The 1,153,433-nt window shown below is 42.5% G+C and overlaps 10 protein-coding genes and 1 non-coding gene across 41 annotated transcripts in view; 7 read left to right on the top strand and 4 right to left on the bottom strand.

Moving 5' to 3' along the window:
- FOXK2 (forkhead box K2) overlaps positions 1-56,831 on the top strand; it is a 115,870-nt gene extending 59,039 nt beyond the window's left edge. For all 11 annotated transcript variants that reach the window (XM_030534350.1, XM_030534346.1, XM_030534347.1 and 8 more), the window contains 8 exons: positions 27,123-27,317; positions 30,194-30,341; positions 30,861-31,007; positions 34,072-34,265; positions 35,142-35,317; positions 36,277-36,573; positions 38,400-38,609; positions 53,586-56,831. In XM_030534350.1, the coding sequence (XP_030390210.1) occupies positions 27,123-27,317; positions 30,194-30,341; positions 30,861-31,007; positions 34,072-34,265; positions 35,142-35,317; positions 36,277-36,573; positions 38,400-38,609; positions 53,586-53,782 (1,564 nt within the window). In that variant the 3' untranslated portion in view covers positions 53,783-56,831. The remainder of the gene's footprint in view (positions 1-27,122; positions 27,318-30,193; positions 30,342-30,860; positions 31,008-34,071; positions 34,266-35,141; positions 35,318-36,276; positions 36,574-38,399; positions 38,610-53,585) is intronic.
- A 5,511-nt stretch (positions 56,832-62,342) lies between these two features.
- WDR45B (WD repeat domain 45B) lies at positions 62,343-93,675 on the bottom strand. Of its 4 annotated transcripts, XM_030534146.1 has the most exons (11): positions 93,490-93,675; positions 89,708-89,773; positions 84,675-84,749; positions 80,716-80,817; positions 75,070-75,157; positions 74,438-74,532; positions 70,966-71,156; positions 65,926-66,011; positions 65,503-65,604; positions 64,909-65,030; positions 62,343-63,914 (listed from the first exon to the last, which is right to left on the bottom strand). In XM_030534146.1, the coding sequence occupies exons 2-11, from the start codon at positions 89,721-89,723 to the stop codon at positions 63,808-63,810; spliced, it is 984 nt and encodes a 327-aa protein (XP_030390006.1). In that variant the 5' UTR covers positions 89,724-89,773; positions 93,490-93,675; the 3' UTR covers positions 62,343-63,807. The 4 variants fall into 4 exon arrangements, with proteins under 4 accessions (XP_030390006.1, XP_030390005.1, XP_030390004.1 ...); XM_030534145.1 differs by lacking the exon at positions 89,708-89,773; XM_030534144.1 differs by lacking the exons at positions 84,675-84,749; positions 89,708-89,773 and having other exon boundaries at positions 93,490-93,664.
- A 5,609-nt stretch (positions 93,676-99,284) lies between these two features.
- On the bottom strand, positions 99,285-153,409 carry RAB40B (RAB40B, member RAS oncogene family). The gene is given in 7 exon segments (XM_030534497.1): positions 99,285-100,395; positions 108,941-109,163; positions 111,354-111,370; positions 111,373-111,430; positions 114,550-114,610; positions 115,698-115,758; positions 152,429-153,409. Coding segments are annotated over 7 exon segments (834 nt in total). The 5' UTR covers positions 152,571-153,409; the 3' UTR covers positions 99,285-100,123.
- Positions 153,410-166,391: 12,982 nt separating this feature from the next.
- FN3KRP (fructosamine 3 kinase related protein) lies at positions 166,392-177,540 on the top strand. Its single transcript, XM_030534564.1, has 6 exons — positions 166,392-166,598; positions 170,661-170,812; positions 173,077-173,168; positions 173,661-173,743; positions 174,260-174,382; positions 175,566-177,540. The coding sequence occupies exons 1-6, from the start codon at positions 166,458-166,460 to the stop codon at positions 175,902-175,904; spliced, it is 930 nt and encodes a 309-aa protein (XP_030390424.1). The 5' UTR covers positions 166,392-166,457; the 3' UTR covers positions 175,905-177,540.
- Positions 177,541-188,688: 11,148 nt separating this feature from the next.
- On the top strand, positions 188,689-198,438 carry FN3K (fructosamine 3 kinase). 2 transcript variants are annotated; one of them, XM_030534705.1, is made up of 6 exons: positions 188,689-189,317; positions 192,147-192,298; positions 192,802-192,893; positions 194,279-194,361; positions 195,741-195,867; positions 196,548-196,650. In XM_030534705.1, exons 1-6 carry the CDS (start codon positions 189,177-189,179, stop codon positions 196,559-196,561), a joined length of 609 nt encoding a protein of 202 aa, XP_030390565.1. In that variant the 5' UTR covers positions 188,689-189,176; the 3' UTR covers positions 196,562-196,650. The 2 variants fall into 2 exon arrangements, with proteins under 2 accessions (XP_030390565.1, XP_030390564.1); XM_030534704.1 differs by having other exon boundaries at positions 188,692-189,317; positions 195,741-195,863; positions 196,548-198,438.
- Positions 190,096-190,217, top strand: LOC115635833. Its single transcript, XR_003996709.1, has one exon. It is a non-coding gene; the product is annotated as a U6atac minor spliceosomal RNA (small nuclear RNA).
- Positions 198,439-209,332: 10,894 nt separating the features above from the next.
- On the top strand, positions 209,333-438,268 carry TBCD (tubulin folding cofactor D). Of its 9 annotated transcripts, none has more exons than XM_030534204.1 (41): positions 209,333-209,455; positions 210,248-210,461; positions 218,656-218,706; positions 218,930-219,027; positions 221,035-221,136; positions 223,942-224,088; positions 224,980-225,035; positions 227,834-227,966; positions 240,475-240,520; positions 243,656-243,788; positions 247,136-247,269; positions 252,867-252,927; positions 253,429-253,503; positions 258,924-259,018; positions 299,798-299,954; positions 316,774-316,831; positions 326,437-326,466; positions 334,666-334,751; positions 340,510-340,590; positions 343,513-343,586; positions 344,392-344,509; positions 345,334-345,363; positions 346,121-346,181; positions 348,504-348,526; positions 356,848-356,879; positions 359,014-359,076; positions 360,090-360,166; positions 368,714-368,795; positions 371,316-371,434; positions 378,018-378,109; positions 379,463-379,603; positions 390,396-390,479; positions 396,369-396,527; positions 402,080-402,218; positions 411,538-411,659; positions 412,852-412,929; positions 419,394-419,483; positions 420,567-420,654; positions 429,568-429,677; positions 432,883-432,967; positions 437,723-438,268. In XM_030534204.1, the coding sequence occupies exons 2-41, from the start codon at positions 210,269-210,271 to the stop codon at positions 437,732-437,734; spliced, it is 3,615 nt and encodes a 1,204-aa protein (XP_030390064.1). In that variant the 5' UTR covers positions 209,333-209,455; positions 210,248-210,268; the 3' UTR covers positions 437,735-438,268. The 9 variants fall into 9 exon arrangements, with proteins under 9 accessions (XP_030390064.1, XP_030390059.1, XP_030390061.1 ...); XM_030534199.1 differs by having other exon boundaries at positions 210,244-210,461; XM_030534201.1 differs by having other exon boundaries at positions 209,333-209,505.
- On the bottom strand, positions 265,223-274,291 carry ZNF750 (zinc finger protein 750). The gene is made up of 3 exons (XM_030534208.1): positions 274,207-274,291; positions 267,646-269,287; positions 265,223-267,222 (listed from the first exon to the last, which is right to left on the bottom strand). The coding sequence occupies exons 2-3, from the start codon at positions 269,079-269,081 to the stop codon at positions 266,505-266,507; spliced, it is 2,154 nt and encodes a 717-aa protein (XP_030390068.1). The 5' UTR covers positions 269,082-269,287; positions 274,207-274,291; the 3' UTR covers positions 265,223-266,504.
- On the bottom strand, positions 437,767-767,413 carry B3GNTL1 (UDP-GlcNAc:betaGal beta-1,3-N-acetylglucosaminyltransferase like 1). 8 transcript variants are annotated; one of them, XR_003996594.1, is made up of 14 exons: positions 766,430-767,413; positions 759,583-759,699; positions 759,378-759,477; positions 745,446-745,510; positions 724,199-724,264; positions 676,352-676,447; positions 526,083-526,178; positions 511,672-511,796; positions 481,995-482,130; positions 462,259-462,327; positions 456,562-456,636; positions 443,521-443,609; positions 442,136-442,227; positions 437,767-437,849 (listed from the first exon to the last, which is right to left on the bottom strand). XR_003996594.1 is itself a non-coding variant. In XM_030534209.1 (13 exons), exons 1-12 carry the CDS (start codon positions 766,667-766,669, stop codon positions 443,529-443,531), a joined length of 1,266 nt encoding a protein of 421 aa, XP_030390069.1. In that variant the 5' UTR covers positions 766,670-767,412; the 3' UTR covers positions 437,767-437,849; positions 443,521-443,528. The 8 variants fall into 8 exon arrangements, 7 of the variants coding, with proteins under 7 accessions (XP_030390069.1, XP_030390073.1, XP_030390071.1 ...); XM_030534209.1 differs by lacking the exon at positions 442,136-442,227 and having other exon boundaries at positions 766,430-767,412; XM_030534213.1 differs by lacking the exons at positions 442,136-442,227; positions 759,378-759,477; positions 759,583-759,699 and having other exon boundaries at positions 766,430-766,496.
- A 31,976-nt stretch (positions 767,414-799,389) lies between these two features.
- METRNL (meteorin like, glial cell differentiation regulator) lies at positions 799,390-829,450 on the top strand. Its single transcript, XM_030534730.1, has 4 exons — positions 799,390-799,741; positions 807,090-807,478; positions 827,696-827,755; positions 828,527-829,450. Exons 1-4 carry the CDS (start codon positions 799,632-799,634, stop codon positions 828,841-828,843), a joined length of 876 nt encoding a protein of 291 aa, XP_030390590.1. The 5' UTR covers positions 799,390-799,631; the 3' UTR covers positions 828,844-829,450.
- A 199,201-nt stretch (positions 829,451-1,028,651) lies between these two features.
- TRIM16 (tripartite motif containing 16) lies at positions 1,028,652-1,042,869 on the top strand. 2 transcript variants are annotated; one of them, XM_030534470.1, is made up of 6 exons: positions 1,028,653-1,029,314; positions 1,032,481-1,032,576; positions 1,035,781-1,036,014; positions 1,036,900-1,037,071; positions 1,040,351-1,040,446; positions 1,040,805-1,042,869. In XM_030534470.1, exons 1-6 carry the CDS (start codon positions 1,028,748-1,028,750, stop codon positions 1,041,440-1,041,442), a joined length of 1,803 nt encoding a protein of 600 aa, XP_030390330.1. In that variant the 5' UTR covers positions 1,028,653-1,028,747; the 3' UTR covers positions 1,041,443-1,042,869. The 2 variants fall into 2 exon arrangements, with proteins under 2 accessions (XP_030390331.1, XP_030390330.1); XM_030534471.1 differs by lacking the exon at positions 1,032,481-1,032,576 and having other exon boundaries at positions 1,028,652-1,029,314.
- Positions 1,042,870-1,153,433: the final 110,564 nt, after the last annotated feature.

The following is a 1,153,433-nucleotide window of genomic DNA, read 5'->3' as shown; positions in this document are numbered from 1 at the left end:
GTTGCAGTAGTCATATGATAAAGATAAAAACATGGCCCAATATTTTTACATTGGGGATGGAGTGGAAATGATGGATTTTTGGGAATGTTCAGGAGGGAGATGTAGCAAGATTTGATAAGAGGTGAAGATGGGGGGAGAAGTTGATGATGAGAGCTTGAGTGACTGCGGTTGTCAGCCTATAGGAGAGTAAAGAGGCTTCTGGTTTTTAACTTTTAATTTGAAGAAATATTGAGGAGGATTTGGAGTCTCATCAGTCATAAAGGTGGTAACTGCAGTCATAAGAGCGGGTAAGCTTACCCATGAGGCAAGTGTGGTGAGACAAAAGGAGATGCTGCTGATAGGCTGTGGAGGCATCAAGGGAAAAGGGAAAATAGAGTAGCCATTGAAGGCACATTGGCCATGCAAGAGAACAACAGAGTGTGAAGTCATGAGAGCACTTGCAGGAGAGCTTCTCAACGTGATGAGCGTTATAAATATTTGTTTAAACTATTAAAATAGTTCAAGAAGGAAATGCAGTGTGTTCCTCCTTAACTTTGGCATTCAGTCAGAAGAACGTTTTATGACTGTTCCTTCTTTATCCCAAAAGTCAGCTCCTCAGCTGCTTCCTGCCTTTGGCTGAGATGCACCTTCTCGCCTGTTTTTCCTGCATCTTGGCCTAAATCTAAATACATGGAAAAGATCACTGGAAGAAAAGGCACAGGTAACCTGATTGCAACTCACCACCACTGACTGCCCTTTGTTGTAGGCCCTGTTTGTACCTTGTGCTCCAAATCACTGCAGATCTAGCTCAAATGCAGGCTCTGCTTCAAGATGATGGCAACATGTTATCTTGGTATGCTCCAGGGCCTGTACCTATCCTGTATCCCCAGTGCAGATAGTGCTTGAGCATACTGAAGACTGGAGGAAAATGACAACCTACAGGAATTGTTGAGGAAGTAGGAATGCAAAGGAGATGGGTGGCCCTGGTTTCTATTTCAGAACACTCACTTATCACAGAAGGGAGATTTTCTGCCTATGTGGCAGGTGATTGAATAAGGTTTATGCCACCTGCCTACTCTCCTCCTGAAAGGATCCATGTCCTCCACCTGGAAGAAGCTTCTAGAAGTCCTTTAGGATTCTCCCCTCACCCACTTCTGCTTGGTTGATGTCCACCACTGCAGGAGCCACACACATCCTTTGACTTTCTGCAGGAAATACCTGAAGATGCTGAAGTGGTTTGGCTCTAGATAACATGTGCTTGCCTACCATTTTGTCATCTGAATTCCTGTTTGATGTCTTGAATAAGGTGGGTCTTCAGGACCATTGGAAGGAGAAAAAATTGTAGGAAGAATTAACACTGCTTACTTTCTACATGGGTGAGGAAAGGAAGAAAAATAAGACAAAATTCCTCTTTCACACCCCTCTGCGTGGGTAGAATCAGACTTCCTCTTCTGAAGCAGATTTGGCTATGCTCTAGAAATTTTAGAAGCTTTATAGTGGAATTTGTCCTTGAAGGACACCTGGTTAGCAGACCCTAAGGACGACTGCATCATTTCACTGCATTGTGAGCGAGAGTAGTGTCACTCTCAAGGATCTTTCAGACAGGAAAATGGATGGAGCAATTAGGAAAAATCTTTGGTTTAGAAGGAGCTCAAATTGCATCAGCCAGCATCTTTCATTTCTATAGCTACTATGAAAGGATTTTGGATTTTCAAGCTGGCAAATAAAGTCAGCAGGAGTTTAATGTAAATCAGTTGGGAAAAATCTGTCTAAATGCAGTTTGCTGCCTCCACAGACATGTCAGCATAAGTACACAGAGTGCTGGTAGCCAGCATGAAATACCTCAGGTGCGTCAAGAGTAATGCCCTATTGAAGGAAGAGTCTATCTTGTATGATGTGTGAATGTTCTGGGCTGACTGACTGGGTCCATCGGGGACATTGTTCCATGACACTGTCCCATGGATGATCTCCCAACTTCCACAGCCATCAGTTCACCTCTTTTTTGTCTTGGGGCCAGTCACCAACTGCAGCAGATTCTAGTTGCAAAAAGCATGGACCTGGGGTGCTTTTTTGTTCAACTAGAAAGGACTGATGGTGCAAGCATTTCCAACTCCCTTTTCTGCTTCTTTTTTTTAATATATGGAAGAACTCAAGAGGCCCTAGGCAAAATGTTGAGTTGGTTGTGTCCTATGCTGTACAAATATATATACAAAAAATAGTATTGGTTTTGAAGATTTTGTAATATAATCTTAGCTAACTTTTATTAAAATGACCTGAATTATGGAACCCTCAGTCATACAGTCTGATTTAGAATGATGTCATTGACGGCTAGGTTACTGCCTTTTTCTTACAGCAAGTTTGCAACCACATCACCTAGATCAAAAGTAAATACTATGGTTTAAAATAGTTACCTTTTCAATATGAGTGTGTGTTTTGAAATGAAGGCAGAAATGAGTTTTGAGTTTAGGGTAGGCTTTTCAGTTGTAGTTATTCATTCAGGTTTCTAGATATTGATAATCCCAACAAACAATTTTGGACCTGAAAACCACAGTGCACTTGTCAGTTGAAATGATCAAATAACAAGCACATTGGCAACATACAGGAAAGAGATGCAGTAGGTAAAAACCACAGAAGAGCTTCAGTTGTTCTCTTAAAAATTGAAATGGAGACCTTTCTGCTTTTAAAAAGTGTTGCTGGTACTGGCTTGTTCATAAGATTGAGAAATGCAACCAATTCATATTCCCAGCATGTCTCAGAATTGTTCAAACACAATGTCAAAGTGTGCAGTGAACAGAGCTGGTCAAGAAACAGTTTAGTCAGAAAGTGCTGATTTGTCAAACCCAAAATGTTTAAAGAAAACTGTTTGGGTTTGACAGATTGTCTCCATTTCCATATTGAAAGCTGTGAATGTCCAATTTTTCAGTAATAATGTAGCTATCTTCCAGGAAGCAGCCTATTTAAATGTTATTGAAACTATAGTTTGATCAAGCATGCTTGCTGAATGAGCCTTTTTTCTTCTCAACAGAAATTTTTGCAGGTTGGAATGGCAGTTAGATGGTGTGATTCAGCCAGTCATGCCCTACAGAGAGAGTACTGACACTATATCTGGTGGCAATGCAGGACTCTCTTCAGACACTCCATTAAGAGTTTCAGTAACAGTGACCCAATATGTTTGCTGTGTCTTATTAGTTATTAGCCTTGGCTTGGACTATGAAATAGGGGCTTTATTAAAGGATTTATGAGTTACTTGTTCTTAGAGAAACTAAAATAAAACTGCCCCCTTAAATGCAATCCCTTACCCTCAGGAACAGGGACCAAGTTCCCAATACACAGTCTCTGCTTTTATCAGGGCCCAGGCAGGCACTCACCTCTGTTTCCAGAAGTGGGGAAAATTACTTCCAAATAGTCTCTGACTGGCTTCATTCTTCAGTAAAGTCCACTTTCTCTGAGTCGTCACGTTGTTGGGCTGTGTAGCTCCTCCCCAGAAGTTTCAGGTTGTCCCTGTTGGTTCTAGGTTCTCCTTTATCAAATCCTTCCTTGGGCATGATGGAGGGAGGTTACATTTCTTAGCCTAGTACGGTTTCCTCTTTATATCCTGCCCCGTAATAAGGTCCTGTTAAAGCTTTCTGCCTCTATGATTGGGAACTGGCAGTTTTTTTTAGATCAAGGCAGGTACTCTTCCCACTTCAAGGAAATCCTTCCTTGCTTGATTGGGTGTGGGGTCTGTACAGAAGGAGCATCAGTTGGTGGAGATGGGAATGAGTATTTTAGATCTCTGATGACGGAATCACAGAAGATGAATATTTGTAGAGTTTTCTCAGTTTTAGGCTCATCTGTGATCATGTAATATCTTCTCACATACGTTATTTAATTTGGCCTCACTATCTATGAGGTAGGGAACTATTATTATCCTTTTTCTGATGGGGAAATTGAGGTAGTGAGAAGCTAAATAACTTGCCTGAGATCACACAGGAAGACTGGCCCAGATTAGGGTAGAACCCAGATCCCCTAATTCCTTTCCAGTGCCTTTAACAACAGCTCTCCAGTAACTTTTATTTTCCCAGTAAACCCTTTAGATTATTCCAAAGTTACTAGCTCCAATCTCAGACAACTTGGAATGGCTTTAGTCTTTGCTGCCACTAGATAGAGTCAAACCCAACCCTTGTGTACACTGCCTTGTCTATGAGTATGTTTAGCTTCTGTCTCAGTAGGACAGTCCTGTTTATAAGTGTTGTTTTTCTGAGGCTGGAAATGATCACTAGCCCCAACTTACTACACCTCTACCTTGATATAACGCTGTCCTTGGGAGCCAAAAAATCTTACCGCGTTACAGATGAAACCGTGTTATATTGAACTTGCTTCGATCCACCGGAGTGCGCAGCCCGCCCCCTCCGAGCACTGCTTTACTGCATTATATCCAAATTCGTGTTTTATCGGGTGGCATTGTATCAAGGTAGCGGTGTACTTGACTATAAATAAAGCTGATCTTGCGAGTACTGAGTGGGAGTAATAAGTAACCAGGAATTTTGTTTGAGAGAATTAAATATTATCTTGAGTTACCACCAAAATGGATGTCCTTTAAGCCTTCTAAAGAAAGAACCAGTAGAAGTTGTTTCTTATATACGCTGCTGATGCTAGCTATTGCTGCTGTTAGCATTTGCTTCACTTTCTATGGAGCAAGACATCAGCCTTTATAAAAATAATGGTTGTTGCAGAAGTCTGTTTCTCCCAAAAACATACATGCTGATGCAGCTGACTCAGCTCCCAAAGGGAAGTGTAAAAGTATAATCAAAGAAAATGCAGTTTTGTTTCTGAGTATGGGAGCATTATCTCTAGCAATCCTTCTGGCCTGAGGAGCAGCTTTGACAGGGACCAAGAGGGATAATGTTCTACCTTATCTACACAAAGAGGATGATCTGTTGGTGTACATTATTAAACAAAACGAGTCCCCGCCCTGAGGTACTTACAATCTAAAAAGTGTGTATAATAGAGAAGAAAAGTCGTGAGATGAGAGAGAACGTGGTTTGACTATTTAAGGTATCAAGCTAAGGGACAGACTGGAGGCTGAGGAGAGCAAATCAAGGAAGAAAGTATTTCATCATGGTCATCTTTGGGAGTTTAGACAAGATTGACAATTGCACGTAGTAGTACACTTTGGAGTTTCTAAAGTTACAATTAACTGCAGTTTTTTGCTGTACTTTATGGAAGTGAAGGAATAACTGTCAAAATCGTTTGCTTTAGTCTCTGCTTTTGAGGAATTAATGTAATAAAAAAAAATTCTAACCATAAACTGTTCTACAAGTAATATTTACTGTGACTGATTCCAGATGTGTAACTAATGTAGAAGACTCTTCTAGTATTAGTTTTAAGTCTACCCTATTTCAGAGATGTTCTGTTAAATTTAAAACTTTTTTTAAATAGTTGTTAGTCTGGTTCTGATACTGGATTTAGCTTCTTGTTCCAGTTGGATTTCATACACTGAAGATTGAGAAGTGCAGGGCTAATTATTTCCAGATAAATGTAGGTAAATACCCTGGAGGTTGGGTTGCTGCCGTTACAGTGACATTGCATTTCAACTTAGAGGTCCCTGGGCTCCGATTAAGGAACCATTGGCTGTTGGATGTGTTAATACTAATGCACTTTTGTCCTACTTTTTATTACTCTTTGAAGGAGCTGCCTGCTCAGACTTTCTGTGGAAGTGTTAAGGAGGAGAATGTATTTAAGCCTGTTGGGAGATTTAGACCCTGATCCTGACTATACAGGAACAATTGTAGGATTGAGGCCGTACTGAAGAGCGCTAATGAGCAAAGACTGGGGGTTAAGAAGTCTATTCCCTATGAGTGACTTTTATTTTTAAATACTTGGAAGGTTTTCAAATACTGTGATGGCGTGAGTAATAATAGTACCGAAATAGAAGTTGTTAGACTAGCCAGCTTGAAGACATGCTAAATGGACCTCTGTGAAGCTTGAAAGCTTGTCTCTTCCACCGGCAGAAGTTGGTCTAATAAAAGATATTACTTCACCCTTATCTCTCTCTGTATCTTGGGACCAGAGATTAGATAGTTCTCTGAAGTCATTTGCTCAGTGTGGAGCAACAGTCAAAAAAGCCAACAGAATGTTAGAAACCATTGGCAAAGGGATAGATATTATAGAAAATATCATAATGCCACTGTATATATCCAGAGTACAGCCACACCTTGAATTCTGTGTGCAGTTCTAGTCAGCCCATCTCAAGATACTAGAATTGGAAAAACTACAGAGAAGGGCAACAAAAATGATTGGGGATATGGAACAGCTTCCATGTGAGGATAGGTTGAAAAGACTGGGACTGTTCAGTTTAGTAAAGAGATGACTAACGGGGAGATAAGAGGTCTATAAAATCGTGAATGGTATGGAGAAAGTGAATAGGGAATGTTAATTACGCCTTCACACATCACACGAACCATGGGTCTCCTAATGAAATTAATAGGCAGCAGGTTTAAAACAAACAAAAGGAAGTACTTCTTCACACAACTCACAGTCAGCCTGTGAAACTCTTTGCCAGGGGATGCTGTGACAGCCAAAACAATAACTGGGTTTAAAAGAGCATTCGCTAAGTTCATGGAGGATGGGTCCATCAATCGATATTAGCCAGAATAGTCAGGGTTGCAACCTAATACACTAGGTGTCCCTAAGCCCTCGTCCAGACTAACCCGCGGCATCGGCGGGTTAAAATCGATTGCTCGGGGATCGATATATCGCGTCTAGTCTGGACACGGTGTATCGATCCCCGAGCGCGCTTACATCGATTCCGGAACTCCATCAATCCGAACGGAGTTCCGGAATCGACACGGAGAGCCGCGGACATCGATGCGGCGCCGTCCAGACTGGTGAGTACCTCGATTTTAGAAATTCGACTTCAGCTACGTTATTCTCGTAGCTGAAGTTGCGTATCTAAAATCGATTTTAATTCCTAGTCTGGACGTGGCCTAAATCTCTGACTGCCAGAAGCTGGGACTGGATGACGGGATGGATCGCTCGGTAATTGCCCTATTCTGTTCATTCCCTCTGATGCATCTGACACTGGCCATTGTCAGTGGATAGGATACTGGGCCAGATAGACCATTAGTCTGACCCAATATGGCCATTCTTGTGATCTTATGGGACTAACATAGCTACAATAACATCACAAACATCTATATAGGAAAGATAGATTCTCTTCCCCCCCTCCCCCCGAAAGGTGTAAAATTGCAGAGAAGTGGAAATCAAATACTATCATGTGGGAGAACTGATAATAGATCCTTTCATCAGTCTGAATCCAGAACAGGCCCAAATGATCAAAAGTTACTATCTGGTGACTAGTTGGTGATCTCTGCCTATTTGCAGTGGACCCGTGTTCATATCACTGTTGGCATCAGCTGGCAAGGACCCTTGCTGGCAGCCTCAGGTTAAATTGGTTATGTATATTGAAGAACAAAGTTGATTGTTGCAGAAATCAGTTGTATCCATATTGTACATGCTCTTTCTGTATTTTGGAGTTGTACTGTGTTAGAGTGAACTGATTGATGGTTGGTCAGTGCCACCTTTTATATTGTCATGTTTGGGGGCATAAGGGCAAAGGGAGGTCGTGTTCCCAGCCAGAGGTCACTACTATTCAGAAGTTCATAGCTCATGCACTCTTCCTGGATCTGTGCAGGCAATCGCCTCTGAGATACTATAATAGCCATTTTATATAATTGAATCTAGCAGTTGTATAAATTAGTTTAACTGCTGCCACACATAATATTTGACAGAACTCCTTCAAATGAATCCATTCCAAGCAAAGCCATTGTTTGGGGTACTGTGGAATAACAGGCAAGCCAAATGAAATTAGTATATATTAATCTGCTGGGTGACCTGTGTGTCTCATTTGGGCTGCCATACTTCCTATGTGACCTCCAGCAAATTATTGAATATCTCTGCCTCAGTTCCCTGTCTGTGAAATGGGAATATTTTCTTTCTCCCATCCTTTGTATTCCCTGTTTAGGTTGTAAGCTTCTTCAGGGTAAAGACTCTCACTCATTGTCTCCATCTAGTGTCTAGCACATGGAGGGTTCCAGGTAGTGCTGTAATACGTACAATTCTGTTGAATTTTGCAGTCAGCTAAGGTAGTGCATGTTACTCCTTGAATTGTGTATGGTAAACCCTGAAGAGAATACATTTTTGCTCCTAGTATTATGTGTTGCTGCAGTAGTTCATTCCTCTAAGTTTTTAATAGTTATGTTCATAAACTCTCTTCCTCTTGTTTTTTTTTTAACAGGGAATTTGAGTTTCTCTTCTCAAGTTAGCTGCTTAAATAGGGCAATAAATATTAAAACTTCAAGAGTAGTACCTTTAATCTACGTAACATTATGAAAGGAGAAAATTGATGGAAGGTTCAAGCAGTGGAGATATTTGTAACTGAGGGGGATCCACACTTTTAACCACTAAAGGAGAATGGAATTTTATCATAATTAAAATTGGTCTCCTTGAAGTTCTTTACTATATTACTTTTATAAAATGTTTTTAATTCTGTTTTTTTCATTTACAACATAAGTGATTCAGAAATTGGCAGCATATTTTGAAAATATTTAGGTGGTACAGTCATCCTGTTGAACTTCAGGTTCCCAATCATTTCCAAGACAAAGAGTCACCTTATTGTCTTTTCTAAGCTCTGCTGTTTGGCTCTGTTTAGTAGAGCCCTGTACAGATACAAAAATATGTATCTGCATCTGATCTGCATCTGCCAGGATCGACCCGCAATGTGCTAGCCGTCTTTTACTTGTATCTGCTTCCGCAGCAGCAAACCGTCTCACAAGGGCTAGCAACGGAGGAGGGAGTGGGAGAAGGGAGCGGGGGCGGGGGCTGGGTCTTGCAGGGAAGAGGCAGCGCGAGGGTGGGGACTGGGGGTAAGGGGCACCGCAGTGGCTGGGTCTCAAGGAGAAGGGGTGTCACAGAGGAGGGGGTGGGGGAAGAGGGACGTCGCATCACATGCTGCTCCCAGGTCTTGCGAATGATGGTGCACGGAAGCAGCAGTGCATATTGCATTACAGTGGGGTGGGGTGGTGGGGCCCCGCCCACTCCAGTTCCCGTGGCCGGGGCAGGCCCTATCGCTCAGGAGCCAGCGGGCCACTTCTGGGAGCACGGCCGGTACTTCCGGGTTGGGCCGTGATGGGGATGCTAGCGTTGCCCGAAGGGCCTGAGCTGCTGGACAGGAAGCAGCGCAGCAAGCAGGTGCTGGACAGCCCCGACTCGAACCTGCTGCCTAGCCCCAGCTGCTGGCACCTAGCTCACTGCACCACCCCTCCCCCCCCCCCCGGCTGCCTGAGCCAGACGCAGCAGCCAATGTGCAGAGCCCTGCGTGGTTGTATCTGCATCCAATCCACTATCTGCAAAAATTGTCCACAGATATGAAGCAGATATCTATGGATTTTCAGGGCTCTACTGTTTAGCTTTTTGCAATGAACTTTGTCCTCGGCAATGATTCTGTAGTTTCATTACAATCATCAGCAGCAGCACATTTCAAAAGCAAGACTGCCATCTGTTTCCTACTACTATCAAAGTCCCTGCCTGTCTTCAGTAGTGCTTCATGGCAACCTTCAGTACCTTGAACTTTGAGGCCCTGATAGTATTTACATTAAGGCCACTTTCCCCCCACTCTGGCAGCATAAGGAAGGTGTAAAATTGATGTAAATGACATTTAACCGTTGTACACTGCCAGAGTGCTGTAAAGTTGTCTTAAAATAAATGAGAATCAGACCCTTAATTCCTTTCATGGTCTTGTGTCAAAGAGACACAAGCTGCTATAGCCATGGCAGCTTGGGGAAGGAACTTCATTGTGGGGAGACGGAGATGCTTGATAAACCTAGATCAATCACTAAAATGTGTAGGCATGGCATGAAAGGTATTCATGAGAAAAAACTGTGAGGAAGCTCTAGTCTTTGATGTTTCAGATAATACTTTAGCATGGCAGTGCGTTTAAGTATTGCAGTTCTGTGGCTTACCAGTTGGGAAGTGATATTAACAAGCCCACTGCACTTGTTTAGGGGAAGGCTTCTTGTTCGTAGTCCCGGTCACCAAACTCCTCATTCCTGGCCTAGAGAAGGGGGCAGTGCATTGATGATACTGCTTCTGTGAGGAGTTGTCAAAGTCCACAATCATACAGTCCCGCAACTATCTGAAGATGATGCCCTGAAATCTTAGAGAAAAATACCTGTTCAATCTTGGCAGAAGTAGCTTCCCTTCAGGGTCTGTATCCCATTCCATGAGAAAATGGTGAGTGAGACAAGGAGCAAACATGATGTACATCCTGCCCTTTCCAAGGCATTGTAGCATTTCCCTTAGCTTCCAAAATACTGCTATGCCTGGGGCCCCTCTCGCACTTAGATGCAGCAATAATCTTGTTAGTCAGAAAGTCTGTGATCTTAGCTGAGACATTCTATGAAATTGTTTGGTAGCTTTCTAGTGGGGATTCTGATCCACTAAAAATTAGGTTGACACAACCGATTTCGTATAGGCTAAAAAAAATGCTAGTAGATAAGGATTTTTTGTCACTACTGAACTGTGGTGGATTTGAATAGGTGATCTAAAGCTTGAAGGGCTTCATATCCCACTGCCAGTCTTCTGCTTCATCTGGTGGTCTCTTCCCTTACTGCCTTCTTAACCCTTAAATAAAGGTGAAAGTCAATGACTTTCTTCTAAAATTGTTGGAATTATCTCATGAGAGTGCAAATTAGCTTTAAGATACAATTTTGTAATTGAGCTAATTAGTGTTCTACGCTCTTAATGATTGTGATTCCTGATGATCATGAAGGGAAAATTAGATTTAAAATATCAATTGAAACTTTTTGACTCGTATAGAAAATAATGAAAAATAAGTTCATGTTTTATGGCAAGTTTGTAATCTATGGGAAAAGTTTGAAGTTTTACATACTGTTACAGATGTTAAAACAATTGTCTTTACAGGCTAATGCTTTAAGTACTCCATGTGTCTGTATTCTTCCTTTTCAGCTCCCATTTGATTTCAAAACCTTTACCAGTTTCTGTAAATGCTGGAAAGGATATATATGGTCATAGAGAATAGCTTAATACCGGATAAAGCTGCACAAGTGCCACCAACATATGTACATATCTTTTTTTTTTTGTATTTCTGTCTCCTCCCCCCCCCCAACTTTCTATTGTTACTAGTTCTTGTAAAGTCTACAAATAGAAATAGTATATGGTTTTTCACTGTTCCAGATACCAATACTAACTAAGATCATCTTAATGTATAAATACATTCTGAAGTATAGGTTAAAAATAAGGAAAGCTGGGTAAAATGGATACTTATTGGTTGGTAGTATTTACCTTTGCCACTGTATTGTGATATGCTTAAACAGAACTGCCATAAATAATGTGGTAAATATCCAGTTTTCAATGGCACCTACTTTAGCAGTTGTAAGGGGTTTGTTTGTTTGTTTGTATTTTCCTGGAATGTCTTCAGGACAGAAACTTTTTGCCATTAGTGAACAGTAGCAGATGCTTGGAAATTAGAAAGCTTTAAGTAACTGAAGTTTTTATTGCTAAGGTGTAAATTTTCTCATCACCATGGCATCTGGCTGAAACCTAAATCAAGCTTTCTAAATATTCAGACATTGACCATCTTCATGTCTGAGCGCAAACATGACATTATATTAATATGGTCATTGTTCAGCATATTGTAAAGAGTGACTGGAATTCTGGTTTAAGTGGTAGTGAAATACATGCACAAGCCTTTTAAAAAGTATAATTAAAATGCTTCCATGTTCCTCTATTTTGACATAAAGGTAAATTCTGCAGTGGAATTTTGAAAACATAAGAATGGTGACTTTTTTTTTAAAATACGCAAATCTAATTTTGATTTCACTGTTTGTAGTACTAAGTAATATGAACTGTTTCTTTTATATTATCCAATATTTGTGTGTGGAAAAAATTGAATAATATTACATTTTCAGTTTGTTCTTAAAAGGTTAAAATCCATCAGGTGTCAACTGTGAAAGGTTAGGAAAAAGATATTTCACAATATATGTATGCTATGTCTGAGAATTCAAGATAACAAGTGGTTTACATGTCAGTTTGACAGTCCCATTCCGTGAAAAATGAGGTCCAGTTGATATGCTGGGGAAGCTTGACTGCGCAAACTTTGCTGCTTTTTTATAGCAACCTCTAATACATTTAGAGCAGCGTTGCAAATTTTTGCTCCCCTGAGGCAACTTAAGTGTTGGAGTAAGTGAGCAAAATTTTTCCCTTTGGTCTAGTGGTGCTATGATGCCCTTCCTGCTGCAAACTTTGTATCTTGCATTTTTATTGTGTTTCTTGTATAAAAGGATTCCAAAGTATTTTACCAATTTAAATAGCTATACCAACTTGGTTTCCGCAGAAGGGAAGGGGGGATTCTGTGCTACAGGGTTAGTTGCTGTTGTGGAGGCTTTTAAATAGTACAGGGCTAGTTGTCATCTACCCCGTAATTTTAAACTCTGGTTTAATGGAATTCCAATCTTGGATTAGGTCTAGCATCTGCTGAAGAGGGACAAGAATTTAAAGGAAATGGATTAAAAATGGTGGAAATCCTCACACCTTCAGGTTAAAACTCAGAGATTCTTCTGATCCTCCAAAATGCCTTAGGGGAGACAGTAGAAATTCAGTGCTTCTAGTGTGGGACGCTGTTCTCCATTGGGTTTTAAGGGAATGTAATGGATCAGCAAAGCTAAGTCACAGTATGAAATTTTTTTCCAGGCAATCCTGCAATAAAACCAAAAGAAACGGCTCCTAAAAGAGCACAAAATGTATGACTTAAAGCAAAAAATGTCTGATGGGGATTCATCATGTCTGACTGGACTAAATGTTATCTTTGAATATGATTTCATATAGAACCTTTCATTCAGGAGGATGGCTCTGAACACTGTATACCTTGCGACCCACCTACTGAAATGCATCTGCCTCTGAAGCAGAACACAGTTAATGGTGAATTGTGTGCAGTCATTTACGACAGGAATTGAACAACAGTTTATTTAAAGATACTATCAACAAATGAATCCCAGTGTTAAATCTCCACCTTCCAGTGTAAGACAAGCTAGGAGCTCTGTTTTTGGCTATCTAAAGCTGTTCTAGTTTCATATCACTCACTTCTTCCCACACCAAGTATCGCTTGCTTAGCTGGCTGAAAAGATATGGGGGAATGTACGTAGCAGAATGTAAATAATTACAATTTAGCCATGACACAAGAGTCTAACATGACTGGACTTGTGAAAAGTGTTCTGGGATCTTTAATACTTCCAAGTGGTTATGATCTCAGTTACATGTCCAGCAACCTGTGTGTTAAGAGTAATACTACCCCCCTAATATTTTAGACATTTACTTTTAAGGATATAACTGCGTTTTAAAATACATATCAGCTAGTCTTAGAGATACTAACTTTAATTTTGTTGTGTTGGAGAAGGTTCCATTTTTGGAGAAACTGTCAGCTTGAAGTTTTTTAGATTGAGTAATTTAACCCAAAGTTGTATTTAAATGCTGATGAGCCTTTCCTTTATTGCTGGCTGCCCCTGACAAAAGCAAGTTCTGTTTCTTTAGTCATTTTAATTTAATATCAAAGCTGTTTTAGGCAGTAGGTTTTGGTGGCTGTGTCTTAATCTGATGCCCTGAATTTTTACTACTACTTCTATTTTTTGAGAATGCATTCCTGATGTTAGCTTTCTCTCATTGTCCAGACAAATTTCTCCTATTCCTAGTTCATCCTTTTTACAGCAGTGAAGTTCTTTCAGAGAGGCAGAAACAGTGGCAAATTCAGTGTGTAGTCATCTCCCCAATTTCTCAAAAATTTGTTGTGTAAGCTACAGTAGATGTGTAAGAAGTGAGATGTCTATGTAACTGCTGTATATGAACATCTACAGCCCCACAACACAAGCAGAGTATGTACAGATCCTAAAGAGAATGCATGCACCTGATATGTAGCTTTGCCATCATGCTCACTTTGCATGAGGGCGAAGTGCAGGAGACTACAAATTCTCTCAGATGTGGTTTTGGGAAGGACATGGTGAGAGAGGTAGTTTACTAACACAGAAACATATCTAAGAAAATAAATCAGTTGATCTGAAAGTGCAGGTCTTACAAACTTCTGACTTCAAGATTTTTTTTTCACCTTGCTGTCTACAATCTAACGACTTTTAACTGCTTTGAGACATTCTACTGCTCCTGTGCAGTCAGCTTATACATTTGAAATTCTTTAACCTGATTTTAAAGGATTTTTCGGCTAGCAGGACTGTAGATAAGTGTTTTCCCCTCAAAGTGGCATCAGGGAGAGTTTGGGAGGGAGGGGAAAGATCACAGGATTAAAGCAAAGACCAGGAGTTGGAAAAATCTAGTTCCTAGTTCTTCTGCATACTACTTATAACACTTCAGGCAAGTTACTAACCTCTCTGTGCCTCTTCCCTGTATCTGAAATGTGGGGCTAATACCCATCTTACATATGTGTATTGTGGCTTAACTCATTATGCTCATTCTTGTAGTGCTTTGAAAGCCTCTGGTGGGAGGTGGTATAGAAATGTAAATGGATGTTTGTTTTTATTACATCACAGATGTGACAGAGAAGGTAGCATGTGTGCATGTAGATGTATATGGCTGTATATCAAAAATATATTTCATTTTTTCTCTTTAATTTAGTTTGATTATAAATTTTATTCTTTTAATCTGATTTCTGCTACTGGCGGGTGCTTAGACTGGCCCAGGTATTTTTGGATGGGTTGTTTCATCTTAAGTGATGTGACTGCAAATCATTAACATCTTCACAGTGGCTTTGAATAAGAAAGTGGAATTCTCAAAATGTCTTAAAGTAAGTAGGCTCTGTTCAGCATTGAGCGTAGAACCTGTAAACAAGGGTGAAGACTTCCTTTCACAATTGGTCACTTCTAGGAGCTTGGACTTCCTGAAATTAAGGCATACGTTTCTCATAACTTTTCCAAGCATATGGTTAGAGCAGAATGTAGCACATTCTTACAATATGGTTTTTAAAATAACCTGACATGTCTGGTCATGGATTCTAACAACTTTACTTTGCCATCTTAGAGACAAGATGGGTGTGTGAAGATAAAAAGCTTAGAACAAAGGGTCACAGGCTGCAAAGGGCCTCTCAGTTTCATGAACTCATGGGTATAATTAGAATCAAATAATTAAACTAAGAGTTCTAAGAATTGGTTTCTATATGATAACTTTTAAGTTGGCATCAGAGTACTGGATTTTGGTTTTGACTCTCCCATTGACCCTTGGCAAGTTACTTAACCTTTCCATGTCTGTTTTGTCATTTGTAAAATGAGTATTCTGAAGAGCTTTCATTATCCCCAAATGCAAGGATCTATGTCTGTAGTATTTATTATTTCTGTGCAAAAAAGATTTCCAATAACGTGAAAGTCTTGTTAGATTTAGTAATATGATTAGTATATATTTCCTCTTCATTAATCTTTCCCATATTGTACTTTTCTGTTGCCTGTTACACATACTGTAATTATGAACTGTGACTACACATACTTATGGTTGTATCTTCTCAGGACCTCTCTTGAGGCATGTTTCCTGAGTGAGAATCCATACATTGTACTTGGATCTATACCAGTGGTTCTCAACCTGTTTACCCATTGTTGCCCACATATGCAGCTCTCTGTGTTATGTCAGCTTCACCCACACAATATATATACTGCTTGTATGGCCCTGGGGATGTCGCATGGGCTGCAGCTGTGTGCTAATTGGGCTGCAAGTGTCTTGCGAGTTGAGAACCACTGATCTAAACACACCCATTAGCAGTACAGTTACGTTAAAAACATAGAGCTCAGAGCACAGCTAAAACCATGGATGTCCTTTAGCACTTCACGGTGCACTGCATGGCCAGTTGTGGAGTAGACCTAACAGGGATGCAGCTGGGAGAGGAGTCTGACAAAGTTCTGTTTTCTGATCATCCAGTGCTGATCTAGAGAGGAAAAATAACGTCTGCTTGAAGTTAGGATAAATATGAAATACTACTTGTGGCCTCTGGCTCACTTTTGCAGTGGGCTGCAGTAATCATGGATTAACAGATGAGGTAGTGGGCAGTATTACCAAGGATAGAGAGACTGGGCTTCTCAGAAGCTTAGACCTGGCCTATGCATAAAACTTAGGTGGACCTAGCTGTGTCACTGTGGAGTATAAAAAATTAGACATCATTAGGTTGACCAGCTGTCGACCTAGCTACTGCCTCTCTTGGGGGTGGATTAAATACAGTGATGGAAAAAACACTTCTTTTGCTATTGCGGCTGTTTACACGCTGTGGTGCTACAACAACATGGATACGGCGCCATAGTGGAGACAAACCCCTAGTGTTAAGTAGACCTCATTATCATGATTCAGAAGTAAAGTCCCATATATGCAGACTTGCCTCTTCAGGTAGCTGTTTTAATGATAAGAGGATTTTGGCATAACTTGTGATAGAACATGGGTATCTAGGAAGGTAATATACATATACCCCTTTGTTCTAACCTGTGAGTCATAGATGCCTTTTATAATTATGCGCACATCTCAATATTTCATGACAGCACTCTTTCTCTACTCCTCCCTTCTGTTTTTATTGTAAGGGATATTACAACACTAAAGTATTCTGTTTTAAAGTATTGGTTTTAATAGGGTTTTGCAGGCAAATCTGTTGCTGATGGTTTAGTTAGAAGTGAATGATGATATTGTTAGAGTGCCATGTTTCCACATGTTCCTTTGCAGCCAAGCAGTACCCCCATGATGTACTGAAGTGGATATCTGTGACTAGCCTACACAATAGTAAAGGAATATAGGAGTGTCATTTTATATAGTGTCTACTTCCTTTTACTAGAAATAACACATTTTATAAAAAAGCTAAAGTGTTTCATAACAGTTGAAAATGTAGGCTTAAATATTTGGTGGTAATAGGAGAATCGTTCTAAAATGCAACTGTATGAAAGGAAGAAATAAGAATTGATTTTACTTCTTTTGTTTTTAATTAGAAGCTATGGTATAGTGCAGTGATGTATGGCTTGTAAGGTGCTGAAATAGCCATTTGTAAATCTGGTACAGGTATGGGCATATTAAATACCTTTTTAAAGAAATGAATTAAACTTTATCCGTTTAGGATGAAATTTACCGTTGGAGACCACACAGCCAGACGCACACTGCTTTTGTATACAGAGATGCTAAATACTTGAAAATGCAGTATTTCCATAGGCGGAGTTTCTTTTGTATTCACAGACTGGGGAGCCTCAAATTCCAGAGGCATTACATGAGCAGTTTTAATGAATTAGTGTCTGGTTTTGCTGCAGCAGATGTGACAAGCAGCTTTATAAGCTGCTTCCCATCGATCGCTGTTTTCCAGCTCTTTTGTCTCTTTCTTTTGCTTAGAGAAAAGCAGTGAAGAGCTTGGTTTCTACAGTAACTGCTGCCTACATTCCTGCCTGCAGGCCAGTTTCTTTCACTACTCCTTGCAGCCTGTGCAGGGCTACTGTATTAGGTTTCTTTAGGGTTGTTTCTTTCCCCACCTTCTTGGTGGCTTTAACATTTTTCAGAATCAGACGATCTTGTGGTCGGAATTTGTAGTTTCAGTATATGTATTTCTAATTAAGCAAAGCACACTTCCAAGAATGTAGACTAGCATCAGTATTACTTGCAACTGATGAATGCCAGTTTTTGTATGGCTGATACTTGAAGAGCATTAGATGTCTTATTGCAAAAGAAGAAAATTATAGTGTTGGCTGAAAATTTGGGATGACACCATATATTGTTTGGTTTAATTACTCCTTGAAAGGGAAAGAGGTGTTAAATACCTATATTCATGTCTGAAATTTATTCATTCCCAAGTATGCATTAGCTGATAAAGGTAAACGTGTTTGTGAATATTTATTTTTTTCCCTCTTCCTTAGCCACACTCAGTATCTTTGTGTCATAGTGACATCCTGCTCCTCTGGTAGAGGAGAGAACTAGTTCCAGATCCTTCTGCAAGTAGTCAGTAGCCATTTCAGAAGTGGTACTGACATCTCTACAGACTTTCAAGGTGCTCACTTCCCAACTCAAGCTGCAAGATTGTACTTTGAATCTCCAGTGTGGTAGCGTATAGTTTTACTGGCACATTTCTGTGCCTGCCCTTGAGATTCTGCAAAATTATATTGACCAGATTGGGCAAATATGCAACTGGAGTATTATCTTGACATAGTGAGACACCCCTTTTGTGCTGAGTCCTAATTTACATGCAAGTTTTTGCATCACAAATCTGACATTGTGGTAGTTCTTTTTCATAGTTGTTAGAGCATGTGAACAATAACAGCATGTGCTAAAATACTTAAACGTGTAAGTGGAAAAATGTTCCTCAGGCGAAAAAGAGCTGCTTGTCAATTTAATGGTCCTGACATCTTGCTCCCCAAACTATCTCGAAGCTGATTGTTGCAGAGGCATTGATGCTCTTATGTTGGTGGGAGAATATACTTTGCAACTTTCAGCCCTTTGCCAATTTAGATGTAGAGACGATGGAAACTTGGAAGAAAGTTTCGCTAAGGCAGTGGTTTTCAAACTGTGGGTCGCAGTGACTCTGGTCAGCACCGGCAACCGGGCCATTAAAAGTCCTGTTGGTGGTGCTGCCCGGCTAAGGCAGGCTAGTCCCTACCTGTTCTGACACCGTGCTGCGCCCCGAAAGTGGCCATCAGCAGGTTCAGTTCCAAGTGGCGGGAAGGACCGGGCTCCACGCACTGCCTCTGCCCCGAGCACCAGCTCTGCACTCCCATTGGCTGGAAACTGGCCAGTGGGAGCCGGAGGGGGGCAGTGCCTGTAGGCAAGAGCTGCATGGACCTCCGCGTAGGAGCCGGACCTGCTGCTGGCTGCTTCCAGGGCACAGCGTGGTCCGTGACACCAGGACAGGCAGGAAGCCTGCCTCTGCACCCTGGTTGTGCCACTGACCAGGAGCTGGACCTGCTGCTGGCTGCTTCTGGGGCACAGCACGGTCTGTGGTGCCAGGACAAGCGGGAAGCCTGCCTCTGCACCCTGGCTGTGCTGCTGACCAGGAGCTGCCAGAGGTAAGCCGTACCCCAACCCCATGCCCCAATCTCCTGCCCCAGCCCTGAGCCCCCCCTCAAACTGAGAGCCCCTTTCTGTACCCCAAAACCCTCATCCTTGCCCCACCTGGGAGCCTGCACCCCCTTCCCAGAGCTCTGACCCCCTCCCTCACTCCAACCCCCAGCCCTGAACCCCCCTGAAACCCGGAGCCCCTCCTGCACCCCAGAGTCTGCACCCTCACCCCAGAGCCCTGACCCCCTCCTACACCCCGACCCCCTGTCCCAGCCCAGGGTCCCCTCCCACACCCTATACACCTTATCCCCAGCTCTGTTGGGTCATGGGCATCAACAGTTTTTTTTCAACTGGGTCACCAGAAAAATAAAGATCGAAAACCACTGCACTAAGGCATATCGGCATGTGGAGGTAGTTGAGAGAAGCATCCACGAGGATATGCTTTCTCCCCATTTCCCCTAACAACTAGTTGCCCCTACTTAACATGCAGCTGCTCTTGATGATTTCATTTAGAAAAATGAGTCATAATCAGTAAATGGCCAAACTTAATTGAAGTGGAAACTGGTGGCAAATTACCCAAATCAAGAGTTTATTTAAAACAAAACACACATACTAAAAACCCCACCCCAAACTCTGATCCAAAATTTGTCTTCCTGTTTATAGGAAGCAACACTGCTCTCCCGCTTGGGTAGTTTTTTACATTGCCAGCTAAGGGTGTGGCCTAGAGCAAATAGAGGAGGCATGAAAACTTCCTTTTTTAAAAGCTCTTAGTGTTTGAAATCTTCATGTTTCAGTACTCTTGCATTTGACTTGTAGTAATTAGTAAACAAATTTTGTGAAATCTTACAAAAAAAAATTCACACTGTCTTCACACTGTACGTGAATTTTTACAACTTAGTCACAGAATCCCTAAAGCTGGAATTTCTAGTGGAAACACATGGGTGTAAATGGTACTGATTAAAAAGCAGCTTAAAAAATACACCAAAACCTCATCATTTAGGGCAAAGATTCAATGTCATTCCCTTTTTTTATTCTGAGAAAAGAGTACTCCTTCCCCCTGTAAGTCTCCATTATAGCATTTCTTACACTGTTAGTGGTCTTATTTGGGTATTCTTAGAAGGAATTTTTACTAGAATCTCTGAACAATTACTTGTTTTCTTTAAATATATTTAAACCTTTTGAATAGCTTGCATTTCAGTTATTAACATAATAAAAACCTCTAATGCTGAGGAATTTGAGATAAAAATCTGAAACAGGAATGGGGATCGTTTGAATTAATTTTATGGAACTGTCTAGATGGATTTACATATCTACCTATAGTTTAAATTGGGAGCTGCATTGGAGCTAGTGTTCAAGTTTACCTTAACAGTTTTATAGAAATCATTACATTATTAAATCAAAACTTTTTTAAACTACCTTTGCTTTTTACAAATAATTTTCATTGTCCAGAGAAGATCACGTTATTCTGAAGACTGACTTTATCTGTGACTTAGTTAATTGTTTCTGCATGTTTCATATGAATCATATTAAACAGAAATACTTTAAGCAATGCTGAATTTGTAAACTAAGCAACAATACTAGAATGTAAAATCTTGCTAAGAATATCTTGTAAATTTAACTCTAAAATAAAGCATAATATCTTAGTTCCTGTTCTTCATACATTTCATTTATGTTGGTTCCATTGAGGGCCAAAGTAAGCAAACAAACAAACAAAAAATTTCCTCCGCTCTTGAAGTCTGTTGTTTGAGTTGATTGGTGTGAAATGTGTCAATTTGGAATTCTCGTAAACATAGTCCCAACTTGTTTAAGCGGATGGTACAAAATGTTCTGGGAGTGAATTTTTCAGTTTGCGTGTGCCAAGCTGTCAACAGATAGTTAAGGGTTAATAGAACAGGAGTACTTCATGTCTCTTTTGACTGTAAAGGGTTAACAAATTCAGTGAGCCTGGCTGTCACCTGACCAGAGTACCAGTCGGGGGACAGGATACTTTCAAATCTTGAGGGAGGGAAGTTTTTGTGTGTGTTGTTAGTGTTTGGTGGTTGTTCTCTGTGGGTTCTGAGAGTGACCATATGTGCAACCAGGTTTCTCTCCAGTCTCTCTGATACAGTTTCTTATATGTCCAGAATAGTAAGTACTAGGTAGATAAAGCGAGTTAGGCTTATGTTTGTTTTCTTTATTTGCAAATGTGTATTTGGCTGGAAGGAGTTCAAATGTGTATTTGGCTGAAAGGATTTTAATTTGTACTTGAATACTTAGGCTGGGAGGGTATTCCCAGTGTCTATAGCTGAAAGACCCTGTAACATATTCCATCTTAAATTTACAAAGATAATTTTTACTGTTTTCCCCTCTTTAATTAAAAGCTTTTCTTGTTTAAGAACCTGATTGTTTTTTGTATTCTGGTGAGACCCCAGGGGACTGGGTCTGGATCCACCAAGGAATTGGTGGGGAGAAAGGAGGGAAGGGGGAGAGAGAGAGAGAGGTTAATTTTCTCTCTATGTTAGGATTACTTTCTCTCTCAGGGAGAGTCTGGGAGGGGGAGAGAGAAGGAGGGAGGAAGGTTAATTTTCCTCTCTGTTTTAAGATTCAAGGAGTTTGAATCACAGTGATCTTCCAGGGTAACCCAGGGAGGGGAAGCCTGGGAGAGGCAACGGTGAGGGAAAGGGTTTACTTTCCCTGTGTTCAGATCCAGAGGGACTGGGTCTTGGGGATCCCCGGCAAGGTTTTGGTGGGACCGGAGTGTACCAGGCACTGGAATTCCTGGTTGGTGGCAGCGCTACAAGTACTAAGCTGGTAATTGAGCTTAGAGGAATTCATGCTGGTACCCCATCTTTTGGACGCTAAGGTTCAGAGTGGGGAATTATACCATGACACAAGCAAAGTGCCCATGAACCTGAAGTTCCATGGTACAAAATTTAGCTGATGGTATGTTATGTTTTCTACCTACTTCTGTTGGAGGTGTGGGATGGCACTGGTGGTAAGGATAAGTGAAGGAACAGAATCCCTTTCTCCCTGGGGGATAGACTTCTTACTCCTCAAGTTGAAAAACTTTTATCCCTTTTATGTATCTAAAATTGCAGTGCTTTACCCCATCTCTGGGATTTCTTAGCGGTTTTTATGCTTCGCTTTGGAGTTTGAAGCTGAGCACAACTCTTTGAATCCAAACAGCCCTTCTACTCTTACAAGTCTAATTTAGGTGATAACTGAACAGTATGTTCACTGTACCAAACTGAAAATTTAAATGGGGGGGTGGAGTGGGATGGGATGTTGTATTTTGTTTGTTATGTAATATGTTTTCTGTCAGCCTTTTCTTATCAAACTAATAATCAATGAAGTGGCAAAAGGAGAAAAGACTCAATTGTGGTTCTTTATATATACTATTTTCATGATGAATTAATATCTAAACAGCTTACAAATGTTTTAAAATCCTATCTTCCTAAATTTGTAATGTTAAGTAAGACTGGATGGCAGCCAATTCTAGACCTTGATCATAAATTTGGTAGCAAAGCTTTTCACTTAATAGTTTAAATATTAGTGTAGTAATATGGAAGAAATAAAATGCTGTGTAACATTATAAACTTGCTAGAACTATTTTGGATAAAACAGTTGAGTTGCATTATGTAAAATATAAATGAACAACAGTTCAGGTCCTGAAGTGGGCAAGCATGCACTGGAACATCTTAATAGCAACTGCCCCATCTCCAGGCACACCCTCCCCCCAGCTATGTATATCGTACAACCTTGTCAGCCGGTGATGGAAGTGCTGTCTATATACAATGCGCCTTTGAAGGGCCATGCTTCCTTGTAGGCTGAACAATCTTCAGTGAAGGGCATGGTGGTTTTCTGGTAGAGTGAAGGATAGACAAGGTAAAAGAAAATTGTGTAAAAGAGGAGAGAAATTAAAACTAGGGATGAAAGTCTAAATTATTGAGAAGTCATCCTGAAGCCAAAAGAAAAGGGGATCCTTGTTATGATGTAGATGACATTCCAGAGAGAGGATGGTTTTATCTTGGGAAATACTGTGATCTCTCTCTTGGTCAGTTCAACAATCATAGAAGGGGAGGAAGAGGGACTGTGGATAACATTATTGGTGATGACTTTGCAATCAAAGAAATCCTAAGTGAAAACCTACAGAGTGACCCAAGGTTCTTGTTGATGAATTTCATTTCTCTTTGAAATAAAGTACAATGGGGAAGATCGAGGATCCTTGTAACTCCCATTCCTTATCCCTTTATTGTTCCTACCCATTTTCCAGATTTTTCTGGTGAAAGTTTTATAATGTCTTATAAAAGGAATCTCCCCTGAAGATTTTGAAACAAGGATGATTCATAGGGCTATCAGTGCTAGGTCCTCATAATAAACTTCCATTTGAAAAATGGAGGTGCTGATAGAAGGAATTGACTTGTTCTGTAGGGGAAAATGGTGTTGCCAAACCATGTCTTGATCACTACAAGACAGCTTCAGACTGAATGTTCTAGGGCAGTGGTTCTCAACCTTTACATAAGAACGGCTTCACTGGGTCAGACCAAAGGTCCATCCAGCCCAGTATCCTGTCTACCGACAGTGACCAGTGCCAGGTTTCCCAGAGGAAGTGAACCTAACAGATAATGATCAAGTGATCTCTCTTCTGCCATCCATCTCCACCCTCTGACAAACAGAGACTAGGGACACCATTCCTTAACCATCCTGACTAATAGCCATTAATGGACTTAACCTCCATGAATTTATCTAGTTCTCTTTTAAACCCTGTTATACTCCGTCTTCACAACCTCTTCAGGCAAGGAGTTCCACAGGTTGACTGTGCGCTGTGAGAAGAACTTCCTTTTATTTGTTTTAAACGTGCTGCCCATTAATTTCATTTGGTGGCCCCTAGTTCTTATATTATGGGAACAAATAAATAATTTTCCTTATTCTCTTTCTCCACACCACTCATGATTTTATATACTTCTATCATAACCCCCCGTTCCAAACCCCTAATCATTTTCGTTGCCCTCCTCTGAACCTTTTCTAATGTCAGTATATCTTTTTTGAGATGAGGAGACCACATTTGTACGCAGTATTCAAGGTGTGGGCTTCGTATGGATTTTTTATTGATTCCTAACATCCTGTTTGTTTTTTTGACTACCGCTGCACACTGTGTGGATTTCTTCAGAGAACTATCCACGATGACTTCAAGATCTCTTTCCTGATTAGTTGTAGCTAAATTAGCCCCCATCATATTGTATGTATAGTTGGGGTTATTTTTTTCCAATGTGCATTTCTTTATATTTATCCACATTAAATTTCATTTTAGTGGAGTGTAGATAGATATGTAGGAAGAGGGGGGTTGTGCCAAAGTTGACCTGGAATTCACATTTTGTGGCTTTGGATTTGCCTGTACTTCAGTTTAGGTTATGAAGCGTCTCTCCCACTCCCCAGTAAAAACCCAGCAGCATTTTGGAGCATTGCCTGCTTACTACTAGATGGTATCCTTTTCTATGCAATAACCAGTCTGACCACTGAATCAGCAGTTGAAGTTTTGCACAGCTGCTTCTGTGTTGCTCTTCAGTTGAAATGAGTCTTCTCTACAAGGTACTCAGTCACTGAGACTGAGGAGTAAATACACTTGAATCTGGAAAATAGTTACATAAAATATGTAGAAAAGTCTATCCCACAAAAGTCTAAATATTTAGGTCTCAAACATACAATATTGCTACTCAATTTTTGTTATTAATGTTTACTTAAAGTAAACATTCTCGCTTGTTCTTCTGTGCTGACAAAATGGATGCTTTTGCTTTCTATTTGTGTGCTCTTGAAGACTGATGTCTTGAGAGGAATGTTGGTTGGGATAACATTGGCTTTGACCAGCAAAACAAACTTTATTCCTTCCATCAGATATTTAAGGAAAAGACAAGTGATGGAGGAAAGAATTTTATTTTATATAGAAAGAGCAAGGAATTCCAGCTTTATAGTGTAGCAGTAATGTTTTCATTACTGTTTACTCAAGCTTGTCTACATTTTTCAGGTACAGTCCTTCATTGTGGCTGTTAGTTTAAAAACAATTAAGTAGGATTGCACAGTGAAAGAAGGAGAGTCTAGTCCATTTTGCTTTGCTGCTCAACCACGTACAGTATTTTGGCATAGATTCTGTTCCCAATTTAGTACATCAAGCATGTTTCAGAATCAAGTTGTCTGTCATACTCAGACTGGTCCTTATGAAATGAGATTGAAAGGAAGGTCACAGTCACATTTCCCCACCCTCTTACTCTTTAAGCATATAACGTAGGAATACATGATCCATGGTCACTAGCAGTGAATATCCATGTTTGCATTAGATGCATCTATCATTAAATGTTGTTCCAAAGTTATAGTGACACTTGGAACAAATGCTGCTTGCACCTGTTCCAAAGCAGCTTCGTTTCCTTTATAGTAGAACCTCAGAGTTATGAACTAACCAATCAACCACACACCTCATTTGGAACTGCAAGTACACAATCAGGCAGCAGCAGAGATTTAAAAAAACGCAAACATAGTACAGTATCATGTTAAAAGTAAACTACTAAAAAAATAAAGGGAAAGCAGCATTTTTCTTCTGCTTAGTAAATTTCAAAGCTATATTAGGTCAATGTTCAGTTGTAAACTTTTTAAAGAACAACCGTAACATTTTGTTCAGAGTTATGAACATTTCAGAATTACAAAGAACCTCCATTTCTGAGATGTTCATAATTCTGAGGTTCTACTGTAGATCTGTGTAAAAGGATCACTTCACAATATGGTTTCTAAAGTTTGTAGATTGTCATTGGCAAAGCCTCTCAGTGAGGGGCATGTAAATATGACCATGCATTGGGTCTTTTGCATATCTAATGTGGGTTCAGTCCTGTGCATATCTGACAGATTTCCAGGGAGGAGAGGGCAGCAATACATCTAACATTTATTAGATTATTGCTGATCATGAGCAAAAGGCAGAATTACCTGAAATGTTTTTTGTTGGTATATGGGTAGTAACAGAATTAAATTTAGGTATGCTCAATCTGTTTGTGTACAGTTAAACTGTAAATAGCCTGTTCTCCTGTTTAATTGGGTTAATTTCTATATGCTGTAGTGCTTGCCTAATGAGGGAGGGGGGGAAGGAAATGTTTTAAAAGTTCATTAGAGATAGGTTTTTAATGAATATATACAAAAATTAAACATTTTTACATATTTATATAACTGGATTTTATCAAATTTAAAACAGTTAACAATTAAAGCAAACATACAGACATGGTTTAACTTTTTGTTTGTGACTATTTTTGTGTTAAATCTGTTTTAAACAGTCTTTTTCTGAGTCTAAATGAAGACTACATTTGCTATGACTGTTCATTTTTGTAGTACCTATTGCTTTACGGTTAGGCACCATTAGCTTTGCTGTATGCATAGTAAATAAAGTGCTTTAGGAGAAAAAACAAAAATTTGCTTTTAACTAATACTAGTGAAATTACATAGGCCCTAATCCTGCAAATGCTTATGCACCTTCTTAACTTTACTTCTCTGAGTAGTTTCACAATAGGACTACTCAGAGAGTAAAGTTAAGTAACTTCATAAGTGTTTGCAGCCATAGTAAACCAAAGGCTACCAATGAATGGATGTTGGAGGACTTGTTAGCTCTCTTCAGTAGTTAATGACAGTTCAGTATGCTTAAACGAACTGAGGTTTGAGATTTTTCTGTGGCAATACTGATTGTTAGGGATACTACAAAAACCAATTTACAAGTTAATGCACAAAACCCATTCATTCTGATGTCATTGTTCAGATGTTTTCAAAATAATACCCCATTTGGAGTATATTTCCAGTTCATCTCAAGATGGACTATAGGAAATCTAGAGAGCTACAGCGTTAAAATAATTTATATACATAATACAATTATATTTGTAATCTGAAGTCTAAAATTTACTTTGTAGTGTTCACTAGATCTCTGTACCTGTGTGTAAAATGAAGATAATTGCAAATCATTACCCAAGCTACACTGTTTATTACTTTAATCAGGGTTAAGTATTGCTTGTGAGTTACACAAAAAAGTGTGTTATGTATTACCTGTAAATAAGTTGCATATATATTTGTTTGTTTCTATTTTTCAGATGTACTTTCAGGTTTCCCAGCACAAACATCAAGATAACATTCACAGCTCTGTCCAATGAAAAGAGAGAAAAACAGGAGTCCCCAGAGTCTCCAGTGAAACCTGTGCAACCCCAGATTTCTCCTTTAACAATAAACATTCCAGACAACATGGCTCACCTGATCAGCCCTCTCCCTTCTCCCACAGGAACTATCAGGTATTTAAAACTTGCAAAATTGCATGTAGGGTAATATATGGTTACAGAATCAGTACAGAGATGTAGTTCATTTGATGTTGCATTCCTTATGTAATAATACTTACGTTGGCACTCAGAGCAGCCTCAGATGAGCCTTGGAGTAAAATTATAGCATTGTGTTTCTTCAGTGGCTACCTATTCACATAAATATACAAATCTGTTACTGTCATTAAAATCTGACTTTAAATTGATAAAAGCAATAAAATTGTGTTAGGGCTGTACTCTGAATGCATCCTTTTGTTCTTAGTATTCTAGGACGGTTAGAGCAGTGAATGAGCCCACATTTCCCAGTGGCTGAAATATTTGGACACACTAGAGTGAGTTTAAGAATTAAGCTTCAATCTTAACGTACAATTTTCTTGCCTTCGGTCTTCATTATACGTGTGACAGCGTTTTCATGTAGTTTCTATTTTTATTTCCATTGTTAGTACTATTCTTAAGCAGCTGACTAAAATCCAGTGTCCTCAGTAAGTTTGTCAGCAGAAAAATATGTTGTAGCAGTGTGGCAATGCTTATTTTGAAAGCTAATGATTAGAAAAAGTATCTTACTGACTAGTGACTACAGTCAGTAAACTAAGTTTCTTACTTATAGTATTTCAGTATAGCACCAGGAGAAGTATAGTGTTGAGAAATGTTTTGGTAGGTGCAGTTAATTTGGGTCTGTCAGTTTAGTTGTGTTGATTAGAGACTCGCAGCCATCATTTGGCTTGTTTGTTGGGTTGAAGTTCAATTAAACAAAAAGCTTAACTGCTCTTCTTGCAAACTATTATAAAAGCACTTTGAATAGAATTTTCAAAAGCACCAAAGTCACTTAAATATTTTTGAAAATTCCATCTTTTCCTCACAGATTCTGGTAGATCTGCTTGATTCAAGGACTATAAAGCTAGTGTGTCTAATTCTGTTGATCTTTACATTTGGATCTTGTTTCAAAGTTTAAATTCAGAAGTAAATCTGTTGATACTCAACAAGAACAGAGATCTTGATTCCAATTTTGTGATGGTGTTTGCAAATTGTATTTGTGTTTGCACATTGGGAAAAAGTGATTTGATAATATAGCAATCTTGGATTTTTTAATTTAAACTAGGAAAAATTTATCTTCCCCAAGAAATGACTGAATTCATAAATATTTCAAGAAGTATTTCACCATTGCTTTTTGCATTATCTCGGCTGTTGCAGTTATCTCCCAAGGCTACTAAACAACTGTTAAACTATACCATTAAAAATCACAGCAGTTCTAAGTCTACTTGACTAGCTTGACATTTTCTTCTTTAATTCACCAAGTTGTGTGGATGATTTGTAAACTTGCTTTGATTATATGATATGTGTTGCTGTGTAAATACATGGTACAGTGAGCTAAGTAAAGGGATACTGTCAGTTGATATGCGTAAAACTTACATAGCACAGCAGTGACCAACACTTTTTAAAAAATGCTGATCCTCTGTCTTTTAACCCTCAAAACAAGGCCTGTTCCTCACAACTTTAACAACATTCAATCTTCCCTGCTGGACAGTCCACCAACAGCTAACTTCAAATTTTGGAATTGTGGAGATAAGAAGTTTCTCTTCAAGAACAGTGTTTTTGTATGTTACTCTGTCTACACACAGGAACATGGCAGGCATTGCAAAGGGAGACAGCAAGATGTTCCTGTCTGCTTGCAGAGCAAATCTTGGCAGATACAACTTTTTGTCCCGCCAGTCCAGATGGTATCCCTTAACTGTAGTTTTCCTTAAAGTTTTAAATTTTATATATTTTGATTAATCTAAAATAGTATCTTTGATTTGTCACAAGGCTAGTGGATGGGACCTGGCAGACTTCTCAGATTCCTGCTTTTATTTTCATATATGTGTTTTTTGATGCTGCTGAGGGCAGAATTGAATCCTGTCATTATGTAAAAATTTTTGGGGCTTATTGGTTTACATGAAAATATGTAACCAGTGAAAAGATTGCTCACTGTTTCTCAACTGTAAAGGGACAAAAGGGAATTCTGGAAGAATAGCTCTTTATACAGCTATAATTCGGGTGCACTGTAAAAGGTGGGGAAAAAACATAAACTTTCAAAAGATATGGTAGAAATTCATTTGAAGTTTAGAGTTTAATATTTTATACCTTCCCAACACTAATGAGCCTTAGCAAACTGCCAATTATCAAATTTTACCTTTACCATCATTTGTTGGTGTCGTTTCCACTTATGTCATCATCTCCCCAGTCTTTGACCTATTCGATTATTACGTTACAAGAGGATTTATAGTGTTAATACAGCTCAGTGTCTGTATATAATTCTAAATCAGTTTACCTGAAGTATATATTTGATTAAATAAGAATCATCCAGAACTCTTTTTCTTTCTTGTAGCTTGTAACTTTATTATATTTTCACAAACATGCTGTTTTGTTCAGATATATTATCAGTGTTTCTAACTAAGCTAAAAACAAGCATGTGGTAGAAATCTCATGTAGACCTATTTTCTGAAAAGTTTTAGATCAGAGGTTCAGGCAAGTATCCAGAATATTTGGTTGTATTAGTAGATTGAACCTCCAACTAAAATGGACATATTGTCAGCAGCTTACATAAATACAATATAGCCTACAAAACAGTTAATCTTTCTTTGAAGAGAGAGGCTGAAACCTCATTTGACAGTTTTATTCCTGGATTGATTTTGATTCTTACAGTGAGTTATAAATCCCATTTTCCAGGCATTTATAATAGAAATACTGACAGACCCTTAACGACAGTCTGCGAACACTAGTGAGTTTTCCTACAACTAGAGCTATTTGATTAGACATAACGTGGTGATATACTGTATAACAAAATAGTAGGATCCTCTTTTTATATTCTACAGCGCTGCAAATTCCTGCCCATCTAGCCCGCGTGGTGCAGGCTCTTCAGGGTACAAAATGAGTCGTGTAATACCATCTGACCTACATTTAATGGCTGACAATCCACAGTCAGAAAATGACAAGGAAGCATCCGGTGGTGATAGCCCAAAGGTAAATGTTGCACAGAATAAAACTATAAATAAAAATAAGCCTTGAGCCCAGTGTACCAATGTTGCAAATTTGTTATCCAAAGTGTATGAACGTAGAAATGATTTGGCATTTAGAAATTGAAAACAGATTGAAGCCAGAGATCTTTGTGGTTCAATGTGCCTTGTATCTTGAATTATTATTATTATTGTTTTTTAAATATAGATCTTCAATGAAGAGTTTCGTGTCTGTACTGGCTTTTAGTTACTTTCATGCTTATCATTTTTTAGACGTTTAGATTCATGGTCCTTGGTTAAATGTTGTATTAGTTTCTTTTGATTTTTACTGTCATCTTAAATCCTCCTGATTGGAAGATGTAAGTTTGGTTTTAACTTTTCCTTTTTAAATCCTCATGTCATCCAGAAGTGTTTAAAAAAAAATGAAGTTGATTATTGCATTTTGTAATTTTAGAAAAGAGGTATACTACTGTAAAGTTTATGGAGGCAAATATTTTAAGGGTTCTTTTATTTTTTTTTTTAATAGGATGACTCAAAACCACCTTATTCCTATGCACAACTAATAGTACAAGCAATTACAATGGCACCTGATAAGCAGCTTACACTAAATGGAATTTATACGCACATAACTAAAAACTATCCATACTACAGAACAGCAGACAAGGGCTGGCAGGTAAATTTCATTTCTAGTATTTCTTTTAAAAGTCATGAATAAAAACGACTATTAGTATGATAAATGAATGACAGTAAATAATCCAAGTCAACTTGTTTTATTTATACTGGTTATATTAAGAGACCATGACAGCCCTTCATTGGATTTTTGGTGGACTGAATGGGTCATAAATTCATACGTAATAGATTTCCAATCTTAAAATCTCTAGGTTGGCAGAAGCTTAGGTGTACTATGGCGGCATCATTCTCTAGCCTTAGTATTCCCTAGAGTTCCAATAGGGGAATTCACAGGCCTTGTATTGGAGAAAAATATAAACATAGGTAGAAATGGATTTGTGTGTTTTTGCCACAATAGAACGAATATTTTATTAGAATTTCTACTTGCGTTAACATGCTTGTGTTACCTCAACAAGCCAAAATAAGATCCCGAAATCTTGGAATACAAGCTTGTTGAAAGCTGTGGTCTTGACCTTAAAGCTCCTTAGCTACAGGTGTACACTGTTGACTATCTCATTTTTGATTGTGCTCACACAGGTGACTAGAAAGTTCCATTTGGCCACTTAACTGCTGATGAGAATCTGTCCCTGCTGAGTGTGGAAGGCTAATCCATCTATTTCTGAAAAATTTTAAGCTTTTAAGTAAACAAATTTCTAACCAGAACATTTACCAGGATAACCAATGGAATATAAACCAATGCACTGTTTTTTCCCCAAGTACACAGACAATACAACTCCAGTGCCGCCGCTGCTGCTTTTAGTTTTACCAAGGGACAGCAGAGAGGAATTAGCAGGACTGGTCAGTTTCTCTGCTGCTCTTCAGAACCCCTGAGTTATTTTCAGAGAAGGGACAACCAGTGCAGGCGGAGGAGGGGTAGTGGCAAAGAGTTACTTTTCACATTCACAACAAATAGAATGTTTCCACCCTCCCAGCAGTAGGGCGGAAAGGCGTTTCAGATTGATCATCTATTAGCAAGAGGGGTATATAAAAGATGGATCACCCTGGTAGGAATCCCAGTACCCTTTTCAATCCCAGGAGTTTGAGGATACCAGGTTTATGGGCTTCTCAATAGGGACTTGGCTGGCAAAGAGCCTCACGTTTCTCAGCTCTTACTCAGGCTGGAAGGTGTCTAGTAAATTGTTCAGACTGTGTATGTTTTTTTTCCCCGTCTTTCACACACATAATATAGTATTCTGTTTGTGTGTGTGTATTTATATGGTCAGTTCTAATCTAACAATAGTAATTGGTTTTTAAAATATTTTTGCACGCTTTGTATAAGATACATTTCAGGATTTTGGCTAAAGTACATCTATATTTGTATGTATTGTACTCTTGTTTTCCATAGACTCTAGTAGGCTGATACAGATCTGCATTATGGCCTCTAGTTTTAACATTAGGTGTAAGATCACTGAATGTTTAGATGCATAATACTTTGCAAAAACAAAATGGCAGGCACAGCACACCCGTTATGTTTCAGAGAATTAAGTAAAAAGTATACTAATGCATAACAATAGGAAAATATAATAAAACTGAGTGGCTGGTTTGGTCAGTAATAATGTAAAATATTGCCATAATGGTAGGTAACTTACCTTATTTGTGAACAATACTCTTAGCCTCTGGCTTCAGGCAGTAGATGACAATTTTGGTAACAGCCTGAAGCATATAGGTTAATTGTTTCAGTACCTAATGAGGCTATAGATATTTGCTAGAACTTTTTTTGAAGGCCCATCATGATGGACTCAATCTGTCGTGTATTTTCCCTCCAGTCTAGAAAAGTTGGATTTAATCTTCTCTCCTAGCAGATGGAGACACAAATACAACTGATAAACTTATATTCTTCACACCACCTGCTAGTTCTGTTTGTCATTGACAGGGGAAACAGCTTCTGTTAGCATCAGATTGCATTGAAGAAACTGTACGAGGGTAACATTGCCCTGAATTCTCTAAGCCTGCTGTCAAGGTCATGAATCGCATCTGATGCTGACCTGTGACTAGGATTGGATTAAATTTTGAGGATTTTGAAGAGTGTTGATTTGGAATGTTTTATGAAAAATTTCCCCAGATGTTTCAGTGCTAACATTCAGTGGCTCAGAACTGGACAATTAAAGTTAGTACAAACTTGAATGGTTTCTTTCCCTGCACCTGAGTTATCAGATTCTGAAAGGTCTCAGTGTGAGTGGGGTGTGTGTGTGTATATGAAGCATATAAAGTCAATGATGGATTTTCCCCTTGCATTAGAACATCAGTACCTTCATCCATTTCCATTCAAGTCCCCTATGAAGTTGCAACAGATTTTAGTCTTCATGCCACTGCGTATTGGGCATATGGTAATATGCAGACCACAACATGGTATGATGCTTACCCTAGAACTGCATTTGGACCTACCACCATTCAGAGTTTTCCTAGGCCCACTGAATCCTTGGCCTCTATGTTGAGACTGTTAGGTGACTGGTATCTTTCCCAGTTTTGGGGAAGAATGACAGGGAACTGAAGTTGCCGAGAGAATCCTCCTCCTTTTGTGTGGCTTCTGGTAAGGAAAGGTGAACTCCTAAGTATTTAGCTGTATCTGACATTTCTGTAATAAAACTTTTCCTTTCCTTACTATGAAATAATGATAGAGTATTATTGTACAAGATCAGCACCAGAATCAGTGAATATAGCATGTTTTAGCAGCCCAATGGGAACAGTTTTGACTTGCATTTGAGCAGTGGAGGAAGGTATGGTGTTTCAGGTACTACTAATTCTTCTTTTTATCCACTGCTTTGTCCACACAACTTCTGAAACCATGCGTTGTGACTACTGTCCTTCTTGCGAGAGGATTGAAATGAGATTCCCTTAGGAGCTTTTTAGCGTTGTTATTTAATTGCTTGGAGAGGTTTGAGCAATGCCAAGGCTCCCTTCCCCAGGCTTAGTATGCTGCCTTTATAGCGCTACCAGGGAACTGCTACCCTAAGGAACTGGAGGCTTGAACCCTGAGTCTCCAGTACTACAGACCACTGCACTAGGCCACATTCTGACTTTTTAGTAAAAATATATATGAATTCTACATATTTTTTTATGTTCCATAGAATTCAATACGCCACAATCTCTCTCTGAATCGTTATTTCATCAAAGTACCACGTTCCCAGGAAGAACCAGGCAAAGGCTCATTCTGGAGGATAGATCCTGCCTCTGAAAGCAAATTAATAGAGCAGGCTTTTAGGAAAAGGCGGCCTAGGGGAGTACCTTGCTTTAGAACCCCTCTGGGACCACTCTCTTCTAGGTAAGGAAAAACAGATGAACAAAAAGACATTTAATTTTCAGAAGTTTACCTTAAATGTTAAATTTCCTGCTGGAAGTAAGAGAGAACAGTACTTTTAAATAGTAATATGTTGATACGGTAAGACTGAACTATAATTCTATTACAGAACCAAAAATAATGGCTGTTTTTAACCTTCAGGCTCGTACAAACTAGATAGTTTTGTATACAGTACTAAAATCACAAGTTTAGTTATTTAATTTAAAACACCAGTAAAGATTGCCCTCATGCACAAGGTTTGTTTTCTATTGCTTTTTCAGTGGTAATATACTGGCTCAGTTTACTTAAGTAATTGTTAGCTTGTTAACATATGAAGGGCTTTCTGTACTTCAGTGTTACACAATTACAATTTTAATTGCTAACTTTATCCCTCCCATGCCTTTAAAAATTGTGTTTAGTTTGATAATGTTTTACTAATATTCTTAATAGTGAAATATATAGACTTATTACTTATTACTAGCTATGTAAAGATTGTGACCCCTTTCTGCTGCTGCTTGGCTTCCTTTGACTTACCCTTAGAGCCACTCATCATTCTATCCCCCTAGAAAAAACATTTGTACTGTTGCATGGATTGCTTGGAAACACTCCATCAGAAAATGTCCAAATGTTTCTATTACATTAACCGTAGCCAAAGCCTGCCTTTGAATTCTCCCCTGGATTATAACAGAGGCTTTATGCAGAATCAAAATCATGGATTTGGTGGGTACTTGTTTGGTAGAAGGCAAAGGGTTCCCCCTCATGGAAAGTAGATATATTACAATTTTTTTAGAAGCAAGGTCACTCATCTTTCACAATTACTTAAAACATACCAGCTGCTGCTTTCATTTTCTTAAAATACAGAAGTGCCCCAGCGTCGCCTAATCATTCTGGAGTGTTGTCAGCCCACTCCAGTGGCGTACAGACCCCAGAGAGTTTGTCAAGGGAAGGATCTCCCGTCCCAATGGAACCTGAGCCTAGTGCTATCCATCCAAAATTAGCAGTAATACAAGAAGCACGATTTGCACAGAGTGCCCCAGGTGAGAGTTATTTAAATACTTTTTTGGTGTGGGGTGATGAGGGAAAATTAGTAAAATGTTGCCTGAAATAGTTTTGGTGGAATTCACACCTAAATTAAGAAATCAGTGAATGTTTTCAGATAGATAATTAACTTTTAAGGCAAAGCATGGAGAAGTGCATAAACTCTGTGCGTGAAATATTTTCTGAAAATGGCTAATATGGTCGATACATTTCCTTCCTGGTATTTATATATGTTCATTCCAGCACAGATAGATACTTACTTTTCTGGTAAGCAGAGACTGTACTTCTATCTCAGTTAGGAAAATAACGGCATATCAGTGACATCTCTTCTTCTGGAAAGCTATTTTCTTTTTGTGCAGCACATATTCTCCATGCGCAGAACATTAATTTGGATAAAAAGCTCCATTAAGAATGGTTGGTGAAAACCAACATGATTTCCTGGATCAAGGGTTGCTATACTAAATAAATAAAATGTCTTATTTACAGTACACATTTGTAGCCATTTTGCTCTTACCCAAAGCAGCAGGCAAGAGAACAAGAATTGGGAAAGGTTGAGGAGTTGAATGGTGGGATGTTTCTTTTGTACTGATTCATCCCCCCTACTCTCCTATATTTACCTGTATTGTATTGGTAGTTTGATTTGTATTCTAGCTATCAAGTTTCCTAATGATAACCTTTATGATACAGTGAAGGCCTGTATAGGTCTTTTGACAAGATGCATGGAGTCAACAACAGCAGTCCGATCATTCCAACTCTACATGCTAAAATTGTAAGGTGTAATTGTAAGGTGCAATAAGTCTCTTTATTTTCCATGTTTTAGCTCTTATAGCAACTAGTGAAAGGGAGTAGCGAGGGTTGCTGCTTTTACAAGGCTTCAGTGTTCAGTGTGTTTAAAAGGGTGATTAACTAAAAACATATATAAAAATCAGTCTAATTTATCTTTGCCTTTTTTTGATAGGATCACCTCTATCTAGCCAACCTGTTTTAATTACTGTACAACGGCAGCTACCACAAACTATTAAACCCGTCACCTACACTGTTGCAACACCTGTGACAACATCAACATGCCAGCAGCCTGTAGTTCAGACAGTTCATGTTGTTCACCAGATACCAGCTGTGTCAGTCACAAATGTGACTGGATTAGCACCAGCAAACACTTACACAGTAGCTGGACAGGCAGTGGTTACACAAGCTGCAATGGTAACCCAGCCCAAGGTAGAACCTCAAGAGAATGGAGACCACAAGGAAGTAAAAGGTGAGAATTGGCAGAGTTCAGTAAGTCTTATATAAATATGTGGTTGTCTAATGCCTTATTTACCTTTAAAAAATCACTTCATAGGTGCAAGTGGAAAAAAAAATGGTTAAAATTAGGGCTGTTAAGCGATTAAAATTAATTGCACACTTAATCGCACTTGTAAACAATAATAGAATGACAGTTTGGGATATTTTCTACATATTAAAATATATTGATTTCAATTATAACAGAATACAAAGTGTACAGTGCTCACTTTGTATTATTTTTTATTACAAATATTTGTACTGTAAAAAAAACAAGATATAGTAATTTGCAGTTCACCTAATACAAGTACTGTAGTTCAGTCTCTTTAACATGAAAGTTGAACTTAGAAATGTAGACTTATGTACGAATAAATAACTGCACTCAAATAAAACAATGTAAAACTTTAGAGCCTACAAGTCCACTCTGTCCTACATCTTGTTCAGCCAATTGCTCAAACAAGTTTGTTTACATTTGCAGGAGATAATGTTGCGTGCTTCTTGTTTACAATGTCACCTGAAAGTAAGAAATGACACTGTTGTAGCCGGTGTTGCAAGATATTTATGTACCAGATGCCCTAAAGATTCATATGTCCCCTTCATGCTTCAACCACCATTGCAGAGGACACGCATCCATGCTGATGACGAATTCTGCTCAATAACGACCCAAAACGGTGCTGACCGATGCGTGTTCATTTTCATTATCTAACTCAGATGCCACTAGCAGAAGGTTGATTTTTCTCTTTTGGTGGTTCGGGTTTTGTAGTTTCTGCATCAGAGTGTTGCTCTTTTAACTCTTCTGAAAGCATGTTCCACACCTCATCCCTCTCAGATTTTGGAAGGCACTTCAGATTCTTAAATCTTGGGTTGAGTGCTGTAGCTATCTTTAGAAATCTCACATTGGTACCTTCTTTGTGTTTTGTCAAATCTGCAGTGAAAGTGTTTTAAAATGAACAACATGTGCTGGATCATCATCTGAGACTGCTATAACATGAAATATATGGCAGAATATGGGTAAAACAGAGCAGGAGACATGCAGTTCTCCCCCAAGGAGTTCAGCATCATCAGTATGGAAGTATGTCCTCTGGAATGGTGGCCGAAGCATGAAGGGACATATGAAAGTTTAGCATATCTGACACATGAATACCTTGCAATGCCGGCTACAAAAGTGCCATGCGAACGCCTGTTCTCACTTTCAGGTGACATTGTAAATAATAAGTGGGATGCATTATCTCCCATAAATGTAAACAAACTTGTTTGTCTGAGCTATTATCTGAACAGGAAGTAGGGCTGAGTGGACTTGCAGGCTCTAAAAAGTTTTACATGGTTTTGTTTTGAGTGCAGTTATGTAACAAACAACAAATCTACATTTGTAAATTGTATTTTCATGATAAAGAGATTGCACTACAGTACTTGTATAAGGTGAATTGAAAAATAGTATTTTTGTTTAGCATTTTTACAGTATATTTGTAATAAAAAAATAGAAAGTGAGCAGTGTACACTTTGTATTTAATAAATTTTGGTATTCTATTGTTTAACAGTGTGGTTAAAACTGCGATTAATTGCAATTCATTTTTTAATCGCAGTTAAGCTTTTCGAGTTAATCACGGGAGTTAACTGCGATTAATCGACAACCTTAGGTAAAATAGAATTTTTATTCTGTGCTTTTTCAGATGCTTCGAGGTTGTTAGTAAGATTAATTATATTCATTGGAGGGATAAAGTAACTGAATCACTTTTTGTCGTGTTCTGTTTTAAGCCGTCTTGTCTTAACATAACATATTAAATAACTTTTGTTGTTTTCCAGTTAAAGTGGAACCTATACCTGCTATTAGCCATGCTACCATAGGAGCTGCTAGTCGTATCATTCAGACATCTCAGACCACGCCCTTACAGACAGTTACTATAGTGCAACAGGCACCTCTTGGTCAACACCAGCTACCAATAAAAACTGTAACGCAGAATGGAACACACATAGTACCTATCACCACAGCGATACAAGGACAGGGCAACACTGGTAAGCTTTTGATCAATATTCCCTATAGCCACAAACATTTCCAGTGTAGGAACTGCCTTCAGAATGAGCAAATTTGTACAGATTCTCATTGTAAAATCTCAGTTGTACTCACACAGAAAGCAACTAGAGTTGCACATACAGTTTCAGTTTTCAGCCTTCAGAGTGTGTGTGTGTGTGTGTGTGTGTGTGTGTGTGTGTGTGTGTGTGTGAGAGAGAGAGTGACAGACAGACATTTGGTGTCTCCTTTCACTGGTTGTTACCAGAATGGGAATTTAATCGCTGAAATTCTTAAAAGGGTCACTATCAGGGATTGCAACTGCCAAATTAAACCCAACCTAAAAATGACTTTTAAAATGTTGGTTTTTTTAGTTCTCAAAAACTCCGTTCCTGCGAAGCAAGGGCTGCAATACTAAAATGGTCAACCAATCCTCTGGGTGATCAAGAGCAAACTGGGTGAAAGGCTTCTTTGTGGGTCAGCTTTTTAGGTCATTCTTCTGCTCTACTTTTCTCCAAAGCTTCTGAAGAATTAAAAAATATTAAAATTTACAAGAATTCTAAAGGATTCTTTTAAAGCCTCTTGCCTGTCTTAATACCCTCTGACGTCTCAGTTTTTGACTAGGCAGTCTGATTGGATGGCAGGACAAACATACATTTGTATCAAATACAGCTTTTGGTTTGGTTTGCTGATAAATCTAATTTCATGTCTATTTGTTTTGACAGTTTCCCTTTTAAATAAATATGCCCAAGGTGAATTAAAAAATTATGATTTAAAAAAATATACAGTTGATTATGTAAAGATGATTAATCTACATGTTGCTAATTCTTTGCTTTCTTCTCAGTTTATACATACGTGTTTCTTTAAGTTTCCTAATTGTTCTGGAATTTCAGATTTTACATAGTGTGACAAAGTTCCTCCTCTACTCCGGTAGGTCCTGCGCTTATTGGCAGATTTGCTCACCTCAGTGATCTTCCCCACAGTCTGGGTCAACTCCTCCTCTGTCTGATCAGGAGTTGGGAGGTTTGGGGGGGGAACCCGGGCCCGCCCTCTACTCCGGGTTTCAGCCCTGAGCCCTGTGAATTGCAGCTGTCTATAATGCCTCCTGTAACAGCGGCATGACAGCTACAACGCCCTGGGCTACTTCCCCATGGCCTCCTCCAAACACCTTTTCCTCACCACAGGACCTTCCTCCTAGTGTCTGATAACACTTGTACTCCTTAGTCCTCCAGCAGCACACCCTCTCACTCTCAGTTCCTTGTGCCTCTTGCTCCCAGCTCCTCACACGCACTTCCTCTCCTCTGGCTCCCTCTGGTCTGACTGGAGTGAGCTCCTTTTTAAACCGAGGTGCGTTGATTAGCCTGCCTTGATTGGCTGCAGGTGTTCTATTCAGCCTGTCTGCCTTAACTGGTTTTAGCAGGTTCCTGATTACTCTAGTGCCACTCCTGCTCTGGTCACTCAGGGAACAGAAAATTACTCATCCAGTGACCAGTATATTTGCCCTCTACCAGACTCCTGTACCCCACTGGTCTGGGTCTGTCACATATTCCTCTCCCCTGCTCAACACCAAGGGGTTGGGCAGCTTAGGATGCCAGACAGTGCACACGGGATAAGCCATCGGCATTGCCGTGACGGCTCCCTGCTCTGTGTTGCACACAGAACTGGAAAGGTTGGAGAGATAAGAACCACCTGGTCACCTTGTGTTCCTCTCCTTGTTCTGCTGCATCCATTGAAGAGGGGCATAGTCAGTCACGAGGACAAATCTGCGCCCGAGTAAATATAGCGCAATGCTTCTGTGGCTCATTTTACGGCAAGGCACTCTCTCTCCACTGCATATTTTTGTTTTTTTGGAAGGAGTTTCCTACTGAGGTAGAGAATTGGGTGTTCCTCCTCCCCAACCATCTGTGATAGAATGACCTCCAACCCTACTTCCGATGCATCTGTCTGCAGGATAAATTCCTTTGTGAAATCAGGGGCTATCAGTACAGGGTTGCTGCAGAAGGCAGTCCTTAGGTCTGTGAATGCTTCCTCTGCTGCATCAGACCATCTCACCAGATCAGGTCCCCGGACTTTCACTAGGTCTGTCAGGGGACTTGCCCTTGTGGCAAAATGGGGGATAAATCGTTGGTAATACCCCAATACACCTAGGAGTGCCCGGACTTGTTTCTTGCGACGTAGTTGGGGCCAATTTTGAATGGCCTCCAACTTGTTCACTTGGGGTTTTACTAGACCTTTTCCCACAATGTAGCTAAGATATTTGGCCTATGTAAACCCTACAGCACACTTGGCACGGTTTGCTGTAAGGCCAGCTCTCCAGAAGGTATCAAGTACTGCATCCACCTTCTCTAGGTGGATTTCCCAGTCGGGGGTATGAATGACCACATCGTCCAAGTAGGCAGCAGCATAACTGTTATGCGGGCGTAATAGCTTGTCCATGAGGCTTTGGAAAGTAGCTGGGGCCCTATGTAGTCCAAAAGAGAGGACAGTATATTGAAAAAAACCCTCTGGTGTAGAGAACACAGTCTTTTCTTTTGCGTCTTTCGCAAGGGGAATCTGCCAGTACCCCTTTGTCAAGTCTAGAGTAGTCAAGTACTGGGCATTACCCAGATGGTCCACTAGTTCATCTATACGAGGTATGGAGTATGCGTCGAACTGAGATACTTCGTTTAGTCGCCGGAAGTCGTTGCAAAACCTTGTGGTGCCATCAGGTTTGGGCACTAGCACGATTTGGGCTGGACCACTGACTGTGGGATTCTTCGATGATCCCTAACTCCAGCTTTTTTTTTTTTATTTCTCCTTTTATTTCCTCCCTTTTGGCCGCTGGCACCCAATAGGGCCTCATTGTTGTTCTGGCCCCAGGGTTCGTGACGATGTGGTGATATGTCTCGGTTGTTCGACCCAGTTTTGTCAAGAACACATCTTGGTTCCGGAAGATCATCTCAGACATCTCATTCTTCTGGTCTGGTGTTAAATTGGGAGACACTCTCACCTGTTTGGAAGGCTTGTTTTCCTGGGTTAGGTCTTTTTGGACAGTTATGCACGCCTCTTGTGCATGCCAGGGTTTCAGAAGGTTGGTGTGATAAATCTGTTCTTGTTTTCGGTGTCCAGGCTGCTTCACCTTGTAGGTTACTTCCCCCACAGGTTCAACCACCTCATAGGGCCCCTGCCATTGGGCCAGAAGTTTGCTTTCTGCCATGGGCACCAATTGTGACAAAGTTTCTCCGCTACTCTGGTAGGTTCTGCTCTTATTGGCAGATTTGCTCACCTCGGTGATCTTCCCCACAGTCTGGGTCAACTCCTCCTCTGTCTGATCAGGAGTGGGGAGGTTTGGGGGGAACCCGGGCCCGCCCTCTACTCCGGGTTCCAGCCCAGGGCCTTCTGGATTGCAGCTGTCTATAGTGCCTCCTATAACAGCTGCATGACAGCTACATCTCCCTGGGCTACTTCCCCATGACCTCTTCCAAACAACTTTTTTATCCTCACCACAGGACCTTTCCTCCTGGTGTCTGATAACGCTTGTACTCCTTAGTCCTCCAGCAGCACACCCTCTCACTCTCAGCTCCTTGTGCCTCTTGCTCCCAGCTCCTCACACGCACTTCCTCTCCTTTGGCTCTTCCTTGCCTGACTGGAGTGAGCTCTTTTTTAAACCCAGGTGCCCTGATTAGCCTGCCTTGATTGGCTGCAGGTGATCTAATCAGCCTGTCTGCCTTAACTGGTTCTAGCAGGTTCCTGATTACTCTAGTGCCGCCCCTGCTCTGGTCACTCAGGGAACAGAAAACTACTCATCCAGTGACCAGTATATTTGCCCTCTTCCAGACTCCTGTACCCCTCTGGTCTGGGTCTGTCACAATAGGAACTTCTTTCTAAGAAATGTTCCTACTTAACTTGTTCATGTATGTTTGTAAAAGTCAAGTCCAGGGCTTTGTTAACATCTTTACTATGAGAAGAACACAAACGCAAACACAAAATGCAAACAGGCTATTGGGGTTGTCAGCCAACAACTCCTTCTTCAAGTGCTTGCTCATATCGATTCCATTTAGGTGTGCGCGCGCCGTGTGCATGTTCATCGGAAGATTTTTACCCTAGCAACACTCGGTGGGCCAGCTGGGCGCACCCTGGAGCAGCGCTGCTATAGCGCCGGATATATATCTCTGCCGGCCCAACCGCCCCTCAGTTCCTTCTTACCGCCCGTGTCGGTCATTGGAATTGTGGAGCACGGCTTTGCTGATCTCCACATCCCTAGCTTCTCGTAGTTCTCTACTCCTCACTGTGTTTATAGTTCGAGTTTTTGTGGTTATACTTAGTATTAGTACTTAGTTTTATAGTTAGTGTATATAGTTGAAAGGAGGATCGGGGATTAGCCCCTTTTCTCCGCCCCAGTGCGGCACCACCCAAGGCACCGGGATTCAAACCGTGCTCGGTGTGCCAGAAGCCGATGCCAATAGGGGATCCCCACGACTCCTGCCTCAAGTGCCTAGAGGAATCCCACCTTGTTGACAAGTGCCGCATTTGTAAGTCCTTTAAACCAAGGACGAAGAAGGAGCGGGACTTTTGATTTGAAGCAGCTCCTCATGGAGTCAGCACTTAGTCCTGCAGCATCGGTACCAAGCGCCCAACAGACTGCCTCGGTAAGGAGCGTTCCTGCAGCACCGGATCGCCCCGGTACTGAGAAGGACTCTCGGCACCAACTCCTCGGCACCCCTCCCTTTCCCCGACTGGGAAACGACATGCTGCTACAACTTCAGCCTCCCAGAAGGAGCACTCGTCTAAGACAGTTTGTCGGGCACCGTCGACGCCGGCACCACAGATAGCTGCTCCACCTGGGACGGCACCGTCGATTCCGGTCCCACAAGGGCCATTGAGTCCGGTGCCAGACAGCTCCCCAGCTCCTGCTGTGGTTGAGCTTGTTCTCCCTTCTACACCGGAGACCTTATCTACGGCAAGGGAGCTCATTTTGACGACGGAGCTGATGCATCCTCAACCCCCGGCACCGCCGGTGCGGGTTATTCAATCCATCGGCAAGCCAGCCCTGGTAAGGCTTCCGTCCGTCGATCCTCCAGAGAGACATCGTTCCTGATCGTGGTCTTGCAGACGCTCTTGATCGTGTCGCTCCTGCTCCCGGTGCCGCTCGCAGTCTCGGCACCCCTCTCTATCACGGTACCGGTCGCGCTCAAGGCACCGCTCAGCATCACGTTCACCGGACAGATACTCCCAGTACCGATCCAGCTCTCGGGTACTGTGTATCCCGCAGTCGCTCTAGGCAACAGGGCTCGAGATCCCGGTCGACCTCCCGGCACCGCTACGGTAGAAGGTCCCGGTCTCGCTCACGGTACCACCATAGCTCCCGGTACTGCCCCGGGATCGAGCGTCAAGAACAGTGCCGTCCTCACAGGGCCTCTTGGCACCACCGTGGCCTTCGAGACACACTTCAGTATCGTCTCAGGCCGGAAGTGCATCATACCATCCGGAGGGTGACTCTGACGTCCCCAGCCACTATCCGGAGAGACAAAGCCACGATCAAGGGCCTCATCACTGGTCCTTCTGGACACCATGGGCATACCACCAGGCCCAAGGTGCCCCGTCAGTGGCTCAGCGCTCGGCCCCCTCAGAACACCGGGTTCGAGAGTCGACAGTGAGCCGCTCTCCCCCTACGGGCATGGATGAGGGTCCAATTCCATGGGGGGGCACAGAGGTTCCACCTGATCCAGCTGATGCTCCTCCTGTACACGACCCACCTCAGGACCCGTTGGTCCCGGGCCTTTCCTCCTGTTCCTCACCTGATGAGGCGGTAGCAGGAACATCCTCTTCAGGCCCTCCGCCAATCAATCTCAGGGCCTATCAAGACCTCTTGAGGCAGGTGGCCCAGAATATGAATTTGCAGATGGAGGAGGTCACTGAAATAGAGGACACAGTTGTGGACATCTTGTCAGCTGATGCACCTACTACAGTGGCGCTCCCGTTCATCCGCACTATACAAGCCAATGCAGACACCATTTGGCAATCCCCAGCTTCAATTCCACCAACAGCTAGGGGAGTAGAGAGGAAATATATGGTCCCCTCAAAGGAGCATGAATACGTCTACACCCATCCACCTCCCTGCTCTCTGGTTGTCCAATTGGTGAACGAATGGGAGCGTCATGGCCAGCAAGCATCAGCTCCTAAGGCGAAGGAGGCTAGACGTATGGACCTCCTAGGCTGCAAAATATACTCGGCTGAGGGCCTCCAACTTAGGGTGGCAAATCAACAAGCCCTCCTAGGCCAGTACAATTTTAATACCTGGGTGTCAGTGGGGAAGTTTACGGAGCTTCTTCCCCAGGAGTCCCGTCCAGAGTTTACAGCCCTGCTCGAAGAGGGCAAAAAGGTGGCAAGAACCTCCCTCCAGGCCTCTCTGGATGCCGCGGACTCGGCAGCCAGAACTCTGGAAACCAGAGTGACGATGAGGCATATCTCCTGTCTTCAGGTCTTCAGGACTTACCTTTCGAGGGACAGGGCCTCTTCTCAGACAAAACCGACCCCAGGTTACAAAGCCTCAAGGACAATCGTGTCATAATGTGCTTGCTGGGTATGCACATGCCAGTGACCCAACGAAGGTCCTTCCGGGCCCAGCCATACCGCCCGTACAACCAGACTAGGCCGCGTCAAGACACTACCAGGAGGCGTGCCAGGGGGAATTGGTGGAGACAGTCTGGCCCTCAAGGATCCCAAAGTCAAATGCCTCCTAAACCACCAACGGGGCCTAAGCAAAACTTTTGATGGGACGCCCGAGGACGGCCCACCGTTATCCTACCGGATCCTTCTCCCTCCTTTTTCAACCGCCTCTCCCATTTCCTCCCTGCCTGGTCCCAGCTAACCTCCGATCGTTGGGTCCTTCGCACGGTGGAAACGGGATACCATCTACAGTTTGTTTCAACCCCTCCCTCCCACTCTCCCTACCCGTCCCTCTTCAGGGACCCCTCTCACGAGCAATTCCTCTGGCAAGAGGTCCAGGCGCTCCTAAAGCTGGGGGCCATAGAGGAGGTGCCAAAAGACATGAGGGGCAAGGGGTTCTATTCCCGCTACTTTTTAATCCCCAAGGCAAAGGGAGGTCTACGACCAATCCTAGACCTGCGAGAACTCAACAAATTCCTGATAAAGTTGAAGTTCTGCATGGTATCCCTGGGGACCATCATCCCATCTCTGGATCCAGGAGACTGGTATGCCGCCCTCAACATGAAGGACGCTTATTTCCACATCGCCATTTATCTGCCACACAGATGGTACCTCCGTTTTGTGGTCAACCACCAACCCTTTCAGTTCACGGTTCTTCCCTTTGGCCTTTCTACAGCTCTAAGGGTCTTCACCAAATGCATGGCTGTAGTAGCCGCCTCCCTCAGGCATCGTCGAGTACATGTCTTCCCATATCTCGACGATTGGCTTATTCGAGGGACTTCTCGGTCACAAGTATCGCAGCACCTGTGCATTGTCAGAGACCTCTTCGGGAGCTTGGGTCTCATGATCAACACAGAAAAGTCTGCTCTCACGCCCATGCAGAGAATAGACTTCATCGGAGCTGTTCTGGACTCCAGTTTGGCCAGAGCCTGCCTGCCTCCCCCAGTCTCGTTTCCAAACAACGGCTTCATTAATTCACAGTCTTCAATCCTTTCCGACAATGTTATTGTGGTCTTGCCTCGGCCTAGTAGGTCATATGGCCTCCTGCACTTTCGTGAGCAAGTACGCGAGACTACCTCTCCGTCCCTTCCAAACTTGGCTGTCTTCAATATACCATCCACACAGAGACAGTCTGGATTCCATGCTCACTATCCCCAGGAAGGTTCTCGACTCCCTCACTTGGTGGCTAGACCCCTCTCTGGTCTGTGCAGGGATGCCATTCCACCCACCACAACCCTCGGTAGCCCTAACCACAGGCGCATCATCTCTGGGTTGGGGTGCCCATCTCAAGAGTTGTCACACTCAAGGCCTCTGGTTGCCCCAAGAGCTGTCCCTGCACATCAACGTGAGGGAACTGAGAGCAGTCCATCTAGCATGCCAGGTGTTTCCAGACCACCTACAAGGCCGTTGTGTATCAGTGTTCACGGACAACATAACAGCCATGTTTTACATAAACAAGCAGGGCGGAGCATGCTCCTCCCTCCTCTGTCAAGAAGCCATCCACCTCTGGGAATTTTGCATAGCCCACTCTTTCGATTTGGTAGCGTCTTTTCTCCCAGGAGTCCAGAACACTCTGGCAGAGCACCTCAGCAGGTCCTTCCTGTCTCACGAGTGGTCGATACGTCCGGACTTTATCCATTCTGTTTTCCAGAGGTGGGGCTTTCCCCACATAGAACTCTTTGCCTCTCAAGAGAACAGGAAATGCCAGGTGTTCTGCTCCTTCCAAGGACGCTCCCCGGGCTCCCTCTGACGCATTCCTGATTCCATGGAAGAGGCACCTACTTTATGCCTTCCCCCCGTTTCCACTCGTCCACAGAGTCCTGCTCAAGCGCCTCAGGGACAGAGCCCACCTGATCCTCATTGCTCCAGCATGGCCGAGGCAGCATTGGTACACCCTGTTGTTCGACCTCTCCGTGGCAGACCCGGTCCCCCTGCCACTCTGGCCGGACCTCATAACACAGGACTTCGGAAGGCTTCACCATCCGGACCTGCAATCCCTTCATCTGACAGCATGGCTGCTACGTGGTTGAGCCAGTCACAATTGCGTTGTTCCGTATCGGTACAACAGGTGCTCTTGGGCAGCAGGAAGCCTTCCACAAGGTTGACATATCTCGCCAATTGGAAGCGTTTCTCCCACTGATGTGCTCAGAGTAACTTAATCCCCGGACAGGTTTCTGTCCCCTTTGTCCTGGATTACCTATGGTCCCTCAAAGAGCAGGGCCTGGCGGTCTCTTCTATAAGGGTGCATCTCGCAGCTATTTCAGTCTTCCACCCGGGGGAAAGTGGCAGCTCAATCTTTTCTCATCCCATAGTTTCCAGGTTCCTTAAGGGATTGGAGCGGTTGTACCCTCAAGTCAGATGCCCGACCCCTACGTGGGATCTAAACGTGGTGCTAGCCAAGCTTATGGGTGCCCCTTTTGAGCCTCTGGCCACCTGCTCGCTGCTGTACCTCTCCTGGAAGACAGCCTTCCTTGTCGCTATCACCTCAGCAAGACGAGTATCAGAGCTTTGAGCTTGGACTGTGGATCCCCTGTATACGGTATTCCACAAGGACAAGGTACAGCTGCGACCACACCCGGCATTCCTCCCTAAGGTGGTGTCTGCCTTTCATGTTAATCAAGACATCTTTCTCCCAGTCTTTTTCCCGAAGCCGCATTCATCGCGTCGGGATCAACTACTACATACCTTGGATGTCCGCAGGGCTCTCGCCTTTTATATCGAGAGAAACAAACCCTTCCGACAGTCACCCTAGCTCTTTGTAGCCGTGGCAGACTCGATGAAAGGCATGCTGGTCTCTTCCCAACGAATTTCATCTTGGGTGACATCCTGCATCCGAACATGCTATGAATTGGCTGACATTCCAGCTAGCCATCTCACCGCCCATTCTACTCGGGCGCAAGCCTCATCTGCCGCTTTCCTGGCCCATGTCCCTATCCAGGAAATATGTTGCGCTGCTACATAGTCTTCCATTCACACCTTTGCCTCACACTACGCATTGGTTCAGCAGTCCAGGGACGATGCAGCCTTTGGCTCAGCAGTTTTGCATTCCACAACGTCTCACTCCAACCCCACCGCCTAGGTAAAGCTTGGGAATCACCTAATTGGAATCGATATGAGCAAGCACTGGAAGAAGAAAAGACGGTTACTCACCTTTGTAACTGTTGTTCTTCAAGATGTATTGCTCATATCCATTCCACACCCGCCCTCCTTCCCCACTGTCGGAGTAGCTGGCAAGAGGGAACTGAGGGGAGGTTGGGCCGGCAGGGGCATATATCCGGTGCTATAGCGGCGCCACTCCAGGGGGCACCCAGCCGGCCCACCGAGTGTTGCTGGGGTAAAAACCTTCCGACAAATGTGCACGCAGCGTGCGCACACCTAATTGGAATGGATATGAGCAACACATCTCGAAGAACAGTTACAAAGGTGAGTAACCGTCTTTTCCAACATAATGAGCTTTTATAAGTCAAGATATCTGGAATGCTTCAGCAAAGCTATATTCCTCCATCAAGGTTTGCTGTTTGAAGTCAGTTAAAAGTTCTCGAAAATGCCATTCTTGGGTGCATGGCTTTGTATTTAGGAACCTAATTTTAGGCTTCTATTCTTAAAAATATTGGCCTTTGTATGCAAAAAAGAAGTTTGCAATAACTTTATTATTATTGAAAAATCTAAGTAACTTTTCATTATCATCTCTGAAACCATTTTGTTTTGAAATGACAAAGATTTTATGTCACTAGAAGTTTTTAAATCAAAATACAATTTTAGCCCCTTACGCTATAACCATTTAGATGCATGGTTAAAGTTAAGTTCATGAGTAATTCCATTGAAGTCAGTGGGACAATTCATGTGAGTAAAATTAGATGTATATGTTCAGTATTTGCAGAATCAGAACCTTAATTTTCAATATTGCATTTTTTTTGCCAACATCAGTTTTATAAAATTCAAATAGACCCCTTTCAGTTAAGGCATTTAAAACAAAAACCACTTCATTTATAATTCATTATAAATCTAAATCTAAAATTGCCATAGCACACATTTTGAATTAGTTTTACAAAGCTTCAACCTGATTTAGTCTTCGATTCAAATAATTTAAAATTGCCTTAAGTTTAATCACTCCACCCTGAATTTGCCATTCTGGAACAGACAGGTGATCCATTTATTGTCTGCATCTTTATTTTTGACAGTGCCCTGTACCAGGTGTTTCAAATAAAGCTGCAATAATCCCCTTAATGGGCAGTTCTGGAGTAACTACTCAAAACAGAGAAGTTGTGTTCTTAACCCAAGTATTTGCTTATGCCCAGAAGCATTGGGGCTTATATCATAGATTTTCTCTTAACTGTCATGTCCATATGACTGTTGTTTTTTGAATGCTGCTTTGTCTTGTGGCTAGTAGTTTGCACAGGTTAATACCTTATTTTCTAAACAAAACATTTCCTGTTATCAGTTTAAATTTTTGTTTGACATTTAGTTTAATTGGATGTATCCTTTTGAATTACGGTAATAATTTGGACCATCTGTTTTATTTTTTCTGAACAATTTACTATATGCCCCCTCTTATTTGTCTCCTTAGTTAAGCAGTCCTAATCTTTTCAATATCTCATATAGGAACCTTTCCATTTCTCTGTCGTAGCAGATCATCTGTATCTGCTAAATTTTTCTGAGATGGGATGACCAGGGCTAAAAGCATTATTCAAGATGAGGATGTAACATCATTTTATATAATAGCATGATAGTATTCTTGATATGAGCAGGTATTTTACTGAAAGCTAGGTCCTTTTTGTGAGTGGTTTCAGTTAAAATAGAATGCTGTAATGTTTATTAGTTTAAATTATTCCGTCCAGTGTGCACTACTTTGCATATTTCCAAATAGCAATTGAACTACTATCATGGGTCCATTTGCCTGGCTTTGATAGGTCCATGTGAAGTTTGTCTTTTTTTTGAGTGTCTTAAATTTTGTCATTGTGACACTTGAGTTTTCCCTTAGTTTTCGCTTTTGAAAATGGGAATTTAAGTTCTTAAATCATAGGAGTTTTTGAAAATTTTACCCCAAATCCAAAGTCGCCTTTTCTCTTGTGTGTGCTAAAGCTAGTTGTTCCAAGAAGCAAGTATTTATGGAATCAAGGGATTACTTCTCTAAACAGGCTTATATGCAGGTGACTGAAGTCGCCTACTGTTGCTTGTGTTTAGAATACATTACTCTCTCCATAGGAGAGTTTTCATGTAGAAATTGTCATCTTGAAAGTAAGGCTCAGACTTTTTAAACATCTGGGTTTTAAAACAGCTTTTTATGTAATTACAGTGGTCTTTTTTTTTCTTTTTTTTCTTTTTCTTTTGTTCCATCTGAAGTAACTGTCTTCCTTGCCAGCTATTCAGAGATCAGATTAAGAGCTAATCACAGTGCTTTCTAGAAAGCAAATGTTTTGTGCAAAACCAAGTAAAAGAGATGTAATAGGAAAGCAGTCTCTTCACTGGGAGAAGAGACTTTGTGAAGTATCTGCTGTATCAGAAAAGCATCTTAACAGTATAGATAGTATCAAGCTGTTTGCTGGCCACATAAAATTAACTGTGAACAGGAGTTCTCTACTATAGTTTAGTAAGAACAGACTAATCTGAGCTCCATAAAGGAAGTTTAAAATCAGAGTATCTATCAGAAATGCATGTTTCTGTTGTTGGAACGAACAAGTAGCTTTTAACTCTTTTTAATAAAGTGTTAATGAAACCTTGTTTAGTCTCCAAACCAAATTTCTGATAGGCACTCATCCCTGTTTAATTTTCTTTTTCCATTACAACCATTAATGTCTTTCCTGAACGGATAAAAGCAAATCAGTCTTTGAACAGTCTTTTGTTAGTTTAAATTACAGTGTTGCAGGATTTTAAATTGTTCTTGGACTAAAATACTGACATTGATACTGCAGATGCTGGTGATTCAGTCACTATATACAGGAATTGATTTTATAAAACATGGTGCTGCATATATTCTCTAGCTTCCTTTTCAAGGTGATTCTGAAATTTATTTTCCTTTGCCCATTAATTTATTCTGGTTGGTAGCTGGATTTTTCTGCTGCAGAAAACATTGCCTTAGATTCTTAATCCTACTTTTGGCCAAAGAATTATTTTTTGTTGTGCATTGCCCTCATTCCTAGCCGTTGGGTTCATTGATTGTTGTAGTGTAAATACCAAAGAAGAATATGAGCTGTTTTTTCTAAAAATCTACGTTTTGTCATCTTTATAATGTCATCCTTTTTCTGCGATACATATTTACAAAGGTCAGAGGTGTATTGTGTCTATAAAATTAAAGTGGCTTGTGCACTTTTCAGTCACATTTACTCCCCCCAACTGAAATTATATTTTCGTCAGAGCTGTGAGAGTGCAGAAAGGAAGCTCTTTTGTGTAGCCTGATGGTGTCCTTGTTAAATTCAAAGTTCTCACCTATCATTTCCAAGTCCTCGGATATTTCATTGTCTAACATAATAGTATTTTAGTAGTATTTTCAGGGGGCGTTATACAGTACTAATCTAGGACCTGTGATTTTTTTCCTAAATGCTGACAAGTAGAGGGACAACTGCTTTGGGAGACAGCTTCTTAAGACCTTGGCTCCTCTCTGGCCACATGACTTCTGCTCCTAGGACAGCTAGGTCTCTCTTCTGTCCCTTTTATTCATATATTCCAACAGGAAATACAATATAATGTGTAATAATTAGGGGTTTCTCAAGTACAGCCACCACCAACCTAAAGATTAAAATTTAGGAAACGCTGGATTAGTCAAACACATTACACAGCAACAGTTCAGCCACTTATAGACTCCCTAGTCTTCAATGGGCCCCACTCAGTACGCATGCATCATGCAACACAGCAAAATCTCCACCAAAATAACTTTGGAGCATGAACAGTAAGATGTCAGCTATGCAGCTTTCAGACCACAGTAACTTACGCAGTGAACCAAAGGTGGTCTCAGGATTTGGGAGAAGTAAAGATGACTTAAAACTGTCTTCCTCATCATCCCATGATACTTCGCTGAGCACAGCTCGCCTAGGTCAATAAATCTGGTCCTTTAAATCTAAAAATTGAACTAAAATACTTTTAGTCTGAGAGGAAAAACATTAAAAAAAAACAAAACAAAAAACAAAAGCACCAGACACACATTTCACTTATTCAGTATGGTGCAGAATACTTTGCTAAATTTCTTTTACGTAGCATTAACTGTTCAGTCTGCTAAACTGTAGCAATGTACTTAATCAGCTACCCCCTAATTTAGCTATACAGAACTGTGGAACTTTGCTCTATATAAGATCCTGCTTTGAAAAAGGAATTAAGCAGTATGGATGAAAGGTTTTGTACTACAGTGCATAAGTGTTTTCTTTGCTGTATACATTACACTATTGCATGCAAAAACTGCACCCATGCAACCTTAATTTAGCCTCCATATGCATTATGATACGTTCTTCAATTACATGATTACATACTACTTTTTCTACAGGACCTCTGCCTCATTCAGTGTTCACTGAATGAACAGCCACTCAATAGTTCGTTTTATCCTTGTTCAGTGTGTGGCCAGCATTGCATTATTTGTACACCATTCAAACCCTGCTCTCAGAACAGTGAGTTTTGTTGTTTGGTTTTGGTTTTGTAAATATTTTTCTGGAAATTCCAGATTCTGTTCACCTCGCTTACATCAGCATATTGGAGAAATCTGCAAATGGAGTGCAGAGTGAAGTTTTAAGATACATTTAAAAACATAACTTCAGCATAATATGCTAGTCCCTTGTTGCCAAAGAAAGTAATGGAGAATAACTAGTTCTGAGAGCACTTCCCAGCTGTGCCAGAGACTCCATGTGTGATGCTGGGTAAAGTCACTTAGTCTCTCTGTGCCTTAGTTTCCTGGCCACAGAATGAAGATACTTCCTTTCTCCCATCCTTTTTCTTGACTATTTAAATGGTAAGTTCTTCAGGGGCAGGGATTCCAATGTTTGTACAAGTGTCGGAGCGGTAGCCATGTTAGTCTGGATCTGTAAAAAGCAGCAGAGAGTCCTGTGGCACCTTATAGGCTAACAGACATATTGGAGCATGAGCTTTGGTGGGCGAATGCCCACTTCGTCAGACACAAGCTTATGCTCCAATATGTCTGTTAGTCTATAAGTTGCCACAGGACTCTTGGATAATGTTTGTACAGTGAGTTGAAAAATGTGCCCTGAATCCAGGTTGGGGCCTCTAATGCGCTGCTGTAAAACAAATAATGAATTCATAATGTTCATGATGTTTAACAATGTTAGTTTGACTCTTGTATTGTCTGTTTCAAAATTAATTTGGAATCTGAAGTTTTTCATTCTTTCTTACAGCTGCTGCAAGTCCTTTGCATATGTTAGCAACCCATGCATCCGCATCAGCATCTCTTCCAACAAAACGCCAGAATGGAGACCAGTCAGAACAACAAGAACTTAAACGTATCAAAACAGAGGATGGAGAAAGCATAGTCATAGCTGTTAATGTGGACACCCCATCTGTTGCAGTGAGTGATCAAGGCAGCCAGAACTAGAAGCGTAGTGGAGTTTTTTCTTTTTTCTTTTTTCTTTTTTTTTTTTTTTGGGGGGGGGGGGATCAACTCCATGGTGCCAAACGGAGACACTTAAATATAACACCTAAAACATTGGAACATGTTCTCATGCAGTGGGGAAAGGGGCCCTGTGATCAGACTTCAACTTTCAGCACTGAAAAAACAACACAGGTGGCCTTAAAACTCAGTAATTTAAAAAAATCAAACTGCAAAACATCTTGTTCCAGAGGCTGTGACCCTGCTCCTCCCCACCCCCTTTTGAACTAACTGTGTACACTGAGGAGAAATCCAGTGTTGGGGAGGTCTGCAGCTTTATAAAATCTTTATTGGATTATTTTAAGGACTGATTATCTCAGTGTAACGGCAGCATGATAAGCGCTTAGTGTGAACTGGTTTCAAACGATTGTATATTCCTTAAAGGGAACAGAGGCAAGGAGCCATTTCCTACATCTTGGCAGCTAGCCTTTCATAATGACCTACCCAATGCAGTTGTTGGTAGATATGCAGTATTTTGTTGTTCACATGTGGAATTAGAAATTTTTGAGGTGTATTTTCATTTCTTTGCAAAATAATGGGGTCTTTGACATTTCAAATCACTCCATTTCTACTCCGGAAACTTTGGAATCACACACAACTTTTCATGTGAAATTTTGTTTAGTAAAAAACTGAATGTAGGGTTTTTTAACCAATGGAATGATTTACTTTTGTCGGTCCTGTTAAAGTTCAGATAAAGCTACTTTATTACATCTGCAAATTTTCATATTTTAGCAGTTGCCTGATAAATTTAATCAAATTTTATTACCATGTGTAGTGATCAAATGCTTCTTCGGGCTTGCATGTAACTGATTAGAAATTACAATGTAAATGAGCCGTTAACTGACGTAAAGAACTGCTATGAATTTGACCAGAGCTGCACTTACCTGTTTCTCTTTCTTGCTACCTTTTGCTGTTTGTTACTTTGTGTTGACTTTGACTGTTCCTGGCGCATTTTTCCAGTCTAAAGTAAAACAAGAGTCTCGCTTAATATTGTGTATGTTTAAGATAACAGACTGTTCTTCATTTAGAAAAGATAAAATTCTTTATCACAAGTCCTTTTAAAAAGAGAGTAAAAATTATCTTGTCAGAGGTATATTAAGTATTTTTAAGCTTAAGCACCCATCTATAGAAATTAATCTGACCAGTTTATCCATAAAACTTTTGGTATCATACACTGACCCTCTGGGGTCTCCATTAAGAGTAGCTGTTGTGGTTTTCTAACAGTGGCTACCATATTATTATAATAAAAGTTGGGTTTTTTTTTTAAATGTGTGTTCTGCGGTTGAACAGTTTAAAATGGATTGGTAATTATTCACGTTAATTGTGGTAATAGATTCCACCTTACATTTCCAAATTAAACTAAAAGTTTAGGATGCTGTTCAGTCTTTAATTCACATAATGTCTTTTTCCTTCTACGGTGAGGTGAGTGAAGGCTGGAGAGTGGTATTAAACTTTGAATTCCAGTTTGTTACTTTCTGTTATTATCATGCAATTATTTATATAAATATTTCTTTTCCATTTCAAAAAAGAAAAATCTGTATTTTCATGATGGACTGAAACGGCTTATATTTAGGCAGCTTTAGAAAACTCTATTTACCTGAAGACCAAATTGAGAAATCTGTACTGAGTATCATGTTAATCCACAAAATGGAGCTGTTACAATGTCAATGCGGATAATACATATTAAAAATTGTGAAAAACACTGTACGCTAGCTGAGTTTATAAGAGGCATTTTTAAAAAATCCATGATGTAAAACTCCAGAATGATATTCAGTGTGTTAATGGGAGTTTAAAAAAAAAATTGAGAACAATAAGCATCCCTTGATAGTAATCCGGTTTTTGTTATTGGACACTTTATAATTTATACACAGCCATGTAGATTTAATTTAAAATCAAGGCAGTAGTAGTTGGATATAAACCTATTGATTAGAACTTGGTTTATATTCAGAAGTGAATCTGTTCACAACTAGAAATGAGTGAATGAGTTAAATCTTTTTAATAAATGTTAAATTATTCAAAAAATACCACTAAATTAGTCTAACATTTACTCCCAAGTGTGTTTATGAAGTGTTCATGTAGGTCTACTGCTTGTCAGTTTATACTGGCACTGCCAATATAGCTGCTAATAGCAGAGCAAGTGGTGACTTGGTCCTGAATGTTTAAGCAGAAGAAGGCTGTGCTGGCAAACTGTTCTTGATCCTGCTAGTATGGAACAGATTTGGCCCTATCTCTTTTATACCCTGAAGGTTCTGCAAATGGAAATTTGGTAGATCTTGATTAAAACCATTTTGAGCCGCATGGAGTTTATCACAGGAAGTTGCCTTCATTAATGTATGGGTTTCCAAGCAATCTTTAAAATTACTCAAGTAAAAAATGCATAACTTCTTCCACGGATGCAGTACAGGATTTAACTACTAAAAATTGAAACCTAAATGAATTGACAATGTCAGATTATTTTTAAATTGAACTGTTCCTTCGGTAGTTTAATATATTACACTCTTCTTAATGTCAAACAGGTTTGGGGGTGGAAAGCACCTAGATGATACAATGATGCATTTGGTGAGATTCTGTATTTACAACAGTGCTTCTCTTGATATGGTACTGATGACCTTATTGAGTCAGAGTAGAATCTTACAGCAACCTTGCTTTTGCTTTGACTGACCAAAAACTTCCCCAAATATGCCATAAATGTGAGGCTTTGGCCTCCCTCTAATATTGATTGGTCTCTGATCCAGTTGCCTCTATGACTGTGATGTACTGTATTACGCTAACTACCTTCCCTTGGATTCCTTCCAGTGTCCATCTCTCCTTTTTAACTGTGCTTTTATGAAAAAGGCTGTGAAAGAGTCTAATATTAGCAACCCAGCTTGTAGTACTCTAAATGGGATTTGACCAAAGCATTTTATAACTTCCCACCTTACTTAGAGATTTGTTTACAATTGGCTATAACTTTACTGATTCAGATATGGAAGATTAAAGTGTTCACTAGCACCCAGTGCTAGTCTGTGTCTTGCTCTTATGCTGACTTCCCTGTGTGATGTGACTCTTCATGGCAATGTCTCCAAAACCCCACCTCTCCAAAGAGAAGACACTCTTATGAAATTGGGGTGGAGTGGGTGGTGGCACTAACTCAAGACAGCAAGACTTTAACCCAAGCCCCAGGGAGATAGGATCCTCTTTTAGTCCTGGAACAAGAATGTTCTCAGGGCTCTCCTCGGGCTGGCCATATGTTGCCAGCTCTCATCTATTGTATGGTGCTGCAAAGCCGTATTCAGAGCACAATACAACCAGAAAGGACTGCTGGTACAGTGGGACAAAACACTCATTTTTTTCTAGTAAGTGAAGTTATCTGAATGTTGAGCCCTCACACAGATTTTTGTCTGTTTGCCACTTTGCATAAATGCACAACAGTTTACTATTACACTATTCTTGATTTTACTGATTTAGGTACAGCCGCCTATGCTAACCACAAGGATATCTGTGAAAGTGCTTGGGTGAGTAAATCATAATTTCCAGAATAGATAACTAGACAGAAGAGAAAATAGGGATGGGAGTTTTTCAGCTTTCGTTGTTTTTGTTTGTTCCAGAGTGGAATGATTTAAATCACCAATTTTAATCCTGATTAAAATCAGACAGTTGGAAATCTTGATTTAAATATAATTTTTTTTCCTAAAGAAATGTTGATTCTCATTGGATGTTAACCATTAAACATGTAGATTTGCAACTAAACAGAGCCTTCACACTAAATTTGGTACTAATTTTGCTCACCAAGAAGATAAAGCATATTTATACAAATTTATATAAGCAGATATATAGCTTAACATACATTTATTCAGATTTTTTATTGTTCCAAAATGGTGAATGATGCATTTATTTACTAGATTAATTTTTTACTTGGGATTTGTGTCAGTCTGCAAGTGGATGGAAGTTGGAATTCAATCAAAAATGCACATAAACGGCAACTTAAAATTGTTTTTTTATTAGTTAAATAAACCTACCTTAAATGTGCTGGACATAAAAGGGGAAACAGGGTTATCAAAACATCTTTTGAATGTATGTGTAGTGAGTGAGTTGAACTGATTTGTTTCTGGTCGTCATGTCCTTTAATACTATAGGACTAGTAGTTCTTATATCTCATTTTTATTCATAGATTGGAAGAAAAAATGAGCTTTCCTGCTGCTTTAACTTACAGCTGCTTTCTTAGTTTTGAATGAACTAGTCATTGAACTGAAATGAAAACATTCTCTCAACCTGCAGAAGATGATACTGCTATCAGAAACCAGATTAGTGCTTCAGCAACCTGATTCCAGGTGTTCGCCAGTGTCATCCAGCAGTTTGGCTTTCTTTAATTTAGATTTCAATAGATTACAGTAAGTCTAGGCCTTAATATAAGTTGCTATAATTTAAAATTTATTTCTCAAATGTAAATCAGATTAGTATGATCTGCCCTGGTTTGTTTGTTGATGGAGGTACAAGACCAATATTTATTTCCTTTCATTCTTGTGCTGAAACTGTATAAAAAACAGCAGTGTTCCTGGCATCATAGTTGAAGAAGAGTATGGGAAACCTTGTTAACCTTCTCATTTTGAAAGGAGACCTCTTGGAAATGAGTACCCAACTCTGAAGAAAATTCTTATTGATCCTTTTATGGTGTGACTTTTGCTGTTAGCAAATGTGTAGAAATTTCACGGAAGAAATTGAATTAGGAATGCCCTGTTACTGCATTTATTGTACTGGCTAACAATTTTTCTTTTCAGGATTTTGGACTGTCTTGTAGATGTTAAGATTGTACACAAAAGGAGGAGGTGCTGATAATCTCTGTGTCCAAAGTCAAGATGGTATCAGAGCATTTCCTGTTCTCTGAAGTTGTAATGGGTATGCAGTGTCTTCTGGATTAAGAGTATGCATGTGCTTTTGATCAGCAATAGATGAACATCTGTAGTTCTTGCCAACACCATGGCAACGAATACATAAGCTCTTCAGTAAGTCAAGGCAGCTCTCTTTAGGTACAGTCTATTAATATCAGCTTCATGAGCTAGCTATACTCCTGGGATAATTCTACGCTACTGTGTGTGTGCATAATTAGTGAGGCCCATAGATTTATTTTTTGCACAGAAAAAAGCTTCTGTTAAAATGTTGCTGTAGTTCTGCCTTTTTCCCCACCAGAGGGCGCTGTGGTGCAAGAACAGCAACAGCTCCCAGCAGAAAATAAGTGCTGCGGTTCCACCGTTTGCCCACTAGAGGATGCTGTGGGGACAGAAAACGCTACATCTCCTGGTCAGTGCTGGAAGAGAGCATGACTTCCTCAGTGCCTTTTAGGCCAGGTCAGGAGACGGGGGCTGTGGGGGTCAGACAGGGGCTCATGGGGGAGGACAGACTTGGGCAGGGGCTGAATGAGAGTGGAGGCACAGGGCTAGAGCGGGGGAGGGAGGTGCAGAGGGACGGAGTGGCTGGGTAGGGGCAGAGGGTACAGATGACATGGACAGGGGAGGGTGGGGTGAGGGTACAGGAACACATTGGGACAGAGGCCAATGTGCCTGACTGGGAGAGGTGAGGGATCAGCTAGGGTCTGCATTGGGGAAGCTCCTTAACAATCCCTCCCTGCACCTCAAAATAAATTATTCCATACTCCCCCCAATACCCAACAACCTTCCAAGTTCACATCCAGTCTCCTTCCCAGCAATTTACTTCCCTCTCCCTCTGCGCCTCTTTTACCCCTGACTCCCCTCAAGCATTTGCACTGCTTCTGAGGGGTGTGGGAAATATGGTTCTGTATTGTAGTTTAAGTGAATTATTACTCAGAGTTCCATATTAATATAACAAGTAAGGAATCTATTTTGTAAAAAAAAAATTTCCTGAATCTTTTCTCTTGTCTGTACTGTTACAGGTATTGTGAAATAAATGACCAAAATAATTGAAACTGGTGTGATTATATTGTTTGTTTGGACAAATAAAATATGCAGAATGTAATTCTTTGGCACAGAATTCCACCAGGAGTATAGCTACATTTAACTAAGACAATGTGCTCTACCATCTTAATAACATTTAATCTTTTAAAGATTAGTTATGGTAAAGTAACCTTAAACCTTGGATTTTTAACCTGTACTGAGTAGACCTATTAACTGGTAATGGAAAGGTGCGAGTGTGTTGGCTACTTGATTACTTCATATCCTGACCCCTATTACTAAAGTCAAGATATACCACATCATCTGCTTCCCCTATTCCACAAGGCTTGTTACTCTGTCAAAGAAAGCTATTCAGATGGTTTGACATGATATTCTTGACAAATCCATGCTGTTACTTATATCGGGGTAGATGTGTACTTAAAAGGTGGTAATACAGGTTTGCATATAGCATGGTAACCCCAGGACTCTGACAGAGGGGTTCAGCTGGCGATTTAAAGGGCTTGGAGCTCGGCTGCTGTGGGGCACCCACGGCGCTTTAAATCACTGTCGGAGCCCTGCTGCTGCTACCCTGGGGCTCTGGCAACGATTTAAAGGGCCTGGGGCTCCCTTCAGCCAGAGCCCTGAGCTCTTTAAATCACTACTGGAGCCTTACTGCTGCTGCCCTGATATAATGGGGTTTCACCTATAACATGGTAGGGATTTCTGGCTCCTGAGGACCGTGTTATATCTGGGTAGAGGTATTTGCAAATTGATTGCTTAAATCATTTGCTCCATTATCTCTCCAGGTACTGAAGTTAAGCTGTCTGGTCTGTAATTCCCTGGGGTTGTCCTTATTCCCTTTTTGATAAATGGCACTATATTTGCCCTTTTCCTCTCCATGGCTCTTCGAAGATATTCTCCTCAGTCAGCTTTGAGTATTCTAGGATGTACTTCATCAAGCTCTGATGACCTGAAGACATCCGAGTAATTTTAACTCCTATTTTAGCCTCTGACCTAACCTCATTTTCCACAGACATTCATTAAGTTAGATGTCCAATTGCTACTAAACTTTTTGGTGAGTACTGAAACAAGTCTCTTAACACTTTTTTTGGTCACGCTTCGTCTCTAGCTAGTTTAATCTCATTTTGTGCCTTTGCCATCCTAATTTTATCGCTATAGATATATAGCCATCCTTTGTAATTTGACCTAGTTTCTACATTTTATAGGGCTTTTGAGTTTGATTGAAAATCTTCTGGCTAAGCCAAGGTGATCTGCCATCTTTCCTTCGCAGTGGGATAGCATGCCCTTATGTCTCTCTGAAAACTGTCAACTCTTGAACTGTTTTTCCCCTTAGACTTATTTCCAGTAGGATCTTACCTACCATCTCCTGGCATGTGCTAATGAATTTCAAAAAGGCTTGTCTGTCTTGTGCAGTTTTCCCTCTTATTCTTTAGAATCATGAATTCGTCATTTCATGATCACTTTCAAATTCTCAACCAGTTCCTCCCTGTTTGTCCAAATCAACTCTAGAACAGCCTCTCCTCTGGTAGCTTTCTCCAATACAGTCCAAGAACTTGTTGGATAACCTGTGCCCTGCTGTGTTTTTTCAACAGATGGGTATTGAAATCTCCCATCATGACCAAGTCCTGTGTTTTGGATGATTAGTTTTTTAAAAAAGCCTCATCTACCTCTTCTTCTTGGTTACATGGTCTGTAGTAGACCCCTACCATGCCATCACCCTTGGCTTTTTTTTTATCCCTTTTACCTTATTCAGAGACTTTCTGCAAGTTCAAGTGTATGCATTTTTGGCTCTATAAGGCAACACCTTTTTTCCTTAAGCAAGCTGTGCCCTTTTCTGCCAATGATGTATTATCACACCAAGTCTGTGATGCCAACTATGCATAGTTATGTTTATTAACTAGTATTTCAAGTTCTTGCTTCTTCCTCATACTTTTTGCTTAAGATTCTGATTTGACACCCCCCCCCCATTTCCCACCCTACAGTCTCTCATCTCTGTTATGATTCTGACCCAGCTCTGCATATTTTAAAAAATACCACAAGTAAGTTTTACCTCCTGCCCTCAAGCCTAATTTAAAGCCCCCCCTCACTTGCTTAGCCAATCTGTATCCAAATATGCTCTTCCCCCTCTTTGAAAGGTGGATCCTCTCTCTGCTTAGCAGTCATCCTTCCTGGCACAGCATCCCTTGATGAAGGAAGCCAAAGCCACTCTCACACCTAGACATTCACCTCCATGATGCATCTGTTTCTGCATGGGCTTTTACCTTTGCCTAGAAGGATTAGAGTCCTTCAACCACTGGAGCCCTGCTCAGGGTCATACTTTGCAGTCTATTAGTACCCCCAGGGGTGGAACAGTCAGAGGGCCAGATAAGCTTCACCAATCCTACAGGGAAGGGACATTTGAGCCTGTTCCTCTGTTTTGTTTTAATATGAAGTACATGAGTTTAAGATCTGAACTGTAGCCAAAAAGTTAACCATTTTTTAGCCCTAGGCCATTTATTAAAAAGGGACAGTAGAAGACTGCTGCCTAACCTTGCTATTAATTTGCGTAAGTTAAAGGTGCATCTGTATTTAAAAAAATTTAATCCAGTTCTTACCTTAAATAAATACAGCAAAATTAGTCATTTATTTAAAAGAAACATTACAAATAAGTGTGCAAAACAAATGATTAAATACACATAAAAGCAACATGCAAACTTGACCACACAATCTGCATAAAAGCTAGTCCTTGGTCCATTTTATTACCAGATACTAAAACTTGCTAAATAATCTTAAGAGTGAACTAGGACTTCAACTTTGAAGCATGTGTGAAATTAAAGCTGAGGCACTGTATGAATATGCCTCATGTAATTAATTAGTGCCAGGAATTGAGAAGTTGTTCTATTTCACTTTTTTAAAGAAAATGGTATGCCTTATTTAAAAAAAAAATCCGTGGGGGGGGGGGGGGAAGAGTGGATGCAAGTTAAGTAAGTCAGATAAAAAAAATCACCTAACTGCACCTAGGCAAACACTATTCAATATGCAAAAGTATGTAACACTTCAAAAATGTTTTGCAGATTGAGTCATCACAAGGTGTACTTCACATCACCTACTTTAAACTGTGTTAAGTGGCCTGTAAAGTCTTCTGATTGAAGCCCAGAGAGTTAGTATTTTAGAAGCAACTCAATGCATCTGTTAAACCAACTTAAAATTTTTAGCTAGAATGGATGTGTTTCATTATAGAAGCAGCAGCCTCCCCTTGAACTTCATTTGCCACAGTATCCTATGCAATTTACTTCATGTGCTGTGTAGTGGTTAACCACATCAGCAGTACCTAAATGTGCCTGTGTGTCTAATATATACAGATATACAGTTTGGCACCACTGAAAGTTATATTAGTGCTGATAGTTAATTCAACTTAACCAAGAACATCAGTGTGTACATGACTGACTATCAATTTATGGCCACAAGACAATTGCACCACACTCCAGACCAAAAGGTAAGTGCAGTTCAGATTGGGTTTATTATAGCAAACTGTGTCCCCTCTCTCCTTCTGCAGGTTAAGGTGTGTGAAAAGGGAAATAAAACCCTCCTGTTCTAAGGCAAGCTGCTGGTATAACTATTCTAGTTACCTAGTATTTACAGTTATTTCCTGCCCCCACAGAGGTTCAGTGAAGTGATGTAATATGATGCCTGAAATAAATTCTCACATCCTTGCCTGAAGTTTGTACAAAACACCTCAGACACGTGACCGGCACTGATCTGCACTCCAATTTCACAGTTTAACTAAAAAAAAAACAAACCCAAAAAACAAAAACACACCCCCTGTAGGCACAAGCTGTTGAAAGCCATTTCTTGAAGACTCAAGAGTTGACAGAAACCCAATTTTTCTGATATTGAAAAAACATGAGTTTAACATAGGTAGAAGTCTTCTATCTCAGTACTTGTTCTGCTCACATTGGGCCAAGCTTCTCAATGAGGTTGGTTACATATCTTCATCAGGATGGGACATACATACCCAGTCCTTCTAAAGAAGCAGAATAACCAAGGCAGTACACTTTGACCAAAACACTTTCTTCCTCAGTTTAGTCAAAGCTTGTCATCAGTCATTTCTAGAAATTGAGCATAGACATCCCTTGAGCATTCCCCTTTTTGGTTGAATAAGAATTTGTAGTAGCTACCATCTGCACATATTGCTGAAACAAAAAACAAAGACTTGTTTTACAGCCTAAAAAGCACTAGTATCTCCAGCACATTACTTCAGTGTGCACCTTTTTTGGAAACTCACTCATCAACCCAGTAGGACACACCTTGTTCAGCATTAGGTTGGCTAGCAGCCTGGAGAAACATTTACTGTTTATAAGATGTTTGTCCTAAACAGCAATCAGTGCAAGGAATCTTTTGCTGTTTGCTCAAAGCCCACATTATTGGTCACACCCCCTAGTTCAGGGGTGGATAAACTACACCCCTCAAGCTCTCTGTAGGCAGCTGGGTCTGGGGAAGCACCAGAGTGGGGCAAGCAACTGTGGAGCAGAGTAAGGGGCCACTCTGTGCAACTCCCACAAGCAGCATGTTCCCCCTCTGTCTCCTACATGTAGGGGCAGCCAAGGGGCTCCTATTGGCTGTGGTTCCTGGCCAATGGGAGCTGTGGGGTCAGCACCTGCAGACATGGCCAGAGGCCTCTGCTGTGCATGCCCTACCTCCATGTAGGAGCCAGGGGGACATGCCACTGCTTCCAGGAGCTGCCCAAGTCTGCATCCTTAAGCCATCCCCTCCATGCCCCAAGCCCGAGCCTAGAGCCCCCTGCTGCACTTTGAACTCCTCATTTCTGGCCCAACCCCCAATTTTGTGAGCATTCATGGCCTGCTATACACTTTCTATACCCAGATATATGGCCCTCAGGCCAAAAAGTTTGCTTACCCCTGCCCTAGTTCTCATTAGCACAGATCATATGCAAGCCTGGCCCACGATGAAGGTCTGCTTGCTCACTTTTCCAGACAGCACTGTCAAAGTTGTCACCATGATCCCTCCCTCAGACTGACAGGCTCCAGTGTCTTAGCCAGTCATCTTTACAGTATTATATTTAAACAAAAAAACGATCCAAGCTAAAAAAAAAACTAGTCACTTGTGGAAGAGCTTGCCAGGGCTTGCTTTTCAAACAGAACCGTTGGGGAAGTTCAGATAACTTACCTATGACAGCATTCGGCTCTGTTCCAAAGGCACAAATGCATGGAGAGCCTGAGGGAACCTGGAATTTAGAAAAGCTCCATTTGGAACTGAAGTATTTGGGAAGGAAGCTGGCTGAGGCCAAACTGAAAAAAGAAAAAGATGTACATAAAAGATCCACCACAATGATTCTGATGCCACTTCCAAATAAAGACCTGTACCCCCAGCACAGTCTGTCTCCCCCCCCCCCCAAAAAAAAAAAAAAAAAAAAAAAGGAATACCAGAAACACCATGAGGTCAGCTAGGGACTCCATTAGTGCTAAATAGATTCTTTGGGAAGCACTCACATTTGTTTATGTGGCAGTATAAAACCATACAATACACAGATATTTTGGGTTTCTTATCTTCTTTTATTCATGCAACATAGCAATGATTACTCTTCAATGTCAGTGAACTTAGTTTTTGCCTCATTAAATGCTACTGGGGGGGGGGGACTTAATTTTGAAACAACTTTGGGGAGGAGGAGAAACAGTCTTGCTAGCATGTGTTTAATACTGACAATTAAAACTCAAACTCACTCACTCAAACCAATAGGCTAGAGAATGGATAAAAGCCTACCTAGACTGCTTGTTCCTTTTGGGGTCTTCTGCAGCAAAAATATGCACTGTGCCATGGTCACTTGATACACAAATTAGGGAAGCATCCTGATTGAAGTTAATGCTGTAGACACAAATAATTGCAATAGATTTTTGTTTAGCCTTCATACCGATAGTAGCTTGATTTATAAGGTGCAAATGTATTGCATTTAACCTAGAGTTAGTCAGATAGAAAAAGGAAACACTTAGCACTTCACAAACACTAATTAGGCGGGCACACACAACCTCAATTTAAAAAGGAACAAAATGTAGTTAGGCTAGGCACCTTAGGCCTTTGAAAAATCTTCCCTGTGGTTCTTTGTGCAATCTCAGCACAAAAAGATACCAGACGCATCAAAAGATGGAGAAAGTACATTCAGAAGGGGAAAAAAATGTTAAGGCTTACCAGTAGATATTAGCTGCTTGTGAACCTCTTCGTAACTCCTGGATTAAATGCCCCGATGAAGTATCAAATATTCTTATGAGAGTCCCCTGGAAAAAACAAAACATTTTATTACTGAAGGAGGAAGTAGTCCTTAACTATCCTGTATTCATAAAGTACTGCAAGCGCGTCCCATGCAATCCAACATCCTGAAACACTAGCATCTTGCTAAGAATATCAAATCCTAGTTTACTTGTGTGTGGATTATTTTTAGCCCATTATGAACCAGGAGGATCCCTCATTAAGGTTATGCTTAAGATTTGAAAGTACTGGAGTCTTCTGTTTACACCATGGGTCTATTTTATGGCATGGTGCCTTGTTTGACCAATGTCAGCACAACTATTTAGTAATGTACAGATCGCCAGTTGTAACATTCTGAAATGTTACTGAGTCCTCATATTGGTTTACTGGAACGTGTTTCCAATAAGCTGGGCAAACATTCCAATCATCCATTTCTCACATTCAGAAATCCTCCTCCTCTGTCACTACTCTCCGCATTTCTCAGTTAAACCAAGACCAGACAACATAAAGCAGGAACATCCACAAGTTTAGTTGATTGTGTTGGAATCTTCTGGAAGGATTCCCTAAGTACTGTTCTCCAAGCTAATATTTCTCACCCCACCTGGCATCAGGCAATCCCCATTGCAAAGCATTATCCCATTTCAGTAAACCAAGTCATTCAAGAGACCCAATAAGAAAGTCAAACTGCACTCCCTCAGAATACCACATTCATGTCAAACCAATGTCATAGCTTTCTTAGTGCAACAAGCCTTGTGGATGGGGAAAAGTGGTAGATGTGTTATATTTTGAATTTAGTAAAGCTTTTGATACTGTCTCACATGACCTTATAAACTAGGAACTATAACCTAGATGGAGCTACTATAAAGGTGGGTGCATATCTGGTTGGCAGACTGTTCCCAGAGAGTAGTTATCAGTGGTTCACAGTCTAACTGGAAGGGTATAACGCATGGGGTCCAACAGGGATCAGCTGTGGATCTGGTGTTTTTCAATATCATCAGTGATTTAGTTAATGGCATAGTGTACTCCTCTAAGTTTTGTGGACAATACTAAGCTGGAAGGGGTTGCAAGTGCTTTGGAGGATAGGATTAAAATTCAAAATGATCTGGAGAAATGGTCTGAAAGAAATAGGATGAAATTCAGTAAGGACAATTGCAAAGTACTCCACTTAGGAAGGAACACGCAGTTGCACACATACAAAATGGGAAATGACTGCCTAGGAAGGAGAACTGCAGAAAAGGATGCGAGGGTCATGTGGCTCAAGCTAAATGAGTCAGCGTAACACTGACGCAAAAAAATAAATAAATAAATAAACCAACCACCCCCACACACACACACGTTTAATGTATTAGCAGGAATGTTGTAAGCAAAACATGAGAATAAATTCTTCCACTCTACTCTGTGCTGATTAGGCCACAACTGGAGTATGTGTCCAGTTCAAGGCACCACGTTTCAGGAAAGATATGTTCAAATTGGAGAAAGTCAAGAGAAGACCAACAAAAATTAAAGATCTAGAAAACATGACCTATGAGGGAAGATTGAAAATATTGAGTTTGTCTATTCTGGAAAAGAGAAGACAGAGGGGACATAACAGTTTTCAAGTACATAAAAGGTTGTTACAAGGAAGAGGGAGAAAAATTGTTCTCTTTATTCACTGAGGACAGGACAAGAAGCAATGGGCTTAAATTGCAGCAAGGGTGATTTAGGACAGACATGAATAAAATCTTACTGTCGGGATGGTTACGCACTGGACTAAATTGCCAAAGGAGGTGATGAAATCTCCATCATTGGAGATTTTTAAGAGCAGGTAAAACAAACACCTGTCAGGGATGGTCTAGATAATACTCAGTCCTACCATGAGTGCAGGAGACTGGACTAGATAGATCTCTTGAGATCGCTTCCAGTCCAATTCTATGTAAACATGTATTTAGTCTTAAATAGCAGACCAATTCAAACACGTACAATAAGACTGCTTTTAAAGGGGAAGAAATAGTGCTAGTTACTTTCTAAGTACTGTACCACTTTCATCTGACGGAAGTCTAGTACACAATACAGTCCCTTGAAAATGGGGAGTTAGAGCCAAAATTACTGCATGAGTTTAATTCTCATAGCCGACATCAGTAAAGGATAGATTAACTTGATAAAAAGAGGCTAACTTTGTAAGTAATGCTAACTTTTAGACAATGCTTATAGCACATTCAATAAGCAGTGTAGTTTGAAGTAGTTGCCTACCTCATTGATCATTAATGACGGTCCCTTACATATGCTCTTACCTCAGTTTACACACATGAATTAACCATTTAAAAAGTTATTCAGGAGCTATGCTCAGCCTGCAGGAGAACAGTAGGCCACCCTGGTCTACCTTCAATCACTACCTTTCATCTCACTCTGTCCCTCCGGCTTTTCACCTCTGTCATTCTCCTTCCCTTTAGGGACAGGATTGGATTTTTAATCTTAATTTAGGAAAGACTGCCAGGTTTTTTGTTTTTTTAAAAAGCATTTGGTGCTACTGGAATGTACATTAATACAGCCAAGATTCTAGAAAGACAGTGGTTTGAGAGCTTATTTCAGTTGAAGGATAGGAGGAAAGGTAGCAAAAAGTATAGCTATGATTTGGCTTTTCATTCCTCCAGTTCCTCTAAAGTGGAGTTCACCAGACTGTATAAGTCTTCCTGCTGTCTCCATATACATGGGGCCTCTTGTGAAGCGCTCTGCCTTGCATTCTTTCCACTCTGCTCTTCAAAAAGGCAGAGGAGATATAGGTAAAGAGCAGCACAATCCACAAATGGGAGCAAAGGCGGAGATATGACAGGAAATGTGCAGCCAAAGTATTCAAAAGCAGAAGCAGCTTAAGGTTAAGATCCTAGGTCTGTATTTAGGAGCCCACAGGTGAGATTTGAGTGTTTAAGTGAATCTGGAGCACTGAAGTCAACCTTTTTTTTAAATCTCATCCCTGAGATGCCTCACTGTGGCTCTAGGGTCCTAACTTTAAGCTCCTGTTTTTGAAAGTGGTGTCCCTGCAAAGTTAGAGCTATACACGACCATCTTCTGAAAAAGACATCCCTTGACACAGCAGCATGAAGAGTGTCCAGTGGAGATTTGCTTCCATGCTCCTCACATACTGGCTGACTTTAGAGAGCTTTTGAAGCGCAACTGATTCAGGAGTACAAATCCTACTTTTAGTGAAAACAGTTCCAAGTCACTTGGGTGCTTTTGGAAGCCTGCACCCAAAAATTATGTAAAGGAAGTGATTAGCTGTTATCTAATCAAGTTATTCTGATTGTGATACCAATATTAAAACAGGATGCCCAAACAGGTTTATAGTCCTCCAGTCCTAGACGTTATAAAGGTTTTACAATGAAATGAGGACGGTCTTCAACAGCAGAGTTCCCGGCATCATGCCAAAAATGAAAATCCATTGGTATCCATATAGTAGTGACTTCTAAATTATGCAGTTCAAAAGGATCTGGTAGAGCTGTAAAATATTTTCTAGGAATGTATAAAGCTTGGAAAACATTATTCAACATTTCAACATAGTGATCAATTATGTTCCTGGATCTGAAGCTAAAAATCAAGTTCAAGCTGAACTGAATCCTAGATAGTAGACTAGCTAGTACAGCACCTGACAGACTTGTAGAATGCCCTCCCTTCCTGAAATGAGCTTTTTAGTTAGTAGTTTGACCAGTTACAGGTTTGTATGTCCATGTACAAGACGGTCAGGGATAGTGGAAGATGACAACTTTCTGAAGCTTTAGGCTCAAGAAGGTTGTCTTTCAGTAAATCATGGATTCCTTAGAAGCAAATTAAGACGCCAGTCATGGGTGGCAGCTATCAAAAGGCAGGGGAAGGCCAAGCCTGTCCCAACTGCCTGCGTGGCCCCACCCACACTCCACCCCCAGACCCCCTCTGCTTCCCACTGCGCTCTGCTGCAGCTCTTCCTTCCCATGGTGGAGCCCGGCCAGGGAGCTGTGGGAAACCACAGCAGACCATCTGTCTGGGGTGCAGGGGGACCGAGAGCAGCCCATGTCCCTGCCCCCAGGGCTCCCCAGCCACCCAGGGTAGGAGGAAGATCTACGACTCCATGCTGGCTCCCCAGAGCTGCCAGCATGGCTCTCCCTGACTCAGCTGGGGAGGGGGGAAGGGGGGGTTCAGAGCCACAGCCCAGCCATGGTAAGAGCCTTGCAGGCAGCTGTGAACCCTCCACCTGCCCTGGGTGGGGAACCCAGGAAGCAGAGACATGGGTCGGGGGCTGCTTGGGCCCTCCACACTGTGGGCAGGTGGAGGATCTGCCGTGGCTCCTACAGCTGCCCAGCTCTTATGGCTGGGCTGCAGCTCTGCGGCCCACCCTGGGCCGAGCTGGGTTGGGGAGAGCTGTGCAAGCAGCTGGGGGAAGCCTGCGTTACTCCATCTGCCCTGGGCGAGGTGCCTGGGACATGGGTAGGGGGCTGCTTTTGCCTCCACCTTGCATAGGCCCCTCCCACTTTTGGGAGGGCTGGAGCTACTGGGGGCCGACCTGCAGCAGGGACTCTGCACTGTCTGCCCAGCGGGTGCTCTGGAGGGAGGAGTCCTCTGGGCTCCAGTGGGGGAAGGGAGGGGCAGGGCGCTGGGCAGAAGGGGTGGGTCGGCCGGGGGACAGCCTCCCTAAGCCTGTTGTTCACCTGCCGCCCATGAGTCCAGTATAGTAAACAAAGCCTGTTCTTGGCTCAAGATAGCTGGACTCAATTTGAATAAGTCCTTTGGGTTACTGAATGAAGTTATGTCTCAGCTCAAGGCTGCTAGAGAATCATGACAGATCTCTAGGGAAGTATTCAGTTTTCCCGAGGGAGGAGTAAAGATCAATGGGAAAAATTCTGTGCACACTAGGTTCCTTAGACTTAGTTTTCCAGTACTTACAGTGTAACAAAGCATTTGTTCATTCATATTAGGACCATATAGTGTATTCATAGATATAGCCACTGATAATAGAACATTTGATAATTTGCTTACTTTTTCTGATGCTGTTGCAATTCTTGTTCCCTGCAGGTTTAAAGCTATACAGCTCAAGACTCCTTCATGAGCTGGTATGTCTACAGGAGGCTTTTCTGTATTAGCCAGATCCACTATCTGCACATGCCCGGTATGTGTTCCAGGGAATGCAAGAAGGGAATTATTACTATTTGGACAAAGGACACAGAGACCTAAAAAACAAAATTGACAAAAAAGGAGCATTTAAAAAAAAACGCTTTGAAAATCATAAAAACCATATCAGACAGTAGTTGTTACAATACACTACAACAATTTTAACAAAGGGAAATCCTAATGTCACATCTGAAATTTAGAAATAGTTTACTATAAAAAGTGAAGACAAGGTTAGACAAGTTTCCAATATCTCCAGATATTATCCAGCAGTAAGTGCGGTGCATGTACAAGCAAATGGAGGGTGGGGGAGGGGAAAGGGGTGTTAAAAAGGAGCATTGCAAACTAACAGTGATCTCTGGGACTGCAGTTCATCCTACAGTACAACCAGGATAGCCCATGTTTTGTCTAAGAATCTGGACATTTTCAGCAAGTAGCTTTACAGGCTTGATGTACTTAGTTACTGCAAGGTGGTCCAAAGCCTATAGAAGTCCAAAGATGTCACTTTGCCAAAATTTAAAAAACAGGGTAACAAAATATATATTTTAGAATAAAACTGAAGTTGAAGAGGCAAAATTAGTTTCAACTATGTATCAACTCAAAGCCAAATAAATAAATTAATTAAATAATTAATCCAAAGCCAGACTAAGCAGCCTCATCATCTTCTGGCCCCCTCAGACTTAAGGCTAGTACCTATTTACTGAAATGGAACTTACATGTCTCTCCTGAATTTGGCCCATTAAGTCTAAGGGGTAAATTGGTGCAAGTCACACCAGTGGGGCAAAAGTGCCTTCTGCTCAGGGAAGAAAAAAAAAAAAAACCACCCAGGAAGGGGAAACACAGATCAAGGTAATATAGGAGATCCTCTAATTTAGACCTACTGGCTCCTTGGCCTTTAAGTAGGTGCAATTTATGTGCAAATTACACTACCATGCACACAAGTTTGACCCAGACATGCCAATGACATTACCAACCATGGCAGCCTTTTGAAAGTCCCTATCTCAGCTTATTAATGGTAGCATAGATTTTAAGTACTTTTGGACAGGGCTATGCCGCCATGTACATGCCTAGCTCAATGAGGCCCTGATCCAAGTAGTATTTCTATAGCATGCACCACACTTGGATACTTAATCTGAAAAGCTCAGCAGTGATTTAAGAGCACTTAGTTTTCCATGTGGAGAGAGTATGTGGTATTACAGACAATACCAGTGTTATAAAGACTGAAAGGACTGATAATTAAGTGCTGTCTTCTTAGTAGAGACAAGAAGGGCAAGGTAATATTTTATTGAACCAACTTCTCTTGGCGAGAGACAAGTGTTTTAGTTTACACAGAGCTCTTCCAGTCTGGGAAACACATACGCAGAGTATCACAGCTAAAAACAAGGTGGAAGAGATTGTTTAGTGCAGCATTTCTCAAATGCAGCCACTAACCACATGCGACCACCAGGGGCTTTTCTTGTGGCAACAGCCTCCTGTACTGTTATTGGGGGGGACTGGCCCCTCCTCCCTGGTGCACCTGGATACACCACCTTGGTGTTGATTGCTGGGGCCACCGGCAGGGGTTGGGCCCTGCCCCCCTCTGAAGACAGGTGGGGCATAACACTGGAAAAGCAGTTGTGAGTTCCCTACCTTCCGTGGGGTTGTGGGACCCAGGCGTTAAGCTTCAGTCCTGAGGTGGTGGGGCGCCAGGCTCTAGCTGCATGGTGGGAGGCCCCAGGCTCTGGCTGCGTGGCTTTGGGCTCTGTCCTCCGGCCATGGAGCTTCAGGATCTGGCTCACTGCTGCCTGCCTGGCCCACACTGCCTCCTCCAACCCCCTCCCCATCCAGGGCTTAATTTGTCCTCAAACTTGCCAGAGCTGAGTAAGTCTGCCGTGAAAAGTGATACTTGTATGGTAATATCACCTTTCACAAAAGGCTTACTAACTAGCAATAAATAAATTACAATTATTAGGATGTGTATGTGCGCATATTTATTTGTGCATATTTGTTTTTCCTGAAGCTAATTAAGTATTTTAAGAAAAAAAAGTGTTAAGAGCAGCCACCAGCAAGAGTTAGTCGCTGCTCTCCGAGGCCACCAAATAATTTGTCCTGAGAACCCCTGGTTTCGTGTAATTAGTTCACCTTGAATGGTCTCGCAGATTAATGTGTGTTACATAGCGCATTAACACCTTCCCAGCTATAGGGCAGAAAGGAGGGCCAAAAAAAGACTGGCGGGTTGTAGTGGGTTATAGATTGTTGTAATAAGCCAAAAATTCAGTAACTCTAGGCAGTCCAGGATTTTTAATGTCTAGCATATGACTTTAAGCACCCAGGGTCATCTTTTGAAGGTGTTGTGCAAGTTTCCGTTGAGGATGAGAACCGAGAGGTCAGATATAGAGGAACCACTTTGTGGAGGAGAAAAACAAATGAACAAGTGCCCACAAGTGATAGGGTGTCTTATTTTTCTGTGCAAGTTCATTCGAGCACAGTGATTGTCTCGTTTCATCCATATAGTTGTTTTTGGGGCATTTAGTGCACTGGTACACCACATGTTGGGATAGGCATGTGTAGGACCCATGGATCTTGAAAGGTGCGTTGGGGGCGTATTTATCATCGTAACAGTGGTGATATGTCTGCAGGTTGTGTGTCTGTTGTTCTGGCAGGGTCTAGTGCTGCTTTGAGCTGGTGTGTCCCGGTCTGTGAGGAGCCTGGAGAAGTTGGGGGGCTGTTTGAAGGCCAGAAGAGGGGTTCAGGAAAGATTGATTTCAGGATGTGGTCCCCATTGAGTATGGTTTGTAAGTGCTTAATGATACCCATAGAGGTTCCAGTGTGGGATGGTCGGTGACAACTGGGACTGTGCAGTCGGAATAGGGTTATTCCCATACTGAAGCAGATTCTCTTGGTATTTGGGTGGCCCATTCCATGATGTGAGCTAATGCTGTCTCTTTAGTAGGAACTATCCTTGCTCATTAGTATTCTGTGCTAGAAAAAACTCATCCATTTTCAGAGCACACAGATTTATAACTTTACAAGTACTGTGCAGAAAAGGGCAGCACCATCTTTCTTTGACAAACCAAACCCATGTATAATGTAGATTAAGTGAGAGCGTTTTCCTGCAATAGTGTTATGAAGCATTGTGAAATAGACTTTATGCTAACAGTTAGCAACAAAAGCATCATCCCACAAGTGTTTTGAAACATTACAATCATACAAGTCATGGTTAATAAAATTTAACAAAGTGAATAAAGCAAGGAACTTCAACTAGATGAGTAATGTCATGATAAAAATGGGACAGACTCAAAAGAAGAGTAACAAAGGCCAAAAAAGAACATGTACCTTCCCCCACTTGAAGTACACTACTAACCTTTAGGGTTGTAGCAGGTTTCAAAAACATGCAACTGGTGGGGATTGTGTGTGAATGTGAAAACTTTAATCATGGAGTCCAAAACTACCACAATTCTGAAACAGATAAAAAGGGAAGCACTTATGTCTTCTCAAATCAAGAGCAGGGAAAGGGGACAGAGACAGATACACACAGAACTATTAATGCATAATTATTTCAATTGTACAATGCCTTCAACATACTTTAATTTGATTCTTACACTTTTACCCTCCCAACCAACAGTAACTGCAGTTCCTGCAAAACCCCTTTGTCATGGCTGTAGGTTAATTAACAAGACAGAAAGCAGATAGGTGCCAGCTGTTCACATATTCAAGCAGGGGTTCCTGCTACAGACCACAGGAACTCCTGTAACACTCTTCTGTACATGGCAAAGCAGGAAGAGTCAGTGGTAAGCTATACACCAATCTACTTGAGCTTTGATCCACTCACCCTTTAAAAAGCTTGTCCAAAAGCCCCATTTTAAATAGATTTCTAGTTGCAAACATATGCTTTAAAGCATTTCCTTTATAAACAACTGAGAATCTCTCAAACACACCTCTACACATAAGACAAACACCACCTTGCACATGGAATAAATTTTTACTCATACCTACCTATCTCTTCGCAATTTAACTGCTTTAACTTCTGTTGAAAATTCTATTTCAATAACTGTCTTCTTTTTCAGATCATCCCAGATCATCACTAAAATGGTGAAAAAGATCTCATCAGAACAGCAGTAATATTTCATTTCAGATTTCTAAAAAGTTTGACACAATCACTTCCTAACTGGAAAGCACTTGTATCAGTTTGATAAAGTGACAAGAGGAGCTATTTTCTGGACATTGGTCCTGGTTTTGTATTCAGCCTGGGCTTACCGCAGTGGATGGTTGCTTTCCCCCCCTAAATTAAGTAGTAAAGAATTAAGACAGAAGCACAATTGTCAAGGTATTACTATAACATTAATCTCAAGTGTTTCCAGAGTGCTGTACAAAATATGTAGAAACCAAACAAAAATAAACTCACTTTACTCATCTTTGAAATGCAACTAACTCTGTAGAGCAGGGGCGGGCAAACCATCAGGTTTCAGAAACTGTATGGAGAACCGGTTAGGGGAGGCTGTGCCTCCCAAAACAGGCAGGCGTGGCCCAGCCCCCACTCACTATCCAACCCCCCCTGCTTCTCACCCCTCACAGCCCCACTGGGACTCCTGCCACATCCAACCCCCCGTTCCCTGACGGCCACCCCGGATCCCTGCCCCATCCACCTTCTCTGTCCCCTGACCACCCCGTCCCCTGACCCGCCCCAACTGCCCCCCACTACCCCATGCAACACCCTCCTCTCCTTTCTGACTGCCCCCCAGGACTCCTGTCCCATCCAACCACCCCCGGAACCCCTGCCCCCATTCAACCCCCTTGTTCTCCACCCTCACCCCTATCCACGCCCCAACCCCCCTCCCTTACCACACTGCCTGGAGCATGAGTGGCTGGCAGCACAGCTGCACCAGGACAGGCAGCTGTGCCACCCGGCAGGAGCCAGCCAATATTGCATAGCACAGAGCACCGGGTCAGGCCAGGCTCTGCAGCTGCACTGCCCCAGCAGCTCACAGCCTGGCAGAGCAAACGGAGTCTGTGGGGGAGGGGGAACAGCATGGGAGGGCCAAGGGCTAGCCTCCTGGGCCAGGATCTCAGAGGCTAGGCAGAACAGTCCTGAGGGCCATAGTTTGCCCACCTCCGCTGTAGAGGAACATTGCATCTGTTTAAGAGTATACACCAGCATAAAATACTTTAGGATAGGAAGTGAATACAACTAACTGAAACAGAGGATTTAGGTAGCTAGATTAATTATGGAAATGAAATACAACCAAGACACTAGGGCAAAAATGACAAGTGGTCAAGACCCCCATTCTAAATGCTATCTGAAAAGATGCATCTCCAGTACAACAGTAAATTAACACCTGTGGATTGGTTCAACATGAACTGAAAGAACTCCATGCACTTCAAACCACTTACTGCAGCACCATGTGTTTTCTTTTGCCATCTCCCATCAGATTGAGCTTTCTAGTTAAGTCTTAGGTGGTATAGTTGCTGAATATAATACAAAGGCTGACACTTTGTCAAGTTTCTGAACTCTAGGATACAGATGTGGGACCCTGCATGAGAACCTCTAAGCTTAACTACCAGCTTAGATCAGGTTTTCATGCAGGTCCCCACATCTGTACTCTAGAGTTCAGAGTGGGGAAGGAACTTTGACATGGTGGGAGAGGTGGGATTTTGTAGTATTGTACACTGGAGGGCTGTTACCCTTTCCTTTATAGTTATGACACTTTAAAAGAAAATAACATAAGAACGGCCACACTGGGTCAGACCAAAGCTCCATCCAGCCCAGTATCCTGTCTGCCGACAATGGCCAATGCCAGGTGTCCCAGAGGGAGTGAACTTAACAGGTAATGATCAAGTGCCATCCATCTCCACCCTCTGACAAACAAAGGCTAGGGACACCATTCCTTATCCATCCTGGCTAATAGCCATTAATGGACTTAACTGGATAAATTCATGGAGGTTCTCTTTTAAACGCTGTTTAGTCCTAGCCTTCACAACCTCCTCAGGCAAAGAGTTCACACAGCGCACAGTTAACCTGTGGAAGAAGAACTTCCTTGTTTTAAAACCTGCTGCCCATTCATTTCGTTTGATGGCCCCCAGTTCTTATCTTATGGGAGCAAATAAATAACTTTTCCTTATTCACTTTCTCCACACCATTTGTGATTTTATATACCTCTATCATATCCCCCCTTAGTCTCCTCTTTTCCAAGTGGAAAAGTCCTAGCCTCTAACTTCTCCTCATATGGGACCCATTCCAAACCCCTAATCAGTTTAGTTGCCCTTCTCTGAACCTTTTCTAATGCCAGTATATCTTTTTTGAGCTGAGGTGACCACATCTGTACGCAGTATTCAAGATGTGTGCATACCATGGATTTATATAAAGGCAATAAGATATTCTCCATTCCCTTTTTAATGATTCCTAACATTTTGTTTGCTTTTTTGACTGCACACTGCATGGACATCTTCAGAGAACTATCCATGATGACTCCAAGATCTTTCCCGATTAGTTGTAGTTAAATTAGCTCCCATTTTATTGTATGTATAGTTGGGGTTATTTTCCCCCCCACCCCCCAGTGTGCATTAGTTTATATTTATCCACATTAAATTTCATTTGCCATTTTGTTGCCCAATCACTTAGTTTTGTGAGATCTTTCTGAAGTTCTTCAGTCTGCTTTGGTCTTAACTACCTTGAGCAGTTTAGTATCATCTGCAGACTTTGCCACCTCACTGTTTACCCCTTTCTCCAGATCATTTATGAGTAAGTTGAATAGGACTGGTCCTAGGACTGACCCTTGGGGGAACACCACTAGTTACCCCTCTCCATTCTGAAAATTTAACATTTATTCCTACCCTTTGTTCCCTGTCTTTTAACCAGTTCTCCATTCATGAAAGGATCTTCCCTCTTATCCCATGACAATTTAACTTACCTAACAGTTTTTGGTGAGGGACCTTGTCAAAGGCTTCATGGAAATTTAAGTCCACTATGTCCACTGGATCCCCCTTGTCCACATGTTTGTTGAACCCTTCAAACAACTAATAGATTAGTAAGTCATGATTTCCCTTTACAGAAACCATGTTGACTTTTGCCCATCCATTTATGTTCTTCTAAGTGTCTGAATTTTATTCTTTTGTTTCAACTAGTTTGCCCGGTACTGACATTAGACTTACCGGTCTGTAATTGCCAGGATCACCTCTAGAGCTCTTTTTAAATATTGGCATTATATTAGCTGTCTTCCAATCACTGGGTACAGAAGTGGATTTAAAGGACAGGTTGCAAATCATAGTTAATAGTTCTGCAATTTCACATCTGAGTTCTTCCAGAACTCCTGGGTGAATCCCATCTGGTCCCGGTGACTTGTTACTGTTAAGTTTATCAATTAAATTCCAAAACCACCTCTAATGACACTTCCGTCTGTGACAATTCCTCAGATTTGTCACCTACAAAGGATGTCTCAGGTTTGGGAATCTCCCTAACATCCTCAGCCGTGAAGACTGAAGCAAAGAATTCATTTAGTTTCTCTGCAATGACTTTATCCTCTTTAAGTGCTCCTTTTTTATCCTGATTATCCAGGGGCCCCACTGGTTGCTTAGCAGGCTTCCTGCTTCTGATATACTTAAATATTTTGTTATTACCTTTTCAATTTTTAGCTAGCTCTTCTTCAAACTCTTTTTTAGCTTTTCTTAATACATTTTTACTCTTCATTTGGCAATGTTTATGCTCCTTTCTATTTACCTCACTAGGATTTGACTTCCACTTTTTAAAAGAGGCTTCTTTTACATAGTTAAGCCATGGTGGCTCTTTAGTTTTTACTGTGTTTTTTAATTTGAGGTATACATTTAAGTTGGACCTCTATTATGACGTCTTTGAAAAGCATCCATGCAGCTTGCAGGGATTTCACTCTAGTCACTGTACCTTTTAATTTCTGCTTAACTAGCCTCCTCATTTTTGCATAGTTCCCCTTTCTGAAATTAAACGCCACAGTGTTGGGCTGCTGATGTGTTCTTCCCACCACAAGAATGTTTAATATTATATTATGGTCACTATCTCCAAGTGGTCCTGTTATAGTTACCTCTTGGACCAGATCCTGTGCTCCACTCAGGACTAAATCGAGAATTGCCTCTCCCCTTGTAGGTTCCTGTACCAGCTGCTTCAAGAAAGCACTTATTTAAAAGTGTTGAGAAATTTTGTCTCTGCATTTCGTCCTCTGGTGATAAGTACCCAGTCAATATAGGGATAATTGAAATCCCCCACTATTACTGAATTCTTTATTTTCATAGCCTCTCTAATCTCCATTAGCATTTCATAGTCATTATCACTGTCCTGGTCAGGTGGTTGATAATAGATCCCTACTGATATATTCTTATTAGAGCATGGAATTATAATCTCTATGGATAGTATGGAACATGTGGATTCATTTAAGATTTTTACTTCATTTGATTCTACATTTTCTTTCACACTAAGATGTGGGGATTGGATGCCTTAATTGAAAAGACAGTCTTACACTTTCAGATCAACTGGTTTGAATAGGTACATCAGTGTCAATGGTTTTTATCAGATTTAAAGATATATGAATGCAAATAGCTGAAGTTGCAGCAATTATGATGAAAGACAGGCCACTTCACTGCCACCATATTATGAGCATCCATTATAACCTGTCAAAAATAAAACTTAAAAAAAACAACAAAAAACCACACTAAAATGGCCAGCACCTTACAATTAGCACTGAGAGCAGGCCAGCTTCCCTGACTTGGAAACAGAGGCTTAGTTTTGGAGGTTTTTCAATTGTTTGTCAAGTGCCAATCTTTCGGTCTTTGTGCATCTCAGATAGGGTGACCAGACAGCAAGTGTGAAAAATCGGGAGGGGGGAGGGGGAAGGGGGAAGCCTATATAAGAAAATGACCCAAAAATTGGGACATCTGGTCACCCTGATCTCAGACCACCAAGTCCTCCAGTTCAGAAAGACTTGGTCACAGAGGAGGGGCTTAATTAATATTTTGTTAGTGTTTGTCAAGTTCTCTAAACATGTCAGGCACAATAATGAGTATAACTATGGCTTCTGAGATTGAAAGTGAATTGTAAAACCATTACTGCAAGAAATCTGCAAAGATTTTCCCCCAGCCTAGCCCTCTCAGACAGAGGTTTTTAAATTGTTAAAATGTATTAGAAAGTTTTAGCCAATTTACAAATCATTGGCCAGGCTTGCAGCTCTGTCACGTTTCCTTTCTATTTTTGCATGGCTGATTTTTATTGGCATGCAGGTCTGAGCAATGGTGAAATTTCACCATCACAAATGCAAGCTTTCCAGAGTAGGTTTCTTTGGTGTTTATTTTCAACATCTTAGAAAATGGCGAGCAAGCCATTCACCAAGTAAAATGATGTAGAAAGAGCCACAGATATTCCAAGGTAAGCATGACAGAAATAGAGATGTAGAGTTTGGGGCCAAATTCACAAGCAGGCACAATTCCCATTGGCTTAAGAGGAAGATACATATTCACTGAACTTAAAATACTAAAACAATTTTAGGCAGGTTGCAACTCAAAGGCTACACGCAAACTTTCTGGATTCTATAAAAAAAATTTAGGTTGAGGTTTCTTGTTGGATACCGCAGAGATGCCAGAAACATTTATGAAATATATGTTCCTTAGTGCTCAACACTGTACCTTTGTTAGGTGGATATTTTGGCTTTTTTCCTCCACCAACTAATGCTAAATAGTTACACCGAAACAACATTTCAACATGGCCAACGCCTCCTTCTAGAAATTCTGTAAAACAAAAACAAAACAAAAAAAATGAAATTTGTAAATATACTCAGCACTTAATTTCACAGCAGAATGGGTCTAAGATAGCATTGGAACATTTTCTTCTTTACAGAAATTGTGACATTTTAGAATTTATTACAGAAGTGCAAAATACAGTTGAGGTCAAGCCCATGTTAACAGGCCTTTTACTGCACTGCCACAAGAAAATGCTTCAGTATATGACTAAGGCTACTCTCAGTTATCTACACTATGGAAATAACTGTGGAGATCTCCTCCTGTCCCCATCTGGATACTAAGAGAATCAAAAGAAAAGTGATTACTCTTAGCCACAATTAACAGCTTTTTCAGCAGAGACCACAAGTTACATTTAAAAAAAACAACCCACCAAAAAATAAAAAACGAACACAGGACACTTAGATATTCAAAATGGTTTACGATTGCCAAAAAAGTATGGTGTCCCTCCCCCAACCAAAATACTGAAGTATACTTTTTTAAACTGGAAAACAAGAAGTTACTTATTTATGCTATGTATATAATCTATGATCCCATTAAAATTCATTTCTCTTTTATGGTACATTAACACTTCTTGCAGATAAGAAAGAAGAGGCTTTTTAGGAAGGATTTTGAGAGAAAAAGTGGCTTAGTAAATATAGATTAGGTAGACATGCCATGTTTATGGGCAGTATTGAAAAAAAGCAGAGGAGATGAAGAGGCATCAAAGCTAGCATCAGATGTGATGGGAGAGTTGTAAGAGAAAACGGTAGAGGCACTTGTCATTATTTTATGCCATTTACTTTTTTGATTTTCTTCTCAGTTTATGCAATTAAACTAAACAAAAGTACAACTTTACTCTAGCCAGTTTCACTTTTTGGTTCTCAAAATTCTATCATCCTTCTGGTCTCCCATGTTTAAGAAGGATGAATTCAAACTCAAACAGGTACAGAGAAGGGCTACTAGGATGATCCGAGGAATGGAAAACCTGTCTTATGAAAGGAGACTCAAAGAGCTTGGCTTGTTTAGCCTAAGCTAAAGAAGGCTATGGGGAAATATGATTGCTGTTTATAAATATATCAGAGGGATAAATATCAGGGAGGGAGAGGAATTTAAGCTTAGCACCAATGTGGACACAAGAACAAATGGATGTAAACTGGACACTAGGAAGTTGAAATTAGACGAAGGTTTCTAACCATTAGAGGAGTGAAGTTCTGGAACAGCCTTCCAAGGGGAGTAGTGGGGGCAAAAGACATATCTGGCTTCAAGACTAAGCTTGATAAGTTTATGGAGGGGACAGTATGATGGAATAGCCTAATTCTGGCAATTAATTGATCTTTGATTATTAGCAGGTAAATATGCCCAATGGTCTGTGATGGGGTGGGATCCGGGTTACTACAGAGAATTCTTTCCTGGGTGCTGGCTGGTGAGTCTTGCTCACATGCTCAAGGTTTAACTGATCGCCATATTTGGGGTTGGGAAGGAATTTTCCTCCAGGGCAGATTGGCAGAGGCCCTGGAGGTTTTTCGCCTTCCTCTGCAGCATGGGGCACGGGTCACTTGCTGCAGGATTCTCTGCACCTTGAGGTCTTCAAACCACAATTTGAGGACTTCAATAACTCAGACACAGGTTAGGGATTTGTTACAGGAGTGGGTGGGTGAGATTCTGTGGCCTATGTTGTGCAGGAGGTCAGACTAGATGATCATAATGGTCCCTTCTGACAAAATCTATGAGTCTTCAGGGGCAAAACTGAGGTGTTCTTAAATCTCACTCTGCACAGTGAGCTCTATGGTCATCAATATCTGGTGGAAGAAAGTTCCATAGCTGTAGGGCAGCCACACAAATTCAGTCCTCTCCCTCCCCTCGCCCCCCATGAATCTCATTTTCAAAACTATTAATTTTATTGGCTCCAGTCTCTGCAGTTAATACTAACCAGGGCTTTGTACTTAACAGTGCTATAAGCGCCTCAATTCTAGTGAGCTGAGGAACATTTGGCATATGGTAGGGTACGTACTTCTTTTAGAATGTAAGTAAGTTCTCTTGGGCAGGTCACAGTAGATCAGCATGTTGACCTGGATCTGGTATTGGAGAGGTAGTCAGTACAGCGTGCAGAACAATGGGATCTAGGGGGAACGTGCTCAATCTATTTTGCTCAGAAGATGAACCAACACATGCACATCCATCTGGAGCTTTTTCATGGCATTCACTTCCATCCCCAAGTAGCTGTGAACCATCTGGACTAGGAAATAATCAATGCTTTGGTCCAATAGGAGGGAACTTTTAGCTAAAAACACCATTTGGGTATCCAAGAGTAAGAGTCCAGAAGGACACTTTAGTCCAGCATCACACTGATGGTCAGGGGACAAGTGCCCTAACATCAAGGTTTTAGACAGTTACCTCCAATACTGAGTGTCCGATTACCAGCCAGGACCAGCTCTACCATTTTTGCCGCCCCAAGCAAAAAAAAAAAAAAAAAAAAAAAAAAAGCCACTCAGACTGCCGCCCCAACAATGGCCAGAATCCCGCCCTTAGCACATGCTTCCTCCGCTGGTGCCTAGAGCCGGTCCTGTTACCAACATCACTTCTGTCTTGCACAGATTAAGCTTCAACCAGCTGCTTTTTAACCAAGTCTCTCTCTGACTCAGATACAAGGAAACCAGAGCGATGGTGTTGTCTATGTTTAATGTAAAGGAATAACAGCCACTACGCTTGAGGGCAGTGTGAAAAAAGTGTTGGATTATATACAATTCAAATGTACAGATAGATACGGAGGAGCATGCACCACCACCAAGGCCTTCATGACAGGAGGTTTAGGAAAGAGACCTGTCCTTCGGAAGTCTCAGACAAAAGACAAATGAAAAGCAGACACCCAGATTTGAGAGGAGAGAGAGAGAGAGAGAGAGAGAAGAAATGGAGTTTAAGAAGTTAGAAAGACAGTGAGCTTTCTGAAGGTAGACCTGGAATTCCAGAAGGAGCAAAAAGAGGAGTGGGATCAGAAAGGCTAGGGATGGGACAGATTGAAGAAGGCAGAGCCTGAGGGATGGGAAGCAAAATAGGAATGGTAGGAGTATACTCAGCAGGGATGAGATTAAGCAGTTCGGAGGAGCTACATCCCTCTTAGGACAACTAAAGAATGTGTAGACTGGAACCAGAGACCTTCACAGTACTTTAAGTTACAAGAGAATGCTTAAAGATGACTGGAAAAATACTGAGGCTGTTAGGAGACCCTGGAGGCCTCACTGGCAATCAAACAGGAGGGTATGGGAAGAGAAGGGGTTATATCTGAGGTACAGAAAACACTGCCATTCCTCTCAGAACAGATGCAGTCTGGTTAGAAGAATGGTTTTTGCTATGTTTCTGTCGAGTTTTATTCTTGAGCAAAAACTATATAGGCATTAACAGAACCACCAAAGCAGTTTTTACATGACAGGATCGGCAGAAAAAGCCCAATACAGTTTACAGCCTAGTCCCCTAGCCACTTGATGTGGAGCTCTCCCTTATAGAACACACCCCCAACCTGTTGTTTAGGCTGTGACTTTAGAGAGCCACCTGAGTTCTTTCACACTTGCAATGTGTTGCTGACTGCCTCTAGTGACCAGTCCACAGAGGTTTCAGGCTGATGCTAGCTTCAAGATCACACACCTGAGTCTGTTAGATCAGACACTAAAGGATTACCAGAAGTTAAATTGCTGATCTATAAATGGCATGAATGAGACTCCCTGTGGAGCCCTTCCTGGCTGGAAGGAAAGTCATTGGACAAGGGCTCAATGCAAGAAGAAAAAGTAACCCAGGCAATAGCCCTGTGGAGAAGACAAGTAGGCTGGACTTTCAAAACAGAGCTAACAGAAAAATGAGAAAGCATCCCACACCTTGTTTCTCTTTTTCTTTGAGAGGATCTGCATTATAAACTCTGAATCCATTTTCCATTCCACATGCAAAGCATCCTAAACACAAAATGAAAAATATGCATTAATTATGAAATACAGGCAAAACAAAGTAAGTCAGAGGGCTGGGGGTCATTATTTAAGAGCTTTAATGTCAACGAAATTTCAAGAAGACTGTTGCTTATCTTCAGTAGTTTAAAATAGAAAATGTAAGTTGAAACTGTGTAAAGTTGGTTTTTCCCCACTTTGTTTCAAGGCTGGAAGTCCCTGGTGCTCTGTTTAAACAGGTGGTGAAGAAACAATGGAAGGAAAGGAGATATCACATAGGAGGCAGTTTGATCGTGAGTCAATACCAGGGAAAAGGAAATCACAGTTTTGGTGTATTCTTACTGAAACTTACACTCCCCAGTAATAGCTAGCACATAAAACCCCTATATTCACTTCATGTACTAAAAAAGGGAGTCCTAATTCAAATATTCAGATCCCTAATTAAAAACTTTACTACATTGTCTAACATGTTCATTCCTGAAATAGGTGAGAATGATTCTTTAGCTACCATGGTCTGAAGTCCCTTTCAGGATAGTGAAAGTTGGAAGTCCATCAGTTCCAATTAACTGTGGGGAACTACAGGAACTCAAGCAACTGACCTTTTAAACTAAAAGAATTTAATATACAGAGATTTTACATATCTGATCATTTTTTAAGCTGAAGTCCAGAATTGGGTTATGCAGATCTCTGAGATATTGGGGGGTGGGGAGAAATGCCTTTTTAATGGATTCCTTCATACTCCCAGTGAGAGTTCTTCTATTTGATTTAAGTTAGTAAATACTAATGGTTCCACTTATCACAAGTAAGTAGCGAGTCATACTACCTGCCAATATTGGACTAAGGCAGAACACACAGAAGCCATTAACAATCATTCAGAGGTGGTAATTATTGTGCATGAAGAGATTGTTACAGAAAAAAGTTAACCTGATAAAACAAATACACAATTTAAAAGTGAGACAAGGTGGGTCAAAAGAGTTCTGGGTAGCACAAAAGCTGGTCTTTCACCAAGAGAAGCTGGTTCAATAAAACATATTACTTCACTCACCTTGTCTCTTGTATCCTGGGCCCAATCCAACTACAACACAGCAAACAATTTACAAGTGGCATATCAAAATTCATAAAGAACTTTGAGATTCAAGGTCACAAAATAGTTAGAACAAGTTTAATTTTATTCCTATGCAATGATCTGAAATTTTTTTAAACCATCTTTTATACAAAAGTTGAAAAGGTGTGTATTAAGTGTCTACCCATAAGGAACATTGTGACACTCTGTATCCCCATGTCCACCCCTTTTTCAAGATTATGATAAACTTTGTACAAACTATGCCTCACAAGATATCATCGGAAAACTCATGATTTGCTGATCTTTATTGTCCTAGTAATGTGTGTGGCAACACTGTATGTAAAGTTATAAGATTCTACCATATGATGTTACTAAGGGCTAGTTTACACTAGAAGTGTTACAGTGCAGCTCTGCCACTGTAATGCGTCTGGTGATGACACTATGCCAACATGAGAGCTCTCTCCTGTTGGCATAATAAAACCACCTCCACATGAGGTGGTAGCTACACTGGCAGAAGCTCTTCCACTGACAAGCACTGTCCACACCAGCACTTAGGTCAGTGTAACTTACATCACTCAGGGGGTGGTTTATTCACATCCCGGAGCGATATAAATCGTGCTCAGATAACCTGTAGCATAGACAAGACCTAAGACACATTCCAAATCTGGGGAAGCAGCCACAAACCAGTTCCTCAGAGAGGAAAGGCAAACTGACTCCTCAGCCAGGTGTCAATGAAATCAAATGGACCATCACCTGGTTAAGTGGCCATTCTTTGGCAGGAAAAAGGGTATGAGTGCAAAATTTACATCTTGGCAAAGGAACAGTTGAAGGTTCCTGTCCCCACAGACTACGTCTCCTGAACCCCAGCAGGAGAAAATTAAAGAAGAGGAAAAGGCACAAGAAGGGGAATAGATGCCCCAAAATATTCCTCCCTCTCTCTCTACCCACGGCAGCCACAACACCTGAAGAATAAAGAAAAAGCCTAGGATCCTGTCTGAAAGGCATTCAGCCAGTAAAACTGCTGAATTATGTGGTGAGAGACTTTTGTTTTGGATTCACTTAGCTTGCTGCATGCATTTTACCTTTTATTTCCCTGTAACCAATGATGAATTTTATGCCTTGTTACTTTTAATCACTTAAAATCTCTTTCTGTAGTTAATAAATTTGTTTTATCTAAACCAGTGTGCTTGGATTGAAGTGTTTGGGGAACTCCATTTGAGAGGATATGCACAAACCCTGTAATTTCTATTAATAAAATGACAGATTTATATGAGCTTGTGCTGCCCAGGACAGGGCTGAACACTACAAGATGTGCATGTTCTGAGGGAAAGTCTGGGACTGGGAATTTGCTGATGTTGCTCTGCAGCATAATTCAAGAGTATCTAGCCATAGCATTCACACAGTATTTACATGCTGGAGGCTGTGAGAGAGCAGACCAGGTAGATGCTCTCACAGTAAAGCAGTGTAAAAGGCATGCCAGCTTGGAAAATTGAGGTGAAACTGCTGTTCAACAGATTGTACCCCAGGTAATGTCACAAACATCTATTCCAAAATAATAAAAACCAAGGGTCTTGTCATGCTCTGAGTTGTGGATATTAATTTGGGGGTTATAAAACTATTAATAAAAACCTTACTTCACACTTTCCTTCATCTTGCCAAACTATTTGCTCAGATTCCTATGTCCAATTGTTCCTGCATGTCAAAATAGCTTAGTTGTTCTGCAGCTGAATGGCAGAGAGCCTGGAAAGAAGGTTCAGGCTGCATATTGTTCTCACATTTGTAAATCCTTTATACCAAGCAGACATCTTATGATATTATAGATAAAGTATAGATGTTTATTATGGATACCTACAATTAATGAAGCGACATATCCGCAAAATGATTATATCTGGTACTCTAGATCAGTGCTTCTTAGTGACTGCCCCATGGACTGTCACTAGACCCTGAGATCTCCCTGACACAGTTTAGGAAGGCAGCAAGCCAGCCCCGTAGGATCATTATGCCACATAAATATATGCAGTGAAACATCTGCATGGCACCAAAGATATTCAGATTCTTCTGACTATGGATTATCAGCTATATACTGGAATTATTTTACAGATAATTTTAAGATAGGCATGGTTGATATGGCACAATCACTGAAAAACAAATGGATTCAACATTTTTGTTTTTCCTGAAATTTTAACTAGCTTGCATTAGCAAATTATCAATTTCAGGAAAATAATGTGTTGAGTATTGACAGCATCCTGTATTTATATCATGGGCCTTCCAGGTCAGCAGTCAAGATAGTACTTGGTATATGGAGAAATCCCTATCCCTCTCACAGAGGACTGAAATACTGCCAGAATTTTAAAGTAACCCAATAGCCTATTAAGCTGTTTCAGTCTAGGCCAACAAAAAAGTTTGACGGAAAGGAGATGGAGGAAAACGACATTAGAAGTTTGTGCTGAGAACTCTGAATTGTTAAATCACTGGATTTTGGGGGTATTCGTTCTCTTTTCCTCAGTTTTATTGCCATCTTACTTTAAGAGACAGTTTCTTCTCAAATATGATCATCCACGAGCTTGATTAGTTGGAGGGGAGCCATTACACCATCCACAGGATGCAAGTTTGGGAGTGTCCTTAGGATTCCAGCTGACTGAGCTCATGGAAAGCAACAATTACAACAAGTGCACTGCGCCTCACATTGATGTCAGCAGGTGCTTCGCCACTGATTTTCAATAGGTGTAGTATCAGGCTTTTATTTTGCAAGCACTCATTGCCAGGAGACACCCAGGGCAACATACGCCGCTACCTCTGCATCTGCTTTCAGTAGTACAAAAATCATCAGAATAGAAGAGAAAGGCCAATGATTTTCTTCACAGGCACTGATGTACTAGTTTGTAGAGCACAACTTCAAGCTAGGCTTTGATATTTCTGCTTGGCTCAGCTTCTAAAAAGTTCCATGTGTGTGAGAGTGTATATATATGGAAAAGGGCAAATGGCTAATACAGTATTACCAACCAAAAAAGTCTTTAATATTATAGTTAGTAAAAAGATGCTTTAATGTGTTGAACTGAGAGGCTTCTAGTCAAGCTAGAGCCACAGCTTCATTTTGTCAGGTGTCATTGATTTGCAGCATACATCAACATGACAAAGCAAAGGGCTAGTTCCATGAGCTGCAACTATGGAGTTAATAAATTGGTAAGTTATCTGACAAACCTTACAACTGGCTCTAAGGCTCTGTAGTGTTTCCCCCACAAGGGAGAAATTCTCTTTCCAAGGTAACGGCAAGCATGATATGGTGATGATATAGTTCTGGATGAGAGTTGATATTTCTAGGAGCCTATTTTTGCAAATTAAATGTCCTTTTTATGAAAGGCTCACTACAGAATGATTGATATATTTCCAGTGTAATGTGGTGGTTAAGTAATGCTTTTTTTTTTTTTAAATTGTTAGATACTAAAAAAGGCTTTTAAATTTTGCTTTAATATTAGTGAAGTACCAGCATTGTATGAAGATACAGACTAACACGGATGCTACTCTGAAACCTAGCATTGTATGAGAAACCCAATAGACTGTATGTTAGCAGACATTAAAGTTTGCTATAATGCCACTGATGTTTTCTACAAAGACAGACTCCCCCGGATAAGGAAACTAGAAAGAAAGCTCATACATTCCCAGGAAACTTAACTGAACACAATATACTTAGGGTATGTCTGTGTTGCAGCTGGGAGTGTGCTTCCTAGCCCAAGTAGACAGACTCCCACAAGCTTTGTTTGGCCTAGCTCATTAAAAATAGCAGTGAGGACATTGCAGCATGGGCAGCAGCTCAAGTTAGCCACCCAAGCTTAGACCCAAGAGGTCAGATAGACTAGCACCCAAGGCCAAGCCGGAGCCAAGGCAAAGCTACTGTAAGTCTGCCTACCTGGGCTAGGAGGCATGCTCCAAGCTGCAGTGTAGGAATATTTTCAGAGACCAGTACAGCAGGTTGCTGGAGTGGGAGAGGGAAGGAAACAAGAATGAGCTTCCATATTTAAGGGTTTTGGTTTTTTCTTGACAGTGAAAACTATGCAAGACAAGAGGACTCTTTAAGTTCATAGTGCACAGGTTTGAGCAGGAGAGAAATTTAACAAGCCAGCAGTTTATTCCATCACTGCTACAAGCCTGATCCAAGAACTTTGCAATTACTGTATGTATTTGATTCTAACCAATTTTAACTCTCACCTTTCTTTTTATAAATAAACCTTTAGATATTAGATACTAAAGGACTGGCAACACCATGATTATTGGGTAAGATCTGAGTTACATATTGACCGGGGTATGAGTCTGGTCCTTTGGGATCAGAAGAACCCTTTTGTTTGAGGAAATTGGTTTTAAATAACCACTCATCATTAAGTCTAGTGTCTGGGTGTTGAATCCAGGACAGGAATACCTAAGGAAACTGCATTTCTGACTTCTTGTTAGTCAGTGTGGTAAGACAGAAGTTTACTTTTGTTGCTGGATTGGTATATCTCAGAGGAATAACCACTAGTTTTGGGATGTGTCCGCCCTTTTTCCCAAGCAGCTTGTCCTGAATTTGGTATTCTCAGTTGTGACCCATGGAAGCATGGTGACAATCTCTGCTTCACATGACAAGCTGCTCTGAACCTTTCAGATGAAAGAATGGACCAAGCAAAAAGATACAGATGTGGACTCAGACATGAGGTATCACTACTACACTTTCAATTCTAACTTGTGTTTCCATAACCTACCATAGGCTCTTATTCCTGTGACAATGCCCAGTGACTTAGGAGCCCAAGTCCCATTTTCAACAGTGGCTTAGGCATACAGAAGCCTACGTCTCCTTGAAGAACATCAATGGGACTTAAATGCTATATAAAATTTTCAAAGGCACCTATAAGTATTGTTTTCTTTACTTTTATCCTTTTTCTTATTTAAAGAAAAAAGTAGTAGTACATTGTTTAATCTTCAACTACAACTTGAATTTGACTATTATTGGTGGAATGTGTACAGACTGCCCATATTGACCCAGTGTGCTAAAGTAAAAAGGGAGGGCTTGGAAGGGGCTGAAATGCCTGCCCTAGGAAATGCCATGCTACGTAGAGGAAATCTTTTTACTTTAGGATCAAGGATACATAGATGTATTGTTATATTGATGTCTAACAGCATCCTCTGATCTACGCACATTACCTAAGACTGCATACTTTGTTTAAAACCTGTCAGCTGCAAAGTCATTTCTGCATCATGAGGTCTAACCATTTTGTTTTGCTGTTAGGCAGGCTTGAGAGAGGGAGAACAGCCTAATACCTTGAACACAGGACTGACAGACAATTTCTGGATTCTATTACCAACTCTGTCATATGCAGTACGACACCAACGTGGCAAGGGGCCTGAGAGGAATCCCTCTCAGTATGTGAAACTACTCCTTCCTTAACTGATAAGGTTATTATGAGGTTTCTTTAATTTGTTCATTAATTTGTGAAGTTCTTTGAGATCCTTGGACAGAAAACACTACAAAAGTGACTTAATTTAAAGTTTGATATAATCTTAATTAATAAAAACTTTGACAAAAATTTTTGTTGTGAAGTCCTTGACAGAACTTAGCCTTTTCTGTAAGATAAGGCAACTTCAATGAAAAGTTATCCTATATTAAAAAAAGTAGTAATATTGCTCAAAGCATAAGAGGAAAATATGGGTTTCTGATACTGCAGATGAAACACTGCAGCTGAAACATGCCAGTCATAGAACTAAGGTCTTTTCCAGCCCTATTAGATCATCCCTCCTGTCTTCCTGCAAGTACAGGATTGACTATTCTTGAGCTATGAGAAATGAGGTTATTGCAAAATTTCATTCAGGCACCCACACTAAGTTTCAGCACTCCAGTGACTCAGATTTTTATTTCTGGTTAGTAGGAAAATGGAAGAAGTAGTGAGGTGTTCCTCCTAGCTACTCTTTTTAGAATTACATTCACAATGACAGAAGGGAAAAAAGAAAATAAAAAAAGGGCTAGTTTACATTGGCGATGCTAGCCTACGCGGCAGCGCTTTAACATGGCTTGTGTGGTTGCAACAGAGCTCTCCCAGAGCTCTTTTAAAAAAAAAACAAAACAAACAAAAAAAACACACCACCTCCACAAGGGGCACTGAAACTTGCTGCACTAAGGGGGTGTTTTTTCACACCCGAGGGATAAAGTTGCAGCACTGTAAATTGCCAGTGTAGACAAGCCCCCAGATAAGCACTTTTGCATCCTAAATGCTATCAGGTATCATACTGGTTAGGCTATTTTTAAATATACCTCTTATAACTGGAAAGAGAGTTACAGTAGCTTGCAAACAGACTCCCCCTGACTTTCTTTGCCTATATAACTAGGGGTCTGTTTAACTTACCAGTTTATTTAGAATAGGTACCTAACATGCAGTTAAGGGAAGCCCCTCAGCTCAGGTACTATCTTCCTAAGAGTTTGTACAACTACTTCATACATTTTGGGGTACTACCATAATTAAATAATGCTCAGGGGTGTCATGTCAGACAAATTCATGGGGTGGGGGCAAAGTTGCATCAGCATATACAACATTCTCTGTCCCAATTGGCATCATTAAGAATAACTACTAGGCGATTATTTCTTTTCTAATGATACATAAGGCCACATAGGCTGTGTTACAACTTAAATATCTTTCCCTGCAGTGACTAGTGATTTTAGGTGCCTAAATTTAAAAAGGAACCTGATTTTCAGAAACAGCCAAAGGAAAAGCAGCGACACCCTAAAAAAAACAAAAAAAAACCACTAGCCACTTGAAAATTGTTCTCAGTCTTGGGCTCCAAAAGCATTCTTCTCAGACTTGATGGCAGAGAAAAACACAAATAAATAAGGGCATAGCACTGCAAATACCACATAGAAATATTCCTCTGCTTTAAGGGACAATAGCTGCATCTACACTGGTAAAATCCAGATTAATAATGCCCCACCAGCAGTAGCAAGAGTGGAAACTGTAGTGTACACAAGATGGTAGCAAAAACGGTGGCACTTTGTTGATGTGATAGCTTTCACTGTTCTAGCACGTATAGAACTACGTGCAAGATTTTTCCTAGTATACAAAAAGCCAAAAAGTATCTCTCAATATGATTATTGCAGAAGCCACACTCTGAAGTGGTCCTAAGTCTGACATTTAATTTCCCTAACAGCACTTAAGCTAAAATGGTTAACCACTGTCACACTCCAAAACACAAACCACTTCCCAAACCTGCTTTAGGATTTGAAGATTTACAGTTGTGGTGCCCTAGAGTAAAGCCACACAGTCCCTGAATTTAATCAGAGATTAAGACAGTGCCTAGAGCTGCAGGGAACCAGCACAGTGTGGTGTCACCAGGAAGGCGAGCAGGATATGCTTCCACATACAGACTGCCCGGGAGTGGCATTTCAGCCCCTCTCCAACCAGCAACAGGCCGTGCTCCCCTTTGCCTCACGGGAACCCCGCTCCTTCCACAGTCGCGGGGGGGGGGGCTAGTTTGTGTTGTCCCAAAACTTTTGTTGGGGGGACGGGGAGGGGAAGAAGGGAGAAGAAAGGGAAGTGCGGAGGACAAAAGGAAGGAATATTTCCCCATTGCAACTCCCTCCCAGCCGACCCCGCCCAGACAAACCCCACAGGAACCCAACCTACTCCCAAGACGCCCCCACACCCGCTTCCCCCGCAGCTCCCGGCCCCTCACCGTGGTCCTGGTTGAAGCCGGCGTACAGCAGCCCGTTGCCATGCGGGTTGGCCGGCAGCAGGTTCATGGCTGCTGCCGGATGCGGGGCTGGCCCGGGGCCTTTAAACCATCGCGGCCCGGACGGACTCCGCAGCCCAGACGCCGACACTCCCCGCGGCCAGCGGGCGGGCACAGGGACAGGCCAGCGGCGGCTTCCGACCCCGCCAGGCGGCGCGCCGAGCCAGATACCATCCACCCGACAGGCCGGGGAGCGCCGAGCAATCGAACCGCCGCCCTTTCCCCGCACGGGCAACCCCTCCCCCACCTCCTACGGAGACCCACCCCGGACGGGCATGTGGGATCCGCTGCCCCCTTCTTGGGGCCCGGTGACCGGGGCTGGCATGGGGGGATCCAGTGCCGACCTCCGGGGCTGCAATGGGGGATCTACTCCCCTTCCCTCCAGGACTGGCCTGGAGAGTCTTCTACCCCCTGAGGAATCTCCCCTCACTTCCTACCATCCTAGAGGGAAGCTCTGATTTAGTTGGGGTTGATCCTGCTTTGAGCAGGGGGTTGGACTAGAGGACCTCCTGAGGCCTCTTCCAATCTTCTATGAGTTCTCTGGGGCTGCTTTGAGGGAGGCCCACATATGGGGCTGGCAAAGGTGGAGCCTGGATCTGGGTATGCATTGAGGACCTGGAAGTCCTCTGTGTAGCACCCATGCAAGCTGTGCTAAGGCAGGAATTTTCTGTTTCTGCGGTGTTATTCTCAGTACTCTCCAGCTTAACACATTTCAGTGGAGTACTGTATAAAGGGTTGCCCTCACGTCCCCCCCCCCATGTTCCTGATTACACCATTCAAATGGTGGCAGGTATGGAACATCTCCTTCTCTCCCTGGGCATTGCTACAGCTCTCCAATATGCTGTGACCCATCTTAATCCAAATTCTGCCCTAGGTACTGATGTGTCATCACCCATCTTGATCTGAACAATGGCTGTATCTTAATACGGGTTTGTGTGTGCAATACCCCATTGCCATCTGAGTGCTATCACCTGGATAGTCATAACTGAATGCACAGTGTTCACTTGAACTTTCTGCCAAATAAATCACACCCTTCATAGCTTTCTACATAGCCACAGGGGCACCTAAGCTTTTCATATGACAGCCATGTTAGCAGTTTGGATGGGAGCCTCAAGGGTTACCCTTAATTTATATAAAATGGAGCAGATTGCTGCAGCTAAACTCATTTTTAATAAAGAGATGCAGCCCACAGGCTGCAGGTTGTGACACTGCCTCCCTTCACTCAAGAAAGAGTGTCACATTCAGGACCTCGCTACTACTGATTTTTCTATTCAGGTACAGCCTATAGACCCCATTCAGGATAGGGATCCCACAGTGCCAGGCAATGTACAAACATAAAAAGACACAATTCTTGCCTCAAATAGTTTGTAATCCAGTTTAAGACAAGGTGCAATAAGTAAGTGTAACAAACAATAGGAGGAAAAGGGGATGAGTATAGGAAAACAAAAAGATGAAACACTAACAGTCTAACACTGTTCTAACCATTTTTCAGACAATCACTGCCTATTTCAATTTCATTGTTATTCTTTTATAACCACTGCCTGTTTTTTTTATTGTTTCCAGATATTACCATTGGGTTTGTGTGTGTGTGTACTACAGAGGATGCAAGCTACATGACCACTCCTGAAATAGCTACAGCTGAGGATATTCATGGCAATACATTTACAAAGGGGAAGAAGGGAAAACATACTTTTGCTTGACTGATCTCAGTATATTTATTATTCCACACACACACACAAGTGAAAAGAATGTTACTAAGGCCCCGATCCTTCAATTACTTTTGCACATGCTTAATGTTATACACTGTGAATAGTCCCAAAACAAAGTCACTGTGAGCTCAATGGGACTGCTCACAGTCCATAACATTAAACATGTACCTGAGTCTTTTGAAGAATTAAGGCCTGAGACTATAAAGTCAAGCTCTCAAACTACACAATGCTAGAATCAAAGTGGCATGGGCATGTAGTCTCCTTGTGTAGTCTTATACTTACATGTTCATGTGCTAATTTTTCCACAGAGACCCAGCCTCATTCAGCAGTCAGGATGAACAGTACTTACTGAATGAGGTAGCCACTCAAGATTTCTATCTTTGTCATGCACTGTTATGGCACAGGCCTTATTGATTACACTCTAAATTGTGCCACTTGGCTGCAGCCACAAAGGACCATTATACCAATTGGGGATCACCTGAGCACAGGGACATTCTGTCCATGTACTCTTTTCCTCAACAATATCCCATACACAGGAGTCCCTAGCTAGCCAAATCCACTGGCTTTATGGTTCCTTTGTACTGGCAGAGAGGCAGAGTAGAAATCTGACTCCGAGGATGCAGAAGAGGGACTCATATTTAATTTTATACTCTCCTATTTGTATCTTCTCTTGCTATGCCATATCAGCCCCCTTGCCGTGTAATGTATGGACTCTACAGTATGCAGTATCAGGGCAGCCTTTACCAAGAGCGTGAGAAGTGAGGTGAATTTGTATCCCTCTTATCGAGAGGCTTTGGCTACCATTTGCCCAAGAGATCCACATTTAGAGAGTGCCTTTTGGACCCCCAGCTTCCCAGGATATCCCAGAAAGAGTTTTTTATCATCTGTGACCCGTCCTTTACAATGTGCTCTATTGTAGGCCTCTCCTTAGAGACCATTCTAGAGCTACTAATGCAGAATCTGACTGCTTACAGGTCTGGTGGTGGTAGATACCAAAAATCTATTACACTATTTCTCTAAAAACAGCACTAACTACCTGTTAATTTCCAAGTGCAATTTAGGATGCCTGCTTTGATTTTCAACATCCTGTGTGGTTTGAGCCCCCATCTCTTTGGGAGACTCTCTCTCCCCCAGGCTATTGCCATTGTTGAGATCTCTGAGTGAAAAGATGTTCTTAGTAGATGGCCCCCAACCGCTGTATCCTCTTGCCTCCACTCTCCAACTACTCAACTGTCTGTTAGTGTTTATGGCCTGGTGGAAGGTCTATCAGCCGCTTTTCTCTGATGTTTATCTATGGGGTAGGATGAAGTTGGATAAGTTGGTGTGTAATGTAATTGGAGAGGTTAAGTAAAAGTCTTTTGTTTTTAAGAGTTATCTATGTTAAATATCATACACACACCCAGAAAAGTTGCACTGGTTGCATTTTACATATTTTTGAATAAGCATGCACTGTGAAGCAAAGAACATCTCTCTGCCTACTAGCCAACACACCCTGTCTTCTTGAAATTACAGTTGGGAGGTGGAACAATAGCCAAATCCTCTCCTAAGTGCTCTAGCTTTGCAGAGGGAAGAGAGAGACGCACAACAAGACACATCTCATACAAATAAGGATATTGAATGTCCTGGCAACACCCTTCCTTTGGAATAATTAAGACAAGTATAAAGTTTGCAAGAGAACAAAAACTGAACTTTGCTCTTTTGTGGCTAATTTTCTCTTTGGCATCCAACTGCAGACACACCCTTGAGCAAGTCAATGTTTTTCCTCTCACCAAACAGGATCATAACTTTCCTCTTTTTTTTTTAATTAAAAAGTGAGCAAGAGAGTTCTAGTCACCCATGTTTTGGGAAACAATTTCTTTATAGTTGAAGGGAAATAATTTGTATAGGACAAAAGCATGGAATTTTGTGAGATCTGAGTTCCTCTGTCCCAGACTTGGTGCCATTTGGAGCAGGCATGTTACTTAACCTCTTTGTAACTCAGTTCCACAGTTTGTAAGATGGAGATGATAATACCACCACCCTTACTCTATTCACTCCCCCCGCCTTTGTGGCCTGTCATAATTTCTCATAATGTTCTCCAACAAATACAACTGTAAGCTTCTGGGGACAAGGAACTTTTGTAAAGGTTGTCTATAAAGTGACATGCACACTACATCATAAAATTGCCACTACATAAAAGAATAATTATCTTTGATGGTTTGTGGAGGAAGGATTCTGCCATCACTAGTACTTAGATTTTTCCTGTCTAATGTAATAAAAAAGGAGAATTTCCTCTATAGTTTTCTTTTTTGCCAGCCCATAGCATTTAACTAAAAATTGTATCTCTGCTATAGAGTTTTATTGGAGGGTTAAAAAAAAAAATCCATCTCAGGAAAAAGTTGTTTTCTATTAAATTGTGTAGACGGAATAATTTCTACAGTACTAGTAAGGATGGAACTAATAAAATTATGTAAGACTTTTCCATAACACTATGCTCCACTACTATAGTTTTGGACATCTACCTAGCAGTTTGAGCCTGGTAGCAGTGAACCTATTGGAAGCAGGAATAGGTCCTAGAATGTGGATGATTGTTATTGATTTGAGGCAAGACAGCCGGTTGTATTAGGTATGGAAGCTGAGAAAATTGGTTCTAGGCCCAGCACTGCAATATTCCTTTTGTGACTTTGGTCACATCAATTTGGCCAGGGATTTTCTTTTTAAATGTATCCACTACATTTGAATGCTCAGTCTGAGCTACCTAGATCATGATTTTCAGAGGTGTTGAGCACCTGTGGCTTCCACTAACTTTTATTTCAGTTGCAGAATGCAACAGCATAAATTGCTTATGTACAGTAATTAAAAACTACAATGAGAGATAAGTATCAGAGGGATAGCCGTGTTAGTCTGGATCTGTAAAAGCAGCAAAGGGTCCTATGGCACCTTATAGACTAAGAGACGTATTGGAGCATGAGCTTTCGTGGGTGAATACCCACTCTGTCGGATGCAGAGATAAGTGATCTATTACCAATTCAGATAATGCTTTAAACTGATCCCCTGAAATAAACACACTACTAAAGATACAAATAGAAGTCAGTTGCACTGCTTACCATTTAGGGTTTGCTTTGGGCATTTGGCTTTACATATCAAATCTTATTCTGGAAAATGATCTCAGAGTCCAAACTTTCCATTTCCCTCTTGTGCTTGTTTGCTTGTTTATCCCTTATTTATTCTGAGGAGCGAGGATAGAGACAGAGTGGTGTTTCAGGATCCAACTATAAATGGTGTTTTTAAGAGAATGAAGATTTTACACTTTTACTATTGGACCACAAGTAAAGAATGTCAACTTGAGGGACTGTTCTAGTAGAATTTGCTCTGGCCTTGCAAAATAGAGACTTTGCTTCTACCCACATACCTGCTTTGGGATGCTCTGTTTCTGGCTGCACCTGCAAGGATCATTCAGAAGTAATGATTCTCAAAAAGAAGAGAGAGGGTGGGTGTCCCCCACCCCAATGTAATCTTTATAACAGAGCCCCACTTTAGTTGAGTGTTGCCATCTGATGTTCCAACACATTTGCATCTTGTTATCGTTTATTAATCTTTTTGTTGTGCATAACCTATTGGCTAGAATCCCAATATAGCCTTCGCATTTTGTACCAGATAGACTTGCGCCACTAGTGGTCTGTTGCTATGGAGATGTAGGGACATATATGATGATTCAGAACTCTTGCTACTGCAAGATGTTACCAAATTACATTTCAGCAGAGGCACTTGTAAATGCTGCAGTGAAGCTACATACCACTCTCACCAAGGGTGCTGGAAATCGGTGTTATCACTCCTCTGGGTGTCAATGAGCCCAGGAGCATGGTGTCACACCATTTCCATCACTTAGACACCTTTCCCCATGAACTGAGGATTTAGCTCATACTGCTTTTCAAAATTTCTTATGCCACTTTTGAAGATCTATCCTGTAAGAAGGGCATCCCCATGATCTATGAAACAGCCTCACCATAAAAGGAGGGCAAGCCACCTACTGAAGAATAAAGAACAGGCTTTGTTTTTCCAGGAACATTTATTTTTTAAATAATATTGTTCTTTCCCTATAAAGCAGCTCTTCAGTCACATTCTTCTTACTGCTTCTTGCAACTATTGTCTTTGGCATTTTCTTCCTAGAACTACCTTGTAGAACATCTGGTACAAAAAATGTAGATTTACAGAAAAATAAGAATATAAACCACAGATTAATCCCCAGAAGTATTAAATAACATAGCAAAAACTTTATCAAATCTGCTTCATACACTAATGGGACAAAAACATGTTGTGCATAATATTCTATATACACATTTGCAGCTTAGTTAAATTAGTGCTTTGAGGTTACCAAGGAAGTTGTACAAAAAATAATCATATCCACTACTTCAATAGAATGTCTCACCATTTGTAAAATTTACAATGTATACAATACATTGCATTTAAAAAAAAATCTCTGCTTTAATCTACAAACTGACACACTACTTTTTGCCTTTTTGTAAATAAAGTTCGTGATAAAACAGATTTTAATCTAGTGAATTACACAAATCACTTCCAAGATCTCTTGTAATTAACAACTCAATAAAATGATAATTATTCCCTTTATAAAAAACATCTCAAAACACAGGTATTGTGCACATCAAAAATTCCAATCTAAAAGTCCAAAAGCAAAGTGTCACATCCACTTCTGTTGCACAGAACACATCATTAATTCCAAAGCAGCATTGTTGTAGTGTAAAATAAGTCCTTCCTTATTTTTGTCAATGTCATGTGATACACGGAGCATGCTCAGCTATTCAACAGGACTCCTTGTGTTCAAGGCTCCACGTGAGGAAAGTCAACCTTGTTTTTCAGCCACATCAGGTTTAGGAAATTTTACAGCTGTTTCTCGTACAGTTTTTTGGTGGGCTCTGTGGGGGACGGATAATTTTAGCTTTCTTTAGGCTATTCCTTTTGTTGTTGTTGCTGGCAGTGAGCGAGTAGGAGCGTCCATGCATCATCCTGGCATTAAGGCCATTGGCCATAGAGAAAGATTTGAGATGGCTTCGTAAGGCAACGGGGAGCGGGAGCTTATCAACAAGATGCACAGGGGTGCAGGAAACTATGGCACGGCAGCAGAGATCTTGCAGACTCAGTACTTTAAAAAAAACAAACATATTATAAAACATAGTATGCTTTTGTAAGCCACCTGGTGGCAGCACACACAGTATCATATGTGTCCACTGTACTTTTAAAACCAATCCTCTCATTTTTCCTCTCTTTACAGTTCATTATACCCTTTCTCCAGTACTAGATACTTGCCCATTACTCTAACCTGTCCAATCTCACAAGCCCTACACACATGGAACTTTTATTGGCTTCAATGAGAGATCTTGCAAAATTGTTCCCCTCTCACCCAAGTTGAATAAACCAAGGGTACCATTTCCAAAAACACCTCAGTGACTTAGAAGCTTAAATGCCATTTTCAAAAGTTACTTTCATTTCAGTCTCATTGAATGTCAAAGATTTTGAAAACTTTTACCCCAACTCTGCCTAACACTCATACCTAACTCTCATTGCACTGCTTTCCAGTCAGCTGGAATCCCATCTGAATAAGACTATTCTTTGAATCTTTTACTCTGGTACCCTTATTTCATCCAGAACTGGAGGGAATCATGCAAGCTCATAAGTAAATGTTACTGGTTAAATTATATTACAAACTCCAGCAAAAGACAATTTCAATCTATATTTTTCAAAAAATTAAATTAACTGCATAGTAATTGCTCAGAGCCAGGAAATACATTTTACTTGGATAAATCCCTTGTTGGCATTTGGCAAGGAAAGAATGAACGCTGGAAGTGATTAATATTTTTACTCTTCCCCCTCCCCCTCCAACACTTCCTAAGACTTAAAGCTCAGGAAAGACAGCACCTAGTACAAACTCCTAAAAACACCACTCTCTGCCGCTATAACCCATTCATACATCTCCAGGCTTTTCTTCAGAGATTGGGATAATTTGGGATCTAGTGTTCTTGTATGATTTTTGGGATGTCCATTTTTTTTGTTTGTTTGTTTGTTTTAAGGCTGTCAGGAATATTCTTGTCTTACTGCTTAAGTGAATAAGGAGTGTGATACTGCACAAATCAAAATAAACCTACACCAGTTTGTTAATCTAGTTTTTGGTAGGGTACCTACTTAAGTTAGGGAAATATAAAGCTTCTTCAAAGCCAGTAAGTCCTTTTAAAAGACATTTACATTTTCTACCATTTGTATAAAAAACCCATCCAATTTTTAATCCAATAGAAAAACCCTCTTTAGATATCCAACAAGGTAAACTGAGCCCATTTTCATTTAGAAAAACAGTTATGTGTACTCTATGATCCAGTTTTCATTAACTGTCTTAGAGGCTTTGAGACATTATTATAGACATAAGTTATATGGTAGGTTGGTGGATATCCCTCACAGCAGTACAACCTGTGAAAAAAAAGCATGACAATCTACCAGCCCAGGCTCAAAGTCTGCTCTTTCACCTTTACAATGATAAAAAAATTCATCTGCTCCAGGTGAGAGAGCAGGAGAATTTTCCAACACTGCAAGAATAGTTTATAACAAGTCAAACTAAAAGATCCAGAACAAACCAGAAAAGATGGTTACTCACCTTTGTAACTGTTGCTCTTCAAGATGTGTTGCTCATATCCATTCCAATTAGGTGTGCACGCACCGCGTGCACGTTCGTCGGAAGACTTTTACCCTAGCAACACTCAGTGGGTCGGCTGGGCGCCCCCTGGAGTGGCGCTGCTATGGCGCCGGATATATACCCCTGCTGACCCAACCACCCCTCAGTTCCTTCTTGCTGGCTGCTCCGACAGTGGGGAAGGAGGGCGGGTTTGGAATGGATATGAGCAACACATCTCGCAGAACAACAATTGCAAAGGTGAATAACCGTCTTTTCTTCTTCGAGTGCTTGCTCATATCGATTCCAATTAGGTGATTCCCAAGCCTTACCTAGGCGGTGGGGTCAGAGTGAGATGTTGCAGAATGCAAAACTGCTGAGCCAAAGGCTGCATCATCTCTGGACTATTGAACCAGAGCATAAAGTGAAGCAAAGGTGTGGACCGAAGACCAGGTAGCTGCGCGACATATCTCCTGGATAGGTACACGAACCAGGAAGGCGGCAGATGAAGCCTGAGCCCTGGTAGAATGCGCGGTGATGTGGCTTTGGGAAATATGAGCCAAATCATAACAAGAGCAGATGCACGCCATCACCCAAGATGAGATCCTCTGAGAGGAAACAGGTAGGCCTTTCATTTGGTCTGCTACCGCGACAAAGAGTTGGGGCGTTTTATGAAAGGGTTTTGTTCGCTCAATATAAAATGCAAGCGCTCTACGGACGTCCAGGGAGTGCAAATGTTGCTCCCGTCGCGTTGAGTGTGGCTTCGGGAAGAAGACCGTGAGAAAGATGTCCTGGTTAACATGAAATGCCGAAACCACCTTAGGGAGGAATGCTCGGTGTGGTCGCAACTGCACCTTGTCCCCGTGGAACACAGTATATGGCGGATCCACCGTAAGAGCCCTAAGCTCGGAGACTCGTCTGGCCGATGTAATGGCTACGAGGAAAGCTGTCTTCCAAGACAGAGTAGTGAGCAGGTTGTTAACGGCTCGAATGGGGGAGACATAAGTCTGGTTAAAACCAGGTTGAGGTCCCAGGTCGGGGCTGGGCAGCATACTTGAGGGTATAAGCGCTCCAAGCCCTTGAGGAACCTCGAAACAATAGGGTGTGAGAACACGGAATGGCCACCCTCCCCTTGGTGGAAGGTAGAGATGGCCGCCAAGTGTACCCTCAGTGATGATACTGCTAGGCCCTGCTGTTTGAGAGACCAGAGGTAGTCTAAAACAGAGGGAATCGGGACCTCAGTGGGAGTAAGATTATGCATTTTGCACCAGCAGGAGAAATGCTTCCACTTGGCCAGATACGTTGACTAGATGGAAGGTTTCCTGCTACCCAGGAGAACTTGTCATACTGATGCACAGCAACGTAACTCTGACTGGTTTAGCCATGCAGCAGCCACGCTGTGAGGTGAAGGGCCTGCAGGTCTGGGTGGCGAAGTCTTTCACGGTCCTGAGTTATGAGGTCTGGGTGGAGTGGCAGGGTAATTGGGTTGGTTATCGACAGGTCGAGCAACGTGATGTACCAGTGCTGCCTGGGCCACGCTGGAGCGAACGTGATTAGGTGCGCTTTGTCCCTGCAGAGTTTTACCAGGACCTTGTGAACCAGCGGGAACGGTGGGAAGGCATAAAGCAGCTGGCTCTTCCACAGCATCAGGAAAGCGTCCAAGATCGATCCCAGGGAGAAACTTTGGAAGGAGCAGAACATCTGGCATTTCCTTTTTGCGCGGGAAGCCAACAGGTCTATGTGGGGAAATCCCCACTTCTGGAAAACAGAACGAATAATGTCCGGGCGGATCGACCACTCGTTAGACAGGAAGGACCTGCTGAGTCGATCCGCCAGAGTGTTCTGAACCCCTGGGAGAAAGGACGCTACCAGGTCTATCGAGTGGGCTATGCAAAAGTCCCAGAGTTGGACGGCCTCCTGACAAAGGGGGGAGGATCGTGTCCCTCCCTGCTTGTTTATGTAGTATACAGACAACACAACGGCCATAAACACTGAGACACAACGGCCTTGTAAATGTTGCTGGAACGCCTGGCACGCCAGGCAGACTGCTCTCAGTTCTCGGACATTTATGTGTAATGCCAGCTCCTGAGATGACCAGAAACCTTGAGTACGAAGGTGTCCGAGGTGAGCACCCCAGCCGAGAGATGACGTGTCCATCGTCACTGACATTCAGGATTGGGGCAGATGGAACGGCAGCCCTGTACACACCAGGGAGGGAGTCAGAACCTAGGGTGCTCGGGGGAATGGTTCCTATCGTGTCTATTGGGTCCCTGCCTGGGTGGTATGCCGAGTTGAGCCAAGCTTGGAGAGGACGGAGGCAGAGCCTGGCATATTTGGTCATGAACGTCCAGGCAGCCACGTGACCCAGGAGACCGAGACAGGTGCGAGTCGAGGTCGTCGGGAAATTCTGTAGACCTTGGATGATTGTTGCCATCACCTGAAACCACGGCTGTGGTAAGCAGGCCCTGGCTAGACTGGAGTCCAGGATAGCTCCTATGAAGTCTAACCTCTGTGTGGGAACCAGAGTGGATTTTTCTATATTGATCATCAGACCTAGAAATGTGAATAGGTCCTTGACGATGCCCACATGCTGAGTGACTTGTGTCTCAGAGGCCCTTCGGATGAGCCAATCGTCCAGATACGGAAAAACGTGTACCCAACGTCGGCGGAGATAGGCAGCGACTACGGCCATACACTTTGTAAATACCCTTGGGGCTGTAGAAAGGCCAAACGGCAGGACTGTAAACTGGAAGTGCTGATGATTGGCTACGAAGCAGAGGTACCTCCTGTGCAGAGGAAAAATGGCGATGTGAAAGTACGTGTCCTTCAAGTCAAGGGCCGCATACCAGTCTCCAGGATCCAAGGACGGGATAATGGTCCCCAGGGGATACCATGCGGAACTTCAACTTTATCATAAACTGGTTGAGTCCTCGCAGGTCTAGGACAGGTCTGAGACCTCCCTTCGACTTGGGGATTAGGAAATAACGGGAGTAAAACCCCTTGCCCCTTTTGTCCTTTGGTACGTCCTCTATAGCTCCCATAGCGAGAAGCGTCCGCACCTCTTGCAGGAGGAATTGCTTGTGAGAGGGGTACATGAAGAGGGACGGGACTGGAGGGTGGGAGGGCGGGGTTGAAATAAATTGGATATGGCACCCATACTCCACCATGCGTAGGACCCAGCGATCTGAAGTTAACTGGGACCACGCCGGGAGGAAGTAGGAGAGACGGTTGGAGAAGGGAGGAGAAGGATCCTGACCTGTAACTGGTACGCTGCCCTCGGGCGCACCTTCAAAAGTTTGTCTTTAGTCCTGCTGGTGGTTTCGAGGGACCTTGATTTTGGCCCCCTTGGGGTCCTGACTGTCGTCTACGACCACCTCGGCCACACTGCCTGCCAAAGTCCTGTCTTTGTCTAGGCGCACAGTACGGGCGGAGAGGCTGGGGACGGAAAGGCCTGCGTTGGGTCACCAGCATATGCATGCCGAGAGAATGCATTATGACCCTGTTGTCCTTTAGGCTTTGCAGCCTGGGGTCAGTCTTTTCCAAGAAGAGACCTTTACCATCAAATGGCAAGTCCTGAATGATACACTGGAGCTCCAGTAGGAGGCTTGAAACCTGAAGCCATGGCAACACCCGAGGCCAGAGTCCTGGCTGCTGAGTCGGCTGCATCCAACGAAGCCTGGAGGGAAGTTCTGGCCATCTCTTTCCCTTCCTCCAAGAGGGCAGCGAACTCTTGGCGGGAGTCTTGAGGGAGTAGCTCCATAAACTTATAACACCTGGGCGGCGGTGGGTAATTATAGCGGCTAAGCAGGGCTTGTTGATTTGCCACCCAGAGCTGTAGGGCACCTGCCAAGTACACTCTTCGGCCGAGTAAGTCCATTCGCCTAGCCTCCTTTGATTTTGGGGCTGGTGCTGGCTGGCCATGGCATTCCCTCTCATTAACAGATTGGACGACTAGTGAACAGGGAGGAGGATGGACATACAAGTACTCGTACCCTTTAGAGGGCACCATGTATTTTCGCTCGACTCCCCTGGCTGCAGGAGGGATAGAGGCTGGAGACTGCCATATAGTATCAGCACTGGCCTGGATGGTCCGAATAAATAGTAGGGCCACTCTGGTGGGGGCATCTGCCGACAGAATGTCCACTACCGGGTCCTCTACCTCCAGGACTTCTTCCACCTGGAGGTTCATATTGAGTGTTACCCTCCTCAGGAGGTCCTGATGGGCTCTCAGGTCGATTGGAGGAGGCCCGAGGAGGATGTTCCTGCCACCACCTCATCTGGAGGAGAGGAAGAGGAGATGCCGGGGACGAGCGAGTCCTATGTGGCCTCTTGCTCTTGGGTGACCTCCTGCTCCAATGGAACCTGGGAGTCCGGTAGGTGAACTGGGGCTTCCTCCGTAGCAGTCGGAGGGGGACGGCTAACTGTTGCCACTGGCACTCAGTGCTCTGATGGGACAGAGCGGGACAGAACTACTGGTACGCCCTGGGCCTGGTGGTATGCCCAAGATGTCCAGAATGACCACTGATGGGGGCCTTGGTCATGGGCCTGGGCCTCTTGGAAGACTCTGGTGGGCACATCGGAATTGCGGTCCTGTGCATAAGAACTGTCCACGTGGGATGACACTGATGTGTGTCTGGATGGCCATGGAGGGGCTGAAAAGCCCTGGGCAGAGTCTCTGTCTCAAGCGGATCTTGCTCTACTCGGCACCGGGGACCGGTACCAGGAGGCATACCAGTACTGGGAACAAGATCAGGACCTGCGACCGGAGCGGTGCCGGGCGATCCGACTTAGACGAGCTCTCTGACTGCAGTGCAAGTGGCATGGAAGCAGCAGGAGTCTTAGGCTTTCTCGACCTCGGGGAGAGGGAGCAGTGCTGAGTCGACTTTGGTGCCGGCGACGGCCGGTGCTGAGAGGCCTTGGCAGTACCAGCGCGGTCCGGTGCCGAGGAGGCGCTTCTGCCCGCTGATTGTCCAGTGCTCGGCGCCGAAGGCGGAGGGGTAAGAGCCGCCTCCATGAGAAGCTGTTATAGCTGAAAGTCCCACTCCTTTTTTGTTCTCGGCTTAAAGGCCTTGCAAATCCGACATTTGTCTGCCAGGTGAGATTCTCTGAGGCACTTAAGGTGAGATTCTCTGAGGCACTTAAGACAGGAGTCGTGTGGATCTCCTGTCGGCATCAGCTTGTGACAGGCCAAGCACGGTTTGAAACCCAGAGAACCAGGCACGGGCCCCAGCACCAGGTGTGGGGAAGGGGCTAATCCCTGAACCCCTCTTAACTATAACACTAACTACGAACAATAAAAATTAACTAACTATAACTATATAACTTTGAACTATATACACAAAAAGTAACTAGAGAACTACGAGTAGCTAGGGAGGTGGAGGTCAGTAAAATCGCACTCCACAGTTCCAACGACAGACACGGGCGGTAAGAAGGAACTGAGGGGCGGTTGGGTCAGCAGGGGTATATATCTGGCGCCATAGCGGCACCACTCCTGGGGCGACTAGCCGACCCACCGAGTGTTGATAGGGTAAAAATCTTTTGACGAACGTGCATGCAGCACGCGCACACCTAATTGGAATCGATATGAGCAAGCACTCGAAGAAGAACTAACATTTACTGACAGGTAACCTAAAGGAGAAATTTAGAGGGTGAGGACAGCACTGCATCACTATTTGCCTATATACTTATTATATCCAAGAAACTTATTGCTCTATTACAAATCTCTTGTTTGTGTCAGAATAGTGAGAAGGTCCAGAATATACACTTTGGGGAAACATTTTAACAATATGAAAGAAACAAAACCTTGGGGCAGATCCACAGATGGTGTAACTGTCTTGGGTGATGTGTGGTTTTGTTTCTTTGCTCCTCCTTTTCCAAACTTTTTATCTTGGAATCAGCTGAGGGGAGTCATCTAACAATTTACCTGTTCCAGAAATTACTTTGTCAAAAACATAAACTGTAGTAATCCTCAGAGTCTGATCCTGGGAGATGCCAAGCATCCTCAATTCCCGTTGACTTCAAATGGAAATAGAGGATTCTCAGCACCTTGCAGGATCAGACCTCTACAGTCTGATTGCTATTAAAAATGAATCATATAAGCCAGTGATTCAATGAAATACTTAATAGACCCAAATGAATCCGTAGATGGCTGTCACTGCACAATTATTTTCAGATGCTTTTTAAAAAAGCTTGTAACAAGAAGTTCACCATAATGAGGCAATGGGAATACAGAATTAGTATACTTGATTAAACCAATGCATCCCTCAAGTCCAGTATTCTCTCAGCAACAGCTCCCACTACCAAATGTTTCTGAGTAAAATGCAAGAAACCCTCCATTAATTAAATATGGCATTATTTGTCTCCAAGGAAAGTTTCCTCTTTACCTCCAATAAATAGACGCCGGCTTAAGCCCTGAAGCATGCGGGTTTACATCCCTTCCAAAAAATTTTTTAAAAGCATTTACTATAACAACTATGCATATTCCTATTGTTCCTAAATAATGTCTTTCTGAATCTTGCGCAGCCCTTGGTTTCAGTGATATCCTGGGGCAATGGGTTCCACAGGCTAATTATGCATTGTGTGGGGAAAGTATTTCTTTTTATCAGTACTGAATCTGTCACCTTTCAGTTTATTGAATGTTCCCTTGTTCTGGAATTATGAAAAGGTGAACAGAAGCTCTCCATTTAATCTTCCCTAAATGATTAATTATTTTGTACACTTATCACATCCTTATCTCTTATTTAGGGTAAAAACAAGAAACAAAAAAACTCCAATTTTTTTCAGGTTCTATTCACCTTGTTTCACTGTCAGCACATGTCATTTAAAGAAAGATCAGCTAATAACATTGTTAGCAAACCTAGTCTCTTTCATTTTTATTTAACAAAAATAAATTAATAAATTAATAATGCATTAAGGTACACGTCTCAATGTTTTCAGCTTTTCATTATTACTTTTAAGGCTTTAGGAGGTTCAGTCAGAGTTCTAAGAGTGATGAACTAGAATGAACAAATGCATATTGTGTTTTCCTTACCCTTGTTTGGCCTCCAGAGCCGGTCCATCCCATGTCTCATTAACACTATCCTTGCCAGCTCAGTAAAAGACTCTGTGATGTTAAAGTTACAAAGTGGGCTAACTTCAAAAAAAGTCATGCCTAGTCTCTCGGCATAGGCTTGTGCTTGTTCAGTGGAGACTTGACGCTTGAAGGCTAAATGAAGGCGGTTTCCAACCAGGATTTTAGGTACACCAGGAGCATGCTGAGTGAAGAGAAGAAATAATAGATTAGTGTTATAACCCTTCAGCCCATCCTCCAATAAAAGGTGTAAGCTTTTCACAAAGATTCAGAAACAATGCTCTACTCATGAAGCATGTTAAGTGGCAAAAGGATGTATGACATGATGGAAAAGGAAGTATTCTCACACCTACAAGAGACTGAGTTGGGATGAGAAATTAAGGGACTATGCTTAGTTCTTGAAAAATGGGGCAGTAGTTGTTTTCTCCCATCCTTGAAACCTGTCTTTTCCCAAAGCTTCCGCATTCAGTTTATTACAGAGAACAAACATTATACATTTTCATTGTTAAACTGCTTCTTTAAAAACATAAGTACTGTATATTCGTGGTTAAATTCAGGACAGAATTCTCTCTTTTGGGGGTATGTCGACATTGCAGAGAGGGTGTATGATTGCAGCACATGTAGGCATACCCAAGCTAGTTTTAATGTAGCTAGCTCAGGTTCCAATAGCCGTGAAGCTTCTTCAAGCCCATCTGGGACTCTGGGGTGGCTGGCCTGCACTGAAACCTGTGCTGCCGCAGTTTCACTACTCTCAAATATTCAAACTAGCTATCTTAACGTTGGCTCAGATTAGTGGCATGCTGTGACATTTTTAGTCAGGTATGCAATTCTACATTTGCATGGAAAATGGCATTTCCTCTATTCGGCACTGGTGAGGCCATAACTGGAGTATTGCATCCAGTTTTGGGCTCCCCACTACAGAAAGGATGTGGACAAACTGCAGAGAGTCCAACGGAGGGCAATCAAAATTATTAGAGGGCTAGGGCACATGATTTACGATGAGAGGCTGAGGGAACTGGGCTTATTTAGTCTGCAGAAAAGAAGAGTGGGGGGGGGGGATTGAAACCAGCCTTCAACTACCTGAATGGGGGGTTCCAAAGACGATGGAGCTAGGCTGTTCTCAGTGGTGGCAGATTACAGAATAAGAAGCAATGGTCTCAGGTTGCAGTGGGGGAAGTCTAGGTTGGATATTAGGAAAAGCTATTTCACTAGCAGCGTGGTGAAGCACTGGAATGGATTACCTTGGGAGGTGGTGGAATCTCATCCTTAGAGGTTTCTAAGGCTGGCTTGACAAATCCCTGCCTGGGATGATTTAGTTGATGTTGGTCCTGCCTTGAGCAGGGGGTTGGGACTAGACCTCCTGACATCTCTTCCAACCCTAATCTCCTATGATTCTCTAATCCTCCACGTGGTGTGACATTGCATAAAAGGTGCGTGCAAGATCATGATGTGCGGAGGATGCAATCTTGTTCTACAACATGGTGTTCTCCATGCGCATTTGGGGGCCAGAGAGAGAGAGAATCATCCCTTGGGCACACCACATCCTGGGACATGCAGTGCATGGCCTTGCATGCACAGACAGCACACCACCGGCTCAGCTATGTCAGATTAGATATTTTTCTACAAGATATGCTCTAGTTCATACAGAAATTAACTCAGAGAAGTTCTATGACCTGTGTTATGCAGGAGGTCAAATGAGATGATCAAAGGGATCCCTTCTAGATTTATAATATGTAACTCTATGAACTAGGAGTGTTGACAAACTGCATTATTATTATAGTATCAAAATCCCACATCACATGTGCAGGATTTTAGGCCCATTTTCCTCTTTTACAGAATACATATTTTCATATTATACAAGTAAACTGCTTTTAATTTAAGACAGTTTGTATGTATCAGAGAAGTAGTCACTTGTATTCAAAAATCCAGGATAGTCTTTTGAGATCTTCAGATGAATGCACTATAACAGTGCTTAAGGCTTTATAAATAGTGATTTAAACCTCCCAATCCCCATATGAGATGGGAAAGCATTTTTTTTTTCATAAGCAGAAACTTGAGTCAGAGGTAAAGTGATTTGCTGAGGTAACACAACAAATCTGTGGCAAAAGTGGTTATTGAACCTAGGAATCTTGATCTCGATCTCCATCTCCATTTTCTTCATCTAGAATTGACACCTTTTTAAATAAGTGGGCGGTTCACTTGTTTATTTCAGTCTAAAAGTATAACAAAAATACAATACTGTCATCTTGGATTCCTGTGATGAATTCTGACTGCAGTTACATAGTATAAACCACTAACTGGAAAACACCATGAGCAAAACACTGCTTAATCCTAGTCTTGTTATAGATAAATGATGTTTTAGGATGCACCTTACCTCATCGATCTCTTTATCCATCGATCAATACCATCAAATGACCAGCGATTTGTAATGTCATATACCAGTATCACCCCCTATGTGAAAGAATATTAACATGAATTTCACTTAACACATACAAAATGCCTAACATATAGTACCATCTTACTCTAACACCGTTCTATTATCTGTATCAGGATTATGGGATTACAATCCTGCCAGATGCTGCATACTCTGAATGGAGTGGAATCTCATAGCATCTTCCAGAACCAGCGCTTTTGTCCCGATATAGAACTGGGAATGGAAGGGTGCATGGAGAGTGGAAAGCACTCGGCAACTTGCTGTATCAGGCCCAGATTTAGCAGATTGTGGTCAATGTTAATTCAACTATAAAACCAAATTATGAACACGTTTGGGTGATGTATACATCACAAGTCACACAGACATATTGCTTCCAGTAACACTATAGTGTCCAATAGCTAAGCGCCTCAAATTCTATGGAAATCCAAATATCTCACTACCAGAAGTAACCAATGCATATTATCACTATTTACAGCAATACTTTTAGGAGCCTACCCCATGTTTTCAACCTGCAGCTAATAAACTGATTTGTCAGAATGCAAAAACACTGAAGATAATGTATCTGCACAAACATCCAAGACTGTAGTAATAAACTGGATTTATAATTTCCCCAATTCTTGACTAAGTTACATTAACTATTTATCCTTCTACTTACACCCAATTTGAGAAAGTTTAGCATATACAGTACACCTTGGAGTTTTAGTCAAGAAGCAAACATCCATTACACTTCTAGCTTTTACTGCAACCTCTGTTCCAGGGGTTCTCAAACTGGGGGTCAGGACGCCTCAGGGGGTCATGTGGTTATTACATGGGGGGGTCACGAGCTGTCAGCTTCCACCCCAAATCCTGCTTTGCCTCTAGCATTTATAAGGGCATTTAACACTTTTTAATACATTTTTAATTTATAAGGGTGGGGGTCCCATTCAGAAGCTTGCTATGTGAAAGGGGTCACCAGTACAAAAGTTTGAGAGCCACTGCTCTATTCAGAGATGTAATGATAAGAAGGACTGGATATGTCTGTAGAGCATATACATCCTGCTCCCTGTTTTGGTAGAGATGTAGTGGTTTCTAGAGGGCAGTATTAGGCATGTAATTCCTCTAAGGGCACCTCCCTTTCTTACTGTAGCTTCAGACTGTGGCATCTTGTTAGGACTGATACTCTTCCTCTCAATGAAGACAGCAAAATTATAAGTAGGACACCAACATGAGCATGAAACTTACAAAAGTGCTTTATTTATATAGCACATTTATACGTATTTTTATAGCAGCGAAAGGTGGATCTGGCGTTTTAGAAGAAACTCCCCTTCTTCTGAACTATACAGCTCCAACCTCAAAGAGCTTACAATCAAAGCCCTTAATCCTGCCAGGGAAACCATGTAGACAGAACCCTGCATCCAGATGGAGTTCCACTGATGTCAATGGGGGCTCATCTGCATGGGTCTTGCAGGATCAGGCTCAAGATTAGATTTTATTATCCTGGCTTGTTACATCAACACTATGGAGTGGGGAGGAAGGCCAGTGTTTACAACAATATGATCAGGCAGTGACTCAGGTCAGGCATATAAAAATCATGATGTATTTTTTAAATTTATAATTATGATTTATTTGCCTTGTAGCTATTGTGGAAGGAGTGAGCCTTGAGGGATTTAAATGAGGAAAGGGTAGCAGATTAGAAGACCAGAAATGGGAGGACATTCTATGCATAGGGGCAGCACGGAGAGTGTTGTGGGGGAAGCAGATGAATGGTGCATCAATACTGGCACTGAAGTTGGGGTAGGAGGGGCAACGTAGTGCAATAAAATATTTTGGACAGACAGCCAGACAAACAGCTCAGAGCTGTAGAGGGCTTTCAAGAAGACAAGAAGTTCAAACTTGCTGTGGGGGTGAAGGTAGGGCCCAGGAGAAGGAGTCAAAGATGAGGGTGACGTTGCCAGAACAAAAGGCAAACAAGATCATTTCAGTGACTACATTCTGAATTGTCTGAAGGTGGCCACATTGGTGTCCTAGGGGCTGAAGAGGACCAGGCTACAATAATCAAGACGGGAGATTATCAGGGAATGGATGATAGTTTTGACTGTAGGAACACAGAGGAAGGACTGGAATTTAAATAAAGTTTAACTGATTCCAAGAAGCCCTGGGGGCAGTTCCGATCCTGAAGTGAGGCTAACACTAAACAGAGAGAGTCTGAGGAAAAAACCAAAAGATAAATTAAAGCAGACTAAGGACCTGATTATCTCCTATAGCATAAAATCCTACGCAATATAATGACGTTCTGCTACAGCAAGTCATACATTCCCTTTTGGGATCAGTTTACCCTCTTTTGGCATTAGCTAATCTTGTTTTGCATGCTATGCAAATTTACAATCTTCTTATAATTTCCCCTCTTTTAAGCACATGCTTAAATCCATCCCTATTCAACAAAGCACTTAAGCATGTGGTTAACTTTAACCACATGCTTTACTGAATAGGGATGGACTATTGAAATAGAGTCTAAAAGTACAAGTCCCTAGTGCAGTGATTCTCAAACTTTTGTACTGGTGACCCCTTTCACGTAGCAAGCCTCTGAGTGCGACCCCCTTAATAAATCAAAAAACACTTTTTAACATATTTAACACCATTACAAATGCTGGAAACAAAGCCGGGTTCGGAGTGGAGGCTGACGGCTCGTGATCCCCCACGTAATAACCTCACAATCCCCTGAGGGGTCCCGACCCCCAGTTTGAGAACCCGTGCCCTACTGCTTGAGCTTAAGGGAAAGCTACATTAGCTTTGGGCAATAACAGGCTGTTGTAGTGACTGGGGCCTCCTGGGAGGAGTAAGACTTAAGATTATGCATCAAGTTAGTGTATTACACTATCATTTCCTAAGTTTAGTCTTGTTCTTCATTTATTTAATAAGAAAGTAAATGATACAGTCCCTTTGCTGAGGTTGCTCTCATTTCTTTCCCCCCAAAAACCCCTGCATTGTATTCAGGAATATTACAGTATCTGTGTGCTAATTTACTTTATACAGTGAACTCTAAGAGCCAGTGTAATAAGGTTCACTACTCTTGTATATATCTTTACCAGCTTTACATTCATTCATCCATCCATCCACCAGCAATTACATATTAGAATGAAGATAGCTTTGAGCTTACCTGAGCACCTCTTGAATAGGAACGAAATATGGTGCAGAATCTCCCTTGTCCCGATGTATCCCTAAACAAAGTAAGTTACAGGCTATTAAGAGAAGCAGGGCAACTTCTTATGTTAAGAGTTGGCTATTAGCAACTCACACACATCAGCTCATATTAACTGGACAGCGTCACTCTCTTCCCATCTGTTAGGCAGTAGCAGCCACCAATACACAGAAGAGCTTTTCTGTGCTCAGCAGTTATTTACACACTAACTTGCTTCCTGTGTTAGCGTTTACCCCTTGCTCTAAAACAGGTTCTCAAATTTCATGGCACCATGACCCCTTACTACATGACCCTAGGATGGGGGGACCGAAACTAGAGCCTGCCTGAGCCCGTTGCCCTGGGTGGGAGGGCCAAAGACTTGCTGAGGCCTGTAACCTAAGCCCTGCTGCCAAGAGTTGTGGGGCTTGGGCTTCGGCCCCAGGCCCCAGCAAGTCTAAGCCACCCTTAGCAACTCCATTAAAATAGGGTCGCAACCCACTTTGGGATCCTGACCCACAGTTTGAAAACCGCTGCTCTAAAAAGAGAGTTGCTCAGCTTAACCAAAATAAGAGGACAAGAACTTCCAAGTCTTACTCAAGCCACTGGCAGTGGAAAATAAGGAATATGAATATTATTAGTCAAATATATTTTACAGCACCCTGCCTTGAGCTCACTTCATCTCAAAACAAAATTGTCTCCTGGTTTATGAAAGAAAAGCCCATCTTTTGCAGCAAAAGAAAACAAGCAAATGAGGGCTGTCTCCAGCGGAACTGAATATGAATACAATAGGTTCTCAACAAGGGGCACTGAGCACCTAACAATATTTTGTTTATTTATCCTCGCAACACCTCATGAAGTAGGAAAGCATTATTATCCCCACTTCATAGACGGGGAAGTGCGACTAAGTGACCCGCTGAAGGTTACAAAGGAAGCCTCCGGTGGAACAAGAATTGAAGCCAGATTTCCCAAGTCCTAAGCTAGCATCCTAACCACTAGACCATTCTTCATTGCTTCACTCGGCGCTTTCAGAGTGCAGAAGACATTACCTGCCTTGATGAGTTACAGTCCACTGACTAATATTGTTTAAAAGGCACTGAGGAAGAACAATGGAACAAACACACCCTTACCACAGCTGCAGTTTTATTCGACGGCCATCCAGAAGTATTGTCGTCGTCTTGTAATCAATACCTGGAAAATAAATTTTGTTTAGAGTTAGAATCTTAGACCTACTGCATTAAAATACAGTGTCTAGATATTTATATATTTAAAATAAGTTAACAGGAAGGAAAAATATTTCCATTAGTGCAATGTGTATGGGTCAAACACATTCTGTGGATTTGAAGTTATGGAGACCGTTCAAAGTATGAGTGTGGTCTCTTCATTCAGGAGCACATTTTCCCAGCTCCGTCTGATGGGCCACCTCTCTTCCCATTCATGATTATACAACATTCTTGTAGCAATTATCTCCACTGTTCCATGTAAGCAACTGGTGTACGTTCAAAAGAGTTTCATGCTTTTTGAAAAACAGAATATGACACTGTCTTCTTCCCTCATCACCCTCCACAGACTTTGCTGCCACCTTGTCCTCCTTACCAACTGCAGATGCTGCCCAGCTAAATGCTATTCCTTTCCTTCTGCTCCCATGGACATACTGCCTTGTTCATCTCTCCCCTGGAAATTACTCTCCCATCGTAGCTCTAAACCCCTGGCAGCTCTGGTTTCCAAGGAAAGCTCCCATGTTCTCTCTTTTTATAAAGCAGCTGTAAGAAGCTGGGCTGGCAGCTTGCTTCTAGCTCTTTTTGCATCCTTATTGATACATTAAGGTCAGAAAGGACCTTTTTAAATCAAGTCTAATATCCTGCATAGCACAGACCAGGCAATTCCACCCAGCAAGTCCTATATCAAGCCCTTAACTTTTGGTTGAGTTACAGCGTATCTTTTAGAAAAAAGTGAGTTACCATTTCCAGGGGTTTAAGAAATAGCTCTGTCTCCATTCCAACGGCACCTGAGACTACATTATGAATAGTACTTGTGGTGTTATGTTTACAATGCAGACACCAGTCTGCTATTAACTGGATCAGACTGAACCAAAACCATCAACCCCATTACACATGAACGACATAACAGGCTGTCAGATGTTTGCTCCTTCTGTTCATTACTAACCTGAACGGAATGGCCTTGCAGTAAAACTTGACCAAGTACAACAATATTAAGCCCTAGCTATATCACTTTCCGGGGCAGAGATGTAAAAGTCATAGTTCTTAATCTTAGAAAATAGAGTCAGAAGTGGCTATGTGGTTGTGGGTGGCACTACAAATCCCTACCTTAATGCTAGCTAGCATCAATGCTCAAACACTGGGCTTGGGTACTATATCTACAAAGCATACAGTTAAGGACCTTAAAAGATCCTAAAAATACAACAGATCTTTCAAATTCAATTATTGAACATTCTTTACAAATGTGTAACAGTCTGACCACTGAGCCAAACCACGCATTAGCACTGGTAAATACAATTCAAGTGTTCTCTAAACATTTGGCTTTGTTGTAGGTCAGTCATTTCCTATTTAATTCAACATGCTTATTCAAGAATTCCCCCAAATCAGTGACAACGGTGGAGACTACCTCTGAGAACGTACCCAAGTGTGACTTGACTCATATTATGAAGATTAAGATGATATATTTTATTACCTGAAAGCAAAGTACTAGATAAGGGAAACAAGACTGAAAAGAAGGGAAAATGTGTTGCATGTTTATTTTTTTCCACAGCAAGGAATAGGGTTTATCACAGCTAAAATCTTCAGTAAATCGTTACCAGAGGAAGAAAAAATGGTAGCTATAGTATTGTTATCTGCCAGTTACTTAGACACACAGTTATAAAGCATTATTTTGGGGGGGGGGGTGTTGGGGTAGGAACACTGCACATTGTACTTCTCTGTGAATGGGCAGAAGAAGAGAAATACCAGGAGTCACAAACAGCTAGTATGGGTAACACATCTGTGAGACCAGTGCCATCTTGTCTCAACCTTGTCAACTGCACGAGCATCAGAGCTGCTTCATGTGCTGGACAGCTGGTGCACCAGCATATGGATCAACCAGTGTTCCCTTCTGCCTCCATCCTAACTGCAGAGAACTTGAGTGTGCAGGCTGGGGAGCAGCGGTTCCTCACCCATTCTGTTCCTTACCTAGTGTGTGTATCCATCTCCCAATGCCGCTGTCCACCCAGGCCTGAGAAGAAAGGGGTATAACAATTGTATGTGGTCCTGTGGCAGGGAGGGGAGAGCCTTTTGTTGTATTGTCTGTATCCGTGTGTGTATGTTGGGGGAGATCTATGGGAAGGTCTGTAATCTGTATGGTGTTTATCAGATGCGTATGTGGTGTCTGTATCGACTGAGCTGATGAACTGCAATGTGCAGGGACTGCATCAATTTTGCATGTTTTGTGTGGGATTTTCTTGATTTTTTAAAATTTATTTTTGTTTACATTGTGTATTATAGGGCAGCAGTGGGTGGGGAGGGAAGAAAAAAGTTGTTAGGTAAAATGGAAACAAAAGAAAGAAGAAGGGACATTTAGGTGAGAGAGATAAGGCCAGAGAAAAGCATGGAAGGCAGATAGCATGAAGCTGAAGTGATGCGACTGTAAGAAGAGGCAGGAGAGAACTGGTGCAAACAGCTGCTACTCAGCAGAAGAGAAAGAGCAGAATTTAAGAACTGTAGAAAACAGCTTGACATTACCATTGTCCAAAGGATTGGTGAAGATAACAGATCATAATAAATTAAAACTGATATCATTGTTATCTTTCTATTTTTACACAGAAGGAAGAGAGAATATCTACTAAACTAATGCCAACTGCAATCTTGGCATTTGGTCGCATCCAAGTACTTACTACGCTCCACACTACTTTTCCTATCGGATCTGATCAGATTCCAGCCAAGGCTGGAGTCATGCATCTGGGTTTGGGTCATCAGGATCTCTAAATTTGTTGTGCTATGGACTTCTTTCCAGTCTCCTTCCTGGAGTTCAACTGAGATGAAGTGCATTCTCTATAAAGTTATATTACATATTTCTGATTTAGAAAAGCCTACCTAGATACCATTCTGACCTGCTCTAACAGGTCAGAACACTGGTTGTACAAGACTATGTAGGAAAAATAAACTAAGATATGAATTTAGCTTATGTATACAAACAGCTAATAACAGAATCTGAACTTCTCTGCAGTTAGCATTAGTCACTGTAATGTGACTTTTAGAATGAAAGGCAAAGGCTTTTGCCATGAATCATCAGAAACAGCATGAAACCATAACAATGAGACCAATAGATGTCAATTGTGTGGTTGTAGAAGTCTAATGTTCTTCTGAATGAATAATAATCTTCTATGGAATACCTCTGTCTGGCTTCAGCTTTAATATATACAACCTGAAATCTATTTCTGTGGTGTAGAGGGAGATGAATGAGGCTGTTAGAGCAAAAAGGTACAGTTCGTATCAAGAGCCTACTGTAAGTCCAGGCAACAATAAGGTAATCTGGTTCTTCAGCTTCCTATTACACAATAAGGATTACAGAAGAGTTCTACATAAATGCCGATTGGTTCAGTAGAAATTAGAAAACAAGAAAATACATCCTTTAGCTCTGCTGGGAGCAGTATTTGAGTTTTGGTTTTGCTTTTTTAAAGAACAACATTTTAATTTGTTGTAAGTTCTAAATTGTTACGGCTCTGGCCCAATTTGTGAAAGAATGTATTCGAACTCCAAGTCAGACTTTGGAGTAATTATGCCTTATTATTATTTACATCTGCAAAACAGTAAAGAGAGTCTGGAACAGTAATTATAATGTATCTACCATGGAAAATTCAAGTGAAGCATATCATTCACAGATATGGGCATCAGAGAGGGTCACTGACAGAGGGACAAATTAAGGACCCAGTTTGGGAAGGTGCTTAATGTTAAGCATGTGCTTATATACCTTGCTGAATTGGGACATCCAGCTGAACAATTTCTTTGAGGTAATTATTTGTAGGAAACGTATCCCTTTCTTTTTGTAAATCATACTTGAACTGCTCCCAATTTCAATTAACATTTATTTGTAACTATTCACCGGATAGTTTGGAACAACATTTTTCAACCAATGGGTTGTTTCTGCTCAACTTGAATACTATATTTACTGTTTGTGGCCTGTGAGAGATCACCTAAGCTACACTGTACTGTTTCTGCTCCTTGGCTGGATGGCAAACTTTTAAATAAAAGGGAGGGGAGGGGGGAAATCAGATAACTAGCGAACACTCCTGTTTGCACACAAATGCCTTTGCTCACATACAGACATGGGTATCCATATATAGAGTAGCCATTTCTTTCCAAACAAGAGTCACATGAATTATTTCAAAAGCAAACAAGGCAGAACAAACAGTCAAAACAGCATTTCAGGACTGAAAATAAAATTTGAGCTGCTCTAAATTCAATTATGGTTTGATAAATATGGCACAAAAAAGAGATGCACTAGTCCCTTCATATAAAGCGTCATTAAAGGTGCAGTTGGCTGACAGTATATTACTCTTGAAGAATACTTTATTTTTATAAAACCAAGGAAAAGCAAAGTTAAGACTTCACTTAAACAAGTATCATAACTCCACTCCTATAAGAGACACCTTTAGAAAAATCAGGTCATATTACTGTCTTCAACCATAACCTCATTTTATCCATGATCATGAAGAACAGAATGTTTTAGTCTTACAATGCTTGTGCCATTTTACAGACTTATGAGCCTTTTGAAGGAAAAATTCTCTCCCATCCTCCACTGACAATCACCCTAGTGATTGGGTTACATTTTTAAGTCTCTCTCTATGGAAAGGGGTTAAACTTTTTCCCTCTACAAAAACTGAATGTCAGTCTCCAGCAGTCATTTAATGAGCTAGACCAGAGGCCCCCAAACGTTTATTTGCTCAGTCCCCTTTTGTAGATTCATGTCCCAGGCACGGACCCCCTGGCACAGGGCAAAAGGGCGGTGGGGAGGGGACTTTGATGGTGTCCAGTTTGGACCAACACACACTGGTTACCCTGAAGAAACAAGAAAAAAAAAACTCATAACCAGTCAAGTCTTTCAGCTTATTGTGCACCACCAGGAGGAGCACCCCACAATTTGAAATGTTTGCTAGCTGACATTCCCTAGAGATGTTACAAATGCAAGAGTTAAACTTCTGAAGTTAGACCTTAAGATAGCACCAAAATTTAGTTATCTTCTAGATCACTGCTAGGGAAATTCAATAAAGCAAGTTTTATTTCTTGCATGATTTCTGCTACAAAATTGCAAAAAAAAAAAAAATTAGTGCATATTTTACTTTTTTTACTCCCAGAACACCTGTAAATGTAGGAACTTATAATTCAGGGATCCCTTGTCAATTTCGCTTCAAATTTGGTTAAAAAAAAGTTTTACCCTGGCCCCAGATCCAATCTCCCAATGGTGAGGCCACTGAGATTTTTGTGTTTTTAAACGAGTGCAACTCCCCCCCCCGCAAAAATAGACTTACAAATGGACGTCAGTTGCTATTTTAACTATAGTGTGACTAACATTGCTTCATAAACTGAACTAGCATTACTGCAGTAATTACCAGTGCCATAGGAAACATTTCCAAGTATAGAGCTATAAAAATGTTTGTGGCTATTTCTGATGATATTCAATACTGGCCTCGTATACGTTTACCAGTGCAGCTGCTAATATTAATGTGTAGGAGTTGCTACTAACAAGCTTTTTTAAAATAAAAGCATTATATAATATCTTTTGGGTCTCAGTAACAAAGTAGTTTCCTAAAGATAATAAAAGTTGTATTTACAAAAAACCACCAAGAAAAGAGAAATTGATCAATAAATGAAACAAAAATACAGAATGCCACTCTGAGACACACCACTGTCTGTTAAATGATATCCTCATGTGAATCCGCCAAAGTCTATTTGTCAGCAGAATTGCTTAGGTACATTAGATTATTTGACTTTCTTCAATGAACATTTTCTACACAGAGTGAATTTAAAAAAAAATACTCACATTTCATTCATACAATATTACTAAGAAAGTTTAATTTATCATTTTCAAAAAATACACCTCTACCCTGATATAACACGGTCCTCAGGAACTAAAAATCCGTACCACGTTATAGGTGAAACCCCGTTACATCAGTGTAGTGGTGGCAAGGCTCCAGTGGTGATTTAAAGATTCCAGGGCTCTGGCTGTGGGGAGCCCCAGGCCCTTTAAATCGCCACCCGAGCCCTGCTGCTGGAGCCCCAGGGTAGCGGCAGCAGGGCTCCGGCAGTGATTTAAACAGCTCCAGCGCTGCGGGGAGCCCGGGCCCTTTAAAGCGCCGCCCGAGCCCTGCTGCTGGAGCCCCGGGGTTACCGCACTATATGCGAACCTGTGTTATATCGGGTCATGTTATATTGGGGTAGAGGTGTACTTTTAAGTCTTGTATTTCAAATAACAGCCCCACTCCATTATTGCTGGACAACCCTACATAAACAAGTTCAGGAAATTGGTTATCATATTGATGCTCACAAACAACAGAGGAAGATTTTGTGATTGTTTTCTTTTAAAGCTCACCTGTTTTGTTCATATAGGCAAGATTGATTTTTAATTTAAAATGTATAAGAAGCCTGTTAAGTATATATCCTTCTCTTAGGAACAAAAGACAGAGTACAAGGCAAATAACTACCTATACCCTTATTGTACACATAACCAGTACCTTGTAGGACACAGATTTGCAAGCTTCTTTTAAAAAAAAAAAAAAAAGAAAACCAATGAAATGTTATGTAGGTGTATTAAAGTAACTCACACAACAACTCCAGTGAAGTAGTGTGAATGAAGTGGTTATTTGCATAAAAAAATACAGTTGTTACTTCCTTGAGCTTAAATCTTTGCATTTCAGTTTTTATGGCACAGCCACTAACTAATCTCAAATCAGTTCTGTGTTTTGAAAATGAACTTTGACACAACTCCTGAATGAAGCTGATGTTGACATGCCTGGACAGATTTTAATTATCCTCACAGCTGCATTTTGATCAGAATGGCACAGAGAGTGTCTCAATTATGTCAAGACGAGACTTAACAGCAATATCAAATGGATAAAAAGCTATGCATTAGGGTAAGTATTGTGTCACCCTTGCTTGGATTTAGGTAGGTTATTAGGGAAAAAAGAACAGGAATATGCATGCTTTCAATAAAAAAAGGTTTCAAAAGACAAAATCCTCTCACTTGCAGGATCACCCCCCACCCACCCCCTCAATATTCTGTTCTTCCACTTCACTAGGACCACTTCTTCCACTAGGACTGGTCTAGATAATACTTGAGTTGCCACAAGTGCAGCGGACTGGACTAGATGACCTCTCAAGGTCCCTTCAGTCGTGCACAATTTTATTCAATGCCATATTTGGGCTTGACAAATCCAAAGAAACCAATTTTCTGTACTTTTTGAGATAAACATTAATCCTTTAATCTTTGTACTTGACACACAATAATATTTACATTTTACTTTTTAAAAGAACTCAATTTTCATTAGCTTATTTCCCCCTTCCTTTAACTGTATGCATATTGTGTCAGCTAAATTCACACACTAGTGTTTGTCAGACCCCAATCACCCATCACAGTACTGATCAGCAACTTGCATACTTACTACAGTTGATACAAGAGACCATCACCTAGTCAGTGAATTCAACATTAAGACTGAAAAAAAATTAATAGATTACCTAGAACAACTTCATCAGATGCTTTGCCCATCTTCCATAAGCTTCTGGATTCCAGCAAACCAAGCCCCACCGTAGTAGTGCAGAACTCCATCAACTTGCACATATTCAACCAGTGATAGCTGATTCGACCCACTAGCCAAAGCCTCTTCTCCTGTCACCACTATCACCACCCATTCCTCACACACACACACACACACACACACACACACACACACACACACTTACTTCTAGACATTTCAGTGTTTTATTGTTTCCTAAAGAATAACAAATTTGATGTGTCCATCATTTCCGTTCTAAAATAGCTCGAGTTTTTATTTACACATTGAAATTACAGTCTGTTCTTCATAAGAAAGTCTTTCATGCATGTTTATGTATTTCAAAGTGCTGCAGGAGTTCAAATTCCATCCATCACCCCTTATCCCTCCCTCCAAAAAACACCACACCATGACAAAAACCACTGATGCACAATTCAGTAATTGTTTATTTTAATAAGATGTTAAAAACCAATGCCTATACTTATGAATATCATTCCATAGACAGTTTATACAAAAATAATCAAATTAAAATAAAATAAAATAGGGCTGCATCTCTTAACGTTAATGTAAAACAAAGGTCAGGTTTAGTGTCAGAGCCATTTTTGCCTTCTGGATACTTGTCATTCAGAACGATCATTCTCTAACTTCCAATCCCGTCTGTCAAACTTAATTACTGTACTAAAAACTATATGTTTAAAGTGTACAGACTATACACATACTAAGAAAAATAGAGTCTTGGCTCCCAAGTTATTGGATATGTAAAATGAATTATAATACAGTCTCTCATACTTTAAGGGAAGCTGTTGTTTCAGTCATCCCCTGACATGCTAAAGATCCCAGGCTGCATGGTAAATAAAGGTGAAGCTCACTCATCAACTGTGACACCCAAATATTAGCTACTGCCCTTTCAAAAGGCTTGATAAAATCCTATCCCAAATTATTCATGTAAATCAGGTGAGGTTCATCCATCACAGACATTGATCTGACAGTTGCGTCAAATGATTAGCATCAATGCAATTTCAAGAGAGTCAAAGGATCTTCTTGCTGCCATGTCCCTGGATGCAGAGAAGGCCTTTGACTGTTTATCCTGTCATTACCCATTTTTTTTTAAACATACTTGCCACATTCGGATTTGGTACTCAATTTACCTCTGGATTAAACTTCTTTATATGAATCCCTTTTCCAGGGTGGTTACTAATAGCATTATCTCAGAACCATTCCCAGTTCACAGGGGTACATGACAGGGATGCAGTTTGACCTAGCCCTAGTACTGTTAGCTATTGCTGTCTGTATAAAACATAAACATGGAATCAAGATAAGTCAAACAGAGCACATGATCATGCTTTATGCTGACAACGCTCCTGGCCTAGTATCCAAACCTGAAGATTCTATTAAAACTAATAAATGCATTTGGACACCTCTTGGGACATAAAGTCAATAGGGAAAAAGCAAATTCTGGGCATAAGCAAAATGCTAGTAGGGAATTTCTGACAACTGGAATTTTAGGTGACATCCCAAACATATGAAATATTTAGGGATGCTCACCCCCAATGACGTTGAGAGTCTGGTAAAAAAATGATCTAGAGCACACTTTAGCCGAGGCAGCACGAGATCTGGGCAGATGATAAACCCTAATCCTTTGAGGCAAAATTAGTATTATTAAAATGAATGTGTCTCCCAGAATATTGCATATCCTGAGAGGTTTCCCAGGTACTATTTGTCAGCTTTATTTTAGGAAAATTAATGACATTTAAAAAACATTTCTCTAGTGGGTGGGAAGCCAAGAGTGGCTTTCTGTACATTGTAACTCCCCAAAACATCCAGAAGCTTCCAAAACATTTCCCCAGTTTGAAGCATCATCATACAGCTTTTATCCTTAGGCTGCCAGTCCTGTGGCTCCAGGACATAGTAGGATGATCACTACGATAATGGATACCGCCTTAAAACTAATTTCCCCAAACTGTGTTTTGAGATACAGCCCATCATCTTAGAAACTATCTAACTCATGGAAAGCTTGGTTCTCTAGAGCAGTGCTTGTAGTCAAACAATTCATATTCCTCAGCTGGAAGAGCAGGCTGGCTCCAGGCAAAGAAGCTTGGCTCAGGAACTAGGCTGACATGACAGCTAAAAAGCAGGTAATGTTCCAGAGAAGAGGGACTTCAGATAAATATGAAATTTTTTTTAGAAACCTTTGATTAATCTCTAGCAGATGGAAACTGCAATGTCACTCTCCTTTTCCCTCCCAGCTTCCCTTCCTTCCTTTACTTTTTTGTTCTTTTGTGTCGTCCTCCCCCGCCATTTCCCCCTCATTTTGGGAAAAAAAAAATCAATAAAATATAAAGAAAAATAGGGCCAATTGAAATTAGAAACTAATCTACAATATTTTAAATCCTAAATGTATTTTTTGATTCATTAACTCAGTCATAAAGCACAATTAAGAAAGTAATCATACACAATTTGCTGATTCCTGAATATGACAATTTTCTCATTTGAAAAAGACAATGTTCTGGCTGCAGGCACATGGACAGAACTCTTTCCATCCTTTCACTCTGACTGCCTAGTTCCCTCTAAACAGCCAGAATATTGAAATTTACACAAATTCTACACTCATACGGGGTGTTCTTCAGTCATTAGATAAAAGCTCCTTTGTAGCTAGAGCTCCATCTTACACAAATTTTAAGAATGCTGTTGTAGCCATGATGGTCCCAGGAAATGAGAGAGACAAGGTAGGCAAGATAATATCTTTTATTAGACCAACTTCTGGTGGTACAAGCTACAAATTTTTGAGCTTCACAGAGCTCTTCTTCAGGTCAAGTGAAGATCTGAAGAATGGCTCAGTGAAGCTTGAAAGCTGGTACCTTTCACCAACAGACAATTTGTCCAGTAGAAGATATTACCTCACCTACATTGCCTTTCTCATAAACTTTAAGAGTCAGATTACTTATACTTTGGCGACTCCTTCAGAAGACTTCCTTTCAGCTTTAACCCATATTATTGACTCCAATACTATATTAAACTAGTACTGTAAATAAAGTTTGCTGTATATTTTCCATCAGTTGCCTTTCTTCATTAAAAAAGCAAAGCAGAAAGCAACAAGTACTAAACCAAAAAAGACCAGTTTGAAACAAAAACAGACCTTTGATTTAAAGAACAAGGGGATAAAACCTTTGTGTTTAAAACTATTTTTGTTTTCCTCTCACTATTTGTGCCACTAGATGAAAAATGGAATTGTTGATAGTCATGTTGTACATCAAATCCAGACATTTTTTGATGGATTTGGTATACATGCTTTTTAAAATCCAGATTCAGTTTACAGTAATGTAATCTAAGATGACTACATACACTAAACACATAGGAAAAATATTTGTTCAGAAAAGAAGGAAACTCCATTTGGCATCAGCTAGTGAATTGTCTTAACTGAAGTAACAGCCAGTGAACCATGCCTATCACTATAAATAGAAAGGAAGCAGAGAGCAAACTGAAATCACATTTAATTCTATCCTGTCCTAATATTTACTAGTAAGTGATGAAATAGTCTGTTTTTATCTGCATATCACTACAGACTTATCTTGCCATGGGAATTGGAATTAAAAAAAAAGCTTTCCACTTCAAAAGGAAGCATCAATTACAAACTTCAGTTCGGCATTTCCTCTCCTCCCTTCATCTAAAGGAAAGGATATCTGAGGCAGGCAGTAGCTCCTTAACTGAAAGCTTACTACGGATTTCAGTTAGCATCCTCAGATGAAAGGTGCTATATATATATATATCTCAGATGAAAGGTGCTATATATATATAACAAGTATTATTAGCATTACCAGGGGAAAAAAAAACCCATGCTTCCCTTATTTTGGTGCATTTTAGTCATGGCTTTCAGAAAAGCAGACACGAATATCACCCTGCAAGTTTCAGAAATCTCAGAAAACTCATCAAGATTTATTTTTTAGAAAGATACAGGATACTATACAGAAATAGTATTTCTCTCCCCTTAAAGGGAATGTATGAAAGAGGTGGTTCTCCTTCAATTTATTCTGTAGGAGGCTGGCCCTGTTTCCTTAGGGGGCCTGTTCCTCATTGGGAGATTTGACATAGACTAGCATGAGAGCAGGAACAGACCTTGGATACTCCTACCTTCTATCCTGGGAAACCACTTGTTTATGGTCATGACCACAGGATTTTACACCATCCCCTCCCCAAGCTAATCCCTCCAGCGCGCACGCGTGTGTGTGTGTGTGTGTGTCCAAATCAACACCAACAGAGAATCTAACTCTTCACTAATTATCTGCCTCTCCACACAAATGTGTTTTGCCAATCCCAAAGCAGTTTACTTTCACCAAAATGACTCACATGCTGAGGCTACCCCTCTGGTCAGCAATGCTGAGAATTAAGTTTATTTCAGAACATGTTACAAATTAGAGAAAATAATGTGATTTTTTATAAAATCTAAGAGTTTTTAAAAAATCCTATTATCTGGGTTTTTTTTTAAATCTTTTTCAAACAGCAGTTCTTCCCCTATACAAAACTGATACAAGATCTAATGTAAGAGAGAGTGTCAGTGTTGCCTTGGAATGGTTTTCTAACTAACACTGTCAAGTATTTGTAGGTCTCAATCCTTTTCTCAATTTCACACTGGCATACCAATGGCTGGTTTTGCGCTCATTTTTGTTTTTGTAAATTTACAGTCCAGTATTTGTTGCTATAGGCTAGGGGAGGGGAGCTTGGGAGACGGTGAAGGAAGAAGAGAAAATTGTTTTACACAATAAGATATATGGAACTATATGGGCAAGTATAAAGAGAATTTGGCACTGTGTACACCCGCCTGTATGCTTTTATGGCGTTCTGTTTTTTAAATCCTTCAGCAAAGTGAATGTATGTGACAGTTATTTGTAATGGCTTTGAATGCACAAAATGCCAAGTGGTTTATTCTCAGAGTGTCATTATCACATAACAGCAAACAAACAAGAAGTCCACAATTTGCCAGCGCTAGACAGACTACTAAGTTTATTCCTGATCTGCAAGCAACTGAGCACAATGATAAGAGTGCCAAATACTGTACTGAAGTAGCAGTAGTTTGAAGGCCAATAGGTAGATTTTGTCTTTTTAACAGGAGGGTCATGGAATTTTTAGTGATGGCATTTATATAACAACTTCTCAAAACACCACAGTTCCCTGTTTTGCTTTATGTTCGTAGAACAACTAGCACAATGGGGTCTGTGTGTGGTAATGCAAAGTAACAACAACATTCTGAAGACTAACAAAATTGACGTGAAGTTATGGATCTTACCTACCTCCTATATTGCACTTTTCATCTGAACATTCCTCTACTACCGGTTTATTTCCAAATGATGTTAGTCAAATTGTATTATGGTGCTTTCACCATACACTTTGCCAAAGCACAAGAACATACACACACTTACACAGGATTTGGAGGGGGAGACTGTCATAAACAGATAGCTAAGGGTTAATGTTCTTTTACCTGTAAAGGGGTAACACCAGTAACCTGAAACACCTGACCAGAGGACCAATCAGGAAACAAGACTTTTTCAAATCTGGGTGGAGGGAAGTTTTGGGTGTGAGTTCTTTGTTCTTAGTCTTATGTCTGTGCCCTCTCGGCTCTGAGAGTGATTTCTCTATCTCCAGCTTTCTAATCTTCTGTTTCCAGGTTGTAAGTACAAAGATAGTAAGACAATAGGTTTATATTGTTTTTTTGTATTTACATGTGTGTAGTTGCTGGAGTGTTTTGAATTGTATTCTTTTTGGATAAGGCTGTTTATTCACTTTTTTTTTTAAGCAATTGACCCTGTATATTTTCACCGTTATACAGAGACTATTTTTAATGTATTTTTCTTTCTTTTTATAAAGCTTTCTTTTTAAGACCTGTTGGAGTTTTTCTTTAGTGGGGACTCCAGGGAATTGAGTCTGCAACTCACCAGGGAATTGGTGGGAGGAAGAAGTCAGGGGGAAAATCTCTTTGTGTTAGATTTACTAAGCCTGACTTTGCATACCCTCTGGGTGAGGGGAGAAGAAAGATTAGCTCTCTCGGTACTTGTGTTTCCAGGACTGGAAACAGGGAGGGTGGAGTCCCTCTGTTTAAATTCATGGAGCTTGCTTCTGTATATCTCTCCAGGAACCCAGGGAGGGAACACCTGGAGGGGAGGAGGGGGAAGGGAAATGGTTTATTCCCCTTTGTTGTGAGACTCAAGGAATCTGAGTCTGGGGGTCCCCCAGGGAAGGTTTTGAGGAGACCACAGTGAGTTAGGCACTGTATAAATCCCTGGCTGGTGGCAGCTTTACCAGGTCCAAGCTGGTAACTAAGCTTGGAGGTTTTCATGCTAACACCCATATTTGGGACGCTACGGTCCAGATCTGGGAAAAAATGTTATGACAGAGACAGAAAGAAAATCCTTAAGCTAACATAGTAGCTCAGCCTACTAATATATTTTATACCAGATGGTCCCAATTAAAGTCATTGTTACTTATAAAATAGTAACCACATTTTAGAGTAATACATCAAGTTAGTTCACATTGTCATAAAAAAAAATAATGATGCCAGCAATTTGCTGGTGTGCCAAAACCACTGCCTTTAATGCTGTCTCATTGTTTCCCTGTACTCCCCTGTTGACGTGTCTGTATCCATCTGTTGTCTCATATTTCGACTGCAACCTATTTGGGAGAGAGATGATCTTTTTGTTCGGTATTTGAACAGCACCTAGCACAACAGGATCCTGGTCCATGACTAGGACTCCTAGGAGCTACAATAACGTACACAAATAGTACATTTAATGGCAAAATTAAAGCCAATTCCACTCCAGAGTTGCCAACTGTCTAATCACACAAACCCAAATACCCTTGCCCCACCCAGCCCTGTCTCTAATGCCCCACCCTGCTCATTCCATCCCCCCTCCCTCCATTGCAGGTGGCTCGAGCAGGAGTGGGTGTGGGCTCTGGGCTGGGGCCAAGGGGTTCAGAGTGTGGGAGGGGGCTCTGGGCTGAGCCTTGGGCAGGAAGTTGGGTTGCAGGAGGGGGTGTAAGCTCGAGAAGGGAGTTTCGGGGGTTGGAGGTGGCTCAGGGCTGGGCCAGAGGACTGGGGTGTGGGAGGGGGTACAGGCTCTGGGAAGGAGTTTGGGTGCAGGAGGGGGCCCGGGCTGGGGTAGGTGTGCAGGAAGGGGTGTGAGGTGCAGGATCTGGGAGGGAGTTGGCGTGCAGGATGGGGTGAGGGGTGTAGGCTCCAGCAAGGAGGCACTTACCTCGGACAGCTCCCAGTCAGTGGCGCAGCAGGGTTAAGGCAGGCTCCCTGCTTCTCCCAGCCCCGTGCCGCCCCTGGAAGTGGCAAGCACGACTCTGTGGCCCTGGGTGGGGGGGAAGACAGAGGACTCCGCACGCTGCCTGCACTCGTAAGCACCGCCCCCACAGCTCCCATTAGCTGTAGTTCCCAGCCAATGGGAGCTGTGGAATCAATGCTCGGGGCAGGGTACTATGAAGAGATCTGTTCCCTCCCTGGGGCCACAGGATCATGTCAGCCACTTCCAGGAGAGGTATGGGGCCAGGGCAGGCAGGGAGCCTGCCTGAGTTCTGCTGTGCTGCTAAATTTTTAGCGTCTAAAATCTCCTGGTTTGGCTTTAGTAGCCTCCAGGAGATGGTCTGATTCCAGGAGACTCCTGGTGAAACCGGGATGGTTGTCAACCCTACTCCACTCTGAAGGAAAACAATTTGGTTAAAAAATGAAAGTGTACTATCAGCTGAAAAGCCATTCCATCAGGATTACTATGCTTTCTGCCTTCCTACACCTTCTTCCATCTATTGCTGCCTTATTATCATAGTGGATGGTGGAATTATGACACCAGTGGAGAGTCAGACCTCCCCTTTAGTTCATCTGCATACTACAAGTCTGTTGGTAAAAGTGTCCTACAACTCTAAAACCTCAATTTAAAAAGAATAACTCCTCTCTGGGGCAGAGTCTGTCTTCTTTGTGCTTCTATAGTGCCTAGCATGTTGTGGGTCTTACTGGAAACACACACAACTTCAACCTCCTTATCTTCTGCCCCCTTTTTTATGGTATACACAATCTCTATGATCTTATGTTTGCTTGAATTATGTTCAGGCATTCTGCCCATACAGGAAAAAACAGTAAATGGATGCTTGGCAGATGCGAAGTACTTTGACACCACAAAAAAGTACCATGACTTCATGAAAAGTTGTCATATCTAAGCTTCCCTAAGTATCGGCTTTTGGATTAATGTGCACACCCAGTTGTTTAGGCGTAATAACTGCTCATTTGCCTACTAACTATAACCTAAGTTCTCTGTAAGCTATGCAGCCACATGGCCACCTAGCAGCTTATTTAGCACTGCACAGGCGCTCAGAGAACTCATCCAGATAGGACCTGCCGCAGATGGGGCAGGGGCGCCCTCCTCGCAGCCCCAACTCAGCCCCAGACCTGCCGTGGCCAGGAGAGAGACAGCTCGAACCCAGATCCAGCCCAGACCAGTCACGGCATCCCTTCCCTGGCCTCAACTCAGCCCTGGCCCAGCCCTGCCGTGGCTGGGGGAGGGGTGCCTATTCCACAGCCCCAGCCCCGGAGCTGCCGTGGTGGGGAGAGGTGCCTCTCCCCCCCCAGCCCAGGTGCTGCTGCGGGGAGAGAGAGAGCTGCAGGGAGTCCTCCCTCCCTCCTGCGCCCCAAATCACTCATTCCTGGCCCCACCCCAAAGCCCGCACCCCCAGCTGGAACCTTCACCCTCCATACACCCCAGCCCTCTGCCCTGGCTCTGAGCCCCTCATCCTTGGTCCCACCCCAGAGCCCACACCCCAACCCTCTGCCCCAGCCCTGAGCCCCTCATCCCCAGCCCCACCCCAGAGCCTGCACCCCCAGCTGGAGCCCTCAAACCCCTGCACCCCAATCCTCTGCCCCAGCACTGAGCCCCTTCCACGCTCCAAACCCCTTTGCCCCGTCACATGAATTTTGTGATGTGCATCAATATGAAGGTAATGTGTCACACATCCCCTCCATATTGATGCACATCACAAAATTCATTCTGCATGTGGGAGAAAAATTAGAGAGAACTCTGACTATAACTGTTCAGCTTCTTGTTATACATTTACACAAAGGCAAGGTTGGAAGGGATGTACACAGAGCTGTTACAATAAAGACTGCTTTCCAGTTCTTATGAAACTTTAGTTTACTTACTTCTCAAAACACAAAGTTTAAAACACAGTCAGAGCTTGTACCAGAGAATAGCTTCAAAACTCAAATAATATTGAAAACAGATGCAATACTTCACATTGTGCAACATATTCCAGAAGAAAAACACAATGGCCTCTCACATCTTGGCACTTAATAGTAAACAAGTTTAAAATATTTGGCTCAAGAGAATCATGTACTCTTGAGTTACTGAAGTCAGCAAGAGTCTTTGCAATGATTTCTTCAGGCTTTGGATCAGGCCTCGGATCAGGCCTCATATGAAGAAGCTGATCCTAAAGGAAGGGACAAACCCATTTCAGTTAAAAAGATCAAGCCATGTTTATGAAATGGGACAAGATGCAGCCAAGTTTCGTAATCTGTATTTTGTAAATCTACACTGTGCTACCACAAGCACTCTCAGAGGTCATGATGACCTTTGCTACAATGCAGCAAGCTTTGACAGAGCAAGGGGAGATCCAAAGTACAGCAGTAGTGTCATAATGACAGCATTCTCCTGAACCTATATATTGTACATTCAAATGGGAAAAAGAAGAGAATATTTGAAAAATGTTTCTTCAACCTGAAAGAGCCGCATATTAAGTTCCTCCTCTATAGTAAAACAAGGCCAAAGTTTGTATTCCCAGCCAGTGCACATATTATTTATTATATACATATACACACACACATATAATATATATACATAAACGAACACACAAACACACATATATATACACATACACACATTTTATATTACATATATATACACACACAGACACACACACACACACACAAAATGGCCATTTAACTAAATACTAGCAAACAAATTCTTATTGATGAATTCCTAATTCACTCATGTCCCATTCAGTAAGCCTTGTCACAGATTCAGTCTCCATTGAGATTTCTTTATGCCCTGAAGGTTTCATGACCCCTAGATAACACCTTTGCATCTAACCTTGGAACCAGGACTCCCCAGGCTAAAAGCTACTGTCCTGAAAAAATCAGAGACACCACCCATGCAGCAGTGATACTTACAAAGACAGAGATTTCACCAGAAACTTATATTTCCAAGCGCAGTAGAAAAAACTACGTTGACACTTCTAATATGTGAGATTCTAAGTCACTTTACAAATATTAATGAATTCAAACACCCCATGAGGAACGTTATGGGGATAAAACTTGGCTGCCCCACTTTACAGATGACAATCCTGCAAATCTCAGAGTTCAAAAGTCATGAGACCCCCACAAAAACACACACATACATACAATAAATCCCATGCATTTGTTCTAGCTTCTGATTGAACTTTCAGCAGAAAGCCTCTCTACACCAGTGTGTGCACTCATCTTTCAGGACAAAAACGCAACACAAAATGCATGGAAAAAATGGGGTTCTCCTTTTAACAAGGACTTCTCTATCATAACCTATGGTGTGACACCCTCTCTTTCATGGTCCCCTGTTCACACTCCAGTCCCTGGATCTCCCAGTTTCTTTTATCCTCTCTCCAGCAAGCTCCAACTTGACAGTGAAACTGTTCTGCTCCTGACAGAGTAAGCAAGATAGGAATCTTTTCCAACACTTCCTGCCATTCTACATGGATTACCTCCCAACCTTCCTTAGTACAATGGAGAAAGATCCAGCTCCCTTATGCTCTCCCACACTGCTGTTTCTGCAATATTCCCCTTCTCTGTAGTTACTCTGAGCACAGGAACGACAGTGAGCTGCCTGCTCAGGAAATGTAACCAAACTCAGCAGCAGAAACTGCAGGCAAATAAATCAGAAAATCCAAGTTACTCACAGCCCTTCATGTGATCCTAGACAGAGCAGAAAAAAAGTTGCTCCAAAATTATGGTACATATAATAGTCATGCAATGCTGGCAACTCTGATGACACTGACACAGACACACACAGGTTAGTTTACTTGTTCATGATACTGAAGAATCCATGGCAGAACCAGAAACACAATATGTAGATCTCTCAACCCCTTACAAATACAACAAAGTCATCCTTCCTATCAAGGACGGAACTCTCGGATCAACTGGAATCTACAGGGACATATTAACAAATAGGTGCATGAAATCAGGCCTAAAGCACAGCAATTTTGGAGACTTTGGAGAGGATGCCAAGTGAGCAGAGAGAAGCAGCAGCAAAAAGCTGAGTCTTCAGTCTAGAGTTGCCTGCATTGCATGACTATTATTTGTACCCTAATTTTGAGGCAACTCTTCTGCAGCTAAATGGTGGTCATGCACAGTGAAGGAGCCACACACCCTCTCTTGGAGTTAATGGGGGTAGGGAGGGCACGTATAAATGGGGAGAAGCCCCTCAGGGAAGATCTGCGGAGCTAGAGGAGGATATTTGGCTTTGTGGAAAGATCATCAGGATGTTGACATGCCACTTCAGAAGTGTATCAAAACTAAAAAGTTTAAAGACAACAATGGAAAGTGAAAGACAGCAGAAATATGAAAACATTTAATGCACTCAATGGGTTAATCTAGCCTGGCAGATTGAATATATATCCTGTCATGACCCACCTAGTTGAAATAGGTTATAAACAGATTTATATATTTACCAAAACAAATTTTATCACTTATCCACTTCAAACCCTACAGTTATTTCCATTTAATGTGTAGTGCCACGGCTGTCATTGCTATGTTTAACTTTGAAGGAAACATTGATGTCAGCACCCTAGCATCCACAAGTAATCCACAACAAAAGCACTGCTGCACAGAAATAGTTCTATCTTTCTCTTACACCAGCAGAGATTTATTGGGAAGCAAAGAGCCAATGAGATTTAAGTGAAACCATAATGCTGCCCAAGAGAATATGCCTTTTCCAGGATGGGGAAAAAGGTGAGATACAAGAGACATCTCAAAAAAGAGTACAGCAAACAATAACAAGTACTGGGAACTATATAGAGTGTGGTCTTTAAAGCAAGATAATAATTTCAGTGTAATTAGTTATGCGTATAAGCCTTAATGCAAATTTTTATGAAAAATGCTTTAGAAGGTAAGAAAAAAGTAACTCTAAAATCATGTATGGCTATCATTGCTACACAAGCACATACATTTCTAGAGCAAGTTAATGAAAATGGTCTACAACACCAATACACGATCTTTAAAATTAATCACAATACAAACTCTGAGTATCCATTCAAGCAATGAAGTCTGATGAGAGACATTTACTGCATGAAAAAACAGATACTACCTTTAGCTCATAGCCTACAAGTACGTGTTTAAATATTGTTATTTACTGGCAGAAAAACTAAAAAGTTTCCCATTATACAGAGACATGTATAAACAATTTCTCACTACCAGTAAGAATCCTACTTTAGGGGCTAATATAAAAATAGACATTTTTCAAATCCAAAATGGAGGTTTGTATTTTTATATTCAAAACATTTAAAAGAAAAAGGTTATGTATCTGTCAAGATAGATGAAAACACAGAAAACTGAAAATGTCATAAAAGTAAACTTGCTCTTCTGCCATTCTCCCACCATCAAATAAAGCACTGCGTTTGAATAGAGCCGAGATCTCTGCAGTGGAGAACATATTATGCAATATGCACAGTTTTGTTTTTCCTACAGTGATCTGTGTTGTCCTCTGGCTAAACAAAACCTGTTATCATCAATCTGAAGGAGTAAAAAGAAAGAGCCTATACTTCTAGGCCAGAGGTTCCCAAACTTTAACAAACTGTGAACCCCTTTCACTAAAATGTCAAGTCTCACAAACCCCTTCCTAAAAATGAATATTTCCAGGGATTTTCGCCTTTACCTGAGTATATATTATAAAAAGCAGTGATCTTGGAAACATAAAATTTGTTTTTATGACATGCATATTACACACTATTTATTATTAATTATTTATCATTACAATATTTTTATTACATTATGAAAACGGCAACACTCTTCCAAGATCTCACTGTCGTAGCTTGTGTCACTTTGAATAAGCATCTTATAAGACAAGGCTCCTATGTTTTTCATCAAGGAGTATCAGATGTGAAATAGCATGAAGGTATATAAGAAGCCAACTCAAAGAGTTCCTCCTACACAAGCATTCAGGTCTTGAGCAGTCCAGGAAAACAACGTATGTTACAATGAAGCTTAAAATTGTTCTTCATAATAATTTTAAAAACAATACCAGCTGCCTATTTAATTTTAAAAACACAAAAAAATATTCACCTCCCTTTCCATTTCTTATAAAAGGAGTCTTGAAGTTTAAATCTCCTCAGTGTGATAGATATGCTTGCTTTGATCTGCTTAGCTCTTGGAAGTCCAGGGGCTCCAGGGCTGCTGGCCCCATGCTGTCCAGGGTCCCTAGGGACAGCTCTGCTCACTATTAGGGAATTTTTTACCGGGAACCACCTGCAACATTTCACAAACCCAAGATTGGGAACCACTGTTTTAGTGTAAATGTTTATCAAAACATTTGTATCATTCCCTAATCAGTCTGCACCAAAGGATTTTTAATTAAATTAAATACACGGGTTTCCAGTTGAATAGAAAGATGACGTAAGTGTGTGTTCTACTGGACTTCAGTATAAGTCATTAGAATTGCAGCTTTTTAGTCAATCAAAGACCATATAATTATTTCCCATGTAATTTTCTACACTCAACTGTCTGGCTTGCAGATGTCAGAGAAAAATCCTATGTAGGCGGAAATGAGATAGTAGCTATCAACTAAATTACACTTCTCTCAAATACTTTAAGTAAAAACACACCCTGCTTGGAGATAAAGAAAAATATTGCATTATAGAGTTTCACTAGCAATGCTATGGTTAAAGAGGTGTTTGTATTCTCAGCCTCTATTTAGAATATACAGGCTTTACGTCTTTTTTTAAAGACATTCTTCAAGCTGAAATCTTTCACACTTTGTCTCAATCCAGAGATGCACTTTTCCAGAGAGTGAATAAAATCCATTTAAATTGAGTCTTTAAATAAAAAAAAAAACAACTTTTATTAAAGCATGAAAAATTGATCTTCCACGTGCATTTTTTGCACACCAGTAACTCAAAACTGGTTTGAAAAGACAAGGCTGGCCTGTATGCAGTACTCAATAAGTATGTGTTAGTAAGTGTGAGGAAAGATTGGATAAGATTTAAGTCAAGAATAATTGAGATAATTGTTGTGCACATGGAACATTTTTCCTTGCTGATGCAACTGTGCACGGAGTGTGGCTATCCAGATACCAACACACTGGGTCTTCATCCACAGGACTCTCTCCAGCTTGAGTCAATCATGCCCTTTACTGCATAGCCCCTTGTATCTCCCTTCCCAAATTTACCCTTAAAAGGCTGATAGACTGGTTGAATCCCTTCTGGAGTTATGTGGCTGCGGCTTTCAAATTTCATGCATGGGAAATTTTAGATTAGTTTGTGAACACATATAGACACCTCTCCTTTTCCCTTCTGTTTAGAGACAAGGAAGTTATGTTCATACAGTGTTGTCACAGATTTTAAAGGGATATGGTCAACTTTAATTTTTCATGTACTAATTAAAAAATTCAATTTTCTGATAAATCTATCTATGACAAGCAAGAACAGAATTTCTGTTGTGGATTAAGTTTTGTAACACTTTTCTATTCTCATGCAATTATTAAAGTTTTTTTTTCCAGCAAGGATTTCTGGGCAGACCTAACCATATTACCACTAAAAATACTTTCAATATTTTCCTTCTGTGCACATATGTACCTGCTGCCTTTTCAGTTCTACTGCTGCAGTTATTGGGAAACAGAGCCTGGGGAATATCCTGCATGCAACCTTACTCCAGAGCAGTGGATGAAGGCGATGCAACTGACAATCAACTAAACAGTGAAACTGACTACACCAAGCACTGCTGACTTGCAAAGTAAAGATGAAAAAAATAGAGAAGTGTTTCTCTGTTAATCTCAGATGCTATTTGCAACAACAGATGGAGATGTGATTTTCAAGTTTATAGTGTCCTTTTAGAACTACAGAAAATTAGTTTGGCTTTCCCCACAGCAATCATAACTGAGGCCATGTCTACATCTAAAATTTTGCAGCGCTGGTTGTTACAGCTGTATTAGTACAGCTGTATAGGGCCAGCGCTGCAGAGTGGCCACACTTACAGCAACCAGCGCTGCAAGTGGTGTTAGATGTGGCCACACTGCAGCGCCGTTGGGCGGCTTCAAGGGGGGTTCGGGGAACGCGAGAGCAAACCGGGAAAGGAGACCAGCTTCGCCGCGGTTTGCTCTCGCGTTCCCCGAACCACCCTGCAAACCGTAGGGAAGGAGACCTGCTTGTTCGGGGAACGCGAGAGCAAACCGGGGAAGGAGACCAGCTTCACCGCGGTTTGCTCTCGCGTTCCCCGAACCACCCTGCAAACCGTAGGGAAGGAGACCTGCTTGCTCGGGAGTTCGGGGAACGAGAGAGCAAACCGGGAAAGGAGACCAGCTTCGCCGCGGTTTGCTCTCGCGTTCCCCGAACCACCCTGCTTGCTCGGGGTTCGGGGAACGCGAGAGCAAGCTGGGGAAGGAGACCAGTTTGATTACCAGAGGCTTCCTCAGGTATGCTGGGATACCTGCTTATTCCACGGAGGTCAAGAAAAGCGCTGGTAAGTGTCTATACTTGATTACCAGCGCTGGATCACCAGCGCTGGATCCTCTACACCCGAGACAAAACGGGAGTACGGCCAGCGCTGCAAACAGGGAGTTGCAGCGCTGGTGGTGTCCTGCAGATGTGTACACCTCCTAAGTTGCAGCGCTGTAACTCCCTCACCAGCGCTGCAACTTTCTGATGTAGACAAGCCCTCAGCCACATTGCATATATTTACTTACACCTAGCCAGAAACCAATGTTGCTAAAGTGAAGGTTGATACAATAAATAACAATGTTAGGAAAAATACTGGGAAACTTACTTAGAAGAAATAAATTAAGACAGTATACCTAAAGATGTAAAAACCCTTTGTTCAGGCATTTGACAACTACAATTGAGACATGCAAAGGTTAAGTATAGGGACTCTGGAAACCAAAACCATTTCTTCAAGTATGAAAAGGGTTAGTTAATTTAACTATTAACTTCAAAACCATCTAATTACTTCCTTTTTTACGTTATACTCCACCCTAATGGTAATCGCCCACATTTTTAGCAGTCTTTTCCGTCTCTTACAATAAACAAAGTGAAAGATTGGATTTATAATACAGGCTCATAGGCGGTGAGTTATATGGGCTCGAGGTGCCCAGGCTTCAGGAATATTCAGGGCCAGGTGCCCTGCTCCAGCAATATTTGGAGCTGGGTCTCTCCCCCAGCCCTGCCTGGATCGGGTTCCGGTCCTGGCCCCCATGGGTCTCCCCCCACCGCCCTGCCCCACCGCGTCCCTGCCTGGAGCGGGTCCCGGTCCTGGTCCTGGCCCCTGCAGGTCTCCCTCCACCACCCCGCCCCGCCGCGTCCCTGCCTGGAGCAGGTCCCAGCCTCCGCCTTCCACCCCTCCCCCTGCATCCCCCCTCCACCGCGTCCTTGCCTGCTCGCAGATTGGCTCCCGGCAGAACTGCTGTCTGCTGCCCCAGGGTCCTAGCGCCCGCCAACCGCTAATGGCAAGGCAGGCTGCCCTCACCCTGCTCTTCTGCCCTAACCCTGAGCCTCTCCAACGCCCCAAACCCTCGTCCTCAGCCCCAACCCTCATCCCCCTGCACCCTGATCCTCTGCCCCAGCCAGAGCCCTCATCCCCCTGCACCCGAATCCTCATCCCCAGCCAGAGCCCTCATCCCTCTGCACTCTAATCCTCATCCCCAGCCAGAGCCTTCATCCCCCCACACTGAGCCTCTGCCCCAGCTCTGAGCCCCTCCGCATCATGAACCCCTCATGCTCAGCCCCAACCCTCATTCCCCTGCAGCCTGATCCTCTGATCCAGCATGCACCACCTCCCCTTCCTACACACCCCCCAGCGGAGCCTGCACCCAAACTCCATCCCAAAGCCTGCACCCCTCACCCCCTCCTGCACACCCACCCCCTGCCCTAGCCCAGAGCCTGCACCCAGCACCCAAACTCCCTCCCAGAGCCTGCACCCTCACCCCTTCCTACACCCCCACCACCAGCCCAGAGCCTGCACCCCTCACCCCTTCCTACACCCCCACCACCAGCCCAGAGCCTGCACCCAAGCTCCATCCCAAAACCTGCAGCCCTCACCCCCTCCTGCACACCCACTCCGTGCCCCAGCCCGGAGCCTGCACCCAAACTCCTTCCCAAAGCCTGCACCCTTCCTGCACCCTAATCCCCAGCCCAGGACCCGCACCCCAGACCTCCCCCCTGAAACCCCAACCCAGAGCCTTAGAGGCAGGTGGAGGTGGAGTCTGAGGGGGCGGAGTTGGGGGGGGCAGGTTCCGGGCACCACCAAAATTTCTACAAACTTGCCTCCCATGTACAGGCTTGGTCCCATCCTTATGACAGACTGACAAGGTTGTCTCTCCACAGATTTAAAATTTTTATTAGAGCTAATGATAAAATTATATAATACACAGGTTGAGAAAAGAGTGTCTGTACATCTGGGTACAGTGCTTAAATTTTAAACAAACTTTGTATTTGTGGATAAACTCATAGGATACATATGGTACATAATCTGCAATAACCCCAATTTAGATAAATTTAAACAATATACTTTGTATATTAGAAACTGAATACTCGGGTACATCACTCATGAAAAGTTATACAGGCAGTTAGCTGTAGAAAGCAAATATAGAAATGAGTGTAGTTTGTCCCTTAGTAATTGAGCATTTAGGATGGATTGTCCCTTAGTAGATATAATAGTCAGAGAAGTATGTTAGTTACTTGCACTGCAAGAGTGCATGGCATTTTTACAGAAGCTACTATGGTTAACAGGCAGATTTAAGGCACTGAAGTTCACACTATATGAATAAGAATATACTGCGTATGTGAAGAGAGACCCTAGTTACTGGTGCTATGGGAAACATAACTTTGAATCTTCTGACTTTGGGGATATTCAAAATCTCAATACTGAAGCTACGTTAATGTAGTGTGCTTTTATGAATTAGGATCACAGGAACGGCTACACAAACTAACAAGTCATCCAATTACTCTGGTCAATGTTGAATGCTTCAGAAGAAGTCATCAAATTCTGTTTTTTCTTGTATTAAAGAAACCAAAGTGGCTTTTTTATTTCATCATAATTTTATACTGCTCTTCCCTAAGAGAACAGACCTAGGTAAAACCTTCCAAAAGCATTCAAATTAATTAGGAGCCTAAGTCCACTTGCAGAAATGAACTAGCCACATAGTCACCCAAGTCCCATTGAAAGTCTATGAGGTTTAGGATCTCTAGTCATTTTTTACCCTGAGTCTTGTTACCTTTGTGTTGGATAGCAGCCCTCCCAACTCAGGCACTCCATCCATCCTTAGCTGCTTGTTTGGACAGCTTATATATAAAATTTCTGCAACAAGAATCACTCTGAACTCACTCATTTCACCTCATGGAGTACGTTACCAGCAGTCTTGAAACCAGCATCTCTTCATGCTCAGGCAAGATTTTAATGTTCACTTATGATTTTGAAGCAATACCATGGGTCCATCTAAACTGTGTATATTTTCTACCCTTGGCTCACCAATTATTGCTTAGTTACCATCCCCTTTTGAAATTGATTTATTACATTTATTTCAAACTTCTGTCACATTTGTTAATTATATGTAGGGTGAGAGAATTTGCTTCTACCATGTGTTTCAACATCAAAAGCTGTGAACAACTCAAGTTGCAGCAAAGTGTTAAAGTTATGCTACAACCAGCAAGTCAATTTCTCATGAGAAATAGCTCTCCCATTTCCCGGCCCGCCCCACCAACAAAACTCAACGCCTTTTATCACAGCTGTGTCACTGCCTACACAGCAATCACAAATTACTGAGCTTGCAGAAGGTGCTTTTATATGGAAATTAGGGTATTTACATTTCTAAATCTTGCCCCTCCCTGTCACAGTTGCCAAAGACTCACCTTCTTCACCCTGCAGAGACTCCCCTACCAACCTCAACAATCTCCACATTACATGTACCTGAGAAGTCACCAGTTCTCTAAGGATATGCTTTTTTGGTTTAAAACCCATGTTTTAATGAAAGCGGCACCAATACGGCTGAAGACAGCTGACAAATATATGCCCATGACCAGTGTACAGACAAATTAACAGACTAATTAACATGTCAGACAGGAATGTAATTATACAAAGAGTGGGTAGTACATGTTATAGCCCAGGGCCTTTGTACTTCAGCACATTGGATCCAGCTTACATAGCCCCTCCAAATTCTGCTACCAACACAATTTTCTCTCTCTTCCCTATCCCAGCCCAGATGAGGCACCATCTTCTTGTCCACCGCCACAAGCTGTTGTAAAGTATTAAGAGGGTTTAACTATGAGTGAGATCTTAACTCTCCTCTCTTTCCTGAGATGTGTAAGAAAGGGAAAATTGTGGCAGTGGGTGGATGGAACATTTTGTGAGTTAGCATACGTGGATGCTAGGTGAGAGTTTAAAGTCACCCATGTTTAAGGACACAAGCCTCCAAATTAAAGGTGAGGCAGAGACTGTGTCTACACTAGCACTTTTGTAAGTAAAAGTTGTGTTGGTCGGGATGTAACAAAACACAAAACACCCACCTCTGATCGACATAAGTTTCACTGACAAATGCATGAGTGTAGAAAGCACTATGTCAGCAGGAGATGCTCTCCAGCCAATATAACTACTGCCATGTGTTAGGGGTGGTTTAATTATGCCAGTGGGAGAGCTCTCTCCCATCAGCACAGAGCAGCTACATGAGAGACCATGCATCTGCAGCGGTAAAGCTGTGCCACTGTAAGGTCTCTAGTGTAAACATAGCCAGAGACTGTCTTTTTGTTCTGTGTTCGTACATAGTTTAGCACAATGTGGTCCTGGTCCATCACTGAGGCTCCTAGATACTATTATAATAAATAAAGGTTTAAAGGCTATTAATTCATATTCAAAACTATGCAGAGCCAATTTTGTAGATCTCATTTAAACAAGCCAAACATTAAAGTAGTATGTACTTGGTTATAATTTATGGCACTGAATGTAAGACTGGGCATTAAATTTCATGGGTTGTATTATTACATTATACTACTAAACATTTTTCTTTCAATACTAATAAATAAGCCATAATTAAGATGTATGAATATAGGGCGAGTTAGTGTTAAACTTTCAGTCTTAACTCTGGAACTGAGGGTTTTCTTCTCAATCATAATTCTGCATTAACATTAGTTGGCTAGACTATATTTGTGTATTACAACAGATGAAAACAGAAGAGAGAGAAAAAAACATTATTTACTTGTGTATAACCCACTTAATCACTAAACAGTTTTGGGTTCCCCAATGAAAAATTCAGCCACCTAGGTGGTTTTCACAATAGCCAACCAGAAAGAAACATGTCGAGACTATTACATAAGTAGATTCTCCACACCAGGTAAAAGTGCAAATGTTCTTTAAAAAAAAAAAAAACAAACCCTAAGGCAAACACATCCAGCTCATATTGGGTAAATATTTAACCTAGTATTATTTCTTCCTCACAATTCTCAACCTGAATTCCAGAAAACAAAACAATCTAGAGAATCCGAGTGAGAGCCTGACACAAATAAAACATTCTAAGGCCTTGTCTACACTGCCACTTTACAGCGCTGCAACTTTCTGGTTCAGGGTGGGTGAAAAGAAAACAACACACCCCTGAGCGCTGCAAGTTTCAGCACTGTAAAGTGGCAGTGTAGATACTGGAGCTCTCCCAGCGCTGGTGCCGTGACTACACAGGCACGTTAAAGCTGTGAAGACATAACATTAGTAAGTTCATTGGCTTGAAAAGCAGTAATCATCTCAGATATTTTCCATTCAGAGTTCAAATCTGAAAACAAAGAGACTCCAGCAACACATTAAAAATTAGCCAGTACACTGGCCCACATTCAGCCTGAGTCAGAGTTCACTCCTAGTTGGTTTAATGGGACACAGTCAGATGGAAGGTTGATTAATTTTAAAAAAGTTCAAGATACTCTCCAATAGTGTACCTGTCCTAAGCCCCTTTCCAATTTTGTGTTTTTACAACTGCTTTTCCCCTCATGTTTTTCTCTCTCTTGCAGCTGTGAAAAACCTTCACAAGCAACAGGGAGACTGACTGCACATGACAAAAGCTGAAATTGGCTACCTGCAGAGAGATGTTGAATGCACAAAGTAAACTGGGGAAAAAAAGAAAACTACTGTATTTTTCTTTAGTGTCTTTCCGTTAAAATAACTTTAGGTGCTACGTGTAATAATAGCAAATTAAAGTCACTTGTGTGACTTTAGGGTACGTCTACACTACCCGCAGATAAATCGATCCCAGATCGCTCTCCTGTCAACTGCTGAACTCCAGCTCTGTGAGAGCTGGAAGCAAAATCAACGGGGGAGCCGCGGCAATTGACCCCACACCGTGAGGACGCGAGTTAAGTCAAACTAAGATACGCAACTTCAGCTATGAGAATAATATAGCTGAAGTCGAGGTATCTTAGGTCGATCTCTCCCCTACCCCCGAGTGTACACCAGGCCTTAGTAACAGAATCTGAAATAAGAAACACTACACCAGTGTTAGATTTTACCACCTCATTATTCTTCTAAAATACTACATCATGTAGAATGTATTTGATCAAAGACACATTTCATTTTGAAAAAAGTAAGTTAGGGAAAAATAAGTTAAGACATAAAAACGATACTCGTGAAAATCAGGTATTTTAAAGGTTAATCATTTAAATGATCCACTTAAACCAACCACCGTGCTTTTGAAGGGAGCACAGACAATATAACCCTACTGATCAATTTGGTTGAGAAGCATTTGTCTAAAGATCCTGCCCTGTGCTGAAATATGGTACTGTGGCATACATCTAATGTTTGGAGGAATAGCCAGATACTATCACATGGACGTACCTAAGCTACACCATGTCAGGACAGATAGATGATCAACAGAAGAGTAGAAGTGGGAAGAATGTGGTGTGCAGTGAAGCAACAAAACAAAAAAAACAACTAGTCTCTGCACAAGGCTGGAAGAGACATGGGTCCCTGTGACTACCCTGCCTAAGTAGGATGAAGGTCTGTCTTCTATTTCCTTTAGTAATGAAAGCTGAAGATACAAACATGATTCCATTACAAGGTCTGTAAAGTCTGTTGACCTGCATAACAGCTATAGATCGTGTCATGTTGATTGAAGCCTGGAGGAAATGCCAATGCCTTCTCTGCCAAGTGGCCTAAGAAGGGTTCTGGGAATTGGGACATCTTCAGTTTTCTCTCTGTGTTGCTGCATATCAAATTTTGGAAAAGATCAATAAGGTTATATGCCTGAGAAATAAAGAGTGAATTAGCAAAAAAAAGTCTATAAAATCTTCAAAATATGACAAAAAAAATAATGTCAAACCAGATTCCAGTCCTGTTTTGAGAGTAGAAAGAATCTGTAGCAACTCAGGCAAGAATGACAGGGATAGGTTTGGATTAAGGTTCCCATTCAGCATCGTCCAGTTCCTCCAACCCATGCAGGTGCCAACTGCGTGCACCAATAATTTATTAATGGTAATGACACCTAAATGCTGGGCACTTTTCAAACATTTAGGAAGGATGGTCCCTGCTCCAAAAAGCCCATGATCTAAGGACAGATGGAGGTTATGGGAACGGGAATAATAGACAATGTGATATGAAATTAAGGAGAAAGGAGACAGTGATTGAGGGAACAGAGCAAGAGGTAGAGAGAGTCAAAGCTCAGATTTTTAATCTGATGTTCCGCATAAAGAAGGATTTAGGAGGAACACAAGTTTGGATGAGAATTACATTAGCTTTTCATGCCAAGCAGTCTTAGTGCAAATTCAGTTTTCTCTTTTCTAGTATGAAAGCAAAAACTAAAAATACAGTGGATAAAAACTAAATGCTAAACACCAAAATACTGGTCAACCCAATAACTGCAAATGTGAGGTTTCATGTTTCAGTTTAAAGGCAATTATCTCTCTTAAATTTAATTCTGAAGGATAATTTAATGACACTCAAAAGCAGATTTAAATCCCTATAAACCTGAATTTCTAGAATTTCTCTTAAATTCTTTATTGGATGAGACTGCTTTTTTTTTTTTAATCTAGTGCAGAGTCAGTCTGCTGGGAATTGCAATTCTGATTTCAAGAAGGATTTGGAAAATCTATCAGACATGTATTATCCAAAGAATTAAACCTACTAACTAGCCCTCACTATCCCTGACTCTGGGAGAATGGGAGTTCTCCAAGGAGTTCTTCATGGACCATACTTACATGCTCCATCTTTCATGCCAACCCTTTGATAGTATGGTTCTAATAAAGCTCCCTTCTCTTTCCTTTCCAGAGCTCCTGGTTGATATGAAGGTGCAGAATGAAGGCCTCTTCATTATTCTACCCCTTCATCGGCCTCAGGGTTACTGTGAGGGGAGGAAAGGAAGGGGATTTTGCAATCCTGCCCCAACCCCAGCCTCCTCTACCGTGAGTTAGAACCTGCATGCACTAGACTGTTTTCCTATATTGCAGCAACCATGTAAAATTGTTACATGGTTGCTACATGTCTCATTTCCTTTTTCTAGTTAATAAACTTTCTAAAAGTTTATTACAGGATTGGCTACAGGCATTGTCTTTGGTGTAAAATCTAGGGTACCAATTGATCTGGGGTATGTGACTGGTTTCCTGGGACTGGGAGCATAGATGGTGTGCAACTCCTGCATTTGGGGAGGTTGGGCAGAAGCTTCCTAGAAGTGGGGTGCCACAGCCCCTATTCCGACCCAAGGCCCTGCCCATGCTCCACCCTGAGGCCCACTCCTGCTCCGCCCCCTCCCCTTAAACCCCCCTGCTGCTCCCATCTCTTCACTAGACCCCTGTGTGGATATAAAATGTATATCCGCAGATATAAATTGGTATCTGCAGAGCGGCTGGGCTCTATCAGGAACTGGGTAAAAGCAGCAGTGTGTTGGGCTGCCACACCCAGGAGTCAGTGCCCCGTGTCGGCACCTCCTCCAGCATGGCCATACTGCTCCCAGCCCCACTAACTTCTTTTTAATAAAGAAGATTTATGTTCTGTAGAAATGAAGGCTTAGGCCCACATTCATTCATGAGTGGATTTCTCTCTTTGTGCTCTCCCTCATAAACCCTCATTTCAGATGCAAGAATATTAGAATCATACCTAAAATACTCATAATGCAACCTTTCACTTGTTTGTGAGTCACTGAAAATGTCAGTCATGAAAACTGTTCAATTACAACATCAGCAAGGTATAATTTATACTAGTTCATGAGCAAGCCTCCCTCCGTGTAAGAACACTGATGTTTAGACAACAACAGAGGAGCTCTCCTTTACATAAAATGGGTTATTTAAAAAAACAAAAACACGTGGACTAAGATTTCTTTACAATGGTTTTAGTAGTTTCTTGCTCACAGACACACTCCTGGAAATACTTTTAAACTCAACTCAGCAGGCTGCATCCGCAACCCCGCCATGCAATGCTCATAGGAATTCAGGAGCATAAACTGAAAGCTAGTTACATAAGTGGAAGACACTGCAGTTTAATTTACCAAAGATAGTTCTAATATAGCACAGGCAGAATCAGTAATGTATCACCATTCAAAACATTTCCATTTACTCCCCTAGTTTTAGCAGCAAGTAGATCAGTTCTAATAGAGCTTTGCTTTCTTTCAGAGTACTGAGAAAGGAACAGCTACCATGACTTTTAGAATTGTTTTTAAGTTTGAAATTCCCCATTAATGAAGAGTGATGTAAACAAATGGAATGCCTCTTTAAACCTACTATTAAGGCAACTCAGAGCCTCGCAATCCATCTGTTCTTCAGGACAAAGTGCAAAGACAGACCTCAGGGAAACTAAACTAACTATGACTACTTAACTACAGGTGCTCTCACTGACCTATGGACCATGGGTGATCTGCAGAGAGCTGGCTGCTCACATAATATCCATTTTCCCAATCCTTAAAGAATCCACCCTTCATCCCACCTCTCTTGCCAACTATTGCCCCAACTCCCTTCACCTTTAAAAACTTATCAAATGTGCCATTACAATCAATACCTCAACAACCTTGGTCTTCCCTTGTCCATCATGACTTACCCTCACTTGGTTCTTCTTCTTCTACCTCTTTAATTATATCTTCAGTGCCCCTTTAGGAGTCCCCTCCTCCTTTATCCATATGAGTCACACAGGACTTGATATATGGCCCCTTCCCATTCTCATTTTACAAGCTTTCTGGGCAATCTCATCTGCCCATCTGGTTTTGACAATCTTACGTCAATGTCTTACAGCTCTCCCCTATATCTACTGTTGGACTGCAGCCTATCTCTCTGACATCTCTTGAAGATTACATAGTCAACTTAAAGCTAACATGGCCAAGACAGAATTATTGACCTTTCTGCCCATACCCTTTCCTTGCTTTTTGTTCTGTTACTTTTGCCAACAATGTGAGCCTCTTCCACCCATGTAATCTTCACACAAACCTCTCCATGCCTTCTAGCACACCACCTTTACGCAAGGAACACCCTCTTTGAGCTGATCCATCAGCTAACCTCTCTTCCCTCAAATCCAATCTCAGGACCCACCTCGATTACTTATCAGCCTATTATACTCCAGGTGCTTACAAACTGATTGTTTAATAATTTTTCCAATATCTTTCTATGTATCAAAGTTGCCTGACTGCTCTATAATTCCTTGGGTCCTCTTTGTTCTCCTTTTTAAAGACAGGTATTAAGTTTGCCTTTCTCCAGTTCTCTTCTCATCCTCTATTGGCTCTCAAAGATAACCATTAAAATAGTTCCACGGTTCCAGAGGTTTTAGCTGGGGGCTGTATGTGATGGCCAGTGGAGTCCTGTTGGTTTCTCTCTTGGGTTTGTCTTGTCACATACAGCCCCCAGCTAAAACCCCTCCAACGCATCATCAAGGATCTACAACCCATCCTGGACAATGATCCCACACTTTCACAGGCCTTGGGTGGCAGGCCAATCCTTGCCCACAGACAACCTGCCAACCTGAAACATATTCTCACCAGTAACTGCACACCACACCATAATAACTCTAGCTCAGGAACCAATCCATGCAACAAACCTCGATGCCAACTCTGCCCACATATCTACACCAGCGACACCATCACAGGACCTAACCAGATCAGCCACACCATCACTGGTTCATTCACCTGCACATCCACCAATGTAATATACGCCATCATATGCCAGCAATGCCCCTCTGCTATGTACATTGGCCAAACTGGACAGTCTCTACGGAAAAGGATAAATGGACACAAATCAGACATTAGGAATGGCAATATACAAAAACCTGTAGGAGAGCACTTCAACCTCCCTGGCCACACTATAGCGACCTTAAGGTGGCCATCCTGCAGCAAAAAAACTTCAGGACCAGACTTCAAAAAGAAACTGCTGAGCTTCAGTTCATCTGCAAATTTGACACCATCAGCTCAGGATTGAACAAAGACTGTGAATAGCTTGCCAATTACAGAACCAGTTTCTCCTCTCTTGGTTTTCACACCTCAACTGCTATAACAGGGCCTCATCCTCCCTGATTGAACTGACCTCGTTATCTCTAGCTTGCTTGCTAGCACACATATATATACCTGCCCCTGGATATTTCCATTACATGCATCTGAGGAAGTGGGTATTCACCCACGAAAGCTCATGCTCCAAAACGTCTGTTAGTCTATAAGGTGCCACAGGATTCTTTGCTGCTTTTACAGATCCAGACTAACACGGCTACCCTCTGATACAGTATACAACGAGTGCTCTTAAGAAAAAAGTGCTGATTTTGCCTTGGTTAAATAGGTATTATTACCTTAGTATTTAATATCCCAAATAATATGGGCCTGATTCAAAACCCATGGAAGCCAATGGAAAGCCCCATACAGATTTCAATGCTTGATATCAGGCCCATACTAAGGGCTTGTCTTCATGTACAGCACTGTAGCTGTACAGCTGCACCAGTGCAGTGTGCCATTGTAGCACGTTAGTGAAGATACTATTATGTCAGTGGGAGAGCTTCTCTCGTTGATATAGCTACCTCCTCTCGTACCGGTGGATTAATGATGCTGACAGGAGAAGCTCTGCCATCAGTGTAGTAGCATCTTCACGAAAGAGTTACAGCTGCACACTGCACTGGCACAGTGTTGTATAAGAAGACAAGCCCTTAGTATGGGCCTGATACACCAAGCACTGAAGTCTGTATGGATCTTTCCATTGATTTCCATGGATTTTGGGTCAGGCCCATATTATCTGGGATATTAAATACTCAGTTCTCCTGTTGTTATAGCACTGTCTACACCGGGGGTTAGGTCAGTATAACTGCTTCACTCAGGGATGTGGATTTTTCACATCCCTGAGTGATGCAGTTATACAGAAATAAGTTTGTAGCGTAGGCCTGAGGTAAGACAATGGTAGTCATTTAAGGCAGTCAGCAAATTTGCAAGGTGACCACTGCAGTTCTAACATATAACATAACTTTACAAAAGAGCAAAATTGTGAAGTGGAGTTGGGTTCCATCAAAACATCAAACAAAAAAATCCACACAAGACATCTATTTTGCCTACGCACAACCCATCATAATTCAGTTTTGAGTCATTTTATGTAGCTCACAATTCTCTGCTTTGCAAATATATCTGGTATTGATGGGGGCTCTTCAGTCTCATTCCTTAAAAGGTTAAATGAAGGAACAAACTACAAATAGAAACCCCATCTTAGAGGGCCACTGTTCTGACATCACAAATTTTTTATACACCAAAAATATAAAACTGACATATGGTAAGTAACATTTCATTGCAACTTATCAGTCTTAACGTTACCTTTTCTTCCGTCCTTCCTTACTTTTAAAATCACTCAAATTGGCAATCCACCTTTTCGGCTTTTTGCAATCAGTGCATCATTTGCTGACTAACAATTCATTTTAGAATAAGTATTTTTGTATAAGAATTAAAAAAACACTTTTGTGATGCACAAAAGTTATAATGAGCACATCCTGTTTAGCACACAATCCTAAAATATTGACTGTGTTTATGTCGTTACTAGTTTTACAGCTAAAAGAAATAATATACATCGTCTTATTTAGTTATACTTTTAAAAAATATATATATCAAAATGCAACCACATTAAATATGTGATGAATTTGTAAAAGGGAGGTTGGTTCGGAGTGTTATAGCCCATCCCTTAAAAATGGTTTGCTTTTAACGGCAACACTTCCACAGAGGAACAAACACCCCAAAAACATTCTGCTGGAAATGACTAATTTATAAATAAAGAAGACTCTACCAATGCTCAATGCCCCTCTTTACTTATTGGTCACAGGGAACACGGAACAAAATGTTATTAGGACAGCTTGGGTAAGATGATCCCTACTTCTTTGACCAGTGATCTCTACTTGACACAGATGAAGCATGTCTCTCAAGTCTTAGCTCCCAAAGTAGTTTCGAAGTGGAGACTTGCTGGCATGGGATTTGAAACCAAAATAAATCGTGATTCTACTCCCCTCTTCAAGAGCACAGGCACAGGAAAACATCACACCTCCTCTACGTTCCATGCACCCTTCCCATTCCAGCTATGCCTGGGAACATCACAATCATATCAGGAGAGGTTTCAAACAGACAGTCAGTCAACTATCAGTCTAAGGATTTAGGTGCACCAGATAGTACCTCTGCCTCCCATTCAATTGTGAGTTTTCTAATTAACAATGGAACTTGATGGCTGAAATCTGGAATAGCCTAACGGTGCCTTTGAGCACACATAGTTAAAAGGGAGGCAGGCAGCAGCAGACTGAAGCTCCAGAAGAGAAGTTCATCATTGTCATAGGGAGGGGAAGCCTAGCAGCACTGAACAACGGAGGCTGGGAAGGGAACTAGTTGGAAACGAGCTACCATCTCGAAAGCCACTTGCAGGAGTGGTACAGCACTCTGTCCAACTTACCCATGTTGTACCCATAGGGTGATTCAGTGGCTCCATCCTGCAGGCTAGCCAGGATCTCTCCTTTGCCCACGTCGCTGTCCCCCACCAGCAGAAATTTCAGCAAGAAGTCATAGGCTTTCACTGGGCTGCCCACGTGGCTCATCCTCTTTTCCCTTACCCCCTGAAAAAAATCTCTCCGGCGAATCAGCTCCCAGAGCCCATCACGGGAACCCGGGAGGAAAAAAGTCACCGCGGGAGCAGCAGCAGCAAACAGCAACAGGAGACAAACAGAGGCATGTTCAACAGCACCGCCGCTCAGGGCAGGCGGCGCCAGCCACGCACGGCGGAGGTAACAGGTGGTGCAGGGCTATGTACTGCGACATGAAAACGCATCTGGTGCCAGGGAACGGTCTCAGACTGCGTGACCCTGGGGACATTCGCTACAGCCCAACTTCACACAGGCACGGGGGGCTGGCTGCTGTATCACAACGCAGGCGGCAGCAGCGAGGGAGGTGGGGACGCGCACTCTGTGGCGCTGGGGGTCCAGCACCCCCACCAGCGGGGGTAGTTACTGAGCAACGGGGACACCCGTCATGTCATGACGGAGTACAGGCAGGCGTCTATCGCCACAGGACGGGGGGGGACGACCTATCATGGAGACGGGCAGCCGCGGGGGGCCCACGGAAGGGAGGAGGCTCCTGTTGTCGGAAGGGTCACGGGACAAGCCCGGGCCAGAGCGGGATCCAGTCGCGGGGCTCCAAAGTGCAGGTGCACGACGCCCCGTCCCGGCGCCACCGCCCGGGCTCCCCAGGGGATCGGGGGAGTCGGTGCCCAGCCCGGGCTAGAGCTCGGTCCCTCCGGCCGCGAGCGAAGCGCGGGTCTGGGTCTCGCGCTGCTCCTGGTGGCGATCCCAGGTCCCCGCTGCCTCCCCTCAGCGCAGCGAGCTCCACACCGCAGTGGCCCAGAGTCTCTACCCTCGCTTTGCCCCAACACGCAGCACCGTGACAGCAGACCCAGCCCCACCCAACTCAGCTCCCATTGGTGCCTCAGGATCCTGGTCCCCGCCCACCTCTTCTTCTATTGCAGCACTATACTAAGGGCCACGCCCACCTCTTTTTCCATTGGGCAACGGGTCTCCCAGCCTCGCCCGCCTCTTCTTCTATTGGGAGATCGAAACCCTCAGCCCCACCTTGCTCTTTTCCCATTGGGGGCAGTGTATTCGGAATCCCGCCTCCTCTTGTTCCCATGGGGGCACAGCGGCTCAGTTGCTAGGCTAGTTCTCCCACGCTATTGATGCTCTCGCCCGTCGATCACGGATTTCCACGCCCCCTGCAGGAGCGGGGCGGCCTCTTTCATTGAGGGTAGAGTTTTGGGAGTATTTAAACTGGAGCAGAGGCCGTGAGTTCGAACCCACACCCCACCCCTAGGCTCCCAGCCTATTCCCACGCCAGCGATTCGAGGCTGCAGGGGGCTGAGCCCATTCACAGCAAAGTTGGGCCCCATGCACTATTTAAGTTAGTGACACATTTCTGATGTGTTCATATTAGACTGTATAAGTTTGTACCTGCAGCCATTGGCTTCAATAGAGCCCTATTCTGAGTGCTGGGCAGTGCAGTGGGTATGAGTCAACTCCCAAAGGGCTAGGCACGGGCTACTTTTCTAAGCGCCTTCCACCACTAGTGTGACATATTACCCCGTTCCCCCTTGCCCATCAGGTAGGGTGACTAGATGTCCCTATTTTATAGGGACCATCACAGTATTTGGGGCTTTTTCTTATATAGGCATCTATTGCTCCTGTCTCGCTTTTTCACACTTGCTGTCTGATTCCTATCTTCAGCTCATTTCAATTAACAAGCCCTAAGAACAACATAACAAGGAGACCACTGGTTTTGGGAGGCAGGGACCTATGCTTTCATCTTGGCTCTGTAACCCAGGCTGCTGGCCTGCTCACATCAGGACTGAATGAGACCCAATGGCTCTCCTGGCTCACACCTCAGAAAGCGCATGTGAGAATTCAATGTGTTGGGATGTCAGCATAAAAGACATTTCTACTGTTCTAGGGACACTGGAAGGGCTAATGAGCAGAATGTAGCCAGGTCAGGCAGGAAGTCAGAGGAGAGGTAGCATCAGGCCCATCTAAAAATTCAAAGTAGACATTATGAAAATTCATTTTTTTCACTAACAGTTTGCCTAGAGATGGTTCCCCTGGAGGCTAGAATTGTTAATTATTTACATAGTGCTATAGGTGATCCTAGTACAAATAAGCAAGGTGTCTCTGCACAACAAATGTTTATCTTTGGCTATAACTGATTACTTGGTAGGATCTTATACAATCCGATATGAACACATTAGAAATGTGTCACTAACTTAAATAGAATGGCTGGGATTCTGTGTAAATTATTTTAAAATAATGTTAGTTAGACATAATGCTGTTTGTCAGTACACTAAGGTAATCAATAGTTAGAAATTAATGGTTTCATGGAACAAACAAATCTAAAATGGTGTTTAGCTCATTGCTATGGTCTGGCACCAAAGAGTCAGCACTAAACATAGATAATAATGGGCACAAATGGAAATTAGAATGAGGATTTTAAAAATTGGAAGTTGTTTAATGTTGCCTGTAGCCATATTCCTCTGAAGTGTGATTTTGTCAGATCTCTTAGGCTGGGCTGGGCCAATCATGAGCCAGGAGACCTCCAAGCAAAATCTCTATGTGGCTGAAAAGAGTGGTTGTAGTACTTATTTTGGTTCAGTACTGAACCAGTATCTCAACAAGGTACTACAGGACAGTATGGTATTGGAAGTGTTCTGCTGTGGAATGAGTGCTCACCCTCCTCCTGCCCCCATCAGTAATATAAACTCTGCACATCTACCATTAGAGATTAGCATTAGTGCAGCTAGATTGTCACTAGACCAAACAGACAAACAAAAAAAACAGAAGTAGACAAAGACTTACTGTTAAAATTGTAGTTTTTTATGGTTTGTTTGCAGCATTTCATAGCAAATAAGTACAGTTTTGATAAATCACATGTTCATAAAAAATCCAGTAGCATTCAATATATGTTTCTCTAACATGGAAGACAAATATAGAACTGCCTAGATAATATAAATATATATTTTTAAAAGCAGGAAGACATACAGTAGCATTAGAAGTAACATTAAGATAATAAGGGCTTTGGTAAACACAACAGCATAATGCTGTACAACTACAAAATATAACAGCATACAGGGCCCTTTGAACTGGAAAAACAAGCAAATCTTGTTTTGCTGGAAACCTAAGCATCCTTACCAAAAGCATATTGCTGTTGGGAGCAGCAGCAAATACAGCCAGTCAGGGTTTACTCTGGGTCATCTCCTTTATCATACTTTTTATTGATAACAAAATAACTTTCTTCACTGCTAAATCCTGTGCACATAGGTATAGCAGAAAGCCAGTCTATAGGAGCTGTATTTCAAAGCTTCACCCCAGTCCTGAACCAAACTATTTAATTGCTTGTTTAACCCCTTTGGATTAGATGCACCCAACCTTTGCAACACATACATACACCTAAAACAGCAGCTTGTCAAGAGCACATGGTCTACATTTAGGCCTGTTTCTGGGCAGTGCTGAGTGTCTTCATCTTCCATTGATTAAGGTGGAAGTTGAAACTATCCAGCATCTTACAGGACTGGGCCCTTCATTTGTAAATACATAATAGGATTATACCATTATACTGACCATGTAATTGGTTTACATGAATTTTACTTCTAATTTATAACTTTTTAAATTAAGAGGAAAATCTAAGCTACTTTGACAGGAGATAAGTGTGTGACACACTAAAACTGTCAGATATTAGTAACAGCAGAGCTCTGTAAGGTCTTGAAGACAAAGATGAGAAGTTTAAACTTGATGTGGTGAAAAAGATGGAGCCAATGGAAGGATTCAGAGGAGTGACATAGACCAATATGCAAGTGAGAAAGTTTTAGCAGACCCATTTGGAATAGAGGAGAACATATAGGTGTTGGGGAAAGGGGTGATTTACATCTGTATAGCACATATAGACTAGTGAATGGTAAGGGTTAGCAGGTACAAATTAAACATGCAACTTTTTGTACATGAAATTCACTGTGCATATACATGTATCTTGCTGTGTGTATCCTTGTCAATCTCTAAGTGCATACAAATGTGCAGATGTGTTGCTTGATTTGCAGAAGTAGGAATATTCAGAGGTATTTTACCAGCTTTCCAGTTAGTAACATTCAGTTAGAATTATTTAAAAGAGATAGCTTACTGTATAGCACTCTTTGCTCAAGTTTTGGCTATCAGTCTCAATCAGAGGAGCACAACTGGAAGCTGGTGTCTGAAAACTGACCAACATAAATGCACAGAAACTTTTGTTTTCAAATTTAATTTTTGTTTTAATATACATCTATCAGATTTCCATAGGAACTTCTAAGACTGTCATGGAATGGTCTAGAGTCATTCACAATGTGAACATACTACAACCAGAAACATTTGTGTTTCTAATATATGTACACTGCTACCTCGATATAATGGCACCTGCATAACATGAATTTGGATATAATGTGGTAAAGCAGTGCTCTGGGGGGTGGAGGCTGTGCACTCTGGTGGATCAATGCAAGTTCAATATAACATGGTTTAATTATAATGTGGTAAGATTTTTTGGCTCCCAAAGACAGCATTATATCAAGACAGAGGTGTACTTTATTTTTTGAATAATATCAGGAGTAAAAGTCATCTCATCCAACCCCCTCCTCAAAGAAAGACTAATCCCCAGACAGATTTTTACCCCAGATTCCTAAATCACCCCCTCAAGGATTGAAATCACAACCCTGGCTTCAGCAGGCCAATGCTCAAACCACTGAGCTCTCTTTCCTGCCCAACTGGAAAGGAGCCTGAAAGGTCACTGAGTCCAGCCCCCTGCCTTCACTGTCAGGAGCAATTTTTCCCCTGATTCCTAAGTAGTCCCCTCCAGGATTGAACTCACAACCCTAGATTTAAGCATGTCAATGCACAAACTACTGAGCTAGCCCTCTGTCCCAAATGTCTTTGACATGGCACAGAATACTGCACTCCTACCTTTCATTTTAAATCAGGAATTTTCATTTAGCGTAATCTCTCAGATGATAGTTATTGCTCTGTGTGCTCCATTCATTATTTTATAAACTCAAGGTCCTTCTGAGAGTATTGCAAATTTGTTTTCTCCAATAAATTCTAGTTTATTTGGTTTAATGCATTAGCAGACCGTGGAACTTCATAATATAGTAGCATGTTGCTGGAACTGCTGCTTCTATATGTATATGTGAGAAGTGTACTTTTTTTTCCCCCAGCTGCTGTATGTGTCAGATCATGTATTTCTAATTTTTAAATGTGAGCTAACAGACATATACTGCTGTCTTGGTAGTTTTCAATCTCTTTGCCTATATAGGCAATAACATTCTGTGTTGGCTAGAGCCCAGCACTGGAGAGCTAGAGACTAGTGTTCTAATCCCACTACTAACACTAACTTGTTTTGTGATCTCAGGCAAGTCATTTCGGTTCTCTTTGCCTCAGCTTTCTCATCTTTAACATAAAGGAAAGAAATTACTTAACACTTCTTTACAGTAGGTATGGTATGAGGTTTAAACCACAAATGAGATCCTCATATGGAGAGTGTTATACAAATGCTAAGTATTAATTATGATCAATTATATACATTACATGTAACAATTGTGTGTGTAGTTTGTTTTTTTTTTAAATATATAGTGGTAAAACCTTCATGCTGGTGGTAATCTGTTCATTCCTTACATTTGTTCAGATTTCGTTATGGCAGACAGCTAAAGGAAGGACAGGAGCTAAATTCCTGAAGTGGTAGAACTGATGGTTGAATTGTACTTCACTGGATTTTTACTCTTAGTTTATGTTTTTCCTTTTGTTATGAAAAACTCAAACAACTGTTCTGTTAATTACCATGTGCAGTTTCAGAACAGCAGTCTCCCTATTAGAAGATTTTACAGCAATAAAACTTCCACTTTTCAAATGTTTATTTTGATATCAAACTATGAAGCGCTGGAGTGTTTCCCTTTTCCTGAATATTTCCACTTACCTTTGACATTTACTTGTAATCATGTTAGGAACAAATGCTTGGGACAAGCCCAGGTTTGTTTTGCAGAGCAGTTTGTAGTTACACTTTATACAGGAACTAGTGGACTAGGAATACGCCCACAGTTCCTTAACCCATTAGTTGTTCAAGTAGATGTAAAAGTATCTGCTAATCCACTTTAGAGTATCATCATTGCCTGGTTAGTAATAGCTGAAAATAATGGTTTTAAAAACAGGAGAGGAAATTAAAAAAATTCCCCAGATTATATATTGTTTTATATATAGATCAAGTCAGAACAAGTCTGAGTTGCAAAAAATTAATTACCTACAGTTCAAGAGAAAGGAATAATTCACAAACATTGGTTTCCAAAAGTGGCAGCTTTGCAATTAATCCTTCGGTTTATGTTTTTCCTTTTGTTATGAAAAACTCAAACAACTGTCCTGTTAATTACCATGTGCAGTTTCAGAACAGCAGTCTCCCTGTTAGAAGTGAGTCAGACCATGAAGATTTTATCTAAACTTCTCACCAAAATGTGATTTGGAAAGAATGGAACCTAATGGGGCAGAGTTTGCCACATATGAAATGGACCAGGGGACCACTGCCCAAACCAAACTACTCTAATTTAGACTGGGGGCCAGGGACTGAACACAAATGGATGGCAAGGTGATTTCTCCTCTCAACAGTTCCTGCACTGACTACACGTCAGCAAGATAGGTCTTCTGACTTTAGTCCCACTGTCATTAACATTCTGCCAAAAGTATACCTTTGGAAGGCTGCAGAGAGTTAGAGTGTTACTAAGGCCTGGATCCTGCAAACAGTTATGCATCTGCTTAACTTTACTACCATGAGTAGTATGTTTGCAGAATCAGGGTGTAAGTGCCCAGTCATTTGATTTTCTGCTTGTTTCATTATTCTTGTTTGCTCATAGAGCTAGTCAGGAGCTATAGCTACACTAGAGAGCTAACAGCAGTGCAGCTGCACAGCTAGTGCAGTGGTTCTAAGCCAATGGGCAAGAGTCTCCTGTTGACTTAATTAATCCATCTTCAATGAGCGGTGGTATCTATGTTGATGGGAGAAGCTCTCCCACTGATGTAATACTGGCCACATTGGTGCTTTGGTCTGTGTAACTTACGTCAGGGGGTGGCTTATTCACACCCCTGAGTGACATAAGTGGTAGTGTAGCTGTAGCCTTTTTTGTAAAAACAGGTTTTTCCTTTTTTTTGGTATGAGTTACACATAAAGAATGATGAAAACAAGCATTAACAGCAAATCTGTGACCATGTTAAATAATTTCTTTCTGGAATAGAAATTCCTACATCCTTCCTGAACCACCATCTATGGATGTGGAGGAGAGGAGCCCAAAGTATATTTGCCTTACATTCACACAAATAGAGACTTGGAGTCTGAAAAAACATTTTCTGTATGTGTGTGTACACAACCCAACCAATAAAAAGCTCCAAATGCCAATTACCTTTTTTATTGTACATACTGTCAAGCAGTAAACAGAAATTAGCAGCTGCTGCAGTGTTTTATTCAGGATGTATTAACTGATGACTCATCAAATAATTCACAGCCCAGGGTACCAGTTATCTTCTCCTTTACAGAGGGAAACACTATTTTAAACAGAAAGTTAACCACCAAGGACATTACAGGAATGCCAACATGTATCAAAAAAGGAGAGAAGCTTTGATGAAGAACTCCCTCCAGGGCTTAGAGAAGGGCAGTGTTTAATTTGTAATGAAAGGTGCCAGAGCTGAATACATTAGTTTACATTCATAACTGATGCAGCAAGCCCAGAGGTGCCAGGGATATCAACTGCCAAGCCTAGAGGTGTTGGGGCTCAGCCCTGGCGCCAATTAAACACTGCGGATGGGTGTGGTCCCAAGAGTCTACAGCAAATGTTTTTTTAAATGTTCAAAATGAGCAAGCAATCTACAGAAGAGGGAAAAAATAATTATACCCTACGTCAACCCACTCTTTTCCCTCCACAGCATGGCCTTGTAGATCATTAACTTCTTCTTTCTCAGCAGGAAGAATCTGCATTGTATTACTTTAACATTGGTATTTGGTTAAGATTTATTTTGATATATCTTTATTAGAAGATTGGGGATATGGGCTGATGGTTTATTTAGATTCTTTTCAACATGTAATTAATGAGGCTACCACTACAGCTTTGGCCAATAGGAAAACACTTGTTATACCCACAACAACCCAATTTGTCCCCCCAATTTTTGAGCTAACTGCACTCCAATCTCTTACGATTAAATATTAAACTATTCTCCAGTACACCTTGCTATACAATTATTTACTGATGGCATTATGGAGGAGTGTATTGCAACTCCATAATTAAGACCGGCAGCAAAGTGACCCAACACCAGCTGGAGCACTGCCTCCCGGCTAGGAGCAGCATTGAAGGGTTTTGTTCTCTGTATACTGCTGCTCAGGTCCACTAATGGTCCTATTTTGCATTGTGACTCAGCCTTCCAGCTGCGTCACCTTTGGTCTCACCACTTTTGGGGTAAATCAGGTTTCATCTAGCACTCCCAGGCTCTCACATGCATTGATAGACCTCATCCAGGACCAATAATGCTTCCTGAGTCTGGGATTTTCTGGCTAGTCTTCCCTGTGAGGAGGTAGGGGAACCCACCTCTCCCTCTACCGTGAGTTCAAGCCCAAGGATCCTAGTGGCAAGTGATTAAGGTCTGTTTGGTCTGACCTCTTGCTTCTTCCTGGGGCTACTTCCTACAGCGCATCTACCCTCTCCTCAGAGGGCTCACATTTTCAGCAACAGTTCAGCCCCTAGTCTCAGTCCTCAAGGTAACAAATGAAAAGAAACTAAATTAACCCAATTAAAAGCAGCTCCACCTTCTCTGTCCTACCTTGAGCCTCCAGCCATGTGTCCTAGTGTTTGTTTTTTGCATTCAACCTAAGCTAGCTTGGTGCTCTACTAAACTCCTTCCTGAGAGCTGAGGATGAACACTCTGTTCCCCTCCCCATACTAGAGTTTTCTGAACTGAGCTTCTTGCTTTTGAAGGCTCCTCTTCCAAAAATGGCATGTCTCGCAGGCAAGGGGTTGTCTGAGCCCAAAGCTACTTTGTAACTTCTTCATGCCTGGTGCAGGGTTGGTACACCTGTCACAAAACTAAGTGGAATTTCCATTCTAAGCTGCATTTTCTAGCTCCCTTTAAATTTTGGTTGGCATAATCAATTTGTTTTCAAATTGCTTGGCTTAAAAGTCAGGCATGAGCGGAATTTTCCCTGAGAATTTAGGAAGTGCTACTTAAATAAAAATTACTCAAGGTTTAAGTTTTTCCCCAGTCTTGTAATTTTGTAGCCCATGTGTTCTCCAAGCTTCCAGTGTCAAACTCAGAGACAGCACCTCATACACTTGACACTGGGCGTTTCTCAGGTCAGTTTTATTGAGTGGTCATATGTCCTTATGGCTTGGAGCCATAGAGAATAGGGAGAAATCAGACTGTATAAGTTAGTTTAATTATCCTGGAAAGTGCCCTGCCTGTTTGGTACTATTCTTTGTAATTCTGCAGAGGGGAAGCCAGGGAGGAGGGAAAGATATGTGGATTGCAGAGGAGACACTTCCCCATGCCTTCTACCGCTCCCTGACCTCTGTAGAGAAATTCCAGGGGAGCGAAGACAGATTCCATCCTCCATTCTTCCTGCTGTTTCCAGGCTCCATGCAGGTGGTCCAGACTTCATCAGCATTATCTCCTCTCCTCCCCATAAACCACAGTAGGCTCTTCAACCTACTGTGACTTATGGGGAAGACAGGAGATAATGCAAGGTGTTGGGCTTGATAATATCACTTACATAACAGGGAAGCATAATTCACTGCAGGAATCACTGAGTGAAATTCTCTGGTCTGTGATACACAGCAGGTCAGACTAGATGATCAAAGTGGTGCCGCCAAATCTAGGAAAGCCATTCAACGTTCCACAGTAGATTCATCAAGGCTTATGATCCTAATTAGGCTCATGGGGTTGCCGAAAAGTTGGGAAGAAGCAGATTCCTGGGGAGTGAATTATCTCTACCCTTCAGGGTGGCTTGTTTGTATAATTTTTGGTGGTGGCCAGAACAGGTCCAAGTTCCATCCCCCTACACCTGCCTTGTAAGCCGATATATATTTTTGTAAATAATGTAAAAATGGACTGGAAACAGTAAGCGTTTAACAGTTCCTATATTGCACAATGTGGGGAGTGTGGGGGATGAGGGCTCTGGCTGGGGGTGAGGGGTTTGGGGTGTGGGAGGGAGCACAGGGCTAGGGCAGTGGGTTGGGGTGTGGGGGGATGAGGGGTCTGGCTGGGGGTGAGGGCAATGACAGAGGTGGGGCCAGAGAGGAGGACTCCACAGTCCCCCCAGCCCTCTCCCCTGCAGCAGCACACTCACCCAGCACCATCACTGCGTGTGCTCCAAGGAGCTGGGCCCCTCTCAGGTCCAGGAAGCCCCCTCGCCTCCCCTGTGGTGGGTGTTGGGGGTGGGGGAGATTGCTATCATGTGTGTGCCTCCTCCCTCTGCAGGTGGAGACTGTGCTGCCATCTCAGCCTGCTGCCAGCACCACTCCCTTTTGTAGCTGGCAGTGTCCGGCAAGGGAACGCAGCATGGAGCAGCAGCAGGCCGCCCGCTTGCCTAGGGCACAAGCAGGGATGCTCAAGGGAAAGTATGCAGAGAAAGACCCAGCCCAAAAATTGGTGGAGCTGGGCCCCTGTGCCCTGAATTTGCTGGAGCTCAGGTATTACGTGCCCATATAACTCGCCACCCCTGCTACCCTTCCAGGGGTGAAAGTACGCCGGTATGGCATACTGGTAAAAAGTGGCCGCTGGTACCAGCCCGTACTCAGCTGATGTTAAAGTGCTGCTGCGGCAAAGGACCCTGCTTAAAACGCTGCAGTGGCAGTGCTTTAATGTCGTTGCCCCTTTTGCCACCCCCACCCGCCGCTGCCCGGGGGTGGAGGAGGGGCAGGACAAAAAGCAGCTGCCCTGGGGCTGTAATTTAAAAGGGCCTGGGGCTCTGGCCGCTGCTGCTGCTAGTACAGCAGCAGCTAGAGCCCTAGTCCCTTTAAATCACCGCTGGAGCCCCAGGCAGCATGGGCCAAGCAGTGCGGATGGACTGGCTGGATGATGCTGACCCCCATCCCCTGCCTTTCTGCCTGAGGCTGTGCTCTTTCCGCGGCCAGAGCTGGCCCCCATACCAGTAAGTGTTGAATGTTACTTTCACCCCTGTACCCTTCCAACCTGCCAAGTGCTCCTGCTGCCCCAGAGCCTTGTTGCAGAGGGCCCCAATCTGTGAAGAAACTATGGCATGCTCCCCCTGCATTGGGCCCCAAGAGCATAAACATTTCCAAATTAAAATTAAAAGAAAAATTACCAGGATAAAAACATTGCTAAGGATGAGATTACATACCAGTAACTTTGAGGTTAAAAAAACATTAATTACATTCTGGCTTTAATATAGGAAAGATGAAAATAATTAAATATGTCTAATTTAGCTAAGCTAGTCCAAAGCAAGGAGGTAAGTTTCTACAGACACTGTAGCAGAAGAGTTTTCACACTAAGTAGGGAAGGATTTTTTTTAGTGTGGTGAATCAGGAATAATGGGATTAAATTAAGAAAGGGAAAAATAGGCTGAATATCAACATGTCATCATGACAGTAAAATGTAGTCAAGTATGGAACACTTTCCCAAGGGAAGCAGTGGGAATACCATCACTTGAAATATTTAAGACTAAACAAAATACTAGAAAATAAATGGAAGGGTGCAATCCTGCACTGGCAGGGAGATGAATGGAAGATCTAAAGCAGTGGTTTTCAACCTTTTTGGGCTCATTACCCATTTGTAAATGTTTATGGCCTGTCACAACCCAGTTGTGTGTTGGAGTGGAGGGCCTGCCCCCGAGCGGATTGGGTGCTGCTTGGCACTAACCCCACAGTGGTGGCTCCTGCAGCTTCTTTGCTGTTGGGCTGCCTGGGCTTGTCTCTCCACTCCAGGCAATGCAGCCTCCAAGGTTGCAGTGCTGCTCAGATTTCCCCCTGCCCCACTGACTGGACCAAATTGGTGTGATTGGAGGTGTGACCTAGCTCATGGGGTTCCAGTGCCACTTACTCAAATTTGGCCTACCTGGATTCCTGTCATCATGACAGCGAAGCTAAACCTGAGTGGTGCTAGACCCCAGAGGTTGCAGTGCCTTGGAGAAGACAGGCAAGCCCAACCCTCTGGGACAGGAGCTGCCCATGACCCTTGGAGGCATTCTGGTGACTGTGATGGGGTGTACAAACCTCAGACCAGTCAACAACGGGATAAGCAATTATTTTTGGCTCAGCCAGTCCTGCATCACCATGCCTGAAGCAAATGCTCCATCTGGTGGAGGAATTAAAAGTCCAGGAAACAGCTCATTTGGTGGTAGACCTGCAGTGGGAAGGTTGAAGTCTCTAATAAAACTAGACTAAAGGGCCCTCCCTGAGGAAAGGGAGGACCTATTCCAGAAGCAGAGAGGGAAGTATTCCCCTCTCCCTTATATATGGACCCTGGACAGTGGCGTGGATAACTTTATTTTAATGGACTATTTATTTTCTTGGTTTCCCCAACAGAAGAAAGCCTTGGACTGAGCTGGGGGGAAGGCTGCCCTCTCTAGAAAGTGGCCTAGAGAGGGCAACCGTAAGCAGTCTTGGTTGGCAGGCCACTCTGGGTCAGAGCCTGTTGGAGTTGGAGGGCCTGCACTCCCCTAACCACCCCTTCTTCCTCCCCACTTCCCCCTTGCTGGTCATGGGGGCTGTGTCCCTGTCTGGCCATGCTTCCTGGCCAACTGCTGAGTGAGGATTGTTACACTGATCCAATTTGGGTCCTGGGTGGAGAAAACCTGATTTAAAGGATCTTTTCCACTTCTAAATTTGGCAATTCTTAGTTGCCATAGAAAATTCTTTGTGAAATAAATTAACAAAAACAATTTCAGTAGGAAAGGAATATTATCATTCTGCATAATTTCAGACAACATATTGATACAGCTGCTCTGGTTAATTCCTACTATTAGCAAAATATTCTTGTTGGAGAAATCTATTATATTATTCTGTAATAACCAGAAAGCACTGAATCCAAATATTTTTAAAAGCACAGTAGTTTGCTATTATCTTGTTTCACTGACACTAGACACATTTCCCTACAAACTGTTTTCCTGTACATGTGCTTTTCTTTGCACTTATATTAGGACTCTAAACACACCCTAGGGAAACAAGTTGAGAGAACCATTTTTACCTTCTGTTTGTGAAATAACACTCCAAAAGAGAAGCAACTGTTGGCAATATTAACTAGACTAGCTGGGTACCTGCTCAGTGTGGACCAAACAACCAGGGAAAGCTCCAGAATTATTTGGCCTAGTCACTGCATTGACAAGGGGGTGAGGGAAGGTGAAGGTGGAAAAAAGTGGCTCCCCTTTGGTCCTTATCTCCTGTCCTGCTGGGCCATGATTTCCCCCTCCTCCCCCCCCAAAAAAAAATTAAAAGAGGCACACGCAAAGCAGTGACTACTATTTAGTTCACATTTTGTTCTGGGGTTCAGCTTTCTCCCCCACGCAGTCTGCAAAGCAGCAACTCCTCCCCCACAGCACCTATCTGCCCTCCAACGCACTGACCCCAGCATCAGTCATTATCTGCCTACCCCAATGCAAAGCAGTTTCCCCTCCCCCACAGCCCTTCTCTGCCCCAAAGCAATGATTCCTCCCCTAATGCAAAGCCGTGGCCCCCCCGGCCCTGGCCGCTCCCCCAGAACAGGCAGCCTCGCGCCCTCCCGGGGACTCAGATCCAGCCAGGGACTGCCTAGGCCTCGCTCAGGCGGTTGTCACTGCGCATGCCCAGTGACAGCAAGGGCAGAGTCTCGAGGCTCCTGGCGGCCGGGCTGCGGCAGCTGCTCTGCTCGGCGCGCGGCCCACCCGCCTTGGCTCGTGCGCGCAGCCAGGGGAGCAGCATGGAGGCCGCGCTGAAGCGGGAGCTGGGGACCTCAGTGCTGCGGCCCACGGGCCACTCGGGCGGCGGCTGCATCAGCCAGGGCCAGAGCTACGATACCGACGCGGGCCGGGTCTATGTGAAGAGCAACTCCAAGGCGGAGGTGCGGGGGGCCCGCGTTAGCAGGGGGCCCGAGGCTCCTCTGGGGTGGGAAAGGGCTGGGTTAGCGGCAGGCCCGGGGCTCCCCTGGGGGCTGGGTTAGCGGCGTGCAATTGGGGAGAGTGGCAAGGGCTTTCACAGGGGGCTTGCATACTGAGCCGGGGTTGCACTGGGAGCTTGGGTGCTCCTGTCGTTCTTTTGGATAATGGGACTAATTGGAGCGCGGTTCGTGCTAAAAATGAGCTGGCTTCACCTTTTAGGATTGGATGGAGAGAGCATTGCTTAGGCTCGGGTGTAAGAGTGAGTAGTTGCAGAGCTGGCTGTACCACGCAGGAGGTTGCTTAGAGGCAGCAAAATGCCTAGTAATTCCTGTTTGAAGGACTATGCTGGGTGGATGTTTGCTAGCCTGCCTAAGCAGTATTATTCCAAGAGCTGGTGTGGGGCATGGTTAGGGTTACGCCACATGCTTGGAGATACAGACTCCATCTTCTGGGTGGGATGGAATTAAGTATCTATCTCAATTGATTGCTAGGGTGGGTGGCAGCATCTGGTGATCCTTGAGATGAGCAGCTGTATCTGTTTCAGACACCTAGCAATATCATAGACTGCAGAACAGTGGTATATTTAATGTCCTAAATGATAACATGGCAATGGTAATGCTCACTACAGATATTATTGTGCCCCATTAACTTACTACAAAGGTCTGAAATAGACTGCTTTATCCTTTCTAATGTATTGGGGATGTAATCATAGAATTATAGAACTGGAAGGGACCTCGAGAGGTCATCTAGTCCAGTCCCCTGCTCTCAAGGCAGGACTAAGTATTATCTAGACCATCCCTGACAGGTATTTGTCTAACCTGCTCTTAAAAATCTCCAGTGATGGAGATTCCACCACCTCGCTAGGCAATTTATTCCAGCGCTTAACTACTCTGACAGGAAGTTTTTCCTAATGTCCAACCTAAATCGCCCTTGCTGCAATTTAAGCCCGTTGCCTTTTCTCCTATCCTCAGCAGTTAAGAAGAACAATTTTTCTCCCTTCTCCTTGTAACAACCTTTTATATACTTGAAAACTGTTATCATGTCCCCTCTTGGTCTTCTCTTCTCCAGACTAAACAAACCCAGTTTTTTCAATCTTTCTTCATAGGTCATGTTTTCTAAACCTTTAATCTTTAATTTTTGTTGCTTTTCTCTGGACTTTCTCCAATTTGTCGGCATCTTTCCTGAAATATGGTGCCCAGAACTGGACACAATTCTCCAGTTGAGGCCTAATCAGCATGGAGTAGAGTGGAAGAATTACTTCTCGTCTCTTGTTTACAATAATCCTGGGTCCTGTACTATTCAGTATTTTTGGATAATGGAGCAAGAGTATGCTTATAACATTTGTGGATGACACTGAGATGGGAGGGGTTGCAGGCAGTTTTGAGGACAGGATTAGAATTCAAAACAACCATGACAAATTAGAGAACTGCTCCGAAATCAAGAAGATGAAATTCAGTACTTCACTTAGGAATTAAAAGTCTCATGCACAACTACAAAATAGGGAATAATTGGCTAGTACTGATTAAAAGGATCTGGGGGTTATAGTGGATCACAAATTGAATACGAGTCAACAATGATGCAGTTGCGAAAAAGTCTAATACCCTTCTAGGCTGTATTTAGAGGACTGTCATATGTAAGACAGCTGTACTTGGCATTGGTGAGGCCTAAACTGGAGTATTGTGTCCATTTATGGGCGCCACACTTTAGGAAAGCTGTGGACAATTTGGAGAGAGTCCAGGGGAGAACAAAAATTACAAAAGCTTTAGAAAACCTGATGTATGAGGAAAGGTTAAAAAAAACAACAACTTAATCTTGAGAAAAGACCAAGGGGGACCTGATAACAATCTTCAAATATGTTAATGGCTATTATTAAACAGATAGATGGTGATTGATTGTTCTCCATGTCTGTTGGTTGAAGGTTGGACAAGGGATGATCAGCTTAATCTGCAGCAAGGGAGATTTAGGTTAAATATTAGGAAAAACTTTCTACCTTCAAAGATAGTTAAGTTCTGGAATAGGCTTCCAAGGGAGGTTGTGAAAGCCAAGTCTTCGGAAGCTTTTAAGAACAGGCTAAACACCTATTGTGAATGGTTTGGTCCTGCCTCAGCACAAGAGGCTGGATTAGATGATTTCTCTAGGTCCCTTCCAGTCCTACATTTCTGTGTTTCTGTGATTCTTTAGGATGTAGGTCAGTCTGTAGCTTCCTGCACTCAGGAAGAAAGTTCCCTTATGGAGCAGGGTTTTCCATAATTGTGTTTGATGGGGTTTCTCGCATATTCTTTTTCAATATCTGGTATAAGCCATTGTGTGAGACAGGATAGTGCATTAGATGGAACATTGGGCTTATACAGAATGTTAGTTCTGTGTTTCTGTTGGAAGTGAGGAAAATTATAAAAGGAAGATATTCTAAGGGTACACCCTAGGTGGAAGGAGAACAATGAGCACATGGAAGAAAACACAATTTACCTGTAGTACAACAGCTTGGGGTAAAAAATTGAAAGAGAGTGCCATGTCTATTCCCAGTCTTTCTACCCTCTCCTGCTTGGCGGTATGAGCAGCAGGGTAACAATGTCACTCAAGTATGCTGAGGTCCCAGCTGGAAAGGTGATGAAAGGGCTTGTTGTCTAGTAGTAGACTTAGAGCACCTAATAGTGATGGCAACCTAGTGCTTTCATTTGGGCCTCAGTTAATACATACAACACTCTGGTAATAATTCTTTCAGCACATTTGGGAGTGCTTGAGAGAACTAGGAGCAGGATGGTGCTGAGTAGTAAAGGAGAGATGTTGTTTTAAACAAAAAAGTCAGAAGCCCTGGATTAGTTTGCTATTCAGTTGGCCACTGTTTTCTATGCTTTTGCATGTGTCTATAAATGCAGAGTGCTGATGAAAACAAACTTCACCTGACCATGTTGTATTGCTGTGCTGTGTATGCAGCAACGTGCTATATCAGCAGTTGTATTGCAAATGTTTGGTTTTAGTTACTTACTCTATCAAAATTTGCAACTGGCTTAAGCCTGGCATAATATTTCAGGCAGAGATACAATTTTATTTAACCAATGTAGGCATTTGTAAGTCATAAAATATCAAACTCCTTAATAGATAATCCAAGAATTCTTGCCTGCCTCCACTCTGGGGAGTTTGTGATCAATGCTCACTGCAGTATGTCCTGTGACTTTAATTCCTGTATCTGGCCCCAAACTGTTCTGTTGCTATTTTATTCATTAGGCAGTTAGATTTAATTAGTTTCATTAATGCTTATGGCATAGACTGCAGCTTCTCTAAGAGACCTTTTGTCCAACCCTTTCTCTCTGAGTAGTATTTACTTATGTGATTAGTCCAATTGAAGTCAGTGGAGAACAAGTACTACCCAACATGTGTGGCATTGTCAGAATCAGGACCTAAAGTTGTAACTTGACTAGATTCTCACTTGAAAGAACGTCACAGCTGCAGTTTAGCCACAAAGTCATTCTTTATATTTTTGCTGTGAACACAAACTTAAGGGATGGCAGCAGCTATTTTAATATTAGTCTACCTAAAAGTCTAGCTACAGTTGATTTTGTGCAAAACTACACAGAATACCAACACGTAACACTGTCCTTTTAATGTATCTATTGATGTTTGTATCCATTTTTCTACTCAGATGCTGCACATCATGTGAACACAGTATTTTTGTCAGCCGTATGCATGTGAACTCTGTTCCATGAATGGAGATGGAGCCTCCAGTGTGGGACCCAGGCTTTGATACAGTTGTTGAGTTATTTGCCTGACCCTATAAAATGCTAGAAGCCACACTACTTTTATAGGAGCAGGTTTATGGATAGGAACTTGTGTAATTCTGAAATTATTGTCAGGTCTATAGGTCAGACTTAGCAGTGTAGGTATGACAACTCTCGACTGCTGGTATCTTGTACCTGCTCTAGCAAAAAACAAGCTACTCTCTGTTTAAAATGTTTACTTGGGGAAAGACCTTCATTTAGCCATAAGAGAATTCAAAGGGAGTGACGCTTTTCCTTTGTATTTGACAGGCCAGAAGAATGTTTGAGGGAGAAATGGAAAGTTTATCAGCCATCCTGCAAACACAGACAGTAAAGGTGCCCAAACCTATCAAAGTTATAGATGTGCCAGGAGGCAGCACTCTGTTTGTGATGGAGCATTTGGAAATGAGGAGTCTTAATAGGTAAATTCTAATTGTGTCATTGCTTCTTGCTGTGACCAGAAATTTAGATTTGTTTTGGGGATGAAAATCATTTTGATATATTATTTTTTTCACTAGATCTGGGACAGGAGGGGAAGCTGCACTTTGTATACAGTGCCCCTTAGTATCTCATAATACTTGTATAGTGGGAATCAATCATAAACTGAAGAGAAGCTCCATTTATTGGGAAAAGAGAAGTAATAGTTATGGGGGATTCAGTCATTAGAAACATAGCTGGGTTTGCATTGACCAGGAGAAACATATGGTGACTTGCCCGCCTTGTGCAAAGGTTGCGGATCTCTCAAGACATCTAGGTCGGGTTGGCAAACTTTTTGGCCTGAGGGCCACATTGGGGTTTCGAAACTATATGAAGCATGTGGACAAGGGGGATCCAGTGGATATAGTGTACTTAAATTTTCAGAAAGCCTTTGACAAGGTCCCTCACCAAAGATGCTTAAGCAAAGAAAGCTGTCATGGGATAAGAGGAAAGGTCCTCTCATGGATAAGTTCATGGAGGATAGGTCCATCAGGGGCTATTAGCCAGGATGGGCAGTGATGATGTCCCTAGCCTGTTTGCCAGAACCTAGGAATGAGTGACAAGGGATGGATCATTTGATGATTATCTGTTCTGTTCATTCCCTCTCGGGCACTTGGCATTGGCCACTATCAGAAGACAGGATGCTGGGCTAGATGGACCTTTGGTCTAACCCAATATGGCTGTTCTTATGAAGATTTCAGAGTAAGAATTGTGGGAGTTAGGGAAAAGAACTACGAGATCATCTTGCCATGTGATTCTCACCTTTAGGAGATATGAAGCACTATTTATTGTTCCTTATATAGCACAGGAGGCGTGTACATTGCACTTCCAGATGGATAAAGTTTGTGTCCTGAATACTGATACCTTAAAATCTGAGGGTCTGATTGTCCTCTTTCCTGGAAGAAAACCCACTATGGAGGTTATTCTCAGTTGTTCCATCAGGGAGCTGAGTTGTGCCCTCCTCACCCCTCTGGGCTTCTGCAGCTGGCTTAGAGAACCCATCAAGTAGCAAGGCTGCAGAAATGTAATAGTGTTTGGTTGTGCTACAGGTCCTCCTTGATCTGTGCTGGGATCAGGAGATGGAGATGCATGTCTGCTCAGTTTGCTCACTCCTCCTCTTGCCCCCTCCTATCTTGGTGGATGCTCAGATTCATGGGGAGCCCGCTATGAGGTCCAGGGAGTCAAAGAGATCCTGCTGCAAAGGTGGCTGAACTCCCTTTCTGTGACAGTTGTGGAGAGATGAGCTTGAATATGACCCTTGATGTACTAATTTCAGAGGTATGATCAGGACCTGTGTTAGAACAGGAAGAACACGAAGAGATGACAGTGCACTGGATTCAGGGAGATGATGTGGCAGGTGAAGACTAAGAGAGTGAACTTAAGGTAAATTTGGAGGCTAGTATCTTGAGCATTACATGGTAGGCTTCTATCTTGTGGGAGGAGTTGCAAAATTTTCTAGAGAATATGAGCTTGAACTTGGAAAAAGTCTAAGAATGGAGGGTTAGAATGAGAAGGCAGAGAAGACGGATATGAGCTCAGAAATCAAGAAGAGGAAATTCATATGGAGTTTTAAGCAGAAGAATAACTTTCAATTCTGTTTGGAGATAGATACGAAGCCAGTGAAGGTGCCACAGGAGATTTGGTTTTGTTTCCTGGAGGGTGAGAGCAGTCTAGCTTTAGCATTCTGGTCTCTGATGTTGAGAGCAGAGGTCTCGGAGAGCTATAAAATTGCAATAGATGAGGCATGAAATGATGAAAAGAATAGACACTTTAGCAGAGGTAGAGCCCAGGAAAGAGTAAATCCAACTTATCCCCTGCCTCTAGAATGTAGCTGGAGGTACAAAAACTAATAGGCTATATAATGCATGATCTTCTCACAGGCTGATTATTAAATGTACAGGCCTCATGTAGAGCTAATACGTAGCAGAAATGTTGTATTGCAGTAATTACTTTGTATTAGGGTTTCTCTCACTTTCATTTCAATGTCACATTGTGAGAAATAGCCATTGTGTCCTAATAAATACAATTTTCAGAATCTTTTGGTCTTAAGCTTTTTTCCCCTCCTCAAAAGGATGTCTTTGCTTCCAGATAGAACATGTGGAAAAGTTCTCAGCAAATGTACATGAGTAATTCCCTGCATATCAAGATGTGAATTCACTGGTTACTATATGATTCAGTGATGCTAAAAGTACTTATTTTGGTTTCTTAGGCATTCAGGAAAGCTTGGAACACAGTTGGCTGATCTCCACCTTCACAACCAGAAACTTGGAGAGAAGTTGAAGAAAGAAGTGAACACTGTTGGTACAGTACATAGTTGTCTGTAAATGTAATAACATTAAGCTAGTTAACAGATAACCTGTAAAACAGGCAGTTGCTAAAATGACCTTGTTATTTCAGGAACATCTATTTGGCTCCAATAACACTGTCATGCAAATAAACTTGGAACATATTCCTTTTTGTATTTGAAACAAGATTCACAAATAGCAGAAAACTCTTTATCTCTTTTGTGGGTAAAATATTTCTGAGACTTGCTGTCCCCACTGTTTATTCCAGATCATTATCTACAAAAGCTTTGTTTCAGAGGGGATATATCACCAGATGATGTGATTAAGATTAAAACTTAACTTTAGGATAAGATTGAAAATGTTTAACTGAAGGCATTTTAATAAAGATACTGCAGTGCAAGCTGTCTGCTACCAACAAATACTGTATCTCCATCTGATTTAAAGCCTACCTACACTGCAAATACTTACAATCCTTGTAATCTATGTTTTTATTTTTTTGGTTTGCAAGGTAAAAGTGAGGGGCAAACAGACATCCAGTTCGTGGATCGATTTGGCTTTCATACAGTCACCTGTTGTGGCTATCTCCCACAAGTAGGTTCTGCTTAAGTCTTGGAATTTATTTAACCTACTAGCATTTCTGTTGTTTTACACTCTTAGGGATTTAAATGTAACACTTTAAGACTTTGCTACACATTTTTCTAATTGTGGAAGAGCAAATGTTTGGATTGTAAGAGATGAGTTTTTGCTTTGCTTTGGAAAACACAAAGGGCCAAGATTATTCTAGATGTAACTCCACTGATTTCAGTGAAGTTACACTAGGAATTAATATGTTCCAGATGTCTTGGGCTGTTGCTTTCCAAGCTAGGGTTTGGAGCTTTAGGGTTTGGGTACCTGTAATATCTCTGCTGTTGCTTTTATTCAGTGAATGAGATTTTAAAGAAGACTTGAACCTTTCCTGGCTAGAACAGACAACTGAAATAGTAACACCATGCATTACACAGACATCAAGACACAAATTGTTTTATTTCCTCAAAGGCTATATTTAAAAAATGCTACCCTGTCTTATGCTGTGTCTCCAGTACCTAACCTCTGATCCTGCTTTTCCAGGTGAATGACTGGCAGAATGACTGGGTGACTTTCTATGCCAGGCAGCGAATCCAGCCCCAGATGGATATGGTTGAAAAGAATTCAGGAGACAGAGAGGCCAGAGAACTTTGGGCACAGCTTCAGGTAGAAGAGCTCCCTGTGACTCTTAATTTATTGATAGCTATGTGTGGGTTAGTTGGTTTTTCTTTTAATAAAGAAATTAGCTCCAGCCTTCTCTTGGAATGTTTTAAGATTTTGTGAGAAAGAAAGGAACATATATTCCCAAAGACTATACAACACCCTTTATGTGGAGGTAGAATGGCTTCATGCAGTGTCCCCCAATGCTATAATCTAAAGGGTTAGGGTTTCATGTAAGGGTTGCATTCATATTTTTGAGTGGATGCACTTTTAGCTATTTTCTCACTATTTTGTGGAACATAAGAATGGTCATACTGGGTCAGATGAAAGGTCCATCTAGCCCAGTGTCCTGTCTTCCAACAAAAAGAACAGTTTCAGGGCTTGTCTGTAAGCAAGGACTGGCCTGTCTCCCAAGATCTGTGAGCGTGATGGATCGTCCTTCAGGATAGGTTGTAGATCCTTGATGATGTGCTGGAGAGGTTTTAGTTGGATACAGATTAACACGGCTGTTACTCTGAAACCTGTCTTCCAACAGTGGCCAATGCCAAGTGCCCCAGAGAGAATGAATAGAACAGGTAATCATCAAGTGATCCATCCCCTGTCACTCATTCCCAGCTTCTGGCAAACAGAGGCTAGGGACACCATCCTCTACTCATGGATAATAGGAGGTTTCTTACCCCTTCTTCCAGTGGAGCAGTATCTTTGAATTTGTTTGCAGCTGGCTAAATTTGGCCTACTGAGTGAATTTTTAACTTTGGACTTTATAACACTGAAACGCAGTTATGACACGTACTTAAGTTAGGAAGAAATGACAAAAATACAAGACGGAATCTTTAACTGAGACATTCCCCTGTATTGCAGGCTTGGGGATGGGATATACGATTGGATGACTATGGTGTTCAATCACTAGTATCTGTGATTCTGTCCCCCTCAGAAGTTTTTTATTTTAAATGTCAAAAGGCACCAGTCTGTTTTGATTGGCAGTTAACCAGCTAATTTTTAAGAATGTTGAATTCATATTTTGTAACCTTTGTGTGTGTGTGTGTGTATGTATGTATGTATGTATGTATGTATGTATGTATGCTTACCCTAGTGATTTCAACATCTGCTGCCTAAAGTAACTCATACCCCACCATTCTTCATCTTGAGGCATCTCACTGGTAACTCTTGCTTTCTTTTCCCTCCTCAGCTGAAGATACCTAGTTTGTTCTGTGACATGGAGATCGTTCCTGCTCTCCTTCATGGGGATCTGTGGGGAGGAAATGTAGCTGAGGATGACTCTGGCCCCATTATTTTTGACCCTGCCTCCTTCTATGGTCATTCAGAATATGAACTTGCGATAGCTGGGATGTTTGGTGGCTTCAGCAACTCTTTTTACTCTGCTTACCACAGTAAAATTCCCAAAGCTCCAGGGTTTGAGAAACGACTCAAACTGTACCAGCTTTTCCACTATATGAACCACTGGAACCATTTTGGATCAGGGTACAGAGGGTCTTCTCTAAACATCATGAGAAACCTGGTAAAATGACTTCACCCTCAAGCAGAGTATCTCTCCCCCACACTTAAGAAAACTCACACTTCTTGGTGAGGCAACCACAATAATATTAAAACAGATACTTGACCCTCTCCCTGTTAGCACAACTAAAGATCTAGAATCAGAGAGTCCTGCTGAATCCCAGCTGTGGCATTTTCCATCCCTTTAAGATATAGTCACTTGTTGCAGGAATAATTTGTTAGTTTGTATCCAAGGCGGTGCTAATTCCAGAGTTACGTGAAAGAACTTGCAGGGTCAGGGTATTATTGTACAATTCTGTTTTGGCAGATTGAATCAGAGAAGAAAACTCTTGAGTGTAAATAACTTGGAAGAGGTCCTATGACAGAGACCAACTGTGCCACATATTAAGTGTTTGCACTTGCACATTGATTCAAAAATCAGCATGAAAAGCTTGGTGAAATGGAAAGAAGGGCTTTCCTTACATACCAATGCAAGTAACTGAAGGAGTTGCTCATTGAGACTTTTTCTTCTGGTTACTTGTTCGGCCAAATTCTTTTCAGTCATGCATTTCTAGATATAGGTACCAAAGCAATAGCATGTTAACATGAAATCCAGAAAGGAATAAACAGTGCTCAGGGCTACCAATGAACAATTTTAATATGGTTCAAATGGGTGGAGTCCTCTGCCCATCCTATTACATAGTACTGTGTACAGACTTCTCAAATGTTTCATATTTTGTGTGACACCATGTGTTTGGGTTTTGTTGGCACATTCCCAGGCTGTCCTATGTCTGCTAATCAACCAGCTTCTAGCTAGAGCCTATTCAGAACTGATACCATCCTGCTTTTTGAATGGAGCTGTTTGATAGGGTTTCCTCTCCTGCTGGATGTCTTCAGGCAGGGCTGGCTGCATGTACACTTCCTCTGGGAAGGTACTGCTGACTGGCACAGACAACTGACCATCATTTTTGTGGTTGCCATCACCCACAAGTAAAGAGAGGGCAATTCAGTGCCATTAGATCAGTGAGTAGTTTCCACATAATTTGTCCAGAGTTCACACTGCAGGAGCTACGATGTGTCTTTTTGTGTTTCCAAGAGCCCCACAAACTGCACTACTTAGCTGTTGGCACATTCAAGACCAAGGGAAGTCAAACTTGGACTGTTGATGCACATAAGAGCATCTCACCACTTAATACCTGTGTCACTAAAATTTCTTCAAAGAATTAATGCAGGAAAACATTAGGTTGCAGGATAGTAGCTGTTCCATGTGTGCTTGCAGGACAGTAACACTAAAACAATAGCTCTGCTGTCTAGTTGTGGGCTTCTAGTGATGTTTCAACAAAAGGACACCAGGTAGGTGAGAGAGATGCATGATTCCTTACATGCATGGTAAGCATGTGGGAGTGATTTTTATTGAACTAAAATGTTTTTCACTGTATTTAAGTTGGTACTCTGATTTGCTGAATTTCTCTAACTGCTGGTTTTGCAGTGAGTACTGATATGAATTTTGGTGACCACCATTCAAATATTTCTCCTCCCCCTAATCCTAGTAGTAGTTTCACTGGCTGTTAATTGTTGGCTGGAAAAAACAACAACCCAAACCTTGCTTGGCAGCATAAGTTGTTACTCATCTCCTGCTGTTTAAATAAAATATTTAGTTTCTGATTGCTTATCGTTGTCTGTCTCTTGTCTGTATGAATAGCTTGCGGCTTACTTTCCTGACTCGGGAAGCTGCTCTAAACTCCTGGAGAATAGGAAGGTCCTATATTCTTCCCAATAAAAACCTAGTGTGATGGTTCTTGGGGCACCCAGGGCAGTGAGTTATTGTGTTACCTCCTTCCTTCAGCACTGACGTAGTCTTGCTTGTGCCAAGGTGGGTGTCAGCTTCCTAACACCACCAGTTCTGTCATTCAGGCCCTTTCCTGTGGGCCTTGCCTTGCAGGTTAGCAAGAACAACACCCCAATCTCTGAGTTTCTTTGAAGTGTTCCCCTGTGCTATACAGTCCCTGACACTGGTTACTCACAGAAATCACAGATGCTCTGCCCCCAAAGGTGCAGTGTACCCCAGCTTTACCTTGTACACTGTTCCTGTAGAGCACACTGCACTTGTAATGACACAAAAGGAGGTTTACTTAGGATAGAGATTCTACTAGAAACGAAGGAATGATGGAAACAAATTGTTACAAAACAAAAGAATAAAACGTGAATTTGGGTCTATATTTAATGTTAAACCTTTCCCATCTAATAAAGTAGGTTCTGCCCCCCTACTCCCAGTTGAGTCTGTTACAGAGCTGGCTGGCTTCATAGCAACCAGGATCCAATTTTTCACATGAACCTCCCTGCTTCTCAAGATGTCTCCTCAATAAAAGGATCAAGAGTGCCTTTCCACACCCTGTATTGTACTGAAAGAGGCTTTTGTCTTATTCATAGGCAGGCTGACTCTCTATCGGTTGTAATTTTCCTTTTTTTTAACCTCAAATAGTTTTGATTGTTTGCAGTTGTCTCTGAGGGTTTTCCATTTAAAATCTTGGGATGGAGCAAAGCTAGACAGCTGGTTCTGGCTACCCAGGGTAGGGTGACAACTCCTTCCTGCTTAAATGTGGCATCACAGAGACATTATTCCCTGGTGACTAACTTTTATTTCAAGTCCAGAAAGCATACTTTCAGTCTATTATTACTCAATTATTACCTGTACGTAGATTTCACAATGATTATGAATCTTGACACATTATGAGCTTTCTGTGGATATCTTAAACATTACTTTTTATGGATAAATATCCTGCAAGATGTGGTTGGTGTAGTGAATTTTGTCTGGTCTGAGGTGTTCTTTGCACAGAACAGGGGATCCTTTGCCAAGGATTCTGTGTCACACCCAGATCCTGCTTTTACTCAAGGAAAAACTCCTATTGACTTCAGTTGGAGCTGAAGTAAGCTCAAAGAGAGCATATTTGTGGAGTCTGTCACTGAATAAATTAATCTAGATACAGTGTAGTTGGGGGAGTGCCCATCCATGTTGCCAGACAGCACAAGTGACATTGACCTGTTTGTTTCTAAGGGGGTGATATGTTGTCACTCTATTACCCCAGCTGGCTTACAACATCCGCACAAACTTACTGGTTGCTTCCTGGGTAATGGTGGGGGGCAGTAATGATGGTTAGGCAGTGGCCAGTGTGGATGGAGCCCTCACCGTGCACTTCCAGACTCTCATGTTAAGGGTCATATTATTTCTGGGTGTTGTCTGGACTCCACTGCAACGCGTTTCTAACCTGAGCACTCTGTTTTGTTTACAAGTCTCTTCAGCAAATTGGGATGTGTTTTTTTTTTTTAATGAGTGTCTCAGCCTGGTGACCTTCTGGTTGCAGGCTAACTCTGATCCGAAAACAATGGCAGATTTTTGGATCAGTCACTTTCCAGAGTGATAAAACTCTCCAGAGCAAGTAGCCCTTCCACATGCAACAGAATTTTAGAAAAAATGATTATAGTGTATGTAGACACTGAACAAAGATTGCAAATAGAAATGGAGATTGAGCAAATAGAAGTAATCAGGTTGAAAGCGATAACATTTTCCAAGCATTTGGTTGATTTTTTTTAATCTACATTTTGCTATAATAAGGACCAAAGTATATTATACAAGAATATACATGACATGCAAAGTGGCATCAGGCTCTGCTGTACCACCAGTCCTTGGGTGCAGAGCTTCCTTCACCCTGTAAGTGACAGCAGAGTCCCAAAGGGTGGCTAGGGTCTCTTCTGGAGAGAGGCAGCTAGTGAGTTTTCTTAGGCATCGCTATGTCCTATAAGGTGAAAGTGTTCAGATATTTTCTTCCCCAATATGTACTTCTACATTACTGTTTTATAACTCTCCTCTCTCCTGCCCTCTTCTCCCCCTCCCCCCATGCTCCTAAGTTCTCTTGTTGCCTTCTATCTCCCTCCTACATGCCTGAGCAATGTCCTGCTCTCTCCATGCTTCCCTCAGCCTTTCTGCAGTCTGACAGTAGGTAACCTGGCTCATTTTGCCTTTACCCTCATGTTTCTATACCCTCACTTCTTCTGGGGCTGTTTCCAGTAGTACCCTTGCCCACTTTGCTCAGCAGCTGGAGACAAAATCAGTTGAGATGTATTGAAGTTGCTCGTTATACTAGTACACTTTAAAATAACGTATCTTTTCACATCCACTCTCCGTTTTTTGTTTGTTTTTTGGAAGTAAAAGTTGCTTCTCAGCAAGGTCATCGCCCACACACAATCAGCATTTCTAGACCAAGTCATTTTGGAAATTCACTGAGAAAAGTTTTTCATTTTTTAAAAAGTGAATTCTAAGTAAATTTTCAAACAAACACAAAATTCAAAATGAATTTTGGAATTAAACTCCCTAGAACAATTCCATCCTGAGGTGAGATGTGATCTGCACAATTGCAGAAAGATTAGCTTCTCTAGGAGGAAGTTACGGTGGAGGAATGAAGACTGGGCTTATAAAGGGGAACTGGTTTCAACCATCAATGTAAACCAGTTATTGAACCTTCATAGTAAGACCAAGAGCCTGAAAATCAAGTAAAACATTTCCTGTCTGGAAACAACTTTCAAAGGAGAATGTGTTAGGCAGGAATAAACTGAAAAAAAAAAAAAAAAAAAAAAAGAATGAGAGGTTTTATTATTTATTTATAGTGGGGTAACATGTAAGACCCCCCCAGTCAAGGACAGGACCCCAATTTGCTAGGTGCTGTACAAAGAGAGAAAACAAATGCCCCCAAGAGTTTATAGTGTAAGTATATGACGAGACAACAGCTGAGTACAGATAAACTGATCATGGAGCGCAAGAAATAAATGAGATGCTCATTAAAAAAGTTATCATGAATCTGTGGTTAATACATTTTCTGACTGCTTTTAAGTCCATTTACTACCCACTTCCCATGTGCATAATGATTAGTGTAGCAAAAAGTATGCACGCTTGCTGACAGCAGCTGTATACTATCTTCAGTTTAACATAGTTACTAAAAAAAAGAGCAAACACTTCCAGGACAGGCCAAGTCTGCCTAGCAGTCAATCATCTGGACCTCCTGGATTACATTCTCCTCAGGTTACAAGCTGCTATCCCTTTGTGTTAATAACTGGAAGAAGTGTGAAATGTGTTCTGCAGACCACGGCTGTGAGGGTGGAGTGTGTATATCTATCTATCTATATAAGGTATGTTAAAAATAGGCCTATGGTTTTGAATGTTAGGCTGAGGTGTCCCATTACTGATATGTCCACATTGTGGAGTCATGCAGGGACCCTGGCAAACAGATGTGTGAAAAGTTTGTGGGCAGGGGGATGGCTTTTAACTGTATATATTAATCAGAAATATAAGGCTAGAAGAGACCTCAAGAGGTGATCAAGTCCAGTCTCTGCATTGAAGTAGGATCAAGTAAACCTAGACCATTCCTGACAGGTGTTTTTTTTTCCAACCTGCTCTTAAAAACTTCCAATGATGGGCATTCCACAGCCTCCTTGGGAAGCCTATTCCAGAATTTAACTACCATTAGAGTTAGAAAGTTTTTTTTATAGTTGCTGTTAAGAACAGCATTGGCCTTTCTCTACTCCAATCAAAGTCAAAAGTAGAGAGAGGTCAGTATTGAATGTGTTTGAAAGTCTTGCCTATAATATCACTCCCTGAGCCCAGGAGTGCACCTCTCTTGGTCACTGACCTGTGGACTCATCTTTATCCCTGGTTTTCAGTTTGATCTTTTCAGTCACACAGACCTCACCTACCATCACAGTTGCAAAAACTGCCTGGGGAGGTAAATTTTGCAGCTTCATGCTGATTTTCTTCATGTCCTTCATCTCTACTATTCTGGTTTCAGAATGGATCCCACTCAGTGATCTCGTTGGCCGCTGGTTGTTCTCATAGAAATAAGCAAGACTGGTTAAATCCAAGCTTAACGAGCTAGTCTACCAGATGCTTTTCATGAGAGGGGAAGTAAAAAAAAACTTTTCTTCATGACATCAGACTGCCTGTATCCTGCAACCAGAATAACTTCTCTTTATTCTTTTCCAAAGCAAAAATATAGTCTCTTTACATTCAAGAGAGTTACCATGTTCTTGTGAAGTCCAGGAGTTTTACAGGATTAAAGGAGTGCTGATTTATTTGGCCCCTAAAAACTTAGATGAATAATTGTAAAGGCTCTCCAGCACGAGCATGAATTTTCTGAGAAATTGTTGCCCCATAGGCTCATACTGTTCTCAGTGGTGTGTTGATGGCTAGTCTGCTTTCTTATGGTTCTAGAGATCTTTGTTCTTCCCAGGAAGAAAAATGTACCCCTCTCAAATAGAAAGTAGAAGGGCCTCTGCATTCTTTCTGAGTGGCCTTGAGACTTGTGCAAAGATAAAATCTTTTTGCAAACACTTTTAGAGCTATCATTGCAATTAGAGCTGGCCAGAGGACAATTGTTCTGTTTTGTGACTACTTTCAAGGCTTTGACATTTGTTGTTATTTTGCATTGCAATTAAAATAAAACCTTTCAACAGTTTTTGCAAAACAGAATTGTTGAAATATCTGTTTTCAGATTAAAAAGGTCAGTTTTTTTTATTTGGGTCTCTCTGTGGAGTTGGAGCACCCTGGACTTCAGAAACTGTCCCATCAAAATTTATATTTCTCCATGAAACATTTCAGTTTTGATGAAATGATGTATTTTGAGGAAAATCTGTTTAGTTAGAAATATTCTGTTCAGCCCTAATTGTTACTAAATAGAGGTTATTAGAGGTCAAAACCAGATTTCTAAATATGATCTCACACCTGTTTTACTAAGATTACAGTATGTACCTAATCTTCTGCTCCTTGATAGGACAAAAATGTTTTCAAATCAAATTGGCAGGTTTTTTATTTACTTCAACTAGGCAAATGTTGCAAAGAAAATGGCTCTGCTAGGATGTGGATGAAAATAGTGAACATGAAAGACAGCTGGAAGAGTTGTTTTGGGCCTGTCATTTGAGCTCTGTTTTGGGAATACAGCAAAATAGCCAAACCACCAACACCGCAGTTAAAAAGGATTTGTGCAAACTCCAGCTAGTGGGAAGAGCATCAGTTCTTGAAACATATCAACTTGTAGCAGTATTATGTATATAGAAGTGGCTGAAAATAGAGAACAAAATATGCTTTCCTCCATGCCACACATTCATGCATAAAATCTATTCTCCCTTCCCCAGACACCAAAGCATCAGATGAAAATGTTGCTCATGCTGCTGAAATACATTACTTGGTAGTGTGACATTTAATTTCCTGCAATTCAAACAGTGGCCATTCCTCTCCAATCAGTGATTAATTTTATTTTATTGTTCTAGTTTATGCAGGTGACTATACATCCAACACAGTAGAGGTTTCAAGTTTTGATGGGCTAGAAAATATTACTTTTAAATGACAAGCATGGAGGGTTTGAGGTAAATCTGTTCATACTACAACTACCCCTGATCAGAGACCTGGCTACAATACAAGTTCACAGCAATAGGGCATATCAGACCTGAAATGTGTTTTGTAAGTGTGTCCTGAGTTTCCTCCCCCTCTTGCATCTACAGACTTGAATGGAATTACACCTGACTTTCACTGGTGAGAAATCAGAATCAGGCCCTATATCACTACCCATCACAGCCATGATAATACCTTCATTTGTTTCTTACAGTGGATTGTGTTCTGCCACCCTTACACAGAGTAGTGCCTTACTCTCCGGTGGGATTGCTGACAATTAAATTATTACTCAACCTTAGTAAGGGCAGCGGAATCTGGCTCTGAATTTGCTGCTTATTAGTGATACGTTAGTGTAGTGATTTTCCCAACCAGAGAGGAGAAATAAAATAGTGAAAATCGACAGTATATATCTAAATGCAAAGCAACACTTATGAGTTTCAAAAGCAGCCTTTAAGGAAAATATACTTTCATTCAGCAAACTTCAAATCATTATTAATATTCAGTGCAGCCATTTGCTTTCTAACATTAAGTGATAGCCACTAGAGGGTGTTACTACAGTTGCTGTTGACTGTTCTGTCTAGCGCTGGCCTATTCTGCTCTTGTTTATTCAGGTGCAACTCCACTCCTAGCAACTTCAGTGGGCTCAGAGTTTGCAGTTTGACCTTGTGAAGTGTTGTGCCACTATTTTATCTCATAATTGTAATTATATTTTAATAAATCATTATACATCTTAATAAAAGAAAAAAGTCACCCATGCATTTAGAGGTATAAGTGAACAATATGGAATTCAACTATAATGTACAGTGCAGAAAATACTTCCCACATCCACTCAGCAACCTTAAGAATATATTTCATGTATATCTTAGCTATACGTAAAAGAAAATAGCCTTGTTCTGTGACCTTGTAAGCCATATCAAAATCACCCTAACCTGCAAGGTTACTTTGTATTTGTTTTTCCAGCAACACTTAGGAGGCACTATATATCCCAGTATATGAGATTATGACATATGCATCTGAGAAAGATTGGAAAAATTAATTAAATTGAGCTGATTTAGCTCTTTGGAAAATATATTTTTGTATTTCTACTGAGCTCTTATTCCACTGGAACATCACTGCTGTTACAGGCACTTACTCCATGTTGTTAGAATGAATCCACTGGCAGAAATGGTCACCAGCACAAACCAATATTTCTGTCAATATGATAAGAAATGTAGTTCAGTGGAATCATCCCCAAGAGTGCTCATTCAACTATCAGCTTGAATGGTTGTAGCCAATACCGTCCCTGGGCTTTGCAGTCACTGAAACTGCTCCCTTTTCTGAGGGGGTCTTTTCCCCTTTGCCATGGCATGTCAGTTTTGGCTGTATGCATCTAGCCACCTGCCTCATTCCTCTCACCTGATTACCATACGCTTATGAGGCATAATACTTACACGAAAGCTTCAAAATGTTTGTTTGAGGGTGGGGGGAACTAAACTACTTAAGTAGAAAGCATTTTATCTGAGCTGAGCCAAAATACAAGAGATGAAGTGCTTTAAGTTCTAATCCAGTTCTTATACTGCCCTCATCACACTCAGCAGATATATATATACCACATGCCTATATAGCAAATTAAAACCTACAGCACTGGGGCCTCTCCAGATCTCAAACAAGCTAGTATGTTTTAGTCTGTCATTGTATGTGCATACTGTACAATGGGTCAGCAACACTTCAAAAGTGGTGTGCCGAGTCTTCATTTATTCACTCTAATTTAAGGTTTCACGTGCCAGTAATACATTTTAACGTTTTTAGAAGGTCTCTTTCTATAAATCTATAATATAAAACTAAACTATTGTCGTATGTAAAGTAAATAAGGTTTTAAAAATGTTTAAGAATCTTCATTTAAAATTAAATTAAAATGCAGAGCCTCCCCCCCCCCCCCGGACTAGTAGCCAGGACCCAGGCATTGTGAGTGTCACTGAAAATCAGTTTGCGTGCCGCTTTTGGCACACATGCCATAGGTTGCCTACCCCTGCTGTACAGTAATAACCCCTCTTACCTGGCCTTTGTTTATAAATGCCAAACAAAGTTAAAATGTAAATACGTGTTGGGAAGGATTGAGGGAGGGGCGGTTTACTGGCTTGCTTGAAGTAAAAGGGGTATGTATCACTGTTATGAATGTCATTCTTACGGTAGAAAGGCCTTTTTGAAGAGGAAGGTTCTGGAGTGTTTTCCTAAAGCTGGTCTGACTCTGGATTCACATAGTCTCTTCAGGGAGTTTGTTCCATAGCCAGATCCTTTTGAGTGAGACTGCCTTTCCCCAGCTCTCATGCACTTAGTCCTGGACTTTGTGAATTGCTGATGCTTTGCTATTTCAGTGTGTCTAATTTTAGGTACATGGACAAGGTGCACGCTGGTGCAGCCACTGAAATGTCCCCTCTACATCCCTGTTGAACTCCCAATATGTAGAAGAATATTGCCATGTTCCACTGTACTACAAACAACAATGAAGGGGTTAAAGGAATGGGTTGCAATATACCTTGAGACTTTTTCCCTTCTCCACATTGTCTGTCTCAGTTCTTTGTCCTGGAATAATTAACAGCTGGTATGCACAGCTCCTGGCTGCTCTGACTGAGGGATGCATGGCCCTTCTGGATCACTTCTCAGGGAATTGCTGGCAAGCCTTTTTCCTCCACTTGCTCATTACAAACAGGTTGCTTGGTGACTGATCATGAAGCATCATACTTTGCAGAGCAGCCTTTAGATTTCTGTCTCTCAGGTAAGCTGAATGATATGATGTAACATCACAGGTTTGTATCATAAACTGACTTTGAAGCTACTGAATAGAGCCAAGGCCCACCACCCTCACTACAGTTTTCTGTTCAGTGCCAGTTAGAATATCATAGGCAACAGCAATAGGAAAAGAACAGAGCAAAAGAATAAATGGACGGAAATCAGACATCAAGAATTATAACATTAAAAAACCAGTTGGAGAACTCTCCAACCTCCCTGGTCATTCAGTTACAGACCTAAAAGTTGCAATTCTCCAACAAAAAAAAATTCAAAATCAGACTCCAATGAGAAACTACAGAATTGGAATTAATTTCCAAACTGGACACCATTGAATTAGGCTTTAATAAAAACTGGGAGTGGAAGGGTCATTACACCACATAAAAACTATTTCCCCATGCTAATTTTCCCCTACTGTTACTCACACCTTCTTGTCAACTGTTGGAAATGGGCCATTCTGATTATAACTACAAAAGTTTTTTTTCTCCTGCTGATAATAGCCCATCTTAATTGATTAGTCTCATTATAGCTGGTATGGCAACACCCATTTTTTCATGTTCTCTGTGTACATATATCTTCCTACTGTATTTTCCACCGCATGCATCTGATGAAGTGGGTTTTAGCCCACAAAAGCTTATGCTCAAATACATTTGTTAGTCTCTAAGCTGCCACAAGTACTCATTCTTTTTGCAGAGCTACAGAACTTGCAGGAAAACAAAACAGCTTGTTCCTCCCTGCAGCTAACTCCACTCCAATCTATGGCAGCATAATCCAGAGGATAGAGTCTGAGTTTGGGAGTCCAGAAATGGTCCAATAAATAACCCCTTCTCCCAGCTTCTGACACCTCTTCTTTAATTTCCCCCTCATTTTTCATTGTTGTTTGAATGTTAGCCTTTGTGATCTGACCATGGTGCTGAACTGCTGATGGGACAGGAATGGGTTTACTCCAAGGTGGTTATTTTCAGGCACTTGTGTTATTAAAAACCCATCTGGGACATTTCTGAGTTGGTTTGTTTCCAGTGTATTAAATCAGGATGATTTAAACATGTTGATTTAAAAAAAACAACGCAACTTAATAATAGGTTGTGAAACCTTTCACCTCTAGGTCATCCATTCAATTCCAGCCCAGGTCAATAGCAAATACCATCTCATGGCTGTTTCATAACCTATGTGAAATAATTGGATTATCTCAGTCAAGTTCTGAGTGGATAGAGGTCCATAGCACAAAAGACACCACAATTGGTAGCAATTGGAAACCTTGTTAGAAATCTCATCAAAGAAGCCAAGGACTATTTGAATTGTGGAAATGGAAAGTGAAGTCCAGGGCAGGATTCAGGAACAGTCATTGCAGTGTGGGTGAAATGTGCCCTGCTGCATCCTTTGCTATGCCTATTCAGTGGATAGAGATAGGATTTAAGTATCCAGGCTTGACCATCTGTCACTTTTCACTGGCATCATTTGATGTTCTCTGCTCAGTGTCCCCAACTGTTTCCTCTATTTTCCCCTATAACCTCTATTCTTGACTTTTTTTTAGTGGTCCCAAAACACTCACTTGGTTTCCATATCATTGTGGTCCCTCTCGTCCTGTAAGGGAAAGGCCATGGTTGTTCCAGTGGTGGAGCCTTCTTTAGGGTCTCCACACACTCCTGGAAGTCAAATAGACTGTCCCTTCACTAGTCACACATCACAGCTAAATGATTTTTTCCATGCCCACAAGGAACAATCCAGGATCCAGGGAAATGGAAAATAAACTGTTAAGTTTTATTGGTCTGAAAGTACAAACATCTTTTAGAATAACACTACTGATGTGATCTCAGTACTAGCATCCTGCACTGAACAATTTCATTCTAGTAAACAGAAACCATTGACTCTGTTGGATGTTGGTCAGCATCATAAAACCTCTCCATAATTTGGAACAATTAATTTCTACTGTCTATTTCTGCTCAAGTGAGGCCCAGCACTGAAATATCAGGGATTGCTGCCCCTCAGGATGGAAATGTGTTGTCAGAGCTTTGTGGGGACCCAGGATCTGGAATAGCTACAGAGGTTGCAACTTTTAAGATTGAGATTTATTGGCAGAGCTGTGTTGAGGTCCCGCACTGGCATAGCAAAGGATGACATCTCTCACTCAGTCCTGAAAGTTCAACTCTCATCTTGATGCCAGCCTCCATCACCCCCTTGTTAAATTTTCAAAAAAGAGTTTAATCCTGAGCATTTCCTGAAAAATGCTCAGTTCCATCCACCTCCATTGTCTCTAAAAGGGTTTGATGGCACTTGGCTCCAGTTGAGGGCAATGGGAATTTTTCCATTGACTTTAATGGGAGCAGGGCCAGGACCTGAAGAAGGCATGTGGTCTAATGTGTCAATGGAGACGCAGTGGTTCCTAGTCTATACAAAGCATGTATGAACAGGGAAAGATCATTGCTTTTCCCAGATCCCAGTTTGCTGATTTGTGGTTATATTGAGGCCTTTGAGTCTCCTGATCTTAAACATTTACAATAGGGTGACCAGACAGCAAGTGTGAAAAATTGGGACAAGGATTGGGGATTAATAGGATTAATTAAAAAGCTCCAAATATCACGACTGTCCCTATAAAATCAGGACATCTGGTCACCGTAATATACAACACCACCACCACCAAACTCTGCCTCTTGCACAGTCTTTCATAAAACACAACCCGTTCATGTTATTGTGTGTAGTTTTAATTGCTGAGCTCCCTCTGGTGGTTGATGATTTAAACTGTATCTCTTTGGTACCCATGTGAGCAGGGGAGAGGCAAAGAAGAGGTCAGTCCATACTGTTACTTAGCGAGAGGAACTACAAATACCAGAAGCTCTCGGGACAGCCATCGAAGGACCCCAGGATATTTCAACAAATTCAATATTTCCTAAATATCTATTTTTTTTTTAAGTAAAGCTCTAATCTCCAGAAATATTTTTGGGAATTGACTGATGTGGCTTTTCTATCAACTGTTCTTTTTCTCTTTGGTGTGTGTCAATTTCTACCTCGTAGCAAAGACACAGCGAAAAAGGAAGGACCCAGACCTTTAATCCTGTTTTGCAGTGGATTTAAGAAGAAACAATTGCAACAGGCTGGAATTAGCCAATGGAAAAGCTCCTGAAAATCGAACTGAAGACCTCCATTCTGAAGGCATTTGGGAGCGCAGGAGGAGGTTATATTAGCCAAGGGCAGAGCTATGAAACTGACAGCGGGCGAGTGTTTGTGAAAATCAATCACAAGCCTCAGGTTAATGCTGATAATATTACTGCATGTTTACTGCAATGTGCTTAATTGTCTGAAGATGTTTGTTGATGATTATAAATTGTGTGTTTTCAAGCTTAATGTATTTTTCTCCTTTCAAGAACTGAAATCTTTTTAAAGCACATTTTAGATAGCAGGCTCAGTTAATGTTTATTTGTAATGCTGTTGTAAAGTAACTTGACATTCCTTTGCAATACCAGGTGCAAAAGAATTTACACTTCTGCATAAAAAAGCACAGAGCAGACCAGTTGCCTTTGTGCTTAGAATTTGTTATTGGGCCAAATACCATCCCTGAAATGGCTATTCCCACACAGGGCTGGGGAACACATGAGCTTCCAGTAGCAGAAAACATTCTTTTATTAGGGAAAGGGTTTTGTTGAGCATCTGCAGTGCTTCCTGGCACCATGGCAACATAACTCCTACAGGCGATATGCTCCCATTGGCTTCTGTATCCATCCTTGCTCCTCAATCCCCCTTACGAAAGTGGTTTCACCTGATGCAGTGGAAACTGAAATATGTTAATACTGACAGTATCAGGAATCCTTGAATGGTTGTGGGAGAAGGAGGGACTAAGTCCTAAACTCCACTTCTACCCAGTCTGATCCTACCCATAGAGTCTGTTCCCCACGGCATGGGGAGGAAGAAGGGAGTGTGCTGTGGTGCTGGTGAGCCACCACCTTGGATCTTCTAATATTTTCTACCCTCTATTCACAGAAGCAAGGGAGCATGTGGGCCACTATTATGTTGTATAATTATTTATATTGTGTGATATGAAAGGAGAGAAGGTTAGCACTCACCTTGATAAGAGTGGGAGAGTTGTAGTGGCCATTTCAACACACATATAGTTAAGGCATTGCCACTTACTCATAGCGCCTAATCACTTTTGGGGAGGATGCCTAGAGCTCTGCATGTGTTTCCCTTATGTTTTGTACAATTCCAAAATAATAAACAATTGTTTCATCTTAAGGCAAAACTAAAAATAATACTTGAACTAAACCTCCAGCTCCAAACACCCTATAAGTTTGGGAATATTGTCATTCAGCTGTGATGTTTGTGGACTGGGTCATCTCTAGTCAGAACAAGACGGGAGAAGAGAAAGAAATCAATTTAAATGTGCATATTGGGATTTTTGTTTCTATCACATTTAGGAGATTTTTGAAGTGGTTGGTAACATTTTGCTGAGTTAGAATGTTTTAGTCAGGAGTCTGAGAAGGCTAAATCATCAGATCCCAATTGTTTAAGTTTACCAGATGGTTCTCTGTGTGCATGTGATAATTAAATCAGCTATCAGCTGATTGCTGTAAAAACCTTTATTAACACAGTACAACCCAGTAAGAGTTTAAAAATTCTTTAAAAGATAATTAAAATATAATTGGAAAAAAGTCTCCAGGCTTTCTAGAAACCTGTTTTATTCTTCATCTTCCTTTTCAGGAAAAGATTAATCTTTCCACAACCCAAGGAATTTAAACAAGAAACCCAAAATTATATTGCACATGCAATTTCTGTATTCCTTACTAATGCCTGTACCTGCAGCTTGTTGCGTGTAAATGGGTTCCTCCATCTGTGTGGAGCCTCATTGACCTCAATAAGACAATCACAATAAGCAGTAGGACTGGGGACTAAAGGCCTGATCCTATCTATAATCCTTACTGAAGCAAAGTGTCCATTGACCTTAATGGGGGGTTATCTGTGTAAGGAGTGTAGGGTTGGGCACATAGGCATTTTACTATAAGGAAGAGACTGACTTTCTATACTGTTATTAAGGCTGGTTCAGTGACTCGGGCAACAGTTTAGGGTTTATGAGACTTGGGTTCAAGTTTCTATTTTGCTTCAGACTTCTTGTGTAACCATAGGCAAGTCACTTAATCTCTCAGTTCCCTATCTGTAAAATGGGGATATTAGCACACCCTTACCTCCCAGGAGTGTTGTGTGGATAAAGATTGTGAGCTGTTTAGTTACTGTGGTAATAAGAGCATGTGAGCACCTAAGACAGACAAACTCTTTCCTTATCCTCCTAAAATAGAATAAAAAAACAACATAAAAGTGCTCAGCGATTTCTATTCCTGAACCCAGAAATCAGGTATGCAGCAAGCATCTAGCAGAAAGGTAAAATTTTCCTTACAGAAGAAAATGTGGGAACTGCAGTTTTCACTCAGTGGGATGTTTGAAGGAAAAGGCTTTAATTTTCCAGGATATACTCTTAGCTTTTCTGTTACTAAATAAAGGCAGAACAAAAAATTCAGCCATTAATTTGTATTTCAGTATACAGGAAACTGATACGTCTGGGTTATTTCATTCTAAAATATACATTAAAAATGGATGGAAAGAGTAACACTGTCATTTTGAAGGTCAAACTGTTCAGCAGTACACAGACTTAATTAATGTGATCAGTCTCCCTCTAGGGGCTTGCTGCTTAGTCACAGTCTAAGGATTTACTCCTTTATTTCAAGTGGCAGGGGGTTGTACTTTTGTTGTTGAAAGTTTTGGGTTCTAACCCACTGATAAACCTGCTGTACCTGGGTATGAGGCCTGGCCAGAGATTAACTACACATAGATGCTTTGAGCATTTACAGTGGTAAATTGTGTAACGTGTTGTACTGTGCTGAACTTGCAAGAAAAGCAACAAGAATACAATCAAACCAATTTACCCTCTCCGGCACTGAAACCTTGCTAATTTGCTGCTACATTTTATTATGAAAGATTAATAGATTCACAGATTTATAAACCACAAATATTTTCCAATACACCTACTGCAGAAATTACATCATTTAGGCCAAGGATATTTGCCTCAGTGAAATTCTTGTTTCTGAACAGGCTAGAAAAATGTTTGAAGGTGAAATGGCAAGTTTAGAAGCTATCCAGAAAACCAGCACACTGAGGGTGCCCCAGCCCATTAAAGTGATTGACCTTCCAGGAGAGGGTGCAATGTTTGTCATGGAATATCTGAAGATGAAAAATCTCAGCAAGTATGTCTGAACTTGATACTTTCCTTGTTACTGTGATTTTTAGAGTCTCTGCTTATAACTCTGTTGTGTCAGTGGGAATCTGAAAGAGTCTATTCACTATCTTCTGCAAATATCAGTTGTGTGTCTGATAATTGTAAAAATAAAAAGTAAAAATTAAATTAAAATCAACAATCAAGCTTCTAGGCCAAATTCTCAGCAATATGTGGTCTATACCTGACTGTTCACATTTGTCAGAGCAGCTTTACTGACAGATAGCAGCCTTGCCATGTATCTGTACATTTCTCAGACAATTAACTTGTCTTTGAGAGATGCTATTTGCCTACTGTTGAGTTAACCTATTCTATTGCTTTCTCTTTCTCCCGATTTTTAAATTGCCTCCTGCTTTGGAGTTGCTCCCTGCTTTCTCTGATCTTGAATTCTCTCTTATTTAATAAATGGTGTTTAAAGGCATATTTTAAATTGATGGATGAAGAATGTATGGTTTTGTTTCTCTCATCTTACAGACACACTGCAAAGCTTGGAGAGCAGATAGCAGATCTTCACCTTCACAACCAGAAACTTGGAGAGAAATTAAAAAAGGAAGGAAACACTGTTGGTAGAGTATAGATTTAAAGTACTAGTACAACACTGTGATAATTGATTCTGGATATGACACAATATTTAACATATGTAGTATTATAATCCTTATGAATGGATAAAACCAGTTTAAAGGGCCACTGTCTGCTAAAATACCAAAGATATATACAAAGTATCTTTTGATCCATAGAACACTAAAACTGAAATAATTTGTAACTCTTGACTTTGCCTCTACTTTGCTAAATAAAAATAATAATAAAATGACAATAATAAAAAGATTTCTATTGGTTTTAGTTTTTGTTTTTTTTAAACAAAATAAAAATTTTGGGTCAGATTTACCTTTCAGTATCCCTATAAGTCTTTCATCATCATGTACTATCAAGATATAACCCCCTGAAGGATTTTGAACCAACAAAGTAAAAAAAACAACAACTACTATTAAACATGTCTATAGGTCAGGTACAGCTAAGTTGTTGTTATAACATGTAATACCATTTAATACAAAATATACAGAAATTCACATTTACTTACACTAGATATTTTACAACTCACACTTGCAGTAAAATACATTGCACTTCTTATTAAAATAATAAAGGAATGTATACGTAGCTTAATAAAGAGATGTTAGTTCTGAGAATAACTGCTCTTCTTGAAGGCAAAGTTAATTCAGTAGGGTTCTGATCCAGTTTCCACTTAAGTCAATGGGAGTCTTTCCAATTACTTTTTCTACATCTTGATCCAACTCCCACTGAACAACACATGAAGCAAAGCAAGGTCATTGGCTGTTTCAGGGTTAGTAATGTTCAAATCTGATGCCCAGATTTTGCACCTCGTTGTGTATGCATGGTCCCATTGAATTCTGGGGAGAGCAGAATGTGCCCTATAGTGGTATGCCTACTACCAAGTAATTACAATATTTGTGAGTGAGGTGGTAGATTGCTGATCTGTCTGAAATAATGTACAGTATGAGACACACAGTCAAAAGTTTTGGTTAGGAGGCAGCAGGCTAAAGTGGTTAGAAAATGGTAAGTACAAATTGGGAGACCTGGGGTTCTGTTCCTGATTCTACCACTGACTTGCTCTGTGTCCTTCATCAAGTCAATTAACTTAACTGTACCTCAATTTCCCTAGCTGAAAAATATCCCAGGTTTATTACTCCCATCTTGAATAGGTCTGTGATTCCCCCAAAGAAAAAAGCTACCTATGCACTCACAGAATTATTACTATTAGTGTTTTAAACTATTTAGTTGACCTATTGTTTAATTATGTTTTTTCCCAATTTTTTTCCTGCCTAGTCATATCAGAACTGGATTAATAAACCTATTGCTTTTGGAAAGTTCAGGATTGGAGGAGGGAAAAAAGCTGGTTTGCCCTTTGGACATGGTCAGTCTTTTTGTTTGCTAGGTAAAGGTGCAGGATGTTCTGAACCTCAGTATCTGGATAAATTTGGATTCCATACAGTCACATGCTGTGGCTTTATACAGCAGGTAAGTCCCAGCTCTATGAAAGTTATTATTACACATTAAAATCAAACACAAAGTCTATATTAAATGGCTTGTTTTAACCATCACTTTTGTTCTCGCTGTTTCATTTTAATCTTAAAAGCTGTTAAGGTATAAACAAAATATAAATTTTACCTCCAACTTGGGAAAAGATGGAGGATAGGACTGCATAGGACTGTTACTTTCTTGGACTGACAAGGTTTTGTTCCTATTTAAAAATGTAAGAGTTCTGATAGATAAAATGTATTAATTACGTAACCCTGTCTCAGTCACTGAGCAGTGCCTATTCTGTGCAATCAAGAAAGTGGGAGTCCTGTGGAAAAAATAGTACATCATTTTTTACATGATCCTAATACATATGCATGAGGAAGAAGAATTAAAGTCACACGGCTTTCTTAGATTTGGCATTTCCCAACTTTTGTTTGAGCTTCCTAATATTTTTAGTGCTTAATTTTGCAACTGTAATAATGCTCTTTTCAAGTAGTCCGTGTGTGTCTGTGTGTGTGTCTGTGTGTGTGTGTATATATACACACACAAAAAAATGAATAATTTAACCATTACTGAAATACAGCCACTTCTGTGGTGGAACCTGGCAGCACAAAGCAAGCCTACACTGCAGTTTTGGACAGGAAGTGAAGACTACTCATTGATTCTCCACTTGCTAAGAAAAAGATCCCTTCACAAATTACCATACTTCCATCCTCTCCCAAAACCCTCTATATAGTTCTCAAAAGGTGAAATTCCCCTAATTCAAAAGGCCAGTGGCAAAGTCTATGCAACACTTAAATTCCACTTAAAACCCTCAGAGCAGGCTTTATATGGTGCATGGACCTTCTCCTGGCTCTCTGCACAGGGGTGAATTTCAACCAAAATATTTAACCGTGCAGACCACTGAGAAGGACTTTGTAGACTACTAGTTGTTCCTGAACCACAATTTGAGAACCATTATCTCAATGAAAAGTCAGGGGGAATTTGGGCTATCCAGAGCTAATATACAGAACTAATATAACTTGGATAAAGGGTTAAGAGACGTTTAATATCTACAAGTGCCGAGAGCCTTAGGTTTACTTTTCATATCAAAGATAGCTCCTCCTTAATATGGACTCAGAAGGAAGAATAGCCTTAAATTAATGATCAACAGAATATTTAACAGCATCCTAAATTTTTCTTCATGGTCACCCATCCCAGAACTGACTAGGCCTTGACCCTCTTTAGTTTACAAGCACCCAGGTAGCAAGGCAACAGGCCATAGTATCAGTAATATACAGTTTAATTTTACAGATATATCAGCAGAAAAATCTTTAAAGTGCTGTTTCCTCTTCAATTGATCATGATTACCTGAATCTTGATATCTTATTTTCCAGGTGAATGAATGGCAAAGTGATTGGCCTACTTTCTTTATATGTCATCGACTCCAAGCTCAAATGGATTTGATTGAGAAAGCTTATGGAGACAGAGAAGCAAGAGAACTGTGGTCACAGCTTAATGTAGGTAAATACACAAGTGTGTCTCATAGAGATAAAAGGTCCATTGTACTTATAAAAAATATATAAGAGAAATACTTAAGTGGAATTTTACACAATTTTTATGGCAAACTTTATGTGGCATTTAGTAAGCAGGTCTAATTTCACTTAATGTCCAGATGCTAGAGTTAAGAAAAAAGGGTGTATGTCACTGTACTAGCCTTTTAAAATGAGAAGTGAGTGTAATCAGGTGGCTGCTTGCTTGGTTTTCAGAATCACTGTTCTATTCTGACACTAAAGCGCCAAGTTTATAGTTATTTGTTCCATAATGGTACATCAGTGAGCACAGGAGACTCAGGATTTTGGTGCTAAAAGGTTATTTACTTCTTAGAACTGTTCTCATGAAAGGAAGTTGTTATTTATTTATTGTGATAACCTGTATTGTCCATGCCTGTAAGCAATATGACAATAGCGAATGTGGGTGCTAGCGAAAGATTAAACTCTGCCTGAAGTGAATCAGAATTATTCTTGTTGATTAACACTTTTGACCTGCTTCTGCGTCCATTGACTATAGCTTGAATAGGGCTTCATAATGACTGAAAAGAGACTGACTTTTATTTATTCTGTTATTTGTATTTTATTGCCTTTTAGTTTTTTTCCTTGGTCATGTTATAGTTTTTGCTTGATTGGTCGTGCTTTTTTTTTCAGCTGAAGATTCCTGAGATGTTCTGTGATGTGGAGATTGTCCCTGCTCTTCTTCATGGGGATTTGTGGGCAGGAAATGTTGCTGAGGATGATTTTGGGCCAATTGTCTTTGATCCTGCTTCTTTCTATGGCCATTCTGAATTTGACTTAGCGATTGCTGGGATGTTTGGTGGCTTTAGTAGCTGTTTCTTCTCTGCCTACCACAGTAAAATCCCCAAAGCTCCAGGTTTTGAGAAACGAAACAAGTTGTACCAGCTCTTTAATTATATAAACCACTGGAACCATTTTGGGACAGAGTACAGGGGATCTACTCTAAATGTAATGAGAAAGCTCTTAAAATAACCATTTAGAGAGTGTTCCTCAAAGAGAAGCTATCACAGTCTCTTACTAATTCACATAGCCTACTTGTTGATAGCAACACAAGCTAGAAAGAGTGAAACATTAATGAGAGAAACCCACATGGCAGATGTAAAAGACGAGGGGGTCTTTGTACACATTTGAGCCCACTAAATGCTTGCAGTGGTTGTGTAATTTCTGCATCATGTTCTAGTTTACTAGCATATATCCACACTTGTGAGTTAGGAGATTGTGCACAGTCTGTTATTCAGTTGATGAAACTCTACATGTTTGAAAGCAGTTTGATTGACAGCCTAATCTCATTCTCCATGGGATAACCTAGTTTTCCCCACTCTTTCATGACTCTTGGCCCTTCCTGCCCTATAAGGATTTTATTGTGGGGTTGTGGTATTGGAAGTAATCACTAATTTATCACTTCCTCCTGCTTTTCCATTTTACTTTTCTCCTCTTTCTCTATTCTCCTCCGTTCCCCTCTACCTACCTTCTAAAGGATCAGCTCCAACATCTGTTGAAGTCAGTGGGAGACTTTTTTGGCTTTGAGGGCAGTTGAACTGTGTCCTAATTCATTTGTATAGTGCAGTCTATGAGTTAGTATTTCTTACATTTATTTTAAATTAAAATTTATGACTTTCCTTTCTAAAGGAAAATTTCAATTCAACTGATACCCCCTAAGAATAGGTCTCTGCGCCTACTATAGAATTAAATATTTAAACAGAAGATAGATAACAATATATTTTATTTAAACCAGGCTTTTAAAAAACATACTAAAAAATTATCTGCAATGTAACAGTCTTAGCTGTTTGAGAAGAAGAAAACAGCAATTCCAGATACTATATTGATTGGTACTCAATACATATAAGTTATATACAATTAATCTGAATAGATAGTTGGGGAAACTACCATATTCCATCATTGCTGATTTACTAAAGTAAAGGCACCCTGTCAAAATGGTGAGGTCTAAAATGTAATTGTTTTATACTTATTTGCAGACTTCCTGTAATTGTTTATGACAGGGCTGCCTTCTCTACCCTTTGAAGCACTGCAAACAGGCAAGATGCTTTTCAGATTTATCAGCACCAGAGTGTTATTTAAGTCCCCTCCAACAGTTCATGAGTATATCTTTGTGCAGTAACAGACATGTGAACATAAACTTCCCCCATGCCTGCTTTCCAGGGAGGAAGGGGGAAAGATCTCTTAATTCTGTATCCTGTCTCTTCCCCTTGTACTTCTTTCCTTTTTTTCCACTATTCCCTGATGATGGGTTGATTGTTCTCAGCAGTCTCCTGCCTAATTAACAAACCTCTCCCAATTAAATCCACTCCAGGGGGAATACCTAGCACCATAGTGACGGGTTAGCTCTTGGTTCCTAGCACTCTTTCAAGTTGTTGAGTAGCTTTTCTTTTAAAATAGATTCTGCTTGCTTTCTTTAGCGTTAAAAAACAGAATAGATGTAGGTTGCTGAGGGGTAGCTATGTTAGTCTGTATCAGCAAAAACAATGAGGAGTCCTTGTGGAACCATAGAGACTAACCCATTTATTTGGGCTTAAGCTTTTGTGGGCTATAACCCACTTCATCAGATGCATGGAGTGAAAAATTCAGTAGACAGATATAAATATATAGTACATGAAGAGATGGGAGTTGCCTTATCAAGTGGGGAGGTGGGGTCAGTGCTAATGAGCTAATTAAATTACAGTGGATGTGGCCCGTTCCTAACAGTTGACAAGAAAAGGTGAGTATCAACAGAAGAAAAATTATTTTTTGTAGTGACTCAGCCACTCCCAGTCTTTATTCAGGCCTAATTTGATGGTGTCAAGTTTGCAAATTACTTCCAGTTCTGCAGTTTCTTGTTGAAGTCTGTTTTTTAAGTTGTTTTTGTTGAAGAATGACCACTTATGAGTCTGGTATTGAGTGTCCAGGGAGATTGAAATGCTCTCCTGCTGTTTTTTTAATGTTGTAATTCCTGATGTCTGATTTGTGTCCAAACAGATGTAGTATTAGCAGCCCAGAATTGTGAGCAAGCATACAATAACAAACCTAATTATCCTTTTAATGGAAAAAAAGAAGTGGTAAGGAAAGAAAGCAGTTATAATTAAAATCCCACAAACACATACATGAATACGAATATGTGTTTTGGGAGGGATCATGCCTGTAATTGTAGGCTTCCAAAGATTTATAATGACAAATGAGTAAAACAGAGTTAAAATGATCAAATATACTTTGCCACTTTTCTTTTATTGTTAGCACTGCTATTATGAATCACAACTTGAAAAACATCATCCTTCCAATTAAATAAATCACAGCAGCTATTGAAACAACATAGGTTTGTTTTATCTACTTTTGTATGTTTTAAATTTTGTTTAATTTATATAATCTCACTTTAAAATCTCAAATTTGGGACAGTAATCAAATTTCATTGTTCATAAATATAATGGCAGAATTAGAAGCTTAGATTAAAAACCATACTGCTTCTGAATTCAGTTAAAATGAGGCCAAATTATTACAAGTGATTATGCTTCTGTGATTGAAATGGAAAGGTGGAATCTTGTTTATAACTAAATTGATTATGTAATTATTGGATTGAGAATCCAGATCTAAGATAACAAAGTCCATGAGAGTTAATATGCATTACCTAAAATGTGAACTAAAATACATATACTACTTTGTAAAATGTGAAATTAACATATGTGCACATCAAATAAAATCTAGATACTTGCACTGCATTAACAAGATTCTGATGTTTCTATATCTTGTGATTACAGCTTTTCTGGGTTAGTGAAGTTGAAACTAACGATGGGACTGTTATTTGGGAGGGGGTGGAATTGTTGGGTAATGGGACTCTCAACAACAGGAGGCATGGCAGGAAGGAGAAAGTGGAAGATTGGATGCTGGGTTCTTGGAGGGAACACAGCAGTGGATGGGAATAAGGTCCTGGAATAGAGCTGAAGTATGCCTGGAGAGTGAGCTATTGGGCTGGAATTAACTGAGGTGGAGAGTTTCTGGGGATAGGTAATAGCCAGTAGGAAGAGAAACATTCCTAACATAAGTGATCACTGTTGTGATAGCCATTTTTAGTATCTGCACAGTGACACTTGTTAGAGGGCTTATTCCTTCACCCTTCCACTTCCCTGGTCCTTCTAACAAGAATGGAGAATAACAATACCCGAAGTGCGAAGGTGCAAACAATTTGATGTTTATTGGGCTGAACTTCCAGCAAGCTTATATCCAAGTTTTCTTTTCCTTATTTTTGATTCCCAACTTATTTCCTGTTTGGCCCTAATGTATATAGTAGTATTCTTAGCTATACATGAACTAATATTTTACTGAAATTTACCTAACCAATCCTAACATTGTAACGCGATTAGTTAACCAATTATATCCCACCACCTTAATTAGTTTACAGCCAGCAAAATTAATTATATGTCAGATAGAAACAATCACAGAACCAGACAGAGACCATGCAAATAAACAATAGCAAAGTGGGAACTATAATGACAAAACAATACAGAAGTGAGGATTTCACAACTACATCTATAAAGACATAAGGGTTTCCCAACTATGTTTATTGATAAGTGAGTTCTGACCAAACAGAAAACTATCAAACTAAATTTCCCTCTAAATCTTCTAGGCTCTTCCCTTTATGTGGAGGTGATAGATTGGATTGGTTTATTTCAATATGACTGGTTTGAAATGTGTCTGGACGTGACCGTACACTTTCCAGCTTATGGCTGCTCCTACTGCTGAGCCAAAGGCCTTAGCTTAAGAACAGGGCCTCAGACTGTCACAGTGAGAGAAGGCTCTTACACAGGCAGACAGTGATTTTGATTCTTTCTTTTATACTTTTATAACTAGCTAAATGATAAACATATACCTAAATTATTAAAATATAGGCCTTTACAGACAGGCTTGAATATCTATATCCTAACACTCCATCCCCTTTTTTTTCTTTTATTTTGGGATCCTCGTGCCCAGGTATTTCTGGAAAAACATAGACTCATAGACTCTAGGACTGGAAGGGACCTCGAGAGGTCATCGAGTCCAGTCCCCTGCCCTCATGGCAGGACCAAATACTGTCTAGACCATCCCTGATAGACATTTATCTAACCTACTCTAAAATATCTCCAGCGATGGAGATTCCACAACTTCCCTAGGCAATCTATTCCAGTGTTTAACTACCCTGACAGTTAGGAACTTTTTTCTAATGTCCAACCTAAATCTCCCTTGCTGCAGTTTAAGCCCATTGCTTCTTGTTCTATCATTGGAGGCTAAGGTGAACAAGTTTTCTCCCTCCTCCTGATGACACCTTTTTAGATACCTGAAAACTGCTATCAGGTCCCCTCTCAGGGCTTGTCTACATCAGAAAGTTGCAGCGCTGGTGAGGGAGTTACAGCGCTGCAACTTTGAAGGTGTACACATCTGCAGGGCATCACCAGCGCTGCAACTCCCTGTTTGCAGCGCTGGCCGTACTCCCGTTTTGTCTGGGGTGTAGAGGATCCAGCGCTGGTGATCCAGCGCTGGTAATCCAATGTAGACACTTACCAGCGCTTTTCTTGACCTCCGTGGAACGAGTAAGCCTCTGGTAATCAAGCTGGTCTCCTTTCCCGGTTTGCTCTCTCGTTCCCGGAACCCCGAGCAAGCGGTTCTCCTTCCCTGCGGTTTGCAGGGTGGCTCCGGGAACGCGAGAGCAAACCGCGGAGAAGCTGGTCTCCTTTCCCGGTTTGCTCTCTCGTTCCCCGAACCGCCGAGCAAGCGGTTCTCCTTCCCTGCGGTTTGCAGGGTGGCTCCGGGAACGCGAGAGCAAACCGCGGCGAAGCTGGTCTCCTTTCCCGGTTTGCTCTCTCGTTCCCCGAACCGCCGAGCAAGCGGTTCTCCTTCCCTGCGGTTTGCAGGGTGGCTCCGGGAACGCGAGAGCAAACCGTGGTGAAGCTGGTCTCCTTTCCCGGTTTGCTCTCTCGTTCCCGGAGCCACCCTGCAAACCGCAGGGAAGGAGAACCGCTTGCTCGGCGGTTCGGGGAACGAGAGAGCAAACCGGGAAAGGAGACCAGCTTCGCCGCGGTTTGCTCTCGCGTTCCCGGAGCCACCCTGCAAACCGCAGGGAAGGAGAACCGCTTGTTCGGGGTTCCGGGAACGAGAGAGCAAACCGGGGAAGGAGACCAGCTTCGCCCGGTTTGCTCTCTCGTTCCCGGAACCCCGAGCAAGCGGTTCTCCTTCCCTGCGGTTTGCAGGGTGGCTCCGGGAACGCGAGAGCAAACCGCGGCGAAGCTGGTCTCCTTTCCCGGTTTGCTCTCTCGTTCCCCGAACCGCCAAGCAAGCGGTTCTCCTTCCCTGCGGTTTGCAGGGTGGCTCCGGGAACGCTAGAGCAAGCCGCGGCGAAGCTGGTCTCCTTCCCCGGCTTGCTCTCTCGTTCCCGGAACCCCGAGCAAGCAGGTCTCCTTCCCTGCGGTTTGCTGGGTGGCTCCGGGAACGCGAGAGCAAACCACGGCGAAGCTGGTCTCCTTTCCCGGTTTGCTCTCTCGTTCCCGGAACCCCGAGCAAGCAGGTCTCCTTCCCTGCGGTTTGCAGGGTGGCTCCGGGAACGCGAGAGCAAACCGCGGCGAAGCTGGTCTCCTTCCCCGGTTTGCTCTCGCGTTCCCGGAACCCCCCTTGAAGCCGCCCAACAGCGCTGCAGTGTGGCCACATCTAACACCACTTGCAGCGCTGGTTGCTGTAAGTGTGGCCACTCTGCAGCGCTGGCCCTATACAGCTGTACTAATACAGCTGTAACAACCAGCGCTGCAAAATTTTAGATGTAGACATGGCCTCAGTCTTCTCTTTTCCAAACTAAACAAACCCAATTCCTTCAGCCTTCCTTCATAGGTCATGTTCTCAAGACCTTTAATCATTCTTGTTGCTCTTCTCTGGACCCTCTCCAATTTCTCCACATCTTTCTTGAAATGCGGTGCCCAGAACTGGACACAATACTCCAGTTGAGGCCTAACCAGCGCAGAGTAAAGCGGAAGAATGACTTCTCGTGTCTTGTTTACAACACACCTGTTAATGCATCCCAGAATCATGTTTGCTTTTTTTGCAACAGTATCACACTGTTCACTCATATTAAGCTTGTGGTCCACTATGACCCCTAGATCTCTTTCTGCCATACTCCTTCCTAGACAGTCTCTTCCCATTCTGTATGTGTGAAACTGATTGTTCCTTCCTAAGTGGAGCACTTTGCATTTATCTTTATTGAACTTCATCCTCTTTACCTCAGACCATTTCTCCAATTTGTGCAGATCATTTTGAATTTTGACCCTGTCCTCCAGAGCAGTTGCAATCCCTCCCAGTTTGGTATCGTCCGCAAACTTAATAAGCATACTTTCTATGCCAACATCTAAATCGTTGATGAAGATATTGAACAGAACCGGTCCCAAAACAGACCCCTGCAGAACCCCACTTGTTATACCTTTCCAGCAGGATTGGGAGCCATTAACAACTACTCTCTGAGTACGGTTATCCAGCCAGTTATGCACCCACCTTATAGTAGCCTCATCTAAATTGTACTTTCCTAGCTTATCTATAAGAATATCATGCGAAACTGTATCAAATGCTTTACTAAAGTCTAGGTATATCACATCCACCGCTTCTCCCTTATCCACAAGGCTCGTTATCCTATCAAAGAACGCTATCAGATTAGTTTGACACGATTTGTTCTTTACAAATCCATGCTGGCTATTCCCTATCACCTTACCACCTTCCAAGTGTTTGCAGATGATTTCTTTGATTACCTGCTCCATTATCTTCCCTGGCACAGAGGTTAAACTAACTGGTCTGTAGTTTCCTGGGTTGTTTTTATTTCCCTTTTTATAGATGGGCACTATATTTGCCCCCTTCCAGTCTTCTGGAATCTCCCCCGTCTCCCATGATTTCCCAAAGATAATAGCTAGAGGCTCAGATACCTCTTCCATTAACTCCTTGAGTATTCTAGGATGCATTTCATCAGGCCCTGGTGACTTGCAGGCATCTAACTTTTCTAAGTGATTTTTTACTTGCTCTTTCCTTATTTTCTCTTCTAAACCTACCCTCTTCCCGTAAGCATTCACTATACTAGACATTCCTTCAGACTTCTCAGTGAAGACCGAAACAAATAAGTCATTAAGCATCTCTGCCATTTCCAAGTCTCCCGTTACTGTTACCCCCTCCTCATTGAGCAGTGGGCCTATCCTGTCCTTAGTCTTCCTCTTGCTTCTAATGTATTGATAAAAAGTCTTCTTGTTTCCCTTTATTCCCATAGCTAGTTTGAGCTGTAGTCACTCTTGATCTGCTCAGCGTCACACCTCGCAGTATCATTTGTGCCCACATGGATGAGTAGCATGGGATAGTAGTCAGAAGGCCGGATAATCCTCGACAAAGCCTCTGTAACATCTCGGATACGGGCCCCTGGCAGGCAGCATACCTCCCGGGATGAACGGTCAGGGCGACAGATGGGTGTCTCCGTCCCCCTCAGCAGAGAGTCTCCAACCACCACTACCCTACGTTTCTTATCAGTGGTAGCAGCAGACCTCCCAGCCTTAGGGGTAAGAGGCTTCACCCCCTTAACTGTTGGGGGTGATTTCTTCTCTCCTGTATCAAGAAGAGCATAATGGTTATCTTTTACCACAACAAGAGGGTTTGCAGAAGCGGTGGAGCACTGCCTGCTGCTAGAAGTAACCAGCTGGCTGTGTCCACCCTGAGCCTCCTCCTCCACTGGAGTGTCAGTAGTCCTGTCAACTGGGACAGCACCATCAGCTGTCTCCACATGGATACTGTCCAGGAATTGCTCATGGACATGGATGTTCCTCAGCCTGGCCACCTCCTCCTGTAGCTCCTCCACCTGCTGCCTGAGAGATTCCACCAGTAGGCACCTTTCACATTGGATGCCACCCCCAGCCTGGATATCAGTAAGTGGAAATTGCAAATTACAGTCTTTGCAAGCCCACACCAGAATCTGGGTAAAAGCATCCATGCTTTGGTGCTCTGTCTGGCTAGAGGCGCAGGTGGAGGAGACAGAAGCAGTGCTGGCACAGGTGTTGCGGGTCCTCCTCACCATTGTAAGCCTCCCTCTGTCAAAGTCTCTCAAATTCCCATCTACAGCTCCCTGTCCGCTCCTCTCTGCTGTAAACAGAAAGGTTTTCGATGTGGCTCAGGTTATGGGTTCAGGGGACCAATGGGTCCCAGATGAGACCGACAAGGGACCCCCCTCCCTTCCTACTCCCCTTCCAAACTCCCTTGCAAAACTCCCTGTTAGCAGCTCCTGTTCGCTAAGCTCCCTGGTCGCTTGTGCGCATAGGACATATGGTGATGCACTTCCTGATAGGGCAGGCATCAAGGTGGAAGGTGTTGATGTTCCTAACATAGGTGATCACTGTCATGTGATAGCAGCTGTTTTTAGGATCTGCACAGTCACACTTTCCCCCCTCTCATCCCCCCCCCCGATCAACTGTATGAAAACAGTTCATTTTATTTCCAGGACTGAATATGATTTGGCTCATGATTGGTCATTGTCTTATTCTGTGCTAAAGCATATACTGCATGTTTCTGTGTTGACTAAAGATCTATGCAGACAACATGCAACTGCTCATGAAATAGGATCATAAATGGAGTGATTTGATTGTCTGCGAGCCATTCTGCTTACAACCTATGCGGAGTGACTCCTGAGACAAACTCAGTGGAGCTCTTAATGGCAAGAGCAGGGTTCTACATTTGCTGAGCTGGACAAAGCTGCTATCTTGGGACCACAGACATCCTAGTGTGAATTTTGGATAGTCTAATAATGCATAACAAACAGGTCACATGCACCCAGAGCAAATCCAAGGCTTGATAGGGAAGCTGTACAAGTAGGTTGACAACCAGCTGATTAGGCTGGCAGACACTACAGTCTTTTTTATTTTTTATTGGAGTGTAACAGTATTAGTCAGAACTGATTAGCTCAATCACCTCTTATAGCATGTGTACCCATTTCCAAAGGCTGTCAAAGAAGGGTTCTCACTGATGACTCTTAACACCTAGTATAAGTGCTAAACTAGAGGCAGATGTCCCCCAGGGCTAGAGGCCAGGAACACCTGAGTTCTAATGCCTGCCTTGACAATGACCTCCTTTGGCAAGTGATATAGGCCAATTTTTTCAAAAGGGTCAGTGAATGTTGGTACCTCAATTGTGGAATACCCAGCTTTGAAATATGTAGGATCTGATCTTAAAGTCTATGACTCTATGATTTTCTGAGGTGCTCAGAGCTGGCAGCTCCCACTGACTTCAAATGGAGTTGGGGATGCATGGCATTTTTGAGAACAGGGCCCAAGGCATCTCAAACTGGGCATCTAAAACTAGCAAATGCTGGATGAAGGGGTGTGTGTGTGTGAAAGAGAGACACACACACCTGCCTGGCACACAGACCCAGTGTGAGGACTACATACCTAATGGGGGGTAGTGGAGTGCAGTGATTTCCCTACACCCCTCCCGGGGGGGGTATACCCCCCCCAAAATTTCCCCAACACCCCCCCAAGTTTTGTGAGCTAGTTACATACCAATTTAGTGACTGTTTGGAAATCTGAATTTAAACTGAAACATTAATACACACTTTAAAAGCTTATAGAGTGTACGATAAAATATGTGTATCTGAAAAAGTATAATAGATTTTAAAAGTATGAACATGGACTAGCTTCCTTACTTCCTTATACAGCTGTTGTTTTTTATGATGTCAGTGCATTCATTTCGGTGATGTTGGCCAACCTAATAATTTCAGATGATGATTTGTAAGCAAAGTCTAAATGAGCTCTCCTTGACAGATAGTGATGAACTGGGGGTGTGGGGAAAGGCCTCAAGGCCAGATTGTATTTACATTCAAACCTAATTTACCTAGGTATCCAGCAAACAGATCTGTGTTGTCCAAGTGATAGATTTTGGCTGGGGTTGGGTTACAAACCACTTGACTGTGGGGGGAATGAGGGATGAAATGTTGTTCTTATGGTATGAGTAAAGGGCAGCAGAACTGTACTTAACCTGTGATGATTTGAAGGCATCAAGAGAGAGGGTGGGGACCTGTCCCTCTCCACTGTTTAAAGATAGAGCTGATTAGGGTCCATAGAGAATTTTCTGTTCTGTTAAGTGAGCACTGCAGCTGAAATCACTGACAATCAGGTCTAAGTGCTTAGTCCTGTTGTGGGGACAGTGTTTTTGTGTAAGAGACAGCCCAGACTGTACTAGCAGCGAGCGAGGTTCCCACACTGAGAGCTCAGCTGAAATCACTGAGAGCTGGTGGAACCTTGAGAGACCAACTCGCAGAGGTCACAGTGGCAGGTGGCAGCCGAAGGTGACTGTGCAGGGCCATTGGCAACAGAGTGGTGGAGTGAACGGTGGCACAACGAACAGATGTGGCCAGAGCGAACAGTGAGCAGCTGGAGGAACAAGCAAGGTGCCTTCTTGTCCCCCACCTGGCAAGTATACTCACGTGAAAGCACCTCTGAACTCTGAATCTCCACTGACCAAGGACAGCACCAGTGAGTGGAGTGCCGTGGAAGGAAAAGTAAGGGGCATGTTAAATAAACATTTGTTTGTTGGACTATATTTTAGTCACTTTGCTCCAGAATGCTAGATTTGTGACTGGGAATGGAAACTTAAATAAATGTTTCCTAGTAGGCCAAGATTTTTTAAATGCATTATTTGCCAAGGTTGTTATCTCACATTGTTGTTATCTTGGGAGGTCATTATGTTGGGGAGTTTCTGTACTAAACATTTTTATTATTATTAATTTTTACATAAGAATGATCATACTGGGTCAGACCAATGGTCCATATAGCCCAGTATCCTGTCTTACAACAGTGGTCAAGGCCAGGTGCTTCAGAGGGAATGAACAGAACAGGTAATCATCAAGTGACCATCCCCTGTTGCCCATTCCCAGCTTCTGGCAAACAGGCTAGGGACACTCAGAGCATGGTATTGCATCCCTCCCCATCCTGGCTAATAGCCACAGATGGACCTGTTCTTCAGGAATTTATCTAGTTCTTTTTATAATCCTGTTATAGTTTTGGTCTTCACAGCATCCCCTGGCAAAGAGTTCCCTGGATTGACTTTATATTGTGTGAAGAAGTACTTCCTTTTGTTTTTTTTAAAACCTGCTGCCTATTAATTTCATTGGGTGACTGCTAGTTCTTGTTTTATGTGAAGGATTAAATAAAATTTCCTCATTCACTTTCTTTGCACCAGTCAAGATTTTGTAGACCTCTATCATATCCCCATTACTCATCTCTTTTCTAAGATGAAAATTCCCAGTCATTTTAATCTCTCCTCATGTTTCATACCCCTGATAATTTTAGTTGCCCATCTCTGTACCTTTTCCAATTCCAATATATATTTTTTAGGATGGGTGACCAGATCTGCACACACTATTCAAGGTGTGCATGTACCATGGATTTATATAGAGGCAATATGATATTTTCTGTCTTATCTATCCCTTTCTTAATGATTCCCAAGATCGTTTGCTTTTGTGACTGCTGCTGCACATTGAGCGGATGTTTTCAGAGAACTATCCACAATGACTCCAAGATCTTTCATGAGTGTTAACAGCTAATTCAGATGCCATCATTTTGTATGTATAGTTGAGATTGCTTTCCAATGTGCATTACTTTGCATTTATCAACATTAAATTTCATCTGCCATTTTTGTTGCCCAGTCACCCAGTTTTATGAGATCCCTTTGTAATTCTTCGCATTCTGCCTGGGACTTAACTATCTTGAATAGTTTTGTATCATCTGCAAATTTTGTCATCTCACTGTTTACCCATTTTTCCAGATCATCTATGAATATGTTGAACAGTAATTTTCCCAGTACCAACCCCTCAGGGATACCACTATTTATCTCTCTCCATTCTGACAACTGATAATTTATTCCTACCCTTTGTTTCCCATCTTTTAACCAGTTACTGATCCATGAGAGGACTTCCCTCTTATTCTATGATGGCTTACTTTTCAAAAGTTAATTTAAATTAAATACTTTTTTTAAAAATGTATATATTTTTAGAAATCTAGACCTGTTATGTGTTTGGTGTAACTTGCATTATTCTTATGTTAAATCTGCATAATCCTAACAAAACATGTACTTTATTCATATCTCTTTTATATATCTCATTGGTCCTGACAACCCCCTATAAATGCGAACACACCCCCTAATTGCAATTCCTGGGGAAACCACTGGTGGAGTGGCTGCTAGCTCCCCAAAAGTCATCAACATTTCAGACCCTGGAACTCTGTGAATTTTCCTTTGTATCTGCCTGAGAAGACATTTAACTCCACCCAATGTGCTTTTGTCTGGCAAACCACTGTGGATCTGAGGCTGAGGCAGCCTGTTCCCACAACCCCACCCCCTCCATGCTTGTGAGTGGAGCTCAGGAAACAGGCTCTCTGCAAGGCCCGCCTACTCCCCGCCCTCTCGGCTGCTGCGGCTAGGAGAGGAATGGCCGCGTTCAGGAACTGAGCAGTGCCTGCGTTTTTCTGTCCCGCGCGGCGCCCCGTAGCCGAGAAGCAAGTCGGGCCGGGCTGAGCACTGGACAGGCAGGTTCTGCCCGCTGAGAGGCCCCGGTAGCGGAGCAGCGGTTGCCAGGGTAACGCGGCAGCTCCTGGGCCCCTGGTTCCGCACTGCTCCAGCCAGCGGGGATTAGAAGCCCCGCCCGTGGCTGCGGGTACAGCAGCTCCGCGTATGGACGGCGTGAGGGGTCCCCGGGGAATGGGGTAGCTGGAGATGGAGCTTCCTCTCCGGCAATGATTCCCAGCCTTGGGGGGCGAGCTGTGGGAGTTCGGGCCGCGGGGGGATGGGGCCTTGCGGTGGAGTGGGGCGGGGCGGGGCTGGGATGGGGCGGTGGGGCATCCGCATCCCGCGTGTCGGAGCTGACGGGCGGGAGGGGTCCACAGGAGAGTGACCTGCAGCGCGGGAGTGGCTCCTGATGTAAGATGGAGCGGGAGTCAGCTAGGAGGAGGATGACGTCTCTTTCAAACCTCCTTCCTCAGCTGTGGGATGCTGGGTCTCGGGAGGGTGGGGTTGGTATAGGTGCCACACCCCTTGGCTTGAAGTACATTCCGTTATATCCAGTGTTTGCAATTTGGTTCAGTGGCTCTCTGCACTGGATTGTTCCAGCATCCCGGAGTGGTGGCCCGTCTTTCAATCCCATCTACCCCTTGGCGTGGGATGTTGGGTCTCAGGGGATGGTGACCCCTCTTTAAGTCCTGCCCACTCCCTCGTGTGGGATGTTGGGTCTGGGGTGGTGGCAGCCCCTTTTTTATCTCACTCTGCCTCGTGGGATTTAATTTAATTGTAAATGATTGTTTGCTCTTATGTTACCAAGGAAGAATTGGCTGCTGGCTTTGGAAATGGCTTTGAGTGAGATGAACGGGGATGGCTCTGAACAAGAGGAAGGTGGATGCCAGGAGCCAGATGTCATTGCCAGGGGAAATATATTGGAGAGTTTTGCAGAGAGTCAAGAAGTCAGAGGGTTAATTAACAGCCTGAAAGGAGTGTATGGAGATCTGGGAACACGAGAGATGACAATTGAAAAATTTATAGGTAAGATTTCTTGGTTTGAGGATGTACAACCTATAGGGAGTGTATTTTTTTTGTCGGTTGAAATAATCTCAGAGGACAGGGGTAAACAAATGTTTTTAGACCACGGTGAGTAGATCTAAGTATGTTAACTTCAGCTACTTTATTTATGTTGCTGAAGTTGCGTATCTTAGACCGATTTCCTCCCCCCCACCATGTAGACCAGGCCTTTGTCTAGAAAGGGCATAGAAAGTAGGTAGTGTGAGGCCCTGAAGAATGAGTTACTTAGGTAAGTTCCTCAAACTTTAAATTCTGTTCATTTGTTTTGGGGGCTGAGTCCTAACAAAAGTAGGTCTTTCGGAGGGATTTGAGGAAAGAGTTGTTGCCCTGGTATCTGGAGAGTGGAAGGGAATTCAGTGCATAGAGTCTATATATATATCTATCTATATATATCTATCTATATATATAGAGAGAGAGAGAGAGAGAGAGAAAATGATCAACAAGGAATAAAAGATCAGGGTGGAAAGAACATGGGAGCAAGAGTTCATGGTTGTGCTAAGCAAAAGGAAAAATATGCTTTAGAAAAGAGCCTTTAGAAATATATTGCCTCTGTATATGCCCACATCTTGAATACTGTGTGCAGATAGGACAACCACGTCTCAAAAAAGAGATATTGGAATTGGAAAAGGTTCAGAAAAGGGCAGCAGATATGATTAGGGGAATGGAACTGCTTCCGTATGAGGAGAGATTAATAAGACTGAAACTTTTCAGTTTGGAAAAGAGATGACTCAGGGGGGATATGATTGAGGTCTATGAAATCATGACTAGTGTGGAGAAAGTAAATAAGAGTTGCTGATCATCTGTAACTTCCATTGACGTCAACAGGAATTGTAGATGCTCAGCAATTCTGAAAATCAGAACCGTGTCTCAAATTAGACACCCCCAAATTAGTGGATGTTTTCTGAAAACTTAGGCCTTATGTCTTGTGCGTTTCCCCATGTGTAAAATATGACTAATATTTAAGTACACCTCTACCCTGCTATAATGCGACCTGATATAACACAGGTTCACGTATAGTGCGGTAGCAGCGGGGCTCCGGCGGCGCTTTAATGGGTCCAGGGCTCTGGCTGGTGCAGGGAGCCCTGGGCCCTTAAATCACCGCTGGAGCCCTGCCGCTGCTACCCTGGAGCTGCGGCAGCGGGGCTTGGGCGGTGCTTTAAAGGGTTCGGGGCTCCGGCTGCTGCAGAGAGCCTCGGGCCCTTTAAATGCCGCTAGAGCCCTGCTTCCCTTACCCCAGGGCTGTGGCAGCGGGGCTCGCTGGCAATTTAAAGGGTCCAGACTCCCCGCAGCAGCTGGAGCCTGGAGCGCTTCAAATTACTGCCGGAGCCCTGCTGCCCCATCCCAATATAATGAGGTTTCAGCTATAACGCGGTAGGGATTTTTGGCTTCCCACTACCGTGTTATAGCAGGGTAATGGTGTGTGTCATGAGGTATTGTGAAGACTAAATCACTGTTATACACCTCTGCCTCGATATAACTCTGTCCTCAGGAGCCAAAAAATCTTACCGCATTATAGGTGAAACTGCGTTATATCAAACTTGCTTTGGTCCACCGGAGTGCGCAGCTCTGTCACCCTGGAGCACCGCTTTACCATGTTATAGCCGAATTCGTGTTATATTGGGTTGCGTTATATTGAGGTAGAGGTGTATGTGAAATGGTTTAAGATTCTTGTATAGAAGGTCCTGTAGGTGTACAGAGTATATTAGTCAGCTGCTGGGATGAAGTTAAGAGAAGTATCACAGAGAAGTGACAGTTACCAAAGGTGATGTCTGCAGCAAAGATACCTGAGGGAGATCTCAATTGGGTGGGCCAGATTGTCCTGATACATATTCAGCTCTGTACAAATATGGAAATAGTGAAGAAGTGACTTCGTTTCTCCAGCAACTATTTAGATAATGTCAAGAAAACATTATATTTTTGGCTTTTTGAAATATTATTCCTGAGGTTGTATGTTATTTTGACCTAATTCCTATTGAACATACATTTCATGGAAGAGGACTTATTAGTAGATTGTTAAGATAGTGTGATTAAGCACGCAAGTCAAGGAATGCCCAAGTTAAGGATGTATATATGCAATCTTACCTTTGCTTTCTGTGGGTCACAGTGTCTCTAACTATACAATTGCATTCTGTTTTCCAGACACTGTAGCAGTGTATCATACACAAAATGTAGGTCTACAACCTTAGATGCACATGTATTATGATTTGATCAATTTTTTAAATCAACAAACATCAGTTTAATTTTTATAGTGTTCCAGTCTATCATCTTTTGTATTAATTGTATATAATGTTCTTACTGATATTTTAGTTATTTTATCATTACTCAGTTCCTGTATATTTTCTTTTCACCGATAAATGTAGCCTTCCCAGAGTGTAATTTTTAGGGGATGAGACAGTAAGCTACAAAACTAATTTAGCTATGTGTTAGCAAATTTTCTCAAGTACTTGCGAGCTCTGTACGGTATACTTGGGAGTAGGCACATTGTCTATAGATCCTTCAGGGTAGAAAGGACTGAATAAGGATTACTGCATGCTTTGTGTGGTACAGAGAGGGAAACCTCAGTCTGCTGCTCTATGGAGTCCTATGCACCTTACAAATACTAAGTATGCAGCTAAGTTATCCATGTGTAAAAATGTAATGAAACCTTACTTAGCTGCGTGTTTCAAGAGTTTACAAAAAGTCTACCATGCATGTTCAATTTGTGATATTCAAAGACTGATAACTGTATCAAACTAAAACCAGTTTTTCATCCATTAAAAGGGATAAAGTGACACTAAACTTAAGAAAGGGAGACCAGTAAAATGCAGACTAGTCAAAAAGGCCCTGAAGTTAAAAGTGAAAGAAGTAAAATATTTGAGATGACATGGATGCTACTTAAAAAACAAAAACAAACCAAGAAAAGCCTCAGAAGGTATGCATATTGCTGAACCAAGTGGGAACCAGGCAGGCAAGTAGTAAAGCAGTGTGGCTAAATGGCAAAGTTTGAGTGACTATTGAAGCCAAACAAATCCTTTAAAACTTGGAAATCTGGTCCAGGTGAAGCCCACAAGTAGGAACGTAAATTACAGCGTGGGAAATTATGAGGAAAATTAAAGGACTAGAATGGCTTTTGAAGAGCCAGGAGCTAAAGCTATAAAGACAAATAGAAGATTCCCAAAGTATATCAGAAGCAGGAAGCCTGCAAAAGAATCGGTGAGTCCACTTGATAAAATTAAGCACTGACAAATAAAAGGTAATGCACTTCGGAAGGAATTACTAGAACAACTCATGGATGCTTGCTGGGTTCTAAATTAACTGTAGCTGCTCAGGAAAAAAGACTTGATCATCACTGTGTACAGCGCACTGAAAATATCTCTTCAGTGTACTTTGCTAGTCAGAAAACATATCACAAGAACAAGTTGTTGTCCTGTGAATCTGAAAGGTAACACACGTAACACTGATAAAAGGAAATATCTTTTTTATGCAATGCATAATCTGTGGAATTTATTGTCAAAAGGTATCACTGAATCAAAGAATTCAGCAGGTTTAAAAAATGGGTTAGACACCTTTATGTGTAAAATGAGAATTTTCGACAGTTACTTGGCTGGGAATGGCAAACCGCAGACAGTGGGAGCTGAGGGGCTCTGTGCATGGAGACGCTCCAAGGAAACAAAACATCCTGACCCGCCAGTGGCTTACCCTGATGAGCTGGGAGCCAAAGTTTGCTGACCCCTGCTATATTTTAAAAGCTGGCATCACAAGAAACACTCAAAAGTTTTGCTAGAATTGATTTAATGTAGTCTAACAAAAAAACCCGTTTATAATAATAACTGAACAAATATGTATTCACCTTCAAAATTACAGTCAATATTTAAAATCAGTAAATGGATATATAAAACAAGTAGCTTCGAACAATATGAGACTTTAAAAAATCTTTAAAATCCTTCGAAGTCTGAATCAGTCTCTGATTTTCAAAACAGTTTGTTAAGCTCGGCTTCAGTCACAGCTGCACCTGCTTTATCATTGTAGGTGTCGGCAGGGTTGTCTTCAGAGTCAGATTCCTTCTTATCATCAGCCTATGTTATGTCATCATCAAATATGGCATCATCTTCTGATCCATCGAGTGCATTGCTGATACAGAATTTCCTAAATGATTTTTCTACCATTTCTGAGGGAATGGACACCCACATGTCCTTGATCCACTGGGTGACCAGATTGATTTCAGGCTCCATAAGATTCCTGCCTTTGGTCAGCTTTGCCATGCCTGAGCACATCCATTCAGACCATATTTTGTGTAGCCTGTCTTTAAAGAGTTTGTTCAGGGAAACATCAAGCAGTTGAAGAACTGAAGTTAACCTCCAGGTATTACAGCCAAAGTAGTTTTCATATTTTTGGCCACATTTTCACCTCATCCATCTTGTATGCCCTGAACATGTCCCAAATGAGCATAGCAGGTTTCTTGAAAAGTGCTCCTGGTATCTTATTCCACACTTTGTCCAGCCATTCAATAGTCCTACTTTCATCCATCCATCTCTTTTTGTGTGCATGTACGATGACACCAGCAGGAAATTTAATGTTTTTAGGCAAGGTTTTTTAAAAATAACAGGAGGGAGCTTTGATCCATTTGCAGAACGTGATAAAACCATCATAAAATGTATTTTTTTTTCATGGCAAGTGTTCTGAATTAAAACTGTTTTTTCACTAACACCGGTTACTGTTCTGTTGTTCGGGAGATCGAATATCATTGGTGGTTAGTCCATATTTGCTATTTGTAACAGTTCAAATGTATATTCCTTTTGATATTTTATAACAAAACTTTGGAAAGAATAAATTTTTTTTCTTCTAGATCTTTAGGCAGCTTTTGCGTTATCTTTGTTCGTTGACGAAGATAGAGACCATGATGGTTCATGAAGCAAGTACACCAACCTGCTGATGCGACAAACATTGACGGCTTAATGACTTGTATTTGTCGTCTTTCAACATTTGCAGAGCATGCAGATGAATTCCAGTTCTAGTGACAATGTACACATTTTGTTGACATTCAACAACCCAATTATTGAGATCTTTCTCTAGCTCAGGAAATGAAGTGCGCCTTGTTGGACATTTTTTCTTGTTTCGTGGCATGTCTTTTAGTGTTTTATTTTTTTGCCATTTTCTTACTTGCTTCTCATTGATACAGAATTCATGAGCAGCGGCGCAATTATTGTTTGCTTCTGCATATTCAACAACTTTAAGTTTGAACACTGCATGATAAGAAGAGCCTCTTCATTTGATTTCACTGTTTATTTTAACTACTAATATGAAAATAGATTTTTGTAGTTATGGATTTTGTAGGACTTTATATAGGAATGTCACCTGCTTTATCACTGTCAAATTATTATTCTTTATTTCAGAGCAGCCCTGTAGATTGTCATGTCTGTAGGAATAATAGGCTATTTCAATTTTATTAGAGATTCCATCGATTCTATGTGTTATATTTTCATATTGGCTTGAGACTTATGAGGTCCATTTCAAGCCAATCTAGTCCACTAAACAAAGCCTTTGCAACTTTAAAAGGCTGCAGTATTGACATCAATAAATGGGTTGGCAAACTTTGGCTCTCGGCCTGTCAAGGTAAGCCACTGGTGGGACATTTTGTTTACCTGGAGCGTCTGCAGGCATGGAGTCCCTCAGCTCCCTGTGGCCCCAGTTCGCCGTTCCCAGACAGTGGGAGCTCTGGGAAGGGAAATGGCCACTTCCCACAGCTCCCATTGTCTGGGAATGGCGAACTGGGGCCACAGAGAGCTGAGGGGCTGCATGCCTGCAGACGCTCCAGGTAAACAGAATGTCCGTGTATTAGATATCAAGTCAGTGATTACCTATATCAGTGGAGTTACAGGGATGAATATAACAATATTAGTGGATTGGTTTAAGTTGATTCCATAGTGCCATCTAGTGGTATTTTTAGTACAATGCTGTTAAACTTGCATTGCATCTGGGTCCTAACAATTGGTATGGTGAAGAGAGGAAAAAACACAAGGAGAGGAACAAATAAATAAAGAGCAGAAAGGTTTGCATAGGAACGGATATGCAGGAAACAAATAAGGGTTAGAAAGATGTTGTTTTGGTTTTAAAGGACAAAAGAGTGTGTGTTTTTCCTAAGAGAGATAAGGGATACAGAGGAAGAAGAATAACCTGATGGGGTGAGAAGGAAACAGACAAAAGAAGAAAGAATATGTTAGACTATAGTGAGGGGGAAAAACAACATCATTTAGGCTATAACTTGATTTCCCTAGCAGTTATCTCCTATAGTAATATTTATGTGTTACACATCTCCATCTCAGTATGGTTAATTATTGCTGAGATGGTCCAGTGTTGCTTGGACTTGCTTTTCTGGGATTTGCTATTGTTTATTTGCTTTTCTTGTCATTTGGGGCAATGCTATTACTACTTAATCTTGATTTTTTTGGTCCATTGTTGATAGGACATTTTCCTACTTGAGTAAATTTCTGAAATGACACAGGTTATCATTGATGCAACACTTTTTTTTGCTGCATGATCTTTTCTGAAATTTTATTCTTATTGTTTGAGATTCTTTAGATTGGTTTTGACTTCTTTAAATTAAAGATCCTTTTTTTGTAGAGGTTGTGACAGGTGGTATTTCTGGCATTACAAATACTAAAATGCCTAGTATAGGTTGTTTGGAGTCAGAGTTTCCCTGAATGAAAAAATACGTTGCTGTGACCATGATATAGTAGGTGACATGGAAATCTCTTGCAGGTGTACAGTATTTGACTGTAGAAAGGGGTTCTTTAGAGGTTTTTTTGCAGTGGTTTCAGTTTGCCCTGCCTGAACAGCTACATGAGAAATCGATTTATCAATAGTGAGTAGGAAACTTCCCTGGCAAGTCGGGGTAGTGGGTTTATCTGTCAGTTTCTGAAAAAAGATAAGCTTTTGTTTTATTTAAAAAAAATGCTGTCCCTTATACTGGTGAAGAATACCTTCCAAATGCAAAACAAAGCAGTATTGTCTTCTGAAGTCTGCAGTCAGCTTGAAATATTAGAGAGGTGTGAACTGCACAAGGCCCGCATCCTGGCTTCAACGCATAGCCAGAGTAGATGAACTGTATGCTGAAGAGTTTCTTCAGCCCTGGAGAGAAGAAATAGTGGAGCTGCTCCATGGTTGCTTTCCTGTGTCCACTTCCCCAGCACTGGAGTAGCCTCTCTAATGTGATCCATTGGTTGCGTTGGATCTGCATGATGGTGGCTCCAGCAGCCTTTTTCCTACCTTGCTTGGACTCTTGAAGTCTGTGTATGAGGATTTTCAACTGGAAACAGCAGCTATTGATGGTGAAGGACAGAATAGATTGCAATAGCTTGAAGATAGGTGGGAAAAGGAGTATGTCAAAGGGACAAGTAATGGGAGGGGTGAAAGGGGAATAAGTCTGAGCTATTGGGGGGTGCAGGGATAAGGCTGGGCTACTTGCAGCAGCTACAGTCCATACTCAGTATAATAGTGCCCTTCATTTGCAGTGCTGTATCAGAAATATATGATTGACTGCTTGATCTTGGGAATGGAGAACTACAGTGAGATCAGCAAGTGGAGGACAGCAGCAAACAGGGTGGGGAGGTATAACTGTGGCCTCACTCACACCTCTTCATCTCTGTGCTTTATAGGTTGTCCCTTAGCAATGTGGAAGAGGCCTAGAGGAAACTGTATGGGTCTGTGGGTGTCTTTACTATGAACCCCACACTACATTAATGGACAGGATGCATGATATGGGTAACTTCTCTGAGAATTTTGTACTCTTTGGTACTCTGATATGCAGTGGTGGGCAGTGTCAGTATTTATCCATTAAGGTGGACAAACTTTAGTATAATTTTTTTAGCAGGGAGTGTATTTAAATAAAATCAACACTTTCTTCACTCTAAAGATACATCTACACTATGAGCTAAGGATTTGATTCCCAGCTCACATACACATAGTAGCACAGGCAGATGCTAAGTATGTATCCCATGGGTTCAGGCAGGTTTGTACTCAGCACAACTAAGTTGTGCCTCCGCTATCCATGCTACTGCGGCTACACTAGTATTTATACAGGTGTGTGTACATGAGGTGGAAGTCGCACCCCTACCTCATAGTGTTGATTTAGCCTAATTAAGAACATCGCACTTGAATAATTTAAATCTCTTTTTTTCAGTTATAATGGACAAGTACCAGGAACAACCTCACTTGTTGGATTCACACCTAGGTAGGAACATCATCTCTGTATGTTTTTTGTGAATATTTTTTGACACAAGCTGCTCAACTTAAATGATTCATGTTTGCCTAGTAAGCCTGCTGTGGCTGATGTTAAACAGTATGCTATGTACTGTTGTGCAGCCACTTCCTAACTTTTTGTGATTAGAAACATGCAGACTAATTCTAATGCTTTCTGTGTTTTATTTCTCCCTTCTCCCCTCCATCTTCTCTAGAATGGATGATGCATTTATTGCTGGATATAGTGCAGGATAACAGGTCTCCTTCTCCACTAGTACATCTGGCTTTTAAATTTCTTTACATCATTACAAAGGTATAAATGAATTTTTTTAATAATAGAGACTTTCATCAACTTATTTGTTTAAGAATGACTTCCTTTTTATCACTCTTTTGGAGTGATTTTATATTTCAAAATATTGCAGTTGAGTTTTGAATTAAAAATAACACAATGTAGCTTTCTGACTTACACTGTTGTGTTTTAGAACACGTTAAAATAGATTTAAAAAGATTGTATAAGGTATTCACCCATTTTTTTTCAATAGTGTCAATCACAGCTTAATAAAGAACAATTATCTTATGGGAACCTCCTCTACCATTTGTGGCCACGAGGATCACTTCCCCCATTTGCAGTCCCATAATGTATCTGTGGCTGCTTCAGCAGCAGTTGTTTACATGCAAAGTGTTTAAATACATTTACCTGTCTTTTAAATGTGATAAGTGTTTAGTCTCTTTTTGAAAAAAGATACATATACTGTGTGCTTTTGTTCATTCTTATCTCTTGTTTCCATCTGTTCTGTTTCTCTTTTTCCATCTTCACCCTTGCTCATGCTTTTTGCCGCATTCCCCTCCTCTTTTCTCCCTATATATGTTTCTCTGCTGCTTGGACCCTTCTCTCATATACATTCTAGTCCCATTGGTGGATCTGGTCCCAACGTGTGAATTTTGTTTCCTCTCTTCCTCCTTTTACTTAGCTGTGGCCCCTAGTGCAGGGAATTAAGTAGGCTCTTCCTCCCCACTTCCTGCAATTTTGCCTGTTTTTACAGGCCTCTTGACTCTTCTTTGCATTGATGACACCGGACAACTGTAGAATCAGTTGGAAACAACAAGTTGGTACCATGTGACCTATCACCTCTCAGTGTTGAACCATTGCAGTGAAAGATCCTAAAATCAGAGAAGACAAAATATAAAACCTTTTGTTCAGCAAAAGTGTTAGTTGCTCATGAGACTCAAAGTAGTAATGCATATGCTTTTCTCACTAGTAGGGTTGCAGACTAAGTTAATGCTGAAGCAGTCAGGGCCAAATCCTGGTCATTTGGAGTTCACCTTTGACTTCAGTGGGGATAGAATTTGGAGAATTCTAGAATTCCATTTGTGTGGCAGTGGCATGTCTTCCCAATACTTGAATTTAAGAGCCACCTTGAGACACTGACTCAGTGGGTGATATCATGTAGGTAGTGTTCTGACTGCTCATCTTTTCGGTTTGCCTGCTATCTTATTAGCAGAGGGGCAGTAATGGTATTCTCATAGTTCTGGATGGAAGGGGTGGGGTGGAGAAGAAATTTTTGCCATAAAAATCGAGCAAAAGAAAGGATGATGGATAAATGTTGTGGATCTCAAAATTACGTGGTTGGTTTCGTCATATGTGGCTGTTGTTTAGTTTCTGGACTACTGAAGTATAGTATCAACAGTAACATTAAATGCATTAGGAGGGCGCTGGGCATTTCTTTATCAAATTATTATTAGTTAATATTTTAAAGTTGAGCTAGTTAAATTCTGCTACTGACCCTAAATTAGTTGGTGATAAATCAAAAGACACAAGATATCCCAGCTTGTCACCCAGTAACAGCTTTAGATAGTAGAGTTTGAGTACATCCAGACTACCCGCCCTATCGGCAGGTAGTGATTGATTTATCGGGGATCGATATATCGTGTCTAGATGAGACGCGATATATCGATTCCCCCGAACGCGCTCCCCATCGACTCCGGAACTCCACCGGAGCGCGCGGTGGTAGCGGAGTCGATGGGGGAGCCACGGACATCGATCCCTTGCCGTGAGGACCTGAGGTAAATCGATCTAAGATACTTCGACTTCAGCTACGCCATTCACATAGCTGAAGTTGCATATCTTAGATCAACACCCTCCAGTGTAGACCAGCCCTTTGTGACATTAGTGTTTTAAGATACTACCAGTTTATTTGAAAGTTAATTCATATCGCTACTGTACGTACTGAACATCATGTGTAAGATGCTTCCAAAAGTCGTCTTTGTATTGTTTTCCTTGAACATGTTTTATTAAATTATGAAGTCATTTCTTTGGTAGGTACGAGGGTATAAAATTTTCCTCCGACTGTTTCCTCATGAAGTAGCTGATCTGCAGCCTGTTTTGGATATGTTTGCAGATCAGAATCCTAAGGACTATGAGGTGAGATTGTCTCCCCACCCCTTCTGTTTGTTTTAAAAGGAAAAAAAGCCTAAGAGGGTATTATGTAGAAATGAAAATGGAGCAACATAGCTTGATACAATCAATCTATCTCAAACTGGATATAAAATTATAATCACTCGCAGCTGTCCCTTTTCACGCAGGTGTGTGTAAGTAGTTTGCACGCTCCTGGAAAGAAGACACAGACCTCTCTGTGGAAAGGACTCTTGTCCGGGAATGTGTGAGCCACCCCGGCAGAAAACAAGTTATATTTTGGGCACATTGAGGAAAATCATAATGTATCTGGGCAAAACATATCTGTTAAATCTTTACTGTTGAGTGCCCAGTCCTGAAAAAAACCCCAAAACATTAAACTGTTTAATTGCTGACACCTTTTGCCTTTTCACTGAGAAGTAAATTCAGGAGACTAGGTTATGAAACTGTGTTGTGAAAAGGCAAAAAATGATTTTGCCATGTAGCCGGCTGATGTAATGTTTGAGATTGCTGAGAATGTTCTAGACAGGAGAGTCTGTTTGCTTAAATATTTTTTTCTATCCAACAAGATGATATGGTGTGAACTGTATAGTTCTTGAATTACCGCTAAAGGTGATGATTGAGTCCAAAATTTGTGGTGGTTGACTGCTCAGTTAGGAAAACTATACAAATGTCTTATTGAGATTGAATTAAAAAAAACAACAACTTCCTTTATACTGCTCAAGCAACAAGGCTCATCATTATGAAACAGTGAATTGCACTGCAGTTGGGGCTCAAAATTTACATTAGCCAGTTGCTAATTATGAATACCCTTCATTGTTCCTGCCTATGCTATGATCCAGTATACCATTGTTATTAATAACCAACACACAAATGGTAGAACAGTCAAACATAGATGTGGAGTTTTTATTATATCAATGTTTTGATTAAAATACAAGAAATATTTTCTCTCAGAATTGGCAATTTCTACTAAATTATTCAAAGATACTTTTCAACACTTAATCCGTGAATAAGTGTCTTTCCAGACCGTAGAAATGTGTATGTAAAGGATGAATTTGCTTGCCCAGTGAAACTTTGATTTCTCTAGTGTTGGTACTGGGGAAGCATAGACATGAGAAGTTTATGAAAAAGTTGCAAATGCTTTCTCTTGTTGTTAATTTAAAATGAGTATGTAGGAATTGCCCTTCAGTGTTTAAGGAGACATATCAATTTAAACCACACTCCTGTCTGAAAATGTTTTATCTACTGTTGTTACAAGTAACATCTAAAAATACTGTTAAGAGATTAAAGTAGAACACATTTGTCTCTTTAGTTTTGTGCATGTGATGATGCCTACAGTAAGTTTCGCTCTTTCTCCTGTATAGTCAGTTTCCCCATGTTTTTGTTGATCTTTCATGCAACAAGAACAGAGAGAGAGATTTTTTTAAAAAGACTCAAACAGGAACATAGCAATAGCTAATTTATATGATTTTTTTTTGTTTTACAGAGACTCTCAGGATAGGTATGATACCTGACACTTCTTTTAAACCTAGTTTTTATAAGTTTGCTAGATTTCAAGTTGATGGAGTCCCTTTAACTTGATAGCAGCTGTGACAGGAGTACCAGGGGGAGCCACCCTGAGATTGCTTAATCAGGGCAGATGATCCCGAAAACTGGTGGTTATTCTAATACTTAGATTCACCAAGCCAGCAACAAAACAGCTTCTACAATACCTTACTAGTTACTCAGAAGCCAGAAATAGTTCCCTTAAAGCAACTGAGCCCTGGGCTCCCACCCAGACAGCCAAGTCAAATATGAGGATTACTGAAAACCTTGTTCATCATATAAAAAGTTCTATCGGTCCCAAAGGATCAGACACTTTACCCCACCAGGTCAATGAATATTTCAGATCTTACCCAAATACATGCTTACAGCCAATTCTTATTAACTAAACTACAATTTATTAAGAAAAAAGAGCGTATAAGATAAAAGATCATTATACATATAGACATGAATAAAATTCTTATGTCAGTTTCATTCTGAGGTCAAAGCTTAGGTGAGTGTTAGAGTTGCAAAGAATTCTTTCAGAATTAGTTTCACAGGTTATAGTCCAATATCAGGGTGATCCAGACTGGAGCCGGAGACCTCAGCCTTGTGACTGAAACTTCCCCTGATAAAGCTTAAGTAGATCTGAGTTAACAGGATCAGGGCCCTAGAGTTTCTTTTATAATTCTCTGGGAGCCTCTTGATAGCCTCTTGACAGCAGTCACTTCAAAGCCGCAGTGCTTCACCCAAGGAATAAGACTTCCTATTTCATCTTCACCACCGGTACTTAGCTGCGTGGATTAACATAAGGCAACTTCCCATCTCCAGCCATTTACAGGTAGTTTACTACAGACTTCAAAGAGAAATAAAGACAATGATATTGTTACACCCAAACTTCATCAAAATGTTAATATTCCCTTTTGATCTTGGAATCAATAGAACATAGTGACAGACAGGAACCATCTGATTACATTATCAATATCTAACAATATGAATGTAAACACACAAAAAATTACAATCATTATCTATTAATATGTCTCTTAAGGTTGAATCTGGGTCATTTCATCCTGCTAGTTGCTTAACCCTTCTGGATCAGTGTCACAGCAGCTCTTAGTATTTGGGTGCTGCCACATTCCTGTCTCCTGTGATATTCTAGGGCATGTCACATCTGAATAGCTTTCCCTGTATACTTAGGTTGCACACTCCTGAGAGCAAGGTCTGGGTCTTTTTGCTCCAGCAGCATACTTGGAGCAAACAAATAAAGTTTGTTTTATTATAATGTTTTCCTAGACATGGGAGACTCGCTACATGCTCTTGTTGTGGCTCTCCATGACATGTCTGATACCGTTTGATTTGGCTCGTCTTGATGGAAATATCCTTTCTAAAGAAGGATGCACTCGGATGCCAATAATGGATCGCATACTCAATGTAGCAAAAGTAAGTGCTACTTGGCTTTCTAGGCAAAGACCTCACTGTATTTTATTATGTATGATACATTTTGACCTCTTAATTTCCAGGCCTCATTTTGCTTGTGTAATATGAAAGTGTTTAGCTGACAGTTGCAAATTCTGCGCACAGTTTTTTTCCATTCTTTAATATTAGAAGGAAATTAAGTTTTTAATTCTTCTAAACTGGTAGGCTATTTAATTTTAAGACACTATATAGTGTAAATGCATATCTTGTTAGACTAGTTGATTTCAGAAGTAAACGGCTAGTGTTTTCATGCTATAAACCAAGGTTAGTCAACTTGCAGTCCCAAAGGAAATTAGTTTAACTAGAGCGAACAATGATATATGAAATAGATGTGAAAAAGTGCTCAACAGACTACAGCCAGCTTATCTGAAAAGTAAAAAGAACAGGAGTACTTGTGGCACCTTAGTCTCTAAAAGTACTCCTGTTCTTTTTGCGGATACAGACTAACACGGCTGCTACTCTGAAACCTGTCTGAAAAGTAGCATCTGTGTAGATAAACTTTCACACTAAGTTTAACCTGATGTAAAATGAAATGGCTAAGTTACAAATCCCTTCAGGATGGTTTTATAACAGCATTGAAAATGAATAGCTGACGTTATTGACATTAGGCTGTATTGCTTTAATGCAACGGTACAGAAAAGATGATCCCACTTTGAAAGACATTGAGATGGAAACTTGGATTTCTGGCATGTGGCTTGCTAAATGGAAGATTGTTTAAACTCTTACTTTCGTAGGCTTAGTCCAGTATTCATAAGAGGAAACATTAAGAAGTGCATATTTTCAAACTTATTGTGTAGTTTTATTACTAATTCTGTCTCTGCAAACTCTGATAGTTAATTTTCTTTTTATCTTTAGTCTTACCTGGTTGTCAGTGATAAGGCTCGAGATGCAGCTGCTGTACTGGTTTCCAGGTAAGTCTTGTGCTGATCTTGGCGAAAAAGGAAAGTGTTTTAATTTCTTAGCTTGAAAAGATTTCTATTGGCAGTCCTGGATGGATTTGCAGTATTGGCAGTAGTACATGGAATACTTTACTTGTATGAATATAGCTCTAATATATGGTGGTGAAAAGTCATTGCCATAGGGCAGCTGTTTGACCTATCTGAAATAAGCATATTACTTTATGAGAGGATGGGTGTCTGTCACAGTTGATGCTTTTAGCAGTCTTCATCAGTTCTGCCAAAAAAATGAAATTTGAATTTCATTTTCTTGGCTGTAAGGAGTGCTCTTTAGTATAGGATTCAGAAAGGGTGGAAAATCATTCCCTGCTGCTGCTGCTGATCACATAATATATTATGTGGATTATGAGAGAATTTCTGTCTTCAGTTCTGGTAGCTGGCCATGTTTTTGGAACACTAAATTTTATGCAGCTGGACTAGTAATATTTAATTTCATTCTGTGTAACAGTCCTTTTGTCATCTTTCTTCTCCCCTCCCCCCAAAAATAGTGCTGCTGTTTTCTTTGTTTTTTATTATTGTTGTCAAAGAAGCCTTAAAGTGAGTTAGACATAGGATGTTGGAACATCCTAACCACTTATCCTACATTACACGTGTTCGAGCACCAAATAAACCTACCTGTAACAAAGTTACAATAATTCTCTGTCACAGAGCTGTAAGACTGAAAGTTTGTTTCTCTCACCAACAGAAGTTTGTCCAATAAAAGGTATTACCTCACCTACCTTGTCTTTCTAATATGCCAGTGGATATATATTTGGTGCTGACAGCAGCCTGTCGTGTTTCCTTGTTCTAGTCCAGGGATTTGCAACCTTTCAAAGAAGAAGAGCCATTTTTTGTTTTTTGTCTTTGACCAAAATATTTTGAGAGCCGCCTCACACGCAAAGCTACTTGTAGAGTTAGAATTTATCAACTAATAATAATTGAACATATTAAAGTTATTACTACTCATCAATACTTGTAATGTAACTTTTGCCATTTGAATTTGAATATAACAGAAGGGGACTGGGGTGCAGGGTCTGGGAGGGAGTTTGGGTGCAGGAGGTGGTTCTGATCTGGGACAAGGGGTTGGGGTGTGGGAGAGGATGTGAGGTGTAGGCCCTGGCTGAGAGGCACTTACCACAGGCGGCTCCTGGCTGGTGGCACAGCAGAGCTCTGGCCCCACGCCATTCCTGGAAGTGGCTGGGTGCTGGCACGTATCTGCATGCCCCTGGCAGGAGGGGAGGCGGCTCAGTGCCTTGCTCCCAGCACCATCTTCACAGCTCCTGCTGCCCCCCTCCCCCAAGGGGCGTGCAGAGATGTGCCAGCAGCCAGCCACTTCTGGGAGCAGCATGGGGCAGAGCCCCACTGCGCTGCCGGCCGGGAGCTGCCTGTGGTAAGCGCCTCCTGGCCAGAGCCTGCACCTTGCACCCCCTCAAAAAATGGCTGCCTGCAAAGGGGCGGCCAAAGAGCCGCATATGGCTTTGGAGCTGCAGGTTGCTGATCTCAGTCAGTTTTTAATGTGTGCTCCCACCCTGCCACTTCCCAAAAAAACAAACCTAACCAAACTCTTCAAAAGAGCTGATCTGCATCTTTTTATCCTCTCTCCCACATCCCCCAAAAATTTAAAATTCCATCCACCACTTTGTACAGTAAGTTTAATTACTATAAGGCATTCATAAAGATGAGTTATTCATGAAAAGAGAAGTTTAATGGCTGGACTGAATCTAATGTCCAATCTGACTTGCCAGTAATACTGTACATTAATGTAAGTTTCAAGCACCTGCTAACAGGATGACTCCACCAAGAAGCCCTGTGTTTCTGTACAGGGCGCTATTCTGCCACCGTGTTGTCAGTCCCCCACCACCTTTTTAGTTAAAATCTAATTTGCATATGGATATGCACTCATAACAAATACCAGATAATTGAGCTGGAGAACATTCTGAAAATATTTTGATACACAATTGGATCTATTGATTCTTAATGTAAGGTTGTAACATTAGCAAAATTATCCTTTGATGATAAGTTCCAGTGACTCTTTGCCTTGCATTTTACTTGGGAGGGAATTTGATCACATGATTATTGTACAGATCAGGGAACCAGGACCCCTGGAATCCATCTTTTTCTGGGACTGTGGCTACTTTGCTGTGAGGCCTTAGGGAAATTGTTGTAATTTTTCTCAGTCTGTCTGTTTTCTCTATAAAATGGGTATATTACTGTTTTTCTCAAGATGTGGTAGGGATTAAATAATAAAAGGTTTTTGATATGCTCAAGTAAAGGTGCAACAAATACAGATATATTCCTTGCAATATCTAAGACTAACATGACTAAACTGCTGGTGATTAACACTGAGCAGTAGTGATACATCTTATAATTTTTGAGCCAATTCAAATTTGCAGAGGTTGATCGTTTTTATTTTTGTTTTGTTTGAGTGCAGTGGCTTCCCATAAAATTGAAACAGAAAAGATAATGGAAAGCATCTTTTTGGGGGTTCCTGAAAAAGCTTAACCATTTATAGTTCCCTACAGTTAAATTGATAAATTTCTTAAGAATGCCAGTTACAGGATGCTGCATTTATAAATGAAATGAAATGAAATATTCTAGGCTAGGACTTCATTTGGAAATAGTAGGGTTAAACATTATTCCTACCAAAAATGTCTTGGGAAATGTCCATTTGACAGTTGCCTTTGGGAACTGAAACCAGTTTGGGTAACTAGCAAAAATAGTTACTAATTGGATTGCTCTGAATGGGTAACTTTCACTGTGTTTTTCTGTGACAGGTTTATTATCCGCCCTGATGTCAAACAAAAAAGAATGGCAGACTTCCTGGACTGGGCCCTTTCAACATTATCTAACTCATCCTTCCAGACCATGGAGGGGACTATTGTAATGGATGGCATGCTTCAGGCCCTGGTAAACACTGTTGATACTATAAAAGATACTCCAAGTAAATTAATGTGTTTATGGTGTTTTGTTCCACAATGTGCTGGTACTAAGACACATTCCTGTTAAAATTTTCAGTCTTACAGAATTATGTTTGTATGATGTGTCATTTGGGTTTTTACTAGAAAACTTCTAAATATGAGACTTCCTTAGTGCAGGTTCTCTCATTGGAGCATTACTTGTTTTGCCATTATCAGATAAAATAAAATATAAAAGTTGGTACCCATCCTAATTTTTAAAATATGTCTTTGAATACAAACTGGTCACTTCCTAATTCATCATTTATTTCCAATTTGGTACAAAAAGCTGAAAAAGTGGCATAATAGTGATATTAACTGACAGTGTCCAAAACGAAAAGGCCAAGATTTTCATAAGTCTGTGTCCCTTGTAAAATCATTCAGATTGGATATCTAAAATTGCTAGTGATTTGTGAAAGTCTTGGCCCAGTGTTCTGTTGAACTGGAATAATGATCTAATCATTTAACACGGGCTATTTTATTTAGACTGTCTTTGTTAAATCAAAAAAAAACAACAACCCAAACCAAAACATGTTATGTAGTATTTTTGCATTAGTCTGTTTTTCAGCTGTTGCTTCCTCCAGTGACGTTTGCAGTAAATAGTACTAAGCAGAGCCCATAAATCAAAGAGGTTTATTCCAAGATTGACATTAAAGACTAAAATAATTTTTCTCCTATGAATAGTATATTAATTTCATCTCATGTCTAACTGTAACCACTCTCTTCATCAATGATCTTTTGGGTGATTGCACTCCCCTTTCATATGTACAAATATCCAAGATGTCTTATGTAAATAAGATCGTGTTTGTGGTTTGTCCTTATTACATATAGATAACTTTAAGGGTGATGTACATGCTTGATGCAACACTTCATAATATATTATATATTATAATCTGGCATTTATTGTGATGTGTTTAGTTCCCAAATATGTTGGCGTGTGCTTTTGTTTTGGTTGGTTGTTTTTCATCAAAGCTGAGGTAACATAAGTGCCATTAAATAAAGTGTATTCTTGCATAGTCTTATTGTATTCAGGATTTGCTAACATTCAGTGAGACTTTCCATAACTTGCATAAATTTGCCACTCCCAAATAACAGCGCTGTATGTTTGTTGTGGTGCATTACTAAACATTGATGCAAGTTTATGGGGCTGTAGTTGACTTTTTTTGGTTTTCACTAGCATCCCCAAATCAGAAAAAATGATCCTGAGCTACATTTAGAATAACTGGTCTTAAGCCTTGTTGTTCAAGAAAAGGGAAGTATTGCTCCGTATGCATTGCTGTGCTTTTTCAAAAGAATTAGAGAGCAGTGTTTCATCATCACCTTGTCAGATCTGGAAAAGCAGACTGTAGACTGTTCTGAGGTGCATGATGAAACCTGTAGGGTGTATATTACATTAGTGTTTTGTCATTCCTTTGAGTTTGGCTTGGTTTTATCCACCTGTTCATTAATGCATGTTAAGCAAAACAGGTGAACACTTAACAAGTAGAAGCGAAACCAGAGTGTGACTTAATCCCTGGAAGCAACAGGTTTGATATGATACTTTTATTTTCTTCCCCTTGTGGGAAGGGAGCAACTATTTGGCAAATTTATGTCATTTGTATGTTCTACTGTTGGTAAATCACATTCAAGTTATTATTTAAAATGCCCTTAAACCGTTTCTTGCCTTCAGTCCTGAAGGATTTAATATCAATTATAGAAATGAGAAACAAATGGACTCAAAAGGAAGAGAGGTTTTATGAAAAAAAAAAAATTAATATCTTAAAAGTAGAGGAGTAAAATGAGTAATGTTTTCTTTCAGGAAATTCATTTTAGGAAGCTCTACTTTTTTTTATACTGCACACCTGTTGAAGTAAAATCATGAGTCAAAATATAGATTTTCCTTCTCCCTTGGAGAGGCTATATGGATTACATTGTACTATTCACCCTAATTAGAATTTTGTGTAACTGATATTAAATAAAATCATTTCTGGATGGTGTGGAACAAAATGCAGCCTTGGCATATGAGCACTGAGATTTGTTAATGATCACCAGAAATCTTTATGCTATCCCTTTTGACCCTTATAGTACCTATTTTGTGGTGATAGCCCCACCTGCACAGTCTCCCTTGACTGTGAGTCTGTCCCATCCCAAACAAATGAGCAAAGACCACACCCCAGTCATGCTGAATTAGCATGATAGTAATTGATTCTGGTAAAGGATGGTCAGAAATTTATTACCCTCATGGAGTAAGGGTGAGAAGGGGACAATTCCTTCCCTGGGCTGATTGAAATGCTTTCTGAGATTGATATTCAAAGAATGTAATTTGGAACTTGCTTTTAGTGAGCTTGGATATGGCAAGACTGTTTTGAATTAGAATGAAACTCACAAATTGTTTCAGTGCAAGTTTCAGTTCTGGTTATAGTGGATCCTCCACCTACTGCAAAAACTTTCTCTTTGTGTGCTGGAAAACCTTGACGATAAGAATATTCCACTGATCACACACACATTCAGGAGTTCTACATTGCTTCTGGTTAGTCTGCTTCTTCATTGGTTTAAATTTAAGTGACTGGTTATGTTACTGTTTAATCTAACTCAGCATTTTAAATAGAGCAGGTACTATTGTGTCATGATTCTTGCTGAAACATGCACTGTGCATTACATATCTAAATTCCACTGAGGGGCTTGGTTTTTTTACACCTGCTGACAGTAATACATCATTTCACAACAGGTGTGCCCTAGCAGGAAGCACTGCTTGTAGTATTTCAGACTCAGTTTTTAAAAGCTTTTTTTTCTTTTTCTGTAACTAAAAATGCAACATTTTGAAATGTACTGTGTATGTATAGATGATTTTCTACTTCTATAGAATAGGCAAGGTCACAAAAGCTGAATTATGAGGAAATTATTTATAACATCTTAATTTATGGAAACATCTAACATATTTCAAGGATCTGCATTATAAATTATCTTGGTCTGAAGGTTTGCTTTTAAACCTGCCATTATATCAAGTAGCCTTTTAGTTATTGCTGCAGGGTGTAGCACTCCCAGTTCTTGCATGACAAAGATGACATAATGTTGAAGTAGCTTAGGGCATTGAAACTTATTAAACCTTATTTAATTTGTTTTTATAAGTGACTCAGTATACAAACATGAATAATAATTAAAAATGAAACATCCTACATGGTGATTTGATGAAAGTTGGAAACCTTAAGAACTATGCTTATTTGTATCTAAGAACAGGGCATTTCCTTGAGCTGCCTCTAGTGTAAGGATTGCTTGGTAATAGTTTCACACTTATATGAATTGTGCCTCAGGGAAGAGACAGCTCTGCTACACTGTCCTTTCTGACTCAGAGGCACAAAAATATTTGGTGTAAACGTTGCCCAAGTCTTTTTATATTTTTGGTGTTATCAGATAATTAGTGACTTTGGGTCTCTCTATCGCTCTTTGGGATTTTATCTTTTAAAAGAAAATTGCTTAGTTCAGGGCTATAAAAAAAAAAAAAAGCTGCACAAATGTAAGGAGAATGAAGCGAGGAGAAGAGAGAAGGGCATATCTTTCCAAACCCTGTAGATGGGGAGGCCACTGGCCTCTTCGCTGCAGTAATATCCCTGTCCCCTTCTTGATGGGCTTAAATGTTCCAATTTCCCATTGTGTCACCTTTGCAACTTTTCTCCTTTCTCTTTCTCAAATAAACAATTTGTTTAATTAAATTTTTTAAAGGAGTTTTCATAGTGCCTAGTTTGAAATCAGAATTTTAAGTATCAGAAGCCTGCTTCATTTCTTGCCAAGCCTTTATGCTGCCTTGGGCTGCTGATACTAAAGTTGTAGATGTTCAAATCTGTATGTGCTCAGTTAGTCTCATCCCGTGACCTCTGTGTAGTTAACATGGATGTCAATTAGACAGATAAATTCCTTCCACCCCCAATGGTTTTTAAAATGTTGCTTGTACTGTCAAACTTCTTGTGGAGGACAACACACTATAACTTCAGCTTTGCCCTGGATCTGTTTCCTGTGTTCCTATTAATGTATGAAAAGCAAGTAATTGCATACTTTATTATTATCCTTTGAAATAGTTACTGTGCAGAGTTTCACACAAGAAGAATTTGAATGCAATGTTGAGTGTGGTACAGAGCCAGACTATAGCAATTCCTGGTAGTAAAATTTTGGTATTAAAATATTTTTATACTTCAAACCAAGAATCTTTAATAAAATATATTGCATGAGGACATGATTTTAAGGATTGTCTTTTTTGCAAAAGGTTCAATTATTCTCTTGCTTTACTGTCTGATATAGTTATGCTATTGGGAGGTAATGAGACAGCTCTAGCTCTTCCTTACGTACTTACGGAATCTTTGTATAGGACCACTCAGCTCAAAGATTTTAAAAACCACAAAACCCAAAGTTTGAAAGTAGATGAATACAAACTTAGCTTTCAGTGGATCAAAATTTAGAGAACTTGTGACAAGTGAACTGTTGTGATCACTCTCCATAAAATTATGCTACATATTGAAGTTTGCATGACAATGTGCTAAACAGCAAGTTCAAATATGCTACATATAGCTATATATAATATAGAGATAAATGTGATTGCTCTACTGAAGTAATACATTTATGAAATATGCTAGTTTCCCATCTGATGTAAACAGAAATTATATGAGGAATAAAATAATAAAGGGTCATAATTGAGTTACTTTATCATAAATTACATTAAACTTTTCATTTCGGTGAGGTCCATTATTCTGTTTTTCATCTTAATGTTTTGTCTACATTTTTGTACTTAGCCCAGAGGCTGACATAGCTGATAGTTTTCTGCATATTATTCACTTGACCTCTAGGGGTTGCTCTAGAGTGATAGAATAGGCTGTTTCCTCGCCTCCCTCTGAAGGTTGGGATTATCCCTCCTCAGCTTGGTTTATTAGAGCCGGAGGATAGCTTCAGACTTGTGTCTCCTGTTTGGCAGCAAGACGTGCTTGTTGCCAAGCAGTCAGGCCAGCCTTAATAGTGATGATTTGTATAGCTTGGGGAATATGTCCCAGAGGTAGTACTGATTCATACATCTCATAAAGGCTGGGCCTAAATGGGATATGTAGACAACTGGAAGGGGAGAGGTGTGTGTGTGTGTGTGTGTGTGTGTGTGTGGTTTGTTTTTTTTTCTTCACAATTACTAAAACTAGTTTTTGTTTGTACCTTACAGCATGTTGTTTCTAAAACAACAAAACCAGATTTGACAGTCAGATCATTGGTAATATGGCAATGATTTTCTCTAATTTGTAGGTGGCATAATTACTTAAAGGAGAGGGAGTTACATACCTTTCAACAGGTTGGTTAAGTTGGCATATATTTTATGTTCTTATTAAAGTGGAAGGAACATGGCGTAACTTTATGATTACCTGGTGCATCCAATAGGTAGCTTCTTTAAATTCAATATTATTTATTGCTGACCTTAAAATTTTCTAAATAGGAGGAAAACAAAGCATATTAACTGTTTCCTTTGTATCATATTTTTCTAAGAATAGTGTGCTTTGATGTTTTTTTTGCTTAAAGGCAAGAAAACTGATTTGTAAATAATCTTATTTGCTCTCTGTTTACTCTCTGACTTTTCTCCTTCTCTTTTCTTTTCCATTCTCCTTTCACTGGAGTGAAATTTAATCTTTCACATTTAATCTTCTTTTAATTTTTAAAACCATCCAATATGTGCTTTGGGATTGCAGAGTTGTTCTGAGTCCATCGCTATACCTTGTACACATAAACAACCAATCCTGTATGCCAGGAGAAAATATGCATGGTACTTTTTTGAGACCACCATGCAATTAAAATGCCTTTTGCTTTCCCTGGAAAATAAATTGTGTACATTTTAAGTTATTTAGTGGTGATACAAAGGATTTCTTTAAAAATGGGGCCTGTGCTTGGTTTTTGCTTTTTTCTATAATGTATAAAGGAAGCATGATTTTATTATTATTTTTTTTATGTCAGAAATATCTGGACTATCAAATCAGGTTTTCCCTTACTCTTCTGGAAGATCTCTTGGGCATCTAAGAACACATTTATTTGGAGTTCTCACAACTTGATTGTTACTCCACCTGGCATCTTAAAACAGTTTGCTGGGAGAAAGTGATATGGGTGTTCATTTACACAGGGGCGGCTCTAGCTTTTTTGCCGCCCCAAGCACAGCAGCCAGGCAGCCTTCGGCGGCTTGCCTGTGGGAGGTCCGTCGGTCCCGCGGATTTGGCGGCGGGTACATAGAATCTGCGGGACCGACGGACCTCCTGCAGGCATGTCGCCCTTGCAGGTACGGCAGGGGACCCCCCCCCCCTCCGCGGCTTGCTGCCCCAGGCACGCGTTTGGAGCACTGGTGTCTGTAGCCGCCGCTGCGTTTAATTTGAGACGACACATTTATCTAAAACACCTTTTACAGGAGCATAATTATTAGTGGAAGGTTTTATCTGTTGCTGTATTGTGTTTTTGGTTGTGCAAAATAAGTCTTTTGATCTTTTTGACCTACTCCATCTCTTCAACCATGACCATTTTATCTCCTGGTGAAAACATGCTGGCTGTTAAGTTGGGATTTCTTTAGGTGGACAGAGATTTTAAAAATGAATTGTCTGGTTGAATATTTGCATTTATATGTTTATATAACACCCGCTCTAGTGTTAACTAGTTGTCTTGTAGTTATATTAAAAACAACAAATGTTTGTTAGCCTTGTGTCACTGCTGCCTGCTTGTGTTGGTGCCGTTAAGGGGTTGGAAGGAAGCCTTGCCTTGTGTTCAGAAGCTTGCTAAACTCAGAGCTGCTGAGGACCTCAAGGAAAGCTGATTTTCTAGGTATAGCACTCAATTTGAGTGCCCTACCACTGGTTCTAAAGACTTCAGGAACTGATAGCAGTAGTGATCCAGCCACTATCAATAAATGAAACAAGATTTGGGCAGATAATCTCATCTATAACTAGTTCTAGACCATTAGGTCTTCAAAGACTGTAGCTAGTTCCTTTTAGACTGTTCCATGAAGTGAGTAGGTCACCAATGCAAAGCATGGAGCTTGGTATTATGTGTTCAAAGCCTCCAACCCTATTAAGCAGGTGAGTCACTGCATTATGTACCAGCAGGAACTTTTAGATGCTTTTCAAAAGGAGCCCTAAGTAGAGCACATAATTATATGCAGTGTATATTGGAATATACATATATATTAGAATATAGAAAGATCCACTCGTAGGAGTTGACATGAAAAATACGTTCTTTATATAGCGCATTGTGCTGTAGACACGCTGCAATGACTCTTTCATTCCATTAATTGCTGGTAATTATGGTGAATTAACTTCCTATTACTGAATGATCCAATAATTCAATACTTAGAGTAGATGCAGGGTTATTCTTTTCAACATTGACAGTAATATTTGTGTGTAAGGGTATGGCTACACTGCAAATGAAAACCAGCGGCTGGCCCGTGCCAGCTGACTTGGGCTTAGGCTATGGGGCTCTTTAATTGTGGTGTAGCCTGAGTCTGGAACCCTGCAAGGTGGGAGGGTCCCAGAGCTTAGGCTCCAGCCAGAGCCTGAATGTCTACACCACAGTTAAACAGCCCAAGCCCCATGAACGCAAGTCAGCCTGTGCATCTAATTGCTGTGTAGACGTACCTTTAGTGTAATTTGCCTTTTGAAAAGAGGCAGCAGCCGTCAGGTTTTCTAGTATAACTAACAGTTTTACAGCAGAGCTGTCTCAGTGATTTTTATTAACTCTTGAGTATATACTGTAAGTAGCAGCAGTGAAGGAAGGCTTCAACTAGTGTTGGAGTGGTTGTCTACCGGAAAGTAGGGAATAAAGTAGTTCAGCACTTATTTGTGTAGCAAAATCTTTGTAGGAAAATTAGTGCGTGTTTTATTCCACTGCTCACCTTTCAGAGACTATGATATGAAGGAAAGCTTTACAGAGAAACTGTCAACTTGAATTTTTTAAATTGGCTATAGGAAAACCAAAATAACTTTTTTTTAAAGTTTTCTTTAAATAGTATGTGCTGAATCGTTTTTAAAAATCCTCTAAAATATTTTGTTTCCTTGCTCTCCTTTTTATGTCTAGAGGGGTCTCTCTCTCTCTTTTTGGCCCTGAGAGCATTATCCCCAAATATTATCTAACTTAAAATTGCTCACCTATTAATTACTTGCTGCTGCCTGTTTATATAGGGGGAGATACCTTCTAGTTGCGTTTCCTGAGGGGACAGGATAAAACTCTCACAGTGGCCATTGAGGATGTGAAACTTAAAGGCTGGTTCACTTTCTCTCATGGAGAAGCGTGTGGGATGAGGCCAGAATGGAGGGACTACAAAATCCAAGTTTCAACTCAAAGACTTTTCAGAAAATTGTTCTAAATGGGAGGATTTAGGGGTGCTGTGGAGAAGATGAGAGTGAAAGTAGGCCTCCAAAATCCAGACATCAAGGCTATCCATGGAAAAGGGCAACCCTAGAGTTTCATAAACTGCTGCCCATCTGTACTCCTGCAGGAATTGTACTGCCCTTGGCTTGAGTCCCCTTTGCTCATAATAACTCTGTAGGAGTTTATTGCTTGAAACAGCATTTGCTCTTGCCTGTATTTCCACACAGAAATAATGTATTTCTGTTATGGTAGTGTCCAGAGCTGTAATCGGAATATAAGGACGTTGTGCTAAGATAATACAAAGATGAGTTGTGTATTTTGGTGAGTAGAAGATGGTGGTGTGGTTAATGGTTGGTCTAGTAATCTGCCCCAAATTCTGCTGAATGGCTTCCTCAGGACTTGTGTGGACTTGGTGGTAGATGGCAGATGGTGTAACAGAAGTGTCCACGCAGCCAGGGTGGCGATGAAAAAGGCCTAAGTAGCTTGCTGCAATGATCTTTCTTTAGTAAACATAGAGACAGTCTAAACTAGTTTGTCGTGATAGGCGTTTGAGCAGAATTGGGCTGTATATTTGAAAATTAATTATTTTTTATACAGATTTGGTACCTTTTATACAATGAAGTTTATGATGGTAACTATATTGCTAGTGACACTACCTTTTTGAGGGCCAGAGTTGACTCTGTGGCGTTTGCACTTCGTAAGTAATTTAGGGCTCAATCATGTGGTTGAAAATTTCCCTAGCACTAATGTAAGTTGTCTGGGACAGAATACTGGGCAAGATGGAACACAGTCTGACCCAGTATGGCAGCTCTTATGTTCAAATATTAAAAAAAACTGATATAAATCTTCAAAGCCCACTGTGCAGTTTGTAATACAGTGATCAGAAATACTAATTTAGGATCCTGAAATGCAATGTAATAACTAAAAGCAGGTGCATAGCCTTAAGGTATTTTTGTTGCTTTTAAACTATGCTTGAAATGACATAGGCATGTAAATAGTTGGTGTGTGTGTGTGGAAATATTTCTAGGGTAGGGCTGTGTTCCTATTACTTTAACTCCTGGCCATATTTACCTTGGAGATTTCTTTCCTTGTGAATGACAAAAGAAAAATAAGGTTCTTGATACAGTAGCTTTGTTGCATATTTAGAGGAGCATTTAAAGATTGTGCAGAGAAATTCTTTGGGTATGCTTAGTCATTTTTGTTCGACTTAAGTAGCTTTCTCTTGATTGTAATGCTAACTGAAGCCTAATCCTGTTGAGATTTTTGACAGTAGCTCTAAATATTCCTCAGCAAATTCTGTTTCCAGAATAGATTTCATTTTTATGTGGGTCAGTATTGTGTTCTGATATTCAAAAGATTTATCTATATTATTGACTGGATAGGAAGGTGAATTACGTATATTTGTGAAGTGATTCAAATTTTTGGTTACTCCATTTTCTGTTATCTAGAATTGACTTCTATGTAAGAGTTATAGATTATTAAAACCTTAACTAAATCCTTCATTTATGGTAAATGCTATTTTTCTTCATTTTGGATCCTTGATTATTGTTATGTAGTGTTGCTGTAAGCTGCTAATAACTGCTTGATATCACTCTAGATGTACAGTAGCTGCCTTTCAGTAGTGGATAGAATGTTTCCTATAACTTGTTACATTATAAAGGATTCCAAAATAAAGCAATGAAGCTGAATAAATACAAGGAGTTTATATATATATATATTTTTTTTTTCTGTGCTACCATCCTAAAGGCCCCAGGACACAGCAACAGTTCTTGTGGCTGAAGCTGTCTGTCTGTCTATCTATGTATTCTTGTAGTTGTATATTGCACAACACCATGGGTGTAGCCACACATTTGAAATTAGTGTGCATGTTGACCAGCTTTTCAGTTGTAATTTTCTCAAGCAGGTCTGCTATTCATCCAAAATGATCTGTAACACAGTGAAGGTTGTTACATAAAGATGACTGTTACATGTGATAAAGAGCATAAACAGGCACCCCCCACCCACCCACAACTCTTGCTGTTCACTACAAGATAATCTTTCCCATAGAAATTAAAACTGAAACATGCAGTGTGTGGCATTTATTGTGTGAGACTCATGAATTTTAGTTGCTGCGCTTTAATATAGCAACAGTCTAAAACAGTAAGTGAAGGAAATTGTAGCTAATCGAAACTAGTGGGATACTTCTCTCCTGCATAGTTTTGATTTCTGAGAAAAAAAAATAATCTCCTAATTTTCAAAAAAGGTTGGAGAAGTTCACTATTCTGACAAAAAATTACTGGGGTTTGAATATATATGTGGTTTTTGTTGTAATTATAAATTTGTAACGAGTTTAGATACTAAAGCTGGACATACTGAAATATAGAATTGATTAATATGGTGTTAATGAAAGTGTTAAGGGAACACATAATAACTTACTTTTACTAGCAAAAAAAGATGAAGAGCCAGAATGTTTTAAAAAAAAAGTGATGTAGGATTTTATATTCTAGTATCTCTTTGTAAGCTATTAAATGTACAATGTTAAGAAATGTAATTAGGCAATGATCTTATGTCCTCCAAACACGTAGACTTTGCCCATCATTTGACATAGCACCTTGTTTTGAGATGACTTTTTATTCTACTTGGCTGACCATAAGTGAGCATCCTGTGCCAAATCTGCCTTCTGATACCCATAATTTTAATGGGAGCCCCACATGCATATCAGATGGCATAATGTGGACTGAAATATATTTTTATGATGTCTTGTCTTATAACAGGTTTTGTTTTCCTTTGTTGATTGTCCTCTGCCTTCAACTCGCATTTCACCATTTCAGCTCATAGTATATGTCCAGGGAGAGAAGGTTCTATGGTTGTCAAATTAAGTTTAGAAAACAATGCATTTTGAGAGTGTGGGAATATATAGGCTGTGTTGTCTTTTATGCAGAAAGATAAAGTATTTTTATAAATTACTCCAATAACATATAATGTGCTTTGAATATACAAATAATGTGCTGCCAGAACTAGATGGCAGTCTACGGGGAACTTTTCATCTCTTAGGCATTCAGGATTACTGATATCTTTCTTTTTGTTGAAGGTTTGGAAAGAGATTTGTGATTGAAATCCTCACCCTGGCTCTGGCCCATTTATGCTGGAGAAAAGGACCAGAGTGGTGTAAAGGGGTTCTAAAAACCTTTGGTTATGGTTGGAGAAGAATTCTTCTGATGCAGGCAATGTGAAAGCTAGTTGTAAGATTGCTTGTGAGAAACTTCCTTCAAGTCCTGATATAGGGGCTGCAGTACGCAGACCAGCATAGATTCAGTGCAGTACTGTGTCACATTGAGTGACCTGGGGTAACTGATGTAATTTAGACAGGTCCAGGGCTGTCTAAGGATATGTCTGCACTGCAATAAAACACTGACAATTGGCCTATGTCAGCTGAGTCGGGCTTGTGGGGCTCTGAAATTTCAGTATAGATGCAGCCCGTGCTTGAACATCTATACTGCAATTTTATAGCCCCTCAGCCTGAGCCCTGCGAGTCTAGGTCATCTCCCATGGGCCAGCTGCAGGTGTTTTATTGCAGTGTAGACGTACTCTAAGTTAGGTCCTGGGCCTCTCCAGCCCCCATACCAGCCCAGTGTCAGAAGGGCACAGATGTGGCTTAAAGCTACATTAGGCCTCTCCTGTGTCTGCAAGATATGTGCTTTGCCTCAGGGTACATCCACACTGCAATCTGGGTGTGTGATGGCTTCATTGCTATATGTGCTGTAATGGCATCACTGGCTTCATTATGGGCCGTACAAAGCCCACCTGGAACTCTGAGTATGTACTTAGGAAGCTAGCCCACGCTGAAGTCTGTGCTGCTGCAGCTTCACTACTATTTGTATCCAAGATAGATAAATTAAAGCTAAGTCAGGTATGTCTATATGTGCTGCATTCTCATCTCCAATTGCAGTATAGACGTACCCTTTGAGGTCCATCACAGTATCTCATATTGTATGTTTATGTATTATGGTGAGAACTATATATTATTGCAAAAACATTGAGGAATGCTTTGGATCCATGGGTTTGGTAAATTGTGCTTTATAAGTTGTAAAGTTTATGTTACCATGTTTCACAAACATTTTTCATTATTTTTTTCCTAGGCGCAGTTATTTAAACATGGCAAGAGAGATGATTGTTTACCATATGGTAAGGCTTATATGTTCTGTGATATTTATTCTTAAAGGGAACTATTATCAGTTCAAGTAGTTAAGAGAAATTTAAAAAAAAAAGTTATATAGTCCTGCTTTCAGTGCTTTTTAGTGTAACACCTTGGATCTGCTTTTGGGCTCCTGTATTATGCAGGCTCACAGCAGCCTGACTAAGAGACTTTCCTCTTCAATATTAAATACTCTTCTTTTGGATCACTAATCCTGGACCAGTGGTTGGGAAAATTTTTCTAGTCTTGAAAACATTTGTGTTGGGCTACTAAAGACTTAGTAGATTCATCTTTAAAATTGTCATTATAAATTTCCCAACTTGAATTTTGACATGACTGACTTCAGTATTCTGATTCTAAAACTACAAGAGATGAATTGTTAATGCAGTTGTAAAGCTGGAATGGTCCCAGGCTTTCAGAAGGCATAAAGCATTAATTTATGTAATTGAAATAGTAACCAGTAAGACAGTGGTTCACAAACTGGGGTTCGTGAAATGTTACAGGGGGTTCTCGGGAAAAAATTCCCTAATGGCAGACAGAACTAACTGTCTCTAGGGACCCTGGGCAGCATGGGGCCATTAGCCTGGAGCCCCTGGACTTCCAAGAGCTAAGTAGATCAAAGCAAGCATATCTATCACACTGAGGAGATTTAAACTTCAAGACTCCTTATAAGAAATGGAAGGGAGGTGGATATTTTTTGTTGTTTTTAAAATTAAATAGGCAGCTCGTATTATTTTTAAAATTATTATGAAGAACAAGTTTAAGCTTTGTTGTAACGTGCGTTGTTTGCCTGGACTGCTCAAGACCTCAATGCTTGTGTAGGAGGAACTATTTGAGTTGGCTTCTAAATACCTTCAGGCTGTTTCACATCTGATACTCCTTGATGAAAAGGAACTTTGTCTTATAACACACTTACTCAAAGTGATACAAGCTACGAAAGTGAGATCTTGGAAGAGTGTTGCCGTTTTCATAGTGTAATAAAAATACTGTAATGATTAATAATAAATAGTGTGTAATATGCATATCATAAAAACTAATTTTATATTTCCAAGATCACTGCTTTTATCATTTATACTAAGGTAAAGGAGAAAATCCCTGGAAATATTAATTTTTAGGAGGAGGTTTGCGAGATTTGACGTTTTAGTGAAAGGAGTTCACAGGTTGTTAAAGTTTGGGAACCACTGTGCTAAAACCATGGTAGAATTAAAGATAGTGATTGGAAAGATGTGTTTTTTAAGACAATCTATTCTGAAATTTGCTAGGGCTAGAAAGAGATGCTTTATATCATTTTGAAAGGAACTTGTAGATGGCTTCCAAATTGGATTTAGAAACTGTTACTATTAGGTGAAGGGATTAGTATCTTTTTTTAAAATCACTTTTATACTGGACTAGTTTTAGAAGTTGCAGAACACTTAGGCCAGTGTAATGTTTAAATCTTTACACTTGTAGCACATTCTGTAAGAATTAGGTCTGTCAATTAATTACAGTTAATGCAAGTGATTAACTCAAAACTAATTAACGTTTGTTTGTTTTTTAACAAGCGTTAATTGCATATCAGGGCATCATGCTCAGGGGGCACTGCTGTGTGCCTCTGGGGCAGGAGTGCCCCTCTTCCTGCTGCCTTACTCCACTGCTGCTCTCTCTGCCTCCTCTCCCCCGGCCATCCCCCAGTAGAGCTTCCCTGGTCAAGCTGTTCTGGACCAGGAGGCTGTCTGCTGTGCAGAGTGGAGTAGGGGGCAAGAGGGCTGATGTCAGGGTGTCCTCCTCACCCCTACCCAAGGTCTCTGCTGAGTTGGGGTCGAGGAACAGGGGAAGCCTGTCTGTTGTTGCTGCTGGCTCAGGTGTGAGTATTGCCTGGCACTAAAATAAATGTTCAGGCTCCTGAGTGCTCTGCTTAAAGAGACAGCTCATCCCCCAAACCCAAAATATTTCAATAAATGGCTTTCTATTGTTATTTAACAGTGCGTTTAAAACTGTGATTAATCACGACTATTTTTTTAATCATTTGACTGCCCTATTAAGAATGATAGCTGCATGGGTCATACATCAAAGCATTCAGGAATCATTTCAGGTTGCAAATACAGAAGACTTTGTTTTTATTTGTAATAAAAAATGGAGTCTTCATCTCGAGTACCTTTAATACTACAATTTTATACTGAGAGAGTTTTGAGTTACTCATTTATGGCAAGAGCCTCCCTCAGCTCTCACTTTCCACCAGGTTTTGAAACTTGTGATACATGAATGTACTGTATGTCAGTGATTAAAGATAAACCTTGTAACAATACTTTTGGTCAGTAATATATGTCGCACTTTTCATGTTCAAAGTGCTTTCCAAACATTAATCCTCACAAAACTCTCCTGGAGGAGAGGTAGGTAGGTATTATCTCCAATTTATATATTGGGGAAAATGGGTGACTTGCTCAAGGTCACAGAGGGAGGCTGTGTTGAAGCCAGAATTAGAATTCCTGACTCTGTCTTGTTCTCAGATCACTCATCATACTATTTCACGCTTTTCATGTTCAAGGCTCTTACCATACTTTTTAAAAATGAATCCTTCATGATATCCCTTTGAGGTATGTAAGTAATGTTACCCCCATTTTATCAATGGAGAAGCTGTTGCAGTGTGGTTAAATAGCAATAATAAGTATTTGCACGTGAATAGCACAAATTATTAATGAGTTTTGCTACCTAACTCTCCTGGGAGATAGGCGTGATCCTTTTCTTTTGCAAATGAGGAATGTGAGCCACAGAGAGGCTAAGGGACTTGCTTAAAGTCAAATAGGAAATTGGTGATGCAGCCAGGCATATAACCTAGATTTCGTAAGTGCAGTCCTGGCCCTTAACCAAAAAAAGTTTTTCCTCCTCTAAAACCAAAGTGAGTTAGTGATGGAACCAGGTTTTAAAACTTGGAGTTCCTGGTTTCACAGTCTGTTGCTCAAACCATTAGACCGCCTTCTCTTAATTATAATTATGCTTATGTATTAAACGTTTGTTGTTTCATGATATTGATGGGCAGCAATATAAGACTGTAAGGTAGATGGATTGGATATAGACAATCTAAATAAAATTGAACTTCATTAACAGAGAAGCATTTTTGTTCAGCACATTTCCTTTCTCTTTTACAGCTTCTACTGTACTTGAATGCCTTGATAATTGCAAGCTGTCAGAAAGTAACCAGACGCTTCTTCGTAAACTCGCGGTGAAACTTGTTCAAAGACTTGGATTGACATTTCTAAAACCAAAGGTGGCAAAGTGGAGGTTAGTTTAAAAGAAATAGAGCAAACTTACATGTATTGGTCCTTTAAACAACAGTGTTGGATTTTGCAATTCAGATTTATTTATACAGTGGATGAGTAATAAAACTGTACATATTCATTTGATTGCAAGATTGTCTAGTTTAAATGTTCAGTTAGATATCCCTCATTTAAGTTACTTGAATACAGTAGTTTTTTTTCTTTGTTGCACTTCGAATAACTTTTTGTCAGTCCCTGGAGTTAATGTGTTCCATATTTAACTTAGCAATTATATAGCAAATTTCAGTGTAAATTAAAGTCCTGTGACATACTATATGTAACAGAAAAAGGGCACAAGCATAAACACATTCATATACAGTGGAGAACTTTTCTAACGTTGCAAAGATGGAAATGTAGTGACCTCATCACCAAGTTTGATTTAGTTCAGTGTAGTATAAAAATTACACCCAGTACTGTATTACGGAATGTTTACTACCTGATCAAATTTAATTCCTATCTGGAAAGAAAACCTATTCATAAACCTACATTATTTAGTTTAGCAGTTTAGTCAAATTCTGTTGTCACCTTTTCTCTAGTGCCTGGTTTTCTTTTATTGCCACAGGGCAGACCCTTTTTCAGATTTCTCGCACTGATATTTTAAAATTGCAGGCTCCCTTGTCAGCTATTTTTATCATTTTGGATTGTATCTTTCACCTTTGAGAGAGTCCCTAGGCTTAGGAAATTCTTTTTAGTTGTAGAATGTTCCCTCCTGACTGCCAGAAACATCTACTTGTTTAGCAAGCTGAATACTTTCACTTCATTGCATATTGTGTTTTCTGTAAATGGTGGTAATAGTGGCTTTGAGTAAATTGTCTTTTATTAAAGTTTTTCAAAGTTGAACCATTTCAGTCTTTGCAGTAGTGGAAAACCGTTTATATTTTCAGATTTATTTTAGTCTCTAATATATTTTTTTAATCTTTCAGTTAATCAAATTTCCTTTCTTGTCTTTCCCTTTTACCATCTTAAGAGTTTGCTTTCGATGTTAAGGGTCAAAAATTGCCTGCTCACCACTCCCTTTGAGGTTGATGGGAGCAGGGAATTTGCATGTAAGTGCAGAACTTATTCCTAATTTTTTTTCATTTTAAAAATGGACCTGTCAGATGTTCTAGCATTATTTGCTTCGTTTTGTGTACATAAATTACAAACCTAGCTCTTGTGTGAAGAATAATGATATCTGTAATTGTTGTGTTGTATACGTCTGAGTCATGTCATGTAGTGTAGTGTAATCATATTGGCCTTTGATAAACTGTAATATTAAATAATGAAGTTAGCTCTTACCATGACTAATTTCTATCTAATTAACCTTTCATAGTAATAAAATACAGTGACTAAAATGGAAAAGTTCTAATATACATTTTCACAATTCTTTACCTTTTTCTCACATTTGGCATGATTTTCAAGCATCATGGAATACAAAACGAGCCAAGTTTTGAAGCTTCAATTATTTGAGATATTGGAGTATAAAATTTCTCATTTAAAAAAAAATAAGAAAAGTGTGTGTTTATGCTTGAATAAGTGAAAAAGTGAAGTTGCATTACAGCTAACACCAAGCATGGAAAATTACTGCCCAAAAGAAACTTGTTTCAGAAAATTGTGAGCTACTGGCAAAGATTAGAATTGAATTTGAAATTCAACTTTAACTATACTGAGTCTTTTTAGGTCTTTTATAATAATGATTTGCATTTGTTGAGTGACTTTCCTACCAAAGAAACGTTAATCACTTAATAAATGTAAACAGATAGACAAAACTCATATAGGAATCACTTCACTTGCTGCTGAGTTAGGGCTATCTCTGAGGTAGTATCTGGAAGTTGTTTTACAGTGCACATCAATTTTAGTGCAGGAAGTGCTGATAAACACTATGTCCACTTGATTTGAGATGGGGAATTTGAGGTAGAAAGTAGTCATTCAGCTTGTAATTTTTCTGGGATGCTGGAGTTAACTAACTATCTTGCTCTTGCTAGAGGTGACATGGAATCTTAATTTTAATTATTGTTTGTTCTTTCTATGAATCAGTTATCCTACACTATTGGTGTACAAGGTGGTTTACAGGCAACAAAAAAGACATGGTCCCTTTTTCCAAGAGACTTGTAGTCTAGTTGAGATAAATGTCTGAGTTAAAAAGTAAATGGAGTAGAAAAGGAGATAAATTATAAGCTCTCAAATTCTCTAGTCTTTGCATGTTCAATTTTTTTCTTTTCTTTTTTAAAATATACAAAAGTATTTAAGTTGGCATGGAAGTGGAAAGAAGTGAAGGAGGTTGTATGGCATATAGTTTCATTTCAGGGATTTGGAGAACTATAGCGAGCTTGACTGATAAAGCTGATGAAGGAAAGCAGGAGTGGAGGAGTACAGGGTCCAAATGGGGAATACTATATGCTGAGAGAGAAGCAGGGACTTGAGGAGTAATTAGAATTTGAAGATGGAAAATAATTACCACATTTAACCTGATACACCTCTACCTAGATATAACGCTGTCCTCAGGAGCCAAAAAATCTTACCACGTTATAGATGAAACCGTGTTATATCGAACTTGCTTTGATCCACCGGAGTATGCAGCCCTGTCCCCCCAGGACACTGCTTTACCGCATTATATCAGTCTTCGTGTTATATCGGGGTAGAGGTGTACTTACATCTTGTCCAAAAGAGGATACCTTCAGTAGCACAGTACTTCCTGGTACTGTGCTGGAGTATTGACTTCTTGTTGTCTAAGCTATGCTTACACTATGAGCTAGGGCTGTGATTCCCAGCTAGCACACATGTTCTTAAATTATTGTGGGTGCAAATAGTAGTATAGCTGTGGTAGCATGGGCAGCGGTGACATGGCTTAGCTGTGCTGAATATGAATCCTTCCCAACCTGTGGATATGTTTTTAGCAATCAACTGCTATTTATACTTGTGCTAATTCTCACCGAGCTATCACTGGTACATGTATTCAAATTGGGACTCACACTCCAAGCTCATAGTGTATATAGCCGTAGAAGGAAGGATGCTACCTACTGAATCTCCAGCATATTTTCTGAGGGAATTAGGTGTTCATGGAGGTCTTTCAAAGTGCATCTATTTTGCTCGTGAAATCTGATAGCTCACAGCCCAAGGTGCTGTGAGAACACAAGTGCTATTATAGGAACATGCATATGGTGTTCTTTGCATACTGGAACAGTGTTTTTCCACAGTAGATAAAAATTAATACTGTGAAAATGTACTGCACTGGGAGCAGGTTTTGAGGATGGCTTATGCTGTGTTCCTGGATCAACTTGGTAGGCACAAACTTAAACAAAAAATTGCAAATAAATGTTGTTTCTTGTACAGGTATCAACGTGGTTGCAGATCTTTGGCTGCCAATCTGCAGTTTTCTGCCCAGGTTCCAGTTGTGCAGAACCTAGTAATTGCTGCAGCTGATGAAGAGGAATATGACATTCCAGGAGAGGTTGAGAATGTTATAGGTGTGTTGGATCCAAATAGAAATATTTTGTTTAGCCAGCAGGCATTACAACTAGCAACAACCTGGGATGGGATTAAGGAGGAATTATGGTTACACAAACTACTGGTAAAGTAATGGAGAAAATTATAATATGATGTGTCTGTATATAATTGGACAGGGTTTGCCATGTTTTGTAAAACTATGTCATGGTTTTCAGCATGTCACTTTTCCCACAAACAAAAATGAAAAATTCCCATGTAGGAAAAAACCAATTTATTTTATTTTGAAACACACTTTTTCCCAATCTTATCCACTAGCATGATTCAGATCCTTCTGCTTTTGGAGTGGGACAGGATGGATTATATTATTATGATTTTAAAAAAGATCCAGATTGTGTTAAAATAAAGTTAAAGGTGTGGTAGGTCTGATGATTGAAATTTGAAGCTGTGATAGCACCAAGGGGCAGCTTATTGTACCTAGGAATCCTAGCATATAGTGTATGGTCATAAATTTAGTGCTCAGTTCATTGATTGGCATTTTATAAATATCTAGGCATTAACAGCAATAAAGGGCTCACAGCACTGGGCAATGTAACAAGCCACTCAAAATACCAAATTTTGTTTAAAAATATCTTTTATTTAAAAAATACCAGTACTACTACTTTGAGTATGTGTCAGTGTAGATCTCATTTTAAGTGCTTATAAGCCTCTCATGCAATTGGAGTCTTTCAAATAGGCATGTCTGAGCCTGTGCATGCTCCCTGTATCATCTTGTGCTCCTTGTGACAAAGTTCCTCCTGTACCTTGGTGGGTCCTGCGCTTATTGGCAGATTTGCTCACCTCAGTGATCTTCCCCACAGTCTGGGTCAACTCCTTCTGTATCTGATCAGGAGTTGGGAGGTTTGGGGGGAACCCGGGCCCGCCCTCTACTCCGGGTTCCAGCCCAGGGCCCTGTGGATTGCAGCTGTCTATAGTGCCTCCTGTAACAGCTGCATGACAGCTACAACTCCCTGGGCTACTTCCCCATGGCCTTCTCCAAACACCTTCTTTATCCTCACCACAGGACCTTCCTCCTGGTGTCTGATTATGCTTGTCCTCCTCAATCCTCCAGCAGCACACCCTCTCACTCTCAGCTCTTTGGGCCTCTTACTCCCAGCTCCTCACACGCACTTCCTCTCCTCTGGCTCCCCCTGACCTGACTGGAGTGAGCTCCTTTTTAAACCCAGGTGCCCTGATTAGCCTGCCTTGATTGGCTGTAGGTGATCTAATCAGCCTGTCTGCCTTAATTGGTTCTAGCAGGTTCCTGATTACTCTAGTGCAGCCCCTGCCCTGGTCACTCAGGGAACAGAAAACTACTCATCCAGTGACCAGTATATTTGCCCTCTACCAGACTCCTGTACCCCACTGGTCTGGGTCTGTCACATCCTGTAGAAGGACATAAAAGGTGGGACAGTTATGACTCCCTGTACAAGGCAGCTCAATCACTCCTGGTGTACTCAAAGCCTTTAGGCTTCAAACCTTGCATTTCCTCTGATGGGCTAATCCTGCAAACAGATGAGTATAGCACATGCCTGTTCTGCTTGGGTGAGACTTGTATACCAGAAGGATGCCCTAGGATACTGATCATTTTCTTCTAGGACTTGAAAGTCACAGAATGCTCAACCTAAGCTCCACTTACTGGTGCAGTCAGTGAAGGTTTCTTTTGTACTGAAAAAGTCAGGTACCGGAGAAAATAATGTCTGCAAACACCCCCTCCAGCAGACAAGTCACACCCAAGGCTAGCATAGAGAAAATCCTGGAAATGGAAAAAAGGCCTGGTGCCAGTACTGAAGTCCAGCATGCAGATAAATCTCTCTGAGCATAAGGACAGAAACACTAAATGGAACTCAGTGCCTTCCAATAGAGAGAGATCACATAAAGCCTCTGCGGAAAAACTCACTAAGCCCCTCAGTGAATCCAGGTTATTGAGAAGGTGCCATCTACTATCATGGCACCCATGAAATTTACCAGGATCCCATCTCCTCTGATCCAGATGACTGCAATCATCTGCATTATCTTAATTGACAGAATTGCTAATGGTACCAATGTGCATGTCGTTGGAGACTCTCGCATGTCATCCTGAGACTGTCGGAAATTACCCTGGCACCAAGACAACTTCTTGTCACTGGGACATACTTTCTTGCCTTCCTTGAGCAGGGAACCCTCTCCCCTGAGGTCAGCAGGTGAGACCATGGACAGACAAGGCAGTTCTTTCTGTAAGGCCCTGCTGCAGTCCCTCTGGAACTGGTATTGGATTGGCAACCATCACACAAGCCAGTCGTACTCTTCTGGAATACCACCATAGTCCTAGGGGGGTCCCCTGGGGAGGAAAATTAGCACTGTATGTTGCTAATGCTGTTGCAAGCATTGCAAGGCATTTTGGGAAGGGTTAAAGGTGTGAGTATGGAGTGGAAGATTTTTTTTTTTTGCAGGTTTCGAGAAGCCGAAGGAGGAGGGAAGAAGAGTGGGTTAACGTGGCACCTTAGCTTACTTTGAAGATAAGACACCGGCTTTAGTTTGAGATTACTGCACTTAATAGATTTTATGCAGCTAAGAAGCTTGCAGCTGCAGTTGGAGTTTATTTAACCCCAGCCAATTGTGTGATTAAAAAAAAAAAAAAAAAGCAAGCTGACCTAGATTGCAGGGGATTGCAAAAAGATAGGGGAGATGGTGAAGGCCAGCGAGGGGAAAAACAACCATTTTACGTCCCTAAAGCCGGTGTGTTTTGGGAATACTAAGGAGGCCACAGAAAGCCGGTTTGAATGGGTACAAAGAGCACAGGGGATAGAGGTCTCTGAACGAAATTCCCACAAAAGACCTCAGGACTTAAAACCCTCCCGAGAGCTAAAGCAAATCAAAGATCAACAGCGGACCCTGGATGGCCTGTACACAGGACAGAATTCTCGTCCACCCTTCCCCCCGCTTCTTATGTTACACCCAGGCTTGGCCAGCCTTGGATTGTGTGTGTATGAGTATGAAAGTGGATTAGGGCACGGACACTAATGTTTTCTTCCTTCCTTTGAGTGATGTGGGTAGCCCCTGCACTCACCACTGTATTTTATTAATAAATCTTTAAAATGTAGACACTTGATGTGCTCCTTCATCTGCTCCCCTAACAATCCTGTGGCCTCAGCCTAATCACCTAATGCCTCAAGCAAATTAATAACAAAAATCTGCCACATGGGGTCCTCCTTCATGTACTTCCAGGAGCGGATCCCCATTGCGTTCCTGGAAGGGAAGGTTGTGCTGCCTGGTGACGTCCCTGGCCAGACCACTGTCACTGGGTCAGGAAACATGCCAGGAAATACGAGACATGGGACTAGAGGAGCAACACAGTCCTACTTCACCTTCCAAAGATTTGTTGTCCTTGTTACCAGATGAGGTAGTAGCCCCAGCACTGATACTGATGCTGAACGATTTTTAGATGTTCCAAAATCTGCCCATGAGACTAAAAGACAATCTAGAAATAGAGATGTCAGTTATCTAAAAAGATTCTCAGGTTGTTCAGTTACACCGATGACATCCATGACGAGGATGGTGATGATGTGAAGGGCCTTGTGGCTTCACATTTCAGGCATTCCTAAGGAGATGCAAGCCATGATAGAAGACCTACCCTTCAAAGGGAAGGAGTTGTTTAGTAAACACACAAAGCTCTGGATTGCTTGAACTCCAAAGCTTCTCTGTGCTCCTTGGGAAACTATACCCAGCCCTTTTACTGAAAATGTCAACAGTAACCATGGATGATAGAGAGGAACCAGGCATGTCACACATGCTTGATTATCCTTCCAAGAAAGTTCAGAAATAGCAGGGGTCTTCCTCCTTCCTCCTCTGGCACAGGGTGCTAGCATCACATGAACAAATTTGATGGGACTGTCAGGAACCGCATCAGAACCAGTTCCAAGCATGTAACTGTCGGAAGCCACCTCATCCTATTGTGCTGGGTATGGTCTGCTATACCTTCAGACATACATCATTGTCCATGGCTACCCTATCCAATTTGATTCCTTACTACCCTCCATTCTTTGCCTTCCCTCTTCAGAGGCCCTTCTCATGAGAGTCTACCATAAGTAGAAGTGGCCTTGTTGCTTTGGCAAGGAGCCATAGAAGAGCTGCCACCTGAATATAGGGGAAGAGGCTTCTGCTATTTTCTTACCTGTTCTTCTTCAGAATATTTTTATCCTGGGGAGACTCAACAAATACATAAGCCATCTCAGGTTCAGGATGGTAATGCTTGCCTCCATCACCCCATCTCTTCAAGTTCAGTACTGATTCATGGCTCTTGACGTGTGTTGTGTGTACCTCCACATAGCCATCCTACCCAACCCAGAGGAAGAACCTAAGATTCACAGTGAGGCCCAACTATTACCAGTACAAGGTACTGCCATTTAGACTGTCAGTGGCACTAAGATTCTTCATGAAATGGTTTAGAGGTGGTAGCAGTATGCATAAGGAAATAGGGCATCCGTGTCTACCTGTATGTAGATGATTGGCTGGTCGGAGGCAGGTTTCCGCAGGAGACAGAGATAGACCTAGAGTGTGTCATCCTCTTGTTTGTCCAGAGGTCCCTTGTTGTGAACTACAAGAAATCATCTCTCCCTATCACAGTCAAACGAGTTAATAGGGACTGTGATAGACTCTCAGTTGGCAAAAGCCTGCTATACATTATGTATATAAGCAGGAAGCAATCCTGTGGGTGGGGAGTCATCACCCTGGGATAACCCCATTGGCTCTGCATCTTCCATGACAGTAGTATTTTGGGAGCTTGCATAGTGGTAGCTGCTTTTAATTATGATCTGGGTTCTGTAATGGCCTAGGCAGTATAGGCAAAAGAGATGTGTGGATTCATTGTATTCCCTGAGTCATTTGGCCATATTCTTCTCTGGCTAGTGCTGAAGAGGCTCTGCCTCCCTGCCTGCCTGGTGTTAACTGTTTGTTTAGGCTCTCTGGCAGGACATTGTAGCCTTCCATCTGAGTGCCTGTTCCCATCCCTTCCCCCACCTTTCACCTTTGCCTCAGGGCCTCAGCCAAGATATGCAAAAGCAGACATAGGGTTATGTGTGCACTGCAAGCAGAGGTATGGCTGAAGCGCCTGTAGACATTACCCAAGTTATGTTTGAACTATCTAGCTTGGGTAGCAATACCAGTGACACTGTGGTATCATGGGCTAGCTGATTGAGCTGTGCCAGCCTGCCTGGGACCCCCATCCTGGGTATGTACTCAAGAGCTAGCCTTTGCTGCCCTGGTTTCACTGGTGTTGTTACCCAGGCTAGCTAGATCAAAGCTATCTCGGGATGGCTACACATGCTGCAATCACACCACCTGAGTGCAAAGTAGCTATATCCTTGGTAGCTCTGTAATTTAGCACAGAGACTATCTATTCAGAAAGCACTTATACCACTTGTTTGTTTTTTGTGGCTTCAAATTTCATTCTTGTCACAAACATAAGAAGTATAGATACAAATGTTTTGATTTTAAATTAAGAACTGGTTGTGATAATAGAGAAATGAGTTTGAACAGTGTAGGAGAATTGCTCTAAAGAACTTGGGGTAATCTGCTTTGTTTAAAATAATATTCTCTACAGAACAATTGTTGATTGGATTGAAAGACAAAGACACCATTGTCAGATGGTCTGCTGCAAAAGGGTAGGTTTCTTCTATTTAATTTAAAACTAATAGATTAACATAACACCTGATTGTGTTCCAGGGTGAAATAATTGCATGTTGTTTTTTCAGTGTTATTAGTTATTTATGATGGTTTTAGCAGAAGTGATGACAAGGAGCCCATGTGTGCTAGTGTTCTTGGATGGAGGTGGATGTGGAGCAGCGAGCTAGGAAATTTTAACTAGGGTTGAGATTGGAATGATGTGAAAGGATTTTACTTGGAGATTTTTGCAATAGTGTTTTTTTTCCCAGTTGGCTAGTCCACGTTTTCTTCTTTTCCATTTGAAAATCTTATTTCTTTGTTTGGCATGTTATTTTGTAGCTTTTTAGCTTGTAGCCTGACATTTGTGTCCTAGTGTGACACCACTGAAATAATGCATTGTGTCATCTGTAGTTTGAGTCCTGTTATCTTAGTGTAAACATGTATCTTAAATTACTGTAATTTATACAACAAATCACTTCTCTCTCTCTCTTTTTTTTCAGGATTGGGAGAATAACTGGAAGGCTTCCAAAAGAGTTAGCTGATGATGTGGTTGGGTCTCTGTTGGACTGCTTTAGGTAATGCTATTTTGTATTTATGCAATTGCTTGCATCCTTTGATCTCAATATGCTCCTGTGCTGTGTACATAGTTTTACAGCGGCCATGTGGCTGTTTCTGGAGTGGAAGGGCAGCATTCAGGCAGGCACCTGGCCCAGAGCACATATGAAACAATAAGGAGAATTTGAATTTTGGCCAAGGGCATGGGGCAAACACCTACATGTGTGAAAAGTACTTTTGGAACTTTAATGTCCATGCAAGTTTGGATCCCATTGTTACGGTCTCATAGAAAGAATAGAACAGAATTTTGTGCTGATAGGAGGTGATTTGGATTAGTGCGCTAATTTTTTCATGACAGATCTGTGTTCAAGTTGTGACATGCTATATGTGAAATTGAGCTTGGTCTTTCCTGTCCTAGTATCTAGTGAATATTTCTTCACACAACAAATAATGTGTCATAATTTGCTGTGATTTGCAGTGTGGCATGTTTCAGGTCAGGGGTGAGGTACCTTGGCAGAGCAGTGTGGGAAAGTTTGAACAATGTCCTCCTACACTGTCTGTGGCTCTGGCTAGTGCTGATGTATTGTGTTCATGAACACTGAAAAATGGATTCAGAAGTATAAAAAGAACGATGGAATGTTTCTTATGCAACAATTCTGCTCTTACATGTACATGTGAAAACTAAATTGCTATGAAACCCTTTTCTTCCCATCCAAAGTTGCCTATTGTGTTTAAAATCAGCAGAAAAGCTGAGGAGTACATGTACGTTTGGTTTACAGGTTACTTGTCCTAGAGTTAAATGTTCAGAAGTAATGCGTGGCTTCTTGAGGTGGAAGTGTATGGTTGTGATTGTCTTGCTAAAAACTATATCAGCATATTGCATACAGGAGCCATACTTACCTTTTGTTACTCAATGTAGGCAACTTTGCAAGCATCTAGTCAGTATTAAATGTTCCTCCTTAGATATGTATTTTGTTTTTTTTTTCTTTTGTTTGTAGCTTCTAGCATGCCCAGGAACAATTTAAGGAGTGTAGTAACTATGTGTCAGATGTTGGCTTGCAGATTGCCATTTGTAACCTAAATAAAACATATATGTAAAAATTTCCTATAATGGGAGTATTCAAATAAAGAAATGTCTACGAATGAAACAGCAGTAGTTCAAAATAGGGGAGGGATAGCTTAGTGGTTTAAGCATTGGTCTGCTAAACCCAGGGTTGAGAGTTCAATCCTTGAGGGGCCATTTAGGGATTTGGGGCAAAAATTTGTCTGGGGATTGGTCCTGCTTTGAGCAGCAGGTTGGACTAGATGACCTCCTGAGGTGCCTTCCAACCCTGATAATCTGTGATTATATGAAAGGACAGTATGGAACTTTAGCGCATGATAGGAGGGTATACACAGCCAGTTAGTCTGCAACAGGCTAGAGCATTGTAGATTTACACCCCAGTTTGTTGAACACTAACTCACCAAATAGATATTCCCTTTGTGTAGCAGGAAACTGAGTTTTATCTGCTTTATTTTTTTAATGTTTTTTAATGTAGATTTGGAAATAGATAATCTCACTCTAGGGACGAAGAACTAGATGTACCTTTTTAAAATCTCTGAGGATATTTAGAAACTGTTCGCAATAATGGTCTCATAGAATGTCAATCAAAATAGGTAAAAAATGTATTTTTGTCTCCCTCAAGAAGAGGGAAACCACATTATATATTACACTTCAGACCAGAGAGTAAGTGACTAAGAAGAATAAAAAAACAGGAGGAACTAATTAATACGTATGATTGATGCTGCTTTTTTCTATAAGAGTCACAAATTCTGTGATTCTTCTCCCCCTTCCCTCCATCAACATTGGTTTTTGTTGTTTTTTTTAAACCACCATCATATCTGATATTCTGTGGGACTTTATTTTGGCCTGTGGAATTAATGTGATACTAAGCACGTGAACCAGTTTCACTTAGAATCTTGAGCTGCCCAATTAAAAAATTGTCCAGCTTAGGTGGCTAAGCAACCACACTGTGTCAACACACACAGAACCAGACCAATGAGATGTTTCATTGCTCCAGGGTTAGAAAGCATTACCTTCCCTCAAGGTTGTTTTTTTTTTTCCCCAAAGATACAAAACCCAACCTCAAAACATTTCAGAAATCAAATTCAGAGAGAGATGGGCTTGGGGTGCAGTGTTACAGCTGCCCGCTATTAACACAATACAAGCAGGGTTAGTTAGTTGGACTCAATTGTATAAATGTATTTTAGTTACTAATTTGCACTTTACTTTGACTTTTTTTCACAATTATTCTCCCATGGCTTCTCCCAAAAGACTAGAATAAAAACGCCCTTATTTAGTATGGTTAACACCATGTTGCAATATTGACTTCAGTTAGCAATGGCAATAACTTTAGCATTCCATGGCTGATCTCATCTGAAATTGGTGTAGAACGGACACATGGCAAACACTTGCTCTGTTTTGTATTGTAGCAAGGAAAGTGCTCTGGGGGAGCACCCAGTAGGTATGCATCCATTTTGTGCTGGAGGATATAACTAGACGTTATGCAGAGAGACCAGGACTTGTAAATCAGCACTAGGTAAGGCAAACTGGTTAGCAAGTAGACCGAACAGAAAATTCTTCAATAAGTCCAACTTCAGGCTTGGTATCTTTCAGTTACTATTTCAGCACAGCCTGTTTGTATGTTTTGGATGTCTGGATGAATTCTAATTAACAACTAGATTTCATAAACTTAAGTGTGAATTGAAATTCATAGAACTATACAAAGTAATAAGTAGCTTCAGTTGCATCCTTGGATTCTCCTTCACAGGATTGCCATCTTGGATTCTGTGATGAGCTGACAATGGTGAATAAATTAAATTGGAGAAACATTTACTTGTATTGAAGAGTAAAGATGAGATACTCTAGTTTATGTACATGAAGGGTACATCCACACTACGCACCAGATTGGCGGGTAGTGATCTACTGGGGATCGATTTATCACGTCTTGTCTAGACACGATAAATCAATCCCCACGCGCTTCCCGTTGGCTCCGGAACTCCACTAGGGCGAGAGGCGGAAGCGGAGTCAACGGGGGAGCCGCGGCTGTCAATCCCACGCCGTGAGGACGAGAGGTAAGTCGAAATAAGATACGTCGACTTCAGCTATGCTATTCTCGTAGCTGAAGTTGCGTATCTTACATCGACACTCTCCCCCGCCCCCAGTGTAGACCAGCCCAGAAGTGAGAATGGAACTGATCTACTTGAACAAAGTCACTTGAGTCAATATGAAATATGAAGAATTTCCATGACAAATGTGCAAATGTACAGATTCAAATTTGTATATTCCAGAGTGTTGCTATTTAACACTTTGATAAACAACAAAATCCACGTCAAAAACTGATTTCAAGATGTATGCTTAGCTGTAAAACGGATCAGAGAGATTGTACTAGTGGTGCTGATCTGGACTGAATTGGACTGCAGTCTGCCTTGACATGGGCTAATGAGGAAGCATCATATCAACTGCACATGCCACTCAGGTTTGGCCTGTCTCCTTCTCTGCAGGAGATGAAGCCCCTCAAACACCAGGTCTCAATACCATTCAATAAATTATACTTGCACTTCAAAGGCCTGTAGTTAGTTGCTGTGTTTTCATTTCTTTGTTTTAAAGATCTGTTTTTCAGATCTGGGTGATGAATAATCTGATTAATAAATAGGTGACTTCCTTTTTTACAGACACTAATAGGATGTATTGTAGGCAAGGAAAATAGAAATCTGCTGTGAATTTTGCACAGAATTTCACCTAAAAAAAATGAATACCAATAGGGATTTTGATTTTAATTTTGTATTTTGGTTGGCCCTACTCTTTTATAAATTTTATGCCAGTTATTGCCAGATATAAAATGGGTCATTTTGAAATGTTATGAATAATAAGAAAAAATTAAACAAAACTAGGTCAAAATAAATGCTTAGATAATCTGTAGATATTTTCTGAAACTGCACAGATATATGATAAAATATATTTCAACACATGACTTTAAAAGGGACCTACCTTATAGTTTGTTTTTCAGACATGTTTGAGATGAATGATAGTGGTGGTGGGATTTTTGATAGGGATCCGTAATCCGCATTTTCTATGCCTAATTTAAGTATTTGAGTTGTTACTGATTGAAGATACTTGTAATGAATACTTTTGTATTTATTTGAAAGCACTGAGTAATGCAGATATTTATTTACCTGTACTGAGGTGCTGGGATTTGCAGAGGAGGCCAGGGTGCCCAACTCCCTGGGGCACCTTTGACAATCTCAGCCAGAATGCGTATTCTAATCCTGGCTATAACTGCATTTTTTTTTTTGTTTTAAAAAATTAGATTTATGCTCTGATTTGTGTCATTCAAAGAAACTACACTTTGTAAATATCGTACTATTACAAAACATTAAAAGTGAATGTACTGAAGATCCTAGAGGATCTTAAATTTTGTAGGATTTCTAATGAAAATTTTAGAATTCTCGCTGGTATCATTGTTTTTAGGTTTTCTTTCTTATTAATTTAATACAAAATAAAATGTTCGTGTGAATATGATGATGCATTGTACAAGCCAGCCCCCCTCCCCAATATTTTGTTTCTGCCATCTCTGCAAACGTGCCTAAATCTTGAACCATTTCTGCTATTCTTGTTCTAGATCTTAATTATCAGCCACTGCAGGTCACACCAATTTGTTCAATGTTTTTTGTGTGGATAAAAATCCACTATGGATTAGTGTGAAGTCCACACTCTCATATTTTACTTTAGATGTAGACAAGCACTTGTTTGTTCTGGAAATAGAATGCCATTACATTATCACACTCAAGTATCAGAGGGGTAGCCAATTTAGTCTGTATCCACAAAAACAACGAGCAGTCCAATGGCACGTTAAAGACTAGCAGATTTATTTGGGCATAAGCTTTTGTGGGTAAAAAAAATGCTGCTTTAGATGCTGAAGAAGTGGTTTTTTACCCATGAAAGCTTATGCCCAAATAAATCCGTTAATCATGGACTCCTCATTGTTTGTTTTTATTAAGACATTGTACCACCTAGCCATTTTATGCTCCTGGTTTTTGTCATACACCAGGTTACTGAAAATAGTTTTCTTTTTGATTATGAGATTTGATCATAATTGGCACGAGTATCTGAAGTTGAACTTTTATTTGTATCTGAGGGTGAGTATATCAATAAATGGTTTAAGCACAATGTTATTTATTCAGGCTAACAGTTGCACAATTAACACAGTAGTTAAGGTAGGAAAGAACAAACATTAAAAAAAAATGTATGCAGTGATTCCTGTATTTAAAAAAAAAAAAAAAAGTCTACTCTAGTACTGTGAATACAAACTGCAGTAGACAAATAATGATTTGGATTACACATGATGAAACCTGGAAAGCTCAAGTTATACTGAACAGTGTTTCTGTGTTCTAAAATTAGTTTCCAGGAAACGGACAATTCTTGGCATGGCGGATGTCTGGCTCTGGCTGAATTAGGCAGGAGAGGGTTGTTACTCCCTTCCCGAATCGCAGATGGTAAGTTTCTTGAACCTCAATAAGTCTTCATAGTAATACTATACAATAGCATGGGAGTTGTGTATTTGGCAAGGGACTTGTATTCACTGACATAAGTGGGACTAGTAATGGCTGTAGCAACATATCCATGAAAGACATTTAAGACATCTTTGTCAATAGAATTCATTGTCTTGGGTGTTCCTTTAAAACTAAATAAATAAATTTACTCTCCCAAATATTTACTAGAATTTATTAATGTGACTATATATAATAGTTTTATATACTATATGTCTGTTGTATTTATTCTACTTTTCAATTATGTGTATACACAAGTTAACTAATTGAATGTTAACTTGCATATTTAGGTTGAGAGTTTGCATTAATCTGTACTAAATCAGAATTGAAAACCCTGGTATAAATTAGAATTTTAGTTATTTGTTAGTTATTATATGACTGCTGCAATCAGTAACATTGGCATTAGTTATTTTGTAGAAATATCTTTGCATGAATTTCATACACAGTAATAGTTGCAAGAATTTTTTGGGCACCATGGGACAGGGCAGAGTGCAAGAGTCTATGTGCTTAAAAATCTAATACCACAAGGGTATTTAGATTGTAAGCACTTTGAGATAAGGACGCTCTTTTTGTTTGTGTGTATTTTAACTACTAAAAAGTACAAATTCTTCTAATCTACCAAGTGTTGTTGTAAAGAAATTTGGCAGAGTTTATATATAGGAAAATGTAAATTACAAATTGAAACAAACTGCCCCTTCCCCCACTCTCCCCCCCCCCCCCCCCCGAGAATGAAACAACCTGCTCCCACCCAGCAGCTGAAAAATGATTATCAGATGTTGTTGAAGTATTTGTACTGGAAAAAGGTAAGGCTGAATAGAAAAGCTTGTCTACTTTTGTACATTAACCAATTTTTGTGCACTCGCCTAAATTTCCAGGCACCAGACTTTGGTTTTAGTTGCTTAGAGTAGAGGACTGACTTGAAATGATTGTCTTGCCTCACTACTCAAGTAATTTGCCATATAGTTGAAATGATTGAGACAGAGTGGACAAAGTGTTAATTTTCAAAGCCATACATAGTATATGTATAGAAAAGCTCCAGTATCACATCAGTGAAAGCTTCATGGTCTCAATCTTTTGTCCTATTTTGAAAAATCTATTGATTCTTTATAATCTTTTTATTTCAGTACTGCTCCTCTTCATTCTCTGGCTCCATGAAATGGCAAAGGCCAAAGCTGTATAAGTCAGGAATTAAAATATCATTAAATAAGGGTATCATTGCTTAAAATAGTTCACTTATCATAAATTGACAGAGCCTCCTTTTTTTAATTTCTGTATAATTTGAGGTTTTCCTCCTACGCAGAAAATCTTGGTATCATGCAGATATCTTTCTGCTGACACCACTACCTAATTACTTTGGCCCCAGTCCTGCAAATTTATATATTATGGTTAACATTAGGTACATGAATAGCACCATTGAACTGAAAAAGTTAAGCATGTTTGTAAGTCCTTACATAATTGGAGTCTTAAACTTTTTATATCTGGAATCTGATAGCCTGATAATGCAACATTTTTCAGTAATAATATGGAGAATGTCAACTGTAAATTAAGGGGTTCCAGGAAGTTTGGAATCAAATGTGGTTGGTTGGAATCCTGACTCTGCCAGTAATTTGCTGTATGACATTGAACTGCGTCACTTTACCTCTTAGCCTCAGCTTTCAACATGTATGAAGTGGGGATGACAGTTATACCTCCTCCACATAGATGTTAACAGTACAAACATCAGGAAATCTTATCTGAATATGCATGGGCTATATATGTATTAATCTGTGGGGTTTTGACCATCAGATTGTTTCCATGGACATTCTGAGGGGTAAAGAAAGATGGAAAGAAAAAAAAATTGATTTGCAGCAACCTGTTTACTTTGATTGCACATCTCATCTACATTTTGTGATCTCAGAATGTAATGACTGTCCTGCACAATTCCTGCTTATGATATAGTTGTCTTTATATTTCTGTCTGATACTCTTATTTAAACAATTGAACACCTATATCCTCAAAATGAACCTTGATAAAATAATATAGTGGTAATCTTTTACAGGGCCCTGTAACAGGTTCACAACAACACCAACCCCTTTTTCCTCCCCTCCTTTCCATTTAGGGCTTTGTAGATCAAAACCTACGTTTTCAAACTCAACCCTGAAGGCAGCCAGTGCAGGATATGCTGCACAGAAGTCATGCTTTCTCACAAAAAATCCTGCTTTATAAGTGGGCTGCTTTGTTGTGCCATGTTGATGTAAGGTGTATTACCGTATAAGAGTGCATTACAGTAATCCAGTATTGAGATGAAAAAAGCGTGGCTTATGGTAGCAAGGTCTACATCTGAAAGAAATGGTCACAATCTCTAGGTAGACACAGGTTAGGAAAAAAAAAAATCCTGGACACTGCTGCTCTTGGATCATTTAACAGCAACTAAGGCCCCAGTCCTACCCTCTGGGTTGCAAATATAAGTCACAAATGAAGGGTATGTATCCTCAATTAAGAGAGATTTTAATTTCCATATCTTCCAGTTGCTTCTTCCAGCTAATCAATGTCACAATCTCAGTCTTATCTGGATTAAGCTTCAGGCAGCTAGCTCTCCTTGATGCCCGACTTTCCCCCAAACATTGGGCCAGGAACTCAACAGCACTGGATGTTTATCAGCATACTGAAAATATCAGATTCTGTATCTCTTCAGTAACCCTTTAAGCAGCTCCCTGTATGCATACTGCACAGGCGAGGGAGACAAGATGCACTGCATACAGTTCCTTGAGGAGAAAGACGCTTCTATCCTTTCCCACCTTCTGTGAATACTTGTTGAGTAAAGAATGGAATTGCTCAAGAGTATCATCATCCACTTCTACTGTGATCTGCTTGTGCAACCATACTTCTGAACCAACTCGTGGGTGACTCAGACTAAGTGCATGCTGGGATATAAATCTACATTGTGTCAGTGTGCTGTGCACTAACTCTCCATATAGACTGTTCTGCTGCTATATAAAAAGTTCACTAGTGTGCATTGACCTACTGCAGTTTCAAACATCAGGATGCAAAGTACACTTAAGAGCTGGTTGAAAAATTTGCCATGAAAAATCACTCAAGTGCTTTGTTTATATAAGGCTGAAGCACTTCATTTAGATTTTGTTGTTTTGATATACTGTCAATGAAACACTTTGATCTTGTCAAAACAACGTGATGGGAAATTTCAAAATTTTGACTTTTTTTGTTCTGATTTAGGATGAAAGAAAATGACAAAATGTCAAAATTTCTCCTGGATTGGAAATCTTGAATTTCAACCAGCTCTAGTCAAGAGTAACCTCTCCTCTTTTAGGGCTCAGAACAAACTGTTCCACGAAGCAATAGCTGATTATATGGAGACATAACTTCTCTAAACCGTGTCCTGATATGACATTCAGTAAGTTTATACCAGTAATTGAATTGCCCATTATTGCTGTCTAGTAGGTTGTTGTCTCTTTCTCAACATTCTGCAATCACCATCGCTTATCTGATACAGAAGTTCGTAGCATGCATAAAATGTTCCTGTGTCTCACCCCCTGTGTATTATACTACACCAGGTTGCCTTTAAAGAGGACTCCTTACAGGAACTGAAGATAAGGCACAATCTAGGGTGGGTGGATATTAAAGATGTAGAATAACTTGAGAAAATAAATGACACCACCCTGAGCTGAAGACATTTCATACATGAGCTTTAATGATCTACGGAGCGAAGTATCTGTTCTACTTACGAAAAACATATACCTTGTCATTAGAAAAGAACTAATCTTCAGGAAGGTGGGTCAACATTGTACCCAGCTACGGTAAACAAAAGTGCTGAGGGTGGTTTGGGGAATTGTAGGTTGGTAAATCTTGCTTTAAATAACAAGAAAAAAAATGAGAAAAGTTTAGCTAGTTAGTTATAAAACATCAGTCTGAATATAGTGGGCAAACTAGAATTTAACCTCTAAGTATGAACCATGCCTCTTTCAACTCAGAACACTACTGAAAATTGAAACAGGTAAAGGAGAACTGGTGGGTGTAGTTTAAAATGGCCTTTGGTGAAGTTCCTCACAGAAGGCCATTAAGCAAAATGAGTAATAGGTGGGCGGAAGATGAAGTCCTGAAATGGATTTATTTTTTTTTAAAAAGGCTTGGGATTAGAATAGATAGAGTAAGAATAGACTGTTTTCAGTGTGGAAGGAGATCCTGAGAAGGGCAGTGGGAATTTTGGAGGCATGGTGGTAAGAGAACATGTTTTTATAAAAACAAGAATTTTGGCTATGAAAATATATAAAAGAGTCAGTAATGAATGGGCTGGAGGAGATCAGCCAGTTGCTCAGGTCTGTCCTTTCCATTAAGTGAACTTGAGAAGAAGTCTTCAAGCAAGCTTGCACAGGCATGAAAATGGGTACAAGGAATCTTAAAAAGCATCTCTGGGTATGTTGACACAGCAATATAACCCAAGGGTTGGTGGGACTTGAATCAGCTGTCTGTGTCAGGGAACAATAGGCTTGAGTATCTACGTTGTATTTTAACCCTAGGTCTAGGGCTCTGGTGTCCACGGTGCAGTGCCCAGACCTGAGTCAAAGTAGTCCTATTCCAGAGTGCCTAGCAGCTTGTGTCTCACCCGCCACGGTGTCGAAACTCTAGTCCTACGAATGTGTTGCACTGTTGGAAAACGCTACTGCTATTGATGGGATTCAGGTGCCCATAAGGAGCACATGAGTACATAAACTGCATAGTTAGCTCCATTGGTGGCTGTCTCAGTAGAATGACTGCAGTTTGAGAACACTTTTTTTAAACTGAACTACCATGTAATCTGAGAATTCTCTCCACCATTAGGTTGAGTAACATTGGCAGCGCTGCTCCTATTCTGCCGGTAACTCTGGGATACATCTGGAGAACTTCCAGGACCTGAGTCTAACCAGGGTTGCATGCACAGAGAAAAGCAACAGGGCTCAGGACCCTAGGTCCAAACTGAATATGGGCTTGGACCCTCCAGCCATACAGGATTCCTGGACTCTAGGTCCAAGCTCTAGATTAGCACAGTTGGTGTGTGGATGCAAGGGTAGGCTTTAGCCTGGGCTCAAACTTGGGCTTGCATTGCTGTGTAGACATACCTAATGTGTAGTTGATCTATGGAACTCACTGCCTTGGTGTATTATTGATGCAGTTGGCTTAGTCCTGCTTAAAAAAAAAAAATTGGACTCTAGCAACAATTGTATGTACAGTACTAAGGATATAGTAACCCTTGTCATTTATCTTCATACTTCAAGGAATTAAACTGAATACCAGCTGGGGTCAGGGAGAAATTCTCCCTACTGTCTCCATCATTTGATATTATACAGTTAGGTACACTATAGGTATCTTACACCATATTCAGAAATAGCCTGAGTTCATGACAATTGGATTTCATTGGCCTCTTCTCTTGGCCTAGTTGGCTTTCATTGGCCTAGTTCCTCTGTTCAAACTCAAATTGGTATTCTGTTTGAAAATCTGTGGGAAATCTTTTTTTCCCCCAAAAAGGAATGTAAATTAGTAACCAAGTTATTAGAGTCAGTTGTTAGAATTATCAAACATCTAATTCATGTAGTCTTCAGTTAATATTATATCTAGCAGAATCTTGCCTAGCCAAATCCATCTTATCTCAAAATACCATATTACCTGGAAATTAGATTATGCCCCCAAAGTGCATCAGTTGCATTGAAAAGCATCCGTTCTTCTTTAAATGCATTTTATGGCCATTGGCGTCTTTTGTATAAACGGAGTTTTCCTGTATCTGAGTAGTTAGTTGATGTGAAAGATGTACCTATGGTTTAAATTGTTTGATTGATCTTCCTTTGTTTTACTCAAACAGGGTAGTTTCAATTTTTTAATACCAGTTAACATTAGCAGCTGCTGTACAAGTCCAAACGTGATTATTGATGAATCATAAGTAGTACAGTTTTTTGTTAAACCTTTGGCAAAGCTTGTCTGGATAACATCTTTGTGGGATTTTAGGGAGTGCCTGTAATTTCCCAAATAGATGGGATGTACAGGATGCAGATTCATTCACCTGTAGCTTTCCAGTGAAGGAAACTCGTCTTAATATAATAAGATAGGTGACTGATATACTAGGCCATGATTTACTTTAATTGCTAGCTCAAAAGCAAATAGTTATGTTTAATCTGCTATTGATTATTTTTTGTGCAAAACACACTTTACCAACAATAATAACAGAGGCAATTTATTCCTTAATCATAAACATATATGGAATTAGTAATTAAAGTACAGTACATAGCTTTATTTGAAAAATGAGAAGTTCTTATACACAATTATAGAATTAGAAAATAGTTTGTCTGCAAAAGCACATTAAGTTCCAGAATTAGTGATACGTATTTACTGATATTGAAACCTTCACCAGCAGTGTTTTCCCCAAGTAAGTAAATTATTGGCGCAACTATCCTTTTAGGCTGGGATTTCCAAAGGAGCCTAGGGATGTTAGGTACCTAAATCTTGTTGATCTTAAATGGAATTTGGACACCTAACTCCTTGGAAAATCCCAGCCTTAAGGCTTGTCTGCACGCAGAGTTGTACTGGTTTAATTCAAGCTGTAAATTTAAACTGTTTCAGTTAAACTGGTGCAAACACTGTGTGAGCACTTATATTTCAACTTGAGAGGCTTATTTTGATTTACATTTAAATCTGTTCTTAGCTGACTAAGTTGGTTTCTGGGCCTTTGCTATGTCTGTGTTCTCCTGCAGGACTAATTTGATGAAGAACAGGTTTAATTTAAACCAAAGTAAGCCTCTGAAGCTGGAATAAAAGTTCTCATGCAGGGATTTGCACTATTTTACCAGAATTGGTTTAATTAAACTGGTGCAAGCTTGTGTGTACCCAAGATCTTAAATTTATGAATGTTTCATCAGTACAACCATTGTAGTATATTCACATTCAAAACAGAGTTTTTAAACTAAAGTCTAAATAACAAATTTAAATTTTAAGCTGAATTTAAACTACTGCAGAACTAAAGAAAAATTATTTGCTAGGAGCAAAAAAAATTAGATTAATTCAACAAAATTAAGTTAAATATGTTATGACAGCACATGATGAACAGTATATTGTTTCTAAAGTTTGTCTTGTAGTAAAAGCAGATGTAAAAGGGTATTTTACCATATTGCAATTCCCCAAAACATCCATCTCATGTACTTTGATTGGCTTAAGTTATGAATGCAAAAGGTTACTTATCAAAATCTGAGTTTATACATAGGAAATTTCAATTACTTAAAAACATTAGTACAAAATTATAAACACATTCTATTTACATGGTAGTTTGTACATAGCTTCTTATGGTCCAAAACAAAAAGTCAGCCAAACAAACAAAAAAAGAAGTCAGTACGGAGAAACTGTATAATCTAGCAGATAAGTTTTACAGTTGCTCCATGATGTAAAAGGAAATACATTAGCAAGTGAAATAATATTATGATATTCGTGTTCTCTTTCTTAGAGTAAGCACTCTGCTGCAGTCATTGGGTCTTACTCTTTTAGACCCTTGCTGTGTTTTTGCTGATTCTTTTTGATTTGTCCTTTTTTGTCCTTTTGCTTTGTGATTGCGGTGATTATCCTGAGTATCTGAAGAACCGAGAGTAGGCTCTGTACATGGAGTACTACAGTCTTGAGAACTTTGCTCTTCGTTGTCCAGTCTTAGTTTACTGGGACTGTATGCAGCTAGCTGACAAAGAGCAACAGCTGCTGTTTGTTTTTGTTCATCAGAATTGTCAATTACTCTTAAATCTTGGACTTCAGTACTCTGTGCTGTGAAAGAAGGCTTGTCACAGGCACTGTTAGGATTCATTGTGTTGTATACATCTTCAGAATTTTCATTTTCATTGTTTGGAGTGGTGGCAGTCCCAGCACCATGTGATGAATGCTGAAATGAAGTTTTCAGGCTGACGGTGGTGTAGGAATCTTTCACTGAGAGATTCAGAGGCATATCTTGCAAGTCAATAAAACTCTGAATTTCCATTTTGGAAGCATTTTTGTACAGGTGTTCATGAACAACTCCTGTGTGTATGTCAGGCTTCTTTGAAAGATTAAGCGGCGTTATCCCTGTGTCGTCCTCTGTGTTGGACAGAGAGGCCTCATTCTTTGCTTGACTTTCAGTCTGAACATATGTATCTTCCCCAGTGACGTGAATGCTGAAAGAAATAGAGACAAAAAACATAATTCACTAAGTTTTTATTTTCTGATGGGGGGTAGAAGGAGGAGAATAGTTTGACCAGAACTCTAACTACATTGGGCACCCTTTAAATGTGAAAATCACTGTAGTTAATATCAGATTTGGTAGTGTTCTAGATATTTCTTTAGAGTAGGTATCAGGAAATGCGGATAGCAATGAAGTTATATATTTAAGGAAAGCTGGCAAGCTCTATTATGTAACCACTGTCCTTACAGGTTTTATGGGAGCTGGTATTATATTTTGCATAGATATACATATAATATTTTTAAACATCCCAACAGTGTAATATTTTATATACTAGACATTTAAAATATGAATAGAGTTGTCTTTGTTTCCCCCTAGTAAATCTTAAAGCAATTTGCAAAGGTTAGTTTTTTATTACCTGATAGATGAATCTCGATCTTGCTGGTTCTGCACATTTTGAAGTAGAGTTGATTGATCTATGCTTTTCCTCGCAAGTCTGAAGGCTGAGAAGTTTTCTTCCTGTTGGTCATACTTCCCAGTTTCAGTGGAAGATGATTTGTTAGAGAGGTCAAACAGGCCTTCACAAACATGGCTTGTCTGAGTGAAGTTAGTTGGGCTGGGTCTACCAGGTGAGCCTGTTGCTGCACTCCCTGCACGGGGGCTCATTTTGGCATTCTCTCTTTCATTTGGGTCTTCTTTTGAATGGTTTTTGGCATGCAGCAGTGCAATTTCTTTTTCATAATCAGTCTGCTTTTTATGGGAGCTTAATGAGTATTGTTGAGATGGACTTGAAGAAGTTGGGTACAGCAAGGTAGTTTCCTCCATTAGATGAGAACTTGTATCTCTACTAATACCAGCTACATGTGGAAATCTATAAAATGGAGGATCTGTTGGTCTGCAAAATCCATATGGCATTGGAGGACTGGAATGATATTGTGGAAGTAATCGGTAATGCTCATATGATGATGGATTTATTGGCTTTGGGAGTGATCCAGGGTGGGGAAGAAAATGTCGTTGATCTTGGGTCCCATAGACAGACAGCACAGAGTTTTCACACTCTGGTGAGTTACTTGAAAGCAAGTAAGGTGCATAGATAGCCAGTCCATGCTCATAAAAAGGGGGTGAATACTCTGGAATCATTGTATGCATGTAAGGTGGAATGGGACCAAAGCCTTTTGTGGGAGAAATTTTATGTGGAAATTCTGGTGGGATAAAAGTAGAACCTGTTTTCCATGGGTGGTTCGGAGCATGAAATGCAGACTTTGCATGAAAAGGCAAGCTTTTGTTGTTTGAATTAGACAGGGATATCATTTCAGGAACCTCATTAGTTTCTGGGCCTTTACTATGTCTGTGCTCTCCTACAGGAACAAAAGCTGAGGGCCTTACAATGCCATCCAAACCAGGCTGTATGTTGATTACACTTTCTGCTGTAGTACTGGCAGGAGTTAATTCCTTCTGTATTACGAGCTTTTGCCCTTGAGCTGATTTATTTGTTGTCTGATTTTGTAATTCTACATTTTCCTTGGCATCATCTTTTGCAAAAGCATATTGGGGCTTAGAATCAAGATTTGATAGACCGTTTGTGATAGATTTAGAAGTTGATTTAGCTGTTGGTTCTATTTGATTGATCTGTTTGGGCTCCAAGGAACTGGACTTTGGGCACTTGATAACTCTATCCTGCTCTGATACTAAAGTAATTGAGTTTTTACAGAGACCGTACTTCATATGGTTAAAAAGGTGAGATTTCTCATTGCAAGTAAAGGGGCACTGAAAACACTTATATTTAAATGGTTTTCCTGGAGGCCTTGGGATATAGTGAGGTTTCTTTGGTTTACGCTCTTTGAGAAGACTCATTTTTCTGCTTTAATGCTTATGTTTAATGTTCCTTTTATAAAATATTTTTGCAGTTTTCTTCAGTTTCAAACTGTTGATGTTTTAAGTTTTTCAGGTTTCAAGAATCTCTTCTTCACATTAGAAAGGAAAATTTTGATTTGAAGCCAGCTCCTCTGTTGCAAGATGTTAGGGAAAAATCAACACTCCAGTAACTTATAGTACAGGAACTGTAACAGAAAAATTAAAATCAAATATGCAGGCACACAAGAATTAAATAAAAAATGAATGCATTCTTCTGATCACATCTGAAGTTTTTTCCCCTTTGAAATGCGTCGAGCACCTGTACTACCCATATGTAATATCAAGTGGGTGCATAGAAAGCTGAAGTCAAAGTTTTCAGACTTGGCTGCCTAAAGTTAGGCATCCATGTGCATAATTAGGCACCTAAAAAAGTGGCCTGTTTTTTGTTTTGTTTTTCTTTTTTGTTTTTTTTTTTAGAGATGCTCTAAAAAAAAGCTCTTACGAAAGCTGAGGGAACATTCACTCAGAAGGTAAATGTGACAAAAAAGTATAGGTGGGGGAGCTGTAGGGAGGGGTTAAAGAAGAGGGGGAAGAAGGCAAGTGGTAGGTTCTGGCAGCAGCAGGTGGTATGGGGCAAGCCTGCTAGGCCAGCTGTAATCCCTCCTCCTCTTTTCCCTAGCTGGGTTGTTAGGGTGGAGAGTGGAATTGGCTCCACCCTTGAGAGCTGACCCAATCTTTCCAAAGACTAACCAAAATCCCTCCTGCCTGGCGTAGCATCTCCTGGCAGTCTAAGCAAATGTCTGAAAGCTAGTCAGTCTGAATGGGTATGTTAGACTGGCTATTGTCTCAAGAATAAAACCAATTCCCATTTTGGGACTTAATTCAATTAAAAGACATGGGCATTAGAATCTCAAATAGCAGAATGGTCTGCTTGACTAACATTTAACATTCTTAATCTGTGTCGGGGACTGTGGGGGTAAGGAGGGGATTGAGTGTGTGTGTGCGTACACAATATGTAATATTCAGGTACAAACGTGTCAGACAGCCATTGATTTATAGGGGTATGATCCACTTGCCTTCTTTCAGAGAACTAAAGAAGTGGATACTTTATATAGCCTGACGATTTTCGTGGTAGATAAGTCAGGAGGGCTTGTATCAGCTTGTTCCAGTATGTTCACTGATTCTGAAGGCGTGAGAACCTCTCAGAGTCAAGTTCTCATGATTTTATAGGATGTGTTATGGCAGAGATCTAAAAAATGATGATTTCATCACGAACTATAAGCATCATTATCAAAATGATGACTGTTGCAAAACCACGTACTGTATCTATTGTGTTACCCGAAACTTCAGGAATACTAATTGTGAGTGACTAGTGTAGTTTGATATTTTTCTAAAAGCTTTACTTGCATAAAAGATTGAATTAGAAGTATTAAAATATTAGATTTAGGAAAATAATTACTGGTAACTACATGCTGTTGAGATTTTATTTAAAGTATCAAGATGTCTTGCATTTCTCAAATCAGACACTTTATTAATAGAAAATTTATGTGCAAGACATTAATATTGAAACCTGAAGGCAAAGCTAGAAAATTGCTGCTTTTTTGAACAGGTATAGTAATTATAGAAAAACGTTCTTATATAAAATATATTTTGTGGTTTTGCTATCATAGAAATTTAAGTATTTATTGTTTTTAGTAGATTTGTAATCTTAAAGGCAGCTTGAATAAATTCAACAGCACTTTATGAAAAAAAGCTATGTTTAGATTTGAGTAAGAATAAGCTTGGTTTTGATTCTTACAAACACTTGATTAAGTATGTGATTTAAATATATAGCTTTACAACAATTTAAATAACTAGAAACCAGTAATTGCATGGTAATTTTTAATGTATTTCTCTACATCAGGAAAAAAAATTCAGAGCTCTTTGTGTTTTTTTCAGACATAGAACCTCGTAATCTCAGCATGATGTTAGTAAAATACATGCCAGCATGTTAAGATTTTGTCAGTATCGGTCACTTGTTAGAATTATAATTCAGTACACAGAAAATAAATTGCCAGACAAATGAAATTTAGCTAGAATCTCTATGAAATGTGCAAGCATTGCTCTTGCTAAAATAAGAAATGGGAAAAAAAAAGTTGTGTGATTTGCCCTTGTTTTGACTGAAATAAAGTTTGCTGCATTTTTGACTAATGTATAACTAAAGTGGAGAGCTTATAATAACTTGGTCCTGTCAGTTTGGACATGTTAGTCTTTGTGCTTTCTTGAAAGTACCAGAAATAATTGTGCTTGAAGATAGTGTTGTCAAAACAAACTACCCCGGGCATGCATACTTGAGCAGTTTACGTCAACAGTTTGAGTTTGTATTTTAATTTCAGATGACAATATTTATTATAAAGAGAATGTTAATTAGTTTTTCTTGTTTAATAATTAGTTTCTCTTTTGATTAATAATGTAAATTCTCATACTTTCCTCTGTGTATGTTTTTTTTCCTATTGAACAGGAATAATTTGAATAATGTTTTAACTATCCTTTCTTAATCATGTAAGTGGATTGCTGAACTTCTCAAAGCTAAAAATTCAGATTGTAGAAGTTGGCACTGTCTTTGCAACGTGTGTATAAAAGAGTGAGAACTATAAAAGCTTTACAAATACATTATTTAAAATTTATATTACCCTAGTGTGATTCTTACCTACCCAGTGTGATGCTAGTAGTGCTTATAGAGGAAGATGCCCTGACACCTCAGGCAACAAATAAGTACATTGAGGGTTATTCTGAGGTTTTCACCCCTCTTAATTTTAGGCCAGTGTCTGCCTGTTGTGTCTGTCCTCTCCTTATTTGCAGTGCTTCTCTGAGGAGCACTAGCTAAAACTCTTGTGGTTGAAAATGCCAAGAATAAAATGCTTCTGGTCCCAGCAAAGACTGAGAAATCTAGTTCCATTCTCTAAGTAAAACCCAACAGTATTTGCAGAGGAATATATATCATAATTTAAAATAATTATTCACAAAATAAATGCAGCTAGGAAAAATATTAGATGGTCTAAAATAGCTGTAAATTTTTAAAGTTGCTGTATGCGCAGTACATGGAAAAAATAATTACCTCATAGCTGCAGTATATGTTGTTTGTGTGCTGGGGAAATTAAAAGTTAAACTGTTTAATATTAGAATAGCATTGTCAATGTTTTCATGGGGAAAAAAATTAGTTTTTTCTTAGAATCTGAATAATATACAAATGGGATATCTAAAATTTATCATAATCTTCAGTAATAGTCATAATTTTAAAATAACACTTTGTCATTATTACTGTGGTTATCTGATTTTTAAAATTCACATTGTTATAAAAAGCTCCTATCTCTAGTTTCCAACCTCACTGGTATTTTTAAGGGAAAATACATTTGGTTATTGTTTAGTGAAACCAGAACAGAAAGGTTCATTGGCCTTTTATGAATTGCTTGTCTATGGTAGATCTTTTAATGCAAACCGGGGTAGTCAATTATTTTTTTTTTGTCAAGGTCCAAATTTCTTGGTCAAGGTCCAGACTCCAGAGAAACATTTTTCAAACCACAATAATGATAATAAGTAAATAGGTCTGTTCAAAAGCGTCCGGTGGTTCGGATTTGGCCCATGGGTCTGCCTGTTGAATATCCCTGTACTAGACTGTACTTTTGCATAACAGCCTCTCATTCCTACCCTTCAGCCTAGATGTCTGTAATTTTGGGTGGCCACAAGTTTTTTGTCCTGGTTTTTAAAGAGACAAAACTGTTACCAGCCTCTTATTTTCATACTATGCTAGCAAATCCTGCAAGAAAGGATATTGTGAATTTGTCACTATCAGTAGTTGGTATGGGGGTTCTAAGTGGTAAAAGTTATTTAAAAAGTCTAATCTACCGAAGAGGTAGTTTCAGAATTGCTTTTATTGCAAACAGTGGTGGTAATTATAATCTTTCTTTGTAGGACATTGCTATGACAGGTTGCGTAACAGTTTGTCATACACATTAATATATATGTTCAGTTGTTGTTGCAGTATTCCTTTTGCTGATGTTGATTTTACTGACCAGGAGTACTCATTGGGGTGGAACATTCTGAAGGGCATGCTATAATTAAAATATTGTGATGTGGCATTATTGCATAATTCAAGGACATGCCATTGTCACCTAACTTGCGTGTTGCAAGAACAAGATTTGTGAGTTTTATTCCAGTTGAGATTTTCCAGTGATTAACTGCCACTCCCTCCTAGACTTTCAGTTCTTTTTCAACTGAAAAATAAATGTTAGCACAACTATTAGTTGATTGGGAGGAAGAGGGGTGGTTTGGTGGGTAAATAGAATAGGACCTGGGAGGTTGGGGAGAGAAGAATTTAAGGCTGCATTAATACCTCAGCCAGGAAGCACAAGATAGTACCTCAAATCTGTGGCGTAAATACAAGGTTAATAGCTTCAGACCTCAGTTAATCAAAGTAAACTGAGTTCAGTCATTTTTATAAATCGCTGTGCATATTTAAATAATTTAAAACTGAAGTTGTTACATTGCATGTGCTTAATCATGGTACATTTTAATAAAGCAAAAAGACAGATGATTGTGACTAATAAAACAGCTGTATTCTCTCATACTGTGTAGAATATACCTCCTAGAAGCTTAAAAAAAATTGAAACAAGTGCTCAAGATCTTATTTTACACCGATTTTTTTCAATTGGTCAAAATATTAATATTTTGTAGTTAGAGAATAATCAAAAGAATATCTGATAACTAAAATTTTTTTTGTCATAATTATACCACAGTTAAAGTTGTTGTTAATGTGCTTGGTAAACAGGTGCTTAAAATATTTTCATTGGAAGATTATAGTAATTAACGTAAAAAGTCAATGGGAGCTAAAATGAAGAAAAAATCCTTTTCTTTCTCACAAAATAAAATAATTATTTCACTTAAAAAGTTTTGTTAAAGTTTTTATCATAAAGCTTCTATGCAATAAGTGCACCTGCTAGAAGAGGAGTTATTTTGCTTACAGAGATAGTGAAATATAAATGCTAAAAGAATGATGAGGGAATACATTTTGATCACTTTGTACTGGATGTCAGTCTGATTGCCATTACTCTTTTAAATTGAATTTATGTTTAAAAAAAGTACTCACCAGATACGTAGATGGCTGAAGTGTTCAAGGTGATCACTGTTGCTAAGCTGTAGCTGTCAGTGCGGAGAGAGAAGTACCTGTTCTGTGCTTGATGGCTAAGTGAAACTGAAGGAGGCTGTTTCAGTGGGAGGGATTTAAAAAGTGTAGGAGTTGAGCCCTCAGGGTGTAGAGATGCACCTGATATTACTCCAGCCTGAAGCTACAATTCATGTATTTGTATCCACTGCTTTCGTTCAGCATTACCTCAGCGTCTGAGCTATCAAACACAACTCTTGTCACTTTTGTGCCCTCCAACAAGCACATTTGTCTGTTCCCACGGACTGTCATGTTTATACCACTGCGTAATGATCTACTGTGTAAGTGGAGTGAAGCATGGTATAGATGCGTGTTTAGCTTATGGTCTTTTAAATCCATTTAGGTGGGACACATCATAATGATTAAATGGTTGGTAAACTGCAGAAAAATTGCATGTAAAAGACAGGAAGCTCCAACAAACAATATTTGGTTTTAGTTCTGTAGAAACCATAGTTTTGTATGAATGCCTTTGTATGGTTGGCTTTCTAACACTCTTGCTTATTTTTTCTCTCCTTTTTATTGAAATCGCTTTGTCCTTCATAAGTCTCTTCTCTGGCGAAGGCAGGACTCAGCTAACCCCAAGCTTGCTTGTGTCAGGAACCTGCCAAAGCTTGCTTATAATCGACAGCCAAATCCACAGATACTGTTAATGGGAAGGAGGCTCCTGAATAGGAAATTGATTATCACATCCACGCATTCACTCCTTTTGCAGTTTAACTTTATGGCTGTTGAGCAAACCAAATTATAACCCTTTGCAAGCATTGACACTTGCTTTTAGTTAGGTTTATAAATATGACAAATTTATTACTGTGTTTACAAGAACTAAATTAGACCTCTAAAAGTTAACTTTGCAAAGCTATTAAATGAGGGAATATAGCTCTTATTTTCTATCCCTTTAAAAGTCTTTATGATGCTTCATACTTTCTCTGAAATAAATTCCTTAGTTTTAAAAAGTCAGAACTGGATATAGGCAGAATCATAGTTCATGTAAAAGAGGGCTATGAAATAGCTCTCCACATTTAGTTTAACAAATTCCTTCATTTATTTCCCCTGTGAATTCCTAGTGTAGTCAGGCAGTCAGCTTCAGACTGGGCACAAATTATTGTGTCTGATATTCCACCCCCCCCCCAGTGTGAGAATCAGTTGTGGAATTTCGAAAGAGTTTCTGCTGATCTGAAAGGGAAGGGTGGGTTTTTCTTGCTGGGTGTGTTACTTCAGGAAAGGAAAAACCAGAGAGAATGTTTCTGAATGAATATGAGTTTGGTAATTTGCCATTGAGGGAGCTCTTTTGACAAGAGTGTTGTGTCAGGCCTCTACAACAGGAATATGGAGACCAATAATTAGTTCTGTAAATGCTGTTTGTTAGTGTGTAGGCCATATTCACTGCTGGCATAAATGGGCATGATTCTGGGAGTTGTTTGTTTACACCAACAGTGATTTTTGCCTTCCATAGTTGTTTAAAATCTATGTGCCAAATCCTGTTATCAGTCTGCACTAATGTCTCCTATGGACTAAAATTGGAATTGTGCATGTGCAAGTTAATTTCATATTAGGCAGTAAGGTGTTTGGTTCAGGTATGGTCTGTCTTTGTTTGCACGGCATTTCACATGATAGGATTCTAAGTCTCACTGAGGCACTCAGGTGCTACTGCAGTATAGAGAAATAAGAAATTTTAAGGCCCAGCAGACAACAATGTTATGTTTTGTATTACAAAAATCATACAAAATACAAAACTATTGATTTCCTTGTACAAGTATTGCTAAAAAAAGGGACACAGTGTGTCCTGTTTTGGCTTAGTATGGGATGTAGGCCCTTGTGCACAAAGTAAAAGTAATTAAAAAAAAAATCTAAAGCTGAAGTTTTCGAACTTTTTTTTTCTGGTGGGACCCAAAATTTAATAGATGGATTGACTTGTGGACGTCTCCGGTTCTATTCGCAGTTGCATAGGTCACGTCCCTTTCCTTTTCTCAATTGTACAGCATCTCTGTGACAGTTTCAGTGGAAGAGTAACATTAGGAAAATGTATTTTTAGGTTCTTTTAATGCAATTTAGCAGTTTGAAAAGGAGTACCAGCATTGTGTTCCATCAAGCTCAGCCTGTACCATTTGTCTGTAAGGACTGTTATTTCCCCCCCTCCACCTCCTTAGTTAGGTAGGAGAGTCAGTCTGTTTGTACTCTTAAGAAAATTTTAATCACAGGGGAGTTTGTCATGTTTCTGAAAACACTGTTCCTGAAAGGAGAGGTCCTTTGTTTCCTCAAATATCGGGGAGGTTTTCCTTTAGTATTCTTTTTCCCACTGTAGGAAACCTTTCTCTTGTGCTAGTAAGACTGAAATGGAACATGAACAATACACTTGCCAGTCTCCTTGTGTCTTCTCTAAGACTTGCAGCATTTGTTTGTTTTTCCATCCCTTTTCCATGCATGAGAGGATACATTTTTTTGTCTTTCATTTATTCCCTTAAGAGAGATGGGCCTGTTTGACTCTTGGGAAGCTGAGGTATGTTTTCCTGGATAGATTCTGATAAAATAGAACTTTTCCAGCTTCTGAGAGTTAAAGGAAACTTGGGAAGTTGAGGTGGTTTTTGGGTATTTTGTTAATACAGGGGGACATTTTATTGAGCTGGGACAGAGAGGCAGTTAAGTTTTAGAAACTCCTGATTCGTTTTGTTTTTCTGGTCCTGCTCAGGCAAGTGTGAGGGAGGCAGTGATGTGCTGTCCTTTTGCTGCCTCCCTCACATGGAGCCTATTAAACACTTAGCCGCTCCCTAGAAATGGCTGTTGTTAGGCAGGCCAGCCCAACTCAGCTATGACTGAAGTACAGCTGCAGCAGGGGACACCTAAACAAATTGGAGGTACTATGTATATGTTAATAGGGTATAAAAGACATGAAATCCAAAGCCTTAGGAAAATTCCAACTGATAGAACCGAAGTGATAGGATAGCTCCTTTATAATATCTGCTAGGAATAATAAATTCTGGTAACACAAAGACCTAATAAAAGCTGGTAACCAATATTTATTTTATTGTATTTTGTTAATTCATTGTACTTGCAGCTTCTGTCATTATTAGATAAACCTAGCCAGTCACCTGATGGGTGACACCGTTTAAACGACGATGAGCACGACAATCATATTAGATGGTATAAACTCCAGGACTTATGTAACACTAGTGTCTATCACTGAGCTGTCCTTTTATCATTGTTTTAAATGGCCTTTTATTTCTGCAGAGGTCTGGATCTATAGCTTAAGTCCTGCCCCTTCTGTAGGCTAGGAAATGATTCCTATGAATCTTAAATGGAATTTAGACCCGTCTTCCTAACAATCACATAAGTGTTACCTCGTGGCCGTAGTTGGTTTCCTCTGACAATTGTACTGTAGCAAATAACCTTTCTTTAAGATGCCTAATACTAGAGTATAGGTGCTCTCTATGTAGTAAGGAAGGTAGCTAAAGATCTATGTTGTTTAATTTATCCCTTTATTTCTGAGACTCAGAAGTATAGTTAACTTGGTCAGAGAAAAGCTGTAGGGAATTTTTGTAACAGCTTATGATTTCCTCACCTAAAAACATGGAGGGTTTTTTGGTCTGTCTTTGATGTAAAGAGCTATTTTTAATACAGCAAATTGTTCACCTACATTTAATTTCCCTCACAAATTTTCTCTTATTTTATAACGCCACCCTTCAAGGTCTGTGTAACAATGTCCACTACCTTGCTGATGGTTATTTTTCTCTACGGTCATTTTGGCGTTTGCCATTGTTGGGGCTCCTCTGAAAGCAGGAGTCTGAGTTCCCACCTCAGATGAAGCAGGTGTAATAGTTTAGGCATCTTGTCCAGGGCAAAGGGAGTTGTGAATCCCCTCCTTGAACAGAGCTGCCAAAGAGATGGCAATCTTCAGCATTAAATTTCTGAATCCTACTAAAGTTGTTTGAAAAGTATAAATATATTGAGCAGCTAGTACAGATAATGTAGAGAATCATAACAGGTAACTGTAATGTAACTCATCTGGTTGGGTACTACAGATGCTTTCATTTAAGAATAGAAATATTACCTGAAAACATAATCATATGTCCAGGAAGTCCCTGCTTTCCACAGCAGAACTTGTCGATGTCGTTAAGTGTTAACAGATCCAGTAACAATTAGCATGCTTTGGATTACATTACCCTAGCCAATTCCAAAATAACAGAATCTTCTTTGACTCTATTTGGTATGACTCCAGTGTTATGGCTCCTGCTGTACCCCAGAACATGCATGGATTTTACACAATATCCTCTTAAGTATCCTCTTCCAGTTTCAGATGGATAGTTATTAGTTTTAATGATTCTCCAGTAACCCCTCTTGAGACATTTTTGTTCTTCCTAACGACTTTGAGTTCCTGACTTTGGAGATCCGTCTGGGCATGTTAGCTTGGTAATCTTTTATAAGCCATTTGTCCAAGCTCACTAGTTCAACATATTCGTACAGAAAATATATAAAAATTCTGAGGTTTAACACCAACTACAAATGATATTTTCAGGTGTTTATTGTGGCCTTTATTGTAACTCCCTTTTTGGCATTGGAAACTAGGACGATTCTTGTGCTGGCTCCTAACATCTCCCCTGGGTAGTGAACCAGCATTGGGGAAGCAGGTTACTTTGGAAGTAGATGCTTGGGGCAGTGTTATAGACTGTTTATAATAAGGGGTTTTAGTAGTCATTGTTTTCTTCGTGTACCAGTCCAGCAGAGAACCAAAATATGCCTTGCTTCTATTTGTGGTTGGCACTTGTGTTTTTTATTTTGCTCCAATTTCCATGTTTGCTTAGGATCACTGGCACGAATCCATTTGCTGATATACTATCTAGTGTTTCATTTAGAATTAATATGTACATACCTTAATTGTGCCATGTTCAGTCCTACTATACCTAAAATTGTTTTAGACACTGTCAGAATGCTAAACTCAAGGGCTAGTCTGATTAGTTATATGTGATATATTCCAAGTATGATTCTGGGTACAGTTTATTTTGGGTTTTTTTTTCTCTTAGAAATTTGACTTCTACTTCCTTGAAAGATGTTAATAAGTTAAAATTTAGGTAGAATTTTTAAAGACTTTCCACTGGAGAGAGGAGATATCCCTTATGGTGTGTTTTCTTATCTGCCTTAGAAATCTTTAATAATAAAGCGCATAAATCAGCAGGTAAAACATATTTAGTTGAATAAGATATTTGTTCTATTTCTGAAAAAGATTTTAAGAGTGAAATTCCTGTACTATTCTTACTAATTGATTATATTATGTTCTCTACTCTAAATATGTAGGTATAGGCAAACATTGCATGTTAGCAATTAGCCACATGACTTCCATTAACTTTAACTGTAGTTGTGAGGCTAAATTCTTGCACACTGAAAATTTACTCCTTCAAGCAAAATTATTAGAAGTCATTTAGACAGATGAGGTGGTTGAGGCAATGTCTTTTATTGGACCAACTTCTGTTGGTGAAAGAGACAAGCTTTTGAGCTCTCACAGAGGTCTTCAGATCTGGGAAAGGTAATCAGGGTGGCACAGCTGAATATATGGTGGAACAAATTAAGAAGTTAACTTGTTATAAGAGACCATTTTAGGAGAAGTGGGCAGTTAAGACCTCTGCAGTCATAGGATGAAGGAGGGTTAGTGGTTTACAGATTGTTGTAATCAGCCATAAATCCAGTGTCTTTACTGAATCTGTGGTTTCTAATATCTAGCAAAATTATGATTTTAAGCTCCCCGGCTTGTATTTTGAAGGTGTTGTGCCTGTTTTCTTTGAGGATGAGGACTGATAGGTCAGATATGGAGTGATCATTTTGTGAAAAGCGTTCACCCACAGGTGCTATGGTGTTTTTTGTCCTTTATCATTATTCTCTGTGACTTCACTTGAGAGCGCAGTGATTTTTTGGTCAGGTTTCACTCACATAGCTGTTATTGGGGCAGTTAGTGCACTGGATACCGTATGTCACAAGTTGTGATAGACACATGTAGAACCCATGGATGTTGAAACTGTGTTGTGGGAGGTATTGATCATCAAAACAGTTGCAGGTTTTGCATCTGTTCTGACAGAATTTGGTGCCACTTTGAGTTGGTGTATCTGGTCTGTGGGGAGCTTGCTTCTGAGGAGTGTAGTGAGATTGGGGGTAGTTTGAATGCTAAAAGAGGAGGTTCAGGAATGGTTTCTTTCAGGATGTCATTTAAAATGTTAATACCAGGAACCATTATTGGAGAACTAGAGTGGAATACCATACTGAGGATTGTAGCTCTCTTAAATGAAAAGCGTCTTACTGTACAGCATTTGTAGGTGATGAAATCTTAATATGTGAACTTGGTTGCTGTATGATTTCACATCTCTTTGGTCTTGTTGCTGTATTTGTGGTTTTGTAGGCTTCAGCCTTTTTTTTTTTTTTTTTTAAGTTAATTAGGTGGGGATAAATACTAAATCAACAAGAGAATCCTCGTTTACTTGAATTTCCGGTTTGCTTGTGAAAGGCCCTTATTAAAATTTCTCTTGATGACATTAGAGTATGCCAATGGTTTCCTAATATGCCAGCAGTGAGATTAAAAGCATTTATACCAAAGTCTCCACAGCTTCTTGATCACTTCAGATAGTCAGAGCTATATTTAATTAGCAGCTGTAAAATTAGGGGGCTGATTTTGCTCCTGTTAAAGTGAATGTTAGTTTGTAATTGTTTTCTTGCTTGCAGGTAACTTAATTTTTGCCTCGTGTACTGTATGGTCCAAGCACATTCTTATTCTTGTTTATTTAAACATACTAATTGTTAAAGTAAGATTGGAAGCAGTTGCTTCATGGAGATTGGAGGAAATGAAGCAGAGGGGAGACGAGAGGTGCAGCAGAATGACTTTGCATGGTTGAACATGAAACTGGATTGGTGTTAATTTGGCAGGATTCCAGTAAGGAAAACACTTTTGTTGTCAGCTAGCCTACACATTCATACTCACTTATTCACTCACAGAGGATAAATTTAATCTCTCTTCCTGTACTGTGTCTAACAATGAAAGCTACTTTTTATACAGCATTTTATATGAAAAGCACTCACTTTGATATACAAAAAGAGTTGAATATGTGGTTGGCTCAGAGGCTACTGACAGTTCAAAACTTGGTTTCTCACTCCCAGACTAGTGGAATCTGGGAACATTATGGATGCAGTAGAATCAGTTTCTGATATAGAAGGTGGAAGAGAATGCTTTGCATACCTCTTTAGCACTCAGTGCTCAGTAGGAGGAGAGAAATAACTTACAAACTGAAATAACTATTTTCAGGAGAGGGAGGGAGGGAGAGAAGAAGAGGTGGGGAGAAGGAGTTGAGGATAGAAGAAAGGAAGAGTGGAACATGGAGGGCTGAGAGGAGAGGGACTATGAGAGATGAGGGTGGAAAGCAATCAGAATAAACAGACAGCACATAAAAGAAAAGTCCAGGGACTGAGAAGGACATTCATCTGCTTCTGGGGAATGGCTTTTCCTCCGATCGCTTGCTCTGCCCCAGGAGTGCCTGTTTTTACCTTTGTAATTCCGTGTAGCTGGGTTCAGGGGTCCATGGGGCTTGATGTCTCTCTTGATCTCATATAGGAATAACCTCAGCTGACCTCATTTCTTGCCCTTTTTATGGCTCAGGTTGCTGTTTGGAGGGAGTCTTTATAGCTTCCAGGACTAGCTCCATCCTTGGGACCCCTTGCTTTACTGCCACCAAACAAGAGCAAGGAATCTAATGCTGTCGTACAGAAAAGACCAGTGTGCTGATTTAATGGAATAAATGTTCCAGTGAATGGTAATCATGGTGTATTGTTTCTGTAAGAGGCATAGAGGTATACACTATGTAGAAGTACACTAATAAATCTGTAAGATATTGAAAAGAATGGTCTGGGTCCTCCGCCAATATAAATTGGCATAGCACCATTAACTACATCAGTTTACACCAACTGAAGATCTAGGGTAGAATTATCAAAAGCACCTAAGAGACTTAACCTGAGTTCCATTTTCAAAACATTTGGAAGCCTCAGTCTCAGTGAAAGGCAATGGGACTTGTGCTTCTAAATTCCTTAGGTACTCTTGAAAATTTTATTCTGGACCAATATTTCAGCAAAGATTTATGTAAATTAAGCAACCTTTGAGTCCTTGCAGCCACCTTTCAGTTTTCATTTCTATTCTGTTCCCGAAATGTATGCCATATCCATTGCCAGTTAAATAGATATGTGAAATGAGAGCTTTTTATGCTGCCATCATCGCTGTGCTGAGGTTTCACTAATCTCAGTGGCAGAAACAGAAAGAAACATCCACCTACGTGTAACATTCTGTGTTTATATTATACAAAAGTTCCCAGCTATTGTGAATGGTCTTATTAATTTGATTAAACTGGATATGTCCTTTGTGACTCGTGATAATAGCAGAATCTTTATAGGTGTTGTTTGAGGCACAGATATACCAGCATACTTGTTGATGTTGGTAACGTAACAAATCTCCATGTGTTTTGATCTGGTAGTACGCAGAGTGGGGACCCTTGATGGTAGAAGGAAGCTTGATTCAGCAGTTGGTGTGAAGATGTGTGTATATTTATGCAAGGTCACTATCAGACTCTGTAGCCAAGGAGAGCAAGAGCCAAGAGTGAAATAATCCAAGAGAATTATAGTTTCTGTTGATAATGATATATTTGTCTTTATAGGCAATTGAGTTGAATGTTTAAAAAAAAATTCTTAAAACTGCTTCATTGAGAATGTATAGCACCTTCATGCTTTGGACCAGGGATTTGAAATCTTGTTAAGGGGATTTCCTTTGTGTAGGAATGTGTCTTTTGTTGTTCCTATGTAAGAAATTCCAGAATTTGGCCAAGTTAGAAATACTAGAAAAATCAGTTTGCACATGCTCAGTAGAGGCTTGTTAGAGTTTGGCAGCTAAATTACTCAAAGATTCCATCTGTACTGAGCATGTTCCATCCTGGGTCTGGAGGGCTTGAGGAAGACTTTGCCTGCCCTTGTTACTCCTGGCAGCCAGGAGCCAATGTGATTCAAAATGCCAGAACTGAGAACATAGTGTCTGTGGTGCTCTCAATACTGCCCCCTGCTGGTGTCCACACAGTGTGGAGGAGTTAATTGGGACAAGGAATCTGTAGAGGTGGGCAGCTGGGACCCAGTTGACGAAAGTGGGTAAGTGCAGGAAGACAGATTGGACAAAGAGGTGACATGGAAAATGAGACTGACTGAGCAGAGAGACTGGAACAAGGAGGCTGGGGAAAGAGAGGAAGATGACAGGGACTCAGATGAGGATCGTGGAGGGGGACATTGCTAGTGGTTTGGCAAGAAAACTAGAACTGGGATGAGAAGCTGAGAGGGGTGGTGATGTTATGGAGTGGTATTCTGTTCTTATGGCAATTGATGATATGTTCTATATATATGTACTGATTCCTTTCTCTTTTCAGTCTCGAGAGTATGTTGCATAATATTCATGTGGAAGGGCCTTAGTTTTTTTGGAAACAGAACCTATCAGGAAGTCAGGCTACTGAGGTGTATTATTTTGCTTTGTGGTATTAGTTCATTGTGAGGCTTTTGGCAGGTATCCAGGTACTTTTAATCCTTTTCATCATTAGCAGGGTGGTGAAGCACTGGAATGGGTTACCTAGGGAGGTGGTGGAATCTCCATCCTTAGAGATTTTTAAGGCCAGGCTTGACAAAGCCCTGGCTGGGATGATTTAGTTGGGATTGGTCCTGCTTTGAGCAGGGAGTTGGACTAGATGACCTCCTGAGATCTCTTCCAACCCTAATCTTCTATGATTCTGTGATAAAAGAAGAAATGGAAGATAGATTATTTTAGTTAGGAAAACAAAGAACACAAGGACTTGTGAAGAGTAGCTTTCCTTTAACTCTTAGAGGGATTTAAAAAATGATATAAGGTTTTAAAAATAATACATTGAGGAAAAATTATTGGGCATTGTGATGGGATGTACAAATCCCACACTGGAGAGCAAGGGGTTAAGGAACAGCTTTGGGCTTAGGTGGCCCTGCCCAGCCACACCTGCAAAGCCTGCACGTGCTGGAGGCGGTGCTTTAAAAAGGAAGCAGAGAAGTGAGGAAGTAGGCAGGCAGTGGAACAAAGATAGCTGCTCTGAGCTCTTAGAGGAAAGTACTACAGGAGCTCATTGGTTGAGACTTGACAACACAGACCTATACAAATCTACAAAGGAAAGGCACGTGACTGAGTGTACAGATCAGAGACTTGATTAAGTTTCTGTGATGCTAACAGAGACTGGGTAGGAAGTGGTCCGGGAGGGCTGCTGCTTTCATGGCTGTAGTATTTTTAACCCCCATCCCCTAACCCCCAAGCCCTGTTTCAGGACAGCACTTAAGCACATAGTTAAATATTGTCCTGAGCATCTTACTCAGGGAGTAAAACCCAAATATTCAAAAGTAACCACAGCACATAAATATTAAATGCATTCTTTTGCTGGACACTAAAGTGAAAATTTCAAACCTAGGTGACTGAAATAAATATAAATGGCCTGATAGTCACAGATGCTGAGCATCCAGAAATCCTGTCAGAGACTGAGAGCTGCATGCTTGCATCTGTGAAAATCAAGCCTCTTAATTTAAATGTGTAAATATGTATTTAGGAACCTAATTTTAGGTACCGAGGTTTCAAAATTCTGGTCTTAATTCTGAAACTGCTTGATTGCAAAATTAAAATTGCTTATGATTTAAAATGAGAGCACTTTCTTTGACATTTGAGTAATGATGATGGATATGCTGTGTAAAATGTGGCATGTTGACTTGCTGCACAGAGTGCATGATCTTTTCACTCCTCATTATTGTCTTAGGCTCTTAAACAAGTTAAACCCACCTAAGGGTACATCCACAATATGTTTGTTTTGGAGAGTAGTATTTTTGTGCTTCAAATGTATGAATTAAGTATGTTTCTTGAACAAAATTAATTCTACCTACCTATGTTTACAGCTTTGTTTTTATACTTTGATTCATTAATAATCCTGACATACTTAGTCTTTTTAAAAGTGCATTTTACACAGTACTTTACTAGTAATAGCCACCTAACTTTTTGTTGGAAATAATTATATATCTGTTTAATATTTCCATCTTATTCATGATCCTAAAATACTAGGAACTTTGCTTACTATTCTTACAATAATTTGGGTTATCTGAATTACATAATCCCAAGTAAAGTAAGAGAAAAAGACCTGCCCACGAAAGTTGCACCAGCTGAATTCAAGTAATTTTTGTAAAGAGTGGTTCCTAACTGACTTAAGCTAAACTGAAATAAACATGGTTTAAACCAAAATAGTGTCTGTTAACACAGGGTTTTGCACAAGTTTATAATCAGTTAAACCTGTGCAAGTTTCTCATGAGGACAAGCCCTAGGGCTAAAAGAGATTTTTTTTTTAAAATTGCTCTATCCCTGTGTATTATATACTAAACATTTGCAATGAATGGAAAGTACAGCAGTGTGTGATAGTAAGGTCTAAGTGCATCTGTGATTCTCGATGATACTTGCTATATTCCAACTGCATGCAGAACACTTCTGGAAAAATCAGTTGATTTAAAGACTGAAGTTAGAGGCATTTTTATTCATTTAGATTAAAATGTCTGACTTGACTAATATTGCTTGTTAGTTTCATTAATTAGAAAGTGTTTTAAGATTTTCTGTGCAAGTTGTTGTTATAAGGTATTATTTGTCTAAAACCTGTGTTAAAAAGAAAAATATTTTTTATATTACTGTTTCCCTACTGTCTTTGAGAGAACCTTCTAATCATTGTAAAGATGGGAGGACAGAAGTTGTTTCTCTGTTTTTCACAGGACCTGAAGAAAATGCTGTGTTGCAACCTGCAGTTATGTTGTTAGGTTAGGTTAGGTAGGGTGGAGTGTAACAGGTGCTTATTAATACCTCTAGGCTATAGCTAAAGGTGACTGTATTTTCTTGAACATTCACAGAGCTCAGCAGGTGGATACTATTTTAATAACTGGTTCGAGAGTAGATTCTGTTTCCTATCTGAACAAGATGATGTACATCCAATACATAGAAATTTTACAAATTCAAAAATTGTTCATTTCAACCACATTTGTTCAGTTACTCAAAATAAATGAGAGTGTTCCCAGTTTTCTCAAAGTACAATGAAACACACTAACTCCTGCATTTCTAGTCCCTTCTTGTTTTTTCTTTTGGAAGTTGATTTTAGCTACAAGTTAATGAAATTCTTTTGAATTTGTGAAAATTGGAAGTAATGTAGACATACGTACACACAGCAATGTGAAAATAGAGAATATTTGACAGTTGACTGCATAACAAATTAAAATTACATCACTGATCAAATACAAAAGCTGATTGTAAAGCACTAGAGTCTTTTACTGCTCAACATGCCAAACAAAGCTGTAGGAGAGAATGAACCTAATCTGTTTACTTTTAGAAAAAGCTTAGGCAAGATTTAATTAATTTAAAAAACTGCGTGCCTGTGGGAAGTGTGAATAATCTCCACATAACCACATAATAACAAGCTACACAATATCAAGAATTTTGGGGAACAATATTATGAACAAAGGGCCAGATGCTGCAAATATTCTGTCCACACTACTCTGTTAACTTGATATGGAATCTCATGTACGTAGCAGCTATGGCACCAGTCTTTGAGTGGTTTCTGTGTTGCTTGAACCCTGGGGTAAAAAATACATCAGTATACTAAGAGTAGTTTGGGTGTATTTTGATATTTATGGACTTGAATACCAAGATAAAACACACTTAATGCAAGCGTTGCAATTTATTCTAAAGTTTGATCGTGAACCCTCAAATGCTTAATGCCCTGAATAATCTTGTTGAACTAAATCAGGTGGCATATGTTACCCACAGAAATGGAATATTTTGTAGCATTGGGTTCTAAGCACTTAAGACTATCTGGTAATGTATTTATGTAAACTTTTGGGTATTTTTATGTTACATTTAATAATTTTGACAGTGTCAGAACTAGTACAACAAAAACATATTAAGCAGATGTAAAGGTATGGGCGAACAAATCATGCCAAATTTGACAACCAAATTTCCTCTTTTAACAGGGTTACTGGCCTAGTGGTACAATGCTTCAGAGGACAAGGTTAGAATTCAAAATGACCTTGATAAATTGGAGGATTGGTCTGAAATCAATAAAATGAAATTCAGTAAAGACAAGTGCAAAGTACTTCACAGCTACAAAATGGGGAATAACTAATAGTACTGATGAAAAGGATATGGGAATTATGGTGGATCACAAACTGAACACAAGTCGACAATGTGCTGCAGTTACAAATAGATTATTATTCTGGGGTATATTAGTTGGGCTGTTGTACATAAGACAAGGGAGGTAATTTTTCTTACCTACTTGGGACTGGTGATGCCTCAGCTGGAGGATTATGTTAGGGTTTGAGTGCCATGCTTTAGGAAAGATATCAGTAAATTAGAGACGATCCAGAGGGAGCAACAAAAATGCAGGACTGGATTAACTCTTTGTGGGACCAGTGCCAAACATATTTGTGGGTCTCCACACCCAGGGCCGGTTCCAGCTTTTTTTGCTGCCCTAAGCAGTGAAGAAGAAAGAAAAGCCCAACTGAGGTGGGGCAGTTGAGCTGCCGCTGAAGAGGTGAGGCACTGAAGGACCCGCCTCTGAATTGCTGCCGCAGGCCTGGACGTGCCGCCCCAACAACGGACGGACTACCACCCCTTTCTGTTGGTCACCCCAGGCACCTGCTTCCTTCGCTGGTGCCTGGAGCCGGCCATGCTCACACCTGACCCACCAACAAAATGCGAGCGGGTTGGGAAAGCTTGGGCGCATAGAGTGGCCTTATCCCCTCAGCTGCCCCATTCCTCCCTAATATAAAAGATTGTTATAAAGAGGATAACGATCAGTTACTTTCCATGTCCACTGAAGGTAGGATTGAAAGTAATCAGCTTAATCTGCAGCAAGGGAAATTTATGTTGGATAAAAGGAAAAACTTTCTAACTATAAGGATAGTAATGCACTGGAATTGGTTACCAAGTTGTGGAATACCTATCATTTGGGATGTTTAAGAATGGGTTAGACAAACACTTGTCCGGGATGGGCTAGGTTTTCTTGGTCATGTCTAGGTGCAGGGAGCTGGAGTTGATGACCTCTCGATGGCTTTTTCAGTCCTACTTTTTTATGATTGTATAATCCTGATAACTGGGTACCACAGTGAATAGGTGTGTTAGAGACAGAATGTTGTCTATGGTGTATAAAAAGCCACACTGAATTTTGGAGTTATCAGATTTGAGATACTGACATCTTGAATGATTAAGTACAAATTGTTGTGAACTAAATAGTGTTTACAGAGTAAAATAGATAAAATTTACTGTATTTTATACTTTCAGCAATGATAGGCTTGTGAATAATTAATTGTTAAAAATGTAGGGTTTTATCTGATAATGGAATTATATTATGACTTTATTTCAGAATAATTACTCATTTTCAAAAAGCCATGATATATCTAGAGGTTTTGAAGAGGGGACAGAATCGCTGTAGGACCTCAGACATGAGAATGCAGTACTTGGTTCATCTGCTTTGGAAGGATAACTGGCTGAATTCACCTTGCCAGGAATAGAAATAGTAACTAGTTTGTTTGAATAATTTTTTTTTTTTTTTTTTTTTTTGTATAGTGACAAATGTGTCCTCAGCTGGCTTTAGGGAGTTTACATGATCATATCAGAAGATGACTCTCATTTTCTTTTAATATATTTGAGAAGTATCTTATGTCTTTCTCTGCCAGGTTAGAAAGTTCTCTGCTATCAGAAATGTTTTCTTCATAAAGCTGCTTCTAGACTTGATCAGGTCACCTTGTAACTTTCCTTTTGACAAGTTTAAATAGTGTTCCCTTTGATAAGTCCTCAATTCTTTCACTATAAAGTGGGTTTTCCAGACCTCAGATCATCATGTATCTCTTTTCTAAACACATTCATGTTTTTCAGCATTCTTTTTGAATTGTGAACGTCAGAACTGAACACAGTATTCCAGTGAAGGTTTCACCAGTGCATTATACAAAGATAGTACCACCTCCTTATTCCTGTTCAGTATTTTCGTGCTTACTCATCCTAGGAATGCATTAGCCCTTTTAATCACAGCATGGCATTGGAGTTCATGTTCAGATGGTTATCCCCCATGACCCCTAAATCCTTTTCTGAATCACTTCTTAATAGAATATAGTCCCCCTGTAATTGGGACATGCGTTCTTGGTTCCTAGATATTTGACCTTGCCTTTGGCTGTATTAAAACACTTTTGACTGTGATCCAGATAGCTTGTATAACTGAATTGTCATTATTTATCACTCCACCAATCTTGGTTTCGTCTGCAGACTTACTCGGGATCTGGAAAAAGTTATAAAATCATTGCTGGTAAATTTGAATGGCATTGATCCAAGAACAGATCTTTGTAGGACCTCACTGGAAACACCCCCATTTGATGACTTAAACTGATGAAAATCTCATCAAATAAATTATTGATATCTATCAGTTAGCAAGCTTTTAATATGTGCTACACTGATTTTGTATGAGCTATTTTTTTTAACTGGAATGAATGTCAATGTGGTACTAAGTCAAAGTATCAGCATAAGTTGTCAGCCCCCTTCCTCATGTCCTGTCACTCAGCCTTTCTGTTACTTTCAGTCCATCTCTGGAAGAAATCTCTTGACCAAGGTGACTTCCTTTACTATAAATTGATTCTCTCCTCCTTCAGTTCTTCCATCTTCCTGGCTAAACAACTGTGTTTCTCCAAAATAATTGAATCCCACATATGAAATACCAGTGTCCTTTTTACTACCTTTAATTCATTCCCCACACCATTCCTCCACCTGCCTCCACTTCTCTTTGCACAAGAACTCACCAATTTCTTCCAAGAGAAAATTGACAAAATACAATGGGACCTCAGTGGGACCTCCTTTCCCCCCACTCCTGACTTGCTTTCCCTTTTCCACCTACAACTCTCTTTCATTTCCTTCTCCACTGTCACAAGTGCAAAATTTCTTGCTCCTTCACTTGCCACATGGACCCATGCAATCTTCTAATCTCCTTCATGCTCACTCTTATTCCCACCCCTACTCGTAACCTTAACATCTAACTCTCCTCTGGCTCTTTCCCCTTACAATATAAGCATGTTTTAGTCTCTTCCATCTTACTCACCCTTGACTCCAGTTGTCTTTTCAACTACCACTCCATCTCTCTTCTCCCTTTTAATCCATAAGCTCATTGAACATGCTTTTTACAATCACTGTTTGGAATTCTTCTCTTCCAAGTCTGTCCTAGATCCTCTCCAGTCTGGTTTCTGCCCCTTTCACTCCAGTGAAACCACTCTCACCAATGTCTCTAATGACCTCTTCCTTGCCAAATCTTAGAACCATACTCTGTCCTCATCTTCCTTGATCTGTCAGCTGCCTTTGACACTGTTGACCATGTTGTTGTTCTGGAAATCTTAGCCTCCCTTGGCCTCTGTGGCTCCATCATCTTCTGATTCTCTTCCGACCTCTCTAATCACTCCTTCAGCATATCCTTCGGCAGATCATTCCCCCACTCCAACTTTTGGTGGGGATTCTGAATGGCTCTGTCCTTGGCCCTCTTCTTTTCTCTCTGCACCTCATTTCTGAGTATTGTTATCCATGGAAACAAGTTCAGCTACCATCTCTGTACTTATGACTTAGAGACCTACCTCTCTACACCAGGCCTGTCTCCTGTCCAAACTAAAATCTCAGCCTGTCTTTCTCCTTGTGGATGTTTAGCCATCAGCTCAACCTCAACATGGCTGAAACACAGCTCTTAATCTTTTCTCCCCAAAGCCCTCCATGATACCTCCTTTCTTGATCAGTATGGACAATGGCACCATCCTGTCTGTCTTTCAGATTCTTAAGCTGGTCACCATTTTTTCATTCGGACCTTTCTTTAGGTCCTCACATCCATTTTGTCCAGGGATGATGTCAGGCTAACTGGCCTAGTTATCCTGGTTATTTTGTTTACTCTTTTAAAATATTGGCACTATGTTAGCTTTTTTTCTAGTTCCACAGAACTTCCCCAATGTTCAAAGAGCTATTAAAAATCAATATCCGTGGTTCAGAGAGCTTCTCTGTAAAACCTTGCACGGATTCAAAAATTTGTATCCACATCCAATCTGCAAAAATTGTCTGAAGATATCCGCAGGTATCCGTGAATTTGCAGGGCTCTACTGAAAGCCACATAGGATACTATTCATCAGTGACACAAGGCTGTGCCAAACCCCCGCCTCCCACTTCTCCCCAGAGACCTCCTGCCCCACTGCCCGCTTCGCCTCTGCCATACCACCTTCCCTGCTTGAGGCAGGGAGGCTACATCCTGGATCCTTGTGTGCAGTGCCACCTTCCTAGTGGGAGGAGAGGGGGCTCAGACACCCCAATGCAGCCGCAGTGGCTCTAACGCATGCAACGTTTGGCTCACTGAGCAGGAGCACACAGTTGTACTCCCTTGTGGGAGGAATTGTCCCCATCTTGCTCAGATGTAGGAGGTAAAACTGCAACTCCCAGAATGCCCAGCAGGTTATTGCCACATATCACAGCCTGCTGCTGCGTGATTCAGAGAACCGAGCTGGAGTCTGAGTGCTGGGTGACAGCTGGTCCATTTGGGTTAGTGCAGTGGTCCCCAAACTGTGGGGTCCTCCCCTCTAGGAGGGTGTGGAAGAACGTTCAGGGAGAGGATGCGGCAGGGCCCAGTGGCCAGTCCCCATGGAGGGGTGGGAGGGGGTGCTGCCCCAACTCTGCTCCTGCCCCCACTCCACCCTCAGCCCTTGACCCCAGCCCCAGTCTTGGCCCCTGGCTGTGGCTCCGTTACTGGCCTCATCCCCACTTCTGGCCTGGCCCGGCAATATTCTTAGACTCTCAATTATCTCTCTCCTTTTTCTATTTAAATTATTTCTTCCAGTCAGAGTTGCTCATGATTGTTTTCAGCTTTGGGAAATGGGGCTCCACGTATCTGTATTACTAGGTGCAACTGTATTGTCCATTCACATAATTAATATAAACCAGTCATAATAACTTGTACCTAGGCAAGCACTGATTTTTAATTCAATGATCAATTCATATTTATCCATTAGAATGAGGTCTTATTATAGAATTTCCCCAAACTGGGAACACTTTTTTGTTAGGAAGCAGTTTTGTATTAGAAAATTCTCATCTCTAATCTGTAGAAACACTAGAAATGCTATTGGCATCATAAGACTTCCAGTATGTGTTCCCCAGTTTAAAATTGCACAGTTTTTCTTTCTGCATATTCTAGATAGATGATTAAGGAGCTACTTTTTCCTTTCTCTAGTCTTGTTCAGTTAAAGGGGGAGGACAGCCATAAATATCCAAAGTAAATGGAGTAATCAGTCTTTGCTGAAGGAAATTTGTAGTAATTTTGTAAAAGTGCCTCTGGGAGCTGTTTCAGCGTTCATGTAGAACCAGCTAATTCCATTTTTCCATCAGCTAATACAGCATTTTTCAAATTGAGTTGGACTGCATTTTTGAAGATGGTAATATTGCTGTTTATTTCAGAAATGGAAAAGAAAATAACAAAATATCAACATTGCTGTGCCATTTTCCTTTGAAGAGGGGTTGTATGCCCCATATTTCTTTTATGTAGTATTTGTCATCCTATTGGACCTTGAATACTTTTCTGATTACGGCTATTATTTATCAGTCTAAAATCCATTTTAAAAGTTGTTTTGAATACATCCCTTTTCATTTGTTGTGGCTTTAGTGTTTTCCAACAGTTAGTGACTGAAATAAAGGTCATAAATGACCTTATGTATATTGACATTTAATTAATTACTATTCAATTTTTTTCTTCTTGTAATCTAAGGGTAATTCACTAAGGGTAAGTCTATGCTACGAAATTAAGTCTACCTAAGTTATGTTGACATACAGCCACCACAGCAGTTGGTTTTACATGTCCACAGTGTGCTCCTTGTGTTGGCAGCAGCAGTCGATGTAAGCAATGCAATGTCTACACTGACAATGCATTGACCTAACTACATAAACTTCAGTGCTACGCGTCTTGCAGAGGTGGAGTTAAGTCAGTGTAGTGGGCGAGTTACATTTTAGTATAGACACTTATAAAGTTAGGTCCATATGGACCTTTGGATCTCGTGTATTATGAGAAACAGTATGGTCCGCAAATCTGATATCTCAGAGAGAATTAAGCGTTAAATTACTTCTATTTCCCCACAGGCTATTTCTGCAGGGGTTATTAGTTTATTAAATTACATGCTATCTAGAGAGAAATGTATTTAAATTATATTATTGCACTCATTGCCAAAAGGAAGCCCTCCAGGAAACTTAGTAGCTGTGACAAACTTTGACAGTGTATTACAGGAACTGTGTAAAAAGCTTCATTCAAAGGTATTCTGAAGCTTCCTCATTCTTGAAAGGAGTGAAATTAGGACCTGAGAGCTGTAAATTTGTTTTTAAAAGCTGTTTTTTCCCATACATAATAGAGACAGTATGGTTTCGAAAAAGATGCAACATCTCTTCCAGTTTTGTTTGTGATGGACATCGGAGCTAAGGTTTTCACTTGCCCATTGTCTCGACCATATTCTCACCACATTACTGCTGGTGACTGCAGGATCATTTGGCCAGTCTGGTTAGGTTCTGGGGTTTTCATTTGACTTTTCCTTTGGTGATTTTTGTTTTACTGTAACTCAGTAGTTACTGTTTTTCCTATGTGACTAAGAAAGCAAAATACTTTTCTGTGGCTGTTATGCACAAAGTATATGATTTATTTTATTCAGATTGAGAATCAAGAATAGAAGCCAGAACACTTTAGCTCCTTATAGTAAACTGACACTTCAATGTTGACAGTTTTATTTATTTATTTTATGGTATAAAACAGATAAAAAAAAACAACCCACATCATAAACTCCGAGTGAATATAACAGTTATCTAAAGCCACAAATAACCATGAAGATAAGACCAGCAGTAATTTTTACTGTATCCAGGAATAATTGGTACAACCTAACAGTGTGCATATTTCTCAAAATTATGCCTTACGTAACTTCCACATTCACAAAGCCCTGCAACAAGATGAACTTTTAAGTATGCCCTAAAGGTCAACAAATTCATGCTCTTTTGGACCAAATGCTGTGGCTGTTGGGTGTGGGGTAGGGTGGTGAGCTGCAGAGTTTAGTTGGAGGGGTCTTATGGAGAATACTCTGGCTGTAGTGTCCCCATTTTTATATTGTGAACTCTAGCTCGAGTGTCTTCGCAATATGGCAGAGGGGGAGAGGTGGTACAATAAGTAGTCAGGTCCTAGGCCTTTTAAGACTTTCTAGGTCAAAACAAATACTTTCTATTCAACCTGGAAACTCACAGACAGCAGTAAATCAGGAAGCCTTGGTTTAACTTCAAAGTGAGCTGCTCCAGTTAACAAACCCCTACAGGCAACCCCATCCCATTCTGCCCCTACAGGTAAGCAAATAATGTCCTGCAGAATACTTCTGGACCATAAATAGCTTTCTGAATCCAGGTTACCTCCCTCCACCCCCAGAACACAACTCACGCTGTCGGGAGTCCTCTTATTTCACAGAAACTATTGCCTGCAATCAGCATGGCCTCATAAATGAGAAGAATAAGCTGAGAGCAGGACCAGAAACACAACAGGGTCTTTTCAATAATTTTGCCCAGAAACCAATTGCAGAAGCGCTGATGGCAGTAGGAGCCACTCACCTATAACCCTGCCCTTCCTGGAAAAAAAAAGAAAACACTTGGTACACCTCCTTTGATGAGGGTACTCTACCACTCACTCTCTAAATTATGCAGTAGTATGACCATACTAAGAAAACAAAAATCCCATTGCTGAAACTCAGAGACTTTGCTAAATAATGCCTTATGTCTAAATTCCATTTTCTAAGAAAGTCAACTAAGTAGCAAAAGAGTCTCCAAAGACGACATGTAGCTGCTGGTGTCCTAAATTTCTCTGCCAGGCTTTATGGCAGGACATGCTGATGAGACAGCACTTGTTAGCCCTGTGGGTGACAAGGTAAGTATATCTATGCTCATTCTTCTGAGCACCTCTGTGGCATTTGATAAGGTTGATCAATGAATACTCCTGTTTAGCTTCTAGCAAGCTGCGTGGGTGAAAAGAAACTGAAATGCTGGAGGTCCTCACTCTGTGTCAGAATACAGATAGTTGTAGATAAATATACTCCACCTCTACAAGACTTAATCTTTAACATTGAAGATTTCTGTGAAGCCATTCTGAAAGCTGGGGGGACGTGGACCAAAGCACCAACAATGACAGACAACACCTGGCTCAACATTTTTCTTATGTCAAACATAAACAGGATTGTCTTTTTCATTTTTCTCAGTACCTGGCTGTAATCAATATTAGGCTTTAAGTACCTATTTTTCATCCTAACTGAGGCAAAATTGCTGGCAGGAAGAGAAAAATGTATTGAAGAATTTATCTCCTTTATAACATCTCTGTCTACCAAGGGCCCCTGTCCTCACAATGTTACAGTGCAACTTCAGGTGTCTTGTTAGACTCCACAGTGTTCTTGGAAGCCCAAATAGCTATGGCAGCAAAAAACAAAAAACCCCACCTGCTTCTATCTGCATTCTATCCTGGCAGACATATTCTGGTCATGGTTTAGTCCAGGTGATCTGTGCTTTCATGACAGTGCTGTTTGTCGCAACTTCTTATATCTTGGAATGAAGTCACACATGATGGAAAAGCTCCAAATGGTACAAAATGCAACTATTCACCAGGCTTCTGTTGTATGCAGAGGCTATCCACTCAATATAGTATCCAGTTCATGATTTATGTTCTGATTGATCCAAAGCCCTTGTTAATTAAAAAGTGTCGGACAGTTCAGAACGCTTCTTACAACAGATATTGGCCAACCACAGGTGAACTGTGTTGTTTTTATTTTATAATATTCACAAGCCAGTATTTATTTTTGAGAATTAGCTATTACTTTGTAGTATGATACAGTGCTATAGCAAGAAATAAACATTGTATCCTAATGTCTGTTACTGCTAAATTGTGTTTAGAATTGTTCTTAATAAAAGTAAAAATCCACTGTAAAATCTCATTTAAAAGAAAAAAGTATGTCTGATGCTTAAATGAATGCACCAGTTTTAAAACTCTGTATAGTTTCATCGTTCTTAAAGCATGTTTTCAACTTCACAGCCATGATACTTTGTAATATCCAATTTCATTATTCTCTGCTGTAGAAGCAGCTTTATGGCCACTGAAATTATAGAAGGGAGCAGAGTGTGAAATTCAGTAAACATGGAGAAAGGGGAAAATAGATGCACAGAAACTAGCAGAGGGAACATTAAAAGTATGAAGGGAGTATGAAGGAGACCAGCAGGAATTAGAACTATGGGGAAGGGCAGATGAAAAGAGGGGGAAGGAGAAAATGCCAACTATTCATCTTACCTAAAATGCCGAGAGAACTTGTGTGGGTAGATAGAGAATTTCATTTCTGTTTGGCAAATTAAATCCCAGAGTTAGTTGTAAAATTGTGTTTGGAACTGTGTATTTTGTATGAATGTGCATGGTACTGGCAGCTGAAGAAACAACTTAGGTAGATCACAGTATGCGCCTGCTCAGTAGTCAGTGTCTCTCTCCTATATTTCTGGCAGCTGCATAAATGACTTGGATGAAGATCTGTCAGTTTCACATGTCTGCTGTTGCCACAGAGAGATGTTATACAGGAATTACTTGCAATGTTAATATATTCGGTTGTGGAATGTTTAATACATAATTCCCATAACAAATGGGATCATGGTAATTATTGATTAAAAAGAACTCATTAACCCACCCTGAAATTATACGATGTAGTCCTCCAACAAAGGGTACATGAGATGCACCTGACCTTGGCTAAAAGGCCAAGAAGCAGAGAGAAATTGATCCTTAGTTGCTAAATGGAACTCTCCATTACCGAGAGTTTTCATGCAAACTGTTCAGAATGTATTCTGTGGTTCTCAGTGGTATTGCACAATTTGTGGAGTTTCTGTTGGCAAATTAATTTTTCAGTGAGTCTCCTTCCCCATAGTTGCAAGCTAGTCTGGGTTATTTAGAGAGGTTTAGATCATCTTCAATACTTCTAAAAGGTTAGGGGGATTAGGGACAATTTTATACATATAGTTCTTACTGTTCATTTGGATAGCAACTTGGAAATTTAATGTTAATTGGTAGATGTATTTTTAAAACATTAACTATTAAGTGTCAGTTGTCTCATAAAGATTACCATATATACTCATTCATAAGCTGAATTTTTTTATAAAAAAAAGGGAAGCACCAGAGAAAGGGGTCGGCTTATGAACGTGTATAGAGAGGGAGAGGTGGGACACAGCCCCTTCCCCCCACAGAGGGAACAAGGAGAGGCAGCAGAGCCAGAAGGGAAGAGACGGGGCCAGAGTCTCTCTGCTTCTGGCCATGCTGCTTTCCCCCCAGGCTCCGAAGCTGCTGCAGCTCCGAGGCTGGCAGGCTGCAGCCACTGCCCCCCAGAATGGACCCAGCCGAGGGGTCCGGTTTGCTGTATCTACAAGCTCTGGTTTAGACCCTGTTCCTGTCATCGAATAAACCTCTGTTTTACTGGCTGGCTGAGAGTCACGTCTGACTGCAAAGTGGGGGTGCAGGACCCGGTGGCTTCCCCAGGACCCCGCTGGGGTGGACTGGCTGTGGGAAGCGCACGGAGGGGCAGAGGATGCTGAATGCTCCAAGGAGAGACCCAGGAGGTGAAGCTGTGTGAGCTTCTTGCCCTGAACAAGTCTGCTCCAAGGGAGAGGAGGCTCCCCAAAGTCCTGACTGGCTTGGTGGGGAGCAGTTCCAGAGCATCGCCCGGTGACTCCGTGACAACTGGTGGCAGCGGTGGACATGCCGCCCGGCCCGCTGGAGCACACTGTGGCTGTGCTACCCGGCCCAGCCTGCTGGAACATGCTGCGGCCATTCTGCCTGGTCTGGCCCGCCAGAGCAGGCTACGACTGCACTGCCCAGCCTGCCAGAGCAGCTCCAGCCAGGCCAGAGACAGCCTATCCTGGCCCTCTGTAGATAAGATGGGAAGTGATGGGCTGGGGAGAGTGTGGGGGTCCTGGGCTGGGGTGCGGTTGTGTGGGGGGTACTCACAGGGGTTACCCCCTGACTCCCAGCTTCTCTTACCCCCCTGACTCCCAGCTTCTTTTACCACCCCCCCCCCCCAAAAAAAAATGTCCTCACCAGTTGCTGTCCCGGTCTGTCAGGGTAAACAGCTGGTGTGCCGGGACACTTTATTTACTTAGGTTTACCTCCATGCCTGCGGATGCTTGAGGTAAACAAACCATCTCAGCCCACCAGTGGCTTATCCTGATGGCCCGGGAGCCAGAGTTTGCTGACCCCTGAATTATAGGGTTGGCTTATGAACGAGTTATAAAAAGAATTCCATTTTTACTTCTCCATCTTGTGGTGGGGGTGGGGGGTTGGCTTATAAATGAACCGTCTTATGATCGAGTATATACAAATTTGCACTTTACTAAACTCAGTGGTAAATTAGACAAGGTGTGTGAAATAATAGCTTTTGAGCTTACTCTGAGCTCTTTAGTGTTAAATGTTAAGTCAATATTCCGTGTACAATTTAGGGCACGCTGTCTAATATGATAGGTCTAAAAATATACCTACAATACCAAGAAAATAGTGCCATTTTAGGTATCTGAAGGCAAAGTGTCAGACATGCCATTTTTACCACAGGCAGTGCCTACTGTAGTTCACAGGTGGTGGTGGAGGAGGTGTAGTTACATGATGTATAGTGCAACTCTGTCAAAGTGGAGCATGCATATTATTTTATATTCCATAAGTAAATCTTTTACCTCTCATCACACCTGTCTTTATGGTGTATGTAGGTTGGGGAAAAAATATATACACTGTACTTTGAATCTTCAAAGGAAAGTCTAGGAACTAAAGGTTATTGCAAAAGCCATACAGTATGTCAATTTTAGGCCTACCAGTCTGAGCATCCATTTTACTTAATAAAACAAATCTGTAAAGTTTTATCAACTTTCTTTCAGCAATGTAAAAAGATTAGAGAATCAAGCTTTTTATCATTTGAAGCAACTGTCTGCTGTACTTCCTTATTTTGTTAATATCCCCTTTCTAACAAGATACGTAGAACAGTGCAAGATATTCCTTATGTGGACTGACTAGTATTTAATCCATCTACTGTCTCTTAAATCTTTGCTAATCTAGGGTGTTGCCTTCTATGTACTTTTGAGTATGAGAACAATGAAATACAGTTGAAGAGAATGAGAAAAGAAACAGAGGTTATTAGTCAAGAAACAAAATGCCATGTTAAGTCAAAATCCTGCTTTTTTAATTTAGTCCTAGAACCACAGCCTCTGTTCCCTGGGAACAGCATTCAATTTGTTCTAGTGTACACAGGCAAATATGTACTTTTCCTTATGTGTTTTCATTTAAAACTTATTGAATGGCCTTGTATTTTTATTTACTGTATGTTCATATTCCTAACTCTTGTGAATTTCTTCACTCCACAGTTGTTCCTGTTATTTTAAAAGCATTGACATATGACGAGAAGCGAGGAGCCTGCAGCGTGGGTTCCAACGTAAGAGATGCAGCATGCTATGTTTGCTGGGCCTTTGCTCGTGCCTATGATCCCTTAGAACTGAAGCCATTTGTTAATCAAATTTCAAGGTGGGTTGCAACAGTGAGAAACTGAGAATTCATTTTTTTTCTTTAGGCTATTTCCAGTACAGAGAATGGAAGATGGCTAATAGAGATTTCAGAGACTTAACACACAGGTTAATGTTACAATTACTGCACATCTAAAAACTTTAAGGCAGTCTTTTAAAAATGAAGTAAGGATAATTTGTTAATGTTGTTAAAGAGGAAAACATCTGATCAGGGAAGTATTCTCTCCATTAAAAAATTGCTTTGTTGTCACAGGTGATGTCAATGAGATTAGATGAGCTATGGAAATTTTCACTTTTTTATCTTTGTATTCTGTGGAACAGATTTGTGGCTGTCCAGAATTTTTTTTTTTAAAAAAAGGCATAAAAATGATCTGCTCTTGGTGGTACTAACAATTATACTGGACATCTTAATCAAGGTACAGCAGCAGTATAATGTTTGGTCCTTAGTTCTGGGAGGCCTGCCCTCCCTTTTTCCTTCAGATTTTCAGAGTTTAAGGATCATCAGTGAAATCTAAATGTTGTTTGATTTTTATTTTATTTTATTTTTTTGCAAAGAACACAGTTAAATCAATTTTTAATAGACCTACATGTTTTCTTATTGTGTGTGATGGCTCATTTTCTTATATTCCCCTGTTGTTACAAAACCAAGATGAAACCTAAAGAAATCCACAAGCAAAAATTACTGAGGGACTGATGCTATTTGGTGTGGAGGCTCCTCCCATCTCTCCTGCTTTTCTGCCCAGTCTTCAGCTCTAGGGCAGTGCCACTCCAAGGGACTGTGAAACCAGTACTGCTTCCTCTGCCTCAGATCAAAGTGAAGGAGAGGTGGAACTGATATTCTGTTCTAGAATTGGGTTGCAGGTTTGCAGAGTGGTATGGTGGAAGCAGTAGCAAGGGGGAAGGCTAAGGCATAAAGCTGCTTCTTCCCCTTACTTTCTCAGACACTCACCGAGTTCTAGTGATCCAAAGATTTTGCTGCTTTCACAGATGGTGAGGTGCAACCCACTAAGCACTCTCTCACAACCAACTTCTAGTTTGCAGCTTGCAAATGGAGCAGCACTGGTCTAGAAGACGTGGACTCTTGCTCTCAATCTAGTGAGCCATTTTTAGATCCTTTTGGCTTTTATATACCAATATTTCTTTGGATTCTCCTTTGAGCGACCCAGTTAAAAAATTCCTGTGAAGAATAGCTGATGCAGGCTTCTTAAGTAGCCTTTATGGGACCATTTTTTGCTTTAGATTCTAGACCTGGCTTAGTTTGGAAAAACTTGTACTGGAAGATATTGTCAAAATATCTCATTGAATTACATAATACTCTCTGGCAATATTTCACTCTTGTTTCATTGAGACTCGAGAAATGATAGTCTAGCCATAGTAAATCTTACTTATTTGCACTTCGTTTATCCATCCACTTCTTATATACTACATGTTTCAGCCATAGTCTCTCCTTATTTCTCAGGAAGGTTTAAGAACTGAGTAATGTCTTATGTTAGTAAAAATTCAATTCTTTTGCAGAATATCCTGTAGAGTTTTACTACTGATAACAGGAAGCTTTATCATAATTGAAACCAAACCAAAATTACAAATAAATGAGCAAAGTATGTTGTGCCTTCCAGTTCTTTTGTTTTCATGGAATAGTTTCTGCCAGTCCAGAGTCACTACAAGAGTAAACTCTGCTCTCTGTGGTTTGAATGGAGAAATGTGCCACCTCCTGTTCCTTAGGGTATATCTGTGCTGCAACTGGGAGTGAGTGTCCCAAAGTGTCGTAGATAGACATGCCAATGGGGTTTGAGCTACCATGCTAAAAATAGCTTCATGGACATTGCAGCTCTGGCAGAGGCTAGGCTAGTCAGCTGAGCTCAAGCCCACCCGGTCCCTTACGCTTGAGCTCAGGAGACTAGCCCAAGTCTTCGTTGGAGCTGCAATAGCCACACAGATATTTTTAGCATCCTAGCTCTGAACCCCGCTAGTGTTAGTCTGTCTTCCTGGGCTGAGAGGCTCGCTCCCATATATAGTGTAGACATATCCATAAAGACCCAGCCCTTGGTGCATAAAATAGACTAGAAACTTCCCAACAGTAGACTAGAAACTAATGCAGCTTTCCACTTCCACTGCCCCTGGAAATTTCCACCACATGCATCTGAAGAAGTGGATATTCACCCGCGAAAGCTCGTTCTCCAAAACGTCTGTTAGTCTGTAAGGTGCCACAGGATTCTTTGCTGCTACTACTGGGATTGTTTTTCTACTACAACTCTTGCCTTTCCTTCTTTTGCTTTTATCTTCTTTCTGCCTGACTTGTGAGATTCTCTCCTCTGGGATGCAGGTTTTTTCTCCCTGTTGCCCCCTGACTGGTGGTTTAGGGGTTCTTTAATGGCTACTCTGCATAATAAGCTTGTCGTGGTAGCTCCTCTTGGCTTGCTGGCAAATTTCCAGTGCTCCTCATCTATAACAGCTCACGCAGCTTTATTCTTGTCTCCACTGAAGTAGCTTTTGACCAGCTGGAATTGGTCTCTGAAAGTAGTGTCTGCTTCTTGAATCCTAGGGTTCCCTTCTTGGCCCTGGTCTGCTACTACTTGATACCTTCTCCAGTCACATTAGTCCTTAGGGCTCTGAAGCAATGGTGCCCAGTTGGATTTCAGCTTGCCTTCCAGGATCCCCATGGTTACTGTACTTATGTCCAACTGAAATGAACTATAGTTGTCATCTCCTCCAATTTATTTCCTATGCTGAAAAAACAAGGCAAAGAAAAAAGGCACTTGAATATTCAGAGATCAAAGGGGTCACTGCCTTGTGTGTAAAGAAGTTTCACCTTGTTCTGATCTTCTGCTCCTTTAATATGTAGGATGCTTTGGATGAGGGAAGAATCTTTGATGAGAGGAATGCCTATGGGGAAGCCTGATAGACAGTCCAGTTCTCATGGATGTTTTTCAGGAGGTGGTGAATAAAGCAGTCATCTCCAGAAGGCACTCTTTCAAGCTATGGAAATCTATAGAGGAACTGGGTTTTCCCATACCAGGCTCCCAGAGGGAAAACCTTGGGTCCAAGGGTGTTGTATGTAGACCTACGAGGTCCAACTGGACCTTTCACAAATGATATGTGGTCTAGAAAGACCAGTATGTCAAATTTGCCTCTTACTCTCAAGGCTCACTAAAAAGATGAGGATCCTGGTCAAAGGTGCTGTGTTCTTCAAAAACCTGGTCAACAATCTAATTTTTATTGTTTTTTAGTCTGAAGCCTCCATCTCCACCTCATGGCCTGGGTGATTACATCTAGGATCTCTCTTACTTGATTCCAGCAAACTCTTCCATTGTCAAATCTAAAATCAATGATAGCAAAACTTCTGAGCGCTCCTCATTCTTCCTTTTTATCATACTTTTCTTTTGTCTGTGATGTGACATGTACTCGTGCCATTTTCTCCTTTGCTCTATCATGGTATAACAATATCTGGGTCTATATGTGGGATGCAGATTCTCCATTAAGATTTCATCTGATTTAATGCTCTATTTGATGGCATGAAACTGTTTGGCAGAACCTCGGGGCTGGGTAAGCTCTAGTTGCCAGACTGGGAAAAAAAACATCTTTTTTGGCTTTCAGGTCTCTGGGAACGGTTTCAGAAGGGATTTAAAGGTATCCCTTTTAATAAAAGGCCAGACCTAAATAGGCCATCTTTTGTGCTTACAATACTAACACCAAGTAACAATGAGATTATGCTAGCCCAGGCTAACCTCAGCTGGGTCGGAGCAGTTGAGGAAATTCCTAAGGGTCTGGATTGGTTTGAGCAGTGACAGATTGCACACAAATAGCTATAGACAGAGTTTGCTAGCGTAGCTGACAAGTATACCATATATACTCATTCATAAGCCGATTTTTTTTTTTTTTTTTTTTTTTTTTTTTAGTAAAAAAGGGAAGCACCAGCCAAGGGGGTCGGCTTAGGAACAGGTATAGAGAGGGAGAAGTGAGACACAGCCCCTTCCCCCAACAGAGGGAGCAAGGAGAGGCAGCTTAGCCAGCAGAGCCGGAAGGGAAGAGGCGGGGCCAGAGTCTCTCCGCTTCTGGCCACGCTGCTCTCCCTCTGGCCTCTGAAGCAGCTGCAGCTCCAAGGCTGGCAGGTTGCCGCTGTGCCACTTAGTCTCGCACCCCAGAGCAGGCTGTGGCCATGCTGCCTGGTGTAGCGGCACAAATAGCAACCCTCCACTTTTGCAACTAGTTGCAGTTTCCGCCACGCAAAAGCGAAGGTTACTGGGCATACTGAGTTTGGGTGAGCATGCTCAGTGCACCCAACGTAACGAATTGGGAGAGGGAGCTTTTTGTGTCGTCACATTGGGCTGCCGGAGCACGGTGCGGCCGTGCCACTTTGCCCAGCCTGCTGGAACATGCTGCGGCTGCGCCACCTGATTTGGCCCGCTGGAGCAGGCTGCGGCCATGCTGCCCAGCCTGCCGGAGCAGCTGCAGTCAGGCCAGAGACATCCTACCCTGGCCCACCCCAGATAAGGTGGGAAGGGATGGGATGGGGAGAGTGGGGGGGTCCCGGGCTAGGGGTGAGGTCATGTGGCAGGTGGTCGCAGGGGTTACTCCCCTGATTCCCAGCTTCTCCTCCCTGAAAACATTTCCCCACCAGTTGCTGTCCCGGCCTGTCAGGGTAAGCAGCTGACACTCCGGATCACTTTGTTTACTTAGGTTTACAGCCGTGCCTGCGGACGCTTGAGATAAACAAACCATCTCAGCCCACCATTGGCTTATCCTGGTGGCCCGGGAACCAAAGTTTGCTGACCCCTGAATTACAGGGTTGGCTTATGAATGAGTCATTTTTACTTATCCATCCTGGAAGGGTCATCTTATAAACGAACCAGCTTATGATCGAGTATATACAGTACATTAGCTAGTGCTAGTCTCATAATAAAGTTATGACGAAAGGTTCTTGTAGTTAGATTTGTCAGTGTCTTTTCTGAATATATTAACTTGGTTTGAGCTCTCTCAGAAATAAAGTTGCGACTCTGAGTAGAAACAGGTAATAAGTATTCAAATACAGCATGACACACAGTTTCACCTACTGTGTCAGCAAACTTTGGTTAGGGGCCAATGCAGTGCAATGATCACACACATTTTTTTCTTTTGTTGTTTTAAATCTAGCCTTAGGTGTGGCGCTGTTTCACTTTAAGAAGAGTCATACTTTTAGCCACAAGCAAATTGTTGTCTAACTTGAAAATGAGAAACTCAGCATCTTAGAACAAAGAACTTGATGTTCATTGTGGGTTCGGTTACACAGCAGAAACACGTTCTTTCTCTCTGTCTCTAAAAATAAACAGCTAAATTGTTACAGAAAAAGAACACTAGCTAACTTTTTTTTTTAATTAAAAAAAAGCACTCCCTTTAAAATGCCGTATTTGAATCTTTTCAAAGATTCAAAGATATGAGCCCTGCATCACATATACTGTCTGTCTGGGTAATAAAAGTTGAAAGAGTTGTCCTTCATGGTTCTTTAAAACTACTTAACTGGATGGAGGTGCTCACGTACTACTGTACTGGGAGGAGTGTAGCAACATAGGTAGGTATCAGCCTTGAAGGACAAGGTGGTGGTCATAGAGTAAGTGCATTGAAAGGTTGATAATAACCAAAAGTTGGTACTGTCTTATGGTTGTTGACTGGATGTGCAAATTAAGTGATGATCCATTTCATGTCTACATCAATTTTGTAGTCTCGGGAGAGAAGCAGCATGTGAATTGAACTGCATTTTTGCCCCATTATCAGTTCAGGTTGTGGTATTGAGAATACAGACCAAAAGTGTGGGTTTTTTGGTTTTTTAACCCTTCACTAGTACCTAAAGCATTACTGGTTTGAACAAGCATTCCCTTTACTTCTAATGAAGAGCATTGATGGAACTGATATCTTACCAGTTGGCAAAAAGGGAAAACTTTTTAATTGAGCTACTCTACACTGGTAGGGCAGCTTGCTCGGTCACTTCCTGTGCTGAACCTGGTCTGTAGTTAAATAGGGGATTTAGGTTTATCATCTTTCACAAGTGTTAATGTTATTTTAAACAAAAATATAAAATAATCTTCCTTTATAATGAAGTATTCTGCTATACAGGAAAAATCCTTTGATTCACAAAATGGTGACTTGCCTTAGCCTTCTTGTGGGCCGAAGTGCTGTGTTATTAACAAGTGTTGTTCAGCATACTGATGTGACAAACTTGTTAAGGTGCCAGTAAGACGTAGACTACTTACTCCTACTCTGAGCTCAATACTACTCTTAACGAATCTAAATTGCAGATGAACAGAGTCTTTGCCTCAGAATTATAGTACTTTTTTCTGGATACTTATCTTGACTATTTTTATTTCTGTCCTTTATTTTGGTATCTGAACCAACGCAAATGCCCTTTGGAGTGTTTGGTTTTTTTTTAAAGTCTGGTTTAACTGGTTTCTAAAGGTAGTTGTAACCCTTCCCTGCACTATCCAAACTACAAGCCCACATGCAATACAAAAAGAAAATTGTTGGGAGCATGGATAATTTAAAAATTAAGTAACTGCTGAATTCATTGCAGGACTGCCTTACCTTCTGGAATATGTGCATATACCAAAAGTATCATATTGGGAATATTTTTTAGGTAATTCACCATTTGTTAATAATGCTTGATTTAAACCCTCTTCCCACTATTTAACTTAAAACTAGTGAATGTTTCTTCTGTACTAGAAGAGTGTAAATAATGTGCAGTTTAAGAACTGTGAGGCATGTGACGATAATTGTGTTCTCGTTCCCCCCCCCAGAAAAAATCCAAAGAAATACATTCTAGACTAAGAAGCAGCTGTGCACTACGAAGTAGAGATGTTCTGCCCGTTTGTCTAAAGCCACTATGCAAAAAGAGAGCAGGGAAATGCACTTCTGCTATTTTGTATAGAATTTTTTGAGTAACTTCTAAATTGTGCTTCAGTTGTAACCTTCTAGATTTATTACATTGAGCAGTTGGAATGCCTTTTCATGTCCCTAAATAAAATGACACAAGTGATCAATAAATGAATTGTTCTTAGCATTTGTACCTCTTTTTGTTAACTTGTGATGACTGACTACTCTCTCCCCTTCCTCCTCCCTCCCCAATTCAGCATAGCACTGTACTATACAAATAATGCATGCAGTATAGGAGTGTAAGAAGTTTAGTCTTCCCTGCGGTAGTGTGGTGTTTGAGGTAAAAAGAAAAAGAAGGTGTGGCTATCTGATAAACTGAAGTAGCTTGCTCCAGGGCAAGATTGTCATGTAGAATCAGGAAATTTGAAGCATTGCTCTGAGCTACATCTTGTGCCCGGATGAAACAAAGAATAATTTCCATGTACAAAAATCGATTTGTTAATTGAATACTCTCTTCAGAAGAGAGTTGTTGGATAGAATTTGCACTGTTTGATGATTGGTCTTGCTTTTCTGTAGTGTAAAGCTGTTGGTAAAAGTTAATCTTGAATTCAAATGCTGTCACCTTTTTTCTTTTTTATTCATTTACAGTGTGTTGTGTTTAAGCCCCATTACTATGATCTCTGCTAATAGTATTCTTTCAAAAGATTTATTTACTGAAATACACACAGTTTTCACATACTATATCTGGCATTGCTATGGCCTCTTGAAATTTTTATTTAAGAAGTGATGCAAATCTCTTTACTTTTAATATTGAGGTGTCTTTTAAAAGTTAGACACTGCTAAATTATGATTTCTAGTATACTGCCACAACTGCTTGGGACTAAAGTATCATTAAAGACTCCAACACAGTTCTTTCTAATAGTTAAATTAAGTTAAGCTAAAGAGAGTACAGTATTGTAACAAGAAGTTAAATATATTTGGAACTACAAAAGGTGTCTCCTGGAGACTCAAATGAGTGAGCCATTGTTTGCTCTACCTGTTAGAAATCAGGTGCGGTAAGTCCCAAACAAGTCAAGACAAGTTTCTTTACCTGCCTTAAAAAAAAATAAAAAAAAATAAAATAAAAAAATCCCACTTTGGTTTACATGAGCTGTTCCTTTACATTGTTTGTATCACATAAACTCCCACAATGATAGCAACCAGGTGAAGACACCTTAAACATGCTTCATCTTAGAAAGACTGTTCTCTTTGCTAGTTGTATTGCATATCACAGCAGAGTGTCTGCATGCACTTATTTAAAATATAAAATGAATTTGAACAATTCGTTAACACAGCTTGATGAGTTTTAAATGTTCTTAGTAAAAGGATTAACACACAACTATGATCATAGAGAAAAGACTTGATTTGTGAATGTAACAGTTAAGAAGGGGCAATAAACTCTGTTCTATTGCTCAGAGTTATTCACTTCTAAGCATGTAAAATAGTATATAGTCTGCTTCATGGTTTCTCTTGTGTGTTCAGTAGATCAATTTCCCCTTTTGTGCGGGTCTTTCATACAGTAATAGAGAGGAAAAATGTGTAAAAAATGTGATTTGGTAAAACTACAAAAATTGGCTACAGAGCCTCTGTTAGGTTTAGTAACCTGAAACTATTTTGCATTCAATGTATGGAATTGATTAGATTTCAAGTTTACATTTTCCCTTTTAATTACAAAGCAGAAAGAATAGGACTTGCTCTCAAGTTGGTAGCTGAAAACTTGTAATGTTTGATTCTAACCTTTTAAGATCAGCATATTAATTATGAAGTCCTTGGGAGAGAATAAAATGTCGTATTTTTAACTGAAGCGGCTTTTTGCATCTTAATCTCACCATTGTTGCAAGAGAAACTGAGGATAGGGTAGATAACTAAAAGCTTAAACTGATACTTAGTCTGTAACTGTTGTTTTAGCAAAACTCTCCCACAGTTGAGTTAAGGACAGTATACGTAATGCTGAACTGTCTGGCATGGATAGTTCATGTCACAAAAGGACACTGTCAAAATGTTTCATAATTTACAATTAATGTTTTCACCTTAGGATGGTTCATATTTAACCCTTTGGAAACTTGAAACAGAAATCTGGTTCTCTTTCTCTACCAGCATAATATTTTCCTAATATTGTGTATACTCACTTTTTTATGTTTAAAGGGTTGCTGGCACTAAAAAACACACATCTCTCAAGTTCCCATCTTTGTCCTACAAATGGGGAAATGTTGTTTATCTATTCCAGGGACTTTCATACTGTTTTGTAGCGTAGACTACATTTTAATAGAGAGTGTATTGTAGTCCCACTCATCATTATACAGATCATCACCCCTCCTAGTTCATAATCACATAAATCCTTGTGGTGACAGCAGTTTTGCGCACATGGAAAAGTAATATTAGGAAAGTATTTAATATATTTCTTTAGCTGTCTTCAGTGTAGTAAGAGTTATATCCTCTTAAAAAAAAAGATGAACTACTCTGTATATTTTTGCAGATAATGATTAGTACTCTATGTACAGATTGATTTGATGGCATCTTGTAATTAATATCTTTATGCTGAAGCAAAGCCATTGTGAATTTACCTTTCAGCTAATATTTATTTCCTGTTTTGCCTAGAGTCACTAAATAATGTAATGAAGAATTTCAGAGTCCAAAAGGAATAATTTTCTGCTTAAATGATTCTGCTGAGATGGCTATTACTTGCCAAAGCAGTTAGTTGAATGCTGGAGGTAGATTTCTAGAGATGTAGACTAGATCTTCTGGGATATACTTACACCTCTCTTTATATGGCATGTTTAAACACCAGCTTCTGTTAATGTAAATGGGTACTGAACTGTACAAAATCACGATGCATTGTGCATAATGATTCCTCTTTTGTTTTAGTGCCATTGTAAATACTCTTCTTCGAGTGCTTGCTCATGTCCATTCCCTATTATGTGTGTGCGCTCACCACATGCACCAGTGCCAGAAGTTTTTCCCTTAGTGGTATATGTAGGGGACTGGCTTTGGTGCCCTTGGAGTAGTGCACACATACTGCAGTGAACGGGTGCCGCTGGCTCCCCCACCCTCAGTTCCTTCTTGCCACCAGTGATGGTACTGGAATGTCTGCTGCTTCAGCTAGCATAGAGTTTTGTTCAGTGTTTCTTCCAAATGTTTTCTGTGAAATAATTGTAAAATAGTTAACAGTTAATAGTTCCCTTAGTATGAGTTCTAGTTTAGTTGGACCTGGATGGAGCATGCCCCGGTCCCCAGGCTTTAAGCCCTGCGATCGTTGTAAGCAGCCTGTGCCCATCAGCGACCTGCATGCTAGTTGTTTGAGGTGTCTAGGCGAAGGACACATAAGCGACAAGTGTCGCATCTGTAAATCCTTCAAACCCCAAACAGAAAAGGAGAGACACATCCATTGCAGGGCACTCCTGATGGAGTTTGTGCCGACCCCGTCACTGGAGCAGAGATCCGACTCAGCTCTGAGCACCGCAGCGTCGGTGTGGAGCGCCCTGCCGGCGCCATCCTCATATTGGCACCAATCCCCCTCCCCGTCTCCAACCAAGAAGCTGAAGAGACCCATGAGGGGATGATCCCCCACTTCCCATAAGGGAGAGTGCAGGGCTGGAGGAGAGCCAAGACCCGTGCCAGGCAGGTCGAGCCTCCATCAAGGAGTTGGGCCGCAGCTCGAGTTGGGCCCCAGCTCAAGTTGAGCGGTCCAGCCCATCCTGTAGAATGCCTGCCACCCCGGACAGTAATGAGGGCCTCCATCATTTAGGTGTCCCATCGACATCAGAGGCCTTGCAGGCAGTGCAGGAGATCTTGACACTATTGGTGCTGCTCACACTGGTGGTACCCCTGTCCAAGGGCAAACCTGCCTGATCTGTTTGAGCGAAAAATATATTAGTTTTCTAGCTTTCAATTGAGAGTGACCAACCACCAAGCTCTCCTTGGCCGCTACGATTACAGCATTTGGCAGGCCATGGCCAAGTTTGAGGTTTCACTTCCTGAAGGTCCCTGGAAGGAAGGAGGGCACTATTGTGACCAGGGTGGTCCTCCAGACAGCTTCAGATGTGGTGGATTCCGCAGCTCGCACCATGGCCTCAGCCAGCTCGATGTGGTGGGCATCCTGGCTGCTCCTTGCTGGCCCATCAGAGGCTCAGCAGTCAATGCAGGACCTTCCCTTCGATGACCAGGCCCTGTCTGCAGAACAGATGGACAGTAAGATGCATGGACTCAAGGACTCCCACATTACCCTGAAAACTCTAGGACTATACGTTCCTGGTCCAGCCTGTAAGTGGTTCAAACCGCAGCCAGCTCAGGGCCCAGGGAGCCAACCCCATCAGGAGCTGCCCCCCAAAAGAGCAGGGGCTTCAAACACCGCCTAACTCACCTACGTCCGTCCAATCGGGCTTGACCCGCAATAAGCAGGGGAGCAAGTGGGTGTTTTGATGGTGTGCTTGAGGGCAACCTACTAGACTATACCCCGGATCTATCTTTCCTGCCTTTCTCCAACTGTTTTTTTTCTCCTGGCATGGACCACCATAACGTTGGACCACTGGGTCCTCAGTACAGTGGCGCAGGGTTGTACCCTCCAGTTTGTCTACCCTCCCCGTCCCTCTTCAGGGACCCATCTCGTGAGAGTCTCCTCGCACAGGAGGTAGAAGAGTTGCTGCAGCTGGGGGCGGTGGAAGAGGTTCCTCACGAGTGCAGGAACAAGGGGTTCTATTCCTGGTATTTCTTAACCTCAAAGGCTAAGGGCAGTCTATGGCCTATCCTGGACCTACGAGATCTCAAAAAATATCTAAAGAAGTTAAAGTTCTGCATGGTCTCCCTGGCCTCCATCATCCTCTCCCTGGATCTGAGACACTGGTATGCCACCCTTGGCTTGAAGGACATGTACTTTCATATAGTGATCTTCCAAGGACACAGGTGGGATAGGACCACCACCAGTTTGGAGTCTTCCCTTTTGGCCTAGTGACATCACTGGGGGTGTTTACCAAGTGCATGTCGGTAATAGCAGCTTACCTCAGGCATCGGGGTATCCAGATCTACTCATATATCGACAGTTGGCTGGTCAAAGGTCGATCCAGGTCCCAAGTCCAAAGGGATGTCACAGTGTTGCAGGCCACATGCTGATCCTTTGGCTGGTAAGTGACAATAAGTGGATGTTAGTTCCTGTGCAGAGGCTGGAGTTCATCAGAGCGGTGCTCGAGTTCACCTGCACCAGAGCAGTTTGTGCCACAGGAAAGGTTCCAAGCATTGGTGGACCTCATTGTGGGAGTCTCCGTGTTCCCTCTGACCATGGCCAGGGTTCGTCTGCACCTGCTGAGACACATGGCAGCATGTACAAATGTTGTCTGCCATGATAGGCTCCAGATGTGGCCCTTACAGCAGTGGCCAGTGATTGTCTATTCCTAGTCCAGCGATCACATGCATCCAACGAAGTGGGTATTCACCCATGAAAGCTCATGCTCCAATACGTCTGTTAGTCTGTAAGGTGCCACAGGACTCTTTGCCGCTGGAAAAGCTTGTTACCATCTCACCAATGATTCTTACCTCACTGCAGTGGTGGACTGACCCCAGGGCAGTCCTGGAAAGAATTCCATTTGACAGCCCTTGTCACGCCATCAAGCTGATACTGAATGCTTTGGACCTAGGCTGGGGAGTGCATCTCGGCAACCTCCAGACCCAGGGCAAGTGGTCCCCAAAGGAGATGCTGTTGCACAGAGATGTCAGAGAGCTCAGAGGGGTACATTTGGCCTGCAGGGTCTTTCTGCCGCACCTGGAGGGCAAGGTGGTGAGAGTGTTGACAGACAATATGGCCTTGATGTTCTACATCAACAGGCAAGGAGGAGTACGCTCATTGGCTCTCCGTCAAGAGGCTCTCCAAATGTGGGATTTTTGCATAGAGTATGTAATCCACCTGGAGGCCAGTCACTTCCATGGTGTTAGGAACACGCTAGCAGATCCTTTTTCTCTCACCACAAATGGTCACTCCATCCGGAGGTAGCCTGAATGCTCTTCCAGAGGTGGGGAACTCCCCAAGTGGACCTGTTTGCCACCAGACAAAACAGGAATTGCTATTGCTTCTGTTCCCTGCAGGGTCTTGGCAAGGACTCCCTCTCAGGCGCCTTCCTCTTGTCATGGTCTGGGGACCTGATACATGTTTTCCTGCTCAGCAGAGTCCTGTCGAAGATCGAGAGACAAAGCTCAAGTTATCAGGCTTGCCCCGGCACGGCCACACCAACATTGGTTCGGCATGCTGATGTACCTGATGGTGACTACTCCCTGGCCTCTTCCCGACTGACCGGATCTGCTCTCGCAGGATCACGGGTGTCTCTTACACACCCGCCTCGCCTCCCTCCACCTCACGACGTGGGTGCTGCGTGGTTGAACTTGAAAGAGCGGGCCTGCTCTAACGAGGTCCAGCAAATCTTCTTGGAGAGCAGGAAGCCTTCCACTAGAGCAACCTACCTGGCCAAGTGGATGAGGTTCTCCCACTGGACATCTGAGTGTAACATTTCCCACAACACGCTCCTCCTTACAATCTATCTTAGATTATCTGTTCCTTCTTAAGAACCAGGGGCTGGCCCAGTCTTCCATCAGGATACATCTTGCAGCTATCTCCGCGTTCTACCCACCGATTCAAGGTCAGACGCTGTTCTCACACAACATGTCGGTCTGCTTCCTGAGAGGCCTCGAGAGATTCTTCCCACCAGCCCGAGTCCCTGTCCCACAGTGAGAACTTGGTTCTTTCTAGGCTCATAGACCCACCCTTTGCGCCTGTGGGCTTCTGGTCCCTCTCCCACCTGTCATGGAAGGTTGCTTTCCTTGTGTCCATAACATCCATGAGAGGAGTGTCTAAGCTTAAAACCCTGACATTACAGCCTCCATATATGGTGTTCTACAAGGACAAAGTTCAACTGCGACCCCATCTGGCCTTTCTGCCATGTCTTCCTCCATGTTAATCAGAACATCTTCCTCCTTTGGTGTTTTGTCCTAAGCCACACACCACTAGTGAGGAAAGGAAGCTACACGCCCTGGACATCAGATATGCTCTGGAGTTTTACCTGGAGCGTGCCAAGTCCTTCCACAGGTCGACCCAGCTCTTCATCGTGACAGTGAACAGGATGAAGGGCCTTCTGGTGTCCTCGCAGAGGATTTCCAGCTGGATCACCTCCTGCATCCGGACCTGTTACGAGCTTGCACAGGTCCCTCTGCTGCCGATTGTGAGGGCTAAAGCTCAACCAGAGCTCAGGCGTCCTCTGTGGCCTTTTTGGCACATGTCCCTACCCAGGACATTTGCACAGCTGTGACATGGTCTTCAGTTCTCACATTCGTGGTGCTCTACACCATCACTTAGCAGGCCAGAGATGACGCTGTGTTGCGATCTATAAGTCAGTGAACTTCTACCCATCTCCAGGGGTACTGCTTGGGAGTTACCTAATATGGAATGGACATGAGCAAGCACTCGAAGAAAAGGTAGTTACCTTTTCCGTAATTGGTGTTCTTCGAGATGTGTTGCTCATGCCCATTCCATAACCCACCATTCTTCCCCACTGTCGGAGTTTCCAGCAAGAAGGAACTAGCGTGGGAGGAGCTGGTGGTGCCCTTCATACCGCGCCATGCAGGTGCCACATCAGAGGGCGCCAGAGCCAGACCCCTACGGATACTGCTGAGGGAAAATACTTGCAGCACCAGTGCATGTGGCGAGCACACACGCACCTAATATGGAATAGACATGACCAACACATCTCGAAGAACACCAGTTATGGAGAAGGTAACTGTCTTTTCAGATATTAAAATTTTGCATTGCAATTAATCTTTAGGGAGCATGGTTTACTCATGCTTTTTGTAGCAAATTTTTATGTCATCTTGTGGTTCTGTAACTCCTTCTAAGCTTCAAAGTGAGTGTGTATGTTATTGCAATGTCTTGTATGATTGTCATTACTTCGGTTTGTTTTACATATATTACATAATATGTTTGATTTGCTGTGTTGACCTGTAGGGTAGTTTGTAATCTATTACTTTTTAATATTTGTTTTAAAAGGTGCTATGTTGATTCCAACCCCAGATAAGTTAGGTACTTGGGTGCAAGCCTAATGTCCAGCTAAGTTAAAAAACCGAAAACTTATCAGAGAATCAGGGCATAATTTTAAGTGTTTGCCATTGACAGCTTAATACATAGATTTACTTTTGTTTTAAATACAACACTTAGTACAAAAAGGTATGTATTCATAGACTATTCATCAAATATTTTGATACAATGTGACTTTATTCATTTGCATTGAGTGGGAGATCTGTTGCATATTAAGGGAGTAAGTGAACATACACACAGATAATGTATCAAAAGTTGTATTTTTGTCAATTGTGGTTCAGTTTTTAGTGTTTGATACTGCTAAATGATATACTAGTAACTGTATTGGACCCAGGGGTGGCTCCAGGCTCCAGCACGCCAAGCGCGTGCTTGGGGTGGCAAGCCGCAGGGGGCACTCTGCCGGCGCTGTGAGGGTGGCAGGCAGGCTGCCTTCGGCTGCTTGCCTGCGGAGGGTCCGCTGGTCCTGTGCCTTCAGCGGACCTCCTGAAGGCAGCCTGCCTGCTGTGCTTGGGGCGGCAAAATTCCTAGAGCCGCCCCTGATTGAACCATATTTTGTTTAAAGAAGTCGTCTTAGTGACTTGAGACATTGCAACATTGTATTCTGTCAAATCATTACTGAAAGATGGGGATTAATCACCAATTGCTGAGCTCTATAATCTAAAACATAGCATAGTAGAGCAGAGAGTAATTATTTTACGTTCCAAACTTGTAATCTTGCCTATCACCATGTCTCAGTAGAGATACTACACTGAGAATCTGATTCTTTGTTCTAGAATTGAATATGAGATGCTATTGAACTGACACTAATGACAAGCAGAGCTTTGATTTTAATTGAATTTAGAAGTTAGTCTTTTAAAAATGTCTTGAAATCCTAATTTAGTTTTATTTTCACGTATGATTAACATATTTTTGGCATAAATATATTTAAAGACGTGTTAAAGTAATGTGAAGGTTATACATTAAAATACTGAAAAGTTTGGTATTGAACAAGCAATGGGATAATATTAACAATGTTACAGTTCTTGTTGGTTGCTGGTCCATCATCCTTAAGCTACCCAGTGGATTCAAATAGATGGTATCTACTGTGGATGAACATTAATCAGAATTGACAGTGCAGGCCAGTTTCTGGCTTTTTCAATTTGTGTTCCCCTTAATTCCTGCTGTCTGTTGCCCAGGGTGGGAAGATAACTTGATTATTTTTGAACTGTGAAATATTATATCCTGTGCTGCAGAGAATTAAACTAAAATTCACTTGTGGATTTCTTCTTATTCAGTGTATCAAAAGGGGTAAGGAAGTTTGCTCTTTATAATATAGTCCTGTCCGTGTGTAACTTCCATTCATCTGAGAATCTCAAGACACTGTTAATGAAGCCTCATGAAACTCCAGAGATTACATGCTGCCATGTGTCTAAAGTGTATCTTTAATGCTCTAGTCTTCTGGCTGTCAGTATGCAGAGAGAAGCAACTCTGTACTGCCAATTGACTAGATATGCTGTTGCCCTTTAAGGCTTTCTACTTATCAGATATTCTTGTATGAATGTCTCTATTCTACAAATAATAACAAAAGTTTGCAAGACCTGTTTAATAATGTGTCCATATTGTGGATTGTGTCAATACTCTCTTTTGCCAACTCACTATAAAGTAATGTGAACTGTGCTTTATCTGGGCTTGCTGCTTGCACATTTCCTTAATTTCCAAAAATGTAGGAAACAATTCTATGAATACATAAACTATAACTCTGATTTGCATTAAGAAATTGTAACTTCTTTCCAGGGAATACTGAGTGTTTAAATGGAAGGTTAAATATTGGCATGCTGTTTGTAAATTGTTAATTTTTATATTTTATTACTTACACGCTGTATTTTTTTTCCAGTGCATTAGTAATAGCTGCAGTGTTTGACCGTGATATTAACTGCAGAAGAGCTGCCTCTGTAAGTTATTGGTTTTGTTTATGCCTTTTTTTTTTAAATTCCTTTCTAGTTTGCTTGAAATACAAGCTAATTATGTAGAGCTAGAGTATTTGAACAAAATATTATATGTTGTGAACAGTAAGTACTTCGTTAAACCCCTAAAGAATATGGTCTGAGTGCACATTTAAAAACACGGCTTTACATTTCATCTAATGGGTCCATAGTTAAAATCTGAGCTGTTGTTACCACATTTCCACAGTGCAATATATATCATGTCTCAGAAAGAGCTATTTAGTAATATACTGTGACTATGTAAATACTTAAGGGTCACTGCTAATATATAAAACTCTATTGAATCTTAACTATGCTGCATGGCATCTAGTGTGACGTTGTTCTGTTCCCACTGTGTGTCCATTGTAATTTTCAAACTGCAGTAAATAATTTTTAAAAAATTCATTTATGTAGAAGGAAAGAGGTTGACTTGGAAAGATGAAGCTCTTTCTGTAGAGCTAGGACATTTAAGTTAGTCACCTATGTAAGTATCTAGGCTAGAATAAGAAGGAAGGGCCAGGAACACCAAAGTGTGCCCTATAGAAACTCGGTGCAGGACACTGGTGGTGGCAAAAAGATAGGGAGAAAGCTTGACTATCGAGGAGGAGGAAGTGTATGGAGGGGAAGTTGTTATATTCAAGTGGGGTGGGGGAGAAGGGGAGGAGAGGTTGTTATGTCTGGGATTGTAATTCTGTATGATGTAATGTATATGTAATTTGATTAGATTGGATTTTTTATTTATAAAGATTCTGGCCCTGAGGAAGGAGTCTCAACCTTACAACAACTAGAACAAAGAATATTTCATGGAAAAGTTAAAAACCTATAACATATTTAATGAATAGTTCATATAAGTAACACAAAAGACATAAAAATATCCATCAACAAACCCATGTGTCCCTGTCACGTGAACCATCTTTCCAATGTCCAAAAAGAACAGTGGGCTCTGTAGCGTACCCAGAAAGTTAAGAAATCTAGTCTCTTAATGGGGCTAATGTATTCCAAAGCCAAGAAATATTCCTCACAGAAAATGCTCTGATAGCATCTCTGTTTTTTACAGTCCCCCTCTACTTAAAAGCTCAAGCTGCTGACAGAAGCTGCTGCATTACCACTTGGAGAGGGAATCAGTTGTCTGTGTGACCAGATTCCCAAACCATTTGTCCTTTATAGGTTAAAACCAAAACCTTGCACTTCACCTAGAAGTTAATAGGAACAAGAGCAGAACATAGAGTACTGGTATAAAATGATCCCTGTGTAATGTGTGTCTCAACAAATGGGTGGCAGCTACGCTCGCTGCCCTAGTTTCGGCTTCTGTATAGTCAGAACATGTTGCCCCATATAGAGTGCATTGTACTAGACTAATGATCACAAATTATTGCAGTGAGGTCTGTGTATGAAACTAAATGCATATTCCAGGCATAGATGAAGAAAAAGCACTGAGATTGAAATTTTCTAGAAACTAATTACTAATTACCAGTAGTTAAATTTCATTTTTCAAACTGAGAAATATAGGAGGGAAAAAACTAGTAGTATAAATGGTGAAAAATGAATTTAAATTTTAAAAACGTTTTAATAATCCAAAGAATTAGTTGTAACATTTGTATAAAAACATGATTTTCAACTTGACTGCCCCTTTGAGTGCACTGCTAAAAAGAATTTTGTATGAATGCTCCATACACATGCTTTATTCATTGATGCCACTAACTAACTAATTTCAAGAGCAAAGTGATTCTCAGCATTCTTTTCTGAAAGAACATTTTGTACTGACTGATTGTAAATTGATTCCCAGTGCCATTTCTACATCTGAATCGGTCCACATAAGCCTTGGGTAAAGTAAAGCTGTTTAAATAATTTTTTTCCCGGGTATGTACCCTGTCCTTGCAGATGATTTGCTTGGTACTCTAATGGGATTTTATTTTGGCTCTAAGTGTTATGATTCTTTGTCTAAATAGTAAAACTGATAGTTCTACTGTGAATTAAGGTGCCAAAATTAATACTGATTAGAACAATACTTACTAATTAGGCTTAGTGTGGATTGCCTTTCTGTATTTCAAATGGATACAAATTAAAATACGATTTGGTTGTTTTTGCTATTACTGTCCTTGTATACCTAGCAGATAGCTTGAAAACATGATTTTAACGTGGTTCATCACTAAAAAGTTAGTGTGTTATATAAGGCTTTAGCACATTTTTATTGTGTTCTGTTTATCTCCTTCCTTGGGTTAGATGTGGTTTTTGTAGGTGGGTATGGAAACAGTGCTACTGTCTATTGATGGTAAAGTGCACCTTCTGTGCTGTGCTTTGGCTAGTTTCTGGATGGAAGATTACACCATTTGAAGGAATCAAAGGCTTTGGTAATTTAATCATACTGATCCTTCCCAGTTCAGATTGAGCTGTAATCATAGCTGCAGGGTAACGTTGCATATGGTATGTCTGTTAAGTCCCACCCAAGCTGCACTCCTCATTGCACCAGAGAATTGTTTCTCATAGAGAATTGAAACTATTTTAAGAGGAAGTCTTTAGAAAATAGTCACCCAGTGAGGCAAATGTCTATGAATATGCTCTAGTTGATATCAAGTAGATTCTTGAAACTTTTGCATTTTTAAGCTTTTACAAAAAACAAACCAACAACAAAACAAATACATAAATAGAATTTGAATTTCTTTAATAAACTGAAGGCAGAACTACAACTGCAATGGATTTATTTAGTATCTAAATTTAGTGGGTTTAAAAAAGTATACAAATGTATTATTTTGAAAACGTGTGTATAAGGTGGGTTGTTTGATTTATATGTTACTAATGTCAATTCAAATTGGAAACCCTGTAAAGAATGTGGGAATATGATGGATATTTCTCTCTCAAAACAAATTAAATTGTGTGCTCTGTAAATGTATTTCAATTTAAAAAATAGTATCTACAGAAAGTCATTCAGAATATTGTGTTGCTTTTATAGTGTGCTGAATTAAGAATTTTTTAAAAAAGTATGACCAATTCATAGCTTGTATATTTCCACTTCTGTTATTTTCTTGCCAATTTTAACTTGGTGTAATTAAAAGGCATTTCTTTTGCTTAACTTGGGGGCTTGATAATACTACCTGGCATGTTTTTAAAATTAGCTCTCCTCCTCCTCCTCTTGTATCAGTGGTTGGTTTAAGGGAGGACTGGTATCACTGATTTCACTGTTTGGATTGCTCTATTGCATGAACTAGAAATGTATAGTTATTATAGCTTTTTAGTATATCTGTAATTAGGTGTTTCTGTTAGCATTTTCTGCTTTGAATTTGGAAACAGGGCTGAAAAATATTTTCTTGAGACACAAGGTGGGTGAGATAATCTTTTTTATTGGACTAATTTCTGTTTGTGAGAGAGGTGTTGGTGTATGTTAAAAAGTGAGGTCAACCCAGCTACATTACTCAGGGGTGTGAAAAATCCACATTTCTGAGCGAACTGATTCTGACCAGTGATTCTGGTGTCTCTGGATCCCTTACCATGAGCTGGGCTGTGGTGGGCTTTAAAAAAAAACCCAAAATGCCTGTGATTCGGGTGCCCCCTATACCCAGCTCAGTGGCCTGTTCCTCCAGTTTTTTTCTAATACCTTCATGTCCATTCTTTGGAAGCACTTCACAGTTTAGATTTATGAAGATATCTCTGTTTTTTATTTGAAGGGTACCAAAGCCCTTAATTCATCCTCTTTTGTCTCCCTTGAGATAACAGATTAGATCAAATTGTGTTCAAGAAGTTTATGTGTAGAATGGTTGGCTGACTGCGTTTCCCACTGTTGTTTCTTGGTGGAACCATTTCAAGGCCACGTTAAGGCTCATCATGCAGTTAGATGCATGCCAACAGTCATTGCCAGCCCAAGGTCAGTACCTGTCCTGGAGATTTGGAGAGTGGTCACATGGAGCATTTAACTGTTGCTTAGAATCACTGTTGCATCAGGAATTCAATTTTTGTCTTAAATTGCTCTTCCCTACCCCTCACCTTAGGAGGAGCATGCAACAGGAGCTGCTTTGAACTTAAAGAGAAGGAAGCCATATGGAGTCTGCTGCCTTCTAGGTCGACCTAAAGATTCCCCACTGGATATTAGACATTTAGAGCTTTAAAGCTTCTATGGGGTTGATAGCAATTTGATTTATTTTTTCCATTGTAGGGGAATAAGAATTCTGGAGGGGAAGAGATGGTAAAGATTCCCATTCCCAGTAACTAACTTGGGAATGGAAGAGTAGGTGAAAAAGCAAATGATAGGAATTTAAAAGGAAACAATAATTAGGTAGGGAGGCAGGATAGTTTTAAAACAATGAGAAATTGGATGACGTGTGTCCATTACTTTCATTACTTTCCTTATGTGTATCTACGTGTACCCATACTATATATGTTTTTCTCTCTTTTAAGCCCTAGTCATGCATGCTGATAGACATGTGGATCCTTGCTATAAGAATGCCGCTGAGCAGTGGGAAAGTGTGATTGAGTTAGAACATAAAAAAGCATCTAAAAGAATCTGATTTTTTTGACCCTCTTAATTTTAATATTGGTAAAAACAAATGAAAAAATATTTCCCAAGGGAGATGATATATACCAAGTTCTAATTTTTAAGTCCGAATTTTGTAGATCCCCAGAAATTGGGCTATCTCGTGGAAGTGCTGACACAATTTAACCACAGTGATGTGAAATAAAATAAAGCTCATTTTAGAGGTACATGCAGTAATGTTGGTAGTAGCGAGGTGGTTTCTGAATATGAAGTTGAAATAAACTTCTGGAGACTATCGTTGTTTAACATGGCTTGCTTTCTTTTGACTTTTTGTTTGAATTCTGTTAACAGTATTTTCTCATTAAAATGAGTCACATTTCCCCAAGACTTAACAAAAGATAGCAGGTATGAAAGTATTCATTAGCTTTTTTGGATACTTACCAACAGTTCAAGCTAAGACAGGTTCAACGTGACACAAATACAAAAATAATAAAAAAATAAAAATTAATCCTCAGTAACCACTCCCTGCAAATGAAATTGGCTGTCATAGTTTTAACCAAATTTAGCTTACGGTTATGGATAGTTTCAATGAGCTGTTGAATTGTGTGTGGCAAATAAAGCAAATGTTTAGATATTTTACAAATTGTAATCTTTATAGAGTCTAATGCTTGTACAATATGCTGAAACATACATTTTTTCAAAGGCTGTTGGGCTGAAATGTTACATTGTTTCATTGGACAATAAAACAAACTCTTAATGCTAACATCTAGACTAAGAAATATGAAAAGAATACTTTTTGAAGTCAGTGGGAATTGTGCATGTTTACCTGAAGGCAGAACTGGTCCTTAGTAAGTCATTTATGAAGTTTAGTAGTCTCTTACTAAATTATCTTTTATTGAGGACATTTCTTTTCAGTTTACCTAAATAATATATTTAATGAAACCAATTTATTCATTATAGAAGACATATTTTACTTTGTTAGACTAATGATGTTTCTACTGTGTTTACTTAGCGAATTCTGTTTAGATTTTCATCTGCATGTTGTTTTTACACTGATATAGAAAATGCAAAAGTAAAACAATAGCAGAATATAAAAACGTACAGTACATTAAGGATGGTTATTCTGTAAAGGCTTCACTTATAATAGCTATCTGGCTAACATGTTATATTCAGTGTAAAATTCCTCTTTCCATTAATGACTAGTTTATGGTTATAGTACAATATATTACACTGAATGGAGACTTACCCAGACAGTTACAATGCTGGTTGGCTGTTAATTGCAGGTATTTTATAAATAAAACAAAAAAACTTCAGCCAGTCTGAAATCAGTACTATAGATCTTAAAAATACAGATGCCCAAACTCTGCTATTATTGTATTTGGTCCTGTATATTTATGGATAATCTGGCCGCTTACTTGATTAAAACATTTTTTAAGCTAATCATAATGCAGCTGGTCAGTGATTGAATTGCTGAGTCACTTAGGGGTGCAGGCATTAAGGGTGAGAGCCATATCCCTGTTGCAGACCCTTTATGCCAGGGAAAAGGGCCTAAACAGTGTGTAAAGGAGCCCTATAAAAGCTCTGTATCTGACCTGGAAGAATTTCCCTGATTCAGGCACTGAGAGAGGCCGCTGTCGGTTGTCTTTTGAGGACATCCTTGCAGGTCATGGCTTAGGAGTATGCTGGAGGATAGGGAGGTAAAATAGTAAACGGTTTACAAGTTAACCAGTAAGCATTAATCTTGCCAGTTAATTGCCTTAACCATTAACCCCAGCTGCACGGGCTGGCAGGCAGCTGGTTAGAGCGATACCAGCCCTGGGCTGGCTGGAGTGGCCCTAGCCCCAGTAGTTAAATGGTTAAATGATATAATTTTAATCATTTAAACATTTAACTTTTTAAAACAATATTTACATCCCTACTGGAGGAGAAGTTGAGGTGTAAGAAGCTTGTCAATATTAGGGCTACAACATGCAGTTGTGCGAAGATGTCAGGCAGCACTATAGCCCATGTTCCTGCCCTGGAAAGTCGCTATAACCTAGACGTGCTCTCAGGGCTTTATAAGAAGTTACACCGGGGGCCTCTCCAATACATTTAGATTGCTACCTCATCCCTGTGCTATGAGTTCTCACCCGTTGTGTGGCTTATATTGATTCCTTGGAACCATAGGTTACTCCAAAGGGAATTCTGCACCACTGCGCAATGCAGAATTAATGTTCTGTGCAGAATTTCATTTTTTCCTGAAGAACTGATACTGAGGAACTGCTGGTCCCCAGTAGGGGCAGTTGGACCCAGCAGAGCCTGGCTTCCCAGTGAGCAAATAGAGGACACTGGTTGAGGGGAGAGATGGGGAACTGGAGGTTCCCTGCATGCCCTGAAGGAAGGAGCCAATGTATGGGCTGTGGCCCAACAATGAGTGGAGCGCCCAGCCCAGCGGGGATGGAGTCCCTGCTCAGCATCAGCTCTGCACAGCCCAATACTGAAATCACCACAGGAAACTCCATACAAGCCTGGTTTGACCAGCCTCAGGCTATTTCTACCTCTGGATCTCTGGGGGGAGGGGTTGCAGGTGGCTGGCCTGTGGCTGGGCTCTGGGGTGCCTGTGGGAGTTTTGGCTTGGGGGGGGCCTGCAATTGGGTTCAGGGGGAGGTATGGGTGTCTGGGCTGAGGGGTTCTGTGCAGCTGCCTCCAGTACTCCCTCCAACACCCCCAGTACACCGTCCAGCACCTCCTGAATGCCCTATGCCAATACATACAGACCCCTCCAGGACCCCCCCAGCTACACCCTCCTCCACCTCCTACTCCCCCCACCCTTCCTCCCGGCAGTGTCCTGTGTTTGGGAACCTCTGGGTAACCCTATAGGGGCAGAATGAAAAAATGAGAATCGACTAAAAGACCAGAAGGGCAGAATTTACCCCCAAGATGTGCCCAGCTGGCACGTGTGACACATCCAGACTGAGGCACCCAACAAAAGCATAACAAACAGAAATTGCGTTGTCGTGGGGGGTTCCTTTAACTTTCTATTCCTGGGGGAATCTTTTTTGTTCTAGACATACTTGCTAAAAGATATTTTGAAATAAATTACCAAAATAATTGAAACTGGCATGATGTTTTGCATTATTTTCACAAATTGTATATGCAGATTTTTGCAGAATTTTAAAATATTATGTGCAAAATTTTTAATTTTTTGACACAGAATTCCCCCAGGACTAACAGGTTCAAATCCAAGCAAGCTTACTCAAACTTTCATTTTTCCAGAGTTGAGTATTTACTCTATTCTTTTGGAAGGAACCTTACGAACAGGTGTGCTCTGTCTGTGGCAATCCAAAGATCCCATGGCATTTTTTTGTATAAGAATAGGATTTTTGCCCGTGTTCTTGGCCAAAATTCCCCATTGAGTTGGACATCAATTGTCAGCTGGCTGCTGTTGTCTCTTCCCAGAAATTGTTTGTAAACATAGTGTTATTACATAAATGAGTGAGAAGTTATTAGTATCCAGATAATAGTGATGCTTACTTTTTGTTGAACAATTTAGAAAACCTTTACCAGTATTTGTACTACTTACTTTTGAAACAAAATTGCCCCTTTTAAAAAAAAAGGGAAATTTATAAAATGTTATGTAGTATATATCAGGGACAGTGCTACTCCAGACTAGCGGGTAGGGGGTGTGGGGAAAGATACTGGAAAAAGTAAATACTATGTGAGGAACTATATACTGCATTGATGTGGATATATATGTAGTGCTCTAATTATATGTATTATATTTTCTTTATGATCTGTTTATTGCCAGGTGTAAGAAGTGTACATCAATTAAGATGTCTTCAAATTTTACAAGCTCAGAGACTGATATTTTAACATGCTTTCACACTTGAATGTTTCGAATATCAGTGTTCAGTACTCAAGAATAAACAGCTAAAGCAGTAGGATCCCAATCATGCTGCTCTCAACAGCTTCCAAGTATTGTATTTAACTGAGCTTTGCAGAATTAGATTTTTATTTTTTATAATTTTGATGGATAATAGTGGTTTATTTGTAAACATTTTTTTCTGTTTTATATCTAGTTAAATTTTCAGTTGTGAAAAATTATGGGTTGTGTGTCAGGCAATGAGGGGGTCAGACAATTATTTAATGACAGTTGATGTTGTGATTAAAAGAATTAAACCTTTATAACTGTTAAAACACAAATTGCCAACATCACGTGTCAAAATATATGAAGTAAATATCCTTAAATCAAATTCTAAGTTCTCAAGCATCATTTTTCTCTCTTTATCTATCTGTAAAATTCAATTATTATGGATGGAAATTTTTGTTGGTTTGTGTGTTCGGTGAAACTGACATTTACCAACATGTACTGATAAAACAAATCCTTCCAAGCCTATACATCACATAAACAAGGCATTATAACTGTGATATTATCTAAGGCTGTGTCTGCACTAGCACTTTTGTCAGTAAAACTGTTGTCAGTCAAGAGTGTGGAATCCCCCCATGCCTCCCTGACCAACATAAGTTTTACTGATCAAAAACGTTGGTGTGGACAGTGCTATGCTGGCGGGAGAGCACCTCCCACCAACATAGTTATGGCTGCTTATTGGGGGTGGTTTAATTATGCCGATGAGCGAGCTCTCTACCATCGGCATAAAGCTGTGCCACTGCAAGGTCTGTAGTGTAGACATAGCCTAAGATTCTTTAGGGAAGATACCTGAAACGTTCTTAAAACAGCTAAAAAAGACAGAGCTGTCCTGTTTCCTTTTGTCAAAGGGCACTGACTTTTGACTGTACTGTGAAGCCTTGTCTTAGGAATCAAAGGCTATTCTTATGGGTGTGATTGTTTTAGTCAACTTGCATTCTTAAACTGTTGTCATGCAACAGTCAGATTTGAAAGAGCATTAGAACATAAAGCATCAGTGAACCCTTCCCCCCAAAACAAACAAAAAAAAAACAAACCTGAAACCCCAGCCCTTCAGGGCCTATTCAACTAACAAAGCTGACTTTATTTTGAAAAGTAAAGCCATGGGTCATTTATATTGCCATGTGTTTGTTTTGAATTCATCCTCTGGTGTTTATCAAAAAGCAAACTGACTCATTTTTGATGTTTGTTCTCTCTGTTCTTTAGGCTGCCTTCCAGGAGAATGTTGGAAGACAGGTATAGTAACTTTTCTGATTCTTCATTAAACAGACTTATTATAGATACATTGTAACATGTAACTCCTAAAACCAAATGAGTAAAAGAACAACCAAATTTGGGGAACACTATTTCAAAACAATCATTTAACACATTTTCATCATTTGAACCACAGGTTCTCGTTTACTTTTTCCCCCTTTAAACTTAATTGTGAGCTTTTAGGATATTAGTTCCTGAAGACTTGTAGCAAGTTGTTTCTAAAAAGCAAAACCTTGATGTGAAGTCACACAATATGCCTTAACTTGCATTAAGGTAAGTTAAGTGAGCTACACAAGGCCTCACAGTAATTTGATTGCATAGCTAGGACTAGAACTCATGAATCCTCGCTTCTGGTCCTGTGCTTTGTCCAGTATGTCATGCACTTTCTCAACCCATAATCTGATTTTTCCAATAAATTGATTAGTTTTGAAGAAGTGTGAGTTGCTCAAATAGAAAAGTCCATTTTATTTCCATGTCACTTGACAGGCATATATTTCACGGCATAAAAGACTTAGAACGGTGGTTTTTCAACCTTTTCTCATTTGCGGACCCCTAAAAAAAACGGGACAGGCCTTGTTGGAAATCTTAGATATAGTCTGTGGACCCGCATGGCCAAGTTCCCTCTAAGCTGTGCACCTGGGTGGCCGCCCAGCAGGCTATCAAGTGCCGTGCACTTCAGGTGTTCCTCTCCCAACTGCCATGCTGCTCCTAGGAGCCTCCTGCTTGCTGTGCAGAATTGGGGTGTGAAGGGGGACACTGATGTCAGGGTGTCCCCTTTGCCCCTTGCCCTTGTACCCCATCACCACAGAGCAGCATGGGGTACACAACAGGGCTCAGGACAAAGGGAGCTTGCTGGCAGTTGCTGCTGTGTCTGAACATGCTGATCTACTTAAAAAGGCAGCGTACTCTGTCTCTCACACATACTCACTCTGTTTTTCACACTCACCTCCCAACACATACTTGTATTATTATTGTTGTTGTTACTTCTTGATACTTCTTTCAAAGTGTGTTGTTTTGTTTTTTTTGACTGGTCTATGCATTTTATAATTTTTATTTCTCTTATGTTTAAATTTAATTCTTTGAGTAGTGAGTTCTAAAATGTCCTGCCTGTCCTAGCTGGAATAATTATCCCTATGGTAACGTCTTAAAAATATATATTATATGTAGGTTTTTGGTTTCTACTAGTGGCGCGCGTCCGCACATTATCTCGATATGGTGCACATAACAAAATTAGAGGAAACACTGCCCCAGGGGTCCACTGACCCCAGGTTGAAAACTACTAACTAAGAACATCTTCATCTGTGTGCTGAATACACTAACTGCTAAGGTTTCTGCCTGAGCTCTAGAAGAAAGAGAAAAAAAATAGCCATGTAATTATTTCCCATTTACAGTGCTAAAATAGTGTAAATACATTAACAAAATTTTTGAGATTGCAAATCAGGTGTATGATGTATAAAAAACAAACAAGGGCTTTAAAGGTGGTCTGAGAAGCTTCTTATCTGCAGGAGTCTGTGTTCAGGCCCTCATATTTTTTTTCTCCTCAAAGGGCTGACATCACTGACATATACATCAGAGCAGAGAGCTGAGTTCCATACAATAATATAGGTGTTAGTGATGTCATGTAGGTAAAGAAGCGCAGAAGCTTAAAAACCTGATTTGAAACTATTTTGTTAATGCCAATATACTCCTGGCACTCTGCATTCTCACCATATCACATTTCCAGTATCTTGTTAAAAGGTTATCTGAGGTGTTCATTGGTATGGTATTTCCTTATTGCATGGTGTTATCTTGATTCTCGTTTTACTAAGATTCTTTTATGCCACTTTGGCAGTGTAAAGAGGCCTTATAGGTTGTGTAAATGTGATACTGTACTGGGTATGTGTTGGCTGCTGTATTAAGGTCAAAGCAACGTGTAGCTAATGATGGTCTCATCTTGCCTTCATTGGATTTCATCAGAAGCAGGGATGAGAGTCAGGGGGCCATGGGCCATCGCTTTTAAAAGTGGGAGGGGGCAAACAGTGATGTGATAAAGTTTGCAGGCGATACAGAATTACTCAAAATAGTTAAGTCCAAAGCTGACTGCAAAGAGTTACAAAAGGATCTTACAACTCTGGGTGACTAGGAACAAAATGGTAGATGCAATTCAATGTTGATAAATGCAAAGTAATGCACATTGGAAAACATAATCCCAACTCTACATAAAAAATGATAGGTTCTAAAATTACTGCTACCACACAAGAAAGAGATCTTGGAGTCATTGTGGATAGCCCTCTGAAAACATCATTTCCACTGCACACAGCAGATAATAAAAAGGGTAATTTAAGAGCCATTAGGAAAGGGATAGATAAGAGAGAAAATGTCATAATGCCATTATATAAATCCATATTATACATATTATACTGTGTGCACTTCTAGTCACGCTATCTCAAAAAAGATATATTAAAATTGAAAAAAGTACAGAGAGGAGCAACAAAATAATTAGGGGTAAGGAGCAGCTTCCATATGAGGAAAGATTAAAAAGACTGGGACTGTTCAGGTTAGAAAAGAGACAGTTAATGGAGATATGATAGAAGTCTGTAAAATTGTGAGTGGTGTGAAGAAATTGAATAAGGAAGTGTTATTTCTCCTTCACATAACACAAGAACCAGGAATCATGCAACTAAATTAATAGGCATCAGCAGGTTTAAAACACACATAAGGACGTACTTCTTCACACAACTCATAGTCAACCTGTTGAACTCGTTGCCAAGAGATGTTGTGAAGGACAAAAGTATAACTAGGTTCAACAAAGAAATAGATAATTTCATGGAGGATAGGTTCATCAGTGACTATTAGCCAATATGGTCAGGGCTGCAAACCCATCTGACATGGGCTACTGTTGGAAGACAGGATACTGGGCTAGATCAATTACTGATCTAACCTAGGGTATGTCTACACTACGGGATTATTCTGATTTTACATAAACTGGTTTTGTAAAACAGATTGTATAAAGTCGGGTGCACGCGGCCACACTAAGCACATTAATTCTGCGGTGTGCGTCCATGTACTGAGGCTAGCATCGATTTCCGGAGCGTTGCACTGTGGGTAGCTATCCCGTAGCTATCCTATAGTTCCCACAGTCGCCCCCGCCCATTGGAATTCTGGGTTGAGAGCCCAATGCAAAAACAATGTCGTGGGTGATTCTGGGTAAATGTAGTCACTCAGTCCCTCCCTCCCTCCATGAGCGTCCATTTGATTCTTTGGCTTTCCGTTACGCTTGTCACATAGCACTATGCTGTGGCCTCTGTCTATCATAGCCTGGAGATTTTTTCAAATGCTTAGTCATTTCATCTTCTGTAATGGAGTTGTGATAGAACAGATTTGTCTCCCCATACAGCAATCAGATCCAGTATCTCCCATACGGTCCCTGCTGGAGCTCTTTTTGGATTTGGGATTGCATGGCCACCCGTGCTGATCAGAGCTCCACGCTGGGCAAACAGGAAATGAAATTCAAAAGTTCGCGGGGCTTTTCCTGTCTACCTGGCCAGTGCATCCGAGTTCAGATCGTTTTCCAGAGCGGTCACAATGGTCACTGTGGGATACCACCCGGAGACCAGTACCGTCAATTTATGACCACACTAACCCTAATCCGACATGGCAATACCGATTTCAGTGCTACTCCTCTCGTTGGGGAGAGTACAGAAATCGGTTTAAAGAGCCCTTTATATCGATATTAAGGGCCTTGTTGTGTGGACGGGTGCAGGGTTAAATCTGTTTAACGCTGCTAAATTCGGTTTAAACGCGTAGTGTAGACCAGGCCCTAGTATGACCATTCTTATGTTCTTATTCAAAAGACCTAGGGTGACCAGATAGCAAGTGTGAAAAATTGGGATGGGGTAAGGGGTAATAGGAGTCCATATTAAAAAAAACCCCTAATATCGGGACTGTCCCTATAAAATCGGGACATCTGGTCACTCTAAAAAGGCCCCTATTCTAAGGTCAGTTTTCAGTGTTAGGCTTTCTGCACTCCAGCTGCCCCAAATTCTCTGTCACGCCAGCTGAGTGTTCACTCCCCTAGTGATGGGAGGGAGGCAATAAGGAATGTGTCCAGAACTGATGTATGTTTCAGGATGAAGTTAGGATAATAGTGGAGGAAAGCTTTAAGGGTGGGTATCTTTTGTGATGGTGGCCCAGCTAGGGCTGAACTAAAACAGGAGGACATCCCAATTTCCTTGATTCTTCAGAGTGTCTAGTCATTGCAGAGCAGTTCACACTGCCTCCACATCATGTGGTACTGGATAAAGCAATAAAACACTTCCTTATGATTTGAGCTTATACCAGGTGGGGTGCAGCCCAAAGATGCTGCAGGTTTTAAGCCAGCCCTGCATATATATGAATGAGCCAGGTTTGTTTAAATGACTTCTCAAAAGTGTCCAGGAAATTCCAACAAACTTTGGATGATTGTGCTGCTTTAAAAAAAAAAAAAAAAGTATGAATTGTCAACACCTGAAGCTAAGAAAATACATACTTATGTACAAACATGCCGTCTTGGTGAAATGATAATTTTGATTATACATACGTATTTTATAATGGAAGTGATTGTAGTAATGGCTAAAATTATTTTTGCCTTATCCATAATATCAAGATTTCAGGATATTCTCTATCAGAGCTAGAGGTTTTCAATACATTATAACCAACTGAGGCTGAACAGATAGAACGACAGACACATCCACGCAATTTGTTGTAGAATGGCCTGTAGGTTAAGTATTCATTTATGCTCTTCTTTGTCTGAAAATGTCAACTTTATTCCACCCTTGTACTAGGAAGGTCAAGAGAACTGCACACAAGCTTACACTATCTGACGCTTTCATGTCCCCAGTACTAAATTTACTAAACCAGTTTCAATTTCCCCTATGAGAGTTTATGCATCTTACATGTACATCTCATCAAGAAAGTAAGAGTTCCCATTTCAAATCTTAGCATTATTTCTTTGTTTTTTAAAGATGTGGGCAAATTAAATCAATATTTGGCCACACATTTTCATTCAATGAAAGATTTATAGGGTGGTTTATAGGTCAGTCAAAGAGGTTCAATCCCAAATTAATCTATAGGCAAAAAAAGTCATTGCCAGGTGTATGTTGATACATTCTGTCTGCGTTTGAACTCATTACAGATTTAGCTAGTGCACAGACAGATAACAGATACTGCATATGTTCTGGCATTTTTTGGAGGGATCTACAATGAAATAGTAACTTACCATGGCACAGAACCTGACAGTGAAATGGAACAATATCTGTGACTCACCTTCTTCCTGTTGGAGGAGTAGTGAACCATTTCTTGCTGCCTAGGAGAATGGCTACTTCAAACCATGAGATACACCCATTATATCTCTTTATCTCTGTATAATATGATGCAGCAGACATCCTTTCTCTGAGTAGGCGGGAAGTAAAGTACTTATTCTCCAACCAAAGCACTAATACTTTTAATAATTAGATGAGAAAAAAATGTGCAGTTTTGTTGCTTTCTTGTTCCTGACTGCATCAGCTCTGTAATGTATCCTGTCCTGGAGGTAAGAGCAGTATATGTGTGCATGCCACAGCAAATATGTTACTGTTCACTGTTATGATAGATTTAAAGATTCCATGTAGGTGAAAGATTTTTTTCTTTAAAAAGTCCCAGAATATATTTAAGAATAAATCAAAGTAGAAGCACTGTTTTAAACAAAATTAATTTTAATACTGAGTGCACTTTTTAAAAATCCTTTGGCAGAATGGACACTTTCAAGATTATTTTGCATTCCTGTAGCCTCAGTGGAGAAGGAATGCAAACCAAAGAAATTGTCCAGATTTCCCAGAACCTGTACTTCCTGCACAGCATTCATTGTTTACATATCATGTGACCTCTCCTTTTTGTAACTGGGTGTAGTGTGTTTGGTTATTGGCTAGTTTATGTTTGTCCTTAATTATTGGTCAAGTAGGCCATGTTGTCTCCTCGATCAGGAAATATAACTTTGTATCATAACATTATACTAAATGAAATCAGGGTCAGCCAATCAAAATTCTGAATATCTGAGCAATTAGACATGTTTGGTGGTGAATTTACAGCTGACAACTGCATACATAATCATATGTTATGAGTGTCTTCTGAAAAGAGCAATAATACATTTGCATAGCACAATCAGAAGTGTGATTGCTACTATGGAATTAAATTGGTTGAAAAATTGTTGGGTTCTGTGAAAACTTTCTTTAGTTAAGGATAAACACATCATGAAATATAAATGGAGATTAGTAAATAACTCTCTTTACTTTTTAATATGTGGTGATTTTCTTTCCACCTGTCCTCTCCTACACAGTCTCTACTGGATGTTGTTCCTTCATATGACCTGAAAACCTGATTCTGCTTATATGTAAAACTTTATATTTGAGTGATGTGTATATGTCTGTATATGTAAGATTTATACAACATTATTTTCTGTAATAGTAACAATATTGCTAGTAAAAAGAACAGGAGTGCTTGTGGCACCTTAAGAGACTAACAAATTTATTTCAGCATAAGCTTTCGTGGAACAAGTAATTGAAGGAAAACTCTTGTTTACAATGAAATTTGTTTTTAATGTAAATATCTATTCCCTCTAATAATGCTCACTGCCTCTGTGACCGCTTAATTGCAATGAAAGGTGTAGTTAATTATCTTTCTGGAATTAGGCATGACTGTGATAAGCAGTCCCCTCAATTCCAATTGATAACAAAGGAATGAGGGTGTTTAGTTCATTGTGAAGGCAATCAGTACCTGTCAGCATTGAGCCCATTGTTTCTAATTTCTAATAACACCTTTGATTTTTTTTTAAATAAATCCTTTTACAGAGATGAAGGTGTTTAAGAGATTTTCTGTGTTATTGGATATTCCAATCCTACTGTTTTTCTAAAATTAATTTCAGCACAAACATTTTGATATGAATTTATTTACTGTGCATCCTGATTGATGCAGCTTATACTTAGTAAAACTATGGCATTTCCAGTTTGATAGAAATCCTAAGAAATTACACATTGATCTGTGTGATATAACTGCTCTGTGTCACTGTATCATATTTTTTCCACTATGTTATCTTAGCCATGAGACCTAGATCACATTGTAAGTTACTCAATTTGCTGTAATAGAAACATTTTGGGTGTTGTAAAAAATTTAGCACATTCTTAACACATGAAGTTTATATAGCATGAAGATGGAGGGACTTTATTTCTTATAGCAGTGTTAATGGGTAGGTCCACAATAAGTAATGCTGTTAGCTTTCCATTATAATTTACTATTTAAGAAATTTACTGTAGCCTCCTGAAAACAAACTATTTCTGTCCATCAGAGACAATGTGAAGAGGCTACCAGGAAAGCAAATCATAATGAATGCAGATGGCAAAGGGAGTGAGTTGGGGAAGGAAACTTCTCCAAGGCCAAATGGAAGTGGTGTCTCAAATACTTGGTTGGTCAATGATGGATAAATTGGATGCCATTACAATGCAAGATTAAGATGATAAACCTACTTCAGGGAAAGTAGATAAATCTGAGATATACAGTGTTGTTTAGGGGAGAAATTTTAAATTATGAAGTGGTGGGCATCTTGTTACAATGTCTGTATTGTTCTGAGTGTAGCTGGAGGTATAGGTCTAGATAGATACCCATGGTGTGAAAAAGATGAGTAACAAAACAAAGGAAACAAACATCATGAATCCACAAACTGGTGCAGGCCCTTCACCCTCAAAGTGAATCTACCAACAATTAGGGCTCTATTCTGACTTCGGATACACACATGGTTTCCATTGAAATTGGCCACATATCCAAAGCCGTATTATGCCACTTTTAAGGAACATGGAAATAAGCTATAAAAATGCAAATATGAAGCATCCAAACTTGAGGACCCACACCAAAATATATTTTAAAAACATTTTAAATTAACCATTTCAAAGGATACCTTAATATTACTAAACTTACTGCCTGCTGTTGTTTACTCTATCGCTTGGCCATCCTCTTTTAAGTGGAGTCAACTGTTCAGCACATCAGATATCTCTTTTGTGTAGATATACTTTCCACAAAATCAAGAATTAGTGTGTATAGGTGATGCCTGTTAGTATAGGTGATATTTTCAACTGTTGACCATTAATACAAAATTTGATCAATCATTATAATTTTTTCTCCTATTAATATTGATAGGGGACTTTTCCACATGGCATTGATATTGTGACTGCAGCTGATTATTTTGCTGTTGGTAACAGAGTTAATTGTTTCCTTAATATAAGGTAAGTTCCTATGCATTAGTTTTCCTACACTTAAGGTGCCTGCTTAATTTAATAGAAATTTATTACTTTATAATATTATCTTTTTTAATAAACAGAAAACTATTTTTTCTTATTCCTATCTGTGAACACATATTATGTTCAGAACATGGCAAAAGTTTGAGTGAGGTGGCCCAAGGTTCTAAACTGGGTCTGATGTTCTTCATTGTTAATTAATGATCAGTAAAAGGGGATAACAAGCAAAGTGGTAAAATTTGCAGGTGACCCAAAATTATTTAGATTAGTCAAGATTTGAGTAGACGATGAGGGACTTAGAGGGAATCTAACACAACTAGGTGCATGGGTGGCATGATGGGAGAACAAATTCATTGCTGACATATGCATGGTAATGCCTGTTGAAAGGAGTAATAGTTGCTGAGGTCTTGTCTACATGGAAAGTTACTGTGAGGAAGCCAGGTGTGTGAATCTACAATGCACCAGCTTCTTGTGTAGTAGTGTCTTGTGTGGACACTGCTATATTGCAGTGAAAGTCTTGGACTGTGGCTTAGTATGCTACTACTTCAAAACACAGTACTCTAAGCTGAATTCCGAGACTTTCACTGTGCTGTAGAAGTGTCCACATAGGAGATTACTGTGCAGCAAGCTGGTACTCTAGATACACATGGTGGCTTGCTGTGCAGTAGCTTGCCATATAGACAAGCTATAATTTCTATATTAGCTGTAAACACTAATGATAAAGACAAAGGCATCATGATGGACCGCTCATTGAAAATCTTGACTCAGTGTGCAGCAGTAGTTGAAAAAGCAAAGAAAATGTTGTTGTGTAGGCTGCATAAAGAATTGGATGGAGAATAATATTTAAATAATGAAAATGCTGTTGTAAATCAACGGTGTGTCTTTAGCTGGAATACTATGTTCAATTCTTGTAACCCATGTAAAAACACTGCTAGCATGGAAATAGAGGGGTTCAAAGTCAGGTGATAAAAATGATTGGTAGCACAGAGACTTCCTTATGAAGTGAGATTGAAAGGCCAGGACTGTTTAGTTTAGAGAGGAGATGGATTAGAGAGGGTCTCCTATTAATCTTCTCCTAATACAAGAGTAAGGGGACATTCAGTGAAACAGAAAACACATTTAAAACTGATACAAGGAAATATTAATTTCCCAATACAAACTTAATTTATGGAACTTACTGCAAGAAGGTATCAAGACCGAGTTTGGCAAGATTCAGGGTATGTCTTCACTGCAATGTAAGCCCAGGGTTAGCGGACTTGAGTCAGCTGACCCATGTTAGGAAGCCCAGGGCTTGTGCATCTACATTATATTTTAATCCTACATTAAGACATTTTTCTAATCTGTGTTCGAGCCTAGGGCTCTGGCCTCCATGCTGCAATACACAGACCTGAGTTATAGTAACCATATGCTAGGTTCGCTAGCGCCTCATCCCCTTTGTCCCCAGCCCCCAAAAGTGGTCGCTCTAGTCCTAGGACCATGCTGCACCGTGGGAAAACTTTGCTGCCAACCCTGATGTTACAGGAAATTTGAAGCAACTTGCTTAGCAAAAGACTTGGTCGGTTCGCTCTCCATTGCAAACTCAGGAGGCTCTATGATAGTGTGCTTGTGGATTGGTGATCAGAAGAGAATGGGTTAATGCTGACCAGACTGCTGCCATTCACGAAGTGAGGGTGGCTTTCATTTTCAAAAGACTGGATTGCAGATTGTTGGGATAGAAAGAACTAAGGAACTTGTCCCATGGAATTGTGGGATTTTTCTGGCTGACTCCCGGGACTCAAGTCAAGTTGGGCTGCATCAGCACTGTAAAGCAGTAGGGCTTGGACCCTACGTCCTGGCTTAACTCAAGTTCAGACCTTCCAGCCTTGCAGGGTCCTGGGACCCTGGGTCCAAGCCCTAGGTTAGTACAATTGTTGTGTAGACACAATGGGGGCTATGCTTGAGCCTGGGCTCAAGCACAGGCTTATGTTGCAGTGTAGACTATTAACTTATTTATATTGAGCATATTTTTTTTCGAGTTTTCTTCAAGATGTGTTGCTCTGCTATGTGCACTGTATCTTGACTTAAGCCTACTCAGCTAGCAGTGTAATGATTTAAGTATTCCCTTTTCTCTGTGACTACACTCCTCTTTACTGTTGCACTATATGGAGAGCCATCTTAAAGTTAGAAGCATGTTGCAGTTTTGGCTACCCTGTATTTCCGCCCACTCTGTTTCAGTGTCCTGTTCTATCTCAGTAAGGGGAGGTGAAAAAGAATGGCTATTGCACACATCATGCAAGGAATTATGCATTTAAAAATATAACATATATAACAATGGGGGGCGTCATGCCTAGTCAGACAGTATAGAGCTACAGACCAAATGCCAGGAAAACAAATGGGGAAACGTGTCAGAGGGGTAGCCGTGTTAGTCTCGATCTGTAAAAGCAGCAAAGAATCCTGTGGCACCTTATAGACTAACAGAGGTTTTGGAACATGAGCTTTTGTGGGTGAATAACAGAGGTTTTGGAACATGAGCTTTTGTGGGTGAATACGGTATTCACCCACAAAAGCTCATGTTCCAAAACCTCTGTTAGTCTATAAGGTGCCACAGGATTCTTTGCTGCTTTTACAAATGGGGAAACGGCACTTTCTGTACACGTACCTGCTTTTAAATTCCCACAAAGCAGAATAACAGGTTTAATGTTTCCCAGTCGTCTTATTGTGATCCTATTCACTTTGCTTGGGCTATATAGTGTTTTTTGTTTTGTTTTTTCATTTAAGTGATCATTCTTTGTGTTTGTACATAATTCCCACCTTATGCCTACTCTTTTCTTTCCCTAGTCCACATCCTTATTTTACATGTTGCTTATATCCCCCAGCTAGCCTATCTTCAACCAAACCAAACTAGGGAAATGCAATTGATCATATTCTCTGAAGTCTGTGGAACTGCACCAATTTGCACCTGCAGAGCATATGGTCTACTACTTTTAAACTTTAAAAATGTACACAGCCTTAAACGAAATAGTAGATTTTTCTGGCTTGGGGATAGTGAGACATTTGTTTCTCTTCACTTTTTGTTTTATTTTGTTGATGCCTATACTGCTGTCTATTCTTCCAAGCTCTCTGGTTCAGCTCTCTTTTTCATTGTGACTTTCAGTGTGGTGTTAAGCATAGGTGATAAAAATGTTTCTTTTGCTTAAGGGCAAAAATATTCTAAATTAAAAAGTCCTGCTTTATTTTGCCTGCTTACAAAGCTGATAACAAAATATTTCACAGCTCACTCTAGATCCTATGGCTGCTTTTTTCTTTTCTTAATTGCTGCTGCACTGATCACTTTAAAAGGAATTTCACTTAGTTACTAAAGTGTGATTCCTTAAAACCGTATTCACTATTCTTAAACAAGTTTTTGTTCCTAAAGTGTGTTTTGTCATCCCGTTTGAGCTGTAATTAATTGGGTGAATACTTCATTAGTTCCTTAATTCTTTGTGTGAATGACATCAAAACACAAGGGGATAGGTATATATTAAATTGTCTATATAGAAAATATGTACCATTACGTTATGGATGGAAGAATGGACCTCTCTGACAGGGCCTCTCTCCTTGATTGCTTAGGTATAATTGCTTAGGTAGTTTTAAAAAGCAGTAACATGGTGTACAGAGTCCATAGTTCTGATTTAGAATCTCAGCCCTTCACAGAGTTCTGTCACGTGACTCTTACGCCTGCATAGATTCCCAATAACTATAAAGGTACTGTGTCTGGGTGTAAAAGTGGGTACATAACTTCCTTTGAGGAATCAGAGCATTAATAAAGTTCTGACTTTGGGTGTGTGTTGTTCTATGCCTTGAACTGGTAGAAATAATTTCTGCATTTGACTATTTTCATTAATGAAGGCATATTTCAGAGATACAACAGCATATATAAAAAGTTGTAGGGATATTGCCGCCTCATAATTTTTACTATATTGTTAGACGGGCGGGTAGCCCTGCATATTATTAAAGTTGCCCACACTTCCAATAAAGACCCAGTTTTCAGTTTCTTATAACTTTGCTAAACGTAACTATTTGGGCTGAAAATTTTCTATGCTGAATGTCTAATTTCAGTAGTAATGCTTTGGCCATTTCTGAGAACAATGAAAAACAGTGTTTTGTCCATTTAAAAAAAAAATCTGGTGATTTTGTCTTTGAGAAGCTCTGATGTACCTATGCTTTAGAGCGGGCACTTAAAATTTGGCCGGGGGAGGGGAGGGGCTTTGTATCAGAGATGTACCTTTTGCCATTCCAGTGAAAATCTGCCCAAATTTGGCCAAGTTATAAGCCTTTACAAAATCACACCTCATACATACTCAGTAGAGACTTTAGCAGCTAATTCCCCAAACATTCTGTCAGCATTGGGTGTGTTCCAGCCCAGGTGTGAGCAGTTGCAGCTGTGAAATGCAGGTCATGCTGGATCTGGGTATCTGAACTGGAAGTTGGGGTAGATGGGAATCTGAGACTGGCTAGGCAAGGAGGCTGAGATGGAAAGACTGAGATTGTCTGAACAAGGAGATGGGGCCTAGCTGGTCAGGGAGAGTGGGACTGGGTAATGGGAGGTTGGGAATGACTCGGCAAGGAAACTGGTAGCCAGGTAGGGGAACAGGGATTGGAGAATGGGATTCCGTAGGTAGGGCACTCATATGAGGATGTTGGGGAACTGAAATGACTGAGCAAAGGACTTGGACTGAAACCAGTGGAACGGGAATGGGGAGGTGGACAGACCTGTAGAGGTATGTGGGTGTCAGCCTGATACCACATGATGGAGTTCATGTTTTTCAGTTTTTTTTTAACACCTCTGTGGATCAGCAGTAGAGTTGGAACCTTTATATCCACTGCACAGATCTTGGTCACTTGAGCTAATGGAGTAACTCATAGTAATAATAGACTGTCCTCCATGTACACTAGCACTAGAGGGGGATGATTCACATACTATGCCAATATAGTATAATAATACTGTACTATATACTTGCAAAAAAAGCTCTTCCCCCAATCTAATCTTGAAAATAATTATAAATGTAGAATGTATTAATCATTGGATTTAAACAGTAAAATCTATAAGCAGTTTATTTTTTCTAGTATTTATTGATCATTTAATTCTTTATGTGTGTATACAATGGTTTTCACTGATAATTTCAAAGTATTTTACAAAAGTATTGTAAATATTAACATAATGAATGTTACATAATGTGGAATATCATGTTTTTATGCACCCCTTTTAATAGACAAATAGGTAGTACATTTTGAAGGTTTTTTGTTTATTGCATTAAAAGCAATGCGTCAAAATCTTCAAAGCAGTACAGTAGAACCGCAGAGTTACGAACAGCAGAGTTACCAACTGACCAGTCAACCAGTTTGGAACTGGAAATATGCAGTCAGGCAGCACCAGTACCATTCTGTACTGTGCTAAACGTAAACTGCTTAAAAAAAAAGGGATTTTTTTTAAATTGACAAGGTAACGAAATTGTTTCTGTGCTGCTTTCATTTAAATGAAGATGGTTAAAAGCAGCATTTTTCTTTTTCATAGTAAAGTTTCAAAGTGGTATTAAGTCAATGTTCAAACTGTAAACTTTTGAAAGAACTACTATGGTATTTTGTTCAGTTATAAATATTTGAGTTACGAACAATCTCCATTCCTGAGATGTTCATAACTCTGAGGTTCTACTGTATGTGCCAAGATTCAAACTGATATACATTTTGTATTCTTTTATATATATGGATGTACTTATTTCTTTTTCAGCGTGTACATTGCTAGTTTTCCTGAGTATACACAATCAATGATTGATCACCTGGTTAACACGAAGATCAACCATTGGGATGGGTATGTTTCAAACATATAACTTAATATTATCTGGAAGTCAAATATTCTGTAAATTTTATTTTTCCAAACTCTTTAGTTATCTTTCTTTAAAGGGAGAGGGTGGTTGTTGTCTATTTGTTCTTATCTGTAGTGTGGTAGGAACTAGAAGCCTCGATCAGGATTGGATTCCATTGTGCTGAGGCTTACAAATGCTGGTTATATTTTCCTGAATCAAGGACTAAGGGACTGAATCATATTCCTTAGAACTTTTAAAAATCATATTATGGTAATTATTTTTTAAATAAAACAGGCCACTTTGAAAGCTGTTTTTTAAAGTATTAGCAGATTTGTGCTCCTTTTTAATCTTGGAAATTCATAACAACTGTTTTTTCCCTGAATGATAACATTTAAAAAAAAATGTTAACATATTAGAATTGCTAATGTATTTGTTTGGGCAGGCAATGGTTTACATCAGTGGTTTTCAGTGTGGGGAGGTGCCTCAAAACTTTCTAGCAGGGCATGAAGAGCACTCCCACTTACTCATGGAGTCACAACAGCACTCAGATTTGGCCCCTATGTAATGACATCATGGATTGCATGGACATAATGAAATTATTCCAACACTTGTGATTTTTTCAACAACAGGGAGGTGAATATGGGCACTTCCCCATTGTTGGAAAGCTTCACTTAAAACATGTTTTTAGTTTTCGTGACATTTAAACTTAGTTTTAGGAGATGAATAAAACGCATCAGTATTTAATACATTACATAGTAGATCTGAGTGTAAACATCATCACCATACAATTATCATTCATTAAGTAGACTTAATACGTGAAGTTAAATGTTGCATTGTTGCATGAAGATAGAAATGTGTATGTATAACACAAAAGTGATGAAACACTACTATAAACTATTATTACTGCTCATGATGATGTTCCTGGAAGATCTGAGATGAGCCCTGAGGTGCTACCATCCATATTTGTTTTGCTTTTCCTCTCCCTTTGTCTCTTTCAGCATTAAGTTTTTATTCATGTAGCCAAGAGCTAACTGCAGGCTGCCTGGTTTGGGCCACTAGTGTTTGGGAAAATGCCATGTTCCATAACATTGAGTGGTGTCTTATTTTGTGGTGTGGAAATAGATAGTCATAGACTTTAGCCATGCTTTTTTACGTGACAACTCTCAACTGGATTGGATGTTTGAATTAAAAATCGGAAACATTTTTTAATGGTAATTTACTTCAGGAATGCTAAGCAGTGTTCTCCTTAAAATCTCTTGTTTTGGCATGGAGAAATGAAGGGGAAAAAGCAAAGCACCCATTTATCTCTTTGTGAGACTTATTGTCTTAGTCACGGTTTTGTTCAAGTTCACATTGATTAAATGTTTGTTCATACATGTGTCTGTGTGGGACACTCAGAATTCAGAAGTTTGTCCTTTCTGTTGTAATTTCACTGTGTTGTAAGTGTTGCAGAATCAAGAAATATTAGAAGTAGAATAAGAAGAAACTTCTGTTAGAGAATTGTGAGGGTGTATTTTGAGGCTTGATCTTTAAGAAAAGCCTAAGGATTTTCAATTGGAGTTGGGCACGTAACTCTTCTAGGCTCCTTTTGAAATCCCAGACTAAATCAATTCTGAGAAGTAAACTAGTTGATTAATTTCCATGTAAATTAATATTTTTAAAAATAGGTTGCACAAAATATGTTGACTGTTAGGGAATCTTTGATACTTGGAGCCAATGGATGATTTTTTTAATTAAGATTTCTGATATTTGACGTATTATGTTTAAAAAAACCAAACTCAAGTGTTTATTCTTCTAGAATGATTACACAAAACAGTCTGCTAAAAGTTCTGTTGCAAATAGAATGACACACAGAAGTGAAGCAATAATAGTTTGTATATGTCTGGTGTATGTTGGATTTCCTTTGACTTCCCCCTCGCCATTCATCAACTTGTAATAATTATTGATATTGCACGATGTGGTGAAAATGTATATTTAATAATATATATGTTACACAGAGCTTTTGTGATTAATCTTATGGAGTTTGTGAGCTGTTAGATATACATATTTTAAAACGAGTCTAAGCTTATTTACTTGGTTTTTCAATATTCTTTCTTTAAAAAAAAATAAAAGAAATAAAAACCAATAACACTTGAAGTAAGAGTGCGGTACCTGTAAACTTAAATTTAAAAAGCTGTAACTATGATCTTGCTGCTCCGGGACCACAATTATCCTTTTCTTTTGCTAGACCATGACAAAAAACATCTACAGCAACAAAATTTTTTTTTTATTTCTGATTTCCTTACTCTTAAGAAAAAATTAATTTAGCCAGTATTCTATATAAAAGGTAGTTTGACTCTCCCTGAATTAAGAGTAGAAATCAGCAAGGGAGAATAACAACATTAAAAACGAAGGTAAAACATTTCTCATTATCTGTGGAAGGCACCTGTGGATTTCCTTAACATGGTTTCTCAGAGCACGTTTGTTTCTTACATTATTGTATAGCCTATAGTTTAGTCAACATTTCTATCCTTTTGTGTCCTTTGAGGGTCTTTTAGTGTGTGTGGGCTAGTGTGGGATACAGTATCTACTGAAGAGCGTCCCAATATATATCATTCAAACAATATATATGAAGTGGATTCATTTTTCATTCCTACATTTAATAATGCAAATACGTTTCTTCGCTGGAAAAATGTTAAATTCTCTCACACGCAAAAAGACAGAGGAAACTTGAGGTATTGAAATAAGCCCTGAAACAAGGGTGTAGTACTAGGCCTGTATGGAGCCTATTGAATTCATCAGGATTCTGTGCTGTGCAGGGGTTGGTCTGTGCAGATCAGGATGGCGTCATAATATGTAACCGTTTTTGTTATGAAGAGCAGCAGTCAGTAACTGATACTACAGTGATTTATGGAAGCTGAACAAAAAACTTTCTTTAATCTCCACAGTGTTATTCGAGAACTGTCAACCAAGGCTCTGCATAACCTCACTCCACAGGTCCCTGAGTATATGACAAATGTGGGTAAGTAGCAATATTTCTGTGTTTTATATGACACCCCATATCAAGCGTCTCTGGGCACATAGCAAAAACATACCAACAAAACAAGACTTAAACATAATACAAGTTAGTATGGCTTAATAAGAGATTAAGCAAGATTTTCCCCACAACCAGATATAGTGGTGCTGTAATTCTGATGGCGTTAAAACTTTCGTTTAATGAATTACAGTGACATTTAGGAAATTAGGGAGAGGAAAAGGCAGCAGAATTTTCAAGTTGAGGTTAAAGCCAGTCCAAAATGTAAAGTGACTAATGTTTAAAACAACAGACTAAAGCAACTGAAGAACCACTTTATGCATAAACGAAAAAAATCAAGAAATGACTGAGAGCATCTTGAAATCCAAAGATATCTCGATTAGCACACGTAGCAGCTAGCAAGCTACAGAGTTCTATAAATCTTTCCAACATGTGTGGTTAGTGTAGATAAAATGAAATACAATGCATTTAATATGTGGCTAATAGAGAGCTAAAGGAAGTATTTGCTCATAGTGTGTCTTTGGGTGGGGAACCATTTTTGTTACACCAAACTGAAAAATCTAACTTTGGAAATGGAAATTCTTGATGTATTTTGATGACACAGGAAAATCTTATCCCCATTTTTAAAACTGATTTTCAGATTTAGGGATCTGAAAATGTTCTTGCTCTGTATCTCTCTAAGATACAGCTCTGGGGAAGCTGACTTTTCTAGAAATGATTTTTCCACATTAATTTCTAGACAGAAGTGTTTACATATAATATGTAATTACTATTTTTATCTCATTTCTTGCAGTTTTGCCAAGACTGCTACCATTAGCAGTGGGCACAGATTTGCACACTCGCCATGGGGCCATTCTTGCCTGTGCTGAGATCACCCATGCACTGTACAAACTAGCAGCAGAGAATAATAGGTATAAAGACAACATTATCTAAGTTATCATGTTTCTTTCTAATGTATAATCTTTCAGAAACCTCTCCAGTATAATTATGAAAATCTCCATCTTAGAGAACTTCTCTTCTCTTCTCTTGTGATTTGTGTTTGTTTTCATCAGTGCTGCCAACCCTTCACACTTTACTTGATGAGGTTATATACCTCAGATCTAAATCCATGAGTAATCATGAAAGTGAGACCACCTGTGGTCACTCTCAAGCAAGAATAGAGAAGACATTGTCAAAAGTGTGGTTTAACCACGACGATTTGCCAGACTACTACTGAATGAAGCATCTTTCTGCCTTTTCTCACATTGCTATTTGAGTTGGATTGATGTAATTTTTCACTTATTTAATTTTGGTCCAGAAATGCAGTTTATATATATTAAATTTAGCATATGTAACCAGCATGATTGCCATAAATTAGTTGGTGGAGTTACTTATTCTCTCTTCAGCCTTCACTGGAATGGGTGGTGGTGTGTACACCTGTGCAAAATGATTGTAAAACACCAGCAAATTGTAATTTGCCACTCACTCACACTAGTATCTATTGGGTTTCCGGGATCACTCACACTAGTAGTAGCATTTTAAATTTACTCTATACTGATAGGTATAAATAATTACACAAGATTCAAAGCAGTGGATAGTTAGGCCTTTGAATGTAAATCTGAATAAAAGTAAAGAAACAAAATTCTGTAAAATTTTTAAAATGTTTATTAATCAAATGAATTTACAGAATTTTGTTTGTTTAGTTTGTCTCATTTCTTCCAAAGCTCTGATATCCAACCTAACTCTTGTATCCCAGGGGACCTGAACTTAGGAAGGGGAACAAGAGGTAAGTAGGTAGTAAATAGGTCTGCTTTTTTGACTCCTGAAGTTGTTCAGATGCACTATTATGAAAAGTACTTGTGCATGTCAGCAGTGTAACAGTGGTACTTAAAGTAATTATTTTATTAATGTAATGGTTGTACATAGAAGCTAAGTATGTTTTGTAAGAAAATCTATTAAAGGTAGTGAGTTTAAAAGAGTAAGCGAAACTATCAGTCTTGACCTGTCTTATGTTTGCCATCAGTGAAAATGGGATGTGGCTGGTGAGTGAAAAAAATCCTCTTTCTGGAGGAGTATGCTTTCTACTCAGAGATTCTGAGAAACCTGTCTAAAGTGAAAAATCTAGAGAGAGTGTAATTTGGCAATTGTAGTACTAGAAACTGGAAATTGATGCAGACAATTTAAGTATTACAGTAGTGGGAATGCAAAAATGCTATTGCCTAAAGATAAAACCAAATTGGAAAAATGTTAGAATTATGTCATTACATATAGCCTTATTCTGTTACAAAAATGTTATTTTATAATTCTGCAGAAATAATACTTCTAAGTGCTTGTAGGAAAATAGGCTGTTTGTGTTTCCTGTACCCATTTAATGAACATTAATTAATGTTAGAAATTTGTTCCGAGAATCTCTTAGTCATAAACTTGTAAGTTTTTTCTGTCACTTTAAAAGTACAACATACGTCTGTTTAGGTGGTCTGTTTCTAAATATAAGTTGAAGGAATTGCCATGTTTGGACTTAAAATCGTTTTGTAACATTGCAGATCAGTTACGAATTATTTCAGTGAAAAATCGTTGGAGGGACTTAAGCAGATCCATTTGGAGGTTTGTGCCAAGTATAAATAGCTGTTGGAATCTTAAGTGTGTTGTTTCATTTTATACAAAGGATGTTGAAAGGTGTTTTTTTTCCTTTTGAAAAATTCCCCCAAATCCTGCAAATGTTTGGCCTCCTCTGACATCCTCTTCTTCCGCTTCTGCTCTCCTGCTGCTGAGTGTGTCTGGTGGGAATCCTGTGATCGTGCTGACTGACTTCACTACAGATTTGTTCTCTCCACTTAGACTTCTGCCATCTTCCTAGTTAAGCAACTCTACTTCTTTATCCTAATTGAATCCGATATTTGAAATCTCAGCTGCCTTTTCACCACCTTTGATTCCCTCCTTGCACCCTGGCACCCTTCTGCCCCCACTTCTCTCTCTGCACAGATTCTCACTTCTTCAATAAGAAAATCTGCAAAATACCACATGAACTTCTCCCTTCCTTCTCACCTCCTGCCCTTCCTCTCCAACTCTTCTTCTTCTCTCGTTTCTTATTTGCTCTCCTCCTCAACCTCCTCCATTTACTCCATCCAATCTCCTCACCTCCCTTGCACCCACTCTCATCCCCTTCCTTGCCCTTCTCTTTAATCTCTCACTCTCTAGTCAGTCTTTCCTCTCATAACACAAGCATGCTTTAGGCTCTCCCATCTTATGGAAAACCCACCAGTGACCCCATTTGACTCTGCAACTATCGCCCCATCCACCTTCTTCCTTAAGCTCACTGAATGAGTTGTTTTCTTCCATTTCCTTCCTAGACCCTCTCCAAACCTGGTTTCTTTCCCTTGCATTTAATTAAAATGGCTGTTACCAAAGTCTCTAATGACTTACTCTTCTTTAACCTGTCAGCTGCTTTGACATAATCAACCACACTCCTCTTCTTGAAATCTTATCCTCCATTGCTTCCGGGACTCATTTTTTTACTGGTTCTTCTCTTACCTCTCTAATTACTCCTCCAGCATCATCTTCAGAGGATCCTCCTCATCTGCTCTCCAACTTTCTGTGGGAGTTCCACAGGGCACTGCCCTTGATCTACTTCTCTTCTTTTGCCACACCTTGTTTTTGGGTTATCTCCTTTGCAAATACATTCAGCTGTCATCCATAGGACAACTCACAGTTCTACATCTATTCTGAACTTCTCTCTTTCTGTTCTAGACAAAAATCTTGGCCTGACTTTTTGATATCTCCTTGTGGATGTCTAGCCACTAGCTCAAGCTCAGCATGGCAAATCGGTCTCCTAATCTTCTCTGCAAGCCCTCCCCTCGCCCTCCCTTTTTGATCTTCAGTGTAGGCCTCTCTCTAGATTCTCAGATCCAGGCTGTGTCTAAATTTTGCAGATTCTTTCTGTATAACGTCTCTGGGATATGGCCTTTCCTGTTCATCCACACAGCTTTAATGTAATCCAGGCTCTCATCATCTTGCAACATTTTCTTCCCTGGCCCTGACAAATGTAATGTCCCACTCACATCCATTTGAAATGCTCCTTCAAAAATCTCTTTCCTGGCTCATCGCTTTCACCCTCTTTTCATCACCCCTCTTGCTACCCTTTCTCCATTTCATCAAATGTAAGCTGCTTGTTTTTACTTTAAGGACATTTCACAGCCTAATTACATGCTATCTATCATCTCTCATATGCTTTGAGGTGTCAACTCCTACCTCCGGTCAGCTAATACAGCCAGCCTTCATTGCCTGCATATTAAATTTTCAAACAAACATCTTTGTACTTTCTCGTATGCTGCCCCTCATGCATAGGAATTACTGCCCATGAAGCCACCTCATTGTCCTCCTTATGATCCCTTGTTAAAACTGTCTTTGCTGTGATGCCTCCAAAAAAACTTAGCAATGGTTAGGCAGCCAGTTTGATGATACCACAGCCTGTCATGCTGTCTAGCATTGTTTTCTTGTGGGCTCCTGTTTCCACTTGTCCCTTAAAAGCTCTTTGGAGCAGAGGTTTTTTTCTGTGTTCTTTCAAACTCTCTGCAATGTGGAGTCTTTTTTTGAGAGGATCAAATTTTTTAAAGCAAATGTGTCAAAAAAGTGCACCTACCTGCCAGTGTAAATGCAGAGGCAAACAGATTGTGGAATGATGGTAATAATGAATTATATTTGTTTGCCTTGAGTATGAATTCTGACTGGATCTCTAAAGTTTTATATTTTTTTGAAAATTAGTTCTGTGAAAGAATACCAACATTTTTTTTTTCAGATTATGCCTTTGAATTCCCAAGTCCTAAAGAAACACTTTTGTTACGTAATACGTATTACACAAGAATCACATTAGGCTGAGGAGAAAATGCTCAATTTATAAATCAAATGTTTTCATCTGTTTTGTTGCAGCTGTGCAGTCGTCAGTTGTACAGGTAAGAAATTTGAAACCAAAACATTTTGTTGTCCATTGTGGCAATTAATAGTATTTAGACCCAATAAATATTTGAAATTCAGCTTTTTAAACTTGAGTAACATAGGTATATTACATCTAATACACCTTAGAACCTCAATTCACGGAAGGGAAAACTCAAATTCTTTTTAACCCTGCCCATACCTAGGACTTCGTTCTTACTAAACCAGTATTGTTGAGCTGGAATTGGGAATTGTTGATACATGTTATGTGGTCAGTCCTAATTAAAAGGTTGTGAGAACTGCATTTGATGCTATATTGTAGATGGGATTGGGACAGACAGACAGAGCCAAAGACTGAGGGGAAAAAACTCTAAATAAAGCTGCATATTTGCTAGTAGTTTTTCTTCCTGATTACTATGCTTGAGTTCTGCATTCCTGAACTTAGTCTAGAGAAGTGATTTGTAATGTCTCCTTATCCTACAAAGTGCTAAAATGGCCAAAAGGTTGCCTTACAGTCAAATTATATTTTTACTTTCTGCATCCTTTTCTAATTTATTGTCAGCAGTGCTACAAGAAGTTCAATTCTGGTTTTCAATTCTGGGGCCAGATGGAAGCTTTATTGAATTGTTTCTTTCCTTTCATTCACTTCTTATTCAGTAAAGCCTCTAGTAAGTAAAGGGTAATTTGCGTGAGAATTTGGGTAGAAAGTGAGTTAACACTGAAATCAGACTTCAAGTTTTGGCCCTTTTGATCTAAGGGAATCAAGAGCCAAATAAACAACTTGTGTTAAGTAAAACTGCGGTGTATGTTCTTAATGTTTTCTAGCTGAGCTCTTTGGACATGGAGTATCTGACTGCAAAATGCTGTATTATTTCTCTTGATGCATTTGTAGTGTAGGATTGAATATCTATGACAGTAATATGACTTAAAATATTTCCCATTCCATGAAAACACATTAGGCTTTGTCAGTTTCATGATACTAAAATTTGCTTTTTAAAGATCATACTTGTTGATTTGAGCTAGCTTCTACTAGTTCATGGCTTAATGTGCCTTAGTTTATAACACTGACGCTACGTATTAGCAATGGCTTTCTGGGTGGCTGTTTTGGCTGTTAAAAATTCTTTAATGCCAGGGTGGAGCTTGGGTATAATTTTGTTTTTGTCACAAAGTGCACATCTTGCACTTACTGGTGTTATAAGATGCCTTCTAAAGTTTTCATCACAGATAAGGCTTCTAAATTTGATTCTCTGTCAAGTAGCATACCTGATTAACCATAATTGGCCCTAAGCAATAGTTGTGTACAAGACAGATATGCCTAATTTAATGCACATTTTAAAAATATTATTGTTATGGGTAAAAAAATTCTTTTAAATTGCCTAAGAAAAATAAACCCTTGGTTCAGGTTCTAAAAGCAAACCAGCAATTTGACTTAGGTATGACTAGGCAAGCACTTGGTGGAACAAGTTGAACTTGTTTGATGATAAGTAATTACTGCACATAATGCTTTCCATTTGAGAAATGACTCCCTGGAATCTTCAGGGTATAACAAGACCCAGTAAGAACGTTGAAAATGAAATTGCTTCACCTGAGTGAATTTGATTTCCATCTTTCTGGTTCTTAAACTTAAACTACCTCAAAAAATTTTGTATGCATTCATGAATGTCATAAATGTATATTTAATACTGGGCAAAAGTGAAACTATAATAAAATATTTAGTTTTTCTGACGCTAATGAATTTTAACATGTTGAATAAGCTAGTTTCACAATAAAACTGCAAAGGCCTGCCACTAAATGAAGTTAAGGTAAAGTGTAAAGAGTAGCGTGTTTAAAAATTGGTAATTAACAAGTTTTAATAGCTGTAAAGTACATTGTGAGAGGCTATAAGCTTGCTAGTCAGCTATATCTCAAGGTCTTTTCATACACCTGGTATCTCCCATGTAGGATTTAGTAAAAATGCTAATGCTGTAAATGGGGCATTGATTTACCTAGTATTACATGTAAATTAGCCTTTTATTAATGATTACCATTAGTAAGACTGACCTAATTATGAACTGTGGACTTAAGTTATGCCTGAAAGAATTATAGGGCAGATCATGTTTTTTAATATGCAAACAAGATTTTGCATTGTCTCAGAAATTGAGATATTATGTAATACATTTGCTGTAATCAGATCTTTATTTTTATGTGCTGTTAAGACAGATCTCCCTGCCCTCTGGTTCAATTAATCATTTTTTCATACATTAGTTCCTCTCTTACCTCCTACTTAAATGTTTTTGTAGATTAACTATTGTGTCATGAAAAAGTTAATCTAAGTCTGCCCAAATTCAGTATTTGCCTACATTCTCCTTTCCTTTAGACATGGTATTGACTAATTCTGTCCAAAAGCTTTCTTAAGAGTGCTGGTTGGCTGAAGAATTTTCATGTATGTGTTTAGTTAAACATGAGATACTGTGGGCTTGGTTTTGATTTCAATCTAATGTAAATCAGGAGTAATTCCAGAGAAAGCAAATGAAGTTATGTCAGTATCAGTGTGAGCTGAGCATCAGGTCCAGTATGCCTTTTTTGTGTGTGTATAATATTTTGCAGTTTTGGAAAAATTGCCAAGCCCATAACCTACTTTAAGCTTTACCTAGTGCAAACAAAAGCTTCAAACATGACACATGTGGAGAGTTATGTCTTAAGATATCTCATGTGGGAATAGAGGTCAATATACCAGCCTAATTATATTTGAAGCACTTTAAATCCACTCTGTGTGGTGGTCATCTTGAAACAAATATGGCTGATACCTTTTCTTGTTAGCTGGGATGTTATTGTAATACACTTGAGGCATTGTAGTAGCATTCATTATCAAAGAAGCTTTGAATAAAGTTACATTTTAAATAATGATCCTTTTCTTTAAAAGGCATCTTTTTGCATATGATTGTTGAGACTCTTGAGGAAACATCAGGTTGAAGAGAGATTCTGAACATTAACTTGTATCTCATTTCTTGACTCTAGTTCTGAAGCTGATGTATATCTTGGCATAAAGACTGGAGTAACATGGTAATTCAGAGATGAGTAGAGTATTGATACAAGCTGAAGTTGTTGTGCCTCTTCCAGATAGTTGTCTCTGGCTTTTATACTACTAACAGTGTATTTATTAGGCCTTCAAGTTTTCAGTCAGTGCTGAATATGTCATGATGCATAGTGTTAATCATAGAAACATAGGGCTGGAAGGGACCTTGCAAGTCCAGGCCCCTGCACTTAGGCAGGACCAAGTAAACCTAGACCATCTCTGACTGGTGTTTGTCCAGCCTGTTCTTAAAAACCTCCAATGATGGGGATTCCACAAGCTCCCTTGGAAGGGAGAATTTAACTACCTTTAGAGTTAGAAAGATTTTCCTTATCTCTAACCTAAATCTCTCTTGCTGAAAATTAAGCCCATTACTATTTGTCTTATCTTCAGGGGACATATTTGAAGACTGGTTCCAGGTTCTTCCTCAGTCGTCTTTTCTCAAGACTAGACATACCCAGTTTTTTAATCTTTCCTCCTAGGTCAGGTTTTCTAAATCTTCAATCATTTTTGTTGTTCTCCTCTGCACTCTCTCCAGTTTGTCCACATCTTTCCTGAAGTGTGGCACCCAGATTTGGACATGGTACTCCAACTGAGACTTCATCAGTGCTGAGTAGAACAGAAAACTTACTTCCCATGCCTTACATATGACATTCCTGTTAATGCAGTCCAGAATACTAGCTTTTTTGCAACTGCATCATATTGTTGACACACAGTCAATATTTGATCCACTATAACCCCAAGATTCTTTTCACCAGTACTACCACCTAACCGGTTACTCCCCAGTTTGTATTTGTGCATTTGATTTTTCCCTTCCTAAGTTAAGTACTTTGCACTTATATTTATTTAATTTCATCTTGTTGATGTCAGACAAATTGTCTGATTTGTCAAGGTCGTTTTGAATTCTGATCTTATCCTCCAAAGTACTTGCAACTGCTCTCAGCGTGGGGTCCATAAATATATTTTGCCAGCATATTCACCACTACATTATTCAAATAATTGGGACCCCACTAGATATGCCCTCCCAGTTTGACAGCAAACCATTGATTACTCTTTGAGTACATTCTTTCAACCACTTGTGCACCCACCTTATAGTAATTTCATCTAGCCCACATTTCCTAGTTTGCTTATGAGACTGTCACATGGATTGGGTCAAAAGTCTTACAGAAATCAAGATATATCATGTCTATTGCTTTCCCCATTTCTGCTAGGCCAGTAACTCTGTCAAAGAAGAAATTAGGTTGATTTGGCATGATTTGTTCTTCACAAATCCATGTTGGTTATTCCTTACAACCTTATTATCCTTTAGGTGCTTACAAATTCATTGTTGAATAATTTGTTCCAGCATCTTTCTGGGTATCGAAGTTAGGCTGACTGGTCTATAATTCTCTGGGTCCTCTTTGTTCCCTTTTTTAAAGATAGGTACTATGTTTGACTTTTGTCCAGTCCTTTGAAGCCTTATCCATCTTCCATAAGTTTTCAAAGATAATTGATAATGGTTCTGAGATTGCCTTATCTAGTTCCTTAAGACCCTAGGATGAATTTCATCAGGCTCTGTCTACTTGAATACATCTAATTTATCTATATATAATTAAACCTGTTCTTTCCCCATTTTGGCTTCATTTCTTCCTCCTTGTTAATACTAATTGTGTTGAGTATCTAGCCACCATTAACCTTTTTAGTGAAGAGCAACTCCCACTTCCTTGAGTTATTTGTTGCCACATACTGCATGTTGTTTTGCTTTGATCTCATTGCTTTGAATTCAGAGACTATCTGTATGTTGTAGATGCCTACATATATAAGAAGGTATTTCACATTTGTAATATGGTAAGCATGGAACTTTTTGAGTTTAGACTATCGTGTTCTCTGTTGGAATCGTTCCTTATGTGTTAACTAATGTGTTCAGCTGTTGTTGCAGCATCCTTATGCAACAAAATGTGATGACTTGCCTAACTTTTAAGAACTGGCTGATCAAGCACAGCTGTTTTGCAATGAGTTGAAATAGAAGTATGTATCATGGCTCTGATTACTGGGGTGACAAAACTTCCAAATCAAGTATTCCAGATCCCACCCTTTTTTCCCTAACAACCCTCCTAGACATGGCTCAAGTGTTGCAAAAGCTTTGTGCTTGAAATGAAAAGTCTAGGATATTTCTTGTTGAGAGGGTAAGACAGCCTGCAGGTATCAGCAAGTACCAGGCTAAGGATAATAAGCTTGCCTCATTGTTAATAACCTCAAAGGTCTTTGAAATCTCAGTAGTTTCAGGGCAAGCATGTCTCTTGGCATGTATCCCAGTGAAAGACTCTGAGGCATATAAACATAGTGGGAGACAAATTCCAGTCTTGCGAAAAGATTGCTCTTTCAATTCCCACAAATCCAAATAATTTTCAAATAATTTTACACCCAGCAACACTGGTTCTTCCTTATGTCGTCCAGAACTACTTTTTGTTTAAATGGATATTCATATGGTGGTGATGTATTTTATGTCTACAAGCAAAGTATTTTATATCAGCCTTCAAGTTTTGAAATAGGGTAATGTCTGATGAGACTTTAGTGGTTGCTAGAAGGAAGACTGATTGCAAATAGATTTAGTAGCAATGAAAGGTAGGTCCCTCTACTAGCATATAGATCAGCTAGTTCTCAGCTTCTTTGTGTTCAGGGAAACCTATTTTTTTGTCAGATTTCTGAAAAGGAGGCAAAAAGTGAGGACTCTTGTTTACATCATTTTCAAAATTACTATTGACTTCAGTAGAGTCAGGATTTCACCCATAGCCTTGTGTCTACAGGAAAAAAAAAATTTTTTTTTTCCCCTATGATCCAAATCCAGGTCTATGATTCAGTGACCTTTGGTTGGTTCTGTGTTCGCTGAGCCTAATTTAGTTTCCACATCATTTGAAGATGAGCATAACAAGTCCATCAGATTCTAAGCTATTCTGACCACTGAAAACTATTTTCCCTCCACCTCAGTTTGGAATATTTTATACAGATGACGTGATCACTGAAAATATTATTGATCACACTGATTTGTATTTCTGCAGTCCTGTAATGTATAAACTAAACCTTAAAATATTCCTGTAATTCTATTTGGAGTGGACAAAGTCCCTTAAGAAGCTGAATGTATATAATTTATTTTTGTGATGAACCTGTGTTTTAAGAGATTCATATCAAAGTAGTTACTGTCTGCATTTCTAATTGTCAGATTTGTTCTGCCTATTCTATAAATAACACTTCAGAGCTGAAATGTCCAAACTTGATTCCAGTCTTAATCTCGCTTGATAAGTCTCTCAAGATTTTTCAGTATAGTACATTTATGTTTGTACTTATATTTTTTAGGTAATGGTGACAATCATATATATTGGTAGTGTTTTTGTACCACTTGAAGAATTTGTGCACATGAGAATGCTATTAATGTTTTAATACTTATTATTTAAGTATGTTTAATTATCCTCAGTTGGCACTCTAGGTCTGTTAGCAAATAGGTGAGCTGCAAATTTCTCTGAAGAAATTCTAATATGTGTAACACATGTGAAGAAAAGATTGTAAATTCTTTTCCACATAGAGGTTCATTAACAATGTAGCCTAAAGTCAAAACAGAATCAACAAATAATATGAATATCAGTGAGCAGTTGCTTTATATAATGAAAGTCTGAACTGTTTTGGTATTGTGTATACGTGCACCTAAAGTTGGAAGTCAGACAGCAGTTTTTTAAATTTTGGGAAGGGGGAAGCACACTCCTTGGGATTCTGGTGTTGTGACAGCATGGCAGGACTTGTTTAATAGTTTCCATTAAACAAAGACCATGTAAATCACCATTAATCCAAAACTACTGCTAATATGGAATACTGTATGTCAGCAGAGGTTCTTGGCTTTCTGGAAAACTTTCAGATTGAATGTATTCAGACACCTGAATAACACTTTCTGCTTATGATGCCATAGAAGCTGTTCAGTTCTAAAATACTCCATGTAACGTTATCTTTGTGATTTGAAAAGGAGATTCCTAACTTCTTTCAAAATTATGATTTCAAAAATAATTCTGTGAAAGTAATTTGAATTTGCGTGTAAATTAAAAACAAAGTACTGTTATTCGGTTCTAATCAGGATCTAAATAAAGTAGAAGTAAACATTCATGTTCAAATAAATATTGGGTCTGAGATCTGGGAGCTTTACCATTCCAACTCTCCTGCAAGGGATTTCCTACCTCAGTGTGTGAATTTCATTGAATTACACTGAGCTCCTATTAAAAAGTCACTTTCTGTAGAACTGAGTTAGCATTTTAAGGCTCCAGAATTGTATGGAAAGTAGTTGGTTAATGGAAACTGGTACTGCAGAGGTCCGTATAAGGTCATAATTTGATCTATAAACCTTGAAGGAGGCACGTTAAGGTAGGTCATGAAATTTGCACATAGTGTGTGGGTTTTTTTTTTTTTGGCGGGCGGGGGGGAAGTGCCAACACTACAGTAACACTTAGAATAAAAGTAGGTTGATACTTTGTTTCAGTTTAGTGAAATGCTGAATAATGAATTGATTGCCCATCCTTAGAGGCAGGGGTTATGAGAAACAGCAGATTTCCACATAGAAGTGTCTGCAAATCCATAACTTATGGGAAAACCTGTAGGCTTGGCAGGTCTGCATTGCCTGGACTACCAGTGTAATTGTGTTGAGTGGTATATTGTAGGAGAGCTCTTCCAGAAATCCATCCTATGTAGAAGGCATGTATCTGTATTCTAAAGCTTTAAACTTTGTTCTTCTATTACAAAGAGGCTTTGAAGCTTTATGCGCTGTTATAAAAGAATAAACTACAGAATCAAGTTCTAATATCTTTTGGAAAGATTTTCAAACAATTGCTTCTCAAGTGGAAAGACTCTAGGATGGTGACAGATTTTGTGACTGAAAAATCCTGTGCTAAATTCCACAGGGCCATAGTACTTCTAAAGTGAGGTTATCAGAAAAAAAAAGTGTGAACCTGAGTGCCTTTTATTTTTCAAATAGGATTAGAGAAATTAGGTCTGTGTTCTTTGGAAAGAAAAGATGGAGTGTACAATAAGGTTTTGTATAGAGCATTTTGTAGTGAATTAAGGCAGTAGATGGTACAGTGCTGTTTGAGAGTTGGTCAAACGTAAGATTGGAGGGTTTACCAACTTAATCCTGGGAAGACTTGAGTGTTACTTGTTGAACTTCTGTGGATACTTTTCATTTGAAAACTTCTTGTGTTCTAGTAAGCAGCATACCTAATTGTATACAGTAATTGGTCATCTGAAAATAATACCTTTTTTGTTTCTATTTTCCAGGGGTTTAGGTGGTGAACTAATGAGACCAGCTGGTAGGTGTCCCTCTGCATGTTAGCTGACTGGTGCTATTTTCATTGAATTAAAATATCAAATATATGTTAGTTAATTTACTCTATTTACCTCAACTTTTGTATCTCTCAGCATTCCATTGTTTTCTTGCAATAGCAACATTGTATATACAAGATCTCTCGTGTGCACATCCCACCCACCCACCTACACTAAAAGAACATTAAAGTTGCAAAGTCAAGTATTCAAAAGTTAAGAAATGCCAGTATTCAGGTTGTCAATGCAATCTTAAATTTGGCCCGTGGTATCATATGCATTATGACCATGTCTAATTACATGATCACATACTTTTTTTTTTTTTTTGCACAGGATCCCTACCTCATTCCGTGCACAGAATAGAACCACTCTGGAGATTAATCAGGGTAGTGTAGTGAAGGAGACTTCATTGGTATTGGGGTGGCATCTGGCACCAGAGCAGGATTTGAGGCATTATCCTATGGCACTGATTTTCAAAGAGCCCCCAAACCACCTGGAACTGATCTTATGCACTGTGGCCAGATGCTTCCTCCAGACTTGAAGTCATTGCACCTGAAGATGTGGCTGTTAGGTGTTTAGTACCTTGGACCAGGACTGCTCCCTACAGGTCCAGGAAATCTTGATGCAGGGCAGGAAAACGTATTCTTTTAAATGGAAGAGATTCTTGATATGGGAAGTCCACTTTGACTACTGATTGCACTTATAGCAGGCTGGCCTTTTGTTCAGCATGGATTAAGATCCATGTCACAGCAATTTCAGGTTGGCATGCACCTGTGCAATTGTGTTTGGTCTTCTCTCACCCAATGTTACCAAATTTTAAGCCACCAGTCTGAGAACCGAGCCCTGCCTGGGACCTCAGAAGTACTCTAGAATTTCATGGAGCCCCAATTTGAACCTCTATCAGAATGCCCCTTGCATCACTTCACTCTGAAAGGTGATCATCCTTGTGGCTGTCACTTCAGCCAGAAGAGTGAGGGAGCTTCAGGCACTTGGCTGAACCTTGCTATATGACATTGGAAGAAGGAGCTGCTGAGACCTCACCTGAAGCTCGTTCCTAAAGTTGTCTGAGAATTTTACCTAAACCAGTTAATTAGCCTACCTGTCGTCGTCTTGAAGCCATGTTTGGCAATGGGGGAAAAGAAATTACACACATTAGATTACAGTGAGAGGATGAATCCATTCAGATTTTTTTCCTATCTACTTTTAGCCCTAGTCAGGTGTTCTCGAGATCTAACCACTCATCACAAAAGCTATGGAAATGGATAACACAGTAAGTCTTGCCATGATACTAGCAGGCTTCTGTCCCTCTCCCACTGAACTTCAAGTGCTCCCTCCACCAGAGCATAAGCAACATCTTCTGCCTGCTTCAGGCATATCTATCAGAAATCTATAAGGTGGCTATGTAGAGTAATCCTCTTGGTCTTCATCAAACATTGCTTCTTGGTTTTAGTGGATAGGTTGGATGCCAGTTTTGGGAGAGCAGTACTGATACAACTGATACTCCTCATTCATTCCCACTGTCCTATAGGGATACTGTTGCCAGTCACCTACAGTGAAATCCACACTGACACACATTAAAAGAAGAAAGAATGGTTACTTATCCTACAGTAACTGTGCTTCTCTGAGATATTGTAGTCTGCATAGATCCCATTACCTGTCCTCCAGTCCCCACATTTTGGAGTCTTCAACCAAGATGGACTTTGAGTTGTTAGGGAACTATGGGAGGTTCTTGGCCACTCCACCCTTTGTCCTTGCATGGGTGCATGAGGAGGCACAGGATGCATTTACAGCCCCAAAAGACACAGTTATTAAAAATAAAATCTGATCTCACATGCCTAAGTACCTTTCAGTGGGACTACCACATCTGGAAGTTACTGTAGTGTAAGTTCTTTTTTGATGTTGGAACCACAAGCATCATTCCATTTCAATTTCCTTGTTGCATATTTATTTTTGAGCTATAATGTTAGAATATTTCTATTTGCAACATTTTTTGCTCTTCTGTTTTAAATACACTCTTTTATAACCATATATATTACATCAGTACTGGTATGACTGCATTTTGTCAAAATTATTGCAAGTTAGTATTTTCAGAAATGATATAATTGCCTTTTTTTCCTCCCCCAGTCTGCACTTTAATTGAAAAGTTGTCACTTTCAAAAATGCCATTTAGAGAGGATCCCATAATCGGTATGTGATACTTTCAGTGGTCTTACGTTATGTCATTATTCTAATTATAATTCTCTAAGGTTACATAGTACTAGCCAGTGATGTTATCCTAGGAAACTAAGTTTTGATAACAAGATGTTAGTGAGTTAGGGTAGGTTAACAAATCTAAAAAAGGTACATAAATCTGTGGCTGAAAATACTGCATTTAGCAGTGTACTAAGAAAATTTTTGTTTGTGTTACCCCCAAACAAGCCTCTTTCTCTTAAAGTTGTCAAAAAGTTTCTGAAAATCATAAAATTTAGCAGTGGGAAAATAAGAGTTTCCTTTTCAGCATTTCTGCTGATTAAGGGTTGGTCAGTAACATTTATTATTTTTTCTTCAAATAGAGGGTTCCTGATGAAATGCCCAGTTTTTGTACTCCCCACCAAGAAGTCCTTCATCATGACTGTTTTTGACTGAGGGCTAGTGTACACTAGAAGCGTTACATCGGCACAGCTACGTCAATGTAGCATGTCTGATGAAGACACTCTACGCCAGTGGGAGAGAGTTCTCTTGTCAGCGTAATAAATCTACCTCTAGGAGAGGTGGTGGCTATTTTAGTGAGAGAAGCTCTCCCATTGACATAGCACTGTCTAGACCAGCGCTTAGGTGGTGTAACTTATGCTGCTCGGGGTGGGTGGTCGCTGCTTATGCACACCCTTGAATGACGTAAGTTATCCCAAAGTAAATTGTAGTGTAGACCCGGCCTGAGAAGGGCAGGACTCTTAGCAGCATCTGTCCTGAATAAGTTGTTATAAATTGTTTCTTCCTATCCTTCCTCTCATTACAGGCTCAGAAGAACACTGAGCCTATGGCTTGTGTATTCAGTGAATTGAAACAAAATAACTACATTCATTGTAATTCACACCTTTAGTTATTTTAGAAAGAGCAACGAAAATAGGTAGTTTTAATTAATTGCTGACAATTATAAGTAGTCTTAGATATTGACATCTATGTCACTACAATTATACTGAATATCTTTTCTACTACTCCAGATGGCTGGCAATGGTTGATAAATGACAGTTTAAGAAGTCTGCCTCTTGTTTCAAGCACTGCAAGACGGCAAATAAAGGTACAGTAATTCTATCCTCTTTGGCTTTATTAAACAAATACTCTAAAGGCAAACATTCCTGATGATATATTTTCCTTGTTGCTCTCAGCAGTGTTGTATCCTTTGTTATACTAGAAGTTCTCACTTCCTGATGTGAGATAGGAGAATTAATGGTTTTAAAAAAACAGAAATTAACAGTGGAGCTGAAAGGACTAGTAATTCCAAAAAGGACAAAACCATTTGGTCTTCTGTCTCCTGTTGTTGTGGAATGGTGTAACCTGAGTGTCTGGATTGCCTTGTGTGGAGTTTAACATAAATGCTTTCTCAACTTTATAACCAAGCAGCAGCATCTTTACTTTTTGTAAAATTTCCCCCCTTTTGTGGTGATTTATTCTGTGGTTCTCCAGTCTCCTTTTCTCTTAATACTCTTTGTATTGTATTTGTTTGCATGCACACTTAAACAGACAACTCTTCTGTAGGCTCTTAAGTGGTCTGTGTGTTTTGCCTTGTGAGAGGTTCGTTTTCTTTTCCTGAGGGATATGAGAGATTCCTCAAGATTCATCTCTTAAGTTGGCTAAAGGAATTCCTTTCTTGTAACAATCCAGACTCCAAAACTCCAAAAATAATCTTTTGAGTGATACTTTCCACCTTTGAGAGTTGATATTGTAAAGGTATTCTTATTAGCACATTTGAAGAGAGCTCATGAGCTAACAATGGCAGTTACTGACAGTATTGCTTCAAGCTGATGTCTCCGACCTATCTGCCATTTGATGATTGCCTTTGAAGTTTTCTTGCTTTACTGATTTTATTTTATTTAAGGGGCTTCACTTTGGCTTTCCTGCTGTTTTATTTTCTATGTCTTAATTTTCATTACGGTAGTGGCAATTTAATGCAATGTTGTTATGCCTGCAGTTATAAATAGTATGTGTTAAACTTTCTGCCCTGCTTTCCCAATGATTGAAGAAAGGATGACATTTCACTAGACTTGTCTTTCCCTCTTAATACCAGGAGACTCTGGTTTGAGAATATAGAATAAAGTTTGCTGACTGGGGAATTATGGAGGAGGGTCCTCAGGGAATTCCTGTAAAAGCTGCCACAATTATCCTCTCCTGGTGACTTTTTCAAATCAGATTTAATGTGCTTGTCCAATTTACCAGGACTACCAACTCAGAGATGTAAAAATCCAGCTGTATTCCTTCTACCTTTAACATCATTCTGAAAATGTTACTGGTGTGTGAAGCAGAATAATATCAGGCTTGCTGGAACATAGTTTTGTTGACTTCATAATGCTTACTTGAATAAAAAACAGTTTTTGCCAGTAAAGAAAGCAAATATAACTCAAAACACACACATTACATTGAGTAGAAGGTAGCATTCTTCTTCGAGTGATTGCTTATATGTATTCCACAATAGGTGTGCGTGCTCACCACGTGCACCGGTGCTGGAAGTTCTTCCCCTAGCAGTACCCATAGGGGAGTGCCCTAGCAACCCCTGGAGTGTTGCCGTCATGGCATGGTATAAGGGCGCTGCACACTCCTCCCTCAGTCCCCGCAGTTCCTTCTTGCCGCCAGTGAAGGTGCTTTGGAACTGCTCTGCTCCAGCTTTGCTGTAGCTCATGCCCAAAACTGCTTGTTCGTTCAGTGTCTGGTACCTGTAGTTAATTAGTTGTTTTGTTTAGTTTAGTTTAGTTTAGTTTAGTTTAGTTTAGCTAGAGCGCCCGGGCCCGGGCACACCCTGTGCCCTGGGCTTTAAGTTATGCGACACTTGTAGGCGATCTATGCAGTGTGTGGCTCCAAGTCAGCACCAGGCACCATGGTGTTGGTGTGCAGCAACCCTTCAGCACCGTTGGCACTGCTCCCCATCCACGGGGCATGCCAAGAAGGCTAGGAAGAGGCAGAGGCTAACGTCCACGTAGATCGCCCTCAGTACCCACCAGGCTGTCTAGTTGGGTTCCGTCTGACTGAGACTCTCAGCACCACTCCGCCTCGAGGAGCAAACACCAACGGGACCGAGGCAGACGACGCCAGAGGTCTTCATCTCGGAGGGGCTATCACAGTTGGTCATGGCACAAACGTTGATGTCATTCTGGTTCGTTGTCCTACTCCAGGACCTTGCCATGGCAACACCTTTGCAGCCCTGGACATCTGTCACCGGCATCTTGCTGTCACGAGTCCGCCCCATGGAGCTGATTGCGGAGCAGCTGTTAGTGACAGTATCGGACCTCTGCATCGGGATTGCGGTCCCGTGGTCGGCATTGCTGCCAGTGCCGCTGCTCCTCCAGGTCCAGGGACAGTGGCAGGTCGTATGTCAGCCCAGCCTCCCTTCATAGTTGTCCATCTATGGGCCAGGCTAGCCAGGCTGAACAACTGGCTCCACTGGTGTCACAACAGGAGCAGTGGCTCCGTGCCCGGCCCAATGGTACCAGTGGGCTCCGTGGCCCCCGACACAGACTGTGGTTGAGGCTCACTCGGTGGCCGGAGTCTCAGAAGGACCATTGGCCTCCCTCTCCAGATCTCTGAGGAAGGAGTCGGTGGGACATACATCCTTGGCACTGGGCCTGACCAGGTGGTGGACCCTCTGGTGCCGGTGGGGGGACACAGTACTGCGTCGGCCTGGATGAAGCGATTATGGCTCCTCCTCCCTATGTCCTGCAGGAGGATTTTAGGGCCCACCACCAACTCTTAGAAAGGGTGGCATCAAGCCTGCATATCCAAGCCGAGGAGATGGAGGAGCCCTCAGAGTCCCTGTTTAATGTACTGTCCTTCTTGGCACCGGGTAGGGTGGCTTTGCCTTTCCATGAAGGGGTGGCGACAATTTCAAATGCCCCGTGGCAAATGTCTCATTGGCCCTCATCTCTAAAAGAGAGGAATGCAAGTATTTTGTGCCTGCCAAGGGGCATGAATACTTATACACCCACCCTGCTCCTAACTCCCTGGTAGTCAAGTTGGTCAATCACAGGGAATGACAGGGCCAACTAGCTACTACCCTGAAAAATAAAGATTCAAGGAGGCTGGACTCATTTGAAAGAAAAATGTATTTGTCCTTGAGCTTCCAGTTATGGGTGGCAAACCATCAGGCTTTCCTGGGCCAGTATGAGTTCAATCTGTGGGGCTCCCTGCCCAAGTTCGAGGTTTTCCTCCAGAAGCACGTCAGGAAGGAGTTCAAAGCGTTGGTGGAGGAGGGCACGGTGGCTGCCAGGGCAACCCATCAGGCAGCTTCGGATGCAGCGGACATGGCCGCATGGTCCATGACCTCTGCAGTGCCCATGAGAAGGGCGTCACGGCTCCTGCTCTCTGGGCTGTCCATCGAGGTGCGGACCTCCCTGCAAGACATCCCGTTTGAGGACAAAGCTCTGTTTGTGGAACAAATGGATACAAAGCTGCATGGCCTGAAAGGCTCCCTCATGACTCTCCAGACTCTGGGTCTGTATGTTCCAGCTCCAGCTCAACCAAAGTTCAAGCTGCAGCAGACTCCTGCTCAGGCCACCCATTCAAAATACGAGACCACTTATAAGAAATCATGGGACTATAAAGGCACCCATAGAGGCAGTCTAGGCCTGCGCCCCAGCCTGGGTCCTCCAAGGGCAAGCAAGCAGGAAACAGGCGGTTTTGACAGGATACCTGGGGGTGGCCTGCCAGTCCTCGTCAGGGATCCATCCTCAGTAAAGTTTTTCCCTTTTCCAATTTGTTGTGTGCTTTCCTCCTGGAGTGGTTGTGGTTGACCTCGGACTGATGGGTCCTCAATACGATCTCCCGGGACTACACCCTCCAGTTTACTTCCTTCCCACCCCCCGCCCCCATCCCTCCTGGGGTACCCCTCACTCAAGGCTCTGCTCGAGTAGGAGGTGAGGTGGCTCCTGGGCCTAGGAGCAGTGGAAGCGGTACTGGGGGAGTTCAAAGGCAAGGAGTACTACTCCTGCTATTTCCTTATCTCGAAGGCCAAAGGGGGGCTCAGGCCCATCTTGAACCTGTGAGGCTTTAACCAGTACATGGTGAAGCTCAAGTTGCGCATGGTCTCCCTGGCCTCCGTCATCCCCTTCTTGGATCCCAGGGACTGGTATACTGCCCTCGATCTGTGGGATGTGTACTTCCACATTCATATATTCGAGGGGCACTGATGCTTACTCCATTTCACAGTGGGGCAGGAACACTACCACTTTATGGTCCTCCCATTTGGCCTGTCCACTGCCCCCAGGGTATTCATGAAATGTATGTCGGTGGTGGCAGCCTACCTCAGGCGCTGGGCGGTCCAGATCTTCCCCTATCTGGAACACTGGTTGGTCAAGGGCAGCTTCCAGTCGCAGGTGCGGGATCATGTGGCGCTCCTTCTGTCCACGTGCACCACTTTGGGCCTGTTGGTAAACAACACCAACACCATGTTACTCCCAGTACAACGCATAGAGTTTATCGGGGCGGTTCTGGACACCTTGTCAGCCAGAGCCTCCCTCCCACCGGACAGGTTCGAGACCCTGAATGGGCTCATCGATGTGGTCACAAGGTTTCCGGTGACAGTAGCCAGAGCGTGCCTCCAGCTCTTGGGTCTTATATGTGGTCTGTCATGCCAGACTCAGGATGAGGCCCCTCCAACTTTGGCTGGTCTCGGAGTTCTCCCAGGCCAGGGACAGGATGGACAAAATTCTCACGGTGCCCGAGCCAGTAATCACTTCCTTATGGTGGTGGTCCTCCATAAGAAACATGTCCCATCACTGGAACTGGTGTTCGACACGTTGGACCTGGGATGGGGGGCCCACGTGGGGAATTATTCAGACCCAAGGCCTGTGGTCGGCTCAGGATCTGATCCTCCACATAAACGCCACGGAACACGTGGGCGGATTGCTTGAGCAGGGACTTCTCCTCTCAGCGTGAGTGGTCGCCCCATCCAGAGGTGGTGCACAGACTTTTGCAAGTGTGCGGAACTCCGCAGGTGAGCCTGTTTGTGACTCGGCAGAAGTGTCGCTGTCACCAGTTCTGCTCCAGGGGGCAGGCTGGGATGGGATGCTAACTCCGATACCTTTCTCCTGTCCTGGTCAAGCCAGTTTCTCTGTGCCTTTTCCCCCTGTTCCAGCTGATTGGGAAGGTCCTGGAAAAGATAAGTATGGACAAGGCCTGTATCCTTCTAATTGCCCCGGCATGGCCCTGGCAGCATTGATACGGGACCCTCATGGGCTTGGCAGTCGCCCTGCCATGGCCATTGCCATCCTGCCCGCACCTGTTCTGCCAGGGCCAGGGCCGTCTCTTCCACTCCAACCTAGCGGCACTCCACCTCACGGCATGGCTGCTTAATGGTTAGGTGGGAAGGAAAGGACATGCTTGGAAGGGGTTGCATCCTCTTAGAAAGCAGGTGCCCCTCCAGGCACCGAGCCTACTTGGAAAAGTGGTCTTGGTTTTCCAGATAGGTGGACAAGCAGGGCGTTTCCCCGGTGGCCATCCTGATCCAGCTTATTCTGGGCTACCTCCTTCACCTCAGAGCCCAGGGCCTGGCGCCCTCATCAGTCAAGGTGAACCTGGTGGCCATATCGGCCTTCCATCCACCGGTGCAGGGCCACATGGTATTCTCCCATGCTATGACTGGCCCATTCCTCAAGGGTTGGATCATCTCTTCCCATATGTTAGGCCCCCAGTCCCGCAGTGGGACCTAAACCTAGTGTTGGCCCATCTCACAGGGTCCCCGTTTGAACTGCTAGCCAGGTGCTTCTGGTCACACCTCTTGTGGAAGGTGGCCTTCCTGGTTGCGATCATGTCAGCTAGGCAGGTTTCGGAACTCAGGGCCCTGACTTCCAAACCCCTCTACATGGTGTTTCATAAAGATAAGGTCCAGCTTCATTCCTCACGAAGGCGGTCTCTGCCTATCACATGGGTCAGGACATTTTTCTGTCGATCCTCTTCCCCAAGCCCCATGTGTCCAGTGAGGAGCACTGCCTCCACATGCTCAATGTGAGATGGGCTCTGGTTTTTTACCTGGAGCGGACTAAGCCATTCAGAAAGTCATCACAACTGTTCATCGCCTCAGCTGAGTGCATGAAAGGTCGGCTGATCTCCACTCAGCGGCTCTCCAACTGGACCACCTCATGCAGCGGTACCTGTTATGACCTGGCAGGAATCCCTCTGCCACCAATTGTGAAGGCACACTCGACTTGGGCGCAGGCTTCGTTGGCTGCCTTTTTGGCCCATGTCCCATTCAGGACATTTGTAGGGCTGCCACGTGGTCTTCAGTTCACATGTTCACCTCGCATTATGTGATTGTCTCTCAGACCAGGGAGGATGCCGGGTTTGGCAGGGCTGTTCTCCGTCCCGAGAGTTTGTGAACTCCTTCCCATATCCAACTGATATAGCTTGGAATCGCCTACTTTGGAATACATATAAGCAATCACCCGAAGAAGAAAAGACAGTTACCTTTCCTGTAACTGGTGTTCTTCAAGATGTGTTGCTCATGTCTGTTCCACATCCCACCCTCCTTCCCCTCTTCCAGAGTTCTCGCAAGAAGGAACTGATGATTGGGGGGAGCGGGCAGTACCCCTTATACTGTGCCATGGAGGTACCACTCCAGGGGTCACTAGGGCGCTTCCCTATGGGTACTTCTGGGGAAAAACTTCCAGCACTGGTGCATGTGGCGAGCACGCACACCTATTGTGGAATAGACATTAGCATCACATCTCGAAGAACACCAGTTACGGAAAAGGTAACTGTCTTTTTTTCACATGGCTACTTTTCTAACCATAGACAAGCTTAAAAAAATTCCCTTCTAAAGCCCCTTTTAATTACAAAAGTGCATGGGTACTGGTGGCCCAGGTTCTTAAATACATACAAACTCAGGAGAGGAGGAGAAGATAGGAAGGTATCCAAATCATTGGAGAAGAATCTAAAAGCAGAAATTTGGGAGTTCTTGATTTACCCGTGGAAACTGTAGAGATGTAGCCAAGCAGTTTGACAGATGATTTATTGCTGGAAGTTGACACTGAGCTCATAGACAATTGATTATAGTCTTAAGTCAAGAGAATTTGAACCAAAACCCTGATTTTAAAGCTAACCTTAGTTAGATGTTGCCTATTGGGTGAGTATCCTTCCCCTGATTTAAAAAAAAAAAAAAAGGATGTTTCCAGGACAGAGTTAATCATTGTTTCCTGGCATGCGAACATCTACTTTACTTATATAATGCAGTTTCATGCAAGTAAACAGTGAATAGCGATGGTTTTTTACATCCAGGTATTTTATGTGACTCTAAGATATGGCTACATATTGGTGAGAGATAATTTTTCGTGTTTCCAGATACCTGCCTAATACAGAGTTTTAGAGTAATCAACAATATTAAAATAAATATGATTTTCTTCCAAATCTCTGGTTCAGCATGGAGATAAAATCTGATGAATATTTTTCAGGCTTTTATAGTGCTATAGCTATTTTGGGTCCAGGATACTTGAGAGAGCGGAGGTGAAATTATATATTTTTATTGGACCAACTTCTTTTGATGGAAGGTACACGCTTTCAGGATACACAGAGCTCTTCTTGACCTAAAGGCGCAAACTTCAAGCTCGAAAGCTTGTACCTTCCACCAACAGAAGTTAGTCCAATGAAAAGATATTACCTGATCTGCTTCATCTCTCAAATATTTTTTTAGATAGAATTGCAAGATGACAGAGAAAACTCTTGTCTTACCAGTCCTTATTATTCACAGTTGAGAATACCTATGTTATTATGAAAGTTTCATTATTATTAATAGGGAATGAAGAGTACATGCTGCTTTTTTTTATATGCTGCTAATGTTATTATGTTGGTCATCACTATTTTATTGGCTGAAAAATGAAGCTCTACTGTGAATTTTATGAGAAAAGTTGCCATTTATTTCTCAAGCAATGTCTGTGCTAGAATTGTTTGCTGCACCTGTCACAGAGATCAGTCGTCTAAAGATATGGAAATTGATGTGTACAGTACTGCTCCCCATCACCATTCTAAACTGAAACTATGTAACTGTGTTGAGGGACTGTCAAACAAAAGCTGTGGTGCATATTTGGTTTCCATGATTTTAAATAGTTTATACTCCTTAGCATTTCTTAGATGATATTTCTGAGTTCATTGTACATTTTTTGAGGAAAAACTGTTGTTACATATGAATTTGGAAAGAATATAGATTATAGAATAGAAAAAAATGATTCCTGTATCATACACTTCTAGGTACAGCAAGAAAACTCTAAAATGAACTGAGAATACGGTGCACAGAAGTCAGTAATAATTTCTTAGATTTTAATCAGTATAATTTGTTAGGATAGAATTTATATAATCAATATAATTCATAAGGTCGTCTTAAGAAAACATGACAATTGTAAGGATACACTGGTTTAAAGATGCTCCTACAGGATAATGTACAAGAGGTTTAATCAAAAGAAAAAAGTTGAATTCAATAATTGTTATGGGGAATAGTATAAAGAATAATTATAAGTAGGATTAATATAAAGAATTCAGTTGTATTTTCTTATCCATTATCCTATCTCTGGACACAGTTATATTAGAGTAGACATTTAGAGAAATATTATATCAAATATAAGTTTTATTAAAGCTTACAATTTTATTTCAGGAAGCTGCAGTCTCTGCACTTGCTGCATTGTGTAATGAATATTACATCAATGAACAGAGAGAAGCCAATCCAGCTCTTCAGGGTAATGATTCATATGTATTGTCTCTGTTTTCATTAACAAATGTCTTTTAATTATTCATGTTGGCTGTACAGGTAGAAGAGATTCATAGGAGGCAAAATAGGTTATTTAAAAAGCACCACAGTGGATTAGCAAATTCTGAAGGCCCAGCCCAGTTCTGTACCATTTTAAAGTACACTTAATTGGATATACATATTTATATAATTAATATACACCATCCCTATGTTCCATATGGAAAAATGCCTTGGAGGGATGAAAGAAAAAGGTTGCATTTGTATAGGACAATGTTGTTTATGTCTTGGGTATTTACTTTTTGAATTGCTGCTCTCAGTATACATGCTCATCATTTGCGTGCACTCCTGAAAATACCCTTTCTTATATTTAATTCCATGTAATTTGAACATTTTGCCTTTAATAACCAAACCAAGGTGGTTAGAAATACCAATAATTTACTGTTCAGGGAGTGATACATAGATACCCAAGAACTAGTTTACATCTCTCTCTCTCTCTCTCTCTCTCTCTCTTTTTTTTTGGTCATAATCTTTCTAAAAAGAAATGATGGAATGTGACTATTTGTGATTCAAGGGATTTAGAAGGGGTCAGAGAAGAGCAATGAAAGTGATTTAAGGGCTCTGAAAAACTCCCACATGAAGAGAGATTGAAAAGAGTGGAAATCTTTATTTTAGAAAGGAAGTGAATACAGGGGAACATAAGTGTACAAAATAATAACTTGGAACAGAGAAGGCAGATAGTTTTTGTTCTCTCTGTTGCAGGCCACAAGAATAAGGGAACATTCTGTGAAACTGAAAGATGGCAAATTCAAAACTAATAAAAAGAAACACTTTTTCACATAACATTTAATTAGACTTTGGAACTCATTGCCACAAGATGTTGAGGCCAAAAATGTAGCAAGATTCAAAGAAGGAATGGCGACTTGCAAGTTTAACAAGGTTAACCAGAGTTGGTATAGTTAATACTTAATTTGTTTAATATAAAACCTTACGCTTTTAGGGTTTAAACCAATCACTTATTATTAGGGGTTTGGGTGAGACATTCATTGTGGGGGACAAAGTATCCCATAGCTGCCTAATGTGAAGTTTCTTGCACCATTCTCTGAAGCATCTGGTGCTGACCATCATCAAAGACAGATTGTTGGACTAGATAGATCACTGGTCTTATCCAGCATGGCAATTCTTACATTCTTGTATTTAAATAAGATAGTGAAATTGCATACATTTTGCACAGGAATCATGTGAATGTTTCCTCATATTTCTTTTCTTTGTCATTCCTATATAACATTTGTAATACCATAGTTCATTATTTGTTTCCATTCCAGTAGTTCCCAGAATGTGCAGTACTGCCCACCTGTACAGGAAGATGCAGTCCTTTCCCCAAAGAGCATACAATCTAAGTGGACATACAAGCAGCATATAAAGAGTAGAGAGAAGAGATGCACTTAAGAAATGGACAGTTATTAAATATACTTTGGGGCTTTTGTTTTTGTTAAACAAATGCATGTCAAATATACTTTGTTGCCCCTCAAACAATTCATTATTAGTTACTGGTTTTTTATGGGGTCTTTTGGGCAATGTTGAAGGAGAGGAATTGGTAGTCAAAGAGGGCCTCAGAAACTGATAGATTAAGGAAGGAGTAATGTTTACTGATGACAGTGTAGAGTGTTTTGATCATTTTGGAAAGTGGGAAGTTTGAATGTTGAAAGTCAAAAAAAGGAGAACTAATAGGCCAGACTGGATATAAACATTGTTGAAGTCTTGGTAGATGAGGGTAGGGGACTGTGTGGGGAAGAAGATAGAAAGGTGTCAAAGTCAGAAAGGAGAGTGTGGACATGGTAAAGTAAGAGGGCAGCAGATGACTTAGGCCTAGTCTACTCTGAAAATGAAAGGTGTAAATTTTTAAAAGTAAGAGTAATTAACCATTGGAACAACTTACCAAGGGTTGTGGTGGATTCCCCATCACTGGCAATTGGTAAATCAAGATTAGAAGCTTTTCTAAAATATATGTTCTAGGAATTATTTTAGGGAAGTCCTCTGTCCTGTGTTGTACAGGAAGTCAGATTGGCTGATCACAGTGGTCCCTTCTGGTCTTGGAATCTGTGATACTGAAGCTGTGTTGGGTATAAGAGAATGTGTCCCTACGTGCCTGCATTGAGTGTCCTGCTTTATTATAAGTTCTGTTTAAGCCCTTGGTTTTGGATTAAAAAAAACAAAATACGCAGCAACGTTAATATTATATAAACTTAACCTGTGTCACTCGTTGGAAAGAGCAGGGTTAAACATCAGTCTAAACTGACTTTGTTACACGAATAGTGTTCAGAGAACTATAACTAACAACTCTTAAAATTTTTGTTAAATCAATACTTTTTCTGACAGAAAAGAATATCTTCCATTTTAGGGTTATTGTATTTAACAGAATCTTCATCCAGTCTCCCTGGTTTTCTACTAGTAGCCTAGCTAATGTAATGATGCAGTAGCTGGGTTCCACTTTGCAATTATATTTTTCTAGGTGAACTGTTGCAGCAATATATTTCAGAACTTCAGAACACAGAGGAAATGATTCGTTGTGGGTTTTCACTAGCCCTGGGGGCCCTTCCAAGATTTCTGTTAAAAGGCAAGCTCCAGCAGGTGAGAGAAAATCTGGCCCTTACCCCCCCCCAAAAGGAGGGGGGAGGAGTCATCAAATAGTTTGAGTGAAGTCTGAATGCTTAATCAAATAAATGATAGAGGATCATTGCCATGGGTGAAGGAGTTAGTTTATAATACAGTAACCCAGTCAATTGTAATGACTTTGCCTTAACGTATATTCAGATAATTAAAATCGAGACCTTTCTCCACACTCTTAGTATAGAAGCTAAAGACTGACTGGGCATGGAGAATGAGCTATCTCTTTGCTAAAGCCCTTTGTTTTCATTTTTTTAACAATTGTCCCTGAAAAATTCCTGGCTTTAAAACAAAACAAACAAACAAAAACTCCATTGTTCTCCAAGTGCTTGCTCATGTCCATTCCATGTTAGGTGTGTGTGCTTGCCACATGCACCAGTGCTGGAAGTTTTTCCCTCAGCAATATCTGTAGGGGACTGGCTCTGGTATAAGGAGTGCCGTCTCCACCCACCCTCAGTTCCTTCTTATCGCCAGTGATGGTGCTGGAATGTCTGCTGCTTTGTCGAGCATTGATTCCTTCTCTGTTCTTGCAAACTTTGAAATCCTGTAAAATAGTTACACATATTAGTTTTCTTAGTTACCCTTAGTAGTAGTTCTTGAATGCTTCGCTAGTCCCGAACAGCACCCCGCTGGGGGTCTGGGCATGCCCCGGTCCCCAGGCTTTAAGCCCTGTGATCACTGGAAACAGCCTATGCCCCTCAGCAATTCCCATACGCAGCTGCCTCAGGTGCTTAGGCAAAAGGCACATAAGTAACAGGTCCTTCAAATCTAGGATGAAGGAGTAGTGCGGTATCCATCTAAGAGTGCTGCTGATGGAATTGGTACGCACTCAGGCACTGGAGCAGCAGTCTGACTCCACACGGAGCACTGTCGCCTCTGTGTGCAGTGCTCCCCCGGTGCCGGTCATGAACGGGCACTGATCTCCATCCATGGCTCTGGGGAAGAAGCTGAAAAAAACTGTGAGGGGATCCTCTCCTGCCTCCTTCAAGGGAAAGGAAAGGGCAAGGGGCAAGCTAAGACCTGTGTCTGGCATTCAATATGCCCCTCTGGAAGTTGGGCCCCAGCTCAGTTCGAACGGTGCAGCCTATCCCATGCCTTCCCTGCGATTCTAGATAGCGATGCAGGTCCTAGCCAGCTTCAGGTGCCATCAATGCCCGAAGCCCTTCAATTAGGTCAAGAGGTCCTGACACTCCTGGTGCCACCCTCACTAGTTCCTGTGCTATCCCGATCTAAGGGAAAACCTGCCTTGGGACCTATGCATGTGTCCCTGCCTCAGCGGTACCGTTCCCCATTGAGAGGGATGTCCTGCCAGCATTTACCCGCCCACAGCTGTCACGTCTCTGACGGAAGAGGCAAGCTCATCTGAGCCCTCTTTGGTCCCTGCACTGGGGGCACTGATGGAGGGACTCAAGGCATATCTCGCCAGTAGATTGGTGCAGACCATCTGAGGCACGTGCAACCTGGTAAGAACTCCAGGACTGGCCCAGACCATTTTCAAGGGCCCAGTACCGATCCCAGTACCGATCAGGCACCAGAGACCACTGATTGTCGGGTATCTGATGCAGATCTGCTGAACGCTGTCGGTCCCCAAGAGCCTGACCAAGACAGTCTCGCTTGGACAGGTCATGGGACGCAGCAACTGGCACTGGTCAGAGAAGAGCCACCCCTCAGTCCTGCCCTGGTTGCTCTGCTGGTAGCTCTGGCTTGGAGCGAGGTTCCCTGACTGCGGGACAAGCCCTGGTACTGACAGTGCCAACTACATCAGCAGCACTGAAACCTGTCCCATGACCCCAAGCACAGTGGCCAATGCTGTGGTACCATGGAACCCTTGGGGGTTCACCCAGCCTTCCTAGGCTACCCAGTTGGTGTTGGGAGCCTTGGAGAGGCCAGCGGCCTCGGTATCCCGTCCCCCTGTGCTGCTGGAAAATTCGGGAGGTAAGATCCTGCAGGTCCAGGAGAAACCATGGGAGCAAGCTTCTGGGCCACCAATGGACGTGGAGGTTCCCGCAGCACTGGCATTGTCCCTGTTGTCACCAGGCGAGGCTATCAAAGGGCCCCCTCACCCAGTTCCTCAGGATGACGACAGGGTGCACCAGGAATTTTTGAAGAGGTTCGTTTTTAACCTGGGGCTTAAGGCAAAGGAATTGGAAGAGCCCTCGGACTCTGTGTTTGATGTTCTCTGCTCCTTGGCTCCTGCCAGAGTGGCTCTACCCCTTCATGAAGGGGTTTCTAAGATCACTAATGCGCTGTGGCAGACCCCCTCTTCCCTGGCTCCTATCTCTAAAAGGGCTGAATGCAAGTACTTTGTGTCAACCAAAGGGCGTGAGTACTTATGCTCCCACCCAGCCCCCAGTTCCCCTATGGTCAAGGTGGTTAACCACAAGGAAAGGTAGGCACAACCCAGGGCCCCCCCTAAAGATAAAGACTTGAGGCTGGATCTTTTCGGATGCAAGGTTGATTTGTCTTCCAGCCTTCAGCTGAGAGTGGCCAACCACCAAATCCGCCTTGGCTGATACGACATCAGTATGTGGCAAGCCATTGCCAGGTTCAAAGGGTCGCTCTCCAAGGCTTCCAAGAACGAGTTCTGAGCGATTTTCAATGAGGGCATGACTGCGGCCAAGGTGGCTCTCCAGGCAGCGTCAGATGCGGCAGACGCTGCTGCCCGCACCATGGCTTCCACTATCTCCATGCGATGAGCCTCTTGGCTGCTCCTCTCGGGGTTGTCCACCGAGGCTCAGCAGTCAATGCAGGACCTGCCCCTCAATGACCGGGCCCTATTTGTGGAGCAAACAGACAGAAAATAGCATGGCCTCAAGGACTCCCACAGCACCCTAGAAACCCTGGGTCTCTACCTCCCAGTCCCTGCATGTAAGTGGTTCAAACCACAGCAGCTGTAGGGCCAGGGGAGTCAGCCTTGGTAGGACCTGCCTCATAAACGAGCCAAAGGCTACAAGCGCTGCCCGAGCCACCCGCCGCCACCCTCTGTCCTATTGGGCTCGACCTGTAATAAGCAGGGGCCAAACGGTCATTTTGAGGGTGCTACTGAGGGCAACCTACCAGACTATTCCCTGGATCCATCCTACCCTGTGTTCTCCAACCACCTTTCCCTCTTCCTCCCTGCCTGGATGGCTATAATCTTGGATTGCTTGGTCCTCAGCACAGTGGAATGGGGTTATACCCTCCAGTTCCTTTCTACCCCCCGCTTCCCACCTGCCTTCCCCATCCCTCTTTAGGGACCCCTCTCACGAGAGTCTCCTCATGCAGAAGGTAAAGGCAGGACCGGCGCTAGGGTTTCTTGCGCCCTAGGCGCACAGCCATTTTGGCACCCCCCGCGCTGATCCTGCGGCTCTGGTGGAGCTGCCGCAGGCATGCCTGCAGGTGGTCTACCGGAGCTGCGTGAGCAGCCGACTGTCTGCCCGCAGGCATGACTGCGGCAGTTCCACCGGAGCCGCGTGAGCAGCCGACTGTCCGCCCGCAGGCATGCCTGCGGCAGGTCAACCGGAGCCGCCTGCCGCCCTCCCCCCCCCGGCAAAATGGCGCCTCCCGAATAATCCTGGCGCCCTAGGCGATTGCCTAGGCTTCCTAAATGGTAGCGCTGGCCCTGGGTAAAGGGGTCACTACAGCTGGGTGTGGTGGAAGAAGTTCCTCTCAAGTACAGGAACAAGGGGTTCTGTTCACGGTACTTTTTAATCCCGAAGGCTAAGGGCGGGGTACGGCCCACCCTAGACCATAGACCTCAACAATACCTAAAGAAGTTAAAGTTCTGCATGGTTTCCCTGGCTTCTATTATTCCTTCCCTGGATCCGGGAGACTGATATGCAGCCTTTGACTTGAAGGACGCATAATTCCACATAGCGATCTTTCAAGGATACAGACGCTTCCTCTGGTTTATGTTGGGACCCCACCACTACCAGTTTACGGTCCTCCCGTTCAGCCTGCAGACAGCACTGAGACTGTTTACCAAGTGCATGTCGGTGGTGGCGGCTTACCTCAGGTGCTGGGGTATTCAGATCTACCCCGTACATCAACGACTGTCTCGTCAAGGGCAACTCCAAGTCTCAAATCCAAAGGGATGTTGCGGTGCTTCAGGCCACGTGCCGCTCTCTGGGCCTACTGGTAAATGACGAAACGTCAATGTTTGTGCCGGTGCAGAGGATAGAGTTCATTGGAGCAGTCCTCGACGTGACCTACGCCAGGATGTTCCAGCCGCTGGAAAGGTTCCACCTGTTGCTGAACCTCATCATGGAAGTCTCTGTGTTTCCTCTGACTACAGCTAGGGTCTGTCTGCACCTCCAGAGTCATATGGCAGCGTGCACTTACATGATCTGCCATGCCAGACTCTATGGTCCCTGCAACAGTGGCTGGGGACGCTCTATTTCCAGTCCAGAGATCCCCACGGACAAGGTCGTTACCATTCCCCAGGTGATACTTACCTCACTGCAATGGTGGACCGACTGCAGGACAATTCTGGAGGGGGTTCTGTTCGACAGCCCCCCTCACTTGATCCAGTTGGTGTCGGACAACTCGGACCTTAGCTGGGGTGCGCATCTCAGTGACCTCTTGACACAGGTGATGTGGTCCTTGAAGGAGGCGAAGTTGCACGTAAACATCAAAGAGCTGTGAGCAGGCCGGCTGGCGTGCGGTGTCTTCCTGCCCCACCTGTCAGGCAAGGTGGTATGAGTACTGACGGACAGCACAGCCTCGATGTTCTACATCAACAGAGCACGCTCGTCGACTCTGTCAAGAGACACTTTGTCTATAGGACTTCTGCATCAGCAACAAAATCTACTTGGAAGCTTGTCACCATTCCGATGTCAAGAATACGCTGGCAAACCAGCTCAGCAGGGACTTCTCCTCTCACTACCAGTAGTCATTCCATCCAGAGGTAGCCTGCATGATCTTCCAAAGGTGGGGAACTCCCTGAGTGGACCTGTTTGCTGCCAGACAGAACAGGAAATGCCAAGGGTGGTCTCCACCTTCCATATGAACCAGGACATCTTCCTCCCGGTGTTCTGTCCCAAACTGTACAAGACCAGTGAGGAGAGGCATCTTCACGTTTTGGATGTCTTGAGGGCTTTGGCTTTCTACTGAGAATGTACCAAGCCTTTCCGAAAATCAACTCAGCCCTTCATTGCTACAGCTGATAGGATGAAAGATCACTCGGTGTCCTCGCAAAAGATTTCAAATTGGATTAACTCATGCATAAGGACCTGTTACAACCTGGTGGGGGTTCCACCACTGCTGATGGTCAGAGCCCACTTGAGGGTGCAGCTGTCTTTGGCAGCCTTCCTGGCACATGTCCCTATACAGGACATCTGTAGGGCCGCAACATGGTCCTCTGTTCACACGTTTTACCAAGCAGCACATCTTGAAGAGCACCAGTTACGGAAAAGGTAACTATCTTTTCAGTTTTTACTGATTTCTCTCTCCTCTCCTCCCCTTCACCCTTCTGATTTTTGGATGTGCTGGAACTCCCTGGACTCAGCGTCTTGCTCTGGAAGGAGAGATGGTGGCTTGTTCCCCACTTGCAGGGTCCCCTCTAAATGGCACAGTACACCTGTGCAGAGTAGGGTAGCTACTGGTTGATGACTGCCATTCTGCAGTTGGGAGAGAGAGATGGGCAGGGAGCTGGGTCCTGGCAGCCAAGACTGTCTTACCGCTACAGTGACAGGCCTTCAGGAAGTGGAAGGCTTCTTCAACTACTACATCATGGTGAGTACTGGGCATCCCTTACCCCTGCCCATAGATCCCAGTGAATGTTGGGCACATCCCAGCCTGTTGCATCCTTTCCCTCCCAATCTGCTGCACTCCATCAGTACTTTTCTCTGTGAATAGCCTCTGTGAGTAGCTTCACCTTCAGCTCAGCCTGGGGGACGTGGCACCTCCCAGAGAGATGTGTGACTTGGATCTGCAGGTGCAACGTTGGGTGTCAGTGGCAGGATTACTTCCTGTTCATTCGTTCCTTTCTCTGTCATGGCTCCCAACCTCCTGTTCTTCCTCTGCCCATTTTCCCCTGCTCTCTCCTTGCGCCCACTCCTGCATCCCAACTCTGTCACAGACTAGATGATGACTTGAGGATAGGGGTTCTGTTAAAGTAATATTTTTTGTCACCAACAGTAAATGGTTTTAAAAAGATACTTTGTTTTGTAATGGGGATTAGATATAATGGTTTCACAAACCCTTATTTTTCTCTGCTTGTTGTTTTTTCCTCTCCCGTCCTACCATCCTACAATATTAACTCCAATATTTACCTAGAAAACTGAAGTTAATCTTTTGCACTGATTTTCATGCAAATTTTAATTTTTGTAATAAACACTGATAAATTTCTGGAAATTTAAAAAAAAATGGAAATGAAGCGCTTTACCCTTTGCCCAAAGAAGTTGTCTGTCCATGTGGGAGGTAAAGTGTATTGAGGGGGCAGCATGTAGAAGCTTGCACTGCCTATTGCTTGTGCAGCACTTGTTATATGGTTAACTTAATTCTCCAGTGTTTTTAAATCTAGAGTCCATCGTGAGCATGTCGTAAGTATGTGTTTGTCTTTTTTCAGGTTTTAGAAGGTTTGAAAAAAGTTATCTGCATTTCCCACAAAGATGTGAGCTTTGCAGAATCAAGAAGAGATGGCCTGAAAGCAACTGCAAAGTATGTTTTGTCAGCTTTATTTTATCTGACTTTAAATCACTGTATGTAAGATTTTCAGTGTTCATGTCATTTTCTATTCTAACCTGGCGGTGTTGGGTTAAATTCACTCCTAGAGGGGTGGTTATACATTCTTGATGGGGTCATATGGATCCCCACTATTTGTCTCACTTAAATCCATCCTTGATGCCGCACGTCATCCTTTTCTTCAGACTGAGGAGCACTGCATGGAACTACTTTTGGAAGTTGTCAGCATTGTTTCTTAATCAGCCAAATGCATGTCTATTGTATGTTGAGAACTTCTCCCTTCTGATGAACTGGAAGTTAGTCAGCTCAGTGGTATGAACCTGGGTTACTAGAAACCAGAATTAATTTGAGTTTCTTCATTTTACTTTCAATAACATATGAAGCCCCAAATAATACAAATATCCTGCATTTTCTTTCTTTCAAGGGATATTTTCAAGGTTGATGAGTCCAAAATGTTACCAATTTTAAAAGTATCGTTCACATATATTATATGTTCTTAACCTTTTGGTGTGATTCAGATAACTCTATTACATCTTTCCTCGGCATAAATTAGGTGTGCAATGCATATAAAAACCAAGTTAGCTATTAATATCAAATACATGGCCTTGGATTTCTTTGTGATCATGTGTACAGACATGACATTGGTCCTCTGCTCTACCTGTTTGATCCATTATAGTAAATAGGATGATGAGATGTAAAATAATCTGGCTTCTTTTTGCATTTATCCTACAAATAAAAAAACAATCTGTTAGGCCAGATTTACACTACAAACTTACATTGGTGTAACTATGTCACTCAGGGGTGTGAAAAATCCATACCCCTAAGAGCTACAGTTATACCAACCTAACACCCAGTGTAGACAGCACTTTGTCGGTGGGAGAGCTTCTACCATCAACATAGCTACAGCCTCTTGCAGAGGTGGATTAAGTATGCCAACTGGAGAAGCTTTCCCTTCGGTGTAGTAGCATCTTCACTAAAGCACTACATCAGCACAGTTGCACCACTGCAGCACCATATGTGTGGACAAGTCCTTAGTTTGTTTAGACCTACAAGCCTTGATGGCATGTCACTTTAAGTCCTCCAAATATATTGTTTATGTAACTATTTCAGTGTTGAATCAGAAACGATAAAATCAGAATGCAACAGCCACACACAGAGGATCATGCTGGATGCTGTCTTTGTCTTTCTGTGATGGGTATTTTTAGACATTTTCTGAATGTATATGGCAAGGAAGTTTGTATGCCCAAAATACTGAAGTGTAAACAAAACAAAATCTGGCATGATTTTGTCCTTTTTCTTTAGAATTTCTTCTGTATTTCTCTGTTACAGAGTTTGTCAGACAGTTGGTGTGAAGAGAAATGGACCACAGGATGAATTTGTCTGCAAAGATAATGTTATTCAGATCTATACAATGTTACTTAATGGTATGAGTGACTATACCACAGACAGCCGAGGAGATGTTGGAGCATGGTAAGGCATCATATATTTTGAGACAAAGAAATGAAATTTCTTTCTATTGGTACTTGTTACCACTGATGTGGTCTACTTTAAGTCTGTAATTAGGAGCCACTGAGTTTTCCAAAAGCTACGAAGGGAAAAGTTGGATAGCCAGACATATGGAGATTCAAGTAAGGCTAGAAATAAATATTGTGTAGAAAAAGGGGGCAGTAATTATTTCTCCTTTGCCTCAGGAAAAAAACTAACCCCACACTGGGCCCTTCTCTGGCATATGCCATCCTGTTTCCAGGTAATGAAATAAAGCATCAAGGTAAATTAGAGTCACTTGTGAGGGTGTTATCATCAGATGCAGGAACAATTAAAGTCATGACATCTATCCAGTGTTCACTTTCTGCTTATAGTTACTTTAAAATATCATATATGCTCTTAGGGTACATCTGATTGGCAGACAGCGATCGATCTATCAGGGATCGATTTATCACGTGTAGCGTAGACGCGATAAATTGATCCTCGATTGCTCTCCCATTGACTGCTGAACTTGCAGTGCAAGAGGCGGAAGCAAAGTCGACGGGGGGAGCCACGGCCGTCGGTCCCGTGCCGCGAGGATGTGAAGCAAGTAATTTTAATTTGATCTAAGATACGTCGACTTCAGCTACGCTATTCTCATAGCTGAAGTTGCATATCTTAGATCAAACTCCAAGCCCCCCCCCCCCCCCCGCCCTGGCATAGACCAGGCCTTAGTCATGCCTCTGACTAAAAGAGTAGCTGAATAGGAACTCTTCCTATCACAGCTTCATATGTGGCCAACTGACCAGCAGATGGAGCCATTGTATAATTCATTAGGTGCCCCTCTTTCATTATTGAGTTTAACACACCCATTAAAAAAAAAATTAAATAGTATATTTCTTAAAGGTATAGTAGTCTTTGGCTACACTGACTTTAGGGTTTCAATGGCTTCAGCTTTTGCGTCTAAAAATAATAACTTTAAATGTATACTAATCAAAGTTTTGTGTTGATTGTGTGCTTTAGTCTTCAAATCCTAATATGTACAGAGTAACAAGATAGTGAGAAATTATTCGATACATATATTTACATTAGAGAAAAGAGAAGATTCTGTGCTATTCCCTCAGTGAGATGGGACAGAAAGTCTTTCTTTTAAATTGACAAAAGCCAAAGATATTGTAAGAAGCTTTCTCCTTAATTGAACTTGAACTTAGACACTAAATTACATAGAATTTGGGATATGAAATCACTCACTGGTTGGAGATCCCTGTGCTCCTTGAGTGCTATGGGCAATAAAAAGGGGAGGGACGGCATGTTGTTCTCCTTCATATTGTGAAATCCAGAAAAGTATTGGTGGAAAAAACATAAAATGTGAACCTTAAGGGATAGATACCCAATAAAGAAACAAACAAGTCATTTTGCTAGGCCTAAGTGTGCATGACCCAAAATAATATTAATTCTTCAGGAATTAAACAGCTGTCCTCTGAATTGGGGAAAAAATAGTATCAACCAGTGCAAATTTACATGACTGTTTCTGCTTGCAGGCGGACATGTCCCTTTAGCTTAGTTTCTTTGAATATGTGTCAGGATGGATTCCACTGTAAGTGTGCATGTTCCTCATGAGTAAGGCTGCGAGTCTGTCATGGAGGTCGTGGAAGTCGCACATTCCGTGACTTCCGCAGCTGCAGTGGCCAGCTGCTGGGGTGGTCCCCGAGGCCAGCCGCACCAGCCGCTGCTGGGGTGGGCCCAGAGGTGGCCTTGGGGACCGTTGCAGCAGCAGTGGTCCTGGGACTGCCCCAGAAGTGGCCAGAGCAGTGGTCCCAGCTGCGGCCGAAGGCACTTAACTCCCACCACCAGAGTAGGGGCATTCTGGGGGCTCTGCAGTGGCAGCCTAGGAGCAGCTAAGATTTAGTCAGTGGTATTTATAGTACAAGTCATGGATGGATCATGGGCAGTGACTTTTTGTTTGTTGTCCGTGACTTTTACTAAAAATACCCATGACTAAATCTTAGCCTTTCTTATGGGAAGGGGTAAATGACACTTCCCTATTCACTTCATTCATGATTTTATTGACCTCTATCAAATCCTCTCTTAGTTGACTCTTTTTCCAAGCTGAATGGTCCCAGTCTTTTTATTCTCTCCTATATGGAAGCTGTCCCATACTCCAATCATTTTTGTTGCCCTTCTCTGTTCCTTTTCCAACTCATACATCTTTTTGATGGAGTGACCAGAATTGCATGCAGTATTCAAAGTGGGGCATACTATGGATTTATATAGTGGCAATATGGTATTTTCTGTCTTATTATCTATCCCTTTCCTAATTATTCCTAACATACTGTTGACTGTCACTGCACATTGAGTGAATGTTTTCAGAGGACTATCCACAATGACTCCAAGATCTTTCTTGAATGGTAACAGATAATTTAGACCCCTCATTTTGTACGTATAGTTGGAATTATGTTTTCCAATGTGCATTACTTTGTATTTATCAACATTGAGTTTCATCTGCCATTTTGTTGCCCTGTCACCCAGCTTTGTACTTAACTATCTTGAGTAATGTGTATCACCTGCATACTTTGCTGTTTCCTGTTTACCCCCTTTTCCAGTTTATTTATGAATATGTTGATTAGTGCAGATCATTGCGGGACCTCTCTCCATTCTGAAAATATTCCTACCCTTTGCTTCCTGTCTTTTAAGTAGTTACTGATTCATGAGAGGACCTTCCTTCTTATCCCCTGACTGCTTAGTTTGCTTACAAGCCTTTGATGAAAGACATTGTCCAAGGCTTCTTGAACGTTCAAATGCACTATATCCACTGGATCACCCATGTCCACATGTTTGTTGATCCCTCTCAAAGAATTCTAATAGATTGGTGAAGCATGAGTTCTCTTTACAAAAGCAATGTTGATTCTTCCCTAACAAATTGTGTTCATTTATGTGTCCGATTATTTTAGGCCTGGTTTACACTGGGAGGCGGTCAATCTAAGTTATGCAACTTCAGCTACGTGAATAACGTAGTTGAAATTGCTGTACTTAGATCGATTTACCGTGGTGTCTTCACTGCGGTGAGTTGACTGCTAACGCTTCCCCATCGACTTCGCCTGTGCCTCTCGTGATGGTGGCGTACAGGAGTTGATGGGAGAGTGCTCAGGGATCAATTTATTGCGTCTTGGCTAGATATGATAAATTGACCCCCGTTGGATGGATCGCTGCCTGCCGATCTGGCGGGTAGTGTAGATCTACCCATAGTGTCAGCCAATTTACCTGCTACTGAAGTTAGGCTTAATAGTCAGTAACTCCTAAGATCACTGCTGGAGCCTTTTTAAAATTTTGGCATTATTTAGCTATCCTCCAGTCATCCGGTACAGAGGCTGATTTAAGTGATAGGTTACTTACTACAGTTCATAGTTCTTCAGTTTCATATTTGAGTGCTTTCAGAAACCTTGGGTGAATAACATCTGGTCCTGGTGACTTGTTAATGTTAAATTTATCAATTTGTTCCATATCCTTTGCTGTTGAAACCTCAAGCTGGGACAGTTCCTCAGATTTGTCACCTAAAAAGAGTGGCCAAGTGTGGGAACCTTCCTCATATCCTCTTCAGTGAAGACCAATGCAAAGAATTCATTTAGCTTCTCCGCAATGGCCTTGTCTTCCTTGAGTGCTCCTTTAGCACCTCGGTCGTCTAGCGGCCCACTGGTAGTTTGGCAGTCTCCTTGCTTCTGATGGACTTAAAATAAATTTTACTATTAGTTTTTGCCTTTTGCAAGTTGCTCTTCAAATTCTTTTTTTTGTCCTGCCTAATTGTACTTTTACACTTGAATTGCCAGAGTTTATGCGTCTTTCTATTTTCCTTTGTGGGATTTGACTTCTAATTTTTAAAGGATGCTTTTTTTGCCTATAACTGCCTCTTTTACTCTGTTGTTTAGCCATAGTGGCATTTTATTGGTCCTCTTACTATAATTTTTTATTTGGAGTATACATTTATTTTGAGCATCTATTATGGTGTTTATAAATCGTTTCTGTGCAGCTTTGCAGGCATTTCAATTTTGTGACTGTTCCTTTTAATTTCTGTTTAACTAGTTTCTTCACTTTTTGTGTAGTTTCCCTTTTTGAAGTTAAGTGCTACTGTAGTGGGTTTCTTTGGTATTTCCCCCCCCCCCAAGAATGTTAACTTTAATTACATTATAGTCACTATTACTGAGAGGTTCAGCTATACTCGTCTCTTGGATCAAATCCTGTGTGCCATATAGGACTAAATCAAGAATTGTGTCTTCTCTTGTGGGTTCCAGGACTAGGTGCTCCAAGAAGCAGTCATTTATGGTGTCTAGACATTTTATCACTGCATCCCTTCCTGAGGTGACGTATTCCCAGTCAATTTGGGGATAGCTGAAATCCCCCCTTATTACTGGTTTTTCTGTTTTTGTAGCCTTTCTAATCTCCCAGAGCATTTCACAATCATGTCACCGACTTGGTCAGGTGATCGATAGTATATTCTTGCTGCTAAACTTTTATTATTCATGCATGGAATTTTATAGAGATTCTATGGTACAATTTTGATTCATTTAAGATTTTTACTATGCTTTCTTTCAAATACAGAGCCACTACCCCAACAACTTGAGCTAAAATAACACAAAATGCTGCAATTCAGCCTGTTCCTTTTTTTTAAACGTGGGTCAGCTATAAAACAGGACATCATAGTTCTGAAATGCTTTTTTTCTTTTGCATTTTTGCATTTTATATACCTTCTGAAAAACAAAAACGAACTTCAAAGGTTGTTTGAAAGCCTTACTTCTGACTGAGTGGGCTAGTGGCTCCCCCAAGACTGGTCCTTGGATTTCTGCAACAACACTGATGATTGAGTTATTGAAGACTGACGTCTGTGATGTGGTTGGCTTCTGCTGACCTTTAGCCCAACAGTGCCAGCCACTTTCTGAACTCAGTACACATGTTGTTCAGTATTGTGTAAACATTTGCTAGCTGCAATTTTAAAAGAGGGGAGAAGAAAACTTCTACTGCTTGTCTGTCATAAAAGCTTATTTCCTTTCTGTTTAAGTAACAGTTTTTATTAATAGGTTTCTTTGTGGTGTTAGTAAAGTTTTATACATGTCTGAAATAGTGTGATACATTTATGGAAGAGTCTTCTGGCTTATATTGAATTAGAGGTATTTTTTAAGAAGGTTAATGCTATATGCAGCGAGTTGTATTTTCACTGTGGGTCTTTCTACTACACATAGAATTATTTTGGCTTATATGGATTCTTTATTATACTTTCAAATTATGTATATCTAAATCAAGATTGCTAATGTAATTGTCTGCTGGAGTTCAGATATACATGTCAGTTCTTAAGCCATCTTTTCAGCTATTGCATCAAGGCATCACTACTGTCTACCTAAATATAACTAAAACAACCGAATTCTGTAGACAGGTAAGTGCTAAGCACTATCCTCAGAGGTCTGACAAGCTGTCTGCAGAGTTCTGTTTCTTTGTTGTTATTCAGATTTGAAATTTAATGTCGTTCTGGTTCTGAGTGTCTTTTGGGAATCACCTTCTATTATCCCCACCTTTAAAAGGTTCTGGGGAAAGCTAACCTGCACTTCTAGCTGGGGAGATAGGTCAGCTGGAGTAGGTTGTTATGAAATATTGTAAGTTGCTCACTCCTATTAGGGACTGTTCATGATATTTCCACAGTATTCCGTTCCAAGTAGGATATTTCTCTGTATGTTGGCAATTTTCAGTTTATTCAGTTATGGATACATTCCATATACACAAGAGTCCTGTGGCACCTTATAGACTAACGGGCGTTTTGGAGCATGAGCTTTCGTGGGTGAATACCCACTTCGTCAGATGCATGTAGTGGAAATTTCCAGGGGCAGGGGCTGCTTTTACAGATCCAGACTAACATGGCTACCCTTCTGATACATATACACAGAGTTAACTCACTCTAAATCTCCCTGTTCATTTAGTGGATTTGGGTGGCAAGACCCTATATACAGTGTGTTGAGGATGCACCCAAATAAAGCAGCAAGAGATGATTACAGGACCTGAGTGGCTCTAGGGGGAATGTTGTGACTGTTAAACCTGAGCCCTACCCAGGTACCGAGAGTTCTAATCCAACCCTGTGCAGAAATCTGAAATAAAAAAGCAGACTTGTTGCTCCAGTCTGGTGTTTCATTTGCAAATTCTACAGTTGCAAAAACATGGAGTATGTAGAATGCATGTTAAGCATGCTTTTAAAAAATATACCAAAATGATGTAAATTTGTATTGGCAATGATTAGGAATGAGGGGAAAGTAGTTTAAACATTTCAAACTATCTTTTTGCTCATCCATACTTTGCAACCTACAGTACTACGCTATCTAAATAAACATTCGTCTGTCTCCCATACTTTGTCAAGCAGCCAAGAATCTGTTGTGATTTAATAAAAATCAAATTCATCCTTAAGAACCTTAAATGTATTAGATTGAACCCAAAGGCAGATGCCTTAAGCTAAATATGTAATTGCCATCATGAATGGTAGCACAGCCTGTAACTAACTACATAATCTAGATATGGAGAATGACAATCACATTTTATTTGTAAGATTATATATTATGATAGTGCTTTTCATCCCAGCAGATCACTGTACAGTTTAAAACAAGAACAAACCCACTTTCTTTTCCTCCTTCCCCTGCCATATACAAGCAGTGTACAGGGATCATATAATTTGCTGCTGAGATCTAGCCTTCTCTGGGATGAACCTGCAGCAATTATTTAATAGTGTCCAATAACACTACACCTCTGTTTAGGTCAAAAAATGAAGAATAAATCATGTAGCCTAAACTACAAGCAGAATTTTAGACAGAATATTTCCTTGAGAGCCATGATAATATGGAGCCAGTACGCTTCATTGTTAATTGACAGTTCTAATTCTACAAGATGCTCTGTCACAATGCTTAGTAATCTCCTTCTTGTTGAAATTCAGTTTTGTTTCCTTGTGTTTGTCAATACATGTTCTGAGGTGAGAGTGCCCAGTTCTCCTATCTCCTGTATTCACCTTCCAAACTGTTGTGAAAGCTTACCACTACAGGCACAGTATGTGCGCCTTACGAGGATGGAAAGGAGGGGAAAGAAAATAACTTGTGACCATCTTAAAAAAAAAAAAAATTAAAGGGGCAAGTAGACATTTGTAAGGCTGTCCTATATATGGTAAGGACTGTAAATATTTTAGTTGTGATATTGCTGTGCCATAGTTAGAAAACTATGCTTGCCTACCAGTGACTGATAACCTGCATTTGATAGTTTTTCCTTGTGGCTGTGGTTCATTTTACTATAGTGACCATCCCTGGAGCTTTGGAGTAATAACAGGTCTACACACTCCCATCTACCTTCCTGGCAAAAGTGGTGATGCATATTTGAATCTTTTGAGCAGAAAGGGAACTAACATACAGTAGAACCTCAGAATTATGGACACCTCGAGAATGGAGGTTGTTCGTAACTCTGAACAAAATGTTATCGTTCTTTCAAAAGTTTGCAACTGAACACTGAGTTAATATAGCTTTGAAACTTTACTATAAAGAAGAAAAATGTGGCTTTGTCATTTTTTTTAGTAGTTTAACACAGTACTATACTGTATTTGCCTTCCCCCCCCCCCCATCTCTCCTGCTGCCTGATTGTGTACTTCTGGTTCCAAATAAGGTGTGTGGTTGACTGGTCAGTTCCTACCTCTGGTGTTATAACTCTGATTCTGCTGTATGCTCATGGTTATTACACTTTCTCACAGAGGTGAAATGTAACACCTCCTGAGGGTATGGCATGAATAGCTGCCTTTAGAACTCTCTCCACTTTCTGCCTCTTACATGAGGAGAGTGTGATCCCAGAAATATGTATTTGCTAATGTTTCTTTTCTGAAGGTTTAAGAGTAAATAATTTTCTCATCCACAATCCTCCCTTTGTCAGCATCTACCATTCAGCTGTTGATTATGCTAGCCTTATGGCAAAAGTATTTATGACATGCCTCCTAATGTGCTGAAATTTTCAGAAGCCATTTCAAGTACATTCAGTAGTAAATGCAGCTGCACAGACATTTTAATAGGAATTTTACCAAACATTGCAATTTTAATTCAATGCCATAAGTTTAGGACATGGGTTTTCACACCCAGAATGGAACACCTCATCATAGTGATTGTCTTGTGAACCAGTTTATTTCTCATTCATAATCACATAACATCTGTGTGGCAACTACATTAATTGCTTATGGGGAAAAATTAATATTAGGGAATTATTTGATGATGATTTGTGCTGCATTAAATATGATACAGCAACTGGAAACAAACAAGAATCCTCCTTCCTACACCTCCTGAAGACTCACCACTGCTGTGATATTACAAATCCCTGACTGGTAATCATACTTAGGTTAGTGATAACCTGGGCCTGTCCCTTTTCCCTCCTGCTTCCTTGGGCGTGTCTACATGGGGCAATTACTGGAATAGCTATTGCAGAAAAGCTCCTTGTGTGTGCAGCCTCTTATTCTGGGATAAGTGTGTCCGTGTGGAGTAGCGTATTCTGCAGTAGCTATTCTGATCAATTAACCCATGTAGATTCACCCTGATTAACTTTCTCATTCCTCCCTCTACTTTTGCCTTTAATTAAAAATAAAATCTTCAGTAGAGCCTGGGATTTTCAAAGGACCCTAAGGGATATAGCTGTCATTGAAATTCAAGTGAGATTTGGGTGCTAACCTTGCATAAAGCTCCTTTGATAATGCCAGCCAAAATCAACAATAACATGTAACTAAAGAAAGCAGTTCTCAGTGGAGACTGTTGAAAGCTGTGTACTTTTGAAAAACTGGCCCCTAAAGTGTGAATATTTCTAGTTTAGTTTTTTTTCAAACAAATAGATTTAGCTGGAAGAACTGTAGGGAAAAAATCTCAATTTCTGCATGAAAGAGACGTTTTCTTTAGTATGTGGTTTTTTCTTTGAAGGATTTGTGGGAAAGTTAATCAACTTTACTTTTCATATGAAAACTTAACATTCCATATGACAGATTGTTTGCTGGGACTTGTCCAGTCTGTCTACAGATGTTAATAATGAATATCTAATAGCAAGTTACTGTATGAACAAGAGAAAATACCCCACAATGAAAGATTTTCAAGCTGTTATATTGAATTTCATCATTTGTTTTCTAAGGCCTGGTCTACACTGGGGGGAATCGATATAAGTTACGCAACTTCAGCTAGACTAGACGCGATAAATTGACCCCCGCTGGATCTATTGCTGCCTGCCGATCTGACGGGTAGTGTAGATATACCCTTTGTAGAATAACTTTCTTACTAACGCTTTATAAGTGGATCACCCATTTTTAGACTTCATACACAATCACCTTGTATTGCCCTTGGAAATTCTACAGAACCACAAGACTATGTTGTCTTCACAATATACAGGTGCAATTCTCATAAAGTTTGAGGAATTATGATGAATTTTGTATTGAGAAGGGAAGATGCTGCCAGGAGGGTTGATGTGGCAAATTTGACGGGGCAGGTGGTCCTTGAGAGCTTTTAAAATTTATACCAGCTGAGGATTTACCCCTGTATTTCCCATATGTTGGAAAGAAGTTAACTTTCAATACCTGTGAGTTTATAAAATGATGTGACTTTTAGAGGTGGTGACATTTCATTCTTTAAAATTGTTACCTTATTCACCTTGTAGCCTTTATATTGAAATGATCATATTTAATCATTACGAAGGCGGAGAACTTTTTTACAGCATATTCAATATACTTAAGATAAAACAAGCACTGTGTAGTGTTACTATACATAATAATTTGTTAAAAATTATTTTCTGGTATTTCTAATTAAGCCACAAAACTAAAGAACTCTGCTCATATGCAGTTAATATGTTTTGAATTGTAGAATTTTTTTTCTGGTTGAGAAGATTAAACTTAGAACTTTACATGAACATGACACTTCTTTGATTCCTTTAAATACAAATGATAGTCCTATGTTTTGAAATGAGAATGTGCCTGTTAGTCTGTTTGCAGGAAGATGGTGAATTGAAACAGCCAAAATATTTCGGTTCAAAACATTTTACTAGGCCTATATACTCACTAATTTCCATGAAGGTTACACTGGATATTAGGGATGTATAATACACAGTAAATGATAGTGCAGCCTGTATACTATATTTTAGTACTGATATACAAACCCCCAGTTAAATCTTTAAATACTTGCATGATAAATAGAATCACAGAGGCTCACTTCCCTTTGCCTATTAGCCAGGATTTCAATAAAACATACACCGTCAAGACAACCAGCACAAAAAGATAACAAAAGGAAGTAATGCTTCAAAAATCACTTTACATTTCCTTGATTTAAGAAAGATTCTAAACAATTAATAATCAAGTTTAAAACACTTTCCCCCCTTCCTTCTGAAGGGGGGGAAAGGTTTTAGCTATAAATATTCCACAATACCTAGGCATGTGTGTATGTCAGATACTTGCAAATAGCTTAAGACAATTAAGTGCTACTCATAGAAGTGACGTAAAGATGTATGAAGCTTACTGATCTAAAACTAAACATTATAAATGGCCACAGTTTTCGACATTGGGTGCCTAAAGCTAGGTATTTTAATCCATATTTTGGCAGAAGTCAATGGGCGAGCCTCTTCTTTTTGAATTGAGGGGTTCTCAGCCATTTTGAATATCATACAATTTATTTAGGTGCCTACTTTCAGCACCCATGCTTGAACTTTTTGAAAACATATCTGTTTAATTAGATGAATTGTATCTGTGCGTTTATTTTAAAATTGTTGTACTTCATTTCCACAGGGTACGAGAAGCTGCTATGACAAGTTTAATGGAGGTGACACTTTTGTTGGTACAAAATGAGCCAGAGTTGCTGGATGCTAACATGTAAGTAGTTTGTACTTTTTGTAAGTTGTTCTGAGAGTTCATGTTTAGTAACTTCCAGTCTCTACAAGGGAGGATGTGACCATGTGTATAATATTGCTTGCATACTATATGTAATACCTCTTACCAAGTATTACAAAGTTTTTCACAAAAATGTATGTATTCAGCTTCACAGATAGGATGACCAGGTGTCTGGTTTTCAACTGGAACATCCGGTTGAAATGGGACTCTGGTGGCTCCAGTCAGCACTGCTGACTGAGCTGCTAAAAGTCCAGTTGACGGTGCTGCAGAGCTAAGGCAGGCTAGTCCCTACCTGTCCTGGCTCCATGCTGCACCCCGGAGGTGGCCAGCAGGTCTGGCTCCTAGGTGGGGGGGTGGCGCATGGGGCTCTGTGCTCTGCCCCCACCACCAAGCACCAGCTCCACTCTCCCATTGGGAGCTGTGGGGGCAGTGCTTGTGGGTGAGAGCAGTGCATGGAGCTTCCTGGCTTGCCCCCGTTTAGGAGTCAGACCTGCTGCTGGCTGCTTCTGGGGCACAGCGTGGTCCGCAGTGCCAGAACAGGCAGGAAGCCTGCCTTAGCCTCCCTGCTGCGCCACTGACTGGGAGCCTCCGGAGGTAAGCCCGTGCCTGAAGCCCCAACCCCCATCCCTGAGCCACCCCAAACCCGCAGCCCCTCCCACATCCTGAACCTCTCATCTCCAGAGCCCGCATCCCCAGCCAGAGCCCTCACTCCCTCCTGCACCCCAACTCCGTACCCCAGCCCAGAGTCCCCTCCCGCACCCTGAACCCCTCATTTTTGGCCCCACCCCGGAGCCTGCATCCCCAGTTAGAGCCCTCACCTGCTCCTGCACCTCAACCCCATGCCTCAGCCCAGTGAAAGTGAGTGAGGGTGGGGGAGAGTAAGCCACTTAAGAGAGGGGGAATTTAGTGAGCGGGAGGCAGGGCCTTGGGGAAGGAGGCATGGCCTCAGGAAGACTGGTCCCCGAATACTTCCTTACAGAACCTCTCTGTTCCTATCCCCAGTTCTCTTCTCCTCAGAGAGACTTTCTTACCCTTTTATGTTTCCAGTTTGGTGGCAATAAAACTCACCTGGTCTGACGCTGGGATGAGCCAAAAGAGCAGATGTGCATATCTGTGTAGGATCTTGGAACCTAACTTGGTAAAAGGTTGTTAGAAGAGCATTGCATCTCTAACCAGGGTCCTAGAATTTGACAGGGAGCACAGCTGATTTCGTATTGCCTTAATTCTTCTTTTTTAATATAATGAAAAAGGAAATACAAACCAGAAACACAATTTCTCCATATTTTGATTTATTTTGTGTAGTAGTCTCAATAACCCACAGAATTCAGACATTAGAGCTGATGTAGGTTCACCTGCAGCAGAACCTACGTAAGAACTTTAGAAATCAATATGAATCTACAGAATAGAGTGGATAAACCAGTCAGCTAAATATGTGCACTGTTTTCTTCCATTCATTCATTCATTGAGAGACATGTAAAGAAAATTCTTGGTGCTGTAGAAAGTGAACTCTTCAAGACGGTACTCATCATATGCCTCAACCTGATTCTATGCAATAGTTCGTTGTCCCAGAAGTTAAATTTTAGATGAGACTTAAAACAGTAAACCTGATGGGTTGACAGAAGATGACAAACTCTTGTCATATTTGCTAAAATAGGTGTGTTAGCCCAGGTGTCCTGATTAAACTATAATGTGAGTAATTCTAGTTATATTTACTACTACTATTTGCAGTGGTGGTGTAGCCATGTTGATCCTAGGATATGGGAGAGACAAGGTGGACCAACTTCTGTTGGTGGAGGAGACGAGTTTTCAAGCTTCACACAGCCCTTCTTCAGGTCTGGAAAAGGTAACCAGAATGTCACAGATAAATACAGAGTGGGACAGATTGTTAAACATAAGGAGTTAACATGTGGCATGAGACTATTTAAAATGAAGTGAGCAATTAATACCTCTGCAGTCAGTTTCTTTTTTGAGGTCATGATTTGTTGTGTTTGACAGAGTGATTCACTTATGTTCCGAGGCTTGTCTTTTGAAGGGATTGTCTGGGTGTTTTTGTCTTTTATCATTTTTCTTTGTGAGTTCATTTGAGAGTGCAGTGGTTGTCTGCTTTCATGCACATAGTAGTTGTTGGGGCATTTGATGCCCGGGACGAGTTGTGCCACATGTTGTGATAAGCATTAATAGGACCCATGGATCTTGAAAGGTCTTGTGGGGGATATTGATTAATCTAGCAGCGGAGAAATGTCCACACATTTAGCATCTCTTGTTCTGGTAGGGTGTGGTGCTGCTTTGAGTAGTGTGTCTTGGTCTGTGGGGAGCTTGCTGCTGCTGCTGAGCTTAGTGAGGTTGGGGGGTTGTTTGAAAGCTAACAGAGGTGGTTCATGAAAGATTTCTTTCAGGATGTGGTCCATATCAAGTATGGGCTTTAATTTTTTGTTGATACTGCGTATGGCTTCCAGTGTGAGATGGTACGGGACAACTAGGGTTGTGCAGTTGGTTGGGTGTTGTCATCCTTCCCTCCTCCCCCCCCCGCCCATACTGAAGCACGTTCTCTCAGGGCATTTGGGTGGCCCATTCCATGATGCAATCTACTTCTCTGGTGGAGTGTCCTTGTATGGTGAAAGTAGTTTTAAGAGTGTTAAGTGTATATCCCAGCTTTTTCCTAGAAGCATATTCTGTGACATCTGAGTGCCTGGCTGTAGATAACAGATTTTTTGGTGTGTCAGGTTGTTACTTGATCTGTGGAGGTAAGTGTAGTGATCCATGGGTTTCTAGTATATAGCTATCTGTAGGGTTCCACTGTTGACACTGATAGTGGCAGCCAGGAAGTCAGTGGTGGTATGTGAGTGTTCTAGAGAGAATTTGATGGATGGGTCAGTGGTGGTTGAAGTTGTGGTGGAAATCTATGAGGGAGTTTAGGTCACTTGCCCAGAAAATGGAAATATCTTCAATGTATCTCAGGCATATCATTGTTTTTGTGTGTTTTTTTTTCCAGAAATTCTTCTTCGAGGTGGCCCATGAAGAGGTTGGCATGTTGGAGAGCCACCCTAGTGTAGCCATGGCTGTTCCCGTAGTTTGGACAAAGTATTTGTTGTTAAATGTAAAATTGTTGTAGATGAGGATGAAATGGAAGTGTGTGGCGATGTCTTTGGTTTGGATATATGAGTGTTGTCCATTGCCTTGTAGATATTTGAGACAAGGCTGTCAGGGTGCGGGATGCTGATATATAGGGAGGGGACATCCATGGTAGCAAGGATGGTGTTCTGCTGGAGATGGTAAATGTTGTGGAGTTTCTGGAGATAGTAAGTTGTGTCCTGGAGTAAATTGGCCCTTTGTGTGCTGAGTGGTTTCAGGATGGTTTCTGAGAGTCTTGATATTAATTCAAGAAGAGTGCCATGGACAGACATGATAGGTTTGCCTGGGTTCTCTTGTTTGTATATCTTGGGAAGCATGTAGAAGGTCTTTGGGTTGGGTTTATCAGGGATGAGGTTGTAGAGTTTCTTTTGAAGTTTTGGGAAGGATTTGATAATATCCTTACATTAGTGGGTGAATTGAGGTATGAGGTGGTCTGAGTTTTTTATAGTAGATGGTGTCTGACAGTTGTCGTTTGACCTCATTGATGTCGTCATAATTGAAGACTACAATGGGTTCCCCCCTTTGTGTGGTGTTTGATCACTATCGGGTGTCTGGATTTCAGGGACTGTATAGCTGTCCCATCAGCAGTGGAGAGATTGTGATGGATGTGATGTTCTGTTAAGGACTTCAGTCTATTTTTTCCCCTAAGCAATTGATATAATGATCAGCTGTGTAGTTTTGTCCAGAAGGGGTGTCCAGTGAGATTATTCTTTATTCTTATGATTGTTGGTAGAGATCTAATAGTTGAGGGTGGTGGTGGTATCTTTGTGGAATAATTCTTCTAATTCTCCACATTCGTTATGGTATCAGGTTCTGTGGCTCATTACAGCAATTTGTAACCGACTAACCCTCCTTTGTCCTATGAGTGCAGTGGTGTCAATTGCCCACTTTATTTGAAGTGGTCTCCTGCAACATGTTTTAATCACTTGTGCTTAACAAGCTAGCTCATCTTGTATTTAGCTGTAACATACTGGTTACTTTTTCCAGACCTGAAGAAGAGCTCTGTAAAGCTTGAAAGCTTCTCTCTTCCACCAACAGAAGCCGGCCAAATTAAGGATATTACTGTCACCCATCTTGTCTCTCTCATTTACTATTATTGTAATTTGTGCCATGCCCAAAGGTATGGTGGAGCCTCATAGAAGGGAGAGTTCTTTTTCCTGAAGGACTTACAATCTAGATACATGAATTGGGGGAGAAAAACAGCTGGGGTTGGACAGACACGTTAAGAAAGTGAAGTAATTACTCAATGAAACACAGTTGTATCAGGGTTTTTCCTACATTCTGACCTTAATGGTGGCTGAATTTCATTGGTGATCTGTATCCAACATCCAGTCCATAAAAATCATCTTGGTATCTTTCTGGATGGAAGGTGCTACATGAGTGCAAGGTATTAATATTACTATTGTCTAGTTCAGAGGTGGGCAAACTATGGTGGCCTGCAGGACTGTTCTGCCTGGGCCCCAAGCTCCTGGCCTGAGATGCTAACCACAGCCCCTCCCCGCAGCCTCACTTTGCTTGCTCTGCTGCTGGCACAGTGCTCTGGGCAGCGTGGCTGTGAGCTCCTGGGGCAGCGAAGCTGCAGAGCCCGGCCTGACCTGGTGCTCTGTGCTGCGTGGTGGTGGTGGCATGGCCCAGTTCCAAGCCAGGCGGTGTGGCTGTAGTGCTGCAAGCTACTGGTGCTCCAGGCAGTATGGTAAGGGGGCACTGAGCGAGAGGGGTGTTGGATAGATGGCAGGGGAGTTTGGGGTGGTGGTCGGGGGTGGGAGTATGGATGGGGTCGGGGCAGTTGGGGGGAGAACAGGGGGTTGAATGGGGGCAGGGGTCCTGGGGGGCAGTCAAGAAAGAGGGTGGGGTTGGATGGGGCAGTAGGGGGCAGTCAGGGGACGGGGAGAAGGGGTGGTTGGATGGAGTAGGGATCCTGCGGAGGCTGTCAGGAATGAGAGGAGGGGTTGGATGGGGTGGCAGGGGTCCAGGGGCGGGCAGGGGACAGGGAGAAGGATGTGTATGGATGGGGCAGGGGTTCTGGGGGGGGGGGGGGCTGTCAGAGAACATGGGGGGTTGGATGGGGCAGGAGGCCCCCTCCCCTAACCGGCCCTCTATACAATTTATGAAACCTGATGCGACCCTCAGGCCAAAAAGTTTGCCCACCCCTGATCTAGTTGTGTGGCTCTGGAGGTGTTTTACAAATTAACTTGTGGCTGTTCTTAAAGATTCTGTACCACAGTAGGTAATTCATGCATCATCTAAATCAAGGGTCGGCAACCTTTCAGAAGTGGTGTGCCGAGTCTTCATGTATTCACTCTAATTTAAGGTTTCGCGTGCCGGTAATACATTTTGATGTTTTTAGAAGTTCTCTTTCTGTAAATCTATAATATATAATTAAACTGTTGTTTTATGTAAAGTAAATAAGGTTTTTTAAATTTTTAAGAAGCTTCATTTAAAATTAAATTAAAATGCAGAACCCCCTGGACCAGTGGCCAGGCCCCGGGCAGCGTGAGTGCCACTGAAATCAGCTCGCGTGCCACCTTCGGCACACGTGCCATAGGTTGCCTACCCCTGATCTAAATGTTCACTATAAAAAGTGAATTAGAGTAAAATGGCAATTCCATTCCACAATTGAGTGAGTGCAAGAAATTATTTTTAACCATTTCTTTAAGCAATTTCTGTTTAAAGTATATACATTTATTTATATATTGTGATGTGATGGATTGAATTATTTTTTTGTCTCCTAATTTGTAGCTGTAAACAGATTATGTGCTGCGTGGCCCAGCAATCGGCAGAAAAAATAGATAGATTTCGTGCTCATGCAGGATCTGTGTTCCTCAGTCTTCTGAATTTTGACAACCCTACAATTCCACACATACCGCACCGGGAAGAATTGGAGAGGATATTTCCAAGGTAATCTAGATCTTTATCACCTTCTTATTTATTAAGGAAGGCTTATGGGTTGGATCCTGTCTGTTAAAATCCTTCCTGGTCTACGTCAGTGTAATGAATAAACCAGTGTATAAAAACGCCCAAGCAAACTAGGATTTCTTTCTAGTTAAATAGAATTAAGAACTGTTTTTTTTTCCAAAGAAGATATTGATGTAAATGCCAATAGAAAAATATATTCCAGATAATTGGGAATGTATTTATTGTAAATGTCTGTTACAATCCATCAGATATTTAATATCTCTAACGGATGGTTAGGGGCATTAGGGTATGGTTACACTTAAACTGCTACAGCAGCACAGCTATAGTGGTTCAAGTGTAGATAATCCATTTCCCTGAGACACTTTCTGTTGTCCTAACATTGTCTGCACCAGGGGTTAGGTCAGCATAGCTACATCTCTCAGGTGTGTGTATTATTTACACTCCTGAGAGATGTAGCTATGCTGATGTAAGTTCCCAATTGTAGACCAGCCCGCAGAAATTTCCATACTGGATTAGTTCAGTAGTCTGTCTAGAGCAGTATCCTGCTTCTGACAATAGTTGGCTCCAGATCTTGCCATGAACAGTTTCTGCATAACCTACCCCAGGGAAAGTTTCCACCTAACCCACAATAGTTAGAGGTTGGTTATACATCAACAGTTGAGAGAGTATATCTTTTCCAAGTATATCCTTTGCTGTTTTTAACATTTAAATAAATTAATATGCGGTTTAGAGCAGTAAAAATCTTACTCTCTATTCGTATAGTATGAAACTGGCCAATCATGACTGAATTATCCTATGCTATAATTTGGTTGGTTCTAAGATTGTTCAATATTTTGAAAATTCTAAACTGAACTGTCCTGGACCAGCATTAAAATTAAATCCAGGTTACCTACTCGGTTGTCTGTTGCTGTCAGCATATGTAATAGGGACAACACCAATATGGTTTTGGGGATGTTTGTTACATATCCTGCAGTGTCTTTAAAGGCTTGGAGGTGTGCCGTACTGAAAGGGAGAAGGAAAAGATACAATTAATTTCAAACATAGAGGAATTTTGATACAATTGAGATTATTTGTTGAAATAATATATCCTGTTAATTTTCCTGATTTTATTCTGTTCAGTATGGCAAGCGGCAAACAAAAAAAATACAGTGGACCACACAATTTAGCTGGAATTAGGGGAGCGGATTCCTCTCTTCCTGCGTTTATATGTGTTTAGGGGAAGGGATCAGCTGCCTATGTGGTGCCATTCTCATCCCACATTCTGCATAATGATGCTATGAAAATAATTCAAAGGGATTCTTGCAGAGTTTTCTAGTCATTCAACCCCATCACCTCCCACAGGCAATTCCACTGGAGGAGGTGCTCTATGCCAATGGAAACTTAAAATATATATATCAAAACTTACTTAATTTAGCTACCGTATGCAAATACACATTGAGATTTTTATAGAGTATTTAAGGAAGAGTTGGAAATTGTGGCATGTGGCTGAATATATTGTAAGGATTGAAAGAATGTATAAAAATTATGAAATATAGACCAAATAAAATAAAATGGGCATTTAACTCAAAAAGTGTTGGTTTTGTCATATGATTTAATTTGTTTCATCCTTAATGATATTGCAGTGATTGAAGTTCTTCTTTTAATGCTGGTCCCTATGGGCATTCACTGTGGATGTACATGCACACCATGTGCTTGAAGCCAGAAGATGTTTTTCTGTAACAATGTCCATGGTCTGTGTCTGCACCCTCTGCCTTCCTTATGCTCCGAAGCGAGGGTATCAGGGGAGACACAGACTCTCCAGTTCCTTTGTACTGCTCGTGGTTTGAGACCAAACCCTCCAGTGTCCCTGGCTTCTGCTAGCTTTTCTGCCCAAATTTCATGTATGTAAATATTTTTTTTCTTAGTTAGCTGTTGGTGTTAGGTAGTTTTCTTTATTGGTGGGGGGCGGGGGATTTCACCCTTTTGTTACCCTCAGTACCAAATGAGACTTCACACCTAGGTACAGCTTTGTCTAGAACTCACGGAGAACATGTGCCAGCACTGACAGTACCAAGAACGGTGAACACTACAAAAGCATCTACACAGGAGGCAGGACCATCTAAGGACAGAAGGAACTCTTCAGCTGCCGCAGCGCGAGTACTGCATTGCAAGAAGACAGCCGGACCCAAACCTGCAGTGGCAAATCCACCTATATTACAGTCCCCTCTCATCCTCTGCCTGTTAAGCCCCGATATACCCTGCTTGAGGACCTTGCAATCTACATGGATCCAGAATCGTTGAGCCTTTCAGATCCAATTTTATCCAAGGACACCTGTACACTGATGTCATGTCACTCACCAGCCCCAAGTCATGAAGTAGAGGTGCTGACATTGGTATGCTACTCGCCAGTTCCTTCCTCTAGTCCGAATGTAATAAGATGAATAGCACCATTGGCTCCATCAGTAGACTCAAGTGATTCTTATTCCTCCAGCGATCACCATTGGCAATATCAGCAGCTCCCCAGTCTGTCCAGAGAGGGAGACATGCCCTGACAGGGCTTTCAGACCCTTCTAGATGCCATCTCATCCCCCATGGAGCACATTAGCCCAGGGACCAATAATACCCCATGGGTCCATCTGCCATACCCATACAATCCTGCCCACTGGCCACACAGGGTCTCTGGGACCCTTGCAGTAGGCCCCTGGATGATGAGGACTCTGGAAAATACAGCGGATAGAGGTCCCCTCCCAGGGATTAGTGTAAGCACATTTCCCCCTCCAGAGTACCTCAAGGAGGTAGAACAGCCAGTCCTGCCAGATCCATCAACAGCTCTTTCTTCCTCCTCTCTAGACGAGCAAATGACGCTGGCCTCATCCTCACAACCAGATGATTATAGGCAGTATTAGGACCTCTTAAGGAGAAAACCCTTGAGATCCCACTGTAGGACATTGAAGATGCTACACATCCTTCAGATTACAGGCCCTAACAAGGTAGTCCTTCCTATTAATGAGGCAATATTGGGCCCTGCTAAGGTGGTTTGGCACATCCTAGCTACATGTGACCCCATCCTGAAAATGGCAGAACAGAAGTATTTTGTTCCATCCAGCAAGGTGGAATATTAATTTTTTCATTGTAATCTGAACACACACTGTGACAACCTGGGCCACGAGAGAAACAGACTATGCCACCTAGCTCCACTTTTTTGGACAAGCATACCAAGAGGCTAGATCTCTTTGGCAGAAAGAACTTCCTGTCTGTTAGCCTCCTTTTCCGCATAGTGAATTACTAGGCATTAATGTCAAAGTATGACTTTACTAATTACAATAAACTGTCATAATTCGCTAATAAACTGCCACATGAGTTAGACCCCAAGCCATCCTTGATTAAAGGAAACTAGTTGCCAAACCGTCCCTTCAAGCATCACTCAGTGCAGTGGATACAGCTCATGCTCCATGATGATTTCAGTTATCATGAGCAGACTTCATGGCTGCAATCCTCAGGGTCCCCCAGAAAAGTCTAGGCAACAGTGGAAAATCTCCCCTTCAGGAGTAAAAATCTGTTTAGCGAACCGGTGAATCACACCATTGCCTTAAGGGACTGTCCATGGCATGCTCAGCTCTTTGGGAATATATCCCCCTTGTGACAAAGTTCCTTCTCTACCTTAGTGGGTCCTGCACTTATTGGCGGATTTGCTTGCCTCAGAGATTCACCATGTGGGTCAGGAAACAGCCCAGAGACCTTCCCCTCTGGTAGAAGCCACAGTCCAGGTCAATTTCTCCTCTGTCTGATCAGGAGTTGGGAGGTTTGGGGGGAACCTGGCGTACCCTCTACTCCGGGTTCCAGCCCAGGGCCCTGTGGACTACAACTGTCTAGAGTGCCTCCTGGAACAGCTGTGCAACAGCTACAACTCCCTGGGCTTCTTCTCCATGGCCTCCTCCCAGCACGTTCTTTATCCTCACCATAGGACCTTTCTCTTGGTGTCTGATAATGCTTGTACTCCTCAGTCCTCCAGCAATGTGCCTTCTCACTCTCAGCTCCTAATACCTCTTGCTCCCAGCTCCTCGCATGCATGTTACAGACTGAAGTGAGGTCCTTTTTAAACTCAGGTGCCCTGATTAGCCAGCCTGTTCTGATTCTAGCAGTTTCTTCTCAATTGGCACCAGGTATCCTAAATAGCCTGCCTGTCTTAATTTGTTCTAGCAAGTTCCTGCTTGTTCTGGACCTGCCCCATTACTTTACCCAGTGAAAAGGGATCTGGTTAATCTGGGACTAATATATCTGCCTTCTAACACTCTCCTGTAGCCATCTGGCTTGACCCTGTCACACCCTGCATCCTGGAGGAAATATTCTAGGCCAGATTCTCATAGAAACTATCCTGCCTCTCAGCCCTTCTATCATCAAAGGGTCTTCGAACGACGCAAAATGTTCCAGAGGATACCACACAGCAGGCAGAATTACTCCACCGCCATCCTCCTTTCACTCCCAGTCTCCCATCAAGAAGTCAGCCTTTCTCCACTCAACCACTCACTGCACCCTTTGGTGGCCATCTGGGCTGTTTCCTTCTGATGTGGCAGCATAACACATTGGACAAATAGGTTCTGGAGACCGTCTTGGCAGAGTACACTGTAGAGTTCCTTTCTGCCCCTTCTCCAAAACCCCTTTTCAGGAACCCTTTTCACGAGACATTTCTCAAACAAGAGGTGGACTCCCTAATTCACCTAAGGGTGATATATCCTGTATCTCTGCAACACCGGGACAAGGGCTTTTACTCTAGATATTTCCTGGTTCCCAAAAAGAAGGGCTGGAAACCCATCCTGGACCTCAGATGGCTGATTGTCTTCATATGTCATTCAAGATTCAGGATAACCATCTTGGTCTCAGTCATCTCCCTAAATGAAGGCAACTGCTTTGCAGCCCTTGATTTGAGGATGCCATATAGTCTTTAATCTAGCACACTGGTGATTCCTGTGCTTTATGGTGGCCCTGAAACACTTTCAATACAGGGGTCTTCCTTTTGGCCTCCTGACAGCATTTTACAAAAGTACTCTGCCCTGTAGCATCCAGGAAGATTGAGAAATTGGTTCAAGCTTCATCCTTGGATGTGTCCTTTTGGTTTAGTGATCCTGTGATTGGTGGAGCAGCATACATCCTCACACCCTCCTTAATGAGTATTGCTTGGGGATCACCCACAGTGAATGTCTGTAGGAGCCAGCACTTGAAGAAGAAATGAAGGTTACTTAGCTTACAGTGATGAAGGGTTTTTGAGATGTGTAGTCCATATGGGTATTCCACGACCCACACTCCTTCGTCTCTGCTCAGCTCATGCTTGATTTGTGGTAGAGTGGGAACTGGAGAATCCCTTGGGCTGGTGGTGTAGGGCGTAGGCTTGGACCAGCGAACACGGCTCCTGAAAAATCTTCTGGTTTCAGGCACATGGAGTGGATGTGCATCCCACAATGAATACTCATAGGGACCACACATCTCAAAGAACACCAATTACTATGCAGAGAGGTATTAAGATAAAAACATAAGATAATTTTCTTTTCTCTGGACAGGTCAGAGGCTGTAACTTTAAACTGGAATGCCCCCTCACAAGCCTTCCCTCGAATCACACAGCTTTTGGGTTTGCCAACATATCAGTATTATGTACTGCTGGGTCTCACGGTGTCTGTCGGTGGATTAACAGAGACAACGGTAAGACATCAGGGCATAGACCAGGGGTCAGCAACCTTTCGGAAGTGGTGTGCTGAGTCTTCATTTATTCGCTCTAATTTAAGGTTTCGCATGCCGGTAATACATTTTAATGTTTTTAGCAGGTCTCTTTCTATAAGTTTATAATATATAATTAAACTATTATTGTATGTAAAGTAAATAAGGTTTTTAAAATGTTTAAGAATCTTCATTTAAAATTATATTAGAATGCAGAGCCCTCTGGACTGGTGGCCAGGACCCGGGCTGTGTGAGTGCCACTGAAAATCAGCTTGCGTGCCGCAGGTTGCCTACCCCTGGCATAGACTGTTGATTTGCTAGAGATTGTTTAATTCACCTATAACTACATGCTGATTAAAATCCATACTTTCAGTGGACATTGTAGTACTTTTATTAGTGAATTCCAATTACAAGCTTTTAAAAGTTGTCTGGGAAGCATATTCACTTTATAAATAAATATGTTGTTGGTCCATTGAGCATTCAGGAGACAAGGAGCGAGGACCCCTGTGACTTGCTCCTTTGGCTCGCAGAAACTAGGAATGTCGTACAGGTAGGTAGTGCAGTCAGACCTAAAGGAGATTACTCAGTATTGGCTGTCTCTATCTGACCAACAGCACTGAAGAGCATTGGTGCTCTTTGTAGCTGGGATGATAGATTCCATTGAAGTCAATGCTAAAACTCCCATAGACTTCAAAGGGGCCAAAATTCACCCTTAATGACACTGAGATGACAGTATGGTTGGGGTCTTTGATGGATGTCTCTCAAAACCAGAAACAATATCTGGCATTTCTTTAAAAAAGCATATTCTATATACAATGACCAGAACAAAAACATTCTGACTATCTAGTCTGACCTTGTTTTTTGCACTCAGTACGTTATTCACATAGACACTATATTTATCATTGCTTTTGGTAGTCTATTCCTCTGCCACTATTGTTCTGTTAACAATATTATTCTATCCTAAATTTCCCCTTTAGGCCATTACTACTTGTCTTATTTTCCAAATGCTTAATTAACAGGTATAGGTGTGGTTGAAGTGTTTTTTTTTTTTGTTTTTTTTTTAGGGCATTTGTAATTACAATTTTATTTTCCTATTTTATTTTAGCACAACTTGTGCTTTTGGGGGATTCTCCATGTCATGTTATGGGATTCAACCCAGACCAGTGAGAGGTTGTCACTGCTTGTCCTGTAACCCTGAGTGCCTTAAAATGCTATGCTCCTGTAGCTCTCTGTCTGGATGCTCCCAGCCATCATACAAGCATGCACTGAGACTGTGTGTGTTAAGGAGCCCTGGTTCAGCTGGTTTGATTCCAGCAGCATGCTTGTTACACCACAGCCACATACTCTGGTCACCACCAGCCTTGATTACTTCTGGCCATGGTGACTCCAACGCTCTCCCCAGTCCTGAATTCCCCCCAGTATCCTGAAATGTCTGCCCTGAAATGTCCAGCCCTTTCCTGGAACACCCAGAGAAGTAATAAGGCCTGTTTCTCTTTTAAAGAGATAAAAGCACAGCTGCTTGTTGCTTTAACTGGAGTTAATCATCATTCCAGTTCAAACACAGCACTGGGTTGATTTAGATCAGGGGTCTCAAATTCAAATGACCACGAGGGCCTACAGCCTAGGGAGGTTGTGGAAGCTCCAGTGAAGGAGCTTCCACAACTTTCCTAGGCTGTACTAAAGGAGGATTGCCTACCAAGGAGAGAGAGAGAGGAAGAGTGTAATAGTAACCTAACTGAGCAAAAAATGAGTTCATGAATGATACAGTTAGAAAATATTGGGAATAGGTGATTTGGTTACATGAATGAACCTGCTGCAGTAAGATAACTGACTATAATCCAAATCTATGCTTTTCATAAGGATGACTGGATTTTCAATGAAGTATGTACAAGGTTTCAGACAACCTGCAGCTACTTTTATATGAGCGAGCCAGTTGTCTCAATGCTTAGTATACATTTCTGGGTGGCTTCCATAGTTGTGAAAGTGGGCAGCACTGTTTTATATAGTCTTTGTATTTGTTCACTCCATCTTTAAATGTAGTGGTAAGGACATGTGCTTGCATTAGCTTTAGAGGTTGAGGGGAGAGGAGCTGAGCCTGAGTCTTTCTAGCACTGTTGCTATAAAGACCAGACAGCCACATTAAGAGGTGTTGCTCAGCAGTTGATAGGTTTGACAGGGAGCAGGTAATACGAGACAGAGAGCTTTCTAGGTAGAATGGTATATTACCAGGAAGGCTGAAGATCTGAGATGACAAGGGGAAGAGGAAAAGAAATGGGTTTCTTCTTGAGTTTGAGTGTAAGGAAAATTAGGGAAAACTGAGGGTATGTCTACACTACGAAATTAGGTTGATTTTATAAAAGTCGATTTTTAGAAATTGATTTTAGTCAATTTGCATATGTCCACACTAAGTGAATTAAGTTGGCGGAGTGCGTCCTCAGTACCATGGCTAGCATCGACTTACGGAATGGTGCACTGTGGGTAGCTATACCATAGTTCCGCAGTCTCCGCCGCCCATTGGAATTCTTGGTTAAGCTCTCAATTCCTGATGGGGCAAAAACATTGTTGCGGGTGGTTTTGGGTACATGTCGTCAGTCTTCCCTCGCTCTATGAAAACAATGGCAGACAATCGTTTCGCACCTTTTTTCTGTGCAGACGCCATACCACAGCAAGTGTGCAGCCTGCTCAGATCAGTTCACTGACACCGCCGCTGTTGTGTCTTGGATGCTGCTATCAGCAGACGGTGCAGTAGGACTGCTAACCGTTGTCATATTGCCTCAACAGCGAATTTCTCCATGTTGTCTGTCATGGGCTCCCGGGTATGTGTGTTCTTTCTCGGGAAATGTGCGCGGTGCTAGCCGTCATTCTCCACTGTTTCTGCTGCAACTGTGCTCTTCTGGTGCCATCAATCCACTTTGCAGGTCCTCTTGTCATTCTGTATAAATATCTATTTTCGTGGCATCCGTCGTCATCAGCCGATTCCGCTGCAACTCTGCTTTCCTGCTCTCCTTCAGAGACCGTACCACGGCAAGCATGGAGCCTGCTCAGCTCACCGCTGCTGTTGTGAGCATTGTAAACACTTCACACATTATACTGCAGTATGTGCGGAACCTGCAAATGCAGGCGAGGAGGTGATGACAGCGCAAACACGATAGTGATGAGGACATGGATACAGACTTTTCTCAAAGCACAGGCCCTGACAATTTGAACATCATGGTGGTAATGGGGCAGGTTCATGCCGTGGAACGCCAATTCTGGGCCCGGGAAACAAGCACAGACTGGTGGGACTGCATAGTGTTGCAGGTCTGGGATGATTCCCAGTGGCTGTGAAACTTTCACATGTGTAAGGGAACTTTCATGGAACTTTGTGACTTGCTTTCCCCTGCCCTGAAGTGCAAAAATACCAAGATGAGAGCAGCCCTCACAGTTGAGAAGTGAGTGGCGATAGCCTTGTGGAAGCTTGCAACGCCAGACAGCTACCAGTCAGTCAGGAATCAGTTTGGAGTGGGTAAATCTACTGTGGGGGCTGCTGTGATCCAAGTAGCCAGAGCAATCACTGAGCTGCTACTATCAAGGGTAGTGACCCTGGGAAATGTGCAGGTCATAGTGGATGGGTTTGCTGTAATGGGATTCCCTAACTGTGGTGGGGCGATCGACGGAATGCATATCCCTATCTTGGGACCAGACCACCTTGGCAGCTAGTACGTAAACTGCAAGGGGTACTTTTCAATGGTGCTGCAAGCACTGGTGTATCACAAGGGACATTTCACTGACATCAGCGTGGGATGGCCGGGAATGGTGCATGACGCTCGCATCTTCCAGAACTCTGGTCTGTTTGAACAGCTGCAGGAAGGGACTTACTTCCCAGACCAGAAAATTACCGTTGGGGATGTTTAAATGCCTATAGTTATCCTTGGGGACCCAACCTACCCCTTAATGCCATGGCTCATGAAGCCATAGCCATACACAGACATCCTGGACAGTAGTAAGGAGCTGTTCAACTATAGGCTGAGCAAGTGCAGAATGGTGGTAGAATGTGCTTTTGGACGTTTAAAAGCTCGTTGGCGCAGTGTACTGACTAGGTTAGACCGCTGTGAAACCAATATTCCTATTGTTATTGCTGCTTGCTGTGTACTCCATAATATCTGAGAGAGTAAGGGGGAGACGTTTATGGTGAGGTGAGAAGTTGAGGTAAATCGCCTGGTGCTGGATTGATCACTGACCGTCGATCCTATGGGTAATGTAGATAAGTCTTCAGTGTTTCCTTTTAAATGCAAAAGAGAGTCAACATTTAGCTTTGGATCCTACATAAGATGATTATCCTTGACCCAGTCTAAAATTATATAGGGTCAATACCTTATTATTCCAGTTATGTGAAACAGTTTTAAATATTTTTCAATTTCAGGAATCCCTTATTGCAATTATGGGGCTAACTTTTCTATGTGTAGAATGAATAACTGCATTTGCAGTTGTGTGGTTCTTACACTGCTTTGTGACTGGAAGTTGTAGCTAAATAACTTGTATGTGCTTGAAGTTTTAGTCCATGAGATTTTTTGAGATGAGAGATCAGTCAGTGAAAACTTAGTTAATTCAGAGTATACACTGTATAGAGGAGACTCCAGTCGTCCCAGAAATTGTTGCTATAAATACAGTTCCTCGTAGAATCTTGAAACACCTGGAAACTCCTGCTGTAAAATATTCAAACAACTGCAAGCTCATCATCAGAGCTATTAAATATTCAACCTGTGTAATGTTGCGTGTACCACTTTTCCCTCTGTTTAAAGGGTCCAAGTGTAATAATGTCAATATGCTGTGAATGAAAGTCACATTTCTAATGAGGGGGGTTCTGGCTTCAGAATGCCATATTTGAAAGGGTAAGAACATGCTTCATTTATCAGTAAGCTATATTTGTCAGGTAGACTCAGCTTAACCATGAGTTCTTTACACAAAGTTTTTAATATTTCTTATTAAGGCAGTGATTCCCAACCTGTGGGGTAGGTCCCTGGGGTGATACCACTCGAGGAGGACATATTAATTCCATGTAACTACTTATGGTACTCTGCTTGCCTGTAGCTCCAGAGCTGAAAAAACTAAGCAAAGCAGAGCTCCAAGAAGCTCCCTACCTCCTTTGTCTAAATAACCTCTCTGTGATGGGGAGGAGATGGGGCAATGAGCAAAGCAGTGGAGAGATGAGGAGTGGTGAGGTGAGGTTGGGAAAACTACTGTAATCCTGTCTTCTCAGTAAAAGGGGGGTTGGTAACTATAGAAATGTGCTACTTTTTAGCTTCTGCCCTGGTTAGGGGAGAAGGCAGCAGCTCTTTAGAAGCCACCTATTTGCCTCTTCTTGGTGCTTCTGTATTCCAGTACAACAGCGTCATTGGCAGGGGTGCTTCTGAAGCAGCTATTCACCTGGACTAGTTCTTCTCTGTTCTCAAGAGTACACAGGCAGACAATGAATTTTTCCCACTAACTCAAGTGGCTGACAGAGAGAGAGAGAGAGAGTGTGTGTGTGTGCGCGCGCGCGCTGTGTTCATATGTAGGTAGGGGTAGCAAAACTTCACTTAACTTCCATCAATGATTTGTGAGCACAAGTTGAGGAGACTCCTGATGGGAAAGGAAATAGGGACTCTGTTGCTTGTGAGTCATAGCTTTACAGAAAGTGCATATGGGGATGTTTTGAGACTTTCGGTTGTGGTAATTCTACTTGATTTCCAAGAGAGTTTCTCTATCACATGCAGTTAAAATAAGACAGAAAAAAGTTTGTTCTCTCTGCAGAAATGAGTGCAATAAAATATGGCATCAGCATGTAACATTTGTCATATAGAGCAGACAGGCTACAGTTTCATTTTTTGAAAACTAAAGATGACTGCTTAGAGGAACTGTGTGCAATATGTCTCACTCAGAAGCATTTTGGTAGCAGATGTTTTCTTTTGAAATAATTTTAGCCCAAGTATTTCAAGTAATCTGAAAAAGTAGTTATCATTTGGGTTTGAGTTTTGGCATTCTGCAACATTCCTTTGGTTCAAAGGATATTTTATATAAAAGAATCATTTAACAGTATAACTGGCTTATGATAATGCATGTTTCTTATGGCTACGTAACAGAAAACTTCCTGGTGTATGGGGTCTTGAGAACAAAATGGTGTACTCTTTGCGGTTCTCTAAAGCTGTAATTTCAAGCATGTTGCATGATGATGTTACATGATTATTATCAGTCTCCACTAAATCACAGAATGTCCTCATGGGATTTGTTCAGTACTAATAAAAAAGTACAGTGTGAAATGTTATAGATGTTTAATAAGTAAAGACATAATATCTTCAAGAAGATGCTATTTTGTAAGACAGTCTCATTGGAGGACTGCAGGTTTTTGCCTGGCCATAAATATGAAACAATTCTAGAGAGCTGTGCTGAAGTACAGCAACAAGATTTATACCAGCCATTGCCGGATCTATCTAGCTATTAAGCAAGTTAATGAGTCAAACGACAAAACATAAAAATTGTAACTACACCAGATTTATGTCAGTGTTCTGTATGCACAGAATCTATTGTGTGTGAGCATTAATCTTTCTCGAAAGTAAAGTTCTGAAATAGACTCAGAGTTTGCCAAACACTGTAGTGATTTCTTATGCTGCTTTGGAAAAACTGCTGCCTCTTTGAACAGTATTGTCTTAGTTTCCTTACTAAATTAAAATGCAAGGACATAGTTAGATGGTTTGAAATTTGAGAAAATAAATGTGGTTCTACAATATCTAATTATGCTGCCTGACACTGCAATCCACAATCAGAAGCTCCCTACCTTTACACTGACAAATAGTCTACTGGTTTAGAAAAGTTTGCAGGAGTGGGTCCATGGGTCTGTATTCTGAATTTACAAGTTTGTTATCAAGCAGAATGCATTTGAGACTGATTTCAGGCAACTTTAAAATAAAGTATTGTGAATTGTTTATTACTTTACATTAAATGTCCCTGACACAGAACTTCAGAAGGATTATTTGCCTTTGAAGATTGGGAGTATTAAAAGAAGTATTGTGAGCAGAACCATGCAGACATGGGCTCACTTTCTCTAACTACTAGACTTTATTATTTTTTTAGTTCTAAGGAAAACACCCTGCTTGCCACTTAAGTATAGTAAATATGTCAGGATTTGAAATGAGCCAGGAACAGTGCTATTTATTGAGCATAACATACCCTAATGTACATTTCATCTTTTTCCTGCACATGTGCGGGAACGTTCTGACTGTGAATACGTCTTTATCTGTACAATGAAATGTATGTATATCAGTTATATGAAAATTGTAACTTGGAGCAACTCTGATAAAACTGTAAAAGGCTCATTTATTTTTAGATTTTTTTGGTATGTATGTGTATCCTGTTCCCTTTACCACTTTTGATGAAGACAGTCTTTTTAGTAGCCATTACCTCAGCTCAAAGGGTAGGGGAGACTCAGGGCTCTTGTGACGAGTCCCTCTTACATAATGTTTCATAAGGACAGTCACTCTCAGGCTTTATCCCAAATTCCTGCCCAGCTTTGTCTCTGGTCTGAGTTCCATGTGAACCATAACCTCCCAGTTTTCTTTTAATTTTAAGGGGATGACTCCTACCCACCTCCAAGCAAACACTTTACTGCTTGTTAGTCACCAAGAATGGAATTGATGAGGACAATCACTCAGAGAAAAAAGAATGGTTACTTGGCCCATAGCAGTGATTCTCAAACTTTTGTACTGGTGACCCCTTTCACATAGGAAGCCTCTGAGTGCAACCGCCCCCCCCTTATAAATTAAAAACACTTTAAAATATATTTAACACCATTATAAATGCTGGAGCCAAAGCGAGGTTTGGGGTCGAGGCTGACAGCTTGCGACCCCTCTGTGGGGTCCTAAACCTCAGTTTGAGAACCCCCGTCCTATAGTAACTGTAGTTCTTTGAGATGTGTTGTCCATGTGGATCCATAATCTGCCCTCTCCCATTTCTGTGGAGTTCTATTCCATGCATTTCTCTGTTTTGTTATCTTATTCTATATGCTTATATTGACTCTGCTAACTGTTGTCTTTTAATGACATTTCTGTGGAACTGCATTGTTAATTTTTTGAGACTTTCAGGGAAAAACATCTGGGGACTTGGCTCTCTTCAAAATTATGGTGAGCTGGACAGCTGGAAATTAGTCAATATGAAATATAAATTAGGAATGTGGCAAAAAAATGTATGGTTAGACACATGCTTTTTGAAATACTGTATTTCCATGAGACTTTACAGATTTCTTTATGTCAACCCTCTGCAATATTTGGATAGGGAAAGTGCTTGATTTATTAAAATTTTATTTTATTCAAAGAAAGGGGAATTGTTTGCAATTGTGTATCATTCCTTTCCTTTGCAAAAAGTCAATGGAAATATTTCTTGATAATGTAGTACAAAATAATTCCTTGGGTATTGAATTTTTCAGTAAATGTCTTGTACCTTAAATCTTTTTATATACTGTGAAGACCTTAAACATAAGCATGCCATATAATTTCAGCATGTGAAGAAACTCCCTTAAATTACTTTTGACATATGAAAGTACAATATTTATTCAATTCAGTTCAAATTTTCTTTGAGGGCAACTGGCTATTTCAAACATCTATACCTAGGTGCTATCAAAGCTTGATTATTGGTTTTGAAACTCAGCATACATCAGTAATTATCTACTTAATTTGAATGACATCTATACGTAGATAGTCCAACTTTTGCTAGTTTGGGGGGACTAGTATGCTATTTCTAATGTGTTGTATACTACTGTTAAAACGTATTAAAATACATTTATAGAAAAGTGTTATTTACATATTGGCTTAAGTATCTGAAACTAATTCTGTCGGATAAATATTTAAAACACAGTAATCCTGATGCTCCAACGCACATGCATATCTGCCATTGATTTCTGTGCAGGTTAGGCCGTGCACATGTTTGAAGTGTAGAAGTACAATAATGGGGTTTCTAGGTTATTTTGGTATAAATGCGAATCCTTTACTGAATCTTTTTTTTCTCTTTTAGTTAATCTACTACAGTGGCAAAACTTTAACGGGAAAAAACAATACAGCTTAAATGGAAAGTGAAATAGCTGTCTTCCCTGTCAAATGCTGGCAGTGAATTGTATACTCAATCACTGTTGGATATGATGTAAAGGAGTATTTTTTTCATGGTAAAATGTGCAGCTTACATAGTCAGGGATGAACATATTCATATCCAGTTCATGAATGTTATCTTTTTAATTTATTTCAGCCATGGCCAGATGTGTTTTGCACACTGCTTCACTTGAAATATTTCTCTTTTGTAGGTCAGGTACTCGGCACAGAGCCTGTTTGACTATATGAAGAAAATCCAAAATGATCTAGGTGCCATGAATAACTTTTGTGAGACATTGCTACAGGTCTTTGAGGATAACCTGCTGAATGACAGGTAATCTTTCTCTCATAAAGGAGTTAGTTGAAACAATGTGCACTGAGCAGATCTTACAGACTCTGAACAGTGGTCTAAAGTTGTACCATGTAAATGTTTTAAGATATTGGGGAAGAAAGAAAATACCTTCAAACCCCCCCCCCCCGAAAAGATGGAATTATGGTATGGTATCGAATATAAAGAAGGAAGCATTTACCTTAGTGCGATACTGAACTTATTGTGATAAGCTATAATATTTTCATGTAATGCAATATTCTGGGGAGCTGATATTCACCTTGATCGATCGGTCCATCAGTCCTCACAGAGAGAGTGCTGATCACAACACGTCAGTCATTTGTTTTTAGCCAGTCCTTCAGCTACTTGCTGGCCAGGCTGTCAGTGTCACCAGACATCTGATCAGCATAGTGCACTGCAGCCCAGAACCCCTGAGTGAAACACCAGCCTCAGCCTCCCAAGTAGCTGGGATTACAGGTGCGTGTCACCATGCCCAATGGAGCTGATATTGATGTGATAAAATAAATAAATGTGCAATTTGTAGTGCAATCCACCATGTATTTATTTAGGAAGGGTTTCTTTAGGAATATGCAGATTGTAACTCTGTAACATAAAAACAGGTCAGTTGAAAGACCAGATTTTTTACATAGCAAGATTTATTCACCTAAACCCCATTTACCAAACATGTTTGCAAGTTAGTTTATTTTCCTGGGGAATTTTTTCTGTTCGTGACATTTAGCAGAATTTTCAGTCTTACTTTTGGAGTTAACTCAGCAGTGGTAGCTGGGAATACATGTGTAGCTGTTTTGGCTGTCATACCACGTGCTCTAGTCCAGTCAATAACTAGGCTAAATGAAAAGTTGTTGCATCTTTTAATAAACTCAGTGAAGTGCGTTGTTCAGATTCATAAAAATTATCCTACAGGTTTTAGTTGGGTTTGCAGGCCCCTACAGGCTTACACCCACACTAGCTGTTGTCCAGCCTGTTCCCTTTGGCTGCGACAGAATGCAACCGTCTCAGCCAACTGGAATGATTTAGCCAACTCACAGAAGTTACCTAGCAACCTTCCTCTAGGGTGGAGTGGAATTCTAATAGATGTATGGAGATGGGAGGTCCCCCCCGCTTCCTATAAAAATAAGTGTATAAATGAAATCTGTGGCAAGAAGTGTCTTTAGAGTGTGTACTTTTTTTACATTAGGGTGTCTGTGCCCTTGCTAAAGATGCTAGATCAGATGCTGGCCAATGGCTGCTTTGATATCTTCACCGCTGAAGAGAAGTAAGTGCTAATTATTCTGCTTTGAAATTGCTGTTTTATATCAGAGGACACTGAAGGGGATAGCTGCTGCTGTAGCTAATTTACGTTTGTGTTGTGTTACTAGTGAGAATGTTTTTACCAGTTGAATGTCAGTGTACTTAAAACCAAAATCTGATCATCTCTACCTTGTCAGTGGTCCTTTCTCAGAAGATCTTTTCTTCTGTTAAAAAATGCATCACAAATGCTGATAATTATAATTGCTGGGGGACGTTTGGTTTCACAATATGCGATGTGCTTTTTTAAATCTTGCAACAAACTAATGTACATATAGTGGCAGTGCCAGTGAACAGCTGCCTTAGACTGAGATGCATGCTGCACTGTATATTAGGCAATTTAATAATTTTGTTTAATTTCCCCTGAAGTTACAATAATCCATTGAGCAGCTATCAAGAAAGGTCAAACCCAAAGGTCAAATACTGGGGCTAAGATCCTTGGCGGTATCCCTTTAACCCATTTTAGCTCTCTATCACTGTTTTATGACCAGCAAATGAACTAGATTCAATCTGCATATTTTCATCTGGAGAAGGTGTGGCAGTGACAGAGTCATACAATTGCTGAGAATTGTTGTATAGCCATAACTAGCTGTACATATTCATGGGAATAAATATATATTCACCATGCTGTGTACATTTCACTGGCAGTGTTTCCCAGTGTGACATGCTGACGCAAAATGCCTCTGCTGGCCTATCATTTTTAAGAATACACTCTTCTGTGAGTTGCAGGGCAGGGCCCAAAGTTTCCAGTCAAGTTAAATATTCTGGAAGGACTGAATATTCTTGGGATTGAATAAATGTGAATAAGCATTGCATTTGAAGTCTGACAAACAGTATGTCAGCACATCTGCAGATACCTGGCAGAGCTGTACAGCACTCAATGCGCTATATGCAACTTTATACTGGATTTGGCATCTATTTTAAAAAGTTTTTCTTTATTTTAATGTTAAAATCTCTCACAGTGGATGCACTTTAAAAGTTTCTGCTGGTCTGAAAGTTTTAAATAATTATTCAAATATTTCCAATTATATGTATAGGGTACATTTCTTAAACTGGTAACATATTTCTAAATGGTAGAAATTGGAATATTAAAAGTTAATAAACCATCCCCACCCTCAGCCAAAAGAAAACCATCTATTAATCTGATGAATTCCTCTCCCTTCCTTATTTAGAGGATTAAGACTCCAAGAAGTTCACTTAGAAATCTTGCAGTGCAGATCTAATTTATCTGGGAAGAGCTTAAAGGGTGCTATAGAAGATCCTAAGCTAGCTAGAAAGAGTTCCAGAGTGCTGTCCTATGTTTGCAGTAATTATAGTTTTGTTCTGGGAAAATCTTCCTGGGATAGTTAAAAGATAGTTAAATACTGCGCTGGCTCACCGATGCCTGCTGCACTGCAGTGTAGGAAGTCACTGCTTTTTGTGTGAAAGAATGTGGGAATGTGTGACTGCTGGAGCGGATTGCTTGAGCAGAACCACTTGTATGCCAAAGCAACGTGCCAAAAAGGATGCGAAAATACAAAGCAGAATGAGTCGGAATGAATTGCAGACACACTGCCCTATATAACATGTAGCATACAATTTCAGAGCTAGAATGTATATAAAAAGTGCTGGGGCTTAGGTGGTGGGGAGACAGAGTGAATGCTTTGTCTCATTTTTAATGTCAATATGTGTCTTCCACAAAAAATCAGCTGCTAAGAATTATAGTGCTGGTTGAATTTTTTTTAACATGAAAAATGTCCTGTTATACAATACATTACATCTGATCTATAGAATATGCAACTCTTGCTCAAAAGCCTGGAACATCAGCCTGTCAAATTATTTGTTGGTTTGTTTTTTTTTTCTTAATTTGGGCAACTACGTCTTGGCAAGATCCCCTTGGATTTAGAATGCTCCAACACCTATGGTTATGATGCCAATGACTGCTTAGCCTTCAGCTGACTATTGTTAAATTCGTTATTAAGAGTATTTGCAAATGCAAATTTCTATTCTGTTACAGTAAAAATGAGGTTTGTATACAGTATACTAGACTTCCTTTTTTTTCCCAACAGTAGTTGCAAAAAACTAGTTGTCCAGAGCAGGTAAATAATATCCAAACTGTTGTTGAATTCTGTAGTTAAGTTATAGCTATTGGATTAATGGTTTGATACCCCCACTGGATGTCATTCTTGCATCACAGGAACACAGCTTGGAATGCATGTTCTTGCCTGTTCACAAGATGCCCCCCTAAAGCTGGGTCTGGAAAAGAGAGTGGAAAGCATTCTCATAGCTCTGTCTAATTGACTTTTAGTGCTCGTGAAATGTGCTGGGCTGACAATGCTAGGATTCTTTAGTATATACTGGACAAATGCATCACTTGGCAGTTTCCTGAGAACTGTCCTGTCAGTATACTTCAACCCTGACTAGATTGGTAACCTATAAGGTTGAGAGCGGAGCTGAATCTTCATAATCCATTCAGTCTTTTGCACCTCTGCTGAGGTTGCCAACAAGGAGGCCAATTACCTCCTTGGACACATGCTTAATAGGAAATGGTATAATCCAACTCTTTCCCTAGTGACCAAACTACTGGCAGTAACAACTTTCATTCGCTGTTGCCATTGGCCAGATTTGAATCTGTGCTATTGAAGTGAAAAGTCTGTTTGCCATTTCTCATTCACCATCTAGTTTTCTTTTCCCCCCTCTAATAGCTGCAGTACTTTTCCATTGAAGTGTAATGGTTCCTCTGTGCAGGCACACACTGTTCCATAAAACTCTGAATTTTAACCTAATAAAAATTGTGCATTTGTATGGAATTCATATTCACTCATATGGCCTCTTCACCATTTCTCTTCATTTTAATGAATAATGTAATTCTGCCTGGACTGTTAGTTGGTCAGGAATGGTGGCAGAGGCCAAGGCTAGCACATTTGAACAGTGGTTTTAAAGTTCATTATAGTCTAGGCCCTGTGTGGCAGGGTTTTCAGAATGCTTGCTGAAGGCTGGTCCTGCAAGATGCTTAGTGGGAGATGGGGGTATTTGGCATCTTGCAGGACTGGGCTGTAATACAACAGGCCCAGATTGTGAATCTCTTGCCCTCAGGAGTAGTTCCATTGAAGAAGTATCTAATTCCTGGAATTAAAAATACTTAGACGTATTCTAGCATATAGTTTGAACAGAATAGTCTCTAAATCATCATTCTATTGGTATAGTGTGCACCTGGCAACATCACATAAGTAGTATCTGTACAGTAACTTCTCACTTAGTCATGCAATGCTCCCTTACAGTGTTTGGCAGCCGCCTGCTTTGTTCGCTGCTTGGAGAAAAAGCAGCCCATTGGAGCTAGCTGGTGGGGGCTTGGAACCAGGGTGGACCAGCAGCCTCCCTCCATCAGCTCCCCGCTCCCCTAAGTTCTCTGTACGGCAGCCGCCCAGCAGGCTATCAATTGCTGGGCAGTTCAGCCATCCCTCCCCACACTGCCATGTGCTGCTCCTGCCCTCTGCCTTGGAGCTGCTTCTGGAAGCCTCCTGCTTGCTGTGCAAGGGGGGAAAGGGGTTCTAATGTCAGGGTTTCCCCTACTACTGCCCCCTACTTATCCCATCTCCATAGAGCAGGGGGGTCACACGACAGGGCTCAGGATGGAGGGAGCTTGCTGGCAGCAGCAGCTGTCTCAATTTGCTGATCTACTTAAAAAGGCAATGTACTTAGAGTAGGGTCAGTGTACTTAAAGGGGCAATGCATCTCTCTCTCTCTGTCTGCCATGCTGTTTCCTCTCCCCCCATTTGTGCTGCCTTGTAGAGTGTGAGGCTACATTAACAACATGTTAACCCTTGAGGCTCAGCCGAGTGCTAGTTCATCATTTAGCCAGTAAGGCATTCCCTGGGAAATAGCCCACCCTCTGACTTCTCCATCTCAATCAAGCTTCACAGTCATCATTGCTGTGCACAGTATTAAATTGTCTGTTTAAAACATATACCGTGTGTGTTTGTGCGTGTGGGTGTGTTTGCGCATATGTGTATATATTATTTTGTCTAGTGAAGAAAATTCCCTGGAACCTAGCTCTCCCCCTATTTACATTAATTCTTATGGGGAAATTGGATTCACTTAATATCGTTTTGCTTAAAGTCACATTTTTCAGGAACATAATTACAACATTAAGCAAGGAATTACTGTATATGTTCAGCTATTAGGGCCTCTCATTTCTAAAACCATCGATATAATAGTTTGCAGAAGGTTTTATAAAGTGCTATAAGATGGCATGTGTCATTAGTGATGTGGCTCTTAGATTGTAATACTAGAGGCGATTCTTTAAGTAGTGGTAATTCCATTCGCTAATAGAGCCTAAGCTGAAAAGGGCACAGCATGGCTCTCCTCTGATTTCAAGACCACCCCAAGTAATGTCATGACTGATCTAATTGAAATGCAGCTCACCTTAAAACAAAAATTCTTTTTGCAGGAACACGTGTGCCCAATTTACATAATGTAAAGACTTCAGACTGATCTCTTTTCCCCAGATACTGATTCTGTTTCTGCTGGAACCATGCCCACACAGAAGAAGGAATTTTCTCAATTTCCTTTAAAGAGGCCAAGCTATTTGAGTCATCTGAGATCACACATAGGTTAGGTTTAGTTATTACAAATGTGAAATTGGCAGATGACAGAAAGGAAAGTGGGTCTGTTTTAAACACCAAATGCTGCACATGTACTAAATTTTTTCCAGATGCTCTGTTCCAATTGGCCTCTTTGTTGCTGTGCTTTTCAGCAATGTCTATATTGTTGAATCAGTTTAAAATCTCACCTAATTCACCATATTGCTGTTATCCTGTGCTGAAAGGCAGGCACGCACTGCAGATACTGTAATTAAACTCCTGTAACCTTCAGCCAGTCTGGAAAATAGCCTTGTGTAATTTGCCAGCCCAGGAAAAGATACCCAGCCGTTATTATTTAACATCACACACAGTTCACCCCACGCATACAGCCATACACATGTAGCTGGGGATTAATACACACACACCCCTACCAACCTACCTGCCTAAACATACACCTTTGGACATTGATACACATGAACTCTCAAATTCATGCATGCATGTACACCATCCCCCTCAAATGTGTCTCACATGCACACTTCTCACCAACTCGCGGTCTTTGCAGGGTTGGAGCAGAGCTGATGTGACTTGCGGCTGTGGTGGTGATACAGAACTTACCACTGCATGCCTCTGAGTTAGAGATCTTAGCCACTTCACCATAATTTTTTCTGAAACTACCTTTTAAAATAATGTAAAGCACACTGATGCCTATTGTATGGAAATCATAATTTATCATTCCTATCACCTTTGTATTGTTGCAAAATAGATAAATTATATTGTACACCTTAATCTTATTTTTAGATCCACAGTTTAAATCAACGTAACAGAGATAAATGTCTGGATTTTGCTTTATGCTTTTCATATGTAGTACAGTGGAGGTTTCCTAAATGCACAATCTAGGAATAAAATAAAAGTATTTCTTTACCAATGTTGTTTGTTACTAAACAAATATGTTTAGTACATGCTACATTTATGACAATAGCAAATTACTCTGCTGTTTGTTTTTTTATCAGATGCCTAAGAGTATTGAGGAGAAGATTAAACAAGTTATGCTGCAAATCTAAGGATATATTCTAAGAGCCCATGAAATATGAACAAACAGAATATTAAACAACACTGTTTGTGTAAGCATCTGGGAAAGAACTGTGAGAACCACATTTCCCATATGGTGTGTGGAAAAAACACACTTGCTAAATATATTTCAAGATGGCATCAAACTGTACTGCATTTAGCAGTAAAGCTTTGGAGAACTGCAGTCCCAGGAATCACTAAGAGATCATGACAGTACAATAGTTTAAAGTGCATTGATCATCACTTGATGCAAAAAAAGTTTTCAATTAATTTTAAAACAGCAGGGGATGATTAAGGGCTAGGTAACATAGCAATGCATAACATAAATAGATTTTTATGTGGATATAGAATGTTTTCTCTTCCTTTGCCATTTCTGATCCAACACAGGTTGGTAATAGTAACAAGACATGGCATCTAATTGTTTAGTGGCATATGTGGAATTCATTTGGTTATAGTTCACTCCCCCAGTGGACAGGTAACTGCAGCACAAAACAATTAGCATTTATTTCTCCCTTGTCAATATAGAGGTCAGTGACTGAGTAAGCACTGAGGCTGAAGTAAATTCCCACCATTAGACAGGAGGTCCTTCGAGAAAGGGATGAATCAGATTGGCAGAGCATTGTAGGAGAAGCTTCCTATACAGCTGTCTGTTCTGTATTTGTTCTATGAATAATACTATTAATCTGGCACCCTCCATGACAACTATATTCATTTAGAAATAGATTTTAACAGAATGTCAACCTAAAAGAGTTCTGTTTGCTTTTTAAAATTAATAACTAAAATAAACTTTTAAAAATTTCAGCCATCCGTTTTCTTTGAAGTTACTTACTCTTTGCAAAGAAGAAATCAAGAAATCCAAAGACATTCAAAAACTTCGCTCCAGCATTGCAGTGTGAGTTTGTATAAAATCTTCCTTTTTTAATTCAGAGAATGGAGATTCAACTTCTGAACTTAGAGCGGTCGGGTGACTGGAGAATTGTTCTCCTTTGTCTATTTGGCATGAAATATATCTGAAAAAACACATGTGAATGAATGCAACTGAAAGTTCCCATGATTTTTATAAATGTGTTTTAAGAAAATCACACACAAAGAATCAGTAAAGATTTGATTCCAGGTGTCACCAACCCAAATGATTAAACTGCTGGTGCCCTAAGGGGTGGGATAAATCATTAGCTTTTTACTTCTGGAGAGTTTGATTCCAATGCTGGCTAGATAACAAACATAATTAAATAAATTACTCTAGATCCTATTTGTGAGCTAGAACACAAAGCCAATTGGGATGTTTCTGCTCCAGAGAGAACCACAGCTGGAGTAGCAGGGAGAAGTTGTAAGTCAGGACTGAGGTGCTTCAGAAGTGTTGTAGATGGTGGGTGAGATCATGGGGCTGGAAACAGTGATGTTTGTCTGGATTGATGTTCTTTGGCAGAAGTTGGTATGACACTGTCAGTTGTAACTCTATTGAAAGCAGAGGATACAGTTAAGGATATTCTTGACTCAATGTGTTAATGCTCTTAGTCTACCACTAGTTCACTTTTTCTACTCCAGTATTTGAAAGTGTTCTAGAAAGCTTAAAATGAGCAATAAGCCATATATCCAAACTATCCTTTACTCCTAGGCAAATCATGCATTAGCTTACACTGTGTCCTTATTTACCTGTGTGAGAGCTTGTTTCACTTTGTTGTGATTTTTACACACATTCTTTGGTGGTGCCTGTCAGTAGTTTGAAAACCATAGTTGTACTTGGCATAGCTGTGTGGCACCCCAGACATTGTTTACTAACCCTTAATGATTTTTACTATACTTCCCTCAGTTTGCTTTCCCACGGTGGCTGGAAAATAAAGTGATACTTTTTGAGGGAAGCAAAACTTTTATTTTATTTATACATCTTTATTATTAACCTCAACAATAAAATGTACCTTTGTGACTGACTAGTGAAAGGAAACCACTCAAGCTCTATACATTGCTATTTTTCTAGGTTTTGTGGCATGATTCAGTTTCAAGGTGACATGAGAAAGAAAGTTTTATTTCAGCTGTTCCTTCTTCTTTGCCATCCATTTCCTGTGGTAAGTATTGGAGGTGTTGCCATAAGGCTTTTGGGAAAAAAAATATAATTTTTTTACCAAGAAATAATAATGTTAAATACTACTTGAAGTGAAAAGGGACTGAAAGTACATTTGACATATACACATTTTTTTCACAGATATTTAAAAACCATATATTTTTGAGTAGGTTTTTCTCTGGATGTTACTCATCCGAAATTTTAGTGTCTGCCAGTTCTTTACCTTATTGATTTGCTTGTATGTTGTATCCATATCCTTTCCCTTTTGTCTGAGTCTTTACCCCAAAGCATTTATGATCTAGAAATTGCTGATGTTCTGTTTGTACAGCACAGTAAGGCTCCAATCTCCACTTGGGTTCCACCATAATAAATTCTTCCTTGAGTTATTGACCCTACTGTTGCTCTGTGTGAGGGAGTGTGTGCGTCTCTCTGTGTGCTTTTTGTTAGCAGGGCTTTGGATCTGCACCAGCACCCTATGCCGCCTTGTGCTACGGGAACAGCATAGCTGAAGTCGACGTACCTTATTTCGACTCGGCTCCTCCATCGACTCCGCTTCCGCCTCTTGCCCTGGTGGAGTTCCAGAGTAGATGGGAGCGCGTTTGGGGATCGAGATGCGATATATCGATCCCCGATAGATCGATCGCTACCCACTGATCGGGCGAGTAGTCTGGATGTACTCATAAATTGCCAAGGAGGAGCAAGATCCCAGTCCTTATGTACAGAGTCAATAAACATATGGAATTGTGGCATATCCCATCAAATAGACATCTAAGTGGTTTACCTGCTGGACTCGCTGAATTCCATCAGGACCACAAGTGAAAGTTGAATGACTCCGTTTTTCAGGAGATTTGACTCATCTTATGTTCTCTGGTGATAGATCTTTGTGATGCTGTCCAGCATGAAGTGCCATTGCTTCTACTCAATGGGAGAGAACAGTCACAACTTGTTGGGAGACATCCTCTTTCCCTCAGCCTCTCTTTCTGCTGTTTCCTTATCCTCAACCGCCGCTACTCCTCAAAGTTCTGAACAAGCTGATATGAGAGAGCAGTGATCATTTTCATAGTGCTGTCATGGCCCATGTCGGTATGGTTCCCAGACCTGATATGCCTACCTCTGTGTCCATGTCTTTTCCTTCTTCTGACAGCGGACCTTCTAACTCAGGAATTGAGTTCCATAATCCACTCCAGCCTCTCATGACTGCATTTCAAGGTGTGAATCTTCTCAGTGGCGCTTGGATATAAAACAAGATTGTTCTCTTGATGTCCAGACAGTACTGACAAGTAGTAGAAAGCCTACCACAAGGAAAACTTACCTACAGAAATATAAGTGTTTCCAAGTCTGGTGCGTCCAGTAATCCATATCTCCTTCTAAGTGTCTTATGCTGAACATACTCAATTACCAGCTGAATCTGAGTACTCTGGGTTTGTTACTGAGTTCTGTTAAGGTTCACCCAGCCACTATGACAGCTTTTCACCCCCGACTTGAAGGCTTCTCTGGTTTTCACATATCCTACAACCACAAGATTCCTTAATGGTCTGTCTAACCTGATTCCTCCTGTAAAGGAGCCTACATCCACCATGTTAGAACCTTAATTTAATTTTTAATGCCTTCTCTTAGGAAACCCTCCACTTAAGCCCCTGAGGACCTGTTTGTTTGTTCTTCTGTCCTTCAAAACCTCATTCCTCATAGCTGTCATCTTGGCCAGGAGGATAGGAGACCTTTGAAGTGCTTATGGTTGATCCAGCACATAGTGTACTACCACAATAAGGTGACATTATGCCCTCATTCTTGTTTCCTACTTGAAGTCTCATTGTGTTTCTATATCAGTCAGGGCATTCAGTTACCAGTGATTTATCCCAAGTCTCACTCTTTGAAAAAGGAAGCCAGTCTTCATACTCTGGATGTGATAAATGCTCTTGCCTTCTACCTAGATAGGACCAAATCCTTCCAGGTTTCTCCCAAACTCTTGGTTACAGTCACTGAGAGAATGAAGGGGACAGCCAGTCTCCTCCACCCAAAAATGGATTTTAGGTTGCATTTTGGCACATTATGAGGATTCAGGGTGCATACTCCCTCCTCCAGATAATTGCCCATTCCACTAGGCTTAATCGACTAATATAGCCCTACCTAAAAACATACCCTGCGTGGACATTTGTATAAGGCCTCCAGGTGGGTGTTTGTACACACATTTTCCCAACACTATTCTGCAGCATATGCTTCCAGAGAGGATGCATCCTTTAGCAAAGCTGTTATTCAGTCTGTACCATACCTGCTCCTCAGCCCTCTCCTCTGTAACTGAGGCACTGCTCGGGAATCTCCTTACTAGCACCCATAGGGACAATAACTCGAAGGAGGAGAGGTTATTCAATTGGTACAAAAACTATGATTCTTGGAGATTTTTTGTCTCTGTGGTACTCCACTACCTTCCCTCCTCCTCTGCTTTGGAATCCTGCTAGGCTTTGAGGTTGGGAAGGAACTGTAGTGGTGGTATGTCTGCCCATCGCCTGTATGACCTCATACTGGAGCACAAGAGGCACAGGGCACAGACACAGACCTATGAACACTGTGGACAAAAAATTCTGATCAAAAGTGCATGGGCATGCTCATATCCTCATGTGGAGGACCTATAGGGACAAAACATCACTAAGAACTCCAGTAAATATACAGGTAAGTAATCTTATCTTTATTATTCACAATACTGATAGTTACTCAAATTAAACTAGGGAATCACAGGTTCTTAAGAGATTCTTAGTCCATTGAAGCCAAAAATGTGTTAGTCTCATAGGATTGGGCTCATCATTTAACTATCTTATTTTTGGTGAGTCACACAATATGTTGGCTTGGGTGGCTGGGGTTACTTTTAATTTAAAATAAAATCCTTGGTATTGTATGGTGGATTGTTGAAGCAGTTAGCGTTCTGGGAAAAACATTCTTAACTATCAAGCAATGATGCTGGTGTCCACATGGGAGTATAAAGGCAAGCTAGTCTTTTTGGACAAATCGAGAAGGGAAAAGTTAGAGTAGCAAGAATTCAGGTTTCAAAGAAGGTCTAGTAATAACCCAAGGAAGGCAAGGAAGAAATTATAGGCAATTAAAAAAAAAGTAGCTGTGCCCATCTGTAAAAACAACATATCCTTATGAAATAAGAGCGATAAAATATGAAATTGAAACAAACTCTCTCTAGCTTTTGCTCCATTTTTACCCACAATATAGTTTTAAACCAGTAAGTAAACACAAGTTGAAAATGTTGATCCTAAAATATAAGTATTTACTGTGCAGAGTATAGTATAATTTTAACCTTAGTTCAAAAGTAAGCAAAATTAGAAGAGAAAATGTTCATTTTTATTAGCTAAACAGAGCTAATCTATATGTTGTCAAAACATTTCAAGATCTCATTGGTTTTCAGGTTGTTTTTGGTATGCTCTCTTGCAGTCATTTCAGCTACTGTGGTGATCGCTTCCTTTGCTCTACCCCACATGCCCCACCTTAGAAACAGCTTTGCAATTTATTATTTTACAGCAGAATATAGCTTTGTTTACATAATAGCTGGCATTTTATATATGCGTGTGTGTCTATATAGACACAGAGAGAGAGAGAGAAAGAGAATGCAAAATCTCCATAAACATTCCAAGGTGAATGTAGTTTTGTGGAACACAAGGGCCATACTTGTTTTATTGATTAGGCCACTGGGAAAGCTGTTAACCTGGTCTTCTGGAAAGATTTCAGCTTTTTTACATCTAATATAGATCTCTCTCTCTCTCTCTCTCTCTCTCAACACAGCACAAACTACAGAGTCAGAGAAGGAATGCTAAGGGGCTAGAAACTGAATATTCTAAAAATGTACTTTTGAATTCCTGAGCTATGAAATAATTACTCTGCAGTAATTTTCTAGTGCTTTTTTCATTAAATCACATAAACTCCTAACAGACATCCTTTAAAATTCTATATAATTATTTAATTCTGTAAAGATAATTTTCAAAATGTGTTGGAGAATCCGAAGTCTCTATCTCAATCTAGCATTTAGATCTGGATCTGGAGGCTTCAGGAAGGCTTCCGATCTTTGCCATGCTGTAGACAGTCCCTCTCCAGATTCTTTCTTTGATCAACTTCACAGAGCGGGCCCAGCTCATCTTCCTGTCCTTCCCCCTCCTCTCGCCCCAGTTGCTAAAGCCAATTTGGTGCAAGAATGAGCTGTCTGCCCCCTGCCCCCTTTTTCTGGAGGCAAAAATGTGAGCTTTCCCAGACCAGAACTGCACACTCTGCTGCTTTCCTCTATGTGGTCCTTCCTCACCTAGCAAGGATGAGCATACAGAAGATGAGCAGTCCTCCCAGGAGCCACAAAAAGAGAACTTGGCCATGACTGTGCCCAGCCTGTGGGACAGTTGCTCAGCTAGGGGAAAGGGATTATGTCTGCTGGGTTGTTGGGGTCTTTGCATCCCCCCACACAACTTGAGGCTCCCTTGGGGCCTCTCTGCAAGAGCAGACAGGGCTGTCTTCCAGGGTGGATTTGATTTAAATCACTAGTCAAGAAGACTCCAATTTAATCATGATTTCTACGTAAAAGTGCATTCTTGTTGGTTGTTACAGCCTTAATACATATTCTTCACAACTCAGAGATAGATGTAGGTTTCATTATTAGAAGGTACACACTATACATTTTAAAAGTGATTTATTTTGAAAACTTTTCAGATTAGTTTTAAAGCAATATCAGAAAATGAATCATTGTTTGGTAATTGAAACAGATATTTATGAAGTCATTGGGAGGTGAACTATCTCAATTCAACAGGGTAATCATTAATATTTGGAGGATTTTCTTGCAAAGCTGTTTTAAGAGAAGAACATCACCAGACAGACTTGTTTTATTTAACTAAAACAACAACGTTATGTATTCTGGATTTTTTTCTTCAACAGCAAACATATAATATTTCAACAAAACAAGCATATGAATTTTTGAATTTAAACAGTCATTTTTTTTTAAAATCAGGTTTGTTTTCATTAAAATTAATTTTAACTAAAATAGTTAAATGAAATATTAAAAAAAAAATTAAATCAACTATGTCAGCCAGGTCAACATGAGAAACTTAAAAGATTGGCCTCTGCAGCTAACTCCATAGTCTTCACTTTTATTTTCCTGTTTGTTCATAATCTGGAAAAGAAAAACAAACTGCCCTGCTTTTTCAGGTCCCAAATGATTTCCTAATTTGGAATGAATTAGTCCAAAGGAAGAAAATATTCTTTCTACACTGGCAGAAGAAGCTACTGCTGTTAAAAGTGAGATTATCACTTCAACAGTCTCTGAATCCAAGTGCTTAAGTGACTTCCACCAGTTCACTGGTGGGACTTTCTTTAAAACATTATCAGCAAATATATATTTCTTGAATGGTTCTTATTCCCAAACTGGGTCTCTTTTACGGCCTGCTGCCTTATAGGTTTAACCTTTTAGTGAGAGAATGGTATGGTAGATCTCAAATCAGTGAAGGCTACACTCAGAAAGACTTCTGGAATATGCTGCTCAAACAAAACTGGAACTGTTTCTACTGCCTGTTCCTCCCTTCTCACATTTATCTCCAGACTTCTTCTCCTCATCCAGATCTATTTCGCCCGGAAAAATCTTCTATTCATTGAACTTTTTGAAACTTTGCACTTTTAGAGAGAGGTAAGGGATTGACTCTGTGTACACAAATTTGCAGAGGGACAATAGGGTTGAGGTCTGTTATTTCTCACCTCTGTATATTATTTCTTTAAAAACATTTTTGCTGTTAACAAGCATGTTATCTCTAGAGACATAAGTCCACAGTTTGAGAACTGCAAAACTAAGCATCTCTGATGGTATCTGCTAGACTGAGCATTGGGTAGATAGAAAGATTAACCTAAATAATCTATCCAGAAGCCCCTGAACCCCATAAGATTGGATCCCTAATCCATGAACTATCGGAACTCATTTACAAAACTCTACTTAAACATTACATGAATATATTGTCTCATATTATAGAATTAGAATTTATAATCCATATTCCATGACGCAGTATCTTTGAGCAATAATGTGTCTTAATTAAAACTATCTTTGGATAGGTTTTTCCCTCAAAAAGCATTTTATCAAAAAAATCATTGTTATCCACCCTGCTGCTATCTTCTCCAATCAGACTTGGTGGGGGTAAGTCTGAATATTTCCCCCACCATTGTCTTGTCTCTTCACATCTGCTCAAGTGGGAAATAGTCACTTGGCAAGGAGTCTGGTGCCCTCTCCAACCCCCACTCAGGAAGGTTCCCCTATATTTCCTCCACATTGGACAAATGACTTGCTCAGAAACTCCCCAAAGGGGAGCACTGTCCTCAGAAAAAGGCACCAACATCCTGATCAAAGAAAACTAAGAGAGGTGCAACCCCAATATTTCCAAGAGGGGAGAAGTCACTCCCAGAAAGGAAATGATTGGGCTGCAAGCTTTCTATTTAAGTTAATCGTCACACCTGTCATGACGTTTGTAATAAAACTAAATAAATAGACATAATTTTAATTCACCTCCTGAAAGTAATTTCATATGGCAACATTTCAAAAACAATGCCTTTTTTAAAAATTGCAGATCTGCAACTATACAATAAAGCCACTCATCCAAGGATATTTGGTGTAACTTTAAAATCCAGACAGTCCATACTAAATCTAAGAATCTAAACCAACTCCAGTGAGAACTGTTAAATACAGCATAAGATGGGGATTTCAAAAGCACACACCTTTGGCCTAAGTCTGCTGGCATTGAAGATGATGATCAAATTCTCATTGACTTCAGTGGGAGCAGAGTTAGACCAACACTGAGAACTTTTGGAACTTGCTCACACAGCTTGTATGTCAGTACGTTCATTATAATCCCGTATTTTTAAATACCATATTAACATATTATCACTATTATCAGTAACTACCCAGATATATCCATCTTGCCTATTATCAGTTACCTGTTTATCTCTCTGTAGATTTAGGTCCCCATTCAGTATGGTACATGCCAAATTTTAAGCATGTGAATAGTCCCATTGGCATTGAGTAGAACTACTCATGTACTTACAGTTAAGTACCTGCTTTAGGTAATTTGCTGAATTGGGGTGCTATCAATATATTTTCAAACTCCTTTTGAAACATAAATAAAGGGTGTTTAAAAAAACCACACCACCAAACAATACTTAGCAGTAAAAATTGAATGTAGGCTGAAATTTAGCTTACAAAATCTTAAACCCAGGGTGATCTTAAAAAAAAAAAAAAAAAAAAAAGAATCAGTTTAGACTGTTTTAAATTGATCAGGTTAATAATAATCAAGTGTAATCTTGTGTCTCATAACTCCAAAGTGGCTTAGATTTTGAAAAAGAAATTTAATTACTGTTGCTATTCTCAGAAATACAGTCATCTGAATCATTTAACATACAAAGCTTCCTACTGTGTTTGCACAGGAAGTAGTTTTTATAAGTAATATTACTATGTATGCTTAATGTACCTTCCAAAATCTATATTGACAGTACACAGAATATGGTGATATAACAGTTGTAAAGGCATCATTATAATCTGTTGTGTAAATAATATATGATTTTAAAATGTTTTAAACAGGTATTTACATGTACACCAGAGTAGCGTATTGCAATAACACTTCCATATTCCCATGAGACAGTATTTTGTGGCCTCTAGTTAGTCAATATTTAAATAAGCAAGTAAGTGCAGAAATCCCTCTGCTTAAACACTGAGGTTGTTACGCAAGTCAAAAGTGAAGAAATTCAAATTTCTTTCAAATTGCATCCTTCCGTTTTTGTTCTCTGCCCTGAGAGGTGCCAGAGTAGATGGATGAGGAACCGTGCTGGCATAAAGGGAGTCATTTGGACCTTACACATACCAGGAGATAAGGACTAGCTGTTATAGGGATCTCCAGGTGCCTTAATCAATGCTTGGATTTCATTGATGAAGCAAGGCAGGGTTTGTTGAATAGATACTAGATGGAGCAGATTGGGAAGCATCACCTATTACAATAATTACTTCTAAACAAGCTGGGAGGTTCCCTGTCTTCTGTAGTAGAAAATAAGGTATTTATGGTTCTGAACAGTTAGATTATCTAAAAATGTATTGTCTTCTAGGCTGTTGGCTGTGTATTTGGCTAATTTGTCCACAATTTAGTATATACCAGCACAGAATAGAAGGCAAATAATGATATGAACCTTTTTTTTTTTTTTTTGGGTGCCGTAAAAGTAAGTATATCTGTCTGTACAGTAGTGACCTACAACATTGCATGAACATGATATATTCTACAATGAGTAAGTGAGTATGCATCTATAGAATATAATACTCAGAATGTTAAGCCACATTTTGGGGAACTACAGGGGATACTAATAAGACATTTTCATACGAAAATCCAAATTATATTGCTGTTCTGCCAAGAAAAATCCCTGTCTGACTCATCTCTCTTTACTTTGGCATTCCAGTCTGTAAAATCAGGGATGTACTTCTCTGCCTCATAGATTTGTTATGAGGATGCTATTTGTAAAGCACATTGCAATTCTTTAGCATCTTCCATTTGAGGAGCTCAAAGTATTAAAATAGAAATAAATCACCAAATAGACATCTCTGAATAAATGACACATTTAATAAGCATTACACTCACAACACTTCTTTGAGATACAGAAGAAATGCTAGAATATCAATTTGATAGATATGCAAATTACAGCAGGGAGCTGAAGTCACTTTCCCCAGGTTCCACAGCATATCACTGGCAGACTCGGGAATATCACTCCCAGTTCTGCATTCTGAACATTTATACAACTTTCTCCACTGAAGTATTCTGAAAGTACTGTTAATAACAACTGTAACTAACATGTAGCTCTCATGTAGCAGTCTGGATAATTTCACTGTTTTCAGCAACTAAAATTTATCTCTCTGCCTTCTCTGTAGATAAGGAAAACAACAGCCAGTCAAGTGTATGAAATGTTGATAACCTACAGTGATATTGTCGATCCCGATATTCTGGATGAGGTCATGACAGTACTTAGTGACACCAACTGGTGAGTGAATTCATTGTCAGAGAAATGTTTAATAATAAAGCCAATTTTAATAATTCTCATATCTATAAAATATTCATGAGGAAAAGTGGAAAAGGAACTGTAAACAACGTGATATCTGTAACAAGATCCACTTATCGCTTTATACAAGTTTAGACAAGTTTTTTAGGCCAGAAAGGAAAGGGACCTTCCTGCCCTGAAAGCTTGTCTATTGTATATTACATATTGGTGGTAAATAAAGGTGTTATGAGTTTTAGTTTTACTGGTTCAATGGTGTTTACTAAAATGCCCATAATTTCTAATAAAGAAGAAAGGGAGGAAATCCTGGAAGTTCTTTGTGCTACAAAAAAGAAAATGTTTGGGGAGACAAACTGGCCCGGCACACCAGGGTGCTCACTCTGGCGAGCCATATGCCAGAGGTTGCCAACCCCTGAAATATAGGCTTCAGAAATGTTGAAACCTCCTTCAAACAAATATTTTGAAATAGAAGAGTCTGACATTCCCCAGTGGAACTTTCATATTGTAGTATCAATTAACTGCATTAATAATATAATTTAAACTACCTTCTGTTGTCTTTGTCATTAAATCTCATCTGGAAAGAAGGGCTTGCATGCACTCGTGAATTAATATAGCTGAATGTACCACAACTCCTTGCCAGGATTTTGAGTCATTTCTGTTACTCTATTAGAGGAACTCTTGTATCAAATGCTCTGCTGTAATGGCAACATTGTCTTGTCCATGCCAGGTGCAGTGGGTTATCACTGACCCAAAGGTAGTAGTCTTTCACTTGAAATTCACCTAGTGGTGAAAAAAGGGGACTTCTAGCAGTGGTCTTACACACAATAAAAAAGGGGCTCTCAAACTGGGGGTCCGGACCACTCAGGGAGTCATGAGGGTATTACGGGGGGAGAGGGGATCACAAGCTGTCAGTCTCCAACCCAAACCCTGCTTTGCCTCCAGCATTTATAATGGTGTTAAATATATAAAAAAGTGCTTTTAATTTATAAGGGGGTCGGTCTCAGGCTTCCTATGTGACAGGAGTCACCAGTACAAAAGTTTGAGAACCACTGCAATAAAATAACAGAATAGAAACATATGACAGAAAACTGAATGCTGTAAGAACTGCTGATTATATTTATGCTTAAATGTTCATATTTTCACAGCTTTTATGAGCCTGAAATATTAATCACTAGGGGGGAGAGAGAGAGAGGCTCTGACTATATAGTTCTAGATCCACAGAGGGTGCAGGATAGGTGTTTTAAAGGTGTCACTGCTTAAAAGATAAAGCAAATGAACTAATTTGAGTACCATTTGATGCCTTTTTCCTTAGTTCTGTGAATGCAACAAGTAATGTTCTCATCATTGCATTACAATAGATGTGTTCATGACTTAAACATTTCCGAACTCTCCCATTTTAGTGAATTCTGATGTCTTCAAGGAATAAGTATATTTAGGGCACTCTTTCACAGTTTCTCTGAAGCCATGTAAAAACACAGTGGCGTTAGTCACTGATTTTGGATAATTGTTCTGCATGAACTTAAGTAGTTTTCAGTTTGCACAGCTTGTTTTTGGCAAGCTAAAGGGTGCTGGATCTGAAACTCTGGGGAATTATTTTATGCCACAGTTTAATCTCATTCTGCTCTGAAATTCCTGACTGGTGATCAAATGATGTGTCAGTGTTTAAAAGCTGTAAGTATAATGATTGGCTGCTACTACTTTTCTTAATCTTTCAGTGCTGAATTAGAATAACTATATGAGCTTTTCTCAGATTTGCAGAATCTATTTCTTTTCAGTCTTATATATTTGGCTAAATTACCACTTGAACTCTATAGTTAAAATAATTTGTTTCCAAAAACTTTTGAAATTGCTCCTCTTGCGTTAATATCTTTCAGTATTCACTCAGAAAGTTAAAGATTGTTTAGCTATTTTGGCATGAAATCCCTCTTTCATCTCCATAAATTGTGAAGAAGGGAGGGAGCAGTGGCTGTTGCTATGTCATATACAGAAATAATGCTGAGACAAGCAACTGGTTTGAGAACCGTGTTGTTTGTATTGTAGATTCCCCTTTATTAATTTGTCAAATTAATTTAATTTAATTGTTAATTTAGTAATCAAACTAAAAGAGTAATATTTAAATCAAAATCATTACAGAAAATATGGTTGTTATAGGCCTAGTCTTAAATTAGTCAGCCATCAGAACCCTGCCCTGTACTCACTAAAATTGTGTGGCTAAAATTCTCTGTTGGCCCAGTGCTTAGTGTACACTCCAAATTCAGATATAAGTCTAATACTTTGAGATTTAAGATAGAGTTCTAGATTAATTGGTGTGTGCTTGTTTCACCTGGGGAGACTTGTAGATAAAGCAGTTGAAGAATGTAATGTTTATTAAAGAAGACATGACACCTTGCAGGGGATCATTAAGAGTATGTTAAAATTCTCAAACTCTCTGGGTACTACAGGAATGACTTTATACTTCTGAATTAAAATAAATTTGTGTTGACATCAGGAAGCTGAACCAGCCTCAAATATTTGGTAAAAATAATAACCAGGATACGCATGTTTGAAATATTCTCCCTGTTAGAACTACCGTGAGTTTAGGGTACAATTGTTTAATTTATAATATAACAAAATGTTCCTTTTGTTTTGGCTCAAAGCAAGTTTGCAACTTGCCAAAGTTGTCAAGTCTTTGAAAAAGGCCAGAGGTATTCAACATTTAGATTGTGTGCACCCTTTTCTGTAATACTGGAATCAGTTTTGTTCTCCCCAGAGAATTAAGTCACTAGGTATGAGGCTCCATATACCATAGCTACCTTTACAAAATCAAAATTATGTACAGGATTGTGTCAGAGGTACCAAAGGTTTCCCTTTATTTTAGGCTCGGAAATACCTTCAGTATCGAATAATCATTTAAGGGGAATGACACTTCTAGGAGACATACTGTTAAGAGTCCTCTGGTTTAATGCAGTGCAGTAAAAATGTTATACTTTTTTGTATCAATCAAATCAGAATTTATTAAGAGTAAATGTTTCACTATACTTTGAAAGGATACTGTATTAAGAATACAGTTAAACAGTAAATAGTATTGTCAAACTGTTTATTAGGCTTTTCTTTTCATTGCATGTTACAAATTCAGTTCTAAAAATTATGTTTTTTCTAGATGGACTGAAAGCATGAACATTAAAAGGAATTCTCTTATCTTCCCTTATAGGGATGCTGAATTACCACTACTGAGAGAGAAGCGCAACTATCTCTGTGACCTAATGAAAGTGCCGAAACCGCAACTAGTGTCCAAGGTAGAGTTTGCAGTTTTTGCTATAGAATTTTCCTGAAGAAACAAAATTAAAAGCATCAGTTATTTTACTAAATATTCTGTACTTGTTAATGACATCTAGAAATCCAAGACCCATGGGATTGTGCTACAAGCCTAAGACATAAGTACAGAATGTATGGAATTGTCTAAAACAGTTTTTATAAAACCCTCCAATCCCATTCCTTGAAAACATTCCAGACTTCTGGTGTAAAGCTCAACTTACTGAGACAATGCAAGCATGCAATAATGTAGCACAGATGCCTGTGTGTACAGTGTGTGTGTCTGTGTTTTGTGGAAAAGAATGGTAAGAATTTCCCCTTCAAATTTAATAGCAAAACTAAAATTCCATGACTTATGTGACTTCCTATAAATTGATTCTGCATTTAGGACAGGAAAGTTATATTCTAAAACCTAATAATAAATAAAGCACTCCTGAGAAGTGACGACATGTAATCTTAGGAAAGAATTTCCTTACTCAGTTTAATGTACACATGATGGGCCAGATTTGCAGAAGTATGCAGCATGAAGCCAGCACAGTTTTGAGTACAGCTCATTCTCCACCAGAGGAGAACTCTGTTTTGATCACTGTGACCCTAAGCTAGAGAAGCATGAGAGAGGTTCTTTTCCTCCAGATGTGTCAGACAATGGGGAGGAAGATGTTGGCCACCAGGATAAGCAGGCTAAATAGAACCAAGGACAAATATTAAATACACTTGTCCTCCCACTTCATTCCTCCTTCATGGAAATTGTTAGGGAGGCATGGAAAATGGTTCAGGTGGCAGGCCATGAAATTCTACAAGGCCCCCTAAAGCTGCACTCTTCACTGTCTAAACTTGATGCAACAGGTAATTCCTGCAGAGGGAGTTTTCTTACTAAAGGATGGTGCAGGCACAAAGATAGATGCCATTCTTAGAACAGACTTCACAGCCTCTTCAGCAGCCCTATTGTCACTAGGAAGCACGTGCTTGCTAGTGCTACGGTGTCCTGCTGTGATGAATTAAAAACCTTTGCCCTCAGAACAAAGAACAACTCACTGATACCTAAAGAAATACCTGTAGCTGCTGCATTCCTAAAAAGAGGATGCATGGACTCTGTTGTCCTGGCCCTAACTCTGACTTAAGCCCTGACAAGTGTAAAATTTATCTGTATTTTAGTTGTAATCCCATTCATGGAGAAGCTTGATAAGATGGTAACATATTATATGAACAAAGTATTAGTTTCCTACTCCTGTGAGGTCAGACACAGATTGGGGCAGAATCTCATTTCAGACCTACTCACAGCAAAAGTAACAGAGTAGAGATTCTTCCTGTTCCAAGAGAAACCGCTGGGCTCAGAGTTTGGATTTTATGGAACTCTTCTTCCAATCTGAACAGAGTGACTGCGATAGGGTCTGCTTCCCTTAAAAAACAGAATGCAGGTTAGGAATCCTGTGTTGCAGGCATCAGATTCCAGTCCAGTTCAGAGAGATGATAGTGTAAGATGAATAGAAGCTGCAGAGCCTGAAGCTCCAGATGAAAACAGCTGAGAAACAAACCACACCAAAAGCAACAGAGCTTGTCCCTTAGGGACTTCCAGTACTCTCTTCCATCATCATCAGTGAAGAAAGGTATCACGAAGAGTCTTTGACTGCAAGAGTATGAACAGCCTGATGAAGAAAACAAATTTCAGGACTACTGTAGTCTTTCTGGAAGATCTAGCAGAAATTTACCTCCATATTCCAGTGAGATTCTCAAATAGAGTGGAGCATGTATTGGGACATATACTTGAAGTAGTATAGCTAATGGTTCTGAACAAAAATAATCCAGCCAAAATGTAAAGGTGGAGTTCTTCCTCAGGGAAGCAGACCAAAAATTGCTGGGACTAGTCTCTAGTTCACAGATGGTCAAATCTCTCCTCTCCCCACTTCAACTATTGAGAAGATCAGGGGACACCAAGAATGCTGGGGTACCCAGACCTAGTTGAGCTTCCACAGAGGACTCCCCTCCATTTTCCCAATTGGCAGGATTTCCTTCACCAGAGCTGTATGCTGCATCGCATTGCAGACAGCTAGGTTTTTAAGACTTGCAGGTTCTCCATCTCTTTTGCCTGTGAGAGACTTGAGACGAAATTCTGTCACTCTCAATCTTTCCAGACTACCATACTCCTTTCAAGAATCTGATTTGTCTTGCGTACTTAAAAATTACTTGTTTACAAAATCATCACAGCCCCCTATTACTGAAAAATTGCTTACTTTCTCATTTTTACCATAAAATTATAAAATAAATCATTTGGAATATAAATATTGTACTTACATTTCAGTATACAGAATATAGAGCAGCGTTAACAAGTCATTGTCTCTATGAAATTTTAGTTTGCACTGACTTCGGTAGTGCTTTTTATCTAGCCTGTTGTAAAACTAGGCAAATACCAAGATGAGCTGATGTACCTATCCCCTAGAAGACCTCTGCATACCCCTGGTTGAGAACCACTTTTTTTAGAGGATGGCCTAGACTTGGCCTGCAACCTCTTTCTATTGCATTTCAGCAATCACTTTGCATTCAACACACTAGCTCATCTACATTTCTAGGTACATCACCAAATGGTATTGAGGTTCCATAGAGTAGCATATGTGTCCAACCAGCAGTCAAACCTCTTCCCTAGCTAGAATCTGCCTACAATGCAAAGACTCTTACAATCAAACTTATGGCATTTTATTCCTTTTCCATAACGATATGCTGCTTCGTTGCAACCACATGAGCTAGAATAGTTTTCAAAATCTTCATTCTCAAATACTACCCATAATGCATCTTCTGTGAAGACAAGGCTGGTCTTAATCTTGAGTACAGATGACTCTAGGGTAATTCTTTTTCTTCTGGTGTTGAGACTTTGGGAAAAACAAAAGCACTGCATATGGCAGATCTGAGAAGAGCAGTTCAAGTATTCCTTAGTAGACTCAATTAGCTTAGTAAAACATCATTTTTATTCTTTTGCTGTAAGTTACATGCATGTGCCTGAAAGTATCTAAAATCATCCATTCTTAGCTAGATTAAATACTGTTGCTGAAGCACAGTCATCAGCAGAAGAGGTTGGAGCCTACTCAACGCTTCCACAGTCAGCAGCAAGAACAAAAATCTGTAAAATGGCTACCTGGTCATCCATCAACATCTCGCATGCTTGGCCCTTCATTCTTCTTCAGAAGAAAATGTCAGCAGGAGAATGACCTCAGCTGTGGATTTAAAATAGATTAACAAACACTACTTACTTTTGGGAAAGGGTAACATTCTTCTGTCCCATTTGTCATTCAGTCCCTATTAATTCTTCTTTATTGCTCTCTATGCCCCAGACTGGGGGAAATGTGTTAAAATGGAGCAAACTGTGGAAAGTAAGGATTTGCTGTTAATTTATACCTAAGCTCTTTCTTAAAATGCAGCATTTCCCCCTATAGTTTTGGAGGTATTCATACTGGTGGAAGGGTTGTGGCCAAGCCCTGGAACATCAGATAAGACTTAACTGCCTCTGGTGTTTGTAAGTAGACATACAACCCAACTGTGTTGAGCTGTAAGCAGCCAGGTTCAGAAAGGAAATAACTGGTTTTGTGACTTAATGTGTTACGTGATTATTTGTTTTGTTCTGAAAACACTGATAGTAAAAGGACCAAGAAAACCAGCTGCTGAAGTGATTCTTACTCCCTTGATGTACAGTTAGTCAATTTGTACAGCAACTGGAACAGATAATTTTGTAAACTGGATAAAGAAACATTCTTAAAGTTCTCATCTAGTAAATCACTCTTGTTTAAAGTGAAAGCTAAACTTGTGAGAGCTGGTGTTTTAATGAAGTGGGAGTTTAAGAATCTTGTTTTACTAGCAGTGTTGACTGCTCTTTGTTTCCTCAGTTTTATGATTAAGCATTTCAAAATGTAGAGGGTATAAATAAGAAAATTGTCTTTGAGAGCCGGGTGAGTTTTATTCTTAAAATTTGCAGACTTAGATGAAAGATTGGAAAGAAAAGTAAATCCTTTGATATAAACAAGATAATCTAATGCACCTACATTTTTATATATATATATATATAAATGTGTATGTGCATATGTGTGAAAAAATTATTGCAAATACTGTAATGCAAATCTTTCCTTTGGTATCCCATCAAAGTCATTAAGGTTTCAGGGCAGAATTTGGTGCTTTACTATTTCCTCTGCATGTTTTCTAGTAATGCTAATTAAACACTTAGAAGTTTTCAAGTAAACTGCAAGGCTATTTTCATTTTTGCTAGTATTAAAGAATGACAATCCCACCTGCAACCTACTCTGTGTCACTGGATTTCACTGGTGTGAAACTCCTCCACTAGTAATACAACCACCTTTCAGTAGGGATAGGGAAGGGTGTATGAGAAAAAATACACAGCACATTCTGAGAGCTCGCTTCATAAAAGTAGAGGAAAATAAACTTGATTAGATAAACCAGGCATAACATTTGAATATTTTCATTTTACAAGCCACTTGAACTTTATTTATCCTTTTGCAAAATGTGTCAGATGAATAATATTTTAAATGTTGATTCAACTAAATCTTTTTTTAAATCTAGCAGTTGTGATATTTACCATCTGTTAAAATACAATTCACTTTTAAAACGTAAAGTCCTATTTTCCTTTAGTTTGCTTTGGTTGATAACATGAATTCAGTTACTAGCTGGATTAAAAGTAGCTGAGTACCCTACCTAAAAGGAATTTCATAAGTTCTTCTTTTTTTGTTTCCTGTATGTAGAGTGCAGCATAGTAAAGCAGTCAGTGTTCTCTGTTGCTTTGAAAACTGAAGCTCTCTGGCACTTGCGTCATGAAGGAGGAAGTGATCTGTGCTGCAGCATCTTGATAAACTGGAGTTTGAGACTGAGCTACAAAATATGATTAACAAAATTAACATAAAGAGTAAAAGCACCCCACAAGATATGCCACTGAAAAAGCAGGCTGTTTATCTGTCAGTATCTCCGACCACAATATAAAGAAGGCAACAAAGGTCCATTATGTTTTCAATTCGTAAATTTGTCATCTGTAGCCACAAGATGGCAGTTTGTCCTCATGATCTTTGTCATAACTGAGCTGCTTTTGAATGCCAATATCTTGCATTCCCCTCAGTAAACCTGACTTAGTGTCTCTCCTCTAAAATCATTGCGCTTGTACTTGTGTATTATTCATTTACAGTTGTGACTAATGCGTGTGGTCAAGACAAATATTTAAGATAATGTAACAGCTCAGAGTGGTAATGCTTAATGGTAATACCTCTCTCAATAAACTGTTCTTTTATTGCCTTCAACCCTGACTTATAATCTACAAGCAAGAGCAGACAATCTTTGTTTATTTTAGGCTTTGACCTTACCCAGAAGAGAGACTGTCGACTAGTGTAAATGAGTGGTGACTTTGTGTTTATAAGGTAGAATTCAAGAGATATCAAGCAGAACCTCACTTTTCCAAATGTGGAGTACAGAGGTGACTAGTCAGTACTTCAGCCACTGCCCTTACTGTTGGACATATTTAAAAATCAATCATCCGTTATTAGCTAGCACATTGCCTCTAAAATAGATCAGTGATTGCAGGTTACATTAAGACTTGACAGGGTAGTACAGGTAAACCTTTTTATTTGTTGTTTCATGGAAACTCCACCCCCTTCATGTGTGCATTATGCCAGTTTCTGAACATGAAGAGCCAAATTCAGAGATGCTATAAATGGCATGGTTATGAGGTAGAATAACCACATTTATTATTCACTTTGAATATCAGAGATGGTTCTGTATGAACATTTGTTCAATTTAAAAAACCCTTGTTTGTTGTGATAAGCTGCCGTTCTCCAGTTAACTTACTTAACATCCACATAAAAGTGCTCGCATATCCAAGAATCTGGCCAGCTCTCATGCAAAACTAACACCTGCTAAACTTGCTTGCTTTGAGCTTAATGTTCAAAAATTAATTCCACAAAACAAGCATTACAACATACTAAAACAAACAATTGGTTTGCATACACCAATACTGAGTTTATCTGTGGTATACATGCAGCACTATCACTTTAAAAAAAAATTAACTGCATAGTTGTATCTGCACAGGTAATTGAAACAATAACCTAGGGCTCACCAAGCCATGACTCTAGTGATCTGACAGTGGATGAGAAATGGCCACTGTTAACTGAGGCTACCATTAGCAGTTTGCAACTGGTGTGACATCACTTGAAAATAGACAGTCCATTGTTTTTCTGGGTGCAAGCACAGGACACAAAGTGATGAACTACATTATCCTTTGTACAGAGTGTATCAATTCATTCCGCATTTTCAAAACCAAAATTGCAACCAGTCATTCTCCATAAAGAGGCACTTAATAAGAAATGATACAACAGCTGATTTTTTTTTTCCCCCTACAGAAAGGCCAACTATAAAAAGCCATAAGTTAACTGCATTTGATGCTGATAAAACCTACCTCTACCCTGTCATTCACTTTTATTCCACTATAAGCACTTGCAGCATGCTCTGTTCTAACAAAGGGATGTGTGGAAACTGATTTTTTCGCTTATGTGACATACAACAGTAGAAGAACAAACAAAAAGATAGCCAGGCTCTTTTGACTGGGTTTATACAGCAAGCATACTAATTCTTTCTCTAGATTCACAAGGGAAGTTAAATATATGAATTATTTGTGACAAGTGTATTTAATTGTTCTCTTCCTGAAGCAGAAGGGAAGGAGAAATAGCCAACTGCTAGGGTGGCATGATTTTCAATTTTGCACAAGTGAGCAAGCCCAGAAACTAGCTTTTGTTAATATTCATACCAGAATGACTTAGGGCTATATCTCAAGTACATACACACTGCAAAGAAGTGGCCTACTACCCTTGAGACCCTACTGTCACAGGTGTAGGAATGGCTCACACCTCAAATGCCACTCCTTATAGAAAGTGGCTGTGGAGCTTATCCAACAGAGGTTTTCAAACTGGGGGGTGCATCCCCAGAGGAACATTCCAGGGGGTGAGCAGCCATGACCTGCAGCTGGGGCTTCAGCCCAGCACAGCAGGGCCTGAGGAGGGAGTGCAACCTTCATCCCTTGACTCATCTCTTTTTGTCTGGGTTGGGGGTGGCGCAACCAAAAATTGTAATTCTGGGGGTGCATTTCAAAAAGTTTGGAAACTGGTGTATGGGCTAGGCTCAAGATGCCACTATCTCTCAAATTCCCACTGATTAAGGGTGTACATGTCAAGATCCCTTTAGACCATTACTGTTCATATAGCAACATTTGTTCCTTGCTTGGTGCAAAAACAGCACTGGGCCAAATCAAGACAGAATAGTTCATTACTAGTAACAAGACAGGACCTCCTTCCCCACAAAAGGGTGAATTCATTCATTTTAAATTAAGATGGATAGTAATACATCAATACGGAAGTGTCAAAATATATTTAAATCAGAAAAATTAAACTAAAAATATTAAAATGTTTAGACTTGGCACTTTAGAGTTAGTCATGGCTGTAGACCATTTCCACTTATAACAAAATCAGACAAAATCTTCAGCTGTATCATGTATGATTAACCAACTAGTCCTGTAGAGAGCACTTTATTACTAGAATCTAGAAAATACTTTTACTGGAAACACACAGCGAGTAGTATAAGCACTCTTTGAATTGTACCTGCTGAAGATAATAATTGACTGTAAAAATAACTTTGCAGCCCAGTTTGGCAGGTGGCTGTATAAACCTGACATGGCTCCTTTTCTTTTCAAGTAGATTAAAAACACCCCGATACTACTTCTGTTTCATTACCAACTCTCATCCTTATATTCCCATTCTTAGCATGGGACTTTTTTGTTGTTGTTGAAGATTTGCTATACAGTATGTTCTGAGGTAGAAGTGTGAGCTGTGGATGAAGGTCAAAATGGATAAAGTTCCCATGGAATCGCCACACTATCAGAAGCTTTAGTTTTATAAAGATTGTGGTATAAAAATATTAAACCAACATTAAAAAAAAAAAAGTCATGAAACTCAAATGAGAAATATTCTCTGTGCTATGAACCTCAGCATTGGCTCTTAAAGGTAATACTCCCAAAACGGGGTTGGCTTCACAGCCATGCAGCACAAAACCCTGTATTAATCCACAGAACAGGTATGACATGGAAAATGATAGGACAAAGTACCCAATGGTTAACAGGACCTACCGATATGAGTGACAAACTTGGTCTCCATAGCTCTCAAAATTTTTAGCTTTGCTGAGATTATGAAGTCTGGTCACAATTGAAATTCAATGAATAGACACCAGTCTGCAGCAGCATGATAGTTAGGGATGCTGCTAATTGGCGTGAGATCAAAACAAAGCCACTACTCAAGCAGGCTGGATTTAAAATGGCCATTTAGAGAGAGATTTTCAAAAGAGCTCAGTACTCAATCTGGTTTTAAATAATATGCACTTAGAGATCTTTTGTGCAGTCACCTGTAGATCAGTGGGATGAGTATAAAAATTGAACCATTTCATCTTTCTACGAGGAACTGACAATGCAAAATGTCTCTTGAAAATCTGGGTCTTAGGGGTTTAGTTACCAATCCCGTTTTCTGAGAGGCCAAGACCTTTTTCTGTACTATTCTAGAAAAAAAGCTACAGCCACTTTTTTAATGTAAATATTACATTCTGAGCTGCAAAGGATAAACATTGCCAATTTATAATAGCCTTTTCCTCAGCTTCTAGCTGGTAGGCATAGGCTGTAATTTTTGGCTGTTTTACATGTAACTGGGAAATCAGAAATATTTACCAGAAGCACAGAACATGATCAGCAACTGGGGAGGGCAATGGAATGGGGGTCTCAGTATTGATAATCTTTACATGGAATTATAAACACTAAAGCAGGGATGGGGTCCTGGGAACAAGAGTGAAGTGATCCACATTATTAATCAATTCAAAACAGGGTATGCCTGGCAGTAGCAGGGAAATGGAGAGGCAGGCTCAAAGTTACAGGCCTCTTCTGAAAGGAACCATTATTAACTAGGAGTTTTGGAGATAGGGAGGCACTCTTTTCCACACAGATTTTATAATTAAATTCTGCACAGCTGGTAAAGGAAGCAAAGACAGCAGCAGCAGTTTACTAAACAGCGTGACAGGACTTGGTGGAATTCTTTAGAATTTGAACTTAGTATATTTGAGTATATTGATGATATACATACAGCCTGATAGGGAGTGGCTCTGGATGCTGTGAGCCATTTCACCAGCTCAGACCAACTAACATTCAAGTAGGCAACGCTTCTTGGTGTCCAGCCTAGTATCATGCAGACAGAGAAAAAAGTCAAAAGATAGTGTATACTGTATGGCCCCTCAGTGGTATGCAATTCTCAGGCTGTCAGAATTACCCAATGAACAAGAAAGATGAACACTAAAGATACTTATAAGGGAACAACATAAGACAACCCTTTATTCTGTGATTAAATAAGTAGCGTAACTAGCAACCAAAATATCTGTTACTTAACCAGAGTAGAGATTTTCCAAAATAATTAGTGATTTTAGGTGGCCTACTTAAGAAACCTTAAAGGGGTCTCAGTTTTATAAAGTGCTGTGCAATTAGAATCAGACCCATCTAATGTGTCAAGTTTGGGTCCCGGAATCCCTAGGTAAAGTAAATTATCTCTTGATTATGTTAATTCACATATATTAAACAACTAAGTGGCATATTTCACTTGAGGGACAGTCTAAAGCAGAAGCTGACCTGAGATTTAGTTCCTTCTTGAGCAAAGTTATAACTTGAGGTCCCCAGTGCAAGAAAAACATTATTTCCATATTAGCAAAAGTCTACTTATTTTTAAGCATACACAATAGGAGGCTGAGTGAAAGTGCTGAGCATCTACATACATTACCCTCTGGCTTCCAAATCTCTTCCCATATACACTGTACTCCTAACATGCCTGAGTCACAGGGATGCCATAATTTAGGGCCTCTTTAATCCCTCAGCACTAGCAGTTCACATAGATACAAAGCAGTAATGCAAAGATTTTACCTCAGGAAACACCAGCTGCTATTGTCAGTAGCAGGAGATTAACCAACTCCAGGGAATGGCTTGGGGCCCCTGATTACTCTGGACAGAACCTGAGTCACCAAGGTCCCTAAAACACTTTCATTGTTGTGAACATTTAAACTGCTGTGTACATTGTTTGCTATGGCTTTAATGTTTTCTTATGGTATCAGCTTGCTCTGTAATCTAATGGATAATATTGGATGGGCTACTTACACCAAGAGTATAAGCCGCAGTAACAAATTTTGTACACTTAAAATTAGCAACAAAAATAGCACTTTCACTATTGTTTTTGTGATAATAAGCAGGAAGAATCACAATTATAAACTGACTGCTAAGCCAGTAATGTGCCATATTAACAACTGGTAAATATAGATATCAAAGGTATAACTTTATCCTGCCTTTAGAAAAGAATAAATGATCAGAAGAGATACATTGGGTGAAGTTCAAATTACTAACTACAAAACCTAACCCTCTCTGGGCACAGTATTGTTTTTAACATACACATCGCTCAGGATACATAAAGCACCAATTTCACTGCTGTACCTGAGTGTTCAGTTGAAATGATGATAATCCAGTCCCTCTTTCAAGTCTAGTGTGGCCAAGTTTTCTTCAAATCCTCCACCTGTCAGATCCTGTGGGATGAGGACAGCATTAGTTCATTCAGGTGAAATGAAGAAAAGCCCAGTTGTTGATCTAAAAATTAATTTAAAAAAGAGTTGAGAAATCTATCTGTCCATACATCCCCCCACACCCTTCTAAAATTATTGCATTAGTTTAGAAACTCATGACCCTAGACAGCTTATTTCAAGAGACTAGAGAAAGCACACAAAAAAAAGTTGTATCTCTTAGTTCAAAGTCTGTTTTGTTCTTTCCTTCCTTAACTGGTCATGTTCTGGATCAACCCCCAAGGCACCCCCCTGCCAACCCCTGGAAACAAAAACCTTGCAGCTCCAGAGAGAAATACTGGCAGCTTTCAGACTCTCTTTTCATCCTCAGCTCACGGGGTGAAAGCCAGCATGTTCAAGAACTTTTCCAAGATAGCCCAGGGGGGATGGTTCCCAGTTCAGACTGCTGGCAAACAGCTCATTCTAACTGCTAAGCACAGCACAGGAATTGCTCTGAAACCAGCTCTGCAGAGGACTATGTATGAGTGCTTTTGTTTTGTTTTTTAAGTACACACATTTTAAGAGACTGGAACGAGGATGCCATTTAACAAAATAGTAATAAATGTGCTTGTCTGATAAAATACACCTTTCAACAAGCAACTGGCATTTAACCATAGTTATAGGTGTTTCCTTCAAATCTTTTTTACTGTCTGGACAAGAAACTTTGTATTTTTGTTCCATGCACAATATTGCAAAGCAGTGATACAGACTCAAGTGAAAGAGTGATGTCATTAGGTAAACATGCCAACCTCAGCATTTCTGATGTGATATTTCGCCCTCCTATAGTCTTTAATTTCACAAATCTTTAAGCTCTTCATAAATAATGTATTAATCATGACAATACCCTAAGAAGTAAGTAAGGGATAAACCAGAATTGCTTGAAACACAGCAGCTGTGTTAAGAGCTTTAACAACACACACCACCAATATGAAATCATACAGGAAAGAAGTGAAGCATAATACGTACAACTAAAATGGCCGAAAGAATTCAACTGTCCTGGTCAAAATCTGATCAAAAAATTGCTGTGGGATCTTTAATGATCACAACTGTCAGAACCTCAGCTTTACTTCTCACTCAGCTGAGGACATCTCCAGCTTCCCATATCATGAGGTTCAGTCAAGGAAGAGAGCCATCAACAGAATCTCTTACAAACACAACTTCCCTTAGCATCTGAGGGCTTGTCTACATCACAAAGTTGCAGCGCTGGTGAGGGGGTTACAGCGCTGCAACTTCGGAGGTGTACACATCTGCAGGGCATCACCAGCGCTGCAACTCCCTGTTTGCAGCGCTGGCCGTACTCCCGTTTTGTCTCGGGTGTAGAGGATCCAGCGCTGTGTAATCAAGTGTAGACACTTACCAGCGCTTTTCTTGACCTCCGTGGAATAAGCAGGTATCCCAGCATACCTGAGGAAGCCTCTGGTAATCAAGCTGGTCTCCTTCCCCGGTTTGCTCTCGCGTTCCCCGAACCCCGAGCAAGCAGGTCTCCTTCCCTGCGGTTTGCAGGGCGGTTCGGGGAACGCGAGAGCAAACCGCGGCAAAGCTGGTCTCCTTCCCCGGTTTGCTCTCGCGTTCCCCGAACCTCCGTGCAAGCAGGTCTCCTTCCCTGCGGTTTGCAGGGTGGTTCGGGGAACGCGAGAGCAAACCGCGGCAAAGCTGGTTTCCTTCCCCGGTTTGCTCTCGCGTTCCCCGAATAAGCAGGTCTCCTTCCCTGCGGTTTGCAGGGGGGTTCGGGGAACGCGAGAGCAAACCGCGGCGAAGCTGGTCTCCTTCCCCGGTTTGCTCTCGCGTTCCCCGAACCTCCATGCAAGCAGGTCTCCTTCCCTGCGGTTTGCAGGGGGGTTCGGGGAACGCGAGAGCAAACCGCGGCGAAGCTGGTCTCCTTCCCTGGTTTGCTCTCGCGTTCCCCGAACAGCTAATACAGCTGTAATACTAATACAGCTGTAACAACCAGCGCTGCAAAATTGTAGATGTAGACATACCCTGAGTGTTCCCTGAAGGTCTCCCATTCAAACAATGAACTGCCCTGATCCTGCTTTAGCATGAGATGTGAGAATGCTAACAAAAGTATCCAAGTAGTGTTAATGTCATGTCTACAGCCTGGATCATTGCTGCCTTTGGGGAAATAAATGTTGGATTCTGTGAGCATCAGTAAAGCTGTGTTACTCCCTCCTTTCATGTTCCTCCACTTCTCAGAGGGTCAGGTTTGTGGTTCTGACTTTTTAAAGAACAACTCTTCATTCTTTCTCCTGCTTGAACTGACAGATGAAAGGAAACATCTGCAGGCACATTGCTTCAGACCTCAAAACCATATGGCTCTAATTACCTTTTTTCGGTTCTTCCACTTTAGTCTGCTCAGCAAAAAGTATTAAGAAAGCTGCTGCCGTGCTATTTCAGCAACAAGGTAACCACAAACCCTAGTGCTAGTATTTATTGAACTCTGATGCTTTCTGTGCCTGAGAGTGATATAGTGGTAACTAATGCATAATTTATATAGCACCTTTCATCCCAAAAGAGTCTAAAGCAGGGGTCCCCAACGCGGTGCTCGCGGACGCCATGGCACCTGTCGGGGCATGTAAATGCGCCCGCGTCCTGACCAGCGGTCGAGCATCCGCCGAAATGCCGCCGAAATTCGATGCTCGACCACCGCCACAGTGGCGCCAGATGAAAAGGTTGGGGACCACTGGTCTAAAGCAATTTACAAAGTGCTCAACAGAATACCTAAGTAGGGTATATGCCACTCACTACCCAAAGACTGCTAGCAGCTGGACACAGCAACACTAAACTGTTTAAAACAGGAAGTACAGACTACCACACCTAGCTGGAAGTGTGAGATAAAATGAAATGTGGCTATTTACACATGGACACTAAACACAGAATCTGCAGACTTCAGAAGTAAGAAGCTTTTTCAAGGAAGTCCTTGCTTTACAAAAATAACGTCCAATTGCTCAAAACTGTTTGACAGGTTCATTATGTTTCTTTAGAGACTGCTGATTTAGGGTGCTGGGAAGGGCCCTTTTTGTGTGTGCTCTGTTCTTCTCCCATTCCCTTGGGGAGACACACATACACACACACACACCCCAACTACAGGGACTGCAGGTGTGCCCGTCTCTTGCACAAGGAGCCCATAATGTGGAGGAAGCTGTGCCCTCTTCCCCCTGGCACACCTAGGTAAGAGGCAGGCACAAGATACAGTTAATTCCCATGCCACCTTCCCCTGGTATCCAGTCATTGCCACAGCACCTCTCCTCCCACTCAGGAGACAGGTTAGTCCCCATATCCACAGCGCGTGCTTTATAAACAGAGTGGACTCTTCCCCTTTGCCACAAAACCCCACTTTTTTTTTAGAAGACCAATAGCTTCAGGGCCCTGACTCTCTCATTTGCTGAGCACCTGCTTCACCTATTGCAATCAGTGGTAGCTGAGGGCATTCATCAGTTTGATGGACTGGGCCCTCATTTTGTGACTCATTTGAGACCACATATGTCAGTGGTCTATGCGCCAGACCGCCCACTCAGGTTAATGTGGAATTCTACATAACAACGTATGGCTAAGTTATGACCCATGGTCTTCACCTCTCCCATGCCAGGAGAGAGGGAGCAAGATGAGCCTCCCACCACATGGTCAGAGTTCTGAATGTAGGTTTATTTTCAAGTTTTGTTTTGTTCTTTAAAACTCAGATGCGAAATTAAGCAGCGTGGTTAAAAGGAATCCCATCATTCCCTGAGCAGCAGGTTGGGAAGCTGAAACGAGGCATGGCTTTACACAGCTGAACTAATGCAAGAGGCTGCCAGGAAAACCTACTGTATTTCTCACACACTAGCTTTTGGCTTCTTAATTGAGATTTGAAAGTAGAAAAGCCCTTTTCACTTCAAGCACTTGGAATCCAACCTGAGCCACAATACTCTGTGGAATAGAACTGGAGCAAGAAATAGCATGTTCCTTTCTCCTAGTCTGGAGAGAATGAGAAAACATAAAGAATGCAGAGCTGTAGGTGAAGCAGGTTTTAAGGTTTTGGGATAGAATTTGGACCATCAAGAGCAAAGATTTTAGTCTCACAATGAGCAAAACACGCAAGTGCAGCCCCCTTCCCCTTTTCTACCTCCACAGAATTGCAGCTGTAGCTCTTTGGCCTAAATGCGCTGAAAGCTTTTTACAAATGGAGCAGGGACTGCATAGTGTAGCTTTTCCTTTCAAGAACTAATTTTAAACGTTAATGACAAATAGTGCCAGCATAAGCTAGAAAGATGCTGCCTGCAAAATCCAGTGAGCAAGCAAGCACTATACTGAGTAAATGGCAGTCACGGAAGTTCCACAAAAACAATCCATTTATTAAATTATCTAATCTTCTCAAGTGAGCAGGCACAAACCAGGCATGTTTTGCAACAGCTTTAAAATCCACACTGGAACGGAAAACAAGCTGCTCCTGTCCTGGATTGCAAAAGGAAGGAAAATAAGCCTATGGAATGCGTTCTTGTACAATATTTTAAATAATAGGACAAGTCTTCAGGAGAAATGCCGTCTCATCCCAGAGCAAAGGATATTGGAGCCCAGCATGCACAGACCTGCCATGATCAATTCTCTCAAACTGATACTACTTTTACACAGTCATTTGTCAGAACAAAACCGCTCTTTAGTTAGTATGAGACCTCTCTTGTAGGAGCTACTGAAAGAATCATAGATAGGTAATATGCTTAGCTTCAGAATGCTAAACAAGTAAGATGAACAGGTGACTAGTCCTGCCAAGTTTTTGATGTAGGGATAATTGTTTCATATTTGGTTATGTAATTTATATTATGCCCACCCTGGTCAGCAATATATGGGGGGACAATCCTGTCCATCAATGGGGATGTATGGGTGCAACAGCCCAGGATGTTTAGAAGTCTGTTACTGACTTTTATTTAAGAAGAACTTGTCTAAGAGCTGAGAGGATGTGCTGCTAATTCTGCCTTCCAGAAATCTCTGACAATTGCAGGTAACAAGTTCAGCAGGGAATATCTGTCTGGGTCATACTTGTTGTATGAGCACATATTCAGATTTGAGAACTGCTAAGCGTTTCAGAACAGGGCATGTAAGGTTGTTTTATTTGTCTGCATGACCTGAAACACACATCTGGGCAAAACGATTTGCTCAAATGGTTTGAAAATTTCTCTAAAACATGCATTTTGTTTCCATATGGGATGCACAAGAAAGGTGTTCTTTTAGAGAGGAATTTCATGTCTCAAATATAGTAAAATTAAAATCTTCCTCCTCACATCAAAGTGTGATTCATTAAATCAGCACTTTTTTTGCACTGTTCCAACTGATTAATTTGTGTCAAAAGCACTAAAATGCCAAAGATATCCATGACTATGGAAAAGGCTTAATATCAGTTTGTGTTAATTCCCCTCCCACTCCATGACTGATTAGATCACTGTTTTTCTGGCTATTGCACCTAGTTTACTCATTGTTTTTAATAAGCTGCATAACTGTGTCTACAGGCTGCTCTGCTACCATCAACTCCTTTGTGACCATGAGCAGAGATGGGATTGTGAAAGCTCAGATCTGACAGCACATTCTGCGGGGAGGTGAATTCAATAAATAGCAGTGAGGTAGGTTTGTTGTTCAGCTCATTTTTCAGATGTGGGCTGCACAGAAAACAAAGTTCAAACAGTCTAAAAATATAACGAAGACCGAATCCTCAGCTTTATACTTAGTCTGCACAGTATCATCAGAGATCAATGAAAGTTCAACATCTCTGCAGATTTCAATCAGTTTAGAAACCATTTCCTCTAGTGGTCAGGCCTAAAGTTTGAGGACTTCTCCACACAGGAGACTTAAATGTTTTAAACCACAGTCAGTTACAGGCTTGTTTTGTTTTTGGTATAGGGCTGCTTTCCAGAGCAGATTAAAAATGACTACCGAAAGGTGTGGTCATTCAAGTCCAGCCACAATAGCACAGCCAGTAAGAATGAGATTTCAGTTTAAACCATGCTCATGCAGCCTCTGCAAGAAGGTGTCATACTAACATAAGTTACGCTATGTGTATTGTTGGCAGAAAGGGGGATTGATGGAAGAACACTACATAAAGGTGACCTGCAAGGCAAAAGGGGAGAGAGAATACAAAAGAGAGGCAGAATGGTCCAGCGGACATGGCCCTGGAGTGGGATTCAGGAAACCACTGAACCTGCTGGGTGACTTTAGGCTCTGTTTCTCCCCCCTATCCTTTGTCTTGTCTAAGTAGACTGCAAGCTCTTTGGGGACAAACCCTTGCTATATATTTGAACAGTGCCTAGCACCAAGGAGCTCTGATCTCAGTCAGGGCCTCTGGGCACTACTATACTATAAATAATAATAATAATAATAATTAATAATAATAATAATAAACAAGGCTTGAGATCAGGTTTCAATTCCTGGATCTACCACAGACTTCCTATGTATCCTTGGACAGTCATTTAAGCTCTCAGTGCCCCATTGTTAATGTGTACAAATTGATTTGAGATCCTTAGAAGAAAGAAATCTGAAAAGAAACACTTTCTTTTTTCAGTTTAGTCCTTGTCCCCTTGGCCGCTGTTGTATTCGCTCATGTTTTTAATATTGCTAAAAGCCTGTGCAGTGGTCTCTTTCTCTGAATAACAGAGACTTGGTGGGATAACTCACATGACTGGAGTACTGTCATGGATGAGTATAAACTGTTCAGGAAGGACAGGCAGGGCAGAAAAGGTGGGGGAGTTGCATTCTTTGTAAGAGAGCAGTATGACTGCTCAGAGCTGCAGTATGAAACTGCACAAAAACCTGAGAGTCTCTGGATTAAGTTTAGAAGTGTGAGCAACAAGGGTGATGTCATAGTGGGAGTCTGCTATAGACCACCAGACCGAGGGGATGAGGTGGACAAGGCTTTCCTCAGGCAACTAACAGAAGTTACTAGATCACAGGCCCTGGTTCTCATGGGAGACTTCAATCACTCCTATATCTGCTGGGAGAGCAATACAGCAGCGCACAGACAATCCAGGAAGTTTTTGGCAAGTGCAGGGGACAATTTCCTGCAAGTGCTGGAGGAACCAACTAGGAGCAGAGCTCTTTTTGACCTGCTGCTCACAACCAGGGAAGAATTAGTGGGGGAAGCAAAAGTGGATGGGAATCTACAAGGCAGTGACCATGAGATGGTCAAGTTCAGGCTCCTGACAAAAGGAAGAAAGGAGAGAAGCAGAATACGGACCCTAGTCTTCAGAAAAGCAGACTTTGACTCCCTCAGGGAACTGATGGGCAGGATCCCCTGGTAGAATAACATGAGGGGGAAATGAGTCCAGGAGAGCTAGCTGTATTTTAAAGAATCCTTATTGAGGTTGCAGGAACAAACCATCGTGATGTGTAGAAAGAATAGTTAAATATGGTAGGCCATCAGCTTGGCTTAATGGTGAAATTCTTGCTGATCTTAAACACAAAAAAGCAGCTTACAAGAAATGGAAGATTGGACAAATGACCACAGAGGAGTATAAAAATATTGCTCAGGCATGCAGAAGTGAAATCAGGAAGGCCAAATCACATTTGGAGTTGCAGCTAGCAATGGGATGTTAAGAGTAACAAGAAGGGTTTCTACAGGTATGTTGGCAACAAGAAGGTGGTCAAGGAAAGTGTGGGTGCCTTACTGAATGGGGGAAGCAACATAGTGACAGAGGATGTGGAAAAAGCTAATGTACTCAATGCTTTTTTTGCCTCATTCTTCACAAACAAGGTCAGCTCCCAGACTGCTGCACTGGGGAGGAGGTAACCAGCCCTCTGTGGAGAAAGAAGTGGGTTTAGGACTATTTAGAAAAGCTGGACGAGCACAAGTCCATGGGGCCGGATGCACTGCATCCGAGGGTGCTAAAGGAGTTGGCGGATATGATTGCAGAGCCATTGGCCATTATCTTTGAAAACTTATGGCAATTGGGGGAGGTCCTGGATGACTGGAAAAAGGCTAATATAGAGCCCATAGGAGGATCTGGGGAACTACAGGCTAGTCAGCCTCACCTCAGTCCCTGGAAAAATCATGGCGCAGGTCCTCAAGGAATCAATTTTGAAGCACTTTGAGGAGAGGAAAGTGATCAGGAACAGTCAGCATGGATTCACCAAGGGCAAGTCATGCCTGCCTAACCTAATTGCCTTCTATGATGAGATAACTGGCTCTGTGGATGAGGGGAAAGCAATGGACATGTTATTCTTTGACTTTAGCAAAGCTTTTGATACGGTCTTCCACGGTATTCTTGCCAGCAAGTTAAAGAAATATGGGCTGGATGAATGGACTATAATGTGGATAGAAAGCTGGCTAGATCGTCGGGCTCAACTGGTAGTGATCAACGGCTCCATGTCTAATTGGCAGCCGGTATCAAGCGGAGTGCCCCAAGGGTCGGTCCTGGGGCCAGTTTTGTTCAATATCTTCATTAATGATCTGGAGGACGGTGTGGATTGCACCCTCAGCAAGTTTGCAGATGACACTAAACTGAGAGGAGTAGTAAATATGCTGACAAGGTAGGGATTAGGATATAGAGGGACCCAGACAAATTGGAGGATTGGGCCAAAAGAAATCTGATGAGGTTCAACAAGGACAAATGCAGAGTCCTGCACCTAGGACAGAAGAATCCCATTCACGGTTACAGACTAGGGACCGCGTGGCTAGGCAGCAGCCATTCTGCAGAAAAGGACCTAGGGGTTACAGTGGATGAGAAGCTGGATATGAGTCAACAGTGTGCCCTTGTTGCCAAGAAGACTAACGGCATTTTGGGCTGTATAAGGAGGAATATTGCCAGCAGATAAGGGATGTGATCATTCCCCTCTATTCGGCATTGGTGAGGTCTCAACTGGAGTACTGTGTCCAATTTTGGGCCTCACACTACAAGGAGGATGTGGAAAAATTGGAAAAAGTCCAGCGGAGAGCAACAAAAATTATTAGGGGGCTGAAGCACATGACATATGAGGAGAGGCTGAGGGAACTAGGATTATTCAGTCTGCAGAAGAGAAGAATGAGGGGGGATTTGATAGCTGCTTTCAGCTACCTGGAAGGGGATTCCAAAGAGGATAGATCTAGACTGTTCTCAGTGGTACCAGACGACAGAACAAGGAGTAATGGTCTCAAGTTGCAGTGGGGGAGGTTTAGGTTGGATATTAGAAAAAACTTTTTCACTAGGAGGGTGGTGAAGGACTGGAATGGGTTCCCTAGGGAGGTGGTGGAATCTCCTTCCTTAGAGGTTTTTAAGGTCAGGCTTGACAAAGCCCTGGCTGGGATGATTTAGTTGGGGATTGGTCCTGCTTTGAGCAGGGGGTTGGACTAGATGACCTCCTGAGGTCCCTTCCAACCCTGATATTCTATGATTCTACGCTGCCTCACTAGCAGAATTTATTATCTCAGCTCCAGTAACATCAGCATTACCATCAGTCAACAAGATACCTCAGATGGTAGGGTGCAAAAGTATAAAAGAGGATGTTACCTGGCCATGGTCTCTGGGTATTTGACACCAAAATTGTGACTATTTTCATTCTTAATTTCACATCAACAGAAAGCTGATTAAAAGATATTGAGATTCCAGAGGCCATTCCACAGAGATTCCATCTAAGTAGACCAAATTGTGGCTCCAAAAAGATCATCTTTAAAGGTGTTATGCAGTATAATGTAGTCTGCACACAGAATACAGTCACCGATAGAGAAAAGTACTGTAAAATTACAGTTGAAATCATGAACCAGAGTTTTCAGAGCAGACAAGATATTGTATAATAGCTTCCTTGTCAGGGCTTCAGAAATTAGATGTACTTTATAATGGGTTATGCAGCTGTTTTGTCCTCGGTCTTCCACCCACCATTATGTTTCATATGAAAAATTAAATTAGTTGCAATATTACTAGCCAATGTCAGGCTTATTACCAACCTGTCTACATGATAACGCCCTGGAGTACTTGCAGTCTGGTTTTACAACTGTGAAGTACTTTGATCTCTGTTCTGACTCTAAGGGTATGGCTCCATTTGGAATTTCAAAGCGCTGCCGTGGCAGCGCTGCGGAAGCGCTGCCGCGGCAGCGCTTTGAAGTGTGAGTGTAGTCAGAGCGCCAGCGCTGGGAGAGAGCTCTCCCAGCACTGCACGTAAACCACATCCCTTACGGGTGTAGCGTGCAGCGCTGGGAGCCGCGCTCCCAGCGCTGCTGCCCTGATTACACTGAGGCTTTACAGCGCTGTATCTTGCAGCGCTCAGGGGGGTGTTTTTTCAAACCCCTGAGCGTGAAAGTTGCAGCACTGTAAAGTGCCAGTGTAGCCAAGCCCTCATCTTAGGGGCGCTATGGTCAAAAGGGATTGCAGGGGATGAGTTTCAGCTAAACAATCATAAAAACTGAATAGGTTTTAAATGTCTTTGTTTATATGAAGGAAACCTGCCAATATGGTTTTTAAATATGTAGCATTAGTTGCAAGTTTCAGTAACTTTTAGTATTCACAGTGAGAGGGTATTTGCTATCATGCCTTTCAGCATCTGATCTGATGCTTTTGTGTTGTTCCTTATTTGTGTTGTGCTACGTTGTTATTTTAATGCAATAGCAGAATACCTGCTGCTCATCTTTTAGTAATTCAGGAGTCAACCGAATGAGTGAAAGAGAAAGCAGTTGCAGTCTTTGACTCTCAGCAGTACTCAGACGCAGAAGAGGCTTAAGAATGGGCATGTTGCACACAATGACTTAAGGGCCTGATTTATAAAACAAAGTCTTTTGTTTCTGCACCCACAGTTTGTGTGCCTGAACACAGTTATGGTTGCAATATTTTGAGTACAAACAAGGGCAAGTGACCAACCATGTCTGCAACATGCAAGGACATTTGTGCCCACAAAATGGTACGTCAAAAAGGGAGAACAGATTAACCACCCTTTAAAGATATCCTTGCTTTTTATTATTCTTAATATTACTCTTATTTCCATTCATTCCCTCCCTGCAATAATCTCTAAAAACAATTTCACAAAATTGGCCTCTACATCTTAGGATGAGTTTTGACTAAAACCTAGGGCTGTTGATTAATCACAATTAACTCACGTGATTAACTCAAAAAAATTAATCGCGATTAATCACACTGTTAAACAATACCAATTGAAATTTATTAAATATTTTTGGATGTTTTTCTATATTTTCAAATATATTGATTTCAATTACAACACAGAATACAAAGTGTACAGTGCTCACTTTATTTTTTATATTAAATATTTGCACTGTAAAAAGTGTTTTTCAATTCACCTCATACAAGTACCATAATGCAATACACCTTTACCTTGATATAATGCTGTCCTTGGGAGCCAAAAAATCTTACTACATTATAGGTGAAATGGCTTTATATCAAACTTGATTTGATCTGCCGGAGCGTGCAGCCCCACCTCCCCGGAGCGCTGTTTTACTCTGTTATATCCGAATTCGTGTTATATCGGGTGGCATTATACTGGGGTAGAAGTGTATCTTTACCATAAAAGTGCAACTTACAAATGTAGAATTTTTTTTGTTACATAACTGCACTAAAAAAACCCAAAACAATGTAAAATTTTAGCTCCTACAAGCCTACTCAGTCCTCCTCCTTGTTCAGCCAATTGCTAAGACAAACAAGTTTGTTTACATTTACAGGACATAATGCTGCCTGCTTCTTATTTACAATGTCACTTGAAAATGAGAACAGGAATTTACATGGCACTTTTGTAGCCAGCATTGCAGGGAATTTATGTGCCAGATAAGCTAAACATTCATATGCCCCTTCATGCTTCCGCCACCATTCCAGCTTCCATGTTGATGATGCTCATTTAAAAAAATGCACTAATTAAATTTGTGACTAAACTCCTTGGGGGGAGAATTATATGTCTCCTCCTCTGTTTTGCCTGCATTCTGCCATACATTTCATGTTATAGCAGTCTCGGATGATGACTCAACACATTGTTCATTTTAAGAACACTTTTACTTCAGATTTGACAAAACACAAAGAAGCTACCAGTGTGAGATTTCTAAAGACAGCTACAGCACTCGACCCAAGATTTAAGAATCTGAAGTGCCTTCCAAACACTGAGAGGAATGAGGTATGGAGAATGCTTTCAGAAGTTTTAAAAGAGCAACACTCTAATGCAGAAACTGCAGAACCCAAATCACCAAAAAAGAAAATCAACCTTCTGCTGGTGACATCTGACTCAGATGATGAAAATGAACATGCGTCACTGCTTTGCATTGTTATTGAGCAGAACACCTCATCAGCATGGATGCATGTCATCTGGAAGGGTGGTTGAAGCTTGAGGGGACATACAAATCTTTAGAGCATCTGGTATGTAAATATCTTGCGATGCTGGCTACAACTGTGCCATGCAAACACTTGTTGTCACTTTCAAGTGACACTATAAACAAGAAGCAGGCAGCATTGTCTCCTGCAAATGTAAACAAACTTGTTTGTCTGAGCGACTGGCTGAACAAGAAGTAAGACTGAGTAGACATGCAGGCTCTAAAATTTTACATTTTATTTTATTTTATTTTTGAGTGCAGTTATTTTTTTGCACATAATTCTACATTTGTAATTTCAACTTCCACGATAAAGAGATTGCACTACAGCACTTGTATTAGGTGAACTGAAAAATACTATTTCTGTTGTTTTTTATTGTGCAAATATTTGTAATAAAAATAATAATATAAAGTGAGCATGTACTCTTTCTATTCTGTGTAATTGAAATCAATATATTTGAAAATGTAGAAAACATCCAAACATATTAAATAAATGGTATTCTATTATTCTTTAACAGTGCAATTAATCGCAATTAATTTTTTTTAATCACTTGACAGCCCTACTAAAAACACTTCTGTAAACCATCGGAAAATGTGTTTTATAATAAAAACAAAAGCACATTCTTAATTAGGGTGATGCTAGCAGATACAGAAGTGCTTCATTTAACTTATGCCAAAAACTGTACTCACCAACTTTACACAGATAATGAAAGGTGGGGTTGCGTCTCTGAAATGTTGTATAGGAATTTGGGGTTTTCGTCTCTCCTGCAAACAGTGAAATTTCATTAGAAGACATAAAGGGTTATTTTTAGCTCAATGGGGTTGTTTGGCATTAAAGAGTGAAACTGTATTCAAAGATCATGTATTAGAATGGCTCATTATTTTGCTTTTCACTTCAAATACAATCTAGTTTCTGAGGGCTTGTCTACATCAGAAAGTTGCAGCGCTGGTGAGGGAGTTACAGTGCTGCAACTTTGAAGGTGTACACATCTGCAGGGCATCACCAGCGCTGCAACTCCCTGTTTGCAGCGCTGGCCGTACTCCCGTTTTGTCTCGGGTGTAGAGGATCCAGCGCTGGTGATCCAGCGCTGGTAATCCAATGTAAACACTTACCAGCGCTTTTCTTGACCTCCGTGGAAGGAGGAAGCCTCTGGTAATCAAGCTGGTCTCCTTCCCCAGCTTGCTCTCGCGTTCCCGGAACCCCGAGCAAGCAGGTCTCCTTCCCTGCGGTTTGCAGGGGGGTTCGGGAACGCGAGAGCAAACCGGGAAAGGAGACCAGCTTCGCCGCGGTTTGCTCTCCCGTTCCCCGAGCAAGCAGGTCTCCTTCCCTGCGGTTTGCAGGGTGGCTCCGGGAACGCGAGAGCAAACCGCGGCGAAGCGGGTCTCCTTTCCCGGTTTGCTCTCTAGTTCCCGGAGCCCCGAGCAAGCAGGTCTCCTTCCCTGCGGTTTGCTGGGTGGCTCCGGGAACGCGAGAGCAAACCGGGAAAGGAGACCCGCTTCGCCGCGGTTTGCTCTCCCGTTCCCCGAGCAAGCAGGTCTCCTTCCCTGCGGTTTGCAGGGGGTTCGGGAACGCGAGAGCAAACCGCGGCGAAGTGGGTCTCCTTTCCCGGTTTGCTCTCTAGTTCCCGGAACCCCGAGCAAGCAGGTCTCCTTCCCTGCGGTTTGCAGGGGCTCCGGGAACGCGAGAGCAAACCGCGGCGAAGCTGGTCTCCTTTCCCGGTTTGCTCTCGCGTTCCCCGAACCCCGAGCAAGCAGGTCTCCTTGAGCAAGCAGGTCTCCTTCCCTGCGGTTTGCAGGGGGTTCGGGAACGCGAGAGCAAACCGCGGCGAAGCTGGTCTCCTTTCCCGGTTTGCTCTCTCGTTCCCGGAGCCCCGAGCAAGCAGGTCTCCTTCCCTGCGGTTTGCAGAGGGGTTCGGGGAACGCGAGAGCAAACCGCGGCGAAGCTGGTCTCCTTCCCCGGTTTGCTCTCCCGTTCCCCGAACCCCCCCTTGAAGCCGCCCAACAGCGCTGCAGTGTGGCCACATCTAACACCACTTGCAGCGCTGGTTGCTGTAAGTGTGGCCACTCTGCAGCGCTGGCCCTATACAGCTGTACTAATACAGCTGTAACTACCAGCGCTGCAAAATTTTAGATGTAGACATGGCCTGAGTCACTGTAAACAATTACTTTCTGTAACACCCAATAACTAATTTCATCTGACCATTACTCTTTTGTACAATCGGTTTTCTTACCTCCAATCTACAGAACATTGTTTCCAGTGCACATTTTTTACATGACCACTGATTTGAGATGTGTACATGCCTTAGACACATGTACACATTATTTCAGGCTAGAGCTGATTACACAAATATTTCAACTGTATCATCAAGAATAAAGACCCTGGATATTACAAAGTTACTAAACACCCTCAATTCCCATTGCCTTCAGCAGGAGCTGACGGCAATACATCATCTTCTCAGAATACTGAGCTCCAAGGGTCTGACTGCCCAGTGAAATCAAGAGCACTGAATCTAGCCTTATGCTACAGTAGATTCTTTCTTTTTAGATGGTTAATTTACTGCCATTTAAATATCTTCTTCTTTTATCTTGAGTAACACAAAAACCTACTCCCTACATTTGTCCAGGTGATTCTAGTGAGAGACATGTCACCTAAGGAGCATGTTACAATCTATCCTTTGGACTCTTCTTCAAAGAGAAACACTGTGCTAGGTTGAATATAGCTCTATAAATAACCACTAAACTTTTCTCTCTTTCTTTCTTTCTTCCTTTCTTTCACCATAGATTTTCGCTTTTATGCATCATGGGCCAAATCCCGTTCCCACTGAAGTCAGTAGCAAAACTCACTTCAACAGGAGTTTGGCCCCCTACACAGACTACATTAAAAAGCAATTTGTTTTTCTTCTCCTCTAAGCTGACCACATTTTCAGTGACTGCAGTGTGCTCCTGACTCCCTCTCAACTACAGTACAAAGAACTTCCCTTACTTTAGATCTAGAAACTGACCTCTCTCCCACGCAGACTTGCTGTGATCATGCTTTTTATTGGTATAATTTACTGATGGAGATGCTAAGTCATGAAACCCCACATCATCCCATTTCCCTTCTCCTACTAAAGAGCAGCTGAATCTTCATAGAAAACAGTCTTCAGGGAAATAATTCTGCTTCTATAAATCTCCCCACCGCCCACGTAACATAACATAAGAACGGCCATACCGGGTCAGACCAAAGGTCCATCTAGCCCAGTATCTGTCTACCGACAGTGGCCAATACTAGGTGCCCCAGAGGGAGTGAAGCTAACAGGCAATGATCAAGTGATCTCCCTCCTGCCATCCATCTCCATCCTCTGATGAACAAAGGCTAGGAACACCATTCTTTACCCTTCCTGGCTAATAGCCATTTATGGACTTAGCCACCATGAATTTATCCAGTTCCCTTTATAGTCCCAGCCTTCACAACCTCCTCAGGTAAGGAGTTCCACAAGTTGATTGTGCGCTGTGTGAAGAACTTCCTTTTATTTGTTTTAAACCTGCTACCTATTAATTTCATTTGGTGACCTCTAGTTCTTGTATTATGAGAATAAGTAAATAACATTTCCTTATCCACTTTCTCCACATCACTCATGATTTTATATACCTCTATCATATCCCCCCTTAGTCTCCTCTTTTCCAAGCTGAAGAGGCCTAGCCTCTTTAATTTTTCCTCATATGGTACCCTCTCCAAACCCTTAATCATTTTAGTTGCCCTTTTCTGAACCTTTTCTAGTGCTAGAATATCTTTTTTGAGGTGAGGAGACCACATCTGTACACAGTATTTGAGATGTGGGCGTACCATGGATTTATATAAGGGCAATAATATATTCTCAGTCTTATTCTCTATCCCCTTTTTAATGATTCCTAACATCCTGTTTGCTTTTTTGACCGCCTCTGCGCACTGTGTGGACATCTTCAGAGAACTATCCACGATGACGCCAAGATCTTTTTCCTGACTTGTTGTAGCTAAATTAGCCCCCATCATATTGCATGTATAGTTGGGGTTATTTTTTCCAATGTGCATTACTTTACATTTATCCACATTAAATTTCATTTGCCATTTTGTTGCCCAATCACTTAGTTTTGTGAGATCTTTTTGAAGTTCTTCACAATCGGCTTTGGTCTTAACTATCTTGAGTAGTTTAGTATCATCTGCAAACTTTGCCACCTCACTGTTTACCCCTTTCTCCAGATCACTTATGAATAAATTGAATAGAATTGGTCCTAGGACTGACCCTTGGGGAACACCACTAGTTACCCCTCTCCATTCTGAGAATTTACCATTAATTCCTACCCTTTGTTCCCTGTCTTTTAACCAGTTCTCAATCCATGAAAGGACCTTCCCTTTTATCCCATGACAGCTTAATTTACGTAAGAGCCTTTGGTGAGGGACTTGTCAAAGGCTTTCTGGAAATCTAAGTATACTTTGTCCACTGGATCCCCCTTGTCCACATGTTTGTTGACCCCTTCAAAGAACTCTAATAGATTAGTAAAACATGATTTCCCTTTACAGAAACCATGTTGACTATTGCTCAACAGTTTATGTTTTTCTATGTGTCTGACAATTTTATTCTTAACTATTGTTTCGACTAATTTGCCCGGTACTGACGTTAGACTTACCGGTCTGTAATTGCCAAGATCACCTCTAGAGCCCTTTTTAAATATTGGCGTTACATTAGCTAACTTCCAGTCACTGGGTACCGAAGCTGATTTAAAGGACAGGTTACAAACCTTAGTTAATAGTTCCGCAACTTCACATTTGAGTTCTTTCAGAACTCTTGGGTGAATGCCATCTGGTCCCGGTGACTTGTTAATGTTGAGTTTATCAATTAATTCCAAAACCTCCTCTAGTGACACTTCAATCTGTGACAGTTCCTCAGATTTGTCACCTACAAAAGCTGGCTCAAGTTTGGGAATCTCCCTAACATCCTCAGCCGTGAAGACTGAAGCAAAGAATCCATTTAGTTTCTCCGCAATGACTTTATCGTCTTTAAGCGCTCCTTTTGTATTTTGATCATCAAGGGACCCCCACTGGTTGTTTAGCAGGCCTCCTGCTTCTGATGTACTTAAAAAAACTTTTGTTATTACCTTTGGAGTTTCTGGCTAGCTGTTCTTCAAACTCCTCTTTGGCTTTTCTTATTACACTCTTGCACTTAAGCTGGCAGTGTTTGTGCTCCTTTCTATTTGCCTCACTAGGATTTGACTTACACTTTTTAAAGGAAGTCTTTATCTCTCACTGCTTCTTTTACATGGTTGTTAAGCCACGGTGGCACTTTTTTAGTTCTTTTACTGTGTTTCTTAATTTGGGGTATACATTGAAGTTGGGCCTCTATTATGGTGTCTTTAAAAAGGGCCCATGCAACTTGCAGGGATTTCACTTTAGTCACTATACCTTTTACATTTTGTTTAACTAACCCCCTCATTTTTGTATAGTTCCCTCTTTTGAAATTAAATGCCACAGTGTTGGGCTGTTGAGGTGTTCTTCCCCCCACAGGGATGTTGAATGCTATTGTATTATGGTCACTATTTCCAAGCAGTCCTGCTATAGTTACCTCTTGGACCAGCTCCTGCGCTCCACTCAGGATTAAATCTAGAGTTGCCTCTCCCCTTGTGGGTTCCCGTACCAGCTGCTCCATGAAGCAGTCATTTAAACTATCGAGAAATTTTATCTCTGCATTTCGTCCTGAAATGAAATGTTCCCAGTCAATATGGGGATAATTGAAATCCCCCACTATTATTGGGTTCTTAATTTTGATAGCCTCTCTGATTTCCTTTAGCATTTCATCATCACTATTACTGTCCTGGTCAGGTGGTCGATAATAGATCCCTTTCTTATCGTAATTCTCTTTCTTATTGTGCATTTCTAGAGATATCTGCATGAAAACAGGATCCTTATTCCTGAAGAGTCTCTGTTCCTGCCTGCTTATTCCCCATATGTAGCGAGATCTCTCGGTGAGGAGACTGGAGAGTGTAGTATTGCTAACATAAGAGAGGCCAATGGTTTCATTCTAGCATGGGTTGGAAATGACCAAAACTTGTTACCATCTGTTCTATGCAGTATGTGAAATGAGTTGCTGCTCTCATTTGGTTCTCATATTACAAAAAAACACCATGACAACTCGTGCTAAATGTCACTCTGGCTCCCTGCTGTATAGGAAGAAAAATTCCACACATTCCATTACCCATCCCCTGCCATCTAGACCTCTAATGAAATAAATATAATATGGACTGCTTACTATAAATCTTCACTATATTTAAAATTAGTGACACTCTTTTTTTGTTGTTTGTCCAATGAGCTTAGAATGTCATTTCTCACAATTCCAGATGACAGTAATGGAAGTGACACTAGTTGTTACTAACCTTGGATTCTTGGTAAGTGTAGAAACCTTTCACTATCTTATTTTCATCAACATCACAAAATGCAGCTACCTGGGGAAAACAGAAAAAGGAGACAAAGGATTTAATAAACCTCAGTACTATCAGCAAACCTCTCACTTGCTATCATTTCCCCACTAAACTTGCCCCTCTATTCCCTTTCTCACCTTCACAAAGCCCTCAAAAGGAATCTGATCTTCAGCTCCTCACAAGCCATTCTGAAAAGAGTGCAGGATGGTGGATTTCAAACTGTCTATGAATCACCATGGTCCACACAGCGACTGCTGGTACTTGGAAGAGTGCGGGCTGGTTACATGGGCCTTTATCCTGAAAATGCTTATTCCTATGAGTAAAGTTGAGCACGTGTGCGAGTGAATGTAAGATTGGGGCAATGGTTCTGGCTCTCCTACTTGCTTGGAGCTGCTGAATCACATTAAAGACAGCTTTCCCTACACTATTCTTGAGGCAGACAATTGCTGTAATTTGCCACAGGGGTGTTACGCACCTTGGAATGGGAAAGCAGGTGCTCTGTGTGATTGCCAGTAGGAGGGAAGGTATCCATGAGACATGCACTCTACTTGCATTATGAGTAGGGCTAATCAAAATATTTCTGTTTGAAACTTTTCTCCATTGGAAAGTTGGATTTTCTACTGAATGAAAAACCATCCCAAAAGTTTGCTTATATCAGGAGTTCTCATTGTCAAGTTCTAACAGGCTGTCCTTTCTAAAGTTCTAGAATAACCTCCTATGTAGGCGTGTGGTGAAAGGAAAAACTTAAATGTCCCCTGAGAGATGTCAGTTAACAAGAAGCATGTTAAATCTCACTGATAACAAATCCATTATTCTATCCCATTCCTTGAAAAAATGTTTAAATATTAAAGATTAAAGACTATTAAAGATTACTTTAATGTGATTTAGTAGTTCACTGCACACACATTTTCTGGGACAGATTTCAAACATTTTGCTCATACACAGAAAAAAGCTACAGAAAATCTTTGACATATATCTGAATTAAAAAAAAAATCCAGCTTAGGAGACTTTCTGTTGCCAAACACACACATTCAGAGCCACAAGACAACTAAGAATATTAATAGCTGCATCAAATGAGCACATCACAACCTTATGGCTTGTTGCTACAACGTGACTCAACAATAGACCAGAAATACAAAACACAGAACAGACGATAGTTCAGATTGGACAGTCTCAGTTCTAGGTGGGAAGTGTTGTGCCTTATAATCACTTGTAATGCACAAGGAACAAAAGAAAAATAAGAGGACCTTGAGCTAAAATTACACTATAACACTCCTACACAAATGTACCTCTCATTTACATTCTGGATAACCAATACATGCCCATTTACCTGTGTATAACAATTCTGAACTAAATACCCATTAACCAACATATGTTAAAACACTACAGAAACTACCTGTGGAGCTAGTATCTTTCACCAGATACCTGTGTACAACATGGCTGCAATAATACCTGAGAACATTTCTGTAACAGTACAATAAATTCTTAACCACAGTGCACCAAAATTTGGGGAGCCAGTATTCTTACTTGTATTTTATATTACACCTAAATTCTATGTGTGTTTTGTACATACACACCTATTTACTTGTAAACCGCCTTAAAAAATGCAAACAGATTTGTAAAAAATGGCCAAGTTAAACAGATTTTAGGAGCTTTGTAAATTACCACAGAAATACTTTGGTTTCTCTTATTGTACGCTGTAATGAAGCATTATTTCTGGATGCAAACTTGCCAAACATTTCAAATATTTCCTTATTTGCATTCCTCACAAATATGCCTGTGATCCCAGTTATATGGTGGCTCCAAAATAAAGCACGGGTTGCCAATAACATTTTCCAGAGAATTTTACAAATACAGCCTGTTTTCCTTTGGTTTCCATTGCCCTGTTCACATTACCCTCTCAGGTCTGTCAGAATGAAGCAGAGCATTTGTTTGTAGATATTTACTTAAAGTCTCAGAGAAATCAATTATTCTGTGGAGGGATGGGTGACATTTTTCTACCCTTTTTATTTTTGCATTAAAAATTGATTAACAAGACTTAAAAACTAGAAAACTTGAAAATTCAGACAGCTGGGTTTTTATTTCTTACAGTAACATAATGTTGCAAAAGGCTGGATCCTTTTCATAGCAACAGCCACCTCATTTTCTTCCTATGATTAAGATAATAATTTCCTTTAACCTACTGACCCCCACTCCCTCTGAAGACAATGAACATCTTTTCATTAATTTCAGTGGGAGTTACATCAGTCCCATCGGCTATAGCTACACTAGAGAGCTTACAGGGGCACAGCTGCACTGATACAGCTGCGCCCCTGCAAGCACTCTAGTGTAGCTGCTCTAAGCTGACAGGAGAGAACTCTCTCATTGGCTTAATTACTCCAGCTCCCATGAGTGTCAGCAGCTACGTTGGCGTTGGCGGGAGAAACTCTCCCATTGACATAGCACTGTCCACACTAGTGCTTAAATCAGCATAAATTATGTCGCTCAGCAGGGTGGCTCATTCACATCTGTGTGACATAGAGTAAATCAGTCAATCTCCCATTGTTAATCTACTCTTGGTCTGAAGGCTAAAAGTGATATGGAATTGCCAGCCCTCTGCCCTTCCAAGCCAGGGCAAAATTCCTTAGCAATAGAATTAGGCCCTCAGTGCCTTCAGGCAATTCTGAGACGGAGCTTTTTCTTCCAGTTATAAAATAAAGACTATATAGGCCATGTCTACATCTAAAATTTTGCAGCGCTGGTTGTTACAGCTGTATTAGTACAGCTGTATAGGGCCAGCGCTGCAGAGTGGCCACACTTACAGCAACCAGCGCTGCAAGTGGTGTTAGATGTGGCCACACTGCAGCGCTGTTGGGCGGCTTCAAGGGGGGTTCCGGGACCGAGAGAGCAAACCGGGAAAGGAAACCAGCTTCGCCGCGGTTTGCTCTCTCGGTCCCGGAGCCAGCCAGCAAACCGCAGGGAAGGAGACCTGCTTGCTCGGGGTTCCGGGACCGAGAGAGCAAACCGGGAACGCCGCGGTTTGCTCTCTCGGTCCCGGAGCCAGCCAGCAAACCGCGGGGAAGGAGACCTGCTTGCTCGGGGTTCCGGGACCGAGAGAGCAAACCGGGAACGCCGCGGTTTGCTCTCTCGGTCCCGGAGCCAGCCAGCAAACCGCGGGGAAGGAGACCTGCTTGCTCGGGGTTCCGGGACCGAGAGAGCAAACCGGGAACGCCGCGGTTTGCTCTCTCGGTCCCGGAGCCAGCCAGCAAACCGCGGGGAAGGAGACCTGCTTGCTCGGGGTTCCGGGACCGAGAGAGCAAACCGGGAACGCCGCGGTTTGCTCTCTCGGTCCCGGAGCCAGCCAGCAAACCGCGGGGAAGGAGACCTGCTTGCTCGGGGTTCCGGGACCGAGAGAGCAAACCGCGGCGAAGCTGGTTTCCTTTCCCGGTTTGCTCTCTCGGTCCGGAACCCCGAGCAAGCAGGTCTCTTTCCCCGCGGTTTGCTGGCTGGCTCCGGGACCGAGAGAGCAAACCGCGGCGTTCCCGGTTTGCTCTCTCGGTCCCGGAACCCCGAGCAAGCAGGTCTCCTTCCCCGCGGTTTGCTGGCTGGCTCCGGGACCGAGAGAGCAAACCGCGGCGTTCCCGGTTTGCTCTCTCGGTCCCGGAACCCCGAGCAAGCAGGTCTCCTTCCCTGCGGTTTGCTGGCTGGCTCCGGGACCGAGAGAGCAAACCGGGAAAGGAAACCAGCTTGATTACCAGAGGCTTCCTCCTTCCACGGAGGTCAAGAAAAGCGCTGGTGAGTGTCTACATTGCATTACCAGCGCTGGATCACCAGCGCTGGATCCTCTACACCCGAGACAAAACGGGAGTACGGCCAGCGCTGCAAACAGGGAGTTGCAGCGCTGGTGATGCCCTGCAGATGTGGACACTCTCAAAGTTGCAGCGCTGTAACTCCCTCACCAGCGCTGCAACTTTCTGATGTAGACAAGCCCTATGAAGTGCAAAAAGCCTTTGGGGTGGAAGCCAAGTACTATCAGCTGGGGCTCTTTTCAAGCCCTAGGTATAATCACTCTTGTATCAGACCTTCTAGTATAGGCCAATCTGTGAACAACAGAGACAAAAGATAAATAATAAAGGAACACAGAGTGACTAGAAACATGAGCAGAAAATAAACAGAGACTCAATGAGGAAAAATATAGCTATTAACATCTGGGGGAAACTAATCAAACACTCCAGGGGAGGCAGATGTTTGTGCTTGGAAAGCAGGACTGCTGGAAGAGCGTGAGGGTGACAATGGACTGCTAATTAGATGAGAATGGAAAATCAAACTAATGGAGTTTCAGTCTGCAAGTACAGAAGCATCACATCACAGACCAACAAGATGAGAGTCCCCCACCAGTGCTGGTTCTAAGATCACACTGAGAATATTGCACATGGTGCGGGCACCTCAGTACAAGGGAAAGATCAACCAACTGGCTGGAACTCAGAGTAAAGCAGAAGTGATTAAGGAGCTAGTGGGATCGATGTCTGCAAAAAAAATAAAATAAAAAAATTACACAGTGATTGACAGCGGTGGGTAAGACATTGGCACTTGATAACCATGATTAATTATTTGAAGCCAAAACACTAAGATTCTAGCTCTTTGGGTTACTCTCTCAAATGGCACAAATTAACATGTTTTTCATTCCTGTGAATTCTGCCCCAAACATTCCTCCCTATTTCAACATGTAAAGAGCCTGTGGCATGTCAATTACACGTTATAGGGGAGCCAGGACTGGGCATGGTAGTGGTACCATAAACTTTCCCTCTGTGCCTCTCTTCTGACATATATGTGTGTGGACGAGCCATGGGATGGGAGGCATCTGATTATGCAATAATCTTCTAAGGTTCCCTATTACAGGAGTCATTTAAAATGGAAGTGTACAAACCAATGGAGAATACTTGCAAGAAACAATTATGTGTTCTTCTTCGAGTGATTGCTCATATCCATTCCAGTTAGGTGTACGCGCCGCGCGTGCACATTCGTCGGAAAACTTTTACCCTAGCAACTCAGTGGGCCGGCAGGTCGCCCCCTAGAGTGGCGCCACCATGGCGCTCCATATATACTCCTGCCGGCCCACCCGCTCCTCAGTTCCTTCTTACCGCCCGTGTCGGTCGTTGGAACAGTGGAGCGCGGCTTAGCTGACCTCCACTTCCCTAGCTACTCGTTTTCTCGTATATAATTATGCATCCACAAAGACAAGGTGCAGTTGTGACCGCACCCGGCTTTCCTCCCTAAGGTGTTTTGGCCTTTCATGTTACCCACAGCTCAACGCAATGGGCATAACCGTTGCACTCCTTGGACATCTGTGGAGTGCTCGCATTATGTTGTGCTGACAGAATCATTTCCTAAGGTGCCCCAGCTCTGCCCCGGTAGCGGGCCAAAGGGAGGGCTTGCTTGTTTTCCTCTCAGAGGATCTCATCTTGGGTGATGGCGGACATCCCCACTTGTTCTGATTTGGCTCATATTTCCCCAAGCCACATCACCGTGCATTCTACCAGGGCTCAGGCTTCATCTGCCGCCTTGCTGGCTCGTGTTTCTACCCACGAGACCTGTCGCGAAGCTCCATTGGTCCTCGGTCCTTACCTTTGCTTCGCAGTATGCCCTGGTTCAGCAGTCAAGAGAGGCTGTAGCCTCTGGCTCGGCAGTTTTATTCTGCCACATTTCACTCCGACCCCACCGCCTTTGTAAGGCTTGGGATTCACCTAACTGGAATGGATATGAGCAATCACTCGAAGAAGAAAAGACGGTTACTCACCTTTGTAACTGTTGTTCTTCGAGATGTGTTGCTCATATCCATTCCGCACCCGCCCTCCTTCCCCACTGTCGGAGTAGCCGGCAAGAAGGAACTGAGGAGCGGGTGGGCCGGCAGGAGTATATATGGAGCGCCATGGTGGCGCCACTCTAGGGGGCGACCTGCCGGCCCACTGAGTTGCTAGGGTAAAAGTTTTCCGACGAATGTGCACGCGCGGCGCGTACACCTAACTGGAATGGATATGAGCAACACATCTCGAAGAACAACAGTTACAAAGGTGAGTAACCGTCTTTTTCCTAACTCAGTTTGTGTGGCAACAAGCTAATGTTTCCTTGCCAAAATTAGGATGCACATTTTTTGTACCAGTACTTTGCAAGCTGCATTTACCTGCTTTCAAACTCTTCACTTCCCTGCAAGAGTTAAGTTCCCCCACCAATGACTCTTTTGCACTGTCCGTGGCAATGATGAATGGTATAATAGTAAAACAACATTTAACAAATATAAAAGATGCCCCATTATTAGCAGCAGATCATATCTGTTAAACTTTGCTTTACTATTATCCCATTATTGTTCCCACTCCTAGTGCAAAAAAATCATTGATGGAGGAACTTAATTCTTGCAGGGAATATAAAACAATACCTTGGATTTCTGTTCCAAGGATCCGAGCTATCTTTTTAGCAATATCAATGCTGTTATGGATAACTTATTTAATTATTTTTCCAACTTTGTGACCAAAAAATAAACTGTTCACCTTTCAGCTAAGATAAAAGGGAAAGCTTTATCCAGGCTTCATTCCAATGAATTAAGTTGAAAATTCAGTTCCAGGCCCTGAGATGAAGAGCATTATTGTTTTGAGCATCAGCATGATTTTGTTCTTAAATAAGTATAAAAAAGTCTTGATCTGTCCATGGACTGTACCCAATGACCTTTCCTGTATGACTAGGTCCTTGACTGCCATATTACCTTCCCCATGTACCAACTGCGGCCACTACATGTTGCAAAGTATAAACACCATGTGTTGGTCACCCTACACATCCAATCCTGATGTCACCTGACATATGAAACTCCCAGTAAAGGCAATAAAAGAAAGCATGAAAAAATCAAGCAAATACAATATATGATTTTACATGGCAGGTAAGTATATGAGACAAATTTCCCTTGGAAAATGGGGTTGATTCAACCCGAGTTAAAGTTTTCTTATCAGAAAGATGAATGCCTAACACAGCGGTATATTTATACGTAACTTCCAATGGTTTTAGGCAGTTTAAACCTGATAACTATAGCACTGTAAAACACATTAGCCTAAAATAGGTAATTCTTCCATCAGATTATATGCCATGTGGGTGGTCCAAGAGACAGCTGATTATTTTTCTGCCACCACTATTTATTTTTTAATTTAAAAAAATGTGTGTCCGGAAACTGGATACAGAACTTGCACGCAATTGTTTATGCAATAAGCAGAACTCAGAGCATCAGGCTTACATGACCTGTTTACTTTAGACTAATAGGCTTAACACAGTCTCTCATTTATTTTTCTCCACCAATTAATTCCAATCTTGTGTCTTTTATGAAGACCATCCATGTCTGCAGTGCTGTATCCTGTAACCTATGAATTATAAAATAATGTTATGACTGAAAAATACTCTCAAGCCTATCTGCTGCAACTGGAACTGCATGCTAGATCATAAATAAATGAGTTAGTTACTCTAAGGCTTATTTACTGCTTTCAGTTGGCTCAAAAGCCAAATAGTCACTATTAGGAAACAACAGAATGCAATATTGCAATGGCTTCCGAGTATCTGTGATTGATTTATCAGATCACTCTTTGGTTGTAAGAAAATGAATAAGTGGCAAAATATTTTTTTGTTTTGATACTGTTTTACTCAAATCTTCACAATGCCAAAAGAAAAGACTGCTACTTTTCCAAGCTAAAATACAGCAAGGGAAAAGTGCAATCCCTGCAGCTACGCATAAGTCATCAGTTATACAATTATTATGAGAAACAGTGCTTTATTGGCATAGCTCACTTAATATGTAAACAAATGTAGCATTAAAACCAAACCAAAGTACAACACAGCACTCTTTCACCACAAAACGTCTACCTGGACCAAATTCCAAAATCCTAACTCTGACAAATCTCCCTCTGGGGGAGATATTCCACATCTGGGGAAGACGACGACATTTTTCTGGCAGGCTGTTTTTAACAAAAATGGCAGCTGTTTGAAGATGGTTACAGACTAGAACTGTTAGATAGTGTTGTGCACCCACCTTCTGAAAATCAGGCTTCTTTAAAGTCTCTCGATTTGGGGACCCCAAAATTGAGGAACCCCAAATCATTAGCCGCTTTTGAAAATCCATCTAGGGTGGGAGTTTCCAGTGAAGTCACTGCTTAACTCTGCTGCCAATGAAGTCAGTGGGAGTTTTACCATTGATTTCAATGGGAGCAGAGTTAGGCCAACACTGAGCACTTCCTGGAACCCCCAATACTAATATACAGTACAGGAAATCAAGAGGATTCACCTTGGAATATATTATTTACTATTATTTTTGCAAAACTAGTTTTTTGAAAGTGTCTAAGAGTTGTAACAAGAGGAACAGTAGCTCATTTCATACTTGATGTGCCTTCTGATTTCTTGTTCACTACAGGAAATGGCTTTTTACACTCTCTCTTCTGCTCATCATTGTATTAGAATTTCCAGTGGTAAGGCCAATGCAGAGTTTAGCAACCTAAGAATACTACTTTTGTTAGCAGGGACTTCTTCACAGTATTTTCTTTCCTCAAGATTATATTTAATCTTGAAAATGAGCTTGATATCAGTTGCAATGTGCTTTACATGTAGGCTGATGATTTACAGCATGCTGTGGACTGGGATTATAGCAAACAGAGAAGGAACTCTACAGTGACGTACTCTGACCCTGCTACTTGATTTTTCTGCCACCACCCTAAACACTGTGATGCACAAAATGCAATGCTAGCTATAATGAACCCCTACATACAGTGAAGCTGTTATTTGAAAAAAGCATACTTTACTGTAAGCTAGTTCCAGGGGAATAAGCCTTAGAAAATGGTACAAAACACAAATACCAAGTCCTCTCTAGCACATTTTCCCTAGACTATATATTGCAAATTATGATAGGGGATTTTATTGCCTGGGCTCATGTATCTTTCATATATTTTAAATCTCTGATGAGTGTCCCGATCCTTCTCTTTGTTACAATTTCTTACACCGATAGTTGCGTGAAGGCCTAGGGATTATTTTAATATATGTTTCTGGAAAAGTAAAATCTATTCTTTCAAAGCACCTCAGAAAAAAATAACTCAGAGTGCAAGCACCATAGTGTAATAAGAGAAAGTGAAGTTAATGTCAAACAAAAAGAGACACCATGTCAGATGTACAGGCCTTCCAGTCCGTCTCAACTGGAACCACAAAGTTAATGAGCATGACCATGACCATTCTTACACAAGATCCAAAGATCATAATCAGCATCAAAGTGCCAGTCTCAGTTCACCTGTTCATCTTTACTGCTGAACCACAGGAAGTGGGTGTGCCTTTTAATTCCAAGCATGTGCTTCATTTATCAGATCTGAGGGCTTGTCTACATCACAAAGTTGCAGCGCTGGTGAGGGGGTTACAGCGCTGCAACTTAGGAGGTGTACACATCTGCAGGGCATCACCAGCGCTGCAACTCCCTGTTTGCAGCGCTGGCCGTACTCCCGTTTTGTCTCGGGTGTAGAGTATCCAGCGCTGGTAATCAAGTGTAGACACTTACCAGCGCTTTTCTTGACCTCTGTGGAATAAGCAGGTATCCCAGCATACCTGAGGAAGCCTCTCTGGTAATCAAGCAGGTCTCCTTCCCCGGTTTGATCTCGCGTTCCCTGAACCCCCGTGCAAGCAGGTCTCCTTCCCTGCGATTTGCAGGGGGGTTTGGGGAACGCGAGAGCAAACCACGGGGAAGCTGGTCTCCTTCCCCGGTTTGCTCTCGCGTTCCCCGAACCCCCGAGCAAGCAGGTCTTCCCTGCGGTTTGCTCTCGCGTTCCCCGAACCCCCGAGCAAGCAGGTCTCCTTCCCTGTGGTTTGCTCTCACGTTCCCCGAACCCCCGAGCAAGCAGGTCTCCTTCCCTGCGGTTTGCAGGGGGGTTCGGGGAACGCGAGAGCAAACCGCGGGGAAGCTGGTTTCCTTCCCCGGTTTGCTCTCGCGTTCCCCGAACCCCCGAGCAAGCAGGTCTCCTTCCCTGCGGTTTGCAGGGGGGTTCGGGGAACGCAAGAGCAAACCGCGGGGAAGCTGGTCTCTTTCCCCGGTTTGCTCTCGCGTTCCCCGAACCCCTGAGCAAGCAGGTCTCCTTCCCTGCGGTTTGCAGGGGGGTTCGGGGAACACGAGAGCAAACCGCGGGGAAGCTGGTCTCCTTCCCCGGTTTGCTCTCGCGTTCCCCGAACGCCAGTGCAAGCAGGTCTCCTTCCCTGTGGTTTGCTCTCGCGTTCCCCGAACCCCCGAGCAAGCAGGTCTCCTTCCCTGCGGTTTGCAGGGGGGTTCGGGGAACGCGAGAGCAAACCACGGGGAAGCTGGTCTCCTTCCCTGCGGTTTGCTCTCGCGTTCCCCGAACCCCCGAGCAAGCAGGTCTCCTTCCCTGCGGTTTGCAGGGGGGTTCGGGGAACGCGAGAGCAAACCGCAGGGAAGCTGGTCTCCTTCCCCAGTTTGCTCTCGCGTTCCACGAACCCCCGAGCAAGCAGGTCTTCCCTGCGGTTTGCTCTCGCGTTCCCCGAACCCCCGAGCAAGCAGGTCTCCTTCCCTGTGGTTTGCTCTCACGTTCCCCGAACCCCCGAGCAAGCAGGTCTCCTTCCCTGCGGTTTGCAGGGGGGTTCGGGGAACGCGAGAGCAAACCGCGGGGAAGCTGGTTTCCTTCCCCGGTTTGCTCTCGCGTTCCCCGAACCCCCGAGCAAGCAGGTCTCCTTCCCTGCGGTTTGCAGGGGGGTTCGGGGAACGCAAGAGCAAACCGCGGGGAAGCTGGTCTCCTTCCCCGGTTTGCTCTCGCGTTCCCCGAACCCCTGAGCAAGCAGGTCTCCTTCCCTGCGGTTTGCAGGGGGGTTCGGGGAACACGAGAGCAAACCGCGGGGAAGCTGGTCTCCTTCCCCGGTTTGCTCTCGCGTTCCCCGAACGCCAGTGCAAGCAGGTCTCCTTCCCTGTGGTTTGCTCTCGCGTTCCCCGAACCCCCGAGCAAGCAGGTCTCCTTCCCTGCGGTTTGCAGGGGGGTTGGGGGAACGCGAGAGCAAACCACGGGGAAGCTGGTCTCCTTCCCTGCGGTTTGCTCTCGCGTTCCCCGAACCCCCGAGCAAGCAGGTCTCCTTCCCTGCGGTTTGCAGGGGGGTTCGGGGAACGCGAGAGCAAACCGCGGGGAAGCTGGTCTCCTTCCCCGGTTTGCTCTCGCGTTCCCCGAACCCCCGAGCAAGCAGGTCTCCTTCCCTGCGGTTTGCAGGGGGGTTCGGGGAACGCGAGAGCAAACCGCGGGGAAGCTGGTCTCCTTCCCCGGTTTGCTCTCGCGTTCCCCGAACCCCCGTGCAAGCAGATCTCCTTCCCTGCGGTTTGCAGGGGGGTTCGGGGAACGCGAGAGCAAACCGCGGCGAAGCTGGTCTCCTTCCCCGGTTTGCTCTCGCGTTCCCCGAATCCCCCTTGAAGCCGCCCAACAGCGCTGCAGTGTGGCCACATCTAACACCACTTGCAGCGCTGGTTGCTGTAAGTGTGGCCACTCTGCAGCGCTGGCCCTATACAGCTGTACTAATACAGCTGTAACAACCAGCGCTGCAAAATTGTAGATGTAGACATACCCTGAGACACTGCTTGGTTAGAGACAGCATTACTTCCCCTCAATACACATAAATATTATGATATTCCTCATCAGAAGGCTGCAAAACCACTTGAATGCCAGAATCCAGTGCCTATGTTATAGCCAGCATACAATGTAAACACCTCTAATACACACAATCCCTTATTATATGCAACAAATAGCTCCATTCTCAGAAAACAGCTTGGGACCCACTTTTAAATTTCTCTTCTCCAGAAATGGAGAATGGCCTTTGGTCATTTCTTTAGCAGCCAATATTAAAAATATTGAGATTGCTTCTTGTGCCTCTGTCATCTCCTTTAGTTTGTTTTAATTGATTCATTAGCTTGAAAACCCAAGCCTGACATGCGATGGCCAAAATCATTAAAATGCTATGAAACAGATGTAATACCTTCTCTAAAATTACACTCTTGTGGTCTGGTCTTAATCACCGAGCTACACAGGCATGTTACCCTATACAGGAAGGGTCTGTCCAGCATAAAAGTTGTAAGAGTATAGTACAGTTAAAGTGGTAAAACTCCCCTAGTGTGAGTGCAGTTATACAGGCATAAAAGTGCTTATTCCCATATGGGACGGGAAATAAGCTACACAAGGTATCTTTCTACAATTATAACTGCATCCAGATTATGAGGGATTTATCCAAGGTGAACTACTTCAGTAAAAGAATCAGACCTCAAAACAAGAGTTATGCCAGTAATATTTTCAATTGCAGAGAAGGCATAAACTGCAGTCACTGTGCTGCAGCATCTGTAGTGCAAGTGCTTCAGGTACTGAACATAATATCTTTCAGAACGGGAATGGCAAAGAGATTTCCTTGCTATCTTTAATTCATAAATCATATTTCTATTAAGTCAATAACGTGGATGTAGGCTCTCTACACCTGGGTTTTACTGAAACTTGTACTTCTTCCCCACTCTTATTTCCTTGTTGCCTTCTCTCTTCGAGCTCTCCTGTAAAACAGGTTCATAACAGCACAATTTGTTGCTTCACTAAATGCAGGGGTGTAAGATTGATTTCCTCTACTTATATCTCTAGAGTCTCAGTTCTCCCATCTTCCTTCCCTGAGGCCCTTCACATATTTTAAGTATTTTGAAACCACTGCAAAAGTTAGAAGTTTTCTGAACTTGTAGTACATGTACAGGACTGTAGTCTCAGCACAGACAGATGACCCTGTTACTGATCAACCACAGCACCCTGCAGATAGAAAAGATCAGTATCAGATTCAAGCATTTGATTTAAAACTATTAAGTGGATCGATAACACTGGTCTACAATTTTTGAGAAGTTATCTGCTTCAGAGATAAAATATTATATTTATTATGTATTTTGATGTGCTGAATTCAAATATGACAATTAAAACAACTGATTGGCTACTGTTTCTAAGATATTTAAGTTTTTACATTTTATCTCTATGTCTATTGTGTAGATAGTAGAGTTTTAATCATAAATTGTAAACCTAGGTCTTTTCATGTGTTTATGGTTGCTTTACATGATAATATTTCACCTGTCCTGTTTATGTAACACTTTAAAAATCAGCAAAAGGGTTATATAAATAAAATGTATTATGAAACAAAAGACAAAAAACTATTATGTACATAGTTTAGTCCTATTCAGTGTCTACTCAGCGCTTCTTGGCTTGTCTCTTGTATTCATTAAATGGAGCATCTCTTGTCACTGTCCAGCAATAGTCTGCCAGCATTGATGGGCTCCATTTGCCCTGATAGCCTGCCAGGAGATTCCACTGCTGTAGTCTGGAGCCCAACAGCTCTGCCTTACTCTTGGGTAGTTCCAAATCCCTGACAAGGTCATTCAGTTCACCTTGTGTTATGAGGTGTGGTTCAGAGGAGGAGGATGGGAGAAAATGTGGGTCCTGTGACATTGATGGTTCAGGACAAGAAGTTTCATCCTCTTCCTCTAACTCAAGTGAGAATGATTCTGGTGCATCAGGAACCGGCAGTCCTTCTCCGTGGGGTACTGGGCATATAGCTGATGGAATGTTTGGATAATGCACAGTCCACTTTTTCTTCTTTGACACACCTTTCCCAACTGGAGGCACCATGCAGAAGTAACAATTGCTGGTATGATCTGTTGGCTCTCTCCAAATCATTGGCACTGCAAAAGGCATAGATTTCCTTTTCCTGTTCAATCACTGGCGAAGATTTGTTGCACAAGTGTTGCAGCATATGTGTAGGGCCCACCTCTTGTCCTGATCTCCAGTTTTGCAGCCAAAATAAAGGTGATAGGCTTTCTTAACCATACTGCGCTTTTGTGATGCAAAAGTCACTTCACCACAAACATAGCAGAAGTTATCTGCACTGTTCACACAAGTACGAGGCATCTCTGCTCACTTTGGCTAAACAGAAATGTGTCCCTTTGCAAAATCAAACACTGACAAATAAGAGAGCACGACACTGTATGATTTCTAGAGCTGATCTAGGGCAATTTGTTCAGCAGAGTGATGTAAGCTTTGTTATGATTGCATCATCCATGACTTCTAGGAATAACATGATGCAATTCATATCATGTATGACGCAATAACATCTTCAGATTGCATCATTCATTGTTTTGCCTAAAAAGCAAGTACTGCCCAAACCCAGTCATAGATTTATTCATAGATCCAGTCAAAGATGTATTTTAGTCATTTCTGGTTTAAATTGAGATCCCTTCCCTTTATAACTCACTTATCCTCCGCCATTCCCAAATCAAGGGTCGTATATACTGACCCAATAGCATATCTTGAAAACTAGAGCCAATCAACAATTTTAAGCATCATTTTTGTTCTCAGCGACCCAGAATTAGTAAAGTTGGACTACATTTATTTCAGAAGCATTTTGGCTGTAGAGCAGTGTAACACGCTACAAAAAGGGGGTTCATAAGATACTTTCCTGATATGCTATTGATGGAAAGGGTTGTCATACAGAGGCTTTTATGGGGTTGGGTTAGCCATGGCATTATGGGCACACTTCTAGAGATGCTATCCCATAGCAGCTTAATTAGCATAACTAGAGCTAGCGCTTATTCATTGCTTCTCTCACTGTTTTTCAGTTAGCTGCTTATGTGCTGTTCTCTTTGGAGCACTATTTCCAGCTGTGGCTTTAGGGGAATGGTACAGAAACAGAGCAAAAGTATTCCTTTTAGCTGAAGTTTGACAAACAACAATAGAATAGACAAGACAGCACCAAAAAATCCCTCTAGGCATACATAGCATCCCAGAAACATTTGGTTTCCATCTTCAACTGCACATTAGAGACAAAACGGATGTGTTTTAAACAAAAAAAGGTCTGTTTAGTTTCACTCTTGCAGAAATGCTAACACTACCCCACTGTCAACTGTTTGAATCAAGACGGGTACAGTCAGGAAGCAGCATTTCCTTAAGAATACTGAGATACTGGCAATCAATTCATTAAAAAAATACTAGTTAAACAAGTGTTGTTCCTGCTAGGTTACTATCAGGCTAGCATAAACACTGAGCTTGGAATTCATGCCTGGACTCTTTGGAGACAAAACATGATTTCTTTTAATCACCATCACATTCTTAGGGAGGAGAGGAGGGTATTAGCTAGGTGTCCTTTTTCTTTAGAACACAGTCTGAAATGGCATTGTGGCAATTTTCAAAACACACTTGGATAACATTTTGCAAGTATCTCTGAACAAAGGAAGACTAATGCTTCCAGAAAATGCCAAGTTTTGTTTCTGAAGCAGTAGTGCTATTAAGTACACAATTAGTATACTTTTCAAATACTTCAAATACATCTAATAAATATAAGATATCCTGCACTTAAGTATATCAGATACATCCACTGCTTCAAAAGGGTCAACAGCTCAGGAGAAGCTGCATTATGATTTCCACTGGATAGTCCAAACCGATTAATCCTCATAATGAAAAGTCAGACACATTTAGATTTTCGCATTGCTCCAACCAGAATCTAATCTATAAATAAAATGTTCACAAGTGCCTACGTGACTAAGGAGTCTGAGTCCCATTTTCAACATTGAATTATGCACTACAGAGACTAATTTTTAATGAGGCGCTAATACTTTGATTGTAATAGGATACAGCAGTAATAAAGTTGAATATGGGTAACATTTTCAAAAGCATCTAAGCGACTTAGGTCCTAAGCATGTATGTCTAAAAGTCATTAGCATACAGGTGATGTACCAGATTCTACACCTATTTATGCTAACACAACTTCATTGAAGAAAATGGTGTTGCATTGGTCTAGTACAACAGACTTTGTTGTTAATGTTCTATACTAAAGTAGGCTGTTTTTAATAGGTGACACATTTTCATTTGTCCTTGGGCCTTCACTTAGTATTGTGGTTCAGTACCTGACTACTTGTAGATTCAAGAACAGGGAATACTACTTTCATGTCTTTAATCTAAACCATAGTATATCTTTCAGATTACCCTGTAAAGATAATTTCCCTATATCACTCTGAAAAGATCATTTTATGATTTTAGGCTGTAAAATGTGAAGCAAGAATTATTTAAAACCTCTGAGCATGTGGAATTTTGTTGTTTAAAGTATTTAGTACCAGTTATGAGATTAGTCATGCAATACTTGACAGATTTCCGAGGAAAAGTAAAAATCAGATGCTTTGGGTATTTTTCTCTCGATTTAGACAGAATTTGATCTGCTTTGAGTCAGATATAGCAAACTATAGTAACTTGTTTTTTTAAAGGCAGGCAGTAGGAACTCGTATGACATGAATTGCTTGGTACTGGGAGTCAGGAGACTTTGGCTTTGTTGCAAAGCTTTGCCACTGACTTGCTGTGTACTCCTGAGCAAGTCACTTAGACCCAAAGTTTGAAAAGCATCCACTGATTTTGGGTGCCCAGTCTGAGACACCTAGGGCTTGATTTTTAAACATGCTGAAACTCTGCAATGGCAACTGAAACCAACTGAGATAGCTACAGAGACTTTGTTTTAACTCCCTCTTAAAAACTGCCATGGTATGCCTATATTATACCAGAATTTTTCTGCAGAACACCACTGAAATGATCAGACAGTGGTATGCATTTGGCATGAACACCTGCAACAGGCAAGTGTGTTTCCTAGATGTAGCTGGTACAGCATTTAGTAACCAATCACTAAAGCCATGTTTCAGTACCCAAGTACAGCATACTGAAATATGCTTAATTACAACCTTGATAGAAGCAAAATAATATCATGGTCTGAAGCATTGCCAAAGCAAACATTATACAAAGGTCGGATGCAAAGAATGTCAGGATCCCAGTTAATTAGAAGCACATCATCAGTGGTAGAGTGTTGCTGAAGCAGGGATGCTCCATATTGCACAAGGGATAAGTCTTACCCTCTCAGCAGCAAAACAACTCAAACAATACCATGACACTTTTCTTGCTCTTTCCATCTATTTTGTGATGGCATCCTCAAGTTATCACTGTTTACTACAGCACAGGATATTAAGTAGGTGTCACTTGCATCACAGAGTTAGAGAATCATTCTATCTTAAATCCAGCTGCATTTTAGATTGGTGTCTATATACATATTTAATAAAGCTAAGGAGGTGATGGGTAACACTGTGCAGTCTATATGGTTTTATAAAAATGTAATAAGTGAATATAATGTAACTGAGATAAGCTTCATGCAAAAGGTCTCTTGTAAGGTATCATTATGAAGCTTATTATCTACTGAGTGTAATCATCCTATTTGTATAAATGTACCACTCTTGCATCTGAAACTAGAAATATAACTCTGAGGGCCTATTGTAATTATGTAAAGTGTGGGCCATTAATGGTGGTTTGGAATCTTAATGACTCCCATTAACTAGGACCATTGTCTGCAAATGGCTGTGTTTTACCTGTAAATCTTTCTGTATACCCCTGTGCTGGCAAGTGGGTAATGAAGTCTTGCAGTGACATGTGATCATGTCACCTGAATTGGAATCCATCTTTAACCTGGTGTCTTTCCATTGAGAAGGAGGGGGTGGGAACTCAGAGAGGGACAAAAGGATTCCTGCCTTATACAAAAGATATTTAAAGGGGTGGAAGAGAAAAAACGGGGTCAGGAGAGCCATCATGAAGAATCCCCTAGTTACCACCTAAGCTGGAACAACAACTGTACCAGGGGAAGAATTGTGCCCAGGCCTGGAAGGTGTCCAGTCTGAGGAAAAAACTTACTGAAGCATCTCTGACAGTGAGATTATCTGTATTCAGTTTGATTAGATATAGATTTGCGCATTTTATTTTATTTTGCTTGGTGACTTACTTTGTTCTGTCTGTTACTATTTGGAACTACTTAAATCCTACTTTCTGTATTTAATATAATCACTTTTTACTTATTAATTAACTCAGAGTATGTATTAATACCTGGGGGAGCAAACAACTGTTCATCTCTCTCTATCAGTGTTACAGAGGGTGAACAATTTATGAGTTTACCCTGCATAAGTTTTATACAGGGTAAAATGGATTTATTTGGGTTTAAACCCCATTGGGAGTTGGGCATCTGAGTGCTAAAGACAAGCACACTTCTGTGAGCTGTTTTCAGGTTAACCTGCAGCTTTAGGGCAAGTAACTCAGACCCTGGGTCTTTGTTGGCGCAGACGGGAGTGTCTGGCTCAGCAAGACAGGGTGCTGGAGTCCTGAGCTGGCAGGAAAAACAGGAGCAGAGGTAGTCTTGGCACATCAGTTGGCAGCTCCCAGAGGGGTTTTGTGATCCAACCCATCACAATTGGTTGCAACACAAAAACCACAGACTGTTTTCTGGTTTTCATTTCAGAAGTTCTTGCTTGTGCAGTGTCATCAAACACCCTCCCATCTCTTACTGATGAAATTATTTCCTAATTCAAAAAAGGCCATCAGCTGGAAAGTGTGGTGAACTTGAGAGAGTTAGGGGAATTCACACAGCACTTTGCAAAATACTGACTACATACAGAGTGCCTTTTTATAGAAACCTCACAGACTCACGCACACTGCATTGAGGGGCCAAGATGACTCAACACTTTGAAACAAACTGTTCTGTCCTTTTTATTGAAGTAATTTTTCTTGTGTGTCCAGCATTAAACTTCTCATTACTTGCAGTTACTTTACCCACTGCCTCATTCACAGATAAAGAAGGATGGCAAGAGATTGGGGTTCAATACCTGCTACCACAGACTCCTTATGTGACTGTCTCCCATTTCCACCCAATGAATTCTACTGTGGGTGTATTCATTTGTTTTACTTTCTTACTGGATGTGTGTGGTTTGAGGACCACTGGATTAATCAGGTTCTCATGTCTTCATTCTCCTGCCTTCCTCCCATATTTTTCATAAAAAGACATTAAAATGGATGTTTCAAGACTATTTATAGGAAACAGACACATAACATTAACCCTGGAGCCTTTATCTTACAAAGTTATAAGACAAGAAGAAAATGATATGAGAGCAAGGTATTTTAATTCCCATATAAATCTCTCCTGAACAAAATTCTTTCATTGCCAATTCTAAGTAACAACCATGTTCAGAAAGAAATGTGTTATAAATTAAATCCTATATTCATGTACAACATTTTCTCCTCTGTGTTTAACAGTCATGATTTCTATGAGGGGATATAAGGTGTTTATTCGACATAACACAAACCAGATTACTTAGCATGTCATGAGGACCTTGTCCAGTATTCATTTACGTCATGAGGACTTTGTCCAGTATTCACTTCAGGACAGAGATGAATATTATGCACATATTAAAAATTTTAAGCCAAGATATTTTAGTGCTGTCCCATCCAGAGAGTCCTTTTCCTTTAGTTCAACTGGAACTGCTAGGTGGTGTGAGGCTTATACAGCAGCAAGGCCATGAGCTGTGACATACGGTTTGATCATTTATTACATGCAGTCACCAGCAGGCAAACACAATATAAAGATACATCAGATGGAAGAGAGATGAATACCATGATTTAAAAAAAAGATAACAGTACTGCTGACACACAGATCTGGAAACTAAGAACATTTTTGAAAAACGCTAGGGACACACGTTATACTACAATGACCTTAACTATCAAGGAGCTAGTGGGCATAGGAAGGAGAGAAGAAACTGCTCTTTTTACAACTTTTACCCACACTTGATTTTCTTGACATCTCACCTTCTTCTGATTAGCTGGTGATAAGCTTCTATAGAGCTTCCTGCCTTGTTTGCCAGCATTCCAAATGGTGAAAGATGTCCAGTGCTTGAGGGCTCTGTCTTCCAGAAACCTGACTCGGTGATTCCAGATGGTTTCCCTGGGGAATTGGAAAAGAGGTGAGTCTGGCCCCTAAATGCATTAACAATGTAAGAAATAGCACTGTCAACACAGACTCACTCTTGATGCAAAAAGCACACTGAAAGATCACACTAGCAACAATTCCAGTGGAAATTAATGCTATGGCTGGAAAAAGCATCTCTTGTTTAAACATTAAACTTGTTGTCCCTGCCTCTAGGGGTGGGAGACTATGTTCTATTTACAGTATTCAGTTCATATGACATGCTCTTTCAATTAACATTGAAAGATTTTGAACAAACTAGAGTCACAACCTACATTTCTTCTTCTCAATCTGCTAGCTCCAATGGGCTGCTCTTCCAGAGAATCCTGAAAGTAGTGGACAAAGTACTGTACTAGCAGACGGTGGCCAAACAATGTTATAAGTGAACATTGTGCAACTTTAAACGAGTATGTTCTCTAATAGATCAGCGATGTAACAACAAAATGACGATACCCGGGATGACTTTAAGTGAGGAGTTATTGTAGTAGGAAAAACATCGCCATAAAATTCCTATAAGGGTAACATTTTCAAAAGCACCTCAATGATTTAGGAGCCTATGACCCATTTTCATTAATGACTTAGGCACTTAGAAACTAAGACCCATTGAAAGTCAATGAGATTTAGGCTCCTAAATTGCTTAGGCGCGTTTGAAAATTTTACTCTAGGTGATTTATCCCTGTGTGATTTAACAGCTTAAGTCCCATTCACTTACAATGAGACTTAGGCTCCTAAGCATCTAAGTCTCTTTTGAAAATGTCACCCTAAATAAATTGTAGTATTTCCCAATCAGGGTCTGAACAATTCACTACACTAGCATTCCCTTACATGGCTACAATTCAGGATACATTTTGTAAAGTTGTTACTGACAGGTTTTGACTACCATGATCTCAAATTTCTGCAATCATGTCATTGTTATCCCCTTGTTCTTAGGCCTCTACAGCCTCCCTATTTGCACCACAGCCCAACCCCTTTTTTGGCAATTTCCTTCAATAACTGAGGGTGGAACACGCAGTCTGTGTCCTGAAAGATATTGTTAATTGGTCTTCCAAAAATGCCTCCCACTTCTCCCAAGAAATTAACTCAGGGCCCAAACCTGTGAGAATCTGAGCACCTGCAGCTACACTTGAGAGAGCTCAGCTCCTCATGACAATGGACAGTAAAATGAAGCAGGTCTACAACGGTCCAAATTTTTTTGAACTGGGTCTCAAAACATCCAGTAGTGGACCCTACTGTCATTCTATGCAGCACTGAATGTTACAATTTTAGGAGTAATAACAAGAGACTTTGACTTGAGGTAATTCTTTTATAAGATGATTTTTTTAAAGACAGCTCACAAAGATGTTAGTATCTTTAATAAACTATTACAATGAGGAATACTCAAGTTTGAAAACGATATTGCTGAGCTGAATCCAGAGGTGAAAGTGGGCCGGTACGGCATACCGGTAAGAAGTGGCCACCGGTATGGGCCCATACACAGCTGATGTTAAAGCTGTACAGGCCACTGGGGAGGGGGGGTGAGGCACAAAAGGGGCAGCTGCCCTGGGATCCAGCGATTTATAAGGGCCTGGGGCTCCCAGCCTCTGCTGCTGTGGCCAGAGCCCATGGTCCTTTAAATTGCCACCGGAGCCCCGGGTGGCGCAGGCTGGGCAGCGCTGAAGGGCTGGCTGGGGGAGGCTGACCTCCAGCCCCACCCCTTCTGCCCTGCCCCTTCCAGGGGCCCAGAGCGTGGCCCCCCATACTGGTAAGACTTTTAAGTTACTTTCACCCCTGGCTGAATCAAAATAATTGAAAAGACATCTGGATAGTGAAAAGCTATATTTAGAAAACTGAAATGTTGATAGCTCTCCTGAAAATTACAGTATATAAAACTCCTTCTAAATAATAAACTCCTACATTTCCCTTGACTAGTTTCCTAAAACCCTAAAATGTTCTAATTGAAAACACGACTCGGATGTCAAATGTTCTGGTTATATATAGGTTTTCCAGATATCGATAATTTCTTTCCATGTTACTTAAATATAAAACCACTCCTTAGCCTTGACCATACCTTTGGTATTATTTTTAAATATAAGAACCTCAACTTTGCCTTTCAAGATGTTGTGCCTCTTAGCAGTGCTAAAATATAGCAGAACTAATTGCACCATATAAATACACCATCTTTCCAACTACTAGTGTCCCACAAGTTAATACCATGGACATTTTCTAGGGCTTTTATTGGATTCATATTTTAGAGTTTTAGATATTTTAGCCTTAAGAAGTCCAAAAATATCTCAAAGTGCAGAAGTGAGGGACAAAGGAGCGTTTAGTGCTTGTATTCTGCTCTTTATCTGAAAAGATACAATGTTATTCTTTAAATGCAAGTGAGTGAGGCCGAAGGGGTGTGTGTGTGAGTGTGTGTGTGTGAGAGAGAGATAGATACTCCCAACAGAACATGTTCTGTGTCATAAAATACAGTTCCCTGTTACTAGACTGTTTCAATGAGTGAGTTACTGTGGTATAGTATTAAATATCTTGAGAGTCACAGTAACTTCTTGCATTAAATGGCTTCTTTAGAATTATCTACAACGAAGAGTTGAGCTGTACCATAATCCTTAATGAGTTAAGAGTGTGACTCACTTTCTGTTTAAGTGCAACTTTGAACTACACCCAACTTTGCCAAAAACCAAATTGACTGACCAAATTTCTCAGGTGTGTAACTGCCGAAGGAGAGTGGATTGTTGTTTGTTGAGGGAAGATTAATTTTGATACTTACTGGACAATGAATTTGTGACTTATTCTTTTGTGTGTAGAGGGGGGGAGACAATGAGGGACAGGACCAACGTAGCTTAAAATGGCCTGATCTAGAAACTGCAGATGTGATTTGTTCATTTATTCTCAATGAGAGTTCATGCCCTGGAGTGTTTTTTGTTTGTTTGTTTGTATTTTTGGGGGGGTGAGGAGGTAGGCTCGGTGATTAATTCTCAAATTATTCATTTTGTGCACATCTGGGAACTCTGAATTCTCTACAGACTCTGCTAGGCACATGTTTAACTTGAAGTGCTCTGATAAATCTGCAGGATCAGCATGACAATGATTCGTTAAAGTCTAACGTCAAACCTGCCAGGTTGCAGGACATGAAGTTCAACTTGAAGCTTATCTTCTCATAACTGTTGTTTCCTGAGTTGTATTGCATATGTCCATTACACTGTAGTTGTGTGCGCCTCTTGTGCACTGGTGCCAGCAGGGCCAGCGCTACCATTTAGGCAGCCTAGGCAATCGCCTAGGGCGCCAGAATAAATGGTGGGCACCGTTTTGCTGGAGGGGGCGGCAGGCGGCTCCGGTGGAGCTGCCGCAGTTGCGCCTGCGGATGGTCGGCTGCTAGCGCGGCTCCGGTGGACCTCCCGCAGGCATGACTGCGGCAGCTCCACCGGAGCCATGGAGCACCAGACCCTCCGCAGGCACCACTGCGGCAGCTCCAGCGGAGCCGCGGGACCAGCACATGGGACGGCGAAATTGCCATCCGCCTAGGGCGCTCAAACCCCTAGCGCCGGTCCTGGGTGCCAGAGAGTTTTCCCTAGCAATACTGGTAAAGGGGGAGTCCTCCACACACCACCAAGCTCCTTGTGTCTCAAAGTGAGGGAAATAAAAGGTGGCGTCGCCCTGCCCTTTTTTTCAGTTTCTTCACACTGGGAACCAATGAAAGCCTCTGCGGTGTTAGGGAAGGAGAATGGGTGTGTAATGGACATATGCAACACATTTTGAAGAACAGCAGAAGCAAGAAGGTAAGTAACCATTTTTTTCTTTGAGTGCTAGCGTGCATCTATTACACTGTAGGTGACTCCTAAGCCATTACCCTACATGGTAGGTCTCAGAGTCTCATCAGAAGAGGGATGGTAGGACTACCCTGCCAACACTGCCATCTTCCATTGATACGGCAGACAATGTGTAATATCTGGTGAATGAATGAATCGAAGGCCACATTGCTGCTCTACAAATGTTCATAATTGGGATGCTTGCCACAAACACTTCCAACGTCAAACGTGCTCTGGCTGAGTGTGCCACAAACTTGCCAAAAGGCATTAACTGTATTCCTTCGGCAGCATAACGCACTGTAATGCAGCTAGTGATCCGTTTTGAGAGACCCCAAGTTGTGACTGGATGACCTCTCATGTTCTGCGTAAGAAACAAAGAGCTGGAAAGAAACCCTAAAAGGCTTTGTCCTATCTAGGTATCAAGATAATGCTCGACGAACATGTGGAGCCTTCACTCGTTCTTATACATATGTGGCTTCAAGAAGAAAACTGGGAGGCAGGTGGACTGATTCAGGTAGAAATCAGAGACCATTTTCAAGAAAAAATTTAGGAGATGGTTTAAGCTGAACCTTGCCCTTGTACAAAACTGTATCTAGTGGATGAATGATCAATGCATTCAGTTCTTTCAACCTCATGGCAGAGGTGATTGACCACTAAAATGGTTATCTTGGCTGATAGGTGTAGAAAGGCACATGATGCCGAGGGCTTGAAAGGAGGGTCCATAAGCACAAACACCACCAAATTCAAATCCCAGGAAGATGGTGAGTCTCTGACAGGTGGGAATAGTCATTTTAAACCTTTCAGGGACCTGGCCATGATTGGGTGAGTGAAAATATTTCTCCACTCTATGCAAGGGTGCCACCAGATGCACTGTAACCGCCAAGATGGCCGCCAGATGCACTGTAACAGAACTGAAGACTAGATCTGACTCTAAGTTGCAAAATGATAGTCCAGAATTCTTTGATTATTAGACTGGGTGGGGAAGACTCTGTGACAGCCCATCCAGATGGAAAAATGTCTCCACTAAGGTAAGCAGCCTTTGTTGAAGGTTTTCTGCTATTAAGGAGTACATTCTGGACTGCCACCAAACAGTGTGCCTCTTTTGCATTCAACCACTAAAGAATCATGCCATAAGGTGCAGCATTTGTGGATTTGGGTGCAGCACCCGGCCCTGGTTCTGTATTTGGAGGTCTCTGGTTATTGGTAACAGTGTTCTTTAGCAGACAGTTTGTGGACATCTGAATTCTACACTTGTCTCAGTCAGGTGGGAGCTATAAGGATCATTCTGCCATGACCTTGCTTGAGCTTGATAATAACCCTGGGAATCAGGGGAACTGGTGGGTATGCACGGAGAAGGTTTCATGGAAACAGGAAAGTGTTTGATAAAGATCAGGGGCTGTGATGCTCTGGTATAGGATCGGGAACACTTCCAAGTTCTGCCAAGTTGCAGACACATCTATTTATGGGTAATCTCCTATGCAGAATACCCAAAGTAGGATATCCCTGTTGAGGGACCAGTCATAGGCAGCGCATGATTCTTACATTTGAGGAAGCTGAGAGTGAGCACCGGAAGCTCCCTAGAAGTGGGAAGAGCCACTGGTGCCTGGACCAGGGTCTTGCCCCTGCTTGGCTTCCTCAAGCAGAGGCCAAGCCCACACTCCACTCTGGGGCCCCACTCCGCCTCTTCCCCTGAGGCCTCCCTGCCTGCTGCTTGCTCCTCTCCACCCCCTCCCTATTCCCCTCCACTGTACTTAGTACCCATTTGTGCAGGGTGATGGATTGCCCCGCACGTGGGAAATGGGATAGCCTGTTCCAGAAAGGTGGGGAATGGGCAGTGAGAGCCAAGTTGGGTAGAGAGCTGTCCTTTACATAAGAGGAAATCTGCTGCTTTGAGGCCTGTGGATGCCTTGAGACCAACGAGGCACTTGTCTTCTCCTCTGTGGCCTCTGTCTTCTCTTAGAATGGTAAGCCTTATGGAAGAGTTAGTATTGTTCTCTAGGCTGGTACTGAGGATAATATTTTGTCCTTCATCACTGTGGTGTAGAGGCTCAAGGACTTCAGAACCTCCTTAAAGCTGGGGAAGATTCATCCATTTTGGCTGAAAACAAGGCACATCCCTCAAAAGGGGGGACACCCCTAAGGGTACTGCTACGGAAAACTCTCTGGCACTAGTGCACAAGATGCTCATGCACTTACTGTGTAATGGACATATGCATGCACTCCAAGACAAAACTCTGCTACAATTCCAGCATGCAGAAGAACAATTTTAACTATTTAGCACAGTTAACCTATCTAATGTATATTCTTGAGAATAAGGAGATTTAAATAGCAGGGATGCTGCTACTTTCTCTTGATAAATGTATTAAAAACACTAATGAAATTCCCAGACAAAAGTTCATTAAGTCAGAATTAAGGTTATATTTAAAAATCATTTATTTAAGAAAAGCCTGATTAGAAAATTGCAGTTATAAAAACAAAGAAAAGATTCAAAATCATGGAATTCTGAATCAATGCCAGCACTCTACCTAGCCATCAACAACCCATTTACACCCAACCACTTTACTAACATAATACTGGACCACAAACTCACAGTTCAAACACTGTAAATACATAATTGCAAACTGCCTCCCACCCATTACATATGGGCCACCAACCCTAAGACAAATCCTCCCTCCTCCCAACTTCATCTGCTCATACACCCAAACAGTGACATGTCATTGCTCTTTATAGCCTTCCTTCAGCCCTTTCTTCCTCAACCTACACAATTATTCTTTTTCCATTGAATTACAAAACCACATCCATTTACAATGCAACAAACCAGTGTGCATAGCCCAGTGACACAAAAAAAGTCAATTTGCACCCTGGTGCTCATGAGCTTGCCTACAACAACAGACCAAGTATGCAAAGCTTAGAACTTATGAGCAGCCCTGCAACAAAAAATAGTCTGCTATTACAAACAGTAACAAGTAATCCCTATAACCACAAATCAGTATGTGTAACCCACCATTCATGATCATCATACAATAACAAACTGGCGTGCGTGTGCACTCACACCAGAAAAAAGGAAACTGATCTAGAATGTGACAACTTTGAAACTTCCTATGGATTATTTAAGAGTAACACCAAGAAATCAACTGTTTTCTCTCTTTTTTTCCGTTGGTTTTTGGTTGGATTTTTTTCTGTGTTTGTTTATTCTGAGGGAAACATTTGTAACAAACAACATTTCTAAAAGAAAAGGAGCAGTGGAAGAAATCACTGGAAAAACAATCCTTTCAAATAAAGTTGTAAGGCTGACAAAATGACTAAAAAATGTGCTCTAAAATAAAATCAGCAAGCTAGCAAATGTCTGTGTGTCCGAGTGCATTTTTGTGTCTGCACATATGAAATAAATTCCACAATGTAATTTATACAAATCAGACAATATAAACAAATGTTAGACTGATACTAAATGTTGAGTCCACACGGCTGTGGGACCGTAACAAAGAAACATCTGTAAATGCTGAGGATTGGGTGGGATTATCAAGGTCAGCAAATTCAAAGGGTATTCTCAACAAGAAAAGGCAATCCAAGGCAGGCATTTTGTTCTTGATCCCTCCATCCCAATTTGACTGAACCACTTCTATTTCGTGCTTGCAACAATTTATTTTTTCATTTGTTCTCATTTCGTACTGTCTTCAATCACTTTACTTAGCTTTTTCAAACAACTATTTCCACTGTATAGTGTAATATTAAAGACTGTATCATTTACAGTGGTTTAAAGAAAATTTATTGTAGCTGAAAACACTGGTTTATGTTCAGGATTTTTTTAGTATTTAAACTAGGATTCCACTTCACATTTAAAAATAACTTGTCTACTAGGTACAATAAATGGATTTCCAGTGAATTTATGTCTCAAGCATAAAGGCAGTTGAAAACTGGCACATTAAAACATGCACTACTTTCATGCTACTCACATAATTTAAAAAAAAATGCTCCCTGCCTAAGAGGCCTTATCCAAAGACCACTGAAGACAATGGAAAGACTCCTATTGATTTCAGTGGGCTTTGGATCAGGTCTTAGGCTAACATATTCTGGAGCACCGTAAGTGTACAATGTCTGTAATGGTGTTGTGTTCATACACAGCAGCCCTGCCAGGAATTTTACAAGCATTAGTGATGCAGATTGGTTGCAACACTAGAGCACAGTCTTTAGCTGAGGACGGACTGATCTGATATGGGATACAATGACTTTCTCCCCAGTGTGGACGGGGAGTCAAAAGCACTGTAGTCTCAGCAGTTCAATTGGTCCTCTTAACTCTATTCTACAGTGTAGCACACAGCATTTGGGAACTTACAATAGTTCTCTGCCCCCAGCAGCAGTGCTTGGTAATCACAGGTAGGTGCTTTAAGAGTCCCAGAATACAGTGTTACAAACACGCTTGTAAGGTTCACAGCATGTGGGTGTGCCAGAATAGTTGTCAGAAACACTGTTGCTGTGTGCAAATGGTAAAGCACTGCATTTAACAAGCAAAACCACCATCCATTTTTTACAATTTGCAATGGCCACCTCTCTCAGTAGAGAGACACACACTTAGGAGTAAATTGGGCAAATTCTGTTAGGGCTCAAACCTGCATTTCTAACACTTAAAAAATCCAATTTATCTGAGAGTTTTGCCTGAGTTAGGACTGTATTTCTGCCAATGAGAGACTAAGAGTGCTATCTAGAACCAGGAACAGCATGGAACAAGGATGAGCAAGCTACCCACACACAGTAAACTGGCAAACTGCTTTGATCAGGAGTAATAGAAACATCTTAGTGATCACATTCTAGCTAAACTTGGGCCTCTTGTGACCAGAGACTGTTGACTGTGCCAAATTATTTGGTGTTTTAATTATGTGGACAAATAGGAAATGGGGTGAGAACAACCAAATGCTTTTTCTTTTCTTTCCTTTTTCTCACCTAAATCAAGATTTGTCGTGAGGTCTCCAGAGATGGAAGACCAGTTACTAACTTCCTATGCACTGAACTCTCTCATCTACACCTTATGAAAAAAACATATCTGGAGCTGAAAATCCAAAATCATTGGCAATTAAGTGCTTATTTTAATGTCACGTCTGAGAGAAACCCCTATGCCCTTTAGATTTCATATTTGCTTCGGCAGAATAGAAAGTCATACAGTTAATAACAACTTGTCTTTAATCTCCCAAATTCTTAAAATGCTAAATTTATATAAAAGTGAAAGTAAATGGTTTCACTAGCACACCCTGCAGATTTAACCCTGGAAAAGCCAAACTAGCTATTTTTTCACATCAGTCAGCCTGACTGAGCACCAGCAGAAATGGACACCTTTATCAAGTTACACAGACCTGACAAATCAACATGTTACATGGGGTACGTCCAGACTACCCGCCGTATCGGCGGGTTAAAATCGATTGCTCGGGGATCGATATATCGCGTCTAATCTAGACGCGATATATCGATCCCCGAGCGCGCTTATATCGATTCCGGAACTCCATCAACCCCAACGGAGTTCCGGAATCGACAGGGAGAGCCGCGAACATCGATCCCGGGCCGTCTGGACGGGTGAGTAATCCGATCTTAGATATTTGACTTCAGCTACGTTATTCACGTTATTCACGTAGCTGAAGTTGCGTATCTAAGATCGATTTTCCCCCCCCAGTGTGGACCAGCCCATGGGCACTGCTTCTATCTGCCTGAGTTTTGGATTAACGTTTATACTGCTTCACACACACAAGGCAAATTATATGTAGGGAACGTGCACTGGGGATATTATCCCAGAAATTGGAAATGTTTTAAACAAATGTATGGGAAAACATTTGTGCCTAAATACACAGTTAACTGTAAAAAAACTAAAAACATTACTATAATTTTTACAATATAAGAAATCCAGATTGTTCTAATTTACAGTACACCTCTACCTCAATATAACGCGACCTGATATAACATGGGTTCGCATATACCGCGGTAACTCCAAGGCTCTGGCTTTGGGGCTCTGGCTGCTGCGGGGAGCCCTGCTGCTGCTACCCAGAAGCTGCAGCAGCAGGGCTTGGGTGGCTATTTAAAGGGTCCAGGCTCCCCACAGCAGCCGGAGCTCAGGGCTCTTTAAATCACTGTTGGATCCCTGCCACCACTACCCCGGGGCCGCAGCAGCAGGGCTTGGGCGGCAATTTAAAGGGTCTGGGGCAGTGGCTACTGCGGGGAGCCCCGGGCCCTTTAAACCACCATCGGAGCCCTGCTGCCACTACCCCGGGACTCCGGCAACGGGACTCGGGTGGTGATTTAAAGGGCCCAGGGCTCCTCGTGGCCAGAGCCCCAGGCTTTCTAAATCACTGCTGGAGCCCTGCCACCACTACTCCAATATAACGAGGTTTCACCTATAACGGAGTACGGATTTTTGGCTCCCGAGGACCATGTTATATCGGGGTAGAGGTGTATTTGATGTACACATGTATGAAATGTCAGATCTTTCTCTGGAATTGTAGTTAAGATTTAGTAATAGTACAATAAATAATTTGCTCACTGTATCCCCAAGATGCCTGTTGTTTTCCCTACATTCCTAATGGAATCTTGGGAAGAACCAGATTTTCCCCGCAAGAAATCGTCCTTACTTCTCATCTCTGAAACCTCCTATTTCCAACCTCTTTCTGACTATGTTCACTTGGTGTGTTAGTGCCAAATATGCCAAAGATCTGGAAGAGGAGATACATTTCTCATCCTATTTTAACTTAGATTTGTTTTTATTCCTTATTCTGCTTCTCAGTGTGTGTTATAGCAATTAAGACTCACTTATAAATCTGTAAATGGTGTCAGTAGGTCTACATGACTGTGTGTGAGGATATAACTTTAACCTCATTCCTGAATTTGGCATTACATTTCTAACTTTTCCTCCTTATGGTGGGATATCAATGACAAAAAATATGAACTGAGTTTTTCCAAATTATTTTTATAAAGTGGGTAATGTTATACTATAAGCAAAAAAATCTCAAAAGTTTTAATGTACAGAGGCTACACTGAACCTACTATTTCCCTTAATCTGGTCCTGACATTTTGTTTTCATAAACTTTTCTAAACTTTAATAGTAGGGAAATCTGTATTTTTATTAGAGTTTTCATCATGTACCAGCCCTGTGATCTGAGAAACTTAAAACCGGAAATAATACATATAGCACTGAGGCGTGAGGATTTCATCTGGGGATTATTAGTTGGCTTCAGAGAGCTCAGTTAACATTAGCATCTATGAGTTTTTGAGCACAGCCAATCCCATATATGGCTACTTAGCACTTCATCACTGGTGGTGGTGTCATAACTTGGAAACACTTCATATCCATAAATAAATGAACCCACTAGGAATAGCCATTCCATATGAAATTTCAGCAATGTCTTGAAGGTCAAGGGGTATACTCCCAACAGCCATGCCAGCAAATGAAAAGAATCTTGGATTTGGCACAAAGTATATTTCAAAACAATCACAAAGGCACATTCCTGACGCAGGGCTTTAGCTGCTGCTGTCATCCTTTGACATTTGCCTTTTTCGTATTCTTCGTAGCATGCTGTATTGTTAATGGCGAGAAATATGAAGTTAAGTATTTTTCCAGAATGAGATGTTAGTGGAAATTCTAGACTTCTGCTAGTTTCTCAAAAAGAGAGATTAAGTGAAAAGTTCTTTTTTAAAAATGATTCTACACTGAAAAGTGACTGTGTAGAAATGGCTCCTTCTTAACTCATCAGATCTGATCTCTGTAAGTATTCAGAATCAGACCTCACTTTAGTGACAGACAAATTTTTACTCCTGTCAGAACTGAAGAATCAACACAGCTAAAGAGAACGCAAGTCAGAATCAATGCTGGTTTACACAGCACCAACAGAATTAATTATCTTTCAACTGCAGGGTCAAATTCTGCCCCCTTTTGGATCATCACAACACCAGTGAAGATGCAGCAGTTATAGGGCTACTGTGAAGGCAGAATATGTTGCAGAATCATTAAGAGTCAGGTCCAGAAACAATCCAGCATGACTCTCAGAACTGAGGTAGTATACACGGCTGGCAGTTAGGGAAAAACCCTCAAAAAAATCCATTTGGTTCAACTGTCAGTTTCTGTTGAAAAGAACCCTAAGCGACGCAATATCAGAAGGAGATACAAGTCAAGACTGAAAGGCAGTGACCTGCACTGTGGAGAAGTCACTTTAGTGATACCCAACACTCTAATTTGATAAGATTTGCTCTGTAGAAGACACTCTGAAACATAAAAATGCTAAGAGCTAAAATGATAGTAATGGTTTCTTTGGTAACAAGAATTACAACTAACTACATCCTAGTATATTTTCTGTCCATGTACCACATGGCCAAGCTATTCTGAATGCACAAAAACCCCGTTACTGTGATTCAATGTTAATAACATGAATAATAACATGTAATTTGTGGGATAAAACATCTCAGGACTGTCAAAGTAGAATACCAATTTTATTTTTGTGTTTAAAATTCTTCATAGTAAAATAAAAAGAATGATGTTATAATCTGGCAAGCAGATACATGGCATATTTATACACCATATAAAAAGCAAAAAGTCAGCAATGATCATGAAGGAACAGTGCATATATCTATATCCAAACACTGTTTTATGCACTTTTGTAGCTGTGTTGGTCCCAGAATATTGGCGAGACAAGGTGGGTGAGGTACTATCTTTTATTGGACCAACTTCTCCCAACTTTGTCTCTTTCACCAACAGAAGTTGGTCACATTAAATATATTACCTCACTTTGTTTCTCTACCCACAAACACAGTATATACATATTATACCTACAAACAATACATTAAAAGAATGTTATTTAGGTGATGGCAGGCAGGGGGAATATAGGAGTTGTGGATGGGGACAGGATTTGCAGGGGGAACAGATAGCATGGAGAGGAATGGATGAGAGAGGACCTGGGACTGGAGATATGGAATGCCAAGGGGTTGTGGAAAGAGGGAAACAGGAGGCAAGGAGGGCAGCAGGAAATTTTGGTGGTATGTGGGAAAGTAGTATCATTAGGCAGGGAATATAGGGTTGGTGGGGAATATAAGGAGTCGGGATGGGAAAAAAGAGGAGCAGAGACAGGGGCATGAGGAAACAGGTAGATCAGTAGCTCAAGGAAGCACCACTCTCTATTGGGCAGCATTTTCCTGTGCTGAGGAATCCTCACCATATTTGGTGGGGATTTCCCTGCACAGAGAAAGCATACCCAACAGTATGCTCAGTCTGCACCAGCTGTCCCAATGCCCCACCAGTGAGAGAAAGGCGAATGGCTCTGTTCCCAAACACTTTGATGACTGTCATGGTATAGTGCATGGGCTCATTTAGTAACCATTCCCAAAGAAAGAAGATTGGAGTGGTCTCAGTGGCCAGCCTCAGAAGACTTGGGAGGGGACGGGGAACACCTCCCAGGTTGCATCTCTCAAAACACATCTTTAGGGATGTCTTTTTCTTTTAATTTCATGCTTGCTATGAACTGCCCTACATCCGAGTTGTGTTCAGGATTGATAAGTGTGGAAAGTTCAAAGTATGTGAATAGCACCATTTACTAAATCAAGTAGATCCCAAAATGCATTAGATTTCCAACTAATTAGATCATTGTCCTGGACACAAGAAAATTGATAACTAGCTTCAGTGACGTCTCAATAAGATGTTTTCTCTAATACATATTTTAGGCTATATAAATAAGGTGAATAAATATAAAAACCATAATCCCCTTTGTCTGCATCATAGTTTATGGGAGATCACTTTTATGGCATCTTTTGAAGATTCATTACCAAAGAACAACTATTATGGGCAGATCCATTGTTCCTCAAAAGACAAGGCAAACAGGTAAATGTTTGCATGACATCACCATATCCCACATGCCTGTTTATAGAAAATTTAAGATAAGCCAGAGAGTTTGCATTGTGTGGCGTAACCTTTAGATTCCTTTAATAGTTTCAGGCTGCATCATATGAACAAACACTAAATGACTGTGGGATTGAAGGGGAGAAAAGTGTGAATGACTTCTAATCAATATGATAATTAAAGACTTAGTCTGTGTGAATCAGCAATGAACACATAATGTAGCTCACCTATTTCAGCAAAATGTAGCTTAAGGAGTATCAAAAGAGATAATTTCAGTTATACCCCTTAGGTTTCCGGTTCACCTAGGATGCCCCTTATGTTGGGATGTTTCCAGAACAAGTAGCTGGGATTCCTGCCTTGGGGGATAAGGGAATGCCATTTTCCCAGACTTCAAGAGCCAGTGCAGGTGCAATAGAAGAGAATTGTAGCAACCTGCAAACTGCAATTAAAGGAAGTGCCTGAAACAAATAAGACTAAGAGAAATTATTTTAGCTATACAAACCACCTCCCAGAAAAGATTCTCACACAGTTATTTTCAGTCTTTGCATTACAACATGTTCATAGCCATCAGCAACAACTACAAGGTATGATTATGCTCAGTTACTGCCAAATTGTGGTTCCCGTGATGGAAAGGATTAAGCTGCACTAGCAAAATAGCTACTGCTTTCCCAGTGGCATTGAGTTGCATTTCCTACCTTTTGTTCAATTTGTGAAAGACAAGCCTGAACAGAAAGGCTGGATCCAAATATCCCTGAATGTGAAGTTCAGATCTGGATTCTAACTTGCTATCTTGGGACAAATTCCTGAACTACATTTTATTTCTGTTTCTTTCATTTTCTGGTGACTTTCTTGTACAGAAAATCTGTTGGTAGTGTATATTTTTCCATTTTGTAAAATTATTCCTAAGTCTTTCATAATTTTCCCACAATCTTTCTTGCTATGCCTCCTATGTAACCATCAGTCATTAGGGATGGATGGAAGCACAGGAGCCAAAATTTTGCAGGAGTGAAGTGGAGGCATTCATGCAGAGTGGTAATGTAGCTATGTAGCATGTTCCTCTGCTCCTGAACTTCTATAACTATCCCATCCACACCAATAATGCAACAATGGAGCTCTGTGTTAAAATGTGCAGTGACTGGCTGAGTGAATACAGGAATCAGGGAACATCTGCTCAATGCAGCATATTTCTAGTCTGAAATGGCAGTCACAGTGACAATAAAAGCCATATGATTTAAGTTTTCTCTGAGCTGGATTAACTTCTCCTCCATGTTGTTTGAGCCCCCCACTCACCCCTTGGATGGGGTTACATAAGTGAATCAACAGAGCAATACCACCAGATGCACAGACATAAGTCCCACATTTGGCCTAAGAGTCTACCCACGGATGCCTGGCTTTTTATGCAGAAGAGAATCATAAAGGCCTATAAAAGAGGTGAATCCAAAAGTGTAAAGAATTCAACGAGGGTTGGAGAGAGACCTTTTTAAATGTAAGGTTTTGAAAGAAAAAAATAACACCTTTCAACCTAAACTACAGAATGACTCTATCTCGGACTCAGGATCCAAGCACCCCAGGATTTGCAGTAAGTTCAGAACCATCTTAATTTCGCAGAAAAGCCCATTTCTCAGTTGAATCCTATGACTGTACTAGTGGATGAACTGATTTGTTTTTGTTTATTTGTTCTGTTGAACTTCGTGTGAACTTCATTTAATTGGTGGATTCTAATGTCCCACTGAGTTACTACATTTATACTGTTCAAAGGTTCTATTACTGTCTGAGTTCATCATCAGGTCACGGGTCATTGATTGAGACAGAGTTTGTAGTGCGACCTCTTTTTCATGAAAGACTTATTAAGCAAAGACAGAGACCATCAAATGTTAGTGTCATCTACTTTTCAAGACACTGATGAGGTCATTAGTTCCTATGGTATTTAAAACGCCAAATGCAGAAGTGGAAGTGAAAGTTAAAAACGTAACTGACCTCAACTTTATTTCAGTTCTACAAAAATATATTGCGCTATTCTTTATTTTAGCATGAATATAGTATTGTAAGAAATGAGGTAACTAACTACTCCAATGATCATCAGTTAAATGAGGTCCTTTCCTCAGAAAACCACTAAAACTACTCAACCACGTCTGTTTGGTACTGAATATTCTCTTTTCCTTTGCTTGGATAGCACTGTAAGTCTATGGACTCTGAATCCACGTGGCTTCTGTGAGCTGTTATTTGTTTATACCTATTTCTTTTCAAGGGTGCAGAATCAGGATCTACAAAGCTAATTTCATTTTCAGCATGCAATATATCATGAAAATTCTTGGATATTATTGTAAACCGTTTGCTTTGATCTGTCTCATTGTTTCTGGATAAAAATCCTGACTTGTCATTTTTCAGTGCAAAAAAGGTGTGCACTGGTAGTGAAATTTCTCTTGATCAAAGTTTGCAGACTGGTAAAAAACAATAACACTTTACATATAAATATCAGTCTTCGTGTGTAATACTTCAGAAAAGGAAAATTGTAAGGCTTTATTACTGCTCTCTTTTACTAAGCTGATTTTATTCCACAATGAATTCAGTGATTTAAGGTATGGCTGATTTTTCTCCCCTTTGGCATGCTAAAAAACTATGCTTTTTACAAACTGCCTTAACTGCCTTACTAGATACAATAGATCTCATTAATAAACTACCTCTGATATTCCATGAGATTGGAGAATCCTGGCTCTGTAGCACAAAGCATACATAACCAAAGAATATATGTCAATAAGAGCTGAAACTGTTTGGATCCCAGAGATGCAGTTTGTGGGATTTTAATACATTTTACATATTAAATTTTGCAGAAACATTAAAGAACAATTTTGTGAAACTTGTGCTGCTTGCAGAGCCCTCCCTAGCCATTTGGGTGCCCTATGCAGCCCCACCACGGGCAGGCTGTGAGGGGCACCAGGCCTCCCCACCCCTCAGGCCTGGGAGGCAGGAGCTGTGGGGGGGCCACTTTTGGGGGCCCCACAGGCTCAGAGTGACCCAGGGGATTAGTGGGGGGCTGGGAGCAGCCCACTCCACTTCCCTCGCCCTGGTCCCAGACATGTTGCTCAGAGGAGGGGGTTTGGGGAAAGGGATCCCCCCCACACTCACTGACAGCGGTGGGAAGCTGAGCAGCCCAGCCCCAGCCCGCTCTACTCTGCCAGCTCCCAGCCACGGTGCTCCGCTTCCCGCCACCAGTGAGAGCCAGGGGCAGTCCTTTCTCCAACCCGAGCGACATGGCTGGGGCCGGAGCAAAGGAAGCAGAGTGGGCTGGGGCCAAGTCTCTCTGGTTCTTGCTGCTGGTGAGTGTGGGGGGCGAGCCGTTCCTCACATGCACCGGCGGCAAGAAGCGGAGTGCTGCGGCTGGAAGCTGGAGGAATAGAATGGGCTGGGGCCGAACTGCTCCACTTCCTGCCGCTGCTGGTGAGTGTGGGATTGCTGGGGGAAGAGGTGGAATGGGGGCAGGCCACGGGTGGAGCAGGGGGGAAGAGTAAGATGCAGGGCAGAGGGAGTTGTCCGTGGCCCCACACTCCCCCTAGGGGCGGCCCTCCCCCTTGCTGTGGGGGCTGGCCGAGGGATAAGGCTGGTTGCTGGGGCTAGGGTTGGTGCTGCCCCGTATGCAGCTGCTTAGGGCACCATGAAATTTGGTGCCCCAAATTTCATGGTGCCCTATGCAGCTGCATATGCTGCATATGCCTAAGGATGGCCCTGGCTGCTTGTTCCTACAAATAGCATGTGTTTGCCATATCTTTTAGTTGATAGTATGATGAGAACATTTATAACCATGTTGCTATTTTTGTATGAAATGGAATAACATATTTTAAGTGCATATTGTACTTCACTCAGACTCTATCCTTACATAAAGAAAGTTACTGTAACTGTGGTTGAGATGTGATGCAGACGTGTATTCCACTGGGGTGTGCATGCCCAGCGCACCAGAGCTGGAGACATTTGCCTAACAGTACCCATAGAGCAACATTCATATCTCATGGCCATAGTTCCTCCCTTGGCTATATGAGGCAGCACTGCCTCAACCCCTCTCAGTTCCTTCACACTGAATGCCCAGAAACTAGGTTCTGATGCTGAGGGGATGGAGGGTGGGTTGTGGTTTACACATCTGCATCACATCTCGAAGAACCACAGTTACAATAAGTAACTTTGTATTCCACTTAGACTCCAAGCCCTGCCTCCTGGAGTGGGTACTGCATGTGAATCACCTATCTAAACTAAGATTGCAGGACCACCCTACCAAAACCCATATCTGCTCTGGAAGATGCGGTAACAGTATAATGATTCGTAAATGTATGTATGGACAACCATATAGTCGCCCTGCAAATGTCTAATACTGAGATGTCACCAAACACGGCAATTGACTTTGATTGCATTCATAGGCGCTGACTCCATGAGTGCTCCGGGGCTGGAGCACCCCTAAAGCAGGAAGAGGCAGGGCAGTGATGGAGCAAGGACAGGAAAATCTGGGCAGGGGTGAGGCCCTGGGGAAAGAGATGGAAAGGGGGCGAGGCCTGGGTCAGAGCTAGGGGTTGAGTACCCCCCAGCAGTTTGGAAAATCAGTGCCTTTGCTTGCATTCTCACAGAATGAGCTCACACCAACTGAGGAGGCGTAGCCAAAGCTATTTCATATGCAGTCTCAATACAGGATGTTATCCATTTAGAGACAGTCTGTGAAAAGACTGCTTGATCCTTCATGCAACTGGCATATGACACAAACAGGTGAGGCAAAGCGCAACATGATTTAGTTCTGTCCAGGTAGAAGGCTAGACATCCCTCAGCCATACCAGGGCAATGAAAATGAGCTTGGTCTGATCCGCCTTCAGCTTGAGGATGACCTACGGGATGATCAGGATCTGGGGAAAGACATACAGGAAAGCCAAAGGCCAGCTGAGATGGAAAGCTTTGGACAAGGAGCCAGGACTGAGGCACTCAAGAGCAGAACGGATAGGATTTCCTCTTGTCCCTCATAGCAAGAAGGCTGAATATCAGAATGCCCCAAACTGTGAAGATGACCTGGAGGACACTTGTCTTTAGACATCACTCATGACTAAGGGGGAAATTCCTGCTGAGATAGTCAGTGAGATGATTCTGGATACTGGGCAAGTGGGTCAGTTAATGGAGTGATGGTCTCCTCAATGCATAACTGCCACAACTTGATTGCCTCCTGGCAGAACATCCTGGAGTGTGGTTCCCCCTTGCCTGTTCACATTGTGATGGTATTGTCTGTAAGTATGTGAACCATTGAGCTCCTGTTATGGTCCACAAAAGTGTGATATGCATTGCATATGGCCCAAATCTCCAACACATTGATATGCAGTGTGGATTCCTGCTCTGACCACATACCTTGAACTTTCAGTGACCCCAGATGTGGTCCTTAACCCATCAGGGAGGCATCGATGACAACAGACCTGGTTGGTAAGGGCTGGATGAAGGAAATGTCCTGGAAAACCTTCTCTGGATATGTCCACCACTGCAAAGTGTCCAAGACCAGGTGAGGAAGATGGACTAGTCTGTCCAGGGGGTGAAGAGTCAACAGTAAACCATCCTGAGCCATATCTGTAAAAGGGTGAAGGTGCCATCTTGAAAACTGGACCGCATGTTTGCGAGTAGACATGTGACCCAAGAGCCTCAGGCACATCTGAACTCTCATGGAAGGCTGAGAATGCAGACTGAGGCAAAGGAAGTGAACTGCCTGAAAATGGTTGGTCAGCAGAAACACTCTTGAACTCATGGAGTCTATTACGGCCCTGCTGAACTTGATTTTCTGAGTGGGAACTAAAGTTAACTTCCTGGTATTTAGGATGAGACTCAGATGGTGAAGTGTAGAGTAGTGCAGGATAGAGTCAATATGAGCAAGAACTTCATCTTGGACCTATCCCTCAGTCACCAGTCATCCAGATACAGGAAGCTGTGTATTCCTTTCTTTCTGAGATACACGGTGATGACGACCATGCATTTGGTAAAAACCCAAGAGGCTGAATGGAAGCACCGTACACTGAAAATGGCACTCCACTATGACAAATTGAAGAAATATTCTGTGACCTGGCAAAACTGCCACCTGACAGTAGGTGTCCTGAAGGTCCACAGTAGCAAACCAGTCATTCTGAGATAATGAGGGGTGGATAGCCGATAGAGTAACCATTTAGCGCCTCATATATCTGATATATTTGTTGAGGCTACGAAGGTCAAGAATGGATCTTAAGCTCCCTTGGATTTGGGCACAAGAAAGTACTGGGAATAGAAGTCATGACCCAGGGTTCTGGAGGAACTTCCTGTCATGCTGTCTGGAGTGGTTCACAGCCCTGAGTGCCAACCTCAGGGCAGACTGTCAAAAAGCTGAGCTGACACCCCAAACTGGTATGTTCTATAATTAGATTTCACCAACCCAGTAACAAATGTGAACTCCTACAGCATTATTCCAATCTTACCATGGAGTCACAGACAGTGCCCTTGGGCACTCCAGTCTATTTTGCCACCCAGGCAATCTGGACTTAGTGATAAATGGTCACTTACAGCAAAGATCATAAAATATTCAGGTTGCTCCCAGACTCAAGAGACCAGTCAATTACCCCAGATCAATTTGTACCTTAGATCTCACAACAAAAAGACAATGCTGGTAGCCAGTCCTATAGTAAATTAACTAAGAATTTACTAACTAGGAGAAAGAAATGAGAGAGTTATTTATAGGTTAAAGCAGGCAACATATATGCACAAATGAAGTGACAGAGATGTAGGAAGCTGTCAATTCAAAATGTCTTCCAGGACAGACTCAGATGTAACCCTGGGGATCTCTGCTCCACTTTAATGTCTCTAGATCTGAGAGAGTTCAAACAACAGATAGCTATTTCTTCTTATGCGCATCTATACACTTCCCCCAGAGTTCAAATCAGTTAGACAAGTGCCCCTGCACATAACTTCTTCATAGGCAGATGGGGCAATCAACAAAGTTTTTGTCTTATAATGGCCCATTTAGTTTTGATAGTCCTTCTTGATGGGCAGGGGAACCACTCTTCCCGCCAAGGTTCATAAGTAGAGCAGGCACTTTTACAGTTATAAGGCAAACGTATTTTACCTTGAAGCATAGGATATAGACATTACAAGTCAGATTAATGCATGCAACAACTTATAAGCATTTTAGAGTTAGAACACTACAAACATTCCTACAAGTCTAATACCTACCTTGACAATACTAATATATAGATGAGCTGATCTGGCTTCCAGCTATGAATTTGTCAGAGCTCAGCTGATGTCTACAGCCTTGGCCAGAGCTGGAACCTGGTCTGCCAGTGTCACATCTCCTCCATTGCTCCCAAAGCCAGTAGAGAGTGAACCTGTTTTAGGAGCAGTTTCTCAGGAGAGGGGTCCCTGAAGAGGGGTAGTGGGAGGAGAGATGGAGAGAAACCAGATAGCATAACCTGATCTGATGGTGTTTAGAACCCAACTGTTGTTAGTGATCGAGCCCCAAGCACTGTGAAAGTGGGCTAGCCTGTCCACAAATGGAGGGGATAGAGAGAAAGGAGCGACTGGAATACTGCTCAGGATGAAGGAGTCAGATGGGCTCTTGTGAGGCACCAGGGAAGTTTGTACAGACTGGCTGAACCCTGGACCCAACTGCTTCCTCCTCTTGGATCTATGCTCCTTTCTGGGATAGTCCAGCTGTCTCGGGAGAGGTAAAGGTTGCCCTAACATATGCTGTGGATGATTCTGCTACTGCTACTGTTGAATATGGTAGTGGCGCCTTTGCACTGCCGACATGACTGCTGATGTGTATACCCCCAAAGACCATAGGATACTCACTGAGTCTTTGAAGCAGTGCAGAGCCTCATCCATCTTGTCTGAAAACAGTGCTTGGCCATCAAAGAGCAAATCATCTATGGCCTGCTGCACATCAGGAGCAATGTCCAAATTCTGCAGCCAGGAAGCCCTTCTCCTGGTCACCACTAAAGCCATCACTCTGGCCAAAGCATCCGTGATGTCCAATGCAAATTGCAACAAAGCATTAGCCACCACACAGTCTTTGGTAACAAATGCTCAAAATTCCTATGTTGAGACTTCAGGCAGCTGGTCTAACAAACTCAGACATAGCCATCCAGTTCACAAAGTTGTTGCTGGACAGCAATGCCTGCTGGTTGGAAATCTGCATCTGGAAAGGAAGAGGACATGTAAACCTTCCTGCTCATCAACTCCATTAGTTTAGAGTCCTTATCCTTGGGAGTGGACTTAAACCTGCCCTGCCAGGCTCTATCATTCACTGCAGTTGAGACCAGGGAACTTGGGGCTGGATGGGAGTAAAAACCCTCAAATCCCTTCACTGGAATGAAGTAGCATTTCTCCATGTTTCACTGCAAGTGGAGTGAGTGCGTTCCAGAGGACCTTAGCAGACTCAAGAAGTGCATCATTAATAGGGAGGGTGACTCTCCTGGGGGCAGATGGCTGCAGGATATCCACTAACTTGTGGGTGTTGTTCTGCAGGAACTCTGCTTAAATACCTAGAGAAGCAGCCACATGCCACAGAAGGTCCTGGTATGCCTTATAACCATCCAATACCGAAAGGGAGAAAGAGCCAGGGATTGTGGAATCGTCCAGGATTGAAAATGAAGCAGTCAACTGTGCCAGACCTGGATGCTGGTGCCGATAGGACACTGGTGGTCAGTAGGCATTGGGCCAGGGGCCCTTATCCTGACCATGAGATTACTGCCAATCCTGGTACCCACAGCACTCCATGAATGATCGCCGATGTGGGTCAGGTGATGGAGAGTGAGAGGAGGAAGACCCCAGCCTGGACACCAGCGAGTCTCAGGCTTCAGGGGATAAAAGTGAAGCCAGCCAATCTGACTTGTTCCCAGCCCAGAATGACAAGGGAGCTGGCACCAACATCGGAAATAATACTGGTGGTGCTGCGTATGCCTCCCTCATTTCTCTATGCTAGAAGCTGTGTCAACCTCAAAGTTGGCAGCGGTACTGAGGTAACTGACTGTGCTGAAGTGGAGGGTAACATCAGTGGCACCTGTCACAGGGGTGCTGAAGACACTCCTGATGCTGGGGAGGTCTTTTGTGCTGAGCCTGGCACCAGTCCCACTTCCACTGACTGCAAAAAGGAAATATTGGGGTAGGCTGATGACAGACTCAGCAGCCCACCCAGTCAATGGGGCAATAAAAGACATAGCCCTGGCAAAGTCCTGGACCGAGGGCAAAGTTGGAACAGAAAGGCAAAGGAAATCAGAGTGTGACGGGTTGGACCCCCTTTCTGGGATGCCACCTGATGTACTTGGATTTCATTGAGCCTGCCTCTTCCGCTAGCCTGGGCTCCCTCTTGCTGTTTTGCTGAATTAGGTTCTCTGGCCTCTGGCAGCACACACGCACACAGGTAGGAGTGTACCAGCTATAGAACAACACAGAATCTGCAAACAGCTCTCTATGAGAAGACTCAGCTAGGAAATCTCCCAGCACTCAAGTGCAGCTCCCATCTGGAAAGTACAACCAAAATAATATTGTCTTGTGCTGTAGAGAAATCTATACAGTGTAAGCTCATAAATTCGCCCCCTCTCTCAATGTGGAGGAAGATATGCACAACTTCTTGCCCCCCCCCAGTTAGAAATTGCACAAACTGGGTTTAATAATAAACGAAACAAGTTTATTAACTACAGAAGGCAAGTTTTAAGTGATTAAGGGATAGCAAACAGAACAAAGCAGATTACCAAGCAAATAAAACAAAACACGCATACTAAGTTTAAGATCTTAAACAGAGTGGTTTCAAGAAGTAATTCCTCACCCTAATGTTGTTTTAAGTAAGTTACAGAGTTTCGGTAGCTTAGAGTTCCATTTATTTCTCTTTACAGACTAGTATCTTAGTCTAGACCTAGCCCTCACCTTTACCACTGCTCAGTTCCTTTGTCTCTTCAGGTATTTTCAGCAGTCTTTCTTCTTGGGCAGGAAGGCAATGAAGAAAAGACCTGTTTGCCTTACTCCCCAGCCTTAAATAAGATTTACATAAGGCAGGAATCTTTTGTTTTCCAATCTTGACCTCTCCGTCCTTTTCATGGAAAATTACTAGAAAGTCCAAGATGGTGTTTAGTACCAGGTGACAGGACCACCTGACCTAGTAGTGTCACAGCTATGTTCCAGAACGCCTCTCAGTAAGGAGAGAGATTAGTATCTTCAAAGTCTTATTGTTTCTTCCTAATGGCCCATCAAGGCTGATGGCCTGTTGTCTGGTGGGTGTCTCCCAAATACACACACAGTTGTAATTGTTACATAGTCAATATTCCTAACTTTAGATACAGAAATGATACATGCGTACAAACTGGATAATCACATTCTGTAAATTATAACCTTTTCAATGATATCTTACAAGACCCATCTTGCATAAAATATATCTCAGTTACGCCATATCCATATCGCAAGCATATTTAAAGAATATGGGGTAAAACGTTACACAGAGTCAATGGTACAGGGTCTCTGACCTCCTTGTGTGGTACCACGGAGTGGCTGAAGGGATCTGCTCCATCCCAAGCACCAGCAGTCCTCATACGACCAGGAATGGCCTCGGTCAGTCTTACGCAACCTTTTCCTCTGTGCACTTGATGGGAATGACTACCCTGTCTCATCAGAGCAGCACCAGCTCCAGCAGGTGAAGTGGCAACTCTCTCAGAACCCCAGGGCAACCTCGGATCTGGTGAGGGACTTGGTGCCGAAGCAGGCTGCATGGCCTGTTCGACCAAGTGCAGTTTCAGATGAAGTTCCCTCGCCTCCTGGGTCCATTAGATGAACGATCTGCAAACCGAACACTGCTCCCTGATGTGGGCTTTGCCTAGACACAGCAAGTACCACATATAGGGACTGTTGTTGGGGATCGCTCCCCCACACAAAAGACAATGTTTAAAACCCTGGTAAGGATATCACCAAGGAAATACTTAAACTACAGCTAACTAACTCTATAGAACTAGAAAAGTCACTAAAAGAGAGGGATTGTGAGGTAAAACCCACACAGAGCTCCAATTCCAGCCACGGATGGTAAAAAGAAACTGAGGTGGGTCGGGGCAGCGCCACCTCATATAGTCAGGGGAGAGGCTGTGGCCACGAGGTGCAAGTGCCACCCGCATATGAGTATTCTAGGCAAAATTATCCAGCTCTGATGCACTGGGCACATGCACAAAGAAGTGGAATACATGGCTGCCTCTACTCAAAGAACCAAAACATCTAATAATGTAGTCTGATGCCTCTAGTATAGAAGAGGGTAAGAGTTTTTTCCCCAACTTCGCAGCTACTTCCACCTTCTAGTCATCTGGACTATAAAGTATATTAATAATTGAAAGTGACAAAAGATCATTAATGCCTATAGTTAAACATCATCAAATGTTTGGCTAACTGCCATTGGCCAGCTGCTTTTTTTTTTCCCCTCTATGTAACAAGTAGGGGGCTGCAAAAGTTAGCAAATGTTGCTTTTTTTCCCCCTGAAGGGTAAAAAGGGGCCTCACACACTCTGTGATCAGCCCCACGGAAGATTCAGAGCGATTGCTACCTTTGCTGAAAGATTGTATGACACACCTTTATATAAACAAACCATATTCTTCATTGTACTGAAGATTTATTTCTTCTTCTTGAAGTCTGGGACCAAGTTACAAGTACTAAAAAAAAAAAATAAAAAAAATCAACTCTTGTAAATAACTTTTTGCTCTCAAACAAAAAAAAATATTCTTGTTTCGTGGCTTACTGCTTCAAAATTCATGCCAACCCAGATAATCCATAGACAATTCCCGCAAGCCAATTTTAAAATTTGAGTCAGTTGGTTACTTTGCTCATAATTTAATAGTACACATTTATTTCCTTGGTATCTGAAAACCACTAAAAGAATGGAGGGATGGATAGTATTATGGAGAATCTGGGAAATTTCTGTATTAATATTATGTGTAATTCAGTTACCACACTCACTTATGTCTTGCTATCCACTGCATATGAGTGGTTAATTTATTTCCAGAAATAGGAACAAGCAATGAATTGACTGCATGTTGGTCACACAGACATGTCAAGTTTGGTGTGAATGGACTATCCAGAACTGTCTGACATGTGAATGGAGATACCTTGGAGACACAATGGAGACCAATGACCAGAATATTAACTTTTAATGACTCCAGCCAAGGGGACTTTTTGGATGTGGATGGGCAAATTACCTGTTTGATCACAAACCCTTCCCTACCTGAATGCACGGGGAGGGCAGTACATGTGAAAACAGCATGGCTGGAACTTGGGACAAAGGACTGAGGTGTTAGGAGAGGGGGACAGGAATCCTGCTGTCTTAGAGGATGACACAATTCAATCCAGGATGGTTGGGCAAAGCCAGGGAAGTTGGGTGCAAGACAAGTCCTGCCTACTTAAACAAGGAAAAGCTGACAAGTTAGGCAAGACACATTTGTTCAGGCTTTGCTTTATTATTTTAACCCTAAATAGTGTGTGATAGATATTGCAACCCCATGCAATATCTTTGGGGACCATACAGTATTAAGTTTACAAATGGTTTATATATCACAGGGGGCCTGGACTTTATGCAACTCTGGGCGGGTGTGTGGGATGGTTGCCACAACTCCTCCAAGAACCAAACACTGTGGTTGGGGTGATCAAGGTGAATCGCTTAAGTTGTAAACACCTCCAGAGAGGTAGCTACACCCCAGAGAGGCTTAAATATGCTGGTTCAAACTAGGTTATTCAGAGACCAACAGACAAAGAAAGGGCTTTTGATATAAAGTATAAACTTTAAACTGACTCAGGACCTTATTTCTCATCCAGAGAACAGAGGACCGTCTAGCCAAAGGGGGATCCCAACCCTTGCGGAAGGGTTTGAATGGCTATGGCCTGCTAAGACCCCAGTAGACTGATGGGTGTCTCCAGGTATGTTTAGTGTGTGTTTAAATCTGTTTATTGTTTTTATGATGTTTGTCTGTAATGCTTTTACCTTAAGAATAAATGAGCTTGTCTAGAAGGAGCTGTGTGGTTACTTGTAACTGTCAGCAATACACCGTTCATAGCCCTAGAAGAGAAAGCAATGCACAGATACTGGCTGCTATCTCTAGCAAGCCAGTCTCCCGGTCACAGTTTAAGGCAGGGACCTGTGCGGCCTAAAAACCTGGGTCAGAAAGGAATTGGACAAGGGTTGCTGCCTAGAGACAAGTGATGGCTGGAGACCTGAGACCTGACTGGGGCACTCCTGGAGTGGACTGTGCGGGATACAGGTGCAATTAACCTGAAACTGTGTCACTATGTTCCAGTTGACTAACAAATAAAGTCTTGTTTTGAAAAGGCTGTCCTTTGTCTCTGAAAACATCTGCTGGTTGCAGAGCTTCTAAGAGGGTAAATCTCAACCGTAGTCTAAGCTCACCAGGATCTGCTGAAGGAGTCACAGTGAGAAAGAACGACAGACCCAGTCTGGGTTTAATGTATCCAAGAGGATCCCCTTTAGTAAAGTAGAGGCCCAGGGCTGTCATTAAGAAGGGTACCCCAGAAAGACAGTATATAGGATGGAGGCATAGCATACCCTATGGATCTAGGAAACTACTCAGACGGATCATGGAGGGATGGGCTTCTAGAAGAGGTGGAGGATACTGTGAGGCAACTTATGAAGATCTGATGTGACTAATAAGGTTAGGCTCTTGCGCAGATGACAATGAACTTCTTTTTTTCCTCACTGTTTCCGCAACAACACACCTTGAGGTCATCCACATCAAGTGGTTCCCAAAGTTATTTACAACTTTGGCACAGCATAGTGTAGGCATCCAAGAAAAAACATATTACACAACTTCATGCTAAAAAAACCAAACACATAAAATAATACTAACAGCAACAACCATAATAATGGGGTGGGGAAGCCAACAAGAAAAACAGCAAGACAGAAAAATGAGACATGGAAGGTGCCAGTTTGGAAGCCTACAACTGCACATCTGAAACAGTTTATAGAAGTTCCACATTCTCAATAAATGTTGTAATCAAGGATACTTATGCCACACAACCTTGCACATTTGAATAAGCAATAGCTTGCAATAAATTCAGAACATGCTCGTTTCCAAAAATAAGATGCTTTCCCACAGAAACAAGCAACAATCTTCCAAGAAAATTTAGCATCCTGTGGCGCATGGCTGAGAAGTCTGTAACTAGCAGCCAAATTGGTCATACATATGAACAGAAAAAAAAGCCCTTATATTTAAATAGTAGTAAAAGGGAAGTCATTCATATTATATTTATTTGCAAAATTAACATTTTTTTCTATCTGATGCTTCAGAGTTTATTATCTATATTAAAAAATAGCATATAGTTACACCCTACAACTTACCATCAGCAACTCTTTAAAAACCTGGTTTTGTCTCCATGCTTTGGTTAGTTCTTAGTTTTACTAATTACCCTGTAGAGTCCATACAGCTAAGACTGAGGGTATGTTTAGACTGCCACAAACAAACAAACAAAAAACCCTTGGGTTAGCTACCTGCATTAGCTAATTCGGGTTAAAATCATAGTGAGGACATGCAACTCAGCTTTTAACTTTGGTTAGTAGCTTGAGTTAAAGCTTATAGGAGAGCCTGGGGCTCAATTCACGCTGCTAACCCTAGTTAAAAGCTGAATTGCTATGTCTTCACTCCTATTTTAACCCAAGTTAGCTAAAGTGGGTTAGCTAACCCAAGTTAGGAACATACATTTTTTTCCAGAACTAACCCAAGTGAGTGAAAATCCTATTCTATTTCATGTATCTACAACAAAATTATTTAGAGTTCTGCTGCAGCTGCAATGAAGGAACAGGTCTCTCTGAAGAAATAACTTGGCTCACAGAGCCCTTTATTAGTAGGTATGGATTACTACTAGTCATGATGGAAACCGCCCAGTTTGCTTCTCAGATCCCAGGCTGAGCTTACACGACTGCCAGTTAGGAAGATCATCTTTTGATAGGTAAGATGATATAGGGAATTACCAATAGCATTTTACAGAATTTCTTTTCAGGGTACAATAGCACTCTAAATGCAGTGACTGATGAGAAAGGTCTTGAAATAATTATTCTGCAACATCATGTGTTTTTCAAACTTCAGAAACTGAATCAGTTTTTTAAGTTGTTTGAGGGAGAGAAAGAAAATAGACCAGTAACAATGAAATTATCAGATGAGAAGTTCACTGCCAGCTCAAATTTTTTACCTTTTAAAATAATCTTTTTTGTTAACGTGACAAAACGCAATACTAAGTACGGTAGTTCTTTTTTAAATTAAAATTTCAATTATCTCTTTTTCATTTCCTATTTCAGGACTCTTGTACCAACTTTTTATCTGAAGCAAATTAAAGAAGATTAGTCATAAAAGCTTAATACTACCTTGCAATTACAGAGCACCTTTTGTTAGAGGATCTCAAAAACACATTACAATGATTAAGTAATCAAGTATAATTTCATATGGTTACGTATAATTACCAATTTGTAAAAGGGGGGACAAACTGAGGCACACAGCGATTAAATGACTTGGCCAAAGTTACACAGTGAATGAGTGACAGTATTAGAACTCAAGTCGTCCCAAGAGTTCAAACACCAAGATCCCACTACTTCTCTCAAACTGGGATTACAGTGAGAAAAGAAAAGGTAAGCAGCCTGCCACTGTTAGAAGATGCCATTACTGGTATACTACATTATACTCTCCATATCACTGCAACATTGACGCCTAGTCATAGCTAATTATCCTGTCACTAAGTCACCTTATAAAAGTGCTAAAAGGAATAAGTGTCTTGACCATCTACATTTGGGAAAGTGATTAACCACTTCACTTCCACTGCCAACAACCCAAGAAACAAGCAAGTTTTGTCTATTATAAAAATACAACTTACTCTAGAACAGAATGAGTTGCTGCCTGTGGATGGTAGCGATACTGGAGGAGGCACTGGTCAACTCGAAAGACTCCACCACCCTTTCGGATATGTTCATAAAAGAACAGCAAGTCTTCCGGAACACCCTGTAGAGAGAGAGTTCATTCAATACAAAAGCCGCTGGCATTCTTCATTAAAATATTACAAGTGACAGAGTGCATATTTCACTGTTTTTGCCAAATAAATAGTTTTAAAATTTGTTTCCTGAATCTCTTGTTGTGTAGACCCAAAAGTTGTCTAATGGGTCTTTAAAGAAATTTACCCAACTATAGGATAATACTAGCTGAAAACCAGTCAACACTGCTTGAAACTGAAGCCCTGTGAGCCAATACTGACAAAGGGGACAAGAATGGCAAAAGAACCATTTTGACCAGGCTTGTAAAACTTTATGGATGACAGCCCCAAAAGAGGCAAACTTAACTGCTTAAAAGTTCTTGAAACCAAAAATGTTAAGTAATCAAATAACTTATTTAATGGAATCTGTGACTTTGTAATACTGTTATTTACAGAGTTACAGTTCTTTCGTTGGCTGCCATTCAAACTTTCATATTGGTCCCCACTAGGGACTGGTTAGCAAGGTCCAATAAAATGAGAACCAAACCTTTACTCAAATCTTAGACTGATTTAAGGTTTGAAAAAGTTCAGTGTTGTTTTCTTTCCTTTTAATTTTCATGAACTGGTCTCTGCTTCTGACTAGGATTGAAAGCAGCAGTGCTGAAGCAAAGCAAGAAAAGTTGTTCTCCCAGAATTCCTGAACCAACACCATCTAAGAAGTATCAGAAGTCTTATGAATAAGGCTATGATTATGTCACAGAGGTCACGGAAGTCATGAAATCCGTGACTTCCATTGACCTCCATGACATTTTCTGCCCCCGGGCTGGAGCTCCCAGGAAGCTTCTCCTCCCCGCAGCTCCTAGCCCCCACACTGGTGAGGGCACCCCGCAGCTGTCCAGCCAGGGACGATGAAGATTCCCTGCAGCTGGCGGTGGAGGGACTCCCCGCAGCTGCCTAGCTGCGGCAAGTGACTGATGGTCCCCACAGCTTCCCACCCATGGTGGGTGGGGAGGGGACAGCTGGTGGGCAGCTGGAGGACCCTGCAGCTCCCAGCTGCAGTGGCTGGAGGGGATCCCCATGAATGCCCAGCTGTCCCAGGGGTGAGGGTATCCTGCAGCAGCCCAGTCCTGCAAGCAGGATGACCCTGCAGCTTCCACTCCCCACAATGATGGGGGACCCTAGAGCTCCCAGTGACTGCAGCGGCGGGGGATCCAGGAGCCCCAGTAGCAGTGGGTGCTGAACCCACCTGCTCATTTTGTCAGGGATATTTTTAGTGAAAGTCAGGGATAGGTCACGGACTGCCATGAATTTCTGGTTATTGCCCATGACCTGTCCATGAGTTTTACTAAAAATATCCATGACAAAAACTTTGCTTTACTTATGAATAGCTGCAATATTTCTAACCTGATTTGCAGAGCAATAAATTTTGCATAAGCAGTCTAACCATACTCCAGTGATTGAATTAGGACCTCAAACATGACCAATGAGACAACCTTGAATCAGACTTAAAAAAAAAACCAAACGTTCATGCCTTAGACAAAGTGTAAAAGGGGCAGTGATATGGCCAGTGGCACTCTATTACATGTCAGCCATAGCTTGGATTATAAAACCATCTTGAAAAGCATGGCCCTATTCTATATGTCATTTAAAAGGATGGGAAGAAGAGTATGTGTTTGTACTTAGCAATGATGCAACCATTTGAAAAAATTAACGTAAAACATGGTTTAAAATATATAATTTTCACACACATTTTCAAACACTGTTTTTCTCTCCTCCCACTCATTGTTTCTGAGAGATCATGTGACTACCATGCAAATAAACACACAATACAAAGAGTATTCATTCAGCATTTGAGTGTGGCACCTAGTAAAAGCTGAAGAGGCAATATAACAAAGCAGCACAAAGAAGAGAAAGAGAAAAATTTACATTAACTATCTCAGGTGGTGACATCAGGTAGGCAGAAAGAGCCTAAAGCTTATGCATTTATTGCAGGAATTTTATTTCTACAGAAAAAATTATAAATACACTAACTAAATAAAATGATAAAAAATATTGTGGCCATTGCCATAGCTTGTGTGCACCTCGCAGCACTAAGAAAATACAATTAAAATAAATAATTTCTACAACTTTGGACCCTGCCCCTCACTCAAGTTCACATTTTTGGTAGTATGTGGGGAAAGAGAGGTGTAAAGTTATGATTAGAGATGTAATTGTAGTGTCTGTTGTAGCAGAGAAGAGACAATTTGGTTGCAATGAGTAAAAAAGGGGTTCCTGGTGAAGGCTGCTGGACACAGACTCACTCTGTGGTCCTCAGCATGGGTGGAACAGCTTACTGCAGTAGAGGCTTTCTGGCTCCCAAAGTGACTAACACAGTTTAATGTGTTAATGTCACCACATTTAGAGTATACCTAAGAACTGGCCTGGACTAAGCAGCCACGGAGGAACAGGTTAGTACACTAAAAGATGACTCCAGAACACCCAGTGCAACCCTCTCTGCATTCTGGGAGAGCTCAGAACTAGAACTAGCTCTAAATTTTGCAACTCAGGTCTCTCTCTATAATTGGTTGTGCTGGAACACTGAATTTGATCCCACTCTCAAACTCTGAGGAAGTGTGGATTCAAATCCAATTTCTGGGTGACAATGGCCCATCTCTAATTGGCATGTTTATATTATGAGACACTTGTCCAGTTTTCTCATCCTAGTGCTCCGATGCCGGAGCAAGCTTTCACAGAGCTTTGTGCAATTTGCAATTTACATGGATATCTAATACTTCAGAGGTCACTAAAGGAATCTGGGTGAGGATGCAGGAAGAGAAAGCAGCTGTTCCCATCAGAAAGAAAATAAAATACCATTTAGACTGAAATCCTTTGTTCCCCATATCACACACTAAGTTGAGTCAGGCTGAGTGCATGGTTTTATTAAATATCAGTCTACTGCACTTGTCAAATTCCGGTTTGGAAATATCATTACAAGTATTAGTAAATCATTTTCATGTGGAGTCTCATTTTCATGCTTAAAACTGCTATGGTTGAAACATTTAGCAACATATTAAGGCATAAACTGATTAAAAACAGTTATTGTCAAAATAAAATGATCCCTTTAAAATTGGGATTTGATTAATGGACCCTATTTTCTATTTCTTCTGCTGAAAAGGCATTTCAGAGCAATGTGCCCAGTTCCAAGGGGTGAGCAGATGCCTTGCATTGCTCAGCAGTGACGTCGCAGCTAACGAAGGAGCAGCATGGCCAAAGGAAATGCATACATTTCGCAAGGGATGGAAAGATGTTGACTATGCCATGGGTCCTGCAAGGATAGGACTACTTAGGGTTCTGGGATATGCATGGTGCTTGTACTACAGCAGTTTCTTCCATTTTGAGATATTATCAGTTCCAGCTGTATTTCCCATTGTAATCACCAGAAATCCATCTCACCCTGGTACCACTTTTCAAAGTAGAAGAATCTGCAACCACTCGAGGGATACTTTTTTTAATGTTTTTTTGAAACTGATGGATCTAGATATAAGTACAGAATAATAAGATATACAGTAATGCAGCTAAAATGTATCTTGCAAATAATTTTCATGCTCCACAAAGACAGTTGAATAGGACAGTATCACAAGTCAGTGAAATATGCAACAGCAACCCAGAAAATAAGCAAAAAAATAATTCCAGATGTCTCTAGAATAGTTTGTTACTATTAATATTCCACCTGGACTTACACACACCATGACCCTTTCTACTTCTAGTAGGGTTTGGTTTTGTTATAGTTCTACTACTAAAATTCAAAAATTGCTCAAGACTTCAGATCACTATAGAAAAGCCTTAAATGCTATAAAAATCTAGTGCAGAATTCTCTCCTTTGCCTCAAACTGCAACTGGAGGGCCTTGGCTAAGATAGAGATAATGTATTATCCTAGGATTTTCATTTCAATAGCATGCTTCACAAATTTCACTCATAATGGATCATCAGCAAGGAAACTTCACGTTTTATAAAAGGTCTTCAGTGTATTTTTTTAATTACACAAAAGACAAAACAAAAACACTTTTTTCATGTATTAAATAAGGCAACAACTAGTTCAAAAGGCAAAAAGAATGAGGAGTACTTGTGGCACCCACAAGTACTCCTCCTCCTTTTTGCTGATACAGACTAACACATCTACCACTCTGAAACCTGTCACTATACTAGTTCAAAAGGGGTTTTAAAGTAACAGAATCATGCAGCTTGAAAGCTTGTCTCTTTCACCAACAGAAGCTGGGCTAGTAAAATATATTAGCTCGCCCACTTTACCTCTATCCTGGTATTTAACATCAGGAAGAGCATTCTGGGGGACAATTTTCCAACAGCAAATAGAAAAGAAACCCTCTATAACTAACAATCTACTCAAGAATTTTAACTACTCAAAATAAACCTAAACAAAAACAAACAGAATTTTGGCTGCAGAACTCATGGTACCTATAGCCTGTTTGAATAGCAGTTATTGTACTGAATGTTCCTTTGTTTTTCTGTGCAGTTGCTCAAAACAGATTATCCAAATTTACTATTATTCCATACAAAACCAAAACTACATTAAAAAACCATTAAGGTTGCAAAATGAGGCTCTTAAAAGTTAGGTAATGTAAAAATTACAGTAGAAGCTAATTTTGCCTCTATGTGTATGCATTATGATACAATCTTTACTTACATAATCACAAGACAGCTTTTTTCTCAAAGGACCTCAGACTCTTTAAATGTGGCATCTGTTCAATATTTCTTATTATTCTCATCATTTGCTGTATGACCCTATCTTTTAAGTTACTAGAACATAGGAATTGCCAGACTGAATCAGACCTGAGGTCCATCTAAGTCCAGTATCTCTAACAATGGCCAGCAGCAGAGGCTTCAGATAGTACACAAAATCCAAAAGTAGGTAAATGTATTGCCATAATGCACACCATCTTAAAGCTGAACTGAAACAATAATATTTTTATTTCTTCAGAGGTTTCTCTATGGCATTCATCACAATGGTATTTCAAGTGTCTCAGAAACATTAATGAATGTATCTTTACCAACACCTGTGAGACCTATTCATATCCACATTTTGCAGATGGGGAACTGAGGCAGAGAGAAAGAAAAATATTTTCAATAGTGTCAACCAATTTTGAAAGTCCCAATTTCCAGATGCCCAACTTGAGATACCTGGAGCCTGATTTTTCACATATAAAGTACCTATTCCTAGACCTATGTCACAAGAAATACCAATGGTTCAGGATGGAACACCTCATGCCATTGAGCAATATACTTTGGGGGATAACCTGTTTATTTGAAGGGGAGCAGAAAGGACTATTTTTCTGGCAGGCTGTTTTTGTTTAAAACGCTTGGCATTCAGGTGCTTGAGGTGTTCCAGGCTCTGCTGTGGAAGATGGATCAGTGGGTATAGGGGAGGTGAGGCAGACTAAGTTGCATGAAGAAGGCAAATAAATCATTTAATTCTGTAATTTATCACATATCTCTACATATGTACCATAGGCACATCACACATACACTGGTTAATATTTTCAAAGTCAATTGGGGAGTTAGCCACATAACTCCCGTTAAAATTAATGGAAGTAATGTAGCTTAATTTCATAGCTGGCTTTGAAAATCTCAACCACATTTCACATTTTCTGCTCTTCCATTTTTATAAAATGAAGAAATAAAAATTATACCCTTCCCGAAGAACGATGGTGCTTGCCATTAAAATGAAGCTTGCATTACCACCGTATTAAGTATTCCCTTTATTTGAGAGCAAATGCAACAGAGGGTAATACTGAGTATAGGTCTGACGCTCTCCTAAAAGCTTTTAAGAGAACTTTTAAGAGAAGCCCATCTTGCATTTTGGGCTCAATTCTCCATTGTTCCTGAGCTAAACATAGGTATAGTGAACAGCAGGGAGGGGTGTGACTGACAATTACTCCCTAATTCTTAACTGCTTGGCTCCAGTATAAGCTAAAGCTGGCAAGAAGGCTGCTTTAAGTTAAGGTGCTGGTGGAAGATCTTCTGCCAGCTGAGAATCAGGCCCACATGCTCCCTCCTCCCCTGATGCATCCACACCCTTCCGTAACTTTGACATATCCCCCGCTTCCTCTGACTATGTCTTCTTCCTTTCCTTTTTACACCTAGCAGCATAGTTCCAGTGTAGGAGGTGGTGGTGGGAAAGTTGGTGTGGAAGGCAGTGGAGCTGTGTCTGTTAGCCTTGTGCCGAAGGAAATTTGCCCTATATTGAGGAATCTCCAGCTGGCGAAAATGGAGAATCCAGCCCTATAGATTTTATAATTAGGTTTTACGTTCCTTGTTTAAAAAAACAGGATGAGAAAGGCAAATCTACCATTACAACTACGCTATTAATATATTAGGAAAATCTGAATTGTGGGGGAGAAGAGCTAGCCAAGTCTCTTGATCAGAACTCTCAAGAGAAATCAGGCTGTAATTGGGAACACTTTTTTTTCTTACTGATAAGAGTATGATGGAAAAGGCTGCAACCAGAGGGAGCCAAATTTATCTCAAGTCCTCAGAGGAATCTCAAAGTGCTGAGAGAAAGAGTAAGGGCTTGTCTACATCAGAAAGTTGCAGCGCTGGTGAGGGAGTTACAGCGCTGCAACTTTGAAGGTGTACACATCTGCAGGGCACCACCAGCGCTGCAACTCCCTGTTTGCAGCGCTGGCCGTACTCCCGTTTTGTCTCGGGTGTAGAGGATCCAGCGCTGGTGATCCAGCGCTGGTAATCCAATGTAGACAGTTACCAGCGCTTTTCTTGACCTCCGTGGAAGGAGGAAGCCTCTGGTAATCAAGCTGGTTTCCTTTCCCGGTTTGCTCTCTCGGTCCCGGAGCCAGCCAGCAAACCGCAGGGAAGGAGACCTGCTTGCTCGGGGTTCCGGGACCGAGAGAGCAAACCGGGAACGCCGCGGTTTGCTCTCTCGGTCCCGGAGCCAGCCAGCAAACCGCAGGGAAGGAGACCTGCTTGCTCGGGGTTCCGGGACCGAGAGAGCAAACCGGGAAAGGAAACCAGCTTCGCCGCGGTTTGCTCTCTCGGTCCCGGAACCCCGAGCAAGCAGGTCTCCTTCCCTGCGGTTTGCTGGCTGGCTCCGGGACCGAGAGAGCAAACCGCGGCGTTCCCGGTTTGCTCTCTCGGTCCCGGAACCCCGAGCAAGCAGGTCTCCTTCCCTGCGGTTTGCTGGCTGGCTCCGGGACCGAGAGAGCAAACCGCGGCGTTCCCGGTTTGCTCTCTCGGTCCCGGAACCCCGAGCAAGCAGGTCTCCTTCCCTGCGGTTTGCTGGCTGGCTCCGGGACCGAGAGAGCAAACCGCGGCGTTCCCGGTTTGCTCTCTCGGTCCCGGAACCCCGAGCAAGCAGGTCTCCTTCCCTGCGGTTTGCTGGCTGGCTCCGGGACCGAGAGAGCAAACCGCGGCGTTCCCGGTTTGCTCTCTCGGTCCCGGAACCCCGAGCAAGCAGGTCTCCTTCCCTGCGGTTTGCTGGCTGGCTCCGGGACCGAGAGAGCAAACCGCGGCGTTCCCGGTTTGCTCTCTCGGTCCCGGAACCCCGAGCAAGCAGGTCTCCTTCCCTGCGGTTTGCTGGGTGGCTCCGGGACCGAGAGAGCAAACCGCGGCGAAGCTGGTTTCCTTTCCCGGTTTGCTCTCTCGTCCCGGAACCCCCCTTGAAGCCGCCCAACAGCGCTGCAGTGTGGCCACATCTAACACCACTTGCAGCGCTGGTTGCTGTAAGTGTGGCCACTCTGCAGCGCTGGCCCTATACAGCTGTACTAATACAGCTGTAACAACCAGCGCTGCAAAATTTTAGATGTAGACATGGCCTGAGTGGAAGAGGAAATAACTTTTGTCTCCATATTTACCTGATTAATGAAGTATTTTAGCAGGATTCTGTTGCTAAAGTTTTAAAACCTATTAATTCCATACTTTCTACTGTAGGCCATGCCTTTAAAAACCAAACACTGCAATAGTAATATTACATTGGAGTTGCACTAAAAGCCATCCAAGTGATTAAATGGAAATAACATAGTACAAAAAAGTTATAGAATGAACTTCCAAATCCTTATTGGTCAAAATACTTATTCCTAGAAAGACCCAAGAGTATCTCATAGAAGGTTCTAAGCTAAATTTTAAACTTACAGCAGCAGCCTGTGCTATGGCGTTAGCAGCATATTGCTGGATATACATCTGGCACAAGAGACATTCTGTCTCAAAGAAAATTCTCTCACTTCAGGTCAACACACTGTACTGAAAGGGACTTTTTATGGCTCATATCAGCAACAGGAACATGCTTGCTAAAACTGCTGCCTTCTAGAGCAGTGGCTCTCAACCTTTCCAGACTACTGTACCTCTGTCAGCAGTCTGATTTGTTTTGTGTATCCTCAAGTTACACCTCACTTAAAAACTACTTGCTTACAAAATCAGACATAAAAATACAAAAGTGTCACAGCACAGTATTGCTTATTTTCTCATTTTACCATATAATTATAAAGTAAATCTATTGGAATATAAATATTGTAATTTCAATTTCAGTGTATAGTATATTGAGCAGTATAAACAAGTTGTCTGTATGAAACTTTAGTTTGTACTGATTTCGTTAGTGCTTTTTATGTAGCCTGTTGTAAAACTATGCAAATATCTAGATGAGCTGCTGTACCCCCTGGAAGACTCTATGTACTCCCAGGAGTATGTGTACCCCTGGTTGAGAACCACTGTTCTAAAGTTTACTGCTGATGGGAGCACATGTGCTTGTGGACCACCTATCCAATGGCTCGAAGTTGAAGCTAGATAAAAAATTGCACCTTGCCTAAATGTAGCTGTTAGGGTAATTAACAATTGGAACAATTTACCAAGGGATGTGATGGATTTCCCATCACTTGAAGTCTTCAAATCAAGATTGCCTGTCTTTCTAAACTATAAGATCTAGCTCAACTACTAAATATGTCCTTGGGACAGAAATTACTGGGTGAAATTCTATGATCTGGGGTATATAGCAGGTCAGTCTAGATTAGGGGTAGGCAACCTATGGCACATGTGCCGAAGGCGACACATGAGCTGATTTTCAGTGGCACTTACACTGCCTGGGTCCTAGCCACTGGTCCAGGGGGCTCTGCATTTTAATTTAATTTTAAATGAAGCTTCTTAAACATTTTAAAAACCTTATTTACTTGATATAACTAAACGATTGTTGTATGCATTATAGACTTATAGAAAGAGACCTTAAATTAGAGTGAATAAATGAAGGCTCAGCACACCACTTCTGAAAGCACCCCTGGTCTAGGTAATCACACGGATACTTTCTGGCTTTAGAATCTATGGAATTATGTCCCGTTTGTAGCTAACCATGGATCTACAGCTACACTGCATACTACAGTATGTCTGGTGGGCCTAGCAGCTGGCACCACATGCACTGTGGCAGATTGTCATCCATTATTTCATGCCATCTGGGGCATTCCATCTTGCACACCTGGCTGTAGCTTCTTATGGTATGTCTACACTGCAAAGCCGAAGTGTGATTGTAGCATGTGTAGGCAGATCCATGTTAGCTTTAATCCAGCTAGCACAGATAACACAATAGACACAACAGCATTGCAGATGTGGTATCATGGGCTTCAGTATGGGCTACACCAGACTGGTTGCTAGCCTGTGCTGAAGCCCGTGCCACCATGTCTGCACTAAAGCTAACACAGGTATACCTACCCATGCTGCAATCGCATCTTAACTTTGCAGTGTAGACATAGCCTTAGATGTTTCAAGCAAGCTAGATTTGTGGGCGTGCACTGTAATTTTTTTCAATGCTGAGCATTGACTGACAGAAGATAATCCGAAATCTCTAGGATACAGGCTTGGTACTCTACCTTTGTAAATTTTACATTACATTTTTCTGTCTTAAGGAAATCTTGTTAATTTTACTTCATGAAGCTGTTTTTTTAATCGCCCTTAGTTTGACTTCCATTAGGACAGTCACCAGAAATAGGCTGGAGGACCCATTAGAATCCACCCCATTAAATTATTGCACTGAGTAATATCTGAATTGGCTTCTCTTCAGAATTATCCAAAACACTCTTACACCTCTTAATCTTTCTTTAGATCTGTGACTCTGTCCCTTTGCTCATACCCTGATAAGGCCTTTAAATCATTTTGCCCTGATTATAAAACAGGAAATCTGTGACAATGTTATATTTGCTTCAGTGTTTGTGAAATAAAGGGTTACTAGAGACTCTGCACATTTTCTTTCTTCTAAAAGAGAAACATTTCTGCTCTTCTGGCAAAGAGCAATTAAATTAAACAAGAAAAAGGTGAAAGCCAAAGGGTCAGGGCGGGGTGAATTCTAAAGGGTGCTTAATAATACACTAGCAAGAAATGTCTTTAGAAGTGGGGGAGGAGGTGGGTTTTCAAATACTATGTAAGTATAATTTATCATTGGCTCCAGCACTTTCTTTTCTTCCTGGATACTACTCAAATACTGATCTCTGTTTAGCTTTAACTATACTTTGCCAAGAATATCAGAGCCTGTGTTTTGTCCTCATTTTTCCCCAGAGCACCTTGACAGGTCACTTGACAGCCTGACAATATTCTAATTCATGTTCCAGAACCCCACAAATTTCTTCTTAACCTTTCAGCTTCCGGGGCTTATTATAAATGCCTGGTTTCTTGAGGGAATTCTGACAGCTCTCTTCTGGCCCAGAGAAATGGAGAAAGGTATTAGCGAGCCCCACAAAGGCTATAAAGCTCCTTTAGACATTTGGAATATTCACTGCATTCTCCTGTGCACCAAGATGTATATCAAGACCACCTCAGTTTCTTCTTTCCATGACCCTTTATCAGAGGAACAGATCAGAGCGGAGAGCCAGCCACTGCATTCTGAACTGCAGTTTGTATTCAGAAATGCTAGCTGCTCACACTACATGATTACACCTGGGGCTCATTAAAAATAATTTCCCTTTGTTTGCACTTAAAGATAAGTTTTAAAAAGTGGCAAGACTTGCATAAAATTCTTGTCTGGATACACTTAAAAAGGAATGTTAAGGTTGGAGGTGGGGTTAGCGGGGGAGGATAGACAGAGAATTTAGTTAGAGCAGAAAATATTTTACACTGATCTGCCCTGGGAATCAGGGATAAAATGATTGTGGTGTTTCTCATTCTAATCTCATGGTTAAGTTAGTCTATATAAAAGCACAATTATGCAAACTGCCATTTTTTATTCTCCTTTGTTCAGCAGAAGTTTGAAGAAAGAAGAGGAGTTTGCTGGTTAGGCAGGCCAGAAAAGATTTTGGTGTTACCTATGTCTTATGTGCTTTAAGTATCTCAAAGGTATTTACCAGCAGTAAATTAGGGTATCTTAGTGTAGTAATTGTGTAGCCATTAAACACTTACAAATAGTTCACACAAGACATTAGAATTAAGAAAATGTTGGCCAAGATGCAGGTTATTTGTCTTTTCCAAAAGCACCACAGGAACTTTTACTTGGATGTCCACAAGAGACAGGGAAAAGCTCTGTAGTCTAATGTTTCATCTGAAGAAGGGAGGATGTGTTTAGGCAGAGAGATGTGCAGACCCATAACTAGAATAGCAAAAGATGTTGTTGGCCAAAGTTTGTGGTGCTCTGATAAAGGTATATAGTGGAAACTTCACACAGCACCAACATCCACTATATCTGTCCCTGGCCAAGGCTTTCTGTCCCCCAGGTTTTGAAATGTACAAGTCATTTAAGGATACACTGAAACTGTACATAAGGCTGGAACCCTTCATTCTCTGTGTGTGACATATGTGAAGCCAGTGATGGCTTTTTAACAACATTTCTATGTTTTGGAATAAATTTACAAGCAAGGTGCCACAGATTTGATTAAATAAATTAGATGGCATCACACACACAAGTTTCCCAAAGAGAAAACTTTCACATACTAAGCTCACAAAGTGTAAATAAAATTTTGCCACTTGTTCCAATAACAGAGGTCTCTACATTTAATTTGTGTGTGATGGATGCACTCCAGGAACATTCTCTCTCGAGTTTTCTCATAAAGTTCTTCAAAAATAAGTTCATTATATCACCATCGTCCTACCTCTGGACGTACGGTAGAGAGGACTCTATCCTAAATAAAGTGGTTGTCATTAAAATCTTTACACTCTTGCCTAGATTTCAGAGGTATTCCATATAACTCAGTATACCATGAACACACATTAAAATCAGTTATTTGCAAGGCAATTATATAAAAGTTAGTAGCGATCACCTCAGCTTTACCAGATAACTTGCTTTTTCTACTTCAAAATATTTCAATCCTGGCTCTTATAATTAAATAACTAAATATTCTCCTCACTTACATATAACTGAACTGAACAAACTTAATTAAATACATATCACAGTGACAGCCATTTTGCTCTCCTTATTTACACTATGTAATAGGATTTTTATCATTGTACTTAGATAGTGCACAAAGTATATTTATAATTCTGGCCTTTGATGTACAGTCAAGATTTTTAATCACAAGTAGACAAGTCCCATTTCAGAGAAGTCATTTATAATTCTGTTTGGATATTGCAATAATGCTAATGCAGAGAAAATATGTCTTCCTAGTGAATGAACATCTTGAAGGAGAGGAAGTTTGTTAATAAAATGAAGTCTTTGTAAACAAATGCTTTAAATCTCCCATGAAGTATTGGGACAATTACATATATTTTACCAATAAGAAGGATTTACACATTAGTTAACATTTGATTATGTTCTTCAAATTACAACTCTCCAACATTTGACATATGAAGAACAGGTGTTCAGATTTAATTCCAAGTGAGAAATGCAGCTTTTTGGTATGGAAATAGAAAGACTAGAATCTAGAGATTTCTTGATCTATTTCTCTGTTTACTGGCAGCATCATGACACCTGTAGATTGCATAATTAATACTAACTCAAGAAGGTGGAGGCATGTGATTAACAAGTTAGATGATGAGTCAAGTCAGCATACACACACAGAGAACCCAGTGTTGACCAATAACACCGTTCCCATTCATGTGTATAGCAAATCTCCTATTTATTCCAGAGGGAAGAGCTAAGCCAATGCTGTGCACTTCTGAAAATCCCACCTCAATGGTTAAGGATGAGGTGACTTGGAAAACTGATGCTTTCTTCCCTTGTCACAATCCTGCAGTTGTGGGCAGTGGAAACGTTTGAATGAGACACTCCTGGGTTTAGACATGAGGGAGCTATTAGCAGGGCATTTTCTTTGAAGGTCCCTTTCTTTGGCCTTCAGAACTCAATCCCTTCTGTCTGCCAGAGCCTGGATTTGTTGACCTCCTGCACACCCCAACAAAGCTACTCTTACCCCACCAGGAGTTTGGGGAGGGAGTAGACTGTGGAAAATGAGGCTAAATTTAAGGAATTTTTATTATTATTGATTGGCAGGTAATTATTAGAGCTATATTGCATAACCTATATTATAAATCCAAAACCCCTTAGACTTGACATTGATGCCATTTAAGCAGATCACATTTTACTCACGGGAGGCAAATACGCTATAAAATAAAATAAAAAAGTAGGAAGGCATAAAACCCAAACCAAACCAGCATGGTTACATGGCAAGGTTCAAGAGGTGATTTAAGTCAAATGGGTATTCTTCAGAAAATGGAAAGTCAACCCCAGGGTAAAGCGAGCGAGAGAGAGAGAGACAGACAGAGAGAGAAAAGTCAGCATGGTCTGTCTATTGGATAGGGCATTGGATTGACTCAGAAGACCTAGGTCCTATTCCAAGCTCTGCCACTGACCTGCTGTGTGACCTTAGGCAAAACATTTCACCACTTTGTCTTTGTTTCCCCTCCCACCCTTCTCTGCCTTTTCTATCTGGACTGTAAACTCTTTGGGATAGTGATTCTCTCTCACCATATATTTTTACAGTGCTTAGCACAACGGGGATTCACTGTCAGTTGGGGTCAGTAGGAGGTACTGTAAATTCAATAACAGCAATGAAAATAATCTAGTATTGTAATAAGTAGTACATAAATTAGAGTAGGAATTACCTTCAGCAGTACTGCAGTGCTACGTCTGGCAGTGTTAGACAGAAGAATTCAGAAACAAAGTGGAATATAAGTGTGCTTGTTAATTACCAGAATGTCCTTCCATCACACAGGATATATCTTCATAGCAGCTAGGAAGTGTGACTCCCAGCTCGGTTATACGTACATTGCAATACTTTTCACTGTGGCCCATTTAATAGCAATAGGAAAAGACCACTTGAGAGAGTAACCCTACCAATTGTCCTGCTAACACTTCTTAACAAAACGGAATCAAGAACGGTGTATCAATTTTGTTTCTATCAGTTGCACTCACCTTCCCACCCTCATCAAATTTGCCCACGTGACAAAACCATTCTCGGGAACAGAACCAGGTAGGCATGATCACAGTGGGTCCATGGGAGGTAAACACCTATGGAAAAAAGGTGATAAGAAACAACCTTAGTGAAAAGGAAGAATAGTTCCTAACAGATATACTCTTTGATAATAAAGTTTATTTTCATTTATTAACTTATGCCTTGGTCCTGCAAAGACTTAGCTTTATCTTGGCCTTAAAACATATCAGAAGCCCCATTAAATTCACTGAGACTACTCAAGTACTTAAAGTTCAGCACCTGCATAAGTCTTTGCAGAATCATGGCCTAAGAGATTAAATCTAGTATTTCCTACTTCATATACTGTAGCACTGTGACTGTTCCTATTAGTAATAGCAAGTTTTACAGCAAATCCAAAGATCTTGAAACTATAATTCAAGTTTTGAGAGATCCACCACAACTTAAAGTTCTACTAGTTTTACTAAAAATACTAATCTTAATAATGAAAGTACATATATAATGGAAAGTCTGTGTCCAACTCTAGGACTCCAGTGTGCTTTCAAAAAGCACAAAATTACAAACTTTGATCTATCTTCTATGATTTTCTGTGAAAAATTGGGGAAAGTGAAGTACAGCTTGATTTTAAATCAGAACAATATGTATATAGTATTTAATGCTACCTGGTTAAACTAAAAGTCTTGGAAAGAAACAACATGAATGTAGTTATTTTTAAATTTTGAATGCTCACAGCTTCAGTGACTAGCACCAACACAGCCAGGAACTGTAGATAATCAACTTTTGCTGCCTTAAACAAACATGCCATAAACACAACTATGAAATAAACCAGAATATCCGGATTATGTCAGGTAAACAAATTATCACTTTTATTACAAGGAAAAATACCTAGCAAATCAGGAAACTGAACTTGTCAAACAGAAATCTGAAGTTAAAAAGGCATATTGTGTCCAGCTCCAAAGAAAGTTACCTGTACAAGCAGGTTTATGGAAACAGAAAAACAAAAAACAAATTTATTGCCAGTTTCAATCACTAATGAAAATATATTGGTCTCCAGAAGATCATTTCAAAGTATACTATAGATGAAATAATTAATATTACTTTGCAGTTAAAATTCGCCAACTCGGTTGCATAAATTTAGCCTTCTGAATCCATAGTTAGATACCTGTTGCTCTTATTAACTTCAATATGAGCTGGGGGTACTCAGTTCTTCAGGCCACTTTTCTTTTTAGATGGATAAAGAGGGATTTAGGATCTTAATTTTAGGCCCACAGATTCAAATATTTTAAATTTAATTTTGTATTGAGGCACCTAGGGATGGTATTTTCGAAAACATCTAAGTGACTTTGTAACACAAGTCCCACTATAAGGGCTTGTCTTCACTACTGGGGTAAGTTGACCTAAGTTATGCAACTCCAGCTCCGTGAATAACGTAGCTGGAGTTGACATAGCTTAGATCGACTTATCCCGGTATCTTCACTGCGCTGCGTTGACGGGAGACACTCTCCGGTAAACTCCCTCACTCTCCTCAGAGAGGTGGAGTACTGGGATCGACCGCAGAGTGCTCTGCAATCAATGTAGTGGGTCTTCACTAGACCTGTTAAATCGACCCCTGCTGCATCAGTTGCAGCAGCATCGATCTCTCCATAGTGAAGACCAGCCCTAAGTCAATAGTCTTGTGCTGAACAGAAATGGCCTGCCTTTCAGAGGGGCTAAGCACCAGACACTCCCAGTGAAGACACTGAGAGCTGAAGGGCACTCAGCATCTCTGAAAAATCAGACCACTTTTATTTAGGTGCTTAAATATGGATTTAGGCGCCTAACTTTAGGAACCTAAGTCGGACAATCATGGCTTATACGTATAAGAGTGTAATATGCTGCCAGTATTTTCCTGTTAAACAACCTGTTAGCAGCTGTTGATTCTGATGGGAGATGCTGAGCCTGGCAACTGATTAGCAGGTGTTGATCAGCTGACTCATTATTGCAAGTACTTATTAGCTCCACTATAGATACCAAGGAAATGAGAGTGCCCAAGGTGGAACTGCAGGATGAAAAAAGCTTAGGAAAAAAGCTGGACTGCAACTGAGTGGAAACCTGTTTGTCAATAAAGCAAAATTCCAGAAGGGGGACAAGTCCTGAGCCTGTTTGGGGTATGCTGAATGTATTTGAAGGTGAAGGAGACTGGAAAAGCCACTTGGTCATTAAGGCCCTTATTCAATAGAGCACTTAAGCATGTGCTTAACTTTAAGCAATGCAAGTAGTCCAATTAACTCCAATGAGACTAATCAGATAATTAAATGCTCTGTAAAGAGAACACTCTCCTAAGGGTTAATGCTGATATTCTGGACAAATTTTATTTCATCACAACATACAGAACACCTAATGAAACTGGTTATAAGTAAGGCTATGTTTTAGTCACGAGTATTTTTAGTAAAGGTAATGGACAGGTCACAGGCAGTAAACAAAAATTCACAGCGCATAACTTGTCCTATATAACCCTGAATAATTCTTGGGTGCTCTGGGGCAGGGGCGGCCCAGAGGCACTGCCGCACATGCTTCTGTGTGTGTGTGTGTGGCTTGCGGACCCCTGAGGCTGCTGGGGGGGAGAGGGGTTTGGGGGGGCTGACAGGTTCCCTACCTGATTCTACCCCGGAAGCAGCAACATTTTCCTTAGCTCCTAGTTGGAGGAGCAGCCAGGGGGCTCTGCGCACTCTCCACGCCCTGAGCACTGGCTCTGCAGCTCCCTTTGGCTGGGAACCATGGCCAATGGGAGCTATGGAAGTGGTATCTGAAGGCAGAGGCACTGCATAGAGCCGCCTGCCCGTACCTCCATATAGGATCTGAGGCACATGTTGCCACTTCCGGGGAGCTCCCCCAAGGTAAGCTCTGGCCAGAGCCCTCACCCCCTCCTGTGCCCCAACTCCCTGCCCCAGCAGTGAGCTCCCTTCCACATCCAAACTCCTGCTGCTGCTGGGGAAGGGGGCACAGTGGCTCGAGACTGCCCCAGCAGCAGCCAGTGCGGCTGGCCCTGGGCTGCCCCAGCTGCTCAGGTGGCCCCCAGGCCAGGAGAACCAGCTGCTGCAGAAGTCCCGGAAGGTCATGGAATCCATGATTTCTGTGACAGACTCACAGCCTTATTTATAAGCCAAAACAAATCCCTTATTACGTGTATGGACAGAGCATGAAAATGTTCTTTGCATCTCTTGCAAAGATTTGTTCTCACATAGGCACAGTAATGCCGATATTTTTATGCAATTTATATATACTGAACTGTAAAAGTACAGTACTGACAATTTACATGGGCATTCAAGCAACATTTTAAGGACAAACCAATGTTCTGTATTTTCCTTTGGAGATGCAAATAATTTTTACAGAGTTAGATTGAGAACAGGACTAAAATTAATCTAATGATAGATGTATTAACTTGAGCAACACCTGGTCATGCCAGTAAAGTTATTCATAGTGAAAACAATGGGGAGTGAGTTGGATGACGACTATGGAAAAGGAGACAAAGAACTTTATTATTTATTATCCTGAAGGAAATTATCCCAAGCAATCACTGCATGAAAGCCGTACAGTTACTGACGCATAACTATTTTTTGTTCTTAGTTCTTTAATTCTCTGCATTATTGCTCCATAAGGATGGCCATACCAAAAGTCCATCTAGCCCAGTGTCCTGTATTCAGACAGTGGCCAATGCATGGTGCTTCAGAGGTAATGAACAAAATAGCCAGGGACAGCTCGTGGCCGGGGGGGGGGGGGGGAGGGAGGGCAGGAAGGAAGAGGAAAAAAAAGCATCCACGATTGGCGGCACTTCAGCAGCAGCTCTACCGCAGCCGCTTCATTTCTTCGGTGGCAGGTCCTTCCCTCCGAGAGGAACTGAGGGACCCACTGCCGAATTGCCGCCGAAGAGCCGGACGTGCCACCCCTTTCCGTTGGGAGCCCCAAGCACCTGCTTGTTATGCTGGTGCCTGGAGCCATCCCTGAAACAGGTGATATATCCACTGTCGCCCATTCCCATCTTCTGTCAAACAGAGGCTACTGACACCATCCTTGCCCATCCTGGCTAATAGCCATTGATGGACCTATTCTCCATGAACTTATTTAAATCTTTTTTGAACCCTGTTATAGTCTTGGCCCTCACAATATCCTCTGGCAAAGAGTTCCACAGGTTGACTATGCATTGTGTGAAGAAATATTTCCTTTTGTTTGTTTTAAACCCGCTGCCTATTAATTTCATTGAGTGACCCCTAGTTCTTCTGTTATGAGAAGTAAATAACACTTCCTTATTTACTTTCTCCACATCAGTCAAGATTTTATAGACTGCTATCGGATCCCCCTTTAGTCATTTATTTTCCAAGCTGAAAATGCCCAGTCTTATTAACCTCTCCTCATATGACAGCTATTCCATATTTCTAATTATTTTTGTTGCCTTTTTCTGTACCTTAGCCAATTCCAATGTATCTTTTTTGAGATGAGGTAATCACATCTGCATGCAGTATTGAAAATGTGGGCATACTATGGATATACAGAGAGGCAATATTATATTTTCTGTCTTATTATCTATTTCTTAATGATGTCCATCATTCTGTTAGCTTTTTGGACTGCTGCTACACACTGAGAAGATGTTTTCAGAGAACTATTGACAATGACTCCAAGATTTCTTTCCTTAGTGGTAACAGCTAATTTAGGCTCCATCATTTTATATGTATAGTTGGGATTATGTTTCTGCAATGTGCATTACTTTGCATTTATCAACACTGAACTTCATCTGCCATTTGATTGCCCGCTTACCCAGTTTTGTGAGGTCCCTTTATAACTCTTCGCAGTCTGCTTTGCACTTACCTATCTTAAGCAGTTTTGTATCATCTGCAAATTTTGCCACCTCTCTGTTTACCCCTTTTTCCAGATCATTTATGAATATTTTGAATAGGACTGGTCCAAGTACAGAACCCCGAGGGACACCACTATTTACCTCTCTCCATTCTGAAAACTGACCATTTGTTCCTACCCTTTGTTTTCTATCTTTTAACCAGTTACGATCCATGAGATGACTTTCCCTTTTATCTCAAGATACCTATTTTGCCTAAGAGCCTTTGGAGAGGAACCTTGTCAAAGGGTTTTTGAAAATCTAAGTACACTATATCCACTGGATCATTCTCGTGCACATGCTTGTTGACCTTTTAAAAGAATTCTAGTGGATTGGTGAGGCATGATTTCCCTTTACAAAAAACATGTTGTCTCTTCCCCAACAAATCATATTCATCTATGTGTCTGACAATTCTGTTCTTTACTATACAGTAACTTCTTGCATAACATTGTAGTTTTGTTCATGAAAAATGCTACTTTAAGTGAAACAATGTTAAATGAATCCAATTTCCCCATAAGAATTAATGTAAATAGGGAGGGCTTAGATTCAAGGGAAATATTTTTTGTCAGACAAAAGACTACACACACACACACACACAATAAGTTTTAAACAACCAATTTAATACTGTACATAGCATTGATGATTGTGAAGTTCGGTTGAAGTGGTGAAGTCATAGGGTGGAAGAGGGCAGGAAATTTCCCAGGGAATGCCTTACTGCTAAATGATGAACTAGCACTTGGCTGAGCCTTCAAGGGTTAACACGTTGTTAATGTAGCCTCACACTCTACAAGGCAGTACAAATGGAGGGAGGGGAGACAGCATGGCAGAGAGAGACAGAGACACACACCCTGTGTGTGAGAGATGCGCATTGCTCCTTTAAGTACACTGACCCCACTCTAAGTACATTGCCTTTTTAATAAGTAGATTAGCAAATTGAGACAGCAGCTGCTGCCAGCAAGCTCCCTCCATCTTGAGCCCTGTCATGTCTCCCCCGACCTCCCAGAGATAAGGTACAGAAGCAGGGGGGGCAGAAGCGGGGGGAGAGGGACATCCTGACATTAGCACCCCTCTTCCCGCCCCCCCCCAGGAAGCAGGAGGCTCCTGGGAGCAGCTCCAAGGCAGAGGGCAAGAGCAGCACACTGCAGTAGGGAGAGGGACAGCTAACTGCCCAGCAACTGATAGCTTGCGGGGTGGCTGCTGCATTGGGAATTTATGGGAGCAGGGAGCTGAGGGGGGCTGCCGGTCCACCCCGATTCCAAGCCCCCACCAGCTAGCTCCAACAGGCTGCTCTTTCTGTAAGCAATGGACAAAGCAGATGGCTGCCAAACAACTTTATAAGGGAGCATTGCGCAACTTTAAATGAGCATGTTCTCTAATTGATTAGCAAAGTAACAACGAAACAGAGTTAACTGGGATGACTTTAAGTGAGAAGTTACTGTAGTCTCAACCAATTTGCCCTGTACTGAAGTTAGGCTTGACAGCCTGTAAGTTGCTGTATCGCCTCTGGAGACTTTTTATTTAAAAAAAAAAAAAAAAAAAAGTTGCCTCACATTAGCTATCCTCCAGTCATCTTGTACAGAAGCTGATTAAAATGATAGGTTACAGACCACAGCTCCATGTTGTAGAACAGATTTTGACACAGATATATAATCAGCTTGATGAAAATAAAGTTAGTTTAACTGCTAAAAGTTACACACAAAGTTTAAATAAAAATGATATAAACAAACAAAAAAAATGTTAGCACAATATGAAGCAATAAAAGTCTCCCACAACCCAAAACATTCTGTTCTGGTGCTTTTAAAAGCTAGAAGCTGAATACCTGACATCAAATCAAATGACAGACTGAAATATTTTGTTTCTCAAACTTCTAAAATTATAGTGTAGCAATTTCAAACAAAATATATGATATGCAACAGAAAGGATGCATTGTAATTTACAACATGTTATTACCAGAATCACATCACTTCCGATTGATGCACTGTATCTGCTTTTAAAAAGAAATCCAAAACTAACAAATAAAATCAAATCACTTACTTAAATCAAACAAGCTGACTTTTTGTTCCATATGGTACCATTTAGGAAAGTCTAGCTTTATGATGGAACAAATGTCTAGCAAGTTGAAGGGCACACATTTCAATGCAATGTTTTTAAAACTTAGTATTGAAAACTATTCAGATGCTTGCCTATCCCCCACAGGAACTTTATCAAGATGATATGTAGCAAATGTAAAGAGCAGTGACAAAAAAATGACCTTGGTAGCTCTAGATCAAAATTTTACATGGGTAATGTAAACCCTTCCACTCATGGATGTGTACTTATTAATGAAAGAATACTCAGTACCTTGCAAGATCAGAATCTATGATTCTCTGTGCGACCCAGTGGCATTAGCTAAAGACAGTATGTACAACCCTCACAGATAAGGAAAGCATCATTGTCTAGTGAATAGGGCACTGGAGTGAGACTCAAGAGGCCTGGGTTCAATTCCCAGCTCTGCCACCTGTTTGCTGGGTGACCTTGGCCAAAGTCACTTCCCTCCCTGTGGCCTCAGTTTATCTATCTATCTATCTATAAAATGGAGAGAACACCTCTCCTTTGTAAAGTACTTTCAGATCTGTGGGTGTAAAGCACTACGTAAGAGCTAAATATTAGGTCCAGATGATATATTACAGCACACAAAGGTTAGAGTGGCTGCAAAGCATCCTACATTGGATCAGAGACATGTAGCTATGGAATCAGTTATAAAACCAGTGCCTGCAGGTGCACATTTTTAATGCTATACCTGTAAAGAAGGGAAGATATAGGAGGCTGCTGTCTCCTTGGAGTGCAACTGAAAGTAGGTTGGGTACTTTATCATGGAATTTCCATATTTTCAAATGTTGGGTGTTTTAAGTTCAGTGCTAATTTTTTAAGATGTTTTTTGAAAACAACATTTTTGCTTTCCCTGCCTTGACTCCATAAACCAATTCCACACTCTAAAGTCCTTCCCAAACTAAGTAATGCTCTAGAATTAGAGTTAGTCGGGAATTTTGCCAGTTACTCAAAAGAAACTTTTTGTGGGAATGTACCAGTTTCAACAAAGCTTTTATCGGGAAGGATTCTCAGGTCCAGGATAGAATTTTGGGCAGGCAGACATGCATGCACACATACCTACCTCACCCTAGAATAGCCAATTACCTGATGGTTATGGCACTCATCTGAGATATGGGAGACTCAGGTTCAAATCCTTGCTGCAAAGCAGGCAGAACAGGGACCTGAAACTGGGTTTCCCACATCCAAGGTGAGTGCTCTAACCCCTTTGTCTATGCTAGCGTTTCTCTCTCTTTCTCTGCTTTTTTTTAAGAGAACATTTTGTCCCAGTGCAGAAAAAAAAAAATATTTGAAATTTTTGAAAATTTTTGTAGAATGAGAAAACGGTTTCCCATCCAGCTTTAACCAGCATCCACTGCACATGTCAGAAAAGCAATGCTGAGTGAGAGATCACAGAACGGACTCAGAGCAAGTAATAAGACTTTGACATCTGACTTCAGATTCAAGGATTTCCTTCAAAAACAGGACCAAGGGAGAGAAAGGGACATTGGCTGAAAATTATAGAAGATTAGAGTTGGAAGAAACCTCAAGAGGTCATCTAGTCCAACCCCCTGCTCAAAGCAGGACCAACCTCAACTAAATCATCCCAGCCAGGGCTTTGTCAAGCCAGGCCTTTAAAATCTCTAGGTAACCCATTCCAGTGCTTCACCACACCAAGAAAGAGGAGAAGGGATGAGACAGCTCTTTAAGCAGCAGTGACAGAACATTCAGATTGCAAGTACTGGCAATGATGGGAAGGAGAGTGGGGTGGGGAAAAAGCCTTTTAAAGCACAGTAGCAATTATTATTACTGTAGCCCCTGCAAGCCCTAGTTATGGACCAGGACTCCACTGACCATTACAATGGTTCTGACAGTGTTTCCCAAAGTTCTGAAAGCTGAGCCTGCTTCAGAAAATAAAAATCTATCACAAAATCCTACCATGTGCAGTTAAAGAGCTACCCATTCACATATACATCTCGTGCAGCATTGGAACACTGGGTTATGATTTGGTTCAGACAGATGCAAAAGCCTTTGTTTGGCCTGCTCCGGATTTGTCCAAACTATTTTTCATATCTCCTGTCATTGTACATTTGTTGAAACACTGCAAAATTGGTAGAATTGATTAATAGGGTCTGCAACAAAAACATTCTGCAAGTTACCTGGTCCAGGTTTTATTGCTGAATTGTTGTTTTTTCTTTTAGACTGCAATAGTTGCAACCAGAGAAACAAACAAGACAGTCTCATCATACCCAGAACGTTAACCAATAAAAACTCCACAGCATGCATTACAGCCATACTAACCAACACATTATAAAATTAATGTCAGGGAGATTTGTGACCCCGTTGGTCCCGACCCAAGGCTGCAGCATAGCACCTTCTCCAGGAGCTGTCCACCCCTCCTTGGCTCTGTTCCCCCATTCCTTACACATCCACCACCCAACAGGTCTCATGCCACTTGCTACTGTGCCTCCTCCTGGGGTGCCTCTCCTGACTGTTTCCCCTGGGCACCACATGCTGAACAGCAGCCACAGCCTGGCATCCTCCCCACCGCTGCTTGCAGTGAAGAAAGCACAGGTGGGATTTCCTGTGGGAGACCCCGATGGCAGGGAGAATTTACTCAGCAGTACTGACTGTCCGGGGTTACTGTGCTTCTGCCACCCCTGTGGTATCAGGAATGCAGGTTTTAGGAGCAGAGTCCCAGCAGCTCCATGCACACCAAGTGCCTGTGCTGCCGTCAAACACAATGATGTAACAGCAGCACCTGTGCAGGGAAAAAAGGAGCAGGGCTCAAGGAAAAAGGGACTGGATGGGTTGACAGGGGGTTGGGACTCTGGAGAGAGAGGAGATTTGGTGCTACCTCTGCCAGCAAATAACAATTACAAACACAGGAGGTGAGAGTTTTTTGGTTGTAAACAGGAGTTTCCCAGGTATAGTGGGAGACTTGGTCAGTCTCGTTAAAGCAGAGCTATATAATAACTATGTTTGGTTTTCTCAGAGACCCACCTACTTCTGCTTACCATACAGCTGTTTTATAATTTCCTGTATTCTCTCAGTTCCCAGTCCTGCCTCTCTAATGGACCCTGCGCATCTGTGTGAGGTCTACATAAGGAGTTAATTCCCTGCTTACAGGAAAGCAAGCAGGGCCTTTGTGTTCTATCACAAACATCATCAAAAGTCTTGTCATGTTTATACTCTATATAAGCTAAAGTTGCTGTTACTTAGGATGTATTATATGTATTATAATTAGTTATAAACTGGCCAAAAGAAAATAATAATTTGTTAAAAACAATGGTACAGGTTAATTATCAGTGAGGGTATAGATCTTAACCAGATATTAGAATTCCTAAACGATATGATCAAGATTCTGCATGCACCATTGTCATAATCAAATTGTAATCCAGTTACATAAAGTTCCAAACAGAAAATGACATAATTGTACAGAAGTCTTCACAATTTAATGAAGTAATCTGTTAAACCATCTACACCTAACAATCTTGTATTGTCAACAGGTTTTGTTCTTAGCGGTAAGTTTCTGGGTTTAGTTTAATCAGATCTGTGCTCACTAATTATTCTTAGTGGAATCACTCAAAATTCCGAAAGAAAATGTTAGGAACAAGGGCTGAAAATGTCAAATTGTCAAAACCAGATTGAGGACATAGGTCATATGATATTTTTTAATTACATTAAAATTGTCAATAAAATCACATGTGATTTTAGGCCCACAGAGGTGTATGCTTCAGGTGATGTCAGTGTCTGATAAGAAACATAAATTCATGTACTCTGAGTGATGTTCATCTGTTTACGGTGGTCTTCAAGGAAAGTATTATCTGCTTAACCAGTGGATCAGAATCCAACACATAGGTGTCAAATGGATAAATGCAGCTGGTGGGATACTTTATCATATTCTCTCATGCAGGAGCAAAACAGGAAACAGGAAGATAGTTCACAAGTTCACATGAGTAAGATATTGAGTCAGCAACTCTACCTGCCATCCAGCATTTGTGAAAAATATATAGGTTTAGACAAAATAAAGTGATCTTCTCTGATACTTTAAGAGGTTAAGACACTATTCCAGCTTGTGAGCATACTAGCCTTTCACGTCTGGTGTTGATGTCCAGAATCAGACACACATCATCATCCTGCCCCGAAGTAGGGAGAACAAAGATTTATCAAACAAAACCACAACACAGTTCACTGAAGCTTTAAAAACCTAAAAATTGATTCTAGTTTGGTTTGGCTTGTGCAGAATGAGGCCTGAATTGGTTCTTATCAGGGCTGCTCAGAGGATTCAGGAGGCCTGGGGCAAAGCAATTTTGGAGGCCCCTTCCATAAAAGAAAGTTGCAATACTATAGAATACTATATTCTCGTGGTGGCCCCTGTGGGGCCTGGAGCCTAGGGCAAATTGCCCCACTTGTCCCACCCTCTGGGCCGTCCTGGTTCTTATGGTATCTGAATTGATTTTGCCCATTCCTATTTCCTTACAGATATTTGTCAGTATCACTAAACCAATCCTAGCTTCACTTTGGTTGTTAATCCCTGTTCCAGAAAAACCCCAGACTGAAACAGCAGGGGGTGAAACAAGGCCTGCTGAAATGTACATGGAAAGCTGTTGCTTGTACTGCATATAGCAACTGCCTGATACAGGTTTGATTCAAGTTAGCACAACTGATCCTTCAGTCTCAAGACTATGTGAACCTGAAAACAATTAGAGGGGGGGGATTCTTTCTTTTAGTCACTAGAAAATTAAGTGATTTGTCATGAGATAGTGAAAGATAAATAAGATAAATCTATTATAGGAAAAATCAGCAAAACTAATACAAAAATTCAAGAGAAGACAGTAAAAAGATGGGTCCTGACCTGAGAGACACCGAAGCCAGTGAAAGTTAAGAGCACTCCACCTCTTTCAGAAACCAATTTGGGCCAGATCCTGGAAGACTGATCACTCATACTGACTTTTTCACCAATTGTGGACTGACTTCATCAGGAGTCAGTACCCCAGCAGAGGCATTTACTATCTTTCTGGTAGTGCCCAACTTTAGCAATAGATTAATTGTGAACTGTGTTGTCAAGGTGATAACTTGAAAAGTTTTTTGTGTGGTGTTTCATACAAGATATAACTTGCTTTTAGTTTTGTTTATTAAATAAGCTTTTGAAAATCATGGTGCTTGCCAGTCATCAGTTTTACCTTCAGTAAAACCAGTGTTTTAATTTATCATTGTATAAAGCTTATGTCATGGTATGATTCCCCACTCTGAACCTTAGCGTCCAAAAGATGGAGTACCAGCATGAATTCCTCTAAGCTCAATTACCAGCTTAGTACTTGTAGCGCTGCCACCAACCAGGAATTCCAGTGCCTGGTACACTCTGGTCTCCCCAAAACCTTGCCCGGGGACCCCCAAGACCCAGACCCTCTGGATCTTAACACAAGGAAAGTAAACCCTTTCCCTCACCGTTCCCTCTCCCAGGCTTCCCCTCCCTGGGTTACCCTGGAAGATCACTGTGATTCAAACTCCTTGAATCTTAAAACAGAGAGGAAAATTCACCTTCCCCCCTCCTTCTCTCTCCCCCTCCCAGACTCTCCCTGAGAGAGAAAGTAATCCTAACACACAGAGAGAAAATTAACCTCTCTCTTCCCCTTCCCTCCTTTCTTCCCACCAATTCCCTGGTGGATCCAGACCCAGTCCCCTGTGGTCTCACCAGAATAAAAAAACAATCAGGTTCTTAAACAAGAAAAGTTTTTAATTAAAGAAAGAGAAACAGTAAAAATTTATCTTTGTAAATTTAAGATGGAATATGTTACAGGGTCTTTCAGCTTTAGACACTGGGAATACCCTCCCAGCCTAAGTATACAAGTACAAATTAAAATCCTTTCAGCAAAATACACATTTGAACTCCTTCCAGCCAAATACACATTTGCAAATAAAGAAAACAAACATAAGCCTAACTCGCCTTAACTACCTAGTACTTACTATTCTGAGCACATAAGAGCCTGTATCAGAGAGATTGGAGAGAAACCTGGTTGCACGTCTGGTCACTCTCAGAACCCAGAGAGAACAATCACCAAAATCTAACAGCACACACAAAAACTTCCCTCCCTCAAGATTTGAAAGTATCCTGTCCCCTGAGTGGTCCTCTAGTCAGGTGACAGCCAGGCTCACTGAACTTGTTAACCCTTTACAGTCAAAAGAGACATGAAGTACTCCTGTTCTATTAACCCTTAACTATCTGTTTATGACAGCTTATTATCCTGAACACTCCAGTAGGGTCACCATGCCAAGACCTGTAGCATTTCTGACTTGACAGCAAATGCACAGATCCAGTTTTCATTCTGCATACAGGTGTGCCAGTCCTTTTCTCCAATATAAGCAAACAAGCAACTTATCGTAGACTTTAATAGCTAGTTCTTGTTGAACATTTCCAGTTCACATGCTGTGTGTGAATACTCACAAGTCCCAGGTATTTCAATTAAATCAAAGCAAACTATTCTCAATTTGTAAGCAACTCCTCCTACCCTCTTGCAACTCAGAGGCAGAGGCCAGGCATAATAGCAGTCCCCATCCTCTCCCAAGGGCAGGCACTGCTCCCTAGTGCACTAGCCACTAGGGAGACCAGAAGAGGAGACTGGGGTCATACCTGCCCAAGTACAAGCCTGCCTGATCTCCTGGGTCCATAAGCCCACGTTGCCATCCATGCCACAATGTCAACACTGCTATTTTTAGTGCACTAGCACAAGCGGAGCAAACATGTACCTATCTACTCAGGCTGAAAGGCCTGCAGCGTAGACACATCCTTTGTGAATCAAGCCCCCTCTCCATGGAGAGCACTGAAACCAGTCTGAAGAGGGTGAGTCAGACTGAGAGATCCTCAGATATAAGATGATTTGGGCTTGCTAGAAGAATTTAAGTTTGTTTCTTTTCTGTTCCTGAAACTTAAGAGGGAAGCATGTCTAACTTGGTCTGTAGCGAAGTACAAGATAAGATAAGATAAAATATGCAAGTAGGCTGTTTGTTTTAAAGTCTCCTTTTCTCTAATTCTTACTTCCAACTCCTAAATAAAAATCCTTTGTTTTAAGGAGGCTGATGGCCAATATCACTGGTCAGAGGTTCCCGAACCCCCGTCAGAATTGCAGTTTGATAAGCACTGGGTACAGAATAGCATACCTGGGTCCCGGTCTAAGAGTGGAAGAACTGAGATTCCAGTCTGAGACAGGTAAGAGCAAGAGGCCAAACACCTGTGATGAAAAACCAGACAGGGGACAAAGATGCAGTTAGCCCAACAACCAAGACACTTATCAGTCCTAAGTAAGCTGCTTCCTTTTTCCTTGCTGTAGTAGTGTTTTTCTACTATAAGTGAACATGAATGACTTCACATGACAATAACCCAGCCAATAAAATATTTCTATTTCTACAGTCAAACCCTGGATCGGTGGGAACTCTGTTTGGTGATCATGGGATGAGAAGAGGATCATATACACATATTAATGCCAAGATTTGAAATTTACTGGACAAACTGGTAAAACCTCATCAAGAACTGGTTCAAAAATTAAGCTGTAAGTGCAGATCTGGCTTCTCGGATGAGATAATGAGTTTATTCTTCATTTTCTGGCTTGCCTTAGGGAAGCTTAAGTCATACTTTTAGCAATCTGTGGCTTTTGAGTCAGTCACATCAGCTTGATTTCCAAAAGCTGTGGGGAGAAAATGCCAACTGACAGGGTGTTTCAGAGCATTCTTAACTAAATGGATAAATTGCCTCGTGTCTCTAAAAGACTTGCGTGGGTGTCTTTATTCAATGGCACAGTGCAGTATGCATCAGCCTATTGAGTAAGTTCACATTGCTATGCAAAAATGTTTATGGAACAAAGCTCCTTCTGTCACTACTCACTGATGCCTCTTCAGTTTGTTTGATTCTGTAGCTTTAAGTTACTGATGTTGAGAACGAGATAGCACCATGTTTTTTATGCTGAATTTCTCAGAAACTGAGCACTCCTCCTTTACGGGCAGCTTTCTTTGGCAGCCTCTAGGATAGGGTTGCCAACTCTGACTGAAGCTATTCCGGGAGATTCTGCCCCCTCCCCAACATGACAATGTCATTTTCTTAAAATATCCTATTAAAATCTCCAGGATTGCTTTCAGTAGTCACCAGGAGATTGATGCTGATTCTGGAAGACTCCAGGCCAGTCCTGGAGGGTTGACAACCCTACTCTAGGATAGAAACCTTCTGAACAGCAAACTAGAAAGGTTGTGAAGGCTTCTGCTATATTAGGAACAACACCGTGACACTGTAGTCTCAACCTGATGCTGAGCTTTGGCATATGCAGAAAGGTGCAGCCAAAATCTTACTAAGATCATATATGAATTCCATGCTTCCGGGAACAATTTGAATGCTGTTTCACCTGATTTGCACAAAATTTACCACTACCTAGGATATTTTCCATGAACCCATTTTGATTTCCTAGTGACACAAATTTATTTTCTCCACGTCATGTTATGTAGTTTGAAGATGCAGCATTCACATGTGCTCCTTCTGTTTTTGTCTTTATTACTTTTGCTACTAAATGGAAAAGTGAGTCAAGGCAACCTATACCTGTACCATCCTGTGACCTCAGTAATAGGGCTTATTGTCAGTGCTTGGCATAGACGGAGGGGTGTCCTCCTTCTGGCCATCATTGGTGTTTGTCCAAATTAAAGTTAAAAGATCCCATAGCACTGTGTCAGTGATAAGTGATGTTCTAGACCAGCGGTTCTCAAACTTTTCATTGCACCGCAACCCCTTCCTAACAACAAAAATTACTTCACAACCCCAGGAGGGAATGAAGCCTGAGCCTGCCCGTGCTGGCAGGGCTTCAGCCCTAGGTGGGGGGCTGTAACCTGAACCCCACCAGCCCTGGTGACCCCATTAAAATGGGGTCATGATCCACTTTGGGGTCCAGACCCACAGTTTGAGAACCACTGCTCTAGCCAATTTTCCCGTTGTCAGTAAAATAGGCTTGAATGTCTGAAGCTGTATGTGAGCTATAGCTGAGAATTTTACAGCTAGTGTTTTTGCTTACACAGCATTGTTGGCATTTCTTTGTAGAGTACTTGAGGATAGGTATAAAAGGTGTTCTATAAAACAAAACTTTCACTATTCACAGGTTCAGCCACATGATATCTCTGCACTGGACAAAATATCATCCTCATCGCTGATTATTTACTGAGTGCCATAGATGTCCATTAATAAACAAAAGACAGGGTTGCTGCCTCAAGTTGGTTACAATCCCAGTTAGATACTATTTACAACAGCACATAGGAATTTGCAAGCAGTGGTGAATTAATTACATTTCATGGATGGACTTTTTCTGCAAGCATATATAGTAACTTTGGTTATTCTTAGCAGTAAATATCGTGACATAAAAAGCTGATCTTTGGTTTTTATTTTATCTTGATGTGCAGTTTAAGCTATAAGTTTAAAAAGAAAAATGATCACTAAATTTTTAAATACATTTTAACACTGTTAAGTATATCTAACCCAACTGCCTTGAGGGACATGTTGCATGAATCATTCACATAAATCCCTGTCTCTCTCCTCCCCCACTCGCCCAGCACTTCCCATTGTAATTATGTGACTAGAGGAATTGGTAGGAGGGTAAAGCAGAGAGAGATTTGCTTGTATCAGTTGGTGTAACAAACTCTCTTGTCCCTCACTGTTTATTACCTTTTAGTATGCCAACCTAGGACACTAATTTTAAGGACACCAAATACTTTGTATGATGATTCTTAAATATTACGTAAATAGAAGTTTCCATCCAGTAAAAATGTTGGATATCAAACCCAAACATTTGGGGTGGGGTGGGGTGAAATAATATGACTAATTTAGGGAAATAAACTATTGCTGACTATCCAAATAATTAGTTGCATGTTCCCAGTGTGACCTAACAGCAGATGCCTTTCCTTCCCCCTCCTCTTTCCCTAATAAAGCCGGCTTCGAATGATGATAGCATATTAACCTACTGTTTAGTGCTGAAATTGAGAGAATTTCAGCTAGCAAAAGGAATTGTGTGTATAGTTTCAGGAAGCTATCACAGGTCTGGTACCCTGTTATTTTCCTGAATAAACTGTTAAAAAGTAATCTTTTAGCATTCATGCCTCAACAAGCTTCTCCGATTCTTGGAAAGGTTCCAGTGCTTAAAGAGTCAAGGGTTTATAAAACAGGAATTATTCCATCCCATAAAATGAAATACTCAGTACCTAAAGGTTATCTACACAACTTCAAGAAGTTTTGTGGTTTATGCTGGACTTGTGCCTCAGAAAGGAAAGAAAAGAACATGTTTAAAGTCATATTAACAGACAAACTGTAAAGGAGAACAAAACAAAAATCTGTGTGTTAAGACATCACAAAGACCAATGTTTATGTAATCAATCTTTAAGAATGGCCTTAATATTTGACTTGCTTTCATTTTATGAAACATGGCCACATAGTTATTTACAACCTTAACATGATGAAAAATAGATAGACAGAATCCCTTTCAGAACTGAAATAGTAAGTAGTCTCAAGCTATACTAGATCACATAGAGCTAGATTTACAAAAGGATGCACCTCTGATGAAAGGCTGTGTAAAAATGGCAATTAGACAGGCAACTGACTTTCACATACTTAGTTTCTCAACAGGTGGTGCTAAGGAGTGCCGCAGTGCAGGGCAACTGAACCTGTATTTCCCTTCAAAGGTCCAGCAAGGCCATGCACTCTCAGGCTTCCAGCTCTCCAGCCATTGCCTTTCTGAGCATCTCTCCCCCTTCTGAATGGGGTTTTTCCAGGTGGCACAGTTCCCTGCCTTTGTTGCATCATTCCCAGCAGAGGAAGGCTGCCCAAGCACATCTTTCTTTCTCTTCAGAGACTGATAATAGAGTGATTGTCAACAGTTATAAATTACTACACAGCTCTTTTTATGGAAGCCTATTTTATTCTTACGGTAAAAGCACTACAGAGAAAACATATTAAAATCAATACAAGAACCTAGATGCATGCTAATAAGCTTACCAGAATTAACTCCAAATTAACATGGGCTCTAGCAGAAGCACTCGTTCAAACCCCCCACCCAAGAGGGCTCAGAACAAGCACTTAATCTTATGGGAGCTCAGGAAACATAGAATGGCTCCTGTCCATTTGATGGAGTAGGAAAAAGGCCACAAGCCAGTTTAAAACCAGGCTATTTATCCAAAAATCCTTTCTTTGTCTGCTGGTCCCTGGAGAATCCAGCTGGGACTAATACAGTGGTTCTCAAACTGTGAATCGGGACCCCAAAGCGGGGTGTTAGACTTGGTGAGTTCCCAGGCCAAAGCCTGACCCACACCGCCCAGGGCAGAAGACCAAGAGCTTCAACCCTGGGGAGCGGGGCTCAGGCTTCAGCTTGAGCCCTGGGTGGCGGGGCTCAGGTTACAGGCCCCCCACCACAGGGCTGAAGCCCTTAGGTTTGGGCTTTGCCCCCTCCCACCCAAGGTTGTGGGGCTTGGACTTTATCTCCCTCCGACAGCCTAGGCTGGCATGGCTCCGGTGGGCTCAGGCTTTGGTCCCTGTTCCTGAGGTCGTATAGAAATTTTGTTGTCAGAAGGCGGTCGCAATGCAGTTAAGTTTGAGAACCCTTGAACTAGTATATGCGCACTCCCCAGGGGATGGCTTCACAGGATTGAGAACCAGAGAAATTAAAGTCCTCCTAGACAAGAGAAACCTCTTTAATCTTAAAAGTTCACATTGTTTCAAAAGGTCCCTTGAAGGTCCTTGCAATCCCACAATAGTATATAACCATTTGCATTTTTAATACAATGAACTCCAAAGATGTTAAACTTAATTCAATAAGGTTTAATTTAATTCACTGAAATTTGTCCAGGATCTTACAGGATATTGTCCGTCTGTCACAAGGAGTACATAAACTCTTGTGTGCTTAAATAAGCCACGGGGGGAAGGATAGCATCCAATAGTTAAAAGTGAAATTTGTTTTGCACTGCAACAGAGTAAGATGCCAACCTACATGTGCTAATGTAGTTGATATATTTCTACATATAATTAAGATTTATTTAAAGGAACAGTATAAGTCTTTGAATGCTGCTGCCTTGAAACCACATTACTGAGCAATGTATTTTATTTTTAAGTAACTTCTAAAATATTTATTTTTTATTTATTTTGCACTTCATTTTTAGTGTTAAAATAGCTGGCTTCCCCATATCCCTACACAGGCCAACAGGGACACAAAGTATAAAAACACCAGTAGAAGAAAATAAATACACATAGGTCAGATCTAGCAGTTATAATCAATGTATCATATTCCTGTCTGATCAGGTAATAAACAGTTATGCATATGTCCAATAATTTAAATTCTGATTTTTAGAGAATAATCAAATTGCAACTAAACTTTGGAATCCGAGAACATATGAATCCCACCTATCTCTTATTTGTTCATGGTAAATATTGAATGAGAGGAAAGAAGGAATTTCTAAACAAAGGGTTGTTTTGTTAAGCCCTTCAGAGCCAATGACATACTAATTGTTCTCTGTTTTACATGTGATTTCTTCAAACACCAGGCCTCTCAAGAACACAGTTTTCGCAAGGAGCTCAACCTTTCATGTATAGATAGCATAGTTGCAGTGATAACATTAGATAACTTCCAAAAGCTGAGGCCATTCAAATGGCTTGGAACAGACAATACATTTCTTTCACCTGCACCAGCTTATACAGAAAAAATAACATGTGATTTACTCGCAGTATATCAAAGAGGAAAGAAAGAAAAGTCACTCAAATTTTTAAGAATAAGCCATTTAAAAGTAAACTATAGCAAATTCTGAAGGAGTTCAATCACAGCTTTGCCATCACTTCCACATATATTTGCTTGCACTCCTAAATCATGGTAATCCCTTCTTATATGTCTCAATAAAAGAAGCAAAACTATATCCTGACTACCAGAAATTTGAATATCCACCACTATTTAGTGTAATACACAAGGCTGATGGGAATTTTTTGTAATGAAAGAATTTTCAAAGACCCTTGCAGATCCAGTATGTAGCCAGGTTCATGTTTTCAACTGAACTGAATGATACATAACTAGTTAACAGATTGCTTCAGTGTGCCAAGACATAACCCAGAGACCGAGGAAGTTCAGGAAACAAAAGGGATTCAACTCTCACTCTGAGATTCAAGTTAAAATAACTCATTTTACATGGGAAAGTTGGTATTTTTAAAAACTGTTTCATGAAAAGGAAAATGCTTAAATTCCTCCAGCCCACCTCAAATCAACACACTTTTCAATTAATAAGTGTCAGTGTAGATTATTTGGTAGCACTTTCATCTCTGGCCAAATTGTCTCAGGATCTTCTATTATAATAATCCACTGAAGTACTGTCTTTCAAAAGATATTTTAAACCAAGATTCCTCCTTTTCCATCTCTGGTGAATGTTTACATTAAAGTTAAAGATCCTTTGATATCTTGTCTAGAAAGAATAAGAGATAACTCAGGATTCCTGGTACACAATCCTTCTGTTTGTAATAGAGATTCTAATGTTCAAGGTTATGCACAATGTAAAATATCTGTATTAATTATTCTGCAATAACCTAAAAAAAGACAACCTTTTAGTGTAGCAAAACTGAGATGTAGTTCAAAATAAACTGCCATCACTGATGTCTCCTGGGCTAAGCATAACAACTGGTAATTTCAGACGTGGCAAATGATGATTTTTCAGTGGCAACCATTCCTGCTAAGCATAACCTAATAAACTGTGTAACCTTCATTTATACAGATCAAAAGTATTTTTACTGGCTGGTTATGCCAGGAAAAGGTTTCATAACATTCAAGAATGCAGAAAATAGATAGTGAAGAAAAATCATTGATTTTTAAGTCACCATTTCTCTCCATATTTCAATTTTCTGAGAGTTCTGCGTAACCACCCAACATATAGGGGTATATTTGAGAGATCAGAATTAAGATGCTCATTGAACACTGCTAAACAAGTAGAAAATGAGAGTAGATGATATCTAGAAAAAAGCAATCATCATACATGATCTGAGAGACTATATCTAAGGAAAAAACAGCATTTTATGCTTTGGTCTTAATCAGTGTTTTCAGTTACTGATGTTAATCTGTAAAAGCACGAGGAACTCTTTATACATGAAACTCATAATATATTTCTTTAGAATTTATTTGCAAGGCGAGCAAAGCAATACTTGCCATCTTTGGTCATTCTGCTTTAATTTATATAATTTGTATTCAGAATTTTTTTATAGTCTTAGTATGACTATAATACTATTTGCATTTAATGCATCATGAATACTAAAAAAAATCACATATTTTGCTGATTTTTTACACTTAAGAATTATGTAACTGTTACATCTTTTTAAAAAAAATGATAGTGACCAACAGAAACTGAGACTGGAGATCACTGTAGGTAACTTTGACCAGGACTAGAGAGTCAGTAAAGTCCAACAAAAAGTTAGAGACAGTATTGCAAAAACAGAGTCAGGAACAAAAAGTATGAAAAACAAATACAAAACCTCTATACTTCCACCAGGAGTAAGTCTCTGGCAGATTCAAGCTTGGTAGCATGGTTGGCTGGGGACTAGAGTTGGCTAACTATCTTTCTCCTGTCCCCTTTTGCCAAATCACATTGGTCTTTCAGCTAGACTCTACACCCTGAGGAGAGCTGCAACAAGGGGGCTCAAAATGTCCTCAGAGAAATAATACTGCTGATAAGGATGGATGACAATAGATTTCAGGTCACTTATTCTATAGCTTCATTTTTATTCTCTATGTTGATGGATAAATCTTATTCCAGTCTTTTCACAAAAAGTAACTGATCTCTTGTAAAAGGAAGCTATGACTCCTTCAATAGTTCAAATGCCAACAAAATAAAAAATGAGCAAAACAGCCAACAGATACAAAATAAATTTCCTGTCCACACATGATTAGACAGTTCTCAGTCTGTTTTTCATTTACTCTAAAATAAATCCTAGTCTTTGCAAGCACCCCCGGTCCCGCCCCAACTCCACCCGGGCCCCAAAGTCCCCGCTCTAACTCGGCCCCTCCCTGCTCCTATTGGACCCCTCCCCAAATCCCTGCCCTGGCCCTACTTCCTCCCTCAAGTGCGCTGCGTTCCCCCTTTATCCCCTCCCTCCCAGGCTTGCTGCACAAAACAGCTGTTTTGCGGTGCAAGCACTGGGAGGGAAGGGGAGAAGCAGGCATGCTCAGGGGAGGAGGTGGAGCTGAGCTAGGGAAGGGGGGTGGGCGGGGAGCTGCCAGTGGGTGCAGACCACTCACCAATTTTTCCCCATGGGTGCTCCAGCCACAGAGCACCCACAGAGTCGGCACCTATTCACACAACTGTCACACCATAGACAGGCCAGTCATGAAACTGGTTTTCAAAGCCTCTCTGATGCACAGCGTGCCTACCTGTGCTCTTCTAATTGCCCTGGTGTCTGTCTGTCCAAAATTGGCAGCCAGGCGATTTGCCTCAATCTCCCATCCCACCATAAACGTCTGGGACAATGGGAATATTGGTTGCACTGAGGTCTAACCTAGTCAGCAAAAATGCCAGTGAGCTTTTAGACATCCAAATGCACATTCTACTACTATTCTGCACTTGCTCAGCCTATAGTTGAACTGCTCATTACTACTGTCAAGGCTGCCTGCGTATGGCTTCATGAGCCACGGGAGCAAGGGGGTAGGCTGGGTCTCCAAGGATAACTACTGGCATTTCAACATCCCAACAGTAATTTTCTGATCTGGGAAGTAAGTACCTTCTTGCAGCTGCTCAAACAGCCCGGAGGTTCCTAAAGATGCGAGTGTCATGCACCTTTCCCAGCCATCCCACGTTGACGTTGGTGAAACGTCTCTTGTGATCCATTAGTGCTTGCAGCACCCCTGAAAAGTACCCCCTGTGGTTTATGTACTGGTTGGCAAGGTGGTCCGGTGCCAAGATAGAGATATGCGTTCCATCTATCGCCCCACCGCAGTTAGGGAAACCCATTGCAGCAAAGCCAGCCACTATGACCTGCACATTTCCCAGAGTCACTACCCCTGATAGCAGAACGTCAGCGATTGCATTGGCTACTTGAATCACAGCAGTCCCCACAGTAGATTTGTCCACTCCAAATTGATTCCCGACTGACCGGTAGCAGTCAGGTGTAGCAAGCTTCCACAGGGTTATTGTCACTCGCTTCTCAACTGTCAGGGCAGCTCTCATCTTGGTATTCCTGCGCTTCAGGCCGGGGAAAAGCAACTCAAAGAGTTCCAGGAAAGTGGCCTTACGCATGTGAAAGTTTCACAGCCACTGCGAATCATCCCATGCCTGCAACACTCTGCGGTCCCACCGGTCTGTGCTTGTTTGCTGGGCCCAGAATTGGCATTCCACTGCATCAACCAGCCCCACTGCTGCCATGATGTCCCAATTGCCACATCCCATGCTTTCAGGAACGTCTGTGTCCATGTCCTCTTCACAATCATCCTCGTGCTGCCGTCAATTAGCCAGGTTCTGCACATACTGCAGTATAATGCGCGAGGTGTTTACAATGCTCGTAACAGCAGCGGTGAGGTGAGTGGGCTCCATACTTGCCACGCTATGGCATCTCCACTGGTAACCCAGGAAAAAGGGTGTGAAATGATTGTCTGCAGTTGCTTTCACAGAGGGATGGAGAGAGGGAGGGGAGACTGACGAAATGTACCCAAAACCATCCGTGATAATGTTTTTGCCCAATCAGGCATTGGGAGCTTAACCCAGAATTCCAATGGGCAGCGGAGACTGTGGGAACTGTGGGATAGTTTCCCACAGTGCACCGCTCCGGGAGTAGATGCTAGCCACAGTAGTGAGGACACACTCTGCCGACTTAATGCGCTTAGTAGGGACATACGCAATTGACTCCATAAAATTTATTTCTAAAAATAGACTTCTAGAAAATCAACCTAATTTCGTAATGTAAACATACCCTTAATATATTTACTGCATAGGAGTGAAAGGCTTGGATCTGAATCTATGGCCCAGTTTGTCACATTCTTTATTTGTACAACACCCAGCACAATGAAGTCCTGGTCCATGAATAGAGCTCTGAGATATTACTTCAATACAAATAATGATAATAATATGAAGGTTTGAAAAATCCATAATACATGTTTCTCCTAACTGTAATGTAGCATGGGTTCAAAAACTGTGCAAACAAAAATGCCGTCTATTATCAATAGGTTTTTAACAGATCAACATGATGTGATTTGAATATTAAAAAAGGAACAGCATATAAAGTGATCTTTCTCAAATCAGTCAGAATTTAATGAACATATATTAAGCTTAATCTCCATGCTCAGAACACTTCCGGCTTTCTCCCCAGTGATTGAGCCACAGTACACATATTTTCTCCACCACCTGGAGCTACCAACAGCATTTACAAGAAGTATTTCACCCTTTGAAAGTCACTTAGTCTAATACTCATCTGTTATCCTTCCTCTGGAATGTATAACTAACAGTCATCCCTGAAGATTCGGGTCCTCCCATCAATACCATATGTACTACTGACTCATTGTCTGAAGCCTACCAAATCTGACAGAAGTGTCTCATTTCCCTATACAGCAATCTGCCAATGATGTGAAGCTATGGAGGGGCTGATGATAAGAAATTCTAACAGAGAGGAGGGCTCTTTTCCTGGCTGACTCACAGGTTCATTTCTGCCATTCACCTAGATTTGGAGACGTGCTTCTACTAATGCTAGGACTAGTGTGAACTTTTATTTAAAAGCTAGGCTTGGGGAAGAAAAAAATAAACAGTTCAACCAGAAGGGAGAAACCACCTTCTGCAGCGTACTGTTAAAATTACAAGTTATCACTTTAAGAATAAGGGGTTTACTGGTCCTGTTTGCAGGAAGGAGGATCTGTAGGGAAGTGTGAAATCATGACAGTCACTCTGCAAATCAGCAAGTTGGGCTGAGTTGTGTATTGCTGCCTTAGGGAGCAGACTGCTTTGTCTCTCTCTGTTTTTGGTTCTTGTCGGTTAGGATTCTGGATTCTAAGAAACAATGTAGTGAACCTTCCAAAAAGAGGATTTTATGTCTTTGTCTAATTTTTCTGTGTGGATGCTATGAACATAACACTATCCACCTCTGGCAAGGTAAAGAGATATTTTATTAGCACTGGTTTTGTGAGCTGGGAGCATTTTAAAAATGAGAAGCCTCTCAGATAGCCAAAAAATTCCTATGTGCAGTTACAGAAGGACAAAATCTTTTAATCAATCAGACGCTGTGGGCTACAGAAATCAGATGATTCATGCACAAGTTGACCATCTTGGGGACCGTTCTATGATTGCTACTTCAAGAAACTGCTTTGTTTTTAAACAGAGCTCTAAAACATATTCAAAAATGAAATTTCAATACAAACATTTCCATTTCACCTATCTTAACCTATTTACCATGGGCCTGAAATACTGGAAAGCATGTTCTCCAATTGTGAGATGTAATCATTGCCTCTTGAGGTTACAAAAGAGAAGTCAAAATGGAAGGCAAATATTTACACATTTACAATTTAATTTCACTTAAATGCTGAGCCTGTGCTAGAAGTATGTAAATAACTTTGTTTAAATTTGTTTTGTGCTTCTTCATAGAGAGCTCCATGGTCAAATGCAAGTTTCATGAGGAACTGTAAAGACAAATACATCCAAGTTCTGAAATCACACACTTGACTTCAAACAGCTCCAAGTAAAGTCAAGATGCATTAAGTTAAATCTGTACTGGCCCATTCCATTTATTTTGAATTTTTCTATGAGTTCTGGATTTATAGCTGAAGATTCATTGTAGCAACCCATGAATTTATATTCTGCAGCACAATGTGATTCAGAAGGCCCATTCCTTACACAAAGGCACCTATATTGCACCTCAACAATTCTGTATTTTATTGGCATCAAGACATTCCTGACTGAAATTTAAATGTACCTGACTGGAAAACAAAATGTTTTCCATCTTTTATGGTGGACATATTGGGGGTTCTTCAGTAAATCCCTACTTCCTGTATGCTAGACCTTTAACATGTGTCAAAGATATAGCTCAAACACGATCATGGGAATTTTACAATCATTTTTTAAATCTTCAAATGAAGATGAAGAAAAGAAAAATCTCACACTGTCACCCAAAATATAATGCACTGATATAAAACATAGTTTCACTAAGGGAAGTTAAAAGTACTTCTCAGAATAAAACTCTCTAATATAATTTATGTGATGGAACGCATTGTCTGATGGGACTACAGGGAGAAAAAAAACACATCCTCTGGATTTCTGCACAAAATCAACAGTATATGGTAGCACTGAGGTCTGGATATGAACCATGGCAATGGCCTTATGTTTTATTATGTGTGGAACATGAAAAATCTGATGGGACTTAAAAATATCCATCCCTTGATGGAGAAGTCACATGGTAAGCACTCAACTCTGGATAGGTGCCATACCAGCTATGTTATTGCAACATATTATTGCAACATATTGCAGCCAGAAGAAGCTAGTGTTTTAATATTTAGTTGAACTACATTGTATCGCCTTCAGGCTAACAAAATACGGTATTGTTTTTGTCCTTTTCCTGGATTAGAGCATTGGCATTAACTCCTTAGAAATGCTCCAAAATTCTTGATTCTCTGAGACCACAAAAGCACCCCCCCCACACCCCAATAATTCTTCCTTAATGCACTGCTTTTTAAACATTTTTAAAGCATTGTGCTTCTTTCCTAGAAAGAGGGAAATGCACAATTATCATAACTCATTATATTGAAGGACATATTTTTTATTATTTATATTGCAGTAACACCTAGATCCCCAAGCAGAAATCAGTGTCCCATTGTCCCAGTCACTGCACATACATATAATGAAAAGACATTCCGTGTCTCAAAGTGCTTATAGTGGATCTTCCCTGCATCACATTATGAAGTAGTAGTGTACAAGAAAGATAAGGGGGGGTGGGGTCAGACAACATATTTTATTGGACCAACTCCAGTTAGTGAGAGACAAGCTTTCGAGCCACACAGACAGAGGTCTTCTTCAGGTCTGGGAAACTTACTCAGAGTGTCACAGTTAAATACAAGCTGTTGCACTCCACGTTTCCCAGACCTGTTGAAGAGCTCCGGGTAAGGTCGAAAGCTTGTCTCACCAACAGAAGTTGATCCAATAAAAGATCACCCACCTTGTCCCTCTAATGTCCTGGGACCAACACGGCTACACCACCACTACATACTACAAGATATCAGATGAAAGTCCCATCTCAAGCCACGAACACCAATCTCAGTGTAGGAGAAAGAAAGGCAAGATCCCAAGAACTCTCAGTGCCACAAGGATTTAAAAATAACATTATTAACCTTGACTCTTTGCACATAACTAGATAAGATTTCTCTATAGTCTTTTCTTCACAATCCATGTCTTTCCACATACACAGCAGCTGACCTGACTTGGCCTAGACTAGTGACATTTGTATCCATATTAGAACAAAATCTGCCTAACAAGAACAAGATAAACTAAATTTTCTTCGTTAATGAATAGATTTATATGTTTTTTTATTCAGTCATGTTTTATATACTACTGGGCCTAACTGTTGTAGGATGTAACACTTCTGTTGACCTTTACAATTTACAGATGCCTTAACTTAGTCACTCTTATTTTGAGGTTACAGCCATATGTTTTTCTTTAAACTACTGTTATGCTTGAAGCTGTGCTTAATTATAAAAAACCCAACCCCACAGCTTCATACTTATCCTGTTACATACATGCTATCCCCTTTCATACCATACGTGCTCTGGTGTTCCTAGAGTGAATCATGCTGTCAGATATTTATGATTTATGTAATAGTGTACTATTGTAAGGCCAGTCCTGTACAAAACACTGGGGGTAAAAACACAGTCCCTCTCGAAAGGATCATACAATCCGTATCAGACCACGGCATGTCTATATTGTAATCAGAGATTGCAGCTTTGATCCACCTAGCTCGAGTAACAAAGCTGTGGCAGCACGAGCTGTCCAGCTCTGCCCAGGATCCTGGGTATGTACTTGAGCAGCTATCCTGTGTTGCCACAGCCTCACTGCTATTGTTACTCAAGCTAGCTAAACCAAAGCAAACTTGGGTATCTCTACACATGCTGCAATCACACCATAGATGCCAGAGTCCAAATAAAACTCTGTGCAGACATTTTAAAAGGGAACAATCTTAAATTTAGTCATTTAAAGATACCATACCTCTCCTTCAGTTCATCCTGTTAATTTCTCTCTCTCTCCTGCTGCTGCTGCTGTGAGAAAGACCCACATAATCAGCAGTGGAAACTGAATGACTATGGGGGAAACAATGAAACTAACAAGGTAAAGTTCTGTCACATTAACTGAGTAAAATGAAAGAACATAGAAAAATACTTTTTTCATTTATCTTTGGTGTCGACTGTAACTATAATAAGTAAAACATTTTCAAACAGAAGTGTAATTTTTTAAAAGTTGATAGCTTGCTCCCCTTTCAACAGTCTTATATAAAGCACACATGATGCAGTAGATAAAATGTGGAATGCCATGATTCAGTATTAGGTGGGAAACCACTGAAAGGCCTCATGGAAGAAGGGTGTTTTAAGGAAAGATTTGAATGGGGACAGGGAGACCGTCTGGTGAGCAATAAAAGAGAGTACATTCCAAGTGGAGTGTGATGTTATAGAAGATGACGAGGCAGTAGGAAACAAAAGGAATGGTAGTATGGTTTTGTACGACAAAGTCCCTGCTCTGGAATAATTGATAGTTACTACTAACTGCACAAAGTGTTGTCAGAGTACTTATACTAGTTTATGTCTTTGTATAGTGCAAAGCCAATGGGATCCTGATCTTAGCTGAGGCCTGTTGGCAGTAAGCACTGACATAATATCAAGAAGAACAACAACACATCTGTCAAGATGGGAGCAGGAGGAATTAAGAGCAGATATATAGGCAGGAGCAGTTACATACTGCCCTGAAGATGAGGATAAGAAGCTTGAATTTGATGTGATGGGGAGTGGAAGCAAGTGATGGGGTTTAAGGAGGGAAGGGGATGCAGTCAGAGTGCCGGAAGTGGAAAATAAGTTTAGCTGCAGTTTTTACCAAGACTAGAGAAGAGCAAATTAAAAGGCAGGAAAACCAAGAAGGAAGTCACAGTACTAAAGGCAAGAGATGACCAGTGCAGAAATATATAGATAAGAAAGGACTGATTTTGGTGCTATTTTAGAGGGAGAACTGATAGTATTAGGTGACACTCTGAAGGGGTAGGGAAGGACACAGTTGAAAACAATTGCCTTAAATGACTGCTTATTGGAACAGCTAGTTCTACAGTACACAAGAAAAAAGGATATACTCAACTTAGTCCTAGCTAACACACAAGGATTGGTTCAAGAAGTAACTTCAGTTGCACCACTTGTAAGCGATAACAATATAATTAAACTCAACATCCTTGGGGAAGGAAAAGTACCAGAATCTAGCATGACGACACTAAACTGTAAAAATGGAGATTTTTTTGAGTGGGGTGGTGGTGGGAAAGTTGAGAGAGAGAAAAAAAAGCTAGTCAAAAAGGCCCTAAAGTATAAAGCAAAGAAATAAAAATCCTTAGATATGGCATGGATACTGTTTAAGAAAACAGTAACAGTTTCAAAAGTAATACATACTTCTCAACACAAAGAGAAGCAGGTAGGCAAGAAGTAAACTAACTTGCAAGGTTCAAAAATTTATTCAAGCCACAAAAGAGACCCTTCAGAAAATGGAACTCCAACCCTAAAATAAGCACAAGCTACAGAAGGCAACATATATGAAGGAATTAGGAGGGCTAAAATGGAATTTGGAGAACAAATAGCAAAGGGTATAAAAATAAATTAGAAATTCTTTAACTATATGAAAAACAAAGACAGAGATAAATGGTAGGTTTGCTGGATCACCAGGGGGCACAGGGAGCAATAAAGGAAGAGAAAGACATGATTGAGAAGCTAAACAATTACTTTGCATCAGTCATCACCACAGAGAACAGTGAAGACATATCTACCTTAGGGCTTTTCTTTTCTAGTGATATAAATGAGTAACAAAGTAATTGATGTGACAAAAGTGTCAAGGAAGAGGGCTGGAACTAATAAAAAATAATGGTGAATAGGCAACTCAATGGCAGATGAAATTCATTGCTGACAAGTGCAAACTAATGCACATGGGAGAGAACAACTTGAATTACTCAGACACTGGGTTCTAAACTAAGGCCATCTTCTACACTACCGAATTATGTAGACTTAAGTTATGTCGGCATACAGCCACCACAGTTATTACATCACTTGTGCGTGTGCACACTTGACTCCTTGTGTTGGTGATGCACGTCCTCACTAGAAGCACTCGTATTGATTCACAGTGCAGTGCATTGTGGATTAGTATCCCACTGTGAAACTCGTCACCATCCAGGGCAGGGTGTCTTGGGAAGTTTTTGCAATGCCTAATGCGGCCGAAACAAGTTGTGCAGGAGTGACTGGGAGCAGGGGTCAACTTCTCATAATGATGTGTTCTCCACCCATAATTTATCTGCATCCAATAATATTTTGAGCCTTCTTTCAAAATCCCCATAAATCTACACATCCCTCCTCACTGTCTGTTATCTTTGACAGAAGTATGGAGCTTGCACAGCGCTGCACTATTGTCATGAGCCTTGAACACACAAGGCACATGATCCTGAAGTATATGTAGAGCCACAAGAGGAGCCACAGGAAACATGATGATTCTTTGGAGGCTAGATTCCTGTGGTACAAAGAACAATTTGAGGTTGTTATTGGCATTCCTGGAGCAGCTGGAGATAGTGGAATGCCAGTACTTGGCCCCAGAAACAAGCACTGGCTGGTAGGATTGTATTGTTGTGCAGGTTTGGGATGACGATCAGTGGCTTCAGAATTTTCAGATGAAGAATGTGTAATGGACCAGGTCATAGGTGCTCTTGCCTAGCAGTCACAACTGGGCTGAGGTTTACCCACCAGGGGTGGGAGTAGGGTGACAAGATAGCAAGTGTTAAAAATCGGGATGGGGTGGGGGAGTAATAGGAGCCCATATTAAAAAAAAGCCCCAAATAAAATCAGGACATCTGGTCACTCTAGACAGGCAGTACCAGGTGAAAATTGAGAAGCAGAAATCAGGGTCAAAATCAAGCTGGAGTCAGAGACCAGAGATCAGGTGATGAGGTGAAGTCTGGCATCACAGCAGGCCAAGGTCTGTGTAGTGGCCCAGACAACTTCCTGAGGAACCCCCTGGGGTTTACTAGGGGCTTTTAGCCAATCAGATGGCCGCAAGGTACTGTCACTCAGAGTCTTGTGGGCGGTACTTCCTGCAGGGCCTACTCGTCACAGTGCTCCCTGGCTGTGGCACTGTATAGCCTCCTGCTGGCAGTGTGGGAATATCAGCTGCGCCAAGCTCTGTAGACCTGAATTCTAGTCCCAAGGCCACATTTCTGGATCTGTGTGCCATACTCATCCTAGGCCTCCAGTGCAGGGACACCAAAATGAGATCTGTACTGACAGTTAAGAAGCAAATGGCAATTACACTGTAGAAACTTGCAATGCCAGATTGATTCCTGACTGACCAGTAGCAACTGGAGTAAGGAAATCCTCAGCAGGGACTGTTATGCAAATCTGCAGGATGCTACTCTGGGCAACATGCAGGACATAGTGGATGGTTTTGCAGCAATAGGGTTCTCAAACTGCAGTGGCACGATAGATGGCATGCATATCACTATTTCAGCACCAGACCACGTTGCCACCAACTACATCAACAGAAAGGGCTATTTTTCTATGGTAATGCAAGAACTTGTGGATCGCCAGGGACGCCTGACCGACATCAATGCGGGCTGATCAGGAAATATGCATGATGTGTGCATCTTTAAGAAAACCTGACTGTTCAGAAAGCTGCAAGCTGGGACTTTCTTTCACAACCTGCATATTACCACTGGGAATATTGAAATGCCAAGAGTAATGCTCAGAGACCTAGCCTACCCCCTACTCCCACAGATCACAAAGCCATATACCGGCCATCTTGACAGCACCAATGAGCACTTCAACTATAGGCTCAGCAGACATAGAATGACAGTTGAATGCGCCTTTGGTTATTTGAAGGGTTCCTGGCATGGTTTACTTACTAAATTGGACCTCACTGAGAAAAATATCCCAGTGCTTATAACTGTCTGCTGTGTTCTGCAGAATATCTGTGAAGCAAAGGGGGGGAAGTTTCTGCTGCGGTGAGGGCGGAGGTGGAGTGTCTGTCTGCTGAATTTAAACAGCCGATACAAAGGCTGTTAGAAAAGTTTAATGCAGAGCTATACAGCTCAGGGAGGCTTTGAAAGAACGTTTTAATGGTGAGCCAGAGTAGTGTGTGTTGCTGTATTGTGCTCTACCTGGCCTTGCTCTTTTGCATGAATCTTTTGAGTGAATCTTGTAGTGATTGCTGTGTATGTAGGAATATAACATTCTCAATGCACCTATTAATTCTGTCTGTGAATGATATTATGGGTTCTGTGACGAAGTGAAGTAACAGAAAATCAGTGGGTGTCAGACCTGCTCAGCATCAGAGAGTGTATATTCTGAACTAATAAAGATTAATTTTTTCCCAACAAACAGAATTTTATTCTGTAACATGAACCAGGCAATTTAAAAAAAAACATTTAAAACCAGGGGGGATTCCAGGCCCCAGCACGCCAAGTGCTTACTTGGGGCAGCAAGCCGCGGGGGGTGCTCTGCTGGCGCCGTGAGGGCAGCATGCAGGCTGCCCTCGGCGGCTTGCCTGTGCAGGGTCTGCTGGTCCCACGGCTTCGGAGGACCTCCCGCAGGCATGCCTGCAGGAGGTCCGCCGAAGCCGCGGGACCAGCAGACCCTCTGCAGGCAAACCGCCGGAGGCAGCCTGCCTGCCGTGCTTGGGGAGGCAAAATCCCTAGAGCCGCCCCTGTTTAAAACTTTATAAATTAAGGGAAGTGATTTTATGGAGGAGAAAGAACATTCATTTCCATTTCAGGTATACAGACACCAATTGTGGCTTTCACAGGTCAGTTATGTGAAGCTGTGATTGTCTTTAATGTCCCCCCACCCCTAGTGGAGTGGTAAGGGTAGTGTACCAACCCCTGATGCCACATAGAATGTTGAGGCAGGAAGGAATAAGGAGATCCTGATAGTGAGGTCTCTATGAGCTGAAGAGGCAGGTGAGCATGGGATTGTTGAATCTGCAGACTCTGCACCATGTCTGTTTGCTGTCTGAGAAGTGCAAGCATTTCCTGCTGTATGTCCCTCTCCTTTTCCTGCATCTGTCTCCTCTCCACTCTATCATTCTCCATGCTCTCTATAAGGGTGGTCATCCAAGCCCTGTGCTCATTTTCTGATGCAGCACTGGCTTGTAGGATCTCCTGAAACATGTCATCCCGAGTCCTTTTCTTTCTCCTCCTTATCTGGCTCAGGCATTCCACTTGTGTGGAGTGGGGAGACCCTGAAGGCCACAATGGCAGCACCTTCAAATACAACACACAGAGGTACCACTGTCAGAGTATTCATGATGGAAATTGAAACTTAAGATATTGAACTCACTCCCCTTGGTCCCCAAAAGTTGTAAGCATTACATTCTCACTTCTTCTTAGGATTGATAGAGCATGGTGCCAGTCAAGGCACTAGCCATGGTGAGTATGGCCCTCACGGGGGTTGGGGAAATGAGAGGGGGGAATAGCTCGCTGGCATGATTATAGGTGTATATGGCAATGGAACTGAATACAGGCACAGTTTTCCACAGGCAATGGTGATTGTAGCTGACATCTCACTACGGAGGGTAACAGAGGCAGAGCACACCACTGCTGCTGTTGTCCAGGTGCTGCTCGTGCTCTGTTAGCCTGTGTACTGCAACGGTGCCAGCCAAAGTAACTGCTGAGTGATGTGGGAGAGTATCCTACTTCAGTGTAAGAAATAAAGCAGCTCTCTTCAGAAGAATATTGCAGAGTACCTCCATGAAAGTTTCATCAACATCTCTACAGATGAGACATCCTGCTGCATATAAACAAGCTGCTCTGCGTGGCCCACTTTGTCTAACTCTACAGGGGAATGAAAAGCAGATAGCAACTCTACCTGTCTTGGTTGTTTGACTACCTCTGTTAGCATAGGTAAAAAAGAGTAACTAAAACACGTGTCCTGCTACTTGGGGGGTTCCATCCCTGTAATTTCAAAAGCAAACTGTGTACTTACCAGAGGTTCCTTCCCCGTCATCAGGCTGCTTGTGCTTGACTATTGGGACAGGCTGGACTGATGTGGAATCAGAAATGTATCCTGACTCACTATGCAGCTGGATTCCCTGGTTACTCCTCCTCCTCCTTGCTGTTTATGGCAAGGGCCTGTGACTCAATCTCAACGGAAGTATCTATGGTGCTCTTGGGGGTCGTGGTGAGGTCTCAGACGAAAACGGCCTGCAGCTCTTTGTAAAATTGGCAGGTCTGTGGCTCAGCAGCAAATTGATTTTTGGCCTCCCTGGCCTTCTGCCTACTGCAGCTCCTTGTCTTTCACACAGCACTGCTAGTTATCCTTGTTGTGGCCCTTTTCTTACATCCCCCGAACAATCTGCTAGTAGATGTCTACAGCTGGCTCGGAACTGTGCCTGCACAGTCTCTTCTCCCCATAGGCATAGGAGAGCCAATACCTCCTGCGTATTCCAGGCAGGAGCATGTCTGCATTGTGAAGCTAGCACAGTCACTTGGGCCATTATACTCAACAATGGAGAGCTGCTAGGTGTGCTTGCCATGCTGGGCAACTAGGAAAAGGAATTTCAAAAATTTGAGGGGATTTGAAGGGGAGGGATGGTTTCCTGTCTACCTGACCCCAGGCAGTGGAGTTCACAACGTTGATCAGAGCAGTCAGCGTGGGGCAGTGTGGAGCAGACAGCTCCTGGAGGCCAGTACAGTCGATGTCAGTTATGCAGTGTTTATATTATTACTGTGTCACCTAAAAACATTGACCATGACTCTATGCTGCTTGGGGAGATGGTGTTATTAATTTGGAATAGTGGGGCACTTACATCCATGGGAGCCAAATTTATGTAAAAAGACATCCACAGCTAGCTTGAAGTAAGCTGCCTTGCGTCTATATAACCATTTAGTGTAGACCATGCCTAACTGTATCAACAGGAAAAAGTTCTGGGCATCCATGTAGACAGCTCAATGAAGACCTCTACTAAGTGGGCATCAGTGGTTAAAAAGGAAAGGAAAGGTAAAGATGTATAGGAAAGAATGGAGAATAATATGGAAAATGTTATATTACACTTATTAGAGAGTCTCTCTAATATCCTGGGACCAACACGACCATAACAGCACTGCAAACATATTACCCTTATATAAATTAAAGGTATAACATCAAAATACTGCATTCTGTTCTGGTAACCCCATTTCAAAAAGGATTGAGCAGAAACAGAGAGGATTCAGAGACAGGCAACCAGAATGATTACAGGCATGAAAAAAAAAATTGTATGAAGACAGACTGAAAGACTGGGACTTTTTACCCTAGAGAGGAGAGGAATAAAATTTACCAAATTAGAAATTAATCAAAGTTAGAAATAAGGTATAAATTTTTAACAATATGGGTGACTAACCATTGGAACAAAATATCAAGGGAAGTGGTGGATTCTCCATCTTGATGTCTTCAAATCAAGACTAGAAGTCCTTCTGGAAGATGTGCTTTAGTCAAACACAAGTTATCAGGCTCAGTACAGGGGTAACTGGATGAAATTTAATGCCCTCTGATATACATGAGTTCAGATTAGATGATCTAATGGTCCCTTCAGGCTTAAATGCTATGAATCTATAACAGGGGAGATGATGAAAGTACTCAAAATAATGAATGATATAAAAATGGCAAGTAGGGTGAGTAGAAGTTCTCAATCTCATAATACACAAATTGTGGGACATTCAATGACACTGAAAGGTGACAAATTCAGCATTGATAAAAAGAAATGCGTTTTCACACAATCCACAATTGGTCTGTGGAACTCACTGCATGAGATATGATTGAGGCCAAGAGCTTAGTAAGATTCAAAAAAGGCTTAAATAGCTACATCAATAATAAAAATATCCAGAGTTATAACGGTATTCTTTCTACAGTAAGTGTTTTGGAAAGGATATAAGCCTTCATGCATAAAGGCATATGCCAACCTCTAACTAGAGGGGTACAAGATTAAAAATTTCCTTGGGGACTGGTTCTCCCCTAACTGCTTATTGCAGATTTTTCTTGTATTGTGCTCTAAAGCAGCCAGTACCACCCATTATTGCGACAAGATCCTGGATTAATTGGACCACTGGCCTGATCCAGCAAAGTAATTCTTACATTACTATGTGAGGTTTAGAGCTTCTGTGATGAGGACTGGGGAATCTTCAATGCAGATGGATAAAGAAGGGAAAGGAGTAGAAGTTAGCAAACAGGAAACCTACTTGGTCAAGCAGGACATCTTTGGCTAGTGCAGGGTCATTCCCAACTGTGTATTTCCTATTATTATTAATTATTCGTATTATCATAGCACATAAGAGTCCCAGTCATGGACCACATGCTCATTGTGCTAGGTGCTGTATAAAAGAGTATAAAAAGACTGTCCCTGCAGCAAAGAAAGCACTACTTAGATTGTAAATTATCCTGCTGCTGAAAGGAGTCGTTAGAAAAAGATTAAGATAATTAAAACAAGAGTAAACAGGACAATTATCTGGTACTTTAGATTAATTGTCAAGCCAACAAGCTTGACAATTAAGGAGCTCAGTGGTTTTAAAGGTAAGGGGAAGTTTTCTTTTATAAGAGTTTGCTTACCTTCTTTCTTGGATTTCCCTTTATTATTCCTTTCATATTCTGTCACTCTTTTTTATAATGTGTGTATATATTTATATAAAATCCTTCCCACAGTGCAGCTTCCATAATTAGGCCTAGATCAAACACTTATGAAAATCTTTCCTCCTTTATTCTGGTCTCCCCTCAACTTCCTTCTGAAGCCTGTTTATGCCACATGAAAATTAAGCTCATGTTGCCAACTTCTGCATGTGATCACTTTTGTGGTCAGGCTGTCCTGTTATTTTAAAGGTGTAGTCATGCAACAAAAACAAAGAAAATATCTTCTTTAGTCTCCTATTCCTTTCTAGCATTTGCCATCTGGCCACAGAAGAAAAAAATGAAAGTAATTTAAAGCATTTAATAATAAATATTACATTGTTTTTCCCTTCAGCCATATATAGCTTACAGCCCAGAATAAAGACTCTAGAGAACAATTTGCTGCCATTAGCTGAGCACTTTATTAATCAGATTACTATGTGCTATCAAGGATGATTGTTTTCCCACCTTTCTGCATTCTTCAACTCACATGTCAGCGCTCTAGGAGGTATGACAATGAACTGGGATTACTATGATGTTAAAAGTGGATGCCACCATTTATGCATTTCATGGAGTACTCAACTGTATCACATTTCAAAACCTGCCTGTTACAATGAAAACCTACTAGACAGAATACAAGATGCTTTCCACGTGAAATAAAATAAACAACACCCCAACATAAAAATAGACATGGGGCACATTCTGGTCTTTATTACATTACTGTAGGTCTGAAGATTCTCTCTATTTAGACCAATGTACAAGAGATCAGAATCTGGCCAAATTATTATTTTCCAGCACACACAGCTAATTTTGACCATTTTGAATCAACTATCATTTTTTGAGACCATTAATTGTGCTGCTCAGTAAAGTCATTTAATCACACATAATAAAGAGAGTAATAAGAGGTTGACCAAATACAAATGGTTATTTTAAAGATAACAAATACAGCTTTTCAATAAGATTTGTTAAAACTAGTATAGGAAGTTCATGAATTTTAATAAATGATAAAATAGTTATAAAGGACAACAAAAATCTCAAAATAATATTAACCCTAACTGTCCCTCATTTGGCAAATACATAACCTATTGAATATATTTGGCAGTACACTGTGGAAATTAATGCAGAAGAACATAAGAATGCCCATACTGAGTCAGACAAAAATCCTGTCTTCTGACAGTGGCTAATTCGAGGTTCTTCAGAAAGAATGACCAAAACAGGGCAATTAGCGAGTGATCCATCTTCTATCATACAGTTCCAGCATCTGGCAATCAAAGGTTTATGGACATCTAGAGCGTGGGTTTATGTCCCTGACTCCGTTGGCTAATAGACATTGATGGACCTATCTTCCATGAACTTTTCTAATTCGTTTTTTAATGTAATTGTACTTTTGGCTGTCTCAACATCCCATGGCAATGAGTTCTGTGGGTTGACTGTCTGTTGTGTGAACAAGTACATCTTTTTGTTTGTTTTAAACATGCTGCCTATTAATTTCATTGGGTGATCCCTGGTTCTTGTGTTATGTGAAAGGGTAAATAACACTTCCTTACTCACTTTCTCATACCAGGCATGATTTTAGAGACCACTATCATATCCCCCCCCCCCCAGCGGTCTCTTTTCTGAGCTGAACAGTTCCAGTCTTTTTAATTTCTCCTCACATGGAAGTTGTTCCATACCCCTAATCCCTCCTCTGTACCTTTTCCATTTCCAATATATATATTTTTTATATCAGGCAACCACAACTGCCGGCAGTATTCAAAGTGTTGGTGTTCCATGGTTTATGTATAGTAGCATGATGATATTGACTGTTTTATTATGTGTTCCTTTTCTAATAGGCCCTAACATTACCATCTTTTTTGAAAACATCTGCTTAATGTGCAATGGCAATCAGAGGACTCTCCACAACGATCGGGAACAGCTAAGTTAGACCTCATCATTTTGTATATATGGTTGGGATGTTTTCCAGCGTGCATTACTTTGCTATTATGAACACTGAATTTCACTGCAATTTTGTTGCCCAGTCACCGTTTTGTAACATCCCTCTGTAACTCTTTGCAGGCTGCTTTCAGCTTAACTATCTTGAGTAATTTTATATTATCTGCAAACTTTTCCACCTCACTGTTTACCTCTTTTCTAGATCATTTATGAATTCATTGAACAGCACCAGTCTCAATACAGATCCTCGGGAGATCCTGCTATTTCTCTCTCTCCAATATTAAAAATGACCATTTATTCCTACCCTTTGTTTCCTGTCTTTTAACAGGTACTGATCCATGAGAGTCCTTCCTCTTATCCCATGACTGCTTATTTTGCTTAAGAGCCTTTAGTGAGAGACCTTGTCAAAGGCTTTCTTACATTCCAAGTACGCTATATCAACTGAATCACCTTTGTCCAAATGCTTGTTGTCCATCCCAGAGAATTCTAATAGATTAGTGAGATATGATTTTCCTTTACAAAAGCCATGTTGACTCTTCCCCAACATATTGTGTTAATCTATGTGTTTGATAATTCTGTTCTTCACTATAGTTTCAACCAATTTGCCTGACACTGCAGTCTGGCTTACTGGCCTGCAATTGTAAGGATAGTCTCTAGAGCTTTTTTTCAAAAATGTGTTACATTTGCTACCTTCCAGTCATGTAGTAGAGAGGCTAATTTAAGTGATAGGTTATATATCACAGCTAGAAGTTCTGCCATTTCATATCTGAGTTCCTTCAGAATCTGGAGTGAACACTGTTTGGTTCCGGTAACTTCTTATTGTTTAATTTATCGATTTGTTCCAAAACCTCCTCTATCAACAACTGAATCTGGGACAGTCCCACATAGACTGTTCCTGACACAGATATTCATACAAATAGGATTAGATATTAAAAGCAACATAGGGGATTTAGACATACATATTCCTCTAAAATGAATGATCAACTGACATCTACCTAAATCCCCTGCACTGCTCGGGAGAATCTCAGACTTTGTTAACTTCTGTAGATTATAAAGTCAACAGACTGGACTTTAACTAGGCTGTGGAGTCAGGTTAACACTTTACATCATATGTAATGTGTTTAATTGGTTCTGAATTTTAAATTTTTTTTGTATTGTTACATCAGTTGCAATAAAGAAATAGGGGAGAGAGAGGAAGTACTAGAGTGATTCATGGAGGGTAAGGGGAAATGTTAAAGGGAAGCGATTTAATTTTTTTTAAATTGGTGCTAATAGAAACAAACTATAATGCAAGGCAACACAAACTGAACAACAGCTGCCAGCCACACTCAAGGCACATACAACATTTATATGTCCCAAAATTCTTGCTTCCTTGAATTTAGCTCAAAAGGATCCTTTTAATATTTCTAGCTCATTGTAAGGGAACTTTCAAAGTCTACAGATACAGATATAAATACATATTACCTATCCTGAGTAAGAACAAAGTTAACAGAACAGTGAACTAATGTCTTTAGGGGATGAAGACAAGAAAAGTAAGTAGCAATGAACCATGTTTTCATTTTCTAGTGTTAAGGGAAAATGTTTGGTTTTCTGCTAATAAATATTTGCATGTCTCAGGCCCAATTCAGTTTAAATAAAAAGATCACAGTTTGGCATTTGTAAATGCTTTGGGAGCTGTGGAAAATTGGCTTTTTGCACCACTGCAGCCCATGCCAGGCTATAAGAGCCAAGTTAAACCATATAATTTTAAAAAACTGACCTGGGCTTGAATGCTTATATTTCAGACAAATATAGAACTAGAACTCTGGACATATTCACTTGTGAAATTGAATTGGCCAACTAAACAGTACTTGCAAATTTCATGCAAAAGATCCACAGCAGAATCATTAAACGTTTATGTAACCTGGCTGAATTTTAATATATATAGCATTACATTTCATTTTCTCTCAAAGGCCTTTAGGATTTACAGAAGATAAATAAATTAGGATCAGATCTGAGACTCTGGATTCTGAGTATTTGACTAGTAACCTCACTAGTAGAATGTTTTCTTTAGGAAATCAAACCAACCTTTAACTTAAATCTTTCCCTGATGTCTTTCTATCACACGTCTTTGGGGGATGCCAGAATACTGTGTGCATTACAGTGACCTGAGGGAGTTTAATTTACTTTCTATGATCACTTCAAAATCATAACTTCAAGAATAAAGAAAAGATTGAAACAAAACAAAAGTCGCTTAATTTTTGTTAAATGACATACTTGACTCACAATAATAAAAAGTAGCAGGTTTCATGTAAAAGACAAATACCTCCCTCTCAGACAGGCACTATAATTGTATGCAGTTGAGCAAAGCTCAATACTTCTGCAGTTTATGTTTCAAATTATTTTCCCTGAAATATACATACAATGATGATTAAAAACTTGGGAAAGGAGACATCAGCACCTTAAGAAAGGTAGGAGTGTGTGTCTGTATGCGGTATATAACATGCCAAGAACATTCTGGTATCTTACAGTAATTTGTTCTGCAACAGAGCAGAAGTAGTTTTCCAAGTCCTCAACCAATGATGTGAATGTACAGGAAATAAAAATAAAGTGCCCATTAAATTGTAAAGTTCTGCAAAAACAGAGGGCTAAGAGGAATAAAAGGTTTTTCTCTTCTATTAACACTTGCCTGCGTTAGCTTCCCAAGTAACAGGTTGATAGGTTTACACATAAGATTAAACTTTGCAGCTTCATTCACTAATATTTGTCCAGCACCCTGGTTAAGAATTCTGCTATTTACATTTGTTTAGTCCACCACAAAAACCCTCATAGCATCAGGACAGAAGTTGGAAGATACCACCTAGTCCAAAAAAATCAGCTCGAGTCTACATACTATGACCAGTCTTTGTTCCTGCTTTAATCCTGTTTGCATTTGGTGCTCCCTATGAATGGCTTGAATTATTTACCATTCACCTATCAATTGAGTGTGTTAAAAAATGTTTCAGAAGTCTTAAAATCCTGAGATCAGAAGGAAGATATCCATACTTTGAGATCATCAAAAGGATGCTCATAACCATTAGTTTTAGGGTCCTCCTACTCCAATTTGATCAAACAGACCATGAAAATTCAATCATTAGAATTTAACATGAAGAAAGGGTTAAATGTCATTTGTCTAAACTTTATGGATCTCTGTGGACCACGTCTGCAAGTGTGGATTTATCAAATGAAATTCTGTACAGTGTGCCTGCACTCTAAGGGCTGATAAAACTACTCACCCAGTGGTGAGTAGGGAGCTTTGTTTAGTGAGCCCATCAGTCCCTAGAGAATGTAAGATTTAATTTAAAAAATGTACCCCGCCAAATGTGAACTACAGTTGCAATGCATCCCTGAGTCTGCAAACAACCACTGCTGCTGCTTGTAGTTTTCGGGAGAAGCTGAAGAATCTAAATCAGTATCCTGTGCAAAGCAGTGAAACGACAAGATGATGATAGATGTGGTTGCTTGGGAAAGACTTGAACAGCAGGGGCAGGTGGCATTGGAGTTTTTCACGAGGAGAGTACCCAAGCATATAGTTTTGGCAGGTTATTTGTATGAAATCACATGGCTAAAACTTGGGGCTGTCATATTAAAGGCATATTCCCAGTTTAAACATAAATAACCTTGTACAACATCCTCAGTTACTCCTTCTGTAAAACAGGGAGACTGGATGCTTGCCTCCATTGTAGGATACTGATTACTGAGCTGTGCCTCATACCCCTAAGTGAAGTACACAGAGTTATTAACACCAGTCAACAAAAAAGTGAGACTTGAATTGGTCCCCTGGTTTTCAGTCTACTGCATCTTCCCATAGTCCAAAGCATATTTTAATGGGGAAAAGAAGCAAATGTTATTTTGTCTGTGTCCTGCCCAGAAGTTCTGGTCCATGTGGCTGCTTCAGCAGGCTCTACGGAGCATGCAGCAAGTACACTGCAGATGGAACATCCAGAGAATTGGGGAACAAGTTTCTAAGACATTACACTGTGCATGTGCAAATTATACATGTTTTCCCATCGGACCACTACCTCACTCTGTCATAGATAATATATACGCTCAACATGATGCAGTTAACTACCACTACACTGACACTATGCTAATATCATCAGTGATGCTGCTGCACAAACACGGAAGTAAACAAAAAGAGCTGTAATAATAATTCCAACTCCTTCAGAAACACAAATGAAAAAGCTTCAATGTATGTCAAATGGAAGGTAATTGAGTTAAAAGAGAAAATGCTATTTTTTCAATCTTCCTTAAAAAGCTGAAGGAGAGTAGGGAAAATATATGGTAGACTTGTATTTAATGTTAGTACTAGAAACAAAACAGCAGTTTTGGTTGCATTTAAACTCAACTACACTCAGAGCAACAGCTGGCAAGGATCTGCTAAGCAGTCCTTCTGATTTACAGCTTCAGAACTTTCATGGGTCATTCAACACAAACACCTTTGTTTGTCACACACAACCTACTAAAAAAATGATTACCATTTAAATGAGGCTTTAAATCTCTAAATGACATGTTCTGAAACCTATGACATTGTTCATACTGCTCCCTCTCAAAACTTTTACACAAACTTTATTATCAATATTTTTTGAAAGAAATAACAATTTAAGCTATTCCATTACAATCTGGGGCAATTATGACTTACCTTGTTATATATAGCTAGAAACTAAGCTTTGCTAACTTTCAACCCATCAAAATTCATTTGGTGAAAATCTAAGTACAGGAAAATAATGTGAATTTTGATAGGCTCTTCCCATAGATTATCTGGAAAAATAAAACTAGAAACCCATATTTAAGATAATTATATTGCCATATATAAGGTCATTATTATTTGTTTCTAGAAGCACCTGCAATATTCTTGGGGCTGTTCAAATACAAAAAGGCATGTAAATGACTATTTAAACTATAATCTCTTTAAATAGTTATTATGATATTGAATGCATATCTCCCATCCTGAGCTATCAAGCTAGTTCATTATTTTTATTTAAGAACATAAGAATGGCCATATCGAGTCAGACCAATAGTCTATCTAGCCCAGTGGTTCCCAAACCTGTTCTGCCGCTTGTGCAGGGAAAGCCCCTGGTGGGCCGGGCTGGTTTGTGTACCTGCCGCGTCTGAAGGTTCGGCCAATTGCAGCTCCCAGTAGTCGCGGTTTGCTGCTCCAGGCCAATGGGAGCCGCGATCGGTGCACAAACCGGCCCGGCCTGGCAGGGGCTTTCCCTGCACAAGTGGCGGAACAAGTTTGGGAACCACTGATCCAGCCCATCTTCCAACAGTGGCCAATGCCAGATGCTTCAGAGAGAATGAACAGAACATGGCAATTAGCAAGTGATCTATCCCTCATCATCCAGTCCCAGCTTCTGATAGTCAGAGGTTTAGGGACACCCAGAACATGAAGCTGTATCCCTGATCATCTTAGTCAATAGCCACTGATGGATCTATCCTACATGAATTTAACTCTTTCTTGAGTCCAGTTGTAATTTTGGCCTTCACAACATCTCATGGCAATTAGTACCACAGGTTGATTGTGCATTATGAGAAGCAGTAGATCTTTATGTTTGTTTTAAATCTGCTGTCAATTAATTTCATTTGGCAACTCCTGTTTGTGTTATGTGAAAGGGCGAATAACACTTCTTTTTAACTTTGTCCATACCATGCATGATTTTAGAGACCTCTATGATATCCCCCTTTAGCCCTCTGTTTTCTGAGCTGAAAAGTCCCAGTCTTTTTAATCTCTCTTCATATGAAAGCTGTTTAATGGCCCTAGTCATTTTTGTTACCCTTCTCTGTACTTTTTCCAATTCTAAAATATCTTTTTTCAGATAGGGTGACCAGAACTGCATGCAGTATCCAAGATTTCAGCATACCATGCATTTATATAACATCATTATGATATTTTCTGACTTATTTTCTATCCATTTCTCAATGGTTTCTAACATTGTTAGCTTTTTTTTTTTTTTTGGACTGCAGCTGCACTGAGCAGTTATTTTCAGAGAACTGTCCATGATGACTCCAAGATCTCTTTCTTGAGTAGGAAGAGCTAATTTAGACCCCATCATTTTGTATACACAGTTGGGATTATGTTCTCCATTGTGCATTACATTGAATTTCATCTCCCATTTTGTTGCCCAAGCACCCAGTTTTGTAACATCCCTTAGTAATTTTTCCAGTCAGGTTTCAACTAATTTATCTTGAGTAATTTTATATTGCCTGTAAACTTTGCCACCTCACTGTTTACCTCTTTTCCGGATCATTTATGAATACGTTGAACAGCACTGGTCCCAGTACAGATGCTTGGGAGACCCTGCTATTTACCTCTCTCCATTATGAAAGAGGACCATTTATTCCTATCCTTTGTTTCCTGTCTTTTAACCAGGTACTGATCCATGAGAAGTCCTTCCCATGACTGCTTATTTTGCTTAAGAGCCTTTGGGTATCTAGGCATGAGTGAAGGCATACATTGCTGATAGAAGGCTTGTTTTATGGATCACATTTCTAACCTGACACTTTTCTACTAGTTTGATGTTATAAAAACAAATGAGAGTTTCCCCTTGCATCGCTCATCAGTAGTGTCACTATAGTCTCAAATGCAAAGTCCTGGAAACTGTAATACTCAAGGTGACACAGGGCAACTGCAATAATAAATTCAGTGCTAGTGAAGGTCAGACTGCCAACAACAAAGAGAAAATCCTTCTCTATACATACTTTTAAGCTTCCTGTTTCCAGAAGTTAAAAAAACCAACAGTACTGTTCTTTGTGCAATATGTTCTGTATAGAGAGACACAATCTCCCACAGAGGCATAACATCCATGAAATGCATTGTTTTTTTTCTGCTATCTACATCTATATATTCTAATACATATTACCTCCAAAATTCCTATTATAAAAAATTGGAAGATAATATTTTTCAAATGGGGAGACAATATTTACTTTTAACATCTTGTTATACTTAAAATAGAATCTCAGTAGAATTAAATATTGTCATCAAAAATGGCCTTCTTGTTGCTGGATAAATGCTGAAGCAAAGTCAACAAAGAGGAAGGATTGTCTTGTGGCCGTGGTGCTAACCTGGGACTCAGGAGACCCAGGTCCAATTTTCTACTCTGCCACAGACTACACGTGGGACCTTGAGAAAAAATCTTTTAGTCTCTCTCTGTGCCTTACTTCTCCATCTGTAAAATAGGAATAATAGTACTTCTCTATCTTACAAGGGTATGCTGAAGATAAATACACTAAAGACTGTGAAATGCTCCAATACCACAGTAGCAGCGGCCATACCACAGATAAATTAGATACAACAGATTAATATAACAAAAGGCCAATGGATAATCTCTTTAGCACTGATTCAGGAAGCTATCCTTATATAGCAGAGCGCTTAAGCACTTCAGTAGGGATAGACTTATGCACATGTTGAGTTTTTAGGTGAATTGGGATATCTATGAACAGTTGTAACTTGCCACAGGAAGTCCTGTCCTGCACCAACAAAATCCTCCTAAGACTTCAAAATCAAGAGGTTGGAAGGGTATAGGACAGGATCAGAAAGGCAGTGGGGATCTACAAAAGTAGCTTTTTTAAAATAAGGTGATTGATTATAAAAACTGCATTTGTGTAATGTTGTTTACTTGGTTCTTCTCTGTTGACTACAGATCACCATTGTTAATCTGAATGTGGAGGAACAGCAATTCGTAATCTTTCAAAAGCAGCTGAAAAATTTTAGTCATGCATAGAGTTCCATGATAGCAAACATGTTCCTCCCCCTCAAAAACTTCAAATACTGCCCTAAAGGCTGTAAAACTAATGAGGTATAATGCCTTTAGGACTTGTTATTCTGGCACACTTCACCCAACACCCTATGAAAAAATGACAGACGCGCCGGATCAGTGAAATATAACATACTCTAGCTCAATACTGCTGCTGAGATATCAGTCAAGGAAGAAAAGAATGCCATGCAGCAATTTTCTGGATTCAAAATTTCAAACTAAGCAATGCTTTTTTATTTGCAAATATACAAAATTACAGGCTGGCAAAGCTTTCCAGCCTACCAATGCCAATGGTTAGAAGGAATTTCTTCTTTAAAGGTCACATTGGAAAAGGGAAATGATCCTATTTAATCTTTTGAATTAGGTTCCACTTCTTTTTCTACTTTATGTCACAAATTTTAATTTTGGTGAGAGGTGAAGAATGTAGTAATGTACATCCTTGCTGCTATTTGTACTGTACTGTACTTTTGCCTTTTAGGACAAAGTAAGAAAACACCCACTTGGCTGAGGAAAAGCTCCATTTAATGTAAGTATTGGAGGCATTCATTCAGTGAAATGTACTTATTTTAAATCCACATATATGCTCCAGCTGCTTCGCTGCTCCTGGTGTGTCAGCTTTATAATGTTGAAGCAAGTGTGACCTTTCAGACACTTTAATTTCAATTTTTTTGCTTCTAATACCCTTTATTTCCAAGGAGATCTTCTCACATATTTCATTCCATGTGATTATTTCATGTTTATTCCATCTGCCCCTTAAAAGAGACATAAGCCAGGTTTATGTACAGTATCTGCAAAATGTAAAGTTTAAAAATTTCATCAAGATGTTGTACAAGTACTCCACTCTTTTTAAAGTTAAAAGTGGAATGTGTCTGTTTTCATTTAGACCAATGAAAATACAGAGAAACTCCATAGACTTCAGTAGAGTTATTCTGGTACACGTAAGAGCAGTCCAGTATTTGTATTTCCTGATCTATAGTGCATTTAGTTAAAAAAAATACTGTAGAAGGACTCATAAAATGACCTACCCTATTGACATTGGCATCAAAAAGGTCTTGCATGAAAGATTTCAACCTTCTGTATTATTTAGAATCTTTGTTGCAACAGGAAATTTAAATACACACACACAGCAAGTGAATTTTCATGCCACTCACTGTAACAAACCAAGACAGATGAGTTACAGTATGATAAGAAACTGAACGCAGCCCAATTTTGTGTTTTGAGTAATAAAAGGTTAATTATAGGACTTTCCTGCTACAACAAAAGATTAGGCAAGAGACTTCCTGCCTTCCATGACACTCAGACAATATTCACACAAGGCAAAGATGATAAATTTTAGGCTTTACAATGTTAATTTATCACCACCAAAAAATGACATAGGTAATTTTCTTCCTAATCATCATTGTGATCTTTGTATGTCAGACTGAAGGTCTGACCTCAATTCCCAATCATAATAAAATTAAGCCATCAAGCCACTCAACTACTGTTACAGTCCAGGGTAAGTGTACCAGTATTTACCCTCAGTGGGCCAGCAAGGGCACCCACTCTCAGGCTTCCAGCTCCCTGGCCGTCACCTCTCTTGGGTGAAGACATACACCTCTCTTCCTTCTGACTGGGGTAGCTCCAAGCTGCACAATTCCCTGCCTTCACTATATTATTCCAAGCAGAGACAGGCCACCCAAGCAGACCTGCTTGCTTTTTCTTCAGACTGTTAATAGCATAACTGCCCATGGCCATAGACACAATACAGCTCTTTTTATGCAAGCCTATTTTATTCTTAAGGTAAAAGCACTATAGAGAAAACAACTTATTTAACACTAAAAGAACCTATATGCATTCTAATAAGCTTACCAGAGATCACTCCAACCCTAACGTGGGGTATGGCAGGAGCAGTCTGTCAGCACGCCATCTAAAGGGTTTCCTTGTCGTTTCAAAGTTCATCACAGCTTCAGTTCAGAACAAGCACGCAGTCTTATGCGACTCAGGCTCAGTCCTTCCAAACGTTCCCTAAAGACTGTGGCCCTCTATGGACCAGGGATCCTGTCCATTCGCTGGATCAGGAAGAAGGCCCTGAGCCTGTTTAAAACCAGGCTATTTATTTAAAAATCCTCTCTCTCTCTATTGGTCTCTGGAGAATTCAGTTTGAACTAGTATATGCAACCTTTTCAGGGGGTGACTTCAAAGGGCTGATAACCAGAGGAATTATTTTAGCATCCCCCTCTTCACACATACAATTCCACAATCATGCATACACAATTGCATATTTAATTCAATGGACTCCAAAGGTGTTAAACCTAATTTAATAAAGTTTAATTTAATTCCATAAATTTTATCTCAGTTCCATAAGGTTTGTCCACAATATTGCCAGTCTTTCCACAATTACTATTTACCTTTCAAAACAATAGACAGACTTGCACTGATACCATGCTTTCCTGGATTTCCTTGGGAAAGTGTTTTTACACATGATTTTCTATCTGCAATATCACTATACATTTGCATTTTCATTTCTATCAGATGAGATATACTGGACTAAGCTGAAAGCAAAATCTGACTTTCTTCTAACTACCTTCAACTTTATATTGAAATGGTGTGATGAGTGCCTTTCATTTACTTTCATCTACAGGAAGTCATTACTTAGTTGGAAAGGCCTACCCTTCTGGATGAAATGTTTACTTAGAACCACAAAAATACAAAAGTAAAAAGTGTTGTACCCCTCTCTTAAAAATGTGCTGGTAGTTATCCTAGACATTACAGATCAGTAAGACTTGCGTTAGTACTGGTTGAAATGTTAATGTAAAGCAATTTTAAAACACATATTCATCAGAAATGCACACAATATCCTTCATCTGTAGTGGAAAGCAAAGATGGTCAGGTCCATGAACACTTAATCTGACTCAACCTGTTCCTTTTTCCCATGTGACCCTCTGACCACCGAAAATTATGAAGGAGAAAGGCTGAATCTCACAATCTCTCTGCATATACCTTTCTCGGTATCCTGCTCCTATACTTCCATTGGCTCTCTTCAGAGCAATATGTATCCTCTGGTCCATTCATGCACACTTGCTCTTACAATTACCCACCACCGGGATTACTGATTCAGTGCTGGCAACTCAGAATAAAAAAAGGAAAAATGTGGTTCTTGGCTTTGTTTTTTGGAACACAAAATAAACAAGTAAATGAAAAGAATAAGAACTTACAGATACAAAGAGAAAACATGAAACTTCGCAAACTGCTCAGCTGTCATCACAGCGCTAGTTTTTTTGCTTGCATTCTGTTTGGATATTTTTATTCACTTGTTTACATAACAGTTAAACAGTTCCAAATAACATAATGCATATGCTCTAGAACTACGATAGTTGTTGCTCCACAGCAGCAACTAAACCTGCCTGAACCTGTCATTCAAACAAAGTGAATTAAATAATAAATAATAATTTATAGTGAACAGAAAAACTGTCTTTCAGACCAGTTCCTTGACATATGATTCAGATCTCACCCCTCTTCTTGCCAAATTTCAGAAAGCTAATTGTTTCTTTTGATTGCAAAATGTTTGTTGTAACTCAAGGAAAATATTGTACTTATGATCTAACATTTTTGGCAGAAGAATGCTTGTACATATTGCAACAGTATGATGCCAGTACACATTACAGTAAGTATGTATGTTTTAAATAAAACAACGCTATTATTCTTGGGGGGTTATTTGCATTTTTATATTTTTTCAGCTAGAAACAAAACATCATGAAGATAGCTATCAGGGACTTGGACTGTAGTTCATTTATATGAAAGACCACAAGTTTCAAAATACCAATTCCTCTTCTCTTTCCACAAACCCACACCTGAATTTACTAAAAATGACACTTTAAATAAAAACTGGAATTTTAGTTTATCATTACCATTAGTGGTTCACTAAAGAGAAGGTAAGCCAAAGTTTGTCATAATGTACTGACAAACAAACGCTATCATAAATCAGAAGTGTTATGAAACAAGAATGGACACCAAAAACATCACATAGCTGATATTTTCATGAGCTCCTAACATTCTGAATGTTGAGTTACGCTTATTAGTGAATTAAATTCACAGAAAGGTTTCCCCTTTTAAGTAAATTCTGTTTGTTCCTAATAAAATGGTTCACTGCTCCTTGTTTTTAAATCAAACTGTACAAAGCATTAACAAGATCTTACAGTTTAACTAACTTTTTCAAGCATACCATCTGTTGTCACTAGACACATTTGTAAATGTTTCTAGACACAATATGGTTTTTTTAGCTTAGCAAGAATCATCCATACTTGTTTTAAGATAAACAGTTAGCCCCCTACATTCAAACATCATTTCTCCCCTGCCAGCTGTAGTGAGAAAACACCCTCAGTGTTGCAGCTGCTTACCAAAACTAACAAAGATTTTAGCTGGAAATATTTAAAGGGACAATTGAAGTTTACATCCAAAATTTGACCTACATTAAAATAATCATCTGCTGAGAAACAGCCTCTGGGTTCTGTGTGTGTGTGTATATATATTTGTTTAAAAGAAATTAATCTGTCAGCAAAAACATAAAAAATAACCACTGCTTTTGTAAGACCTACGAAATGTTGTGTCTTGCATTTGCAAAAACACAGACAGAGCATAAATCAACTAACAAATGTTAACAGAAATTTACTGCTGGGCCCACCCAAGAAAGTAAACAGAAATGCCATGTTGATTTCAAATTCTAGCAGAAACAAAGGGGATAAGTGTGTAAAATGAGAAAATAAGTGTTGAGGCCTGATTTTCTGCTGCCTGGCACCCTCTCACCATTTATACCTTTGCAAAGATGGTGTAGAACTCTGCTAGCAACAAAGGAAGTTTATGATTTGGTAATGTTTAACACTCATTTTGCACTAATTCTGCACAATTATAAAATGAAGACACAATGTTCAAGACAGGGTAGAATCAGGACCTTAATTTTCAAACTTCCTTGAGGGGGAGATGTTGGATGGAATGGGAACTGAGTTACTGCAGAGAATTCCTTCTTGGGTGCTGGCTGGTGAGTCTTGCCCACATGCTCAGGGTTTAGCTGATCGCCATATTTGGGGTCGGGAAGGAATTTTCCTCCAGGGCGGATTGGCAGGCGCCCTGGAGGTTTTTCGCCTTCCCCTGCAGCGTGGGGCATGGGTCGCTTGCTGGTGGATTCTCTGCAGCTTGAGGTCTTCAAACCAATTTTGAGGATATCAATAACTCGGTCCTGGGTTAGGGGTTGTTATAAAATTGGATGGGTGGGGTTCTGTGGCCTGCCTTGTGCAGGAGGTCAGACTAGATGATCATATTGGTCCCTTCTGACCTATGAGTCTATAAGTCTATGATAGCTATCCACAGTGCAATGCTCCGGAAATCGACGCTAGCCTAGGTACATGGACACACACCGCCGAATTAATGTGCTTAGTGTGGCCGCGCGCACTCGACTTTATACAATCTGTTTTACAAAACTGGTTTATGTAAAATCGGAATAATCCCGTAGTGTAGACATACCCTAAATGAACTGATTAATCACAGGATCACTATGAGCCACCAATGTAATGAAGCCATGAAAAAGGCTAATGCAGTCCTAGGATGCACTAGGCGAGCTATTTCTAGTAGAGATAGGGAAGTGTTATTCACCATTGTACAAAGCGCTGGTGAGACATTGGCCTTGTTTTCACTACTCGGATAAGTCGACCTAAGTTACGTTACTCCAGCTATGTGAATAACATAGCTGGAGTCGATGTAACTGAGGTCGACTCACCCTGGTGTCTTCACTGCGCTGCATCGATGGGAGATGCTTTCTGGTCGACTTCCCTTATTCTTCTTGGGGAGCTGGAGTACTGGGGCCAACTGGAGAGCTCTCTGTCATCAATTTAGCAGGCCTTCGCTAGACCTGCTAAATCAATTCCTGCAGCAGCGTCTATCTCCCTGTAGTGAAGACAAGCCCATCATCTGGAATACCATGTGCAATTTCTGGTCTTCCATGTTTAAGAAACATTAATTGAAACTGGAACAGGTGCAGAGAAAGGCTATGAGGATGTTCAGAGGAATGAAAAAACTGCCTTACAAGAGGAGACTTAAGGAGGTTGGCTTGTTTAGCCTGACAAAATGAAGGCTATTGGGAGATATGATTGCTCTTTATAATTACATTAGAGAGAAACACCAGAAAGAGAGACACATGATTTAAGTTAAGGGCCAACGATGGCACAAGAACAAAAGGAGTTTAGGCTTGAAATTAGATGTAAAGTTCCTAGCCAATAGACAAGTGAAGTTCTGGAACAGCCTTTCTAGGAGAATAGTCGGGGCAAAAGCACCTAACTTGTTTTAGGACAGAGCCTGATAAACTTATGGTAGAGATGGTATGATGAGATTGCCAATAATGGCACATGGCCCCTTTCCGTTTGCTATTAGCAAACATCTCCAATGGCTGGATATGAGAGGTGTCTGGCTGGTGGGTCTCACCTAGATGCTAAGAGCCTAACTGACTGCCATATTTGGAGTTGGAAAGGATTTTTCCCCCAGGTCAGATTGGCAGAGATCCTAGGGGTTTTTTGCCTTCTTCTGCAGTGTGGGCTGTGGCAAATTGCCGGCACTATTATGATGGGTCTCGCACTCTCTCTTCTTTAGGGGGGCGCTTCAGGGCACCATTTCTTGCCCCTGAATTGGAATATTAACTGCCCCACTAGTGTCCTAGAGGAGGAGAGTAGAGAAAGAGGGACCTGAGCCCGCCCTCTACCCCAGGTCCCAGCCCAGGGACTCTGAGGATAGCTGTAAACCACTTGAACTGATGGTTCCTTCCCCTGGGCTACTTCCCTCTCCTGCCCTTCAGCTTGTGGGAGCTTCCTGCCCTCCCTCTGTACAAGCCAGGTGTCCCTTTACCTAGGGTCTTGGACTTCTAAGCCCATCGCAGCAATTCTCCAAACTGTCCTCTGCTTCCGTTCAAACTGTTCTCTGCTCCAATACCAATCCTTTCTGCTCCAACTCCTCCAAACTGTTCTCTGCTTCAACACCAATCCTTTCTGCTCCAACTCCCACACTGTCTGAAGTAGGGATTTTTATCATGTGATTGACTGCAGGTGACTAGCTTCAGGTGCCCTAGTTAATCTATAGCAAACTTTCTTCCCCTTACAGGAAATAAGGCTTCATTCTAACCCTCTCCTGCTGCCCTCTGGCCATGCTGTTTCACAGGGGCATGGATAACTTGTTCATTTGGACTAGAGTAAAAGTTACAGAGAATCCACCATTTAATCTTTAAATCAAGATTTGAGAATTTCAGTAACTCAGCCAAAGGTTATGGCACTATTGCAGGAGTGAGAAGGTGAGGTTCTGCGATCTGCAATATGCAGGAGGTCAGACTAGATGACCATGATGGTCTCTTCTGGCCTTAAAATCTATTAAAGGGTAGGAATAAATCGTCCTCTTTCACAATGGAGAGAGGTTAGTGTGGTCCCCCAAGAATCTGTACTGGGACCAATGCTGTTCAACGTATCTGAAAATGATCTGGAAAAAGGGATAAACAATGTAGTGGCAATATTTGCAGATGATACAAAATTATTGAAGATGTATAAGTACAAAGCTAACTACGAAGAATTACAAGGGGACCTCACTAAACTAGGTGACTGGGCAACAAAATGGCAGATGAAATTCAAGGTTAGTAAATGTGAAGTCATGCACATTGGACAACACATAAATCTCAACTATACATATAAAATTATGGTGTCTAAATTAGCTGTTACCACTCAAGGAAGAGATGGCTATTTCTCTGAAAACATCTGCTCAATATGCAGCAGCAGTCCAACAAGCTAACAGAATCTTAGGAACCATTAGGAAAGGTGCAGATAATAAAACAGGAAATATCATAATGCCATTATATAAATCCATGGTATGCCCACATCTTAAGTACTGCATGCAGTTCTGGTCACCTCATATTCAAAAAGATATATCAGAATTGGAAAAAGTAAAGAAAAGGGCAACAAAAATAGTTAGGGGTCTGGAACAGCTTCCACATGAGGAGAGATTAAAAATAACTTGTTGCCATAGGATTCTCCGAAGGCCAAAGCTGTACAGTTTAAAAAAAAAGGATTTAGGCAAGTTCATTGAGGACTGATTTTGCTTCCTTTTTCTTCATGTTGTGGAGTTTCCATTTCAGATCAATACAAAATATTACCTCACCCACCTTGTCTCTCTAATATCTTGGGACCAACACAGCTACAACAACACTGAATATGTGGAGGACAGTTCCATCAATGGCTAGTAGTCAAGATGGTCAGGGATGCAACCCTATGTTCCAGGTGTCACTAAGTCTCCAACCGTCAGAAGCTGGGACTAGATGACAGAGGATAGGTCACTCAATAAATTGCCCTGTTCTGTTCATTCCCTCTGAAGCATCTGGCTCTGATCACTGTCATAGACAGGATACTGGGCTAGATTGACCATTGGTCTGACCCAGTATGGCTGTTTTTATGTTATGTTCTTGTGAGAAGGATCCTTCATGCTTCTGCCAAGACTTATAGAAATTATGATTAAGGCTAAGAGTTGGTCATGGATTTCATGATTTTTCATAACCCCCGCGACTTCAGCTGTGGGTGGCAGGGCTTGGGCAGTCATTTCAGAAATACAGAATTCCTTCTGGTTAAAATCACTGCTTTTTGACTGCATATATGAACAAAACCTGGGAACGAAGCCTCAAAGCACTTTTTCTGAATGCAGTGCATGTTGCATGCTGCATATTTTCTCAACTTAGTGGGCGATACCTGGAGAAAAACATTTGGAAAAGTAAATGAACTTGTCATTGCCATAAAACATGCATTCACTGCCTCCCCTGTCCGCAAAGCACGGTTCTGTCAATTGTTGCAGGAAAATGGGAAAGTGCCTGCAATTCCACCTTTCGCAGTAATCACACGGTGGAGCAGCTGGTTTGAAGGTATATATTTTCATACCAGCCACCTGCAGGATTATGTGGATTTGTTTGACGAGCAGTGGGAACAAAGCTGTAGTTCATTTGTTGAAGATGTGGTAACGTTAAGTAAATCAATAGATATAAAAGCAGATATTGCAGCAACTGAAGCGTTTGTACCAAGAATAATGGTAATTTTAACTGCTTATGAAAAACCAGAAATCAGATTGCATAAGGTGGCAAATGATTTGGCCGATCTTGCCAGTTGGGCAAAGTCATTCAGTGCCATGACCGATAACCTGTTACCTAAGAAAGCCCTTCACAAAAACGATAAAATCAAAGTCTACATGACTTGTTCTGAATGGTTTTGTCAACCCGCTGCTAGTTTTTTTTAAAGCTTGCCAAGTGTTTCATCCAACTCAAGCCAAACTTCATGACCTTGCATCATTAAATGTATTTGAGTCTATTCCCATGTTTGAAGACAATGAGTTGGCAAAAGCCGAGTTTTGTATCTATAGCAGTGCAGTTTCTAAAATGAAGTGCCTTAACATTGTGGAATTTTGGTGCAACTTAAAAGATCGCTTTCCAAGTCTGGTGTGATAGCTCTGAAGTTTTTATCAGTGCCAGTTAACAGTGCAGACTGTGAGAGATCATTTTTGTCTTACAGAGATCTCTTGCAAGAAGATAGATGCTCTATCAAAGATGACAATCTGGCGATGTACAACATGCTGTTTCAGAATCATGGAAAGCTCTACCTGTTAGTAAATGACTATTTTATGCTCTAATGATTAATCTTGTTAGAAGTCAAAATTATATAAGGTTTAATAGGCAATTTAAAAGCTTCTGTACTGATGTAGTGAAAACTGTATTACTGTGTCACATTTCCATGATTTTATTGTTTATTGCACATGTCCTGTCTGTGACTTAATAAAAAAATACCCATGACAAAATCTGAGCCTTAATGATGATGTATATTTAAGACATAATTTGTCCTTTCTGGCAAAGGACCACTGGGTCAGTTGCTTCGAGGCTAAAAGATGACAAGAATAATGTGCAAGGACACTGAATGGTTCTAGACGAAGAATGGATTGACTTCAGTTTGTTGCACCATGTCCTGTGTCCAGGTATTCAGGGGAAGATTGACAAGTAGTAAGTGTCTGAGGAGACAGAAGAATAAAACACAATGTATTACGAAAGTTTGGCTCCTCACCAGATGTTATAGGACTGGCCCTGAACTCCACACTGAAGAGTTTGTCTACTTACATTCTGGTAATGTTAACTTATTTTACTTTATCAGAAACTAACTCTTGAGCAAAGACTTTGCTGACTACACTTGATTTTTTTTTCTTGCTGAGTTATTCCACTATCTCACAAAACAATATGTAGGCCATCAAAAATGGGGCCTAATGGCACCTGCAAAGTTTTCGAAAGTGTTGCTTTCATTATTGATAATATTAAGTGTAAATGGAATCTAGTTATCTATTGTGAGTTTTCATTAAAAACTCATTATTTAACCAAACATTATCAGTTATATTTGAAATATTAATTCTTCAGTAGCTGCTGCACAGTAACAATCAGTGAATATTGACTTTTTAGTGGAGTCTGTATACTTTTTGCCACATTAATCAAGAGATTATGTTTCACTCTGCTAGAACATTAGGCTGCAGTTAAGGGAGTTATACTTCTACTATGTTCAGCTTGCATACAACTCAGCTATTTACTGCTCAAGAAGGTAGGAAGAATGGCTTCATGAAAAGACAGTGTCAGTATTGTTAAAAGTCTAGGCTAGAAAAGATCATGACTTGAGTTGCTTTAGACAAATTGGTATGCCTAATAGCATGATCACACCACCTCTGAACTGAGTTCAGTCCTCTCCATCACATCTCCCAAAGTGCAGTATATTACTGCAGACACAAACACACACAAAACTGGGCCAACCCTTCGTTACCATTTGATTAAAGACCTTTGGCCTCTATTAAATCTGAGTCAAAAGAGAGATGGAAAGATGTCTCTAAACATGTGAGACTACTCATTAGAAGGACAGCACATCAAATTACATATAAATCCTAAGGAAATCTGGAAAACCCCTGTGAATGGCAGTGAAGGAGAAATTTAATTCTGTAAAACACTAGTTAGAATTGAGAAAAATATGCAAGTATTCACTACTTGAAAACATGGCCAAAAATGACTAAAATAGCAAAGAGATTTATGAAACTTCGCACAGGTCTGGTCTACACTACGCGTTTAAACCGAATTTAGCAGCGTTTAAACCGATTTAACCCTGCACTCGTCCACACAACGAGGTCCTTAATATCGATATAAAGGGCTCTTTAAACAGGTTTCTGTACTCCTCCACGACGAGAGGAGTAGCACTGAAATCGGTATTGCCATGTCGGATTAGGGTTAGTGTGGTTGCAAATCGACGGTATTGGCCTCCGGGTGGTATCCCACAGTGCACCATTGTAACCGCTCTGGAAAGCAATCTGAACTTGTATGCGCTGGCCAGGTAGACAGGAAAAGCCCCGCGAACTTTTGAATTGCATTTCCTGTTTGCCCAGCGTGGAGCTCTGATCAGCACGGGTGACCATGCAGTTCCAAATCCAAAAAGAGCTCCAGCATGGACCGTATGGGAGATACTGGATCTGATCGCTGTATGGGGAGACAAATCTGTTCTATCACAGCTCCGTTACAGAAGATGAAATGACAAAGCATTTGAAAAAAATCTCCAGGCTATGATACAGAGTCCACAGCACAGTGCTGTGTGACAAGTGTAACGGAAAGCCAAAGAATCAAATGGACACTCATGGAGGAAGGGAGGGGGGACTGAGGACTCCAGCTATCCCACAGTCCCCGCAGTCTCTGAAAAGTATTTGCATTCTTGGCTGAGCTCCCAATGCCTGTAGGGTCAAACACATTGTCCGGGGTGGTTCAGAGTATATCTCGTCAATTTATCCCCCCTCCCCCCTCTGTGAAAGAAAAGGGAAAAAAATCATTTCTTGACTTTTTTCAGTGTCACCGTATGTCTACTGCATGCTGCTGATAGACAGGGTGCTGCGGCACTGAACAGCAGCATCCTCTCCTCTCCTCTCCTCTCCCCTCCCCGGTGGCAGACGGTACAGTACAAAAGGACTGATAGCCGTCCTTGTCATCATCCCGTGAGTGCTCCTGGCTGGCCCCAGGTGAGGTCGGCCAGGGGCGCCTGGGTAAAAATAGAAATGACTCCTGGTTATTTCTGGTAGATGGTACAGAACAGCTGGTAACTGTCCTCATCATAGCAACTGGGGGCTGAGCTCCATCAGCCCCCTCCCCCCCACTTCATGTCTAAAGAAAAGATTCTGTACTGCCTGGACTATCATAGCAGCAGGATGCTGGGCTCCTCTCCCTCCAACACCATTTAATGTCCTGCCTGGACTATCATAGCAGCTGGAGGCTGCCTCCCTCTCATTTTATCTCACTAAAAAGTCAGTGTTTCTTATTCCTGCATTCTTTATTACTTCATCACACAAATGGGGGGACACTGCAACAGTAGCCCAGGAGGGTTGGGGGAGAAGGGAAGCAATGAGTGGTGTGGTTGCAGGGGCACCCTCTAGAATGGCATGCAGCTCATCATTTCTGTGAGATCTGACATGGAGTGGCTGTGCTCTCTGGTTCTCTGATGCACTGGCTCTCTAGTAGACTTGCCCCATATTCTAGGCAGGACTGACTCTATTTTTAGATAAACCATAAAGGAGGGAATGACCCGGGGAGTCATTCCCATTTTTGTCTTTGCGCCCACGGCCAACCTCAGCGAGGCCAACCAGGAGCACCTATGACAGCAGCAGATGGGACAGAACAACTGATAACCCTCTCTGCTACCTTGCAAAGGCAAATGAATGCTGCTGTGTAGCACTGCAGTACCGCCTCTGTCAGCGGCATCCAGTACACATACGGTGACAGTGACAAAAGGCAAAACAGGCTCCCTGGTTGTCATGCTATGGCATCTGCCAGGGCAATCCAGGGAAAAAGGGCGCGAAATGATTGTCTGCCGTTGCTTTCACGGAGGAAGGAATGAGTGACGACATTTACCCAGAATCACCTGCGACACTGTTTTTGCACCATCATGCATTGGGATCTCAACCCAGAAATCCAATAGGCAGAGGAGACTATGGGAACTATGGTATAGCTACGGGATAGCTGCCCACAGTGCAACGCTCCAGAAATCGACGCTAGCCTCGGTACATGGACGCACACCGCCGAATTATTGTGCTTTGTGTGGTCGCATGCACTCGACTTTATACAATCTGTTTTACAAAACTGGTTTATGTAAAATCGGAACAATCCTGTAGTGTAGACATACCCACAGAGTTTTAACTCCCAAATCCTAGAGGATTGATCATCCAAGCCCTTGAACTTGGTGTCATGTGTCAGAAAAGCCATCCATTATTCAAAAATATTGGTCTTCCCTTGCTAACAAAATAAATATATTTTACATAAGCATATTACATATAAACTCTCCATGTATTTCTATACAATGTATATTCACTTGTGCAACCATGCACATATAAAGTCCTCAGAAACAACTTTGTTAACTTTGAGTTCAGACTGCACCTTCCCCTCCCCACTTCCTTTTAATATGAGCATTAAAAACCTAGGAGACCACCAGTTAAGGCATCAGTAGCAACCAGACAAACCTTAATTCCTGGGCCTTGCTGCCCAAGCGCTCTCACCTACTCCTCTCTCCAAAACAAATTCCCTTTTCCCTTCAACAACCACTCAAAATAGAGCGGAGTGGGTAGTATGTTCAAGGGCAATGGTAGTATTGAGCATGGGAGTCACAGAGCTAGTATGGGGTGTGACAGGTTCACCACAGGGTGCCACCTGGAACTTCGGTACCATTGAGCCCCCTGACCCACCAGCCTGGGCTTCTTCTCACACTGTACTGCTGTAACAAACTACAAAGCCCTCCAGCCTGCATTTTCAACAGCATATATACAGGCAGGGCCACACCCAGCTGCAGTTACAAGCAGGTTCTCTGACCAGCCCCTGCACGGGAAGGCAACTCCTAGCTCCTCAAGCATGCATCTCCTCTGGAGTATAAACCCAAAATTATACAGTCTTGTGCTGCATAGGGAATTGCACAGTGTAAGCTTATAAAATTTGCCCCCTTCCTCAATGTGGAGAGGAATACGCAACAGTTTTTTGCCCCTGAGTTATGATTCCCATACACTTCACTCCAACTCATTGGTTTAGATAAAGCAAAAACAAGTTTATTAACTACAAAAGATAGATTTTGAGTGATTATAAGTGATAGCAAGCAGATGAAAGCAGATTTCCTAGCAAAAAATGCAAACTAAGCTTAATATACTAAATAGATTGGTTATGAATAGCAGATTCTCACTCTAAGAAATGATACAAGCACGCTGCAGATTCTTAAGAAGCAAGATGCTCTTGCTTTACAGCTTGGAATCCCAAGGTGTTTCACTCACAGGCTAAAATCCTTTTAGCCTGGGTCCAGCACTTACCCAGTTCAGTCTTTGTTCCTCAGGTATTTCCAGGAGTCTTCTTGTGTGGGAAGAGAAGAACACCAGATGATGTCATTCCCTGGCTTATATAGCTTTTGTATATGGTGGGAACCATTTGTTCCCAAAGCTTGGTTCCCAGACTGGTCTGTGGAAAAATACTGACTTCCCAAGATGAAGTCTAGAGACATGTGGTCTCATCACATGTCCTTGTAGAGTCATAGCAGCCATTACTCACAGGTTGCTTGGCGTGTTCACAGGAAAGCTCACCAGGTGGGAGATAAGCTTCTCCTAATGCCTATTGTTTTTTCCTAATTGCCCATTGCTCTGAATAGGCCCTTTCCCACCCAATATCTAGACTGACAGATTTCAGAGCGGTAGCCTGTGTTAGTCTGTATCAGCAAAAACAACCTTGTGGTACTTCAGAGACTAACAAATTTCTTTGGGCATAAGCTTTAGTGGGCTAGAACCCACTTCATCAGATGCATGAAGTGAAAAATACAGAAGCAGGTATAAATACATGAAAAGATGGGGGTTGCTTTACCAAGTGTGAGGTCGGTCTAATGAGATAAATCAATTAACAGCAGGATACCAAGGGAGGAAAAATAACTTTTGAAGTGGTAAGAGAATGGCCCATTACAGACAGTTGACAAGAAGGTGTGAGTAACAGTAGGGAGAAATTAGCATTGGGGAAATTAAGTTTAGGTTTTGTAATGACCCAACCACTCCCAGTCTTTATTCAGGCCTAATCTGATGGTATCTAGTGTGCAAATTAATTCCAGTTCTTCAGCTTCACGTTGGAGTCTGTTTTTGAAGTTTTTTTGTTGAAGAATTGCCACTTTAAGGTCTGTTATTGAGCGACCAGAGAGACTGAAGTGTTCTCCTACTGGTTTTTGAATGTTACGATTCCTGATGACAGATGTGTGTCCATTTATTCTTTTGCATAAAGACTGTCTGGTTTGGCCAATGTACATGGCAGAGGGGCACATGATGGCATATATCACATTGGTAGATGTGCAGGTGAACGAGCTCCAGATGGTGTGGCTGATGTGGTTAGGTCCTATGATGGTGTCCCTTGAATAGATATGTGGACAAAGTTGGCACAGGGGTTTGTAGCAGGGCTTGGTTCCTGGACTGACGTTTTTATTGTGTGGTATGTAGTTGCTGGTGACTATTCGCTTCAGATTGGGGGGCTTTCTGTAGGCGAGGACTGGCCTGTCTCCCAAGGTCTGTGAGAGTGAGGAATCATCCTTCAGGCTAGATTATAGATCCCTGATGATGTGCTGGACAGGTTTTAGTTGGGGGTAGTAGGTGATGGCTAGTGGAGTTCTGTTACTTTCTTTGTTGGGCCTGTCTTGTAGTAGGTGACTTCTCAGTACCCTTCTGTCTCTGTCAATCTGTTTCTTCATTTCACCAGGTGGGTATTGCAGTTTTAAGAAAGCTTCATAGAGATTCTGTAGATGTTTGTCTCTGTCTGAGGGACTGGAGCAAATGCAGTTGTATCTTAGCTTAGCTGGATTGATTATACAATGGATTGTGATGTGGTCTGGATGAAAGCTGGAGGCATGTAGGCAAGTATAGCAGCCAGTAGGTTTCCGGTATAGGATGGTGTTTATGTGACCATCGCTTATTAGCACTGTAGTGTCTAAGAAGTGGATCTCTTGTGTAGACTGGTCCAGGCTGAGGTTGATAGTAGGGTGGAAATCATTGAAATCTTGGTGGAATTCCTCAAGGGCCTCTTTTCCATGGGTCCAGATGATGAAGCTGTCATCAGTGTAGCACAAGTAGAGTAGGGGCATAAGGGGACGAGAGCTAAGTGTTGTTCTAAGTCAGCCATTATCCAGACTGAAAGCATCTTGTCTAGTGGGTGTTACTCAGGTGTAACTACATTTGAAATACAGTTACATAGTCAATATTTATAACTTCAGATACAAAAATGATACATGCATACAAATAGGATAATCATATTCAGCAAATCATAACTTTTCCAGTGACATCTCACATGACCCATCTTGCATAAAATACATTATGTCATAATCATATCATAATAATATCACTGTGAAGAATATGGGGTACAGTGTCATGGGGCCACCAGGGGTTATTGGGGAGACAGTGGGGCATGTCAAAACAAGGATAAGGGAAGACGGCAGTCATGGATATTTGGTAGGGATACTGGAAGCGTCATCCCTCTGTGGGCAGGGTTACCCTGGGCCGAGGGAACAGACTCCTCCTTGAAGGAGGTGAAAAAATAGGAACATCATCAAAACAGAACAGTAACCAATACTTCTATTTTAAGATCTGAGGAACTACAAAAAGGAAAAACAATAGCATAATAAACAAAATGTATAGCAACTGTGGGGATTTCAGGGCTCCTAGTGAGAATCCTTAAGATGGGCTCAAAGACAGCAATGTTTTAGCAGGGATTTTCACAGATAAGATTAAGCTTTAGGATCTCATCTCACTTTTGTGTATTTGGAAAGTTTATGTTTTTTACATAATGATTACTACTACAACTGTCGACGCACCTTTGCCAGGCCACAAGTGTATGAGCAGACTACAGAATTGCAGAGTATTTTTATTGTAAATTAAGATCTGTTCCCAATGGATTTAAAATCAGTAACATTCAGCGGTGGTGCAAGAGGCCACAACACTGTTGACTCTAGGATTGAACTTGTCTCTTACAAGAAAATTCCATGTATTTAATGTAATATCTGGCATTCTCTTCTAAGCATGTTCATATGAGAGAAAGTAATGCACTTAATCTGCAGCAAGGGAGATATTTGTTAGATATTAGGAAAAACTTTCTAACTATAACAGTAGTTAAACTCTGGAATAAGCTTCCAGGGGAGGCTGTGGAATCCCCATTATTGGAGGTTTTTAAGAACAATGTAGACAACACCTGTTAGGAACAGACTAGATTTAGTTGGTCCTGCCTCAGTGCAGTGGGCTGGACTTGATGACTTCTTAAGGTCTCTTCCAGCCTTATACATCTATGATTCTATGACATTACTAATGTGCAAGCACTGTAAGGCAGAAAACAAAAGACTCTGCCTCCATCTGGTTTAAAATATACAAAAGATTCAAATTTAACCCTCAGGGAGAAAACAGATCCCACTGAATACACTTAGGAGCAGAATTTGGTGCTTAAATCTCTAATAAGTAACAAGTAAATGCTGATAGATTTTCCCACGTCTCAATCTTCAAGAGAAAATCACAACTAACATTGTTTGCAATAAAGAGTAGCCTCTTACATCACTGTGTAATTTTCTTAATGAAAGAAGAGAACTGTTAGCACAATCACCTAATGAAAGGTACTAAGACTATGTCTATACTAAAAGCTCTATAATGACACAGTTGCAGCTTGCAGGTACCCCACTGTGTCGCTATACAGTAGACACTTACCACAGCAATGGAAGAAGTTTCTCTCATCACTGTAATAAAGAGGTGGTAGCTACACTGGCAGAATTCTTCACACCCCTGAGTGATATAGCTAGGTCAAGCTAAGTTTTAGGTACAGACCAGGCCTAAATCATATTCAAACAGAATACAAATTTTACCTCTTCCGCTGAAAAGAAAGATAAAACATCAGTATCTTTTGAACGTATCAAACTGGTCTGAATTATAAATTAAAAGACTGGCGGATGAAGGAGGATTAAAATGTAACATAACTGATAGAAACCCTCTGTCAGCCCCCTATGCACATACTATACATTATACAGTACACATGCACAGATATAAATGTTTATGCATGTGTAGACCTAATACCCTTCAACATGTTCCAACACATCTTATTATTCTACCGTTGAGTCTAATTCACATGAAGTCATCTTAAAGAACAACAAAAGTAACAGGATATGCTGATGTAATTTATAGTTGTCTGTTTTTACAGACTAAAACATATGGATTTGATTTTAATCTACACATTTTTACTGTTGGGTTTACTTTTTCCATCCAAAAATCACTGTCCATCACATAGATAAACAAAACCAGATTTTCCTAAGGTTTCTCACTCTTTTGCTTATCTACAATAAATATAAATGATCATAAAATGTCTTTTACAGTTTTTGTGTTATACATGCTGCATGGATGGGATCATTTTAAAAACTTATCCTTCTCCAAAAATTAATCCCTTTTCATTAGTAAAGCTTTTACTTTTTTTTCTCTGACAATTTATGAGTTTGAAAAATTTTTCAAGAGTTAATGAGCAAGGTACAGAACCGCACTGAATAAAAGGACTGATTAGTGAAAGCTCCAAGATAGAAACTTTTCAAAAAAGAAGACTCATTGCTTGCCTTGCACAAAATAGCTTTGTCTCCCAATTCAACATCTCTTTGTGATTTTAGTTGCATAAAACATTTACTCTTTTGAGATATTTGAAAATATAACCCCCTAAACCTTTCTGAAATCTACACTAAAGTCGGCACTGTAAAAAACACAATTGCTAAGCAAACCCTCAAACTGTTACTTTTCCATGTTCTCTAACCACAAGAGAACCAAGAAAAACAAGATGGTTTTAAAACTTTTCTTCTTCAGAATAAGGATAGGCATTATTTTAATCATGCCATACTTATGCACAATGCGTTGTTTCCATATTGTATTTGCTCTCCTACAGCACTGAAGACAAAGGACTGTTCTATAGTGCGTCTGCGGCAAGTATTCACAACAAAATGTCACAGGCATGTGACTATCACTCAGTTGTCCCAACACTGAAGGTCCAAGTTTATCTCCCTTCTATGCAAATATAATTTAATCTTCCTTTTTTATTACAAATTTAAATTGTTAAAACAAGATTACAGAAAAAGAGAGTTTAAAAATATTCCAGCATAGTTCCTCGCATCTTCTGACACTGTTGTTGAGTTCCTTATTTCACACTGATTCCACAAGTCTGGGTTTTGACAGGCTGAAGGCCTTATACATGAAAATGTATGAGTTGTGCCAGAAAGATTTACATTAGGAACAGTTTACATCCTGGCCCTTTAAAATTCTTCCTGATCCTTGGGCTGAATTACCCCTCCTTAATCCTGCTCAGCTACTGTTTTCTATTCCCTTTTCCCGTTATGCTCCTCCACCTGAGCCAAATCTTTTATTTCAGTTCCTAATCCTTCTCATATACTCCACCTATTGCTTCCATAGTTGTCCTGTTGACCTACTCATTGCCGCTTTCCTTTACAATCTCACTTTTTTCATTTATTCACTCTTTCTACCTTTAAGCTCTCTAGTCTCCCAAATTTACCCTTTCCCTCTAACCTAACCCTACTCATCCATCAACCTCACCTTCTTCTCCCATCTCACTGACTTCAACAAGTTTACATCTACCTCTTCCCTGCTACCTGTGTCCTCTCCCTCATCCAATTCTTACCCCCATAACTATCTCATAATACGTCTGTCATCATCCATCACATTTGTGCCTTTCACTCTACATACTTATTTCTCTCACATCTTTCCTCTTTATTTCCATGCTACTCCTTCCTTTTCCTCCTTTTCTAACTCCCTCAAATTTTCTTCTTTCCCTCCATTAAAAAAATCATTTCAGCCTGTGATACATGAGCCCAAACACACAGACAGGAACACATAATAGACAGTCAGTCACATGGTATCACTCCATTGCAAGAGCAGTTGCAGAGCTAATCTATTTCAGACAGTGTGAAAAGGAATACAATCCAAAACCATGTCTACAGTGTATGGTGCATTCAAAGAATCAGAAATAAAATTTAAACTTTACAGAATATTTGTTCTTTCTTGGAGTCTCTTCTCTACAACTCCTATCTCCTCTTTAACCTGCCAGCAGTTTCCCTATTACTCACTTCCTAGGCAGCACATGATCACCATTCTATAAGGACAGGAGGCATCACAATGAAGCAATATTACCAAAGAAATATGTCAGTAATTACATCAGCACTGGAACCACTCCTATGTGTAGTACTAGTAAGGCTATCTTCCGCTTAACAGAGGAAGAAATAGTGAAGCTGTTTTATTAACTGGTTCTTCTACAAGTGCAAAACAAAAACAGCACCGTAGTACTACACATCACATGAAATCCTGATATGGCACCAGTTCTCCCTTAAGGAAATCCCTAAGCATGTCCTACCATTTCTCCAGCTTTATACCACCCATCTACCAACTTTGCAAGCTTAGGCTGAATATGACTCCCTTCAAAATCCATCAGTTCTACTTACTAACGGAGGAGAAGTGATGGTGTGGCTATTGAGACACAGAAGTATCACCTCCTTCCCACACTTGTGAGTATGCTGCCTACATACCACTCCTAATTTCTGACTAAGGGTTGCTGCTAGTCCTGTTTTATCCAGAAATATCCTGATTATGAGATGGAGATGCTTTATCTTGCAAGCCCAACTTTGCATTGTGCTGGAACTTGACATAACTTTAATCACACAAAACCATATTGCCAATGGTGCATGAGTTAGTCCCATTCAACACAGTTATGCAAGTTATAACCTGGACCTGGTGGCCTGAAAAGCATGACTGAAAATTGATTACAGGTCTCCTCCATAGCAATGAAAAACAAACTTCACTGTCCTGTTATTATAGATATCTACAGCACACAGTACTACTAGTATTATAGAGAGGATCTTGGATCATTAGAATTATAGATGGGAAATCCTGTTGAGTTTACCAACTTGATACAAAGGGATGTATCAAATATTTAACTTCTACTACATTTATTCATCAGACACAAGAGTAGATACATAGGAAACAGGAAACTGAGTTAAAAGTGAAGCTGTTTGTCTTTTCATGAATGCAATCAATGGATGGAATTAATCTGAAGCTCAAGGCTCAGACCCTGTAAGGCGTATGCCTGCTAAGGAGGAGGGATACTATACTAAGCAATAGGCCATCCGTCTGCTCAGAAGTCTGCATTAGCAACCTACCAAGAGGGCTACACATATACATATATTACCAAAATAAATGCATACAGCCATACTGTCTGCTCACAATTGTACCTTGCTTCATAGATTAATATAAGTAGATGTTTGAGTTCACCAACTTTGTCCTAACTCTGCATCTGCAGTGAGAAGATAATGTAACAATCGGCCTTGAAAACTATCAACTATTTCACATAGCATGGATTGCACATGAGAACTCATGGTTATCAGTTGAGAAAGAGCCCAGTAACTTCTGCTCTCAAACTCAGAGCTAAAGAAGAATCTCTTCTGTCCTGTACCCTCTGTCAGAAAGCCACAAGCTGCTGACATGATCACACTTGTGCAAGTCAACATTCCATTCAATGGGAAGAAGCGGTGCACATACGTTTACAGACTACAAAGGCCACAAGCTTCATGTCATGACTCTGTAGGCCACAGCTGAATATCAAGCATCCCTGTTTTAAATTAGCATTTCTTAACCACATAATTTTAATTCAACATTTTTACCATGGAAATTAACTTACAAAAACATCCTATTTGCATGTTGTTGTCCTAGTATGTGAGTTTATTGTTGCCAACCAAGTCATGTTTCACCAGACACAAGGCAGACCTGTGTGGAGGAAACAGCCTGCCAAATCTAGAATTACGGTTTAAAAAACAGACAACACCAAAACGAACAGGACAGGATTCATAAATCTCAGGTACCATTAAACTAAATAAGGTTTATTATTCCTTTTCATCTCAGTCTTCAGAGCAGCCAGACCTTTCCATCTATCAGTACTTGACACACTGAGAGAAGACATACAGCAAAGTGGACACTTTTGTAATTTATTTCCAAGACTTACACTTCTTTACTGGTCTTTCTAAGAACTGTTACTTAGAAGCAACCGCAGAGGAGTTTAGAGGAGTTGGATAGTTAATCTACAAGGACCCCAAAGAAACCTATTGTTTTTTGCCCTTAAATTAATGCAAGAAAAAATATTTACAAATGCAAACTGATTTACAATAGTGGGAGTAAAAAGCTGTATTTATTAAGAAATGTTTTAATCCACTCTTCTAACCCATGCAAAGCAAGAAACAGGCCAATTGTGTCTTAGAGTTTTGGCAATGATCTTTGTGTAGGATAATGTTTAGCTCTGAAGCAAGTATCACAACATCATTTACACTGGTTTCCATTTCAACTTAATAAATAAAATAATAAATAAAGCAAGAACAATTGTAAAAGGAGCTTTAAAAATAAGTCAAGGAGAACTTTTACATCTAAATTTCTTCTGGGGACTCATTTACATGCTTGGTGGTCTTGCCCTCAGGTCAAAGTTTTGGGGAATGGTTTGAATAAATTTCCTATCTATTTATCTCAAACTCCAGAGGAACTTCATCACAGGTTGTTCCTATTAAGATACCAAGCTAGTTAGGAGCACAGCAGTCCAGTTTGATCAACAACTGACAGGCACCATTATGGTCAGTAGTGTTGATATGTACCATTAGGGACGTTTATACATGAATTTCTGAAATTCTGTTGTTTGAAGCAGATGAGGGTCTGATTCTCCAGTAAAACACTACCATTCTGATTTGGGAGTACTTTACACATACTTGGTATACAAGGTGTAAGACATTTTCATTCTTCCCAATTTCTCAACTGAGAAGGTCACCAACAACCAACCCAAGAAAATGAATTTTAACAGATTCCTGTCAGTGTCCCACATGCTGAAAAGAACTGTGAAAGAAAATGAAAAAACAGCATGACAACATACCCTATTGTTTACGAGTAGGTCACTGGAACGAGGAATTGGGATTTTAACAATAGATAGATAATTAGGGTTGGAAGGGACCTCAAGAGATCATCTAGTCCAACCCCCTGCTCAAAGCAGGACCAATCCCCAAATGGCCCCCTCAGGGATTGAACTCACAACCTTGTGTTTAGCAGGCCAATGCTCAAACCACTGAGCTATCCCCTCCCCCTATGTTGCAGTGCCCCTTTTGGTTAACATACTGAAAATTTGTTTATGAGGATGCATTTCAAAATGAATTTTTTGGAAGTTACATTTTGGGTTTATTTATTTTGATTTAATAAAAAAATCCATCCATCCACTGCCGTAGGCATATATTCAATATTTATTAACCAAAAAAAAAAAAAGAAAAGAAACATCACACCCATATCAGATAGGCCCAATGACCAAAAACTAGGTTTGACACCTGAGATAGCATGCCTATATATATTTTTACAATTTCTCTTTTTAATACCATGTAAAAGTAGTGATTGGGATGGAGAAACAATATTCACTATCAATACATTTGCAAACATACAGTACGTGAAAATACTCAGATGCACCTTACTGTATAAAAATACAGGTCTATGACAAAGACTCCTATTTCATGTAAACTTCATTTATTTCACGAAGAGCACTGGGAAATGTGCATTTTTCTGATAAGGAATGAAATCCCATAGAATTCCTGCTTGAGAGAGAAAGTAATATGACCAAACAGTTCTAAAATGTTTTTTGCAAAACCAGTAAAATGACAGAGTTAATTTCAAAATAATAATTGAAATTCTGTCAGATAAAAGATCCTACCCACGGATATACAGAAAACAAGAAACCTAAACATTATACAGTAATTTAAATCTGTATTAGAAGCCAGAGACAGTGTTTTAAAAACCAGTATAGTATTTCTATTGTTCTAGGCATTCTTTGTGTAAAGTAGAAAAAATCACATCCAGACATTCCATTTTGGCCATAATCTAGCTGCCTTTGCCTATTTGCTAATTACCTAGAGGAAAAGTGCCATTTTTGAATTTTCGGAAACAATTAATGAGCCAACTTACAAAACTGTTTATCCTTTGTGGTTTTGTTCTGTTTTTTGTTTCCAAAAACACTGTGAGTCAATGTCACGCTCATGAAAATGAGAGGCATAGGGCCAGCTCCAGCTCAGGTCAATGGGAGCTTTGCCACTGACTCCAACAAGAGTAAGAGCAGGCCCATAATGGGGATAGATACTATGCAAATTTTATAGGTCATAGCTTGAGCCATCAAAAATGCTGATTGTGGTGAGTGCAACAGCACCAGTTTGATAAGAGTGACTCTCATACCATTTGGTAATCTGCTCTCCTTGACTTTCTCTCTCACTTTATTTGTCCCTGTCTCCTATTTCCCCTGGCCCGTTTATGTCTCCCTGACAATTATACTTCTAGTTTTTCTGTGAAGACCTGGCCTAGATAAAGTTACTCAAAAATCAATGTATTTTAAGAGCAATTAAATAATATAATTTTTTCATTTTTAAATCCGTATTATTTCTCACTGTTTAAGATGTTTCTAAATTAGAAAGCCCCCTTGTGAGATTGCATTACAGCAACTGGACACATATCCTTCCATTTAGTAAAAATACAGTACAAATCCAGACTGAGAGTGGTTGGGTCATTACAAAACCTAAACTTAATTTCCCCAATACTAATTTCTCCCTACTGTTACTCACACCTTCTTGTCAACTGTCTGTAATGGGCCACTCTCTTACCTCTTCAAAAGTTATTTTTCCTCACTTGGTATCCTGCTGTTAATTGATTTCTCTCGTTAGACCGGCCTCACACTTGGTAAAGAATCCCCATCCTTTCATGTATTTATACCTGCTTCTGTATTTTTCACTTCATTCATCTGATGAAGTGGGTTCTAGCCAATGAAAGCTTATGCCTAAATAAATCTGTTAGTCTCTAAGGTGCCACAAGGACTCCTCGTTGTTAGTACAAATCCAAATAATCATCTATGCTGAATTGCCCTGCCAATCATTCTTACACAAAAAAGCAACGGTTACAGGATCTAGCTCAAAATTAGTGATAATGCTTATAAATGAGGATAACTAGTGCAGGCTTCCAACATTTAAATCCTGTGGATAGCCGCTCATAATTGGAATTTTAATAGTTTTATGATGTCTCAGTGGATCAGTAGCGGAGAACAGGTAGGGTGATCAAATGTTAATGATAAAATGTATCACTTGCATGGATCTCTCTTCCATACATGTGGGGTGCTTATATACACACCTGTACACTTTTCCCAGGATTATCAATCAACATTTTTCATAGATTCATAGACTTAAGGTCAGAAGGACCATTATGGTCATCTAGTCTGACCTCCTGAACAATGCAGGCCACAGAATCTAACCCACCCACTCCTGGAACAACCCCCTAATCTATGGGTGAGTTACTGAAGTCCTCAAATCCTGGTTTAAAGACCTCAAGGTGCAGAGAATCCTCCAGCAAGTGACCCGTGCCCCATGCTGCAGAGGAAAGCAAAAAACCTCCAGGGCCTCTGCCAATCTGCCCTGGAGGAAAATTCCTGCCCAACCCCAAATATGGTGATCAGTTAAACCCTGAGCATGTCGGCAAGACTCACCAGACAGCACCCAGGAAAGAATTCTCTATAGTAACTCAGATCCCACCTCATCTAACATCCCATCACAGACCACTGGGCATATTTACCTGATAGTAATCAAAGATCAATTAATTGCCAAAATTAGGCTATCCCACCATACCATCCCCTCCATACATTTATCAAGCTTAGTCTTGAAGCCAGATCTTTTGCCCCCACTACTCCCCTTGGAAGGCTGTTCCAGAACTTCACTCCTCTAATGGTTAGAAAACTTCGTCTAATTTCAAGTCTAAACTTCCTAGTGTCCAGTTTATATCCATTTGTTCTTGTGTCCACATTGGTGCTAAGCTTAAATAATTCCTCTCCCTCCCTGATATTTATCCCTCTGATATATTTATAATAAAGAGCAATCATCTCTCCCCTCAGCCTTCTTTTTCAAATAAGAACAAGGCCAAGAGAGTCTTACTATCATTTTTATGAAAAGGAGACAGCTTATTGTTCTTTGGCTTAAACTCAGCTTGAAATACATGCTTTACCTTGAAAAGGCAATTTCACTTCAAATAATTAGATACATGATTTATTATTTACCACGAAGCACACAAGTTGAATAGTTCATATACAACTTTGCCCAGGTCAACTCAAAAGTATGGCTTCCCTTCATAACCAATCCAATGTTGCGATTACAGGCTGTAGATTTTGGCAGCTTCTCTATGTCACACTGTTGCAAGCATGATTTGAAAGCACTGCATATAGCTCAGTACTGAGACAGGAAAAGAGATTAGAAATGAAAATCTTGTTCAAAGTTGTTACTTATGCCAGACCTACCAAGTTGCCTAGAGAAAGCACTATTCAGAGAGTTAAAGCCCCTTTGTTATGCAGCTTTGGCCATATTTTGTTGAGCTGTGGGAACTCTCCCCCACTCCATGAGTACTTTTATGAACCAGAAGCCAGTTCCAAATGCCTGAAAGCTTACAAGGATGTTGACTTGTCTGCAATACAATATTTAATTTATATGCTTTCATTTTGTAAAGTAAATTTCCCCATGCTACAGCAATCTGGACCTCCTACACAATGAAAATGATTAGTTTTGGTGTAATTAACTGATCCCAGACAAAAACTTTACTTACTGTGGCAATGTTTGCTTTCAGTGAGTAATGTAACACTTATACTAAAGTACTGCAGAAACTAAAGCATTATACATGCACACACAGCCAACTGTGATGTAGAACATCATAATTTTGCCTTATAGGTCAGAGTGAAGGTTATTTTTTGAATGTGAAAGTTCAAATTTCATATCTGTGAATTTATAAACCGTAAGGATAACAGACTATTAATATAAATGATATTGACTGGTCACATCCTTATTTTTAATATTGAGGAAAAACAATGAAACCTATGTAAGTTTGATTTACTGCAGCAGTTAACTTTCAGTTAATTACGTTTTAGTTTGGGATCTTCTTATTTTTATGAGAAATATTATTCAGCATTGTTGCCCCTTCTTCTGACACCAGTGTCCTGATTTGACACCAGAGAAACAGAAGAGTCAAGGCCTTGTAGTTGATTTCTCAGCAGAGGAGAAATCAATAGCACAGAATGTGGGTACAGTCTAAGAGTAATTTGGTTTATTTACACATGCACAGCAGTCCTGGAACAGAGACGGTCAAACAGCATGCATGCAATCCATTCTTTCAGGAATATCTGCCCAAAACCAATGACCAGTTCCCAAAGAATAACTCTGCCTCAAGAATGAACTATAGTCAGAAGGAAGATCCTCCTGTTGCTTGCCCAATTCCCCCTCCAAGGACCACTAATTCCTACACAGAACCTTGTATAATGAAAATTTACCCCATCATAGCATGTTTTCCTAAGACTAAATATTATCACACTACAAAAAATAACTGGAAGGACTATGAATAACAATGCTTCCTGGTGAAACTGCCATAACTATAGATTTAGTATAATTATGCTACATTATATATATTTAGGGGTATAAGAGTTTATGCCTTGGAAACCAACTTCAAAGCAAGAATCGTTATGTGCACAGTTCTTTACATTCTGGCAGAAAAGTTCATAGAGAAGCATTATGTGCTGAATGCATAAATCTTTTCAACAATGTCGGGCTCCTAGGAGTTTGTGTAGAGGAGCATCCTTTGTATACACTTTAGGAAGCAAACAGGACAGCTCCCATCCTGTGGAGGCCCTGGAACTTACTATAATTAAACTGTCAATTTATGAAGGTGTTTTTCATTCTTTTAAAAATCATGGTCTTACTAACTATAACTATTTATAACATGTTCTTAAAATCCTGCAACTGCACAGGCAGACCCCTGTACCCATATGGAGACTGAAATCGAGTTGCAGGATCAAAGCCATAGTAGTTAGAAATGGAAGAGACCTATTATGCCATTAAGTCTACTACCCTGCAAGTGCAGGAAATGGTTCCCTGACAGAAGATGTGACCTTGGAAGCCTGAAGATCAAGTGTATTATGTTAACAAATCTGTTTTTCTCCTTGACATAGGGATAGTAGCTAACTAGTGTTAGGCCACTTAAAAGTGCTAGGCTGCTGATATCTAAAAAAAAATAAAAATAAAAACAGCACATAGGGATGGAGCAAGATGAAAAATGGACAAAGGTTAAAAAATGAGCAAACTGGTGAGGATTGAAAGTGTTACGTACAATAAGATTAACTATCCCCATATTTAACAACATGCATCTGAGCAGGTGTTACACACTACATTGGCAAATAGGCAGCAAGCAAGCTAAGAACCATAAACAACCCCAAAAAATAGAACACAGGAAAGGATTAAATAAAAAGTTATCTTGTGTTTGTTCCCTCCATGCCCTCCCTTCATTGAGCAATGCTTATTTCGGTCCTGACCCTATAATTTCTTGGGCATGAACAGAATTCTGAATCAATGTGGAACACAACTGAAGGCAGGATCAAGCCAAAGACTAGTCACCTCTTCTATCTTCTTATATGTCTGTAAAACACTGTGGCATCTATGAAACTGTAATAACTTCAATTCAATGAAGCATTTCTTCTAGAAGTAACAGAAAGAACAACTTGAATTTTGTACAGAACTGTAAGAAAAACACCAATAGATAAAATTTTGAATTTTTGTTTGGACAGTATCCTTATGAACTGTTCCAACTGTTCCAACTCTTCTAAACAAGATATTCAATACTTTTCAAAAATTCTGGAACAGATTCAGGAGGAAGGTGGATCTGAGCTACAAAGCTTAGATCTGAACTTTCCCAAACTTTGGGGGTGTTTGGGTAAAAGATGAAAACTAGGGCACTCCAAGACAGCTACACATTCCCTAAATAAAAGAATAAAGTTACAAAATATTTCTCAGTGCTTTCAAAGTTTCAGGTTTCTGTAACTCATCTGTTAGGTGGAAAAAAAGATGAGAAAGAAAAAAAATAAACTTTCATATCTCATATAATGTTTCTCATGATAAACGCATCAGAATTTCTTTCTGATTTTTATGCCAATTATTATAGCTAAAATAATAAACTTCATTACAAAAATGAGGATTACTTACCTGTAACTGGAGTTCAAGATGGCTCTGTATAGTCACACTTATGGGATCCTGTGGTCTATTATGGTAGAATCTGATTCTATCAGCATCAGCTAGAGCACTCTCATGCACTCCCTTCCCTTCCTTCCCTCTGAGTCATTGACTTTTTGAGGGTGAGACTATAAAAGGGGCAGAGCACCCTCACCTCCTCAGTTCCTTCCACCGCAAAGCCAGAGACATGGAACAAACAAGGACTGTGACAGAGGGGGAGAGTCATCTCGTGAATATGCAAAGTCATCTAGAAAAACTTTAGTTAGCTTCATTTCTTCTTTAAGTGGCTCTACATAGTCCCACTTATAGGACAGACAAATAAGCAGTACTAAAAACTAACCCAGAGGCAGGAACAGAATCCCAGCTGAACAGAGATGTAGCACCGCCTTGCCAAAACCAGAGTTTGCCCTTGAGGCCAAATCTAGACCATGGTGCTTAGTGAAGGTTAGCACTGAAGTCCTGGATGCAGCTTTGTACATTTCAGTGACTGGCACATGCTAAAGATAGATGAGGGAAGTAGCTATATCTCTAATGGAATGTGATCAAATTGCAGCAGGTACAGAAATTTTTGTCAGCAATAGCATTCAGTAATACATGGTTTGAACAACAGGATGGAAAGAAACCAAGTAACCCACGTAGTTCTTTGCATGAAATACAAACAGTTGAAATGATTTATGAAACGACTTAGTTCTATGCTAATAATAGGTGAGAGCCCACTTCATCATCTTCCTAGGACTAAACTTCAGGCATCATTGCCTGTAACACTGGTGGATCTGGAAGAGTTAGATGCAAAAGTCTCTGGGCTGCTGGGTCCTTAGTAGATGAGACATTACCATCCATACTGAGGATAGCTGAAAAATTTCTGAGGTGGCTCCCCGTATCCTTGTGTTTCACACTCAGCTCTGATAAACACAGTCGCACTAAGAGGTGATAGATCTCCCTGGAACTGAGGAAGGAGTCAGAACCAACATGGAAGCCAAAACATGAACTGGCAATGGATCCAAGGATTGAGACACTGTCATATCTGGTGCCACACTCAAGTCCATCTCCCTCACTATTGATGCTAAGTGCAGAACTAGTCTTCATTTTGGGGCCATAGCACCTTTGTCTGAATCAAAAGGATCCAACAGTTCTGATGCATAGGAACCAGCACTACTAACAGTGTCTGCTTTGTCCTTATGCCTCTTTTTGGTGCTGTGACAATCAGCACCAATGACACCAGTTCCGACGCAATTAAGTCCATCTTCCTAGATCTGGAAGTGGAGGTTGAAGCTGATCTTGGTCCTGCAACTGTAGGAGTTCTGCTGGAATTGGAAAGCTGTGAAGTATGAGGTATGACACCAGGGAATGGGGCCGAACTGTTTCTCAACCCCTCCGTCAGAACCAGGGCAGTGTTATCCAACCATGTGGTCCTCTGTTTGGCCATGTGGTGCCTCAGAGGCTTAGCTGAGGGAACTACACGGGGTGGATTCAGTCCTGATCAGGGATGTGGCCTCTTGGAACCCCTGGATCCTTTTTGTTAGGGGCCACAGGGGCTGAAACTGGCCTTTTTGACCTTCCTTCTGAGTACTCTCTGGGGGTCTGGTCTGCAGGGCTTCCTTCAGGAGGAGAATGAGCTATAGGCAACTTTCCCTATCCATAGGGCTCTGGGAATAAAGATCTGGCAGATCGAAAATCCAGATGGTGAATGATGTTCTCCCAGGCACCTGAAGCACCACATGTGGTCATCGGATGCTGGAAAAAAAGACAGGCAGGAAGCACACCTCTTAAATCCTGGCTGTCTCTGATTTTTCAATTCTGCCATAACATGGAACCAAAAAAGAATCTCTAAATAGCTGACTAAACTAACAGTGAACACTGGTTAGAAAGAAGCAGCTCCAGGGAGACGAAAGAGGTTTGCATTCATTTGTGGCATGTAATGAGAAGGAACTGAGTTGATGAGGGCACTCTTCTCCTTTATAGCCTTGCCCTCAAAATGGCAATCACATGGAGGGGAGGGGTTGGGGGTGTGAGAGCACTCTAGCAGATACTGCTGGGAGAAGGTTCTACCACAAGGCACCACAGACTGGTGCAATATCTCATAAGTAGGAATATGCAGAGCCTCTCAAAGAAGTAGTTGTAGGGTTTTTTCAGCCAGAGGAAAGGTGTCTGTCAGACATCCCAACGTAAGGACACACAATATAACAAGTTGCCCTTTAATTTTAGAGCAATTATTTTACACAGATATTCAAAAGTTGAATGAGCTGTTTTATGCAATTTCTTTTTCTGAAGCTACAATATAGTCCTAGAAAAAACGAGTCCCAGCAGTCCCAAGAAATGTAACAGGTGTAAGAAATACTAGTTTCAAATATATGGTTATTTATCCTGGTTCTAGCTGAAAATTGGACAAGATTTAATTTAAAATTAGACATTTCAAGGGACAAATTACAAAATTCTTCAGATCAGCTTCCAAACAAAAGCCTCTTTAGCAAGCAGTCATCCTCTCTGAATGATTCACAGTGGTTTTGTTTCTGGGGCTGTTTTCCACATGTTTTTTTGGAACTAAAGCTTGTACAAAAACTCTGCAACTCCAGTGTTTAAAATGAATTTATGTAAAAAGCCCCAAATCAATATTGGTTCAAACCACTCTCCTCACATTAAAAATGTACTTGTTTGTCAGTTTTACCACTATATTTTACCTATGTTGGTAAATTGCTCTCAACTTTCAACCTCCCTTCCCTTTCTTCTATAAATGCAGATGGGAATGCAGAACCTCCAAAATCAAAATCTTTATCCTTTCTTTCAGCTTCTTTAGCTAGAAGTTATGCATGTTCCTAGTTCACTTTTCACCACAAACCCAAGTTTAGCAAATTTTTAGGGCTATTAGGCAAAATGAAGAGTTGATAAAACACAGGTATATAACATACTCTTTTCAGACTGCAGTCTCTCACACTGCTAATTTCTTGAAATTACTTAAGATATAATTTGGAGTTTTCTTTCCCCCAGATACTTACACACAGCTCTCACTGGAAGATTTCATGGCAGAAACCCATTGGAATACAGCAATTAGAATGAAACACAACCACCAACAATAAGAAGACAGTTACAACTTAATTCATGGGAATTATGGCAGGGCATAGATGTTTTCAAACATTTAGAAATGCAGTCAGATTTAATTTATATATAGCAAGCTTTTGACTAATGCAATAATGAATGTACAGCAAAAGCTGAAACTACAGTATAATTAAACTTTTATCCAACACAAAATAGTTCTTGGCAAAAGAGCTAAAATAATTCTCCAGTGTAATCATAGTGAAAGCATCTGGATTTTTGGGCTGGTCATTTGTGCTTTCAGTCATTGTTAGTGTAGATGTTTAACAGTAATGGTTTTATACATGTATTTATTTCTTTTTTATACAAATGATTAATTATATTTCATTTGTGACAGATTTGCCCTTCCTTTCCCTCCGCATTTTTCAGTTGGGAGTATTTTATTTTATTCAGGCAAGGTCAAGTATTAAACTAGACATAACAAACTTTTAACTCAGTACTATACAAGTTTTATTGCATCTCATATTTAGTTCAAACCACAGAGTATCCTAATAGAGGTAATCAGAGTAATTTCTTGTTTTATTCTGTGCATTAGATGCAGCAATCCCTATGGATGAATGTAAACTTTGAGCAAAAGTAAATTATTACATATTTATAATTCGTATTCTGGTGGTGATAGAAACCTTCAAATCAGCTTGTGCAGGGGGGCTCCAGGCACCAGCGCAGCAAGCGCGTGCCTGGGGTGGCAAGCCGCGGGGGGTCGGCCTGTTGGTCCTTGTGAGGGCGGTGTTTCTGCAGGAGGTTCGCTGGTCCGGCAGTTTTGGCGGTAATTTGGCGGCAGGTACGTTGAAGGTGTGGGACTGGTGGACCTCCCGCAGAACTGCCGCCAAATCCACATGACCAGTACAGATCTCCTGCAGAAACGTCATCGAAGGCTGCCTGACTGCCATGTTTGGGGCAGCAAAAAACAGAGCCGCCCCTAAGCTTGTGTCTCAAATGCCTTCCAATCTAAAGAGACAAGACACACTGCGTGAGGAAGCACATCAACTGTCATCCAAACTGAGTAATCAGAGTGATGGATAGCAAGCATCATATGAGTTCTACTTCCACTAAAGAAGAAAGGGCAGAAAGTTTAGGTCTCGTAACTGGCATATAGACACAAGCTATATTCTGAAAGGGAAGAAACTTCTATCCTCTTTTTTTGATTCTCCCTCCACTGCTTCCTACTTCTACAAGAAGGACTTAGGAGACTGAAAATGAGCCGCTTTGTACAATCCCACTTATATAGTTCAGTAGAGTTAACTTTGCCCTTGCCAGAGCCAAGGTCCTGTGCCACCTCCTTGGGTGAGCCACAGCCTCTCAGATCAGGAGCACAATTGTCAAGTGCTGCCAACACTCAGGGTTTTTTCATTTTTTTGTGTGGTCTGTGGCAGCATGCTTCTCTCTAGCACACTGGGAAAAGGCTCATCAAATCAGCAGCCACTGAGGATGCTTTCCTCCTTGGTTAGAAGCAGGATGCAAACTGGGGAAGAGAAGAGGGTCTCCCCTGCTTAGCATGAAAAACCTTTAAATGCAATCAATCATCATCCAGCTTGCAACATAAGAAGGATTCTTTTGCACAAGTTGTTACAGAACAATCCACAGAAACAACGTTTTCATATAAACCATTATACCTCCTGCACACTAAAATCACTAACACCAACACTAGGCATAACATTTGGGTGGAAAACAACACAGAGCTTAATCACAAACACCAGCACCCTCAGGGACCAAAAGTTACACTTGACACAATCCCAAGCATAATAAAATAAAGCCTTGTCCCCTTCAAACTGAACCAACGATTTCTGATTGATAGAGCTAGGATAATAAACTTGGCTATTTGCTGAGACAAGGATTCAGAAGATGGGCATTCTATTTTCTTTTGAATGATAATTTCTGACCTGTTACAGACTTTACAGCTTGTATTTCACAAATACAAACAACAGAGCTTCAGTACACCACCACAACTTGCAAATAGCTTGAAAAACAAAGGATTATGGATAGATTTCATTCAATGAGGATGACATTAACTGTCAACAAATTGAAGACTAAGAATGAATTGGGATTCCTTTGCTAGATTAAAAGCCCCTAATTACACAATTACTGCTTGTAAGGACAAGCCCTCTGTACAGTTCTTCTGTCAACAACAGATAATCTGCTTCACCCAACTGAAAATTATGATGCCATATCTGAAAAAAGGAGGGAGACCCACATGAGTCTGCTCTTTGTCTTCAACCAGCACAACCCTGCTAAGAAAAGCATGGATCAATTTAGCTAGTTCTGAGTGGGAGTACTCCCTCATAGATTGCTCAATTATAGCTCCAGGAGTCTTAGATGTTTTGGGTGGGCCTCCAGGACACCGGCCCAGCAACACTGGAGCTGTAGGAACACTAGTAGCATAATTACTTCTATAGAACAAGTGTAGCATGTACTTCCTCAGAGAAGCCTTAAAGCAAATAGCCACAGTGGGATGGGGCCATGGCCAGTGCTGAATTAAGCCTAACTGGAGTCTAGTTCCAATACAACAAAGGGATCCCAACAAACCAAAGTGTCTGTGGTACTCCTGGACCCTTATCTTGGCAAGGCCATTTCCTTCTCCCCGGCCTTCATGGTAGTTTCCAACAATTTCTGGTGGCAGATGCTGCTGACCCTGGATTCTTGGATAGTTTGTATAGTCTTACTCATTGGATTCAATGGTGGTTGCAGTTCAGATGGTGGAACCTTTTCGTAACAGCACCCGTTAAAGAAAAGAGTTACCTTTTCCGTAACTGGTGTTTTTTGAAATGTGTTGCTCATGTCCATTCCATATTAGGTGTGTGTGTGCTTGCCACATGCACCAGTGCCGTAAGTTTTTCCCCTCAGCAGTATCCATAGGGGATTGGCTCTGATGCCCTCTGGAGAACAAAACTGATTGCATTTCTTGTTCTGTCTAGTAGCAAACAGGTCCACTTGAGGAGTTCCCCACCTTTGAAAAATTATGTAGGCTACCTCTGTATGGAGCGACCACTTGTGGTGAGAGGAGAAGTCCCTGCTGAGCTGGTGTGCCAGCATATTCCTGATGCCGGGAAGGTGACAAGCTTCCAGGTGGATTTTGTGGCTGATGCAGAAGTCCCACAGATGGAGCGCCTCCTGACAAAGAGCCAACAAGCATGTTCCCCCTTGCTTGTTGATGTAGAACATTGAGGCTGTATTGTCTATCACGACTCGTACCACTTTGCCCAACAGGTGGGGCAAGACGACTCCGCATGGCAGCCAGATTGCACAGAGCTCTTTGACATTTATGTGTAACTGCGCCTCCTTTGGGGACCACATTCCCCATGTCTGGAGGTTGGAGAGATGTGTCCCCCCACCCCAGCCGAGGTCCGAGGCATCTGACACAAACTCGATGGAGTGAGAGTTGTCGAATGGAACCCCTTTCAGGACTGTCCTGCGGTTGGTTGTTCCACCATCTCAGCGAGGTAAGTATTGCCTGAGGAATGGTAACAATCTTCTCCAGGGGATCTCGGAACTGGAAATAGACCATCCCCAGCCATTGTTGCAGGGGTCGCATCTGGAGCCTAGCATGGCGGACCACATAAGTGCACGCTGCCATGTGGCCCAGTAGATGCAGACAGACCCTGGCTGTAGTCAGAGGAAATGCAGAGACTTCTGCGATGAGATTCGCCATCGTGTGGAACCTTTCCAGTAGCAAGAACGCACTGGCACAGGTAGAGTCAAGGACTGCTCTGATTAACTTTATCCTCTGCACTGGAACTAACATTTACTTTTTGTCGTTCACTAGTAGGGCCAGAGAGCAGCTTGAAGCACCGCAACATCTCTTCGGACTTGAGACCTGGAGCTTCCCTTCACAAGCAGGTATGGGTAGCCTTGGATACCCCGGCACCTGAGGTAAACTGCCACCACCGACATGCACTTGGTGGTGGGGCCCCACCATAAACTGGAGGAAGTATCTGTGTCCTTGAAAGATGGCTATGTAGAAGTATGTGCGCTTCAAGTCAAGGGTGGCATACCAGTCTCCCAATCCAGGGAGGGGATAATAGAAGCCAGAGAGACCATGCAGAACTTTAGCTTCTGCAGGTACTTGCTGAGGTCTCACAGGTCCAAGATGGGCTGTAGAACGCCCTCGGCCTTTGGGATTAAAAAGTACCAGGAATAGAACCCCCTGTTCCTCTACTCAAGAGGAACTTCTTCCACCACACCCAACTGTAGTAACCCCTTTACCGCCTGTGCGAGGAGACTCTTGTGAGAGGGGTCACTGAAGAGGGACGGGGAAGGCGGGTGGGAAGGGGGACTAGAAAGGAACTGGATGGTATAACCCCATTCCAATGTGCTGAGGACCCTCACACGCCAGGAGGAAAGGCGGAAGGAGAACACTGGGAAAGATGGATTCGGGGAATAGTCTGGTAGGTTGCCCGCAGGTACACCCTCAAAACGACCCTTTGGTCTCTACTTATTATGGGTCGAGCCTGATTGGGCTGAGGGTGGAGGCGGGTGGCTCAGCTGGCGCTATTTATCCTTGGTCCATTTATGGAGCTAGTCCTGCCGAGGCTGGCTCCCCTGGCCCTGAGGCTGCTACGATTTGAACTGCTTACATGCTGGGCCTGGGATGTATACACCCTGGGTTTTCAGGGTGGTGTGGGAGTCCTTGAGGCCATGCAACTTGCTGTCTGTTTGCTCTGCAAATAGGGCACCACCGTCAAAGGGCAGGTCCTGCAATGACTGCTGGGCCTCAGTGGACAATCCAGAGAGGAGGAGCCAAGAGCCATGGTGTGAGTAGCAGCAGCAGCATCTGATGCTGCCTTGAGGGCCACCCTGGCCGCAGTTGTGCCTTCATCAAGGATCGCTCGGAACTCCTTGGAAGCCTCGGGCAGCGACCCTTCAAACTTGGCCATGGCTTGCTACATATTGAAGTTACATCAGCCAAGGAGGGCTTGGCGGTTGGCCACTCTCAGCTGAAGACTGGAGGACAAATAAACCTTACGTCCAAAGAGATTCAGCCTCCTCAAGTCTTTATTTTTGGGGGTGGCCCCAGGTTGCTCATTCCTCTCCTTGTGGTTAACCGCCTCAACCACAAGGGATTTAGGGGCTGGGTGGCAGTATAAGTACTCATTTCCTTTGGTCGGCATGAAGTACTTGCTTTCAGCCCTTTTAGAGATGGGGGCCAGGAAAGAGAGGGTCTGCCACAGGGCATTAGTGATTTTGGAAACCCCTCCATAAAAGGGTAAGCCACCCTGGCAGGAGCCGAGGAGCAAAGAACATTAAACAGAGAGTCCGAGAGCTCTTCCAATTCCCCTGCCTTAAGCCCCAGGTTAGAAGTGACCCTCTTCAAAAGTTCCTGGTGCGCTTTGGTGTCATCCTGAGGAACTGGGTGAGGAGGCTCCTTGATAGCCTCATCTGGTGACGACAAGGATGATGCTAGTGCCTCAGGAACTTCCACGGCTATTGGTGGTCCAGCAGCTTGCTCCCCTGGGTCCTCCTGGACCTTTGGGGTCTTACTCCCCAATGCCGTGAGCACCGGAGGGAACAGGATACTGAGGTCACTGGCCTCTCCAAGGCTTCTGACACCTATCAGACAGCCTGGGAAGGCTGGGTGAACCCCCAAGGGTTCCACAGATACCATGGTGCAACCCACTGCACTTGGAGCCATGGGACAGGTTTTGATGCTGATAATGTAGACCGTACCGCTGGTACCAGGGCTTGTCCTGCAGGCAGGGAACCTCACTCCGAGCCAGAGCTACCAGTGGAGCAGTCGGTCCCGGATTACCAGGATCGGGCTAGGCGGTGGCTCTTGTCCAACCGGTGCCGATCACTGCATCCCGAAGTTGAGCTGTCCAAGCGAGACTGTCTTGGAGGGCTCTTGGGGACCGATGGCATTTGGCAGATCTGTGTCAGATACCCAGCAATTGACGCCTCATGCCACTCGACTAGTACCAGAACGTGGAACGGTACTGAAAGCTACTACTGGCTGGTTGCCGGGAGGATTGTCCTGAGCAGGGTGACCTTCTTGGAGACAGGTGATGACAGCCTAGCAATTGGTGATCTCTGGTGTCCGACTGGTCCTGGGCCCTTGGAGATGGTCGGGGCCGAACCTGGAGTTCTTGCCGGATGGCACATGCGTCAAAGGGTCTGTGCCAATCTACCGGCGAGGTATGCCTCGAGTCCCTTGATTGGTGCCCCGGGTGCGGGGACTGAAGAGGGCTCTGCTGAGCCTGCCTCTCCAGTCCTGAGGCAGGTTGGCTTCAGGCAGGCAAATGTTGGTGGGATGTCCCTCTTAATGGGGATCAGTACAGCTGAGGTGGGGACAGACGCATAGGTCCCAACAAAGGTTTTCCCTGAGACTGGGGTACCACAGGAGCCGGTGAGGGCAGAACCAGGAGCATCAGGATCTCTTCAGCCACTCAAAGAGCTTCAGATGCCAATAATACCTGAAGCTGGCTAGGGCCTGCACTTCTACCCGGGGTCGCAGGCAAAGCATGGGATGGGCTATCACTTATGTGCCCTTTGCCTAAGCACCTTAGGCAGCTGGTATGGACATAGGCCGTTTACAACAATTGCAAGGCTTAAAGCCTGGGGACCAGAGCATGCCCCATCCCCAACTGAGTTCGAAGACTCAGAAAATAAGACTTACAGTCAAATCCCCAAAATAGGAGTACAGCAGTAGTTCTCAAAATATTTACCATTGTGGGCCGCAAATGCAGCTCTCTCTGCATTATGTATGCCACACACACACAATCTACTTCAATGACCCTCAGGCTGTCACATGGGCTGCAGCTGTGTACTGACTGGGCTACAAGTGGCCCACCAGCTGAGAACTACTGGATTACAGTTATCACGCAATTGTTTTATGAAGGTCTTCAATCCAACCTGTTGTCAAGGTTATTTAAGCAAATATGACTCAAATGATCCTGCTACCTTTTATACAGTAGTATAATACATTTAGTATTTATTGTATATAGCACTTCATGCCTTCCAAATGCTTTACAAACATTGATTAATTCTCATAACAACCTTGGAACTATTTTTGCACTTTGAACACATGGAGAAACAGACAGAGGACAAGTGAGTTGCCCGAGGTCACACACTAATCCATGCCTTGAGGAATTTAGGCAGTGATTTCAAAGATGTCTGAGAGTTAGGCACCCAAATCTCATAGAATTTCAATGGTATTTGAGTGCCTAACTTCTTTAGGCACCTTACAGAGGTCATTTGTATTTTGTTTCATTTTCTTGATTTCATTCTCCTCTTACCTAAAGTAACACTGGAGTGAAGAAAGGTTTCACATAGGTCAGTGTTTGTAAGTGTCACAGGAAAAGTATGCCGTCGAGACTGGCGTAACTGGTGGAGTGTAAGGATAAAGGGGACATGATAAGAGATCAGGGATAACATTTTTAAAACTGCCTAAGTGAATCAGGAGTAGAGTTGAGTGAACCTTTTTTGACCAAAACATTTTTTGGCCAAAAAATGCAGATTTGGGTTGACCTGAAACGTTTTGTGAATTCAAGTCATTTCAGAAAATTCTTTTGGTTGAACTTTTTCCTTTTTTTAAATGTTTGTTTTGCTGGTATAACGTGTGTCTCCTCTAGTGAGGGAGGGATAGCTCAGTGGTTTGAGCATTGGCCTGCTAAACCCAGGGCTGTGAGTTCAATCCTTGTGGGGGCTGTTTAGGGAAGTGGGGATTGGTCCTGCTTTGTGCAGGAGGTTGGACTAGATGATCTCCTGAGGTCCCTTCCAACCCTAATAATAATAGTGAGGCTTGCTGGTACAGTTCTACCAGAACATATACTGACAAACTCTTAAGTGTAGACAAGGCCAGAAGCTCTTAGGAGCCAAAGTCTCACTGAAAATAATGGGACCCCCTGCTGCAAAGACATTTTTAAAACTTATTTCCTTCCCTTACATCTTTATATATTCTCCTTTTAACTCTGCATAATACAAGCACTTGTAATACAATAGTTAAGAACACTTCACATGAATGCAAACTGTATTATTTCTGCTACTTTCTGCCCTCTCTCAAAGTGTAACTTTTCCTCCTTTATTTTCCAAATACAGACTTTTCTTCAGAAAGTTGTTTTCCTGCCCTTGACTTTAACAGAATTTTATGATAGCTACTGCACAAAATACATAAACTAAAAATAATTCATTGCACAAAGGGACCTTGGGGTAAGCCTTTGCAATACTTTTAAAGTTATTTAAATTAAGTTTTGCTTTTTATCTAATGGCTTGGCTATTTGAAATGATAAAAGTATTTTATTCACAGATATGTATCACAGAGTACTGTAACATATTTGCTAATTCTACAACCTCTTTGTTTCAATCACTTCACATTTTGGCAAGCAACAACAATGGTTTAGTTTAAATATTGAATTATGATTGTACAAAGTGAAGTCTTGAAGCCTGCTAAAACCGACATTTCATTTCTCATTCACACACTGTAACGTAGGCAAGCCAATCCAGTAGCTCAGCCACAGCACTAAAAGTGGCAGTCAGCTATTTAATAAAGGCTGGTTATAGTCAGTAGTCTCTTGGAAGTGACCCAGTGTGCAGCATGAATAAGGGCCTGAGCCCTTCAAAATCCCACCTTCTGTATGTACTTCATAAATTCTTCACTTATCATACCTGGTATCTAGAGGCCACTCAAATTCCTGATGTGCTTTGGTGGCCTAGGAGAACTTTTATTGTTTAAAGCTTCATCTTAAGGCGCGAGCTCCGGGGTCCAGGGCAGCCAGCTGGCACACGGGGTGCAGGGTCACGCAACAAGGATCAGGGCTGTTGCTGCCCTTCCACCCAGCCCATCGCTGCCCTGCCATCCTGCCCCTGCAGCCCACAATGTGTATTCAGTTGAGAAGCACCCATCTAAGACAACTCTATCCCACCCTGCCACCCGTCCAAGAAAATAAGAAACATTGTAGGAAGTAACTAAAGCAGGGTCAGCAACCTTTCAGAAGTGGTGTGCCGAGTCTTCATTTATTCACCCTGATTTAAGGTTTCGCGTGCCGGTAATACATTTTAACGTTTTTAGAAGGTCTCTTTCTATAAGTCTATAATATATAACTAAACTATTGTTGTATGTAAAGTAAATAAGGTTTTTAAAATGTTTAAGAAGCTTCATTTAAAATTAAATTAAATTAAATTAAAATGCCGGACTGGTGGCCAGGACCTAGGCAGTGTGAGTGCCACTGAAAACCAGCTCGTGTGCCACCTTTGGCACCCGTGCCATAGGTTGCCTACCCCTGAACTAAAGCAACTAATTGGAATCTAGCACAGGCGTAGGACTGGGGGAGATACACAAAGTGACACACTGGGAGGCACAGGGTTCATGGCCTCATTCACAGAAAGTTTCATCTTACTGTTATGATGAAAGACTATATTGGCGGCCACTGAGTCTTTGATCCAGCAATAATCACGGACCTCATTAAAGTCAATGGGTGTATCAAGTACAATACTCACTTTCAGGCTCATTGGAATGAGCAATTAAGCCCTTTTATGTAGTAATGACAACTGAAAACAAGGGCGGGCAGGGGAGAGACTGCCCAAGGCAATGGATCACATGGGAGGTCAGAGTTAAGTCATGTGGGCTGAGGGGTATGCCAGCTCAAAAATACAGGGGAGCTAGGAGTTTTCAGTTTACGGCCTGAATGTGTTAGAAGCAGAAGGCCTGGGGAAGGAGGTCTGAGTGGGAACCTGAGATGAAGCAGAGATGGAGCTTCTTGGCTACAAAGCTTGCTGGAGTGGCAGAGTTGCGGATTTGATACAGACAGACATAGAATCACAGGACCGCAAGGGACCTCAAGAGGTCTTCTAGTCCAGTGCCTTGCACTCAAGGCAGGACTTAGTATTAGCTAGACCATTCCTGACAGGTGTTTGTCTAACCTGCCTTTTAAAACCTCCAGTGGCAGAGATTCCACAACCTCCCTAGGCAATTTATTGCAGTCCTTAACCACCCTGACAGTTAGGAATTTTTTCCTAATGTCCAACCTAAACTGCCGTTTCTGCAAGTTAAGCCCATTGCTTCTTGTCCTGTTCGCAGAGGTTAAGGAGAACAATTTTTCTCCCTCTGCCTCATAACAACTTTTTATGTACTTGAAAACTGTTATGTCCTCCTCCTCAGTCTTCTCTTCTCCAAATTAAACACATCCAATGTTTTCAATCTTTCCTCATAGGTCATGTTTTCTAGCCTTTTAATAATTTTTGTTGCTCTCCTCTGGACTTTCTCCTATGTGTCCACATGTTTCCTGAAATGTGGCACCTAGAACTGAGCACAATACTCCAGCTGAGGCTTTATTAGTGCGGAGTAGAGCGGAAGAATTATTATATCTTGCTTATAACACTCTGGCTAATACATCTCAGAATGATATATCCTTTTTTTTTTTGCAACAGCGTTACATTGTTGACTCATATTTAGCTTGTGATCCACTATGACCCCCAGATCCCTTTCCGTAGTACTCCTTTCTAGGCAGTCATTTCCCATTTTGTATGCATGCAACTGATTGTTCTTTCGTAAGTGAAATACTTTGCATTGTCCTTAATGAATTTCATCCTATTTAATTCAGACCATTTCTCCAGTTTGTCCAGATCATTTTCAATTTTAATTCTATCCTCCAAAGCTCTTACAACTCCTCCTAGCTTGGTATTGTCTGCAAACATTATAAGTGTACTGTCTAGGCCATCATCTGAATCATTTACGAACGTATTGAACAGAGCCGGACTCAGGACCAGTCCCTGCAACACCTCACTCAATATGCCCATCCAGTTTGACGGTGATGCACTGATAACTACTCTCTGGGAATGGTTTTCCAAGAATTTATGCACCCACCTTATAGTAGCTCCATCTAGGTTGTATTTCCCTAGTTTGTTTATGAGAAAGTCATGGAAGACAGTATCAAAAGCATTATTAAAAAGTAACGATATAGCACATTTACCACTCCCCCCGATCCCCTATCCACAAGGCTTGTTACCCTGTCAAAGAAAGCTATTAGGTTGACTTGACACAATTTGTTCTTGACAAATCTATGCTGATTGTTACTTATCAAGTTATTATCTTCTAGGTGTTTGCAAACTGATTGCTTAATTTTTTGCTGCTTTATTTTTCCGGGTACTGAAGTTAAGATGCCTGCCCTGTAATTCCTTGGATTACCTTTATTCCCCTTTTTATAGATTAGAGTTCTGACCAAGGAAACTGCCTGCAGTTTCTTTATACTGTGTTCAGGGAAATAGGATTTTGTGACATTTTTGGTAAATAAATATTACACCAATAACATACCTGACCCATATTATCAATTTCCGTTCCTAACATAAACAACCTTGCAAGGTCCCAAATACTGAATAACTGTTCAGGGCAGAGGGACATCATTATTTTCAACAGCCTGGACCTGTGAGGTAGAACTACAGACTGAAAGGAAATATTGATGACTCAAGTAACTTCTGGACACCAGGGAAGGCTTAGGATTTGCAAAGCGCACCACTAGTTTGGAAAGACATTCTAAGAGGCCTATCGCTCACTGCCATTTCATAATATTTTCCATCAGGATTTGATTCAAATACATATTTTCACCAATTTGTGGGAGATGGCTGAAATCCCCAGGCTTCTTCCTATTTGGTCCAAACATCAATCTAATCTCTAATGCGCAAGAAATCGTATTCTGGAGGAGGGTTGGTTTTTTTGGGGGGGGTGGGGGGTGGGGGAATTACTTGTAAGGCACTGAATTTTGCTAATAGAAAGAATTCTTCTCATGGCAAACATAACATATTTCAATACAGCTCAAGTCACAAAAATGACCTTTCCAGGTATTTTCAGTGGAAGTGAGCTACAGAGAAAACAAAAAAAATAAAAACCAAACAGGGCAAGAATAAGGATAAACTATATTGTAAAGTAATCGTGTTTTCCCTTCCTGGGCTTTAAAATACTGCAGCAAGAATTCCAACATTTAGAGAGCTAAATGAAGTAAGAATGACAGCAAATAAAACATTACACAATGCAAAGAAAGACAGATTAAGAAGCTCCAACTCGCTTTTACATCTAAATAGTGCTTAAAATGAAGTTATAAAAATGAAGCAAGCAGCATTTTGCTTTCTGTTCTGCTGACACTCCAGGCTTGTGAGATTACTCTGTAAACCAAGGCCAACACCACAAATAATGGCTTTTTTGACACAGTCATCTGGAATTGGATTTAGCCTCTGATAATACATTTTCCAAAGGATTGACTCACAGTTGCTAAGGAATTCCCCTCTTAATTTTTATAAATGTATATTTCAAACTAAATTATACAAGTTCCCTAAGAGAAGTTTCTTAAAAGAGAGGGCTTTTGTTGTCATCAAGGGATACCATATTGAATGGAGGCCAAATCTAATGTATATTATTCTATCTTCCAGAACTTTAGCTCCCATTGTAATTTATTGCCCTTCTAGGAAAAATCAAAGCAATTGTCTGTATTGTCCAGATTTACTATTTTGTTCCCCAGTAACTGACAGTAAGAGGCCTTCTGCGTCAGATTAGTATGAGGGTTGTAAAATGCTGGAAGACAATAGAAGCCCTGCAGCATGGCCACGGCTGGACCACATCAGCTGACTGGGGCTCATAGGGCTAAAAACTGCAATGTAGATGTTCGGGCCTGGGGTGGAGCCTAGGCTCTGAGACCCTGTGAGGGAGTGGGGAGTGAGAACAGTAGTACATAGCTTGACTATTTTGGTAAAAAATGTAGCAGAATAATATCTGAGCAATCTAGTCTGAGGGCCTGGTTCACAGTGACTTTAAGATTCTTACTCTTCATGCTGGCAGGAACTTGGTGCAATGTGAAGGTGGTATGTTTATGTTCTACAGGGGTGTTCATATTCTGCATATCAGCAACAACCTCTGCTGCCAATTACTGGAGCAGGATGTCTGATTTCACAAGACAGCAGCAGCCTTGCATTTATTTATTTATTTATTTTTTAATTGAGATACACCTATCTCATAGAACTGGAAGGGACCTTGAAAGGTCATTGAGTCTAGTCCCCTGCCTTCACTAGCAGGACCAAGTACCAAATTTGCCCCAGATCCCTAAATGGCCCCCTCAAGGATTGAGCTCACAACCCTGGGTTTAGCAGGCCAATGCTCAAACCACTGAGCTATCCCTCCCTCTCCCAATCTTTTCTAATCAGGAATGAACAGAATCAGCAACTACACTTGGAAGAAACTGTCTGAGTTTCCTAAAAGGTAGGAACTGAGCTCAAAATAAAAATAAAGAAACAAACAAACAAACAAACAAAGGAAGCCATTTAGAATAGACTGGATTTTTTCCTTGAATTCTTGCATCAGGTAGATGGACATCTACATTGTAGACAAGGTCTATGCATTACGCAGGAGAAAAACAGTTCATCTTAAAAAGATCTCAGCACTGGTTGCTGCTCTTAATGCTGATGTAAAGCCCAACTATCAGCAGGACAGCTAAATTTATATTTAGTTGGCATTAATCATACATGCACGTATTATTCCCACATGTTTTCCTGGGATATAAGGATAGTTCCCAGTAGTTTTTTTTTCCTTTCAGTTTCCTTTAATTTGTCATGTAAACTGTCATTACTAACACCATTCCCACTAGCAATATTACTTCCTTCAAAGAAATTGCTTTTCGCATTGTCATACTGTCTTTCTGAACAGGAAAACTCCTATAACTTATATTGCAAGATCTCACATCTGCTCATTTCCACATGTACCTATACAGAATTTAAAGCACATCTGATTAGAATACCCTGACAATGTATAGAACATAGTATTTTACATGCTTTCTCTGAGTATCAAGAACAGACCCAAGTGTCAGGCACTCTCCAAGTTTTCAGATCATACAGAAAGTTTATGTTTGGTTAAAATTAGTTTTTAATATAATATTCCAAGACAAGGATTTCCCAGAAACACCACCATTAGTTGCTGCAATATTAATCTGAAATACTATGTATTTAAAAATAGCTTTTACTTAACACTTCGTTGAGCTTTAAAGCAGCCAATATTGCAGACCCTAAGGACTGAATTTTTCAGAGAGGATCACAGTATTCTGAAAGGACCTCCTAAACCTTTGAGTAGGTCTGCAAGCAAAGGCAGAATGACTGAGTGATATTAAAATTTGAATGTAGCATGTACAGCTGTCCACAGAATCTGCTAAATGGAGCTCTCCATTTTCCCATATTGGCTTTAGAAGAGGGGGGTTTAGCTTTCATGGCATGTATTCTATCAGTAATGAGCAACCCCGACAAAATTCTTGCCCAAACTTTTACATAATGTCCGTGGGACCTCTTGAGTGAGTAAAGTTGCACATCCAAGTTTTAATAATGTTTTACTTTATTAATTACAGCAAAGTAAAAATCCAGTCCACTAAAAAAAAGTGCAATCCCCTCATAGCCTGTAAGTCTGGATTTCAGTTTCACGAGCTTCAGTATTTTTGCATTGTTTTGTCTTACTGTGTATGCTATCTGCAATAAGCAGATTGTCTAGGGTGACCAGATGTCCTGATTTTATAGGGACAGTCCTGATATTTGGGGCTTTGTCTTATATAGGCACCTATTACCCCACATCCCCGTCCCAATTTTTCATACTTGCTGTCTGGTCACCCTAAGATTGTCTCATTTTCAATAATGTAACCTCTTTCAGTCTGACCTCCCAGACTGTATTGTACTCAAACTCTACAACCTCACCTTCAAGACTCTACCATAAATTGTGTCCTCACTTGTACATTCTTCTCTTATTTCCTCTATAATGATTATGCCCCTTGCCATGCTTCCTCACATTCTTGGCTTTGCATCTTTTCTCATGCTAACCTATATGCCTGGCCCAGTATTCAAGCAATATCTTTTATTTTCTTTGTCCTCTTAAATTGTCCCACATGCTCCCTCTCATTAACTCCCTGTGCTTTGCCCTGCTTAGACTGCAAACTCTTTGGGGCAAAGAATATATGAAGCTTTGTAAAGCACTGGGTAAATTTATGGGACTAGGTTATGTTCAAAGATAATATAGTATTACTTATATCAAATAACGCTGAACAATTTCCCCCCATATTAAAAATATGTGGAACTTTTATGGAGAAGGGCTCTGTCAACTGTTTAAGCATTTGCTGAAAAGTAATTAGACTATCTGAGCATTGATCCATAATTCCAGCCTGAAGCCCCTTTACCACAAATCATTTTCTTCAGTGTGACCTCACAGATTTTTATTTGGAGACACTGACAAGTTGCCAACAAAACTCTCTGTGGAGTTTTCTATCATCTCTTTCTACTTGTCAAAAGTATAGGCTTGGTGATTAAACAGTATAATTTAATATCTTGAATACTTGCATTAATAGAATTAATTTCTTATTTCTATCTTTGAAAAGCATTTTCAACGCTAATTTGCAGGGCCGTCCTTAGGCATAGGCAGAATAGGCAGCCGCGTAGGGCCTCATTCTGCCTGGGGGCACCACTCTGCAGGCAGCCCAGACAGTGTAGAAGCAGGGCTGCTGGGTCCTAGAGAGAGCCGAATGCAGCACAGTCTGAGGGATGGGATTGGCTGCTGGGGTCTCTGGGAAGGGGAGGGGGTGGGGGTTGGGAAAGGAGTTCACCTGGGAGTGTGACTCTTTCCCCTCCGGCTGAGGTGAGGCGAGGCAGGCTCTGTGGCACCCCTCTCTCCCTCCTCCCTCCCCTCCGTCAGGGCTGGGTTGAGTGAGGTGCTGGGGGGGAGGGGAGGCTGGCTGCCTGCTGAGGAATGAAAGTGAAAGTAACTCACTTCCTCTGCAGGCAGCCAGAATTGGAATGTCACACAGGGCTGGGTTAGGATTAGCCAGATGTGTGAAAAATCAGGATAGGGGATTGGGGTAGAGTGAGCAGATACCCCTATTTTATAGGGACAGTCCCAATTTTGGGGTCTTTTTCTTATATAGGCTCCTTTTATCCCCCCCCATCCATCCCTGTCCCGATTTTACACACTTTCTGTCCGATCACTCTAGGTGGGGGTAATTGATGCCTATATAAGACAAAGCCCCAAATATCAGGACTGGCCCTCTAAAATCAGGACATCTGGATCTGGCCACCCTAGCTGGGGAGCGCCTCTCCCCTGGGCTGGCAGCTGCCAGCGATCCATCTCATCCGGGGGGAGCAGAACAGGGCAGGATGAGCTGCTGTGGCTCCATGGGTGCCCCATCCCTGAGATCAGATGCTGTGCTAACGTCACCATGGTCTGTTGGGCTGGCGGCGGTGCCCACTGGCGTGTGATTGGACTTGAGGGTTTGCTGCTGCTGTTGCCACTCTGCACCCCAAGAGGTGGATTTTGGGGTCCTGCAGTTTTCCACCTATCTCCTCCTCTACTGCAGCTGTTGGACCAGCAGGCTGGGGGGTGAGCCAAGCATGAAAGCAGTACTGTGTTGCCATTTAGATTGTCATTTAACAACTTTGTTTGCCAAAAATTCTTGCTAACAATCCTGAATCCAATTTCAATATTTTTTAAAAAAAATCAATATCTTAACCAAAAACAGAAAATTAAGTTGTTGACAATTATTAGTGACAGGTTTGGTTTGAGACAGGGAGTGGGTCAGTTTTCATCAGAGAAACAAAAAAATGTTGACTGACTTTCCTATAGCCTGTTACTCCTGATAAGAGCCCTCCAACAACTGTAATATGCTCATCTCCTTACTAGTGTATAAAGCAGGGGTCGGCAACCTACGGCACACGTCAAAGGTGGCAGGTGAGCTGATTTTTGATGGTATGCAGTAGCAGGCTGAGCGGCTCAGCCCATCACTGCTCTGGGGTTCTGGCTGCTGCCCTATTGCCAGCTGGAATACCAGCCATCGGCCCCACTCAGCACCTGCTGCTGGCCTGGGGACCCCCAAGGAACCCCAGGCTGGCAGTGGGCTGAGCAGGCCAGCTGAACCACTTAACCTGCTGTCAGCCTGGGGTTCCATTCACTCAGCCGGCAGCGGGCTGAGTGGGCTGGTGGCGGGCTGAGCGGGCTGGTGGCGGGCTGAGCAGGGCCGGTGGGGGGTTGAGTGGCTCAGTCTGCTGCCAGTCTGGGGTGCCAGCAGCACTCAGCCTACTGCTACTCCGGGGTTCCGGCTGCCGGCCCCTTGCCAGTCAGGAGCTCAGCCGCCAGCCCCACTCTGCCTCCTGCCAGCCTAGGTGAGCAGAATCCCAGGCTGGTAGCGGGCTGAGGGGAGGTTGGCGGCCGGGATCCTGGCTGGCAGGAGTTGGTGGTCAGAACCCCAGACCAGCAGCGGGCTGAGCAGGGCCTGGGATCCTTGTCTAGGGTTCCAGCCACCAGCCTGCTGCCGGTTTGGGGTTTCATTTACTCAGCTGGCAGTGGCCTGAGCAGGACCGGTGGCCAAGACCTCAGATAATAACAATAGTTTATTTATATAATATAGACATAGAGGGAAACCTTCTACAAACATTAAAATGTATCACTGGCACGAGAAACCTTAAATTACAGTGAACTTGGCACACCACTTCTGAAAGGTTGCCGACCCCTGGTATAGAGTGACCATATGTTGTACTAAGATTCTCCTGCTCTTTTTTTCCCTTGTGAGTCAGTATAACTTTTGCCAGCCCAGAAGTTGGGCAGCCAATGTTTTACATTTTCACAATGTTTTCTCCAACTTTCATAAAGTAAATACATAGTTAATATGAGTTTAAAAGGCCAGGGACACTTCTTTGTGAAGAATCTGTACAGCAGATCATGCCCATAGATGATCCAGAAAAGAAATTTGAGGTTGAATTTTTTAATGTTGCGATGGATAAAGCAGTATCTGCGGTTGATGAAAGGTTTAATACCTTGCAAGTACACCATGAACAGTTTGGATTTTTGTATGACATAACTAAATTCAACGAAATAGGAAAACAAGAGCAACTAATGAAAAAGTGCAAGAATCTAGAGAGCCTCCTGAAGCACAGTGATAGTTTTGATTTAAATGGACTTGAACTGTACGAAGAATTGAGTACACTGTCATCAATGTTACCACAAGCAAAATCGGTGATGGATATTGTACAGTTTATTCATACCCGCAAACTTGTTGATATATATCCTAATGTGTACATTGCCACTCGTATTCTACCGACAATTCCTGTAACAGTAGCATCAGGAGAACGGAGTTTCTCAAAACTAAAGCTCATTAAAAACTATCTCCGCTCTACAATGAGTCAGGAACGCTTGACTGGTCTTGCATTCTTGCTATCGAACAAGACACGACTTTGTCTTTGTCATACGATGACATTATTACTGATTTTGCAGCCAAAAAAGCCAGAAAGATTGCTTTTAATTAAAAACAAATCTTTGTTTCAATACCTCTTCATATAAATTTCCAATAAAATTTTGATAAATTAAAAAATATATATTATTTGCATCATTCTGTCATATCAGAATTTTTTCTATAGTGCTGCTTCTTTAGTATTAGTCCATCAGCATTACAGTGTGCTTAATTAAGTTTAACTGGTTTTAATAATGTGAATGTGGCAAGTTTTCCAATACTATAAGCTTATGTTTGTGTTGCTAAGAGCAGATCAGGCACAGGGGCACCAGTTTAATAATTTCGCCTAGGGCACCATAAATCCTAAGGCCGACCCTGCTAATTTGATACATAGCAACTCTACGTAACCACAGTTCAATCAACTTTACCCATGTCCTCTCTCTCTTAACCCCTCCAATCATTGTTTACATCAGATTGTCATCTCTTTGTGTTAAACTAGTTATAACTCTTTGGTGCACGAACTGTCTCCTATGTGTTTGTAAAGTGCTTAGTACAATAGGGGACCAATTATGTAATAATAATAGTAACTGTAATAATAATTAGATGTTTTCTACAAAATAAATGCTATGGTGAAAAGGGCATTGTAAATTATTGAGCTAGCTACAGAGCTACTTGAAAATATGGTATAATAAAAACCAACTGATACAGAACAATATTTTCTACAAAATAGGTCTGTTGTGCCCATGTGAAAAAAATTACAACTCTAAATAAGAATTCATCTGTACATGTTTTCAATTTTCAGCAGATGGCACTTAATAGAAATAATTGGACATATTAAAGAGAAAAGAAACAGCAGAATAGGCCCAACACTATAGTAACTGTCTAATCATATAATTGCTTTTTCAAAGCAGTCACCTAAATGTTGGTGTGCAATTAGTCAATGCATTTGCAAACACTTTATATTTGCTTTGTTCTCCATTCCGTCAAAATGAAATCAATGAGAGAAGTATTTCATTTTGAAGTTTGTTTAAATTGCATTAATCTTTACCGAGAAGAAAGACAATCATTGGAAAATACTGTCAATAAGGTAAAAGAAAATACAAAGTAAGAGAAAAATGACAAATAGATTATTAAGAACACTGTAAATCACACTTAATGAACCAATATAAACACATTTTCAAATAGTGAGACACTAACAGCAAATATTTATTAATTTTTCCACCTACAGATGAATTACTATTCTTGTGATGCCTTTGGTGTATCTGTGAGGAATCAGATGCACAGACAAGAGCCATCAGTGTATCACTGGCCTTGGAATCTGTAATGTCTCTGTACTTCTCCAAATGGTCTCATGCAAAAATTGAGTGGGACCCAATGGCATGACTGGGGCCATTGTAATGCTGTCCCATTGAATCCTGCTACGTCATTTAAGTGGGTCGATATCACCTTCAGGATAACTGTGTTAAAAGCCACATAGTGGTATGAGCACTGAGATGTATTAGAGTTGGTCAACATATTTTCATCTAAACTTCTTCCTTAAAAAATGCTCTTATTTGTTGAAACCTAATATGACAGATTGGATCACAGAACCCCCCTTGGGGCTGCCAATTGATGTGTCAAGACTACTTCTGCCCCTGCTTTCTCTGCCAGCCTGGGACTCCAGCACATTGTCTTGTTGAGCCAGACACGCCAATCTGCTCCAACACAGACCCAGGGTCTGAACCACGTGTCCCAAAGCCGCAGACTTAACCGAAAGCAACTTAAGAAGTGTTCCTGTCTTTAACAGTCCAAACCCCAAATAAATCCAGATAAAGCTTATACAGGGTAAACTCAAAAATTGTTTGCCCTCTATAACACTGATAGAGAGAGATACACAGCTGTTTGCCCCTCCCCCACGGGTATTAATACATACTCTGGGTTAATTCATATGTAAAAAGTGATTTTATTAAATACAGAAAGTAGGATTTAACTGGTTCCAAATAATAGCAGACAGAACAAAGTGAATTACCAAGCAAAATAAAATAAACCCACAAGTCTAAGCCTAGTACAGTAATAAAACTGAATACAGATAAAATCTCACCCTCGGAGATGTTTCAATAAGTTTCTTTCACAGACTGGACTCCTTCCTAGTCTGGGCACAATCCTCTTCCCTGGTACAGCCCTTGTTCCAGCTCAGGTGGTAGCTAGGAGATTTCTCATGATGGCTGCCCCCTTTGTTCTGTTCCACCCACTTATATATCTTTTGCATAAGGCAAGAACCTTTGTCCCTCTCTGGGTTCCCATCCCTCCTTCACAATGGAACAGCACCAAGTTAAAGACAGATTCCAGTTCGGGTGACATGATCACATGCAGGGGTTCTCAACCCGGGGGTCGGGACCCCTCAGGCGGTCATGAGGTTATTACATGGAGGAGTCACGAGCTGTCAGCCTCCACCCCAAACCTTACTTTGCCTCCAGCATTTATAATGGTGTTAAATATATTTTAAAGTGTTTTTAATTTATAAGGGGGGGGTTGCACTCAGAGGCTTGCTATGTGAAAGGGGTCACCAGTACAAAAGTTTGAGAACCACTGATCACACATCACTGTAAGACTTCATTACTCACTTGCCAGCACACAGGTATACAGGAAGACTTACAAGTAAAATAGAGCCATCTACAGTCAATTGTCCTGGTTAATGGGAGCCATCAAGATTCCAAACCACCACTAATGGCCCACACTTTGCTTAACTACAATAGGACCTCACAGTTATATTTCATATTTCTAGTTTCAGATACAAGAGTTATACATTTATAGAAATAGGATGACCACACTCAGTAGTTTATAAGATTTGTAATGATACCTTACAAGAGACATTTTGCATGAAGCATATTTTAGTTACATTATATTCACACTCAACAGCATACTTTCATAAAATCATATAGAGCGCAACGTCACACCTAAATTTTCACTGACAATTCTGTTGGGAAGGCTTCTCAAGTGCAGGATCAAATCTGATTTTGAGCAGGGACTTGAGCCACCAGTCTAGGGCGCACACATTCGCTCTCTCTCCATGTAGCATAATAAAAACAATTCTGAAATCCTTGAAATGTTTCCAGAAACAAAAGCATTTTCTGGTCAGCCCTAGATGTCTCTGATATCCACTGCCATGAGAGTGTAACTTTTTAGTGTTACTAGGGCTGTCCCTATACTGTGCCACAGGCTAAAGCCCAACTGTGAGGTTGCCTGAATGTTGGCAGGAGTCAGAAGGGTGAAGGGAAAAAGTTAAAATGCTCATTTGCCCATGGATAGGTATGTGTAAAATATGTATTTTTGTTATTTCATCCCTTATTTTCCTCTCATATCTTCATTCTGGACTTGGATTTTTTTCTAATCACATGCTAAAGGGAAATTCTATTGCACAGCTATCAATACACATAGTTGAACAATGACTGCATATGAACTGTGGTGCTACTCTGAAAACTGATTATGGAAATATGGTATCTTCTTAGTCCATAGATCTTCTCTTTGTGTAAACGGAGTGATATCTGCTTACTTAAGTGACAAAACTAGGGATTTTACCACTTTATTCTCCTTTCACTGTTTAATTGCTTACAAAATTCCAATCAGAAACTCCTCTGAAAATCTACTAAAGGCGAACAGGTTTGCATGGGTGTCACTAAGGGAACAATTTGATGAAAATAGTATTGCAAAGCTGTAACTAAGCACTGAATTGTGCTGCAGAACCTTTATTACTGTTTATGGTGCCTGAGACAGAAAGCTAACTTGATTCTTACAGTGTACAGGATCAGTTCACAGCTCTGGGTTTCACAAAAACCATGAGCAAAGACAGCACAGTTGATCTGGAGTCATCGAGAGACACCAGATATGGAACACAACTACCAGTATGTCTTTTTTATAAAGTCGATTTTTGGAGTGGAACTGTACTTTGAAAGGACACTGGTAGGTCCAAAATTAGATAGCTCTTGAACAGTGTACTCTTCACTCTCTGCCAGCTCCATTCATGTGATTCGCTACACATTCCTACTTTGGGAATTCCGTGCTACAGCAAAGGATTCTTACAGCTTTTGTTGTGGAAGTAACTGACAGAAGCTTGGAGTAATGTGAACAGCATATATTTATTATTTGTATAACACCCACAAACCAAAACAAATCTGGTTTTCACATACACTTCTAACTGCCATTATCCTTTAATTAAATGTTTTTTATAGTATACTCACAGGCTGGCATTATCAAAATTGTTCAGGTAATTTTATTTGCAAAAATGAACTGAACAAAGTTAGCCCTTCAATATTGTAACTCAGCCATGTCCAAGCTGCATGGCAAAATATATATGTTAAGGTTACCTCCTTTAAAACTGGTGGTAAACCAGGATTTGGAGACTGGAAAAAATAAAAATAAGCTATGAGGATGTGGGTCAGTCTTTTCAGGTATTGTAGAGCTTGGCATGATCTCCTATAATTGTTGCTGATGCCTTACTTGTTAAACATTAAAATTTTATTTTAAAAATTAAAAATCTTGAAATTGGCTTGATTTGGACTTGCTGTAAATATAGCATTTGTTCTGTAATTGAAAGTACCTCAGCCATGCAGAGATTACTCTTCACCCTAGCTATCCGCCCCCACATATCAATATACCAAGATAAGGCAAGAAGAAAAGCAGAACTTTCCAGACAATCATAAGACAATGAGTCAAAATCTATATTTAAATGTATTAGTCATTTTTTGCACAAGGGCCGTACAGACAATATCAAATACAAAACAGGAAAGTCAAAATGCAATTATCAGGCCAACTCCAGTTTATCGATCCTATCTTGATGTCCATTTAGGACAGACAGATTCTTTCTAAGGGGGGGTGGGAGGGAAAGAGGGAGAAGTTGGAGAAACCATCAATAGGGAAAGCAACCTGTTGATGCAGCTGTAATGGCACTCTAACAGTTTGGTGAGTCATCGGGGAAAAGAGGGGTTTGTACAAACTTGGATATCTAAAATAGGGTATGTCAGATTATCTGGACACCTCTGGTTTGTCTTCAGTGGAGGCTTAAAAGCAACAATTAACTATTTAAAGCAACAGACTCTAGACTTCACTGAAGTCAACTGGAAATGTATATTTGTTGCAAGACACTAACATGCTGAATGATGCTTCTGAAAAATAAAAACATGTTGCCTGGTTTGAGTAATAGAAGGCAAAAACCAAGAAGACAACAGTCATACCCACAATATTCACACTTACTCAACTGTGAAGATTGGAATATTTTCTGCGTGTTTGTTTCAATATTACCATTTACGGGAAATCATCTGAGCATCCTCCCCCGTTTCTTTCACTTTATTGTTAAAACAGGTAAAGAAGCCGCACACATCTATAGACTAAAAGGGATCTAAAACACAGGCAAGGTATACTGGAGCAATAATTCTAATTATCTTCTGGGTAGCAAATGCATAGATGACAGCCACTAGCTTTTCTGAAAACTTTAAATGTCATATAGTTTTTGTACACCATGACTTGTCAGTTGACAACAGCTAGAGATAGTTTCCATAGTTAGTGAAAGTTCCCAATAGTCTACTACACCACAATGATACTACCCAATAACATGCAGAAATATCATATTTCTCTGCTGTATTTTGTCCAAGTTGTAAAGAACAAAGGACTCTGTGATCATGCTTTCCATTTCCAATGTACAGATGTTACCTAAGAACAGTGGTGACTGTGCTCAAACTACGTGGCAGAGGGAGGCTAGCAAATAGGTAACACACAAAATCATTTCTGACCTCCCAAATAAAATCTAATAACTAAGTAACGTGGGACTCTTCCTCCTTCCTTTACCCAATATTTCCTTTCTTAAAACTGCTAACACTGTTCCCCCACTGCTCCTGAAAACGATCAGTCAGTCGGGCAGACCCATTCTGCTCTGTTCCCTCCCATTCCTCCCTGACTTGGGCACGGAATCTCCCTGCTCCCCGTTTCAATCTCCCCTCTCCAGTCAGAATCCCCACACACCTCTTTGTAAGGTCACAGGCCGACAAGTCTCTACAGAGCATGTGCAAACAGTTTATTCAAAGGCATATAACTTGGTCAAATGTGGGCAGTCTTTCATGGGAACAACAAAAGGCATATCCCTGACACCAGGGCAATTCCTCCCTCTTCCCCTCTGCTAAATTTCAAGTTCCTGCGCCAAAGCATCCAGGCACTACAATGCCTCAATGGAATGTCACAGGGACCACCTGTGTGTGTCCCCTTATGGCCCAATGGAGCACTACTCACTTGTCACAGGGCCTCTGACATTTGGTTACCGCCTCTCACAGATTGCAGTATAATAGTTCTTTACCCCTCTAAGGTATTGTAGTGGGGCAGCTGCCTCACTCCTGTAGAAAAGGGGTTAAAAATCAGCCCAGGAGAGGGCTGCAGCTGGAAATAAGGGGAGTGAGAACAGCTGAGGGAAGCTGACTATGTTGCTGACCACAGGTGCGGCCAACTCAATCAGGGCCCACCTGACCCTGATAAGAGGGCTGTGGAACAAGAGCTGGAGGAAATACTCTCTAGCTTTCTTGAAAGAGAAGGACCTGGCTGCCTGGGAAGCTGAGGCAGGTACCTAGGGTGGAGCAGTGCTGGGGAAGGGCAGAAGGAGCTGGGAAGCTCCAGCCTAGCAAAGCCCCATGCTGCAGGCCAAGCTAAGGGCCCACAAAAGGGTACTAGGGCTGCAGAGGGGCAGCCCAGATATAGGCAGAGGCAGCTGGTCAACCCCCCTTGCTCGATGATGAGTGGTTTATAGACTGCAGTCTGCTCCAGGAAGCAGGGGCTAGACGATGACTGGCAGTAGCACTGAGGCAAGGGGAGGATAGGGGGTTGATGGTTCCCCTGGGAGGGCAGATCCAGACAGAGGGGGTACTGCAGAGGGCAGAACCCCAAGAGAAAGGGCACTGGGGTCCGGAAGGGACACGGGGGCCAATGGCAGACGAGACATCGGCCGGCAGAGGGTGCTCCAGAACTGGAAAAGAGCTAATTCCCTAGACAACCAGCAGGAGGCGCCATGCCAGTGAGTCGTTGCCCTGCCGTAGGTATGCTTGTGTTCCACCCCTTATAAGGTATTCAAGTCTAAAAATACAAGAATGTTACAAATGCAAAAGCACGTTTGTCTGATCAGACTTTGACAGGACTTTGCCCTTCTACTCAAGGCTTGTCTTCTTGCAGTCAGTCCTTCAGCCAGCCTCCCTGGGCCCAGCCACTGGCAGGTTGGTCCTGGAGCAAGCTGTCTCTTACTCTTGGCTGAAGCCAGGCTTCCTGGACTGAGCTGGACCTTCTCCTCTTAACTTCCCTCTCCATACCAGACATCTATTGCAGGTGTAACAGGGTGGAGCTAATTGGAGCCAGAGGCCCTCATTAGACCCCTCCTTGCCAGCCTGGGACATGTATGTCCTATTTCAGGGATAGTTGTAAGAATATTATTTTAATCACAGGCAAAACAATGTATTTTTTTCCTAGCCTTATTCTCAGAAATGCCTGAACAAATTTTCCTGAAACTTACCAGGCATGGAAAATTTTACCAAACTTTAACCATTTAGGTTAAGTTATAAGCAACTGAAAACAGGGTATTATAATGGGACATGTTAGACAACCTTAAGTAGGCACTGCTACCTCTGCCACTTATAATACATTTAAACAAAAGAGAGAGAGTGAGTGTTTATGTTGGATAACAACGTAAAGGGAACACTATAGTGCATCTGAACAATCCTTCATTATTCAGCCTTTGGTGTACACTAAAAATAATGGTTAACTTGTATGATCTACATTTGGCTCTATAGTGATGTCACTGGCACTCAGCCCATACTATGTAAGTACAGTAGCACATTACAGTAGCAAAGAAAAAAAACAACATTTAGTGATACTTTGGACAAAATATAATGGATAAATGGTATTTTAAAGAACACATCGCATTCATAGTCAAAGCCACTTTCTCTTAAGGAAAACAGAATGAACTGCATCAAATTCATTCTGAAGGCAAGGTTTTTGCTCTAGTGTTACACTTAGTTGAATATATTTCAGAAGCTGCAAGTATTTTTCATGCTTTTCTGATATTCACTTTATATGTCTCAAAAAACCCTCCATTCTGAAATCAAATTCTGAGTCATTTCCTGAACACAAAACTTTATCCTTAATTTTAAGCAAAGATCAGCCAGCAGACCACAAGTAACTGCACTGTGCCTTCAGCAACACTGAATGTATATCAAGAACAGTCACTTGCAAAGGGCAATGTTTATAACTACAAAAACAATTTCATTGTGGGTTTTCACATTAATTCCATATTAACTGAATACCATCCCAGTACTTCTGCATACTTCCAGACAAGGTAACCTGCTTTCTGTAGTGTATAATATCAACACAGTGCTTGGTGCTATACAAATAGCAAAGAAATACTTAGGCAGTTAGAGCACAGAGACAACCAATTTGCTTTGCACTAGAATAAATGATGGATACTTGTCTCTCCCGGAATTTCATGAGTAAAGAGTTGCCTTTACTGTATCTTCTGTTTCTTTTCCACTGTAGAAGTGGTTCCAACAACACAACTTTGCAAGAGAATTACTTTTAAAGTGAAATAAAGTTATCCTACCCTAGTTCTTTATTCCACTTTTCAACATCATATAACTCATTTTTACTTACTTTTAATTCTTTTTGGGATATTTAAACTATAGTTTGAAGAGTGGAAGCATCTTGAACATTTAGGACAAAGAGACAAACCTTCATGGTTTAACACATTGGCCCCCAATTCTGCAATCTTTACTCAAACAAAATTACTATTGACTGTAAGTAATGGGATTAAATTCTGGCTTTCCTGAAGTCAATGCGAGTTTTACCACTGACTACCATTTGCAGGGAGCACCTGACTGCCAAGGTGTCCTCCTCCACCAGGGTGCCAAACTCCCGGGCCAATCCCTGTGGGAGGGACTCTTGGAAATTCTGGAGGCGATCCCACAAGTTGAAACTGTACCTGCCCAGGAGGGCCTAGTGATTTGCCACCCAGAACTGCAGACTGGCAGTTGAATAAATCTTTCTCCCAAAGAGATCCAGTCTCTTGGCTTCTTTATTCTTGGGAGCAGAGGAGGAGTGAATTTGCTTGTCTTTTTCATTGGCCGCAGAGACAACCAACGAGCCCGGAAGGTGGGTGGGTATATAGATACTTGAACTCTTTGGCTGGGATAAAGTACTTTCTCTTGGCCCTCTTGGAAGTGGGAGGGATGGAAGAGGGAGTCTGCCATAAGGCCTTATTGATCTTTAAGATCCCTTTGTGGACTGGCAGAGCAACGCAGGCAGGGGTGGAGGCCAAGAGAACATTAAACAATGAGTCTGTCTGCTTAGCTATTTCCTCCACTTCCAAGCCCAGATTTTCTGCCACCCTTTGGAGCAGAGCCTGATGCCCTTTGAAGTCATCTGGTGGGCTGGCCCTTCATGGTCCCATGATCACCATGACCAGGGATGATGAGAATGACTGAGTTACCAGAAGGGGTTCTGGGGCTTTGTCCACCACTGGGGAGGGAGGTTTAGAGGTGGGGACCGCTTCCTCTACCCTGAACTCTGAGCGATCTGCACACACCAAGCCCAGTGTCACCAATGCTTTGAGCAGGGGGTTGGACTAGATAATCTCCTGAGGTCCCTTCCAACCCTGATATTCTATGAATGCCACTGGTGCTGCCAGGGGTGTCTGCTGTTGCTCTGAGGTGGCAGCCAATGAGCGCGCTCGGAAGGGAGTATTGCCATGACCAGCATTCCACATGTACCCTAATAAGGCCACTGGGATGGCCACCTGGCCTTGATGTGTCCTCGGGACCCCAATCTTACCAGTGGGGCCTGGGCGAGGGGCTAAACACACCCTCTTCTTAGGCATCAGAGATGCTGAGTGGTGCTGGGCTGAGCCCGGCACAGGAGTGCACTACATACCGATGCCGAGGTGCTCACTGATTCTTGGCGGGAGGTTTCAGACACCGGGCGAAGGGCCTATTCCATTAGGAGAGCTCAGAGATAAATATCCTGTTCCTTCTGAGTTCGTGGCCGAAACTTCTTACAAATACAGCACATTTCCTTGATGTGAGAGTCACTGAAGCACTTAAGACAGCTGCTGTGGGGCCTGCTAACAGGCATAGGCCGGCTACAGTCTGTGCAGGACTTGAACCCTGTGGACAGGGGCATGCCCTGCCTGGGGCAAAGTCCCACTGAGACTCTAACTACTAAGAACAATTAAAATATTTACAAAGCCCTAAGGCTGAATGGCTCTTAAGGAGGCAAGAAAAACCATTAACCACTTGGGAAGCAAGTGAGAGAGGCACTGAAACTAGCCACCCTGGGTAGTAAAAAGGAACTGAGAGGATACAGGGCCAGCAGTGCCTGATATACCTCGGCATGACTGCGGCACTCTAGAGGGTGCCTCAGCCGGCATCTCTGACTGCACGCATGGGCGCGCACACCTAGAATGGAATCTACATAAGCAAGCACTCAAAGAACTATGTATCCTCCAGAACAATAGAGAAAATCCCTCTTTCCTGCTTTAAAGAAATGAGGGATGGTCTTGTAGCACAGAGAGCCAGAAGTTAACCAGACTCCACCCTGGTCAAACTAGTGCCCCGATGAGCTAGCCAAGGTGTGATGGACACCACCCCTTGCTCCCTCCCTCTAATCCTTGTATAGTGATGGTGCTGAGAGTCACTGAACCAAATTGTAAACCCTGTCTATCATGAAAACCCCTTCAAGTCAGGCGGTGCGGCAGCACTCCCAGAACCCCTAGTTCCAGTACCTATGCTCCCTTACTTGTCTTTCTAGGGTTTTCTCCTGTTAGGTGTTGATTGTTTAGTCACTGGGCATCACTTTGCCTTGCTGGATGCTCTCTTGTTTTGGGTCGGTTCAGCCAGTTGTTTAACGGCTCTATTCACTCCACCCAAACAGCCAGGTGCCACCTATACCCCATGCTCCAGCTGTGTTTTAGGAGGAAAAATTTTTTTTAAAATAATTCAAAGTGTAGAGGGATACTGAGGCACACTTTGGATTCATAAAAATATTACAGAAAATTACCACTTCACCACAAGATACTATAATATCAAAGTATAATATCAAGTGCCTCAAAATTTCTGATGTGTTTAGCATCACGACACCCCTGTGAGGTTGGGAAGTATTTTTATCTCCATTTTACAGATGGGGAACTGAGGTATAGAGAAACTAAGAGACTTCTCTAAGGTCACACAAAGTCTGTGGCAGAACAGGCAACTGAACCCAGGTCTCCTAAATGTCAGGCTAGTACTCTCTCCCTCCAGGCTAGCATACTTCCTCTCTTTTAAAAGAAAACATACCTAAAACACTGCCTTAATTTATCCCCTGGTTGTATGTGAAGGTACAGACCAAACTGATCTTGATTCACTATTCACTGATTGACCACAGAAGTTGCTTAACCAGTAAAATGTCCAGTAGATGGTCTTGATAGTGCCCTGACAAGTGGCACCTGAATTACAATAATTTACAAATCATGACTACGTGACCCATGAGTGAGTACATTGCAGGAAATCACAATAAAAAAAATTATGAAAGTTTTAACAAAATATGTACCAAACAAGGGACCCCAATGCTGAGCTAAAAGCTCCTTTTTTCCCTTCCTAATTATAGATACTAGTATTTTACCCACAAACCAATGCCCACTATTGTCAGTTTCCTCTGGAGGCAACAGAAGTGTAACAGCAGCTCCCTAGGTATGACAAGCCAAAACATTTAGAAGTTCATTATATTTGTCACTCCACTTGAAACTTCCTTATAGTTATTGTCTATGCTATACAGTTATGATCTCAATCATTTTTCATCTGAAAGTCATTGGAAACAATATACCACAAATCACATTTGCTTTCTGTCAGATAAAGTAAAGGATGGAATAAGTCCAAATGAAATTCTTGCATACTTTCCAGTGTTCATTACACAGTGTACAGTAACTGGCTTGGTGCCACTGCCAGAAACAAAATCTTAATCAACGTATTTTATAATTAGTATTGTGCCTGAATGTGGCTAAAGCTTACTGTTGAACTCCATTTTAATACAAGCTTCCATATATTACTCCTTTTCTGAACTGCTGGTAGAACAGAAATGAAGCAGGACACCCAACATTTATCAGAAAATCTGATCCCAAGAAAGAACAAACCCACTATAGTCTTAAAATTCATTGTATCTTTAATTTGGCTTTGAATTCTATGCAGCTGGCAGAATTAAGAATAAACATGACTACTTGTAGAACACTGACACCGAAATACTAAACATTGAGCAGCTGATCTTATGTGCATGCATAATAGTGCATTCCCTGATGCAGTTTTCAACTTGGAAAACCCTGAGAGTCTTTTATTTTAGATTCCCTTTAACAGTTAACTACTGAAGGCCTTATTCATGAGAGAAATTTATCTTGAGAAATGCCCTGAAAGCACAGACTGTACTCTTCCTATGTACAATAGTTACTATTTTCTGCAGATTTATCACACCCCCGAGCCCTGCAAATTTCAGTGCTGTAACGTGCCAGTATAGACAGTTCACCAGCGCTGGTAGCTACACCCTTCATAGTGGTGGTTTTTTTAATGCTTTAACATTGCCAGTGATGATGTGCCTTTATAATATTTGTATCCTACCTTAGAAGTAATATTTAAGTATTTTCTCTGTAACAAGAAAAGTGTTTGCTATGAAACTGGAAACTCCCAGTCAGGAGAATAGCATTACGAGTGTGAAATACAAGTTTATTAGAGAACGTTTAAATAAAAACGATACAAAGAGTTCAAAGCGTCGGTTGTTGGTCATTGGGGGCAACATACAGAGTATAGGGGGACGCTGGTATGTGGGAATTGGTTAGCACATAACATAGACAGTCTGCAAGGTCCTCCAATGCGGGGTGTATGGTGGGTGGGATCAAGAAGCAGTAAGGAAGCAGTGAGGGTACATCGCTCATACAGTGGGTTACATGCAGTCATGGGTATAAGTAAGCGGGCCGGGTAATGGGGACAGGATGACCCTCGCATGGCAGAATCTAGTTCGGTGGCTTTAAGGCTTAGGGGATATGGTTCGGTAGGGGGGGGTTTATAGGCCTCCGCCCCCCGTGGGTGCATAGAGCCACGCCGGCTCACTCTTGGTATTGGCGGTGGTCGGTGATGTGCTCTATGTAAATGTCCCTAGACCACCGGATAGTGTTAGAGACCATCAAACGTCTCATGAGCCGTGTATAGCGACGGCCCACCCCACAGGCCCTAAGTACCCGTTCATTACAGGGATCCCAGGCACCCAGGGCCCCGACAATCAGGGCATCGGTGTAAACCTCGTAGCCCTTTGCCCGTAGGGTGTCCGCCGAGGGGGCATATTTTTCGAGTTTACGGGCTCGGGCTTCACGGAAAGCTAGGGTCCTGTTCTCAAACGGAATCGTCACGTCAATGAGGATGATCTTTTTCCGCTCCTCGTCCATGATGACGATGTCCGGGCGCAGCAGGCTGTTGGTGTCGGGGATGGTGTGGTTGACTGCGACCTCACCCAGGTGTGGGGCAATGGCCTTCACCAGCCGGTCCTGGACGGCGTTGTGGCGCAGCTGCCAGGCTCTGGCATGGGGCTTGCAGCTGCACAGGACGTGGGGCAAGGTCTCCAGGGCGTACCCACACTTCTTGCAACGCTTGTCTCGGTTCCCGTGGCGGATGGCTCCATTGAGCGGGACGCAGTTCAGGCGGGCGCAGTGTATGAATACTACAAGAAGTGTAATCTCCTCCCAACAAAAGGTGGTCTACAAACATCAGATAAGCCATTGTGTAACACCAGAGAACAAAAGACATTGATGATTGCTTCTCCACACACCCATGAAGAGGATATATGCACAAATGCTGGGCCCATCAGTTTGAACTCTGACAAAAAGGGAATAAAAAAAAGTCTCACCAGAAAGATCTTTATCTTTATGCTGTTTGGACTCTAGGTTTAGGAATCTTTGCCCCTTAATCAAAGAACCCAGATGCTTAGCTTGGGTTAGCCCTAAAGGACATAAAACCTTGCTTATTATAGAAGCTTTAATTACCTTCTGAAATTAAGATTGTATCTTATTGGAGTGTGTATGTTTACCTCCTTTAACCTTATAAATGACTCATTTCTTTTTCCTAATTATTAAACCTTTAGTTAGTTTGTTGTAGTCAATCCTATAAGTGTTGTCTTTGGTTTGAGATCTGAGGTGCAATTAAACTGGACTAAGTGATTGGTACTTTCGAACTGGGAGCAACCTAAGTATTGTTTTGATTTGTGGTGTAAGGGACCATCTATCACACAGGCAGGCTTGCCTGGGTGACAAGATAGACCTGAGTGCCCAAGGGGATTGTCCATGTTAAGGCTCTTACAGTGCTTGACGAGTTCACACTTGTTACTTGGTCGGTGAAATCTAAGTAGAGAACACACAACCAATTTGGGATTTGTAGCAATCTGCTCTGATGTTGGAACCCATGTTTGTGAGGCACTCCACACAACTTGACAGTTATATGCAACAATGAAGGTAAGAAAGTTAGGAAATTCTCAGGATCTCTTACTGGTTATAGTACATGAGTTAATGTCCTTACCTACAAGTATTTTATTTGCTTTAGGATTTGTCCCATTTTCTAATAGATGTGTAAGGAAAAATATTAAGTACACCAACCATTACAAAGTACCTTGTTTAGATAGATCCTTCAGAATTAACCCCACATGCAAATCACAGCACCATCACTTCTATGTGGCTTCCTGCGCAGCAGTGACAATAGACAGTTTAAAACTGATTCTCTCACTCTCTGCCTCTCCACCCCCACTCTCTCATCTTGTGAAAGATGACTTGAAAAGGAATTTAACAGAATTCCAACGTCTTTTACCAACAGCTAGCCAGAGAGGCATTCATTCACTATTATATGTGATTAAATTAAAATACAGCCTTTTCTTCTTAAAGTTCTGCAAGGTCCAACCCCAACACAGATCAGCAGCTCCCACTTGAATTGCACTATGCTGGTAATGTCACATCAACCGTGTGATCCACTCAACCAGGCCTGGTCTACACTACGCGTTTAAACCGATTTCAGCAACGTTAAACCAATTTAACGCTGCACCAGTCCACACAACGAGGCCCTTTATATCGATAAAAAGGGCTCTTTAAACTGGTTTCTGTACTCCTCCCCGACAAGAGGAGTAGCGCTGAAATCGGTATTACTACATCGGATTAGGGTTAGTGTGGCAGCAAATAGACAGTATTGGCCTCTGGGTGGTATCCCACAGTGCACCATTGTGACTGCTCTGGAAAGCAATCTGAACTCGGATGCACTGGCCAGGTAAACAGGAAAAGTCCCATGAACTATTGAATTTCATTTCCTGTTTGCCCAGCGTGGAGCTCTGATCAGCACGGGTGGCCATGCAGTCCCAAATCCAAAAAGAGCTCCAGCATGGACCATACCGGAGATACTGGATCTGATCATTGTATGGGGAGACAAATCTGTTCTATCACAGCTCCATTACAGAAGACGAAATGAGAAAGCATTTGAAAAAATCTCCAGGCTATGACAGAGGCCACAGCACAGTGCTGTGTGACAAGCGTAACTGAAAGCCAAAGAATCAAATGGACACTCATGGAGGGAGGGAAGGGGTACTGAGGACTCCAGCTATCCCACAGTCCCCGCAGTCTCCAAAAAGTATTTGCATTCTTGGCTTAGCTCCCAATGCCTGTAGGGTCAAACACATTGTCCAGGGTGTTTCAGGGTATATCTCGTCAATTTACCCCCCTGCCCGTGAAAGAAAAAGAAAAAAAATCATTTCTTGATTTTTTATATGTCACCCTATGTCTACTGCATGCTGCTGGTAGACACGATGCTGTGGCAATGAATAGCAGCATCCTCTCCCCTCCCTTCCCCAGTGGCAGATGGTACCGTACAAAAGGACTGATAGCTGTCCTCATCATCCTGTGAGTGCTCCTGGCTGGCCTCAGATGAGGTCAGCCAGGGGCGCCTGGGTAAAAATAAGAATGACTCCCGGTCATTCCCAGTAGATGTACAGAACGGCTGGTAACCGTCCTCATAATAGCAACTGGGGGCTGAGTTCCATCAGCCCCTCCACCCTTTCATGTCAAAAGAAAAGATTCTGTACTGCCTGGACTATCATAGCAGCGGGATGCTGGGCTCCTCTCCCCTCCCACTGTTTAATGTTCTGCCTAGACTATCATAGCAGCTGCAGGCTGCCTCCCGCTCATTTTATCTCACTAAAAAGTCAGTGTTTCTTATTCCTGCATTCTTTATTACTTCATCACACAAATGGGGGACACTGCAACGGTAGCCTAGAAAGGTTGGGGGAGGAGGGAAGCAACGGGTGGGGTTGTTGCAGGGGCACCCCCTAGAATGGCATGCAGCTAATAATTTCTGCGGGATCTGACACGGAGTGGCTGTGCTCTCTGGTTCTCTGGTACGCTGGTTCCTAGTACACTTGCCCCATATTCTAGGCAGGAGTGACTATTTTTAGATAAACCATAAAGGAGGGATTGACTCGGAGAGTCATTCCCATTTTTGTATTTGCACCCCTGGCCGATCTCAGGGAAGGCCAGCCAGGAGCACCCATGACAGCAGCAGACAGTACAGAACGACTGACAACCATCATCTCATCGCCAATTTACAATGGCACAGCAGACGGTACAGAACGACTGGTAACCGTCTCTGCTACCTTGCAATGGCAAATGAATGCTGCTGTGTAGCACTGCAGTACTGCCTCTGTCAGCGGCATCCAGTACACATATGGTGACAGTGACAAAAGGCAAAACAGGCTCCACGGTTGCCATGCTATGGGGTCTGCCAGGGCAATCCAGGGAAAAAGGGCGTGAAATGATTGTCTGCCGTTGCTTTCACAGAGGAAGGAATGAGTGATGACATTTACCCAGAATCACCCGCCACACTGTTTTTGCACCATCGTGCATTGGGATCTCAACCCAGAATTCCAATGGGCGGGGGAGACTGTGGGAACTATGGGATAGCTACGGGATAGTTAACCACAGTGCAACGCTCTAGAAATCGACGTTAGCCTCGGTACATGGACGCACACCACCGAATTAATGTGCTTAGTGTGGCCGCGTGCACTCAAATTTATACAATCTGTTTTACAAAACTGGTTTATGTAAAATCGGAATAATCCTGTAGTGTAGACATACCCCCAGTGTTGGCTTGCTGCTATTTTATGCTGTATTTGGCTAGATCTGAGCAGTTGCTTTTCTGTTTCCCTTTAATTTAACCCTAAAATAATGACGTCTTTTCAAAACCAAATACACCCAAAGTAACTTTTAGCAGATTTAGATATCCCAGACCTGACCTCGTTTTGTGCTCACTTCAACCTATATTTCACACAAATGTCTAATTTTGAGGCAAAAAATCATCAATAAAATGTTCTTCCTACTTCTGTGTTTATATTTTATTCTATCTTTATGCACTTTTAACAGGTGCCCTGATTAAATCTTATGCTGAGGGCCCTTTTACACCATTCCAGTCACTTAAGGGGACCATAATGGGGGTATAGATTGACCCACTATATAGAGTTTTCTATCTAGTGTAGAGGCTGTATGCCAGTAACTCCAGAGTTGGGGACAGGCTGGAATGTACTGTACTGAAGCTATTTTGTGCTAGTGTAACAACCCACAGAAAGCCATTGCAAACTGGTGCTACTTGGTGCAGCCTTGGAGCTGCTCCAAGTTGTGCATGATTCAGGCAGATGCCTGATCTGGGCCACACTGAAGAAGGTTGCAAGCTGGCTTAAAGCAGGGGTGGGCAAACTTTTTGGCCTGAGGGCCACATCTGGGTATGGACATAGTACGGCAGGCCATGAATGCTCATGAAATTGGGGGTTGGGGTGTGGGAGCGGGTGACGGCTCTAGCTGAGGATGCGGGCTCTGGAGTGGGGCCAGAAATGAGAATTTCAGGGTGTGGGAAGGGGCTCTGGGCTGGGGTAGGGGGTTGGAGTACAGGGGGAAGGGCTCCAGCTGGGAGTGCAGGCTTTGGGATGGGGCTGAGGATGAAGGGTTGGGAGTGCAGGAGGTTGTTCCAGGCTGGGAGGGAGATCAGGGCTAGGGAAGGAGGTTGGGGTGCTGGAGGGAGTCAGAGGCAGCATTTACCTCAAGCAGCTCCTGGAAGCAGTGGCATGTCCCTCATCCAGCTCCTACGCAGAGGTACAGCCAGGCAACTCTGCACGCTGCCTTGTCTGCCGGCACCACCCCTGCAGCTCCCATTGGCCACAGTTCCCAGCCAATGGGAGCTGTGGGGGCAGCATGCAGAGGCCCCTGGCTTCCCCTATGTGTAGGAGCAAGAGGGGGGACATGCTGCTGCTTCTGGGAGCCTCACAGAGTGGGGCAAGCCCCCGACCCAGCTCCCTGGCTGGAGTGCCAGAGTAGGGCAAGCCCTGGATCCCACTGCCCGGCAGGAGCTTGAGGGCCGGATTAAAACATCTGGAGGCCCGGATGCGGCCCCCGGACCATAGTTTGCCCACTCCTGGCTTAAAGCCACCTTTGCCTGCAGGAAAGGAGTGATGGGGAATGTAGCTCTTAGTGAGAATTTTTATTATTGATTTAAGATGTTCTTATTAACAATATTTTTTGCTAACTGAAACAGGTTTCTGGTCTTTGATATGCATGTGCATTGTGAAATGCCCATGTTCAGACCCTTGACTGTCTGATACCAAGAATGCTGGAATGGTGGAGAATATGATCAGAGATGATCATGTGACTAGGAGATCATGTGACTGTATATAACTAAGGAATGTTCTAAGTTTAGTCTCTAGGAGCCCAGAGTCAAAACAAGACCAGGTATGGGTGCTCCTTAGCGTACATCTACACTGCAGTTAGACACCTGTGGCTGGTCCATGCCAGATGGCTCAGGCTAAGAGGCTGCTTAACTGCAGTGTAGACATTTGGATCAGGCTTCAGTCGGACCTCTGAAACCCTCCAACCTCCAAGGCCAGAATCTAGGCTAACCCAAAATGTTTACATTGCAATTAAATAGCCCCATAGCCCAAGTCAGCTGGCATGGGCCAGCTGCAGATTTTTAATTGCAGTACACATACCCTTAATGACCAGGAAGGGGGTGAATGAAATAGGCAGAAAATAGCCCAAGGAAAGATGATAACTGCCAGGGTGTCAAGTAGGTAGTCACTGCATATTGAGGGTCTTTAGGCTGGAACCTACAATAGACAAAGGGCCTGGAGCTCTCCCCCCAAGTGTCACTCAAAGGTTCGTAAGTGATCCCTGAAAGAGGGACCACAGAGTGACAGAATCTGGAGAAGGGTGGAAAAGTGCACTACAACCCAGAGAGGGGCCTAAAAGATGGGTGGCTGGATCCAGAAGCAGGCTGAGAGAAAGACTGGTTCTGTTGAATTTTAATGACATCAGAAAGGGACAGACCAGACTAAGACTAGCTGCTAAGGCCTACCTGATGGATATTTCTTTTATCACATCCAGATCTGCTAACTTGGACACATACATTTTGCAGAGATTTACAATAAATTACCTGCAGAGGATTCCTCTGATCACCAGTACAACCAGCTGTTAACCACAGTGTAGCATTCTGTGGGTGAAGTCCTGTTTTCTTTTTAAACAAACATTTGAAAGGAAAAGGTTTCCTTTGGAAATAATCTGATATAACCTTTGACACACAGTTTGTTTCAAGCATCGAGATTATTCTGTCTGGCCTTCATCAGCTCCAAATGGGAAAACATGTCCTTTGCCAATTATAAATATTTCCAACCGAGCATTTTTTGGCAGGTTAGGGGGGAGAGGAGGAGAGGGAGAAGGATTCAAAGAAAACTGATTAATTCTGAGAAAGTAGGGCAATCGGCTAATTATCTCAGGTGCCTGTACATGAATGCAAGAAGCCGGTGAAACAAGCAGGAAGAACTGGAAGTCCTGGCACAGTCAAGGAACTATGATGCAATTGGAATAACAGAGACTTAGGGTATGTCTACACTACAAAATTAGGTCGAATTTATAGAAGTTTTTTTCTTTAGAAATCTTTTTTATACAGTCGATTGTGTGTGTCCCCATACAAAATGCTCTAAGTGCATTAAGTCGGCGGACTGTGTCCACAGTACCGAGGCTAGCATCGACTTCCAGAGCATTGCACTGTGGGTAGCCATGGGTAGCTATCCCACAGTTCCCGCAGTCTCCACTGTCCATTGGAATTCTGGGCTGAGATCCCAATGCCTGATGGGGCAAAAACAGTGTTGCAGGTGGTTCTGGGTACATGTCGTCAGGCCCCCCTCTCCCTCTCTCCGTGAAAACAACAGCAGACAATCGTTTTGCGCCTTTTTTCCTGGGTTACCTGAGTAGACGCCATACCATGGTAAGCATGGAGCCCACTCAGCTCACTGTCACCGTACATCTCCTGGGTGCTAGCAGACGTGGGACTGCATTGCTACACAGCAGCAGCTCATTGCCTTTTGGCAGCAGACGGTGCATTACAATTGATAGCCATCGTCGTCGTACTCTTGGGTGCTCTTTTAGCCGACCTTAGTGAGGTCAGTAGGGGCACCTGAACAGACATGAAAGTGACTCAGCCGGGTCATTCCCATCTTCTGCCAAGCACCCAGGAGATGATGATGGCTAGCAGTCATACTGCACAATCTTCTGGTGAGCAGCCAGGAGATGATGATGGCTAGCAATCGTAATGCAGCATCTTCTGCAGAACACCCAAGAGATGACGATGGCTAGCACTCGTACTGCACCGTCTGCTGCCAGCCTAAGACGTAAACGATAGACGGAGTGGATCAAAACAAGAAATTGACCCAATTTGTTTTGTGAAATCAACAGCCTGTTAAACCCAGGGTTTTGAGTTCAATCCTTGAGGTGGCCATTCTGTGTGACAGTTTGTGTTTCTCCTTGATGCAAAGCCACCCCTTTTGTTGATTTTAATTCCCTGTAAGCCATGTCGTCAGTTGCCCCACTCTCCGTCAGAGTAATGGCAGACAATTGTTTCATGCCTTTTTTCAGCGCAGATGCCATAACACTGGGATCATGGAGCCCGCTCAGATCACCGCAGCAATTATGAGCACTGTAAACACCATGCACATTATCCTGGAGTATATGCAGAACAAGAAGCTGCAAAAGCAAAACCAGGCGAGGAGGCGACGGCAGCGCGGTGATGAGAGTGATGAGGACATAGACATGGACATAGACTTCTCACAAAGTACGGGCTGGGCAATGTGCACATCATGCTGATGAGCTCAGCATGAGTTCTGCATGGTCACCTGCGCTGATCAGTTTGCCATGCTGGCCAAACAGGAAATGAAATTCAAAAGTTTGTGGGTCTTTTCCTGTCTACCTGGCCAGTGCATCTGAGTTGAGAGTGCTGTTCAGAGCAGTCACAATGGAGCACTCTGGGATAGCTACCAGAGGCCAATACTGTCAAATTGCGTCCACACTACCCCAAATTCGACCTAGCAAGGCCGATTTCAGTGCTAATCCCCTCGTCGGAGGTGGAGTAAAGAAATCAATTTAAAGAGCCCTTTTGTTAAAAAAAAAGGGGGGGGCTTCGTTGTGTGGACGGGTCCAGGGTTAAATTGAGGTAACGCTGCTAAATTCGACCTAAAATCGTAGTGTAGACCAGGCCTCAGTGGAGTAACTCACATGACTGGACCACTGTCATGGATGGGCATAAACTGTTCAGGAAGGATAGGTGAGGGAGAGAAAGTGGAGGAGTTGCAATGTATGTAAGAGCAGTATGATTGCTCAGAGCCCCAGTATGAAACTGGAGAAAAGCCTGTTGAGAGTCTTTGGGTTAAGTTTAAGAGGCTAGAGCAACAAGGGTGATGTCGTGGTGGGTGTCTGCTATAGACCACCAGACCAGGAGGTGGAGGTAGACAAGGCTTTCTTTGGACTACTAACATAAGTTTCCAGATCATAGATCCTGGTTCTCATGGGGGACATCAATCACCTTGACATCTGCTGGGAGCGCAATACAGCAGTGCACAGACAATCCAAGAAGTTTTTGGAGAGTGTTGGGGACAACTTCCTGGTGCAAGTGCTGGAGGAACCAACTACAGGCCATGCTCCTCCTTGACCTGCTGCTCACAAACAGGGAAGAATTAGTAGGGGAAGTAGAAGTGGGTGGCAACCTGGACACCAGTGACCAGGAGATGGTCGAGTTCAGGATCCTGACAAAAGGAAGAAGGAGAGCAGCAGAATTCGGACTCTGGATTTCAGAAAAGCAGAAATTGACTCTCTCAAGGAACTGATAGGCAGGATCCCCTGGGAGGCTAATATGAGGGGGAAAGGAGTCCAGAAGAGCTGGCTGTATTTTAAAGAAGCCTTATTGATGATGCAGGAACAAACCATCCTGATGTGCAGAAATAGCAGCAAATATGGCAGGCGACCAGCTTGGCTTAACAGAGAAATCTTCAGTGAACTTAAACACAAAAAGGAAGCTTACAAGAAGTGGAAACTTGGACAGATAAGTAGGGAGGAGTATAAAAATACTGTTCGAGCATGCAGGGGTGTAATTAGGAAGACCAAAGCACAACTGGAGTGAAGACTAACAAGTAGGGTTTCTATAGATATATTAGCAACAAGAAGGTGGTCAGGGAGTATGGGACCCTTTCTGAATGGGGGAGGCAACCTAGTGACAGATGATGTGGAAAAAGCTGAAGTACTCAATGCTTTTTTTGCCTCAGTCTTCACAGACAAGTTCAGTTCCCAGACTGCTGCACTGGGAACAGGGGCGGCTCTAGATATTTTGCCGCCCCAAGCACAGCAGGCAGGCTGCCTTCAGCAGCGTGCCTGCAGGAGGCCCCTGGTTCCGCGGATTCTGCGGCAGCCTGCGGGAGGTCCGCCAAAGTCGCGGGACCAGCGGACCCTCCGCAGACATGCCGTCAAAGGCAGCCTGCCTGCCGCCCTCGTGGCGACCGGCAGAGCGCCCCCCATGGCTTGCCGCTCCAGGCACGCGCTTGGTGTGCTGGTGCCTGAAGCTGCCCCGACTGGAAAGCATAGTATAGGGAGGAGGCAAGCAGCCCTCACTGGTGAAAGAACAGGTTAAGGACTATTTAGAAAAGCTGGACATGCACAAGCCAATGGGCCCGGATCTAAGGTATCTGAGGGTGCTGAGGGAGCTGGCTGATGTGATTGCAAAGCCATTAGCCATTATCTTTGAAAACTCGTGGCAATCAGGGGAGATCCCGGACGACTGGAAAAAGGCAAATATAGTGCCCATCTTTAAAAAAGGGAAGAAGGAGAATCTGAAGGAACTACAAACCTGTCAATCACACCTCAGTCCCTGGAAAAATCATGGAGCAGGTCCTCAAAGAATCCATTTTGAAGCACTTGGAGGAGAGGAAGGTGATCAGGAACAAGCAACATGGATTCACCAAGGGCCTGACCAACCTGATTGCCTTCTATGAGGAGATAACTGGCTCTGTGAATAGGGGGAAAGTGGTGGATGTGATATATCTTGACTTTCGGAAAGCTTTTGATATGGTCTCCCACAGTATTCTTGCCAGCAAGTTAAAAAAGTATGGATTGGATGAATGGACTATAAGGTGAACAGAAAGCAGGCTAGATAGTTGGACTCAACGGGTAGTGATCAACAGCTCGATGTCTAGTAGGCAGCTGGTACCAAGCAGAGTGCCCCATGAGTCAGTCCTGGGACCAGTTTTGTTCTACATCTTCATTAATGATCTGGATGATGGGATGGACTGCATCCTCAACAAGTTCGCAGATGACGCTAAGCTGCGGGAAAAGGTAGATACCCTGGAGAATAGGGATAGGATCCAGAATGACCCTAGACAAATTGGAGGATTGGGCCAAAAAAAATATGATGATGTTCAACAAGGACAAGTGCAGAGACCTGCATTTAGGACAAAAGAACCGCATACACTGCTACATGCTGGGGACCAACTGGCTAAGCGGCAATTCTGCAGAAAAGGACCTGGGGATTACAGTGAACGAGAAGCTGGATATGAGTCAACAGTGTGCCCTTGTTGCCAAGAAGGCTAACGGCATATTGGGCTGCATTAGTAGGAGCACTGCTAGCAGATCGAGGGAAGTGATTATCCCCCTCTATTCGGCACTGATGAGGCAACACCAGTAGCACTGCATCCAGTTTTGGGCCTCCCACTACAGAAAGGATGTGGACAAATTGGAAAGAGTCCAGCAGACAGCAACGAAAATGATTAGGGGCCTGGGGCACATGACTTATGAGGAGAGGCTGAATGAACTGGGCTTATTTAGTTTGCAGAAGAGAAAAGAGTGAGGGGGGGGGGATTTGATAGCAGCCTTCAACTACCTGAAGGGGGGTTCCAAAGAGAATGGAGCTAGGCTGTTCTCAGTGGTGGCAGAGACAGAAAAAGGAGCGACGATCTCAAGGTGCGGGGCGGGGGGGGGTCTAGGTTGGATATTAGGAAAAACTATTTCACTAGGAGGGTGGTGAAGCACTGAAATGGGTTACCTCAGGAAGTGGTGGAATCTCCATCCTTAGAGGTTTTTAAGGCCCAGCTTGACAAAGCGCTGGCTAGGATGATTTAGTTGGGGTTGGTCCTGCTTCAAGCAGGGGGTTGAACTAGATGACCTCTTGAGGTCTCTTCCAATCCTAATCTTTTATGATTCTATGAAAACTAGTTGTAGGATTCTGTGGTTTCAGCTGTTATTCTATAACTTGTCTACAAAGTTGCACCAGAGCATTCTAACACCATATAGTGAAAACAGAAGCTTATGAAAGGCTGTATGTAACTAATTCATGAAGTTCACTGAAATCTCACATCGCTCATGTTTTCCTGTACTCGTACTATCAGACCAAATTGCAAGCAACATAGTCTAATGATAAAAGTAAGTGCATCAGTAGCATTAGTGAAGCAGGAGTACTGGACATATCTATAGCTCAGAAGAGGTGTTTTTAAAAAATGTGTCCCAGGGCAAGGCTTTTTTAAAGAAAATATATAAGGTATAGAGAACAGAGTACTAAAAAACAGCCCTATGAGTATTAACTCATTTCAGAAATGGGTAAATGGAGCCACAAAAGTGGTTTGCTCAAGGTCACACAGTCCACAATAGTAGACCCAGGAGTCCTGATTAACACGATAATCCCATATTCCAGCCACCAGACCATATTACTGTACTATTCTATTCTAGCATGTAGAATAAAATATTGTGTCATTTGCCTTATTCTTACCATTGCTTTACTCATACCATTAAGAACAAAAAACATAAGAATGGCCGTAATAGGTAAGATCAATGGCCCATCTCACCCAGTATCCTGTCTTCTGACAGCGGCCGGTACCAGATGCTTCTGAGGGAGCGAACAACAGGCCAATTTATCCAGTGATCTATTCTCTGTCATCTAGTCCCAGCTGCTAGTACTTAGAGGTTTAGGGACACCACAGCATGGACCATTGAGGTTTGGCTTTGCAGTGTGGCTACTCACACCAAAGACAGCTAACCCACGGTTCTGATCACCCGGGTTAACTCTGCAGCGAAGACATGTCAGCAAAAGATAAAGATACAGTGACTTCATACAACGTATTGTACCAGCAGCCCCCGAGTAGGAGATTCAGCTACATGAGTTAATTTAGCCTATGAAAAGCATCTTTGTATAAATACAGAAACTCATTAAACTGTAGAAGGTATCCATAAATTCAGTCTCACCACACTGAAATGGGTAAGTGTAGATCTTGTTTTCTGTTCAAATGTAGTTGGATTGCTTAAAACCCCAAAGGTTTGGCCGCTCTTCTTTTCACTGTGTAACAGTCCCTGTCTAGTATCACTGACTGTTTAACAAAGAGATACATAACAAAGCAAAAAAACTATATTTATATATAGATACAGAGAGAGAGCGAGAGCACGCACATGTGGACACATCATACAAGAAGGTAAACAAAAATACAGAATGAAAATAACACACTTTTAGGTAAACTTGATTCGAACCAGGTTGATGTATGTTAACTCTAATGTTCATCCTTAATGAGAAAGATACAGAGAAGCATGAATTTAAAACATGACTTTTATCCTGTTCCGATGTTCCTCCTTCCTGTCCACAAATCCTTCATCAGCATATATTTAGTTCCATTTTATAAAAGGATGGTTTCAAATAAAGTAAGCTCATAATTTGGCACACTGCACCTTCAAAAGTCACAGTTTTTTTCCCAAATACACTGATGCTGAAAATTCTTATTTAAATAAAAAAGCAAAAACACCCCAGCAGTGAGAGAATGAGAGTTTCAAAGCCAACTATATAGTAAAAATAAATAGACTGGGAACTGGATTCAGCCCTACAATAACAAAACAATGTACAGTGAATGCAGACAGATGCTATATATACACAACATGAACTGGGGTGTGTCCATGTTCTACCATGATGATATTTTTGTGCAATCAATACACCTCTACCCTGATATAACATGACCCCATATAACATGAATTCGGATATAACGCGGTAAAGCAGCGCTCCAGGGGGGCGGGGCTATGCACTCCAATGGATCAAAGCAAGTTCGATATAACGCGAGGTTTTTTTGTTTTTGTTTTTTAATAAACATCACTTTCATATCCATTTTGAGGAGCTGTCTGCTGGGATAAGATGTTTACTTAGCAGAACATCAGTTCTCTATGTTGCCTCTGCATAAAAGCTCTTGCCTCCCTTCCAACTGTCAGCTTCTCATTCCCTCCTAACAAATGCTTAAAGATTCAGAAGGGAGACAGAGGGAGAGTCAATGTAAAGTCAACAGAGAAGTCCAGCTAGTGACAGTGGAAGAACGGTCCTGCGGTTAAACAGGATGGACAAAAATCATGATTTAAAAAAAACTTTTAAATCGATTTTTCTGTAAATTATGATTTCTAAAATTTATATTTTTTTCCATTTACTTCTTGCTAGTACTTTATTTTCCCTCCTAGATGATGCAGATATTTTGAACTTTAATTAGTTTCTTAATTGTAACTAGTATTTCAGATTTCACCCAGAGATTCTTTTAGATTAACAAATTTCATACTTAAAATGCCCATCCTATGCTGAAAAAGACACATTCAGTGCCTCATTAACACCACAAACTCCTACAGAAAACATATCACACTATCATTGCAACCAAAACCACCTTCTAATATACTGACCCTCCACAAGTAAAAAAAAATTAAAATGCTTCAGCCAAACTATATTTCATCATCAGGGTTTGTAGGATGGAATCAATGGCACACGTGCTCCCCAGTCCCTTAGGTGCTTACGAAAATCCCACTCTAAGGTGCCTAAATATGGGTTTGGGAGGCTAACTCCAGACTCCTATTTTGGAAAAAATTATCCTGTGAATATAAGAAGTTCACCATATCTTTGTTAAGGCTTTTCACCGTTAACATGGAAGCAATTTTGTTTTGAAGTGACAAAAAAATTTATGTCACTAAGAGAAAAGTTATTATTAAAAATATTTTTGGCCATGATGTTGCCCCATTTGCTGAGCTTTCCCTAGGAATAAAGGTGTGTTCTTAATTTGAGTTAGCTAACTTGTGTGAAAACTACTAACTGTCTTGGCTACACTAAGATTTTACCTTGAGTTAGTTAATTCAAATTAAGAACATACCTTTTATCCTAGTGAAGACAAGGCCATTGAAGAGATTGTGGATTCAAGGCCATTCAATTCCTAGCTCTGTCACTTTCTATATGACATTGGTTCAGCAAGTCACTTAATCTATGCCACAATTGTCCATCTGCCATATGGGTTAATACTACTACTTTTCTCCAACTCTTTGTCTGTCTTGCCTATTTAGAATGTAAGCTCTTTGGGGCTGGAAGTGTTTCTTATGTATTTCTACAATGCTAGCACAATGTGGTCAGCAATCTTACTTTCTCCTTTATTAAATTACTTTTCAACTTCCCCACTGTGGTAGACTAGCAAATGGCAGTAATCTCTGGAGGTGGCTCAGAAGCCATGTGAAGAGAAACTGAAGCACTATATCAGGGGTCAGCAACCTTTCAGAAGTGGTGTGCTGAGTCTTCATTTATTCACTCTAATTTAAGGTTTCGTGTGCTAGTAATACATTTTAACGTTTTTAGAAGGTCTCTTTCTATAAGTCTAAAATATATAACTAAACTATTGTTGTATGTAAAATAAATAAGGTTTTAAAAATGTTTAAGAAGCTTCATTTAAAATTAAATTAAAATGCAGAGCCCCCGGGACCGGTGGGCAGGACTAGGCAGTGAGTACCACTGAGAAGCAGCTCACATGCCACCTGTAGCACACATGCCATAGGTTGCCTACCCCTGCACTATATCAAGCATCCAATCGGGGGCTGGAGAGTAATAGTGTGAATTAAGCTCCCAAGGGTAGCTGTACAAATTTCAGAGATCTAAATGTTTTGGGAACAAAGAGCAGAGGCTGCTGCAACCCAGTAGAGTGAACTCCAAGCCTTTCTGGGAGTGCACATTTAGATAGATCATAACAGGTTTGAACGTACATTTTAATCCATGCAGATAGTCTCTGAACTGAAACAACTTGTTTTTTGTGTTATTCTCCATAAACCACAAATTATCAGAAGAATGTAAGGAATATCTTGGTTCTAACCAGGTAACAACTTAGCATCCTTTTTTACAAACAACCTGGCCTCTCCTGACAGGTCATGAAATCTATGATTAAAAAGAGTGGGGATGACATCTGGGCCTCACTGAAGTCAATGGGAGTTTTGCCACTGACTTCAATAGAGACAGGATTTCACCCAAGGATTGTTAGATTGGTTCAAATGAAATTCTTAAAATTCATAAAAAACTGGAAAAATTCTGAAAAAACTTTCCAAAGATACTGGAAAGGTGAGTGGACCATCCACCACAGATTCCAAGAGTGTGTAGCAGAACACTAGTCCTTCTCCACAAAACACCACCACCAGGCACAGGTGTGGAGAAGAATTCTGTGGGGTCAATGGGCCATATGGCCAGGTTGACATCCCCATATTATTATGTAATATATGTAACTCTCATGGTTCTACAATCACATTTTGGTTATACTGAGGCTAGTTTACATTATATTTTTATGTGCAATGTAGCTTAATTGAGGCTGGTTTAAAGTGTGTTTTTACATGTAGTTCAACAATAATTCTGGGGTTTCCAATCGGAGGTTTTTTATTTTAGTCTTCTTGTCCTCACATTATACAAATCACAAAATCAGTGAAGACTGGGTTCCCAGTAGAAAGCGGGCAGTTTTAGCTGCTATTATACCACCGAGTTTTCCAGCTAGTTGTGGAATTTCTTCCTCAAAATTACTTAATCTAGTGCTAATAAAACCTTTCAACCACATGCTAAAGGCACTACTCTACTTGCAGTATAAGAATGGATTTAAAAGCATGGAAACATGCACTCTTATATTTTTTAATGGTTTGTTTTTAAAAATATTTCAGCCTCTTCAAATAAAAATAAATAGTAAGCAAATAATTAAAAACTTTCCCTAGAGTATATCTTTAACATGCAACATACATACATTAACCTTACATAGCATAAAAAGATAAAATAGACTTAACTAAGCTTGGCATGTGCAATATAATACTATGCTAGACTCCTGGGACTCATTATAATTATTTCTAAATGTTATTTTATGAGATGACAATTTTTGAAGTTTATTAGAAATTTCTAGTATTATAATATTCTTAGTACTCACATAACAAGCACAACATATAAAATCAAAATTAAAAACTGCTGGCTTCAGCAAACTAAGCAACATAATATAAATATTTCTCTTTAAATACCTCGTAAGAAATTAAGTAAATGCAATGCCTAATAAAATATTTCATGTTTCAACAGTTAAAAGTAGCTATTCAGTTTTTTTCCCTGCTGATCTAAATCATAAAGGCTGGTCTATAAAGACCATTTTTGCCAAAGGAGTGGACACCAGTTTGCAAATTATAGGATTAAAAAAATCAGGAGCAGATAGAACAGGCAACAGCTATGCATATTTGTTTTTATAAGGGTTCAAAATAATGGGAAAAAAAACTAACTCAACCAGCTTTATTAAAAAAATTATTCAGCTTAGTTTTTTGGCCTGAACAAAATGAAAAATCACAATACTATATATGCAGAATTCTGAAATAAAGGCCACTACTTATGGTCTCCATCCACAAACCAGTGCATCCCACCATAACTCAATGACTGCAATACTCTCTCCTTCATGCATAAATCCTTTGGTCCAAACCCTCAAGAAGTTCATGAGGGACAGAATCAGAGAGATTGGAAATTTCAAAAGTAACACAGAGTCCTGTGGCACCTTATGGACTAACAGACATACTGGAGCATAAGCTTTGGTGGGTGAATACCCACTTCGTCTGACGCATGCGTATTCACTCACGAAAGCTTATGCTCCAATACATCTGTTAGTCTATAAGGTGCCACTGGACTCTTCGTCACTTTTTACAGATCCAGACTAACACGGCTACCCCTCTGATACTGGAAATTTAAATGCATCCTCGGGAGCTGGTGGAATCTCTATCCTTAGAGGTTTTTAAGGCCTGGCTTGACAAAACCCTGGCTAGGATGATGTAGTTGGGACTTGTCCTGCTTTGAGCAGGGGGTTGGACTAGAAGACCTCCTAAAGTCTCTTCCAACTCTAATCTTCTATTATTCTTCTATGATTCTATGAAACACAGTCCTATAGTTTCTCCTCGTGATTGGAGGCAACCGACATTCTTCAGCTACAGTCCAATGCACTTTCCCATTTAGTACACATATTCTTTGAGTACTAACATGGCTGTAACGCCATTTTAACAAGTCCTTGTAAGTCATGGTAGACAAACCTTAATGGGGTGGAATAGCTCTGATGATTTCAAAGATTAAACTAAACTATCTAGTACACTGGGAAATATTTCCCCTTCACCCTGTTGCATTCATATTCCCTTTTTTGATCCATCTTTTTTTCCTCCCTCCCAACATGATTCTTATCTTCCAGGACTCCTAACATGACATGAACACCTGTGCAAATTCCTCAGCAGGTTCCCCAACCTTTTCCCTTCTTCTGACCCTCCCAATATACACCTTTTTTATTCTAGTCTGGCACTTGGCAGTTTCTCTGCTGTCTGATAGACATAAGGAACTGTTCCATTCAAATCTGACATGCTTTCAGGCATCCACTGTAAGTACCTGAGCATGTCTGTGTACTTATGGTAGGTCTAATGCAGGGGATTTGAAACAGCATGCTGGGCCCAGCAGAGAGACTGCTAGACGTTGCAATTGCATCAGCCAAGCTAGGGAGGGAGGGAAGGAAGCCTGTTAATGCTTGCAAAGAAAGAAGAAAATATTTAGCCTTAAAAATGTTGTTTTAATTTCAACACTGAAAGACTGAGGTTCGGCCACTCCATTGCCTAACTGTAACCCAAATTCTGTAAAAAAAAGGATCTGCTGATCGTAAACTATTTTAAAGTTATCAGTTAAGATATGTGCCTTACCATATCTTGTTGAAATGCTTAACTTGTCACCACTGTGGAGACTGCTGAAACGCTGACATGTAAACTCTTCTACCATTACTTATGGAGGAAAAGAATCAGACAGCAAACAGGGAAATTAGACGCACAACAAGGGGAGAGAGAGAGGAGTCAGTAGTAAGGACAGGAAAGGTGACAGGCAGGAAGGACTGTGAATCATATGGAAAAGAACCAACAGGAGTGGCCTGGGTATTGGGAAGAAAATAGGAGTCAGAACTGGGAAGCACTAGGCATCAAGAAAGAGAAGCATCAGGGCAAGGGGAACAAACCTATCTGCTAATACCACTAATTCAAGAGAAGAACAAAGGAAAGAGAAAAGGAAAGGCAAGAAAAGGTGCAAAGGCACTCCTGCAGGAGTGCAGCTTTTTAGTGGTTAAAGAGCTACCGATACCAATTATACTACATATGCAAGGCTGGAGTATGTTACGTAAGCTGCTCTTTCTGGTAGGTGTAAAGGTCAGCTGCTTGTGTGAACTCAGTGCCAGGTGACATCAGGAACATCCCTATTTTGTCTCTATTAAGTAACAAGTTACACTTTGTTTTCAATGATTTGCAACAAAGCAACATCTGTAGGATTTTCTGAGGCACTATAAGGTTAAACAGGTAGTTATTAATCCAGGGCTGACTGGCTAAACAAATTTAATTTGAAATGCAGGAAGAGGCTGTATAAGAAATCCATTTTGCTTTAGGTAAAAAAAATCTTCCTTCACTTGAGACCTAGAGGTTCTCAATCCTTCCACTATAGCTTCCAGATGATCCATGGCTGTTTGGCATCTGTTGCAATATTCACCAGTATACTCATTCTCTTACTGGCATTATACAGCTACTCCAACATGCTCATTGGAATCCCATCATCATCAGTGTTATCTATAGCCAGAGCATTGCAGCTCATGGTTCTGTATGGATACAACAGAGCAGAAAGCTGGAACCAGAGATCTATAGGTGTGATAAATGAACTATTTTGCTTCCTTCAACGAAAGTGTGTGTTGTATTATGGAGCAAAATATCTCCTTAACAGAGCTGTAGAACAGACATTTTCACCTTATACCATATCTAGCATTGAGAGAATATAAATATATTATCTTTTAAAATAAACAAAACATGCTTGTACTAATTGCCTTCTTTTTCAATAACCAATGAACCTGCATGCAATTAAAAAGGCAGCAGAGTAGCAGTGCTTTCAATTTATGACTAGATAAGCTTCTTGTTTACACTGTGATGCAGAGAATACATTTGTGCCTCAGCTAGGTTATTTTGCAAGCACAGGATGAGCCAAACATTTGGTTGCTTTGTTTTTAAATGAAAACGTCTTTCAGCATCTGAAACTGATTATATGTTCTCAATTAATTTTAACGGGCTACAGAAATAAAATTTTTTTTAAAGATTACTTCTGGCATCAGTTTGTTACATAGAACTGTATGGGCAACAGATTTCACTTGAAACAGCTGTGTAAAGTTACTCACATTAGCTTGCCTTTTCTCTCTTTGGTAAGTGTCTAGGCTGCATGGGAATTCCAATTTATCCCAAATCTCATTCTGGTACAGTTTATTTGCCAACCCTTTCCCCTTCACAGACAGACTCTCTCATTTTCAAGCAGCTGCTGACATGTGAACTTCTATAAATTCCACCCACACAGACATATAAGCCACCTCAACATTCTGATACACTTAGAAAACTGGACTCGAAAACTTTAAATTCATGAAAACAGAAGGGGGGTCGGTGAGAGTAGTAGTACAGGTTGCATTTAATTAAATGAATTGCAAAAAGACAGCAAAACAGCTACATTTATTTCAGTGATCATAGACCTCACTGAGGGAAAAGAAGCGTGACAAAGTTTTTGAAATGCAACATTTATCAAGATTTCCTCTGATATCTGTACAAATAATCTGTGTCTGTTCTGTAATGGAGTCTAATAGCATCAAAGATTTATTTACGTTCACCATGATGTCATAAAATAAACAACATGAACACTAACTTCACGATTAAAAAAGAAACATGAAAATAGAATAGACATGATAATATACCTGTAAGAACAATATGTAAGATTGTGTGGGTGGATCCAGTACTATATGCATCCGTATATAAAATAACCTTGAGCTCTCATTACTTGCAAATCCCTGCCATTCACAATCTCTAAAGCAGGGAATAGCAAATCTTGACTTCCATACAGTAAACCTATGCATTCGGTCCAGTAGGTATGGATTAAGGCAATCCTGAGCTCTACAAACTGAGGGTACGTCTACACTACAGGATTATTCCAATTTTACAGAAACCGGTTTTGTAAAACAGATTGTATAAAGTTGAGTGCATGCGGCCACACAAAGCACATTAATTCGGTGGTGCGCGTCCATGTACCGAGGCTAGCATCGATTTCTAGAGCGTTGCACTGTGGGTAGCTATCCTGTAGCTATCCCATAGTTCCCGTAGTCTCCCCCACCCATTGGAATTCTGGGTTAAGATCCCAATGCACGATGGTGCAAAAACAGTGTGGCGGGTGATTCTGGGTAAATGTAGTCACTCATTCCTTCCTCTGTGAAAGCAACGGCAGACAATCATTTCGTGCCCTTTTTCCCTGGATTGCCCTGGCAGACGCAATAGCATGGCAACTATGGAGCCCGTTTTGCCTTTTGTCACTGTATGTGTACTGGATGCCGCTGACAGAGGCGGTACTGCAGCGCTACACAGCAGCATTCATTTGTCTTTGCAAGGTAGCAGAGACGGTTATCAGTCGTTCTGTACCGTCTGCTGTGCCATTGTAAATTGGTGATGAGATGACGGTTATCAGTCGTTCTGTACCATCTGCTGCTGTCATGGGTGCTCTTGGCTGGCCTTTGCTGAGGTCAGCCAGGGGCGCAAAGACAAAAATGGGAATGACTACCTAGGTCATTCCCTCCTTTATGTTTTATCTAAAAATAGAGTCAGTCCTGCCTAGAATATGGGGCAAGTGTACTAGAGAACCAGTGTACCAGAGAACCAGAGAGCACAGCCACTCTGTGTCAGATCCCGCAGAAATTATTAGCTGCATGCCATTCTAGGGGGTGCCCCTGCAACAATCCCACCAGTTGTTTCCCTCCTCCCCCAACCCTCCTGGGCTACCGTGGCAGTGTCCCCCCATTTGTGTGATGAAGTAATAAAGAATGCAGGAATAAGAAACACTGACTTTTTAGTGAGATAAAATGAGGGGGAGGCAGCCTCCAGCTGCTATGATAGTCCAGGCAGGACAGAATCTTTTCTTTAAACATGAAAGGGGGAGGCTGATGGAGCTCAGCCCCCAGTTGCTATGATGAAGACGGTTACCAGCCGTTCTGTATCATCTGCCAGGAATGACCGGGAGTCATTCCTATTTTTACCCAGGGGCCCCCAGCCAACCTCACCTGAGGCCAGCCAGGAGCACTCATGGGATGATGACGAGGATGGCTACCAGTCATTCTGCACTGTACCATCTGCCACTGGGGAAGTGAGGGGAGAGGATGATGCTGTTCAGTGCCGCAGCACCGTGTCTACCAGCAGCATGCAGTAGACATACGGTGACATTGAAAAAAGTCAAGAAACGATTTTTTCCCCTTTTCTTTCACGGGGGGAGGTAAAGTGACGAGATATACCTTGAACCACCACGGACAATGTGTTTGACCCTACAGGCATTGGGAGCTCAGTTAAGAATGCAAACGCTTTTCGGAGACTGTGGGAGAGCTGGAGTCCTCAGTACCCCCTCCCTCCTTCCATGAGCGTCCATTTGATTCTTTGGTTTTCCGTTACACTTGTCACACAGCACTATGCTGTGGACTATGTATCATAGCCTGGAGATTTTTTTCAAATGCTTTCTCATTTCGTCTTCTGTAACGGAGCTCTGATAGAACAGATTTGTCTCCCCATACAGTGATCAGATCCAGTAACTCCCGTACGGTCCATGCTGGAGCTCTTTTTGGATTTGGGACTGCATGGCCACCCGTGCGGATCAGAGCTCCACGCTGGGCAAACAGGAAATGAAATTCAAAAGTTCGCGGGGCTTTTCCTGTCTACCTGGCCAGTGCATCCGAGTTCAGATTGCTTTCCAGAGCGGTTACAATGGTGCACTGTGGGATACCACCCGGAGGCCAATACTGTCGATTTGTGGCCACACTAACCCTAATCCGACATGGCAATACCGATTTCAGCGCTACTCCTCTCGTCGGGGAGGAGTTCAGAAACCGGTTTAAAGAGCCCTTTATAATTGATATAAAGGGCCTCATTGTGTGGACGGGTGCAGGGTTAAATCGGTTTAACGCTGCTAAATTCGGTTTAAACGCGTAGCGTAGACCAGGCCTGTGCAACTGCAGCACATATGTCCCCACCCTCAAATAGCAGTAGAAGTGCCTGCCTTTCATCCTGGGAGGGTGGTGTTGGCAGGGCACACCACGCTAGTAAGCTCCCCATTAAATTAATGGGGTAGTTCACACCTTTCAGAGCTATAGTTTCACACTTTCTGCAAACTCAGGCAGACATCACAGCAGTACTTACACTTGGCTAACATTTTCAAATTTTTATTCATAACCTTTCAAAATGGAAGCTTATATTCTGATAGAATCACATGATTCTAGGATTGAAAGCCCTAAGAACTCACCTATAGCTACCATGCCTTTTTTGGCCTTGTTATCAATATCCTGACCTCTCCTAGGCACCGACAATTATGGTTTTTACTAGCAGACCCAATCATACAACTCACTGACAACAGTATTTACAAGTTAAGGCAGGCAGAAAGAAAACACATTTTAAGAGACAGTCCTGGAAAGCACGTTTCATTGGCAGTGACTCAACATGGGTGATATTCAAACTTTTCTGGAAAGCTTGTGTGTGTGTAGTTCTCAAAAGGGCAAACAGCACAGCAAGTTGACATGGTACAGCATTCATGTCCCATTCCCTGCCAGTACCTAGCCCAAGCCAGGGAAGCTAATGATCCAACAAGTGGACCAAATTCGATGATGAATCCTAGTCACATAACCCAGAAGCAAGTTGCGCCTATGCAAAGAAGAAGATGGTACAGAAGGTGGTAAGTTACATGGTGTGAGAAGGAAGAAAAGTAGCAACTCTGCTTACTATTACTAGAGGCTCTGCAGCTCAGAGGAACAATCCTTGGATTTTCACAAAAGAACTTTATATATGACAAAATTAATCTTCAACAAAAAATTGATAGACGCTGCATAACTGGAATTAATTTGCAAACTGGACACCATCAGATTAGTCCTGAATAAAGACTGGGAGTGGATGGGTCACTACAAAAACTAATTCCCCCCTGCTGATACTCTCACCTTCTTGTCAACTGTTTGAAATGGGCCACCTTGATCACATTCGCCTCATTAGCACTACAAAAGTGATTTCCATCCCTTCTTGTCAACTGTTGAGAGTAGCCCACTTCCACCTTAATAGCCCACTTCCACCCAGGCAGCCACTGAAAGACCCACACATACCAATATAAAGTCAAGTGACACAAACTCTTTCTCAAAGTCGTCACAGCTATCAATCCTCTTGCACAGATGCCAGAATCCTTATAATATTCCACTGACATTTCAGAGCAGCTTTCCAAAGTTATGCCTTTCATTCTGAGATTATCTCTATTAGCAGACAAATATCCTGTGCTACCATTAAAATATGTAAATACAGATTCTCGCTCTTTTTCCTACAAACCGTATACATCAGGGGTAGCCACATCCAGAGACACGTGTGGCTCTTCAGACGTTAATATGCGTCTCCTTCTATAGGCACCGACTCCAGGGTTGGAGATACAAGTGCCAACTTTCCAATGTGCTGGGGGGTGCTCACTGCTCAACTCCTGGCTCTGCCCCCACTCCACCCTTCCCGCACCCTCCCCTGAGCCTGCCATGCCCTCACTCCTCTGCCTTCCACCCAGAGCCTCCTGCACACCATGTAACAGCTGATCGGGAGATGTGGAAAGGGAGGGGGAGGCGCTGATCGGCGGGGCTGTCAGTGGGTGGTAGGTGCTGGGAGCAGGGTGGGGGAGCTAATGGGAGGCTGCTGACATATTACTGTGGCTCTTTGGCAATGTACATTGGTAAATTCTGGCTCCTTCTCAGGCTCAGGTTGGCCACCCGGTATACATCATGTATTCTAAAACCAAAAACATTTCCTTAAGTATCTCAGTATATATATTATATATTTAATAGTGGGAGTAGCAATCAATTTATAAATACAGATGCCTGTTTGGAACCCTTACCTTAAGACTTCAGGCCTTAACACCAATAACGTGAAATAATTTAATAAACAATACCTGCATAACTTATATGTGCATAGTTATTTAAATCCCACCAAATATACATTTAGATTTAAATATATATATCTTGAGAATATCCATTCACTTTACTTACTGGATTTCTTGTTTCCATTTTGTTTCCGGAATATCACTTGTAATTGCTGACTCGCACAAAGTTTAAGGGGTAAAAGTTAAGTCTACAACGTGCTATTCCTGTTGCCCCACTGAGTGGTAGTTTATTGTTGGGCAAGTCACTTCACTTCTCTGTACTTCAGTTTTTCTTTCTGTAAGACTGGTATAATATGATTGCCTCAAATTCATCACAGCAGTATTAGAAGAGTTACTTAATTCCTGTTTGTAAAGTGTTTTGAGATCCTCAAATGAAGTACATGATATTGCTATATTGAGAGAACATAATAAGGAAGCTTTTAATATAAATAAATACTTGGACTTTGAAAACAGAATTTTAAAAATTGTGTAGAAATGTTTTGCCTTAACAAAAATTGATAGTGTCACTAAAAATAAAATAGTATTATTCCACAGGCATTCTTTCATCATATCTAGAGGTACCCTTCATTTTAAATGCACATGCTATAGACCAGGGGTCCCCAACGCGGTGCCTGCAGGCGCCATCTAAATGCACCCACGTCCTGGCCCTCGGGACAGCACCCGTCAAAATGCCGCCAAATTTCAGCGGCATTTCGGCGGGGATGCCTCTCGATGACGACACTTGTTGCCAACAAGTGATGACATCGAGAGGCATCGCCTCCGAATTTCAGTGGGGACGCCTCTCCATGACGCCACTTGCCATCGACAAGTGACGTCATCGAGAGGCGTCGCTCCTGAATTTCAGTGGGGACGCCTCTTGATGACGACGCTTGCCGTCGACAAGTGACGTCATCGAGACGGCAAGCGGCGTCATCGAGAGGCGTCGCCGCCGAAATGCCACCAAAATTCAGCGGCATTTCGGCAGGTGCTCCACTGCTGCCGTGGTCCTTCGTCTGGCGCCCGTCACACAAAAAGGTTGGGGACCACTGCTATAGATTTATCAAAAAAAACTTGCCAAAATTACCAACTATTTTAAAGAAAACAAAGAAACGAAAAAGTGCAACAGAGGCCAGAAACATGATTTTTAATTAATTTAAGAAATATAAAAAATGTAATATATAGAGTTTGATCAATATAGCCCTGAAGGACAAAAACATGACATCTGGCCTACTGTTCTCAGAGGCCAAAAATTTAAATGTGTAATTCACAGCAGAATCTAAACTGAGATACACAGGTCTGCATTGCCATTGCTTACTGTATTGGTGCAGCTTTCAGCTGATCCCTACATGTCAGAAGGAAGAACAGAGGACTGGAATCAAGTAACTTCAGCTCTGTTCCAGCTCTGCCATGGATTTGCTTTATGACCTTGGCAAGCCTCTGTTACCTTATTTCCCTCATCTGTAAGACTATCACACCATTCAGACACAACCTTCCTACTATTATTGACTGTCCATACTGGACATGTACAATTAAATTGTAAAATATGTTATTTAAAATCTGGGATTGAGAGAGGTAACAGAAGGGCTTTGATATTTGTTTGGGGCATACAACTGGGGAGTTGTGGACTGCTTTATCACTTATGATTACTGAGAAATTACTGTACTGCCTTTATACAAATGAGAATGCTGGCACAAGGAACTGCATAACTAAGAAAAGGGTGTACAGCTATGACTGGAAACCGTATCATATATTGTTGACTGGTGGAGATAATTTCATTTCAGTCTAATATACTAAACGGGATAATTTAGAAATTAAAGATAGGCTACACAGACAAAAAATATTTCAGCCTCACTGTGTGTAACACAGAAGTATCAGCTATCACTTAAAAATGGTCAACAAGAATGCAGGTAAAGAAACTAAATTTTCTGGGAAAATGTTTTGGCTAAGTGCTGTCTTCACTGTTACACTCATCAGAATATTTATGCACAAGTTTATAACCTTTGTTTTAGTCAGCTATAACATACAACATGGTCTAATATTTAGTTCTGCATGTACCTACACATTTGGAATGACAATATTTTTCAGCAGGCTTATAGGTAAGAATTTCAGCGTAAGCTGTTCCAACTTTGCACTCCAGCACATGCATCTGTGTATTTACACGGTAAGTTACATTAACATTTCCTGTCCTTTGTTCCTGACAAATTAGTACAAACCTTGTAACAACAATGGCAATTTGCCATAATGGCTGTAGCCATTCAATCATTTCGACTTAAAAGAAAGTTCATTTGTGCCCCTATCTAGCACCTTAAATCTAATACAAAATGAGTCTCTCTTCTACACTGCATCTTTCATGGGCTAAACCATTTGAGTGTAGAACCTGAAGCTCAGGAGTTGAGGGAAGTGAGATAAATAAATTATACCTACCACTGAATATGTAATTTTTTGCCCCCTGTTCTATTACATAGCTCTCAAAGTGATTCACACTTGTTAACCAAAGCATAAAATCCCAAACACAGCAGGATTTAAGAGAGATATCTAGCACCTGGTGGATGCTACCCAGAATACTGGGAAGCTGTCCATGCTATTGCAACACCATCATATATGGGCACTGCATACCCTACCAGTTATTTATATTGCACTAGATTTTATCAGTACTGTTTACTGCCCTATAGGATACTTATTCTGCACAACTGTAAAGATGCATAGCCTAATATAATTATTAGACAGAAGTTAATTTCTCAGATACCATGGTTATAGGTTTGGTGCAAAAATCTGGGTAGATTGATCAAACAGTTCAATTTCAGAACAAAATATCAACATTTCCTGAGGAGCCAAAATTCCATTTTTTTTGTTTTGAATAAGTTGTCATTTAGCTCTTTTCCAACATTTTTCCAAGGCTTCCTGAGTTTCCCAGAGCACCAGCAGCCCCACCAGTCTCTGAGAGACCTGCTTCTGGGGCAGACCACCTGGCAGGATGCCAAGGATCCCAGAAGCTAGAACTGCTGGGAGCCATGACTGATGTGGTCTGCCTTGCCTGCTGCCTTGGAGCAGGGGAGCCTGGAGTCAGGCCTGGTGAAGAGCAGAGGAGCCAGAGAACTGGAAATGTTTTTTCCAATGGAAAAAAAAAAACACAACAGAATTTTCCAGCAAAACTGAAATTTTGTAGAAAGTCAATTTTCCGTCTGAATGGTCTTCCAGTGGAAAATTCCCAACCAGTTCTACAGACTATACTTTCTGAATCTGAATATCTCCTGACCTAGGAAATCTTTTCTTTTAGAAGTACTACCTTTTAAAAGAAACAAAACAGAATGAGGGGGAAAACTGCTGAAGTTAACTAAGCCTATCACTACAAATCAGTACCCTAGCTGGTGGTCACAGCAGAAAGAATAGGCCAAGATGACTGAACTATCCTACGGATTATAGTTAGAGGGAGACCCCTGAGAAGAAAGGAAACTCCTGAGGAAGGGAGTTCCCAGAGAGCCTGAAACAGGCAAAAGCCATGCTCCTAGGATGTAGAGCCTGAATTTGATGAAGCTGTACTCCCAAGGGAGGGAGACTGAGCTAGGCAGAATCTGTGCTCCTGAGTCAGGGAGCCTGAGTCCAACAGAAGCTGCGCTCTTAGGGCAGGACTCCTGGGTTAAGCAGAACACAATCTCCTAGGGCAGAGAGCCTAAAGGAAGAACCTGGAAAGAGAGAGCTTTCTGGGGAGCCTACTATACCACCAAACTGGGAAAAATGCTTCAGAGAAGGGGAGTCACTGTCAGATAGCCCACAGGGCTTACCTCATATTTGGAGATGCCCCTGAGAGACCTCAATGGACCCCAACATCAGAGGAAGCATTAGAAGACCTGAGGTGAGAGCAGCAGACGGAGAGCCTCAATGGAAAAGAATACTGAACTCAATACAGGTGACCGACAGACTGAGTGACTGAGTCCCTCGGCCAGGAAGTCAAGACAGAAAGCTGTCCTGTATGCCTGTGTGATATTTTCTATTGAACATTTTCTGTTCAATAAAGCAGATCATCTAGGGAGGGTGATCTTTATTACCTGAAGTTGGTCTGGACTTGTTTATACTCTGGTGGAGGGAACTTGGGGCAGGCCTCACCAGCCACACCACATCCAACCAAAAGAGGGTGCTCTGGCTGGACTCCACTACAAGGGGCTTTTACTCTGAATTTAAATTAGCATAGTAATGAAAGGATAGTATGCTCCCTCTTTGTGAAGGCATACCATAGTCTTCTTGCAAAGAAACAGAAAAATGTACAGAGTAGGAGGAAAGCAATAATATTTTATGCACCAGTTGGCATACACCTTTTAAAAGGAGATACTAAACCTTTAAGCATTATCCTCTCAACTATGAAACAGAAACAGACCCTCACAAAAGTGACTTTGTACACATTAACTGGGGTATAACCCACAAAAGGTGGTATTGCTGTCACTCAGCATGCTGACAGGAAATAGTTGCTGCCTTAAGCCTTGATCTACCCACGTGAAACAGAGCTTGCTGGCAGACCACAGACCAGCCTCTGTTCCCTTTACAATTGTCAACATCTGCTGTGCAGATCTATGAATAATTTTATGACAAAAAAAATTCTCTCCTACTGACTCCAAAGCTTTTTCACACACGTGTAATCTGAGGCAGACTTTAAAAGAGACCCCGTTTTGTTCACAGGTTAGGATTTACACTCTTTTAAAAACACCATAAAAATGGAATTCATGGTGGGACAAGCCGCTTTGTTGGCTGCTAGCTTTTAAAATCAGGTGGCTGGATAAATGTTGGCAGTGGCTATAATCACCATTTTCAAACATTTTAAGTGCCGGAGCAACCCATTTGTGGTGGGGCTCCATGGTAGCAGAAGCCACTGGCTGAAGTTCTGTGGGTTACTGCAACTGATCCATGCTCAGCTGAAGCAATGCTGAACTCAGAAACATCTTACTCTTGAAGGGCGAGCATGTAGAACTGCAGGTGGCAGGCATCTAGCATGGGGATGGTGACTCTACTTTACATTACAAGAAATAATAAACTAGAAAACTGATTGCCAGAGTTATCACTTGGGAGCTATACTGTTTCTCTAATTTCAAGTGTGCTGTCAGACTGAGACACTCTAAGATTATAAATTTTAAGTCATCAAATCTAATCAATTTCATTATTTACATTTGTGGTCCTCCCAGAAGAAGTGGGTCATTAGCAGAGATGTGGATGGAAGTGTGGGGATTCTGTTGCACTGAGATCACAAATTCATTCCATGCTTAAGAGAGCTTTATGAAAGGAGGAAATGAAATCGGCACTGAGACTGCTGTCATTGGCTGGGCAAATGATACTAGAGTGGGAAACATGAAAGACAAGATTCAAGAAGTATGCCAAAGCACATTTATGTTAGGCCCTTAAGGTTAAAGGTGAGAAATTTCAATGTGATATGGAGGGCAAAGTGAAGTCAGTGCAGGTCTAGTGTCCCATACTTAGCACAACAGCAAAAATTAGGGAACAGAACGGTTGTCAAAGAAGGTTAATTACAAAGTGTAAATTTTTCAGATGTGCTTAAGTTGTTTATGAGCTTAAGTTCCATTTTCAAAAATGAGTTATTTTGGGGGACTACCTAGATCAGTAAGGGGTTCTCTCATGGCTAGCCGTATAACTTTGGGGGCCTTAATGCTATGCTGCTATGGCTCAGAGTCTTGACACCAGTAGCCAGTCTACAAACATAAAGGTCTCACCCCTGGCTTTCGCCAGCCTAGTTACTCTTTGCATAGTGAAACCAACAGCACTTTTGGTCCCAAGTCTGCTCAAATCGGTCTAGCCCAAGTACTGAACTACCAGAAGCTTGGACTTTCCCCTTCCCCACTCCCACACCATTCATCACTCCCAAAGGAGTGAAACCTGTTCCCCAGTTATCAGTTGTAATAAAACATAAATACAAAGTGAGCACTGTAAACGTTGTATTCTGTGTTGTAATTGAAATCAATATATTTGAAAATGTAGAAAACATTCAACTATGATTTTTAATGTTTTAACGTCACATTTTAAGGCCTTTAGCTGGTTAGCAAATAATGAAGAGTGAAGAAAATTCTGTGAGCAAACTGGGGTGTACACACCACTAGAAGAAATAATACTTTGCACTCATACAAAGCCTTCCATAGGCTCTTACAAATATTCATTCTTTATGTTATGTTAACAGGTGCACTTTATGGCCAGTCCAGTAAGCTGAATAGGTCCTAGAGCCATAAAGCATGGGAAATTATTTAAAACACTTTAAATCTGTCAGTTACAAAACAAACTCCCAACATTTTGCAGAGTTTCTATTTCACTAGATGTTTAACAAAACAAAAAAAACAACAACTGCAGCGAGCAGCAGCGACTAATGTGATACTTCATTTAGCATAGTGAAATTAGCCATTTTGGTAAGATATCATTTTTTAAAATAAGTTAATGAAACAAGCCGGTTGTACACTTCTCTCCCCACTTCCTTTTTTTTAAATTTGAAGGCGGTAGGCATTGAAAGTGATGTAAAGGTTAAATCCACCCACATCATAGCCAGCGAGGTGGCAAAGGATCAAGAGTTAGACTAGCTGCCAGATGCAAGACCATTTCCTTCCTCGTTATACACCCCATGCACTGTAACTGCTCAGATTTCCGTTTGGGCCATGGCTTGGCTATCCTTCTGCTAACCACATGCCTGCCCCACCTCCTCTGACATCTTTGTTCTCAAAATATGATCTGCATATGCAGCTGTACTTTAGATGAACTAAATGTATACTAATCATCCTTGAGATCAAGCTATCTGTATATTTTAACACACAAATATCTACTACCTTGGAAAAAGGACATAGCATTCACAGTTGCATTTAACCAGAAATTTAACTATTAATCTTGATCCAAGCCCTGCATGGTACTGATCACATTCACATTGAAAGAAATTAGGGTTGCTGAAAAAACACCCCACAGGACCAGGCTCTTGTGCCCAAAAATTTTAAGACTGGGTCAGAACTTGTTTTCTTTACCACACACAAAAAAAATTACATTTTTTAAAAAAACTGCATTAAACTCTTAGTACTTACTGATGTAAGGAATAGGTTGATGTAACTGTGCCTTAAAAGAAAGCAACCCTGACTAGCCAAGCAATTAAAATAGTGAGAACTATGAAGACAGGTATTAAACCTGCTAAACTGAGGCGACTTTGAAGATTTGAGTATGAAACTAAAATACTGTTTGCTACAAATCAAGTCACCAACTTCAGGTGTCCCTGCTTTTTTGACCTACTGTCCAATTTGGCAAGTGATGCTCCTTATTCTCAGATATTATAGTGATTGGCACCACAGTTTAAGCTAGATATCTATGAAGACACAAGCTGAGACAAAGGTCTCTATGTACCAAATTTGTTTTCAACAGGAAAGTAGTTTGGTGATTCTAATTTAATTTAGAACAGTGAGCTTTGCTGAAAAGCACTGTGCAGCAACATAGCAGAAGCTGACAAAATCATCAGAACAGTTTTTCAACTTCATTCAGTGGCTCTAATGAAAAATACAGGAAGTACCAGGCACTGAGCTCTTTTGAAAATCTGGTCCACTGATTTTTATCCAACAGAAGCTGAAATGCGGACTAAACAAGCATGGAAAATGAGTTATCTTCCACTAAGGAGTTAACCATTACTAAACAACTCTTAGGTGTCTGGGCTCCTGAAATGCAGAAACCGGGGAGGGGAGAAGCTTTGAAACTAGACCAGTTTTTTAGCTGATATTTTTCATAAAAGTGAATTATTTTAAATATTCATGCATATTATTCAATGTGAGAAAATGCACTATATTGTGCCTGGTTGCAATAGATAGATTGAAGTATTTTTCTTCTTAGTCAAATTAAAATAGAGAGCTTTAATAAAATTAAAAATACTGAACTCATGGTTGAAGCTAGCATTTTTTATTAAAATTAACTGTTAGGCTGTTTTTGTTATCTGTGGAATCAGCATTTTGACTTTCAAACTCATGATGAAAGAAAATTACAGGAAGCTTAGGGTGTATCTGTACTGGGCTCTCATAGGAGAACTGACTGAAAACCAAACAGCATCAGCTTATTTGGCAACTTTTGGATTTACAATAGCTTTATCTTTTGCAGATAAAAATGTTAGGATCACTTTATTATTCCAGCTATCATTTGAAGACAAGCTTATTTTTAAGTCATTCCTTATCTGTTAGGCAAAATCAGTCTCCTCAAGCTACAGAGGCAATGGGATAAGAGCCCAAAGATAAGATTAAAGTCTGTTTACTTATAAGTATGTCTGTCAATTAATCGCAGTTAACTCATGCGATTAATTCAAAAAAATTAATCGTGATTAATCTGTTTTAATTGCACTATTAAACAATAGAATAACAATTGAAATTTATTACAGATTTTCAATGTCTTTCTACATTTTTACATATATTGTAGTCTGTGTTGTAACTAAAATCAAAGTGTATATTATTTTATTACAAATATTTGCACTAAAATGATAAAAGAAATGGTATTTTTCAATTCACCTCATTCAAGTACTGTAGTGCAATCTCGTTGTCATGAAAGCACAACTTAAAAATGTATTTTTTTTGTTATATAACTGCACTCAAAAACAAAACAATGTAAAACTTCAGAGCCTACAAGTCCCCTGGAATGGTGGCTGAAACATGAAGGGGCATACGAATGTTTACCATATCTGGATGTAAATACATTGAAATGCCAGCTACAAAAGTGCTATGCAAATACCTGTTCTCACTTTCTGGTAGCATTATCTCTTGTAAATGTAAACAAACTTATTTGTCTTTGTGATTGGCTGAACAAGAAGTAGGACTGAGTGGACTTGCAGGCTCTACAATTTTACATTGTTTTATTTTTGAATGCAGTTTTTTGGTACATAATTCTACATTTGTAAGTTCAACTTTCATGATCAAGAGATTGCACTATAGTACTTGTATTAGGTGAATTGTAAAATACTATTTTTTTTTACAGTGCAAATACTTGTAATCAAAAATAAATATAAAGTGAGCACTGTAAACTTTGTATTCTGTGTTGTAATTGAAATCAATATATTTGAAAATGTAGAAAACATTCAAAAATATTTAAATAAATGGTATTCTATGATTGTTTAACAGTGAGATTAATCGTGTGATTAATCTCGATTAATTTTTTTAAATGCTTGACCGCCCTACTTGTAAGGTAACATATCAACAAGCTAACTATGAAAGATCAAACAACCATAAATGAACACACAATAACATTTAATGTTTCAAAAGCTGTAAGTTATTTAGTTCAGTTCACAAAACATCCAAGGTGTAATGCATTCCTAGATCTAGGCCAATTAGAAGGTGATGTTCAGAGTAATTTAGCTTGTTGCAGTTTTTGAATCATTTAATTACATTTTCAAAACCACAAGTGATTTTGGAGCCTAAACTGCATTTCCTAAAAGAATTTAGGCACTTAGGCTCCCAAGTCCCACTGATTTTCACTGAGCCTGAGACTGAGCCTAAGCACCCATATCATTTAGGCAAATGAGATGTAGATACTTTTGAAAGCATTTCAGGGTCACAGAATATCAGGGTTGGAAGGGACCTCAGGAGATCATCTAGTCCAACCCGCTGCTCAAAGCAGGACAAATCCTCATTTTTTTTTTTACACTCCAGTTCCCTACATGGCTCCCTTCAAGGAGGGAACTCACAACCCTAGGTTTAGCAGGCCAATGCTCAAACCAGTGAGCTATCCCTCCCCTCATCATTTCATTTCATTCCATAATCCTTTGAAACTTCACATCACGCCAATATGTCAACCAAGAACCTTTTGGAACAGAGAGACAATCTAAAGGGATTATATTGAGTTGTTTTCATAGTATATTGCAGCGTTTCTATTATAAACATTTCAACATAAAATTATAGATCAAATTCAAAGCTGGTTTGAGAACTGGGAGCTAACTGAAGTTAATGGATCTGCAAACGGTTGTACCAGGTCTGAAAATAACTTGATTTCTTTTAAACAATAAACAAAGAAACCTTACAAAGGCAAAAGATTTTGCAATATTCATATTTTCTCTGTAGAACATCTTTAGGTCCAAGCAAAAATACTGAAACACTAAGTGAAAATTTAAAAAATAATTTTGAGCAATTGCAGATCTCTTTCTAAAAGTTCAAGAATATTTAACCCGGAGATGCCTTTATACAGCACTTAAGTAAGAAGCTCCAATTATGCTTTCAGTCCACAGATGTGGGTAAGTACTTCTCAATAGGTGCTCTGCACTCACTAGAACTCCTAAGAGAACCTTGGACATACGGTTTCTGAAATAAACTCCACGGCTACAGCGCTACTGGTACTTCACCTCAGTGAGTGGAATAATGTTTGCTGCGCCCCTGCTGGAGCGCTGCAGCGCCAGTGTGGATGAGGTGTTGCATTACTGCGCTGTGATCAGCCTCTGGAAACATCCCATGATCCCCTTAAGTCAAGTGGCCACTCTTCTCATTGTTTTGAACTCGCTGTAGGAATCTGGATAGGCCGTTTGAAAGCTCTGTTTCTGACAGCCGGCTGCTTATCTGCTCCGAGACAGATAAGTGTGTGCCGAGACAGATTACTGTGGAATGCTGTGTGTGAGAGAGAGAGGCGGGGGGAGGGGAAGTCTGCTGCTGTCTGAACTTACAAGACAGCATGCTAACATGCTCTCAGCCCCCCAAAAATCAGCTCTCTCTCCCCCCACATACACACAACACACTCCCTGTCATACTCCACTCCACCCCCCTCATTTCAAAAGCACGTTGCAGTCACTTGCATGCTGGGATAGCTGCCCATCATGCACTGCTCCCAATGCCACTGCCAGTGCTGCAAATGCAGCCACGCCAGTGCACAAGCAGCTGTCAGTGTGGACAGACAGCAGCGCTTTCCCTACTGCCGTCTCTGAAGGTGAGTTTAACTCACAGCACTCCACATCTGCAAGTGTAGCCATACCCTAAATCATTTTCTTTTATTGTACGTGTTTAGTTAGGCCCAGTTTAATGCAATGTATTCTAACCATACAGTTTGCCACTTCAGCTGCATCTGCCCAGGCCAAAACTCATAGGACTTCACTATAAACTTAGTTTTTGGATACATCAGAGAATGGAGAGGGCAGAGGGGAACAAAATAAAAATAAACAAAACCTTAGCTGACCAAACATAGCAGTTGTCTGAAAGCCAAAGTTAAACCTTTTTGCTTCACGTATACCTTCTCCTGAGAAAGTCCACAGTGGTCTAATTTTCAACAATAGTACCATTGTTAATCTACAATCACAAAGTCTCTCTCTCATCCCCACTTCAGTCTTTACTAGCAATGATGAGCAAAACCTATTGTGAATGGCTATATGTTTTCTTCCAAGCTTTCAGCTCATTTGCTTCAATTCTGGGTCTAAAGACATACCTGCAATCATTCCTCATCATTAATAAAGCCACTACTTGACCTCTAGAACATATTTAAGACAGACACAATGGCTTAAATAAACAAACAAAGGCATCATGTTTTAATTCAACCCAATGTCAAAGTTATTAAAAAATATGTCACACTATGACTTTTATTCAACAGTAATTCAGAACTCCCTAGGATCTATAGCAGGATGATGCACAAAAAAGCGTCTGGATTCAGATTGGCAGCTTTAGTAATCTGTTAGGTGAATCCTGCAGTTGGCTCTAATGGAACAAAGTTGCATGTTAAGCACTCCCAACGTGCGACATCCTTCTCCTCTGTCAGATGATCCAGAGAGACCAGAAAACTACTAAATTGTACCCATGGGTGTGATATGAATATATTGTTAAAAGTTACAATCGACCAGTCATCTCTGAAAAGATTCTAAATCTAGCCAACTCCAAGAATTTTCTAAGATAAGCAGCCATATGCATTATGTTTCAGGGAGCAATATCTAATTGTTAGGGTTCATGTAGAGACAGAGCCATTATAGCTTGTTCTGTCAAAGATCTAACTGGGCAATTGTTGAACAGGCCTGGATCCGTTAAACTATATTGCTCAGAGTCAAAAACAAACTTTTAAAAAACTACTTAGACTATTTGCATAATTAAAACTAACAGTAAGAACCACTCGGAAAGGTGTTCTGACTTATAAGGTTCAGTAAAGTTTTCAGTTTATGTACCTTCAGATCAGACTGCAATATTAATTTGTTTATGTGTTTTGTCCCGTTGCTGTTAGTGTGATGCAATTACATATATGGCCATAACAGTTTAAAAACTTGGCGTCTATTGGGTCAGAAGGAAACATTACAAAAACCCTCTATAAATGTTTATAATCCATGTAATAGTGTCTGAAAATGCATATTTACAGTATACTATTTAATCCCTTAATTACCATCTCCATCCTTAAATTACACTAAAAATAGAGTACAAATATCTTTTAAACAAAAGTAAATGCTGATCTACAAAAAAAAAATGAAAACTAAATTAATCTCAGATTTCTGTGATGATTACCCCCACTAAAGAGGCAGCGGGGGAAATTGGCAAAGGAATAAATATTAACTAACCTTTTAAAAGGTGTTTTTCACCATCAATTGTGCTCTCTTGTACTCTCTGGTTCCCTGAAAGTAGCCCAGAACATATATTCTGTGACATAAATACCACAAAGTATATTGGGATTCAATTACATTTATGGTATTTGGAATGTCACAAAATGATGCACTGTGGGATATATTTTGTGAATCAAGAGTACATCACAAAGAGGAAAAACAAAAATTAAAATGAAAGAGCATTTCTGAACTGAATGCCTTCATCAGACTGAAAAGAGAGGGCACTCAACCCAGAAATCTGGGATGAACTCACATGATACAAAATGAAAACAGCTGATGCTCATGCACAAGAGAGAGGTGAAGTTTGAATTTCAGCTTACATCCTGAATTCCTTGGCTTTTGTCTGTTTAAAAATCAGATCTTTAACATAAACATATGAATTTACAATGCTATATGATTCATTTCTTTAATGGACAAAGCTTGCATGGCTCAGAAACATATTTCAGAATTCCCACCACAAAACTAATCTATTAAAATTGCAACTCTCTCATCACGAGCATGACTAGAGAAACCATTTATCTGAACCACCCAGGTCATCTCCAATAAAAAAAAAAAAAAAAAAAAAAAAAAAAAAAAAAAAAAAAAAAACATCTACAATCTATTTGCAGCTGGACTTAGATCACTAGGAGCACTGGAGTAGATAAAGCAATTGCTTTCAAAGAGGAAGTTTGTTGTTTTTTCAAAATCATGATGCTATACAGACAACTACATGGTAGTGACAGCATGGACCTCCACTTTGCAGTTCAGTTTCCCAATATATGGTACAATTAGTTCATATCCATAAAATACAGTAGTGTAGCGGAAACAGCTGAAAGTGCTGAGCACAGACACAGATTAAAAGAGCCCCTCAGTACAGGAAATTGCTGGAGACAATATACTGTAAATAAAAGCTGAATTTTCCTGAATTCCCTGAAGGATTGCTCATCCCAGAGATTCAACAAATCTCTTACTAAAGGCCCAGAACTGAAACTATAATTTTCTTGAAGTTTATTTACTTTTTCAAAGAAAATAAAAACAAAAGACAGACAAGGCATGCATAACAAATTAAATTCCATAATAAATAACAGAATCATACTGTGAATATTAGAAAAGAGCTGGCTTGCTTTGCCATTTCTTTTTCCAACTTATAAACTCATGCAAAAACAATACGAAGAGAGAAAATGTTGAGGCCCTAATTCTACTCTAATTGAAATCAACAGCAAAATTTCAGTCATGTCAATGGTGCAATATCAGGGCCTGAGATAAAAGGAAATTTGACACAATTGTCAATAATCATAATTTAGTTACAAAATCTGTCAGTACAATCAGACTTTGAAAAAAATGATGGTACTGTATACACCCCTTAGGCTGTTGCAATGGGCTTAACTTTTTTACCAATTTATTACGGATTCAATCCAAAAATCACGGTAAGATTTCAATGGATGTGGAATCAGTCCTTAAGCCGTGAGCCTTTTCCCCATCATTTCCAACTGTGTGTTGTGATCATACATCCCTGGCTGAACTGTCAGAGGCATACAGTATTTCTCAACCCATAAGCCTCTTCTACTGCCAAACCCAACGTCAACACCAAATATTCCATTGGTAACTGTTTTTCTTTTACCATTTTACTTGATTAACAATCTGAGACTAATATTTTCTTACTGCAGGACAGGACCACCAAACATTTATGATTGACCCCTATAATCACATCCCTTCCGAAACAGAGTTGAGCAATCCACATGCATCTTTTTTAGACAAGCTGATGTACAATACCACTGGCATTTTACTTCGTAGTTCTTACAATAAAATCATTGTCCTTCAAAATAAATACTCTGTTTCATATTTCAAACCTATGATTATCTGTTATTGTGCATTTCAACTGTTTCCACTGCAGATCTTAAAGGAGCTCTATGGATTCCTCTTTGTGTTATGCTTACCACTCCAGACGCTGTATGTCTGTCTTTAGGTTTATGGCAGTGGGGAATGCAATTGAGTTTACAATATGAAATCTAACAAACAAGGGTGTATTCATCTCTTGAGCCATTTAAACCTAGCAAAATTAAAAACAAATGTCTTCCTGCTATATCACCACAAAAACCAAGCCCAAAATATGTGCTTTTTAATGCACGCTAAGACAGTCTTTTGCTAACCACCCATTAGACTTATAATATTCAGCACACACATTCTTCTACAGAGTGGAGTGATTTCTTCCACAGTTTAACTTGTTTTTGCCAAAGACTCTTTTAGTTCAGTGTTGGCCACCCGCCTAATGAAACAAACAATCTCTTTTAAAGCCAAGTCTGCTGTCTTCAGTTACACAAGATGTGTTGTACTTAAAAACAAGGATAATGCAACCTGTGTTTAAGCCTTCAAAAAATTACTATTTTAAAAATATCTCCAGCAAGAGTTGACTAAATATATACATACATATATATACACATACATTACACATCTACCTCGATATAACACTGTCCTTAGGAGCCAAAAAATCTTACCGCGTTATAGGTGAAACCATGTTATACTGAATTTGCTTTGATCCACTGAAGAGTGCAGCTCCCACCTCCCCCCGAGCACTGCTTTACCACGTTATATCCAATTTCATGTTATATCGGGTGGCATTATATCAAGGTAGCGGTGTATTTATATTATCAGGGTGTAATGTTTACAACTAAAATCTCCTCAGGAGAGAGGATTTTTTTCTCTTACTTATGTATGTTTGCTAAAAACCCCTTTATTTAAGTACTAGGACATGACAAGGTATGAAGTTAATCACAGTGTAACTATCACGCATATAGGAGAAATATGAAGCATACTGGAAAGGAAAAGTGAAATAGCTTCAACCTTCTCAAGAGTAGGTCATCAGCATGCAATAACTATACACTCCAAAGGCATTTTTTCCAATTACAGGCACTAATATACTTGTAATGAGTATATTAAAAGAGATTTAATAATTATTTCTATAATTTACATTCAGTCAAATATCTGGTGGAATTTTTAAAAGTATTTTTTCTTTTAGTTTCTCAAAGAACAACTCTGATCAGCACCAAGTATGATTAGTAAATGGGAAAACATAACTAAACAAGCCTCTCTGTCTACTTCTTTAGCATCACAGATTGAATCAAAATTGAAACAAGAATACCTGTGTAAGAAGTTGTCCAGGTGTCAGGTTATTGATCCAACGAGTATATCGTTCAGTAGAATCCAATGGCTCTCTCCTGACTTGGCAACCTATAATCTAAAGCAAAATAAAAATCACAAACTGTCAAACCTTAGACATTCAGGCATCAGTAAAAGCACCTGAAGTTAAATAATTACACACAAAATCTCTCCATTACACATTATTAAGGTTGCAAGGTTAGGCACTCAAAATTAGGAAATGCCAAAATTACAGTTACCGTGCAACCTAAATTCATAACCCATGTGTGTAAGCATTATGATACAGTCTTAATTTACATTAACACATACTATTTTTCTCAGTCCCAGTCTCAGCTTCCACCCTCTCTCCTTCCCAGGCTCCTTGTCCCAATCTATTCCCCATCCACCCATGTCTGGCTCTTGTCCCCTCTGCATTCGACTCAAGCACTTTCTTCCTCCAGGCTGCCTGAGCTTGGCCAGGGGTAATGGGGTGAGCAGGGACTAGGGGCAGGGATGTCATGGAGAGATAGGACAGGCAGTCTCCATGTTCCCAGTCCAGGTGCCCAAACCAAGCATGGCTTGTAGCAGCCCAAAACTGCAACTGCAAGGAAAGTCCTGCGCCATATGGACAGAATCTTTGGGTATATAGCTGTTAAAATCTAAGATGTCTTTACTGAGCATGTGCACACTGTGATTTTTCAAAGGCTGATAAATAGGGCCCTACTAAATTCACAGCCATGAAAAACATGTCATGGATCTGGTCTTTCGTGCACTTTTCTCGGTATTATACAGATTTCACAGGGGTGATCAGCATTTCTCAAATTGGGGGTCATGACCAAAAGGGAGCTGCGGGGGTGTGGGGGCCCCAAGCTTATTAGGGGAGGTTGCAGCTGCCACCCTTACTTCTGTGCTGCTTCAGATCTGGGCAGCTGGAGAGTCGCGGCTATCAGCTGGGCACCCAGCTCCAAAGGCATTGGCTCACCAGTAGCGGTGTAGAGTAAGGCAATACCATTCCATACCATCCTTACTTCTGTGGTGCTGCTGGCAGCGGCTCTGCCTTCAGAATGGGGGTCCTGGCCAGCAGCCACCACTCTTCAGCTGCCCAGCTCTGAAGGCAGCACTGCTGCCAGCAGCAGCGCAGATAAGGGTAGCAGTACTGCAAGCACCCCTACAATAACCTTGCAGTTATTATAATAACCACACAACCGTCAGGACCCCTAAAATTACAACATCGTGAAATTTCAGATTTAAATAGCTGAAATCATGAAATTTACTAATTTTAAAAGCCTAGGAACATGAAATTGACCAAAGCAGACTGTCAATTTGGCAGGGCCCTACTTATAAGTTGGCCAAATAGAGGTGGATTTTCACAGGGATGGCAAAAGATATAGCTCTTCCACAAAGGTCACCCCCTGCTACATTTCAACTTCCTGTTCCAGTGCATGGGAGTACTTGAGCTTTTCAAAGAAAAAGTTACCAATATTTTTTTTTACATGAGCAAAACAATGCAGTTTTCCCTAGCCTCATTCTTGGATGTGTCTGAATAATTTTGGCTGAAATTTTTCAAAGAAAAAACTCTGCCAGATGCAAACGTCTGGCATGTAAAATTTCAGACCAAACAATTAAAGTCTTCCAAAGCTATAGGCAACTGAAAAGAGAGTCTTATAATGGAGAGTATTGGGCAACCTTAATAATAGGTTGTGCTATTAACCCTGCCTATATACTGTAATGTAGAGTGGTTTATATCAAATGAGAGGCTATTCTCTGAGAATTTAATAAGACAAATCAAAGCATCAATATAGAAAAAAAATCTAGATACCGTATTTTAATAAATTATAACTTAATTCAAGCAAGTATAATATTCCCATAGCATTAGAACAACATTCTCTTCTCTGATTCCCACTACGTAGCTCTGTTGCATACTATGAGTTTGTTAAGTATGCAGAAATCTTTGATATCAAGAAAAATTTTGCTTTGAGTGTGCAGGTAGAGGGCAGAATTTTACAGGCACTTTTTAGTTTTTATTATCTTCACATGCATTAATGTGTATCCCATGGAATTTCATGTGATCATTTAATTGTTTGCTTTAGAAATCCTTGTTCAAATAAAGAGAGTGAGAGAACCTGACAAAATCAAGTAGGTTGGAGAAGTAGACAGACAGACAGCCCTCTCAGTTTACTAATCTGTGTAGGCTCTGAGCCCCAAAAATGTTCTCATTACCCCACTAATTAATTATGTATCCAACAACACTGCTGACATTCCACATCTGCTGCACCATTTCTTTTCCAGATTTTGACATACTTGTCACTGTGGATGTGATCATTATTTGCACCAGAAATTAACACCAACATTGCTGTAGTAGGAATTCTAAGCATTGAGTTAGGATGATAGGATTTTGTTTGTTTGAATCTGAATATTTTAAGCTGCTTCTCTTTTATATGTCTAGAACGAACTATAACTGCACATATTAAGGACTGATACCATAAAATACTCAGTACTCTTGTAATCATGTACATGTCTTTAAATTCACACATGCGAGTGGTTGGGCTGGAATTGCTTGTGTGCACAGCCAGAACAGAAATAATACTATGTGATTTATCTGGCCAGTCTTAACTAATCAACACTGTTTGATCACAGAAAACTTTCAGAGGGCTGTTGGCGATCACCCAACAGTTAATAAAATTCACAGAAGAATGTGATGAATCTATTTTTTTAAAGTAACAAAATCATGATTTATGTACCCCACAGAAAGAGGCCAGAAGCTCAGATAAACTATTTGAATTATTTGTTCAACTCTACTTTTGACTTAGCACAATAAAACTTAAAACCTCCTGTCAACTTTCCCCTGAATCACAATCAAATAAAGAGTCCTGAGGACCAAAGCTACAATTTCTAGATAATAATGCTAATCCCAATTTTTTGTAAATTAATATTGAATGTAAGTTTTCTAACTTCCAATTTTTTTGGAATTTAACATTCCATATTTTTAAATGTTTCACAAAATTGATTAGAAGTACATTCACACTATCTTTCTATAGAGGGAGTTGTTTGTAAGCAAACTATTTTAAAGCTAATGATTTACAGAGGCTTTTGCTTGTATATATTAAGGTAAGATAGACTATCTTTCTTGCCTCGTAAGAACTGTCTGTGGAAGTTCAGAAGAAAGCTGACAAAATGCAAAGTGCTGTGCTAACACAATCCTGCCTTTCTGAAAGGTATTCCATAACAGAAAGATAAGGAAGCTTAGCTTATATACACAAATACCCTGACCCTAAGCTCTACAAATACAAGTTAATGAACAGCTGTCATGAGGTGAGAGATTAGTATGGGAGCCTAAACTTGTTTTCTAAAAGACTGGTTTCCAATTAGAGGAAAAATTGGTCATCTCCCCCATCCAGTCTGAAACCTCAGAGAGGAGCAGGGCAGGTTTTTTGTCTTTATTATTTCCACTTTGGACTGCTTCCAGCCCACCCGGACCATTACCAGCAGCACTCAAATGTGCCGTCTGTTTAAGGCTGCTTCTTAAATCTGGAACACTGTTGGGTACAGGCCTCAGATAAAGGTGAGAGGTTAACATGTAAACCTCTAAGCTACACAGAACTACTGGCTCAACTCTCAGCAGGACTGTGTCAGCCCTTTATTCTTCCAAGACAGATAAAATGAGTTCCATGAACTTTACTCTGTGTGGGGGAGGGGAAGGGGGGGGTATCATAGACTGAAACCTTTAAAAATGAGGCTCCATTTGCTCTTCTCTTGAATGTATGTCATTTTTCATAAAAGAAAGTTTGTGTCTGTGTCCCTGGCTAAAATTCCCCTCTTCTTTCCATGCTGCTATACAATGGTTGGTTGCTGCCATCCCTCCCACTCCAATGCTGGTTCCATTTCAGTGGTATGTAAAATGTTTCGGATCCTTTTGGATGGAACGATCATATTAGCCTAGAATATTCTTTATCCCCCCAACAAACAGAACAAGGTTTCAAGAACTGCTCACTATTTCTTATTGTAACAAAGCAAAGACAATTGCCAAGCAATTACTTCATTCCGGATGGGCAAGAGAGGTGTCTTAACAGAACACTTTGAACTTTCATTTGAAAATAGTTTGGTTCAAGTATGGTTCTAGGGATTGGCAAAGTCTGGCTGAGGAATCTAGACCAAGGCAGCTTCTGAATCCTGTTACCTTATCCCACGTACATACCAAGATGGGTGGTACCAGGACCCCCCCCATAATATGAAATTCATCCTCTACCATGTGTTCTGCTAACTCCTCGCTTAACGCTGTAGTTATTTCCTGAAAAATGAATTAAATGTAAATGGGATGGAGGGGTTAGGTTCCAGGGAATTTTTTTTTCGCCAGACAAAAGACTATATATACTCTGTGTGTGTGTGTGTGTGTGTGTGTGTGTGTGTGTGTGTGTGTGTGTGTGTGTTGTGTGTGTGTGTGTGTGTGTGTGTGTTGTGTGTGAGAGAGAGAGAGAGAGATGCATAGCCCTTTAAGTACACTGACCCCACTCTAAGTACACTGCCTTTTAAGTAGATCAGCAAGTTGAGACAGCAGCTGCTGCCAGCAAGGTCTCTCCATCCTGAGCACTGTTGTGTCCCCACTGCTCTGTGGAGATGGGTAAAGGAGACACACTCTGACATTAGCACCCCTATTCCCCTTTCCCCCCTGCACAGCAAGAAGGAGGTTCTCGAGAGCAGCTCCAAGGCAGAGGGCACAGAACATGGCAGTGGGGGATAGCTGAACTGCCCAGCAATTGATCGCCTGTTGGGCAGCTACCACCAGGAAACTTAGGGGAGTGGGGAGCTGATGGGGGGCTGCTGGTCCCCCTGGTTCCAAGCCCCCACCAGCTAGCTGCAATGAGCTGCACTTTCTGCAAGCAGTGAAGAAAGCATGGCTGCCAACAACATTATAAGGGAGCATTGCGCAACTTTAAACGAGCATGTTCTCTAATTGATCAGCAACATATAAATGAAACAAGTTAACCAGAACGACTTTAAGTGAGGAGTTACTCTAATTGCAAGATGGAGGAATGGGAATAGTTTAGAGTCTTACATACAAAAACAAAAAGAGAAAACTATGCCGCAGGTAGTCATTAAACCTTATCCATAGCAAAGCACTACACCAGAGGTAGGCAACCTATGGCACGTTTGCCGAAGGCAGCATGTGAGCTGATTTTCTGTGACACTCACACTGCCCAGTACCTGGCCACTGGTCTGAGTGGCTCTGCATTTTAATTTACTTTTAAATGAAACTTCTAACATTTTAAAGCCTTATTTACTTTACATACAACAATAGTTTTAGTTATATATTAGACTTCTAGAAAGACCTTCTAAAAGTTAAAATGTATTACCGGCACGCAAACCTTAAATTAGAATGAATAATAATGAAGACTCAGCCACCCTTCTGAAAGGTTGCCGACCCCTCCACTACACCTAACAAAACGACTGTAAAAACAGGGCACGCATTATGCTATCACAATTTTTATGTTAATCCAAAAAAATGTAAACTAACGAATATAAACCAGATAGTGTAGCGGGTCCTGTGTGTACGTTTAAGATTTAGATAATGATAACTCAGTATTTCAACAACCAATTCTCATCTTTAACCTAACCCCCAAAAAAACCCCCAAACCCCAAACCCAAGAAATATCCTCTCTCCAACCTGACATATAGACTGCTGAAACCTTAACAGCTCTCTTACATGGTACTGGAACCTACATGTTTTTTCAAGAGTTGAGAAGAAAGGTTAGAACAAAAAACTATGCACGTCCGAAGCAGAAGGAAGTTTTGCCACCTCATTTCCTTAAATACAGAGAAAAAGGTTAATGACATTTCAGCTCCCTGAACTTTCAAACCAAGTGCTTGAAAAATATTTATATTCTGTGTTCATTAATCAATGTAACTTGCTTATCTCTGCCCAATCTTTCACCTTCTGATCAGTCTATCCCTTCCCATCCACCATGTATCAGGAATATGTCCCATACGCAATGCAATATCCATATAAGAAATTAGCATCTTGTCATATATTTGATGGAATACTAGCATTCCAAGATTTTTTCATCCAGAATTATATAAAAACAGAAACTTAATACTGAACTTTACTGCCCTCAGAGTAAGGAATTTAGTTATTTCATCATAATAATATTTTCAAATATTTATAAACAACCCTATGCATAAAGAAATCTAACACATCACAAATGTTATAAAATCAAAAGAATGGTCCACAGTTTCTTTGACATTTTACGGAAAGACGGGCAAAGCTTCAAAAATGACTAGTAGATTACAGTGCTTCAACTTTTGATGACAATCTTCTTAAGGCCTTGATTTCAGAAAGCGTTGATCACTCATCCTCTGAAAAATCAAGCCTCTTTAAATTGTCAAGTTGGGCACCTAAAATGGAGGCATCCAAAATCACCGTCACTTGAAAGTTTTGGCTCATATTTTTAGCAGGAACCTGCCCATGCCACAGTTTGTGAACTAAATATTTGTACTTTGTGATGCTGAAGTGGAACAAGAAACGGGAACCAGTTTTTGCAGGTTTAGCCAAGTAAAGGAGAGGTGACAGTTTGCAGCTGTCAGTCTTTTCCAGTATAAATCACTAAATTTCTCCATTTCACACATTTGTTTCAACTTGTGTTTCTTCTTTGCTTCCATTGTGCCCATGAAGAAAAATCTGAAACTATTAAGCCACAAAGAGTACATGGCCTCACAGTTCAGATACATTCAGTTTTTTAAAAATGTTTGTTTCAAAATCAAATACACACACAAAATAGTATCAGAATTTTTAAAAGTCCAACATACGAAAAAGAGAGTTTACTACTCTAATCATTTAGACAAAACTGACCCTCAGATATCTGGGATGGACTTGCTTATCTTACAGTCTTTTCACTGTCCTGTAGGCCCATAATATAGACCTTCCAAGTCAGAAGCCTTATCTCCACAAACAAATAGACCGCTGCAAATCTACCCTATATTAGCCTGCCATGGTCTACCGGTTCATACAGACCTTGCTGATGCCCGTTAACACTTCATTAAGTCACTTTGATCTAGCCCTCTTTGAAAGGGAACTAGCTCAAAGTGCTCTAACAAACTGTTAACATGTATCAGCTGGATGCACATGGACAGTTAGACCCAGGCAGGGATATAGTCTCACACCCCACTTGCCACAGCAGACTAGCCTGGAGTCTCTCTAGAATCTCCTAGGAGATGACTCCCTTGGTACACATCCTGATATAAAAATCAGTAAACTTCCACCTAGCAAGCTCAGTCTGGCACCATGTAAGTGAACAGGAGTGAGAAGTTGTAGTATCTCTTGGAGATGAGCAGATAATCAAAATAAACCCTATTTAGCAGTCTCTGGAAATCTTACGAAAACCAAAATAAATTTAACTTCCAGCAATTAAGTTCATATAGGAAAAGCACAGCGAAACAAAAAAAACTAGGTGATTAAGCAACAAAATGGCAGATGAAATTCAATACTGATAAATGCAAAGTTATACACATTGGAAAACAGAATCCCAACTATACATATAAAAATATGGGGTCTAAATTAGCTGTTACCACGCAAGAAAGATCTTGGAGTCACTGTGGATAATTCACTGAAAACATACACTCAATATTCAGTGGCAGTCAAAAAAGTGAACAGAATGTTGGGCATCATTAAGAAAGGGACAGATAATAAGACAGAAAATATCATATAGCCTCTATATAAATCCATGGTACGCCCACATCTTAAATACTGCATGCAGATCTGGTTGTCCCATCTCAAAAAGGATATATGGAATTGGAAAAGGTACAGAAAAGGGCAACAAAAATGATTAGAGGTATGGAACAGTTTCCATATAAGGAGAAATTAGTAAGACTGGGACTTTTCAACTTGGAAAAGAGACGACTAAGGCAGGATATGATACAAGTATGATATATATGATATGGTGGGTAGGGAGAAAGTAAATAAGGAAGTGTTATTTACTCCTTCTCATAACACAAACTAGGGTCACCAAATGAAATTAATCGTCACAGGTTTTAAACAAACAAAAGGAAGTATTTCTTCACACAATGCACAGTGAACCTGGGGAACTCTTTGCTAGAGGATGTTGTGAAGGCCAAGACTATAACAGGGTTCAAAAAAGAACTAGATACGTTCATGGAAGATAGGTCCATCGATGACTACTACTGAGGCTGGAGCAACACTATGCTCTGAGTGTCCCTAGCCTCTGTCTGCCAGAAGCTGGGAACGAGCGACAAGGGATGAATTACTTGATGATTCCTATTCTGTTCATTCTCTCTGAAACACTTGGCATTGTCCACTGTTGAAAGACAGGATACTGGGCTAGACAGACCTTTGGTCTGATCCAGTATGGCCATTCTTATATTCTAAAACTAGAATTTAAAAACAATGCATAAGCAAGCTGTCAAAAATCTTGATTTCAGAGATGAATGAAAGTATACTAGAAATCATCTCACATGGTATTTGCTGGGGAGAAAAAATCTCTACTCCCCTCTCTAACATGGGCTGGAGTGTGCTCCACATTAATAACGGCAGAGAGTGCTCGGAGACTAGAGAAATTCACCTCCAAGCAAATTCAGATTAGTTCACCCTTTTTGATGAATCAGTAGAGAAACCAAAGATTACATAGATGTGGGCCAGTAGGACTCTGTTACCAGAACTATGAAGGACCCACTATCAAAAGTCCTAGAACTAGGGGGGCTGCCATCAGTGGCAGCTCCAGACCCCACACGCCAAGCACATGCTTGGGGCAGCATGCCGCAGGGGGCGCTCTGCCGGTCGCCGGGAGGCGGCTCCGGTGGACCTCCCGCAGGCATGCCTGCGAATGTCCGCTGGTCCCGGGGCTCCAGTGGACCTCCCGCAGGCGTGCCTGTGGAGGGTTTGGTGGAGCCGCGGGACCAGCGGACCCTCCGCAGGCACGCCTGCGGTAGGTCCACTGGAGCCGCGGGACCAGCAACTGGCAGAGCGCTTCCTGCGGCATGCCGCCCTGCTTGGGACGGCGAAATGTCTAGAGCCACACCTGGCTGCCATACCCCCAGTTTGAAGTGATTTCCATCATATATAGGATTTATAGTTTGATTCAATGGCCCTCAGCACGCACACTATACATAGTAGCCAGCACCGCTTCCAGCAGCTCCTATTGGTCTAGAGCAGCGAACCGTGGCCACTGAGAGCTGCGAACCTGTGGACGTGGCAGGTACAGAACCGTCCCATCCCGTCAGGGGCTTTCCCTGTATAAGCAGCAGAACAAGTTTGGGAACGACTGATCTAGTCTAACCTCCTTTGATGAAATATAATGGGGCTCCACAGTTGCCTGGAGACTGCACTAGCTGCAGAGATAGTCTCCCTAGAATCTAGATCATGCATAAAGCATACTGGCAGGGCACTGGGGGAAGTTTGTAAAGCCACTGGCCATACTCTGTACATTCTGCAGATAAAGGACTTGTTTGCATGATTGCTCATATGACAACTTTTCCAAAAGCTAAATTTACTTTAATAACTAAAATAGTTAAAATGTTATTTGTGGATCTACTACAAAGACTTAGAACAAAATGTTCTTTCTTATCATTCCAATGCAAAGGAAATTATATGGGGGAATTTCTACTAACACTTCACTAAATCAGCAGAGTAGGTGTGTCCAGTTTTGTGTGTGTGTGTGTGTTTTGTTTGTTTTTTTTATAACAGGGACCAGGCAACCAACAACTCTAATTAAACATCAGAGGTGTAGCCATGTTAGTCTGGATCTGTAAAAAAGTGACAAAGAGTTCTGTGGCACCTTATAGACCAGGGGTCAGCAACCTTTCAGAAGTGGTGTGCAGAGTCTTCATTTATTCACTCTAATTTAAGATTTTGTGTGCCAGTAATACCTTCTAAAAACTTTAAAAGGTCTCTTTCTACAAGTCTATAATATATAACTAAACTATTGTTGTATGTAACGTAAATACGTTTTTTAAAATATTTAAGAAGTTTCATTTAACATTAAATTAAAATACAGAGCCCCCAGACCAGTGGTCAGGACCCGGGCAGTGTGAGTGCCACTACAAATCAGGTTGCCTACCCCTGTTATAGACTAACAGATGTATTGGAGCATAAGCTTCCGTGGGTGAATACCCACTTTGTCAGACGCATGTAGTGGAAGTTTCCAGAGGCAGGTATAAATATGCAGGCAAGAATTAGTCTAAAGATAACGAGGTTAGTTCAATCAGTGAGAATGAGGCCCTCTTCTAGCAGTAGTTGAGTATGGCCTCTTTGTTCACAGTTGTCTTGCAATATACAATAGAATGGAAATGTTCAGAAGAATTATGATTACAACCAATTCATAACAATGTTAATATTTGTAAGAATGTTCATGCTTCTGCACTGACATGACAGAAATGCTTTGCACACACAACTTCCTACTTTCTTCTAATTTTCAGAACCAGCACCGCTCAAGATATATTTTAGCAACGTCTTACAAGATGCATTTTCCATTCATGTGTCTTGGAGTGTTAATTTAACTGTTCAGCTCTAAAATGTATGTCTGGGCCTTTAGTCTGCTACCTGAATCTCCCTCGTTTGTCATTTCCCCATTATACCTGTCAGGATCCTCAAAGGCCTGGGGCTGTCATTTACACTAAGGCTTTTTTATATACACTGCCAGAGCGTGAAAGGGACCTTAAAGTAGGTGTAATGGAATTTACAGTGCCAAAATGAGAATCAGGTAGAAAAATCTCTCCTACCTAAAACACAAATTGTTCAACATCACATGTCAAAATACATGAAGTAAATATCCTTAATGCAACAAATCACACCTGCTTTTACTATTCTTTCACTAGCCTATTTGTAATAATCTTAATTCACAAGTCTAAAACACTGGAATTTCACTCTAAATAAAGTTCTAAAGCAGCATTTTTCTTACTTTACCTATTTTTAAATTTTCATCATTACAGAGTAATATATTTTTTCATCGTTTGTGTGTGTATGGTTAAATGAACATTTACTGATAAAAAACCTAATTCTTTCAAGTTTAATTACAATCTGCAAATCAGATTATAAGAACTCTGTTATCTGAAGAAGAAGATTAAGATGAACACCTCAAATTGTGAGAAGCAAGGGTCATTCACCATATTCATTTGTTTTTAAAGTTATTTTATACTTTTAGGTTCCTTGAAGTTTGGTATCTCTGGTGCCAGCTGAAAATGGCCCTCTGGAATACTCTGCTTTCATCACCACCTACTACAATACGACCAAAACTAACCTACAAGGAGGGGAAATTGTTAGGTATTTGCCATTCATCCCTCCCCCTTCTCAGCTTTGTAACGTACTGAACTGATCTCAATTCCATCCCCTCAACACCAGGCAGCTCCATGTTCCACCGAGTTTCCTTAGTGGGGGTGAAGTCATCAGCAGAATATGGTGAAGCCCTTAGCACTTTAGAGCCTTCTACACTGATTTTGGTAAGGTAAAATGAATCTATGATCTCCCTCACTGCTCGTTCATGCTTTTTTCCCCTTAAAAGCCAGAGGAAATCAATTTTTTCCTCTTCTTATCAAGGATGGTGTCAGATTAATAACAATAACTTTTTGATTGAAGGTAATAAATGTGGATCAAAATGAAACTGTCTCACTTTTACAGTTAATACTAGCAGCTACATGTCAAACTAAGCCACAGACTACGATGAAATGTGTGTGTGGGGGGAACAACAACAACCATAAATCTAAAACAAATGGGTGTCAGATAGGGAACCATGTCTAGTTTATTGTGAAGTTTGGACATTTATACCAGCTTCCATTCAGTTTTCCCTCTGCTAGAGTGTAAATAAACCCTCAAAAACAATAAACTGAACACACACAACTCAGATTTGCTTCCCACAGGCTGCAACCATGGTACTGCAAGCCACAATGACTTTTATTTGTGTTGCTCAGTGATCACAGCAGTTAGTTTTGCAGACAAAGTTGACTGCCTGATTTGAAAATGGGACTTCAGCAGTTTTGAAAATTTGATCCCTAAGCTTCAACACTGTCATAGTGAATTTCAAAAAGCAAAGGGAAAAAAGAGGAAACAACTATTAAATTTGTTTTATTATCTCTCCCACTTTGCTCTAAGAGAAAATTGATACAAAAAGATTTCTTTCAAAATATGATGTGATACAATTCTGTGGAATATGAATGATGCTGCAAGTTTAGCAATGAATTTTCATGTTGCATTTTTTCTGCTTATGAACTTAAAGTCAACGAAAATGTGAGTCATATTTTTAAATATGACATAGGGTCACTTAATTTCTCACTTAGTGAAATATTGCTGCCAGTACAAATCTCCTGCCTAAATTCAATCTCTGCAAGCACTCAAAAAATCAATATTTGGTTTCCTATTTAAAAAATTAAACAAAGCACTGTGAGGAAGTTTAAGAAAATACACAAAGTAGCCTCCTCAGAAGTAATTCAGAAAATTTCAATATATTGTCTTTCCATTGCCAGAAAATTTGTAGACCCAATAAATGAAGTTACTATGATAAATTTATCTCTGATTTTACAGACTGCTTTTACCCCCTGCTTAATGTTTTCTTGGTGTAACAAGAAAAACTTAACTGAAGTACTGCTGATTCACAAAGAGATGGAAATGGCAAGTTAACCACTAAAAGCTAGGCTATGAAACATCCTAGCTGACCATTTGGGACAACCAGAATTCCAGTCCAGGCAGACAAGATGTACTTACTTACTCCCTAGATAGTTTGCTGTCTTCCATTTAAAAATCCTGGATAGGCTGATTTACCAAGAAGTCCAGTCTGAGGCTAAAAACTGAATGATTCTCTTTGTAAGTACTACAAAGTTTTATTTGCTTTGTACCTTATACTTCCATGGTTAAGCAGAGGCACTAGAAGAAATTAGGGGAGTCTTGTACTGTACATTGGTAAGAGTGCATATTCATAATTGTTTACAGCGTAAAATAATGGGACAACCATTTTTAGACAAACAGAACTTAAATTCTCACAAAAATCACCTTTAAATAATTTTTCCAAGCTTGCAGGTGACAGCACAGTAATACACAGGGCCACCAAAAAACAACCACTATTTGAGTTTGTCTGGATATTTATTTAATAAAAGGGATTTTCGAGTAAAGAATACTTCTCTAGATTTCTTTTCACAATTCACGATTACCATTTTGCAGATTTGTGGATTTTAAAGCCTTATAAAGGCAAGTCACAGCTCAGTCTTATAACATTCAGGCCTACCAATGTGTTTTCATCTGGACACATCAGTACAACTCCACTGGCCAGAAGACTAAATACAGAGACCTGGAAGCTGAGAGAGTTTAAAAAGAAAACTTCACTTGAGACTTGGTCACCTCAATGGCACAACACACATACGCTGAAGGATTGCAGGTTTCTGGCAGGACTTCTCTCCCAGGGTCAGCATGTCATATTATTTATATAGTGCCATCGGTGTAAACATGCTCTACAATACATGGTTTATGCCAGACAAATAACAGGTTCCACATAAGCTTTCAGGGTAGGACACCTGTTATTATCTGGCACAGTCCTCCTTTTGTACAGCCAGGTGAGCAGTGTGTCTGTCAGTAAAATGCACAGAGTATTTTTATACAAAAGAATCCATTCAACTAGAGAACCTTAGAATGTTTTCATGGTTAGTAATTTTTTCTCTCTGACAAAGCATCTATTGTTTTACTTTCAATTCATAAAGATTCTATTTTCTATTGCCATTATTGGCAGTAGGACATCGCAATGACAGTATGCCACTGCCCTATCTGCCTCAGCCATTAGTTCTAGGCTGACAAAATATGATGCGACCTTCACCCAACCTCCAACTCTATCCTCCTCTTCCCCTGTTTCTGGTTTGTTCTCCTCCTCAAAACTTGCCCAATCCCATTTCATTTCCTGATTTCTCTCTCTCTCTCTCTCTCACACACATACAGACACACCCTCCTTTACTCTTCTTAATGTTTCACTCTCCTCTGGCTCCTTCCCCACACAATACAAACATGGCTTAGTCTCTCCCATCTTAAAAACAAACAAACAAAAAAACCACTTGACCCCATTTGCCTCTCCAACTACTGCCATATTTCCTTTTTCCCTTTCATCTCTAAGCTTATTGAATATGCTGTTTACAATGTCCGTCTGGAGCTCCTCTGCTCCAATCCCATCCTAAATCCTCTCCAGTCTGTTTTCTGCTCCTTGCACTCCACTCAAATCATGCTTCCAAAGTCTCTTATGATCTCTTCCTAGCCAAAGCTCAGAACGAGTACTCCATCCTCCTCATCCTTGAGCTATCAGCTGCCTTTCACACCATCAGCCATGCTCCTCTTCTTGAAATCTTGTCCTCCCTTGGCTTCTATGATTCTGTCCTCTTCTCATTCTCCTCTTAACTCTCCAGTCACTCCTCTGGTGTATCTTTTGGAAGATCCTCCTCATCTGCCCTCCAACTTTGGGACTGGACAGGGCTCTGCCCTTGATCCCCTTCTCTTTGTACATTCTCATATCCAGGCTATATCTAAATCATGCTGATTCTTTCTGCGTAATATCTATAATATAAGACCTTTCCTATTCATCCACACAGCTTTTAAAACTCTCATCCAGGCTCCCATCATCTCACATTTCAATTACTGCAACATCCTTTTCTTTGGCCTTGAAAAACAATTGTGCCCTGCTCATATCCATTCAGAAAGCTCCTCAAAGATAATTTTCCTATCCTATCGCTCTACCCATGTCACTCTTCTTTTTGTCTCTCTCCACAAGCTCCCCCTTCTCTATCACATCAAACGTAAGCTACTTGTCTTCACTTTCTATCTCCACCTTGCCAATGATCGACCATTCACGGTCAAAAATTGACTCCTGGCTCCAATCAGCCTGTGAAGCCAGCCTCCACTGCCAATTGTTAAATATTCAAATATGCACTTCTCTACTTTCTCCCCTGCTGCTGCTCATGCTTCCCAATCCGTAAGCATCTACAAAGCTATTTCATTATCTTCCTTCAAAGCCTTCCTTAAAACTCTCCTTTTCCACACCAAGAAAAAATTTCACAATGCTAAGGCCCGGGGTATGCTGAGGCAGCCTACCATGCTAATCAATAGTTTCATTATGCTCCTTCGTCTGTCTGAATCTATCTGTTGTTTCTTGTTTCATAACTAGACTGTAAGCTCTTTGGGGGAGGGATTGTCTTTTTGTTCTGTGTTTGTACAGCATCTAGCACAATGGGGTCCTGGTCCATAGTTGGGCTTCTAGTGCTATGACGAATACAAATAATAAATAAAATAAAATATAAACCGTGAGTTAAACAATACTGATATCGAAAAACCAATCCTGCCATTCTATTTTGCCTGCTAAAAAGTGTGGCACATTTAACCATTTTCTCTCGCAATCAAAATGAGCTAATTTAAAGCAAAACATAAGTTGTTCCTTTTACATCCTCATCATATTGCACAGCACCAAATATAAATTTTTGTGGTTGATATTCTCCACCCCACCCCTCGCATTCCCCAGGGTTCTTCTACTTTCACTTCCCCGAATATTTACTCAGAGTTTGTTAAATTCAAGTCAAATCCTGCTTCATTACAGCTGCTTTCACTACTTAGTGTTAAAAAGGGACCTTCCATTAAAATCTCACTATCCCTTGTTTGCCTCCAACTAGACTCTCAGCAAGTAAGAGACTAACCCATTATTACCAGTCTCAGTACTTAAAGTCCTAATTCCACTAAGTATTGTCAGAGCACATACAGTACTTCATTCCCTTCCTGCTTGAAATGGTTTGATTCATATGAGCGTTTCAACAATCTAAACTTTTAAATACAAGCTTTAATCCAACTGACTAAGCATTTTATGTTTAGTTATTTACCATTTCAATGGTAACTTTATGTTCCAGTGGCTTGCCAGTGAAGTGGAGAATGAGAATAACAGATGCAATGTACTACAGATCCCAGGTGGAAACTTACTAGACTGCACAAATTATTTCACTTCCCAAAGAGGTAGTAATGTTGGCTGCAAAATGAACAAATCATTTATCAGGCTGGCTGACATTAAAAGGCTATGGAAATTTATGGGGAAAAAGGGGTTGGAGAGAAGATACTTTGAGCAGGGAAGGAAAATACAGGAATCTTTTCTGTTGCTGTACAGTCCAGATCCATCATTTTACAGCAGAAATGGCAACTATGCTGTACTTTAACTCCTAAACATCAAAGTGGCAGATGCCAGCTCAGGACACCAAAGATCATTTATAATTTAGAGTAACAGGAGGAACCGATGGGTGAGAAATGTTAAATAGAACTGAATAAATATTTTGTGTATCTTAAATTCCAATTCATGCTACAAAAACACAACAGCAACATATTTTGTGGAAAAGACACTAGCCTACTTATTACATGGTCTGATGTAATCCTGCATTTCAGGGTAACAGAGTGGAGTCTGGCCAAGTGTTTTAATTAGGATAATAATTTAAGTCACAGATCTGATTCTTCATTGCATTACACCTAGTTTTATGGCACTGCAACTCCATTGACTTCAGTGGCGTTAAAACAGACATAATGGAGTAGAGAATCAGGTGTTTTGTGTACTAACATTCTAAAATGGTCACCATACATTGTTCTAAAGACACAGCAGTGAATTATGTATCTAACTATGGCTTAGTAAACACAGTCCATGTATTAAAATTCTTAACTTGCTGCTAACACACATCAGTTCAAGATAATACCCAGGCTAACTCAAAACTGATGGTTAAAGTGACCTGCCTCCTAACTCAGTGACCTCCACTTTAAATAAAAATGGGTTAAAACAGGGAATGAAGAGCTGTTGTCTATGTAAGGTTGCTTAAAAACAAATGCACAGCACACAGTATAAGCCGGAAATTTATTCTACTGAAACACAGGGTATATCTATACACTTCCTCACATATTTGGTTTGCATAAAAGAATATGTCATTTCAGCAGTGACAGTTAAAGCCTTATGTGCCATAACCTTTTTCAATAGTTCACTAAGAAATTTTTAAAATATGATACATAGTGGGAGTAACTTCTGATTTTCATCGTATCAGCTCTTATCGTTTTCCCTTGCACATTCAAGTGGAAAAAAAACAGGGTGGGAGGAAGCAAAGATTAAATCATTTGATAACTTTTGAGCAATTAAAAACGACACAAATTATGCCAATGTGGCATTTCTTATTGCTCACTTCTCTTTAGCACAAACATGTTTTTCATTCTCTCTCTCTCTCTTGAATCAACTTATGGGCCAAATCCTCTCTTATTAAAAAAACCCCACAGACCAGGAAAATAAGTCTATCCATTTTAGGTACTTATGGCCCCCATTACTGTAGCATCTGAGCACCTCACAATCTTTAATGTATTTATCCTCAAAACTCAGCCATGAGGCAGGGCAACTCTATCATCCACATTTTAGAGGGGATCTGAGGCTCAGAAATACTAAGTGACTAACTCAAGGTCACACAGCAAGTCTGTGGTGGAGCAGGGACTTGAACCCAGGTGTACCAAGTCCTAGGCTAATTACTCCTGAGCGCATTCTGCACCAAAACACTAAAATTCTGTGCCAAAAATTAGAAATGCTGTGCACAATATTTTAAAATTCTGTATGTTTTGTCAATAAATAAATGCAGAGACTCCAGCCACTGGCTGCATGAAGGTGAGAGATCATCCTCCAGCCTCTCCATCTCCCACCCCGAGAACATGGACTCAGTGGTGAAGCTGTACCCAACCCTGATATAGCACAAGGCCTGAGCTGCCCCAGAAACACCCTGGGGCCCTGCCACTGTGCCAGGCATACCAGGTGTGGGGCAGGTAGCCTCAACAAGGAAGGATCCAAGTGAGGAGAGGCTTATTGTGGAGGGATCCAGACAGGAATCTGTGTGGGACAATCTGGGTGAAGGCAGCTCAGTGTGGGGGGGGGTTGTCTAGGTGTGGGGGATCTGGATGTACAGAGGCTTGCGGAGGGGGGGGTCCAGGTGCAGGAGCAATAGCGCTCTGCAGGGGCTTCCAGGTGAAAGTAGTTGAGGCTCAACGGGGGGGGGGGTCTGGGTACTGGGGAGTGGCGCTTGATGGGGTGGGGGTCTGGGTGAAGCTAATTGGGGGTCGTGGCATGGGGGTTTGGATGTGGGGACTCTGTGTGGTGCAAGGGTGGGGTTCATCAGGGTTGGGGTTTGAGTGCAGGGAGCTCAGTGGGGGGTGGTCTGGGTGCGGGGGTCGGAGGTCCAGAGGCAGGGTTTGGGTAAGGAGAGCTAGTGGGGGTTCTGGATGTACAGGGTGAGGATTGGTAGGGTGTCTGGGTATGGGAGGTCCAGATGCATGGGGGTTGGGCGGATGAAGGAGCAGCTCCCTGTACAGTGACACCTCCCCCTGCAGCTGAGGAGCTATAGGAGCAGAAAGCAGGGGAGGATGCTGGGCTTCCTGCAGCTGGGAGATTTTTGGGGGTGGGTCTGACACAGCCCCAGCCACTCCTTTCAGGGGAAGAGGAAGTCCTATCCTCTCCTGCCTCCAGCCCAGCCAGGATTAGCAGCTGATCCTGGCTCAGGGTAGGAGCCACTGGCTGGGGTGTCCCCAGCCCTGCAGTGATTTTCCTCTGCTGGCTGGTCCGGGTACCTGAAATGATGTACCTGCGTGGCTAGGGAGTGGTGTGTGACTTTTGTTGCAGTTTTCCTTTGCTTCTCTGTCAGAAAGTCATTTTTCTGCAGGGAAGCAAATCTGCACGAGACATGAATTCTGCGAACTTAGCATTTCTGGGCTTCAGTTCTCCATCTGTAAAATGTGGATAATAGTACTTAACAGAATGTGTTGTGAGAATAAATACTTTAAAGATTGTGAGGCACTCAGATACTACAGTGATAGGGGTAAGTTAAGTACCATAGATATAAACAGACAGACTACATCAGCTCTATCAAACTATCTGTACTTTATTGCTTATGGTTATGTCATATGCCAGCATTCTCTACTCAACCACCTGTCAGGTGAAGTGGGATTTCTATGCATGGAACACACCAGCATTAGGCTCATATGACCAGACTGTCAAGAGATAAGGTCAGACTTGCAAGTGTTCAGCACTCACAATTGGGGCCAGATTGCAAAAAGGCTCAGTTCCCAACATACTGAACTTTTCTGAAAATCTGGCCACTTACTTTGGTGCTTAAGTGGGAGCTGAACCCTTTGAAAAATCTGACCCTGATTTAGGGTGGTGAGCACGTTTGAAAATCTGGCCCTTAGTGTCCAACTCATTCATAAAACAGCTGCAAAGATGAAAAGCGGACAGCTCCAATAGTATTCTTGTTTGCAACAGAAAAACTTGCATCTTTCCATTTGTCCCCAGAGCTTGAAAAGGCTGTGAGAAATAGATATGAATTTTGGATAATATGCAGACTACTATATAAAAATTCTGATTTTGTTTATAGCATTTCTATATCCAGTGTTGCCACTGCACTTAGCTTTTAAGGTGAAATGGAAAAAAGCAAAGCACCCAAAAGAATCTAAAGTTTGCATCTTTCACCATTTATGAAAAACATGAAGGTTTTTTAAAACAAAAAATTAAAAACCTCGTATTTCCCTTACTAGAAAACTAGATCTTTGGTTTACCTGAATAGTGAGGTCACACGAGGCAATAGCCTGTGCTGCAGTTCTCCCTCCTTCCTAAACAGGGCAGAAGGAAATCCATTTTGGGACTGTAAGAAGCAGGAAGGAAAAGGAGCCGCTCATGTGACTAAGTATTTAGGTCTGACAATAAGTAAAATGAGCAAGAAAGTAAGCATCAAAAGTGAAACAGTAAAGAGACAAACTAAAACTGAATCATATCATTTTACAGTTCAGCTTTAAAGCAGAGTTGTGTGCTTTGTAAGCATTAATAACAGAAGTCTCTCTCCATTTGGAGCCACTGTGCATTTAAGAACAGAAGAACGGCCATATTGAGTCAGACCAAAGGTCCACCTAGCCCAGTATCCTGTCTGCCGACAGTGGCCAATGCCAGGTTCCACAGAGGGAATGAACAGAACAGGTAATCATCAAGTGACCCATCCCCTGCCACCCATTCCCAGCTTCTGGCAAACAGAGGCTAGGGACACCTTGCCCATCCCAGCTAATAGCAAACGATAGACCTATCCTCCATGAATTTATCTAGTTCTTTTTTGAACCCTGTTATAGTCTTGGTCTTCACGACATCCTCTGGCAAGGAGGATTTGTAAGTAAAGCATTGACTCCAGACCCAAATAACTATCCCAACCCACATTTGTATGTCGTGTAGATGAATTCCAACAGGGTGAAAAATGCAGACAGCCCAGGAAAACCCTCCCCTAGTTTCAAGAGCCATGGGTCATGACCTTAGTGGACACTGAAATTCCAGAAGCAAAGTGGGACACATGTTGCACATCCAAGTAGCAGAATACCTTTACTATTCACAGCTATTTCATTGGGGCATCGGAATCAGAGCTCTGGGAAGAAACCTTAACAACTGCATGTAATGTGCACTGAGCTTGTCTACAGTGTCTGATTCTGTCTCCTAAGCCACCATGGTCTTTTCATTCAAGAATGTATAGCTTCGCTTAATTTAAAAAGCGAGATGCAGATGCACAGTTATCCCTCCACCTCTGCATTTCCTGCTGTCCTGGCTCTTGTGTTTCTACCCTTTAGACTATTAGTGCTGTGAGATGGGGAATGGATTCAGGATAGTACACAGTTCCAAGAACAGTGTTGGCACTACCCAAATAACATTGTAAATTATTTATATTTAAAAATGTAAGTTGGAAATGCATATCTTTCTCTGATAAGAGGTTCTTTCACTAAGAGACACTACAGTCAATAAAGAGAAATGGACACACTGATGTTCTTCTTGATGTCTGAATCCTACAAGAACACCTTAATGCATTTACACTGCATGGGTGGCTTTAAAAGACAGTCTCTAAGCACTCCTCTCATTAGAGGACAGCATGCAATTGGTGCATTTCAGTGGTGTGGCGAGTAAAAGCCTTCTGAGCAGCTCCTCTGCCAGAGTTTATCGCTGATTAAGGGCTCTCCCAGCGCTTTGAAAAACCACCTCCAAGGAGCATAGCTCCCAGCACAGGTGGTGCACTATCTACACTGGTGCTTTACAGCGCTGCAACTTGCTGCGCTCATGGGGGTGTTTTTTCACCACCTTGAGTGAGAAAGTTGCAGCGTTGTAAAGTGCCAGTGTAGCCAAGCCCTACGAGAAGTAAAAGCACATACATGGTCGGATTGCCAACTTTGATTTGGACCAAAGGTTACCTATTGGAGCCTCACCCCTTTCCATTTGGACACCCACTTTTTCCATTTCAGTAGCATAGGAACTGTCAAATCACAAGGTTCCAGTGAGTTAAAATATAGCTGGGAGGAGTGGTGGGAGGGACAGGACTACTTCAAGTAAATGATTAAATTATTGTCACATATAATAAAACAAAAAATTAAGATCTGAAAACCTACAGCACTGCTAGGCTATCAGGAAATAGATTTATTTATTCCATTCATTAAACTGGGTATTGTCCATTCATGATGAATGAGAACACAAAACAAAATAAAACACCTATTATACAAAACAGTAACTTATACTTATATAGTCACTCCAAAGTCCACAGAAACTGGGAATGGATTTACAGACTAAGATAACTTTTGTGTTGTTGATATACATATGCACACCTAATACTTGTGTGCTACTGAGGGAAACACAATATGTTTTTCTGGCATGATCACACCAGTCTGGCAACTTGTGTTTTTTGGCTGACTATTTTTTAAATAAGCAGATAATGACAGATAAAAGAGTGAAATCAATTCTTCTCTCAAATGGCTCTTGATTTCTGTATTTTTTTTTAACTGATACTAAGAGCAGGGGGGAGAAAATGTACTCCTACTTTAAAAAAAACAAAAAAACCTTACGACTCCTGTACAAAACAGAATGCTTACACTAATCTACATTGTTAAGTGCTCTGCAAAATTAGAAACTAGGGCTTTTATATAAGAGCAAAGCTTCCCACAGTGTATGTGCCAAGCTTGTAGCATAATTAACTGAAAAACGTGTACTGGTGTGTTGAGCCTGAAAATAGACATAAGAATGGAAATTTGTGCACATTTACGACAAGGGTATATGATTAACTCACTCTTAATCATATGCCAGGTAAGTGCATGTAGCATTTAACAAACACAATCATGAGCCCTGATCCCAGGTTATTGAGTGTCTTACACGGAGTAAGACTAGGCAAATGTAAACGCACATTAAGTAGATAATGTAGAGGAATACATCAGTGTTATCTGCAGATCGTTTCTGATGCATGTTTGTTCACACAAGACATCTTCTCATTTTGTGTTCTAATGCAAACAGACAGCAGGGAATTTTCAAGGTTAGAAAGGCCATAGGCCACGTAGGTTACCTTTTATACTACATGTTCTAATCCAGGATTGACTAGTTCTGACTAAAACTATGTATGAGAGAAAAAAATAAAGCCTAGTTGGCTGATGGGTCATCTCTGTGCTGTCATCAAACCTTGTTTCTATTATTTTCGGTGTATTCTAAGTGTTCTGAACTTCTTTTATTGATGTGCAGTTGCCACTTATGGTTCAGGATTTTGGAATTTAGTGAAGCAAAAAGCAAAAGTAGTAAGAACAAAAAAAAAAATATATTTTTCTCTCCCTACAATTTATACTCATATCATATTTTATGTACTACAGATGTTTTGTCAAAGGATTTCCTATATTTTCTTTTACAATGTTAGTGGGTGGGAAACCCCCATCATATCTTTTTCTTTTTCCTTCCTTATTTTCTTATCTTACTCATTCTGAATTATTGCTATTGAATCTTTGTTTACTTACACAAATATCTGCATTTTCCCACCCCCACCTCATACAATGTTTTTAAATCAAAAGAATCAATAAAAAAATCAACTGCTCACTAATAAATGTGTTGCAGATGGCGGTTTTTTTACTGTATACGATGCAATGGTTTTCTGCATTCATTTGGAAAAACATAAGATGGAAGTGAAGGAGCTGGAGATGATACTTGAAAAGTAGAACAACTCTCCTTGGCATTTTTAGTAGCAATCTCAATCTATACATGATAATCTTGTCCAATAAAAAAGAGGTAAAGATCAGGTGCATACTGAACTAAAGCAGCTGGACAGGTGGAAAAGAGGATAATGTTCAGGCTTCAAGTGAGTAATGAGAATCTGCATGATGGTGCAACAGTTCTACTGAGCAGACTGGAAGCTCAAGACAGAGGACTATGATTCAGGACCAGCAGGGTCCCAATGTGTTTCATTGTAATTATAAAGTGAATCTATGTTATTATAAAAAAAAACAGACAAATGGAATTTTTGGTGGATGATAAACTCTTCTCAGATAAGTTTGAGATATAAAACTTGTACAATTACCTTACTATAATAGCACAGTTGTGACTCAGCATAAACTAGTCAGATCACTCAATTTTCATATGAAAATTATATTACCTCTAAGTCTTCTGCAGGCTTTTACATGTACATTTATAATTTAACCAGAAATTGGTTAAAACTTAATAATGTTAATTAGCATGATTACAGAACTAAGATGCTGTCATTTATGATTTCTTTGTACAGGGCCATATGTCTTGATGATGTAAATCAGCACTTCTCCATTGGTCCATTTCTGTGTTTTATTAAATCTGCACAATGATCAGAACCAACTTTACTGCACATAAGATTTGGCTTCAGTTGATTAAGAAAAAATCACATAAGGATAAGAGGGAGTTATTTGTTCAAATATGTTGCAGAATTAAAACAGCCTCATGCATTGAGTACAAGTCTGAAAGGAAGGAACTCACGAGTCGCATTTCCAGCTCTGTTACTGACTGCATGTTTTTGGGCAAGTCTTGGCGGCTAAGTTCCCATTTTCATAAAACAGAGATATTACTTAATGATCTTCTTCACAGACATGCTATGTAAGGGAATTGTTTGCAAAACACTATTAAATGAATAAATTGTGACAATAATCTTTTGTTTATGCATAATCTAATTCTGTATCATTTAAGTAATTTACATTATGTATAATGTGAGACACAAGACATCTTTTCATTTTATATTCTAATACAAACAGACAGCAGGGGATTTTCAAGGTTAGAAAGGCCATGAGCCACATCAGTTAACTTTTATGCTACATGTTCAAATCCAGGATTGACTAGTTCTGACTAAAACTTGATGTATGAGGGAGAAAAATAAAGCCTGACTGGCTGATGGGTCATCTCTGTGCTGTTTTCAAACCCTATTTCTATTAATTTTGGTATATTCCAATGTTCTGAACACCTTTTATTGATGTGCAGTTGCCAGTTATGGTACAGGATTTTGGAATTTAGTGAAGCAAAAAGGGAAAATGGTAAGAACAAAAGTAAAAATGATTTTTTCTCTCCCCACAATTTATACCCATATCATATTTATGTACTACAGATGTTTTGTTCCAAGAATTTCCTTTAGTTATTTTTATAATGTTAGTGGATGGGGAAACATTAACATAACCATTTACAACATTATTTTTTAAATTCAGAAACATTAATGGCTTGGATGTACTAGGAATAAAAGATACAAGGTAAAACAAAGTACCTAAACTCTAAAATGAAAATTTGTGGAATATAGTTGTTACCAGCAGGAAACAAAAACTACAGCAGAATTCTCAAACTAGGGGTCGGGACCCCTCAGGGAATAATGAGGTCTTACATCGGGGGTCGCGAGCTGTCAGCCTCCGCCTCAAACCTGCTTTGCCTCCAGCATTTATAATGGTGTTAAATATATTCAAAAGTATCTTTTAATTTATAAGGAGGGGTCACACTCAGAGGCTAATGAAAGGGGTCATGAGTACAAAAGTCTGAGAACCACTGAACTACAGATACTCATTTGGGCTGTGCCTTCACTAGGCACAACTCAGAAACTAGTTACAAACATATTTAAAATCTGTTTATACGATCATGCCTAAAGAGTTTGGTTTTTGCGTGGGAGAGAAAATTTTGGTAGTGGTTAAAGGTATAGTAAAGTGGCTTTGAACAGGATCCTACTGATCTAAGTTCCCTGTAAGTTGAGCAGGCCGACACGCAGGCACTCAGGGAACCTGCCGCGGCCAGAGGAGGGGCGACCCGAACGCAGCCCCATCTGAACCTGCTGCGCCTGGGGGCGGGGCACCTATCCCGCAGCCCCAGCCCTGGAGCTGCCATGGCAGGGACAGGTGCCTTCCCCCCCAGCTCTCCCAGCCCAGGTGCTGCTGCGGGAAGAGAGAGAGAGCTGAGGGGAGTCCTCTCTCCCCACTGTAGCCCCGGAGCATCCTCCTGTATCCCAAACCCTTCATCCCGCACCCCCAGCCAGAGCCCTCACCCCCTGTGCTCCACCCCTATCCCCTCATCCCTGGCCCCACCCCAGAGCCTGCAACCCTCAGCAGGAGCCCTCATCTCCTACAACCTCAACCCTGAGCCCCTCTGCCCCAGCCCCCGCACCCATAGCCGGAGTCCTCATCCCCACACATACACACCCCAACCCTCTCCCACAGCCCTGAGCCCCCTCATCCCTAGCCCCACTCCAGAGCCCGCACCCACAGCCGGAGCCTCATCCCCACACATACACCCCTCCTCAATCTCTCCCCCTGCCAAGAGCCCTCATCCTCAGCCCTGAGCCCTTCATCCCCAGCCGGAGCTCTCACCTCCCCACACCCCAACCCTCTACCCCAGCCCTGAGCCCCCTCCCAATTCTGAACCCATGGCCTCCACCATGTGAATTTTGTTATGCGCATCAATATATCACACATCACCTCCATATTGGTGCACGTAACAAAATTCATTCTGGGAAAAATTAGAGGGAACACTGTGTACTGAACATCACTTAATGCAATTTAAATAAAAAATAAAACAAGTTCACAATCTCCCCCAACAGATAGCTTTAGCAGTAAGGGAGGACTGCAGCCAGTTCCTCTTCTTTCCACTTCAATAGGAGAACAAGTACTCATTGGAAAACACACACATGACTCAAGCATTTCGCACCTAACAAAAGCATGTAGTCTCCAGTTCAACTCTTCACTATTTAGCAATAATAAGTGTATCATATTTTACACACACAAGCAAAAGTGGATATTTTCTGATAATATATTTGCTCTGAATATTTGAAGATATTTGCAAATTACTAACAAAATGTTGCAGCAGACACCTACTAAGAAGTTTTTCAACACCAATCTATGCCCAACTCTGCAGATTTTTTTGAACTTGGGATAATCCTTGCTTTAATTAAAAGAAGTCTCTGTTAAAAATTCAGTTGACAGTAGAAATAATAATGAGCCATTACAAGAATTTCATATCTTCAGTAAATAAAAAGGAAACAAAAAATGAAAAATTAAGAAACACTGAATTGAATGCTTTAATTTTATGAAACCTTGTGAAAACATGTAAAACCATAAAATTGTAACTCACAAGTGCACAGTCGGGCATTTGGCCTTCAAGTTTGTCTAAAAACAGAATGTTGCACTACAAAAAAATAATGAATCAGGAACACCACCTACTTAATGGAACCATAGTAAAGGAACATCACTGAAGAGGAAATACAATGAGCCGCAATGGGGAAGTATGAAATTGTAAACTGTATTAGAATATCATAGAATGCAAATTAAATGAGTTTCAGAAGTACTGTTTGAAGATAAAACAAAGAAAAACTAAAGGAAGTGCTAAAATGTCCACATACCAGCTTCCCTTCCGAGACCATTTTGAATAACGCTTTGTGTTCATGACTGTAGAGCTGGGATTGAACCAAAACCACATATTATGAATATCAAAAACTTTGGGGAGGTTTGCATGCAGATCAACGCTTTATAGTTGTCACTGAAACCACCTTTGTAGTCACACCTACAAACTACTGTATAATCTTTATGCAAATATATCTTGTATCATTGAGGAAAGTAGTAACACTGATCAATATGCTCATGTATGTGCAAAGTGCATATTAAGATTTATGTGCATAAGCCTAAATTATGTCTACAATGCGCTTATCAGACAAGTGTGGAGATGGAGTAAACTGGTTTCACAAACACAAAGTACAAGCTAATACCTCTAGCCAGGTTGACTGGCAATCACTTGTCAAGTGTTCATTCTTTGGCAACGAAGGTGAGGCAGGAATAGAACAATCTATATTTTAACAAAAAATAACATGGACCCGCTTTCACCATGAGACTCCATGTCTCCTTCCTCATAGCTGGAATGAACTTTATCTAGGAGTAACGCTCAGGAAAATGTATTTCAAAAGGTGACTGGACTATAAAAGTGAGGGTAAAAAACACCACAGGTTCTGTCTTTCTTTCACTTAAGACGACAAAGGAACCAGCCCTTTGGACTCTGGGGGAGAGCCTGACCTGAGAATCTGGTCAGTCCTGTTGCTGGAAATAGGTCTAACTTGTTAAATTTTAGCTACTAGAAAGTGTTTATCTATTTCTCTTGTAACCATTTCCAACTTTAATACCTGGTACTTGTACTCACTTAAAAACCTCTCTCTTTGTAGTTAAACAAACTTGTTTTATTGTTAATCTAAACTAATCCAGTCTTATGGTTTGAACTGAACTGTTTGGTAACTCCAGTTAAAGTAGCAAACTGTTGAATATTAACACTTTACAGAGGCAACAGACCTCTAATATCTGAACTGTCCAGGAAAGGGCTGGACAGTGCAGAACACATTTTTGGGAAAATTCAGGACTGGGAGTGTGCTGGAGTCATCCTCCAAGTTGTAACCGAGGCTGGTGGAAGGAAGCCAGAGTGTGACTGAAATGCTGCTGACAGGCTGCTGGGGTCAGAGTAGCTGGATCAGGGCTATAGCTATACACAGACACTCAGGGTACACTTGTATGTTGTTGGCTGTTTGTGAGCCAAACAGGAAAGCATTGTGAGGCACCCCAGGTTACGGGGCAGGTGGAGACACAATCTCTCATTGGTCTGAATTGCACCCCAGAATGTGACAATAGCTCAATCCCTACTTGTGAATATGGTTATTTCAGCATCTTTGTTTGTTGAAATTAGGAATTTGATTTAACAACTGCTTTAAATAAATGTGGATAAACTCCTCTTCTCTTGTATATGATTACTCAAACATATTGGTATAGCTCATGATATAGGGCTTGGTTCACGTTTTTCTGAGTGGTAAGAGATAATTACCCCGAAAGGTTTTCACTATATACCTGAGCTGACACTTAAATGTTATTGTATTCAGCCCTTTTTACAGCAGAAGTTAAGTAGATATGAACTGGAAGAAGGCAAGGCATGAGAACCAGCCTTGGAAAGGCCATGGCTTCACTGGAATTTACAGAGCTCCTGAGATGTGTTCAGTTAACCCTAAGAATTTTTCACATACCCAATTTTGCACACACACTTGCAATTATGCATCACCACAGGTGCTCTCATTATGATTCTTCCCTATAAAGTATGAGAGAAGCATGTTAAAGCCTGAATTCTGTAGAAAAAAAGATGAATCAAGAGTAAAAACTAAACTGCCAGTTCTCCATAGCAGGCACTAACCTCATTCTCCCTTGCTGTAAACACTGACAGATCAACATAGAACTGAAGAGACAACGTATCCCAAATTTCCAAGTGGACAGCCCAATTACCTTAACTCCTTTCTGCTCTGGAAATACATTTTTGGTGGTTAGATTTCCTCTTTTACTAATTGTGAACCTTCAATAAACCTTTTTGATAAGGAGGGAAAAACAAATTAATGAGAAACTTTGAAGACAAAAATGGTTCAATTCAGATCATGCTAAATAAAATCAAAGTTGAAATTTTGAAATTTTTCAGGGGACTAGTTTTCATTTTTCAGTCTAAAATATTCTACAGCCACTAACAGATACATTTCTAACTAAGTTTCTTATTTGTTTATTTATTTTTGCTACTATTTATCACAGTTTCTACTCTAAATCCTTGGCTAAAAACAATAGGCATATGGATTTAACTATACCAGTATAGCAAGCACTTTATATGAGTATAATTGCACCCACAATAGGCAGGTTGTACTAGTAGAACTACTTCAATAACAAAAATCATACCTCTAACCAAAAAAACGTATACCAGTACAACATCTGTGTGTAGACCAGACCTAATACACAGAGTAAGAGCTGTCAGTATGGAATAGAAGCTTCAGCTGTCAATCTCTCTCTCCATTAGATTTCATTACTCAGTAACATTTCAAATTTTTCAAAATTCTTGCAGCTATATCCTCTGCTACACAGCTATTCATTGTTTTCCAGCAGTGGAGGACTGAAAGTCGTTTCACATGGCCAAAGAATATGCACTCAGGAGAGCCTTGAACTGGTCTATGAATTTCAGTATATGCTGGGTACCACATTCATACCATAAATCAGAAACCATAAGAAACTCACACACAGTAATAATCTAACCAAGATCTTTGAACAGATTTGATCCCTCACACATTAAGGGTATTGAACAACCACTGCTCAAGACAAAACTTCTCTCAAATATTTCCTTACTTATCCTCTCTCCATTTCAATTTAATGTAGGGCCTTTAGCCTTAATCCTTCTGGGGAAAGCTGCCTACCCCCAAAGTGCATGTATGATTGACTCAAATTCAATGTTAAATACACAGGCAGAAATGAAGGCCTCCCTACTCATACAGAACCGCTCTCACTAAGGGGCTGGGGAGCTGCCATTCTTCCTCCATCCCTCCCTTACCATTAACCTGTTTAATTCTCTTTCCCATCTCCCTCCATATCCTACCAACTCAGTCTCTCCCACTGCACTTTTATTCTCCCTGGCCACACTATAGCAGACCTTAAGATGGCCATCCTGCAGCAAAAAACTTCAGGACCAGACTTCAAAGAGAAACTGCTGAGCTTCAGTTCATCTGCAAATTTGACACCATCAGCTCAGGATTGAACAAAGACTGTGAATGGCTTGCCAATTACAGAACCAGTTTCTCCTCTCTTGGTTTTCACACCTCAACTGCTAGAACAGGGCCTCATCCTCCCTGACTGAACTGACCTCGTTATCTCTAGCTTGCTTGCTAGCACACATATATATACCTGCCCCTGGATATTTCCATTACATGCATCTGAGGAAGTGCGTATTCACCCACGAAAGCTCATGCTCCAAAACGTCTGTTAGTCTATAAGGTGCCACAGGATTCTTTGCTGCTTTTACAGATCCAGACTAACACGGCTACCCTCTGATACTTGACACCATGCAAGGCACTGCATTTAGCCGTATGGAATGGAAATCCATCAACCTCATGAAGAAACTTGCACAAATACAGACAGATGTCATCTTCCTTTCCAAATGCAAACGGATGGACATCATACCAAATGGACTAAAGGTAAAAAATCCACTGCTATCTACATACTACACGGACCACAGTGAGAGATTATGTCATACTCTATCAAAAAAAACTGAGGAACCACCTGATCAGCATCCTATACAGCAAACAGGAAAACATCAAAAAAGAGCTCTCCAACCTGGAGACTCTCATAATACCAAACTTCTATACAAACGGACTTCACTAGAATAAGACAGGAGATCTACATTACTCACTTCACCTCTCTTCAAAGGAAAAAGGACTGTAAGCTGTCTAAACTCCTACCTGCCACATGGGGCCATAACAGTGGTACCCCTAACCCACCCAGCAATATCGTCAATCTATCCAACTACACACTCAGCCCAGAAGAAAAGTCTGTCCTATCTCGGGGACTCTCTTTCTGCCCTGCCACCCCCACCAACATGATACAGTTCTGTGGCGATCTGGAAGCCTACTTTCGCCGTCTCCGACTCAAAGAATACTTCCAGGACAACACTGAACAGTGCACTGATACACGGGTGCCCTCCCACCAACAGCACAAGAAAAGACTCCACATGGACTCCTCCTGAGGGTCGAAATGACAGCCTGGACCTATACATTGAATGCTTCCGCCGGCGTGCACAGGCAGAAATCGTGGAACAACAACATCGCTTGCCTCACAACCTAAGCCGTGCAGAACGCAATGCCATCCACAGCCTCAGAAACCACCCTGACATCATCATCAAAGAGGCTGATAAAGGAGGTGCCGTTGTCATCATGAACAGGTCTGACTATCAAAAGGAGGCAGCCAGACAACTCTCCAATACCAAATTCTACAGGCCACTTCCCTCAGATCCCACTGAGGAATACACTAAGAAACTACAGCATCTACTCAGGACACTCCCTACACTAACACCAGAAGAAATCAACATACCCCTAGAGCCCCGACCAGGTTATTCTATCTACTACCCAAGATCCACAAACCCGGAAATCCTGGACGCCCCATCATCTCGGGCATTGGCACTCTCACTGAAGGACTGTCTGGATATATGGACTCTCTACTCAGACCCTATGCCGCCAGCACTCCCAGCTATCTCCGCGACACCACTGATTTCCTGAGGGAAACTACAATGCATTGGTGACCTCCCAGAAAACACCATCCTAGCCACCATGGATGTAGAGGCTCTCTACACAAACATCCCACACACAGATGGAATACAAGCTGTCAGGAACACCATCCCTGATGATGCCACAGCACAACTGGCTGCTGAGCTCTGTGCCTTTATACTTACACACAACTATTTCAAATTTGATGACGATATATATCTCCAGATCAGTGGCACTGCTATGGGCACCCGCATGGCCCCACAATATGCCAATATCTTCATGGCCGACCTGGAACAACGCTTCCTCAGCTCTCGTCCACCTCACACCCCTTCTCTATCTACGCTACATTGATGACATCTTCATCATCTGGACCCATGGAAGGAGACTCTGGAAAAATTCCACCATGATTTCAACAGCTTCCACCCCACCATCAACCTCAGCCTGGACCAATCTACACGGGAGGTCCACTTTCTTGACACCACGGTGCAAATAAGTGATGGTCACATTAACACCACCCTATATCGAAAACCCACCGACCGCTATGCCTACCTTCATGCCTCCAGCTTCCATCCCGGGCACATCACACGATCCATTGTCTACAGCCAAGCACTGAGGTACAACCGCATCTGCTCTAACCCCTCAGACAGAGACCAACACCTACAAAATCTCCACCAAGCATTCTCAAACTACAATACCCGCATGAGGAAATAAGGAAACAGATCAACAGAGCCAGACGTGTACCCAGAAGCCTCCTACTGCAAGACAAACCCAAGAGAGAAACCAACAGGACTCCACTGGCCATCACATACAGTCCCCAGCTAAACCCCCTCCAACGCATCATCAAGGATCTACAACCCATCCTGGACAATGATCCCACACTTTCACAGGCCTTGGGTGGCAGGCCAATCCTTGCCCACAGACAACCTGCCAACCTGAAATATATTCTCACCAGTAACTGCACACCACACCATAATAACTCTAGCTCAGGAACCAATCCATGCAACAAACCTTGATGCCAACTCTGCCCACATATCTACACCAGCGACACCATCACAGGACCTAACCAGATCAGTCACACCATCACCGGTTCATTCACCTGCACATCCACCAATGTAATATACGCCATCATATGCCAGCAATGCCCCTCTGCTATGTACATCGGCCAAACTGGACAGTCTCTACGGAAAAGGATAAATGGACACAAATCAGACATTAGGAATGGCATATACAAAAACCTGTAGGAGAGCACTTCAACCTCCCTGGCCACACTATAGCAGACCTTAAGGTGGCCATCCTGCAGCAAAAAAACTTCAGGACCAGACTTCAAAGAGAAACTGCTGAGCTTCAGTTCATCTGCAAATTTGACACCATCAGCTCAGGATTGAACAAAGACTGTGAATGGCTTGCCAATTACAGAACCAGTTTCTCCTCTCTTGGTTTTCACACCTCAACTGCTAGAACAGGGCCTCATCCTCCCTGATTGAACTGACCTCGTTATCTCTAGCTTGCTTGCTAGCACACATATATATACCTGCCCCTGGATATTTCCATTACATGCATCTGAGGAAGTGCGTATTCACCCACGAAAGCTCATGCTCCAAAACGTCTGTTAGTCTATAAGGTGCCACAGGATTCTTGCTGCTTTTACAGATCCAGACTAACACGGCTACCCTCTGATACTTATTCTCCCTTGATACTCTCCCAATCTCCTGTTCCCAGCCCACTGCTTACAATCACCTGCTCATTACTTTTCTCCTAATGTACACTTGTCTACAGCTCACAAATATCCTCTGCCACTTTCTGTTCCACTGAAACCACTATCGTCCTGAGCCTCTTCAGTCTTCCACCTTCTCCCAAACACTGCACTCCCTGTCCCCTGATGCACCTCTTCAGTCTCAATGTTCCCTATCCAGTCCCTAGCTCTGGACAGGCAGCCTGGATTCTGTCCAATTTAAAAACAATGGGAGATGGCAGCCATCTTTACTAGGGGCAGCTTCAAGCTGCATTCAAATACTGTATGGAAATTGTGGCCATCTCAGCTGTGGGCAGGTACCCAGAATAAAGAAAAAATTGTGATTTTGAAGCCAGGAGTCACGAGGCCATGTGAAACTTTAAAAATAAACTAAATATTAATATTGCAAGATTTGTGATAAAATCACAGAAGCTTACACATTTCAGCAAATGGAAGAATCTTTCAAACATAAAGGCTCCAAAAACTTTAGATCCCAAAATGTGATTCTCTAACTTGACCAGAGAAGCCTTCACTCAGAACAAGACAGATTGTGGCATGCTGGGACCAGTCATATCTAAAGGCTATATTTATATATTAAAAATAAGGACAAAAGCATCTCAATTTTATACAAATTATACATGGTTTTGGAGCCCCTGGCAAAATACCAATATACCCCTCAGTTGCACAAAGTAGGGGAGGCCCCTCAAGTGAATAATTGGGCAAGACAATTAATTATTAAAAATATGTATTACTGTTTCTCCTCTCTTGTGCGCTTGTGTGTGTGTACTAAACAAACACACACTACACACACATTGTTTCAGCAAAATATATTACATTACCTACATTGTTCATGGCTAACTGCCTGATATATGAGAAAGAGAAACTGATTTTCAAATATTTAACACTGTGACTAAAGTATAAAATATTATTAAAGTCTATACAACAACTATACTGTGGATCCATAAATATCATGCCACAATAACAGAGTGATTGTTAGATGTGGTTGTTGACATGTGGAGGCCATACTGAACATACATTTACTTACAAAGCTGTATAGTAGAGATGTTTTTCATTGTGATGTTAGATAAATGTAGAACAGACTTAAGCTAACACTATAGCTTTGAAAATCTACTATGGTTTTTCAAAAACTCTAAATTGGAAAGAATATATAAGGGAGCTGCTTAATGGAAAGCAAAGGCAGAGCTGAACTTTGGTATATCCAGAATGATTTATGTATAAATGCCCAATTGATGAAAGCTGTCATAAGAACAGTACTTTCACCATCAGTGAGAGTATTTCCTTCTCTGTCCAACAGAATATAAAAAGGAATCAGTCGGTTTCTTATGGCTTTCCACTCTCATCATTTTGGAACACCACATTTACATAACCACTGCTTCATTATCCAACCATCAACTCCATCTGGATTTCTGAAACCTCACAGGTTATTTAAAAATCTCTAATATTCATTTGCCTGGTCAGACAGTGTTATTTATTACTTATGATGCTTCACAAACTGGATATCCTTAATTTAAGAAACACCAGAAACAGTCTCAGTATACCTGTGGCTGGATAAAGATAAAGAAGGTCATAGAAGTGTGGTCTGTCTCTGAGGTATAACAGAAGTGATTACTGAATATCAAGTACATTTAATGTTAACTAGAATGCTAACCGAGACAACTTAAATATACCAACTCAGACCAAGGACAACTGACAGCATTAACTTCACATCTGAAGCTGATTATCCTTAGTCTTAAAAATATATATATATGTGTCTTGAAAGAGTCATATAAGGACTTGTTTACACTAGTTTAACAGTCATGGTGCCAGTCGTAAGCAAACTAAGCAATTGCTTAGAGCCCCAAACAGCTCCAGGGGACTCCAATTTAGTATTACCACTTATCTTATTTAACATGGACTTTTTAACAAGTGTGTTAGTATGTATTATGCTGGTTTGTTTTCTGATTTGTGGAAATAATGCAATTAGTATCTTAGGGTGTGGGTAGGGGTAAGGAGGGCCCTCCAAATATTCCTGCTTAGGGCCCCAGTGGCCTAGTACCACCTCTAAAACCTTGTCTGGAAGCAGACCTTCTCTACACTAGAAAGAGTTTGCCAGTACTGTATAGCTACCCAGGAAAACCTTCCTAGTGGAGATCCAGTTTACCAGGAAAAGAGTTTCTTTGCCAGTTTATGCAATTCTCCAAATGAAATATGCTATTCCAGCAAAATAACTTTTTGCCATTATAACTGCATCTACACTGGGGCTTTTGCTGGCATAGCTATGTTGGGTTGTGGTTTTTCTTCACACTCCTAATCCACACAACTATGCCAGAAAAACTTACGTGTAGACCAGGCTGTAGTTATATCATTATAAAAGTGCTTATACCAATATAGTTTATTCCGGTTCAGCAAGTGAAATAAGCAATATTGGCATAACTGAAGCATTTGCATTGGCATTACTGCCTCAAAAATTCACACCCCTAACTGATATAGTTATACTAGGTGTAAAACTTCTTCAGTGTACACCAGGCCATAATCTCTGAATAGCCAGAAGCACACAATTTATACTACCTGTAATGTTTTTTTTAAATACATATTGCATTCAAACTGTGTAGCTCAGATTTTAAAGTAGCTTGGAAAGTGGGGCTTCTGTACAAACAGTTTTCATTTTACATCCTGATAAGCAATTTGGGCAACTTTCCAGTTTCACATGGGATAATATGCATCTTTAGTTTAGGGTAGAAAAGGGAGAGTACGGGTTCAAACAAGCAACGTATAATTTTTACTTTTTTTTTTTTAATTGAAGTGTTGGAAAAATTAGTTGCATCACTTAAAGTTATCCTTGAGGGTTGGCACTTACTCATCTGATTCCTATATTTACGTATTTGTCCTTGGCATCTTACTGGGCAACATTTTCACACAAATTAACTATTCCTGAGTAATATTTTTCAGTGTATTAAGCACTGAAACAGGATTTTCTGCAAGCTGAGAAATGTGCATATTTTCAGTCTAAGCCATATTCTCTGACACCCCAATTAGTAAATCTGGGATTCTCCCACTAAAATAAATGAATTCTGTGCTCTCCTCCCTTCATCAGTGAAATATGAGTTCACCCCACAGCCTCTCAATAGATTCTGGGCTCTTTCTCCTTTTCGTAAATAGAGAATACCTGATTATGCTGTTCTTTACAGAGCCCCTCCAGGAAAAATCAGAGGCTTTACCCACTCTGCTTCTCCCTCTCTCCCCACTCCCTCTTGAAGTGGTAACTGTGTCACTGCTCCTGCTCTCCTGCAAAAGCACACTGACTCCTGCCATTCTGCTACTTTCCTCTCATCAGAGAAGAAACCAGTGGCTCCCCAGGTCCATTTAGTTCATTCATTTGGACAAAGTTTCTGCTCATGGTGATTAAGCAGATAAGTGGGTTTTTTTCAAGCTTTATTATCTAGCTCATATCTTTCAATATCTATTATATGAATAAGTCTTACTGGTAATTTTTAGTAGTTACTTTACATCAGTACCTGCCAGGACATGTCCCGATAACATGTTCAGGTCTGTCTCAACTTGCTGAGGAGAGGAGACAAAAGGGCACCTGACAGAGTAATTCAAATGGAAACAAGACTACCTCATGGTTTAGCCCATGAAGATTTATAATTGTGTTTGTTTCTAAATCGACATTGCAAAAGAAAATCTGCTTATGTGTATGCACTGATTAGGAGGACAACATAATACGTGCCAGGGGAGACGTGGGACATTTGGACTTCAATATAAAACAAAAAACAAAAAAAACCCAAGTTACAAATGAGGGAGGTTTACCCACAGCCAAACATTTTGTGCCACAGAAAAGAGGGACAAGTTTAGGAGGTAGGAGAGTAAGGACTTTTCCACCATGCTGCAAACGCAGATAATATTTCAGTACTCCATAACTATATTTAATGGCACTCTGGCAATGCTTTTCATAGTATTTGCATAGACTTACTTATTTCTATCCATCTTCCATTTTTAATTTCTATAAAGTTATGAATAAGATACTTCATTCTTTCAGTTAGGCCAAACAAAAAATATATCTGGCTTATCTAGGGCACAGAAAAGTGAGTAACTACTTGGGAATAAGGAAATCAGGCTTGGAGGAAACTGATGTCTCACTACTTATATAACAAGGAGTCCGTGCCACCTTAAAGACTAACAGATTTATTTGGGCTTCAGAAACCCACGAAAGCTTATGCTCAAAAAATCTGTTAGTCTTTAAGATGCCTCTGGACTCCTCGTTGTGTTTGTGGACACCGACTAAGACGGCTACTCCTTTGATACATTACTTGTATAATGACAAATGAAGAACGGCAAAGGCCATTGGAGATGAAAAGAATCAGATGGCATACAGGATACCGTTTGTTACAAGTGTATTGTCAGATACAAAATATTGAATTTAATCTATTATTTTCCAAAATAAAAGGCTGAAACAATCCTTTGATCTAGCAGTATTTGAAAAATTTTCTTTTATATGATTCTAAAAAGTCAGCCACATTACAATATAGCCATGGTAGCTATCCAATAAATGCATTACAGTAGAACCTCAAAGATACAAAAAACAGAGTTACGGACTGACCAGTCACCCGGACACATGTGAAAACAGAAGTAATCAATCTGGCGGCAGCAGAGAGCGCCTCCCACCCCTAAAATAAAATAAATACTATACTGTGCCTGTATTGCATCTTAAAGGTAGGCATATCTGGGCTGCCTGTCCCCACTCACACACACGAGGCAACCACTTTTAGGGCTTGTCTACATCACAAAGTTGCAGCGCTGGTGAGGGGGTTACAGCACTGCAACTTAGGAGATGTACACATCTGCAGGGCACCACCAGCGCTGCAACTCCTTGTTTGCAGCGCTGGCCGTACTCCCGTTTTGTCTCGGGTGTAGAGGATCCAGCGCTGGTAATCAAGTGTAGACACTTACCAGCGCTTTTCTTGACCTCCGTGGAATAAGCAGGTATCCCAGCATACCTGAGGAAGCGTCTGGTAATCAAGCAGGTCTCCTTTCCCGGTTTGCAGGGGGGTTCGGGGAACGCGAGAGCAAACCGCGGCGAAGCTGGTCTATTTCCCCGGTTTGCTCTCGCGTTCCCCGAACCTCCGTGCAAGCAGGTCTCCTTCCCTGCGGTTTGCAGGGGGGTTCGGGGAACGCGAGAGCAAACCGCGGCGAAGCTGGTCTCCTTCCCCGGTTTGCTCTCGCGTTCCCCGAACCTCCGTGCAAGCAGGTCTCCTTCCCTGCGGTTTGCAGGGGGGTTCGGGGAACGCGAGAGCAAACCGCGGCGAAGCTGGTCTCCTTCCCTGGTTTGCTCTCAGCGTTCCCCGAACCTCCGTGCAAGCAGGTCTCCTTCCCTGCGGTTTGCAGGGGGGTTCGGGGAACGCGAGAGCAAACCGCGGCGAAGCTGGTCTCCTTCCCTGGTTTGCTCTCGCGTTCCCTGAACCTCCGTGCAAGCAGGTCTCCTTCCCTGCGGTTTGCTCTCGCGTTGCCCGAATCCCCGAGCAAGCAAGTCTCCTTCCCTGCGGTTTGCAGGGGGTTTGGGGAACGCGAGAGCAAACCGCGGCGAAGCTGGTCTCCTTCCCCGGTTTGCTCTCGCGTTCCCCGAACCCCCCTTGAAGCCGCCCAACAGCGCTGCAGTGTGGCCACATCTAACACCACTTGCAGCGCTGGTTGCTGTAAGTGTGGCCACTCTGCAGCGCTGGCCCTATACAGCTGTACTAATACAGCTGTAACAACCAGCGCTGCAAAATTGTAGATGTAGACATACCCATAATAGAAAGATACTTGGATTGCCAGCCCCAGGAAGCCAGAGCCAGCCAGCCACGCAGGAGCAGTGCTGGGGTCTGCACCACTTTTCATCTCTCCTCTCCTATACCCCTGGCCGCTGAGAGGGACGCGCTGTTTTTACCTCCCACCCCCAGGAGGGGGACATGCTGTTTTCCCACACACCCCTGCCAGGAGGGGGAACAAACTTGCAAACTCATGCCAGGGCTGAGAGGGAGCTCAGGGACTGCTAGAGCATGGTGTGGAGTGTCAGCAGCTGAACTGGAGCCCAAACTGCACTCTGTTCAGTTGCGAACATTTCAGAGTTCGGACAACCTCCATTACCGAGGTGTACATACTGTTGGGGTTCTACTGTAATTTGTCCATAGTAAGGATCACTCTATCTTGTATTTCAATTGCATGCAGCCTGGGGTGTTTTCTCCTTTTCAAGTTATGGCAATTATGTTTTGGCAACCAAAATTAGATAATTACCCTGAAATGTAGTGGAAGTTGCATATACAGTTTGGTATTAGCATAACTCTTGTTTTAGCACCTATGAAGCACATCTCATCCATAGATCTCAAAACATTCTTCAAATGGGGATAATTATACTTATCCTCATTTTACAGATAAGCCAACTGAGTCACAAATTGATGAAATGACTCATCTAAGGTTATTTGCAGCGTTGTTGTAGCCTGAAAAAGAGAGTTGTGTAGCCTGAAAGTCTCTCTCTTTCACCAACTGAAGTTGGCCCAATAAAAGATATTACCTCATCCACCTTAGGTTACGCAGAAGATTTGTCACAGAGCTGGGAACAGAACTTACAACTACTGATTCCTAGTCTAGGTCCCTATCTGCTGGACCATGCTACCATCAGTAAATGATAACTGGTCTAAGCTTTTAAGGTTTTTCATACAAAATAGAGACATAAGTGGTGCTCCTATTTTAGGCCATACTGAAATCGAAGCATATTGAACAGAAGGTCATCAAAATGGTTAGATTTCAAACTATTCAAATTTTTAGTAAGTTTTACTTAAGTCTTGTAATGCCAATAAAACACTAGAACATCTAATAAACTGCCATTTTATATGCGTTCTGGTAAGAAGAAGTGTGACTTCAATTTTCAAATGAGTCTCCAGCTGTGTGGAACTTCATATGGTCACGTGTTCTAAAGCTATTCTTGCTTCCTACTCAGTATTAAGAACAAACAGGAGAAGGATATTTTTAAAAACAGGACATAGCTATGGTAGACAAATTCTCAATTTTGCCAACTCTAACTACACTGCAACAAGGCTACCTTGTTCAGAAAACTGTTAGAGCAAATCCATGTCTAAGAGTAATGTAATTACCAGACTATGTAATAACTGTTTCAGCTCCCAGGACAAAGTATACGGATGAGGTGTAGTGTGTGGTTTGAAGGGCAGACAGAAGAGTGTCTTAAATGGCGATCTGTATTTACTGCTCCACTCTAGCGCTAGAGTAGTAATAATATGATACAGCAAACAAAAGCCTTTCAGTCGTACACTGGGGTAACTACACTGTTGGCATGTGGAATGCAATCATTAAAAATTGAGGTTCTGGGCTGCAAATCCCCCAAGATTATTACTATTTGCTGTCAGCACATTAGGTGGCCTGACTCTCCGCTTCTCTACCCATTTTATCTCACACTCATTTCACCATGAAGCTGTCTGCCTGGCACCAAGGCAGATAAAACCATCTCCTGACTCCATTCCAATTAATTTGCAACAACAACAGAAGTAAATGGAAGCAGGTTATACCACATTCATCTGATATAATATGACACAGCTGCTGAACAGAAGGTTGCACTGAGAAAGTTTCTGTGGTACTGCTCAGTATTCTACTGTGCGATTGTCGCATTAGGATAATATCATGACAATATCCAAATGCTTGGAATCTTGTCCATCTCAGGGTATGTCTACATCTACAATTTTGCAGCGCTGGTTGTTACAGCTGTATTAGTACAGCTGTATAGGGCCAGCGCTGCAGAGTGGCCACACTTACAGCAACCAGCGCTGCAAGTGGTGTTAGATGTGGCCACACTGCAGCGCTGCTGGGCGGCTTCAAGAGGGGTTCGGGGAACGCGAGAGCAAACCGGGGAAGGAGACCAGCTTCGCCGCGGTTTGCTCTCGCGTTCCCCGAACCCCCCTGCAAACCGCAGGGAAGGAGACCTGCTTGCACGGAGGTTCGGGGAACGCGAGAGCAAACCGGGGAAAGAGACCAGCTTCGCCGCGGTTTGCTCTCGCGTTCCCCGAACCCCCCTGCAAACCGCAGGGAAGGAGACCTGCTTGCACGGAGGTTCGGGGAACGCGAGAGCAAACCGGGGAAATAGACCAGCTTCGCCGCGGTTTGCTCTCGCGTTCCCCGAACCCCCCTGCAAACCGGGGAAGGAGACCTGCTTGATTACCAGACGCTTCCTCACGTATGCTGGGATACCTGCTTATTCCACAGAGGTCAAGAAAAGTGCTGGTAAGTGTCTACACTTGATTACCAGCGCTGGATCACCAGCGCTGGATCCTCTACACCCGAGACAAAACGGGAGTACGGCCAGCGCTGCAAACAGGGAGTTGCAGCGCTGGTGATGCCCTGCAGATGTGTACACCTCCTAAGTTGCAGCGCTGTAACCCCCTCACCAGCGCTGCAACTTTGTGATGTAGACAAGCCCTCAGATTAAATGGATGTAGCAGTCAGACAAATGCAGCTCTCCTGATACTTATTTCACATCTCTCTAGCGGTGCAAAAGAAATGTAGTCTTCTTGCCCATTCAATCTTTAGTCCATGGGATCAGTCTGTCAACAAGGCTGCTAATTTTTTTTAAAACAGTTCAGGAATTCTGAAATATACTAAGTTGTCAGAAGTGTTCTGTTTTGTTTTTCTAATTGGGACCAGTTAAGGAGAATCAAAATGCTTTCAGGGGACCATTGAACTGCCATGCCAGTTCTATCTCCCAGACTTTGAAGCCATCAAACTCTTGTTTGGGCTCTAAATGCAGGCAGGAATGAAATGAAATGCCTCTCCAGACTTCTGCGCCCCCGCTCCAGATGTGAGGTCCTGCAAGCCTCAAATCTTCCTCCCTTCATGAAGCCATTGGGAGAGCTGGTGAGAGACATTATTACCAAAACATGGGTATATTTACAACACCCGGTTCTATGTCACCTTTACGTCAACTGAAAACACATCCATCTCCAACGCTTTCTGAGTGCCTTTTGGAGATCTTCAGTTGAATGAAGAGCAACTGGCTGAAGATGAATCTGGAGAAGAATGAACTGCTAATGCAGGGATGGGCAAACTTTTTGGCCCGAGGGACACATCTGGGTATGGAAATTGTATGAGGGACCATGAATGCTCATGAAACTGGGGGTTGGGATGCAGGAGGGGGTGAGGTCCACAGCTGGAGGTGTGGGCTCTGCGGCGGGGCCAGAAATGAGGAGTTCAGGGTATGAGAAGGGGCTCCAGGCTGGGGCTGGAGGTTGGGGTGCAGGGGGGGGCTCTGGCTGGGGGTGCGGGCTCTGGGGTGGGAATGAGGGGTTGGTGGTGCAGGAGGGTGCTCTGGGCTGGGACTGAGGGTTTTGGAGGGAAGGAGGGGCATCAGGGCTGGGACAGGGAGTCGGGGTGCGGGAGGCAGTCAGGGGTGCAGGCTCCAGGTGGCGCTTACCTCACGCAGCTCTTGGAAGCAGTGGAATGTCCCTTCTCCATCTCCTACGTGGAGGTACGGCCAGACGGCTCTGCACGCTTCTCCGTCTGCAGGCAGCGTCCCTGCAGCTCCCATTGTCCGTGGTTCCTGGCCAATGGGAGTTGCAGGGGTGATGCTTGGGGCAGGGGCAGCATGTGGAGCCATCTGGCTGTGCCTCCACGTAGGAAACAGAGAGGGGGAGCCATGTGCAGCCACTGCAGGCATGGAGCAGGGAAACCCCCCAACCCCACTCCCTGGCTGGAGCAAAGGAGCGGGGCAAGTCCCGGATCCTGATCCCTGGCACAAGCTCGAAGGCCAATTAAAACATGTGAAGAGCCAAATGTGACCCCCGGGCTGTAGGTTGCCCATCCCTGTGCTAATGGGAAGAGGGAAATGGTTTGATGAACTCTCCCCTCCATAACAATCACTTTTATCAAAAATTTCCTCTGTAATATTGGTCACAGCCTGGGTTTCCCTCCTTGACTCAGCACGGTACTAGGATAACCAAGTAGCTACAGCAGCAAGACACTAACAACCCATCTGTGACTGGCCAGAAAATGGTGCCTATTGAACACAGACCTGGCCATAGTGATTCATGCATTTGTAACATCTGGATTGAACTAATGCAATTCTTGATATTGTGGATCTCAGCCTGGGGATTGCAACGTCCCTCCTTTTCTTTATGTGGCTAGTGGGAACAGGGTCCTGACATTCTGTCAGGGAGGTACTGGAACTTTTTTCTATTGTATCATGCAATCATAATAAAGAAAAGGCCTCATTCCCTTTCTTTACGTGCCTATTGGGAACAGGGTCTTGAAACTATGGCAGGGAGATATTGAAATTTTTTTCTACTGTAGCATGCAGTCACAGTAAAACAAAGATTGAGAATCACTGCTCTATATCTGGAAAGCAAACTACATGTCCTGGGACAGTTCCAGCTTGTTCAGAATGCAGCAGCTTGACTATTCAGCAGAACACATGACCCCATCAAACCATTCTCTGGACTGGCTCCCCACTGTACACAGTTCAAAGTCACTGTTCTGATTTTCAAAACCTTGCATAGAATCGATCCTGGCTGTCTAGAGCACATCTCTCCATCCATGCCCACGTCCCTCCGCAAAAGCTGAGTTTCACTAGATTAATCATGTTGCCAACCAAAAGGAATAGGTTTGTGTTTGCAGAAGACAGAACCTGCACAAGAGCTGCATCAGGAATATGGAACTCACTGCCAAATGAAATAAGAATGACTCTTAATACTGCTGCATTCAGGGCAAAATGTAAACCCCACCTGTCCACCCAGTACTTCACACAATAGCATCCTCATTCTCATGAATTCATTCATTATAAATAAAATATAACCCTCCTAATCCTGCTTCTAGAGGCAGGGAAAGGAGGAAGAAAACATCATCCTATTTTAAGCAATTAGATGAGATCCAATCCTACAGTGATAAGCGCCATATAAATATAATGGAATCCTGATTATCTGATCTAATTAGGATCAGAGTCATATCTGATAACCAAAAATCTGGATAAACCAAAAAATGGGTGGCTGGGTTCTCACTGTCAGCCCCAGGCAGTGGGAGCCCCTGCTGCTGTCAGCCCCGGGCGGCTGGTGGTTCAGTTAATATGGAGAGCTGGATAAATGGAGGCTCGGTTAAATAAAGTTCTACTGTACCAGATTGAAAGTTGGCTTTTAAATGCTATCTTATGTTAATATCTACTTGGCACATCACTAAGTTGCTCTAATATTAATTATCTCCGAAGAAACAGCATTCAGTTAGCTTCTTATACTCTTTCCTTCCTGCCTTCATTCACTCACCCTCTTTTCTCACTTGAAATCTCAGGTGTGGGATCAAATTAATTATACAGATACTTGTGAGGGTGTGTACCCCACAAAGGCCCTGAATGGGTTAATGTGGGACTGAGAAGCCGATTATGGAGTCAGAGCCAGGCTTAACTGACAATGAAGCTCAGCTGGGCAGGAGCAGGCTGGTTAGTATAAAGAGACAAAGTTTGTAGCAGAAGAGGGGCTGCAGGGAGAATGTCTACAGTCACTCGCTGGGAATAGAGAAGTGGTAAGGAGGAAACTCAAGCAGACGAATAAGCTCTGGAACCCTACCCTGACTGAACAAGGGTGGCAAACTGTCAGGGAAATATAAAGCAGCTACTTGGGTGCAGCAGGCCTTGTGATGCACCCTGAAAGAAGGGAAGGATTTGGACTGCTAGAGACAGAGAGACCTGGAAGATGTTCTGTGCAGGAACAGAGTAAAGGGAACTTAAGAAGCTTGAAAGGGCAAGCCTGATAAAGATTGGGCAAGAAGGAGCCAAGGGAAACAGCAGCAAGGAGAAGGACTGCGTGGACCTCAGCTACTGGTTATAGGTTCCCTGGGCTGAAATCTGGTGTAGTGTATGGGCCCAGGTTCCCCTACCAGACACTGGGAAGGGGGCCTGAGTCCAGAGAATGGGACAAGGACATTGGAAAGCCCTAAGGCAAGGGTGTGAGGACCAGGGGCCTGGAGATGGGGAGGCTCAAGAAATCTGACTGTTTTACATTGGGTTTCTGTTATCTTGAAAGGGGCAACTGAATCAGAAGGCCAAATTACAGGGAGAGATACCACTGCAGCGACGGAGCAAGCATCAGCATATGGTGCCATGCGGGAGAGAGAGATGTTACGCCACAACTAGCCAGATGGAGGTTCTCTTGCAGTGTGAACATCCTTTACAGTTCAACTGATCAACATCAGCAGCAATGGAATCCAGTAATTCTACCCACAGATAAGGAATGAAAAAAGCTGCTGCAGTAGGCGAGAGAGAAGCTTTAAGTCAGTCATGGATTATTCAAACTACATGCACACTGCTGACTAAGGAGTAGATGAGGGCACATCCAAGGTCATGAAAAAAAAAAAACACTCTTTCCTTTGTGCCAATCCCATCCTTACTGACATATATCACTATTACACAACAGGTCCAGACAAGCAAAATTAGACAGAGCAAAACATGAACACACATTTATCTACTACACAATATATTTTCTGTTAGGAAGAAATGTATGCATTGAAATTTGCAAACACTGAATAAAAAACAATAATTCACTTTTGAGCTCAGTTGTTAGTGGGACTCTTTTGAACAAAGATGCTTTGCCAAATTGTACATAGTAATGTTGCAGTGTGGAGTCATGCCTGAAGGAATTAAACTCAGACAACTCTGTTCTGTAAACAAATCTTGTTCAAGCATCAAATGAACTGTTTTCCCAGAGGTACTATGAACTAATGCATTACTCTAATTCACCCAATCCACTACCTACTTCAAGGTTACATCAATCATCAAAGATGCACATAACCAATCAAGCTGGAGTTCACTCACTTTCATATAGTGAGAAATATTGTGTAAAAATGGCTTTAGGCATTACAACTTTTGATCTAAATCCAAACTACAGCATTTAGCAAGTTTTTGCTTTTAGAGCTGGAAAATACCTTGCAAATCTTGCTGAGGAAGTAAAAATTATAACAATATATTCAGTTTTGCCACCTGATAAGTAATGTCAAATATACCATACACACATTTGAGAAAAGGCAAGTAACTGTGCTACAAAGGACAGGATATGACTGACATTGGCACATATTAACTGCCATTGCTCAGCCATGAAAATACTGGGGAGTAAAGCCCTTTTACTCCTCTGTCCAGATTGTATTCCAGCCCCAGGGGAGGGAGAACAGAGTCTACATGAGAAAAGCCCTGTCTCTTCTGTCCCAACTCATTTTTGAGAGCTGTTGCACCTCCCTACTGTAGAGACTTCAATGTTTTCAGACACTGATTTTTCTTGTGCGTCTTGTTTTCCTAATTTGTGTTGTGATTATAAAAACAGTTAGATTACAAGCTACTATTTTAGCAGTAATCACGCTAATAAAGATCAATGTCTAAACACGCACAAGTCTATTCAGCAGAGGATCAAGAGAGTTCTCGTAAGTCTTTGCCCAGAACAAATTTACAGGTGCCACTTATCTTTCAATTTCTGGTATCTTAATATAAAATTATATTGATTTCTACATACCAGAACACAAATCCCACCCCAATCTTCTACTTATCTCTATTCAAGCATGCTTGTAGTACAAACTGCTACTCATTAGCAGCCCCACCAATCACAAATTATATAGAAAGGAATATCATATTTCACAAGAAATCTAACAGCATGAAGCTTTGGCACACACAGGTGTGGAGAAGAGCAGGTGCACATCCCTGTACTGAACAACAGGTTGTTTAGCAGACATTCCTTAACTGAAAGAACCACAATGCTCTCTATTCTGGACTGTGTGCGCTTGGGAGCGAAAGTTCAAAGGTGATTAACTCTCAGAGTGGTAATTTTAAGAATGTCTATTTTGTTCCCAGACCTCCTCTATTAAATACCTTTTTGACAGATAGTCAATTGACCTTTGCTTTACAGAAATCCCTTGAACGCTCCCTTCAAAGCTTTAACATTTTCTCTTGGGAGGTTTATTGCACTGTGAAATCTATTTTTACCAAATATTTTTGACACCAATACAATTAGTTTTAAGAGGCAGAATTCTTCATGTCAACCACATATGGACAAATAAAATTACACATCAACATGTTCATCAAGTTTATCATTTTCAGGAAGGTAAGTGGAACATATATAAGAACTTCAAGTGGCCCTCTACTGCTGGTCCTAGCCATTGAAATACACTTAAAATTCTGCTTCTAACAACCACACTGTTCATAAAACCTTAATTTAACTGAATAAACACATTTTATATCACAGGAATAAAGAACAGTTGTTCTACAGATGACTACTTTATTTTAGAGCCAGTATTGAGGGAAAAAACAAATTTCAATATAACTATAGGTTTGTGCAACAATTTATATAATGAACCATATGTTCTGATTGTCTGAGGATATGTAAACATTAACCACAGTTGATTAAATCATTGTTGTAAATGCTCCTTTGTCGTTTTTCATATTACACAATGTGCTACATTAAAAAGCATTCTAGTTTAAATGACATTCTAGTCTAATACTAGTTTGGAGAAACTTTTCTAACCTATTTGAAACTAGTGTATTACTGTCAAAAAAGGGGTTTGGTTTGCCTAACAGCAAACAAGCATAAGAAAAAAATTCAAAGTAACTATTACCTACAAGGCTCTAGCTAAAGGAAAACTGTATGTTGAGAATGCTTAGCCACCACCAGCCCAGTGAAATTTTCCCATCCTTTTAAAGAAATGTATCTGACCACACAGCTTTATGTTTGTTTTTTAAACGAGAATGAAAGTAATACTCACACTATTTGGATGCTGAATGGCAGCTTCAAACTGCAATTTCACCCTCTGTGGCATCATCACATCATCCTGTAATAAATAGCACACAGTTACTGAACAGAAAAAGGGTCACAGTACAGTTCTCAAACACACACTAGAATATGTTGTTAGGTTAACAATCATTTCACCAGCCTGCAGACAAAACCTTTTTTAAAATACAAAAGGCAGCAAATATTAAAACCACTTTGACCACTGTTTGGTTTCTTTTTAAATGGACTATAACAGAGATTAAAGGTATTTTAAAAGGAACCAAATTAAATTTTGCAGAACTAAAAATTAGACTTTAGGCATTATCTCTCTCTTGGGTGTCTCTAGGAACACACTTGAATGAAGATCCTCTACCTACCACCCGCTCCTAAGCATTTAGACCATTCAGACCACTAACCAGCCCCTCCACTGTTCTGAGCCCTCAGACTCCAGCCACAGCTTAAACACTCCATCTCCCAGAACACTACCTGAAAGTGAGTGTCTACTGGTTTACCTCTTCAAGGGGCACATGGTAGGTATAATGCATTAAATGCACAGACACTTTGCATAGGATTCTAGCACACTATTGCTCTTTACTTAAGTCAAATTATTTGTGCTCCTGACATGAGTATTCTGCACAGATAGATGTGAAAGGGTGGCATGGGTTCTCTCAGGCTGGCCAAAATGCAGGTGCAAATCAGCACTGCTTTTGTAGAAGAAAAGTCGTCTAGAATTTGGCCTTTAATATTTTTGTGAATGCCTTTAGCCACAGCAACTATTTTGCAATTGGTGGTTTTATTTGTTTAATTTTTCCAACCAATATTATCACACTTTTCAAACCTTTATAAGTTAATTAGCAAACCCAAATCAGCTTTCTTCTGAAACAAGCTTTTTGAAAAAATTCCTTTCAGCTCCCATGATCAGCTTAATAAGCAGGTATACTAGGAATATTTGTACAATAGATAGCTACAGTAGACCCCCAGATATATGGAAAGTAGAATCAAACAGTCTAGAACCCATGCAGAAAACAGCAATATCAAATGCCCATGGTTTACAAGAACCAATGAATAAAAATAAAATGCTGCCTTCCTGCTCAACCAGTGAGGTGCCCTAGCTGTTGATGTCACTCCATGGGGGATGCAATGAGGAGGAAAAGGCTAAATCATTGAGTGTTACTAAAAAAAATAGCAATCACAGAGCTACAATTCCACCTGGAGGGTCTGGTGAGTACACAAGCCTCTTCACCTTTGGTTTCAAGATTTGAAGATAACAACAGAACCCCCTGTTAATAGTGTAGTCCCATGACTTATAGGAGCTTGGGTTTTTTTTTAATTTTGTATATATAAAGCATGCACCTGTCAGTCTTCGTATAAAAAAATAGAAAACCCATTACAAAAAAAAAAATCTAATTCTACAGTATTTTCAGCATGCAAGTCAGTAACCCAGTGTGCTAAGAACTGTTACCAAATAAACACAAAGAACAGGGCTTTTGTTTTCTTAGTATTAGAAGTATGAGTCTATTCTCCCATCGACTTATGGGGGGAGTATCACAGGAAACGTGTGTGTATGAATAATAATTACAGGCACAATGCATCCCACATATCAGTGATGGAAATACAAACTGCTCACAGTGTAATCAAACAAAGGATATTCCATTGGAACACTATAGCAATCTAATTCTGAAGGAGAAATTAAAAAAAACGTGAAAAGGTTTCACAGAGTCTGTAAGCTCCCAGTACGCAGAAAGACACAAAACCCAACAAAAAACAAAAGTCAGGAATGTGGTAATAATGTGATATGAAGCTATTTACTTCTAGGTCAGTAGTTTGAATCCCAGGTCAGTAGTGACCAAAAGTTACTGTCTGAAAATTGTCTTTTCATTTCAGTACAATTCCTGTAGATACCCTACACATCTTACACCCCTAAAAATACCCACCACCACTACAACTGGAAACCTCATTAGGAATATCAGCAGAGAGGCAGAGGACTGAATAGGAGAATGAGCTAACCTCTCACCCTGAGAGGCTCTCACTGCAAGTCAGAATTAAGAAATGCTGGCAGCATGAGGAAGTGTTCTTTGCTGCCTATTTGTTCTTTACTTGTTTTGTTGGTAAGTAAAAGACTTCAATCTTCAAGCTTGTCATGCAGTATTTTTCATGATCACAAAAAAATCATGTTTGTAAAAAGATTGAAGAAAGCTAAAAAAGAAACCCAGAGTCTGTAAAACATCAAACATTCCATATACTCTAACATTATTTTACAAAAATATTACTACTAGCAGGACTTGTAAAACAGAATGCATCAGCAATTAGACTGTACTTAAAACATACTCTATAAATTTAGATTTTGAATTCATTCTTCTTTCCACTCTAGCATAAAGAGACAGTGTTTTCTTAAATGCAGTCTTGTAAAACTGGGGTAATTCCCTTCCTGCTCTGAACAGAGTACAAATACCTCTTACATAGTCCAAACTTACCCTCTTCCTGGGGTATGGTACTAATGTTTTTAAAATATTAATAAAATCTAACTTTAGCCTGAGCTTTCTCTCCAAGATAAGCTGTTCTATAGGGTTTCCTCTGTTCCCACCCCTTGTTCCCTTCACTTCATAGAAACATTCCAACTTTTCTCATATGTTGGCTGGAGCTAAGAGATCATTCACCAGCACCCTGAATGAGCAGTATCTACTTCACTTGTGTATGTGAAGTTCTAGCAACTGAGCTAAGTGTGAATCAACAGAGGAGCCCGGAATCCCTACTCTGTGTCCTAGAACTTGTCATGAAAGCTTGTTGGAAATTTTCTGATTAAGCTGAGTTTTGTCAGAACTGTTGGTTTGTCAAACCAGAAGTGTCTCCTGAAAGCAAGCCTCCTCAAATTGCAGGCAGGCTTCAGCAGTGAAACGGACAAAAATGTCAGTTTCAGTCCACAGCTGCCAGTCTGAGGTGGCATATTTTGTTTCCCATACACCATGTGTCAGTCAGTGTTTCCTAAGCTCAATTTGGGCAGGGGGTTTCCAATTCACGGGAAATTTTTAAAAGTTTGATTTGGGGCTGTTTCAGACCTACACAATTGAAACATTGAAATGTCATGAAAATCAATTTGTAATCTCAAGTTTTGGCCAGCTCTAATTGCCATGCTCTTGCATTTCTATACAGCAATATCATTTTTCAGAGATCTCTACTAAGAATAAGTAACAAATATTCAACCAACTTTTCTTCCTTTCTCATTAAAAGTTTAAGGCAGACCAATGTCAGTAGGAGTGATCTAATTAACACTCAAGTAGCTGAATAACCTTGGTACAAGGGTGATGCCATACTTTATCAAAAATGAAAACAAGAATTGAAAAGTTCCTGGAAGAGGATCCAACTAATTAATGCACTTCAAGGTTAAAGATAAACTAATGAAATAATAACAGAAGCTGTTTCTTATCACATGCACACAGGTTTCTAAAAAATATAAGATACATAGTCACAAGTATTTCTTTGTATTTAGTCATTAGGCAATATTTTACAACCACATGTAGGCAACATGGCTGATCTGAAATGACATTGAGGGAAATACTCTTACTCAATCTTCTAAGTACAATCAAAGTGGTACAAAATATACTTCTGAGGGCATTCTGCATCAAAATATTAAAAATTTTGCACAAAAAAAATTCTGTGCACAATATTTTAAAATTCTGTCAAATTCTGCAAATTTTATTTGTCAAATAAATGTGGAGGCTGCAGCATGGCATTGGGGAACACAGGTCACTCGCTGCACAGAGGTAGGAGATCACTGTGCAGTTTCCCTTGGGACACCGACTCAGCGGTGAGGCTGCACCCAACCCTGACACAGTGCAGGGACCAGGCCTGCCCCAGAAACACCCAAGGGCCCTGGCCCTCTGTGCCAAATGCACCAGGTGTGCATAGGCAGGCTCAGCAAAGCAGGATCCAAGTGTGGAGGAGCTTAAGTGTGGGGGGAATCCAGGTGTGGGTTGAGAGGGTTCTGTGTCAGGCAATCTGGGTGCGGGCAGCTCAGTAGGGGATCTGGGTGCAGGGGGGATCTGGATGCACAGGGGATTGTTAGGGAGTTCCGGGTGCAACAGTAATGGGACTCTGCAGGGGGGTCCAAGTGATGATGGTTGGGGCTCAGAAGGGAGGGGTCTGCTTGTGGGAGGCTAGAGCTCAGCAGGGAGGTCTGGGTATGGGGAGTTCAGTGGGGGGTCCAGATGCTGGGGGAGTGGGGCTCAGTGGGGTGGGGATTCAGGCACAGTTGGTTGGGGCTTGGTAGGATGGGGATCCGGGTGTGTATGGCTCATTGGGGTGATCCAGGTGCAGGGGGAGTGGGACTCAGGGGGATTCTGGTAGTGGGGACGGTGAGGCTTGGCAGGAGGGTCTGGGTGCAAGGGGGTCTGGATGCATGGGGGAGCTGCTCCCCATACAGTGATCCTTCCCCCTGCAACTGAGGAGCCATGGGTGCAGGAAGCATGGGGGTGGGGGTGGGGCGGAGGGGAAGGGCAGTTTGCAGAGCTTCCTACAGTCAGGGGAGAAATCTGAGGGTGGGTCGGACATGGTGAAGGGGAAGAGGAAGTCCTGTCCTCTCCAGCCTAGCCGGGACTAGCAGCTGATCCTGGCGCAGGATAGTAGCCACCAACCGGGTCTTCCCCACTCCCACCCCATGCCCCACAGTGATTTACCTCTGTGCCGTTGCCACTGAAAACTGCGGAAGAGGGTCGCATGACCACTCCTGTGGTTTCCCTTTGCTTCCCCATCAGAAAGTCATTTTTCTGCAGGGAAGCAAAGAAATCTGCAGGGGGGCATACATTCTGCACAAGCGCAGTGGTGCAGAATTCCTCCAGGAGTAAAAACAGGGAAGACCAGAAACTCCATAGATCATAAATACTTTGAAAGTATGACAGCTCTATATACCACCTAGTCCACAGGTATTAATATAGTGTGGTCCCAGTGAATCAAGGTACACTATTGCGCAAGTGTTCCAGTAAAATTTTACTCCACTGTCCTGACTAAAAAGGTATAAATTGGGGGAGGAGGAGAGCAGAAACAGGCACATTAACAAATGTAGGCTCAAGCCTGAAACAAAGCTTGTTAAATCACAAGGCAAACTTACGGATGACAGAACAGAGCTCACTCTTCAGTTAGATTGTTCATTTCATCTGCTAAAGAACCATCACCTTAATTCTTTATGCCAAGAAAAGAGATGAGTCTTAATACAAAATTTTACTTTACAGAGGATTCAGAAGATATTTTTAAAATATTAATCTTTAAATCTACTGCTTATTGGAATTATATAGAGCTTATTAACTAAGTACGTGTTAAACACAAAAGAAAACAAGAGTGCTAAGAGACAAACCCACTAAAAAGCAAGGAATTTTAGTGCTGTCTCTCTCTTTCTCAGCTCTTCAACATATACTCTTGTTCTAAACAATTTCTGTGCTTGTGACTCCTTATATATGGATCCTGCACAATTAACAGAAATTGATTGATTTATGTTTAAATTAAAAAGAAAAGAAAAAATGGGCTACCTGAATAAAATAAACACGATTAAACCAAAGGACAAAACCATTCAGATAAATATCGCGTGGCCTTGTGCACATATATTAACTATGCCTAGATTTAACTTTTTATAATCAGACTAATAACTTGACAGCTAAAGTCTACATAGTGAGATTTGGTTTCAATACCAAAAACATTTTGGATTCTAAATGCAGGTCTGAAATTAGTTACACTGCCAAGTGCCTTTATATGAATAATTTAATTATATTCAGCAGGGAGGGACCAATAAATAATTCAGCTACTCTTACATTTGAAACTAATACTATTACTGCTGGGACACATCAGTCTAAATTGCTAACTGCACTGAATTAATGTCAATTTCATGCCAGAGATGAGGAAAAAATACAGTGCAATAAGTGGAAAGGTAACAAGCTGCAACTTTATTAGCATTGTTGACAGGACAATACTCACAGACACATACCACTTATATAAAGAGCCATCTTAGTTTCTGTTGGGCTAATGCCTCACTTGATTCCCTCATGTCCTCTATTTTCCACTAAAGTGCTAATTACCAATTATGCCATTAAACAGTCTCCAGTCAAGCCACACATGCCATCCTGTCAGTGAAATACGCTCACTGTGTCCCCACAATGCTCATTGCCATGCCAGAACTGGGCCAGTCAATACAAGTATAGCATTCCCCTGCATACACTTCTAACTCAACAGTTGCATGAAGTGGGTGTACATCATGTCTGTATCCTTACTGTATTCTCCACTACTCTATGGTAGCAATAATTATTCATTAACATTACAACAATGCACAATTGCAGATATAGAGCTGGTTTTTCAAAATCATTCAGAGGTTGCCTCTCTCTGCTCCAAATGAAGTCAATAATAAAATTCCTATTGACTTCAAAAGGAGCAGAGTTAGGCCAACACTGACTGCTTTTGAAAACCCCATCCATAGTACCCAAATGTTACATGCTATGAGCTAAATTTCAACCATATAAATGTAGTTACAGTCTGAGCATTTGTGTCTGTACCAACAAGAGTATTACCCAAGAGACAAATAGAACGAAAATCCATACCTTTATCTGACCTGATATATTCCTTCCAGTTTTGATATTTGAAAAATAAACACATGGTTGGCATAAGAAGAATGGGTCCGCCCCAACTAATCACTTCAAACCCAACAGGAATATATGATATTAGCATGGTTTAACAACTGGCAGAACAAGAAATTACTGGTTACTCACCTGATAGCTATGTCATTCAGGTGCCCCTTTCCCCACTGGCAGAAGAATCAGGTTGCAGATTTTGTCTTATGCCTTCACACAGGTCAGCAACATTCTTAATTAAAGTGCCTACGTTAGCTTGTTCCAGTACCCAGGAAGATAGGTTCAAACTGTAACCCAATTTTAAAATAGTCCTCCCACTTTTTTCAAACTTCCCTCTTGATGCTGAAAAATCCTTCCAAAATGAGGGTTAAAATACAAACTTTTCTCCTAAGTGACCCTTGCAATAACAACTCTAGTGGAAGAGGGTTTTTTGTTTTGTTTTGTTTTTTTCCTATCACAGATATGAGGATGTATGATGCACTTTAACTCAATTCTCCCCTCCTGCCCTGTTCTTGTGAACAGGAGATAGGTACAGAAATGAAGCATTACACCACAAGACAATGAGACCAAGAGGCTTTTAGGTGTCAATTATCTTGCTTGTTCAAAAGAATAGAGCAGACAGGAAAAAGCAAAAGAACAACATGACATACATCTATTTGTAACCACAAACCAAACCCCAAACCAGAACCATCAGTACTTGCTGTAAATTCACCTCTTCAGACTGTATTTGGCCAGATAGAGAAGGAAACTAACCCAGATGTTCATCTTCAACACTTAGGCATTTACCGTGTACAATCTTTTGTTCGTAAAACATGCAGTGAGAAGTACAAAATAAAATAGTACAAGAACGCCTTTGGATCATTTTGGTAGCCTTGTGCCTTGATTGGTCGGTGCCAATCTTTCTATTTATTTATTTATTGTTAAACATGTTACTGTCCAAATAATATCTAAAGTACTACATACCTGAAATTTCTCTTACTATTCCACAGTTCATATACATTGAATTTTCTCCACTATCCAGTCAAACAACAGAAATCATTGTGTACCACACACTATAATAGTGAAACTAAACTGAGGTTCTGAGAATTTTTAGCAACTTTGGAAATTCTAGTTACCTAATACTAATGATTCTCTTTATGCAAAAATAGTTATTGTACATTTACAGAATTGTTATGGAGAAATCCTATAAAAATATAGCAATTAACATAATGAATATAACAGATGTGCTGTTTAAGATTGGTTTCTATAACTACAGACACTAGATTTTATTTTATTTTTGGCTTAAAACTTGGAACAAAAAGGCAGTGACTGGACAAACATATTTTAAAGAAAATATTTCACTTATGTTAGGCGCATTTTCTTTAAAAATCACAATTTAAATCACATCACTACATAGAGAGGCCTTAATTTTTTACCCTAACTTCACATTACAGGGGGCATTTTATAAATGACATTGAGAAACATAATTTTAAGTGTAATTTAGAAATAACGTTTTATGTTAAAAACTAGACCACATTATTCAATCAGTATTACTAGACAGGTTTCAATTAAAAACAAAAAAAGAGTGCATCCAGACTAATTTTTCAGAAAAAAGTAAACCAGTTTTTTTCTGATTTAATCCATACACTAAGTTCAATTGAAATTTTAATATAGTTTAGTTTCACTAGTCTACGTAGTCACTAGACTATGATATCTATGCAATTCTCAGAAGTACAACTAAAGCAGCCAAGAGTTTGTGATCATGTCCAAATTTGCTTTCAAAGGATCAGAAAGCAGAGATGGGAAAGACTCCTCAGTGCATCTTGTAAATCCATCAACCACTGCAAGATTGTTCTCTACAGTACATTTCAGTTTGTCCAGTTTAGATTTAAATGACTTAAGTGATGGGGCTTTGACCACTTCTTAAGAGATTACTGCACAGTCTGAGACCTCATTTTCAGAAATATTTTCTTTACAGCCAATTTAACATTTCCTTTGCTCAGTTTCATCACATTACTCCTAGTTATAGACATAGATGTCTCCACACAATTCTTCTTCCTCATGACTGTTTCTGAACTTTGAATACTGGTTTTCATGTACTTCCAATGACATTACTGCATACATCATTGATGGTCCATTATTTATTTTCTAAGTCTAGAGGCGATCCCGGCAATTACAGACCGGTAAGTCTAACGTCAGTATTGGGCAAATTAGTCTAAATAATAGTTAAGAATAAAATTGTCAGATACATAGAAAAACATAAACAGGCAAAAGTCAACATGGTTTCTGTAAAGGGAAATCATGTCTTACTAATCTATTAGAGTTCTTTGAAGGGGTCTACAAACATGTGGACAAGGGGGATCCAGTGGACATAGTATACTTAGATTTCCAGAAAGCCTTTGACAAGGTCCCTCACCAAAGGCTCTTACGTAAATTAAGCTGTCATGGGATAAAAGGGAAGGTCCTTTCATGGATTGAGAACTGGTTAAAAGAGGGAACAAAGGGTAGGAATTAATGGTAAATTCTCAGAATGGAGAGGGGTAACTAGTGGTTTTCCCCAAGGGTCAGTCCTAGGACCAGTCCTATTCAACTTACTCATAAATGATCTGGAGAAAGGGGTAAACAGTGAGGTGGCAAAGTCTGCAGATGATACTAAACTGTTCAAGATAATTAAGACCAAAGCAGACTGTGAAGAACTTCAAAAAGATCTCACAAAACTAAGTGATTGAGCAACAAAATGGCAAATGAAATTTAATGTGGATAAATGTAAAGTAATGCACATTGGAAAAAATAACCCCAACTATACATACAATATGATGGGGGCTAATTTAGCTACAACTAATCAGGAAAAAGATTTGGAGTCATCGTGGACAGTTCTCTGAAGATGTCCACACAGTGTGCAGAGTCGGTCAAAAAAGCAAACAGGACGTTAGGAATCATTAAAGAGGGGATAGAGAATAAGACTGAGAATATATTAATGCCCTTATATAAATCCATGGTACGCCCACATCTCGAATACTGTGTACAGATGTGGTCTCATCACCTTAAAAAAGATATACTGGCACTAGAAAAGGTTCAGAAAAGGGCAACTAAAATGATCAGGGTTTGGAAAGGGTCCCATATGAGGAAAGATTAAAGAGGCTAGGCCTCTTCAGCTTGGAAAAGAGGAGATTAAGGAGGGATATGATAGAGGTATATAAAATCATGAGTGATGTGGAAAAAGGGCATAAGGAAAAGCTATTTACTTATTCCCATAATACAAGAACTAGGGGTCACCAAATGAAATTAATAGGCAGCAGGTTTAAAACAAATAAAAGGAAATTGTTCTTTACGCAGTGCACAGTCAACTTGTGGAACTCCTTACCTGAGGAGGTTGTGAAGACTAGGACTATAACAGCGTTTAAAAGAGAACTGGATAAATTCATGGTGGTTAAGTCCATAAACAGCTATTAGCCAGGATGAGTAAGGAATGGTGTCCCTAGCCTCTGTTTGTCAGAGGATGGAGATGGATGGCAGGAGAGAGATCACTTGATCATTGCCTGTTAGATTCACTCCCTCTGGGGCACCTGGCATTGGCCACTGTCGGTAGACAGATACTGGTCTAGATGGACCTTTGGTCTGACCTGGTATGGCAGTTCTTATGCTCTTATGTAAGTCAATCCTGTAGCCCAGGGGTGGGCAAACTACAGCCCACGGGCTGGATCCGGCCTGCGGGATTGCCACCCTCATGGCACAGCGGGGTTAAGGCAGGCTCCCTTCCTGCCCTGGCCCTGCGCTGCTCCCAGAAGCAGCAGACGCCAGATCCCTGAGGCCCCTGGGGGAAGGGGAGGGGCAGAGGGCTCCGCACACTGCCCTCGCCTGCAGGCACTGCCCCCCGCAGCTCCCATTGGCTGGGAATGGGGAACCATGGCCAATGGGAGCTTTGGGGGAGGTACCCGCAGGCGAGGGCAGCACATGGAACCCTCTTCCCCTTCCCCCCCAGGGGCCACAAGGACGTAGTGCCAGCCGCTTCCGGGAGCTGCGTAGGACTAGGACAGGCAGGGAGCCTGCCTTAACCCCACTGCACGCCGCTGCCACCCCAGAGCCACTCAAGGTAAGCGGCGCTGTGCCAAAGCCCACACCCCAAACCCCTTCTGCACCCTGCACCCCAACTCCCTGCCCTGAGCCCTCTGTTGCACTTTGCACTCCTGCTGCACCCCAACCCCCTGCTCTAAGGCCCAATCCCCCTCCCACACTCCGCACCTCTCCCTGCACCCCAACCCCCTGCCCTGAGCCCCTTCCTGCACACAGTACCCCCTTCCACATCCCGCACTCCCTCCCGCATTGCAACCCCCTGCCCCAGCCCTGCATGGAATTTCCCCACCCAGATGTGACCCTAAAGCCAAAAGTTTACCCACCCCTGCTGTAGCCCCTTCAGTTGCATACTTCTCTGAATTCCCTCCAATTTGCTGACATTTTTCAGTTCTGGGGTACCCTGAATTATATGCAATACTCTAACTGATTCAGTTCTAATTGTTGACAGAATAACTAGTTTCAAGGCTACCTCTCTAGAGTTGCCATTGAAAACTGTTTTTCAACAACAGTTTTAACCTAGGTTATATGACTATGCCAGAAGATTTTAAACTGACTTGTGCACATCAAACTAATTCAACAATGGACAGAAGCACCCTCATCCTCTCCAGGACAACAGTTTCATTGCACTTTCCAAATGTATGTGTTTACATTCTATATTCAAGTCGCTGCATTCCTCTCACCTGCTCTCTGCTGATACTGGCCCAGATTGTGGCCCCTTCCATGGAGGAGTTCAAGGAAGTAGAGAAGGTATAATGCACCCTTTTTACTTCCTTGTACCAGTGCATTGTACCACCACCTCCTGAGTGCAACAGGAAGCAGACTGTGCGCAGTTGCACATGCCTCCCTTGTGCAGATGAGCAGAAGGAGGCAAGCAATGCGCGGAGTGGGGTTTTAAGCCTACCTCCCCATTGCGCCTGGCAGTATTGTAAAGCCAGCATGTCAAAGAGTGGTGGGGAGTCTGGGAGGAGAGAGATTGTGACTCTCCATACTGCGCTAGGAGCACTGTAAAATTCTCATTGCTATGGACTGGATCATAAACTGATACATAGATCACAGTAAACAATTAAGTTAGTCCTTAGAACATGTTATGGATTCAAAACAGTAAGGGCTCACAAGGAGTAGATTAACTATGAGAAAAATCTCACAGCAAATACAGGCAAGTCTCATCTTACACAGGGGGTCTGTTCCGCGGTTAGCGCGTAAAGCGAAAACCACGTATAGTGAAACACTCATTGAGTTGAATGGCGGGCGCAATCGCCCGCACTACAGATGCAGTTTTTATATTATTATTTTTCTTTTTTTCCTCCTTGTTTTTGCTGACCGTGTAAAGCTAAATTCGCGCATGTTAAATGCACCTAAGATGCGACTTGCCTGTATTGTAGTCATATTTTACTTCGGCAAAGCGATATGTGATGCTCAATTCGATCAAATCCAACAATATCACTGGTGGGCATTAAGCATCTCAAGCCACTTTTTTCCAAAATGGAACTAGTGTCATAGTCAAAGTTTGTATTAAGATTCTACCCATTTAAACTTTCCCTGCACTTTCAACCAGATGTGAAATTCCTCACTTTCTGTCTCAAAAACCCTTACATGCCGTTAACCAAACTGCCCTGTTTTACATGAATAGGTCTGAATTTCAGTTAAATTACTCCAATTTGCAAGCACCATGGAATCTTTTGGGATGAAATGTATATTACTAATGTAAGCTATTAGTCATAACATTCTAATAGTGCTTTTCATACCCTTTAGAAAAAAGTTCACGAATTAATTTTCCCTGCTAAAAGGGAAGTATTTATACATTGCTTCTTAACAAATAAAATGGAAACAATGGAAAAAGAATAGTTTCCAGCCCTGTGGGACATTGACCTTTCAATTATGTCAATAGTGTATACCTTGATCTATTACATATTCACAAAATGGTTGCTACAAGTTAATAAAAGTCTCATATAAATATCTGAAAGTTATTAACAAGAATTACATATAACAAACTGACAAATTCAATGAAAAGATGTCAGATAATATGTGGTTTATTGTAAATGTAAATATATATAGGTATATAAATAATTATTTGACAGCATTTCTATTTTAAGTAGCAATAAGCAAGGCATCAAACCAAAAACAGAATCCTTCAATAGGTGCTCAAAATAACCCAGAATTTATATGAATTTTGTTGATTACAAACATGCCTCCTGTTCTCCATAGTCCATTTTAAGCAGAGAAGCAATTTGCTGAAAGATAGGAGAATGAAAAGGTCTTTATTCCACATGAAAAGCCAACAGGGATTTCCAAACAAGCCCACATGTGTTTCTGCCTTTGGGGGGCCCGTGATCTCCATCACCTTTCAGACAGACAGGCACTCTGCCTGCTCGCGCTCATATTAGCTATATCCCTTCTGCGGAAGGCTGGCTTGCTTCAGTCAAGTTCCACAAGTTCTTACACTTAGAACACTTGCAGATGCTGCTAAATATCCAAAGTCAGTTATAGCAGATAACTGTTTTCCTTACAGCAAAAGACACTACACTTAAAAACAAAACGAACATTGCTGACTGAGTGAATTATTTGTTTTGATTTCACTGTTTGCTAGAAAAAACAAAAACTTCAGAAGAAAAAGTCTGAACTTCAGGACATTATTTAAAGTTGTTTCCGTTTAAGTATTTGTTTCTTAAATCAGTCTGGACAAATTCATAATGACAAGCATTTATTAGCCACATCAACACAATCTGTCTGGACTGCACTAAACTACAGAGTGCTAGCCCGCTGAAGAATTTGCCTGAAAATTTAATTTTTCTCCACTTTTTTGACTGAACATAGCAATTCAACATGTGAAATATATTCTGTTTTGTAATACAAGGTCAATCTTAATGAAGAAGGAACAAACTCCATTTTAAGTGCTAAATTAAGAATGAAACCAAAGACTAATGCTAAAATAGTCACTAACAAATTCCACTACTTTCCTTTGTTTAATTAATGTATTTTATGTTTTGCCTCCTACATTTATTTTAGTATTTAGAATAAGGTTTGAATTTGCCTAATTAGCATATGGGAAAATCAACTAAATCCTCCTCATGGTATGTACTTGAAAATAAACTGAACTTCATATAGGCACTGAAAAACATCTATAAACCTATGAGATTATTAGAAAGTATTTGAAATAGCTGAACTAAATGTTTGCTTTTTTATTGTTTTAAATTATATGGTTAACCTCTTACATTCTAAACCAGGGGCGGACAAACTTTTTGGCTTCAGGGCCACATTGGGTTTCAAAAATTGTATGGAGAGCCAGTTAGGGGAGGAGGTTGTGGGCAGGCCCCCACCCCCTATCCGCCCCCCACCCCGGGACTCCTGCCCCATCCAACCACCCCTTCTCCCTGTCCCCTGACTGCCTCCAGAACGCCTGCCCCTGACTGCTCCCTGCCGCTCCATCCAACCCCTCCTCTCATTCCTGGTGGGCCCCCGGGACCCATTCAACTCCCCTGTTCCCCGCTCTCTGACCGCCCCAACCCCTTTGACTTTCAGGATAAGGAAATAACGGGAGTAAAATCTCTTTCCCCATAACTCCTGAAGAACCTCCTCTACTCCTCCCAGTCTTAGGAGCATCTGCAGCTCTTGCATTAGATATTGTTCATGAGAGGGGTCCCTGAAGAGGGACCGGGGAAGGGGACAGCTGAGTTGGAGGGAATATCCCAGTTCTACCATGTGGAGCACCCAGTGGTCTGATATAATCTGGGCCCAGGCAGAAAAGAAATTAGTCAGCATCAAAAACATGGCGTAATTGGATCTGGTACTTGAACTGGTGCACAGCTCCTGAGCGCACCCTCAAAAGGCTTGTATCTGTCCGGAGAGCTGTTTTGCCTGGCCAAAGCACTGAGCAGATAATGTAAAGATATTAAAGAGGGTACTAACAGTGATTCCCCCAAGTGACAGTGACCCCCCCCAGTTTCACCAAGTGCAGCGGTCTTTTAGTTCTTCTGTTGGGGCTTGTGGGCTCCTGTCTGCAGAAAACACTGATTGTATCTGTCCTGTGAAAGATACTCTATTACTATGTAAAACTTACAAAGTTAATTGACTTTGTTCTTGAAGTAAACACTATGCTAGCCTTAAACTGTAATTGATACAACATAAACAAACCGACCCCCACCCTCTGTAATTACAGGGCTGGGAATCTCATAGGAATTAACACACACCCCAAAAGTGGTGGAGACAGTAAATTAAATATGGTTAAGATATGGAATGTACGTTGATGAATGTTTAATGTACGTGAATGGTTAGGGAGGTGCCAGCCTAGAAAGGATCCATCGGCCGAAGAATGTGTCAAGTGGACCGCCAGACAACCCCCGGAGGGTAAACTGGGATCCACCCCAAACACCTGAAAGGAATGTGCCACCTCAGACAGTGTGGAGCCACCAAGAATGTGAAACGGTTCCCATAGACTAACATAGGAATTGATTCCTATAAAAATGGACTCTAAAAACTGAGGACTTTTGAGTCACTGGTTCTGCTGCCAACCTCCAGGAGCATCAGGAGCTTCTGACACAGACTCAGCTCCATCCTCATGACCAAGATACCCGGCGAGTAACTTAGCATGAGCAACGTCTAGGCTGGTAACTATAACACCTATACAGAACCTGAATGAATGAATGAGAGTGTGCGTGTGTGCGTATATAAGGAATAAGTAGTGATAGAAATAAGTAGTTAAACAACATCGTTTGCTTTTATCTTTTGCTTTATTATTATATTTACAATAAATGTGGTATCTTTGCCTTATCCCTCTTAATAAGATCCTGCTGGTTTTTATTATATTGGTATAACAATAATGGGAGGAGACTTCCTCCTATGATTTCTGCTAGGCCTCCTAGAGTACTCCTACTTCTCCTGAGGCTGGTAAAAAAATCGAGACAGGGGCTGCAACTTAAAATGCCTTCGTTGCAGTGCAAGGTATGCATGCCAAGGAACTTGAGTGTGCCTTTGAGTTCTTAAGGTGATGTACCCATGAGTCTGTCTTTTCAGAAAAAAGAGTGAGGAGCTTTCGAATGGGAGAGCCTGAATGGTCTGCTGGACCTCATTTGGGAGTCCTGAGGCCTGCAGACAAGAGCTCCTTCTCATAGCCATGGCCGAAGACATGGTCTAAAAGCAGTCGAAATGGCAACATCCAGGGCTGCTTGTAGTGTGTGGCCCGTGCCTCTAGCTTGCCCTCCTCCACTAAGATGCAGTTATTTTTTTTGTACATAATTCTACATTTGTAAGTTCAGCTTTCATGATAAGAAGATTGCACCACAGTACTTGTATTAGATGAATTGAAATATACTATTTCTTTTGTTTTTTACAATGCTAATATTTGTAATAAAATATGAAGTGAGCACTGTACATTTCATGTTGTGCTGTAATTGAAATCAATATATTTTAAAATGTAGAAAACATCCAAAATATTTAAATAAATGGTATTCTATTATTGTTTAACAGTGCGATTAATCGTGTGATTCACGATTAATTTTTTTAATTGCTTGACAGCTCTAATTCAATCCTTTAGAGGGGACAAAATATTTCCTCTCAGTCCTCTTTGCCATCGAGGACAGTGAGGCAGGGGTACGTCTGTGGGATTTGATGGTGTCCTGAATCATCTGAATTAGTGGCAGAGCAATACGGGACAAGCCCAGTAGTCAGGGTGTCCACCATAGTGTCTGAGGACTCAGTGACTTCTTTGACCTCAAGCACCATGTTCTGGGCCACTCTCCTCAAAAGCCATTGGTGGACACTACTCTCCTTAAGTGTGGGGGTCGGAGAGATCCCTGCTACAGCTTCATCTGGTGATGAAGATGATGAGGTGAGTACGGGAACAAGCTCTTGCTCCTGACCTTCTGTACTAAGTGGGTCTCGCGGTGCCAGCTCCTCTGGTATGGTGGCCAGTTTGGTGCCGTGTGGTTGGTCCTACACCAAGGGAGGCGGAAGAGGTGCTTGGCTCTCAGAGATCACCAACTGAGACCTCCTGGAATGAGACCCTGGGGCTTGATGGAATGTTCATGGGGTCCAAAAAAAAGGCCACTGCACCGGTAACTGCCACTGCACAGGCCAGGACACAGTTCAGAATTGCTGACCTATGTCAATTCTTGCATGCCCCCACTCCCATACGTGTCTGTTCCATCTGGACATGTAAAATTCCAGCTCAGAGTCTGATTGGGAGGACTCACTGCACAGCTAACAGAGATGAGAAGTGCCAGTTTGTGCTAGGGAGCAGTGCCAGCAAACAAGCAACCATCGCTGCGCCATAGCCCGATTAACCTCGGGCGGTGCTGAGGAGTGGTGCCATAGCGAAGGAGATCAGGGCGGCATCATAGCTGGGTTGCCATGAAACAGTGCCGGGGGGGGGGTTGCGGTGCCAACACTCGTGGGGCCCGACGCAGACTCGCATCTGGAGGGTGAAGTCAGTGCCATGAAGGCAATCAGATCTCTGGTTCCCTTTAATGTGTCCAGTGGGGAAGGCATCTACAGCACCTCTCCACAACTCTCCCAGAGAGGGGAGTCCATCAACACCTGACTGAACTGACCCTGTGCTGGGGCTGCAGTCAACAGCACCATGCTGGTTAGTGCAGTGCCTGAGTGGCCCTGCACAGGTACCAATGCACTTGGGGCATTTCACCCTGTTCTTGGCGTGGATGAGCAACCCCTCTCCAACTTCTTCCATTTCTTACAGGGTACTGGAGACTGGGAGTGATGCCAGACTGAGCCATGGGTGGAGCTCCTCTGTATCGGATAACCCTATCAGTACCAAGAGTCTCTGGAGCGAGAGGCCCTTCTCGGCGCCGAGGTCTCCCTCGTAGACACTGGTGCACGCCACACTGATATTGATATGCTGGGTGCTGGTTCGGCCGAACTCAGCTCCGAGTGAGTGCAAAGGGCTGCCTCCATCAGGAGAAATTTTAATCTTTGGTCCCTCTCCTTCTGGGCTCTGGGGCAAAATCCCCTGCAGATCTTACAGCACTCTTTTTGATAGGATTCCCCAGACACTTCAGACAAGAAGTGTGAGGGTAGCTCCTTGGTATAGGCTTATTACAAGCCATGCACTGTTTAAACCCCAAGACATACCGCAGTTCCGGGGAAGAGGGGTTGCCCCCAATTAACAGGGCTGTAATTAATCTAACAAGTACACTAAGACTAAATAAGAAACTAAACTATTTTAACTATTTACAGGTAACTACAAGTAAATCACTAGGGAAACCCTTGCAGAAGCAAGAGAGAAACGACGTTCCGGCTAACCGTCACTGGCAGTAAGAAGGAACTGAAGAGGCAGCAGGTCGGCAGGGCTATATATGCAGCGCCATGACGGCATGACTCCAGGGAATGTCTGGACTAACCCGACAGATATCAATAAGGGAAAAATCTTCCAGAAACTGTGCAAAGAGTGCACGCACACCTACTTGGAATCGACATGAGCGAGCACTCGAAGAAGAACAATGGTTATAGAGGAAAATAAAAACATATTAGCTTTTAGTCAAATAACCTGCACTTAACACAAGAACGGGCTGATCACATTCTGAAAATTTTGAGCCTTGTATCGTCTTCTGTCATGTTTCTTCCCAATTCACTGTCATCACAAAGCTACTGGTGTTTCCAGATAAAAGCAGCTTGACTCCAGCTGAGATAGCAAGTGAACAGTTCTCTCTGGAGTCAATACTTCCTCAAAGACACACAAGCAAGAAGTCCTAAAAAACAATACAGTCTCTCCTCACATACACCAAATGCATAATGAATTATGTAACCTGCTCTGTATTAAGCCAGAACCTGCAACTATGAATGCAAATCTGAAAATCAATTTCTTGGCAATAATGCAGCTCATTCCACATGCCTGATATCAACATTCTTTTCTAAATAATTTGATACTTGGCTAGTGAACTGAACCTAAGAAGTGAGGGGGCATATGGAAGCAGACACAGACAGCTCAGTGACACAGCTGGAAACATCTGTGTTTGGGTTATTACCACATAGTATCTAGTAACTACTGTCAGACAGAATACTGATCAATTCCTAGTTTTGTAGCAGTTTTTGCAATTATTTTATCCCCTCTATGTTAATGATTTTTAGCCAACAATAGCAGGCACAAAGAAAAATAGCAGAGTGTTATCTTTAATAACACATTTGATGTACAACTTCTAGGATACAGGAACATGAGTTTTGCTAGCTCAGAATGATTTCACCTTTGAAACATCTAGTTGTTAGTGCAAATATGTAGAAATTAAACAGAAAACCAATATTCTCTACCTATTTTCAATTATTTTTCAAGCTTGGACCATAAAAGTTTTGTTTGGAACCACTTCAAATGGTCCTAAATGTATACAGCACACATTCATTTTAAAATTAATCTTTCACCAAATCTGAACCATCCATTAGAACATCTGGGAGAAAAAATATTAGTCAGCCTTAATATTTGTGAATGATTGCTACAGATTACTTTACCCTCTAGAGCTAACCAGTGAAGAGAAATTATGCAGCAGCGTAAAGGTACACGACATATACATGCAATCATGTAAATAATAATTCAAACATTAAAAAGAGATTTACACACACACACGGTTTCTCTCCTTTTCAATGGAAAATAAAAAATATAAGTAATGACCTGATTTATAATCGCCTGATTTATAACTATATTTGTCTGAACTGGAAGAGGCAGAATAAGCCCCTCTGATATTTACCTCAATGAATCACATATATATGTATTTTGCACAGATGTGACATTGCACTACATGGTGCAACAGACTTTTTACTTTTGGAGACATGGGCTTTTGCTGGCTAAGCTCACAAGAAAAATTGGTGTAGTGCTTTCATCCTAAATCCCCAGCATTTAACCACGCTACACATTGTGGAGTAATTGTCAAAAGCTGGAATACCTAGGGGTTTGCCAGTAACTGACTTTGGGTCACATCTTGCTTGCTTCACTCATACAAGTAGTGCCACTGAACCCCCAAAAGTCAGAAGGACTCAAATTCATGGAACTACTCACCGGAGTTAAGATGGAAAAGATTTGGTTATGCATAGGGCAGTTTGCATTGAACCTGCCCACATTCATACAGCCCACTAAAGTCAACTGGAAAACTCTCACTGACTGCAATCGTGCAGGATGAAGGCCTTAATCAGTCACTTCATGAGTACAATTTACATGAAACACCTATAACCTAATTAAAAAGCAATGTTGTTTAGCAAGTGAACAAAATCTTGAACACTGAACTTATCTCCTCAGACTTGCTTTTTTAATATTCGCTTCCTAATGAAACTGTAAGGAAACTAATACTGAGACCTGGTAAACACATTTTTGCACTGTACTTGGGTACAAGCTACTGAAATGAATAACTTTGTGCTATGTGAATGAAGTGAGATCTCCAAACACCCAAGGATTCATATAAGATCTCTAACTCCGACTGCTCAAACTGTCACTTCTGGAATATGTGTGTGATATCTGACATGCACATTCTGAAAAGTCACTTTCCACAACCTTCCTCAGGTACCAAACTCCCTTTAAAAAAATCTATTTAGGTGGGAAATTGGAACAAACCTTAATATAATGAAATTAAATAAAAAAGGCAACATGTAACTATCAGAGGGGTAGCCGTGTTAGTCTGGATCTGTAAAAGCAGCAAAGAATCCTGTGGCACCTTACAGACTAACAGACGTTTTGGAGCATGAGCTTTCATGGGTGAATACCCACTTCGTTAGATGCATGCATCTGACGAAGTGGGTATTCACCCACGAAAGCTCATGCTCCAAAACGTCTGTTAGTCTGTAAGGTGCCACAGCATTCTTTGCTCCTTTAACACGTAACTATGTCGCTAAATACGGTACTAAATGGCTTTAGCAATATTTCAACTAGTCAAGCAGGCTACTGCCAGCAGAACATATTCCACACTTAGTTCTTGAATGGGAAGGCAGAGAGAAGAAATCACTGGCAGATTCCTTGGACCATCAACAAATGTAAAACATATCAGCTGTTTAATAATATTTAGCAAGAAGAATTCAATATAAGACATTTTTTAAAAATACTGCATCCAATTGACATTGCAAGAGGAATTTATAGAATCAGAATGTGATTACCTGAGTTAAAAATCTAGGCAGGGGTCTAGCATTAACATCTCCATTCTTGAAAGATCTCATGACACTTTTTATAAAGATCACAAGCACTCAGGACTTTGATTTTACATTGTATTAAAAAAACTGCACTTCCAGCAGTAGCATAGTGCCCCTATCACTACACAAAGGCCTGGTTCAGTTCCAACTCAAATTCAATCAAATGCAAACATTCAATCTGAATCATCAGCACCATCTCTCCTGCAGCACATGGGACATGAGAACTCCTAAAGAACGCCTAAATATTGACCTGACCCAGCCTTGGGATTTAATGGGATCAGAGAAGAAGGTAAAGTCTGCAACTATATACAAGGCTGAAAGATTAATACAAAGTTGTAATAATTAGTACTTAACATGTGTGAAACAACTTAAGAAAACATTTAAACAATTTAAGAAAAATCAACCACCATATTAAAAACAATCTACGGTAAGTGTTAAAACTAAATAAAATATGAAGAGATAACTTACAGAATCCAGAAAGCAGAGGTAGGTCCCTGAACTCTGTATTATTGCTTGGTTTTTAGCAAAGCCAACTGAAGAAAAAGTAAAAAGTTAATGTTACACATATCTTTAGAATTATTTTTATCGCAACATATTTTTTAAATTATACTGTAGTCAAGATTAAATGTGAGACAAGTGGAGATCTACATTATTATGAAAAGTGTTTTGTTCTACACGTCTTAAACAGGAATCTTTGAAGTATTGTGGCCGGTCCAGTTCTGCTCTCTCAACAGACACCAGTTTGTTGTGATGTGATCCAAACACTGCATCTCACATGCTGGGCAGTGACTGATCTCTGTTCCTGGTTCTGGGTCCTTCAGGTATACTCCACAGGCACAGCCCCCATGTCTAACATCCAGGGCCGGCTTTAGGCCGATTCAACCAGTTCCCCTGAATCGGGCCCTGCCCCTAAGAGGGCCCCGTGCCCAAGCCCCAGTACGGTGTACCGGGAAGAGCCTGTCCCGCCGCTTCCCCAGGGCTCCCGCAGCTATTTAAAGGGCCAGGACGGTAGAAGCAGGGGAGCCCTGGGCCCTTTAAATAGCCCCCAGAGCCCTGGGGTAGCGAGGGCCTCCGGGGGCTATTTAAAGGGCCAGGGCTTCAGCTGCCTCTGCTGCCACTGCCGGAGTCCTGCCGCTTCCCCAGGGCTCCCTCAGTTATTTAAAGGGCCAGGGCCGTGGAAATAGGCAAGCCCCAGGCCCTTTAAATAGCCCCCGAGCCCTGGGCTGCTGCTACCACGGTGGGTGAGGGAGGAGCCCCACACCCCCCTGCCCTGCAGCCAGCCTGTCTCCAGCCAGCCCCGCACCCCCTGCCGTGTCTCCATTCCTGCACCCCTTCCCCGCACCAGCCCATCTCCAGCCAGCCCCTGCTGCACTCCCTGCTCTGTCTCCAGCCAACCCCTGCTGCACCCCCTGCCCGAAGCCAGCCAGTCCCGTACTCCTCTCTCTCCAGCACTGCCAACCCATGCCACATCCCCCTGCGGCCCTGCCTAAAACCAGGCAGCCCACCCTACACACACCCCATCTCCAGCCAGCCCCGCACATCTTGCCTTGCTTGCAGCCAGACCCTACCTCCAGCCAGCCCCATGTCCACTGGTGCCCTGCAGTTCCCAGGGCAGTAACCCTGCACACCTGCTTCAATTAGGGTGGCAGGGAGAAGCTGGGACCCACATATGTGCACACCCTAGGGTGACCAGACAGCAAGTGTGAAAAACTGGGACAGGGGGTGGGGGGTAATAGGCTCCTATATAAGAAAAAGACCCACAAATCGGGAATGTCCCTATAAAATCGAGACATCTGGTCACCCGAGCACACCCCCAGGGAGTGGCAGGGACTCACACATGTGAAATGGAGCTCATTTCTAGTTCAGGCCCATCTTTTTTTAAAAAAAAACAACTTTAGGTAGGGTTAACATACATCTGTATTTTCCTGGACATGTCTGGCTTTTTGGTTCTTAAATAGCTATCCTGGGAAAATACGGACGTATTGTAACCCCAGTGGTACAAAAAATATATACTGTGGCACATCCTTTAAATCAGAACTTTTTATAGGGAATCAGTTGCTAAGAAATGAAAGGGTTTTTTTTTACATTTTTTTTTTTTAGTCATCCCATCTGGGGCCCAGCCGAAAATGTTCGAATTGGGCACCACACTTCCTAAAGCCGGCCCTGCTGACATCCTTCTTGAGCAGCGGTACCCTGCAGTCTGGTCGCCTAGACACTGGAAGCCTGGGCTCAGCTCTCAGCCTACCCAAGCCCCCAACTGCTTTAATGCATTCTCCTGAGACCACCTGGCTGTGAGTGCTCAGGTTTCTAGTTAATCCCTCTATGGACCATGGGCATAAAGGAAGGAGACAAAAAGCAAAGCAAAGGAATTTCTTAAACACACACAACTTTACTCTTTAAAAACACAAAACATCTATGAAAAAAACTCCTGAATGCAATTCTCCTCATTTTGATCTCTCCAACTTTAATGAGCCCACAGTCTGGTCCAAGTCCTTCATGCCTGCTCTCCTCCTTCTGGGCCTTCTGATTCTGGTGATGGAATCACTTCCTTTGCTTAGAGAAGCATCCCATTTTAAAATAGATTTCATCCCTCTTTAGTCTGATGGAGAAAACTGCTACTGCTAATGTTAACAATACAGCTCCATAATTACAAGCCACAGGCACTCAAGTAGTAACAGTGGGGCAAACTTTTTTTCCCACCTGTAAATTACATATTTTATAGTGTTTATATGACCAAATGCTAGACTGTCAACCAATGTGTGTAAAAATATATTTCTCCAGGATAAGGCAACTAAAAGAAGAATATTTGACACTCCACTCTTTGCCTTTATGGGTGCAAGCAACTTCCTCAGGATTTGCCAAGGATAGTCTGTACAGTAATTTGCAGTTCTGAATATCAAACTGACAGCCAGGAATTTGACTCTTCGAGGGGACTGGATTTCTTGGGGGGTGTGGCTGGATAGTTGTTATTCAAGTTGAAGACCAAGAGGACTGCAGAGAAACATTTATTTTTACATGATAAGCTTCGGATGCAAACTTGACTACATATTTTACATGGATACTTCCTCTTCGCCTATGTACACTCTGCTCTAGAGCAGAAGTTCAACCTTTCTCCTTATGAGGTCCTTCTCCCCCCTACCCCAACATGCTATAAAAATTCCATGGTCCACTAGTGCTACAACAACTGTTTTTCAGTAGATTAATAGCTATGGCCAGTGTTAGGGGTAGCAAGCAGTGCAACTGTCCAGGGCCTCACATCATTGGGAGCCTCGCAAAAAAGCTAAATTGCTCAGGCTTTGGCTTCAGCCCGGAGCAGTGGGGCTCGGCTTCGGCTTTCTGCCCTGGGCCGCAGCGAGTTTAATGCTGGCCCTGCTCTCTGGTTTATTTCGGTGGACGCCCTGAAACCTGCTCGAAGTCTTTCCCCTTCCTGTTCCCCCCCACCCCAGGGATTCCCAGACCCCTGTTTGAGAACCGCTGCTCTCATTGTCTTTACCCCAAGACAGTAAAAATTGACACAAGAAAAGATTATTAAATCCATTTAGGCCAGTAATCTGCCTCCAACAGCCAATGACAAATGCTTAAAAAGAAAGCATATACAGTAGCATATCACGAGGAACATTTCTTACTGACTCCGAATGGTGATCATTTTATGCTCTGAAGAAAAAGATAACACTATTTGTTTCCTAACTAGTGTAACAGTTGGTGCTTTTCTCTCTAGATTCTTCAGTAAAGGGTTAAAAGAATGCTCAGGGATTTTTTAACTTAAAACTACAGTTGTATTGATTAGAAATAAAAAAATTCAATAGCCACAGTTTTCATAATCTTCTTTGTCTTAAAAAGGATTGAGCATGGATAGTGTACTCTCTACATATGGGGACTGTAATGGACTTTCACAATACTAGTTTAAAACACTGGTCAATCTACAATACTAGTTCAAACCCAGAAGCAAATTAATAATGAGTACAAATAACCACCACTTTATGGCTCATATAACCACCATTTTATGCTGGCCTACATGAAATAGGTTGGTAGGTTCAGTCCAGATCTTAGTGTACAGATGTACACATCACCTTTATTTAGCAGTTTCACCAGTTGATCACAACTAGGCAAATACTGAACTACTTCAAGTGTACACTGTATGCACATCTAGTCTATGCTAGAACACTCTGGTATTATTGTTACATTGTCCTCCCGTCCCCATTCCCACCTATTTTTTCATCAGCCTTTTGTCATTAACAAATACTGCAAGTTCTTTAGAACAGCAACTGACTTTTACTCTGTTTCTACAAACAAAACAAGGCCTCAATCCTCATCTGGGCCCTCTAGATGCTATTCTAATATAAATCAAAGACAAAACAAAACAAAACAAAAGCACCCTTCAAAAGGGCAAGAATGTGCAGACCAGCCAATCTTTTTGGCCTGTGGTATGGGCCCTTAGTTTAGAGGACTCCAGCAAGGCGTAAGAGAAAAAAAAAAAATTCCTGTGCTGCAAAGACTATTTCAGACAGACTGCCTCTCTCTTTCTCAACAGGAAATATTATTATATTGGTTATTCTCTTTATCCGGGGCTACATGGAGTGCTGAGGGGAGCAAATCAAAAGGCATATCGTAACAATGAGCATAAATTTGGAATGCTTACATGGAAACCTCTCCACGGAAACACAGACACACACAAAAGTGTAGACAAATTATAATGCTGATATCATGGATCCACTGTGCCTATCTTAACAGTGCAGCTGTAAGAGAGGAGACTCAGGTTCTTTCTAAAAGCGTACAATGATTTTTACTAAGGCCTTGTCAACACAAAAACTTTCAGCAGTGTAGTTAATCCACTGAAAACCTGTGTGGATAATCTTACTTCTGTTTATGAGTGTCTTATTTCAGTTCAGCTTAAATATTTCCTAATAGAATGAAATTAAAGCAAAATAAGCCTGTTTTAAACTGAATTAAAAGTGTCCACCCAACCTATTGAACCGGATTAACTAAATCTGTTTATAAGTCGCTTGTACGTGAAGACAAGTTCTACTAATAAGCAAAACTATTTCAGAAAAGAGGTGAAGCCAAGAAGCAGCTACATCAAGCAGCTGGCATAGTCACTCCCCCTCCACCAATTCTATCATCCCCTGGAAAAGAAGAGAGAGAAGAAAAAAGGAGAGCATGGCTTTTCAGTGTGTTCTCTCTTACGTGGAAGAGGGAAGATGAGGAACAGCACAGGAGTGCTTAACACCTATACCCTGAAAGATACAATAGCAGCACTGGATCTTCCATTGATCAGTAGAGTCCATAGGGTTTCAAAGTGGTATGCCTGTCTCTGAGCATTTGAAAACTCTTTCCCCAAAGGGCCAAATATGGTGACAACTCCAGGAGTTAACATCTAAGATGTTGTCTACATGAGAAAGTTGTACTGGTTAAGTTAAAGTGTGATTTTAACCAATTCAATTAAACTGGGATGACTTCCCAGTGTAGACAAGGCTTAAGTTAATAGCCAGGTACCTGTACTTTTCCTCCTTCTACAGATTGTTCTACAGGAGACAAGCACAAAGGCACCTAATTTAACCTGAAAAACCTTATGAGTCCCATTTAATACCGTACCTGTCATTTAGGCCCTGTCTATGTCACAAGTGCAGCTAAGTCAGGAACCTCCTTATAAAATGGCTGTCACCTGACCTAGTTACAAGATTATTCCACTGTATAGTCTAGAGGATGTGTAGTATATCTTTAAATCTACAGCAGGTAGACAGTAATGGCAAGGGTGAGGAAGCTTTAAAGTGAAGCACAGATACACAGTATCTTTAAGGATAATACCTCATCTTATTCTAATAAAGTTCCTTGGTCAGTGTTTACAGAAATTACTTTCTATGGGACCTTAAGTACGTTCCCTAACCAGGCTAGAGTTCTGAACTAGTAATACAGATTGATACTGAAAGTCAACCAAGGAACAACTGTGTTTTTACAGGCTTCCATGAGTCAATTATAGTACAGTACAGATAGGTCCTTCACTCTGAATTCTCAGGAAGCATGATGAAGAGATCATTTCCTGTCTATATTTTCCACTACCTCCTAGGAGCACGTTGGTCCAACCACCAACAGTACAGTAGCACTCAAGATTACACCTAAATGAGTTGTTTTTAAACACCTTATATATGTAATAGTAACTCATAAGACAAAACCAGTTGGTAAATTCAACAGCTCTCAAGACTGGAGTTGAATTTCTGGCATCCACAGCTTCAGTAAGAAAAAGCTAAAGCAAATTAGCAAGCCTGGACATGCCAAATAGGAGAATCCATAGTTTTTAACAGTTGTCTTCTAAGGGAAAGGGAAAAAAAGAGTAGGATGGAGTTGACCTTGCACTCGTAATTCCCACACTGGATCAACACCTATTTTTCCAAGATCAGCTGTAGCTAAGCCTATATACATATTTCATTCATTATTAATATGATATTTCAACAGTCATCACTGTAAAATGAGTAAAGTCCAAGGAAGCAATGATCAAGGGGGGGGAAAAGAAAAAAGGCAAGGTGACAACTTCAAGATGAAAGTTAAAAGATTCAAAGATAAGGAACTTTCTGAAATCTTTAAGATGCTGCTTTTAAATCAAATCTTTTAGGGAAAAAATTTGAAGTATAAAATGTTATGTCAAAAAGGGTATAAAACATTTTTTCTAGATTAAAACACGTCTGGAATTTTATTAAACAGTTACTTATAACAACAGTGTCTTAAGAATAAAAAAGGTATGTTAATTTTGTAATTTAAGAAGAGATTTAACTCCCTGGGGAAACTAAATATTGAAAATTGGTTTCCCACAATGAATCCTGTGTTTGGGATAAGCAAAGAATTTGCTTTAATATTACTGTACTGAAGAAAATCAAATGTTTGTGCCAGAACTCTCTTTTGTAATGCCTGCTTACTTGGTGAAAAGAGCCTGTTACTATGGTCACAACAGTAAAAACTTAAGCCTCAGTGAGATATTAACATTCCTTGCTCTTGGAAAGAAAAAGGATTTTTTTTTTAAGCCAGTGACCCTTTCTTTTTTTCGTTTTTTCTCCCCTCTTTTTCTTTTACATGATAAGAAAGAATCAGAAATGAATTTTAATCCCATATAAATAGTCCAAGACTTGAATACCAACTGCCACATTGTTTCTGTTTTGGGGCTTCTTTCACAGGAAATATTCCTTCCAGTTGTAACTACTCAAACATACCAAAATAAATCACTGAAGACAAAAGGATAATAAAGTTTTCAAACTATCCTGGCTCCCCAAATGTAACAACCTCTAAAACAAGAGAGGTCCTTATTTGAATAGCAATCTAACATTGATTCCTACATAATAACCTGTTTTTTAAAACCAAGTGTATTTTGTTTTATTATTATTTAATGTGATGTACATGAACACACCTTTTGCTTTCGTTTTGTTTGTTAAAATTAGAGGAGTTTGTCATTCATAGATCAATTCAGTACACAAACGAAATTTTATTTATTTACATATACTGGCATCAAAATTGTTTGGAAATGTTTGTGAATTAACAATTACCTGAAATAAAATCATGCCTTTCTTGAATTGGACTGTATCACCTAGAATGAGTACAGCTTTCTTTTGGCTGCAAACAAACAGGTTGCTTCATCAAAGCAAGTAGAAACTGTTTCAAAATGTTCCAAAATTATGCCTCTCAAATTATTGGCATATTGCAGGACATTTATTTAAGGTCAATTTTCTGTCCCCAGTCCCCTATCCATCCACAGTGTCACTATATCCTGCCTTACAGGGGTGTTGCCTATACAGCTCCCACAGAGACTATCAGCACACCATCCTCCTCTCTGCTCTTCTGACCAGTCTTCCACTTTGTTCTCTGCTCTTGTGTGTTAGTCAAACTGAAGAAGAGATCAGAAAGAGAAATGAACTGCCAAGTGTGGGAACAGCATGAGCAAAGTTATACATAGTTGGGTGGAACACAGAAGAGGGAATGGACAGAGAAACGTGAGGGGGAAGACAAGAAGAGTAACAATGATGTGAACTGCATTGCAGGGATCAATGTCTCATTCTACAATGATGAAAGGCTGAGCGGTACATCTGCAGGTGATATGATTAACGTTTACATTTAAATACAGCATAATTAGATGGGATTACTTTGCTTCTTTCTTAAGCAGTGTCTGCATCTCTTCCAAACAGAACACACAAATTGCAACGCTAATAAGAGTATGCAGATGCAATGAAATAAGGATGTTTTAAAAACTCTACTCGGTGACACAACAATCTATCTTTGGTGGGTAGTGTGGCTAACTTATCACACATGAGAATGGAAAGGGAAGAAAACCCAATTAAGAATTATATTAATGGGAAGGAAGGCATTACGGCTTGCCATGCAAATAACCAATGGCAATTTTTACCAACTCAATAGAGATGGATGTTAACTGCGGACCTAGAAGGTTGCCCCCGTACAAAAGGAATGAATTATGTATCTATTGAGTACTTCACTACTGAGGTAAATGCTCTATTAAAAAAAAAAAAAAAAACTTATAAAACCTCAGTCTGTGCTAAATAAAGCTACAGTCTTTTAATTTCCAACTGTGATGCAACCTGGGAGCATACAGGTAACAGGGAAGGGGGTGGATACTGATGTCAGGATTTAATACCACAAACTAAGCAGTACAGAACCTCCTCAGCAAATGCGAAAGCTAGAGATGTACCTTGAAAATATTTCAATGAACTGGAATCCTAAAGAGGATTTAATTCTTAACTTTTATTACAAATTATTAGTCAAATTTTAAAAAATTGTATTGGATAAGCTAAGCAAACTTTGATTCTACTGTACACCAAAAGCCTCACACAGCAACATGCTTAAAATATAAGAATTGGACAAAAAATAAGATTGTGTGCAAAAAAATGAACTGTGAAGAAACAGTATGAGTAAAAGAAGAACAAACTACTAGGAGACTACTTCACCACCTACATAATGTGTACATATAATTCATGTTAACAATGATGACAGACAGATACACAGATCAATCAGAGAACACACAGTAGCCTTATAAACAATTTACACTACAGGCTATAGATGTACAGTTAGTGAAATTAGATGGAACTCCTTACTAAAAAGTTAAAACTTTCTTAATGAACAAATCAACAGACAAATTTTAGTAGACATTTATTAAAAAGGTATTTTATTCTGTTCCTCCTCATGAAAGCAACTATTCTGTCTTTTCTTCCACATCATAGAAAAAGAAAGCTAGGTTTAAAATTCAACTCAAAAGCTTTACAGTTCATACCCTAAGTGTATGTCTACACTATGAAATTAGGTCGATTTTATAGAAGTTGATTTTTAGAAATCGATTTTATACAGTTGATTGTGTATGTCCCCACTAAGCACATTAGGTCGGCGGAGTGCGTCCTCACTCCTGTGGCTAGCATCGACTCACAGAGCAATGCACTGTGGGAAGCTATCCCACAGTTCCCACAGTCTTTGCTGCCCATTGGAATTCTGGGTTAAGCCTCAATGCCTGATTGGGCAAAAACATTATCACAGTGGTTTTGGGTACACATCATCAGTCTCCCTCCCCTCCCTCCGTGAAAGCAACTGCAGACAATCATTTCGCACCTTTTTTCCTGGGTTACCCATGTAGACGCCATAGCACGGCAAGCATGGAGCCCGCTCAGCTCACTGCTGCTGTTGCGAGCATTGTAAACACCTCACACATTATACTGCAGTATGTGCAGAACCTGGTTAAGAGATGGCAACACAAGGACGATTGTGAGGAGGGCATGGACACAGATGTTCCTGAAAGCATGGGATGTGGCAATTGAGACATCGTGGTATTAGTGGGGCTGGTTGATACAGTGAAACACAGATTCTGGGCCTGGCAAACAAGCAGAGACTAGTGAGACTGCATAGTGTTGCAGGTATGGGATGATTCCCAGTGGTTGTGAAACTTTTGCATGCGTAAGGCAACTTTCCTGGAACTCTGAGTTGCTTTCCCCCACCCTGAAGCGCAAGAATACCAAGATGAGACCTGCCCTGACAGTTGAGAAGCGAATGGCAATAGCCCTGTGGAAGCCTGCAATTCCTGACTGCTACCGGTCAGTCAGGAATCAACTTGGAGTGGGCAAATCTACTGTGATTCAAGTAGCCAATGCAAATCACTGACTTTCTGCTATCAAGGGTAGTGACTCTGGGAAATGTGCAGGTCAGAGTGGATGGCTTTGCTGCAATGGGTTTCCCTAACTTTGGTGCGGCAATAGACGGAATGCATATCTCTATCTTGGCACCAGACCACCTTGCCAAACAGTATATAAACCGCAAGGGCTACTGCTCAATGGTACTGCAAGCACTGGTTGATCACAAGGGACGTTTCACCAACATCAACGTGGGATGGTTGGGAAAGGTGCATGACACTCACATCTTTAGAAACTCCAAGCTGTTTGAGCAGCTGTAAGAAGGAACTTACTTCCCCAACCGTAATTTTCTGGTCTGGGATGTTGAAATGCCAATAGTTATCCTTGGAGATCCAGCCTACATCTTGCTCCCATGGCTCATGAAGCCGTACACAGGCAACCTGGACAGTAGTAAGGAGCAGTTGAACTATAGGCTAAGCAAGTGCAGAATGGTGGCAGAATGTGCCTTTGGATGTTTAAAAGGGCGCTGGCGCTGTTTGCTGAGTAGGTTAGACCTCAGCGAAAGCAATATTCCCATTGTTATTGCTGCTTGCTGTGTGCTCCATAATATCTGTGAGAGTAAGGGGGAGATGTTTATGGCAGGTGGGAGGCTGAAGCAAATCGCCTGGATGCCAATTCTGAACAGCCAGACACCAGGGCGATTAGAAAATCACAGGTAGGCATGCTGCACATGACAGAAGCTTTGAAAACCAGTTTCATGACTGGCCAGGCTATGGTGTGACAGTTGTGTATTTCTCCTTGATGCAAAACTGCCCCCTTTGTTGATTTTAATTCACTGTAAGCCAACCACCCTCCCCCCTTCGATCACAGCTGGCAAAGGAAATAAAGTCATTATTGTTTTCAAACCATGTATTCTTTATTAATTAATAAAAAGGGAGATAACTGATAAGGTAGCCCATGTGGGGTAGGAAAGGAGGGGAGTAGGGAAGGACAAGGCCACATTGCTTATTGTAGCCACACTACAAATCAAAACTGTGAATGACAGCCTTCTGTTGCTTGGGCCATCGTCTGGAGTGGAGTGGCTGGATGCCTGGAGGCTCCCCCACTGTGTTCTCGGGAGTCTGGGTGAGGAGAATTTGGAACTTGGGGAAGAGGACAGGCGGTTGTACAGTGGATGCAGTGGCGGTCTGCGCTCTTGTTGGCTTTCCTGCAGCTCCACCAGACACCTGAGCATGTCCATTTGCTCCCCCATTAGCCTCAGCACTGGATCCTACCTCTTCTCATCATGCTCACTTAATGCTTTCCTGGACTCTGATACTGAATGCCTCCATGCATTCAGCTGTGCCCTATCAGTGCAGGAGGACTGCATGAGCTCAGAAAACATGTCATTGTGAGTGCATTTTTTTCACCTTCTAATCTGTGATAACCTCAGGGATGGAGATGATAGGGGGAGCACAGAAACATTTGCAGCTCTGTGGGGATAAAAAGGAAGAATAAAATTTAAGATGATACATTTCTGAGAAAAAAAGGGGGACTCTCTGCTGTGAATTGCTTGATTCACTGTGAGACAGCACATGTGCTTTAGGTACAAGGTCGCATTTTGCCTTTTATATTGAGTGCTTGCCAGTATGGTGACATATCACGCATGGCTGGGCAACCGAATTTGATTTCCAGGCAGCCATGGTACGTGGATTTGGCTTCTAACGCCTTCATAACATGGGGCAACGGTTTCAAACTGCAGTGAACTGCTTTCCCCATAGCAAGCAAAGCCCGTTGGGATTGCCATTTAAAAGGAGAGGTTGCGGTTTTCGGGTGGACGTGCAGCACACACTTTCTCCCACCCCTCCACGTAGCTATTTAGGATGATCCCTTCACCCTTCCCCCCGTCAAGTGGCTATTCTCAGGAATGATCCCTTCTAGCCAAGTGCAAACAGCCCAGCATGAACGGGGTCCTTTTACTGTTTCCTTACAAAAATTCCCCTATTTCAACCAGGTGACCATGAATGATATCATTCTGCTGAGGCTAACACAGAAAGATGATCAAAACCCAGGACTATTTGCTACCATGCTTTGTGCTGCAATGATTCCAGACTACTTGCTACTGGCTCGGCATGGTAAAGTGTCCTACCATGGAGGACGAAATAAGGCAGCCCTCCTCAGAAACCTTCTGCAAAGGCCTTCAGAGTACCTCCAGGAGAGCTTCATGGAGATGTTCCTGGAGGATTCCCACTCCAACCCCAGACATGTTAACAGACTTTTCCAGTATCTGTACTGTCTGCAAATGCATCCCAAATCTTCAGGGCAAATCAAACACTATTGCTTTTAAACCCTGTACTGTAGTTACAAATGTGCACTCACCAGAGGTGCCTTCTCTGCCTTCAGGGTCGGGGATCCCACCTTGGGAGGGTATTAGCTCCAGAGTGATGAAAAGGTCCTGGTTGCCGGGGAGAACGGATTCTCTGCTTGCCTGCTGTGCATTCTCCTCATCATCATCCACAAAATCCTTCTCCGTATTGCATGAGACTCCCCCCTTGCAGGTGTCCACAGACAGTGGTGGGGTAGTGGCAGGGTCCCATCATAGAATGCCATGCAGCTGATCTTAGAATCAGCTCTGACCCAGAGTGACTGGTTGCCTCCTTTGTCTTTTGGTAGGCTTGCCTGAGCTCCTTGACTTTCATGCAACACTGCTGTGTGTCCCTGTTGTAGCCTCTATACATCATGCCCTGTGCAATTCTGGCATATATATTAGCATTTCTTCTTTTTAATCAGAGTTCTGCCTGCACAGATTCTTCTCGCCATACATCAATCAGATCCAGTGTTTTCCGTTCGCTCCATGCTGGAATTTGTTTGCAATTCTGGGGGAACTGCATGGTCACCTGTGCTGCTGAGCTCACCACGCTGACCAAACAGGAAATGAAATTCAAAAGTTCCCAGGGCTTTTCCTGTGTACCTGGTTAGCGCATCGGAGTTGAAAGTGCTGTCCAGAACAGTAACATTGGAGCACTCTGGGATAGCTCCCGGAGGCCAATAACATCGATTTACGTATATACGACCCCAAATTCAACCCAGCAAGGTCAATTATAGCACTACTCCCCCCACCGAGGAGGAATACAGAAGTCAATTTTAAGAGCCCTTTGGGTCGACGGAACAGGGTTACTTGTGTAGACACAGTCTTTAAAAAAATCGACCTAACATGGCTAAATTTGACCTAACCTTGTAGTGTAGACTGGGGATCAGCCTATATTCATTCTATAGTAGTCTACCTTGGTAATACAACTTGAATTTGTTATTTACTAGCCAACGATGACTACTTCAGAGCCACTTCATTTCTGACTTGGATCCAAATGTAGCCATATTTAGAGTCATTCAAGTACTGGAACTAAACACACAAAGTAGGCCTAGTATCTTCATGCTCTGCAACAAAGGCTGTGGAAAAGGACAAATCCCTTCCATAACAAAGCCCTTAAATTAAAAATTACATTGTATATGAAAATAGACTTTGTTCCCAAGAACACATACTGAAAAAATAAGTAAGTTAGTTGAACTGATTAATTAAAAGAACTGTCTTACTGCCCACCATTATAAGATCCAATGCATCTACTGTACTGCAAACCCCAAGTGTTTAAAAATCATGAGTCTGGTTGCAAAACAACATGAGATAGGTTTAAAAATCATGGTATTTTAAAAACTAATAAATTTTCAGTTCTTTTTTCTTTTGCTTCTGGTTTCTAAACCTTTTGGGTACACACTCAGTTCACATATTCAGGGTTTTCTCTGCAAGTCTGCAGCCTAGAAACTTACTTTTAAGAAAGCTGAGATACTCATGTAATCATCTCCGTGCATTTGAAGAAGTGAATTTTTTTTAGCCACAAAAGCTTATGTCCAAATAAATCTATTAGTCTTTAAGGAGCCACCAGACTTGTTGTTTTCATGTAGTCATTTGTATCCAGGACCGAGCATGTTAAGAACATCACCAAATAACACCAGATTTATAAAAAATTGCAGGAGTTGGCAACTTTGTCAATACATTATAAACAAAATACTTTTGCTGAGTAAAGCATAAATATTAAGCCATATTCCACCTTCCCGCATGTATAGACAACTTCCACCAACAGCAAAAATTAGGGCCAAATTCTGTCTTTATTTGGATTGTGCCTCTGAATGTGGATCTCCAGAAAATGGTTTTCTATAGCAATTCCAGCTTACGAGAGAGACCATTATTAAATTAACAATAAAGTGTGCCTGCCAAACCAATTATTTAGCCATTCTTTAAAATCACTATTCAACAACGTACCTCCTTGGGGTTGAGGTGAATCATGACCACCAATGACAACCCGAATACCCACATCTTCCAACTTGAGCTTCCATTTTTCAATTATATTAATTGAATTATCCTGAGAAAGTGATGACAGAGGCAATTTTAACTTGAAGTAAATACATTTTTTTTTACAAGAATTAGGTTAGATAATATTTTAAAACTAAATATAAAATATACATACCTTACTAGCATCATTAAACACAGACAACTCCATGGTACCTTCAAAATCTTGCTTCATGACTGACTTCAAGCATTCATCCAACCAACATTCAGAATTGTGAACAGGCAGAATAACAGACTACAATGAACAAACAGAGAATAGACAAACATTATAAAACATGAAAGCATCCATTCTCCTTGTTTATTTGCTGTTTATCCATTTAAAAAAAAAAAAAGGAAGGGCCTGATCCTTTCATACCCTTTCACCAAATATGTACATTGGCCATAAAAAAGAAAAGTGCTCTTTCCTTGACGAGTAAATGGCATTTCTTCTCCACCAAACTTTATTATTTTTTTTACTCCTCAAAACCTATTATGTGTTAGTTTCTGTGGTTGTATTTCTTTGAAAATTCTTTGAACAAAAAGCAAACAAAATGTCTACACCACCAGTTATTTACTCACAGCACTATTTACTGTCATCTCCAGTCTCTGAAATTATCCTCAACCTCACCATTTTACCTCCATCTTCTCTCAGTTCAGAGGGGTCCTCTATTTTTCTCTATCCCAGCTACCCAGTTTGATTTTTTATCTGTAAAGTAGGCAACTTAAATATCTCATCTCAGAAATCCTTTGTAATACTTGGCCAATGTACTGTTGAGACAGGCTGCTTCTGAGTATATATCAAAGAGACTTCTTCGCTCCATCAGTTACAAAATAGCCTCTCTCATTGCACCAACTATTATATGTGTGGGCAATAGATGTATAAAATGTAGAGCTTGGTGGTGAGAGAGCAGCGACTGTTGACTGGGCACCCAGCCCTGAAGGCAGCGCAGAAGTAAGAGTGGCAATACCATACCATGTCAGCCTTACGCCTGCGCTGTTGCCTTCAGAGCTGGGCGGCTGAAGAGTGGTGGCAGCTGACTGAGGACCCAGATCTACAGGCAGCAGTGTAAAAGTAATGGTGGCAATACCACGCCATACCATCCTTACTTGTGTGCTCCTGCTGGTGGTGGCGCTGCCTTCAGAGCTTGGCTCTCAGCCAGCAGCTGCCACTCTCCAGCTACCCAGCTCTGAAGGCAGTGCTGCTGCCAGGAGCAGTGCAGAAGGGTAGCGGTAACACAACCCCCCTTACAATAATCTTGTGACGCGCCCCCCCCAACTCCTTTTTGAGTCAGGACCCCTACAATTAGAATACCATGAAATTTAGATGTAAATAGCTGAAATAATGACATTCACTATTTTAAAAATCCTATGACCGTGAAGTATCAGAGGGGTAGCCATGTTAGTCTAGATCTGTAAAAAGCAGCAAAGAGTCCTGTGGCACCTTATAGACTAACAGAAGTATTGGAGCATAATCTTTCTTGGGTGACGTGGGTATTCACCCATGAAAGCTTATGCTCCAATACTCTCGTTAGTCTATAAGGTGCCACAGGACTCCCTGTCTCTTTTTATGACCGTGAAATTGACCACAATGGATCGTGAATTTGGTAGGGCCCTTGCTATATGCTAAGTACACTGAAAAATCAGTTCCTAGGTGTCTCAGAGTGGGCACTCAAAATTAGTGGGTACTTTTGATCTTATTCTCTCTGTGCCTCAATTCCCCATCTGTAAAATAGGGATAATACCACCCCCTTATCTCACAGGGGCATTGTGAATATTAATGTTTCTGAAGCATTCAGATACTATAGTGATAACATCATAGAAAAGTCAATGAGGAAATTAATAATTCTGTCTTCAAAGCATGGTTTGAACAGCGTGAAGTAAATAAGTAATTGAACAAATTACTGAATAGCTACTCATTAAGTGACTACCATTCACTCTGTGCACTGAATGAGGCAGGGGTCCTGTGAAAAAAAACGGTATGTGATCATGTAATTGAAGACTGTATTGTAATGCAATACACACAAGAGGACTGAATAAACTCTGGCATTTCCTAACTTCTGAGTAATTTTTTTGAATAATGTAATATATGTCTACACAACAATCATCTGTATTATAACTTTGCACTTCACTAGCACATTCCCTCCACAGATCTAACAAAAATTACTAAACTTTACCACATAAGTGAATTAATCCTCTCATCACTCCTGGGAAATAAGTATCGTCACCATTTTATCATTCTATAGATGGGGAAACAAACAAAGAGGTTGAATGACTTGTCCAAGGTCCCACAGGAAGTCTGTGGAAGAATCCAGGAACAAAATCCAGATCTCCAGACTCCCGTGATTTAACTGCAAGACCATGTTTCTTTCAAATATTAATTCATGTTATCACTATATCAGAATAAGAAGAAAGCAAAAACATTAGAAAAATGTTAAAATGGAATTAGCAATGGTCAGCGTTATGTGTATGGGAGGTAGAGGGGGGTTATCTACACACACATCTCTATATGCATAAAATGCATCTACTTTAGGCTTGATTAAGCGCATGGCCTGATATTATGATTGGCAAATATGAAGTTGTCCAGTATTTCATAGCAAAATACAAAGTGATATTCATTTCAGACTTTATATTCTAAACCTAGTTTTAAGTTCCTAGGTGCCAGGGAATCAATGAATGAATGAACTCACCTCCTAGTTTTCAACAGGGTGTTTTACTAGGAAATAGTGATATTTCAAACAGGTGGGAGGGCTGTGTTTGCAAAATAATGCCTTTTCTGCTTTTCTTAAATTTTTAGAAAAATAAGTTTGGTCCTCCGCTTTGATAAAATTATTAATAATATCACATAGAAGACAAAGAATTATATGGCATGCAAATTAAGAAATGAAGTTTTGAGATTAAAGAGCTTTGCTTCACATTAGTACTTTGAGACTGCCAAGCATATAAGCAGAAACCTGAGATTGTTTCAAAAGCAACTGCTAATGCTACACTACACAGTCTGACTCAGTCATCAATACATCCAATTCACTAAGGATTTTAGTACCCCCAAGACGGCAATTAGAATAAAACTTCATATTTTGACAGCACATTAACCCATTGTTATTATGTTTTTAAAAAAGGAAAAGTACTCTCCCCAAGTCTTCTGACAGGCTTAGTGGTCACATTAACTAGCCACAATACATCCATGCAAATCAGTAGTTCTCAAACATTTTCTAACCAACTAACCTCAATGCAAAAAAAGCGTTTGGCTGACTACTCTATCACCACTAATTTGAATGTTTAAAAAAATACACATAAAATGCATTATCTGACTGTCTATATTTTTCTTGGATTTTATGTTTAAACAAAAGTAGAAAGGCACGATGTTATATTACCTAAGTGCTCTTACATTCAGTATGAACAGGCAAAAATTGCAAAAGCAGCATTTTCATGGTGAGGCCTGTATTACAAAATTTGTAAACAACCACCAGCACCATCAAAGTGCTTGGAGCTCTGCACAATAGTTTATAATGTTTTTAAAATACTATTTAAAAAAAACATCACTGATCAAGTTTCCTCTCCTCAGAACCACTACAGCAAGAACAAGATAGATGCCTGCCAAACCAAGTGCAGTCATAAAATCCCTGAGGATACCTTTGAGCAAAAGGCGAGGGCGAGGGCATGAGTGTGTGTGTGTGTGTAATAATACATACTGTGACAGACCCAGACCAGTTGGGTAGAGAAGTCTAGCAGAATGCAAACATACTAGCTACTGGATGAACAAGACCTCCTGCCACCTCTGGAGGGTGAGGAGCCCCGGTGGGCCAGCCTCTACTCCACCCTGGTCCCAAGGCCCACTGGGGATATCAGTTGGCGGCTCCTCCATGGGGCCGTGAGCACGGGCGTGTACTTGGCGTGGTTTACCCCTGTCCCAGACACCTGCCCCTTCTGCGGCGTGAGGGAGACCCTGGCGCACGTGTACTTAGAGTGCGCCAGGTTGCAGCCCCTACACCGGCTCCTCACAGCCATCCTCTTAACATTTTTGGTTACACTTTTCCCCCTCACCTCCTTTTGTATGCACTCCCTATCCGTGGCCCCACGAAGTCCCGGGACCTCCTGGTCAACCTCCTCCTCGCCCTGGCAAAAAAGGCCATCCACGCGACCAGGGAGGGGAGGTTGGCCGATGGAGACTCCGGTGACTGTGGGGCTTGCTTCCGCTCCATGGTCCGATCACGCATCCGGGCGGAGTTCCTCTGGGCGGCGTCCACTGGCTCCCTTGACGCCTTCGAGGAGCAGTGGGCGCTGTCCGGGGTCCTCTGCTCGGTGTCCCCGTTAGGTTCCCTCCTTCTGACCCTTTGACCTCACTCCTGTCCCTGTTCTTTTATTAGTTGTCCCCCGCACTCAGTGGGTTCTGTGGCCCTGTGGTTCCTCCCCTTAGGCTGGGGGAGGATCCTTTAGCAGTGGGCGGGCTTCGCCCGCCCACTTCCCTGACACCCAATAGGTACTGGATGAACAATTTTCTGTTCCCTGAGTGACCAGGGCAGGAGCTGCCCTAGAGCAATCAGGAACCTGCTAGAAACAATTAGGACAGGCATGCTAATCAATACACCTGGAGCCAATTAAGAACTTTCTAGAATCAATTATGGCAGGCTAATCAGGACATCTGGTTTAAAAAGGACCACTTTCGGGGGGGGGGGGGGGGTGCATGTGCAAAGAAGGAGTGAAGAGTTCAAGTGTGATCAGGCTTCAAGAGGAAGATCCTGCAGTAAGAATAAAGAAGGTACTGGGGAAAGCCATAGGGAACTAGCCCAGGGAGGAGTTGTTGTCACACAGCTGATATAGGCAACATTGTAAACAACTGCTATCCACAGGGCCCTGGGCTGGAACCTGGTGTAGAGAGAGGGCCTATATTCCCCCCCAACTCCTGACTACACACAAGAGGAATTGACCTGGTTGGTGAGAAACACCAGAAGGGAAGGTCTAAACTGGAAAAAGATCTGGCCTGTTCCTGACCCACTAGGTGGGACACAGAGACTGTGGGGATTGTTCTGTTTCCCCCATGCTGGCCAGTTATGAGGTTAGCTGAGTGGACAGCAGGTTTGAGCCACTAGCAAAAGTGGCCAAACTGAGGGCTGCCATGAATCTCTAAGGCAAGCAAATCTGCCTATAAGCACAGGACCCACCAAGACAGAAGAGGAACTTTGTCACAATACATGATTACGAACCAGTTCACACTGACTGCTGACTTTGCGGTTTTGTGCCATTGCTCCAGGTCCTATCACCCTACTCAGTTTGCTGGTTTTCTGTAGTTGCCAGGACCCACTCAAGTCCAGAGACAAAAGTTACAAATATCACAATCCAAAGCTTTCATTCTTCCCTCAGTTCATTTTTCTCAGTTTTTAAACTTAGTTTACAAGCTGCATTTGGCAATGACCCCATACTACAAATGCTAAAGCAGGTGTTCCAGCTGAAGTGAGAAAATAACCATGCAAAGCAGCAAATTTCATTCAGAGGCTCTAACATGCCTCACTACAGGAATACATTATATGCACTTTCAAAGTAATTATGTGGTAACATCTCTCCAGGGGCACATATAGGCATCTTGCAAATAGCTTATACATTCATTGTCATCTCACAAGTTCAGTTCACAAGTGTTTAAATTGTAATTAGCCATATCATCATTAGTTGGCATGATTTGTAGCAGAATCCAACAAAAGAGTATTTTAAGGACCCATAAGCTTGATGAAACTTCACACTAAGTCCAGAGGACATGACAAAACTGGGAGTCAAGACTTGAGTTTCACACCCAACTCTGCCACTTGTACAATGTGGGACTTATCCTGAGCCTTTTAAGACAATAAGAGTTTTTCCATTGACTTAATAAGCTTTGGAAAATGACCTGTGTGGTTTTGTGTTCTAACTACTCTAAACCTCAGTTTCCTATCCCTGAAATGAGAATAATGAAACTTAACTCCTTGTAAAATGCATTTTGGTCTATGGATGAAAAATGCTAAATGTTTATTATCTGATAAGTGCCCACTACTTCTACAAATGTCACTAAACCAAAGTCATGTTTTCATGAATTAGAGTACTGAAAATAATACCTTTTACAAAACCAAAGAAAAGCAAAGGAACTGAAAAAATGGCAGTCTGTTCAAGTGCCCCTGATTCTGTATTAAAAAAGCCATATTTTCTGGTCCCTATCCTCTTTAAAAGTTGAGATTTAAAAACAGAGTAACAATTTGAAGTGCCTAGCTGACTTAGGAGCCTAAGTCCCATTGACTTTCAGTGACACTTAAGCACTTTTGAAAACGTTACCCATCAGAAACAAATGTCAATTTTTGAAAACAAGCATGGGTTTTCTTTAACACATTCTGTATTCCAAGCCACTTCAGTCTTTCACCCTTCACAAGAATACATGACTTGTGGCAAATGTCTTCCACAGGATACCCATTTATTACAAATTAAGTTAGTAAGGTTTTTAGGCCCCAACATTTGATCTGACTTTATATTGTTAGAATCAGTGGGGAGAAGAGCTTTTAGATGTCTAAGGATCTCTCTTTTGTTTTTTTCCCCTAGTGCACTGTTTTGTTTCAGTAGAGCAAAATACAAACTACTGTTGTTTTTTAACCAAAACAGCTATGTCAGTAAAAGAAAATATTTCCCCCTCCTTCAAAACAAACAAAAGAAACACCTTACAAAGAGTACAGAATACAAAATAAACAATTGCTATAAGAAACCTTGGGCAACGTCCTTTCATATTCAGTGATGAGACTGGGGTATGTCCAGCTATAACAGAGCAGTTCCTTTTCTCTACAAGTACAAATGCTGTAAAAAGAGAGGGCCAATATCTTGCTTGCTTTCCATAATCAAATAATCTCCCCCTTCAAAGGGACAACTGGTGTAAGTATGCAAAGAAGGATCTGGACACAAAGAGAATAATTCTTTACAAATTCTTAGGATAACCACCAAGGATAGAAGACTCAAGAGTGTAACAATGAGAAACATACCACTTGAATTCTACATCCTTCCCCGATTACAGAGTCCAATGATGCTCTGGACTGCAGCTGGGGATTGTCTGGTACAGGAGATGATGGAGCTGCTGGACATTTACACTTGGCAGGTACAGAATCACAGTCACACAGTTCTTTGTGCAGAAAGGGGACTTGACCTCCAGCTGCTGAGGAGGGGCTCCTGGGAGCCCCAACTTCTTCTGACATTTCTATCTTTCTCACCCCTTGGACACACATAAGGCAAGCTCTGGGGAGAGGAATAAAGTATACCACCAAGGGGGTACAGCCAGTTAACTATAAAAGAGGCCCTCACACTGCACCAGAGCATGAGAACAACAGTTTCATTCCTGCTTCCATGGAGTGGCTCCTAACCGAGAGGATACAAGTCCACTTCTAGCCAATGTTCCAGAAGGGATGGAAGGCCCCGTTCCAGGCAGCTGCCAATGTGAGAAAACCACAGAATTTACTGCTAAATGCCTCTGAACCAGTCAAACTGTTCAGGTCTCAGGCTCAAGTCCCAGGGGTTGGGCAGATCAAGGCCATGCTTAGGGTTAATGCACCCACTATGCTCATAAAATGCACAATCACTGCCACGTAGGGGGTTGTGCCCCCTTGCCCCCCTCAGCGGGCTGTTTTCCCCTCCCTGCCTTGGGGCGTCCTGCTTCCCCACCACACACACACTCGTCCTCAAGGTGCTGCTCCCCCTCCCCCGTGCTGTTCTCCTGCCCCTCCAGGTGCTTCAGCTGCCTGCTCGCTCTCCCCTCCCCCGCCCCAGGGTGGTGCCGCTTCACAGAACCTTCCCCCCACCGCGCGCGGCCCCTCAGGCGCCCGCGGCTCAGCGCGAACTAGAGCCAGGGCCCCTGCCCCAGAGCCGACACGCCCCCCAACGCTCTCCGCCGCGCGAGGGGAATCCCCAACTCCCCGCCCCGGCAGGCTGGCCAGGGAGAGGAGTGCACACAGCGGCTAGACCGGCCGGAAGTGAAGATGAAGAGGCGGCAAGGTGACAATCTAGGCAGCTAGGGGAACCATAGAGTGGGAGGGTTGTTTGTTTTTTGGGGTTTTTTTTAGGTGATGGGGAGGGAGCTGTGATTTTGCAGGGGTGGGAGGTTCGGGACCCCTGGCAGACTCGAGGGCAAGGCTGGAATGATGGAGCCGTGGGGGCCTAGGGTGGTTGAAGATGGAGGCTTAGGTGCAGGGCCCCAGGTAGGGAGGAGTTAAAAAAAATGTTAAAAAAAAAAAAAAAAAAAGTCTTTTATTTCTTAGCAGCCGGTTCCCTATAAAAAGTTCTGATTTAAGGGATGTGCCACAGTATGTATTTTTTGTACCAATAGGGTTCCCATACCTCCGTATTTTCCCCCCATTTAAAAATTCCTCCCGGATGGCAATTTAAGAACCAAAAAGCCTGACATGTCCAGGAAAATCCGGATGTATGTTAACCCTACCTAAAGTTCTTTTTTTAAAAGATGGGCCTGAAGTAGAAATGAGCTCCATTTCACATGTGTGGGTCCCTGCCACCCTCTGGGGGTGTGCTCGGGTGACCAGATGTCTTGATTTTATAGGGACAGTCCCGATTTGTGGGTCTTTTTCTTATATAGGAGCCTATTACCCCCCACCCCCGTCCCAATTTTTCACACTTGCTGTCTGGTCACCCTAGGGTGTGCACATGTGTGGATCCCAGCTGCTCCCTGCCCCCCTAATTGAAGCAGGTGTGCAGGGTTACTGCCCTGGGAACTGTAGGGCACCAGTGGACATGGGGCTGGCTGGAGGCAGGGCAGGGGCTGACTGGAGGTAGGGTCTGGCTGCAAGCAAGGCAAGGTGTGCGGGGCTGGCTGGAGATGGGGTATGTGTGGGGTGGGCTGGCTGGTTTCAGGCAGGGCCACAGGGGGTGCGGCATGGGTTGGCAGGGCTGGCGACAGAGGAGTGCGGGACTGGTTGGCTTCAGGCAGGGGGTGTGGCAGGGGTTGGCTGGAGACAGGGCAGGGGGTGCAGCAGGGGCTGGCTGCAGGCATTGCAGAGGGTGCAGGGCTGGTGCGCGCAGGGCAGGGGGTGCAGGGCTCCTGCGGGTATGGGTGTGAGGAGGGCTGGCTGGCTTTGGGCAGCACTGCAGGGGAGTGTGGCAGGGGTTGATTGGAGACAGGGCAGGGGGTGCGGCAGGGGCTGGCTGTGGGCACGGCAGGTGGTGCGGTGCTGGCTGGAGACAGGGCAGGGGGTGCAGGGCTGGTGTGGGCAGGATAGGGAGTGCAGAGCTGGTGCGGGCAGGATGGGGGTGCTGGCAGCAGGCAGGGGCTGGTGTGGGTAGGGCAGGTGGCACGGGACTGGCTGGAGACAGGGCAGGGGGTGTGGGGATGGCCGCAGGCAGAGGCTGCTGCGGCAGGGCAAGGCAAGAGGTGTGGGGCTGGTGCGGGCAGGGGTGCAGCAGAGGCTGGCTGCGGACAGGGAATACCGAGGCAGGGTTTACAGTCCACCCTGTGTACGGTAAGTGCCCCCTCTTCCTCTCTCCCCACCGGGGTAGCAGCAGCAGCCTGGGGTTTGGGGGCTATTTAAAGGACCCAGGGCTCCCCTGCTTCCACTGTCCCGGCCCTGTAAATAGCCGCTGGAGCCCTGGGGAAGCAGCAGGACTCCGGGGGCAATTTAAAGGATGGGGCGGCAGAGGCAGCTGGAGCCCCCCCCCCCGCTACCCCAGGGCTCTGGGGGCTATTTAAAGGGCCCATGGCTCCTCTGTTTCTACCACCCTAGCCCTTTAAATAGCTGAGGGAGCCCTGGGGAAGCAGCGGGGCTCTGGGTGCTATTTGAAGGACTGGGGTGGCAGAGGCAGCTGGTGCCCCCCTGCTACCCCAGGGCTCTGGGGGCTATTTAAAGGGGCAGGGGCTCCCCTGCTTCTACTGCCCCAGCCCTTTAAATAGTCAAGGGAGCCCTGGGGAAGCGTTGGGGCTCCCGTGGCTATTTAAAGGACTGGGGCGGCAGAGGCAGCTGGAGCCCGAGCCATTTAAATAACCCCCAGAGTCCCCCCCGCTATCCCAGAGCTCTGAGGGCTATTTAAAGGGGCAGGGGCTCCCCTGCTTCTACTGTCCCGGCCCTTTAAATAGCCAAGGGAGCCCTGGGGAAGTGGCTGGGCTCTAGTGGCTATTTAAAGGGCCAGGGCGGTAGAAGCAACGGGAGCCACGGACTTTCTAAATAGGCCCCAAAGCCCCGCAGCCCTACCCCAGGGCTCCAGCAGTCACAATTTAAAGGGCTGCTGGGAGCCCCAGGCCCTTTAAATTGTCCCCTGGGGAAGCCGGGCCACCCCGGTACGGCTCTTGCCAGTACACCTACGGGGCGTGGGTGTGGGGCCTGATTCAGGGGAATTGGTGGAATCAGCCTAAAACCCTGTTTAGATGCTGGAACTGCGGGTTTTGCTGCACCCTGACTTGAGGCAGTTTCCATCATATGCAGGGTTTACAGTTTTGACATTCTATAACAGATTTAAAAGTAACTATTCTCAAACAAAAAAACGTCAGAAACATACTTCAGAGAGAAATAGCAGAACTAAAATTGATTTGCAAATTTAACACCATTAATTTGGGCTTGAAAAGGCACTGGGAGTGGCTGGCTCATTACAAAAGGAGCTTTGCAGCTCCAGAAATTGACACCTCCTCATATATTATTGGGAGTGGACTGCATCCACCCTGATTAAATTGGCCCTATCAACACTGGTTCTCCACTTGTGAGGTAACTCCCTTCTCTTCATGTGTCATTATATAATGCCTGCATCTGTAACTTTCACTCCATGCATCTGAAGAAGTGAGGTTTTTTTACCCATGAAAATTTATGCCCAAATACATCTGTTAGTCTTTAAGTGCCACTGGAGCCCCTGTTGTTAGTTTGGTTCAATGGCTCTCAACCCCCCCACCTCCCATTGTTCCAGCTCCCCTGGATGGTTGTAAAGTTAGGGTGAGGGAGAGGGTGGAGGACTGTGGTTCACTGGTGATTGGCAGCAGAGGTGGGTCTTGGATTTAGGGGAGGGATGAGTGGTGTTTGGGGTTTTGACAGAGGGGGTGTAAGGGGTGATTGTCTCTAGCTTGATTTTCAAGATGCCTTTGGTATCTTGCAGGGGACTTGTTTGTTTGTGTAAGGAAAGCTGTTTCCACTGTAAACTGCTTTAATTTCATGGAAACATTTTCTTATTTTCATTAGCCCTAGGCTTTGTTAAACACTGTTTTTACAATATCTAAATTTGCGACCCTATTTCACCTGACAGTACGCCTTTAAATATGCCAATCATATTACTTTCCATGATGTAATGAAGCTTAGGAGGCTGTGCATGTAAATGTTGTTTTGTTTTAATAGTAGCATTGGTTCCTATAATTATCCTACTGCTTATCTAGTTCTGACACTTTGGAAAGTCTGATTTTTTTAAATTAAAAAATACTCCCTGTGTCTCTTTAGTCTATTATTTTGTCTCATTAAAGACTGGTATTTCAAATGCAACCAATATCACATTTTTAAAATAACAATTAAACTGTATTTTCTTAATGATATCATCAGTAAAGATAACTTATTGATTAAAGCAATGATCCTGCCAACATTTATGCAGTAGAATAGCTCACAATTATAAGTGATTGCAAGGTTGGGACCTATATGGCAAGTGGTTTAGAATATAAAATATTTATACAATGTAGGGATATAAATAACGTAAAAGCAATAATGTGTAACCGATTAAAATTCTATCAATTACACAGTTAAACATTTATCTGGAGAACTAAGCAGTGCAGGGGGTGTTGGAGCACCCCCACCTTTAAGGTGGGGTCCCTGCTGCCTGCCCTGCACCTGGCATCCCAGCACTCCTGTGGTCCCGGGTGCCAGCCCCACGTCCAGGAATCCCTGCTGCCAGTCTCGCGCCCAGCACACCTGGGGTCCCTGCTGTCAGCCCCCCATGCCCAAGGTTCCAGCTGCTGGTCCCATGCCTGGGGCTCTGCTGCTCACACCAGGGTCCTGGCTGCCAGCCTCATACCACAGGATCTAGCTGCCAGCCCGCCCCTGGGGCCCTGCTGGGCACTGGCAGCAGCAGAGCTCCAGGCATGGCAGTAGCCGGGACCTCAGGTGTGGGACTGGCAGCCAGGTCTCTGGGCATGCAGTCCAGCAGCCAGGAACCTGGGCAGAGTTTAATCGTTAATAGAAACCGACAAGCATCAAGCTTATCGGTTGCCTAGTTAAACTTTTACATCCCTAATACAAAGTCATCTTTGGCAACCTAAATCTTCCAATTGTTCCTGGATTATTTAAAGACTCTGTTAAAACAGTCAGTTCAACAAGCAAACAGATCAAAGTTATCTTAAAATGTTTGTTGGCATGCAAATATGGAGGGGTGGAGGATGTGGGGAAGACAGCCAAACAATAATAATTCATCACTGGAATTAATTTAAAATTATCTGTCCAACTTCTCCTCACCCACTCTGTGGGCAATGTTGGGAAATGTAATATTTTTTTCATCTGATAAGATAGACTAACTTTATACTTCCTTGTTGCCTTTTTGACTTTTTTTAAAATCCAAAATAGATGTAGAAGTTTATTTATTTATATGTATTGCAGTAGTACCTAGGAGTCCCAATCGTGGACCAGGACACCATTGTGTTAGGTGCTGTGCAAATATGGACCAGCTTGTTCCTCCCCCAAAGAGCTTACAATCTAACGGGTTTTCTTCACTATAGACACTATGGTGGCACAGCTATGGCACTGCAGTAGTGCCACTGTAGCACTGTGGTGTAGACATTTGCTACAACTAAGGAAGGGTTTTTTTCCATCACTGTAGTTAATCCACCCCAGTATCTAGGCTGGTGGAAGAATTCTTCCATTGCCCTAGTGGTGTCTACACTGGGGCTTAGTTTGGATTCACTACCTATCTCACGTGTCTGAATTTTTTCACACCACCAAGTGAGGTAACTTGGTCAATGTAAAATTTTATGTATACACCAAGCCTAAGTAATTGAAGACCCAAACAAGGCAGCTGGAGATGCATTTTGAGTTATATTCCACAGGGCAGCTAAACTAACTACCTTTCTAAATATATAATAAAAGCTTTTATTTTATTAAATTATTATAATTACCTTTGGAAAGTTGGGCCAGATTTGTAAAGGTATTTAGGTACATAAAGATGCAGGGAGAAGCCTACATTCCTCCCTCTGAATCTTTAGACACCTAATTACCTTTACAAATCTGGCCTTTTGTTACATAGTTTTAAACTCTATCCTTGTTTTATTTTTTTATTTTAATGTATCACAGTGGAGAGAGATATAATAATGAATTGTATCAAGTTCTTCTTTCAAGTACATAGTGTGCCCAGCTTTAAGGCAATTGATAGTGAAGTAACTGTTTTACTTGAAACACTGTCTCAGAAAACCATGGGAGCAGTAACATTGTACTGAAGCAGTGTTGCACATAACAACAATTACAGTTTCTTGGAGGAGTCATGTCATGTTGGAATAACACTTACTTTGTATTATATTAACTCGCAAGGCTGGCAGGTAAAATAAATCATATTTTTACTTGTAATGTGAGCACATTTAATTTGGATGAAATCACTCAAAGACAATGCCACCTTTTAGAGTAGAACCACACTTGAATATGTTTATAATTTTATTTAATACATTACACTGTCATAAAAGAATACATCACGGTTACATGTTTCTTTTTTTTAAAAAATGATTCAATCCTGAAAAGATTGTGGTTGCTTTTATGCGCTGATAAAAGTCACGAATGTGCTGCTATCAGCAGTGCTGACCTTAGGCCCCTGCGTGGGTGGAGAGGACCCCACTCATTCCAATACTCGTATTCACGCTCTTTTTGACGCACCAACTACCATCCCACTAAGAGTACTCTTTCATTTCTTGTTGTCCTTCTCTGAATATATGTTGCACAGCTATCATTTTAGGTGGTTCTCCTTTGTTGCACTTTAGCTGTTGTCTTAGCTGGTTCTTGTTTAAGATGTTGAATATATTTCCTTGCTGTTGCCTTTTCCCTTTATGTTTTAGATGCATCCACGTAGGAGTTGATTCAAAGCCTTACAAGCAAATGAAGGGAGTTACCTCCTCACCAAGGCCATGGCATCAGAGGCAGGCAAAGAACTGGGATTTTAAAGTTTGATTAAGATATACTGAGGGAGTTACACTAGGACACCACAGGTCTTTCTTTGTATAGGGTCCTCCATAGTGGGGGAGTCTTATGCATAGTCAAATGATCAGATTGTACTAATACTTAGTTGAGCTCTTCCAGATGGACGATACATGCCTTCACAATAACTTAGTTAATCTTTTTTTAAAAGAAAAACAGTGACATTAAGGAGACTTTTTTTATTGGAGAATTTTGTGCAGTTTATTGATAGCACTTTATGGGATATCCATCTGGGGTAGTGCAGTATAGTTTTGTTCTTAAGTAATTAGTCCTGAATCCACTAAAGTAAAAATAGTGTTTCCCCAATTTAGCAAAAATCCTTTAATGGTTTAATTATTTGGAAAGATGTTAATTACAAAAGACTGCTATATTCAGCTGGTGGAGACAGCTGAAAGTTAGCCTTTAAATCCCATTTCCCTATTCTCAACCAGTATTCCATGTGCCACAAGTGGTAACCCTTGAGAATCAAAGCTGCTCCTTGAATAAGAATAAATCTTTAGAAAATTCAGTTTGTGTTCTTTGTTTTTCATAGTCATGCATCCTTTTGATCTTCTTAATGACCTTAGTGCGAAGCACTCATAAAATAGAGTTATGCTGGAGAGCTGAGGAGAGTGGGTGGAGTTGAATACCTTTCAAAAAGTCATTGGCAAATGTGTTGTGTATACAGTCAAAATTTTCCTGAAGTTCAGTACCTTTGGGAAGTTAAACATTTTTGTGTATAAGTGCAGGAAACAGTTGACATTTTAAGATGGGAGAGTGCTTAAAGAAATAAATCATACCCTTACAATGGAATGTAACAGGAACTGGAACATCTATAATATACAATAATCCACAAGACAATGTATTTGATGCCACATCTTTTTATGACACATGAACAGGAAGGAAAATGAATAACATTTTGAATTATAGGTTAGTCATAGGCCTCTAAAGAAGAGACTCCAAAAACTGTCTGACCCCAGAGACCAATACAACCTTCTCTTGATCCACCTTCCTTGGAAAGGAACACAGTAAGTTGTTTAAATCTTTCCACTGCAGTGTATATGGCTTATCTATTCTATTATTATATTAAAGTGTGGTTCTGCCCTGAAAAGGGACTTTAAACAGTGGCATAATTGGTGCTTGTGTCTGACTCCATATCAGTTCTGCCCAGTCTTAAAGGTTTTGCTCCTCAAACTCATCCTGGGATCTGACAGTCAAACCCTCTTCTTTCAGGTTTGTGGATAACCTGTAATAAAGATTTTGCAACTAAACCTAAGTTAACAATTCTGTTGATAATGCATGAACCAGAATATCAGAGGGGTAGCTTTGTTAGTCTGGATCTGTAAAAGTGGCAAAGAGTTCTGTGGCACCTTATAGACCAGGGTTCGTCAACCATTCAGAAGTGGTGTGCCGAGTCTTCATTTTTTTCACTCTAATTTAAGGTTTCAGGTGCCGGTAATACATTTTAATGTTTTTAGAAGGTCTGTTTCTATAAGTCTATAATATATAACTAAACTATTGTTGCATTTAAAGTAAATAAGGTTTTTAAAACGTTTAAGAACCTTAATTTAAAATTAAATTAAAATGCAGAGCCCCCCGGACTGGTGACCAGGACCTGGGCAGTGTGAGTGCCACTGAAAATCAGCTCACGTGCCGCCTTCGGCACACGTGCCATAGGTTGCCTACCCCTGTTATAGACTAACAAACATATTGAAGCATGAGCTTTCATGGGTGAATACCCACTTTGTCGGATGCAGCATCTGACGAAGTGGGTATTCACCCATGAAAGCTCATGCTCCAATATGTTTGTTAGTCTGTAAGGTGCCACCGAACTCTTTGCTGCAATAAAATGTAGCTCATTCTCTTGTAGCTATATTGGCTCTGCACTGTTAACAGGAGTAAAGAGTTAATTTTTGCCACAAAAGTAAGCAGATATGAGCAAAACAGAGACAGAAAACTGTTTTGTTTCAGTAAAAAGATGCTATTCCATTTTTACATACTTTCCTTTCTAGCCATAACTGATCTTAAAGAAGCTCTTTGAGTACTCTGACAAATGCAGTGGCATCTAAAGATGTATGACCATCTAATGTGCTGTTCTAATCTGTGAGTCTCCAGCTCCATATGAAAATGAGCAAACAAGCTGGGTAAATGGATATTTGGTTATAATTGGGTAAATGATATTTACTATTACTTCACACAACACATAATCAACCTGTGGAACTCATTGCTGGGGGATGTTGTGAAGGCCTAAACTATATGCAGGTTCAAAAAAGAATTAGATAAGTTCTTGGAGAGTAGTTCCATCAATAGTTTTAGCCAAGATGGTCAGGGATGCAACCCCATGCTCTGTTTGTGTCTAAGCCTCTGATTGCCTGATGCTAGACCTGGGTGATAGGGGATAGATCACTTCATAATTGCCCTGTTCTATGCATTCCCTTTGACGCTTCTTGCATTGGCCACTGTTGGAAGACAGGATACTGGACTAAATGGACCAAGGGTCTGACCCAGTATGGCTGGTCTTATATTCTTAATATATCTTAACTATTTCAAAGATCAGTTGAAAGTTGGTACATATCAGTTTGCAATAGCTGTTTTTTTTTAATATATATTTCACTCTATGACATGAAGAAACAGTGGCAAAATTGCTTTAACACAAGTTTTATCTGACACTATTAAGAGCCACTTTTAGGCTAGTACTAAGTGAAATTTAGTTAGCAAAACTATTTCAATGCAGGACCATGGAGAAAACAGTAAAATGATTGAATTATGTAGATACCCCATGGTTATATCATCCTGAAACCTTTAGGATATGAGACATGGTAAAACAAGATATGCATGAGGCTTTTCTGCTCCCGTGCCAGGGCCGGCGCTTCCATTAGGTTAGACAACCCTAGGCAGTCGCCTAGGGTACCAGGATTCGGGGGGCGGCATTTTATGCGCTCCCTACAGGGCGCACGGGAGCTTCTGGTTCCACTCCCGTCACGCTGCCGAAGAAGGACCTTCTGCCGACGTGCCGCGGAAAAGAGTGGCAGGCAATTGAGTAGCTCAATGACTGCCGCTGTTGCCTGCGGCATTTCAGTCCTTCTTCTGCGGCGCAATGGGAGTGGAACCGGAAGCTCCCACGCGCTCCGTGGGGAGCGCACAAAATGCCGCTCCCTGAATTCTGCCTAGGGCGCCAGAAACCCTGATGCCGCCCCTGTCCCCTGCCTGTGACAAACTATATACCCATCTACTCCCGCTGTGACTGTCTAATCCTCCCATAATCAATCCAGCTACTCTACTTCCACTGAGACACTTTTCTCTCAAGCGAACTCCCAAATAAAGTTTTTCTTATTTTCTACTACAAGAGATACATTTAATTTCACCATCTCAGGATCTGGAAGCCTCATTTTAACTTCAAGTGAAATAAACTATAAATAATATATATCTTAGATCAGGGGTTCTCAACCACAGGTATGTGTACCCCTGGGTGTATGCAGAGGTCTTCCAGGGGGTACATCAACTCATCTAGATATTTGCCTAGTTTTAAAACAGGCTATATGAAAAGTACTAGAGAGGTCAGTGCAAACAAAAATTTCATACAGACAATGATTTGTTTATACTGCTCTATATACTACACACTGAAATGTAAGTACAAATATTTATATTCCAATTGATTCATTTTATAATTATGTGGTAAAAATGAGAAAGTAAGCAATCTTTCAGTAAGGGCGTGCTGTTACACTTTTGTATTTTTATGTCTGATTTTGTAAGCACATAGTTTTTAAGTGAGGTGAAACCTGAAGTATACAAGATAATCAAACTCCTGACAAGTACAGTAGTCTGAAAAGATTGAGAGCCACTGGCTTGGACTGCAAGTCCCTGGACTTCCTGTGTTTTGTCCAACAACCAGCTCTTTGAGAGAGATTTTCAGCTGGTGTAAGGGGACTTGATTCCACTGACTTCAGTGGAGCTATATCTCATTACAGCAGCTGAGGATTTGGCCCATAGGGATCAATAATTATGATTAATGGAGATTTATTCTGTTTTAACATTCACTTTGTTGTATAATAGACACTCAACTAGGCTTTGATCCTGCAAACATTTGCACCCATGAGTAACTGAACAGGCATGTGAATAATCCCATCGAGTTAAATATGACTCCATATGTGTAAATTACATTTGTAGGTGTTTCCAGCACTAGGGACTAATTGAGTTATAGGTATAATCAATAACCCACATGCCAGTTGTGGTTATTCTGCATATTAAATTGAACTTTGACAATTCAGACTGAGAGCATTGATGTGTGCATTCTCGTACCTTTCCACCTCCTCAGCTATGATTTATGTGGTGTTCTTATTGCTTAGTAATTGTGAGACGATTGAATTACATCTGGTTTGGCCAAAGAAAGGAATGGAGTGAGGAATTTAACTGAAAACCCCAACTCATTAAACACCACCTGCCACCATCTAAGGCTTTGCACAGGAAACCTGAACTCAGGTGAAATGTGCAAAGTAAACAAACTGTCTTTCCGCAGTTGACCAACTTGAAAAACTAAAACCAGTACTGATTGACCTCTTCAGAGCATGAGTGTTCAGTTGGTGTATGGCACATGCAAGTTGGTTCACTAGAAAAAGCATTTCATTGTGCAGCCTGATAAATCAGTGTTGTAATAGGGATTATTATTACATTTGCACTTCATGTTTATACATATATGTCATTTATTTAGGACTGTATCTTTCTAGATATGATGGAAGAAGAATACCAACAGAGGAAGCAGTCCTTGTGCTGCTTCAGTATTGTGACTTGCAGCCTGTCTGAAAGCATAACAAAGGCTTAATTGTGTGACTGCCCAGCTGAGCCAACAAGCAATGAATAAGTGAGTGATGGTCAACAGTGCAAGTACTGGATATTACAGAGGGCAATTCAAAAGGTATATAACTGTGAAATGAGTGAGGAAGGTGTAAAGCAAAATAGAACTAGAGAAGTATTTGTAGCAAGATATAAAAGTAGTGTCTCTTTTATTGAAATGGCTAGTTTTTCATTGGGAACAGGAAGAAATTACGAAGAGATTGATAACTTGGTGGAGAGGCAGGGATAACCTTGACATAGCACTTCTTCAAACATGTGGAGCTACAGGAAAACAGTACTCTGCAGTCTAAAAGGAGGGAGATGTAAAACTAGTGTCTGATCTAAGTGATGAGAGGTACTCTCTGTGCTAATTAGAAGATTTGTAAGCTGAGATCTAAGTAACACTAGATACAGAGTTAGTTCACTGAGGGAGAAGGAAAATATTAAAGTCTGTGGGGAGATATTATTTAAGTAGTTTTGCTAGTGTACAGTAGTAACGAATGAGCCAGATTCTGCTTTGTATAATAATAGATAGCATGTACACAGAAATCATGGAACTATAGGACTTGAAGGGACCTTGATAGGTCATCTAGTCCAGTGCCCTGCACTGAAGCAGGACTCTATATTATCTAGACCAGTGGTTCTCAACAAGGGGTACGCATACTTCTGGAGTTATGCAGAGGTCTTCTGGGGTTACATCATCTCATCTAGATCAAGGGTAGGCAACCTATGGCACATGTGCCAAAGGTGGCATGCGAGCTGATTTTCAGTGGCACTCACACTGCCCGGGTCCTGGCCACCAGTCTTGGGAGGATGGGGGGGGGGCTCTGCATTTTAAATTAATTTTAAACGAAGCTTCTAAATATTTTGAAACCTTATTTACTTTACATACAACAATAGTTTAGTTATATATTATAGACTTCTAGAAAGAGACCTTCTAAAAAGGTTAAAATGTATTACTGGCACACAAAACCTTAAATTAGAGTGAATAAATGAAGGCTTGGCACACCACTTCTGAAAGGTTGCTGACCCCTGATCTAGATATTTGCCTAGTTTTACAGCAGGGTACATAAAAAGCAGTAGTGAAGTCAGCACAAACAAAAATTTCATACAGACAATGATTTGTTTATACTGCTCTATACACTATACACTGAAATGTAAGTACAATATTTATATTCCAGTTGATTTATTTTATAATTATATGGTAAAAAAGAGAAAGTAAGTAATCTTTCAGTAAGAGTGTGCTCTGACACTTTTGCATTTCCATGTCTGATTTTGTAAGCAAGTAGTTTTGAAGTGAGGTGAAACTTGGGAGCATGCAAGACAAATCAAACTCCTGAAAGGGGTACAGTAGTCTGGAAAGATTGAAAGCCACTGATCTAGACCGGTGCTTCTTAAAGCCAGTCCGCCGCTTGTGCAGGGAAAGCCCCTGGCGGTCCGGGCCGGTTTGTTTACCTGCCGCGTCCGCAGGTTCGGCCAATCATGGCTCTCACTGGCCGCGATTCGCCATCCCAGGCCAATGGGGGCTGCAGGAAGTGGTGCGGGCTGAGGGATGTGCTGGTCACCCTTCCTGCAGCCCCCATTGGCCTGGGATGGCGAACTGTGGCCAGTGGGAGCTGCAATCAGCCGAACCTGTGGACGCGGCAGGTAAACAGACTGGCCAGGACCGCCAGGGGCTTTCCCTGCACAAGCAGCAGCCCGACTTTGGGAAGCACTGATCTAGACCACCCCTGACAGCGTTTGTCTAACCCGGGGTCAGAAACCTTTCAGAAGTAGGGTGCCAAGTCTTCATTTATTCACTGTAATTTTAGGTTTCATGTGCCAGTAATACATTTTTACATTTTTAGAAGGTCTCTCTCTATAAATCTATGTTATATAACTAAACTATTGTTGTATGTAAAGTAAATAATAGTGCAGTGAGGTGAGTGGGGCCAGCAGCTGGTATCCCAGGCTGGCAGCAGGCTGAGCGGGGCCAGTGGCCGAAACACCAGACCAGCTGCAGCCTGAGTGGGCTGGTGGCCAAGACCCTGGCTGGCAGGGGGCTGGTGGCCAGAACCCCAGACAGGCTGTGGGCTGAGCAGGACCAGTGGCCGGTATCTCAGGCCAGCAGCAGGTTGAGAGGGGCCAGTGGCTGGGACCCCTTCCATCTGTCAGCTCCTGCCAGCTGGAGTCCTGGCCGCCGGCACCACTCAGCCTGCTGCTGGACGAGGGTTCCGTTCAGCCAGCCAGGCAGCGGGTTGAGTGGGGCCGGTGGCCAGGACCCTGGCTGGCAGCAGAGTGCCACTAAAAATTGGCTCGCATGCTGCAGGTTGCCGACCCCTGGTCTAACTTTTTCCTAATGGTTAACCTAAATCTCCTTTGCTACAATTTAAGTCCATTACTTCTTGTCCTGTCCTCAGTGAGTAAGGAGAACAATTTATCACCTTCCTTTCTATAAAAAACCTTTTACGTTCTTGAAGACAGTTATCATGCTCCTCCTCAGTCTTCTCTTCTCCAGTCTAAACAAACCCATTTTTTCAATCTTTTCTCATAGGTCATGTTTTCTAGACCTATAATAATTTGTGTTGCTCTCTGCTGGACTTTCTCCAGTTTGTCATATCTTTCCGGAACTGGACACAGTATTCTACCTGAGGCCTTATCAGTCCTGAGTAGAGTGGAAGAATTACTTCTTGTGTGTTACTTACAACATTTCTGCCAATATGTTCCAGAATGATGTTTATTTTTTTTGCAACCTTATTGCATTTTGACTCATATTTAGTTTGCGATCCATTATAACCCCCAGAACATTTTCTACAGTGCTCCTCCTTAGGCAGTCATTTCCCATTTTGTATTTGTGCAGTTGATTATTCATTCCTAAGTGAAGTACTTTGCATTTGTTCTAATTGAATTTCATCATGTTTATTTCAGGCTATTTTTTCTAGTTTTTCAAGATCATTTTGAATTCTAATCCTGTTCTCTGAAACACTTGTAACCCCTCCTAGCTTGGTATCATCTGCAAATTTTATAAGTGTCCTTTCTATGTCATTATCAAAATCATTTATGAAGACATTGAATAGACTCAGAAGCAGGACAAATCCCTGTGGGATCCCACTTGATATGCCCTTCCAGCTTAACTGTGAATCACTGATAACTATTCTCTGAGTATGGTTTTTCAACCGTTGTGCATCCATTTTATAGTAGGGTAGTTTAGATTATATTTGTCATAAACAAGCTAGGGAAACTCGTGAGAGAGTGTCAAAAGCCTTACTAAAACAGAAAACAACAGTCTTTACAATGGTGGCAATCATCTCATTTTAAGGTGAGGAAGCAGAGATACTGTTGTAATTCACTATAAAAGATGGAACTTGAAGATAGTTTTCCTTTTTTAAAAAATCCCTCAATAATAAGCAATTATATATAATTTGTTGTTGTTGGATTATAGTATTCTCAAGGGATCTGAGCCCATCTCTGTAAGCACTTTTGGAACGCTGAAGACAGAAAAACTTTGAGACAGATTAAAAAAACTTTTATGTATTTTATAGGGCTATCAATTAATCACAGTTAAGTCACACGATTAACTCAAAAAACTTAATAATGATTTAAAAAATTAATCGCAATTGATTGCACTTATAACAATAGAATGCCAATTGAAATGTATTAAATATTTTTGGATGTTTTTCTACATTTTTAATATTGATTTCATTTACATCACAGATTACTAAGTGCACAATGCTCACTTTATATTATTATTTTTATTACAAATATATGCACTGTAAAAATGATAAGCAAAAGAAATAGTATTTTTCAATTCACCTCATACAAGTACTGAAGTGCAAGCTCTTTATTGTGAACTTGTAAATTACAAATGCAGATTATTATTTTTTTGGTTACATAACTGCACTCAAAAACAAAACTGTAAAATTTTATAGCCTACAAGTCCATTCAGTCCTACGTCTTATTCTGCTAATCGCTAAGACAAATGAGTTTGTTTACATTGACAGGAAATACTGCTGGCTGCTTCTTATTTACAATGTCACCTGAAAGTGAGAACAGGCATTCACATGGCACTTTTGTAGCTGGCATTGCAAGGTATGTACGTGCCAGATATGTGCTAAACATTTGTATGCCCCAGAGGACATGCTTCCATGCTGATGATGCTTGTTAAAAATGATATATCAATTAAATTTGTGACTGAACTGCTTGGGGGAGAATTATATGTCTCCTGCTCTGTTTTACCCGCATTCTGCATATATTTCATGTTATAGCAGTCTCAGATGATGACCCAGCACGTTTGTTTTAAGAACACTTTCACAACAGATTTGACAAAACGCAAAGAAGGTACCATTGTGAGATTTCTAAAAATAGTTAAAGCACTCGACTCAAGGTTTAAGAATCTGAAGTGCCATCCAAAATCTGAGAGGGACAAAGTATGGAACATGAATTCAGAAGTCTTAAAAGAGCAACACTCTGATGCAGAAACTACAGAACCCGAACCACCAAAAAAGAAAATCAGCATTCTGCTGGTGGCATCTGACGAAAATGAACATCCGTCGGTCTGCTCTGCTTTGGATCATTATTGAGCAGAGCCCATCACCATCATGGAAGCATGTCTTCTAGAATGGTGGTTGGAGCATGAAGGGACATATGAATCTTTAGCGCAGCTGGCACGTAAATATCTTGCTACAATGGTCCCATGCGAACACCCGTTCTCACTTTCAGGTGACATTGTAAAACTAGAAGCAGGCAGCATTATCTCCTGCAAATTGTAACCAACCTTGTTTTTCTGAGTAATTGGCTGACCAAGCACAAGGACTGAGTGGACCTGTAGGCGCTAAAATTTTACATTGTTTTATTTTCAAATGCAGGGGTTTTTTACATAATTCAAAATTTGTAAGTTCAACTTTCATGATAAAGAGATTGCACTTGTATAAGGTGAATTGAAAAATACAATTTTTTACAATGCAAATATTTGTTATAAAAAATAAAGTGAGCAACGTACACTTTGTATTCTGTGTAATTGAAATTACTATATTTGAAAATGTAGTAAACATCCAAAAATATTTAAAATAAATGGTATTCTATTGTTGTTCAACAATGCAATTAATTGTGATTAATTTTTTAATCGCTTAACAGCGCTTTTAATCAATACTTTTGACAGTATTTTAATCAACCTTCTAAATTCCTTTTACTCTTGTTTATTCAGAGTCTCTTTTTTCATGAACCTTTTGCTTAAGTGTTTTACTAACGTGTCTTTTTGATCAGAGTCCTAGTTAACCTCCTTGTAATCAGAGGGCTCTCTACGCAAGTATTAAAGGAATGCAGACAGAAGGGTGCAGAGAGAGTGAGAAATGGGAAAGGAGGATGACTTCTTGGTTTTGAAAACAGAAGTCTAAGGATACTGGGTTCTGAGGCTCACCAATGCTTCTTCCTGTCTAAGTCAGTATCAGGCATGTCTCAATTGTTCATGGCACCTTGGGTTTCTAAATGGAACCCCAGCATTTTTTTCCCTCTCCCCTGCCCTGTTTTGGTTGCCAGTTTTTTAGTAATTTGGAACATTAAGGACTTCAGTGTGAGGCTCGGAATCCAGTGAGAGTTGAACTGGAAAAAAAAATAGGATATTGTATGTTTGATGCACACCAGGAAAGGTTCTCCATTTTTTTTGCCGGAGCCCAGAATGTATTATTGCCCTCAACAAGGTGCAATAGGATGAAGTAACATGATTTGTCCTTTTCCCCGTGATCTAGTCTTGTCAGACTTTCGTTCAGAATCCAAGCTGAGGAAGCAGAAGAAGCATGGTAAGAATGACTTCCCTCTCTCTTTAGGTACTTCCAGAGTGCCTGTTGACCTGGTATCTAAGCACTGCCCCAGAGACTGTTCCCCAAAAATGTGAAAAAGGAGGGAGTTTAGGTGATTCTATACATTCTATGACTTAGTTACAGTCCTCAGGGACCTCATTATCATTTCAACTATTGCTCTTTTAGCCTCAACAAGGCCTGATATAATCTATCCAAGCTTCCATGTTGTCTTGTCTTTACCACTGTTCTCACAATATGGCAAGTCACCATAATGTTGCACCACTCTTTTCTAGACAAGACTTTTGAAATTTCTTCTTTCAGCCAGATTCAACATCATAACACGAACAATAAATTACTTGCCCAAGGTCACATAATGAGTTGGCAGAAGAGTTGGGCATAGAGCCCCGGATGGCTGATTCTCAGTCCCATGCTTAATCATTGGACCACTATCTGCATGGGAGTTGCATCTATGTATCTAAGAGCTCAGTTTGGCCTAATAAAGATATTGTAGGTAAGACAAGGTTTAAAACAAATCAAAATGATTGAAAGTCACATCCATTTCCCAGCAGATGTACTGCTTATGGCCAGGAAGGAAGAGAATATGTATCCTCTAGTTTTTCCCCCCACCCTCTTCCTCGCCAGACATGAGGTTCCAGACCAGGGTCCCTCTGCAAGCTCTGAGGGAAGGGAGTAGATTACCATAAACGTGACCCACATATTCTTATTTACATGGACAAGTGTGGAGGGGCCTTTCCATGCACAGATCTGAGGCACATTGTTATGTGATCTGGACCATTGTTTTCCTACGAGTTTCTCCATAAATATCCAACAGCCTTAGAACATGGGGGATGTCATAAGCAGATTGTTAAGGGTTAATGTCTCTTGTACCTGTAAAGGGTTAACAAACAGTGACCTGCAACACCTGACCAGAGGACCAATCAGGAGACAAAATACTTTCAAATCTGGGTGGAGGGAAGTTTCGGTGTGAGTTCTTTGTTCTTGGGTTCTTCTCTCGGATGGTCTGAGAGAGACCAGACATTACTACAGGCTCTCTAAGTTTCTTTTCATATAGTACATAAAAACAGGTGGTTTAGGCTTTTTGATTGTTTTTACTCTATTTGCAATTGTGGATCTGGCTGGTTAACTTTTATATGTGTAGTTGCTGGGAATATTCTGATTTGTATTGGTACTGGGGGGAAAGTCTCTTTCTGGTGTCTATAAGCTACAGGACCCTGTAGATTTACATCTTGAAGTTACAGAGATAATTTTTTACTTTTTCCTTCCTTTTATTAAAAGATTTCTTTTTGTTTTTAGAGAACCTGATTGATTTTTTCTTCCTTGTTTCCCTTGTGTTATTCCAGTGGATTGGGATAACTCACTAGGATGGGTGGGGGGGAGACGGGAGGAGGAGAGATAGAATCTCTCTTTGTTTTCCTTGAATCTGTTTGCCTCTTTGTGGAAGGGAAGGGAGATGCTTCTCTGCATGGTGATTTAGAGGTTAGATCAGTATCTCTCAGGATAGCCCAGGGAGGGAAATTCTGAGAGGGGGAAAGGTGCGGGGGGAATGGTTTATTTCTCCTCGTTTTAAGAACCCAAGGGATCTGCGTTCTTGGGGTCCCCAGGGAAGGTTGGGGAGGTCAGAGTGCCCCAAAACACTATATTTTTGGGTGGTGGCAGTGCTATCAGATCTAAGCTGGTAATTAAACTTAGAGGATTCAGGTGCTGGAATCTCATTTTCTGAACTCTAAGGTTCAGATCTGAGAAGGAATGCTATGATATGGTTGGCAGCTAAGTGGGACAGATAAGAATCCAAAAGCCAGTAACATTATTAATTTGCTTCTCTGCTAGCTGGTTAATAGCAGAGGGAAGGAGTTTATTTTTTTTTAAACTGCAAGCCAGAGAATTTTCTTCCTTGCTCCATTCTCACTGTGCATAGGGAGGGCTATTAAGGTTTAACGACAGTCGTTAAACAAAGCAGCCTTAAGTGGTCAGCAACACACTCCAGCCAGGACACAATTTGTAAATGAAAGAGAGTTTTCTTTTGCTTTTTAACTCTTTTGGGAGAGGCTAGTAAGTTAAAAAGGACTCTGTTGCTAAGCAACCCCAGGAAGCCAACAGAGAACCAGCAATTCAGGCAGTAAACACCAGAGGGCGCCTCAGCACAAGAAAGCAGGAAACATGACTTCCAGGACAAAAGTGGACGCAGAGAAACAAATCAAAGAGGCAGACCACAGGCGAGACATGGGAAAAAAACTACAAGAGATGGAGCTGAGAGAAAGAGAGGCAGCCTACAAAAGAGAGCAAGCAGCCAAAGATGCAGAGCACCAAAGACAGCTGAACTCCAGAGGGAGACCTACCAGTAGGCCCTGGAATTAGAAAAGGCTAAGCAACAGAACACAGCCAATCCTAACAACCCGTCTCAAGTTGTTGTTCCACATCCTAAAAAATTTCCCACCTACAAGGCAGGTGATGACACTGAGGCCTTCATAGAAAATTTTGAAAGAGCCTGCCTTGGGTACAGCATCTCTGAAGACCAGTACATGGTAGAATTGAGGCCACTGCTCAGTGGACCCTTAGCAGAGGTGGCGGCTGAAATGCCTAAGGAGAAAATGAACGATTATAAACTTCTTCAAACCAAGGCCAGATACAGAATGGGGATAACACCTGAACATGCCCGTTGGTGGTTCAGAAACCAAAAATGGAAACCAGATGTGTCATTCCCCCGACACGCCTACCACATTGCAAAGAATTATGAAGCCTGGATATCAGGAACAAAGGTTAACAATATGGATGAGCTGCATCTCCTGATCCAAATGGAGCAGTTCTTAGATGGTATTCCTGAGGAAATAGAGAGGTACATCCTAGATGGGAAACCCAAAACGGTAATCGAGGCGGGGGAGATTGGAGCCAAATGGATGGAAGTGGCAGAAAAGAAAAAGGGGAACGAATACCCCAGAGGGCACACCGACAATAAACCCTACAACCGAGGGCCGCCAAAGACCCCACCTACAACCCAAGGAAAGCCACAGACGCCCTATTCTTCCACCTCACCAGTCTCCAGTAACCCACCTCGACCCACTGACCAGTCAGCTGGAAGATGCTTTAAGTGTAATGAACTGGGACATGTAAAGGCCAACTGCCCAAAGAACCCCAACTGAGTGCAGTTCATTACACCACCATCACACCAAAGATCCCCAGGCCCAGATGCCTCTCAAATACTCTTGGAGCGAAGGGAAATTTTGAGAGTGGGTGGAAAGAAGGTTACTGCGTGGAGAGACATGGGGGCACAAGTGTCAGCTATCCACCAATCCTTCGTCGACCCCAAATTCATCATCCCAAAGGCCCAAGTGACAATTTACCCCTTCATGTCACAAACTGTAGACTTGCCTACAGCTGAACTGCCTGTCCAGTACAAAGGCTGGTCAGGAATGTGGACTTTTGCAGTCTATGACAATTATTCCATCCCCATGCTACTGGGGGAAGACTTGGCCAACCAGGTGAAGCGGGCCAAGAGAGTGGGAATGGTTACCCGCAGCCAAACCAGGCAAGCTTCCAGACCCATTCCTGTTCCTGAGCCATCCACAGAGGCCCTGTCTGTGTTACAAGAGACCCAAACAGAGGTAGTGGACCCGGATCTCATGCCAACAACGGAAACAGCCACAGTGCTTCCAGTCCCAGACCAGGAACTGAAGAAGCAGCCAGCACCAGAACCGTTGCCAGCACTGATGACAGTGCTTGCAAATCCATCTTCAACCCCAACACCAGAGGGCGCCAGCGAGCCTGAACTGGCAGAAGCAACAAAGAACTCACACCGAAACTTCCCTCCACCCAGATTTGAAAGTATTTTGTCTCCTGATTGGTCCTCTGGTCAGGTGTTGCAGGTCACTGTTTGTTAACCCTTTACAGGTACAAGAGACATTAACCCTTAACAATCTGCTTATGACAGGGGTCATTAGAAAATCCATAAAAAAAAAAATTGGCTGGTCATACAGTTCCTAAACCTGCTTTAACCATACTTAATTGTATTAATTTCAAAATTTCCCTTGCGATGAATGTTATCACATCCCCTAGAGATTGGATTGTAGATGTAAAATATATTTAAGAATCTTTAATCTCTCACTGTGTGTTAATGGTATGTTGTTTGTTAATAGGTCACCAGTAAAAGCACCACCACCGTCCACCCACAAGCCTACATTTAGTAAATGGATTTTAAATGAGTCTCTGAGATTAATAAGAAATGAAAATCCAAGTACAATTGATAACATTCTAGAAAGAACTGGCCAAACCCTGCTGTTCTTACACAAGCATAACTTCCACAGAACTTAATGGGAGTTTTGCCAAACAAAGATTGTGGAAAGATTTCAGGGCCAGGTTCACTGTGTTTACACACTGCTGCAGAATCCTTGGAGGACAAAGATAGAGGAGAGAGGCCATTTGTATATTAGTTGTATGGAGGTGCTGGCCCAACTCCATAATTAAGGTTGAGGTCTATTTTTCACTGAAGACAGGGATCCAACGTTATATATAGAAAAGTCCAGCATGTCCAGTACATCCTCCATATGTAGTGCTACTATACATGAGGGGAATGGGAAAAACAATCTGACTTTAAAAATCAATTTAATCTATTTTGGGATCACGGCCACTAATATGCCTTAATTCTGATCATATTGTTATTGTATGATAACACTACAGGACAACGTTAAGGTTATATGGGTGCCTTAACCATGCATTTCTGTACTTTAACATGTGTGGATTTCTTTTAAGTGTAACCTTAACTGAATTTCCCAGGTTTGCAATTCTTGGTTTTAGAACAATTACAATATCCTGTTACCCTATAAATTACTAATGTACTCTCAACTTTAAGTCCATCTAAGCATAGTTTTTGTCTAAGAATGGCCTATAGACGTGATATTTTTGAACATCAAAATTAAGAATCTGATTAAGACTCCATGGAACTGAATCTATAGTAAAGTACTGAGGTGAAATGGCACCTTGTAAAGAAAGAGGATGTTGAGAGTAAGATTTTATATGTTTTGAAGTCCCAGTGAGACAATAAGGGCTGGTCTACACCCACAGTTGCACTAGTTTCACTAAGGCATAATAGTAAACCAGCTTAGTTAAGAAAGTGCAGTTTTGTAGATGCTTTTAAATTATTTTGAGTGCCTGTGCTGTGGGGAGGAGTGGAGCTCCAATTTAACTAAATCAGTGTATAAATTGTGTATAGACAAGCCCTTATAAAAAAGCTCAGAGAAAAGTTGCACAGTAAATGACAGCACTGAACTCCCCTCATAATAGTGTTCAGTGGAATGACAAGAAACAAGAGTTGACAATATTTGAAAAGCAGGAATCAAAGAAGTTTCCTGTTACTATGAACACATTTTAACACTTAGGTCACTTTGTACACAAACACACCTTGTACTATAAAGATCATGTTTTCCTCAGGCTGGTGATCATCATACTACACTATTTTAAAATATCTTATAATTAACTAATTCTGGGTAACGAAATTACTTAAAAATACTGATACTTCCTGAAAGCTACATATCTCCAGCTGCCTATAAAGAATGAGATTCTCATCTGAGTAACACTGGTGTCCATCCGAGTTCTCCATTTACTTCAGTTGAATTACTCTTAAAATACCCCAGTATTACTGAGATCAGAATCTCATCCTAGCTCTCAAAAAGACTTGCTGTTGAAAATTACATATGAAATTTGCAAATTATTGAGCTGATTTATTTACCTTGTTAGCTCATCATGTCTGCAAAAAATATCTTCTTCCCTCCCAGTAACCTAGCAATGAATACAGAGTACAAGATTATTTTTTCACAATTTATAGTAAAGATGCATTAAAATGCATTGCCTGGCCTTAGTTCCATGACAAGCACGTAGCAAACAACACTACAAATGTTTGTTTATACTGGCAAGGGTTGCATTTGTTCAGTGTAGTGTGACATTTATTTTGTCTAAATATTGAAGCAGAAAAGAAAATAGATTCTTATTTCTAGAGAACTGTTATAAATATTGTGCTTAGCTTTGTTTTTATGTGAAGTGACTATGGATGGCTTTGGACCTCTCTTTTGCTGTCATATGCTCATGCTGTGTATTAGAAACCTTTGAATAATATTTAAAGTATTGCTGTTTCCACATGCTGAGTCCACAGGTTGCAATGTGCGTGCAAGCTGGAGAAAATGAAAAAGTAAGCCAGCCAAGAGGATATACATGAAGATAAATATCAGCTTTACCAGTGGCATAAATTAAAAGTTTTCTAAAACAGGAAATTAATGTTTTAGATGGTAGAAATAAACAAGTGTTCTTCTTCAGAAGTTTCAGCTTAAAAAGAATTTTTCTTGAAAGCTGTGTTTCTGAGAACTTTTTGGCAAATGTATTAAAGACCTAGGTTATTGTGAAAGGAAAGGAAACACTAAAAGTCATGGATGAAATGCATAGAACTACCCCCCAAATAACAATATGCTGAGATCTATTCTCAAAAATTCCTTTTCTGCTTTAATAGTACAAGGTCCCAGACATCTGAGCATGTTTTCATTTGTGCAACCCCTGGAAGGTTAGGGACCAAATCTTCTGCCTGGGTCCCCAGTTCCCTGCAGCAGTGTCATTGTGTGGGAGGGGAGGTGCTCTAGGTTTTTCACACATCCTTTGAACTTTGGGTCACTTTTTTGATCCATTCAGTAGAAGCTGCAATCAACTGTGAGAATATATGTCCAACTGCCACTATCTTTCCCATTTCTTCATGCTGAGTGTGATTGGGGAATGCAAGTTCTGTGCTTTCCTGTACCTCTGATGATACAGAGCAGCTCAGCAACCTAATGGGTGGGGGGAGCAGAACAGTAGGGTTTCATGACCCCAAGCCCGGCTTCTCAGACTTGGCTGGAGATATGATTTGTCCCATTTTGCCTTTTTAATCACTTTTTAACTGTCACTCTCCCTTCACTCCAATACCATAGTGATGGAGGCCATTCTCTGAGGTCTGGAAGGATGGATGGTCCAGTGGTTAGGGCACTAAAATGGGACTAGGGAGATCTGGTTTCAATTCCCTGCTGCTCCACAGACTCCTTTATCACCTTGGCCAAGTAATGAAACCTCTCTTTGCCATGGCTCTTCATTTGTAAAATGGGGATAATATAAGAATGGCCATATAAACCAATGGTCCATCTAGCCCAGTATCTGTCTTCCGACCGTGGCTGGTGCCAGATGCTTCAGAGGAAATTAACCAAACAGGGCAATTATCGAGTGATCCATCCTGTCATCCAGTCCCAGCTTTTGGCAGTGAGAGGTTTAGGAATAACCAGAGTATGTGGTTGCATCCCTGACCATCTTGGCTAACAGTCAATATCCTTGATGAATTTAGCTTCTTCTTTTTTTTTTTAATCCAGTTATGCTTTTGGCCATTACAACATCCCATGGCAAGAGGTTCTACAGGTTGTGTCTCTTTTCTAAGATGAACAGTCCCAGTCTTTTTAATTTCTCCTTGTATGGAAGTTGTTCCATATCCCTAATCATTTTTCTTATCCTTCTCTGTACCTTTTCCAATTCTAATATAACTTTTTTGAGATGGTATGACTAGAACTACACACAGCATTCAATGTATATGGATGTACCATGGATTTATATAGTATCATTACGATATTTTGTTTTATTTTCTATCCCTTTCCAAATGGTTCCCAACATTCTGTTTGCTTTTGTGACTGTCACTGCACACTGAGCAGATGTTTTCAGAGAAATAGCCACAATGACTCCAAGATCTTTTTCTTGAGTGGTAACAGCTAATTTAGACCCCATCATTTTGTATGTATAGTTGATATTATTTTTTCTAATGTGCATTACTTTGTACTTATCAATATTGAATTTCATCTGCCATTTTGTTGCACAGTCACTCAGTTTTGTGAGATCCTTTTGTAACTCTTTGCAGTCAGCTTTGGACTTACTATGTTGAATAACTTTGTATTGTCTGCAAACTTTGCCACCTATTCTTTACCCTCTTTTCCACATCACTTACGAATATGTTAAACAGCACAGGTGCCAATACAGATCCTTGGGGGACCCTGCTATTTACCACTTTCCATTGCGAAAACTGACTATTTATTCCTAGCGTTTGTTACCTTTCTTTTAACCAGGTACTGATCCGTTGAGATGACAATGATTGTGAGTTTTTCAAATATTGTGGAAGTGGTGGTAATGGGTCGTATAAATGCCAGTATCTAGATAGGCAAATGATAAAAGATATTTGTCTCTATAAACAACAAATGGTTTGTCTTGTCTGCCTTTATAAATTCAGAGTAAACTGATTTTATTTCATTCAGATGTAGTGCTACTCTTCACATTTGGGTTGTATGTTTGGTAGCTGATGTATGTTTTAAGATTCATCTGGTTTTATTACATCGCAAGTCTAGGTGTCTCCATTGTTTATGGTATGTTACCTCTCGTAACTTGCTTGCCTAAACATTGAAATTTCAGGGGGTTCCTGTTTATTGGAGAATTAGATTTTAAAACTCAAGCTTCACTCTTGTGTCCTCAGCAAAATCTGTGGATTCTAGAGGTAGCTGATTGCGATCCTAATTCAAACATCCAGAGACGGAAGTTCAATTGTGCTTGTAGCATGAGCTGCCAGTTCAGTGGGTAGTTGTTTGTTTATCTAAGAATGCTGCCTGTGTGTTCTGGAGGACAAGGCAGCATAGCTCAAAGGAGTTTTCCCTTGGCCTCAATACTTAGTGAATACCATCTTACTCTTGTTAAACAGCAGAGTCCGAACTGACTAACTTGCACCAAAAATCATGATGCCTGTAACTGGAGTTCAGTATAAACTGACACTCAGTGAGATATCCTCCCCTGGGAAAGTTTGGGGTGTTTTTTGTTTGGTTATTTTTTTTCTTTTCTTTTCTTTCTTTCTTTTTTTTTTTTTTTTAAGACAAGGCCTGTCATCTGCTGCAGTCTGGTACATTCCAAAGGCAAAAAGTTTGCTCTAAAAAAACACCTTTGAGCCAAGGTAAAAGTCAGCCATGAGCAGTGATGGCTTAGGAGTGACCAGATCTATACTCAGATCCCCGGTGATGGGCTCTTCTAATAGACATGGACAGATAGAAGTAATCCAAGAGATGTGATTCTGGCTGAGTTAATTCCCACCACTCAGATTAACTCTTTCAGAGGCAAGGATGTGCTCTGCCCCAAATCCCTCAGTTCAAACACTGAATCTCCCACCTACTCCATTATTCTCAGACCCTTTCCTGTCTGCAGATATGTCAAGCATCACTTATTGGGTGTGAGACTCACTCATTAACATGCTATCTCACACTCTCACATACATTCCTAAGCTTATCTCCCTCATTTTGAGTAAATATATATAGATTTATAATATTTTTACTCAGGTACTGCAAGAGACAACAATAGATCCGAGGCCTGAGGTAGGGGGCTTAGAGCCTGGAAAGCTGCTTTCCGAGCTTGTGTACTGTCTGACTGTGGTAACCATGGAGCTACAGGCCAGCATTCTATATGCTTGCGAGAAGATGCTCTGCAGGGGTGGGAGTGAACACTTGAAGGTCAAAAAAATATGAGTTTGCCCAAAAAACGAGCAGAACTTGATTGAAAGGTTGCAGGTTCTGCAAAATACAGTTCAAAATTTAAACCACACTGGACAAATTCATGTCCTCAGGGATCTTCAATTATCCAGGTTTTTGTTCCAAACCAGCAAATAATTGTTTTTATTAAAATCCACTGGTTTGCACTCCATATCTAATTCTCAGATGCCCTAGACTTTAATATGAATTAGGACTTTTAAGTGTTTCATTTCATAACAAGCTATTAAGTGCTGGTTGGATTAAAACTCTGGACTACTGGTTGTTGCCAAGCACCAAAGATGAGAGTCCCTGACTTAAACAATGACCTAACACACCACCTGGAAAATCTCACTCTTTGGCCTTGAATTTCACTGTTTGGGGCTGTAAATCTCACTCTTAAGGACAGAAAACTCTTGGCATTTCAGTGTCTGCCCATTGGTGCACTGTATGTATCCTCTCCAAGTCCTATTTGTTTAATATTTATCTCCTTGTATTTCTATCCTCTGTCCTCCTTCTAGCTTTTATATCATTTCTTCTTCTTATGTTATCTGCATCTTCCTCTCTTGCTTTCTCTCCATGCCATTATATGCTGGCCTTGATCCTCTATAAAATGTTCTTTCCTCTTTCCTTGAAAAATATGCCCCACTTTATGTCACCCCTTCAGGTCTCCTCCTCTGTCACACCAATCTAGGACTGAAGATTATCCACAATGGCTAGAGAGGATCTGGCAAGTTAGCACAAGGGTCCCCCTGTAGCGAGGAGGCTGGATTTACCTCCTCCAATGAGAATAGCATGCCTTGTCTGAGATTGAAACAAATCAGCAGAGCAAGATCTGGTTGTAGGGGTTGCGAAACTCATGGTCACGGGCCCCGAGGAGCCTGTTGGTTACGTAATCAGTAGTATAGCTCTCATGGATTTTCCTACATATGTATTTCCTTCAGAATAACAGTGTTGAATGAGGCCTTTCAATGCGTTCACTCTATCACGCTGTTTACACCAGCTTTGTATGTTTATCTGAGATGCACTTAAATCAAAATCCTGGATCTAATGTGCCCTTAATATGGTTTCTATCCACTAGTACACCGACATCCTTTGGAAAAAGTTTAAATCCAGATTGGCGTGTGAGCCCATCATCAATAATCAATCAATCAATTGAACCATGGATTTTTTTTTATTTTTTTTTAGTATTGAAACAAATTGCTTATCTTTCTCCCAGATAATCCCCCTTTCTGCAGCTTCATATTCTCTGAATCTTTTAAAAATATAATCCTTTTTTGGCATGGATACATAACTGTGAATATTCAAGCAAGTTCATCTAAATGAAAATGTAGTATCATCCAGTCAATAACTAGGCCTCAATCCTTCTACTTGCTCTGCATACATGGACCGCCAGTGGAAGGCAATAGAGTTTACATCCGCTCAAGTGCCTGACCGCTGGTAGTAACGTACAGCACTGGAGAGTATAGTTCTGTTTTACAGAAATTTCACTTATTAACTTCTGGTTTTAGGGTTTTATAAATCAGTCTCAAAAATAAAATGGCTCCTGATGAAAACTTGGTATGCTGTGCATAGGAATTATTTTATTTTTATAGCTCATTATTATATTGTATAATGTATCTTATTTATTGCTGTTTCTGAATAATAAGTGCAAAAATGAGTGTTCAGAATGTTTTCTCTTGAAACAATATTTGCTTTTCACAGCTCAAACAAAAAAGCTCAGTGCATCCAAAAACTGCCTCACCCATTGAGTGTGTTCCCAGATCTCAGCCAACAGCACTACTATGGACTAGCTGTGAGCAGCCGGAAGAGCATTTTGGGTTTTGATATGCAAATGAACACACCAAGTATCCCACTTTGTTACAGAATTTCTATATCTAATACTGCCAGTCACTTATGAACTGGAAAAGCAGCACTTTTGAACTGGGAAAAATCTTAATTTAGGCATGGCTTGCAGTAGTGGATCCTTGGTTTGCCCATGTTTGATGTCCAATAGCATGCAGTAGTGCTTTGGTCTGGCGGAGGTGAAGTTGGTAATAGGGAACAACACAAATACCATAGAGACACGGAGGTTAGAAGTGGGGTTTTGGGCCTCCATGTCTTTAATGTGTGATTGAGTCTGTAGAACTAATTGCCACTGGAATTTTTGAAGTAAGTGAAGATACAAAGCCAGAGCTATTGGTCATTTCAAAATAGCACTCATTACTCCAGGTTTTTATGTGACAGGCTACCTGATCTTATTTCTTTTTTCCTCAACACAGTGGGTTGAAATGAATGTATAACAAAGGCACTCATGCATTACAGTGATGGCCTGATGGGGCTATGTAAAGAGGTACACAGAGGGACAAATTTAAGAATAAAAGAATACAATGCTGTTTTTGTATGCTTTCCTTTCCAGTACTATTTGCAATCAAAATGTCCTCACAAACAAAAACTTCTTATAAAGAAGAAATTGAGGTTCTGAACTTTAAAGTGTGTGCAACTGCACATGCTCAGTAGAATGAAGAATTTTGCATTATGACATGTTTTATTACATTGCTCAATGTTGCTCCTGCATGTAAATTACATTTTTACATGCATTGCATCATTTGATGTAATTATAATAATAATGTTAATACTGTATAATCAACAATAAATACCCCTAATTTACAAAACAAAAACTACATGGAATGGAAATGGAAGGGAATGCACTGTTAAAGATTCTACCTTTCATATACAGGCAGAATGGAAGCACCACCTCAAAACTATAATATATTGTTTTGTGTCTGATATCCCCTTACACAGCACCCTGACACTTGTGAAGAGTGCTTTATAAAGCACTAGAATAATGATATACCACATTGCAAATAAGATTTGAATGTTTAATGCTTATCTGTGAACTGCTGCCTAGAAAAACTTGTGTAGTGCACTTCACAAAATGTGTGTGACTGATAATTTAAAGGACACAGTAGACCACGAAGCTCAATGATCTGGAAGTATTTTAACCCCTTTCCTATCTATAGAAGTACTTCATAATTCTGCCACTCCGCTGCTGTTTCATTCAAGAGAAATGCAGTGCCTCAAGAATGAAAGAGTGGTTTGTGTAGCACCTCACTGCTGCTAGATCCAGGTTTCTCCCCCTAACCATTTGCATTCATGTCTCCTCTGGTCTCGGTTGTTTTTTTCTCAGGCCTGGTTCTTCTCTTGCCACCCTGTTCAAATTCTTGAATGTATTCCCTGCTGCTGGCTTCTTTCTCAGTCACTTGCCAAATATCAACTGGGTATCTATCAGAAAGGGTTTACAATCTAAAATCACCACAGGTAGGGACATTACAAACAAGACAAGAGGGTATCCAGAGTGTGGTCTGCTCATTAGAGTTTGAAAGTTTTACAAATGAGGTGGGATTTGAGTACTTCCTTGAAAGTGGAGACAAAGGGAATGCTGCTGCGGAAAGATAGGGCCTATCTCTATTAAGGAAACTTGCCCTGGCCCAAATAAATCCCTAATATAAACCATGTTACTTACTCTAATAAGGTACCACAGTAAGTTGCACTAGGACACATGGGTGCCGAGCCAAGCTCCCCTCTGTGGTGTAATAAGCTCTGGGAGGGAGGAGGCGGGGCTGGGGCAGAGATTTGGGGAAGGGCAGGGGTAGCTCAGTGGTTTGAGCATTGACCTGCTAAACCCAGGGTTGTGAGCTCAGTCCTTGAGGGGGCTACTTAGGGAAGTGGGGATTGGTCATTCTTTGAGCAAGGGGTTGTTGGACTAGATGATCTCCTTAGGTCCCTTCCAACCCTAATAATTTAAAAAAAAAAAAAGGGGAAGGGCCAGGGGAAGAGGGGGATCAAGCACCTCCCGCATGTGGTGTTCTGTCCCCATCTAGTGCCACCAAGACCACTTAGAGCAGGGGTTCTTAAACTGAGAGTAAGGACCCTTCATGGGGTCACAAGGCTATTACATGGGGGGGTTGTGAGCTGCCAGCCTCCCCCCCACCCCGCTTTGCCTCTAGCATTTATAATGGTGTTAAATATATTAAAAAGTGTTTTTAATTTATAAGGGGGGTCACACTCAGAGGCTTGCTGTGTGAATGGGGTCACCAGTATACAAATGTGAGAACCACTGACTTAGAGATAGAGAGAGAAAGTGAGTCTGCTCTCAGCCTTAGCTAACAGCCAGTTGGCTTTTAGCTCCTGAGGTAGAGGCTCCTGCACTAACCTCCAGAGGTCCCTGCCTCAAGCCGACAAGCGGGGTCTGTCAGCGTTACACTTTACCAGTATAGCTGCATGTGACCAAACTTCCACGATGTAGACAGGCCCTTAGAGTGACAACAAACCTTTTCTCTCTCCAGCAGAAATGTAAACTTTGCTGCTTCAACTTCGCTTGCCTGCTAAGCAACATGAAATGTATTAACCTCATATACACCCACAGTTGAAAGGGGGTGGCAGGATGGAGGGAGAGAAAACACATTGAATGTAACTTTTCCCTCTCAGGAGAGGAACAGAGAGGAAACCTCAGATGGTAGATGCTGGTCTCTGTGTTTGTACTTAACTCTGGAAGGCGTTCTAATACCACCAGTTTTTAAAAGAGAGGAGATGAGGGACAGGGCAAAGGGTTGCAGACCCAACAGCAATGCTTTTGTTTAAATCAAGTTGGGTAACCGAGGGATGCATGCTAAGTGCTGTTTTACCACCACTGCTGCTCCCAGATTATGAAACAGATCCCCACTTTTTTCAGACCACATCAAGCATTGAATACCAGTTGATGGGTGTGGCATAAGGATTTAAGTAGAGTAAAGGCTCCTACTAATGGGGCGGCGATGCCAGGTGTGGGGGAATGGGTAATATGAAAGCAAGGACGGAGATGGGAATGGACAGAAGAAGGGGTAATGAGGCTTATGCTGGTGGGTGCCAGTGAAGATGAGGGAAGAGATGAGCAGGGGCAGCAGGGCCGGCGCTACCATTTAGGCAGCCTAGGCAATCGCCTAGGGCACCAGAATAATTGGTGGGCGCCGTTTTGCTGGAGGGGGCGGCAGGCGGCTCCGGTGGAGCTGCCGCAGGGGTGCATGCGGAGGGTCCGGTGCTCCGCGGCTCCGGTGGAGCTGCCGCAGTCGTGCCTGCGGACAGTCGGCTGCTCGTGCGGCTCCGGTGGACCGCCTGCAGGCACGACTGCGGCAGCTCCACCGGAGCCACGGAGCACCGGACCCTCCGCAGGCACCACCGTGGCAGCTCCACCGGAGCTGCGGGACCAGCACGCGGGGCGGCGAAATTGCCATCCGCCTAGGGCGCTCAAACCCCTAGCGCCGGTCCTGAGGGGCAGCAGTAGGGAGAAGTCTGAAGATGATAGTTACACTTGTATTTGATACCTTTGAAGTGGCTGCCCTTTGTCCTGTGGTTTTTCAACAGGAGGGCGAATGTGATACTGAAGGAGGGTTACCTTGCCTGGCATGTGCCCTGTTAGGGGAAGGGAACAAATCTGTAGCGGGGAGGGAGGGAGAGCAGACGCTACACAATGAGGGCTAGACCCGTTCATAAGCAGCAAGGCCTCGAACTGTGCCAAGGGAAGCAATCCGGTGCCGGGTTTTGCTAGCTCTTGACTGCAGGCCCCCGTTCGGGAGGAGCCGAGTTTTGTGGGTGGCTCCGGGAGGCAAGGCAGCTCCCCGCCCCTCAGCTGGGAGTCTAGAGAGCTGGGGGAAGGAAACTTCAGAGCGGAGCGAGCGGCTGAGCGAGGAGCAGCCCGCCGGGATGGGCACGGGGTAGCAGCTCTGCCGGCATCTGCGCTTCCTTTCCCAGTGGCAGGCTGCCCGTGCAATCCCCCCCTCTGGCCCCACCATGTAGGGAAGCCTCCTTGCACGCCGCGGATTCCTCCCCTCCACCCCTGCCATTGCATCGCGCAGTGTCAGAGCAGAGGGGCTGCTGCGAGGGACCATGCTGAGCGCTCCAGCGCCCGGGCTGCTGCCGCTGCTCCTGGGGCTGGGGCTGCTGTGCCGGGGGGGCGCCGGGCAGTACTCCAGCGACCTGTGCAACTGGAAGGGGAGGTAAGGACCGAGCCACCCCCTCCTGCCCCGCCAGCCGTGTGGGGAGAGGAGGAGGAGCCCGAGCGGGACATGTCCCGAGCCCCAGCGGGGCATGTCCTGAGCTCCGGGGGAAGGAGACAGTCAGCGCTGCCGTGTCCCCCCCCCCCCGGATTTGGATTAAATTCTGAAAGCGCTTTCGTTCAGTTTCTCCGTTTGTTCCGGGGCAGCTCAGTGTCCAGCCTAGCCATGCAATGTGCTGCTCGTCTTTAACATTCCGGCATGGGAGGGAGGGAGAGGGGCTCTTTGCGGGATGTCTGCCCCGCTTTTTAAATCTGGTTGAAATCGTCACAATTTGGCAGCCCCGACCATAGCAGATTTAACCCAGAGGATGGATCTGTTCCATCTGTGGCAGGATTTCACCCTTTCACCGTCTCCCCCCTCCTCCCCTCCCCTCGCGTGGCTGAAGGAGAGAAAAGAGACAACTTGATTTTGAACAGTGTCTTTCCTTTTAATGAGATCCCCCTCGGCTCCCCGTCCGAATAATTTTTCATTCCTACTGTGTCGATAGAATGCCTCTGCCTCTCTGCAGTTGTTTAAGAGCTACGAGGCCAAGGGTTACGTTTTCGGGCTTGATTCTCCTTTCCTTGCCTCAGTTTTGCCCCGTGTCACTTTATGATTTCAGTGGACCGATTCCTTATTTACACTATTTCTAGGGGGAGGGGGTCCTCCTTTCGGATCCTCACCCCCACCCCCCATCTCTCTGCCATTCAATATCTGTGTCTTGTCAGCCGTTTAATATTGAAACGAAAAGGCACGAAGGTCTTGATCAGATATGGTGAGGTGGAGCTATAAAATGGATTTACGTGTCCCCAGTCACTTTCTCAGTGCCTCTCTCCATAGTCTTGTGTGAAATTTTACGGAGTAGAGGCCCCGATCCTTCTTCCATTGACATCAATGAAAGTTTTGTCCCTGATGGAGGAGGAAGGAGTTGGCCCAGATTTCTGTGTTTATGTGGAATTTGGATTTGGTTGTAGCAAAAATCTTTCCCCTCTTTTGGTCTGTTTTTTGGAGGCGGGATAGAGAGAAGGGGGTTGATTAACATTCCAGGAGTAACTATCAGCATTACCAAAGACTTGCCAGGGGGAGATGTGGCCAGTAGAAATACCCTTCCCATGCCTGCTAAGGCTGCCTCCCCCACAACACCTTCCGCATCTGTGCAACCTAACACCGAAATAACCTGTTTTGTAACTCATGTCTGGTGACCTCCTACACTTGGCATTAACTTTGTCCTAATGTAATACACCTGCAAGTCCTTTTTGTGGTGAAAGTTGACTGTGTATGTATACTATCTTTGTCCTATTTATACCATACACACACAGAGAGAGGTAATTAAGGAATTGTCTGGCTCAGATATTTTGTTTTAATTGTTGGTGGTTACCTTGTTTATTTTTCATGTTTATTTCAAAGCACCTGGATAGTTTGTAATAGGATAAAGATTTTTAGGCCCAATTCTCCACCTACTTTGGTGGAAATCAGGAATATTTCTGCTAAAGTCAATAGAGTTACACTGGTGTAAGTGAGAGGAGAATCAGGCACTTTGTGTGTTCCCATTAACATTTTACCTAGCTTCATTCAGATTTCACCCCCTATGGAACTCACTGCTTCACCACACTGATATATAAAGCTATTCGGCCAGATTCTGCTCTTAATTACACTGGTGGAGTAACTTCAATGCAGTAGCTCTGGATTACACCAAAATCATTTAAGGCAAATTGTAGACAATTGTTCTTTGGCTGCCATAACTATTCTAATCACCCTAGTTGTGAAACCTCTTGAACGCTCAAAGTGTTTGGCTCCTAAACTTTAATCCTCTGTAATAACTTTAATGTGTCTTCATGGTTTTCAACATCGTCTACTGTTTATAATCTAAAAAATCTCTCATTTATATTCACAGTCAAAAATGTTGCTAAATTAAGTACACATGTATATTTGGTTTTTGGTTTGGCTAAACCTGTTTTTAATGGGGTACCAACGTAACACAGTTAACGTAATACTATATGTGTTTGTTTAATCTGAATTGATTAAAATAAGAGTTTAGTTTAACTTGAAATGGAAAGATGTTTTGGAATGGAGATTGTTCAAAGCAGAGAAATATAGATTTATTACGCTATGTACTCTTAGTCCAGATTATTCTGTACAATCTGAAAGATGCATACAGTTGGCAACTATTTATGAACTTCTAGTGACTCGTGGCAATTGGTAAAATGTTGAACTATAAATACAGTTGGGGATGTGTGTGTTTGCAATGTACAACTGACACGGGACAAAGCCTACAGTTCAATTTCAGTAGCAAATTCCTAGCAATCTGCTTTTCATACATAGCTCCATGGATCTATAGTTTGGGGGCAGAGACTGTCATCTTTACTCCACCACCCTGAGCGTTTCAGCTTTGCATAAATGAGGCCTAGAACATGGATGGCAATGTCATCTGTGTATACACACAAATCCAGTTTGGATTTTTTAGGGCTCTTGCCCTCCTCCTCCTATCTGAGCTGGTGACCCTCCCACTGACAAGGCAGGGTTGGACATGACTCTGTCCTGAGCCACTCCGTTTTTTGACTGCCAGCCAAAGGGGATAGTTGAGAGAAATGTGAGTCATTCTTTGCTACAGAGAGTTTGGAGCTGAATTGGTGACCTGGGCTTGGAATTTCCCATTGTCACCGGTCAACCCCATTTTTGCTTATTAAGGAAATGACACATCCTTGGTGATCCTTTCAGTTGCACAAGAGCAGAAGGGCTGACTTCTTAAAAATAGGTGGAACTGCCCATATTGAGCAGCTTATGTGTCACTACTATATCCAAAATGTAAATTAATTTGGAGCTCAGGATGAGACAAAGGCAATTGCATATAGATTCAAGCTGACCTCTTAGACCTTCTGAAAAGAGGTAGTGACCTTGTGACTGATACCCCTCAATTATCATCTAATTGTCACTTTATGGGTACTGTTTGTGTGTCATCCACTCTATCCATAAAAATGATTTTGCTTCTTAAGAATAAATAGATACGAAACTAACTTTTTTTTAGACAGGGCAATCAAATCCCATGCTTAAAGGCACAAGCTATTTGCTCCCTGGGGTCAGGAAGGAATTCTTTGTTTAAAGTATAGCATTTTGCAATCAATTAGTTGTCTTTATAGCTGTCTGTCTACATTAGCAATTTATAAGGTGCCTATCATCTTTGTGTCTAAGTGCCATTGGAGGTTCAGTCTTGTTCTTACAGACTAGTTATAGGATATTGCCAGATGCAGGTAAGCAGACCTGATGTGTCAAGGCATTTTTCCAGTTGGTGAGATTACACACTTAATGTTTTGGACACCCATCCATTAATGAAAATTGCCTGGTCCATATAACTTAGGCATCTTTGAAAATCTCAGCCATGATTTCTTTCAGTGTCTCAGATTTGCCAGGGAAAGTTTGTCATAATATATGATTTGATTACTTACACCAGGGGTTGGCAACCTCTGGCATGCGGCTCGCCAAGGTAAGCAACTGGTGGGCCGGGCCACTTTATTTACCTGCTGCGTCAGCAGGTTCGGCGGACTGCAGCTCCCACTGACAGTGGTTCACCGTCCCAGACCAATGGGGGTGGCTGGAAGCAGCGTGGGTGAGGGATGTGCTGGATGCGGCTCTCCACAACCCCCATTGGCCTCGGACGGTGAACCGTGGCCAGTGGGAACCACAATTGGCTGAACCTGCCGATGTGGCAAGTAAACAAACTGGCCCGGCCCGCCAAGGTGCTTACCCTGGTGAGCCGTGTGCCAGAGATTGCTGACCTCTGACGTACACTGCAGGTGTCTTTAGCAAGGTCTTGCACAGTCTTAAAAGGCCTAATGGAGAACCCCAAGCCCCTGAGGAAATTAGAAACCACACCATGATGTGGTCCAATCAGAATTCATAATTTTGTTTATTCTAAAGATGTCCCATTTTCTTTGAGTGAAAAGTGCTGCTTTGACTCCACTGAAACCTACCCAGTGTAGCCTTTAACTCCGACTGTGGGCTTGTCTACGCGAACATTTAGTTTTTGACAAGCTGGGGTGTAAATCTACCCCACACTAACCTGCTGTGCTTTAAGTGTCTGCATGAAGCCTGCAGCTGCCCACTAACAGTTCCCTAGCGTGCTTTGATCTACTCCCATTTCAAAGCGGGGTATTTCAAAGCGCACTAGGGAACAATTAGTGTGCTGCAGCATGCTTCGCAGATGCAATGTATGGCAGGGTTATGTGAGGTCCATTTTTACATCTTGGCTTGCCACTAAATAAGTGTTTGTTTAGACAGACCCTAGGAGTAAAGACACCTCCGTCCAGTCCAGTTCTTCCATGCACTGGCTGTGTGACCTTGGGCAAGTAACATTGCCTCTCTGGGCATCTGTTTACCCATCTGTAAAATGGGGATAATGTTGCTTTCTCCCATTTTAAAAAGTGCTTTGAGAGCTACAGGGGCTCCTGTAGAGCTAAGTGCTCCTATTACAGACATCTTTCCCACAGCTGTGGTGGACACATTCTCTTATAAACATCGCCTGTTGCATTGTCATATATAATTGGTTTCACAAAGGGCAGTAATGGATCTTTCAAGACATGCAGTTATATGGCCCTTTGAGACTTCAGGAAGGCTAAACATCAGGCAGACAAGTGCAGTGGCTCAACATATGTCTCTTGGGATTTGTAGGAGGAAGTATTGTTTATTAGGACCTACTCCTAGAAAACAAACAGTGCAAGTGGAGGGGGGGAATGCCTTATTCATCAACACAACCATAAAACAACTGACCTCTTGCTGTGTCATATATTTAAAAAATAAAAACCTCAAGTTAACTTAAAAATAGCTTTTATGGCCTCTGCATTATGTTCCTGTGGGACAGTTTATTACTTGGTACTGAGAAGTAAAAATGAAATTGAACAAACTTTCAGTATGGTGATAGATGGCAGTATTATAAAAGTTCCATTTCATTTGGACTAGGTCTTTAATATTCTGCAGGTTTACCTCAAGTTTTGAAATCTGCTCAATTTCTGAGTCCTCCATTATAATAGAGCTTGATGTACACAGCAGGTACCTGTACATAAGAACGGCCATACTGGGTCAGACCAGTGGTCCATCTAGCCCAGCATCCTGTCTTCCAACAATGGCCAATGCTAGGTGCTTTAGGGCAGACAGTCCCACTCACTGTATCTGTCTAACAGCATCACTTTGTTGCATGTGGGATATAATTGGCTACATGTAAGAATTTTGGAATCCATTTTCTTTCATTTGAACAATAGCATGAATGTGTATATATATTTTTGCCATGCAAAAATTCACAGTCTCAATATTGGGATCACCTACAGCAGAGCAGCAGTTTTCTTGTGTTTGAGCTCCCTTTTCTGCCCCTTCACCTTTCCCCATATGTTTTAACAATATCCTTCTAGGGTGAAATTCACTCCGGTGCAGAGGACCAGCACAAGTCCTATGCATCACCTAAGTCTTAGTTTCTGGGTTTATTTGATATCTCTGTGATGCATAAGCCTTCTGCCCAAAAGACCAACTTCTTCCATTCTGGTTTTGGCTGAGTGTCATCGCACAAAACCAGTATTGAAAAATTGATTTTTGTGGACAAGATGTAAATAGGCAGTCAATATGAGATATCCCATTGAAACTTCTGTTCCTTGATTATGTCAAGTACTACCGTGTGTCTGAGGGCAAGAGAATAAAGGTCAGGAACTGGTCACTCTCCCCCATCCTTTGTGCTCTTGATGTGGCTTTCAAGATTATTCAAAAGCACATGTTTGCAGACAGTATTATTAAAACTGAGTTTTTCTGAGCTTCCTTGTGTAACCTCTATCAAGTGGGTTACATTGACACTAACAATAATGAGTCACATCAACAGTAAATGCAAACCATATGTTGGTTTGTTTTTTTCCTTTTTTATACATGGCTTCTCGTAACTTGTCTAAATGCTGACTGAGTTTAAATCCAGCATCGTTTGTTCTGTACCTAAATATACCGAAGAAGTGGGGAAGAGGGAGATGTGTGTTGGAGATGTGTTGAGAGACCAGAAATTCATGTCCATGATTATGCCATGTTAAAATGAGTTCTGTGTCTGACTCTGCCACAGACTTCTTGTGTGACTTTGGACAAGTCTCTGTGCCTCAGCTTACGCATCTATAAAATGGAGATGTTGTGAGGCTTAATTATTTAATATTTCTAAAATACTCGAGATTCTCTCGTGGAATGTGCTTCAGAAATTAACTTTTTTTAAGGCTTCCAAGGAGGAAACTCTACAGGGAAGCTGAAGCTCTTAAACTTTATTTTTCAATACCAGATCTCCACTATAATGTTTCATGATCTTGCTTATTCAGAATCGTTCACTGTATTTTTCTGCCTACACAGTACTGCCTTAGAATAAACATTGTTAAACACTGGTGTTGGTTTTTGTTCTTAAATCTCACTGCCAAACTTTTAATTATTTCTGTTAGAGGAGAACCTTGGGGCCCCAGCTGAGATCAGGGGCCCACTGTGATTATAGGCTGCTTAGCACAGAGGGAGAGGCAGTTTCTGAGCACAGGAGGGGAAACACAGGCACAGAGTTGAAGTGACTTGCCCATATCTGTATGGCATGTTAGTGACAGGGCTGGGACTAGAACCCACATTTTCTGATTACCCATCCAGAGCTTTTCCCACTAGACCACACGCTTCCTTAGCAACCATTTTGAATGCTGAAAAATTTGGAAATGTACTGCATATTGTGGGCCATATCTTACAAACCTTTAGTTCTCACATGTGTACGGGTTTTCAGGATTGTGTACTATATCCAGTAATACCAGGTGACTATAAATCAGTAACATAGGGTAGATATCTTTTACAGCTGTCCTTAGTTTAGGCCTCATTCAGGCAGTTGAGGTTCCTCAGATCAGACAGTTTAGGCTTTGCCTACTCCCAGGCAAGTGAGATACTAGTCTGCTATTTACCTTTCACTGGAAATTAACTCTAGTTCTCCTTTTTGTGCCACCGTTTGTCTACCCTCTTTCCGATGTCACTAGATTCTGCTGCAGTTCTTGTTGTGGGGTGTTTTGCATAGGCAATGGAAAAAGTTAAGGTTTAATTCTGAATTCATTTTGAATTGTGATTTAACTTCTTATGGATTTGTCTGGAGCTGTTTTAAAGCCCATCCCAAAATATCAACACATTTCACGGTCTTGATCTTGCAAGACGACCTCTGTCAACCATGACAATGGATAGTGCTATAAAGAGTTTTGCTGACTTACCTGTTTACCTGAGATTATGACCAATGTTTATAGTTCTCCTACTCATCTAATTTCCCTATTCTCTCTATCCCTAGTGGCTTAACTCATGAGTCTCACAAGAAGGATGTTGAACAGGTCTACCTCCGCTGTTCTGAAGGATCAATAAAATGGATGTATCCCACAGGAGCGCTCATAGTCAATCTGCGACCCAATACATTATCTGCCTCTTACAAACACTTGACTGTTTGCATAAAGCCTTTCAAGGACTCCTCAGGAGCAAATATTTATTTGGAAAAAACTGGAGAACTGAAACTATTGGTCCGAGATGGAGATCGCAGCCCCAATAAAGTGTATTGCTTTGGTTATGATCAAGGGGGCTTGTTTATTGAGGCTACCCCTCAGCAGGACATTAGCCGGAAAATTACAGGATTCCAATATGAATTGATAAACAAGGGGACGGCATCTGATTTGCACACAGTTTCTGGTGAGTTTTGAGCAGTTGGCTGCATTTTCATATACTGTGTTAGTTATATAACAGATGGTAAAGTTAATAAGTGGGAACACATCAAGGTCTGAATTTCGTGCACTTTTAGGGCATGCTAATAAATTCTTCTTTATGTAGAAGAATAGTTTTTGTGTGAAAGCTAGTAACATGGATTGAATTCCAAAGAACTGACCCAGAACAGCACGGAGTGACTGATTCTCCCCTCACATACCGTCTACACTATGGGCGCTGCAGTGGGACAGCTGTGGTGTTGCCACTGTAGCTGTAGTGTAGATGCTTCCTACAGTGACAGAAGTGGTTTTTCCATCCCTGTACTTAATCCATCTATCTGACTGGCTGGGTCGATGGAAGAATTCTGACCCAACTGCCTCTAAACTGGGGAGGAGGGTTAAGTCAGTTTAACATAATATTTGGGGGGTGTGAATTTTTCACACCCTGAGTGACATAACAAGGTTAATCTAAATTTTAAATGTAGCCCATGTTATAGTCGTAAACAAAGTCAATGAAGTTACACCCATTTAAAGCCAGCCTGAGTCAGAATCAGGCTCCAGGATTCTTGCTTAACACTATTTCCCAGCTTTTATTGTTTTAAAAGACCCCAGTGCTGCATGTTTTGAATAGTAAACATTTTAATTAGGAGAAATGCCTCGTTTTTGTTTTATTTTCTTTTTCTCTCTGCAGATACTCCTACTCTGCTGACCTAATTACGCTTTACAGAGACAGAAAGTGGGTGAGGTAATATCTTTTATTGGACCAACTTCTGTTGGTGAAAGAGACAAGTTTTCAAGCTTACACACAACACTGGAAGCTTATCTTGTTCACCAACAGAAGTTAGTCTACTAAATAAAAGATATTACCTCACCCATCTTGTCTCTCTAATATCCTAGGTTCAACTGGACTACAACAACACTACAAACAACTAATTACTTTTTTTTTTTTTTTTTTTTAAACAAGGGGAGTGGTACCCCTTCCTCAGTTGGAGCTGTACCTATTGTCTGTGTATTTGCAGGGAGTTAATCACAGTGAGTTGGTGGGGCACTTTAACACCTTTTATAATGCTGTTACAGGACAGGACTAGGAGTCAGTCCTGTATTTGTTGTCCACTGAGACCACTCATTGCAGCTCCCTGTCCTTCTAAAACCTATGAGATGAGATTTGCAGTGTACCCTGGAGGACACCAGATATAGGTTATTTTGTACTAAATGAGGGAGTAAGTTCCAAAGTTAAGACCTCCATGGGGAATAGCCTGCTGGTAGCTCCCTCTCTTTTAAACTGATCTCTACTATGGCAGTATCATAGGAGAAGACTGGTGTCTCTGAAGTAGTTAGGTCTCAAGTCACTTAGGGCTTTACGAGTTAAAACTCTCATCTTTAACTTACTCAACCCTGATAGCAATAGGCAGTCGGTACAGATTCTGAGGCACTGGTGTCATGTGCCCCCAGTGAAGGACACCACTTAACAAGTGGTGGCATAGCTGATGATCTTCCATTTTCTTATGCTACATATTTCTTAGATTGCATTTATAATTTATTTCTGCAGTGATTTTATGCCAAATAGGAAAAAACCCTCTAAGAAAAGATTCCTGCTTTCCTTTTGTGTGTAAATTCTTTCTATACTGTCAGGTAATTCTAGTATTTGTATGTCAGTTCACATATTGCATCTCTGAATACAGCTTTTAGTTTATGACTGTATTCATGATGTAGTGAATTGTTAGCTTAATGATATTGTAAGCTTACAGCTCATGCAACACCCATAATAACTGATAGGTGGCGCATTTGCCATTAAAACCAAAAAAGTTAATGCAATTTTATTAATGATGCTTTTATTTCATTATGCTACTTGTGCAATTTTATAGCTGGATGTCTAGGATTCATTGTGTCTACAGAGAATTATCTAGTGAGTCTTGATTGCTAAAAGTGGTACAAATGAAGTCACTTAAATATACACAGAGGAGTTGTTTCCATTAAGGTCACTTCTGCAAAGACGGGTATACTGAAAACAGCATATGTTAACTGCATAGTAAAATCCCCCTGTGGAAAACATTAACTCTAAATACTCTTTAAATCTGGTGTTGGAAAATTCTCAGATTCAGTGGTTTTCAGTCTTTATTGGGGGTGTGGGAAATGTAATCAAAGTTGTAGCAAATCACTCCATGCATTTTATGCTTTTTTTAAGCTAATTTTTCATGTATGCAGAGTTAGAACATGAACAATAATTGCCCTGATCCTGCCATTTACAATTCACTATCAGATTGCTGAATCTGTGTGAAGTCAGGCTTCCTGTGTGCGTAATAGTTCACCCACATATTGTAAACTGAAGAATCAGGACCAAATATACGAAATGTATAAACTTCTACATTTTTGGAGAATTAGCTATGTTAGTGCTATTAGTTCTTAATAAAAACATTTTGTTTGTTAAAATCTTGGAGATATTTAGGAATTCGGAGTTGATCTCATCTTGAGCTTTCCAGAAGCCAAACCGGTGACTGTATGCGATCATATTCTTTTCCTTTGATAAGGATATTAACAGTCACTTTTTCTAAGACTACTGCGTCTTTAATTTTGATAGCCACTGGTTGAATTCCAGTGCTGTTTTCCAGAACAATCTGATACGTATGTGTTTTAGGCCATGTCTACACTTAGGGCTAGTCTACACTTTTGGGGAAAATCTATCTTAGATACGCAACTTCAGCTATGTGAATAAAGTAGCTGAAGTCAAAGTATCTAAGATCGAATTACTCACCATCCTCACGGCGTGGGATCGATGTCCGCGGCTCCCCCTGTCGATTCCGCAACTCCATTCGGGTTGGTGGAGTTACGGAATTGATATAAACGTGTTCGGGGATCGATATCGCGTCTAGATGACACGCGATATATCGATCCCCGAGCAATCGATTGCTACCCGCCGATACGGCGGGTAGTGAAGACGTACCCTTACAAGCTTACAGTGGCACAGCTATACGATGGCTTGTGTAGCTGTGTTATGCCGATGGGAGAGAGCTCTTCCATTGACATAATAAAACCAGGTCAGCAAGCGGCAATAGCTTCTCCTGACGACATAGCACTGTGCACACAAGCGCTTATGCTGGTAAAACTAATGTCGCTCGAGGAGGGAGGGATGTTTTTCACACCCCGAGTGACAAAAGTTTTGCCGACAGAAGTGCTAGTGTAGACATGGCCTATGTGTGTGCATGTATTAGATGGGCCAATAAGTGTCTGCGTGATTTGGAAGAACTTTTTGGTGCTAATCCCATGACAAAATCTTCAGATCAAACTCAAGGGATCTTCAAGTTATATTTTAAATTATTGTTGTCTGATTTTGGAACCCCTAGCCCCTGGAGGCATTCTGCTCATATGTGTTCATCCTCTATGGCTCCTGCCAACAGTCAAATAAACCTGATTTAAATTCTGTGAATACCTATATGTCTGGTGGAGTTGCCAAATAAGTAGCTGCCTACACCTGTAATGGATCAATATGTCTTGAATATCTTGACAGATTCTGGACTAGCCATTTTTCTGTAGCTGATTCTGTTTTTCTATAAAATCATTGATTGAATGCTTGCTAATTGGACTGCAAACTTATCTCCAGTCAAACGGAAACCTAAGAAGCAATCAGTTGATTTCTCAACTACCATTTCTTCAGCTGAGAAAAAAGGCCCAACCAGAGCATTTACCTTACATAAATTGAGAGCCTGATCTGAGGGACTGTTTCTAGCTGAAGGGACTGTTTGTTACTTTGGCACATGCTTGGATTCTGATTGCGTGACTTTTGCAAATAGAAAAGTGAATCTGATCTTCTGCTAGTTGCAGTCTGGCAGAGTTCAACGTAGTTGGAAAGTATCTACTTGAAAAGATGCCTGTGACTAGAGGTGCTGTATCAGATCAAGGCTGAGATGCACTGGCAAAACAGTACTGGGAAGCTTTCCCTTTTCCTGGACCCAGCCAGTGCACTTTCAGGTGCTTTAAACTAAGCAGTGTATTTTAAAAGATTAAGAACGATAACAAAATAAAACAAAGAGACTTAACTGCACCTGGGTAGTCATTTATCCTGCACTTTCCATTCCTCAAGCCAGAATATTTAATGAAATCAGGTGGTCTAAAATTTCTGTGCACTGTTTCTTACATAGTGTTGTGGTTTTCTGGTGATATTATTGTACTCTGCCCTTGAATTTATTCTCTCTTCCGAACCTGGCATCCCAGCACTGATTAAAGAGCACAATTCATCTGTTTAATACTTTAGTGACCTATTGTGCCCTCAGAATCCTCACATTGCAGGATGCATCAATAAATCAGCAGTACCTGGCAGGGTGCCAGTGATTTAATTAGAAGATCCAGAGTTTTATTAGTTTACCGTCATTCTTTCTCATTTAATTGGAATGTAGCAAATAATGCAGTGAAAAATCTAGATTCTGAACAGGCTTCTTAATGTGCTTAGAGCAGTCAAAAAACATTGTGCTTTAAGATTTCCTAAATCTGAGTTCAACCCTTCCTTGTCTGTAAATCTGCTTCTTTCATATTTTCTAAGGCTGCTTGGGAGAGCTGTAGAGTCTCCATGTTGTACGGAGACATGCTGTAATCCAGATTACATTAATTCAATACTGGATGATTTATAGCATGGCCTTTATTGTTTTAGTGATTTTTATCATGTGACCACTTGTAAAAATACCATAGAGCTTTTAACTAATGGAAAAAAGTGGCACACAAGAGGCTAAATGCATCCATGGTGTAAATCCACCTGACTTGAATGCATTTATGCCGGGGATGAATTTGAGCTCACATTTCTAGTGAGGAAAACAGGTTTTTCAAGACTGGCCACCCCAAGCTTCTAATTTAGAATTGACTAAAAGTGTGGACTATCTTATTAAACAATGCATCCCACGGTCGTCTGTAATATGTGGATGCAGTCTACATAAACTAGAGGCCCCATGGTGCTATGCTCCAGTTTGCGTTGAGAGGCCATAGTTTAGGTCAGGCCAGACGGATCATTACACACTGGGACCTGTAGGCTCTGCAGGTTGTACCTAATATTAAAGAGGAGGCTAGCTACAACAAGTGGCTCCATCTGATGCAAATTAGCTATGCCCAAGAAAGGTTATGTTGGCCCTTATGTAGTTTGTTAAAGTTTGGCAACCTTGTTCCATACATTCTCCTCTAGATACATGAAGTAGTAGCTGAGCGTATTGCTGATTCTCCTAGTCTAAAGGGGAAAATGTATTATGCATTTTTACTCACTAGCAGTTGGCAGTGAAGCAGCATTGCTGCCTTGAGCCCCTAGATACGCAATTTTCATCCATTTTACACTGGGATCATTGAGTCTGATCCAAAGCTCAGTGAAGTCAATGGGAGTCCTTCCATTAACTTTAATGGACTTTGGATGAGGTCCTATGTTCTTAGAAGGTTGTTTGCTCAACTGCTGAATTGATGCACTTTGATGTTCTGGCCAGTGGCCTTTGAGAAGCAGGAGAAATCTCATTTGCTTGGGTTGTTCGATGAGATTCTTTTAATATTTACACTTACCCCGATAGCCACAGGCGCCGACTTGCTCCACCCCAGAGCCCCATTCCCACTCCTCCCCTTACCCCAAAGTCCCACCCCTGCTCCATCCTCTCCCTGCAGTGCCTCCCTCCCACTGCCGAAAAGCTGATCAGTTGGGCTCACTGAGCAGCTAATCGTGGGTGGCTGGTGGGTGTTGAACATCCTTTTTTTTTCCCCCGTGGGTGCTCCAGCATTGATAGCCCTACAATAGATGCCTTGACTACATTAGAAAGGATTTTCCAGTGTAGCTATACTGACAAAGCTTCCTAATGGAGACGCAGCCTATACCAGCAAAAAGATTTTTGTGACTGTTAAAACTATTCTACATTAGGGCTTTTGCTGGCACAGCAGTGTCAGTTAGGCCATAGGACTTTTTTCCCCCCTCCACGCTCCTAACTGACATTGCTATTGCTGGCCAACGTTTAAGTGTAGTAAAACTAAATTTTCTACCATAACAACATAATACATTCAGTTTGCAAAAGCACAGAGGTCTATTTAGGACATTTTACTTCTCAGGACTCTGATTTTTAGTAAATAATCCAAAGTAAGAAATTACAGTGATAAACTTATCTTGGGTATTTTGGAGGGTGGGGGGAATTGAGGTATTTTTAGCCGAAAAATAGTTGCTATTACAGCTGTCGAGTAAGGACCAGGTTTGGATCACTTATGCATGTTGAGAAGCACCTCACTTATATTGGTATCTAGTCCAATGTCAGTTGTATAGTCAAACTTGAATAAGGAAGTGTTTACCACTTCACATAACGCAAGCACCAAGGAAGGTTACTCAATAAAATTAGTGGGAAGCAGGTTTAAAACAAACAAAAGGAAGTACTGCTTCACTCAACACACACAGTCAACCTGTGAAACTCGTTGCCATGGGATGTTGTGTTGGCCAGAAGTATAACTGAGTTGAAAAAAGAATTAGTTAAGTTCATGGAGGATAGCTCCATCAATGGCTATTAGCCAAAATAGACAGGGACGCAACTCCATGCTCTGGGTTTCCTATGTCTCTGGCTGCCAGATGCCAGGACTGGAAAACGGGATGGGTCACTTGATAATTTGCCCTGTTCTGTTCATTCTTTTTGAAGCATCTGGCATTGGCCACTGTTGGAAGACAGGATACTTGGCTGGATTGATGATTGGTTTGACCCGGTATGATCACTGCCTGTTTGTATGTTATGTTCTTGTAACTTGATTGCTGGAGTTCACTGAAAATATTCATGTGACTGAGAGTTCTGTGCTAGCAAAGTCAAACTTTAACAGAAATGTTCTTTATCTTGATGACAGCTGTCCATTATAATGCAGGTTCTGCTACCCATTTTATGAGTTCCGTTTATTAATGCCTGGTAGCTAGCTGAGAATGTTTATAGATAACTGAGTGCAACATTCAAATGTTTTTAAAAAAAATTTGGATAAATCCAGTTTTCTCATTGAAAACAATATCCAGCTATTTCCTGTAAGCTGTTAATTCACTGGCTTGAGCTGGTAGAAAGTGTTGGTACCGTGCAAATATTTAGAAGCTTCCTTAACTCCGAGTCAGCTATTTCCTGTGCCTGCCGTGAGCACTATAAGGGGGACAACAAGACACTAGAAGTGGGTCACCCTTCCACCCCAACATTATGAAAATGCTATAGCCTTCAGTTACTGCAGCGCCCTAGGGCACATTGTCACTGGCTGCGGCAGTGCTTTAACGTGGCTTGTGTAGCTCTCTCCCAGCACTCTAAAATACCCACCTCCGTGAGGGGTGTAGCTCCCAGTGTGGGGGGCGAAGCTCCCAGAACTGGTGCGCTGTTTATACTGGCTGTAACTTGCAGCGCACAGGAGGGCGTTTTTTCACACTCCTGAATGAGAAAGTTGCAGCACTGTAAAGTGCCAGTGTAGACAAGCCCCGACTCTCATCTATATTTGGGAGCAATCGTGCCTCCTGCCTCTTGGACTAGTGGTGTTGCTGATTCTCGTTGCCTAAAAGGGCAGGTACATTTTGCATTGTTCACTGCCTAGCAGTTGGCTGTGAAGCAACATTGCTCTGTTGGGCTTTAATCGTGAAAACTCTTCAAATCATTCAAATGTCAAAGCATTCACTATTGTAAATCAATCATTTCTTTTCTTTGTATTGTTATTTCTTCTTTCCTAGAATCATCTGTTTGTCACATCTGTTAATTTTTACTAAATAACCCTCAGAATAGAAGCATTAAAAAAAAATTCTGTTTCTGGGATTAAGGCCACGTCTATGCTAGCAAGTTCACAGCTGCGCCGATGCAGCGGTGCCCTAAGATCGCTCATGTAGCTATGTTGGCAGGAGAGCATCTTCCGCCGACATCATGCTGTGCACACTACCAGTTAGGCCAGTGAAACTTATGTCGTTCAGGGGTGTTTTTTTTGTCCCCCCCCCCCCCCATCTCTGAGCAACATAAGTGGTAGTGTAGAGATGCCCTCAGTTTTGCCAAGAAAAAAGAACCACTTGCTGTGGTCCATTTGTGTCCACACAAAGCCGTGGAATATGTTTCATAGCACTTCATCACCCACTAGTTATTTGTTGATTGCATAATGAGCTTCAAAACAAATAAAGCTGCATTTCAAGCCAAACCAAGGATACACCCAGAAACAATTGCTTGTTAGTGAGCTGCCTCCAGCTGTGAGGCTTTTGAGGCAGATTTTCTGATAAGAGTAACAGGTTAATAGTAAAACAAAATTGTGCTTTCTTCCCTTTTCTCATCCCCTTCGCAAACATACTCTTAAATAAAACTAGTTTTTGTTACCTGTGCCCAAAAGATGAGATCCACCAGCCAGATGCAAATTAATGGCTAAAGAATGAAACAAAATCCAATACCACATACTTTAAAAACAAAAAAAAGTCAAACACAAATTAGAAGATGGAGTCTTTAGTGTGAGCTGCAGTGAAGCTGTTGTTACTGGCAAACATCTAGTTTGGCTTGATTGGTCATTTGTAAAGTACATGCTCATCTAAGCAGGGAAGCTACAATAGGATAAGATTTGAGAATCCAGAAACTTGTTTGAACCATTTATGTGACTCTGGAAATTTGGGACAAATTTGCAGTAGTTGGCAGAGATGGTGAGATTTAATGTACAAGAACCCCTTGCTGAGAACTGATCTCCCCCAAAGTAATGGTAACATATACAATCTTAAACTATTTAAACTGGGTGGTGGGGAGGAAGGCTTGTAGGGCCTGAGTGAAAGGTAGAAATGGAACGTTGTTTGCATCAACACCTTTAAAACTTTGGAGGGGAGACCCTGGGTTTCAAAAAGGACGGTTGTGTGACATTTTTTGTTAACAAAGTCCCATAGAATGCTTCACCCCATTACCTGCTTTCATGTTTCCTGAGTAATATATAGGGAATTTGGTACTGGATCCCCTTTCTTCTTTATTCCCTGTACTCCAGTGTAGTATACAGTTGTGGCTGCCCTTTGATGTTGCCTGTGCAATACAGCCTGCTTCTTCGGTGAGCAGAGGAGGTGACAATAGAGTTGTAATGGTAAATACACAGCTGCAGGGGGAGAGGGTAGAATAAAATAGCACCATGAATGCACTTAACTTATTTCTCAACTCAGTGGGCAATCAAAACCAATAAGCAATCAGGTATATTATGCAGGCAGCTGGGGTTCTGTTTGCTCTGACCTTTATGTATAGCAGAAGATAGCCCCACAAACAGATTTGCGATCCAACAGAGTTGCTTGGCAGTCTCTAATAATGCTCCTTGCTTGCTCTGAAAAACTGTTTAGTTTGCTAATTCCTGAGGCTGTAGTAAAAGAAAGGACTGGTGATGGAGGGCGGGGCAGGGGATTGCATTTCCCCCCATCTCTGGAAGGAACTCTTGCTACTAAAATCTGGGCCAGGTTTTCACATGTGGGGATCTGGTTTTAATCAACTGCAGTTTAGAAAACCTCTTGAGCTTTAATCTGCTACATTATTTACAGTAAACACAAAATATACAATATAATACAGTACAAATACTTGGAATTTGTTTAAGGCCTGACTTTCACTGTCTTAAACCTTCCAGAGTCACTTGTGCAGTTAATGGTAGCAGTTTATACCCATTTTGCCCAGGTGTAAATGCCTATAAGAGGTGCAAGGTAGCATGGAGAGTCTAGCCCATCTGGCACAGAAGCACGATCTTACTACACAGAAGAATCCTGTGTTGTTTTCTAGTATATGAATCTGTCAAGCCCTGCAATCAGAAATGAGCATGTAACTTTGAAGGGGAAAATAAATGTGTCCACCAAGACCAATGATGTTTCAGAAAATGTCTTAAAAATTAAGTTGTTGGCTTTTGTTTTTGTTTGTTTTAATTCCATACACAGACCTCAGAGTTCTCCCTCACACAGAGGAATTCCACTGCTAGAAACAGGACTTAAAAAGGGCTCTTACGTCTTTTTTTTTTTTAGGCTCACTTAATCTTTGATCTTTCACTGCCTCACTTTCAGGTTTAACTTTAACCAGCTTCTTGTCAATTAATTTCATTCCACTCAGATCCATGCTGCATATGGGGGGCAGGAGGGTAGTTGAAAAATTCCTGGCAGACATCCAGATTGTGTTAATAGATACCAGCTCTCTTATTTTTCATTATACTGATACCAGAGAGCAATGGGGAAATTCTGAAACTAGAGCAGAGCATCTGATTTACCATATAGTTTCATTAACCCAGGAGCATGAAATGGGCGACCTATTGGGGAGCGTCTACCCTACGGAGCCTATACTAGCATAGCTATAATGGCATAGGTCCTAGTGTAGATGCAGCTTATCCTGACAAATGGAGTTTTTCAGTTGATGTACGAACACCCCTCTCCTGAAACAGCATTAGCTTTATCGACAAGAGTCCTCTTCCATAGACATACCTGCATTTACACTGAGGGTATTGTTGTCATAGGTGTTTCAGTCAGAGCTGTGTTTTGTTCACAGCCCTGACCAGTGTAGCTATGCCGATATATCTTGGAAGTGTAGACCAACCCTTAGTCATATCCTGTCAACTTTAGGTTGACATCCTATATGAGGATTTCTTTCTTTCTAACTGATACAGCTTTTAAAAAAAAATATTTTATGCATAATTTTCATGTTCCCCTCAGCCTGTAGCTAGCACATCATTCAGGGAAACTGAAACATATTGCTACTCCCAAGATGTTCCAATACCTACTCATTAGGGGAGGGAAGTGGCTGAGTCATCAATTTCTGCTGAATTTAATCTTGTTTTAATATAAGTTTTCCAGTCCTTCTGATGATAAAGATAACTTTGTGAGCTGTCTTTCTGAATCTGAAGACACACTGCTCCAATGCCACTGATGCTGCTTTTCGCTATTTTATGCAGCAAGGAAGAGCAAAATTAATACTCTGGTCAGTTTCACTATTACTGTTCAGAAATCTGTAGAACAGACAAGATTTGTGTCCATATTACACTGCTGCTGCCCAGGGAAGGTAAGAGTAGTGGTGGAGCTTGTTTATAGGAAAGCAAGAAGGAAAACTGGATGCTATGCTATGGCAGAATGTTCCTTTTTCCTTCAAGCAGCTAAAAGATGGAGGAGCTTCAAATGTCTGAGAGTCTTACTAGCCAGAGGCTGATATAAAAGATGGAATTGCTCATTTGGGTCCAGGGGTAATACTCTGTAGAAGTCCCAGCACCCTTCTGTTTTCCAGTATCGAGGGTAACCATGTTAGTCTGTATCCACAAAAACTACAAGGAGTCCGGTGGCACCTTAAAGACTATCAGATTTTGCCTAAATAAATCTGTTAGCCTTTAAGGTGCCACCGGACTCTTTGTTCCTTCTGTTTTCCAGCAGCTGGAAGATTAGCTAGGCTACTCAGCAGCGCACTGCGTGTGGATCTCACTGGTAGTGGGAGCACCCCCTCTTCAATTTTTGTAGATCTCAGGCAAGTTCTGCCTTTTGACTGGTAAAAGCTACAAGTTCTGTCCATTCAATTGGTAGAGGCCTGGGCTGCTCTAGGTCACTTGTGTGGAGACGATGCTTTTGCAAGGGGGCAGCTGCTGTGCGCGGGAGCAGAGAGGCTTGAACTGTGGGATAAATAAACACATGGGCTTTTTTTTTGGAGGTGGGGTGTTATGGCTTCATATCAGTGTTTTGTGTACATACAGACGCAACAATTCCCACCAGCTTGGTTCACTTTTTAATGGAGTTGTGGGGAAGAGAAGCAGAGAAATAGCTATTAAAGATTTTCCTCTACAGCAAAATGAAACAAAATAGTATTGGCTTTGTGGAAAAAAGCTTCTGCTGAGTCCTGCCCTCTGGGGTAGGAAAAATGCAAGGGCTTTAGCTAAAAATTCAGTTTGCACAAGTGATTTTAAGCACAGAAAAATATTCATTATGTGCAGCCAACTCTGCTCCAAAGGGCTCATTGCAGGCAGGTTTAATAGGAGTTACAGGAATGGTGGTGGTGCAACGGCTGAGGTGCAAGAGTGCTGATCTGAATGAGTGCCCCTGTTGTAGTTCAGCCTAGCTGAGGCAGGAAAGCCCTGCCCCTGCTTGGCTGAGTCAGGCCTGCCTGGGTCTGAGGCTGGCACACAGCACAGCCCCTGCTCTTTGAAGGTTCCCCGGGAATAGGTGGGCAGAGAGGAACCGGGAATGAGTCGAGTTTCATCTCTGCCCTCCTTCCCTGGTGCATGTACAACCTCTTGGTGTGGGTGTGTACAACCTCTTGCTCAGGGCTGAGCCCAAAGGTGCAATTTAGCTCTATACAAAGCTGCTTGAGTAAAAGAGCTGTTCTGCGTTTTCTAAATGAATGCATGTGTGTGCATCTAGCTGGCCTTTGATCTGTTTTAATGGAGTGAGTGCTATGGCTATGAACAGCAGAATGAGATTAGTTTGCCAATTTTAAAAATAAATACTACTGAAGATTCATCATGTCTTTTGTCAAGTGAAGTTTCATTTTGAAAATGATGTTTAAAAACCAGGCTCATCTAACGCTAAATCCCTTTATCAGGAACTGTTGATGTCAACCTGCTTCTTCAGTACTTAGAACTTTAATGCTCTCTTGGAAGAAGTTTCTATTAAAAGTTAAATTCTGATTTAGGAGCTCACATGGATTTTATATTTCTCAGAGTGCAGAGGTCATTGTGTCTCCAACAATAAGGTTTAAATTGTGTTCCTCCAAACCCCTTCTCTCTTTACCAGGAAGGAAATGGATTGAACTCAGGCCTCTGGGCACAATCCATGACACAGCATCTTAAAGTCTGAATTTCATTAAATGTATTTGCAGGTTAAATTACTCTTGGAAAATTAAATACCATAGTTCCAGTCCCTGCCTAAGGCTTGTAGATTTGTGTGTTGAACTGAACATTGAAAGCGAGCTAAGCCAGGGAATCAGAGCTGATTTTTTTAACCTTGTCTTGCTGTACTTTTGTTGTTATAGAAGATAAGTGCCCTCGTTTTCATTCTGTTAATGCAAGGCTAGATATTATCTTAATTCTCTATTTTGGCAGTGATCCCTTTGTGTAGACACTGTTCTGCTTTAGTGCAGGGCTGGGCAAACTACAGCCCAGGGGCCACATCCGGCCCCTCCGACGTTTTAATCTGGCCCTTGAGCTTCTGCTGGGGAGCGGGGTCCGGGGCTTGCCCCGCTCCATGTGTTTCGTGGCTCCATGCAGCTCCCAGAAACAGCAGTATGTCCCCTCTCCGGCTCCTACGTATAGGGGCAGCCTGGAAGCTCCACACACTGCCCCTACCCCAAGTTCCGCCCCTGCAGCTCCCATTGGCCAGCAACTGCAGCCAATGGGAGCTGCAGGGGTGGCATCTGCACATGAGGCAGTGCACAGAGCTGCCAGGCTATGCCTCCATGTAGGAGCTGGAGTGGGGACATGCCACTGCTTCCGGGAGCTGCTTGAGGTAAGCGCCACCTGGAGACTGCATGCCTGACCCCCTGCCGTGCCCCAATTCCCTGCCCTAGCCCTGATCCCCCTCCCACCCTCCGAACCCCTTGGTTGCACCCTCCTGCACCCCAGAGCTCGTACCCCCAGCCAGAGCCCTCACCCCCTCCCACACCCCAGCCCCCAATTTTGTGAACATTCATAGCCCGCCATACAATTTCCATATCCAGATTTGGCCCTCAGGCCAAAAAGTTTGCCCACTCCTGCTTTAGTGTCATGATTGACAAGATTCAGGCCCCAATCATTGGTTCTTTGACCTACTATGTGTGCCATTATTAGATTATCAGAGGCCAGCTGTAGCAGGGAGGCATAGTGTTTAGTATCCTCACTCATGATCTTTGTTTTGGGTTGCCATTTATATCCGCTCTGAGGTTACCTGTTCTGTTCAGCGTCGCCCTGCTTAATGACACTAATATCTCCCAACAAAGACCGTGAGCTGGATTTATACCACATGTGATTCCATCAACTGCAGTACAGTTCTGTATGCAAGAGTTTTTCCCACTGTGTCAAGTGTATGATTCTTCTCTTCTGCTTGTCAGAGAAACAAAGTCATTCTCAAACCTGCATCCTGATGTTATTTAGCTGAGCACATGTTCCACTGCTGTATGTTTGTTATACAGTTTGGACTTTCATGCTAAAACATTAGTATAGGAAAGTTGCAGTGTTTGCAGAGAGTCATGTAATACTATCCAAATAAGAGACAGGAAAATGCCATAAAGCAAGGAAGTGAGGCGATGGCTCCTTTTGTGTCATGTGGTCAGGAGTCATTTAACTTCCGCCACAGCTGTGGAGAAGCTCTCTGCATTAAACCTCCATATTTTCTCCATCATGTGATTGAAATGTGATTTTTCTGGCTGGAGGTATTGTCTATAGTGCAAGTGGCTTGGGTGTAGTTCTGTAGACATGAAGTCACAGCTAGCCTGTTTGCGGCAGATTTAAGATGTCTGTCCTTTCACAATTCAGGTCCAGGTGCATTGATGCCAATTTAGGCTGCATTTGGGATGTGGTTGGGCGGGTCTTAGAATCCAGATCCAGAATGCTGATGGGAGGAGAAGAGGAGTTGAAGGCTTATCTAGAGCAGCACTTCAGACTTCTGTGATAAGTGATTTAGATTTCCCCTCCTGTGTGTTCCTGCTCCACCACCCCTCAAGCTACATGGTGGGTGTTAGAGCTCCCCAACCTGAATGAAAGGTAGGTGGTTTCCTGGTTGATGCAGGCAGTCATAGTCTGATAAATGGAACACTTGTCCAGATACCTCAGCTACCACTGGTGCAGAATAGTGGCTTTTTGGATTGAAGTTCATTTCCTGGGGAGATGTTGAACTCTTCCAAAAGGAAGCCTAAGAAGACCTTGAGAAAATTAACTTATAAGGGCCTGCTCTGATTTGAGGCAGCAAGAGTGGGATTGGGCCATGGAATAGGAATATTTTGTTTCTCAAATACTCCACCACCAGCAGAATCATTGGGACAAAACTCATTTTGCCGAGTCTTAAGTAGAAATGACTCCCATGTGAAATGCATATTAATCAGTGGCCACATCTGTGCATTTTAAAATTAAGTTTACATCACAAGAATCATTGATGATTAATATTTTGAAGCAGTTTGTTCCATGTGAATTTGGTGCTGACATTCCCTGAAGACTGAAGCCCTCTGGTGTGGCCCCAAAATAAGCACAGTGTGTATTACTGCTGTGCAGAGTTGCACTAACCCTTACCTGGAAGGAACATCTCTAGGAGTATAAGGGACAGTTCAGTCTCCAGGGCCCCTTCAGTCCTTGCTCTGTTTGCTGAGACTGCCAACAGGGAGGGCAGTTGTGACAGTGTTTTCCTGGGCTGAGCTTGACTAATAGGCATTATTAGGAATCATGCTTATTGTGGTAGTACATAAGGACCAACAAAGAATTGGACCCCATTGTGCTAGGCACTTCACAAACACAGAGCAGAGAAGTCCCTACCCTGAAGAGTTTGTAAACTAATTAGACCAGACAAGATGGCTGTTAACACACAAAGAGAGTGATGACCAATGTGATGGCAGCAAATGTTAGGTTAGTTCCATAGTTTTTTGGGGGTCTGTGTTTAGTTAGGAGGGATAAGAGCTTCAGCCAGGCTCAGGTTCTCCCAATGGATTTTAAAGTTAAAGCTAATGTTCATCTGATTTATAAATAATCCTTTGAAGGACTGTAATGTGAGAGAATGGCATCTTCTGTGGGGATTGGGAAGTACAAACAAACCACCATTGCGCCCCCCCACCCCCCACTGCACCGCAGGCATGCACTCCTAGAAACCAAAGGATATGCCTCAGTAAAGCGGTTTTCTGCAAACACTTTGCATTAAGCCTTTCTATTTCTGCCTAAAGGGGAACCCTGTTTGCCTGCTGTCTACCAGCAGGGTTCTTGTACATTTCAACATGTAGGCTGTTGACAGTAATAGGGCAGAGGGATGGCATGAGGTGCGCTCAGTAAACTAGACATCTTGGGCTTGTTGAGGGGATGTCTCATGACAAGCTGGAATTTTTCACTACTGGGCACCTGGCCTTGGCAAGATATTTAAAGATGCATGGTTGGACAAAAATACAAGTGTGGCTGAAGATTCTGCTTATTCATGGTGGTTTGGAAATTCCTGACATTGGACTGATTTTGCTTCTTGTGCAGTTATTTGCCTCAATATTGAAGGGGTATGAAGCAGTCATTCTGATCGCTTTGCCCAGGTGTAGACAATGGGTTATGGTGCAAGGCATGGGAGAGTCGAGATGGCTGAGGATAATTACTTATAAAACTTATGGTACATTATTGTAGGTAATATGGGTTGTATGTGTTCTGAAGGGCCAGTGTGAGGATTCTGGAGGGAAGCAAGTTATTGGGGATTTCATCTTAAAACGTAATCTCTTCTGAACCATCTCCTCCCTCAATTTCAGGTGGTAGCAGCAGCTCACATATGGCCATATGCATTTTGGAATTCTGCTACACGTCAGGGAAAGAGGGGCAGCCTCAGCTGTAGATTTGGAAGATCCCAAAAGCTGGCTTTGGGATTCATCTAGGTTGTTCCCCAGCACCTGCCCTTAATTCTTTGGCTCCCTAAATGGTGGGAACACCAGTTCTTTATCACAAGATGATGTATTAAAATCACACTTGAATCTAGTCTCTGTGTTGAATTATATCTCTTCCAAACCCATTCATCTTTACTTCCTTTCCAGCACATGCTGTTGGGAAGCCCGTTGAGCTTAGAAACACCAAGCAGTGATCACCTGCATTTGAAGTTTATCAGCAGTCTCTCTCTACCCCGTCTATTTTGCCCTCTCTGCCCCGCCCCCTCCGTTTTCCCCATGGGAAGGACAGAGAGACAGGTTCAACAAGTCTGCAGGCCAACAAGTGCAGTCTATTGTTAGTATCACCATGTCCTCCTCAGTAACATCAGGTTCAGAGGGCAAATCGCTCAAAGCAGCTGGGACATGACTGCTAGCTTGTGAGGAATGATGTAATTACATCCCCCTCTGCAGTGAATTGAATAGAGAGGCCTTCAGAGGCACTGGCTGGGGGGGCTACCTCAGGTTACTTCAGGTCAGGATACTGTCAAAATCCATCAGAGGAATTCCCAATAGATTTGGCAGCCGACATGCACAATGCAGGCATTATGCCATGAGCACTATAGTTGAGTTACAGGCATCTGGGCTTTGGAGGGAACTAATAAAATGTTGCTTTTTTCTTCTGCTGCTGCATGAATTAAGGCTTGTTGAATTAATGAGTTTTAAAAAATCAAACTGGTTGAAGTTTTGGGGTTTCTTTTGTCTCTAGTTCCGATAACTAAGTGTTGAAAGTGAGAGAACCTAGTAAGCCACAAAATGTAGTCAGCAAGCAAGGGATGCAATGTGGAGTGTAGGGAGAATATCGTCCTGCTGTGAATGTGATGCTCTTCTCTAATAACTGTGCAGGTTTCTCCATAAAATAACTTCAATCAGATCCTAATTCTCCTGGGACAAAATAAGTGTTTAACATTTTTTGGTGTAAATAAATATGCTGTCCGCATTGTAGGATGGGACCAGGGTGTGCATGGCATTGTGGCCTTGGATGGAGAAAACATGGCCAGTCAGCAGCCTGGATCAGATGTTAACTACTGTAATATGTGTAAGTCAGCGCTAATTTAACACATCGTACGTGTTATACCAGAGATGGGCAAACTTTTTGGCCTGAGGGCCACATCTAGGTATTGAAATTTTATGGCGGGCCATGAATGCTCACAAAATTGGAGTTGGGGTGCAGGAGGGGGTGAGGGCTCTGGCTGGGGTTGTGGGGTGGGGCCAGAAATGATGAGTTCAGGATGCGTGAGGGGGCTCTGGCTGGGGGTGCAGTCTATGGGGTGGGGCTGGGAATGATGTGTTTGGGGTTCAGGAGGGTGTTCTGGGATGGAATCGAGGGGTTTAGAGGGCGAGAGAGGGATCAGGGCTGGGGCAAGGGGAGGGAGTGGCTCAGGGGTGCAGGCTCCGGAGGGTGCTTACCTCAAATGGCTTCCAGAAGCAGCTGTATGTCCACCCTCCACCTCCTACATGGAGGTACGACCAGGCGGCTCTGCTGTGCACAGCCCCATCCACAGGCATCGCCCATGCAGGTCCTGTTCTTTACTGTTCTCTACCATTAGACTATTAAAATGAAAAGAACCTTTAATGTATCATTTGCTTTTCAGGTCTAATACTGTTACTTGTATTGCACTCTGTTTTGAGAACTAAAATGGACTGGTTGTTCTCATGTGCAGATATTTTGTTTGGGTTTGTAAGAGCAACAGAGAGATAACTGGATCTAAACACACAACTGTTTTCATTGACATTTTAAAAAATCATCACAGCTTTTCCATTACTAGGTTTTGTAAAACCTAATACAATAAAATGTTTTTTTGTTCTGGACTTCCTAACTTGGTCACATGCACTGAATTGGGGCCATAGCAGACTGTGTAATACTTAAGCACATGCTTAAGTTCCATTAAAATCAACGGAATTCAAATACATGCATAAGTGCTTTGCTAAATCAGCCTATGTTAGTTTTGCTAGCTATCAGAAGATTTGGAAGTTTGATCTGGATACCAATCAAAAGAAATTATGTTAGAAGTCTCCCATTCAAGCTTTCTTGGTTCTGGCTGGGTTTGATACAGTGCTTGCAAACTTGACTGAAAAGTGGAATGGTATAAAATAGCACAAAAATGCTGGGTAAGGGAAAGTGTGTGTGTGGTTTGATTGTTTTAATTGTAATCCTCAGAAGTTCTGTTTGGTTCATGTCTTTGGGTAAAGGTTCAGGTCAGGGCCATTTTATCAAAACCACTTTGCCTATTTTCTTAGTCTGTAGCTCTCAAGAATTTCACAGCCTGTTTTGAGTTATTCTCTCAAATCTCTCCTGCCCAGAAATGTGCATTTTGTGTTCCAGTTAATCCTATTAAGCAGTGTATTACATGATGTATTAATCATCTGACCGGTAGTAATAATTATTCTGTTTGGATCACTGCTTTGATGGGACCTTTGAAAACAAGACAGATTTGCTGTGTCTTATGTTGACGGTTGTGCTGCCTAAAATAAAAAGGATAAAAGCTAAGCATTGAGGAAATAGCTGAGCTAGGGAGCCTTGTTCATATTTGTCTAAATTTACCTCTTAGTGCAATGGATGATTTGCCATCAGGGTTGAAAGTTGGCAAACCTTCTTATTAAATGTTTCAGATAATGATTTTGGATGACTTTAATTTGCCTTAATCTCAGATTGTCTGATCAACTAAATTTTGCTTTTTAACACTTAGCCATGTCCCCGTTATGTGATCTCCATTTAGCTGTTTTAGCAATTATAATAATCCACAGTTGATATTTTTTCATTTTTCTTATTCAAGTGCAACCTTAAGATAATATCAAACAACAAGAACATGCTCTGATCCTCAAGCATTCAACAGACTTGATTAGTATTGCTAGATAGTGTAGACCCTGATAATAAGCAAATTCCTTCACTCAATAGGGTATTATAGAAACAGCTGTACTGCGACTACAGTACCTTCTCTTCAGAAGTAGCTGGCTGAGTACAAAGACGAGCCACATTCTTGCATTGATTAGATTAGTGTAGATACTCAGATATTTCTAGCAGTACAGGAAATGGTCTTTGTACTACTTGAGTTTTAACAGATATGGGCTTGAGTTTCCATTCTGTCTTGATGTCCTCAAACATATGCTCCCTTTCCCCAACATACTGGATCTTTGATCTGTTGTTAGGCTAAATAGCTTGAGAAGTAACTCAGTTACACTTATATAAATTATAGAAAGGAAATTTTGCCCTAATAGTTTAAATCCAATGTGATCTTCAAAGCTTTTACAAGGGCTTTGAATTCTAAAATGGATCATACTATAAACATACCCATAATAAATTGCATCTGCACATATATATGTATTGTATAAATCCTCTTTAAGTGTGTAGGCATAAAAATATATATATAAAAAAGCATGTCTGTACACTTAAAGAGGGTTTCTACAGTACATATAATACATACACAGTATAATCACTATGTGGTGAATCTCTTAAAAATTCCTTCTGGAACATACATTAATCTTAAAGGTCTGATCCTGCAAGGTGCTGGGCAGTGAGCACAGTCAGTTGCCACCGGCTTCAGTTGGGTTGTTGAGCATTCTCAGCCAGTTGGGTTACTGGACCCTGAGTGTTTAGTCATTTGAATGCAAGCCACTTGTTTACTAACACAAACAATCCCACAGCTTGTCTTCCAGTCTCTCATTATCTCTGCCCCCTTTCTTTCTAGCTCCCTGCCGTCCCTGCAGTGATACAGAAGTCCTTTTGGCTGTCTGCACTAGTGATTTCGGTGAGTGTTTTTTTCTTCTCTGCTGCTGCTCCCCCATCCTTTCCCCCTTATTATGATGTTTGCTGGATTTGGCTACAGAAACCGCTGCAAACAATGATTAAATTTAAACACCAAATTACAACAAACAGGGAACTTTCGCCAGTTTCTGTAAACAAACTGTGGGCAAGGGACACACAAAGAACCAAGAGAGAACATTTTTATGGGAGGAGACATGAAGGGCCTCAATTAAAGCCATTGTACTTGGCTAGCTGTTTCTATAGAAGACAAAGAGAGACCTAGCAACAATAATAGAGGTAGAAGTTCAAAGGTTTCTTGGGGGCATGCAATAGGATTTTCCCCTTGATGTCCTAAAATGGGCCACTAACAAAAGACCAAAGCTGTTTTCTTGTCAGATTTCTGAAGGGGGAAGTTAATGATCAGCTAATAGTTGTAATGGCAGCAACAAGCAAAATGTATTGACCAAGAGAAACGTGAATATTCTGAACATGCTTTTGACTGTGGTTTAACTTTTTTCTTATAATTATTACATTAGTATTTTAATGCAACTTTCTCATGCTTGAATTTAAAGTAATAGAAGCAAGTGGACCTGTGTAGTCCAGGAGATGGGCTGCAAAGATTATAAATACCCCTCTTAGTCATTTGAACTTACTGGGTCACACTCAGAGGTGATGTGAGTGGATGCATCACTCCTGCTTATATCGGCGCTGAACTTGGACCCAAGCCTACAAAGCAGTTTCATGTAACTCTCCCTTTATTTTGTTTGTGTCCTAGTTGTTAGGGGTTCCATCCAAGATGTAACAAATGAGGCAGAGCAGCAAGAATCTGTAATAGATATCAGCGCAAACAAACTCTACAGGCAGAAGAGCAAAGTCTTTCAGCCCACAGAGGAAAATGGGAGCTGGCGGGGACAAATAAAGACCCCACTGGAATGTGGGGTGAGACCAGGAGATGGAGACTTCCTCTTCACGGGACGCATGCAATTTGGGGAGGCCAGGTTAGGCTGTGCCCCTCGTTTTAAAGACTTCCAAAGGATGTACAAAGAGGCAAAGGACAAAGGGCTAAACCCATGTGAAATTGGCCCAGACTGATGCCCCCTATTTGGCTGAAGATTGCTCTTAGTGCTTGGCCGGAACTAATTCCTGGCCCGGGTGAACGCTCTGAACAAAACGGTAATTAACTAAAAGTATGGAGAAATCTGGTGTGCAGAGTGAGAGCCACGTGGAACGTGTCCATGGAAGCAACAGAGGTACGAGCTCAAAAGGCTGCCAAGCAACCAAGGCTGGATTTTAACCCATTTTGTCCCTATGAACTAAGTTATTATATTTTTTTAGCAATTTCCTTAGGAAAACAAGCAAACAGAAAACTCCAATGTCTTAAAAAACCCCAATGAAAACCAACCTGCCTTTGTATCTTTTTAATACTAATGTTTAAAATGTCTTAAGCTGATGTAGCATTTGGTATGGCGTATTCTGTATAAATGGTTGAGAATGTGATAGAACATGGTAAAATCATCTTAACATTGATGCTTTGTAAAAAGCTTGGTGTACAATTCGAAGATGTTTCTTATGACAGAAATTTATGGAGCCAAATTCATCTTCTTTTTTATTTGAAAGAATGTACAATCACCGCCTGCAATTTTTCGTTCAGGCTGGCGAATAGTTTCCATTCCAGAGAAATAAAGGTCCCTGGATTTGACCCACATTGTTATGACTTTTATTCTCCTTCTCCATAATTGTAGCCTCCGTAGGTCCAAATGTGCATGTGAATCAAGCGTCCATATGCTATAGATTACTGCTTGCGTATTTTGTGGCTGCTGAAGCCTAAGTGCCTATGTGGTGTTGGGAACTGCAGTGGTTTTCAAAGGGGGAGTAGGATCTATTTTTGGAGATTTCTTAAAGAAACATACCCCAGGCAAGAAGCTTTGAATGACTCTTGCTTTCACCCTTGATAGGTCACTTGGAAAACCAGTCCAAAACAAGTATTTCCTTCACCTGGGGGACATTCTAGCTGTAGGCAAACTGGGCAGCTGCCCAGGTGAGCGGATTCTGCCTAGAGTGGCAGAGGCAGTGAGGCCAAGCCTGAGTGGTCCTTGACCCACTCATGATAGAGGGGCAGCTGGGCCAAACCGGAGGGAGTGGCGCTACAACCTGGCACTTCCCCCGTCCTGCCACTCCTTCTGCCATAACTCCTGAACCATCAGAAGGCTCATTGCGTTCCTCCAGAAACCTCTCCATTCTAGGGGACAGCAGAGGGGCAGCACGATGAAGTTTTGTCTAAGGCAGCAGATTGTCTTGAGTGGCCTCTGCCCCCTCCCCACTCTTTCGATTCTCTAAGAGCCTCAACTGGTCTGTGGTAGCTCTCTCTGATGTGGGTACTTTCATCTGAAGATGTGTCACCAAGGCAGGTTCATCCCCTCCTATTCAATTTCACCTGGAAAATAAACCCTTTTAAAATGAACAAAAGGTTGGTTCCTTTGCAGTGAGGTGGTGTCCAAATGACAATACAGTAGCTCTCCCGGAAGCAGCGATGACATTCCACATAACCTGTTGCTACATATCTGCTTCAACTCTTTTTTTCTGGTGCTGCCGCTTTGGGGGTGCATAGCTGTTGTTTGTGTTCCAACCCCAATATTTCCCATCACCACCATCTCTCTTCCACTAATGCTTCCATGAGTAAACCTTCCATTAAGAGATAATCCTTCCGCTCACCCTGTCTTGCAAAACTACTTTACCTCCATTTTAACTAGGGGAACTATTCCCTAAGGTTTAGCTTTGTCCCTTTGCATGTAAGTTGGGTTAGCTGCCAAGATTGGACATGTTTACAGTGGGAAATAGTGATTCTCCTTCTCCCCCCTGCACCCCCCCCCAGGTTCTAAAATGGGCCACTATCGTTATGGAAAAGTCCTGTAGGGTTTAATAGGAATGAAGTCATTGGGGTTCTGTTGAAATTATTGGCCAGGGTACGGAGGGGATTCTGGGAAAGGAAATCCCCACTAGGATCCTCTTGCAGAGAGCTCCCCACATCACAGACTTTGTCTCCCTTTACCTGTTGAGAAAGCCATGGGCCCATCCCCCAACTCACATTTGGAAGCCCCCGGCAAGAGATCCCCTGGAGGCTGTGGCTAGTCACACAAAGGCCCTGTACCTCTTCACAGGCTCTGGCTGTAGACAGTCTTACCTGCTTGGCTGTATGAGACCTGCACTGATCCCTGCATGGGGGGTGTCCCAGGCAGTGAAGGGAAAAAAAATAATTCTGTGCTGTTAACCTATAAAACTCTACGGTGGGATAATCATTCTCTACTAAATCCTGCAGGATGTTTCACAATCTCCAAGTCTATCCCTTTCTATTCATTTCTGTGGGTTTTTTCCAGAAGGGTAACAAAAAGTCAATAGATGTTTTTTATGGCAGCTTGTTAGAGAGAGAAAATTGGATCAAATGTTCAGCCAGCATTTATAAGAACAGCAACAATAAATAAACTCTATACCAAGGCACGGAGACTTTATTATTCAAAACATGGCTTTGGCTGTGGATTAATTTTTGCAACCAGTCCCCTGCACTTCCCTCTTCCTCCTACTACAGTGCTTGGATTTAAGCCCAGATTGTTCCCTTTCTCTACCCCTGCACTTCATTCCTCAAGCTGGGAGCATAGGGTGCAGAGTGCGTCACCTCTTGATATTGCAGTGCTGCTATCAGCTGAGTTAAAACATCTTAGTGCATTCTCCAGAAAGCTCCTTGCACCTTCTGCTACTGACAGGTGTCAGCGGAAATCACAGTGCTCCCTGCCCCTGCTGCTGTGTTCTGCCTCACCTCTCCTGCAAACTGCTGACACGCTTGGTTAGAAAAAGCCTTTGGAGTTGGCACATGCCCATCACACTGCTGGGAGTTGCTTAACTAAAATTACAGGGGGTGAAGGGAGTGGTTGAATGAGCAATAACTTAGTACAAAGCCCAGCTTTTTGGGAGTAACACCTTTCTATGCAATGTTGTGCTCTTAAACCCAGGTTAGACGGCCAGTCATGCTGCAGCCTTTCCAGCATACCATGTGTAATTGCAGCCAGCTCCACCTGCAGGTTGGCCTGCTGCCACTTCCATACGTATAAAGGTGTGTGTAATAGGTACAGATTCTCTTCAGTGAAGGCTGAGTAAAGGTTTTTTGGGGAAGAGTCCACTCGCAAACTGAAATTACAGTTCTAAAGTTCTTACCATTTAGGTTCTGAATCTGCTGAGTTAACCCCAAATAGGCCAAATTGTAATGTAGAGAGGTACATTTGTTGCCACCTAATGGGGACGATTTGGACGAAGATGAGCCAGGTTACTAGGTCAACATGGACAAATTAGGTAGTTGCAAAGTATTTTCTTCCAACCAGTATATTTTGCTGGAGAAAATACAGGGCCCCTTGTTACCTAGCCCTAGTACAGTAACAAATCAATTGTGCATGGTGATGCAGTAAAGTGGTCATCATGGGGTTAATTGAGTTACCCAGAGTATTTGGGGATGAAGCCATGCTGCTCCGCTCCCCTACTTCCTGTTTTATCAGGGGGAGTTTTCCCACCAGCTCAGCTTGTTGTGAGGCAGCTAAATAGAGTAGCGGGTTCCCCAGCCTCAGTCTTGTGAGTAAAGGGTTATTTATGTTGCACTGAGTGGGCCCCTAACAAAAGTCCATTGCTGCTGTCTGAAGTGAAGCATGGGGGGAAGAAGGAGCATGCGAGGTCTCCGTTCCCCCCAGATTTGCTGCTTGGCTTGTACTGAGTGTGCTCAGTGATGCCGCTGAAGCTGGTTGCCTGTCTCCCTTCCCTTCCCTTGGTTCCCGCTCCCCACTTATTGGCAGGCCCAGGTCATCCCTGGCTGCTTTCCCAGTAATAAATGAATGGTGAATGCAGAGCTTCTAGCTTGATGGCACCCACAATATATAAGGGCTTGTCTACATCACAAAGTTGCAGCGCTGGTGAGGGGGTTACAGCGCTGCAACTTAGGAGGTGTACACATCTGCAGGGCACCACCAGCGCTGCAACTCCCTGTTTGCAGCGCTGGCCATACTCCCGTTTTGTCTCGGGTGTAGAGGATCCAGCGCTGGTGATCCAGCGCTGGTAATCAAGTGTAGACACTTACCAGCGCTTTTCTTGACCTCCGTGGAATAAGCAGGTATCCCAGCATACCTGAGGAAGCCTCTGGTAATCAAGCTGGTCTCCTTCCCCGGTTTGCTCTCGCGTTCCCCGAACCCCGAGCAAGCAGGTCTCCTTCCCTACGGTTTGCTTGGTTGTTCCGGGAACGTGAGAGCAAACCGCGGTGAAGCTGGTCTCCTTTCCCGGTTTGCTCTCGCGTTCCCCGAACCCCCGAGCAAGCAGGTCTCCTTCCCTACGGTTTGCTTGGTTGTTCCGGGAACGTGAGAGCAAACCGCGGCGAAGCTGGTCTCCTTTCCCGGTTTGCTCTCGCGTTCCCCGAACCCCCCTTGAAGCCGCCCAACAGCGCTGCAGTGTGGCCACATCTAACACCACTTGCAGCGCTGGTTGCTGTAAGTGTGGCCACTCTGCAGCGCTGGCCCTATACAGCTGTACTAATACAGCTGTAACAACCAGCGCTGCAAAATTGTAGATGTAGACATACCCTCAGACTAGTGATGTAGGGGGTTTGTGCATTTGCATCTTAACTCTGGGACCTACATTTAAATCATGGTTCAGGTTGCAGGTGAAAATTAAGTCAATGGCTTCCCTCACAGTTCCTGATTTTTATCTTCAAAGGGGTGTGGTGAGTAGGTGTGATGCTCCGCAGGAGAACTAGGGTTGTGAGGCACCTCATTACCACCTGCTCTTAGTGGGGATGGCTTTCTGTGCCTGCTGAGGATCAGCTCCCTCAAACCAGAAGCACTGGCTTCCAGGCCTCGCTGTCTCTTTGCAAAACCCCTGAGTCCTCAGAACATGGCCTGTTGTGTCCAGACCGTTATCCACCAAACACTCTCAAAACTCCTAGGCCTGCTGTTCCCAAAGGAACAGTGCACACCGGCCTGTGAGATCCAGCTCAGGACCAGCCCTTTGCTTAACACCACAGCACTGAGATATGTCTAGTGAAAACAAGAATATGTTTAGCATCAAAGATTCAAGATGCAAGCAATAGTGAGTAAGAATATTGGAGCCAAATGGTTACATATAAAACAAAACTGTAACATGCCCTCTAGAGCCTAAACTAACAGGTTAACCTCCTGTCTAAAGAAGTTTTATCTTACCCAACATTCTCCTCAGTGTTTTCAACCAAGCCTGGCTGAGACCACTTTTTCATGAGGTAAAAGCCCTCTCCTTTTATTCCCTCAGTTGTGGGAGTGGGGAGAGAGAGAGAGGCTGGATGCCTTCTCTGCCCCTAGATATAGTCCAGCAAACCTTTGAAGTGTTCCCTCAAGTGAGGGTTATTCCCTCCACTTGCTTCTTCCTGTTAAGCTTTTTTTCTCTGAAGTCCTCTGCAATCCTTCATCTTCATTCAGCTTCATTCAGCTTATCAGCAGCCCATTGTGAATGAGACAATGCTCCGTTTGCATGTGAACAGATAGATGGATAAACATCTCATATGACAGAAAACCTGTTTTTTGCCTTGGCAAGGGACTAGAACCTATAGACTGAAAATATATTTTCTCTATATACACATAGCTCCTTACATAGTATTTGTACATAAATTGTACGACGATTATGGTGACCAGAGTGACATCAGCTTTTATTTAAGATCTCACATGACATTGGTGAACAAGAATGTACGCACCGTACCTATGAGAGGCTGTAATCCTCTACAGCCCTTTTCCTTGTCACTGAGGTTCTGGGGGTCACAGGAGTCTATTAACCAATATAGTAAAACTAACCGAACATGAGGAGCTTATTGTAGTAGGTGGGCTGGCAGATTTGTGGGGGTGCTCTTAACTGGAATATTATGGCGTAGCAGAACATAGGGGTTTTCAGGAAAGTTTGCACTGCCCCAGCCTGCTGTCGACAGGGCAATTGTTCTTTACTTTAGGTAGCAAGCACTTTGGAAGGCGAAGGAATGCTATTGCGACTGGTGTGCCTGCAAACAGTGTGATTGAAATGCCTGTTGAGCCTAGCTAGATACCGACAAGAAAACTCAACAGCTTTCATCTAAGTAACATTTACATTTTGTCTCTCAGTTCTTGGCTATGCTAGACTAAGGCCTGGTGTACACTGGAAAATAGTACCAATATAACTATTTCTGTTAGGGGATTGGGTTTCTTACCAATATACCAATACAAGCGCCAGTGTGGAGGCAATTATCCTGATATAAAGGTGCCTTATTCCCTGTCCTATATGGAAATGAGTATAGTGCTATCAAGCACCTTTATACCAATATAACTGCATCCGCACCAGAAGGGTTGTTGTACTGATATAACTATACCAGGACAGTCAAAGTGATACAACTTTCTTGTGTAGACAAGGCCTTGTTTCCTAAAACCGCACCCTCTTGCTACTTCCCATGCAGCTCCACTTGTAGCAGTGACAGCCTCAGTACTAGTGTAGAGAGGCAGTTGGTGTTTTCAGCAGTATCCTCAATTTCCCACTGGAAGCATAAACTTGCTCAACCCCCCAGCTTGACTGGAAGATCTCATGGTGGCACACCTATGGGGGACAGTGACGCACCGATCCAAGCATTGGCTGGATATGGAACAGTGATGAAAACGAAACAGCCTTGTGAAAAACGTTTTCCTTTTTCTCATCCACCTGTCTGCCAGGGACCCGTCTACCTTGATCATACAGCGAGCGGCATTCAGGGGCTGCAGAATGGCAGAAAGTTAAATAAGGTTGCTCATAAATAGCTTCTTGGGCTCCTAGATGGCTTTTTTTCCTGTGCTGCCCAACATGGTAGTGTTTAGTGTGGGTGAGGCTGAGGCCGAAACGCCCAGCACCTCCTGTCGTTAATCTGTGTGTCAGGCAGCAAAACGTGGAGGTACAGGTTGGGCAGAGTGGTGTCACCACTGTTTTGCATTTTACTGGCAGGGCTGTGGAATTTGTCCCCAGGCTTGTTTTGTAATGTTGACAATGCCTCAGTAATTCTACTGAGACCAATCAGTGATTTTTAAAGAGATGGCTCTTCTCAGCCACATTGGGTGTGGAACATGGCTCCCCACCCATGCTCATGGGATGCTGATCATGGGGTAATTTTAAGAACCACACCTATTCATCAATTGATTAAAATAAATCTCTCCTGTTCCCCCCTGCCCCCCAGTGGGAGAGATACAGGGCTTTATCTATGTAATAATCTGGCAAATAGCCTTGGCATATGTGAGGATTTACAAACCTCTAGAGGAGGGCACAACTATCACGATGTTATAGAGAGACAGAGGCAGCTCCTATGGCAGGCGGGCCCCTGCCGATTGATGTGCTTGAATCTGAAGATCAGAAATAAGCACTGAGGGCTTGTCTACATCAGAAAGTTGCAGCGCTGGTGAGGGAGTTACAGCGCTGCAACTTTGAAGGTGTACACATCTGCAGGGCATCACCAGCGCTGCAACTCCCTGTTTGCAGCGCTGGCCGTACTCCCGTTTTGTCTCGGGTGTAGAGGATCCAGCGCTGGTGATCCAGCGCTGGTAATCCAATGTAGACACTTACCAGCGCTTTTCTTGACCTCCGTGGAAGGAGGAAGCCTCTGGTAATCAAGCTGGTCTCCTTTCCCGGTTTGCTCTCTCGTTCCCGGAACCCCGAGCAAGCAGGTCTCCTTCCCTGCGGTTTGCTGGGTGGCTCCGGGAAGGCGAGAGCAAACCGCGGCGAAGCTGGTCTCCTTTCCCGGTTTGCTCTCTCGTTCCCGGAACCCCGAGCAAGCAGGTCTCCTTCCCTGCGGTTTGCTGGGTGGCTCCGGGAACGCGAGAGCAAACCGCGGCGAAGCTGGTCTCCTTTCCCGGTTTGCTCTCTCGTTCCCGGAACCCCGAGCAAGCAGGTCTCCTTCCCTGCGGTTTGCTGGGTGGCTCCGGGAACGCGAGAGCAAACCGCGGCGAAGCTGGTCTCCTTTCCCGGTTTGCTCTCTCGTTCCCGGAACCCCGAGCAAGCAGGTCTCCTTCCCTGCGGTTTTGCTGGGTGGCTCCGGGAACGCGAGAGCAAACCGTGGCGAAGCTGGTCTCCTTTCCCGGTTTGCTCTCTCGTTCCCGGAACCCCGAGCAAGCAGGTCTCCTTCCCTGCGGTTTGCAGGGTGGCTCCGGGAACGCGAGAGCAAACCGCGGCGAAGCTGGTCTCCTTTCCCGGTTTGCTCTCTCGTTCCCGGAACCCCGAGCAAGCAGGTCTCCTTCCCTGCGGTTTGCAGGGTGGCTCCGGGAACGCGAGAGCAAACCGTGGCGAAGCTGGTCTCCTTTCCCGGTTTGCTCTCTCGTTCCCGGAACCCCGAGCAAGCAGGTCTCCTTCCCTGCGGTTTGCAGGGTGGCTCCGGGAACGTGAGAGCAAACTGCGGCGAAGCTGGTCTCCTTTCCCGGTTTGCTCTCTCGTTCCCGGAACCCCGAGCAAGCAGGTCTCCTTCCCTGCGGTTTGCTGGGTGGCTCCGGGAACGCGAGAGCAAACCGCGGTGAAGCTGGTCTCCTTTCCCGGTTTGCTCTCTCGTTCCCGGAACCCTGAGCAAGCAGGTCTCCTTCCCTGCGGTTTGCAGGGTGGCTCCGGGAACGCGAGAGCAAACCGCGGCGAAGCTGGTCTCCTTTCCCGGTTTGCTCTCACGTTCCCGGAACCCCCCTTGAAGTCGCCCAACAGCGCTGCAGTGTGGCCACATCTAACACCACTTGCAGCGCTGGTTGCTGTAAGTGTGGCCACTCTGCAGCGCTGGCCCTATACAGCTGTACTAATACAGCTGTAACAACCAGCGCTGCAAAATTTTAGATGTAGACATGGCCTCATTGTGGATAAGGAACTGGATGGGAAGCCAGTGTAGCAGACTGAGGGCTTGTCTACATCAGAAAGTTGCAGCGCTGGTGAGGGAGTTACAGCGCTGCAACTTTGAAGGTGTACACATCTGCAGGGCACCACCAGCGCTGCAACTCCCTGTTTGCAGCGCTGGCCGTACTCCCGTTTTGTCTCGGGTGTAGAGGATCCAGCGCTGGTGATCCAGCGCTGGTAATCCAATGTAGACAGTTACCAGCGCTTTTCTTGACCTCCGTGGAAGGAGGAAGCCTCTGGTAATCAAGCTGGTTTCCTTTCCCGGTTTGCTCTCTCGGTCCCGGAGCCACCCAGCAAACCGCAGGGAAGGAGACCTGCTTGCTCGGGGTTCCGGGACCGAGAGAGCAAACCGGGAAAGGAGACCAGCTTCGCCGCGGTTTGCTCTCTCGGTCCCGGAGCCAGCCAGCAAACCGCAGGGAAGGAGACCTGCTTGCTCGGGGTTCCGGGACCGAGAGAGCAAACCGGGAACGCCGCGGTTTGCTCTCTCGGTCCCGGAACCCCGAGCAAGCAGGTCTCCTTCCCTGCGGTTTGCTGGCTGGCTCCGGGAACGCGAGAGCAAACCGCGGCGTTCCCGGTTTGCTCTCTCGGTCCCGGAACCCCGAGCAAGCAGGTCTCCTTCCCTGCGGTTTGCTGGCTGGCTCCGGGACCGAGAGAGCAAACCGCGGCGTTCCCGGTTTGCTCTCTCGGTCCCGGAACCCCGAGCAAGCAGGTCTCCTTCCCTGCGGTTTGCTGGCTGGCTCCGGGACCGAGAGAGCAAACCGCGGCGTTCCCGGTTTGCTCTCTCGGTCCCGGAACCCCGAGCAAGCAGGTCTCCTTCCCTGCGGTTTGCTGGCTGGCTCCGGGACCGAGAGAGCAAACCGCGGGGAAGCTGGTTTCCTTTCCCGGTTTGCTCTCTCGTCCCGGAACCCCCCTTGAAGCCGCCCAACAGCGCTGCAGTGTGGCCACATCTAACACCACTTGCAGCGCTGGTTGCTGTAAGTGTGGCCACTCTGCAGCGCTGGCCCTATACAGCTGTACTAATACAGCTGTAACAACCAGCGCTGCAAAATTGTAGATGTAGACATGGCCTGAGTGATATGTTCTCTTTGACTAATATAACCAAGCAGCAGGGTTGCTGTGGGTTGAATTAGCAGGAGGTTCTTTGTGGTATTCCCTTCCTTTCCCCATTAAAATATGTTGCAGCAGATATTAAAGGGGAAATATCTGCTGTGTATAAGTAAGGTCACACAAGAACATAAGAATGGCCACACTGGTTCAGACCTTATCTAGGCCACTCCCAGTATCCAGTCTTCCAATATTGGCCAATGCCAGGTGCCCCAGAGGGAATGAATGGAACAGGTAATCATCAAGTGATCCATCTCCTGTCGCCCATTCCCAGCTTTTGGCAAAGAGAGGCTAGAAATACCATCCCTGCCCATCCTGGCTAATAGCCATTGATGGATCTATCCTCCATGAATTTATCTAGTTCTTTTCCGAACCCTATTATAGTCTTGGCTTTCACAACATCCTTTGGCAAGGAGTTCCACAGGTTGACAGTGTGTGAAGAAATACTTCCTTTTGTTTGTTTTAAACCTGCTGCCTATTAATTTCATTTGGTGACCCCTAGTTTCTGTGTTATGAGGAGTAAAGAACACTTCCTTAGTTACTTTCTCCACACCAGTCATGTGCAGAAAGTAAATAAGGAAGTATTATTTACTTCTTCTCATTGAGGATGCTACAGCAAAATAAAATGTACTGTGCTACACATTTGGAAATATGAAACCCGCACCTGTTTCCTATTTAATTCAAAAGAGCAGCATAGTTACTTTCCATAGGCCTGGTATGTTGCTGTGTTAGCAAGTGTTGCCATTTCGACAGATTCCCAAGCCGCCAAGAGGTTCGTGCATGTTCCCCTGTGTCCCCATGTTCATTGGCACATCATGGCTCAGAGCTATGGGCTCTCTTTGGTGTCCAGGGTTTTTTGATTTATGGAAAGCCCAGGAAGCGGGGACACTCCACTCACCTTGGTACTCTCTGTGTGCCGACCAAAATGGCAATGTTATTTAAAAAGATACTGGAGTCAGGGAGGAGGCTGCCTGCAAGTGCTCAAAGGGGAGAAAGCGAGGAAGAGGAGCAGCAGCCTGCACTCCTGGGGCAGCTGACTAAACATTTTCTCCTGCTGTTGCCAAGCACTGACTCAGGCGTTCTGCCGGTTACCACCTCCTTCTAAAGAAACAAGAAAAACCTGCAATCAGCATCAGATTCAGAGACCACGGAGCTGCAGTGGGGATGAGCCAAAGATCCTTCTCTGGCTGGCTGGCTGCCTGCCTCCTGCATGCCTCAAGGGAGCAGGCGAGAAATAAAATGAAGGTCTCAGGGCTGCTTCTTTATGCAGATGTTACAATCTGGTTGTGGAACACATGCCATCCACCCGGGTATAATTATTGGGGCAGGCCAGGTGTTACAGCATGACAGCCTATGTAGTAACCTCCCCCAGCAAATGAGTGAATCAGTGCGTTGGGTTCTCCCTCTGATTTACAATGCATCTCTGACCCAATGAGAGAGTTTCCAGTATAACTAGTCAAGCACGTGTTATAGCAAAACTACAGGGTTGTAGGAATACCTGAGTCTGAACCACTGAGCATGTTGTGAGAGGATGACTGGCCTAAGAATAAACACACTCCTGGGCCTTGTATCTTACTGGAGATGGATTCAAGCCACAACATTCAGATCTGGTTCTGCATTGCAAAGCTCAGGGGTGCTGATCATTGCAAAGGTCTGGGATTTTGGTTCTTCCTGTTATAAAAATAAGGGCCATTTGAGATTAGGACCTTGGTTTGGATTTGGAAACACTCCTTGCACAAAGTTTGGGGGTGTTCACATCAAGTGATCAGTCAGTCGGTCTACCTGTCCAATCTATCTGGCCACTTTCCCTGTGGTATCTGAGCATGGAGTTTGGGTTGAGGCTTTCTGCCAGGGTTCCTCTGAGACAACATCAGACTGCCCAGGTCTCCTCACTAATGGGCTGCTCTGTTTTCCATTGCAAATACTAATCTATCTTTTATCCCAATGAATTGCAGGCTTGGTGCAGTTCGTAACATGAGTCTGCAAAGTGTTGGATGCCTGAGCAATGGAAGTGGGCGGGGGGAGGCAGCCTTTCAGAAACCCCTCATAGCTGCTGTTTCTCAAGTAAGAGAAAGTGGCTCCCAAAATGATCTGCTTCAGGAAGGAAGGGACTTCTTAGCCTGGAACCCAGGACTATGTCAGAACCAAGCGAAAGTCCTTAGATAAATCAGTGGGGCATCCCAGGCAATATTCCCACTTGACTGGAGAGTATCAGCAAGGTGGAGGAGGAGGTGGGAGGAGAGGAGTGGACACATCTTATGACAGTGAACACAAGAATGGCCATACTGGGTCAGACCAATGGTCCATCTAGCCCAGTATCCTGTCTTCTGACAGTTACCAGTGACAGGTGCTTCAAAGAGAGTGAACAGAACAGGGCAGTTTCAAGTGATTCAGCCCCTGTTGTCCAGTCCCAGCTTCTGGCAGTTGGAGGCTTAGGGAACAGTAAGTGAAGATTTGGCAAAATGTTCTGAATCCTGCACAAACAATAATCACAAACATCCAGCATGTAGAGCTTATTGCCACAAATATAACTGGAATCAAGCTGGCCTAGCCTGTGCCGATCTTTTGGATTCAGTAGGAAACAGGTGCCAGTTTCATATTTCCACACATGTAGCACAGTACATTTTATTTGCTGTAGCATCCTCAATATGTGGTAGTGCAAAATCAGTGGAGGTGGGGGATATCTGAGAGGCAAAAAGGAAGCGTGTTCCTGAGCCATCTTGCAGCACCAGAGGCAGCCCATCCTCAATGTTCTGATGAACAGGGCAGGCAGTTTTCAGAGTAGCAGCCATGTTAGTCTGTATCCGCAAAAAGAACAGGAGTACTTGTGGCACCTTAGAGACTAACAAATTTATTTCAGCATGAGCTTTCTTTCGTGAGCTACAGCTCACTTCTTCGGATGCACAGAATGGAGCACACAGACAGGAGATATTTATACATACAGAGAACGTGAAAAGGTGGAAGTACGCATACCAACAGGAAGAGTCTAATCAATTGAGATGAACTTCAATCTTAATCTTCCCCTGTTTGCTGTATAGGATGTTGATTAGGTGGTTTGCAGTTTCTTTGAGAGTGTTTGGCACAATCTGTCAGCATAGTCTGTGTGATATGTAGATTGTAATGGATTTTTTACCTTTAGTCCTTTTGGTATGATGTCCATCTGTTTGCATTTGGAAAGGAAGATGATGTTTGTCTGTATCTGTACGAGTTTTTTCATGAAGTTGATGGATTTCCACTCCATATGGCTAAATGCAGTGCCTTGCAAAATGACAGGTTTCATAGTAGCAGCCGTGTTAGTCTGTATCCGCAAAAAGAACAGGAGTACTTGTGGCACCTTAGAGACTAACAAATTTATTTCAGCATAAGCTTTCGTGAGCTACAGCTCACTTCTTCGGATGCATAGAGTGGAACACACAGACAGGAAATATTTATACATACAGAGAACATGAAAAGGTGGAAGTCTCAATTGATTAGACTCTTCCTGTTGGTATGGGTACTTCCACCTTTTCATGTTCTCTGTATGTATAAATATCTCCTGTCTGTGTACTCCGTTCTATACATCCAAAGAAGTGAGCTGCAGCTCATGAAATTTTATGCTGAAATAAATTTGTTAGTCTCTAAGGTGCCACAAGTACTCCAGTTCTTTTTAGGGCAGGCAGTGACTATTCTGTCTCCTATGAGCCTCCTGTGCACAAAGGCCAAATCCCAGTCCTTCTGATGACAATGGCAGCTTTGCAATGAAGGGAGAGGAAGAAGAGGCTTTCTCCTACCCTTTGCCCTGTATACTTAGATGTAAGCTGTTGTGGGAGGAAATGTCTATGGCTTTCTGTACAATGCCTGGCACAAAGGATCCCTAGGCACTACAGCAGTAAACATGGTTCATAATAATAAGTTAAGAGAAAGGGAAGGTTTCAGTACAAGACCGAAAGAGGGAAAGGGACTGTGCAGCTTAGAGGAAAGGGGAGACTTGGCCACTTTGTCTCAGATGAAACCTTCCTTTTCTCTTTCGCTTATTGAACAGCAGGCGGAAGATCTCCAGCCAGATGTGGCAATGATCCCACTCCAGGGGAGGGCAGGCAAGCAGGCCAGGATTGTGGAGGGTTGGAACATGTGTGTGAGGGTGGAGGCCGATATGAGGTCAGAGAGAAAGGGTGGCGAGAGTCCCTGCTGATGTACGGGATAGCTAAAGAGTTCAGAATAGCCACCTCCCTGTCCACAATAGGACTCACATGCCTCCGCACTAAACACAGAAGAGCAAGGCTGGGAATAAGGAAAGTTATTGGGCAGGTCATATGCCCATCAGCTTCCCTGTGTGGTCATGTCTGTTGAGAACCGTCTATAATTGATGTGTGTTTGTGTGTGGAGGGGAAGGGGGGCATGGTGAATGGCCGCAGACTCACCAACTGCTTTCTCCGGTTAATTGGGAAATCATTGAATCAAATCAAAGTCAGCTGGTTTGAACCCATGCTCTATTTGCATGGAAAGCAAAAGAAAAAGTAAGCTCAAGTTCCTCGCCCCGGAGTAGTGATTGGGAAGTGTTTTCATGTGGGAATGGATTTAGAGCTCACCCAAGTCAGAGTCTGGCAGCTCTGGCACTCTGCACATGGGCACTGTGCAATCGCTCCTCTGCCAGTGCCCCTCAGTCCATTCTTGCCCTTCCTTTGCTCATAAGGTCAAATCCTGGTCCCAGAGATGTCAATGGGATCTTCGCCATGAACTTGCGTCCCTATAGCAGCCCCCACTGACAGTCCACATTATTCTTGTCCTGTCCTTTCCTTTAGCAGATATTAATTATATTGTGGTTTGAAGCAGAGGACAAATACTTAGATGAGATGCAAACACACTTATTTTTTAATTATGGTCTAAGCTAGCCATTTTCCTAGAAACTTGTCAAAACTTTGCACAGAGGCTGTCTATTGGACAGACAACAGAAAGCCAGTATTGGATTCTGTGTTTGCATTGTCTGTTCTGCAACCCACAAAGGGAGACATCATTCTGACACAAACTAGCCCTAGTACCAGCATTAGGCACCTGTGCACTTGCCCTAGCATCAGGATGAATATAGGTGTGGTTTCCAAGCTCACATGGAAAGTGCAAAGTCCCCTGTAGCAAGGATCTTGGGGCAGCTCTGCCTAGATGAGGGAATGTTTTTTCCTTTTGACTATGAAGTGTTACTGGTTTCCAGGGAATTTTTTTCCTTAGGACTCGTCCTGAATCAGTCAATATTCAGTTCAATTCTAACGTTGCTGAGTCTTAAATTCAAAAATCCCAGCAAAAGAGCAAGCCATTGGGCTATCTAATGAAATTTGTCCTGTTGAAGTATGGCCCACATGCACCTTTCCTGAAACTGTTTTCTTCCTCCCTAGGTGGACGCTTCAGTCTGTGACTCCCTTTCACCGTGAAGGGCATCTTGAACCATTATTGGTACTGTGCCATGTTTTGACTTTGCAAATAGGTGTGTCTTGTAGACTCTCCTCCTGTACATGTTGGGTGATAGAAGACAGATACTGGAGTATTGGGTGGGAGAGGTGGAAAGGCAGGAAAGAATAACAATAAGGAGAACAGTGAAGGAACCTGACACCACTGAGCTATTCAAACACAGAGAGAGCCAAACTCAATCCCAGTGTAAGTGGATGTGTATGGGGCTGCTGTGTCTGCCTGAAATACATACTCTGTTAGAAGGTGTTGATCCTACTGGGAAAAAGTTAAGTGGGTTCTGCTGACGCACCAAGGCAGATGTCTTATTACGCCACCTGGATATAAGGGAGGTGGGCTTTTCTCTCCCAGGAGAGGATCTAGGGTGTGGGCTGAGCAGGCCTAACAGAGGAACAGAGGAGAAAGCTTGATCTTTATTTTATTTTGTTGTTTTGTTTGTTAAATCCAAAACACAGCAAAAGGGAGAGTTTGGACACTACAGAGCAGATTAGAAAAGATACCTACTTAGAGAGTGAACTTCTACTGAGGTCAGTTGAGCTTTCCCCCTCTTCTCATCGGGGCTGAAGTTGGTTCTAGCTGTTGAATCTTAGAAAACGGACATATTATGAGCAGGAAAGGGAAGATGATGTTAAGCAATGCTTGTGTAACTAGCCCATTTTGGGGGAAGTACTGCAGAAGTAGTAGGAGTAAACTAAGTAGAAAAGCTGCTCTTTGTATTGCACTTCAAAGAACAAAACACTCACGAGACTAGTTTTCAAAATTTTAGCCTTCACTTGACTCATCTTCCACGCAACTATGGTCTTTTGAGAGATGAGGGCATTGCATTTAGCAAAGCAGGACAAGCTGAGGTATCCAACTCTTAAAATATTGCAAAATCTGCAGAATGTGTGATGTTTATGAAGATTTGTGATTGAGGTTAACAGGGGCAACAAAGAATTCAAACTGACACATTATTCGCAGAGTAGAGAAATATATCCATGAAAGGCTGGGAACAAGGAGAGTAAAACCCTTGTCCAGCTGGGCCTCATGACCTCCCTATATGGGATTCATATATATGTATACAATATATACGTGTTGTACAATATACATGTCTAGCTTTGCAGATGGGAACTGATAGAGACTGGCGGGCAATACTGCCCCAGACTAGCAGCACTCGTGCACACAGCAGAAAGATGCTGACTCAAACTCCCTGCTCTCTACTCTCAGTGCTGCTTCTTTGTATATACTTCTTTTCCTTACATAAGGGACAGTTTCCCTTGAAATGTCATGGCTCCCGGAAACACTAGAGAAAGCTCCTGGAATCTAGAGGGAGTATTAAACAACCCCCTGACTCATTCCCTCATGTAACTAAGGATGTAAACGCAGCATCAAGATAAATAGACACCATGGGTGTCAGCTCACTGCATCCCTGCAGAGAGAACTCAGGTTGATCAGCTGTAAAGTGGGAGGCTGCCCCTAGGTGTGAGCTGAAAGAGCAGCAGCTCCAGCAGAAATAAATGATATGTATGTACAAGCATGACTACCACATCTTACCCCATAGAGAGGTAGCAACCTTTAGATTCATCTGCTTATTCACAAAACAGGATCTGAACAGTCCTCAGGAGCATCCCAGCACTGCCTCTGAGACAGAGAGCTCTGTCCCTCCCTGTACCTGTGGAAATTCTCTCTTGGAGTAATTGTGCATACTGCAAAGACTTGCTGTGATTTAGATGGATGTGAGATAGCTCACCTGGACCTGAGTTCAGCTACTTAACTCTGTAAACTCAATGTACACAAACGCTGCAGAAGAGTTGATGGAAAACAGAAAGGGGGAGGAAAATAAAGAAAGACCTTTCGAGGTCTGAGCTGCACGGAGTAATATTTGGGTTTGGTGACTCCCTGTATCTTGGTGATGGGAATGCAGGAAAGCTTTTAGAATCCAGAATATACATTGAAGCTGACAAGACCATGGACTAATATCAACAAACCTGTTGGAAGAGCAGATCCTGTCCCCTCCCACAAAGCCACAATGTTATTTTTCTTTCAGCAAACGTATTGAGCCAATGATAATGCTGGCAGCTTGGCTGTCCAGGACAACCTGATTTATTAGGAATCAGAAACAATTGCAGCTGCTGAAAAATATGAGTCTTGGACACAGAAGGTTTTATTAATTTTTTTAAACCCTCAATCTTCCTGCATGAACTAAAAAAAAAAAAAAAAAAAAAAAAAAAGCCCCTTTGCCTGGTCCCTGAGGAAGTTCTCCCTTGTCCAGCTCACGATTCATGGGAGGCTACCAGGCACAGCTGGGCTTTCTGTTTTCTTTTTAAATCCTTTAATATTTGTCGGAGGAAGAAAAGAATCAGGGAGGGAATGGGGAGAGGAGGCTACACAAACAGCTGGTTAACTGGAGAGGCAGGGGGTGGGGGAAAATCCCTCTGCCACAGGTACTGAATACAGCTGTCAATGGACACTCTAGGTCCACTCGACAGCCCAGAACTGGAAGGTGCAAGGTGGCTTAGAATCTTTCCACCTGGTGTGTCTTCTGTACTGTGCCTTCTGGGGGTTCCTGCTCTGATAACAGGATGTGCTCAGCAGGAGGGCCACACCTCTGGGACTTGCCCCCTCTGATGGTCCATCACAGGCCAATTTTGATGCACTTCAGAGCATAGTGTAAGGCCCCTTGTTTGACCGGATGTTTATAAAAGGGAATCAAGGTGTTTTTCAAATAAGCAAGGGGCTCCATTACACTCTGCTGATGTTCATTGATTGTTTATTGATGCAGAGGGCCCATATGCCCTGGTAATGGGCTTCGATACGGATTTTCTACATCAATGACTAACATCATGTTCTGTGTTAAAGGGTTTAAACAGCTTGTCTCCAGTTTCTAGCTGACTTTGTGAGCCAAGTTTCACTGGGAAGAACACTGTTTACATCAAGACATTATTGCTGTTCCACTCATTCTGTGAAAACTGGAGGTTTCTTCTACAAGTAAAGGGGCAGAAGGCCTCCTTGATGCCACCCAGTTTTGCTGTTATTAAATCAGAACTTTATGGGAATTTTTTATGTAGGTCTGTCAATTACTCGCAGTTAACTCATGTGATTAACTCAAAACAGTCATGATTAAAAAAATTAATCATAGTTTTAATCATTAAACAATAGACTACCAATTGAAATTTGTTAAATATTTTGGATGCTTTTTCTACATTTCCAAATATTGATTTCTATTTCTACATAGAATACAAAGTGTACAGTGCTCACTTTATATTATTATTTTTTATTACAAATATTTGCACTGTAAAAATGATAAACCAAAAAAACAGTATTTTTCAGTTCACCTCCTAAAAGTACTGTAGTGCAAGCTCTTTATTGTGAAAGTGCAATTTACAAATGTAGATTTTTTTGTTACATAATTGCACTCAAAACCAAAACAATGTAAAACTTTAGAGCCAACAAGTCCACTCAGTCCTACTTCTTGTTCAGCCAATCACTAAGAAAAACAAGTTTATTTACATTTATGGGAGATATGCTGCCCGCTTCTTTTTTCCAATGTCACCTGAAAGTGAGAACAGGCATTCACATGGCAATTTTGTACCCAACATTGCAAGGTATTTACATGCCAGATATGCTAAACATTCGTGTGCCCCTTCATGCTTTGGCCACCATTTCAGAGGACATGCTTCCACAGTGATGACACTTTAAAAAAAAATAATGCATTAAATAATTTGTGACTGAACTCCTTGGGGGAAAATTGTATGTCTCCTGCTCTGTTTTACACGCATTCTGCCATATATTTCATGTTACAGCAGTCTTGGGTGATGACCCAGCACATGTTCATTTTAAGAATACTTTTACTGCAGATTTGACAAAATGCAAAGAAAGTACCAGTGTGAGATTTCTAAAGATAGCTACAGCACTTAACCCAAGGTTTAAGAATCTGAAGTGTCTTCGAAAATCTGAGAGGGATAAGGTGTGGAGAATGCTTTCAGAAGTCTTAAAAGCAACACTCTGATGCAGAAACTACAGAACCCAAACCACTAAAAAAGAAAATCAACCTTCTGCTGGTGTAGAGTGACCAAATGTCCTGTTTTTACAGGGACAGTCCCATTTTTTGGGACTTTTTCATATATAGGCACCTATTACCTCCCACCCCCTGTCTCGTTTTTTTACAGTTGCTATCTGGTAACCCTATGCTGGTGGCATCTGACTCAGATGGTGAAAATGAACTTGGTCAGGCCACACTGCTTTGGATTGTTATCGAGCAGAACACCTCATCAGCATGGACACATGTCCCCTGGAATGCTGGTTGAAGCATGAATCTTTAGCGCATCTGGCAAGTAAATATATTGCAACGTTGGCTACAACAGTGCCATGTGAACACCTGTTCTCACTTTCAGGTGACATTGTAAACAAGAAATGGGCAGCATTATCTCCTGCAAATGTAAATAAATTTGTTTGTCTTAGCGATTGGCTGAACAAGAAGTAGGACTGAGTGGACTTGTAGGCTCTAAAGTTTTACAATGTTTTGTTCATGAATGTAGTTATTTTTTGTACATAATTCTACATTTGTAAGTTTAACTTTCATGATAAAGAGAGTGCACTGCAGTACTTGTATGAGGTGAATTGAAAAATACTATTTCTTTTATTTTACACAGTGTAAATATTTGTAAACAAAATAAAGATAAAGTGAGCACTGTATACTTTGTATTCTGTTTTGTAATTGAAATCAATATATTTGAAAATGTAAAAAAAACCCAAAATATTTAAATAAATGGTATTCTATTATTATTTAACAATGTGATTAATAGTGCTTAATTTGTTTAATTGCACAATTAATTGTAATTAATTTTTAATTGCTTGAGAGCCCTATTTTTATGATTCATTCTCCAGATGAAACATGAGTGTGTTGTGTAATGATGGAGCTGTTCTAATTCCTGCACTTTTGGCTGGATTCTTCCTCAAATGGTGCTGGTTTTTTTCTCTGCCTGAAGAACACGATTATGTGGAGTGATGTTTTTCCCCTTGCTTTCATTACATTTCTATTCCATTAGCATGAAAAGGCTGCAATGAATCAGTGCAAATTAGCTACATTCAATTACTGCAGCAAGGGCTATGCAAGGTCTATGGAATGGCTGTATTCAGTTCCTTTCCTCCTGGCTTTCACTGACATTTCAGATAGTAAATGAACAGTTCCTTCTCGCCACAGATGTTTTCTGTTGGTCATAGTTGGGAAGAGTCCTTAGACTCAAAATCCATGTGCTTTATTTGTGGTTTCCTTGGCTTGTCAGAATCAGACTAATGTACAGAATAAGTTCAGCATTGGCTGCTTCTGCAAAATAGGCAGTTGAACAGTGGAACTCAAAAAAAGAAAGAGAACAGATCCTCTCCAGTCCAGGAGCCTATGGTGCTTACGGGTACCTGGCATACTACCTTCATATTATCTCCCTGTCCTCGGAAAGGAACAATGAGAGAAAAAGTGACTAACAATGGCCATACCTCTACAGGTTTTTTAAAAATATCTCCTGTCTGGAAGATACCAGGTTTTTTCCTTCCCGAGCCGGTGCCAAAGCTGCTAAAATACAGACCAGTTGGAACAACACAGTAAGTTGAAGCCACAGCGAGGTCAGAGGAGGAATAAGCTGGATCCTGCTGTAACTGCTCCACTTGCTTTCATCATAAACCACTTTCTGTCAGCGTTGGAAAACTGCAGGCGCTGGGCCATGTAATTAAGATGAAAATGAAAACGTTCACAGGTGCAAACGGACCTCCTCCAGCCTGCAGAGGAGACAGACGCGCCCCTGGGCTTTATTTGAAGTTAAGATCTTGAACCTGAAATGGAACAGGCTGTTTTGCCAGAGCACTGTGGGTATTTTTACCTTGATTGCAAATGTGGAATTTGCATGTCTTCCACTGGGGCTTTGTGCGTCACATTACCTTCTGAAATGCTAGACTGGAATATTAGATTAGTGGTTCTTGGAAGGACTGTGAATCTGGATCTGATTATTCTGGCTCTGGCTCATCTCTGTGTCTACACACACATACACACATGCATATGCATACAGATGTATGTGAGCAGACACACACACACACAATCAACAGTCAGCGTCAGTTTTAAGTAAGGTACTTTTCTTTTCCAATTACCATTCTTTCAGGGTAGGCATGTGTGACTTACTGTGATGGTTCTCTGAGCTCCCAGAACTATGAGTCACATTGTTACCCCCTGCCTCCAGCATGAGGGAGTCTTGCTTGTGGTACCTGGGGGTTAGCTCCCAAACACCAGCAGTCTTTCAGCCACTCCAGCACTCTTCTCCGGGCGGTGCCAGTCATGTCTACCTTGCAGGTTAACAATGGGTGCTCCACAGTACCTGATCCACTCGAATTATTCCCCTATGATATCCAGCCCCTGGCACTGGTAATTACAGAAATCCCAGATCCTCTGCCCCCACTGGTGCAATGTATCCTGGTTTACCAGGTTTACCTTAAACCACTGCTCCTGTATAACACACCACACTTGTAATAACACAGAAGAAGGCTTATTAAGAAAGAATAGCGGTTTCACTAGAGACAAGAGAAAGTGATGGAAACAGATTATTACAGTGCAAGACAAAATCATAAAACGTGAACTAGGGCCTACATTTATTGATAGTCACCTTTCCTACTCAGTAAAGTAGGTTTTCTTCTCGCACCCCCCAAGTTCAATGTGTTGCAGATCTGGCTGGCTTCCCAGGAAACAGGATGGATCCAGTCTTTCTTGCAAAACACCCTGCTCACAAGCAGGGCCGTCCTTAAGATTTATGGTGCCCTAGGCGGGATTATTAAACTGATGCCCCTGTGCCTGTCTTGCTCTTAGCAACACAAACATAAGCTTACACTATTGGAAAACTTACCACATGCATGTTATTAAAACCAGTTTAACTTAATTAAGCACACTGTAATGCTGATGGACTAGCACTAAAGAAGTAACACTATAGAAAAAATTCTGATTTGACAGAATGATGCAAATAATATAATTTTTTTAATTTGTCAACATTTTATTGGAAATTTATATGAAGAGGTATTGAAACAAGGATTTGTTTTTAATTAAAAGCAATCTTTCTGGCTTTTTGGCTGCAAAATCAGTAATAATGCCATTGTATGACAAAGACAAAGTGATGCCTTGTTTGATTGCAAGAAAAGCAAGACCAAGCAAGTGTTCCTGACTCCTTGTAGAGTGGAGATAGTTTTTAATGAGCTTTAGTTTTGAGAAACTCCGTTCTCCTGATGCTACTGTTACAGGAATTATCAGTAGAATACGAGTGGCAATGTACACATTAGGATATATGTCAACAAGTTTGCTGGTATGAGTAAACTGTATAATGTCCATCATCGATTTTGCATGTGCCAACATTTGATGACAGTGTACTCAATTCTTCATGCAGTTCAAGTCCATTTAAATCAAAACGATCGCCATGCTTCAGGAGGCTCTCTAGGTCAGGAGTCCCCAACGCGGTGCCCGAGGGTGCCATAGCGCCCACAGGGGCCTCTCAATGCACCTGCGTGCTGGCCGGCGGACGAGCATCCGCCGAAATGCCACCGAAATTCGGCAGCATTTCTGCAGCGACGCCTCTGGATGACGCTGCTTGCCGCCGAATTTCGCGGCATTTTGGTGGATGATCGTCCACTGCCATGGTCCTTCATCTGGTGACTGCCAGACAAAAAAGGTTGAGGACCACTGCTTTAGGTTCTTGCACATTGTCATTAGTTGCTCTTGTTTTCCTATTTCATTGTATTTAGTCCTGCTCAGCCTGCTACCAGCTGAGTTAATGGTACCCCAGGCCGACAGTGGGTTGAGTGGCTCAGCCAGGGTATCAGCCACCAGTCTGCTCAGCTGGCTGCCAACCTGGGATTCCTTGGAGGTCCCCAGACCAGCAGCGGGTGCTGAGTGGGGTGGGCGGCTGGGACCCTGGATGGCAATGGGGCAGCAGCCGGAACCCCAGAGCAGTGGCGGGCTGAGCCGCTCAGCCCACCGCTGCATGCCATCAAAAATCAGCTCGCGTGCCACCTTTGGCACATGTTCCATAGGTTGCCAACCGCTGCTCTATACATTAGTAAGGAGATGAGCATATTACAGTTGTTGGAGGGCTCTATTTAGCACTAACAGGGCTATAGGAAAGTCAGTCAACATTTTTTGTTTCTCTGATGAAAACTGGCCCACTCCCTTCCCCATACCAAACTTGTCACAAATAATTGTCAACAACTTAATTTTCTGTTTTTGGCTAAGATATTGATTTTTAAAAAATAATATTGAAATTGAATTCAGGATTGTTAGCAAGCATTTTTGGTGAACATATTTGTTAAATGACAATCTAAATGGTAACACAGTACTGTTTTTGTGCCTGGCTCACCCCCTAGCCTGCTGGTCCAACAGCTGCAGTAGAGGAGGAGATAGGTAAAAAACTGAAGGACCCCAAAATCCACCTCTTGAGGTGCAGAGTGGCAACAGCAGCAGCAAACCCTCAGGTTCGATCACACGCCAATGAGCACCACCGCCAGCCCAACAGACCGTGGTGAAGTTAGCACAGCATATGATCTCAGGGACAGGGCACCCATGGAGCCACAGCCGCTCATCCTGCCCTGCGCAGCTCCCCCGGGATGAGATGGATCACTGCCAGCCCCGGGGGAGAGACGCGCTCCCCAGCTAGGGTGACCAGATCCAGATGTCCTGATTTTATAGGGCCAGTCCCGATATTTGGGGCTTTGCCTTATATGGGTACCAATTACCCCCACCTAGGGTGACCAGACAGCAAATGTGAAAAATCAGGACGGGGGTGGGGGAGTGGGGGGGAATAGGAGCCGATATAAGAAAAAGACCCAAAAATCGGGACTGGCCCTATTAAATCGGGACATCTGGTCACCCTGCAAGTGAGTTCCTTCCCCCACCCCTTCCAGAGACCCCAGCAGCCAATCCCCTCTTTCAGACTGTGCTGCATTCAGCTCTATCTAGGACCCAGCAGCCTGCTCTTACATGCTCCACTGCTTCCCATCTCTGGGCTCACAGCAGAGCAGTGCCCCCAGACCTAGTGGTGCCCTAGGCGGCTGCCTGTTCTGCCTATGGCTAAGGACGGCCCTGCTCACAAGATGTCTTCTTAGTGAATGGATGCAGAGGGTCTTTCTCTGTCCTCTCATCTCTGAATCAATCTTTTGGCTATTCACAGGCAGGGCGATCCCCAGTTGGTTACACTGTTCCTTTTTACCTCCAAGATGTTTTGGTTGTTCCCAGTTGTCTTTGATGGTTTTCTATGAATTGTTCTGTGAGGGAGCAATGATTGACAATTGAGCCTGGCATTATCTTTCTACTGACCAGGGCGTTGGGTGGGGAAGCATGGCAAAGCCCTTCTGCATGAATAGACTGTCATCAAGTAGTATTACTCCCTGAGTACTCCAGGGTCATAAACTTCAATATAGTTACATTATTCCTTAAGTATCATCCGTGTCATGCCAAGATTATGAACAGCGACAAGTTGCAAGCTTTCAGTAGAGACCTTACATGTTGCTCTTTATGGACAAATGCCCTATAAGCAATGTCTTTGATATAGTGAGTTTATCTGCTCTGAGATGAGAGATGTTTCCAAAGAACAGGGGACCTTTTGTCAAGGGGCTTTTGTGTCAGGCTTGCTCTTCTGAGCTCATTCTGTTGCACTCTATGTGATTCCAAGGTCTTTAAAGTTGAATTACAAGGTGTCTTGCGATGGCCCCATATGCTGGATACCAATCAGAGGAGAGAGTGCTTAGTCTCTTTGGTGGATGGATCAGGAATCAGGCATCTTATAGTTCAATTCTAAATACCTCCAGAGCTGGTTGGAGACTGGAATTCCCATTCCACAGAAATTGTGAAATTAAAAAAAAATCATTCTGAAATAGAAAAAACCTTGAACTTTCCTGTGACATGGGAATTCACAATTTTCACTTCGAAAAATATCTGAGGCCTCCTGAGCTTCCCCGAGCCCCAGTAGCCTGCCAGGTGGGGAGCTGGGCAGCTTGGGGAGCCTGAGAGCTGGGCTGTCAAGGGACTGGGGAGGCAAGGTGGCAGAAAACCTGCTTTGTTTCCACTGGAATTTTGTCAAAATTGACACAGTCTTGCAAAACATTCTGATTTTGATGAACTGGCATTTTCTGACAGAAAAAAATTCTGCCTGAAAATATCTGACCAGCTCTACCTATTACAGTGTAATCAAAAAGAATATGATCTAAGTTCAAAGTTTAGTGTTAAATAATTGTAGTCTAACCAGTGGGAGGTTTTGCTTTAGGGATGGGTGGGAGAAGGAAGTTCTTAGACTGGGGATGATGAAAGTAAAAAGAAAATTGACGTATCTTCATGCCTGCAGAAGCCACTCAGTTGCAGTATATTACAAATTTAGTTTTCTGTCTTATAGTAGCAGAGTCCCAGCTTCCTAGTATGAAGCAACTTAACAGTGCTGTGATTGGCTGAACGATCTCTATTATTAGACACGTGAAAAATCCTGGCTTGTGATTGGCTTATGTGTGTGTGCATGAAGTGCAGTTTTTAGGCCTAGAAGAAAGTTAACCAGAAGCAGAAGTGAACCGAGGCAGACTCTCTGATTAAGAGCCATTTGGCTTTTTGTTTACCGGTGTGACATAGCTCATGGGAGTTTAACCCCTCCCCTGAGGTGTGTCTCAAGCCTACGCCCTTGGGCTTCTACTTCAGTGGCTTCTGCTCTTTCTCCATGGGTTGGGGTCTGAGTTCTTTTGTGGGATGCCTCGTGCCTCCACCCAAGGTGATTCCTCACTGTGCCCAAGACATACGGGGTGCTGTCCCTTGGGAAAATGAATAATGCTACCACCGCTGGCAAGGAGGATATAGCCCTGTACACAAGAAACAGTAAAGTACATCAGCACAAACCCCACCCAAGAAATGACACGCTCAGAAATGACAAGGGCGATACTTATTGGGAGTAGGATAATAGGATCTGGGGAAGGAAAGGTTTAGCATTAACTAAGAGATACTAGCACCATCAACAAATCAATCAATCCTCTGCTTCCCACCACTCACAACTCTTCCCAACCCCCAGCTCCTTCCTTGGTACCTTCCCAGGCAGATGATACCCCGAGGATGAGTCCAGAGATGAGTAATGCAGAGCTGTGAACGCTGACTTTCTTGCACAAACAAACAAACAAAACTGGTCATCTTACTGTGTCACTTCTCTGGGTGGAGCAGGGTCCACTCCTGGCTCCTTGGTCTGGAGTCTTGTGCTGGTCTCAGCTGGTTCTCAGTAGCCGATGCTGGGTCAGATTTCTGGTCTCTGCAGGGCTGGAACTGCCTGACCCATGCAGTAGATCCCACAGCAGTGCAAAGACTCCCTTTGTGGGGAGGGGGAGTTAATCAGAGTCTCCTTGAGCTGTTCTGCTCAGATCCCAAGCCAAACTCAAAGCTCAGAACTGAAACTAAAACGAGTCTCTTTGCCTCCAAGTCAGGCTGTCTCCTCCCACTGAGGGGCTGAGCAGCACCAGCTCATCATTGGCCTAGCAAACCGGTAGTTCACTTTACACCATGCAGAATCCTCCCTACTAGCGTCAGCAGGAGTTTCTAATCCATTCTGTACCCATTCCAAACCTGCTGGGATATGGGGTTCTGGTAGCCATTATTGTTGTAGTCCATAGGGCAGTCCTAGAGGCTTAGTTCAGAGGTTCATGAGTTGGCAAACTCCAAGTGGTTATAGGAGCATAATTCAGTTCTGTGCTATCTCAATTTCTGACAGTGGAAGCTTCTCTCCAAAAACTCAAACTTGCTGTATGGCATCATGAAATGTTTGTGCCTTCAGGCTTCCATATTGTTTCTTGAACTGCCATGCTCCATCTTTACAAGACTGAGATTGGGGAATGAGCCATACAAATCGGCTCCGTAGAGATCTTTGGATCTCAAGAAAAACACCTAGCACCTTGTGGAATAAATACTAAATAATTATATCAGGTGCAGAGGGGGCAGCACAGGCCCAGGCACCACTTACATCCTACTTATGTCCTCAAACTGGGGTTTAAGTGCAACTTAAGTTGGAATAGGCCTTGCCATTCATCTGGTTTTAAACCAGACAGTCCTCTTCTTGGGTGTTTTGTCCCCTGTCCGGTATTGAGACAAAATCAGATGTGGGGGCACTCTTTTGAAAAGTGCACCACTCCATCCCTGTTGGGGTGCGAAGTCACACTGGCAGGGGGCAGAGTGGCTCTTCAAAATGACATCCTCTGTATAGTGTGACATCACATACACCATGAGTGCAAGATCATGCTGGTAGGGGTTGGGTCACTCTGGTAGGGTGGGCCCATGTCCTTCCTGAAAGTACTGGAATGTCTGGCGTTCTGGGAATGTGTCGGTGGCTACCCTTGCCTTGGCTCTCTACACTGGTGAATTTCACCCATTATGAGGCTCATATTGGGGTGAGGACTGCAAAGGTATCAAGGGAGCTACAGGTCAGAAGCTGCGTGGTCTGAACAGCTTCAATGTACTCAAAGCAGTTTAACAGAGGAAAGAAGGACTAGGATAGCATAGAAATCCAGAGGATCTAAAAGTGTGGTAACAACAACAACAATAATAAAGTTGTTATTAGTATTGTACTACAGTAGCTTATGGACCAGGGCCCTATTGTGCTATGTGTTGTACAAACACAGAACAAAAATATTGTCCCTATCCCAAAGAACTTACATTCTAAGTGCAAATACATAAATAAGTGTGACATTACCCAGGGTACAGTCGGGACTGCTGAACAGCTGTGTCCCTTCAGTTCTCCATAATGGGCTGCCTTTTACACTGCTTTGCTTTAAGAGCAACGGCTCCTGGTCCTGCTCACACAGCCTCTAGCATGCAAAATCACTCCCAACTGAATTATAGTAATGCTTCTAGCAAGCCACTCCTGAATTACACTGCAGAGCGACACCAGCCAACTCCCAGTCCCAGATTTATCCCCAGAAATGTGTGCCTTGTACTGCCCAGCTCTCTCCTTCTGGACAATACAAGCTCATAGAAAGTCTGTCATTTCAGCAAAGAAATATAGTATGCACAAACCCTGTCATCTCAAGTGGTGGTTCCCAAACAAACACACACTGGTTTAGATAAAATAATAAAACAAGTTTATTAACTACAAAATATAGATTTTAAGGGATTGCAATTAATGAGGCATAAAAGTAGGATTGGTTACAAAGAAAATAAAAAGATAAAACACAAGATAATACCTAACTTAAGTTAAGTGAATTTAAAAGCAAAAAGGGTTTTCTCACCATAAGCTTACAGCAGTCTGTCAGGATTGCTTCAGCCAGGACCTCCCCACACACAGTTCAATGATGCTTCCTTTTTCTTTCAAGCGTTGTAGCTGCTGTAAGTAGAGGTTAGAGGAGAGAGGTAATTTGGGAGCCTCTTTTTCTCATTCTTATATCTTTCTCCCCTGTTTGAGGATTTTCTCCAGCTGGGGTTCAGGCAAGAGCCAGTCTGTTTATATGGAAACCTCCAGTTGTTCAATTGTCAGTATGTAAAGTTCTCTCTCACACCCTTTTCCCAAAGAATGGCTGCTTAACTAGGTGATAGTCCCTGATAGTCTATTTGATTATGCTGGTACTTGGGGTGGGTGTCGGTATGTCTTTTGTCTCTGAAGAACTGGTTTGGACCTGCTTTTCTAAATCTGGAACATGTTACAGCAATGTTATACAGTAGAATCGTATTACTTTACATGCAATGTTGCCACACATATTTTACCAGGACAATAATGTTCAGCAGATTATGGGTTTTTAAATGATACCTCACAAGGCATACAAAATTCATCACAGTCTTGTAAAAAGGGTGAACATAATGGTGCAGACTGTCACAATAAGTAAATAAATAAAACATGGAATTCATTAACCTAGTTTTATGGACCAAGTTCACCTTTGTTCAATACCAGTACAAAGTAAATGCAAAGTGGTGGTAAGATGCTACCATTCTGATTGGGTGAATCAGCCCCCAAGTTTCTGAATTTTCTCATCCTGGTCAGTAAGTTCAAACATATTATTAATATTTTTATTTGGATTCCAGTAGCACACAGAGGCCCCACCCAGGATCAGGGACGTAGGGTCCTGGGTACTGCATGTCTTTAAGACCCCCCAACTAGATCTCTGGGAGCTTAAACACAAAACCAGACTATGTAGAGATGACAAGACTTTCCAGCTACTTCAATCCATCCAGAGGACAAGACAGACATGAATTAAGGCTATGAACTTGTCATTCTCTGCGAGAATGTTGCTTTTACAATTAAAACCCACACAACCCCTTGGCTCTGGCTGTAGCTTGTGTTACCCCAACAAGAAATCTGACATTTGACACAGAATGGGAAGTCAAAGAATGCAAGGAATTTGGTGACTCAACATAGGATTTATTATACTAGTCCTGCCGCTTAAGCCCATGTAACGTAAGATTGTTTTACTGCATGTGATGCAGTTTTGTGCAGCTAATTTATAAGAAAACAATAATTATTCAAATGGGAATTTTTTCTGAGCCTACATAAACTTGTTGTCTGCTTGGCAGTGGGAGATGCTGTGAAGAAATGCACATTTACATTTTTTTGCACTGATGAGATTTACTTTTTCAGGAGCAAGCCAAAGCGCATACCCACTATGAGGCTTGCCATTGAATTTGAGCCCCACATGTTATGAGAAAATGAGGCTTTTGTGAAATGATGCCAGTACATTAGGTCACACTATTGGTCAAACACTAGTTAAGAATTCACTCAAATAGATCTTCTTCTGCTGAAATGTAATGATGTTTATTAAAACCTGGGGATGCAAACTGACATTATTTGTCAAGAGACCATGGAGACAGGACTGTGCAAGGAAAGGTTGTCAGGCAAAGTGGATTTTCTGTACAGCAATGGCTGCATTAAGATGGCCTGTGAGTTGTTTGCAAAACTCTCCAGCAAATATGACAGAGAGATCCTTGCACTGAGGCAAAGTCACATACACTGCAGAAACAATCACCAGAACTTGAGAGCATCTGTCTTGATCCTCAGTCCAAGGAATCCAACCAACAGAACAGAGCAGGTGGCAGCAACACCATTTTTGCTGGAAGGTGCAGCCCAGGATTCATCAACATTCCTATAGCTCAGTTTAAGCCATTATCCAGGGTTTATGTGTTTCTGAGAATGTCCATCTGCTCTCCATAGGGTCGGAGATGCCTGGTGTTCCCAACACGGAGGTCATGAACAGCTGTCAGAGGGTTGTGACTGCACTGTGCTCCCCATATTATTAAATGGAGGAGTGTCCCAGCTAGATCCTGTCTAGAATGAAGGGGTCCCAAGGTGGTCCTTTTATGAAAAGTGGGGGGGAGGGTCCATTGTTATGCTGGCTGACCAAGTGCCAGCTGTTGCCAAGGCTTTAAGTCTCTGCCAGGCACTGACAAATTCATTGCTGGAAAACAGCATGTTTCACCTGTGTGTCAGAATGGTTAAGCTGGGTATTGATCTTCTAACAATGTGTCTGACTTTATGAAATGCTTATAAATCGCTGCATGTATTAATCCCATGTATAATATCTTTGTCACATGCTATAAGGCAATATTTAAGTTTTTGCTTTACAACTGTAAAAAAATGTTTGCTCTGAAATTGTAAACCCAGTCAGGAGGGGTCATCTCTTGCTCATCCAGAAGGCCTTTCAAAACTAAATGTACCATTTTGGGACATCACAATACAAAGACTTTTATCAATTGCCCTTTTGCGCTCATGAAGAGGCCTACATGCAAAAAGGCTCATCCCATCAGCATGAATTCTGGAAGAAGGAGATAAAAATAGCAGATAAGAAAATTTGTCATCTCTTGCTGTTTGGACTCACAAGGCTGAAGCTACATAACAGAATCAGAGATCCCCAGGGTCAACCTGGGTTAGCCCAAAAAGACATTCAGAGCTCAGATTACTACAACTCTGTCATCTTTTAAAACCATAGACTGTAATGCATTTGTATATATATGTTTGCCTATTTTAACCTTGTAATAATTCTCTCATTTCTTTTTTAATAAATCATTAGTTAGTTTATTACAGGATTGGCTACAAGCGTGGTTTTTGGTGAGATCTGAGGTACAAATTGACCTGAGGTAAGTGACTGGTCTCTTGGGTCTGGAAGCAACCTGAATATTTTGTGATCTTTGGTGGATAGCAACCAACTATCACTAAATCCAGCTTGCCTGGGTGGCAAGATAGACTGGAATGCACAAGGGGACTGTCTGTGACTTCATGGCAAGACTAGTGTAATGCTTTAGGAGTTCACATTTGTTACTGGGTCGGTGAAATCTACAGAGCCGCTGGGGGGTGGGGGGAAGTGGGGCAATTTGTCCCAGGCCCTGGGCCCTGCAGGGGCCCCCCACGACAGTTTTTCAGGGCCCCTGGAGCGGGGTCCTTCACTTGCTCCAGGGGCCCCGGAAAACTCTCGCAGGGCCCGGGTCCCCGGAGCTTCTTCTGCTCCAGGTCTTCGGCGGCAATTCAGCTGCGAGAGGTCCTTCCACTCCGGAATTCACCACCGATGTGCCCCGAAGACCCACGGTGGGGAATCCTTCCTCCCTGGGACCCGCCGCGGAAGTGCCGGGTCTTCGGTGGCAATTTGGCAGCGGGGGCCCCATGCCGCTGAAGACCCCAGACCCCCTGAATCCTCTGGGTGGCCCTGGAAATCTAATTATAGAACATACAGGCAGTTTGGGGTCTCTGCCATGCTTCAGGACAGTGTGCCCTGAGGTTGGCACTCACAATTGTGAGCCACTCCAGACAGCATGACAGTCATGATATGGAAATGGTTAAGAATGGTTCATTCACTCTCTGACTTCTTGAATTCTTTGTTGACTGGCCTCTACCTAGACACATTTTATATCTCATCAGCTAAGTGGGGAATTCTGAACCTGACGTGCAGATCTTCAATTAAAAGAGAATTTTCCTATGCTCTGCATTCTGAAGACCTTGGAGAACAAGACTTTTTTGTGGTCTTGAAATTCTTCCAGGTGCCTTACATATATTTATGTAGGAATTCCATGTGACAAACATTTCTGCCAGACTGCTGAAGTCATTGAGTCAGATTCACCCCTCCATTGACTTTGTGGGTATTACAGCAGGATGAATTTGGCTCATTTTGTTGAGCAACCTTCAGAGAGAATGGCTTGGTAGCATTCTTAAATTTAGGCCAGAAGTCTGAGGCATTCAAATCTCACACCAGAACTTACACTCATGCTCAATGCTGATGGATCAGTGAAGTTCCAGTGGTGATGATGACGAGATCGTTCAAAATGGGATGTTAAGCTGATGATGGATATCCAATGGAAGTTAAAGATCCCACGTGGTACTTTTCAAAAAATAAAGGGATAAAGCCAGTGGTCTGGTCAACATTTATTTTTTAACTATTTTTATTGAGAGCTTTTATGCAAAGCTGAGCATGCGCCATTACTGGGTGATCAAAATCTGACTGAGGGTCCTAGAGAATTTAATCTTTTCTTTATCTACAGAACAGTTAGTATCATCTGCCCTGATACTTTGATACTCTGGGTATCCCCATTTTTACTGCAACAGTTTCAGTTACAGCTCAGCAAAAATGGTTTGGGCCACCCAAGCCTGGTCTACGCTATGGCTCCAATCAATTTTCAGACCATTTTAGCTGAATTAGTTTTAAAAACCAGTTAGAACTTTGTGTGGGGGAGGGGGATTCCCCAAGTAAAGACAGGCCTCGTGTCTGAGTTTGGCCTCTTTTGACAGTATCTCCACTGGTTCCACTACCACCTGAGAGGGAAGTTCAGCCCCTATGTCCATTCATTTGCTGTTCTGTCAAGCTGAGCCTTCCATCTCAGGTGGAATTTGCCCTTCTGAAGACAGTTTTTGGTTTATATCAAATAAAACCTAGACAGAATACCTCCGGCAGACAAACCAAAAGGACCTAAAGTGATCTGGATATTTCCTTAAACACATAAAAATTCCAACTGTTTTTTTTATCAGTGTCCCTGTACCAGATACAGAAAGTCACAAAAAACTTTACTGAGCTACAGTCAATCTTCTGACCAGTTCAGTGGCCATTCATAGAATCATAGAATATCAGGGCTGAAAGGGACCTCAGGAGATATCTAGTCCAACCCCCTGCTCACAGCAGGACCAATTCCCAACTAAATCATCCCAGCCAAGACTTTGTCAAGCCTGACCTTAAAAACCTCTAAGGAAGGAGATTCCACCACCTCCCTAGGTAACCCATTCCAGCGCTTCACTACCCTCCTAGTGAAAAAGTTTTTCCTAATATCCAACCTAAACCTCCCCCCACTGCAACTTGAGACCATTACTCCTTGTTCTGTCATCTGGTACCACTAAGAACAGCCTAGATCCATCCTCTTTGGAACCCCCTTTCACGTAGTTGAAAGCAGCTATCAAACTCTCATTCTTCTCTTCTGCAGACTGAACAATCCCAGTTCCCTCAGCCTCTCCTCATAGGCCATGTGCTCCGACCCCCTAATCATTTTTGATGTCCTCCACTGAACTCTTTCCAATTTTTTCACATCCTTCTTGTAGTGGGGGTCCGAAAACTGGACACGGTACTCCAGATGAGGGCTCACCCACGTCGAATAGAGGGGAATGATCGCGTCCCTTGATCTGCTGGCAATGCCCTACTTATACAGCCCAAAATGCTGTTAGTCTTCTTGGCAACAAGAGCACACCATCGATTCATATCCAGCTTGTCGTCCACTGTAACCCCTAGGTCCTTTTCTGCAGAACTGCTGCCTAGCCATTCGGTCTCTAGTCTAGGATGACCAGACGTCCTGATAAAATTGACCCTGTCCCGATATTTAAGCGTTTGTCCCACACAATATGTCCTGATATCCCAATATTTCACGGTACTCCTTTTTTTTTTTCTTCTTCCATCAGCGGCACTCCGTTGTTTTTTTTTGCTCTGACTCCGACCCTTCCCCCCAATTTGTCCCAATATTTTCTTCCTCTCATCAGGTCACCCTACCCTAGTCTGTAGCAGTGCATGGGATTTTTCCTTCCTAAGTGCAGGACTCTGCACTTTCCTTGTTGAACCTCATCAGATTTCTTTTGGCACAATCCTCTAATTTGTCTAGGTCCCTCTGTATCCTATCCCTACCCTCCAGCGTATCTATCACTCCTCCCAGTTTAAAGTCATCTGCAAATTTGCTGAGGGTGCAGTCCATACTATCCTCCAGATCATTAATGAAGCTATTGAACAACACTGGCCCCAGGACCGACCTTTGGGGCACTCCACTTGGGGCTGCCAACTAGACATGGAGCCATTGATCACTACCCGTCGAGCCTGATGATCTAGCCAGCTTTCTATTCACCTTATAGTCCATTCATCCAGCCCATACTTTAATTTGCTGGCAAGAATACTGTGGGAGACCGTATCAAAAGCTTTGCTAAAGTCAAGGAATAACACGTCCACTGCTTTCCCCTCATCCACAGAGCCAGTTATCTCATCATAGAAGGCAATTAGATTAGTCGGGCATGACTAGCCCTTGGTGAATCTATGCTGACTCTTCCTGATCACTTTCCTCTCCTCTAAGTGCTTTAGAATTGATTCTTTGAGTACCTGCTCCATGATTTTTCCAGGGACTGAGATGAGACTGACTGGCCTGTAGTTCCCCAATCCTCCTTCTTCCCTTTTTTAAGGAATGGCGCTACATTAGCCTTTTTCCAGTCATCCAGGACCTCCCCAAATCACCACTGACCTGTCTCATTTAAGGCCCATCCTACTAGCTTAACTGGGGATTATGTTAGATACTCCATGCTGCAGCCACAGTTTTTTTGATTTGGAGCTTGGATCAAGTGATGGAGAAGGCAATTCTGAGTCCCGCCCTGTCTCTGAAGGATTTAACATATTTCACTGCCAAAAGAAAACAACATCAATCATCCTTATGAGCCCAAAACTGTCTGGCTGCCTTGGAGGGAAAGTGCAGAGTCAGGGTGGGGCATGAGGACACAAGGGTGAATGCTGTTTTTAATTGGTGGTATATAAAAATCCCTCTCAAGCTGCCTTAAATGCACTACAAACTTGGGAGGAGGATGGCTCTTTCTGGTTGCATCTGTCACAGATGTGCCAACCCATTTCTCAGAAATGCAGAAGTCCAGGGACTAGTGCTGGGGTGCATGTCCTTTCAAGGAGACCTGTGTGTGTCTTCATAAAATCCAAGGCACTGGGTGACGTCATGGCATGATGAGACACCAGGTCATAAATTTAAGGAGGAGAAAAGACCCCATTGTGAGTCAGATGCTGGCAGTAAATTCAAATTACAGCTCATTAGTGAATCTTCCCAAGGAGTTTTTGATTTTTATATGGGAGAATAGCTGGTGAAATGCAGCTGTTTTTCATCTGTTCGCCATTTGCATGAGCCAACATATCTGATTAGATAGCACTGTCTCACCTCTCCTAGACACGGCTGAGGATTCTCCCAACCCCTTGGCTCTCTCTCTCTGTCTCGGGTGTCAATATTTTCAGGGTCTGTCTGTGCTTTGTTTTGTGAGCTGACACCATTATCTTCAGACTCTCTGAATGGATGGCACACAGAACTCCTTCATTATTGTCTATGTAGCATAAAGGGTCCCATCTGGTTCCCTCCTCTGAGTGCAAGTGGAGGGCCCCAGACAGTGCAAAACTGATGTGGTTTCACTCTGGGGCCTGGGGGTTGGCAGGATTCGGGTTGCTGTGCACACCCTTGTACTGTTGAAGGCTGCCTCTGCATGGTTGGGGACAGTGAGGGTGGGGGCAGAGATCCTTTAGGCCTATTCCCTGCAGAACAAGGGAGCAGGAGCCCCTCTAGGGCCATGGGGCAGCTCGGCAGCCAGAGAGAAGGATTCCTTCTGCATTCGATTCCCGGCTCTACCAAACGCTCCCTGTGCAATCTTCTTGGGGAAGTCACTGACTTGTTTTGTGCCTCAGTTCCCCCTCTGTAAAATGGGGCTAATCACACTTCCCTACCTCACCGGGTGTCATGAGGATACATACATTACAGATTTTGAGGTGCTAGAGTAATGGGGGGGAGTCATATAAATACCTAAGATATTTAGCCTGCCAGATGCTTAGCAAACAACATTAAAGACAAGGGCCTCATTTATGTCATTGAGAAAACTCCCACTGACATCAGTGGGCTTTGGATCAAGCCCTTATAGTGCAAACCTACAGTGTTCTGACTGGCTTCTTTGCATAGTGATATTAATGGAAGGATTCTTATGTTCAAGGCATTCAGAAGGCAGATGTCTCCTTTCAAGAAACAGGGACAAACATTGTGTTCAGGGCAAGCAGACCCCTCTGGTCCTGTCTCTCTGATTCATTCCCATTGATATATGCATGGGCCACAAGATTCATATGCCTCTTCCTTCTTTTTCCTTCCTGCTACCGCAGCCAACGGGTCACCACATGCTTAGAGCAGAGTTAACCCATTAGCAGTGTTGGCTGGCCAGTGAATGGACAAGGCTCATGCTGAAACTAGCTCTCATGGTCAGCAGCTCTACCAAATGAACTTTACAAGCCTGTCTGATCAAGCTGATAGAAGCATTACAGCTAAGATTGTCTCAGCTGGAAGACATTTTTTGGCATATCCTCCACATCCAGGAAAGGAGGGGGAGGCAGGGAAGTTTCCATTACAAATGTTTTCTCAGGGTAGGCTCACTGTAGAGGACTAGATGACTCCAGGACTTGCTAACAGGTTACATCATCTTTCACCATTAGACTTCTGGCTTGAATCCAACCCAGACTGGTAGCCACCAGAAATCACCATCTGAGCAGCTGTTCAGTGGCCTGTGTGAAATGATTTGTCGAGGACGGATATCCGTGTTACAGTTGGCATCCTTTATTGCTGTCTCAGTGAGGAAAATTAGTTCCCTTCTCACTCCTATAGTTGATCCTTCTAAGTCATGAGTGAGACATACGGACATAATTGGATGGGGGTGGGGTTGCACGGGTGTTGTCCATACTGTGCTTTTTTGTGTTAACCCAAAATACTTCACTTCTCCATCTGGTACATTTTACAAGCACTAAATGAATGATAAACATTAAAAAAAATATAAGCTGCCAACATTTTGGTTAGTTTGGTGTCTAACTGCAGCTGGTGAACAATCAATGTGTTCCCTCATATGATGAATGTCTTCTGAGTAGGAGTTGGGGGCTTTTTAGGCAGTGGATTGCTCTGCATTTGTCTTGTCTAGCCATGACTAGACTGTCCCTCACAATCATGCAGTACAAGGTTAGTTGCAGATTATGTGACTTTTAGTAGACTAGTGTGGATGTCATGTGACTTTCATTTATTTTCTCAGGTTAGTTTCTGGGCACCAGGGGGGATTGTTTGCTATGGGGCAAGGGGAGCAGTTGCCCCAGACTTTTCATAGGTCTATATACTCCATTATATCTCCAACTCCTTTCCTCAACCCCTACCCCACAACTCTGCAGGATGTAATATAATCACATACATTGTTCTACATACTGACACCACTTTGCTCTCCCTAGAACTTTTCTGAAATGATGCCAGATCCATTAAAGAACCTGTTGTCAGGAGTGAGGGCCTGCAGCAGAGCCAGTCTCTGGGCAACCTAACAAGCATGGCTGGCCTATAGCAGGCTGCCAGATTGGCCACACATCTGATTGGTTGGAAGAGTCAGCAGATCAGCTCTTAAATCCAGCCGCAGTTCAGGAGTCAGCCCAAAGCATTTACCTTCAGCCATGACAGCTCCTGAGCCCGTTTGGTCCCTGCCTTTCCCACTTTGTCCCAGCCCTGCTCCTGCCTTGCCTTACTCATAGAATCACAGAAGATTAGGGTTAGAAGAGACCTCAGGAGGTCATCTAGTTTAATCCCCTGTTCAAAGCAGGACCAACCCCAACTAAATCATTCCAGCTAGGGTTGACATGCTGGCCACTTCCAGGAGCCATCTAAGGTGAGTGTTGCCCGGAGTCCATGCCCTGAACCCCCTTCTGCACCCCAACCCCAGGTTGGAACCCCCTCTTACACCCTTACTCCCTCCTATAGCCCACACCTCTCACCCCCTCCTGCACCCAACCAGCTGCCCCAGCCCTGAGTCCCCTCTCACTCCCAAACTCTTTCCAAGAGTCTGCACCCCATGCTCTCTTCCACACCCCAACCCCCTGTCCCAGGCCTGAGCCCCCTCCCTCACCCAAAATCCCTCCCAGAACGCACCCTCCTTGCACTCCAAACCCCTCAGCCCCAGAGCAGAGCCTGCCCCCCCGCACACCTTTGCCCCAGCCCGGAGCCCCCTCCCACACGCCAAACCCCTCATTTCTGGTCCCACTTTGGAGCCTTCACCCCCTCCTGCACCCCAACCCTCTGCCCAGCCCAGTGAAAATAAGCGAGGGTGGGGGAGAGTGAATGACAGAGGGAAGGGGGGATGGAGTGAGCAGGGGTGGAGCCTCAGAGAAGGGCTGTGGCAGGGGCAGGGCCTTGGGAAAGGGTGGGGCAGGAGGCAGGGCAGGGGTGTTCGGATTTCTGCAGTCGGAAAGTTTGCAACCCTACTGCTGACTTTGGCTGTGATCATTGGTTCTGGCACTTGGCCGCTGACTCCCCCTTTGACCATGCACCTAGCCTCTGACTCTGGCTCTGATTCCTGACTCTCGCTGTGACTCTTGACTCTGCCAATTCCTTGCTCCAACCACTAGGCATTTATCACCCATGTCCTGGTCTTGTGACACTTGTCACCTACATGGATCAGAGATCACTGTGCAGGACATTGCTCCTTGGAGAAGAGAGAGAGAGAGGGATGCAACCCTCCTATACCTCAAAGGCAAACATGGAAAATAACATGGGAAAAATATGTGCACTTTTCTCAAAAACAATCTTTCTTTGGATCAGTTCAAGTTTTTTGGCAAAAGTTCAGCTTAGATTTTATCCCACCTGGTTTATCCATCCTGACTGAATGCTGAACATAATAGGTGAAATTAACCCTTGTGTGGAAGGACAGTACAAAGTATTTGTGCCACTTAAATCCAATTTAAGCTCTGTGGATTTCAGTGGGTCTTGTGTGATGCAGAGGCCATGAGCTGAACATTTGTACCAGGGTGGATTTCAGCCTGTGTGAATGGATAAGAATGAGGAGTGAATCACTTGCGCCTTGTGCAGCTTGTATAGACTGCAGTGTGTTGTGTCAATGCAAAATCCGTTTAAATCTATAGAAACAAGTTTGGATTTGAGAACGAGGATAATTTGTCTTGTTTTACCAAAGCTTTGCAAAAAGATAGACGTTACCAGATGGGATCTGCAGCTCTCAGGTTCACATATCAGTTGCATAATTTCCTGCGTTATTCCACCACTGTAATCTTTTTTTTTTTTCCAAGTCATCTTCTTTGCATACTAGGTAAGGCTTATATAAGCATATGTTGGGGCTATGCATAAAAAAAAGATTTATTTTCCTTAGCACCTGATTTCTGGCACATGAATCAGCACTCAGAGCCGTTAACTGTAGCTGTGATACAGATATGCAGTGCCTATATAATCTTTCATTCCCATATCAAATAATTACATCATGCCAATTTCTTTATCTCAAGCACCTTGTTGTGAGAACAGAGATCAGAATGCATGAACTGCTGAGTTCCCTTACAGTTTTTATAACAAACATTTAAAAAAAAATCAACAGGGTTCCTAAATGAAAAACAAATATGCAGAATGCTTTAGATAAGTAAGGAGAACCACTTGCACATAGTAAAAAATCGAAAAAGATAAATTGGAGGAAAGCCAATAGCATGTAGTCATACTGGGACTAAACAAAACCAGGTGAGCCTCCTGCTATTGTAGAATGTAAAATGTGATTTCCTTTGAGATGCATGTGGTATTTGCTTCATGATCGTCCAGAGATTTTCATTCTTGCTGTATATGTTTTTGTTGGCTTGGCAAAAGGTGACAGAGCAATGTTGTCTCTGAGTGACTAAAGGGGACATTGCAACAACAATGACATTCATAATCTGAGAGCAATAACTCTATCAGATCTGTGGGGATGATCTCTCTCTCAGAGGAGGACTTTGCCCTATGGAAAGTGAAGGTTACATTGTTGTATCAAATTAAAAACAAACATAAAATGGGTGTGTCTCACTTGAGAAAATAATTTAATGGGGCCTAATGCTTCAAATAATTATTCCATACAAAAATAACCTGTATTATTCCCCAAATACCATTCAGGTATGGGGCCGTGTCCTCAACATGCCCCCGAAGCACTATGGAGGGGACCCAGCTCTGGCTGCTTTATACTTCTGAAGCTGTGAAAAGTAGTGGTAAAGTTGCCTTAAAAGGGCAGGCAAGGATTCTCCCTATCACAAGGGAATTGTTGGGAGGTACAAAGCTGATATAGATGGCTATAATGTCACCCACCCCTTCCTTGCACCAAGTGGCATGCCAGAGGCAGGAGGGAGCATTGAGGAGCATATGATGCTCTTGCAGACATTCAGCTGCTCCAGTTGCTGGTTTCAAATGGTATAATTTAGAGCAGCCCTGGAACTGCTCTAAGCTATGCCAGTGTCCATTTCATCTTGCATCATCTAAAAAATAAAAAGGAGTCATATAAAAAATGGAAACTAGGACAAATTACAAAGGATGAATATAGCCAAACACAGGAATGCAGGAGCAATATTAGAAAGGCAAAGGCACAAAATGAGCTCAAACTACCAAGAGGAATAAAGGGAAACAAGAAGACTTTTTATCAATACATTAGAAGCAAGAGGAAGACCAAGGACAGGGTAGGCCCACTGCTCAGTGAAGAGGGAGAAACAGTAACAGGAAACTTGGAAATGGCAGAGATGCTCAATGACTTTGTTTCAATCTTCACTGAGAAGTCTGAAGGAATGCCTAACATAGTGAATGCTAATGGGAAGGGGGTAGAGGGTTTGGAAGATAAAATAAAAAAAGAACAAATTAAAAATCACTTTGAAAAGTTAGATGCCTGCAAGTCACCAGGCATCCTGGAATACTCAAGGAGCTAACAGAGGCGGATCTGAGCCTCTAGCTATTATCTTTGGAAAATCATGGGAGACAGGAGAGATTCCAGAAGACTGGAAAAGGGCAAATATAGTGCCCATCTATAAAGAGAGAAATAAAAACAACCCAGGAAACTACAGACCAGTTAGTTTCACTTCTGTGCCAGGGAAGATAATGGAGCAAGTAATTAAGGAAATCATCTGCAAACATTTGGAAAGTGATAAGGTGATAGGGAATAGCCAGCATGGATTTGTAAAGAACAAATCATGTCAAACCAATCTGATAGCTTTCTTTGATAGGATAATGAGTCTTGTGGATAAGGGAGAAGTGGTTGATGTGGTATTCCTAGACTTTAGTAAGGTATTTGATACGGTCTCGCATGATATTCTTATCAATAAACTAGGCAAATACAACTTAGATGGGGCTACTACTATAAGGTGGTGCATAACTGGCTGGATAACCGTACTCAGAGAGTAGTTATTAATGGTTTCCAATCCTGCTGGAAAGGTATAACAAGTGGGGTTCCGCAGGGGTCTATTGTGGGACCGGCTCTGTTCAATATCTTCATCAACAACTTAGCTATTGGCACAGAAAGTACACTTATTAAGTTTGCAGATGATACCAAACTGGGAGGGATTGCAACTGCTTTGGAGGATAGGGTCATAATTCAAAATGATCTGGACAAGTTGGAAAAATGGTCTGAGGTAAACAGAATGAAGTTTAATAAAGACAAATGCAAAGTGCTCCACTTAGGAAGGAACAATCAGTTTCACACATACAGAATGGGAAGAGACTGTCTAGAAAGGAGTACAGCAGAAAGGGATCTAGGGGTTATAGTGGACCACAAGCTAAATATGAGTCAACAGTGTGATGCTGTTGCAAAACAAGCAAACGTGATTCTGGGATGCATTAACAGGTGTGTTGTGAGCAAGACATGAGAAGTCATTCTTCCGCTTTACTCTGTGCTGGTTAGGCCTCAACTGGAATATTGTGTCCAGTTCTGGGCACCGCATTTCAAGAAAGATGTAGAGAAATTGGAGAGATTACAGAGAAGAACGACAAGAATGATTAAAGGTCTAGAGAACATAGCCTATGAAGGAAGGCTGAAAGAATTGGTTTGTTTAGTTTGGAAAAGAGAAGACTGAGAGGGCACATGATAGCAGTTTTCAGGTATCTAAAAGGGCATCATAAGGAAGAGGTAGAAAACTTGTTCATCTTAGCCTCTAAGGATAGAACAAGAAGCAATGGGCTTAAACTGCAGCAAGGGAGGTTTAGGTTGAACATTAGGAAAAAGTTCCTAACTGTCAGGGTAGTTAAACACTGGAATAAATTGCCTAGGGAGGTTGTGGAATCTCCATCTCTGGAGATATTTAAGAGTAGGTTAGATATGTCTCTCAGGGATGGTCTAGACAGTATTTGGTCCTGCCATGAGGGCAGGGGACTGGACTCGATGACTTCTTGAGGTCCCTTCCAGCCCTAGAATCCATGAATCTATTAAACTCCTGGCTGGCCCAGGACTGGGGCATCAGAAACTTGGTGTATCTGAGGATGGAACCCAGACTGTCTTTGCTCCCAGTAAATTATGCTCCCAGAGAAATCAGTGAGAATCTTTCCACTGATATCACTTGGTCTGTTTGTGGGGTAAGGGCTAACTGAATAAATAACTAGAATGCAGGGAATGTGGGATGAGGCCCTTTATGGAGGTTTTATGTACACTGAGAGCCATTTTAAGTAACTACTCAAGGGACTACTCTTAGCAAGATTCAAAAAGTTTGGACATTTATATGGATAAAAAGAATATCAAGAGGGAAGATAGTTAATGCTAGAAAAAATTTGGAAGGGATATTAAATCTCCTGCTTCAGGGCTTCAGCCAGTCTCTAACTATTAGAGAATAGGAAGAGACCCAATGTAGAATGCAGATTATCTCCCATCTGCTACTTCAGGATTCTTACATCTTCCTTAGGAATGTCTGCTGTTGGCCAATGTGGAAAACAAAATATTGGACTAGATGGATCTCAGGTCTGATCCAGTCTGGCATTTCCTGTGTTTCTATGGATGGACTCAAACTGGTTGAACATAGATGCTCTACTAGTAAAGATGGAACATAATTGTAACCCATATGTCGAGGATACTTTGGGGAGGTATTTAAGCCAGGAGGTTGGTAGGAAGCATGGCCTCTAGTCCAATGTCCATTGTAATCGAGAAGCTACTTTGGAACAGGCATATGTAGTTACCTTTTGATAGCTCCCTTTCCTGATGCATGAGGCATTGTTTATATTAGAAAGAGATAAGTCACTAAAGTCTTTTTTCAACATCCATTGACTTAAAAAAGGGGGAGCTCCTGAGAAGAGTGAAAATCCCACAGAATCTTCCCAAATTACTATCATTTGTTTTCTTGTCATGGAGCAGGCAACAGCCACTAATAAATAATCTGATAGGGGAGTGTGCCTGTAGATTATAACAGTAGCAAAATGGGTTGGTGGAAAGGAGGAATCTGCCTGGCCTATAAAAGCAGTAGTACATGCAGGTGTCTATTGGAGCCACATAGCTCTGTAGTCATCTCATTCCCCAGCCGTGTTTGTAATCAAACCAATAATAATGCATCCTAGGAGGCAAGGCAACTTGGGAACACTTGCCATTCTTGAGTGGATGAAGGCTTTTGCTCTTTGAGCTTGTGCCTCACTACGCACTTGATGCATGTGAGCTAAAGCTGGCCACATTCCCCTCAGTTATTACTTACATGTAAGCTTTTATGACACGGTCAATTTCTGCCATAGGGATGTGAGGTGTGGGGGCATACAACCTTGTGCTGCCTCTGGCACCCTTTTATAGGGTACAGCAAGTGCTTCTGGTGTATGGGGCCAATACTCGCAGTGGTGCAGAAGGGGACAAGTCCATGGCTCTGCCCTCAACATGCCCCTGAAGCACTAAGGATGTGCAGGAATTAATGTTGTCATGCCGTTCTCTCTATTTGATACACAGATTCTCTGTCTGTTATGACCGGCGTCAGTACATGTAATGATAACCCTGGCACTGCTGCAGGTGGACAGTTTCTTTTGCTTTGGGCTTACTATGAAAGAAATTGCCTTCTGTGCTAAGGACCAAATTCCTCCCTGGCTGCAGAACAACAGAGTCCCTGATCCAGAGGTGCCAACATGAGCCCCTTGAAGAAGAACGCAGGACTGGTAAATCCTGCTAAGGGTTCTTCACCTCCTGGTGGGCGATGCAGCTATGCTCTGCTGGGGCTTCTAGTGCCACAGCATGTTGCTGAGGGTGAGGATAGGGAGGGGTATCAGCCAATGAAGGGCAGGGCCAATGAAGCTGCATTATGTGGGTCAAACAAGCATCCTGCCCATGGAGGGAAGACCACCAGCTACTAGGGCTAGTGCAGCACTGTAGCCCATTCTTTAGCTACCTTGTCTCTATCCATTGGCATTTGGAATCTCAGCATCAGCCATTCTGGCTGCCTGCTAGTCCCAGGAATAAGAGACTTGTAAAGATCCAACGTGTAATTGTCAGGGCCTGGATTCTCCCCATCCCTTCTGAAGTGATTGAATTGTTTCTGGAACATCGAGGCTGAACTGAGGCATCTGAGAGTTTCTGCTGGAGCATCTGTAACAGAGAGAAGTTATTCACTTCAGAGAAATTCTCCTGGACTGATTGTCGAGGGCAGGTTCACTGCTATGCAATTGTTGGTTATGTTTGAAAAACAACTGCCTCTTTTTCCTCTCATTTGGTAGACCACTTTATTCAGTTTCAGGGATTTCATTTACATGACTCTTCTGGCAGCCTGCTTCTTGCTAGATAGAAAAGCCAAAAAATAGTCTGCTTCTTCTACCGAGTTCACCATTGCTTCATGGATGTGACCTCATTTATTGCTCAATCTCTTTATACATTTGTTAAGCTTTCCCCCAGTTTCTCATATGGCTTTGCTGTTTTTAAGGCACGTTAAGACTAACCTGTTTGTATGTTTTGTCCAAAAGGATCAATTAGTGTTCTGTGCCTTCTGAAATGTAGTTCTGATTTTTTTGTTTTGTTTTTAAGAAAAGGAATAAAGGCAGCTGCCCCTCCATGTCTGGAAGAGTTTGGTGGTTCTTTTGCCATCTTTATTCTTTAAATTTGAACGGAGAGGGGGAATTAATCTCAGATGAGAAGTAGAGCTACACCATGGGTGAATTTAGGTCTTTGTACAATAGTAGTGCAAAGACTCCCCCAGAAAAAAACAATGCCTAAATTAAACAAACCCAAAGACAGCTAAACCAAGAGACACTGCTGGAAAAAGGCCATTGTGTCCTACCTTTATTACATCCCTCCCAAACTCCACCACTTCCACTATTAGTGCCATATTGGCAGAGAAGTGATTGATTACATGGACAGGAAGAATAGATGCCTTTCCCAATCCTAAACATGGTCCCTCCAGGACACGGTCAAGGCTCAGTGGTGGGGCCATCTGGGGTGTATTTGTCTTGCTACTGCCGATGTTGTGTCTGTTCCAGGGATAAATAGAAGACTTCAGTCTCTGGAGCTGCTAACTGGCTCCTTTATGAGCACTGATTCATACACATTTTAGTTTTGTAAAAAAGGCCCTTTCAGCTGGTTGTTTGATGGGAGACTGATTTATAGGATGTTGGAATCCTGATTGGTTGAACTTGCAGAGCTGTGAAACTTAACCAGATGTAGCTTGCTATGAACATCTGGTTCACCTGAAGTTGTGGACACAAGAGCATCAGCACACTTGGTCTTTGCCATTGCAATCTCCTTTAATGCATCTTTCAAAGGACATTTTGGATAAAATTTAAGGGGTTTCATTAACTAAGTGAAATTCAAAATGAGAATATTTGAAAATAAACTTCCTGGAGCCCTCTATTTCCCTGTGCAAGTGCCCTGTCAATGGCAATCAATGTTATTCAAGTCATTTGGCAACATGCCGCTGAGCTGCTGACGCCTAATGTTTTCTTTGATCTTTCATACCTGGTGTAGATATAAACTGGCGAGGGCAACTGAACAAACTAGTGAAAGGCAAATTTTGTTCCACGTCCACATGCAGAACAAACAAGAGGACACAAATGATTTTAGAAAAGTGAGGAATTTGCAAGGGTGAAAGGGAGGGGCAAAAAGGGGAATGGGAGAATTTAATGATCTGATGGTGGAATGAGGAAGGGCCATATTTTTAAAGATATATAACAATGCAGAGAGGCACCTACTGGAATTTTCAAAAGCGGATGAGCAAGGCACCCAAATCTCAGTGACTTCCAATAGGGGCTAGGCACCTTACTCACTCGGATGCTTTTTAAAATTCTACCCCAGCTGCCTCATTCACTTTTGAAAACCAGACTTTACATTAAGATTCCATTGATAAATGGTTTACAAAGGGCTAATAAATTATCAACAGATGTGATAAGCATGCCATTGACATCAGTAGAATGTGTTGTTGATGGATTATAGACACTTGAATAGAAGATGTTAGGGATGGTTATAAGCCATGGTTATAAAGCAATCCACTAACCTGCTGGACTCTATAACAATTGATTAACCATTTATTTAAACATATAGTAATCATTTATTAATCCGTAATCATTTAGAAATGGGATCTTAACATAAAGTGCAACCGAAGAGTCACTATGCAAAAATGACACCTTAATCAATATCCATAATCAAACTTGTGGCTATTTAGTGGCAGTCCTGCTGACTTCACTGGCTAAAATAAGTTTTAGTAAGTAGCTCAGAGCCAGTACATCCCTAGGAGAGGGGTTTAGATTCCACTCCAGCTTGAGTATCATTAGTAGAATATTTAAATAAGCAGCAACTAAATCTTTATTGCTTGTGGTGTATAAAATTGTAAGTGGAGAAAAGTGAGAAAACTAAGCATTCCTTAGGACTTTTGTCATTAAAAGAAATCATGTGGTTCTGACATGATTAGCAGAATAAAAAAGTGAAAAGATGATAGACATCACCAGGTTTGAACCAACAGAAAAGTGGTTATGTTTTAGGGGAATCAATATAAGCTCTTTTCATGCAATAATAAGACAAATTACCATAAAACACTCAGTCTCTGATCCTGTGTATCACAGGCTGGCCTAGTAAGCACTTATCAGCAGGGAAGCAGCCAACACATGCTGAATGGCTGGGCTGAATGTTATTTTGGTTTGGCTAAAGCAAATTGCAGTTTCCCTTCTCCATGCAATTTTAAAAACACAGGTTATCATCTTAAGGAAATAGTATATGAAGTTGATGAATGGTTGTTAAAATAACTTATTTGCCAGAAATATTTATGGACTCTGCAATTTAGTTGCAAATTGCAGGAAACCAAATCTGGATCCTGGATTTGGGATCAAAACTAACTAACTAACTTTCTTTCCTATTCTTGATACTATAATGCGAGTTTCTTTCTTTCTTTCTTTCTTTCTTTCTTTCTTTCTTTCTTTCTTTCTTTCTTTCTTTGTCAATTTTCAGGTCCCAAAGGGAGATTTTCAGAAAATGCTGAGCATGCACTCTCTGAAAATCAGGGATCATATCCTCAACTTGTGTAAATTGTTGTACCCCAGTAAATCAATGAAGCTATGACAATTTACATCATCTGAGGATTTGGCACCAGGCCCTCTTCAAGGTATTTCAAGATGGATCAGAATGGAGTCACTCAAAATTGCTAGTCACTTTTGCACATCTTGGCTATAGTAGTGGATGATGCTGAAGTAGGCATAGTGACAGGAAAAGAATGTTCCTTGTAAAAAGCTAATCATGCTTTTTTGAGAACATGGAACAGTGAAGTTTGTTAAAGCAATCAGTAAGTGTCACAATGTTTATTTAACCGAGAGCAAGGACGATGGAAAAGCATTGCAGCTGGGGAGAAGCCTAAGAGTGCTGAGGAGTGGAAGGGAGTTTAGATTTAGTAGCTGTCTCCCCTTGAAAAGAAAAACAAGCCATTCTAAAGTTGGGGAGGACACAAAGTAGCAGCTGACTGCTGGCTCTTATAAAGGAGCAAGGTTAGGGTTTTATTATCTGAAGTTCAGCTCCAGGTTAACAGCTTGGAAGATGTGGTTGCAATCATAAAGGGAACAACATTTAACTCTTTCCTAAACATACACTAATTTCATTTGAAGGCAGATAATGTTTTTGGCTGTGTTTTTACCAGTGGTGGATTGCCTTATCGCAGCAGAAGAGCAATGGCTGAATTCTTTCAGCAAATGAAAGGAGAGAATTTGACACCACACAGACAGTATGGGGCCAAATTCTCTTTTAACTGGCATCTTGGGGAGTCCCACTGAAGTGGTGTTATGGGGACAACATGACTTCTTCTATGGGAGGCCAAACCAAGGAAGGAACAGAGCATATTGTAATGAGGTGAAATCAGATACACAGACCTGACTCTGACAGTGTATCTGATTGGCTCCCAAGGGAAGTGATTAGAATTGGTCAGAAAATGTTCTTTTTCTGCAGAAAATGTTGCTAAAAATGATTTTTATTTGTTTTTGTTAAAATTTTCAGTGGAAAATTTCTACTGTGTTGAAAGACAGAAAACCCCCAAACCTAAAATATATGGCTAAACACAGGTCATTTTTGACCAGAACCAGAAAAAATTTTGGCTGAAAATAAATGTTTTTGGTTTCCGGATGAAAAATTGGAAATGTTTGAGGCAAGCAGACACTTTCTGTAAAAATATTCATTTGATTGAAAATCCAATTTTCCATTGACAAAACTTCAGACAGAATATTTCCAACTGGCCCTAGTTGGGATATTTAAAACTAGCTAGGCACTAGAAAAATGTGGAATAAAAAACAGGTCTGCATGGGCTGCAATCAAGTGTATGAGGAATTGGTCTTTTCCTAGTTCTGATTTCTGTATTTCTGCTTTATGAATGAATCCGGGCAAACCACTTAATGTTTCAGAATCAGGAAAACAGTTACCTCTTAGCCCATTCACTCGTCCCCTGAAAATGTACAGACCCTCTTAAATCTTACCTGCAAAGCTACAGAAATCCTACTTTAATGGCTTAAAAGGAGGCAGTAGGTTTTCTATAAGAGACCTGCCACCAGTTTCAGAGCTGCTCTTCTGTCTGTCTCGTTGCCTTCTCGACTGGTATCTTTGCAACAGACTCCAGGCATCCCAGTCCCTCTGCAAACATTTCAAACCCCATAAAGCCTATTTCAGAGACCTAATTGCCCATAATTTACATGCCTCTCCTCACTTTGAAACACAAGAAGACTGATGATAACATCTCGAGTGACAGATGTGGTATCTGTTGCTAATTACAAGCTGACATTATGGTCAAGCAAAGCCATGGGGACCATAAAAAGCTTATTCAAGGTCTTCTACCATTTCAAACACAGGCTGGACACAATGCCGTACGTTTTCTGTCTTTCCAAGGTGTGCTCCTTCTGAATTATGCCAGCAGTTCATTCTTTAGGAAGAGGAGATGATTAAAAAAACTGAAGAAGCTGCAGCAGTGTGTTCTTATTTGTGGGAAACCGTGAAAGTGTAGTAAAGAAGTTTCTGAACATTTCACTGATGATGATGATAATAATAATAAAAAGTATGAATCATAATAATTTGCCTTTCTATAAGAGCTTTCACCCAAGAATCTCTGAACACTTTCCAAACATTTATTGACTCAGAACACTCCTGTGAGACGGGTAAGTATGATCACAGCCATCGTATAGAGTGGTAAACTGAGGCACGGAAAGGTTCAAGTGGCTTGCCCAAGGTCACACAATGAATCAGAGCAAGATCAGGGAATGGAACCCAGGAGTCAGTTTCCTTACTCTGACCACTAGGTAGGAACAGGGCCCCAAACCTGGAGGCTCTCGTTTCTCCTACTACCATGCTCAGGTTGGGGAAAACAACAGCCTTTCCTCGTGTGTTTTTCAAGTGTTACTATCTCCTGTGCAATTGCTGCTCTCCATGTGGTACCTGGCCTGTTGCTACATGCAGAGCTTCTGTTTCCAACGCTGTCAACTTCTGTGAACAGCGACCTTTTTATAAAAATGCCTTCCCCACGAGAAGTCATTGGGAGTTAGAAATAGACTCCTTCAGGAAATGACCCCAGAAGAACAACAGATAGGGTAACTTCCCTTCTACAAAACTCCAGTGAAGAAGGTCCCAAATGCATTGATCCTTCTTTAGAGTGAGATTCACCCCTTTTCAGAGGGCCTGTACGAGGCCTAGGTACTTCCTAAGGCCTAGTCTATGCACAGAACTGCACCAGTTTAACTAAAGAGATGATTTAGTTTAACTGGTGCAACTTTGTGAGTGGACGGCAATGACAGATTAAACCCATCTTATATTGGTTTAGGCTATGTCTACGCTACAGCCTATGTCGGCAAAACTTGTGTCACTCAGGGATGTGAATATTCCACTCCTCTGAGTGTCAAAAGTTACATCAATATAAGCATCTGCGTGCACAGCGCTATGTCGGCGGGAGAGTTCTCCTGCCAACATACCTTATGCTGCTCCTGTCAGGATAGAGCATCTTCGCCAGATGTGCTGCAGCAGCACGGCTGTATCAGTACAGCTGCGCCACTGCAGTGCTGGAAATATAGACATACCCTTTGTTTGCACCTGTGAGGGTGTGTCTCCATGGTTACTGGAAGTGAACTGACTACTACATGGGTTGCACTACTCATGCATCCGACGAAGTGGGTATTCACCCACAAAAGCTCATGCTCTAATACATCTGTTAGTCTATAAGGTGCCACAGGACTCTTTGCTGGAATTACATGGGTTGTGATTCACACCTGTAGTTATTCTGGGGAAAGCCTGTGGATGCATATGTCAATGTATTTGAAGTTGATATTTTAATGATTTCTGTTATATTGCAATAGGGTGATCTTTATCTGAAATGAGAGTGTCCAATCAAACTAACCAAGTAACCAAAGGTGTGAGTTAAAACGGATTTAGTTATTTCCGTTCCAGTTACTGTATAAGGTAGAGTACAGTTCCACTACTGTGCACTGTACTTAGGGACAACCTAACCTGATCTAAGCCAGATTTACACTGATATAAGAGTGTGTGCACACACAGGGGTATGCACCAGTTTAGGTACGTTGGTTCTTAAAATAGTTTAATTTAAATTGGTGCAGCTTCTGCATGTAGACAAGTCAAAGCCCCACTGGGCAGATTCAGCATTATGCTATGGCCTGTGCAGGCACAAAGGGCCACAGTGCAGGTGCAAAGCCACTTGCTGAATAGTAAATTTCACCAGCGCTGCACCACGCCTGCTGAAACACCCAGAGAGTGCTCTGGGGTGGGAGCAGACCAGGTATGGAAGGAGGTGTGACTAGTGAGGTCCTGTTGTCCTGCAACTCCCTATTGCTGCAAGCCTGATACAGACTGTGTCAGTAAGGGCACAAGTTAGGACAGCTCTCAGCATTACCCTGGCCTGTGCCAGGGGCTGATCCAGCCACTGGGGGACTCTGAATGGAGCATGTACTAGCAGCTTGCCTGCTGCCCTGTGTTGATGCTAGTGTCAGCACAGGAGCAAACTTTGCTGGGAGATGGGTAGTAAATGGCTCATCGGCTCCATGCTGGCCCTCTGCTTCAGGCTGAACCCAGGCTTGGGGTTGTCAGATCTGCCCACTTGTTTGTCTATGGCCTCCACCTATTCCCATCAGTCCCTACTGCCATGTTGCCTGAGATGGAAGGGGGCCATGGTCTGCTCTCAGTTACACAGATGCTTCCGTGCTGAGGTCAAGTGTCAGACAAACAGACTGGCTAATGTGTGGATGACAAATTACAATTGGTGGGGTCACCTGCATATCACCAAGAGCAGAACTGGGCACATGGCCTTTTCTAAAGCCCAGTGATGCAAACTGAATGAGAAAAGGGCATAGATCAGCTTTCTCTTCCCTCCACAGTTCCCCATGCCCAAGGAATGGACAGTCGCCACCCAGGTCTCTGAGTTACCTCCCATCATTCACACTGGTGAGCCTCCCATATCGTCCCAATTTAAGGCTCCCATTGACTACAGTGGGCTTTGGATCTGGCCCTAGGTGAGCTTCTTCTTTTGTCCTTTCAGGCAACAAATACTGTGGTCCCAAATTGCTCGGTGGATCTAACACTTTGAAGCCTGGTCTACACTACGCATTTATACCAAATTTAGCAGCGTTAAACAGATTTAACCCTGCACCCGTCCACACAACAAAGCCCTTTATATCGATATTAAGGGCTCATAATATTGATATCTGTACTCCTCCCCGATGAGGGGAGTAGTGTTGAAATCGGTATTGCCATGTTGGGTTAGGGTTAGTGTGGCTGCAATTCGACAGCATTGGCCTCCGGGCTGTATCCCACAGTGCACCATTGTGACTGCTTTGGAAAGCCATCTGAACTCAGATGCAATGGCCAGGTAGACAGGAAAAGCCCCGCGAACTTTTGAATTTCATTTCCTGTTTGGCCAGCGTGGAGAGCTCACCAGCACAGGTGACCACGCAAAGCTCATCAGCACAGGTAACAATGCAGTCTCCTGAGAATCGAAAAAGAGCTCCAGCATGGACTGCATGGGAGGTACTGGATCTGAGCGCTGTATGGGGAGAGGATTCCGTGCTAACAGAACTCCGTTACAAAAGACAAAATGAAAAAACATTTGAAAACATTTCCGAGGCTATGATGGAGAAAGGCCACACCAGGGACTCAGTGCAGTGCAGAGTGAAAGTTAAGGAGCTCAGACAAGCCTACCAGAAAACCAAAGAACCAAACGGAAGGTCTGGGGCAGGGCCAAAAACATGCCGCTTCTATGCTGAGCTGCATGCAATTCTAGGGGGAGTCTGCCACCACTATCCCACCCCTGTCCATGAACTCCGAGGTGGGGGTGGTAATCTCAGCAATGGCTGAGGATTCTGCAGATGGGGAAGATGAGGAGGAGGAAGAGGAGGACAAGCTTGCAGAGAGCACACAGCACTCCGTTCTCCCCAACAGCCAGGAGCTTTTTCTCACCCTGACGGAATTACCCTCCCAGCCCTCCCAAACCACTATCCCAGACAACGAAGCCATGGAAGGGACCTCTGTTGTGTGCATCTTTGCAAATATAAAACATGGTTTAAAAGTAAGCGTTTTTAAATGATTAATTTGCCCTGAGGACGTGGGATGGATTCGCGGCCAGTACAGTTACTAGAAAATCTGTTAACATGTCTGGCGATGGAGCAGAAATCCTCCAGGGATATCTCCATGAAGTTCTCCTGGAGGTACTTCAAAATCCTTTGCAGAAGGTTTCTGGGCAGAGCAGCCTTATTCCGTCCTCCATGGTAGGACACTTGACCACACCATGCATGTAGCAAGTAATCTGGTATCATTGCATGACAAAGCCTAGCTGTGTATGGTCCCGGTGTTTGCTGGCATTCAAGCAACATCCGTTCTTTATCTCGCTGTGTTATCCTCAGGAAAGTGATATCGTTCATGGTAACCTGGTTGAAATTCAGGAATTTAATTAAGGGGACAGAGATGGTTGGGCTGTTTGCCTATGGCTTAAAATAAATCCTTCCCTGCATTTATCTAAGCGGGGGTGGGGGATGTGACTGGCACTGAACTTTTTTGCATTTGGCTAGCTGGGATCTTCCCTGCTACCAGCCATGCGGTGCGGGGAAGGATAGCTAGCAGCAATCTTCCATGATACCAGCCATGCAGTGGGGGGAGGGGTAAAGCGATCATCCCAGAGAATTGGATGGAGGCAGTTCTGGTGCTGTACATTAACAGGAAACAAGCAGCACTCAACAAACTTTGCTTGCTATTTGGGAAAGGAGGGCACTGGATATATGAAGGCTGCAGAAGCCGAAAGACAATGGCTTACCATGGCCACATGCAAGCTGAATTCTGATGCCTGGACCTGTGTCTGTGATCTCTAACACCAAAGCCACAGGCACTCAATATTAAGATGCAAAATGTGACCTTGTAGTGAGATCACATGTGCTATGTAAGGTGAATAGTGTTGTTCACCGTGAAAGAGTATAACCATTGTTCTGTAAAATGTATCTTTTTAAATACTACTTTCCCTTTTTTCCCTCCCTCCTGCAGCTGCAAATTTTTCAAGTCTCCCTCCTCCGTCCTGAAGGCTATCTCAGATAAGGCGGCGGAAAAAAAAGACGCGAGATGAAATGTTCTTGGAAATCATGGAAGAGACCCGCAATGAAAGAGCTCATCTGAATGAGTGGAAGGACGTGGTAAGAAAGTACAGGAAAGATGCAAGTGAACGTGAGGAGAGAAGAGATGCTCGAGATGAGAGGTGGCGGCAGGAAGATCAGAGGAGGCATGATGCAATGCTGGGGCTGCTGTGTGATCAAACGGACATGCTCCGGCATCTGGTGGAGCTTCAGGAACGGCAGCAGGATCACAGTGTGTCGCTGCAGCCCCTGTATAACCGCCCTCCCACCTCACCCTGTTCCTTAGCCTCCTCACCCACCAGACGATTAAGAACGCATGGGGGGAGGCTCTGTGCACCCGCCCATTCCACCCCAGTGGACAGCCCAACCAAAAGGCTGTCATTATTTTGAAATTTTTTTAGTGGCCTTTTCCTTCCCTCCTATCCTCCTCCCCAAACCACACCCGGGCTACCTTGTCAGTTCTCTCCCTATTTTTATAATTAATTAATAAAGAATACATAATTTTTAAATGAGAGTGACTTTATTTCCTTAGGAGGCAAGCGGTAATCGAAGGGGGAGGGTGGGTGGCTTACAGGGAATGAGTCAATCAAGGGGAGTGGTTTCATCAAGGAGAAACAAACACAACAGTCACACTGTACCCTGGCCCATGATGAAACTCGTTTTTAAAGCTTCTCTGATAAACACTGCTTCCTGGTGTGTTCTTCTAATCGCCCTGGTGTCTGGCTGCGCGTAATCAGCGGCCAGATGATTTGCCTCAGCCTCCCACCCTGCCATAAAGGTCTCCCCCTTACTCTTACAGAGATTGTGGAGCACACAGCAAGCAGCAATAACAATGGGGACATTGGTTTGGCTGAGGTCTGAGCGAGTCAGTAATGTGCACCAGCGCACCTTTAAATGGCCAAATGCACATTCTACCACCATTCTGCACTTGCTCAGCCTGTAGTTGAACAACTCCTGACTACTGTCCAGGTTGCCTGTGTATGAGTGCTTCATGAGTCCTGGCATCAAGGGGTAGGCTGGGTCCCCCAGGATAACTGCAGGCATTTCAACATCCCTAACTGTTATTTTCTGGTCTGGGAAGTAATTCCCATGCTGAAGCCATTTAAACAGAGTAGTGTTCCTGAAGACGAGAGCGTCATGAACCCTTCCTGGCCATGCCACGTGGATGTTGGTGAAATGTCCCTTGTGATCCACCAGTGCTTGCAGCACCATGGAAAAGTACCCCTTCCGGTTCATGTACTGGGTGCCCTGGTGCTCCGGTGCTAAGATAAGGATATGTGTTTCATCTATCGCCTCACCACAGTTAGGGAATCTCATTGCAGCAAAGCCATCCACTATGACCTGCACAGTTTCCAGAGTCACAACCTTTTGTAGCAGCAGCTTAATGATTGCTTTGGCTACTTGCATCACAGCAATCCCCACAGTAGATTTGCCCATTCCAAATTGATTCCTGACTGACCGGTAGCTATCTGGCCTTGCAAGCTTCCAGAGGGCTATCGCCACTCGCTTCTCAACTGTGAGAGCTGCTCTCATCTTGGTATTCTGGTGATTCAGGGCAGGGAAAAGCAAGTCACAAAGTTCCATGAAACTGCCCTTACGCATGCAAAAGTTTCACAGCCACTGGGAATCGTCCCACACCAGCAACACTATGCGGTCCCACCAGTCTGTGCTTGTTTCTGGGCCCAAAATTGGCATTCAATGGCTAGAACCTGCCCCATTACCAGCATGATCTCCAAAGTGCAGGGGGCTGTGGTTTGAGAGAATTCTGTGTCCATGTCCTCATCACTCTCGTCGCCACGCTGCCGTAGCCGCCTCCTCCTTGACTGGTTTTGCTGGTCCTGGTTCAGCATTGACTGCACGAGAATGTGTGAGGTGTTTACAACGTCCATGATTGCTGTTTTGAGCTGAGCAAGGTCCATGCTTGCCTTGCTATGGCATCTGCACAGTTCACCCAGGCAAAAAGGTGCGAAATGGTTGTCTGCTACTTGCATGGAGGGAGGGGTGAGGCTGTACCCAGAACTACCCACAACAATGTTTTTTGCCCCATCAGGCACTGGGATCTCAACCCAGAATTCCAATGGGCGGGGGAGACTGCGGGAACTATGGGATAGCTATGGGATAGCTACCCACAGTGCAACACTCTGGAAATCAACACTAGCCTCGGTATATGGACTCACACCGCCGAATTAAAATGCTTAGTGTGGCCACGTGCACTCAACTTTATACAATGTTTTAAAAAAAACGGTTTCTGTAAAATCGGAATAATCCCATAGTGTAGACACATCCTCAGTCTAAACTTCTATTTCATTCCACAGTCTTTGGGCTCCTTGGAATTCTGCAACCTCAGCAGGAAATTTGATCCCAAGCACATTTACATGGATGAAGGTGGCATTATGTGGAGCTTCAAAGAGGCAGGCAGGTGGGCTTAGGAGATGTGGTAGCTGATGAGGAGGTCATAGACTAAGTCTGGTTTATGTAACAAATAAAATAAAATGTTTTCAGTCAAAACTCATGAATTTTACACATACAGAATGGCGGGAAATGTCTGTATCTTATGCAAAGAGCTTTAATTCCATTTCTGCACCCCGCCGCTATGTGCAAGGTTAATCAGTCTGTTATACAAGGCTGCTGGCCCAAATTTTAATGCATTCATTGTGTTTCAGAGACTTGGCATGGCTAATTATGGATAACAAGCTCCTGGATTATAATAGTCACCCCAGCCCACAAGTATGCATTTGAGTTAGCATTAGGAAGAGTATAAGTCTACAGAAATAGCTTATTATCTTTCAATGGTTTGAGCAGTTCTGGGTGTAATTAAGACTACAGTAACCTGTAAAGGGCGTTCAGATCTTTTGCATCTCCTCTTCAGAGGCGTGCAATACAAATAGTTGTGGCAGATTTCAATTTTTTAAAATAATTTTGACAGCTAATACAGGCGAGTCTCATCTTACGTGTATTTAACATGCGCAAATTAAGCTTTGCGCGGTCGGCAAAAACAAACAAAAGAAACAAAAAAAAATGAGAAAAATAACAATTTAAATACTGTACCTTTAGTGCGGGCGATACCGCCCGCCATTACACTCAATGTAATTTTGACTATATGCGATTTTCTCTTTACGCGCTGACAGCAGAATGTAACCCCAGCATAAGATGAGACACGCCTGTATCAATGTTTATTTTTAGCAGTTTTTTCAATCGTTATAGATTTTACATTTTCACAGTTGCGGGAAATTATGGCAGGGGAGAAGTCAAACAATTATTTAATGACAGTAGACATGAGAGTCGAAAAGGTAGAGCTTTGCAATCCATTGAAACACAAATTGGCAATATCACATGTCAAAATATCCAGAGCAAATATCCTTAAATTAATATATCATACCTGTTTTTACTATTCGTTTGCTAGCCCATTTGTAACAAGCCTAATTTAAAAGTCTAAATCCCTGGATTTTGACTCTTAAGTTCTCAAGCAGCATTTTTCTCACTTTGCCTAACTATAAATTTTGATCATTATCAATGGAAAGATATTTTTGGTGGTTTATGTGTGTATGGTGAAATCAATGTTTACCAACATTTACCAATAATCTAATCATTCCAAGCCTAAATACAAGTTTGGGAGAAAGATATTGTGATGGGAAATTTGAAAGAAACCAATGCAGAGCCCAGCAAATGTCCTGCTAGGCCTTGCCACTAATTGTCAAATGTAAGGGTTTGGGAAAATTTGGGGGACCTTGGTAATTGTGGAGAAGAGGCTTGCACAGGAATTAACAGGACTTGAACACAGGTCAGGAGAGCCATCAGGTAATAGACATCATCACACCACCAGCTGTAACCCAGTTATTTCCTGTAATCTGCACATTGCAGCAGATTTACACTATGGGAAGTCGCACCAGAGAGACCTGATTGGCTGCTGCCCTAGAGGTTCCCAGTTGACCATTTGACCCCATATAAGTCAACTGGACATAGCAGGAAGTGTTCAGGCAACAATGTGGATCCCCAGTGACTTGCCACGACTGATTCTGCTCCTGAGCTCGCAGCATTGACTTTGGCTCTGACTTGGATTCTTCTGACTTTTTCTCCATACCGAGAACCCTGACACAAATTCAGACCATGAGCTGTTTGAGCCTTGCCTTAGCACATTGACTGCTTGTCAAGGAGCTGCCTGGGGAGGGGCTAATTCCATGGGTTCAAATCAGCATCCAAACCAGACAATGAAACTGTGATTGCCTATCATGACAGGGAAGAGCATAATGCAAGTGGCTTTATCTCACAATGGCAGAACCACTTATGAAGCTTTCTCAAGTTCCAACATAGGCAACCTTAGAAGCATTTAGCAGGAATGCTCCACAGCTCTGAGATTTTTGTTTTACATAATTAATGGCCAATAACTGTTTGAATGACAAGGAAAGGCCTGAGAGATACCAGATAGGAATAATTAGCCTGAGCCTGCTGCTTTGGATTTAGCTGTCATGAATAATATTAGTTCAAAATTATCACCCAGCACTCACATATGAGAAGGTTATGACATGGGCCAGGGTCTATACTTGGAGACTTTTGACAGTATAGTAATGTTGGTTAGGGGTGTGACTTGTGGGGGTCGACATTACTATACCAGCAAAAGTGCTAGTCTAGATGCAATAAAAATGCTTTTGCCAGGATAGCTTGTTTTGCTCAATGAACCATGATAAGATACATCTACACTTGGAGGTACACCTGGGTTAAGTTTATCAAAGTCACTATATGATGATAGCATCACTAGAGCTGAATAAATAATTAATTGATTGGTCTCCTCTTCTCTCCCACCCCGGACCCCCTGTTTGGTGGCTGAACTGAAAAAAAATTGTGTTTTGTTTTTTTTCCTTCCTAAAATGAAAACCAGAAAAAAATTCTTTCCGGTTTATCTGAAATGTTGATTTGAATCCATGTTTCTAATTTTTGTGTTCTTTTTATTTTCCAGCCCAAACTAGTTTCCATATGCACTGATAATTTTGCTGCCTCTCAAAATGCATTTTTTTGGGGGGCAAAATTACTATTTGCTGAAAAAATATCATCCATCTCCCAGTGTCATTACATAGGGTAATAGATTCCACAAATGGAGGGGCTGGAGAGTCAATGAATTCCAGCTGGGGAATGTGGAAGACAGGAAGAGTGCTGTCTCCATGGCATGGACCTTCTCTACCTTCCTTTGACACCCCTGGAGTCTTTTCTGTGAGGTTCAAAACCCGGAAGGGGAAGGCAGGGATGGTGTCTTGGGGTGCATGGTGAGATGGCTGCTCTCTGCCCCCGGAAACCTTCTGGACTCAAGTAGGTAATGTAAACCTGAACCCGTCGGCAATAACTTCCCTGCTTTCTGTGTACTCTCCTCCTGAGGGGAAAGGGATATTTCAAGCCAGTATAGGAGTGCCCCTGGCAGCAGTGACTGGAGGCACTGGAATAGCAGAGGTGGTCAGGAAGCAGGGTGAAAGCCCAAAGCCTTTGAGGATCCATTGGTTTTTGGGTGGGATGTCTCATAGCCACTTCCAGGCTGGGATGAAGGGGGTCAAATCCTGAGAGGAAAATTTGTAGAGAATTCTGTAAGTGGAATTCTCAATATTTCCCCTCCCTTGTGGGACAGCAGCCCTTGCAGAGGTCACTAGGGCCTATGGGTATTAAATGTTTTTTGCAAAATAAAGTGAGGAGACTGACGTAGTGTGAAAGAACTCATCACAGTTACTTAGCTTGAGAGCATGCGGAGGCCTGGTGGGGGAGTCTTGGGGCTGCTTCCTTGGCGTGTATTTTATTTCCAAAGAGAGTGGTTAATATACATTAGATCTGGCTGAAAAGATGCCAGCTCAGGCCTTGCCTCACTGTGCCACTAGCTGAGGAACTGGAGAAGAGCAAGAGGTAGAGTCACAGTGTTGTTTGCCTTTGAGTGCAGAGTTATATCTCTATCCCAGTCTGTTTTGGATAAAAGTGAAATCCAGACAATCTAATTGGCAGTGATGGCTTCCCTCTGAATTTTTGTTTATGGCTTTAATTTGTGGTACATCAAATGTTGCAAAACCCCAAAAGATTTATGAGTAGAATGGTTTCATAAAGTGAGGCGGACACAAGCAGCCCACATCAGTACAGCTCACATCAGTACCTCTGTAGTAATGGGATAACTCAAGGGCAGCAGGGTTAAGGCCCTTGGTTTGTGCGCTATTAATAGTTCACATGATACCAACATTTGACTCCTATCAAGGAATTTGGCTTCTGTCAATAAATGCTCTTGCTTTCCCTGTGCAACTCCCAGCCAATGAATGGAGTCTGAGACACACATGGTACAGGCAAGAGGAAGGCTGAGGGAGCAAATCCTCGTCTGTCAGGGCTGCTAAAAACCCCAAGTGTGGTGGTTTTCAAACAGGGGTATGTGTACTCATGGGGGAACACAGAGGTCTTCTAGGGAGACTCAACTCATCTAGATCAGTTTTTCTGAACCTGGAGGTTGTGACTTCCAGAGGGGTCACAAGTGAAGGATCAGCATTAGGGGGTGGCAAGCAGAGCAATTGCCTTGGCCCTCATGCCACAGGGTGCCCCACGAAGGTAAATTACATGCTTCAGCCCCATGTGATAGGACTCAGGCTTCAACTCTACCATTCAGAGCTCCAGCTTCACACAAGGCTCACAAGTGAAAATAAAGCTCAAGTATTGCACTGAAATATAAGCATAATATTTATATTCCAATCAATTTATTTTATAATTTTATGGTCAAAATGAGAAAGTAAGCAACTTTTCCAGTAATAATGTGCTGGGACACTTTTGTATTGTTGTAAGCAAGTAGTTTTTAAGTGAGGTGAAACTTGGGGTACACAAGACAAATCAGAATCCTGAAAGGAGTACAGTAGTCTGGAAAGGTTGAGAACCACTGCCCAAGTGCAGCAGAAATAGCCCACACAGGGCACACCCCAGTGCAAGTAGGGTATAGATGGGATGACCAGATGTCCTGATATTTACATGCTCTTGGGGAGAGCCAGCACTGTAGTGGGGGCATTATGATCATTACTGTCCCCACATTTTTCACAGACTGTGTTTATTATGGAAGATATCTTGCTGCTGAGGGTGAGTAGGGAATCCAGGGAGGCTCTTCTCCAAGACTGCAGCTTCCACCTTGGCCTTTATGCAGCTCGCCTGTGTGCAGCAATGGTCCCCCCCAGTGACGGCACAGTGGCATGGGAAAGTTACCCTTAATGAGGCAAGAAACAAAGCAGCTCTGCCAAAGAAACTGCAGCAGTGGATTGCCCAGTATCTCCATGAGAATTTCCTGGAGATCTCTGTGGCAGATTCCTGCGAAGTGAGGGAGTCAATCAACACCCTGTTCTGCCGCTCAGACTAGGCATGCGGAGGTACATGCATCATACAGACGCAAGCCTGCTTTCTGCAACCCTCCTGCCCCCAACATCTCGATTCAGCGATTCCCAAAATCAAAGCCTCTTACCAGGGGCCTCCTCTCCTGTTTGTGCTTCACCAAGTTCTGACAGCTCTGACTGGCTAGCATTCTCTGGGGTAGAGAAAAGCTCCTGGCTGCATGTATCTCTGATCTCCGAGTCGTCCTCTGCATCTGGGTCCCCCTCTACATCCTTGTCCAAGATTTCCTCCTCCTGACTCGGTCCACTCTTGACTGGCATGCATGCCACCAAAGTGTCCACAGTGGCCTTCGCAGTTGAGGTAGGGTTGCCACCAAGTATTGCGTCCAGCTCTTTGTAGAACCAGCAGTTTGTGGGTGCAGCACCGGAGCGGTGGTTTGCCTCCCACGCCGTTTGGTAGGTGTTCCGCAGCTCCTTCACTTTGACCATGCACTGCAGTGTGTCCCGGTCATGACCCCTTTCTGTCATGTATTGTGAAATCTGTCCATAGGTATCATAATTCCTATGGCTGGAGTGCAGCTGGGACTGGACAGCCTCCTCTCTCCAAATGCTGATGAGGTCCATCAGCTCAGCATTGCTCCAAGCAGGGGATCGTCTGGTGTATGGAGCAGGCATGGTCCAGGGCCGCCCAGAGGGGGGGTAAGTGGGGCAATTTGCCCCAGGCCCTGGGCTCTGCAGGGCCCCCACGAGAATGGCTGAGGCTCCCTCCCTGGCCCCAGCCCGACCCCATCTCCGCCCCCTCCCGGAGCCTCAGCGCATCCAGCAGCGTCCCTGGACAGTGGCAGTGTGGCTCCGGCTGGGCCCCTGTGTTCTGCCCCGCTCAGAGCCGCGTGGTAAGGGGGCGGGGCTGCAAGCTCCAGGCTGAGCTCAGCTCCCTCCGCTCAGCCTGGAGCTCACAACCCCACCCCTTACCACATGGCTCTGAGCGGGGTGGAGCTCAGGGGCCCTGCTGGAGCCATGCTGCCGCTGTTGAGGAAAACTCCTGGATGTGCTGACGATCCGGATGAGGGGGGAGGAGGGCGTAAGGGGCTGGGGCCGGGGCAGTTGATTAAGGGGCAGGAAGTCCCGGGGACAGGGAGGGGGCAGAGGTTGGGGGGGACAGAGAATGGGGAGGTTGGATTGTGGGCGTTCCGGGGGTCTGTCAGGACTCAGCGGGGTTGTGTGGATAGAGGTTGGGGCAGTCAGGGGACAGGGAGCAGGGATGGGGTCCCTGGGTTGTGGTGGGGGTTGGGGTCTCTGAGGGAAGGTGAGGGGACAAGGAGCAGGATGGGTTGGGGATTCTGAGGAGGGGTGGGCAGTCAGGGTGCAGGAAGTGGGTGGGGGTTGGATAGGGGGCAGGGCCAGGCTGTTTGGGAGGCACAGCCTTCTCTTCCCTAAAGCTCATTCAGCAGTTTGAGGCTTGCAGAATAGCCAAGCTGTTAGCTTTTCCATTAGGGCTACCATCCCTTTCACTTCTCAAATGCCAAATTATAGTCTATGTTTAATTTCAGTGCCATAGGGAGATTCTTGTCAGGGGAGGGTAGCTTCATTTAAAATTAGCCACTGGGGGAGGGATCACATGAGAAGAGCAATATCCTTCCCAACCTTACCAAGGGAGACCCCCCCTACATTCCCTGAGGCTCCAGAAGGGTTAATTCAATGATTCTCAAACTTTTATACTGGTGACCCCTTTCACATAGCAAACCTCTGAGTGTGACCCTCCCCCTTATAAATTAAAAACACTTTTTTATATATTTAACAGTTATAAATGCTGGAGGCAAATTGGGGTTTGAGGTGGAGGCTGACAGCTCGCAACTCCCAGTAATAACCTCGTGACCCCCTGAGGGGTCCCGACCCCCAGTTTGAGAATCCCTGGGTTAATTTAATTTTAGCACCCTGTGTCCGTTCACATGCATGTGCTATTTTGAGCATTTCAGTTTTCACAACATAGGCTCATCCCAGATTCTGGAACAAGTTCAAATGCTCAGTTTGTGGAGTATGTGCATAAGCTATACTAAGGACAAACCCACAGTAACCGTCTCCAGTTTGTGAGGGATCCCATGGAGCCAGTCTCTAGGAAACAGATAAATGCATGGAGGTTAAGTCCATTAATGGCTATTAGCCAGGATGGGTAAGGAATGGTGTCCCTAGCCTCTGTCAGTCTGAGGGTGGAGATGGATGGCAGAAGAGAGATCACTTGATCATTACCTGTTAGATTTACTCCCTCTGGGGCACTTGGCATTGGCCATTGTCGGTAGACAGGATACTGGGCTGGATGGACCTTTGGTTTGACCCACTATGGCTGTTCTTATGTTCTAACCCAGGGCTTGGCAACCTTTGATAAGTGGTGTGCCATGTCTTCATTTATTCACTCTGATTTAAGGTTTCGCGTGCCAGTAATACATTTTAACGTTTTTAGAAGGTCTCTTTCTATAAGTCTATAATATATAACTAAACTATTGTTCTTTGTAAAGTAAATAAGGTTTTTAAAATGTTTAAGAAGATTCATTTAAAACTAAATTAAAATGCAGAGCCTCCCGGACCGATGGCCAGGACCCGGGCAGTGTGAGTGCCACTGAAAATCAGCTTGCGTGCTGCCTTTGGCACGCGTGCCACAGATTGCCTACCCCTGTTCTAACCTAAATGAATCCAAAGTTATGGAGACAGATATGAGTCAAGGAAGCCAGCAGAGTATCAGAAACCTGGAAAAATCTCTGACTGGATGGGCTCAGGCATTTTGTCACAAGCTGAGGTGGTTCAAAAGTTTTGGATTTTTTTTAAGCAGAATTTTTTTATTGTCTCTTTAAACAATCAAACACAGCAAGCAGCAAATATTTGGCCACACACTTCTGAAATCCCAAACCATATTCAGGTTTTGGCAGACTAATTTCAGCTTTTCAATTAAAAAAAAACAACAAATTTTGAAGGAAAGCAGACATTGTCCATGATTTTTGTTCTGCTTTTTAAAAACCCCTAGTTTTCGATCCAGAAAAAGTTTTGATGGAAAATATTTGTCCAACCCTTTTAATGAGCTTTAGTGCCTTTTAGCACTAGCTGATGCTGAGAACTAGTGATACCTTGCAAAGAAGTTTTCTCAAAACTGGGTTTGTGCCAAGATGCAGAAGGTTTATTTTTCCCAGGGCTGCCTGGGGGGCGGGGGGAGTAAGTGGGGCAATTTGCGCCCGACTCTGCAGGGGTCCCCACGAAAATATAGTATTGTATAGTATTGCAATTTTTTTTTATGGAAGAGCCCCCGAAATTGCTTTGCCCTAGGCCCCCTGAATCCTCTAGGCGGCCCTGGCGTGGTCACCTTGAAAGATGTGCTGAGACCACTGCATGCATCGCCGAGCAAACCGGAAGGGGACTTACAAAATTCCCCAGGAATTTAAGGGGTAGGGCTGACGGTTGGTCACTTAGGGGCAGAGCAGTAGAGTTCAAACTGTTGACCAGAGAGGCGAGAACAGGCATTGTGAGACAGGCATTGTGGCCTCCCAGAGGCCAACTGCAGTACTGTAATCTGCCAGGGTGTCTACACTGGCACTGCGGTACTGTACCCCCGGTGCAGAAAGCTGTACGCCTTTCAGAGTGTTTGTTTTACAGTGCTGCAACTGTGCAGTTTCTACACACTAAGTGGCTTGGCAGTGTGTACACCTTGGGAGTTACAACGCAGAAAGCTGTTTTACTGCGCAAACACTTGCCAGTGTAGACAAGGGCTAAGACAGAGAGTGAAGGAGCACTAGAGTTTCCCTAAGGCTGCAGTAGCAATTGTTCAGTAGCCTGGAGAAAGGGCAGTGAATTCCTTCCTTCCAGCCCCTGAGTTTCTCAGGCATCTCTCAGGGGACAACCCTCTAATTTATCTAGCTCCCTTGAATTAGCTGCATAGAAACATCCAGGTGCATGTTCAGAGGCTGAGAAGCCTAGCAAAGCCTTAGGCTGCTACTCCTCATTCACAACCACCACAGAATAGCATCTGTTCATGGAGCTGCTCCGCCAGCCATATCAAATGATACTATATATGCATGAGTGAGCTCTTCAAACTACATCTGGGTAGGCTAGGGCTGTGAAGCCATGGTTTTTGGAATAATGGGACTACATTGTGTGGAGCAGAGAGAGACAGACACCTTCTTGGATCAGATATCGTGGGCCAACCCAGTGCCAGGTACGGAGAATACCAACACTTAGCTGTGTGCCGATGTTTGGTTCCAAAGAGCCATGTTCAGCATGTTGCATAGAGTCAGCGCTGCCACAGTGCAAGGAGATTTAACATCCTTTTCAAGAAAGCAACAAGAGATGCGCTGAACCATGAATGTTTTACTGAGGGCTTGCAGGAAGAGCTGGTTACCGGTTTGCATACATCAGCATTTGGTCCTCTGTTCCCCCAGGCAGCTGCTTCAGTCTGGTAGGGAACTTCGGAGTCAGAAGACCTATTACCAGCTTAGATACTGAATTACTGGTTGACCTTGAGCAGGACTCTTAACTTACCTAGATCTCAGTTTTCCCCATTAGTAAAACAGGGAAAATTACGCCAACCCATTGGTTAAAGCACTTTGAGATCTTTGGATCAAAGGTACCATGGGAGTGTGAAAGGTATGATTCTAATCAAACTCTGGAGTGGATTATGTACTTCATTGGGCTGGTGTTGCTGTTACAGGAGTTGGTCCAGGAGAGTTCCCTTACAGCCCAGATGATTCTACAATTAGGGTGGCTTTGGGTTTTTTTTTGTGGGTGGTGATGGTGGTTTAAAACATTTCTTTAACCTTGGTTTCAGCTTTCTTTGCTTTAACCCCACACAGCTCACTAGGATGGGGATTTAACTCCTTGTATGCGATGACCCTGAGTTCTTTGAAAGTGTATTAAGTGCTGAGATATCAGACTGACGCTGGGTGCCTCTTCTTTCTTCTCCAGGAAGGCTGCGTTGTGTTTCATGGTAAAGGCAAAGGAATGCAAATTTCTGCCACAGTTAACAAAAGACTATTAGACCTAATAACAAATGTATATCAGCCTGTGCACACTTTCATGCAGTGTTCTGCTGTAAATATGACCCATGTTTATAACACTATTCTGCTCAAAAGCATGAAAGATCATCTACCTCCATTTACTTTTTTTTAGCTGCTTAAGAAATATATACACACATGTCTAATATGTTTATGTTAGCAGGAAGCAGGCAAACAGTTTTCAAGATAATGTTTCAGCCCATTGTGAGTTACATGCTCTGCAAAGATTGTGTCTTTTGTATCATAATTTACAATGGGGGAGGGCAGGATAAGCTGAAAAAAATCTCTCCAAACCCCTTTGGTCCTAGGAATGATCCACAGGAATTTCCATTATCCTCCCCTCCCCCAAAGAAACTTGAGATTGTTTGCAAAGGGAAAAGGAGATGAAACACTCCTGATCCTTTCCATATATTATGGGGATTAATTCTTTTAATCTTCTTGCAGTCATCACTCAATTATGGTAGGCTGAGCCTATGTAGCTTATTTCCACCACTTGTGGGGAGAACTGTGGGGTGATGAGAGGTTGAAAATCCAAGGGGGAAGGGATCAGTTTAGAGGAGAAAACTGTATAAGCTAAAGATAAATCCTATTCCCAGTTTAGGGTCCAATGAAAAGCTGGGTCTGCACTGGCCTTTCCCCCCCTAAAATTTCCCATCATCCATGGAACCAGTGCAGTTCCTTCATTGTCCCAATGGGGGCAGAGCTAGAATAGAGCACCCACTGGTGTTTTGATCACTGTGTCAGAGCAGGTCTAGATGACATGGTATTTGAAATGTCAGCAGCCACCACTGTGTTGTCTACACTAGTGCTCCTGCTCTTGCTACTCACTGGGGCTGCACAGTCAAAGCAACTAAAAAGGCTAGTATAAACCAATTATTTCATACAGGCCAACAAACAGGAACCCAATGGTAATGACTTCCAGCTGCTGTCAACCTGGTCTGGAACTGAACTGGTGAGCAAATGGGATGCCATATTCCTCTTATGTTAATTGAATACAAACCTTTATTTGTTATCATAACACTCTGGTATTGAGATCTGCAGGCTCAGTATTTATCTCATCCCTTTTCATCAGAGGCTATGATCGATCACTCTAGAAAGTAAAGTCCTGGGGGCTTTGGTGAACTTCTTAGCAGGAATGAATATAGCTTCCTTTGCCAGTAAGGTAGCTAGATTTATCCATGTATCCTTAATGCTTACGCACTGGGAGTGGCTATCTCATGCTTTAGTGTGTACCCCTTTCCACTATTTCAATTACAGTACATAAAAGGTTGTTACAAGGAGAAGGGAGAGAAATTGTTCTTCTTAACCTCTGAGGAAAGGACAAGGAGCAATGGGCTTAAATTGTAGCACGGGAGGTTTAGGTTGGACATTAGGTAAAACTTCCTGTCAGGGTGGTTAAGCACTGAAATAAATTATCTAGGGAGGTGGTGGAATCTCCATCATTGGGGATTTTTAAGAGCAGGTTAGACAAACACCTGTCAGGGATGGTCTAGATAATACTTAGTCCTGCCGTGAGTGCAGGGGACTGGACTAGATAACCTCTTGAGGTCCCTTCCAGTCTTACGAGTCAAAACAACACAAAAATAAGCAATTATCTTAGACCTCCAAAACCCATCTCTAACTATCCATACATTGACAACTCACTCCCACCCCCTGATCCCGCCTTCATACAGTTCCACCTCAAATACTTGTATACAAAGGAAAGCCTTGCAACATGGCTGGACAGAACAAATCTGAAAAACAAGGGATCCTAGGGGAAGTATATTGCAGAGGATGCCCTGTCAACAATTTCCTCCTCTCTATATTGAGACAATTGATCAGATTGCTGCTGTGGTAGTATGGAACGAGGAGAGAGACTGTCTTGCAGGTGATGGGGGTACAAACCATTTAGAACTTTAAAGGTCAGAACCAACACCTGGAATTCTACCCATAAGCCCATTGGCCACTATTACACCTCACAGAACACCATGAGAAGTTCAGCTTCTTAAACAGGCTGCTGTATTCCGGACACACTTCAGCTTCTGAATCGTCCCAAGGTGCAGCCCATTACATTATTCTAATGCATGATAACTTCTCATGCTACAGGATCCAGGCATGCACTGCTAGGAGACAGGGTTGTTAAATTCATGGTCTGGTTGGCAGAGCTAAAGGGAGTCCTTTTAGGTCAAATTCTGCCCTTGGCCACACCTGAGCAACTCTAGTGAATTCATTAAGTCTTCAGCCGGGTTGGTCAGGACAGAATTATTCATCTCTTTGTCCATAGCCAAGTGCTGGCACAGAAAAACACTGGGAAGAAAGGATCCTTCAGTCCCACTGGTTCTGCTAGCTCATCTGTGTCTGTTAGACTCTGAAAATACAGGGAATAAAGGCAAACTGTTTAACTTCTAAGATGATTATATGGGATACAAATAGCCTGGCGGGTGTGTATTCTTCACACCAGTGCATGTCTTAACCAGTGCCATGGGAACCAGTAATGACCACTGTCTGTCTCCGTGGAAACTGCTTCACATGATGTCATTTCCCCCCCCCACACCGTGTTAGTGCAAGCAAAGCCATGGAGGGCTGTTGCAGTGGTCAGAGGCCACAGTGAGGGTAAGATGAGAAACTTAAGACTCCTGGTGTCAGAAGTAAATTAAACTGGATAAAGAATGAGGATATGATTGTGGTCTTCCCAGCCTGGGATCCTGCCCTGAATCAATGGGGACTCTCAAAGCCTCAGGAACAGGTTTGAGGGGACTCTGAAATCTGACAGTTCCATGATGGGCAAATAAAAGACAAGGATACATCAGGAAATAACAGATGATCCCAGTCAAACTAGAACAGGGGATTGTTGGCCAAAAAGTGAAAAGAGCTCTGTCTAAGGAAAGGCATAGAAAAGCACAGAATGAACTCTGACCCTGCTGCAGCAAGAATGAAAGAGAGATCCAGTTCTGCTGCCTTATTTGGGTCAGTTAGGCTGGTAAAGCCAAAGAGTATGGTGGGCTTAAGAGCCAGGTTAATGCTGCAAGGGATATGAGACTAAGATAGGATTGAACTATTCCTCAACTTACACTTTCCTAGCTCTGCTCCACTTTGAGACCCCAACTGAACAAAGCAATAAAGCATCAACTAAAATCTCTCTCTATTCAGTGAAGCTTTTAAGCATGTTCTCATGTCAATGGGACTTTAGCATGGCAATTGGATATGCTTAAGAGCCTTGGTGTATGGTGGGACTGCTGAACTGGGCCCTGAGAGCTTCTCTCTCTCTCTCTCTCTCTCTCTTATTATCCTTATAACTTTCTGAATGTTTCCTGTGTGTAATAACAGATGAGGACTCCAAGTTACTAAAACTAAACTGGCTCTTTATTAAGAGAACTATAAACAGAGATGCTGCAGCTAGCATTCTAGCCATGTGCATACAGACTGACTTCCTGATGCTTTCTCTACCTCTTCCCTCCTGCAACCTGTGCGCATCCTTCCAAGTTCCATGCAGGATGCTACAGTTAAGGCTTCTAAACCAGAGACATGCATCTGAGGCCCTTTGGGACAGATCCTGTTTTTGCAGGCAGGACTCCTGTAGTCTTCTTTGAAAGCAGCGCACTTCTGTCTGAGAGCAGGATTTTTGCTGTTTCATTGTGAGTGGAATAAAGGTCACTTGAGAGCCTGGTTTGCTATCATGTTTCTCCAATTTTACATCAGGCTATGTAAACTCTTTGAGATCAATTAAATTACACTGGTGTAAAACTGGAGGTATGCAGTGAATCCGGTCCTTTCTTAAATGAACATCTGGGAAAGAAGCTGAACAGTTAGTGGGGATTTTTTGGTTTTACTTCTGATGATTCTACACTGCCTCCCTACTACTACTAATGTCTATGTCTTCCAGAACTGACTTGGTTATGGGGTGTCATTTCATGAAGTTGACTGTTTCCACTCTGGGACCCCATGTGGTAGGGCAGTGCTTTATCTCCATGTTGAAGGTGGGACACAGAAAGGCTAAGTGACTTGCCTAAGATCACACAGTTAAGTCTATAGTGCAGCAGGGAATTGAACCTGGGTCTCTTACAGCCTTGCCCAATGCCATAATCTCCTGGCCAACCTTCCTCCCATAAACTCTCCTAAGAAAGACAAAAAGGGACCGTGCACCCTAGATGGCCTTAACACTTAAAATGAGACCATAACAAAAGCTTGTCCAGTTATGATAATTAGTCATTGCTGGGTCCTAGTGGAAAGGGGGCCACAGCACAAAAGCCATGATCAGAACTGGCCTCCTTGTTGGCAGATGCAGCAGTGAGGCCAAGGAATGAATGGGGCCTGGAGGCTGCACTCCTCTCTCAGCCATGGGATGGTTGCAAAGCTATTTAGATTATTCTGTCCATTGAAGCCATTTGTGTCAGGGATGGTTCACAGAAAACAAGAATCCCTCCCCGCTTTCCTCACCCAACATTGGCCCAAAACTTAAATGCAACCCAAATAGAACATGTGGTGGGGTTTGAGAAAGTTTGGTTAACTATTTTTTCATTAGTTTTTGGTTTAGCTGCTGAGCTCTCTCGCTCTTGGGTTTCAATATGCCAAAATAAAGCCAGAAAGTCTTCTCTCCTGCTTCTTCTGTCACTGCTAGACCCCAGGCACATGCATGTGACTGTTCCCATGGCATTTCCAGCCTGTTTCTGCACATTTGGAGAGTCCAGCTAAACCTTGGTGGATCGACATACAACCTTTGAGTGATGATAAAGAACCAAGCTCAAACACTGAACAATTCCTGGGTCATCTCTCACCAGTTTGTCTTACTGAAGGTCAGGGCTGCAGGGGGATAAAGAGGCACAGGAGAGCACTCTATACTGATCTCAGATCTTAACGTTCTTGCATCCTGAGCTTTCAGTCACTTCAGTCACTTCCATCGACCAGGTTTGGAAAACAGGGTTTTATCTGTACCAAATCTGTGCTGTTGTTTCAGGTGTAAAGACATCAGGCTTGATTCTGATCTCATTTGCTCTAGTGTAAATGCAGAATCATTGGAGTTACACCAGTGTAAAACTGATGTGACATCAGAGTGAGTCCCTTACTGTGTAAAAGTAGTTGCAGGTTTTGTGCAGAAATTATGGCTCAATAAGGACAATTTGCTACTGATGTGGGAGTGACCTATGAGCAACAAAGGAAGCATCCTGATTCAAGTTGCCCTTTAAACACTGACCTTCCAGAGTGGGGTTTGGATTAGTTGAAGGAGCCAAGTAACTAACGCTGGGTACAACAGCTGTGAAAGTGTTCTCATTAGGGCTGGTTGTTTCTTGCAGTGAACTGTGTGTCACATTGAAAACTGATATGGTGAAAGAAAATAGTCCCCTTCCTCCCTGTGCCTTCCTCCTCTGGAAATCCATGGGGTTGTGTGTATTTACTTTTAAAGATATATGATCAAACACATGAAATCCCAAAGGAGCAATTAAAAAATCAAATGAATAATAAAATAAAAAATTCCATGATTCTCTTTTTCTGTTTTAGCTGAAGCTCAGAAGTAAACCAAATGGTTAAGGACAGCAAATCTCCCTGTGCCATATAATTTGCAGTTCTAGGTTCCTGGAGGTATTCATAACTGAGTTATAAGGTGCCACGTAACATTCTGGCTGGCATGTATGAAACCACAATGTGAAGCCAAGCCATAGCTCTTAGTGGCTGGAAGGTGAACAAGTCACCTAATCGTTCAGTTGTTAGTCATTGACTACGTTATAATCCCACTGAAATCTGCAATGAGTGAACCAAAATATGTGGAGATGCAATTTGGATAAGCACCCAGAATCCCTGGTCCTTATCAGATTGGAGTCTGCAAAATCTGAAGCCGCACAAGAAACAGGGCCTCAAAAGATTTCTGGAACTTCCTGTTTCTGCTCAGATCGCAGTTAGGAAAGTGCAGAGGTCCTCAAAATGAAAACTGCTGGGGAGAGGAATGTGACCCAAACATCCTCCAGTCTCAGGAATAATTTGGTCTGAGTGTTGGGCACAGGATTTTACTGTATCCAGACCAATTTCTCCATCTGTAATTAAAAGTCCTGTCCCTTATAAAAAATAATTGCTACGGTAATAGCTTATTGCAAACTATAGTGTTTGGTGCTATTAAGCTAGGATTTTTCAAAGGGAATTAGTTCTCCAACTCTTAGTGAAATTCACCTAATGCAGTATTATTTTTATATATAAACAATAATAATTATCATTTGTATTACCACTGATTGTATGGAGCTCTGATTATGGTTGGGTTTCCTTGTGGTGGGCCCTGTACAAACATAGAGTAAGACAGTCTCTGCTCCAAAAAGCTTGTGTTTTAAACTGACAAAACAGAAGGAGGGTTGGGGAGAAGTGTGTGTGTGTGTTCATAAAGGCTTTGAGTTCTGCTTCACAGCCAAATTTTCCTTTCATGCCTGTGAAACCTTATTGAAATCAATTGAGTTGCACAGCTGTAAGTGAGAACAGAATTTGGCCTTCAGTCATTATTCAGGCAAAGCTGCTATTGGGTCAGCACTCAGTGACGCTGAAGTCAATTAAGTTACCCTGGTTGACACTAGCGTGACTGAGCAGAATTTGGCTCAGTGACTGTGATGGGAGTTCAGAGTGAGTAATGATTTGCCCTGCACTGCTTTTGCTTTTAAGACTTGTTTTTGTTTTTTTTTAATACAAACCCCTCATTCTTGTTCAATTCTTCCCCAGCCCCAGCCTTTTCTCCTTTCTCTGATGGCTGAGTCTGTCAACCTTTGCCTGAGGTGCCTCATATTCTGTTTTAGAAGAGGTGGACTTAGCCGGTCTAGGGCTGTGATGAATTAGCTTGTGTTTGTTCAGCACAAAGCACTATATAATTGCTTAGCATTATTATTATTGGCTGAATGTTTCTTGCTACTTTCTAATGCTAACCTAACCCAGTGGTTACAAGACTAATCCAATGGTCTCTTGGTGGAAAGTTCTGCACACAGGACAAAAGTACTGGTTCCAGGCCTTGGCTCCCCTCTGGTTTTGCAAAGTGCCATTTTTCACTTTTAGATTCCTTGCCATGGAAATGACATTGATTACTTGCATTACAAGACATGGGTGCTCCCAGACAAGAATAGCTTTGTGGTTAAGCACTGGAGTGGGAGTCAGATTATATTCCTGGCTCTGCCAACTACTGACATCCCGTGTGACCTTGGGAAAGTCACTTCCTTCTCTTGTGTCTACATTTTGACTCTGGAAAGTGGGGATGAAAATTCTTACTCACTGCAGAGGGATATTGCAAGACTAAGATAATTAAAAGTTTAGCAATTGTGCTGAGATCCTCTGATGGGGGTTGCCATATAAGAGCAATGTATGGCTTGTTAGTATGAGATCCCTGCTGAAATAGGACAAGTGTGCTCCACTTTGTTCCTGACCTCAGTTTTGCAGAGATATAAGCAGTGAGGGGTAGGCATCTGCCTGGGTTGCTTTTCACCTGCACTGGGAAGGAGGAGAGAAGAGGGCAAATTGTTGAGTTTAAGGGGACTTGGCTTAAGGGGACTTGGTGCCAGATCTTGCATTTCTTGAGCACCCAAAATGTCCTGCAATTTCAAAGAGAGTCAGGGCTCTCACGGAGGAAGAGGAAGCAATGATGTAGGATTATGCCAATAGACAGCAGAAGCAAAGCTCAAATACTTTATTGACCATGGGCCAAATCCTGGTACCTGGACAGAGCCCAAGTGAATGGACTATGACATGATCCATGGTGAATGAGGGGTAGCAGTCTCCCTCTGCGATCAGTGGAGCTTTACACTAAACATGGCTAAAATGGAGCCTCTTCCCTTTCTTCACTTTGTTTTGCCCCAATCCTGTGTGCTGGGGTGAAGCCCTCCAAGAAGAGGTGTGGGAACCCCCGTGCACTGGGAATACACGAGAGCCACTGCCTTTGAATCTTCCTGCTACAGCACTTGGGTCCGAGGAGTCTGCCCTCACCATTTGTCTAGAGTGGAGGTTAAAATTCCCTTATATGAATTCTTTCACAGGTGTCATGTAGTATGCATTGTATCTTCTCTCTGCCTTAAAAACAGAGGAAAAAGATGACTTTTTGGCTTTACAGCAATCATCAAAGCTCTTATATATTACATTTAAAAAGCACGTTAAACTTGGCTTCTGCAGCTCTCAAAACATAAACTATAAATCCACGCCTCGAAATGGAATCAATAATTGAGTCATGTCAGCTGGATTTTAAACATAGTTCTAAGCCTAATAAAGGAACAAGATTATAGTAAAAATGTGCTGCCCTCAGCAGGAAGCACCTGCCAGGCTGTGGGCTGCTTACGCCAGTATTTAGCAACAGTAAATCTTTGCATATGGAGAAGCTCAAGTAATGAAAACTATTTGATTTCTTGCACTCACCATCCGAAATGGCACTTGATACAGTTTTCCTACTGGCTTTTAACAGCTGCAGGAATGAATGCCTAAGTGTGAAGAACATCAGGAGTGAAAGATTTCTACTTGGGCTAGGCCAAGGAAAATAAATCGCTAAGAATCAGAAAGGGAAGGCAAGCAAGAAAGTGGTGATTGTACTCTCCTTGTGGCTGCCCAAGGGGAACTGCCAGCTCTGTGTGTTGTTAAGGAGTGACTCAGGAGCCTGGTTGTTAAAACTGTGGCTTTTCCATGGAAACCCTGTTGCCATAGAGGGTCCACACACAGTTCATTTATTTAAATCATTTGACAGCATTCTGAATAATAAAGAAGAAAAAAAAGATAAACCCAAGTTTTCTTTAACAGTTTCATAGATGAGGTTGGATAAATGCTCCTCCAGGTGATGTTGTGTGACATAATGAGTTTTGCCCAAACCAAGGAAATCAGCATTTAGATCTGTATTGGCCAGTTTTGCAAAATCGCTCATGCTCCATTTAGACACCAAACTAAGTATGGGCAGCTTTTCAGAGAAACTCATATGTTGGGTGCTAAACAGTTTTGTGGATGAAAATAGTATTTTGCTTCCACTGAGTAATGGGACAGAGTTTGTTTGTTTTCATTTTGATCTTTGTACTGCGAAGAACTCTCATATTCCATTTTTGAAACTTGACTGTCCCCTATAGCCTTGTGTGAAGCTCTTGTTTTTAACCAATAATTGCTGATACCTGCTTACCTCATGGCATTTGCAAGTCTAAAACAAACATCATCCCATCTCTAAGATGTTCCTTAAGGAGTGGGTTTACAAGTTGTATTTTATGTGTACATTGCAATCTGGAGTCATGGTTTGCCAGAGTGAAAGAGAAATGATTCAGGAAATGCAAAGGTGTGATATTGTCCAATACAAATGTGATTTATCTGTTGAGGAGTAGCATCTAGATTTGAAGGGTCAAATCCTGCCCTATCGAGCTAAATTCATTGTGGGGGTATCTCTCCTGGTGACAATGGAGTTAACTCTGGATTTATAGCTGGAAGATGAATTTGATCCTTTGATTTCATTTGGGGTGTAAATCAGAGCAAACTTTCAAGCTAAACACATAGGACCAGATCCTTGCTGGGTGTGAAGCTATACCAGTTTGCACTAGCTCAGGATCCAGCCCATATAAGCTAGTTTTAGAGTCCATTTCTTCAGCACTAAGCAGTTTTGGAAAAGTCTAAATAATTAAAAAAAAACAATGTTCATGTAGAACCTACATAAACCAGAGATGTTTGTTTCTTAGGGTTCTGCAGAAGCAATTAATTGTCTGACCCTATTTCCACAGCTGTTTCCACCCTATTTCCACATCATTGCTAATGCACATATAAGGACATAAACAAGAAGCCATGTTCATTATTATTTCGAACTCCATTAACAAATCAGAAAAAGACCAATGCTTGGCAAATGGACCAGGGTGAAATCGGTACAGAAATATTTTATGTTCTAGCTTCTAAGAACATGTCCCAAGCAAAGTGAGCAAAAGGAAAATATGAAAACTATTTGAAAAAAGTACTTTTTAAATGACAGTGGGTTTGGTTCCAAAGACCAGAGTGTGGTTAAAATAATACATTTTCTAATTCAAATCTATACTAGTGGTGATTGTGTGTGTGGGATTCATCCAGTCCTGTTGTTCATGATCAAATCTACAAATAAACAAGCCCTTCAAAAAACCAAAGAAACAGGTGAATCACTGTGAATGCTGAATCTTTGGATTTACTCCATTTGCTCATGGACTTTCTGTGAGCAAAAAAAAAAAAAGAAAAAAGAAAAAAGAACTGAATTAGGGTATACTACTTACTGCAAATTATTTACTCATTTCTAGTATGGCAGGTTTCATGGACATTTTTTTTAATGGCTAGAAGGGGCTATTAAATCATCTAGCCTGACTGCCTGTATAATGCAAGCTGGGGAATTTCATCCAGAGGATATCCTGTATAGAACCCAAAAACTTGTGTTTGACAGAAGCATCCCTTCCAGAAAGGCACCCAGTCTTGATGGAAAGAATCCACCTCTTTCCTTGTGAGTTTGTTCCAATTGTTGATTAGCCCCATTGTTAACATTTTGGGACAGCTCAGCAGCTAAATCAAAAACTAATGAAAAAGTAGTTAACCAAACTTTCTCAAACCCCACCACATGCTCTATTTGGGTAGCATTGGGACAGCTAGAAAAGGCAAGACTCCGGCAGCTGCTAGGATTTTAAAAGGCTGTTATTAAGACTTGGTCTATACTAGAAAGCCAAGGTCTCTCTTTCTAAGAGCTTGGTGTCTATAGCTCAAGACATCATGCTACTAGTGCCGTAACCAAGAGCTTTATCATTATAAATCCTGGGTTTGCGTGTTTATTTTCAGGCATTTAAAAATTCCGGGGTCTGAAAGTTAAGAAGTAGTGTAGTCAGGCTAAGTGGAATGTCTGAAAAGTGAATTGAGAAAGGTGTCACATTGATAGACCTTAAAACCACTGTTCACAGCAGATGCAATTCAAGCACCTCCAGACTGCTGGGGACCAGAACATTTCAATCCTGGCCTGCAGGAAACATCGCGAAGGTCCACAGGGTGGTCCAGGCTCTGTGCTCTTAAGAAGTACTTCAAACTCTCTGCCAGGCTGCCAGTTATGATGTATGACTCCTGTATAATAGGATCTGTGCTAAAACCACTAACTCATTTCAGGAAGGTCCCCAAGCATCTGTCAGATGGTGATAACTTTCAGTCACTCCCCATCCAGGTTTTAATTTGAACCAGTGACAATAGGGTCATAGCTCCACATTGTATTGCCAGTTCCCTGAGCCAGTCAAACTCTGGATGGATTTTTTTTTTCATCTTTAATTAGGGAAGTCAAATTTTCTATTATTTGGTGACACAATTTTTTCTTGATTCATGTGCACATTAAAAAAACATGTAAAGTAAATGGACTGGGATGCCAAACTGAATGTAAAGCTGAAGTCCCATGAATCCATGGGTTCTATGAAGTTAGGAGGCTGTTCTGCTGATTCCCTCCTCTCTCATGGCAGAAAGTCAGTGGTTATCTGTGTCTTTTAGAGCAACAGATACGGGGAAGGGGGAAGCATAAGGCAACATACAAAAATATGTATTTTGTATTTTTGTACAGAAGAGATTATTTAGATTCTTCTTGAATCTAAACAAAGTTACACACCGCATCACTTGTTTGGTTCTTTGTTGAAACCCAAGCTGGCAACGCCTAGGAAGCAGGAGAAAAATACCTCAACAATAGGCCAGTGATTAATGATGCCATATTCTTTTTGTCCCAATTTCAAATATAAGGACAGTCTTGCCCAACAACCTGTAAGAAGCCCATAAATCAAGGCATGCTAATCTCAAACAATTTCACAGGAAACAGACAGAGGGTTTGTTCCTATGCAACTGAGGTGTGGAGCACTGTGAATAAAGGCAAAGGAGCCAAGGAGGACAGGGAGTGCAGAGGAACTTGATCCTGAGTCAAGAGGGATGCGGAACAGCTAGAAAGTTATTCCTGCCTGCTAGTAGGATTAAAATGGGAGTGCCTAGCTAAGCACCTAATTGGCATGCTAAACTAATTTTTCCTGGGACCTGCTCATTCTCCATGCACACCTCACAGCTCTTTAACTCTACATTACTGAGAATAAGCTTGAAACATACTGGTACTTTATTGGGTGCTTTGCCATTGCTACCAAAAAAAGCTAAAATACTGAATTTTAAATGCAGGTCCTGTAAACTCACAGCTGTCAATTTTTACAACACTTTCTAACCTGACAAAGGCTAACCCTAATGAACCTTGTCTCTGGCAGTTGTACCAAAATCCAGTTGTCTAAACCAGACACAGTGCAGGGATGCTGTACTGTTATTGACGTAGAACTGGGCATTTAGGGCCTGATTCATCTCCTATTGAAGTAAACGCAAAGATTCCCTTCACTTCAAAGGAGATTGGATTGCATCTTCCGTTCTCATTTATGCAATCTTCTATCCCCCGATTGACTGATGGGATCAATGATTGCTGCCCTTTATCACTTTTCAGCAGTTGGATGACAGGATAAGCCATTAACAGAGGAAGTATTTAATTATTTGTTTCATGACTGAGATATCAGTAAATATCAGCTGTAACAGATTCAATCCATATAGGTGGCCTGTCCTGATCTTTGTGGCGTCTGAATCTTCCCATGTCATATGTTTGTACAATCCAATCATTTTGTCATCCTTCCAACATTTGTCTATTTCTCTTATTCCCTCTCTGATATCACTATACCATGGTGGCAGGTGCCTAGAACAGAACTGAATACAATTGAGTATTGTTACCTATTGACCTGGACCTTTAAAAAGAGGTGAAACTAATAAGTGGTATTTTCTTCTTCCCAAAAGTACAAGGATTTGAAGCTATTGAGCAGGAAAATGTCCAAGTCTGAGTTGCTTTGTTGCTTAATTAGCAACATGACAGTGTGTTTGCTTTTCTTTTCTACATCTCCCTGCACTATCCTGACATCATGTTCTATTATAGCAAACTTGTCTTTAGGGGATAGACAGGCATAGTCATGCTTAGCCTCATGACCTCACCGAAACCAGACACCACCTGGTTACTAAGCAGTGTTATGGTGCTCAAAGTCAAAAGCCACAAACCAGTTCTACATGAAGAGTTAATATCTTTCCCTTTCAACAAGGGAACCGACATTCAACTTTCCATCTAGTTTAAACCCATTAGGCCCCATTCTGCTCTCAGTATAACTTCATTGGAATGACTTCAGGTTTATGCTGGTATATATTTGGGGGAGGGATAGCTCACTGGTTTGAGCATTGGCCTGCTAAACCCAGGGTTATGAGTTTAAGCCTTGAGAGGGCCACTTAGGGATTTGGGGCAAAAATCAGTAGTTGGTCCTGCTAGTTAAGGCAGGGGGCTGGACTCAATGACCTTCCAAGGTCCCTTCCAGTTCTAGGAGATTAGTATATCTCCAGTTATTAAATTAAATATAGTAGGAGAATTTGGGTCACTGTTTCTGGAAAGATAGTTGGTCAGCCTATTGCCCTTGTCAGTTCTAGTGATGAATAAAGGTTCAGGCTGACATTTTCAAAGGATCAGAAAGGTGTGATGTCCCCAACTCCCACTGAATTTCATGGGCATCTAACTCCTTTAGGCTCCTTTGAAAGTCCCAGGATCTACCTTTTGCTTCCAGTTTACTGAGGCACTTGAAGATTCAAAGGGTTATCCAGAGTTTATCCAAACTCATCAGAAGCTCTTAATATGAAAAGAGATCTGGAAATGTCACAAAATTAGATTCCTCTCATGTCAGCTTTCCACTACTTTGATTTGGCCAGGGTGGAAATATGATGAAAACCTCTTCTCTTGTGGTTTTACTACTTCAGGTACTGGCCAAAACCAAAGAAATGCAGAGACATGCAAAAATGTTGAAATAAAACAAGGCCAGAAATGTTCACTTGACATTTTCTAACCTCAGAAAAGGATTGGGTTGAGTCTGGTTCGACTTTTGGACAAGTTATTTCATCTGGTCTAGCCAGAAGCAGATGCTTTTGTCCATACATTGATCACAAAGCGTGAGTGGCATTAGCAATAGTACTGGTTTGCTGAGCTGCTGTCAAAATCATCTGTTCCTCTCCACATGAGTGTAATGGGAAATTGCTCGAATTCTATCCAAATCATAAAAACAAAGCCAAACATGGGGTTTCATTTGGTATTTGTGCTTCCAATCTTCGATCAAAACAATGGTGTTTGGAACCTGACCTCTGGATTATTTCACAGAGCACAAAAAGTATTTGCGTTAGCTCTTCAGTGTGAGTTATACGCACACACCACACTAGCTATTTCATATATTTTAATCCACTGGTTTGGATCTGCAAAAGCGGTGCGCCAGGGCACCAGGCAACATTCGCTGTGCCCAAATAGGACGGATATTTGAGTTACCTCAGAGTTTCCCTCTTCATTTCCAAACACCTCAGCTGTTTCTGTAACCATGTGAGGAATGTGCACGCTGATAATTTGATCTAATTATCACCCTTTAGTCTATGGCTGTCCAGTCAAGAGCTCTGCTTACTTGCCCCATTCCCCACATGCTTGGAGTGACTGTAAGACAAGTTGCAGTGGGAAGGTGAACACAAGAGAACTTTCTCTGAGACAATTAAGCTCTGGAATCTATGGCAGGCTGAAGACTATTTTGGGTTCTTTATCCCAACCTAACAATGTCAGAGAAAGCTTGTTAACCCATCAGCCCTTAGCTTACATTGATAAGTGTAAAATAATCATCCCTCCCTCCTCCACAAGATATGATAAAGTCATTTGGAGTTAACCATTTACATCAGAGAGGACACCATTTGCTGGAGATGGGGATAGAAGAGTCATTCTCTTTGTTGACTTGATGTTATTTTTAATAGTGTAATGAATTTGATTCTCTTGCCTATGGGAGAGCAGTGTTGCGGGTTATGTAACTATAACTGATTTCATTCAGTTTCTTCTCTGGCCCCTGTAAATCTATTTGATTCCAGTTTTGAATGGGCAGGGCAAATACCGCAGGACGGGGTGATCCAGGGAAAGGAGTATGAGAATGGACCAGCCATCTGCTGGCACTGATGGGGACACAGAGGAAATGTAGCCATTAATACAGGATATCACACTTCCCTGGCACCTACCATACAAGGCTTGCACAGAATTTTACCAACCGATAACCAGTCCTGTGAGATAGATAAATATTGTTGTGTCAGTTTCAGAGATGGGGAAACCGCAGGAAAAAACAGGTGAAGCAACTTACCCAAGGCTACACAGTTAATGAATCATAGAATATCAGGGTTGGAAGGGATTTCAAGAGATCATCTAGTCCAACCCCCTGCTCCAAGCAAGACCAATCCATAATTAAATCATCCCAGCCAGGGCTTTGTCAAGCCAGGACTTAAAAACCTCTAATGAAAGAGATTCCACCACCTCCCTAGGGAACCCATTCCAGTGCTTCACCACCCTCCTAGTGAAAAAGTTTTTCTTAATATCCAACCTAAACCTCCCCCACTGCAACTTGAGACCATTACTCCTTGTTCTGTCATCTGGTACCACTGAGAACAGTCTAGATCCAGGCTCTTTGGATCCCCCTTTCAGGTAGTTGAAACCAGCTATCAAATCCCCCCTAATTTTTCTCTTATGCAGACTAAACAATCCCAGTTCCTTCAGCCTCTCCTCATAAGTCATGTTCTCCGGCCCCCTAATCATTTTTGTTGCCCTCCACTGGACTCTTTCCAATTTTTCCACATCCTTCTTGTAGTGTGGGGCCCAAAACTGGACACAGTACTCCAGATGAGGCCTCACCAATGTCAAATAGAGGGGAATGATCACGTCCCTCGATCTGCTGGCAATGCCTGTATTTATACAGCCCAGAAGGGCTGAGAACAGAACCCAGGAGTCCTCTGAGATGAAGGGCAAAAGGCTAGGGTATAGGAATCACCAGGAAGTGGGAGAAAGCATCAGGGAATGGAAACCTAATTTTAAAAAGCATAACAGCATAATAATGGGTATGCAATCTTTAGGAAGGCAAAGTACCTATTAAAGTCAATGGGAGTTTTGCTTGAGTAAAGGACTGCCAAATCTGGCCCAGAAAATGTTGATATTTTAGGTTTTGTGGTTTTTTAACCATGAGCCCTATTAAAATAAAATCTCCTTTTAAACCTCCCTCTAAAACCAAACCAAACCAAAACCAAAAAACACCCAAACCCACAATCCCCAGCCCCCTTTCGCTGCCACATCTTTTCAGTTTCAGTGAATAGTTTCCAGGCTTCATTTCCCTTTCTTCCAAACTGCTGTATAGCATGAATCCTCCATCAGCAGCACATTGTTCTCATTGACGTTTATTACTCTGTGGGCTAAATGACTGTGTACTTTGATCTCATGTTGAATTCTTCCTTCAGAAAGGGGAGAAATCAACTTCTTTCATTTGTTCCTCATTTCGGCAGAAACGTCACAATATGAGGGGGAGGAAGTGATCAGGAAAGGCTGAGAAAAGGAGTGTGTGAGCGCCCTGGTGGAGAGATAGACCAGCCAGCCCAGGTCTGGAAAGGACGGTACGACCTCTCCCCCCACACCAAAGTAAGGTGAAGTCTCAGGGATAGAACCGACTTATTTTTTCCTGCCAAAAACTTAGATAAACTTAGATTTTCTTCAAAATCTTCCAGTTTTTCAATCAAAACTCAACAGTTTGGGGTGAAATGTGCCATTTAGCAAATAGGTCAGTTTTTGTTGAAAAAAAAATTGGACTAAAAATTTTTAGCCGGCTCTACTCAGGGCTTGCTACAGCTCAACAGAGCCCCAAAGCAAATCTCACTGACTTCTTTCCTGTGCTAAGTGGGGCTTACAGTACTACAGATGTCACAGTTCATCCTCTTGTTGCTTTTAAAGGAGGGATTTCACTTTTAAAATTCCTCTCCCTGAAGGATTCCATTGAGCTGAAGCACAGCAGTGGCTCTTCTGTTGTCTGCCTACAAATCGTTAGCTACTCTACCGCTTGAGAGGATGGGAAGAGACCAAATCTTTTACTACTTTCATCTGATTTCTAAAGTCGCACATTTTTTTTCTCTTTCTCTCTTTTCAGGCTTCAGTGCATGTCTAAAAAATCTCAAACAAACCCAAAGACCATGCCAGGAGCCAAGCCTCTTGATAACAAACCACCATGAACAGCACAGGAGCAACCCTACAATAACAAACCAGTGTGAAAATCCCACCGTTTAGGACCAGGTTGCCAGGACTTTAAAAGAAAAAAAAGTGCTCTAGGTATTGCAGATATAGGTTCTGTTTGCAGATTTGATGATTTCTGGAAGAACTGAAGCTCATTAAAAAGCTAAAGCTTCTAGCGCATCTGGTTGGGAAGAGAACTATCACTGTATGTAGCACAAATTGATTGCTATCCTGTTTGCCCTACATCCAGGCAAATGGAACCAGTGACTTTAATCACAGTGGGAGTCTTGCAGGAGGTCCACTGGAGCCGCGGGACCGGCGACTGGCAGAGCGCCCTCCATGGCATGACGCTGTGCTTTGGTCGGCGAAATGTGTAGAGCAGCCCCTGCTCCCAAAGCCTGAGTAACTGTCCTGATGAAGGCAGAAATCCATAAGCTGTTTTGATCTTATTTGTCTTGCAGTAGCATCAGGATCACAGCCCCATAAGGTGAGACACTGTACACATGTAAGAAGATACAGTCGCTGCCTTGAACACCTAAGGTCCTGATTCAGCAAGGCATTTAAACACATGCATTCGTAAGTCCCATTGAAGTGGGATTTACAAATAAACCTAACTTTAAAAGCAGCAAAGAGTCCTATGGCACCTTATAGACGAAGTGGGTATTCACCCACGAGAGCTCATGCTCCAATACGTCTGTTAGTCTATAAGGTGCCACAGGACTCTTTGCTGCTTTTACAGATCCAGACTAACACGGCTACCCCTCTGACACCAAACTTTAAGTAAGTGCTCTGCTGAACAGGAGGTAAGCAACTAACAGCTATTGTGAAAAATAGAAATGTATACCCACTTTCCTATGGTCTAAGTTGCTCTGTTACTCCAGTGAAATTCCATTGCAGTCAATGGGATTACATTGATGAAAGTGAAAATATTGTAGCTCTCTCTCTCTAGGGTCCACAATCCCTTTATATATCTCTGAGCAGTTTTCTGGTTGCTATTTCTGTCTGGTAAGGGAATCAAAGGGTAATCCAAATCCTGCATTTAAGTCCATGAAACCCTCTAGTGAAATCTTTGTCTGCATTTCATGGTATCTCCATTTATTTTCCTGTTTTGGTTTTGATCTTATTCTTTTCCTGGATGAACTCTGCTCAATGGACTGTCAGTGCTGTGTAGCTGGAGCAGATGGCGAAGGAAGTAACACTGATGTTATTCTTAACCTCTAACAATACAAAAATAGCCATAGTGAAATGCTGCCCTTGTCAGTAACACTTGTCCCAGCTTAGTTCACCCTAATTGCTGGGATAAGAAATTTACTAACAATAACAAAAATAAATAAAAATGTTTTTCTAGACTTTGAGAACTTTGGCTTAAGAAAAGAATGTTCCATTTGTAACAGTAAGATTGTATATTTTTAAAAGCCCAAAGATACACAAGTGTGGCAAGGAATCAGAGATGCTCTGCAATTCAATCCAAGTTCTTTTTTTGACCTCCATTGGATTTGTGGCGATATAATTTACAACATGACCCCTGGCCTCAAATGTTGCTTATATTTTTACAGACTTCAGAAATGACCTCGCTAGAGAGTTTAAGATTATGGATATACGGAAAAAGAAATCCATCAACCTCAGCCTTTTTTTTTTTTTTTTTTTTTCAACACAGAATTTATGCACAGACCATAGACACTGTAGAATTGTTTGACTCATGGCTAGTTCAGAAAGCTACAAAAGGAATGAGGATGGGCCTTGGAATGTAAGTATTGGACATTGGACCAATGTACAGCTAAGTTAGAACTATGCAAAAAGGCCCCGTTGCAGAAAAGCATTCAGTACATGCGTAGTGTAAGCACATGGTTATGTGTTTTCATAAATAAGGCTGAAAATGACCATTATAATAATCTAATTCTATCTCCTGCATAACAAAAGGCCTGAGAACCTCACTTAATAATTTCTGTATTTTCTGCTTGAGCTATAGCATATATTTTACAATCATATCTAAATCCAGGAAGTGTTGGGGACAACTTCCTGGTGCAAGTTCTGGAGGAACCAACTAGGGGCCATGCTCCTCTTGACCTGCTGCTCACAAACAGGGAGGAATTGGTAGGGGAAGTAGAAGTGGGTGGCAACCTGGGCAGCAGTGATCGTGAGATGGTCACTTTCAGGATCCTGACAAAAGGAAGAAAGAAGAGCAGCAGAATATGGACCCTGGGCTTCAGAAAAGCAGACTTTGACTCCCTCAGGGAACCAATGGGCAGAATCCCCTGGGAGGCTAATATGAGGCAGAATGGAGTCCAGGAAAGCTGGTTGCATTTTAAAGAAGACTTTTTTAGAACGCAGGAAAAAACCATCCCAATGTGCAGAAAGAATAGCAAATATGGCAGGCGACCAGCTTGGCTTAACAGAGAAATCTTCAGTGAGCTTAAACACAAAAAGGAAGCTTACAAGAAGTGGAAACTTGAATAGATAACTAGGGAGGAGTACAAAAATATTGCTCAAGCATGCAGGGATGTAATCAGGAAGGCCAAAGCACAATTGGAGTTGCAGCTAGCAAGGGATGTGAAGAGTAACAAGAAGGGTTTCTACAAGTATATTCACAAGAAGAAGAAGGTCAGGGAAAGTGGGGGTACCTTACTGGATGTGGAAGGGAGCCTAGTGACAGATGATGTGGAAAAAACTGAAGTACTCAATGCTTTTTTTTTTTTTTTCCCTCGGTCTTCACAGACAAGTTCAGCTCCCAGACTGCTGCACTGGACAGCACAACATGGGGAGGAGGTGAGCAGCCCTCAGTGGTGAAAGAACAGGATAAGGACTATTTAGAAAAGTTGTGTGATGGGTTTGGGCCCTTTGGGGTGTCACCTGATGTGCTGGGATGCCACTGAGTCAGCCTGGGTCCCCTTTACCTGGCTTTGCTGGGTTAGGCTCACAAGCCTCTTCCAGTCAAGCACACAGGCAGGGCCACCCCAGCACTCTGCTGCCCACTCCCTTTAAGGGGTACAAACCCAAATGTTATATGAAATTCGCCCCCTCCCTCAATGTGGAGGGAGATATGCACAACTTCTTGCCCCTACAGTCAGAAATTACATAAACTTATTTCTTGTTTATAATATAATCCAGTTTATTAACTACAAAAGGAGAATTTTAAGTGAATATAAGAGATAACAGGCAGAACAAAGCAGATTACTGACCAAAAAAAAAGCTGTAATGTTACCCTAAATATTATTTTAGGCAGGTTGCAAAGTTTCTGTGGTTCAGAGTTCCAATAATACTTCTTTTCAGACTGGACCCCTGTCTCAGTCTGGACTCTTCCCCCTCCTCCCACTGCCTTTCCTTCAGGTGGCTTAGAGGAGGAGTCCCATTTGCCTTCTGTCCCATCCCCCCCCTTAAATAGGATTTACATAAGGTGGGAAGCCTTTTTCAAATTTGACCCTCCCCTTCCCTTCCAGTGGAAAGTTACAAGAAGTCCCAGGTAATGTTTAGTATCAGGTGACAAGACCACCTGACTCTGTAGCATCACAGCATCCATGAGTCAGTGGCAGTATGGGGTGTCTGCAGGAAGGCCAAGCCTTTTCACAGTCCATTGTCCTCGCTGGTGGGCCATAAGCCCCATCTGGCTTTTTCATTGTCGTACCTGAAATGTTAGCAGCGGGCGTCACCCAAAGTAGTATAGTTGAAATATTCCTAACTTCAGATACAGAAATGACAGGCATATACACTGGATAATCACATTCAGTAAATTATAACCTTTCCAATGATATCTTACAAGACCCATCTTGCATAAAGTGCATTTCAGTTATGTCATATTCATATCATGAACATATTTTCATAAAGAATATGGAGTGAAACGTCACAAGCTGGACATGCACAAGTCCACGGGGCCGGGATGCATCTGCAATGCATCTACGGGTGCTGATGGAGTTGGCTGATGTGATTGCTGAGCCATTGGCTATTATCTTTGAAAACTTGTGGTGATCGGGGGAGGTCCCGGATAATTGAAAAAAGGCAAATACAGTGCCAATCTTTAAAAGAGGGAAGAAGGAGAATCTAGGGAACTACAGACCAATCAATCTCACCTCAGTCCCCAGAAAAATCATGGAGCAGGTCATCAAGGAATCCATATTGAAGCACTTGGAGGAGAGGAAGGTGATCAAGAACAGTCAACATTGGTTCACCAAGGGCAAGTCATGTCTGACCAACCTGATTGCCTTCGATGATGAGATAACTGGCTCTGTGGATATAGGGAAAGTGGTGGATGTGATATACCTTGACTTTAGCAAAGCTTTTGATATAGTCTCCCAAACTATTCTTGCCAGCAAGTTAAACAAGTATGGATTGAATGGACTATAAGGTGGATAGAAAGCAGGCTACATCGTCAGGCTCAATGAGTAGCGATCAATGGCTCCATGTCTAGTTGGCAGCTGGTATCAAGCAGAGTGCCCCAGGTGTTGGTCCTAGGGCCAGTTTTGTTTAACATCGTCATTAATAATCTGGATGATAGGATCAACTGCACCCTATGTAAGTTTGCTGATGACACTAATCTGGGGGGAGAAGTAGATATGCTGGAGGGTAGGGATAGGGTCCAGAGTGACCTAGACAAATTGGAGGATTGGGTCAAAAGAAATATGATGAGGTTCAACAAGGACAAGTGCAGAGTCCTGTATTTAGGACAAAAGAATCCCATGCACTGGTACATGCTGGGGACTAACTGGCTAAGCGGCAGTTCTGCAGAAAAGGACCTGGGGATTACAGTGGACAAGAAGCTGAATATGAGTTAACAGTGTTCCCTTGTTGCCAAGAAGGCTAACAGCATATTGGGCTGCATTAGTACAAACATTGCCAGCAGATTGAGGGAAGTGATTATTCCCCTCTATTTGGCACTGTTGAGGCCGCATCTGAAGTATTGCATCCAGTTTTGGGCCCCACACTACAGAAAGGATGTGGACAAATTGGAGACAGTCCAGCGGAGGGCAATTAAAGTGATTAGGGGGTTGCGACACATGACTTATGAGGAGAGGCTGAGGGAACTGGGTTTATTTAGTCTGCAGAAGAGAAGAATGAGGGGGGATTTGATAGCGGCCTTCAACAGCCTGAAGGGAGGTTCCAAAGAGGATGGAGCTAGGCTGTTCTCAGTGGTGTTAGATGACAGAACAAGGAGCAATGGTCTCAAATTGCAGTGGGGGAGGTCTAGGCTGGATATGGGGGGGAGAGAATTATTTCGCTAGGAGTGTGGTGAAGCACTGGAATGGGTTACCTAGGAAGGTGGTGGAATCCCCATCCTTAGAAGTTTTTAAGGCCCAGCTTGACAAAGCCCTGGCTGGGATGATTTAGCTGGGGTTGTCCCTGCTTTGAGCAAGGGTTTGGACTAGATGACCTCCTGAGGTCTCTTCCAACCCTAATATTCTATGATAACCAGTTTTGCTGAATAAGGATGGCATAGTGTTTTGCCACATCAGGACCACGTGCCTTTAAAAAAATGATTACTCTTTTGTGTGAGGGAGAAAACGATCCTTCTCAGCTTTTGTTTCATAATTTGAATTATTTTGTAGTGAAGGGAAAATGCTGATGATCTCCTGACTTCTCCTTTCAGCTGCTTTTCGCTCTTCTGTTCACTGGTGTTCTGATCTAGGTAGCCAGGTTGAGAACAAACTCTCAGGTGTGTGGATGAAGAGCACTGCTTGATTTCTCTGAGGGGCTGTGTTATCCTAGTTTTTCACTAACACAATGATATTGCCCAGTCAGTATATTACACTACTCTATGTAGCAAAAACACCAGGAGGTGTCCTAGCAGAAGAAGTATATCAAATATGTGGGGCAAAAAAAGGATTTGCATCTGACATTCATGGCAATAAAACCGTGAATTCACTTTGATAGTAATACGGCAAACATTTGTAGGAGACAAGTTTTGTTCCTTCACCTCTTCTCAGGAAATAAATTTTGGACCTACAGGTGACGTGTTGTGATGTAAATTAGTCTGTGTGGAAATTCCAGTCTGTAATTTCTCCTACCGCCACCTACAAGAATATATATATTTTGAAACCTCCTGTTGAAAGGGTGAAATTTTCCCCCCTCCAGAGAGCCACTGCTAGGCATATGCACCACTTAAAACCCTCTAATGCCTCAAATTAGGATTTGACTGGGACTTAAATGGTTCACAGGCCTTGTACTGATGCGCAGTGCAGTCAGGAGTTTTATCCAAAATGAGTAGACGAATAAAATTCAGCTCATCTATATCACATATTTATACTGGGATGGTACACGTGTCTTTTAGAGTAAGACATCCAAAGCAACGTGGGACAGCATGCTATCCAAACAGGAGAACCTAGGTCTTATAAACTGAAGGCACAGTGCAAAACAATTGCCAAGTATGTTATCTCTACTGATTATCTCACTAATATATGCCCCCTGACTCACTGCCAGCATTTACTTCCATCTCTTACTAAACAACCCCCTTTCCCCACACATTGGGAATAAAATGTGTTGATATAACTTGCAAACTGGGCCTTTGGGACAGCTCTTGAAACCCAGGCAGTAAATCGCCCTTGATTGATGCAGATGGCCTTTGACTGCTTTGGAATTAGTATAAATTTTTTTAAAAGGACACTTCATAAAGCAAGAAATTAATGGTTTTATGTCTGCCATGGAGTGCAGAGACAAAAGGTAACTGTTTCGTATTCCTTTCCCATACACACTAGCCCTAATCTGTCTCAGAAGCTAACATTCACCCATAAAAGAAATCTCAGTTTGTGTAATTTGGCTGCACATTGAGGGATAAAATGGCCTTGTGTTAAAAGCATTGGACTAGGATTCTGGAGATCTGGGTTTAATTTCCAGTTTTGCCACAGACTCTCTTGTAACTGCAGGCAAGTCACTTTGTCTCTCTGTGCCTCAGTTCCCCATCTATAAGATTAAGCTAATAATCTGTGACAGACTGTCTCTCATTACCTATATGTACATTAGGGTATGTATCTAGCACATTAGGGTCCCAGTCTTGGTTGGAACCTCTAGGTGCTACTGTAGTGCAAATAAGTCAAATTTTGAAACATTTGGGAAATTTTGAAACACTTTTGTTTGTTTTTAAAAAGCTGTATTAGAAAGTATGATTTTTTTTTTGGTGACTCCCGATGTCTCTCCTACTTAGGTGGTGGAAGAGTTAATATAGGCCTGAGAGGCCAGTTAACCCATCTGGTTGCACCTGGAGGGTGGGTTAGCCTAATTAAAGATGAAGCCCAGCTGGGAAGGAACTGGGTGGTGTTATAAAGCGAGGAAGTGGGGAGCAGAAGGGAGTTGCAGGGAGAGAGAGAGAAGAACTCTGCAGCCACACTCTGGGCTCTTGAGAGTGGAGATACCTATGGGGAGTTGGAAGGCCCTGGCAGGGCAACAAAGAAGCTCAGAGGGTGGTGATGGAAGAGACCTGGAAGACACAGGCTTAGAATTAGCTCCTGTGACTGACCCTGATCCAAAGGGAAGAACCAGATTTTTGGGGAGGAGCCTGAGGAGGTGCTGATCGTTATAAAGAGCCCGGGGAGAGGCTGGGGGACAGGCCTGTGGTAGGGTAAGGAGTATAGGGAGGAAGCAGCAAGGGGTTTGATGAAGCAGACCTTGGCTGCTCTTTATAGGGTCTCTGGCTTGGAACTGAGTGGAGAGGGACAGCCTGGGTTCCCCCAGAGGATACCGGGAAAAGCAGTATGGAAATACTATTGCACAAAAGGAGAGAAAAGGACTATTGAGTTTTGAGCCATTCTCTGGGGAGAAAGCCCTGGGAGGCATTGCCCTGCACAAGAGTAGAAGGAAAACCCCACAGCGCTCAGGAAGGAGTGAAGAATCATCAGAGGAGTGAGCCCATGTAGGAGCAAGAAGCAATGCTCATTTGAGTTTAGGTCACTGGACCCTTTCTTTACCCCACAAGAGGAAAGACTTTAAAGTGACCTGGCTGGAGGGCTGAGTCACAAGAAGAGGCAGACCACTGCAGGACTGGAACAACTGTCAGTGGGGTGCTCTAGAGTTGAAAGCACTGCTAGGCCATACCTGACCAGGAGAAAGCACTATAGTGGTGAGTCCAACCTCTATGCCCGCTCCCCAAAATGTTGAAAAATGGAATACTTGTGAAAGTTTTGAAGGCGGAAAAAGTTTTAAACAAAAGAACTTCAGCTAGCTCTAGAAATGGGTTAGGAGCAGAGATACAGTCATTAGGCTAGTGGACAGTCATTGTTAGGTGAAAGCATGTGAGTGGAGGAGATCACTCAGACTGGGTGTAGGAGGAGGGGGTCCAAACACAGGATCCTAGCAGTGCATGTTCTGCAGCACACAACCATCAGGTGCTTCCCCCTAGTATGATGGTTAGAACAGAATTTGGTTCACACTCGCATGCTCAAGTTTTCCCATTGTGCTTTACGAAGCTATTTTATTCCAAATAAGTTTTCTTACTAGCCTCATCACTGTAGTAACTATGTGCCTTTGCAGTAGTGCACGAAGTGACTAAAGGTGTTAAACTTTCTTTCCCCCACTCTCCCGCAGAGATGTGTGTGTGCAGTGGAGTATTTTGCCTTGTGGGATTATTCTTATTTTGTTTTGGTTTTGAAAAGCACAAATTTATATCTATGGGTTTAGATCCTGGCTTTGCAGTGACTGTTTAGGCAAACAGAATAGCCATAGCGCGCTCAGAAATAGCTCCCACATAGCTTGGCTCCAGATACTAGCTTTATGGACAGAAGGAATGTTGGCCAAGATGTCCCATTCTTTAAAAACAAATTGTAATGTTATGGCTTTTTGACTTGCCACCTGGACAGCAAAGACATGAGCAGATAGAATTTAAATTTAACAACTCCTCTGACTGTATAACACACAGCTCCTCTGTAGCAGTGCATTGGATATTAGCTCAAATGCTAGTGAAGCATACTAGCATTCATGACCTCTACCCCAAGAAGGGAGGTGCCTGAAACCAACAGAGTTCGACTAATGCACCAGGAATTCTGTGTAGCATCATGGCTTTGTTAGTCTTTGTGCTAGTCATGTCTCGGGGGGGGAGGGAAGGTGGGGAATGTGTAGAAAGAGAGGCATGTTACTAAAATGAATAAGGGCCATGATCATACTGAATAGAGCTAAAGTCTACAGCTAAAAAACAAACCTAAATCATGATTACATGTATAAAGCCAAAAGCTTGTCTTGCCCAGGCCCTTTTCTAGTTAAAAGATTCCAAGGTTTCCATACCCACAGCCCAGTTATAGAAAAAGCTGCCTGTTCTTACATTCTCCTAGCCGCATTTAGCATCCCTGCTAAATGCCATGGAGGAGTAAATGACTAGCCCCAGAAAGGGAAAACCTGGCAGTTGTCCAGTTCCGTAACAAGGGCGAGGTGAATGAGGCACTTGTCTCGGGTGCGCAAAGTGGAGGGGTGCAGCTCTACTGTGCTCGGCGGCGCTTTGGTGGTGGGTCCTTCTCTCCGAGAGGGACTCATGAACCCTCCGCTGAATTGCCGCCAACGAGCCTGGAGCTGGCCCTTGTCTCAGGTGCAAAAATTCCTTGTTACAGTTCTGCAGTTGCCCTTCCCCATGATGACCATTTGCATCACTCTGCTGCCTCAGAGGCAGCAGCCTTTTGCAGAGAGCAGTAGTCTGCTCTCTGTGTAGTGCACCTTTAAATTGGTAATCTCAGAACAGTTGCAGCAAAAATACATGATCCAGCTCCGGTCCAAGATACAGACTCAATGCAGGAACCACGAGGTGAAATTCTCTGGCCTGTGTTATGCAGGAAGTCAGACTAGATCATAATGGCCCCTTCTGGCCAATTTCTCACTATGAACCACAGCCACATATGCTACGGGAAGCAGCTCTAAGTGCTAATGTTGCTGCATGAAAATTTTCATAAATCAAACCTGAGATCTGACAGTTTTAATCACAAATCCAAAACTCGTGCCAGATCTCTGAAACTTTCAGCAAAACTGAGGTGCTGGCAGAGTGAAGCAGAGGCTGATGGATAGTGTCAGGAGGAAAACAGGCAGAACTTGCCAGTTTTGACTTCAGATCAAGGAAAATATGGTGGCTTTGGCTAAAGTGGGCTTTGTGGTTTTTGTGAATCAGAAGCTGTGTGTGCGTGCACGTGTGTGAACCAATATAGAATGAAACAAAAGTTTATGTGCCACGTTTCTCATTGCTCTGATAGAGAAGAGGTCGTTTATCTCAGTGTTATGTCCCTTTGCTATTGAAGTGCTTGGAAAGAGACACACGCACGTAGAGGAGCTGGCTCATTCTTTAGGGTCATACTAGCTTTCCTTGCCCAAACTCCCTCCCTACCGATGCTCTCTGCTAAAAGAAAGTGACTCATTAGCTGTTGGTATCAAGGGTGGATAAGTGAGGATCTGTGTGACTCCCTGCTAGCATTGGAGTCTGTGAATGATAATGTAATGAAATGGAAATGGAAAAGCAGGGAATATGGGCAGTGTTGTGTGCAGGCACCAGCTGTTGGCTCTCAGGCCTAGTGTCGAACCCACTGAGAAATGCAGCCCTCGCATCCTCACCAGACCCAGAGCTTAGTGGACAACAAAAAGCAATCCCCGAAACTAAAACAGCAAGAGCCCATGGCTGTGCCCTCAAATATTCAAGTAAGTAAAACAAAATCTTCCCCTTGTTTATCTTTTGCCATCCCTCAATGGAACCCCATTCCTGCCAGGCAGCTTCCATTGGCAGCTAGTTTATTGCATTCTACAGTAACCCTGCTAACATCAGCCAGTAGAGCCACTGCTCCACCCAAACCCCATTCAGAGTACTTTAGTGACTGTGCTCCTGTCTGTTTTGTTATCCTTGCATTAAGATTGCTTGTGGAAGAATATAGAGAAAAGAGGAAAATCCTGCATATAGCGTCATTGATCTGGAGAAGGCTTGTGACCATGTTCTGAGAGAAGTCATCTAGTAGCATATGCGAATGAAACAGATACCTGAAGATTATATCAGACTCCATCTAGGCACTGGCGCTGACTTTTTTTTCTCGTTTCCCTGGGGGTGCTCGATCCCTTGCTCTGCCCTAGGCCCCATCCCATTCCACCCTCCCCCCAAGGCCCCACCCCTGCCCTGCTTCTTCCCTCCCCATTCTACCCCCTCCCCTGAGCCTGCCCTGCTCTCACTCAACCTCTTCCTGCCCCTGCTCTTGTCCCTCTCCTCCCAGCACCACCTGCCCACCACTGAACAGTTGCTCAACAGTGGGCAGGAGGTGCTGAGGGGAAGAGGGCGGAGCTGATCGGTGGGGCCCGCTGTTGAGTGCTGAGCCCCCCACTATTTTTTTTTTCCTGGGTGCTCCAATCCTTTCCTTTGACTTGGAAAGATTCATCCTGCCAGGATGTCAGCCTCCTTGGCATCAGAAGGCCTAATTCTGCCCTCAGTCACACCAGTACAAATCTGTTGTAACCCCACTGATTCCAATGGAATTACACCAGATTAGACCAGTGTGATTAAAGGCAGAATTAGGCCTGCTGATGCCAAGGAGGCTGACATCCTGGCAGGATGAATCTTTCCAAGTCAAACATTCCTTGCGGGCCAGCAAACAAGTCTTTGATCAGTGCTGAGGAAGAGAGTAGGCCAGAAGGGAGGGGATTTCAATACTTTGGGGTAGACTCTTTGAGTATGTCTACATTGCAATTAAAAAACCGCAGCTGGCCCATGCCAGATGACTCGAGCTTGTGGGCCTCAGGCTAAGGGGCTGTTTAATATACAGTGTAGATGTCTGGGCTTGGGCTGGAACCTGGATTCTAGGACCTTGCACATAGGGCTGTCAGAGAAAATGACAAAGATCTCAGATAATTATCCAACACCTCAAGTGAAATTATTACAAACACATGCAAGGGCTAATGGATCTGTATTTCCAGGAAGAGATGTGTGTGTCTGAGAGCCTTACCCAGCATGACCATCCTTCTTCAATAATGAATTGACACTGATCACAGAACAACCTCCACATGGCAAAAACCCATGTAGGCTCCTGGAAATTCTGTGAGGCTCCCTTTTGCATTCACCTCTTTGGGATGCCCCCTCCATGAGCAAACCCTGTGACCCAGAGTGGCGCAAAGCAGCCATCACAGACCCAAGATTTGGAATATTAGCATAAAAAATAAGATCAAGCCTCAAAATTTGGATGCAGGCCCAAATTGTGAATGCCCCGAAAGTGCAGGGTGTTTGGCTTGAGGGCGTTTGGCTGGGCCCCTTTTCACGGTTAGTATAAGGGTGGAAAATATGTATACTAACAGATTGTGAGCAGCTGTTTTAATGAAGCATTCATGGATTATGCAAACTTTAAATCACACCAAATGGGATATATATGTTTTATAACTAACCAATATGAAGAATCAGAAAGTACGGTATTCTGGATCCAGAAAGCTGATCTTCTTGCATGACTCAATTTAATAATGAGTTTATATGCTGGAAAGCAACAATGATGCAAACAACAGTGACTTTCCAGAGAGTAACCACATTTTAAAACTGAAGAATTGGGAGAATTACTTTCCTGGATCTAAAATATCTTCCTTCTCAATTCTGCTTATCAGAGGATAGCCTTCTTTTTGGTGTGTGTGATTAAAATGTGGGGTGCTTAGCCTATAAAGGTCATTTTGGAGACAATTTTGCTGTGGATCAGAATCAATTCACAATAGTTTCAGAACCTGAGTGTTTTAAGGCTTATTATAATCACCCAGGATGAAAGTAATGAAATTAATATAAATTATAGGCCTGACTCTCCATAATGGAATGGCGAACCAGGCCTTAGGTGCCAAACCCACAATGCTTCTCCCAGACAGAATTCTCCAAAGAGTGATTTCAGTGGGAGTTTGCCTGCGTGAGAGCTGAGTAAGGGCTTCTGGAACTGGCCTCCTGTCTCAGTGTAACTTAGTGCTTACATGTTAGCCCTACCTCCGGCTTGAACTCCAAATGCCATTTTTAAAACGTTCTCCCCTTTTCCGCACCCGAAGAAAATATTTTCATTCACAAAAATAGTGACCGGAGTAGAGGCAAATTGTCTGGGAACACAGACAGAACCATTTCTGCCAATTAAAACCTGAGGCCCTGCCCAAAACTTGCTGAGAATTAAACTTTGCTTACTTATTCAAACAACATGTTGTGGGCCTGCTGATCTCGGGACAGTTGTCATGGTGATTCTGCACTAGCTGATGTCATCCCTCTTTTGTAGAAGTGAGGGCTTTTCAGCTGACCAGCTCTGGGGAGAGCTGCTTAAAATGCTAAGGCATCCCAGGGCACTCACTAGGGCCTCTGCATCAGAGAATACATAAAAGATGTGAATGAGATGGCACTACTAAAGTTGCACAGGAATTGATGGGAACCAAGCATGGACATGCCTGTATGGGGCAGACACCAAAGGTATTGTGGGTAAACAATGGTGGCACTGATAAGAGCAACAGAGATTGAAATCAATGAAGAAACTAATTGAGGCTGTTGAATAGATGGAAAGAGAAAGGCAGTCAAAAATGTACAAAAGCTTGGAAAAATGAACCAATAAGTTGTTTGCATTGGGCCTTAGGAATTTAAAACCATGATAAGGGTACTGAGTGATAAATGTCTTCAGGATGTTCGGTGTCAGATCTAAGGGTCTATGCCTGGCATCTTTATGGCCAGTGTTTAAGCCATGCATGAATAAATGGCATTTTGCTAGTAAGGTGCATTTCTGTTTTCAGGGCCAGATTCTGACACACTTATTCACATTAAGTAGAACCTTATTCTTTGAGTAGTCCCATTGAATCAACTGATTTGCTCAACAAGTCAGATAGTACTCACCATAAGTCAGGGTATCTGAATCTGGCGCCTCCTAATTCTTTATTTGAAAAGTTAATATGAGGTTTTGGTGTTTGGTTTTTATGGGGTGTGTGGGGCAGCTTACACAACTCATGGAACTCACTGCTACAGAGTATCACTGAGGCCAACAGTTTATAGCAGGGCTCAAAAAAATGATACATACTTTTATATGGATAATAAGAAAAACAAAGGTATATGAGAGGATAAAAAGTACAGGAGATACAACTCCTGTGCTTCAGGCTGTTGCCCCATAATTGGTGCATGAATTCCTCATAATGTACGTTCTCTGAAGCAGCTCTTACTGGCTACACTTTGAACAGCATAAAGGTCTAGATAGTCAGGCAATTCCTGTGTTTCTATGTAGATTGATTTATTTTACTTGCTCTCTCTGTGTGTGGCCACTTCCCCACCCCCACACCCCTTCATTTCCAAATTGTACTTGGTTATCTGTTTTTGCCCAAAGAATAAAGTGTAGGCAATTTTATTAAGGTTCCATTTATGAAAGGTTGATAAATGATTAATATGTTATAGACATGAGAAGGGGGTGTTGTAAATGGTTATAAACACTTCAATAAGGAAGTGTTATAAGGCTATAAGCAACTTATTGGACTCCATAACAACAAGTTAGTTGATTAAACCACTTATTAAAAAAATCTACTAATTGGTTATTAACCCTTTAAAAACTATTTATAAATGGAACCTGATCATAAGGTGAGATCAATCCTGCTGAGGATGCAAAGGATTAGATTTATGTTTTCATTTATCCCACTGTAAATTTAGACCTCAGAGGAATTGCTCCAGATTTATATTGGCATAAATGAGAGGAGAATCTGCAATGTTTTCACTTTCCATCAGAAATGGAGACCTATGTGTAAACTTGCTCCTTCAGGCTGGGAGGTAGGAGATTTTCTCTGACTGGTACAGAAACTATACCTGACTCCCTAGAGGAAACATGATCACTCAAACAGTCTGACCTGCTCATGTGTGCACGCATCCACACATGCATGCTCTCCGCTCTTAAGTTGTAGAAACAGTGTCTGCCAGCAGGGGCTCAGCTCACGGTTATTAAAATCTCTGGCAGAGATGATTTTTCCTCTTTTCCCTCCCTGGAGTCCCAAAATCCACAGACTTCAGACAATACCTTCAGGAACTGCTCCTTGAGTGTGTCCTTAAATGATATTAGGATTCTTATGATCAAGAAGGGGTTGCACAAATGTAACTGCAAGCAGAAAATGGCCACACGGGTCTGATATTCAGGCCCAGATCACATACTCTTTACAATGAAAGTCTAATCTGCAGCCTGTTTCATTATCATACCTCTCTTGCCTTGCGAAAGAAAGGAGAAGCATCTTTTCAATCGTTGGATCAGTTATCATTGAGGAAACTTTACCACATTGGGTCAAATCCTGAGTGGAGCTGAGCCCCCACAACTCATTGATTTCAGTGTGGCTTAGGGTTGCTCAGGACCTCTCAAGGTTTTGCCTTTTCTCAGTAAAGTTCTGATCCTCTCCCAGAGGGAGTCTTGCAATTCACTTCAATTCCACACCACACCTCAAAGTTCTTAGAATTCTACTGGGGACATGTGGACTTTATGCTGCAGATTGAAAATTTGCCCCCTAACATTTTAAAACCAGCCTCCATGTTCTGGTTTGCAGTTGGATCCATCCAGTGTTGCTAAACCCACGCAGCTTCATAAGCAATCATGCCAGCTGGGTAACTGTGTGTCTAATGGCCTGATTTGTATATGTTTGCCCAAAGAGGATTCTCGCATACGCAAATGGGTGCATTAGTGGAGGCCAGTTGACCCTCGCTATAATACCTATCACTTATCATCTATGGAGCTGAAACTGCTTTACAAAAGACATCAGTGTCCATGACTGAGTCATGGCTGGTCTGGCCTGGCTAATGGTTGGAGCAACAGTCCAGCCTACCAGTTAGAGCTGAATCCAGTCAGGGCAGGTCCTGGAGTGAAGGCAAAGGTCAGAGCCAAGAGTCTGAAGCGAAAGGGTTAACCAGGGTCACAGTCAGGAGATCTAGCTGAGGATCTGAGCCGGGAGTCAGAATGGAGCTGGATGCTGGGAAAGGAGCAGATACAGGCTAGGACTGGAGCAGGACTAGAGATAGCAGAGGTAGGGACAAGACCATGCACAGTTGCAGGCAAGAATCATATTAAGCTGTCACTGAACTGCTGCTTAAATATTAACTTGCTGTTTCCTGCAGCCAGTCAGGTGGTATAGTCAGTCAGACAGCTTCTATCAGGGCCAGCTGCACTCATTAGGTTGCCAAGAGATTGGCTCTGCTACAGGCTGACCTTTGATGGTCAATGTTATTATTTACTATTTATTTATTATTAGTTCTATTTTCAGATGGGGAAACTGAGGCACAGAGAGGGGAAGTGACGTGCTTAAGGTCACCCATCAGACCAGAGATGGGACTAGGTCTCATGAGTCCCAATCCAGTGCTGTGTCTAAAAAGTCAGCTCAGTAGTTTTCCCTTTTGATTTTCCTCTTCTATGGCAAAAATAAAAATGAAATTGGAACAAAGGATCTGCATAAGAAGGGAGTGGATTTCATTTTGCTAGTTATCTTTCAGCCATGTCTTCCTTGAGATTCCCTCAAAGAGTACTGAAATTCCCAGCAAGAAACATCAACAAGGACTTGGTCCTGTAGTTAATACTTAGGCAAAATTGCCAACGACTTTAAAAGCTCAAGCTTTCTCCTGACCATAGGAAGGATTCCTAGGTGGTAGGGTGGAATGTAGCGGCCTTACATGGCTCTCAGCTATATTAGTGCCCATGTTAATTTTCCTCATGATAAAAAGCAATAACACATGTATTCCTTTATTCTGCCAAGATGCCTACCAGGGGCAAGATGGGCTGGAAAAAAAAATCGCTAAATGGTTGAGACAATGCTGCCCAGTGTGGACACTACCATTAAAGGACTTCAGCTACCACTTGGGGCAGTAAGGGATGAGAATGAGCAGATTAGAGAGACAATTTGGATTTAAAGGACCAGATCCCCAGCTGGTGTAAAACTGCACAGTTTCATTGAAATCCTAGAGTCATAGAAGTGTACAGCTGAAGGGGACCTCAAAGACATCCAGTCCAGCCTCTGGTGCTGAGGTAGCACCATGTGAACCTAGACCATCCCTGATAGGTGTTTGTGTAACCTGTTCTTTAAAACCTCCAATGATGGGGATTCCACAACCGCGCTTGGGAGCTACACAATCAGTATGTAGCTACCCTGGCTCTCACAACTGAGGGTCTGATGCGGGTTCTGTAAGGGTATGTCTACACAATGGGATTATTCCGATTTTACATAAACCGGTTTTGTAAAATAGCTTGTATAAAGTCGAGTGCACGTGGCCACACTAAGCACATTAATTTGGCGGTGTGCATCCATGGTCCGAGGCTAGCGTTGATTTCTGGAGCGTTGCACTATGGGTAGCTATCGCGTAGCTATCCCATAGTTCCCGCAGTCTCCCCTGCCCATTGGAATTCTGGGTGGAGACCCCAATGCATGATGGTGCAAAAACAGTGTCACGGGTGATTCTGGGTAAATGTCGTCACTCATTCCTTCGTCCGTGAAAGCAACGGCAGACAATCATTTCTTGCCCTTTTTCCCTGGATTGCCCTGGGAGACGCCATACACGGCAACCATGGAGCCCGTTCAGCTTTTTTTTACTGTCACTGTATGTCTACTGGATGTTGCTAACACATGCTGTCATGGGTGCCCCTGGCTGAGGTTGACTGGGGGCTCAAAGACAATAATGGGAATGACTCCCCAAGTCAATCCCTCCTTTATGGTATCTAAAAATAGAGTCAGTCCTGCCTAGAATATGGTGCAAGTGTACTAGAGAACTGGAGAGCACAGCCGTTCCATATCAGATCCCGCAGAAATGATGAGCTACATGCCATTCTAGGGGGTGCCCCTGCAACAACCCCACCCATTGCTTCCCTGCTCCCCTAACCCTCCTGGGCTCCCGTTGCAGTGTCCCCCCATTTGTGTGATGAAGTAACAAAGAATGCAGGAATAAGAAACACTGACTTTTTAGTGAGATAAAATGAGGGGGAGGCAGCCTCCAGCTGCTATGATAGTCCAGGCAGTACAGAATCTTTTCTTTACACATGAAAGGGAGGGGGCTGATGGAGCTCAGCCCCCCTTTGCAATGATGAAGACGGTTACCAGCCATTCTGTACCATCTACTGGGAATGACCGGGAGTCATTCCTATTTTTACCCAGGCGCCCCCGGCCGTACTCACCTGAGGCCAGCCAGGAGCACTCATGGGCTGATGATGATGATGATGATGGATAGCAGTCATATTGTACTGTCTGTCACCAGGGATGGGAGGGGAGGGGAGAGGATACTGCTGTTCACTGCCGCAGCATCGCGTCTACCTGCAGTATGCAGTAGACATAGGGTAACATTGAAAAAAGTCAAGAAGTGATTTTTTTCTCTTTTCTTTCATGGGGAGTGGGGTGGTAAATTAATGAGCTATACCCTGAACCACGCCGGACAATGTGTTTGACCCTACAGGCATTGGGAGCTCAGCCAAGTATGCAAATACTTTTCGGAGACTGCTGGGGACTGTGGGATAGCTGGAGTCCTCGGTACCCCCTCCTTCCCTCCATGAGCGTCCATTTGATTCTTTGGTTTTCCATTACGCTTGTCATGCAGCACTGTGCTGTGGACTCTGTTTCATAGCCTGGAGATTTTTTTCAAATGCTTTGGCATTTCGTCTTCTGTAACGGAGCTCTGATAGAACAGATTTACCTCCCCATACAGTGGTCAGATCCAGTATCTCCTGCACTGTCCATGCTGGAGCTCTTTTTGGATTTGGGACTGTATGGCCACCCGTGCTGATCAGAGCTCTACACTGGGCAAACAGGAAATGAAATTCAAAAGTTTGCAGGGCTTTTTCTGTCTATCTGGCCAGTGCATCCAAGTTCAGATTGCTATCCAGAGCGTTCACGATGGTGCACTGTGGGATACCGCCCAGAGGCCAATACTGTTGATTAGCGGCCACACTAACCCTAATCTGATATGGTAATACCGATTTCAGCGCTACTCCTCTTGTCGGGGAGGAGTACAGAAACTGGTTTAAAGAGCCCTTTATATCGATATAAAGGGCCTCATTGTGTGGACAGGTGCAGTGTTAAATCGGTTTAACGCTGCTAAATTTGGTTTAAACATGTAGTGTAGACCAGGCCTAAATTAAGAACCCCACCCTGGAACTGAAATCTGTGCACAAGTTTGAGTTATAGTTCCATCAGATCTGAACTGAGCCCCCTGCAGATTGTGCTGGTAAGACTCTCGGTGACAGCAGAGGCAGCAGCACCCCGCGCTCTGGGAGTATAAAAACAATCAGGCGTATTTGTCTGGAATTTCTACTTTACATTGGGTCACATCCAAGAAGCTGGCAGACCTATTCCTGCCACTGTGACTCTCTCACACTTGGACCTCATAATAGAACATTTGTGGTTGGTTGTTTTTGTTTGCTTGCAGGATGATCCTTGCACCTTTACTTTGTGTGCTGTTGATTTGTATTAATATCTTGCTCTTGATCCTCGAATAGCCCTAGTATTTATATATCTTTGCAGAGCTAGAGGGTCTTATTTCAGAAATGCAATCATGAATCCTAAAAAGCTATCTATCATAACCTTGAGCTGGAGCCTGGATGGCCTTTGCAGAAGTTCAGCATAACTATTGCGTGGCATGACATTGTTTATTTTTCTTTTCGTTTCCCACATTACCAAGATGCCTTAGAAGAGTGTCCATGAGTCATTCTTGGGTCTGGCTTTGTGCTCATGGACCATGTGTGGTTGCAAAAGTAACACTCCTGGAGTTCTATTTGCCTTGGAAAAACTCAACAAACAATACAGCAAGTCATTAGAATCAAGCTATTCTTGGTCCTGCTTTCATCCTTGTTCTCAAGTCACTTTCTCACTTGTTTTCCTGCATGACACACCAAGGGGGAATCGACAAAAGGAATCCCCACAGCACATTAGTACACAATGGCTTTTAGGCTGTGGCTTAGCCAGAGGTTTGCTTGAATACATTTGGTGCTCTTTCTCCAGAACAGGTATAGGATGGAAGCTATGCCCACACCATCCTGTCCCTTAAGGATACACCATGTCACTTACTTCACAGCTGTGAAAAAAAAAAAAATCCCTTGTTACAATCCTACACACCATGTTAAAGTCACCAGATTTTGGCACAAACTTTAACTCATCCCAGGTTCAATGGAAGCTTCCTTGGGGATTGCAAACCTTTGAGGAAACCTGGGCCCAGTTTGGAGAGAACCTCTGGGACTCACTTTTGTGTAGAAACTGGGTTCAATGCTGAGCTGTTGACTGAATTTTCCAGTGAGTTTTGGGTTCCAACCCAAACAAGCCAGAACTGAAGAAAAGATTAATCCAAGCCGTTGTGAACCCAACACTTTGAGTCGCAGCCATGTCTATCCTGTTGTGGTTTCCATCAACAAAACTGCCCTTGCAATAGTTGTTTGTATGGTGTAGGCACCTGTCCTCTAAGAACGAGACTGGGATCACCAAGTTTCAGTCCCTATTAACTAGGGTCTGGTGACCTAGAAGCACATGGCTCTGTATTATGTGCAGTTCCCTGAACTGTCTAGTTCTCAAGGTCTGTGTTGGCTTTTGTAGCTCAAAACCCAGGCCTAATTTGTATTACATCTGGCCTTTGGTTTGAAAAGCTCCTGCTTTTGGCTGCCTTTCATTTGCTACTTCTTCAGACAAAATATGGGAATTTTTTTTGTCTGATAACTTTACACTCTGAAACTCCCAATACGATTTTTCTTTCATTTGCCTAAAATATTCCAATTAGATACAATCAGTTCCTTGGCACAACACCACTTTCTTGAAACAGTAATCCCTCCATTTAGGCTAAATTCTCTCATTGGGTTACCTAATTGGTGCAACACCCCCTCTTCCCCCTTGCCCTGCAGCTTGTGTCAAAGTGCCTTTTCTATACATTGTTCTGTAGTGTCCCTGGAACTTGTTAAATTACTGAGCTATGTGGACTGTGTTCAAGTCCCCTGGGTCTCCCTTGAACTTACCAAAGCATCTCCTGTTTCTGGAAGATCAAATATATGTTCTCCTGATCTACTGCCTTGTTAATTCGAGGCTCCTTCAACCTTGTAATAAATGTTTTTGATGTATGTTGTTACTTCTCGATTCTTGTTCTGCCCTCTGAAGAAATTCAGTCTATGATGTAGGGCAATCTTCCCCATTCCTCCTTTGTGCAGACGTGTTCAGCACTCAATGGGTATTTCTGTCATCCTCTGGATATGCAGGCTTCCGTTGAGTGTTCACTCTCTTTTAATGACTATAGAGTTTTTTTCTCCTCTTTAAATTCCTCCTTGATGGCATAGAATGCAACGGTGTACTTACTTTGAGTTAAATTGCTCTGGTTTTTATTATTTTTGTAACTGTGTAGTGTGAATTGAGTGCTTGTGAAAGCAAAGGACTAGTAGCACTGCAGATAAAGGAGCATGGCCAGAAGATACAGTCCCTGGTTTCTATTCCTGGCTCTGCCACTGACCAATTGTGTGACTTTCAACAAGTCATGTCAACCCTCTGTTTTCCCCTCATGATTCTTTATAGAGCTATTTAGATTGTAAGATCTTAGGGGGCAGGGATTGTCTCTTACTGTGTGTTTATAAAGTGTCTAGCACAATTGGGCCTTGATTTTTGATTGTAGTCTGTGCACTCTACTGTAATAAAATGTAATTATTAATCTGTGCAACAAGCATTCCCCATACAGCTCTGGCAATGCTCCTCGTTCTAGCCTTGCAGCACATCCCTGCTATTCAATTGCTAGAGCTCTGGAGCTCAGGCAATTACTGCAGTCTTGATCTATAGTAACTACTGCTGTTTCAGTTCTGACTCTGCTCTGGACAGAGACTTTCCCTGGCCGGAGACTATTTTTGCAACATTATAAGGCATATGAGGAAACCACCAGGATGCTCCATTTTAATTGAAATTTGTCATTAATTTAGTTGCCGTAAAAGAATATTTTAAAATCCTCTCAGTTTGACTTATATTATAATATTCTCTGTGATTTTTGAGCTGATGGGCTTCTTCCTTCTGAGTTCCACAGGACTACTCCCACAAGCAAAATTACTCACCAGTATGTTTATTTGCAGGATTTTGCCCCAGACCAGTAATGACCCAAACTCATCACCATCTGGGATCTGTTTGATAGCCTTTATAAAACAAATCTGATGACATTCTGTGCAGTTGCCAGTACAGAAGTGTCTGTATCCCCACAATTAGCATTAAGTGCCTTCTTGGCAGGCTATGCAGAAGACCCAAGGATTGAATTATCCATGGAAATTGGTGTACAGTCTCATTCCTAAAAGTACTCTGGCTGGATCAAAGCAATAGCACATGGGAAGAGCAGCACAGCAGTCTCAACCGTGGGCAAAATGCCTCATTCCCCTGAGTTGTCAGGCCAGCCCCTTAGAAATATAAAATTCACTGAAAAAAGGAGAAGAAAAAAATGAGCCAGATCTAAAGTGACATAGCTGGTGTAAAGTGTCGTTGCTCTCTTGAAATGTAAAATAAGACTCCATTCATTTCAATGGAATTATGCTGCTTTACACCAGCTGAGAATCTGGCCCTATCTATTTTTAAAGTATACAGAGTCTGAGCCCTGTGGATATTTTCCACCAGATGAGTATTTAAAATATAGGCAGTAGTCAGTCTCTGACTACGCTCCATGACCGTGTCATTTTCTGTAGACTTTACATCCCCTAATTATTCATATATGTTTCTGTTATGAAGTTTCAATCTATTCCCTGGCACTAGTAGCAGCATTTTCTAGCTGGATAAAATGTTAATACGCCTCGCTTGCATGCTGGGTATTGTGTATAGTTCTGTCTCCAGAGACCCCTACATTTCTAAGCAAAATTTCAGACAAGGATGGCTGGGGCCTCTAGACACTACTGTAATACCAGTAAACACACATTTATTGTGAATATCACTATTGTTATCCCCATAGCACCTGGGAACCCTCATTATGTGGTCCATAAATAATAACTGGTAAGCATATTGCACTGTTGTAGAGCAATACTTGCCATTTATTTGTACCTATCATCAAGGGGATCAAAATTAAGAGTTCATGATTTTAACTTGTCTTACCCTAGGCACGCAGGGGATCAGAATAAGGGCCCATCTAGTTCATCTATTTCTTACAGTGGCCAGATACCTCAGAGGAAGGTGAAAGAAACCCCATCTGCCAGCTGTGGAATATTCTTCCATTTGGGGAAGGTTCTTCCTAATCCTAGACCGGGTCTACACTATGCGTTTAAATCGAATTTAGCAGTGTTAAACTGATTTAAACCTGCACCCGTCCACACAATGAGGCCCTTTATATCGATATAAAGGGCTCTTTAAACCGGTTTCTGTACTCCTCCCTGATGAGAGGAGTAGCGCTGAAATTGGTATTGCCATGTCGGATTAGAGTTAGTGTGGCCGCAAATCGACAGTATTGGCCTCTGGGCGGTATCCCACAGTGCACCATTGTGACCGCTCTGGAAAGCAATCTGAACTCAGATGCAGTGGCCAGGTAGACCGGAAAAGCCCCGCAAACTTTTGAATTTCATTTCCTATTTGCCCAGCGTAGAGCTCTGATCAGCACAGGTGGCCATGCAGTCCCAAATCCCAAAAGAGCTCCAGCATGGACCATACGGGAGATACTGGATCTGATTGTTGTATGGGGAGACAAATCTGTTCTATCAGAGCTCCGTTACAGAAGACGAAATGAGAAAGCATTTGAAAAAATCTCCAGGCTATGATAGACAGAGGCCACAGCAAAGTGCTGTGTGATAAGCATAACAGAAAGCCAAAGAATCAAATGGATGCTCATGGAGGGAGGGAGGGGGTACTGAGGACTCCAGCTATCCCACAGTCCCCGCCGTCTCCAAAAAGTATTTGCATTCTTGGCTGAGCTCCCAATGTCTGTAGGGTCAAAAACATTGTCCGAGGTGGTTCAGGGTATATATCTTGTCAATTTACCCCCCCTCCTCCCGTGTGAAAGAAAAGGGAGGAAAAATCGTTTCTTGCCATTTTTCAATGTCACCGTATGACTACTGCATGCTGCTGGTAGATGTGGTGCTGCGGTGCTGAACAGCAGCATTCCCTTCCCTCCCCTTCCTTTCCTGATGGCAGACGGTACAAAATGGTGGAAAACGGTCATCATCCTGTGAGTGCTCTTGGCTGGCCTCGGTGAGGTCGGCCGGGGGCGCCTGGGTAAAAATGGGAATGACTCCCTGTCATTTCTGGCAGATGGCACAAAATATTTGGTAACTGTCCTCATCATAGCAGTTGGAGCCTGAGCTCTGTCAGCCCCTGCCTCCCTTTTGTGTCTAAAGAAAAGATTCTGTACTCCGTGGACTATCATAGCAGCGAGATGCTGGGCTCCTCTCCCCCACACCTTTTAATGTCCTGCCTGGACTATCATAGCAGCTGGAGGCTGCCTCCCCCTCATTTTATCTCGCTAAAAAGTCAGTGTTTCTTATTCCTGCATTCTTTATTACTTCATGACACAAATGGGGGGACATTGCAACGGTAGCCCAGAAGGGTTGGAGGAGGAGGGAAGCAACAGGTGGGGTTGTTGCATGGGCACCCTCTAGAATGGTATGCAGCTCATCATTTCTACGGGATCTCTGGGGCTCTGACTCGGAGCGGCTGTGCTCTCTGGCTCTCTAGTAGACTTGCACCATATTCTAGGTAGGACTGACTCTATTTTTAGACAAAACATAAAGGAGGGAATGACCCAGGGAGTCATTCCCATTTTTGTTCATGTGCTCCCGGCCAACCTCAGCGAGGCCAGCCAGGAGAACCCATGACAGCAGTAGATGGTATAAAATGATTGATAACCATCATTGCCAATTTCCAGTTGCAAACAGTACAAAATGATTGATAACTGTCATCTCATCACCAATTTACAATGGCAGACGGTGCAATAGGTATGATAACCCTCTCTGCTACCTTGCAAAGGCAAATGAATGCTGCTGTGTAGCGCTGCAGTACCGCCTCTGTCCGCAGCATCCAGTACACATACCGTGACAGTGACAAAAGGCAAAACAGGCTCCATGGTTGTCATGCTATGGCGTCTGCCAGGGCAATCCAGGGGAAAAAGAGCGCGAAATGATTGTCTGCCATTGCTTTCATGGAGGAAGGATTGAGTGACGACATTTACCCAGAATCACCTGCGACACTGTTTTTGCACCATCATGCATTGGGATCTCAACCCAGAATTCCAATGGGTGGGGGAGACTGTGGGAACTAGGGATAGCTACGGGATAGTTACCGAGAGTGCAACGCTCCAGAAATCAACGCTAGCCTCGGTACACGGAAGCACACTGCCGAATTATTGTGCTTTGTGTGGCTGCATGCACTCAACTTTATACAATCTGTTTTGCAAAACTGGTTTATGTAAAATTGGAATAATCCTATAGTGTAGACATACCCCTAGATACTTAGAGGCTGGTTTATGCCTGGAAGCCAGGAGGGTTTACAATCCTCATAAATTTGGATCCTATCAAATGTTACCCTAGATGTTCTTATTATCCATATAAATTCCTTTCTGAATCCTGATAAGTGTTAGTCTCAATAAAATCATGTAGCAATGAGTACCACAGGTTCATTACATGTTGTGTAAAAATGCTCTGCCTACTAATTAAACAGAGTGTGGGTTTCAGCAAGCAAGATTCTGCATAGATGTTAATTAGTATTTAGAACTTGTTTGTTGATGGAGATTAGGATCACAAGATAGGCTGCTATTACAGTAGCACATGGCACAGGAATTGTTTATACAAATATGTCAGAAGCCCATTGACATAACATATGTGTTTATAGATTGTAGGGCTTGTAGGCTACTTGCTAGGTCAGCTGCGACTCTGGTCATAATCCTCCACTGTAGCTGGTAGCCCTGTTATACTGCGACATTATTGTTCCTGTGAGCTTTTTCGGGCAGGGACTGGCTTAATATGTTTATACAGCACCTAGCACAGTGGAGGCCTGGTCTTGGTTGGGGCTTACGGTAGCCCAAATAATCAATAATTAAGGCCAACAGCCCTGGAACAGAAGCCAGAGTGACAAGTTAAACTTGACTCACTGGTGACTAAGTAATTTGAAGATAAAAGACCTAAGTCATAAGCATAATTACTATTAATGCTTTTCCAGCTACGCCCAATTATAGAGTCATAGACTTTAAGGTCAGAAGGGACCATCATGATTGTCTAGTCTGACCTCCTGCACAACTCAGGCCGCAGAATCTTACTCACCCACTTCCGCAAAAATCCCGTAAACTATGTCTTAGCCATTGAAGTCCTCAAATCATGGTTTAAAAACTTCAGGGTGCAGAGAATCCTCCACCAAGTGACCCATTCCCTAAGCTGCAGAGGAAGGTGAAAACCCCCCAGGGCCTCTTCCAATCTGCCCAGGAGGAAAATTCCTTCCTGACCCCAAATATGGCAATCAGCTAAATCCTGAGCATGTAGGCAAGACTCACCAGCCGGACACCCAGGAAAGAATTCTCTGTAGTAATTCAGATCCCATCCCATCACAGGCCATTGAGCATATTTACTGCTAATATTCAAAGATCAATTAATTGCCAGAATTAGGCTATCGCATCATACCATCCCCTCCATAAACTTATCAAGCTTAGTCTTGAAGCCAGATACGTCGTTTGCCCCCACTGCTCCCCTTGGAAGGCTGCTCCAGAACTTCACTCCTCTGAGGGTTAGAAACCTTCGTCTAACTTCAAACTTCCTGATGGCAGTTTATATCCATGTGTTCTTGTGTCCACATTGGTACTGAGTTTAAATAATTCCTCTCCCTCCCTGGTATTTATCCCTCTAATATATTTATAGAGAGCAATCATATCTCCCCTCAGCCTTCTTTTGGTTATGCTAAACAAACTGAGCTCTTTGAGTCTCCTTTCATAAGACAGGTTTTCCATTCCTCGTATCATCCTAGTAGCCCTTCTCTGAACCTGTTCCAGTTTGAATTCATCCTTCTTAAACATGGGAGACCAGAAATGCACACAATATTCCAGATGAGGTCTCACCAGTGCCTTGTATAATGGTACTAACACCTCCTTATCTCTATTGGAAATACCTCAGCTAACACATCCCAAGACCGCATTAGCTTTTTTCATGGCCATATAACATTGGCGGCTCATGGTCATCCTGTGATCAACCAATACTCCGAGGTCCTTCTCCTCCTCTGTTACTTCCAACTGATGAGCCCCCAGCTTATAACAAAAATTCTTGTTATTAATCCCTAAATGCATGACCTTGCACTTTTCACTATTAAATTTCATCCTATTACTATTACTCCAGTTTACAAGGTCATCCAGATCTTCCTGTATGATATCCCGGTCCTTCTCTGTATTATTAATATTTCCCAGCTTTGTGTCATTCACAAACGTTATTAGCACATTCCCACTTTTTGTGCTAAGGTCTGTATAAAAAGATTACCGTTAAATAAGACTGGTCCCAAAACTGATCCCTGAGGAACTCCACTAGTAATCTCCCTCTAAAGCAGACCATGCATCTCCTTCTGCATACGATGTGGCTTTAGCAGATCCCAATCCCTGCAGCACACTCTGCACCATACCCTGCCCTCAGTCTGGCTGCAGAGCATCCACTGGTGTCAGTGGAAGTTGCATGCCTGGTTGAGGAGCAGCATATGGTGACACGGCCCTCAGGGGGCACAGCTCAAGAAAACCTCCTTGAGAAATAGACTGAGACCTTGGCTACACTGGCGCTTTACAAGGGGTTGGGCTGCACTGGGAATCTCAGAAGGTATTTGGGCGGGAACTCCTCCTTGAGGCTCCAGAGGAAAACAAGCAGCAGTGTCAGCTCTGTCACCCTAGCAGAGAGCTCAGCCTATGCTCCCCTCCCTTCTGGCTTGTGAGAAGGGGTGGGTGGGGACAGGGCCGCCCAGAGGATTCAGATAGTCTGGGGCAAAACAATTTTGGGGGCCCCTTCCATAGAAAAAGTTGCAATACTATAGAATATTATATTCTTCTGGGGACCCTTGCTGGGCCTGGGGAAAATTGCCCCACTTGCCCTGCCTCCCCTCTCGGGCGGCCCTGCATGGGGGTGTGTGGCCCTGGCCCTGCCTGTGGAGACTTTAACTGGAGAGTGTTAACCAAGAGCAGTGCCTTCTCTCCCAAACCATATTGTGCCTGGCCTCTGGGCAGGGGTGGAAGGGGATAGGAAATCAATGCTTTTGACCCTCTCACCATGCCACAGGGTAAAACATGTCTCATTTTCTCTTTGGGGTACTGATTCTCTTGTGGTGTCTACACTGCAATTAAACAACCGTGGCTGGTCTGGGTCAGCAGACTCAGGCTCACGGGACTTGGGCTGCTGGCCTATAAAATTGTGGTGTAGATTCTTGGGCTGAAGCACAAGCTCTGGGACCCTGCAAGAGAGGAGGGTCCCAGAGCCTGGGCTCTGCCCTAATCTACACCACAGTTTTACAGCTCTGCCATCTGTCCGAGCCCTGTGACCCAGGCCAGCAGCGAGTGTTTCATTGCAGAGTAGATGTACCCTTACAGACAGTTGTGGAAAGACAAACAGGGAAGCACAGAGATTATCATTAGCTCCATCTCCAGCTGCATCTAACTCCACAATATTTCCCACTGTTGCAGGCGGCGAGAAGCTAACAGGACAAAGGCAGTACACTAGAGAATGGGGCATCAAAAGACAGGCACAATAATAGAGGGGGAGTGGGAGTGATGAATGGAGATTTCCTACACATGTTTACAAGGGCAGACACTGATACCCGCCCTCCTGGGTGACTCCAGGGTCACTGACACAGAGGTATTAGATAAAAGAGGGACTGTGATGCTAACCAAGCTCTGGGACAGAAGGAATTTCCACTAGGGGGACCTCAGAACAAGGGACTTGCAAACGCTTACAAAAGATATCAGCCCTTGCTAACTAGCAAGAAAGTCCCATAGACCCCCAACAGCATCCCACCGCCCATGGCAGTGGGAGCCTCTGGGAGTCTGATGGAGCTGGAGACAAAGCTAAAGTGCCTGCCTTCTCACTGCTGTCTGTAAGGACAGAGCTGTAAGCAATGAATGAAAGAAACTGGAGGTTGTTACAGTTGGGCAATCCCTAAAAATGGCAGTGAGTGTAAAACAAGAAACAGGTGCTGTTTGCTTTTTGATTCCAAAATCAGCACCTATCCCATGAAACTCTTGAGTACCCAGGAGATGAGACTTTAATGGGACTCCTCATAGGAGAAAGCGCTCTGCTGGGTATTAAGCATTTTCAGTCTCTGGCTGTAAGACAATGCCAGGCAGAGTGCTCAGTAAAAACAAGGGACTAATTATGGCCCCTCATAGGCACTTATATGCTGTCCGGTGACATAGGTGGCTTGTAAATGAACTGAAAACAGGACAGGATTTAGGGGCAGGCAAGCCAGGCAACCACCTGGGCTGCTGGGAGCCAGGCTGGGGGTGCTGTTTTCGTTATTAGGGACAAAAGGGAAAAAAAGAATGCTTGAAGTAATATGTTTCAAATATTCTGCATATAGATTCATTTTTCACTAGCCTCCTAGAATGTTCTGGACCTTTGTAGAATCTTGTGAAACCTTCCAGGCTAACTGAGATCTACATTTTCCTCGAACCTCCTAGAATGTTGTCAGCCATGCCCTCACGGGTATATAAGGGGCGGGGCTTCGCCGGTCATTCATTGCGATATAAGAACGAAGTAAAATGAAAGCCCAGCTGTGATATTGTGAACCTTGTTTTATTGTGCAAATTGTGAAAGTGTACTTGTGTTTTAAGACTTGAAGAGTGTAAGGGGCGACTGATAAAGGACATATTTAAGGAGACACCAGAGATATCTATCGAATCCCTATCTATGCAACCATTTAAAAGAAATACTGTTACTTCTTTTGTCAGGCTTAACATGTAAAGTTTGACTTTCTGAGACTGCGGAACATAGCTTTTGTTCTCCCTAATACTGTCTGTTTTCCCCTATAGAAAATAAGACGCCCCTGAAGAAGCCTTCAGGAGCTCAGCATTGGAAGTGAAAAGCTCAAATGCAATCTAGTTTGCAGCAAGGAGCAAATTTGATGGGAAACAAATGGAAGGGGTGCCATTTGGTCTAGGGCCGGCCCTGGCTGCAAAAGCCTGAGGGAGAACGGCCCTTGTTTAGGAGCAGTAGCAGACCAACATAAGAGGCTCCATGCTGCCATCTTGCAAGCCTGGGTACAGGGGACCAGGTGGAGGTGGAGCTACAGAAGGGGAGTAGCCATAGTGCTTGGTGCTACGGAGACTCTAGGCAGCGGTTCTCAAACTGGGGGGGTCAGGATCCCTCAGGGGGTCATGAGGTTCTTACATGGGGGGGTTGCAAGCAGTCAGCCTCCACCCCAAATCCTGCTTTGCCTCCAGCATTTATAATGGTATTAAATATATTAAAACTGTTTTTAATTTATAAGGAGGGGTCACGCTCAGAGGCTTCCTATGTGAAAGGGGTCACCAGTACAAAAGTCTGAGAACCACAGCTCTAGGCCACTCCTCAGCCCCTAGGCAGCCTAGGATAGACTGCTGTAAGTTGGAGCCGCCCCTCTGCCTTCCCTGCACTATGTCTTTTAGGAGATGCAGTGCAGAATCTGGTCCATGGTCCCTTAAGCCTAGTGTCAATGTTATGAATGATACATTCAACTAACAGCATTTAGGGCTTATCCTCTTCGTAAACCTTGACTGATTTTTTTTGCCACCACCCAGCCAGGTAGGTATTATTACTCCTATTCCATAAAGGAGAAACGGAGGCAGCAAATCCTCTCCACTGGGTTAAGCCTGTTCATGCTGAGGCACTGCCATTGGTGCCCGCATGCAGACCGAACTGAGCAAACAAGGGGAACTGCAAGCACTTGGCTTCAGCTCTATTAGAAACCCAGCAAGAAAATGGTCAGGCTCACCTGCAAAATGGAAAGGGCCAAAAAGAGAAGGCAGAAAACTTTCAAGCTCTTATAATTTGTATGACAGCAGCATCCAGCATCGTGCTAAGCAATGTAAGCCTGCACCCTCCAAGGTATTTAGGCACCAAACTCCCATTGATTTCAATAGGAATTAGGTATCTAAATACCTTGGGGGACATGGTCCTGTACAAACACAGAGTAAGAGGCAGTCTCTGTCCCAAAGAACTCACAGTCTTAAGAGACAAGACAGACTAAGGAAGTAGCATTATCCCCATTTTACACGGAGCTGAGGTCCAGAGAGATTAGGCAACTTGTCCAAGGTTGCACAGGGAATCTGTGGCAGAGAGGGGAATTGAACCCAGGTCTCTAGAGGTACATCTACACAACAATTAAATAGCTGTGGCTGGCCTTTGTCAGCTGACTTGGGCTTTCAGGGCTCTGGCTCCAGGGTTATAACATTGCTGTGTAGACATTTGGGCTTGATTTGGTACCTGAGTTCTGGGACTCTGCAAAGGGGAAGGGTCCCAGAGCTGTAGCCTGAGCCCAAACATCTACATTGCAGTTTTTTAAGCCCGACAAACCAGATTCAGCTGACCCGGGCCAGCCATAGTTGTGCTGCAGGTCTTTTATTCCAGTGTAGTTGTAGCCTCGGTGTGCTGTTCATTCCCCAGAGCCAGAAGTGATTTAGCATGGGCATTTGCAACCACCTTTCACTGATTACCTTATCCCCGACCCTGAGGGATCAATCCCTAGAAGTAAGAGAGTAGATTGGGCTCCTCTGTTATGGCTGCACAAATCTTTAGTTTACAAAATTTAAAGCCCAGATAGCTTAGCCTGATTTCAGCTCTTAGTATGAACTTTAAACTCAGCCAAGATGCTATGGAAGCATCGCTGGGCTTTGTCAACCCCTTTGGAGAACCTGGGTCCAGTTTATGGCTGAACCTTCTCTACTAAATGATGGCTTTGCGCAGAAACTAGACAGAAGATCCTCACCTCGTATAAATTGTCATAGCTCCACTGAAATCAGTGGTGCAGCAGCAGATCTGCCCCAACTTTCTTGTGAGCAAAACTTGGCCCAAATCCAAACAGTGAAGGGCAAACATTGATCAGGGTGAAAACAGATAGCCGTGTGAACAGGTTATGTTTTTGGTAATATTTTAAAATATTTCCCCTTTCTGTTATAGTGTAACTCCTTAGATAGAGCTTAGCTTGATCAGGGTCATGTCAGGTATTTGGCTCCAGGATGCAGAAGGAAGATAATTTTTGGCTTAATGCAATTGGTTACATGGCTGATTAACAGCCTTCTATAACTTGCAGTGCAAATGTATTTGCTTTGGCTGCTGTGCAAGCTAAACACTTCTCTGAGAGCCTCAGCTCCGTAGCTCATTGTGGCTTTATCTCCACTTGTTTCAAAGGTATTTCAGAGTAAGGCCCAGCGGCTCCTGGGGCATAGTCTCATCTCTACCTGTACTAATGCAAAGTGATATTCATCTGAGAACAGATGAAGCCCAAGGGGCCTGATCCTGTGAAGATTTATTACACTCACACTTCACTAGCTATGTCAAGGCACACTGCCTTCATTGGGAGTAGCAGTAAGTCCTAAGGCCACATTTGGATCTGGTCTAAATAGGCCCAGCTTCATTGAAGCCACCTGGCTAAATGCACTCCTGAGGAATTCAAGGCTCCCAGCAGTAGTATATGTGCTGGGGAGGGTGTAGGAGCCAGAATTTGAAGCTCCATGAAGGAGGGGAAAGGAACTATAACAGGTGGCCAGAACTCCTGAGTATGCTCCTGCTTCCCTCTTCTCCTGCAACCCTCCTTAAGGGTGTTGCTAGAAATGCCACTTGTCCTGCTCTTGGGACAAGCACATGGGTCATATTACTTCTCCATATACCTGTATTATATCTGTCCCTGCAGGATCTGAGGCCTAGATTCTCAAAAGTATTTAGGCACCCAACTCCCATTGAATCTGTCCCTGAATATCTAAAATCTGGTCTACATTACGATTTTAGGTCGAATTTAGCAGCGTTACCTGCATTTAAGCCTGGACCTGTCCACACGATGAAGACCTTTTTTTCAACTTAAAGGGCTCTTTAAATCAGTTTCTTTACTCCATCTCTGATGAGGGGATTAGTGCTGAAATCAGCCTTGCTGGGTCGAATTTGGGGTAGTGTGGACACAATTCGACGGTATTGGCCTTTGGGAGTGCTCCATTGTGACCACTCTGGATAGCACTCTCAACTCAGATGCACTGGCCAGGTAGACAGGAAAAGGCCCACGAACTTTTGAATTTCATTTCCTGTTTGGCCAGCGTGGCAAGCTGATCAGCGCAGGTGACCATGCAGAGCTCATCATCATGATGTGCACATTGCCGGGTCAATTTCTTGTTTTGCTCCACTCCATCTATCTTTTACATCTTAGGCTGGCAGCAGATGGTGCAGTATGGATGCTAGCCATCGTCATCTCCTGGGTGCTTGGCAGAAGATGCTGCATTACAATTGCTAGCCATAATCATCTCCTGACTGCTCGCCAGAAGACGGTGCAGTATGATTGCTAGCCATCGTCATCTCCTGGGTGCTCAGCAGAAAATGGGAATGATCTGGCTGAGTCACTCCCATGTCTGCCCAGGCGCCCCTGACCAATCTCACCAAGTTGAGCTAAAAGAGCACCTAGGAATACGATGACGATGGCTACCAATCGTAATGCACCGTCTGCTGCCAAAAGGCAATGAGCTGCTGCTGTGTAACAATGCAGTCCCATGTCTGCCAGCACCCAGGAGACTTACGGTGACGGTGAGCTGAGTGGGCTCCATGCTTGCTGTGGCATGGAGTCTGCTCAGGTAACCCAGGAAAAAAGGCGCGAGAAGACTGTCTGCTGTTGCTTTCATGGAGGGAGGGAGGGAGAGGGGGGGCCTGATGACATGTACCGAGAATCACCCGCAACACTGTTTTTGCCCCATCAGGCATTGGGATCTCAACCCAGAAATCCAATGGGCAGCGGAGACTGCAGGAACTGTGGGCAGGGCCAGCTCCAGGCACCAGCTTAGCAAGCAGGTGCTTGGAGAGGCCACTCCGGAGAGGGGTGGCATATCCAGCTATTCGGCGACAATTCGGCAGAGGGTCCCTCACTCCCCCTCGGAGCGAAGGGCCTCCTGCTTAATTGCTGCATATTGCAACCGTGGCTTTTTTTTTTTTTTGGCTGCTTGAGGCGGCAAAACCCCTGGAGCAGGCCCTGACTGTGGGATAGCTACCCACAGTGCAACACTCCAGAAGTTGACGCTAGTCTCGGTACTGTGGATGCAGTCTGCCGACTTAATGCACTTAGAGCATTTTGTGTGTGGACACACACCATCGACTGCATAAAAACAATTTCTAAAAAACCCCACTTCTATAAATTCAACCTAATTTCATAGTGTAGACATACCCTAAGTGTCTGATACAAAGTACACATCCCTGCAACAGTGCCAGGTGACTCTAGGCCAATGGAGTTCCACTTGCTTACACCAGTTCTGAATTTTCCCCCAAGCATTTAAACGTCCCCTAAAGAAATCCCAGCTGATCCAAGCCATGCTGGAAGAGCTAAGAAGGTCTCTTGACTATTTTTATCCTTGAATTTCATGTCTTTCTTCCTTTTACAAATCATATCTTTAGTGAATCTTTAATTTTTTATTTATAGACATGGATAAATATGGAGTCTGTTCCAGCAGCATGAAACTTTCAAAGCCATGGCCAGTCAGTCTGTTCCTTTTAGCCTGCCCTTGAGAGTAAGAAAGACCATATCTGTTGCACAGTTGCTTCAGTTAAACGGTTGCTTCAGTTCCTTTCCACTTCCTGTTTAGGATAAGAAAGTCCATCTCTGTAGAGAGGTGATGGCTGCTGGGCCCATTAGCAGTGTTCCACATCAAACACAGGCACACCTCCCTCGCTTGCCCTTCTCCCCCCAGAATTCACAGCACATGACTCAGAGCAAGGAAACAGTACAAAATACCAAACTAATTATTTCACTTTGTCAGCTTAGTAAAAACACTGTTATTTTGGGAGGAGGTCATGTTTTCTTAAAGAAAACCTTTGAGAAAACAAACAGAAAAATCCCCCTCCTCAGCACCCTGACCTTGCTCCACTTCAGGACCGTTGAATCATCAAATGCACAGGTGCCGTTAGAACCCTCCCACCTACAGCCCACAAAGTTTGGCTGAAGTTAGGTTTTACTCCTTTATCTTTGACTAGGTTAGAATTAGGAGCACTCCTAGGTTTAATGCCTTGCTTTTCACCACAGATAGGACTTCAGGCCAGATCCTCTGCTGGTGTAAATTGATGCAGCTCCATTGACTTCACCAGGGCAGTCTCTTTTCGTTGTATGTTCTAAAATGTCACTTCCTGTGGTACAGAGAAAGAAGATCCTTATCTGTTAGCTAGTCCACTAGATCTTGTCAGCATTTGTACATTTCCTGCCTTCCTTTACAAACATCAGGGGAAAGCAAAAATACTTCATTGCTGGATTGCTTTTAGGTTTTGTTCCCTATCTGTGTTGATATCCGTTGTCTGCCTTGCTTCTCTCATACACAAAGCTAACATAGTGTGGTCAACTCTCAAGATTATATCACGAACCTTGCAATATTTGATGGTTTTCTTAAAGCCTAGCTTCTAGAGGAATGTGATTAGTTGAGAATCAGAACATAAAAAAAACAAACAAGTTTCTAGCCCTCACGGCTGTGGAGAAAAGCTTGAAAATGTGACCCAAGGGCACCCTAAACACTCAAATACTAGAAGACAAAAAAGATTGCAAAAAACCATTTTTTTTTTTAAATCTCAATGCAAACAACTCCCACTCAAGTCCAATGAGACAGTTTCTGATCTCATTTTCCCCAAAATAAACCTGGAGTAACTCCACTGGAGTCAACAGGGGTAAGTGAGATCACAATATGGCTTGAATTCTGCCTGTTACAGGATTATAAATATGGCATAGTACCACTCACTGGAGCAGATAGCAGCAGGACATAGTTTAGCTTGATGTGTAACTTACAACACTGTTCAAGCCACAGCTGAATTTGGCCAAGAGAATTTAATGGAAGCTTCACTAGATCCACTAGGAGTTGTACCTATGTATCTGAGGGTACATCTACACAGGAGCTGGAGATGTAGTTGACTGAGTGTGCTAAACATAGAAGGGTAGCCACTGCAGTGGCATAGCCTAGCCACCAAGACTGCTCACCTGGGGTTTGGGATGGGATTGTACTCATGGAGGCTGTTACACTGTTGTTTTTAGTGCACTAGCTGGATTGCAGCTAGTGTGGGAAATTATACCTCCCGCTCCAGTGTAGATATACCCTGAAAGTAGATTTCAGTCTTAAATTAGCACTACATCCATTTGTGTGAGCTGTCACTAGGAGCAGAACAGTTCCAGTGAGAAGCATAAGCTTTTCTTTGTAATTACCAAGGAATTTCAGGTATTGAAAGATTTACGACCCCCTTCTGGAATTCAGGGTGAACCTACCTTATTGAGACAAGTGGTTCAATGAAGGGTTTACTCACATAGTAAGATGCTATTGCATGTGAGTAAGGGCAGCAGATCTGAGCCACGTAGTAACAGCTTCTGTTCAGGAGCTCAGTTAACTGACTTCTGTTTGATGCTTGCCTTGACCCTTTAACAAAATGATCTTCCACAATGGGAGTGAACTATCCAAAACTCCAAGTGGTGATCAGCTGCTGGGTGGAGAAAGAACTACATAGGTCAATCAATTCATTGTCTTGTTCTGCAAGAAGCAAGGAAGGGGTACCAAGCTAGAGACTGACTTCTGTATTCTGTGAGCGCCAAAAAGCTATGAAGCCTGACTTGCAGCATTGTAAATCAGAAGTAGCACCCCTGAGTCAATGGAGCTAAACCACAGTAAAGCTGGTCTACATAGATGGAGAATAAGGGCTCTGGCTCTATTTTAAATATGTTCCAGACCCACGCCCATCCTCATTAAATCATAGTGTTACAGCCAGGTGTCTTATAAAAGAAAAATGAGTTGTGAGGGGGAGGGGACTAAGCAATTTCAGGCTGACTTTCTTGATGTAAAATGGCAAATAAACTGCCAACAACATCACCTATAAAGAAGGTCATTAAATCAAGTTTAATGGGGATCTGGACACAATTTTGGAGGAGGAAGAAATCTGGAGGTCCAGCTCTGAGCTAGATTTTTTTTCTTAGTTTAGAGATGAGGTAATATGGTCAAAAATGTAGCTATACAAATTATCTTCATTATTTAATCTCTTCAAGAGCTTTTGACTCACATTTCCTCAGTTTAAAGATTTATTTTCTTTTTTATAGCAACAAAGCCAACCTGGCATAAGCCAATCAGCTGTTTTCCTTCTGCTGAGTACCTCATCGTTATCAAGAGTAATGAAACTGATAGACCTGCAATACAACGGCAGTGCCCTTTGATCAATAGCATTCCCACTGCCCCAGAGGAAGTTGTGATTGCAAATTGTCTCATACATTGCTATGTGCGCTTTATCAGGCAGTTTAGCTGAGAATGCATGAAACAGCCTAAAATGCAGCTGGGTTGATTCTGCAGTGCTTGGTTTTATCAATAAACTAAGCTGCCAAGGATGGGAAAACACACAGGGCTACATTGTGCTTATTAGCCACAGTCCCCCATTGGGGGATGGAAACAGGGTGTGTTAGGGATGGACTGTACTTAAGAGATGCACAGACCCTACCTCACCATCCTGGCAAGCAGTCTGCACTACCTTTTAGGATTCTTCTTCCCCAGTGCAGCCAGCTTTCTCTGCGGGCCAGTGGAGAGAAGGGTCTGGACACAATTCCAATTTTCTCCTCACTCTCTTTTAAGGTGGCATGAGTCCCTGCAGTGCATGGAAGGAGTGGTCTGTGTCCTCTCCCAAGTGCAATGGCTGCAATAATTCCTGGCCAGCCACGGGCTGTGGAGTGGAGGTGGGGAAAGGCTCTTTGCATCCCAGCCCCCTGTGACGTTGCACTCTCTCTATATGATTTTTATAAAAATATGCTAATGTAACCGGAATATGCTTCATACAAAAGATCTCTTGTAAGGTATCATTACAAAGCTTATAATCTACTGAGTGTGATCATCCTATTTGTATAAATGTACCACTCTTGTATTTGAGGCCTTGTCTACACTGGTGCTTTACAGCGCTGCAACTTTCTCGCTCAGGGGTGTGAAAAAACACACCCCTGAGCGCAGCAAGTTACAGCGCTGTAAAGCACCAGTGTAAACAGTGCCCCAGCGATGGGAGGGCATCTCCCAGGGCTGTAAACTAATCCACACGGGGAGGTGGAGTACCTGGAGCGCTGGGAGAGAGCTCTCCCAGCTCTTGCACCGTGACCACACTCGCACTTCAAAGCGCTGCAACAGGAGCGCTCCTGCGCAGCGCTGTACAGCTGCAAGTGTAGCCATACCCTCAAACTAGAAATATGAAATATAACTCTGAGGGCCTATTGTAATTATGCAAAGTGTGTGCCATTAATGGTGATTTGGAATCTTGATGGCTCCCATCAACCAGAACAATTGACTGTGGATGGCTCTGTATGCAGGCAAGCCTTCCGGTGAGTCAGGCTGGGAGAAATGAAGGCTTGAAGTCTTACAGTGGCATGTGATCATGTCACTTGAATTGGAATCCATCTTTAGCCTGATGTCTTTCTATTGAGAAGGATGGAGTGGGAACCCTGAGAGGGACAAAGGATTCCCGCCTTATGCAAAAGATATATAAATGGGTGGAACAGAACAAAGGTGGGAGCCATCATGAGGAAGGAATCCCCTAGCTACCACCTGAGCTGGAACAAGAGCTGTACCAGGGGAAGAATTGTGCCCAGGCCTGGAAGGTGTCCAGTCTGAGGAAAAAACTTACTGAAGCATCTCTGAGGATGAAATTATCTGTAGTCAGTTTGATTAGACATAGATTTGCATGTTTTATTTTATTTTGCTTGGTGACTTACTTTGTTCTGTCTATTACTACTTGGAACCACTTAAATCCTACTTTCTGTATTTAATAAAATCACTTCTTACTTATTAATTAACCCAAAGTATGTATTAATATGGGGGGGGGGAAAACAGCTGTGCATATCTCTCTATCAGTGTTATAGAGGGCGAACAATTTATGAGTTTACCCTGTATAAGCTTTATACAGGGTAAAACAGATTTATTTGGGGTTAAACCCCATTGGAAGTTGAGCATCTGAGTGTTAAAGACAAGAACACTTCTGTAAGCTGCTTTCAGGTAAACCTACAGCTGTTAGGGGATGTGATTCAGACCTGGGTCTGGGTTTGCAGCAGGCTATCGAGTCTGGCTCAAACCAGGCAGGGCACTGAAGTCCTAAGCTGATGGGGCAGGAAAGCAGGGGCAGAAGTAGTCTTGGCACATCAGGTGGCAGCTCCCAAGGGAGGTTCTGTGTTTCAACCTGTCACACCCCCCATGCAAGGAGGTCATGGATAGTGACCCATAGGGCTTAAATGTGTGTGGCAATACTAGGCTAATTTCAGTCACTTTTCTGACCCCACCTGTGTTGGAAGATGGTGATATGAACAGCAGTTTGCTTTTTATTTGTCGAGGCAGATAACAGCCAGGTCTTGCTGGGTGGACAGTACTGAGCTGGATGAATTCTTCACCCACTAACTCAGGCTGTGTGATTATGTGTCTTCTAAATGTTGAATTTTGGGAGACTGGAAGGTTTTCCACATGGAAGCATGTGAAAAATAACTTTGGATTGAAAGTAAGAGAGAGCTGGGAACCCAGGCTCACTTACAAGCTTTGGGCAAGTCTATTTGGGCCAAGCCTTCAAAAGTGTCCTCTAATTTTAAGCACCTACATTTCTGGATGATGCATAAGTCCAGTACACCTGTGCAAAGCAGGTTAAAGTGTTACCACATCACAGTGGCTGCATTTTATACCTACCTTACACTCACTTTGTAGAGGAGTAAATGATGACCCCAGGGGCATGACAATGGAGAATTACCCCACTTGGGTCTGATCTTAAGTTTGCGTTTTAGAAAGTCAGGGACAGAAAACCAAAATGCATCCTTAGTCGTCTTTTTTTTCTGCAAAAGAATTTGCTTTGTGATATCAGGGAACAAGCTAAAAATGCCAAATTAGCCCTTAAAATCTCTTATAGCAAATTTCAAACATAAATAGCATGAAAGGAGCAATCTGACAAGTGTGTACTTAAAAAAATAAATAAATAAGAGAGAGAAATACTTTCCTGGAATTCTATTTTGTGAAAGACTCAGGGATATTTGGATTTTGGTAATGTGAATTAGAAGAGAAGTCAGACAAACAGAAGAGGTCTTTGAAATATTTTAGTGCAAGGGCTATTTCCTAAAACACACAAATCACTCTGATTTCCTGTGAAATTTACCCCACGCTGAGCCTCGAAACCAGAGTTAGAAAAACCAGCAGAGTGCTCAAGTTTCTAAGCAGTTGGCTTGTCTGACTTGGAATCTCTGCTGGCTCTGGAGTCACATCAAATTCATAAGAACACAAGAACAGCCATACTAGGTCAGACCAAAGGTCCATCTAGCCCAGTATCCTGTCTTCTGACAGTGGCCAATGCCAGGTGCCCCAGAGGGAATGAACAGAACAGGTAATCATCAAGTGAGCCATCCCCTGTTACCCATTCCCAGCTTCTGGCAAACAGAGGCTAAGGACAACACACCTGCCCATCCTGGCTAATAGCCATCAATGGACCTATCCTCCAGGAATTTATCTAGTTCTTTTTGAACTCTATTATAGTCTTGGCCTTCACAACATCCTCTGGCAAGGAGTTCCACAGGTTGACTGTGCATTGTCTGAAGAAATACTTCCTTTTGTTAGTTTTAAACCTGCTACCTATTAACTTAGCTCCCTCTTCCCAATACTTCTGATGTCCTTGCTGTTAGGTACGGCCTCCTCCTACCCACTCCCTGCTTAAAGTGACTGATATGTGCATTGGCTGACCTGATGGACACCACAGTTGGGCTCATAAACCCAACCCCATCTCCCATCCTTGCTGGACCCTTGGTGGTGAAGTCTTCTCCATAAAAGGTCCCCAGCAGAGGAGACTGTGCCCTACCCAACAACTTCCTGCTCCATTTCCTGATCCTTTCTGCTGGTACATTTACCAGTCTCCCCTCCTATTGCCTGCCTGCTGGGACATGGAATCCCCCACCATTTTCCTGGATTTTTAGGGTTGCATGAATGGGTATATTCCATCACTATAATAAACACCCTGCATGGCAGCTTGAAAAATGAAACGGAAATTGTTTAGGAAACATTTGAAAGTTTTTCTTTCTCTTTTAAACTGCCCCAACAAGAACCTAGATGGATATAAATTGACGGACAGACCAGTGCAGTGACTAAGAAGGAAATATTTTTTTTAAGGATTTACTATAAAACCCACCACCTGTTCAGACAAGGCTTTGATTGTGGTGGACAGAGGGGGAGGAACAAGTATCTGTGTTCTCCTTCATAAGCCACAATTCCCTAGCTCCTGGGATTATTTTTAGCAGTTTTGCACTCCCCTGTTTATTTACTTTATACCAGTGCACATACTTCATTCCCTGTAACTTCCTTATTAGCATAACGGCAGATGGAGAGCTGAGAGAAGGACATTTCAGTGACTGAATGGCACTGGCAGAAAGGAAATTTTAGACCACAGTTCTAATAATGTGCAATATATACGACATATAAATCCAGTTCCTATTGAGAATTGTCCTCTCTCACAGATTCCACATCATGCTGCCTTTCACATGCCTTTCTGAATGTATTTGATGCTTAGGGAGGCTGTAGCTTCATCTGCTTTTCATTTCCTCAGATGCTCTCAGCATCAGATTCTTTTTTTTTTATGGTGAGCCTGTTGCAGCACTCAGCCCTCGTCCAGACTAACCCGCGGCATCGGCGGGTTAAAATCGATTGCTCGGGGATCGATATATCGCGTCTAGTCTGGACGCGGTGTATCGATCCCCGAGCGCGCTTACATCGATTCCGGAACTCCATCAATCCGAACGGAGTTCCGGAATCGACACGGAGAGCCGCGGACATCGATGCGGCGCCGTCCAGACTGGTGAGTACCTCGATTTTAGAAATTCGACTTCAGCTACGTTATTCTCGTAGCTGAAGTTGCGTATCTAAAATCGATTTTAATTCCTAGTCTGGACGTGGCCTCAGTCTCTGTGACTAAGGAGGTGTTTAGTCTGTTGCAGGTTTTTCCCCCCTGTGGTTAAAAGATAAGGAGGATGATAAAAATTGAGGTCATGGGGGCGTAAGAGGAAGAGACTTTACTGATGCAGAGGATCTGTCCAAACTGAAGGCATCTCATTAGATCTGGGCAATCCTTGAAAGTAATCAAATCAACAGCGTAACACAAAATGTCCATGAACTTTCACATCCTTCTCATATCTTAGGTACTGATGTGGTCCCCATTACTGCAGTAGCTGAGCGCCTCACAATCTTTAATATATTTATCCTTACAACACCCCTGTGAGATAGAGAAGTATTATCCTCATTTTTCAGATGGAAAACTTGGGCCCAGAGAGGATAAAGGGGAGAGTCACGTAGCTCTTTAGGTGCTAATTCCCATTGATTTCAGGGGGAGTTAAGTGCCTTGTCTAAGGTCACAAAGGAAGTCTGTGCCAAGGCAGTGACTTGAACCCAGGTTTACTGAAGTCCTAGGGTAGTGCTTTAACCACTGGACAATCTTTCTTTCTTAGTGCCTACCTTCTAATGCTCTCTGTGGAACTACTGTTGATTTGCTCATTGGTTCTTTTCTTCATCTCTCTGTTTTCCAACATAAATTACTCATTTGCTCAGGAAGACGGGCTATTTGATAGTTTATAATTTTGTTCCCCTCCACTGTGCATTCTCCTTCTATATTGGCATTAACTAATGCATTTTCAGGCTGAGTCCCTATATTCCTTACTCTTAGTGTCTGGTTCTCTGATCACTGCAGCACGGTCACTTGGGAAGCTTTAGTGGCCCAAGTTTCAGCTTTGAAATATTACATTCCCTAGCACCACGGCAAACTGGACCAGCCCTTTCAGTCTTTAATGGGACCTGATTCTGCTCTGAGTTACATTGGCACTTTATAAGGGCTTAATCCTGAACTATTTAAACTAATGTGAGTTTTGTCATTGACATGCTGTACATCCATATTAACTCCACTGGAGTTAGTGGGGTCACCCCAGATTTACACTGTAAGAATCTGGTCCATTGGTCTTTTTGGAGGAGATCTTAGAAACTAGGGCCCTATCTTCTCTGCATGACATTAAAGACTCTTTTCATACACTTTTGCCCCAGTGTCTTGGGCTGAATGTCCTCTCTCCTTCACTGTTGTGCCATAGTATCAACTGGTATGTCTCTCGGATGGGACCTACAACTTCAGTGGTTATATGGGCCAAGTGCGTTGGGATGAAAGATACAATATTAAGATCTATATGTTAAAAATAATAAGCATGATGCTACAAATGTCTGTGGCTTGCATCACTTTGTCCTCCTTCCAGAAAGGAACTACGCCACCTAGAACTTGCAGTGTCCTGGAAGCGTAGTAGGAAGTTATATTAATAAATTCCACATACTGCTTTAATATTGTTGGGCCATTAAACAATTTGCAGTCTAACCAGTTTGCATTATGGTAAACAAACACGGAGGCTCCTAGTCCTAAGCAAGAGCAGCGTGTATTAATCATATTGTTTATAATATGCTTATTTGCTGATTCGGAGGTGTAGCGTGTCTGACATTCCCAGTGCTCACTTAGCAATGAACTTTGCTTTACACTGGACACATCTCCCTTTTTCTGCAAACAGCAGTTACATCTTCTAGAGAAATGTTTACTGCTTGCGGGTCGCTGACATAATTTTAAACATCAGCCTCAGCTGCCTAAGCTCAGGAAAGGGGACAATTTGAATTGTTTTCCTCGTGGCCTTTTAAAGCTGTGGTTACTCTTTTTACACTCTGAGCCATAACACTTTTGCTTAATTCAAGCATCTTGAAATGCATGAAAAAAGCAGTTATTTGAGACCAAGTGAACGTAAACATTGCCGAACCTGACATGCACATGCTGTCACTTTGCTTTTATAACAGACATTGGAAATTCACTCAAGAAAAGTTGACAGCCTTCGAAATAGAAATTGTGTAGAAGTACAGTCAAGGCAGTGACAGGACAAACTTTGCACACATCATCTCGACCACCCACCAACCTGTGTCAGACCTGTTCTGAAGGGTTGGGAGGGGAGTGGGGCTTTATCTTTTGGGGGAGATTTCCCACTGTTTCACCAGCAATGGAACTACTGGTCAGTGGCTGGAGAGCTAACCTGGTTAGAGCACTGGAAAACACTTGTCATCTAGGCAGGCTCTGAGCATATGCACATGAAGCTCCAGGATCCAGATTTCATGCTTGGCTCTGCAGGACTGTGGTTCATTTGGTAGCTGTTGAGGGCTGATTTTTGTTTTCTTTTGTGACTCTAGGAATTGCCAGCTACAATGGTGTTCTGAAAATTTATGATTAGCTTGAATAAACTAAAGGGCTTGAAAATGGGCTTATCTTTGAAATGCTTGCAAAGGGTCCAACATAGCTTCATGTCCCTCTGTTTGCTAAAAGGAATTGGCTTACACCATAAAACCTGAAAGTGAGATAGATTTTGATGTGGTCTCATGAAAGAGGCTGTGGGATGGGGTGGATGCACCCTACACTGGGTAGGAAGGGGTTAATGAGAGCCTGTGGAGCCCTGCTCCAAATTACAAACTTGGAGGGAGGGGTTAAAAAGGGAAAAACCCAGCTCTCTTGGGGGCTGGCTGGGACGAGAGATGGTCTTCTTATGCTAGGTATACCCCAGGACTGCCTAAAGGAATGCCTCTCTGGATCTGGAGGATGACTAGAGCCTGGAGGCTCTCTGTGGAGAGAGGGACAGGTAGGCCTGGCATGGGGCTCCTAAATATACTTTGTTCCCTGTGACTATGGGGGCTTTCCTTTTGGAATCTGTGGAGGAGTGTGCCCAGGAAGGCGCTGGTAAAAGGTCTAGAGACAGGCAGGCTGTGGTAGGAAGCAGCGGGGCAGCACTTAGATGCTTATTACGGGGTAGCTGGGCTAGAACTCAGAGCAAAGGGAGGACCTGAGTTTCCCCACAGGCCCCCTGACAAAGGTGATGTTGAGGCCATGGAAATAAAGGCTGGAAAGGACATAAGTCTGTGGTTTAGCTGAAGACCTCGTGTGAAGCTACTTTTCTTTCTTTCTTATTAAAAGTTTTGCTTTTAAGACCTGTTTAATTTTTTTTCTCCTAGTTAAGGTTCAAGGGAATTGGTGGGGAGAAGGGAAGGATACATTTTCTCTTTGTGTTAGATACACGCAGCTTGTATTGCCTCTGGGTGAGGGGGAAGGTAACACTCCTCTCGGTGTGGTGATTCAAAAAGTTGAATCAGGCGATCTCCTAGTGTTCCCAGGGCGGGAAGGAGCTGGGAGGAAGGGGAGAGGGGGAAGGGAATGGTTTATTCCCCTTTGTTGTGAGACTCAGGGAATCTGGGTCTTGGGGTCCCCAGGGAAGGTTTTGGGGGGACCAGAGGGTACCAGGCCCTAAAAATTCCTGATTGGTGGCAGCCTGTTAGATCTAAGCTGGTAATTAAGCTTAGGGGAATTCATGCTAGTACCCATATTTTGGACACTAAGGTCCAGAACTGGGAATTATACTTGACAAATGTGCTGGGCTGAGTGAGGAAGACCATGGCCTTGTATGACTACAAAATTCTGAAAAGGATTGCCTAGTTCAGCGGAGATCAAGAACTGTCATAATTAACTACAACAAATTCTGGAAGGGATATTAAACCTTGTGCTTCAGAGCTTTAACTGTCTCTGATTATTAGAAGCCAGGCTGACACCTCAGTAGAGGCCAGATCCCTGCATAGGACTATTAGGGTGTTCTGACACTTTTCTCTAAAGCGTCTGGTGCCAGCCACTGTCAGAGACAAGACACGGGGCTGGATGGACCTCGGGTCTGATGTAGTCTGGTAATTCCTGTGTACCTATGAAAAAAGCAGTAGAAGCCATGATTTCTGTCTTAGTGCTGACAAACTCAGCATTACAGTGGCTATGCTGTGATGACTTTTTAAAAGTGGTCAGTGTTCGGCCAATTCTGCTCCCAGTGAAATCAGCTGGAATTTTACCTGACTCCAATGGGAGCCAGAGATAGACCGGGCACTGGGTCCTTTTGAAAGTCCTACCCCATGAGAATCATCGGCTGCTGTTGATTATATGGGCAGTGTAAGATTTTTGGCATACTCAGGTATTTATTTCCTTGTTTTTTATGTGCTGGTGTTTTGTAAATGATGGGACTACTTAATGCACTGTTGTCTTAAGTAACCTTAGCTGGTTCTTGAAATGTAGATTTTAGTTTTTGGAATTACAATCAAAGTACAGTTTTCTCCTGGCATATTAGCAGAACACATGAGCAGCCTCTAATTTTCCTGTTTGTCATGTCCACATTTATAACTGTTTGTACTTTTACAGACGCTCTGAATGTCTCTAACATCATTTCACTGTTTCTATTGTTTATGACTGTTAAATGCAATTTATGAAACCTGGAAAAAATATCCAGCTATGTTGGCTGATTGCAACTAACAATTCCCTTTCTTGGTTGGAGCTGGGGAGGTGATGGAAAGATTGACAATTCACACCTGTTTTTGTCATAAAAGATGCCTTTAACTTCAGACAGGCTCAGTAATACTTCTGCTGAAATCTTCAGTTGTTATAAATTCCCTTTCGCTTTGCTCTGTGCAATTGTTTATTTTATGCTGCAGACTACTTTGTATTGTCAAGACATCATCAGATCCAATATTTTACTTGGCAATGGCTCTGGTCACAAACTCAGCCGTTCAGAATTTCTCATTGCTAGCAATCAGCAAAACCCAGGCAGGCTCTTACCGTCTGCTAATGGACTTATGTGGAGAAGAGGAGGATTAACAAAGAGGTGATCTCAGCCGCTCACGCTTTGCGTGAAGTGTGCATAGTAATGTAACATAACTTCAAGAGTTGCATGTTGATGATCAAAAATCCAAAAGAGTGGTTACAGCTGTAGATTGCTAGCTCACTGTCCTATTAGAAGTTCTACTGATCCTGAAGGCCTTTAGCGACTTGAAATGAAAAACTATTCCTTATCGAAATTATTTTTCATCCAATGGGTGTGAACGAACACACACACACACATTTGTTATTTCAGGGGCTTGGGGGGAGGGAATGCTTGTGGGTGTTGAGCTGTGCACATTAGTTTGATACTATGAGGTTCCTCATTCCTTTATTAGGAAGTACTAAGGTGTTGGTCTAGACACTATGGCCCAGATTCTCCAGCCTGGCAGAGGAGTGCTCATCAAGTCTGGAGAGGTGGATCTAGGAGGCCCCTGACCAATGGGGCGGTAAATTAGAGCAGCCCGAAGGCTACTCTGACCTATGCTGGGTGTCAGTGATACCCAGGAACCGTTCTGGCAGCTGAGCACTAGTTGGATGCAGGGATCTTGCCCAGACCTCCTTTTCTTTGGCCATGCCCACACCCCCTAGTCACGTGGTCGTGTAGGAGTTGCCATCTTGACTCAGTGCATCCCAGGAATTCCCCTATTCTGGGAGCATCCTGTGGTGGTTGGCCCCACTCACTTTAGGGAAGCTTTTCCCACAGGAGTTGTGCCAAAGCAGCCACAGAATACTGGCAAATAGAGTGGGTCTTACAGAAGCTATATGGCAGTGTCTAGTCAATTACTGTAGCAAATTGTAGTATATTTTCTCAGGGATCTGAAGGCTGGGCTGCTAACATTGAAGGGCTTTATATAAAGAAGGCCCACAGAGAATTAGATGGACTTTGCAAAGAGCAATGTGGAAATCTGTCACATTTTTGCCTTCCCAACTATTTTGGTATCTGGTGACTCACTGTTCCATCCAGAACTACTCCTCAAAGCCCTGCATTATGGTGTCCCAGCTTCAGCTGGAAGCAGCCTAACTGTGGCTCCCTTCCTCCCTGAGAATTTATCCAAGTGGATGTCACTTTATCACATTCACACTTGGTCTCTCTCTTTTTTTTAAGGGCAATAAGAATTGATGGAGAGATTGTATGTAGGGGGATGATATATAGGGATGGAATGGCTCAGGAATTTATTAATGGGCTATGGAGCCTTTGGCTACTAGGTCATTCGTTCCAAAAAAGCCAAGATCACTGTTGACAGAACATCATCTTTTGACGGACAGTCAATGTTCTAGGGTTCATTGTTTTAAAAGGGCTCTTAGTCAGTGGGTATCTACAGAAAGGAGAACCTCACTAATTTGGCCCCATTGAGTCTGGGCAAAAAAGCCAGTGCCTGAAGATGGTCTCTTGAATTTAAATTCCCCTATTGCCTCAAGTGGTTGTCCTATCAGGGGTCAAGCACAATGGGCCTGATTCTTTACTGCTTTGCACCTTGTGTCATCATTTAGACCTGTCCAACATACTACCAAATCAGAATGGAGGCCTTGCACTCATTTGGCACAGGTGTGAATGACGACACAAATGCCAGGTAGTAGGGAATCCAGCCGAGGAGGCTTGCATTGCCATGGCTATTCTGTGAGCCTACACTGTGAACACTGCAGGGGCATCCATGCGGCACCTTTCAGTAGCACTTGGTTCCCTTACACCCATGAAAACCCACATCCCTTCAGTAAAATGCTGCATTGTCATGTGCTCCCAACATTTCTCCTACTTATCAGGAACTCAGCCAATCAACCTGTCTCTGGCCTCTTAACTTCCTTTCAGCATCTCCGCCTTTTTCAGCAGTTTTTAAAGGGCACCATCCACTGCCTCTTTTGCTGCACTGGGTTGATAATTGTGCTAACAGAACGAACACCAACATCAGGGAGATTATGCTGGAAGAAGCTGAGTCCAGCATTGTGCCATGGTGCATTTAGTCCCCTGGCCAGTAGGGAGACTTGCAAATTAAAAACACTGCACAAATGGGCTACCTCTGGGAAATTGAGTGGGGTTAACCTGCAGGCCTAAATTTTAAGAGGCTTGTGGATTAGAGACTAAACCAGCCAAATCAACCCTATTACTTTGGAATGATTCGTTGCTGGTCCCCGTTTTTTCAGGGGAAAAGCGAAGACCTATAACTGAGCTACTGTAGCGGGAAGACTGGATTGTGTCTCATCTCTAGAGAGTACTATGGGGTATTTTGGCAGAGCGCAATGGAAAAAACAGGGACTATGGCTGTCTTTGCAGCTCTTGGCCATGTGGCTAACTTAGCTTGTTTCTAGCCCTGCCAGACCCCTTTGCCTTCATTAGCAAAAACAGCAGCCCAAAGAAAAGCAAAGAAATGTCTCCCTCTGGCTTCTCCCTGTTCCACAGTCTACATGGATCTGAGCATCCAGCAGTTTCTGGCATTAGTGAACTAGAAGGAGATGGTGCAAATTATAACTCATGTCATCTCTGGCTTGGCATTTCAGAGCTCTGGAGTCAGCTTTGAATTATCCCTGCAGGATTGATTTTTGTTTTAATCGTTAAGTGGCTTGGCTCACAACTGTTTAATTTTTCCAAATGGCATAAATCTATAGACATTTGCCTTTGGCTCAGAAAGTTCCTCAATTGGAAGTCAAGACAAATGAGTTTCCCAGAGCCAAGGTCAGCATCTGGAATCAAATAATGAGATAACGGCCCGCCCCCGCCCTCCCAGAAACCCCCCAGTCAAAAAAAAACCCACTTTCATTATTTTTCACATGCATTGAAATTGCTGTTATTTATCCCGTGCCCCCAACCACATTCCAGCCCGATCCTGTGAACCCAGGCACAGGAAGAGCTGGCACCATTCTCCAGTAAGTCTGCCATTGCCACTAAAGATGAAAACCTCCTGGAGAGCTACACATGTGACACCCTGGAAGGATTCCCCTATCTTCCCTTCCAGCTTCCTGAGCTAGACTTTGGAACAACCTAAGCTGTTAGCCCTTGGATAAACCTGTGTCTTGAGTGCAGGCTGGGAGTCCTCCGTCAGTGCTATCCAGACCTCCAGTCAGGATGGATGTAGTCGTAAAAAACTAGCAAGCATTGTCCTCTATTACCAGCAACCAGGGGTGCACGTGCACCTAGTGGTGGGACATGCTGGGTGAGGGGTCAGGGTGAAAGGGGCATGACCAGAACACTTTGGGCTCTGCCTATTACTCTGGGCTATGGCCAGCAATCTGGGCTGTTCCGAGGGATAAAATCAGAGGGGAGGGAGGTGGGATGGGGTGAGCATAGCTTCTCCTCATCTGCTAGAGTCCGAGGTAGAACTGCCCCTCCCACCTGGTGTGGTGAGAGCCCCCTCTCCTGTTCAATCCGTTTAGCCATCAGATTGGTCTCATTTACACTGGGTGCCATGTTTATGCCTCAGAGCAGGCCAGAGCTGCAACCCTTCCTCTTGTGAGGTGAAGCATAGAGTTGAGCCCCCTGTACCTGACTGTGTGTGGAGGTTCCTTGGGTTGGGTGTGGGGAGGGAAGAAAGTTCCCCTATCTCTGGGCAGGTAGCTGGCTAGTTGAAAGCACTGTACTGGCTATGATATTTGTGTTCTAAACTAGTTCTACAGCAGATTCTCCCTCTCCGGGATGTTGAAATGAAAGCATTATTATTTTGTATTGCTTCTCCCCTCTGCTAGTCAAAGCCGATTAGCATGGAAAACAAACCTGCCTCCCTCCCAGAATAGGATCCTCCTGGGCCCTGCCAGCTTATCGCACTGATAGAACTCAAAACCAAGTAGGAAACACTTGACTGACATTCTGCTGCCAAAAATATTAAAGGTTAAAATAATTCCTGGCAGGACAGCTCTCCCCTGCTGGTCCCAGGTGCAGGATATCGTGACTCCAGCTCTGCCTTTGTTTCTTGTGCCTCTTTTAAATTAGTGAGTGAATTTAGCGCACAAGAAAGTGAGGGACAAATAGCCCTGGCTAGAGCCAGACATGATGTGGCAGGAGGTGTGCAAACTCCCTTCTCAACGCACCTCTGTCAGCACACTCTAGTCTGATTAGAAGTCATTATAATGTATCTGTATTATCATAGCACCTGGGAGCCCGAGTCATGGTCCAGGACTTCATTGTGTTATGAGCTGTACAAACACAGAACCATAAGATGGTCCCTGCCCTGAAGAGCTTACAGTCTAAATCATAGTGTTGACTTGAAACATTTCCTAGTAGTTCCAATCTTGGGCCTCTCTTGAATTGAAATTACCAGGTGTTTGGGGCTATTGTGGGATAGAGCTGAGCTCAAATTTGGGTGAAACAGGTGGTTTGTCTGTGACATTCTAGGAGGGGAAGTAATTCACACACAGGCCAGGGAGGTGCAGACTGAGGTAAACAGAATGAGGCAAAATATCCAGCAAATAATATACTGCAAACCACAGAAAAGTAGAGAAAGGAGCTGGGAGAATTTCCTTTCAATCGCAGTCACATTTTTGAGCTCTGGGCTGACGCACCTTTTCTTTTTCGCTATGTGTAAGTCAATATTGAAGCTGTCTTTTGTAATCTTTAATTTGATTAATGTAATTCCCACTCCAACTGCCTGGGTGCTGAGTTACATTTCACGGATAAACAATGTGCCCCATTCTGCTCCCATCTGCCCTGCCTAAAAATCAGTCAGTAAAGTTACCGCCATGTAAAATCAGAGAGAGAGAGAATATGTGTGTGTGTGCACGTGTGAGAGAAAGTGGTTAGGGTGCTAGTTTGAGAGACCCCTGCTCTACCACAGACTCTGTGACTTTGAGCAAGTTTAGTAGTTTCTCTCGGCCCCAGTAAAATAGGATAATAGTTTCCACCTCATAGGGTTCAAGGGAGTGCTCAGATAATGGTAATGGGGGCCATATAAATACCTTAGCAACACAGAGTAACAGGCCCAATTTTTTGGACACTGCCCTGTCTTCGGCTGGTATACATTGGCATAGTTCAGTGGTTCTCAAACTTTTGTACTGGTGACATAGCAAGCATCTGAGTGCGACCCCCCTTTATAAATTATATATTTAACACTATTATAAATGCTGGACGCAAAGCGGGGTTTGGGGGGGAGACTGACACCTCACGACCCCCCATGTAATAACCTCATGACCCCCTGAGGGGTCCCGACCCCCAGTTTGAGAACTCCTGGTATAGTTCCTTTGAGACCCATGGAGTGATACTGCTGTTTTACACCAGCTGGAGATCTGGCCTCACAGTGTTTGTTTTGCATTTTGATATTTATATGCTCAGTTATGTAGCATATTAATATAGTGCTAGATACATAGCTTAAATCTCTTGGGTCTTCTCACCAAGAAGTCTTGCACATCATGTTTCAAGTTAACACATAATAAAATTTTTCCTCTTCAAAGCACTGTGTAAGCACTGGCTGATAAATCCTCAAAGTAACTCCCTGAGAAGCAAGCAAGCCTGATTATCCACATTTTACTTAACCTCTTTCATTGGGTTCCCATTCAGGCCAAACTTCTCAAGAGTGGTCTCTAATTCTGGGTGCCTCTGTTTTTGAGTCTGATTTTTCTGGTGGGCTGAGCACCTGCCACTTGAATTGAAGTCAGTAAGATCTGGCACTCTTGAATATCAGGCCTAAATATGTTGAGCCGAGTGCCCAAAAACCGAGGACACCAGAATCATAGGCTACTGCTGAATATTTTGGCCTGATGATTGTGTCTGCTGAGGAGAGGCCCAAGAATGGGAGAACAAGGTCTCGATTAAGACAGATGGATTGGCAGAATAGTAAGAGGCAAACTGGTAGATCAGTCGTCAGGTGGCTCAGACATGTTCAGTTTAGTTTCAGTCAGCAATGTCAATTACCCATGCCCAAGAGTACCCAGCTCTCCTCAGATCAATTTTAAGACTCATTTACTGAGGAATGTTGAGTAAAAGTTGTACAGATAACCTGAGAAGTCTTCTTTGGATCTGGTGTCAAATGTCCAAACATCAGATTGTTTTCCTTAATACCATAGTGCCCTACTGCAAACTAGCCTGAGAGGCAGGAGTCTGATATCCTTGGCATCTTCTTCAGTCACTTATGCCAATGCCACTGGATGCAAGATACTTCCCTTCTGATCAGGAGGCCTTTTACTCTCTCTTCATGCCAGTATAAATGTTAACAGAAGGTACAGGGCAATGGAGGATCAGGCCCAGGAAGTTTACAGGATCCTATGGTCTCGGATAGCTTGAATCATCAACTAGGGTTGCCAATTTGGTTGGATGTATTCCTGTAGGTTTCATCGCATGATATAATCTTTAATTAAAGATTAATCTTTAATTCCTGGAAACTCCCGGATAGTCCTGGAGGGTTTGGCAACCCTAACATCAACACATACTTTGAATTCATGGATCATCGCCTACCTGCATATCCCTGGAGAGTTTGGTTGTTTTGTGCAGCTAATGTAATAGTCATGCACTAATGACTCTGGTAAATACTTAGCCAAAGAGAAGCTCTATCTTTCATTTTCTTAAAGGATATGACACACAGATTTGCTTAAGAGGGTGGGATATATACATCTTTTCTAAATATTAAGTTAGGAGCTCACAAGGTTTGCTTACTTCAGACTGCCTAAGGTGTGCTTATTTACAGACAACGTGACTCCACAAGGAGCACGTTATTGGACTTAATTTGTTTCAGATCTCAAACACAGAGAGTATTCTGCAAACTGTGGAGAGCAGTTCCTTACTTTAAATCTGAGTTTTGTAGGATTTCTTGAGCGGGTAATCTCTTGGCAAAGTTTGGTTACCTTTTTGATTCCTTTTAGGCTTTACACACATTTTGCACTATAAGTAGTAAAAGGGAGAGTGCTATGAATTCACAATAGTCCATAGCTTCAATAAAGCTGAAATTCACCCCATCCAGAGGTCTATCCAGCACTTAGGCCCCACTTAAGCTCTCCTTTGGAGACTTAAGTGGTGCATAAGGCTTATGTTGGCTTTCAGCGCAGGGATACATTTTACTCAAGGTGCATTGAGTTGTACATGGGACTCATAACTGGAATAGCATGCAGCACAGCGTGTGCACCAACAAAGTAATGTTGGAGCCTCGGGCTATTGTAACAGAAGCCACTTCAGGTTAGGATTCATTGACAAAGTAGGAGTCTAGTTCTAGGCAGAGAGTATTCTGGATTAGGAATGAGACACATTGTCAGAGGTCTGCTGGGTCCAAGAATGGACTTGCAGGAAATACCACGGGTGACAAGTGATGTGAATTGGCAAAGCTATAGGTCAGGAGGGTAAAGTTGGAATAGTAGGGATGCTTTGGGTCATGGCTGAGGAACATTGGCACCACCAGGATGGCAAGTTTGCCTTGTTCTAGTTGGTGCTATCTGCCCTACACATTCACAGAAGCACCAAGTTCATGCAAGTCAAATTAGCATGAAAGAATAATTCTTTACAAATAGTCTCATATGCACTCAGTATTGGATCTGAAATAACTGTTGCTTTTTTAACTGAGTTCAGGTATTCTCCATCCTCTAAAGAACTGTGACTGTGTACACCAGGGGTCAGCAACCTTTCAGAAGTGCTGTGCCAAATCTTCATTTATTCACTCTGATTTAAGGTTTTGCGTGCCAGTAAATACATTTTAACTTTTTTAGAAGGTCTCTTTCTATAAGCCTATAATATATAACTAAACTATAGTTGTATGTAAAGCAAATAAGGTTTTCAAAATGTTTAAGCCACTTCATTTAAAATTAAATTAAAATGCAGAGCCCCTCGGACCAGTGGCCAGGACCCAGGCAGTGTGAGTGCCACTGAAAATCAGCTCGCGTGCTGCCTTTGGCACCCGTGCCATAGGTTGCTTACCCCTGGTGTACACTTATCTCTTGTGAGCACCTCCCATTGGGTGTGTGTGAACCTGCACTCTCTTTTTCTCTGCTCATGGTGCCCCCTGGCGGCAGTTACCCTCGTCAGGTGGCTCTTCAGTGGCTCGGCCCTCTGGCCAAGTCACACACAGTCTCATCACATGAAGGAACTGCTTCTGGGGTAACAAAAGATCAACAGGACCTATCACTGTGTCCTTGTTGGCATCTTTAGCCCTGTCTTTGGGCTCAGTTCTCAGTCCCTTGTGGGCTAGCTTGAAGTCTGTGTCTGTCCTGGTATAGAGCACTGCTCCCAGTTCTTTCTCCCTGGAGACTAAGTCCTGTCCTTAAACAAGCCTTATTCCCTTCTCGGGGCTTAGGCCACCCAGCCACTACTCTGGGTCCCAACTCCGGGACCCTTCAAATAGTAGCCACATGCTGCTTCCTTTAATAATTGCTACTGCTGTTCCCTGGGCCCTTTCCTCCTTACCCTGGCCTCAGAGCTGAAGTTCTTTCTCACGGAATGCCAATGTCACCAGAACCCCTGGGCTTCAGCAAGGAGCATCTTCCTTGTTCCTCTGGTCCCTGCCAGCAACTGACTAGCTCAGGTCCTGCAGCTCCTTTTGTCTGAGCCTGCTGAACTCTGATTGGCTGCTTGCCTGCAGCCTTTATAGGTAGGCCTGGAGGACCCACCTTAATTGCTCCTTTTCTGGAGCAGAGTGTGGTAGAATCATGAGGCTTCTAGCAGGAGGCCTCAAAGGGCTTGGTACACCCCATCACAAGGACACAGCAAAGTTGTAGGGCCTTCTGAATCATCCTACATGCCTCTTATCTGTCCATTAAAGGATGGACCCTAAGCTTAGATGCATAGTGCCCAGTACCGCTTATCTCAGAACCCCTGAGGTCCACTAACAGGACTCTAGGACTGGGCCCCTGCTAATGTGCCATATCCGATTCTTTCAGGGCACCTATGGTTAGATTCTACCTCTAAAAGCCTTTATGCTCACTTCCTGTTGTTTTTCTCTGTACTGTCCTCTCTCTGTTTCCTGTCCAACATAAGATCCTGAATATTACCTAGTCTCTAGAGTCACAATGCAACCTGAGACCCATCATCGAAAACACTAGCAAGAAGGTGGAAAGAATTATACTTTTTTCAGGCAATCCGTCTTCTCTGCCATGGTGGATACTCAGACACTTGTTTCATGCAAAAGAGGCCAAAGCAGCACACACGTGGTCCATAGGCTGAAAGGGTATGAGAAGTCAGGCCTTTCCAGAAATTGAGCTGTGTGTGTGTGTGTGTGTGTGTGTGTGTGTGTGTGTGTGTGTGTGTGTGTGTGTGTGAGAGAGAGAGAGAGAGAGAGAGAGAGAGAGAGAGAGAGAGAGAGAGAGAGAGAGAGAGAAATCCTGGCCCACTGAAGTCAATGGCAACATTTCCATTGACTTCAATAGTGCCAAGAATCCTCACCCTCTACTTTCCACAGCTCACAAATTCTCTTTTCCAGGCTTTAGGGCAAGTCCAATGGTGGGGTGGTTTATGGTAGTCCAACTGAAGTCAATTGCAAAAGTCCCATTGACTTCAGAGGGTTCAAAATTTGGCCCTAACACATTGTCTTGTGAGCAAGATCAAGCATAGAATAAATCTAATGCCTGATTAATCATTTTCTTTGGCTAGTATTTTCTACCCTTGCAGGAGGATGTATTTGACAATCTAATAGGCTGCTTCTTCCTCTGACTGCTGTGATATTATCCATTGCTGTACGCAGTGTTATTGTAGCCATTTTGGCCTCAGGATATTAGGGAGACAAGGAGGGTGAGGTAATCTCTTTTATTGGACCAACTTATGTTGGTGAGAGAAACAAGCTCTCAAGCTACACGGAGGTACATATCCCAGACCTGAGGAATAGCTCTGTATAAACTTGAAAGCTTGTCTCTGTCACCAACAGAAGTTAGTTCAATAAAGGAAATTACTTCACTCACCTTGTCTCTCTACTGTAATATCCATCTAAGCCTGGCAGCAAAGCTCAGAAAGGTGCTCATGGTACTGCCATGTAAAAATAGCTGTACGCAGAAATGTTATTTTATTGCAGCAGTTGCTATGGCTTCTCTTCTGGCAGGAATTCCCTTCCAATAAACTCTGACTTTCGAGGGGGTGTTAGAAGTCAGCTGTTTCAATTCACATCAGGCTGAAACTTGGCATGAAGACATGCATATGTAAAACTCATCTCCCTTAGCGTCCTCAGAACATTCTTGATGCACACGCTGCTGTTGCACAAGAGTTATCGGCTCAGATACAAAGTTCATCTGAAATTGCTCTTTATTGAGTTTCCAGTACAATGGGACATTACTACAATGCAGAGGCAGCCAAAAGAAAAGCCAAGCACAGTAATGATTCAGCCACCCAGGTACAATAAAATGAGCTCCAGTACGAACTTAAAGGTCGTAGCTTGTATTGTTCCTTATTTTTTTTATACCATGTTTTATCCTTTCCAAGGACTGGACAGAAAATGAGAAGCATCTTGTGGGCTCCTCTGCCACAGTGCCACTTACATCTGTTCTGAGCAGCAAGTGCTGCATGAACTTGAATGCAAAGCTAGCAATTTAACAGGCGCTTACCCTGTGACGCTCCTCCTTGACGTACAGTTTGGATGGCTGGTGTTATAACGTTGCCTAGAGGTTACACAACAAATTGAAAAGGAGCTTGACTTGGGAAATTCACCCCTGTACAGAGAGCCAGCCTCAAGTGTTATGCCTCACTTTCATCCCACTTAAGACATCAGGGTTGCAGTGGTGGCATGTCTTGTGTCTGCACAGGGATGAATGTCCCCTGTGGGACTTACACATCAGTAGATCAGGCTGAGAAACTGGAAAAAAAATCCCCAAAATGTTGGCACCTCTTGAAGTTATTTTCCTGCTCCAGATTTTGAAAATGAACGTTTTGTTATTTGTTTGAATGTTTTCACAAAAAACTCTTATAGAAAATTTGGGGTTTAAATTTTTTTGCTTCCCTCTTTTGTTTTTTCCTTTTTCTGTTCTACCATTGAAAAGGGGTGTGTGTGAAAACGAGAGGACAAACCCATTAGTTGTAGAGTTTATTTGTTTTTAAAGGAAAACCCCCTTGGTTTGACAGTCAGATTGGTATCAAAGATAATTGTCCTTTCTGAGGGGAAAGAGAAGTGTTAATGTCCAATCCTGTTTCATCCCAGATGGTGGTTGGGATTCGGCTGGAGCCATCAGGGTCCCTCTCTGGCCCTGTCTGGTCAGGATATATCTTGGGATCATGGTGGTGAAGGCTCTGGGCCCTAGGAGATGGATGAAGTTTGCTCCATTAGCCAATTTTTCTCCCAAAGTTTCTTTAAGGACCCCAAAAGGAAGTGATGGGCGGAATAGCCCATCCCATTATTATTTTGACACACTAATTTTGATTAACTGATTCTGGTGCTCTACTCCTTTTGTTTATTGGGCATGATTTTAACACAGTCCTTGAGTTACATCAGTAGGCCTTTTTGTCTGGACTAATTCAGTTCTTCTGTCTCACTCATGCACCTTTTCCTAGTAACGTATTATAGGTTAATGTGACATCTTATGAACTTACATTTACTCTTTACAGTTGAGCTCACAATTAGGGTAAACTTGGAGGCCCAATTATTACAACTCCTTCAGTGTTCCTGAAGCTCCTTCTGTCCTCATATTAAAACGGCCTATGCTGGCTTTCTGGCATCCCTGTAGAAAGTTGTCAATGACGTATGAGATGAAAAATCCCCTCTCAGGGGACATGGAATCTGTAGACAGTTCTTTGAAATCCCCAGCTAAGATAGTCTCAGAGCAGCTCACCATGCCAGAGCCTCAGATAAGGGAAAGGACAGGGATCTATTTAAAAAAAAAGTGTTTTCCCCTCCCTCAGTCCTCCCTTTCTTGTACCCTTTCTGTTTCTCCCCCATGAGAGCCTTTGTTGGGGTGCATACAGCCAGGAACATTTTAACTTTCCCTGTACACGCGTTCCCATTCAGACACTCACCATGCCAAATACTGGCCTTTTAAAATAATACTGTTTTAGGCTGGACAAGAAGGGAGCTGAGACGTGTTTTTTCATGCTGTTTTATTATCTCAGCCTCACACCCATTTGCCTCTCGTCGGTCTGCTTCCTCCTGTCTGATACCTAGATTGTGAACTCTCTGGGGCAAGGGCCCTCTTTGTTACTTGACTGTACCTAGCTCAATGCGGTTCTGATCTTTGACTGGAGCTCCTAGGGCCAACTATTATTTGTGCTTTATTTTCTGAGTAATTTTGCTGCCTTAAACAAGGGCCAGAGTGAAATAGTGTCCTGTCCTTCTATTTAAAAAAAAAAAAAGCTACCAGTCAGGCACCATGTTCCAGAACAGCAAAGCAGTTAGTTCTTTACATTACACTGGAAATACACCTCTGCTGGGGACTCAGTTACAGCATGGTCATTCCTGATGCAGGTAAACAGGACCTTAATCATGTCCCTGAACCACAATAGAGCCTTTGATCCTCCAAGGCTTTAGGATGGATCAGGGACATAGTCATAGAATCATAGACTATCAGGGTTGGAAGGAACCTCAGGAGGTCATCTAGTCTAACCCCCTGCTCAAAGCGGGACCAATCCCCAGACAGATTTTTGCCCCAGATCCCTAAATGGCCCCCTCAAGGATTGAACTCACAACCTTAGGTTTAGTAGGCTAATGCTCAAACCACTGAGCTATCCCTAGTCAAGACCCCCTGTATGTTACAAAGATGGTGCCACATTTGGCCCATGTCTGGGGACAACAATGTTGTAGATGGGTCACAAACATGCTTTTATTTGTAGTTTAAGCAGGGCTTGGGTGTATTAATTCTTGGTTCCTTGTGACGACTACATACGGTTGTCTCCCACCCAGCTGCATTTCTACCCACACCATGTATTCCTGCTAGAGCATTGTCAGCTGATACCAGTCACTGGCCAACTCGCGCCATGACTCAGTTGTACAGAAGGAGACAACTCAAGAACCCTGAGGCTCTGTTCCTGCCCAATTGCTGATCCCTGTAGAAGGTCTGATGCCCCTAATGAAGCACCGAAGCCAAGCTGGGTCCACACTTGTACTGGTGCCATTTCAGGATATCATCACAGCCTGAGCCTGAGAATAAGAATAACTGTGCAGCTCATGCCTCCAATGTTTGAGTCATTCAGAAAGGGTGAGTGGACAAGATAGCTATTGAGAGAAATCTGGAATTGCTTGAGGGGATAATAACCTGCTGCTTGCTCCTTCAGGATCCAAGGTAGTGAGTGGGGAGAATAGGAGGCTTTCTTCCTCCTAGGCCATTGTTTATGAAAAATGAATTACCAGCTCTGATTCCTGCCACTGACTCCACTCCTTCGGGGTTTCTGTGCTTTGTGGTCGCGTTTTGCAGACATCTGGATTCAATAACCCAGTTGATTCAGCCCATAAAATTAGAAGAAACTGAACACTCCAGAAGGCAGAGGTCAGTGAGTGATTCATCCCCATATAATTTGTTGGGGGCCGAAGTGCTCTGTGATTAGCTAACAGACTGCGTGGGGTTCTGGAGGGTGTAGTGGTGCTGAGGAGGCGCTAGCCCTGCCCTTGTCTCTGAGCTCAGCGAGGAGAAATGGGAAAGGAGGGGGAGGCCATCATCTCTTTAAGAGTTTCCCTGACCTCAGAGAGTAGCAATGGGGACCAGCATAGTTATAATTGTAACTCTCGGCACTTCTATAGTATTCTTTATCCAAAGACCTCTATATAAGCTTACTGAAGGAATGAAGGTCCAGTGGTTAAGGTGCTAGCCTGCGACTCAGGAAACCTGGGTTTGCTTCCTCTGGCACAGTCTACTTGTGTGACCTTGGGCAAGTCACTTAAGGTGGGATTGCAACATTGAATGTCCTAGCACCTAGAAAATCACAGGGACAACAGCACAATTCACAAAGCTGAGTTAGGCCTGTAGGTGCCCTATACAATGGCTGGGGGGCAGAGAGGCACTTAAGAATGTGATCCACCCATGCCAGTGTGCTAGGCGGAGAGCCACCTGAGCTAGCCAATGGGAGATGCCAATGACAGGTGTGTGTGCTAACCCCGGCCCCTATCTCAGACAGGCATCTAAGCCCAGGCTGCAGAGAGAAAGCCATCTCTGCTAAGCGATCCATGAATGGGAACCTGGAGCAAGGCAGCTTAGGCACCTAAGCCACTTCTGGAGGGAATGAATTTGGCACCATCTTCATTCCACAATAAGAATGATGAGCAGCAGGAGGTGGTGGTGCTGCTGCTACCTACCTTGTAACTTTGAGTCTGGTGGTTAGAGCCTTCACCTGGGATGTGGGAGACTCAGGTTCAATTCCCCCCCCACCAGAGAGAAAGGATTTGAACAGGGGTCTCTCACCTCTCAGGAGAGTGCTCTCACCACAGACTATGGGATAGTCTGATGTGGGGGTCCCTCAACCTCTCCTATTGAAGCTGTCCCACTGTGGATAAATAATGGACAAGTGATTGGAGCAGAAGGACTGGACCCTGGGTCTCCCATGTTGGTACCCTAACCACTGGACTGCAGAGTTGCTCTCTGGCATGGCAAGTGAGTTTAGGTGCCTATAGGGTTTGTTGGCAGTTTTGTGGATCATAGTGCCTAAGACCGTTTGTGGATCTGGGTCTTAGTTTCTCTGTGCCTCAGTTATCCATCTGTAAAATGGGGATAATAGCACTGCTCAGATAATCTCTGTGGATTGACTGAAACCAGTGCCCCTGGACTGGAGCAGGTGAGCCCAGTCAAGAGTGCTGGCCCAACCCCCTGAAACCCTCACCCTCAGCCCCACCCTTCGGCCCACATCCCCAGCCCTGAGCCCGTACCCCCTCTTGCAACCCAGAGCCCCCTCCTATCCCTTGAACCCCTAATCCCAGCCCTCTTATGCTGGACCCAATCCTACAACCCAACCCCATGCCCCAGCCCAGAGTCCCCTGGGTGTGGGATCTGGGGTGGGGCCAGGGATGAGGGGTTGAGGGTGCTGAAGGGGGCTCCAGGTTGGGGTGTGGGGGGCCAAGGCATTCGGACTGTGGGAGGGGGCTTCAGGTTGTGGCAGGGGATTGGGGTGCAGGATGGGGTACGGGCTCTATGCTGGGGGTGCAGGCTCTGAGCTAGGGCTAGGGTGCAGCAGGGGATGAGGGCTCCAGATGGGGGTGCAGGCTCTGGGGTGGGGCCAGTAATGAGGGGCTTGGAGTACAGAAGGGGGCTCTGGGTTTGGGCTTACCTTGGGCAGCTCCTGGTCAGTGGTGCAGTGGGGCTAAGGCAGGCTCCTCACCTGTCCTGACTCTGAGCTGCACCCCGGAAGCTGCAAGCAGGTGGCCCTGAAGCCTGGGGCCAAGAACTGAATTAGGACTGTGTTCTGTTTTTTTGGCTGACCTCTTTTATGAAAACAAACCTACTTGGCTGAGACTGGGCATGGCTGTGCATGCTTTGGAGCTAGGGAGAAGCTACGGCCCCGGTGACAGGGCCATATAAATACTATTGTTAGTTTGCAAGTTAATTAATCCTCAGCCCATGCTGGTGTGGAGCTGGAGCTGGAGCTAGATGAGGTATCATCTGCTTTTAGATCCAGCTCCATCCCTTCCATTTGCCACTGCTGTCCTGGCTTGATGCCTTCTGCAATCCTATCACCGTGATTCTGGGGCGCTATCTCTCTCATCCTCCATTTCAGAGTAGGGGGACAGGAGCAGGCAGTTATGGAATTCAAGTACAGTGCAAGCTCCCTAGCCACTTGTGTGCTTGATTCCTACCCTGGATGGATGATCCCTGGTTCAACTTTCATGCTAATTTAATCTGAGGTTGCCAGCTGTGATGGTGGATTCGGTGGCATGGAGGCTTGTTTGTTAAGAATGGTTCTGTAGCTCCCAAACTCTTTTTTCATAGGTGACTTTGGATCACTGTGGACTGGGGCCAGATTGGAGTAGGTGACTCAGAGGTGAGAGCTTCCACCTACAGCACGTTGTTGTCAGTCTTCCCACTTGACCTACTGAGTAGAGTCCATTTCATGCTTCCATGTGATGTTCAGTTGCTTTTTGGGCTTCTAGATACATCATTCTCATGCCCCTGGTGCTCAAAAACACAATGAAACTCAGGAGGAGGGTGTAAACCTGCACAAGCAGAAATTAAACAAAATTCACCCAAGCCCTTGTTCATGGAAGCTACCATGCTTCGCATGGCTTTAACCACAACGATGAAGTCAAACCCAGCAGCAATACCACCAATGCCAAGTGTTCAAAGACCATCAATCACCCTTTCCCTCCTACCCAATCCTGATATTTAGCTTAAAAAATCATGAGATTTAAAATGTGGTTCTTTTTAATGACTTTCTGTTTATCGAGCCTTTAGGGCACTCTCTCGGGTCCCATTTTCAAGCTTTTTCTCCGCAAACAAGAGGGCTGATGGGAGTTGTAGTCCCCCATGTTGCAGATCTGTCACAATTTTGCAACCGTCTGCAGTATCTTCGGGGGAACGTATTGTATAAAGTTTACGTATCACAGTGGGCTTGTATGTATTATGACAGTTCTGTCAGGAGTTAAAGCAGTGGGGAGTGATTAAGTCAATCACTCACATTGTAAACACCTCTGGAGAAGTACCATCCTCTGGGGAAGTTTGCATATTCTGGTTCAAACTGGATTTCCAGTGACGAGGAAGACCAAGAAAGGGCTGTTAGTATTAGAAGGCTGCATTTAAACTGACTCGGCACCTTTTTTTGGATCCAGCAAATGGACGGTAGCTGCTGTCCAAGGGCCCCAACCCTTGCAGAAGTGCTGGAAAGTCTTTCACCTAGTAGGGCCTCATCAGTCTGATTGGTGACCTCTAGTAACTTTTAGCATCAGCGTAGGAATGTCTATTGATTTTTTTACTTTTTCTCTATAAAGCTTTCACCTTAGGAATAAATGTGAAAAAGCTGGCTGGTAGCTTGTAGCTACTGGCCTATTCTGCCCTCAGAGAGAAAGCAAAGAGCAGGCACTGGGACTATCACAGTGTAAGGCAGCGTACAGCCTTAAAGCCCCCAATCACGAGTGAGAGAGATATGCATCTCCACCCAAGGGAGGTGACAGTTGAGGATTTGGAAGCCTTAAGCAGGTGTCCTCAAGGGCCTATGGAGGGGGAGTACGGTGCAGTTCTCTGAAACTGTGATAACAAAGGGAGTGCAAACTAAATTGGTGCACATGGTCCACTGTGAAGGACTAGGGTAGCACCCCCGTTCCAGCGTAGCCAAAGTTGAAATCAAACACAGCACTATCATCATGGCAGATCCCAAAGGGGCACAGCCTCCTTGCAGATCGAGTGCCACCCAGATAAATCGCTAAGTCCTGAGGGTGTTATAAGTGCAAACAAATATAAAAGGAGAGCTGGCTGAGAGTTGTGAGCAATGCGAATGTGATTGTACGTGTGTGACTCTCCGAGGCCCCAGTTGAGATCGGGCTTCACCCTGCGAGGAGCTATCCATTCGCATTGGAGACACTGCTCCTGTCCCAAAGAGTGTTTAGCCTAAATGGACGGGGGGAGGAGGAAGGAAGTATTATTTCCATTTTGTAGATGGGAACTGACACATGCCGAGAGACAGGGTATGTCTACACAGCACTCAGGAGGTGTGATGGCAGTGTGGGTAGATGTACTAACTAACAATAGCTGCCTGCAGCAACACAGGCTAGTCACCTGGTGACAGTCCTGCTCAGGGCCCCCAGTGGCTTGTCTTGGCTACACTGCTATTTTTAAGTGAGTGAATTTGAGCAGTCCTACCTGTGCTGGACTGAGTGCAGTGTAGTCAGACCCTCAGTGGCTCACCCCAGTCACACTGAAAGTCAGTGTCTGAGCCAGGAATTGAACCCAGCCCCCTGAGTCCCAGTGCAGTCAGTGTCTTACCCCAGAGCAAAGGCTATTCCACCCAGGTGTATGCTGGGCATGCCTGGAGGGCAGTACCAGTTATGATGCCCTGGAATGGCTTAGTTTTCTGCACCAAATGCCTGTCCTGGTCACTGAAGTTAATTAAATCAGCTATGTACAGGATAGTCCAGCCCACCTACCCAGCTGTACGGGCTTTACCGCAACACAGTCACCAGATCAGAAATCCATTATGAAGCCTCTGGGAGCTAAGCTGATACAGAAGCATAGGCATCTAATGCAACAGACTAGAAATAATGACCCTTTGAACTAGGTTTTTCTGCCTGAATGAATTTGGCCTCTTGGTAGACGAGTCCTTGCCCCATCCTTTCATCTTTCATCTCATTATCAAATGGAAATAATTGACCTGGGCCAGAGATCGCTGGGGTGAGTGAAAGGGGACTGACCAAGGTGCTTTAAGTCAGTGGCTCTCAACCTTTCCAGACTACCGTATCCCTTTCAGGAGGCAGATTTGTGCTGCGTACCCCCAAGTTTCACCTCACTTAAAAATGACTTGCTCACAAAAATATTGTGCTTGCACTTCAGTGTATAGTAGAGTATGTAGAGGAATATGAACAAGTCATTGTCTGTAAGAATTTTTAGTTTGTACTGACTTCGCTAGTGCTTTGTATGTAGCCTGTTGTAAAACTAGGGAACTATCTAGATGAGTTTATGTACCCCCTGGAAGACCACTGTGTACCCCCCCAGGGATACATGTACCCCTGGTTGAGAACCACAGCTCCAAGTTGCTTCCTGCTCATTGTGTTCAACATGGCTCTCTACTCTGGGCCTGGCAAACCCCTCCCTCTTTCCAGTGACTCCAGCACAGTGAATCTACAGCCACTGAGGCTGCCAGCTGACTAGTGCAGTGAAAAGGGGTGTGTAGCTTTTGTGTGGCTGGCCTGCAAGGAAGGCACTTATGTTGCAAACATGCAGCTGCCATGTCTTAGTTTTCAGCAAGTGCCCCGCCTGACTTCCTGTTATATTTAGAATAGCAGGTATTGGGTAGGAAAGGAAGGCCATCAGAGCTGGGTCTGATGACCTACTGCTGCTGGTAAAGCCATTAGCAAGGGAAAGCAGGCTTAAAAGTATGATGCTGCAGCTTAGGGCTGGGTTTCTCCTTGCAGTTTGTCACCAAGTCATTCCTCTGGGTCATTGTCATGGGAAGGCTACTGGAAAGGAGTGAGGTTTGGAAGGTATTCTGGTCCACTTGATTCCTGGAAGGAGTTCTGGATCCTTCTGCCAAGAATGTCAGTGCCCCACCCCCACGCCTGCAAGTTTCACCATGGTCACTGGCAGAACCGGAAAGCCCCTGATGAATGCAGCTTTCGGGGTAGGTGATGGAGAGAGGGAGCCTGGACTCTGAGCTAGCAAGGCTCCAGCCCTTTGAGGTGTCTGAAGGCAAACACCAGACAATTGGGGTGCATACGTTTAAAAGCAAAGGGTTGGCTGGGCAGCCTCGAAGCTCTGTCCTCTGATCAAATAGGAGAGCCATGCTTGGAATCCCAGACCCTGCTTTGAGTTTTCTGAGCTGCGTACAGGTTGGGAATTCTGCAGCGGTGGCAATTTCTGTTCTTGTTCAGTGATGATGCCTCTTAGCTGCTGGGAAAGGGGAATCAGAGCAACCCTTCCAGCAGGGGGACAGTCCTGGTGACACTGATTGTTAGAGCTGGGCAAAAAATATCCAGAGACTAGTAGGCTTGCCAGAAATGCATTTCTCAGGACACCAAAACTGTTTGTGAATTTGGGTCAAAGTCAGTGAATCATAAAGCCTCTTCCATATTTATTTCCCCACCAAACATGCTACATGCAATATCAAACAACTGAATTCTTTGCTGATGCAGTAATGTTTTTCTATTGCCCCGTGTCTGAGATAAGGATCCCTACAGCCAGGCCAGGACTTCCTGGGTGAATTGTTTTATAGATAATAGTATGTGGTTCCCTAGTGAACGCAGCTATTTATATCTCTTACAGCAAGGAGTGACTGAACGCTGCTGTTAGAAACAAGCGTCTAGTCGTGCTCACCAAGCCCTAATAAATCAGAGACCTTTCCTCCCCTCAAATCTCTAGCCTAGGTGAAGTTGTTAATCTCACGGCCTGTGACACACTCTTTCACGCCCACCTGGCCAAATCCCTTGCTTTGCTGCCAGGCAATTTGCTGACAGCTTGCAGTGTTTACACTGGGACACCTGAGAACTGTAAACAGAGCTGGCTCCAGTTCTCACTCAGGAATCTAGCTTCCTTGGCTGTGTCTACACTGAGCTTTTGAAAATCTTCCACCTGGACTATTGCACCAGTGCAGCTATGCCAGGGCTGCCTGTCTCATAGACAGCAGGCTGGTGGGTGTACTATGCTAGCACTCCTTGTGTTGCTGGGATTAGTGAAATGGACCTTGTGCTACAACAATGGTGGGAGACTTTCACAAAACCCTAAGTGAAGACAGGGCTCTAGAGAGTTGGAACCAATGGAAAGAGAGTCTTTTGCAGTGAGTGTTGCAAAGGGGACCGACCCTCCCAATTGTAATTTAATGGAGGGTGTTGGGGAGAAGGTTCTATAATCTGATCGTGATTTTTAGAGCTGGTGCATGCTGTTGGGCTGAGCACTCTCGAACCGGTAATCTTCTACACGCAGAACACTGCTAGTGCAGACAGGCACTGCCTTGGCAAGGACTCCTTCAGCCCGGGCCTGGAGATGCCCCATTGTGCTGGTGGCTGCACAAACAAGAGTGAGAAGCAGGCCTTGCCCCACAATTGTTATGATCTAAATACACAAGATGAACAAAGAGTGAGAGGGGAAACAGAAGATCACACAGTAGGTGAGTGGGGATGGAATGGAACCCAGCTCTGAGTCCCAGTTCAGTGCTAAATCCACTGGCCTGTGCTGTAGGGTTACCACAGATGTCCTGATTTTATAGGGACAGTCCTGATTTTGGGTCTTATTCTTATATAGGCTCCTATTACCCCCCACCCTCTGTCCTGATTTTTTCACATTTGCTATCTGGCCACCCTACTGTGCTGCATCTGAGCAGCGTGGTTCCCTCATTCAGCCCTCTGCTTGCTAAGAAGGGTTGCCTACTCCTCGTGATGGTTTCTGTGATGTGGGTCCCTCCTCCCCTGGGAACAGTGCTCAGGCCAGGTTATCTAGCCGCCAGCAGATGGGGACAGCTTTAGGTTATTATTGATGAGGGCTGGATTCAAACCGGTGCCTACCATGTGTTTGTGAGGATGAAACGTTGGCTTTCCATAAAGCTAATTAAAAACAATGTGCTTGGAATGTTTCCCATACTGCATCACCACTCTGTAACACCATTCAAATCCTCAGGACATACCAGTGGGTCCTGTTGAGTGCATATATAGAGGGATGTTAGTCTCTTTGTAGCTTGCTTCCCTTCATAAAATGGATTTTGATCCTTGCCAATATTGCCAAAAGCAAACTGACAAGTGTGATCAAAGCCAAGGCTAGATATTTTCTGGAAGGTTTGGTGTGAACTGGACTGGGCATTTAGGAGGCTTGTGAGGCCAGTCACTGAGTTGGGTTTCATTTCTGAGATACCTTTTGTTTGGCTCCTCAAGTCTCCAAAGTGACTTTGCGTTGCAACTCCAAACTCTTACTAGGTTAGATCTGGTGAGTTCTTGTGCTTGTAACTAGTTTGGAGAGGTGTGTTTTGTTATTAATAGCATTTCACATACTCAAATTCTGCATCGGGGCCATGAATGATTTTTGAAGTATGCACCTGGACCATGAGTGCATGCATCTGCCATGCAAACTTAAATATGGCTGCATGCAGAGGAGCTCCACAGGGAGGAGAAACAGTCTGGGGAGCTCCCAAGGAGTACATAGTTCTGATATAGTGGTTGGAGGTCTCTATTAAAATGCCTCCTACTCTTATTCTCCTCCTCCTGGCCTACAGCAATGAGTACTAGAAGGTCTGGATTTCTGTTTGCTCCTTTTTCACTGCCCTGCAAATGGTATTTAGTTAGGCCTCTTAATACCTCTTGAGGTGATCAGATATCCTGATCCCAGGGCCAGCGCTTCCATTTAGGTGACCTAGGCGGTCGCCTAGGGCACTAGGATTTGGGGGGGTGGCATTTTGCCACCCTCGGCGGCAATTCAGCTGCAGGGGGTCCTTCCGTGCTCCGGGTCTTCAGTGGCAATTCTGCGGCGGGTCCTTCACTCGTTCTGGGACCCGCCACCAAAGTGCCCCGAAGACTGGGAGCCGTGGAAGGACCCCCCTGCCGCAGAATTGCCGTCAACGACCGGGAGCGTGGAAGGACCCCCTTCTAGGGCTCCAAAACCCTGACGCCACTCCTGTCTGATTCTCATTTCAGTGGAGAGAAAACTGATGCACAGGGATGTTAAGTGACTTGCCCAGGGCTCCATATTGAGTTAGGCTCAGATCCTCAAAGGTGTTTTGGTGGCTAACTCCCATTAATTTCAATGGAAGTTAGGAGCCTAAATACCTTTGAGGATCTGGGCCTAGATGTCTAAATCAGCACTGCAACCCAGGTCTCCTGCCTGCTAGCCATGTGCTTCGTGTTCTAAACCAAAGTGCTCCCCAAGCAAGTCCCTCAGACCCAAATCGTAAAATGCAGCTGCTGATTTTGGGTGCATACCCTGAGATAACTTGGGCCTGACTTTTCGGATCCGCTGCATACCTGTAGCTCCCACTGACTACTGCTGGCATCAGGGGCATTTAGCACTGCTGAAGTACCAGGCCCAAGGGGTCCTATGCTGGGCATCCCAAATCAATGGCTGACAATGAAAATGTTGGCCCTAAGGTTTTTTTGACTAGGTTTCCCCATCTGTAGAGTCTTGTGAGTTGCAAATACTTCAGAGGATGCACTACAGCAGCAGGGGTAACAGCAGCCACGCTGAGTGAGGCACAGAAAGAAGCGACACCTACCAAAGTGGGGAAGGGAAAGCAAATCAGATGGAAAATGCTTTGTTTCCATAATTAATATTGTTAAAAGCAAAACACAACAACCGACAAACCCCTACAATGTTCTCAGAGGGGCAAGAGTTCAATTTTGCTGTTCTCTCAGTTTCCCATATGCAGGGTTTTATCAGCCCTGATCTCAATGGAGGGGCAGAGCTCTGTGTTGTTAATGACCATTTGTCCTGTAGGGAACTTGGGCAGATAAGCTGTCCCACCCTTCTGCAAAGGGGCACAGTGCCGTTCTTGCGCAAGAGAAGATGGCCCCTCAAACAGACTGTTTTGTGGCAAGCTCAGTAAATCAGAGGAGCCTTTTGTGTCTTGGGTCATGGAGGAAATCAGCCCTGGGGGGAAGAAGTAGTTAATTAGGCTGAATAAATCACATAGCAGGGCTTGCTGGTAACTAGCTCAAACAGAAAGCAGCAGCTGTGTGATGCTGTATTCCGCAGGACTTCGACAAGATGCTGGGCAGTGGAAAGGTTAGAGATGATGTTGCCCCAAAATGCTATTTGACTTAGCACTGAGGACCCTTTAAACAGAGCACAGGGGCAGGATGGCCTTTACATTCAGGGGGTTTGAATTGTTTCTTTGCCAAGTCAGCACCAGGGGACTCCCAGCAGCTGCCAAGCTAGCAAGGGGAGACTAACCAGACTGGTACGGAATGGACCAAGGGAGGACCAAAGGGAAATTGAGGCTGGCAAGATTTGCAATATCTTAAAAGAACACGAGCAGTATAGCTTTAAGGATAGCTCCCTGAGGGTTTAGCTATAGCATCATGTGCCAGGCAAATGTCACTTAACCTTGGTCTCAGTCCTGAGCTTTCAGGAAGTGCTCAGCGTCTGGCAGGATCAGGCCTTTGGTTCCGAAATATTTTGTTTACATCCGTATTCATCTCCATGTGGCCCCCATTCACTACCAGTGTGATTAGTGCCCTGGGGGAGGCTGGCCTCTGACACTATGAGCAGGAGTCATGTGTGGCCCTTTAATAGCTGCAAGGGGAGAGAGAAACATCAATGTGCTTTGGAAAGTCCTCCTCATTCTGTGCAAAGGCCCGTGCTTTCTGCACAGGCTGAGTCACTAGGACATCATGCCTGTGGGCCAGCTCCCCTACAGAGACACATGGGAGATGTGGTTTTGTGCTCTGGGTCTGATCCAAGGGCTCTGGCCCAATTCTAGCTTTTGAGTTCCTAGGGTGTGGTGCAGAGACAGAGGCTGTCAGCTTCTGAATCACACTTTGGCTTCGTGCAGCTGAACCACAATGCACCCCAGAGCTGTGCAACTGGCACTTGCAGCAGAATTAAAAATATATGTATATATATTCACTATCTTTGCCACACACCCCCCCCTCCCCAGCCCCCGCTCGGAGCTCTGAAAGCAAAGGAGAGACCAAGAGTTTCACACAGCATCCAGTTTCAAGCAAATGTTTTCTGCAAAGCTAACTTAAAATACTGCCTGTCACTGTGTCCACTCAAATGAGTGTTATAGAAGTCAGGTCTATTGTGACACACGAGAAAATCACTTGAAATTGGAGCTCAAGAGGCATCCATCTATCTATCAAGTAATCAGAGTCTACAGCACAGGTGCTGGACCTCAGAATGCGGGGGTTGCTACCGCACCCCTGGCTTGAAGTGGTTTCCATCATGTATAGGGTTTACAGTTTGGTTCAATGGCTCTCAGTATACCCACTATAAACATTGTTTCAGTACCCTGGGTCTACAGAGAAAGTCCATGGAAGCCCAGTGGTTACAGCAAGAGCCTTGGGACCTTGTCAGGACTCTTGGGAAGAGTGGATTGAACTTTTGTTTTTGTTTTTTTTCAACCAAAACTTTTTTTGGTGAAAAATGCAGATTCAGCAACCAAAATGTTTAATGAATTTGTGCCAGTTTTTCTGAGTCGTTTGTCAGAGCCCCCCCTCCCCTCCACCAATCTGAAAAAGTTCCAATGTTTTGTTTTGACATTTTTGAAATGAAACATTGCCATTTTTTTGGTTCAAAATGACTTTTCCTTTTGAAAATTCCTTCAATTTTTTTAAAATTTGTTTAAAATGCTCAAAAATCTAAAAAAAGTTTTGCTTGACCCAAAATGAATTCCTTCTGACTTTTCAATTCGCCAACTTTTTTGATAAATGTTGTTTGATTTAACCTAAAGCAATTTTTTTTTAATTTATTTTTTTCTGGAACTGCCAGCAAACTGAAACATCTGTTGTTTGTACAACTCTGCTCTTGGATTCTATTCCTAACTCTTCTACAAACTCCCTGTGACATTGTGCAAATTGCTTAAACCTGTCAGAATGTTGGTCCCTGGCCCAAAGAACTTACAATCTAAAAGTTGTTTTCAGCTTTTCAGAGGCCTGTGTGAAACGGCTTTTAGGGGTTCCAGTGTCGCATCCACAAACAACCTCTTGAACTGCTTGGGAATTTTTTTCCCCCTAGGAAAAAAATCAGTTTTTTTTTAATTGTTTGTCAACATTTTTCTTAGAATTATTTTTTTCAGATGTAACTCCACTAGCAGCAAAGAGTCCTGTGGCACCTTATAGACTAACAGACGTATTGGAGCATGAGCTTTTGTGGGTGAATACCCACTTTGTTGGATGCATGTAGTGGAAATTTCCAGAGGCAGGTGTATCTATGCAAGCCAGAATCAGTCTGGAGATAACGAGGTTAGTTCAATCAGGGAGGATGAGGCCCTCTTCTAGCAGTTGAGGTGTGAACACCAATGGAGGAGAAACTGCTTTTGTAGTTGGCTAGCCATTCACAATCTTTGTTTAATCCTGAGCTGATGGTGTCAAATATGCAGATAAACTGAAGCTTAGCAATTTCTCTTTGAAGTCTGGTCCTAAAGTTTTTTTTGCTGCTTTTAAATCTGCTATTGTGTGTCCAGGGAGATTGCCAACAGCGCAAGAAGAAGAACTCCACATGGACTCCTCCTGAGGGTCGAAATGACAGTTTGGATCTAGAATGCTTCTGCCAACGTGCACAGGCAGAAATTGTGGAAAAACAACATTGCTTGCCTCATAACCTAAGTCATGCAGAACGCTATGCCATCCACAGCCTCAGAACCACCCTGACATTATAATCAAAGAGGCTGATAAAAGAGGTGATGTTGTCATCAAGAACAGGTCTGACTGCCAAAAGGAGGCCGCCAGACAACTCTCCAATACCAAATTCTACAGGCCACTTCCCTCAGATCCCACTGAGGAATACACTAAGAAACTGCACTACTCAGGACACTCCCTACACTAGCACCGGAACAAATTAACATACCCTTAGAGCCCCGACCAGGGTTATTCTATCTACTACCCAAGATCCACAAATCCAAAATTCTGGACGCCCCATCATCTTGGGCATTGGCACTCTCACTGAAGGACTGTCTGGATATGTGGACTCTCTACTCAGACCCTATGCCACCAGCACTCACAGCTGTCTCTGTGACATCACTGATTTCCTGAAAAGACTACAATGCATTGGTAACCTTCCAGAAAACGCCATCGTAGCCACCATGGATGTAGAGGCTCTCTACACAAACATCCCACACACAGATGGAATACAAGCTGTCAGGAACAGTATCCCTGATGATGCCACAGCACGACTGGTTGCTGAGCTCTGTGCCTTTATCCTCACACACAACTATTTCAAATTTGATGACAATATAATACCTCTAGCTCAGTGGCACCACCAGGGGCACCTGCATGGCCCCACAATATGCCAACATTTTTATAGCTGACCTGGAACAACGTTTCCTCAGCTCTCATCCACTCACGCCCCTTCTCTACCTATGCTACATTGATGACATCTTCATCATCTGGACCCATAGGAAGGAGACTTTGGAAAAATTCCACCACGATTTCAACAGCTTCCACCCCACCATCAACCTCAGCCTGGACCAATTTACACTGGAGGTCCACTTCCTAGACACCACAGTGCAAATAAGTGATGGTCACATTAACACTACCCTATACCGAAAACCCACCGACCGCTATGCCTACCTTCATGCCTCCAGCTTCCATCCCGGACACATCACATGATCCATTGTCTACAGCCAAGCACTGAGGTATGACTGCATCTGCTCCAACCCCTCAGACAGAGACCAACATCTACAAAATCTTCATCAAACATTCTCAAAACTACGATACCCGCATGAGGAAATAAGGAAACAGATCAACAGAGCCAGACGTGTACCCAAAAGCCTCCTACTGCAAGACAAGCCCAGGAAAGAAACCAACAGAACTCCACTGGCCATCACATACAGTCCCCAGCTAAAACCCCTCCAACACATCATCAGGGATCTACAACCCATCCTGGACAATGATCCCTCACTTTCACAGATTTTAGGTGGCAGGCCAGTCCTCGCCCATAGACAACCTGCCAACCTGAAGCATATTCTCACCAGTAACTACACACCGCACCATAGTAACTCTAACTCAGGAACCAATCCATGCAACAAACCTTGATGCCAACTCTGCCCACATATCTACATCAGCGACACCATCACAGGACCTAACCAGATTAGCCACATCATCACTGGTTCATTCACCCTGCACGTCCACCAATGTAATATACACCATCATATGCCAGCAATGCCCCTCTGCTATGTACATTGGCCAAACTGGACAGTCCCTACGTAAAAGGATAAATGGACACAAATCAGATATTAGGAATAGCAATACAAAAACCTGTAGGAGAACTCTTCAAGGTCCCTGGACACACAATAGCAGATTTAAAGGTAGCCATCCTGCAGCTAAAAAACTTCAGGACCAGACTTCAAAGAGAAACTTCTGAGCTTCAGTTCGTCTGCAAACTTGATACCATCAGCTCAGGATTAAACAAAGACTGAATGGCTAGCCAACTACAAAAGCAGTTTTTCCTCCCTTGGTGTTCACTCCTCAACTGCTAGAAGAGGACCTCATCCTCCCTGATTGAACTAACCTCATTATCTCCAGACTGATTCTTGCTTGCATATATATACCTGCCTCTGTAAATTTCTACCACATGCATCCGACGAAGTGGGTATTCACCCACGAAAGCTCATGCTCCAATATGTTTGTTAGTCTATAAAGTGCCACAGGACTCTTTGCTGCTTTTACAGATCCAGACTAACATGGCTACCCCTCTGATACAAAACTCCACTAAATCTCAAATGTTTGATTTGAAAACCAAAACTATTCTGGTTGAAATTTGGGTATGTTTGCAAATGCCTAGCACAAAGGGGTCCAATCTGGTCATGGTCTTTAGGAGCTACTGCAATACAAATATTAATAAACAGTTTTTGTTAATGAAAGAGCTAGTCTGGACTCGAACTGATGGGATGGAGGAAGGAGATTCTACAGGCCTACTGACAAGCCTCCCAGCTAGCCAGCAGCCAGCCCTCCCATGCTGTTATAAGATTAGAACCTTTTGGCTGTTTTGTTGCTCTCAAGTTGCGAATATGTTGAGAATGTGGTGAGCAGTGAAAGTTCCAGGGAACATTCCTTCTCTGAACTGTTCCATTTGTGTCTGGGGACATGGAGGTTTCATCTTGCATATTAAATCCCAAAGCAGAGTGTATGAGAGGCCGATGCACCACAGTCTTTTTCAGAGCTCTGCATATTTCAGGCCTTGTTGGAGCTTTTTAAATGTTCAGTGTCTGAATGGACACAAACTCGTAAATCACCGGGTCTTGTTTCTGTTTCTTGTTTGGATGAGTGTTCACTCTAGTTTTAGGCCTTGTCTATATCAGAGTTTTCTGCACTGGTGTAACTACACTACAGCACTGTAGCTGAACCAGCGCAAGGCAAACTAAGCTGTTGTGAAAAGTGGTGTGCACTTGTTGAGTTCAGCTTGGTTTCAAACTGGGGTGCGTTGCACCAGGGCAAGTAACTTTTTACCCATATGCAATGTGCCTAACACCAAGGTTTGCACTTTGCACAAGTGTAGCTATGTCAATATAGTCATGCTGATGCAGACAAGGCCTAGGAGTCAGGCTTCTGGTGTGAATGCTCATGCTAGTGCTGTGTGCTTTTGTTACTGTACTTTTGTTTTCATGAGAACTTTATGGTCCAGTATAATGAGGGTTCCTGACACTGCAAAGCTCGGGAACAGAGTAATACTCAGTGTCCTTTCTTCATTCACATTTCTTTGCTTGCCTTGCACTAGCAAAAGCAAATCAGCTTCTGAGTGTATTTTGAGTTCCCACTGAGGAACCATTGTATGCTGTTAATGTGGTCAGAAATCACCAATACTTTTGCCAAATTTAAAGTCCCTTGGTCAGTTGGAAGTCTCATGGCCTAGCCTCAGTGGCTAGCTATTTTTATCCACTGATTCATGCTAATTATTCATCAGGTGGGAATTTGTCACAGCAAATCATCAATGGCAGAGAAGCCCTCAGTTCAAGAGAGATGTTCGACGCTGCAGAAATTGTAATTGCAGCCTCAGATGTGCCAGATCTGAATCTTTCCTTCTGGGCCAAATTATGTCTGCATCATTTTAGGCCTTCTCCCAATGAGACTGGTGAGGACAGAAGGGTAGAGACCACCTTTGGGAAGTCTGCATTACTACAAAGTCCTGTTCCAGTGGCAATCCATGCACCCCAGTAGTAGAAAGGAGGTTGGGAGGCAGGCAGGAGTGAGCTGGGGGATCTGTGACTAGCTGGATCCATTGGCCATTCTACCCAGCGGGGGAGAACACCCTGGCCATGGGAGACACTGCAGCAGCAGCTCTGCAACTGATCTGTGGCAAGAGGACTGCTTCCCCACCTCCCACAGTGATCCCCGACACACAGGCCACTCAAGCTGCAGAGTGATTCCAGGATTTAACCTTTTGAGTCTCATCAGTCCTGGATTGGCAGGAGGATTGAGAAATGGACCACAGGATAGCCTGATAAAACTAGTTCAGAGTCTACTACCTATTCACTGCCCTAAGGACGGAGACCTGAGGCCCGGGGCACAATCCCTGTTGTCTTTAAGCCATGCCCAGGCTCTTGGATTGTCAGATGATACGTAGGCAGCCAGAGAAACAGGATTATACCATCTAACTCCTGACAGGTCTGATCTATTGTGTGGGAGACCAGAGGAGAGCCAGATTGTACCGAGATAAGCAAAGAAGTGGGCTGTAGCCCATGAAAGTTTATGCTCAAATAAATTTGTTAGTCTCTAAGGTGCCACAAGTACTCCTGTTCTTTTTGCGGATACAGACTAACAGGGCTGCTACTCTGAAATCTGCTTGTTCAAGTACTTGGGCTGTTCTTTCATCCCCACCTACTGGCTGGTTTGGGGAAGATCATTCTGGGGAAATGACCTACAGCAGTTGTCCCCAACCTTTTCTGGGTGGCAGGCGCTGGATGACGAGCCACCGAGGACCGTGGCCGGTGGACAACCATCCGCTGAAATGCCATCGAGAAGCGGCAACGTCAAGAGGTGCTTTTTGGCGGCATTTTGGCAGCGACACTTCTTGATGACACCGCTTTTTGGCAGCATTTTGGCGGATGCTTGTCCGCTGACCAGTACACAAGTGCTCATAGATGCCCCAGCAGTCACTGCATTGGGGACCACTGTCCTTCAGCTAGATTTGCAAACAGGCATCTTGGGAACAGCTCGGTAACACGAGCTCAAGTACAGTCCTTCCTGCATTTGCGAGTGCACAGTGGAGGTGGAATCCAGTCCGTGTCTTGCAGTGGTGGTGGAAAATGCTGATAGACTAGCTAGGGGGAGCTTTCCAGCCTCTTACAAAGCTCCCTAAACAGGGGTGCTGGAACAATCTGTGTAGTGGGGGTGCTGAGAGCCATTGAACCAAACTGTAAACTCTGCATATGATGGAAACCACTTCAAGCCAGCACCCCTAGTTCCAGCCCCTATGCCCTTGTAGTCTGTATGTTAAAGGATGGGGGGTGGGAGGAATCACCGTGCTCAATGAGCATTGAGCTGATGGGTTACTGGGGTGATAATTTGGCAATCTCACTTTGACGTCAGGTCTTTCTTAACTTGTTGAATCCAGTCCAGTGCTGCTTACTGGTACATCACGGAAGGGAGAACAGGCAGCCTAATGCTGATGCTGTAAGTAGGACTGCTGGGTTTTCTTCCTGGCTCTCCTGCTAATTCTCTGTGTGGCCTGGGGCAGATCACAAGATATCTGTGCTCTCAATGTATTCCTGTGTAGAACAGGTGCTATGGAGCTGTGCCTGCCTCAGAGGTGTTGTGAGGTTTAATTGCTGGTAAAGCAGGTTGTACTGGATTCTCCTGCGTGTGTCATCACTGACACCTGTTCAGAGTAAGTGTAAAATGCTAGCCAATCAGAATGGTTGTATTTTACACCTAGCTTTTGCACAGATGTAAATGACACCACAATGTGCAGGGGCCGTGGAGAATCAGGCAGTGTGGTCTGGTCTAATGCCCAGATTTTGTACTACTGCAGCGAAACTGGCTTAGCAGCTGACTAAGGGCATGTCTTCACTAGCAACATTAAAGCACTGGCAGTGCTTTAACATGGCTGTGTAGTCGCAGCACCAGGGCTGGGAGAGAGCTCTCTCAGCTCTATAAAAACACCTCCACGAGGGGAATAGCTACCAGCGCTGGGAGCGCTGTCTACACTGGCACTTTACAGCGCTGAAACTTGCAGTGCTCGGGGGTGTTTTTTCATTGCGCTGTAAAGTGCCAGTGTAGACAAGCCCTTAGCTAAAGCAATACACCCCCCTTAATGTGGATGCAGTGCAGTTATTACTGGGATAAAGGTGCATTTAGCTTATTCCCAGGAACTAAACAGATAATGGTACAAAAATTGTGTGTAGACCAGACTGTGGAGTTCTGTGGCGAAAGGTTCTGTTGCATACATACAGGGTAAGGGTTGTTCCTGCTGCATGCCTTGAACTGGTCAGACTGTTCCAGGAATTGGGTTGCACACAAGGGAAGGGTATCTAGACTAAGGCTGTCAGCCATGCTAGAGCTTAATGAACAGGAGGCTGCTGAGGAATTGACTTGTAAATTCTTAGGTGAGTCACAAACTTCAGGTATTTAGGTTCCTGACTGAAAGGGGACCTGACTAACTGAAAAACCTACATACCCTGCCCCTGTCCTCTGGCGGGTCTCAGGTCCCTAGCTGTGGCTCTTGGAGCACCAACCAGTCTCCATTTTCAAGGCATACACTTTTGCAATTTGTTTTTTCACTCTTTTCTTTTTTTCCCCCTTCCTCACCATTTGATGGTAGAAAGCCAAAAGGGTAGAAAACCCTAAAGAGAGAGTACACCAGAGCTAAGCCAAAACCAACAAATGCCCTGCACCAGAGAGGAGAATTTTTGGAATTAAAATGAGCCCCTAAAAAACCAAACCCAAAAGGAAGCTTGAATTTGTTTTGTAGGCAGCATTAGAGCCTTGTTGCCTGATTATCCTGCAGTGTTTGTTGGAATAAATAAATTGTCCTGTGATTCAAATGGGTAATTGTCTCTGTCATAACTGGGTGATGCCTACACACTCATCTCCTGTTGAAGAGGCCAGTGTTTTGTCTTCACTGCTCAGACAGATGCTGCTGTTTCCAAGTTGTTCCTCTTAATACTGGAGAAGCAGCTAGTTCCAGGGGCCCAATTTTCACCCTGTGTGCTGTGCTCTTTGAAAATCTGGCCATCACTGTCGCAGTCAGAGCTGTGTGACTGAAATCACCTGAAAATCTGGTCCATAATTAGATCTTAAATCGAGGCTGAACTCTTTGAAAATTTGGCCTTGACAGTTCAGTCATTTAGCCAGATTCTCTACAGCCCCATTGTGCTGCTCATTTGATGTAAAAAGGCTTTAATCTGGCTGAAAATGCCCAGAATAGAATTTCCATGGCCCAGAGGAACTAATCTGTGGGGAACACTGTGCCACTGCTGGGTCTCTGTGTCTGCCCCCATCTCAACATCCTGGCATAGGGGCACGTTGAGGACAGGAGGAGGCAATGTCTAGAGGCAGAGGCTGTCTGCTCTGCTAAAGCAGTCCTCCACTGGTCCAGGGTCAAGGATCCTGCATCAGCAGCACAGTTTAGAGCAGCCAGGCAGCAGCTTTTCAGCCACTGGGACCAGGACTGGCTCTTGGAATTGGCTCTCTGATGCCTTGCGGCTCTTCTGCACCAGGCAGGAGAGAATATTACGCATTGTGCAGCTATATTAGCTTCCCTGTGAAAGGAAGCACTGGAGAAAAAACAAAATAAGGGAAGATCCTTGGGGGAATGAGAGTCAAGGTTCCTTGGCTTTCTTCCACACTCTGCTATTGATTAGCTGTATGAAACTGGGCAAGTCTGTTAGGCCTAAATTTTCAAGTGTCCACTGACTCAGCACATCCAGTTTGAGACATTGTGGGCCTGATTTTCAGAACATCTGCAGCTTCCATTGAGTTCCGCTGGAGCTGGGGGAGCTCAGCCCATGTTCAAGTCTGGCCCAACTTTGGCTGGTCAAAAGTGTTCCACCAAAAATCTTTTTAGCTGGAAAATTTGGTTTTCGACTAAACAAACTTTTTCACAAAAAGTGTTTGCTTTCTGCGGCAAGCTTGGACTTTTCAATGACAAGCCAAACATCTGAAAAATGAAACGTGTCCATTTAGAAATGCCATCCCAGTGCCCTTGGGTAGCTGAAGGAGGCTTGAAGGATGCAAACATTCTGCTCTGTGGGCAAGGTTCCTCAACTGGACTCAGGGCCGGTGCAACCGTTTAGGCGACCTAGGGTGCTGGAATTTGAGGGGCACCATTTTCTTTGGCAGCAGTGCCAATCAGCTTAGGTGCTGCAAGCCTGGGAGGCAGGAGAAGTGAAGCAGCCACGGCGTGCTAGGGGTGCTCGTGCTCATGTGCAGAGCAGGGGTGAGTTGGGGCAGGAGGGCGATGCCTCAGGGTGGGGGGTGGGGAGCTGCTGCAAGGGGGGCACCTCAGGGCGGAGGGGGGTAGCTGCCACGGTGGGGTGCCCCAGGGTGGAGGGGGGGAGCTGCCGTGGGAGGGAGGCTCAGAGTGGGGGGGGGGCACAATGTGCAAGTTTTGCCTAGGGTGCGAAACATCCTTGCACCGGCCCTGACTGGACTGCATCTCCCATGGCACACTGTGGACAAGGGCTTGCATGATGCACCACAGCAGTTCAGCAAGAGGAGAAGAGTTACCCTGGTTTACTCCAGCTGAGGCTCTGGCCCAGAGATCACACTGAAAAACAAGGTCAGGTTCTCCTCTCACTTCCACCAATGTAATTTACTGACTTCAATCAGATTCTGCCTAACTTACACCAGGGTCAGTGAGAACAGAGTATGTCCCATGAAGGAAGAGATTTCAGCTCCATACAAACTGAACTATGTGATTATTTTCATTGTGATTTTTTTTTAATATTTAGAAATTGTATATTTATCTACCCAAAAATATGCTACTGTTTCTGGCACAAAATTCTCGTGCATTAAAAATAATCCCAGCTGCTTCAGTCATTTCTACTTCAGACCAAATACTAATATTGCCCTTGGCTGTTGCTGAGGAAAATTACTAATCTGATTGGAACTGGGGCTAACAGTCTCTTTGGTGAATTAGTCACTTGCTCACTGCATTAGCATCAAATGGTTGAGCAGCTGGAGCCAGAGATGTCCCTTGGGTCCTTACTATCTAACCTTAATCTTACGGTTCCTTTAGACCAGCCTGGCATTCACATCCTCTCACAGACACAGCTCTGAAAAGACAAGAGATCTCTGCGCTTTTATAGAATGGAACCCAGTATAGTTCTTCCCCCCGTAACTCTCCTGATGTGTAAGGCCTAGTGCCATGGTGTCCAAGAGTTAGTGTATGTCTGTGTCCACACACTGCATATCCACCCACACTCTTATTAGCTTAGTTATTGGAATCATCACAACAAGCTGAGCGTAACCATGATTAATTGCATGGTATTATTTCATCAGCCTTGTACTATTTCCCCTCCCACTGTTTTCATCCCATCTGTCTGTCTGCCATTGCACAAGGTGTCTTGTCTAAAGCTTGGCCTGTAAATTCTTTGGGGAAGAATGTGTGTCCATGTGATGTTTAACGTGTTTTGTGCTTGAGTAACTAGCAACAACAAAAACAATAACCCTATAAAACCCCTATACTAATTCTTAAGTGGTATTGTGCCTGATTTTTCAGCCACCTGTCGGCTCCTCCAGTCCTGGGCTGTCCAGGGGCCACTCTGGTCCCAAGGTTAACAATAATAATAATAACATGGCCCCAGGGAGCTGATCCAGCAGCTGAAGGTGTTGGGGGTCCCTGGCCATGCCCCCTTGTCTAGTTATGCCCCCTCCACTAACCAAGAGACGATGGTATAGGAGGCACTGGAGGATTCCTCTTCACAGGGGGAATCCCCCAGAGGAGTTAAGCGAGTTCACAGCAATGTTATGCTTTTTTGTATTGCTTAGTAACCCAAGTCTCGGGCTTGAAATGTTTGGACACTCGGGAACCATAAGTTCAAATTACAGTGGCGTTGAGATATAAACTGAGTTCCATGTCAAGTAACTCTATGCAGGGCATGTAGATGAATGCTTAGAAACCAAGATTTCCTCCGCTCCATGCGTGTGGCCATTAAATATCCCACAACATTTTCTGCAACAGCACATTTTATCCCCACTGCACTTGATGAAAATTTCCCTTTTCCTCTTTTCCATGGCCTTGCAGTGTGCTGTGTGCTGTGTGCCGGGTGTCTGCCTGGGGAAGGGGAGTGAAGATGTCCTGGTGCTCGTGATAGTCACTCCCTCGAGGCCTGATCCTGCTTCTGCTCAATAACAGCAAAACTCCCATTGACTTCAGTTGGAGCAGGGTTGGCTCCTTGGAGCACTGTACATATGCATGATGCACAAGTAACTGACCTGAATCACTAACAGGGATAGACAAATCATTTCACAACATATATCCACCCAGACACCAATTTCCATTCCCGCTGAAGCATCTTTCATTTCTAGAGCCAAATTCAAGCCTATACGTGAAGGATACTGATTTGTATCAGTATGGATCTTGGTCTCCATTTTGGGGGGTTTGTACTTCTGGGTAAGACCACAGAATTGGTGATGTGTGAAAGGCTATTCCCAAGTGAAAGTGAACCTGTGCCTGTGAGGTTTCTAGAAGTTTGCATCCCCAAGAGGTCAGATAATCAGGTTTAACATTAAGGCTGGACTACACTTCGATCTAAGTTACGCAACTTCAGCTATGTGAATAACATAGCTGAAGATGACCTACTTAGATCTACTCACCGCGGTGAGTTGACAGCTGACGCTCCCCCGTCAACTCCACCTGCACCTTTCACTCTAGTGGAGTACCTTATTTCATTAGACTGAAATTTGATCTCAATAAACCTATTGATTGCACAGCTTTAAAACAATGCCCCCTCTAACCTCTAATCCTACTTCAGTTTCTAAGCTTTTGATCTGTAAGAAAAAAAGGAAAATCTTTCTAAAACCATAGCCAGACCAGAGATGATATAGTCTCTGGGCATTTGGCAGTGCGAGTATTGACTGGGAAATCTTTGCAGATTCACTAATTATCCTTAAAGGATTACATGCAGTTGCAGATGGGTTACTAATTGGTTGCTTCAGTACCAGGTATTTACTATCACCGGGAAAGTTAATTAGAAAGTAAGCTGTGTTGGTATCCATATGGCATTCTTCATACCTCAGTTAGGCAGCTGAGCTTAGATTTTGTTCCAACAGATTGTTGTTGTTTGCTAAAGAATACTATACCCTAAAGAGCAAACTCCAGCAAAATAGATGTACAGGAAGAAACACAGGAAGCACTGGGACTCTGACTGAGCAGAGCATTTAAGCACATACTCAAGCCCATCTCTGTTCAGCAGAGCATTTTAAGAACATGTTTAAAGTTAAGCGCTTTGCTAAATATGGATGGATTGTTGAATTGGCACCTGGATTCTTATCCCTAACATACCTTGTAGTTTGCATAACTATTAATCTCAACGACACTTGCTATGGTGCTTGTGGTGGAATAGTGAAGTTATGGGGCAGATCATCGGTTGAGGTAAATTAGTGTTGCACCATTCACTTCAGTGCCTCAACTTATACCATGTGAGAATCTGTCATGGGAGAATGAAATTATTGCTGCAAGCTGATCAGCTAATATGGCCAAATGGCTTTAGTCTAAATGTCTAAAAATGTCTCTTGACCCTTCTTGTAGCATCACTGTGAGATGTTCCATCCTAGAAACTCACCTCAATTAATATTGTACCATAATAACCCCCACTATCATTCCATCACATCTCTAGTCTGTCGACCCTTGGGTCAACTTTGTAGAATTCTGCAGCATTTATTTTTATAAAAGCAGGTTCTGAATGCAGGAAAAAAGTCTTCAACTTCAATGAGTTCAAAGCAATGTTTCCTCATTTGCAAGGCAACTTCTGAAAGGCATTACACGCTGAGAAGTTTACCATGGTACCAAACACCAGTGAGCTCAGATTAACTGAGCATTGCAAAGAGCATGAAGATAAATATAATGATTATTCTAGATGACCTGGAAACTTCAATATGGAGATCTTACCTTCACACCAGCTTCAAGAAAAGAGAGAAAGGGGAATAAAGGTAAACAAGGAGCAGTGTAGCACTTTGCTGTGAAGTGTGTCTCTGAGCAGAAAGCTAGTGGACAGTCCAGATCTTAGATAAGTAACAGCACTCATAGAAACATAGAATCATAGAATATCAGGGTTGGAAGGGACCTCAGGAGGTCATCTACTGCTTTCCCCTCATTCATAGAGCCAGGCAATTAGGCATAGAAGGCATGACTTGCCCTTGGTGAATCCATGCTGACTGCTCCTGATCACTTTCCTCTCCTCTAAGTGCTTCAGAATTGATTCCTTGAGGACCTGCTCCATGATTTTTCCAGGGACTGAGGTGAGGCTGACTGGCCTGTATTTCCCTGGATCCTCCTCCTTCCCTTTTTTAAAGATGGGCACTACAGTAGCCTTTTTCATGAAGAAGGAAGCATCTATAATCTACTCTACTAGAGTGGAAACAGGATCATCCTTCTAAGACATGATCTAAACTCTTTATGTAATTGTAACAGGAGGTCAGGTTTGCATGAAGGGGCAAACACCCAACTAGCTTCTTATCCAGCACCAATCATGTCTAAGTGTTTCACAAAATGATGTGTACTCTCCACATAATGATAGAGTTCACTCTTTCTCTCCCTGGATTAGAATTTTTGTAGGCATTATTGTGGAAAAGGCAAGTCAAGAAAGTGGGTTTGCATTTTGCTCTGCAGGTGCTGAGGTCTGTGATTAGCCTAGAAACACAGGCAATGCCAGACTGGATCTGACAAATCCATCTAGTCCAGGCAGCAAAGAGTCCTGTGGCACCTTATAGACTAACAGATGTTTTGGAGCATGAGCTTTCGTGGGTGAATTCCCACTTCGTCAGATGCATGTAGTGGAAATTTCCAGGGGCAGGTATATATATGCAGGCAAGCTAGAGATAATGAGGTAGTTCAATCAGGGAGGACGAGGCCCTGTACTAGCAGTTGAGGTGTTATTATTTGTTCTAGCAGTTGAGGTGTCATTATCTCTAGTTTGCCTGCAGCAAAAAAACTTCAGGACTAGACTTCAAAGAGAAACTGCTGAGCTTCAGTTCATCTGCAAATTTGACACCATCAGCTCAGGATTAAACAAAGACTGTGAATGGCTTGCCAATTACAGAACCAGTTTCTCCTCCCTTGGTTTTCACACCTGCTAGAACAGGGCCTCATCCTCCCTGATTGAACTACCTCATTATCTCTAGCTTGCCTGCATATATATACCTGCCCCTGGAAATTTCCACTACATGCATCTGACGAAGTGGGAATTCACCCACAAAAGCTCATGCTCCAAAACGTCTGTTGGTCTATAAGGAGCCACAGGACTCTTTGCTGCTTTTACAGATCCAGACTAACACGGCTACCCCTCTGATACTTGACACCATCTAGTCCAGTATCTTCTCTCCAACAGTGATCAGCATCTGCTGCTTCAGAGGAAGTTGCCAGAAATCCTTCAGTAAAGTTTCTTCCCATCCCCATTCCTTAGAGGAATCTGATTTCTTCTGGTAGCAAGTTCTGTATTCATGAGCCAGCTGCTGAGGAAATTCTGTCCAGCTTTTCTGGCTGACCGTTCCGGTGGAATATAGCTGTTGTGGATGGTCATCTTCAAAGACCTTCATAGGACTGGCTTGAACTGACCTCCTCACATTACATAGCACAAAGACTGAAATCTTCTGCATCCCGACACCATGCCAGGTCTCAGGTTACAGGTTCTTGACTCTCTCTGTGTTTTTTGTCCTCCTTCCATACTATCAGACAGCACATGGCATTATCACTGCCTTGGTATTTTGGTTCTTGGTGACCTTCCAGAGTTTAGCTCACCTCACTCTTTTTACTGACAGATCTTAATGTTCAGTTCCTCCAGAGATGATTTGTTGTATTTCTGGCGTAGTGGGGTCATTCCCCATTACTCAGCTGCTGAATAATTCCAGGGCTCTTATCCTTCAGTAGGCTATTTCTTTGAGTTCCAGGATTATATAGTGTGTGGCAAGCTACTAAAAACTGGCATGGATTTTGCACTGTCCATCTGCCGAGCACCTCCTTGTGTAGCATCTACTTGGAAACCTCTTCCTAAGGATGGCAAGTGTTATTTCAGTAACAGAGTGTGGAGATTTATGGACTTTGTCAGATTAAATTTCAAGCAGGTGTTGAGAGGTTAATAAAAGGTGTCATTTAATACGGCCTTAAAGGATATTTACTATCATCCATGTGCCAACAGACATAAATATAATCAGATCCATCTGCAGATCTGCCGTGCTGGAATTATGAATGCAACAGAATCTACTGACTGACTCGCAAGTCAAGCAACCTTGTATAGGCGTTGATAGTAGTAATAGCCTTAAATTCTGCCATAGGTAGGATCAATTTAATGTGTGAATCTGGGTCCTGTGCTTGTGTTCATATGGCTAACTATACCCATGCCACTACCCTGCATGTCTGTAATACAGTTGACATGCACATGTGAGATAGGTAGGTACCTCAGTGGTGTGACAACCACCAAAATGAAGCTGAATGGATACGAGATACCCTGAAGGGATCTTTTGGTTACTGTTAATTTGGTTACTATTATTCATCTTTTGTACATCAAGAGGGATTTTCACATGCTCTCAGGATTGGCCTACTCTTCCCCCACTCCACTATGGCCATTCACTTCATGGGGGCAGAGTTAGGCCAATGGTGAGCGCTTTTAAAAGTCCCACTCATGCTCTTTATTTTTCAGAGTAGACACTCTGCTGGGCGGTACTGTCATAGTGGATCATTGTCCAGCATCTCCTTGGCCAGTCAGGGACCCCATCAGCAGGGCTGGCTCCAGGCACCAGCTAAAGAAGCAGGTGCTTGGGGCGGCCAATACCAAGGGGCAGCCCTCTGGCTGATACTGGGACGGCCCGTCTGGGTCTTCAGCGGCAATTCGGCAGCGGGTCCCTCTTGGAGCGAAGGACCTGCCGCTGAATTGCTGCCGAAGAGTGAAGCGGCGTGATCGCGCTGCCATGTTTTTTTTCTTTTTTCCCCACTTGGGGCGGCAGAAAACCTGGAGCCAGCCCTGCCCGTCAGGTAGAAAGCTGCAGGAGGAGAGCTCTGAAAGCAGGACAAGAGTGTGTCTGAATGTTGGTAGTGGTGGTGGTACTCCTCTGACCTGAGTGATCACCCCAAGTGAAATCCAGGGTGTTACGAGTTGTTCCAGTTTGGAGGAAAACTTGACGATAGTCAGGCATGTTCTGCAGTGCAATCTTATGTGTTTACGAAGAATGTACATGCTGTCCTGTTTCCCTGCATATCGGAGGAACCAAAGAATAGGAGAAAGTTTCTTGGCTTAGAGCCCCATGCCTCTTCAGCAAGCACCAGACACAGAAGCCCCATCTCTGGCTTCTCCCAGGGTCACATACCATGCTTGTCTAGGTTGTCTGTCTCAGGGTATGTCTACATGGCAATGAAAAACCCCACGGAACTGAGTCTTTGAACCAGGGTCAACTGATTCAGGCTCGGGCTGCGGGCCTAAAAATAGCAATGTAAATGCTTGGGCTGGAGCCTGAGCTCTAGGATCCTCCCTGCTTGCAGGGTCCCAGAGATCATCAGGCTCCAGCCCCGAACCTGACTGTCTACACTACGCCACAGCCTGAGCCCCGCAAGCCTGAGTCAGCTGAGCAGGGCCAGCCACGGTCATGACCCAAGTCCTTTATCACAGTGTAAACATGCTATCTGTGTTCCGGCTTCTGCTTCTCTTATACAACCCCTCCTGCCAGTAATTCACTACCCAGCAAAATCTTCCCTAGCTCCCATTTCTGGGCAGCATGGGGTTTGTCTTTGTTTTGGGCAGGGACATGTACCTGTGTTTTGGGTGAGGAGACTATTATTTCAGTCACTTCTTTACATTCATCCTGACTGAAAGGTAGAATTTACATCCCGCTTCAAAGAACAAGGTTTAACCCAAGCCACAACTTAATTTATTATTTGCACTGGGACTGTGCCCACAATGCATGGGAGAATTCTGGATGTCAACTGCCCAGTGAGGCAATCACGGTTCAAAATAAACTGTTTCTGTCTCTACCCAGACCTCTTCCTAGCTCGCACAGGGGATTGTCTGCCAGTTTTACAAAGCGGCTTATCTGTTCAGTTAAACATGATCCGTGGTGCTAGAAGAAGTTTAATTGGTGTTTCCTGACTTCTTTTCACATTAATTAACATCAGGGATGTATTTTCTATGATTCTCTTAGGACTGTAGTCATGGGAAAGGGAAACAATAGCTTGGTATTTCTCTGTGGCTTGCAGATAAGGGGAATGGCACATGTCGTGAGTGCGTGGCATCACTTCGCCTCAGGGCTATGTGACCTTAAGGGCTGTGCAAAGGACTGTTGCATGGATACCCAGCAGATCAGTCATGCAGTTCTAACATGGTTCTGTTTTTAGCAAATAACATCAATGGGGGCATTGCTCACTCATGTGCTTATATTCTGCTTCTCAGGATGACTTTCTCCCTTTAGCATGGCCAGTGGAATCAGGAAAACCAGCTGTTCCCATCTCGTGATTACTCTCCATGCTTCTTTCATCCACAAGGTGATGCAAAAGTCTTGCGGGGGCTAATGTATTCCTTAGAGCTACACTAAAAACTAAAACTTGTACTTTGGACTAATTGCTTCCAAAAATGAATTCCATTCCAGACAGGATACTTGGGTTCAAACGTCAGTTGCAGCCTTTGATTACCGAGGACAAAGCGATGGGCTGGGAGTGCTGCAGAAATGGGGTGCCCAGCCCTTGGCACCCTGCTGCACACCCGGATAATGAAGGATGAGTGCAGGGGTCCCAGAGGGTTGTCTTTTCATCCAGTCCTCCAATAGCAAGAGGCAGGATAGCCAGCGTGGAAGTGTAATGTGGGGGCAGCAAATCAAGATGAGGGGGAATGGTCCGTGGGACCTTGTTCCCTCAGCTGCCTCTAGTTTGGAACCTGAGGCTGCTACCTGCCCAAACATGAGCCAGTGGTCAGGGTGCTAGCCTCAGACCCAGGAAATGTAGGGTCTGCTCCTTGCTCTGCCACAGACTTCTCATGGGACCTTGGGCAAAGTCACTTAGCCACTCTGTGCCTCAGTTTCCCTGTCTGCATAATGGAATAATAGCCCTGCCCTGCCTCACAGGAGTGGTGTGAGGATAAATACACTAAAGGCTGTGAGATGCTATGGTAATGGGGACATATAAGGGCCTTAGGGCTGGTCTACACTAGAGTTAGGTCGATTGTAAGCTGTCTTACATTGACCAAACTATGGGAGTGTCCATGCTTACATTTCTCTCCTACCAATGTATTTGCCCCACTATGCCGATTTAGCTCCTCCATGAGAGGCACACATCCCATAATGGAATTAAAGTGGTTGCACTGAGGGCAGCAGCCTTAATGATTTTCATTGTCCCTTAACCTCATTTTGGAAGTGGTATGGACCTCCTGTGTTTCCTGTTAATGTGCTGTTTTGCTGGCAGCCCGATGAGCTGGAGCTGTAGCAGAGCCAGGCGAGTTCCTGCACTGCTCCTTTTAAATGGAATTTAAATTAATCATACAGGGGCAGATTAGTTCATCCCCGGCTCAGTCCCTACAGACATGATGAAATCCAGCAGCAGATATCCCAGAGTGGGTGATACTCTGGTTAAAGGTATTTTTGATCAAAAATAAAGGAGTAAAACCAGACCCTTCCTCTGAGGGTGAGGAGACTTCCCAGGATGTAGCACTACCATGGTTCTGCTGCACCAGGGGGCGTTTGTTTGAGGCAGGGGGTAAAGGGGTGTATCCATGTGGGGTGAAACTGTCTTGGAGGCAGAGCTCAGCTTGGTATAGAGGGAGGAGGCATGGGCTGTGTGTGGTGGGGGGCAGGGAGAATGGGGTTGAGGCATGGGCAGGATGGGAGAGGGGGAAGGCTCAGAGAATCAGCTGCTCCATGTATCTTCCTGTTCTAGTCTGCAGGAGGGCTGGCTGCATAAACCTCATGGAGGTTATCCCAGTGCTTGGGCTGAAGTTGCCTCCCTAGCTGTCTGTGCTCAGGGCGGATTCCTTATCTCCTCGGCATCTGCCCAGTCCTGTTGCTCAGGCTTGTGTCCTGCTCTGGATCTGAGACGAGGATCAGGAAGTTTAATAATCAGCCCTAGAGGTGATGGCGGTGGTTATCCCAAATGTGGATGAATGCTTCCCAGTTTTCTCCTCTGCAAATTAAATGTGACATTCAGCAATACGCTACTGATACCGAATTAAACTGTACGTGTGATGCAGCACGAGTGCTGCTCAGCACCAGGTGCCTAGCACTAGCGGGGATTCTGCATGTGCAAACACAGTGGGCAAAATGGGAAAACATGATGCTGTGGAGAGCAGCAAATCAAGATGAGGGGGAATGGTCCACGGGACCTTGTTCCCTCAGCTGCCTCCAGTTTGGAACCTGAGGCTGCTGCCTGCCCAAACATCAGCAGAGAGTCACTTCTATGGGTCTCATCAGCCTAACATTTACACAATATTCTTGTTTTGATCAGTGGACCTTTCTCAGAGGAGTGTTTTTATTACCTCTGTGTGACATGCTGCTGCATCGCTTGATTTCACTCTCACAACCTCTACGTGCCCTGCAGTGAGAAGGACACAAAATCCTGCACATTTCTTCCATGCAACATCAGGGAAATGTTGACATGGAAATTAACTCTAGCATGGAGATTAGTGTGGAAATATGTTTCTGTGATTGTTACAGCACCGACCTGCCAGCATGGAGAGAATAAACTGAGGCTCCCTAAAGACTTGGACAAGTAGAGGTTATGCCCCAATTATCCTTACTCGAGATGAGCAAGCTTCAGGAGACGTGGAATTCATCAGAATTAATCCAAACCATAAGAAGCAGCATGGTCCAGGGAAGAGGCTAGGTCCTTAGACTGTAGACTCTTCGGAGAGGGCATTACTTTGACTGCTACTGCTAATATACAAGGCTGGCTTCCACATAACTGTTCCAGGAATACGTTTTTCAATCCTCAGTATTGTGGAGTGATAGAAGATGTTTGCTGGTTTTGCAGAAGGAATCAATGATCTACAAGGTTCCCTACACGTTCCAGTACAATTGTGTTGCCATGGATTTAAATAGACCTTTGAAAGCAGGGCTGGCGAAGGGTTTACTGGCTCTTCAGGTTCTGCTGTGCCAGCAGTATTCTGCCTTTTGAACACTTTCCTTCCCTTGGGGCAGGCACCAGCCATTCCATGCCTGCCCTCTCCCTTCATTTACCTGCTGAGAAGGATGCTTAAGGGGCAAAGAACTGGCTGGAAAAGGGTTTTTTCTCCCCTGCTCCCCCTGTGTGGAAAATTGACAAAAACATAAAAATTGTGATTCTTTTAAAGATTTGGGATTTAAATGAAAAACCAGCAGAACATTTTGACTTTTGGTTGCTAGCCCCCCCGCTTCCCCTTTATATTTTAGCTTTTTTTTCCAGTGTAAAGCGGGTGGTGGGGAAACAAACCTGGAAACTTTTCTTGAATATTTCCATTTGGTCAAAAAGCTTTTTCTGGCCCAAATAAAGAGAACTCCCTGCTCTGTCCTGGCCCAGATATCTGGCCAGCTTCACCTTGTGTCTCCCTCCCTGCCCCCCCTCCACTAATGTTATTGTCCCCGCCCCCAGGGGCATGTCCATAGCTTGAACACCAGTGCTCTAGAATAAGTATGTGGGTTACACCATCTTGACTTTTAGCCCACTTGAGACTCTCAGACCAACCGTTTCTGCAGTTCAGTCAAGCAAGTTACCGACACTATGCCACGCAAGAGCCAACACGCTATGAGATAAACCGGCCTTTATTCTGGCTATTGAAATACAAAGTATGTCCACCCAGGGCTGCCCGGGGGCAGGCAATTTGCCCCAGGCCCTGGGTCCTGCAGGGGCCCTGACAAGAACATAGTATTCTATAGTATTGCAACTTTTTTTTATGGAAGGGGCCCCCTGAAATTGCTTTGCCCCAGCCCCCCTGAATCCTCTGGGCAGCCCTGCGTCCACCAAGCAGAAATACTGTACTACCATGTTCTAATTAAAACCAAGGCATTGTCCTTAGAGCTGGTCAGTGGCTGGAAAAGCAGCTCAAGAATAGTGCCTGAGCCTTTCAAAGGAGCTCTGCTACCTTTCCCCCTCCCCCATACATAAAACATTCTTCCAGAACTCTCCCTTTCACCAGGCCGATAGCAGGTGAGCAGCGCTGAGGAGCTGGCGAATACAAACACCTTGGGAGCCACTGTGGGTTACAAATGTGTAGCACAGGGCATGTTTACAGTATTTGCCGTTCTGGGTTCTTCAGAAGCTGTAATAAAGCGACTCTGTTAATCTTTAACCCTTGGCACAGTGGGGTGGTGAGAATAGATCACGCTAAAGGGTATTTTTACAAAGCCTTTCAGCTGAACACCAGGTCCGTTTACTAGGGTTTCAATAAAACTTTTTAAAATAAATTGCCTTTAAAAACCTCTCTCCATCTCTGCAATAATAATCCCCAGCTGCCCTTCTCATACAGCAGCTGGGAGTGACAGGTTACCCTGTAAACCAGCTGAGGTTTGGCTCAGATAAGAGCCCAGAGGCTTAGATTAGGCATGGGTCCGTGTGAACACCAGATTCAGTATCTCTCCCTACCCCTGCCCCATCTGACATGGGGGGCTTTGAATCCAGCAAAACCAGATCCCCTTCCTGTAAAACTAGGTCTCGAACGTGTATGTCCTGGGGCCGGCTAGCCCCTCCTGCTGCTCACCCTGCTGCAGCTATGCTCTATTTTTTAGTGCACTCACTTGATCATTGCTAGTGTGGGAATGTTTGCTCCGGCTGGAATTGACATCTCCACTGCAAAGTGCAGACAGCCTTAGTCTGGCAGACTAATACCATGAAAATAGCCTTTCCTGGCCGCTTTAGCAGCTCTAGCTTATGTACTTATGGGGCTCCCATTCCTGTAGTAGCTGAGCACCTCACGCTTTAATGTGAAGTAGGGCAGTGCTGTTCTCCCCATTGTACAGCTGGGGAACTGAGGCACACAGAGCAAGTGTCTTGCCTGGGGTCACACAGGAAGTCTGTGGCAGAGCAAGGATATCAGCCAGGGCCCTTCCAGGTCTCAAGGTAATATCTGCCCCTAGCCACTGTGAAACAAGTGAATGGATTTTGTTTAAAGTCTCCAGCACTATGTTTTGGTTTCATTTCTTGTTTGGGGTGGAGTCTGAGTTTAATCCCACTGAGATGACCAGTTTGGTAGCTGAGCTGCTTAGCTGCAGACAGTGATGAGAACCAGGAGATAGGTGTGTTTACTCTACTGTTAATGCCCCATCTTTTTTTGTGTTTGTACATTTAATTTAATTTTATTGCATTCAAGATAAACAAAATGAGGACACGTTCCCATGGGAATCAGAAACTAGCCATCGCTAATGTCACTTTATGACCGACAGAACAGCAGAGCCAGCTAGTGAATCCCTTCTTGGCACCCTTCTGCTAGAAGAAGGCCACATAGTGGTAAAGGTCACAGTGTTGTCCTGCTGTGCCCTGCAGAGGGAGGCTGAGTCTGCACCAGGGGAGCTGGCCTCATGTTGGGGTGCGTTGAGGAGGAAGCAGAGGGGGTCCCCGCTTTTTTGAGCAGGTGGGGGTGACAGCTGTAGACAAGCTTTGCGCCTTCATGGACTCACTCCTAAGTGGATGACATGACGAAGTGTGGGCGTAACCAGAAAGCTGGACTCGAGCATAGGAGCACAGAGAAGGCACAAAGTGTGGGGAGAAAACACTAGGGTGGTGTGCAGGGTGCCATGGCTGAGCACTGAAGCACTTAAGGGCCATGCCAGTGCACCAAAGAAAAAATGCGCCCCTGCACTGAGGCAAGGGCCTCACACTCTGAGCACCACAGAGCCACTTAACAGAGGGAGGGCACAGAAAGGAGAAGTGGGGAAGAGCTGCTAGGGCTAGAGTCATGGGAGATCCAGACTTCTGCACCCCCACAGCCAAGAAGGAGCTGACTAGAACATTGAGAGGGAGGAATTTGTATCTGGTAGACAGGCAGGGTGTGGCATGCACCAGCCTCAGCAATAAGGAGCCTAACTTGCACCCTATTCCACACTACATCTGCCCTCAGGAGTTAAAAGCTTAGCACTCAGGGAGTTTCCCTGTTGTGGGCTACAAAGCTAAGAACCAAGAGTGAGAATCCTGCCAGACGAGGTCGTTAGAGAAAATCTTTTCTGTGGTTTAGTCTGTGGGGAGCCAAAAATTAGTACTTGGATTGAGGCTCTTCAAAGGCACTTCTCAAGCCATTCTGCTCAGCAGCTGTGCTGGGTCACGTGCCCTGCAGAGCGCCCATCTCTAATTAGCACGAGCTGGGTCCTCGTTGCTAAGACTGAAGATGCCTTGAGTAAGTGACATGCTGCACAACAGGATGGGATCTCATGCTGAGTGTATTAGGGAGGGACTGGCGCTGGTCTTTAGAGGTCAGGCTGAGCAGTAGAGTTAAATGAGTTCAAGGAGACTGGTTGGGATTCGGCGGTGGTGGGTAACTACTGTGTACTGTAGCTGTTTTCCTTTTCAAAAGGTGAGTGGGTGGGGTAGGTACTAGGAGACAGTTCATCACCTCTAGGTCTCAGCTCCATGGGTTGACTCCGACTGGCAGCAAGTGGGGGTTGTTACCATATTCAGTGACACAGTCAGAGGGGCTGGTGGTCTCAGTCCCCCTTTAATTAATAGGGCAAAGTGAGGGCAGTGGGGATGCCTGCCCTTACTGTCCCTGTTCTGAGGGATAAACAGGGGCTCCAGATCCATCACACTGGCACCTTTCACCAGCACAAAATTCACCGTGAAGCCGTGATGCTGGGAGCTGAGCTATTTGGGGCGCCCTCAATGAGTCCCTAGGAATGACTTGGTATGCTCAGTGCCACTCCCCTCACAGCTTCCCTCACACCCAGTTGCAGTTCAACCACTTGTCATGTAGTTCTTGCAACATCCAAATGAGTGTAAACACCAGCTCCCCTCCCCCTGTGTTCCTTCTACAGGTGTTTGGGGAGGACACAGCCCCACGCATTCCAGCAAGTCAATGGCTCAGGGACATACACAGGGCAGCCCCAACCTGTTCAGTGTGAAACACAATCTCCTTTCATCTGGGGATAACTTGCTCTCCCGCCTCTTGGCCTGAGGCCTGGGTGGGGCTGCAGGAGGTTAATAGACTGTTATTGCTGACAGTAATGAAGAGATGTCTGAAATCATCATTCTCCTAGGTGGTGACAGACATGGTCTGGCAGCGAGAAGTTGGGGAACGGGGGAGGGTTGAGGGATAGAAAGAGGTTTCCAAATCAAAGCACAGACACAATCTATTGGGAGAAGAAACATGGGGCTGTTCTCACTGTCCTACTCCAGTTTATCTCCATATTCCCTGTACTAGTGAATTACATCTTATCTGCTTCGCTGCCATTGGTGTGGCTGAGGCTGTCCGATACAGCTCCTTCTGCGGCTATTGGTGGGGTAGTCTGGAACAGCACCTCCACAGTGCCTTCTAGGTGATATTATTAGTAATGAACAGCACTGGAGACATATATGGAGCTTTCCAGTACTACAGAGACCCATGTCTCAGGTCACCTGGCATCCCAGCTAGGTGCTGCAGTGCTCAGCCTTGGCATTCAGGACTCTCTGGCACACAGGCCTCGCATTTCCTCCAGCCATTTCTCAATGCACCTCTGCTTGCATCCAGCTTTCTGGGGTTTTGGCACCCAGGTTTGGCTCTTGGCTGCAGCTTAGCATCCAGTTCCTCAGCACACCTAGCCTCATCACCTGCTTGAATCAGCAGCTCTTTCCTCCACCCACCGGAGAGAACTGGCAGCAGGGCATTCTTAGTGTATGCTCATTTCTCCCTGCTCTGCCCTACAAGGTCTGCCATAGCTTGGCTGTTTGAATGTGCTGGAACACTTTTTCTGGGGCATGCTGGCTGGTGGCTGAGACGAAAGTTGAGTGTGGGGTGCTCGGGGAGCTAGGCTACCAGATGGGAAAGATGGTGAAATTGAGTAGGGCTTTGAGGAGCGATACCAATGACAGTCCAAAGCATGCTGTCCAAAGCAGAGGAGGGGCATAGAACAGGCCTGGGTTCAACAGTGGGGGAGGGGCATAATGGGATCCATGTGGAGAAGGACTTGGGCAGAGCTCATGAAGTACCAGCTAAGTTCCAATCTTCCATTGATGCCCCCATAGGATTTCAGTAGCACACAGCAGCCCAAACAGAAGGTTAGAGACCATCTAAGGGAGTGTCCTCTTGCAGATCCTTTCCCCTCCCCATGGGCTCCATTGCCCATCCTCCTCTCAAGGATCCCAGCATCCTCGATACATATTCTACACTCCTTCCTTAAACCTCACATTGGTCTAGCTGCATAATGTCTGCTCTCAAGTCTGCTGGAGGGGCCCATCACCTGCAAGATGAGGCCTCTGTTGCCACAGCACCCTGAAGGAACAAGGAACTGGGGATCCTGAATTCCAGTCTCCCCCCCCCCCAACCCTGAGTAGGGTTGCCAACTTTAGCTGGATGAATGCCTGGAGATTTCATCACATGACATAATCTTTAATTAAAGATTAATCTTTAATTCCTGGAGACTCCAGGACAATTCTGGAGGGTTGGCAACCCTACCCCAGAGACCATCAGGTCAGGTCAGATCCCCTCCTGACAGGCCATTTAAAATGAGGATGCTATCATGGCTCCAGTGCTTACTCAGCAATTGGACTGGAAGTGTGCCAGTGTAGCAATGCAGGCCTCTGGCATGTACATCTTGCCTTACAGAGAGGGCCTGGTCCAAGGAACAATGCTGGGGGCCTTTGTAGATGAAGCTGAGCGTGACAGGGCTGCTTGCGTTCCTAAGCACTGATGTGCCGGCTGGTCTGAGTCATTATATCCTGGCCCTAAATCCCAGGCGATATTTCTGTTTCAGACCCCAAATCCCCTGGTGTTTGCTTGCTGTTACCTTGGCAGTCAGCTGCAACAATATCGAACTCAATTGAAACATGGAATTTGCTTTTAGATAGCTCCTTTCTCCCAGGGAGAGGGATGGTGCCCTCTAACCTAGCCTGGCTGTGATTTACCATTGGGCGCAGGGATGTAAGCTGGTCTCAGTCTCCAGAATAACAGAAAAGGGTTGTTTGCCATGGAGGCCACACCTGAACATCTCAGAGGCTTTCCTTCCTCTTTTTCCCTCCTGGGGCCCCTCAGCAGCTGCAGCAGCCAGCACATGGGGCCTATAAATTGCCGGGGAGGTGAATACCTTCTTTGACACCAAGAACTAGACCGAAACTATGTCAACGGAGGGAGAGCCGGGGCAGCTTTTCCTGCTTATCCTGTTTTGAGGCTTTGAACTGCATCCTGGAGGGTCAGTGTGTGGAGGAGACACCTTGGATTGGATAGAAAGGGAGCCAGAAATCCAAGAGCCTGGGAAAGAAGAAACCCCTTGCCTGGGAGAAGTATCGGTTATGATACACTTCAGAAACCATCACTCTCAAGGGGATTAGTCAGGAGGGAAGAGGAGTTTTTGGCCACTAGTTCCAGACTGGGGGTGATTTGGACTGCAAGCGGAGAGGCTGGGGGGCAGGGATGGAGGACATGTTCTGGTGACCCATCTCTGAAATGGTGGTGGTACCTCGTACTGGGCACAAGTGTTTGTTAGGCCTCTGACTGAGAGGAATATCTGCCACAGTGACAGATCTTTACTCTCTCCAGCGTCAGAGATCTCAAAGCATTCACCAGACTCTGCAAACTGATGCACAGGGCCCAGAGCAGTCACCTTTGGATTTCGAAACATAGCTGCTGTTTAACAGTGAGACTACACCCATTGGGCCAGATCCCCCACTGGTGCAAACTGGTGTGACTTTATTGATTTCAATGGAGCTATGTCAGTTACACCAGCAGAGGGTCTGGCCCTACAAAGATCCGAATGAAACTGCAGGGTAGGAGCAGTTTCAGGGAGGCAGAACTGGAATTTTCCCAGGACATCATGATGCCCACTCCTGCTCTGGTAGAAAGGGGCCTTCAGAGAGCAGGAGGGCCTTGGCTGTACATCTGAAAGGTGGAAGTGCGGGCAGGGTAACACCTTGACACAGGAGCACAGTCCTTTGAAGTCTTAGGCCTGCTCTGTGCTCAGTGTCTGTATCACTAAAACTATGTGGGTTAGGGGTGTAATTTTTTTTTTTTTTACCAATATTAGTTATAATGGAACAGCCCCTAACGTGGGCACAATTATACTGGTATAAAGGTGCTTTATGCTGGGAGAGTTTATGCCTTTTCCTGCACAAGAATAAGCACCTTTCTATGGTATCACTGTGCCCCCAGGATGGGGGCTGCTCTGCTTCAGCTCTCTTGATATAGTTAAAAGAGCACAACTTTTGTGTACATACAAGGCATCGGCCATGCTGTAAGGAAGGCCTCCCTGCTACAAAGAGAAACTTCACTTTGTGTTTCATCCATGCGGTTTCCTGCTGCCCTCTGCTGTATAATGTGCTTGGTGCAACTGCAAATTGATCAGCATCTGGTTCCCTAGCTGAGAATTTTACTAGAACAATGGAAACTGCCAGGTCAAACTTGCCCAAAAGTTTTTCCTTTCTGTCCCTTTCTTGTCCTTTTAGTGGCACCTAGTGATCGCTGGCACCCAACACATCACTCCAAGCTGTTAAAGAAGACAGTAAGGCCTGGGCTACACTAGCTGGGAGATTCAAACTAAGATACGCAACTTCAGCTACGTGAATAGCGTCGCTGAAGTCGAAGTATCTTAGTTCAACTTACCTGGCTTTCCTCAGGCCGGCGAGTCAACTGCTGCGGCTCCCCAGTCAATTCCGCTTACTCATCCTGCAAAGGTGGAGTATGGCGTCAATTAGCAGATCGATTTATCGCGTCCAGACGAGATGTGATAAATTGATCCCTGATACATCGATCACTACCGGCCGATCCGGAGGGTAGTATAGATGCACCTTAAGGATATGCCTACGCTGCAGGGGAGGGCGAGCCTCCCAGCCTGAGCAGACAGACTTGCACTAGCAGGGCTCAAGCTAGCACACTAAAAGTAACTGGTTGGATGTTGTGGCTCTGGCAAAGGTTCGGGTTAGTCACCCAAACTCAGACCCAGGGGGTTGGGTGGGCTTGAGAGCCCAGGCTGCCACATCCACACTGCTATTTTTATTAGTGCACTAGCTGGGGCCTTGCTAATGTGAATTTGTTAGTCTCTAAGGGCTAGTCTACACTGGGGTGGTGGTGGTGTTCCAGCTAAGATACGCAACTTCAGCTATGCTATTTGCGTAGCTGAAGTCAAAGTATCTTAGTTTGATTTACCTGGCCGTCCTCACGGCGGCAAGTCGACTGCCGTGGCTCCTCCGTCAACGCTGCTTACTCCTCCTGCCGAGGTGGAGTATGGGCGTCGATTAGCGGATGGATTTATCGTGTCCAGATAAGACATGATAAATTGATCCCCGATACATCGAACACTACCCGTGGATCCGGTGAGTAGTATAGACATACCTTTAGGTGCCACAAGTACTCCTGTTCTTTTTGCGGATGCAGACTAACACGGCTGCTACTCTGAAACTTGCTAATGTGAAGCTGTCTACCTGGCCTGCAGGCTTGCTCCCAGCTGCTGTGTAGACATACCCCAGAGCTTATCTACATGGGTATCCTCAGGAAAGTTAATGCAAGTTAACTCTTAAAGTAGATTCGTTAAATCCCTGTGCGGATGCTCTCAGTCAGAATTAAAGTGGCTTTAATTTGGTTTCGCTTAATTCACTCTGGCTGGCCCTAGTAGGCTCTTGTCCTTTCATATGATGCAGTCACTAGAAGGAACAATGACCCACAGCCTCCTAATATGGGTCTCACAGGCAGTGGGTTAGCTGTGTTTTCACATCTGGAAAAGCACTTTTTGAAGCATTTGTTCAGAAATCTGAAAATACTATGAATTTTGCAGCGAACTGCCCGCTCTGCTGGCTGCGTCTGAACCCTTTTCACTTCCAGCAGCACGGCAGGTGACACTAAATGCTCCAATTCATTAGCTCCCTGTCTGGGTGACACTTGTAACATCAGGTGGGCACAAGGATGGCAGCGCTGCCAAGGCAGTGGGAGAACAGGGCCAGATTTAGGGTCTCGTGAGACCTTCAGTAGAGACAGGACAAGCTCCACCCAAGGAGAAGTGCCTCTTTGAGCAATGAAACCAGCGTAGCTAGTACAGGGCATTGTAATGGGAGGGGGTCCAGCATCAGTTTCCAGTCAAAATGAAGATTAAAAGCTCACTCCACCCATTAACTTGTTTCATGTACAGTGCAGCCTCCTCATACGCCTAAGGGAGCTGAGACAGGAACACACTGGTTTATATTGGCAGTGGGATGTGATTTTTGGGAAGGGTGGGGTGGCTACTTTGAAGACAAACATGTCCTAAGAGCACAGTGGAGAAGTGTATGTGTGTTAATGTGAGAGGTTAACACCAGGGCTGTGGAAACATTGCAGGGCTTGGTTTGCAGTGGGTATTGTGAATTAATTGCATCTTGCAGTGCAGTTGGCTTTGCATGGATCAAAAGTGACCTAATTTTTGCAAACTAGTTTGACAAACATGTCTCCCCTCTCCACTGTAGGTGGCCCTGGCCTCCTTCTTAAAGGGATGTGAGATATGAGAAAGCACAGGAGGCCTAGGAGAGAGGCCACCTGGAGGGACCACTGTTTGAAGATGTGCTGTATGACCTAGTCTGGGCACATACTAAATCTCAAACATTGGCTTAATCTGATGCAAATATTGTGCCCAGCGCTGGCTCCAACCCCCTAGATCCGCCAGTGGTGAGTTAAAATGTGAGCCTTTCAAAGGAATGGCATGCAAAGGAGTTGACCTGGGAAAAGGTCGTGATCTTGGCTCCATGAGGATCTCAAAACTCAAGTTACAGAACATTCCAACACAGACTGGGCCAGAGCCTCCCCTGGTGCTAATGGGCATAGTGCGATTGATTTCAGTGGAGCTGTGATGATTTACACCAGCTGAGGATCTGGCTGATGAGAAGCAGTGGGGCCCACTGGCTAAAGCAGAGATGGGTTCCGTTCCTGACAGCTACTGATTGCTATGTGGCCTTGGACAAGTCACTTTCCCTGTTTCCCCATCTGTAAAACCATCCCCTGTGTAAAGCACACTGAGATCACTGGATAAACGGAGCTCTAGGAGCGGGTCTAGCATCCTCCAGCACGGGGCTGAGTGCTTGAGTTTAGTTCAGTTTCCCATACACCCTCCAAAGATCTTCACCTCCTCTGGGGCTGTGCTGTCAGAGGGGTGACACCTGGAGGCTATCAGGCATGAATGTACAACACATGCATGCATGAAACTATGCTAGTGTACAGTGGGAGGAAGGGAAACTACAATGGCATCCTCCCCGTGACTGTAACTTACTACAAGTAGGAGACAGGAAACTTCCCCCTCCAAACTTTGCATGGCGGGCAATACTACATAATACCAAATGTGTTGCTATGCTGACACCTAGTGGTACGAATGAAGAAGAGTCATAAATGTATCCTCACAAGGCTGCAAGAATGAAGGATTTTCATAATTATGTCGACCAACTACTCCTGAACCAGGGCCGGCTCCAGGCACCAGCTTATCAAGCAGGTGCTTGCGGGAGCAACTCCGGAGTGGGGCTGCACTTTCAGGTATTCGGTGGCAATTTGGCGGAGGGTCCCTCACTCCTGCTCGGAGCGAAGGACCTCCTGCTGAATTGCCGCAGATCGCGATCACGATCACGGCTTTTTCTTTTCTTTTTTTTTTTGGCTGCTTGGGGCGGCAAAACCCCTGAAGCTGGCCCTGTCCTGAACCTGTTCTTTTGCTCTGGCATGTGAACCGAAACATATGAAAAGTATATAAGGGAAAAATTAAAACAAATGGTCTTTTAAAAAGAGAGTTGCATGTGAGTGCTGAGCTGTGTTAATGGGTTGAAGGGAAGAAGCATGGCCAGTTAGAGCTGGCGACTGGGATTCCCAGCTTCTATTCCTGGCTCTGCCATTGACTTGTTATATACTCTTAAGCAAGTCACTTGCCTGCTGTACCTCAACTTACCCATCAGTAGAATGAGTGTTGCCATACTCATCTACCTCAGAGGGGAGTTGCAAGGTTAATGAATCCAGGTTTGTAAATTACACAGAACTTTCCCTCTGCAGTAAGCGTGAAGGGCTGTTATTTATTAGCCAGAGCTCTGTGGGAGATTTGAGAGCCTGAGTTTTCAGTGGAAATAATAGGAACTTGTGGAGAGTTGCAAGGCTCAGGGCTAAGCGTGCAGCATGCCGCAATGCTCATTCCAGTTTTCACATCACATCTGCTGTTAGGTAAGAACTGTACATGAAATCCCAAATGGCAGCTAAATCAGAATTAAAATCCTCTTGAAAGATATCTATAAAGAGGGGTAGGGCACTTAGGAAGGCCTGTGTGCTGGGGATGTCCTCACTCTTCCCAAACGCGTGGTGGACTGGGCAACATGATGTGGAGGGGCTGACAAGGGGTATGGCTCTCTCATTTGCAAACAAGGAGTAACATATTCGGAAATGAAGCACAAACAGGAGGTTTGCATAGAGATTTTCCCCTTGTATTCAAAAGATCCCATCCCTCTCCCATCACCTTCCCCTTCTGGACACTGCACCTGCCTAACGGAGAGTTGTGAAACTGAATGGGCAGGTTGTCATAAACAGATGGTAAAGGGTTAATGTCTCTTTTACCTGTAAAGGGTTAACAAGCTCAGTAAACCTGGCTAACACCTGACCAGAGGACCAATCAGGAGACAAGATACTTTCAAATCTCGGTGGAGGGAAGTCTTTGTTTTATACTGTTTGTTTGTCCATTGTTCTCTCTGGGGTCTGAGAGGGACCAGATATGTATACAGGCTCTCCAATCTTTCTGAAAAAGTCTCTTCTATTCAATACTGTAAGTACTAGATAGAAGGCGGATTAGGCATTTGTTTGTTTTCTTTATTGCAAATGTGTATTTTGCTGGAAGGATTTTAACTCTGATTGCTGTAACTTGTATATTATGTTAGGGGGAGAGGAGTCCCTCTAGTCTCTATAAGCTGAAAGACCCTGTAACATTTTCCATTTTGATTTTACAGAGATAATTTTTACTTTTTTTCTTTCTTTAATTAAAAGTTTTTCTTTTTAAGAACCTGATTGATTTTTTTTTATTCTTGTGTGAGACCCAAGGGGACTGGGTCTGGACTCACCAGGGATTGGTGAGGGGAAAGGAGAGAAGGGAGAGGGAAAGGTTAATTTCTCTCGGTTTTAAGATTCAAGGGGTTTGAATCACAGTGATCTCCCAGTGTAACCCAGGGAGGGGAAAATCTGGGAGGAAGAAAGGAGAGGGGAATGGTTTATTTCCCTTTGTTTTAAGACCCAAGAGGTTTGGGTCTTGGGTCCCCCAAGGAAGGTTTTGGGGGACAGGGAGTGTACCCAAACACTATATTTTGGGTTGGTGGCAGCGTGATAAGATCTAAGCTAGGAATTAAGCTTAGAAGGGAACAGGCAGGTCCCCACTTTCTGGACGCTAAAGTTCAAAGGGGGGAAAAACTGTGACACAGGTGCCCTGGAATCTTCTGTTGATTGTCTGGAGAAACTCAGGCTGCATATTCTAGAAGCACTCTTTAGCTTTTTGCCCTACTCCCAATAAAATTAATAGCAAAACTTCCATGGGGCCCCTACAGTTAAGGTCACTGACCTATTTCAGATTGTTGGATAGATGAGAATGAGGGGGGAGTACATATGTAATGACAATTTTAGAAAGAGTCATTTCACAGAGAGGAGAGAGTAGACAGAATGAACTCCCAGATGAGCGGAGGAGTCAAGTACAGGATGAGCCAAACCTGGATGACCATCTGCTATGTACTAAATGAATGGGGTATTAGTCCATTTTGTGCTTGGGGAATATCAGACCATGTGTAAGGGAAGTTTTCATTGATTGTACCTTTGCACCATTTGGTTTGCTTTGCATGGGAAACTTTTCCTTTTCCCTAGCACAAGATATTTGTGGAAAAGTTTACGGATGTAGAGGATGGAGTTGGCAGAGTTTCGATGCAAACATTTCAGGTATGAAGATTGTGTAGCCTGTTTGTGGACCTTCAACACTATCCATCTTAGGGACAAATGCCATATGCAAATGGATAATGTTCATTTATCTTTTTATGGTGTCCTCATGACACCTCTGGCTAGGTCATCAGAAGACTGAACTCAATCTCTACAGCTAAAACATGAACCTCCCCTACCTGACCCAAAGAGCAGAGCTGGTCAGAAATTTTCCAGTGGGACAGTTTTCTTTAGCAAAATGCTGATTGGATGAAATTGAAACATTTCACAGGAACATACTGATTTCATCAACATTTTCAATAAACAATTATTGAAACATTTCATTTTGATACAGTTGAAGCACTTTGGTTTGACATTGTTTTGAATTTATCACTTTGATTTTTATATGACATGCTTATAATATAATAAATATAATATACAAAGTGCTTTGGCTTCACTGAAATGAAACATTTTGCTAAAGTCATTCAGCTATTTCTGAAATTTGCTTGGTTTGGAAATCACATTCAGCAGGAAATTTTGATTATTCTTTTTTGGTTCCAGTTTGGGGCAAATAGAAACTTCAAAATGTCAAGATTTCCTGTGGAATTGAAATTCTGTGTGTCACCCAGCTCTATGAAAGAACCAGATCCCTTAGCTTAAAGGCAGGAGCAGACATGTCAACTATCCATGTGGCCTAGGCACTGGAGTTGGACAAGGACACACTTGCTGAGTGTGTTACACTGATATTATTGATTCCTTCTTGCATTCTATCTGTAGATGTTGGCTTATAGCAACTGCCAGGCCTGGTGAACCAGAACAAATAATTGGGGGGCAGCAGGGATAGTGCAAAGGAAAATCATAGAATATCAGGGTTTGGAAGGGGCCTCAGGAGGTCATCTAGTTCAACCCCCTGCTCAAAGCAGGGCTAATCCCCAGACAGATTTTTGCCCCAGATCCCTAAATGCCCCGCCTCAAGGATTTAACTCACAACCCTGGGTTTAGCAGGCCAATGCAAAAACCACTGAGCTATCCCTCCCCCTGAGCACCTAGTGGTTTCTTTAGGAGGGATTCAGAACTTCTCTCTCATTGTGCTTGATCCAGGAACAAATAATCACAAAAGCGTTTCTTCTTGTCTTTATCAAATGGCTCCTGGCCATCTGTAGCACATGGGCCAGAGACTCTCCACTGGTGAAGCCAATGGAGCTACAGTGATTTATCCTGGTAGAAGGGATCTGTCTCTATGTATCTCCAACAGGTGAGGAGCGTAATGATCGGAGATCACACTTGAGCGTTCACAAACATTCCCACTCTGTTTGTACTTAGCTTCTGCTCTATCCTGTGTAAAGGTCATGGAATATACGGGCAAACCCTCCAGCTGGAGCCTCTGGAGAACCCCACTGCTGAGAAAAGAGACAGAACTGCCTATGTTATTCAAGGCTTCTTTTTTTCCTAATTAAACAACCATGTATCTGGCAGGCACTAAAGCTAACACAGCTGGCAAGAAATTGGAATTCCTTCGAGCACAAGCCTTAGCCAAATATCTCTGTCATCTGCCTTGATGGATGAGAGTGGGTGGGGACTGTGCAATCCCCTGGGAATGGTTCAGATTTGAAGATAGAAATCCTGGCTGCCCCCTCTTCACCTCCCAATGCTGAATGAATGCACGAACTGGAATAGGCTATGAGTGGAGTGGGCTAGTCACAGGAGGTTTGGAGTGATGCTCCAGAGGTCTCTGGAGGTGAAAAATGAGTCATTCACCTATTGGCAACTGACCTCAGCTTTTTCCAGCATTATATTTTCCCCTTGATTGTTCGTACTTGCTCTTCTGATTGCAGTTCTCATGGATTGTAATAATCATAATAGTGGTTTTGAAACACTCATACCCAGAGGATTCTGAGTGCCATATAATAAGTAATCTGAAACATAGGCAGTTAGGAAAAAATGATGCCTTTTTGTCTCCTGTGTAATGCATCCTTCAAATTACTGAGTGCTCTCTGTGTGCAGAGTTCAGCAGCCATCTTGTTCTCAGTGCTCATGGCACTTTGTTTCAGAGGAGGATCCTCCCCCATGTGCTTTCATGGAAACTTTGCTTTTGTGCTCTCACATTGTTTTCCTTAACCTAGAAGAGAGCTCATGGGAGATGTAGGTATGTGCCTTCCTCTTTCTGTAGGGAATAAGGACATAGACAATGCATTGCATTTTCTTGCTGTGGCACTGGTCCCTGAAACCAAATCCTAGCTCTTCTGTATGTTGCTCATAGAATCTTTGAGAACTCTTCCTTCCATTGCTCTGCAGCCAGCTGCAGAATTGAAAAGCTGGTGAGGTAATTTATAGTGCCTTTGGCTGTATGGAAGAGGGAGTGAGCTGCCTTCCTGTCTCTGATTCTAGCCTCAGGGCATGTCTACACTATGAAATTAGGTCGATTTTATAGATGTCAATCTTTAGTAAGCGATTTTAGACAGCTGATTGTGTGTGTCCCCACTAAACGCATTATGTCGGCGGAGTGTGTCCTCAATATCATGGCTAGCATCGACTCATGGAGTGGTGCACTGTGGGTACTATCCCACAGTCCCCGCTGCCCATTGGAATTCTGGGTTAAGCTCCTAATGCCTGATGGGGCAAAAACATTGTTGCGGGTGATTTTGGGTACATGTCATCAGTCTCCCCTCCTTCCCTAACTCCTTGAAAGCAATGGCAAACAATCATTTTGCACCTCTTTTCCTGGGTTATCCGTGTGGATGCCATAACATGGTGCCCGCTCAGCTGCACACTGCTTTTGTGAGCATTGTAAACACCTTGCATATTATCCTGTATTATGTGCAGAGCCTAGCTAGGAGTTGCCAGGACGAGGAACATTGTGAGGAGGACATGGACGCAGATGTTCCTGAAAGCAAGGGATGTGGCAATCAGGACATCATGGCAGTAGTGGAGCTGGTTGATACAGTGGAATGCCAACTCTGGGCCCGGCAAACAAGCACAGACTGGTGGGACTGCATAGTGTTGCTTGCAATGCCTGATTGCTACCGGTCAGTCAGGAATCAATTCGGAGTTGGCAAATCTACCATGGGGGCTGCTGTGATCCAAGTAGCCAAGGCAATCAATAACCTTCTGCTAACAAAGGTAGTGACTCTTGGAAATGTGCAGGTCATAGTGGATGGTTTTGCTGCAATGGGGTTCCCTAACTGTGGTGGGGCAATAGACGGAAATCATATCCCTATCTTGGCACTGGACCACCTTGCCAAACACTACGTAAACCACAAGGGGTACTTCTCAATGGTGTTGCAAGCACTGGTGGATCACAAGGGACGTTTCACTGACATCAACATGGGATGGTTGGGAAAGGTGCATGACGCTCACATCTTTTGGAACTCCTGACTGTTTGAAAAGCTGCAAGAAGGGACTTTCTTCCCAGACCAGAAAATTACAGTTGGGCATGTTGAAACGCCAATAGTTATCCTGGGGGCAGGGCTGGTGCAACCATTTAGGTGACCTAAGCGGTCGCCTAAGGTGCTGGCATTTGGGGGGCACCATTTTCTTCGGTGGCAGTGGGATCTTCGGCAGCCCTGGTTGCTGCCCGCATTTAGGGGGAGGGAGCTGGGGCAGGGGAGCATGGGGAGGGACGTCTACAGCAAGTAAGGGGTGGGGAGCGGCACGCAGGGGAACTCCCCGCCCCAGCTCACCCTTTCCCCGCCTCCTCCCTTAGCACGCCATGGCTCCTTCGCTTCTCCTGCCTCCCTAAGCTGATTGGCGCCGCAAGCCTGGGAGGCGGGAGAAGTGAAGCAGCCATGGAGTGCTTGGGGTGCTCGTGCTTGTGCGTGGAGCAGGAGTGAGCTGGGGCGGGGGGGGCACCTCAGGGCGGAGGGGGGGAGCTGCCGTGGGGGGGTGCCTCAGGAAGGGGGTGGGGTGGGGGGAGAGGGCGCAAGGTGGAAGTTTCGCCTAGGTCGTGAAACATCCTTGCACTGGCCCTGCCTGGGGGACCTAGCCTACCCCTTGCTCCCATGGCTCATGAAGCCATACACAGGCAGCCTGGACAGCAGTAAGGAGCAGTTCAACTATAGGCTGAGCAAGTGCAGAATGGTAGTAGAATGTGCCTTTGGATGTTTAAAAGGGCGCTGGCGCTGAGTAGATTAGACCTCAGCGAAAGCAATATTCCCATTGTTATTGCCGCTTGCTGTGTGCTCCATAATATCTGTGAGAATAAGGGGGAGACGTTTATGGTGGGGTTGAGGCAAATCGCCTGGTGGCCAATTTTGAACAGCCAGACACCAGGGCAATTAGAAGAGCACACAGAGGCGCACTGTGCATCAGAGAGGCTTTGAAAAATGGTTTCATGGCTGACCAGGTTACGGTGTGACAGTTGTGTGTTTTTCTGTGATGCAAAGCCGCCTCCTTTGGTGAAGGTACTTCCCTGTAAGCCAACCCCCCTCCTCCCCTTCAACCACAGCTGGCACAGGAAATAAAGTCCCTATTGTTCTGAATCCATTCATTCTTTATTTATTAAAAAAAACTTGAGATCACTGACAACGCTGACTAGTAAAAGGTAGCCCAGGTGGGAGGAAGGAAGGAGGGACAGACAAGGCCACATTGCTTATTGTAGCCACACTACAAATCAAAGCTGTTTGAATGACAGCCTTCTGTTGCTTGGGCCATCCCCTGGAGTTGAGTGGCTGGATGCCTGGAGCCTCTCTCCCTCCTTCCCCAATGATCTTGGGAGTCTGGGTGAGGAGAATATGGAACTTGGCGATGAGGGAAGGAGGTTACACAGTGGACACAGCGGGGGTCTGTACTCTAGTTGCCTTTCCTGCAGCTCCACAGGTGCCTTTTGTATTGAGCACGTGCCGGCATGGTGACACATCACACGTGGCTGGGCAACGAAATTCAGTTTCCAGGCAGACATGGTAAGCCAAAGGGTATGCGGGTTGGCTTCTTCTGCGTTCATAACATGTGGGAATGGTTTCAAACTGCAGCACCCTCCTTTCCCATAGCAAGCAATGCCGTTTGGGTTTGTCATTTAAAAGGAGAGACTGTGGTTTTGGGGTGGATGTGTAGCACACCCCTCCTTCGCAGCGTGGCTATTCTCTGGGATGATCCCTTTTAGCCAAGGGCAAACAGCCCAGCATGACCGGGGTCTAATGTGCAGGGCATCTCCAAACAGAGGGGATTACTGTTCCCTTACAAAAATTCCCCTGTTTCAACCAGGTGACCATGAATGATATCACTCTCCTGAGGCTGACACAGAAAGATAAAGACTGAATGTGACCAAAACCCAGGACCATTTGCTGCCATGCTTTGTGCTGCAATGATTCCAGACTACTTGCTACTGGCTCGGCGTGGTAAAGTGTCCTACCGTGGAGAACGAAATAAGGCAGCCCTCCCCAGAAACCTTCTGCAAAGGCTTTCAGGAGAGCTTCATGGAGATGTCCCTGGAGGATTCCTGCTCCATTCCCAGACACGTTAACAGACTTTTCCAGTAGCTGTACTGGCTGCAAATGCATCTCAATTGTTCAGGGAAAATCAAAGGTTAAACACAATTGCTTTTAACCCTTGTAGTGTAGTTACAAATGTGCACTCATCAGAGGTGCCTTCTCTACCTTTAGGATCCAGGAACAATACATCCTGGGAAAGTATTGGCTCCAGGATGATGAAAAGGTCCTGGCTGCTGGGGAGAACGGATTCTCTGCTTGCCTGCTGTGCATTCTCCTCCTCCTCCTCTTCCTCATCCATAAAATCCTCCTCTGTGTTGCGTGAGGCTGCCACCTTGCAGGTGTCCACAGACAGTGGTGGGGTCACAGTAGGGTCCCCCCGTAGAATGCCATGCAGCTGATCATAGAAGCAGCGTATCTCGAGCTCTGACCTGGAGCGACCATTTGCCTCCTTTATCTTTTGGTAGGCTTGCCTGAGCTCCTTAATTTTCACATGGCACTGCAGTGTGTCCCTGGTGTAGCCTCTGTCCACCATGCCCTGTGCGATTTTGGCATATATATCAATATTTCTTCTGCTGGATCGGAGTTCTGCCTGCAAAGATTCTTCTCCCCAAACAGCAATCAGATCCAGTGTCTCCTGTTCACTCCATGCTGGAACTCATTTGCGATTCTGGGACTGCATGGTCATCTGTTTTGCTGACAGCGCCAGGCTGACCAAACAGGAAATGAAATTCAAAAGTTCCCAGTCCCTTTCCTGTGTACCTGGCTAGTGCATCGGAGTTGAAAGTGCTGTCCAGAGTGGTCACATTGGAATACTCTGGGCTAGCTCCCAGAGGCAAATACCATGGATTTGCACAGTGCTGTGTCTACAGTACCCCAAATTTGACCCAGGAAGGTCAATTTTAGCGCTACTCCCCTCGTCAGGGAGGAGCACAGCAGTTGATTTTAAGAGTCTTTTAGGTCGGCAGAACTGGGTTGGTTGTGTAGACGCATTCCTTTTAAAATTGACCTAACGCAGCTAAATTTGGCTTAACTTTGTAGTGTAGACCAGGCCTCAGGATGGTGGCTCTGAGACCTCTGAGAGAGGCCAGCAGGGCCAAGGAGTCCAATGCCACTGTTGCCACACAGGTCTGTGGGCATGAGTTGCACATATAGCCATTCAGCTCAATGCAGCAGGGACCCAATAAAGGTCCCATTTCTGCTCCATGACTTAGGGTTCGTCTACATAGCAGACAAAGACCCACGGCAGCCAGTCTCAGAGCCTGGATCAATTGACATGGGCTCATGCAGCAGGGCTAAAAAAAGCAATGTAGACATTTGAGTTTGGATGGAGCCTGGGCTCTGAAACCGGGCAAGGAGAATCGTCTTGGAGCCCAAGTGCCTACACTGCTATTTTTAACTCTGCAGCATTAGTCCTGTGAGCTGAGTCAGTTTACCCAGGCTCTGAGACTTGCTGCCGTGGGTTTTTTTTGCTGTGTGGACATACCCAGAGCTTTTTCCAGAAAGCTGAGCCTATTCCTGGGCCCAAGCGACCCCTAGCAGTGGCTTGTGTCTCTGTGGGGTACCACAACTTCTCCAACATTTCACCTGATCCCTCCCCTGAGGCAGGAGTCTGGGCTTTGGGTCTGAGCAACACTCAGGAGAAGAGAGTCCATGTTAGAGTCAGCAGCTCCAAGGGTGAAAAGGAAGCAGGGTCACTCTCCCCAAAGCCTGGAGAATCTCGGTGAAAAGGAAGCAGGGTCACTCTCCCCAAAGCCTGGAGAATCTCATTGTGCAAAGGGGTTTGAGTCTCACTTGCTCCGTCCTGGGCCAAATGGAAGAAGAAGGGAAGCTTTTGCTCTCCCTGAGCTGGGAGCCCCCTGTAGTGCCTCTTTAGCGAACATCTGTAAAGAAAAGAGTCACTGAAGCCAAGGAAAGTCACAGTCTTGCCCCAGCCTCACAGTATATGATGAGCTGCATAACTGTATCCTGAACCCACAGTGGCTTTCCTCACCTCCACTGCCATCCATAACCCTCCCACACTGAATTAGGTGCAGCGGACAGAAGGGCCAGGGGAAATCCAAAGCTGTGCCCCTATAGGGGTAGGTGGGCACAGCTATGCCTTGTTTTCATCCTCTCCTAAGGCTCCCTGTTTCTAATCTAACCTATCACTCGAGGAGTTCAGCCATAAGTAAGTATTGCATATTTGGACACACTTTGGCAGGACTGAGCCCTAGCTTCTGACTCAGCCCCATAGCACTTTTCTCAGGAGTAGAAATGTTGTTAACTCCAATGTCTCAGCCAGATACCAGCTTGGGTAGCTACATTCTTTCTTCCTGGAATTCCCAGGGAAGTTACCATTGGATTCAATATCCTTCATCCCTTCCTATCTTAGCCTGCCGCTGTTAAACAGCTGCTGTGCTTCACCCAAGAGGTGGCTGCATGTTGGTGATGGATGAATGATCCCTCTGTACAAGTTTAATATAGAATATTTACAAGCCACTATGAGAGGCATCATATTATATCTTAGCACTCGCACCTATAGTCACACTACATTATCTTAATATCTTTAAAAAAAATCTCTAAAACCTTGAAAAGAACAGCTTGCAGACCATAATGATTTCCCCTTCCCAAGAGAGTTTGTCCCTCATCACTAGGTGGGGAGGGTTCTGAATTACTACAGAGAATTCTTTTCCAGATGTCTGGCTGGTTGGTCTCACCCACATGCTCAGGGTCTAACTGATCACCATATTTGCGGTTGGGAAGGCATTTTCCCCCAGGTCAGATTGGTAGAAATTCTGGGTGTTTTTCACCATCGTCTGCAGCACGGGGCACAGGTCACTTGCAGATTTAAACTAGTATAAATAGTGGATTCTCTGTAATTTGAAGTCTTTAAACCATGATTAAACCATAACTCAGCCAGAGGTTAGGGATCTATTGCAGGAGTGAGTGGGTGAGCAGGGCTGGATTAACTTTTTGTTGGCCCAGCACCAAACATATTTGTGGGCCCCCATGGGGCAAGGGGCAGGGGGGGCGGGATGGTCAGTCTCCAGAGTGAAGGGCGGGGTGGGGGCAATGATGCACAGCACGGCGGGAACAGACCTGCTCCGTGCAGCCCAGCAGCAGGGCACTGTTTACAAACCTGCAACTGCCAGATGCACACTGGCCTGCCCAGCCCTGTGCTGCCAGCATGCCCCTTCCCCTTGAGGGCGGGCTCGCACCACACCGCCCCCATACCAGTGCTCCACCCTTATACCCAGTGCCCCCTCACTCAGAAACCTCCACTGAAGATCTCTATGCCCACCCCGCACCCCTCCCAGAGACCTCCCCTGCTGACCTCCCACCACAACTGCACAGCATGCTGCACACCACACTGCTCGCCCAGCATCTCCCGCCCATAGACCTGCCCACTACCTTCCTCACAATCCCACCATCATGGCTGCTCAGCACCCCATATGCCTGAGGGGATTCTCCACCAAAAAATTAAGAATTCTGTGCACAGTATTTTAAAATTCTGCAAATTTTATTTGTCAATAAATAAATGTGGAGGCTCCAACATCACAGCAGGGAGCACAGGCCACTTGCATGGAGGTGGGAGATTACCCTGCAGCCTCCCCCCGCTCCACCCTGGGACAGGGACTCGGCAGTGAGGCTACACCCGACCTTGACACAATGCAAGGGCCAGGCGTGCCCCAGAAACACCTGGGGGCCCTGCCTCCCTGTGCCAGGCACACCAAGTGTCAAGGTTCCTTCCTCACTTTGAACTCTGGGGTACAGATGTGGGGACCCACATGAAAGACCCCCTAAACTTATTTTTACTAGCTTAGATTAAAAACTTTCCCGACACCAATCCCACCTTGCCTTGAACAGTATGCTGCCACCACCAAGTCATTTACACAAAGAATCAGGGAAAGGACCACTTGGAGTCCTATTCCCCCAAAATATTGCCCAAGCCCTGCACCCCGCTTTCCCAGGGAAGGCTTGAGAATAATATCCTCACCAATTGGCACAGGTGAACACAGACCTAACCTCTTGGATCTTAAGAACACTGAAAAATCAATCGGGGTTCTTAAAAGAAGAATTTTAATTAAAGAAAAAGTAAAAGAATCACCTCTGTAAAATTAGGATGGTAAGTACTTTACAGAATAACAAAAGACTTAAAAACACAGAGGATTTCTCCTCTAGGCAAAACTTTAAAGTTAAAAAAACAAGGATAAACCTCCCTCTTAGCACAGGGAAAATTCACAAGCCAAAACAAAGGTAATCTAATACATGTCTTTGCTATTACTTACTATTTTTGCAAGACTAAAGCTTAGTTTAGATATAGGGGGAGGGATAGCTCAGTGGTTTAAGCATTGACCTGATAAACCCAGAGTTGTGAGTTCCATCCTTAAGAGGGCCATTTAATGATCTGGGGTAAAAATCCATCTGGGGATTGGTCCTGTTTTGAGCAGGGGGTTGGACCTCCTGAGGTCCCTTCCAATCCTGATATTCTACAGCTTAGGGAGATGTATTTTCCCTGCCCTGTTTCCTTGTTGACTCCAGGAGACACAGACAAAAAACCAACCCTCACAGATCTGAAAGTATCTTCTCCCCTTATTGGTCCTTTTGGTCAGGTGCCACCCAGGTTATCTGAGCTTTTTAACCCTTTACAGGTAAAAGAGGGATTTTATGCTACTCTTAGCTGTATGTTTATGACCCCAGGTGTGGGTGAGCAGGCTCAGCCTGGCAGCAGGATCCAAGTACAGAGGAACTTAGTGTCGGGGGATCCAGGTGGAGGTAAGAGAGTTCTCTGTGGGGCAATCTGGGCACAGGCGGCTCAGTGAGAGATCTGGATGCACAGAAGCTTATTGGGAAGTTTCAAGTGCAGGGGCAATTGGACTCTGCAGGGGATCCAGGTGAAGGTGTTTGGAGCACAGCAGGGGGTGTCTAGGTGCAGGGGAGATGGGGTTCATTTGGGTGGGGGTCCAGGTGCAGGAGGTTGGGGCTCAATGGGGAGGGTGTCTTGGGGAGGCTCATCGGGGTGGTACAGATACAGGGGAGGTGGGGTTTGTCAGAGTCAGGGTGAGGGTATGATGGGCCTGCTTAACAGGGAAGCCCCAGCTTCTGCCAAGGGGATGCCGCATGCTGGGCTACAACTTCCCCCCGCCTCCACTTCTCCTGCCCCATCTCCTCTTGTCCCCACTGCCTTTTTCCCCCGCACCCTCCTCTTCACCATCCCATGCCCCTTCCCTACTGCTCCGTCTCCTCCCAGGCTTGGAGGGCAGGGGGGAAACCAACCCCCAGCACTCACCGGCAGAGCGGGCTGGGGCTGGGTCGCTCCACTTCCTGATGCGTGGTGATTGCAGGGCAGGCCCGACCCCTGCTGCAGTCCCCCAGGATGCATAGCTTAGAGGCGGGGGCATGGGGGGAAGGGGTGGAGTGGGTGCGGGGCTGGGCTGGGCTGGAGCAGGGGTGGGAAGAGGCGGGACAGGGGCAGGGGCCATGAGGAAGAGGTGGAACGGAGCAGGGGTGGGGGCAGCTTTCCTGGCCGGCTGAGCCAGTCAGAAGATCAGGCTGGCTGGCCAGGGCCCCTGCTGATTGTTGGCCCAGCGCCACTGGCGCCATGGTAAACCCGGTACTGTGGGTGAGGTGCTGTGGCCTGCAATGTGCAAGTCAAACTAGATGATCATGATGGTCTCTTCTGACCTTAAAGTCTATGAGTCTTTTACAATAGCAAAGGATAACCCCCCAACCCCCTGAATAGTTTTGCCTCAGATATAGATGCATGATGCTAACCATCCTGGAATCACCAAAAATGCCTATCACCATCTTCTTCCTCCATGCCAAAAAAGGGATGGTACCTGAGTGGAAGTTCCCTTATTTCACAACTTCACTATCAGCTGGAAGAACCAGTTTCACTTTTTTCAGCCTTGCCTTTCTGAACAGAGGAAGGGGAACACAGGAAAAAAATCTGCATTTAGTGCAGCAAATTCCTCCAGTGCTCACATGATAAAACTGGGACTTAAACTGTATTGGCTGTGTTGCCCATGAGCAAAGGCGGGTCTAAAAGCCAAAATGAAGGACACGAGCTAATATTTTGTGCAGAAAGATTCCAAAGGGCATGTGGATTTAAATAATCTCTACCTCAAACTCTGCCTCTCAGAGAGAACTAGTTCAGTGGTTGCAAGATGAAAAGTGCCTACCTACAAGTATTAAATATGATTGATGGGCCAAATCCTGACAGTCTCACTCAGATTTTAGTCAATCCTGGCTCAGTCACAATTCCATTTGAATAAAAAACTCATCAGGGCATCAAGATTTAGACCCTTCAACAGTTGTGCCATGGAATAATGCTAGGGTTTGCTCACTATTAATAGTACATTTTCTCAGGCTATAGGAAGAGCTGGTTGAAAATTTTCCATCAACACTTTTTTTCATTGGGAATAGGGGCATGTGACAAAATGAAAGTTTCTGCAGAAAGGGTCACCTTTCCTTGAAAATTTTTGATTTTTTGTTGGAAACCCCAAAACCAAATTTTTGTTTATTTTCAGAGGTTTTCAGCTGAATTTTTCTTGGTTCCTGATGAAAATCTGAAATTTCCATTTGGGTGAAAAAGCAACTTTCCAGCCACCCCCAACTGGACGTACAGAGGACAGCAAGTCCAGATGGAAGGTTGTAGATATGAGACAGAGGGACAGAGACAAGATTGACAGCTGTAAGGAGCAGCGTTTATCTACAGCTCACACAGCCTGTCATTCCCAGAACAAACTTGGCTCTGATTGCACTCCTACTTCCTGGAAGGCTGGAAAGAGTTAACAGCTGCAGGCAGTTGGGTGAGTTTAGGTGTGTCACTTTCTTTCATTCCTCCTGCGCTGTGCAGTTACAGTGTGTGTACTTGGAAGGCAGAGGAGCTCAGAAATGGCTGACTGTGGCCCCGCTGCTCCAGAAGGGCTGCCCCAGGAATTGGTACTAGGTAGCCCTGTCACTAAGGCGAAAGGGCATCAGGTCTGTGAGGGCAATGACTTCTCAGGTGAGAAAACTGAGGGTGAAGAGTTGAATGGCCGCGAAAGCCCAGAAGCGACTAGCCCAGGACCTGACCTGCAGCGCAGTTTGATTGTAAATGGCTCTGAGATGGCAATGGGCCAGCCTGGCCTTCTGGAGCAGGAGAACAGTCTGGAGGATGGGCAAGAAATCCTGTGCGACTTCTGCATGGCCCAGAAGGTCCTGGCAGTGAAGTCCTGTTTGACCTGCATGGTGAATTACTGCGAGGACCACCTCCGGCCTCACCTGGAGAACAGCAAGCTGCGGAGCCACAAGCTGATGGACCCCGCAAAGGACATTGACCTGCAGACCTGTGAGACTCACAAAGGCCACTTGGGGTGGTTCTGCCAGACTGACCTGGTGTGTGTCTGTGAGGAGTGCCTGGCCGAAGAGCACAAGGGGCACAACTCGCTCACCTGTGAGACAGCCAGGAAGGACAATGAGGTGTGTCACTGCCTGGTATTTATTGGTGTTCATTGGGGGTACAGAGTGATCCAGGATGCAGAGGGGCATAGAGGCAAGGTGGGGCCCAGGGCCTTCTCACTCACAGCCTTTATACACTGGTCTTACGCTGTTGACGTCAGTGGGTTTACTCCTGATTGAAGCTGCTTTTGGTTTCATTAATGAGCAAAGAGGGATTTGTTGTCCCTGGCTGTGGGACAAATCCTCAAGTCTTTTCTCAGGATCTACCCTGTCAAAACCGCCACTCACAGTGGTGTAAAGCAGAAGTAATCCCATTAACATCAATGGGCCTGATTCTCCAGGGCTTGAGATCGTGTGTCACTACTTCTCCCAGTGCTAGGTGGGTATAAATGGCTACTGTTCTGATTCTGAGCTCAGAATTGGGCTTAACAGAGTCACAAAGGAGTGAAACCCTGGGATGGGATGTCAGGCCCGCTGACTTAGTAAGGAGTAAAGGCTCCAGGATTTGACCCTAGAGCGCACCACTGTGTAGTGTGTAGCACTGAAAGACTCTGGTTTGAGGAGTCTGGGCATACAGTATTTACCCTGCACATGGAGTTTTTCTTCGCTGTAACTCCCTCACCAGCGCTGCAACTTTCTGATGTAGACAAGCCCTGAGTGAGATACAAATCTGTGCCCTTTGCAGCTTGTGTTTACCTTCCCTTCCCACTCCCAGCTGGGGGGAAATGGGCTCCATTCCAGGAGCAGGTAGCTGTTGCCAGTACCTGCATGGGAAGGTTTGTTAAAAATGCTGTTGATTTAGCTGTGAATGGGCTAAAGGTTTCCTAATTTAAAATGAGCCAATGGTGTGTCTCAGTGGTATAAGCTTTATAAAGGGAATTCTAGTTGTGCCTATAACCTGTCCCCCTCAACCAACCTGGCTTTGGTATGGTATGTGAGAATCAAATGGGCTATTTCATGTTAGTAATCTGGTCTTTTTGTTATGGGTTAAATTTTCTAAAGGACCTACGGGATTCAGGAGCCCAAGTCCCATTTTCAAAAGTGACCTAGGGCCCAATTTTAAAAGGTATCTAGGGGCCTAAAGATGCACTTAGGTGTTTGCAGGGATTTCAGTGGGAGTTCAGTGCCTGGGTGCTTTTGAAAATTCCACTAAGCACCTACCTGTCTCTTTAGGTGCCTGAATGCCTTTCAAAACCTGGCCATGAATCACTTTTGAAACTATGACCTATGGCCCCAAGTTACTTAGGTGCTTTTGATAAATTTGCCCTATGACACATTTAGGTGGATAAGTCGGGGAAGGGGCATGATCCTGCAGTCCCTACTTGTAGGTGTCATCCTTACTAATACAAGTCAGCTTGCATGAGGAAGGATTGGACTTGTGGGTAAGGGAACCCATTTTCCCGTTTGATTCTGCCTGATGAGCCTCTCTCCTCTCCCGCTTTGTATCCACCCTTGGTGACTAGGCCGTTGCTGTGAGTAAAGTATATGTCCTGGAAGCTGCAGTGAATCATAGCTTGGATACTGGGTGGAGAAATGGTTCCCAGTTGTCCTTACTGCATCTATGAAGTAACCTTTCCTCTTGTTCTGACATGCCATCCTGGGATCTGACAGCCAGTGTCTATTCTTGAAGTTAGAGGTTTCTAGTTAGCAGCCCCAAGCGCCAACCCCCTTCTCCTGCTCCCCTTTTCCACCATTGACTTCAAAGGGTTCAGAGCCAGTCTGAATTTAACCCTTTTCTGTTATCCTGCAGTCAGCAGTTCTTTCCCTGCTCTTCCTTTATCTAAAGCCTCCCAAATCTCAATACCATTCACACACTCAATACCATTCCTCCTGGGGACTGGTTGCAACAAAGACAAAATCCATGGCCTGGAATGTGCTGTGGAATATATTTCTCTTTTGATGCTTAGGGCCTGGCAGACACTCAAAGTACCAAAGGCTAGGATGCATTGATGAATAATCCCTATTGCTTATTTTGTTGGGGTACCAAATTCTGAGTTGCCCAGGGTACTCTTTGAGGAATGGTCAGCTTTGTTGCAGGCATATAGGATCAGATTTCCAGTTGAGCTCAGATCCCATCTAGGCACCTAAGTGAAGAGGTCACACTTTCAAAAGTGCCTAACACCTCCCATTGGAACCAGTGGGAACTTCTGAGTGCTGAGTAATCTCACACAACTGCAGATGGTCTTATTTATAGATATCTAATGCTCTTTTGAATTTAACTAAGCTTTTGTCTTTGGTATCTTGTGGCAGAGAGTTCCACAGGTAAGTATACATTTCATTAAACTAATCAGACTTTCTTGTTTTTGTTAGTCCTGGCTGAACTGCAGAAGATTTAGAGTTTAGAATTGGTCTGGATAAACCAAATTTTGGCTCCTTCTCTGAATCTATGGGCTCTTCAAAATTGCTCTGGAAAAGTCATGAGAACAGCCTTTTTTGTGAGATTTTTAGAATTCTGACTCAAGTCCATGTGTAGCTGAGAGAAGATCTTGGGTCTTCTCTCAGCTACATGGATGTAAATCTGGAGTAACTCCACTGAAGTCAATGGAGTTAAACAAGTGTGAAAACCAGTATAAATGAGAGCAGCCTCAGACCCTAGAAGTGAGAGGGAAACTTCTTTCAGAACCTTGAAAATTTTTGCTTCAAATTTGAGTCTAGAAATGTTCCAAGATTTGGGTGGGGTGGATGGATTGGTTTTACATTTGTTAACCGCTCCAGCTGTTCCTAGTCTTTGTATGAAAGATCAAGGCAAAATCCAAACCCCAGGCTCTTGTATTTTCCCCACTCATTGATTTGGATTCTGACATTTCCCTTCCACTGCTCTGGATGACTAACCTTCTTTGGGCTTAGTTACTGCAGCCATGTGTGACCAAGGATGTTTTATTTGCTGATTCTGTCGCTGTCAGAGGCTTTCCCAGGCACTGAAGATAGCAGGAGCTGCAAAGACAGCATTTTCCAATTTATTGTGTCGCTGGAAAAAATAACACACTCCCCAGATCAGACAGACGCTAATAAAAATGTCAAGAGTGTTGTGAGCCCTGCTCTTTTCTGTGTGAAGTGGCACGGGTTCCAGCTGGCTGCTTTTGGTTACCAAAAATCAGTTATAGAGTTTCACAAAACACCCCCTCTCTGCTATCCTATCTGATCACTGAAAGAGTGGATTGTTAACACCTGCTTCATCCATTCACAGAGTGAACTTGTGCAGACCCAAGCAGAGTATGACTGGAAACTGAAGTCTGCTGAAAACGCAATTGTCAAGTTGCAGAATAATACACAGTCTATAGTGGTAAGGACAGAACTTGGGTTATTTCTTCTCCTCAGATTAAACTGAACCCATAGTAATGGCATGAAAATGGTTGTATGATATTTAATGGGAGCCTGGATAATGGTCTTACACTCCTGTATGTGTGAAGTGTATGCAGCCTCCATGTCTCTGTCATCCGCAGACATCTCCATGCCTGTTCCATGCCACTGGCATGCTCTCCCCTCTCTGGTCACAAGCCGCTACTCACATTCCATTAAAAACCCTGAGAAGCAGGACAAAAACATGCTAATGGGGCAGGTTGGATGGAAGAGTGGGTAGGACACTCCCCCGAGACTTGGGTTCAATTCCCTGCTCTGCTACAGTCTTTCTGTGTGACCTTGGGCATATCATTTTGTCTCCCTCTGGATCTGCTTCCCACCTGTACAATAGGGAGGATCACACTGCCCTGCCTCTCAGGTGTTGTGAGGAGCAATATGTTAAAAATTGTGAGGTGCTCAGACATGATAATAATGGGGGCCAGATATCTACCTCAGAGAGAGAGATTTACACAACTGAGAATTGAGCCCATTAACTATTACATAAAAAACAGCTTGACACCAAAGATTGAACTGGGAGCTCAGAGAGCTGCAATAGCTCAACTAAAGCTCCCTACATGGGGCTGTAAACTAACACATTTCCTCTGTGTATTGCACACAGAAAGGGGCCTGTAACAAACATTCACCTGGCGGTTATGCTGAGATACTGAATTCCAAATTCTTTGGACAAATTCAAATCACATCTCAATGTCACAGCTCAAGCTCACCTCCAGCCCTGAAGTGCAGTTCTAACCTGAAAAGTGACTATAAAAAGACATTGTGGTTTTAGCCTGGGTAGAATCAGGATGTCCAGAGGCCACATGACAATTAAAATGCACCACTGTCAAACGCTGAAAAACTTCACCAAATTTCAGGCTTGTTTTGAATTGAGGGGGAGATTTTTGGGCTCCTTTGCCTTTAAGCGAATGGGTTTGCTCATCTCGTGAGGGAACACTTGCAAGTGCCAAAAGATTTAGTATTCCAGGGCAGGATCAGCTTTGTGCTGGCTTCTGTTTGTGGATATCATCCAGCTGTCTGTGTGAGGCATCTTTGGTGACTGTCATCTCCACAGGGCTTCCAAAGAGCAGTGTCGTGTTTAAAGAGTTAGAAAAGGTGACTAATTGTATTAATTGTTACCCTCCTGAAATTGTCCTGTGCTGGTGCAATAATACTCACGTAAACCCACAGACTTCACTGCATGGGACAGCCTCCACAGCTGCTTCCCTGGATAGCACTGTTCTGATATTTCTTTTCTGCATGGCAATTCATGGTAATTCCAGAACCAAACCTCAGGACATGGCTGATGAGATATGAAACCCTTCATTTCTAGGTGGCTGCTTCAAATCTAGGGGAAAATTGTTACCTCCTGATAGCCTCTGTTAGATAATTTGCTGGTTTGAGTCCAGTTTCTATTTCTGGATGAATTTTCAGATCAACCTTCCACTGCCACTGGCTCTGACTCGCCTCTTTTTAGGCAGTCAGAGCTGAAATGGGAGGTAGGTGTTTAAATACTTTGAGGATCTGGTCCTCAACTCTGATAATCTGGGAGAATGAGGGTTTTTTGTTTGATTTATAAGGAAGTGTGGAGTGGATCCAAGTCAACCTGGTTGTAGCCATCTTGCTGGAGAGATCCTGTAACCTCTCCATGAGACCACATGGTACTTTCCCCCCAGGGATTGTTGAGTAGAAATCAGGGCAGAATTTTACCCTGTGATTCATTGAAGTTATGCCTTATTTCCATTTCCAGCAGCAGGGCTCCAACCCCAGAGCAGGTGAGGCTGCATCCTCTGTTACACACAATACCTGTCCTACTTCAATAATGAGAAGGGATCCTGTTTGTTTTCTCACTGTATTACCTTCTCAGTTATCCAGTGGAAGTGCTTCGATGTCTGTTTCTGTGTGCACTGTGCTTTGTCACATGGGAAGCTCAATGTGGGAACAGAGGTATTCCTCCTGTGAATTTTCTCCCCTCTCTGTTGGTACTTTGAGAGACCCCGACCCCAACTCCCCAATCCTCCACAGCAAGTCTCAATGCTTTGTAACTTGGCCACCAGCCTTATAAATAGGCTTGGAAGAATTTTATTTTTATTTTATCATTTCAGCAGACTGTGTTCAGATCTATTTTTAAGCATTTTTATTTTTTATTCATTTAAACGTTTACAGTTGTGGGAAGTTATGGGAGTGTCAGCCAATGAGGAGGTCAAACAATAATTATTTCAGGACAGTGCATGTTGAAATTCAACAAATGAAAGCTTGATAACCATTACCACACAAATGGTCAGCATCACATGTCAAAATAGCCAAAGTCACTATCCTCAACTTAAACTCTGCCAAGTGCTCAGGCAGCATGTTTCTTGCTGTGCCTGTCTGTGAATTTTGATTATTGTTGATGGAAATATTTTTTCGCTGGTTTGGGTGTGTACAGCGAAATCGATCTTTACTGAAACCTACCAGTACAAATCTAATCTTTCCATGCTGACTTATAAAGAAATGATGGGGATTAACTGGGGTCTCAGCACTGCGCCTTACTCATTCAGAAGGCTTGCTGTTGGGTTGCTGGTGTCAAATCCCCCCATAACCAGGAGCTGGGCAATGCATAACTGGTTCAGGCCTATGGTCTACTGTGATCTAGTCCCATAACACAATGAAAGGGAAGACACAGTGCTACATGGGCATGCTTCCTTCATGCTTCCAATTCTCTGTTCTGAAAAGAAATGTCATCCCCTTCCTGCATCAGCTCAACACCTGCTGCAACTTTGATTGGGATTGCAGGTTACCCTTACAGGGGTTCCACAGGTCAAGTTCACTTAACCCTTCTGTCACAGACAGGTATTTCCCTGGCTATGACCCTCATTCAGTCAAAACCCAAGAGCCCTCAACTGCTCTCAGGGCATGTGTATGTGCATTTGTGGAGGTGTGTTTGGGAATAGGGGAAGAGACCACGATCTGCTGGAAATGGGGCCGTGGGTTCCAGTCCTTGGTTTGGATTCACTGATTAGCTGTTGCTGCCACTGTCTTTGTGCTGTGGAGGCATCTCCACAGTGATTAGAAAATGTTGTTTGCACATCCTGATGCATTTGCCAGGAAGGTGCAGTGGTGACACAGCAAGGCTGGTTGGAAAAGTCAACCGCGGTGGCTCTTGTCCCTGTAGAGTTCTATCTCCGAAGTGAAAAGCCTGGTGTCGGGGCAGTTTGGGGAGCTGTTGGAAGCCGTCAAGATGGCCCACTCGGATGTTTTGGCATTTCTAGAGGAGAAGGAGCGTGTGGCGGTGAATCAAGCCAACGGGATTAAGATCCATCTGGAGCACAAGCGTGCTGTCATGGAAGAGAATAAACTCAGGCTGGAGAAGATGGCCCTCTACACCAGTGACATCCTGTTTCTTAAGGTACCATGATGGACAAGGCCTTTCCATTATAAAGACCCGGGGGATGGTGTGTCTGTAGATTAGTGTTTGGTTTGAGGTGTTCAGGTCAAGTGTGCAGTACGATTAGACTGCATTGTGCCATTTTATAACTGAAAAATGGTGCCAAGCCTCCTTAGAACATCTCCTGTAACCTGAAACGGAGACTCTGACTCCAAATTCAGAACTGATTGGCCCTCCCTAGGCTGTGGAGTGTAAGACTGGGATTGTCAAAAGCACCTCCCAGCCATAAAGTGCTCTGAAATCTTCTAGGAAGAGAGAGAAAGGGAGATTTTTTTCATCTTTGTTTTTAAAGAAGGAAAATGTTTCAGACCTCTAAAGGCCACCTTGTTTGAGTCTAAACTGTGCAAAGCTCCTGGGTGAAGATGATAGAACTTAGCAACTTCTAGAGATAAAGGTGTAAGGCAAAGACTTCTCTTCATTCTCTCTGGAACTGGCTGAGATACATTATTAGCCTACAGCCAACAACATTGTCATTTCATTATAAATGGTTGGTGTGTTGTTTCCTTCCTTATTTTATGACCATGGTCGTCTTTTTCTAATGCCCTCAAGTACAGGGAAGCTTGTAGTGAGGTCTGGAGATTGCTGTTCCTTGGTTTTAGCTTTACAATCATAAAGTTTATCTGGTGAACTTCATATTCAGCTGATCTTAAATATCTCCCAAAATACAGGTTCCTGTATCAGCTGAGTTTAAGTTCTTCAGGGCTGCAATGGAATGTTAAGGGTCAGAGTCTGATACCACTAAAGTCAATTGGGATTTTGCTAGTAACTTCATGGTGAGATGGATCTGGTACAAAAACAGCCAAATATCTGAGGAAAATGAGCAAAAATAGAATTTTTTTTTGGCAGGAATATTGTGAGCTCAAGAAGAACACAGGGGATGATGCGCTTCCCAGTATTTATATTGGACTCAAAGATAAACTGTCAGGGATCAGAAGGGTCATCTCAGAGTCAACAGAACACTTGCTACAGCTTGTACAAACCACCTATAAGGAAAAGCTCCAGGAGTTTTCAAAGGAAGGTGAGTCTCATCCTCTGCCTTGCAGCTGTTTAAATGTACGTTTGCACAGCTCTCCGTGTGTGTGTACGAACACTTTAGTGCTATCACCAAATGGCAAAAGCGAGGCCCTGATAAAATGCATGCTTCCCAGGCCCCTAGGAATTGTCAATCCCAAGGTCACAGTGGCAGAGTCACGAATAGAATCCACCAGACAATCCTTCCTGTCTGCAATGAGATCATCATGCTGGATTTGCAACATCACACACTGATTCCTATGGTAACAGATTGTGATGTAAAGCTTGTGATTTTACTGTATGTCCAAGCATGAGGGGAAAGTGGGTTGATTAAGGGGTGTGCGTGTTAGGGGCAGGGCCAGTGCTTCCATTAGGCGACCCTAGGCAGTCGCCTAAGGCACCAGGATTCGGGGGGCGACATTTTGTGCACTCCCCACGGGGCGCATGGGAGCTTCCGGTTCTGCTCCTGTCGAACCGCCGAAGAAGGAGCTTCTGCCGACGCGCCGTGGAAAACAGCGGCCGGCAATTGAGCAGCTCAATGACTGCCGCCATCGCCTGCGGCATTTCGGCGGAGGGTCCTTCTTCGGCGGCGCGATGGAAGTGGAACCGGAAGCTCCCGCACGCCCCATGGGGAGCGCACAAAATGTAGCCCCCTGAATTCTGCCTAGGGTGCCAGAAACCCTGGCGCTGCTCCTGGTTGGGGGTGATGTGTCTATTTAAGCACAATACTGTGATTAGAAAAGAGAGCAAGCAGAATGTATAAACCTTCCAGGTATTTCCCCCTCCCCTCACTATTTAACTTTGTCCCAGTCTGTCTTTCAAATGAGCAACCCACCGCAATCAGCAGTTAATGATTTACTATGTGAAAAGGCCTGGATATTACCTGGGTTGCATCCTAACGCCTTTTAAGTCCACAATAGAAATCTGATAAGCAATATGAGTCTGACAGGATCCAGCTGAATTCTTCACCCTCCCATGCATTAACATTATCAGCTCGCTCTCCGCTATTCCACTTGTTTATATGTAGTCACTCCTGTTTTCCCCAGCAAAGCAAAAGCTATTTTCTATTAGGTGCTAGTGCTGTATGGAGGCCACAGCATCAATCCTGCCTTGCTGGCAGTCTTGACACAAAGTCAGGTATGAGCTGGAGGTGACAGCAAGGAAACCCAGGCTCTTTCCCAGTGTGAATCAACTCAGCCACCTGGGAACTGAAGTTATTTCCTTGAGAAACATACAGACAGATGAGGGAGATGTGGAATCCGCAGTGATTTAGCTGGTTTTAACTCCATATGAGTTGTAGCATTTACAGCAAATGTGTTGTTTTTTCCCCTGGAATCAATGAACACTGCAATTTAATAATAATACTTTGTCCTTCTCTACTGCTGTCCATCCAGTGATCTCCAAATGCTCTATAAACATTGCCCACAATTATCCTCCCATGAGCTGGCTGTTTGGTGACACTCCGGCAGTGCAAAGCAGCCAGAAAGCCAGCTTAACCAGTTACATGGAGATTCCCTCATACAGTGGCATAGGGCTGGTGATGACCATCCTAGCCCCAGCAGAGAAATTTACCTCTGTCATCTCAAGCTATTGCTTCTCCCATTCCCCCGTGATTTCAGTCCTGCCCTTTAGTGGGACAACCTGATAGCTGTTGCTGATTTCTTATCTTCTCGTCTCTCCTGTTTTCTATCTTGCTGTTCATTGACGCTCCCTGAATGAAAGACTTTTATTGGGACTGTCCTGCAGCCCTGACTACTCTCATCTCCACCTGTTGCTTTGCAGTTTGATTCTGTTCTCCTCTGGGTTTGCTCTCCCTCCCATTTCTGCATACTTGAGTATGGTTGGGTTTATGCCCGAGAAACACCTGGCAAGGAAGGACATGAAGCAGCTGCCTAGGGTACAGAATGAGTCTTGTGTTTTGAGTTTAGCTGATCAGAGAGACATCATGAAGCCCTAAAAATGTCCTGGACTGTGCCACACCAGCCATGAGTGCCCTTCCTAGGGTGGTGTGCAGCAGGAACTGTGAGGTTGTTGCACTCTGCTATGCATGCGCCTGCACAAATTCAATCAAGCACCAGGCATTGTCCATTGCACTGAATAAGTCTCAACCGCACCTCATCCCTACTCCCTAACACTTGAGCGCAAGAGGCAAGGCAGGCACCAAGACTAGGCATGTCTGAGGAGATGTGGGGTTAAGTGCAGCCCTTTTCATGCATTTGAGGCACTAAGCTACCCAATCCGCTCTTCAGCCCTTCTACTGCCTTTAGGCTGGAGTAATTTACCAGGAGTATTCTCTAGCCATAGTTGAGACAGATGTAGCTCTGCAAGCCACCTAGAAGGGCTCAGCAGGTGACATTTTGTGCTTGACTCTTCTACACCATGTTTCCCCTTACTGCTTACACAAAGTCCCAGGAGGCCAGGATTCAGTGGGCCTCATCCTGATCTCACCCATGCCAGCTTCACACTGACATTATTATTGATTGTCGTTTCTGTTAAAGCAGTGCAGTGGTTTTCAACCTGTGGCCTGTGGACCTCGGGGGGGTCAGACTGTCTAAAATTTCCAAAGGGATCTGCACCTCCATCTGAAAGTGTTTAGGGGTCTGCAAATGAAAACCACTGCAGTAATGCCTAGAGGCTCCATTCCAGGTCCTGTTCTGGTAGGGTCTGTTCCGCTGCTCTGACCCCAAAATGCAGAGAGTCAAAGGATGGAGTTAACAGTGAGAGATCAGAATTGGGCCCAATGTCTTTGTGTGCTCACGAAACTATTTGTTCAAATTAAATGCCTGTGGAACCAGACTGCTGGTTCTTAATCCTGATAACAATGTAATAGAACAGATCTTCACACAACGCACAGTCCACCTGTGGAACTCATTGCCAGGGGATGTTGTGAAGGCCAAAAGTATAACCAGACTCAAAAAAAAAAAATGAAATAACTTCATGAAGGATAGATCCATCAATAGCTATTAGCCAAGATAGTCAGGGACACAACACCATGCTCTGGGTGTCCCTAAACCTCTGACTGCCAGAAGCTGGGACTGAATGAGGGGGATGGATCGCTTGCTAATTCCCCTGGTCTGTTCACTCCCTCTGAAACATCTCACACCAGCCACTGCTGGAAGACAGGAAACTGGGCTAGAGGGACCATTGGTCTGCCCCAGTATGGCCATTCTTATATTCTATCCCTCTGTAAGACAGCAATTCCATTCCCCTGTGCTATTGGTATCCCACCTTGAACAAACTCGCAGGATTGGTTCTGGGAATGCTAATTGTCTTTTTGTTGTTGAAGAGGACTGTGGGATCAAAACAATGGTGTCTGCAATTGTACCATCCAGGCACCGCATATCGGCTCCAGATCCAGAGACTAGGAGTGACTTCCTCAAGTGTAAGTATTGGAATTAACGACTCTAAAGCAGATGAGGCTCTGGGGGAGAGAGGAATGGAACTTTGGAAGAAGTTTCTAGAGAGTGATCTGGTTTTGTAGTTTATCTTGGATTATCTGTATTTTAGTTGTCTTAATTGTTATCGGCTGAAACATGAGCATGGCCGTAGCTTCTTTCAATCCCGGTGAAAATTGCTTGGACTATACAAAGGTATTCAGTTGCCCAGTGATGCTCAGATAATGGAGTGTGTGTAGTAGTGGAGTAGGATCCATAGCTCATATCTTGGGCTAACCAACATGGAGAGTGTCCACTGGAGAGGCCTCCTTAGCCATTTCAGTAACAATTTTCTTTTCTATTTAGACTCATGCCCGTTAACTTTTGACCCAGTCACAGCCCACAGATATCTCAGGCTCTTGGAGGACAACCACAAAGTGACTAACACCACACCCTGGGAACACTCCTACCCAGATCACTCTGAAAGATTTGAGCACTGGCGCCAGGTGCTGTCAGACAACAGCTTGTACATGGGTCGTTACTACTTTGAGGTTGAAATAAGCGGAGCCGGCATTTACATTGGTATGACGTACAAAAGCATTGACCGGAAGGGATCAGAAAGCAACAGCTGCATCTCAGGGAATAACTTCTCCTGGAGCATCAAGTGGCATGGCAAGGGGTTCTCTGCATGGCACAGTGATGTGGAGATCCCACTGAAAACAGACATGTTCAACAGGATAGGGGTCTATCTGGACTTCCCCAAGGGCACTTTGTCCTTCTATGGTGTCACTTCGGACACCATGACTCTCATACACAAGTTTGAGTGTGAATTTTCTGAGCCACTGTACCCTGCTTTCTGGCTTTCGAAGAAAGAAAACTCCATCAGAATAATCAAAGAAGGGGATGCTGATGAGAAGACTTCTGCCTTTTCTTCTTCCTCAGAGGAAGCTGCTACTTCCAACACACGTTTAGTGTCTGAGGTGGAAGCACTGGCCAGTACTTAGGTTGTAGATCAATATTAGTATTGTGGCAGCAGAGGCAGCAAGGGGATACATGCTACTGGGGTTTTAATAAGAGGGTCCATAAACGAAGCTGGTTGTCAGCTTCCTATGCCTTAGAGATGGAAAAGTCCTTTTTAAGTCATGTAATCCAACTCCCAGGGGTCCGTGCAGATTGTTTCCTGCTATATATTCTTGAATGCTTTGTTCAATAGGATTTTACCTTATTTCAACATGATGGGTATTCCACCAATTCCCTTGGGAAATTTTTCCAGCTTCAAGGGACCTGATTCTGCACTTGCTTACAGTGGCATAAACCAGGCGTAACTCTATGGAAGTTAGCCATGGGCCAAATCTGCAGGTAGCGTAGCTCTGTTGAACTCAATGGAGCTATGATGGTTTATCCCAGCTGGAGATCTGGAGTGGAGTTACACTGGTGTACACATTGTGTGAGAGGAGCAGCAGGCACTAATAGGTCAAGATCTCATATATGGATAATATTCCTAATGTTCAGCCTACATTTCTTTTGCTTAGTTTCATTCTGTTACATCTGGTCTCATTGGAGGCAGAGTAGGTCAATGGACAGGCAGGCTGGTCCAGCAGCTAGAGTGTTATCATGGGTATGGGGGGGAACCAGTGTTCACTTGCCTACACCTCCACAGTCTCCTTGTGTGATGCTGGGCAAGTCGCTCAGTCTCTGTTTCTCAGTTCTCCACCTGTAGAATGGGGATAATAGCCTTGCCCTACCTCTCAGGGGTGTTGTGAGGATAAACACACAAAAGATGATGAGATGCTCAGAGACTACGGCGATGAGTGCTTAAGCACCTTAGGTAGAACACTAGACTGGCAGGGAGGAGTTCTGTTCCTGAGTTGATGGGTGACCTTGGGCATCTATGTGCTTCCATTAATTAATCTGTAAAATGGGGGTAAAGATGCTTGCCCACTATTGTAAAAAAGGGGAGGGGGCGAGTGCTGCATTGCACATTGCTATATAAGTAAATATTATAATTCTTTTCCTCTCAATCCCTCAAGTCTTCTCTACCTAATCTAGCCTTCTAATGAAACCACCTTTCTCTTTTACACTTCAGCCCTTCACTCCAGCCCCATGTGTGCTGCCTTCCTATTTCATACTGCATGTAATCCAAGCTCTGTCTTTGCCTTCATGCCTTTAAATAATCCTATTCCTGTCTAAATCTCTGAATTTCTACCCCCCCCCACATCTACTCCCTATCCTGTCTTCTCCTGGCTCCTTTTCTGTCTGTCTCACTGGCAGCTTTGTACCTTCAGTCATGCTCTCACTTACATTTGGAATAAATCTCCACTTCCTGTCCTCCAAATACCTCCTTCCAACAATACTTGAAACCCCCCGCAAACTCTCTTCTTCCTGAAACCTGCCTACCTTGTTGTCCTCATTAAAAATCTCTCCACCTGAACGGTTGTCCTGTGTCTTTATTCTATTGGTCAGTGTGAGCATCCTGTGGTTGCAGGGAGCCATGCAAATATATGGTGCTTTATACACAGTAATCCCAGGATTCCCTTAGAAAACCACTACTTCAATAAGGCTGCTCCAGCACACAGGCCAGCATCATGATATGTTTTGCTCCATGACCCTGATACTGTATGAAGCCCTGTGTGATGGAGTGTGTACCCCACACCGGTAATGAAAGGATTAACAGGAGCCTGAGCCCAGTTAGGCCACTGGGTGGCACCTGAATCGGTGGTAGGCCTAGTTGGTGAGTAAGCCCAGCTGGCAGGGAGCTGGGTCTTCATAAAGGAAGGAGCTCAGGGTAGTGGGAAAGACACTAGGGAGGATACTCAGCAGAGGGGTAGCTGAATGTTTCCTCTCTTGGGCTAAAGGCAGAAAGAGGCCTGAGGCTAGAATTAGAGAGTTCTGAGTCAGGAGGAAGCCTGGGTATCTGGGGGCAGGTTGTTCTGAGCCAGAAGTAAGCTGGAGGCATGAAGCCTAACGGGTATCTGGGACTGGAGTGTGAAGGGCTGCAGGGGATGAGGGAAGAATTATCCAGCTTCTCTCTTGGCCCTAGAGAGGGGAGGGTGCTGTGGGAAACAGGGAGGCCTGCAGGGCAAGGGGGAAGATACCTAGAAGACAAAGGATTGGGGCAAGCTCCTGTGGTTGACCTTGACACAAGAGCCAGGACTCTAGGGGGAAGCCCTGGGAGGTTGTTGCTTGTTACAAAGAGCCCAGGAGTAGGCTGGTGAAAAAGACCCAAAGAAAAGCTAATGGCAGGAAGGAGTCCTGAGAGATGGCAGCAAGTGTCTGATGGAGCAGACCTTGGCTGCTTGTCTTAGGGTCCCTGGACTGGAACCCAGCGTGGGACTGGATTCCCCTACCAGCTAGTGGAAGGGTGGGGTGGTTCCCCTCTGATGTAGGGGGATGAGGACAGGTCAGAGCCTGGAGAGAAGTGTCTCCAAACCACTGGGCCCAGAGTCAGGAGCCAGAGACCTGACAAGGAATTATTTGTTGGACTCTATTAGCCCAGAAGAGGTGAGAGTAACCATGACCATGCTGCAGTGCTGAGTTATGAGAAGAGGAAGACCACTTGTGGGGACGCTACAGAGCTGCTGTCCCATGCCCAGCTGTGAGGGGCAGCCCCAGCGGTGAGTCCACTGTTGCACACATGCTGATGTAGGCAAAGCCATTTTACAAGACACACCCTTCCTCCACTAAGGCTAGTGAACCCAAGGCACAGTGCTCCCACATATGCTGTGATATCATCTGCGTTGGCCTTCCCTTCCTGTCCTGCCCCTATTCCAGACAGAGGGGTGAGGGAGAGGTCAGGTCTATACAGGGATATTGGGGTGTAATTGTAAATTAGGGGAAACATGGGGTTTCCTCATTCTGCCAACTACAAACCTTCAAAAATTATGAGTCTGGCTTAAAAAAAATCATGTTTTTAAAGTTGAATTCTTTTCATTTACCTTCTGGTTTCTGAATGCTTCATGTACACTTGCTTCACATTTTCAAGCTTTACTCTGCTAACCACAGGGCTAGACAAGTCTTTATTTGTATACAAAAGCTGAGGCTTTCATGCAAATCATGCTTCCAGTAGCTGGGGCTTTAAGAGAAACACTAAAATCACAAGAGTCGCAATGAAATCATGAGAGTTGGCATCACTGGCTTCTGCATGTGGAGCCTATGACGTGCCCCAGCCAGGACCATGGCAAAGAGGAAGCCATCTTGATTTCTCTAGGGGGCCCTCACACTCAGCACAAAGTAATTCGCCCCATGTAGCGTAGCGGCATGAATGGTAAATACCACACTACCTGTCTCTGGGGGTGGGGGGTGAGCACCCATGGCCTCATGGTCCCCTGCCAGTGAAGCATTCCTTGCACAGTGTGAGGAACAAAGGGCTTGCATATAAAAACCAAGGAAAGAGCTCTGGAAATACAGATACTGATAGAGGTTGGTTCCTGGGATAAACACCACTGAACAGAGAAAGAGTTTTCAGGATGACTCACATCCTGGGTGTGAGATTTATTTCTTAATCCCTTCATGTTGTGGGCCTGGATATTCCAGGTGACTGTACTGGAATCCATAACCTTCCTCTCCTAGGCTGCCAGCCTGACTCTAGTGTCTGCTTGGTGGTCTATGAAGGTAGATGAGGGTCTGGGTCTCTGTACTATCCCTATCGGCAAGTGTCCATTTCACAAAGCCAACATTACATCCTGGCTGACAGGCCAGGACTGACTGAAAGTGGAGTCCTGAACTACCTGCTCTCACAGCTCAAGCAGTGGTCCTTGCAGCTGTAGCTGGAGGCAGAGAGAGAGGCAGTGCAGATGAGACCCGTAGTAAACTTCCTCCGCTGCACCTCTTCTTTAGATAGAGGTCTCGGGACCTCCAGACCTAGGGGATCAAGCCAGTGCTTGGAGTCTGGGAGCAGAAAGGGTGCCTTCACCTCTCAAACTCCTGTACCAAGTGCAGCTCAGCAGAAGCAAGGCTTGGGGCTGATGGAGTGATGATGGTGCAAAGGAGGGGAGAATCCAGAAGCAGCACAAAGAAGTGAATTTGATGTGTAGTGGGAATTGGAGAGGTTAAAAAGCAGGGGGAGAAGGTTTTGGGTGAGCAGAGTGGGTGGGGGTGGAGGGGAAACTGGGAGCAGAGGAAATAAAAGAGAAAATGAGATTGGAACAGAGTGAAAATGTGGGGAAGGAAACACAAGAGAATTTCAAAGAGAAAAGGATCCAAATGATAAAATCGTGACCTGCTGGATACGTCGATTTTGGAAAGCAGTATAAATAAACGATAAAAGCAAGGATGATGGAAAAGCCTGGCGAGGGAAAAGGAAAGCCTACCCTTTGCCCCAGGGAAATGACAAACAAGGGCAGGGAGTGCAAAGGACATCCTGACTAACTGGGGAAGAGCGGAGAGTGGAAAAGAGGAGTTATAATGAAGATGGTGCCACAAGAGGGCACTCTTCTCCCACAACAAAGCTGCCATTGCTGCTGTGGCAGCAAGTAAGTTACTGTGTGGATTAAAAATAAAGAAATCCACCAGAAAGCCTGTCACAGTGGAAGGAATTTGTATGGAAGTGCCCCCCAGCACTGAGTCAATATGTTTGCCTGTGGAGACCGAGGTTCCTATCTGGGTCACATTCCCACATGAAAAACAAGCCTCCTGCGAGTTATGGGGTATCACAGCACATCAGGGGAAAAAGGTAGTAAACTTTGATACCACTGGGGATTCCTGCTCATTAGAGGAGCAGGGCCTGGAGAGGAAGTGAAGTACTGAAGATGCATCCGCAGAGTGGCGTGGAAGCTCAGGGCTAGCGTATCAGGAGGTGGGGCATGTCACAAGTGAGGTGCTTCAGCAGAGCTGTGCGGGCCCCCAGAATGGGACTAGCAGGGGTGCTGCAGGTCAGGACTGAGAAGCGCTGGCAGAGCGGTGGAGGGAAGCCCAGAAAAAAAATTGTTTTATTTGTATGCTGTTCCCATTGAACGAAATACGTTCATGTCCCACCAGGAGGTTGCTGCACCGTCAGACCAGTGATGGTAATACTGTACATTAACATTTGCAATACTGAAGGACCTGATGCTGTAGTTCTTGGAGTGCCTGCAAGACCCTCTGTGGCCGATGTATCTGTGGAGTCACGTCAAGGCTGAATGTGGGTAATATTGACTCTGTTGTGAGGGCTACCTCAGCAGGAAGCTTAGGTGCTGTCTCCAGTAATGGAATAAGACAACCAGGTCAAAGTGCCACATGAAAACCAAACTGTTTATCATTTGCTTTGTTCCTCCCTCCCTCTTCAAAGCATCCAGTTCTTGCTGGTGTTTTCTCCATTTCTGTCAGATTATTTCATTAGCAAAAGAGCTTCATTTTAGCAAAAATAGATTGTGTGTGTGGAGGGCGGAAATCACGGCATTTATAACAAGGCCCCCTCACCTCATCACACAGCTCCACAGCAAAGCAACAGCTGGGTTGTCCTGATGTGACTTTACTTCACTCCCTGCTCAGGGAATGCAGAGGCATTTGAGAAATAGGGGAGAGGAAAGAAGAAGGAAGGATGAACAAAGAGACTAAAAGGAGGAGGCAGGGGCAAGGAAAGCAGGAAGAAATGAAGGCTGGATTCTTCTTTTTTGTGTTGGTTGCACAGTGGCTATAATTGCTGTCAGAGAGAACTGAGGGCATATTCATTAAATGAAACCATCTCCAAGGCATACTCAGCACCAGCCCAGTGACCAGGCAACGTTGCTGCCATGCAGAGGGTCAGAGGCTGGATACCCACTCTCTGGGGTGGCAGAACTGTGGAGTTAACATGCTTCCTCTCTCAGGAATCTGGCATTTTATGTCACACCCCAGCAGTCCTCTCTGGCTGAACTAGTAGAGTTAGTGGGCACAGAAGGGATCAGCCCTACAGGATAGGGGAGAGGGAATTGCATAGGAACCTTCCTCCCACAACAGAAAAAGGTCTTGAAATGCTCCTGGGAAGGGAAAACCCTTAACAGAAAGATGGAGAGAAAACAGTCTATTAATGTGACTTGATAAAGGCAGCAGGGCTGGGAGCTAGAAGGGAGCACTTCAAAGTCAGTGATGGAGATAAGCAGGTCTGAGATTTCTGGGGGTAACCCAGTTGCCTCTCTTGATGTGGGGGGAACATGGTCTATGCGTTGCTCAATTTGTCAGGCAAACATCATGACAGCCACTCCTGGAGATCTGATACCAGACTAAATAGACCAGTTGAGCACGAAGGTGATCAGCTGGGGGAGAGCAGGCACACCCAGACACTGAGGATGTCCCCTGGCTGCCTTCTAATGCCCCCAGAGACCTTCTGAGCAGCTGCCAGTTCTCCAAGCCCCAAGCCCTCAGTGCCATGATACAATCCCTTTAAAGTGTGGGAGGACAGGAAGAAACCTGCTGGGAAAGGGGCTTCCTATCTACCTCCTGTCCTCACACTCAGCCTCTGTAGAACCAAAGCGGGGGTTGGGGGGTTACCAGAAACCTCCCAGGGGAAAAAGACATCAGCTCCTAATTGTACAGCAAACCTAGCACCTCCCCTCCCTCTGTGGCTAATTGAACCTGTTCTCCTGACAGGCTGCCCGACTGAAGCACACTGGCCCTCCCACCTAGCAGGAGGCCTTATGCTAATTAGCAGTCTGGCTGACAGCTTTCTCCACTTCAGTGATATCTTTCAACCTGCCACCTGTCACCTAGCCTCTCCCCCCCACTTCCCTTTGCCTTAAGGAATCATTACTGAGTGCAGCTTTCGGAGCACAGAGATAAGGAGCCATATGGGGCAGGTGTGTGTGGGGAGGACCCCTGCAAAGACGGCCTTTTCCAGGAGCAGCTGTGTGCTAATTTGGCCTAGTCTTTTGTAAAGGGAGCTTGGCAAAAGCCAAAACCATTCACTAATGGTTGGGAAGGGCAGTGAGAGTCCCCCCGCGCCATGCCTGCTTTTCAGAATGGATGGACCTGATCCATAGCTGGAGTAAATCTTTGGAGCCCCATTGACATCAGTGCTGACAGCTTTGGAAAGCTACCTGGCTGGCTGGGGGAGGAGGGTAGTTGAACATAAATTCCAGGGTCTTGTCTCTGTGGCAATTCCTTGACTTCAGATTCTTTTAACAACAGGGCAGGTCAAAACACAGAATTTAATTTTTGTGCAAATTTTTGAATCCTCCCCTGCAAAACCTTATTTTTTCATTTGTCAGAATGTTTCATGATTTTTAAAAAAAAAATTATACACACACAAAAAAAGAGCAAGAAATGGAACAAAACACAAAATGTTTTTGTTTAATTTTGAATTGAATTTTCTCTTTTCTTTTTTTAGAAAAAGGTATAATGAGATCCAGAGGTTGGAAGCTAGATAAATTCAGAGTAGAAATAAGGGCCTGTTTTTAACACTGAGGTTATTTAACAACTGGAACAACTTATAAGTGACATGGTAGATTCTCTATCTCTTGAAATCTGTCTTTGTAAAAAAAGATGCTCTAGCTCAGGTGCAATGGCTTGGCCTGTGTGATGCAGGAAGTTGGACTAGATGATGGTTGTCAAACTGTCCTGCAGTGGCTCATACGCACGAGTGGCAACCTCAGGGCAGACTGTTAAGAAGCAGGGCACAGACCTGAGTTGTCCGTGTGTTCTATACTTAGATTTCATCCACCAAGTAACAAGTGTGAACTCTTCAAGCATTATAACAGCCTTAACATGGAGTCACAGACAGTCCTCTTGGTTATTCCTGTCTATCTTGTCACCCAGGCAAGCCTGCCTTTGTGATAGAGGGTCCCTTACATCAAAAATCACAATAATATTTGGGTTACTTCCAGTCCCAAAGGACCAGTCACTTACCACAATCAATTGCTCCTTAGATCTCACACCAAAGACAACGCTTGTAGCCACTCCTATAATAAACTAATTAAATATGTTTCAACTTGGAATAGCACATAAGAGAGTTATTTACAAGGTTAAAGCAGGTAAACATACCCACACCAATGAGTTACAGTCTTAAGTTTCAAAAGGTAAAAGAAGCTTCTATAGTAAGCAAGCTCTATATGTCCTGTAGGACTAACCCAGGCTAAGCACTGGGGATCATTTGCTTAGTAATCCTTGCCCCTCAGAGTCCAAGCAGCATAGAAGATACAGATTCTCCTACTGCTCCAAGTTGCAATTCAGCTCTTGGGAGGAATTCAGTTGCACATCTCCTCTTCGGGGAGGGGGACACAATCTACCAATTCTTTCATCTTCTGTTGTTCCACAGTGGTACATCTGGTGTTGGTATGATTTATAGTTACAGAAGCAAACACTTAAATATTGCCTTATAACATGGGATACAGGTATTATAAGTGAGATTATTGCAGGCAGCAACTTACAAGCATTTCATGAAGTCTAAACACAAAACACATTTTTATAACTCTAATGCCTGTTTTAAGAATGCTAACACACAGGTGAGCCAGAGTGGTTCTAGCTCTGTATTTCTCAATGTTCAGTTGACCCCTGGGGCTCTGGCATGAGCTAGCACCTGGTTTGCCAGCATCACAATCATAATGGTCCCTTCTGACCTTAAAATCTATTAATCTTCTGGATATGATTGTCTGACTGGTATTTCTGTGATGTTCGTCACCATAGTATCTCAGAATTATTCACTCCTAGCATAGCTATCACAAAGGGATTGCAAATCCCGTCCAGGGATTGAACCCAGCACAGGATTCCCAGTTCAGGGACCAGTTCAACATAGGAGAGGGTGTGGTCAAAGCATTTCAATGCCTCAGCTGTTCCCCGACTGCCATAAAACCTACAGGGGCCATGGAAGGGCAGAACCGGCACTGGGGATTGAACTGGTCTCCTGTAACTTTAGAATTAGGAAATTGCAAACTGCCTCCTCTCTGGCCCTGGATGAAGTCCCTCTATTTCTGAACCACACTGGGATTAGTTCCCGCTCAGTTTCCAGCTGGGCAACATCATTGGTTTTAACCCAGTTTGGGCTCAGTCTCCCCATCAGAGAAGTGTGATTTCATTTAGTTGATGACGGAATGAAGGTTCCACTCAGACGCTGAGAAGAAGGTGTGACAACTGAGGTGGAGCAAACCCTTCCCTACTACTTCAGCAACGGAAAGTGCTATAGCAGCGAGAGGCCCAAATCCAGATAGGCCAGAACTTGGGTTAAAACCTAAACCTGAACCCAGATCTAGACCTGAACCCAGGATTTATGGGCTCAGTTCTGTCCCCACTTTATCCCAGGGTGCAGTCTCATTAAGCTCAATGGAGCTGTGTTTCTATAACGGAATCTTGACTCTGAACATCTCTGACTTTGTGGAGTCAAATCCTCACCCTAGACTCAATCTGAATGTCTTAGCTTGGTGCTCATCTCTAATTTCTGCTCTGCTGTCTGTGCATAGAAACCACTTTATTCCCAGAATGCAAGGACAGTGTATCCCTGCTATGTGTTCACAAAAAGCATTCTGGGTATCGCCATGCAACTGAGCCTATCACTGTGGCAGATTGTAATTATTTAAAATTAAATTATAAAACAAACCACCTCAGTTTCACTGCACAGCCCCTGCAAATACCACACTATTGGACTGAGAGGGGAAGCATTTTCAGCCAAACTCCCAAGGCCCGGAGAGAATACCAGGGAATTCAGCTTGTGCAGTGATTTCAGCCGTCTAAAAAGTTTTGTAGGTAATATAAAACTATTTGGACTTTGCATTTTTAATTAAGGCTTTTAATTATCCCAGTGTATTTTATTAGCTTTTATGAAGACAGCTGCTTTTTAATGCTGTGTAAACCAAATCTCTGCTCTGAAGCACAACTTGGCCAAATCAGGATTTTGGTCCTCAACAGCCTTCATCAGTGGTTGACTCGGTTATTTATTTAAACTCTAATTTACCATCCCAGCTTGACTGAAACACCCTTGGCTGGAGTGTTTGTGCTATTATATGATGGACTGGGCCAATGTTCCAGTTACAGGATGATGAGCTTCTTGCTGAAGGTCGCTAGTTACCCCCCCAGGGATAAACGCCAGACAGTCTTTGACAGGCCAGCAACAGCCTTCCTCCTCCTCCTCCTCTTCCCCTTTTTTTCTTTTATTGTTTTACTTTTGGTCACTAGCGTTGGGTCTAACCCACACTCCTGGGTGTGGAGTCCCTTGAACCTTGGGTGAATCCGAACCCGCATACAAATCTAAATGTCACAGCTGCTGCATCTCTCTGTAGTGGGAATTATAGCTCTCTCCAATGCAGGTGGAATGCTAAGCACTCTGTTAGGCAGGAGGTCTAAGCAGATTCTATGCTGTACCAGTTCTTGTACCATCCTTGTTACTGTAATATCTGAACAATGTGGTGATACTGGTTCTGTCAGCTTTAAAATCTAGGTCTTGCATTTCTATGTTCCCTTAATCACAGTACCTGATTGCTTCATACGTTTTAGTGTATTTATCCACACAACACCCCAGTGAAGTAGGGCATGGGGACCCAGGCTCCAAGACCCAGATCCACAAACATATTTAGGAAATCAGTGCCCTTGTGGGTCTGGGCCAGAGACTTTGGACATGTCTACACTGCAGTTAAACACCTGTGGCTGGCCCGTGCCAGCTGACTCAGGCTTGCAGGGCTCAGGCTAATGGGCTGTTCAATTGCCCTAGCTGCAGATTGAACTCTGGGACCTCCCATCTCACTGGATCCTGTTCTCAGCCAAACACAAGGTGGAAGAGATTGTTTAGCATCAGCAGGTTTTGAAAGTCTTGTGCAGGTTTATTTTGAGGATGAGGACTGAGAGGCCAGATGTGGAGTGATTGCTTTGTGAAAAGTGCTCGCCCACAGGTGATAGGGTGTTTTGGTCTTTTATCATATTTCTGTGTGAGTTCATTTGAGAGCACAGTGATTGTCTGGTTTCACCCCCATCATTATTGGGGCATTTAGTGACTGGATGAGGTACACCCCATGTAGTGATAGGTGTGCATAGGACCTGTGGGTGTTGTTGATCATTGTCGCATTGGAGCTATGTCTGCAGGTTTTGCATCTGTTCTTCTGGCAGGGTCTGGTGCCACTTTGAGTTGATGTGTACTGGTCCGGGGGGCACTTGCTTCTGATGATGAGATTGATGAGGTTGGGGGTTGTTTGAAGGCCAGATGATGGGGTTCAGGGAAGATTTCTTTCAGGATGTGGTCCCCATTGAGAATGGGTTGTAATTATTTGATGGTACCCCATACGGGTTCCAGTGTGGGGTGATACATGACAACTAGGGCTGTGTGATTAGAGGGTTCCCCCCTTATTGAAGCAGGGTGTTTTTTGGGTCACACAGGCAGGTTGTGATGGAGTGTTGAGTTGAAATGAGGTCTCCTAAGTCTCAGGCTAGTTCCCTAACTACCAGCCTGTCCTTTCATACAGGCTAAACTGAACCCCTGGATCTGCACACTACCAAATGCCTTTGAGGGGGGTCATAATTCCACTCTAAGGCTAAAATCAAACTTGGCTGCTTTAGGCCTGTGATGGGTAGTGCTCACATCAACCCTGAGAGGTTTAACAAGGACCTGGGAGGCCAGTTAGGACACCTGGCATCACCTGACAGAAGGTGGGCTAAGATTAATTGAGAATGAAGTCCAGCTGGGGGAGGGTTGGGACAGTTCTATAAAACCAGGAAGCTGCAAGCAAAAGGAATGTTAGGGGAAGGAGTCTGCTGTTTTTTCCTGGGAAGGTGGGAACCTGGGGGGAGAGTAAGCCCTGGGACCCTGACCTGGAGTGAGGAGGGTGGTAAGAGGATAGCTCTGGGGTGAAGTTGCTATGGGGGTAGAGTAGGCATGCATCATGACCCCAGAAGCAGGTATGAAAAGATAGAAAGGCTTGGTGGGAGGGAGACCAGGAAAAGAGCTACAGGAACTGGACAGACTGGGATTGCTGGTTATAAGGTCCCTGGGATAGAAGCTGGTGAACTGGGTGAGCCCAGTGTCCCTGCCAGCCACTAGTCTAGGGGCACAGGGCCTGAGCTGGGGCTGAACACTGTCTGGCAACAGCATTTGGATAAACATCCTATTGGACTCTGCTCCCTTGGAAGGAGTGGACTAAATAGTGACCTGGCCAGAGGCCATGTTACCAGAAGAAAGACTATTGCAGAGCAAGCAGGTCTTGATGCAGTGAGAATGAATTCCCAGATACAAGGAGCTGTGCTGGTGGTGAGTGGAATCCCCATTACAGGGCCCAGTTTGATTTCCTACCACTTCAGTGAGGTTTTGCTTTGTAACCGTTTCCCTCCCCGCCCCATCCCAGCAACCCCTTCCTTTCCCAGCTTCTCTGCCTCAGGAGATGTGGGCGCAGACTCGTGGCTTACTAAATGTGCTGTCAACTGGATTGCCACCTGTGTCATACACACAGAGTAAAGAGGCTTATGTCTGGAGGTCACTTCTTCTCTGATTTTTGAAGAATGCATGCCCTATTCAGGCAGAAAGGGGATAAAGCAGCTGCTGTTCAGTAGCATGATAGTCATCGTAGAATAGGTCACATTTGATATGGTCCTTCATGGATGCCATGGGATCACTTGACTCACCTATGAAAGGCAGCTTACTCTGGGGTGGAATGCTGACTGTTTAACAGTCCACCAGATGCTCTTACCTCCTGGCCTGGTTAACAAGCTAGGGCAGAAAGTGAAGAATACTGTCTCCAGATGAAAGTGCAGGGGGAGATTGCCTTGCTGGAATGCGGCCTCAACATTGAGGTTAATAATACCCTGCCCCTTTTGAAAAGTGTTGTGGGATCTTTAATGAGCACAACTGGTTGCAGGTCTTAGGCATCCCAACGCTCAGCATCACGGCACCTACAAAAATCACAGGGACATCACTGCAATCCACAAGGCCTGGGTTAGGTGCCTCAGCTCCCTGTACAACGAACAGGGAGAAAGAAGTGCCTAAGAATGAGGTCCACAAAGCCAACATGCTAGGTGGAGAACTGCCTAAACTAGCCAAAGGGAGATGCTGATGATGGGGTGTGTGCTAAGCCCTGTCCCTCTCTTGGAAGTAGGCGCTCAAGTCTGGGCTGCAGGAGGGTGCCTGTCCCTGCTAGTGATCCTCAAACAAGGACCTCCAGCCAGGTGGTTTAGGCACCTAAAATGTTTCTTGCCAGAGGGGGGGAGAGACTCTAGATCCAGTTGTTAGGGCACTCACTGAGGACATGAAGATCCAGGCTCCAGTCCCTCAGTTACCTGAGGCTTTTAGAATCCCCAACTGGGGTAACTTAACTATTTTACCTTAGGCAGTGTCAGGAATAAATTAATAGGAACACAGCAATTTTGTTTGATCAAGAATTAAATGCAAGTAAGCGTGCCCTTGTCTAACACTGCAGTTTTAGATTTTAAGCACATGCGTACATAAGCAATAGGCAAATATCTGAAATGTTCTAAACCTAACCTTTGGAATGGTATTGAGTAATTAACAGCGGGTTTGCAGTGTCCAGTTGACATCTGCCGAGGAGAAAAGGTGTCAGGAAAAAGTCTCTTAAGATGGCTTTTAGAGGACTGCTTCAAATTGCACTTTATTAGCTAACTTTTTAGAACTCATTTTTATAAAACACAGGTTATAATGACCTCTACAGGATTATTACTTTATTAAACACTTATTAAAAATTAATATTGGAGGAGCCCAGACTTAAGGTCTTCCCTCTACCAAGGTTTTTCATCTGTCTTGTTTGGTCCTTCTTCCCATTCTGATTAGCAGAAACTGCCCCAGCTAGATTTTGACCTTGCTTCTGAAAGCCTGTCTCCAAATTAACTCTTAACTATGGGGTGTTCTATTTTGTTAACTTATGGTGGCTGAATGCACATAATATGGCTGCGATTTGCATGATCACTTTCTGGGGTACAAACAGCCCTCAAATGGAGGGTAACACCCCTGCTCCATTGACTCTTTCATTAATCCACAGTGGCCTGAAGAGCAATTACTCAGCTGCAGGGTACAACAACACAGGCACACACATGCATGGTATAATGAGGCTTAAACGCTGCTTAAAAAGCTGTCTATGGCCCTGATCCTCTCTGGCGCTGAGATCTGCACCGCACAGGAAAGGGAAGGGCAGTGGGGCATGGTTACAACTCTTCCATTCTTTGCTCAGCCCCACTGCAATTGGGCTGCCCAGGGCTGCTTTAACTAGGGTGACCAGATGTCCTGATTTTTTATTTATTTTATTTTTTTTTTATAGGGACTGTCCTGAGATTTGGGGCTTTGTCTTATGTAGGCACCAATTACTCCCCACCCCCATTCCAATTTTTCACACTTGCTGTCTGGTCACCCTACCTTTAACCTGTGCCAGCTGGAAATTACCCTGCCTCTGGGTATTCCTCCTTTCACCCATTGTGCCCCCTGCGATAGGGGGAAGGTGGTGTAGGAGCCAGCTATGCTGGCTCAAGCCTACCAGCTTTTAGCTTCCTTTGACTAGGTCCTAACACCATTTTTTGATGTACCAATGGGGCACCGAACCATGTCTGTGCACTGTTTCTCTAGGATGTCTTCCTACTTGCTCTCATCTCATTAGGATGTCCCAGAGTGCATTGCATGCCCCCCTGTGAACTCTCTAGCCTGATGAAGCACTATGGGAAAACTATCCAAATGTCCCCAAATGCACTGCTGCAATCATGGTTAGGCAATGCAATAGGTGCAGACACAGTTGACAAAGGATTGTGTTGTGCAAAAAAAGAACGCTGTATTTGCTGCAGCAGGCCAGGTTAGCATTTGCTGCAGTTTCACAAAGGAAATTAAAATGACAGGATCTATCATTCCTAATGATTCAAGGCATAAGATGATCAGCAGTAGCAGTCAGGAAAAAATCTCCTCCAAGCTAACATAGAATAATGTACCGAGGTGCTTTGGCAGGGGTGGGGTGAGAGTATGTCTTCTTATGGACCTGGCCAAAGTGTCAATCCCAGGCCAGATGGAACACTGGTCCATTTTAAGGAAGGATTTGTGGCTTCTCACTGTTGAGAAGAAGAATGGTCTTGCAGCCACAACCCTTGGGAGAGGTGGGATCAATTCCTGGCTCTGTCACCGGCTTCTTGAGTAACCTTGGGCAAATCACGTTAGCCCTGTCTGACTCTGTTTCCCATCTGTAAAATGGGGATGACACTTCCTTTCTTTGTTCAGACTGTAAACTCTGTGGGACAAGCACTGCCTCCTACAATGTGTATGTGCACAACTAACACGATGGGGCTCTGATCTCCCTTGGGGCCTGTAAATACAACTAACTAATAATAATCTTCTAGCCAGAGAGCCAGAGGTATGGAGTAGTGTGTGGCAGTGAGCTCTCTTTTGTCCATCTGATTAGAGGATGGGGTACAACTTTGTCTCTGTTTTACAGAACTAGGGAGGTATCGCTGAAGTAACTTTGATTCTTCTAAGGAAATGATTGTGCCGTATTCTCCAAACACTGCTGTTAGCGTCTAACAGAAACACAAGGGTGAAAACACGTCACCCCATATGTGGGCATCTTAAAAGCAGCCAGTGTTATGCTTGGGGGGGGGGGAAGCATGGTTTGGATAGCGTACTGCAGCAGATAAATAGTAACAAGGATTTAACCTGCCATCCAGGTTTCTAGTGAGGAATGCAAGACAGGTAGACTGAGCACTTACTATAAGCCAGGCTGAAAAATGGAGATAAGAAGGAACAATATTAGATATACAGCTTGGGTGGGGTTGAGGAGGTGGAAACTGGTGATTTAATTCCTGCACAGCATCAGCAGTTTAGGATAGACAGCTCTGTGTCCTCATCTCAGAGCCCCTTATGTCCATGTGCATGTTGAGTTTAAGGCCCCAGGGAACCATGATGTTCATGACAAAAGCTGTGACAGGAACAGGACTGTTAAGCACTGTACAAAACGGACATGATAATACTATCAGTTAACTCAGGGTGGCACTAAGGCCTAGTGGGACTCAGAAGCTGGTTTCTAGTGCACTGGACTGGGACTCAGAAGATGAGGGTTCTATTTCCAGCTTTGCCACTAGCCTCCTGAGTGACCTTAGGCAAGTCACTTCCCTACTCTGTGCCTCAGTTTAAAACAGGGGTTTTAATTATCCTTACCTCCTTTGCAAAGTGCTTTGAGATGTACTAATGAAAAATGATATACATGAAGGTATTATTTATAGCAAAAAATGCTCAAATTATTTTCCCAGCTCCCCTTGATATCTTCTGGTTCCTACTGAAGTCAGCAGAGGTGCTCCTGCTTCATCCTGGTGTAGTGAGGATGGAATTTGGGCCCATCAGCAATCGGTGTACCGAGGGGGAACAGCTAGCCCATGAGGTACGTACATCTGTTCAGCGGAGGTTGAGCCATGAAGGTGAGCTGTGAAGTGAACTCTTAGTGGGATAACCTCATAAACCTTGCAGTGAGTCCCCCACTATATGAGGCAGTTATACATTTAGTAATGAGGAGACAGCAGCTGAAAACCACCCCATAGGTCTGATCCAAGGCCAGTGGAGTTCTCCCATTGACTGCCGTACAGGCTCTTAGTAGACAGAAGAAGCCCATGACTTTCCTGGGGCCCTATGGATGTTATGGGCTACAGCAGAATTCCCCAGCAGCTGTGATGTCCCAGAATGATAGCCCAACAAACCCAGCATGGAGCAACAATCATTGGGGGGTGGGAAAAGGGGAGCCTGGACCCCTTTATGTGCTCCTCAGCCCGGTGAGAGGAGGAAGTCAGTGCAGATTGCTGTGGCTCACTGCATTTTTCAGGCTTGCTATCATGAACTGACCTTCACTGAAAATGGACCCTATTGTTCCCCCCAGGCTCATGTGCAGAGGAGATCTCCCTCTGCCTGGGTGTAAATGGGGGAACAGCTGCCTCCCTAAAACATGCCTCATCCTCACAATGACCCTACAGAGAGTACTCAGGAAAATTCAGACTGCTGGCAACTGCAGAGGTCCCTCTGTGCAGGGAAACCCCCTTAAGGGGTGGTTCCTTCTAAGGCATGCTGGCAAGTCCCAGGCAGCACACCTGCAGTGGTGCTGCACTGGGGTGGGAGCACAGCTGGTGCAGAGCATGAGCTCTTTAAGCAATGCTCCCCCAGGAGGGGAGTAAATTTTATTATCCAGATAAGGAAACTAAGGCATAGAGCAGTTACTGCCACAGACAGAGTTAGCACCCACACAAGGATTACAATTCATTAATTGCTGGTGCTGCAGCTTGTGCTTGGACCACTAGACCACACTGCCCTGCAGAGCTTGATAATACAAAGAGTAATGTATGGTACCAATTGCTGTCAGGGGACGTGGTATTGGGGCATGGGGCAAGTCTGTGCCTTTAAGGGTAAGCTTCCCAGATCTCAGACAGAGTCTAGGTGAGGCTATGAAGGTCTTGCTGTTACACACAGTCAGTTGGAATCAGACAGAATAAAGCAGCTCCCTTGCAAGCACTGATTGATCCCTAAACATTACAGGATACAACCAGGCTTCAGTTACAGAGTATTGGGGAACTAGAGATCAGGTAGGTGAGTACAGTACTGCATTTATTAAGGCTGGCCGCAGGAAAAAATAGCAATGTAAGATTTTTCAGAGCCAAGTTCAGCTAAGCACACCCAACAGTACAAATATCAGACACAAACTGTAGTTAACTTTTATAGCTGATTTAAAAACAAAAACCTGTATTTGTCAAAAAAGTCAACATTTTGAATGTTTTCACATTGCAGTGTTTGAAAATGACCCATTTCACAATTTCTCACCAACTTTATTTTGGATTTATTTTTTCCATGGAAAATGTTATTGAAGTAGCAAATCAATATTTTTGGAGAAGCATGTCAATATCACTTTCCATATAATGTCTTCAATAAACAATGTAAACAACAAGTGTTTAAAAGCACTTCATGCAAAATGAAGCATTTTGACAAAGTTCACAATATTTTTTTGGGAAAAGTTCTTTTCCATTTTTTTGACACACACAAAACCAATCCCCAAAAATCTTTATATTCAAACAATTTTGACCTGTTCTCATTTGGACACTAAAGTTAGGTGAAGAAAAAGCATCAGAAGGATATGAACTCTTAAGAAGCTGCGGTGATCCTGTGTCCATGTTGAAGTCTTTGGCCAGAAAGAAAATCACAGAACAAAATCCCTTCTGAAGAGAAGGGATATGTCCCTGAGATTTCTGCAGTGCCTCAGCAGCTCTTTGAAGTGCTACTAGATCTTCTTATTGGGTTACATATGGAAGAAGCAGAGCCTTTAATTTGTAGGAAGCTCACTCTAACCATGCCAAGATTTTGGTTTAAAATGTTTACACTTGAGCATTAATTTGCCACTCTGCTGTGACTGGCACAACATGGCGATTTGCTGTCAGCACAGCTGCAGCCAAGCTGGTGTCACCAGACCAGAATTCAGTTACTGATGATTAATTACTAGTTAAAGGACATATGCTGCAAACCCAGGTGCTACAGATCCCTCCTCCCCACTGCTCCCAGTCTCCAAAGGTTAAAGCAACTGTTTAACTTGAATTTGTGCTGGGCATTTAGTCATGTCAGCCATCTGCACTGGATCTCTCTGGGTGCTCAGTCTTGTTCCCCAGTTTGAAGTTACATGGAATGGTCAGTCTGGAAAAGTGAGTGTCGTATCACAACAGTGAGCCACCTCCAGAGAGAGTCACAGGACTTCAGCCCATGGCTGTTCTGGTTAGCAAACACATGATACTGTGATTGATTGCTGCCCATGCAAGGGAAAGTCATGGCCCTTTGGCTCCCACTCTTTTTTTTGTTTTGATTTGCCTTGTAATCTATAGTGGGAGATTCCCAGAACAGGTGCTGTAGTCCATGTCGGTATCTGGGCCTCCTGGCTGGAGCTGATGGCTTGTAACATTGAGAATTTAGTGCAAATCAAATGGAATTTTCCTCTTAGTAGAAAAGTGTTTACATTATTTGCCTGTTAAATAGAAGGGAAAACCTGTAATTTTCCCCCCTCCCACCTCCTCTCCACTGCTACATAAATATGAGTGCAGAAGACTTTTATTCAGACATTTATCAGCCTTTGGGATGGGAAACTCACTATGTGTATATAAAAATATATATTGCTTTTAATTACACATAGCCAGCTTCGGTTTTACTCATCAGCTGGCTTCCCTGTTCTGCCAAGTCATACAGTCGTGAGCCAGCTGAAATATTTTTTTTGTGGAATGACACACTGGATTAGGAAAAACAATCTGCCCATAGCTTAAGAGGCTTTTGTTTTGCTATGTTGGAGGTAAGGAGCGTGGATGAGGAAGAAGAGCTAAAGGAGGAGAGACAGGGTGGTGGTGGTAAAAAAAACCTAGGATGAATTCATAACAACATTACAGTTTACATGTTATCAAACTGCAAACCAGGATCTTGGGGAAAGTCAAGAACTGCTGAGTAAGCCAAGATGAGCCAGAATATAAACAGGCCTCAATCAACCAGTGCTGTTGTTCTTAGTTGCCCTGACCAGGCAGGCGACTAGACTTTATTATTCATGTAAGGTGGATTGTTTTAATACAAGGCTACACAACACTAGAGCTGGTAGGGAATTTTTTGAAAACGTTTTTTCATTGGAAAATGCAGCTTCATCTAAACCAACACTTTAGGGGACTTGGAAAAAAGTTGGAAATAAAAGTATCACAAAATGTTTCATCTTGACAATTATCATTTCAAAGCAGAAAACCAGAATAGTTTTGAAAATGTCATTTTTCTTTGGAAGAGTAAGCTAATTGTAGTAAAAGATTTTTTTTTAAATTAAAATAGTAATCACAATGAAATATTTCAAAATTATTGAAACGAAACATTTCAATTGGCCCAAACTGAGTGGTCTTTTTTTTTTCTTGTTTTTTGGTTCATGAAACATCTTTGAGATTTTGACTTTTTGTCCTGCTTTGGGACAGGAATGTTTTCAAAATCTTGAAAATTTTCATGGGATGAGAAAACTGTTTCCTGCTCAACTCTGCATAACACAACGCTGTTGGTTAATGGCTTCTGCAGCCTCCTGTTGTACTATAATACACAATGAGATGGTACTTAGCGATAGATGCTGATGTCACAAACTGGACGATATCCCAGGCTGTTAGTAACAGAAAGTTTGGGACAAACAATATGTGATGGTGTAACTCCATCACAGTCAGTGAAATTACACTGGGGCTGAACAGGCCCCTGGGCAGGGGCGCTGGAATAATTTGTACAGTGAGGGTGCTAGCCTGAGAGCCACTGAACCAAACTGTAAACCCTGTATCTAATGGAAACCACTTCAAGTCAGGGGGTGCAGCAGCACTCCCCGCACCCTTGGCTCCAGCACCTATGGCCTGGGGTTGTTGAAGAAGATGATGCTCAGCCTAGAACTCTATGGGCTTGATACATGAAGTCTTGATTATGAATGAGTTGTATTTTAACACCACCGTGAGCCGGTCCAGTGACAGCTGAATTTCCAGAGAGGTTTGGAGCTTCAGCTCTGATCAGCAGTTTTTACTGCCTGTCACTTTAAGAGCCAGCTCCTGCTGTCATTGATGTTAATGACAAAAACCCTCTTGACTGCAGTGGAAGCTGGACTGGGACCATAAGAGAGAGGGGTCCTGGAGTGTTGTGATGGGGGGCCAGGTAACAATCCAACCCCTTTCCCTGTGGTCTTCTGACCTGGCAAGTAGCTCTGTCACATGAAAACAGGAAAAAAAGTATTAACCAAGAGCATTAAAACTTGGATTGAGTCCCATGGCTGGATTAAAAACACCTCAAATTCTGAGTTTTTGGGCTCTGGACTGCTCTCTAGTTAATGCCTGCACCCTCAGCACACTCGCCATTAACAATGGAAGAGCAGCACCTGATCAGTTGTGTCAGCACCCCTGTGGGTCAGGGAAGGGTTATTAGCCATCTTTTAAGATGGGAGTGGTTTAGTGGCCCAGAGTGGTTTCATGACCTACCCAAACTCACATATGGCCTCAGTAGCAGAGGCAGCATTAGAACTCAGAAGTGCCTTTCTCTGTGCTCAGACCACTAGGTAACACTGCTGCTGTTCAGTCAGCAGGATATTGGAGGGCTGCCTGGTGTGCAAATGATTGGTGACTGATCAAAAACTATATGAGTAGGGCCCTATCAAATTCACAGTCCATTTTGGTCAATTTCTTGGTCATAGGATTTAAAAAATCATAAATTTCATGATTCCAGATATTTAAATCTGAAATTTCATGGTGTAACCAAGGGGGATCATGACCACAAGGGGGCTGGAGGGGGGGTCACAAGACTATTGTAGGGGAGTCGTGGTATTACCACCCTTAGTTTTGCACTGCTGCTAGCGGTGGCGCTGCCTTCAGAGCTGGGCTCCCAGCCAGCAGCTTTGGAGCTACCTGTGGATGGGGGAGGTTTCTGGAGATGGGTCTGACCCAGCCCTAGGAAAGGCCCCTGTGTGGGAGAGGAAGTCCTGTTCCTCCCCAGTCCAGCTGGGATGAGCATCTGGACACCAGCACATGGTAAGCGCCTCCAGCCCTGCCCCTCACCTACACTAGCCAGATTTCACAGGGGAGATTGGATTGCACAGTCTGTGACACAATTTTCATTGCTATGATTTTGGTAAGGTCCTATATATGAGATTTTTTTAAAAAGGTTCAGCTAGCAGCCCTGCTGTAGGCTCTAAAGGGGCAAGTGATCTCTATGAGAGAGAACATGGAATCTAGCTGTCAGGGCTGCCCAAGGCCTGTTTTAGGTCATTTAATCTGAGCCCCCTTCCTCTGACATTTCCCTACATCCTTCCCACTAATGCACATCTCTTCAAATACCTGCACTGATAAGGCCTTATCTGCTCCGGTGCCGAGTCTCCCTTATTGTTAAAATACTCGTTCTTAATGTCTTGCCTGAACATTTTCATTCATAGCTTCAGGCCACAGTGCTCCTTGTTTTACCACTTACAGATCATCTGAATAATCCCCATTCCTCCTTTGATGGGATTTCCTTGAAGGTATTTATAAGTTATCAGGCCACCCACTTAATCTTCTCTTTTTCCAGGCAGTATAAATTAAGCCCTTCCTCTAGATGGGCTTATGATTCTGCTTCTCTACAGGACTCTTGGTTCAAATCACCTGAGCTATGGGGTGGGGTAGGGACTATAATTTCCATAAGGGGCTTTTGTTTCCCCTTTCCCAGTTTTATAGGGCGTTTCTGTTTCTGCATTTCCAAATCTCTGGCTGCTTCTGATTCTAGTTTCCTGGTTCCACAGCGAGGCTTGGAGCTATGGTTTTCATTCTCCTGGGTCTACGGGGTGCGTCTTGTTTCTTTTGATGCAAATCTGCGCCAAATTTATTTCTGATGCAAGTGGATGGAAGATCAGGGAGGCCAGCAGGATTGTACCAGGTGACATCAGGGTTGAATATGGCCTGTGATCACCAGAACGGTTACGCGTCCCCTTAATGTAGAATGAATATTAGTTAGACTAAACTTCATCTCCTCCTCCTGGGCAAGAATTGGGCTGTCTACAGCTCTGCATCCAAGCTGTAAGCTGTTTTCAGTTCCTGTTTAAGAGAGAAAAAAAGGCAAAGAAAGAAACCACTGAAAGAGGGGGAGGGAAGAAGTTTTCTCAGAATAATCCATAACTGAAAATTATAAGGAAGGTAAGTGTGTGAGTTTGAATATCAGGACAAGAGCCCTTCAGAGATGAGATCACAGCCCGCTTGTGGCTCCCTAAGCTGAGCCTCAGAGAGAAGTTGCCTGGCTCTGCCAGAAGGTGTCTCTCTTACTCTCACCTAGATTTTCATTAGTAGGCGAAGCTGATGTCTGCTCCATCATTAATGATAATAGCAGAGAGTGGGCAGCTCTGCCTTGTGAAGGAGGTGTATATGTGCAGGGCGGGAGCTCAGAAAGCACGGCCACTTCTTTCTGGTTCATAGCACCCAACACCTCATGTCACCCAGCAATCTGTAATTAATGAGCCGGGTTCATAGTAGCATCATTGTTTGGCATGTGTGGGATATTTAAAGAGCTGCCCTCCCTTCTGCAGTTACCTCATTGACAAGAAAGCAAGTGATACTCAGAGCGAAATGAGGCTTCAGTCAAAACTTGGGGCATTTGACTGAGCAGTAAATAATGATCCAGTGACCTAGACCTGCAAATATTTACATTCCCTTGGCTTTGCCGATAGCAGGGGCTTGTTTTACCACCTCTCACCTAATCAGCAGAAGGCAGCAGTAATCCAGTGAAAGACTCTTTGGCTCTTTTTTCACCTCATTTGTAACGCGTGCCTCTCTGCTGACATGTCTTTGTGGCAGTGGTACAGGGCAGCAATAACACATGGCAAGGTCTGTGATTATACCAGGGGGACCAGTAGGATTCAAAAGCATCAGGAGCTAGGAGGCCAAAGTTCAGGTCCCTACAACCACCCAAGAAGAGGGTTATTTTATGCCTCTTGTATGTCCCTTGCTGAACATACCAGAGCGCTGCTGGAAATGTAAAATTCAGAGTGGATTGTGCACACTCCAAAGTTATTGTTTACATGACTAGTGCTTAAAGGTCCCAATCGAAATCAGGGCCCCATTGTGCTAGAGACTGTGCAAACACATAGTAAAAGGCAGTGCTGGGGCCAAAGAGTTTCCAAGTTACAAAGGCAGGATAGGATGAAGCTGGGACAGGCTCAGAGAGGTGAAGTGACATGCCCAAGGTCACAGAGGAGGTTAGTGGCAGAGACAGGACTAAAGTCCAGGTCTCTTGACTTAAGAGCTGATCAAATATTTTGAATAAATCATATTTTAAGACAGAAAAATGCCTTTTCAACCAAAATTAAATTTTCACAAAAAATTGTTTTGGTCATTTTTTTAAATGAAAATTTTCAATTTGATTTTCAAAGTTTCCTTTTGGTGGAGGAAAAAAAATCCACATTCTCTAACTTAAAAAAAAAACTTTTGTCCACTTTGATCCTGTAACAAAAGACTGTATCATAATGCGCAGAACGGGGTTCTGTCCACTTTGTTTTGTCCACTTTGATCCTGTAACAAAAGACTGTATCGTAATGGGGGCAGAACTGAGGTTGCACAAGTGATCCTAATTCTGGCATTTCCTAACTTTTGAGTGCTTAAGTTTGCAACCTTAACATTCTTATAACATAGTTCTCTCTCTCTCTCCAATTGTTCTATACCATATCCCAACAGCAGAGTGAGTAGTAAAAGATGTTGAGAAGGTGAGGATATTGTGAAGGCCAAGGCTATAACAGGGTTAAAAAAAAAACTAGATAAGTTCATGGAGGATAGATCCATCAATGGCTATTAGCCAGTATGGGCAGGGATGGTGCCAGAAGCTGAGAATGGGCAACAGGGGATGGATCACTTAGTGATTGCCCATTCTGTTCATTCCCTTTGGGGCACCTGGCATTGGCCACTGTCAGAAGACAGGATACTGGGCTAGATGAACCCTTGGTCTGACCCAGCATGACCATTCTTATGTTCTTATGGTATGCCTATAGGAGGCTTTGTCTGGTTCATCAGAGACTCATCAGCTGTAGCGTGGGATCTGTTGAAACTCCACAGGTAGGATGTTGTCTGTCTGTGGCTCCTTGTTGATAGACCAGAACTCTAGCTGCCTCTCCTCCCATGTGTCTTTCAAAGTAAAAGGCTGTCTGCATGACTGATGCTGGCTGTACATATCCCACAGACAGACTGATCTTTGTTCATCTCTGAAGCTTGCCAGATCTTGGATTCCGTGCTTCAGAGGGTGTTGAACACTGGGGCTTCTTGCTCTCTGCAGTGGAATTCAGTTGTCTAGCTGCCATTTTTTGAACTGCTCATTTCACAAGTTGTTAAAATCCCTTGGCCTCTGCAAGCAAAGCACAGTTTCTGTTCTTTACCTGCCAGCATCTTAGCAAAATACACCCTGCTTGGAAGGCTGTAGGACATATGGCTTTGTTGCAGGACAATTACCTGCTGCAAAATGCAAAGGGGTTCCTTGGAGTCCCTTAGATGATGATTTTGGGTGCTCTAAGAAGCAGTTTCAGCAATTTCCTGGATGTTGAAAAATCACCTTAATAAATTGCTGCTTGGGACAGTTTTTCCTGACGGACACATGACTGGGGCTCGGAGATCATCACTGTCCTGGTGATGGGGAGCAGGTGACAACTTTGCTTTGTTACCCTTTCACATACTCCTTCCATCCTTGAACAGCTTGTGCCACCTAATGGACAGTTTGCCCATGTGCCATCCTGTACCAGCCTTGTTACTAACACTGTGCGATGGCAGGGAGAGGACAACTAAGAGTGTGTCTACACTGCAATTAGACACCTGCTGACTTGGGCTTGGTGGAGCTTGGTCTAAGGGGCTTTTTAACTGCAGTGTGGAAATTTGGGCTGAGGCTGAAGCCTGATCTCTGGGACCTGCCTACCTTGCAGGATCCTAGAGTTTGAGTTGGAGGGTCCTAGAACCTGAGCTCCAGCTGGAGTCTGAATGTCTGTATCGCAATTAAAGAGCCCCTTAACCTGAGCATAAGTCAGCTGGCACAGGCCCGCCAGGGGGTTTTAATTGCAATGTAGACGTACTCAGTGCCATAAGATAATGGTCACCCATTCGCCTTCCCAGTATCTTTCCAATGTCCTTCCTCCCCTCCTCTGCTGCACCCACATTCCTTCAATCCCCATTAAACTCATGTTTCTCTCCTACTCGGGCACGGTTAGCTCCTTAAATGTATCCTTGGAGAGAATGCTTCCAACACGCAGCTCCATCTTCCCAGCACAGAACCTTTGCCAAGTGGCTGAGCTCCATACAGGTGAGTGTGGATGGAGGGACACTGGGGAGGGCTGGAGCCCTGGGACCCCTTAGGTATTTATTAACATCTTCCTTCACATTTAAATTTAAAAGCCACCTATCGAGGGCTCTAAGCACTTTACAAACCCTAAGATGCTCATTGTCAGAACGTTCAGTATGCAGACAGCCCCAAATAACATCTCACAGCCTCTGTCTTTTAAATAAACACTAAGGGTTTGTCTACACTGGCACTTGTTCGGCAAAACTTTTGTTGTTCAGGGGTGTTACCCACCTCCCCCTGGCCGAATGATAAAAGCGCCAGTGTGAACAGTGCTTTGTTGGCAGGAGCGCTCTCCTGCCGTCAAACCCCCTGCCACTCATGGGGGTGGAATTTTTTTGTGAGCCAGAGAGCTCTCTCCTGCTGACAAACAGCAGCTACACTGTGCACCTTTTAGCGGCACGGCTGCAGTGGCACAGCCAGGTTGCTAAAAGCCTTGTGGTGTTGCCATAGCCTAAAAGTACCCACTCCTCGAACAACAACCATGAAATTCCTGTCATCTTAATCCATCTGTGCATCACTTCCCCTCCACCAACAGTGCCTGAGAAAAAACAGGGGGCACAGGCAGTGTGTGTGCACACATGCTCATGCACACACACACACACACATATTAAATGCATGTGCCAGCCCACACGTGCACTCACACACTACTTTTTTCTCTTCCTTAATCCTGGACTCCATGTATTTTATTTTACCTTCTTCTCTATATTCCCTTTTCCAAAGTCTCTCACGTGAAACAAATGTTTTTCACAGCTAATTGGATCTGAGCTCAGGGACATAATATGCAAGGAGAGAACTTGGAGACACACAGATGGGCAATTTTCACCTATTTGCAGCAAATCATCTGTGGTGCTTTTCTTCTGATTTGTCTCCTGACATCTGTGTGACCTTCTGCTCCCCACCACAGCGCCCCCTGTTGGGATATGAAGTGCCCCCACGGATCATGTGGACAACACTCAGTGTGAGACTATAGGGATGCAATGAGCTGTGTGTCAAATCTGACCTCCAGCTGCCCCTTCATTGATGATGATCTTGTCACAACCCCAGTTGTCCTTGTGGTCACAGAAAGGCAAAGAACCATTTTCTTTCCAATGGGTAAACTAATAAAAATAAAATTCATTTAAACTGTGACATGAACGGCACAATGACCTAGGCTGAAACAAGGATCATGTCCACCTGGCACTGAACATGGCTGATGTTATGGCAGGTGCTGAAGATTTTCCCCCAATCTTTAACTAGACTCTGAGCCCTAACCTTCCAGGGACACTGTGGTGGGGCATATACCCCATACTGGCAGTAAAAGGGTTAACTGGAGCTCAGTTAAGGCACCTAGGTGCACCTGGAGGATAGGTGAGGCCCAACCGAAGATGAAGCCCAGCTGGGGAAGGAGCTGGGTGGTGAGTATAAAGTGAGGAAGCCCTGAGGTGAAGGGGCTGCAGGGAGAAGAACACTGCAGTCTGTCTTTGGTTGTTGGAGAGTGGAGGAAAGGACTAGTGAGAGGCAGGCATATTGTAAGCCCAGGCTGGGGCTGGGGGAAGTGGAAGGGCTTGAAGGAAGGCTAACATAGGGAGAAGTGCACGGAGACAGTGAGGAGCCTGGGGAGTAGATCTGAACTGCTCATTAAAGGGTTGCTGGCCTGGAGCTCAGAGGAGTGGGAGGGCTCTGGCAAATAAGGGAGAGGACTACTGAGTTTAGAGCCAGGTCTCCAGGGAGAACGCCCTGAGAGCTGTTACCCTGTACGAGGGCAGGAGGACAATGCTGCAGAGCATAAGTAGGGGTGATGAGTTATGTTTGATTGAGTTTAGCGTATTGGACTCTCTGTTACTCTGGGAGGGGTGGGACTAAACGTGACCTGGCTGCAGGGTTGAGCTGCAAGACAATGCAGACCACTGCAGGGCTGGATCAGCTGTCATCAGGGGGCACTAGACAAAGAGAGCCTGCTATGCCATGCCCAGCCACAAAGTATGCACCGGCTGGTGTCTTCTTTTACAAGTCTGTTGACATGATTGGAAAGATTCCCATTGCTTTGGATGCGACTGCTAGGGAGCAGCTGTGCTGGGCTGGGGAGGGAGTGCACTCTGAAGTGTCACTTGTGAAAGTTTGGTTTGCTTTTTTTGACCGAGGAGTTTGGTGCTGGCAAAAGTGCTGGATGGAGAGCTCCAGACAGCGACCTCTGCTGAGCCACAGGAAGCAACACCTCACACTGTGAATCACCTGGCCTAAAAGTACCACCTCCTGCAGGGAGAGGATGAGTCTCCTTGCCCTCTGCGCTGATGACGATGCCAGTTGGTGGCTATAGGACAGGACGTGAGGGTGGTGATGTCCACTGGTAACTGCGCTGAAACCAACAACTCATCTGAAGAGCCATCGAATGGTAACAATGGACATGATCCTGCAAGGTGCTGAGCACCTTCATCTCCCCTTGCCTTTGTGATGGTCCCTCCAGGGCAGGGTCAAGAAGGCCACAATGCCCCTTCCACCGCAGTGTAAAGCCGCGACCCTGTAATGATCTCTGTATAGATGCCCCATATGGAGTCTTATTGACTTCAGTGAGGTTATTGGAGTCCATTGTGGAACTGGGGTCCAAAGCCCAAGTAATTGACATGTGCTCATATTTACCTCTTTACTGGCCAAGCAGGCTTTTCTTCTGTGGGGGTGGGGGAAATGGGGGAGTTGATCTGGCACTTTTATGAGCACAAATTAACATTTACATTAGAAAACAAAAGTCAAGAATGCAAGGCTGGCTGCGCAATGTGCCCATCGCATTCAGAATGACTCTGCTAGAAAAGGGTGTCCTTACTGTAATTCCTATGACTCCCAGGATGCAATACAGCAACTCCCCCTTTGAGTTACGTTATTAAACTGGTGGTGATAAGAATGTCATGTCCAATTTGCCAGCATTCTGCTAAACTGTCATGTACATGATTTATCTGTAGGAAGGAATAAAGAAGGGGGCACAATTACAAGCCTGACCCTCCATAAATTAAAAAAGAGAAGTTGTTTGTGCTGGCAGAGATTGAGTTACCAGAACAATGTGCTGTATGTAGAAGTGTCGACCAATGGGAAAGTGAGCAGCATGGATTTAAAGGGGCAGGTCAGATCTTAAAGATGCAGTCACAGGAGCTGAAATAATGAATCCCAGAGAGAGAAATGCAGGCTAATGTACTGCACAGTTATAAACCAGCAGCACCTCCACCTAACTAGAGCTGGTAGCAAATTTCCATTCACATAACAAAAAAAATCAAATCTTTTTCTTACTAAATTGCTAAGCAAAATTTGATTGTGGAGAAGGGGAAAGTGGGTGTGTGTGTTGAGGGGGGTGGGGGGAGTCATTTCCTGACCAGCTCTCTCAACACCCAGGCCCAGCTGAATTAGCAATGCCCTGATTTCTTTATCATGGGGAGGGAAAGGGCTTACTATAATGTCGAGGGAAAGGGAAATAATAACTCAGAGGGGCAGAATATGCGACTGACCTAGCTCATGCATGTGATGTGGTAGAGAATTGGGCCACCCCACGGGAAGTTCCAGAGGGGATAATTATGGGATCATCAGGAAGTGCTAGCCACTCTCCCTGTGCACTGGGAGGTGCATGTTGCATTGTCCCTTAGGAAGCCAAACAATTGGAATGAGAGCTAGAAACTCCTGAGTTCTAATCCTGGCTCTGACTCACTCTCTGGCCTTGGAGCCAGTCACATGGAGCAAAGTTTGATGGCACTGACCAGTCTTCCACAGGAAGTGGGGATGCTCTGCATCTCTGGAAAGAAACAGTCCACATATAGGTGCTGTTATATGGATGCAGGTACCTTACACTAGGCATCCCAGTTTGGAAATATTGGCCTTCCTCTTTCTGGGATAACGCTACTCACCTCCTTCATCCTTGCTGGCTCAGAGACTAGTAGATTGGTATAGCTGAGCATTTAGGGCTTTATAACCCATTTATTTTCTGCAGCTGGTCGATGCTGGAAGTGGCAGGAGGTGCTGCTCTCCGCTCCGCCCAGAGCTCTGTGCTTTCCAGCAATCTCTCCTACACCCAAATGACGTGACATAAAGGTCATCATGCTTAACGTGGGCTGCAGCAGCACCAAGGGCAATTCCAGGGGCTTCTCATTGTTCAAAAGTCCTCTCCTAGCTCAAATCTAGGCCTCAGTTTCCAGTCAGTTTAGCACTGCGTTCCTGCTCTGCTTGAACCATTTGCCTTCCTGTCCATATTTTAGTCAAGGCTTCTGCCTCTCTAATAAAAAAAATTAAGTGCCGTTTCCCAGTATTTGCATATGCAGAACCCTAATGTGCTCTGTATCCAATTTGCAATGAAAGCAGCTGTAACAGTCCCAGTACATCACTTTACTAGGGATTGTGCTCTTTCGGCCAGTGAGGTTCTGTGTTTGGAATTTTTGCTCATGCAGCAGCTACAAGTGATAGTGTGCAGACCCAGAGGAGTAAAATGAGAAGTGATTAACCAGGCACACTTATGCTCATCTTTATTTATGGTCTTACCCCACCTCCCGCTTCCTGTGAGTGCGTAGTCAACCTTTCCCTACCCTATTTGCTGCTGGGGTGAAAGATGTGCTGCTTTTCTAATAGCTGCTACTGTACACATCAGAGAGAAACAAGGAGTGCTCTGCTAGTTGCTTGCTTAGCCCATGGGGCTAACAGAGAGATGGAGGTCCTTGTGTTTCTCAGTAGAAACCCTCGCATCTGAGGCCTAGTTTACACTACGCGTTTAAACTGATTTTAGCAACATTAAATCGATTTAACGCTGGACCCGTCCACACGACGAGGCCCTTTATATCGATATAAAGGGCTCTTTAAACTGGTTTCTGTACTCCTCCCTGACGAGAGGAGTCGTGCTGAAATCGGTATTATTGGATTAGGGATATTGGATTAGGGATAGTGTGGCCGCAAATCGACGGTATTGGCCTCCGGGCGGTATCCCACAGTGCACCATAGTGACTGCTCTGGACAGTGATCCAAACTTGGATGCACTGGCCAGGTAAACAGGAAAAGCCCTGCAAACTTTTGAATTTAATTTCCTGTTTGCCTAGCGTGGAGCTCTGATCAGCACAGGTGGCAATGCAGTCCCAAATCCAAAAAGAACTCCAGCATGGGCCGTACGGGAGGTACTGGCTCTGATCGCTGTATGGGGAGACAAATCTGTTCTATCAGAGCTCCATTACAGAAGATGAAATGAGAAAGCATTTGAAAAAATCTCCAGGCTATGATACAGAGGCCACAGCACAGTGCTACGTGACAAGCATAACAGAAAGCCAAAGAATCAAATGGACGCTCATGGAGGGAGGGAGGGGGTACTGAGGACTCCAGCTATCCCACAGTCCCCAGCAGTCTCAGAAAAGTATTTGCATTCTTGGCTGAGCTCCCAATACCTGTAGGGTCAAACACATTGTCCGGGGTGTTTCAGGGTATATGTCGTCAATTTACCCCCCATCCCTCCCCGTGAAAGAAAAGGGAAAAAAATCGTTTCTTGACTTTTTTTATATGTCACCCTATGTCTACTGCATGCTGCTGGTAGACACGATGCTGTGGCAATGAATAGCAGCATCCTCTCCCCTCCCCTCCCCGGTGGCAGATGGTACAATACAACTGCTATCCATCATCAGCCCGTGAGTGCTCCTGGCTGGCCTCAGGTGAGGTCGGCTGGGGGCGCCTGGGTAAAAATAGGCATGACTCCCGGTCATTCCTGGTAGATGGTACAGAACTGCTGGTAACAGTCCTCATCATAGCAACTGGGGGCTGAGCTCCATCAGTCCCACCCCACCTTTCATGTCTAAAGAAAAGATTCTGTACTGCCTGGACTATCATAGCAGCTGGAGGCTGCCTCCCCCTCATTTTATCTCACTAAAAAGTCAGTGTTTCTTATTCCTGCATTCTTTATTACTTCATCACACAAATGGGGGACATTGCATGGTAGCCCAGAAAGGTTGGGGAAGAAGGGAATCAACGGGTGGGGTGGTTGCAGGGGCACCCCCTAGAATGGCATGCAGCTCATCATTTCTGCAGGATCTGACACGGAGCGCCGTGCTCTCTGGTTCTCTGATACACAGGTTCTCTAGTACACTTGCCCCATATTCTAGGCAGGACTGACTCTATTTTTAGATAAACCATAAAGGAGGGATTGACTCAGGGAGTCATTCCCATTTTTGTCTTTGCACCCCTGGCCGACCTCAGCTAAGGCCAGCCAGGAGCACGCATGACCGCAGCAGACAATACAGAATGACTGATAACCGTCATCTCATCGCCAATTTACAATGGCACAGCAGACGGTACAGAACGACTGGTAACCATCTCTGCTACCTTTCAATGGCAAATGAATGCTGCTGTATAGCACTGCAGTACCGCCTCTTTCAGCAGCATCCAGTACGCATACGGTGACAGTGACAAAAGGCAAAATGGGCTCCACGGTTGCCATGCTATGGCATCTGTCAGGGCAATCCAGGGAAAAAGAGCGTGAAATGATTGTCTGCCGTTGCTTTCACGGAGGAAGGAATGAGTGACGACATTTACCCAGAATCACCCGCGACACTGTTTTTGTACCATCATGCATTGGGATCTCAACCCAGAATTCCAAGGGGGGGGGAGAATGCGGGAACTATGGGATAGTTACGGGATAGCTACCCACAGTGCAATACTCCGGAAATCGACGTTAGCCTCGGTACATTGATGCACACCGCTGAATTAATGTACTTAGTGTGACCGTGTGCACTCAACTTTATACAATCTGTTTTACAAAACCGGTTTATGTAAAATCGGAATAATCCAGTCGTGTAGACATACCCTGAGTAATTGCATTGGAAAATCCCCAGAGAAGTCTTGGTCAGTCCTCTCACAGCTCTGCCTATATGCCTCACTTCCTTATCCCTAAAAAAACAACAACAAAGGCAGGGTAGCCATATTGCTGGGCCTTGGTTAGGAGAGGGCTGTGTAGTGGGGGGAATAGGACACTCTTGTAGTGGTTTAATAGGGCCACGCAGGACCTTCTTGGGGGGAGGGGGGAAGGAATATTTCTGGAATAAATGGAATGCTGGTGTGATGGGTTTTCCCCCGCGGGGTGCCACCTGGAACTGGGGCGCAACTGAGCCCCCCTGACCCACCAGCCTGGGCTCCCTTTCACACTATACTGCTGTGACAAGCTGCAAAGCCTGGTCTTGCCTGCACTTTCACCAGCATACATACAGCTAGGGACATACCCATCTGCATTTACATGCAGGCAGGCTCTCTGACCACTCTCTGCATGGGAAGGTTTCAGCTAGGGCACCTCCCAGCTCCTCAGACAAGCAACCCCTCTGGAGCGTAAACCAAAATTATGCCATTTTGTGCTGCACAGGGAACTGTATAGCATAAGCTCATAAGATTCACCCTCTCTCTCAATGTGGAGAGGAATATGCAACAGCTTTCTGCCCCAGAGCTATGATTCTCTCACATTGGTTTAGACAAAGAAAAAAAAATTATTAACAAAAGATGGATTTTAAGTGACTATAAGGGGGTAGCAAACAGATCAAAGCAGATTATCTAGCAAATAAACAAAAACACAAACTAAGCTTAATATACTAAATAGATTGGATATGAATAGCCGATTCTCACCCTAAGTGATGATACAAGCAGGCTGCAGAGTCTTAAGGGGCAAGCTGCATTTGCATACTGCTTGGAATCCCCAGGTGTTCCATTCACAGTTAAAAATCCCTTTAGCCTGGGTCCAGCACTTCCCCCAGTTCAGTCTTTGTTCCTCAGGTGTTTCCAGGAATCTTTTTGGGTGGGTTGTCAGTGAAGAACTCAGATTATGTCACTCCCCTGCCTCATATAGCTTTTGCATATGGTGGCAACCCTTTGTTTCAAAGCTTGGTTCCCAGATCAGTCTGTGGAAAATATGCTGACATCTCAAGATGGAGTCCAGCACCAGGTGACCTGGTCATGTGTCCCAGCAGAGTCACAGCAGCTGTTCCCCATGGGCTGTTTGGAATGTTCACAGGAAGGTTCACCAGGTGGGAGCTAAGCTTCTCCTAAGGCCTATTGTTTCTTCCCAATGCCTCTTTAACCTGAATTGACCCTTCCCAGCTAGCCATCTGGACTGAGAGCATTTTGCCTAGTGGGTGTTGCCCGGGAATAGCTACCTGTGAAATAGATACACAGTCAGTATTCAGAGCTTTGGAAATAAAAATGATACATGCATATAAATAGGATAACCATATTCTGCAAACCATAACCTTTCCAATGACACCTCACATGCCTTATCTTGCATGAGGTACATCATCATCGTGATATAATTGTATCATACAATATGGGGTGCAGTGTCACACTTCTGCCCATGAAGTGTCCTGTGATTTTCTATATGAAGGCTTCAGCTAGATTTCTCTGCATTTAGCACAGAGATTGAGTGTTAAATTAATCACTGGTGTAAGTGGAGGCAGTTCACCTGAAGTCTGCCTAGTAATAGCTGCTTACTCTGGCAATGAATTGGGCCTTGGTGCACTTGTTGGCACTGGACATAGCAATGTATACATTTACTTGACTGCAGGTGTTCTTGGTCTCAAGAACTGGGAAGATCCCAGCCTGAGGTAGCTAACTTGGCAACAGGGCTGACATGGAATGACAGTGCCTGTCAGTACTGATGGGTTTTGTGGGTCCCATGGCACACAGGTGGTCCATGGACTATGACTGAGAAACACTGTGTTGAACATTTGTAAATTGCCATCAAAACTCACATTGTCCAACACACAATCTTTGAAGAAAGCTGCAATTAATTTAGGCTATTGACCTACATGCTCCTTTCATCCCATTGACACTTGGGCAGCTTAATTTAGAAGCTGACTGTTGACAAGGAAGTGCGTGGCTTGGGAAGGCTGTATGGGCAAGGGAGAACCCTGGAGGAGCTACAATCCTAACTGTGGACAATCAAAGGGCCCTCTGGATGAATGCTAGCAGTCTCTGGAGACTAGTGTCAGGAAAGGAACACACAAGGGATGCACAGAAAAATAACAGGTACTGGGAAGATAAGTGGAGCTGGGAGACTTAAAGCTGGAGATGATTTATCTTTGCCTACATTGAGCTTGGGAATGTGACAAGACATTGCTGCTCTGTCCTTCATGAATTAGTCTGTTGGAGGCTTTACTCTCCAATGTGATTGGTTTCTCCTCCACAAAGCATAGGGTCTGATTTTCTGCTGATGAGGCACGTAGATTTAGTGCTCGTGGAGATGTTTGGTGATGCTAACCCATGCAGCTCCAGTAATGCTCCTCAAACTTGACCAGGAGGGCTCTTAGCTGTTGCAGTCTTGGATCTCACCTAGGTGCACTAACGTGCCTCAATCCTAACCTGCAGTGCTTCTCATTTTTCCATGCTTGGGTCCTCACTCCATTCTGATAATGCACCTCAGTCCTCATGTCTGACTGTGAAGCAACCATACAGGAGGCTCCTGTCCCCTAATATGGTATGTTCAGAGCATGTGGTGCATGTGTAGCCAGGGAGATGGAGACAGACAATTCTCTGAGGACAGCATCAATAGGTGACTGAGAGCAATCAGGTAAATAAAAGTCCATAATGACTCTAATAATCTCCCCTTCACCATGTTGATTTGAGCATATGTCCTGATGGAGATCACAGAGACCTTAAGTTCAGATGCCTAGTGCTCCTCTGTCTTAACAACCCAAAATCAGAGTTGGAGGAACCTGAATTCTCCTGTGTCTCATCCAGATCTGTTTGGCTCCAACAGCTGCAGCCCAACCAAAAAACAAGGCAGCATCAGGCCCATTAGAATCCTCATTGAAAATGCAACTCAACTTTTTCTCTCAATTTGCAAGTCTGGTTTTATGTCTTTTAAAATAGTGAGTAAATTAGGCTGAGAGGTAGGACTTGTTGGATCAGTGATGGATGATGTGCCCAGAAATCCTTTACAGGCCATTGTGGGGTACTTTATTTGATGCCATTTTGAAGCAGCCAAGTGATTTCTTATTTATGTTCAGTATTTATTTTTTTATTGATTTCCTCCCTCATTCCCCCAACAACATGAAATTGCAAAAGAACAAACAAAGCCAGTGCCAGGTGAACGGGAGATGGGATAGCTCAAGGGAGCATGATTTAGGACTAGCATTTCACCCGCAGGTCACTGGTTCACATCTAGTAGTAGCTGAAAGTCATTACTGGCAGGTGGCTGTTTGGTGACCTGTGTGGAATGAGTTGGTGTTCCAGGTCCAGTCCCTACCAGACAAGTACCCATATTGCATAAACCATCAACCCCGCTGGGAGCCTCAGCAGAGAGGCCAAGAATTGGCTGAACATCTCTGGAGAATAAGAGTTCAAACACCGTCACAAGTGAAAATAAATGTGACAGTTTCAAAGCTGGTCCCCATTAGTCCATGTCACCAAAAGAGCCTGTGATTGCAGGAGCAAAGGGTGCTGGGAATCAGCAGAGCGGTATGGGAGAAACTTGACTGACATGTCTCTGCAGTGTATGTGGTTTAAGACAATGCTTGCAGCCTCGTGTTTTCATGGGCAATGGGACGTTTTGCACATTTATAGAAAAGTTGAAATAGGTCTAAAAACCCTTTGATTTCTCATAAGAAAAAGGTCCTCAAATTAGCTCAGCCTGACCGCCAGGGGCAGGAAATTGTTCTAATCCTAAAATTGGCTTCTTATTCTGCCACCGTGAAAATCAATGACGCTTGTGCTCCCGAATTCTGCAGGTGCTTTGAAAATCTCCCTAAAATAAAACACACTCAGTGACAGGGCTCCTACTACCACTGGCTCCCAAACTGCAGGGAATGCATCTGTCAAAGAGACACAGGGCTCTGAGTCCACAGGCAGGTTCCAGGGGAGATTTGCCATTGCCCAAAGTGGTGCTTTCAGCTGAGTGCCACTCACAGCTGTATTTGTTTGTGGCCTTCTCTGAAGGGCAGATCAGTCTGGGTCAAATGAGCACTGACTCAAACCTCATTCCCGCCAGTACCACCTGGGACAGATCCTCCCACCCATCCCTTTGGATGGATACTTGGCTATTTGTTGCTCCTGCACATCCTTGGCCTGTTTCCCCCGTCCAACAAATCCAAGCCCATCCTATGAGGCTGCCTGTAGCAATCAGCTACATGGCATGCTGCAGCCTGTGTGCCCCTGTAACAGCTGCCACCTTGGCTGGCGCACCAGGAATTAAACCAGGGACCTCCAGAGCTTAAAAAAATTAAAAAAAAGCACTAACTGCTACAGCTGGAGCTACCAAGCCTGGCTCTCTCCCTGGGTCTGTAACAGCTGTAATACCCTCAGTACATCAGGCACAGGGCCACTGGCCTGCGTATGAGACCTCTGCATCATTCTGGTTGCAGGGCTCAAGAGAAGGGTCTGGGGACCGATGTGTCTGCTCCAGTGTGATACTCTTTGGATTGGCTGCCACAGCCGATCTGCTTGTGACTTGTAAGCTCCTAAATCCCTTTGTGTGAGCATGGTTTTGTCTCCTGAGATTGTGTTTTTCAATGGAACAGCAAGCTTGAAATGAAAGCATAGCAGGCACAAGAGGCAGTTTGCAGGGACTGTGTGGGAGTGAGTGTGTATCTATGTGACACATGCCAGAGGGGCTCTTGCTGCTGATGCCTCGCCAGATGCCATCCCCAGTGCCACCTTTTTAGATAACTGATGGGAGGGCACACAAAGAATCATGACAATTAACCTCCTTTTCATTGACTAATCAGCTGGCAGGGGCTCCAAACACAGCTTCTTTTGAGTCAGGTGAATGAAGTGGGAGAAGAAAAGAGGTACTTGAAAATGCTATAAGTGCCCCCTCTCTGCCCTCCCCCTACTAGGGATACACTTGTATTCGAGGGCTTGGGCTTTTTAATTTTTCTAAACCACTTTGAAGTTGAAAACCAAATTGTGTTTCTTTTCCCCGCACCCCCTGGAGCCCACCTAGTTTTAATTGGTTCCATCTGATGTTCAGAGGCTTCTGAGGAACAAATGCATTTTTTTTAAACAAGTTTTTAAAAAAAAGCAGTGGCAAAGCACAAGGATCTCTTTCTTCAGCATGCTGGGCTGATGATAAGGAGTCTAGAGGGAACGAAATGGTCTGCTTGCAGACATCCGTGCCCAGTCTAAGTGGGGATTTCCCCTACCTGCTTTGCTGCCGAAAACATCCTCACTACAAGATTATTCCAGCTGGAAACTCCTGTAAATTGAATTTTAATGTCACCCCCTTTCTCCGCCCTTTGTGCGACGTGACAATGGTCAAGAATCACAAAGAGGTTGCTTTCTTCTAATGCTGAACAAGGAGATTTTTTACTACGTGGAGAACAGTCAGTGTTTTCCCTAGAAACTACTGTCTGTCCCTGCTTCACTGTGCAGCTTCTTCCCAGCTCCCTTCAGTCTAGCTTTTTGTTAGATTTAAAGAAACATATCCTCACACTAATCACACACATTTTGCCCCCTACATAAATAACGCACAGCAAGAGCCAGTGCTTAACAACATCACCAACAAAAACTTGCAAATCATGGATTGCCTACATTCAAATAAGGACTAAATCCTAAGGAAATCACAGGCTACCCACATACATTGGACAGGAAAGAGGTTACGTTCTGCTAGCAAACAACTCACGGCAGCTTATCTGCCCACCTTCAGTCATAAAACTCCCTGCATCCATGGCTTGGCAAACTTCAATTTTATTACCCCCCAGCAGATTTCCCCGCTGCTGCCCTCCTCCCCCACCCCACCCCAAAAATTAACCTGCAACTGGGCCCTTCAGAGAAGGTAATTCTCCAAAATTGGTGCCTTTTTCATGGATTGTATGAGTCATTTAAAGACAGGCAATAGATGGCTTAAGGGCTTGGTCCAAAGCCCACTGGAGTTGATGGGACTTGATGTTTGGATCAGGTTCCAATAACATAAAATAAACATTAATGTTTTTGAACAGGGAGCAAAGCTTCCCCAATGGTTAGAGCATTAGGACCCAAGAGACCTGGATTCAGTTCCCTGCTCTGACATAGGCTTCTTGTGCATTCTTGGGTAAATCACTTCATCTCTCTGTGCCTTAGCTCCCTATGGACATAACGGCATTGTCCTACTATGTAGGGGGTTTGTGAGGATAAATGAATTAAAGATTGTGAGATGCTCAGTTACGAGGGTAATGGGGGCCAGATAAGTATCTTAGATGAACATCTCATCAACGCCCTGGGAAGCTGAGTTTCTTCATGAAAAGCAGAGTGTATGTGGTATGTTGTCTCTTAACCTGGCACAGAGATCTCTTGTGATCTTCCTTCTTTCGCCTGTTAAAGCTTCATTTCTGCTTCAAATGCAGCCTTCAGAACAGGGAGCCACAGAACAGCTGAATTCCTGCAAAGGGTTACACTTCAGCTCTGCTTTCATTGTCTCTCCAGGCAAGCAGTGCCAGTAATCTCAATGGAATTTGCTCTCTCAAATCAGGGAATGGTGAGTTACAGCAGAGCGTTTCCTCGAAGCCATGTTCTCTTCTCTTCACCATGCATTTGCTCTCTTCTGCTGTAGCTGCCATTGTGTTGCATCCTGGCTTGGCTCCAGCCATCACAGTATGAATTAGGTGAATGTTCTAATTGCTACCTCACTTTCCTATCCCTTTTGTTCTTGAACAAATTGCTGTGCCTGGGGTTGTCTCTTGGTGGGAGAAGTGGAATCTGTTTTCATGGAGACCAACACTTCAAATCATCATAATGCAATATTTAGGCAGATTCTTTTTTCTGATGCCCTTGGAACAGTTTAAAATAAGCATACAAGTATAGATTTTGTGCATATGTGTATGCAGGTATATACATAAGCCTGGACCCTAACCTAAACCATACATCCATATTTTGCAGATACCCACATTTTGATACGACAGTCTATATTCATAGATTCTTAGGCCTGAAGGAACCATTGTAGTCATCTAGTCTGACTGCCTGTATAACACAGGCCAGAGAATGTCCCCTAAATAATTCCTAGAGCAGAGCTTTTAGAAAAACATCCTGTCCCGATTAAAAATTGTCAGTGATGGAGACTCCACCACAACCCTGGGTAAAATTGTTCCAATGGTTAATTACTCTCCCTGTTAAAAGTGAATGTCTTATTTCCAGTCTGAATTTGTTTAGCTTCAACTTCCAGCCATTGGATTGTATTAGCCCAGGGGTCGGCAACCTTTCAGAAGTGGTGTGCCGAGTCTTCATTTATTCACTCTCATTTAAGGTTTCATGTGCCCATGATACATTTTAACGTTTTTAGAAGGTCTCTTTCTATAAGTCTACAACAATAATTTAGTATATATTATATGTAAAGTAAATAAGGTTTTTAAAATGTTTAAGAGGCTTCATTTAAAATGAAATTAAAATGAAGAGCCCCCCAGACCAATGGCCAGGATCCAGGCAGCGTGGGTGCCACTGAAAATCAGCTCTCGTGCCGCCTTCGGCACGCATGCCATAGGTTGCCTACCCCTGTATTAGATCTTTCTCTGCTAGATTGAAGAGCCCATTATTAAATGTATGTTTCCCATGTACATATTTATATAACAACTTTGCATAATGGTTGACACCCAGAAGGACATCTCCAAGTACTCTCCAAATCTGGGAACATGCAGACATAGATCTAAACTTTGCAGCTAAGGTCATCTCTGTTAGGGAATACAGCCCCCCCCCCCCGCCCCGAAAGAGAAGGATACCAAAACTGGGGTCTGAGATTGAGTCCCTAAAATGCAGCCCACTGGTGCATGCTCTCCTTGGAAGTGCAGAATGAGGGCAAAATTGTCAAAAGCACATTTTTATTTATTGTTGGTAAACTCCAACAAGAAGTAATTTGTATTTAAGGAACAAGCAAGCCCAAGTAAAGAGGATGGTTACATGCCTTTCCTTTGTTCGGGAATTATTTATGTAAATTATATGCAAGTTGTACATTTTCCTCAGGCTCCTGGGAAGTTGCCATTGCAGCCCTGATGCAGCAAAGTTTGGACCTAGGCCTGCTCTGAGATCAGTGTTTCTATTTTAGTGTCTCTTGCACATGAGCTGGTCTCATTCTAACACACAAACAATGGAGAAAATGGAGTCCCATGGAGCTTCACCTATTTACATAAGCTGCACATTTGTCCTTTTAATGTCTGGGCTTCCAGGACTCTTCAGTCTTTTAAAGGGTCTTCCCATCATGTTAATTCATTTCTCTGGGTGAAAGAGTCTGCTTCCAGTTCTCAGCAGTAGCTCACCAAATAAAAGCGTACGAAGAGGAAGAAGCTCTCAGTGAATGCTAGCAATCTGGAAGCGCTGAGCCCCCCCACTCAATTAGGACACATCTCCCAAAATGATTTCTTTCTCCAAAGAATACTTCTGATATATCAACTATGATTATGCGGCGTCACATGAACGAAGCTTTGCAGCTGTGTCTCCAGCTGTTCTTCTCTGGTCGGTGTCCTTGCTGCGAATGATAAAAATTCAAGGGATTATAAAGCACCAAGTGGATTTGATTATTTGGTCCAGGCTGCATCTGTAGACTGCAGACCTGAGGTGAGACCTTTAAGAGAGCAGGTGTTTGAGGGTATGTTTCAGAGGTGTGGAAGGAAGATGTGTGAATGAGTTAACTGGGCTGCTGGGCTTAGCATACAGCTTGCCTGAGTTCCTGTCTCTGTGTGTATTTTCAGTGTAATAGTCCATGGAGTGGTAACTTTCCTGACTCAGATATCCATGGAAAAGCCTTTACAGTCCCCCGGGGAACAGGGGTGGTACTGCCACTTTTGTTTTAGAAAACCTCAAATAAAGATGTTTTACTGAAATGGGATCAGAGACACACCACAAACTTCTTCCAAACTGCCCTTTGTGACAGACTGGCAACATCCTGTAATATACTGAACAAACATTAGGGAAGTAAGATAAACTTTACTGATTTAAGTTAAACCCTGTTGAATTGGGGTTAGTAGCTTTGGGGGTACATTGTATTAAAATGTGTATTTTGTACATTGTATGCATTATTATGGAATTGTATGTTATCTTTTCTAGTGGGCAGGGGATGTTAATGAACTTCCTCCATTGTTAGCCTTTGAAACTCCCTGGAATGATACACAAACACTAGTTCAAACTGGAGTCTCCAGACACCAGCAGACAAAGAAAATACTTTTGCATAAAAGTCTGGGGTTGAACCTGCCTCAGGGCCTTCTTCCTGGTGCAGCGAATGGACAGGTCTCCTGTCCCATGGAGGATCCCAGAACTTGGCCTATTGGGGCCTCATCATACTGGGGGCTTGTTCTGAGCTGAGGTTTTGATGAGCTTGTAACCATAAGGATGCCCCAAGAAGAGGGTATTAAAAGACTGCTCCTGCTAGAGCCCATGGGAGAACTGAGATGAACTCTGGTAAGTTTATTAGCATGTGTGCAGGTTCTTTTATTGTTTTAAATATTTTCTCTGTGATGCTTAGGAATAAAGTCAGCTTGCTTAGAAAGAGTTGTATGGTGACTTCTGTCTGTAGCAATTGCACTGTAATCTGACTCTGAAGAGGTAGCAAGCAGGTGTCCCAGGGCAACCTGGGTATGCTGGGAATGACACAGTGAAGGAAAGGCTGCTGTCCAGCCTGGGAATACCTCGGTCAGAAGGACAAGAGACGTGTGAGGCCTGGTCTACACTATGCGTTTAAACCGATTTTAGCAGCGTTAAACTGATTTAACGCTGTACCCGTCCACACTACGAGGCCCTTTATATCGATATAAAGGGCTCTTTAAATCGGTTTCTGTACTCCTCCCCAATGAGAGGACTAGCGCTAAAATCAGCATTACCATATCGGATTAGGGTTAGTGTGGCCGCAAATCGACTGTATTGGCCTCCGGGCGATATCCCACAGTGCACCATTGTTACTGCTCTGGACAGCAATCTGAACTCGGATGCAGTGGCCAGGTAAACAGGAAAAGCCCCGCGAAATTTTGATTTTCATTTCCTGTTTGCCCAGCTTGGAGCTCTGATCAGCACGGGTGGCGATGCAGTCCCAGATCCAAAAAGAGCTCCAGCATGGACCGTACGGGAGATACTGGATCTGATCGCTGTATGGGGAGACAAATCTGTTCTATCAAAGCTCCGTTACAGAAGACGAAATGCCAAAGCGCTTGAAAAAAAAATCTACCGGCTACACAGTGCTGCGTGACAAGCGTAACGGGAAACCAGAGACTCAAATGGACGCTCATGGAGGGATGGAGGGGGTACTGAGGACTCCAGCTATCCCACAGTCCCCAGTAGTCTCTGAAAAGTATTTGCATTCTTGGCTGAGCTCCCAATGCCTGTAGGTTCGAACACATTGTCCGGTGTGGTTCAGGGAATAGATCGTCAATTTACTCCCCCCCCCCATGAAAGAAAAGGGAAAGAAAGCCTTTCTTGACTTCTTTCAGTGTCACCCTATGTCTACTGAATGCTGCTGGTAGACGTGGTGCTGCAGCAGTGAAGAGCAGTATCTGCTCCTCTCCCCTCCCTGGTGGCAGACTGTACAATATGACTGATATATGTCGTCACCCTCAGCCCCTGAGTGCTCCTGGCTTGCCTCAGGTGAGGTCGGCCGGGGGTGCTGGGTAAAAATAGGAATGATTCCTGGTCATTCACAGTAGATGGGACAGAACGGCTGGTAACCATCCTCATCATAGCAACTGGGGGCTGAGCTCCATCAACCCCCTCCCTTTTCTTGTGTAAAGAAAAGATTCGGTACTGCCTGGACTATCATAGCAGTGGGATGCTGGGCTCCTCTCCTCCGCACCGCTTAATGTCCTGCCTGGACTGTCATAGCAGCGGGAGGCTGCCTCTTCCTCATTTTATCTCACTAACAAGTCACTGTTTCTTATTCCTGCATTCTTTATAACTTCATGATACAAATGTGGGGGACACTGCCACGGTAGCCCAGGAAGGTTGAGGGAGAAGGGAAGCAACGGATGGGGTTGTTGCAGGGGCCCTCCCCGTGAATGGCATGTAGCTCATCTTTTCTGCAGGATCTGACACGGAGCAGCTGTGGTCTCTGATACACTGGTTCTCTAGTACACTTGCCCCATATTCTAGGCAGGACTGACTCTATTTTTAGAAACCATAAAGGAGGGATTATTGACTCGGGGAGTCATTCCCAGTTTTGCTTTTGCGCCCCCGGCTGATCTCAGCTAGGGGCACCCATGATTGCAGCGGATAATACAGAAAGACAGATAACCGTCATCTCATTGCCAAATTACACTGGCAGCAGACGGTACAGAACAACTGGTAACCATCTCTGCTGTCATGCAAAAGCAAATGAATGCTGCTGTGTAGCGCTGGAGTATCACCTCTGTCCGCGGCATCCAGTACACATATGGTGACTGTAAAAAAAAAAGCTGAATGGGCCCCATGGTTGCTGTGCTATGGCGTCTGCCAGGGCAATCCAGGGAAAAATGGCGCGAAATGATTGTCTGCCGTTGCTTTCCCGGAGGAAAGAATGATTGATGACATTTACCCAGAACCACCCGCGACAATGATTTTTGCCCCATCAGCCACTGGGCTCTCAACCGAGAATTCTAAGGGGTGGGGGAGATTGCGGGAACTATGGGATAGCTATGGAATAGCTACCCACAGTGCAACGCTCCGGAAATCGATGATAGCCTCGGACCATGGATGCACACAGCCGGATTAATGTGCTTAGTGTGGCTGCGTGCACTCGACTTTATACAATCTGTTTTATAAAACCGGTTTATGTAAAATCGGAATAATCCCGTAGTGTAGACGTACCCTTAGAGAGGCAACATCTGGGCTGCTGGAAGCTGACTGTGGGTCCCCTGGCTGTACCACTGAGGGGAAATACAGGTCCAGTTGCCCTGAACTATGACACCCTTACCCAGTGATGCATTAACACATGGATAGAATGGGCCAAAGCCATGACAAGAGTAAACCAGAGACTGTATCTGTGCTTTACAAAGGAAGAGAAACATCCCTTTCAGACAGGGAGAAACTGATGCCCAATGGTGAAGTGATCTGTCTGGGGCCACACAATATATTGGGGACAGATCTGGAACAGACCCAAGGACTCCTGATGCTCAATCAAGTACCTTCTCCCTTGGAAAACCCCACTGCTGAGAGCCATGCTTTATGAACTCCAGACTGTTGCAATACACTCTACATGGAGCTACACTTGAAGACTCACACAGAAGCAGCAGCTGGGACAGGATTCAGCTGCCCTGACTGTTAGGTAGGTTAGCCACTGGAGTTATGCTTGGACAGTGCCTAGAAAAGTTGGACAGAGGGAGTGCGGAGACATGGCTCGAGCACACAAAGAAGTATCAGCTCTCCTTGGTTTTGTTCCCAGTTCTGCTGGTGACTTCCTGTTTGGTCTCAGGTACGTCACTTATCTTTTTGTGCCTCAATTCCCCCCATCTCTAGAATGGCGATAATACTGCTCTACCTAACAGGTGTATTGCAAATAGCTTTGCAGTCCTCATAGAAAAGGCACAAACAGCTGTTACTCTGCTGCACTGGGAATGAGGGACAGACCTTCTCTGCTTCGATTGTAGCTCTGGTTGTGTTGGCCAGAGCATGGACTACTTCCTGCTATGAGAAAGTGTGTAGGGTGTACAGGGAGTGGGAGGAGCCCTGGCTTTAGGAGGAAGCACAGCAGGGCTTGTGATACAGGCACACCCTCAGTCTACTCCCTGGGCAGCACAGCTCCATGCTGTCCTTACTCAGAGCAGATTGCAAAGATACAATCTCGCTGTACAAGGGCCAAGTATTTTTATTTATGCAGCTTGCGCCTAGAACAGGCATCTTTGATTCTTGTCTTAGTGGCATGGACGTTACTGTGCCCCATGATGGGATAGAAGAATGGGAGGAGGGCAAGTGCAAATATCAACTTGCAGAGAATGCAGGACCGCAGGTCGGGGCAGCTGGCAGCACTGATGGGAGTGACAGTAGCTCTGCCTGCAAGAAGCGTCAGCAGCACCGTGTAGGAGGCAGAGTCATAATAAGGAATTTTTGCGCCCGAGGCAAGGGCTGGCTCCAGGCTTTTCGGCGGCAATTCAGCGACGGGTCCCTGAATCTCTGTTGGAGGGAAGGACCTGCTGCTGAATTGCCGCCACTGCTTCATTCATTCTTCGGTGGCAATTTGGTGGTGGGTCCCTGAGTCCCTCATGGAGAGAAGGACCCGCTGCCGAATTGCTGCTGAAGAATGAATGAAGTGGTGCCGGCAATGTGATGGCAGGTCCTTCCGCTCAACAGGGACTCAGAGACCCGCTGCTGAATTGCCGCAGAAGAAGTGGCTGCAGTAAAGCTGCCACCAAAGCGCTGCCGATTGTGGTAGGGCTGTGCCCCTCCACTTTGCATGCCCAAGGCAAGTGCCTCACTCTCCTTGCCCTTGTTACGGCACTGAGGAAAGGGACACAGTGCATGAAAGAAGAAGGGATGGAGTCCTCCCGAAAAGTCCTGTTTCTTTGCCTTGCCGTGCACCAAGCAATCCAAGTTTCAGGATCTGCCATTCAGAAGAGCAGGGCCAGGGAAGTTAGTGCAGGCCAGCAAGGCACAGAAGTATCAGCAATCATATGGGCCTTCAGCTATGCCTCTGTGTTTCTGGTCTGCAGCCATCATGGGGTGTGGCAGTGCTTGCAACTCCAGATGGTCCTACCCATGCTGCAGGCCCACGCTGGGTGAGCATCATTAGGAGAAAACCACTGAGCTGGCTCCAGCAGCTGGTGACGTTTGCTTAGCAGATGATTCAGCAAAGAGTGTTCCAAGAGAGGGTTGGACATCACAGGGCAGACTGGGAGAAATTGGACTGGGAGAGTGTTGGGGTCATGCTGCAAAAAAAACAAAAAAAAAAACCCAAAATACCTGGGCAGTGGATGCCAGGGTGTGACATGCATGCTTATAGGCTGGCTGTTGGTGTCAGGGCTATGAGCTACAGCTGCATAGCATTAAAGGCACCCAGAGCTACAGAGCAGGTGGTAACAACCCTGGTGTGGGTTGAACCCCAAAGCATCACCAGGACAGTCAGATCTCATGCTTTGAGGCATCAGCTGATTATGCGTTGATGGTCAGGAAGAAATATTCCCCTTTCCCAGCATTGCTCAATTGGCTAGATACATGATTTTTCTTCTGAAGAACCAGGAGTATGGCCACTATTGCAAGAAGATCTTGATGACCAATAGTCTAATCAAGGAGAGCAAAATCCCGTTTCTTATATTCCTGAAAGGCCTGATGGAAAAACAAAAAGAACCTGTCAGACACCATAAGGAATGTGGGAAATTTAATCATTGGATATAGTGATGCCGGAGGCCTGTGTGGATTGATATCCCTGGGTCTGACCATAATGCGGAAGCTGAGTCTAGTTGAGGATACTTTTGCTCAGAAATACTTTGTTCCATTTGTGGCCACTGAGGAAGTCTCCAAGTTCCAGGTCAGTACATGAGGAAAACGAAGCCACCGCCCAAAGCAATATAAAGGCAAAGATGAAGAAGAGCCTAATTTTCTGCTGCTGTGGAAGACTGACTTCAACGAAGTTATGCCAGCAGAGAGTTGAGCCTCAGGTATGGTGGGATCATCATTTTGCAGAGTGCTCTCCCCGCCAGTGAGAGAATCCCCTGGACGTAGAGATATTAACACCACCACGGGGAAGTGCAGCATTTCCGGAGAGAACAGTGAAACATATTGTTGATGGGTTTTGAATGACTGAGCTCAACAGAGGACTTTGCGTAGATTGGACAGGGCCTGCCTGCTTTTGGATGCTAAAAAAGTTTACCAGCAGCATGATTTCTCTCTCGAATTCTCTTTATGTCTTTCTGGCTGGCTGAACTATCCACATGTTCCCAGCTCCTGCAACAATTTTAGCAGATTAATCTGGAAGTACTGGTGAGGGCAAAATGCTAATCAGCTGCAAGGTGCCGTGCTCCAGATGCAACTGAAAAAGGTTCAAGTTTGCTTTAACTACTTCGCTCCTGTCGGTGCATGCAGCAGATAAAGACCTGCCCACTGTGACCTGGTATCTGTGTACTTCTATAGAGCGTTCTGCACATGGAACACTGAGGCTTGCCTTCACTAGTGAATTACCATGTCTTATAGCTATTACCTTGAACCCATCTCCACACAAAGCCCTCTTACTCATGTGTGGTGGTAGTAAGGCGAGTTGGCCAGCATGAAGGGGGATAGAACAGGCATGAAGTCAGCTCACCTTGTCAGCTGCTAACAGGACCATGCTGTGGTGTGGATGCGGGCTAGTGCCATGGCACAACAATTAAGTGTTGGTAGTCCACACCACAAGGGAGGTGACTTGAGTGTGGATCACTTGCGTTAATTCTGCAGTGAAGATGCACCTGAACAACTTTGCAAACAATGAATTAACCCAGAGTCACAACTCCCCTAGGAGACAGGAGTTATTATATTCATTTTACCATGCTGCAAAACTGAGGCAGAGAGAGATTGAGAGCTGAACCAGTTAGTCAGTGGCAGAAATGAGAACAGAACCAAGGAGCCAAGGCTGCTGCTCACTGCTCTAACCATTAGACCACACCACTGATTGGGTGAACACTGGATTAGATTTCTGTGATGTATACCCTGTCCTGGCTCTGAAAGAGCTAACTAGAGTGGAAGAAGTCAATTAATTCACTTGGTTGAACCTGGAGGATGAGCCATTAAGGAGTAGGTCCAGCTGGGTAGTTGCTATAAAGAGAAGTAGTTGGGAGCAGAAGGGGGCTGGTGAGAGAGAGGGAAGAACTCTGCAGTCCCTCTCTTGGCACTGGGGAACTGAGAGGCTTGAGGCATCAAGGAGGGAAGTCCAGAGGGAAAGTTGGCCCTGGGGCCCTCTCTTGAGGAGAGGAATCTGGTAGAAGACCAGGAGAGACAAGGAGTAAGTGCAGATGATGAGCCCTGATAAAAGGGCAGCATCTAAACTTCCAGGAAGAGAGCCCTGAGAGGGATTCAGTGGAGGAACAAAGTGGGATGAAAGGTCAGACCTGAGGAGGGCACAAGTTGGATTCAATTTGTACTTTTAATTAGAGATTTTGACAGGGGATCCCAGGAGACAGCCCTGTGAGTCCTGGCCCTGAGAGAAGGATGAACTTTGAGAGGCTGTGGGAGAGGCCTGCTGACAGGCTATGGTAGGAAGTAGTTCAGGGAGGCAGCAGCAAGGAGTCTGTGGAGCAGCCCCTGGCTGGTGGTTATAGGATTCCTGGAGCACATTGCAGTGGATGGGCTGGGTTCCCCTACCAGCCACTAGGGAGGGTGGTGTGAACCCCCTGAGAAGGTGAGTTAAAATCCTGAGAGAAGGGTATGAAGACCATGGGACCCAGAGTTACAAAAGGACACTGGACTTTGGTTGTGTAGGACTTTATTACTCTGGGAAGGGTGGGACTAAAACATGACCTGAACAGAAGTCTGAGTTGTGAGAAGAGGCAGATAATGGTGGGACTGGAATGACCCTCAGCAGGGAGTGCAGGGAGTCAACTCTTCTACAACTTTCTTATGTCCTCTCTCTCTCTCTTTTTTTTCCTGGAGACAAGAATTCCAGCAATGTTGTGGTATATCAGTAAAATATAGGGCCACATACCTGTATTAAAATTGGGCATAGTTCCATTGACTTGACTTTGTTTAAAACAAGACAGGTTGAGCCTGGCTGGCATCTGTCAGGCTAGGTCAGGAATAGGAGCAGTGGGAATTGAAAGGCACCGTTGACTATGAATAAAGCTATGATTTTTTTCACAGAGCTCATGGAAATCACAGAATCTGTGACTTCCGTGAGTTCAGCCCTCTTGGGCGGGAGCTGCAGGTTCCCCCTGCCACCAGCTGTTGCAGGCAGTAGGGGCCCCCCCCGCAGCTTTGAGCTGCCATGGGCAGCGGGGGCCCCGTGGAGCTCCTGGCTGCCATGGGGAGTGGGGGACTGGGAGCACCCAGCTGCTATGGGTGAACCCCAGAGCACTGAGCCACCAAGTGCGGCGGGGCCCCCGGAGCTCTGAGCTGCAGCAGGGGTGGAGGTCCTTCAAAGCTCGTGTGTGGTGGGGGTATCCCAGAGCTCTGAGCCAGGGGACCATGGAGCTCCAAGCCCCTGCAGGCGGTGAGAGGGGTCCACAGAGCTCAGAGTGACCCCTGCAGCTGCCCAATCTCTGCAGGTGGTGTGGGGACCCGCAGCTGAGCTCCCTATTTTGTCAGGGATATTTTTAGTAAAAGTCAGGGACAGGTCCTGACTTCCATGAATTTTTCATTATTGCCCATGACCTGTCCCTGACTTTTACTAAAAATATCCCTGACAAAATCTTAGCCTTAACTATGAGCTTCTGACCACTATGCTTTGCTGTTGGTGTAATTCTTTAAGGGATACGGGGCTAAAATCTCTTATACCAATGCAAATCAGGAGTCTCTTCACTGATGTCAATAGAGTTACACAAGCGTAAGTGTTAGGAGAACCAAGCTCGCTGTATTTTTGAAACCATATTCCCTGTGCAGACAATTGGTTTGATCAGGGAAATCAGGCTCATGTTTCCCAATGTCTTGGGAAATATCCAGTGATTTTTTTTGTTCCATGTAGATGGCCCCAAGTTTCCATTGGCTTTGAGGGTCAACTTCACATGCCGACTCAATCAATGTGTTTGCTGTGTCATTCTATCTACACTACACATTTTCCTCTTTTTCCCAGTGGACTCCAGTTAGCGTGCTCTCTCTTTCCCAGTCTCTGGTTGTGTCCTGGCATGTGGGGCCTCATAACTATAGTCCTATTGCTACATTGTGTTTGAGACAGTTTAGCTGTTTGGACTGTATTCATGCTGCACCTAATCCTGCCAGGTGCTGAGTGAACCTATGAAGCGTCAAGGAGCCTCAGCTCTCATTAACTTCAGTGGTGCTCAGCACTTCACAGGATCATGCCCATTGTGATTTCTGTAACTATTAAAAGAATAAATGTGTCTGATACTATGCAACCCACAGAGCTTTCACTCTTGCTCTGCCTGTGATCTGTCACAGCCTGAGACACTGATTAAGTGAGCTGGATTTGGGCATGTGGCCTCAATGGGCTTTTCTCTGACCTTTTGTTCGTGCTGGTATTTGTCTTGGTCTCTTTTTCTTCTAAACTCACCAGCCTGTCCCTTCTTCCATCACCCCTTGACCAGCAGTCTTCCTCTCTCACATCTCCGCTCAGTAAACATGCTTGCCAAGATGTGTGATCACAAACTGCTCAGTGGGATTTTGGAGAATGTTTTCATGAGAGCTGAATGAAAATTTTCCAATGGGACAGTGTTCTGGAAAATGCTGATTCTGCCAAATCAAAACATTTCAGGGGAATGTATCGGTGGTGTTTGAAATTTTCTATGGGAAATTATTGTAGTGTTTTAGTTTTGACTTTATTTTGAATGTTCCAAAAATAATACAACATAACAAAAATTGAAATGATATAGTCAAATAGAGACATTTCAATAGGGACAAAATGAAATATATTGGGATATTTGCAAAAAATTCTGAGATTTTGACTTTCCAAATTGGAATGAAACCAACATTTAAAATCTTGGATTTACCATGAGACAGACCTTCAATTTTTTTGACTAGGTTTAGTTTTGATAGTATTCAGGCCAAACAAATTCCTGATAGTAGCAGGAATCTGGTGCTTTTGCACACAATTCATAGAATCATAGAAGATTAGGGTTGGAAGAGATCTCAGGAGGTCATCTAGGCCAACCCTCTGCTCAAAGCAGGACCAATGCCCAACTAAATCATCCCAGCCAGGGCTTTTTCAAGCCAGGACTTAAAAACCTCTAAGGATGGAGATTCCACCACCTCCTGAGGTAGGGTGACCAGACAGCAAATGTGAAAAATTGGGATGGGGTGGGGGGTGATAAGAGCGTATATAAGAAAAAGACTCAAAAATCAGGACTGTCCCTATAAAATCGGGACATCTGGTCACCCTATCCCAAGATAATCCATTCCAGTGCTTCACCACCGTCCTAGTGAAATAGTTTTTCCTAATATCCAACCTAGACCTCCCCCACTGCAACTTGAGACTATTGCTCCTTGTTCTGTCATTTGCCACCACTGAGAACAGCCTAGCTCCATCCTCTTTGGAACCCCGCTTCAGGTAGTTGAAGGCTGCTATCAATCCCCCCTCACTCTTCTCTTCTGCAGACTAAATAATCCCAGTTCCCTCAGCCTCTCCTCATAAGTCATGTGCTCCAGCCCCCTAATCATTTTTGTTGCCCTCTGTTGGACTCTCTCCAGACGTGGCCTCACGAGTAGAAAATTGAGAGCAATTGTCACATCTACCTGAAGTTTACAAAAACAGATTCAGGATCCTCTTTTCTTTTTTTAAATTAAGTTAATTTAAAGAGACACTGTCATCTTGAAATCCAGTGAATTAAATGACAAAATGAATTTAAGGTTATTTTAGGTCATATGTCTGTCCCTGAGTCTGCGCTGCCAATTCTTATACTTTTACAATCACATTTTGCTGATTTTTAAAATATGTTTTTCTTTCCCTGTTTGTCCCATGGAACATGCATACAAACTGACTAGCTAGTCAGGGAAACCATGAATTGATTATTCATAAAGCACTCTCAAATGCCCAAAAGAAACACTAGAAATAAAGAAAAAAATCTTTCAATTTAATTTCTTCAAGAGATAATACTCTTAAGTGTTGCCTTTAACAATAGTGGGCAACCATTTTTAGACACAGATGAGATTTTGAGGTGGATGATGCCCCTTCAATGCTGAAGAAGGCTTTTAAGACTCCGGTGCTTTGGCCTTTCCTGGCATGGAAGGTTTTGACCAAATGTTTGCATCTATGATTTAAAAACCAACCCACCCATGTGAAATCTGTTATGTATCCCAGAACAAACTGATTGATACATCTATGATACAGCAACATATGTGAGACTCTAAACTACAGCAACAGTGCAATGCTATGAGGAGAAGAGCCTGCACAGCATTCCCTCTTTGTGGACCAATCCAGCAAAGCTCTTAAGAATGTGCTTAACTTTAAGCCTATGAGCAGGCTCATTGATTTCAATGGGAGTATTTATTGGCTTAAAGTTGAACAAGTGCTTATGTGCTTTGCTGGATTGGGGCTTGTAATATTCCCCTAGATCGAAAGCTACGGCATTCTGTGCTCCAGCTCCACAGAAGTCCAGTCTAAAGCCTGTAGTAGTAGATGTACTTTACTTTGCTATATCATGCATATCGCTGGGCTCCCAACAACGGCTTTATGGAGGGCCCTGTAACTATACAGTTGAGCAGAGAGATGCTGATTAAGGAGCATGGTAAGGTTCAAGTTAATCTTACATTATGCTTTTCCAGGTCACATGTCTATATGAAACCTCCACACTGCCTGGAAATTAAGGCACTAAGGAAGGGGATGTGATGGACTGAAATGGTCTTCTCAAAGGGTGATGCCTTGTGCTGCCTCAACACAACTCCATGTTTTCCTGTTTCTAGAAGTGATTTTAAAAACTTTTCTCACATTTTTGTAAGTTGGGTTGGGAGATCTGAAAGACTTTTTTTCTTTTCTCTTTTCATGAAGAGAAATTGACCAGAGGGAGCAGGCAGTAACCAGTTAGCTTTGCAGCTCAGCTGGTAGACCATCTGGAAGTTAATCAAGGGGCCTTGGTTCAATCCTCTGATAAGTCATCAATTTCTTTCTCACCAAAAACATCTGGTTTTGGATGCTGAGTTATGAGCTAATATTAAATACAAAAGTTTATAGCATCACATATATAATATTGTTGATTAGAAGCATCAAGTAAAGTAATTGACCAGAGGGGACTTGGTGTGAGCAGCTGGTAGAACATCTGGAGGAGAGCCAAGGGACCTGGGTTTAATTCCCAGGTCATCTATTTCTTTCTCACCAAAAACATCTGGATTTGGATGCTGCAAAGCTATGGCCTATTGTCTTTTGCAAACATTTCTGGGATCACACATTTTCATATTGATCTACATGGAAATATGCAATCCCAGGAAGGTCCAGTGTTTACACCAGAGAATCCCTGAAGAGCAACCATCAAGAGAAACCCAGACAGAGAGGATGAAATCGTGGCCCCATGAAAGTCAGTGAAGAAACTCTCATTGACTTCCATGGAGCTGGGATTTAATGCAGAGTATAGAGTAAAAGCTCTGCCCAAACACTTTGAGCATCTCGAAATGTGCATCTAACATCTTATGATGACCCAGGAATGTTCCTAAGTTTGAGACACAAACCCATGACAGCAAAGACACTCCTTTCTAATAAATCTACACCCGTCTCATCTGGAGACGCTACTGGGTATGGAAGAAGGGCCTAGCAGACTTGAAATCAAATTCAATTATTCCATGCATATTCACCACAAGGTGTCAGCAGAGATTCACATTTACATCAGCCAAAGCTATGTTGCCTGTGGCAGCTGCTGTGCTCCTCCACAGAGAGGGCAGCCATCATCCAAATGGATTGCAGATGACTACAGTCTCCGTTTAATATGGGCACGGTGGGAGGGGGTAGTTATCAGTGTGGGGCTTTATTTTCAATGGCTTTCACAGGAGATGCATTTCCCAGCCTTCCGGAAAATACCTTTGTAGATGCTATAATGCTTGATAAATGGGAAGGAGAAAACCTTTAGTGCACAGCTCTGTGTACTGTGCGGATTGAGTTTCACCGATTCCCTCACCTCTATGGGCCTTCCCTCTTCCTGTTAAAGGCAGGGTGACCACTTGCATCTCAAAGACAGAAAGGGCAAATCCATGAAAAAGGAGGGAGCAAGCTGATTTCTAGCAACACTTGATCCGGGCTACCAAATCCTGTCTTTGTTGTGCAGCACGTGATTCCATGCAGTGTTGCTGTAAAGCCTGGGGCCAGATCCTCAGTGGATGTAAACTGATTTTGCTCTGTGGACTTGAATAGAATGACTGCAATTTACATCAGCATAGGATCTGGCCCTCCACTTTATCTGATTCAGTGCTTCTTAATAGTTCCTTACTGGGTATGAACCACAAGCTACCAAAAACAGCACAAAGGACAACCCTTAAAAAGCAGGATGAGTGGTACCACACTCAGAACCCAGAAGACCTCCTGTTTGCACACTCAGCTCACTGCCTTTGCAGTTGCCATCTTATGGGCCTGGAGATCTGTACATGGTTTCTTTGGAACCTGTTAGTGCCTCTGAACATTGATCCAGCCCATTCCCTCCAGTGGTTGAGGGTCTTTGTCCATCTCATTCCCTTACTGTGGGCCAGATCATCAGCTGGGGTAAATCAGTTTAGCTGTATGCCATGCACATTTAGGGATGCTAAACTAAGGATACGCCAAAGGCTCCTTGTAGCAGTGCAGTGACTCACGGACACAGAGCCTCCTGCTGGTTGTCTAAGATATTAGCTTTTCCAGCTCTGGAGCGCCCTCTGCTGGCTGATGTCCTACTTGCCGCTGGCCCCTATGTCCTTCATGGACCCCAGTGCCCCTTTACGTTGGGTGCTGTCCCCTGGCAGTACCCCCCACAGATCTGGGTCTCCCCTCCCCAGGAAACCCCCAAGCCCCTATCCCCCACCTCGCCTCAATATATGGCTACAGCCAGTCACCGTCTAGCCCCTGCCCACTGGAGTGGACTGCAGTGTACATGCCATTCATCACTGGAAAAGGGAGGTTTGGACCTGCTGCCTTTGCCTACCCCAGGCTACCCCTCTATAGCCCCAGTACCTGTTCTGGCCTTTATCAAGGCCACAGCCTGGGGGTTCTCCAGGCTGGAGCTCCCCAGCTCCTCTAGCCTCTCCCCAGCCCAGCTCCACTCTAGGTACCATTGTCAGCTCCCAGGCAGCCAGGCCCTTCTGCTTCAGCTCCTGGCTTCCCTGGTCTTTATAAGGCTAGCTACGGTCTGATTGGGGTGTGGCCCCAGCGGTGGCTGTTTCCCCAATCAGTCGAGGCTTGCTGCTCTCCCTAGCAGCAGCCCTCACGCAGCCTCATCCCTGTCCCACGGCTGATTTCAAGACCTTCAGGGCAGGAGCAGGTGACCACCGCACTACACTCACATTGAAGTCAGTTAACGTTTTACTTTTGGTTACAGTGGGAAGAGGATCAATTAACCCAGGTTGCCTTTTTTGCAAATTTTTCACAAAAATCTAAGTTCTGGCTACCAAAAAAAAAAAAAAAAAAAAAAGTGAAAAATAAAATATTAGCCCCAGCTCAGGTTACCAGCTGAGATGATTATCTCATTAGTAGGCTACCTTTTTTTTCCTCCAGAAAAAAGTACCATTTTTTTTCATTAAGCAAAATAGCAAATTTCAGAGTAATGTTCAAATATGAAATGTAATCACCAATATCAAGCAAGCAATGCATTACAGGGTGCTAGAAACCAATCAGGCCAACCTTGCAGAAACAGAGTTCCCACTCACTTGATAATTTCTTGGAATGCTAAACTGAAAAATTCCAAGATCCAAAGGATATCTTATTGGACTATAGGAATGCCCAGTCTGGATCAGACCAGATGTCCATATAGGCTTGCATCCTGTCATGACAATGACCTGAACCAGCTGGTTCAGACAAAAATGGAAGAACCCTTGCAGTAGGTAGTCCTATAATAACGTGCATAGAGGCAATTTCTTCCTAACACTCCCCAGTTAGTGTTTGGGGTTTATCTCCAAGCATGAATTTCCCTTGTCCATTATTTTATCCTCATTACACAAGCGTGGGTGTTCTTAGTTGTAGATGCAGGGGCTCCCTCATGTATGTACCCATCCTCCTGATCTGTTTAGCTTCAGTTACAGTCAGATAGACTTTGGGAGATCTATGTTCAATTTCTTGCTGCACCACAGACTTCCCATGTGACTTGGGGTGTCACTTGGTTGCTCTGTGCTTCGCTTCTGCATCTTACAGCTGGGGATAATAGCACAGCCTTGCCTCTTGGGGGCATGGTGAGGATAAATATGTTAAGGATTGTGAGGTGCTCAGATATGATGGAAATGAGGTGCCATCAAGTATGTAAGAACACAGAAGGCATCTTGTGGCCGTAGGTTCCAAAGGTTAATTATGAAATAGCTGTGTCACAACAGTATTTCCTTTGGCCATTTGTTCTGCAGTTGTTGCATTTCATCCATTGGACACCCCCTTTTGCCCCTGTTCTATGAGAAGAGGTAAATAGGATAATCTGATTTAGCTTCTCTATGCCATTCATTATTTCATTTGCCTGTCACAAATCTGTCTGTGTGTAGGGGTCCACTGGACTATGTGGGGAGTCCATGCTTGTGAATTCAATTATGCAGGTGCTGTGAGGGGCATCTTTTTAGTGGGCTGGTGTGTGCTTGCTGGCCGGCGCCTCTAGACTGTCTTGTCCTCTCTCTGTGTCCCAGGTCATGGCACCAAACCACCCAGAGTCAGCCAAAGTGGTTAAACAAATGAAAGGTAAAGAATCACCTATAAGCAGCTCCCTCCAGGACAGGGGTTTTCAAAAGAAATTTTTTGGTGGCCTTAGAATGCGGCCACCAACTCTTGCTGGTGGCGGCTCTGACAATTTTTCCTAAAATACTTAACTTTAGGAGAAACAAATATGCACATATCCATGTCCAAATCATTGTAATTTATTTAAGTAGGTTTTTTTGCTGACTCAGTAATAAAAATAATGTACAATTATCTCTATTCTTTGCTGGACATAAACAGAATAGAAACAAAATAAGGTGCTTTGCATGGTCTTGTCTTTTTCGTTGTTTCTTTTGCTTTTTTTAATTCTTTTTTTTTTCAGACTTGCTATCTAGTAAGTCTACTGCTGTGAAAACTGATATTTGTATGTTTGTTAAGATCACTTTAAACAGCAGAGTTACTATCTAGTTGGAAGACAGTGAAAAGTGATCTTAACAAACATACCAATATCAGTTTTCACAGCAGACTTACTCAACCCTGGCACAAGCCGGATGCCAAATTAAGCCCTGGGTAGAGAGGTGGGTAAGGAGGCGGTGGGGGTCAGGAGTGATGGAGGACTGAGGGAAGTGGCGGGGTCCAGGGACTCTGTGTGTGTGTGTGGGGCGGGGGGGGGGGGAGGAGTAGCTTAGTGAGCCTGCAGCTGGAGCTTGAAGCCCTGCAGCTGGGGGAATGGAGCCGCATAGCCAGAGCCTGCCTTTTTCAGGATGGCATGTGCAGAACTGAGCTCTCCAAGGCAGACACACCATCAGTGTATCCAACCACTTTATACTGATTTCCGTGATATTGTCTGTCTATTTTTTAAATGTCTTCGCCCCGTGCTATTTTTGTTTTTTTTTTACCACTGCTGCACACTGAACAGAGATTTTCATTGCACTGCCCCCAGTGACACCCAGGTTTTCAGGTAGTTACAGTCCATTTAGACCTCAGGTATGTGTGTGTTCAAGTTATTCCCTCCATTGTGTATTTCTTTGCATTTGTCAGCATGGAATTTGCGCTTGGGGGAAGAAGGATTATTCTTTTCCCTCGACTTATCATTCTTAGTAATTATCTCGCGTTGCCCTCCCTGGGGCTGTGTATGATCTCTGGGTTATTATGTTTAGCATTCCCCCATCATTGTCATGGACATTGCTGCCCTGTATATGCCATGGCCAGCCATGAACTCTAGGGGAGGACTTGAGCAAAGTTATGCATATGATTTAAATGTGTGCAGGAGTTAAAGTTAAGATTTTCAGAAGCAATTAGTGATCTCGGGCATCTCTGTTTTGGGATGTCTCCTTTGACATATCTTAAAAGAGGTTATTTATCAAGTGCTCAGCACGACCCTCTGAAAATCCGGTCCTGTGAAGATGGCAGGTTGGGCATCCAACAATTGAGGAACAAAAAATTACTAGCCACTTGGAAAATTTTGGCATAGTATTTTGGGGAAGGGGCTTGTTATATTATGCCTATAAATTCCTTGGTACATGCTGTGTGCTATGCAAATTGTGATATACATACCCCCCGCCTCCCCAGGAAAATCCACTCAGACTGGCTTACTAGCAAGACAGTCCTCCAGAGACCTAGAAGGGCCAGGAGAAAATACTGACCAATCAGGAGCCCGCAGGCCAGTTAAGAAGGCTTGCTTGCTTCTTCTTAGGGCAGTGTGGGATGAAAGTGGAACAGAGGAGGAGTGCCCCAGTGATAGCCCAAAACCCCAGGGCCATGATTTGAGGACTTAAGTAACTCAGCCAGAGGTTAGGGGTTTATTTCAGGAGTGAGTGAGGTTCTGTGGCCTGCAATATGCAGGAGGTCAGACTAGATAATCGCTACGGTTCCTTCTGACTTTAAAGTCTGTGAGTCTGAGGCCCTCAAGCTCTGCAGGTAGGCATTTGCCTTGGAGGTTTTGTTTATGTATTTAAAGCTGCTGGCTGCCAAAGTTTGAGTTTGTCATAGTCACTGAGCTGAGTATAGACAGACATCAAGCTTACACCTACAACTGATGCATGGAGGCAGGGAGCACCAACGGCATCATGCTTGGCCCCACAGTGGGTGCTATGAAGTGGCCCCGCTGCCAGAGTGCATGTATATGCATTATGAAGCAGACTTGAATTACCTGATCACATACATTTCCACAGGAACCTGCCTCATTTAGTGCATACGATGGTGTCTTTTCCTTTTATTTATAATGGTATTTCTTCAATTTTTTGTATCATTGGACTGTAAAACTATATTTATATATGTTACATATTTACGTATTTTTAAAAGCCCTTGGATGCAAAAAATCGAATGAGTTAAAACAAATTCAATACCTGTCAACTTATGATGCAAAAGCACCACCTAATTCATCCTTGCAAAGTTCTACTCACTCATTTGTCTGGAGTGTGTATATTGTTTTGACAGGTAAGAGAAAATAAATTTCCTTTCACTGTCATCTGGGTAAAGGGCAGATGAATTAATGTGTATCTAGGCAGGTGAATTTTCATGATATTGTTGCAAGGCTCAGCTGAGTTTGTGATATGGACTGGGAGTGAGAATGTGATTCTAAGGCCTGGTCTACACTGGTGGGAGGGGAGGGGGAATTGATGTAAGATACGCAACTTCAGCTCCTTGAATAACGTAGCTGAAGTCGACGTACTTAGATCTACTTACCATGGTGTCTTCACTGACGTAAGTCAATGGCTGATGCTCTCCCGTCGACTCCGCTGTGCCTCTTGCCCGGGGGAGTACCCATAGGCCTGCGCAGCACATTTCATTAGGGTGTGTACCCAGGGAATTTTTTTAAGGCAAACATTTATTGAATACTCAATCATAAAGGATGTTATTTTAAAACTTAACTAATTTTTTTAAAATTAACAACTAAACTTTACTTAAAAAAATGAGACACAAAATATTAAATTTTTGTTGTAGTTATAACCAGGCATATACAAAGATACAGTCAATTTTCATGATTTTTATCTTTAACCAGATAATGAGCTAACCCAGATAGACCAGAACAGATTAAGGTTTCTTCATCTTCCTGTCCTAGAGAATGAGATGTCGCTCACCAGGTGTTATGGACTTAAATTCCTCAATCACATCATTATAATTAACTGACAAATTCAGTTCTTGTTCAGTGTACAAAATCATGAGTGAGTCGAGGGGCTGTTGGGACATTGTTCTTCTTAGTTTGTTTTTTACATGTGCTAGTTTCAAAAAGGCTCCTTCACAGGAACAGCTTGTCTACTCCTTTTCTTAAGTTAATAAAAAACTGATCCATATTTTAAAATTAAAAGGGGGTATCATACAATTTAATTAAAATGTAAAGCCATGGGCTTGTTATGCTATTTCAGTAGAGTACACGTGACATAGATTACAAACACTGTAGACGCTGCACTGGGCCCCACAGTGGGTGCTATGGAGTGACCCCCCTGCCAGAGTGCAGCCTCATGCGGCTGCTTATTTAGGTCAAAGAATTTTCTGGAATACTAGTTGGAGGGGATGGGAGGATCAATGGTAATGCGACTCCGCAGCAGTGGGGACGCATGCTGCGAGTGAAAGCGGGCTTTCTATATAGAGTGTGATAGACCCAGGCCAGTTGGGTACAGCAGAATAGCAGAAGGCAGATATACTGGCCACTGGATTAACAGTTTTCTGTTCCCTGACTGACCAGAGCAGGGGCTGCTCCAGGCTAATGAGAACACCTGACTCTAATTAACCTGCAAAGAGTCAGGTGAGGCCATTAAGCTAATGTGACCACCTGACTTTAATTAAGGCCCCGCTGATACTATAAAAAGGGCTCACTCCAATCAGGCAGAGGAGAGCCAGGGGAGAGGAAATGTGGCCGAAGGGCTGGTTAATGAAGACACCCTCAAACCATTGGTAAGGGAGCCCTAAGGTAAGGGTGAAGAAGGGAGAAGCAGGAGAGCTATGGGGAAGTGGCCCAGGGAAATGTAGCAACTCTAGTCGTGAAAGGTTGGCTGCCAACAGCTGCTACCATTAGGGTCCCTGGGCTGGAACCCAGAGTAGAGGGCGGGCCTGGGTTCCCCCCAACCCACCACTACAGGAACATCTCCTGGAAGGGGAAGTCCGGCCTTTGTCAGGACAGGAGGCTAAACTGTTCTGAAATAAGCCCCCAGGGACAAGAGAAACTGTGGGAGTTCTCTCACCAACCTCTTTGCTGGCCTATGATGAAAAGGGCTCAGTAGACTGTAACCCTGGCCCTAGAGAGAGAAGGGCTACGTGGAGGGTCACAGTGAGCCACTGAGGCTAGCATAAACCACCTAGAAATGCAGGATCCCCGGGGGCAAAGTCAGAGCTCTGCCACAAGAGCGTATCATGCGATTAAATTAAAATGCAAAGCCACTTTTTTTTTTGAGACATTTAGGGCAGGCGTGGGCAAACTTTTTGGCCTAAGGGCCACATCAGGGTTCCAAAATTGTGTGAAGGGCCGGGTAGGGAAGGCTGTGCCTCCTCAAACAGCCTGGCCCTGCCCCTTATCCAACCCCCACCCACTTCCTGCCCCCCGCCTGCCCCCCTCAGAATCCCCGACCTATCCTGCTCCTTGTCCCCTGACTGTCCCCCTGAAACTCCCACCAACCACCCCCCCACCCAACCCTCCTTGCTTCCTGTCCCCTTACTGCCCTGATCCCTATCCACACCCCCACCTCCTGACAGACCCCTGGGACTCCCACGCCCTATCCAATCCCCCCATTCCCTATCCCCTGATTGCACCCCCCAGAACCTTTGCTCCATCCAACCTTCCCCCACTCCCTGCTTCCTGTCCCCTGACTGCCCCCAGGACTCCCTGCCCCTTATCCAATCCCCCGGCCCGGGCCCCTTACCATGCCACTTAGCCCTGCCTTCCACCTCTCCCGGAGCCTCAGCGCACCGTGTCCAGGAGCGGCCCTGGACAGCGCTGCAGCAGCATGGCTCCAGCGGGACCTGAGCTCCTGCTGCTCAGCCCACCAGACATCGCAGCCTTGCCCCCTTACCACGCTGCTACGAGCGGCAGGAGCTCAGGTCCTGCTGGAGTCATGCCGCTGTAGCACTGTCCAGGGCATGCTGAGGCTCTGGGGGATGGGGGAAGGCAGGGGTGGGGCTGGGGACAGCCTCCCTGGCTGAGAGCTTGGGCAGGATGAACTTGCCCACCCCCGCATTAGGATGTGGCTGGGTACACCTGGCACACTCCATAAGCACGCCTATGGGAGTACTGGAGTTGACAGGAGAGCGCTTGGTGGTCGATTTATCAGATACGATAAATCGACCCCTGCTGGATTGATCCTGCGGGTAATGTAGACAGGCCCTAATGACAGTATGGACTTAGCACTCAAGTCTGCCATCCTTTAAATAGGCACGTCTTCTGTTGTCCTCCAAAATTGGGAGTCCCAGTGAGAACTGCATGAGATTGGATGAAGGCATTCTTTGTTTCAGTGGTCAATGTAAAAATTAGAGCTGGGACTGAACTGCAAAACTTGGTTCTAGAGCTCAGAGAACCCAAAGTTTGAGTGTGCTTGGTGCAATGAGCACCATCACGGTTGTAAAGGGGAATTGAATGGGGACAGATGTAGAGTTGAAAGCATAAGCCACTACAGAGCTTGAGCTAAGGGAGAAAGTCTTGTGACTGGCACTTGTAAGAGTCTCATATCCTCTGTGGATCAGGATCAGGATCAGTGAGGGACCAGTAACAAGCATCAGAGGGGTAGCCGTGTTAGTCTGGATCTGTAAAAACAGCAAAGAATCTTGTGGCACCTTATAGACTAACAGACGTTTTGGAGTCTATAAGGTGCCACAGAATTCTTTGCTGCTTTTACAGTAATAAGCAATAACCCGTGGGTTCCATTTGAATCCAAAGCTAGCTTGGGCTGATAATGCAACACCTGTTACATTCCACCAATGGTGAAACTCGGCTTGATACCTGTCTGCCCTTCTCCTTAAGGCAACTTTTCATTAAAAAGTAAATACTCTGTGCTATCTAAAGTCTCTGGAAAATAGAGGGGCCTTTGGTTCAGAGCTGGCTTTCCCATTAATATCCAACAGGCGTGTTATGAAGTATGTATAAGTGCTGTTATTTTGAACTTTCACAAGTAGTTGACAGATTTATGCAGGAAATTAAACTGACATAATCTGTTGGAGAGATTTCGAAGGTGGCTGCTAGACGAATGCCGAAAAAAGAAAACAACAAGAACTGAGGGCTATATGTTAGCTGCTGGGACAGGGTATGGAGAGGACTGGAGGAAGTGCTGGCTTGTAGATTGAATATGCTGCCTGTTGAGAGCGTGACTCTTTACAGAGGAACAGAGCTTTGTAATGTTCGTAGTTATTGGGGATTGCAGGAATCACCGGAAACATGGAGTAGCAAGGAGGGAGGGTAGAAAGGCACATTAGGGATATTACAGGAGGGATTGGGGAAAGGGCTAGAGCAAAGGAGGTAGTAAGGACTGGAAAGGAATAGAGAAAAGAGTGGGAGGAGTAGTAAGGAGGGAGGTGGGTGCATGGGTGTTTGTGTGTAAAGGATGGGCATAAGAGTAAAGATGATAGTGCATGAACATACGTGGAGAAAGCAATGCTTAGCAGTGAGGCTGTTCTCTCCCCTCTACATTTCCAGGACATTTCCAGCTGTATCTAACCCATTTAGGTCCCCAATTTAGCAAAGTACTTCAGCACACGTTTAAAGCTAAGTGTATGCTTAAGTGCTCTGTTAAATAAAGGTCCTGGGTACACTTGCTGTGTCAGATTTCTGTGTATTTGCTGGTGGGACTCTGCAGCCATAGGAAATGTGTGGAACCCCACCAATGTCATATGGAGGTGGCCCCAAACCAGAAACTTGGACCCAAATCCTCCTGAGTTGAGCTGGTTGGAATTTTTCAAATGAAAAGGGTTTTTTATGTTGGAAAAAAGGACTTCAGAAATGTCACCAATTTTACATTTTTACATGTAAAATGTACCTTTTAAAATAATGCTTCACAATTAAAAAAATAAAAATAGAAACAGTATCAAAATGGTTATTGAAATTTCACAGTTTTGGAAAAACAGGGTTCAGTCCTTTCAAAATTTGCAATAATTGTCTTTTTGATAAAACTCTAAAAATATTTAAAACTGATTTTTTAAAAAAGTTCCATTTCAAAAACTTTTAATGAAAACAATTTTGAAACCCCCCGTGCCTCCTCCCCTGTACAAATTTATTTTCATTTTTTTGACCAGCTCTACTCCCTGATTTAAAAAAGTTCAGAATGTGGTCAAGGGCTCTGTTATGTTGTCAGGCCTGGTCCTTGTCCCCTAGTGTAACTGCCTTTAAAACGCCATTGGCTTCAATAGTTAGTGTTACTCTTGATTTATCCTGATGTAAGTGGTAGGCTCATGGGTTTGGCAGGATTAGATTTTCATTGGTAAAGGTTGGCAAACATTGATTTCACTATATATGCAAAATATTTCCATCAATAATAATTGAAATTTACAAATGGGCAACAGAAGAAAAATGATGCCTGAGAGCTTACTAGAATTGATTTAAGGGTATTTACTTTGTGTAATTTGACAAGTGATGTTAATGATTTGTATTGTTATGCTTATAAAATTGTAATTTTTGAATCTCAACATCTATGGTCATTAAATAATTATTCTCTGACCCCACATTGCCTGATTCCCCCCTGTCCCCCATAATTTCCTGCAACTGGGAAAATTTAAATGGATAATTTAAAAAAAGCTTGAAAAGAAACATAGATATTATCTGGTGAATTTATATAAAAATAATTTTCCAGGCCTACCTATAGAATACATGGTATTTCCTGAAACACAGAACTGAGCCATAGGATATACTGTACATTTTATTTTTAAGAAGGATCATATAAAAATGTGTTTTCTTCCTTGCTGGGAATACCCTTCTTGACCATCTGTTTTATGTTTGCTTTACTCCTGCCGATGAGGAGAGGAACATTTTGAAAGGAGGGGGGAAAAGAAACAATTTTAGCTGGCAGTGTCTTGAGTCCAGATTCTCTTGTAAATTGAACCCAATCAGTAACAAGCCAGGGGACCTGGAAGCACTTCCTGTTAACCCTGCTTGGCCTCTATTAGCAGAAGCAACATGGCATCCAAAGCGGGGAGGATTGCAGCAGCAACAGAGCTGCCGCGACAGAACATCTGTTGATAGCATGGTCTGTGTCATAATGACTAGCACTTTAATAACATAATGAAAGCCACATTCCTATAATTGTATAATATATGGGCTCAGCATCGTAACATCACTTGTCTAAATGTGATACAAATTGGTTGCAGAAGCTTAGCTGCTTTGGCAACAGCTTATTCAAGGATTATTATTTTCATATATATGTTTCAGTTGACTTCAGCCTCATTTGATGCCAGCAAGTATTATATTTACAGTGTCATGTACTCAGAATTAACCCTTTAAATCGCTATTAGTCCGAACAGTAACGCTCTGGTGTTTGGTGTATAATTAATAAGGCTGAATGGTAATATGAACCACAACTTAACATGATCCACATCCAAATGGATAATAAGGATATCCACAGTTAAATTAGATAGGATAAAGCTCTATCACCTTCTTCTGAAGTGTCTAGTGTTAGCCAAGAAAGAACAAAAGCTAAGTCTCACTGAGAAAGCACAGTGTGTGTGTCTTCACTCTTAACAGACTGCGGCAACTCTATGGCAGATTGCTAGCTGCTGTCAGAGGATCTGCCCATGCTGGAATTTAAAGGCGCAGTACATGAAAACCCAAAAGGCAGCATGCTCACCTTTCCCCAGGGCCCAGACAACCTCAGCCATGATAAGAAAAGCCCCTTTAAAGGTAACAGGAGGACTATTACTTCTGTCTTCTCCATACAATTCGGGTGAATATCTCAAGTCCTTATATGGCCCATGACCATGGTGTCTGTGTGTTTCACAATGCTCCTGTGAACTAGCCTCCCCACTTTATAGCTAAGCCCCAGAGAAGCATGGCAGACCAGGGAATCAACCCCATGCTGCTCATGTCTCTAACCACTGAACTATCCTTCCTTTTAAAAAAAACAAACCAATCAACCAACAAGCCTTGCAAGAAAACCAAACAAAAATTACGCCTGTTTCCTCTTCAAAGTGATTTATAAATGAGCTAATTCATCATAGAACAAAAACAGAACAGAAAACGGTTCAGTACAATGGCAAATACTTGGGGCTTTGGAGCTGTGAGATAGAATGCGTTTGAAGTTGATTCTTCCACTAGTAAATTTTTCCATTAGGTGGTAGGTTTGGCTTTTAAACTGATTTTGCTTCCCCTGAATGCCCTATAAGCTTTTCTTGCTGTAAGGGCCCAACATAACTGGAGCTGGGCACATCCATTGGCACTGGGAGTGCTCCCAGTATAACATGAGTCAGTTTGGCAGTGGGACTTTCCTGCTGTGGAAAACTTGTAAAGAAGGGGAACATTCTGTTCAAACAAGAATCAATTTCCTTTGCTTCTAATCCTGCGTATTGCTTTCCAGATCTGTGTTTGTGGGTTAATTGAGGATTTTCCCACCCGAAGCTAGAGCAGGTTGAAAACCAGGGAACATTTTTTTTTTTTTTTTGGTCTCAGGTAGCTTTAGTTCAGTCTTTTCATGGCACTGTTGCGAGTGATTGCTCACATGCCCTCTGAATCTCATTTTGCTCTGAGAGGTGATGAAATGGCTGCTTTTACACTGGACTTCGAAGCCACCTCTTGGGTTGGGCCCATATTGGAACTGTGCTGAATTTGGGGTGGAACTGTTCCATTTTCCACTTTGCAATGAAATGAGAAAAAGCTTGATGCTGGAGATTGTGCTGCCAATATTTTGCCCGTTGCTGCTGCTAATGATACTTCGGGAATGTTTTTCCTCCATAGATCTCAAAATGCTTTATGAGGACTGGCGAGTCTCACTGTCTCCATCTCACAGACAGGGAACTGAGGCACAGAGTGTTTAAGTGATTTGTCTAAGATCACAAGGTCGAACAGTAAGTCACTATGTGTCCTAATTCCCAGCCAGAGTCCTATCCATTAGGCCACCTGGCTTAGATCTTAGCTGTTTCTCCTGCTCGAGAGCCTACTGGTGAAGTGAGAGGGCATGATTCTGCTCTCACTTATGCCAGTGTAACTCGGAGGTAAATCCACTGAAGTCACTAGGGCTGTGCTGGTGTGAAGCAGGCCTAAGTGAGAGACCAATCAGGTCCTCAGAGGCCACAGTCCATTGCCCTGAGCATGCTTGGTGTATTGCAGAGTCAGCCCGGAAGGCCTGATCCTGTGCAGCCTTAGAGGCCTGCTGTGAGATGAGGAATGCTGGTTTCATTCAGATGACATGTAAATATCCCTAAATGATCTGGTCTAAATTATCTGACTCTTGAGGGAGGGTGAGACAGTGTGGTCTAGTGGATAGTGTGCTGGGCCTTGGGAGACCTGCGATCTACTCCTGGCTCAGCCACTGGCCCGCTGGGTGACCATGGGCAAGTCATTTCGCCTCTCGGTGCCTCAGTTTCCTCATCTGTGCAACGGGGATAATGATACTGAGCACCTTTGTAAAACTGCAGATGAAAAGTGCTATGTAAGAGCTAGGTATTACTGAGTCTGCATGTTGGTTTCGGGGTCTTCTGCTTCTGGGCCTAGCCGTCAGTATCCTTGCTTGTCCTGGCTGGTGAAATAAAGAACATCATCCTGCCATTTCGAAACCTTAGTACAAAGTCTGGGTTCCAACTGCTTTCTATCAGTAAGTGAGGGAGCAAGCTTTGCCTTCCTTACTGCAAATAAAGGAGAAGCCGGGGTGTGTGTGTGGAGAAGGAGTATGAAAGGGGGTAGTGAGGGGAAATCCCTTGTTTCAACCCAAATATGAATGGTGATCAGTGTAAGTGTCAAAGAAACTTAAACTAAACTAAAAGGATGCCCAAATTGCATGATTTTTGTTTGTTAGAATTCTGTTTTCCCCTTTCAGGAACACCTCCCTTTTGAAGATTTTGTGCCCTTAAGTGCTTAAGCGTGTTGTTTCCAGGGAAGACTGGGATGTCTGAAGTGGGGTAACAAAGAGTGATGCGTAAAGGTGCTGCTTAGAACCAGCTTACAGCAGCGGGTAGAAAACACCTTGTGTCTGACTCAAATGGGGGAGGCTACACAGTGGCTCTGCATGTGTGCTCGTTTGTGGGTTTGCTCAGTGGTAAGTTGTGCATGGGTGTGTGGGACTTGTCTGGACCTGTGAATATGTATGTATGCGTATGCATATCTGTCTGCATGTATTCATATATACACACAGGTATGCATGCCTTTACGTATACAGATAAGTGTGTGTATGTGGCAGAGGCGGGGGATGTGTGTAATGTTGCTTCCCAAATTAGATGCAAGAGTTGAGATGGAATTGCACTGAAAGGATGCAATTCCTGCCCTTTGCAGTGAAAGCCTTGGATGGACAGGAACCAGGAATATTCCAACTGAAGAGTTTTTTGAAGTCAGTGGCCTGATTGGCTCGCAAACTTTTGGTTCCGCTGCCTGTCTCATGTGGGATACTCCACTGAAGTCTGGAGAGAAGACACCGCAAGCCAGACACTTTTCACACTGGAATCCCTCCGACACACCCCGTGGGTGGCATTTGTTGGGCGTCTGAGATGATGGCAGTATTTGCCAAGAGGCAGCGGCCTGTTTGTTGAGGGGGTTAAGTGACACTAGACACCCCTGAAATGCAGGCAAGTTGGCTATGTCTGCCAGCTGGGCAGCAGATGCTTCTCTTGCACTGCAGGCATCCCCAATTAGCCAAGTCTCCCGTCCGCTGAGCAGCCTGGCTGCATGCTCACCCCACACATCATGAAGCTGAGACCCAAGCTAGGAGCCCACAGTCTGTGGGTGGCAGCTGTACTGGCTGAGCCAGGAGGAGCTGTGCTGAGCCACTGTCAGCTGGAAGTCCCACTTGGCATGTCTTGCAGCTAACAGACCCTTAGCTGCATCGGCCCCGGCCAATTTCAAATATAAATAGATTCTCCTCTTTGTAATCGTGTCAGTTAACAGGGTAACCCAGCCAGTGCTGCACAGCGTCTCCAGCAAGAGCGCCCGTCTGATCTCCCTGAGGTCCCAACGTGGGATTTGCTGACATTCAAAGGCACACAAGATACCTGCTGGGGCCTGTGCAGAGTCACACCTGCTCCCCATCAAGGGCACAGCAAACCAGGGATAATATCCTTTTATCCTGAATGAATGTAAAGGAGCTTAGGCTGGACGGGGACTGCTTTTATAGATTCCTCTTGGTGCACTACCTGCCGAGAGCTGGGTCTGGGTCTGCTGCCGGATCAGTGCCATGTGGAGGGGTGTGTGTTAGATGAGACGGATTGTCCCCTTCCCTTCTGAACTGACAGCACGTTGCCAGATCTGTCAGCGGGTGGGTGGCATAGGCAGCAGATCTCCCCCCATTGTTTCTCTCTCTGAGGTTTTGGTACAGATGGCAATTACGGGTCAATCAAGCAACAGCCCCACCAACCAGCTGAACAGTCTCTCAGCTGGTCCACAGCAAGAGAACTGTCATTGGCACAGCCTTACTATTACAGCTCAGTGGCCCATGTGCAATGAGATTGGTGGTCTGTTCTATATAGGGTCTTAGACTATATTAATCACCCTAGTATCTGAGCGCCTTTCAGTTGCACATAGAGCGACATGACTAACATCTGTCATGTGGTATTTGTTCTCTTATCCTCTGCCTGGGGGAAAACTAGGCCCCATGGCATCTTTAGATATGGTAGGATTTACTTTATTTTTTTTAAATATCCATGTTGCTGTGTATGTATGTTAAAGGAGGCAAGGGAAAAGATAAGTCCCTGGCACTTGGAGTGGAAGGTGCTGGCGGTTGGGATGATCCTTAGCTCCTGGGAGAATTCACTCCACAGCATCAGCAATCAGACCTGCAGCAGAGCCACTCTCTGGGCAACCTAACAAGTGCAGCTGGTTTGCAGAGGGCTGCCTGGTTGGCTACAGAGCCTGATTGGTTGGAAGCGTCAGCAGACTGGCTCTTAAGATGAGCAGCAGCAGCAGTTTGACAGTTGCTCATATTGTTCACTCATGGTTGCTGTAGCTCTTGCTTTGACCCCAGCCTTAACACTGCCTCGCCCCATGTCAGGTAACCTGGTCCTGAACCTCAGCTCCGATTCCTAACTTGGCTCTAACCCTTGGCTCTGGCACCTGGCCTCTGCCCCCTGGCTGTGATACCTGGCTACCGACTCCTGCTCCAGCCACTAGACCTGACTCCTGCTCCAGCCACTAGGTATGACATCCCCCTTCCCCATGTCCTAGTAACTGACACACACACACACACGGACAAATCCCTGAGAAAGTTCTGACTCCTGCACAGATGAGCTCTACCCTTACTGGCAGATGCCCACATCACCAGAAGTGCTCACATAATTGACACTAATTGGCAACTCAGCCAATTGGACTCTTCTCTGGCCTTTACGGGTGGTCCCTCTAGGTTCCTTCTGAAGCATCTTGGTGTGCTGCCATTACCTATGCTGTCCTGTGGCTATGCAGAGGATTTGGGTCTTCATATTCACAAACCTTTTGTTCACATTAACCCACTCTGCCCTCAAAATGCACCCGTGTGGATCTGCTCTGGCACTATCTAGCTAACAGCTAAGATAACTCATGTCACTGTAACTTTCTAACATCAGTCCAGAGAGAGAGAGATTGAGAAATTCATCCTCTCACTAGATCCTGCCAAGTGCTGAGAACCAGGACCGGCGCTAGGGGTTTGAGCGCCCTAGGTGCACGGCAATTTTGCAGTCCCGCGCGCTGGTCCCTCGGCTCCAGTGGAACTGCCACAGTCGTGCCTGTGGGAGGTCCACCGAAGCCGCGCAAGCAGCCGACCGTCTGCAGGCAGCACTGTGGCAGCCCCACCGGAGCCGCGGACCAGCGGATCCTCCGCAGGCACCACTGCGGCAGCTCCACCGGAGCTGCCTGCCGCCCCCTCCAGCAAAACGGCGCCCACCAATTATTCTGGCCCCCTAGGCGATTGCCTAGGCTGCCTAAATGGTAGCGCCGGCCCTGCTGAGAACCCATGGTGAGGTGCGGAACATCTCAGCTCCCCTGGGCTTCAGAAGGAGTCGAGGGCACTCAGCACAGTGCAAGGGGTGCTCAGCACTTTTCAGGATCAGGCCCATTATTTGTTCTGACTATTAGAAGAGAGACAGGCTGGCATCCTTTCCTAACCAAGCCAGTTCAAAACGAAGGTCATCTGCTTTGCCCAGGGCATTACACAGATTTCTGTTGGATTTCCCAGCATGCTCTGGGTAATTTTTCAGCAGTCGTTCTTGAAACAGGGGTATCATGCATGCATTTGTCAGAGCATGGGAAGTCCTACATAACTGGGGAGGCCAGCTCATCCTTCAGTATAAGACCGCATTATAGTAGGGGTGCTGCAGTATAGGTCCTCTCACCTGTACCACCTGCAAGGTGGGCCTTTTATAAGAAGTGCCCTGCATGGCGTGTGCTGTTTTATAAGTGCTCAGTGTCCACAGCATGGGGATGGCTGTTAGCATATGATCCTGTCACAGTGAATGATAATTACTTGCTTTCCTGTATATACAGTACTCTGCTGTGTGTAGCTGGGGAAAGGTGCAGGGGGGACGGGGACCAAGGTGGAGATTTTTAAAGCTCTCTTGCTTGTGTGTAAGAGGTACTGTGGTCTAGGGAATAAGGCACGGGACTCCAGAAGCATAGGTTCTGTTCCCAGCTTTTCTGCTGACCTGCTATGCCTTCACTTCCTCTTGCTAAGCCTCTCCTTCCTGCCCTTTGTCTATTTAGAATAGAAGCCTTTGGGGGCAGGGAGGGCCTCTCTCCTTGTTTATGCAGGGTCGTGCACAACCATCTTGGTGTTATTGGACTGCAAATCATCATTACTATTTGGCTGCCCGGTGCTCATCCAAATTTATGGGAGCTGGGCACCTAAAAGTTTTGAGCTGCCTTAAAAAAATCAGCCCAAACATTTGGCAAGTTTCCTCCCCTGGCTGCTGAAAGCGTTCGTATTCCAGTCCATGGACAAAGGGAAGGGGTGGGTTTTGCAAATGCTTGAGAAGAAAGAGACAACATGGGTTTAAATATGAATGTGGGGATTTGGCTGCAGAGTGCCAGAGTGAATACAATCCAATTAGTTTCATTAAGGTTACACCTCGTTCTGTTAATTAACTTCTTGTTCTTGTCCTTGGTGAAGTAGTAATTATTTTTTAATCAGCCCAACGCTGCGTATTGAGGAGCAAGCCAACCTTAGCCTCATCTCACAGAGAGGTGTCATAAGAATTAACTTAATTAGCTTGTCACTGTCTGTGTAAAATATGGCTCTATTTGGCAAAAAGACCCTTCTTTGCTGTTCCAAGGTTAATTAAAAAACACAGTGCAGGAGAGGGTCAAGCTCTCAGAGAGTGAGGCAGATCCTGGGATTTGGCCAGTGCCATGGTTAGCATTGTATGCGGACTTGGAGGCAAAGAACACGTGTACCAATGGCATAATGCAACAGTTCCAAGAGGCTCCGTGTCTTAGGACTTGGACAAGACAAAACCCTGCAGTTGGACTGCGGGCATTCTGCATGTGAGCCACTTCATGTAGTCAGCCGTGCTGGCCATTGGCGTGCAGAGTTCCTATCACCTAATGTGGATGGATTAAATGGCTAATGCAAAGTTAGCATCAGCCTGAATAGGGAAGCAAAGGCCTCCTCTTCTAAAAGCCATGCTGGAGGTGCTCACAGTGGAGATCCAGGGCATGAAGTTAAAGGGGCAGTGCAAGGTCAGAAGGGCTGATATTTAACTAGCTTACTGCTGTTTTTGGCAATACTGTGGAACAGATAGAGGGTGCCCCAGGAGCATAAGGGGTGCGGACAAGGTCTGAGGATCCTGGGACTGGAGTTAAAAGGGACCTGATTTAACCTGGGGGCCAATAATAATATTTGCAGGTATGCCAAAGGATAATCAAATCTAGTGCTTTGGAGAGAGCTTTTTTCCAAGGGGTCTGGGAAGAATTTTCCTCCAAGCATAGCACCATACGACAGGCAAGAAGTGTCTAGCAGTCACACGTTCAAAAAGAGATATTAGAATTGGAAAAGATACCAAGATAGGTAATTAAAATGATAAGGGGGATAGAACAGCTTCCATATCAGGACAAAATAAAACTAGTAATGTTCCGCTTAGACAAAAGATGACTAAGTGGTTCTATAAAGTTGTGAATGGTATAGAGAATGTGAATAAGGAAGTGGTATTTACCTCTTCACATAACACATGAACCAGGGTTACCCAATGAAATTAATAGGCCTTTGGTTTATAACAAACAAAAGGAAGTACTTCTTCACACAGCGCACAGTCAACTTGTGGAACTCATGGCCAGGGGATGTTGTGAAGGCCAAAATTGGGTATAACCAGGTTCAAAGAAGAATTAGATAAATTCATGTAGGAGAGGTCCATCAGTGGCTATTAACCAAGATGGTCATGGATGAAACTGCATATTCCTGGTGTCTCTAAATCTCCAACGGCCAGAAACTGGGCCTGGATGACTGGGGGATAGTTCACTCAAAATTACCTGTTCTGTTCATTCTCTCTGAAGTGTTTAGCACTGGCCACTGTCAGAGATAGAACACTTCGTTAGATGGACTATTGGTCTGACCTAGTATGGTTGTTGTTATGTTCCTCATGCCCTTTTCTGAAACATCAGGTGCTGGCCATTGCCAAAGGCAGGATGCTGCACTAGATGGACTAATGTTCTGATCTGCTGTGGCACATCCTGGGTTTCTGTGCACTCACCCTTCCCCAGATACTAATGGCTGTTTCGAGTGCTGTGTATGCAAAGGTGAGGTCCTGAGATGTGGGCACTGTGATCTGAGGCAGCTTGCCATAGCAGCGAGAAACCCAGGCTCCAAGGGATGGGGGTAACACAAGGTGTCCACTCAGGTGAAGAGGAACAGGGGAAAGAAGTGTGAGGGGGCTGAAGCAGGAAGATTCATAAATCAGTCAGGGCTTGCTGGTGTCTTCGGGAGGGGACCAAAGTCTCAGTCAGTCGGGGCCCATTGATCCTTAGAGCTTGTCAGAAAATAGTGTTTTTTTTATCCTGTGAAAAATTTTGATTAAAAACATTTTTTCCCCATTTTTCTTGATATTTTTCTTCAAAATTATTTTGGGTTTTTCCTCAATAAAGAATTTTTTTTTAAATCCCAGCAACCAAAATATTTTCAGTTTTTTGGGCAGTAGAAAACGAACATTTTGGGGTTTTCAGATGTCAAGAATTGAAATTTTTTCAGCTGTTGGTTTTTCAATGAGAAAAAAATGGAACATTTCTATAAAAAGTGGCTCTTTTTAAACTGAAATTTTCATTTCTTTCCAAAACTGTTTCAACATAAATTTTTCGGAAAGCTGTCATCTAGCTCAATCTATTTTACACCATAAGCCTGCCCTGGGATTGCTAGTCCTCTGGGCTTGTCTACACTGTGGAGTAATGCAGACCACAGTAATGCTTCACTTTAATTGGTCTGTGTAAACCCTACTGGTGTGTACCTTTAACATAGTGCTTTTGGAAACAACATGATGTTGAAGTACTACGGCACCTTTAGTGTGCACCAGCGGGGTCTACCTGGACCAATTAATGCACAACACAGTAGTGTACTTCAGAAATCCTACCCCTGCAGAGTGCATTACCGTGTCTTGTAGACAAACCCTCTGTCTTCACTCCACATTAGGCTGGTGGGAGTAGAGTCAGAAGTGATGCTGGCTAGAGCTGTGTTTGTCCCTCTTCATTCTGGTCAGTGTCAGAGTCACAGCTGGTGGATTTCCCCTGCAACCATGTCAGCTCTTTTACTGATTTTTCACCACAATGGAGGAGAGTTTTCCCTTCAGTGCCTGGCTTGGAGCTCACTATGGCAATAACAAGCAGCAGATCCCCCCTGGGGAACCCTGCACATGATGTATCAAAAATACTTTTGGGTGAGTGAGATAAGTGCTGAGTAGAAGCATGTGCCAACTGTTCCTATAACTTACTAGGCTGGGCCTATCGGGGCATGTCTTAGTCCTCTGCCTGCTTCCAAGGTTATGTCTACCCTGCAATAAAACACCTGCGGCTGGCCTGTGTCAGCTGGCTAGGTCTGTGGCTGTGGGGCTACACTGTGATTTTATAGCCCTGCAGCCTGAGCCAGCTGACATAGTGCAGTCGTGGGTGTTTTATTGCAGTGTAGACATGGAAGCAGGAGAGGACTAAGAAAGGGCCCAATCCTGGTCCCATTTAGATTAAAGTAGCAAAGCTTCCACTGACAGGAACAGGATTGGTCCCTCTCTTAGCAAAACCCCAGCTTGATTTGATTTGGGGTTTTTGCTTTTTGCTTGCCCATTAGACACAGGAACTGCTATAAAACGTAAACGTTCCAGTGTTACATAGGGCTCAACCTGATAGCAGCAGAGGCAGCGACAGCAAATAGAACCAGGAAAGGACACAAATAGCTCCTGGTCCCCTCTTGTTCTGGGGCTGGCATGTGGGAGCCAAGGGGAAACCTTCTTTCCCAGAGTGCCTGATGCACACAGTGTTGCCAATGCTTGTAATTTTATTATGACTTTTGAGATATTTGGCATTTTTCTTAAAGCACCACCTGCTGGAGTCATGTGATTATGTGGGAATTCCAGCTCTTTTTTTTTTTAAAAAAAGAAAATTTCTAGCCCTCCTGTAACACTCAAAAGCCAGAAGGCAACTGCAAAGAACCCAGCATTTATTATTTTGAAGCCAATCTCACAACTTTCTTGGGGCATGACTCAGGATTTTTGAAAGTTTGGGGGGGTGGCTTTACTGGAGAGCTAGAAATCATCTGAATCCAAAGGTGGGCGCTCATTTGAGCCTGAGTATTTCTGGGTTCCCACAGATGACAGCAGGAATTGGGGGGTACTTAGCCCCCAGAGGGGCTGGGCTCATGTGGGTACAGCAACATTACAAGCGGTGTATGTTTGTAGCAGATGGTAGGCATACCCACTCTAGCTTTAATCTAGCTAGCAGGGGTAATAATAGCAGTGTAGAGGTGGTGGTACAGGCTTCAGCACAGGCTATCAATCTGAATACGTACCCAGGATTCCCTGGGGTGTCTGGCGGCCTCTTCTGGAGAGAATCTGGCCCACTGATAATTAGGTTGCTAATTTTGGTTAGACGTGTTCTTGGAGGATTCAGTACCTGATGTAATCTTTAATTAGTGATTGATCTTTAATTTTCTTGAGACTCCAGGACAGTCCCAGAGGGTTGGCAACCTTACAATGTCACAGCACCTTGTGGAGCAGTCCCTCCCCATTATACACACAAGGAAAATGATTGCAAGACAGGCCTGAACCAGCCACTCATTGTTGGGATTGTGATTTAAGTCAACTCAGCTACTTGGCATAGAGACTACTTAACTGTCTGGGTAACTTTTTACCAACAGGGTAAAATAAATAAATAAAATAGAGACCATCAGCTCTGAGCTATTCTTATACTCACCTCAGTAAATGCTGGAGGTGGAAGGAGGGACTAGTGGTTAAAGCATAGACCTTGGCACCATAAGGTGTGGGTTCTATTCCAAGATCTGCAGTTGCCTCACTGGGCAAGTCATTTTACTTTGCTGTTGCCTCAGTTTCCCCATCTGTGAATTGATGCTCATAATGCTAATTTACTTCTCAGAGGGGGTTGGGATTTTCAAAGGAACATAAGGGAGTTATTTGAGAGTTTAACTTCCTTAGGCTCCTTTGAAAATCCCAGCCTAAATCCATCAATGGACTTTGTGGAGCTGCACAAGAGTGAAGGGCTATGAAAACAGAGCTGTTTTCATGGCTGAGATAGCACAGCTGTGAAACAATAGCACCCAGATTGGATCATAGCCCTGAAACATGACTCACTTCACTGGCTGGCAGTGGGACTTTTGCTACATCACAAAAAATATGGTGTTTCTGTGGTAGGAAGCACTCACTGCTGGCAGCTTCTAAAATGAACGGGCCATTTGCCGGTCTCGTTGACATCAATGGAGTTATTTGCGGTTCGCACCAGTGTAAATGAGACCAGAATTTGACCCAATTTAGCATCCTGATTTAATCACTAGGCTCTTATGTATGATGAGAGGGGAGAGAAGCCAAGAGGTCCCTCTAGGAATTCTCTGAGTGAGCACTGAAAGCTTCTGTGCTCAGTGGGACTTTGAAAATAATGGTTCATTTCACTGATTTTTTTTTTTCAAACACCAAAAAAATCCTCATCTTTTATAACAGTAGAGACTGGAGTAAAATAACCATCCCAGATCATAAACAAGACAGGTGAATCCAGTAGGATGCAAGGTAAGATTTGGGAACTGTATGGTCTGGTTGTGTAGGATTGTGGGAAAAAAAAAAGAAATAGAGTGACAGGGGAGAGAGCTGAAAACACTACAAGAGAAGCAGAGGATTAGCTGTTAATGTGTGTCTGTAATAGTCCCCGAATGCTCACAAACTTGCCCTCATTATTCTGAAGTTCCTCTGATCTGGTTTTCATACCACAGAGGCAGTGTCAGAGACTCAATCCATTCCTTTTCTGTTGGCAGAGTCCCTGCTTTGCAATGTCTGCCAATCTCAGCCTTCTATCGCTCTAACAGCCATCCACAACCCCTTTTCCTTCCATGCCTTCACGAGTGCAGCAGAGCTCCAGCCAAACAGGTGCAAAGCTCCACATCCAACCTGTTACCTCTAATGCTTTCTCCTGATCTGGTGCAGACTTGATGCGAGAACAGAGAGACTCTCCATTTGTCCTCAGACATTTCTTAGCCCTCAGCAGGTGCAGATTGCCAGCGCTCTGATCTGGCTTGGGAACGGCCTGTGCATTAGTCTTTTTTGGGGGGTTGGGGGAAGCAATCTAATGAGGAGAAGACTGCAGAAGGCTGTAGATGGATTATGGGGCTTGGAGGGAGGAGATCTGCACAGGTGGAAGTGTGTCTCTAGTGGCATATGTGTGTAGCACAGACACATTTTTGGCCTCCGGTCCATCTGAGCTATTCATGGACCTGATCTATGCATTTTGCAATGCTCAGAACTGCTGCCATTGCAGCTGGGAGAATTTTTAGGCCCTGTGGAAGAAGGACGATCAGCATTACCATTGCAGATCACACCAATGGGCAATCTAGTCTGGTATCCAGTTTCCAACAGTCAGTTCTAGATGCTTCAGGGAAGGCAGAAGAAACCTCACAATGGACACATTTGGAATAATCTGCTGATGTCAAAAGCCTGGCATCCAAGAGGGTTGAATTTCAGTGTGAGATGGACACCTAGGCTGAGATCTTCAAAGATCCACTGTGGAATATCTTTGAGGATCTGGGCTCTAACTTCCCTAGATGCCTTGGAAAATCCCAACCCAGATCCATTTGTTTAATTTGTTCGGCTCATCGTTTGGTTCTTGTTTACTGTGACTCTGCTTAAAATGCAGCGATGGCTAGAAAAGTGGCTTTAAAATGGCATCATTTTATCCATCATCTCCACGCCCTATGTGCCTTCAAAACTTTCCCATTACCTTGCCGACAAAGCTACCTTTCAGCCCTGCCATCGCTGCAGAACCAATGCAGCTGTGGGAGGCGTAGCTGGGTTCTCTCGTGTCTCATGCATCATCTGCCAACTTACCAAGTAACTCCGTGACACATTAGTGGTGAGATGTAAGAGAGAGCAGGAGTGCAGTTGGATTGGCACGTCCTTGGTGGATTTTGCTGTGCTGGCTGTTAATGATGTAGGGTGACATTCACAGTGTGCAGAGGGGTCAGCACAATGCCTGTCTATCAAACTTTAGCTCTGTTTGGACCAATTTAAAACTGATAACAGAAAATACTTTTAACACAATTAATAATTTTCTTGTGAAACTCATTGACACAAAATATCAGGAGTCCTTCAAAGAGCTTAACAGGATTCAAAATATTGGACCATTGTGTGCCTAGGAGCATCCACAGTTACCTTTAAAAGGGTATTAAATATTTAAGTCCTCATTCTTCAGTCCAGGTGTGGTTTGGAAGAAACTTCCTCTATTGTCCATTTTGGGGAATCTTGCACAGTTCTCTGAAATAGAGCTGGGTGGAAAATGGAGGCTTTTTCTGTGGAAAATTTTGATGCATATTAAAAAAATTAGTTTTCATTGACATTTTCTGTGAAAAGTTTTGACTTTTCAAGAAAAGAAAACAAATTTATTTTTGTATTAAAACAATGTTTTTGACTGAAAACTGAAAACTTTTCAGTGTGGAGACTTTTGTTTTTTCCAGTGAAAAGTCAAAATTTCCTGTGGAAAGCAGACACTTTTTGCAAAAATTTTCTTTTAATCAAAAACCGAATTTACTGTCACAAAAACAGTTTTGCCAGAACATCTATGACAGGTCCCATTAAAAAGCACCTGCCTGCTGTCTGAGACAGGATACTGAATTAGACGGACTATGGCTCTGATGTGGGATGGCAATTCTCATATTCCTATGTTAACTATTTGGAGCTCAACAGCCTGTCAGATGGCCAGATGTTCGCGATCGCTGTGTTCCTAATTGTGCAGATATGGTTCTTCAGAAGAAAGACAAGGGGAAAAAGGAAAACCAACATCTGCAGCAGCCTCCTTTAGCAAATAAAGATATTAACTTGGGCTTTAATAAAATTATAGTGTTAACTAATCTACTGTCAAGAGCCTCAACTGTAAATCACAGCAATTTACCAGGGAAAAATTGGAGTGGGACTGAGAATTGGAAAGAACCTACAGTCACTAGCTGAAGATTAAATATGAATTAAATTACTGTAAGCAGAGTCAGGATAAGCTCTACCCTGACATCTGGTGGAAAGAATTTCAGAGAGTGTATTTGCATAGGCACACCTACCCTATCCCAGACTGCTGAGCTGTGGGACTGCTTGGTGACAAATGACTCACCCTCAGTTGGGTGGTACTTGCTAGACAAGGGACATGGGTTCCAAAACCCAGTGAATTGAGAGAGGCTGGGGACAGGTATTTGTGCCTGGTGGTGTAGTCTCCTTGTGGAGCCAGAAGCACCAGTTCCACCCCCTCCTCTCTCCACTGTGGAATGTCAGAGTTGATTTTTTTTATTCCCTCAAGACTTTAAATACAGGTTACTGAGCTGAACTCACTTTGGGCTAATGGTGCACTAGCAGTGGGGCTCCCCACTAAGAGCTAAGATCACTATGAGTTGAAATCACTAAAGAGTTGAAAGTACTGAGCTGAAAGCACTGAATACTGTGCTAACTAGTGGGGGAGCCTGAAGCTATACTGTGGAACAGAGCAGCTGGTGGAGTGGAGCAGTTGTGGGGACGGCTGGAGCAGATCACGGGACAGCTGGTGGCAGCGGAGCGGCTGGCAGAGCGGAGTAGCTGTGGGACGGGTGGAGCAGCCCACAGAGCGAGCGGAGCTGAGCAGTTTGCAGAGAGAACTGGAGCAGCTCATGGAGCAGAGCAGCTGGCGGAGCGGAGCAGTTTCTGAGGATGGCTGGAGGAGCAGTGTGGAGCGGCTGGTAAAGCGGAGCAGTTCGTGAAGAAGGCAGAAGCAGAACCCATGGAGAGGCAGGGCAGTTGGCCCCGGACCACGTAAGGTGTACCTTTCTACCCAGGCTGGGGGGAGGGACCTCTACAGATAAACTCTTGAACTCTGGGGTGGCATTGACCAGAGACTTTTGGGTTGTTGGACTTTGGGGTGATTGGACTTAAAACCCTAAGGGGAAAAAGGACAGTGCCAAATGTACTTGGAGGTGGGTTTTTGTTTATGGTTTGTGTTATAACCCTGTTTGTGGTGTTTCTCCAATGGGATGCCGCATTGATTCCTTCCTTTATTAAAAAGATTTTGCTACACTCAGACTCCGTGCTTGCGAGAGGGGTAGTATTGCCTCCTAGAGGCACCCAGGGGGGTGTGGTATGTGAGTGTCCCAGGTCACTGGGTGGGGGCTCAAGCCGGTTATGCATTATGTTACTGAAACGGAATCCCTGGATACTGAACCCGGCCCTTGTTGCTGCCAACTCAGAGGGGCAGAAGGGTTACATTACATTTGATTGAGTCAATCCATCCATTGCAAGGATTGAGCCTTTTAAACATTCCTGGGGGGAAAAGACTGCAGGCCGGTTTGATATTTTAGTGTGGTGAAGATAAGAATTAGGGATGTATGAAGATCACTTGACCAATGTAACAATCCCAAGGTATCCCCAAAATACTCACCAGGTACATTGCAGCCAAGGCTGCTGGTTTCTCTGGTATAGAATCATAGAAGATTAGGATTGGAAGAGACCTTTTCTGCAGAGCTGCTGCTTAGCCAGTCGGTCCCCAGCCTGTAGCAGTGCATGGGAATTCTTCCATCTTAAGTGCAGGACTCTGCACTTGTGCTTGTTGAACCTTGTATCACTCTTAGGGTACATCTTCACTACCCGCCGTATCGGCGGGTAGCAATCGATTGCTCGGGAATCGATATATCGTGTCTCGTCTAGACGCGATATATTGATCCCCGAAAGCACTTATATCGATTCCGTAACTCCACCAACCTGAACAGAGTTGCAGAATCGACAGGGGGTGCCACAGACATCGATCCTGTGCCGTGAGGACGGTGAGTAATTCCATCTTAGATACTTCGACTTCAGCTACGTTATTCACGTAGCTGAAGTTGCGTATCAAAGATCGATTTTCCGCCGTAGTGTAGACCAGCCCTAAGAAACACTGCCTGGAGGAATGACATCACTATCCCAGGCTACCAGTACATTCATTGCATCAGTGTGTCTCCTGGCTGTGCTGCCATTGGGAGTGTGGAGAGTGTTTCCAGCAGTGGAATGGGACAAAACTGGTCTCCAGTGCTATGCAGGAGTGAGAAAATGATCAGTTAATGCTGGAATCGTGCCTAGTTAAGAAGACTTTGGAGAATTTAGTGCCTGATCCTTGCAAGTCTCCATCTAGCATGTGTGCAATCTTGCATTTTTGCTGGTATGGGATAGTTTGAGTAACACAAATATCCTTGTGACCTGTGAGCCAGCTGATCGCTCCATTTTTTGGGGGGCTTCTCTCAAGTAACAACCACCACAACAGCTCCCTGAACAGCTGCATTTATTTGGCATCTTATAAAAGTAAATGCATGTCTTTGCTGTAACTGGATATAATTAATCAGTTCATAAGGGCTCTGTTGCAAGGCAGCTAAATGCTGTACCAAAATCACAGGACTTCATTGGAGAGATCCTGAACCAAGACCCTGGATTCATGTTCTTTTGGATGTTGATGACATGTACATCTGGACTTTGGTGTGTCTGTGTGCGGAGAGGGAGGGACTGTACTAGTATCTCTATAATGGGCCCAGTGAAAATCCTAAATTGGAATTTTCCCCCTCCTCTGAACTTGGGGGAAGTTTAGATCCAGATCTAGTCCTGCTTTCTCTTATGCACCAAGCCCAGCTAGCCCATTCAGGGTTTAAATATAGGCTTTGTTTTCCCATGTTGATGTGCAGTTGCAGACACAATCTAGCCGGAAGGAAAGAATGCAAAATAATGTCAGTTACCAGTAAACATTCAAGGGATCATCTCAAATTATGCAAACAATAAGTGATATGTAAACTCCTAATTGCATGGCATGTGGCTCATCCCTAAAGACCTGCACTTTAAAAAAGTGGCGGAGGGGAAGAGTGTGCATAATAACTATTCAAACAAAGTGGTGAACATGTTGAGGCAATGCCTGCCTGTTATCAAACCTCATTGCCTGCAAGAATCCCATAATCTCCTTTAATCTCATTCCTCACATTCCAAGTAGCTGTAAGGCAGGGGTGTCAGCAAAACGGATTTTCTAGTTGATGAGTTGGATTGTAAAGGAGTTCAGAAGATATTCATGAGGCATTACGAGGGCACAACATGATCACTGCAGTGCCTGCTGCTGGAGTCACTGCTGTGCCAAGAACTGTGCTGGGGCTGAGGAACGGAGCTGATGTTGCTTGAGCGGGATGCTGATGGCTATTTTCAGGTTGTTTAAAGAATTGAATTTCAAGCTGTGAAGGGAACAGAAGTCTCACATCTCTATGGGATTAGACAAAGGCTGTACGGATAGTCTTATGGCATGTCACAATGTGAGACAGTGCCGGGTGTGTTGCATTACTGTAAACCAGGTTACCCTCTCTCATTAGCTAATCAGAACACGGAATTTACCAAAGTCCTCAAACACTCTTATCTTACCAAGAGAGTTGTCTCCTGCAGCCTTCAGAGCACTGGGCAGTATGACTGTCCAGTGAGGAGGCTAGATCTGTTATATAGACGGTTGTTATTATTAAGTTGTGGTGGAGTGTATACAACCCACACTGGTTAACCATGGGTTAACAGGGGCTTTAGCTCAATTAGGTCATGACAGGGCACCTGGAGGGGTGTTATGCATAATTAGTGACAAACTCCAGCTGGGAAGGAGTTGAGTCTAAAAGCTCAGGACAGTGGAAAGGGAGAAGACCCAGGTGAGAGGTAGCTGGGTGTGTCCTCTCTCTTGGGTTAAAGCTCAGAAAGGTTTACAAAGCCTGAAATTGGAGCAGAATGGGAGGATCCTGAGTCAGGATGAAGCCTGGGTGCAATGATCCTGAGGGCTAAAGGCAGGTTGTCCTGAGCCAGGAGAAAGCTGAGGCAGTGAAGCCCAAGAAGCAATGAGGGTAAATCCTAAGGGATGTTTGGTACTGGAGTTTGAGGGGTGCAGGCAGAGAGGGAAGGGCTCTGCAGCTGCTCTCTGGGTAGTAGAAAGTGCTGACCCTGGAAGACCTGGGACTGGGGCATGGTCCTGTGGCTGACCTTGACACACAGGAAGGAGCCCTGTTTCATTCACAAAGAGCGAAGATGAATGTGTAGGTTAAGTGAAACTTTATTAAGCCATGTGCACTGCTCCGTCTACCCGATAAGTTGCTTCAAGCTTAACTCACCATGTTCCCTATTCCACTCATGTCCAGTCAGTAACAGTCCCTCTAGGGAACATGGACCCTCTGACTCCATTTCCACTGAGCATGATGCAGGCTGGGCATCTGGGGAGAACTCTGGGAAGTGCTGATCATCACAAGGAGCCCACGCAGGGCCTGGGGGAAAAGGCCTGTGGTGGGAAGGAGTCCAGGGAGGCAGTGGCAATGGGTCTGATGGAGCAGACTTTGGCTGCTCATCTTAGGGTCGCTAGACTGGAAACCAGTGCAGTGGGTGGGCCTGGGTTCCCTCCCAGTCACTGGGAGAGTGGCATGAAGCCCCCCAATGGCTGTGCCAGCAGGGATTTCATTGTCTTCTTCAGCTTTCACGTCCGCCTTTTCTATTGCTCAGCAAACAATTTCTGACGCTGTCAGTGGGATTACATTGTAATACCACTTATTATGGTAATACAGGGGCAACTAGAGGCTCCACTGTGCTAGGTGCTGTACATATACATAGGGAGAGATGGCTCATACCTCCAGGAGTTTCGAGTTTAATTAGTAATCCCTAGCTATTGTATACCATGCTTCATCTCTAGATCTCAAAGAGCTTTACTAAGAAGGTCAGTATCTTTATTCCCACTTTACAGATAGGAAAACTGAGGCACAGAGAGGCTCAAGGTCACCCAGAAGGCTGCTGGCTAAACCAGAAATAGAACTCAAATATCCTAAGTCACAGTCCAGTGCTCTACTCATTATGGAACACTGCCTCCAGGGAAGTATGGGATGGGAACAGTGGTGACATGACTTGCCCAGGTTCATAGAAGAGGTCAGAGACAAAACTGGAACTAAACCACAGGTTTCTTGAACCCCAGATGGGCGCTCTATCCATTAGACAACACTGTCTCTTCAAGTTATACTATTTTTGGCAACTGTCAATACCTGGGGCATCCCAACTCCTGAATGACAATCTGGACAAGATGTGTGCCTCTCTTTATTTCTCCGTTCATAAAATCTTCAGTAAGATAAGATACGAATAAGAGTCAGCCCTTTATGGGCCAGTCCTTCCGGGACAATAGGATCCCTGTGCATGCCTTCAAGGGCAGAGTTAGGCCATGGGAGTCCAGTTCAGGCACTAAACACACCCACTGGAATGTAATGCCCCATGTGGTCCACCAAATAACAACTATGCACTAGAGCTGTTTGAAAAATGGAATCCTCCTTTCATGGCAAATCTTGAAATTATCTTCCATTCTGAATCAGAACAAAACGTCAACATACAGACAATTTTAGAAAAATGGAAACTTCCAAAATGTTTTGAATTGGAAATGTCAAAGTGGAAAATTGCAGTGTTTTCAATAAAAAATAACCACCAAACTAGCTGAACTTGTCAAAGTGACATTTCATTTCAATTTACATGATCAGAATATTGAAAATTTTGGTTGAAACCACATTTTCCAATGGGGAAAAATTGTCCTGTGACAAATTCCCACCCTCTCAACTCTGCATGTGTTCTAGTTGCATATAGTAGCATGGGTCTTACATCTCTAAGGTTACCTAGTCTGGAGTCCTATGACTAGGGAGGTGGCAGCTTATTCATCAAGTTGTGCTGAATTTACTTTAGTAGGACTTACTCATGAGTAATTGGAGCTGCTTACATAAGTAAAGTGGTCTGGATTTGACCCTATAGTTCTCCCCCTCCCCTTTTTAGGGGAAAATACTATTTGTTGTAGCATATGGTATAAAATAAGAGACAGCTAGGTGGGTACAGAGGAGAAATGTTTCAAATACAGAGATTTACAGCTATTAAACAAGCTCCCGGTGCAGTTTATCACATAAGAACGATACCCAGAATGCAATGCGAACCTGTAGTCACAGAGATCAAAACCAGCCACTGGAAGACACTTTGAATAAAACATACCAGTGTTGTAATAAACTGATACATATTCTGATGCCTCTGTCGTCATGCCCTAGCCTTGCAAAATGTGTGAGGGAACTGCGATGGGTGATGCTTTGTCTCTCTGCATTCTTCTAAGAGCTTATCACAAGCGGGATTTTTATTACAGCTTTGATAGCTATCAGTTTGCTACTCTGTGATATTTGAAACTTCCTGTCTGGGTTGCTCCCAATGAGGCAGTATTGGGGCTGTATTGTCTTCTCAGTTAAACCAGTATATACCCAGAGTAACTGCATCAACTTCAGTGGAGCCACTTCAAATTTACATCAGAGTAACTGCAATCTGAATCAGCCCTAGATTTTCAAGAAACCTTTTGAGGCCAAAGTAGTATCATGCCCCATACAGGCGATAATTCACCCACACAGTTTTGGGCCTCCTGCATGCAGGTCCTTAGTTCAGCAAATCATTTCAGAACATGCTTAACTTTAAGCACTTACTGTAGTATGCTCTGTTGAATAGGGATGGTTTTCTGAACTGGGGTCACATTTAGTAAAGCATTTGGGGTTTACTCCAAAGAAATGCCTGGTAAGAGTTAGCTGAATGGGTTTTCTTGTGTGTTTTCTATCTGGTTAGCAGGATCAGAGATGAAGTAAAAGTACCCCCCAAAAAAGGGACCAGCTGGACTTGGGAGAATCAGCTTTGTAATAGAAAGGAGCTCTGTTGCACGTTGGAATTTGCTGTCTCCTCCAGACGTGCAGTTTCCCCACTCAGCCTTTGTGTCTGCTGCAGGCTCCAAGTCCCTTTAAAAGACAAGGCCCTCTGTTACCAGTTGTAGTGGAAAGATTTTTCCTTCCAACACCTGTGCAACAAACTGGAAACAGAACCACAGGACAGTCATAGTGAGCCTGGCAGTGACCGTGGTAGAGTGGGGTGAACATCACCCCAGGACAACTATCTCCTGCCTTACACAAATGGGAACAGTTCCTCAGCTGGCATAAACCAGCATAACTCCCTTGATTTCCACTGAGGATCTGGTCCATTGAGTTTTATTCCTTTTAGAAAGAGTCTGACCTGGGAGACATAAATCACAAACACATAATATTTTATTAGTGAATCTCCTGCTCTATTTTCATAGGAGGATGGGAGGAGGGTTTTTTTATGTTTTGTTTTGTTTATAAAATATTCCAGCAGACGTCATTGACAAGGCTAGATAGGGAGAACAAAATGAAGATAATGACACTTCTCTCCCCTCTCTCCCTTTCTTTCTTCTCTTCCCCCTTTGTCTCATGTTTCTGAGTTAAGAGGATTTTTAAAGAACAGTAATGAGCTCTTTCTTTGAACTCAGAATATGTATGCTGCAAAAAAGCCCCTGGACCATCCTTGCTTAATATACCCAAATATGATTAGTGTCAGACTGTGAAATATCACTTCCTTATCTCTGGGAGCCAGCAGACAGGAACATTTCTAGGGATCAGGGTCTTTTTATTTTGTTGGCAAAATGCAGACTTTGAGAACAAGATGGTTTGTGTATGGTCTTTCGCTGATGTTTCTTTCTTAAGTCTTTGGAGAATTTCTCTCTCGTGCGCTCATTCTTCACTTCATCATCTGGCTTGACATTAATTCATGATCAAGAGACATCATTTTCAAAAATGGCAGATGACTTAAAGTCAGGTTTCGTTCTTAGCCATGTTACTGGTCTTTCCTCCATCTCATGACCAACCAGCCTCTCTTTTCCTGAGCTAAACTTGAGCTAAACAAAGGATGCCCCAGCTGAAGAAACTAATTATTTGGGCCATTGCATAAATGACATTGTTGCTGTTTATCTGCCAAGAAATACTGTTTGGGCATAAAAAAAATATCCATCCTGGTTTATTTATTTATTAAGGGTCTTGCATGTCAACAACTGCAAACTGTGGATAAAGGATTTGCATCTCCTGTAATTTCATGCATCTGTGCAATGGTTCTGTCAAGCAGAAAGGGGAGGGGGAGGGAAAACTATTATTAAAATGTGTTTCCATACCACTTCCTTAACTTGGTGTGCAAAAAAAGAGAGAAATGGAGAAACTCTGCAAATTTATTATTTTAGCTGCTTAGAATGCTTTGTGTACAGTGTAGTTTGATCTGTAGATTGCCATAATTGTAAAATGCAGACCTGGATCCAGATCTCCAATCCAGCTCGGGGTAGTCGGAGTTCTAAGTTAGCCCATTATAGCTAAAGATGATAATTGTGAAATTGGAATTTGGGTTCTGAGCCAATTAAAGTTCAGGGGTGACTGAATCTCAGGGTTTGGTTGAGAATCATTTTCACTTAGAAGCTATGAAATGTTTTAGAATGTTTAAAATATAAAGAATTGGATGTCTAGTATGTATGTGCACCAGTGCCTTCTACTGGAGGGGATCAGAACTGCTCACCTGAGTTGTAGATCCTATACTGCTAACAGCCTTTAGATAGCTGAAACTGTAGAGATCAGTGCTTTTGGAGGATGTGTCTTTGATCTCCACTGTCACCATGAAATTGTGAGTAGGCACCATGTATGACATAGTGACAACTAAGAAGACTTGTGAGGCTGTGAATTTGTTACAATTATTACATGAACTAGAGATGGGTGCAATAGTTCAGTTGTAATAAGAACTGATCTGACATTTCACACGATATTCCTAATGGACCCGTACCCTAGTGTTTTGAAAAAGTTCCATCAACTTTGCATATCTTTGTTCCTTGGTTTTGACCAGAACGGGAAGTGGAAAGACTGAGGTACACAGAGAGGGCTGTATATAAAGTTCAGCCAAAAAGTCAAGCTGTCCTGCAGCTCTCATGAGCGCCTGATATCAAGAGTCCGCGGACTACCTTCGGAGACACATCTAAACGTTCAGATGCCTATCCGAACAAGGTTCAACATTCAGGGCTCCCAGTGGCTAATCAGAAGTGTTTTTTTCCTAATAGTGTCACACACCAATTGGCTAGAGTAGCTCATTGCATTCAGAACAAACCAGTGCAGTCTCAAAGGAGCAATTTTGCACATTGTTTGCCATTGCACCGCAACTCTTCCTGTTTTTCTTCAGGGATTATTTACCTTACTCAGGGGTGGCTCCAGGCACCAGCGCACCAAGCGAGTGCTTGGGGCGGCAAGCCTTGGGGGGCAGCCTGCCGGTCGCCGTGAGGGCGGCAGTCAGGCAGCTTTCGGTGGTGCGCCTGTGGGAAGTCCGCCAGTCCTGCGGCTTCAGCGGCAATTCAGCAGCAGGCATGCTGAAGGTGTGGGACCGGCAGACCTCCCGCAGGCATGCCGCCGAATCTGCTTTACCAGTGGATCTCCCGCAGGAGTGCCGCCGAAAGCTGCCTGACTAATGTGCTTGGGGAAGCAAAATACATAGAGCCTCCCCTGACCCTACTTCCTAGTTTGTGGCTGATCTCTTGTTTGCTGTATTCATTGATAAGGAAAATGTTATTATCAGTGATTTGAAAATGCCTTGTTTGAGGCTGGGATCTTCAGACATGTTCATCACTGGCTCTTCTCTTCTCCCATTGAAGTCAATGTGAAGACTCCCATGAAGCCTGTTTGAAAATCCCACTCAGACTGTCCTGTGGCACTGAGAACAGCAGAATCTGGTCAGTTAGCCTGATGACTAAGGATGCTCTGAAATTTGTCATAAAAGCTAATGTATTAATCTGAGGCCCTACCAAGGAATCTGAATGGAAAAGTTAGCTGCACTTCTGTTACCTTTCTCTGAGTGCACCCCTCAGATGTCAGGCCTTGAGCTTCTACCTAACCTAGAATGTCTCCGTTCTCTCATGCTGAGGCTGGGCCTTGGCCTACAGTACGCAGGGTATTAATCATTTGTACTCCATAGGTCTGTCTGAGTTTGGGCACCTGCTCTTCTTCCCTTTGGGAGTCCATGACCGGAGATATTTAGTGACCAAACCATTTTTTAAAAACCAAGGCGCTGTTTATTTTAACAGTAGGAACAAAGCTTTTAGAGGAAAAGGATTAAAAACCAAAAGTCTGTCTACATATCTGTCCTACCAGTGATGGTGACATACGCAGGCCTAGGCATTCCCAGTGGGTCCCTGTGTCTCTATCTGGTTCACTGCTTCTTTCATGAGGGAGTGTCTCTCTTTAAACTCTGCTATAGTTTTTTGTTCTTCAGCATTCTTGGACCTTTTCCTTTTCTGGTCCAAATCCCCTCTTGTAGGTTGGCTGGTGACGTAGATAAGATCAGCAAAGCTAATAGATCTGGCATTGTACCTTTACAACTCATAAGTGTTTGCCAAGAGATGGCTATTTTGAGCCATTCTTTTCCCTCGTTTCTTTTTCCAGACACCCTCATATTAAGCTAAACTAACATTCAAACATTAACCATTCCCAAACCAGGCCAACATAGAGTTTTCATAAATTATCACAGTGGACATCAAAAATACTGGCATCTCTGACTCTGATTTATATCCCCAAAGAGCTAGCTAGAGGCTCAAGTACTCGGATTCGTGATTGCAATTCATTTTGCCATGCAAAAATGCAGGTTCAAATTTTGAGTGCAAGTCACACCTATAATATATGTCCTGACTCAAAATATAGCCCTAAACACCAGCACATGCCAGACTGAATGCAGTTTCTATAATTCCCCACTTCCATTTCAATTCAACAAAGATGCCTGGATATTTCAGCCTTGCCCCTGCTAGTATATGAGGTAATAGCTGTCCAATACGAGTTCTTGCAGTTCTACCCTGTTGGGCAGATTCTGAATTCATTGGTTCTTGTCCACCTCCTATGGTGGAGTATATAAACCATGTCCCAGTCTGGAAAGGGTTAACTTGCAGCCCGAGGCTCAGTTAGCACCTCCTTGGCTGCACCTGTATTGGCTGTTAGGCCAGGGTGCAAGATTTAAAAAGGAGGTTGCCCAGTAGTTGTAAGGAGGAAGGGGATCAGGACAGATATGATTATCCAGGGCTGAGCTGGGGAAACCTGACTGTAGACAGGGGACCTGAGGAGTTGTAGCCGGCCTAAACCTCCTAAGTAAGGGGAAGAGTGCGCCAGCTCCTAAGCCGGGGGATTGACTGAGGCACAGGAGCCTTTGGCTAGACAGGAGGAGAGTCCAGAGCAGTGGAGGCACGCCTGCAACAAAGTGGAAGCCAGCAGAACCCAGCCAGGCTGAAGGTTTGGTTGTCTTCATGTTGTTGTTGGATTTTGGTAAAAGTGCAACCTCTTCTGGGATGTCAGAGTCTATAAAATGGTTGGAGCAGGCTGAAGGACAGAAGGGAAAACTGAGGCAGAGTGGCAGCATCACTACATCTGGCCACAAGGGAGCATGGTGGAGCAGTATCTTTACTACAGCTTCAAAGATGAATTTTGCAGGGTTTCATTAAAGTGTTGCCCTGTTCTAGGTAGGAGCTCTGGATGCTACGCTGGGCTCCAGCCCAGACTTCCTGTGCAACTTTAGGCAAGTCACTTCACCCCTCTGGATCGGTTTGTAAAACGGGGACAAGAACACTTATCTTTCTTACCTGGCTTGGGAGGCTTAATTGGTCGGGACGAGATTTTTAAGCAGCAAACCCCAGTGTTCTCAATGGAAGTTGCTGGATACTAAGTATTTTTGAAAATCTGTCCCTTATTTAGGTGCTTGAATTTGGGAGGAACAGGGCTGAGCTCTTCTGAAAATCTGGCAGTTCTTGTTTGTCCTGATTCATTTAGATTTATAAAAAAATATACAGAGATGCCTATCCAAGGCCATAAGTGCCCCTGCCATGAATTACAAAAATAACCATGCAGCATTTTGCACATATAAAGTGCCATGTAAGTGCTAAGTGAATGTGCTTATGTGCTGATTAAAATTGCTTTAGAAGTGCAAGGTATTCCAGTGTAAAAGAGAGCTGGTGACTGAGGAGTTTAGCAACCATTTTATGTAATGCAACTTTATGTGAGGAGTGAGTTCTTAATAGGAACAAAAGGGGAAAAAAATACCAAAGTTAAACATTCCCATGCTGGCAGGTGGGAGGGGACATGAATTTATGGGCATTGATTTTGAAATCCAATATGGACATTGGAAACATTGCTGTTTGCCAAAGCATGGTCCAACCACATAGCCGACAGTTAGGATTTTACGTGTGGGAAATGCTATGAGCTACTGGGCTTGGGTTGCTTTCTGACAGCAGAAACAATTGAAAACTGCCACATACATTCCGTCTCCAGCTGTCCCTTTGCACTAACTGCTCCCTCCTCATCCTTGTAAATGTGTCCCTTTGGCTTTGAGCGAATTTGCAAAATGCATCCAGAGGAATAAAAGGGGAAGAGAAATGGAGAGATTCATTGATAGAAGCACAGGCCAAAATTATATACACACAAGGCAAATGCCAGGAAAAAGGAGGCTTCTTCCAAGGGAGCTTTTAGCCCCTTGAAAACAGGGAAGAAAAAAATTGGGCCCAGAAGTTCACAAGTGCAGAGCTCCTGTATATGTGAGTGCGGTTAAGACACTGCTGTGTCTTATGAAAGGCACATGCAGGGCCACATTTATTCTTGGTACAATTGCAGAGGAGTTATGCTGTGGTTGAATGTGGTCCATATTGTACCACGCAAATCCCATTTTCCACCTAGCTCTGTGGTGACGCAAGGTATGTGCGCAGTTATTGGGAAGTGTCCTTGTGGTGTTTAGATGAGTTATTGCCTAGTTTTGCCCATTATTTCCAATAGAATTACCATGTTGTTAACACATGGTTTGTGTGAAATTCCGTGTGGTATTCTGGAGTAGCTGTGTAAATAACTCTTGTTGCTGGCATAATAACACTTCTCCTGGGAAGTAACTATAAACATGTTGCTATGACACAGTGGTAGGGCTTAGTGCTGGAATCATGGTCCTTCTGAACACTCTCCTTCACTGTGCTGTGTGCGTTGACTGGTCACTTCCATCTAACCAGGCAGCGGTGTCCAAAGGAGCAAGGAATTTGAGCCCCACCAGCTTTAAGTGTCTGGTTGGTTGGCTTTGGCATTTTTCTAAATGTTCTGGGTTTTTATAGAAAAACCATTAAAAACATCAAGAGGCTTTAAAAGAATTCAGTGATAGACACAGGCTCAATCTTCTGTTGCACCTCAGCCAGGCTCTATTAGATAGGTTCAACAGCCATGACCCTCAGATAGTGCAAATCAGTGCACTTCTATTGGCTTCAATGGAGCAATGCCAATTTACATTGGCTGAAGACTTGGCTTCCATGTTTATTCTGGGCAGGTTGTCCAGGGTCTGACACAAGTGGCCAGCTCTTTTTCTCTCCATGGCCTAGCCTCTAAAGTTGAATCTCTTGGAGACCTGCCAGCAGCACTTGCTGCTTTGTCATTAGGTTTGCTGGCTCGCTACAGCAGTGTTTAGATTCTGGGTCACGGTATGTTGGAAGCATGGTCAGGGTATGTTGGCAGGGTCTAGTTAGCAGGTTAATAGGTTAACCCTTCATACATATAGCGGCACCCAACTCACTGTGTGGCTACAAGTGGACGACTACAGGACCAGTTGGAAGTGGTGTCATTGCTGAAGGTATGCAACAGAGCTTGTTTGAAGGGTCACAGATGATTTATCACTTGCTGTTTCTAATGTGTTCTGTTTTTCAGCCTGTTAGACTGACATTTTTGAATTAAGTCCCCTTTATAGCCGTAGGGCAGGTGGCTAGCTAAATCCAAGTAGTTACTTTTAATGAATAGGATTCTTGCTTCTTTGGACAGGTGGTTAACATTGGAGCCTACAGCCTTACTTTGAGGCCAAGAATGCACTCTAGCTATATGTCAACTCAACAACCGTTTTATACCAAAGGAATCTGAATTCACCATTCAGGCATTTTGGTAGGTGTCCTCTCTCCTGGGGGAGATAAACAGAACAGTGAAAGGCTTGGTCATGAAAAGTGGCTGGCGTTTAATGAGGTGTGTTTGGGGTCTAGAATTTGTGTCTCAAACACTTGCATTTATTTGTATTTATGGGTTCAGGTTTTTCCAAGGTTCTCATGGACTTTTAAAATTCCTCAGGGTTTAAATCAGTCATGTTATATATTTTTTAAAAAATCACAAAAAGCCATTCAGGTCCCCAGGTGGCATCTTTGCTTTCAGAGGAACCTATAAACTCAGAGATTCTAGGTTCCAGAATGCTGTGATTGTGGGGCGTTATCTACATTCCCACACAATCCTGATGCTTAAGAAATGACTTTGTTAATCATTGCTATTTTGCCAGGCCTCTGTGTCTCAAAGATAAATTATCATCAGAACTCAGGACTTCATATTACAGCATTGGCTGGTGCGGGTTGTTCAGATTACAAATAATGAGGTCCCATTATATCTATATCCCATTTTATCTGTGTTAAGAATGAAGCCAGAGCATCTGCTATGGTAGCATGGCTTTGGGCAGCTGGAGGGACATGTAAAAGGGGCCTACTGAATGAATCATTCTGTCAAACAGTACTTAACAGTACTTAGACTTAACAACATTGAGGATGTGTGAAGAATGGCCCAGGATAGACAGGGTGGTGGAGTCTTGTTTGTGCCCTAAGTGATGTTTGATAGGATGGGAAGAATTCAGATTGTATATTCTTTTTGAAGTTATTCTATCTGCTTGTGTCTTTCAATCTCCAAATAATGACCCAAAATGAGGCAACAAGGAAGATAATAGGAAGGACATGGTTATGAAACTCAGTGGAGGAAGTTAGAAGTATTGATGGATTTATTTCTCTAGTATGGATAGTCTATAGCTTGACTCCAGTTCATGATTTTGCATGTCTCATATAAACTATGCCAAATAACCAGAAAGAGAGAACGCCAGCTTCACTGGGGACAGAGGGAAATTTGGGTCTAAAATTAACCTAGCACATTTGTGAGGCACCACATGACATTTCCTTCACTTCCCTGCATGATAACTGACCTACTGGGATCTAACTCATTACTGTGAAGGTCCTTGAGATACATCTGGTGATATATTACTATTTGAAATGGTGGAGCTGATGCAAAAAAAGGGCTTAATCTTTCTCTTATTGAAATCCCTGGCCATGTTTGTGCTAAGGCCTAGAATAAGAACTGACATGAAAATTCACTAACCTCTTGAACCTGAACTCCACCTTGTATGAGGCTTGAAAAAGTTCAGTTAATGTTTCTCCTTCATTGCCTTTGGACTTCCTAGTTTTGGCCATACTACAAGCTGCAGTGCCAAATTACTATAATAAAAAGTCTTCTGATATTTTCACACCAGAAAGTCCCAGAATCTCACGAGAACAGGCTCTCTTTGCAGATTGTTGGCCCCATTTTGCAGAACCAAGGAGCTTGGAGGAGGTTCAGAGAAGCACCCAACCTTTTGGGCACGTATTCAGACTGAACCTTTGGAAGGTCCCCCACTCCTTATGACTGGTTGTATACTGTACCTCATCAGATGCTCAGCTTGTTTTCCTCACAATGAGCATGACTCAGCCTTCCTCCTCCATCCATTGCTGCCTTTTTCCATTCCCTTTTAAAAATTGCCTTTGTAGAAAAGTTACTCGCCGACACAGAATTTTCTCTAGGAATGATGTTACAGCTTCTAAATCAAGGTTAGGTCAGCAGTATCACATGGATAAGACACTCTTTCCCTCTCATGTGATACCGTTTTAGTAGAAGATTAAGCTTTTAACCTTGAAATAAAAGCAGCTTTTTTCCTCTCTCTCTCTCTCCCCCGTCCCTCCACTGTCTTTTAGATACAACATCAATTCCTTTCTGCTTGTCTGGGGAGCAATCCATCCTGAGACTTGATACTGTGATTTAATCATCTTCAGTTAAATGTGAAATTGAAGGGACATTCAGAACCAGAAATGAAGGGGAGGTTTGGAGGCAGATACTTTATAAGTTGCTAAGAAGTGCAGGTGGATATATTCTCCAAGATGCCAAGGAGTTATTGATTGTTATTGCTAGATGCACTGAGGAAGGACCATATGGGGCTAGATATTTTGGTGGGGATACCCTGAGTTCATTAAGTGGATCCCAAATACTAAGCCTTTTGCCAGAGAGAACCCTGCTTGCTTCCCACTAAGCCTGAACCTCTTGCTTCCTTCCACAGCCCTTGAAGAGGCAGGAATTAACCCCAGAAACAAATGCTGCACTCAGCTATAAACCAATCCTTTTATCTGGGCAGAGACAAACTCTTGATTAGTACAAGGGATTGATCCCTTGGGGAGTCACCCATACCTCCCACCCTGGCAATAGTACAGCTTATTGAGTGCCCAGAGTCTATGTATGCAGAGAAAGCCCCCTTGCCCAGCTAAGAGTATTATCTCCAATGGCTAGGATGAGATACTAGATGGGGAGGGCTCTGAGTTACTACAGAGAGTTCATTCCCAGGTGTCTGGCTGGTGGGTCTCACCCATATGTTCAGGTTCTAACTAACTGCCATATTTGGGGGTCAGGAAGGAACTTTCTCCCAAATCAGATTGGCAGAGACCCTGGAATCTTTTGCCTTCCTCTGCAGCATGAGGTGCAGGTTTAAACTAATGTAAACAGTGGCTTAAACTAGTGTAAATAGTGGATTCTCTGTAACTTGAAGTCTTTAAACCACAATTTGAGGACTTCAGTAACTCAGCCAGAAGTTAGGGGTCTATTACAGGAGTGGGTGGGCGAGGTTCTGTGGCCTTCAGACTAGATGATCGTGATTGTCCCTTCTGGCCTTGAAGTCTGAGTCAGCCCCAACCTCTTAGTCCCAGATGGAAACATCCTGCTCTGTGGTGTGAACTCAGCCTTGAAGTGGTGAGGCTTGGTCTCTCCTGTCTTGCCTGGTGCCCAGTCCTGTGGCTGCCATGCTGGTCAAGGCTCCTCTGCTGCATCTGGGCTGCTCTCCCAGCCTACTCCTTAGGCCAGTTCCCTAGCTCCAGGTCCAGGCTCCGTTTGGGCCTATTCCTCCCCACAGAAACACCTGTAACATATGCTCTCACATAGGAGCCAGACGGCTTCTCTCCAGCCCTGCTCCTGTGCAGACCAATTTTCCCAGGGCCAACCAGGTGGCCTCCATCTAATCCCCTTCCTCCACTTGATCAGGGCAGAGCTCTGAAGAGGCATTCCTCTTCTCCAGGGAGAGGCAGGCTGGGAGCAGAGAGTCAGGACTGGCATTTCCTGCCAGTCCTCTAGCCAGCTAGGGCTCTGGGGCCAGCTCTCTGCCAGCCCCACTACTCAGTTGGGGCCATTTCACACAATGGCTGTGGAGTGGGGAACAGGGGCTCGATAGAGAGGAATAGATCTCCCAGCTGACCAGCTCTGAGCAGAGGGCAGCCCCTGACATGCCCTCACTTTCAGAGGGGAACCAAAGAACACAGGTTGCTGGGATGGGGCTATGCTCACACTCAAAGATGCAGAAGAGGAGTTCACCCTATGGCAGCCTTGAATCCTGCAATCCATAGATCCATAGACCTGGCCCAGCTTTCATCCCATCTCCAGCCGTGGCCCATTGGCACCTTTGCTTATGCTCCTCTGTCGCTGAGTGGGCATGGTCATGGGTTTTGCCCTGCAGTCTGGAAGAAAGGCTGGGGGCCGCTCAGAAATGAGATGAGCAGTTTGGCCCTCCACTGCAGCAGCAAAAGAACTACTGCTAAATTAAATCCCTCCCCCTACCATAATTGATGTTGGATGGTAAGATTAGTCCACCCCCCTGATTTATTATCTTAGCAAAAGACAGGGTAAGACAAAATAGTTTGCAATTACTTATATGCCCCTACCCTGTCACCTACTAAATTTGCAACTCTAATGCATTTCTCTTGAGATTCCACAAACTCATGATTCAGTTGCTGCTGGTGGCAAAGTGCTGTTTTAAGCTCCCTGAATCATTAGATCTTCATTCCCAAGTAATAACACCTTGCTCTTATCTGGCACTTTTTCTCAGTAGCTCTCAAAGCACTTTACAAAGGAGGTTGGTATCATCAACTCCACTGGGGAAACTGAGGCACATACCGGTTGAAGTCACTAGCCTAAGGGCACCCAGCAGGCCAGTGGCAGAGCCAGAAATAGAATCCAGGTCTCCTAAGTCCCAGGCCACGACTCTATCCAAAAGGACACACTTTCTCTCAAATAAAAGCAGTTCCAACTCGCGAGGCTGCCCGTGCACCTAACAAGCAACAGCATTCACTCTCTGGTCATACTTTCTGTAGGGCTATCCCACCTCCTGGAGTCTTCAGTAGCCGTTCCCACTTGTTCACTTTGTCTCACACTAAAGACCCTGTGATCCCACACCATGAACATACACCGAGTATTTATTTCTTCCCCGCCCCTCCTTCATCACTACCACTTTAAGATTCTCTTCTACCTGCCATGGTGGCAATTCCCCTCCTGCTTTCAGAGCTGATGACTCATTTGGCAAGGGGCGGGTTAAGCACCAGGAGAGGGTTAAACGTTTCTGCCCGGCAGGGGTGCCACTCAGACACGCTTAGCTGAGAGCCTGCAACTTAATCGCATCAGGGCAGGCTCTCTCCTCCCTCCCCGTGACCTCTCTAGTGCACACAGGCAGGGCATTAGTGCTTCCCGTCTATTGGAAAGGAGGCCTCCCTTCATCAAACTTATCCCCCACCACCCCCGGGAGTGGAGCTGCCATTATTGGCAGTTGCTCCAAAGGGGCCTGTGTAATATGCCGTAATCAAACATCCCTTAAGATAATATGGTGTTCAAAGGCAGCCATTTCCCATAGAGAGAGCATCCATCCCTGGTGACCTTTCTTTTCGCTTGCTTTCCTCTCCCCACTAGCTCATCCTGGAAGCCACAGACCTTGCAGACCTGGAAGGTGTCAAACTGCTGCATGGATCTCCAGGTGGCCAGCAAAGCAAAGATGGGGGAGACCAGGCTTTAGATTATGCGTGCTGACGGTGGTGGGACCTGGGTTTTGATGAGGGCTGTTTGGAAGGTGCATTTGGCCTGAGAGAACGACACTGGGAAAGGTTCTCCTCCCAGCAGGGCATCTTCCTATTCTCTCCCCGCCCACCAACAGGCAGCCAAATGAAAAAGAGAAAGTGAAAATAAACAAACAAATAACTGAGCCTGCCTGGTGGTGCCAGCAGGGTCATGGAGCCAGGAGTTTAATCTTGAATGGAGGCCAAGGTTAATATTTGATTGAGATGCTCAGTCGAGTGTGAAAGGCAAAGTGATAATAGCAGTGAATCAGCAGGTCCCCACTGATCTTAGCGAAAGGCAATCAGCCTCCGTCTGTTTGCCCAAGTGCAGGCTCTGGAGGAGCCGAAAGCTCAGTAAAACCTGTTAAAGTTTTTTTGAGGATGGAGAGTTACAGCCCGGCTAAGGCCTAGACAAAGCCCTGCATTGGCCTTTAGAAAGCCAGGGGCTGTCCAATGCTCTGGACTGAGTCTGGGCCGTTCTCAAATGTTGCCTCGATTTCTGGAACCCTCTTAATTGTTTGTTAAGGAGAAAATCCTAGGGCACAGGCCATCATGTTGATGCAGATCAGTTTCAGGATAGCTTGAGGCACAATAGCAAGGCCATGGTGTATATGGAGTGTCTGGACATCAGTAAACTAGATGCTGTAGTCATCATGAATAGGTTGGAATATGAACAAGAGGCTGCTAGGCAGCTCTCTAACTCCACATTCTATAGGCCATTATCCTCTGATCCCACTGATGATTACCAAAAGGAACCACACCATCTGCTCAAGAAACTCCCTGAAAAAGCACAGGAACAGATCTGTACAGGCACATGCCTAGAACCCCTACCAGGGGTATTCTATTTGCTATCCAAGATCCATAAACCTGGAAATCCTGGATGCCCCACCATCTCAAGCATTGGCACCTTAACAGCAGGATTGTCTGGCTATGTGGACTCCCTCCTCAGGCCCTATGCTACCAGCACTCCCAGCTATCTTCGAGATACCACTGACTTCCTGAGGAAACAACAATCCATCGGTGATCTTCCAGAAAACACCATCCTGGCCACTATGGATGTAGAAGCCCTCTACACTAACATTACACACAAAGATGGACTACAAGCCTTCAGGAGTAGTATCCCCGATAATATCGTGGCAAACCTGGTGGCTGAATTTTGTGACTTTGTCCTCACCCACAACTGTTTCACATTTGGGGACAATATATACCTTCAAGTCAGCGGCACTGCTATGGGTACCTGCATGGCCCCACAGATGCCAACATCTTTATGGCTGACTTAGAACAACGCTTCCTTAGCTCTCATCCCCAACGGCCCTACTCTACTTGTGCTACACTGATGACATCTTGATCATCTGGACCCATGGAAAAGAAGCCCTCGAAGAATTCCACCATGATTTTAACAATTTCCATCCCACCATCAACCTCAGCCTAGACAATCCACACAAGCGGTCCATTTCCTAGACACTACTGTGCTAATAAGCAATAGTCACATAAACACTACCCTATATCGGAAACCTACTGATGGCTGTACTTACCTACATGCCTCCAGCTTCCATCCAGGACACACCACACGATCCATTGTCTAGAGTCAAGCTCTAAGATACAACCGCATTTGCTCCAATCCCGCAGACAGAGACAAACACCTACAAGATCTCTATCAAGCATTCTTAAAACTACAATACCCACCTGATGAAGTGAAGAAACAGATTGACAGAGCCAGAAGAGTATTCAGAAGTCACCTACTACAGGACAGGCCCAACAGAGAAAATAACAGAACACCAGTAGCCGTCACCTTTAGCCCCCAACTAAAGCCTCTCCAGCGCATCATCAAAGATCTACAACCTATCCAGAAAGATGATCCCTCACTCTCACAGATCTTGGGAAACAGACTAGTCCTTGCTTACAGACAGCCTCCCAGCCTGAAGCAAATACTCACCAGCAACCGCACACCATACAACATAAACACTAACCCAGGAGCCTATCCTTGCAAAAAACCCAGTGCCAATTCTGTCCACATATCTATTCAAGTGACAACATCATAGGACCTAATCACATCAGCCACACCATCAGGGGCTTGTTCACCTGCACATCTACCAATGTGATGTATGCTGTCATGTGCCAGCAGTGCCCCTCTGCCATATACGTTAGTCAGACTGGACCATCTCTACACAAAAGAATAAATGGACACAAATCTGACATCAGGAATCATAACATTCAAAAACCAGTGGGAGAACACTTCAACCTCTCTAACCACTCAGTGACAGATTTGAAGGTAGCAATTTTGCAACAAAAAAAATTAAAAATCAGACACCAAAGACAGACTGCTGAATTTGAATTATGCAAATTAGATACAATTAACTTAGGTTTGAACAGAGACTGGGAATGGTTGGGCCATTACACTAATTGAATCTATTTCCCCCTGTTAAGTATCCTCACACCTTCTATGGGTCATCTCAATTATCACTTCAAAAGGTTTTTTTCTCCTGCTGACGATAGCTAATCTCAATTGATTGGCCTCTTACAGTTTTCATGTTCTCTGTATGTATAAATACCTTCTTGCTGTATGTTCCATTCTATGTGTCCAATGAAATGGGTTGTAGCCCTTGAAAGCTTATGCTCAAATAAATTTGTAAGTCTCTAAGGTGCCACAAGTACTCCTGTATTTATTCCTGTTGACTTGGCCGAAAGCATTTTCACGTGAATTGAAAACTGGCTGAAGAGCAATAAACACAGTGCAATCAAAGGAGCCATGGTGAGTTACACCAGCTGAGGATCTGGCCCAGGGTATCGATTGTTGTCACTGTGCAGAGTTGGGGGAAGGGGCCTGGTGGGGTGACACACAGATTTGTATTAAGACTCAATTTTATTTCCTATTTATGTACAATAGAAGCTTGCAAAGCTACATCTGCACTCCTTATAATCAGTATAAAAATGTGGTGATCTTTCCACGCTTCTCGGAAAAGATTTAGTAGCAGATGCTGTAGCTAGGTCTCATATTAGGAAGATTTCATTAGTTTTCCACAATATTCTTCCCATATATTTCTTAGTATACCATAAAGCATGCTTAGAATAGTTAAAATGAAACTACTGTTACAAGGGTGGCACCAGCCTCTTCCCAGTGCAAGGGAGAGGGGCTGAGGTGGGCTAGATAGAAAATTGGTGGGGGGACGGGTGGTGCTATACATAGCTATACATAACCCCCCCACACATAGCTAACCTGAGGGCCCTTTATCCCCCAAGTGCTGAGCCCCCACCCCCCCATTACCCAGGGCACCATTTCCCCTAAGGCCAGCCCTGGACATCATCAACATTCAGAGCTGGGTGGCCAGAGAGTGGCGACTGCTGGCCTGGTGCCCAGTTCTGAAGGCAGCACCGCCAGCAGCAGCAGTGCAGAATTGTAGGAGTAAGGGTGGTATGGTATGGCAATGCCATTCTTACTTATGGGCTGCTGCTGGCGGCGGCGTTGCCTTCAGAGCTGGGTGCCAGCCAGCAGCCATCGTTGTCTCCACTCTGCCAACCCAGTATACTTGCAAATAAAATAAACTCCACAGTGATAATGCATCACAACATGGATTTTACTCGCTGTGATTGTTCACTCACTTGCTAATCTGCAATATTCAATATTGTTTTCTGGTCCTTAGTGTGCATTAGTGAGTTCCTGCTGTATGTATTTACTTAGGGCTAGATTCCAGTACTCTTACTCACAGTGAGTAGTGCCTTACTCCAGGAGTGGTCCCTCCCATTGGCTTCCAGGGCACCACTTTTAGAGTAAGACACCCTTACATGGAATAGTATCATAAACCAGCCTTTGTTGTTTCATATAGTGACTATGACAAAAGTATGTAGACTTTTCTATTCTATAGATATTCTATTCTGAATCGTCTCTAATGTTTTATAAGAGGGGTTAAACAGCATGGTAATTTCATTTGTAGATGAGGATAGACTGAGATCTTGCAAATAATAGGATGGCAAGAGAAATGTATATACTATAAATGTGATGATTATCCACTGTGGAGTTTCTCGCATCTTCCTCTGAAGCATCCGTCACTTGCCACTGCTAGAGACAGGATACTGGGCTAAATGGATCAAGGGATCCAGTCTGGAATTTCCTTTGCTCCTGTGTAAAATGTATTAGTGGATCTAAAGGGGTTGGAAACATACAATGGAAATAACAAAATAAGATGGAAACTGGAAAAATGGAGCTAATACATCTGGGGAAAAATAATCTTCAACAGCAATGTGGGAGAAAGATGTAGGAGGGGATAGTCAGGAGCAAATTAGGAAGAAATTTGCAGTGTACTGTATTATACAGCTTTGTTTTATTTTTAAGACCATGCTTTTTTGGATTGCCTATGCAGACAGCATATCACAGACCGAGCAGGTGACAGCCTCTTTCTATGCAGCAAGCATGAGGCTGCACTTAGAATACTGAATTCTTGTCTTCTGAGTACCTTGACAGCAGAAACGTGAACAAATTGGAGGGAAACTGGAAAAGAGCAACAACAATAAAATGATTAAAGGCCCGAAGAGGCTGAGTCATGCAGATAGAGAAAAATAACTGCCAATAACTTGTTCTAATAACTAAGCCCTTAATCTTGTAATCTGATCCCCCAGGCACATCCTGCACCTGTGTGGAGTACCACTTAGTATTGTGAGGTAACTTGCATGCTACCCATTCCCTCTACATGGACAGGGTTAGAGGGAATGGGGTAGCATGCACCCATCTAGATGTAGCTGAAATGTAATCTTGAAAAAGGGAGAAGGATTCTTTTGGGGGCAGTCAAGTGGGGTTAAAATTTGGGAGTAACAGAATGAAATTAAGAAGAGGAAAGTTTAGGCTGAATATTAGGCCAAGTTCTCTTCCAATGGGTTCAGTTAGAGGAGCAGTGTGCATGAGGGAAATGGAGCAATAATATATCATCTGAGGCATTTATACCTGGGCTAGGCAAAGGTGCAGGACATACTATCCTGTCCTGGCCAGGGGGGTGGACTAGGTGACCTGTTCTAGCTCCTATTGAAGTCAATAAGCGTTTTGCCATTAAGTTGAGTAGAGGCAGCACTGGGCTCCCACCATGTCTTTTCCATCTCTGATTTCTTCACCTCAGAACTTATAACAAAAACTCTCAAACTTTTCAAAGGTTTGATAAAGTTCATTCAACCACCGGGCTTCGTAGAAAGCTTCTGAACTTCTTCCAATCGCATAAGCAGAGATATAGGAATCTTACCACAATGGAAACAGTTGTTCTAATAGCATTTGCCACTATGCCCAAACCAGTACATACTGGGGTTCTGGAGGGGAAGTTGGCTTTCTAGCGATTTCCAGAGCCAGGAGTTTCATATACTTTCAAATAAGCATCTAGATTATTGGGAGTTATTCGAGCTGAAGCTTCAGGGTCTTTTGAGCTGAACCTACTACTAGCCTCTGGCTTGGTTTCCCCATCACCTGCCATCTCGTGTAGTCATTGGCCCCAGTCAGAATGTTTTGTGCTCACTTTGCAGTGATGTCAATGACTGACTGCACAAACTGCTGGGCAGTGTTGAATCAGCCCTTAAGGTCTAATCCTCCTCTCACTTATGCTGGTGTGAATCATGAATAACTCCTTTGACATAAATGGCCTAAGTTTTTCACGCTGATGAAAATTCAGAGCAAGTCCGTTGAAGTCAGCAGGAGTAAGCTGGTGTAAACCCGGGCATGAAAAGAAAATCAGACCCTGTGGTGTTAGAATCTTTCCCCTCTCCCCGAAACAATAGAGAGACGTCCTCGGCACTTCATCATTGTTTCTTTTTCAGTTCAGTGGGTTTTGATCAAACATATTTAACATGTACAAATATTTGCCAAGCGAAGAAAAAAGACCAGTCCTACCGAGGTGTGATAATAACACCAGCCAAGTCTGCAAAGGGTTCCCTGTTCAAATAGCCAAGTTAAACAAGACACAATTAGGGCTAGCATGCCCCCCGCAGCTCCAAAATGTGGGTTAATGGATCCTGAGAGAGTCAGCGTTGGGCCTAGCCATGTCTTGTTTAACTTGGCCACATACACAGCTAACCCTTTTCCCTCTCACTTGGCGTGCTCTGCACATCTCACACCTGCAGGAGGTTCTCGGACTGAAGTTTTGTGGGTTTTATTTCTCTCTCCATCTATGTTACTTAGTTTTGATAAACAGCAGTATATTCCTGATTTCATTATGCTGACATTTCAATGAAAGGAGGAATTGGAGGGACTGATGAAGGCTCTGAGTTGCTGGTGTAACCTCACAGGTTGTAATGCTGCCAATTATTATGTAACTAGAACTTTCTGAAAGCAGTCTTTTTCTTGGGATGTTCCTGACTGGGTTTTAGCTGGTTACTGCTTTTAACTCTGTCTCTTATCCCCAGCTTTAGAAATCCATAGAGATCAACAGATACATTCTTGCATAAGTGGCTTCTGTGGGGGCTTTTCTAGCTTTCTCTGAAGCATCTTGTCATGGCCGCTACTGGAAACGGGACACTGAGCTACTGTCAAAGGACCATTGATTTGGTTTGGGATGGAAATGCATGTGTAACCCACTGGGGAGAGTGTGTTACATGTTCCCCTACCTGCCCACTCGAGGAGGATATGAGTCTATGACAGCCCAAACAAGGGAGTTTTGGCTCTTTAGTTCAAGCTGTTGCAGCTCAAGTTTTTAAGCTCTGATGGTCCTAAATTGTGTGTCAGCCAAGATGGCAGCCATCACACATGTTCTTATAGAAGCTGTTCTTTCATAAAGCTCACCTGGGTAGATCTCCTTTGTAAGACCCAGTCAGGTCTCCCCATCAATGAGGCCAATATATGCTTTTAACTGACCCTTTCCTCCTTTGTTAAAAGGTTTTATCTTTTTATTTATTTATTTATTTATTTGAATAACAGTAGGACCTAGAGACCCAAACTGAGATTGGGCCTCCGTTATTCTAGGTGCTGTATGAATACAGAGTAAAAGACAGGCCCTGCTCTGCAGGTCATACTATCTAAATAGGCAGAAGTTGGGAGGAGAAAGCCAGCCACAGAGTGAGTTACCCAAGGCCACACAAGACTAGAACCCAGCTCTTTTGATTCCCCATCCAGTACACTTGCTGTTGTGATTTGTTTGCTACCAAAAAGAATCTACATGAAGGAATCAGAGTTATTTTTAAGCTGGAGATAGCATCAGAAGGCTAGGAACTTGCATTTGATCTTCTGCAATTCCATCACTGCAAATGAACAGAAACCTGAATTTGTTTTGAACTATAAAGGAAACTATAATCCAGATTTTATCACCAGAGAGTCATCATTTGTTCGTATGGCTGAGGCCAGATGACACCGCATCATGGAACATGCACTCTCAGTAGTTTAGGGTTAAAAACATTCATCTAGGTGGGGAAGCAGTCCAATCAGCACCATCATTCAGCAACCTAAGATGTGACAAAATTTATTCTTGTCAACCCAAGAGAAAACAAACAATATAGAGAGAGGTTGCAAAGGAGAGATCCCTTCCATCTGCAACATAACTGTCCTAGCCTCTTGCATACTGCCCTAATCAGAAGCTGATTTGAGGGATTAGGTCTTATATCTACTACACAGTTCCCATGAGTCCTTGCTGCTTTAAAGGCACAGTGTTGAATTTCCATTTTGAGCCTTTTTCTTCTGTATGAACTATAGTAAAAAACCTCTATCAGGTATTCGCAGAGGCTTTTCCAACCATCATATAGAAAAAGGAAAGAGAAGAAGGAAGAAGAGATGCTTGGACCAATAGAAAGATAAAGATACTCGCCCATGCACAGCCAATGATCAGGCACTCCTGACTTGATGTCATTTACTACAAACCCCATCACAGTCACTATTCCCAAGGGAAGGAGCTGGAGAGGCAGAAGGAGCTCCCATACACCCTGATCTCAGAGTGCCCGTTCAGATACAATTCACAAACACCTGTGGCTGTTCTCAAGCTACAGAGTCCTGTCTAAATCCTGAATGGTCACACTTCTCCTTCATCCTCCTGCTTTATTAGTAGTAGAGGTGTTCCCCCTTCTCTCCATTGGCTGCCAAAAAGCATCCAAGCAACTTCCAAGTCAGGAAGCTCTCATCTCAGAGGTATACTCTCCTTTTGGGGAGTTTGGGCACATAGCTTTTATTGGAATAAATGCTTTGAGAAGAGCATGTACTGTCTGTGGAGAAGAGTTAGGATTAGTGCTGTCCTTAGTGCAGCTTTACTGTATCCTCTGGCTATGCTGAGATACTCTAGCACCAGCCAAACAGGGAGGCCGTATAGTCTAATGGATAGAGCACTGGCCTGGGACTTCAGACACTTGGTTTCTATTCCTGGCTTTCCCACTGATTTACTGGCTGTCTGGGCAAATCACTTCCTTCCAGGTTTCCCCATCTGTAAAATGAAGATAGTGATACTGACCTCCTTTGTGAGAGCTTTGAGATCTAAAGATGAAAGTAGCTATATCAGAGCTAGATATTATTATTTATTACCAGTTGGAGAGGAATCCAGTTGTCGACACTAAGAAAAGGGGGAGGTTTGGTAGCAAGACAGATGCTCCACCGGAGAGATGCACGAGACTGAAGAACTTGAGACCAGAATGAAGTGTTCTATGAAAGGATTAGAGTGCTTTGGCAGAGCCCAGGGCGTTGATTTAGGGCCCAGAACTGGATTAGCAATGAATGCTGCAGGCTGGGATTGAGGTGCATTGATAGAGTTGTGGTGGATCTGGTGGGGATCAGGAATGAAAGGGATGCACTCAAAGAGTGATCCAGCAGGTAGGGAGCTAATTTAGGGCTGAGGAGTCCTAGATTCAGTTCCCTGCTCTGCTACAGATTTTCCTGTAACCTTAGTCTTAGCCTTTCTGTTCTTCAGTTCCCCATCATTACAATGGGAGTAACAGTATTTTCATACCTCACATGGGTATTGTGAGATGCTCAGATATTATAATAAAGGGGCCAGATAAGCACCTAAGAGACATCAGAGGAGCATCTGCAGGGTTAGATGAGGGCTTAGAACTGAATTAGCTGAGATTCTGCAAGTTAGAGTTTACATGCGGGGAGGAGATGCTTGCTGTCAGTGTTCTGTGTAAGCCGTGTTGTCCGTCCCTGAGACGATCATTAAACTCACCCGCAAATTTAAAAAGAACCAGAAAAAGAAACATTGAATGGCCCATCATTTATAGCTACCAGAGGCAAAAGCACTTTTTTGTTTCTTTATAGTTTTCATGTGCTCTCCTGTCCCCCGGGAATGCACTGGGTGCCTTGTTCGTTTCAAAGAAACATACAGTGAACTTTTAAAGAGACGTTATTGCATATTAAAACCTCAATGGGGACATTAGTGTTTCTCATAGACTTTCCCACTGAGCAAGTATTCCTGGAGACTCAAACGTAAGGACAATATCTGAAAATTACAAAACTGTTTCCCTTTGTACATTGGCTCCACCACTGGGGTCGGCGTGAGCAGCCCTCCTGCCCCCTGGCCCCATGCTTGCCAGCAGAAGGCTCCGAGGCGTGAACAGAAAGTTGTTATTAGCCCTTGGAGATTAGCCGACAGAGAGCACAGGTTGGGTTGGCTCCTGTGAATGAATGAATTCATTGTGTCTTCACTGTGTTCGATAAAAGTTGTGAATCTTAATTAAAAGCTTGATTGTTTGCATTTATGGAGACATGGTTGGGGCTGTTTCTTTAGCTGTTAACAGGTTGTAAAACATTTTAAGAGTCTTTTTATTTTGTTGCATTTATATCTGGCTCATTTAAAAAGAGGCAATTTTTACAAAAAAATTGAGAGCAGCTTAAGTGATCATGAAAGCAAAGGAATAGTATTAAACTAAAACAGGCACAGGCTTCTTTTCTGGGGCTTTGCATTTTCTTTGGTCCAAACAGCTTTTTGTCATTTTTTGACTAAACTGAACTTGGCAAAATTGTATTGATTTTTGATGAAATTTTGTTTTGGAAATTTTTTTGGGGGAAAAAACATTTCAAAATGGTCAGAATGTCCTGTTTCTACATGTTATGAAAGGAGGGTTTTGATTTTTTTTTGTTTCAAAATGACTTTGCATTTTGAAATATATTTTACTTTATATTTAAAATGGTCAAAGTTGAAACAAACCATTTCAGATTACCCCAAACATTCCTTTTCTAACTTTTGTTTTGTTAAAATAAAATTGAAATTTTGGCTTCTCATCCTGATTTGTGGTGGGGGAAAAAAATAAAAAAATTGTAATGGAATGGAAAATCTATTTTCCCATCAGTTTGTTTAACAAACCTCTGATTCTGGCCAGTGGCAGCCTTGTTATTCTAGAGAAGAAATGTTCACATAGCTCTACAACTATGACTCTTTCTAGATCAACTGCATTCCTCTGCCACATGAAGTCTATTCTTGCCCGGTATTCAGGTCCCCGTGCAGCTCTGCCAATGCACCTCATGTCTGAACTGTCTGAATTCATGGAGGATAGGTCCATCAATGGCTGTTAGAATGCTCTGAGTGTCCTTAAATCTCAGACTGTCAGAAGCTGGGACTGGACAACAGGGGATGAATCACTTGACAAATTGCCTTGTTCTGTTCATTCCCTCTTAAGCATTTGCCACTGGCTACTGTTGGAAGACAGGATACTGAGCTAATGGACCATTGGTCCGACCCGGTACAGGCATTCTTATACTCTTAACTGCAGGACCATCTGCTATTCCAAGCTCGGGCATATCTTGAGAAGAGGATGCCATTCATGCCCAGTTGTGCCAGACTGTGTGGTAGTTCAACGGAGCTAGGATGGGATCCCATTCTCTCTCTCAAGTTCGCCATGAGATGCACCAGAAAAATAGATGACTCCAATCCCCAGGGCAATGAAAATAGAAAACACAGTAAAACTCTAAATTCACTTAAAACCAAAGCACTGTTTTGGGTTCAGCCTGGTTCTTATTTCCCCTGCCACTGGTTCTCCCATGTCTGATTGCTTCCTTCACTGTCTGGGAAAGGTGGGTTTGCTTTTCATTCATTGTCCTTCAGGGTCTCATTTCCAAATCTGGGCAGTCTGGGGGAAATCAGCACAGAGCAAGTTCCATGGCTGGGACCAAATGCTACTCAGTTATGTGCATGCAGCTCTCCTGAGCATCATTCAAAATTGCAGCCATGTCAGCAGTAGCAAAACGTGGCTCTCCGGAGTCCTTAATCACTGGAGGGAGGCCGGGAGTTCTGAATCATGGTGTAACATTTTGGACAGAGCTATATTCTCAGGACACACAGAAATTAGTAGAGCTGGTTGGGAAATTATTTTTTCCTGCTTAAAAAAATCAGCAACAATGACAATGTTGCTTTCATTTTTGTCAAAGTGTTTATGTAAAATTGGAATTTTTGGCCAACCCCTCCCTGCAATGTTTCAGTTTTCAAATTGTTAGTTACTAAAAAAATTTTTTTTTGCTTGTTTTCCAGTAAAAAGCTACAAAATGTGGACTTTTTTTCATAAAAATTCCCCTTTGGTGAAAACCCTTTTTCTGCTTGAAAAAAACATGTTGATGGAACATTTGGGACCAGCTCTAGTAATTAGCCATTATTAACAAAATCACAGGGCTGTGTGCAGGTTTCTGAGTGGAGTGACCTTTGTTCAAAGCTGCAGCCGAATGTGTTACACTGAAGCAGCATAACAGTATGATCTTATAACAACTGAATGTTCACTCAGGATGAAATTTCATGACAGGTGATATTTCCTCCACAACAATACCATCTGCAATTATTTCCCTACATCTCATGTCAGGGAAAGGTCTGTCCCAGGGAAAGTCTCAGTGGTCTGTTTTCACTTTCGACACTCAGCCTTTCACTTGGAGGTGAAAGTTCACTGGAACCATGTCTTGGTGAATGTCATAATATCCAATTCCATGGCAGCTTCAGAGAGTGTTTCATAACATTTTTGAACCAGACGTCAGCCTGATCTAAGAGAGAAAATGGGGCATCTTTAGTGTGTCATCGTACTTTATCTTAGAACAAATAAACTTTCTAATTCTGAAAGGGGAGGCAGAGGAACCCAAACCCCTTGTTTGAACGTTCCACTGACATCAGTCTTCCAAGGAAGTCAAAACATCTGCAGCCAAATCCTGAAGCCCTTACTCAGGCAAAACTCCCAATGACCTTAACAAGAGTTTTGCTGGAATAAGCACTAACAATTGACTAAGGACATGAGCATTTGGCTTCAGTATTTTATCAGCAAGTCATTCTCGGAAGGATAGAGTGGTAACTAAAATAACACTTTTTTGCTTGTTAAGATGCAGGTGTAACTGCTTGTATAACAGCTTGGGGAGGTTGCAGGTACTGTGTCGAAGCAACGCTCCCATTGGGGTCAGTGGTCTGTTCTTGGAAAACTAGTGTGGTTGTAGTGTATGTACCAATGTACAATAATGCCTTATTTCCGACCCCCCCCCCCATGTACTGCCGCTTTAAGTCTCTAAGGACACTGCTGTTTACAGAGCCGGACCGCCATTTTATGTTCAGCCAAGTGCAGACTGTTGCTAAGAAGCTACATTTCTTTGCTCTCACTTCACTTGTGTTCTTTCTTGTTTTGTTCTCTTTATCTAAATTAAAATGATCTGTGGGCCCTAACTTGTGGCACAACACAAAGAGGGGGTATGTTGATTTTGCAGACCACTTATAGATCTCTGTGTTATGCCCTGGTTTATGCATGGTCTGATCCCAAGCCAGACTAGGTCACCTGTGGCTTCTCTTTGCTTGATTCAATATTTTTCATTCTCTATCAGTCTAACACAAGTGGTGATCTGGGCATGTAACCTCTGCTTGGTGCTATGCAAAAGCATTCTATGATCACACTCGGTTACATTGTGAGGGCCAAAGCTGTGTAGAAGTGAATATAGTCTGAACCCTGGCCAATTGCATGCAGGCAGACTTACCACTCTCTTGCCAAGAAGCATATATCCTCCTTTCTTCTCCCTTGAAGCTTACTATACGCACACACTATAAACAAATGCTGCCTAACCTGGTACTCATGTTGTGGTGTGTTTATTGCTACTCTAAGGAAAAAGTAGTAAGCATGGCCAGCTTCCCTGCTATGCCCTGGTTCCAAGAGTGTCCATAACTGGAGATCAGGCCATGTTAGAATAGTTCATATAAGAGTCTTTTCTCAGTGAGTTAGCGTCTCCCAAACTGAGCCTTTTAAGATCTCCTGAATCCTCTCTTTTTCCCCTCCTGACACATCAGGGCAAAGACAAGATGCTGTTTGAAAGTACAGAAGCCAAAAGCACTGGTCTGGATCCAGCTAGCATGAGAGTGCTGAACTAGATTCTTCCCTCAAGCCCACTCCTCCAGTGGCACAAAGGAGCTGGAATCTGCCCTGAGATGGCCATCTGAGAATTCTTCCAGTGCGGGAGAGATCTTGGTGGGTGGGCCTGGCTCCTATACCAACCTCTTTCCTCCTCCCCAGGAGATGGGATGGGAAGGGGTATGGTGGGGGCGAAGAACAGCTGGGCTCTGCAGATTTTCAGTCAGTGTTTGGCTTTTCAAGGACCATAGCCAGCTGACATTAGCAACAGCAGCTCCCAGG

Source organism: Gopherus evgoodei, chromosome 15 (assembly GCF_007399415.2).
Source record: "Gopherus evgoodei ecotype Sinaloan lineage chromosome 15, rGopEvg1_v1.p, whole genome shotgun sequence".
NCBI classification, from domain to species: Eukaryota; Metazoa; Chordata; order Testudines; family Testudinidae; genus Gopherus; species Gopherus evgoodei.
Note: the sequence above shows the minus strand (reverse complement) of the source record. Positions and strands in the feature narration are given on the sequence as shown.

Excerpts from the sequence above, each read along its gene's own strand:
- WDR45B (XM_030534145.1), bottom strand. The coding sequence starts at position 93,556 with ATGAACCTGCTGCCGGCCAACCCGCATGGCAACGGGCTGCTGTACGCC. Across the intron at positions 75,158-80,715 it reads AAAATATCCACCTAACAAAG|TGATGATCTGGGATGATCTG; the intron begins GTACAGTGTTGA and ends TCACCATTTTAG. Across the intron at positions 66,012-70,965 it reads TTGCAACAGCATCAGAAAAA|GGGACTCTCATAAGAATATT; the intron begins GTAAGCAAATTA and ends TGTTTTTTCCAG.
- TBCD (XM_030534204.1), top strand. The coding sequence starts at position 210,269 with ATGGCTTTGAGTGAGATGAACGGGGATGGCTCTGAACAAGAGGAAGGT. Across the intron at positions 345,364-346,120 it reads CTTAGGAAGGGGAACAAGAG|ATCAGTTACGAATTATTTCA; the intron begins GTAAGTAGGTAG and ends GTAACATTGCAG. Across the intron at positions 348,527-356,847 it reads TGCAGTCGTCAGTTGTACAG|GGGTTTAGGTGGTGAACTAA; the intron begins GTAAGAAATTTG and ends TCTATTTTCCAG.
- METRNL (XM_030534730.1), top strand. The coding sequence starts at position 799,632 with ATGCTGAGCGCTCCAGCGCCCGGGCTGCTGCCGCTGCTCCTGGGGCTG. Across the intron at positions 799,742-807,089 it reads CTGTGCAACTGGAAGGGGAG|TGGCTTAACTCATGAGTCTC; the intron begins GTAAGGACCGAG and ends CTCTATCCCTAG. Across the intron at positions 827,756-828,526 it reads TGTCTGCACTAGTGATTTCG|TTGTTAGGGGTTCCATCCAA; the intron begins GTGAGTGTTTTT and ends TTTGTGTCCTAG.
- FN3K (XM_030534704.1), top strand. The coding sequence starts at position 189,177 with ATGGAAAAGCTCCTGAAAATCGAACTGAAGACCTCCATTCTGAAGGCA. Across the intron at positions 192,894-194,278 it reads AAAGGAAGGAAACACTGTTG|GTAAAGGTGCAGGATGTTCT; the intron begins GTAGAGTATAGA and ends TTTGTTTGCTAG. Across the intron at positions 195,864-196,547 it reads AACTGTGGTCACAGCTTAAT|CTGAAGATTCCTGAGATGTT; the intron begins GTAGGTAAATAC and ends TTTTTTTTTCAG.
- TRIM16 (XM_030534470.1), top strand. The coding sequence starts at position 1,028,748 with ATGGCTGACTGTGGCCCCGCTGCTCCAGAAGGGCTGCCCCAGGAATTG. Across the intron at positions 1,032,577-1,035,780 it reads ATAATACACAGTCTATAGTG|AGTTCTATCTCCGAAGTGAA; the intron begins GTAAGGACAGAA and ends TTGTCCCTGTAG. Across the intron at positions 1,040,447-1,040,804 it reads TAGGAGTGACTTCCTCAAGT|ACTCATGCCCGTTAACTTTT; the intron begins GTAAGTATTGGA and ends TTTTCTATTTAG.
- B3GNTL1 (XM_030534209.1), bottom strand. The coding sequence starts at position 766,669 with ATGTGTGTCCAAGGGGTGAGAAAGATAGAAATGTCAGAAGAAGTTGGG. Across the intron at positions 676,448-724,198 it reads CCATTCAGCATCCAAATAGT|ATTATAGGTTGCCAAGTCAG; the intron begins GTGAGTATTACT and ends ATTTTGCTTTAG. Across the intron at positions 482,131-511,671 it reads GCAACTCATTCTGTTCTAGA|GGAAACCATCTGGAATCACC; the intron begins GTAAGTTGTATT and ends CCAATTCCCCAG.
- ZNF750 (XM_030534208.1), bottom strand. The coding sequence starts at position 269,081 with ATGAGTCTTCTCAAAGAGCGTAAACCAAAGAAACCTCACTATATCCCA. Across the intron at positions 267,223-267,645 it reads GATCGAGATTCATCTATCAG|CATTCACGTCACTGGGGAAG; the intron begins GTAATAAAAAAC and ends TATTTCTTTCAG.
- FN3KRP (XM_030534564.1), top strand. The coding sequence starts at position 166,458 with ATGGAGGCCGCGCTGAAGCGGGAGCTGGGGACCTCAGTGCTGCGGCCC. Across the intron at positions 166,599-170,660 it reads AGAGCAACTCCAAGGCGGAG|GCCAGAAGAATGTTTGAGGG; the intron begins GTGCGGGGGGCC and ends TGTATTTGACAG. Across the intron at positions 173,744-174,259 it reads GTTGTGGCTATCTCCCACAA|GTGAATGACTGGCAGAATGA; the intron begins GTAGGTTCTGCT and ends CTGCTTTTCCAG.